The sequence below is a fragment of the Macaca thibetana genome, chromosome 7 (assembly GCF_024542745.1).
Source record: "Macaca thibetana thibetana isolate TM-01 chromosome 7, ASM2454274v1, whole genome shotgun sequence".
In the NCBI taxonomy this organism is placed as follows: Eukaryota; Metazoa; Chordata; class Mammalia; order Primates; family Cercopithecidae; genus Macaca; species Macaca thibetana.
The window spans coordinates 164,821,238-165,808,642 of NC_065584.1; the positions used below are offsets into that span (position 1 = coordinate 164,821,238).

The following is a 987,405-nucleotide window of genomic DNA, read 5'->3' on the forward strand; positions in this document are numbered from 1 at the left end:
TTCAGTTTTTCATACACAATGCCTGACATTTCAATAAAAAGTTACAAAAACAAGACCAGGTGTGGTGGCTCTCACGTCTGTAATCCCAGCACTTTGGGAGGCCGAGGTGCGCAGATCACAAGGTCAGGAGATCAAGACCATCTTGGACAACATGGTGAAACCCTGTCTCAACTAAAAATACAAAAAAAAAAAAAAAATTAGCCGGGTGTGGTGGCATGTGCCTGTAGGCCCAGATACTTGGGAGGCTGAGGCAGGAAAATCGCTTGAACCTGGGAGGTGAAGGTTGCAGTGAGCTGAGAGACTGCGCCACTGCACTCCAGCCTGAGCAACAGAGTGAGACTCCATCTAAAACAAAACGAAATTTAAAAACAAAAACTTTTTTAAATAAATGAATTATAAGGCATATTGGGAGATGTGAAAGGCCAGAAACCAAGAGAAAAAATAGACGTAGAAAGAAAAAGCTCTAAGGAGACTCTGATGTTGGAATGATCACACAAAGACTTTCAAAATAACTGATTAATATGTCCAAGAGAAAATTAATTTTAGCAAAGAGTTAAAATCTATTTTAAAAAATCAAATGAAAATTCTAGAACTGAAAAATACAATAATTAAAACTAAGAACTCAATAGATGGGTTTAATAGCAAACTAGACACAGCTGATAAAAAGATCAGTGAATTCAGAGATAGGTCAATAGAAAATATCCACACTGAAAGAATGAGAGGAAAAAATGAATGGAAAATACAGGTGGTAGTAGAAGGGTGTGTATGGGACATAATGGGACATGGCAAGTAGGTCCAACATACATGTAATTGGAGTCCCAGAGAGGAAAACAATAAATGGGTCAGAAACAATTTTTACACAGAAGATGACTGAGAATTTTCCAACACTGACAAAACATATCAAATCACAGATTCTAGAAGTGTTATGAACCCTAGAGGAGTTCAAAGAAAACCACATTTAGCCACATGTAGTAAAACTGCTAAAAAACAAACACGAAAATCTTAAAAACAACCAAAGTTAAAAAGTAAATCAATTTTTAATTTATTAATCCATTATTTACTTTCATTATGCATTAATGGTCAATTATATCAGAATCTCTGAGAGTTAGGCCAGGGCATGGGGCAAGTCGAGAGGACTTTTTACAAATATACATTCTAGAGCAACATTAGAGATTGTGACTGAGCCAACGTGGGGCAAGGCCCATGAATCAACATTTTCAGCCATCAACAATGGAGTTGATTCTGATGTAGAAGTTCACACACTACACTTCCTCAAACCTAGCTCTGTCCTTCTCCCTTTATAACTAAGGAAACAGAGGCCCAGCCAGGTAAGATTGAGGTCAGCTCAAGGTTATACTGTGAATCAATGGCAGGGCCGCAGATAGCACATTGTACAGTCACAGGGCAATTCCAAGAAGCAGTTCTCCTAACCTGGTACCTACAGGCATCCTAGTCCACAGCAGGGAAGGCAGGGGCCCCAAGTGCCTGTAAGGATTCTTAGCCACAGGGAAGATATCAGGAAGGGGTTGAAAATACTTGCTCACCTCTACAGGACAGACATGTGTGAGGCACTTTTACAAATCTCTTTTGATTCCAAAAGTGGGCCCAACTCTATACCGTTTATCCAAATTACTATACTGTATTAAATGCTTGATCCATTATCTCTTTTAACCTTTACCACAAGTCTGTGAGGTAGATATTATTATCATTCCTCATTTTATAGAGGCACAGAGAAGTGACGCATACAAGGTCACACAGATAAGTGGGGGAGTCAGGAAATGAACCTATTTCGAGTATACATTACTCCTCTGTTCTATTGCCCAAACCTGACTCCCCTATCCCACCCACCCACCAATTCTCACACACTAACCCTGCAGGTCAAAGGGTGGTTTCTTTATCATCTCCAGCTCTAGACTGTTTTTGGTGATGGGATAGCCCAATGGAGCAAAAGGAGCACAGGAAATGGAACTGGACCCCTAGGTAATCACCCTAGCACTGCCACTCCACTCTGTGGATTCACCAATGTTCCTTCCCTCCCGTGGTGGTCAATTTCTTCATTTGGAAAAGAGGGGTTTTCATACCTATCTCATGATTGTGGTGAGATTAAACACCTTTGAAAGCGTGTCACTACTCCAAATGTGAGCTCCAGAGTATGGCTGACATGGGAAGGGATAAGTGTGGGCTCTACTGTTCTTGGAAAGACCTGGGCACCGTGTCCCATGGTGGCTGGCTGCATTGTGGATGGCTCCCAAGAAGCTGGAGGCTCAGCCTGCAGAGTGACGCTGTGCTGCCGGCCTGCAGTGTGCCGCAGTGTTCGTTTCCGCAAGATCCTACGCCTTCCCGAGGTGAGCTCATGCTCTGTCCACTATCTGCACAGCCGACAATTCCCACATTATTAAATGGCTCGCGTGGCTGCACTTGTTTTATAAAATAGCATGAGCAGCCATGCAGTTATCTATAGGTTTTTCAATAAACTTGGAAATCTGATCATCTCCGTCTCTGAAATTTCCCTTCTGGTGGCTGATGTTGATGAGATTTTTTTCCCCACTTTTATCTAGGCTTTAATAAAAGTCTGATAGATTAAATGGTATGAAAAAAATGCTTTTACAAGTGATAATAATACAGACAGGGATAATTCTGGGCAAAACTGTCAAGAAAATAAAATGAATGAAAATAAAATACCCTCCCTTCTCCTTTTGTTAACTTTCGTCTCCCTGGGGATTGGGACTGTTACCCACCTTCACCCTGAGCTCAGCGTCCTCAGGTAATTTTCTGTGATATTTGGAAATCCTTTATAGCCCCTTTGCCCCTAGAAGAAAACTCCTATTGTGCTGCCTTCTACTAGATAACATGTTGGGGATTTAATAATCACGTGACAAAGATCTTTCCTTTGCAGACAGGCCTATCTCCCTGGGGCTCAAGGGGAAGGATTAGGGAGGAAGAGAGGGGAAGGTCAAGAAGAAGGTCGGGGGTGAGCAATAAGAAGAGAGAAGGAAGAAGAGACAGAAGGATAAAGGGAGGGAGGAAGAGGAAGACGGGTATGGAGGGGGAGAAGGGGGATGTGTAGTAGTTGGAACATCTGCAGAGACTGAAAAAGCAAGAAATATAACAACTTGGTGAATGACACAAAGGCTTGTAAGGAAATCAAGAGAAAAGCCAGGTTTGGGGAAAATGTCAGAGTCCAACAGAATAGACTGGCCAGCTGGGGATGGGTTGAATCTTGGGCCTTCATAAGCAGAGAGAATTAAGCCTAAAGGGCATGCCTGAGCTAATAGAGACCCCGGTGGGCCCAGCCCTTCCTTGGAAGGAGCTGATTACTGCAGACCTGTCCTGAAGGGCTGAGCTAAAGCAGCTGCTCTTGCCGTGGCCCAGGGCGTCCTGGTGGGAGGCAAGGTGGGGACTTTGTGGCAGCCTCTTTGGCCATGTGAGGACAGCCTGGTCTAGCAAGCAGGTGTAGGTCCTGCAGGGGAGACCAAAGCTAAGCACCACAGGAAAGGAGCCCTATTCCCAGCCTTCCTGGTGCGGGCCCAGTGTTTGCCCCTTCAAATCTGTCACATTCCCACAGAAGCCTTTGTGAACTCAGGCACATGAGGTAACTCAAGCAACCAGGCCCAAAGTGAGCTGGCAGCTTCAGGACCCCTGTGAGGGCTGGAGAAGAGAGCCAGGAGTCCTCCCCTTCCCCTGCACTCCAAATGAGGAGCAAGTAAAGGGCACTGAAAAGAACATGGGCTTTCAGATCAGAGGATATTTGGTTCCTTGGTTCAAATCCCAAGCCAGCACTTCCTTGGAAGATGGCCTTGGCCTCAGTTTCCTGTTCTATAAAATGGGGACAGTGATACTTCATAGTGTTGTGAAACTAGATATGCTAGTATATGTAAATATATGGCAAGTAGTGGTTCCACACTTCCACTTCCCCAGCTCCGTGTGCACACATGGAAGAACCAGAGCAACACACCTATCCTTTCACCCCTCCCCTCACTCCTGCCCACTCTGGGTGGTGAGTTTTACAGAAGGAGCAGAGCATGTCGGATTCAGCCCCATCTGGTTTCTTTCTTTTGGATCTGACCCCCCACAGGAAGAGTGCTCTGTGCCATGCACTGAGCGCCTGCCCTAATGAGAAAGCCTACGGTGTCTGGCCAGTTCTTCTCGTGACTGGTTTGAGAATGGATATGTCTGATGCAGGAGTCTAGCACAAGGATGTAGCTGTATATCCAGGCTACATCCACGAATCCATTATCAATCAAGCTGATTTTCTGACCTAGCCCCATATGACCCGTGTCTGTCTGTCAGGTGGTTCTGAACTCACAGGAGGAACAGTGATATTTGGCGGCTTTCTGATACATAGAAAGTACTTATTAGAAACGGCTACATATGTATCCCCAGAGGCAGGGTCCTTCCACTAAATCTTCTGGTGACTCTCAGTCCACCTGAAGGGACACTTATCCCCCTATATAAATAAGCAAGAATTGGTCAGCAAGCCATAGTCTTCCATTTCAGTTGTATGATGGACCTTGGGAAAAACATCAAGAGTTTTATTTCTAACTTGCCTCTGTCCCAGAATCTTGACACCACTCTGTTCTTTGTCAATGTGTTATCTTAAATGAGCCACCACATCCTCTGCTTAGAGCTCCCATCCTCAACCCACATATTTATTTGACTTCCTCCAAGAAAACTTCAGATACCATGGTCTGGAAGACACAGGTTGCTTCTCTTTCCTCTCCACTACCCCAGGTAGTTCTGATCACAGGGCCCTGATTCCCAGCCCAAACAAGGCCAATCAGAGGCTCCCTTCCAGGGATTTAAATATGGAGCAGAGATACCCTGGTGGTACCCTAAGAGGTTTAAGAGGTTTAAAAGTTTCTACCACTAAGATCTCTGGGGATCCCCTGCTTTGTGTCCTTCCTGCTGCCTATGTTTAGTTTGATTTTGCAAACTCCCCAGTATCATTCTGTTGTAGTTCAAGTTCCCCAGGAAACAGATTGAGCTGGTGATTTTTGTGCAGAAAGAGTACTGGAAAGTGCTTTCAACACCACCACCTGTGAGGGAGGAAAGGAAGCGGGATTGAGCAGAGACTAGGACCTGAAAGGAAACTGTGCACTGCACATAGGTCTCAGCCAATTCCTGGCGAGCTGGAGCTAGGATGGCTCTTCAGAGGTGTCCTGCCTTGAAGCAATGGAGGCTTTTCACCTCCAAAATGACCAGGTATTGGATGTAGGCTGCCACCAAGAAGGGGCTGTAACCTTGGGCAAGGTGGCCCTCTTTAGCCAAGGACAATTGCAGGGGAGGCCTCAGCTCAGAGCTATCTCCAATGAACATCCTGGGGGCTGGAGGAGAGCATACCTCAGTCCTAATGAGGAATCGGGAGGCATGCCACAGCATCTACTACTCCTTCCAATAGCTCTCTTTTTTTCTTAGTCTTTGCTTGAAGCTAAGAACCATAACTAATATAGACAAAGTAATCTTAGACTATAGACTCCAATTTAGAGACTATAGACTCCTGCTCTTAGAGACCCTCTTCAACATCTAAATCAAGGTTTATCTGTCCACCTCACATTACCCCCGATTCAAAAACCAGAACAAGAACAAGAACTCACATCAACAGGAACACTGTGCAAGCTGTTAAGCAGTGTGGGGTTCTGCATGGCAATCAGTCTATGACTGTCAGCTTTCCATTTCCAGTAATGATGTGCAGAAGGATGTTAGATGGGACTTCTCCTTTGGTCTAGAGTTTTCCACAAAGCAAGGACAATAAATGACAAGTATCCCCATATTCTAAAGAGAGGTAATGAATATGTTGTTTTAGACTGGGTCCCCAAAAAAGCAGTACCTGGGACAAGGAATTGCATGCAGAAAGTATTTTGGGAAATGATCCCCAAAAAACAGGAGTGGGGACTGGGAAGAGGGAAACAGAGGGAAGGCCAATTTGAGGGTGAATTATCCACCTGGTTGCCACCATGGGCACAGAAGTTCGCTGCAACTAGCCTGACAATCCTCTCAGGAATGATGGAGAATACACCTCGGAATTGTCTGCGTAAGGGTTGGAAGAGAAGATAATTTATCCACTGGCTTCTAATTCACACTAGCCAAGCATTCATTACCCCTTGAGGTGATAACTACCACACACTTCCAGGTTTGCACATTCACCAGAATGACTGAGAAGGTCCTTGCAAGGGTCTCACTCAGATGTGACATCCCAGGGTTGAAAATCACACAGGTGAGAAGTGCTGTCTGGCTTCACCTGTATGCAGCCAGTCTGCTGTACCCAATGGCTAGAGGGAAAAAAGTGGTCTGAAAGGATGTAGGTGCAGGATAAGGGGTGTCCAACATATACATCCATGTAGGATTTACCAACAGAGAGCCAGAATGACTCTTTAGTCACCGCCACCATCCTTCTCCAGGCTGTATTAGAAAAAAAGAGATTAAGCAGACTCTTTGAAGAAAGAGGAATTATAAGTGTAAGGGTGCTGTGACATTTTCCTTCCCCTCCCCACGATTCCCTGCCATGACTCCAAGCCAAGTAAAGGCTGCTTCAGAGCATGGAAGTGTTTGCCAAAAGAGGAATCTCCCTCCTGGCAGAATCAGACATGCTGGTGCTACTATCAGTTCTGGGAGGAGAGCAGCAACAGTTCCTGGGAGAATGTGACATGTGACTTCCAGCACTTGGGGAAGTAGCAGAACTCTGATAGTTGTGGACTGTCTGGAGCAGCCCTCAAGAGTAGCATGGGAGCAGGTGACACTTCCAGTCTGATGGGGCAAGTATGCAGCCAATTACCTATTTAGCCAAGTAGTCACCTTAAGTGGAGCTATTAATAGACTCAAGTCATCCTGAAAGGACTTGGTCAAGAGGGCTGCCAGTTGGGCTACGGAACTTCAGGGGTGTGCTTCTGTAGGGCAAGATCTGAGCAGAGACTATCAGAAGTAAGCTAGAGAATGGTGCAATACACACAGTGCCAGCAGAGGTTCTCCACAAAACCCACAAAGGAACTGGAAGAAAATCAGCTGGGCATTTGACATGTAGAAGGCACTGATGGCCAGGTTATACTAGCATTGATTCAGGCCAGCTTTGCCTTTCTCCTTGACTGTCAGAACCTTCAAAGCCCGAAGAAAGGGTGTGGAGCAAGGAAAATGAAATTCTACACCAAGACTACAGCAGAGCTGGGAGAGGAGGGGGACATAGAAGAAAGAAACAAGCATAAAGCTGGATAAGAAAATGAAATTTTGATTTAAGATTGGGCTGAACTTTTTGATCCCTGAAAATGGAACTCCTTTTCATATCTGAAATGTGGCAAAAAAATAAAATAAAAAGATTTTCCGAAAATATGTTCCTGGGCAGGAAAGGCAGATCCAATCGATCTGAAAAAGGATAATTTGATTGTACCTTCCAGGATTGGGAGTCATCCTTGAAACCAGATGCAGGCTGTGGTCCTCACCAGATGTTAGCACCTGGAGGACCAGAAGGCGTATGAGACCAGAGAATATACTGGAGACCAGCTATACACCTGCAGAATACCACTGGCTTGAGGGCTATGCTTCCTCCACCCTATGTGGTTTGTTTTTTTGTTTTGTTTTTTTTTTTTTTTTTTTTGAGATGGGGTCTTGCTCTGATGCCCAGGCTGGAGTGCAGTGATACAATCTCGGTTCACTGCAGCCTTGACCTCCCAGGCTCAAGTGATCCTCCCACTTCAGCATCCTGAGTAGCTGGGACTATAGGCACATGCCACCATGCCCAACTAATTGTTTAACTTTGTAGAGACAGGATCTCACTATGTTGCCCAGGCTGCCTATGTAGCGTTGGTGTCAGAAATCATCTCTACCAGACAAAACCTGAGGCAACTGTAGACAACTACATATGATTCTTATGACTGGCAAGAGGGTATTCCAATTTAAGCTAAGCTGCCCCATGTCTGTCTGTGATATCTGCCTATTCTCACATTAAATTGACCTCTGGATAGCAGATTTTAGATCCCCTATAGAAGTGTTCCTCTAATTTTAACATGCGGAAGGCACCCTGGAGTGTTTATGGAAAATGCAAATTTCCAACCACCGTTCCCAGAGATTCTGATTTAAGAGGTAGTCTGTAGAAAACAGTTTGGAAAAATAGTGCTCTAGAAAACAGTGCTGTCCAATAGAACTTTCTGCGATGACAGAAATAGAGCACTATTCAATATGGTAGACACTAGCCAAATGAGCCTATGTAGCAGTTAAGATGTGGCTACCATCTTAACTGCTTACCAAGGAAGTAAGTTTTAAATTTTATTTAATTTTAATCAATTTAAGTTCAAATTGCCCCATGTGACTAGGGCTTCCACATCGGACAGTGCAGCCTAGAATCTTGTTACTCAAAGTGGGCAGCAAACAATAAGCAGCAGCAGCAGCACCCAGGATTTGTCAGAAATGCAGAATTTCAGGCCCCACTCTAGACACCTCAGACCTACTGATTCAGTATCTGCATTTTATCAAAATCTCCAGGTGATTCACGTGCCAATAAAGGTGAATACTCACTTTCTAGAATATTTTGGTGGTTCACTGACTCTTCCATTCCCGAACCATCCACTATCTGTTAACACACTTTTCTTATTCTAGACTAATTATCATATTCAATTGTATAAATCTAGTTCTTACCCCGCATTGTTGGCACCTAGCATTATTGGTCTGAAGGGTATAAAAAGTATATGTGTGTGTGCATGTGTGTGTGCATGTGTGTGTGCGTGTGCGCGCACATGGAGGAGGGTGAAGAGTAATGGGGATGGGTAGAGAGAGAGAGATAACGCAAGGTTGTAGCCAGGTTGGAAAGGGCCCTATCTGTAAGCTAAGGGTTTGGACTTTATTCCTTGGGCAATAGAGAACCAACAAAAGCTGTTAAGCAGGTAGGTGTCTTGGGCAGAGTTATGTTTTATGAAGATAATCGTGGAAGTATGGAGGATGGCCTGGAGGAGATGGCCACACAGATAACTAATCTCTACAGTCCACTGGTTCTTACATTACCTACAGGGAGCAGGACTTGCTATCTTACCCCTAGATTTGAGGAACAGCAAGTACTTAGGACTTACAGCAATGTATCCATTCTACATGGTCAACATCTACAGTATCCCAACCCAGATCTTCAGAATAATATAGTAATCTTTATCTCTAAGCTTGGGAGGAAATAACATTTTTTGCATTTCAATCCTAGAGAGATTATTCCTCAGTGAGAAACCAAATGTTTGCAATTTATAGTAGTGAACTCTTTGGGATCTGACTCACCATTGAAACAACAATTTGCTTTGAAAGTGTACTTTTTAAACATACTATTTTAAGACTAAAAGGATAAATATGACATTCACGGGACACATAATAATCAAAGCAATAAAATACAATAGGTTTTCCTTCAGATATCTTTTTCACTGGCAATGATATGGTCTGTTGTCATCATAAGCCTCAATATTAAAATGGTGGCCAGGCATGGTGATTCATGCCTGTAATCACAGCATTTTGGGAGGCTGAGATGGGCAGATCACCTGAGGTCAGGAGTTCGAGACCAGCCTGACCAACATGGAGAAACCCCGTCTCTACTAAAAACACAAAATTAGCCTGGCATGGTGGCGCATGCCTGTAATCCCAGCTACTTGGGAGGTTGAGGCAGGAGAATCACTTGAATCCAGGAGGCAGAGGTTGTAGTGAGCTGAAATCACACCATTGCACTCCAGCCTGGGCAACAAGAGCGAAACTCTGTCTCAAAAATAAATAAATAAATAAAATAAAAAAACAGTTGCAACTGGTGATGGGAAGAGGGAGAAAATGGAAAGGCGAAGAGTAGGGGACTTAAAAAGTATTTCTAGTTTTTAATCTAGTCTTGGAAATCCTTTGATATACTCAGAGATAGATCCTGGCAGCCAGGGGAAGTCTGAAAGGGAAAGACCCACAGGAAAGGGATCTGTTGCTTCCTAGGTGACAGGGGTCTTAAAGGCACTCTGTTCTTAAAAGAATAACTTAAAGAAGTTATTCCACCCAAATACTGCGGGCAAAGTAACAGCCCCAACCAGAGCACTCAGACAGAAGACAAAAAGGCTTGTATCGGGATACAAGTGAACCAGAAAGATGAAGAAATCATGGGGAGGCCAGTACCAGCAAGAGGCTACACACATATACACAGTCAGCACACACAACAGAGGAGGGACTGATGGAGTTCATGACTCAGTAGCTCAGGCAGAGCCACTAAGTGGAGTGACCAGTGAACCTAACCCATTGGGGTTTGGGAAGAAGACATTAGAACCTCTACTAATATTTACTTTTCATCTTGAAAAGACAAAAAATTGCATTTTGCTAAAAGTTAAAATTTAGATTGACATCAGCCCCTCCCTCCACTTGCAAATCAGAAGGTCCTATGTCAGGTACAATATACAAACTGTGGTGGGAGATGGCAGGGGTGCAGGAGTTAGATAATGTGGGAGGGGTGTTTAGTTGATTTCAGCATATTGAGATACACTGCAGTTCCTAGGTATCTGCCCAGACGCAAGGGCTTACCTATTAGGGAGTTTTCACTAAACAAAGCCACTGGACAAGTAGCTTAAAAAGATTCTTGCAAAGAAACAGCAGACCAAGGATAACTGTAATACAGGTTGAACATCCCAAGTCAAAAAGCCAAAATCTGAAATGCTCCAAAATCCAAAACTTTTTGAGTACCAACATAAGGCCTAAAGGAAATGTCCTTGGGAGCATTTCAGATTTCAGACTTTCAGTTAGGGATGCTTACCCAGTAAGTTTATAATGCATATATTCCGAAATCCAAAAAAATCCCAAATCCAAAACACTTCTGGTCCCAAGATTTCGGAGAGGAGATATTCAGCCTGTAATGCAAGCAAAAATGACAACACTAGCTGATACTTCTGTTTCTGGTGCAAGCTATTCATCAGCCAGGAAAAGAAAACATTAAGATTTACCAAGAAGTCAGCCAAAAAAATTGAAATTATCACAAAGATTTTTTAAAGTAGGTATCTGTTAACCATGGTTAATGATGGACCTCGCTCTTCAGATACACACAATGAAAAGTGTGAAGCCATCACAATTAGCAGAAGCTACAGATCCAGAAGATGAGACGAACCTCCACAATGTGTTCAGCAATACTTAACATCATGAGATACTAATTCCAATATTTGTTAAGCAATGCTCACTAAATATAGTCATAAATGTTTATAAACTTTTCAAAAGTTTTCTCACTTAATAGCAAAAGACAAAAAGTAACATACCATTTAAAAAATACTTGTTCTTCATATCATGGAAATATGGATGAAATACTGGTGAAGCAATTTAGGGGGAAAAAAGTTCTGATGCATCTTTTTGTCAGGAAGTACTATTGGATGACAAGTAGAAAACACTGCTGACAATCTGAAGAAATAAGTACAGGAATAAATTTTTCAGGGCGTGAGGTTGAGTAGAATAGATGTTTCCAACATGTCTCCTCTTACAGTACCACTGCAGGAAGAAAGACATTAAGGTAGCGATGAAGTGGTGAGGATATATTTCTCAAAATTAATCTACCTTAAAAAAAAAAAAAAAAAAAAGGCCGAGCGCGGTGGCTCAAGCCTGTAATCCCAGCACTTTGGGAGGCCGAGATGGGCGGATCACGAGGTCAGGAGATCGAGAGACGATCCCGGCTAACACGGTGAAACCCCGTCTCTACTAAAAAAAAAATACAAAAAAATAGCCGGGCGAGGTGGCGGGCGCCTGTAGTCCCAGCTACTCGGGAGGCTGAGGCAGGAGAATGGCGTAAACCCGGGAGGCGGAGCTTGCAGTGAGCTGAGATCCGGCCACTGCACTCCAGCCTGGGTGACAGAGCAAGACTCCGTCTCAAAAAAAAAAAAAAAAAAAAAAAAAAAAAAGTTTGTTTTATGAGCAAACTAAGTCTAATCCCTGATGGAATGGCTACTTTGACTGAAATGTTTTTTTAAATTTGAGATGGGGCTGGGCACAGTGGCTCACGCTTGTAATCCCAGCACTCTGGAAGGCCGAGGTGGGCACATCACTTGAGGCCAGGAGCTCAATACCAGCCTGAGAAACATGGCAAAACTCCATCTCCACTAAAAATACAAAAATTAGCTGGGTATGATGGCACACTCCTGTAATCCCGGCTACACGGGTGGCTGAGGTAGGAGAACTGCTTGAACCCAGGAGGCGGAGGTGGCAGGGAGTCGAGATCACACGACTGCATTCCAGACTGGACAATAGACAGAGGCCCTGTCTGTAAATATATATATATATATAAATGTGAGATGGTAGATTCCACATTAAGAATTGAGCAATAGCATTACTAAATAATTCACAGGCAAGACATCCCATGTGCTGAGGGTATCACTGATGTGAAGTTTATAAAATTAAGACCTTTAACATATAGTAGAATATTTACAACTCTTTGGGATGCAATAGGAAGTACCCACAAACAATCTTTGATTCACTTAAATTTCTCTGATCATCTCAAGCTAAAATACTTTTAAAAGAGCTGTAAACTGGCCAGGCGTGATGGCTCACGCCTATAATCCCGGCACTCTGGGAGGCCGAGGCGGGCTGATCATGAGGTCAGGAGTTCAAGACCAGCCTGGCCAACACAGTGAAATCCCGTCTCTACTAAAAGTACAAAAATTAGCTGGGCGTGGTGGCGGGCACCTGTAGTTCCAGCTACTTGGAAGGCTGAGGCAGGAGAATCGCTTGAACCTGGGAGGCGAAGGTTGCAGTGAACCAGGATTGCACCACTGCACTCCAGTCGGAGGGAGGGGGACACAGAGAGACTTTTGTCTCAAAAAAATAAATAAATAAATAAAGCTGTAAACTTAAATATTAGTTTTATGTGTATTTTTTGCACAAAGAGAAAGTATTCCACATTTTCTGACCTTTCTGAGATTGCAAATGGCCACTAGTAAACTTCAAAGTAATAAATACATCTCATTTGAATTTTCAGAGTGAAAGTTATATTTCATCACTGAGACAGAAAGGAACTACTTTCAGAGACTTGTAATATGCAGAGTGCATATAAAAATGGCTATTTGGAAATATTTTCATCATTATATGACTGTGTTGTCAAAACCTATTAATAGTGTGACATCTACAAACACTTTCACATCTACACAACTAAAAAACTTGTAAGCAGAACTTTTCTAACTTGATTTAAAATCTTTGAAAGAATTTCAATAAGCTTCGAACCTATTTGTTTTTTATGTGTTTTTGTTGTTGTTTGGGGTCTTGCTCTGTCACCCAGGCTGGAGTTCAGTGCCGCAATCACAGCTCACTGTAACCTCGAGCTCCAGCCCCCACTTATTAACAAAGTAAATGTGCAGCACCTTCTGATTAACATGCAAAAACTACATATTCACATCAAGAAAATGGATATTTACCAGCCAGATTTAAATTTTAAAAAATTTATCTTTGGAAAATTGGTAAATAGGATTGAAAATTTTAGTAGGTATAGTTTTCCTTCCATCTGAATCTGCTTCTCTAGAAGGTATCTTTTTCAGCTCCAGCAGCCCTTAAGACCAAATATTGAAATAAACTGAAATCAGAACCAGAATTTTGAATCATTCAAAAGGTGTTAAAATAAGGTTTTCAAAAATAGTAAATGTCCAAAAAATTTTATTTAAAAAACATTGCTTTTTAAAAAGTTCATTATAAATTGTATAGAATATATTCTACTTCAACATCATCTCATGCTGCTCTTGATCATATTGCTGTTTTTAAAAATGAGTATATTATACTTATTTATATAAGTATAAAATATATATAAACAAGTATATTATAAATTATATATCATATATACTATGTCAACATTATCTCATACTTCTTGTGTGTATATTTTATGTGTATGTTATTACTCAGAAAAATTTATTATTACTTTAAGCATATAAATAAACATATTTGGGGTGGGTGCTTATAGGTATTGGAAACTACCATTAAAGGGCAGGAGGTCTATGACCATCCAGGAATAGGGAAGAAGACAACCATAAAAAGCAAACAAGAGAGCACTAAGAAGGAAAAGTAGCACAGACAATGCAACACACATATATGGACTGCCCAACACAACGCAACGCAGTAATAGAAAACTTGTTCTGGAATAATCCAAGCCTGAGACAATGCCAAGGGGATAGAATCTCAGCAGCAAACAGCAACCAACATAAAAATGAGCAAGCGCACAGCACAGACAGGGCAATATTCAAACTGGTTCATTCCTTCATCAGGAATTTATTGGCTCTTCGACATTCCTGCAGAAGAATTAGGAAGGAGGCTTACCCTCGTAGCCATCAAGACTTAAAACTGTGAGAACTAAAGCAATCTGGGACTGGTGCTGAGACAGAAAAACATAGCAAAGGGACAATGAATAAGCCAGCAAACAGATTCACATATATTGGAGAACTTACTCTATACAGACATAAAGTTACATATTCAATAAATGTTGCTGGAACAATTAAAAAAAAGAATTTATTGGCTCTTTATTTTGCATGTCTGTGGTGGTAGATACTGGAATAAACCATGAACTTGGCAGAGAATTTGCCTTTGAGGAGATCGTAGGGTAGTGGAGAAATTAAGCATGTAAACATATGACTAAAGAGCAGTGTGATCAACTGAATTTCAATGATCTCTGTAGGGGAAAAAAAAAACTGCGACCAAGAACTGAGCTTCCGTAGTAAGACACTCATGCCTAGACACATTTATCAATCTCCTAGTTAGTAAGACTTTGTGATTAAATGTGTAATGCTCTTGACTAGAACTTTATATAGTTTACTTTCTAATTAAATTAAGCACAGTTCTGTAGTATATACAGCAAGCACAGACCTATGTTGGGGCCCTGATATATTTCCAATTTCCCAATACTTGAAATTTTTGTTCGGATCTAGTTGCTATTTCTCTTCTACTCAGATTGTCCCCTCATCTGAGACGCTCACCATTCTTGCCTCATGTTAGCCTGTACTGAAGTGCTTGCCTCCTGAGTCTAAGGCCTTGTCTTCAGCCTCTGTGTATGCCCTAATCAGAGTTACAGTGTTGTCATCACCTGCATCATAGGGGCATTTTCTCCCTTCCAATACCCTCTGCACAAATATTGTGCATTACTGATCATGAGGGAGTGCTTCTCTTTCCAGGCCAGAGACCCTATGGCCCTCTGACTTTCTTGAATCTCAGCACCCTGCATTTTCTGGCCAGTTAACTCGGCATTCTGTCCGCACTTGAGGAGCTGGTAGAGTGGTTTTTAAATGCTCTCGTTTAATAGAAGAATAACATAGACTGAGTTCAACAATACTAAACTTTCTAGACCTGAAGCAGGTCAGGAATTTTACTGCTCAACCATTTCAGACCAACAGTCATGTCAGCTACATTAACATTCATTTTAACCTTAGAGTCAAAATAATACTTACCAATATTTTTAACCAGTACAATAATGTGACTTCATAGCTTGTAAGAATTTGGTTTCCTTCCCATTTCTCATCGTACATATTATATTGTACAAATCCATATTTAGCCTAATATGGGTTTTTCAAATGTATTTTTCAAATGTTTTTACTTTTGCACATAAAACATCAAATCTATGCTATTATCCAAAGAATAATGAATGACTGTTTTGAATGAAACACTTCCAATGTATTCAATTATTTCATTAAAAAATTATCACATGCACACACTATATGTCTAGTTGTCTACTAAGCATAAGAAGTATAAAGATCACTTCTCTTCTTTGGAGCTCACAGTACGGTAAAGGGGACAGATATGACAACAAATAATTTGATACGTAAGACAACATGATAAGCAGATCAATGGCCACGGCCATTCAGACAAGGGAAAGAACACTCACTCTGCTTGGGAAAGTAGCAGAGGACTTCACAGAAGAGATGATGCTATGGCTGAGTTTTTAAGGGTAAACAGCCTTCTAGATGAACAAAAGAAAGAGCATTTCAGACAGAGAGAAATGCATGCTTACAATGTGCAAAGGGCAGAAGAAGCCTGCAGTGCTCAGTGTTACAGAAGGAGAAGATGAGAGTGGGGAGACAAGAGGCTAGAAAAAGTAGATGAGGAGACCTCTCTTAAGGAGCTTTGTATACAACAGAAGCCATCTGTTTGCTACCCAGGAGGCTCTGATCAGCCACTGAAAGACCTCAGTCAGGGGTGCTGCACGATTAGATTTGTGTTTTCTAAGATCAGTTTGACCACAGCTTGAGAAATAAACTGGAAGAGGCAAGATGGAAGGCAAGGGAAGCAGGTGTGACACTCTTGCCTAGTCCAGCTTAGAAATGCTAAAAGGCTGGACAAAAACAGTGACAGGACAATCGAAAGGAGAGAATAGATTTAAGAGGCATTTCAGAGGCAAAATCAACAAGACCTGGTGACAGGATGGACAAGGGGTGTGAGTAAGAGAGCCGTGTCTATTAAGACTCCTGAGTTTCTGAGGATGACCAAATCATTCCCACAACAAAATTATTGCTCCCTAGCTGTGGTGCCATCTGCCAACTTTCAACCCACAGCAAATTTCATTTCCAAAGCAGAAACCATGAGTAAACAGAAATAATTTCTAACTTATAAGATACCAGATCTTAAACTCATCAAGTGCTGATACATGCAGTGATGGTAACCAATAAGTAGAGTGAAAGTATTTAAATCATAAAAGGTTTCCCTCTACTAACCACTAAAAGCTACAAAGTGTCCAACATAAAATTCTAGAGTGAGTAAAGGAAGTCATGATGAAGTGAGATAATATTCTTAGGGAATTCTGTATCCAAAGCAAATACCAACAAATCAATTAATAGTCCCCAAGTCTCCATGCACCTGCCAGGACTGACCAGGTCACGACAGGACATAATAAAATACAGTGTCCACTCCCAGTGAGCTTACCTTCCTCTCGCACTCAGTCGGGGCACAGTTCCTCATAAATATTTAACTTAAGTTGCAAAGTAGACAGATCAACTTGTCACATTAACACCAGGAGGTTAAGCTGAAAATCATAGGCTGATAGCCTCCATTTCAATTAATATTCTACTAGTCACACTTCTATTGGTTTTTAAAGATAGTTTTATATAAGGTACTTTATAATTACAATTTTAAAATGCAGTCTGTATTCACAAAAATTAGTTGTACAATTTCAACTAATTTTTGACACGGGAAAAATACACATACTTTGCTTTACTCTCATATAAAACACTGATTATTCGGCTGTAGTAATCCAGATTTAAGATGCTGATGAGTCTTCGTAAAGGACTTCATCTACCTTCATGTCGTTTTCATTCACTGGGACCTGGAGGCAAATCTGTTCTTTGAAAGCCAACGCTAGGGTGTAGGGCTTCACTTCCTGATGCTGCAAACAGCGCTTCAAGTAGGTATCATAGTAGCCCTTGCCCCTCCCCAGTCGGTTGCCATGTTTGTCAAACCCAAGGCCTGGCATGAAGATGAGATCGAGTCCCCCTGCGGAAAAGAGGAACAAATTTAAGAGGATTAATTATTTCTGAAAGATCATTTCAGGATGTGTTTTTTGTTTTGTAATGACATCTATTCTTTCTCTGATTTCTAAAAACAATTTGTGACCATTAATAGCCAAAAAGCACAGAGGTGGACAAAAAAGGAAATAAAACTTCCTCAGCAACTCAGTTAAGTCTCTCATTATCCTTCCAATAGATACTTTCCATATATCTGTACAAAAGTACCAGATTCCCAGGCCTCATTCATAACTAGTTAAATAAAGAGAATCTCCAGAGATAGATAGGGCCCTCTTTTTTTAGTATCCTGGTGATTCTCCATACCTGTCCGGTTTGGAAATCAACGCCCCAGGATAATGACAGTTGGAGGGCGGGAGAGGGTCAAGGAGGAGCCATAAAGGACAGAGCTGTTCTCAGGGTCAGTGAGCAGAGAGTCCACTGTCAGGCATATCAAGCAGTTCAGACAGCCTACTCCCTCCTCATTTCCCCTCCCATTGGAAAGGCAAGGCCAGGCTGCCAGGCTTCCCCAGATTCATGTGAGAGCAGGCTTTGACCTACTCAGGGACATTCCAAAGGTACAAGATGGGGACCCACAACTAGTCCTCTAGCTAGAACCCTCTCAAGTAACACGAAAACCAGAACTGGCTATGACATTATCAGGACAGAATGCTGAAGCTCAGGGTGGGAGGCAGGGTCCTGGAGGCTGTAAAAACCCAACTGCAGGAAGGGTGTGTGGGGATTCCCATGAAGATGGCAATAAAGGTCACTAGGTGAAGGACCTCCATGAGGGAATGGTACTCCAGCCTCTGGCAAGAAACATGGGGTACCAGCGTTAGCACAAGAGCCACATTACATGTGCAACCCAGTGGTCCGCCCTGTGGCCTCCTTGTACTGAGTCTTGGCCTCCTGACAGCTGTCCTGGGGGCTTCTGGGTGACCTATAGCTTAGTCGTGGACTAACCATTCACATAGCATTGCTGGCAAGATATACCAGGGTTGGAAGCCATGAATTCTCTGGAACAGGGTGTTCAGAGTAGAGAAGATCAGACTGCTAGTACAGCTGGCCCCCGCTATCAGCAGATATTCTGACTACCTACAGAACTGTGAGGTGAACTCAGCTTCTCTCTGGCTCCCAGCATACACCGGTCACCCCTGCCTGCCAAAATCCAGCAAAGCATGCCTCAGATTACAGTAATGACCTTCCCCTGTAAACCTGCTTGTCTATTTCAATTCCAACTTGCTAAAAAGATCCTAGTCACTGACTTTTGTCTTTCCTCCCTGCCCCGTCCAGCTCATTGGCAGTGGACTGTGAATTTGGACTTTACTCCCTCGTGTCCTCTTTCTGTTGCCAGAGCACCGTCAGGCTTGAAGTTCAGTTCTGTCTTCCATACCTAGAACACACAATGCGCATACCTTTCTAAGGATTCCTGCCTCTTTACAGTATGACAACGTGCTCTGTAAGGTCCTCTGGAGGACACACAGTCTCTTCCCTTCATGAGGTGGCAGTTCAGTTAGTACAAAATATATCCACATGTAATATCCATTCCAATGCACAGCAGCAGTCTCTGCCAAATGCCTCAAAAGCAACAGAGACAAGTCCTAGAGACCTCAGCAGCAGGAGAGCAAACGCTGGGTGGTCAGGGAAGAATTCATGGAAAACTCAACTTGACCTGGATTTTTAAGATGTGTCAGAGTTGGGTCTAAATATCTTTCAGAAACCAAAAGAAGGGTGGCAAGAGCCGAGTGAGGGAGTAGGAAGTGGGGAGCAGTTTACTTGCTGGGACAGAAGGATCAAGCTGAGGAGTAGCAGAAGACATGAATGTAGAGTTCACCAGGTACAGGCATGGAGATTTGGGGTCAAAGGCACAGAGACCCCCTAGAACACAATAGCAAAAAACCAAATAACCCAATTAAAAACTGGGCAAAAGACTTAAACAGGCTGGGCACGGTGGCTCATGCTTGTAATCCCAGCACTCTGGGAGGCCGAGGCAGGTGGATCATGAGGTCAGGAGATAGAGATCATCCTGGCTAACACGGTGAAATCCCGTCTCTACTAAAAATACAAAATATTAGCCAGGCGTGGTGGCAGGTGCCTATAGTCCCAGCTACTCAGGAGACTGAGGCAGGAAAATGGCATGAACCCGGGAGGTAGAGCTATCGCACCACAGAACTCCAGCCTGGGTGACAGAGTGAGACTCTGTCTCAAAAACAAAAAAGACTTAAACATACATTTGTCCAAAGAAGACATACAAATGGCCAACAGGCATATGAAAATATACTCAACATCACTGATCATCAGGGAAATACAAATAAAATCTTCAATGAAACATCACCCCACACTCACGAGGATGTCCAATATCCAAAAAATAGAAAACCACAAATGTTGGCAAGGATGTGGAGAAATTAGAACCCTTGTACACTGCTGGTGGGGATGTAAAATAATGCACCCATTAAAGAAAAGAGTATACGGGTTCCTCAACAAATTAAAAGCGGAACTACCATATGGCTCAGCATTCCCACTTCTGGGTATCTATCCAAAAGGATTGCAAGTCAGGGTCTTGAAGAGATATTTGCACTCCCACGTTCACTGCACCATTATTCCCAAGAGCCAGCATATGGAAACAACCTAAGTATGCATCGATAGATGAACAAACAAACAAAATGTGGTACATATATTCAATCAATATTATTCAGCCATATTAAAGAAGGAAATTCTGCAGTATGTAACCCATGGATGAGCCCGAAGGATATTATGCCAAGTGAAATCAGTCAGTCACAAAAAGACAAATACTTTATGATGCCACTTACATGTGCTATCTAGAGTAGTCAAAATCTCAGAAACGGAAAGCAGAACGATGGTTACCAGGCGCAGGAGAAAGCGGGAGACAGAGAGTTGCCATTCAACGGGTACAGAATTTCACTCATGCAAGATGAAAAAGTTCTAGAGATCTGCTATACAACTGTGCTTACAGTTAACAATACTTTCCCAGACACTTACAACTTTCAGGAGGGTAGATCTCACATTATACGTTATTTACCACAATAAAAAATTTTAAAAAGCAAAGAGACCAAAAGAGAAGCCAGGAGAATAGTCAGGATTCCCACCAGAGTCAATACACAAGAAAGAAAAGGCAGAATTTTGGAACATCCACATTTAGGCAGTTGGAGGAAAAGAATGAAGAAATGAAACAGAGATAAGAAAACAACTTCTCAAATCCCTTGAGCAAGAGTTAATCTTACTGCCTCTTTTCTTGTTACTCCCTGTACTTTGATCACAGCTCTCACTGAAGTCTACCTGGTACCACAGTTGATGGTACACGTCTCTGTCTCCCTCACCAGACAGAAAATTTCTTTGAGGGCCATAATTTTTCCAAGTCCTCTTTCATCCTTGGATTTTAATAGAATTTTAGGCCAAAGAAACTCTGAAAAATGAGTATTTGGCTTGCAGAATGGATCAATCCCAGCATGACATCCCCTATTTTAGTAATTCCAAAGTACATAAATTTAGCTCAAAGAGGCAAAAAAATAAAATAAAAAAAATACAACTTTGTATGGCTGCTTTTTCAAAATGAGTTTTACACTTGAGAAGCAAGAGGAGAATGGTTTTTGGATTCCCAGGTAACCAAAGCTCAGAAAAGGCCCTTCCTACATGGAGGTCCTTGCATCATACATGGGGTATTGTTGTTGTAGCCCTGCCCACAGAACTGTTCCTGCTGCTCCCTTCAACCACAGGGATCACAGATTGCTCCTGGCCTCAGGTCCTTAAGATATACTTCCTGGTCTGCTCCCACTTCTGCTACTTGGTAAATCCAAGTGTTCTCCCTGAAACACATTGTGTATTCTTTGTTTGACTTTATTTGTTGTCACCCTTGAAGCTCTTCCTGTGCCTTACCACCATCTCCACATGCATCACCCACCCGCCACACACACCCCTGGGGCTCCTCACACTTTGGGAACACTATGCTGGATGTTTTTCCTCCTCAAAGGTGACAGCTCAGTGGGGTTTAAAAATCATGCAGAGGCTCAACAAGCTTCCCTCACACACACTGGTCCCACTAATAGAGGTAGACACCAGAGACATCTTCACACACCACAAGGTTAGAACTCAATAGGGGAGACAGAAGAAAAAACTTAGTCCATGCACAGTTCATATGCCTCTGGTATGGCTCTATTTTCAAATCACCAAGGGCTCATTAATAGTGTCCACTGACAGCGCAATGTGCAAGAGCCAACCTGCTGTGATTTTGTTTAATCCTGTGTGCACTTACTTCACATTCTGTGCTAGTGGGCACAGAGCTCTCTAGACGTCACAAGATTGTTCTGCAGAGTCACGGTTTGTTGAGTGTTTTTCTCCAGGTTTCACTAGCTTTCTAATGTGATCTTGCATTCCAAAACTGCAAAGGTAACCTTTGGAAAACTCACCCAACCCACACACACTGCATTTATTTGCTCAAAAACATCTTCTGTCTTTTCATTTGGTGCTGGCTCTGAAACAGCAGTGCCCTCTGGAGTCAGTCTGATGTGGTGACTCCACATCAGAGGGCATGGGCCCTCAGGCTATTTCTTAGCTGTGTGATCACAAGCAAGCTACTGCAATCTCTGTGCTTCCATGTGTTTTCTTATCTGTAAAATGGAGCTGGTCATGAAAACTGTATTAGATAATGCAGCGTATCTGTTCACAACAATTATATTTATTAGGATAACTTTCTATTTTTTTAAAAAATCTCAGGCAGTATTTCTTGAACCAGGTAGCAGGGAAAGAGGTATAGTTTCTTCGATACTTCAAGTTTTTTTTTTTTTTTTTTTTTTTTTTGAGATGAAGTCTTGCTCTGTCGCCTGGGCTGGAGTGCAGTGGCTGGATCTCAGCTCACTGCAAGCTCTGCCTCCCAGGGTTATGCCATTCTCCTGCCTCAGCCTCCCATGTAGCTGCGACTACAGGCACCCGCCACCTCGCCCAGCTAGTTTTTTGTATTTTTTAGTAGAGACAGGGTTTCACTGTGTTAGCCAGGATGGTCTCAATCTCCTGACCTCATGATCTGCCCATCTTGGCCTCCCAAAGTGCTGGGATTACAGGCTTGAGCCACCACGCCCGGCCTTCAAGTATTTTTTGACCAGAGCTTTTATAATCTTACCTTAGAACTGGCTCTTACATGTTCCCTCAGCAAAGGGGTTCAGCAGAGCAAAAAAAAGGAGGAAGAAAACCAGGGGAGAATGAAGGTATAGGATGCAGATTAGCAAATTTTTCCTACAAAGGACCAGAGATTCAATAATTTAGGCTTTGCAGGCCTTAGGGTCTCTGTTAGAACAACATAACTCTGCTGTGTAGTATGAAAGCAGCCAAAGACAAATGTAAATGAATGAGTTTGGCTGTGTTCTGATAAAATTTTGTTTACAAAAACAGACAGAGGGCCAGATTTGGCCCGTGGGGCTGCAGTGTGATAACCCCCATCATAGAACATAAGGAAAGAGAGTTTCAGGGACAGAGAAGTAGACACAGTGTCAAATGTGGCAGAATGGACAAGTAAGGTAAGGACACAAAAATATCTAATAGATTTGGCAACTAGGGAATCAACGGGGCAAGGATAATATCAGTGGAGAGATGGGGACAGATGCTGAGCTGCAGAATCTTCGTTGACCAGGAAAAAAGCCTAGGTAGTAGGCCTTGAAAAAAAATGAAGAAGTAAGACTCTATAAATGCCTCTACTTCCTGAGACAGAAGTATTAGGCTCTGAGGATTCAGTTCACCTTCACAAAACATTCTTATTAATTCTGGCAGCGAGGCAGCCTGGGCCCCTGACACCTCCTAAGATGTCCTGAACTCAGACTCCCTGTCCTGAGCTTTGCAGAATATAATCAGTTCAGCCAGTGGACTGTCTTTACTGTAATACTGAAGAGAAGGCTGAAAATAAGTGTTAGAGCCCATGAAGTATGTGGGCACCTGCCTACCTGCACACCTTTGCTCCTGTGATGCTGTTCTTCATTCCTGTAAGGGCCTTCTACTCTTTTTGTTAACTTATTTATCATAACAATTATAATATCACAAATCTTAAACTTCCATCGAGTCCGCCCAGTCCATGCAGTTTGGTGTGACCAGCTCTTAGCCTATACTGTAAGAATGCCTGTGGTCCGTTAAGTAGTAGGACTCCTTCTCCCTTCCTTCTGGGAGCGGAGCTTTTGTCTTTCCCCAGAGAATTTGAGCTCAATTCCATTTACTATGAAAAAAAGAATGACAGTGAAGGATATAAGGGCTATAATGAGTAGTCTCCTTGTTATATTTATTTTAGCTTCCTGACTATATCCAAGGAGTGACTTGTTCAGATTACCCCATGAGACACCTAACTCTTAACCAAAGTCCTGCTTCTAAAAGAGAAGGACAGCACAGAAACTAACATTTGTACAGTGCCTACAATGTGTCGGGCAAGATGCCATACCCTGGAAAGAGAAGGATAAATAAAACCAGCTGGTCAGTACATCTACCTAGGGAGGCAGGAGGGTGGGAACTATTATCCCCATTTCACAAAAGAATAAACTGATGCTCAGAGAGGTCAAATTACTCCCTAAAGTCATTCAACTCATAAGAGACTCAGCTTATAAGAGATGAAGCTGAGGGCTTGCTGTTCCAAATGGATAATGATTCAACAATATACATGGCTTCTATTGCCAAAAGATACAAATGAGATTAAGTAAAGATATGGAGGAAACACAACAAGGCCAAGCATCTTGGAGGCAGTAGAGGAGAGGGGTTTAAGTGTGTAGGATTCTAGACAGGCTGCCTAGGTCTGAATCCAGCACTACCACTTAATAGCTATGAAACATCAGTCAAAATTACCTTCACCCAAAATCTAGAATGGATAAGCATATTAAGATGTAAAGAGTCTCTAAGCTATTAATACCAAATGTCAACTTAATCAACTGCGGCATGCCTACTCCTCAGGCCACGTGGCTGATTACAGAGAGACACAGGCACTTCCATCAGACATGCTTCTAAAACATGAAGAAGCTGAAATCCTAAAATAAAATACAGAACCAATAATTCATGATAGCTCTTGAGGCAGAACTGTCAAAAATCAATACCATATGTTTTGAATTCATTATGATTGCCTTAGAAAGAACAGACTGAAGCACAACCTCCTTGAAACACTCTTCATATAAAACAGTACAGCACATAGAAGGTAATAAAACCTTTTACATGACTGCAGCAATAAAATATATTCAACTTCTGATTATATAAAAAAATTGGGTTTTAAAAAAAATATGGTTCCCTGCAAATCTATAACATACTTAAGGAGGAGTTAACTGAGCCACCTATTATAGACCGCTAATTTTTAAAAATTACACTGTAAACACACCTTCACTCTTTCTGCTATGAATGGTCACAACCTATTTTGGTCATCTGGGAATATTCACACCGAATCAAACACACTGTAGTAAGAATCATCTATTAAAGACATGATCATCATAATTGATCACTTCTGCATTGTTACTATAAAATGCTTTCTTTTAACTTGGATACTAACATTTGAACCAGAATATAGGGACCATATCTGTCACAAAAGCATTAGAAATAAGTACCAACCCCATGTGAGATAGCCCTTCTCCTAGTATCCCTGGGTGACACAGGTCATTCTGCTAATCAGTTAATGAGGTATTCAGAATATAAGACAATCTGTGTGTGTCTTATATTTAAAACCTAAGTGTATTATGGGTTCGAGGCTTTCACTCAACCTTATGAACCCTACGTGTTTAAATGAAGGAAGTAGGAGGTGACAGGAATTTATACTCTTCTAAGTAAAGCTGAAAAAGCAAATAAGAAATGTGAATAATATTTAGCGACTTGGCTCCTGAAGATCTCACAGCAGCACTCTCCTCCTACCTAATCCAAAGAGCCTAGAAAAATATCAAGGACAACAGGCCAGAAGTCAAGATAAAATGGGTTATAGAAACCAATCCTTCTATCCATAATACAGGTTCACCCCTTTAAGGATATCACAGGAAGGATACGAAAGAAGAGTGGCTACCTCTGAAACAAGATATTAAGTAACAGGAGACTTGGATGAGAAGAATATTTTACACTTTCACAGTACTCTTCTGTATGGTTTAAATTTTTATCATGTGCATATGGAATCAAATTTTTAAAAATATCATCCTTATAGTACATCAAGGACAAGAGCCTTGGAGGCAGTCCTGCACAGCAGTTTATCTGTGCAGGCTTCTACAGAGACTGCCTGGGCTTGAATCCCATAACTACCATTACTAGATAAGAAACATTAGTAAAGTTACTGAATTAGTAAAGTTAACTCTCTTTGAAACCCAATTTCTTCTCCTTCAGACAAAAATAATGCTATCTATTTTATAGGGACTAAATAAAGGAGGTAAAACTCTAGTAAGTGTTCAATAAATTATAGCTGTATTATACTTGGGGATATGAATAATGCCTATCCTCTTCCTGATGACTCTGAAAGTTATTTCTTGAGTCATAATACTAACACTCCAAGAGCCAGCTTGCAGATTTCCTATCAGCCCAAACCATGGGCAAGGGTCGGCCTAGCTCTCTACCGCCACCTCCTGTCAGCTAGCAACATGCAGGTGAGAGCGGTCCGTAAGAAACTGCTCAAGCCTTAGGCAGAGCAGGAGCCCTGATGGCTCACTGAAATACACAGTCTCCGAAACAGGTGTGATAGGAAAGCATTCCTCTGTTAGAAACAGCCTTTCTCTTTTAAAGGATCCTTTGAGGTGTATCTGTTTACAAACCAAGAAAAATGAAGTTGCTCTTTTACAATCCCTTTCAGCACATTCAGCTGTGTGCTAGACACTGTGCTAAGCTCTTTGCAAACATGACTTAATTTAATCTTCCCAACAGTTCTGTGAGGTATATATTGTTATCCCCTTTTTTCAAATGGGAAAATCAAGATGATGTAATTTGCCCAAAGTCATACAGCTAGGATATGCAGGCATGGGAATGTGAATGGTGGTGTAGCTCTAGTGAAGTGTGGAAACTCTTTGTTCTTTGCCTATGAAATTAAAGCAGACAGGGAAAGCTCTGCTTATTTGCCTTGGTGGCAGAATCAGTCAAACTGGATGCAGCAGCTGTACCAGTCAGGTCAGGACCATGGTGAGGGACAGATGGCACACTCAAACCAAAGAAACGAGAAAAGATTAATAAAGAGATGGAGATGCTTAGAGAAAGCAAGAGAGATGGTACAGTCCCTGGGGTAGCTGACCATACCATCAACTTGGCCTGAAGGTGCAAGGGGCAGGAATGCGGAGGGCATGGTTATAAGAACCCGCAGAGCTGCGATGAGAAGGCTGCCTGACTGGAGTGTGGATGTACACTGGGGGCGAGGGGTAACACCCTGCAGCCTCTGGTCTTCATTGCTGCCTGCTGATGTAGTCCACAGAGGCTGGTCTTCCCCACCACTGAGCAAGTAGAAAAGATAGACAGTGGATCTAGAGGAGGCCAACCAAAATCACCTAGCAAAAGACCTAAATGTGGTTATTATCAGTGGTTACTCTTGGCTTGGAGATTTGGGCTTATTTTTAATTTATTCTTTATGTCTTATCTTTATAATAAGAACAAAGTTATTTCCTTTAGAAAAAAAATTTTTTATCAATACTCAGAAAAATTTCCAGTCTTCTTTTTGAAGATGTACTTCAAACATGCTAGCTATTTTCTTAAGTATGTTTTTTGTATCTTAAGCCTACTACATTGTCTAGAAAATAACTCTAAAATTATGTCAACAGATAATAATAATTTGATTTATACTATTTTCTTAGTCAACATCATCATCACCATCACCATAAACAACTACAATTGTATATGAAAGAAGCAAGCTAGGTTGCTGCAGACTGAAAAGTGGGAATGGTGTCCCAATACTTTACCACTGGGGTTTGCAAACTATAGCCTGCAAGTCAAATCTGGTCCACTGCATGATTTTATAAATAAAGTTTCAATGGGACACAGACATGCTCTGTCTTCACACTAAAATAGCAGAACTGAATCACTGCAACAGACACAGACACTGTATGGACCACAAAGCCCCAAATATTTACTATCTGGCCCTTTGCAGAAAAAGCACCCTGCCAATCCCTACTTTACAGCTTCTGCCATAAGGTTTTTAACAACAACAACAAAAATCTATATATCAGCTTATCCTATCTTAGCAGATATTGACAAAAATAAATCTTACTGGAAAAAAATATAATTTAAACTCTCTTTACTGCAGATATGTAAAAATGCTCTGCAGAAAATAGGATCCACATCAGCAGTAGCTTAATCTAAATGGCATTTCTAAATGTTATATTTATATGGCATCTGAGTTGTTGATAATCAGATGGACCTAAAAATGAAACGGAGAAGACATTACAAAACTTCCTATGATTTTTCACTAACTGTAGGCAACCTCTGCTTGTCTGATTTTACTCATCTGTAAAATGGATGGATGGAACTTTTCAATATCTTTTTTATTAACTTTCATATTAGGTTCAGGGGTACATGTGCAGGTTTGTTATACAAGTAAACTCATGTCCTGGGGATCTGGTGTACAGATTATTTCATCACCCAAGTACTAAGTATAGTACCCATTAGGTACTTTTCCTGATCCTTTCCCTTCTCCCACTTCTCACCCTCAAGGAGGCCTCAGTGTCTGTTGTTCCCCTCTTTGTTCCCTGTGTTCTCATCATTTAGCTCCCACATATAAGTGAGAACATGCGGTATTTGGTTTTCTGTTCTTGTGTTGGTTTGCTTAGGATAATAGCCTCCAGCTCCATACATGTTGCCACAAAGGACATGATCTCATTCTTTTCTATGGTTGCATGATATTCCATGGTATATATGCACCACATTTTCTTTATTCAGTCCACTAGTGATGAGCATTTAGGCTGATTCCATGTCTTTGCTATTATGAATAGTGCTGCAATGAACATATATGTGTATGTGTCTTTATGGTTGAATGATTTATATTCCTTTGGGTATAGACTCAATACTGGGATTGCTGGGTCGAATGGTAATTCTGTCTTTAGTTCTCTGTGGAATCACCACATTGCTTCCCACAGTGGCTGAACTAATTCACGCTCCTACCAGCAATGCATAAGCATTCCCTTTTATCTGCAACCTCACCAGCATCTGTTATTTTTTGACTTTTTAACAATAGCCATTCTGACTGGTATGAGATGGTAACTCTCTGTGGTTTCGATTTGTATTTCTCTAACGGTGAAAAAATTTGAGCATTTTTTCATATGCTTGTTGGCCATGTATATGTCCTCTTTCAAAAAGTATCTATACATGTCTTTGCCTACTTTTTTAATGTGTTTGTTTGTTTTCTTCTTGTAAATTTGTTTAAGTTATTTATAGATTCAATATCTCAGTTCTCTTTAGAATCAAAGCTTAGTGACTCTGAGAATTTAAGGAAAATTCCTTGTTTATCTGTGTGACTCAATCAAGAAATAAATTAAGCCAGTCACACACAAAAACAAACATTATATGATCCTAATTAAATGAAGTCTTGAAAGTAGTCAAACTCATAGAATCAGAAAGTAGAATGGACCAGAGGCTGAAGAAAGGGGGGAAAGAAGAACTGTTCAATGGGTATAGAGTTTCAGATATGCAATATGACAAATTCTGGAGATCTGTTGCACAGCAATGTCAATATACTTAACACTCCTGAACTGTACCTTTAAAATGGTTAAGATGGTAAATTTTGTTATGTGTTTCCTTACTACAAAAAAAAAAGAAAGAAAGAAATTAGGCATTGAGGGAAGAGTCTAAAGGGCAGTCCATCCTATGCTCATGTTCATGTGAGGGTGTATTCAACAAAGAAAAGTCTCTTGAAAGCAGTGAAGAACAATTTCTTCAGATACAGAAATACAAGGGTATTTTGGAGCTATTTCTATTTTTCTCAGTTTTTAGGAGATGAGCTCTCAAAGTCACTTTTTTTTTTTTTTTTTTTTTTTTTTGAGACAGAGTTTTACTCTTGTTGCCCAGGCTAGAATGCAGTAGCGCGATCTCGGCTCACTGCAACCTCCACCTCCCAGGTTCAAGCCATTCTCCTGCCTCAGCCTCCCAAGTAGCTGGGATTACGGGCATGCACCACCACACCTAGCTAATTTTTGTATTTTTTTAGTAGAGACAGGGTTTCATCATGTTGGCCAGGCTGGTCTCGAACTCCTGATCCTCAGGTGATCCACTCACATTGGCTTCCCAAAGTGCTGCAATTACAGGTGTAAGCCACCATGCCTGGCCCACTATTCTTAATTAGTTATTGCATCGTATGATTTCCAAGCCTTAAGAGTTTAGTAAAATGGAAACTTCTGTCTACCTTTCACCATTTTGTTTTTTACTGAACTGTTAAATGAGCACTTGAAAGTCCTGCAACCTCTCTGGTTCAGTACATTTAACTAAAATAAAATTACATGGTACATTATATTTCTTCAGCTTGCTCTCTTCCTGCACGCCTAAGAGGACTCATAGTTCAGCTAATATGAGTCTTGGGCCATCTAGAACAAATTCTATTACAGTAAGTCTATGATAAAGTAACCTATTACTTTGAAATAATAGTACCTGGATTTTATATAATGTCCTTTTCCAGTGAGTTCCAAGTGTCTTTTTCACTGCAACTAGGCTTGTTATCTGCTTCAATAAGTCTTCTGGTGGGGGAGAAACTTGCTCTTAAAACCCAGAATCTCGTAGGGCACAGTGGCTCACGTCTGTAATCCCAGCACTTGGGAGGCCAAGGCAGGCAGATCATGAGGTCAGGAGTTCAAGATCAGCCAGACCAACATGGTGAAACCCCCGTCTCTACTAAAAATACAAAAATTAGCTGGGTGTGGTGGCGCGTGCCTGTAATCCCAGCTACTCAGGAGGCTGACACAGGAGAATTGCTTTAACCCAGGAGGCAGAGGTTGCAGTGAGCCGAGATTGCGCCACTGCACTCCAGTCTGCATGACAGAGCGAGACTCCATCTAAAAAAAAAAAAAAAAAAAAAAAAAAAAAAAAAAAAATCCTCCCTAAAACCTTCTAAAACAGCTTGACAGGAAAAAAGAAGCAGAAAAAAGTTTCTAATGATTGGTACTTCAATCAAAATTTAATGGATTCAAATCAATAAATAGTCATTACTAATACCTCACTTTATGGAAGGCCATGCCCAAGGAACTATAGAGAACACAGAGATAAGTTGCTATCAATGTCCTCTAGGACCTAAAAACCTGGTCAGCTAAAAATGCATCTAATCTGTTGTCTGTAAAGAGATAATTAAATAATTGTAATAAGGGGTAGAGTAATACAAGTTCCAAGGTAATAGGTACAAAGGAAGAAAGTTGTATTCCTTTGAGAAGGGAGTTAAACACAGGAAAACCTCTCTAGGAAGGTGGCCTGTTGTATCAACCATGAAAGGATGAGTCTTTTAGAGAGGAAAAGTCTTTTTGGAAACAAGAACATCTGGGTTTTATCCCTCCTCTGTTTGACTGTGTGACTGCAAACAAGTCATTTCCCACCTAGGCCCGTTCTCTTATCTACAAAATGAAAAATTGACTTAGATGATCTTCAAATCTCTTCCAATTCAGATAATCCCCTGTGCCAATTAAATAACTAAAGGATACACAAATTGGGAGACTGCAGACAAATCCATCTCCGTGGACTAACAATAAATTTGTCAAACACTGACATCTGCTGGAAATTGGGAAAACTACTCAATCCATCTCATAAATAGCCTTTAAAAACCTAGTCTTGAATACTTTGTTTTGAAAACACATTATCAAAGATCCAAGTTTCTTATGAAATTTAATCTTTTAATATTATTTTATCAAACTTAAGAAAATTTTGAAGAAAATAACTTTAAAATTACTTCAGAAACGTCTGTTTCCATTTGGAAATTTGGGCCTGTGCTCCCATGCTTTCCTAGATGACAAAAATAACCAGCTTAACAACACAATGGACAAACTTCTATTCATCAGAACAACAAATATAAACTGATCCGGAATACATTTAACCAAGCTCTCAAGGGGATTTTGGAAGAGAAACTAACAAAATTCTTTTAAAGTTAATCTTAAAAAACACACGTAGAATAGTCAGCTAAATTTTTCAAATTAGAATAATGGGGCAGGACTCATCCTGCCAGGTATTAAAATCCATTGAACAGCCATCATACATCTGTATTAATCAAAATACTACGGCACTAGCGCCAAAATAGGCAGATTCCACAGATAGGTGGAAAAGACAAAAACAGCCAGATACAGACCCAAACATATATAAGAATTTTGTTCATGAAAATGGTGAATCTCAAGTCAACAGAGAAAGGGTAGATTACTCATTAAATGTGTTCAGACACCTGGCTAACATTTATTTATAAAACATATTCTTGGCCGGGTGCGATGGCTCATGCCTGTAATTCCAGCACTTTGGGAGGCTGAGGCAGGCAGATCACCTGAGGTCAGAAGTTCAAGACCAGCTTGGCCAACATAGTGAAGCCCTGTCTCTTAAAAAAATACAAAAATTAGCCAGGCATGATGGCGGGAGCCTGTAATCCCAGCTACTTGGGAGACTGAGGCTGGAGAATCGCTTGAACCCAGGAGGCAGACGTTGCAGTGAGCCAAGATCGTGCCACTGCACTCCAGGCTGGGTGACAGAGCGAGATTCCATGTCAAAAAAAAAAAAAAAATTCTTATATTCTCTCCCTATATACGTAAGGATTCAAATATAAATTCAAAAAGGATTAAGACTTTAATATTTAAAAACACAAAATACTAAGATAAAATGATGATTTATATAAACTCAAGAGAAGTAAGACCTCCTAAAAATAAAACCAAAGGCAAAAATCCTAAAAGAAAGGATTAATAGACTTTACTAATAACACTTTAAAACATCTGTATCCTCCCCCACAAAATACAAAAAATTAAGAAAAAGGTTTAAAAATGAATACAAATTGGCTGCACGCGGTGGCTCACACCTGTAATCCTAGCACTTTGGGAGGCCAAGGTGGGCGGATCATGGGGTCAGGAGATCAAGACCATCCTGGCTAACATGGTGAAACCCTGTGTCTACTAAAAATACAAAAAATTAGCCGGGCTTGGTGGTGAGTGCCTGTAGTCCCAGCTACTCAGGAGGCTGAGGCGGGAGAATGGCGTGAACCCAGGAGGCAGAGCTTGCAGTGAGCCGAGATCACACCACTGCACTCCAGCCTGGGCAAGAGAGCGAGACTTCATCTCAAATTTAAAAAAAAAAAAAAATGGACACAAATTATTTGCAGCATACATGACAGACTAATGGTTAATCTTTTAATATGTAAAGAATTGTTACCAACCTGGAAGAAAATAAATGAATACCAAAAGAAAGATAAATGTCCGGAAAGAAATGGAACAAAGAACAGCACTTTACAAAAGATGAATTAAAAAGGTTAAAAAACATTTTAGAAAGCTTACTATATATTTTGAAACTTTCATAAGGAATGTATTTTAACCATTGTAACTTTTAAAAGAAGGAGAAATTAAAATTTAAGGATTTTTTTTTGATTAGTACTTCAAAACAAAACCAGAAATACTGGTAAGACAAAATTAAGTTACTTCCAAGGTTGAAAATTCACACAACAGGATTATAAGATGCCCCAAATGAAGTTCTTCTGAGAATAATTTTTTCAATATATTAATGAGGTTTCCTGTTACAGTGTGCTTTCTTGAGAGACTTATTAAAAGGGGTACATTTCCTTTGGATACAACCTCATGGAAAACTACTATTCAAAATTAAAGACTTGACTTAATTACAACTTCCCTTCTGAAGCCTTCTCACGCATTTTAGGCAAAGAGCACTCTCCATCCTCGGTCCCCAGAGCACTCTAGGGACATCCCAATGGGATCCTTAGCACCAGATTGAAATCACTAGTTCACGTGGAATAGTCATCGTCATCATCATCATCATCATCAAGCACTTATATGCAGTGGCATTGTACTAAAAGTTTTATGTAAATTTCCTATTTAATCTTCAGAACAATCCAGTGAAGCAGATATTATTACCCTCATTTTCAAATTATCAGAGGTTTAGGTGAAGGGGTTTACTCATGTCACTCAGCAGGAGGCAGCAGAATCAGTAACTAAACTCAACTCCACCTAAGACCAAAACCTTGATCCTAACCACTCCTTATCCATCATCCCCTCCATACAGCAGTCTTCCCCCAGCGAAGTGTGAACTCCTGTGGCCAGACACCACTGCCCCTTATTTATCTTTTTGTTTCCAGGGCATCATATGGAGGCTGCCACACAATTGGTAGCTATTAGTGTATGTTCATTAGTTATTTCAGCCATTCGTTCACTCAGAGAAAGGTCAACATACTCTCATGTGTTAGTGAGGAGTATGTAAAGTGGCATAACTTTATTTGGTAAGCAATACAGAAACATCTATAGAAATTCAGAATTCACAGCCATTTCATGGATAGAAGTTGATCCCATGGACTTACTTGCATAACTATGCAGAAACATATCTATCAGGATGTTCTTTTTTATTTTTATTTGTAATATCTAAAAAACAAAAGCAACCCAATTAGCTTTCAACAAAAGACTGGTTAAATAACTTAGAGCACCTCAATGCTATGTAACCATTTAAAACACTATGCTAAATCTGTATGTGTTGCTATGAAAAGAGTTCTACAGTTTATTAACAAGTGAAAAAGCAGGATGCAAAACAAAATGTGAAGTCCAATCTTATCTGTATAAATTTTTTAAAAGGATACAAATATATACATCTAGAAGGATACCCAAGTATGTTAACAGTGGTCACATCTGGCAAACAGGCTGGGAAGAAGAGGGGTGGGACTTTTTCTTTTATACCCTTCTAAACCATTTAAATTATTTACCATGTAATTAGTTAGACTGGCATGTAATACTTTTATGAATGAATGAATTGTTGCTCTACTGTTTGGGGTTTTTTTTTTCCTTTTTGTTGTTTTTAACACCAACAAAGACTAAGATGAAGTACAGTTAACTTGGGTTGGCCAAGATGGCTAGCTGTGAATCCATCCTCTCATATTCCTGTTTTTCATTCAAAGACTATATCCTTATCTTAAAGATTTGGCAGCTTGTGCATACATATCCCTCCTTCCCACCCCCAAAAAACTAACTAACACACCCTATAAGTAATATCAACCTTTCCCTCAAATTTTATTTGTTAAACCTTCAAAGGGTACATGAGAAAGGCAAGTCTTACCTGTGGTCAGCCAATTAAATCTGCTTTTATTTATGGTTTATCACTAACTAAACATACAGCTAAAAGGACAAAGTTAATTACTACTCTTGAAAGGAAAAATTGAAAATGCTGATGGGTGAGCAGCAGGACAATTCTTGTATTTCTAATGTCTTACTCCCATTGATCATATCAGCCCTCACAAAAGACTGTCTTGCCTAAAGTTACCATTCCTTATTCCAGCATCCCTTTTTCATTTTATTCTGCCCTTTCTACGTAAAAAGAGGTACCAAAAAAAACTATCTTTACCTGTAGTCTCTTAATTCTGGCAAATTAATATTAATTTCTATATATTTGAAGATTCTGCTATTTTCTCCTTTTAGCTAATCTCTTCCAAATTTATATTTATAGTTTCTCTCTACTTTTATAAATTATACTAGACTACAAAATAGTTTCAAAAACATTTCACCTAGAAAACCTCATCTAGAAAGGCAAATTGATCTTGGTCTGTCTACATATGCCATGGCCTCATCCCCTAGCCACTAAGATCCCTGTTTGTAATCTCAGGTCTTACCCCAAGACCATACTCTGGCAAGTCCTGAATCAATATCTCTTATGTCCTGACCTCCAGAGCTATATATCCAACTAGCCATCTACCAGCATTTCTGGGAGGTCCCAGAGCAACCTCAAATGGGATTCACTATGTGTCCCCCAACCCCCACATCTCCTCTCTCTTCTGCATTCTTTGCCTAGGTTAAGAGCATCACATGCAGATGGCAAAGCCAGACCGTCCTTCAACAGCCTCAAGTGGCCTGGAGACTCCACATTCTGCATATGTCAGAACTTGTTCCATCCTCCCCATTTCTAAAAGTGGTCATCATTTCTCATCCATTCGAACCCATCAGATTCCCAAGGGATGCCCACACCTCGTTTCTTTGGCCTTCATCTCACCTAGCCTGTCCTCCTTATTTCTGGCAGAAAAACCTTTCACAAACGTAGAACTAGTCATGTCACTCCTATGATTAAAGTCTTTCAATAACTTACTCCCAGCACCTACAAAATAAAGTTCAAATCCCAGATGCCTGACATACAATACCCTTCACATTGTGGGCCTCCAGCCTCAGCTCAGGCCATGACACCAACCGAATCACAACCTGTCTTGAGCTGAGTGCAGCAGAGGCTGCTGGTTGCCCATCCGGACATCATTCTCTGTTTCTCCTTAGTAGTACAAAAAGAACTTTATTCAGGAGGCCATGAATCCCACTGCAACACCACATTTCTCACCTTCCCTGGTAGTTATGTATGACCTTGTGCCTAAGTTCTGACAAATGGGACTTTCAAAGTGAAGGATGCTCTTTTTCCCCCATCACCCTCTCTTTCCTCCTGCTGACTAGAATTCAGAGTTGATAGCTGAAGCTTGAGATGCCAGGTAGGACCATATGGCAGATGTGGCAGATTTGTCCCTGATGACTGTGGGGCCTCTACAACAGCCACAGACTATAAATACAACTCCCAGACTTCTCTCCCAACCATCTCACTGATATTTTGCAGTCTTCACTGATATTTTGGAGTTTTCTGTTATATACAACCAAATCTGATTTTAACTGATAAGCTGCGCATGCCCTTCTTTTACCCACCTCCACAGCACATGACGGCAGCAAGGAAAGGCACCGTGTGCCATCCCACAAACTGCATGCCTTTGGGGAAAGCAGACCTGGCAGGAAGACCTGGCTCTGCCTTTTAACTGTGGCATGCCCATAAATAATGCTCTCTCTGAGACTTACTTTCTGCAACTGAGAGAGTAAGAATCTAGAAATTCTTATGAGATAATAATATAGTCATGATGAATAAGCTTACATATGTAAGAGCACTTAGCATAAAGCTTAGCACTTAGTAGACAAAGGGTAGCTACTCATAATTTACCCGTATCACTGTCTCTGTATAAAAACTCCTTGGGGCCAGGTACGGCGGCTCACACCTGTAATCCCAGTACTCCAGGAGGCTGAGGTGGGTGAAACACCAGAGGTCGGGAATTTGAGAACAGCCTGGCCAACATGGTGAAACCTCATCTCTACTAAAAATAAAAAACTAGCTGAGTGTGGTGGTGCGCGCCCATAGTCCCAGCTCAGGAGGCTGAGGCAGGAGAATCGCTTGAACCCGGGAGGTGGAAGTTGCAGTGAGCCTAGATCGCGCCATTGCACTCCAGCTTGGGTGACAGAGTGAGACTCCGTCTCAAAAAAAAAAAAAAAAAAAGTCCTTGAGAGTAAATGTCCAGAAACTGAGCTTTCATAGTCCTGTACACACTTTCTGGTGCTTCAATACAGTGTAAGAAACTTGAGTCCTAAGCAGGATCCAGGCTTATGACAAATTAGTACCCCCATGCTTGGCACAGTGTCACACACAGTAGGACCTTCAGAATATTTGTTACACAAGTGAGTGAACCAATACAACACTTTAGAAAGGAAAAGAAAAAGGCAGAGTGTACATAATTGATCACTGGGTTCAGCTCCTGATTTTCATTTGCCTAATTCTGATTTCTTTTTGGCCTTAGGCAGACAGAATAGAGAGTATTTTTATACTAGCATTTACACTTTTTTAAACAACAAAAACTGGTTTTTAAAAAGTCAAAAAGAAAACACCCAAAAAAATAAACGTTCACTCCAGGCAAACTTCCAAATATTGTGATATGTTTTCTCTTTGTTTTAGGGGAGAGGTTCACAATGAAACAAAATATTACAGCAACCTTTTGCAGATTCAAAAGGTTAAATTCAAAATGTTATCAATAATGTAACTCCCACTGTTTTTACAAAGAAAACCTTGATCCATAAAGATACATAATTTCTATTACAAGAAGACGAAGTGGAAATGTACCTGAACTTGTAAAACTGTCATTACTTAAATATAAGTCTTAAAATTCAAGATAACGACCTTGGCACAAATATTTGACTTTCTACTTTCATTTCCAGTGAACTGAACAAAGGAAAACAAACTTGGGAAAAATGTCTATTATGATTAGAAACCAGGGAAGAATGCCATACCTAAGTTGGAAACTTTGAGGCATTTCTGCAAGATATAATTTAGGAAAAAGGGAATTTGATAATGAAGTACATGTTAAAGAAAAGGCTGCCTTGCGTAGAGCCGGAAGGAAACCAATGTGGAACTGCAGCCAAGCCCCGAGCCAGGAGGAGCAGGTATATATATTGTAACAATGGGTCTCTGGACAGTAAGCTGCTAAAAAGCAAATCTTGACCCTTCTTGGGCCTCAGATACCTAGTGCAAAGCAGATTTAATGAGGAAGACCGACTCAGCCCTCATCCCTGCTTACCCTCAGCAGTGTAGCACACACTGTGGCAAAATGTGGGTATGGCCATGACTCCTAACAAAGCCTCCATGTTTGGATCTTCTGCCCCTGTAAGTATTGGGCTATGCTGAAAACAAACAACTATGGAGAAAACAAATCCTTCATACAGTGGCAAAGCTCCCTCCAGCAGGTGCCTACAATAATTGCGTATTCCCTTCTCCCCTCAGTTTACTGAATCTTTCTCAAGCAAAACGAAATGTAGCAAATTTAAACTATTCCCTTCTTTCTTTCTCTATCTGGGCCTGAACACCAACCACACAATCTCTAACAGAGCCCATCAGAACTACCAATAGCAGGCAAACCTAAACTTCTTTAAGGTGAGAGAAGAGAGAAAACAGTCACTGCAGTTTGAAATTTTATACTTTTTTTTTTTTGTACTCAATGGAGTAAAATCAATATGCTCTTTCTAAGGAAATAAGACCACGTAGCAAAAAAAAAAAAGGGACAATGAAGTTTCCTTTAGGCCTCTGTATGTATATTACCATAAGTCACATATGACAAATTTATCCCATTTTCACTCATTATTGTCTAAGTATTTTTCTTGTAATCCAGCTAAATCTTTATTCTCTTGTAGTTTATTATAACCATCAAATTCTGAAATATTTCCAAACATTTTAAAATGTAGCTAAATGAAAAAATAGAAAAAAAATGTAATGATGGTCATAAAAAAAACCAACAGAAGTTTTCCAAACACATTTCTTAACAATGCCTTAGTCACCGGTAAATTACTAGAGCTAGTATACATGAGACACAAATTTCTAATTAACGTACTAAGATAATTTTTTAGAGAAAGCTTCTATCAGAAATCTAAAAATGACAATTTTCTAAATATACAGATGAAAAATCAGCACTAAAAATCTAAAGTTCTTTTTTAAATCTTCAACTTGGAAGAATATCTCCAGTCAATACAGAGACCTACAATCTACTGGGATCATAGAAGAATGCGCACTGAAGCTTTGAGTGGGGGGGGTGTGTGTGTGTGAGCGAGAGTATGAGTGAGAGAATGAGAGAGATCACACACATGTGAGAGTAAGCCCAACAATCCAACGTTGGTATAGACCATGCTAATATTTTTTATTTTTTATTTCAAGCGAGGTCTGAATTTTCTCTAAATATTTTGCAGTCTGTAGCACAGTGCTAGCAGACAGTAAAAGTGATAGCCAAGGTGTTGCATGCAAAATCAAGTATCTAGTTTGTTTTAAGCAGACTAAACTTAAATAGGAATTTCCAATGAATAAAGCAGATTAGGGAGAAGCACAAAATATGTAATAGCTTTTACTTTATATTAACTTTTTCCTTCCCATTTCAGTGCAGCATTCAATATATAATAGTGAATTTCCTGCAACTTCTAATATAATTTCATGATGTTGAAAATAAGTCATTATTGAAAGAACTCTGTATCAGGTTTCTGTGTGGAGCAGATTATTTCTTCATAGAAGATAATCTTCTTAGATTCAAAGTGAAATACCGCACGTACTATGAAGAGTTTGGGGAAAGGAGAGGTATTTCTTGGTGTGATGGCTAATTTTATGCATCAACTTGATTGGGCCAAGGGGTGCCCAGACCAAATATTATTTCTGTGTGTGTCTATGAGAATGTTTCAGGATGAGATTAACATTTGAATGAGTGGACTCAGTAAAGTGGACAGCCCATCTCAATGTGGGGTGGCCTGAACAGAATAAAAGGCAGAAGAAGGAATTTGTCCCTTCTTTCTTGCCTAACTGCATGAGCTATGCCATCTCATCACATTTCCTGCACAAGGACTAGAATTTACACCATAGGGTCCCCTGGTTCTCAGTCCTTCAGACTTTGAGTAAAAACATCACCACCTTTCCTGGGTCTCTAGCTTACAGACAGCAGACTTTGAGACTTCTGGGCCTCCATAATTACATGAGCAAATTCATTATAATAAAGCTCCTAAAAGTATAGATAGAGATGTATATAGATGCATACACACATGCACAAACATAAAACTTACTGGTTCTGGGAACCCTGACTATGCACTAAGTGCATTTTTTTAAATGTAAAACTTTTCATGAAAAATGAAAAAACAGTGAATGTTGGTAGCTTATTTGATAATACATACAGTACTTTGGGGTACTATGGCTACATCAGGTCATAAGTAATAAAAGTAAATACGTATTTATGCCACCAGCATTTAATAAAATATACAAAAGGAAGGAAAGCAGACTCTTGACAAAGTATTTTTAGTCATTGTACTTACTTAAAGAGAAAACAACTCTACAAGTATCCTTACTTTGTTGTGGTATTTAATTACTATTTTAAAAGTTAAATTCTATATCTCTCACAATAAAGATGGGGGAAGGACCAGTTTGAAGAATCAGTGCAAATACTTCCCATTAAAATAGACATATTTAAGGACAAAGCTTTTAACAATGAGATTTGAGAATATGCTGCATCTATAATATAAAACTAGAAAACACAGTCACACAAAAGAATAATCTGAGATTTGTAATAATTGCTTAGAGGTTTTTTTGAGTTTTTGTTTTATTTTTTTGAGACAGAGTCTTGCTCTGTTGCCTAGGTGGGAGTGCAAGCATAGCTCTCTGCAACCTGGACCTCTTGGGCTCAGGAAATCCTCTCACCTCAGCCTCCCGAGTAGCTAGGACTACAGGCGCATGCTAACACAGCCAGCTAATTTTAAATATTTTGTAAAGATGGGGTCTCACTGTGTTTCCCAGGCTAGTCTTGAATTCCTGGGCTCAAATGATCCTCCCACCTCGGCCTGCAAAAGTGCTGGGATAACAGGCATGAGCCACTGTGCCTGGTCCACTTAAGAGATTTTTTTTTAAAGATTAATAACTTTAAAATGTTAATGATGGCAAAGGAATAACAGGATAGACAGAAGAAAAACCCAAATCAATAAAATAGACAAGATAGGGAAATTCTGTTATAAATCCAAATGATTTTGAAAGTGATGGGCATAAAAAGATGAGAGAAATATATTACAGATCCAGAAGAACGAAAGTAACTATAATAATAATTTCAAAAACAGAGGAAAGAAGGGATTATCAAAAAAGATAGTTGAAAATACTTCCCTGGAGTCAAAAAAGACATGAAACTTTAGGATGAAAGAGATGACTAAATACCAATTAATTCACAAAATTAATGAATATTAAATTTGGAAATTTCAAAAATAATAAAAATTCCTAAAAGAAGCCAAGCAATGAAAAAACAAGTTTCTTACAAAGGAAAAAACGAATATGATATCAGACATCACCTACAATACTAACTGCCACAAGACAACAGACTGGTTGTCTAGAACACAGGTCACAAACTATAGCCCTAAGACTGAATCTGGTCTGTTGCCTGTTTTTGTAAACAAAGTTGTATTGGAACACTGTCTGTTTTGGTACTGTCTGTGGTTTCTTTCATATTGCAGTGGTACAGTTGAATTGTTGTCAAAGATTCCATGGCCTGAAAACCCTAAAATATTTACTATCTGGCACTTGACAGAAAATAATTGCCAAATCCTGGGCTAGAATTCTGGGTGGACAAAAGAAACAAAAACAAGAAACAGTGACCTCAGAATTCTATCCTATTCAAGAATTCACTGATGCATACAAAGACAGCCTCAAAAATAAAAGCATTGTGAAAACATACCACTCCATGGACCATGCTGAAAAAATTACTTAAAGGAATATTCCATCTGACCAAGAAATTAATCAAAATATATAAATCAAGAATAAGGAAGATATGCTATAACAGCAGGAACAAGGAACCGTGATGAACCCAGGAAATTTAGAGTTCAGTTTAAATGACTGTTCTCTATAATATAGTAAGAAAATAATCGCATGTCAACGAAAAAAATTCCTTAAAGAATATACACATCTTTAAACTACTATTAATTTTAAACACCAGTTTATGATGACAAAAGCTAGAAAGAAAAAGCGCATTGGCTGGGTGTGGTGGCTTACACTTGTAATCCCAGCACTTTGGGAGGCCGAAGCAGGCGGATCACCTGAAGTCAGGAGTTTGACACCAGCCTGGTCAATATGGTGAGACCTGTTTCTACTAAAAATATAAAAAATTAGCTGGGTGTGGTGGCACATGACTGTAATCCCAGCCACTGGGGAGGGAGAGGCAAGAGAATTACTTGAACCTGGGAGGTGGAAGTTGCAGTGAGCCAAGACTGCTCCATTCGACTCCAGCCTAGGCAACAGAGCGAGACTACGTCTGAAAAACCAACAAGAACATTGGGGAAAATGGTCAAAATCAACTTTTCGAAACTCTAGAAATTAGCCAAAGGCTTACAACAATCCAAATGTTTATTCTCTGTAAGAACAGTGAGCTTTGTGTCTTTTCAACTTGTCCCATTCCCATCCCCCTCTCCCCAGCTTCATGGTAAACTTGAAAATCAGCAGCCTCACAACTAAAGTAGCTGTGACAACCACCAACAGCCTGGCAGCCAGTGGAGGGGCAGAACAGGTTTGGAGCTCAACAACAGCTCCATCCCAGAAAACTGTCACTAATTAATTTGTCTGGCAGTTCCCCAAAAAAGTGCATTGTCAGGTCTTATCTTTACTTGATCTGACTCATAGCTCTCTCTGTGCAAAAAGCCCTATCCCTAGGACATTTATTTTAAAAATCAATGGCAATTGTTTAATATCACAGCTGTCTGGGGCAGCAATCCAGTTAGAGCTAACAAGAGGCTAACCAAAAAACGTAAAAGGAAAAATTGGGGAAGAAGATGTCCTGAGGAGGCTTTGAAAAGCTCCCACATATTCCAAGGAATCTAGAAGGCTATCTACGCAAATATGCATGGCTGTGTGAATGCCCGTAGAACCTTAAAAGGCCCTAATCTCTGATCTCTGGCTGACCTTGAAGTTCTATGCAAGCAGGAAGTGAAAGTTAAGGCAAAGTTGTTAACTTACCTTTAAAATGGTGAAAGTAGACCCCAAACAGAGGCCCTCTAAAAACAATGAGAGATTGGCTCAAGGCATTTAAGGAAATCTCTCATTGATTAGCTGAAAATTAACCTTAACAAGCACAAATGGCAACGGCTACACATAAAGAATACGGACTTTACAAAATTGATCCAAGAAAATCACTAAACAGGTGGCTGAGAGCAGTGGCTCATGCCTGAATCCTAGCACTTTGGGAGGCTGAGGTGGGCGGAAAGCTTGAGCTCAGGAGTTGAAGACCAGCCAAGGCAACATGGCAAAAACTCATCTCTACAAAAAATACAAAAATTAGCCAGGCATGGTGGCGTGCACCTGTAGTCTCAGCTACTAGGGAGGCTAAGGTAGGAGGATTGCCTGAGCCTGAGAAGTTAAGGCTACAGTGAGTCATGATCACACCACTGTACTCCAGCCTACGCAAAACGGTGAGACTCTGTCTCATTTTAAAAAAAAAAAAAAAAAAACACTAAACAAATAACAACAACAAACAACAACGACCAACAACCATAATAGGATAAAGGGATCTCATAGCCCTGCCACGTTTGAATACTTTTGTCCCCTCCAAAATTCATATTGAAACTTAATCTCCAGTGCAACAGTTTGGGGAGAAGTGCCCTTTGGGAGGTGATTGATTCATGATTCTTGAATGCATTAGGGCCTTTATAAAAGGGCTAGATGAAGGGAGTTTTTCCCTTTTTCCCCTTCCACCTTCTGCCATGTGAGGACACAGCATTTCTTCCCTCCAGAGAACACAGAGTTGGAGACATCATCTTGGAAACAGAGACTAAACTCTCATCAGACAATAAACTTGCTACTGCCTTAATCTTAGACTTCCCAGCCTCCAGAACTGAGAAAATAAATTTCTGTTATTTATACATTACTCCATCTGTGGTATTTTGTTATAGCAGCACACAGGAAAAAAATTGGAATTACCAAACAAAGAATTTAAATTAGCTCTTGCAAATATGTTCAAAGAACTAAAGGAAAGCGTGTATGAAGAATTTTTTTAAAGTATGAGAATAATGTATCACCAAATGGATAATATCAACAAGGAGATGGAAATTGTTTGTTAAAAGAAGGAAAAGAAAAACCACTACCACCAAATAGATATTCTGGAATTCAAAAGTGTAATAACCAAAGTGAAAAGTTCACTAGAGCCACTCAAGAGCAGATGTAAACTGGCCAAAGAAAGAACAAGTAAACCTGAAGGTAGGTAAATTAAGACAATTCATTCTGAGAAACATTAAGAAAAAAGAATGAAGAAAAACAAACAGATCCTCAGAGACTTGTAGAACACCATCAGGTATACCATAACACATAACAGATAACACATACGAAAACAAGTAAGACATACGTGTGCTGGAAGTCACAGAATAAAAGCAAGAAGGAAAAGAGGAAGAAGTATGTTTGAATAAATAATAGCTAACAACTTCCCAAATTTGATGAAAAACATTAATATGAACTTCCAAGAAGCTCCACAAACTTCAAATAAGATTAAAAAAAAAAATGCACACCTAGACACATCATAATCAAACTGTCAAAAGAAAAAGACAAAGAATCTTAATAACAGCCAGGCACAGGGGCTCACGCCTGAAATCCCAGCACTTTGGAGGCTGAGGTGGGTGGATCACTTGAGGTCAGGAGTTTGAGACCAACCTGGGAAACATAGTGAAATCCCATCTCTACTAAAAATATCAAAAATTAACCAGGCATGGTGGCATGCACCTGTAGTCCCAGCAACTTGGGAGGCTAAGGCACAAGAATTGCTTGAACCCAGGAGCCAGAGGTTACAGTGAGCGAAGATCACACCACTGCCCTCAAGCCTGGGTAACAGAGTGAGGCTCCGTCTCAAAAAAAAAAAAAAAAAATCTTAAAAGCAGCAACAACAAAAAAACATAAATCACTAGAGATCCTCAGATCCTCATAAGATTAACAGCTGAATTGTCAATGGAAACCTGGAGGCCAGAAGGCAGTGAAAACAACAAATTCAAAGTGCTGAATGAAAAACACTACCAGCCAAGAATTCTATTTCCAGCAAAACTTTCCTTCAAAAACAAAGAAGACAATGCAATATGAAAAGAATCATCTTTTTAAAGATAGTGCTGGGACAACCAAATATCCATATACAAAAGAATAAGTTGACCCCAACTTACACTATTTACAACAATTCAGTCAAAATACATCAAAGACCTAAATGTAAGGCTAAAACAATAAAGCTCTTAGAAAAAAAACAGAGGCATAAATCTTCATGACTTTGGATTAGGCAATGGTTTCTTAGCTATGACACCAAAAGCACAAATAACAAAAAATTATTGCATAGGACTCCACCAAAATTAAAAACTTTGCTTCAAAGGATACCACCAAGAGAGTGAAAAAACACAATGGGAGAAATACTTGCAAATCACATATCTCACAAGGAACTTATTATCCAGAATACATAAAAAACTTAGATAACACAACAGTAAAAAAGCAACTCAATTAAAATTGGGCAAAAGATGTGAATATTTGAAGAAACAATCATTGGCTCACCAGTAAGCTATACAGACACAGGAGCAGCACCTAGGAAGCCAGGCCAAAAAATAAATCTAAGCACAAAAAAATTGAGCAGAGATATCTATAGACACATATCACAGAGAGGCAGATTCTATAGGCTAAGAGCAAGCTAGTTACCAAAAAAACAAACAAACCAACAAAACACTTTAAAAAGTAAATCAGAATCCAGAGATACTACAAGATATTGTCAAAAAGATTTCAACAACAAAAAAAATATAGGACATGCAAAGAAACAAGAAAGTGTTGCCGGGCGCGGTGGCTCAAGCCTGTAATCCCAGCACTTTGGGAGGCCGAGGCGGGTGGATCACGAGGTCAGGAGATCCAGACTATCCTGGCTAACATGGTGAAACCCCGTCTCTACTAAAAATACAAAAAACTAGCCGGGCGTGGTGGCGGGCGCCTGTAGTCTCAGCTACTTGGGAGGCTGAGGCGGGAGAATGGCGTGAACCCGGGAGGCGGAGCTTGCAGTGAGCCGAGATCACGCCACTGCACTCCAGCCTGGGAGACACAGCGAGACTCCGTCTCAAAAAAAAAAAAAAAAAGAAAAAAAAAAAAGAAACAAGAAAGTGACCTATAATCAAGGGGGGAAAATCAGTCAAGGAAAATGAAGTCTAAGTGGGCCAAGATGTTTAATTTAGCAAAGACTTCAAAGCAGCCATTATGAATATGAGCCAAGAATTTAAAAAAATTCTGTTCAAAAAAAATAAAGTAGGCCAGGCGCGGTGGCTCACGCCTGTAATCCCAGCACTTTGGGAGGTTGAGGTAGGAAGATCACAAGGTCAGGAGATCGAGACCATCCTGGCTAACATGGTGAAACCCGGTCTCTCCTAAAAACACAAAAAGAAAAATTAGCCGGGCATGGTGGCAGGCACCTATAGTTCCAGCTACTCAGGAGGCTGAGGCAGGAGAATGGCGTGAACCCAGGAGGCGGAGCTTGCAGTGAGCCGAGATTGCACCTCTGCACTCCAGCCTAGGTGACAGTGTGAGACTCCACCCCCATCCAGAAAAAACTAAAGGAAACTAATGTTCCCAGAATTAAATGAATATATGACACCAATGACTCAACAAATAGAGAATAGCAATGAAGAAACTGAAACTTTAAATAAGCATCAAACTCTACAGTTGAAAAGAACAACTACTGGCCAGGCACAGTGCCTCACGCCTGTAATCCCAGCACTTTGGGAGGCCAAGGCAAGTGGATCACAAGGTCAAGAGATCAAGACCATCCTGGCCAACATGGTGAAACCCCATCTCTACTGAAAATACAAAAATTAGCTGGGCGTGGTGGCACATGCCTGTAGTCCCAGCTACTTGGGAGGCTGAGGCAGGAGAATCACTTGAACCCAGGGGCCGGAGGTTTCTGCGAGCTGAGACCACACCATTGAACTCCAGCCTAGACGACAACAGCGAAACTTCGTCTAAAAAAAAAAGTACAACTACTGAAATAAAAAACGCATTACATGGACTCAACAATGGGTTTGAGATGATGGAAGAAAAAAGGCAGTGTACTTAAACAGATCTATAGAAATTACCCAACATGAAAAAAGAAAGAAAAAAAGACTGAAGAAAAATTAACACAGTCTAAGTGACTTGTGGGACAATATCAAGAATACCAATATACTATACATGGAATAAGAGTCCTAGAAGGAGAAGAGAGACAATGTGGCAGGAAAACAAATTTTTTTTGAAAAATAATGGCTGAGAACCTCCTATAGTTGATGCAAAAATTAATCTACAGACCCAAGAAGCTCAATAAATCCCATGTAGGATAAAACTAAAGAAATCTACATACGCCAGGCACGGTGGCTCATGCCTGTAATCCCAACATTTTGGGAGGCCAAGGTGGGTGGATCACAAGGTCAGGAGATCAAAACCATCCTGGCCAACATGATGAAACCCTGTCTCTAATAAAAATACAAGAAAACTTGCTGAGTGTAGCGGTGCGCACCTGTAGTCCCAGCCACTTGGGAGGCTGAGGCGGGTGGATCACAAGGTCAGGAGATCAAAACCATCCTGGCCAACATGATGAAACCCCGTCTCTGATAAAAATACAAAAAAACTAGCTGAGCATAGCGGTGCGCACCTGTAGTAGTCCCAGCTACTTGGGAGGCTGAGGCAGGAGAATTGCTTGAACCTGGGAGGCAGAGGCCGCAGTGAGTCAAGATTGTACCACTGCACTCCAGCCTGGCAACAGAGTGAGACTTCATCTCAAAAAAAAAAAAAAAAGAAAAGAAATCTACATCTTTACACATCAGAGTCAAACTGCTGAAAGAGAAAAATAACTTACTATAAACAGGGAAATACAAAAATACAGTGAATGACTGACTTCTCATCAGAACAACGGAGGCCACAAGGCAGAAGAATAACACTGAAAATGCTGAAAGGAAAAAAATATATATGTCAACTAAGAATTTTATATTCAGCAAAACCCTTTCAAAAACAGAGGCAGAATAAGACATTTCTAGATAAACAAAAACTGACAGAATTAATTACTGGCAGAGCTGTATGAGAAAGACTAAAGAAAGTCCTTGGGGCCAAAAGGAAATTACACTGGATGGTAACTCAAATTCACAGGAAAGAATGAAGAACACTGGAAATAGTAAGTAGGAAGGTAAACACAAAAGACTGATTTTTTCTTTTTTCTTCTATTCCTTTTTAAAACATAAGCATTCTTAAAGCAATAATTACAATACTATTTGTTGGATTTATAGTACATACAGATGTAACTTATATTGTTGTGTGAATTAGGAGGAGAAGAGAGACCTTGGGGTAAAGGAGGAGGATCTTTTCTGAGTGTACTCAGACCCAGAAGACTCAACATCCAAAAATTGGGCCCAGAACAAAGACAGCACTTGACTCTTATACATACTTCTAAAAGGGGATGGGCTAACTTGAGTCAGGCTTACACTGGTGCAAAGCGAAAGCAAGGAAACAGAGGCAGGACTGTTGGAAGCAAGTCCCCCAAAATCTGGCCATAAACTGGCCCCAAAACTGGCCAAAAACAAAATCTCTGCAGCACTGTAACATGTTAATAATGGCCAGAACACCTGGCCCGCCCAGGGCGGAAAACTGCTTAAAGGCATTCTTAAGCCACAAGCAATAGCATGAGCAATCTGTGCCTTAAGGACATGCTCCTGCTGCAGTTAACTAGCCCAACCTATTTCTTTAATTGGGCCCATCCCTTCGTTTCCCATAAAGGATACTTTTAGTTAATCAAATATCTATAGAAACAATGCTAATGACTGGCTGGCTGTTAATAAACATGTGGGTAAATCTCTGTTCGGTGCTCTCAGCTCTGAAGGCTGTGAGACCCCTGATTTCCCACTTCACACCTCTATATTTCTGTGTGTATGTCTTTAATTCCTCTAGCACCACTGGGTTAGGGTCTCCCTGACCAAGCTGGTCTCAGTACAGGACAAAGAGAGTTAATCAAATTGTAACAGGTTCAGAACTCAGGATTACACATGACCATTGCTATGCAACTCAGATGGCCATTATCTAGGTTTGCCCTAGTGTCTAGCAAGCCTTATTCCATGGCCTTCACTATGGTGCCAGATGGCCATATCTCAGGCCTGCTCAGTCAGTTTATGACCTTCACTCCACTCCTCAGATAAAACAGAATACTTGAAGTCACTAGTTACAGAAAACAGGAATCTATAAACTCATACTGTAGAACAAAGGAAAATTTGTTTTTCTTCTCCCTATGTGGAATGAGTGGTGAGAGAATCTCCAGAGCACATTCTTTCGTTTCCTGGCTTCTTCGATATTATTATCAAGACTTTTCCTGGGTCTGGACTGTGCCCGTTGCTGCCTCTGAGACAAGTCAGCCTAATATAGGAAAGCTTATTTCTTTTTCTTTTTGTTTTATTTTTCTTTCTTTCTTTAATTTCCTGCTTCAATATGACAATAATAACATAAATGGGGAAGGAAGAATGGAATTATATAAGAAGAAAATTGCTATATTTTACTGGAATCAGGTGAATACTAATCTGAAACAGACTATACTAAATAAAAGATGTAATCCCTCCAGCAACCACTAAAACAATTTAAAACATAGCTTAAAAATCAACAGAGGAAATAAAAGAGCACTTTAAAAAAAAATTCAACACAAAAAATTTTCTTTTTCATATGTATCATGTTTTTGAAATTCCACTAAATGACCAGTACTTCCCAAATTTTTCACTAAGGTAACTGCAGAGAAAGTTAAAATCCCTGGAGGGTCTGCCTGCAGGCCTGCCCACAGAGCCAGTTTTTGCTTTAATATTTTGTGTTTTACCTTTAAATTTTTATCCTTTTTTTTGAGTTGGAGTCTCACTCTGTCCCCCAGGCTGGAGTCCAATGGTGTGATCTTGGCTCACTGCAACTTCCGCCGCCTGGGTTCAAGCAATTCTTCTGCCTCAGCCTCCTGAGTAGCTAGGATTACAGGCACCCACCAGCATCCCCAGCTAATTTTTATCCTTAAAATTTGTGAATTTTATTTATCTTCTATATGCTACCTTTGTGATTGTGTTTGTTATAAAAATAATGCGTGGTTTTGTATGTTTGTATGTTTGTTTTTCTGGTTTATTTCTGCTAAAATGTTTAAGTCAAATTAATAGTTGAAGAAAATTTACCCAATAGGGCCTGTAATAGATGCACGCCTTCTTGAGAAGCAGAGGCCTAAATCAGTGGCTTTCAAACATTTTAGAACCTACAGTAAGAAAAACATCATGACCCATTTTATACACAGCACATGCATATACACACACACACGCATACATATATACACACAAAACTCTGACTAAAATCAAAATTTCTTTCCTAGCTCTTTCTTGTTTTTTAATTAATCACAGGACTTCTTGCAAGTGATTCTGGTTCCCTGTGTCACTACATCCAAAGAATGCTTAAATTTTTACAGTGGATTTGACTGCTTTAACCCAAAGTAATGACATGGGCAGTTAGGAAGATATTTTTTGTTTCTGTTCAATTTCCATCTCATAATTTGCTGCCTACTTCATCTAACAGTAAATTAGCTTATTCAGCTTTTTTTTTTTTTTTTTTTTTGAGATGGAATCTCACTCTGTCACCCAGGCTGGAGTGCAGTGATGCGATCTCAGCTCACTGCAAGCTCCGCCTCCCAGGTTCACACCATTCTCCTGCCTCAGCCTCCCAAATAGCTGGGACTACAGGCACCCGCCACCACGCCCAACTAATTTTTTTTTTTGTATGTTTTAGTAGAGACGGGGTTTCACCATGTTAGCCAGGATGGTCTCGATCTCCTGACCTCGTGATCCACCCGCCTCAGCCTCCCAAAGTGCTGGGATTACAGGCATGAGCTACAACGCCCGGCCTCTACTTGTTTATTTATGGATAATAATCAATACAAATCTGATTTTGTAGATGACGATTAGCATAAAAGATAAACATTGATGGATCATGTGCTATTATATCTGCATTTCTTTGTAGTACTATCAGTCATTCACTCAATATACAATTTTCAGGTGTACTTTAAAAAGGATGTTTAAGTTACTGAAGAAAGAGATGGCACCTCAGATTCATCAGGGCACTGTGCTAAGCCCAAACACACCAAAAAAAAAAAAAGTTGAAGATTATTTATATGTTTCTCTAAAGTACCATCAGGTGAAAGTTACATGAAGCCATAAGCTTAATATGGAGAGTAATTTTCTAACCTTTTATAAAGTGGGGTAAATGAAAAGGGATTCCCTATTAAATGGTGGACTCCTAATCCCTGCAAGTAGTAAAGCAAAAACTTTTAAATTACACATATAGGATATAATAAAGCAAATCCAATAACAAAAGGTATGCTAGGGTGTTAAAATACAGGGAGAAAACAAAGGAAGAAGTGTTTAAATATGACTAAGAAATCTAAGAAGACTTTTGGAGGAGGCAGCATTTAAGCTGGGCATTCATTTACACACAAGTCTTTACTACCCTAGCTTGAAATGTAAGGTTCAGAGGAATAAAATAAAAAAAGAGTTTATTTTTTCTAACACAACTTCACTCCTCTTAAAAATTCTGCCCTTCCTCTGAATTAAATGTATACAGAAATATATATAAACCTAATAGACATTTTAATGTCTCAATTAGGTGATAAAAGTTGATGGCCGGGCGCAGGGGCTCACGCCTGTAATCCCAGCACTTTGGGAGGCTGAGGCAGGCAGATCATGAGGTCAGGAGATCGAGACCATCCTGGTTAACATGGTGAAACTCCGTCTCTGCTAAAAATACAAAAAATTAGCCGGGCGTGGTGGCGGGCGCCTGTAGTCTCAGCTACTCAAGAGGCTGAGACAGGAGAATGGCGTGAACCCGGGAGGCGGAGCTTGCAGTGAGCCGAGATCGCACCACTGCACTCCAGCCTGGGCAATGAACAAGACTCCATCTCAAAAAAAAAAAAAAAAAAAGTTGAATTGGAAAAGCAGTTTAAACACCTGAAGTTCTATATATAGCGAGGTTTAAGTCACCTGGGTTAGTCCTTTTAAAGATAGTTAAGTGTTCAATAGTACACTCAATGAATCATTATGCTTGAGTAGAACATTTAACAGGCTAGCCCATCTTGGGAAGAATAACAGGCCATAACCCCTAAGGAACTATCTTTTAATCTTAATGGGCTGGGAGTTAACAAGAAGTAAATTACCATTCTCTGAAATGAGGATGTATTCTAAAGCCGCTACAAAAGATAAAATAGATAATTCTGAGACAAGCCCAAGGAAGCCTATCGTGAGTGCACTTATAATTCAAATGAAAGGCCCTGATAGAAATCAAAGCTGTAGCTGGTTCTTCCTGTGTATTTAGCTGAATACAAAATGACTGAAAAAAAAGCTTAACTTTGAGACCAGTGTACTTTTAGATACATATGACTCAGTCCAAGTTCTTACTTGGGAAAATATGACAATGTTCCCATGCACACAATTACCAAGGGTACCTGTTCCATGAATAACGGTTTTAATGCAGTATGCTGTCAGGAGAGAGAAGAAAATCTAGGTAGTAAAGCAATCTTAATGAATGAAGTGTGAAGAAAAATGGCACTTCAAAGGGCACTGGAGTGGAAACCAGAACTGGGTGACCTCACATTATCATTAACTGCCTGTGTGTCCTTGGGGGAGTGACTTAACCTCCCTGGGTTGCAGTTATCCCATCTGAAAACAAAGAAGATGAAGCAAGGACAGTAAGGGTTCACTCTCCCTCCCACAGTGCCTAACTCAGGAGGCAATGTTCTCAATTGTCCAGAGAGGGAGGTCACCCAAAATGCCTACAATGGCATGTGCGATGTGAAAAAGCACATTCCAAAATTACAGTTGCTTTCATTTACTTTTAGTCATAACTTATTTCAAAAGTTCAAATACAATTAGTGAGGAGGATTTTTGTTAAGCTAAAGAAACACGTGTTAAAGGTTTAGAAACACTTTCAATGAGAAGATAAGCTGTAACTCATATCAAAATATCATACCATGTAGGATCTTATAACTACTTATTTCTAGGCTTAGTAAAAATTAAACATTCTCATAGACAGGCTGACAGTCACTGGTGGGACCAGTGGTGTTAGAGTCTCCACAGAATATTATTAAAAATACCCAGACTGTCAGAAAATAAATGTCTGTTATTTAAGCTGCACTGCCCACTGCCCCCAAAAAATAAAAAACAAACCCAGAGACTGTACTGCCCCAGCAGCTGTTATAGATTTGACTTGGCACATGGGCTCAGGAAACAATCTAAGTATTACTCCATGTACTTAGCCTTACAGACGAACACAGAAGAGGAGATATGGCAGGTTCAGCATCTTTACCTCATCCAGAGCCCAGCAGCTACCTCAGTACACTGCTTCTTTTGCCTTCTCACTCACACAGGGTGCAGCAAGAGCCAAGGGGCACATAGGCCACCTTCACACAGAGAAGCTGCAACCTCCATTTCCTGCCCATCTTTTGCAGAGATCTAGTTCCACAGACCCAAGGCTTCCATGCCAACTCACAGCTCCCAATTCAGGTATAGTAGCACACAGTAACAGGCAGGTACAGGTACATCCCACGTTATCACAACTCTATGGCTTCCCAAAAACTAGTGCTGAGAGAAGATAAGTTCCAAGGATATTCCCCCAGGCAGGTCCAGCTTAGTCCAGGACTGATATTAACTCTTTACTCACAAATATAAAAAATGTTGGTTGGGTGCCGTGGCTCACACCTATAATCCCAGCTCTCTGGGAGGCCAAGGCAGGAGGATTTCTTGAGGCCAGGAGTTCGAGATCAGCCTGGGCAACAGAGTAGACCTGTCTCTACAAAAAAATTTAAAAATTAGTTAAGTTAGGCATGGTAGTGTGCACATGTAGTCCCAGCTACTCAGGAGGCTTGGGTTGGAGGATCACTTGAGCTCAGGAGTTCAAGGTTACAGTGAGCTATGATTACACTCCTGCACTCCAGTCTGGGCGACAGAGTGAGACCTTGTCTCTAAAAACAACAAGTTACAGCACCTTATGAAACTACTGACTCTGGTATACTTTTTAATGTGTCCCTGTGTACATGCATATAGTTTTTTAAATCCAGCTTTTCTTTTATAGCTATAAAGTGTTGATCATCTATTCATTTACACAGGCATTCTTTGAATTCAAAACTGTTAGCTTCACCTCAAGAAACCTTTACTGAAAGTCTACCACATAAACCACATGACTATGTACCAGGGATACAAATGATTTAGAAGAAGGTTTCTGCTCCTAAAGAGTCTAAGTCTATCAGCAAAGAAAAGGGATATACTTCCAAAAAGAATTAATAAAACATGGTAATATATGTAAAGTGCCAAGTACATAAGAATTAAGGAAGAAAGAGACCAGTACATTGTAGACAGCCAGGGAAGGTTTGGGGAAAATAATTTCTGCTTACTGTTAATAACTACCATGTATTGATCTCTGACTACATGGCAAACTGTACTAGGCACTTTACATATATCATCTTACTTTATCCTCTCAACAACACAGTTAGTCAGTACTGTAATTATCTCCAATTTTCAGATGGGAAATTTGGACTTTGAGATGTTAAGTAATTCTGCCCAAGTGGTAAAGGCCAGATTCAAACTCAGATCAGTCTGACTCCGAAGCTAGTGATCTTAAGCACCAGACTAGAAGAGACTATCCTGAAGAAACATATAATATATTCTAGCCTGGAAAACGGTATAAACAAAATCACGTTCACAGTAAAGCACATAACATTACCCTATGCCTGACCACTCAACATCAGCAAAAACAACAGCAGCCACAGCAGCAACAAGTGCATTTTTACTGAGCACCTACTATGTGTCAAAGACTATTCAGACATTATCTCATTTAAGCTCCATAACAGATATGTAAGGTAGGTCTGAATCCACTTACAGGTAAGAAGACTGAAACCCTGAGAAGTTAAGTGATCTTCCCAAGGTAACACAATTAGAAAGGAGCAAAACTAGAATCCAAATCCAGGTTGGTCTGATTCTGAAATCCATATTTTCCATTACTAGGAAATACTGTCTTCCAGCAGACCACTTTGGCTGAAATAAGGAACTGTACCAAGGAGGCACAAGTATTAAGGCAGAAAGGCAGGTAAGGCCCAGAAAGTGGCCTGAATGTTTGGATTTCATCCAATGTCCCTTCTTTTGGCAACAACCAGCAGGAACCATTGTTTGCTCAGGTACACAGATCTATTCAGCATACAGAGAAGGCCTGAATAGGGTAGATGACCCGTACAGAAAGGTACTTTGGAAAAGTTAATATGGCCAGGAAACCAATTTAAAGTTTACTCCAATGGAACAGATACAAAGAACGAAAATTGTAGACAAAGAATTCTCCCAAAACTGGAATTAGAGAAAGACAGGTGATAAAAACATTACAAAGAAAAATCTGGTAATAACTGGATGGTGGGAAGGAGGCAAGGATAATTCCATGTCTACAAAGGGGCTGCTAACAGAAATATGAAAAACACAAAAAGAATAAGAATGAATTTCGACATGCTGAAAATAAGGAACAGTGAGACATCTAAGTGTTCAACGAAAGCTGAAAAAAGCTAAAAGTTCAACAAAAAGTTGAACAGGACAGCAAAAAGGAGAGAGCCTGTGACATGCCAGCACAAACCTGCTTCTGTGAGAACAGGCTAGTTAACTCCACAACACTGGGAACCAAGTCCATGCTGTTCCCTGCTATGTCCCCATCACACCTCCCACAGAGCAGTGCTCTACACATCTTTTCTGAATAATTATGAGCCAATACAAATTTCTCCAGCATCCCGAGGATATCATGACTCCATCAAATATGCCTTGATGAAATCCATACCCACTATCTTTTATTATATTCTTGCAGATGCCATGCAATCCTAAGAAAGAAAGAAATGAAGTCAATGTGAGCTACTCACAGTGAACCAATCATAACCCTCCCAAAAGTACTGATCATGAACAACCTAGAAGGGTAGTTCAAAGACTCTGTCCTTGATGATGCCTCACTCGATTACTTTAAAATGTTTTGAGGACTAGAAAGTCTTCATTATGATCATTAAATTATGGCTCAGGTACCTACACATAGATATTAATTCCCAAAAGCCTCCAAGAAGATCATAAGTTAAAAATCAGCACTGGCAAAGCTATGACTGCAAAGAGCCTATTATACTCTGCAGAATTTCAGAAATGATTGATAGCAGAGGTGAGTTTAGTTTTGACTCCCCAGTATCCATTCCCCCTTGTTCTGGAAACACAACAAACACTCTCACCCTACTCTCAGCTCAGTGGTTTGGGTAGGGCTGCCGAGCTGGGCATATGACCTAGTCTAAGTCAATTGGCACTTCTTTTCTTCCTGGTCACAAAGAATGGGTCAAGGACAGGCACGTAAGACCCAGGCCTAAGCCAGTCAGCCAATTTCATATCTCTGGCCATAGTGATTAATTTCAAGATGCCCATTTGGGTCAAGAAGAGTTAGGACCAGGACTTTATCAGACCATTAGAAAACAAACTTGTTCTTTATTGCTAACAGTAAGGATGCCATGGAACCTAGAGCTGCTATGGGCCACCATGTGGCACCAGTAAATGAAACTGATATAAATGGAAGCAAAGCCAAAAGGCAGAGATAGACTGGATCCTAATGCCACTGATCCAGCCAGCCCTTCTGTGAACTTTTCAGTCTCTGGGCCAATAAAATCTCATTTTTGCTTAAGCCAGGTTGAATCAGACTATATACTTGCACTGGAAAAATTCCTGCCCTAATCTAATTGCCCAAGTAGCCCTTACCTTGAAGATAAACTTGGGAAAGAATCCGACCCTCTATTTCATTTAGCAATCTATTTCTTTTGCTACATATATAATACAAGAATAATAGCCCATGGGAAATTTTTGCTTAGGAACTTATCATTGCAACTGAGGACACAAAAGCTTACTCTTTTCTAAGCTCTGATAATGTGAGCAAACAAGAAAGATAAACAGACAACGAAAGCTACACCAAGGACAGTCTGAGCTCTGATCAGCTAGTCCCAAACACTGTAAAGCTAGATTTATGCTTAAGCACTGAAGTTGCCACATTTTAAGTTGCTGATGCAAGTAGACATCCACATTACAGAGGGTGATGTTAGGAGACAACAAACAGCCGAGGCTGCCTACTCAAACATTTCTATAAACAACAGCAGCAAGCTTTGACCCCAGACTGTAGTTTCAAGAAACTGTGGGTATAATCCTCTATCCCTCTGCAACCCAGATTGCAAGTATCTGCAAAGAAAAATGCATGGGGGAGAAAAAGTCACTGTTACTACAAATACAGCATGAATAAATGCTATAAAGGAGAAAAAAAAAATGAACAACCAGTTGTGGGGTATTTTTGGTGGACTTTTTTCTATTCAGAACCATATTCTAAATTTCTATTTTTAATATTCAGTATCTTTTCATTTGACACTTATATTTGACATATACTGTAGGTTAGGATATTCTGTTTATGTTCATTTTCTGTCTCATCAGCTACAGTGTGAGTCCCTTCAAATCAGGGCCTTATCTTTCCAGACCTAAAATAGTATCCAACACAAAGTAGATGTGTAAAAATATCTGCTGAAAATTACCAAAATATTAACTACTTGGCTAGTAATGAGTTTATCTTATAATGAATAATTCCGACTTCTTTGCTTAAAATTAATATATTACCATTTATTCGACAGCTCCTATGTGCCAAACAATGTGCTAAAAACCATACACAGGCCGAGTGTGGTGGCTCATGCCTATAATCCCAGCACTTTGGGAGGCCGAGGCAGGTGGATCATCTGAGGTCAGGAGTTCGAGATCAGCCTGACCAACATGGTGAAACCCCATCTCTATTAAAAATACAAAATTAGCTGGCCATGGTGGCACATGCCTATAATCCTAGCTACTTGGGAGGCTGAGGCAGGAGAATCGCTTGAACCCAGCAGGCGGAAGTTGCAGTGAGCTGAGATCGCACCATTGCACTCCAGCCTGGGTGACAGAGCGAAACTCTGTCTCAAAAAAAAAAATCATACATAAATGATTGACTCACTTATTTGGATTGAGATTATCCTAATCAGGAAGTGCAAATAAGTTAAAAGGAAAAATAATGCTTCTTCCTTACTCTTTTCACTGCTGTACTTGAATAGAACTAGAACAAATGCACAGAAGTTCAAAGTGATACACTTTAGCTCAACCCAAGGAAGATGTTCTAGAAGGAGCAGAGCTGTTCTAAAAGGAATGAGCTGCCTCTAGAGGAATTGGTTACTGGAGGAAACCAAGTAAAATTTCAATTAGAGATGATGCAAGCATTGAAGGAGCTGTTAACAGTATTTGGGAATTGGGACAGTATCCTGAGTTCCACCATTAAGCCTGCAAGTCTGGAGTAGCTGCATTAAGTTTGAGCAAAGTCAGTAGTTATAATTTCCCACCTTTTCTTATCTATAACCCTAGACTGTTCTCCAAGATACTCTGTATTCCCTTATTATCTCATTGCCTTGAAATGCTTGCAATCTTTCCCCTTGAAAATATGAAAGAGTTTTAAAATGCTGACATTCATCTGGCCTATTGATGCAGGACATGAAGGAAGTAGATCTGAATATATTTTTGGTGCCTAAACATCTAGCAAAGCCCAAGACTAGACAATACAGGGAAAGTTAAACTAGCAAAGTACATAATCCCTCTACTGTTATGAGTCCTTGACCCTCTCCCCTCCCACTCCATCATCCTGACTTTATAGGCAATGGCATTGTATTGGAAGGGGCAGAAACTGAGTAAAGACTGCATAAAGTTGTGCTGGGGCTTCTTTGCAACCATCTAAGTCTCAGTCAAAAATATACATCTCTAAGATGGGTTTCAGGCATTATACTAAAAAATAATACTCTTAGCTTATTTTGCTTTCAGCTCTTTACCTGTTTCATAATGATAAAACTTCCCAAGCATCTGTTGGCCAGAAAACAGCATGTATTAAGACCCAGCAGTAGAGAAGGCAAAGTGGAGTTGGGAAACAGAGATACTCAGAGTGGCTGGAACTCAGACTATGAAGTGGGGAGTAGAAAGATGTGAAAATAGTAAGATAGCAGGGCCAAGATCAGGAAGAACCTCATTAAGTAGTGTTTACTTCAACCTAAGGGCAATAGTAAGTCACAGAAAGACTTTAAGGAGGGGAGAGAAGTGGCAGATTTGTGTTTTCAAAATCTTGTTTCAATTATTTTTAAATAACCAATAAAGAGGAAAGAGAAGATACAAGACATGGAGAGAAAGAACAGTTAAAAGGCCTTTCCAGGAATGCAGGCAGGAGGAGATGTCAGCTTAGACTGCAGTAGTAGCAGTGGGTTAGAGAGAAATGGACAGATTCACTAAATATGCAGTAGGTAAAATCATCAGGACTTAGCAATAGACCACATGTGGGGCATGAGAGAAAGAGGGGAGCCAAGGATGACCTGGAGACTTCTGGCATGGCCAGCTGGGTAGCTGGTGGTGCCATGTACTGAGATAAACACATGGTAGGTAGTCAAGGCTGAGGGGACCATGACTCAGTTTGGAACATCTCATGTTTGAGATGCACATGTGACATCCAAGTAGAGATGTCCAGAAAATAGTTTTCAGGTCTGAACTGGAGATATAAGTGCTAATTAGCATTAATAATAATATGCTCATTAGCAAGCAGACCACAACTGAAACCACAGGAAATAATGATTCAGGAAAAATACATAATTCAGCCCACAAGGTAGGGCAACAATATGTGAGAAGTCAACAATATTATTTGTTTACACTTCACAGTTTTCAAAAGGCATCACATCCTAAACCAAGTAATACAGGTGTCGTGGAACGTAGGCAAAATACAAATTAATCCCTACAGGAAAAGCAACTCCCACTGACCCACACATAACAGGTGGATCTGAGATCTAACAACTGGTCATAACCTAACAACAACCTAACACCATAATACTCACCTGTGGACAAGGCCTCCTCCCGAACATCACCCTCACCAGGCTGAGGGATATTCCAGGATGTTTTGGGAAGTAAAGAAATTTCCTCTGGTGATTCTAGTCTCACCATATCCATGTGATTGCTCTGGAACTGATACCGAGGGATGAAACAGACTTTGCCTCGTTGGAAAATGTCCTTGATAATCTCTTCTGTCTCAATTTCATCTTGCATGCTCAGAAAGATGGAAATTCTTTTGGACTTTTGATACTCACTGTGGGCAATCACCTAAATGGGAAATTATGGCAATTATATTTTCCAAGACTATATTTAGTAACTCCCCTTAACAGTTCTTCCTTTCTCTCTCAGCCTTGTCCAATTTCTTTAAATATTAAAAAGAAAAAAAAGGGGGGCGGGGCAGAGTGATATAGTGGGTCAGACAGTATTGCATCCTGAAGCCTGACTTTTAGATTGGGACTCAGCACTTACCTGCTCCTTTTATCCCTTCCTGGTACACCCACTCTGGTAGGTGTGAAAACCCATTAAAAGGTCACTGTGGAGACAAGCTGTTTATCTAGAGAATTCCAGGCTTGATCCCCACCTACCCATTTTAGTAGTCTTCGGTCATTTCACATGCTTTCCCTAGAGTCTGCTTTATTTTATCTCTGAATCTTGGCTCCCACAAGCTTCTCCACTCCTTGGATTGTCAGGCTCTTCCCAAATTCTACCCATTTAAAGTCCAACGCAAGCCCTAATTTTTCCTACTTCTGGCGAACCCTTACTACATTTAGAGTTAATATATAACAATAATGTATTGTCATGAGTGGATCACTAATTGTTTCATGTGCCCTAAATCTCTAACCGGTCCATGAACTGAGCTCTCTGAGGCAGAGAACATGCCTTATAATTCTCTCTTAGCTCTGCCATCCCCATCCCATTTCCTAAAATTCACCTGTTCAAATGAATATCAAAATATTCACAATTATGGGGTGGGAGCAGATCCTGATGAAAGAAATCATTTTCAATTGAATCATCCATCAGGCAAGAGAAGGGAACTGAGCTTTGCTCATCATAGAAATGTCAACAATCTCAGGAACTTATCCAGACTCAGAAGTTAGTCCTTCACTCTCCCTTTTCCTTTTCTTTTTTTTTTTTTTTTTTTTTTTTTTTTTTTTTTTTTAATATATAGACAGGGTCTCCCTCCGTTCCCCAGGCTGGAGTGCAGTGGCACAATCTGCAACCTCTGCCTCTTAGGCTCAGGCAATCCTCCTGCCTCAGCCGCCAGAGTAGCTGGGACCACAGGTGCAACCACTATGTCTGGCTGATTTTTCGTATTTTTTTTCTGGAGACAGGGTTTCACCATGTTGCTCAGGCTGGTCTCAAACTTCTGAGTTCAACTGATCCACCCACCTGGACCTCCCAAAGTGCTGGGATTACAGGTGTGAGCCACTGCGCCTGGCCAGCTCTCTTTTTTTTCCCTTCCTTTTCTGTTCTTCCCTGTTTGCCAAACTAAAAAGAAAAGAATACTTTTCTTATTCTTTATCAGACTTTTTAATACTTTTGTTATTATTATATAATTGTAAGCCATAGAAGTAGCTTATAAATATGACTAGCAAAAAAATACAGGAATAGAAAGTCAAGTTGTTACTAATAAAAAAGGAAACACAGAAATCAAGTAGATAGAGCACATCAAACCAGTCTAAGAAAGAAAGCTAACTCTTACATTCTGAAAATTTACAAAATTGTTTTGAGGCCTGAAATGCGCAAAGAAAGGAAATGTGAAACCTAGACCTGGGCAGGCCTGGGGCTTTGGGCATCCAACTACTATATGAGAAAGTTAAGTATCCTTTTTGCTCTCTTTACAGCAGAATATAGAAGATCGAGAGTTGAATAAGCAGTAATAAACATCAGTTAACATTCAGTGTGAGACTGTGCATACATATTTATCTTCCTTCCTCAAATCCCATTAATGTGACGGTAAAGAAGCACAAAAAAGAAAATCCATTAGAGTACTGAGAACAAGGGAACAGAGACCTAATTTCTGTAAGACAAAGAGTGGATGGGACAGTATTTTGCTGACAAAACAGCAGCAGATCACAACACTCAGAGAATAAGGGTGCAGGTCAGGCAGAATCCATTCCTCCCTTGAAATCCCAAAGCAACTATAAAAGGCAGAGGAAATCCCCATTAGCTAAGACACCTTCATTCACAAATATGTACAGACAATAAAGGATCATCAAACATTTTGAAAAGTCAAAATACAAAATAGAAGGATGGAAAAAAAAAAAACAGGAAGGGGAGAAAAAACGGACAAAGAGGAGAGATAATTTTTTGAAATTCTAATTAGTTTTCTCAGACAAACTCAAGAAGATAATTGCATTTCTAAAATAACAATAGACTGCTGGGGAGGAAGCAATCAGGGAATCATGAAATAATCAATGGAAACTAAAATTGTGATTAGCAAAATTAAAACAACTTAGGAGACAGCCCTGGAGTAGGGGAAAAGACAAAAATAGGAAAAATGAAAAAAATGTTAAGAAATACAGAAGATCAATCTATGATTTTTATTATCTGATTAACAAGAGTTCCAAAAAGGCACAAAGGAAAAAGAAATAATCAAAGAAGATATACTTGGCTCACACCTGTAATCCCAGCACTCTTGGAGGCGGAGGCGGGTAGATCATCTGAGGTCGGGAGTTCGAGGCCAGCCTGACCAACATGGTAAAACCCGGTCTCTACTAAAAATACAAAATTAGCCGGGCGTCGTGGCACATGCCTGTAGTCCCAGATACTTGAGAGGCTGAGGCAGAAGAATCCCTTGAACCCAGGAGGCAGAAATTGAGCCAAGATCACGCCATAACACTCAAGCCTGGGCAACAAGAGCAAAACTCTATCTCAAAAAAAAAAAAAAAAGTAAAAGAAAAACACTAGTCTCCATATTGAATGGGGGCCATGGGTGCTGAGCAGAACAAGGAAAATAATTTTAATTTTGAAATTCAAACTATCAATCTAGTATGAGGGTAAAACATTTCCTAATGTATATTTAAAAGTTTACCACCCCCATAGATACTTTCTCAAAAAAAATTATCTGAAGATAAACTCTAATAAGATGAAAGGAAAAGAATCCAAGAGAGACAAAGATACTAGACTCAAAAAGCGGCCCTAACTCAGAAGTGGAGTAAGGAGGAACCCCAGGGCAATGGCAGTGCAATGGGCCGAAGGCAACCAGACCAGAAGAAGCAAGGGGCTGGAGTGTTTTCAAAAAGAGAGTGGATTTATTTTAACAGACGATGAAAAAGAATATATTGATAAGACAAACAGATATTCTTGATTTGTCAAAAAAAGAAAAATAAAGGCAATCAGAAGCTCCTGGAAAAATAGAAATATGCTCCAAATGGGAACAAAGTAAAACAGAAAATGATTTTGAGCAATTATGGAGGAAAAGAGAAAAGCTTTGGTACTAACACTTGAAGCATTACCTTCCTAGTTACACATATCTAGTGACATAAAGTCATGTCTTTTCTTACATATTCAATCATACAACTTGGTTCTGTGATGAATACCATCTATAGAACAAAAATACAGCTGGGCGCGGTGGCTCATACCTGTAATCCTGGCACTTTGGGAGGCCAAGGTGGGTGGATCACGAGGTCAAGAGGTTAAGACCATCCTGGCCAACATGGTGAAACCCTGTCTCTACTAAAAATACAAAAATTAGCTGGGCGTAGTGGTGCACGCCTGTAGTCCCAGCTACTCGGGAGGCTGAGCCAAGAGAATCACTTGAACCCGGGAGGCAGAGGTTGCAGTGAGCCAAGATTGTGCCACTGCACTCCAGCCTGGAGACAGAGCGAGAGTCCATCTAAAAAAAAGAAAAAAAAAAATACAAGGTATGTATTCAGTGCTTTACATATTTTTGTAAATACTGTTTACTGTAAATACTATTTACTGAAATCTCAAGTTTGGAAATCGGTCACAAATACTGCTGAGTAGACTCATTATAGTTACAGAGCAAAGTTTAAATATTACAAAACCTGGCCGGGTGTGGTGGCTCATGCCTGTAATCCCAGCACTTCGGGAGGCTGAGGCGGGTGGATGATGAGGTCAGGAGTTCAACATCAGCCTGGCCAAGATGGTGAAACCCTATCTCTACTAAAAATACAAAAATTAGCCGAGCGTGGTGGCGGGCGTCTGTAATCCCAGCTACTCGGGAGGCTGAGGCACAGAACTCCCTGATCCCGAGAGGCAGAAGTTGCAGCGAGCCGAGATTGCGCCACTGCACTCCAGCCTGGGTGACAGAGTAAGACTCTGTCTCAAAAAATGAAAAATTACAAAACTTGACAACATAAGTATAACAATATAAATGTCAGAAACTGACAGAGGGAGTAGAAAACATAGTGAGTAAAGGGACACTAATTTCCTCATCTTATTAGTTAGAGAATCAAGATATGACATAAAGCTGAATTTCTTCACCATTTAAATTACTTCTCTGATAAATTTCTAAGTTATAAAAAGGTACAGTGACAATAAGAATAAATATGCTTTTCTAAATGAAAGACATCATTTAACACCTTTATTGAGCATTCACTATGGCAAAACACTACACAGTACACTGATGTTTCCAGAGATGATCCATTGGTTAGTCATGAAATCAATAGCAGGCTATAATTTTTAAATGAAATAGAATAGCAAATATTAAAGTTCGAGTCAGGCACAGGGGCTCACGCCTGTAATCCCAGCACTTTGAGAGCCAGAAGCGGGAAGATCATGAGGTCGAGTTCGAGACCACCCTGGCCAACATGGTGAAACCCCGTCTCTACTAAAAACAGAAAAATTAGCTGGGCATGGTGGCACCTGCCTGTAATCCCAGCTACTTGGGAGGCTGAGGCAGGAGAATAGCTTGAACGTGGGTGGCGGAGGTTGCAGTGAGCTGAGATCATGCCACCGCACTCCAGCCTGGGTGACAGAGCAAGACTCTGTCTTGAAAAAAAAAGAAAATATTACATTTCATTGTATGTGGTAAGAGCTGTAACATGTTCCTTGTATGTGTATATTTGTTTGTACAGAGTAAAATGTATTTATCACTGAGGGTCATGGGTCTGCTTTTTAATTTTTCTCTCTCCTCCTTTAATGCCAGCTCTCAGTTGTCATTCTATTGCTGTTAGTGACTCTGTATCTATGTAGCCACTATTCCCATCTATAGTTTATGAATTCTAATCTTCTATGGACAAAGACAACATAGAAGATTAGAAACTGAATTCATCTTTATTTCCCCCATGCTCCTCCAAAATTTGTTCCACTTCCTACATTCTTTATGCCCAAGGTTAAACACCATTATACCCAGCTCTAAATTTTGGAATCATAGGTGACTCTCCTCCCCTTCCAGTATTCTCTAACCTCTTCCAATCAGTTGCCAAGTACTGCTGTTTCTCACTTAACAGTCTCCCATTTGCCTCCTTTCCCCCTATCTTCACTGCCCATGCTCTGGTTTGCATCTTTTTCATCTTTCACTTGAATTGGCACAACAGCCCCTTACTGGTCTCCATTTTTTTTTTCTTTCTTCATTCCTCAACCCATTACCCAAATGCTGCCAGTATACCCTTCCTAAAGGACATATCAAAAAATAGGTAAAGCACTGAATACATCCCTTTACACACTTCTTTAACTCTCACAATCGACCTACAAGAGTGATATTATCCATTTTATAGACAAGGAACCAAGGGTTCTGAGAGATTATGAGACCTGTCCAAGGATATACAGTTAAAAGACAGTGGCGCCAGATTAAACCCAGATCTGTGTAGTTCCAACGCCCATGCTAAACTGTATCCTGTCATCTCTTGCCTAAATATCCCTACTCACACTCCCCTATCCCATCTTTCCCTTCACCTGAAAAAATTCATCTTGTTCTCCAAAATTCACCTCAACATTTTGCAATAGAAAGCTTTCCAATTCCCCCTCCCCAAGGCTACATTTCCACAATATTGGTGTTTACCTTTATCATATATCTGGCTTCAATGCAATTCTTTATTCATGTCTGTTTCCTCTTTGAGGCTATCTGCTCCTTTAGAGCAACAATCATCTTTTTCATGTCCACAACCCAGTACATAGCCAAGTGTGCACTACTTAGGTGTTCAACATATGTGAATGAATTAGCTAAATTTTAAACAACTAGATATAGACAAGAGTGTATATCCTTTACATATACTAAAACACCCAGCAATGCTTCCTCATAATAGCTAAAATAATTGTTTGAACGACCGAATTAACATCTGTACAGATTCCCTCATGCACACCTACATAGATGAAGAGAGGGGTGAAATAAGTATATCTGATTTACTGCTTTAACCCATTGGCACCTTGAATTTGAGCAAATAACGGATAATAGAATAGTGAGGGGTAATTACGAAAGCCTGATGGTATAACTAATTCCAAGGAACATCAAGTCTCCAAATATCCACTGGTGTCTCTGAGGCATGATGCTGGGAAGACAGATCATCAGTTTGACTTACAACAGAATTACACATACGTACTTATTCAGGGGACATTAAATTTTTCTTCCTCTGGTGTCTAACAAAAATGAGTCCCCAAAAACTCTTTAGAACATGCCTTCAAGACAGGATATGACTCCCATTTTATTGATAAGAAAACTGATATTACATAGACAGACTAAAAATACATAGCAGTGCAGTCGGTGAAAATAATAAAACAGAGGTCTGCTACAAACAGGGACTCTCACTTACTCCTCTCATTTCTCTCTTCTGTTTCCTATGTTCTGGGGAAGCCTGGGTATGACAGCCACGTCTTCCTTTCATTCACTCAACAAAAAGCATTTAATGTTGACCAACTCTGAGACAGGAAAGGCCTAGGCCCTGGAGCTACTGAGACACAGCCTTAGCCCTCCATATACTTAGTGAAGTGCAGTCAACATCTGAGTTCTGACCTTTGGCATCTCCACACTTTTTTTGGTGTTCCCTTGTCTGAAGCACCTGCATCTTTCTCTGGCCATTTTACTAAAGTAACTGGAGTCTGACTCGTAGCTCATTAACTTTAGGACTCACTGAGGGAACCTGGGCACTCAAGAGTTCACCCATCTCCTCTACCACAACTTTCTGTTCTCACCCTCCTCTCACCACAGTACCGTCATCCCCGCGGAGGAGTTTTCGAGCACCAAAGGTGCCACCCATGCAAACGAACTCCCCTCCCAGAGATAAATCTGTCAACCCCTGCCGTCCTCTCGCTCTTTAGCCCCACAACTTTCACTACCGGGCCCCCTCTCCGCCACAGTGCGAAGAACAGCCAGACTACGACCAGGGGACGGGCGCGCGCCGGGGACTGGCGTGCGGACGCCGGGAGGGGAAACGCGCGCGCGCCTGGAGGAGAAACGTGCGCGTGCCGGGAGGGCCTATCCCTGCGCCTGCACTGACCAGGCACGGATTAGCAATCGCTGGCCGCCAGGCGTTCAGAGAGTCTGTCCGCCGCGGCTTCCGCTACAGGCGGCCTCGCACCTTCTGGGTCAGTACGCGGGACTGACGTAGCCTCTCCTCGGCGCTCATCGCCCGCAGACGCTGCTTCAGCTCTCCTCGCAGGCTCCGCTTGGCGCTGCTCACCGCTGCCGCCGCCATCTCACGCCCAAGCCCAGTCCAATCCCACCCTCGGCGCCCTGGGGTTTGGTCTCCGCCCCTGGCCGCTCCCAGGTGGATCCGCGGCCTAGGGGCGGGTCTGGACTCGGGGAAGCGCCCCCACCCCTCTTCCGGCACGCGGGCCCTCGGCGCGCCGCGCGCTTGCCTGGCCTCCGGCCATTGGGAGCCAGCCCTCGTGCGGCCGCCGGTGGTCCGGCCCGCCCTCCCTGGCTACCGGGAGCTCTGGCGAGGCGCCGTCGCTGCCCTGCCGCCTGACCTCCCTGAGCCCGAGCCCTCACCCGAACCGCGGAGGCGGCAGCGCCACTGGCGGGGATGGTAAAGACGGCCGGCAGTACCCACGGTGCCTGGCATCTCGTGTACTGTTGAGTACTGGGACTTCAGGGGCCAGAAGGGCAAGGCAGGACAAGTAGCGAAATCGTCACGAGTCGCTTAACTCCAGGGATATGTCTGACAGATGCCCCGATTTCCTTCTGGTGCAAACATAAAGAGTGTAGTTACAAAGTTACTACACACCTATGCTACACACCTGTACAGCGTATTTTGTACTAAATACTGTAGGCAATTGTAGCACCATGATACTTGTGCATCTAAACACAGAAAAGGTAATGTGTTGGTTGGCTACCACATCAGTAGGTATTAGGAATTTTTCAATTCCATTATAATCTTAAGAGACCACAGTGGTTGATGGAAATGTCCTTATGTGATGAATGTATAGATGATACATAGTCGAGAATATTGTTAAAGCAGTAACTGTAGTGTAAAAGCCAAATTTTGTGGATTCTAGTGTGAATGTATTCCAGGTCATAGTGCCCATTATAGGTACTTCCTGTTATAACCATCAGTGACTGTTCATTCCCACCACTCAGCTCTGATTAAAACACAAAAATGAATTAAAACTGAAAGCAGTTTAGGGGGTGGGTGAGGCACTCGCAGGAAGAGGTAAAAGAAACTGTGAAGTCTTGAACTGCTCCCAGTAGCCAGGCGCCTCAGATTGCCTCTCAGATGTGACTTCCTAAAACCAGAGCTGCCTCTTCCAAAACTACTTCCCTACTGACAGCCCCAGTGTCCTAATCCCCACCGTTAAGAATCACACCTCCTAAGTAAAGCATAAAAGTGCCCGGCGAGAATGCACATGGCTTGAGAGGGGAGATCTGGCTTCTTTATGGAATCTATCAACAGCTTCCGGGGAAAGGTAATGCAAGTCCCAGGGGGATTGTGTTGTAAGAAGAAGGGAAGGCCGGCCGTGCGCGGTGGCTCAAGTCTGTAATCCCAGCACTTTGGGAGGCCTAGAAGGGCGGATCACGAGGTCAGCAGATCGAGACCATCCTGGCTAACACGGTAAAACCCCGTCTCTACTAAAAAAAATGCAAAAAACTAGCCGGGCGAGGTGGCGGGCGCCTGTAGTTCCAGCTACTCGGGAGGCTGAGGCAGGAGAATGGTGTAAACCCGGGAGGCGGAGCTTGCAGTGAGCTGAGATCCGGCCACTGTACTCCAGCCTGGGCGACAGAGCGAGACGCCGTCTCAAAAAAAAAAAAAAAAAAAAAAAGAAGGGAAGGCCAGGCAGATATAGCGTATACATATTGCAATCAGATTTGCTGACCTAAAAATTAGAACACGAGGTCTAACAAACTACATAATTTTCTAATCTGTTCATATTTACCAAAAAAAAAAAAAAAAAAAAATTAGCATTAGCTCCACGTTGAATCACTTACCTAATTTTCTTTGTTCAGAATATCGCAGAGTATCCTGCATACCAGGTTGCCATATCCATCAATCCCAAATGGCAAGCCAGAGAGAGAAGGCTGGGAAGGAGGCATCAGTGGAAACTCTAAGCAGCCAGGGGCACTGGAAACTGCAGACAGCATGGGAAAGAAGGAAGGAAGGAGGGAAGAGGGAAGGCGACCTGAGTCTGCTTCTAGCCTGAGTCTGCTTCTCAGTCTAGTCTGCAGTCTAGCCTAGTGACACGGAGGACTTTTGGGTGATGGGTACACCTTAAAAGTCTGCAGAAAAGATACCCCCTTCCTAATCATCATCCCATAATTAATTGCCTGGCTCCTGTGTTGAGCTTTACCCTTTGGCTGAATTTCCAGGCAGACTCCAAAAATGAAGACAAAAATGGCATATAGAGAAAATTACATACAATTTATTTATTAAATAGGGATAAAATTTCTGTAACTCTAGAAGGTCAAGTTACATCATCAAAGCTGTTTATTTAAAAGTAGAAGTATGTGTTGGCAATCGTTTTCTTAAGAGTCAGAAAAATTAGGCCGGTTTCACAATATGGAGTGTCCTTTCTGGTCAACAGTATTGCTTCAGAAGAGATAGCGTTTCACAGATCTTTCCTGTAACTTCTAGAAAAGTCATCCAGCCAGATTTAGGCTCAAGCTTCTTTACAAAGCCATTTTCCTGAGAGAATAAATTTAACATTTTAAAAAATCACTGGAGATTATGCTGGAATAAAAAGCAAAAATATTTAATGCAAATAGTTAATCTTCTACCCCTTCTGTCCCTCTAAAGGAAGCATTGTGTAACAGAAACACAGTGTGACCTACATCTGTAATTTTAATTTTTGGTAGCCACATTTTAAAAAGTATAAAAATCAGAAAAATTAATTTTTAAGATATATTTAGTGATGATTTCAATATGTAATCAATGTCAAATCACTAATGAGATATTCTTTTTTTTTATAACAAACCTTCAAAATCTCATGAGTATTTAGTACTTACAGCACATTTTAATTCAGACTAGCCACATTTCACTACCATAGTGGACAGCAAGCACAGCTCTAGAGGATAAAAAGTATTTTGTTGTTCTCGTTCTTGTTTAATTGTCCATTGATTTCAATGCACTTATATTTGTAATATGAATTCTATTATACAGTAAACTGCATTGTATTGAAACTCATGAGAACTCACAGTAATTCCAAATTAAACCAATACCTTTGAAGCTATGAAAAGGTTGATGGTTTCTTTTATAATCTACTCTCTTTGTGATTGGACATAGTTTTAAAAATGTAGGATAACCCAATTAACTGGACATTTTATTTAATTTATCATCTATAATCATAAAATCCTCACTGAAAAGTACCTCTGAGATCATCTAGCCTAATGCCCTCTCTTAACAAATGAGGAAAGTGAGGCCCACAAAAAAAATAAGTTATCTAAGATTAGGTAACCCTTTGGTGCCTGGATCTGGATTAGAATGCAAACACCCTACTTCTTTCCACTCCATTCATTTCCAAACAAGTGCAAAAATACTCAAAAATTGTTAAAATAATTTTTTTCAAATATTCATTTAGCAAACATTTGTGTCTGCATCTTATAGGTTCCAGAACCTAGGGTTACAAATGCCTGCAAGTAGCTCAGAGCATAGTGTAACTTAATATTGAAACATAAACCAAGCATAACCCTTTGATAGTTGGGAGAGATTTGAGAGCTCTGTGGTGCCTTGGAATCATTTTATAAGCATCACTGGCAAAGCACATGAATACCACCAGCCAGGGGGATTTCATTTGAAAGATTGCCTAAGAAAGCCATTTTCTGCCTACATGTTAAGTGTGCATTGTGCTCTGAGACATGCTGTCATGCCTTGAGAGAGGAAGGAAACTGCCCCTCTCTCTTCTTCCTCTTTCCCTCTTGCCAGTCCATACTCATAGATTACACTCTAAGGAGGTATCCACTTCATCATGCTCCTTCCTAAACCCCATGTTTCACAAGTATGATGAGGCCCTCTGAAATGATTTTTATTATGATGATAATCATTGTCTACTATCATTGAGCAGTTAACATGTCATATACATCAATGTCTAAAGAAAGGACAGTGTACAAAGAAAATATTGATGAATTCAGCCAGATGAAGATTAAAAAATTTTTTTAACTATGAAAAACTAAAAAGAACAATACAGTAGGAAAATATTTACATATACCATGAAAGTGTTCATTCAAATGTGAGAGAAAATTTTCAGGCCCTTAATAGTTTAAAAAGGACAGACCATTAAAGACAGAAATATAAATCATTCACAAGTATATGGGAAAAACATTAATAGTAGTTAAAGAAATGTACATTTTAACAAAGTCTTATTGTTTTTTAGACCTACTAAACTGGCTTTATTTGATGTCTATTAAACCCTCAAAATTATTAATAGTACCATCCACACTGATAAGGTTGCTATGACATTGTTCTATTGATATAATGCTTTTGGAAAGAAAATATGTTTCCCAGTATGCTAGAATATTGTAATTCTACACACATCTTATGAACCGGTTATTGCACTGTTAGAAATTTATCATGAGGCAGTCTTCTAAAATATTGGAGGGTAGGGGGCACCAGAAAAGCATACCCATGCTTCACTATTGAAGTATTATATCTAAAAGGGGAAAACTCTGGGCGAAGTGGCTCAGAACTATAATCCCAGCACTTTGGGAGGCTGAGGTAGGGAGATCACTTGAGGTCAGGAGTTTGAGACCAGCCTGGCCAACGTGGTGAAAGTCTGTCTCTACTAAAAATATAAAAATTAGCTGGGCGTGGTGGTACATGCCTGTAATCCCAGCTACTGAGGAGGCTGAGGCAGGAGAATTGCTTGAACCTGGGAGGTGAAGGTTGCAGTGAGCCAAGATCAAGCCACTGCACTACAGCCTGGGTGATAGAGTAAAACTCCGTCTCAAAAAATTAATAAATAAAAGGGGAAAAATCAAAACCAAATTGTCTAACAATTGGGAATTAGTTAAGTAAATTATGATATGACAAATTAATGAAATAGTCTGTAGACATTAGAAATTAATGCCTAATGTTAACATGGAGTGAGACAGCGTTGAAAATATTTATATGTCACACCAAAAAACTCTTATGTACACCCTAATTATTGCATACGATGTCTGCATGTGGGTATGTTAGGGTGATGGGAGTGACTTTTCTTCCTTTCAAAAATGTTATTTTCAAATATATTTTCTTTAATGATGCTATTTGTATCTCAAGACCATTATATGAAAATAAATATACAAATAAGGATTCAATATCCTATCAGTAATGTAGTAGTAAATAAGAGTTGTTCAGGCTTTATTATTTCTGGGAATAGTGATAGTTTGTTAAATTCAGCTACCTTGGTTTCAACAAAACCTAAAGCATAAAATAATATACCGTATTGGTAATCCAAAGAAAATCAGAACCTCATAATTTTTAAAGATACAGGCAGCCAGGCACAGTGGCTCATGCCTATAATCCTAGCACTTTGGGAGGCTGGGGTGGTAGGATTGCTTGAGCATGGTAAGTCAAGGCTGCAGTGGGCCTTGATCACACCACTGCACTCCAGCCTGGGTGGCAGAGCAAGACTTTGTATGAAAAAAAAAAACAGGCAAATATCATGCTTTCTCACTTCTCTAAAGACTATCTCTTTGTTCACTCAGGAAATAGTCATTGAGCATTGTCCACATGCCAGAACCAGTTAAAGTGCTGGAAACACAGTGGTGAAGAAAGCATACAGGATCTCTGTCCTCACTAAGCTTATGTTCTCATGGCAGACACAGACGATAAACAGATAAGCAAATAAATATGCAATGGGATGTCCAGTCATGAAAACTATTATGAAGGCAATAAAGTAGGGTAGGGAGACAGAGAGTGACAGTGGTACTTTCTTAGATGGGGTGATCAAGGAAGACTTCTCTGAGGAGAAGAATTCCTCGGAAGGGACACCTGAACAAAAAGAAGAGGGAAGGCAGGCAAACTTCAGGCAGAAAATTATTCCAGGCAGAGGCAACAGCAAGTGCAAGGCCTGGAGGATGGAGTGTGCTTAGCTTATCCAAGGAGGCTGGAACTGTGAGAACACAGAGGAATTCATAGAAAATGAGATTTGAGAGACAGGTAGAGGCCAGGTTATAAAGGGCTTTGGGTAACTCATACTCAGGATGTTGTACTTTTGTTCCCAGGGTGAAGGGGCACCTTGGAGAGTTCTGATTCAGCCAAGATCCGATCTAATTCAAGTTTGTAACATCACTGTGGGTACTATGTGGAGAACAAATTATAGCAGATAAAGGATGGAACCATGGAGTCTGGCAGGAGGCTACTGACAGAGTCAAGTGAGAGAGGAAGGTGGCCTAGATGCACAGGGGATTACAGCATTTCAAGGGGCAGCCAGGGGGATTTGCTGATGGATGGATGTGGGCTATGAGAGACAGGAGTCCAGGCTGACTCCCAAGGTTAGAGAACTAGCACTTAAGAGAGCTTGACTGAGGGGCCCCAGAGAGGTGCTTTTCTCTAACTCCTGTGTCAGTATCATACATTTCCGCCTAACTTGAGGGTCATTTATTTTTCACTAAATGATTTTAAAATCTCAAGTAAAAATTCAAAAGAAACAGAAAAATTTTGCCCCAAAACTTATTTAATAAAAGGATATATATGAATACTTGGGATTATATCACCTTGCTGCTAGATCTTTATATGTTTGGAAATGCCTTTGCCAAACTGAATGCTTAGTCAATCATCTGTATGTCTCTGTGTGCCCATTTATTTGGCCTCAAATTAACCAGACTATTATTTAGGGTAAGAAGACAACAAAGAAAATAGAAACCTCTTGGCCTAACTCTATGACCCAAGCTTTAAAATGGTGGTTACTTGGAAAGCACCAACTCTGACTGTACATCCTACTTTCAGAAGGGCAAAGAATTACCTATCTAAACTTCCTGGAATTTCCCATATAACCCTCATAGTTGCATAGTATTTGACAGTTTGCAAAGCACTTTAAAAAAATGTTTTATAAGCCTTTAACTTTCCATTAAAGATAGGTATTACTGTTTTCATTAAATATTATATATAATTATCATATGTCATATCATATTATTATATACATTATATAAGGAATCTGAGTCTCAGAGTACCTCAGTAACTTACCCAAGGTTATACTTCTAGTGAGGGAGAAAACCAGAGTTCAAATCTCCAGTTTCAGTGTTGCTTCACTGAATCATTCCATCAGCAAATACTTGTTGTTACCTTCTATGCAACAGGTCCTAGGCATGAGGTACACAGTGATGCATTAAGTAGACATGATTTCTCCCATGTGGAGCTGAGTGCCAAACATTCTTTCTACTCCCCCGGCATATGCAGAGGAGAATGCTTCATTGAAGGCAGAGGAAGTAAGAAGAGCCACTGGTTCAAAAGGAAGGGTGATCCCAAGGGAAGAGACATGAGTTTCATCTCAGGATCATTCTAATGGTTTTTAAGAACCATCCTTTCCTCATGAATGCTGAAGGCAGCCAAATGGCACTAGCTCTCCTCTCAGATCTTGTGAGAGCACATCCTTTCTCAGCACTTCAAATTAGGAGAGGGGACAGGAGGAAATCATGGTAAATGTGGAAGAGGAGAAAAAGAGAGATGAGAAGCCACAAAAAAAGAGGGCAGAAAGGCAGGCAGGCAAGAAAGACAAGCTGATAAAAAGGAGAAAGAGAATAAGGAAAGAGATTATGAGTCCTATTACTGATAGACCAGTCTTGTTTCTCCCCATTAGGGGATCTGTTTTACATGGTAACTAGTATCTAACTGTATTTGATCATATAATTTATGGAAACGAAATAATAGATTCTCTCAATGGAAGCTAAGTAATACTACTGTTACTAACAACAACAACCCTAAACTTGTATTGAGTACTCATTTTCAGGAATTGTTCCAAGTGCTTTGTTTACATTAACTGATTTGATCCTTATACAAGTCCCAGGAGATAGGCTGCAATATTTTCCTGTTTTTACAGATGAGGAACCAAGGCTTAGGGAAGTTAAGAAACTTGTGTAAGTCCGAGGTCAGGAGATTGAGACCATCCTGGCTAACAGTGAAACCCCATCTCTACTAAAAATACAAAAAAAAAAAAAAAAAAATTAGCTGAGCATGGTGGCAGGCGCCTGTAGTCCCAGCTGCAGCCTTCCAGCTGCCTGGGAGGCTGAGGCAGGAGAATGGCATAAACCCAGGAGGTGGAGCTTGCAGTGAGCAGAGATCATGCCGCTGCACTCCAGTCTGGGCAACAGAGGGAGACTCCATCTCAAACAAAAAAAGAAAGAAAAGAAAAGAAAAAAAGAGAGAGAGAGAAACACAGAGACAGGGAGGAGGAAAAGGGAGGAAAAAGGGCAGGGCAGGGCAGGGCAGGGCAGGGCAGGGCAGGGCAGGGCAGGGCAGGGCAGGGCAGGGCAGGGCAGGGCAGGGCAGGGAAGGGAAGGGAAGGGAAGGGAAGGGAAGGGAAGGGAAGGGAAGGGAAGGGAAGGGAAGGGAAGGGAAGGAGGGAAGGGAAGGGAAGGGAAGGGAAGGGAAGGGAAGGGAAGGGAAGGGAAGGGAAGGGACAAACTTGTATAAGTCACACAGGCAGTAAGCACTTAAGCCCAGAAATGAAGCCAGGTCTGTCTGCTTCCAAGTTGGTGCTCCAAATATCTATGCTGTACTCACATACTACATTCTTAATACAAAGTTTTCATAAAGTCTCTGGGCACTTTTAAAATTAAGTTATAGATTGTATGTTTTATGATCAGTGATTTCTTGAGAGTTTTTTCAGGCAAGTTAAAGCCAGTGCCACATCTTGATAAAGTTGTGAGTGCCTCCTCTACTCTTACCTCTTCTTGTGGGCCAAATATTTTACATAAAACATTTACAAAAAGTTTTTTTACAAAGAGGTATTATGTTAGCCTGGCCAACATGGTGAAACCCCATCTCTTCTAAAAATAAACACCAAAAAAATTAGCCAGGCATGGTGGCAGTCACCTGTATTCCCAGCTGCTCTAGACGCTGAGGCAGGAGACTCACCTGAACCTGGGAGACAGAGGTTGCAGTGAGCCGAGATTGTGCTGTTGCACTCCAGTCTGGACGACAGAGTGAAACTGTATTAAAAATAAATAAATAAATAAATAAATAAGAAAGAAAGAAAGAAGAACTTACATTACCAAAGCCATAAAACCTACATTCTTTTACAAGTTCATTTTTGCTACTAAAAACTAGTGCACAGGAGTCACATACAATGTACTTTGGCTAGTACAGATAATTACTACAAGAAACAGCGTATTATGGTAACACAAACCATTTACATTAAGACATTACTTAATTCTGCTATTTACTGCCAAAATTGTCTTTTTCAAATATCATGCCAAAATTATATGAATTTATATAGTTGTAGACATGTTCCTAGCAGAAGGGCAGGGAGGCAGGGGTCTGGGTAAGGGTAAGGAGAAGGCAAGTAGCCCTTTTGGGCTACCAGGGCATCAGGACCAGGTTCCCTGAGCAATTTGGCACAGGGATTTGAATGCAGGGTAGCCTCAAAGATGGGACAGAGGAGCAGTAGCAACATTAGCCATCCAAAAGGTTCACAGGATGTGAGCAATACTGCTTTAGGTTCCTTATCTGATATTCCTAAAAAACAAAGTTGCTGTTGTTTTTCACAAAAACAGACTACATAGTTTATTTGGATAGATATGATAAACGTTTTAATAGTTACACTTGTGCAATTTCATTTTCTAAATGTAAAGTTAGGCTGGACGCAGTGGCTCACGTCTGTAATCCCAGCACTTTAGGAGGCCAAGGCAGACGGATCACCTAAGGTCATGAGTTCGAGACCAGACTGGCCAACATGGTGAAACCCTATCTCTACTAAAAATACAAAAATTAGCCGGACATGGTCGCAGGCCCCCGTAATCCCAGCTACTTAGGAGGCTTAGGCAGCAGAATCACTTGAACCTGGGAGGTGGAGGTTGCAGTGAGCCGAGATCAGGCCACTGCACTCCAGTCTGAGCGATAGAGTGAGACTCCATCTGTAAATAAATAAATAAATAAATAAATAAATAAATAAATAAATGAAAAGTTAAGAATAAGAGGCATTCTAAAACACTTTTGGTCATGGATGCTATCCAAGAAATTTTTTTTGTACAATTAAATTGTTAAATTTAAAACAAGTATAATAGATCATAAAATCATATCAGCTGTCTTGGGTTCCAATTCCATCAAAAATGCGTATCTAAACTTATTGAAACCAAAATTTCTCCATCTGTGACGTATAATCTTACTAGCACTAAGTAACAAGGAAAACGTCAATGGCTTGTAATGTATCAGGTTATATTGTGATCCCTACATGACCATGGGGTAATGAAACTGACAAATTTTATCAGTAGAATTTTTTAAATTATAAAAGCAGTTCATGTTCATATGAGAAAACTTAGAAATCACAAAAAGTACAAGGAAGAAGTTTAAAACAAAGTGCTTCTGTAATCCTACGAAACAGAGCCATGCCAGTATTTTGGTTAATTTTAAAACTGATTTTTAAAATCAGACACTAGATCTAGACAGTATTTTCTTGTTTAATTCATCATGGGAAAGTACCAATTCAATACTGCTATTATTCAGAATCTGTGTGAAATACCTGATCTGTAACTGGCATAAAGGTCATGTAAGAAATTTGGTCTCATCAGTTTATAGCTTCACCTCATTTTAACCTAAATCACTGACAGACTGATTTCATTTAAATTAGTATAACTGAAGTCTTACTATACTGTGGTTCTGTTCAGAAACATAAAGATGAATATAGTACTGTCCTCCTGCTTAAATTGCTCACAATCTAGACTACACAGACCAAAGCACAAGGTGGCTGTGTTAAATATACTCTAAGAAAGGAAATATAAACAGTGATAATGTATCCAGAGTTGGTTCCTTCCAGTGGGTTCTTGGTCTCCCTGACTTCAAGAATGAAGCTGCAGACCTTTTCAGTGAATGTCACATCTCTTAAAGATGGCACAGACCCAGACAGTGAGCAGCAGCAAGATTTATTGTGAAGAGCGGAAGAACAGGCCAGGCGCAGTGGCTCAGGCCTGTAATCCCAGCACTTTGGGAGGCTGAGGCGGGTGGATCACCTGAGGTCGGGAGTTCGAGACCAGCCTGACCAACATGGAGAAACCCCGTCTCTACTAAAAATACAAAATTAGCTGGGCGTGGTGGCGCATGCCTACAGTCCCAGCTACTAGGGAGGCTGAGGCAGGAGAATTGCTTGAGCCTGGGAGGCGGAGGTTGTGGTGAGCCGAGATCATGCCATTGCACTCCAGCCTGGGCAACAAGAGTGAAACTCTGCCTCAAAAAAAAAAAAAAAAAAAAAAAGAAGAGCAGAAGAACAAGGCTTCCAAGCAGATTGCCTCTGCTGGCTGGGGTAGCCAGCTTTTATTCCCTTATTGGTCCCCGCCCATGTCCTGCTGTTTGGTTCATTTTACAGAGCACCGATTAGTCCATTTTACAGAGTGCTGATTGGTGCATTTTACAGAGTGCTGATTGGTGCATTTACAATCCTTTGGCTAGACACAGAGCACTGATTGGTGCGTTTAAAATCCTCTAGCAAGACAGAAAAGTTCTCCAGGTCCCCACTCGACCCAGGAAGTCCAGCTGGCTTCACCTCTCAATGGGTTAACATTAAAGAGGAAGTAAACCAAGTTAAAAATTCAGGAGAATTTCACAATGGAAAGAAAATCTGCATTGTGCTTGAAGAATAAGGAAAATTTTGGTAAGAGGAAGAGAAAAAAAGGTATGAACATCAAATGCCAAAGGACGTAAATGTTCATAAAGTTTCTGGGAAAAGCAAGTAAATCTAGGAAAAAGGCAAATTGGCATTGGACTGCCGAGGACTTCTAAGTATCTTGCTAATCCATTTTTATTCACCAGGCATGATAAGGACTTCTAATGGTTTTCAAAATTCAAACCTATCCTCAAGAGGAAAACAATTGGCCATTACTAAGGATATTCAGAGAAATGTGCCATAGACTTAAAAATAAAAAATCCATGATGCTTCCATTGCTAAAGATCTCTCCCACACTAAAGCTTAGCACTTTGTCTTGAAGGTATCTTATGCTCCCACGGAGACCGCAACAGAATTAAAAGAATACTTAGAATTCAGATAACTTTTTTACTTCTTTGTAACATCCCCTGCCACAGGAACATGTGGCAGTCTTCTGAAGGTTATTTCCACAATTTTTTCCAGTAGTCCATATCATCCAAAAACACCTCTATTAGAAAATCCTTCCTTCTACTAAATCAAAATTTGCCTGCCTCTAATTTACACCTATTAGTGTAATGATGAGGAGTTATATAAGTAATAATCCTTATTACAGTCCTTCAAATATTCAAAAAGTTCTCTTCCCAAGCTAAATAGGCTTAATAAAACAAGATCAAACGTTCTTCATTAGACATGACTTTTAGGTTTGGTGTGAATCTCAATTGCACTTTATTAGCTCTGCGACTTTGGGTTTAGCTTCTTTTACTGTAAAATGGGGATAACATGACACATTCTACCACATGGATGCACTGTGAAGACATTATGCTAAATAAGCCAGACACAAAAAAACAAATATTGTATGATTCTATTTATATGAGGTACCTAGAGTGGTCAAAATCATAGACACAGAAAATAGAATGGTAGTTGCCAGGGGCTGGGGGCCATGGGAACAGGCAATTGTTGTTTAATGGGTACACAGTTTCAATTGAGGAAGATGAAAGTTCTAGAGATGGATGGTGGTGACGATTGCACAACAAAGTGAATGTATTTAATGCCACTTAACTGTACACTTAAAAATGATTAACATGTTAAATTTTGTTATGTACATTTTACAATAAAAAAAGAATAGTAAGTATGACAAAATTGTACACTTTAAATGATTTAACATGTGTAAAGAAGCTGGGTATAATGGCTCACGCCTGTAATCCCAACACTTTGGGAGGTTGAAGCAGGTGAATCACTTGAGCACAGGAGTTCAAGACCAGCCTGGGCAACATAGTGAGACCTTGTCTCTACAAAACAGAAAAAATAAATTAGCCAAGCGTGGTGTAATACACCTGTGATCCTAGCTACTCAAGAGGCTGAGGTAACACAATTACTCAAGCCTGGGAGGTCAAAGCTGCAGTGAGCTGTGGATTCCACCATTGCACTCCAGCCTGGGTAACAGAGTGAGTCTCTATCTCAATTTAAAAAAAAAAAAAAAGTGTGTGGCCAGGTGCGGTGGTTCACGCCTGTAATCTTAGCACTTTCTGAGGCCAAGGCGGGTGGACTGACTGAGCTCAGGAGTTTAAGACCAACCTGGGCAACACAGTGAAACCTCTTCTCTACTAAAATACTAAAAATTAGCCAGGCGTGGCGGCATGTGCCTGTAATCCCAGCTACTCAGGAGGCTGAGGCAGGAGAATCGCTTGAACTTGGGAGGTGGAGGTTGCAGTGAGCCGAGATCACACCACTGCACTCCAGCCTGGGCGAAAGAGCAAGACTCTGTCTTAAAAACACACACACACACACACACACACACACACACACAAAACATAAAATGCCTTACACTAAGTGTCCCCAACCCCCAGGCCGTGGACCAGTAACAGTCAGCAGCCTGTTAGGAACCAGGCCACATTGCAGGGTGAGTGGCTGGGCAAGTGAGCAAAGCTTCATCTGTATTTACGGCCAATCCCCATTGCTTGCATTACCGCCTGAGTTCCACCTCTTCAGGTCAGCGGTGGCATTAGATTCTCATAGCAGCGTGAGCCCTATTGTGAATTGCGCACACAAGGGATCTAGGTTGGGCACTCCTTGTGGGAGTCTAATGCCTGATGATCTGTTACAGTCTCCCATCAATCCCAGAAGGGACCATCTAGTTGCAGGAAAACAAGATCAGGGCCCTCGCTGATTCTACATTGTGCTGAGCGGTATAATTATTTCATTATATATTACACTGTAATACTAACAGAAATAAAGTGCACAATAAATATAATGCATTTGAATCATCCTGAAATCAACCCCCATCTGCCACCCTCAGTCCGTGGAAAAATTGTCTTCTGCGAAACCAGTTCCTGGTGCCAAAAAGGTTGGGGACTGCTACTTACACAACACTTGTCCTATAAAACATGGACACACAATAGTGACTATAATAGACTATTACCAACTATGGGGCCTTGCTTAGCTAAATTCTATTTTTTAAGAATGTAAGAACTAGGCCGGGCGCGGTGGCTCAAGCCTGTAATCCCAGCACATTGGGAGGCCGAGACAGGCGGATCACGAGGTCAGGAGATCGAGAGCATCCTGGCTAACACGGTGAAACCCCGTCTCTACTAAAAAATACAAAAAACTAGCCGGGCGAGGTGGCGGGCGCCTGTACTCCCAGCTACTCGGGAGGCTGAGGCAGGAGAATGGCGTAAACCCGGGAGGCGGAGCTTGCAGTGAGCTGAGATCCGGCCACTGCACTTCAGCCCGGGCGACAGAGCGAGACTCCGTCTCAAAAAAAAAAAAAAAAGAATGTAAGAACTTGCATTATCGTGTCTCTCAGTGTTCCCAACACTGTGCTGCACACAGGTACTCTGAGAATTCGTTCCATTAAAGAAAAAATTTTAAAGCCATTTTAGGATGACTGGAAAACCACTGCAAACAAGGGAATAGAGGGCCAGACATGGTGGCTCATGCCTGTAATCCTAACACTTTGGGAGGCTAAGATGAGCAGACTGCTTGAGCCCGGGAGTTTGAAACCAGCCTCGGCAACATAGCAAGACCCCATCTTTAAAAAAAAAAAAAAAAAGTTGATTAATCTAACACACACACATAAAGAAACCACATTACTTTAAAGTAACATCTTCTTGGTACAGAAGAGTCTAGAACACAAAACTTCCCAAGATGTTAGTGTGTTAATCAGTGAATGACTGCCAAACTATTCAGATAAGTGGTGATAAGTACACAAATTGCTTTATTAACTTAGGCTTATCAAATTAAATTACAGGCAAATTTTACCAATGGCCCTCTACAAAAAGCATACATAAACAAAGAAGTCATGTAATAAATAAACTCTCAGCAGTGAAGAGTCACAAGTGACAAAAAAGAATAAAAACCACAGAGCTACCTGTCTCTGAATTGGGACATTTATCAACAAAGGTTATTGATGAGAAGTCAGTATGAGTTTAAAGCATCTTCATAAACTTAAGATAAAATTGATCCAGTGAGCCAGGATGTAGCTTGACATGGGTTCAGGCATATCACTCCCAGTGATGGAAAGGAACAGAAATTTTATCACTAATATCATGGTGAACATTGGCAGGATCAAAAGTCTGGATAAAAGGAAATATGAGAATTTCTCAAGAGAAAATATAAGCAGTGTCTAGAAAGTCCAGACCAAACTGATTCCTTGCAAAATTCAAAATTAGATTAAAAAAATGTTTGGAAGTTAGTAAAAGAAAAGTGAATACATGAAATCCTAGCTAGAAGATTCACCATGAACAAGTTCAACCAAATCAACTGCAATGGTTATTTTCATAGCTTAGTAATGTAGTATTCTTCGCTGTAGGTGAGAATATTGTAGGCACAGTATAGCTTAATTATAGTACGGCATTTGACAAAATCTTTCCTAATATCCACACAAAATGTCATATGGGCCTGACAATAATAGATAGAACAATGCCGGGCGCGGTGGCTCAAGCCTGTAATCCCAGCACTTTGGGAGGCCGAGACCGGTGGATCACGAGGTCAGGAGATCGGGACCATCCTGGCTAACCCGGTGAAACCCCGTCTCTACTAAAAAATACAAAAAACTAGCCGGCGAGGTGGCGGGCGCCTGTAGTACCGGCTACTCGGGAGGCTGAGGCAGGAGAATGGCGTGAACCCGGGAGGCGGAGCTTGCAGTGAGCTGAGATCCGGCCACTGCACTCCAGCCTGGCCGACAGAGTGAGACTCCATCTCAAAAAAAAAAAAAAAGATAGAACTAGTAGTTATTGAACAACCATAATGTGTGCTGATTAATGTACTGGTGTTAATCTGAAGTGAGTCTAGTTGACTTGCACACTTCTGAGTAATTTATTCTGTCAATATTTTTATAAACAATTTGAATGAAGACATAGTAGGTATGCCTACCAAATATAAAGATGACCAAATAGAAAGTGTAATATTAAATGTCTAAAAACTAACAAAAGGAAATTTAAAAGCCTTATATTTAAGCACACCTAAAAAAAATAAATAATAAAAATAAAAGCCTTATATCTAAGCTTAAAAAAAAATCCACTTCACAAAAACAGGATTAGGGAGACTCAGTTTAACATCTTATATATAAAACATTTTGGAGAGAAGTTGATACTTCTGGTTCATATTAAGCGTAAGTAACAGAAGTTGAAACTGTTAATAAAATATTTGATTAAAAAAAAAAAAAAAACAGCATTTGGCTCATTCCCACCACACACTCTGGTCAAATATCATCTAAAATGTTGGGTATAATGTATAATGACAATGATCAATTAAGGGTTAATTAAGAAAAAAATAACCATGGTTGAAGGATCAGAGTATTACATTATCTAAGAAATGGTTAAACTAACTGGGATTATTTACTCTGAAGAAGAGAAGGGAATGCCCACCATGTATGGCAGGCAGTAAGAGTCAGCAGTGACAGGACAGTAGTCTTCAAATATGTGAAGGGGCCATTCATGTGAAAACGGGATCATACTTGGAAAAAGCAAAATACAGTGAGAACAGCATAGGCTACGATGTATAAAGACCGAGATTCAAATCCTGGTGCCATTATTTACTGTGTGTCACTTGGCTTGGAGAGAGATTGGTGCCCTTACCTAGAAAATGATACCTACCTCATAAATGTATAAAAATTAGAAGCAAAAAATATTTATAAGCTGCCTGACACAGACTGACACACTGTGATGCACAGTGATGTTAGTTCTCGTCCCTAGACCTTTCTGTTATTCTAGAACAGTGTTTTCAAAGTGAGAATTGAAACTCATTAATGGGTCACAAAATCACTTAGCTGGAAAGTAACCAGCATTTTTTTCTAATGAAACAGAATAGAAGGAAAATATTAGAGCACACCATTTGTGGTAAATGTAATCATAATTTTGTGAAACTTCTGTTTCAGTTATTCATATACCTGTGAATAGATTATGAGTTAAAATATATTTCTTATCATGAAGTTGGATCCAATAAAAAAAAGTCTGAAAATGACCACTGCAGAGTACTATTTTTATGTGTGTTCTATAAGATACTAGTTCCTTGGGAGCTCAAATAGATTTAGGAACAAACCATACTCCTTAGAGATTTACTATGTTCAGTATACATTAGCATCTCCAAGAGCCCAGCATTAAAGAAACCTGTTATCTTTGTTGAATCCAGTTTTTCCCACATTTATTCAACCCCAGAACCCACCCACTTTTTTTTTTCCTACATGGTATTTATTGACATCTTCAGAACAAGCACTTTGTGGCATGTACACTCCAGAGGAAACATTCTTCTAGATAAAAAGAACATGCAATGGCTAGAAGTTACAAAAGGTAGATTTTTAGCTTGCTAAGAAAGAAAAAAATCTCGACTTTGAATCTTCCTGCCACTGATATCCACCCCCAATAACTTTTACCCTACACACATGCCCCAATGCATTTTACATGTGGTTTATCCAACTTTCAATTCACACAAATGTTCTCAGAAAAAGTGTAGGACATCTATAATATCTAGATATGAAGCCAGGATCAAAGCAATAAGCAGGAATCATCTGGTCAAAAGAAACTCCTGGCACAGTATTTAGGAAGACTTGACAAAGCTTAACAAAGCTCATGCTCAGGAACCAAAGCAGCTCAAGACTTAATCGGCTTCTCCAAGTGGACTCAATGTGTTCTAATAATACATAATATAAAATGGGCTTGTTATAAGTGAAATGTTTATTTAGAAACAGAATGCTTGCTCCTCAGTACTGCAAGGAAAAATCAGCATTTAGATTAAAAGTTTTTTCAGCAAGGCAATTTTACTTTCTGCAGAAAGGGTGCTCCTTGCAGATGAAACAATGGCGACAGCACACCCGAACAAAGGAGGGAAGCAATTTTTATCCCTTGTGCAGCTTGTCCCTGCTACTGTGTCCTGTCTCCATTGGCTGGAGCTGGACCTCACAATTTAAATTAAAACCAACTGGCTAATAACTTAAAACTTTCCTAAATAGGGAAAGGCAATAGAGAACAAAGGAAAAGGGGAAGTTACTTGCGAAAGTACTTAGAAAAGTAATATTTCCAAATAAGGAAGGGGCATAGGCTGTGAGCTGGAATGTGCCTGAGAGCATGTCCAGCACAAATATCTTGGTTAAAGTATAAGGACATAGAATATACTTATTCCCTTATATCTAACAGCTACATAGGATAGGGCTTAACAAAGAGTTTTTAGCACAAAGCAAAGAAGGCTTGAAGGAAGTTAGTCTTTAAGAGAAACTATTATTTCTAACACTTACAATTTATTCTTTAACAAGAAGGGAAACTTTGAAGAGGAAACTTTTTACTTTCTACAATTCTCTCCTCTTGATTTTATATTTTTCTTTAAACCTTTTTTTTTTTTTTTTTAACGTGTTTTGGCTTAGTTGTTTTGCTTGAGTTTTTAAAAGAAAAAGTTTCCTGATTGATGAAATGTGAGGGTAAAAGGGATAGCCAATCGAACTAGAGCACAAGTACTGCTTTAATTACTTGGCAGAGTGTCCAGCAAAGGTCCTTTATAATACTACCATACATCTGCTTGGGGATGAGTAAGGGTGGACTGATGGGTCAGCTTTTGGAAGTGCCTGACCTTACTGCAGCCTGGTAAGTCTCCAAGGAATGCCAAATGTTCCCCTTGTCATTGGAGACAAGAGATAAAATTGGTCTTGGAAGATGGAGGCTGAATGACCCTTGAGGACTGACCCCCACAGTACTGCACTTTAGGAAATAGCAGAGAGAGTCTGGCACAGTTTACTATCCTAGGCTGTAGGATCTTGAAAAAGAGCTACCATGCAGTCCATGTCTTGTCGATTAGAGGACCATCTGAGTGGAAAGGAGACAACCTGAGCTTCTGGGCTACCATGTGCACAAGCATAATAATTGCTTTTATTTACAGGGCAGAGGGAAAATTTAATCCATTTTAGCTAGGCATCTACATCCTGATAGCCTGTCTTAATTGCTATGGCTTGCCTTAGATATTTTATTTCTACTACAGAGACTTTGGTTTTGTCGCTATGTTTGGGAGAAGTGATTGATGGAGAGGTTGAAGGAGCAATAAAGCGTATTTTAAAAATTCCTTTAGGATCCTTTCCTGAAATGTCAGTTTCCATATTATAAATACGACTTAATGAAAGGGAGGAGTTTTCAGATGTTGCAACAGTAAGCTGTATAGGATTACATTGGTTATGTTGACAGCTAGAAAGAGCAACTCTTGGTGAAATGGATATACAGTTTTAAGGACAAAGACCTCTGGAAGCAGTCCACCTTAGACTTTTAGTGTTCTATAGGATATTAGATCAAACAGAATATAGAGATTTTGTTTTAGAGGGACAAGAGTCCAGTTCCTACAACTTATATAGCTACTATTCTCTGGATTATTAGTATCCTTACAGGAACTTACATCTTTCTAAACTAAAGAAGTCCAAGAGGGACAGAGATATTTTTCTGAAGTAGTAAGCTGTCTTTGGTTATTTAAATCTTCACAAGATATAACTAAACAGGCATCACAAGTAATAACTTCAGGTGAGTTAGATCTAGTTACATGAATAATAACATGGGGAATAAAGGGAAGAAAAAGATAAAGCTTCTCTTAGCCTTAATTTGGTAGTGCTTGACCTTGGAACAATGGCTCATGATTTTGAAGGTGATGACGCTTTCTTGACTCGGGTATGATATGTCCATCCTTTTTCTGCTGTGTGAACAGCAGTCTCCGTGGTTAGCAGCACAAGGTAGGGTCCTTCCCAGGCTGGCTCGAGTTTTTCTTCTTTCTATCCTTTGATGAGGACGTGCTCCCCAGGCTGCTGCTTGTGTACTGGAAATTCTAGGGGTGGTACCTGTGCTAAAAGATTTTTAGTTTGGAGAGAAGGGAAAGTGGAAGATAAACTAAGTATATAATTTCTGAGAAACTGATCTTTTGTTTTAAATGTGGGGGCATCAGCAGTGGAATGTAAGGTATCTTTTTTACTTTACAGTCCCTACTGCCTTTTTGCTAAGAAATTTCTTTTTCCTTATTTTTACTTATGTTGTTTCTGAGGGACCCTTTGGGGCTCCTTATTTTGTCAGAACTTTGCATATCCTGGGGCGTGAGGCACCAGCATGACGCTTCCCTCTCCATTCCAGCTCAGCACTGCCTAGGGCACGCTGCAGCCCCACCCCCTCTTAAGGTCTTGGCCTCCCTGTGGCCCTCACCGCTCCCACGCATTGGGGCCTTGGGTATGAGGGGCCTTGTGATTCACCCGACCACCCCTGGACCTTGCTCCTGCCCGAGCCCCTGCCATCTGGCCCCTGGCCTTGGGTTGGGCTGGGCTGGCTAACGGCTGCAGCGGCCCCCTCCCCTGCACAGCAAATATCTGTCTGTGGTTAGGTCCTCCAGCCAGCTCCCACTACAGCCTCTCTAGGAGCTGCTGGAGGTGGAAACTCGTTGGCATTAAGCCTGAGCTTAGAGGGGCCCGGCCTAGGTTCTTTGATGCAGTTGGAACAAGATTTTTTTTTTTTTAATAAGGTGTTCAGATAATATTTCTTTTTGGTTTAGTAATATTCCTTTTCCTTTTGAATTTTTTAGCACCTTTTTATAACCTTTTAATGTAGGTAAAAATACATATTCTTATGCCTCCTTATTTACTACAAGTATATTTTACTTTCCCTACATACTCTGCACATAAACTGTTTAATTTTACATTCAAGATGCCTACTTTTAAATTATACAATATTTCTTGCATAAATTATCTTTTATAACTTTTTTGCAACTTTCACAATCACTGACATGCCTCAACTTTTTGACTACCTTTTGCCCTATTTCTCTCCCCAGTCTTACCTTCTGTGTCTTTCTCTGATCTCTGTCTCTTTCAAGTCTTTCACTTATTCTCTCCCTCTCTCTCTCTCTCATTTGGGCTCTTTTTCTGTCATCCCGTTTCCTCTTTCTCTTACACTTAGTCTTCCGCGCTGGGTGGGATCTGCGTGGCCACACAGTCCGGGCCCCGGCCACCGCCAGCCTAGAAGCTCGGGAGGTGCCTGCCCCAAGTTGCATGAGTCATGCCCCTTCGCCTCCTTTGTTCTCCTCCTGGGGTCCGATCCCCACCCTCTTCTTCCACGCAGAGCCAGGCTGGGGAGAGGGACCCACCCTCTGGCGCGCCTAGCTGCCTGGCTGCGTGGCACAGGCTCCTGGCCCCAATGCCCTCATACTCCCCCACTCGGCTCCAACTTGCAGGCGTCCATGGCCAGCCAGCCTCCGAGAGTGGTGAGACACACCCGAGCAGCGAGCAGCGCACAAGGCGCGGGGCTCAGGGACCGGCAGGCTGGGTGGCTCTGGCTGTGCGGGAAGAGAGTGTCCCAGCCACCGCTGCTCTGCCAGGTGCCGGCGATCTGCAACAATGTGGAGCCATACTCACCACTCTCACTTTCTCTCTGACTTCCTTTCCTAGTTTCTCTTTCCTCTCTGCTGGTCCTTCCCTTGCCTCTTTCTTCTCCCAAGAAGAGGGGAAAGGGAAGTTATGAACATTTTTCATATGACCGGAAGTTTGTGTGAGGTTCAATCTCCCCCAACGGGGATTTTTCACCTCTTTTTAACCTCCAAGACACCTCAACTAAGGAATACTTCACCCCCCAGGCCTCCCTGTGGCTTTTCTTTCCTTAGTCCTGACTATGGAATGCTTTACCTTGATATGTACCAACCAAAGAGCGCTTCACCACCCCGTGGCTTCTTTTTCCTTAGTCCTGACCACCAAGGAAATATTTTACTGGCTCCCATGGCGTTTCCTTCCTTGGTCTGTGCAGAGTTGCCTGGTCCACATGGTATGTGAGGATCTTTTACTCCAGGTCACCAGCGGTTTCTTTCCGCATTGCTGAGACTCCAGTTTATTTGTCACACCTGGTGGGTCTCGATTCCTTAGCTGGAGGCCTCAGTAACAAGGCAGTGGGGCACCTTCCTCGTGAGAGAGGACCAGAGACCACCACCCGCCCCCCACCCCCGCCCCGCCCCCGGAGGAGAATGGCTCCCCATACAGGCCACCACCATTGCTATAAGTAAAATGTTTATTTAGAAACAGAATGCTTGCTCCTCAGTACTGCAAGGAAAAATCAGCATTTAGATTAAAAGTTTTTTCAGCAAGGCAATTTTACTTTCTGCAGAAAGGGTGCTCCTCACAGATGAAACAATGGTGACTACACACCCGAACAAAGGAGGGAAGCAGTTTTTATTCCTTATGTAGCTTGTCCCTGCTACTGTGTCCTGTCTCCATTGGCTGGAGCTGGACCTCACAATTTAAATTAAACTCTACTGGCTAATAACTTAAAACTTTCCTAAATAGGGAAAGGCAATAGAGAACAAAGGAAAAAAGGAAGTTGCTTGCGAAAGGACTTAGAAAAGTAGTAATATTTCCAAATAAGGAAGGGGCATAGGCTGCGAGCTGGAACGTGCCTGAGAGCATGTCCAGCACAAATATCTTGGTTAAAGTACAAGGACATAGAATATACTTATTCCCTTATATCTAACAGCTACATAGGACAGGGCTTAACAAAGAGTTTTAAGGAGAGGAGGCTTGAAGGAAGTTAGTCTTTAAAGGAAACTATTATTTCTCACTTAACATTTATTCTTTAACAAGAAAGGAAATTTCGAAAAGGAAACTTTTTACTTTCTACAGGCTGATGAGTGCAGTTAATCCTCATTGTTATGAGCATCACTATTATCATCACTTGCAAGAGCCATGTGACAATATTTAGATGATTCTGGGTTCTTTTAAAGTACATACATACTCAGGATTCCTTTGGGAGGATGCAATTTCACATTTATATGAAAAACTGTCACTACCATACTCAGCTCTAATAATATTTGATATCACTTGGTAATAAAGGTTTGTCGGCTAGGCACAGTGGCTCACGCAGCACTTTGGGAGGCCAAGGCAGGCAGATCACGAGGTCTGGAGTTCAAGACCAGCCTGGCCAGTATGGTGAAACCCCATATCTACTAAAAATACAAAAATTATCTGGGCATGGTAGTGGGCATGCTACTTGGGAGGCTGGGGCAGAAGAATTGCTTGAACCCAGGAGGCAGAGGTTGCAGTGAGCTGAGATCATGCCACTGCACTCCAGCCTGGGTAACAGAGCCAGACTCTGTCTCAAAAAAAAAAGGTAAATAAAAAATAAAGGTTTGTCATCATATACTCAAAAGTACTTCTGTTATTCAAATCTTCCTAACTGGGAGTTAGAACTATCTCTGATTCTGTTCTTGTAGTTGTCAGAGCATAAAATGCCCTTCCCACTCTTTCCTCATTTCCAGACTCCAAAGCCATCTCCTCCTCAAAGTTTGGCCCATCTACTTTGGACTACTGTTTTCTTACTGAGCACTGACAGTACCTTTTGTTCTCTCTCTCTTTTGGTAATATCTCTCTTTTGGTAATTCACTATACACTTTCTAGTTTATTTAACTGCATAAAACTTAGTTCTCCACAAGACTATAACTGCCTTATGAACAGAGATCAACACCTGAGAATCTTCAGAGTCTCCTACTACATCATGTAAGAGCTCACTAAATGTTTGATTTAAATAACTAGGCTTAAGAATAATATATTGGCCGGGCGCGGTGGTTCAAGCCTGTAATCCCAGCACTTTGGGAGGCCAAGGCAGGAGGATCACGAGGTCAGGAGATCAAGAACATCCTGGCTAACATGGTGAAACCCCATCTCTTCTAAAAATACAAAAACAAAAAATTAGCCGGGCGTGGTGGCGGGCTCCTGTAGTCCCAGCTACTCGGGAGGTTGAGGCAGGAGAATGGTGTGAACCTGGGAGGCGGAGCTTGCAGTGAGCCGAGATCGCACCACTGCACTCCAGCCTGGGCGACAGAGCAAGACTCTGTCTCAAAATAATAATAATAATAATAATAATAATAATAATAATAATAATAAAACAGCAGCTAGTTTTGGAGAGTTTACTATATGCCACATCCAGTGCTAAATGCATACGTGGATTATCTTACTAAATTTTCTGAACTCTATAGAGTAAGTGCTATTATTTGAGAAAGAAAGTGAGGCTCAGAATAACTTGCTCAGGGTCATACAGCTAGTAAGTGGCAAAACCAGGGCCTGAATCTAGCAAAGCTCTTAACTACCTCAGAACACTGCACAGTTCCAGCCCTGCTATACTATAGTCCACGAATGATTTCTATTTCACTAAGTTAGCAGTTTGAATTTCAGCTGAGCAGAGACATTTTAGCTAAAAAGTAAAATTTTTAAAAGGATGAATTAAGAGAATTTCCCACAGACATCTTTATAATAAAACGAGGGGAAAAGCCTCCCATGTCCTATTTATGAAAGTGATATTAAGGTGTGGGTCACAATTTCGTCAAGAAGTGGCTTATGACAATACAGCTTTGGTTTAGATACTTAAATAGGACTCTTTCTCTGCCCCTAGGAGGACGTGGAAATGAAGGATGGATGTGATAACTGTCAATTCAGAACTCTGCAAAATGCCAGACTCAATTCTTGTTTTAAGAAGAGCCAGGGCTCTTGTTCCACCCTGGATTCTTCACACAAAACAGCACCATCCTCTGACCTCTTCACAGAGCAAGCTTTACCTCACTACCCAAAGGGGAGTGCTGATCCACATGGTCTCCCCATCCCCGCTAGAAACTGATCCCAAACACCAGCCGCTGCACAGACGTAGGCTACTTTGGTCTGCAACCCCCGAACTTGGTAATACCTCATCAACCCGACCCCTCCCCAACATTCAAAATGCCCGGACCACCATCCGAAAGCCAGTCTCTTATACAAAGGAGAATCCCTGCCTACAAAGTAGTTTTCCACCTCCGACTCCTCCCCACAGCGAACAGCCCTTCTGGATCCAACTAACCCACCGACCCCAACAGGGCCCAGCACCCACAGGGTTCACAATCCAGAGGAGCTACAAGCCCTGTTACTCGCAAGTCTCGAGCGTCCAACTCCAACTGACCTTCCCTCTGCCAGAGCAAGAACACCACGAGTACCCGCCGAGAGCGAACCTGGCTACACAAAGCCAGGCGCCCGACCAGAGGGACCCTCGGGGATGCCCTCCGCCCCCGGGGCTTCCCCGACCAGCCCCGCCGGGCGCCCCGCGCTCACCAGCTCTCCTCCCCCTCCTCCCAGCCTGACAGACGCTCCAGCTAGTCCAGCAAGCCGCCCTCCCCCGCCGCCAGCAAGAAGGTGGCGTCCCGCAGCTTCTGGTTACTCTTCCGCCTCGGGTACATACGGCCCCGCCGCACGACTCGGCGCTGAGGCCCAAGGGGAAGCCCCGAGGGGACCCCGCGCGGTAGGAGGGAGTGGAGGCGCTGGCGAACCACCCTGCCGGGCCGATGGAGCCGGGGCCCCGCACAGCGCGAGCGGCTCCTCAGCTGTTCATGCTGCTTCCCCAGCTTCTTCACCGGCTCCTGCAGCTTCCGCACCTCTTGGTCCGCGTTCACGTTGGAGTTAACGTCCTCCATCCCGGCCCGGCTGCCTCCGTCGCCCGCCGCCCACTCGCTCTCGCAGCAACAGGGAAAGAGCCGGAGGAAAGAGGCGTCCCCGCTGCTCACTCCAGCCGAAGCGCCCGCATGTAGCAGGACCAGGCCCCGCCGCCAGGGTCCCCCCAGCGCGGGTCCCGAAGTGCAGCTGGCGCCAGCCGAACCGCCTCCTCGGCGCCGGTCCGGGGTTCAGGGAGGGAGCACCAGTATCTGGCCTCTGCCGCCATCGTCCCTCCGCCCCCCGAGGGTCGCCCCTGTAAGTGACCTCAAAGCGTCGGGGGTGGGCGTGGCCGCCGGCGGGCGTTGAGAGAACCCGGCGCAGAGAGGATCACCGAGCTCCCGACAGGGCGGGGCCAGGTGTGTGAGGGGCGGGGATTGGGCCAGGAGGGGCGTGTCCGGACTGCTGGCTGAAGTGGCGCGCTACTGGACGCGCGACTGAAAGTCCCTGCGGTCCCGGAGGCGAGCAGAAGGTATGCCGCGAGCCGGGCCGAGGTGGTGAACATGGTCGGCTTGTGGTTCCCACGGACCAGTCCCGCCCGACTCCGGGCCAGATCTCGAGTGGGCACTCAACGGGGTCCGGGGAGAGACAGTTAACTTTGTTCAGCAAATATTTAACCGATGCCTACTTTTAATTAGAGATTGTCTCCGCTGGCGGGAGCCTCAGAGACAGCCTGTGTCCTCTTTCTTCACCTGAAAGAAACCCAAATTTCAGACAATTAAGAGAGGTCTAAGTTAAAAATAATAAATATAATTTCTTCCTACTGGCCAGATACCATGCTAAGCCCTTTTTTTAATTTTTATTTTTTATTTTTGTCGCCCAGGCTGGAGTGCAATGGCGCGATCTTGGCCAGTTGGATCGAGTATTTTCCTAGCTATACAGACCTAGTCAAAGAACGTATTTGTTTGCCAACGTAATTGTCAAGTAATATATATTATCTATATAATGGACATCTAAAAATCATTGCTGTTTCTGACCAGTCTAAACTTGTTGCCAGAGGGTTGAAAATCATGACTACTGGCCAGTCACGGTGCCTCACGCCTGTCTGTAATCCCAGCACTTTGGGAGGCCGAGGTGGGCAGATCACGAGGTCAGTAGATAGAAACCATCCTGGCCAACATGGTGAAACCCCCTCTCTACTAAAAATACAAAAATTAGCTGGGCGTGGTCGCACACACCTGTAGTCCCAGCTACTCAGGAGGCTGAGGCAGGAGAATCCCTTGAACCCAGAAGACAGAGGTTGTAGTGAGCTGAGATTGCGCCACTGCACTCCAGCCTGGGGACAGAGTGAGACTCCGTCTCAAAAGAAAAAAAAAGACTACTTCATGTATAGAAGTTTTCACTGGCATTTAATGCTTTGTGAAATAGATTCCAACTAGTCAGTGTCTGTAAGGAGAACCCTTCCAATATACTCCTTGAAAAGAATAGTTCACTGGACATATGAAGTTAGCACTAACGTTTGGAGCAAGAAGAGCTTGTTGTAGTGTGGAACAATGAATTAAGAATCAGAAAGCCTGATGTTGGGTTCTAGCTGTAGCATAAATGTGCTTGACCCTGATCACTGGTCTCTTAATCTCTGGTCCTTAACTTACTTTAGAATATGTGAGTTGGAGGATCTCCAATATTTCTTCCAGGACCAAAAAGTAAAGGATTCTGATGAGTCCTCATGGTTGCAAAACATAAGAGTAAATATACTTAAATATATAGAGAAGTTCATAGTAGATAGATATACTTGGATTTTTTAATTCAGTTGCCTTACTCAATATGTTACCTTTTTCACTCGATAAATATTGAGCTTCTACCATGTGGCAGGCACCAGTCTAGGTATTTGGATGTTTAATAGGCCTTGTAAGTACAAGACAACTTTCATGGGGTTTTTTTTGTTTTGTTTTTTTGGGGGTGGGGACAGAGTCTCACTCTATTGCTAGACTGGAGTGCAGTGGTGCGATCTCGGCTCACTGCAACCTCCAACTCCCAGGTTCAAGCTATCCTTCTGTCTCAGCCTCCCGAGTAGCTGGGATTACAGGCACGCATCACCACGCCTGGCTAATTTGTATTTTTAGTAGAGATGGGGTTTCACCATGTTGCCCAGGATGGTCTTGATCTCCTGATCTCGTGATCTGCCCGCCTTGGCCTCCCAAAGTGCTGGGATTACAGGCGTGAGTCACCGTGCCTGGTGACAACTTTCAACTCAAACCCACAGGCACACACACCCTCAAGTCTGCTGGTCCTGTAGTTTTCACCATTCCAGTAAATGGCAGCTCTTTTCTTCTAGAAAAGAGCTTTTATGGCCTTCCAAAGTGTTGGGATTACAGGTGTGAGCCACTGCGCCCGACGTACCAAATCCATTCTTTAAGCAAGTCATGCTGGCTCTGCATTCAAAATATGTCTGATTATTTCCCAGTACCCCCACTGCTGCAACTGTAATTCAAATCACCATCTTCTCTTGCCTAGATTACAGTGGTACTGTTTTAATGAGCTATTCCACTTTGCTACTTACAGTCTCTTGTGTACACGGCAACCAGATGATCCTTTGTGTACGTCACATCAGGTTACTCTCCTGCTCAGAATCCTCCAGTTGCTTCCCAGTGTATTTCAGAGCCTTTTCCCTGGCCTATAAGGCTCTAGATACTTGGCATCTTCCGCAAGTATCTCATTAAACCACCCTTCCCCTTCTCACTGTATCACACTGGCCTTCCCGACGTTCTTCAAACAAGCCAAGCGTGTTTCTATTTTAGGAACTTTGCACTTGCTTTTCCATCTATCTAGCATCTATTCTTCCTCCACGTTGTCAGGTGACTGACTCCCTCACTTCATTCAGGTCTCTGCTCAAATATCACCTAAGTTCACTATCCTCGTTATGCTGATTCTCCATAAAATAGCATCCCTATACCCCATCCTCTTAATCCTGTTCATTTTTCCTCAGACACATCTTTCTTTCTTTCTTTCTTTCTTTCCTGCCTGTCACTCCCCAATAGAATGTGAACTTCATGAGAACGGAGTTCAGTTACATCCCCAGTGCCTACAACAGGGCCTAGGACATGCTAAGTGCTCAATACATGTTTTTTGAATGAGTGAGTGAATGGATTTAGGTTAAGTGAAGGCTCCTAAAAGAGAATTTCAGATGTGGTTATATCTCCAGTCATTGAAGGGGAAATTTGCAATTATTTTGAATGGCTGACTTTTTTTTATTTTGAATCAGAATTTCGCTCTTGTCACCCAGGCTGCAGTGCAATAGCACAATCTCGGCTCACTGCAATCTCCACCTCCTGGGTTCAAGCGATTCTCCTGCCTCAGCCTCCATAGTAACTGAGATTACAGGCGCCCACCACCACACCTGAGTAATTGTTGTATTTTTAATAGAGACGGAGTTTCACCATGTTGGCCAGGCTGGTCTCAAACTCCTGACCTCAGGTGATCTGCCTGCCTCGAATTCCCAAAGTGTTGGGATTACAGGCGTGAGCCACTGCGCCTGGCCAAATGATTAATGGTTGACTTTTTTTGGTTTGTTTTTTGAAATGGAGTCTCGCTTGCTCTGTCGCCCAGGCTGGAGTACAGTGGTGCAATCTCAGCTCACTGCAACCTCCGCCTCCTGGGTTCAAATGATTCTCCTGCCTCAGCCTCCCGAGCAGCTGGGATTACAGGCATGTGCCACCATGCCCACCTAATTTTTGTGTTTTTAGTAAAGACGGGGTTTCACCATCTCGACCAGGCTGGTCTTGAACTCCCAACCTTGTGATCCACCCACCTCAGCCTCCCAAAGTGCTGGAATTACAGGCATGAGCCATCACACCCAGCCGGTTGACTTTTACAATTATATTTTCCCCTTCCAAAAGAGCAGCATGTCATACTATATATGTTGTCTTTAAAACTAGGTCAGTCTCCACCTCCTGAGAGCCAGCATCCCTTAAGAGTTGCTGAGGAGGGCCAGGTGCGGTGACTCACGCCTGTAATCCCAGCACTTTGGGAGGCTGAGGCCGGCGGATCATGAGGTCAGCAGATCGAGACCAGCCTGGCTAACACAGTGAAACCCCCATCTCTACTAAAAACACAAAAAATTAGCCGGGCATGGTGGCGGGTGCCGGTAGTCCCAGCTACTCAGGAGGCTGAGGCAGGAGAATGGCATGAACCCGGGAGGCGGAGCTTGCAGTGAGCAGAGATCACGCCACTGCCCTCCAGCCTGGGTGACAGAGCGAGACTCCATCTCAAAAAACAAACAAAAAGAGTTGCTGAGGAGAGAGTATGAGGACAAGAATATTTCCTTTCTATCCTTAACCTTGGCAGGATCTTCCTCTTTCATGTTAACTATGATACCCTGTCCTCTCTGGTGACTCAGAAGTGTTACAGCATTTTTTTTAAGTCACTCTAAATGTGACTGTTATATAGATACAAGAACTGTTATATAGATACAGAGCTGGTAGGTGTCTGAAGTATGCATCACAGTTAGCCCAACTAGCTTTTCAGATGTTGTATTTTATAATAACCTTGCTTTCTTACTGAAAGAGGGACTTTCTTCTTTTCTAAGCAGGTGTGGCCATTTTCATGACTTGCTCCTACATGCATGTTAGCTCTTAGCAAAATTCCTGACAAAGTGGAAAATATTACAAGCCACTAAAAGCATTTAGAATGAAAAACTATTCGTCAGTGGCTTAAAGATATTTAGCCATTCTAAATCCTAAATCAAAGTGTGTGTATGTCTGTCTGAGCACATGCTAAAAAGTAATTTAGAAATTACTGGACACAGAAATATTTGCATTTCCTTAGAAAATGCTCACATTCTTTGACAAAACCTTTGCCATCCATTTTTTAAAATAACAGATAATTTCACTAGACAGTCTGTTTAAACTTCATGGGTACACATGGTCAGGAATTTTCTATTTATCCTCTTTCATCTATTTCTTAACAGCATCCTTCCTCCAGATGTGCCTCCCTCTGGTCTATCAAAGGGCCTCTTCTTCACTGTCTTGGCACAATGCAATTTTACAAAGGAATCCCAGGAACCTTAAAGGTTCGGTATATAAGAATTGAATTGAAAGCTTGGTGGCAAAAAGAAGGGGGACTTTTTTAGGGAGAGTCTGTCTAGATGGTGGTCCTATACCACAGTGTTAGGGGGCATATATTATATAGATGTAGGGGTGAGAAAGTCTGTGATCAGAGCAGAGGGTGAACAGGTTCTTGAACTGTTAGGAAACTGCTGTCTTACCCAAAGTGAAACAATACCTTGTCTTTCACCGTTTTTCTGGCAGGAGATGGGAAAATAAGATTCTTAAATAACAGCTACTATTTCTTTTTTTTTTTCTTTAAGTAGTATATGAGTAGGTCAGTGAAGTTGGAAAAGTGGAATATGAACCACTTCTAAATGTCTTTGATGTTCTAGAGAAACTACTATTCAAAGATGGAAGAAAACGTACTAGGAATAATCCAAATCTCCAATCTCCAAGTCAATAAGATAAGTCTCAATAATCTGCCCTAGGATTTAAAATATATTATTCTGAGTATTGACTTAGAGATGCAATGGAGAAAGTAGATTATAAATAGAAACTTGTATCAAGCAAAAGTAAATTAAGCTGCCATTAAGATAATAGCCTTATAATTAGCCTTCTAGGAAGTTGTAGAGAATTCCATTTCTGAGTCTTTGGGTACCCCTGGAGTATTACACAGACTGAAGGACATCATTAGCTATTCAGTTTGACCAAGTATGTCCACAAAGTTACTTTCTATTCATCATCCTTCTTATGTAGACAAAGTTATATGTGCCCTGGAAGTTTAATTCTGTAAATATCCAGGTCTCCAAATTGGCCCAGTAATAATAGTAACTAATAGCTATTGACCACTTTTATGACACGTAATAATTCATTTAAAACTCACAATAGTCTTTGGAGGTAGCTTCTGTTATCATCATCATCTGCATTTTACAAATGAAGAAACTGAAACACAGAGAGGTTAGATAATTTCCAGTCCCATAGCCAGAAGGTAGTGGAGCTGAATTTGGACCCAGCTGGTCTGACTTCAGAATTGCGCTCACAATCGTCTTTGGCCCATGAGCATGATGAGTTCTCCATTCTTTTACTTAAGAGAGTACTAATACCTAGTTAACCACCCTCTGGGGTGGGGATTGAGGAACAATGTTGAGAACTTAAGGGTCATTGCCTTTGGGATACCCAACAACTCAATCTTCTCCCTCTAAGAGCAAGTTTGCCAATTTTGATGTCTCAGCACCTCTGGAACCCAGCACTGAAGGAATCAGTTCCTTAGAGAGGAAGGTAGTTCCTGGTTCTCTTACTCGAAAGTTGGCTGTATATTTGGGCAGTACTCCAGGTACTAGAGAGATAGGTAGGAATGCCGGGAGACCCATCAGTCAGCAGTTTGCTAAAGTGAAATTTCAGTGTCCGGGCACAGTGGCTCACGCCTGTAACCCCAGTATTTTGGGAGGCCGAGGCAGGCAGATTATTTGAGGTCAGGAGTTCGAAACCAGCCTGACCAATATGTTGAAACCCCATCTCTACTAAATATACAAAAAAATTAGCCGGGCGTGGTGGTACGTGCCTGTAGTTCCAGCTACTTGGGAAGCTGAAGCAGGAAAATTGCTTGAACCCAGGAGGTGGAGGTCATAGTGAGCCTAGATTCCGCTACTGCATTCCAGCCCGGGCGACAGAGTAAGACTCTGTGTCAAAATAAAAATAAAAATAAAGCTTCAGCATCTGAGCTGCTCATTGCAAAGGTTAGTGAACTAGCCCAGCCTGTAGGAGTTTTATGGGGGCAGAAGTTAGTGGAAGGAGTCTTTTACCCAGGGTAGTAGTGCCACCACAATCAACAAAGCAAGAAGATTTGAGAGTCAGAATTTACTGGCAAGAGTCCTGGGCCTATACACCAGAGAAGAAAAACTTGAACAGGTCCTGAAATAAGATTAGAAGCAGATCTGAAAAGCCAAAGTATAAGGCCAAGGAAACAAATGAAAGCCAGGAGCAATGGATTCAATGCTAGATGAGAGGGTGATTCTTTGTGAATGCCAAAAGGAAGTGGTTGCTGGCAGTTGCAACCTTTGTTTCCATGCCCTTTGTAGCAGGGCATTTGGAAGAAACAGTTGCATTTAAGGGTTAGGGATTCTGTGCCTTGGCAGGATTGTAAGTTTCCAACATTGAGACAAATTGGTAACCAGATCTGCTGGACTAGAGCCCAATCTGCAAAGCTCCCTAATGCAGAAGAGTGTAATCAGATTCTATCTTCCCATAGTTCCTAGAAACCAGATCGCCTTCATTGCACATCTTCACTCTAGTCTAGAGAAATGAGGGCAAGGTGTTGGACAGGGCAGGTTGGAGATGAATAGTTGGGTATGGCACCGGTGGCTCCCTGTTATCAGTGGGTATGGTTTACTTCACATAGGGCACCTACAAATGAAGTAGTGGCCAACAGAGCTGCTTTGTCTGTGGGCATGTTCGTCTACCTGCATTATTAGAGGCCTTGTTTCCTCTTCCCTACCACAACAATCCTCCCAAATTCTTTGAGCTTTTTAGTAAACCACCAAAATTCTGCTGTGCAGTAACAGCAGGGCAGATCATGGTGTTAAATGTATTTATCTTGGCAGGGAGAGGGTATGTGTATACTATAGGACAGCTGGAGTGTGTGTATTGCTTTTCAAAGGGGGGATTGCAGGCTACATGAGAGGCAGTGAATTTCCCCAACCTCTCCAACAGCCAAGATAAAAGACATGCCTTTCTATCACTTCACCTTTGATGCATTCAGAGCTACATCATCATGTTGCACAAGGCCCCCTTTAAGAGTAGGCATAGCCTGGGCCAGGCATGGTGGCTCACGCCTGTAATCCCAGCACTTTGGAAGGCTGCAGTGGGTGGATCACTTGAGGTCAGGAGTTCAAGACCAGCCTGGCCAACATGGTGAAACCCCATCTCTACTAAAAAACACAAAAATTAGCTGGGCGTGGTGGCAGGGACCTTTAATCCCAGCTACTAGGGAGGCTGAGGCAGGAGAATTGCTTGAACCCAGGAGGTGGAGGTTGCAGTGAGCCGAGATCATGCCACTGCACTTCAGCCTGGGTGACAGAGCGAGTTTCTGTCTCAAAAATAATAATAATAATAATGCTGCAAAAATAACATTCTCATTCACCAATCTCACTCAGTTGTTGGAGAAATTACTTAATTTTCAAAATTGTGGGGTAAGATGTGTAAGACCTATGCACAAAGCTATTTATTATGGTATTATTGCAATAGCAAAAGACTGAGAATAACCCAAAATTATCAATGTGGGACTAGTTTTAAAAAACTATGATACATCCACGTGATGGAGGACTGTGCATCAAAGAAAAGGAAAGAGATGGAGATCATGTAGCTCCAGGATAACTGGTTCAGAATGGTACTTATAGCATGCACCTTTAGTACACGAAGCAGGAAGGGATATGAAAATATATACATATATACTTATGTTTGTAAGAAGCTATTATGAGAAGATAAACCCAAAATAAATAAAAATGGTAAACAAATGGAGAAGGAGGGCATAGAGTGAAGGGCATAGAAATAGTCCTATGGAGAAAAAATACATCAAGGAGGGAGGAATAGGGAGGTTGTTGGGGGGCGGAGGGCAGGATTGCAGTTTTACCATTTATTTATTTATTTTGAGACAAAGTCTTGTTCTGTCACCCAGGCTGGAGTACAGTGGTGTGATCTTGGCTCACTGCAATCTCTGCCTTCTGGGCTCAAGCAGTCCTCCCACCACAGCCTCCCAAGTAGCTGGGACCACGGGTGCTTGCCACCATGCCTGGCTAATTTTTGAATTTTTTGTAGAGACGGGATTTCACCATCCTGCCCAAGCTAGTCTCAAACCCATGGCCTCAAGTGATCCACCCAGCTTGGCCTCCCAAAATGCTGGAGTTATAGGCCTGAGCCACCACGCCCAGCCAAGGCTGCTTTTTAAAACAGCTTTCTTGACACATATCATATTCACCTTTTTTTTTTTTTTTTTTTTTTTTTTTTTTTTTTTTAGACAGAGTCTCACTCTGTCACCCAGGCTGGAGTGCAGTGGCACTATCTCAGCTCACTGCAACCTCTGCCTCCCAGATTCAAGCAATTCTCCTCCCTCAGCCTCCCATGTAGCTGAGACTACAGGCGCCCGCTACCACGCCTGGCTAAATTTTGTATTTTTAGTAGAGACAGTGTTTCACCATATTGGCCAGGCTGGTCTCAAACTCCTGAGCTTGTGATCCACCCGCTTCGGCCTCCCAAAGTGCTGGGATTGCAGGCATGAGCCATCGCGCCCAGCCAATATTCACCCTTTTAAGTATACAATGCAGTTAATTTGAGTAATTATACAAAGTTCTGCAATCATCACAACCACTGAGTTGTAGTATATTTCCATCACCCCCCGAAGTCCTTCATGCTCATTTGCAGTTACTCCTTGTTCCTTTCCCAGCCCCAGCCAACCACTAGTCTACTCTTTACTACTACAGATTTGCCTTTTCTAGACATTTCCTACAAATAGAATCATTTTGTGTCTGGCTCCTTTTGCTGGGCATAATAATTTTAAATTTCACTGAAGTGGTAGCATATATCAGCATTTCATTCCTCTTTTGTTGCTAAATTATATTGCATTGTATGGATATACCACATTGCGTTTATCCCTTCTCCTGTTGGTGGCCATTCAGGTTGAGTCCATGTTTTGGCTATTATGAAGAATGCTGCTGTCCAGGCGCAGTGGCTTATGCCTGTAATCCCGCTTTGGAAGGCTGAGGTGGGTGGACCACCTGAGGTCAGGATTCGAGACCAGCCTGACCAACATGGAGAAACCCTGTTTCTATTAAAAACTTAGCCTGGCATGGTGGCCCATGCCGTAATCCCAGCTGCTCAGGAGATTGAGGCAGGTGAATCACTTAAACCCGCGAAGTGAAGGTTGCACTGAGCCAACATCACGCCACTGCACTCCAGCCTGAGTGAGACTCTTTCCAAAAAAAAAAAAGCTACAAAAATAACATTCTCATTCACGTATCTCACTCAGTTGTTGAAGAAATTACTTAATTTTTAAAATTGTGAGGTAAGATGGTATAATTTGGAGTTTTTCCTCTCGTTTCCGATTTCTCAGAAATTTGGTTACACTGTATTTACAGTTTTGAGAATAAATTTTATTCATTTGATTTAAATTTTATCATGAAATAGTTCAGTCATATACAATGGCATAAGAAGTGTAACAACAATCATGTACCCACTACAGCTCAAGAAATATCCCTTCCTCCAGGAGAAAACCACTATCATGAATTTGTGTTTATCATTCTCACATTTATCTGTATGTACTTTTACCAACATATACACATTCTTATACAAATACAGTATTGTTTTGCATGATTTTAGATGGAATATGCACTGCATAAATATAATCCTGCTATGTATTCCTATTACTTTAGTACTAACATATTGAAATTTTCACAATAACCATAAGATGTGGAAAATATTATCCCAACTTTACAGATAAGAAAATGGAGGCTGATCAAGGTTGGAGACGTGCCAAGGTCTTACTGTCAGGAAAGAACAGAGGCAAGTTTGAACCAAGTGAGTCTGACACCAGAACATCTGCATGACTATGCCACACTGTTTCAAATGCTGTTATACTCTTGGTATTCTTATGCCATCTTCTTTTTTCCTCAGCATTATGTTTTCAAGACTCACCATGTTGATACATGTAGCCCTAGTTCATTATTTTCATTACTGTATGGTATACTGTTCAATAAATAGACCATAGGTAATTTGTTCATTCTTCTATTAATAGAAGACATAACCAACAAAGTTGCAAGTGCATACTTGTACATGTCTCCTTGTGCATATGTGCAAGAGTTTCACTAGGGTTTACACCTACAGGTACAATTTCTGGGTTACATGGTATGTGCATCTTCAAATTAACAAGATATTACCAAGTATTCTCTAAAATGGATATCATTTTACTTTCAGGAAATAAGTTTGTAAGAAATTCTGCTGTCCATAGTTACCATGTATAAAAAAAAGATACTACAATAAAAGAGAAGAAAACATCAAGAAAAATGACAAAAAATAGGAGCTAAAATAGAATAGCAAAGTAACCCAAGTCTGCCATTTATTTATACATTCTTCCTCTTAAATGCATGCAACAGAGGTGAAACACAGCATTTCTCTACTCTCAATTTTCCTTGCCTTCTAAGTAGTATTCAACTCTCAGACCTTCTCTGAAGAGTGTGGACATGAGAGTTTACTACAAATATTAAAATTTCTGAATTTGACATGAATCACGTTAAGGTGGATTTCCCTCACAATTCGGCATTTCATTTGATCCCTCTCCTCCTCAAGCATTGCCATTCCCTACCAGCTTGAAATTTGCTATTTAATTTCACTCACAATGATGGAGTACGAAAGAGCTGAAATGCTCTATTTCATATGGAGATGTAGATACACTGTAGAGACATAGCTATAGACCTCAAGTAAGTTTTCTCAGCAAAGACCTATGAGAAAGTTGTAAGAAAACAACAAATTTGGCATGATATTTTAGTTTGATAATTTAGATGCATCCAAGTAATAACAAATCTAACTGCATTTTAAAATAAAAATATAGCCCTAGTGATTTTCACTACTGTATGTACTGTATGTATACTGTTCAATAAATAGACCGTAGGTAATTTGTTCATTCTGTGCAAGCGAAGGATGATGGCAGCCTGAACTAGAAAATCTGATAGGTATGGAGAGGTGGTGACAGAGAGGAGGCAGAGTGGCAGGATTTGTCAATCAGATGTGAAGGGTGAGAAAAAAAGAGAGAGGGAGGAGGGATGTTCCAAAGTGTCCAGACTGTGCAATTTAATTTCCTTCACCTCCCTGTCAAATGGTAAGTTTGAATGCCAGCAGCACCAAAGCATCCTGTGATTGAAGATCTTTTGTTTCCCTAGATGCATAGTAAGGCAAGGCTAAAAGCCTCCAAGAAAATCAGAATGGCAAAATAGCCCCATCACATATTCATGTAGAAGAAGAGAACTCAGAAATGAATATTCTCTCTCAAGTGATGGCCTGGTCTCCCTTTGCCATTTACCTCCTCCTTTTCATCATATTGCTTCTTACCCTGTCTTAAGGTGCAATGTTTTGGGGTAAAAAGAGTACTCACTCTCATACAACAGTCAATGAAAGTGTAAATTACAGCAAGCTGTTTGGTTTTTGTTGTTGTTGTTGTTTCTGAGACAGAGTCTCACTCTGTCACCCAGGCTGGAATGCAATGGCACCATCTTGGCTCACTGCAACCTCCGCCTCCCAGGTTCAAGTGATTCTCCTGCCTCAGCCTCCTGAGTAGTTGGGACTACAGGTGCCTGCCACAATGCCCAGCTAATTATTTGTATTTTTAGTAGAGACAGGGTTTCACCATGTTGGCCAGGCTGTTCTTGAACTCCTGACCTCAAGTCATTCGCCCTTCTCGTCCTCCCAAAGTGCTGGAATTACAGGCATGAGCCACTGCACCTGGTCTACAGCAAGGTTTTTGAAAAACAATATGGCAATATTCTCCAAGAGCTTAACTATATTGATAGGTTTAGTCCAGATAATTCTAGATCTGATAATTTAACTTAAGAAAATAATTATCTGGAAAAAATATTTATGTACATAAATGTTTATTTTGGAAATATTTATAACAGTAAAAAACTAAAACCAATCTCCATGTAAAAAAATTTGTACCTTGTGAAATTAGACACATCTCTGTTTTCATTAATGTTTTAAAAGAATTTTTAAATGAGAGAATGTTTATATTATAATGTTAAGAAAAAGCCAGGCAAGGTGGCTCATGCCTGTAATCCCAGTACTTTGGGAGGCCAAGGCGGGTGGATCATGAGGTCAGGAGATTGAGACCATCCTGGCTAACATGGTGAAACCCCGTCTCTACTAAAATAAAAAAAAAATTAGCCGGGCGCGGTGGCATGCACCTGTAGTCCCAGCTACTCAGGAGGCTGAGGCAGGAGAATTGCTTGAACCTGGGAGGCAGAGGTTGCAGTGAGCCGAGATCGCACCACTGCACCCCAGCCTGGGTGACAGAGCAAGACTCTACCTCAAAAAAACAAAGCAAAACAAAAAGAAAAGAACAAGGCTGAGGTGGAGGATCACTTGAGACCAGGAGTTTGAGACCAGCTTGGGCAACATAGCGAGCCTCTGTCTCTACAAAAAATATTCAAAATATTATCCAGGCATGGTGGCTCATACCTATAGTACCAACTACTCAGGAGGCTGAGGCAGGAGGACTGCCTGAGCCCAGAAGTTCAAAGAGGTTATAGTGAGCTATGATCGCACCACTGCACTCCAGCCTTGGTGACACAGCGAGACTGTCTCAAAAGAAAAAGAAAAAGAAAGAAAAGAAGGAAAGAGAAAGAAAGAAAGAGAAAAAACAGTATAAAAGTAAATATCTATTATAATGTCAAGTTTATTTTATAAAAGCATAGCAAAAACTGGAAAAAATATATCAGAGGATTGTGATATAGGAGATTTTTGTTTTCTTCATTTTTTTTTCCTCAAATTTCGATAATGTAATGATATCTTATATAATGAGAAGAAAGGGTGCTTTTTTTCAACCCTACCCCACATCCACCTGGTAGATCAATTCCGAGGTGTTAAAGCAAGATCATTGACAAAGCAAAATAGTTAAAAGACAAGTACAGTATGGCTGGGTGCAGTGGCTCACGCCTGTAATCCCAGCACTTTGGGAGGCTGAGGCTGGTGGATCACAAGGTCAGGAGTTTGAGACCAGCCTGACCAACATGGTGAAACCCTGTCTCTACTAAAAATACAAAAATTAGCTGGGCATGGTGGCGTGCACCTGTAACCCTAGCTACTCAGGAGGCTGAGGCAGGAGAATCGTTTGATCCCGGGAGGCAGAGATTGCAGTGAGCCGAGATCGCACCACTGTACTGTAGTGTCGGTGACAGAGTAAGACTCTCTCTCCAAAAAAAAAAAAGACAAGTACAGTTCAACTGGACTCCTGGGTAGATTACTAGAAAGAGTGCAGCATCAACCTGAGCTACCCATAGAAGCTCAGCAATTAGTTAGCAGCTAATTAATACTGAATTTAAGCCAGAGTAGGAGAGAAGAAGAGCTGACCTTTGGGCTTTACCCGTTAGAGATTAGGATTGAAAGCTACAGGATAAGGAGCCAGCCAGTGAGGCTGAACTGATGGCCTCCTACCTTTTACCACTGCCTCCATCTTTGAATTAGAACAGCTCTGTCACCAGGACATCATTCTCTCTACCTTGTGGGCTAGGACCAAGGCTTAACTTCTCACGTTCAATTCTTGGACGCTTTGAATAATTACTAGGAAGATAATAAGCATGGCCGGGGAAATATGCTCATCTTTATCTATGATTAATAAGGCCCTTAATAATTTGTAATATGTCAAAAAACATTAGAGGGAGAAGAACTAAAACACTAGTTGTCAGTGCTGGGACAACTGAATGTCCACATGCACGAGAAGGCAGTTGGACCCCTGCCTAACATCATATTCAAAATTTAACTCAAAAAATATCAAAGTCCCGAATATAAGAGCTAAAACAATAAACACTTAAAAGAAAAATAGGCATACATTCTTCATCACTTACATCATCAAGTTCATAAGTGGTTTCTTAGTTAGGGCCCCAAAACCACAAACAACAAGAAAAAATAGGTAAACTGGACTTCATCACACTGAAATATTTGTGCATCAAAGGACACCATCAAGAAAGTGAAAAGACGACCTATAGAATGGGAGAAAATATTTGCAAATTATGTATCTGATAAGGCATTTGTATCCAGAATATATAAAGAACTCTTACAACTCAGCAATAAAAAGACAGATAATCCAATTTAAAAATAGGCAAAGGACTTGAATAGACATTTCTTCAGACAAGATATATAAATAGCCTTTAAGCACATGGGAAGATGTGTTCTAATGATGTTCAACATCATTAGTCATTAGAGAAATGCACTTTGAAACCACAAAATAGACACCACTTCACACCCACTAGCATGGTTGTAATTAAAAAAAAAAAAAAGGAAATAACAACTATTGGCAAGGATATGGAGAAATTGAAACTCATACCCCTGGGAATGTAAAATGATGCAGACAGTTTGGAAAACAGTTTTGCAGTTCCTCAAAAAGTTAAATACAGAGTTGTCATATGGCACAGTAATTTCACTCCTACATATATACTTAAGAAAACCTATTCACATAAAACTTGTTTATGAGTGTTCATAGCAGCATTATTCACGATAATGAAAAAGTGGAAATTTCTGTCAAGTTTCTACCAACTGATGAATGTCTAAACAAAATGTAGAATTTTCATACCTTGGAATGTTAATCATAAAAAGGAATGAAGTACTGGTATATACGGTGACACGGATGGACTTTGAAAATTGTATACTGCCTGGCTCATGCCTGTAATCCCAACACTTTCAGAGACCGAGGTGAGGGGATCATTTGAGAGTTTGAGATCAGCTTGGGCAACATAATGAAACCTCATCTCTACAAATAATAATTTTTTAAAAATTAGCCAAGTGTGGTGGCATGCACCTGTCATCCCAGTTACTCGAGAAGCTTAGGTAGGAGAATTGCTTGAGCCCAGGCAGTCTGCAATGAGCCATGATTATGCCACTGCACTCCCAGCATGGGTGACAGAGCAAGACCCTGTCTCAAAAAAAAAATTTTTTTTAAATATAGTAAGTGAAAGAAATCAGACACAAAAGGCCACGTATTGTATGATCCCATTTATATGAAATGTCCAGAGCAGGCAAACCCATAGAAACAGAAGGTAGATTAGTGGTTGCCTGGGGCAACTGGTAGAACTGGGGTACAGGATTTCTTTTTGAGTTGATGGAAATGTTCTAAAGTTAGAGTGTGGTGATAGTTGCACAACTCTTGACTATACTAAAAACCACTGAATTGAACATTTTAAAAGGGAGTTTAATGTTATGTGAATTATATCTTCCTAAAATAAAAGAGATAAAAGAAAATATACATTGTAGGGGGGAATGCAATAAACATAAACCAAAAACAAACTTTGGGTACCTACAGCGAAAGGGTGAGAGCTGGGTGGAAAGAATGGGAGGATGGGAATGGAGTAGCAGTGATGAGAGAGTAGCATTTCTCCTGTTGTAGTTTTGTATATAGTTCTGACTCAGAACCATGGTAATGTTTCACATACACACATACAGTCAACCAGGATGTGGAGGCAAGCCAAAATAGAATGCAAGCAGAAAAAAAAAAATGTGTTATAAATGACTAACATCACCATCACAAAGTGGGTGGAGAAGAAAATCACTCACTTAAGTAATTTAGGAAACTTTTATTTTGACTATGTCATAAGACTAAAGACAAAAACACTTCATACAAATATTGTCCTCTAGTTAGTACATTTGTTTTTCACAGGGGTATAAATTAGCAAGTGTGAATCTACCTTATCTGTATCTGTGTATCATTGAACAAATAAGTAAAGTTGTTGTGACTAATGACAATCGGGATTCTCCCTGTTGGAAACACAAGTTATAAATAAGAAAAGGGGGAAGGCTAGAATGACCTCTGTTGTTTTGGATTAGAATCAGAGGTGTCAATCCGAGGTATGAGCACATGGTTTTTAGTGTACATACACAGATAGATATGGCAGGAACCCGCATCCAGGAACAGAGCCCTATGCTCCTCCCTCAGAATGAATGGAGACCAGAAATCACATGTTTATGCCCAATAAAAGCGGGTTTTCTTTCAGCACTTTTCCGAGATCTTTGGGGTGCTGACTGAGGATGAGATGGGGCACCCAGAGACAGGAGATGCTATTGTACGGCTCAAGGTGGTCCTGGAGTACAATACCATTGGAGACAAGTATCACCGGGGTTTGACAATGCTAGTAGTGTTCCTGGAGCTGATGGAGCCAAGGACACAGGATGCTGATAGTCTCCAGCAGGCCCTGAATGTAGGCTGGTGTCTGGAACTGCTGCAAGCTTTCTTCCTGGTGACAGATGACATCACGGATTCATCCCTCACCCACTGGGGACAGATCTGCTGTTATCAGAAGCCGGATGTGGGGTAGGATGCCATCAATTATGTTATCCTTCTGGAAGCATGTATCTACTACCTGCTGAAGCTCTATTGCTGAGAGCAGCCCTATTACCTGAACCTGATCAAGCTCTTCCTACAGATTTTCTATCAGACTGAGATTGGGCAGCCCTGGACCTCGTTGCAGCCCCCTAGGACAATGTGGATTTTGGCAGATTCACTGAAAAGAGGTACAAATCTATTGTCAAGTACAAGACAGCTTTCTACTCCTACCTTCCTGTAGCTGCAGCCATGCACATGGCAGGAATTGATGGCGAGAAGGAGCATGCCAATGCTTAGTAGATCCTACTGGAGATGGGAGAGTTTTTTCAAATTCAGGATGATTACCTTGACCTCTTTGGGGACCCCATTGTGACCGGCAAAGTTGGCACTGACATCCAGGACAACAACCTGCTGGCTGGTGGTTCAGTGTCTGCAGTGGTCCACTCTGGAACAGTACCAGATCCTGAAAGAAAATTACAGACAGAAGAAGGTCAAGAAGGTAGTCCGAGTGAACGCACTGTATGAGGAGTTGGATCTGCCGGCTGCGTTCTTGCAGTGTGAGGAAAACGGTTACAGCCACATTATGGGTCTCATTGAACAGTACGCAGCGCCCCTGCTCCCAGCCATCTTTCTGGGGCTTGCGCGCAAAATCTACAAGCAGAAAAAGTGACCTAGAGACTGCACGGATGGGGAGAGGAGTTACTCAATAAATAAATTATTGTGTAAAAAAAAAGATACAAAATATATAGAAATATCTTTATTTACATTTTTTCCCTATATTTTATTAACTAGTTCTGTTTGTGAGAGGACCTAGAAGCAATTATACACCAGTAGCAATGAATTCTAACATCAAGATCTTGGTTCCTTAATATCATTTTCCAATTAAAAAAAAAAAGAGCTTCTTGGAGAAATGACTGATTCTAGAGTTGGGGCTAGTGAAAATCAGCCGAGACTGCAGCATCTTGTGGTGCCGCAAAGCAAGGACATGCTCTGAAAGGAAGGAAGCATGACAAAAGGGAGCCAGGAGCTGAATCGGGGTTCCCAATGGCTAATGCTTGGACAATCTGAGCAACAAAATAATGATAATCTTACATCATAACCCATAAAATAAATATCCATAGTGCACACTGATATGAATAAATAGGAGAGAAGAGATATGCTTCCTTGTCACGTAATTCCAGTTAATAAATGTGGAAGGAATAATGGAAATGGAAAATCACCATGAAGCAAACATTGCAGTTATAATTGTTGCAGACGAAAACTATTGATGGATGCTAAGCTTATTACGTGGAAGAATGAGAAACATCGTAATCTCAAAAACATCATAATCTCAAAAATATATCCCCACAAGAAACTTAATGGTGGAGAAACCTAGCAGACACCACCTTAACCGAGTAGTCAATGTTAGCATTACCAGTAAGATGACATATGTTCCCCCCAGTATGATGCACTGGAAAGGACACAGATTTCTGTTGTAGTCCTGCCGGAAATGTATAACCTCAATCTAATCATGAGAAACCATCAAACCCAAATTGAGGGACATTCTACAAAATGCCAGACTAGTACTCTTCTGAAGTCCCAAAGTCATGAAAGACAAAAGACTGAGGAATTGTCACAGCTTTAAGGAGACATGACACCTAAATTACATGGTCTGTTTTCGATTTTGGACTGGAAAAGGACATTAGCGAGAAAACTGGGGAATATCAGTAAGATTTGTAGATTGGTTAATCATACTGTATCAATGTTAGTTTCCTTGTTTGGATAGTCGTACTATGACCATGTAAGATGTTAATGTTGGTGGCAGCTAGGTGAAGTACTATTTTTGCAACTTTTCTGTAAAACTAAAATTAGTGCAAAATAAAAGTTCAAAAAAATTTTTTAACTGTTAAATAAACTGTGAAAGCGTGTGATAGGAGAGACCATCCTGTGAAAAACATGGAAATTTTAGTTGACCCTATGTGTTCAGTCAAAAAACATGTAGCTGGGCACAGTGGCTCATGCCAGTAATCCCAAAACTTTTGCAGGCTGAGAGAGGAGGATCGCTTGAGCTCAAGAGCTCCCGACTGGCCTGGGCCACAAAGCAGGATCTCCATATCTACAAAAAAAATTTAACGTTAGCCAGTTGTGGTAGCATTCACCTGTGATCCCAGCTACTCGCGAGGCTGAGGCAGGAGGATCACTTGAGCCCAGGAGGTTGAGGCTGCTGTGAGCCATGACTGCACCACTGCACTCCAGTCTGAGTGACAGGTGCTTTGTTCACTAGAACTCCCCCTAGGAAAGTACCATGTGTATGAGTTCTTTTTTTTAAGAAGTACTTCTGGAAGTCACTTGGGGTAGAGAGCTGGAAGCCAAAATGATAAAACATGGTCCCTCAACTGCTGTACATAAGATGACTACAGGACTTAAAGTTGCTTCTCAAAGGGAAGAGTGGAGAGAAATCACTCAAACACAAAAGATTGTGGGGATAAGAAGGCTAGTTTCTCCTGCATTGGAGGGAGAGGAGAGAAGGGGAAAGTCCCTGGAAACAACACAGCCAGGAAGAGAAACTTTGAAGAATAAAAATGTCTAAGAGTAATTTTTTTTTCCAGTTATATCTTATGTGGCCTCTCACCTCTCTCCCCGACAAAATATTCAGTGGTCCTTATTGCACAGTTGTGTGAGTGGATTCTTGCGGGTAAACATAAGGCTGATTAGCATGGGACAAAATTTAAAAACTGGAAGATGAGCCTGGGTGCGGTGGCTCACGCCTGTAATCCCAGCACTTTGGGAGGCTGAGGCGGGCGAATCACAAGGTCAGGAGATCGAGACCATCCTGGCTAATACGGTGACACCCCATCTCTACTAAAAATACAAAAAATTAGCCGGGCATGGTGGTGCGTGCCTGTAGTCCCAGCTACTCGGGAGGCTGAGGCAGAAGAATGGCGTGAATCTGGGAGGCAGAGCTTGCAGTGAGCTGAGATCATGCCTCTGCCCTCCAGCCTGGGTGACAGAGTGAGACTCTGTCTTTAAAAAACAAAACAAAACTGGAGGATGAGAGGAGAATGGGCATCTGGACTAGAATAAGGCCAGTGATATCGGTAGCATTTTTGAGTTTACTAAATGCCAGGTGCCATGTTAAATTTCTTATGTACTTTCTATGTTCCTCAAAACGAACCACAAAGTACATATTATTACAGTATTTTTATAGAAGAGGAAACAGGTTTGGAAATCCTAGGTGTCTTGCCCTAGCTCATGTAGGTACTATATGAAGGTTATCAGATTCTAACCCAGGATCTCCAAAACTGGCACTAAACAGCACCTCCTCCTCTGTCACAGCACTGTTTCATTAGCTCTGTAGCTCTGTTCTTGTTCTTCCTGTGGAGTATGAGATGGGCCCATGTTCTGTAGTCACCTGTATCTTCACTGCTCAGCACCGGGCCTGATGTGGAAGGGATGCACAGCAGATAGTTGCTGAGTCTGTGAGGGAAGGCTGTGTCATGTGACAACGAGGTGGGAAGAGCAACTTATTAAGCTAATACATAACCGCTGCCGTTTGTTGGAAGTCCAGATCAAGAGAAGAAACCCCATTATACTCTTTGCTGATGGAGTTACAGCTGAAGCCCTGCACCACACTTTAAGGGTGGCATGGCAAGCTAGTTTTCAGAAGCGGCTGACTCCCTCAGCTCGGGGTGGTAGGTAGTCATTATAGAAATTTAAAAGAAAAGCCACAGTGTCACCAGGGAAAACCCAGTAACCAACTGCCATGCGGTCTCACTGGCTGTGTTTGGGAAGTACTACCATTAATCAATGTATAAACCAAGTGTGAATTTGCAGGAAGAAAGAAAATTATCATGCAAATGATATTATAGCCAGCCTGCACAGAGCATTCTCTCCATTTAGATAGATCAGGAAGTTGCTGGTGACCCCTCCTTCCCCCGTTCCACCATCACCCCACCCCCATTCCAAGGAAATGACTTTTCAGCTGAAATCACAAGGCTAAGTATGCATTCATTAGTTGAGAGAGTGAGTGAGAACAGGGAAGAGAGAAAAACTAGAAAATTTTTCATGAATAAACAACTGTATATACAAAGGTTCTAAAGGGAAACATGGAACCTTTGAGAGGAATTGAAAGTTGGCCACAATGGCTAATCGACCAAGAGCCAAGAGGAGAGAGACATGAGATGAAGCTGAAGAACCAGGGTCCAGATGACATGAGCTTGTATTTTGTTTGTCTGGTGGTTTTTTTTTTTTTTTTTTTTTTTGAGACGGAGTCTCGCTCTGTCACCCAGGCTGGAGTGCAGTGGCATGATTTCAGCTCACTACAACCTTTGCCTCCCAGGTTCAGGCAATTCTTCTGCCTCAGCCTCCCAAATAGCTGGGATTACAGGTTCCCGCCACCATGCCCGGCTAATTTTTTGTATTTTTAGTAGTGATGGGGTTTTGCCATGTTGGCCAGGCTGCTCTCGAACTCCTGACCTCAGGTGATCTGCCCGCCTCAGCCTCCCAAAGTGCTGCGATTACAGGCATGAGCCACTGAATCTAGCCAGTGTCTGTTGTTTGTGTTTGTTTTGTTTTGAGATGGAGTCTCACTCTGTCACCCAGACTAAAGAGCAGTGGCACGATCTCGGCTCACTGCAACCTCTGCCTCCTGGGTTCAAGTGATTCTCCTGCCTCAGCCTCCCAAGTAGCTGGGATTACAGGCACCTGCCACCACGCCCTGCTAAATTTTTGTATTTTTTTTAGTAGAGACGAGGTTTCACCGTGATAGCCAGGATGGTCTCTATCTCCTGACCTTGTGATCTACCTGCCCCTGCCTCCCAAAGTGCTAGGATTACCAGTGTGAGCCACCAAGCCCAGCCGTCTGTTTGTTTTTTAATGAACATTTTGGAAAAATTTGAAATTCACATAAAAGTTGCAAAGATAATACTAATAGTTCCCACATATCCTTTATCCAGTTCCCCCTAATGTTAGGATCTTACATTACCATGGCACATTTAACAAAACTAAGAAACACTGATATATTACTATTAAATAGACTCCAAACATTTTTTACTGGTTTTTCCAGTGATATCTGTGATATCTATTTTCTGTTCTAGGATCCAATCCAGGATACCACACTGTGTCTCTATAGACTCCTCTTTTTTTTTTTTTTTTTTGTTGGAGTCTCACTCCATCGCCCAGGCTGGAGTGCAATGGCACTATCTGGGCTCAGTGCAACCTCTGCCTCCCAGGTTCAAGCGATTCTCCTGCCTCAGCCTCCTTAGTAACTGGGATTACAGGCATGTGCCACCATGCTGGCTAATTTTTGTATTTTTAGTAGAGACGGAGTTTCACCATGTTGACCACGCTGGTCTTGAACTCCTGACCTTGTAATCCGCCCGCCTCGGCCTCCCAAAGTGCTGAGATTACAGGTATAAACCACTGTGCCCGACCTATAGGCTCCTCTTAAATGTGAAAATTTCCTCAGACTTTTTGTTTTTGATGACCTTGACAGTTTTGAGAAATACTGGTTGGATATTTTGTAGAATGTCCCCAAATTTATGTTTGATGTTTTCCTGGGATTATGGGTTTTGGGGAACCAATACCACAAAGATTAAATGCCTTTTCATCACATGATATCAAGGTGTGCTATCAACTTATCACCTTAACCTTGATCACCTGGCCCAGCTAATTTTTGTATTTTTAGTAGAGATGGGGTTTCACCATGTTGCCCAGGATGGTCTCGATCTCCTCACCTCGTGATCTTCCTGCCTTGGCCTCCCAAAGTGCTGGAATTAATCAAATGATTTTTAAGCAGTATTGTGACATCAGATTTCCTTTTTAAGATTAATATGCTGGCTGTATCGAATGTACCAAATAGAGACAGAAGTAGATACGGATACATCAGTAAAAAGGTTGCGGCTGGGGCCAGGCGCAGTGGCTCATGCCTGTAATCTCAGCACTTTGGGAGGCCGAGGCAGGTGGATCACGAGGTCAGGAGATCAAGACAAGTTTGGCCAACATGGTGAAACCCCGTCTGTACTAAAAATACAAAAAAAAATTAGCCGGGCGTGGTGGCAGGTGTCTGTAGTCCCAGCTACTTGGGAGGCTGAGGCGGGAGAATAGCTTGAACCCAGGAAGCGGAGGCTACAGTGAGCTGAGATCTCGCCACTGCTCTCCAGCCTGAGCAATAGAGCAGGACTCCACCTCAAAAAAAAAAAAAAAATGTTCTATCAGTGGTTGGCATAAAAGTTAAGAATGAGAAAAGTGGGTAGATTAAGAGGCATTTAACAAGTAAAACTGTCAGCATTTGTCCATTTTTAGTTGAATAGAAGGAAGGAAGAAGGTTTGAGAATGACTGCCAGGAACCAAGTTTCTGGTTGAGAAGCTGATTGGATATCAACAAGGGTGAAAGCAAAAGTACACTGAAGAGGCAGGCAGAGCAGCCTGAGGACTTGCTGATGGAGGCAACCCCAGCGCTATGGAGGAAGAAGAACGCTGTGGGTCAGATGCCCCTGCGGAATTCCGGAGGCATCGATTTTCTGTGTATCCATATCTACTCTGATGATTCTGCACCCTGGACAGAACCCTTTAAAAATAAAACACCCCTGTCCAGTTAGGTAAAGCTTTGATTCCCTTGAGGGAAAAGTCTTCCTCATTTGCTCGAAAATCCTTGAGAGTAACAACGATGTAGTATTCATACTCTGCATTTCCATCAAGGATTGTACTTTCAAAGCACCAGCACTTGTACATGCAACACTAGGTGTGAAGTTCATTATGGTTTTGAGTCCCCAGAGAGCTCTGTGGACATTTCACCAATTTTGTTTAAGCCTCAGTAGCCATATTACCAAGGCAGAGATCAAGATCCTAAAAAAAAGACTCAGTAACATAAGAGGTTTCAGATATTGGGAAGAGAGAGTGTGGTTGACACCTCAGGGAAGCTTCTTGAGCAAGGGAAAGATGAAGTCAAGCTGTTCACAGGGAAGTAAATTGTGAAAGTCCTTGGAGCCCATTTTAAGAACTTGGACTATTTCTCTGTGTGCAGCAGAAACCACTGAGTTGTGAACGGAGAGGGAACACAAGTGATCTTACATTTTGAAGGATCCTTCTGACTGCAGGTTGGGAACAAATTGCAGAGGAGCAAGGAAATAAGCCAGACGACCAGCTAGGAGATCACTGCAAAATCTGTACAAGGGACTTCAAGTGGCTTGAGTCAGGATAGCAATTAGTTTAATAAGTAATTTTTATATATTAAATTATATATATTAATTTTTATATAAAATATAATTTATATGTTAATTTATATATAAGTATACATAATTTATATATAAGCATGTATATAATTAAATATATAATATATAATATACATATATTTTGAGACAGAGTCTTGCTCTGTCACCAGACTGGAATGCAGTGGCGTGATCTCAGCTCACTGCAACCTCCACCTCCTGGGTTCAAGCGATTCTCCTGCCTCAGCCTCCTGAGTAGCTGGGATTACAGGCACGTGCCACTACGCCCAGCTTATTTTTTATTTTTAGTAGAGATGGGGTTTCACCATGTTGGTCAGGATGGTCTCAATCTCTTGACCTCGTCATCCGCCCGCCTCGGCCTCCCAAAGTGCTGGGGGTGAGGGCATGACCCACTGTGCCTGGCCCTGGATGTATTTTGATGAAAGAACCACACAGTTTTGCCTGATGGACTGAATGTGTATAGTGAAAGAAAGAAAAGAGTCAGTGGGTCCAGAGGATTTCCACCTTTAGTGGGTAAAAAGATGGAAATGCAATTAACTAAGATGGTGAAAGATTCAGGGGTTAGAGGTTCAGATATTCAGATTTAGACAGTAAATCTGAAGTGCTTGTTAAACATCCAAATAGACATCAGGTCAGCAATTGGATATTTGAGTCTGGAGTTGAAGGGAGAGGTCTTGTCTGGAGATATGATTTTGGGAGTCATCAGCACATGGTGGATCGTAAAAGCCTTGCTACTGAAAGAGGTATCTAGCACCTGAAGGCAGGTAAGGAAAAGAAGTAAGCCAAAAACTAGCCAGGGCACTCCAATATTTAGTGTTAGAGAGTTTAGCTTGGGGAGATGAGGAAGATTCATCAAGGGAAGCAGAGTAATCAGTGACATGGGAGGAGAACCAAGACAGAGTAGTGTCCCAGAAGTCAAATTAAAATATGTAGAAAGTCATATAAAAGTCATATAAAAATAAAAGAAAGTCAGATTAAAAAAAAAAGTCTACATAGAATATGTAGAAAGTCACTGTGTCGAATGTCACATCAAGGAAGTTGAGGACTGAGAATTCATCCCTGAACTTAGTAGTGGGGATGAGAGTCTGTCTGATTGATACATGTTCAAGAGACAATGAGAGGAGAGGAATTGGAGACAGCAAGTATTATAGACAGCTCTTTTGAGGATTTTTTCTATGAAGGGAAGCAAAAAAATAGGGTAGTCACTGAGAGACTGTGTGTTTGGTTTTTTGTTTGTTTGTTTTTTACCATAGGAGAAACTATAGCAAGATCAGGTGCTAATAGAACTGGTCCATTAGAGATGGGAAATTGTATGATGCAGAGTACTTTCCTCCTGCAGAGGAAATAAGAAAAAGGTCTAACATGCAAATGTAGGGGTTGGCCTTAGAATAACTGATTCACCATAATAGCAGGAAGGGAAAATGAACCAGTGTAGATGCAGCAGGGGAGGTAGATATGGCAGAGAGAGGATGTAGAAGTTCTCAGTGAAATAGGAAGCAAGGTCAATGGAAATGAGGTTGTGTCAAAATAATTGTGTTGCAAGAGTTTATAATACTAAACTCTCTATATACATTCTTCTGTTGCTCAAATAGCCTAGTCATCCACCTCCTACTTTAAAACAGTGTAAGGAATCATGGGTCATGGTGTGGATCTCACATGAGCTGGTCAGGCTTAGCTTTTAAGGCAATAAATTGTAGCCCTAGGCTCAGTCAGCTGTCTTGAAAATGCTGCCTCTAGTCATAAGGCAGATGAATCCACAAAAACCCAAACTGTAGAAAAACGATTTAGCGTTGCCCTGTCCTAGTGATGGGATCCTAATAGCAGAAATAACCACACAGCAGAAATAGCCACACAGAGCTCCCAATTATAAATAAAGGATTTGTTGTATTTTCATGTTCTGTGGGATGTTACAAAGCAACGTTTCCCTGTGAGCAACTTTGCACACTATGCAAAACGTGTCCAGATCCAAAAGAGTGGCAAGCAGTTTAAGTTGGGGACAATACAACTGGGAGGACACATATAAAAGGGTGGAAGGTGAAAAAGAAGGAGTATGGGAATGACCACCTGGCCACCAAAGGTCCTCACCATCAGTGGGGAAACCAGTTTCACCTAGCTGACCTTCATGCAGAGTTTCAGCCTGTGAAAGGGATGGGGAAGGAAGCAGAGGGTCTAAGTGGCCCCATGTGATCAGAAGGAAGTGGTGCAGTAGGAGGAAGCCCAGTGACTGAGAGCCAGTGAGAACTACTGGGAGGTCAGATGCCCCCAACTCTGTGACATTGGGCACGTTTCTTACTTGTTTTAAGCCTGTTTCTTCAACAGTAAAAGAGGGGAAATATCTACTTCAGAGGGTCATCATGAAGATTAAAAATTATGTATCTAAAGTTTTTCGCACATGGAAAATGACCATTAAATAGCCACACACTCTCTCATGCTGTATTAGTCTATTTTCTGTTGTTTATAACGAAATACCTAAAATGGGTGATTTGTAAAGGAAAGAAATGTATTTTTGTCTGCTATGAAAGTCAGGAAGTCCAAGGTTGAGGAGGTGCATCTGGTGAGGGCCTTCTTTTTTTCTTTTTTTTTTTTTTGAGACGAGGTCTCACTCTGTCACCCAGGCTGGGGTGCAGTGGCGCAATCTCGACTCACTGCAACCTCCACCTCCTGGGTTCAAGTGATTCTCCTGCCTCAGCCTCCCGAGCAGCTGGGACTACAGGTGCACACCACCACGCCTGGCTAATTTTTGTATTTTTTTTTTTCCAGAGAGACAGGGTTTCACCATATTGGCCAATGTCTTGAACTCCTGACCTCGTGATCCACCCATCTCGGCCTCCCAAAGTGCTGGGATTACAGGAGTGAGCCACTGCACCTGGCCCTGGTGAGGGCCTTCTTGCACGTAGGGACTCAGTGGAATCCTAAGGCAGTGCAGGGTATCAATGGCAAGAGGACTGAGCATGCTAGCTCAGGTCTCTTCCTCTCCTTATAAAGCCACCAATTCCCCTCCCATGATAACCCATTAATCCATTAACCCATTAATGTATTAATCCATAAACGGATTAATTCATTCATGAGAGCAGAGCCCTCATGATCAAATTAGCTCTTAAAGGCCCAACCTCTCAACACTGTTGCATTGGGGATTAAGTTTCAACATGAGTTTTGGAGCAGTCAAACCACAACACATGCTATTACTGAGAATATGATGTTCAGCCTCACCCCAGCCTCATTTGCTACCAAATGACATAATCAAAACCAATTAATGTTCATTCCCATTTGTTGTTGTGGTTTTTGTTGTTCTTGCTGTTGAGACAGAGTCTTGCTCTATCGCCCAGGCTGGAGTGCAGGGGCACCATCTTGGTTCACTGCAATCTCCATCTTCCGGGTTCAAGCAATTCTCCTGCCTCAGCCTCCTGAGTAACTAGGATTACAGGTGCGCACCACCACGCTACGCTAATTTTTGTATTTTTAGTAGAGACGGGGTTTCACCATGTTGGCCATGCTGGTCTTGAACTCCAGATCCCAAGCAATCCACCCGCCTCAGCCTCCCAAAGTGCTGAGATTACGGGTGTGAGTCACCGTGCCTGGCCCCCATTTCTTTTTAAACAAAAATATTATTGAGCTCTTACCAGGCTCTGAACTGAGCTCTGAAATAAAATGGTAAACAAAAACAGCCATGGTTCCTGCCCACACAGAACTTAGTATCTGTTGGGGAAACAGATATATTGATTTAAAAATCACACAAGTGTGACTCCGTAATTGAGACAGTGGCATTTTATAAGACTATAATTGCAGAATTTAACCTAGTCAGGGAAGGCATCCTGAAGAAGTGAATTTTGAGCTGAAATCTGAAAGGCAAGTAAGCATTAACCAGATGCAGAGGCAGAAGGAACAACATGGGCAAACATCTGTGGCAGAAGGTCCTGAAAACAGCCCAGCAAAGCTGCAGAAGAGACAGACCCCCGAGGAGGACACAACTGAAATGAAGTAGGACAATCATAGTAGAGACCAAACCACGTAGGGAGGGCCTGGTAGAATGTCAGCAAGGCTCTAATTTACAATGACAAAGTTCTTTTAAATGACAAGGCAAACAAAATAATGGTGCTTCAGGACTTTATTCATGGCATTAATAACTTTCCAGTTTAAATTAGTAGTTGGAGTGATTTTTATTTCTTTCATTTTGTATGTTTTCTTATTGTTTACATTGCTTCTGATAAGTGTTTATCATTTTTCACAAAACCACTTTTTTCTTTTCTTTTTTTTTTTTTTTTTTTTTTTTTTTTTTGAGATGGAGTCTTGCTCTGACACCAGGCTGGAATGCAGGGGCACAGTCTCAGCTCACTGAAACCTCCGACTCCCGGGTTCAACCAATTCTCCTGCCTCAGCCTCCGTCTTAGTTGGGACTACAGGTGTCCGCCACCACACCTGGCTAATTTTTGTATTTTTAGTAGAGAGGGTTTCACCATGTTGGCCAGGATGGTCTTGATCTCCTAACCTTGTGATCTGCCCGCCTCGGCCTCCCAAAGTGTTGAGATTACAGGAGTGAGCCACCATGCCTGGCCCAAAACACTTTTTTCTAAGTCAACTTCATTGAGATATTATTTATCTACAATAAAATGCACCAGTTTTAAGTGTACATCTCTATGAGTTTTGTAACTACTACCACAATCAAGATGAAGAATATTTGTATCACCCCAGGCAAACTTCTTTCTCAGTCAGTACTCACATCCCAGCCCCAGGCAACAACTGACCTGCTTTCTGACACTACATGTTGGCCTTTTTTGAGTTTCACGTAAAGGAGATAATACACTATGTACTCTCCTGACTGGCTTTTTTCACTCGATATGTTTTTGAGATTTATCTATTCTGTTGCATGTACCAGTAGTTCATTCCTTTTTATTGGTGAGTGACATTCTGTCTTATGGATATTCCAAAATGTGCTTATTTACTCCCCTGTTGATGAACATTTGGGTTCCAGTTTGGGCTATTATCAATAAAGCTATGAATAATATCAGTATATGTTTTTATTTCTTTGGGGTAAATATCTAGGAGAGGAATTTCTGGGTCCTACAGTAAGGTATGTTTAACTTTATAAGAAATTTCCAAGCTGTTTTCCAAAGTAGTAGTGCAATTTTACATTATCATCAGTAGTGTGTAAGACTTCCAGTTGCTCCACATTTTCCCAAAAGCTTGGCATTGTCTATGCTTTTCATTTTAGCTGTTCTGGAGAATGTGTAGTGGTCTCTTGCTGTGGTTTTAAATGCATTTCTCTGATAACTAATGGTGCTGAACATCTTTTCCATGTCTACTGGCCATTTGTGTATCTGCTTTTGTGAAGTGCCTGTTCAAATCTTTTACCCGTGCTTAGTATTAGGTTGATGATGGTCTTGTTACAGAATTGTAAGAGTGTCACATATCACAAGTCCTTTATCAGATATTAGCGTAGTACAGATTGTCTTCCATTATGTGGTGTGCCTTTTTGAGAGCTTTTTTGTAATAGCTTTATTGAAGTCTAATTCAAATACCTTCTGTTTGAGTTCTTGAAGTATCTTCTTAAGAGTAAAAATTAAACATTTTTTAATTTTCAAATTATCAATATTTTCTTTTCTGGCTCAAGCTTTGTGTGTTCTGCCTAAGAAGTCTGCCTACACCAAAGTTGTAAAGATTTTCTCTTACATTTTCTTCTAGACGTTGTATAGTTTTCACATAAATTTAGGTCTGTGATCTGTTTTCATTTAATTTTTCTGTGCCACGTGAAGAGTTGAGGTTTATAAAAACCGTTTTTGTTTGTTTGTTTTTTGAGACGGAGTTTCGCTTTTGCCACCCAGCCTGGAGTGCAATGGTGCAATCTCGGCTCACTGCAGCCTCTGCCTCCCAGATTCAAGCGATTCTCGTGCCTCGGCCTCCAGAGTAGCTGGGATTACAGGTGTCCCCAACCACGGCACGGCTAATTTTTGTATTTTTAGTAGAGACGGGGTTTCACCATGTTGGCCAGGCTGGTCTCGAACTCCTGAACTCAGGTGATCCACCCACCTCGGCCTCCCAAAGTGCTGGGATTACAGGCGTGAGAAGTGCTGGTATTACAGGCCTGAGCCACCACGCCGGCCATAAAAACCTTTTTTAAAATTAAATTAATAAAACACACAGCAAGGCACAGTTTAAAAGACCGGGTCACAGACCAAATCAGAAATAGTCACTGATTCCCCAGTGTCACATTGCTAAAGAAGTAACTGCAGGCCGGGCGCGGTGGCTCAAGCCTGTAATCCCAGCACTTTGGGAGGCCGAGACGGGCGGATCACGAGGTCAGGAGATCGAGACCATCCTGGCTAACACAGTGAAACCCCGTCTCTACTAAAAATACAAAAACTTAGCCGGGCGAGGTGGCAGGCGCCTGTAGTCCCAGCTACTCGGGAGGCTGAGGCAGGAGAATGGCGTAAACCCGGGAGGCGGAGCTTGCAGTGAGCTGAGATCCGGCCACTGCACTCCAGACTGGGTGACAGAGCGAGACTCCGTCTCAAAAAAAAAAAAAAAAGAAGTAACTGCAGTGGGGCCGGGCACAGCGGCTCACACCTGTAGTCCCAGCACTTTGGGAGGCCAAAGTGGGCAGATCACGAAGTCAAGAGATCAAGACCATCCTGGCTAACACGGTGAAACCCCGTCTCTACTAAAAATACAAAAAATTAGCCAGGCTTGGTGGCAGGTGCCTGTAGTCCCAGTTACTCGGGAGGCTGAAGCAGGAGAATGGCTAGAACCCGGAGGCGGAGCTTGCAGTGAGCCGAGATGGGACCACTGCACTCCAGCCTGGGCGACAGAGCAAGACTCACCTCGAAAAAGAAAAAAAAAAAAAAAAAAAAGGAAGGGAAGACCAGGAAGGTCTAGAACAAGGTATAGCTTCCATATTGCAATCAGATTTGCTGACCTAAAAATTAGAACACAAGGTCTAACAAACTACATAATTTTCTAATCCGTTCATTTTTAAAAAAAAAAAAAACAAAAAAAATTTTTTTAACACTAGCTCCACATTGAATCATTTACCTAATTTTCTTTGGTCACAATATCCCCGAGTATCTTGCATATCGGGTTGCCATATCCATCAACCCCAAATGGCAAGCCAGAGAGAGAAGGCTGGGGAGGAGGCATCAGTGGAAACTCTAAGCAGCCAGGGGCACTGGAAACTGCAGACAGCATGGGAAAGAAGGAAGGAAGGAAGAAGAGGGAAGCCGACCTGAGTCTGCTTCTAGCCTGAGTCTGCTTCTCAGTCTAGTCTGCAGTCTAGCCTAGTGACATGGAGGACTTCTGGGTAATGGGCACCCCTGAAAGAGTCTACCGAGGGGCAGAAAACACACCACCTTCCTGGTTGTCATCCCATAATCCATTGCCTGTCTCCTGTGTTGAGCTTTACCCTTCGGCTGAATTTCCAGGCAGACCCAAGAAATTAAGACAAAATGGCACATAGAGAAAAATACATACAATTTATTCATTAAATGGGGAAAAATTTCCATAACTATGGAAAGTCAGGTTACATCATCACAGCTGTTTGTTTAAAACTAGAAGTATGTGTTGGCAATCGTTTTGATGAGAGTTAAGAAAATTAGGCCGGTTTCACAATATGGAGTGTCCTTTCTGGTCAACAGTATTGCTTCAGGAGAGATAGCATTTCACAGATCTTTCCTGTAACTTCTAGAAAAGTCATCCAGCCAGATTTAGGTTCAAACTTCTTTACAAAGCCATTTTCCTATGAGAGAATAAATTTAACATTTTAAAAATCATTGTAGATTAAGTATGCTGTAATAAAAAGCAAAAATATTTTCATTTAAATAGTGCAAATAGTTAATCTTCTACTCCTTCTACCCCTCTTAAGCAGCATCATCTAACAGAAATACAGTGTGACCTACATCTGTAATTTTAATTTTTTTGTAGCCATACTTTAAAAAGTAAAAAAATAGGTAAAACTAACTTTTAAGATACATTTAGTGTTATTTTAATATGTAATCAGTATAAAATCATTAATGAGATATTCTTTTCTCATAACAAATCTTCAAAATCCAATGAGTATTTAGTACTTACGGCATATCTTAGTTCAGACTAGCCACATTTCACTACCATAGTGGACAGCAAGCACAGCTCTAGAGGATAGAAAGCCTATTTTTTTTTCTTGTTCTTGTTCAATTGTCCAACATTTATTTCAATGCGCTTATATTTGTAATATGAATTCTATTATACTGTAAACTGCATTGTATTGAAAATCATGAGAACTCACAGTAAATCCAAATTAAACCAATACCTTTGAAGCTATGAAAAGGTTGATGGTTTCTTTCATAATCTACTCTCTTTGTGATCAGACATAGTTTTAAAAATATACAGTAACCCAACTAACTGGACATTTTATTTAGTTAATTTACAGTCCGTAATCAAAGAATGCTCACTGAAAATTACCTCTGAGATAATCTAGCCTGAAGCCCTCCCTTATTTTAACAAATGAGAAAATCGAGGCCCAGGAAAAAAATAGGTTATCTAAGATTAGCCAACACCTTGGTGCCTGAACCTGGATTAGAATGCAAACACTCTACTTCTTTCCACTCCATACATTTTCAAACAAGTGCCAAAAGAATTAGAAAATTGGTAAAATAATGTTTCCAAATGATCATCTGGCAAACATTCACATCTCCATCTTACAGGTTTCAGAACCTGGGGTTACAAATACCTGCAAGTAACTCAGAGCCTAGCGTAACTAATATTGAAACAGAAACCAAGCATAACTCTTTGATAGTTGGGAGAGATTCGAGAGCTCTGTGGTGCCTTGGAATCATTTTATGAGCATCATTGGCAGAGCGGATGAATATCACCAGCCAGGGGGATTTCCCATTTGAAAGATTTCCTAAGAAAGCCATTTTCTGCCTACGTGTTAAGTGTGCATCGTGCTGTGAGACATGCTGTCATACCTTGATAGAGGAAGGAAACTGTCCCTCTCTCTTCCTCTTTCCCTCCTGCCAGTACATACTCATAGTTTCCCATACACTCTCAAGAGGTATCCACTTCATTACTCTCCTTCCTAGAATTTTCATAAACCCCATGTTTCGCAAGTATAATGAGGCCCTCTGAAATGATTTTTTTTTTTTTTTTTGAGATGGAGTCTGGCTCTGTTGCCCAGCCTGGAGTGCAGTGGTGCGATCTCGGCATACCTCAGTCTCCGCCTCCTGGGTTCAAGCAATTCTCCTGCCTCAGCCTCCTGAATAGCTGGGACTACAGACGCATGCCCCCATGCCTGGTTAATTTTTGTATTTTTAGTAGAGATGGGGTTTCACTATGTTGACCAGGCTGGTCTCAAACTCCTGACCTCATGATCCAGTCACCTCAGCCTCACAAAGTGCTGGATTACAGGTGTGAGCCATTGTGCACAGCATGATTTTTATTATTATGACAATGATCATTGTCTATTATCATTGAGCAGTCATAACATATCATCTTATATACATCAATGTCTAAAGAAGGACAGTGAACAAAGAAAAAACTAATGAATTCAACCAGATGAAGATTAAAATTTATTTATTATTATTATTTTTTGAGTCAAAGTCTTGTTCTGCCACCCAGGCTGGAGTGCAGTGGTGCGATCTCGGCTCGTTGCAACCTCTGCCTCCTGGGTTCAAGCGATTCTTCTGCCTTAGCCTCCCAAGTAGCTGGGACTACAGGCACATGCCACCACGCCCAGCTAATTTTTGTATTTTTAGTAGAAACCAGGTTTCACCATGTTGGCCAGGGTGGTCTTGATCTCTTGACCTCGTGATCCACCCACCTCAGCCCCTAAAGTGCTGGGATTATAGGCGTGAGCCACTGTGCCCGGCCTAAAATTTTTTTTAACTATGAAAAATTAAAATTAAAAGAACAATAGACTAGGAAAATATTTACATATAGCATGAAAGAGTTCATTCAAATGTAACGGAAAATCCTCAGGCCCTTAATAGTCTAAAAGGGAAAGACCATTAAAGAGAGAAATATAAATCATTAACAAGTGTATGGTAAAAACACTAATAGCAGTTAAAGAAATGTACTTTCAACACAGTCTTATTGTTTTTTAGACCTATTAAATTCGCTTTGTTACTTTATGCCTATCAAACCCTCAAAATTATTAATAGTACCACCCACGTTGTTAAGTTTGTTGTGACATTGTTCCATTGACATGCTTTTGGAAAGAAAATATGTTTTCCAATATGCTAGAGTATTGTAATTATATACATATCTTACGAACCAGTCGTTCCATTGTTAGAAATTTATCATGAGGCAGTCTTCTAAAATATTGGAGGGTAGGGGGTACCAGAAAAGCATACCCATGCTTCAGTACTGAAGCATTATATCTAAAAGGGGAAAACTCAAAAAAAACAAACTGTCTAACAATTGGAAATTGGTTAAGTAAATTATGATATGACAAATTAACAGAATATTCTGTAGATATTAGAAATTAATACCTAATGTTAACATGGAATATGTGAGACAGTGTTGAAAATATTTATAATATGTCACACGAAAAAACTCTTGTATGCCCTAATTACAGTTGCATACAGTGTCTGCATGTGGATATGTTACGGTGATGGGAGTGACTTTTCTTCCTTTCAAAAATGTTATTTTCAGACATATTTTCTTTAATGATGCTATTTGTATCTTAAAACCATTATGCAAAGATAAATATACAAATAAGGATTCAGTATCTTATCAGTAATGTAGTAGTAATTAAGAATTGTTTCAGCCTTATTATTTCTGGAAATGGTGATAGTTTGTTAAATTCAGCTACTTTGGTTACAAGACAACCAAAGCATAAAATAATATGCTGTATCAATAGTCCAAAGAAAATCAGAACTTCAGAATTTTTAGAGATAGAGGCAGCCGGGTGCAGTGGCTCAAGCCTGTAATCCTAGCACTTTGGGAGGCTGAGATGCGAGGATGGCTTGAGCCCTGGAGGTTGAGGCTGGAGTGAGCCAAGATCGCGCCACTGCACTCCAGCCTGGGTGACAGAGCAAGACCCTGTTGCAAAAAAAAAAAAAAAGATACAGACAAATACCATTATGTTGTTCCCACTTCTCTAAATATTATTTATTCATTTATTCATTCAGGAAATATTCACTGAGCATTGGCCACATGCCAGTAGCAGTTAAAGTGCTGGAAACACAGTGGTGAAGAAAGCATACAGGATCCCTGTTCTCACTAAGCTTATATTCTCATGGCAGACACAGACAATAAACAGAGAAGCAAACAAATATGCAATGGGATATCCAGTCATGAAAACTATTATGAAGGCAATCAAGTTGGGCAGGGAGACAGAGAGTGGCAGTAGTACTTTCTCAGTTGGGGTGATCAAGGAAGACTTCTCTGAGGAGGCAACCTTGGAACAGAGGCCTGAGCAAAGGGAAGAAGTAAGGATAACAAAGAAAAGAGAAACCTCTTGGCCTAATGGTATGACCCAAGCTTTAAAATGGTGGTTACTGGGAAAGCACCAACTCTGACTGTACATCCTACTTTCAGAAAGGCAAAGAATAACCTATCTAAACTTCCTGGAATTTCCCACGTAACCCTCATAGTTGCATAGTATTTGACAGCTTGGAAAGCACTGTTTTACAAAAAGTGTTTTATAATTGTTTAGCTTTCCTTTAAAGGTAGGTAGGATTGTTTTCATTAAATATTATATATAATAAATTATCATATGTCATATCATATTATGATATACATTATATAAGGAATCTGAGTCTCAGAGTACCTCAGTAACTTACCCAAGGTTATACCTCTAGTGAGGGAGAAAACCAGAGTTCAAATCTCCAGTTTCAGTGTTGCTTCACTGAATCATTCCATCAGCAAATATTTGTTGTTACCTTCTATGCAATAGGCCCTATTCTAGGCATGAGGTACACAGTGATGCATTAAGTAGACATGATTTCTCCCACGTGGAGCTCAGTGCCAAGCATTCTTTCTACTCCCCCGGCATACGCAGAGGAGAATGCTTCATTGAAGGCAGAGGAAGTAAGAAGAGCCACCTGGTTCAAAAGGAAGGGTGATCCCAAGGGAAGAGACATGAGTTTCATCTCAGGATCATTCTAATGGTTTTTAAGAACCATCCTTTCCTCATGAATGCTGAAGGCAGCCAAATGGCACTAGCTCTCCTCTCAGATCTTGTGAGAGCACATCCTTTCTCAGCACTTCAAATTAGGAGAGGGGACAGGAGGAAATCATGGTAAATGTGGAAGAGGAGAAAAAGAGAGATGAGAAGCCACAAAAAAAGAAGGCAGGCAGGCAGGCAGGCAGGCAGGCAGGAAAGACAACTGATAAAAAGGAGAAAGAATAACGAAAGAGATTATGAGTCCTATTACTGATAGACCAGTCTTGTTTCTTCCCATTAGAGGATCTGTTTTACATGGTAAACAACAACCGTAAACTTGTATTGAGTACTCATTTGCAGGAACTGTTTCAAAGTGCTTTGCATATATTAACTAATTTGATCCTTATACCAGTCTCAGGACATAGGTTGCAGTATTTTCCTGTTTTTATAGATGAGGAAACAAGACAGGGAAGTTAAGCAACTTGTACAATTCACACAGGTAGTAAGCACTCGAGCCCAGAAATGAAGCCAGGTCTGTCTGAACATCTTTGCTGTGCTCACATACTGCTTTTTTTTTTTTTTTTTTTTTTTTTTTTTTGAGATGGAGTCACTCTGTTGCCCAGGCTGGAGTGGCACAATCCCGGCTCACTGCAACCTCCGCCTCCCAGGTTCAAGTGATTCTCCTGCCTCAGCCTCCCAAGTAGCTGGGATTATAGATGCCCGCCACCACACCCTGCTAATTTTGTATTTTTAGTAGAGACAGGCCTTTACCATCTTAACCAGGCTGCTCTTGAACTCCTGACCTCAGGTGATCCACCCACCTCAGCCTCCCAAAAGTGCTGGGATTACAGGCATGAGCCACCGCACCTGGCACATACCACATTCTTGATTAAAAGTTTTCATAAAGTCTCTGGGCAATTTTAACATTTAATTAAATTACAGATTGTATGTTTTATGATGACTTCTTGAGTTTTTTCAGGTGGGTAGAAGTGAGAGGCTGGTGCTCACATCTTGATAAAGTTGTAAGTGCCTCCTCTACCCTTACTTTTTCTTGTGGGCCACTGACTCTACTAGCATAGGCATGTGATTGTGCCATTTCCCCTGAAATGAATCATTCAAGAGTAAATTCACTCATTTGAGCAGATTTGTCAACATCACTATGAAAAGAAGGTAACAGTTTTCCATGCCAGTTTGCACTGAATCAAAAAAGCACTGCCTATCATTGACAGAACCAATGTCTCATCTGAGGTGGGAAAGCAGCATGGAGATTGCTTTGAAATGACATCTTCAAGAGTATTTCATGTCTACAACCTGAACTATTCAGGTGCTTTTTTTAAAAAAAAAAAAAAAAAAAAAAAAAAAAAAGAGAGCTTGGAAACTTTAGAAAGGCTGAGTGTGTGCATGTGCAGGCAATGTGTGTATTTGTATCTACACTTGGGAGAGGTTCATCCGGCCACACTTATGTTTACATCTGTACCACCCTCGAAAGATGAGGGCACTACTAGAAATTCTCAGAGACAATTCCACACCTCTTGCTAACAGTGAGTTCCGGGAGCTCACAAAATTTATTGTGGAGAAGTTAAATTTTTAAGTAACATTTATTCACTGTCTGTGTGTTCCAAGTACTATGTTAAGCATTAGAAAGACAATCCAAACCCACATAGAGCCTGCAAACCAGTAGAGTATTTCTCTGCAGGCTTACCTGTGGTCCTCTGTGCTAGAGAATGTTTGCCTTCGCCTGAAATCTACAGAGTGCTGCTGAAATTTCCACCAGTCCTCAAGTATAGCCTCCTCCCACAGCCAGAAGAAAACATGATAAAACATTTCACATGCTTCGCCCAGCCTCAGTCAGGCTGAGTTAGAAAGAACTAAGTTCCAGAAAGAAGGTGACTGAGAAAGGGGAGTAGCTGCAGTAAGCTCTATCATGCAGGAAGGCCTTAAACAAAATGAAAAAGGCATCAAGTAAAAGATCAATAAATTTGATCACAACAAACTTTTAAACGTTTATAATGACCAAAGACGTTGTTAGCTTTAAAGGATAATCAGCAAACTAAAATATATCTGCCACATATATAAAAATAATTTGGCTGGGTGCGTGGCTCACACCTGTAATCCCACAACTTTGGGAGGCCAAAGTGGGAGGATCACCTGAGGTCAGGAGTTCGAGACCAGCCTGACCAACATAGTGAAACCCCATCTCTACTAAAAATACAAAATTAGCTGGGTGTGGTGGCGCACACCTGTAATCCCAGCTACTTGGGAGGCTGAGGCAGGAGAATTGCTTGAAACCAGAAGGCAGAGGTTGCAGTGAGCTGAGATCACACCATTGCACTCCAGCCTGGGCAACAAGAACGAAAACTCTGTCTCAAAAAATTTAAATAATAATAATAATAATTTGTATCCAGAATATTCAAAGAATTCCTACAAATCAATAAGAAAAAGACAAAATAAAAGGAAAATGGGCAAAGGGTATAAACCGACAATTGCCTGCATTTACAAATAATCAATTAATATATGAAAAGATGCTCAAAATGTAAAAAAAATTTAGCCTTACTAGTAATCAAGAAAATGAGAATTGAAACAAGATAAACTCTATATTTTTAGCCCAAAAAATTAAGGAAATTATGACGAATTGCAACAACCTAATGTTAGTCAGCTGGGGTAGGGGGACTGCGGGATACTCTAACAAGCTGCTGATGGGAGTGGAACTTGGTGGAGCCACTTTGGAAGGCAAGGACCTAGTAAATTAAAAAATGTACGCCACCATGACCCAGCATCTACAACCCAACATCCACCCTGGAAAACTACACACACGCACAAGGGAAGATATATGTAAAATGATATTCAATGAAGCATTGTGTGTGATAGCAAACTCGAAATAACCTAAAGAGCTATCAGCTACAAATGGCCACTCTACAGCATTTACATACAACAGAATATACACAGCATTCTTAATACTATTTTAAATAACTCTGGATAAAATAATAAGTGGCAGAATTAGTACCATGTACTATTTTTACATATACACATGTAAAAATATGTACACAAAATTTATTGTATATATAAAAAATTATGTGTATATGTAAAAAAGTATGTGTTATATGGTATAACAGATACGTTATGTAAAACATATACATAAGCATACATACACATTTTACATAACTTTTTTTACAAAAAATTTTTTACAAAGAAGTATTGTTTATTTTCTATGGATATATACAGTAGGCATGTTTTGCATGCAAAATAATTGATAACAGTGGTTACCTCTTGGGAGAGGTGAAGGCCAGGAATTAGGCGTTGGAGAGAGGATTCATGAACACTTACGTGCTTTAAAAAAATAATCATTAAGTATATTGGGATATAAAGGAAAGCATATACATCCAGCTGTGTCAGGCTTTTTACCAACATGAGTTTCAACACAGGCCCCTACACAGTCTTGGCTTTTTGAGGCACTGGATAATAAAGTGAATTTTTAGTTGAAAATTCTTGAATAAAGTTTCTTGCTGGTGATACTGTACATTATGTTTTAATCAACAAACTTTACCAGCCCAGAATTTATTATTAGTAATAATTTGTTATACATTATATATAATTTGCTATACATTAGTATATGTTACAATTTGCTATGTATTAGTAAACTGAAAAACACCAATTTGTAAGCAATGAACTTACAAAAATTTACACCTGTCTTTTGCAACCTTATAAATACCTAAAAATAACAGCATCTAATAGCAACTCTTTCTGTACTGATTGTGGAAATTTCTGTACTGTCTGTACTGTCATGACAACCCTAGCAAAAAAAGCTAAGTACTAGATTAGAGTGTGTACACAGCTGACTGTGAAGCTGAATGAGAGAGGTGCTTTGTTAGTCCCCAAACTTCACTACTGTAATTTATACTGTTAGGAATAAAAACTGGAAACACAAGTACTTTCCAACTATAAAGTTCAAGTTCAAGGATTCATCGGAAATAAGCCAGAAAGTATATTATTTTAAAAATTAAAACAAACCACCCCAGGAAACTAGTATTCTTAGGTAAGTGTTTTGTTGTTGTTTTAATTAGCAAGGAAATTCTCAATTTCTATTTCACAGTAAAGAACAATGAAGAATTTTTCCATCACACATACCCAGCCTCCGTTTTGCCTTATCCATTCTCCTGTGTTATTCATTATGAACTCAGCAACAAAATACGAAATCTCCTTATAAGTATCCACATCCGGGGCAATTCGCTGTCGTAGAAGTTTCTTGATGAGAATACCTTCAAATGCAAATATGGTTACAATTCTTCCCCAGTTAATGATGCCATCTTCAAACTCCTTTTCCATCACTTGATTGAATAGTGTTCTGGCAGTGTCTATGGATGCAACATTAACATTGTCCAAGCATGGCTTCAGATTCTTTTCCACTTCTTTTTGGACTGAGAATGCAACCTTTTGTAGCACTCTGGACGTTTTGCTTGGACCCGATCCAGGTTGTGGTATCTGCAGAACGTACTGCAAATAGTCCTGAGCTAGCCTGTAAATATATCCAAATTCACAGTCTGTCATCTTCTGCCTGGTGGAGAGCAAAGTCTTGAGCTGGCTCACCTTGAAGCTGTTGAGGCAATGTGACGAGAATGCTCCCTGAGCTTGGCTGAGTTATGACACATGATGATACGTGGAGGTTGGTGGAATTTCTGTTTGCATCACTTTATAATGGCCTTCCTCCTAGTCACTTTCGTGCGTAGGCTGTGTTTCATGTCGTGTATGAAAGAGAAAGTTTAAAATGTGAAAGAGGAAAATGTTTCAGAGAGGCCACTTCCTCATCCTGTGATTAATTCAGCTTTACAAGTCTTAAATGCAGGATGTGGAGAAATTAGAATCCTTGTAGATTGCTGGTGGGAATGCGAAAGGGCGCAACCCCTGTGAAAAGGTTGGCAGTTTCTCAAAAAGTTAAATACAGAATTATCACAAGACCCAGCAGTTCCATTCATAGGTACACAACCAACAGATCCTCAAATACTTACATACGAATGTACATGGCAGCACTATTCACAATAGCCAAGAGCTGGGCACAACTCAAATATTCATCAAGAGATGAATGGATAAATAAATTATGGAACATTATTCATTCAAAAAAAGGAATGAAGAACTGATACATACATGCTTCACCAGGAATGAACCTCAAAAACATTAGGCTAATAGAAAGAAGCCAAACAGAAAAGGTCATACATTATGTGATTCTATTTCTATGAAATATCCAGAATAGTTAAATCCATAGGAATAGAAAGCAAATTGATGGTTGCCAGGGACTGAGGAGAGGGAGGAGTAACTGCTTAATGGGTAGAAGGTTTTCTTTTGTGTGATGAAAATGTTTTGCAAGGCCGGGCCGTTGGCTCACGCCTGTAATCCTAGCACTTTGGGAGGACAGGGCAGGTGGATTGCCTGAGCTCAGGAGTTTGAGACCAGCCTGGGCAACATGGTGAATACCCGTCTCTACCAAAATACAAAAATGTAGCCGGCGGGCAGCATGTGCCTGTAGTCCCAACTACTCGGGAGGCTGAGGAAGGAGAATTGCTTGAACCCGGGAGACAGAGGTTGCAGTGAGCCAAGATCACGCCACGGCACTCCAGTCTGGGCAACAAAGCGAGACTCTGTCTCAAAAAAAAAAGAAAAGAAAATGTTTTGCAACTAGATAGAGGTGGAAGTTGCACAACACTGCGAAGGTACTAAATGCCACTGAATTGTTTACTTTAAAACGGTTTTGTGAATTTCAAATTTAAGAAAAGTCTTAAATGCCATCCACGAGGTAAACCGGAGTAAAGACAATTTGGAATGGAGACTACAGAACAGTCTGGGTGGCAGAGAACAGGGCCTCTCGAGGTGACTCTGGCAGTACTGCCCTTGATCATCTGTAATTGAGTAAGGATGATACAGAGAGGGAAGAAGAAAATGCCCTCTTTTCAGGAGATCGAGACCATCCTGGCTAACCCAGTGAAACCCCGTCTCTACTAAAAAATACAAAAAAAACTAGCCAGCTGTGGTGGCGGGCGCCTGTAGTCCCAGGTACTTGGGAGGCTAAGGCAGGAGAAGGGCGTAAACCCCGGAGGCGGAGCTTGCAGTGAGCTGAGATCCGGCCACTGCACTCCAGCCTGGGCAACAGAGTGAGACTCTGTCTCAGAAAAAAAAAAAAAAAGAAAATACCCTCTTTGGGCCAGCCACCGTGGCTCACGCCTGTAATCCCAGCACTGGGAGGCCGAGGCAGGCGAATCATGAGGTCAGGAAATCGAGACCATCCTGGCTAACACGGTGAAACCCCGTCTCTACTAAAAATACAAAAAATTAGATGGGCATGGTGGCAGGCGCCTGTACTCCCCACTTGGGAGGCTGAGGCAGGAGAATCGTTTGAACCCAGGAGGCAGAGCTTGCAGTGAGCCGAAATTGCACCACTGCACTCCAGCCTGGGCGACAGAGCGAGACTCCATCTCCAAAAAAAAAAAAAGAAAAAGAAAAAGAAAATATCTTCTTTGGTCTTCACCTTCCGCCTGCTCTAGGATTTCTGATAGAAAACAAAATTCTGCTTTAAGCCTGACTTAATTCACATTTTTAACTCAAGTAAACTATCCAATGTGTGGATTAGAAATTTCGGGACCAGAAAGAGCACTGGACTTACAGTCAGAGGGCCTGGACTCAGTCCCAGTCAAATCTCTCTTTCTTTCCTCAGTGTGTACCCTGGGTCTGTGCTTAATTTGTAAAATGAGGCAATACATGTTGACCTCAGAGGGCTGAGGTGAAGTTCAAAGGGATGACCTGTGTAAAGCCTCTATCACCATGCCTGGTAAAACGTAGGTGCCTAATCAAAGCTAGTTCCCCATTGTTCTTTTGTGGACTAATGAGGAATTTGGCCTCCCAGTCATCTCTTTACCTAGCAAGGGTATAACTTCGTAAGTGAAATGCAAATCTCATTTTATTTAGCTATGACAGCAAATCTGAGAAAAGGTTTGCAGTGGGTGGATGAAAAAGGAGACAATTCACGGTCGCTGGAGAAATTGAATTCACTTTTTTTTTCCATCCACATATGGAGTGACTTTGAGTCTTTCATCCTGTCTGTGACCAGCTGCAAATAGGAAAAAATGATTCATATAAAACTTGCGTTTCTGAACTATCACCATAGGATTAAGGAGGAAAGGAGAGGTGTTGCTTAGAATGCTCGTTAATAGAGTGGCAGCCATGAAAATGCACCTTTCAGACCTACTGCAGTGGTTTAATTGACTAAGGGCCCCAGCCTCAGTGCTTTGAATCTACCACAGCTTTGCACTGAGGCCACATATCCTATAGGCTGTTCCCAGACAATGACTGAGCAAAGCAGGAACCTTAAGACCGGTTTCTGCAAGTCAACTTCCTTTGATAGGTAACTTTGGTTCAATGACTCCCCATGGGCTTTGCTGAAACTTCCTTTGACTGCACTGTCATGGAAGACTTCCCTACCCCATCTTCCTCCTTCTCTCCTTCGCAGAGGTCAGTCCTGAATTGTAGTCTGTCTGACGGCTCTGTAGTCTCTTCTGCCTCCCTCCCTTTTTTCCCTCACAGGTATTTACCACAATCATTTACCAATTAAATCTGTTAGACATTTAATCCCCTCATGACATTTTCTTGGAGTACCCAGACTGATACAGGACCTGTAGAGCACAAAGGAGCATACAGATATGTGGTCAAGCTACTTTTCCAGGAATTCCGCTGGGAAAGTTCTCCCATGCCTCCTAGACTGTGCCCGTTGGCCCACAGGAGCACAAAGCCAAGAGCAGGCTGCTTTCCCTCCTTAAATCATCTTTGAGCATCATAAGAACCAGGGAAAGGATGGGAAGATTGAGTTTTCTCTCCCCCATTACATTCCCTTGGTGCTGAACATTTCTTCAAATATAACAGCAGCAGCCGGACGTGCTGGCTCATGCCTTTGGGAGGCCAAGGCGGGTGGATAATTTGAGGTCTGGAGTTCAAGACCATCCTGGCCAACATGGCAAAAGCCCGTCTTTACTAAAAATACAAAAATTAGTCTGGCAGTAGAGGTACATGCCTGTAATCCCAGCTACTTGGGAGGCTGAGACAGGAGAATCTCTTGAACCCAGGAAGTGGAGGTTGCGATGAGCCGAGATTGTGCCACTGCATTCCAGTCTGGGCAACAGAGTGAGATCCTGTCCCCTCAAAATAATAATAATAATAGAAGCATGTGGTTTTAAAATTGCAATCAAGCATCTTTGGCTGTGTGTAGTGGCTTATGCCTGTAATCCCAGCACTTTGGGAGGCCGAGGCAAGCGGACCACTTGAGGTCCGAAGTTTGAGACCAGTCTGGCCAACATGGTGAAACTCCATCTCTACTTATATATATAAAAAAAAAAGTACAAGGCCAGGCAAGGTGGCTCATGCCTGTAATCCCAGCACTTTGGGAGGCCAAGGCGGGTGGATCACGAGGTCAAGAGATCGAGACCATTCTGGCCAACATGGTGAAACCCCGTCTCTACTAAAAATACAAAAATTAGCTGGGCTTAGTGGCACACCCCTGCAGTCCCAGCTCCTTGGGAGGCTAAGGCAGGACAATCATTTGAACTCGGGAGGTGGAGGCTGCAGTGAACTGAGATTGCGCCACTATAGTCCATCCTGGGCAACAGAGCGAGACTCCGTCCCAAATAAAAAGAAAAAATTAAAAATAATAATAATTAGCTAGGCATTTCATTTATTCAACAAAGATCAACTACCTTCCTTCACTGGGTCCTGGCTTGGGCAATGGGTGGAGACAGAAAAAAGATAGACCCTTGTTTTTGTTTTTTTGAGATAGAGTTTTGCTCTTGTTGCCCAGGCTGGAGTGCAATGGCACAATCTAGGCTCATGGCAATCTCTGTCTCCCAGGTTCAAGTGATCTGCCCGCCTCAGCCTCCCAAAGTGCTGGGATTACAGGCAAGAGCCACCACGCCCAGCCTAGGGCTTTATATTTCTAATCTTCTGTATACAAAAAGGAGTTGCTTTAAAAATTCTTACATATTGTGGGCCAGGCGCAGTGGCTTACACCTGGCAATCCCAGCACTTTGGGAAGCCGAGGCAGGCGAATCACCTGAGGTGAGGAGTTTGAGACCAGCCTGACCAACATGGTGAAACCCCGTCTCTACTAAAACTACAAAAGTTAGCCAGGCATGGTGGTGGGTTACTGTAATCCCAGCTAGTCAGGAGGCTGAGGAGGAAGAATCGCTTGAACCCAAAGGTGGAGGTTGCAGTAAGCCAAGATTATACCACTACATTCCAGCCTGTGCGACAAGAGTGAAACCCCATTTCAAAAAAATAAATAAATAAAAATAAAAAAGTCTTACATATCATGGCCTGCTTTAATTTCTTTTGGGGAGTTTCCAAATTATCACTTTTCAAGGATAGGTGGGAGAGAGAAAGACAAAGTTCTTTCCAAAAAAAGGAAAATTCTTTCTTTCTTTTATATGAAATGCAAAAGGACTGGTGTGGGGTGGAATGGAGGGAAGTGTGGGTCAGAGGCAAGTAGCTGACCATGGGCCAAGTGTGAAGACATGGGGGCTATATTTCCGCAGTGCCACTGCACTCCGAGTCTGCATTCACCAGGGTCTAGTGTACAGGTTCATAAAGACCAGCTCATGGTTCCCCATCCTCTGAGCTGCTCTGTCAATGCATGGAATTTTGTATGAAATTAGGGGTCCACCCCAAGTACATTCTGAATGAGTCAATCAGAAGGCATATTGTCTGGAAACCGTATGTGTATCCAGTTATCCCATAAACATACACTAAACTGCTACTATGCAACAGGGACCATGTTAGGCGCTGAAGATAAAAATTCTTGCCTTCAAAGGATTTTCAGTCTAGAAGAACCTATGCCATATTATAGGCAAAGGAAATGCATAAGGGAATAATTAAAGTAGGTCACTGCAGTGGCCCCAAATGCAGAGACCCTCCCTGGAACCCTTGCTCAGGCCCTGGAGCCAGGTTTGCAGCCTCACAACTGGGAGGTTCTGGAAAATGCACATGTGTAACACTCTTCTATTATAGGTGGAAAGGGCAGCCAGTTGGGGAGAAGGTGATGATGGAAGATAATTGGTGAAACCTGTTCACACTTAACAAGTACCTAGCCGGGAGCGGTGGCTCACGCCTGTAATCCCAGCATTTTGGGAGGCTAAGGCGGGTGAATCACAAGGTCAGGAGATCAAGACCATCCTGGCCAACATGGTGAAACCCCCATCTCTACTAAAAATGCAAAAATTAGCCGGGCATGGTGGTGGGTGCCTGTAGTCCCAGCTACTCGGGAGGCTGAGGGAGGAGAATCACTTGAACCCAGGAGGCGGAGCTTGCAGTAAGCTGAGTTCATGCCACTGCACTCCAGCCTGGATGACAAGAGCAAGACTCCATCTCAAAAAACAAACAAACAAGAAATAATAATTATTATAATAATAAGTACCTATGGCCCGACCAAGGTTCTCTCTGTGCTTATTTTGTCCAGAAGTTCTTACCGAAGAAGCGTGAAGTCCTGGCTAGGACTGAGGAAACTACTTGTGTTTGTCATGAGAATAACAAGAAGAAGAATATGAACCATCTTAGTAATTAACGATTTCTTCTATTTGTAAGGTGCTTTGGACTTCATTCTTGTGATTCTTATATACAAATATGTGAACTACAACCTCATGAATATTCATTGTGCCTACATAAATTGCCACATTTATATACATATGTTCCAGTTATACATTGCTTTGGTAACAAACTAAGTTCTCAGAACTTAGTGGCTTAAAACAGTAATAATTTATTTTGCTCATTAACCTGAACTTTGGGCGGGACTCATTAGGAATTATTGGTCTCTGCTCCAGAATGTCTGGGGTTTAGCAGGAATGATTCAAACAGCTGGGGCTTGGCTCTCCTCTGACCAGGGAATAGAAGCCATGGGCTGACACCCTAGCCAGGTAAGTCTTGATGGGGAATAAGAGGGAAGAACCCTGGAGCCACCCTGGCTGATGAGTGGCCAGAGGAATGCAAGCTACAAGACAAGGTTTGTAACCTCAGAAAGAACTCCTGAGGTCAACTTCTCCTTTCTCCAAAGTTGGCTGGGCTTTTGGCTGCTTCAGAGGAGGTGACTCAGGGAAACTCCCACCCCTACTGTGCTCTTTAGCTTCTCGAAGCTTATCATGGCTACTTCCCTATTCCAAGGCCCCGACCAGAGCAAATTATCTGTAGGGGAGAACGATCTTCAATAGTGACACAATTGTAACACAAAGGGGAGCGGGAAAATATGCACGAGAAGCCACCTGCATGTCCTCTAGTCGTCCCCCTTGGTCCCATGGGGCCAAGTCTTGATGGTCAGAGAACACAATGAGGGAAAGTCCCCTAGCCCATCAAGAAAAGCCAGAGGCCCAGTGTGACAAGGCTTCATTCAGTGGGAGCTTGGTTTCTATCTGGGGAGATGAATTTCCAGGAAATCCTACAAGCACAGGATCCATGTCAGCAGGATTTCCCCCCCAATTTTCCTGCTATCTTTGGGAACAAGGCTTAAGAGGGTACTGGAAAGAGTGACTAGTTGTGAACCAAGGGAGCTGAGAGGCAGGGAGGGAAGGAAAGAAGTTTCATGAAGCCTGCCTAGTGGGGCAGAATGTTTTGACTGAGGTTGTGGAGAACTCAAAGGAGATGGAGGAGGAAAGAGTTGGGGAAAGGAAGCAAGAGGGGAGTTAGAGTTATGGATGGTCTATATAAGATGGAGTACCTGAGTGCAACTGTCATCACGTCACTAATTTGTCCTTCCTCATCCCCTCCGGCACACCTGTGCGTGCAGGTGTGTGATCAGCGCAGCCTTGCCTTACCCTCCGGGAATCTGACTTTACTGTCCACTGGCCCTTCCAGTAATCAGCTCAGGATCCTCCAGAGGATTCCCACTGCCCATGAAGAGGAGCTCAGATTCCTAAAAGACTCTTCATGCTCTGACTCAGCGTCCCCAGTCAACCCAATCTTACCCCACTCCGGTCCCCTGCCAGTGCCTGCCCTAATACCGATAGGCACTTACTTCCCTGGCACCAGCAATGTGTTCTTACTGTTGTTTCTAACTGAAATGGCTCTTCTCTTTCATTCTCGTGTCTTTAAATCTTCTCCATCTCCAAGGCCCAGTCAAATAAAGCCTTCTTTGTTTACCCTGGCCAAAAAAAAACCTCTTAGTCTGTGCCCCCAAGGAATTTGTGCCTGTGTAATAGCAGGTCTCATGGTGTATCTTATACTGCAGCCATTGTGCTGTTTTATACCCTTTGCTGGACTCCAGACTGGCAGTTCTCCCAGGAAGAGGGCTGTCTTACTTCTCTTTGATTCCCTTAGAAGGCATAGTGACTGGACTGCCATATGCTAAGCACATGAGAAACGCTGACTGGATTCTATTATTATCATTGCCGGTAATGTTGAGTATTCTACAAATGGCCTGTTTCATAATCAGGGTGATACTGTAGCTGAAGCTAAATTAGTATTTCTGTTCATTTTTACTCCACAAAGCAAAAGCAAAATTTTCTTTTCTTTCCCTAAATGACATCTAGGGGGAAGTACAAGAGAAAAACCGATTTGAATAGGACCTTTAAGTGATTTGGGCAGAAGGCCTTGGACTTTCCACTGCTCTGAATGGAACAGCAAAATATTCAACACGAACCAAAGAAGCAGAAGTACTCAGTAACAGCAAGCACAGCCGGGCCCCTGGAAGGTAATTCTTTGGGAGAGTAGAGGCCTCAGAATGCACCAAAGAGCAAAGTACAGAGAATCCACAGCACTCACTCAGCCCATTGCTCAGTCAACTTTACTGAGCACCAACTGCATGCAAGGCCCTGCACTGGGCTCCAGGAATACATACACGGGGATGTTGTTTTGCTCACAGGGCAGTAGGGGTGCCACACCTACTGCCAGATAATTTACCTGCAGAAGGTTAAGTGCCACAATACAAAATGACATGAAGTTCATCCTAGAGGAGTAAGAGAGGCCTTGCAAAGTAGGCTGACATACAAGCTGGCTCTTATGGGACTAATAGAATGCCACTGTGCAGACAGCATAGCATTGGTAAATGTCAGGTGTGAATCATGAACTGTGCTTCTAATGAAGTTGAAATGTAGAATCTGGGGCTGTGGATAAGTTGTAAAAGGGGAGCAGAATTCCGGTTGTAGCAGCCTTGTGTACTGGGTCAGAAATTCAGAATTGACTTTGAAAAGTAACAGGGGCTGGGCGCGGTGGCTCACGCCTGTAATCCCAGCATTTTGGGAGGCCAAGGCAGGTGGATCACGAGGTCAAAAGATCAAGACCATCCTGGCTAACACAGTGAAACCCCGTCTCTACTAAAAATACAAAAAAAAAAAAAAAAACTAACCGGGCATGGTGGCAGGTGCCTGTAATCCCAGCTACTTGGGAGGCTGAGGCAGGAGAATGACGTGAGACCGGGAGGTGAAGATTGTAGTGAGCCGAGATCGTGCCATTGCAATCCAGCCTGGGTAACAAGAGCAAAACTCCATCTCAAAAAAAAAAAAAAGAAAAGAAAAAGAAAAAAGAAAAGGAACAGGAACTTTTGAAAGGTTTTAAGCAAGAGAGTAACATGGTTAGATGTGCATTTTAGGAAGGCTATTTGGACAATCCTTTTTTTTTTTTTTTTTTTTTTTTTTTTGAGACAGACTTTCACTTTGCTGCCCAGGCTGGAGTGCAGTGGCGCCATCTCAGCTCACTGCAATCTCTGCCTCCTGGGTTCAAGCAATTCCCATGCCTCAGCCTCCTGAGTAGCTGGGACTACAGGTGCACACCACCATGCCCCACTAATTTTCGTATTTTTGGTAGAGACAAGGTTTTGCCATGTTGTCCAGGCTGGTCTTGAACCCCTGACCTCAAGTGATCTGCCCTCTTCTGCCTCCCAAAGTGCTGGAATTACAGGCATGAGACACCACGCCCAGCCTAAACAGTCCTATTTCTAATGGACTTGTTTCTGGGGAAATTGGAATCAAGAATAGCAGAGATTATTTTGTAAAATCAACTTTAAGGAGGTGTAATTTCCAAAAATAAAATCCACTCTCTTTAAATGTACACTTTGATGAGTTTGGGGGGAGGCGGTATTTTGGTTTTTGTTTTGTTTTGTAGAGACAGGGCTTTGCCTTGTTGCCCAGGCTGGTATCAAACTCCTGAACTGAAGGGATCCGCCCACTTCGGCCTCTCAAAGTACTGGGATTACAGGTGTGAGCCACCGCATCTGACTATTGACTTTGATAAGTTTTGACAATTGTAAATACAAATGTAAACATCTCTACCACAATATAACACAATATAAAACATTCCTACCACCCCAAAATGTGCCCTTATGCCCTTATGTTCCTTTGCAGTCCTTTTTTTTTTTTTTTTTTTTTTGAGACAGAGTCTTGCTCTGTCTTTTAGGCTGGAGTGCAGTGGCAAAATCTCAATTCGCTGCAACCTCTGCCTCCCAGGTTCAAGTGATTATCCTGCCTCAGCCCCCACGCTGAGTAGAGTAGTTGGGATTACAGATGTACGCCCCTACGCCTGGCTAATTTTTGTATATTTAGTAGAGACGGGGTTTCACCATGTTGGCCAGGCTGATCTTGAACTCTGGACCTCAGATGATCCACCCACCTCGGCCTCCCAAAGTGCTGGGATTACAGGCGTGAGCCACCGTACCCGGCCTTATAGTCAACTTCTTACCACCCTTAGCCAGAAGCAACCATTGATCTGCTTGCCATCACAATAGATTCATCTTTCCTGTCCTAGAATTTCATATAAATTGGCTAGGCATGGTGGCTCATGCCTGTAATCTCAGCACTTTGGGAGTCTGAGGCAGGTGGATTTCTTGGGGTCAGGAGTTCAAGACCAGCTTGGCCAACACAGTGAAACCAGTCTCTACTAAAAACACAAAAATTAGCTGTGCATGGTGGTGCACAAGCTTCCAAGTAGCTTGGGAGGCTGAGGCGGGAGAATCCCTGGAACCCGGCGGCAGAAGTTGCAGTGAGCTGAGACTGTGCCCACTGCACTCCAGTCTGGGTAACAGAGCGAGACTCTGTCTCACACACACACACAAAATTTCATATAAGTAAAATCAGTCAGTATGTACTCTTTATGTCTAGCTTCTTTCACTTAGCATGATGATTTTGAGATTCGTCAGTGTTATTCAACACATCAGTAGCCCGTTCTTTAAAACTGAGTGAGGTATTCCATTGTGTGAATATACCACTATTTGTTTATCCATTTTCCTGTTGATGAACATTTGGGTTGTTTACAACTTTTGGCTATTATGAATAAAGTGTCTGCGAACATTCACATATAGATGTTTTATTTACATAACTATTCAATGTTGTAAGTATGTCACAAGTATCATTTGCCTGTTGCTACAATAATGCTGCATAATAAACTTCCCCAAAACTCAGCGCCATACACCAATAATCGTTCAGTATCATGGCCACCAGTTTGCAGGATTGGCTGGGGCAATTCTGCTACAAGCTGCAGAGCTGCAGTTTAGCTGGGCTGACTCTGCTCCCCCTGGCTCTCATCCTGTGGGACTAGTGGCCTCCATGGGATGTACTTTTCTCAACGAGGTGGCAGAGGCACAAGCAGCCCCAACGACAGAAACTCATTTCAGGCCCCTGCTGGAGCTGCATCTGTTAACACACGCCTTAGACAAAGCAAATCGGATGCCCAGTCCTCTAGTGAAAGGGCAGTGAATATTTGCTGAATAATCCAAACTATAACACCAGCTATAAAGGAAGTCCCTCCCTTGGTAAAGAAAAATTGGTCTTTACTGATCTGCTATTGTAATGGACATCTATTGTTTGTCTGCCCTGCACGCTTCCCTCCTTTTTAGAAACAGCACTTCCCTTTTTGCTGAGAAATTTTCCGCTCACCAACTCTAATCGTAAGGTTTCAATTATAGGTATCAGATTTGCCACAAAACCCTTCAACCCCCAAGTGATAGTATCTAACCCCACCAGAGGCCAATTAGAGCCCTCCCTCCAGATTTTTAATTTTAATAACACAGCAAGAATAATTCTGTTCCCTCCAGCATGCACGTTCTGGATATGAGGCCCAACAGCTTTAGCGGTGTGTTTCTGACTTTGGGAAGGAAGTTGGTAAACATAAATGAAGTTTGTATGCAGGAGAAGAGATGGCAGGTGGGGAGGGCGTCCTAGTGGCCTTCAGGTCCTTTTTTTTGAATTGTTCCATCCTGTATTTAGGTACAAAAACATCTCAGAGCCCCTCCAATAAATTCTTTTTGTCATCTCTAACTACAGGGCTTCCAACAAGTATATTTCCCCAATACAGGACCATCGGGAGAATCTGCTTTGGCTCTACTGAGAAAATTGAACAAGGGTCAGGATAAAAGACTTCGAGAAAGAAGGCCGGGTGCGGTGGCTCAGGCCTGTAATCCCAGCACTTTAGGAGGCCGAGGCAGGCGGATCACGAGGTCAGGAGTTCCAGACCAGCCTGACCAACATGGTGAAACCCCGTCTCTACTAAAAATTCAAAAATTGGCCGGGCGTGGTGGCGCCTACCTGTAGTCCTAGCAACTCAGGAGGCTGAGGCAGGAGAATTGCTTGAACCTGGGAGGCAGAGGCTGCAGTGAGCTGAGATCGCACCACTACACTCCAGCCTGGGCAACAGAGTGAGACTCCATCTCACAAAAAAAGACTTCTGAGAAAGAAACACTGATCTTAGTGGACTGGAGTGAACAGCTGCAATAGTGATTTAGATGGATAGTAAGCCTCAGGTGTTTCCCCCTGCACCCCTTCCCCACTTTTTCTGGTTGATAGAACTGCACTTTCCTGGAGGGACAATTCCATGTGGTCTGTTGCAGAGGGACTGTCCTTGGCATTCCCTTCCTGCTTCTGTGCTCCTTGACACTGAAGGCACTCGGATCATTCAGCTTCTTGCCCAAGACTTGCTTCTGCAGTTATCTCCATGATCTCTCAGACTAGCAAATGTGTTCTTCACTAATGGAACATTCCTGTCTGTCTGCAAGGTAAATATTTTGGAATTATCTCATCTTCAAAGAAAAAGACATAAACTCCCTTGATTTCCAACCCTCTATAGTTGCTACCACATTTTTCTACCCTTCACAAGAATTTTCTGTACTTTCTATTTCTATTTCTTCCTGTTCCATTCTCTCTCAAACCTACTCCAATTAGCTCTTTGTCCCCACCATCTCACCAAAAATGACCTTGGCCAGTGGTGACATGGGAAGCAACAAAGAAACATCTGAACTCTCTCGGCCAGGCGCGGTGGCTCACGCCTGTAATCCCAGCACTTTGGGAGGCCAAGGCAGACAGATCACGAGGTCAAGAGATCAAGACCATCCTGGTGAACGTGGTGAAACCCCTTCTCTTCTAAAAACACAAAAATTAGCTGGGCGTGGTGGCACGTGCTTGTAGTGTCAGCTACTCGGGAGGCTGAGGCAGGAGAGTAGCTTGAACCCAGAAGATAGAGGTTGCAGCGAGCCAAGAACTCACCACTGCACTCCAGTTTGGTGACAGAGAGAGACTCCGTCTAAAAAAAAAAACATCTGGACTCTCTCTTTGACTCCTATCAATGTAGATGTGGCAGGTGTTAAGTAGTGTGGCTCAGAACATGCAGAATTCTAGTATTTCTTCTTCTCTGCTGATCAATATGTCCATCATGTCTTTCCTCCAAACTCTAGACTCATATGTCCAACTGCCTACCTTACCTCTCTCCTGAAATATCTAATAGTTATCTCAAGCTTAGCATGTCCAAACTCAACTTCTGATTTCCCACTTGCCTTCTGACCTACTTCTCCCATGGTGTTCCTCAACTTAGGAAAGGCATCACCATCCACTCCACTCAAAACACTCAGAACACTTGCGTGTCTTCTCTATTTATCTCATACCCCATATCTATCAGCATGTCCTAACAACCTTACCCTCAGAATATGTCTCAGTCTGACCACTCCTGCCACTTCCACGCCTACCAATCCTACTCCAAACCACCATCATCTCTTACCTGAAATATGCGATGGTCCCCCAACCGATGTCTCTGACTCCATTCCTGCCCTACAATCTGGGCTTCCCAGGACCACCAGTTCCCTCCATTCCCTGTAAACATGCACCCATCCCCCATCCCTCATGCCAACATTCCCTCTGCCCACACCCTGCTTGCCACTGTCACCCAACCACCTGCAGTAGCAGGCCACCTCTTTCCCTTGAAGAAACTCAGCCTGGCAGATAAGGGCTGAGAGCAAGAGGGAGATCTTTCAGGAGTTTTCAGAGTCCACTAAAACTAAAGAACCTGCCACCTGCATGAAACATGAATCACACGGAAGACAAGCGAAAATTGCAGCTGTGCTCCATGATTCCGATTGAATAACATGACATTTGGCGGGTGTACCGGAAAGCCAAGGTTTCCTATTAGACAGTTGAGGAGGTAGATTTCTCCCAGGACATTGAGCACTGGAAGCCCTGAAGCTTGTGGAGACAGATTTTATATCACAGGTTCTGGCTTCATGGCAGCAAGTGATGGAGCTGGACTTGCTGAGCTGATTTAGTAAAACAGGACACGTTACAGAAGCACAGTGTTTCTAAAGTTTCCCAGGTAATGTGGACAATGTGTATGCTGAAATGTAGAGTCTCTTTTTCAGACAGAGTCTCCCTCTGTTGCCCAGGCTGGAGTGCAGTGATGTAATCATGGCTCACTGCACCCTCGACCTCCCAGGTTCAAGTGATCTTCCTGCCTAAGCCTCTCGAACAGCTGGGACTACAGATGTGCACCACCATGCCCGGCTAACTTTTTAAAATTTTTTTAGAGATGTGGTTTCCTTATGTTCCCCAGGTTGGTCTTGAACTCCTGGCCTCAAGCAATTTGTTCACCTCCGCCTCCCGAAGTGCTAGAATTACAGGCTTGAGCCATTGCTCCTGGTCTGAAGTATGGAGGTTCTTTGTTAATATTTACACAAAAGATTCCAAAAAGGAGACCTCTCTCTTCAATGCCATTGAAATAATGCCCTGTGTAAAGAAGAAGGCAGAGAAGCTGCTCGTGGAGAATGGCTCTTTCAGCAGTAGAGGAGAGCTCTTTTGGTGGTTTTGCATGGACATTCTGTCTCAAGAAATGAGGATAAAGACCTGGGACCACAGCAGCCAATGAAATTACCAGCAGAGGCCAGGCAAGGTGGCTCATGCCTGTAATCCTAGCACTTTGGGAGGCCGAGGCGGGCGGATCACCTGAGGTCAGGAGTTCAAGACCAGCCTGACCAACATGGTGAAATCTCATCTCTACTAAAAATAAAAATATTAGCCAGGCGTGGTGGCAGGCACCTGTAATCCCAGCTACTCAGGAGGCTGAGGCAGGAGAATCACTTGAACCCAGGAGGCAGGGTTGCAGTGAGCCGAGATCGCGCCACTGCACTCCAGCCTGGGTGACAGAGTGAGACCCCATTTCAAAAAACAAAGAAAGAAATTACTAGCAGAGATGAAGTTGACACTGTGACTTTGCCTGTCTCATATTTGATCACCTGTTATATAAACCTTCAGAGTGAAAGCTAAATGAAATAATGGTCAGTGCTATTAGGCATTGAACAAAAGCTCCTGAGGCCTGCTCTGAGGCTTATTAGAATGAATTGCATTTTAATGAGTCAGTACATAGAATTCGTAGCAAACAGACATGATAGAACTGGGTTTTAGCAAAGATTTGGAGTAGAAAAGCCATTTGACATGTTTTGTGATAAAATATACAAAGCATATACTTTAGCCATTTTTAAGTGTACAGGTCAATGGCATTAAGTACATTAATGTTGTTTTGCAACAATAACCACCATCTATCTCTAGAACATTTTCTTCATCCCAAACAGAAATTCTGTACTTTTTTTTTTTTTTTTGAGTTTTTTTGAGACGGAGTCTCACTCTGTCGCACAAGCTGGAGTGCAGTGGTGCGATCTCGGCTCACCACGACCTGTGCCTCCCGGGTTCATGTGGTTCTCCTGCCTCAGCCTCCTGAGTAGCTGGGGTTACGAGCATGCGCCACCATGCCCAGCTAATTTTGTATTTTTAGTAGAGAGGGGGTTTCTCCATGTTGGTCAGGCTGGTCTCGAACTTCCCACCTCAGGTGATCCGTCAGCCTCAGCCTCCCAAAACGCTGGGATTACAGGTGTGAGTCACTGCACCCGGTCAGAAATTCTGTACTCTTTAAATAATAACTCCCCATTCTCCCCACCCCAGCCCCTGGTAACCACCATGTAAAGAAGGCAGAGAAGCTGCTCATGGAGAACTGCTCTTTCAGCAGTGGAGGAGACTTCTTCTCCTCATAAAGACTTTATGTCTTTGATAATTTGACTATCCTTGATATCTCATGTAAGTGGAATAATACAATATTTGTCATTTTTATGTCTGGCTTATTTCACTTAGCATAATGTGTTCAAGGTTCATTCATGTTGTAACATGTGTCAGAATTGTATTCCTGGCCAGGTGTGGTGGCTCACTCCTGTAATCCCACCCCGGTAATCGGGAGGCCAAGGTGGGTGGATCATTTGAGGTCAAGAGTTTGAAACCAGACTGGCCAACATGGTGAAACTCCATCTCCACTAAAAATACAAAAATTTGGCTTGGCCTGGCCTGGTGGCTCAAGCCTGTAATCTCAGTACTTTGGGAGGTCTAGGCAGGCGGATCACTTGAGGTCAGGAGTTCCAGACCAGCCTGGCTGACATGGTGAAACCCTGTCTCTACTGAAAATACAAAAAATAGCTGGGCATGGTGGCAGGCACCTGTAATCCCAGCTACTTGGGAGGCTGAGGCAGGAGAATCACTTGAACCTGAGAGGTGGAGGTTAGAGTGAGCTGAGTTTGCACCATTGCACTCTAGCCTGGGCAACGAGAACGAAACTCTGTCTCAAAAAAAAAAAAAAAATACAAATACAAAAATTAGCCAGGCGTGGTGGCACACCCCTGTAATCCCAGCTACTTGGGAGGCTAAGGCAGGAGAATCCCTTGAACCCAGGAGGCGGAGGTTGCACTGCACTCCAGCCTTCATGACAGAGCAAGACACCGTCTCAAAAAGTAAATAAATAGGTGGGGCTCAGTGGCTCATGCCTAGAATTCCAGCACTTTGGGAGGCCGAGGAGGCGGATCATGAAGTCAGGAGATTGAAACCATCCTGGCCAACATGGTGAAACCCCATCTCTACTAAAATACAAAAACTAGCTGGGCATGGTGGCACATGCCTGTAGTCCCAGCTACTTGGGAGGCTGAGGCAGGAGAATCACTTGAACCTGGGAGGTGGAGATTGCAGTGAGCCGAGATTGCGCCACTACACTCCAGCCTGGCGACAGAGTGAGACTCAGTCTCAAAAATAATAATAATAAAATAAAAATACATAAATAAATAAATTATAGCAAATTGGAAGATGTCAGTTTTGTAACTTCAAAGGTAACTTTGAAGTCTCCTTGTTAAATAGACTTTAATAAGTCCATTTAATAGTCTGTAAGTTTGTAGCACATTTTACATGTGTGTTTATGTGTGTGTGTGTGACACCTTATATGCACACCTTAAAATTCCTCATTGTTCAAAATCCTCTACAGTTTGCTTTAGCACTGGAACAACAAGAAACCACACTCTAATATGCCTGGAAGAGCCCATGCTATCTGGCCCTGACTCCTACTTTCCTCTTCCCTCCCTTCCCGTTGCTCGCCTGACTCCAACCACACCATTCGTCTTGCAGTTCCCAGCACACCCCATGCACACACCATGCCTCTCAGCACCTTTGTACTCACAGCCCTCTGCTGCCTGGAATGATCTCCTCTGATATCTGCATGAGTTTTCCCTTCACCTTATCTTCTTCATAGTGCTTATTGCCACCTGACAATAGATGATTTATTTGTTTGCTTCAGCTTCTGTCTCTCCCACTAGAACGTAAGCTCCCTGAGGAAAGAGGCCTGTCTTTGTTCACCGCTGTAAACTCAGTGCCTCGAATATAGGATTTGTTGAATGAAAAATAGATGGGTGGGGCCGGGCGCGGTGGCTCAAGCCTGTAATCCCAGCACTTTGGGAGGCCGAGACGGGCGGATCACGAGGTCAGGAGATCGAGACCATCCTGGCTAACACGGTGAAACCCCGTCTCTGCTAAAAAATACAAAAAAACTAGCCGGGCGCGGTGGCGGGCGCCTGTAGTCCCAACTACTCGGGAGGCTGAGGCAGGAGAATGGCGTGAACCCGGGAGGCGGAGCTTGCAGTGAGCTGAGATCCGGCCACTGCACTCCAGCCTGGGCGGCAGAGCCAGACTCTGTCTCAAAAAAAAAAAAAAAAAAAAAAACGAAAAATAGATGGGTGGAAAAAGACTGTTTGAGACATGGGGAGTAATAGGACCCTAATGCTATTGTTTAAGATCCTTAATCCAGTCACATCTGCACCAGACACACTGCCAAACTTTTCAGTTATCTCAACCAATAAAGTCTTTTTTGCTTAAGTCAGAGTGTAGCCAGCTATTGCTGTGATAATGCTATGTTACAAACAATTCCCAAATCTCAGTAGCCTACATATACAAACATGTTTTTGCTGTTGTTGTTTTTTTAACTTGCAAGGTCTATGAATTGGTTGGCGTGACTTTGTTTTAGGCTGTGGGTCAAGTTCTAGTCTGCAATGTTATGTCTCTCATACTGGGTCCCGCAGCTACACCGGGCCTGCTTTTCTCACAGCAGATAGCAGCAAAGAACCCAAACAGAACTACCGAGCACACACACACCTCTGCTCACATCACGTCTGCTCACACTCCCAATGCCAGTGGGGCCAGGAAATAGCTACTCTAGTGGGAAGTATTATAAAGTTACATGGGAAAGAAAAGGCATGGATTTATAATTTCAGTACAGGGAAGAAGCGAAGAATCAGCAACAATAATTCAATTGATCACATTCAGTAAGCACCGGTTGCTTAAAAGTGAAAAAGTTGTGACTGATGCAAATCTACTGCATTAGGGCTAAAGCTGCAGTGGAGAAGTCGGACTAAGAGACATGGGTGATAGAGGTCACAGGTAGAGACAAGGTGGGTAGAGAAGGTCATGTGAGTGAGAAAAGGCTACAGGGGAGCTGATCAGGAGAAGACAGACATAAGGACAGCAGTCCTGGGCATATTCATGTGGCAGTGGAGGTGCAGACTCTGCATTCAGTACCCTGGAGCCAGCCGACAGAGTGGAAAGAGCCAGAGAGAACTGGACTCTGACCCAGCTTGGTCACTGTAACTCTGTGGTATTGGAGAAGTTTTCTAACCTCCCTGAGCCTCAGTGGCTTCATCTGTAAACTGGGATGAATAGTAGCAATAGTAGGTGTGTTTTGAAAGTTACAAAAAAAAAAAAGCCATTAAAGGACCTAGCACAGGACTTTGGCCCACAATAAGCCCTCATAGTGCTCCTACACTCCCCAATTCTTGCCTAAGGGCAGAATGGAAAGTGGCAGCCTCTCCCTTGCTGACTGTACTGATGTTCCAAGACCCTTTGAAAGTTATGTATCTGGGATTTAGTGCTAAAGAACTGGCCAGCCCTGCCACTCAGATGCTGCCTGGCCAGTCAGTGAAGGAAAGATTCACTCCCCATCAAGCATGTATCCCTTCATGCCCAAAGGCTTCTGGAACACTCTGACCCTCCCTCCCCCAGCTCTGCATCACCTTCAGTCACATCAGGGAAGATGTTCCTGCTTGGTGGGGAATCTTGAGCCCAAAGTCACAATGGCATCCCAATGCCTGGATCTTACCAAAGAGACCAGATTTCCGCCCTTCACAAAGCCACTGTCTTGTGGTTTTTCCTCTTCGGGGTAAAACTGCAAGAGATGCTTGGGGTCTCAAAGCTACTGGATCCTAGAGGCAGGCAGCCCAGCTCTGGAGCATCCCACCTTTCACCTGGGACACAGCCAAGCCAAGAGAAGGACCCTGGGCTGGAAAAGACATTCTGAGACCTTGGGGCTAATCCTGGATCAGCCACTGACTCAAAACCCTTTACTTCCTGAATTTCCTATTGTGTTTACAAAGATAACACCTACCATTCATAGACTTTGTGAGGATCAAATGTTCTGATCAAAACGAAGGTGTTTTGCAAACTCCTAAGCTCTGGGTCCATGTGAGCTGCCTCATGATGTTCAGTGGGTTTTGAACAGGGAAGTGTCTCAAGTGTTCTTGCAACACTCTCCCTCCTTCATAATAGATTTTGCTGCAACCTTCAGTGGCTCGTCATTGCCTGAAGCTGGGCGAGTCAGCCGCTGGGAGGTCTAGGCTCGGTCTCTAGCCCAGGCCCAGACTCAGGCTTTCAGTGTGCATTTTCCTCTCTGAGTTTCAGTTTTCCTACCTGTAACCTAAGTTGGACTAGAACATTTCCCAGGTTCCTCCCAGCCTGTAAATTCTATCTTTGATACTTATCTTAGATCTTTACAAGGGCTTAGCAGTCTCCTAAAATAAGGGAAGAGAGTTGCTTCTACTCTAACAAAAAAAAAGTTGGGGAGAGATGAAGGAAGAGTGGGTGAAATGTTGGAAAGTTGTGAAGCTGAGTGAGAAGCAGGTGGGGGCTCGTTATGCTCCTTTCACCATTTTGTGTATTTTAAAATTTTTCTCTGATAAAAAGAGTTTTTATAAAATAGAAGTTCCATTGAATTTGAGTGTCTTTACAGCCTTTGTTTTCTGGTACCCCTGGGAGGCATCCATTCTGTTTAATAAAAGGTACCTTCCACAGGAAACTCCCTTCCTTTGTCATCTTTGGTATCCCCATTTCCATCTTCCACAACAGACAGTTTCAACAGCCACACCACCCTAGCATCAGGACAGTTTGGGGGGGTTTCCAGAATCTTCTATTCCCACTTCCCATTTCTCAAATCACTTGACCTGTCATATATATAAAGTAAAGAGTCACAGACAAGAGACAAGAGAGGATTCAAATTCTTGGCCAAGCTGGGGACATTAAGGAGGCCTCCAGGGCAAAGTCTCTGTGCCTACAGCTGAGTCTTCATTGTGGATCTTAGTCCAGGTACAGAGGAATTAGTGGTCAGAGGTGGTTTCTCCCTGGTTCATGACATGCCTTGTGTTTGGTAGCATCTTGAACACACTGGGGAAGCGGTAGGGCTCAGTGAAGTGGTTTGGAGACCCCATGGCCTGTGCACAAAGCATCTCCTCATGTCTCAATTGCCCCTCACTGGTGAACTGTTCATAGTGCAGGTCCCTGCTCAGGAGGACTTCTCTGAACCCGAGGCAAGGTGGGTGACTCCCATTTTCCCACCTAGATGGGCTGGCCATCCTAAGGAAAAGTAGCGATCATTCCAGGCCTAGGTACATCCTCTCAGTGGAGATGCCTGAACCTCTTCCCACAATAACAGAGGGGCTGTCAGGACGACAGGGACTCAGACATAAGTCCAAACCAAGGGAGGGCAATCCCAGCCCACCGGTCCTTTCTATCTTGGTTCCCTCTCTGCCAGCCAAGCACAAGTGGCCAGTCCCAGCTGCTGGCTCCTGCCCATAACAGGGGATCATGTGTCTGCCCTGAGGGGCTGCACTTCTCTCCACAGCCAGGCAAGTCTACCCTGGAAAGTTGCTTTTTTTTTTTTTTTTCAGAGACGGAGTCTCGTTCTGTCACCCAGGCTGCAGTGCAGTGGCTCGATCTCGGCTTACCTCTGCCTCCTGGGTTCAAGCGATTCTCATGCCTCAGCCGCCTGAGTAGCTGAGATTACAGGCGTGCGCCATGGATGCCTGGCTAATTTTTGTATTTTTAGCAGGGACAGGGTTTCGCCATGTTGGCCAGGCTGGTCTCAAACTCCTGAACTTAGGTGATCTGCCCGCCTCAGCCTCCCAAAGTGCTGAGTTTACAGGTGTGAGCCGCCACACCCGGCCTGGAAGGTCGCTGTTCAAACCACTCTGCAGTTGGCACGTGCAGGCAGACAAGCCTCTGGAGTTGATGACTGCAAAAGTAACTGTTCAGGTTTTATCAAATTTTCCCTGTTGTGTGTTTTAAGCAAAAAATACCCCAAAATTTTGATCTGAATAGCTCAGGTTTTTCTGTGGTCCAGTAAGAGGACATTGGGTGGGGAAGTAGGGGGAATGTACCCATATAAACTGGATGCATTCATTATGTTTTCATTGATTATTTATTGAACTCCTGCTATGTACCTAGCACTGAGCTGGGTGCTGAAGATGAAGAAAAATCAGACAAGTCCTGCCCTCAAAGAGTTCCCCAGACTAGATTAAGTAGCAATAAGACATAAACAGAAAAAGCTATCATAAAATAAAATAGAAAGCAATGAGTGTGAAGGGATTATGTAAGGTGATGTAATAATTTTTTTGTTTTGTTTTGTTTTGTTTTTTAGACAAAGTCTCACTCTGTTGCCCAGGCCGGAGTGCAGTGGTGTGATCTCAGCTCACTGCAAACTCCACCTCCCGGGTTCAAGCAATTCTCAGCCTCCTGAGTAGCTGGGACTACTGGCGTGCACCACCATGCCCAGCTAATTTTTTTTTTTTTGTATATATATATATATTTTTTTTTTAGTAGAGACAGGGTTTCACCATATTGTCCAGGCTGGTCTGTAACTTCTGACCTCGTGATCCACCCACCTCGGCCTCCCAAAGCGCTGGGATTACAGGCATGAGCCACCACACCTGACCGTAAGGATTTTTAAAAGGGAAAAATGAATATTTACTGAACATCTAGCATGTGCCAGGATCACACTGAGAATTCTAAAAACCTCATCTCATTTAAAGTTTGCAAAAGGACTTATTAACTGTTTCACGGAGGAGGAACCCAAGACCTGGCACTTGATGGGTCACACAGCTAGTAAGTAGCAGAGCCAGGATTAAACCCCGGGGCCATCTGACTCCAAAATACATAGATTAAATGCTACTTGTAAATTTTTCCGCTAGGCATGGTGGCTCACACCTGTAATCCCAACAGCTTGGGAGGCCAAAGCAGGAGGATCATGTAAGGTCAGGTCAAGATTGCAGTGAGCTATAATCACACCACTGCACTCCAGCCTGGATGACAGAGTGGAACTCTGTCTTTAAAGAAAAGTTTTTTTGGCTGGGCGTGGTGGCTCACGCCTGTAATCCCAGCACTCTGGGAGGTCGAGGCGGGTGGATCACGAGGTCAGGAGATTGAGACCAGCCTGGCCAACATGGTGAAACCCCGTCCCTACTAAAACGCAAAAAATTAGCCGGGCGTGGTGGTGAGCGCCTGTAATCCCAGCTACTCGGGAGACTGAGGCAGGAGAATCGCTTGAACCCAGGAGGCGGAGCTTGCAGGGAGCGATCACGTCACTGCACTCCAGCCTGGCGACTGAGCGAGACTCCGTCTCAAAAAAAAAAAAAAAAGGAAGGCCGGGCGCGGTGGCTCAAGCCTGTAATCCCAGCACTTTGGGAGGCCGAGACGGGCGGATCACGAGGTCAGGAGATCGAGACCATCCTGGCTAACATGGTGAAACCCCGTCTCTACTAAAAAATACAAAAAAAACTAGCCGGGCGAGGTGGCGGGCGCCTGTAGTCCCAGCTACTCCGGAGGCTGAGGCAGGAGAATGGCGTAAACCCGGGAGGCGGAGCTTGCAGTGAGCTGAGATCCGGCCACTGCACTCCAGCCTGGGAGACAAGAGCGAAACTCCGCCTCAAAAAAAAAAAAAAAAAAAGGAAAGTTTTTTTTTCTTAAATTCACATATAATGAATGATAAATGCAACCATTTGATAGCTCTATTCAGCATAACAAACAATTGGGTATCAATCTCATCTCTAACTCTCGGTTATTGGAGCTTCTGCTGTTGCTGGGCTTGGCAGGCTATCACGTAGGAAAAGTCCCAAGACTATCTCAACAGGCCGCCGCAGGGCGCCATCTCGTGTTCTCAAATGGAACTGCAGTAGAGGACGCTTCGTAGGACCGAGCCCCTTCCTCTCTCTGTGCTTAATATCAAACTGTAAGGTGCTGCAGGCACCATTACCAAAGGCTTAGCCTGAATTGAGAAAACCAGAGACCTCTGTCAATTCTTTATGGGAAAACACCTGCAAATCAGAGTTGCTGTTCTGCTGTGTTTGCAGAACGTCCTTCATAAGGAGTTCCTTGTCTGTGACAGCCCTTTGCTAAGGCACTGGGGATTTGAGAGGGAAGATATGGCCCTTGAGTCACTCACAGTCTAGTGAGGGAACAGCCAAATGCATGAAAATCATAACTGCATGTGCCAAGTGCTCTGATAGAGAGGAACACAGAGCGAATTGGAAAGCCTCCCAGATGAGATTACCATGGTGCTGAAGTTTTAGCATGTGTAGGAGTCTGCCAGACTGAGAAGAGGTTGAAGATAGATGATCCAGGCTGAGGGATGAGATAGAAAAGTGAACAGAAGCTGGGGAAGAACTGCAGGTGTTTCAATTTCAACAAAGTCCAGTTAACAACCAGTGGAGGAAAGGCCACAGGTGGCCAGGGGCCAGGTCATAAAGGATTTTCAAGTGATGCTAAGAAGAGTAGACCGTCTCCTGAAGGCTATGGGGCTTGGAGCAAGGCACTGACTCAGTTAGATCTGAATTTTATTTTATTTTATTATTATTATTATTTTGAGATAGAGTTTCGCTCTTGTTGCCCGGGCTGGAGTGCAGTGGCACAATCTGGGCTCACTGCAACCTCTGCCTCCTGGGTTCAAGCCATTCTCTTGCCTCAGTCTCCCGAATAACTGAGATTACAGGAGCCTGCCACCACACCTGGCTAATATTTTTTGTATATTTAGTAGAGACGGGGTTTCACCATGATGGCCGGGCTGATCTCGAACTCCTGACCTCAGGTGACCCACCCGCCTCAGCTTCCCAAAGTGCTGGGGATTACAGGCGTGAGCCACCATGCCTGGCCTAAATCTGCATTTGGGAAAGAATAATCTAGTAACAGAGGAGAGTCTGGAAGGGAGAGGACCAGAAACAATGGAACCTGGTTCACATGCTTTAGTAATTTTGTAATCGCCTTTGTAACTAGAGAAGACATGCTTGGGACCCAAATTAAGGTCAAGGTCATCAGGGTGGAGCCAAAAAGACAGATCTGAGAGGCATTAAGGAAGCAAAATCACAGTGACCAATGACTTGGGAATGAGGTAACTGGAGGAGTTGAGTAAGTAAAGGATACACTCCTGAGGGCAGGTTTGATGGAGAGGACAAGATCCGCTTAGGACATGTTGAGTTGGTATTAAAGGAACAAAGGAGGCAGTTCAGTGGGTCTGGAGCTTGTATTTACAGCTCTGAAGTCTTGGAAGAAATTGAAATCACCCATGAAGAGCGGGTTGTGTAGGACTAGAAAAAAAAGCATAGGATAGTACCTGGGGGACCTTGGATGTTGTTTTCAGGCTGCTAGAAGAGGAGCCTGTACCAAGCTTCTAAAAGAGGAGACCAAGAAGATGAGCCAAAGAGGCAGGAATAAAAAACAGGCACATGTGGAATATATACTTCTGAGAGTACTGAAGATTTTCCAAAGGGTATCCAGGAATGGAACTTTAAGAGAATCTTCAATTTCGTGTGTTCTCTTTTCTAAGCACAGATGGCCTGCCAATGAACCAGGATTGTGCTGGTGGTTTTCTTTCCTACTTCCTATTCCACAATCCTAGTCTGCCACTGTGGTGCATTTTTCCCCAGGGTATGAAAATCTCTAGGGTGCCAGAGCAAAGGGACAACTCAAAGTTTTAGTGTAGATATTGACAGCATCGCTAAGAACCAATCAAATAATCAGCTGATAAATTGTTAAAAGCAATTCTGATGATAGATTATTATGTGATTTTGGGAGGAGATTTCCAATTGATTGACATTTATATAACAAATCTTTCCTTCCTATCTACTTATTTTGTTTTTAAAAAACTTTCTCAGTGCTTATAGTCATAAAAAAAAAAAAGAAAGAAAGAAAGAAAGAAAAAGTGATGCTGACCCCTAGCAAAAAGAAATAGTCACTCATGGATATGTAAACAAATAGATAAAATATTTTTAAAGTCCCATCTATCTCATTAAGAGATGCATCCCCAGCTGGGCGTGGTGGGTCACGCCTGTAATCCTAGCACTTTGGGAGGCAGAGGCGGGTGGATCACCTGAGGTCAGGAGTTTGAGACCAGCAAGGCCAACCTGGCAAAACCCCATCTCTACTAAAACTACAAAAATTAGCCGGGTGTGGTAGTGTGTGCCTGTAGTCCCAGCTACTCAGGAGCCTGGGGCCAGAGATTCGCTGGAACCCAGGAGGCAGAGGTTGCAGTGAGCCGAGACTGTGCCACTGCACTCCAGTCTGGCCAGGCAATAGCGTGAGACTTCGTCTCAAAAAAAAAAGGAGATGCATCCCCAACAAAAGTATACACTTTCCTATTAAGATTTATAACATATTTATGTTATTTTGAAAACTAATAATTATTATAATGATAACTGCATCCAAAAGAAATTGCTATTCATCTGACCCTTTTCCATCTAGTCCTGCTGAGAAAATCTTTGTCCCGGCCCTTGCCCCATGTCACTCATCAGGCTCTCCCAAATCCACTCCCATCTCTCAACACCCTAAGACTGATCTTCCTACAGTCTGACCATAGGAGTCCCTGGGAACCCAAAGTGTGGGCCCTGAGGCTCACGCATCAGCATTGGCATCACCAGGAATTTTTTTTCTTTCTTTTTTTTTTTTTTGAGACGGAGTTTTGCTCCTGTTGCCCAGGCTGGAGTGCAATGGTACAATCTCAGCTCACTGCAACCTCTGCCTCCCGGGTACAAGCAATTCTCCTGCCTCAGCCTCCCAAGCAGCTGGAATCACAGGCGCCGGCCACCATGCCCGGCTAATTTTTGTGTTTTTAGCAGACACGGGGTTTCACCACGTTGGCCGGGCTGGTCTGGATCTCCTGACCTCGTGATCTGCCCGCCTCGGCCTCCCAAAGTGCTGGGATTACAGGCATGAGCCACCATGCCCAGCCTGGGGTTTTCATTTTGGTTACAGTACAGCTTAGCAGTCCTCCAGTGGAATACTGAATAAAAAACTATAGTACATATGTAAATAGAATACTACTCAGTAATAAAAAAAAGAATGGGCTGGGAGCAGCGGCTCACGCCTGTAATCCTAGCACTTTGGGAGGCCGAGGCAGGCAGATCACTTGAGGTCAGGAGTTCAAGACCAGCCCAGCCAACTTGGTGAAACCCCGTCTCTACTAAAAATACAAAAATTAGCTGGGCGTGGTGGCAGGCATCTGTAATCCCAGCTACTCGGGAGGCTGAGACAGGAGAATTGCTTGAACCCAGAAGGCAGAGGTTACAGTGAGCAGAGATCACGCCACTGCACTCCAGCCTGGGCAATGGAGCAGGACTCCGTCTCAAAAAAAAAAAAAGAAAAAAATTTAACTATTGATACAAGCAACAACACAGATAGACGTCAACATATTATGCTAAGTTAAAAAAGCCTTACAAAAAGGTAAATACTGTATAATTCCATTTATATGAAATTATAAAACAGACAAAACTAATCTATGGTGGAAAAAAAATCAGAGGAGTGCATGTCTCTGAGGAGCAAAGGTGAAGATTGACTGTAAAGAATGTAAGAGGATCGGGAGGCCAAGGCAGGCGGATCACGATGTCAGGAGATAGATACCATCCTGGTTAACACGGTGAAACCCTGTCTCTACTAAAAATACAAAGTATTAGCCAGGTGCGGTGGCGGGTGCCTGTAATCCCAGCTGCTTGGGAGGCTAAGGCAGGAGAATGGCCTGAACCTGGGAGGCGGAGCTTGCAGTGAGCCGAGATTATGCCATTGCACTCCAGCCTGGGCGACAGAGCAGGACTCCGTCTCAAAAAAAAAAAAGAATGTAAGAGGAGGCCAGGTGCGGTGGCTCTTGCCTGTAATCCTGGCACTTTGGGAGGCCGAAGCAGGCAGACCACCTGAGGTCAGGAGTTCAAGACCAGCCTGGCCAACATGGCAAAACCCTGTTTCTACTAAAAATACAAAAAAAAAAGACCTGACGTGGTGGCATGCACCTGTAGTTCCAGCTACTCAGAAGGCTAAGTCAGGAGAATCACTTGAACCCGGGAGGCAGAGGTTGGAGTGAGCTGAGATTGTGCCATTGCACTCCAGCCTGGCGACAGAGTGAGACTCTATCTCAAAAACAAAAATAAAGGCCAAGTGCGGTGGCTCATGCCTGTAATCCCAGCACTTTGGGAGGCTGAGGCATGTGGATCACAAGGTCAGGAGTTCAAGACCAGCCTGGCCAATATGGTGAAACCCCGTCTCTACTACAAATACAAAAATTAGCCGGGCATGGTGACAGGTGCCTATAGTCTCAGCTACTCAGGAGGCCGAGACAGGAGAATTGCTTGAACCCAGGAGGCGTAGGTTGTAGTGAGCCAAGATCGTGCCACTGCACTCCAGCCTGGGCAACTGAGGGAGACTCCATCTCAAAATATAAATAAATAAATAAATAATAATTTTTAAAAAAGTAAAAGGACTTGCTGGGTGACAGCAATATCCTATACCTTGGAAGAGGTTTGGGTTACATATGCATTAGTCAACATTGAACTAATGTACACACATTAGGCAAATCCCATCTGCACTTAATTGACTGTAAATTTTACAACAAAATTAAAAGCTATAAGCAAATATTGAATTCTAGTTAACAATATGCATGCTGACTACCTGGGTGAACTATACTGATATTTGTGATTTACTTTAAAATAGACCAAATAAGCCCAGGCACAGTGTTTCAGGCGTATAATCCCATTGTTTTTGAGGCCTAGGTGGTAGGATCGCTTGAGCCTAGGATTTCGAGGCTGTCATGAGCTATGATCATGCCGGGGCACTCCAGCCTGGGCAACAGAGCCTGCATCTTTGAAAAAAAATAATTTAAATTGGCCAATATAAAATGAATTAGGCCAGGTGCAGTGGCTCATGCCAGTAATCCCAACACTGAGATGCCAAGGCGGGAGAATCACCTGAGGCCAGGAGAGACCAGCCTGGCCAACATGGTGAAACCCTGTCACTACTAAAAATACAAAAATCAGCCAGTCGTGTTGGTGCATACCTGTAGTCCTAGCAACTCAGGAGGCTGAGGCAGGAGAATCGCTTGAACCTTGGAGGTGGAGGTTGCAGTGAGCCGAGATCATGCCATTGCACTCCAGCCTCGGCGAAAGGGCAAGACTCTGTCTCAAAAAAAATAAACAAAATAAATAAGTGAAATAAACTAAAATGAATTAATCAAGGGATGAAGGGATGAAAAGATCAGTAGTTATGTGATAAAGCTAGTAAAGTATTAATGGTAGACTCTAGCTGATGGGCATATATGGCTCCAAATCAAAAAAACTAAGGTGAAAAATAAATCTGAACAGTGGTTGCTGAGGTCAGGGAAGATTGCCTGGGAGAGGACTTGAGGGAACTTTCTGGGTGATGGCAGGGCTCTCCATTTTGGCATGGCTCTGTTTAACACAAGAATATCTACTTGTAAATTTTGTGAGACTAAGATTTATGCAGTTCAATGCATGTACATTTTGCCAAGAATAATAATAGAGGTGAGGGGAGGTATAGATAAAACAAGAATAGCAGAGGCCAGGCGCAGTGGCTCATGCCTGTCATCCCAGCACTTTGGGAGGCTGAGGCAGACAGATCACCTGAGGTTGGGAGTTTGAGACCAGTTCGAGAAACCCCATCTCTATTATAAATACAAAATTAGCCAGGCGTAGTGGTGCATGCCTGTAATGTCAGCTACTCGGGAGGCTAAGGCAGGAGAATCGCTTGAACCCGGGAGGCAGAAGTTGCAGTGAGCCAAGATCACGCCATTGCACTCCAGCCTGGGCAACAAGAGTGAAACTCCGTCTCAAAAAAAAAAAAAAAGAATAGCAGAATGTTGAGTTTTATTAAGGCTGGACGATGTATGGGTGGGAGTTTATTATTCTCTTTATCTTATATATGTTGAAATTATTTCTCCAATAAGATGCCTTTCCAAAACATGTGATTTACAATAGCATCAAAAATATCAGTATCTAGCAATAATCTGACAAAAGATATGCAAAAGCTCTCTGCAGAAAACTATTAAATATTATAGAGAGAAATTAAAGAAAACTTACATAAATGGAGAGATATAACGTGTTTATAGATCGGAAGACTATATTTTAACAATATCTATTCAATGTAATCTCAATAGAAATCTCTGCTGCTTATTTAGTTGTGTAAATTAACAAGTTTAGGCCGGCACAGTGGCTCATACCTGTAATCCCAGCAATTTGGGAGGCCAAGGGGGGCAGATCACCTGAGGTCAGGAGTTCAAGACCAGCCTGGCCAATATGGTGAAACTCCACCTCTACTAAAAATACAAAAATTAGCTGGAATGGCCGGGCGCGGTGGCTCAAGCCTATAATCCCAGCACTTTGGGAGGCCGAGGCGGGCGGATCACAAGGTCAGGAGATCGAGGCCATCCTGGCTAACACGGTGAAACCCCGTCTCTACTAAAAAATACAAAAAACTAGCCGGGCGAGGTGGCGGCGCCTGTAGTCCCAGCTACTCGGGAGGCTGAGGCAGGAGAATGGCGTAAACCCGGGAGGCGGAGCTTGCAGTGAGCTGAGATCCGGCCACCGCACTCCAGCCTGGGCGACAGAGCCAGACTCCGTCTCAAAAAAATTTAAAAAAAAAAAAAAAAAAAATTAGCTGGGCATGGTGGCGCATGCCTGTAGTCCCAGCTACTTGGGAAGCTGAGGCAGGAGAATCACTTGAACCTGGGAGGTGGAGGTTGCAGTGAGCTGAGATCGCACCGCTACACGCCAGCCTGAGCAACAGAGAGAGACTCTGTCTCAAAAGAAAAACACACACAAATACACACACACAAGTTTATTCCAAAACATATATGGAAATGCAAATGACCTAAATAGCCAAGACAATGATGAAGAACAGAGTTGAAAGACTTGTACTACTAGATTTCAACGTTTACTGTGAAGTTATTAGGGCAGTGTAGCATTAGTACAAAGATAGGGGAATGAATAGACCAACAGAATAGAATAGAGTCCGAAATAGATTCATATGTACACATCCCTTGATTTATAACAAATGTGCCACCACCACAATTCAATGGTGGAAAGGATGATCTTTTAATTCAATGGTGGTGGATAAGATATATATTGTATAGGGGGAGGAAAGGAGAACTTTGACTCTTACCTCATAACATACATAAAAATAACTTGAACTGGATCATCAACCTAAATATGAAAGGCAAAACAATAAGGATTTCAGAAGAAAACATAGGAGAATATTTGTATGTCATCAGGGTAGGCAAATATTTCTTAAATAGGACACGAAAAACTCTATAAAAAATAAATTGACAAATTATACTGTATTAACATTAAGAACTTCTTTAATCAAAAGACACTATCAGGAGACCGAAAGGAGAAGCCATGGATTGGGAAAGTGTATTTGTAAAACATACTTCCGACAAAGAACTCATAACTACAATATATAAAGAACTTCTACAAACCATTAAAAAAAAAATCAGCCCTGGCCAGGTGCAGTGGCTCACGCCTGTAATCCCAGCACTTTGGGAGGCCAAGGCGGGCAGATCACGAGGTCAGGAGATCCAGACCATCCTGGCTAACACGGTGAAACCCCGTCTCTACTAAAAATACAAAAAAATTAGCTAGGGTGTGGTGGCGGGCACCTATAGTCCCAGCTACTTGGGAGGCTGAGGCAGGAGAATGGCGGGAACCCAGGAGGTGGAGCTTGCAGTGAGGCAAGATCGCGCCACCGCACTCCAGCCTGGGTGACAAGGCGAGACTCTGTCTCAAAAAAAAAAAAAAAAAAATTAGCCCCATTTTAATAAATAGGTTTGGTCAGGAACTACATAACCAATAAATATATGGAAGAGTACTTCACATCATTACTCAATAGGGAAACGTGAATTCAACCACAATATGATATCACTACACACCCCAGAAGAACAGCTAAAATTAAAAAGTCTGACAATACTAAGCGTTGGTGAGGAGTGGAGCAATAGGAACCCTCTTACATTGTTTTTGGAGTGTACATTTGGAAATGGTTTGGCAGTATCTACAAATAAATCAGTACCCCAGCCTGGCAATCCCATTCTTAGTATATACCCAAGAGAATCTGTGCTATGTGCATCAAAAGACACATACAAGAATGTTCACATCAATTTATTTGTAATAGCCTCAAAACTGAAACAACCCAAATATGCAACAACAAGAAGAAAAGATGAACAGAAGTTAGAATAGTGATAGCCTTAAGGATGGAGTTGTAATTGATTGGGAAACCTTATGGTTCACTGTAAATATTCAACTTGTTCTGAATAGAGGTTCAATCCTTATGGTTCGCTGTAAATATCCAACTTGTTCTGAACAGAGGTTCTCTGGGTACAGACGTATGTAAAAATCTACTGAGCTGCACACTTAAGCTTCATACAATGTATGCACTTTCTGCATGTTATATTTCAATTTTAAATATTTTTAAAAGCTTCTACTAGATACTATAAAAGAACATATTCATGACAAGTATTTCTTAAATAGGACATTAAAGCACTAATAGTAAGGAAAGGACTGATAAAATTTGACCATGTTAACAATTAAAAACTTCCCTTTATCAAAACATGATGTTAAGAGAATGACAAGCCTCTGAGTGGTGGGGATATTTGCAATACTTGTAACAGACAAAGCATTATATCCATATTATATAAAGAGCTGACTCTATGTACATGTTTGTGTATGTGTGTGTATGTCTACATAATAAGGAAAGAAAAATACAAAGCACATAGTAAATAAATGAGTAAAAGACATGAATAAGCACTTTGCAATAGAGGATACTACACGGCCAATAAATATATGAAAACATGCTCCATCTCAATAATCATCAGGGAAGTACAAATAAAAACCATTTACGGGCCAGGCGCGGTGGCTCACGCCTGTAATCTCAGCACTTTGGGAGGCCCAGGCGGGTGGATCATTTCAAGTCAAGAGTTCGAGATCAGCCTGGTCAACATGATGAAACCCCGTTGTGGTAGTGGGCGCCTGTAATCCCAGTTACTTGGGAGGGTGAGGCAGGAGAATTGCTTGAACGCGGGAGGCAGAGGTTGCAGTGAGCCGAGATCACGCCGCTGCACTCCAGCCTGGGCAACAGAGCAAAACTCCATCTCAAACAAACAAACAAACAAAACTATTTACACCCACCAAAATGACTAAAATTTAAAAGACCATGTTACCAAGTGTTGGGACAGATATAGAGTAGCTGCTTCTCTCGTATCCAGCTGGTGAAGTGTAAACTTGTACAATCACTGCTTATGCTGTATTTATTAAAGTTGATGATATACACACTCTTAAGATCAGAAATTCCACTCTAAGGTTTGTACCTAGCAGAAATGCATGCATGTATAGTGCAGGAGACATGCAAAAAAAAAAAATGTTCATAGCAGTATTATTCAGAAACACCAAAAACTAGAAATAATCAAAATTTTCAAAAAAAAAAAAAAGCAGGAGCTGAATATGGTGGTGTGTGCCTGCCGTCCCAGCTACTCAGGAGGCTGAGGCAGGAGAACTGCTTGAGTCCAGGAGTTTGAGTCCACCCTGGGCAACATAGTGAGATCATGTCTCTTAAAACAAAACAAAACAAAACAAAACAAAACAACAGGAAAGTGGCAGTGGTTTCCTCAAAGGTCAGTGTTGGAAATAAGAGCTCGGAGTCACAGGGAAAACAAGCATTCGAACAAAAGGTTTCTCGGCAAAGCAAGCTTACTTCTGCAGAAGGCTGCCGCTCGTGCTTCTGGCCACTGCCAGAGTGCACCTAACAAAGGAGAGAAGGAGTTTTTATCCCTAAGGCAGTCCCTATTCCTGTGTCCTTCCCCTATTGGCTAGGACTGCACAATCTAAGCTAACCCCAGTTGGTTAAGACTTAAACTTTTCAGCCAGGCATGGTGGCTCACGCCTGTAATCCCAGCACTTTGGGAGGCCGAGGCGGGTGGATCACGAGGTCAGGAGATCAAGACCATCCTGGCCAACATGGTGAAACCCCGTCTCTACTAAAAATGCAAAAAAATTAGCCGATCGTGGCGGCACACACCTGTAGTCCCAGCTACTCGGGAGGCTGAGGCAGGAGAATTGCTTGAACCCGGGAGGCAGAGGCTGCAGTGAGCTGAGACTGCACCACTGCACTCCAGCCTGGCGACAGAGCGACACTCCATCTCAAAAAAAAAAAAAAAAAAAAAGACTTACACTTTTCCAATTAGGGTAAACGTGTGAATCCCAAGGGAGGGTGGGTGTTAGGAGTGGTCCCTCTGCTACAGCAGAAGGCATGTTCGGACATGTCTGGGCAAATCAGGGCACAACAAGAGTGGGAGGGCTACTCGCAGGCTAGAAACAAGAAAGTACAAGGAGGTGAGGCCTCCGAACCAAGGACAAGGACATTACACAATTAAACCCTTTGAAGAGGAATTCACCCCCTCTGGCAGTCGGAATGATGGAGGGAGAGGACTGCAGATAGGACAAGGCCTTTGGGAGAAGGGGGAGTTGAAGTGGAGGAGGTGATGCCGGAGTACTGGGAATGTTCTATTTCATGATCTGAGTGTGGATTACTTTGGTATTTGCTTTATCGCAGTTTATGGAACTGTGAGTTTATGTTTGATAACACTTCTCCAAGTAAGTGTTACATTTTGCAATATTAAAAAAAAAAAGAAGAAACTTTAAAATTAACAGGGAAGGCGGGGTGCAGTGGCTCACGCCTGTATTCCCAGCACTTTGGGAGGCTGAGGCGGGTGGATCACCTGGGGTCAGGAGTTTGAGACCAGCCTGACGAACACGATGAAACCCTGTCTTTACTAAAAACACAAAAAATTAGCCGGGCACGGTGGCAGGTGCCTGTAATCCCAGCTACTCGGGAGGCTGAGGCAGAAGAATTGCTTGAACCTGGGAGGCAGTGGTTGCAGTGAGCCAAGATCACAACACTGCACTCCAGTCTGGGCGACAAGAGTGAAACTCCATTTCAAAAAAAAAAAATTAACAGGGAAAAATCAGTCACATGTAGGACTTCACCAGATAGAGAAGGGAAGGAAGGTTTTTATAGACAGGGCAGAGAGCACGAGGGAGATACAGGGCCTGGGGCCTACCAAGCTAGTGGATTGGCGGAAGTATGGAAGGCTGTCTGAAGGCCCCACGACAAGGAAGGGTGCAGTGGGAGACAAAGCCAGGACAATTCAAGCCAGGCTATGAAGGACTGTGAATAGAACCACCACACATGACTATGAAATTCGTGCCCTGCATCCGGGTACCAGCCAAGAGGGCAAAGGTATTCACCCTGGCATGTGCTGGGTCTGCTGAAGGAAGAGTAATTCTTTTCTAATTGCACAAAACTTCACCTCATGGAGAACACAGTATTTCTTTGTATGGTTTTTTTTTCTGTAATTTGAATGCTTAAAAAAACATATTTTAAGGCCAGGCGCGGTGGCTCAAGCCTGTAATCCCAGCACTTTGGGAGGCCGAGACGGGCGGATCACGAGGTCAGGAGATCGAGACCATCCTGGCTAACACGGTGAAACCCTGTCTCTACTAAAAAAAATACAAAAAACTAGCCGGGCGAGGTGGCGGCGCCTGTAGTCCCAGCTACTCGGGAGGCTGAAGCAGGAGAATGGTGTGAACCTGGGAGGCGGAGCTTGCAGTGAGCTGAGATCCGGCCACTGCACTCCAGCCTGGGTGACAGAGCCAGACTCCGTCTCAAAAAAAAAAACAACAACAAAAAACATTTTATATATGTATATATAATATATATTTTATATATGCATACATTATAGATGTATATATGTATACATTATCTATAATTATGTATATACATATATAATTATATATGTATGCATATATGATTATGTATTATATTATATATGTATATATTATAGTATACATATACACATATTTATATATGATATATATATTTATATATTTTATATACATATATATGAGACAGAGAGAGAGGAAGGATGTGGGACTTTATCCTGGAGGCACCGCTGAATGATAATATGCATCAGGCCTCCTCCCAGCATCAGCCTCAAGTCCCTGTAAGGCTTCTTCCCTACCCAAATTAGATGGCTCTGGAAGAGGAGCCACTACTAATTCTTTGCCTTCTTTCGCATACCCTCCAGCAGCCTCGGAGCACCCTGTGCCTGTGAGGTTGCTGAAACATAGCAGACTGACTGGCTCCAGGCTTCTATCCATCACCATTACTGAGGCTGAGCCAACAATGGCATTTTAAAGGATTCAGCAATTAAGGTCATTAGTGGGATAAGGTGATCTCACAGGTGGAGCAGGCCTCAGCTGCTTCAAAATACAAAAGATCAGACTGTCTCCTGAGATTTTACACAGGCAGGCTTTGCCCATTATGATGTTGAAAGGGGCAGTAAAGTCTTAAACTGGGTGCCAAAGGCCTGTGGCAGTCCAGGTGGGTTGTTTCCTGAATTCCTCCTTCCGCTCCACACCCTTGCATCTCTTTTTTTCTTCTTTCTCTTTTTTTTGAGATGGAGTCTCGCTCTATCGCCCAGGCTGGAGTGCAATGGTGTGATCTCAGCTCACTGCAACCTCTGCCTCCTGGGTTCAAGCAGTTCTCCTGCCTCAGCCTCCCCCAAGTAGCTGGGACTACAGGCAGGCACCGACATACCTGTCTAATTTTGTATTTTTAGTAGAGTCGGGGTTTCACCATGTTGCCCAGGCTGGTCTCCATCTCCTGACCTCAAGTGATCCACTTGCCTCAGTCTCCCAAAATGATGGGATTACAGGCATGAGCCACAGCGCCTGGCCCATTCTTGCATCTCAATTCTTCACAAAAAAAATTCTTGAATTGGCTGAATATCTTGGAAAACGTCCTCTCACCTTCATCAGTGAGTAAGAACATTAATATAAACAAACATCATTCAAATTAGCTGGAAGGTGAACTAATGAGGACGAGTACTGGGCAGTAAGTGGGAAGTCCTATCGTGTTGACCATTTGTCCTGGAGCACAGCAGCACCTGCCCGGCTCCCTGCCGGCCTCCTTTCCTGGGCCTGTGATTCTCTGACTCTATTCTACAGACCCTCTAACTGCCATGTCCCAGGCTTCAAGACTGGGAGAATTAGGGGGCTCCAGAAGCTTTGAGGGGCTTCAGCAACAAGGCAGTCTGGCTGCTGGTCCCTGTGTCATAGAGACCTGAGTCTCTGTCCTGAAAACCCATCTGGCCCCCAGCCTTCTTAGAACCAGTGTACTCAACCTGGGTTTCCAGATAATGCCAGCTCCGAACTTCCCATTCTTGTGTGCTCTTACTGATAAGGACTCCTGCCATTTCTTGCAGGGCAAAAGATAATATTCAGAATTTGTCTCTGCTTCCAGTCTTTACCATGATTCAATAAAAGCAAAAATGTGATATTTACATAAGCTGAACAATAGACTTCAGCTGCATGGCTGATATCATATTCTATCATGTTTAATGTCCAAACAATCTGTTTTTGTTTTTTTTGTTTTTTTTGTTTTGAGACAGGTTCTGGCTCTGTTGCCCAGGCTGGAGTTACAGTGGTACAATCACAGCCCACTTCAGCATTGACCTCCAGGGCCCAAGCAATCCTCCGATCTCAGCCTCCCAAGTAGCTGGGACCACAGGCATGCTCCACCATGCCAGGCTTTTTTTGTTGTTGTTGTTGTTTGTAGAGAGAGGGTCTCCCTGTGTTGACCAGGTTGGTATCAAACTTCTGAGTTCAAGTGATCCTCCCACCTCCAACTCCCAAGTGCTGGGATTACAGGCATGAGCCGCCTTGCCTGCCCTCCCATCAAATTTTTTTGCCAATACATTCCATCCCTGCTCTGCAAAGTCAGGATATTGGTGTGACATGAGTGAATTATGCTGAAGTACTGAGAAAGACACGTTATGAATACAAGGATATGTGCAGCCTCATCCATGCTACACTGCTGTTCTCAGAGGTAGCTCCCCTGGAACTACCCCCACCATTTGCAAACATCCTCTTTGATTTCCACAAGCCAAGTGTCCAAAGAGCACATCTAGCTGCAGATTCCTGACCCTTTCAACCTACTCCATTTAGTTGGAATTCATTGCTCCATGCTCCGTCATGTCACAAGAAAAAAACCAGAGGTGATTATTATATAGTCCAAAAGCCGGCCTTTTCTAATTTGATGTATGAACACGTTTTGTACGACATTTAGGAAAATGAGGCATAAGTGGCTCCAAATGAAGCTCGGTCATATATAATTACCATGTAACAAAAGGAATATAATTCAAAACTATTAAATAAAAAAATTGTCCACATTTGAGAGTTAAAGATCTTCCACTAAGGATAAATCCTTTTTAAAAATATGGGTTATTGTGGCCTAGCGGTCTCACTTAAACCTCAACAAAGGTAAGTACAATGAAAAGTTCATTTTAACTTCACATTTTATCAAGCCCTTGACTGCATTAATATTTCTGATAGCTCATCTCTCTCATTTTGAACCTTTCAGGCCTTGGACCGCTTGAGGGTTTTTGTTTTATTTACCTCATATCGTTGGCGACAGCAGTATTTTAGTGACATATAATAATGTCTCAGGCCAGGTGCAGTGGCTCACGCCTGTAATCCCCACACTTTGGGAGGCTGAGGTGGGCAGATCACCTGAGGTCAGGAGTTTGAGACCAGCCTGGACAACATGGTGAAACCCCATCTCTACTAAAAATACAAAAAACATCAGAAGGTGAAGTGATGCGCACCAGTAGTCCCAGCTACTCAGGAGGCCGAGGCAGGAGAATCGCTTGAACTGGAAGGTGGAGGTTGCAGTGAGCTGAGATCGCGCCACTGCACTCCAGTCTGGGTGACAGTGCAAGACTCTGTCCCAAAATAATAATAATAATAATAATAATAATAATAATAATAATAATGTCCCACTGAAAGGTGAAGCCAGCTAAGCTTCTGGGCCAGGTGGGGACTTGGAGAACTTTTGTGTCTAGCTAAAGGATTGTAAATGCACCAGTCAGCGCTCTGTGTCTAGCTAAAGGATTGTAAATGCACCAATCAGCACTCTGTAAAAACACACCAATCAACACTCTGTAAAACGGACCAATCAGCAGGATGTGGGCAGGGCCAAATAAGGGAATAAAAGCTGGCCACCTGAGCCAGCAGAGGCAACCTGCTCAGGTTCCAGTTCCACAGTGTGGAAGCTCTGTTCTTTTGCTCTTCACAATAAACTTTGCTACTGTTCACTCTTTGGGTCCACACTATCTTTATGAGCTGTAACACTCACCGGGAGGGTCTGCAGCTTCATTCTTGAAGTCAGCGAGACCACGAACCCACTGGGAGGAACAAACTCCAGACACACCATCTTTAAGAACTGTAACACTCACCATGAGGGTCTGGGGCTTCATTCTTGAAGTTAGCAAGACCAGGAACCCACTGGAAGGAATAAATTCCAGACACCCCACTTCTCATTTTCTAGTCTGTCTCTGTTATTGTTAACTCTTCATCTACAGATGCTTAGACACAGCTATTTTTTCTAAGATGAAGAAGAAGCCAATACTATCCTGACATTCTGAGAAAATAATAATCTCAAAATATACAGACTTTTCTCATAGCTTAAAAGATAACATGAAAAAACTATTTGTCTCTTCAAGTGACTTTTTGAAATATGTTCACTGTGTATCATATTTTCACATCCCTAACAGTAGCCAGCCACCCAACCTACAGAAGTGGAATCATGGGACCTCCTGACATTCTCTTACTCCTTGCAGCTCTCAGCCGGCAAGGAGTGAGTAGTGGGATGGGGAACTTCCACAAAGGCCCCTCAGAACTGGGCACAAACAGGACCAAAGGACCAAAGTGGTACTAAAGGGCTGGAGGTAGAGCCAGAGACAGGAGATGCAAACAGAGGTGCCATGCCGAAATGGACTTCACAATGTGGGATGTTAGACATAAAACCCCATGAGAACCTTCCTAGGGGCAAGTCAAGAAGCAGAATCAGGTCTGTGATCTTCACACCATATTTCTTTTTTTCTTCTTCTTCTTCTTTCTTTCCTTTCTTTCTTTTTTTTTTTTTTTTTTTTTTTTGGACAGAGTCTCACTCTGTTGCCAGGCTGGAGTGCAGTGCTGTGATCTCGGCTCACTGCAACCTCCGCTTCCCGGGTTCAAGCGGTTCTCCTGTCTCAGCCTCCCAAGTAGCTGGGACTACAGGTGCCCGCCACCATGCCCAGCTAATTTTTGTATTTTTAGTAGAGATGAGGTTACACCATTTTGGCCAGGATTGTCTCAAACTCCTCACCTCAAATGATTCATCTGCCTTGGCCTCTGAAAGTGCTGAGATGACCTCGTGATCCACCCACCTCGGCCTCCCAAAGTGCTGGGATTACAGGCACGAGCCACCGTGCCTGGCCTTTTTTTTTTTTTGAGATGCAGTCTTGCTTGTTGCACAGGTTGGAGTGCAGTGGCATGATTTCAGTTCACTGCAACCTCCGCCTCCCAGGTTCAAGCAATTCTCCTGCCTCAACTTCCCAAATAGCTGGGATTACAGGCGTGCACCACCACACCTGGCTAATGTTTGTATTTTTAGTAGAGGCAGGGTTTCACCGTGTTGGCCAGGCTGGTCTCAAAACTCCTGACCTCAAATGATTCACCTGCCTCGGCTTTCCAAAGTGCTGAGATTACAGGTGTGAGCCACCACAACCTGTCAGACACACCCTGTAACTTTTGTTTCTTTTTTTTTTTGATACAGAGTCTCGCTCTGTCACCCAGGCTGGAGTTCAGTGGCATGATCTCGGCTCACTGAAACCTCCATCTCCAGGGTTCATGCAATTCTTTGCCCCAGCCTCCTGAGTAGCTGGGATTACAGGCGCCTGCCACCATACCCAGCTAATTTTTTGTATTTTTAGTAAAGACGGGGTTTCACCCTCTTGGCCAGGCTTGTCCTGAACTCCTGACCTCGTGATCCACCCGCCTAGGCCCCGCAAAGTGCTGGGACTACTGGCGTGAGCCACCGCACCCGGCCAGACACATCCTGTTTCTTGTATGAGTTCTGTATTTTTGTGTGCCACACAAGGTTGCTTTGCATTTGGTAGTACCAGAGGTTTAGGTTGGCACCCCCTCAGATGATGACTGAACAGCTCATTGGCACAGAAACCTGGGTGGCACTCTGGGGAGGATGCCAATGGACACTCAGACAATACTCCTGCTGCAGATTGTTTTCAGCCTACTTGCCTGACACTTAAAAGTCAGCAGCCCCACTTGACCAATGTAATGGTTAAAAGCAAGGAGCCACATTGTAAGGGTTTCAATCCTGACTCTGCCACTTACTAGTTGCACGACCTTGGGCAGGTTACTTAATCACTCTGTTTCCCTGTATGCAGAACGGGGATGATAATGGCAACTATTCCACAGTGGTGATGTGAAGATTGCATAAGTTAATACAAACGAAGATCTTACAAGGCCTGAAACATAGTAAGCATTCACTAAATATTAATACTGGATATTATTTTTGTTTCCACTCTTTTGGAAACTTCCACCTAATTTTTCCTGCCTCCTCAGGATCCTCCAAATTCCTTACCCACATTTCTTTACCACTGTCGACCAAAAGTCCTTATTCTCTCATGTTACCTTACAGTAGCCCTAGAGTTCCTGACAGAAGAGCCTGATCACTTTACAAAAGAAGCCAACCCATCTCATAAACTATAAAACAAAAAAAATTATAAATTGGTTTTATCAAACTTAAAATATTCAAAGGATACTGCTAAGAAAATGACAAGACGAGTCACAGATTGTGAGAAAAAAATCAAAATCTGTATATCTGACAAAGAACTTGTGTCTAGAATATGTAATGAACTATTGTCCTCAGTAACAAAAGACAACTTTTAAACTCAACTTCTAAAAATGGGCAAAAGATGTAAATAGGCATTTTGCAATAGATATATAAATGACTAATAAGCAAATGAACAGAGCTCAACATCATTAGTCAACATGGAAATGTAAATTAAAACCACATTGAGAGGCTGGGCGTGGTGGCCTCTCTGTAATGCTAACACTTTGGGAGGCTGAGGTGGGTGGATCACTTGAGGCCAGGAGTTCAAAACCACCCTGACCAACATAGTGAAACCCTGTCTCTACTAAAAATGCAAAAACAGGTAGTCAGGCGTGGTGGCGGGCACCTGTAATCCCAGCTACTCGGAAGGCTGAGACAAGAGAATCGCTTGAACCCAGGAGGCGGAGGTTGCAATGAGCAGAGATCACGCCATTGCACTCCAGCCTGGGCAACAAGAGTGAAACTCCATCTCAGAAAAAAAAAAAAAAAAACACGCATTGAGAGACTGCCTCTCAGTACCCTCTAGACTGGCAAAAATAAAAAAGACTGAAAATACCAAGTGTGATGAGGACATAGAAGGACTGGAACTCTCATACACTGCTGGTGGGTGTGTAAAATGGTACAATCACATTGGAAAAGAGTTTGGCAGTTTCTTATAAAGTTAAACATAAACTTATCATACAGCCACACAATTCCACTGTCAGTATTCTACTCAAGAGAAATAAAAATATGTCTACCCAAGGAAGTCTAATCAAATTTTCATAGCATGTTTTTTTTATAATAGCCCAAAGCTGGCAACAATTCAAATGCCACCAACAGGAAAATGGATAAACAAAATGGTATATCCATACATGGAATACTAATCAACAATAAAAAAGAATGACTTACTAATACATGAAACAACATGAATAAATATTTTTAAATAATGTTAAAGCAAAAGAAGCCAGACGCAAAAAAATTCCCTATCACATAATCCTGTTTCTATGAATTTCCTGAATAGGCAAAACTAATCTTGTAATGGCAGAGAAAGCAAATGAGTGGTTTTCTGGGGCTGGGGTATGGGAATTGGCTGCACAGGGGTATAAGGGAACTCTTTGAGGTGATGGAAATATTCTATATCTTGATTGTGCTGGCTGGCGGTTACACAGGGGGTTTACGCTTGTCAAAACTCATTGAATTGAAAAAAAAAAAACCCACATCAAATGGTACATTTAAAATGAGTGCATTTTTTTATATGTAAATTTTTCCTCAGTAAAGTAACTTTTTAAAAACAATCAGCCCCTTTCTTTAGCAACAAAAAAATTAGTTCTGCATGCCCAGAGTAGCAGGGGACAAGATAGCTAGAGGCGAGAGAAGGAATCAGTTGGGGCTGAGTCAGAGGGACTCTTTCTTAAATAGATTTTATTTTTTAGTAGTTGAGGTTCTCAGCGAAATTGAACAGAAGGTACAGAAATTTATCATTCACTTCCTGCTTTTATATCCTCACAGCCTTTCCCACTAACAACATCCCACTCCAGGATGATACATTTGTGACATCTGATGAACCTACATTGACACATTATTATCACCCAAAGTCTAAATTCACTTTTGGTGTTGAACATTTTGAGTTTGGACAAATGGATAATAACATGCACCCATCACTATAATATTATACAGAATAGTTTCACTGCCATAAAAATTCTCTGTGCTCTGCCTATTCATCCCTCCCTACTCATCCCTCCCTACTCCCTAATCCCTGGCAACCACTGACCTCTTCACTGGCTCCAGTTTTCCCTTTTTAGACTGTAATATAGTTGGAACGATACAGTCTGTGGCCTTTTCAGATTGGTTCCTTCCACTCAGTAGTATTTAGGGTCCCTTCTTAATCTTTTTATGGCTTGATAAATCTTTTATCTTTATTACTAAATAATGTCAGTTTTTCTAGATGTACCACAGTTTATTTATCCATTCATCTACTAAAGGGCATCTTGATTGCTTCCAAGTTTTGGCAATTATGAATAAAGCTGCTATAAACATTCATGTGCAGGTTTTTGTGTGGACATAGTTTTTAATCATTTGGGCAAATTAGAAGCATGATTGCTGAATCATGTAAGTCTATGTTGTGCTGTGTAAGAAATTGCCAAGCTCGGCTGGGCATGGTGGCTCACGCCTGTAATCCCAGCATTTTTGGAGGTCTAGGTGGGCAGATCACCTGAGGTCATGAGTTTGACCTCACCTCACCAAAGAAGATATACAGGTGACAAATAAATATATAAAAAGATGCTCACATCTGTCATTAGGGAATTACCAATTAAAACAACAATGAGGCCGGGCGCGGTGGCTCAAGCCTGTAATCTCAGCACTTTGGGAAGCCGAGACGGGTGGATCACGAGGTCAGGAGATCGAGACCATCCTGGCTAACACGGTGAAACCCCATCTCTACTAAAAAATACAAAAAAAAAAAAAAAAAAAAAACTAGCCGGGCGAGGTGGCGGGCGCCTGTAGTCCCAGCTACTCAGGAGGCTGAGGCAGGAGAATGGCGTAAACCCAGGAGGTGGAGCTTGCAGTGAGCTGAGATCCGGCCATTGCACCCCAGCCTGGGCGACAGAGCAAGACTCCGTCTCAAAAATAAATAAATAAATAAAAAATAAAATAAAACAACAATGAGATACCACTACACACCTATTAGAATGGCTCCAATCCAAAATACAGACACCACCAAATGTGGTGAGAATGTGGAGCATCAGGGGCTCTCATTCATTACTAATGGGAATACAAAATAGCACAGCCACTTTTGAAAGAGAGCTCAGTAACTTTTTTTTTTTCTTTCGAGATGGAGTTTTGCTCTTGTTGCCCAGGCTGGAATGCAATGGGGCAATCTCGACTCACCGCCTCCACCTCCCAGGTTCAAGCAGTTCTCTTCCCTCAGCCTCCTGAGTAGCTAGGATTACAGGCATGTGCCACCACGCCTGGCTAATTTTGAATTTTTATTAGAGATGGGGTTTCAGCATGTTGGTCAGGCTGGTCTCGAACTCCTGACCTCAAATGATCTACCAGCCTTGGCCTCCCGAAGTACTGGGATTACAGGCCTGAGCCACTGCACCTGGCCTGCTTCCCCATTTTTTAACCAGTTTGTTTGTGTTTGTTCTTATGGTTGAGTTTTAAGAGTTTTTTTGTTTGTTTGTTTTTGTTTTGTTTTCAGATGGAGTCTCACTCTGTCGCCAGGCTGGAGTGTAATGGCAGTCTCTGCTCACAGCAACCTCCACCTCCCAGGTTCAAGAGATTCTCCAGTCTCAGCCTCCCAAGTAGCTGGCATTACAGGCACCCACCACCACACCCAGCTAATTTTTTCGTATTTTTAGTAGAGAAGGGGTTTCACCATGTTAGCCAAAATGGTCTCCATCTCCTGACCTCGTGATCCGCCCATCTCCGCCTCCCGAAGTGCTGGTGAGAGATGACAACGTGTTGGCGGCTCTCCGTGGCTCTCAGCACCTCCTCGGCCTCCACTCTGGCCATGCTTGAGAAGCCCGTCAGCCCACTACTGCACTGTGGGAACCCCTCTCTGGGCTGGCTGAGGTCGGAGCCGGCTCCCTCTGCTGGCGGGGAGGTGTGGAGGAAGAGGCCCCGGCGGGAACCGGGGCTGCCCGGCACTCGCGGGCCAGCGCGAGTTCAGCGTGGGCGTGGGCTCGGCTGGCCCCGGATTCAAAGCGGCAGGCCGGCGAGCAGGCCTAGGCAGTGAGGGACTTAGCAACCGGGCCAGCAGCTATGGAGGTTGCGCAGGGTCCCCCAGCACTGCTGGGCCACCCGCACCGTGCTCAAATTCTCGCTGGCCTCAGCCGCCTCCCCGTCGGGCAGGGCTCAGGACCTGCAGCTCCCCATGCCCAAGTCCCCGCCTCAGTGGGCTCCCGCGCAGACGGAGCCTCCCTGAAGGGCCCCGCCACCTGCTCCACGGTCCCACCGACCATCCAAGTGCTGAGGAGTGCACAAGCGTGGTGTGGGACTGGCAGGCAGCTCCGCCCACCTCGGCGCGGGATCCACTAGTTGAAGCCAGCTGGGCTCCTGAGTCGGGAGGGGACTTGGAGAACTTTTATGTCTAGCTAAAGGTTTGTAAACACACCAATCAGCAGTCTGTGCCTAGCTAATCTAGTGGGGATTTGGAGAACTTTTCTGTCTAGTACTGTGTCTAGCTAAAGGATTGTAAACGCACCAATCAGCACTCTGTGTCTTGCTAAAGGTTTTTAAATGCATCTATCAGCACTCTGTCAAAACGAACCAATTAGCTCTCTGTAAAAGGAACCAATCAACTCTCTGTAAAATGGACCAATCAGCAGGATGTGGGTGGGGTTAGATAAGCAAATAAAAGCAGGCTGCTCTAGCTAGCAGTGGCAACCTGCTGCGGTCCTCTTCCACGCTGTGGTAACGTTGTTCTTTCTCTCTGCAGTGAGTCGTGCTGCTGCTCACTGTTTGGGTTCACGTGGCTTTTATGAACTGTAACACTCACAGGGAAGGTCTGCAGCTTCATTCCTGAAGCCAGCGAGAGCACTCTTGAAGCCAGCGCAGCCACAACCCCACTGGGAAGAAGGAACAACTGCAGACGTGCTGCCTTTAAGAGCTGTAACACTCACTGCGAAGGTCTGTAGCTTCACGCCTGAAGTCAGTGAGACCACGAACCCACCAGAAGGAAGAAATGCCGGACACATCTGAACATCTGAAGGAACAGACTCCGGACACATCATCTTTGAGAACTGTTAACACTCACCGCGAGGGTCTGTGGCTTCATTCTTGAAGTCAGTGAGACGAAGAACCCACCAATTCCCACCAATTCCGTACACACTGGGATTACAGGCGTGAGCCACCGCGCCCAGCCTTAAGAGTTTTTTGTATATTTTGGATAACAGTTTATCAATTATGTTTTTTGCAAATATTTTCTTGCATCCTTGGCTTGTCTTCTCATTCTCTTAACAGCGTCTTTCGCAGAAGAGAACTTCTAAAATTTTAATGAATCCAGCTTATCAATTTATTTCACGGGTTGGGCCTTTAGTGTTTTATCTAAAAACGTCTTCGCCATACCCAATATCCAATGTCACGTAGATTTTCTCTTGTTATCTTCTAGGAGTTCTATGATTTTGCATTTTACCTTTGGGCCTATAATCCATTTTGAGTTAATTTTTGTGAAACATGTAAGATCTTTGCCTAGATGTTTTTTCAAGTGTTTGGCCAGTTTTTCAGTGCAATTTGTTGAAAAGAATATCTTTGCATCATTGTACTGCTTTGTCCCTTTGTCAAAGGTCAGTTGACTATATTTATTTGGCTCTATTTCTGGGCTCTGTTTTGTTCCATTGATATATTTGTCTGTTCTTTCACCGCTACCATACTGTCTTGATTAGTGTAGCTTTAATAGTTTTGAAGTTGGGTAACGTCAGTCTTCCAACTGTGTTTTCCTCCTTCAATATTGTGTTGGCTATCCTAAGTCTCTTGCCTCTCCATATAAATTTTAGAATCAGTTTGGCAATATGCAGAAAATAACTTGCTGGGATATTGATTGGGTGTATTTGGCCGTTCTTGCTTTGCTGTAAAGGAATACCTGAGACTGAGTAATTTATGAGGAAAAGAGGTTTAATTGGTTCACAGTTCCGCAGGCTTATATAAAAGCATGGCACCAACATCTGCTTGGCTTCTGGTGAGGACTTCAGGAAGCTTACAATCGTGGCATAAAGCAAAGTGGGTGCAGGCATGTTAACATGACTAGAGTGAGAGCAAGTGAGCCAGTGGGGGAGGTCCTAGATTTTTAAACAACCAGATCTTGAGTGAAGTAACCGAGCAAGAATTCACTTCTCACCAAGGGGAAAGTGATATTAGGTCCCTCCCAGGCCCCACCTCCGACACTGGAAATCGTATTTTAGCATGAGATTTAAAGGGGACAAACATCCAAATCATACCATTGGGATTGCATTGCAATTATAAATCAAGTTGGCAAGAACCAGTATCTTGACAATATCGGATCTTCCTATGAATGACTATGGAATATATCTCCATTTATTTAGTTATTTGATTTCTTTCAGCAGTTTTATAGTTTTTCTCACATAAATCTTGTGCATATTTTGTTAGATTTACACTTAATTTCATTTTTTGAGGTGCTAATGTAAATGATATTGTGTTTTTAATTTCAAATTCTACTAGTTCATTGCTGGTGTATAGGAAAGTGATTGACTTTTTTGTATTAACCTTATATCCTGCAAAGCTGCTATAAGCACTGATTAGCTCCTGGGGGGTTTGTCTATTCTTTCAGATTTTCTTTCCTTTTCTTTCTTTTTTTTTTTGTTTGTTTGTTTGTTTTGTTTTAAATTCAGAGTCTTGCTCTGTCACCCAGGCTGGAGTACAGTGGTGCAACCTCGGCTCACTGCAACCTCTGCCTCCTGGGTTCAAGTGATTCTTGAGCCTCAACCTCCTGAGTAGCTGGGATTACAGGCACGTACCCTCATGCCTGGCTACTTTTTGTATTTTTAGAAAAGATGGGGTTTCTCCATGTTGGCCAGGCTGGTCTCGAACTCCTGGCCTCAAGTGATCCACCTGCCTTGGCCTCCCAAAGTGCTAGGATTACAGGTGTGAGCCACCACCCTGGCTCTTTTAGATTTTCTACATAGACAATCATATCATCTGAGAACAAAGACAGTTTAATATTCCTACTTAACCCATACATCTTTTCTTTTCTGGTCTTATTACATTATTAGATCTTCCAGTATGACACTGAAAAGAGAAGTGAAAGGGGATATCCTTACCTTGTTTCTGAGCTTAGAGAGAAAGCTTCTTGTTTCTCACCATTAATAGGTGTTAGCTATAGGGTTTTGTTAACGTCCTTTATCAAATCGAGAAAGTTCTCCTCTATTCCTAGTTTGGTGAGAGTTTTCATCATAATTGAGTATTGGACTTAGTCAATTTTTTTTTTATCTATTGATGTAATCTTGTGATTTTTGTTCTTTCTCTGTTGATGTGATGGATTTTAGCGATTGATTTTTTTGAATGTGAAACAAGGCCTGCATACTTTGGGTAATTCCATTTGGTCATGGTATGTAATTCTTTTGTTTTGTTTTGTTTTGTTTTGTTTTTGAGATGAAGTCTCGCTCTGTCACCCAGGCTGCAGTATAGTGGTGTGATCCCGGCTTACTGCAACCTCCACCTCCCAGGTTCCGGTGATTCTCCTGCCTCAGCCTCCCTAGTAGCTGGGACTACAGGTGCGTGCCACCATGCCTGACTAATTTTTGTATTTTTAGTAAAGACGGGGTTTCACTATGTTGGCCAGGCTGGTCTTGAACTCCTGACCTCGTGATCCGCCCACCTCAGCCTCCCAAAGTGCTGGGATTACAGGTGTGAGCCACCGCACCCAGCCTGTTTTGTTTTGTTTTGTTTTGTTTTTTGAGATGAAGCTTCCCTCTTGTCACCCAGGCTGGAGTGCAATGGCGCGATTTCAGGTCACTGCAACCTCTGCCTCTCAGGTCCAAGCAATTCTCCTGCCTCAACCTTCCAAGTAGCTGGGACTACAGGTGTGCAGCACCATGCCCAGCTAATGTTTGTATTTTTAGTAGAGATGGGGTTTCTCCATGTTGACCAGGCTGGTCTCAAATTCCTGACCTAAGGCGAGCTGCCCTCCTTGGCCTCCTAAAGTGCTGGGATTACAAGCATGAACCACCAAGCCTGGCCCTGGTTATGGTATATAATTCTTTTTACACATTGTTGTATCTGATTTGTTAATATGGTGTTGAGTATTTTTGCATTAATATTCATGAGAAATATTGGTCTCTAGCTTTCTTTTCTTTGTCTTGTTTTGATTTTTTTTTTTTTTTTTTTTTTTTTTTTTTTTTGAGATGGAGTCTCACGCTGTTGCCCAGGCTGGAGTGCAGTGGCGCGATCTCGGCTCACTGCAAGCTCCGCCTCCCGGGTTCCCGCCATTCTCCTGCCTCAGCCTCCTGAGTAGCTGGGACTACAGGCGCCCGCCACTGCGCCCGGCTAATTTTTTTTGTATTTTTAGTAGAAACGGGGTTTCACCGTGGTCTCGATCTCCTGACCTTGTGATCCGCCCGCCTCGGCCTCCCAAAGTGCTGGGATTACAGGCTTGAGCCACCGCGCCCGGCCTGTCTTGTTTTGATATTAAGGTAATATTGACCTCACAGAATGAGCTAGGAAGTATTCCCTCTGCTTCTATCTTCTGAAAGAGATTGGAGAGTCAGAATAATTTCTTCCTTACATATTTGGTAGAATTCACCAGTGAATCCATCTGGGTCTGATGGTTTCTGTTACAGAAAGTTATTAATTATTGATTCAATTTTTTTTTTTTTTTTTGAGACAGAGTCTTGCTTTATCACCCAGGCTGGAGTGTAGTGGCATGATCTCGGCTCACTGCAAGCTCCACCTTCTGGGTTCAAGCGGTTCTCCTGCGTCAGCCTCCTGAGTAGCTGGGATTACAGGCACGTGCCACCATGCCCGGTTAATTTTTGTATTTTTAGTAGAGATGGGATTCACCATGTTGGTCAGGCTGTTCTCGAACTCCTGACCTCGTGATCTGCTCACCTTGGCCTCCCAAAGTGTTGGGATTACAGGCGTGAGCCACCGTGCCCTGCTGGTTCAACTTCTTTAATAGATATTGGCCTATTCAGATTGTCTGTTTCTCTTCATATGCTTTGGCAGATTGTATCTTTCAGGGAATTTGCCACTTCATCTAGGTTGTCAAATGCCTGGGCATAGTTGTTCATAATATTCCTTTCTTAGCCTCTTAATGTTCATGGGATATGGGAAAGATACCTCTTTCACTTCTGATATTAATAATTTGTCAACTCTTTTTTTTTCTTAGCCTGGTTAGAGGCTTATTTATTTTATTGATCTTTTCAAATAACTGACTTTTAATTTTGAAGTTTTTTTGTTTTGTTTTGAGACGGAGGTCGCCCAGGTTAGAGCGCAGTGACATGATCTCGGCTCACTGCAACTTCTACCTCCTGGATTCAAGTGATTCTCCTGCCTCAGCCTCCCAAGTAGCTGGGATTACAGGCATGCACCACCACACCTGGCTAATTTTTATATTTTTAGTAGAGGCAGGGTTTTGCCATGTTGGCCAGGCTGGTCTCAAACTCCTGACCTCAAGTGATCTGCCTGCCTCGGCCTCCCAAAGTGCTGAGATTACAGGCATGAGCCACCACGTCCAGCCTTTTTTTTTTTTTTTTTAAAGAGACAGGATCTTGCTCTGTTGCCCAAGCTGGAGTGCAGTGGCCCGATCTCGGCTCACTGCAACCTCCGCCTCTTGGGCTTGAGCGATCCTCCCAACTCAGCATCCTGAGTTTCTTTTTCGTTTTTTCAGACTATTTTTTCTTTGCTTTTTCATTTCAGAAGTTTCTATTGACATATCTTTAAGCTGAGAGAGTCTTTCCTCAGCCTTATGCACATTACTAATGAGTCAATCAAAGACATTCTTTATTTCTGTTACAATGTTTTTAATCTCTAGCATTTACTTTTTCTTCTTTCTTAGAATTCCCATCTCTCTACATTGCCCATCTATTCTTGCATGCTTTATACTTTATCCATTAGAGCCCTTAGCATATTCATCATAGTTCTTTTAAATTCCTGGTCTGGGCTGGGCGCGGTGGCTCACACCTGTAATCCCAGCACTTTGGGAGGCTGAGGTGGGCGGATCATGAGGTCAGGAGTTCGAGACCAGCCTGGCCAACATAGTGAAACTCTGTCTCTACTAAAAATACAAAAATTAGCCAGGCATGGTGGTGCATGCCTGTAGTCCCAGCTACTAGGGAGGCTGAGGCAGGAGAATCCCTTGAACCCAGGAGGCAGAGGTGGTAGTGGGCCAAGATCATGCCACTGCACACCAGCCCAGGTGACAGTGCAAGACTCCATCTCAAAAAATAAAATAAAATAAAATAAAAATAAATTCCTGGTCTGATAATTCCAATGTCCCTAGCATATCTGAGTCTGCTTCTGTTGCTTGCTCTGTCTTTGCAAACTGTGTTTTTGCCTTTTAGTATGCCTTGTAAAAGAAACTGAGGTAAATAAGTCTTTAGTGATGTGGTGGCAAGGTGTGGCACGAGGGGAAGGGAAGCATTATATAGTCCTATGACTGGATCTCGGTCTTTTAGTGAGCCTGTGGCTCTGGATTGTGAACTTCACAAGTACTTCTCAGGTGTTTTTCCCCCTACCTAGGTGAGACAGGGTGGCTATAGTGGGTTGAGGTTGGGTACTTTTCTTCAGTCAGATAGAAGGCTAAAGAGGGCTGGAGTTGGGCATTTTTCTTCTCCCTGATTGACTAGGCTCTGATAAAACCCCATTAGTTTAGACCATGGTGAAGTCGTTTCTCTGAGCTCAGGCCTTTATAAGGATAACAGAAGGCAGCCAGGCATGGTGGCTCAAGTCTCCAATCCCAGCACTTTGAGAGGCTGAGGCAGGAGGATTGTTTCAGGCCAGGAGTTTGAGACCAGCCTGGCCAATATGGCAAGACCCCATCTCTACAAAAAACATTAGCTGAGTGTGGTGGTGCACACCCATAGTGTCAGCTACTTGGGAGGCTAAGCAGGAGGATCCCTTGAGCCTGGGAGGTGGAGACTGCAGTGAGCCAGGATTACGCTGCTGCACTCCAGCCTGGGTGACAGAGTGAGACTTTGTTTCATTAAAAATAAGAGAGAGAGAGAGAGAGAAAGAAAATAATATTCTTATATATTTCAAAATGGTTTGTTTTCCCCTCTTCCTGCTAGAAGCACAAGGGGATTTTTCTCTGATATTCATTGTGAGAACCTGTTAGAACTCCTGGAGGTAAAACTCAAAAGTATAGGGCCCTTCCTGACTGAGTCTTCCTGGAGTTGTTAACTGTCAGACTTGCCACTCTGAGTCTCCAGCAATTCTTGAATTACAATTCAGATTTTCCTATCCTGGTACAGGTTCCTGTGGAAGTTTCTATTACAGTGAGTTGTGATTCTCTGCATTTGCCTATCTCTCTAATTTTTGGGGCAGCAGTTTGCTATGTGACCTCACTTTTCTAACAAAACAAAAGAAGAGATGTTATTTTTTTTTTCAGTTTGTTCAGCTTTTTACTTGTTAGGACAGAGTGCTGACTTCCAAGTTCCATACATGTCAGACTGGAAACCAGAAGTCAGGAGTCAGTTTTCAAAAACACAAGTGCTTCTTTTAAAAAAAAAAAAAATTGGCCGGGCGCGGTGGCTCAAGCCTGTAATCCCAGCACTTTGGGAGGCCGAGACGGGCGGATCACGAGGTCAGGAGATCGAAACCATCCTGGCTAACACGGTGAAACCCCGTCTCTATTAAGAAATACAAAAAACTAGCCGGGCGAGGTGGCGGGCGCCTGTAGTCCCAGCTACTCGGGAGGCTGAGGCCGGAGAATGGCGTGAACCCGGGAGGCGGAGCTTGCAGTGAGCTGAGATCCGGCCACTGCACTCCAGCCTGGGCGACAGAGCGAGACTCCGTCTCAAAAAAAAAAAAAAAAAAAAAAAAAAAAAAAATTATATTTATTTAGAAAGTGTATGATGATTGAAATGTTAAAGCTAGAAAGAATTTATAAATGGGGAAATTGAACTCTGGAAAGGTTGTAACTTATCAGTCAAGGTCTTAGTGGAAACAGATGGTATACTCATTTTATTTTTATTTATTTTTGAGACATGGTCTCATTCTGTCACCCAGGCTGGAGTGCAGTGGCGCAAACACAGCTCGCTGCAGCCTGGAACTCCTGAGCTCAAGCAATCCTCTCACCTCAGCCTCATGAGTAGCTGGAACTACAGGCACATGACACCATGCCCAGCTAATTTTTCTAATTTTTTTGTAGAGATGGAGTCTTGCTATGTTTCCCAGGTTGGTCTCAGCTTCCTGGGCTCAAACAATCTGCCCACACTGGCCTCCCAAAGTGCTGGGATTACAGGTGTGAACCACTGAACCCAGCCCTAGATGGTGTATTTTAACAGGGCAATTTGAGAAGAGTTTAAAAAAGCAACTATATATACAAAAGGTATGAGCATGGTTTAAGAAAACATACAAGGCATAAATAGTGCAGTATGCCAGGGTGAGTAACAGCCTGGAGCTATAACCCCCGCTAAGGCTAAAGAGGCAAGGGTGAAAGACTAGTTATCAGAACACAGGAAGATTATCACGAGGAACAACTGAGAGAAGCTATGACCCCTAAAAGGATGCAGCCAACTCACAACAATATGGTAGGGAGGAAACCTCCCACCTTCCCATCTCCTGCCAATATTGTCCACTGACCAAGCCCAACCAGAAGATGAAGGGCAAAGGGGCCATTGATGCCGCCCACCCAGGGACACAGAGTACAGCGAAGTGGAGAGTGGATCTTCATGCTGTGATATCCTTGTCCCCCAGAGAGGTATGTTTAAACCAGGATATTCTTTGCAATAAATAGCATTCAAAGTCCTTGTTTGGGTCACATCTGTTACTTTTAGAGAATACCTAATTTATACACCCTGGAGGAAAGATACCTTATTTAGTCCTGGAAACGTTGTTCTACCCCCACCCCCCAAAAAGGGCAAATGATTTCTTCTAAGGAGCATTAAAGACAGGAGGGAGGAAAAAGGAGAAAAATAATGACCAAACATTTATATCCTATACCCCACAGCTGTTTTTCCCCTCTGGAACCCTCCATTCTGCTGGGGTGGCAGCAGAGGTAAGCTCAGGGTACAGGTCCTTGATCCAAGTCTTTTCATGTCAGGGGTCTAGCAGCAGGCAGGAAGCCAATCAACAGATGTTTTCCCACTTCTGCCAGTATCACTGAGACCCTTAGGACAAGACAGTCTGGGCTCAGGAGCTGGGCCTGGGGCTTCTCCAGGACTTGCTTCTCTGCTAAGTGGACAGCTGGTGACACAAGAAACTTGAGCCATATGGACCAAGAATCCTACTCCCCACATGCCTTGCAGAGGCTGCTACAAGCCCAGGTTTAAACAGTGATGCAATGCAGCCTCCACTTCTCCCTCCCCAGCACTCCTACATTCAACCATCACCAAGTCTTGTCAATTCCAATTTCAAATAAATTTCAAATTCATCCACTTTCCTTGATCCCTCGTGCCCCAATCCCAGTCCACAGCTCTTTTGCACTTTTGCACTTGTCTTCCTGTTCTTCCTGCTCCCATTTTGTCCCTTCTAGGCTTTCTCATTACTTTAAGGAAGAATTCAAAATCCATAAGATGACCTTCAAAGCTTTACATGATCTAGTCCTGCCAGCCTCTCTGGAGCCATCTGATATTCACTTCTTACTCTTGATCCTTTAGCTGTCCTAACCCTCTCTTCTCTCCTCTAACACAACCTCTTTCCTGCCTCAGGGCCTTTGCACATGTTATTCTCACTTAGCTCATGCTTCAGACTTTGGTTTTAGTAGCCACATCCTGTTTTCTTCTTCTTCTTCTTCTTCTTTTTTTTTTTTTTTTTTTTTTTGATACAGAGTCTCACTCCGTCGCCAGGCTGGAGTGCAGTGGTGCGATCTCAGCTCACTGCAACCTCCACCTCCCTGGTTCAAGCAATTCCCCTGCCTCAGCCTCCCAATTAGCTGGGATTACAGGCGTACACCACCACATCTGGCTAATTTTTTTGTATTTTTAGTAGAGATGGAGTTTCACCATGTTGGCCAGACTGATCTTGAACTCCTGACCTCAGGCGATCCACCTGCCTTGGCCTCCCAAAGTGCTGGGATTATAGGCATGAGTCACTGTGCCCAGCCCACATCCTGCTTTCTTATATTCATATAGTAACCTGTAGTGTTTTTCTTCATATAATTTGTTGTATTTTAAAATTATATGGGGCTTTTAAAATTATTTGTTTCATGTCTGTCTGCCCTACTTATACTTCTTTTTTTTTTTGAGATGGAGTCTTGCTCTGTCACCCAGGCTGGAGTGCCCGATGGTGCAATCTCAGCTCACTGCAACCTCCACCTCCCAGGTTCAAGCCTTTCTCCTGCCTCCGCCTCCCAAGTAGCTGGGACTACAGTCACATGCCGCCACACCCGGCTAATTTTTGTATTTTTAGTAGAGGCAGAGTTTCACCATGTTAGCCAGGCTGGTCTCGAACTCCTGACCTCAAGTGATCCACCCGCTTCGACCTCCCAAAGTGCTGGGATTATAAGCGTGAGCCAATGCACCCAACCTGCCCTACTTATACTTCCTGTGTGTGTGTATGATGGAGTCTTGCTCTTTTTTTTTTTTTTTTTTTGAGGCGGAGTCTCACGCTGTTGCCCAGGCTGGAGTGCAGTGGCGCGATCTCGGCTCACTGCAAGCTCCGCCTCCCGGGTTCCCGCCATTCTCCTGCCTCAGCCTCCTGAGTAGCTGGGACTACAGGCGCCCGCCACCGCGCCCGGCTAATTTTTTTTTGTATTTTTAGTAGAGACGGGGTTTCACTGTGGTCTCGATCTCCTGACCTTGTGATCCGCCCGCCTCGGCCTCCCAAAGTGCTGGGATTACAGGCTTGAGCCACCGCGCCCGGCCGGAGTCTTGCTCTTTTGCCCAGACTCTAGTGCAGTGGCGCAATCTGGGCTCACTGCAACCTCTGCTTCGCGGGTTCAAGCAATTCTCCTGCCTCAGCCTCCTGAGTGGCTGGGATTACAGGCTCCTGCCACCACACCCGGCTAATTTTTGTATTTTTAGTAGAGACGAGGTTTCACCATGTTGGCCGGGCTGGTCTCGAACTCCTGAGCTCAGGTGATCCACTCACCTCAGCCTCCCAAAGTGCTGGGATTACAGGTGTGAGCCACCACACTCAGCCTGCCCTACTTATACTTCTTAAAGGCAGCTCCAGTGTCTGATTTGCTGATCACAGAATTCTAGATTCCTAGAATTGTGCCTGGCATTTAAGAGGCCTAAATAGATATTCTTTAAATCAGGGGTTCCAGTCTCCAGGCCATGGACTGGTACTGCTCCATGGTTTATTAGGAACCAGGCCACACAGCAGGAGGTGAGTGGCAGGCAAGCGAACAAGGCTTCATCTGTATTTACAGCTGCTTTCCATCACTCATATTACCACCTGAGCTCTGCCTCCTGTCAGATCAGTGGCGGCATTAGATTCTCATAGGAGCACAAACCCTATTGTGAACTGCACATGTGACAGATCTAGATTTTGCTTATGAGAATCTAATGCCTGATGATCTGTCACTGTCTCCTATCACTCCCAGATGGGACCGTCTAGTTGCTGGAAAACAAGCTCATGGGTCCCACTGAATCTAAATTATGGCGAGTTGTGTAATTATTTCATTATATATTACAATGTAATAATAACAGAAATAAAGTGCACAATAAACATAATGCACTGGAATCATCCCTAAACCATCCCCTGCACACACACACCCCATCCCTGGAAAAATTGTCTTCCACAAAACAAGTCCCTGGTGCCAAAATTGTTGGGGACCGGTGCTTTAAATGGATGGACTGAATGAATAAAGGTGCACTTTACAATGTAGGTTTTATTATTGTTTAGGTATGGCAAACCCAACAGACAACCGCCATTGGAAAGATATTTTGTTATACTCCCAGATCCCATAAGAATGGGGCATGCCGGCTGGGCGCAGTGGCTCATACCTGTAATCCTAGCACTTTGGGAGGCCGAGGCAGGCAGATCGTGAGGTCAGGAGATCGAGACCATCCTGGCTAACATGGTGAAACCCCGTCTCTACTAAAAATACAAAAAATTAGCCAGACATGGTGGCATGCGCCTATGGTCCCAGATACTCGGGAGTCTGAGGCAGGAGAATTGCCTGAACCCGGGAGGGGGAGGTTGCAGTGAGCCAAGATCATGCCACTGCACTCCAACCTGGGTGACAGAGCGAGATTCCATCTCAAAAAAAAAAAAAAAAGGGAAAAAAAGGGGGGCATGCCACACCATGGGGAACACACAGGAAAGCACCAGGGCTAGGCTGAAGGCAGAGGGAAAGAGAGAAAAATGTGGAAAAGAGCCTTTGTTGTGGTTTCCATAGTAAGGAATCAGGGAAACAGGGTAAACAGGGTTGCAATTGGCTGCTTTGAATAATTACAAGGGGTTTTGGGGCATAGGGGCTATCTCTAGCTATTTGGTATCTGGCCCTGGAGTTATTAGGACAGGGAGTGTGAGAGCCCAGTAAAGGAGATGGTTGGGAGGGGGGACTCTGGATTCGTTGGTTTGTATTTGAATAACCCGAGGAGGGCAGTCCCCCTAGAGTCAAGGAGGACCCAAGATGCCAAAGCATCAGAATACAGAAATAAAATACATGCTTAATATAAGGGGCAAGACCCAGGACTTAATTCATACAAATGCCCCTAGAGATTGGTCTTTCATACACACACACACACACACACACACACACACACACACACACACACACACACATCCCTCCTAATCATGGGACTGCCGACTCAGAGAAAGAAGGCCCTGGGCAAGGGTTATTGAAAGAGTTATTGAAAGAGGTATTCAAGTATGGTTCTCTACTTTCTTTCTAGTAACAGCATGAACACCTCATCCCTCTTGTTTCCTTTCTAACAGGGATATTAGGAAGAGTAACTACGTTCCCAGCTGGAAGCTGGTATATCTCCCAGCAGGGCTGGGCTTCTATTTCAGAAAGAACACAGCCACTTTACTGGAACCAGGGCAGTGGCACAATCCTAATCCTGGCGGAGGGGAGAAAGTCAGCTTCATGCTCAGAATGTGCTTCTCTGAAGGCCTGTGAGTTACCAGGAAGAATCTAAGCACAAGCAGACATATTTCTCCTGGGCATGGGGTGTAGGTCAGTGTTCTCAGTTGCAGACCACAGAATCTGCCCCAGCTAGTTTAAACAGAAAGGTATTTATTATGTGTTAAAGACAGATCACAGAATCATTGGAGGCACTAAAGAAATAGACACTAGAATGAACCTTCCGGAAGGACTCCCAAAACCACAACACAGAACTGTGCAGCCAAGGGACCTTCTGTCTCTGCATGATCAAGAAGCTTCAGAAGCAGGAAGCTGCCACCCCAGCCACCCCCAGGAAGCTACCTCCCAAACCAGGAAACTACTGGCAGTCTCCAGTTCCACACAGCCTCTACCGCCATTGCTGCCACGTTGCTCTCCCTACAAAATTCAACACCACATGCAAGTACATTTGGTTGGTTGAAAGTAATTCCCATTTTGTACGGTAGTTACAAGGGGGTATGGAAAATGCCATTTATAGTCCTAGCCTCTCAATTCGAATGGATGTCAGTATACCAATCCATGTGTATATCACACATGGTTTGGTCCTTTCCCCAGGCCTGGTGTTTTTTAAAGAAATTGTGAATTATTCAACAAAATTCTGTCCCTAAATCTCAGTGGCTATGCCTTGGCTGCTCACAGTCCAACTTTCTAGATATTCAAGGCCCACCTGCCTAGATGTCTAAAGGTTACTGTGCTCCTAGCTCCTGTTGGCATACACCATGGCTTCTAAGAACATAGAGCCAAACATTTGTCCAAACTTTGGCCTGGCGTGGTGGCTCACACCTGTAATCCCAGCACTTTGGGAGGCCGAGGTGGGCAGATCTCTTGAGGTCAGGAGTTCAAGACCAGCCTGGCCAACATGGTGAAACCCCATCTCTCCTGAAAATACAAAAATTAGCCAGATGTGGTGGCAGGTGCCTGTGAACCCAACTACTTGGGAGGCTGAGGCAGAATTGCTTGAACCTGGGAGGCAGAGGTTACAGTGAGACGAGATTGTGCCACTGCACTCCAGCCCGGGCAATAGAGCGAGACTCTGTCCTCCCCACAAAAAAGGCCATGCACGGTGGCTCATGCCTGTAATCTCAGCACTTTGGGAGGTCGAGGTGGACAGATCACCTGAGGTAAGAAGTTCGAGACCAGCCTGATCAACATGGTGAAACCCTATCTTTACTAAAAATAGAAAAATTAGCCAAGCGTGGTGGTGCAGTGGCTTGAACCTGGGAGGCAGAGGTTACAGTGAGCCGAGATCACGCCACTGCACTCCAGCCTGGGTGGCAGAGCAAGACTCTGTCTCAAAAAAATAAAAAATAATAATACATTTTTAAAAATTATCCAAACTTCAAGGAGAGTTTGGGATTTTGCAGTATTTTTATCTAGAACATAACATTTCCTGGCTACAGCAACTAGTACTATCTGCTAGACCAGTGCAGGAGGCTTAGCAACTGTTCTTGGCTTTCTCTGTTCCCTGAGGCTTATTAAATAGTCCTCATAACTGAGAAGAAACACAGGTGGGAAATACCTTGTTGGTTTAGATGAAGGCTTAGAATTTACAAGCAAGAGCCCTAAGTTCAGATTCTGACTCTCCCATAATTTATATGTGTAATTTTGGTCAAGTCATTTATCTTCATGAAATATACATTTTCTCATCTCTAAAACAGGCCTTTATGAAGTAGCAACTACTTCATAAAGCTGTTGAGAAAAGCAAAAGAGATAATGTATCTAAAAATGTTATGTAAACTGAAAAACTGTTGTCCTGAGCTAGTAATCAGGCTCTATCTCATGAACTTACTCTCACGAATTTATTACAGCTGTCTGGAGAACTGTGTTGAGAAGGATTCTGAGGGGTACATCCAGGTTCATTGGGAAAAAGTACTATTGTTGGGTAAAAATGCCTGCTGTGATTACCAGGGTTTGTTGGCATTGGAAGGGCACTGGTAAAGACCGTGTCACATATTTGACATTGCCACGCTAGATAAGCAGGTGTTGTAATTAGCATCGTAATGACAGAAGTCATCTGGAGCAGCCTTAAGAAGACAAAGAAGAAACAGCAGCATTAAAGAAGCAGAATATCAGCTATAAGAATGTAGCCTAAAGAAACAAATGACTTATTTTGCTGGATGAGGAGTTGGTTTCCCAAACAGCAAACTCCAAGCTGAGCCTTAGTGGATTAGGAATAGAGCTGAACATTTAGCTCCTTCTCCATCTCCTTTGTGAGTTCCCATTCATCTGCCATTTCTCAAGTGTCCAGGCCAGGTCCTCTTCCATTGTCATGATGCCAACTTGCAGAGCAATCCTTTTTTTGTTGTTGTTATTATTGTTGTTTTTTGTTTTTTTTTTGAGACAAAGTTCCACTCTGTTGCTCAGGCTGGAGTGCAGTGGCACAATCTCTGCTCACTGCAACCTCCGCCTCCCGGGTTCAAGCAATTCTCGTGCCTCAGCCTCCCTCGGATTACAGGTGCCCACCACCATGCCCCGCTAATTTTTGTATTTTTACCAGAGATGGGGTTTCGCCATGTTGGCCAAACTGGTCTCAAACTCCTGACCTCGGGTGATCCACCTGCCTCAGCCTTGGGATTACAGGCATGAGCACCGTGCCCAGCCGCACAGCAATTGTATCCACTCCCATGGCTTTAACCACCTCCATGAATATCTCTGCCCCAGATCTCCTAAGCTCTACAACTGCATATCCAAATGCTATCTGTACATTTATATTTGGCCTATATGAGACCAAGTGTCTAGTTGCAAGCAACAGAAAATAACCTTCGTGAATTTACACAGAAAAAAATGTTAAAGATATTAAATAGTTCACAGAATCTCTGAAAGGGCACCAGGAAACACAGCAAAAAACAATGTCAAAGATCATGCCATAGAACTGTCATCAGTGGACAAAGTCACAGAATCCTGGGCCACTAATATCACCGACATTGAATACTAGATGCTGCAGCTGGAATAGCTGCCATGCCAGCCTCAGAACACTGGCAGGATAAACTCTTCTGCTGCCTCCCTCACCTGAATGGATTCGGTATGCCATTAGCTTCCAAATCAAAGTCTGAGGGAGAACTGTCTGAATGACAGTGGCTAGGCCATGTGCCCATGCCTTGGACGCAAGGAAGTCTGAGAAAGTACCAGTTGGGCATTTTTCGCTTTATGGTGGGAGGTAGGCTCTGCCTTATAAAGTTTGGAAGAGGGTTTAAATGCTAGATGGCCCTTTTGGGATAAGATGGTATGGTGCAGCCACAAGAGGGAAGGAGTCTGGTCCCCTAAACCACCATGTCACCTTGTTGCCATGCAGATCTGAAATACCTGCATTGGACTGTCATGTGGAGCAAAGCAAAAATAAAATAAAATAAAATAAACCCAAAACATCTATTATGTTAAGCCACTGAAATTGTAGAATTTATTTCTTAGGGCAGATAGTAGTCATATCTTAACTACCATAGTGGCCCAAAATCATTTTAAATTTCCACTTCATTGCCTCAGCAGATTCTTTTTTTTTTTTTTTTTTTTTTTTTTTTGAGACGGAGTCTTGCTCTGTCACCCAGGCTGGAGTGCAGTGGCCGGATCTCAGCTCACTGCAAGCTCCTTCTCTCGGGTTCACGCCATTCTCCTGCCTCAGCCTCCCGAGTAGCTGGGACTACAGGCACCCGCCACTTCGTCCGGCTAGGTTTTTGTATTTTTTAGTAGAGACGGGGTTTCACCGTATTAGCCAGGATGGTCTCGATCTCCTGACCTCATGATCCGCCCGTCTCGGCCTCCCAAAGTGCTGGGATTACAGGCTTGAGCCACCGCGCCCGGCCATCTCAGCAGATTCTTAAATGTAGGGGTCATCCTCTTTATCCTGCACCTCCAAATTTGCTCTCCTTTGTTTCCAGCCTCCCTAGCCCTCAGAAGCTTGGCTGTCACCTTGCACTCCTTCCTCTGCTTCACCCCTGACATTCAACCAGAGACCAAATTCTGCAGATTCCTGCTGTCAATTCCCTCCTCAGCTTTTCCGCTTTTACTGTCTTGGCCCATTCACCAATTCTCATCTCTTTTCTGCTCTGACTACTGGATCAGTCTCTGAATTCGTCCTTGCCTTTACTCAGCCTCAGCTCCAGTTCATCCATTCATTCATCCATCCATCCATCCATCCATCCATCCATCCATCCATCCATCCATCCATCCATCCATCTAACCATCCATCCATTCGACCATCCAACCATTCATCCATCTAAACATCCAATCATCCATCCCATCCATCCAACCTTCCAATCATCTATCCATCAATTTATGAATCCATCCATCCATTTATCCATCCATCCATCCCATCCATCCAACCATCGTCTATCCATCCATTTAATTTATATGTATTAAATACATTACCAGGGTTAGACAGTATAAATATTATAATAAACGAGTCCTTGACAGAGGACCAAGTGCTGGGGAGACCAACACTAATGAAATAGTCTCACTAATAAATATATAATTACAGGTGCTATGAAAGAAAATTACAGGTTGCTGTGAGAACATCATAATGGGGCTGTGAACTGGTTAAGAGGTCAGGGACATCCTCCTTGAGGAAGTGACTTTTGAGCTGAGATCTAAAGGCTAGAGTAGGTAACCTGGTCAAGTAGATGGGGACTATGATCTTTCAAGTAGCGGGAAGAGTGAGTGTGAAGACTCTGAGGCAGGCAGGAGCTGGGCACATTTGGGAAGCCAAATGTCCAATGTGGCAGAGGAACCAGTCTTTTTTATCGTGGTATTCCCAGGACCTAGCAGAGTGTCTGACACATAATAGGTGTTTCAAGAGCTTGTTGAAGGAGCCAATTAATGAATGAAGAGATGGATGGTGGAGACAGATGGGTAAAGAAATGAAACTGTAATCATGGCACAACGTACCACTGAAAAATAGAGCTGCAGCCTCCTTGCTGGTCTCCTTACTTCAGGTTTGGCCACCTCCAATCCCTACTCCACCCTATGGCCCCAGGAGCTTAGGCCATTATAGCACTTACCACACTGGATATAACTGACTGGTTATTGTCTCCCTCCTCCTCCATAATGAGCTCCACAGAAACTTGTTTACCAATACAGTCCCAGCACCCAACCCACTGCCTGCAAAGAGGAAGCATTGCATATAAAAATTTAATGGGTTGGTAGGCATAGGAGGCAAACGCCCAGCATCAAAGTCAATTGGGCAGGAGAGGGTGGAGTTGAGAATGAGTAAAACACAGTCAGCTGCCATTGTCAGCCAGCACGGGAGGGGCTGAGAATCAAGTGGAGCACTTATATGCCAGTGGCATTTGACAGTAATATATAGAGACAAGCCTAGAGTCTGCAGAGATGAGCAAGTAAGCAGGTGCAGGAGATGCAAGGAGGAGCTGCAGGGCAGGCTCACATCAACAGGGGATGGCATCCTTCTGGCCTTTAAAGAGCTTGGCTTACACCTGTCAGGTCACACAATGCCCTTCAAAAGAAGGCACTCACACCTCCTGACACTTAACTTCTTTTTTTTTTTTTGAGACAGAGTCTCGCTCTGTCGCCCAGGCTAGAGTGCAGTGGTGCGATCCCGGCTCACTGCAAGTTCCGCCTCCTGGGTTCACCCTCTTCTCCTGCCTCAGCCCCCCGAGTAGCTGGGACTACAGGTGATGGCCACCACGCCCAGATAATTTTTTGTATTTTTTTAGTAGAGACAGGGTTTCACCGTGTTAGCCAGGATGGCCTCGATCTCCTGACCTCGTGATCCACCCGCCTCGGCCTCCCAAAGTGCTGGGATTACAGGCGTGAGCCACCGGCCCGGCCTTAACTGCTTTTTCTACTGCATCTTGGCTGTGTGTGTGCGTGTGCGTGTGTGTGTGTGTGTGTGTGTAATGCACCCCCTACGGGGACATCCTGTTTCTAGCCTCTGCACCTTCCAGTGCCCAGTCCAGTGCCTGACTCAGTGCCTGAGTAAATGTGCGTTGGAGGAATGAACAGCCAGCAAAAGAGAGAGGACACTGAGCCTGGCAGCCAGAGCAGCTGGAAGGGAGGCCCCAAAACAAACAGAACCTCTGCCAGGAAATCTAATGACACAAGGCCCCATGGACGATTGTGAGTTGTTGTCTGAATGCTTCCTGTTTGCTTGCTTGAAACCAGACTTCCTACAGTGTCTATTCTGGTCCTCTCACTTTGACTTACCGCCTTTCAAAATGATCAGTTTCACCATTCATTCTGCCCTTTTGGCTCCTAGTTTCTGCAACAGACAGATTGAATCTTTATGCATTTATTCATGAAACACTTCTGGAGTCCCTATTATGTGCGATACACTAAGTCACCAGACTCAGGATTCTATGAGAGAACCTGGTGGGAAAGTCAGCAAAATAATAAAAAATTCACAATCTAGAGTGATAAGAGAACGAAACACCAGGGCGACACTGGGAAGCAGACACTCACACCAAAATAATATATGATTGTGTTTTTCCTGAATTCATTTCCTCATATATGAGTGACTAATGAACCAGATTGGAGGTATTTGGGTCAGGAATGCCACTAATTATTTCCCAAACACCCAGCTGTGTGGTCATTCAGGGCAGCTAGGAACAAACACCAGCCCAACAGCGTTCAAACTTCCCAGGACCAAGCTTGGGGGCTTTGCCACAGCACCAGCAATTACTCACTTGGCATGCGGCCACTCCTCACTCTTACCTGCCCAAGGACCTCAGTCCTGCACTAGAGGGGTTTCCTGGGACAATGCTAAAAACCAAGCCAGCCCTGGGCAAACTGGGACAGTTGGTCACACTAAAGTCTGTGTGCTTTGCTGAACTTACGGGTCTGCACACACACCAGGACAGCTGGTCTGGATTGGGGATAACAGAGGAAGAGGCGTTAACTGTTGTGTGGAATCATAGCCTCAGCACCTGCCTCTCCAATCTGGCACCCTGCCAGCCCCAGCTCCTAAGATGCAGGCCACTCACACTTCCTGCCTGCTGACTCAGCCACACGTCAGCTGCTCAGTCCTGATGGAGGCAGGACAGGTGACCTTGAGCTAGTGAGGAGGGTGGAGACCCTGCTGCTCTTCTTTATCACTCTATGCTTAGCAGCTAGCATGGTACTCCATGGAGCAGGGGTTCAGTAATGAATGAGTTAAGAGTGGTCTTAGTCTGTCTCTGTTCAGTGGGGCTTAAAGCCTCTGACTCCTGCCATGTACTTCCCTCTACCCGCCTCCTAAATTCTCCTCTGTTGCAACTCACGGGACACCAAGAACCCAGGGAGCAGCCCAGAAAATGCATGCTGCCTGAAACCCAGTCCTCTCTCACTTTCCCACTCCATGGGGACTCTTTTAAGGCTGCCCAGGCCCCTTTGGCCAATATCTGACTACCGCCTGTCCCCTTTCACCCTGAAGTGGCCTTGCCTTGTGCTTGCCAGACTTCCCATGTGCTGCAGTTTCCTGGGCAGATCTCCAGCATGTTGGCTGCTCCACCGCCCACAGCCTCAGGTCTGGCAGCTGCCTAGATGGGGACCCTATGTTTTACATACGTCCTCCTGAGCAATCTGCATGCTGACTTTTCTGAACTTCTGAGCTGGCAATGCTTTTGGGTTCTATCCCTACTCCACCCATCTGCACCCTCAAGGTCAGTCACCATCAGTCGGGTGATGAGGGGGAAAACAAGGTATTAAGGGAAGTTCCAATCTTTTATTTTTCCCCATCAACACATTTACCATCAGCTACCGCCTGAGTCCCTGGAGAGCTGTGAGGAGGGTGTAGGAGGAGCATGGGGCTATTTGTAGACTCACAACCTCAGAGCTGGAGGGAACTGTCTGGGTCACTGAGCCCAGCCTCCCACCTGAGCAGGAAAGCAGACTTGCTGTATTCTGTCAATAAATGGGAATTACGCTTTTGCTTGAATCTGTCTTCATGGGTCGCTCACTCCCTTTTGGGGGGTGTGCTTTGTGGTTAGATTGTGCCTACTCTTAGGACATTTTCCCTACATCTCTTGTAGTAAAGGAGTGAGCCCCTTGTTGTACATGTCATATTCCAATGTTGCACTCCTGGATTCTGGTAAGCTTACCCTGTCGGTACCACTGTGGGTTGAGATGAGATCTCCCCCTAAGGATGTGATGTTTCCCATCATTGATCCATTGTATCAGCCAGGATCCCGACAGGTACACTCAAGTTAGGATAACGTGAGGAAGATTTATTTACAAAAGGACTACTTACCAAGCTATGGGTGGGATACACGGGAACCCCAGAGACAGTGCAGTGATCTGCCTTCACTAGCAGTGGAGATCTTACTCGTTAGGCCTTATGGATCAGGGGATAGACTGGTAGTTTCTGGAACCCACAAAGTGGAGTCATGTATAGGAGCTGCCTATCAGAACCACCTAGGGGCTTTCCAAATGCACTCTCCACTCCCAGACTCCCCAGGAGAGTTTCCTAGAGCAACTGCAGGGAATGCAGGCTGGTTACCAGGGCCTGTGAAGCAGAGAAGCTGAATTTCATCACCAGATGTGAAGGCTGAGTTTGGGGCTAAGAAAGAGCAAAGTTGGAGGGGTTAGGACTCAGGCAGGCACTGGCCTGGGGCAGGGAGCCTGGGCAAAGCACACAGATGGCCTCTGAGAGGCCCTGCAAATGACATGAACGCCTAGGGCCTATTGTTGCAGTTGACTTCCGGTCTGGTCAGGGCCTGTGTTGTTCCCCAAGATTTCTTTGCCACCCCATACTCGGGATCCATTTCCTTGAATAACAGACGGCTCCTCTTCTCCTCACTTGGGAGTTTCTTTTGTCTGACTGGACTCTTCCCTGTTTTTGTCAGTTTAGATGAGTGATCGTGTTCAGCTGGTCTTTTCTTTGGGCCTGGAGCCACTTTTTCTTGGGGCCCAGCTGCTGCCCAGTTACTCTATGATCTAGCTCTAATGCTTCCCAAATTGTAAGGTGAATAAAAATCCTTAAGGACCCTGTCAAAATGACAACACTGATTTAGTAGGTCCTGGTGGGCTCAGAGATGCTACATTTCTAACATGTGCTCAGATAATACTGATGCTGCCTGTCTGCACACCACACTTTGAGTAGCAAGGCTTGAACCCAGTGGTTCTCAGTTCTTGGTTGGAATGAGCTGGAGCTCATCTGGAGCACATGGTGAAAACACAAAGGCCCAGGCCCTTGTGTATTCCAATGAGCTTGGACCTCAGCCAGCTGCATTAGCTCTCAAGGTGATTCTCATATACATTAGGGTTTCAGAACCATTGCTGGGACTCTGGTGTATTGCAGGTGGCTGACCTGATTGGGTAGCATTGGTTGCCAACTGCATTTAAGGCCCTGGCACAACTCCCTGCCAAGATTTCCTGGAAGACTCATTCCCTAAGGGTGGCTTTACGTTGTCACTCCTTGACATTATGGGTCTCCTGCAGTCTCCCTCATCACTCTCCAACCATGGGTCCCCTTCCTTAAAGCTCCAGGTCAGTGCTGACACTGGTTGTCCCCATTGCCTATAGCAGTGTTAGCAAACCATGGCCCACAGGCCAAACCAGCCAGCCACCTATTTTGTAAATAATGTTTCATTAGAACAGTCATGCTCATAAATACAAATACAAAAATGCTCCCATCCCCTTTGCAAATAGCATGATCAGGAAAATTATCTCCTTTTGAAATATAACTTCCTGTGAAGCTCCTATTAACTAGAGTTTTGAGAGCATGGCATGTGCCCAGTGTTGGAGACACAAGGCTAGGCCACAGATAATGAACTCTTCCCCAGCAACCCCTGCAATGCCCCTCCTCCCTGGGGGTCTGTGGATACTTCCTCTGCCTCCTTCTCCCCTATTTACATGCCAGGGCTAAGAGGGGTGATAGACAAGTGTGAAACACAATTGCTTTCCATGTGAAATAGGCTAACCTACTTTGGCTGCCAAATGAAAATGCAAAAAGGTTCAAAAATACAGTTTCTTGATGGATTGAAGATTGTGGAAACGGTGAAAAGGAAATGAGGTGGCCACTAGGGAAGCCCAGAGGAAATGTGGTGAGGCACCTAACATCCCTCTCTTCTATAAACCTTCAACCCCAACTGGGATGTACAGTAAGAAAATTCAAGCTTCTTGGCTGGGCACGGTGGCCCACGCCTGGAATCCAAGCACTTTGGGAGGCCGAGGTGGGCGGAGTGCCTGAGCTCAGGAGTTTGAGACCAGCCCAGGCAACACAGTGAAACCTCGTCTCTACTAAAATACAAAAAAAAATTAGCTGGGTGTGACAGCATGCACCTGTAGTCCCAGCTACTCGGGAGGCTGAGGCAGGAGAATTGCTTGAACCCAGGAGGCAGAGGTTGGAGTGAGCTGAGATCATGCCACTGCACTCCACCCTGGCAACAGAGAGAGACTCTGTCTCCAAAAAAAAAAAAAAAAAAAAAAAAAGAAAGAAAGAAAATTAAAGCTTCTTTTAGGCACCCCTGCTCATTGCAGCAACTGCACTGTCAAGGCTACAGCATCATCATCTGACCCAGCAACCTACACCTAAGATATAGCAAGGATCCTCAGCCTGGGACTTGGCTCCATCCAACGCTTGGAAGGGGAATCTGGCCTGACATTACAGTCTCCTGCAGGCTCCCTCATCACTCTCCGACTATGGGTCTCCTTCCTCAAAGCTCCAGGTCATTGCTGACATTGGTTGACCCCACTGCCTAGAGCAGTGTTAGCGAACTATGGCCCATGGGCCAAACCAACCATTTTATAAATAATGTTTTACAATAATGTATTTACAAAATAGCAGCTATTTTGTAAATCATGTTTCAATAGAACACCGTCATGCTCATTTATTTACATCAGACCACCCTCCCCACAGTGACATTTTGGGTGTTAACAACTGAGGAGTGCTACTGGTATCAACTGGGTAGAGACTAGGATGCTGCTAAATATCCTATAGTTCACAGGACAGCCCTCATAAAAAAGAATGATCCAGCCCCAAATGTCAGCAGGCCAAGGTGGACAATACCTTGCGTATTGTTTGTGGCTGCTTCTGAGCTAAAATGGGAGAGTTGAGTAGATGTGACAGAGATCACATGACCTGCAGAGTCTAAAACACGTTCTGTTTGGATTTTGTACTAGTCAGGGTTTTCCATAGAGACAGAACCAATAGGACAGAGAGAAAAGAAAAAAAAAAGAGAGAGATTTAAGGAACTGGCTCATGTGATTATGGAGGCTGGCAAGTACAAAGTCTGCAGAGTGGACTGGCAGGCTGAAGACCTGGGAAGAACGAAGGTTGCAGTTTAAGTCTGAAGGCTGTCTGCTGCAGGATTCCTTCTTGCTCAGGGGAGGTCAGTCTTTGTACCATTCAGTCCTTTGACTGATTGGATGAGGCCCACCGACATTGTGGAGGGCAACTAGCTTTACTCAAAATCCACTGATTTCAATGTTAATCTCATCCAAATGTACTCTCACAGAAACATCCAGAATAATGTCTGACCAAATATCTGGGTACCGTGGTCCAGCCAAACTGACACATAAAATTAACCATCAGAGCCAGGTGCAGTGGCTCATGCCTGTACTCCCAGCACTTTGAGAGGCTGAGGTGGGTGGATCATGAGGTCAGGAGTTCAAGATCAGCCTGGCCAATATGGTGAAACCCTGTCTCTACTAAAAATACAAAAATTAGCCGGGTGTGATGGTGTGTGCCTGTAATCCCAGCTACTTGGGAGGCTGAGACAGAAGAATCACTGGAATCCAGAAGGCGGAGTTTGCAGTGAGCCGAGATTGTGTCACTGCACTCCAGCCTGGGTAACAGAGTGAGACTCTGTCTCAAACAAAACAAAACAAAACAAAACAAAACAAAACAAAAAAACAAAAAAACATTAACCATCAAAGGTTTTTACAGAAAAAGTTTGTAGAACCCTCAGAGTCACACTTCACCAGAGCTGAAGACTTGTTGGATTGGCCTCATGAGAGGATTTTAGGTGGGCGTGACCTTGGTTGTCAAGGAGAATGGAGAATAAGCTGTGATGAGAATGCTGTGGTCATGCCTCCATGGCTCTAGCTGACTCCCCCAGGGGCAAAGTCCACCCTGACCCTCCCCTGAGGACACAGTCTCAGTTTACAATGTAATGTCACATTTTTTTTTCTTTGAAACGACCCTTTAAGGTAGAGTCTGGCGAGATGATACTGTTTTACTGATAAGCAAACTGAGGCCCAGACAGGTGAGGTAATACCACACAGGGAGTTGGGGTGAGAATGGTGATCTCCTGGTTCCCAGTTTGGTGTTCTTGGGAATCACAATTCACTCTGGGGTGACCAACCGTTCTGTGTTGCTGTTGTTGTTGTTGTTACTTGAGATGGAGTCTCGCTTTGTCACCCAGGCTGTAGTGCAGTGGCGCAATCTTGGCTCACTGAAACCTCCGCCTCCTGGGTTCAAGTAATTCTCTTGCCTCTGCTTCCCGGGTAGCTGGGACTACAGGCATTTGCTACCATGCCTGGCTAATTTTTATATTTTTAGTAGAGACAGGGTTTCACCAAGTTGGCCAAGCTGGTCTCAAACTCCCGACCTCCTGTCCTTAGGTGATCCACCCACCTTGGTCTCCCAAAGTACTGGGATTGCAGGAGTGAGCCACCATGCCTGACCCTGTTCTGGTTTTTATAGGTCCAAGGGATTTCCTGGAATGCAGGATTTTAAGTGCTAAAACTGGGGTAATCTGAGGCAAACTGGGACAAACTGATCACCCTACTTTGCCACCTCAGGGATGTCTGACCTCAGTTAACCTAGCACTAAGTAGAATTAGCCAGCCAGGAGCTCAAGGCCCTGGGGAGACCCCTCAGTTAGGTGTGATGTGAGCAGACTGCCAGCATGGGCACCTGTGTGTGTTCCTTCTCTACAAACTCGAGAACAGAAACGTGATGGCAGCTTGAAGGGGGCTGGAAGGAGCTCTAGAACCCAGAGGTGAGACCTGCCCCAGCCTGCACCCCTTTTAGCAGCCAATGCCCCTGCTTGCCCCTAAGTTTCTCCAACTCTAAAATGATGATCTTTGTGTGCACCTAATAAATGTTTACATTTTTAAGTTACACTTTCTTCTAGCACCAGAACTAATATTCATTCATTATCGTAGACTTGGGAAAAAAAGAAAAGGAAAAAAAGGCCGGGCACGGTGGCTCAAACCTGTAATCCCAGCACTTTGGGAGGCCGAGACGGGCAGATCACGAGGTCAGGAGATCGAGACCATCCTGGCTAACACGGTGAAACCCCGTCTCTACTAAAAAAATACAAAAAGCTAGCCGGGCGAGGTGGCGGGCACCTGTAGTCCCAGCTACTTCGGAGGCTGAGGCAGGAGAATGGCGTAAACCCGGGCGCAGAGCTTGCAGTGAGCTGAGATCCGGCCACTGCACTCCAGCCCGTGTGACAGAGCGAGACTCCGTCTCAAAAAAAAAAGAAAAAAAGCAAAAAAAAAAAAAAAAAAAAAAGGAAAGGAAAAAAACAAGTTTTAACATCCAAATTTCTACTAATTCGAGTTTTTCCTAGATTTTTTTCCATGTACAAAATTTATGCATACTTTCACTCACTAGTAATTATACTATACAATTTTATTAGGTCTTTCCTTTTTTTAAAACCTTTTAGGCCGGGCGCGGTGGCTCAAGCCTGTAATCCCAGCACTTTGGGAGGCCGAGACGGGCAGATCACGAGGTCAGGAGATAGAGACCATCCTGGCTGACACAGTGAAACCCCGTCTCTACTAAAAAATACAAAAAAACTAGCCGGGCGAGGTGGCGGGCGCCTGTAGTCCCAGCTACTCCGGAGGCTGAGGCAGGAGAATGGCGTGAACCCGGGAGGCGGAGCTTGCAGTGAGCCAAGATCACGCCACTGCACTCCAGCCTGGGCGGCAGAGCGAGACTCTGTCTCAAAAAAAAAGAAAAATAAAACCTTTTAGTTTTTAAAAAAATTCTTGCCAGATTATAAAATTGGTGAAAATATGAAAAGCACATGAATACAAAAGTCAATAGTAATCATCACCTATAATGCCATATATGTAAATATATATACACATATATAAATATATACGCATGTGTATATATAAATATAAACATCTATTTTCCTAGGCATATATATGTGTTTACATTTACACATGTGTCTGTGTATATATTTAAATATGTATATATATTTTCTATATAGGATATATTTATAGATATTTTTACATACACATATTTTTATATATACACACATTCATGTGCTTATATAAACATACTTTATATGTTTATATATAATTTATTTTTATTATAAAAAATATATCATCATTATAAAAAATTCAAACACTCATAAATAAGCTTTCTATTACCACTCAAACCCATCCCTTAGAGATAATAACCCCTATTTTCTTTTTTTGTTGTTGTTGAGATGGAGTCTGGCTCTGTTGCCCAGGCTGGAATGCAGTGGTGCTAACGCGGCTCACTGCAAGCTCTGCCTCCCAGGTTTACGCCGTTCTCCTGTCTCAGCCTCCCGAGTAGCTGGGACTATAGGCGCCCGCCACCATGCCCAGCTAATTTTTGTATTTTTAGTAGAGACGGGGTTTCACCGTGTTAGCCAGGAGGGTCTCGATCTCCTGACCTTGTGATCCGCCCGCCTTGGCCTCCCAAAGTGCTGGGATTACAGGCGTGAACCACCACGCCCGGCCGATAATAACCCCTATTTTCAATTTGGTATCTATCTTTTTTTTTTTTTTGAGACGGAGTCTCGCTCTGTAGCCCAGGCTGGAGTGCAGTGGCGCGATCTTGGCTCACTGCAAGCTCCGCCTCCCGGGTTCACGCCATTCTCCTGCCTCAGCCTCCCAAGTAGCTGGGACTACAGGCGCCCGCCACCACGCCCGGCTAATAGTTCGCATTTTTAGTAGAGACAGGGTTTCACTGTGTTAGCCAGGATGGTCTCTATCTCCTGACCTCGTGATCTGCCCGCCTCGGCCTCCCAAAGTGCTGGAATTACAGGCGTGAGCCACCTCGCCTGGCCTTGGTATCTATCTTTACAGGCATTTATTTCATTTGTAGGTATACATGTGTCTACATTTTTAACACAGGTAGGATCTTAACATAGTACTGTTCTGTGACTTGCCTTTTCACTTAAAATATTATTGGCATATTCATAGAATGTTCTCTCCTGCTTTATTCACTTAACTTTCAAAGATAACTTCCAGATTTTTTATAAACTGAAATATTTTACTGAATGGCTATAGTTGTTAAACCTCACCTTTGGCACTTCTTTGTTATTCCTGATTTTAACTTATTTTTTAAATTATACAAGTAGTATGTGGATACATTCGCATTTTAAAAAATTCAAACTATAAGGAAGAGGCCAGTTTCAGTGGCTCACACCTGTAATCCCAGCACTTTGGGAGGCTTAGGTGCCTCGATCACCTGAGCCCAGGAGTTTGAGACCAGTCTAGGCAACATAGCGAAACTCCATCTCTACTAAAAATACAAAAAAACTAGCAGGGTGTGGTAGCGCGCACCTGTACTCCCAGCTATTCAGAAGGCTGAAGTGGGAGAATCACTTGAGCCTGGGAGGCAGAGATTGCAGTGAGCTGAGATCCCACCACCATACTACCACCCAGGGATAGAGCCAGACCCTCTCTCAAATTCAAACTATAAGAAAGAAAAAAGAGCAGTTTGCCTTCCTCTTTTCCCCACCCATATTCCTGTCCAGCAATAGCCACCGTAGCAGTCTCTCTTCTATGCATTTACATGTATGAACATATTTACTTACTGGAATCACACTGTACCTATTGTTCTGCAACCTGCTTTTTACATACACGTAGACATCTACAGTGCCTTCATCAGCCTATTTGATGCCTTTACTGAGTTTGGAAAAAGGCACTCTTTTATCAAATAAATATTTTTTAAGTTAGCACAATCTGATTAGCTCTGCCAAGGGTGCTTTCCAGAGTGTGGCCTGGCTCTGGCATGGCCTGGCTGTGCACCACATTCACATCCACTTATACTCTGAACTCCCTGAATGCCAGTGTGCTCGAGCCTCCAAAGAGGGCACAGTCCACCTCCATATGAGGAATCTATGTCAGATTTGGAGTTAGGCAGGAGGCAGGGATTGGAGCAGCAGGTGAATAAGAAGAGACTTCAGTGGGCTCCTAGAATACATGTGGGACTGGTTTTAACTACGTATGCATGTGTGTGCCAGTGAGTGTGAGTGCATGCTCTGCCAAGTGTGTGCGTGGTTCTGTGTGACAGTACTAAATTATATGAGGACGAGCAAGCTGTCACATCTCGGTATATGTCTAAGATGTCAATGAAGTTCCCTTGGCAGTGGCTCCCTTGTGCAGTGAACAACCCAGACAGCAGTAGGCAGCATCCCTGGAGGTGGACTTGTTTTTAACAGCTACATAGCAATGCATAAAATGGCTGTATCATAATTTAGCTAGGCGTTCCCTTTTTGATGGATATTTAGATTCCCTCCCTCCCTCCCTTCCCTCTTTTCCTCCCTCCCTCCCTCCCTCCCTCTGTCTACCTACCTGTCTATTGTTATTACAAACAATGGTGTTAGGAATTTCGTTGTACTCACTTCTTTGATTATTTCTGTAGTATAGACTACTAAAAGCACAATTACTAGGTCAGAGGTAGGTGCACTTAAATTTTAAAAACTATTGCCTTCTGGTATTTTTGTGCCCCAAACTGAATGATTGACAGTCCTTGTTTCATCATGACCTTTCTGGCTTTAAGTATAGTTAAAACAATTTTCTAGCTTTGGAGGCAAGATGTGGTATCTCATTGTTGTTTCCTTTGCATTTCTTTGCTTACTAGCTAGGTTGAACATGTTTACATCTTTGCTTGCCAATTACTTTTGGTTGCTTGCTAATTATCTATTTGTGTCCTTACTCATTTATCTATTGCAAAAGATCATCTAATTTTAGCCATGACTGGATTAGATAACTAATTAGGTAACACTTAAAATTATTGTTTTCTAAGCATTTTTTTTTTTTGTGCCAGACATTATGCTAAGCACTTTGCACAGACTATTTTTCATTTAATTAACTTAGCGAAGAAGATACTTTGATCTCCACTTTAAAGATAAGAGACTAAGGCTTAGAGAACTAGAACAACATAGATCACTCACCTGGGTAAGTTGAAGGTGCCACAGTTTGAGTCCAGCACGGACTACTTAGTCCTCTAACCACTCAGTTGTATTGTCACAAGGGTGTCTTGCAACTTCTTTTTTTTTTTTTTTTTTTTTTTTTTTGAGACGGAGTCTTGCTCTGTCACCCAGGCTGGAGTGCAGTGGCCGGATCTCAGCTCACTGCAAGCTCCGCCTCCCGGGTTTACGCCATTCTCCTGCCTCAGCCTCCCGAGTAGCTGGGACTACAGGCGCCCGCCACCTCGCCCGGCTATTTTTTTTGTATTTTTTAGTAGAGACGGGGTTTCACCGTGTTAGCCGGGATCGTCTCTCGATCTCCTGACCTCGTGATCCGCCCGTCTCGGCCTCCCAAAGTGCTGGGATTACAGGCTTGAGCCACCGCGCCCGGCCAGCTTCTTTAACATGTGATTCGTTGACTGATTCATTCATTCAATGAACACTGATTTCCCACACTGGGGCAAGCACATACCTTTCTGGCACCCACGCCACAGTGGGTTTGCAAGGTGCTACCTATAAGCTCTACACCTGTAGTGTGGCATGAGGGCTAAGCTTTGGACTGATAGGGACAAGGAGAGGAAGCTGTTACTAGAAACTGGAAAGAGTGGCTGGGTGGAAAAGGCCATTGACAGGAGAGTGGCTTTGGTAGAAGTGTCACCAATTTTATATGACCAGCAGCGCTAGAACTGAGAATAAACACCCTATCCTGACACTCTTCCCTCCCTCCCATCTCCTGCCAGTGCTTCCCATGGACCAGACACAACTGGAGGCTAAAGGACAAGGATACTCACTGAGGAAGTCCACGTGGGTCAGCCTCTCAGGGTACAGAGTTGGGGAGGGCATGAGAAAATATATCTAGGCTGGTTGTGGTGGCTCACGCCTATAATCTCAGCACTTTGGGAGGTTGAGGAGGGCAGATCACTTGAGGTCAGGAGTTTGAGACCAGTCAAGACAACATGATGAAACCCCATCTCCACTAAAAATACAAAAATTAGCTGGGCATGGTGGCAGGTGCCTGTAATCCCAGCTACTCAGGAGGCTGAGGCACAAGAACTGCTTGAACCTAGGAGGCAGAGGTTACAGTGAGCCGAGAATGTGCCACTGAACTCTAGCCTGGGAGACACAGCGAGGCTCTAACTCGAAAAAACAAAAAGAAAGAAAAAGTATGTCTAGAGGGACAAACAGAAGACATCCATCACCCTGTCTTCTGCACGTGTGGTGGATTCCCAGCAACAGCTGGGGACCCAACCATTTTGCTCACTGAACCAGGTACACCTTAATAGTGGCCACTTGTGGGGTCTACTGGCCTAAGGCCTAGACAAGGCAGGTCACTGATGCAAGTTCATTGAAGAGGAAATGGGTTTACAGGGGTGTTTATGGGGTTACTGAGAATTTTAATTTATTGTAACTTTTATTTTAGGTTCAGGGATACATATGCAGGATTGTTATATAGGTTAAACTCATGTCGCAGGGGTTTGCTGTACGCATTATTTCATCACCCAGCTACTAAGCCTAGTACCCAATAGTTATATTTATTTATTTTTGAGACAGGGTCCTGCTAACTCTATGTTGATCTTTGTAAAAAAACTGCCAAACTCCCTTCCAAGGGGCTGTATAATTTTGCATTTCCCATCAGCCATGAATGAGAATTCCTCTTGCTCCACATTTTTGCCAGAAATCTGTTTCAGGTTTTTGGATTTTAGCAATTCTAATAGGTACATAATGATATCTCTTGTTTTAATTTGCATTTCCCTAATGACAAATGATGTTGCACATTTTTTTTCCATATGCTTATTTGCATACGGTCTTGCTATGTTGCCCAGGCTGGAGTGCAGTGGCATGAACATGGCTCACTGCAGCCTTGACCTCCCAGGTTCAAGTGATCCTTCTTCTTCAGCTCCCAAGTAGCTAGGACCACAGGTTTGTGCCACTATACTTGGCTAATTTTTAAATTTAGCAATATACATTTAAAATTCATCCATCTTTTCACACTTTGATAGCTCATTTCTTTTTATTGTTGGATACTATTCCATTGTACAGATATATCACATTGTATGTATCCATTCACCTATCAAAGAGCACCTTAGTTGCTTCCAGTTTTTGGCAATTATGAATAAAGCTGCCATGAACATTTGTGTGCAGCTTTTTGCATTGATATACATTTTCAAATCAGTTGGGTAAATACCAACAAGCGTGACTGCTCAATCTCCTGGGCTCAAGCAACCTTCCCACCTCAGCCTCCCAGGTAGCTGAGACTACAGGTGCACAACACCATGCCTAGCTAATTTTAAAATTTTTTGTAGAGACAGGCTACCACTGTGTTGCCCAGGCTGGTCTCGAACTCCTGGGATTAAGCAAATCCTCTTGCTTCAAACTCTGAAGATATTCACTTTGCGATTTTAGGAGAACAGGGGAGGGAAAAGTACTGATGGAACTATTAGGAGGAAAGTAATTAACATAAAGTAGTACTTTTTTATGATTTATTTATCTATTTTTTTTGAGACGGAGTCTTGCTCTGTCACCCAGGCTGGAATGCAGTGGCACGGTCTTGGCTCACTGCAGGCTCCTCCTTCTGGGTTCACGCCATTCTCCTGCCTCAGCCTCCCGAGTAGCTGGAACTACAGGCACCCGCCACCTCACCCGGCTAATTTTTTGTATTTTTAGTAGAGACGGGGTTTAACCGTGTTAGCCAGGATGGTCTCAATCTCCTGACCTCATGATCCGCCTGCCTTGGCCTCCCAAAGTGCTGGGATTACAGGTGTGAGCCACCGTGCTGGGCCCTATTTCGCTTATTTTAAAATTCAGTTGTTTCTTTTCTTTTCTTTTTTTCTTTCTTTTTTTTTTTTTTTGAGATGGAGTCTTGCTCTGTCACCAGGTTGGAGTGCAGTGGCGTGATCTCAGCTCACTGCGACACCCATCTCCTGGGTTCAAGTGATTCTCCTGCCTCAGCCTCCCGAGTAGCTCGGATTACAGGCACGCACCACCATGCCCAGCTAATTTTTGTATTTTTAGTAGAGATGGGGTTTCACGATGTTGGCCAGGATGGTCTTGATCTGCCTGCCTCAGTCTCCCAAAGTGCTGGGATTACAGGTTTACAGGCATGAGCCACCGTGCCCAGCCGTTTTTTTTTTTTTTTTTTTTAGATGAGAGTGTTGCACCCAGGCTGGAGTGCAATGGCGCAATCTCAGCTCTCTGCAACCTCTGCTTCTCGGGTTCAAGCGATTCTTCTACCTCAGTCTCCTGGGATTACAGGTGCCTGCCACCATGCCCAGCTACTTTTTTGTATTTTTAGTAGAGACAGGGTTTCACCATGTTAGCCAGGATGGTCTTGATCTCCTGACCTCGTGATCCCTCCACCTTGGCCTCCCAAAGTGCTGGGATTATAGGCGTGAGCCACTGCGCCCGGCCCAGTTGTTTGTTTTTCTTATTGTTGAGTTTTTAAGAGTTTTTTTTGCGTTTCTCAGATGTGTTTCTCAACATTTTCTCCCAGTCTGTGGCTTGTCTTCTCATTCTCTTAACACTGTCTTTCACACAGCAAATGTTCATTTTAATAAAGTGCAATTACATAAAGTCCAGCACATAGACTGTGCTTTTGGTGTTATGTCCGAATGGATTTTCTCTTATGTTTCCTTTTAGAAGTTTTATAGTTTTGTTTCACACTTAGATCTACAATCCATTTGAGGAAATTTTTGCAAAAGGTTTAAAGTCCGTGTTTAGGTTAATTTTTTTTCCATATCAATGCCCAATTGTTCCAGCACCATTTATTTTAAAATTATCCTTTCTATACTGAAATTGCCTTTGCATCTTTGCCAAAAACCAGTTGACTATATTTGTGTGGGTACTGAGATAGTTTCATCAAATAATACAACTAAAATGCTTAGCATAGGGCCTATTGTAGAATAACCAATTAGTGTTAGCTTTCATTAGTCTATGAATCTATTTCTTTGGTAGTGTGTTCAAATTAAAATAGAATAAGAAAATTAAGCTATATCATGGAATATGTGGATGTTATTTGGCTAAGTCCCATTTTGGACATGGTTTTAAAGCACTTTTTAAAAATTTTAATCAAGAGGAGGGTTTTACCTTATATATAGTACTCTGATGGACACTGTGTGTTGTGATGATAAAAATTATGAGATTGTTATACTCTAGACTATGTTTCAATTTGGTAACAATGAACATCTTTATTCAGGAAAATGGTTTACACAGCAAAGTGACAATTATTTGCAGTATTTTTAACCAAGCTCTTTTCACATGTCACTTAATATCATAGATTTTCTGATGTTTGAATTTCTCCACAACTTCGGAAAAATTTTTTATATTTTAAGCCAGTCAAATTTAGCAGTGGGGAGTGTAAAAACTTAAAGGACCAACATATGGGGTTATAAAAATACGGTTAGATAAAAGAATAAGTTCTTGCATTTGGTAGCAGGGAAATTATAGTTAACAATAATTTATTGTGTATTTCAAAATAATTACAAGAGAAGGTTTGGAATGTTCCCAACACAAAGAAAACATAAATGTTTGAGGCAATGGATATCACAATTTTTTTACTTTTTTTTTTTTTTTGAGACGGAGTCTCGCTCTGTCGCCCAGGCTGGAGTGCAGTGGCGCGATCTCGGCTCACTGCAAGCTCCACCTCCCGGGTTCACGCCATTCTCCTGCCTCAGCCTCCTGAGTAGCTGGGACTACAGGCGCCCACAACCGCGCCCGGCTAATTTTTTTTTGTATTTTTAGTAGAGACGGGGTTTCACCGTGGTCTCGATCTCCTGACCTTGTGATCCGCCCGCCTCGGCCTCCCAAAGTGCTGGGATTACAGGCGTGAGCCACCGGGATATCACAATTACCCTGATTTGATCATTACACATTATATACAGGTATCAAAATATCACATATACTCCCAAAATATGTGTATTATATGCTAATGAGAAAATAAAACTAGCATCCATTTTACAAGGTCACTATGATGATTAACTTATTTATTAGATATAATATGCTTAAAATGGTGCCTGACACATTCAATACATTTATCACTTTTTTAAAAAATAACCAACATACAGAGATGTTAGGAAATGATTAAACCTTTCATTATTAGCAAAAGGTAAATAGACCCTGAAAGCTGCAACCAACAAAAAGATGCAGTTGGTGCTACAAGGTCAGGAAGCTTGAAGATGCCTGTCCTCTCATCTTGGAAAGCCAAATGGACTTGACTCTAACCTAGACTCTAGAAATATAGATTTCTATGTGAGACTCTAGGAACAAGAACTTAAGTAGAAGACAAAAAGCCTGGGTGGGTTCTGTTGTGACTTTGAGAGTGATCTTGCTGTTCGTAGGTATGTGTTCTGGTTTTGTGACAAGACAACTGGCTTCATTGTATTTTAAGTTGTCAGATTTCAAGGGATAATAATACCTACTGGGTCAACTTCAGAAGGCTGTTAGAAAAATCACCTAGTATATGTGAACATATTCATAAGGTGTGAAATGATATTCAAACGTTAGATACTTAAGAGAATCTACCGCTAGAAAGAGCCAGGCTAAAATTCTGAAAACACACAAAGAGGAACCTAGTGTAGAAGAAACAAAACCAATATGAAAATCAAATAGGGAGGGACCTTCATACAGAAGCAGCATAGCTCAGAGGTTAATTCTTTATCATAAAAGCTGCTGTATAAGACAGCTATAATAAGAAACAAGATATTCACTTTGTGAATTTAGGACAACAGGGGAGGGAAATGTCCTGATGAAACTATTAACAGTAAAGTAATTAACATAAAGTAGTATTCTTTATTTATTTATTTATTTTTATTTTTATTTTTATTTTTTTGAGACGGAGTCTCGCTCTGTCTCCCAGGCTGGAGTGCAGTGGCACCATCTTGGCTCACTGCAAGCTCCGCCTCCCGGGTTCACGCCATTCTCCTGCCTCAGCCTCCTGAGTAGCTGGGACTACAGGCACTCGCCACCGTGCCCGGCTAATTTTTTTGTATTTTTAGTAGAGTCGGGGTTTCACCCTGTTAGCCAGGGTGATCTCTTCTGACCTTGTGATCCACCCGCCTCGGCCTCCCAAAGTGCTGGGATTATAGGCGTGAGCCACCGCGCCCGGCCTAAAGTAGTATTTAAATCAATTAGAAGCCATAAGAAAGAGTAGAATTGATAAGTAAATACAAGATGGTGGCTGGGTGTGGTGGTTCACACCTGTAATCCCAGCATTTTGGGAGGCTGAGATGGGAGGATTACTTGAGCCCAGGAGTTTGCGAACAGCCAGGGCAACATAGGGAGACCTAGTCTCTACAAATAAAAATAAAAATAGGCCGGGTGCTGTGGCTCACGCCTGTAATCACAGCACTTTGGGAGGCCAAGGCAGGTGTGTCACCAGGTCAGGAGTTTGAGACCAGCCTGGCTAGCATGGTGAAAACCTATCTCTAATAAAAATACAAAAAATTAGCCGGATGTGGTGGTGGTGCATGCCTGTAGTCCCAGGTACTCAGGAGGCTGAGGCAGGAGAATGCCCTGCCCTGGCAGGCGGAGGTTGCAATGAGCTGAGATTGTGCCACTGCACTCCAGCCTGGGCGACGTAGCAAGACTCTGTCTCAAAAAAAAAAAAAAAAAAAAAATATATATATATATATATATATATATATATAAATTACCTGGGCAAGGTAGTGTGAGCCTGTGGTCTCAGCTACTTAGGAAGCTGAAGTGGGAAGATCACTTGAGCCAGGGAGGTCGAGGCTGCAATAAGTCATGATTGCATTTCTACACTCCAGCCTGGGTGACAGTGAGATCCTGTCTTAAAAACACACACAAAAAAAGACAAAATTTTTTTTGTTTTTAGACAGAGTCTGGCTCTGTCGTCCAGGCTGGAGTGCAGTGGCATAATCTCGGCTCACAGCAAGCTCCACCTCCCAGGTTCACGCCATTCTCCTGCCTCAGCCTCTCGAGTAGCTGGGATTACAGGCACCTGCCACCACGCCTGGCTAATTTTTTGCATTTTTAGTAGAGACGGGGTTTCACCGTGTTAGCCAGGATGGTCTTGATCTCCTGACCTCGTGATCCACCCACCTCGGCCTCCCAAAGTGCTGGGATTACAGGTGTAAGCCACCGCGCCCAGCCCGAAATGTTTTTAAAAAGATAATGTAAACAGATAATCCTTTGAATCCTAGTCAAGGAGCAGGAATAATTACAATTAGAATGAAGAAAGGGCTATACGATTAGGTGTAGGATAGTTCTATGTGTTGAGGATAGCTAGCCTGGTCATCACAATAATGCTGTTAGATGTCCTGCCTTAATGAACCCAGTGGGATGTTCCCTGAGAGGCATTATGGGGCAGCATTCCCTATCCTCATTTGGTTGATGTATCAAGTGCTCGGTTTTGCATCTCAGAATGCTGATTTTTGTCTCAGAGCCATTTCTCACAGGCAGACTCACAATAGCCAAGGTCATAAGACTGATGTATAAATCCAAGTACCAATTTATAAATTAAAAATGAGAAACATAACTGAGGCTGGAAAACAGCCCAATCATATTAACTCACAACAAAGGAAGTCTGTTAGATAAATTGAGCATTTAATAACAAGATATCCTTGTGAAGAATGTAAACTAGATAAAAAACGTTCATTTTACAATAAGGATCACCTTGTCAGCTAGACCAGCATATGTGAAATTCAGCCACTGAAACTGCCTATCCCCTGGACCGTGCTGAGATGAACACTGCTGATCACTGCATCTCTGACTCTCCTTTGATTCTGCTTTTACGAGGACCAACCTTCCCCTCTTTATGATTGACACTGGCTTGTTTCAGATAGGTCAGTGCATTCAAAAGGCAAATGAACAATGGCAGTCCTGGGAGTGGCTCCATCATTTTAGTTACAGAGCTCATGGACATGGATCCACGGTCTGCAGATAGGTTCTGGGAGATACAGGAACTTTCTCAACTAGATGGAAAGCTTTACATCTAGTTTTTGCAATTTTCTGAGGAGAGAATCTACAGGCTTCATGAGACCCTCAAAGAGGCCCACACACTAAAAACAACAATTACAATCTTCAAACATCTCTACTATGATCCTTTTGAGTTGGGTTTGCAGTTTAATTCTCAGTAGATTATTTTATCCTCGCGCTCAGAAGAAACTCACATTTGCCCCAGAGTGCTGACAGCACAAGTATACATTAACAAATAACTTTTGAGGCCAGGTGCAGTGGCTCACACCTGTAATCCCAGCACTTTGGGAGGCCAAGGTGGGAAGATCACAAGGTCAGGAGTTCAAGACCAGCCTGACCAACAGGGTGAAATCCTGTCTCTACTAAAAATACAAAAATTAGCTGGGTGTGGTGGTGCATGCCTGCAATCCCAGCTATTCAGGAGGCTGAGGTAGGAGAATCGCTTGAACCCGGGAGGCGGAGGTTACAGTGAGCTGAGATTGCACCATTGTACTCCAGCCTGGGTGACAGAGCGAGACTCCATCTCAAAATAATAATAGTAATAATAATAATTTGAAAAATCTCAATGAAATAGGCAATTTTCTATAAAAATATATATTATCAAAATTGATAAAACATAGAGTAAAAAACCTGACTGGACGAGTAAGTCAGGCAGAGACTGAGAAAGTTTTCAAGAATAATATTGGAAAGCAATCTCACACATGAAAATATGCAGTATGGAGACTGTAAGCATCATGGGGAAGACTGGAAGTCATAAACACACTAATTTCTGGAACTGTCTATGGGCCCATGGGGCAAAGCAATAGGTATGCCTGCATCCAATCATCTTAAAGTAGGGGGAACTTGGGACCTGGAGAACAGGGGAGAAGGAGTTAGTCCAAGTGAGCCTTTGAGTCCATCTTGCCCCCTTGCTGCTGGTGGAGGGAGAGTATTTGAATACTAATCCTTTCAGGAGCAGATCTTCTCAGTCCCTCCCTCTCTTGCCCAGAGGAGCTACTGCTAAACAAGAGAAAACACATGAGTAAGGCTGCCAGGGACACCAGCGGATGAAGCAACAGAACTAACAACCAAACAAACAGCACAGACTCCCATGCTGACTTAGTTGGCATTCTGGTTTTCTCTCTTTGAGCATAAGTATCCTTTGGCCTGAGTAAATTTCCTGGAATTATTATAAAAGGAGGATAAAAGAGGGTAAGGGAAGGTAAAATGGGAGTTTAGAATCATTTAATGTAAGCTCATTTGATACTACTGATGAATTGGGCTATATCAGGTAGATATAGATGAAAAATCGAAACTAAAACATTAGCAGATGTAATTAAACAACATAATGAAAGAAAAACTCACTATAGTTGTGCTATGCATATCAATAATATAAGAAAAATTCAATAAGTAAGCCTATTAATATACTACTTTAAAACTATAGATCAAATGTAAAAATGATCATCTTTGGCCGGGCATGGTGGCCCACACCTGTAATCCCAGCACTTTGGGAGACTGAGGTGGGTGGATCACAAGGTCAGGAGTTTGAGACCAGTCTGGCCAACACAGTGAAACCTCGTCTCTACTAAAAATACAAAAACTAGCCGGGCATGGTGGCACACGCCTGTAGTCCCAGCTACTCGGGTGGCTGAGGCAGAAGACCTGCTTGAACCTGGGAAGCGGAAGTTGCGGTGAGCCGAGATCATGCCACTGCACTCCAGCCTTGGTGACAGAATGAGACTCCATCTCAAAAAAAAAAAAAAATCAACTTTTTTGGAAGGGGAAAATCAGTCAATACAATTCAATAGCCATTTCTAACAAAAATTAATTATAAAAATAGATGGTACCTCTTTAGCATCACTTTTTAAAAAATTGCAATAAAATATACAGAGCCTAAAATTTACCATCTTAACCATTTTCTAAGTGTACAGTTTGGTGGCATTAAGGACATTCACTTTCTAGTGCAGCCATCACCACCATCTATCTCCACAATTCTTTTCATCTTGCAAAACTGAAACTCTGTACACATTAAACAATGACTTTCCATTCCTCCCTCCCCTCAGCCCTTGGCAACCATCATTCTACTCTCTGTCTCTAAGAATTTGATAACTCTAGGTACCCCGATCTAAAAAGTCATACAGTATATGTCTTTTTGAGACTGGTTTATTTCACTTAGCATAATGTCCTCCAGGTTCATCAGTGTTGTCGTATGTGTCAGAATTTCCTTCCTTTTTAAGGTGGAATAATATTCCATCTCATATATATACACCACATTTTGTTTATCCATTCATCTGTCAATGGACACAGGATGCTTCCACCTTTTGGCTATTGTGAATAATGCTGCTTGAATATCCATGTATAAATATCTCTTTGAGACCCTGCTTTCAATTCTTTTGGTTATATGCCCAGAAGTACAATTGCTGAATCATACAGGAATTCTAATTTTTTGTGGCTGTACTATTTTACACTCCCACCATCAGCACACAAAAGTTCCAATTTCTCCACATCTTTGCCAACACTTATTGTTCTGTTTATATAGTAGCCATCCTTAGAACACATTATTATTATTATTATTATTATTATTATTATTATTGAGACAGAGTCTTGCTCTATTGCCCAGGCTGAGTGCAGTGGCACGATCTTGTCTCACTGCAACCTCCGCCTCCCGGGTTAAAGCAATTCTCCTGCTTCAGCCTCTCAAGTAGCTGGGACTACAGGTGCATACCACCACACCCGGCTAATTTTTTTTGTATTTTAGTAGAGACGGGGTTTCACCATGTTGCCCAGGCTGGTTGCGAACTCCTAAACTCAGGAATTCCGCCCACCTCAGCCTCCCAAAGTGCTGGGATTACAGGTGTGAGCCACCGCGCCCGGCCAGAACACATTTTTTTTTTTCTTTTTGAGACAGAGTCTCACTCTGTTGCCCAGGCTGGAGTGCAGTGCCTGCGATTTCGCTCACTGCAACCTCCACCTTCCAGGTTCAAGTGATTCTCCTGCCTCAGCCTCCTGAGTAGCTGGGACTATAGGTATACACCACCATGCCCAGCTAATTTTTGTATTTTTTAGTAGAGATGAGGTTTCACCGTGTTGGCCAGGATGGTCTAGATCTCTTGACCTCGTGATCCGCCCACCTTGGCCTCCCAAGGTGCTGGGATTACAGGTGTAAGCTACCACGCCCAGCCCAGAACACAATTTTTTAAAAAGATATTTATTCCAACTAAATCAGCATTTGCCAGAAACTAGTCTACAATGGAATGTCATATCAATATTATCATATCAACATGATATAATATCATATCAATCAATATTGTCATATCAACAATAACAATATTATTTAATTTTGCTTTAAAACTCGGGCTACATCAGTAAGACATGAAACATAAATAAAAAATATAAATATTTTAGGCCGGGCGCAGTGGCTCAAGCCTGTAATCCCAGCACTTTGGGAGGCTGAGACGGGCGGATCACAAGGTCCGGAGATCGAGACCATCCTGGCTAACCCGGTGAAATCCCGTCTCTACTAAAAAATACAAAAAACTAGCTGGGCGTGGTGGCGGGCGCCTGTAGTCCCAGCTACCGGGAGGCTGAGGCAGGAGAATGGCGTGAACCCGAAAGGTGGAGCTTGCAGTGAGCTGAGATCCGGCCACTGCACTCCAGCCCAGGCGACAGAGCGAGACTCCGTCTCAAAAAAAAATAAAATAAAATAAAAATCAATAAATAAATAAATAAATAAATATTTTAAAGGAAGACAGAAAATACTATTTTAGTTATAATAACAAAAAGCAAAGCAGGCTGGGTGCCTGTAATCCTAGCACTCTGGGAGGCCGAGGTGGGCGGATGGCCTGAGGTCAGGAGTTTGAGACCAGTCTGACCACCATGGTGAAACCCTGTCTCTACTAAAAATACAAAAAAATTAGCCGGACATGATGGGGTGCGCCTGTAATCCCAGCTACTCGGGAGGTTGAGGCAGGGGAATTGCTTGAACCAGCGGGGTGGAGGTTGCAGTGAGCAGAGATCCTGTCACTGCACTCCAGCCTGGGTGACAGAGAAAGACTGTGTCTCAAAAAACAAACAAACAAACACACAAAACCACAAAAACAAAGCAATCAACTGAAAAATTATTTAAAAAATTTTTAAGGACAGGGTGTGGTGATATACATCTGTAATTCCAGCACTTTAGGAGTTTGAGGCAAGAGGATTTGCTTGAGCCCAGGAGTTCGAGACCAGCCTGGGCAACACAGTGGTAGCCCGTCTCTACAAAAAATTTTCAAATTAGCTAGGCATGGTGTTGTACACCTGTACTCCCAGCTACCTGGGAGGCTGAGGTGGGAGGACTGCTTGAGCCCAGGAGATTGAGGCTGCAGTGAGCTATGATTGTGTCACTGCACTCCAGCCTCGGAGACAAAGCAAGACTGTCTCAAAAAAAAAAAAAAAAAAAAAAAAATATATATATATATATATATAGATGTATATATACACATTTTTTTTTCTAAAGGCCAGTTTACAATAGATACATAGAATTAAGGTATACAATAGATACATAGAATTAAATAGCATTGTAATATATTATCAATGACTAGCTTGAAAATATAAAAAAATTTCATCCACAGTTTCAATAAATCATAAGTGAATTATTAACAAAAAATATAATGCTCATAAGCATTTCTCTTTAATATTTCACTGTTAAGGAAACAAAAATATGAGAAGTGTTTTTTGTAAAGCTGAATAAATGGAGAAAAAAGACAGCAGATTTCTTTCTTTTTTTACTTTTTTGGGATGGAGTCTAGCTCTGTTGCCCAGGCTGGAGTCAGTGGCGCGATCTCAGCTCACTGCAACCTCCGCCTCCCGGGTTCATGCCATTCTCCTGCCTCAGCCTCCCGAGTAGCTGGGACTACAGGTGCCCGCCACCATGCCCGGCTAGTGTTTTTTTTGTATTTTTAGTAGAGACGGGGTTTCACCGTGTTAGCCAGAATGGTCTCAATTTCCTGACCTCGTGATCCGCCTGCCTGGGCCTCCGAAGTGCTGGGATTACAGGTGTTAGCCAGGATTACAGGCGTTAGCCACCACGCCTGGCCCGACAGCAGATTTCTTAATGGGCCATCCAGATACTGTGAAGATGAAAATATTTCTCCCTGCTCCCCCAAATTGTTTTTGGCAAATGCAATTCCAATTAAAATCTTGGCAGGATATTTCTTAAACAACTGACGAAATTATTCTAGTTAACCTAGAGGCATAAACAGATCAGATTTTCAAATAAAATTCAGAAGAAGAGCAATGAACAGTAAAAAGACAAGCTCTAGTAGATATTAAAGCATTTTATATAGCAATGAGATTAAAATGTCATGGGTCTTGAATAAAAACATGCTGTTGAAGCAAAAATAGCAAGAATAGTGGAAAAGCTCAGATCTAGAATCTATTATGTATAAAAAGTTGACATATGGTAAAGAAGGCCTCACACAAAACCATGGGGAAGAGGATAGTTGATATATTTGTTAGAACAATTGATTAGAAATGGCTGGGTGCAGTGGCCTGTAATCCCAGGACTTTGGGAGGCCAAGATGGGTGGATCATGAGGTAAAGAGATCAAGACCAGCCTGGCCAACATGGCGAAACTCCGTCTCTACTAAAAATATGAAAATTAGCTGGGCACGGTGGCACGTGCCTGTAGTCCCAGCTACTCAGGAGACTGAGGCACGAGAATTGCTTGAACACAGAGGCCGAGGTTGTGGTGAGCTGAAACTGCACCACTGCACTCAAGCCTGGGTGAGAGAGAGAGGCTCTGTCTCAAAACAAAACAAAACAAAACAAAAGAAAATTGGCTAGAGACTTGGAAATGGAGCAATTTACATGCTTATCATATACCAACTTTTTTTTTTTTTAAATCACACTTCAGAAAAACAAGTTTCTGGTCTAACTAGGGAAGAGGCAAACAAATTTCTTTTCTCTCTTTCTCTCTTTCTCTCTTTCTCTCTTTCTCTCTTTCTCTCTTTCTCTCTTTCTCTCTTTCTCCCTTTCTCCCTTTCTTCCTTTCTTCCTTTCTTCCTTTCTTTCCTCTCTCTCTCTCCTCTCTCTCTCTATCTCTCTCTCTTTCTTTGTTTCTTCTTTCTTTCTCAGAGTCTTGTTCTATTGCCCAGGCTGGAGTTAGAGGCACAATCATAGTTCGCTGTAACCTAAACTTCTGAGGTCAAGTGATCTTCCTACCTCAGCTTCCTGAGTAAGGCACGTGCTGCCACACCTGGCTAATTTAGTTTTAACTTTTAGTAGAGAGGGTATCTTTCTATGGTGCCCAGGCTATACTGACAAATTTCAATTTAACAAGGGAAGTACTATTGCAGAAGGAAGAATAAAGTGTGTGAAACACAGAAGAGGGGCGTCCTAATTATACCCAGAGGAATCAAGACAGCCTTGACCAATGAGCAGGCATTTATACTGGAATTTGAGGGATGAGTGGGAGTTTGATAGAGATAAGAGAGAATACCCATACAAAGGTGAGGTCATAAAAAGGCCCAGCATCCTGAATGGAATGAATAGAAGGAGGTGGGCAGAAGCATGTCCATGAGTTGAGGGAGCTGCTTGCCTGAACACCTTCTACAAGTGTAGTACCCTTCCAACAATTTTAAGACACTGTGTCAACATGATGATAGTTTAGACCAGCAGTCCTCAAAGTGAGATTCATGAACCCCTGGAGGCCCTTGAGATCCTTTTAGAGGGTCTGCAAGGTCAAAATTATTTTCATTGTAATGTTAGGTCATTATTTCTCTTTTTCACTGTTATTGTCATGAGTGTACAGTGGAGTTTTCTAGAAACTACATGATGTGTGATATTGTAACAGATAAAATGTAGAGGCCTGGTGCAGTGGCTCATGCCTGTAATCTCAGCACTTTGGGAGGCTGAGGTGGGCATATCACGAGGTCAGGAGATTGACACCATCCTGGCTAACATGGTGAAACTCTGTCACTACTAAAAATACAAAAACTTAGCCGGGCGTGGTGGTGCATGCCTGTAGTCTCAGCTACTTGGGAGGCGGAGGCAGGAGAATCGCTTGAACCCCGGAGGCGGAAGTTGTAGTGAGCCGAGATCGCGCCACTGCACTCCAGCCTGGGCAACAGAGCAAGACTCCATCTCAAAAAAAAAAATGTAGAGGAAAATAGGGGACTCAATCAAGCTGTCTTGTGCTGAGCCAAACATTAAGGATGGGCCGTGAAACCCAAAGTTTGAGAACTTTGATTTAGACTCTGATGGAAAGTTATTAGAGGAAACACTATTAACGGAAGTCAAGTTCATGAGAAGTTTTTCTAAAAGTAGCTCCTTCCCCATTAACCAGAGCCTCAAATTCTGTTTTGGCCCTATCCTTCCCTGGGGTTATGTTAGAAGTGGGTGTGCCCTTGGAGACAGTTTTGAAAAGGTAAATTGGTAAAGTGAATTAAATGACCATCAATTCTTTGCAAGCACCCTGTTTCAAAAGATAGAATTTATCTCCCTACCCCTTGAATCTAGTTCAGTCTTGTATCATTCTTTCATAAAATATAGCAGAAGTGTCATATTACAACTTCCAAGGAAGACCAGGCTCATGCTACTGTATTCCTGAAAGTGCTGTGCTCTGAAAGACTATGAGGAAAGAGAGGACCCAGCTAAACAGCTATCTCAGCTCATCTGTCACCTACAGCTTCTCCATAAGAGAGTCCAGGCAACAGTACCAGCAGGATTGCCCAATCCACCCACAGAATCAAGAAAAATAATAAATTGCTGTTTTAAGCCACTAGGTTTGGGGTGTTTCTTAGGGAGCAACAGATGCTTGATAGAATTGGGGACTAACTGCCTGGCCTCAAATGCAGAAGTTTGTATTTTATCTTCTGGACCAGGGTTTCTCAACATGAAATGATTGACATTTGAGGCTGATAATTCTTTTTTTTGTTTGTTTTGAGATGGAGTCTCACTCTCTCGCCCAGGCTGGAGTGCAGTGGTGCGATCTCGGCTCACTGCAAGCTCCGCCTCGTGTGTTCATACCATTCTCCTGCCTCAGCCTCCCAAGTAGCTGGGACTACAGGCGCCCGCCACCACGCCTGTATTTTTAGTAGAGACGGGGTTTTACAGTGTTAGCCAGGATGATCTCAATCTCCTGACCTCATGATTCGCCCACCTCAGCCTCCCAAAGTGCTGGGATTACAGGCATGAGCCACCGCGTCCGGCTGAGGCTGGTAATTCTTTGTTGAGGGGGGCTGCCCTGTGCATTACAGGATGCTTAGCAGCATTCCTGCTGCCACTAGATGACAGTGACAGCTCCATCCAGTTGTGACAACCAAAAATATCCCCAGACATTGCCAAATGTCCTCTGGGGGACAAAATCGCACCCCTCCTTTAGAACCATAGGCTAAACCATTCTGAGAATAAGAATCACCTGGGGGGGCCGGGCTCAAGCCTGTAATCCCAGCACTTTGGGAGACCGAGGCGGGCGGATCACAAGGTCAGGAGATCGAGACCACAGTGAAACCCCGTCTCTACTAAAAATACAAAAAATTAGCCGGGCGCGGTGGCGGGCGCCTGTAGTCCCAGCTACTCAGGAGGCTGAGGCAGGAGAATGGCGGGAACCCGGGAGGCGGAGCTTGCAGTGAGCCGAGATCGCGCCACTGCACTCCAGCCTGGGCAACAGCGTGAGACTCCGTCTCAAAAAAAAAAGAAAAAAAAAAAAAAAAAAAAAAGAATCACCTGGGGGGTTATTAAAACTAGATTTCCAGACTCCTCCCCAAGGGATTCTTATTTATCATGTCCAGATTATGACCTGTAATGTGAATTTTTTAAATGCTCAAGGTATTCTTATCAGAGGAATGTGAGAACTGCTACAGTACAGACCAGGAACCAAAAGAGGTCTGACCTGCTCATTTTGTGTTTCAGGAAGATCCTTCTGGAAGCAGTTGGAAGATAAATCGGGTAGGATGTGGGGGGATGCAGAAAAAAGAATAGAATTGGAGGCTATTACTTAAATTCAGGTGAGAAATAACAAGAGGGTTGTATAGGGCAATGGTGGTGGGGGTGCATTCCAAAGATATTTCTAAGGCAGAATCAGTGAAATTCATGATGAATTGGATATTGGGGAGAGGAGGGCTTAAGAAAAAAAAATGAGGCCAGCCGCTGTGGCTCACGCCTGTAATCCCAGCACTTTGGGAGGCTGAGACGAGTGGATCATGAGGTCAAGAGATCGAGACCAGCCTGGCCAACACGGTGAAGCCCCGTCTGTACTAAAAATACAAAAATTAGCTGAGTGTGGTGGTGCACGCCTGTAGTCCCAGCCACTTGGGAGGCTGAGGCAGGAGAATCACTTGAACCCAGTAGGCGGAGGTTGCAGTGAGCCAGGATTATACCACTGCACTCCAGCCTGGAGAAAGAGTGAGACTCCATCACAAAAAAAAAAAAAAAAAAAAAAAAAAAAAAAAAAAAAGAAAAAGAAAAACAGAAAAAAAAAGAGCAAAAATTAAAGAACTTTTATACTTCAAATGATATCATCAAGCAAGTGAAAAGACAATGTGCAAAATGGGAGAAAATATTTGCAAATTATATATCTGAAAAGGGACTTGTATCCAGAATATGTAAGAACTCTTATGACCAACAATAAAAAGACTAACAACCCAATTAAAAAATGGGCAAAGATCTGAATAGACATGTTTTCAAAGAAGATACCCGAATGGCCAATAAACACATGAAAAGATGCTCAACATCATTAGCCATCAAAGAAATGCCAAGCAAAACCACAGTGATACACCACTTCATACTCACTAGGGTGGTTATAATCAAGAAGATTGATTATGACAAGTGTTGGCAAAGATGTGGAGAAATTGAAACCCTCACTCATTGCTGGTGGTTACGTAAAATGGTGTAGTCTCTATGGAAAACAGTCTGGTAGTTCCACAGATGGTTAAACAGAGTTACCATATGACGCAGTGTCTACCTACTCCTAGGTAGATACCCAAGACAAATAAAAACAAGCTGGGCACAGTACACCTGTAATCTCAGCACTTCGAGAGGCCAAGCTGGGAGGACTTCTTAAGCCCAAGAGTTTGAGACCAGTCTGGGCAACATAGTGAAACCCCATCTCTACAAAAAATAAAAAAAAAATTAGCTGGGCATGGTGGTGCATACCTGTAGTCCCAGCTACTTGGGAGGCTGAGGTGGGAGGATTGTTTGAGTCCAGTAGTTGAGGTGTCAGTAAGCTTACGTTCATGCTACCACACCCTCACCAGGGTGACAGAGTGAGACCTCATCTGTTAAAAAAAAAAAGTCCCTGTAAGAACTTGGATAAAAATATTAATAGGAGCACTAGTCACATAATGGGCAAAAAGTGGAAAATGTCTATAAATTAATGAATAAATGTGCTATATTAAATATCAATACAGTGAAATATTATTCAGCAATAAAAGGAAATAAAGTGCTGATACATACTACAACACGATGAACTTTGAAAACCTTATACTAAGTGAAAGTAGCCAGTCTCAAAAGACCACATATTATATGACTACGTATTTATGAAATGTCCAAAATAGGCAAAACTAGCCAGGCATGGTAGTTTGCGCCTGTAGACCCAGCTACTTAGGAGGTTGAGGCCAAAGGATCACTTGCAAAACTAAAGGGACACAGAGTAGCTTAATGGTTACCCAGGGGTGGAGGTGGGACATGAATTGGGGGAAAGGGGAATGTGACTGCTAAAAGGTACAAGGTTGTTTTTTTGTTTTGTTTTTCCTTTTTTTCTTTCTTTCTTTTTTTTTCTTTTTTTTTTTTGAGATGGAGTCTTGGTCTGTCACCTAGGCTGGAGTGCAGTGGCGTGACCTTGGCTCACTGCGACCTCTGCCTGCCGGGTTCAAGTGATTCTCCTGCCTCAGTCTCCCAAGCACCTACAGATGTGCACCACCAAGTAGGTGTGCACCACTACAGGTGTGCACCACCAAGCTTGGCTAATTTTTGCATTTTTAGTAGAGACAGGGTTTCACTGTATTGACCAGGCTGGTCTCTAACACCTGACCTCAAGTGATCCACCTGCCTTGGCCTCCTAAAATGCTGGTATTACAGGCATGAGCCACTGCACCCTGCCAAGGTTTCTTTTTAGGGTGACAAAATGTTCTGAAACTGATTTGTGGTAATACCTGCACCACTGTGAATATACTAAAAACCACTGAATTGTATAATTTCTTTTATTTTTCTTTTTGTTTTTTCTTTAATAGGAGACAGAGTCTTGCTATGTTTCCCAGGCTGGAGTGCAATGGCATGATCTCATTACTAATCAGCACAGGAGTTTTGATCTGCTCTGTTTTGGACTTGGGCAGAGTCCTCTTCCTTAGGCAACTTGACGGTCCCCCCCATCCTCGTGGACACCCATGGGTACAGTGCATTACTGCCCAGAATTCCTGGACTCAATCAATTCCCCCAGCTAACCCTCCTGAGTAGCTGGGACCACTGGCATGTGTCACTGCGCCCAGCAAATTGTATTCTTTAAAAATGGGTGAGTTGTAATGATATGTGTGTTAAATCTCAATAAAGCTTGAGTTTCTAGTTTTAATAACTGGAAACATGGTGTCACCATTAGCCAAAATTGGGACTATAGGAGGAAGAATGTGTTTGGGGGGAAAATGAGCCTTGGACATATTGAGTGGCTGTGATAAGCACACAGTAAATGTCCTGCTCTGGAACACAGGAAAGAAGATGGGGTTGGAAATAATAATGCAAATAAACAATCATTTATTGCGCATTTGTTACATACCAGGTGCTGTGAATATGTTGTTTACGTACACTGCCTGGTAGGTTGCATATGTATACTGTTTATTGTTTCTGCTCCCTCTTCCCCTGTGTAAGTCAATGAGAGGAGGGCCTTCATCTCTCTTACCTAATGCTGTCTCCAGCACCTACAGCACAGGCTGGCAGAGAGTTGGCATACAGCATTTACTGGGTATATAGAAATGCAGTATCTTTTAACCCTCATAACAATCCTTTGTGGTAGGTTTTTGTTCCCATTTCACACGATTTTCTTAAGACCACAAAGTTAGTAAGTGACAGTGGTCTGTCTGCATTCAAAGTCACAATGCAATGCTATAATCTCTCAATCTCCCAGAACGAATCTGGAACAAAGGAAGGCAGTAAAGGTCATGTAAACCCAATTTGTGCAAATTCATAATAGCTGTATATGAAAATCCAACTGCGTTAGGTGCTGGAGTTAATACAATGATAAACTGGACAAGCATCTGAAGAAAAATACATTTAAGACAAAATCCATAAGACTTCGCGCATAACCTCGCTAGTTCAAGAAGCTCTTTCACACATACTATCTTAGTTAACCCCCACAAATAGCCTAATAAGTAGGTTTTATTACCATTCCAATCAGGCTTTTGTCCTCCACTTAAACTGTACTCCCCAAGGTGACTTCTGTGTTGCTAAATGCAACAGGTACTCACTTCAGGCACAATATTTAAGGGAGCACCAAAAAACTAAGTGATCAAGATGAACAACATTTTTATTTTTTTAAATTAAAATTAATGCAAAAAAAATCCATGAATAACAAAATAAAAACATTCAAAACAAAGAGGATCCTCAGGACTGGGCCCGCCCACCTGAAAGCCCCAACGGAACCCTTCATTCACGATAGGATTGAATGACCTCGAACTAAAGTGTCACGTACTTCCTGCTTGTGATGCTCATGAGCCCGAACGAAGGCTGAAAAACTTCAGGGGGAGCCATTCTGCCCATCATCCCTAGTTCCAGCGCAGTAGCGCAGCATGCACCACGCAGGTAGGAACTGACCCCGTGCTTTTGGAAAAGGCTGAACTGAGGGTGCTTGTGCCCGTGCATGTATGTATTGCACACGTGTGCATGCACGCTTCTCGTCTTGCTTCTATTTCCAATCCCAGTTCAGGACAGGGCAGAGTACTGCTTTCCAGTATGCGCACTGAGCTCGGACTTCGCGCTTGCAGACTGAGGCGCCGGCCTGCGTGTGAAGACAGAAGCTTCCTTCCTGCACAAGTGGCAGGTGGAGGGCAACTCTTTGGTGCCTCAATCCGAGACAGGGACACGCCATTCCCTGCGAGGTAGCAAAGGTACCTGAACCTATCAAGCCCTTAAAGACTCCGCGGCACCTCTTAATCGCCTTCCCGTAGCTATTGGAGGTAGAGAAACTGCGGCGGGATGAGCCCCCCAGAGACGGCAGTGGAGCAAGCGATGGTGGAGGTGCAGAGGGAGAAGCATCTCCTTTCGCTCCGCCCCGCCTCTTCTCTCGCCTCCGGCCAATTGCCGTGCGCTCCGAGCCTTGACCCCGCCTCTCCCCGCCTCCTCCGGCCTGTGGCCCCGCCCGCGCCGGTAATAATTAGGATGCGGGCGGGGCCCGCCGCGTCAGCCCTGGGAGCCGGCCAATCCAGTGGCTCTCCTCCGCGGTCGCGTCATAGGCCGAACAACCAAACAGAAAAGTTTAATAAACAGCAGACGGAGGGGCCGGCGGTGGCGGAGCCAGAGGGAGCAGGGGTTCGGCGGCCTTACCTGTCCCGGTTCACCAGCGGCTACCGGCGGCGGCGGGCAGCGCGTCAGGCGGAGAGAGCCGCCGCCAGGTGAATAGCGCGGCCCGCGGGGCCCGGTCTGGTCCGCGCTGCCCCTCCCCCGCCCGCTCCCTTCCCCCACCCGGCTGCAGCGAGGCGAGGCCCGCCCCCGGCCCCTCCCGGCTCCCGGGAGCCGGAAGCGGAGGGCGGCTGGCCGGCGCAGCAGGTGGTGGGCCCGCGGGGGCCGCGGCCGAGAGGGCTAGGACTCCCGGCTCCGGGGGCAGGGGCCGGGGATCGGCGGGTTCACCTCAGACGCGCGCGGGCGCCCGCAGCCCGGGGCCAAAACCTGTCAGGGTGGTCGCGCTGGGGTCCGGAGCCTCAGTTCTTCAGGGCCGCGGAGGCCGCGACGCGCGCCGCCCCGAGCGGGTTCGTAGCGGTTGGCGGGCGGGGGTCGGAAGGGCCCTGGGCACCCTGGGGCGCGTCAACTCCCCCTCCCCCCCCCAGTCTCAGGTCTTCTTCGGGATGTTTTTCCACCTGCCGTGTTTTCAGAAACCAGCCGGAGGCAGCCCGTTGTTTCCAACTCCTGACTGGCCCCGGAAAGGGAATCGGTCTCTTTTTTCCGTGCTTGGGTTTAGCTTGCTTAGGATTCTAAATTTTTCGTCTGCTCTTTTGAAATAGTTATTTTCAAGTTTTAGCCACCTAAAGAACTACGAAAGAATATTGTGTTTGAAATCTTTTTAACTTGGTTTCGATGTCATGTGCTAACCCACACAGTTGGGACGCTATGATTTACCTTCACAACTCGGAAGTTGTGACCAGTTGTGAGGAAGTTAGGGCCTTGGGGTTACCTAAAGGTAATTTATATTAAGTTATTGGGCCATAAAAACTGGGCAGAATTGGCCACGCGCGGTAACTCAACGCCTGTAATCCCAGCACTTTGGGAGGCCGACGCGGTCTAATAACAAGGTCAGGAGATCGAGACCATCCTGGCCAACATGGTGAAACCCCGTCTCTACTAAAAATGCAAAAATTAGCTGGGCGTGGTGGTGCTTGCCTGTAGTCCCAGCTACTGGGAGGCTGAGGCAGGAGCATCGCTTGAACCCGGGGGGCGGAGGTTGCAGTGAGCCCAGATCGCGCTACTGTACTCCAGCCTGGCGACAGAGGGAGACTCCGTCTCAAAAAACAAAACAAAAAAAACAAAACTGGGCAGAATTAATGATTTTGATGCTCCGAGAAACAGGATTAAATTCCTCTTTCAAACCAAAGTCGGAATTTGATTTTTTAAAAGTGTAAAATACCATAAACTTTTAAGGGTAGTTGTTCAGTTTCTATGTCACCAAGTTTAAGGCACTTTCTGAATTTACGTATAGTTTCTCCAGAGCCCTAGGGGAAATGTTTTGCAAAATGTGCACGTTTAAGTTTCCAAAACAGGTTGTCTTTTTTATTTTTACTTTTGTAGGTTTTAAAGTATATTTAAAGGGAGACAGAGATCACCAATGTGCAGGAGAAAATACGGGGGTCGATGGATTTATTATCTTGTAGTGATAACTTTCTGGGTGTATGCATATGTCAGAACTTACACGTTTTACACTTCAAGTATGTGCAGTTTATTGTCAACTATATGTCAGTGAAGTTTATAAGAAGTAACCAAAATATATTTAATACCACAAAAAAATACAGTAAAGTATAAACAGATAAAACGTCATAAATCCTTGACTCCTCCTCCCAAACCCAAAACTGGAACATTAGTAAAACTTGCATTTGTCTATGAGTTTATCTGTGCAGTGGATTTTGTGTATGTCACTTCCTTGACTTTTTGAAAAATAGTTTTATCATATATGTTTGTATGCCGAAACAGTGTGGCATTTAATTTGCTTTTCTTTTGAGCTTTATAAAAAATAGTATGTGGCTGTAGTTTATTTCATTGCTTTGTGACATGTTAATCTGCCGTAACTCATGGGCACTTAGACCGTGTTTTTGTTGTTTTTTATTTTGTTTTGCTATAAACAGTCTTGCTCTATGAACATTTCTTGTTTCCGGCTCTTGGTACACATGTACAATAATTTCTCTAGAGTAAATACTTAATGTGGATTGCATTAGAAGGTATTAGGTAATCAGGACTAGAATAGATTGAATAACTTAGAAATAAAATGAATGAAAAACGTTAGGATTCTCTATTATGTTTAAATAGAAGATTCATAGCCATAGTGATTGAACTAGTTCAACCTAGTTGAACATTTGCATGAAAACCCAAAATTCCTGTTAACCTATGTGTAATGACCCTCTTACTTTGAAGTCACGTTGTAAAAAGTCTGGCACTGTTTGGTATCTCCTTTTCAATGCAAAAATAGTAAGTATAGTCGAAAAAACGCTGGATTGTATGTAAAATAAATCACCTTTCTGCTGTTCCTCTCCTCCCCTCTAATCTCTAGCAAATTACTTAAAAATTTCTCTTGTGCCTTAGCATACTCATGTAGAAGAAACTTGTCCTAAGCTTATTCTTCCAGTTTTGCACAGACTTTAGTTAAGGAAAACACCTGTCAAATGGCACACACCCTTTAAGGGAAAGCATTAGGACCAAGGTGTTATTCTGTGGAATTACGTTTTGTATCCTTTGGAATATTTTTGAAAAAGTTGTGCGATGTTTCAGGATTTCTTAACTCCATATTTAAATACCTTTTAGATTAGAGAATGCCCACAAGGTGTGCTTCCCAAGTATCTGTTTCATTATGCTAACAGAGACACAGTGACAAATTAGGGAATAGTATCTCCTTAATATCCTGAAGATAGGTGTGTTTGTGTGTGTTTCATGTTTCATTCATGTATGTAAGTGTGAATTTACGTGTAGCGTTGAATAACCTTTTTGAAGGCATGGGAGTAGAGATGGTTTCATTTTTTCTATATGTAGCTTGCAGACAAATATCAGGATGCTTTGTTTTGGTAGGGCTGTATTTTGCTTTTAAAAACCTCATTTTTTATTTGATTGTAAGGACAATGTGTATATGGGGTTTTCCCCCTCAAACTTTGAGAAAGAATAGAAAGTTACTAAGAAAAGCCACCTATAACACCATCATAGATAACTATTGTTAACATTTTTCAGGTATATCCTTGGTCTTTGTGTGTGTTTTCTTAATATCCTAAACTATTAAGAGTCAATTTTTTTTTTTTTTTTTTTGGAGAGAGAGTCTTGCTCTGTCACCCGGGCTGGAGTGTAGTGGCGCGATCTCGGCTCACTGCAAGCTCTGCCTCCCGGGTTCACGCCATTTTCCTGCCTCAGCCTCCTGAGTAGCTGGGACTACAGGCGCCCGCCACCACGCCTGGCTAATTTTTTGTATTTTTAGTAGGGACGGGGTTTCACCGTGTTAGCCAGTATGGTCTCGATCTTCTGACCTTGTGATCCGCCTGCCTCGGCGTCCCAAAGTGCTGGGATTATGGGCTGGCGCTCATGCCTGGCCTATTAAGAGCCAATTCTAAACACTCTCAGGCTGGCTCTTCCTTAAGAAATTACCGAAATGTAATCTGCCTCACCATCTTGTTTTATATAAGATGGTAATAGAGGTCATCTAACTGGTACCATTGCTTCAACTTTTCTACTCTTCTGTTTCATTTAAATGTGTAAATTAGAGTATCTTATTCTCTGACTCAAAACTCCCCCGTAGCTTTGCAATATACCAAATAAAATTGAAACCTCTTACTGTGGTTTGTATACCTCAGACCAGCAAAGTCCACTAGAAATACAATGTTAGTCACGAATGGGAGCTACATTAAGTAATTTAAAATTTTCTGGTAGCCACATTACGAAAAGAAGATGAACAGGTGAAATACATTTTATTTAACCCAAAAACTATGAATTCAACATGTAATCAGTGTAAGAAATTGCTGATGGGATAATTTTCTTTTTTAGACTGTGTTTATAATTTGTTGTGTATTTTCCACTTAAAGTATATCTCAATTCGTACTAGCTACATTTCTTTTTTTTAATTTTTATTTTTTTGAGACAGAGTCTTGCTCTGTCTCCCAGGCTGGAGTGCAATGGTGCGATCTCAGCTCACTGCAACCTCCGCCTCCTAGGTTCAAGTGATTCTTGTCCCTCAGCCTCCTGAGTAGCTGGGACTACAGGCGTGCACAACCACGCCCGGCTATTTTTTTTTTTTTTTTTGAGACAGAGTCTTATTCTGGTATACAGGCTAGAGTGCAGTGGTGCAATCTTGGCTCACTGCAACCTTTGCCTCCTGGATTCAAGCGATTCTCCTGCCTTAGCCTCCCTCCAATAGCTGGGACTACAGGTGCATGCCACCACACCCAGCTAATTTTTGTATTTTTCGTAGAGAGGGGGTTTCACTATGTTGGCCAGATTGGTCTCAAACTCCTGACCTCAGGTGATCCATCTGCCTGGGCCTCCCAAAATTCTAGAATTACAGGCGTGAGCCACCGCGCCTTGCCTAAATTTTTATAATTTTAGTAGATACCGCGTTATCACTATGTTGGCCAGGCTGGTCTTTTCCTGGTCTCAAGTGATTCGCCTGCCTTGGCCTCCCAAAGTGCTGGGATTACAGTCATGAGCCACCATGTCCGACCCAGACTAGCCACATTTCAAATGCTCAGTAGACGTATGACCAGTGGTTACCCCCAGGGACAGTTCCATCTTATAAAAATACTATAACCTAACTAGTTATCTGTTGGGTGTAACTTACGTTTATTATTTTTTTCTTCTTATAATGTGTGATAAATATCATAAGAGCTACTTCTGTGTATTTGTCATTGTGTCTTTAGGATCAAGTCTGTCTTAATCACTGAATCAAAGCATATGAACATTTCTTAAAGTCTTTTCATAAATATTGCCAAATTTAGTTCTTAAATTTTGACTAACATCAAACTTTAACATCAAATTTGACAAAAAATATAACAGAATACACATTTCTTGTATATCTTTACCAGCATTATCTGTCTATCCATCTACCCTCCATTCTTCCTTCCCTTTCTGTAGGAATCATTATATATTTCTTTAATTAATTATGATGGTAAATAAACATGGATCTTGGACATCTAGTTTCTCTTTTGCCCATTTTGGATGGTGGTTTATGTTTGTGATACCCTTTTAAACCTTTTATATTTTTAGGGTTTAGGATAGCAACTCTGCCATATACTGCAAATATACATATACACATTTATATATACACACGTATACATATACACACATACACGTTTGGTTTTTTTAAAATGTTTTTTGAAACACGTCTTGCTCTGTCACCCAGGCTGGAGGGCAGTGGTGCAGTCATGGCTCACTGTGGCCTTTACTCCTGGGCTTAAGTGATTATCCCACCTCAGCCTCCCATGTAACTGGGACTACAGGCATGGTGGGGACCATGCCTGGCAATTTTTTGTAGAGATGGGGTTTCACCATGTTGCCCAGAGTGGTTTCAAACTCCTGGGCTCAAGCGATTCACCTACCTCGGCCTCCCTAAGTGCTGGGATTACAGGTATGAGCCATTGGGCCTGGCCTACAAATATTTTTCCTAACTCTTCATTTACCTTACAGTGTTTTCTTTTCTCTTGCTCTCTTTTTTTTTTTTTTTTTTTTTTTTAAACAAAACAAAAACAGGCAATGGTTTTTACCTTTTAAGAAAATTAGGTTAATACTTTCTTTCATGGCTTCTACTTTGCTTTTATATTTAAAGGTTTCTCCTGCCCAGATAAATTTTCTTCTAGTTCTTTTACAGTTTCGTATTTCACATCTGTCTTTTTCTGTTCATCTGGGATTTATTTTGATATATGTGAAGTGAAATAACTTCCTTTATTTTTCCTTAAAAATTTTGGCCCCACTAAAAAAAAAAAAAAAAAAAAAAAAAAAAAAAAAAAACTTGTTGCCTTGAAATAAAGCTGCCTTTATCATATGTTAAATGCACATATTCTTGGTTCTTTTTAGGTTTTATTGAAATATCAGTGATTTGGTACCTGTGCACACTTGTATACATGGGGCATAGTATTTTCATTTTGTAAACAAATGTGTTTTTTTTTTGTTATTTAAGTCTGTCCTCCATCCCCCTTTTTTGGTTGTTGCTGTGTTAGTCCTCAGATTTTTTAGTTTATTCTTTTTGGGCTTCAAATTAGTTTTGGTTTTGATATTTTTTTTTTTTGAGACAGAGTCTTACTGTGTTGCCCAGGCTGGAGTGCAATGGCATGATCTCGGCTCACCACAACCTTTGTCTCCAGGTTCAAGTGATTCTCATGCCTCAGCCCTCTGAGTAGTTGGGATTGCAGGGGTGTGCCACCACACCTGGCTAGTTTTTGTGTTTTTAGTAGAGATGGGGTTTCACGATGTTGGCCAAGCTGGTCTTGAATCCCTGACCTCAGGTGATCTACCCACCTCGGCCTCCCAAAGTGCTAGGATTACAGGCGTGAGCCACTGTGCCCAGCCAGTTTTGAATTTTTTAACTTAAAAAAATTGCAACTTTTACAATATTTTATGTTTTATAATGAAAATATGTAATGCTGTTGAATGTTCTTCTGAGCATAGCTTTAACTATTACTTAAATTTTGATGAGTAATATTTTTATGTTTATATATTTAAAAACCTCTACAGTTGCAGTTTTTATTTTTTCAACAAGTATTTAAGTACTTGCTCCATCTAGGCATTGTGCCAAGTACTGAGGACACAACTGTGTGCAAGACAAGGTCTCTTGCCTTCATCCAGTTACAGTCTGTCAATATAGACAAACCAACGAATAAAGAATTTCAGATTTCGACAAGTGCCTAGGAAGTAAATAAATAATAGAAGGTGCTAATTGGATGATCTGTGATGGTCTCTCTGAGGATGTCACATTTAAATTGATCAGTGGTACCAAGGTGTGTATGGGAGTTTCTTTAGCTTTCCCAATCTATCAAAACATAAAAAAGGAAAAAAGAAAAATGGAGTCTTGCTCCGTTGCCCAGGCTGGAGTGCAGTGGTGCGATCTTGGCTCACTGCAGCCTCTGCCTCCTGGGTTCAAGCAATTCTCCTGCCTCAGCCTCCTGAGTGGTTGAGATTACAGGCATGCACCACCATGCCTGGCTAATTTTTGTATTTTTAGTAGAGATGGGGTTTCACCGTGTTGGCCAGGCTGGTCCCAAATTCCTGACCCCAGGTGATCCACCCGCCTCAGCCTCCCAAAATGCTGGGATTACAGGCGTGAGCCACTGCATCCGGCTGAAATGACTAAGTTTTTTTGCCAAATATTTTGTGAAAATTGCTTTGCAGGCATGGTTGAGATCACCTGAGGTCAGGAGTTCAAGACCAGCCTGACCAACATGGTGAAACCTCATCTCTACTGAAAATGCCAAAATTAGGTAGGTGTGGTGGCCGGTGCCTGTAATCCCGGCTACTCGGGAGGCTGAGGCAGGAGAATCACTTGCACCCTGGAGGCAGAGGTTGCAGTGAGCCGAGACTGCACCACTGTACTCTAGCCTGGGTGAAAAAAAAAGAAAAAGAAAAAGAAAAATTGCTTTGCAAACAGTTTCAAGCCTCTTCCCCATCTTCCAACTGGATCACTGCTCCAAAACTTGTCCTGTGTAGAAAATTTGGAACTGATTCTGAGTTCTAAAATCAAGAAGTTGGAGGAAGTTTCCCAAGTGAAGGGAACTGCTGGCACAAATGGCATGTATGCAAAGTGCTTGACTTGACTTTGAATTTGACAGAAGATTGGAATGACTGCAGTTTACTGAGTGAGGACAGTGGGACAAGCTTTGTTTCAGGACTTGTTTGGGAGACTTTTATTTTTTATTTCCAAATGGTAGGGCTGCTTCCACCCCTCCTGCCTTCCTATGGAGTTTCGATTTTGTGATCCAAATCAGTCTCCTACAAATAGCTATATTATTTTACCCCTTTTACTTTTCTTCATTATTTCTACTGTGTTTTCAGTTTTCTCTACTCAAGACCTTTGCATATGCTTTTGTTTTGCTTAGTTGTGATTTCCTTGAGGAATCCTTCCTTGATGCCACAAAATAGGTTAGGTCTTTCTGTTGGCTTCATGTGCTCATTTTATATTGGGCTTTTCTTTCTTTTTTTTTTTTGAGACAGAGTCTTGCTCTGTCCCCCAGGCTGGAGTGCAGTGGTGCGATCTCAGCTCACTGCAAGCTCCGCCTCCCGGGTTCACGCCATTCTCCTGCCTCAACCTCCCGAGTAGCTGGGACTACAGGCGCCCGCCGCCACGCCCGGCTAATTTTTTGCATTTTTAGTAGAGACGGGGTTTCACCGTGTTAGCCAGGATGTTCTTGATCTCCTGACCTCGTGATCCGCCCGCCTTGGCCTCCTAAAGTGCTGGGATTACAGGCGTGAGCCACTGCGCCCTGCCTGGGCTTTTCTTTCATAAACATTTGTAACAACTCCAGTTCATTAAATTTGTGTGAATTGTTTTAGCGTCTGTTTCTTCTTTCAGATCCATACAGTCCCGTAGCTGCCAGCCACTTGTGGCTATTTAAATAAATTTAAATTTAATTTAATATTAAAAATTCAGTTCCTCATTTGTATTAGTCACATTTTAGGTGCTCACTCAGTGGCCTTATGTGGCTAGTGGCAATTGTGTTGGACAGCAGAGATAGAGAGTCTTCTGCAATAATAGATATTTATCTTAATTTATAGTCCTGTGGCTAATGGCTGCCATATTTTATTTAAATAGTCACATCTGACTATTGAGATGTGGCAAGTCTGAATTGATGTACTGAGTATGAAATAGGAACTTGATTTCTAGTACAAAACAATGAAAATATCTCAATTTTTAAAATATTGATTACATATTGAAGTAATGATATTTTACATATATTGTGTTAAAATACACTATTACTGTTTTTTTTTTAATTAAAACAATTTTTTTTTTTTTTTTTGAGACGGAGTCTTACTCTGTCATCCAGGCTGAAGTGCACACAGTCTCAGCTCACTGCAGCCTCTGCCTCCTGGGTTCAAGTGATTCTCCTGCCTCCACTTCCCAAGTAGCTGGGACTACAGGCGAGCACCACCGCTCCTGGCCTATTAATTTTTTTTGTTGTTGTTGTTTGTTTGTTTTTGAGACATAGTGTTGCCTTTGTCGCCCAGGATTGAGTGCAGTGGTGTGATGTTGGCTCACTGTAGTCTAAACCTCCCTGGCTCAAGGGATCCTCCCACCTTAGCCTCCCAAGTAGCTGTGACTATAGGCGCTCCACCACGCCCAGATAATTTAAAAAAAATTTTTAAATTTTTTGTAGAGATGGGGTTTCACTGCGGTGCCCAGGCTAGTCTTGAACTTTTGAGCTCAAGTGATCTGTCTGCCTTGGCCTCTGAAAGTCTTGGGATTACGGGCGTGAGCCACTGTGCCCAGCCAATTTTTATATTTCAATGTGACTACTAGGAAATAGAAAATCACATGTGGCCCTCATGTTTCCTTGCGACAGCACTGGTCTGACTTGACCATAAGTTTCTATAATGGTAGGGACTATATCCATTTTATTTACTGTAGTATCTTCAGCACATAATAGACGTTCAAAAGATTTGGTGAATGAATAAACTAACTGTTAACTTTTGAATGTTATTGTATAGTTCACAGAGAATGTTACCTATTCAACTTTTGCTTTTCAGAATTGTTCGTTTTCTTTGTGACTGTTTAAACTGGTTGAGAAAAGCTCTTTTGGTAGCTATAAGAGTTAGTCTTTGTCTTTTATATAATATTTATTTTTTTCTGGTTTAGGCCTCCAAGGAGAGAGAGGGAATTTAAAGTTGGCCAGTCTATTTTCTCTTCGTTTTTCTATGTCTAGCACTTTTTCTTAGATGATCTATGGTATGTTATTTGGCACATGAAAATGTATGACTCCTAAAATCTTGATAGTTGAGTATTATAAATGCCTTCTCTTTTACTTTTGTCTCACTATTGTGATCCCGGTTTCTTTTTATTTTGCATGAATCATAACCTTGTTTATCCCTTGAGGCCTAAAACAAAGCAATTTACTGTGTTTTTTGTAGAAAGATACCTTATCCTATCAGCTTGGTTTATGCTTTCTTATCTGTAGGTTTCCTTAATGTTTCCTTTGTGTTCAGTGTTTGACTGAATAGGCCATTCAGTCAAACTCCCCAACTCCTCCTACACACCTTGTAATCTTTTCCCTAAGGAGTCAGCAGAGATACACCAGGAATTGCAAGCTCAAATGTATCTTACTTTTGTAGGCAATGTGTATTGGCCAGGGAAATATTTTTTATTTTTATTTATTTATTTGAGACAGAGTCTTACTGTGTCACCCAGGCTGGAGTGCAGTGTCTGCCGCCTCAAGCAAATCTCCTGCCTCAGCCTCCCAAGTAGCTGAGATTACAGGCACCTGCCATAGCGCCCAGCTAATTTTTGTAGTTCTAGTAGAGATGGGGTTTCACCATCTTGGCCACGCTGGTCTTGAACTCGTAGGACCTTGTGATCCACCTGCCTCTGCCTCCCAAAGTGCTGGGATTACAGGCGTGAGCAACCACACCCAGCCATATTTTTAAAATTTTTTATTCCCCATTGAGGTGTTTTTCAGTTTATCCTTAGTGATCCAGTCATGTTTTGCTAATGTCAGGGTGGTCTTTTTAGCATCTACTACAATAAACCACCAGCTGTGCCAGAGAAAATGCCCAGGATTAATTTCTTTTGTTGGAAGAGCAGTTTGAACTATCCAGAATCCTTCAGAATTCTAAGAAAGTGTTTGCCCTGTTCTGTATATATTCTGCTAAAAGTTGTTTGTAATAGTCTAGATACTGATTCTTTATATAAGTAGGGTCTTTTTAATCAAAAATGAAGTGGCACCAAATTGTTCAGTGGTTTGTTCTCTTCTAAATTGTTTTTAGCTGATAAGATTTGGGAAACTTTCTGGGCTCCCACAAATAGTGTACAATACATCCTTTGAATACTTGATGCTTAAAAAGTGTTGTTACTGCATGCAGTCAGGGAGCTTCAGAGCTTTTTGCAGGCTCCTTGTTTTCATATTATCTCGGTTATAAATTTTATGGTTGTGACATTGCTTTCTTTTTATTTATTTTTGCTGTTGTTTTCTGCTGCTGCTGATTTAGAAATGGAATAAACTACTCTTAATTTTAACCTGTTTGCTACCTAAAATGATAATCACCTTGATGTTCTTTCAAGCAGGTCCCAGAGATCTTAAAACAATCTAGATTCACTAAGTACACAGTTCTCTTTTCTCTTGGTTATATATAGATTGAGAGTGGTCTTGGTGTTATATTAGTGTATGATTCGTGTTTGTTTCATAATTAACTTTGAAGTGAAAAATTGATGCGAGAGCAAAGGTTTATTTGGTTTCCATAACTGTCTACTAATTTTATGCTTGCCAGATTTTAAGATTAAAATGTTTGCCAACTCTCTTTTTTTTTTTATAAAACTTTTGGCCATCTACAGTCACTTTTCTTCAAGTCTTATGCTGTAATTCAAGCTGTGTATTTTTTTGCTGATTGCTTCTGTGCCTCCTTTGCTTCTAGTGTTCTTTTGCAAGAGTGTCCACACAGTGGGAAGAAAACCTGAACTTGACTCATGAAGTGCTGGGCATTCAAAACAGTGAATCCTTGCAAAGGATCCTGGGACTAGACCTCTGTGAATTGGCTCTTTCAATTTGTCCACTTAAAGGGCATAATAGATTATGCAGCTGTTTGGGCTTCAGCAGGGTATTGCTCCATATTCATGTCTAGTTGCAATTATGTGAATTTTCAGTTTGTTACAAAGACTTCCCTTTGTATTCAAAACAATTTTGTTGGCTTTGTGTTCTAATATGTGAGTTTTCTCTGGGGAAAAATAGTTGCAAGATTTTGAACTTTGAAAACTTTAAAATGTTGAAAGGTTTTGTCACTGTTTTTATTTTCTGATGCAAACCAAACATTGAAAGCATATTTTAAGAAGAAGTCACTCTAATATGCTTTAATTTCGAGTTTATGAATCACAGGATTTTTGGTAGAGGTAAAAAGTATACTTACACAGTTAATTAGACATAAAATGCCATTGAATCAGTCAGGTAATGATTAATGTCAGAGTAATGTTTGATGGGCCAAGCTGCTAAAAACATAAGCAGTTCTAATTAAAATATATAAACTTATAATGTAAAAATAGTAAACCTAGTAGTGTATAAAGTGACAGTAGGTCTTTTTTGCTTAAAAATCAGAGTTCCTGAATAGTATCTCTTTAGGATCTCTGTAGTAAAAATACAATTTAATGTAGCTTAGTGAGAAGTTTAAGAGGAATATACCTTTCACTTTAGGGTGCCCATGCCACTTTGAAGTTATAGAGTGCAAAGTAGTTTCCACACATTAAAAAATATATATGAAAAAGACTTAAACTTTTCTAAATTTTATACTTGAACAGGTCATTAGAACATGTGCCTTTTGCTTTTAGATCTCTGTTTGCAAATGGTTAAGCATTAATGTTGGCAAAATACTCACATGTCGTATCTGTTAAATGTAATAATATTTCTGCCCAGTCTTCAGTTTTAAGTAGAAATATCAACCTTTGATGTCACTAACATTTCTACTCTGTTGTGATACTGAGAACGTAAGTGTCAGTGAATTTGATAGACAGCTTAGAAATGAATCTTTTGCATTCAATATTTTAGTGCTGTGTATTTTCACTTAAGTTATAGTTTTCTCTTTAAGTCTTAGAAAAAACATTAGTTTGTTCCTCTTAGCAACATATTGTAATGAATTTTCTGTTGCCCTTTTACAATTTTCAGGTAAAATGTGAACTCTATTAAAAATAATCTGTCTTTAAAGCATAACTTCACCTTCATTGTTCCAAAAAAATAATCAAATGATTTCGATTAGAAGCGTTGTATTTTAAACAATTGGTAACAGCTGCTTCTGTGAGATTTTCATTTATGTTACTTAGTTTATTTTTCACCTAGACAAGGGTAAGCAAACAGTATATGATGGGAAAACTGAAACCTTATCTACTGTTTCTTTAAGAAACCAGCTTATCCAGGGGGTTTTAGTGTGTCCAACCTAACCTGCTAGCAAGGAAAAGTTCTTTAAAATAATGGATATTAGCAGTATCCAATCACAATTACCAGTTTCACTAACAGGGAGGAGATTTTACTCTTCAGCCACTAGAATTGGAGAAGGTGGAGCTTGGTACTCAGGTTTGGTTGCTTTGGAGTACAGCTTCAAGTGAAGTTAATCTGAGGTGAAGCAAACAGAAAATTGTGGAGGTTTTGTTGGTAGGATTTTTGTTCTAATCTTTTTATGATCCTTTATTTTATAATTTTGCTCCTTTATGATTCTGTGTGTGCTAGGTTTTGTCATTGTTTTTATTTTCTGATGCAAACTGAACACTAAAATTAAGCAGGGAAGCAGAACAAAAGGGCTGTTTGGACAGGAAATAGGTGTTCAGAGAATCAAACTTGACTTTCTCCTATCATTATTTTTAGTTCAGAATATGAGTGTCATCAAAAAATCTTAGACTCCAAATCATCTTCAATAACAGGCTTTTCTTTGGGATTGGTTGTTCGAACAGTCAGTTGTCAGTTTTTATAAATGACATCTTGAGGAGGTTCATTTGATATGTCATTTTCCTTAAACTTAAAATGTTAAATTGCTGAAAGATAAATGTGATAGGCTTAAATAAGTCTTTTTTAATAAATTGAAATGCCAACTGTTTAATTTTTTTAACCCCAGCACAATCCCCCTTTTAATTTCAGTATGTTTTAACAATATGTTGACATTTTTAATATGCTCATAATTTTAGCTTTGTTTTCAAAAAGGCCATTGATGAACAAAGTAAAACTGCTTTCTTCTTCATTCACTCTTCATTTCTTTCAAAGGTGGAGATAAGTAATTAACATTTTGAAACAGGATTTATATTTTTAAAAGCTATAGGTAGGCTACTAAAACTTTTTTTAAAGTATCTGATTCTATCTACATTTCTTATTTATGAAGTAATTGTAGTGTATTTCAGTACAAGAATATTTTTTTAGAGACTGTTTTCTTTATATTGTTGCTCTTTGTTCTCATAGAAATTAAGGTATAAATTGCAATAATCATTACAGTAATCAGAACAAATGCCGGCTAAGCATTTTCAGCTGTTGTATTTGCTATGCTGCTTGTTCCGGATCATGCAAAGGTTTTTAAATTAATGCTTTTCTGCTGTATCTGTTGCTTAAACAATAGTGTAATAATAATGAAATCGAAAAAAGTTACCTATCTACCCACCAGAAGATCATTGTTTGGTCATCTCATTTTTTTCCTGTTCCCTTCTCTATCTTATATTCTTGCATTTTTCCAATAATTATGAATTCGTGCAGTTTTATGTTTTCACTTAACTATCTGTTGAAATTGTTTTCATTTCAGTAACTATGTAATTCTCCTAAATTGATGTGACCTTAATTGACCTAGTTTTTTGACTTGTCTACTTTTAGGTTACTAATTTTTTGTCATTTTTAATAGTATTGCTTTGAACACACATCTGTGTGTAGCTGTAAAATATTTTCCTTTTTAAAAAAGATTTCTTTTGGAAAAATCCTGGAGTGGCCTTACCTAGATCAAAGGATATGAACACTTCACTGGCCAAATTGTTTTTCTAAAAAGTTACACCAGTTTATATCGACACCAGCAGAATGTGCTTCAAAGTTTTTCTAATGTGTAGCCTGAAATGTTCTGTTAAAGTGTGCCTATGGAGCTCTCTGACTTGTTGATTAGTTTTTGCCTGAAAGCCTGTTTTCAACACCATTTTCCAAGATGTAGATGGATATAAATCAATTTTTCTGGATATGAAAATCAGCTGAAGGAAATTAGAAAAACTTCTACCCACTTAAGTGAGCAGTTGTATCTCTGTTAGATATTTCATATACTTATTTGTATGTATTGCTATTAGTAAGTATGGGGCTTAATGTTTTACACTGGCTTTGTTATTCAGGCTGGCTTTTCTTTTTCTTCTGGTAAGCGCATGTCAGAAGAAATATTTTCTTTCAAGAAAATGTATCAGAAACATTTTTAGGAGGAGACTGAAGTAGCGCCAGTTAACCTTAGTTTACCTGCCTCAAAAACATGTGTGAATAACCTTTGTCATTATTTGTGCATTTCTTAATTTTGAGTTTTTAAAACTACGCTTCGGAAACAGATAACTGTTATGAATAATTACAGGCTTTGAAATGGTATATTAGCATCTTTCCAGTATTTTATAGGTTTCAGTTAAAGGTAAGAACTTGACTTTACACACATATAGTGGTGCTAGACATATGTTGTTTCTATTTGTCTTTAAGAGCATGCTTTGTTGGCATTGACCACGGATTGTGTATACTCTTACTAGCTAGTCTGTTAAATGAAATAGGCATAACTGGCTTATAAATGAGTAACGTTGCAGAATAAACTTAAGTTGTGTTAAAATCAAAGACAATCCTAATTTTTCTTGGAAATGGGGAGTAATGATAAGCCATGGGCTGAGCTATAACTCATTGATGCAACCAGTAGTTGAGCATGTATGGTATTGAGTTAGTCTAGCTCATTTTGCAATTTAAATAATTTAACTTATTTTGTGTCAACTTTTATTTCAGTTAACTGATAATTTAGTATCTCTGACTTTCAGAGCTAATGCTGGTATGTTTGTTGTTGTGTTTGTTTCAGGGGAAGGTTTTTTTTAATGTCTACTTTTATGGTTTGTTTTTTTTTTTCAGATACTTTGGTGTCTGGAACATTTGGGATAGAGAGAAGTTTAAAATTTTCCATATTTATATCATGAATATTGGTAATTTGACATGTAATTTGATTGTCTTAATAAAATGTAATGTTATTGCTACCAAATAGAGATAAAGATAATTGTAAATACTGTAGTGAAAGTTATTTCAAGTTTAGCTGTTGATTACATTTTGCTGGGTACCCCAGGGTAAAGAAATGATGCTCTTTTAGTGGTTTCTGTAACTGTAACTCTGCAATACTACTGATCTTATGTTGGCAGATTTAGGGAATATCTTCTTGGTTTTGTAGGGAGAGTAGAAACTAGTTTTCTACAAGGAGAAGAAAACTTTTAAATTGACCTAGGTATTTGGGTCAAGATATGAAGAGTGATGGTTGCGTTTTATTCCCTTACATTGGAGATGAAATAATGTATTCAAAGTCTGTGTTAGTTGCCATTCAAGAGGAACATAGTGATTTTTTTCCCTCCAAATAATATGAGGAAAAAATTTAATGGGCAGTAAGTTGATAAAACTTGAAAGAACCCAGAGCCATTTTTGTCAAAACCTATTAATGCTAATTTTTGAACTGATGTGGCTGTGAACTTGTTTGACTAAATATGGTTTTCCGTGTTTGTATGCCATTGGAGAAAATGAACTCGAAACAGTTTTGTGTTAGTAGCGCTTTGGTAGAAGAGAGAAGATCCATCTATCACTGTTTATACCTTTTTTTCCCCTCCCCAGTGTAAAATACCCTGTGTCATGTGCTACCAATAGATTTTTGTAAGTACTAGATTTCTCAGCAACATTTAGTGCCATTGACTACTTTTCCTGCTTGAAACTCTTCTCATTAGTTTCATGATACTGTCTATGCTTTCCTCATTAGTGATTTGTGTCCTCTTCTCTAGACTTCCCTTTTGATAATCTCCAGTCCCATATCTTTAATTAACATACTATACATATTAATGGTTCCAACATCTGTATCTAAAATCCAAAAATTTTTTTTGTACCTGAGAGCCATATTTATCCAGCTCACCAAAAGTCACAGTAAATGGGTGATACTACCACCCAAGCCAGAATTTGATTGTCATTCTGATTCTTCTCCTTCATCACCAGTTAGCCACAATTAGCCTATAAATTTTAAATTCAGTGTCTCTAGAATCGATCTTTTTTTTTTTCCTTCACATGTTAGCATAAGGCCACGGTATGATTTCTTCCTTAGATGACTAAACAATCCCCTAATTGATCTTCATTTCCATTTTAGGCTCTATATAATACATTCTTTACTGTGCAGTCGTATCTGTTTTTGTCTGCTTCATATTCGTCAGTGAATACTAGCATACTAGCTAGAGTGAAGAATAACACCAGCTAATTCTGTGCCAAGTGTTCTCTCAGATGGTCCCCATGCTAAGTACTGTTACTATCATTGAACCAGTAAGTCAATTTAGAAAGGTTAGCTAATTTGTCTAAGGTCTCCTTGGCTGGTAAATGGCTAGCATACTTTAAAACTGAGGCTTGTCAGACCAGAAGTCCTTTCCCTTACGCACTGAGCTGTGTGCTTTCCTGAGCTTACTTCTCTATTCCTTTTTTCCCACACACCATTCCACCTCACTCTTTAACCAGCTATTTGTAGTTCCTTCTTCTAAGGCATAGTGAAAACTTGCTGCCTGTCTAAAAGTGCTTTAAGGGAAACAAACATTTTAAAAAAAAAAAGTATTTCTGACAGTTTTTGAAACACTTTGAAAAAGGATATTAAACATTTTAGCATCCCCAGAATGTAAGAAGATAAAAGAATGAGAGACAGGAAAAGTAAAGGTAGTTTTCCTTATGCACATAGTTTTGAGTTTCATAGCTGTTGAATTCCTCACATTTAATAAAAACTTGAGACCAACCTGTGTAGTAGGAAGATTAGGCAAAGTGCAAAAGCACTTTAAGCTATTTGAAATGCTAACAACTCCTTAAATAACTATTGGCTTGGACCTTATGCTCGCTCGTTCTGCATCCGGATGTATAAAGCACCTGTGAACAAAAGTCAGCTAGCTTACTAAGTAACTTATACATAGGATAGAGAAGCTACATAGGTTATTTTGCATCAAATATTATATCATCAAAAAAGTTAAATACTGCAGCCAACATTACTTGCAAATGAAATTGATGTGAACTGAAAAATAGTTGATTTGGAATCATTTTCATTTAAAATATTTTCTCTTTGTCCTCTGTGCCATTCCCCCTCTAACATATTTTAAAGCAAAAGGACCTCTATTGGACCAAAAAAAAGAAAAAGTAGGCTTTTTATTCATAGCTTTGAAAGCGACTTGGTGGTAAAGGAAAAAGATCAAATTGATGAAACTTTTCAAATAGAGGTAAATATTACCAGTATTTCTTTATTTGAAGGGATCAAATTCTTAACTATAGTTGGGAATTAAAGGTAATTATAAGCATAATAAAAATCCATGAATTATCCATTATAAGAATAGGAGTGGTTTTTCTTTCCTTTTTTTTTTTTTTTTTTTTTTTTTAACCAATTACAATTTTTTTAGAGGTAGGAAGTGCCATGCTATCGTAACTCTTTATCTTTTTTTTTTTTTTTTTGAGACAGAGTCTGGCTCTGTCACCCAGGCTGGAGTGCAGTGGCGTGACCTCGGTTCACTGCAGCCTCCACCTCCCTGGTTCAAGTGATTCTCCTGTCTCAGCCTCCTGAGTACTGGGACTACAGGTGCCTGCCACCACACTCGGCTAATTTTTGTATTTTTAGTAGAGATGGGGTTTCACCATATTGGCCAGGCTGGTCTCGAACTCCTGACCCTTGTGATATGCCCGCCTCGGCCTCCCAAAGTGCTGGGATTACAGGTGTGAACCACCGCACCCGGCCTTCAAAACTTAATGTGACATTATTTACTATCCAAAATAGCCTTTTGCTATATTTTATTTTTTTAACTTTTATTTTAGGTTCAGGGGTACATGTGCAGGTTTGTTACATGGGTAAATTGTCTGTCACTGTGGTTTGATGTACAAACGATCCCATCACTCAGTGAACATAGTACCTGATAGGTATTAATAGTTTTTCAACACTTGTCTCTCCCCAGCCCTTCCCTCCATGTTTATTGTTCTCATCTTTATGTCCTTGTGTACTTAGTGCTTAGCTCCCACGTATAAGTGAAAACGTGATATTTGGTTTCCTGTCCTGCATTAACTCAGGATAGTGGCCTCCAGCCCCATCCATGTTGCTACAAAGAACGTGATTTTGTTCTTTTTTATGGCTGCATATAGTGTCCCATAATGTATATGTACCACGTTTTCTTTAGGCCACTGTTGATGGGCACCTAGGTTAATTCTGTGTCTTTTCTATTGTGAATAGTGCTGTGATGAAAATAAGTGAGTGCACGTGTCTTTTTGGTAGAATGATTTATTTTCCTTTGAGTATATACCCAGTAATGGGATTGCTGGGTCTAATGGTAGTTGTGTTTTAAGTTCTTTGGGAAATCTCCAAACTGCTTTTTGCAGTGGCTGAACTAATTTACCTTAACACCAACAGTGTACAAGCATTCCATTTTCTTGGAAACCTCGCCAACATGTGTCATTTTTTTGACTTTTTAATAATAGCCATTCTGACTGGTGTGAGATGATATTTTGATTTTGATTTGCATTTCTCTAATGATTAGTGATGGTGATGTTGAACATTTTTTCATGTATTTGTTGGCTGTATTTATGTCTTCTTTTGAGAAGTATCTGTTCATGTGCTTTGCTTGTTTTTTAATGGGATTATTTGTTTCTTGCTTGTTGAATTGTTTTATAGATCCTGGATATTAGACCTTTGTCAGAGGCATATAGTTTGTGAATATTTTCTCCTATTCTGTAGATTATCTGTTTACTCTGTTCTTTTGGTATACATTAAATAATAAAAATGTAAATGACCCAATAGATTTTGAATGTTATAATAGATTTATATGATATATAATTTGTAAAGAATGGTTTCCTTAGCTTTTTTTTTTTTTTTTTTTTTGAGACAGAGTCTTGCTCTCTTGCTCTGTTGCCCAGGCTGGAGTGCAGTGGTGTGATCTCTGCTCACTGCAGGCTTCGCCTCCTGGGTTCACACCATTCTCCTGCCTCAGCCTCCCGAGTAGCTGGGACTGTAGGCACCCACCACCACGCCCGGCTAATTTTGTTGTATTTTCAGTAGAGTCGGGGTTTCACCGTAGCCAGGTTGGTCTTGATCTCCTGACATCATGATCCGCCTGCCTTGGCCTCCCAAAGTGCTGGAATTACAGGCGTGAGCCACCACACCCAGCTCTTAGCTTTGAGAAATAGAATACACAACGGTTTTTCTGGGTTTTTTTTCTTTCTTTCTTTTTTTTTTTCCTTTTTGAGATGGAGTGTCTTAGTCAGCCGCCCAGGCTGGAGTGCAATGGCGCAATCTCGGATCACTGCAACCACCATCTCCTGGGTTCAGGCGATTCTCCCGTTCAGCCTTCGAGTAGCTGGGATTACAGGCACCCACCATCATGACCAGCAAATTTTTGTATTTTAGTAATAACGGGGTTTCACCATGTTGGCCAGGCTGGTCTTGAACTCCTGACCTCAGGTGATCCACCCATCTTGGCCTCCCAAAGTGCTAGGGTTACAGGCATGAGCCACTGCACCCGGCCTACACAACCAGTTTTCTTAAATTTTTTTAGATAATTGTTTAAAATATATACAGTAATTGCCCCTTATCCATGGGGGATACGTTTGAAGACCCTCTGTGGATAGTACCAAACCTATATATGCTGTGTTTTGTCCTATGCATACATATATATCTATGACATAGTTTTATAAATTAGACATAGTAAGAAATTAACAATAATATAATAATTATACTGTAATAAAAGTTATGTGAATATGGTCTCCCTCCCTCTTAAATACCGTAATATCTTCAGGCTGTGGTTGATCTCAGGTAACTGAAACAGCCAACAATGAAATCTTGGATGTATTCGGTCATTCTTGCATTACTGTAAAGAAATAAGTGAGACTGAGTGTAAAGAAAAAAGGTTTTATTGGCTCATGGTTCTGCAGGCTGTGCAGGAAACATGGCACCAGACATCTGCTCAGCTTCTGATCATGCCTCAGGAAGCTTACAATCACCGTGGAAGGCAAAGAGAGAGCTGGTGTATCACATGACAAAAGCCAGGAGCTACAGAGAGAATGAGGTTGGGGGAGGTGCCACACACTTTTAAGCAGCCAGATCTTGTGAAAACTATCTCAAGGACAGCACCAAGGGGATGGTGTTAAGCTGTTCATGAGAACTCCTCCATCCCCATGATCCAGTCACCTCCCGTCAGGCCCCACCTCCTACACTGGGGATTGCAGTTCACCCATGAGATTTGAGTGGGGACAAATACACAAACTTTATCAGTGGATAAGGGTGGACTACTGTAAGGTTATCTTTTCTCTGAATGAATACTGAATCTCAGTAGCTGTAGGAATTTTAAAAATACGTTTACTTTTTGTAGAAAAATTTGTTCTTTGCAGACTTTCAAATGAAAACCTACACTGAAAAGGTGACATTGATTGCCTAAAATAATTGTTTCAGTAACAAATTTGTACTGAGTTGTGTGCATACGGTCTAGTCAGGTAGTCAAACTAGTTACATAGTCAGATGAGCTTGCAAAGTACTGTAAAATGGTCCTTTTCTGGAGGAAACTCACTGTTTGATAAAACTAGGGGATATGAATATTTCCTATCTGATAAGTCAGTGTTAAAGACTTTAGACAAATTTAATGGAATTTAATTGAGCAAAAAGCAATTCAAGAACCAAGAAACTCCCAGAACCAGAACAGTTCAGAAGGACTCTAGAGTACTGTATTGTCAGATAACATTTATGGTCAGAAAAGGGGAAGTGACATACATACAGCTAAGGGAAGTGAGGTACAGTAACAGCTGGTTTGGTTACAGCAGCCTTTGCCTCATCTGAACACAGTTTGAACAGTTGGCCACCTGTGATTGGCTGAAGCTCAGCTACTGTGATTGGCTGAGACTTGGCTACTTGTTACAAGAGTATGCTTACGTATCAAGTTAGCTTTATAGTTCACTATGTAGGGAGAAACTTTGGGCCAAACCTAAAATATGGATGGAGGCAGCCTCGGGCCAGACTTAATTCAGTTTAATGTCAGGATCATGTATTACTGAGTCCAAAATTGTGTTTTGTTATAGATGATTGCTGTAGAAGTTCAAGTGGAGAGAAAGGTAAGCTAAGATCATAAGAAAATTAGAAAAAGTAAAATCTGAGACATTCCTTGAAGGTTTGTCAGATAGGTTTGAGACTGGATGTACACTAAAAGCTTTATTTTATTTACCCAGAAAGAGGCAATCCTGGAATGGCAAAATGGAGGAAGTAATAGATTCTGGATACGCCAACCAAAATTTTGCTGGTTTAGCAGGTGCCATTTAATTTCTCACTTTTCCAGTAAGCCCAGGTGGGGAAGAGGCATGGAGTACATACAGGATATGGGAATGGTGTGACTGAGCAGTGGTGAATTATGAAGGTTTCTATGCAAATAAGTGGAAAAACAGGGTTTGGAATATTAATTTAATTGCAACTCATATTAGACATTGTCATCAGACACGTTAACTTTTTAAGTTCTTGCAATATCATGAGGTGGATATTATTGTGCCTGTTTCACAGATGATAATGCTAAGTTATAGAGAGATGGGACAAATTGACAAAGGTTATGTGGCAGAGCCTAGATTCAAAATGGGAAGGCTAACAGCAGAGCATGATCTTGCTATTCAGGTTTACTTGGAGAGGGAAGATTTACTTGGGGAGAGGAATTCAAGGCAGGGAGACTACTGGTGGTTGTTTTTGAAACTCCATGATAACCTGAGTAATTTTACGAATGTTCCTAAACCTTTGGGTTTGGTATCTCAGTATCACTTGATGTCAAGTGACTTTCTGGGAAAGGTAGGAAAGAGGCATGTAGCAGGGATTATTCATTCTTATTTTAGTGAGTGTCAAATGATGGAAATTGGTAAGAGTTCCAGATACTTAAGGATTTTATGAGGATTGGACCATGCTTCCCTCCTTGTTTTGCTGAATTTATATCTTCTGGTTCTTTGATTTCCTATGAACTAAAAATCAGAATTCCATCTTAGAAGTTTGTTATTCAATTGAACCGTCCTCACCTCCCTTAATTTTCTTTTGTAAAGTCTTCCCTGAGGTGGATATGGTATAGAAAAAATGATGGTGGACTGAGCACCTACTGTGTATCCTATACGTATATACATATGTTATTTTTATTTTTTTGGAGACGGAGTCTCCCTGTGTCGCCCAGGCTGGAGTGCAGTGGTGTGATCTCGGCTCACTGCAAGCTCCGCCTCCTGGGTTCACGCCATTCTCCTGCCTCAGCCTCCTGAGTAGCTGGGACTACAGGCGCCCGTCACCATGCCCGGCTAATTTTTTGTATTTTTTAGTAGAAACGGGGTTTCACCATGTTAGGCGGGATGGTCTTGATCTCCTGACCTCGTGATCTGCCCACCTTGGCCTCCCAAAGTTCTGGGATTACAAGCGTGAGCCACTGTGCCCGGCCTATACATATGTTATTTTAAACCTCCCAGCCCTGTGAAGTGGTGGTGGTATTATCCACAATAATAAATTCTGCACAGGTTTCTTAAGCACCTACTAACTAGGTGCTATGCTAATAACTTATATGTTGGGGAAACATGCAGAGAATTTATGTTAGCTGATAATGAGGGAAAAAAAGAGACCAGATTATCATTGGAGCAGAGTCAGAGAAGACTGTAAAGTGAATGTGCTAAGACTTAGAAAATCAATAAAAGTTAACCAGAGTGAGTGAAAGGGATGATAGGTAAGCCTTGTAACTTGAGAGAAAAGCCTGTTCGTGGAGATGATTAAGCATGAAAGGCCAGGCACGGTGGCTCATGCCTGTAATCCCAGCACTTTAGGAAGCCGAAGCAGGAGGATCACTTGAAGTCAGGAGTTTGAGACTAGCCTGGCCAACGTGGTGAAACCCTGTATCTACTAAAAATACAAAAATCAGCTGGACATGATGGCAAGCATCTTTAATCCCAGCTACTCAGGAGGCTGAGGAGGTTGCAGTGAGCTTAGATCATGCCATTGCGCTCCAGCCTGGGCAACAGAGCGAAATTCCCTCTCAAAAGCATAGAAGTTGAGAGCTTTAGGGCCCAGGAGGAAAAATGACAGGAGAATGAATCTGGATAGACAAGATGAGCTAAGCCTATTCTCTTAGTGATGGGAAACCTTTTAATTATTGATCTGGGGAGTGGTCTGATCCTCCTGAGAGGATTTAAGTATCCTCTTAGGCAGTAAAGTGATGTGGGTTCAAGATTGCACAGCTAATATGTAACAGCTGGGATTCGAATCCAGGCCTTACCAATATTATAGCACTCTGCTTCTTACGAAGTCTGTTTAAGCCTAGATCAGGGAACACAGGCAGGGGGAATGATTACAGCACACACATAGTTACTGCAAATCAGTTCAGAGAGGCAAGAGATTAAGTGAGATTTACGAAGTGTAAGTCAATCATCCCAAATTTGAAATTTGAAATACTCCAAAATTGGAAACTTTCTGAGTGCAGACATGATGCTGAAAGGAAATGTTCTTTGGAGCATTTCAGATTTTGGATTTTCAGATTAGGGATGCTCAACTGTTAAGTATTTAATGCAAATATTCCAAAATATGAAAAAAATTGAAATCTGAAACTCTTCTGGTCCCAAACATTTTGGATAAAGGATATACTTCCTAATAACTGAGGCCTAACTGGACAAGCAGTGGGAGGGAGGAGGGCCTAAACCAGATGTAATGGCATAAAAGGGTTAGATGAGGAGTATTGATTTAATTACTAATTTACATGGGGGCAGTGTGTCAGAAATGACCAAGGCATTAAGCCGGGTTGGCAGAGAATGATAGTTTCCTTGAAAACAACACTAAGTTAGGCAAAGCTATTTCTTGGAGCAAGTTCCTGAGCGATGCTGAATTTTGCTATTTAGGATTTTCTCTTCAAGTCATTGAAGGTTTTTGCTTTTACTAACCTGCAGATTTGACTCTATTAGACTCTGAGGATACAGTGATAAATAATATATGCTGTCCCAGCATCTGAGGACCAGGTGATTGTCATCTTGCATCATCATCAAGCCTCAAAATGCCTCGTAAGCTGCAGTCTGAACCTAGTTAAGAATTTTGAAGTCAGTTAATCCTGCCATGCTCCCTTGGTTCCTATACCAAATATAGTTTACTACTCATCCCTTTTGCTCTAGAGCTCTATTCTGTAGTGAACAAGATACTTAACTCCTCACAGAATCTTTGTCTCCTCCCCTAACTGAAGCTTTCATCTTTCAAAGGATGCCACTTTACTTCTAGTCCTCAAGTGTTGGTTGCTGATTCTTCCATACTTCTTACAAGGAGGTTAAAAGGGGAGTGAGTTCTGTGTTTTCAGGCCATTACTCTTCTGTCAAGTATCAAGGCTACTCCTGTTCATTATCTCTTTTTTTTCTCTCTATCGTTCTTTCACATTCATTTAGAATTTTTGTACCTGGTTTAAGTTCTTCACCCCATTCAAGTGACTTTCCACTTCTGTGAATGCTGGGATTTGGGTCTGTTTTATTCGTTGCTATATCCTCAGATCCTAGAACAGTAGCTGGCACATAGGAAATGCTTAATTTTTATTGAATACATAAATTCATTTAAATTTCAAAGTAAATTAATTTTTTTAACTCCTATGACCTTTGTCTCCAGAGCTTTCGCAATCAACTCCCAAAATCAAGACCTTATCGTTGCTTAAAACAATTCCACTTCTGAACTTTTCTGATCATACAATTAAAATACATATTAATTGGCTGGGTGCCGTGGCTCACACCTGTAATCCTAGCACTTTGGGAGGCCAAGGTGTGCAGATCACAAGGTCAGGAGATGAAGACCATCCCTGGCTAATGCTGTGAAACCCCGTCTCTACTAAAAAAATACAAAAAATTAGCCTGGCGTGGTGGCGGGGCGCCCCATAGTCCCAGCTACTCAGGAGGCTGAGGCAGGAGAATGGCGTGAACCCGGGAGGCGTAGCTTGCAGTGAGCCGAGATCACGCCACTGCTCTCCAGCCTGGGCAACAAAGCGAGACTCCATCTCAAAACAAAACAAAACAAAAAATACATATTAATTATGGAAAATTTGGCAAATGGATAGGCAAAAACAAAAAACACTGATCATCTACTTAGCAATAAAAATGAATAAAAGTTTCTATGTATCTTTCTAGCCTTTTTTCTATAAACATGCATACCTAGGTTTAATTTTTTTAATGGGGGATCATATTATACCTACTGTTTTTAAAATCCTGGTGTGTGGCCGGGCGCGGTGGCTCAAGCCTGTAATCCCAGCACTTTGGGAGGCCGAGACGGGTGGATCACGAGGTCAGGAGATCGAGACCATCCTGGCTAACACGGTGAAACCCCGTCTCTACTAAGAAATACAAAAAACTAGCCGGGCGAGGTGGCGGGCGCCTGTAGTCCCAGCTACTCGGGAGGCTGAGGCAGGAGAATGGCGTGAACCCGGGAGGCGGAGCTTGCAGTGAGCTGAGATCCGGCCACTGCACTCCAGCCTGGGCTACAGAGCGAGACTCCGTCTCAAAAAAAAAGAAAAAAAAACAATCCTGGTGTGTTTTGTGTGTGTGTTTAACTTCAGGATATTTTGTGAAATCTACATGTATAGTCATGTGCCACATGATGTGTTGGTCAGTAATGGACTGCATGTAGACTGTGGTCACGTGTGACTATAATACTGTGTTTTATTGTACCTTTTTTATAGATACACAAATACTTACATTGTATAAGTACTATACTCTCCGTTTCCGGACCTATAAAAAAAGGTAGTTCATCTGCACCCATACCAGTAGATATATTAATTTTTTTTACTGATTGGCAATTCGATCAGTGAAAAATTTATTTTTATTTTTTTAAATTTTTTTTTGAGATGGAGTTTTGCTCTTGTTGCCCAGGCTGGAGTGCAATGGCACGATCTCGGCTCACTGGAACCTCTGCCTCCTGGGTTCAAGTGATTCTCCTGCCTCAGCCTTCCAGGTAGCTGGGATTACAGGCATGCACCACCACACCCAGCTAATTTTGTATTTTTAGTAGGGATGGAGTTTCTCCACGTTGGTCAGGCTGGTCTCGAACTCCCAACCTCAGGTGACCTGCCTGCTTCGGCCTCCCAAAGTGCTGGGATTACAGGCGTGAGCCACCACACCTGGCCTAAAACTTCTTATATTGAGGTATAATTTACATACCACAAAATTCACCTGTTTCATAAGTGCTCAGTGTTTTTTAGTAAATTTTTAAAGTTATGTTGTTACTACCACAATCCACTTTTAGAACATTTCTCTCACCCAGAATATCCCTTGAACCAATTTGTAAACAATCCCCTTTCCTACCACCCGTCATGGGTAATCTATAGATTTGCCCTTTCTTGACATTTCATATAAATGGAATAATAAAATACATGACCTTAAAATGTTTTTGAGGTACATTCATGTTGCACTGTCATTAGCTTAATCTTTTATTGTGATAAAATATATATAAAATTTATCATTTATACTGTTTTTAAATAGACTTCAGTAGCATTAAATACATTCACATTGTTGTATAACTATTAACCACTCTCCATCTCCAAAACTGTAAAAATTGTCCCAAACCGAAACTGTACCCATTAAACTATAACTCCCAATCACGTCTCCCCCAGTCAATGGCAACCAACATTCTTTCTGTCACTGTGAATTTGACCATTCCAAGTACTTCACGTAAGTGGAATCATACAATATCTGTCCTTTTGTAGTGTGGCTTATTTAATTTAGCATGTCTTCAGGGTTCATCCAAATTGTAGCATGTATCAGAATTTCATTCCTTTTAAAGGTGGAATAATATTCTATATATATACATACCACATTTTGTTTATCCGTTCATCTGTGGACACTTGGCTGCTTTTATGCTTTGGCTGTTGTGAATAATGCCGCTGTGAACATTTGTGTACAAGTGTGTGGCATATGTTTTTGTTCCTTGTGGGTAGAAACGCAGGAGTGGAATTGCTAGGTCTTAGGATAATTGTGCATTTAACTGTAGTTTTTTACATGCCCACTAGTCATACGTGGGAATTGTGTTTCTCTTCACCCTCACCAAAAATTGGTGTGGTCAGTCTTTTAAATGTTAACCATTTTAGTGGATGTGGGGTGGTATTCTATTGTGGGATTAATTTGCATTTCCTAAATGACTAATAACAACTCTGATTTGGAATGCTTAATATCCTATCTTTCTGACTGTAGCCTCCTGTCATGCCAACGCTCATTCTCCTTTTCCCACCACGTTTATTCTTTTTTTTTTTTTTTTTTTTTTTTTTGAGACGGAGTCTCGCTATGTCGCCCAGGGTGGAGTGCAGTGGCCGGATCTCAGCTCACTGCAAGCTCCGCCTCCCGGGTTTTTACGCCATTCTCCTGCCTCAGCCTCCCGAGTAGCCGGGACTACAGGCGCCCGCCACCTCGCCCGGCTAGTTTTTTGTATTTTTTTTTTTTTAGTAGAGACGGGGTTTCACCGTGTTAGCCAGGATGGTCTCGAACTCCTGACCTCGTGATCCACCCGTCTCGGCCTCCCAAAGTGCTGGGATTACAGGCTTGAGCCACCGCGCCCGGCCCCACCACGTTTATTCTTAAGCCTTAAGCTTTAAGCTTTAAGCTTTATCAAGATCTCTGGTCCCAGCACCTCTTGTTTCATTGTCTCCTCTAGCTACAGTTCCCTCTTCAATCACTTTTCTTCCCAGTATTCTTAGCTTTTAATCTTTGACCAGGTTTGTCATCTACTCTGCTTCTAAGTGCTATCAGAGAAAATCATATAGTTTTGTTTTGACACTACTATGAATTTTTCTGTAACTTTTAATTTGTATTTATTTTCAAACTTTTACATAGTTATTGCATGTACAGTACAAGGAGCTTTCATATATCCTTTTTCTAGAGTCCCAGTTGTTATACTCTGTCCTGTTTGCTTTATCATATTCTTACTTTCCTTGGGTGTGTATTATACATGCATATATAAAAATTAAATTAGTATGCACATATATGTGCATTGTATATATAATATATATGCATACTGTGTTTTTCTGAATCATTTGAGAGTAAGCTGGAGACTTTTACCCCTACCTAGTTCAGTATGTATTTCCATAGATCAAGAATATTCTCTTACACAGATCAAGAATATTCTCTTCCTTGTTCATCCTAACCCTCTACCATTTTTCTGTGTGCTTATTTTAAACCTTCTCCATTCTTTAAGACTTTGGCCGAGCACAGTGGTTCATGCCTGTAATTCCAGCACTTTGAGGGCCGAGGCGGGTGGATCACTTGAGGTCAGGAGTTCGAGACCAGCCTGACCAACATGGTGAAATCCCGTCTCTACTAAAAATACAAAATTAACCGGGTGTGGTGGTACATTCCTGTAATCTCAGCTACTCGGGAGGCTGAAGCAGGAGAGTCGCTTGAACCTGGGGGACAGAGGTTGCAGTGAGCTGAGATTGTGCCAGTGCACTCCAGTCTGGGCAATAAGAGTGAAACTCTGTCTCAAAAAAAAAAAAAAAAAAAAAAAAATTCACCTCCTTCTTTATACTTTATTGTTATCATTGACATAATTTTGTGAGTTTTCTCAATTTCCTGCCCCTTCTTTTCCTTAACTTACAAATGCCTGTATCTTTGGTTACCCTCTTTTCTTTGTAGAAGATAAATTCTTTCTGGATAAGAAAATTCTCTTACTTGTGCTTAGATCATTGCTGTCTAATATGGTAGTTAGTAGTGGCTATTTAAATTGATTAAAACTTAGCTCCTTAGTTGCACCATTCCAAGTGCTCAGTAGTTCCACGAGGCTGGTGGCTACTTAATGTATTGGGTAGCACCTTTCTAGGTTCCCTTCTTTCCCAACATTTGAGGGATTTTTCTTTATTGCATATTTATCCAGAACAGACCCACCATGATCTTGCCCTTGCTTGTCTCTGTATCCTCATCTCACTACTTTCTCAATGTGTACTGTATTTCAGTCACAGTAAACTACCAGCATTTTCTCCAAATACCTAGTTTTGGGCCCTTTTCACTTTTACAGCTGTTATCTTCCCGCATCTTCCTGAAAGAGCTACTCATAATTGGCAACTCCTTCTGTTCTTCACTGATCACACCATTTGCCTTAATAATTCAACACATTTGCCTTTTGTACCGAAGCTGTGAAATCCTGTATGAGTAGGGGCCATATTCTGTCTTCATGTGTGAGTGTGTGTGTGGTGGGTTTTTTTTTTTTTTTGGGAGACAGAGTCTCTGTCACCGAGGCTGGAGCAGTGGCATGATCTCCTCACTGCAACCTCCATCTCCCTGGTTCAAGCAGTTCTCCTGATTACAGGAGCTGGGATTACAGGCTGTGCCACCACCTGGCTAATTTTTGTATTCTTAGTAGAGATGGGGTTTTGCCCTGTTTGCCAGGCTGATGTTGGAACTCCTGGGCTCAAGTGATCTGCCTGCCTCGGCCTCCCAAAGTGGTGGGATTACAGGTGTGAGCCACCGCTCCCAGCCTATCCTCTGTGTTCTCTTGACCTAGCATTCACCTATATGTTGAACTGAAATGAAGATGTAATCTCTGCCTTCTACCTGCTTACCATAGGCTAATTGATGATCACTTGTATAGACTCCCATGCCCAAGAAAATGGAATAGCTTTCCTTGTAGTACTGCCTGAGCTCTGCTTTCCACCCAGTCCATTTTAGCTTACTTGAGCCTTGGACCTTGACTTCTGTCTGGATGTTTGAACTGTGTTTTCCTTTTTATTTTTCTAATCATCTAGAATCCAGCCTAACTCTCCAGCTTCCTAGGTATTTATATTTTAGGAGTATCAGTCTACTTGTGACCCTGTTGAGTACACTATGTAGAATCATGGTATCATGTTTTATTTAGTCTGGAATATCCTTCATCCTCATTCAAAATATTAAGGTGAGTCTCCCACCATAAACCAAAACAATGCCTTCCCTATGACAAAGCTAATCACTGTATAAATTATTTTCCTTGTTTATATTTGTGTTGTTTCATATTGTATTGTGACTTGTTAATTTGTCTATTTTCCTGATAGCAGCCATTCCTTATTCAAATCATACTGCTCAGAAACTTTTTCATTTCAGTTTACATAGCTATTAAGTAGTAAAGCAAAAATTTGAACCCAGATGTACATTTTTTTTTTTGTATCCTCAGTGTCTGGCAGTACCTAAGTACTCAAGAAATACCTCTTGAATTGACCAGTGACCACAACTCTGTCAGAATCTGCATCTCATTCTTTTTGATGTCTTAGCATGTTCAGGTGCCTGGGCTTTGGAGTCAGACTCTTGGATTCAAATCCTTGCTTTACTGCTTACTAGCTGTTTGACCTGAGCAAGTTCCATAATCTTTGTAGGCCTCAGTTTCCTCATCTCTAAATAGTTGCTACTACCTTTAAGGGATATTGTGAAGATGAAAGAAGACAATGCAGATAAAGCATTTATCATGGGACCCCTCAATTTTGTTCTTACTATTTGTCCTGCAATTCTGACTTACCTACTAGCTCTTAGTCAATCCTGCTCCATGCTCACCCCATGTTTTCTGTTTGTTTGTTTACTGGCAGAGCCAATGAGACATCTAAGTGAATTTCTAGTAGGCAGTTAGCAAAAACAGAACCCTGGAGAAAGTTCTGAGAAAGAGTCATGTTTGGGAGAGATTTGCTCAGAACTCCTATTTAGAACTTTGAAACCTGAGGTAATGTATATAAAAAGACAAATAGTGGGTGATGGGATTTTGAGATACCGTTCTAGGAGCCATGTATCTTCAGGCAACCCGGTTTTCAAATATTTTTCATTGGCCTTCTAAATTTTTGGAATATTTTAGAAATGTTAACTTTTTGACATCCTTAAAATACAGAGCCATACATTTGGAAGTAGCACAAAAATTTGAACTGCCTCTTTGCCGCAACCCGCTAGAGGTTTATGTTTTTCTACTAAAATATTCTATTTTGTTGGATCATACATCCTAGGTTTTGATTTAGAAGATATGGTCACCGTAGGTGTTACTCCACTTGGTCAGTAGGAGGAAGAGAAGTTGCCAAAGGAAATACTTGCAAAGAAAGATTTCATTAGTATCATATTGTCTATTTAGTCATTAAGGAGTGTGTGTGTGTGTTTTGTACACGCGTGCGCATGTGTAGTTTCTCACTGTTAGGTGATTTTGTATCAGAATGGGGTGAGAAGGAGGAGGATGTATGTGAAAATCTAGAGATGTTATTGAGAAGACAGAGTACCACAAAAATCTCTGACTCTGGATACCTAATGGATTATTTGTATGTGATTAAACTCCAAGCCATGTTTCATTCTTCTAATCATTTTGGTAATTTTCTCAGAATAATCAAATGCTCTTTTGAAGGAACAGGTTACCAGGACCTTTTGTTCATTTGCTTTTGCAGAGTTCCATTTAGATAATTTTTATAATGTGATGAAAACTAAAGAGTGAACTATTTTAGAGAAAAGTAACACTGAAGATTGCAAATTTGCCATAGGTATCCTTGATTTGCTCTTCGTCATCTCTAATAACAGATACAAATTTTTAATATATTTACTGCTAAAAACTTTTTTAAGAGACAGGGTCTTGATCTTGTCACCCCAGCTGGAGTGCAGTGGCATGATCATAGCTCACTGTAACCTCAAACTCCAGGACTGAAGCAATCCTCCTGCCTCAGCCGCTTGAGTAGCTAGCACTACAGGCACACGCCACCATGCCTGGCTAATTTTAAAATTTTTTGTAGAGGCAGAATCTTGCTGTATTGCCCAGGCTGGTCTTGAACTCCTGACCTCAAGCTGTCCTCTCATCTCAGCCTCCCAAAGTGCTAAGATTACAAACATGAGCCTCCATACCTGGCCAATACATATATTTAATATCTCACTTTGACTGTTAATGTTAATAGCTGATAACATTCTTGAATGTAAACATTTGCTCCCTGATAATGACGAAGTGCTTTGTTTCTGAGTAGAGGTGATATTTTTGTATTTAGTTTTCTCTACATGTATCTGTCCCACTGGCAACGGATAGTATTTATCTGCAAAATAACTAATTGTTAACTGGAATGAATTATCAAAGAGGATTTATAGAAAAAATTTGGTTTGTTGATGGTTGGGAAACAAAAAGAAAAAATCAGCTGACCAGCACGATGGCTCACACCTGTAATCCCAGCACTTCAGGGATCAAGGTGGGTGGATCCCTTGATCCCAGGAGTTCTAGACCAGCCTGGGCAACATGGCAAAACCCGGTCTCTACCAAAAAAAAAAAGCATTGTTTGAGCCCGGGGGGGAGAGGTTGCAGTGAGCCAAGATTGTGCCGCTGCACTCTAGTCCAGGCGACAGAGTGAGACTCTGTCTCAAAAAACAAAACAACTGTGTATCCTCGTTAAACAATATGATAAACTGAATGTGCTATTTCAGACATACCAGTTATTCATTGTTAACATGTTTTATTAGAGGGGTAGTAACATTTTAATTTATTCAAAGTTCTAAATGGTAAGAGATGGGGAAAAAGTTCTTCACTCATCATTCAGGCTGAATTTGTGTCTTACATTTTGTATCCCCCAAGGGTGTGCACGTAATCAGTGTGAGTGAGTGGGTTCATTGACAGTGTTACCCTGGAGTATTTTACCTTGGCAACATTGACACACTACAATACCAGTAGAATTTTTAAAAATTGCTTAAATTGGAAGGCTACTCTTAAAAAATAGCTATTATTTTGAGCATTTTAATTTTGTGGTAAACAAGAAAAAAGGTTTTAAATGAATTATATTAAAAAATGCTTTTATATTTAGCTCCTGAAGCTATATTTGGTCTCAAAATACCCAATTTACTATAAGTTACTATTTAGGTTTTATATTTAAATATTGGCCACTACAATTATTATTATTATTATTTTTTTGAGACGAAGTCTCGCTCTGTCACCCAGGCTGGAATGCAGTAGCATGATCTCAGCTCACTGCAACCTCTGCCTCCTCAGTTCAAGCAATTCTCCTGCCTCCGCCTCCTGAATAGCTGGGATTACAGGTGTGTGCTACCATGCCCAGCTAATTTTTCTTTTTATTTGTATATTTAGTAGAGTTGGGGTTTCACCATGCTGACCAGGCTGGTTTCGAACTCCTGACCTCGTGATCCGCCTGCCTCGGCCTCCCAAAGTGCTGGGATTACAGGCATGAGCCACCACGCCCAGGCAGGACTTTTTTTTTTTTTTTTTTTAATGTGCAAGTTTTTATCTAGAAATTGGAACTCTTTAGAAACTTGAGTTATTTTGTAATGTAAATGTAATAGATGAGCAAGAAAGTTGTATCTGAGGTGTGGGAAGGGAGGTTGCTTTCTCTATATTCTTTCAAATAATCGGAAAACATTAAGAAGTGATTCCTGCTTGAAGAAATAAGCTATGCTGCCTTTATTTGAGAAGCATCTTTTATTGAAATGCAATAAATTATTTAATGACAGTTACACTTTAAAATCTAAGATTAGCAAAAAATGTTTAGTAGAATTATAAGCTTTATTTATTGTCAAATAATAACGTGTTAAAAAGGCAGTCCAAGTTAGTCTTGTTTAAGTTACCAAATCGTTTTCAGGGTATTGAAATGATGTAAAAGTGGGTATAGAGGTAAAGGAGGGAAAAGTGTGTTTCTGTGCTTACAGCTAAATGAGGAGAATTAGGCCGGGCATGGTGTCTCATACCTGTAATCCCTTTGGGAGGCCTTGGCGAGCAGATCACTTGAGGTTGGGAGTTTGAGACCAGCCTGGCCAACATGGTGAAACCGCGTCTCTACAAAAAATACAAAAATTAGCCAGACGAGGAGGCGGTACCTGTAATCCCAGCCACTCATTAGGCTGAGGTACGAGAATCGCTTGAACCTGGGGGACAGAGGTTGCGGTGAGCCGAGATCGTGTCACTGTACTCCAGCCTGGACGACAGAGCAAGACTCCCTCTCAAAATTATAAATAAGGAGAATTAGAGAGTTACTATTTTTTGAGACCAAGCCTTGCTCTGTTGCCCAGGCTGGAGTGCAGTGGCGTGATCTTGGCTCACTGGCTCATGGCAACCTCCACCTCCCAGGTTCAAGTGATTCTCCTCCCTCAGTCTCCCGAGTAGCTGGGATTACAGGCATGTGCCACAACACTCAATTAATTTTGTATTTTTAGTAGAGACCAGATTTCACCACAGTCTCTACTTCTTCGAACTCCTCACCTCTTGATCTGCTCACCTCAGCCTCCCAAAGTGCTGGGATTACAGGCATGAGCCACCGCACCCGGCGTAGAAAGTTATTTTAAGACATCTTTAAAAAAATACTTAGTGAAAAACTGATTCTAGGCGAAACTTGAACTCATTAGTTTTGTGGCTTCTCTTGGTATAGTTGAAATTTCTAATACTTATCTTTTACTGATTTAACTGAAGAGTACTTTAAGTCAAATGACTGTTTCCACTCCTTTGTCCTATTTTGTCTTTTAAAATCAGCTTTATTAAGTTAAGTTTACACAATGAAATATACTAATTTTTGGTGTGCAGTTTTAGTTATGATTTATGTAGTTGTTTAACCACCACCAGAGTCATGATGGTATAATATTTCCATCACCCTGGAAAGTTTCCTTGTGTACTTTTGAAGTCAGTCCCATCTCCCTATCCTGTGGTCCCTGGATCTGCTTTCTGTTATAGTTGCATTTTAATTACATTTTAAGAGATGGGGGCCTCACTGTATTGCTCAGGCTGGACTCAACTCCTGAGCTCAGGCGATCCTTATCCTTCCTCCTCTGCACGCCATCCATCATGCCTACTCAGTTTATAGTTGTATTTTTGTAACTTTTCCTGTGAATAGAATCCTCATTGTGTAGTCTTTTTTCTTTCACTTAGCATAATAATTTGGAGATTCACCCACATTGTATTATCAGTAGTTCTTTTAATTGCAGAATAGTATTTCATTTTATGGTTATATCATAATTTATCTGTTTACCATTAGATGGATAATTTGGATTGTTTCCATTTCTTGGCTGTTAAAATAAGGTTACTATGAACATTTCAGTACAAGTTTTTGTGTGGACATGTGTATAAATACCTAGGAGTGGAAACTTTGCTCTCTTTTAAATCTAACATTTCACTCCTGGCCAGGTGCTGGTGACTCATGTCTGTAATCACACACTTTGGGAGGACGAGGTGGGAGGATTGCTTGAGCCCAGGAGTTCCAGACCAGCCTCAACAACGTAGTGAGACCCTTTCTCTACAAAAAATAAACATCTTTTATTTTTTTGAGACGGAGTCTTGCTCTGTCACCCAGGCCGTAGTGCAGTGGCATAATCTCGGCTTACTGCAAACTCCATCTCCCAGGTTCACGCCGTTCTCCTGCCTCAGCCTCCCCAGTAGCTGGGACTACAGGCACATGGCACCATTCCCAGCCAATTTTTTGTATTTTTTTTTTTTTTTAGTAGTGACGGGGTTTCACCATGTTAGTCAGGATGGTCTTGATCTGACCTCGTGATCCACCTGCCTTGGCCTCCCAAAGTGCTGGGATTACAGGTGTGAGCCACAGCACCAGGCTGCAGTCTTTTAAATTAGTGGGGTGTAGTGGGTGTGCCCCTGTAGTGTATGCAACTACTCGATAGGCTGAGGGTAGAGGCTTCATTGAACTGTGGTCATTCCACTGCACTGCAGCCTGAGCAACAGAGTATGGCCCTGTCTCAAAAAATGACAACAAATACAATGCTTAGTTTTGGTAGAGAAGATAGAAAAATTTAATTAAACCGGAAGGCTTTTATTTCAGGATTTTATTTCAGAATTGAATTGCCAGTTGTTATTCTCTTTTATTATTATTTCCTACTCATCTCTGCCAAAAAGCTACTGTCTTTCCTTTAAACCTCCCCTAAGAAGGTATTCCTTATTTAAAACTCTTGTTTACAAGAATATGCTAGATTTTGAATGGGTTACTTGAATCTTGTCCATGTCGCAACAATTCTGTCCCGCGTTCCCTAGTGTTTTTCTAACTTATACTTGGATTTATTGTTTGGAGCCTTTTTTCGTTTCTTTCCATACCACCTCCTTTCTTTTCAGGGTTTGGGACTTAATGCAGTTTAAGTTAAGGGGAATCTGTAGAGGAAGCTACAGATCAAGGTTTATGATTTGTAATGTCGTATTAGGGATTTGCTAGAAATTCAGCTGCATGACCATGCTGATTTGACTAATGACTTAATGAAAGCCTTTGAATTGAGCTATAATTGCAGACTCATATGCCTAAGTCTTTTTAGAAATGTAGGTCTAAGAGTTAATTTGGAAGATGATGGATACTTGAAAACTTGCTCCCTACGCCCCCAAATATATTATGTTTGTATACACACACATGTCCATCGATACATCTTTTATTTACTAAGTTAGTGATTTTAGGTTTAAATTTGGTTTACATTTTAGGTTTGAATTGGTCAAGTTTCATTCACAGTGTGTGTTATTCTGATCCTTTTATTACAACATTATTTACCTGCAGCATTCGGAGAATTGGAGTTTAAATTGAGATATGTGGGGAAAAAAATTGGAGAGCTAATAGATCTGGCAGAGGTAGAAGAGTTGATAGCCTGGTACCTGAGCAAATGGGAGAGAAGGCAGGGATTGGGATTGAGATAAAATGGTTTTGCTTGTTTTGTAGTTTGGCATTCAACAAGAACCTGTTAAAATGCTTACTTTAAACAAGGCAGTGTTGGTGCTCTGTAGTTAGAAAGATTAACCTGATAAAGAGACTGTCTGAAAGAAGGCCACAGCTTAGCAGCAGGGCCCAAGGCCTGGAATTAGCTAAACGACCAGTAAATACTGTGCCAGCTTGGCACGGTGGCTCACGCCTGTAATCCCAGCACTTTAGGAGTCCGAGGTGGGTGGATCATGAGGTCAGGAGTCCAAGACCAGCCTGTCCAACATGGTGAAACCCCATCTCTACTAAAAATACAAATATTAGCCAGGTGTGGTGGTGCATGTCTGTAGTCCCAGCTACTCAGGAGGCTGAGGCAGGAGAATTGTTGGAACCCAGGAGGCGGAGGTTGCAGTGAGCCAAGATCGCGCCATTGCAATCCAGTCTGGGCAACAGAGCGAGACTCCGTCTCAAAGAAAAAAAACAGTTGTGCCATAAGTTGCTGATACCTGATGTAGGATGTATCTAGATTAGTATAGGAAGCTAAAATAATTCATTTCCTTCTTCCCAGAGTTGGAAGGGTTGGAAGGCTGTTCGAATTAGGTGATGTGAATTAGATGATGTGTTCTGACACTCCACTCCTTTCCAGTGTGAATTGTTTGTGAGAATTTCCTAGTAGACTGCTGTTTTGGACCGCTCAACAAGTTAAAAAAAAAAGTATCATCACAAGATACAGTCAAAGCTGTGTCTTAACAGTTCTTAACATTTCTTGCAGTCTTACAAAGATGGACTTTTATATTTTGTAGTAGGTGAGGTGAACAACAGTGGAAGATAAAATGTGTGGAAGAAAAATACGTCTAATCATTGGAGAAGAACTCAAAATAATGTGGTGATGTGTAGCCATCATTATTTCTTCTTGAATGTTTTCTTTAATATTCATGTTCTACTTGTTTGTTTTCTTTTTCCCTCTTTCTGTTTTTCATTTCTTTTTTTTTTTTTTTTTTTTTTTTTTTTTTGGGCAACTGAAGTGTTTGTGTATTAACCATTTGTATGTTAAGTCTCAGTAATTAACATTCTGGACTCTTGTTTTTGCCAGGTGCTCTGTAGTGAGTATATAGTGTACTTTGCCAGCTTTTAATTGGCATTAGAGTTTTGTTTAAAGTGAGGTTTTTAAAAATAGTTTCCATATAGGTTATTGATTGCTCTCAAATTGGGTCTGTTTTGCTACCTGGCATAATCAGAAAATAACTTACTTTGGGTTGGCCATGGTGACTCATGCCTGTAATCCCACCACTTTGGGAGGCCGAGGTGGGCAGATCACCTGAGGTCAGGAGTTGGAGACCAGCCTGACCAAATGGTGAAATTCCATCTCTACTAAAAATACAAAGTTAGCTGGGCCTGGTGGCACATGCCTGTAATCCCAGCTACTCGGGAGACTGAAGCAGGAGAATCGCTTGAACCCAAGAGGCAGAGGTTGCAGTGAGCCAAGATTGCGCCATTGCACTCCAGGCTGGGCAACAAGAGAAAAACTTCGTTTCAAAATAAATAAGTAAATAGATAGATAACTTAATTTGGAGTTTTTAGCAAGGAGACACAGTTGCTACTGCCTTCTCAATGGAAGAATAGCAGTGCTTTATTGGAGAAGTCTTGTCTCTGTTCTTTAATTCCAGTGTATTTTGGGGAAGGGTGTTATAGAATAAAACAAGATTGGGAGGAGGTAGACATTCACCTGTCTTAGATCTCTGAGTCATACCTTATCGTCAGTGGAATGGTACATGTCACTTGGCACTTATTTGGTATTTTAAACTGGAGCACTATTTATTGTAACTCATTTGATCATCATAAATCAGTTTAGACTGCTGTTGGATTGGAGTTTGTGTGTGGAGACAAGATAGGGAATCTGGTTCTTTCAGGTATTTAGAATCCTTGGAACATCAGGTTCAAATATTTACCAGGTTTTATTTTGAAATAATTCAAATTTATGGAAGGTTAAAATATACATGTATTTCCTATCCCAATCCCCGGGCTGCTGACTAGACTAGTCCTAGTACTAGTCTGTGGCCTGTTAGAAACCTGGCTGCACAGCAGGTGAGCACATGGGAGCTGGCATTACCACTTGAGCTCCGCCTCCTGTCAGATCAGCAACATTGGATTCTCATAGGAGCACGAACCCTCTTGAGAACTGCTCATGAGAGTGAACTAGGTTACACACTCCTTATGAGAACCTAAGGCCTGATGATCTGAGGTGGCACAGTTTCATCCTGAAATCATCCTGCCCACCCTCCCCCCAATGTAAACACATGGAAAATTTGTCTTCCACGAAACTGGTCCCTGGACCTCTTAGTAAGATTAACCCATTGTTAACATTTTGTGCTATTTACTTATTCATTCTCTGTCATGTTATTTTTTTCTGAATCTTCTGAGATTAAGTTGCTTACATCATGTTCCTTTACCATGTAATATTTCAGTATATAGTTTCTAAGAACAAGGACCTTCTCTTGTTTAACTACGTTACAGTTATTAAATTAAGGAAATGACGAAGTTATCTAATACACAGTCTACATTCACATTTTACTAGTTTTCCCATTAATTTTTTTTTTCTTTTGTATGTGAGACAGGGTTTTGCTCTTGTATTCCAGGCTGGAGTGCAATGGCTCACTGCAACGTCCGCCTCTCAGGTTCAAATGATTCTCCTGCCTCAGCCTCCCAAGTAGCTAGGATTACAAGCGTGCCACCACGCCCGGCTCATTTTTGTATTTTTAGTAAAGATGGGGTTTCACCATGTTGGCCAGGCTGGTCTCGAACTCCTGATCTCAGGTGATCCACCTGTCTCGGCCTCCCAGAGTGCTGGGATTACAGGCGTGAGCCCAATAGTGTTCTTTAGTGATTTTTTTTCCTGTCCAGAATCCAACCCATAATCATTCATTGCATTTAGTTGCCACATCTCTTTATTCTTCTTTAATCAGGAACATTTCTTCAGCCTTTCTTTGTCTTTAATGACATTGACATTTTTGAAGAGAGTGACAGACCATTTATTTGTAGAATCTCCCTCAATTTGGGTGTATCTGATGTGTTCTTATGATAAAATTTAGGAATGTAGTTTTGGCAGGAATGTTACACTTGTGTCCTTTTCAGTGCATCACATTAGGAGGCACATGTCCACTTGTTCCCTGGTCAGTGATACTTACTTAGATCTTTAGGTTAATGTGATACCTGCCAGGTTCCTCTACTTAAGTTAATATTTTTCCTTCTGTAATACATAATTTGTGGGAAGACACTATTAGACTCAATGTATACCAGTCCTCATCAAACTTTCATTCACAAAGAGTTTTAACATTCTTTAGTAACTTTGTCTGAATCAAGTTATTACTATGATGGTAATAATTCAGATATTTAATTGGGTTTAGATACTTAACCAGGTTTAGGTATTTAATTGCAGGAGCTCAGTACTATAGTAGGAACTGCTTTGAGCTATTGGATTCCTTAGCATTATAAAGTGCTTTGTGTTGAACAAGAATGTCTCCTGAGACTTCTATACACTGTTTCAAGTTCTGTACTCTGTACCACAGGAGATGAGCCTGCTTTTTTGTGTGTTTCTCTAACTGCCCTTCAAAATGTGTTCTTTTTTGTCTTTTTGCTGTTCCTTGCTTTAATTTCATATAGTCACTTCTTGTAAGAGATGACTTTCCTAAATTTATAACCATCCTGTTGGTTTTCTGATAACACTCATTCACCATCAGTATCACACTTAACCTATGGTATCCAAATCTGTATACTAATTCCAGATACAGTTTGATCTATCAGTACAATGGATCACTGTTTGCCTGTAATCTAGCTTTATGCTCAAGAGCATCAGGTTTTGTTTTGTTTTGTTTTTGTTTTTGTTTTTGTTTTTGTTTTTTTTTTGAGACAGAGTCTCGCTCTTTGGCCCAGGCTGGAGTTCAGTGGCCGGATCTCAGCTCACTGCAAGCTCCGCCTCCCGGGTTTACGCCATTCTCCTCCTCAGCCTCCCCAGTAGCTGGGACTACAGGCGCCCGCCACCTCGCCCGGCTAGTTTTTTGTATTTTTTTTTAGTAGAGACGGGGTTTCACCGTAGTAGCCAGGATGGTCTCGATCTCCTGACCTCGTGATCCGCCTGTCTCGGCCTCCCGAAGTGCTGGGATTACAGGCTTGAGAGCATCAGGTTTTGGAGACAAATAGATCTGGCTTCAGGTCATAGCTCTGCCACTTAACTAGCTCTGTGATCTTGAACTCGTTCCTAACATCTCTGAACCAGTTTTGTCATCTGTAAAGGGTTGGTAATAGTAGCGCCTGACTTTTAAGGATGGAATGAAGATTAAGTGTGCATGTAAAACTGTCAGTGGTGTCTGTTATATTCTAAACACCTATAAAATGTTAATTATTATTATACAGAAAGCATGCTTCTGTTTTATAGCCCAAGACTGGTACAGTTTATGTTTTAGCCGTTGTACTGCAGACTCAGTTAAGCCTGCGGTGAAGTCAGAAAGTTTTAATCAGTTCTACTGAAGCAAGTTAGACTCTTGGACAAATATTTTAACTTTTTATGATAGAATACCTTTCATACAACTCTTATGAGTTACAACATGTCTCCTCCTGCTGTCACAAAACAATCTCATTCTCCCTAGTCTGGTGCTGTGATATGTGTACTTGGGACTCTAAAGGCATTCCACTGACTATCTGTTTGTAAAAGCGTTCTTTACAAACGCTTTTATAGCTGTTTATTCTAAATAAATTAGCTAGACTTAAGGAGAACAGAAAAATACCTACTTTTGCTTACTTTGGACAAAATGATTATATATAAAGTAATCCTTACTCACCTAGTCTATGGCCAGGTATAGAAAAATCTATGGATTAGTTATATGCGTGTTAATAACGTCAAATACCAATTGGAATGTTTTTGTTTTTCACTTTTCCTTTAGCCACCCTTTTAACCTAGCTATAATGGCAAAAGCACTCCTTAAAATTTTAATGATTAAAATGTGGTACATAAATTTTATATGTCTCAACTCTGTTTCATGTTAAATGTGTTACAGGAATGAATCTGAAGTCTGCTGCAGTAAAACACTGAAGGCTTTAAAATGTTTTCTTGCATAAAACTCAAAACTTTTAAGTAGCTGCTTATGAGGATAGGGAAGGCAGAAAGCTAATGTCTGTCTCAAGATACAGGACAGCTGTTTGCTCATCAACCTCAACTGTGTGAGTAGAGACTTAAGCCTGTAACCCTATGTAATTGGGCATAGTAACTTAATTTTATTTTTTTAAATTTAAAATGCTTGAAGATAGACCTAAGTCATCATGATGAGACATTTTTAGGGTGTATTTTTTCTGGTGGGTAGGATACTGAGGGTGGAGTGGGTGGTAGACTTTTATTTATATAATATTTTGTGCAATAACATTTATAATTAATGTTGTTAGTGACCACACATCTTTTATCAGAATTATTATAAGCATTGGAATCTGCATTACTAATTTTATTATTGTGAAGCAAAAGATTGTAATTCTTTAGATTGCTGTTTATTTTGCAGTTGATTTCAGCCATTTAAAGTTAATATTTTGACCAAACAACCATAAAAAAATTGCTTGGGATTATGATGTTTGATATTAAAATAGAAAATTGCTTCTGGAAATAATAATTTAAATTATAATAATTTTGAAAACTAGTATTTTTTTAAATCGCTTTATTTAATCAAAGAGTGTATCAAAATACAAGCACGCTGGTTCCCTAAATGCAGTTGAAAGTTTTTTAAATTTGCCAATTTTATTTTGTAAAGTACTTTGAAAAATAGAAATGCCATTGAAGAAAAATTTCTCCTTTTCCTTCCTTTAAGGCATTAAAGTTAACACCTTAAGAATCCATGGTGGGGTGGTGTTTTTTTTTTCTATCCTCCTCCCCGCACTTTTTCTTTATGGATTTAGAAGTGAGACTGAATTGGATGTTTTTTTTCTCTCTCTTTAGAAGAATGCATTGTTTGTACAGATGGAGTGATTATAAAGCATTGTAGTGAGCAAAATGATGAGCATGTAGACAGAGACTTATAAAATCTTGTTAACTATTCACTGAGGCATGGAGTAGAAGGAATGTTGCGCATTTGTATGCACTAAAATGAAATTACTTTCTCTTTCATAACACAAATGTGTTGACTGAAGGAAAATCAAAATGGACTATCTTTAGAATCAGTGAATGAGAAAACATTTAGAAAATGTGAAGAATACACATTGAATATGGATATCCTTTTTTCTTTTTTTTTTTTTGAGGAATCTCACTCTGTCACCCAGGCTGGAAGCAGTGGCACCATTTCTGCTCGCCGCATCCTCCGCCTCCCAAGTTCAAGTAATTCTCCTGTCTCAGCCTCCCGAGCAGCTGGGACTACAAGCATGTGCCACCATGCCCGGCTAATTTTTGTATCTTTACAAAAGAGGTGGAGTTTCACCATGTTGGCCAGTCTGGTCTCAAAACTCCTGACCTCCAGTGATCTGCCTGCCTTGGCCTCCCAAAGTGCTGAGATTAGCAGTGTAAGCCACCTTGCATGGCCGAATATGGATATTCTTAATGAAAGTGGTCAAAGGATACATGGCAGAAATGGAGAGACACATGTTGTTGCATTCAAAACTAGTGAAAAACCCAGAGGTTTCACTTTGCCCCATTATTTTCTTTTCTGTATTGGTCAGTAGATGTATAGCCCACTGTATAAATCTCCAGAGGTTATCTAGTTCCTAATCTTTCAGTAGTTCTAGAGAAGAAATATTTATAATCTTGTTTAATGATGACAAGCCTCACTTTAATGCAGTTTTAGGGTCTGTAATATGAAATTTAAGTCTTCATTTACAGCCATTTGGCATTTCCCTTGAAAAGCCACGTTTAATTTGGTGCTGCTATTCTGTGAACAGTACTTCAACAGCCTTCCCTCCTCTTTTTTGATTAGTGTCAAAAATAAGGAAAATTCAAGGTGAGAGAAGCCTTTGGAACATACTAATGAAACTTTGATTTTTAAAATGAGATTAGGAGAGAACACACAATAGGGAAGCGAGTTGCTTTTATCACTGTAGAGGGTTTAGGGGGAAATTGTATGATAGTAAATTGGTCCCAAATTTCTTTTTATCTCTTTGAGATGATTCTCTGTGTTCTGTTCTATATTACTGTTCTCTCAAGGGGGTAAAGTTAGAAGCTAATTAACTTTACTGGGATAGAAAGTACATGTAGGAATATGTGAGCACCATATATAAAATTCATCTACTTTATTCCCTCTGCCTTGCTCTACCCTTTACCTTACCGCAATAGTGTAGGCTTCTCATTGATCCTGTACCCAATTCTGTCATTTGGTTTTGCTTAGATTTGTAAATGTATTTGAGCTTCTTTTACTGTTGTATAATACAGTGTATTAAAATGAAGTTTTTGGGCTATGTAAGGCCATGTAATATGGTCATGTATGCAGGCCATAGAGTCTGGCTGCCTGAGTTCAGATCCTAGGTGTCCCTTCTGACATCTCTGTGATACTAAGCAAATTACTTAAACCTTTCTGGGCCTCAGTTGTATAATCTGTAAAATAGATACAGTAATAATTTACTACCTGGTGGGATATTGTGAGGTTGATTGAATCATCAATGCTTGCAAATTATTATCATTATTAAACCTGTTTGTTCTTTGAGAGGGGGAATACTAGGTAGCATATTATAAATGCTCCAAGTAATAGATTTTAAGGCTTTAGGATTAAGAATTTGAACATCACAAAGTAGGGTATTTTCAATTAGGGTATCATGAGAAACATCTACAGAAGAGTAGAATAGAAATCTTTACTCCTAGCCTGGCGTGGTGGCTCACCCTGTAATCACAGCACTTTGGGAGGCTGAGTCGGGTGGATCACGGGGTCAGGAGTTCAAGACCAGCCTGGCCAACATGATGAAACCTCCATCTCTACTAAAGATACAAAAAATTAGCCGGCCTTGGTGGCGGGTGCCTGTCATCAAAGCTACTCGGGAGACTTAAGGCAGGAGAATCGCTTGAACCCGGGAGGCAGAGGTTGCACTGAGCTGAGATTGCATCATTGCACTACAGCTTGGGCGACAGGGAAAGACTCCATCTCAAAAAAAAGAAAAAAAATCTTTACTCCCTGCCTTCCTGTCTCAGTCTACTGTATGCATTAGCCCCATTTCACATTCTCAGTAGTCACATGTGGCTGATGGTTACTGTATTGGACAACACTGTTCTAGATAGTTGGTTTTACTAGGTAATGTATTTGCATTAAACATGACATTTATTGATGACACAATTCTCTTTGTCTGGAACATGAAAGATTGGCTCCTGCATCAGATAGAACTCCACCAAGAGGAGAAGAGGAAGCAAAAAATATTTCTTCAAGAATCTTGGTGAAGGTTAGGTGTATTTTCTCTGGGTTTTATATAACGTGATTTTTTTTTTTTTTTTTTTTGAGATGGAGTCTTGCTCTGTGGCCCAGGCTGGAGTATATAACGTAATCTTGGCTCACTGCAAGCTCTGCCTCCTGGGTTCTAGCCATTCTCCTGCCTCAGCCTCCCAAGTAGCTGGGACTACAGGCGCCCACCACCACACCAAACTAATTTTTTGTATTTTTTAGTAGAGATAGGGTTTTACCGTGTTAGCCAGGATGGTCTCGATCTCCTGACCTCGTGATCCGCCCGTCTCGGCCTCCCAAAGTGATGGGATTACAAGCGTGAGCCACTGCACCTGGCCATAAAGTGATTTTTAAAATTTATAAAATGTAGTGTAGTTATTTTTATTTTTCATTTTTATTTTTGAGATGGAGTTTCACTCTTGTTGCCGAGGCTGGAGTACAGTGGCACGATTCTCTTGCCTCACCCTTCCAAGTAGCTGGGATTACAGGCATGCGCCACCATGCCCAACTAATTTTGCACTTTTAGTAGAAATAGGGTTTTACCATATTGGTCAGTCTGGTTTCGAACTCCTGACAGGTGATCCACCCGCCTCGGCTTCCCAAGTGCTGGGATTACAGGTGTGAGCCCCCGCGCCCAGCCTTGCAGTTATTTTTGAATAAAGATATTGACAGGTGAGTCAAGCAGTGTTGCAAGTATTGAAGTCTGTCAGTGACTGCTTCTCAAATTAAAGTGAGCCATCTGTTTATATGCGATATGGAAATGAAAACTAATTTTTACATTTAAATGCTAGTAGATTTCTTATCTAGACGCACCTTTGAAGACGAGCAATGTGATGAGTGGTACATTAATTTAGAGTCAGGAAGGACTAGGTTTCAGTTAGTGGTTTTATTGTGAGATAAATTTATCTGTTTGAGATGATTCCACTAAAGGTTAAAAGTAGTCTAGATTTCAGCACTGATAATCACTTTTACTTTGTGCTTAGAAATAGTATAGGTGTTAGGGGAGATACCAAAGGATGGGAACAAGGTATTAATGTTATGTTCTAAAAGAAATCACTGTTTACTGGATTCTAATCAGGGACCAGAACACATGGAAATAGAAATCCATTCTAACTAAGGAAAGAAAAAAGGATTATTTTGAAAATCTTTGGAAAATCATATGTAATTGAATTGCAAGTATGTAGCCTTGGTACTTTTTATGTGTGTGCTATTCTGTCTCCTCCCCACCTCCACCCATGACTTTAGATAGGTTCATTGGGTTGGTGTTCATCCAGGTCTAATTAGCTTGTCTGGAGGGTTTATCCCATGGTACTGAAAGGGCAGCAAGAGCTGATTTATAGGTATACAGATTGTCTTAGAAGGGAATTTTAGCAGGGAGGCAGTGAATGGCATGTGTAACTTCAGTTTCTTTAACTGATTACAGAGGAACATGTATGAGAATGTTACCTCCCTTATACAGATTTGGTGAGGCCTAAGTCAGATAATCTATATAAAGTGCTTAGCCCAGGGCCTAGTACATAATAATGAGTAGACGTTTTCAGTGAGCACTTACTCTAATATATACCTAATTATATAGTTTTTCTGACCTGATTTTTTTAATTTAGGGAAAAAATTTGGAGAATTTATTAGGATTAATTGGTGACTTATGGATATTCACTCAAAACATCTCAATTCAAAGTGGGGTGGCTGCCTAACTGAAATTTACCTCTTATAACTAGTGGCCTAGATATGCTCTAAAGTGTTCATGGTATAGTATATCAACCCTACCTCAGATTGGCTTACTGTTGACCATTGTTGAATTTGCTCTTAATCAAGAACTTAAGAGTGTCCAAATTTTTTAGCCATTTGAACCCCTTTATTTAATTGAAATCTTTTACAGAAACCAGGTATGTGAAAAGACCAAAAACGAACTATTCTGTTTGAAGCAGAAATTTGTAACCCATTCTGCATTCTCAATGTGCTTTTCTCTCTACCCTTTTCCTCTGCCTCAGCAATCTTTGATAGAACAAAAGCACACACTTAGAAATAAACTTTATGAAGGATTGCCTAAATGATAAGCCTGGATGATAAGTTCATTATTATTATTGTTTTCTTAAGAGACAAGAGTCTTGCTCTGTCGCCCGTGCAGGGATGCAGTAGTATGATCTCAGCTCACTGCAGCCTCAATTTCCTAGGCTCAAGCGGTACTCCCACCGTACATAGCCTCCTGAGTAGCTGGGACCACAGGTGTGCACTGCCACATCCAGATAATTTTTTAGTTTTTGTAGAGACGGGGATCTCACTTTGTTGCCCAGCTGGTCTTGAACTCCGGGCCTCAAGCAATCCTCTCGCCTTGGCCTCCCAGAATGTTGGGATTACACGCGTGAGCCACCACCCCTGGCCGGATTTTATTTTTAACTCTGGCTCCATGAAGACTGGCTGTTAACTGAAGGTGGCCATGAGACTATTGATTTATATTAGAACTAAAAACCCAGAGGCTGGGTGGGTGGCTCATGCCTTATAATCCCAGCACTTTGGGAGGCCGAGGCGAGTGGATCATTTGAGATCAGGAGTTCAAGACCAGCCTGGCCAACAGGGTGAAACCCCATCTCTTCTAAAAATACAAAAATCAGCCGGGTATGGTGGTGCGCAACTGTAATCCCAGCTACTTGAGAGGCTGAGGCAGGAGAATCGCTTGATCCTGGGAGGTAGAGCTGGCAGTGAGCTGAGATCGCGCCACTGCACTCCAGCCTGGATGACAGAGTGAGACCCTGTCTCAAGTCAATCCATCCATCCATCCATCCATCCATCCATCCATCCATCCATCCATCCATCCATCCATCCATCTATCCATCCATCCATCCATCCATCCATCCCGGAAACTTATATTTTACTTTACAGATATTATGGACCTTATCACGTTGTGTTTTACTTGTAAACTATAGATGAAATCCTCTTATGTTATTGGGGGTAAGATTTCATTGTACTTCTTTGCATTAGCTACTTGAAAGAATAGAGTCAAATGAATGGCTTCTAATTAGCAAATAGGCCTTTATGGGCATACATTTTATTTATTGACAGTATTTCTAACTTTTTTTTTTAACCATTTTTCCTTGGATTGACTATTTTTGCTTGCTTTTGATACCATGCAGCATGCATTTTTAAAGTCACCTTGAATTATTTTTAGAGCAATTTAAAGTATATAAAAACAGTAGTATTTAGTGAATAGCACTTGTTCTAAAAAGCTCCCCTTTTCATTCTAAGGTGGTGGGATTCCCAGTTGCCTGTGGGTTTAAATTCCGACTCCTTAGCGTGGAAACACAGATTTTGTGATGTGGCCTTATTCTAAGATCATTTCCCACTATCCTATATTCTAGGCACACAGAAGTCTCCCCTGGTAGAACACATACTTGCTTTTATCCCTCATTTACAGTTATAAATACTGAGCATAAGCACGTAGTAAATTTTTGTTGCCAGTTATCCAGAATAATTGATACATCATTTTGTAAACTTTTGAGAGGAGGATATTAGAAACCGTTCCATCATGCTTTTAATAAAAAATGGTATCATCTCAGGTGGAAGTGAGGCCTACTCACAGATCTCCTAACAGGTGATTAGTGTCTCTGTGGCAAGGAGAACTTTTATGAACCTGTCCTTTGTGAGCTATGGGTAAATAAGGAGTCTTGGATTTATGACTGCATCTATTATTAAATACCTGACAGTTTGCAACTCTCCCTCTCATGATGAACTGCAGATATGTGACTTAAAATAAGCCACCCAATTCTGAACTGAGCTTTATATTGCAACTTACGGGTTAAAGTATTTTCGCAATCACCGTCCCAGTTGACCCCCTCAAAGTCCTATGAGTTAGAAAGGACAGGCATCATACCTATCTTAAATGAAGTACTTCGGGCTAGCCATTTATCTAAGTAGGAAGTTTATATTCACAACCAATTTGAAGATGAGTCAGTTCTTTTTTCTTTCTACTACACATCAAGTTGTCCCTGTATATATAGCAGTTGTTTTGCAGTGATTTGTAGTTATACTTCCTTTCATGATGCATTTGTTAGTCATCCCCACAAGGTGTGTTACACTTTAACTGAAAGAAAATCAGTCTCTGAAATATCTTGCAATCATTTCTGGCATCCATTTTTGTATACCTCTATGAAGTGAGAGTGGTATATTCTAAAACTTTGTGGTTTTGGTACTTCTTAGCATTTGGTGGTTTTGTGGCTAATGAAGTTGTAATTTTGGAGTTAGATGTGATGTTTGTGCAGAAAATCAGACATTAATATTTCTGTTCTTGTACCTACATTGATGAGAGCAGAACTGTGTGTCCTAAATGTCTTTTATAGTGTTTAATAGCTAGCGAAGTGATAGGTATCAAGATATCCTTGAACAAAGAGCTATGACAAAAGAAAGTGATACTTGCTTATAGTCATGGAATTTTGCTATGTCTTTCCTGATAATATTTCTAACCAAAATAGTTGTGAAATCATTTATTCATCCAGCATGTATTTGAGTACCTCCTATGTGCCTGGCATTAATCTGGTGCAGGAATTGGCCAACTGTGGTGCACTCACCAACTCCATTCCAGTCACCCCTTATTGTAAATAAAAGTTTTATTGAAACACAGCCATTCCTTTTCATTTACTTGTTGTTTATGGCTTCTTTTTTACTATAAAGGCGGAATTGAGCAGTTGTGACAGACTGTATGGCCCACAAAACCTAGAATATTTGCTATCTGGTGCTTTAGAGAAAAAATTTGCCAGCCCTAATCTAGAGTGCTGGGAATATAACTCTGAAAAAAACAAATAATTGTTCTGTGTGTTAAATTTGTTTTTTTGCTTTCATGTGCTCTTTGTGCTTAGAAACTTACTATTTGCTCATTATTCATATTTTAATTCATGTTGAAGGACAGTGTTGATTATTACAAGTAAGTTTTTTCCTCTGAATTTGTGTAGGTATCTTTTTCCTCAGTAACACTTTTTCCTGAAAAGGGAGACTGATTAGGAACTGTGTGCCTCAAACCTCTGTGAGGATAGAGACTTCAGTTTCCATTATGTGGATGAGAAACTAGAATGAGGAAGACTTTACTCTGGGGTGACGTATCTCAAAATAGGTGAAAGAGGAAAAATACAATGAAGTGTAATCAGAATCAAGATTTAATAAAAGGGCCGGGCACAGTGGCTCACACCTGTAATCCCAGCATTTTGGGAGGCCAAGGCAGGTGGATCACCAGAGGTCAGGAGTTCGAGACCAACCTGACCAACATGGTGAAACCCCATCTCTACTAAAAATACAAAAAAATCAGCCAGGCATGGTGGCGGACACCAGTAATCTCAGCTACTCAGGAGGCTGAGGTAGGAGAATCACTTGAACCCAGGAGGCAAAGGTTGCAGTGAGCCGAGATCACGCCACTATACTCCAGCCTGTGCAACAAGAGCAAAATTTCATCTCAAAAAATAATAATAATAATAGATTTAATAAAAATAATTTGTTTCATCAAGAATACTCACAAGTGAAACTGGTTTTTTTGTTTTTTAACTGTGAGAGTATGGTGATGAATATAATGACTACTATTAGGTAGTCATTACCTAATGACATCACCATATTATATGACATCTTCTTGTCATATAATGACAACTATACTATTATAGTATGGTTTGGTGCCACTGCCTTGATGGCATGTTAAAGCTCTAGCTGTTTTACCCTTCATTGCTTTTACACTGCCAGTGCAAATGTCAACAAAGTGAATAAGACGAATAACAAGTTATTGTTACTATGAAAATAGGGACTGGGTGCAGTGGTTCATGCCTGTAATCCCAGCACTTTGGGAGGCCGAGGCAGGTGGGTCACCTAGGTCAGGAGTTCAAGACCAGTGTGGCCAACATGGTGAAACCCTGTCTCTACTAAAAACACAAAAAATAGTGGTGGTAGGTGCCCGTAAATCCCAGCTACTCAGGAGGCTGAGTCAGGGAAATCACTTGAACCTGGGAGGCGGAGGTTGCAGTGAGCCGAGATCGTGCCACTGCACTCCAGCCTGGGCAACAAGAGCAAAACTCTGTCGAAGAGAAGAGAGGAGAGAGGGGAAAGCGGGGGAGAAGAGGGAGTTGGGAGGGCAGGGAGGATGGAGAGGGACCTCTGAAAGGCTCTCAGGAATCCCCAGGAGTCCACAGATATGCTTTGGCAACTATTGATTTAGAGTGTGGACTCCAGCCAACTGCTTGGGTTGAATCCCAGCTCCTCAGTTACTAGCTGTGTGTCCTTGAACAGTTTACTTCTCTGTAAAATGAGAGTGGTAATAGTACCTACTTCATAGGACTATTATGAGGATTGAAGTGGTTGGTATTTATAAGTGCTTGGCACATAAAGCACTCAATAAATAGTAAAGCAGGTTTTCTTCTGTAACAAATGTGCAGAGTTTCATGAGCAGAAAAGATACAAATTTAGAGAATGACCATATATTAAACTTTAAAATTAGGAAAGGACATTCATTTACAATTGAAGATTTGCCTTAGGGGGAGAAGAGATTTTTTAAAAGGTTTTGGGCAGGGGCGTGAAGCACAAAGTCTACATGGTTGAATTAAAAGCTTTAAGGGCGAAGACGAATAAAAAGGCATAGATAGATCGATCTGTGGTAATCTTGAGAAGAAAAGAGAATGAGTGTCCATGAATGTGGAAGCCAGTGGGAAAATTTGAACGGTTTTCCTCTTTTTGCAAATAGGAACATTAGGTGGCCTTGTGCTGGTAAAAACTATGCCTTGCTCTTTAAGGTATGCGATATGGAACCTAGGTCAGTTTGAGAACATGAAATTCACCGCAACTTAATTTTACTAATAAAATTACCATTGGGTATGCTAAATTAGTCACATTGCTAAATGACCTCTTTCTGAGTAGGCTGAATGGAAAAGATGCCCAAAAGCTTGGAGCATGAGGCCAGGCATACTTGTTTTTTTGTTTTTTTTTTCTTTTTTTTTTTTGGAGTCTTGCTCTGTCGCCCAGGCTGGAATGCAGTGATGCAATCGTGGCTCACTGCAACCTCTGCCTCCTGGGTTCAAGCACTTCTGCCTTAGCCTCCTGAGTAGCTGGGATTACAGACGCCTGCCACTACACCTGGCCAATTTTTGTATTTTTAGTAGAGACAGGATTTCACTGCGTTGGCCAGGCTGATCTCGAACTCCTGACCTCAAGTCATCTGCCTGTCTCAGCTTCCCAAAGTGCTGGGATTACAGGCGTGAGACATCTTTGTTCAGTGCACAAACTATATAGTCATATATGGCATACCTTGCTGACAGATCTAGCTCTCTTCTTAAAGAGCAAATTCAATTTCTTTAAAAGGAGCCTTCTAGTTTTTTACCTTGGGATAAATCCTTGGCTACTAGTGGTGGTGTGCAGGTAAGGTGGCAGTGCAGTTTCACTCATACATTCAATCAATATTGAATGCCTACCATTTACCAAGCATTATTCAAAGCATCAGGGAACAAAATGGACAAAATCCCTGCCCTTATGGAGGTAACATTTTAGCACGGGGAGACACAATACAATAGGAAATTAAGATTAGGATAAGGGCGTTGAAGAAAGATAAAACTGGAATTGATGCTGGAGACAATTTTAAATAGGTGGCAAGGGAAGCCCTCCTTGAAAAAGGTAACATTTGAGCAGAGACTGGAAGGAGGTGAAGAACCTAGTCATGATGATTTCTGCAAAATAGAAGGAATAGCAACTACAAAGGCCTCAGGCAGGAAAATACCTGTCATACCCGGCATTGTGTATGATAGGAAGAGGAGTAAAAGAGGAAGTCATGTAATGGGGGACCAGATCATGAAGGGCCTTTAAGTCATGATAAAGAATATGGCTTTTAACGCTTTGTAAGTTGGGAAGCTACTGGAAGATTTTGAGTAAGCAAGCAGTGTGATTGGTTTAGATTTTAGTAAGATCACTGGCTGCTGTGTTGAAAATAAACTATAGGGGGGCGAGAAGCAGGGAGACATATATACCGGAAACTGTGTTATCAATTGCGGCATAAGAAACTAACCCAAAATTCACTGGCTTAAACAACAAATATTTATTATCTCACACAGTTTCTGTTGGGAATATGGAAGGGCCCCAGCTGTAGCTTTGGCCCAGGGTGTTTCATGAGGTTCCAATTCACATGTCAGCCAAGGCTGCAGTCATTCAAAGATTTGATCAGGGCTAGAGAAGATCCGCTTCCTGGTTCACGCATATAGCTGTTGGCCAGAGACCTCAGCTACTTATCACATGAGCCTTTCTCTATGACATGGCTCTCAGCCTCTCCAGAGTGAGTTACCAAGGAGAAAGCAAAGCAGAAACCACAGTGTCTCTTATGACCTAGACTTGGAAGACATGCCATTACTTCCGTGGTATTCTGTTGATATCCCAGACCAACGCTGATAAAATGTGGGAAGGAACTGCATGAGGCCTGACTACCAGGAGGCTCAGGGAATTGGGACAGGCCACCTTGGAGGCTGGCAACAGACAGACAGAAAATGAGATTTAAAAATAAAATACACCATTTATAATAGATTTTAAACAAATTCCTAGGAGTATCTAAAAGATGTGCAAGACCTCGTCACAGAACACTATAAAACATTATTACGAACCTAAAGGAGAACTAAATAAACTGAGAGATACACAGTAGTATTTGCACATCTGTAGACTCAACACAGTTCCAATAAAAATCCTATTGGTTTTTATTTTTTAAGTAGAAATTGACAAACTGAATCTAAAATTTGTGTGGAAATGCGAAGAGCCAAGAATAGCCAACACAATCATGAGGAAGATTGAAACTGATGCTAGATACCGAAAAAAACTGTAGTAATTTAGAACAGGGTGGAGAAATAAACCAGTAGAATAGAATAGAGAGCCTAGGAAAAGACCCATACATGTATGAGGCCTAATGTGTGGGCAAAGATGAGACTGTAGGGAAAAGATGATCATTTTAATAAATGGTTTGGAGTTAATTAGATATCCATATGGAGAAAAGCATTAATCTTAACTCTTCATTCCATACCAAAAAAAATCAACTCTAGATGGATTGCAGATATAAAAGTGAAAGGCTCAGCTTGTCACATGCCCAGACTTGGCTCAGGTATTCACCCCTGAGACAGGCCTGGCCCTGGGATGGGAGGGGTCAGTTCTACCCAAGCAAATGAAATGGTCTTCCTGCAAGAAATAGATGTTCTGTTACCTAAAAGAGCAAGGAAAGAAAACATAGTAGGCAGATTGAAGCTGTCAGCTTCAGTAATACAGATACTCTTCAGATTCAGTTGTTAATTTCATGATTAAGACACCACAGATATGTTTAGCTTGGTGTGCTAAGTGGAGATGGGATTGTACCAAGAGCGTTACTATCATTTATCATGTCATGGCTATAACTCCATATAAATCATGTCTGGGGATACATTTGGATGAGACATATTGCCTTTCTAATCCTTTCCCTTCACTGGGTGATGAACATACGTCAGTCATCCCTCAGTATCTGCAGGTATTGGTTCCAGGATCCTCCTCCTCCCACTCCTGCAGACACCAGAATTTGTGGGTTCTTAAGACTTGCAGTCAACCCTGCGATACATTTGGGTATGAAAAGTCAGTCTTCCTTATGGACAGGTTTCACATCCTCGGAATACTGTATTTTCAATCTGAGGTTGGTACAATACAGTGGCCTCTTGGTGAGATTTATTTTACCAGTATAACTATATAGCAATATAGGATAAGTATATAGTGATACATTGCTATAAGGAAATTTTTCTCATAAGTTTTTTATAAAGTTTTCTTATAAGTGGGAGGGGCTCATCTTACCACTTTGTGCTGCGGTACTAGTTCAAAGTTTAATGTGCATTCTTAATTAACTAGATATGTGTATTTTTTTCTTCTCTTGAAACTAATAGTGAAGATTCCCAAATTGAAAAGGCCAAAGATTGCTTATAAGATCAGTCAGGTAGCTAAAATTGAAGGTGGTCTTGAATTGGAGAGTACAGGCTCTGCCTAATAGGGCCTTAGCTGATGGGTTTTAATTTGGGGGACATGAGTCCAGTATTGTCAGATCTTCCTATTTTTCAACAGAAGTCTGGAAAAAACTGCTGTATAGGCCAGGCATGGTGACTTACACCTGTAATCCCAGCACTTTGGGAGGCCAAGGGAGGTGGATCACCTGAGGTCAGGGATTCGAGACCAGCCTGGCCAACATGGTGAAACCCCATCTTTACTAAAAATAAAAAATTAGCTGGGCATGGTGGTGCATACCTGTATTCCCAACTACATGGGAGGCTGAGGTAGGAGAATTGCTTGAACCTGGGAGGCAGAGGTTGCAGTGAGCCGAGATTGCACCACTGCAGTCCGGCCTGGGCAGCAAGAGTGAAACTCCGTCTCAAAAAAACCCAAAAAACTGCTATGCAGAGAAACTAAAAAGCACAGTCAGTACAGTAGTCCAAAATCCCTATACTTTTATCAGAGTAAATAGCATTCATCCCAAGTGTTTTATATCAAGTCATACTTTCTGATCTGTTGGCTTTAGGAGCTTTGCTGGATTTTTTTGAGATGGAGTCTCGCTCTGTTGCCCAGGCTGGATTATAATGGCATGATCTTGGCTCACTGCAACCTCCGCCTCCTGGGTTCAAGCAATTCTCCTGCCTCAGTCTCCTGAGTAGCTGGGATTACAGGCACTCGCCACCATGCCCGGCTGATTTTTATATTTTTAGTAGAGACGAGGTTTCACCATGTTGGTCAGGCCGGTCTTGAACTCCTGACCTCGTGATCTGCTCACCTTGGCCACCCAAAGTGCTGGGATTATAGACGTGAGCCACTGCGCCTGGCGGGATTTTTTTTTTTTAATCATCTCTGCAAAAAGGTTACTGCTGCCCCTTACCATCCCTCATATCTGTTTATTATCCATGTGATAATTGGAGATCCAAAGGCTTAGAACTGGGAATTACTGTATGCAACCAGGAAACACTAATCTCAAGCACCTATGCCAAGTTAGGTAATTCCTCTTTTGATCAGTTAATAAAAAAAAAATTAGAGTGTACCATAAATCCTATTTTGCTCTCTTCTGGGATCCATTTGATACAATTGCAAAGAGCATTCACCCATTCTGAGTGGTTAGTTTTCCAGTGATCTAAAAAAAGGCAGAATGTGGCAGGAGCTCGTCTTACCTTTGTGTAACACTTTGTGTTGCGGTGTGGTACTGGTTCAAAGTTTAATGTGCATTCTTATTTAACTAGACATGTTACGTGTATTTTTTTTTCTTCTCTTGAAATTATTAGTGAAGGTCCCAAATTGAAAAGGCTAGAGATTACTTATAAGATCAGTTAGATAACTAAAATTGAAGGTGGTCATGAATTGGAGAGTACAGGCTCTGCCTAATAGGGCCCTAGCGGATGGGTTTTAATTTGAGGAACATGAGTCCAATATTGTCAGATCTTCCTATTTTTCAACAGAAGAAATCTGGAATTATGTGACATTCCCCAATTTTTGAATGCTAACAACTAATTTTTTTAAAAAGTAATAGATACTGGCCAATCAAATACGGCTATGGGTCAGACTTAACTTTGCTAGTTCACAACTTCTTTGGACTAATTCATCATTATAAATTATATTTTCTCCCTATTTTTTTCAGGATGAGGGAGAAAAAGAATGGAGTGAAAAAAAGTATGCATTTTATAACTGCCTTGGGCTGTTGGTCATTCTTACTGAATTAACTGTTTCATTATATAAATTATGAATATTGCACTGTGAAACGTTCTTCATCAGTTTTCTCCCCTTTTCAACAGAATAACCGTTTTTTTTGCCTGACATGAATACTTGTGACAATAATGAAGTGTGTTTACTCAACAAAATATTTTGTGGGATTCATGTTAGGCATAAAGAGGGTTTGAAGAAGAAACTTAAGAGTTTAGCTGGTAACAGTGTTGTATACCAGTGAAATATTTGAGTAATGGTACAATTAAGTGCCCCAAAAGAGTGGTACAAGCAGCTTTCTCAGGAATAGAGTAGAAGAGGCTTGAGGTGGTCAGAAATGGTCCCAGAAGAAATAGAATTTAAGCTGATTTCCTGAAATAGATAGGATTATTACAAGCAGAATACAAAGGTAGGCGGGCTATACTCAAAAAGGAGCAATATGAGCTCTAGAAGCTTGTTTCCAGGAGTGAACATGATTTGTTTCAAACAGAGGGAAGCAAAAGACCCTCTGCTTTTACGAAGAGTAGAGTAAGAACAGTTACTGAGACTTTGCTGTGTGCCACATGCTATTTAGATGCTTTTCATACGCATTATTTAATCTGGTTAGGTAGATGATGTAAGTGCCCCTTAGGGAGTTGAAACCAGGGAAATTTAGTAACAAGTCCAAGCTTTTACAGGTAATAAAATGACAAAGCTGGGATTCCAGCTGTGGGCAACCTGACTCCAAGCCCATTCTGTTTACATACAGCATATTTTCTAGGGAAATTAGGCTGCTCCGGTTAAATTACGTGAAGCACGAATGCTAGGTTGAGTACTCCTCTCTGGGACAATTATACAAACTAAAACAGAAGTAATATGATGAGAACTGGGTGTTTTAGGAGAATTTCAATAAATGTATTAGGAGGAGGGGCAGTAAACTGTTAAAAATAACCCAGGTATGACAAGCAATGAGGACCACAGTTGGGATGGAAAATAAGAGGATGAAACATTTCAAAATAAAAATTATTGGAACATGGTGACTTACCTTTAGGGAAGGAAGCACAGGAAAGTAGGTTTAATTGACATGTATATGCTGTTATACTTGAGTTTGTGTTGCCATCGTTACTATTCTTTTGTCAGAATTTTAATAATTGGTAATGAATTTTCTTTACAGTCTTAGAGCATTTAATTTTGAATTTTTAATCCTGCTAAGAACTTCCTGGGTAAAAAGACATAAAGGAAAAACAAATTTTTTCAAGAGCATGATTTTAGCTAATTAAAGCTGCATGATATGTTAAGATTGAATAAATGGAATTTAAAATGTATACTTAAATGAAAGTAATAAGAATTAATGCTCAGAAAATTATAGGTTTTCAGGGATATGGTGGACTTTGACAGTTCTCTTTGTTTTTTGTTGTTATTGTTGGTTTTTTGGTTTTTGTTTTTGTGTTTTAGATCAAAAGACACTGACTTAGCTGCTTACCAGATAGGGGAACTTGGGCAAGTAACTAAGTCTTTTTGAGTATCATTTTTTTTGTTTTTAAAATAGGGATTTCAACAGCACCAACATCATAGGGTTCTTGAGAGGATTCAACAAGATATAAATAAAACAGTAAAAACAGTTCCTAGCACATACTAAACTCCAAATAACTGTTAAGTATTGTCTGGAATGTTAGAGGGAGTAATAAGTTGGGGGGTTGACTGAATGTTATGAACAGTCAAAAGTCACGTTTTATGAATTCTATTCAGTTCATAGGCTTTTGTTTATTATACCGTGCTAATCATTTTTAAAATATCTGGTAGAGTGATCTTACTCCCTGCCTCTGGATTTGTGGTTTTATAATTCCACAATGCAGCAGTTAAGGAATTGTTCTGCCTTTTCTCCCCTTATCCCTTTTCCTCTCTGACCATTTGAATGCCAGACTGATTGCCCCAAAAAGATATAGTAGCAAAGGGAGGGAGGCAGGACTTCCAATTTCTTCATAGCTACCCCATCTATGCCGTTACACATTCAGATAAACTAAATTACCCTTTTATGGTTTTTTGTCTTTTTCAGTCTTTCTGACTCTTCATGTAAAGGTGCATTTTACGGCTTAACCGATTAATGAATAAGGTTGATTCTTATTTTTTTTTAAGAATTCTGTGAGAATCCCTTTGTACCTCTTGAATTATGAGTATCATTGTTAATTTGATGCCGTGCAGGCAGTTTGACTTGGGAAAATTGGTAGTGTTACATGTTTTCAAACTTTAATCTTAATATTTTGAAGTAATTGTAATGAAAAGCTTAGTGGTCATATTGTACTTTCATCTATGACTTTTTACTTGAGTTTTTATGGAAATACGGTATTTATCTCTTCTACAGTTTTGTTGCTAGCCATGTATTTATCATTATCATTGGGAAAGTTCCTTTAATTCCTCTCTTGTACTTTAATATTGTTAATAGGCGGTGTAGCGTAGTTGGTGGTTTAAACCTGAGTTCCTCAGTCTTTTTTCTCTCTTTTTTCCCTAAGGAACCTTTTTAGGTTTTTTTTTTTTTTTTCCCTAAGTGGCCCCCACCTCCAGAGATTTTAACTCCAGAGAGATATTGCACATCTGTTTATGTGTTTTATGTATATCTGTGTTTTATACTAGAGTAAGGGTTTTTGTGACCCTTTCCTCCAAAAATCAGTGTTTTCCCCCTTGAGGGGCAAACTGTCTATACTGAGAGTGCACTTTTTATAAGCAGTGGATTCTCAAAATTTTGGTGTCAATATCCCGAAGAGCTTTTGTGTACGAGAGTTATATCTATCTAGTTAAATAAATCATATTAAAAATTAAAGCGGAGGGCCGGGCGCGGTGGCTCAAGCCTGTAATCCAAGCACTTTGGGAGGCCGAGACAGGTGGATCACGAGGTCAGGAGATCGAGACCATCCTGGCTAACACAGTGAAACCCCCTCTCTACTAAAAAATACAAAAAACTAGCCGGGCGAGGTGGTAGGCGCCTGTAGTCCTAGCTACTCGGGAGGCTGAGAGGCAGGAGAATGGTGTGAACCCGGGAGGCGGAGCTTGCAGTGAGCTGAGATCCGGCCACTGCACTCCAGCCTGGGCGACAGAGCGAGACTCCGTCTCAAAAAAAAAAAAAAAAAAAAAATTAAAGCTGAGAAAATATTGTAACTAGTAGTTTATTTTAAAATATTTTATGAAAAATAACCACTTTCCTCTCCCCCACACTTGTTAATGAGAAGAGTGGCATTGTTAACAACATTTTTGCAGATTTTTTAAAAAAGTCTGCCCTAATAGCAAGATTCTAGTAATTGCTTTGGCATTCAATCTGTTAACAGTGTTACAAAGAAAATCTGGGCTCATGTATTTGGAAAGAATATTTTAATAACATTTTCAGATTTCTTTAATATTACACCAAAACTTGACGATTGATAGTTTCTTAAAGGATAGCTGCAGTGCGAAATTGAAAACATGCAAAACAAGCTTGTTCAATATGTGGCCCCAACACAAATTCATAAACTTTCTTAAAACGTTATTTATTTATTTATTTATTTATTTAATTTATTTATTTATCTATTTTAGCTCATCCACTTTCGTTAGTATTAGTGTACTTTATGTGTGGCTTAAGACAATTCTTCTTCCACTGTGGCCCAGGGAAGCCAAACGATTGGACACCCCGATATAAAACTTTTTGTCCTGTTACATTAAAATTCATGGCCTTTCACTTTGAATGGATCTTCTGTTCATGAGTAATTTCTTACTATTTCTTGCTAAGCAACCAACACTGGTTGCTTAGAAAATACTGATTCACTGTCTTATGATGATATTTCAAATATTGATACCATATCAACTAATCACATTTCATTAATATCACCAGGAATCTTATCAGAAACTCTCAGAATATTGGAGATGCTTGTCAAGGTTTTTTTCACTTGACTGTTGTCTTTAATGACAAATACTATTAGATGTTTGAAGTGATGAGTGCACTTTGGTCATTTTCAAAAATGTCTGCTGAATACTCAAGTCTTAATAACCAGTTTATTAGTCATTCTTTCAAATAAAAAACATGTTCTATGAAAAAGGCAATTCAGTCAGCTCACAACTCAAACAATTGCACAGTGCTTTTTCTTCAGTCTTCATACTTCTTTACACAACAGGAGTGCTTCATGCATGCTTCCCAGTTTGTCACGTAAAATGTTAATAAGATGTGTATTCAGGGTCAAGATTTAGTAAAATTAATAATTTTTACTGTGAGAGCATGGTGATGAAGAATTGACTACTAGTACAGTTGGGTGCCACTGCTTTGATTTGTCTCCTTGATGAGGCTTCAGGTGTTTTTTTTTTCCCCACAATTGCTATAGCAGCATTTGTGCTCATGTCCATATGGTGAAAAAGGCAAATAACTCACTAGTATTATGAAAACAATTTTGACCTCTATAGGAGTATGTGAACCATACTTTGAGAATCATTGATCACTTATTTATTTATTTATTTATTTATTTATTTATTTATGGACGGAGTCTTGATCTGTTGCCCAGGCTGGGTTGCAGTGGTATGACCCCTGCTCACTGCAACCTCTGCCTCCCGGGTTCAAGTGATTCTCCTGCCTCAGCCTCCCGAGCAGCTGGGACTACAGGCACACGCCACCGCACCTGGCTAATTTTTTTGTAGTTTTAGCAGAGACGGAATTTCACTATGTTAGCCAGGATAGTCTCAATCTCCTGACCTCGTGATCCGCCCACCTCGGCCTCCCAAAGTGCCGGGCTTACAAGTGTGAGCCACCATGCCTAGCCTCCATCACTTATTAGCTACATGACCTTGAGCAATTACTCTGATACCAAGATCAGATAAACATAAAAGAGAAAGCTGCAGACCAGTATTCGTCACAAAATAGGCAAAAAAGGGAAAAAACTCAAAAATGTTTGACATTAGTATTTCTATACTATCATTGTTATTTTTTAATTTGATGTATATGTGTGTGTGTGTGTGTGTGTATATGTGTGTATATATATTTTACAGGGCTGTAGAAGAAAGAGGGTTCTAAAGTAGCATTTATAAAAAAGAAAGGTGGCAAAGATGGGATTCTGAAATGACTCGTCATCATTCAATAAGAAAGATGCTTGCCAGAATCCCAAATTGTATTCATAGGCTAAAGGTTTAACTATCCTCAACAGTTTTAGGACCTTTTTTTTTTTTTTTTTTTTTTAAGGGAAATGCTAAGCCTGCTGTCTTGTTTTGTAGTTCAGTCAAGTGCATTATTGCTCTTGGTTCTGAAATATGTATAAATCCTCACTACCCATCAACGGTCTTCAGATAATGTAGGGGAAGAGAAATCTAGTTGGTAACAGTAAACCGTGAATGCTTTCCTTGCGTATTTACCAGTTCAAGGAAATTTCAGTGGCAAAACATTTTCCTTCTTTGGTTAGTCTCATTCTTCATGATCTTTGAAAATAAACTCATCTGTAATACATATACACCCATTTCAGAGTAACCTTCACTTAGGAGATTGCTGTTTTTTAATAAGAAAGAGAGCCTGTTAGTACCGTCTGTCGTGTTATTCATGCCAAAGAACCAATTGCTTTATGGGAGAAATGGCGCTTGGGGTTCTTCCATCTGCTGTAATTGATTATTGCTTTCATGTGATTCCCAAACAATTCCCTCAGTCCCAGCATCACTTGCCTGTCTGACTAATGCCTCTGGCCTGTTAGTTTTTAATATTTTTTAGTTTGAAATACTTAAAAAAATAAAAATTTCCACCAATTAGGCAAGAATATCTTCATTTTAGAGAATTTTATAAGTAAAGGTACGAATCAGGGAAAACACTAGCTTCACCATCCTGGGATGTGTTCATTACTGTCCTTTTTGATGATTAATGGATGCTTCTTTTTTCCTAATTGGCAAAATATTGTATACACATTTCATATTGTGCCTTTTCATTTATTACCAGTATTTCTCTCCATCAAAAAGTATTCTAGGCCGGGCGCGGTGGCTCAAGCCTGTAATCCCAGCACTTTGGGAGGCCGAGACGGGCGGATCAGGAGGTCAGGAGATCGAGACCATCCTGGCTAACACGGTGAAACCCCGTCTCTACTAAAAAATACAAAAAACTAGCCGGGCGAGGTGGCGGGCGCCTGTAGTCCCAGCTACTCGGGAGGCTGAGGCAGGAGAATGGCGGGAACCCGGGAGGCGGAGCTTGCAGTGAGCTGAGATCCGGCCACAGCACTCCAGCCTGGGCGACAGAGCGAGACTCTGTCTCAAAAAAAAAAAAAAAAAAAAAAAAAAAAAAAAAAAAAGTATTCTAAAATATTTTTAATGACAGCATAACTTTTGTCATTAATATATATCATGCTTTAAAAAAAAACTGTATACATTCTAATGTTATTATCAGTTTATAAAAATTATAAATACACTGTGAAGCACATCCCTTATATTTTATTATTCTTTTTCTGATTATACTCTAGTCATTTTGTTGAAGACCCTTAAAGGGGAATGACTGGTTCAGATAGCAATATTTGTCTTTTATAGGGTTCTTGAAGTGAATTGCCAACTTGCTTTCCAAAAAGATTGAACCAATTTGTTATCATTTTTTACAAGCATTCAGCCCAGTTCTCCATATCTTCACCAGACATGATACTATGTGAAATGCTTTTAAAACAGAATAAATAACACACATTAGCACATGAACTTCCAGCAAAAGTTTAAATGCTTAGAAATTAAATAGTATAACATACATCAAAACTTATAATGTATATCTCTTATTACTAGGAGGGTCCAAACTGAGCTAGACTTAATGAGTTATCCATAACCTTCTGGGGGTAGAGTCTTCAAAACAGATTTCTTTCTCTAGGAGTTCTTTGTACTTTCTGAGCCTGTACAGACTTGCTTATGTAGAGTGGGTTGGAGATAAAAAGTTCAGTATGTGTCCTTTTGGTTTTTATATTTTCCTCTCCTTTAGCCCTATGTCTTGGGACAGTTATATCGAGTAGTTTGGTATATGTGGGTTTTTTTTCTTTATCTTATAAAACAGATTTGGATAATGTGTGATTGGAAGTTATATGTCTGTGTTCCTTGCTAATTTTATGTAAATTTCAGGTGTGCAACGGAGGAACATGGCTCAAGAAACTAATCACAGCCAAGTGCCTATGCTTTGTTCCACTGGCTGTGGATTTTATGGAAACCCTCGTACAAATGGCATGTGTTCAGTATGCTATAAAGAACATCTTCAAAGACAGAATAGTAGTAATGGTAGAATAAGCCCACCTGGTAAGTAATTCTAGTAAAACCCATCTGTATTCGTAATTGAAATACAAGCTTTGCAAAATAGGAAGTGTTTATTCATTTAGGATAGTTTTCATGTAGGTTAATGCCTGCATGTATAGATTTTTGTGGTTAATGAAAGTGTAGGCTATTAGTTCATTTAATATTGTATATGAGATCTTGTCTGTTTCTGTTCAAGCCAAAACCTACAACCATTTAACCAAAGCTCCAAATTTTCTTAAGGCTAAGATCAAATGAGTATAAACTGTTTCAAAATTAAGTCATCATCTACATGTGTAACCTAATGTACTGAGCATAGATTTTAATTCTGAACCTATATTCTTCACTGCTATGTCATCTTATATAAATATCTCATTTGTACTGTAGTACTTGGAAGATGTTTTTGAATTAAAGAATTTGGGCTTGGATGCTATTCAGTCCTAAGACATAGGAGTTTATTAATGTATACAACTTGTATATGGTTTCCTTCTTGGTTTAAAATTAATATATTTTTCACTGGCAAACCATTGAAAAAATTTTAAGTAAAAAAAATGAACCGGCCGGGCGCGGTGGCTCAAGCCTGTAATCCCAACATTTTGGGAGGCCGAGACGGGCGGATCACGAGGCCAGGAGATCGAGACCATCCTGGCTAACACAGTGAAACCCCGTCTCTACTAAAAAAATACAAAAAACTAGCCGGGCGAGGTGGCGGGCGCCTATAGTCCTAGCTACTCGGGAGGCTGAGGCAGGAGAATGACGTAAACCCGGGAGGCGGAGCTTGCAGTGAGCTGAGATCCGGCCACTGTACTCCAGCCCGGGCGACAGAGTGAGACTCCGTCTCAAAAAAAAAAAAAAAATGAACCAACGTACTACATATTAAAAGAAAATCTCTATACTGTGTTCTGTGGAAAATGGATTTTGATTTTTTTAGATAAGGTCTTAGACTGCTTAGCATATAGAATCACTAATGTGAAATGTGGTACTGTTACAGCAACCTCTGTCAGTAGTCTGTCTGAATCTTTACCAGTTCAATGCACAGATGGCAGTGTCCCAGAAGCCCAGTCAACATTAGACTCTACATCTTCATCTATGCAGCCAAGGTAAGATGTAGTGTCTGAATTATAATGCGAATGCCAATAAAAACTAAAGAGTATATTCTGTGTTTGATTAATTCTAATGAGGAAAACTACATAAAGCTGCTTTTAGATTAACTGGCCTAAAATGTTATCTGTCTGATTATAACTAGTTAGAAAAAGCGATTTCTTGGTTTTACCTTGGGGGTATCGGGGGTTATCGTTTAAGTCTTAGATTTCTTTTTCAGGCATCTTTTTCTGTCTTCTTTCTCATAATGTATCCTGACCTACTCCTGAAGTCCTTTGGAAGCATGTTAAGTGAAATGTTAGTCTTATTCTGCAAGTATTACTACCTTGTATTAAAAAAATACAGTCTTGTCACACATTATCTTTGTTTAATATCATGGTGTAGTACTCATATTTGTTTATATTATACTGTATATATATACTTTTTAACTCTGAAGTCACATCATTTGGAAGCCTGCATACAGCAATACTGGTTTCATTTTTATTCTGCTGTTAGGAACCACTATATTAAGTTCCTACACTATGGTTCCTTTTTTCCAATTCATGATAGGAGATGTTCAGTTTTACTATGCTGGAATATCATTTACAGCTTTGTCTTAGGGTTCTTTAAGCATGTCTTTATCATGCTAGTTTTCATTTAGTGGATTCATTTGGTACTTGAAATACACAAAGGCAGTAAAATTCTGGTTCAAATTGGTCTCTAGTTTTAAAGCTCTATGATTATGTTTAAGTTGTTAAAAAAAAGTATCTCTGTGTTCTCATCTTAATCATCTATTTAGATATGTTGAACTGTTACTGTGCACATTAGTTAATATTCATGTGTAGAGATCACCTTTTAAAATGAAATATTTTGCTTTTCTAGCTCTGTATCAAATCAGTCACTTTTATCAGAATCTGTAGCATCTTCTCAATTGGACAGTACATCTGTGGACAAAGCAGTACCTGAAACAGAAGATCTGCAGGGTTTGTATATGAGCTAGCATGTATTTTATTATTTGAGTGTTATAGGCCAGACGCTATCGTAGGTGCATGTATTAAAAAATTGCCAGCTTAAAATGCATATTTTTCTGTTTTCCCTATGAACACAATACTTTATATTTTTAAGTATTTAACATGTTGGGGAGCCATTTCACACTTACATGTAATTTTATCATCAGCATAAACGTTGCAAATTCAAAATTTGTTTATTGTGAAAATATCATTAAATGAATGGCAGTGTTACACTGTTCTCTTTTACTATTTTGGCCGGTTCAGTCTAAATACTACTCTCTAAGAAAACTGGAGCTGCTGGTTTGAGGGGAATATCTTTCTTTTGTGTTTTGACTCATTATCTGAGAGACCGTGTCCATCTTGCCTGGCACTTCTGCCCCTTCTTCCCCATGTATGCGGTAGTCACATTCAGTTGCTTGTATTCACAGCATGGTATCTATCATGTTCTTGCCCATGCTCTTTGTATCCCCATTATGTAGCTCAAAATGATCTAGGAAGACTTGAAAATTTGTATGAAGGCTTTTGTAGTAGGGAGAGAGAATGCGGAGTAGGCCATTTAGGAGGCTATTAAATCTCTGCTTAATTAGTTTGTATTCTAGCAGTGTGTGGAAGTAACGTGGTAATAAGGAAAGATGTCTGGAAAGATAAGCCTAATGAAGAGCAGTGTGTCATTCTGCCTACGGGATGATTTACCAGTGAAACTTCATTGCACGTGGTGTTCACATGATGGTAACAGATACATCTGCCAATCCTAGTTTAAGTTTGCTAAATTTTTAATTTAGGCCAAGCACAGTGGCTTGCGCCTATAATCCTACCTACTTGAGAGACTGAGGCAGGAGGATCGCTTGAGTCTGGGAGTTTGAGACTAGCCTGGACAACAAAAAATTAGCCAGGTGAGGTGACACATACCTATAGTCACAACTACTCAGGAAGCTGAGGTGGGAGGATTGCTTGAGCCCAGGAATTCCAGGCTGCAGTGAGCCATGATCGTGCCACTGCACTCCAGCCTGGGTGGGCGCCAGAGCACATCCCCCACCCCCGGTCTCAAGAATTAAATAAATTTAAATAAGCTGGGTAATTCCTCTTGCTTTTTTTTTCTATACCCAGCAAATACTTGACCCAATTTGCTTGTTTGTGTAGATTTTGCTGTAATGAAAGAATATACTGTGTGGTCAACATAAATATTCTATTCCATCTAGCATATTGTGATAAATTCATAAATGTTTTAAGTGAATTTTTATTTGTTAGTTACATCAAAACATTTAAGGAAGGGCAGAAATGAGGAATATTTTTAAAGAAATAAGGAAAAGACTGGTCATGGTAGCTCATGCCTGTAATCCTAGCACTTTGGGAGGCTGAGGTGGGCGGATTGCCTGAGCTCAGGAGTTCAAGCTCAGCTTGGGCAATAAGGGAAAACCCCATCTCTACAAAAAATACAAAAAATTAGCTGGGCGTGGTGGCACACACCTGTAGTCCCAGCTTTTCGGGAGGCTGAGGCACGAGAATTGCTTGAACTGGGAGGCGGAATTTACAGTGATCCAGGATCATGCCACCGCCCTCCAGCCTGGGCAACAGAGTAAGGCTCTTAGTAAATAAATGAATAAGAAATCTCAAGATTTAGTTATTTACCAGACATAGGAAATAAGACAAGGGTATTGTCAAAGCTTTCAGTTTTATCATAGTGGCAGTGGTGTGGTTGCTTTTTAGACAGGGAAGCTGAATAAGGTGATTTGGTTAGACAAAGTTTTAGGTATAGTGAGTTTCAAATGATCAGATTTCAAAGTTGAAAAAGCTCATTTGGAGATTGTATAGATAGTAGGTATTTAAGTGTGTGTAGTAGTCGGTATTATGCCTGAAATTTAGAAGCCCTTGTCATAGGTTGAAAAATAGTTTAAACACAAGGGAGTAAGCAGGAGGATGAGCCAGCAAAGGAGCCGAGGAAGAAACCATCTAGGTCCTGGTTAGTTTTGGGTCATAGTTGCCAAAGGATAATTTCAAGAAGCAAAGATTACATGGCAGTTTTGAGCAGTTTTGACAGAGATAGGAAGGAAGAAAACAGGATGCTAATGATGAAGATGTTCTTTATGTCTTATGATAGAACAAATTTTAAAATGTTGGCAGTGAAAAAAATGTATAAAGCTTAAGAATACAATAGTACTTACAGAAGTCTGACAAAGAATAAAGGTCAGAGATTGGCAAACTATCATAATACATATGAAGTGTTTTTATACCATTTGTGTATAAAAGTGTTTTTATTTCCATTTGTGGTGTATGGAAAACAATACCGTTTTCTCCACTTAGCCCTGAGTATATCACTTCAAAAGGTGGTCCTGATGCCATATTAGGAGAAATTGTATAGGCCCCATTTTTCATACATGATTTGAATGATTTTTAGGTTAAAAAGTACTTAGGTACTTTTTAAAGGTACTTAGGTTTTTAAAGGTACTTACAAGTTAATACTGTAAAAAAAAAAATGACTTTTAGGTTAAAAAGAAAGAACTAATAGAAGCATTTTGTTACACTCTAAAATTGAAGAATATGCTTAAATTTGGTCAACCTCTTAGTCCCTCAGATCTTGAGTCATAGTAGAAAAATACTGAATTTGGATTCATAAGTTCTATTTTCCTATCTTGATATGCCTGCTTAACTTCACTGAGCCTTACTTTCATTACTCCTAAAAGAGAATGATAAGTATGTCCCTCTTACCGGGTATTAAAAGATACTGAGATAATGGAGTTTGGATGAACTTTGTAAGCTGCAGAAGGTATTCTTTATATTGCCCGAGTGATTTGGGAGTTGTAGGAGGCCTAGAGTAAGAGAATTTTGAAGCTTTCCAACACTAGAATGATGTCATATGTTAAGATGGTAAGGTCTACATCACTGAAGCATTCTAGGAAAAATGAGTTGATGTTAGAGAACGTATAGAGGGGAATTCTGTGCTAAGTGGCAGGATGAACTAGAATTCTCAGGCTATTTCCTACTCTGAGGGTTTTTGACTTTATACAAAGTTGAATTGTCAAATCATTGGTTCAAGAAATCAGAGGGGGAACAGTCTCTTTGGACTGATTTAGGAAGGCTGTGTGGGTTTAAAAAATCAGGCAGTTCTTCTGATTCCAAAGAATGAGTGAGAATAGCCAAAGCTATCTTGAAAAAGAACAAAGTTGGAGGACTAACAATTCCTGTCTTCAAAATTGAATACAAGCTGCAGTAATCAAGACTGTGTTGTAGCAGCATGAGGATAGTCATAAAGGTAAGTGGAATAGAACTGAGAGTCCAGAAATAAACTCTTACTATATTTATGGGCAATTGACTTTCAACAGTGGTGCCAAAATCCTTTGATGGGAAAAGAATAATCTTTTAAACAAATGATTCAGGAACAACCTCATATTCACATTCAAAAGAATGAATTGGACTCCTACCTCATACCATATACAAAAATTCACCTGAAATACATGAAAGACCTAAAACAAATATAAGAGAACTATAAAACTCTTAAAACAGGTATAAATTTTTGTGATCTTGGTTTAGGCAGTGGTTTCTTAGATACGACACCTTAACCACAAGCAACCAAAGAAAAGATAGATAAATTGAGCTACATCAAAATAAAGATTTTCGCTTAAAAGAGTGGAAAAACAACTAGGCGCTGTGGTTTATGCCTGTAATCCCAGCACGTTGGGAGGCCAAGGTGGGCAGGTCACTTGAACTCAAGACTTTGAGACCAGCCTGGGCAACATGGCAAAACCCCGTCTGTACAAAAAATAGCCAAGTATGGTGGTGCACACTTATAGTCCCAGCTACTGGGGAGGGAGGCTGAAGTGGGAGGATCACTTGAGCCTGGGATGTTGAGGCCTCAGTGAACCGTTAACGCACCACTGCACTTCAGCCTGGGTGACAGAATGAGACCCTCTCTCAAAAAATAAGAGTGGAAAACCAGCCTACAGAATGAGAGAAAAATACTTGCAAATCATATATGTGATAAGAATACATAAAGAAATAATTACAATTCAACAATAGAAAACCCATTTTAAAAGTAAGCAAAGGATTTGAGTAGACATTTCTCCAGAAAATATATACAAGTTTCCAATAAACACATTGAAAGATGCTCAACAGGGCCAGGCGCAGTGGCTCACATCTGTAATCCCAGCACTTTGGGAGGCCGAGGCAGGTGGATCACCTGTAGTCAGGAGTTGGAGACCAGCCTGGCCAACATGGTAAAACCCCATCTCTACTAAAAATACGAAAATTAGCTGGGCGTGATGGCATGCGCCTGTAGTCCCAGATACTTGTGAGGCTGAGGCAGAGGAGAATTGCTTGAACCTGGGAGGTGGAGGTTGCAGTGATCTGAGATTGTGCCACTGCATTCCAGCCTGTGCAACAGAGCAAGACTCCAGCCTGTGCAACACAGCAAGACTCCGTCTCAAAAAAAAAAAAAAAAAAAAGCTCAACATCATTAGATATTAGGGAAATGGAAGTCATGAGGCACCACTTCATACCCACTCAGATGGCTCTAATCGATGACTAAGTATTGTCAAGGATGTAGAAAAATTGGAGCCCTCCTGCCTTGGTGGGAGTATCAAATGGTGCCAGATACACTGGAAAACAATCTGCTAGCTCCACAAAAAATTAAAAAGAATTGTTATATGACCCAGCATTTTGCTCTTGATTCCCAGGAGAATTGAAAACATATGTCCACACAAAAACTTGTACACAAATGTTCGTAGCAGCATTATCCATAATAAATAGAAACTACTCAGGTGGCTGTAAGTAGATGATTGGATAAAAAAAAATGTGGTATATCCATACAGTAGAATATTTAGCCACAAAGAGGAAGGATATTCTGATACATGCCACAGCATGAATGATCCTTGAAAATATGCTGAATAAAAGAAGCTAAGTACAAAAGGCTACATGTTTTATGACTTTATTTACATAGAATGTCTAAAATAGGCTAGTCATACAGAAAGATTAGTGGTTGCCAGAAACTGTGGGAAGTGGGGAGTAATTGCTAATGAGTAGAGTTTTCCTTTAATGTGACTTAAATGTTCTGAAACTAGATAGTGGTGATGTTTTTTTTGTTTTTGTTTTTGTTTTTTTTTTGAGTCGGAGTCTCGCTCTGTCGCGGCCCAGGCTGGAGCGCAGTGGCCGGATCTCAGCTCACTGCAAGCTCCGCCTCTCGGGTTTACGCCATTCTCCTGCCTCAGCCTCTCGAGTAGCTGGGACTACAGGCTCCCGCCACCTCGCCCGGCTAGTTTTTTGTATTTTTTTTTTTAGTAGAGATGGGGTTTTGCCGTGTTAGCCAGGATCTCTTGACCTCGTGATCCGCCCGTCTCGGCCTCCCAAATAGTGGTGATGGTTTTATAACCTTGTGAATATAATAAAAACCACTGAATTGTATACTTTAAAGGGTGAATTTTATGGTGTGTAAATTATATCTCCCCACCACCCCAAGACAGCTTTGCTGGAGGATAACTTGTGAGTGCAAATGCATATAGGTAGGAAAAATGAAATTTGAGAAAGAGTGAAAAAACCCATTGCTGAAGTGGTCAGTTCAGGCAGTTATATATTGAAACTAAAGCTAGAAAGGTTGTTTGGAATTTGATAAGGTATTCTTTGGTCTTAAAACTCACATAAAAACTGAGGAAACTGGATAATTTCTGGGAATCATAGACTTTTAAAAATAATACTATATTATCTTGTCCGTGAATTCATTTGGTGACTGTTGAAATTCAGGTTGTCAGCTATTAGTTTCAGGTAAGCTGAGGTTATCTGAGCCTCATGGGTATATAAACAACATTTATTGGTCCCACATTTTAGCTGTAGCATATAAGCTTTTAGATAGCCTTCCGATCCTTCACTTTAAAGACTGCATTTGCCTCAGTTAAAAAGAAACCGTTCGCCACCTTTGGGGCTTTAGGGTTAAAACTGTGAAATGTCTTTTGAGATATGCAGTGGCATTTGTATGCGTAGAAGATAGATGGATTTTCACTTCTCCATTTCCAGATCCCATTCAAATTTGTGTCTGAGTAGTTAAACCAGTTTTGTTAAAACTATAATCTTGTGATAGTGTTACTGCCATTAAATGGATGTTTTTGAATATCAGACTGTTTTTGGAGAACAGGTTAGATATTATGGCTTATATATTTCAAAACCAATAAATACAATAGTTTCATTTCTGATTGCAAATTAAGCTGTTTTTTAGTCTGTATGTATAGCCAGATAGGCTTATCTGATACTGTTGTAGGAGCTGGGGATAAACATTAAACAAGACATTCAGCCCCTGCCCTCTTGGAGCTTACATTCTAGGAATATTTATTCATTGAAAATAAAAGGTTTGATGTGTCTGTATTCTGTTTCAAAAATAATATGTTCACAGGGTATTACTAGAACTGTCTCCTGTCTGATTTCAGCATGTCTGAGTGGAGTAACATGCTATAGAGTTTGTCATTAGCGCACATTCACTTGTTTGTGGTATTTGCCTTTTGTCATCTTTTGTTAAAATATGAGATAGTGATGTTAACATAAGCAGGTTAGAATCACAGTAAATGTCTGAGCATGTATTACGTGTAGTTCACTGTGATGGGACTGGAGATTCAGATGGGGAATAAGGTAACCATCCTTCTTCTCAACGGCCTTACAGTGTAGTTGGGGAAATGAGGCACATATAGTTCAACAGATCCTTATTGTTGAGTGCCTGCTATGTGGTTGGAAACACTGGGATAGGCACTGATAATGGGATAAATAGGACAGATGTCTCCCCTCAAAGAATTCGAAGTTAAACCAGGTTGAGCCAGTGAGGGAATTTTAATACGAAAAGTGCTATACGTAGTAGGGTTTCCCACCCCAAAGTTGTGGGAGAGGCAGTGGAGGAAGAGCTGATTATATAAGCTTAAACAAGAAAAACAAGTTAGAGTTAGCCTGGTAAAAAGAGGGACAGAAGGGGCATAGAAAGAGTATTTTGTATGGAAAGCATAACTTACCCAAGAGCCCAGAGGCAAAAGAGAGTTTGATATGTCCAGGGAAACTGCAAGTACTTCCGTATGGCTAAATCATGGGGTACCGTTGAGAAATAGTGAGAGATGAGGCCAGAGAAAGAAGGATGAAGAAAATCATGAAAGACCTCTGGGCTTTATCCTGGGAGTTAGTTGGGAGCCATTGAAGAATTCTAAACATCAGAGGGAACACCATTAGATTTTCACTTAAGGCAGATGATTGCGTGCAATGTGTGAAGCATGGATTGAAGAGGGAACTCGTGAGGTACCCGGTGTTTGGAAAAGGTGTTAAGGAAAATCAGAGTGAGAAGCTACAGAGAATTGAGACAAGGAAAGGGTATTTGACCTTGATCTTGAAAAAGAAGAGGACCTAGATCAAATGGGGGAAAAAAAGGAAACCCTTTGGAATAGATTATAAGAAGTGTGAGCAAAGGTACATGGCATATTCCCAGTGTAGATTAATGGAGAGTGGATTCCTGGGGAAAGTCTGGCTGGTGATGAAACTGAAGAGGTTAAGAATTTGATCCATGGCAAATTCCACCATTTTAGAGCAAAATGACATGTCTGCAAGGTCATATTACGTGATTCTGACTCGCAGCAGCATTTATGAGGGCCAGAGTGGTTAGCAACGGGAGGGAGTCATGTTAAGATTTCAGAGTAGTAATTTAACCCGAATCTTGGTAAATCTGGCTTTGGTTTCCATACATAAATGCATCAACTTATTATCTTACAACATTTTAAAGCTTCTTTGCTTCAATTTGCCTTATTTCAAACATTTAAAGTGCTTTATGTGAAACATTCTGGGAACTTTAAACATACTTAATATTCCACAGAATCTTGGTTTCACCTTTTCCCTCCTTGTTCTCTGAGAAACCTATGTCATTCTGACCCATGCATATGGCTATTTTCTTGCACACTCCCTTAGAATATTCAAGTAGTATTTGTTTATGTGCCTTTTATTGATTAAATATGTAGTTACTAGAAAAATTAGAAAATACAGTTAAAGCCGGGCGCGGTGGCTCAAGCCTGTAATCCCAGCACTTTGGGAGGCCGAGACGGGCGGATCACAAGGTCAGGAGATCGAGACCATCCTGGCTAACACGGTGAAACCCCGTCTCTACTAAAAAATACAAAAACCTAGCCGGGCGAGGTGGTGGGCATCTGTAGTCCCAGCTACTCGGGAGGCTGAGGCAGGAGAATGGCGTGAACCCGGGAGGCGGAGCTTGCAGTGAGCTGAGATCCGGCCACTGCACTCCAGTCTGGGCGACAAAGCGAGACTCTGTCTCAACAAAAAAAAAAAAAAAAAAGAAAATACAGTTAAAACCTAAAGAAGAAAGTCTATAAAACCACTGTCAATATATCATTACATGTTCTAGATTATTTTCTAGATAGAAATACATTATTTATGCATTTTCTATACATAAATTTAACAAAAAGGGGTCCTATTTTTGTAAACAACTTTGTAATTAAATGACTAGTTTTCTGTGCTAATTAATTCCTCAGTATCCTCTAAATAATAGACTAGGGAGGGTGGGATGAGGAATAGCAAAATCTTACAGAATAATTAAATTTTGCCACCTTCCTATTTTTGTCAGCTTCAGTATCAGACACGGCACAGCAGCCATCTGAAGAGCAAAGCAAGTCTCTTGAAAAACCAAAACAAAAAAAGAATCGCTGTTTCATGTGCAGGAAGAAAGTGGGACTTACTGGTAAGGACCTAAATCAAATGTTTAAAATTAAGATACTGTTTTATAGTAATGCATAGCTTATTATTATTGACTTCAATTAAGATTGTTCCTGTTTCCTTGAGAGCTAATGCTGGCTATACTTCAGCTTCTGAATTTTCTTAAGGAAATAAAAATAGCTTTGATTATACACCTAAAAGTGAAATGAATAGCTTTTTTTTTTCTTTTTTTTTTAAAGTTTATTTCAGTTGAATTTAGAAATATTAGACAAGTAAGGTTAGTGTGCCAGATTCTGTGAAAGGTCAAAGATGTGTCTCCTGCTTTCAAGGAGAGAATATTTTGAAGTACTTAGTAAACTGGAAGTACTTTCTGTATATAAAATAGGGCTAACCATACATTGTTGTGTGGGTTCAGTGAGTTAAGACATGTAAGCAGTTAGCCCAGCCCAGTGCTGCCACACAGTAAGTAATCAGTATTAACATAGCTATCAGATGCAGATGGTGGTGGGCAGGAGAAAGAATTGTTCAAAAGCATTTAGCAAAGAAAGTACATGAAGTGCAGTCACATTGCTCTGGGAATTCAGGGATGAGAGTAACTAATTTACAATTAAAAATGGTGGTTCTTAGAGGCCCAGCAAGGAAAGGATCATGAAGGCAGAATGTTTCAGCGTGTCTCGAACAGTGAGTAGGACCTATAACTGATGGAAATAGGGGCATTTCAGGCAGAAAGAATAACTTGAAGAAAATGAATAGGGCATGTGCAGGAACCATAAACAGGGGAATGTTGCTAAATAGCACATAATACGTGAACAAGAGTGTTGTGTACTGCAATCCAACAGGAATAAAGAAATAAGACTAAAAACATATACAGTTGACCCTTGAACAACATGGGACTGTTGTAGGGGTCCACTTACAGTTTTTTCTAATATATTGGAAAATTTTTTGGAGATTTGCAGCAATTGGAAAAAACTCACAGATGAACTGTATAGCCTAGAAATATATGTTTTTATTAAGAAAAGTTAGACAAGTCTTGAATGTGTAAAACTTGTAGATACTTGTGTATTTTATCATTTGCTACCACAGAATATGCACAAATCTGTTAAAAAAATTAAAAGTTTATCAAAACTTGCTTATACAAATGCAGATCATACATGAAGCCATTCATAGTCAAGAAATGTAAACAAATGTAAAGCAGTATTAAGCGATAGTGGCAAAAAGTTACTGTAGTATATACTGTACTTCTCTAATAATTTCATAGCCACCTCCTATTGCTATTGCAGTGAGTTCAGGTGCTGCAAGTATCCACTTAAAATGCCATGCATTTTAATCGTCACTGATCACCTCTGTTTCAGCAGTTTGTCTCTGTAGTAAATTGCCTACCACAGTAAAAGGTAATCTCTTGTGGTTCTCATGTATTTTTCATCGTGTTTAATACCATACTGTAAACTTTGACTAATACCATAAGACTCATACAAAGTGTCAGTACTGATACTGGAAGTGCTCCCAACAAGAAAAGTCTGACATTACAAGAAAAAGTTGAATTGCTTGGTATGTACTATAGATTAATGTCTGCAGCTGCTATTCTGCCATTTCAAGAAAAATGAGTGATGTCTGCCATTTCAGTATAAATGAATTCAGTGTAAGGACTGTTTAAAAAAAAAGGAAATCTGTGAAGCCGTCTCTGCAGCTATGCCAGCAGGCACAAAAACCTTGTACTTTTTTATGCAATACCTTTTTATTTTGTATTGACAATGCAGCTTTTATGTGGGTGCAGGATTGCTATAAAGAAAGGCATACTATGATTCAAGAAAAAGTGAAGTCATTACATGACAACTTTTAGATTCTAAAACTGGAGACTTTAATGCTTGCAAAGGATAGTTTGATTTTTTTTTTTTTTGAAGTGGAGTCTTGCTCTGTCATCCAGACTGGAGTGCAGTGGCACTATCTTGGCTCACTGCAACCTCTGCCTCCTGGGTTCAAGCAATTCTCCTGCCCCACCCTCCCAAGTAGTTGTGATTACAGGTTGTGCGCCACCATGCCTGGCTAATTTTTGCATTTCTTTAGTAGAGACAGGGTTTCACCACATTGGCCAGGCTGGTCTCAAACTCCTGACCTCAGGTGATTCGCCCACCTCAGCCTCCCAAAGTGCTGGGATTATAGACTGGAACTGCCGCACCTGGCTGGTTTGGTAATTTTAGAAAAAGGTTTGGCTTAAAAAAAGTCAAGATAACAGGAGAAACAGCTTCTGCCAAAAAAGAGGCAGCAGGTTCCCAAACTACATTAAGAAAGTTCCCAAACTATATAAAGTTGTTGGAGAAAGAGTATCTGCCTGGACAAGTTTTTAATGCAGACAAAAGTGCCCTATTCTGGAAGAAAAAGGTCACAAAGACATTTATAAATAAGAAAAGTGAATACTAGGACTTAAGGCAGGAAGAGATAGTCTAACTTTACTGTTTTGCGCAAATGCAGTTGGGTTTATGATCAGGACTGCCCTTACCTATAAAGCTGCTAACCCGAGTCTTGAAGGGAAAAAGATAAACACCAGCGGCCAGTCTTTTGGTTATACAACAAGAACACCTAAACAATATGAACCCTTTCTCGTAATTGGTTACATTAATGCTTTGTCCCTGAAATCAGAAAGTACCTTGCCAGTAAGGGACTGCCTTTCAAAGTTGTTGGGTTTTGTTTTGTTTTTTTTGTTTGTTTTTGAGATGGAGTTTCACTCTTGTCGCCCAGGCTGGAGTGCAGTGGCGCAATCTCTGCTCACTGCAACCTCTTCCTCCTGGGTTCAAGCGATTCTCATGCCTCAGCCTCCCTGGTAGTTGGGATTACAGGTGTATTCCACTATGCCCAACTAATTTCTTTGTATCTTTAGTAGAGACAGGGTTTCACCCTGTTGCCCAAGCTGGTCCCAAACTCCTGATCTCAGGTGATCCGTCCACCTCAGCCTCCCAAAGTGCTGGGATTACAGGCATGAGCCATAGCTCCTGGCCTAAAGTTGTTTTGATATTGGACAGTTGCCCCTGGCCACCCAGAACCTCCTGAGTTCAGCACTGAAGGTGTCGAAGTGATATGCTTGCCCCCAGAGAAGCATCTCTAATTCAGTCTCTATGTCAGGGGTCATAAAGACCTTTCAGGCTCATTACACATGGTACTCTGTGGAAAAGATTGTCAGTGCTATGGAAGAGAACCCCAATAGAGGGAACATCATACCGTTGAAGATACCATTATTGTTTAGAAAAAGATGTGAAAGCTAAGAAGCCTGAAACAAATTCTTGCAGGAGAAAACTGTGTCCAGATGTTGTGTGTGACTTCACAGTATGGAAATCATGGTAGAGATTGTGGATATGGCAAGAAAGGTTGAGGGTTAAGGATTTCAAGATGGGGATCTTGGAGACATTCAGGAGCTAATAGACACCAAACCAGAAGAATTAACAGAAGATGACTTGATGGAGATGGCTGCTTCCAAACCACTGCCAGACAGTGAGGAAGAAGACATAGGAAAAGCAGTGCCAGAAAACAAATTGACGCTAGACAGTCTGACAGAAGGGGTCTGATTATTCAAGACTGCTTTTCACTTCTTTTGCAACATGGGCTCTTCGGTGATATGAGAACTAAAACTAAAGCAAATGGTGGAAAAAGGATGTCGGTACCATGTAGAAACATTTTTAGAGAAACAAAAAAGCAGAAAAGTCAGAAATTACATTGTATTTCCATAAAGTTACACCAAGTATGTCTGCGTCTCCAGCCTCCCCTTTTACCTTCTCCACTTCTGCTAACCCTGAGACAGCAAGACCAACCCCTCTTCTACCTGTTCAATGTGAAGACAAGGATGAAGTCTTTTATGATGATCGACTTTCACTTAATGAATAGTAAATATATTTTCTCCTCGTGATTTTCTTAATAACATTTCCTTTTCTCTAGCTTACTCTATTATTAGAATACATTATATATTAATAATATAACATACAAACATATAACACAAAATATGTGTTAGTTGACTATTTATGTTACCAGTAAAGCTTCTGGTTAATAGGCTATTAATAGCTCAAGTTTTGGGGAAACATAAAATTATACATGGATTTTTGACTTGTAGAGGGGTCTGCATGCCTAAACCTGGCATCCTTCAAGGATCAGCGGTACTGTGGTTAGTTGGAAAGTAGTTGCAGCTATGGATAGTTAAAATGTATTGTTGACCATGTGCCAGGCATTGTGCTGAATACTTTGCATAAAAATTGAACTTACAGAAAAGAGTAGGTAAGATTTTGAGCGGAGCTTTGCTTTAGGAAGATTATTTCTGGTTAAGGAATGGGTTGGAGATGAAAAAGAAAGGAAGTTAGAGTTTAATATCAAAGATACTTCAAGATCAGGCATAGTGGCTCACTCCTATAATCCCAGCACTTTGGGAGGCCAAGGTGAGAGGATTGCTTGAGGCCAGGAATTCGGGCTCAGCCTGGGCAACATAATGAGACCTCATCTTTAAAAGAGAAAATTTAAAAAGATGTTTCAAATTTACCCATACCTTAGCACATGTGTATTTAAAGAATACAAATATGTCCCAGTGCGGTGGCTCACACCTGTATTCCCAGCACTGGGAGGCCAAGGTGGGAGGATCACCTGAGGCCAGGAGTTCAAGACCAGCCTGGACTACATAGACTCAGTCTCTACAAAAAATTTTTTTTTTTTTTTTTTTTTTTTTTTTTTTTTTTTTGAGACGGAGTCTTGCTGTGTCTCCCAGGCTGGAGTGCAGTGGCGTGATCTCGGCTCACTGCAAGCTCCGCCTCCCGGGTTCACGCCATTCTCCCGCCTCAGCCTCCCAAGTAGCTGAGACTACAGGCGCCCGCCACCACGCCCGGCTAGTTTTTTGTATTTTTAGTAGAGACGGGGTTTCACCATGTTAGCCAGGATAGTCTCGATCTCCTGACCTCGTGATCCACCCGCCTCGGCCTCCCAAAGTGCTGGGATTACAGGCTTGAGCCACCGCGCCCGGCCACAAAAAAATTTTAAAAATTAGCTGAGCATTATGGCATGTACCTGTAGTCCCAGCTACTCAGAAGGCTGAGATGGGAGGATTGCTTGAGCCCACGAGGTCGAGACTGCAGTGAGCTATGATTGCACCACTTCATACTAGCCTGAGACCCTGTGTCAAAAAAAAAAAAAAAAAAGTGTGTGTGTGTGTGTGTATATATATATATATAGCCCCCAGAGAAGCAATATATATATAAGCAATATATATATAAGCAAATATATATATACTATATATACATATAAGACATTTAAAAATATATGTATTTAATATTAAAGATAGCCTTTCTAGGGCTGGACATAGTGGCTCACGCCTGTAATCCCAGTACTTCGGGAGGCTGAGGCAGGCGGATCACAAGGTCAGGAGACCTAGACCATCCTGGCCAACATGTGAAACCCAATCTCTACTAAAAATACAAAAATTAGCTGGGTGTGGTGGCGTGCACCTGTAATCCCAGCTACTCGGGAGGCTGAGGCAGGAGAATGGCTTCAACCCAGGAGGCGGAGATTGTGGTGAGCCGAGATCGTGCCACTGCGCTCCAGCCTGGCGACAAAGTGAGACTCCGTCTCAAAAACAAAAAGAAAAAAAAAAGCCTTTGTAAATCTCACAAACCCTCAGACTTCATGATTAGAAGGGTGAGATTTAGTAATTTTCATCTTGTCCAATCTGTCAGTCTAATACGGTGTTGTTTGCTTCATTTTAAATTCATTATTATTAACTTACAAATATGTCTTTGAAGTTAAAAATGTAGCAATGGAGGTTAACATCAAATATTAGCGTTTAAAATATTGATTCCTGTGCTCCATTTCCAACAATTGTATCATACCATAAAATTCTAATTTGGGGGAGCAGGACCAGTTTTATATAAAGACTGGCCGCACCCATTACATCTTGATTTTGGCTTTAACTCCAGGCATTTTCTTAAAATAAAGTAGCATTTATTGTGTGTTTTACCATATGTTCAGCATTAAATTCATTCCTCCTTTAATCCTTACTTATTATTATTCCAAAATTACAGATGCAGAAACTCAGGCTCAGAGAGGCAAATTTGCCTTCATTATTAGTCAGTAGATTCACACTGAGGCAGTCAGATTCTAGATCCCATGCTCTTTACTTCTCAACTGCAGTACAGTTCACATCTCCATTGGAGGTTAGCAGAGTAAAGCAAATATTGAAGCTGTGTTCTTTGTTAACAGTTCTTTCAGAAGCATTATTTGATCTTTCTTAAATAAATGCCAAGACTGCCTTCTGACAGTAGGCTTATTCTCACATTGTAGTGTCTGGATTTGAAAAATGTTTTACATTTTCAACCTAGCAACTGTGTTTTTGTTAAGAAGTAATTGTTAGGCCGGGCGCGGTGGCTCAAGCCTGTAATCCCAGCACTTTGGGAGGCCGAGACGGGCGGATCATGAGGTCAGGAGATCGAGACCATCCTGGCTAACAAGGTGAAACCCCATCTCTACTAAAAATACAAAAAATTAGCCGGGCATGGTGGCAGGCGCCTGTAGTCCCAGCTACTCGGGAGGCTGAGGCAGGAGAATGGCGTGAACCTGGGAGCTGGAGCTTGCAGTGAGCTGAGATCGCGCCACTGCACTCCAGCCTGGGCCACAGAGCCAGACTCGGTCTCAAAAAAAAAAAAAAAAAACAAAAAAACAAAAGAAGTAATTGTTGCCATATCACAGGTGAAGAAACTAGCTCAGAGGAGACTTGCTCTAGGGCAAACCTACGTTTGTAGATAGGAACAAGAAATGAAGCTCTCAGGTAGTGAATAAGAATGTAGTTTGTGAGACAGTGTATTTAGAATGATTCTTTAGTTTACATTGCTGCCCTAAATATATTGTGCTGCTCAGTATTAAGTATGCCGAAGACCTTAATATTTCATCCTTCAACTCATGTATGTGTATTACTCCATTTTCAGGGTTTGAATGCCGGTGTGGAAATGTTTACTGTGGTGTACACCGTTACTCAGATGTACACAATTGCTCTTACAATTACAAAGCTGATGCTGCTGAGAAAATCAGAAAAGAAAATCCAGTAGTTGTTGGCGAAAAGATCCAAAAGATTTGAACTCCTGCTGGAATACAAAATCCTTGAGCATCTGCAAACTAAAAATTGACTTGAGGTTTTTTTTTTCCTAGTCATTGGGAATGTAGAGCAGTGTGTCTTGCATGTCATCGGAAGAATAGATTTTTGTTTTGATTTTGTTTTGGTTTTGTTTTGAAAATGACTCTGAACATTTATTTCCATTGCAATTTCTGTGGCTGAGAAGACTTAAACTTTACAAGTATTATCCTTTTAAGATCATTTTAATTTTAGTTGAGTGCAGAGGGCTTTTATAACAAATGTGCAGAAATTTTGGAGGGCTGTGATTTTTCCAGTATTAAACATGCATGCATTAATCTTGCAGTTTATTTTCTCATTGTGTATGTATATATCGCTTTTCTCTGCAGCACGATTTCTCTTTTGATAATGCCCTTTAGGGCACAACTAGTTATCGGTAACTGAATGTATCTTAATCATTATGGCTGCTTCTGTTTTTTCATTAACAAAGGTTATTCGTATGTTAGCATATAGTTTCTTTGCACCCACTATTTATGTCTGAATCATTTGTCACAAGAGAGTGTGTGCTGATGAGATTCTAAGTTTGTGTGTTTAAACTTTTTTTTGAGCGAGGGAAGAAAAAGCTGTATGCATTTCATTGCTGTCTACAGGTTTCTTTCAGATTATGTTCATGGGTTTGTGTGTATACAATATGAAGAATGATCTGAAGTAATTGTGCTGTATTTATGTTTATTCACCAGTCTTTGATTAAATAAAAAGGAAAACCAGAATGCTCCCTTGTATTACTTTTTCTCTTATTCTTTCTGGTAGTTAATTTTATTTCTTGGTCTTTCAGTTTTCTGCTTTCCTCATTTTGTAAGAGAACTGCCATTATTTGTCTCACATCTATTTGTGACTAAGCTAATGATCATAAATTGTAATTTTGTATTCCTCTGAATTGAAGACAGCATATCTTCAAAGGCAAGCACTCCTCTCTGTTACTTAAATGTATTTTTTAGTCCTTGTCTGATTCCCTTTTCTACACTGTCATACTGAATTAACATCTAATAGAAGCTTTTTCTTGTAGGATTAGAGAAATTTTAAGAGTATAATTCAAGCTGCAGGGCAGTTGTAGAATTGCGGAGTAGAAAGACCCTGTGAAAGATTATTTGTCCCATGGTTTTCAAATGTGTCTGGTAGCCAAACATTTTTAAACATGAAATGTCATATGAAACAGATGAAGGCAATAATTTTACAATATAAATTTCTCAGTTTAAAATTATTGGCATGTTCTGTTTAAATAAACAATGGTTTAATTATCAAAATCTGTAAATTGATCACATTAACAGATTATAAAGAGAATAAACTGTTACAACTATCTTAATAGATTCAGGTAAAGTAATAGAATTTAACACCCATTCGTGATAAGAAAAATTAAACTTGATAAATTAAGACTAGAAAGGAATTTCCTTAAGCTGATAGTTCTGTGTGAAATAAACTAGCCAAATGAATGCAAAAGCAAGCATCAATTAAAAAGAGGAACTTCCTTTTTTTTTTTTTTTTTTTTGTGACGGAGTCTCACTCTGTCGCCCAGGCTGGAGTGCAGTGGCCGGATCTCAGCTCACTGCAAGCTCCGCCTCCCGGGTTCACGCCATTCTCCTGCCTCAGCCTCCCGAGTAGCTGGGACTACAGGCGCCCGCCACCTCGCCCGGCTAGTTTTTTGTACTTTTTAGTAGAGACGGGGTTTCACCGTGTTAGCCAGGATGGTCTCGATCTCCCGACCTCGTGATCCGCCCGTCTCGGCCTCCCAAAGTGCTGGGATTACAGGCTTGAGCCACCGCGCCCGGCCGGAACTTCCTTTTAAAGTCAGAAACAAAGATGACTGCCCACTATTACTGCTTACTATTCAAAATTGTGTTGGAGATTATAATCAGTGGAGCAAGACAAGATAGAAAAATGATAAGAGGCCGGGCGCGGTGGCTCACGCCTGTAATCCCAGCACTTTGGGAGGCCGAGGCAGGTGGATCACAAGGTCAGGAAATCAAGAAAAATGATAAGAAAAGAAGTAGCACTTATTTGCACATTATTGTTTTTATAGAAAAATCATGAAATCGCCGGGCGTGGTGGCTCAAGCCTGTAATCCCAGCACTTTGGGAGGCTGAGACGGGCGGATCACGAGGTCAGGAGATCGAGACCATCCTGGCTAACACAGTGAAATCCCGTCTCTACCAAAAAAATACAAAAAACTAGCTGGGCAAGGTGGCGGGTGCCTGTAGACCCAGCTACTCAGGAGGCTGAGGCAGGAGAATGGCGTAAACCCGGGAGGCGGAGCTTGCAGTGAGCTGAGATCCGGCCACTGCACTCCAGCCCGGGCGACAGAGCGAGACTCCGTCTCAAAAAAAAAAAAAAAAAAAATCATGAAATTACTAGAAATAATAGGGTTTAGTTAGGTAGCTAGATACAACATTAGTTTTTAGAAGACAGTTGCGGCCGGGCACGGTGGCTCAAGCCTGTAATCCCAGCACTTTGGGAGGCCGAGACGGGCGGATCACGAGGTCAGGAGATCGAGACCATCCTGGCTAACACAGTGAAACCCCGTCTCTACTAAAAATACAAAAACTTAGCCGGGCGAGGTGGCAGGCGCCTGTAGTCCCAGCTACTCGGGAGGCTGAGGCAGGAGAATGGCGTGAACCCGGGAGGCGGAGCTTGCAGTGAGCTGAGATCCGGCCACTGCACTCCAGCCTGGGTGACAGAGCGAGACTCCGTCTCAAAAAAAAAAAAAAAAAAAAAAAAAAGAAGACAGTTGCATTTCTTTACACCAGTTACCTAGAAAACCAGGAAACACCATTTGACAATAATATCAGAATCTTGGTTACCTAGGAAATTGACAATATATGTTGATGGCCTCGTCAAGAAAGAATTCTAAAACATTAAGGGATAAGAACTCAGTAAATAGATGTAGTGGATAGGAAGACAGTATCAAAAAATGTCATTTGTCCCTCAATAGGCATAGATTCAAGGTAATACCAATCAAAATTCCACTTGTTTTTTTTCGTGGAGCTTGTTTAGTTGATTCTAAAAGTAAAAGTTAAAAAGAGCAAAAGGCTAGAACACTTCAGAAAAGAACAGGGAGACAGTGACTTGTCCTGCTAAATGTCAGGACTCACTGTGAAGGCTTGTTTGTTAAAATAGCATATTACTAGCTGATGGGGACAGACAGATATCCGAATTGAATAGATTGCCCGTGCATGGACTGAACTTTGGAAAGAGAGAGGTGGCATATTACATTCAGGAAAGGAGACTGTTCGATAATTAGAGCTAGAAGAAATGGTTTTCTGTATGGAAAAGGAAAAATCCTGTTATGCCATAGGAAAAAGTTAAGTACTTCAATGTGAAACAAAACTTGAAAACTCTCAGAGAAAAAAGATGACTGCCTGTTACATCTTAGGATAGAGAGACTCCTTGGCCAGACACAGTGGCTAACGGTAATCCCATCATTTGGAGGCCAAGGTGAGCAGATCACTAGTTCAAGACCTGGCCAACATGGTGAAACCTTGTCTCTACTAAAAAATAAAAAAATTAGCCAAGCGCAGTGGCACATGCCTGTAATCTCTACTACTTGGGAGACTGAGGCAGGAGAATCGCTTGAATCCGGAGGCAGACGTTGCGGTGAGCCAATACCGCACCACTGCACTCCAGCGTGGGTGACAGAGCAAGACTCCATCTCAAAAAAAAAATCTCAAGGCACAAAGCATACTATAAATGTATTATTAATGAATTTGTCTTTTAAAAGGATATTTTATTCTCTGAAAATGCATTAAAGTATCTTCAAAGAATGTGAACAGACAAGTTACAAGGTGGGAGAAGTTCCACTGCAAATGAAGACTACAATGAGATACCTTTTTATACCCATTCAAGTATCAAAAAATTAAAAATCTGTCAATATATAGTGTTGGCAGATTTCTGCATGTTCTCTTGCATTGCTGGTGTTAGTGGAAAGTGGTTCAATCCTTGACAAAGTTTCATATTACCTTTTAAAGTGGAATTTTTACATACCTAATAGTCCAGAAGTTGCACTCCCAAGTGCATACCCAAGAAAAACTTGCACATAGATAAATGGGGGACCACAGCCCAGAGCAGTGGCTCAAGACTGTAATCCCAGCACTTTGGGAGGCCAAGGTGGGTGGATCAGGAGGTCAGGAGTTCGAGACTGGCCTGGCCAAAATGGTAAAATCTCGTTTCTACTAAAAATACAAAAATTAGCCAGGCGCTGTGGTGGGTGCCTGTAATCCCAGCTACTGGGGAGGCTGAGGCAGGAGAGTCGTGTGAACCCAAGAGGCGGAGAATGCAGTGAGCCGAGATCGCACCACTGCACTCTAACCTGGGCGACGGAGTGAGACTCCATCTCAGAAAAAAAAAAAAAAAGATAAATGGGGGACCCCTACACGAAGTTCTATAGTGCTGTTTACAAAAGCAAAATCCCAGAAACAAGTCTTCAAATCCCCACTGAAAAAGAGTGCATGAATATAATGTGATATATTCATACACTGGAATAATACACAGTAACCAAAACTGATCCATAGTGATACAACAAAACAGAAGCATATTATGCAAAAAAGTCTTAAAGTATAGTAAGTTTTAGAAATACAGGAAGAAGTACAGTATAGTAAGCAAAACTGGTCTCAAAATATGAAACATGCTCACTTCAAAATACATTTGCATGTAATAGATTTTTTTTTTTAAATGGAGTTTTGCTCTTGTTGCCCAGGCTGGAGTGCAATGGCACAATCTTGGCTCACCGCAACCTCCGCCTCCTAGGTCTGCCTGCCTCGGCCTCTCAAAGTGCTGGGATTACAGGTGTGAGCTGCCGTGTCCGGCCAGTAGATAGATTTTATGTAAAAAGCAGGATGGTGATGATGAAAAAATTCAGAAAAATGCCCTTAGATGAGAGGTGGCAAGGGATGCGCTAGTAAGTGGTACTATATGGTCAAAGCTCCAGCTTTTTTGGTGTTATTAGAGTCAGGATGCTTATATTAGAAAACTAAAAGAGGCCATGTATGAACTAATGCTGAGAGTGTCTGGAACCAAGGATTATGATTAATCCAATATTCTGTACCTGAAGTCCAAAGTATCAAAAGAAGAAAGTTAATTATAAAGCTGTTTTGGTGATCACATTTTAGAACTTGAAGGTTATGCAAGGAAAGGTGTTGAACCAGCCTCAGCATTCAATTTGTATTTCTTTTTTAAATTGTCACACACAAAAAACATTCACAGTCTTCCAGTTTCACTACACCTAAATACACTGTTAATCAAGAGTTTTCTCGTACTTCAGTCTTCCATACTAATTTGTCTCGGATGTTTGTGCTCAAGTCTGGTGCAAAGTGTCCTCTCTCCTAGTTATCCTACAATGCTAACTTACACTGCACAGTGCAGTCTTGAAATCATTCCTTTACTTCAACCACAATTCAAAGCCGTGTTTTTTTCTAATGTGAAAACAGTTTTTACTAAACTGACAATGGCTATACTTCCCTTTCTCATAGTTTCCAGAACATGATGCCAAGACCAGCTTGGTCATGGAGACCCTAACCCAGCAGCGGTAGAGGAATGAAGACAAAAGACACAGAAATAGAGTGCAGTGTGGGATCAAGGGGCTGACAGCCTTCAGAGCTGAGGGACACAAACAGTTTGACCCACATATTTATTGACAGCAAGCCAGTGATAAGCATTATTTCTATAGATTACAGATTAGCTGGCCGGGCGCGGTGGCTCAAGCCTGTAATCCCAGCACTTTGGGAGGCCGAGACGGGCGTATCACGAGGTCAGGAGATCGAGACCATCCTGGCTAACACGGTGAAACCCCGTCTCTACTAAAAAATACAAAAAAACTAGCCGGGCGAGGTGGCGGGCGCCTGTAGTCCCAGCTACTGGGGAGGCTGAGGCAGGAGAATGGCATAAACCCGGGAGGCGGAGCTTGCAGTGAGCTGAGATCCGGCCACTGCACTCCAGCTTGGGCGATAGAGCAAGACTCTGTCTCAAAAAAAAAAAAAAGATTATAGATTAGCTAAAAGCACTTCTTATGGGAAACAAAGGGACAGACTCTGACTTGTTATCTGCAGCAGGAACATGTCCTTAGCTGTTCTAAGATCACTCAGGCACAGATCACTCATGCTATTGTTTGTGGTTTAGGAAGGCTTTGAGCAGTTTTCTGCCCTGGGTGGGCCAGGTGTTCCTTGCCCTCATTCCAGTAAACCAACAACCTCCAGCATGGGAGTCATAGGCATCACAAGCATGTCACAGTGCTGCAGAGATTTTGTTTATGGCCTGTTTATGGCCAGATTTGTGGGGCCTGTTCCCAGCATGTCCCCCTTCTTGTTTTTGCAGGGCAATAAAAGCAAAGGCAGCTTTATCACAGTGAGCTGCTTCTCGCAGGAGTAGGGATCCGCATCTGCAGACTACACAAAGACAACAGATTAAGAGCACAGCCATCATAGAAATCACAGAGCCTCTGAGGGTTTTTATCTATTTGAAGGATTTATGGCTGCCAATCCATCTGCAGCTCCTTCAAGCACTCTAGTTCCTGGCGTTAAGGTCAGGTGTGCCTGGGATGCTTTAAATATTTGTTCTCTTAAATTTTGCAACATCTAAAGACAAGTTTGTAGAGTGTCCTTCTAGACGCTGTTTTATCCTTTCCCATTCATGTTCTGATTCATTATAAGGGTGAGGAGTGATACAAAAGTCAGAAGTATTCCTTCCAGTCGCATTTTAGCTATGTTCTATATTCCAAACTAGCTGCTCAGTCTCCTAGCCACATTGCAGTTTGTTGGAGATCTTTGATTTGATTAACTATCTTTTGGTCTATTTTAGTTTGAGAGTTCCACAGCAGACTAGAATTCTTTTGCCATTTATTTACAAAATCTGCTGTCTACACTGATGAATGTAGCGCAACTCCAGCTGCTGCCGCAGTAGCTGTGACAGCGATCAGTCCCATAATTATCAAGATTAAAGTAGCAATGAAACGCCAAGAGCATCTCAGAATTTTCTGAAGAATTTCAGTAATAATACGTACAGAGGGAGAGGCTTCCCAAGGATGGGAAAGCTTCACCAGTAACCATACTCCTTCTCGAGCTCTCACTACTAGGATAGAATGATTAGTATTAGGAAGAGTTCACACAAGAGAACAATCTAGAATGATTAGTATTAAACAAGGAAGAGTCACACAAGAGAACAATCTACATTCCTGGCAAGTTACATGATAATTAGGGATGTCAAACTTTAGATCGCCCATTACCAACAGAAAAGGAGGGTGAACACAACTTTATATCCAAATTGTATTGTTTTCAACAAGTTCTAAAATGTAATTAGAATTATATTGTGATGGCGGCCGGGCGCGGTGGCTCAAGCCTGTAATCCCAGCACTTTGGGAGGCCGAGGCGGGCGGATCACAAGGTCAGGAGATCGAGACCACAGTGAAACCCCGTCTCTACTAAAAATACAAAAAATTAGCCGGGCGCGGTGGCGGGCGCCTGTAGTCCCAGCTACTCAGGAGGCTGAGGCAGGAGAATGGCGTGAACCCAGGAGGCGGAGCTTGCAGTGAGCTGAGATCGCGCCACTGCACTTGGGCAACAGTGTGTCCGTCTCAAAAAAAAAAAAAAAAAAAAAAAGAATTATATTGTGACATAGTATATTTTCCTTTTTTGATCTTTATGAGCCATTCATGTTTCAAATTGATTCATAGCTCCTACAGGGTGAGTGAGTGATACAAAAGTTTCAGAAGTATTCCTTCCAGTCGCATTTTAGCTATGTTCTATATTCCAAACTAGCTGCTCATCGTTGTGCAGCACCTCTCCTAGCCACATTGCAGTTTGTTGGAGATCTGTTTTTGATTTGATTAACTATCTTTTGGTCTATTTTAGTTTGAGAGTTCCACAGCAGACTAGAATTCTTTTGCCATTTATTTACAAAATCTGCTGTCTACACTGATGAATGTAGCGCAACTCCAGCTGCTGCCGCAGTAGCTGTGACAGCGATCAGTCCCATAATTATCAAGATGCTATTGATTCAGTCCTGGAGAAACACAAGCATAACCTCTAACCCAGTTACTATTTTACCTATTTCCCAAACTTTTTTTTATTCGGATCTAAAGTAGCAATGAAACGCCAAGAGCATCTCAGAATTTTCTGAAGCATAAATTTTTCAGTAATAATACGTACAGAGTTGTCGTTTTAGGGAGAGGCTTCCCAAGGATGGGAAAGCTTCACCAGTAACCATACTCCTTCTCGAGCTCTCACTACTAGGATAGAATGATTAGTATTAAACAAGGAAGAGTTCACACAAGAGAACAATCTACATTCCTGGCAAGTTACATGATAATTAGGGATGTCAAACTTTAGATCGCCCATTACCAACAGAAAAAAGGAGGGTGAACACAACTTTATATCCAAATTGTATTGTTTTCAACAAGTTTCTAAAAATGTAATCGTTAGCATTTTCAACTAACTGTGTAGAATATATTGTGATGGCGGCTGCGGTCTGCGCAGAAGAGGCTACCAAGACCCCTGTAATCCCAGCATTCAATTAGTTAATTTCAAAAATTGGTTTTCGGAAAGTGATTATCAAGAACACTCACGAAATCAGCTAAATGGGTTTGCCAAGTAAGCTATTTATAAAGGCCTGTTGTATTTGTGCCTTTGTAAGAGGGCGGATCACAATCTGGTCAGCGAGATCGAGAAGTCCCACATGTGAAACCCCGTCTGCTACTAAAAATGCTGAGTTGGAAAAATTAGCCTGGAGCTGGATCTATTCTATTTATTTGAGCTTTATGTACTTGGGCTGTAACTCTGTAGTCCCAGCTACTCAGGAGGCTGATGGCAGGAGAATGGCGGGAACCCAATGGGAGGCAGAGCTTGCAGTGAGCCGAGTCTGATCGAAATCGCCAATATTTCTCGAGCGGGGCAGCACAAAGCACTCCTGTGAAAATTTTTATGAGTAGGTTCAATTGCTTGCCCCTGGACTGTTTAACGTGCCTTGTGGCAACAGCGTGAAGACTCCGTCTCAAAAAAAAAAAAAAAAAGTAAAGAAGCAGTCTTTTAAATGTGACTATTAAATAAATAAATAAATAACTGAATTAATAAATTTAAACTAGACCTACAAAAACTGGTAGGGGAAAAAGTAACTAATCCTAAACATTGTAATCATTGAATCAATGACTCCTGTATGTACTTAACCACCACTCCTTTTAAAGTTTTCAAAACTAGACCTATCCTATAAGTAATTAGAGCTTGTGCTCCCCCTACCATCCCCTACACTGGAAAGGTTGGGTCCACAGACTCTTTGTTGGCACTTTTGTGAGCAGGGGGTTCTCCTGTAGAGAAATGATTGAAACGGAAAGCTCACAGCTTTTGTGCAGCATAAATCTACTGCGGCACAATCAGGAGCGCCTATGTGGCTCTGTGGGGGACATTGTAATCTGCATTGTACAGGGCCGGGGGCGCGGTGGGGTGAGGGAGTGGCCTGAGACCCAGAAATGCCCCCGCGTTTGGAATGGAGCCCGGGACGGGGGCCCCTCATGGTGTTTCCTGAAATTGGGTTCTCATCTTTATCAAACTTAGAGTGACATTGATTAGCCCAACGTTTTCCTTTTTTACATTTTGGACATATTTCAGGCTCAGTAGTTTTCTTGTTTCCCCCATCTGGTGGCCTGACTCGCTGATTTTTTCTACATTCTTTTTTAGTATGACCATGCTTCCCACAGTTGAAACAAACTCCAGGAAATGGAGTTTCCTCTAAAGCACTAAAACTCTGCATAAGTTGGTTAGTGCTAACCTTCATACCTCCTTTTCTGAGGAGCTGCTGAAGCAGACTCAAATAAGCCTCATGCCTGGTCGACCCTTGTCCCATTGTTACCCTGATGCTTCCGAGCCCCCCTTCTGACTCACCACGGGGATTGCTTAAGAGTACTCGGGTGTCCTTCAGTGTAGTTCCATGTTCTCCAACTGTCACTCCGGCGACCCTTCAACCCGGGTTTGAGCCCCACGTATGGGCACCACTTGCCGAGACCAGCTCGGTCATGGAGACCCTAACCCAGCAGCGCTAGAGGAATGAAGACAAAGACACAGAAATAGAGTGTAGAGTGGGATCGGGGGGTGACAGCCTTCAGAGCTGAGAGCCCCGAACAGAGTTTGACCCACATATTTATTGACAGCAAGCCGGTGATAAGCATTATATCTATAGATTATAGATTAGCTAAAAGCATTCCTTATGGGAAACAAAGGGACAGGCTCTGGCTTGTTATCTGCAGTGGGAACATGTCCTTAAGGCACAGATCGCTCATGCTGTTGTTTGTGGTTTAGGAATGTCTTGAGCAGTTTTCTGCTCTGGGTGGGCCAGGTGTTCCTTGCTGGTAAACCAGCAACCTCCAGCGTGGGCATCATAGCCATCACAAGCATGTCACAGTGCTGCAGAGATTTTGTTTATGGCCAGATATGGGGGGCCTGTTCTCTGCAACATCTAAACAGATATTATTGGGAATTTAGGAAAGGATACTTTGTTGTGGTGTCTTTTCAGAGACTGGCTTCCTGGCCATTTTTCCTTCTTTTTATTAACACATAAGCATCAAGATTAATTCAGAAGGCCAGTAGAATGGAAAGTCAGAATGTGGAGATGGGAGACAGAATGTAACCAATGAAAGATGTTAACATCTGGAATGAAATCAAAGTATCTATATAAAGACTCTTGAAACTTATAAGCAATTATAGTAAGATTGTAGGATAAAAGTTTAATACAAAAAAAGGTTAATATATAATACAAAAGCCAATTGCTTTGCTATATACCAGCAATGAAAAATTTGAATTTAAAATTAAAAACACCATTCACGCCAGGTGCACTGACTCACGCCTGTAATCCCAGTACTTTGGGAGGCTGAGGCGGGCGGATCACGAGATCAAAAGATCAAGACCATCCTGGCCAAGATGGTGAAACCCTGTCTCTACTAAAAATACAAAAAATCAGCTGGGCGTGGTGGCACGCGCCTGTAATCCCAGCTAGTTGGGAGGCTGTGGCAGGAGAATCACTTGAATCCAGGAGGTGGAGGTTGCAGTGAGCCGAGATTGTGCCACTGCACACCAGCCTGGCAACAGAATGAGACTCCATCTCGCAAAACAAACAACAAGCAAACAAACAAACAAAAAACACCATTCACATTAGCACCAGTAAGAGGGAATGCTTAGGTATAAATCTAATAAAATATGACAAGATCTATGTGAAGAAGATGACAAAACTAATCAAGGAAATCAAAGATAATTTCAATAAATAGCTATTTCATTTCAGTGCTAGGAAGACTCAATATTGTCAGTTCTTCCCACGTTAGTCCGTAAGGTCAATGTGATTTCAGTCAAAATCCTAGCACATTATTTTGTGGATAGCAACAAAGTAATTCTAAAGTTTATGTGGAGGGGCAAAGGCTCAAAATGGCCAATGCAATATTGAAGAACAAAGTAAAAGGCTGATGCCACCCAACTTAAACACCTACTATAAAGCTCCCATAATGAAGACTACTATTTGCAGAATATATCAGAGAGCCCAGAAATAAACCAACACAATCATAGTTAACTGATCTTTGACAAAGGAGAGAAGACAATTCATGGAGAAAGTCTTTTTCATAGGAATACTTTTTCAAGCAGTAGTGATCAGCTGTACATTTCCATGCAAAAAAAAAATGGATCTAGATACCTTGAACCTTTCACAAAAGTTAACTCAAAATTTATCATAGACCTAAATGTAAAACACAAAAACGTAAAACTTAGAATATAAGAAATTCAAGGCAACCTTGGGTTTGGTTTCGATTTTTTAAGTAAAACACTAAAAGCATAACTTGTGAAAGGAAAATAATTGATGACTTGAACTCTGTTAAAGTTAAAAACTGCTCTGCAGAAGCTGCTGTTAAAAAAATTAAAAGATAAGCCACAGACTTGGAAAAAATTAGCAAAACATATAAAGGGCTTTCATTTAACATATACAAAAAACTCTTAAAGCTTAATTGTATGAAAACAATCCAACCTAAAAATGGGCAAAATATCTGAACAGATATCTCATCAAAGAAGATACACTGAGAGCAATTAAAAAAAAAAAAAAAAGGCCTGCAGCCTCAGCTACTCAGGAGGCTGAGGCAAGAGAGTCACTTGAGGCCAGGAGTTTGAGTTTGGTCTGGGCAACATAGTGAGGCAACATAAAAAAAAAATTTTTTTTATGGGCAACATAAAAAAAAAATTTTTTTTAAATGATTTAATAAAGTACACTTGGTTAAAAAACAAAAGCATCCACAGAAAAACTTGCACACTGACATTTTAGCAGCTTTATTCTTAATTGCCAAAAATTGGAAGCAACCAAGATATCCTTCAATAGGTGAACAAACTAACTATGGAACATTTATACAGTGAAACAGCATTCAACAATAATAGAAAGGAACTTTCAGGGCAGGAAAAGACATAGAAGAAACTTAATGCATATTGCTAAGTGAAAGAACCCAATCTAAAAAGCTACATACTATATGATTCCAATTATATGACATTCTGGACAAGTCAAGACTACAGAGACAGTAAAGAGATAAGTGGCTGCCAGTGGTCCAGGGAATGAATAGAAGCAGCAGAAGGGATTTTTGGAAATTAAGAAAACAATCTCACTTACAATAGCTACCAAAAAACCCCTAACCAAACAAAACACTTGGGAATAAATTTAACCAAGGAGGTGAAGGACCTGTACACTGGTAACTAGAAAACATCAATGAAAGAAATTGAAGTAAACAGAAATAAATGAAAAGATATGGCCAGGTGCAGTGGCTCACGCCTGTAATTCTAGCACTTTGGGAGGCCGAGGCAGACAGATCACCTGAGGTTGGGAGTTCGAAACCAGCCTGTCCAACATGGAGAAACCCTGTCTCTACTAAAAATACAAAATTAAACAGACGTGGTGGTGCATGCCTGTAATCCCAGCTACTCGGGAGGCTGAGGCAGGAGAATCGCTTGAACCCCGGAGGCTTCCTTAGCCAATGACAATGATCATAATGAAGCCTATTGGGTCTCAAGGAAAAATATTCAAGAGAATAAGATAGAGAAAGACTGAAAAATTGCATCTATGTAAAGTTTATAAGGATGGAAAAGCCATGTGCATACAAATGGAATGAAAAAAACCATGAAAATATGAAGACTACATTGGTGGGATTATGGGCAATATCTTTCTTTTAAAATTCTTTCTTAATAAGTGTTGTGATGTACATGGCCAACACATTCTCTTCCAAAAAATGGGAAAGAAAAAAAATAGTATACTTCCTTGCAAGTTATTTCAAATGCTGTTTTCCAAATAGAGAACAGCTTTGGCGTTTTCAGACACTATGTATAATTAGTGGGTTGGTGAAGTCTATTTTAAAACTATGAAATCTTACTCCCTCCTCAGCCATCTCATCCCCACATCCTTTTCCACAGATACATCTGCCCCACCTCCTTTCCCTAAAAGACTTTGGTTTTCTCTCTCCAAGGGTCTTATCATTTAGGCTTTTGTTAACTTGTGTGTATTCAGCAGAAGCTCATGGCCTAGCATCCCCCACACAACACATGCTCCATAAAAAAGGAATTAAAGATGTGAGCTGCTGGTGTATCCCCATGGCCTGGCATAGAGTATGGGCTTATTGGCTATTCCTTCATTTCCTTTTGGTCAAGTTTTATATTAATGACTTATATATTATGGAGCACCTATTCTGTGCCAGGTGTTTTGCTAGGTATTGACAGAGTTGTACATGGAATAAGAAAGCTCGTGGTTTTAATGGGAAGGGGCAGGGCAACTACAGAACGTGAAAATAATTCATTGCCTTGCAGCTGAGGAGTAGCTTAAATTAGGCAAGTATCAAGTGCTGCCTGGAATGCCTCTTTATAAGGCCACCAAGTTGGGATACTCCCCTCTTCTTTTCCTCTTTCAGGAACCTACCAGAACAAGTCAGACCACCTTCATTCCTTCCCCAGGGCTGACTTAAAAGAACTGAAGCCAGTCCTTGGCAGAGCCACTCAGGGCAGGAGATGAGAGCCAAGAGGCTGTGCCCAGACTGTGCTCCTTACTAGGTGATGATCACTGGTCATGCCTGGTGGACAGGCACCAGAGTGATCTCAGGGGCTAGGAAGGGGGGCTCAACAGCGGGCCCTGCTTGCCGTACTTGCTCCTCTCAAGCCTTCTGGTTTCAGGCCCACTTAGCTCACATTATCCTGCCATCTTCCAGCCTCTTCTCCCTAAGCTGAAATGCAGAGCAACCTCCCTAACTCAGCAGTCACCGTGTCACATTCCTCAAGAATCTTCAGGGAACCCTTGCCCAGACTATCGTCTACTTTTCTAGATTTCAGCCGGCCTCCTGGCTGTTTAAAAGTGTACCTGAATCATTCACACCAACAATAACACAACAGCACACTCTCCGGTGTGTTCCAAGTGTCCTGGCTGTGGCGTGGTCTCAAAAAACTGCAGCTGACTGCACATGAGTGATTAGATTAACACCTTGAACCCACCCTAAGATAGTCTGCCTTTCCCTTCTTTCCTGCCTTCCTCTTTTTTTCTTTTCTTTTTTTTTTTTTTTTTTGAGACGGAGTCTTGCTCTGTCACCCAGGCTGGAGTGCAGTGGCCGGATCTCAGCTCACTGCAAGCTCCGCCTCCCGGGTTTATGCCATTCTCCTGCCTCAGCCTCCCGAGTAGCTGGGACTACAGGCGCCCGCCACCTCGCCCGGCTATTTTTTTGTATTTTTTAGTAGAGACGGGGTTTCACCGTGTTAGCCGGGATCGTCTCTCGATCTCCTGACCTCGTGATCCGCCCGTCTCGGCCTCCCAAAGTGCTGGGATTACAGGCTTGAGCCACCGCGCCCGGCCACCTCCTTTTCTTTCTCCCTCTCTCTCCTTTCCTATTTCTTTTTTCTTTCCTTTCCTTTATCCCCCTCCCTTCCTTTCCTCTTCTTTCCTCCCTTTTCTCTCTTTCCACACACACATAATCTCTGTATGCCAGGCATTATTCTAGGTGCTTCACAAATATTAATTCATTCCATTCTCATATTAATTTTGGGAAGTAGGAACTATTATCATCAACATTATACAGAGAAGGAAGCTGAGGTATAGAAAGTTTAAGTAACTTGTCCAAGGTTGAGCAGTTTGTCAACGTCATTTTACTACCGGCATGTGAAACAGGTGAGTTATATTTTTTAGAATATTAATTCTCATTAATTGAAGCCTTCCAAACAGGCGTAACTGTTCCGTTCTCTGAAACACAAGTGGAAGTGTCATAGCTGGACGGAGCAGCGTGGTATGCAGGGAGAAAGGACGCGACTGGGTATTCTTCTGAAGCTCAGGAAGCAGCTCCTGGGGAGAAAGTGTCTGTTTCCCGGAAGCGGACAAGAGTTCTGTTGAGCTGAAGAGCAGGGCAGCAGCTGGGGCGAGCGAGGCTGGAGTCATGCAGGGCAGAGCCTTAACTGCTAAGCTAGGGTTTGCTCTCGATAGGACCAGCTGCCCCGAGCGGAGGCTGTAACCAGATCTCCCCGATGTGGACTCGCGGATGGGGAGGGGATCAGGACGGGGGCGGGGCCAGGGGAGGGGCGGGGCTCGGGGAGTGAGGGAGAGACTGGATGACCTGGGGCTCGCAGGGCGAGGCCAGGGGAAGGGCGGGGCTCTCGGAGGGAAGGTGGGACTGGAGGACCTAGGGCTCGCGGGGGCGGGACAAGGGGAGGGGCGGGGATCGGGGAGGGAGGAGAGACTGTGAAGGACCTGAGGCTCGCAGGGGCGGGGCCAGGGGAGGGGCGGGGCTCTGGAAGAGAAGGCGAGACTGTGGAGGACCTGGAGCTCGAGGAGGTCAGGGTAGGGAAGGGGCAGGGTTCAGGGTTCGGGGGTGGGTTGTTTACGGTGAGATCAAAATCAGGCAGGAGCTTCCGGGGTCCCTGCTGTGCCACCCAGACAGGCCGTGAGGGTGGGCCGGAGGGACGGGGCCGGGCCTGACCACGGCGGCAGAGTTCAGTCCCAGTTTCCGCACGCCACCTTAGGCCCGCAGCCGTGCCGGGTGCTCGCCAGCATGTCCTTCATCCCGGTGGCCGAGGATTCCGACTTCCCCATCCACAACCTGCCCTACGGCGTCTTCTCCACCAGAGGCGACGTGAGCAGTGGGGCTTCGGCTTCCGGGCGCGGGGAGGGAGTGGAGTGGAGTGCAGTGGAATGGAGTGGAATGGAGTGGAATGAGGGGCGGGATGGAGGCTTGGGTCATTTTTCTCTTAAGATCCGTTCCGTGAGAGTGCCTGTGGGCTCGAATCCCACCTCGTGACTTTCTAGTTGTGCACATTATTTGACTTTTCAGCCTCAGTGTCCTCAGGTTTGCTGAGAACTAAATGCAAAATGAAATGAATAGTGTCACTCTCCCAGACAAGCAGAGCAAGCAGGATTCTGTTACCGGAAGCTGCAGTACGCAGGCATGCTGCCTACTCCGAGGCGGTTGCGGTGTGTTTCTCTTGCCCAAGAGGCTGGTGGTTCATCTCACTGGATAGCCCCTAACCCTAGAACCCAGGAAATGATAACCCGGTATGCGTAGCAGCTCAGAGGGGAACGCGCATGTCCTGTCTTAGAGCTGTGCGATCTAAGATGGCAAGTGTCTCTCTCTGCCTGTTGCTGGAATTCTTTCAGCTCCTGGTGTGGGCTGCCTGGCATTCCCCCACTGATCAGAAGAAAGAGGGCAGGGAAACAAACTTTGACTAAGTCAGTGTAGTCTGATTGGTAGAAATAAGTGTTTGAAAACTGGAGGTTTATGAGCAAATAGATAATAAGAGGGTCCCTAGGTTGGAAAAGCAAATTCCCTTGGATTTGTTGATGATATTTTTGGCTTAGATTTTTGCTCCCAACTTTAAAGGTACACTTCTGATTCAGCTCTGTAAGCCATAGAACCCCAGAATCAGGAAATGTTTGCTAAACGAGGGGCTTGGCAGTTGGCTTCTTCCTGGAAAGTGGGGTCCCCTCCTTCCCCCATGGCTTGTCATTGGAGGCAAGTGGCTGGCCTTTTATGAGCCTGTCTGCAGTGAGTACTTTGGTCTAGAAGAGTCAACTTGTGGTTTCATATCTGGCCAGGCTGACCAGATGTTGCAAGGACACAGAAAGTGGACACTAAATCCCCTGGAGGACACAATTTGAGGCACATTAAACCTTAACCTGTGATGGCCAACAACCTTTCCGCAGACAAAGCCCTTCCTCTGCCGTCTTCAAACACTTTGCCCTCAGCAGATGTGTCCTCCCTCACCTTTCCTGGAGCACAAATCCATTAGACAGAAACATTTGTGAGAGGCAGGCACACCCCAGTAGGGTGCTCTGACTTGCTTTCTCAGGGGAATCGAATTAATGTCCCTTAGAGTGTGGCTAGGGGCTTTCAGACACCATGTCCTGCTGTTTCAACATCAGCATGTGCAGGGCAGCCACTATAGATGTCTGGGAGAGAGAGCCCCATCCCCCTGTCCTCTGATAGAGTGCTGGGGGTGGAGAGTTGGCCCTTTGGCCGTCCAGCTGAACAAGCCTCATCTGAAACTTTCTCTGCAGGCACTGGACATTCCAACGGTGATGGCTGCCTTGCCAGGCAAGACTAGTTGCCAAGGCAAAACCTCCCTTCCCCCATGTCAGCAGTCAGCCCTTCCTAATTTGAGTGGAATAACAATGAACGCAGTCATCACTTTATTCATTTTTTTATTCAGCGAATGCTTAGGAACCCTAACTGTGGTCCAGACTGCCTGGGCTGTGAGTTGGGATCAAAGACACAGGAGACGCCTTCCTTCCATTTCTGGTTGCTCATGGACTAGTAAGGCATATGGGGTGCTCTCTGTGAAGGTAGGGGTGGTGGCCTCTGAGAACGAGATTGTAGTAGTGTGGAACTGGTTTGTCGGGTGCCTTCTTAAAGTCCCTGGGGTCTGGCCCTGCCACTGCCTCCTGGCCTCTGCTCTCTCCAGCCACACTGGCTGCCTTTGAGTCTCTGAGACATGCTAAGAGCAGCTTCCTGCCTTCGGGCCTTAGCACATGTTGTTCCTTCTGCCTGGAATACTCGTCCCTCTGCTCTCTATATGCTTGGCCCCTTCTCACTCTTTGGGACTCAGCTTAAATGTCACCTCCTAAGCACTCTCTCTGAAAGAGCTCCCAGCTGCTGCCCAGCCTTTGTTGTCTCTCACCACACCCTGTGTTTCCTTTTGCTTCTGGAGAGAAGGAACCAAGTCACTGTTCCCAGGACCTCAGCAGCCTTTGTGTAGTGCTGGTACTGAGAAGATGCTTTCTAAATGTTTGTGGCATGAATAGCGTCTACCCTGTGTCTGTTCTTGTGGTGAGAGATTTACAGATATTAATCAAATTCTCACAATAAAACTACTGTGAAGTTATTGTCCCCATTCTACAGATGAGGAAACTGAGGCCCAGAGAGGCAAAGCATCATGCTCCAGATCTCACAGCCAGTAGGAGGCGGATATGGGGTTGATCCCCACATCTGTCAGCCTCCCAGTCTGTAGGGTCCAGCCCTACGGGGCTTAGCGGGTGTTCTCCCCGTGTGTGGAAATGAGAGATTGTAAGAAATAAAGACACAAGACAAAGAGATAAAGAGAAAACAACTGGACCCGGGGAACCACTACCACCAAGACGCGGAGACCGGTAGTGGCCCCGAATGGCTGGGTGCACTGATATTTATTGCATACAAGACAAGAGGGGCAGGGTAAGGAGGTGAATCGTCCAAGTGATTGATAAGGTCAGGCAAGTCACGTGATCATGGGACAGTGGGCCCTTCCCTTTCAGGTAGCCACAGCCAGAGAGGGAAGGCAGCATACGTCAGCGTTTTCTTCTATTCACTTATTTTATTTTATTTTTTTTTTTGAGACGGAGTCTCGCTGTGTCTCCCAGGCTGGAGTGCAGTGGCGTGATCTCGGCTCACTGCAAGCTCCGCCTCCCGGGTTCACGCCATTCTCCCGCCTCAGCCTCCCAAGTAGCTGAGACTACAGGCGCCCGCCACCACGCCCGGCTAGTTTTTTTTTTTGTATTTTTAGTAGAGACGGGGTTTCACCATGTTAGCCAGGATAGTCTCGATCTCCTGACCTCGTGATCCACCCGCCTCGGCCTCCCAAAGTGCTGGGATTACAGGCTTGAGCCACCGCGCCCGGCCTCTTCTATTCACTTATAAGAAAGATCAAAGACTTTAAGACTTTCGCTCTTTCTTCTACGGCTATCTATTACGAACTTCAAAGAGGAACCAGGAGTATGGGAGGAACGTGAAAGTGGACAAGGAGCGTGACCATTGAAGCACAGCACCACAGGGAGGGGTTTAGGCCTCCAGATGACTGCGGGCAGGCCTGGATAATATCCAGCCTCCCACAAGAAGCTGGTGGAGCAGAGTGTTTCCTGACTCCGCCAAGGAAAGGAGACTCCCTTTCGTGGTCTGCTAAGTAATGGGTGCCTTCCCAGACACTGGCATTACCGCTTGACCAAGGAGTCCTCAAGCGGCCCTTATGCGGGTGTGACAGAGGGCTCACCTCTTGCCTTCTTGGTCACTTCTCACAATGTCCCTTCAGTATCTCACCCTATACCCACCGGTTATTCCTAGGTTATATTAGTAATGCAACAAAGAGTACTATTAAAAGCTAATGATTAATAATGTTTATAGTAATGATTGATAATTGTCCATGATCATCTGTATATCTAATTTGTATTATAACTATATAGCAGTATAGCTACAGTTGTGCCTTCAGTCTCTTGCCTCGGCGCCTGGGTAATCCTTCGCCCACACCAATCCCATACTTCCCCCTCTATGTCAGGCTGGGAGTTGGGTAATGCTTTCCCTTGGAAAACTTTATATCAGATATGACCAACTGTTTTAAAACAGAGGGAATGCACATTTTTCTCTTGAAGTTAGACAAATGGAGTCTCCCTCCTTGGTTTGTTTCCCTCAAGTTGCATATGGGAAACTGAGGCCCAGAGACGACCAGGGACTTGTCCAAGATGATAAGATGGTGAATGAGGGAACAGACTTGGAGCCCAGGAATCCTGGATCCGACTTGTGAGCCCCTTCTAGTTTTGTGCTGAAGAAAATAACTCCCAAAGTTAAAAGTAGAGGGTACTCACTCTCTCAGACTTTTTCTGGGTCCTCAGGTCATAGTTTGAAGCACAAGTTTGAAGCTTCTATGCTTTGTTTGCATTTGAGGCATCAGGCAGCTGCACTTGTGACCCCATTTTGGAGGTTGCTTACTGGTGGTGGCTCCTTCTTGCCTTCAGCTGGGTGTGGGGACCAGGGTCAGAGATGTGGTCCACGGGTCTGACCTGCACATTCCCTGAATGGAAAACCACTTGGATCCAGGTGGTTCAGCTCTTTGCCTACTGCAGCAGATTTTCCATTTTCAGGAGGGGAAGACTGAGGCACAGGGAGTTGGCAGCGGGGCTGATAATGGGTAGCTAAGCTCTCCGGGCAGCCTCTTCTAGGGTAGGCTCTGCTGGGACCTCAGGTGAGGATTGTGGCTCTGCTCTACCCCGGTCCCAAGAGCTGACATGCATGGAGAAATGGCCATCTTTTCTCAGCCCACCCCAGTGAGCAGCTGATGGAGATAAGGCCAGCCAATAATCCCACCACTAAGCTCTCTGGCACTGAAATGGCCAAGCTGGTGGTTCAGGAGAGCTGGAAGCCTGACTCAGGACAGAGCACCAGCAAGTTGAGTCTGCAAACATGCCCTCTGGTTCTTGTTGACGAGCAAAGCTCAGGGTTGTGGGGACAAAGACCAGGCCTTAACAAATATTTAAGACATCTTTGCTGATGCTGGGATTTTGTGGTGCAGAAAGGAACTTCCCTTGCATGTTCTGAGCAGTCTGGCTTCCTGCAGCTCCCTTATAACCTGAGCTCTCCTCCATTTGAGCCACAACAGAGCTCATTAATCCAAGCCACCTGGCCCTCAGCACTGTGCATCGGGCACTCACTGCTCCACTGCACAACTGAATTACCCTGAGCCAAGGCCTAGGTTAAACCTGGAAAATAATCCAACATCCTGGTAAGGTGGTGAGCTCCTCGTCACTGGAGGCATTTATGTAATGCCTAGGGAACTTTGCAGGGGACTTTGGTCATGTTAAGTGGCTAGGACCAGGCTGACTGCTCTTCCCCTAGTCCAAGGGATATTTGATTTATTTCCCATTCAGGGAACACAGATTCTTTTCCGTTTAGTCCTGGAAGCAGAGATGGCACAAGGGAGCTGGGGCGGGATGCTGAGAAGGTGGTTCTTCAGTCTGCTCTGTACACAGGGCCACCTAAAGGGGGAACCATGGCCTCTTCAATAGGCAGGCTTTCTGAGGAAATGAGCCAAGCCCAGCCAGGGACTTTTTCTGGTGCTGACCATGTCATCTTCCTCCTAGCCAAGACTGAGGATAGGCGTGGCCATTGGCGACCAGATCCTGGACCTCAGCGTCATCAAGCACCTGTTTACTGGGCCTGTCCTCTCCAAACACCAGGATGTCTTCAATCAGGTAGGACATTGTGAAACGGCTTGTTCCTGACCTCAGTGGCACTGCAGATGCCAAAAAGAGAATGCTCCTTGCGTTCCATTATCGATAAAGGTAATGCCATCGGAGGTCTCAGAAGTTATACTTGGATAAGGTTGGGGTTGTTTTGAGACAGACAAGCTGGTAGGAGGTGGCCTTGGGATAATTCAGGGTGGCTTCTCACCTCAGGGTGAGTTCCTAGGTGAAAAAAGTCTCAATGTCTGCAGTCCTGGGTCGTTTCCAGTTGTCTCTGAGGTAAAGCTCTTCAGGAACTCTGGTTACTTTCCTTGTCAAGCTGTTTGAGCCTCTGCCTGTCCAAGGGCTGTGTGGGCCCCCAAGGGAGGGAGCTACGAGCCCTGCCCTCCAGTTCTGTGGAAGCAGCCGTGGAGGAGTCAGCCTGAAGTACGTGTTCACATGGGATGGGCATGAATTTGCTTCCCTGTAAATGGTCAGCTACTTTGATATAGCATCTTGTCATTGCATGGGTCAGGAAGGAGGGTGGGATTTATGGGTACCTCTTGTGTGCCAGGAGCTTCGCACACATCCTCTCCTTCAATCCTCCTGACCACCCTCTGGCATAGGAATTGGAATTCCTATGGGGGCCTGAGCATCTAGATGGGGACCTGAAATTCTGGAATGAGACGCTGTTTTCCCAAGCTCTACAGCTAAAAGTATCAGAGCTGGAGCTGGAACTCTGACTCTTAGAACCTACAAGGGCTTTTTCTGCTATGCCTCACTGGCTACAAAACCTCTTCTTTTTTTAAATTAGAAAAGCTCTTGACCGGGCATGGTGGCTCACACCTGTAACCCCAGCACTTTGTGAGGCTGAGGCGGGTGGATCACTTGAGATCAGGAGTTCGAGACCAGCCTGGCCAACATAGTGAAACCCTCTCTCTACTAAAAATACAAAAATTAGCTAGGCGTGGTGGTGCACGCCTATGATCCCAGCTACTCGGGAGGCTGAGGCAGGAGAATTGCTTGAACCTGGGAAGCAGAGGTTGCAGTGAGCCGAGATCACATCAGTGCACTCCAGCCTGGGTGACAGAGTGGAAATGTTTTTTTTTAAATAGAGATGAAGTCTCACTATATTGCCCAGGCTGATCTTGAACTCCTGGGCTCAAGTGATCCTCCAACTCGGCCTCCCAATGTGCTGGGATTATAGGCATGAGCCATCACACCCAGCCCAAAACCTCTTCTTAACTGATGTGAAAGGAATTAGTTTAGGCTGTGATCACTCTGCAGATTGGAGTGTGCCTCTACTGGAAGAACATGGCCACCTTCAACTGTGGGCTGGGCCAAGTTTAGCACAGTCGCTGTGCCAGGTAGCAGCTCCTGGGCTTGTGTGCAGGTGCAGGAGGGCATGAGGCAACGTCAAGAGAGGATATGCTTTTCTCCAGCTTGATGAATAGATGACAAAACTAAGAGCAGAGGTCCTGAGAGTTTGAGTGAATGGGAGAGAAGTGGCAGGGGGAGGCAAGCTGGCTGGCCTCCCATTGGCAGGAGGGATACTCCCTGGGTTTTCCTGTGCGTAATCTTCTTTCTCCGTGTTTTGGTCTTAGCCTGTGCTCAACAGCTTCATGGGCCTGGGTCAGGCTGCCTGGAAGGAGGCGAGAGTGTTCTTGCAGAACTTGCTGTCTGTGAGCCAAGCCAGACTCAGAGATGACACTGAACTTCGGAAGCGGTGAGAAGCACGTGGTCATGGAGGTGATGAGGAGACGCAGCAGGGGAGATGAGGGCTGTGTGGTGGTCAGTGCCATTCTGAGTCACGGCTCGGCAGCCTTAGTGTGGTCAAGTGAGACCTGCCCCCATACAGCCCCTGCCTGAGCTGCATATTGATGGGAGGGCTTTGGGAGGACTGAGATTGCCTTGGTGCCTGGACTGGAGCTGCCCGAGCTAGGCCAGGCCAGGCCCATTGGCCCTCTCTCTTACTCAGCCGGTCCTCATTAGCATCATCTGTGCCCTCGTCTGGTTCCTAGAGTAGGAAAGAGTTTCCACTTGTCTAGTCCCATTTCCTAGGGTAGAATATAGAGACGGCTTCAGTGGGTGGATGTCCTCTCAGCTGTGAAAGGTTCAGCATAGCTCTGGCCCCAGGCCAGCCAGGAGGTGCCCACTGGAGACTGTGGATAATCTTGGGGATGGTCTGGACTGAGCCTGTGGGTGGGACCGCGCTTTGCTGCCTGCTTGACTTTGAAGCCCCTGGTTCTGTGTTTCAGTGCATTCATCTCCCAGGCTTCTGCCATGATGCACCTTCCAGCCACCATAGGTGAGTGCGGTCTCTTCACCAAGGCAAGAACGGAGCAGCTTCATGGGCCAAGAGGGCTGGCCAGGTGCTTTGATTCTGCATCTGGGCGGAGGGTCCCTGCTGGGGGCGGGGAGATAGAGGGGCTCTGGGGCTGTTACCCCCTCCTCATCACTGACCTTTCTCAGCACCCAAGCCCGGCATTCACTCAGGCTATATCTTGGCTCAGGTAGTGAGTTGCAGGCTGGTCAACTTCATGACTAGCTACATGGCTCCCCGCACAGCAAATTGCTCTCCTTCCCCAAAAGGCTATGGGACAAGTTCTCTGAGCTCAGTCTGTGAGCAGTTTTGAGGAAAGACACCAGAGGGTTATGAAGGGCCCCAGTTTGAGCACGTGGCAGGATGTCTGGTTGGAGCGTCATTCAGGAAGTTGGAGCTGTTGAAACTCTCAACCTGAAGCAGAGAGGGGCTGGTTCAGCCTGCGGCCCAAAGCACAGCCCTCTTCCTTGTGCACAGGCCTCCTCGGCTGGGTTACCCGGGCACCTGTAAGCTGAGGAGCCGGTTGACCCTGCCCTGGGGTACACTGCCTCCCTGGAACAGCTCTTGCTGTCCGGGGAGAGTCCTTTGCTGCTGGGCTGCTTGGGCTAAGCTGACTGGAGGATGGGACTGGGGACAGGGGCTGAGTCACCTGCCTCCTCCCAGCCCCTCTCACTCCCTACCCTCACGCACTCATGGGACTGTGCTATTTTTTGGCAAACCAGCTGTCGTGCAAACCATATGTCTTTCAGGGATTCCTCATCATGTTTGGTTGACTGATGGTGCTCTTTCTTGTTATTATTATTATTTTTTGTTCTGGATTTATTCTTTTGAAAAATCTCTCAGCTATTACTTCTGTGCATTGGGACCGAAGATGGGAAGCAGCAGCTAAGGCTCCACCTGCCCCGCGGACTTTTCTTCCTCTCCTCACCCTTCACCATGACTGTTGCTAGTCTAGGCTGTTGATATTGATGAATACCCAGCTTTTTTTTTTTTTCTTTGAGGAGACGAGGAGACATTTAGGAAGATAAAACAGGCAGACTGTCCCAACTGGTTTTTCTTTCAGATTTTTAATTCTCCGAATGGTAGATATGCCTACAGCTTGCTGGCCAGCCCGTTCAGTTCATCATAATCAATAGGCACTGATATGCATCTGCACACCCTTGTCCTTGGCACTTGGGCAGAGTCCAAGAAAATGAGGACTGGGCTGGGGCTGTCCTGGAATGTCCACAGTCTAGCAAAGATGTGCACACACATAACCGGAGCACCAGTGGGAAGCGAAGCCTGCCCCAGAAGGATTCAGGGGAGGGGATTTGGAGGGGCAAGAGATCCTGCTAGAGAGAGCAGGGAAGGCTTCAGGGAGGAGGGGGCCTCAAAGAGTTGCCAGGATTTGAACACACAGGACAAAGGAGAAGTCAGTCAGTATATGCGTGGTGAGGGAGCCTGTGGGAACTCGGGAATGGCAGTTGTGTGTGGTAAAAGTGGGGAGCCTGAGAAGGGGGGTGGTATCAGCCACTTGGTATTCACATTCCACTGTCAGTTTCAGAAAGTCTGGACTCCTAATTTCTTCTTTGCTTCTCAGCTGAGGGCTCTCAGAACAAATCTTCAATGAGGATATTTTGTATTGCATTTGGTGCTGTCACCGCTGGCTGCAGGCTGAGCTCTGGATGTGTAAACAGTATTGTGTGCACACTCATGGCTCCAGTGCTTAGAACAGTGCATTCTCTTTCCTGAGGCATCTGGGTTGCTGATGGGATCTCTTGGGTCTGTCCTCTGCAGGAGACTACACAGACTTCTATTCCTCTCGGCAGCATGCTACCAATGTCGGAATCATGTTCAGGGACAAGGAGAATGCATTGATGCCAAATTGGTATGTTCTGGGCCAAATGTTTGCATAAGTTCAAAGTCTTTCTTTTCATTTCCAGCAGCATGTTTGTCTCAGGGGCTGCCAAGTTCTTCTTAAAGTAAACTGGGGAGGAAAAGCACTTATGATGTTGTAACCTCTGGAAGCAGTGGTCTCAGCTTCTGGTCTCCTGCTCAGCTTGGCTCAGGACTTGCTGTGGGATCGAAGGGCAAGTCTCTTAAGCTCCTTTGGACAGCAGGGGTTGGAATTAGATTCCCTGAATCACTACGCTCCTTCTGGAGTCTTTCATTTATTTTTTTTTTTTCTTTTTTTTTTTGAGACGGAGTCTCGCTGTGTCACCCAGGCTGGAGTGCAGTGGCACGATCTCGGCTCACTGCAAGCTCCGCCTCCCGGGTTTACGCCATTCTCCTGCCTCAGCCTCCGAGTAGCTGGGACTACAGGCGCCCGCCACCACGCCCGGCTAGTTTTTTGTATTTTTAGTAGAGACGGGGTTTCACCATGTTAGCCAGGATGGTCTCGATCTCCTGACTTCGTGATCCACCCGCCTCGGCCTCCCAAAGTACTGGGATTACAGGCTTGAGCCACCGCGCCCGGCCTGAGTCTTTCATTTATAAGCTGTGTATTATCGTACTATGGGCAAGTCTTAGACTCTAGCATGCTCCATACTTACATTTTCTGATGAATGAGAATTCTCAAATGTGCCCAGTGCTGTATATTCCTCAACATGTGATCTGTTTCATTCATTTGTTTGAACCTCATAGTAGTTCTGTGATGTCACAAGGCCATGATTGTAAGCCCCATTTTACAGATGGGAAAATGGGCTCAGAGAAGGATCAACTTGCCTGAGCACAACAGGGCCACAGCCTGTCTCCCAGCCCCCAGATCAGGCCATTGACCAAGCTGAGGATGCAGAGCTGGGATCCTTGCCCTTTGTTCTGTGTTGTCTGCTGGTTGAGATGATTCCTTGGAACTGAAGAGGGCTTGGACACAGTGACAGGCATACACCCCAGGCTCCGGTGCCATCAGTCACACACAGGAGCTGGGTTAGGGACGGGGCTTTACTCTCTCTTGAGTGAGTGTCTCCAGTAGGCTATGCCATGAGGGGAGGGTCTGTTAGAACCAAGATGAAGAAGAAAGAAAGGGAGAGAGAGCAGTTCCAAGCCAGACATGTTGAGCAACAAGGCCAAGGTTGCAGAACAAGGCACGGGTGAATCTGAGACCAGAACCCATACTCCGGGTTCCAGGCTCCCATGTGAGATGGGCAAATATTTGAGACTCTTGCATTTTACAGACTCCAGGCTGTATTTGTCCCCAGCCAGCTTCAACTTGTCTATCTGAGTGTCCTTGGCAGTGATGACCCAGTGGACTGCCCAGCCCCAGAAGAGCTGGCTATCACCTATGTGCCAGGATCCCAGTGGCCAAAGGGCACGGGTACCAGGAAGTGAGAGGAGAGCCGGGACCTGGGAAATGAGTGTTGACTATGTCTGAAACCAAGTGTGGGGGCCACAGCCATCCTTGCCCCATGTTCTTCTGCAGAATAAGAGCAAACAGGCCTTCTCTAGCCATGTTTGATGCAAGATGACCCATGGCTGTGACTTTTTAACTTTCTGTACATAGTCTTCATTATAAATGTAATGTATATTTACTGGAATTAACTCAAACACTACAGAAAATATGTAAAGTAAAACATTTACAATTTAAAATATGTCTTCTCTTTGACCTGCAATGCTCACTTTCATGCATCTATCCTACAGAAATAAAAGCACCAGTGGGTTGTATCCAAAAGCAAGGATGTTAATTAGCAGAGTTTCTAGTGGCCCAGAGCTGGAAGTAATCTGAATGCTTATCGGTGGAGGAATGGTTGAAAAGTTGGTCTGTTCACAATATGAAATGTTTTGTAGCTAGTGAAAGATTTAGATCAAGAGAGATGTTCATTGATCTATGTTAAGTGAAATAGGTAAACTATAGGCAATTAGGTAAAGTGTGTTTCTCTTTTATAAAAAAAGCACAAAAAATATATATGTACATACACACTGTATTAGTTTTCTGTTGCTGCTGTAACAAATCACCACAAACTTGGTGGCTTAAAACATAAATATATTCTCTTCTAGTTCTGGAGGCCAGAAGTCGAAAATCAGTCTCACTGGCTAAAGCCAAGGTGTCAGCAGGGCTTGTTCCTTCTGGAGGCTCTAGGAGAGAACCCATTTCCTTGACTGTTCGGCTTTAGAGGTTGCCTGTATCCCTTGCCTTTTGACCCCTTCCTCACATCACTCCAACCACTCGCTTCCACTGTTACATTTCCTACTTCCTCCTTTGACCTTGCCTCTGTCTATAAGGACCCTTGTGATTACATTTAGGGCTCACTCAAATAACCAGGGACAGTATCCCTATCTCAAGATCCCTAACTTAATCACATCTGCAAAACCCTTTTTGCCATGTAATAATATCCACAGGCTGCAGGGATTAGGATCTGGATATCTTTTGGAGGGCTGTTTTTCAGCTTAACACACACACACGCATGTGCACGTGCACACACACACACTTATGCATACATTATTTCCATAGGCTGGTATGAGCATAGAGAAAGGCAAAAAATATCAGACTGCAGATTAACATTGCTTTCCTCAGGGGAGTGGCTGGATGGGGAGAGATTACTAACTCCTTTTTTTCATCTGAATTGTTTGCATTATTACATGCCATGTAATTGCATGCAATTGAATTTTATAATTTAATCCAATAAAGGAACCAAAGTGGGTAAAAAAGGGAGCTCTTCCTCAGCCACTCACCAGGGGCAACTACTTTGAACAAGTTGGATGTGCTGCCTCCTGTACTTTGCTCCAGGTTACACATGCATGACCACACATATGCATGCATACATATGCATTTTATTTCTTTCGTTAACAAAACGAGGCCATGCTGAAATTTGCTTTTTTTTCACTTCATCATTGACATATCTCCATGTAAATAAGTTTAAATCTACCTCAGTCTTTTACAAAATAAGTTTTTTGGAGTAGGTAATACAAGATAATTACACAGTAAAATATCATTTTTATAAAAAGATACAAAAATATGGTCCAGTAGGGCTGGGCGCAGTGGCTCACATCTGTAATCCCAGCACTTTGGGAGGCCGAGGTGGGTGGATCAGAAGGTCAGGAGTTTGAGACCAGCCTGGCCAGTATGGTGAAACCCTGTCTCTACTAAAAATACAAAAATTAGCAGCTGGGCGTAGTGGCTCACGTCTGTAATCCCAGCACTTTGGGAGGCCGAGATGGGTGGATCACCTGAGGTCAGGAGTTCGAGACCAGCCTGACCAACATGGTGAAACCCCATCTCTACAAAAGTACAAAAATTAGCTGGGCATGATGGCGCGTGCCTGTAATCCCAGCTAATTGGGAGACTGAGGCAGAAGAATCACTTGAACCTGGGAGGCGGAGGTTGCAGTGAGCTGAGATCATGCCATTGCACTCCAGCCTGGGCAAGAGAGCGAGATTCTGTCTCAAAAAAAAAAAAAATTAGCCAGCTGTGGTGGCAGGCGCCAGTAGTCGCAGCTAGTTGGGAGGCTGAGGCAGGAGAATCATTTGAACCCAGGAGGTGGAGGTTGCAGTGAGCCAAGATCACGCCACTGCACTCCAGCCTGGGTGACAGAGCGAGACTCTGTCTCAAACCTCACCCCCCGGTCCCCCAAAAAACAGTGCAGTAATAAAAGTGTCTAGAAATATAGGGAAATGAGGACCGTGCTGGTTTCCTCTAGGGTGAGGGGCAGGAAGGGAGGGAAGAAGAGTGAGACCAGGGAGAGGTCCCAAGGATGCATTGGACTGGATTAGTGAAGTGGTATTTCTTTAGCTCCTTGGTAGTGCATGGTGACTTTTGTTATTACATGTATTTGTATATCATAAATATTGCAAAATAATTTATCAAACATTTAAACAATTAAAAGCAATAAAAAGAGTCAATATATATGAATGGTTGAGAATTCAAAAGGTACTTAAGGGTAAACAATGGGAAAAAACAGAACTCAAGCACCTATGGGCCACCATCCAGTTCCCTTCTCCAGAGGCAAAACTGTTCATCAGTGTCATATATATATTTTTTTTTTTTTTTTTTTTTTTTTGAGACGAAGTCTCGCTCTGTCACCCAGACTGGAGTGCAGTGGTGTGATCTCAGCTCACCGCAAGCTCCGCCTCCCAGGTTCATGCCATTCTCCTGCCTCAGCCTCCCGAGTAGCTGGGACTACAGGCACCCGCCACCTCGCCCGGCTAATTTTTTGTATTTTTAGTAGAGGCAGGGTTTCACCATGTTAGCCAGGATGGTCTCGATCTCCTGACCTCGTGATCCACCCGCCTCGGCCTCCCGAAGTGCTGGGATTACAGGTGTGAACCACCGCGCCTGGCCTTCTTTCTCTTTCTTTCTTTCTTTTTTTTTTTTTTTTTTTTGAGACAGGGTCTTACTTGGTCACCCAGGCTGGAGTGCAGTGGCATGACCTTGGCTCACTGCAGCCTTGACCTCCCAGGTTGAAGCCATCCTCCTGCCTCAGCCCCCTAAGTAGCTGGGACTAAAGGTGCATGCCACCATGCCTGGCTAATTTTTTTATTTTTTGTAGAGATGAGTTTTCGCCATGTTGACCAGGCTGGTCTCAAAATCCCGGACTCAAGCGATCAGCCTGCCTTGGTCCCCCAAAGTGCTGGGGTTATAGGCGTGAGTCACCGTGCCTGGCCTTCTTATATATTTTTTTTCACAGATGTTTTTGCATACTCTGCCAGTTTATCTATACAGTCACTTCTCTATTATTTGTTTAAAAGGTGTTTTATAAGTGATAGAAATTAACCCTTTGTTGCAATGCATTGCAAATATTTTCTCCTGGTATGTTCTTTTTTCTTTGTTTGCCGGTCTTTCTAGATACAGAGTTTTGCATTTTTATAAAGTCAAGCATGCCAATCATTTTCCTTATGGCATTTACTTTTGTGTAATGTTTAGAAAGGCTTTCTCCACCCCAAGAATTTGGAAATTTTGTGCGTGTGTGTGTGTGTTTTTGTTGTTGTTGTTGTTTTTTCTAGTGTCCGTAATAGCCTTTCTTTGTACATTTAGATCTTGAATCCATCTGGATTTCCTTTTATGTGTGAGGTGTGGTGTGGGTCTGTATCCATTTCCTGGGGCTGCTATGAGAAAAAGTCACAACAACAGGAATTTATCCCCTCAGTTTCTGGAGGCCGTAAGTCTGCAATCAAGGTGTCAGCAGGGCCATCGCCTCCTGAAGCTTCTAGGACCATCGCTGTCCTTGCTGCTTCCAGCTTCCAGGGGCTGCAGGCGTTCCTTGTGGCTGCATCACTCCAGTGTCTGCCTCTGTCTTCACGTGGCCTTCTCCTCCTCTCTACATCTTCTCTTCTGTCTCTTATAAGGACATTTCTAATTGGATGTAGGGCTCACCTGGATAATCCAGGATGATCACATCTCAAGATTCTTAACTTGATTAACTGTAAAAAGACTCTTTTTCCATATTTTCTGGGAGTTAGGACATGGCCGTATCTTTTTTTTTTTTTTTTTTTTTTTGGGGGGGGGCGGAGTTTTGCTCTGTTGCCCAGGCTGGCGTGCAGTGGTGCGATCTCGGTTCACTGCAACCTCCACCTCCCAGGTTCAAGTAATTCTCCTGCCTCAGCCTCCCGAATAGCTGGGACTATAGGCGTGCACCACCATGCCTGGCTAATTTTTGTATTTTTAGTAAAGACGGGTTTCACCATATTACCCAAACTGTTCTCGAACTCCTGGCCTCATATGATCTGCCTGCCTCGGCCTCCCAAAGTGCTGGGATTACAGGCACGAGCCACTGCACCTAGTCCAGAATTTTCTTCCTTTTTGAGGCTGAATAATATTCTACTGTATGTATGTACCACAGTTTGTTTATCCATGTGTCCATGGATGGAAACTTGTAAGCACCTTTTGATTTTTGAGCCATATGTATATGGCGACTCTTTGTTTCTAAGTTTTGAAGTTTTTAAACTTAATTGACAACATGTAACAGCTCTGATGCCCTGCATTCTCTTGCCTTTCTTTCTCAGGCTGCACTTACCAGTGGGCTACCATGGCCGTGCCTCCTCCATCGTGGTGTCTGGTACCCCAATCCGAAGGCCTATGGGGCAGATGAAACCTGATGACTGTAAGTGACCCCAGCATCCAGACCCTGCTGGTGCCCAGCTCTCTGTTTCCACACAGTGAGTTCTGTGGCCTCACTCACAGCAGTCTTTTTTTTTTTTTTCTGGTGTTACTCCAGCTAAGCCTCCTGTGTATGGTGCCTGCAAGCTCTTGGACATGGAACTGGAAATGGTGAGTGAGCTTGGTGTTTTATTGCCACGGGATCTATAGACACCCAGCAGGAGAGCCCTCTGGGATGGCTGCCTGCACCATGAGCCGCCCCCTCCTCTCCTCTTCAGCCACATTGGCAGCTGCTCTGTGTCCCCACCTGGCCGTCAGAAGGACAGTTGAGTCTCATTACTTGCAGATTCTGTATTTGAGAATTCACAACTATTTGCTAACATTTATTTGTAAGTCCAAAATTAATATTCACAGAGCTTTTGTGGGCACGTGTGGACATGCGCAGAGCAGTGAAACATGAGCTGCCCGGTGAGCACGTTCCCAGGTGAGGCTGGACAAGGTGTTACTCTGCCTTCTTGTCTCAGCTCATGCTGTAAACACGTGTCCTTTGTGGTCTATTTAGTGCCATGTTTTTTTTGTGTGTATCTGTGCTTTTTTAGCAGTTTCACTGTTTTTTTATAATGGCCCCAAGTGCAGTGCTGAAGTGCCGTCTAGTGTCCCTAGCACAGGAAGACTGTGATGTGCCTAATGGAGAGAATATGCGTGTTAGTAAGCTTCATTCAGGCAAGGTACAGTGCTGCTGCCTGAGCTCAATGTTTGTGAATCAACAAAATATATTACATAAAGTGTTTTTAAGCAGAAACATACATAAAACAAGGTTATATAGTTAAGTTTTGATTAGTTGATAAACATTTTCTGACCAAAGGCTTGCAGCAACCTAATCCTGTGTTTCCTCTGGGAACAGTCATTCCATATTTGCTAATTCTGTGTTCATGATGACTTTATAAAAACTAATTACCCGGCCAGGCACAGAGGTTCATGCCTGTAATCCCAGCACTTTGGGAGGCCAAGGCGGGTGGATCAACTGAGGTCAGGAGTCCAAGACCAGCCTGGCCAAAATGGTGAAACCCTGTCTCTATTGAAAATACAAACATTAGCCAGGGATGGTGGCGGATGCCTGTAATCCCAGCTACTTGGGAGGCTGGGACAGGAGAATTGCTTGAACTCACGAGGCAGAGGTTGCCGTGAGCAGAGATCACACCACTACACTCCAGCCTGCTTGACACAGCAAGACTCCATCTCAAAAACAAACAAACAAAACAACAACAACAACAAAAACCCCAAAATAATAATTACCAGGAGTGACAAGAATTGACTGTATCAGCCCCATAGCTGGGCCCACACAACCTCAGAACTGTGGTCACTGTAGGGCTGCATACTTTTTAAAATTAAACTTTTTATTTTGAGGTCATCGTAGACTCACATGCAGTTGTGAGAAATAATATGGAGATCCCAATACCCTTCACACAGCCTCCCCCGATGGCAGCATCCTTCGTAACCATGGTGCCTATCACAACCTGGATGTTGATATTGGTATAGTTGGTCCCACCACCTGAGGATCCCTCATGCTGCAGGGCTGCCCATTTTCCAGAGGGGACATGGAAATCTGGGCAGCCCCCAAGGTGAGGGGACCAGGAAAGTGATGGGAAGGAGGAGCTGACCTGGGGGAGGGAGTGCTCCAGGGACCTGGCAGTGTCTTCAGCATCTCCTGGGTTGTCTGATGCCCAAGGGTGGAGTCAGCCTCCATGTGGGAAATGCAGACAGGCAGGTGGAGGGGGCTTTCCCATAGTCAGCACCTACAGTTTTAGGCATTGCCTCAGGAAACTCTGAGTGCCTCATCACTGATGGTGTAGAAGAAGCTGTCGTGGGGCCACCGAGTCAGGCTGAGGCAGTGGGAAGCCTTGGTTGGTGGATGCAGGCTGGAAGGCCTGTCTGCTTTTCTGGAGCTCCCTGTCTCTCCTGGGCTTCCATGTGATTTCTCTGGATTCAGTCCAGAGGAGGGAAATGAGTGGGCACTGCTGAATAGCCTGTGGATAGCAGAGCATTCCCTGCCAGCCCTCTGCCTCCTCTTGCCTTAGCAAGGGTGCCATGTGAGACTTTGGGAGGAGGACTCCCAGCTGAGATTCATCAGAGCAGGGCATCTGAGCCCTGGTTTGGGGCCACGGTCTTCTCTCTGGGAGAACTAAGGACTCTGCAGGCAGACACTTCACCCATGTTGGTCCCTGTTGAGAGGGGGAGAGAAAAGACAGAGAGAGTCAGCGTGTGGAGAAATGGTTGGGGCAGAGAACCCAGGTCACCTGGACTGAAGGTTGTGGGATTCTCCATAAGATAGTGTTTTGGGTTCTTTTTTTATCTTGATGAAAAGTTTGTAATGTTTACTGTCACAGAACAAATACAATGGTGACTAAGTTTTGCAAATGTCATGGCTGAGTCTATGTGTTTTCGAAAGAGATTTTCCCAATTTTTTCTTTCTAATGATGTCTGGCTAGTCTGTTGGTTCATGGACATCACGTTGGTGCTGTTTTTCTTTAGAGGTAGTGGGGTGATGGATTGGGGTTAGAGGCTGTGGGGTGTGCTCTCTCTGGCACTATTTGCTGCATGAAGGAGGCAGTCTTTTGGTTTTTCATTTAAAAAAATTTTATTTTTATTTTATTTTATTTTTTTGAGAGAGGGTCTTGCTCTGTCACCCAGGCTGGAGTGCAGTGGCGTGATCTCGGCCCACTGCAGCCTTGACCTCCCTGGCTCAAGCAGTCCACCCACATAAGCCTCCTAAGTACCTGGGACTGCAGACAGGTGCCACCATGCCTGGCTAATTTTGTTTATTTTTTGTAGAGGTGGGTCTCACTATGTTGCTCAGGCTTGTCTCAAACTCCTAGGCTCAAGTGATCCTTCCACCTCAGCCTCCCAAAGTGCTGAGATTATAGACGTGAGCCACAGTGTCTGGCCTGGCTTTTCATGACATGAATACAAACTCTGATAGTTTCAGTTTTACAAGCCCCATGTAGCTGTCAAGTCTTGAAAGGCAAAGCCTGTATGGGACGAAGAGGAAAGAGCAGAGTGGTCTGGGATGCACTGAAGGGAGGGGAGGCTGCTGTGGAGCTCAGGGGCATGGAAGGAAGGCTGGGGGCGGGGGCAGGGCACACCACTGCACACTGCTTTCCTGAGGCGTCTACCCGACCTCTGACTTAGAAACACAGTGGATTCTTGCCAGGCCCCTGTGGCAGTCCTGATCCATGGCTGGAGTTTGGAAATACTTGACCTTTGCTCTCTAGGTGACAAGTGACCTGGGCGGGCAGATCAGCTCCGGATTCTAATGAACTCTCCCCCATGTCAGGCTTTTTTTGTAGGCCCTGGAAACAGATTGGGAGAGCCGATCCCCATTTCCAAGGCCCATGAGCACATTTTTGGGATGGTCCTTATGAACGACTGGAGTGGTAATTACTGGAGTTCTGCTCCTGTGGAGATGAGGTGGAGGAGGCTGGGGACTGGGGGCAATTTTATAGAAGCTGAAGATCTGGTGCAGGTCAAAAGTGGCAGTTGATGCAGTGACTGAGAGTGTGGGTTTGGGTATCAAACAAAGTTTCAGCTCTAAGAACTCAGGCCACTCACTTAACTCCTCTGAGCTCCAGTTTCCTCATGAGTGGCTAGGGACACGGCTGACACCATAACTAATATTTACTGAGCACTTATGTGTCAGGCCCCGTGCTTAACATCCTACATATATTCTCCCGCTGATCCCTACGTGGCATGTGCAATATTATCATTCCCATTTTGCAGATGAGGAACTGAGGCACAGGGAGATTTCAGTTAATTGCTGAACTAAGATTTGAAGCAAAACAGTCCAGCTTCTGAGCCTGAGCCCTCAACCCTTTGCGATATGTGGGAGGAAGGTGGCACCGTAAGCCCCAGGAAGTGTCTCCCTCATAGTTTGAGGATGAGCTTCCGGCCCCTTCCTGGGGGATATCCTGACTACCGTTGGGTCATCCTTCTCTTTGCTGTAGCCTGGCACAGTGGCCTCAAAGGACCTCTGTCCTTGGCATTGGATGCTCTTGCCCCTTGGTCCTGGGGCAGCCTGGCTGGGGCTGAGCTTTGTGGAGGGGCTGTGCTGGGTGTCTTTTCTCCTTGGTCAAGGGCAGGAGGGGGTCTTGGGGAGAGGCCCTGATCAGCCTTTGTAAGTCCCGGGTGCGCCCTTCTTCTGCAGCACGAGACATTCAGAAGTGGGAATATGTCCCTCTCGGGCCATTCCTTGGGAAGAGTTTTGGGACCACCATCTCTCCGTGGGTGGTGCCCATGGATGCTCTCATGCCCTTTGCTGTGCCCAACCCGAAGCAGGTAAGCACACTCTCTGCAGGAAGCTCCCAAACCCAGCCCTGCTGCCTCCGAGCCTGCTTGCCCACTGAGTGGACATGCCGGGCATGCAGACCATCGGGAAGGAAGCCCTGTGCCCACGGCATGCCCACAGTGGAGTGCCTGGGAGTTCCTGGCCACGATTACCTCCAGGCAGCCAGGGCATCATTCTCCCTTATGGTTTCCCTGACCCTGGCACAGTTCTTGGAGAAAACACAGGATTTTGTAACCTTAAGAATCTTGCAAGACCAGGGGATCTGGCCAGTTGGTAGGAGGAGTCCCTGCAGGTACCAACATTGCACAACCTCCCAGGTGGCCATCAAATCGTGTTCTGTGCAAATGGCGCCACCTGGATCCCAACTCATAGAATGCAGTTTGGAGTCCAGCAACAAGGGAGTCCCGGCAGCCTCTGGTTCCCAGCACCACTGGGTCTACCACTGGGCCTAGGCCTTGACCCCTGGTCCCAGTCCCCTCTTCTCAGCCTCTTGCAATCTGCCCCACTCCATCACTGGCAACATCTGGCCAGAGTCACCTGTGACCCGATAGCCAGTGTCATGACCTTGTGTTCCCTTCAGCATGGACTTCCTGTGGCCCCTCACTCTTGTTGGCATTGCCTCACCCCTTGGCTTCTGGCATGTGACCTGTCCTCGTTCTCCAGTGTCTCTGAGTCCTCACGATGCCCCTCTCCAATTCTGACCTCCCTGTGGGGATCCAGGCCAAGCTCCCAGCCATTTGCACATCCTCACTTGAGCATCTCACCACTCATTTGCTGGGGGCGTCTAGCAACACCCTGTGCAGGTCCTGCACCCACACTGCTATCCCGTGTTCCTCTGCCTCTGGGGTCATCTCATGTTTGCTGTGCTACAAACAACCTTGAGGTCTTTCCCTGCAAGCCAGTTCTAGTGAAGTACTGTGGGGCTTTCACACTCGCCCCTTGCTCTCTCCTCGCTGCTCCCTGCCCACCCCTGCTCATTTTCAGTGTTCAGGACGTGGCTTTCTCTCTAGCCGACAGCAGCCCTGTCTAGTCTCCCTAGGGCCGGAAGGCCACAGCCTCTCTCTGCTTGTCCTTCAGTCATCTGCCTTCTTCCAGGTCTGTCATCACAAGGCTTTGCCCACACTCCTCTGTGCCAGCCCTTCCTGAACACCATTTATGTACAATCATCACTACTGTTACCCCTTCTGAACTATTATTTACTTAATGTTTTTCTTCAGAGTGGCTCCCAGTTTAAAACTTAATATATTAAGAAGGGAACTTTATATTCCTACTGGCATCACTAGCTACAGTGTTTCATAACTATTAGAATCACCAAAAACGATCTCATGTCCCATGGGTGACTGACGTACCATGCTTTGGAAAACACTGTTTTTGGCCGAAGTGCAGATGTTCTGGCCCAGCCACCCAAGCTGCCTCCCTCGCTGGCTCCAACACCAGCCAGGGCTGTCTGCTTCTTTTGTGACCCCTCTGCCTTCCAGGGGCCCTGCAATGCCCTTTCAGGCCCCAGCCTTTCCTCACAGGCCCCAGCCTTTCCTCACAGGCCATGCTTTGTTCCCCATCTTGACTTGTCTGCTGCCCACCTTCCCTTTCTCTCCCCTCCCGTGGCTTACAGGAACATCTCTGGTTTGGCTTCTGTGACCTTTGACCTACTGATGCCCCTTCCTTGGCTGCTTTTCCTGGAGCCCCACAGTATGATCCCCCCACTGCTATCCAAGGACACAGTGCTGGGACCCTGGAGAGGGAATGCTCCTGCTGTCTCAGACCCTCTGCCTGGGGGAACAGGTGCTGCCGGTGAGCTCAGCCCACCTGCCAGTGACCTCTGTGCTGTGCTTTGCCCTCCCAGGACCCCAGGCCTCTGCCGTATCTCTGCCATGATCAGCCCTACACATTTGACATCAACCTCTCTGTTGCCCTGAAAGGTATGTCGTGGGGGGATTGACATGGCCAGGAGCTCTGAGGGAATGTGTGCCTGTGTGCCTTGTCCTGAAGGCTCCTGAGCTTTGGCAAGGGTGGGGGCACATGCTACAGCCCTGGAGACGTGTGGCTCTTCTAAAGGAAAGAGGGCCGGGCACGGTGGCTCACGCCTGTAATCCCAGCACTTTGGGAGGTCGAGGCGGGTGGATCATGAGGTCAGGAGATCGAGACCATCTTGGCTAACACGGTGAAACCCCATCTACTAAAAATACAAAAAATTAGCCTGGTGTGGTGGTGGGCGCCTGTAGTCCCAGCTACTCGGGAGGCTGAGGCAGGAGAATGGCGTGAACCCAGGAGGCGGAGCTTACAGTGAGCCGAGATGGCGCCACTGCACTCCAGCCTGGGCGATAGAGCGAGACTCTGTCTCAAAAAAATAGAATAGAATAGAATAGAATAGAATAGAATAGAATAGAATAGAATAGAATAACATAAAATAAAATAGGAGGGGAGGAGACGCTCTGGTGCTCACTGGGAACCTAACTGGGTCCACAGGGCATTAACCCTATCACTGAGCTCTCAGTGATAGGGCTGAAAGGATGGAGTCCGGCACCTCTGTCTTCCACTTGAATCCCGTCTCCAGCCTCTCCAGGGGCTGCCTGGCCCCCGCTCACATATCGCTACTGACCCTCACTTCTGTGGTGGGTGGCACATTTCATTGAGTGCCTGTTTGAAAGCATGTCCTTGTGGGTCTGCTCGCAGGAGGCTTGGCTGAGCCCCTGGGGCCACACAGAGCCAGCGCATCAAGGCCCCAGATTCCCACCCTGGGCCAGCCCTGAGTGTCTTGCAGACAGGCCTGAGATCCCCACACTGGGCCAGCCCTGAGGTAGACAGGGCCCACATCTCCCTGTGGCTGCTCAGCCCAGCTCCGTGAACAGACCGGCAGAGAGTTGGTAATAAAGAGACTGGCTCTGCAGGCCATGACTCTGCTCCTCAACTGCGGGACTTTGGGCAAGTTGCCCAACCTGGCCATGTCCTCATTTGTCATCTATGAAATGGGATAATAATGGCGTTGACCTCATGGTGTGTTGTGAGGACCAAACATGTCAATTCATGCAAAGGTCTGGGACAGGGTCTGTACCTAGGAAGAGTCAGGTGTCATTTTCCAGTCCCAATAGAGGCCCTCAGGTGGAGAGGGTTTGCCTGGTGGCCACACACAGACCTCCTAGCCACACTCTGACCACATCTCCTTTTTAGCTACATTCCTTTCTCTTTTTTTTTTTCCTGAGACAGAGTTTCACTTTTGTTACCCAGGCTGGAGTGCAATGGCACGATCTCGGCTCACCACAACCCCCGCCCCTGGGTCCAAGCAATACTTCTGTCTCAGTCTCTTGTGTAGCTGGGATTACAGGCATGTGCCACCATGCCTGGCTAATTTTGTATTTTTAGTAGAGACGGGGTTTCTTCAAGTTGGTCAGGATGTTCTCGAACTCCTGACCTTAGGTGATCCACCTGCCTCAGCCTCCCAAAGTGCTGGGATTACAGGTGTGAGCAACCGCGCCCAGCCAGCTCCATTCCATTCTTCCATCTGCTGTGTCTGCACACACCAGCCTTTGCCGTGTCTGTCTCACTGCCAGTTCCAGGGTCTCGGCCCTTCATGAGGTGGTTCCTGTCAGGAGGCTCAGTACCCTGCAGGAGTGAGGAGCTGTTGCCATGGGAGCAGGATGCTCCACGGAGAAAAGGCTGCCACAGAGAGCCTCCTGGCTGCTCAGGGCCCCCTGGGAAGCTGGGCTGGACCTGCTCTTTCAGGTTCCAGGTCAGGTAGCTGAGGCTCAGAGAGGAGAAGGATTCACCCCGAGCCACCTACCTGGCTAATGGCAGGGCTGGGACTCAATCCAAGCGTCACAAGTTCTAGGCTGGCCTCCTGCCACTCACTATGCATGCTTGGAGTGTATTTTCTATCTGGTTTCATCCTAGATATTTCTTCCTGCCTGCCTAGAGGTGAACTCACCCAGGGGAGGCCACTGGTGGAGAAGGGACAAAATTATCCAGAAAGCATGGTGTCCAGAGATGTAGTCTTGCATTTGCAGTTCTGATGTTCTGAGTTGGGATCTAGGTGAAAGGGTCTGGGGAGGAGCAGGCTTGGGGGACCCAGAATTCGCATGGCTGAAGAGCACATCTGTTCTGTGCCACCTCAGAGGGGAAGTTAGGAGCAAGGGAGGAAGCCAGGTTTTTTTTTTTTTTTTTTTTGAGACGGAGTCTCGCTCTGCCGCCCAGGCTGGAGTGCAGTGGCCGGATCTCAGCTCACTGCAAGCTCCGCCTCCCAGGTTCACACCATTCTCCTGCCTCAGCCTCCCGAGTAGTTGGGACTACAGGCGCCCGCCACCACGCCCGGCTAGTTTTTTGTATTTTTTAGTAGAGACGGGGTTTCACCGTGTTAGCCAGGATGATCTCGATCTCCTGACCTCGTGATCCGCCCGTCTCGGCCTCCCAAAGTGCTGGGATTACAGGCTTGAGCCACCGCGCCCGGCCTGAAGCCAGGTTTTGAGGGAGCAGAGGAGCTTTCTACTTATTAGTGTTGTTCAGAAGTGGAACAACAACAGTCCGGTAACTTGCATGTAGTAGATGTTTAGTAAATATTGTTTAGTCCATTGTAAAGTAGCACATTGCCCATCACTGGAGGAGCTTGGCAGGGGACAGATGACCCAGCTATCCAGAGGACTCCTGAGGGGACAGCAGGTTATTCTTGGTCAAAGGTCACAAGTAGCCTTCAAATGGCACACTATCTCCAGTGGATTTGTGGGTGCCAGGTTCACTGTGTTAAGAAGGATTTCTGAGGCTGCATGTGGACTCAGAGCAAACATGCGCTGTGATCAGTTAATGCCGCCTGCTGTAGGCGTGGGAGGAGGAAGTGGTGACTCGTGCGCATGTATTGGCCAACCCTGGACATCCCAGCTCTGATGTCCTAGGAGCTAATTGTTTCACAGACTTTAAGTGAAATCATGTTGGACGATGGGAAGCTTTAGCCACAGAACAATTCTTTTTTTATTTGCCTCCCTGAAGCATGGAATTAAGTTTTCATCAATATTGCTTTTCTTTCCAACAGGAGAAGGAATGAGCCAGGCGGCTACCATATGCAAGTCCAATTCTAAGGTAAGTTTTGGCGCTGATCAGACTGCTTCTTAGAATTGGGGGAAAGAGAGACTCTTCTTCTTGGCAGGAGCAGGAGGAGGGCATTGCTTTTGGGATATGATGATGGCTCAGCCTGTGGGCCTGGAGCTTCCATGGCCTGTCTCTTTTAGGAGCGGCCATGGGGTCACAGAGTTCTCTCAACACAGAGGCTGCATAAATGTGGCCAGGGATTTTCTTGGGGGACAATAGGTGTTCCTGTAAAGGTCTCGTTCCTGGTTTATCCTGTCCTGCCAGGGGCTGTATTGGTGAGAGTGACTTATTTTTTAAGTGAACTTGTAATTGAAACGTAATACACATAGATAAAAATGCACACATTACTGTAATCCCAGCACTTTGGGAGGCCGAGGTGGGAGGATCACTTAAGCCTAGGTGTTTGAGACCAGCCTGGGCAACATAATGAGACCTTGTCTCTGTAAAAAGTAAAAAAATTAGCCGGGCATGGTAGCATGCACCTGTGGTCCCAGCTACTTGGGAGGCTGAGGCAGGAGGATCACTTGAGCCCAGGAGGTTGAGGCTGCAGTGAACCATGATCACGCCACTGCACTCCAGCATGTGTGATAGAGCAAGACCCTATTTCAAAAAATAAAAATTTTAAAAAGTGCATATTATACATGTATAGCTAGAAGAGTTTTCCTAAAATGAACATCCCTGTGCAACCAGCACCCAGATCAGAAATGGGACATTTCCAGCATCTCAGCAGACCCCTGGGCCCCACCAGGTCACTTAATCACTCCCTCCAGCAAAGGTCACTCCTCTCCTGACCTCTATTACCATATTTTTTTTTTCTGTTTTTCAGTTTTATGGAAATGGAATCATAGGATAGCATGTATTCTTTTCTAGCTGGCTTCTTTGTTTTAGTGTTATATTTGTGAGATTCGACCCTGTTGCTCTTTGCAGTGATAGCTCATTTTTCTCATTGCCTTCTAGTGTTGCACGATATATATATTCCACACTTGATTTATTTTTTTAAGTCACATCAATTCCACAATTGATGGACATTTGGTTGTTTCCATTGTTTTTGGCTATCGTAGAGTTACTGTGAACATTTTAGTACACACATTTGGTGCACATATGTGCACATTTCTGTTGAGTGTATATCCAGTAATAAGCTTGCTGGGTCATAGAGTACACGTAGATTCAGCCTAGGAGTACTTCCAAACAGTTTTCTGAAGTGGTTATACCAGTATATACTCCCACTAGCAGCATGTAAGCATTTTGCCTGCTCCACATCCTCGTCAGCCCTGGTGGTGTTTGCCTTTTCATTCAGACTGTGCCGGGGATTGTGACTGCAGTTTGCATTTTCCTAATGACTAATGCAGCTGGGCATGTTAGTCATATGTTTATGGTTCATTTGTTTCTTGGCCTTTTGAATATCCTCTGAATCATTGAACCATTCCTAGTTCCCCTAATTTCCCTTCTAATTTAATATTATTCTGGGCTCCTTAGGCTAGTAAGAAGAAATTAAGGGGCCTCCTTGTGGGGGCTTGTGGGCAAGAATCCATCTTTTGGGTTTCCTATGCTGGGATGTATGACTATAGGAGTGGCGATGTGAGAAGCTGTGGCGTGGGACAGGCGTGGGCGTGCATTGCCTCTGAGTGTCTCGGTGGGCACGTGGTACCTTGGACCCCTCTGCCCACAGCCTGACCTCCCATAGCTCTCCATCACTTCTTGGCCTGCCCTGACATCGTGTTTGAATCATTCAGCTCCATTGCTCAGTGTCCATCCCAAGGGCCGGCATGGGAGAATGGGAGCAAGGGCTTTGTTCACAAGAAGCCTCTGCTGTGGTGAGGACTTAGACTCTCCCAATGCAGGACTGGAGGGTGTTCCCAGGGCAGAGTGGAGTGTTGTACACATGGGCATGTTGCAGGCTGAGGGACTGAGCAGCAAGGTCAGCCCCTAGGGGATGCTGCTTGGAGAAGGTGGTCAGTGTGGGCTTGAGGTAGCAGAGGAGCTGAGGTCGGAGCTTGTGAAGGAGATGAAAGAGCTTGAGGGAAGTCTCTGGGCAGCTCCCTAGGAGGACAGTGTGTCCTTGCTATAAGGGCCTGGAGAGAGCTGGCTGGGGGAGCTCGGGACTGGGGAAAGGCCAGGGAAGGTGGTCGTGAGCAGGGCAGGCTGTGCTCAGTTGCCTCCGGGATGCTAGGCTGAGCCTGCAGCTGCTCATTCCACCTTGCGTCCGTTGCCCACAGTATATGTACTGGACGATGCTGCAGCAGCTTACTCACCACTCTGTCAATGGCTGCAACCTGCGGCCGGGGGACCTCTTGGCTACTGGGACCATCAGTGGGCCGGTGAGTATTTGGCTGCACTGAGGGCTGCCCACACAGAGCATCCCTACTCCCCACACAGCCCCGAGGGCCCTCAGCTCATCCTCAAGAAGGAATTTCAGGCCCAAGGTGGGTGTATCTCACAACTCTGTCTTCCTCATAGCCTTTCTCTCTGGGTGCAGTAGGGACTTCTCATCCAAATGCAAACCTAAGGAGACTGGTGTGAGAACGGAGGCCTGGGTCTCTGCCTCTGTAGGGGAGCAGCACAGTGACACGTGGGGAGGAGTCAGGAGACAGTGATAGTGTCTTGTTGTCACCATCTCACACTGTACCCTCCCAGGATGAGGTGGCCATGTTGCTGTGCCCCTTCCTGCCCACTTGTCCCCCTGTAAGCCTGCGGGAGTCACAGAACCTTCGGAGACGATGATCTTGGGGTGGTGCGTGCGTCAGTCACTCCCTGCAGGGGCCTCGCCGAGCTCTCTTGTTCCATGAGCTGTCGACAGGAGGGTGTTAAGCATCACAGTATCTGGGCAAACTGCAGCCTCCAGAGTGGGGAGGGGATGCTGCAGGGGGCACTGGGCACTCTGGTCAGGGATTCACTGATTCCTAAATAAGCGATGTCCTTAGTGGAACCATTGCTGTCCCCACAGGAAGAAGGGGCAGAGTTCCAAGTCTCAAAGGCATCTCTGCAGTGATCCCATCAAGGCCGAGACAGTGTTTCTGAGGGGCATGAGGGCCCCTGCTGCTTCTCGGGACTCCCAGGTCTTGCTGAGCATGGTCCATGCCAGAGCCAAGGCATAAATTCATGGTATTCTTTCTTTCCTTTCCTGTGAATAAGGAGCCAGAAAGCTTCGGCTCCATGCTGGAACTGTCGTGGAAGGGAACGAAGCCCATCAGCCTGGGGAATGGTCAGACCAGGAAGTTTCTGCTGGACGGGGATGAAGTCATCATAACAGGTGAGGGCTGCCAAACCCAGCAGCTCATCTTTCTCCTTGCCCGCCGTGCACTGTTCTAGCTGCGGGACACTTCCACCTGGCCATGAAGCCATCTGTTCTAATGCATCCTGACTCTGCCTCCCAGAGTCTCTGCCTGCTTGTTCTGTCCTTCCCCACAGCTATGGCTACCCAGGACTTCAAGCGTGAGTCTCCCCAGGTCAGAAAGACTGTAGACATTCTGCTTGGTCTCCCTTCTCCCTGAGCAAAATTATAAAATCCTGGCAGGTTCCTCAGGGTCTAGACTTTGCAGCAAACCTCCTGTGCAGAAACTTGGTGAGCTATGACTAGGATCAAGGAAAGTTCAGCTGAGTTAGTGGCTGAGGCTTCCCAGCAGCCCATTGCGAGGAGGCAAGGGTGCCTCTTAAGTCTTCTGGGGGGCCATTCTGCCTACCACATTTTACTAATAGAGGGGAAGGGCACCATAGTGGTTAGCAGCACACTCTTTAGAGCTGGAAAGATTCAGGTTGGACTCCCAGGTCCCCCACCAGCTGTGCGACCTTCATTAAGTTATTTAACCTTTCTGAGACTCAGTTTTTCCTCATCTTTAATTTTTTTTTTTTTTTTTTTGAGTCAGAGTCTTGCTCTGTCATCTAATCTGGAGTGTGGTGGCACAGTCTCGGCTCACTGCAACCTCCGTCTCCCAGGTTCAAGCGATTCTCCTGCCTTAGCCTCCTGAGTAGGTGGGATTACAGGCGTGCTAATTGTGTACGTGTCAGTTTCCATGATTAACTAAAAGCTCTCCTAATACACCTGGCTAATATTTGTGTTTTTAGTAGATACGGGGTTTCACCATGTTGGCCAGGCTGGTTTCAAACTCCTGACCTTATGATCTGCCCGGCTTGGCCTCCCAAAGTGCTGGGATTACAGGCGTGAGCCACCGTGCCCAGCCTTCTTCATCTTTAAAATGGAGTGAATACAATACGTAACCTGACAGCATAGTTGTAAAGATTAAATGAACTCGTTTATTCCCTTTGTAGACATTTATTGAGCACCTACTCTGAGTCCCATCTTGGGGTTCTGGTGGTAAAAAGACAAATGAAGTCTCTGCTCTTCTGGGTTTATATTCCAGTGTCGTGACTGCGCCATTTTACAGATGAGAAAGTGAAGGCGTAGTGGGGTTAAATGAGTTGCCCCAGATCTGCAGCCAGTAAATAATGAAATCTGGTTTCCTTTCCAGGCAGCTTATCTTCAGAACCTAGGTGTTTAACACCTTTGATAGTGTCTAAAGCACCTATCAGAGGACATGTTACCTTGTGAGTGCTTAAAAATGGCGATGATGGTCGTCTTTTCATAGTTTTCTTTATTGTCATTGCTGCTTTTTTCCAGAACCCAGTTTTTAGAAGGCTTTGCCTCTTGACCTCTTCTTAATGGGATCCCTGCATGAAGTGACAAGCAGTGGCACCTGCTTGCCCAGTAGAACAGCCACCCTGGGGCGAGGTGGTGCCCGACCTCTGCACTAACACTCCATGTCCTGCTCTCCACCTGCTGACCACACATTTCCCTTGGGATGCCTAATTGTCACCCTCGCCCCTCCTTCCTTGACTGTCTTCGTACCGCTGACAATCTATGGGCTGGAACCTTGCCCCCGTTTCATCAGCACAGTCTGTTGGGCATCCTTGGAAAATGTCCTGCCATCTCTGTGCCGCGGACCCACTCCACACCATCACCCTTCCAGGCCTGAAATCCTAGACGAGCTTTTGCACCAGGCCCTTGCAATCCATCCTGCTCATGGTGCCTGAAAAATGAACCTTCATGTTTGCTTTTCCCATTACTCTTCCACTCAAGGTCTTCTTAAAGCTGCTGTTCCAACAAATCAATATCTTCCCCTCTGATTCTGCTCTACCTGCTTAGTCTTACAGTCTCGTTCTAATACGTAACCCTCTGTGATAAGAGAGTTGCTTTTCTCATTACCTGCAAACCCTTGGATATACACGGGCTCAGCCCAAATGTTACCTTCTCTGGTTACTCAGGTAGAATCAATATCTCTGTCCTCTCTGCTAGCAATTCATGGAAAATACAGAATTCTGGTTAATGATGTTCATGTCAGTTTCTGTGCTTAACTAAAAGCTTGTGTTAGTTTCCTGTGGCCTCAGTAACATAGTACCGCAAACTTTGTGGCTTAAAACAGCTGAAATGTATTCTCTCACAGTTCTATAAGGTACAAGTTCAAAATCCTCGTGTTGGCAGTGCCACGTTCCTGGAAACTCTGGGGAGCGTCTGTCCCTGGCCTCTTCCAGCGTCTGGTGGAAGCCTCTTTGGCTTGTGGCCACATCGTGCCGATCTCTGCCTCCACAGTCACATTGTCGCCGCCTCTTCTGTCTCATCTCCTTTACCTCTCTCTTATAACACACATGTGATAGTATTTAGGGCCCACCTAGACAATCTCCTCATTCTAAGATCCTAACTTAATCACATCTCCAAAAAATTTACTATATAAGGTAACATTCACAGGTCCTAGGGATTCGGCTGTATGTCTTTGGGGGCCATAATTTAGTCCACTCCAGAGCTCTTGGAGAGCGAAGTTTAGTCCAAGTAGCAACCACGTAGTGCATGCTCAGTGTGGCTGTTGGTTAGTTCTTTGAATAAAGTGGATTTGGTAGAGAAGATGCAGGCCGAGTTCAAAACAGCAGATGATACCCATTATTAGTCAATAAATACCCGTTTTGCTCACATTTCTGCAGCCTAATTAAACCTCTCTAATTTGCATTTGACAATATTTACTGAACATCTGCTAGTAGCCAACCATATTGTAGGCATGTCCACCTTCCTTATTTCATTTTTTACTCACAATAGCCATTTGGTAATATATCATTGCCTCCATTTTGCAGAGTGGAAAACTTAGGCTGATAGAAGGCAGGTTACTTGACAAAAGTCCCACAACTGGGGAAGCCAGGCTGCAACCGAGGTCTTCTGATTCCCCTGCTGGGTTTGTTTCTAGTCTTTCTGCAATGCTTGCCAGACCTACCGCAGGCCTTTGGTCACGGTTCTGTGGATTGAGTGAAAGCACTTTCTGAAGTTTTGATTTGGGGAAAGGAAGGAAAGAGATGATGGCAGAAGAGAAAATGGTGGCTTTAGCTCTCTGTTGTCAGTGTGATAAGGGCCCCTGACTAAGCCATGCTAGACCAGGCAGCTGTCCAGGGCCTGGAAGAAAGGAGGCTGGTATTTAGCAGTTGGAATGCACATGTGTTCTTGACATTTGAGCCAGGGAAGGATTGAGAAAGGAGCCAAGATGCCATGAGAGTCATTTCCATGTTTGTTTGTGTATACAATGCCTTGCTCCAGAAGGATTTTTGGAGGCCAGCAGAGGAATTCAGGGAAGGCAGTTCCTTGGATCTGAAGAAGCATGTGTTGGCAAGTGAAGAGGGAAATGGGAACAGATGCGCAAAATCCCCTGGAACCAAGAAAGAAGAATTATAATTTGCTAAGATGAGAGGCATACATTATATATTAATAAAAATAAAAAAGAGAATTTCATACAGAAGGGGACCACTGAAAAACTCAAATGAGTGAATATTGCTAAAATTTGGGCTGTGTGTTTATGGGGGAAAAGAGGGGATAAGCAGAGGAGCAGGCAGGTGGAGGTGGTGCGTCAGCTGTGTTACCTTGTGCAAAGGTGCCCCGTGTCGGCGGACAGCTCTGCCGTCACCTTCTATGACTTCACTGGTCACGTGGCCCTGCTGAGCTGCTTTCTTGCTTGAAAGCCACACATGGTTTCTTCAGCTCTTCCTGGCTTTCCTCCTCCTTCTCTGTACCTGCTCAGATGCCTTTATGGCTGCCTCTCATTTCCCTGCTTGCTCTTCACGGATGCTTCTTCCCCAGATCAATTTCTAACCATTGGAAATGTGATAGAACATTCAGAAGTGCTGGCATCAGCCAATGCCGCAGCACTTACTGCAGGCCAGACACTGTGCCAAGTGCTTTACCTGCAGTACATTTTCTATTCCTAACAAGGCAGCTACTTTTATTGTCTCTATTTTTCAGATGTGGAAACTGAGACCCAGAAAGATGCATACTTACCCAGGATCACACAGGCGATACAGGGTGGAGCCAGGGTTTGAACACAGGCAGCTGGGCTCCAGGAGCTGTGCTCTGAACCCTTGTGTCCTCTTGCCTCTTTAAGTAGTGCAATGAGATTCTCATTTCTGAGAGTCCAAAAACCACAAAATGTTCAGCAAGAGAACAGGTGAAGTAAACAAACCAACAATTAACAAAAATCTCTGATGGTCTTGGTGTAACTCATCCATCCCCTAGTCTTGCTCACAAGCCCCATCTAGTGTTCAGCTTGCAACTTGCAAGAATGTGTTCTCACAGGCATTTGCACAGATGGCTCTGCACTGCTGGACACATGCATTTCCCACTCTCCTTCGGATCTTAGATGTGTTGATAGTTGTGGTTTGTTGTGGATTCTTTCTTGGTATCTGACATTATTTGGAAACAATATCTGAGCAAAAGTCTTTCGTTTCTTTCCCTGTATCTCTCAGTGGTGGCATCTGCCACCTGGTCTTCCTGTGTCTCTGTTTATTCCAGTTTCTCTCTCTAGCTTTATGGCTTCCCTTGCCTGGCACAGAATTCCTGGGCAAGGGTGGCCAGGGGTCCCAGGGTGTAGAAGCGGTGACCGTTCTCCTTCAGGACCATGTTTGGGAGAAGGCTCTTTAAAAATGCTGCAGTTCCGAGTTAGTTGTTTTGATAGTTGTTTAATAAATTTCTGCTGGGAGCCAGTTTTACTTTAATAGGCTTTTTTTTTTTTTTTCCTCCAGTGGTGTGGATATTTCTGAGCACTGAGATGGAAAAGTGACTGACAGAAAATAATGAAACTGAGCAACAGAAGAGGCGAGGGCATAGTTCTTGACAAAGGGCATCCCTGCACGTTGTCAGCATGTGGGTCATGGGGTGCGCCCAGCCAGGGAGGCTGGCTTGACTGTGCTGGCGCCAGGGAGGGTAAGGGGCTCCAGGACCAAAAATTCCGGGAATGCCACTGTGGTGTTCAAGCTGCTGCCTTTCCAGAGAAGGAGAGTGGTCAGAGTGGCCCGAGCCGGAAGGCCCGTTCAGATGACCAGGCAGTGGAAGGGAGAGGGCCGAGGAAACATGCTGGGTTGAGCTGCTGCTGGGCAGGGGTGGCCATGAGGACCACCTCAGAGAAGCTGTACCCTTTCGGGCCGGTAGGGCTTGTTCTGAAGATGTCGTTGACCCCGTCGTGCGGATCCACCCTTGGTCTCGGTGTCAGACGGCCATGAGTCTTCTCAGCATTGTGCTCGGATTTCTTTCTCTTGGCTTCTGGGATCTTGTAATGCATCATTTCTTCTCTTCACATCGGGTAGCAGAAAGCACAGCTCCATGTTTGGAGCTTGCCTCCAGCAGGCGAGGGGATCTAATAGTATTTTTCTGTAACTCAAGGTCATTAGCATCCCCAGAAGTGGCTTTGCCTCCATCCTGGGCCTGGTGTCGTCTCAGTGGTGCCCTGTCACTGCCTCTTCTGGCTTTCATGTGGCTCGGGGCCTTTGAGAAGCAATTCAACCCAGGTGCCTGAAGGCCTCTGTATTGACTTGATTCTGATAAGTGAAAGTTGCTGAACACTCCTCTGTGTCACCTCATTGCCCTTAGAATGAGGTTCAAACACCTTACTATGGCTTCTCAGAGCCCTTGGTAACCTGGCTTCTTAGGGTCCCCCAAAGGACAGCCTCACTGAACAGATGTGACAAATGCTTGAGTCTCTGAGCCTTTGCACATGTTTTTCCCTCTGTCTGGAGTGGCATTTTCATGTGTCTTCCCTAATGAACTCCTAGCTACCTGTCAAGGCCTGGCTCAGATGTCCCCGCTCCCTGCTCCCTTTCCCTCCATGCTGCTCACTCAGCACCTTGTAGACATTTCTCTGTATCTCTCATCCAGACCTCCCACTCCCTCTAAGTGGACCGCTCTCAAGGGCAGAGATGGACTTCTCTCTGCTTTTCCATCAGCCTTATTGAAATGGAATTAAATGAATGAAACTAGTATTTATTAGTTTCTGAGATGTACTGGGAATTTCACTGAAATATTTAGTCTAATCCTTACAACCTTGAGAGATAAGCATTGTTTTTCTTGTTTGTAGATGAGGGAGGTGAGTTCTGAAGTTAAACAGCTTGTTCCCAGCCACCCAGCTCATAAAGGTTATAATGACTGATGCTTACAGGGTATTTCACATGGGGACTGAGACTGTTCTCAGAGTTTTCTATGCATTTGCTCCCATCATCCTTGCAGCAGTCCTGTGTGGTGGGCACTATCATTAGATCCATTGCACAGATGAAGAAACTGAGGTCTAGAGGGACCCAAGGTCACAGAGCCAGTAAGTGGAGGAACTAGGCTTTGAACTCAGGTATTCTGGTTTCAGGCTAATTGGCAGAGCGAGGATTTGAACTCAAACCCGTGTGGGGATTGTTGACCGCTGTTTTAGCCTGTTTTCACACTGCTGATAAAGACATACCCGAGGCTGGGTAATTTATGAAGAAGGAGAGGTTTAATGGACTCACAGTTCCACATGGCTGGGGAGGCCTCACAATCATGGTGGAAGGCAAAAGGCACGTCTTACATGGTGGCAGGCAAGAGAGAATGAGAGCCAAGTGAAAGGGGTTTCCCCTTATAAAACCATCAGATCTCATGAGACTTATTCACTACCATGAGAGCAGTATGGGGGAAACCACCCCATGATTCAATTATCTCCCATCGTGTCCCTCCCACAACACATGGGAATTATGGGAGCTATAACTCAAGATGAGGTTTGGTGGGGGACACAGCCAAACCATATCAGCCACAGGAAAGCTATTGAGCCTTGCAGTTCCTCTGAGGATCCCTGGCTGTGAGGTGGGCCCAGGTTCTAGTCCAAGTGCTCCTGCGTGCGACTCTGCCCAGCTTCTGTGGAGGGTTATTCTTGTGTTTAAGATATGTGTGTGATTCTGATGGCACCTTCCTGCCTTGGGCCAGCTGTGTGCTGACGGGCACTGCCGCTGCCTAGCTGTTGGTTCTGGTGAGCCCAGCAACTTTGTGACTGACCTTTGTCCTCCTCTGTTCCAGGGTACTGCCAGGGGGATGGTTACCGCATCGGCTTTGGCCAGTGTGCTGGAAAAGTGCTGCCTGCCCTCTTGCCATCATGAGATTTTCTCTGCTGTTCCAGAAACAAAGGGCTCAAGCACCCCTCTCAACCCTGTGACGGGGGTCCTCCCTTGGGCTGTAGGCCTGGTCCTTCATTCAGTGACAAATAAAGCCCTTGTGGTCTGAGGCCTGCACTGCCGCAGGTGCAGCTGTGTCCACTTATGATCGTGATTTGATCCAGTGGGTCAAGGTGTGTAAAGCCTCCCTGCCAGACATTCATTAATATGTTTTCTCACTGTTATTCATGAGGTCACGGGTCTTTGTGGGGTTTTCTTATTAGACATCCCAGGCCTCCTGGTATTCCATGGAATATGAAAAGAGACTGGCACCTGTAGTAGTCAGGGTTCTCCAGAGAAATAGAACCAAGGAGAAAGAGGTCGATTGATTGATTGATTGATTGATTGATTTTTAGCAAATTGGCTTATGGGATTTGGAGGATGGCAAGTCCAAAACCTGCTGGGTGGGTTACTGACTGAAGACCCAAGGAAGAGCTGCAATTTGAATCTGAAGCAGTCTGCTGTCAAAATTTTCTCTTCCTCTGGGAAGTGAATCATTGTGAAGGCCTTAAACTGATTAAATGAGGCCCAGCCACACTGTGGGGGGTCATGTGCTTTACTCCACTGATTTAAGTTTATTTCACCTAAAAAATACTTTCTTAGAAACATGTAGAATATTTGGGTATTCTAGCCAAATTAGTACATGAAATTGCCCATCACAGCACCCTACATGTCCAGTATTTCTTGGGGCTAACGGATGAGCACATATGGGTTGTAGGCTTGGTTCATGGGCCCTGTGGCTGTGTCTCCACGCTGTAAGCCTTGGGAAGAGCCTCCAAGTCATGGGTGCACACCTGAACTGTGATGATGGCAGAAAAGGACCTAGCTTTTCACCTCTTGAAAGCCCACTAGAGCCAGGAGAGTGAGCTCTGTCCCATCTCTTCTGCCTCAACCCATTGCACACAGGCAGCCCTGGTTCTACCCTAGTTCCTTGGTGACTACAGCAAGGGAGGGTGCCCTGCAACCTTTCCTGGGCCTGATGAACCTTATACTGGGGCCTAGGAGGATAGTTGAGGATGCAGAGCCCATCCATCAGATTGTACCATTCATTCATTCACTCGACAAATCTTTATTGAGCACCTTCCATGTGTTAAGCACTGTTCTAAGGATGAGAGGCACAGCAGTAAACAGAATAGCCCATTCGAAGCTTATATTCGAGTGGAAAGAGATAGACAATAAACAGATAAGGAAACGACATGTGGTATGACAGATGGTAATAAGTTTTATGGATGACTGGGGAATGTGGATGCTATTGTAAATGTGGTCACAGAAGGCCTTAATCCTGTAGTACCTTTCTGCTAGAGAGCTGAAGGAGTGAGGGGAGCAGGCCAGATGGATACCTGGGAACAGAGTCCTCCAGGCACAGGAATCAGCCAGTGCAAAGCCCTGAGGATGGAATATGCTTATCATTTCTAAAGAACATCAAGGAGACTGGTATTTCTCCCTTACATAAAAGCAATCTGGGGTCAGGAAGGCTGGAGTTAGTATGGCAGCTCCACAGTATCATTAAAGATACCTCTGCTCGGCCATCCTCGGTATGTGGTTTTCAGTCTTGGGGTTACCTCATGGTGCAAAATGGCTGCTGGAGCTCCAACTAGTATACCTAAGTTCCAGGCCAGTAGAAAGAGACAACAAAGAGGTGAGGACTGGGAGGATGGAAGGGCAGAACTCCTTCCTCCTGAGTTAGGTCACTTTAAGCAGCTTTCCTGGTGGTCCCATACCACACATTTCTTACGTTTCATTGATGTAAATTTGGTCACAAGGCCATACCTCATTACAAGAAAGCCTGTAAATACAGTATTTCATCTAAACACATTGCTTGCCCTGTGAAAATTAGTTTGATTGCCCTAAAATAAGGGGAGAATAAACACTGGGGGACAATCAGTAGTCTCTGCTACATGCAGGCTTGGAAATATCACACTCTGAGGCTGAACTGCTCCCCGTGGACTTTACTTCCTAGAGCTATGCTCTAGGGCCATATTCTCCAGTGCTTTGCTGATTTCAGTGGAAATGCTGTATAGGGCAGCTGTCAGCTGGGTCTCCCAGACGCTACTCTCCAGATCAGACTGATGTAAACACTTATTTGAATTTGGAAGACATCTGCTTCTGTTGACTCAGCTAAAACCCCTGCTCTCTCGACTGTGTTCTGAGATTGTTCCTGAAGCCTTCTCTCCTGGCATCAACCCACAGGAGTGACTCCTGTTTTTCTCAAAGCCCTCACCTGCACATAGGTAAAAGGCCTCATGCTCCGCACGGTAGGTCTTTACTGGAGATTGCTGGGTCATGGGCAAAGGTCACTTAAAATCATTATTAAGCCACTTGTTCCCACTGGCACCAGAGAATGCCGATGTCATCTGTTGAGATCACACGCTTATTCCCTTTTTAGGCATTTAACGCACTTAAAGGGCTTGGTGATGTTGGGAAAACCCAATCGGCCTGCCCCAGAGTCTGAAACACACACAGGGCAGAAAGAGCCAGAAACGTTCCTGGCACCAGATTCACTTAAGAAACCAAACTAATGGATGTTAATTCTGGGTCCAGCCTGGGCTTTACTTGGGAATTACTTTTCCCTAATCTTCAGCGACAAGAGCCTCTTTGTTTTACTGTCTCCAACTCCAGAAGTGCTCACTGCCAGCCCACATGACAAGTGACTTTAATGGTCTTTAGTTTTAGAGATCTAATTTATTGAAACCTATCTGTGTGTAATAATATGAAATAGACAAAAATGACTTTCAGAGCCAAATTTCCTTTTTTTGACAGTGGTATTTTAAGGACTAGAAGCATTTTGACCAGATGAATGGAGCTTGCAGATGGGATGATGAGCATCTCAAGGCAGGTTGGCCATAGTTATCACTGTATCTTCCTTATAATTTGTATTCCATTTATGCTTCCTGTTTTGAACTAGTGGCCCATTTGGAATATGAATGGATGACTGTGGAACAGAGAGTAGAGTTCATTTGAAACTTTACCTGACCAGGAGGAGTCAGTGCAGAGGTGTTTCTAGCAAGATGGGGCCCACTGCAGGTTTTATTGTAGGGTGGCAAGGGAGCTAGGCTCAGGGGCATGCTACTGCCCTGGGCTGGGACAGGCACTAGGGGTTCCAGGGGCCAGGAGCCCCTGTCTCTATTGCAGAGGGGAGTGGAGGAAGAGAAGCCTTGTTGCCCCCACCATGGTACTTCTGTGTCCTGAGGCCTTTCACACACATTGGTTTACCTTTGAAACACTGTACATTGAGAGCTCTCCTGAGGGTGAGTGTAGACTTGAACGAAGACAATGTTTTTGAGGACAAGGGAATTTTTTCTGTTTTTGTTGTTGTTGTTGTTGTTGTTTTTGTTGTTGTTTTTTAATTTTGAGAAAGGGTCTCACTCTCTCACCTAGGCTGGTGTGCAGTGGCACAATCTTGTCTCACTGCAGCCTTGACTTCTCTGGCTCAGGTGATCTTCCCACCTCGGCCTCCCAAGTAGCTGGGACTACAGGTGCACACCACTATGCCCAGGTGATTTTTTGATTTTTTGTATAGATGGGATCTCACTGTGTTGCCCAGGCTGGTCTTGAACACCTGTGCTCAAGTAATCCTCCCACCTTGGCCTCCCAAAGTCCTGGGATTACAGGCATGAGCCACCATGCCTGGCAATTTTGGGGTGTAAAGTATCATAATTAATATTATCTCAAAGATTCCTGACAACAAAATGGATCTCAAAAGTGGTTCTATTTTCACATTTTTTCCCCCTTCTTTAGTGTGGAAGCATATTCCTTTTAACAACTCCAGAAAAAGTAATGTGGCAGGGTTGTATTCCGAAGTACTAATTTGTTTTCTGTGTATCCCCTGTCTTTCTGCCCTCTCAGCAAGATTTCCAGGGCTGTGGGAGTATTTTGCTCTCTCTCCTCCTGCAGAGAGGCAGAAAGAAACTCGTGGGAGATGGACCAAGACTGGATGCTTGCTTGCAAGCCTGTTTTTGCTTTTTAAAATGTTGCTCTTGAAAACTAAATAAGGCTGAGGCCAGTCTTATTTTCAGACTGTTTGCCAACAGCACACCCAAAAGCTGGAGCGACAAGTTCTTTCTCGAAGAGGGAGTGGAGTCGCACGGCACATCTATTCCCGCCAAGGTCATGATCCCGGAAATAAATAGACCTTTGTTGTTTATGATGATTTCATTAGTATCTGCCTTCATTAGATTTTCAGCTACTTGAGGATAGTCTGCTTTTGCTTACTGAAAGTTCATCAGTACCTAGCACATAAGAGCCACTCAATGTATACTCGTTAAGTAAGTGAATGAATTCTAGGAGATCACTGGGGGCAGACTGTGTCTTATTGATAGGTCTACTTCTAGTACTTGCAGGGCCTAACTTGAGATTGCTCATGGAGTCTCAGTATTTAGGCAGTATAAACAAGCTATACACTGTTAAATAAAATACTTTCTATTTTCCTACCTAGATATGTTTGCTTTCATAATTGCAAAACAAACATATTTGCAAATTGATGGCTTTTATATGATTGAAAATTGGTAAAATATACAACTAAACTTAATTATCATTGCACTTGAAGAAAGCTGATGGGATGGCAATGTTTGGATGAGCATTAAAGACATAAATTCATGAATTTTGTACTTTATACATTTTTAAAATCAGACTTTATTTTTTACAATTATTTTTTCTTTAATTTCATTAGAATCATTAATTACGCTCTCCTGAGCTTTTCATAAATGTGTTTTATTGACAATATAAAATATTAAAAAGTATATTGAATTATACTTCACTCTACAAGAAGTAAATATCTTCATCAAAACTCTAAGTGTTAAAAATTGAAAAATTAAATTTTTCATAAGCACTTTCAAAGTTAGTTTTCTTTGAAAATATTCAAATTATTAATAATAAAAAGCAAGATACAAATTATAATTAAAGAGCTTTAACATTTAATCTCAAAATTCTTCAAATAAAAATGAAATGTCTAAATTCATTTTTTGAAAATGTAATAAAATCTGTTTTGTTTTGTTTTTTTGATATGGGGTCTCACTGTGTTGCCCAGGCTGGCCTCAAATCCTGGGCTCAAGGGATCATCCTGCCTCAGCCATCTGAGTAGCTGGAACTACAAGCATGTGTCACTGCACCCAGCTCAAAAAATTAATTAAATCTTATTAAAAATATTTTATAAAAACAAAACTACTTTGCAGTCTTAGTGTTCACTGTCCATTTAGTTGCCAAAGTAAAGAATTAGTATCACTCTTCGTTTAGGTTATGATACCCATGTGCCAACTAGGGCACGTTTTGTGAGTCCCTTCAGAACCACAGGTTGGAAATGAAGTTTGATTTTAAAAATGTATAAAGTAGGTATGTAATTGACGAATTTATGTCTTTAATTCTCATCCAAACATTGCCATCCCATCAACTCCCTTCAAGTGCAATGATAATTAAGTTCAGTTGCCTATTTTACCAATTTTCAATCAAATAGAAGCCAAAAAAGAAAAAAAAGCAAGAAAGTGGATATTTGATATAAATGGGAAATGACATTTGTTTGGGGAAAGAATCATTCACATTCTGGCTAGGAGGAAGTGTGTAATAAGTTAAATAATCATTCCTTTCTCTCACCTAAGCGCTTCCACTGACATGTCCACCTCCAGGGTTGGACCTGCCACAGTCCTGCGTGGCATTCACACAGTCTCTTTTATTTTGAGGATGCAGGGCAGGGACGTGAAGAAGAACTCTCCTGGCTTGGACAGTATTACTCATAAGATTGGATATTTGCGGTACAGGTTGAGCTGCACCAACCTGAGGCCCAAGGAAGGGGTAGAAGTGCTCGTATGAATTTGAACAAATAGATTTGTGTATGAGTATTTGTTATAAGCTGGGGCCTCTGTGGCATGAGTTCCAAGGAAGCGCCCCCTCCATACCTTACTTCAGCCTAAGGGCAATATTGCTTCTTTATCTCCATCTTTGGACCCCACATTGTCTCTGGATATTTGTTGTGTAATAGCAAAGACTTGCTCATTTTACACAACTAGTGAGTGGCAGAGCTGAAACTGGATTCTAGAGCTTTCAGCTTTTAGGACAACACTCTCCCCATTTATGGTCTAGTGGTATGTGGACTTTGATTTTGGCCTGTGGAAGCAAGCTTCTCAAGGGCAGGCCTGTGCACTACGCATCTTTGTGTCCAATCCCTCTGTTAGACAGTAGTTGCTTCTAAATGTGTGTGGCATTGTACTCACAAAGTTCCCCGTTTCATAGCTATAAGCTCAAGCCAGACTCTTCTTTCAAATGATGTTGGTGCTGTATTTGGTAACCTAAGATAAGAAAAAAGGAAAACAAAACAAAACAAAACAACAACCTCTGTGTACCAAGGATGGTCACTGAAGCACTATTTTTGTAGCCTAAGTTTCAGCCTTTGAATGTCATCGAGTCGTTTAACTTTCTGGGGTCTCTCTTCCCTTAATATATGTTCACGGAAAGCCTGAGCTGCTGTCCTATCTCCACAGTGAACCCCCATAACCCCCCCGCTTAACGGGATGACTGCTGTGAAATGGAGGTGGCTTCTAAGGGACAGTGTAATCTTTTTTTGGGGTATATTGCCCAGCAGCCTCTGTATGGTCAGCTGAAGTATTCTCAATTCTGGGATCCTTCTTAGTTATGTAGATTAGGCAAGTGGACGCTCCTTTCCTTGGAAAAAGGGTATAGTTGGATATAACCAGGGTGCCCCTCTCCTTGGTGCAGAAGGGTGGAGAGGGAGTGGACCAAATTGCATAAGAAGTCCAAGGGATGTGAGGAACTGATATTCCAACCCTCTCTCCTAAATAATCAGAAAATTGGTTTTCTAACTAAAATGTTAGAACATTGATTTGGGCACAGTTGGGCCCTGACTGAGGTCTGTTGGCAGGAAGAGCACCCAGGGCCCTCTGCAGGTTTGTCTCCCTTTGTCCCTCCAGATCTGTTCTCCATCCTTCCCTGTGCTGCTCTTCGTGCCCCTGGAGGCTGACCTCATTGGACAACATCACCCAGGCTCATGCTCTCTGGCTGCTGGTTAGGACTGGCCAGTGGAAGTGCAGGCAGAAGTTGGAATATAGAGGGAGAAAGCAGCAGGGAGCATTATTCTCCTTACTCTTTCCCTGCTGAGCCATGGTTTGGGCAGTGGCTGTGTCCCACTGTGTCCTACTGCTTCTGTGGGAAACATAACCACAGCCTTTGCTAGATTCTGGTGCCACTGTTTTCTCCCCAAGCAAGGGGCAGTAATGGCTTCTTATCGTTGTTAACCCTGGATTAATCACCAACCCTTACCGATTCTCTTTACCTTACCTGTCCCTCTGAAAATTGGCCCAAATTAAACCCTCTTCACTGAACCTTTTGAATTTGCCACTTAAATCCTGATGAATAAAGCCATTGGTATTAAGGGTGACAATTGGACCCATGGAGTGAGGGCTATTATGGTAGAAGTGGCCCCATGGAAGCGCTTGGAACCGCCTCTTTGTGCCCAAAATAGTAAACCAAAAGCAATACTGCATCTTCAGGGCAATTGAATTGTGCCCCCATCAAAGACTTGAGAGAGGCAGGACAGGTGGTTCTAATCATATCACTATTTAAGTCACCTGTCTGGCTTATGCAAAAACCAGGTGGATCCTAGAGAATGACTACAGATTTTCATAAACACAAATCAGGAATTGATGCCATTTCAGAAGTTGTTCTGGATGCGGTATCTTTATTAGAGAAGATCCACTTAGCCCCTGGCACCTGGTATGCACCTAGTATTGTGCCTGGTGACTAGAACAGTAATTCGCAAAGGGAGGTCCCTGGATTAGCAGCTTCAGTGTCACCTTGGAACATGTCTGATGTACAATTTATAGAACTCCACTGAAGACCACCTGAATTAAAAATTTTAGGGGCTCACCAGCTGTGTTAGAACAAGCTGTCCAGGTGATTCCAATGCATACCGAAGTTTGAGAACTGTGGTATTAGAAATAGTTTCCACTGCATCACAATCAATACAGACAATCAGAAGGAGTTCATCTTCACCTGTTAGAAGACTGTGGCACACCGTAAATGCATTACCTCAGGGATCTACCAATTCTCCTGGTCTCTGTCATATTATATGAGACCCTTATCATCTTGACAGCCCATAGAACTTTATGATTGTCTGCTACATTGATAACATTATGCTAATAGGATCTGGTGAATGAGGACTAGCGAGTGCCACACTGCCACATGCTTGCCAGAGAGGGGAAGAAAACACATGTGGAGGTTCAGTGGCCTCCCACATTGGTGAAATTTCTTGGGTTCTAGCAGTCTGAGGCCTGTTGGAATATCCCCACTAAGATGAGAAACATGTTGCTTCACCTTGTGTCTTCCACCTTTAATAAAGAAAGAAGCTCGGCAGTTGATGGATCTCTGGATTTTTGAGGCAATGTATAGAACATTTGTGTGTGTGTGTCTCATGGATTTACTGGTTACATCATAAGACCACTGGTTTTGAATGGGGCCCAGAATAATAAAGGACTCTAGAAAAGGTATATCCAGACTGTGATGAAAGCTACTCTGCCATTTGGTCCTTAAGATCAGCAGATCCGATAGTGCCAGAAGTGTCTTGCAAATGGGGGTGCTGTGTGGAATTCCTAACCATCTCCAATAGGAGAATCACAGCATTGACCCAACTGAACAGGATGGGAAGAGAGAGTCCAAGGCAGTCTTCGGGAGATATGTGTGAAAAGACATCTTTGAAGGGGCCCTGGGTGTCAAGATATTCAAGGGCCATTTAAATGCCTACTGGAGGGCATCCACTGCAGAAAAGACTCTCAACGATCAGGTGGATAAGATGACTCAACTTGGGGGTGTCAGCCTCTTCCTCTGTCTACTCTGGTGTTTGCTCAATGACATCATGAACAAAGTGACTGTAGTGGAAGGGACAGAGGCTATCAACACTATGGGCTTTCCCTTGCTAAAGTCCATTGGTTTCCATAACTTCTGGATATGTAGGCTTCCAATGAATGAGACCAATGCCAAGGCCCTGATATGGCACCATTCCCAGGGATGGGTGGTGGGAGATAGACCAAACACTTACTTGGTAGAAGGTTAATTAAACTGAGTCCCTTTCATCATGGAGGGCAGTAGGAATAGACATATATTCCAGATATGGATTTGCCATCCCTGTCCCTCCCCGCCATTTGTGGTGTTTCATTCTGTTCATTTTGTGCTGCTAAAACAGAATAACACAAACTGGGTAATTTATAATGAATAGAAATTTATTTGGCTCACGATTATGGAGGCTGCAAAATCCAAGATCAAGGAACCAGCATTTGGTGAGGATCTTGTTGCATCATAAACATGGTGGAATGAATCACATGGGCAAGAGAGAAAAGGGGACGAAACACCCCCTTTCAAAACAAGCCCACTCTCAAGATAACAGCATTAATCCATTCATTCCACCCTCATGGCCTAATCACCTCTCATTGGGCCCCACCTCTCAACACTGTTGCATTGGGAATCAAGTTTCCAACATATGAACTTTGGGGGACACATTCAAACCACAGCATATTCATCTCAGTATATCCCACAAACGTGGCCTTTAAACAAGAAACCTTAGGTTTTGTGGGTTTGGAAATCTCTAGTGACCAAGAGGAACTGCTTCCACCAGGGAGTATAGTTATGGATCTGTTAAATTGGAAGATGATCTTGTGCCATCTGGGGCTCCTTATGTTGAAACATTGGCAGAGAAAGAGATCACTGCACTGTCAGGATGGTTCACCCCAATATCCAAGGGAAAGTAGGGTTTCTGCTACACAATAGGGGCAAGGAGTACTAGCTTTGGAACCCTGGGATTCACTAGGGCACTTGGTACTCCCTGTATCCCTTGTCCTCATTCTGTAAGCCTGAGGTGGGGGCACGAAATTAGATTTCTAACAGGCTCCCCAGAGATGCCAATGCTGTCCATCCTTGGACCATAGTAGTTGTTGCCCTAGAGCACCTGTTATTCTTTCTGAGAATTTTACAGTGCCTCCAGGTGAGATCTTCAAGGCCTCTTCATGTTCTTTAGGAATCTGTGGATACTGTGGCAACTCAATGAAGACAGGGCACCAAGAATTTGAATCCTCTGTGGATGAAGATTTGGGTCATTCCACCAAATAAAATTTTCCAACAGCTAAGGGACTGCCAGAAGGTAGAGGGGCTATGGAATGGGTGGTGGGAGAACAAGACTACAGTTACCACTCTGGGCCCCATGATCAGTCACAGAAGGGGGCACTAGCAGTTGTGCTTTACAGGAAGTGTTCCACTTACCCAGGAGTGGCTACATTATGATTTAAGTTGCAGGTGGGAATGGGACTAAATTGCTATCAGCCCCAGACAATATGGTGACTGGTGAGATTTTATGTTTCCCCTGTGCTGGGGACAAAATATTTTTCTCCCATCTAAGCAAAGTTTGTGAATGGCTGCTAAGTGGTAATAGGATGAATTGTGCTGGGTTTTCTTCTTTTGCTCCAGTGTGCTGCCTATGTGGACCGTATCACTCAGGGTCCCCTGACCTTTAGTTTCTGTTGTTTTTGGCCAATGGAAGACCCAGACGGGAGATTGGAGGGCAGGAGGCAAGAGGTCAAGGTATTTATTCCCCTGGCTCTCTTCCTACTGAGCTGCAGTGGGTGCAGGAGTTTTGATCCTCTAGCTGTGACCAGGGCTTCCATCGGGTGACTCCTTCTCCATGGCTGTAGCTCTCCCTGGGTTCTAGATCCTCCTCCTTGTCTCTCTAGGCTGAGATGGTAATAGTTTGTGGCCTGCCTGTCCCTGGGTAGTTTGTTTTTCTCTCTCTGTCACCCAGGCTGGAGTGCAGTAGTGTGATCCTAGCTCACTGTAACCTCAAACTTCTGGACTCGAGTGATCCTCCCACCTCAGACTCCTGAGTAGCTGGCACTATAGGTGTGCAACACCACACCCAGCTAATTTTTTAAAAAACATTTTATTTTTTGTAGATAAACAGGTTCTTGCTTATGTTGGCCAGGCTGGTTTCAAACTCCTGGGCTCAAGCAGTCTGCCGGCCTTGGCCTCCCAAAGTGCTGGGATTACAGACATGAGCTTCCTTGCCCGGCCATCCCTGGGTGTTTTACTCTTCCCTGTTGCTTTCCATGCCCTTGCCCAAACTCTGTAAATATTCTTTCATTAAACTATCTTCAGTCAGCGCTTCGTGCGTGCCATCTCTTTCCTGCCAAGACACTGAAAGCTCCCAAGGAGAACCCTCCTAAAGGGAGAGAGTCTTTGCTGATGACCATCAAGCTCATAAGTAAGGGCTGGTGTGGCTGAGGCTGTGTGTCCCTCTGGATACGGGCAACCTGTCTTTGTGCTATGATTGGACAGAATAGCTGGGAACGTGGATGTGGACCCAGATAACTCTGTGTGAGCACCTCTCCACAGGCGGGGCCACAGGACATTGCGGGTGGTCATTGATCATGCATGGCAGAACCAGTCCTCAACAACAAGACCTAGTGGTATGAAACCACACTAGTGCACACACCAAGCTTTGCAGTTCTCTTCACTTGGTGTTTGAAAGCAGGACCGGCCCCTTTTGGATTGATTTAGCCTCTGAAGTTCTGGAAATTTAATGAGACAGGGAGACACTGGTTTTCAATTCAATAAGAACATGTAGACATTTGAGCAACTAATTAGAAAAAAACGAAATATCTATGATGGGAATGATATGCCAGGATGGTAAAGCTAGGGTCCTACTATATGTATCCAACTCTCTGAGCATCCTTAGGGGCTGCGTTTCTTCTAGTGATCATCACTCTGAACTCTTGGTTCTGCATATTTCTGCTACCCCACTTGTCTGTGGGACTGCTGGCCCCTTCCAGATCGTATTTCCCTACATGACCCACCACCGAGGTGTCTTCATTGTCCCAAAGACCACTGCTGCAGAGTGGATCGTTTATCAGACTTCAGAGAGGGCTTGGGGCGACATGAAGGGAGTGTAGCTGAGCACAGCACAAGCCACAACTTAAAACTGGCCTCTAGGCATCACTGCCTGGAAAACCCACCACCCATTCTCTGCTTTGGAGAGTTCTTCTCCAGTCTGTGTTCTCCTTAAGTCCTGGGTTATGGCCAACTTCACAGGCCTCCCATTCTCTTAATACTTTTCATTTCTTCTCTGCCAACTTCTAGCCTTGAAGACTTCTGTTCATTCCTTTTGCTGATCAGTTTATCTTTCTATCCACAACCCCAAAGTTCATCTCAGCTTGCCAGAAACGAGTTGAGATGCTCTGGTCACAAAGGACCATCTCCTCTGTGCTTCAGCAGCATAATGCAACTACTGAAGCCTGAGATTCCAGTTGCTTTTTTCTCCTTAATATGATCCAGTTCTTAGAGAGGTCTCCCTCCCCGCTGTGCTCCATGTGTCTCTTAGATGGAGGGAGTGTATAGTAAATATTTATTCTTCCCTGTCCTAAGCAAGCACCCTGCCTTCATCATACGTATTTTAACCTTTCTTTTTTGCTTGGAACATGTATAATAGGGAAAATGGAAGAAATCCAAGTATTTAATAATAGGAAGCTACATAATTATATATGTGTACTAGATGTCATGTTTTATGGCCATTAAAATGACAAGTGTGAAGAATGTAGTAGCAACACGAAAGTATACTTATGATGTAATATTAGGAGAAAGAGTATGATATAAAATTATATAGCAGATCATCTTTATGAAGAAAAATCTTGCATGAGGACAATGATTAGAAGGCAATATATGGACACAAATTAAAATTGCTGTTTTTTGGAGGCTTGGGTTGGGAGTGCTTTTTATATTTTCCACCCTTCCTGAAATGTTACTATTTCCCGTTGCCATCAAACAAGAGTCAAGAGATAAGGTGAAACCCATTAGCGAATCTGAGTGTGGAAAAGAATTAATTAGGACCAAGGGATTCTCAGGCAGTGCTTCCTCAACTTTAAGGTGCATAGAAACCATCTAGGGAATCTTGCTAATGTACATTCTGTACGTTGGTCTGGAGGGGGCTGTGAGTTTGGGTTTCTAACGAGCTCCTCAAGTATTGCAGAGGCTGTTTGTCCTTCAACCACAGGTTAAGTTGCACTGCCCTGGAGCACCCTCTTTTTCACCCGAGGGTTCTAAAGTGTGTCCAGGGGCGGTCTGGAAGACCTTTTCTTGTTCCTGGAGTCTGTTATTAGCTTACTGGGAGTTGGTTCTAGTTTACATTGTAAATGCATACTGATGAGATTTTTAACAGAAGTGCCTGGCATCTCAAGGTAGGCTTCAGAGTGAGGGCTGCTGCGGCTGAACCTGAGGCAATGCACACGAGTCTTGCTTTAGATCCTCCTCATTATACAGGGCCTTCCCTGCCTCTTGGTTCACTGCCATTGCCAGCTGTCCCTTTGTGCATCCCACAATAGTGGGGATAGGGGTGGGTAGGAGAGGGGTAGGAGAGGGATGACAACTGGATATCCCCTGAAATGCTGCCTGAACAGCTGTGGCCTTGTCCGCATTCAGGGGTCACCTAGTAGTGATAGTGCTTTGGAAACCCATTTTCCAGGTGGCCTGGGCTGTGGTGGGGACTAATGGCTGGGAGGCAGACAATGAGAAGTCTTGAACTTCTTCACAGCTGCAGGTCTCTTGGATGGGGATGGAAGGCCACACTTTGGAGGGACAGAATAAATGCACTCAGAGGAAGGGGAGCTCAGGTGCTCTTGTTTAACTTCATATCATGTTACGGGAAAACTGATGACACTGGCAATTACGTAAATTGGAAGACACCACACCCCTTGAGGTCAGGTGCTAGGGAAGGCTGCTGTGACTATTCCTCTGACCAAGTGGTTCTGGCTGGGAGATTTGGCCTGTAGGAAGTAGCCCTCGGAAGTTGAGGAAAGCTGAGGGTTCCAGGCTCTGTAGGGGCAGGGGGCACTCCTCCCAGCTCAGACCCCTGGCTTCTCCTGGGGTGGTGAACTCAAGAGCATTCATGTTTGCCCATGTTCTCTCATTTCATCCTCACAACAACCTTGTGAGGTAGATGTTATTCCCTCACTTTACAGATGAGGAAATTGGGGCTCAGAGAGGCTAAGTGAGTTATCTGGGGTGCTATAACAAGGAAGTAGAGGAATTGGGACCTGGGACCAGTTTTGTAGGCTCTGCTCTAATAATTTTGCTGCAAGGTCATGGATGTAGGTGATGGAGTGGGAGTGGGGTCGAGGGCAGAAGGAGGTGGGAGGAGGGAGGGCCCGAGAAGAGTCATCATCAATAACTTCTTCCTTGCCCCCCAACTCTGACTATAGCAAATTTATAGCACATTCACTCTCCTTTCTGTCCTTTTGTTCACGAGGTATATGCAAAAAATAAACATTTTAAAATGACAAGGCTTTTCCTATCTTACAATGAGGAAACTGAGGCACTGGGAGGTGAGGTGACTTGCTCAAGGTCACATTGTAACCTGACTGATAAATGTGGGACTAGAACACAGATCTCCCCATTCAATATTTATCTCATGGACTGTGCACCCTCAGAAAGGTTACTGGGTGAAATAATTTTTGTGTGAGGAAAAATTAGTGAAAAAAATTAAATGTACAACCAAAGGAGATGATTTTTTAACCATGACCTACCCAACTGATGGTTAGTGACTGAAGTGACCCTTCAGTCACTGAAACTGGCAGCTAAGAAGAGTGTTTGATGTCGTGGGGAATATTCATGCTACCATATGAAGTGATACAACACCATGCATGGAGTATGAATTTGACTAAAAAATACAAGTAAAAAGGCTGGAAGAAAATATATCAAAATGGTGGTTTCTGGGAGGTGGAATTATTAAGTGTTATTTCCCTCCCTTTCTTTCTATTTATCTGCATTTTCCCAAGTTTCTAAAATGTACATTTTATTTATAACAGGAAAAATATATCCCTCTATATTTTAGTTTAAAAAAATACTGCTTGGAAGCAGCCCATATCCTGTGGCCTTCATGAATTTTCAGGTGAGACTCCCTCAACCTGCTTTCCCCCCTCACTGCCACACCATTGCTGGTCCGTGGGGAGGGGGCTGGGGTTCAGGTGGGACCTCTTGGTTGGAAGCCTTCATGTGCTACTTTGTATTTTAAGGACAGAGAGTCTCCTCAAGGCAAGACCACTGTTGTGTGATGGCTGGGGGGTGTCTGTTGCTGGATCCAATTCCAAAAGGTGCCCAGGAGCCTGGGAAGGTGACTACCCCATCATCTCACAGTGACTCCCCACACTGGAACCCCAGCCTCCTGGGTCCTGGTCCAGGGCTCTTTTCCCCTGGCTGCTCCATGGTTGTGACACCCATGGCACCTGGGCATTCCACGCTGGTCAGTGCTCGAGGGAGGGCTGACAGGGCTAAGTTGCACTTTCTCCTTCCCTGGGTGACCAGATTCATTCCTTGCCTCTGTGGGATGGCAGGCTGGCAGGGGACACATGGGTGCATCCTGGGGCACAGCCACCCGCAGATTGCCAGGTCCAGTCTCCACCGCCGCTGTGCCTCAGTCGTCCAGGTGCTGCTCCTCCCAGGTGGATGTGGGGATGGCGCTGTAAGGGTCCATGATGACCTTGGCACAGCGGATGATCATCACGACAAGGAAGAGGCAGAGGAAGACGAAGCAGGCCAAGGTCAGCCCTTTGTCCACGTCGACATAGACGGGCTCGGGCGTGGGCTCCTCCATCTCGTGGCAGCGACTGCAGGCTGCTCCTCCTCTGCCTCGGGCTTGACTGGTACCATTTTCCACCCCTGCAGAGACAGCCACAGCAGTGGGGAAGGAGGGGTGTGGTCACATGCCTGGGGTGACTGCAGGGCACCAACCTCTGCTCCCTCTTCTCTGCTACCCCTGCACCGAGAGCTTGCTGCTCAGACCACCCGGCAGGAGGGTAGGAGGGGATGGGTACACATGGACCCACATGGTCCCAGCCCGAAACCTTGTAGGTGACCAGAGGCTCTAGCAGGGTGCAGCTAGTGCCTCCCCAGGCTGGGGCAGGGGAGGTGACAGATGAGTCCCAGCAGGTGTGGGACTAGGGTGGAGCTGAGGGCTGGGTGGGGATAGAGGCCCTGCAGCTGCCTCCACTCCATGAAACCCTTTAGAAAGGCAGTTAGGGTAATGCTTTCCATTTAGACAAACCACTATCTGAGGGTAATCTGAAAGCATTTCAAAAATTAAGTAATTATGATATAGATGCATATATTTTAGAGACAGGGTCTCACTCCGTCGCTCAGGCTGGAGTGCGGTGCAGTGGCACAATCATAGCGCACTGCAGCCTCCAACTCCTGCCGCAAGCAATCCTCTTGCCTTGGACTCCCAAAGCATTAGGATTACAGGTGTGAGCCACTGTGTCTGGTCTATTATGTTTTTTAAAGCATAAGAACCTAGATTTCAAATGAAACCTATTGTGGAAAACCACAGAGGAACAGACCGACGAGGGACTGCTGTCGTGGAAGAGAGTGAGAGGCCTGGAGGGTCTATATCCCCTTCCCTGCTGCAGGTCCTCACAGGGACTCTCTAGAGACTCCTGCTGAGGCCAGCACATGGCCTGAAAACTGTGTGATGGGAAGAACAGTTTTGGCAGTCACATGGAAGGGTCCCAGCTCTGCCACCGCCTTGCAGTGCAGGTCTGGACAGCTCTCAATTATTGTTAGGACTCCAGCAGTAGTCCCTACACTGACACATCACTCATTCATCTTGGGATGATTTGCCAACTTCTCTGGGTCCTAATTTTCTGCATGCTGAGGACAGGTGGCCATACCTGCTTCACAGGGGCGTGACAACCAAATGCACGGTCCCTGGCTCCAGTGGATGGTCAGTACATACTTTGGGTGAACTGGCAGCTCGAGGAGCTGGCTAGGAGGGGGCAGGCAGCTCCCCAAGTTCAGCTGCCACGGACAGCTTTAGGAGGAGGGCTGGCTGCTGCTCCCTCTCCCCGCACATAGCATTCGTCCCCATCCTTATCCCTGAACTTGTGGAGTGCTTGGGCTGTACGCTGTGCTTCATGTTCTGTTTGTTATTTAAAGCTCATGACACCCCTGGAAGCAAGTTACCCAGGCATCAATAGGCCTATTTGATAAATGTGGAAACTGAGGAACTGAGCAGGAAAATGACATATCCAAGGTCCCTCATCCCACACCCTAGGTCCCTACATGTCTCTGCCTCCTCTAGTGGGGCTCCATCTTCCCCACCCACTCTGGAGCTTTAGGAAGATAGCTGTCTGTGCAAGCTTAGAGTCCGCTGGCTGGGGAAGAGCTGTAACCACAGTCAACCATGACTTCCCCTCTCTTAGACCTTGTCTCAGCCCTCACCACTCTTACAGGACACTGACCTGCTGACTGGAGTGGTCACCACTTCATAAGGACCCTGGCTTTTCCAGGAGGCACAGGGAGTGGTCAGGCATCATGGGGGTCGCCCATGGAGAGCAGTGGCTGTTCACGGAGAGCAGGAGCTGTGCTGGCTGGTGGGGGCGCTGGAGTGTAACTGTAAGAGAAAGGGACAAAGAAGACTACTTATTTCCTGAGATGCCCAGCCCTAGATATAATGTGGACTCCCCTGGGTAGCTCCTTCCTGGCATGGGGGTGGGATCTGCCACACACTGTTGTTTGATGCTGATTTCTTCTCTCTTTTTAAAATATAACAACTTTCACGCCTGTAATCCCAGCACTTTGGGAGGCTGAGGTGGGAAGATTGCTTGAGCCCAGGAGTTTGAGACCAGCATGACAAAATCCTGTCTCTACAAAAAGTACAAAAAAATTTAGCCGGGCGTGGTGGTGCACGCCTGTAATCCCAGCTACTCAGGAGGCTGAGGCAAGAGAATCACTTGACCCTGGGAGGCGGAGGTTGCACCGCTGCACTCCAGCCTGGGCAACAGAACAAGACTGTCTCTCCAAAAAAAAAAAAAAAAAAAAAAAAAAAAAAAAAAAAAAAAAAAAATGTTTATACACACACACACATAAACTTTAAAAAGTGTGGCCACATACACATAACATAAAATCTACCGTCTTGACCATTTTCAAGTGTGCAGCGGCATTTTTGTGTACTGTTCAGTGGTATTAAGTACATTCACACTGTGGTGCAGCTGTTGCTGCCATCCATCTCCAGAACTCTTCATCTTGCAAAACAAACTGTGCACTCATTAGACCATAACTCCCCATTTCCCTTCCCCCAGCCCCGGGCAGCCACCATTCTACTTTATGTCTATATGAATTTGACTGCTCTACCTACTTCATGTAAGTGGAATTGTACGTATTTATCTTTTTGTGACTGGCTTATTTCATTGTGCATAATGTCCTCCAGATTCATTCATATTGTAGCATGTCAGAATTTCCTTTTTTTAAAGGTCTGAATAATATTCCATTGTATATATGTTTATACCACATTTTGTTTATCCATTTTTTCATCAATGGACACTCGGGATGTTTTCACCTTTTGACTGTGTAAATAGTGTTGTTATGAATGTGGGTGTACAAATCTCTCTTTCAGACTCTGCTTTCAATGCTTTGGGGTGTATAAGCAGAGGTGGCATTGCTGGATCATATGGTAATTATATTTTTAACTTTTTTGAGGATTAAATTGAACATTTTGCATAATTAATTGTTGTACACTATTCAAAACTCAAAAAGCACAAAAAGAAAACAGTAAAACCAGTGTTTTCACTACCCCTATCCCCAGCCATCTAGCTCATCTCCAGATAGGCAACTATTGTTATCAGGTCTTTATACATCCTTCTAATCTGGAGATATTTTATTCTCATAAAAGAAAATATGTATGTTTGTTTTTCAAATAAATGAAAGCCTGTTATATAAACTGTTCCACATCTTACTTTTAAAGTTTAACATATCGTGGAGATTATTTAACGTCAACACATAGAAGGTTGCCTCTTTCTTTTTAATGGCTGTATTGTATTTTGTTGTATGGATATCCCATAATAAATTCAACCATAGTCTTCTATCAGTTAGATAGGATTTCCAATCTTTCGTTTTTCACATATTGATGGAGCAAATGTCCTTGTAGCTATGCATTTTGCACATGTCTGAGTATGTCTGTAATTAAATTCCTTCAGGCGAAACTGCTGTGTCTAAGGATAAAGTCATTTTAATTCTGATCGATATTATTATTCTTGGAGGTTGTACCTATGTAAGCTTCCACTGGCAAAGGTTGTGAGGGACGGTTGTCCTACAGCTGAAACCAGCCCAATTGTCCCATAGAACTGATATTTCTGGGTTTTTTGAATAAACATAGAAACTGACCCTCCGAGTCTTAAAATTTGAAACTTACATTTCTCTCATCTGAGTTTTTTCCTTAGGAAACTGTCAGGCAAGGGACTGAAATGCACCAGATCCCGGCATCTAGACAATGAGACACCAGACCCCTCGTTCGTCTTCCTTACTCTTCCTTACCTTCCTAGTCCAACTTTTTTTTCCACATTCTTTCTTCAGTCTATAAACCCCCAATTTTAGTCAGTTGAGGAGATGGATTTGAGACTTATTTCCCATTCTCCCAGTTGACATCATGAGAATAAAAAGCCTTCTGCCCTGGAAATACTCGTCGTTTCAGTTACTGGCTTTCTGTACGGTGAGCAACAGGATCCAGACCAAACCCCTGGTGTTTCAGTAGCAGAATCTTGAAAACAGAGTTATCTTTTATTTTCGCCAATTTGAAAGAAAATTTGAAAGATGTTATAACATCTTATAACACACATTTTCAAACACACGGAGAAGTTGAATTATACAGTAAACAAATATATATCTACCACCTAGATTCTGTTTCGCCGCATTTTAAAAATTTTGTCCTATTTACCCACCTATCCATCCTTTTTACTTTTTGAACGCATTTCAAAGATGCAAGCATTAATACACTTCACTTCAAAGCACTCCAGCGTGTGTATCATTAACTAGAATTCAGTATTTGTTTATAGATTTCTTAAAATGTAAAATTTACATGTAGTGAAATGTACACATATTAAATGCATCATTTTTGAGATTTTACAGATGTATACATCCTATAGCTCAGAGTACTTTTTATCTATCTTAGAGAAATTAAGCATCTTTGCATGTGTTTAAGATCCAGTTGTCCTTCCTCTTTTTGTGAATTCTCTGTTAATATCCTTTACCTATTTTTCTGTTGGGTTTTTGGTATCTCTCCTTTTTGGCCTTGGAAGCAGAGTTGAAATAAACATACTCATTTTATTAATTTTTATTTTATTACCGTTTTTTCCTTTATCCCTGATTCCTACTCCTATTTCTTACTTTCTTTCACTACCTAATTTTAGTCACTAGTATTAGCTAATTGTTTACCTTTGTTCTTTTACATGTGCGTCAGTTTCTGTAATTTGAATTGTCAACTTTAAATGTATGCATTTTTATTCCCAGCTGCAAGGTATTAGGAAATTAGGGAGTTTATTCCAGTTTTCACCTCCTTTTCCCATTCTCTTTCCATTGACAGTTACTTCCATTATTTCTACACGGTTAGGGTATGTAACATTTATATGTTTTTGCCCTTAAGTCTACCTTAGTTTTCATTCTGTTTTACAGTAACATCTATTTAAGGCTTCCCACCAGTCGTTGTGTCTGTAATTGGTGGGTTCTTGGTTTCACTGACTTCAAGAATGAAGCCACGGACCCTAGTGGTGAGTCTTACAGTTCTTACAGATGGTGGGTCTGGAGTTTGTTCCTTCTCATGTTCAGACGTGTTTGGAGTTTGTTCCTTCTGGTAGGTTTGTGGTCTCGCTGGCTTCAGGAGTGAAGCTGCAGACCTTCGTATGTAAGGGCAGCGCTTCTGGAGTTATTGGGTCCTCCTGGTGGGATCAAGGTCTTACTGGCCTCAGAAGTGAAGCTGCAGACCTTTGCAGTGAGTGTTACACCTCATAAGGTGGCATAGACCCTAACAGTGAACAGCAACAAAAGCTACTGCAAAGAGCAAAAGAACAAAGACTCCATACCCTTGAAGAGACCCCCAGCCACTTGCTCCGGCAGCCTGCTTTTATTCCTTTATCTGGCCCCACTGACATCCTGCTGATTGGTCCATTTTACAGAGAGTTGATTGGACCATTTTGATAGAGTGCTGATTGGTGCCTTTATAATCCTTTAGCTAGACACAGAGTGCTAGACAGTAAAGTTCTCCAAGTCCCCACTAGGTTAGCTAGATACAGAGTAGTGATTGGTGTATTTACAAACCCTGAGCTAGACACAGAGTGCTGATTGGTGCATTTACAATCCTTTAGCTAGACACAGAGCGCTAGCCAGAAAAGTTTTCCAAGTCCCGACTAGGTTAGCTAGATACAGAGTAGTGATTGGTGTATTTACAAACCCTGAGCTAGACACAGGGTGCTGATTGGTGTATTTACAATCCCCTTAGCTAGACATAAAGGTTCTCCAAGTCCCCACTAGACTCAGGAGCTCAGCTGGCTTCACCTTGTGGATCCTGCACCAGGGCTGCAGGCGGAGCTGCTCGCCAGTCCTGCAGGTGCACCTGCACTTTTCAGCCCTTGGGTGGGCCATGGGACCGGGTGCTGTGGCGCAGGGGGCGGAGCTCATCGGGGAGGCTCAGGCCGCGCAGGAGCCCACAGTGCAGTGGGGCTAGGCTCGGGCATGGTGGGCTGCAGGTCCCCAGCCCTGCCCCATGGGGAGGCAGCTGAGGCCTGGCAAGAATTCCAGCACAAGGCTGCCGAGCCAGCACAGCTGGGGGACCCAGCGCACCCTCTGCAGCTTCTGGCCCGGGTGCTAAGCCCCTCACTGCCTGGGCCCCGGCCTGCCACTCCCTGTGTGGGGCTGCTGAGCCCACACCCACCCAGAACTCGCGCTGGCCAGCGAGGGCCACATGCAGTCCCAGTTCCCGCCTGCGTCTCTCCCTTCACACCTCCCCGCAAGCAGAGGGAGCCGGCTCCTGCCTCAGCCAGCCCTGAGAGGGGCTCCTACAGTGCCCTGGTGGGCTGGGCAGCCAGAGTGGACGGCGAGACCGAGGAGGTGCCGAGAGCGAGGGCTGGTAGCATGTTGTCACCTTTCACTTTGGCTGAAGTTTTTCTATCATCTCTTGTTTGGCTGTAGATTGTTGTCTAGCATGTCCTTCAGGAAGAGGTCATGTGAATTATATTCCCCAAGCTCCTGTCTCCTTTGAAGGGAATGTACATTTTTCTCAGCCTGCTTTAAATATTTTCTCCTTGTCTTTGGTTTTCAGCAGTTTTGCTGTGAATGTGCCTATGTGTGGTTTTCTCTGTATTTTCTTAGTGTTTGTACTACTTCTTGAATGTTACTTGATGTCAGCTTCTGAAAATTTTGGGCTCTTTCCCCTTTAAATATTCATTTGTTCCATTTTTTCTCTCTTCCCTTTCTGGTGCTCCAGGTACACTTAGACCTTTTCACTGTGTCACAATTTTGTTATGCTTTCTTCCTGTGTTTTTTTTTTTTTTTTTTTAATGCTGTAGTCTGAATATTTTCTATGGACTAACTTCAAGTTCATTAATCTTGTCTTTATGTCCCATCAGCTGTTAAATCTACCTATTCAAATTTCCCTTCAGCCATAGTTTTCAGTTTTAGAATTACCATTTGATGCTTTAAAACAATTTCCAGCTCTCCAGTGCCATTTTCTACCTTGTCACTGATGTAATTTTTCTGAAGTCCTTATTTGATAACTCCAGTATCCAGGTCATCTGTGGGTTTGCTTCTATTGTTTATTTTTTCTTTTGGTTCAGTTTCTTGATATACCTGACAAACGTTTCAGTGAGTTACTGAGCACTGATGTAAAACATTGTAGCAGCTCAGGGTGATGTTATTTTTCTGCAGAGAGGATTCACCATTTTCTCTGGTAAGCAACTATTGTGCAAGCAGATCACCTCCATTCAATAAGGGGCTAAGCCCACTCAAGGTGGGGTTCACTTACTGCAAACAAGGCTGTGTCTATCTTTAGTTTGACAATATTACTAGGGTGTTGCACTCTAGAGTACCAAGTTGAGATCCTGGGATATTTACTTGGGCTGTTCCTTTCTTGGCATATCTTAGATTCTAGTTTTTCTCCTTAGTGCCTTGAAATAGCTGAAAACTGCCTAGGGGAAATTATTCAGGATTATCTGGGAACTGGTTTTTGATTCCGTGCTGTGGAATGCAAATGTGTGAAACTTAAGAACATTGGCCATTCACTAATAGCCACTCATATGAGGCCAGGCCTGAGGATGAAGAAATAGGTGTCTGGTTACAGGTCTGCTGTTCCTTTGAAATATGTTCACTGCAGTATTGTAACAGTGAAAAACTGGGAACAAAATGAACTTCTGTCAGTAATGGAATGGTTAAAACAGCCATCTGCGTCATGGAGTACTCTTAGTTCATTGGAAACACACGTGTGCACACACACATATGCACATACACACAATAGAGGGCTAGAAATTCTGTTAAGTGAAAAAGTAAGTTGACAAACAATATCACAAATATGATATTTATGTAAAATAAGCAACTAAATTTTTAATGTAAAATCTGCACGTGCTGGGTGGGGGGTGGGAGGTCAGTGCTGTCTGCTGACTGCTAGGTCAAGACCTGCTCCTGCTTTAATTGCTTTTTTTTTTGTTTGAGAAATTTAAGACCTAGAAAAGTACAACAATGCTATAACAAGTACTTACATTTCCATGATGCAGAATTTGCGATTGTTATGTTATCGTTTTTGCATTGTCTTTTTTTTTAAAAAAATAAATCCTTACATTGTAACTCCTAACCTATAGAACTACTCCTCACACCTTCTTCAGCAGTATCACCATCATGAGTGTGGTGTGCACTTTCCACTTTGGGCATTCACAAAACCTCTAGAATTCCTTGGACCATACTTTGAAAATACGGCTCTAACCCACCTCCCTCTGTTTCATAGATGAAGAGACTGAAGTGTAGGGAGAGGAAGACTTTTGCTCAGAGTCAATAGCACAGCAGAATTTGGAGAAACCCGTGTTTCTCACCCCATGCCTGCGCCTTGGGCCCTGGGGCATGGATTCCACATAGTCATTTAGTGGGTGTTAAAGAAAGATGAATGTGCAAGGGATTCCTGCTCCAATGTTTCATAGTAGGACTCAGCCTAGCCTCTCAAACCCTGATTTTGAAATCTCAGGCTCTGCCAAGTTAATATCAGATAACTAGATACAGATTGCAGGGGTCAGATCTCACAGGGATCACCTTGTGACCCTCCACTGTCTTGTCTGGAACCGGGATTGGGTCCTACAACTTGGCGACATATCCCAGGGGAGGATTATTACTGTCCTGGATCCTTCTGGTTGGGGTGAATGCCAAGAATGTGGACTCAAAAACCAGATTTGCTTTTCTGCCTTGCAGATGGAATGTGCTCATTCACCTTAATTACCAGGCAAGCATAAGTCCTATCCAGCTCTGCTTCGAAGCAAGGACACACATCCAGGAGAGAAGGCAACACTGAACTCAGCTGCAGTTCCCTGGGAGCTGAGCTGCTGGCCTTCCTGGTGGCCAACTCAGTGGGCCGCAGCATAACTGCATCGTCCTTCAACACTGAGCCTGTATGAGCCAAGTGCTCCATCTGCCATGTTCTTGCGGCAGCTGGAGGTGGATTTGCTTCAGAGTCAGGGACTCTGACTTGGGCGAATGAGTGACCCTCAAGGAAAGTGGCCGCTGGGCTGACCCAGTGTACTTGTTAAGCGTGAAGGTGTAAGGTTGGGTTGTAGCAGATCCAAGTGGAAAAGAGTCCTGCCAAATGCTGTGAGAAAGTCATAGGACACAATGAAGAATCCAAACATAGACCTGGAAACAAGCATCCGAATCGGGATTTTAGGAAAAAACCAGCAGCAAAGCAATCACAATTCAAAGGGTGCACAAATATAGGATTTATGTACAAATTTGTGTACTACCCCACGGCTGGGAGTGAGGTGCTCAGGGAAGGTGCATATATTTGACTAATCTCATCCCATCCTCTCTTTTACAACTAAGCATTGGGTAAGCCTAATTTAGACTCACATGTATCTTTGGTAATTTATTAAAATGCCAATCTGGGCAATTTTTCATTTCAAAAATATGACACCTTATTTGTACTTTTAAAGCGTACATGTGGCCGGGCGCGGTGGCTCAAGCCTGTAATCCCAGCACTTTGGGAGGCCGAGATGGGCGGATCACGAGGTCAGGAGTTCGAGACCATCCTGGCTAACATGGTGAAACCCCGTCTCTACTAAAAAATACAAAAAACTAGCCGGGCGAGGTGGCGGGCGCCTGTAGTCCCGGCTACTCGGGAGGCTGAGGCAGGAGAATGGCGTAAAAACCCGGGAGGCAGAGCTTGCAGTGAGCTGAGATCCGGCCACTGCACTCCAGCCTGGGCGACACAGCGAGACTCCGTCAAAAAAAAAAAAAAAAAAAAAAAAAAAAAAAGCGTACATGTAACTATTAATCTAAATCAAACTTAAACTCAATTTTAAAAAGTTATAGAAGATTAGAAACGTGCTCAATGCAGATAAGAAAATAATGTCCTCAGCATTTTGGCTACATTTGAGGAATTTTGCCCCGATCATCTGGTGATAGGAACATAGGCCTGGCCGGGCAGACCTTTTCTTCCACTGGCCTCTGACTCTCTCCAGATCCACCTGTTTGCCGCCTCCTCAATGTTTTTTCTTTATTCTCTGGGGGCAAGGTGGGCATGAGGCATAGCCAGGCTTGTTCTAGCCAGTCCACTGAAGTTTAGTATTAAGCATGGATACTAAATTAAATATTAATACTAGTAAGTATTGGTTCCCATTAACTGTTTTCCCCACAATGTAAGACTCTTTCCACCTTCAATCTGCTTTATTCAAACCACAGTAAGTCACAAGCTGTTTCTCCCTTTTGTGGCTTTCTCTTCCCTCTCGCAGCCAGAGAACTTGGCATGGGTAGGAAGAGAGAGACTTGTCTTTTCTGTCCCACGTCTTGACTCTGCTTCTGCTGTGTCACCTTGTTCCCCTGGACATGTATTTAATGAAATGATGAGACAGTAGATGCTGTATAATGTGCGGAGCTTTGTTATCTGTTTGGAGGATCTATGAAAGGCATCAGCTCAAGGCCATCCCTTGCCTGAACACTTCAGAATCAGCAGCTTTACTTTCTATGCTTCTGTATTTCCTTATTTCTGTACATGTGTTTCTTAGTCTGCTCAGGCTGCCATAGCAAAATGCCACAGACTGGGGGATTAAACAGCAGAAATTCATTTCCTCGCAGATCTGGAGGCTGGAATTTCCAGGTCAGGGTCCAGTGGGGTTGGCTGCTCCCAAGGGCTCTCTTCCTGGCCTGCAGATGGCTCTCTTCTCATTGTGTGCCCACAAGACCTTTCCTAGGTATGTGAGTCTTCTTGTAAAGCCACCAATTTGATTCTATTGGGTCCCCACCCTTTCACTCATGTAACCTTAATTACCTCCCGAAAGCCCTGTCTTCAGATACAGTCACATTGAGGGTTAGAGGTTCATGAGTTTGGAGGAGGAGGGAACAAGATTCGGTCCATAGCAATGAGATCCTTGAGGGCAGAGTCTGAGTCTGCTGAGGGGCACTGCCTTCCTGGAGCCAGGCCAAGACCACACCTGTTAGAACGGCTCACAGTAAATGCCAGAAGGTGAGAGCCAGTGCCTGGCTGGTGCTCATCAGCCCCTGAAAATAGGAAGATGAAGGGACTGAGACAGCACGCCACTTCTCATTGTGGGGATAAACAGTACACTGCAGCGACATTATGAATTCATTCGGGGTAAGAAGAATCCGAGCTGACCACGTGCAGTCATCAGCTGGTTCTATAAATGGAAGTGTAGCCATTATGAAAGGTGACCTGTCAGGATCACTTCCCCAAACTGACAAATGGGTTAAGTGGATGGCATTTGCTCAGGACAGAGGAGATGTTCAGTGTCATAACCTCCCACCAATCACATCGTTCTGTGGGACTGCACTTGGTGGCCTCCCTCCTCTACCAGAACAATTCACAGGCCTGTCAGGGGGAGGTGATGAGTGTATGTTAACAGATAATTAAAACCACGACAATCAGCAGGGCGGTGGAGAGGATGGGATTAATGGAATACTGTGTTTAAGACTTGTTATCTTCTGATATTTAAACACCCCCATCCTCTAAGAAACCTCCCAGAGCAAGGAGGCAGTATGAGCCAGCACCATTTTAGATAAAAGTAAGAAAAGAGGGTATTTCTGCCAAGAGAATGCACTGTCATTACTTCATAATTCTATGAACCACCATACCACTTCTGCTGTATCATGTTATGATAATGCTGATGCTGTTGGTCTCACTCAGATCTCCTTGGATTCCCTTTACCATTTGGTATGCACAGCACCCAGGCTCTGAATGTTTTTTATTCTTTTTCTTATAGCAGGTCACACTAACAACTCTGTAGAAGACTATCTTTAGACTACTAGAGCTGCTTCACCCATGTGTGTAGAGAGCTGGAAGTGCCTGGGAGTTAGGAGTTATGTCACCCTGGGGTGGCCCATAGCTAATGGCTAACTCGTGCAGGAATATGAAAGTCTAGCTCACTAGTCTTGAGGGAGGAAAAACTCTGTTGTGTAATTTACACTATAGAGCACCACAGGATCAGGCTGAGACTTGTCCTTCATCTGAAATTGCACCCTTGCTGGGCTTCTTTCCCTTCTAGTCCTCCTTCCTCCAGTCCCTTGTCAGTTTCTCCTAGGAGCCCTTCCCAGATAAATCCTTGCACATGAATCATTGCCTCAGAGTCTGCTTTGGGGTAACCTGATCCTAGGTAGATGAATATGAATTTTCTGTATCTATCCCATACTTTTAAATTCAAGATATCCAACTTCCACTGGAAGCCAGAACAGGAAACATAGTATGTTTTGGATATTCAATGTTAAATCAGACCTAGTCCTTACCCTCAAGGATTCTCTGCATATCTGGGTTGCAAAAGATGCTAAAATTAGGATATTCACTGTTAGGAAAGTATGCTCTGGAGAGAAAGCCAAAGGTGGGACTCGACAATCTTTTGCTAATGGTACAAAAATTAGATGTGTCACTCGCAGATCCCCTCAGCCATCTCAGCAGAAGTTAGAAATAGAGATAATATTATCCAGAAAAAAAATATTGGAAGACTCTCTGGTCTGAAGGAGTAAATCACCATGACAAACATGGGAGATCTGCAAAAATTTTTCAAATGTCGTATCAGCAGAAACACTGCCAGCTTGGATTAAAAGGGACAGAGACAAGATGAAATAAAAGAAAGCTGTTGGACTCCCCAAATTCTGCAGGTAGAAAACATGCTGATGAAACTAATCAGCTAAAAATATGTGCTACCCTTTAAGAAAAAAGGGAGGATGACTCTGAGGGAAGAGCTGTGGTCAAGAGGGCAGAGCTGTGGGCAAGAAGGGTGGAGCCTTGAAAAATAGAGGATTATTCAGGCTTTGGAAACCCACAGAGTTTTTCTGGTTGGATTTTGAGATTTCTTGGGACTATGACTCCTTTCCTCCTCCTGCTTTTTTTTTCTCTTTTGAAATGAGAATGCATATAACTGTTATCCTATGCTTGTCCCATGATTGTGTCTTCAGAGCAGATAACTTGTTTTCCAGGTCCACAGATGGAGAGGAATTTTGTCCCAGGGTGGATCATACCCAGAGTCTCATGCACATCTAATTTAGATGATCTAGATTATGAGATTTTGGACTTTAATGGGTTGAGGTTTTGGGGGAATGTTGGAATGAGGTGAATATATGTAGCATAGGCATGAATCTTTGGGGGCCAAAGAGTGGACTATGGTAGGTTGAATAATGGCCTCCCAAGATGTCCACCGTATAATCCTTGGAACTTGTGAATGTTACCTTATATGGCAAAAAGAACCGTGCAGATGTGATTAAGTTAAGGGTGTTGGGATTGGGGGGATTATCCTGAGTTATCTGAGTGGGCCCTAGATGTAATCACAAGTGTCCTTACAAGAGAGAGGCAGTGGGAGATTCGACTATAGGAGAGGAGAAGGCAATGTGACTCACAGAAGCAGAGACTGTAGTGATGTGGCCAGGGGCCAAGGAATGCTGGCAGTGACTAGGAGTAGAAGGAGCAAGGATAAGAAAAATCCCACAAAGACATAAAGAGACAGAAAAAACAGGTTATCCACATAGCGGAAGAAAATTACGTTAACAGGCTAGCATAGGATTCTCCTCTACAACACTGAACACCTGAGGATGAGGAGCAACATCTTTAGGATTTTGAAGGGGAAGATTATAAACAATACATTCTATATTAACTGGTACTATTCAGCCATGACAGCAACAGAAAGACATATTCAGACATTAGAGAATTGTATATATGTCTCATATATGCAAGAACCTTTCTAGCAAGAAAAAATTGCATGAAGAGGTAACTCTACCACTAAGAGATGAATCAAAGTGAATAAATGAAGGGAGGAAAAGGCATATAGAGAATAATGAAACCAATAAGGCAATAACCTACTGTATTTATATAGGTATAAAACAACAAAAACATTAAAAACAATTTTTGAAAAAAGTTACCTATCATAAGAGCTTTATAATAATAATTTGTACCTATGAGCCCATATTATTTCAATAAAAATTAGTGGGAAAAGGTAGAAGTAAATGAAAGTACAATATATTGTTCACATTATTGGGTAATGTCAATAAATATTATTTTAATATTGATAGAAAAGTATAAGTTCAGATATGTGTTTGAACATTTAAAGATAACACTAGTAGGATGATATATCAATACAAAATTTGAATAGTATAATTAATTAGCTGAATAAATGTTTTTATTACTGGGAGGGAATAGACATTGTTTTCAGATGTTCATGAAATATTTACAGAAATTGATTTCCAAAGGAAACATGCATAAATTTTAAAAAGTAAAAATTCTGCAGACTGCATTTCTGACCACAAAGGAGTAAACAAAACAACAAACCAACAAGCTTCTTGATTTAAATAACATTAAAAAATTATTGAGTCAATGAGAAAATTAAGCTGCAATTACAGAAGATTTAGAAAATCACTGTAATGAGAATACTTCCTGTTAAAGCTTATGGGGTGAGGTGAGTGACAGCTGTTTACTATACTCGGGGGCAAAATCATAACTCTCATCATGGAACAAAGGGAATTAAATGTAGTGAAACAAGGAATCAACTTAGGAAGTTGCATAAACAGCATCAAGAAAATCCAGAAGATGAGATTAGTATAGTTAAAAGTGGAAATTAATAATTCACAAAACACAAAATCAACACAGTTAAAAATAAACCCTAGAGCAAGTTCTTTAAAATAGTTTGAACCTGGGCAAACTTCTGGCAAGTTTAATCCGATTAAAAAGAGAAGAGGCAAATACACACCATTAGGAATGAGAAACAGGATATAACCACAGATATTATACAAAGGAGATCAAAAATATAATGAGGCAGTACTATGAAAACTCTGCCATTACATTGGAAAACTTCAATGATATGGATGTTTTCCAGAAAAATGTAAATAGCCAAAATTGGCTCAAAATGAAATAGAAAACCCAAATTAAACAATCTCCATGGGTGTTTGTCAAGACTGTTTAGTTGGCCCAAGTTGGGTTCCAGTCCAGCAGCCAGACCAAGGCCAAGTCCATGAAGCCACCCAGTGCTCTCCAGCACGTAATGACCTACGCCTGAAACTCCTCCATATTGGGGGTACCATTTCTTGTTCTGAGAGCTGGGGGAATTGTATTGGCCACCATTGGAGTTCCTCCTTGCCCCTTTGGGGTACAAACACATTTCCTGTTAATACTTTCATTGAACAGCTCAAGCTCCAATATTGATTATTTTGCATATGTTTATGATGAAAGAAGTCCCCAAGGTGCTTATTTATGACCAAAGAGCAAGTTTACTCATGCCTTCCAGATGGCGTGTCTCCTCTCCTTGAGGACAAAGGATGGCACATCACTAAGAGAAGGTGATTAGGAAGTCTATTCCAGTCCCTGCCACAGTGGCTCTACATGGGTGGTCCTTCAAGGTGTGGGCTGGTCTTTCTCAGCTCTTTGTCAAGGGTTCCAATGTCGCAGCTTTTTAGATTTGTTTTCTCATATAGGGCACATTCCTGGGGCATTATCTGATCTCCAGGATGGCTGGAATGGAACCTGTCCTAGGATCCACAGCATTTGGGATTCAGAACCATTCCTGTCTTAAGACAGCCCAACTCAGCAGTGGCCCACCCCAAGCCTAATGCTTTTTATCCCCAAGATGATTTCATTCCAGGGGCTTCGATGCTCTTTCCTCCCTCTGGACGTTGCTTAGGGGAGACTGGGCTACTGAAGCAGATTTCTGCAACTTGATTCTTGGGAAGAAGTGGGTGGAGTTTCAATCAGTTCCCACTTTCAAGAGTCCTAGGGGATCATACAAATGTGCGGCCTCTCCCCAGCGTCTTCCAAGGTCTGCTCATTAGCAGTTTTTCTCCCAGAAAGATATGTTAAATTTCTACCTTGTTGAACATTCTGTGTTAACTCTGTTGACACAGAATATTCAACAATTCACAAAATGGCATTTAAAGATGTTTGTCTTTATCTCATCTCTCACTGGAAAACTCTGAAGATCATGTCCCCGTTCTCCAGGGCTGGGGCTATACCAGGCTGCATCAAGCATGTTTTCTGGCTCTACTCCTGCTGGACATATGGCAAAAGGGGACACTTCCTATTGATAGTATTTCCTCTAAATTAATGCAAATCCCCTCTGCGCAGCTACACAAATTGATTTTCTGCGTTTGAAGGGTAAACTGACATAAGCTCAACGTTTTGCAAACTAGGGAAGAGATGTTTCTTTTCCAAAGAACATATTTCATTTGTTTCCAGCCATGAATTGAGATGTTCATATTTCCTTCCTACAAATTTGACAACTGTTACATAGCAGCAGGAGGACCAACAAACTGTCATTTACTTTGCTGCAATTGCAAAAGTAATTTGAGCCTTGTTTATGGATCATCATTTAATATAGGATCAGAAGTGATGACATTGGAGATCATCCAATCCCTTCCATTATTTTATTTATTTATTTATTTTTGAGACGAAGTCTTGCTCTGTTGCTCTCCCAGGCTGGAGTGCAGTGGCACAATCTTGGCTCACTGTAGCCTCTGCCTCCTGGGTTCAAGGGATTCTCCTGTCTCAGCCTCCTGAGTAGCTGGGACTACAGGGGCACACCACCATGCCTGGCTAATTTTTGGATTTTTAGTAGAGATGAGGTTTCATCATATTGGTCAGGCTGGTCTTGAACTCGTAACCTCAAACGATCCACCTGCCTCGGCCTCCCAAAGTGCTGGCATTACAGATGTTAGCCACCGTGCCTGGCCCCTTCCATTATTTTAGAGTTTGATGGAACAAGGCTCAGATAGGGCAAACGATTTGATCAAAGATTCTTCTTATATGGACCAGAACTCTTGAGTTCTAGTCACTGGTGAGTGCAGCGACTTGACACTATCCATGATAGCTGCAACTAAATCTCTGCTTTCCTTGAATTGGTTCCAACAGCAGAAGGTAGGCTCTAGTGCCAGGACACAAGGGAAAAAACATTCATCTTGGGGTTTTTCTATGCCAGTTTGCAAGCTGAACCTCTCTTCTGCTGTGGGTTGAATAGCAACATATCAAGCCTTGGGGAGTTAAAGAAAGGTCTAGGAAACTGACAAAACCCCCACATGGATTTTCTTTTTTGTCTACAAATAGATATCTTAATATTGAACCAAATTTACATCCTGAAATAGATCCTACTTGGTATACTGTTTTCTGATACACTGTCAGATTCAAATGTTAACATTTTATTTAGGATTCTTACAACCATTACTAAGTAAAATGGAATCTATTGTTTTTTTTTTTTTTGTACGATTTTGTTAATTTTTGTGTCAAGGTTGTGCTAATTTCTTAGCACAAATTGGGAAGATTTATAAATGTGTCTGTGCTCTCCAAAAGCTTGCTTATTTATTTATTTAGCGACAGTGTCTGGCTCTGTCACCCAGGCTGGAGTGCAGTGGCGCAATCTCTGCTTACTGCAAGTTTCACCCAATGGGTTCAAGCCATCCTCCCACCTCAGCCTCCCAAGTAGCTGGGACTAGAGGTGTGCACATCACCACACTGGGCTAATTCTTGTATTTTTTATAGAGACAGGGTTTCACCATGTTGCCCAGGCTTGTCTTGAACTCCTGAGCTCAAGCAATCTGCCTGCCTCAGCCTCACAAAGTGTTGGGATTACAGGTGTAGGTCACTGTGGCCAGCCCACTAATAGTTTAAGAGGAATTATCTGTTCCTTAGAAGTTTTTTGAATTCTAAAAGACCCTGTGTGACTCGGATCTTTTCTGGAAATAAACGATGGTAAATATTTTTCAGTTTCTTCTATGGATGCCAATGTGTTTCGATTTTCTACCTTTTCTTATAGCAATTTGGGAAATGTATAACTTCGTGGGAAATTGTCCATATTATGTATTCAACTTCAGTGATATAAAATTGTATGTAGTATTCTCATTACTTTTTGGTGTGCTTCCTGGATGTAATTATCTGCTTACTATTATATATATATTTTAGAGATAGGGTCTTGTTCTGTCCTCCAGGCTGGAGTGCAGTGGCACAATCATAGCTTACTGCAGCCTGGAACTCCTGGGCTCAAGCAATCCTATCACCTCAGCCTCCCAAGTAGCTAGGACTACAGGTGTGCACCACCACACCTGGCAATGTTTTTAAACAGTGTTTTGTAGAAGTGGAGTCTTGCTATGTTGCCCAAGCTGGTCTCCAACTTCTGGTCTCAAGCAATCTTCCCACCTGGCCTCCTAAAGTGCTGGGATTACAGGTGTGAGCCATCGCTCCTGGCCTATTTGCTTATTTCTTATTGCATATATTATTTATTTGTGTTTTCTCTTGGTTAGGCTTTCCAGAACTTTCTGCATTTTGTTGATGTTTTAAAAGTATTGATATTACAGATCAATTGTATGCTTTCCTTGCTTTCCAATGAATTGTTTTCTTATTATTTATTTTACCTTTCTTCTTAATATTATATATATATATATATATTCCATTGATATTTTATTTGAAATGCTTAAATGTGTAGGAAATCTGACGGAGTATCTGTATATCTACTATCCAGCTTTAACCAGCATTAGTATTTCACCCTGTTTGTTTCCTTTTTTAAAAGGAAAGACATTACAGATGTAAGCGAAGCCCAGTATGTATTTGAACTAGATCCCACTCTCCACTTTCCTTCACCAGAGGTGAGTACCCTCCTGAAGTTGTGGATCGTTCCTATGCATATTGTTATATTTTTACTATATAAAAGAATGTATTCATACACCATACTGAGTGTTTTCTGTGTTTTTTATTTTTATTTTTTTTTGAGACAGGGTCTTGCGCTGTTACCCAGGCTCGGGTGCAGTGGTGTCATCATAGCTCACTGCAGCCTCTGCCTTCCAGACTCAAGGGACCCACCCACCTCAGTGTCCCTAGTAGCTGGGACTACAGGTGTGCACTACCACTCCCAGCTAATTATATTTTTTGTTTTTGTATTTTTTTTTTTTGGTAGAGTGAAGGTCTTACTATGTTGCCCAGGCTGGTCTCAAACTCCTGGGCTCAAGCAATCCTCCTACCTTGGCCTCCCAAAGTACTTGGGATTACAGGCATAAGCCACTGTGCCTAGCTATTTTCTGTGGTTTTTAAAACTTAAAGATTATCGAGTACCTATCGTCTTGCTACTTGCTTTTTCATTCAACTCGATGACTTTGAGACTTTTCGTCATGCCAATACGCGTAACTTTGTTTCTTTCTTTTCCACGACTACATAGTATTCTGTGGTTGAAACAAGGTTTGTTCACTGCTCATTTCTTCTCCAACTAATGGGCTTTTATGTTATTTCAAAATTTTAAATTATAAAAACAATGCTTCACAGGTACACTTGGGCAAGGATTTTTCTAGGCTATGTTAATTGGTATGAAATTCCTGAGTTGTAGAACAGGCGTATCTCTAACTTTGTTAGACATTGCCAATTTTTCCTCCCAAGTGGTTATTCCTAATCTCACAGTCACCAGCAGTACCTGGAAGCTCCTGCCACTTCACACCCCTTGGCATGAGCTGGTATTATCAGACGTGAATTTCTGCCATCACGGGGCGTGTGAATGGTATGTCATTATGGATTTAATTTGCATTTGTCTGCTTTCTAATGATGTGGTGCATCTTTTTATAATTTTTTGGGCATTTAGTTTTCCCCTTTATAAACTACTATGTTAATTTTCTCTTTCTTGTTTGTCTTTTAGGCTTTATCATTGTTCTAAATATCATTTCTTCACTGGTCTTGTGCTTTGCTATTCTGCGACCCCCGCCCACCCCAATTTGTGGCTTGTTTTTCAGATTTGTTCTTAGAATCCTATTTGTTCAGATGTTTCAAATTTTAATGTAGTAAGCCACATTAATCTTTTCTTTTACAATTTATGCTTTTTGTGACTTCTTGAATCCTTTCCTGTCCTGATGTCAAATATACTCTTTCTATCTATCTATCTATCTATCTATCTATCTATCTATCTATCTATCTATCTTAGAATTCTACAACTTTGTTTTTCACATTTAGGTTTATAATCCATCTGAGATAGATTTTTGTGTGGCTATACACATAAACAATTGTCTCATCCCCATTTATTGACAAATCTGTCTTTCCCCAGTAATTTGTAATGCCACTTCTAGTTTCCATTTACACGAGTCCATTTCTGGGCTCCCATCCTTTTGAATTTGTTTATTGTCTATCTCTGCCAGTACCATACTGTGTTAAATTGCATTAAATGGCTTTATAATACATCTTGTTATATGCTACTCCAAGTTCTCCACCTTGTAATTTTTATTCAAGAGTGCCTTGACTCCTTACACTTTTTTTTTTTTTTTTTTTTTTTTTTTTGAGATGGAGTCTCGCTCTGCCGCCCAGGCTGGAGTGCAGTGGCCGGATCTCAGCTCACTGCAAGCTCCGCCTCCCGGGTTCACGCCATTCTCCTGCCTCAGCCTCCCGAGTAGCCGGGACTACAGACGCCCGCCACCTCGCCCGGCTAGTTTTTTTTTGTATTTTTTAGTAGAGACGGGGTTTCACCGTGTTAGCCAGGATGGTCTCGATCTCCTGACATCGTGATCCGCCCGTCTCGGCCTCCCAAAGTGCTGGGATTACAGGCTTGAGCCACCGCGCCCGGCTCCTTACACTTTTATATATAAGATTACCTTGTTGAGTTCATGAAAAACTCTATTAGGATGTTGATTGGAATTACATGGAATTTATGATTTAATTAATAATGAATTATCGTCTTTATGATATTGAGTCTTCCCATTTGTGATAAAGGTATTCAGACTTTCATTCATGTCCATTAATCATGTGTTATAATTTTCCCCATGGGAATACACATTTTCTGTTTGTTTATTTCTAGGTACTTTGTGGTTTATAGTATTGATTATTTTTTACATCTTATAATTGGTTATTGTCGGTATGGAAGAACAATATAAGTTTTTAGATATGAATTTTAAATCCAGAAAATTTACTGAGCTCTATTATTAATTTATTTGTTAGAAGATTTAGATTTAGGAAATCATAGTGCCTGCAAAGAACAGTTTTGTCCCTTTCTTTGCACATTGCCACTTTTTTCATTTCTTGTTGAATTGGCTCAGACCTCAAGTGAAATAATGAATAGTAGGGATGATAAAGGGCATCCTTGTCTTGCTCTTTATTGTAAAGAAATATTACTAATCTTTCATTGTATAAATGATTTGTTTGGACTCGACATGGTGGCACATGCCTTAAATTTCAGTGCTTTTGGAGGCTGAGACGGGAGGATCACTTGAGCCCAGATGTTCCAGGCTGCAGTGAGCTATGATGGCACCACTGCACTCCAGCCTGGGTGACAGAGAGAAACCTTATCCCTAAAAATAAAAATGATTTTTTTTGGTAAGTCTGATTTAACCGATATTAATCCTTTTGTCCTACTTTTAGTAACTTTTTTGTTGTTTTTCTAGCTTCTAAAGGTGACAGTTTAGTAAATTTATTCTAAATATTTTTTGCTTAATAGAAAAATAATTTTTAGGGCTATATATATTTCTTGAGTATAACTTTGGCTGCATGCCATAGATTTTGGAAACCATTGTTCTAACTGCTATTAATTTTTATGTAGTCTCAAGTTGATATTTTGATTTAAATGTTGTTTGGAAATATGTTTCTCAAAAATTATTAAGTAGCTAGAAAATTTTATTTGGGGTTTCTGTTAATTGTTAATCTCTAGTTTCATTGCACTGTGGTCAGAGAATATAGTTTGTATAAGTGTTGCTTTTTGCATTATATGTGTGTGTATAAATAGTCAGTTTCTTGAAATGATTCCATGGTCATTTATAAAAACATAATATTCTCTGTTTTGGGGGCATATGTGATTTTAGATATATTCATTAAATCAAGATTATTCATTATGCTACTAGAATCCTCTATTTCTTCATGGCTATTTGATCCATCCAATTTTAAGGTTTTTTTTTTTTTTTTGTAAGGGGAAATTTCAATTTAAAACTTTATGGATATTTAAAACATACACAAAGTAGAGATGGCGATATAATAAATCCACATGTACCAATCATCCAGATTATCAATTATGAATATTAGACCACTCTTATTTCATCAACATACCCCCACTTTTGGGAGTATTTTGAAGCAAATCCCAGGTAAGTATCATTTTGCCAGTAAAACACTTCAGTTTAAAGCTTTAACAATTAATGACTTTTTCTTAAATAGTCATAACTGTAATACTTCTATCATAACTAACAAATGTAATCCTAACTCTCTAATATCATACAATATCCAATTCATGTTCAATTTTCCCCAATTATCTCAAAATTGTTTTCTTAAAATAGGTTTGTTTGAATTAAGATATGAATGAGTTTTACACATTATCTCTTTTAATTGTTATTAACTGTTCCTCCTCTCTTTTTAATGCAATTAATAGGAAAGTTTTTGAAATCGGTATAATTCTAATTCTGCCAAGTTTCTTGTTTTTCTTACAGTTTTTGCCTTATCATTATTTTACTTTTATTGTTGTTCTTTAATGCTTTTTATTTTTTACTGCATCTTTTTAAAAAAATTATTTCTTTGTTTCACTAAATCTGCTATAGTATTTCCTTGAGTGTGTTTTCCATTCTTTTACAATGGATTCACGTATGACAATGTTTCTTAGATACATTTGTTATAAATAGACAAATAAACACAAATACATACAGACACACATTTGTATCCTGTCCCCTAGAAGAAACCACTATTCTGATATCACCACAGATTAATTTTACCTATCCTGAAACTTCATATAAATGGAATCATACAGAGTGTTTTCTTTTGTGTCTGGCTTCTTTCAGTTAACATAAGGTCTATGAGATTTATTCATATTTTTATTTTTATTTTTTTTTGAGATGGAATTTTGCTCTTGTTGCCCAGGCTGGAATCCAATGGCACGCTCTCGGCCCACCGCAACCTCCGCTCCTAGGTTCAAGTGATTCGCCGGATTACAGGCATGTGCCACCATGTCTGGCTAATTTTGTGTTTTTTTAGTAGAGACGAGGTTTCGCCATGTCGGTCAGTCTGGTCTTGAACTCCCGACCTTAGGTGATCTGCCTGCTTCAGCCTACCAAAGTGCTGGTATTATAGGTGTGAGCCACCATGCCCAGCAGAGATTTATTCATATTTTTGCATGTGTTATTGCTGTGAAGTATTACATTGTATGAAATGGACTGCATCACGATTTATTCACTCTACAACTAGTGGACATTTGGGTTGTTTCCAGTTCGGGACTATGATGAGTAGTGCTGCTAAGAAATTCTTGTCTGTCTTTGTTTATCTTTTGGTGGATATATGTATCCATTTCTATTAGTTGTATACCTAGATGTCAGGTTGCTGGACCATATAGGTGTATGTTTAATTCTTGCAGTTATGGGCAGAGTTTTCCATGGTGGATGGACAAATTTACACTCCTATCAACAGTCCCAGTTGCTCTGCATCCTCGTCAGCACTTGGTAGGTTTGGCCTTGTAAATTCCAGCCTTTCTGGTGGGTAGATTGTGGTTTTTATTTGCATTTCTCTGATGTGAAATTAGAACCTTTTAATATGCTTTTTGGCCAAAAAAAAAAAAAAAACCAAAAAACAAAAAAACTCAAAACAAAAAAGCAACCATATGTGAGGGTTGATGTGCTAATTTAAAAATATTTCCACAAATAGGTTCAAGATGTTCCTTTCTCAGAACTTTAAAATTATTAATTCATTATTGTCTGAGATTTTAGCACGTAGTGTTACAGATGAAAGAAATCTTATTTTTCTTTCCATTGTTGGCAACAAATATATTATTTACTAGTCTGGAAGCTTATAGGATATAATCTTTATTTTTAATATCCAAAAATTTTACCAGGAGATTTTTAATGTGTGTGTTTTTGTGTGTCTTCTTTTCATTTGTTTTTTCTTCATCTGGTGGGCACTTTTTGTTTAAAAATTCAAGCAGAAGAAATGCTCAGAGAAACTTTTTCCCTTTTTCCCCCACCATTTCCTTGTGTCTGTCTTTCTGGTTTTATTATACAAATATACAGATAGTGAATCTTATGGATTTATCTTCCATATCTTATTTCTTTCTCTTATAGGTTGTTACTTTTCCCATCTCTCTGTCCTTGAGGAATTCCTCAAGTTGGTCTTTTAAATCAATAATTTCATTTTCAGCCATGTTTCGTGTTGCTACTCACTGTTTCTATGAATCTTTCTGTTTCATCCATTATGCTTTCAATTTCAAGGATTTTTTCCTTTCTTGCTCTCTTTTTCTGAAGTGGTATGCTATCACTCCATAAAATCAATCTTACTGAGCATACCAATTAGAATTTAATCTTTCCTTCCATTCCTTCATTGCCTTTTTAAATTAGAGGCCATTTGTTCTAATTGCTCAGCTTGCTGAGATGCTGGTTATCCTTATTTTTTTTTTTCTGTTCACGTTTATAAATGGAGGTGTAGATTCATTTATATTGGTAGCTGATGTGGGCGTTTCCAGCAACTGCCTTGTTGTTTATACTCTAGCTATCTTTTCCAAGAGCTTAAGGGTCCATGGGCAGGGTTTATCCGCAGCCCAGTGACTAGAGGATGAAGCAATAGGTGGATTTTATTTCAGGGTGCTTGGGCTTGGGCCAGAAGCGAAAAGAGGAGGTTAACCTTTCTCTTCTCTCACTCCGTCAGGGTAAGGTGGGTAGCTCAAAGCTACTGTGGAGGAAATCCCCAGTTGTCCAACTGTAGTCAGTAAAAAGAGAATGAGGTGAGTGCCTGAGCTGGTGGCTCCCTAATGGATTTAAAGCAGAGCTTTATGAACACTTTCTTTTGTTCTCAGGTCAACCTGCCTAAACCTGCTGTTGAGGTCTCAAGACGGTCTTTTTGCTCGGTTGAAAAAATGTTATAGCAGAAAATAAGGAAGTAATTCCAATGAAGGTAAAAAAAAATTAGGACATGTTTCTTTTGTAAGAGTTTCCCTCCCACTCACTATCTGCTGTAATGGCCCCAAGTTGTCCCTCCCTGATCTCTCTCTGGCCCTCCTGCTTGTGTTAGAAACCTCCCAGAACAAATGCTCTGCCTCATTTAGGAGACAGTCCACTCCTGAGGCCCTGTGGCAAACAGAAAGCCTTTCAGGTGAAAAGAACACTCTCATGTTGAATTCTCCAGTTTTCCCGACTCCCCCACAGCTGGGCGATCCAGGGTCCCCTTGGCCTGACACTCTGACCCTGGCGGCCTTCTGCTGCTCTACTAGGGACAGCCATCCACTCCTCCCCTGACAAGGATCAACCTTTGACATGACAGTCAAGCCTTCAGCCATTGATTGTCAATCTGACCCCATCTGCTTTATATCTTCCCAAAATTCCTATACCTGTCTGCTGCATTGAGAATGCCCTGACTTGTTTTCCATGACTGCTACAGACTTTTGCATCTATTTTTTATTTCTTTGGTAATTTCAGTGGGATGTAAAGAGCGAAGAGAAGGAGGAGAGTAATCAATTCACCATTCTGAAATCCTGCCACATGAGCAGGAATCTTTCCCCATCTCTTTGCTCTTTGCCTATTAACTAGTCTTCTCTTCATATCTTATTCATAGAGATCATGGTTTATTGAGTTTTATTGAGTGCACATAGCAGATGCTGTTTAAAATTTACTTCTGTTTTGTGAAATACATAATTTTCTATAAGTTTCCTCTGACTCTTGAATTCTTGCATTTTTTTTCAAATGCTACAAAGAAAAGCAAATCAAGCAAACAACTGGTACACAAGTAGTGTGTTCACAGAACCTTTGACATTAAAAAAAAATGCACGTCTGTTTCCTATAACAGATTGAATGTCCTTTATAGGCACCCACCTCATTGAGTAGTGAAGGTAACTTACTAATATCACAGTCTTCCACACTTAAAAGTCTCTTTTCAGTTTAAATAGTCATCTAGTTTTCTCACTCAGGGTGATTTCAATGATAAACATGATTTATTTAGGTAAACATGCAGGCTCTCAGAATTCTGCCTGTTCTTTCTCCTCTTCAAGTAGACATCTGGCTATATAGGGCTTACTATAGAGTCATACTTTGGAGATATTGTTGGTTCTGTTCTAGACCACCACAATTAAGTGACTATTACAATAAAGTGATATTTTTGGTTTTCTAGTGCATATAAAAGGAAATTTTTGGTTTCCTAGTGCATATAAAAGTTATATGTACACTATATTGCAGTATATTAAGCTTGTAATAGCATTACATCTGAAAAATGTACATACCTTAATTAAAAAATACTTTATTGCTAAAAAATGCTACTAATCATCTGAGGTTTCAGGAAGTTGTAACATTTTTGCTGGTGGAGAGTCTTGCCTAGTTGTTGAAGGCTACTAACTAATCAGGGTGGTGGTTACTGGAGATTGGGTTAGCCATGGCAATGTCTTCAAATAAGATGATGGTGAAGTTTGCCACATCAATGGACTCTTCCTTTTATGAAAGATTTCTCATAGCATGCAGTGCTGGTTTTTTGACAGCATTTTACCCATAGTAGAACTTCTTTAAAAATTAGAGTCAGTCCTCTCAAACTCTGCTGCTGCTTTATCAATTAAGTGTATGTAATAATCTAAATCCTTGGATGTCATTTCAACAAGGTTCACATCTTCAAGGAACCACTTTCTTTGCTCATCCATAAAAGGCCACTCTTCATCTGTTCAAGTTTGATAATGAGATTGCAACAATTCAGTCATATCTTCAGGTTCTACTTCTAATTCTAGCTCTCTTGCTATTTCTACCACATCTGCGGTTACTTCCCCCACTGAGTCTTGAACTCCTGAAAGTCATCCATGAGGCTGGAATTAATCTCTTCCAAACTGTCAGTGTTGGCACATTGACATCCTTCCATGAATCATGAATGTTCTTAATGGCATCTAGAATGATAAATTCCTTGCAGAGGTTTTCAATTTACTTTGCCCAAATCCATCAGAAGAATCACAATCTATGGCAGCTAGAGCCTTACAAAATGTATTTCTTAAATAATGAGATGCGAAAGTTGTTCTCTTTCATATGGTAAGCATAAGCTGGGCTTATCCCAGGGCCCCACAGCTTCCTTCATGTTATGCCGGAAAGGGAGCTACTGGCCCCATATTCTGAGCTCCTCACATTTAGCAGGGTACAGGTTCAGTATCCCTAATTTGAAGATTCAAATTCTGAAATGTTACAAAATCTGAAACTTTTTTTTTTTTTTTTTTGAGACAGAGTCTTGCTCTGTCACCCAGGCTGGAGTGCAGTGGCACGATCTCAACTCACTGCAATCTCTGCCTCCTGGGTTCAAGCAATTCTCTCCCGAGTGGCTGGGATTACAGGCGCCTGCTGCCACGCCTGGCTAATTTTTGTATTTTTAGTAGAGACAGGGTTTCACCATCTTGGCCAGGCTGGTCTTGAACTCTTGACCTCGTGATCCACCCGCCTCGGCCTCCGAAAGTGCTGGGATTACAGGCGTGAGCCACCGCACCGGGTTCAAAATCTGAAACTTTTTTTGAGTGCTGACATGATACTCAAAGAAAAGGCTCATTGGAACATTTTGGATTTTCAGATTAGAGATGCTTAGGTAGTCAGTATAATGCAAACATTTCTTTCTTTCTTTTTTTTTTTTTATTGAGATGGGGTCTCGCTCTGTCGCCCAACCTGGAGCGCAGTGGTGATCTCGGCTCACTGCAAGCTCCCCATCCCAGGTTCACGCTATCCTCCTGCCTCAGCCTCCCGAGTAGCTGGGACTACAGGCACCCGCCACCATGCCCGGCTAATTTTTTGTATTTTTTTTTAGTAGAGACAGGGTTTCACCGTGTTAGCCAGGATGGTCTCGATCTCCTGACCTTATGATCTGCCCACCTTGGCCTCCCAAAGTCCTGGGATTACGGTCGTGAGCCACTGCGCCCGGCCTAATGCAAACATTTCAAAATCTGAACACTCCTGGTCCCAAGTGCTTCAGATAAAGGACACTCCACCTATATTTCGAAAGCCCCTAAGGTGTACACGTTAGTTGACCTTGAGTTGGGTGAGGCTGGGAAACAAGATCCTGCCACCTGACATCCCCACTCTCCTGTCTCCTTTTTCTTTCCCACAAGACCCCCTCCCCTGCCAAACCTGGAAGGGACAGGTTTCAGGGTTTCTGGGTCTTTTATATCAATGTTTTATGTTCATTCTGGAACTGTGGTTGCTGGTCACACCAAGGTGAATACAGAGTTGGAGAATAAGTGTTAGGAAACCTCTAAAGCAATGTGACGCTGCAGTGTGTTTAAGTGTGTGATAGTGTACTCTCTCTTTGAGCAGGGCATAGGCCAGTTATGTGTGAGTCATACGCATTGCATGCTGAGTGCTGACCAGGCAAACCATGTTCAGGTCCATGAAAGACTGGAAATTTAGGAAGAAAGCCAACAACAGGTCATTCACTGCAAATTCACGGCCTGGCCACCACAAGGGTTCATGTGTAGGCATCCATTCTTCCATTGAAACTCTATGATTTTGATATTCTGATGCAGATTAAAGGATGTTAAAATATCCTTTGTTCCTACGGCATTTTGGCTTTGAAAAGCAATATCGTCTTGACTAAAAAATTCTGATATGGTGCATGCTAGTCAAAAGCTGAATGAGCCATTCTTTCTTTTTGTATTCCTGGTGTAGTGTGCTTTGGGCAACTAGGAAGAAGGTTAGCTGCACAAAAATACAAAAAATACATTACATGGAGTTCTTAAAAAATCCCTTTTTAAATTGGTCTCAAACAAAGAGAGATCTATCCAGGTCGGAAAATGCTAAGTATTAAAATTCTCCTTTCACTTCAGGCTGGAAGGCGCTGTGTTGAAGTAAGGTAAGAGGAGCAATTAGGGTGACAGGATAAGCATCTGTAAGGATGGGCGGTAGGACTCCTGGTGGTGTTCAGAATTATTTGAATGACTTGGAACTAATGTTCTTTAATTAATAAAGCTTGATGAGTTACTTTCTAGATACTTTTATAGACATCCCCCAAATTAATTAATTAATTTCTAGAATGACTTTCTGTAATTCTTAAGTTGGTAGGATTGTGTAAGGTAGAAAATCAATTCTGTTTCCAGATCCGCAGCAGTGGAATCATACAGTGCATCTTGCTGTGCAGGAAAGTGTGATGATGTGTCTCTAAATGATTCTTGGAAGGCAGGGGCGGTGTCTCCATTGATAAGGAGGAGTACTTTTAGTTCCTATTACTTCAGTATTCACAACCTCCCACAAACATAAGCACGCACTCACACACTTCTGTGCTGGGATTACAGATGTGAGCCACCATGCCTGGCCAGTCATACCCTTTTTTACTCCTGATATTGGTAATATTCTTTCTCATTTGCTTCATCAGTTTATCAATCTTATTTATCTTTTAAAATAATGAGTTCTTAACTTTGTTGTATGATTTCTATTTCGTAGATTTCCTTCCTTATCTTTATTATTTCCTTCCTTTGATTTTCTTTGGGTTTTGTTTGCTATTCTTTTTTTTAACCTTACTAAGTTGGAAGCTTACATCACTAATTTTAGACTTTTCTTCTTTTCTAACATATGCATTTGGAGCTATAAATGTTCCTCTTAGTAATGTTTTGGCTTTAACCCACAAGCTCAAAGTATTTTCTAATTTACGTTGTGATTTATTCTTTGACTTATGGATATTTAGAAGTGTGTTGCTTAATTTGGCTGGGTGCAGTGGCTCATGCCTATAATCTCAGCACTCCAGGAGGCTGAGGCGGGTGGATCACCTGAAGTCAGGAGTTTGAGACTAGCCTGGCCAACATGATGAAACCTCATCTCTACTAAAAATACAAAAGTTAGCCGGGCACGGTGGCACACACCTGTAGTCCCAGCTACTCCGGAGGCTGAGGAAGGAGAATTGCTTGAACCCTGGAGGCAGAGGTTACAGTGAGCCGAGATGGTGCCACTGCACTCCATCCTGGGCCACAGAGCAAGATTCCATCTCAAAAAAGAAAAAAAACAGTGTGTTGCTTAATTTCCAAGCATTTAGAGATTTGTTTTTGGTGTGTGTGTCTTCTTGTTATTGCTATCTAGCTTAATTCTGCTCTGGAGCCTGATCACTACTTCTCTGTGCCTACCTCTCTCCAGGTTCACATGGGCAGTCTTTAAGATGGCTCAGTCCTGCACGGTCAAGCCTTCAGTGCTCCCGCATTATCTCATGCACCTTGCCCCATCCAAATCTAGGCTAGAAGAAGAGAAATTGAATGACAGAGCCTTGCCACCTTCTCTTTCTCTGTCTTTTATCATCATCCCTGCCATTTTTATCCTGCAATTAAAAAAAAAAAAAAAAAAAGGAAAAAAAAAAAAAAAAAAGGGAAAAACTTCTCCTGTGTCAACTTCTTCCTGAATGCAGCTAATACCTCATTAAGGACATAAACATGGCTCTAAACCATGGGAGAAATTTATGAGCCAACTCCTCTAAATTGGTCCGTGATATGCTAAATAAAGAAGGAAATAAGGGAGTTTGGAAAATTTCTTCTCTAGAAAATAGCTGGCTTGCAAGGCTATTATTCTGCTGCATAATCGTATTTTTGATTGTCAGGAACGAACTATTCCTGTGGCCTTTTTTTCTGCATGCCTCCTGTAACAGTCTAACTTCCTTCCAGGCAGAGTGTTGCCCAGGATGAACTAGGCTGAAAGTCACATACCCAGGAATGAGAAAGAGAAAAGCATACTCACTTTTATTTAAAAAATTTCCATCTTACAACAAGAGAAAAGTCTGGGCACATTGAGAATAGCAGCTGCTATCTGTGCATAATTTATATTTTGGAAGAGGTTTTTCCATTCACGGCGTTGTTTAAGCATGAACAATTGGGCTGTTACGGTTATGAGGCTAAGCAGGTTCACAAAGGTCCCAGTCTCAGGTACTTGGATGACGTGGAGCTTCTGGGGCCACAGTGGGACCTGGCCATGGGGATCAGCCATGGTTCTGGTTGTGGTTGGAGAGAAAGACTAGGGACGGGTGTAAGTGGAGTGAGGCTATAGGAGTAGGGGGTATCTGACTGTGACAAGCCTGGAATGCTGGCGACATGCAACTGCTCAATGGAGAGATGAGAGTTGTGAACCAGGCAGTGAGGATGTGCCATGTGGGAAATTATTCTGGACCAAAAGAGGTAACCCCTGGCTTCTGCATACCTCCCTGCCCCCAATCCTTTTGAATAACAGAGGAATCGCTTACAGAGTCTCATGTATTTAGAGATATCCAATTATCTTAGATCAGACCCATGGCCAAAGAAATGCTCAGGAAATCGAGCTCATGTTTCCAACCTGATTGTAATTTCATCAGTGGCCCCTGTGTAATTATTTCCCTTTTATTTTACTTAACACTAACAAACAGCCTGTAATGAATTTTTGTTTTGTTTTGTTTTTAATGGAAAGAATCAATCTTTCTTCTCCAAATAATGAAGTTGAGTAGAACACCATGCATGAGCAGCAGAGTCGTCCTGGCACAACTGCTGTTGCTCAAGGTGCTCTTTTTCTTCAAGCCCTTTAAAGCCCCAACAACAGCCTTAGGCCCAGGCCTCCCTGAACCTGTGCTGCTCTGTCTGTGCCCTGAAGCCCCCAGATAAAACTCTCCATCTCCCCAAAGCACCAGCAGGTAGTTTATCTTTCACAAGACAGTCAGGTAGACTCAGGCGTGTATGCCTTTGCAGTGATTTCCCATGACCATAGTTAAAATCCCAAAACCCTTCCCAAGTGAAAAACAGAAGCCGGACTACTTAAAGAATGTTCGTTGGAAATTCAGGTACTGGGCATAATGTCCAGGCTCAGGTTCTGGCTCCCTAACTACCAGCAGTGTGATATTAGACGAACAATGCAACTTCCTTTTTTTTTTTTTTTTTTTTTTTTGAGGTGGAGTCTTGCTCTTATCACCCAGGCTGGATTGCAGTGGCGTGATCTCGGCTCACTGCAACCTCCACCTCCCGAGTTCAAGCAATTCTCTGCCTCAGGCTCCTGAGTAGCTGGGATTATAGGCGCCCACTACCACGCCTGGCTAATTTTTGTATTTTTAGTAGAGAGATAGGTTTCACCATCTTGGCCAGGCTGGTCTTGAACTCCTGACCTCGTGATCCACCTGCCTCAGCCTCTGAAAGTGCTGGGATTACAGGCATGAGGCACTGTGCCCGGCCAATGCAACTTCTTTAAGTCTCTGTTTCCTTATCTTTCAAATGGAGAAAATAATATCCCAGTGAATTTCATTGGATCTCTGGGAGGAATAAATGACAATATATTTCTAAAGTGCTTAGCATTGTTACTTAGCATACTAACATATTTACTCAATTAAAATATTAGCTGTCGTTCTTGCTTTTGTTCTTATAGTTTCCCTCTCTAGGTGCCCAAGCCTCCAATCTGGCTGCTGGAATACAGGATGCTTCTATCCTTCAGGGTGCAAACTGCCTGGCTCTTGGTGACTTCCACAGAAGACAGCTGCTGGTTACCTGTAACAAGGAGACATCACAGAATGACCAAGTCTCCCAAGGATTCTTCCTCCCTGATCAAAGTGAGCTCAGAGGGCTGGGGGCTGCACCATGCCAGGCTTGGATTCTGCCCTACAAAGAGACTGGGGGAGTTAGACAAGCCCACTTCCCCCACAGCGACTCAGACAAACAAAGGCAACCTGCAAGTCACTGACTTGGCTGTCTTGTGGAGTAATTAATCTCCCTGAAATTAATGGCACCTCAAAGGCAGGCAGCTGCAGTGGCTGTGCACATCTGAACTGCAGGATTCATCTGCATCCGTGAAGACATTTAACAGGACAGATGACACCCTGTGGGTGCCCATGGCCCTCGGGAACCCATACAACTTGCCCACGGGTTCCATAAGCGCGCAGGAATGGGGTCACCACCATGGGGCTCCCTGCCTACCTCCTCCATTCCCATTAACAGAGGTAAAAAAGCTGTCCCTCAGAAGAGGAGCAAGCCTGAGGTGGAGAAGCTAAGTGACCTTGAGCAAGTGAGTGAGCCTCGGTCTTCTCCAGCAAAACCAGCACATTGCTTTGGAGGATTAGGTCCTTTGTGTGCAGAGCATCATTCAGAAATAAGAAAACAAAGAAAACCCAGCCGTCTTACTTCAATGCATCTACCAACTTCTTGGGGGAAGGCTTTGCAGATAGAGATTGATTATGGAAACCTGACATTTTAGAGGCTGTTCGTCTGAGACCAGGGGACATTTGGATGAAATTTAGAAAAGAAATGATTAAATATGTTTTATTTTCATTCAAGCGATGGGCTAAATCAGTAGAATGATTAGGGTCAGGGATGGGTGGGAACCAGGGGAGAGGTTGGCTCAGGGATAGGGTGAGACAGGGCTGTGTATTACACACAGCATGCTGAAATAACATGTATTATTGCACAATTTGAACATGCTCTTTTTTTTCTTTTTTCTTTTTTTTTTTTTTTTTTGAGATGGAGTTTTGCTCTGTTGCCCAGGCTGGAGTGCAGTGTACAATCTCAGCTCACTGCAGTGTCTACCTCCCGGGTTCAGGTGATTCTCCTGCCTTAGCCTCCTGAGTAGTTGGGAATACAGGTGCATGCCACTGCACCCGGCTAATGTTTGTATTTTTGGTGAGATGGGGTTTCACCATGTCTCAAACTCCTGACCTCAGGTGATCTGCCAGCCTTGGCCTCCCAAAGTGCTGGGATTATAGGCGTGAGCCACTGCTCCTGGCTTGAGCATGCTCTTTTGATGGGGCTGTGTTCCATCGCCTGGGTCAAAATGTCCCTTTTATCTAAACAGTTGCACAGTGCACAATCACTCAGGCCAGTTGTGGACAGAAACCTGCTGTGTTTTGTTTCCTGCTTTTGGGGAATGGTCTTCTTCAATGAAGCAGTGACAGCAAGATGCAGACAGCAGCAGGCTGAGGTTCAGTCCCCGGAATTTGAGTTATGACTCTGCCCCCTGGTGGCTGGGTGACCTTGGGCAGGCTGCATGACTTCTCTGTGTCTTGCAACCAGGGCTCCTCCTCTGCCTCTCAGCTGCTCTTCCCTGGAGGGTTGTGGGAGAGGCAAGGAAAGGGGCCCTTGTGGTAGTTCAGCTACTGAATCACAAGGCAGCCCTTCCAGCCTGGCAGAGCAGATGGAAAACTGGCCTGTGTTCCTCTGTTCAGGGTGTCCTATAGAGTCAACCCTTAGGGGCTGGCAGGACCTAATAGATAGCCTGAGCCCCAGAAGCCTGAGGGAAACGTTTCTCTCTCCAGGTACCCAAAGTACATCATAAGGCCAGCTGCAGAAGGGATGCAGGTCAGGTGCCCTCCCAATCCAGGGGCCGAGGTGCGCATGTGACCCTGGTGGAGTGCTGGCCAAGATGGCTGGCATCCTTGGCTTAGCATCTCCGAAAGAGCTCGCCCTAAATTGTGCTCATTTGCATAACCTAGTTGTGGGCTTGGTTGACAGGGACGGCAAGCATACTGGGAGTGGCGTAACGAGACTGTGGAAGGCTGCAGGGGAAATCAAGTCCCAGTTGCTATTTTCAGACTTAACTCTCTCCTGAGGGCCAATCTTGCCAGTTGGACATCTTCACTGGGATGTCCTGCGCTGTTGCTCTTGGCTCCATAAAGTTGTTATCGTGTAGTTCTGTAGTTATGACCCAGAACCACCTCCCCTCTACCCACCTGCCACTATCACAGGACTACCCTACCAATCCCTTCTTCTCCTCAACAGGCTTCAATGTGGCTCTGCCCCTCACTGACTGGGTAGCCTGACACAAATCATTCATCCCTTTGAACCTCCGCTTGCTCATTTGCAAAATGGGGATACTAAGTAATTACCTCATGGGATGATGATGAGGACTTAGAGGAATTAATACACATAAAGCACTTAGAAGAGTGTCAGGTTGCTAGTCAGCACTATGTAAATATCCCTCTACCAGCTTTCCATCTGAACTTACCTTGTATTGGGAACCATACTAGATCCTGCAAGTTCAAACTCTTAGCACCACATTTCCCAGAATATGCTTGATGGAACAGGGTGGGGAACACCCCAGTGATGCTCAGCCTTTTGGGAAACACTCTATGTCATGGTCCCCTCTGCGATACTCTCACTGCATTTGAAAAAGGAACATCTTCCTTTTGCTTCCTTTCAAGGTTGGCCCATGCTCATTTCTGTACAGACATAAATAAGAATGGTTTCTACTTTTTTTTAATGGTAGGAAACAAAACGATTAAAATCATGACACATGAAAATCATGTGACATTGGGTTTTCAGCGAATGTACAGTTCTACGAGAACACAGCAGTGCCTGTTCATTTACACACTGTCTATGGCTACCTTTGCACTATGACAGGCAGAATTGAGTAGTTGGGACAGACACTATCTAGTTTTGCAGTCATGGTAATGCATAATGATGTTTCCATCAACCACGGTGGTCCTGTAAGATTATAATGGAGCTGAGCCAGGCGCGGTGGCTCACACCTATAATCCCAGCACTTTGGGAGACTGAGGTGGGTGGATCACCTGAGGTCAGGAGTTCGAGACCAGCCCGGGCAACATGGTGGAACCCCCATCTCTGCTAAACGTATAAATATTAGCCAGGAGTGGTGGTGTGCACCTGTAGTCCCAGCTACTCAGGAGGCTGAGACAGGAAAATTACTTGAACTCAGGAGGCAGAGTTTGCAGTGAGCCGATATCGTGCCACTGCACTCCAGTCTGGGTGATACAGCTGGATTCTGTCTCAAAAAAAAAAAAAAAAAAAAACAAAAAAAACCCAAAGATTATAATGGAGCTGAAAAATTTCTATCACTTAGTGGCATGGTGGCCCTGTTAACATGATAGTGCAATGCATTACTCACGTGTTTGTGGCACTGTTGGTGTCAACAAACCCACAGCACTGTCAGTTATATAAAAGCATCACACTTAAAATTGTGTCTAGTACATATACAAAAATGTTACTGGTTTATGTATTTGGTATACTATTTATTGTTATTTAAGAGGATACTCCTTCTGCTTGTTAAGAAAATAGTTAATTATACAACAGCCTCAGGCAGGTCCTTCTGGAAGTATTCCAGAAGCAGGCATTGTTATCTTAGGAGATGACATCTCCATGTGTGTTACTGCTCCTGAAGACCTTCCAGTGGGACAGGATAAATGAAAGACAGATATGTTGATGCTGCTGACCCTGTAGGCCCAGGCTCATGTGAGTGTTTGTGTCTTAGTTTTTAACAAAAAATAAATGGTTATGAAGCAAAAGTACAAAATTTTAAGTAGAAAACACCTTAGAGAATAAGACTATAAGAAAGAAAATATTTTTGTACAATATTTTGTATAATATGTTTGTGTTTCAAGTTAATATTATTACAAAACAGTAAAAAAGTTAAAACAGGCTGGGCGCAGTGGCTCATGCCTGTAGTCCCAGCACTTTGGGAGGCTGAGGCAGGCAGATCACCTGAGGTCAGGAGTTCGAGACCAGCCTGGCCAACATGGCAAAATCCCATCTCTACTAAAAATACAAAAATTAGCTGGGTGTGGTGGCACGCACCTGTAGTCCCAGCTACTCAGGAGACTGAGGCAGGAGAATCGCTTGAACCCGGGAGGTGGATGTTACAGTGAGCTGAGATTGCGCCACTGCATTCAAGCCTGGGAGACAGAGTGAGACGCCATCTCAAAAAAAAAAAAAAAAAAAAAAAAAGAAAAATTTAAAACAATTTAAGTTTATAAAACAAAACACTACAGTAAGCTGTTAATTTATTGTGGAAGAAACAAAAATTTTAAAATAAACTTAGTGTAGCCTAAGTGTGCAGTGTTTATAAAGCCTGTACTAGTGCACAGTAATGTCCTAGGCCAAATTCACTCACCACTCACTCAGTGAGTCACCCAGAGCAACTTCCAGTCCAGCAAGTTCCATTTATGGTAAGTATCCTGCACAGCTGTACCACTTCTTTTCTTTTATGCCATATTTTTACTGTACCTTTTCTATGTTTAGATATGCTCAGATATATAAATACTTAACATTGTGTTACAATTGTGTCATGATTCTTATGTGTCATGACTTTGATCTTTTATTGTTATCAACCATTTAAACATGTAGAAACCATTCTTATTTCATGGGCTGTACAATAACAAGCAGCAGGCAGACTTTGCCCAACCGTGTTAAACCCAGTGAACAAGTTCTACCATTGCCTACAGTATTCAGTACAGTAACATAGTGCACAGGCCTGTAGTCTAGGAGCAATGGGCTATACCGTATAGCCTAGGTGTGTAGTAGGCTCTACCATCCAGGTCTATGATGTTCACATAACGACGACATCCCCTGAGAATGCATTTCTCAGAATGGATCCCCATTGTTAAGCACCACATGACTGAATTGAACTGAATCTTCCGTTTTCTTTCAAGTCACACTTGGTGGCATCCCGAGCAGAGTCAGCGACAGAGCAGTGGAGTGTCAGAGCTCTCCTTGACCTCTTGATTTTTGCTAACACCTATGCCCATGCCAGTCCTGAAGGCTCTGCCATCTGAAGCCCTTCCCACCAGCTCTGGCTTTCCAGGTCCTCCCTGAGCCCCACAGTCCTCTGTGCCTGGGTCCCTTGTATGGTCTCTTGCTCCCCACCTCTCCACTCTACGCCCTCTGGCGACCACCCACCCCAAATTGCTGCATTAATCACTGTGATGGTTAATACTGAGTGTCAACTTGATTGGATTGAAGGATACAAAGTATTGATCCTGGGTGTGTCTGTGAGGGTGTTGCCAAAAGAGATTAACATTTGAGTCAGTGGGCTGGAAAAGGCAGACCCACCCTTAATCTGGTGGGCACAATCTAATGAGCTGCCAGTGATTATAAAGCAGGCAGAAAAATGTGAAAAGGAGAGATGGGTGTAGCTTCCCAGCCTACATCTTTCTCCCATGTTGGGTGCCTCCTGCCCTCTAACATTGGATTCCAAGTTCTTCAGTTTTGGGACTTACACTGGCTCTCCTTGCTCCTCAGCTTGCAGTTAACCTATTGGGGGACCTTATGATTGTGTAAGTTAATACTTAAAAAACTCATTCATATATATATATATATTTCCTATTAGTTCTGTCCCTCTAAGAGAACCCAGGCTAATATAATCACCAACTTGCTACAGCTCCCCATCATCCACAGAGTCCAGTTCCTTTGGGCAAGCATTCAAGGAACACCATGCTCTGGCTCCACCCAAGCCTCCCTGTCTCCTTGTGATGTCTATTGTATTTTTATCTTGTTTGGCAGTTAAAAAAATTAAATCTTTTTTATTATTGATAATTTGCTGTTATTTTCTCATCCCAAATATTCACTTTTGTGCTTACTTTTGTTTTCATAATTTTATATTACTTTATTTACTTATTTATTTTTGAGATAGAGTTTTGCTCTTGTTGCCCAGGCTGGAATGCAATGGCACGATCTCGGCTCATCGCAACCTTTGCCTCCCAGGTTCAAACAATTCTCCTGCCTCAGCCTCCTGAGTAGCTGGGATTACAGGCACGCACCAACAGGCCTAGCTAATTTTGTATTTTCAGTAGAGACGGGGTTTCACCACATTGGTCAGGCTGGTCTCAAACTCCTGACCTCAGGTGATCTGCCTGCCTCGGCCTCCCAAAGTGCTGGGATTACAGGCAGGAGCCACCGCGCCTGGACTGTATTACTTTATTAAGGGGGGCTCCCTGCCCATAAAACCTGAATTTGCCCTGTTCCTCATCTCCAAGTAGGACCAAGGTCTCCCTCTTTCTACTACTCTGTTTTCCTGTTCTGTCAGGTATCCCAGATTGGAACATGGCCTAGGTCCCCTAGCAGGTACACAAGCCTGCACTATTTGTTAAATTGAATTGCATGCTTGACTTACTGTTGTGTGCCTGCCAACAACCCCCACCACCGACCAAATAAAAAGCTCTTAGCAATGGAATCAGTTCCTAATCACTGTGTAGACTGGAAAGTCTCTCCTGAAGACTCTTCTGGAAGTCCTGAGAACTTTCCAGACATCTGTTAAGGGGAAGCTAATTTGGAATTTGGAAGCTAATTTGTTTAACTGATTCATTGATAAGAGCTCTTGAAAATGCATCTGCTTATTGGAGACACTTTGTACAAGATATAAAAATCAGTGGCAAATGTCACATTCAAGGGAAGATAAATCCAGTGAATAAAGACTTCAGTAGCTGTTCATGAGGGATGTTATTTCCTAATAACCAGACAGCCATATGAATCTCAGTCAGAGCACCCAGATATCCTGGTACCTAGAGAATCCCCAGGACAAAGCTGGCTTCCTTTGCCTTTTCATCCTGCTCTGTGCCAGGCTGTGAGGGGGACCCACAAGGGAGAGAAGTTCTACAGAGATAAGCTCTAGTGCAGAGAAAGTGCGGAAATGCTGCTGCTCATGGAATCCTTAAACTGGCATGTGATACACATTGTGTTGATGCTCCTTGCACCCTCACCATCCCTTGTGAGGGAAGTCTGTTATCCCTGTGTTATAAACAAAGAGATGGGGGCAATTACCAGCCAACAAGAGTTAAGAGATGGAGGTGAGAGCTGTGCGTGCATCTGTGGGCAGAAAACAGAAAAGCCCCGTGTGTGACTCCCTAGACCACTCTCCAGGGTCAGGATTCAGGAGCTAAGGGAAAAAGGGGCCCCGTAGCACCATTGTCTGAGAAGGATTCTCTTCCTTTCCTGCCTCCTGTTCCTTCTTTTCTCATATATTATTCTCCAAACACTGGGCTTCTCAAACGAAATAGGAACTTTTTCCCTTTTCATTTCTTTGTTCAACAGACCTTTCTACGTAGAGGCCCCTAGGAAATCTTTCAGGACCACCTTCAAGAATCACCTGCTCTGACCTGAACTGAGGACCCCCTTTTGGGTTTCTGATGCCTCTTGGTTTTACATGCTCAGACATGTAAGGGCTTCAGCTGCCATGAGGGCAGGGGCCCCCCATTCTCCTTTGCTTCTCTGCTCTGCAGGGCAAGGTGGGTACTCAGTGACCATGCACAGTGAGGACAGCAAGCACAGCTCTGTGTCCCACCCTCCCCCACAGAGCTGGGATGATGGAATAGGGCTTCATGACTGGAGTGACCCCAGGTGCCCACGGAGTTCAGGTGCACTGGCCCTTGGGGGAAACAGCTGCTTGTTGGCCTACCCTCCCTTCCACCCACAGCACCATTTCCTGGAAACCTGCCTAGTGCAGATTGAAGAAAGAGAAGCAGAAACACCAAAGTCCAATTCTTCCCATCCCACCCATAGAAAAACCCACATATGCAAAACGATAAGCCCTTTCCCCTGCCTGGCTTCACCTTCCAAAACACTTTCACGTCCATATCCCACTTTTTCATTCCAATAACACCCTTGTGAGGTAGGCAGAGCAATGAGCATTCCTGTTTTATAGACAAGGAAACCGAGGCTCAGAGAGGCTACCTAGTCTGGACAGGACATTCCTGTTTTATGGATGAGAAACTGAGTGCCTTTATTCTGTTATGTAGGTTGAGAAGACTTGGGGACACCCTAAGAGAGACAGAGAGGCTGCACGAGTGACTATCCCCTATGCTGAAAGGCAGGAAGGAGAGGGGAGGTCCGAAAATAAGTTCCTGCACCGCAGGTGTCCTCTCTGTGCTTTCAGGACTTGATGGCAACTTAGATGTCTTTGAAATGGGCAGAAACTCTCCTGGGCCACAAGGGGGCTCCTGTGAGCCCGGGCAAGAAGTTAAACAATGTGGAAGCCTTACCATTGAGATCTCAGGGTTTAGGCACGCTGGGCAGGAAGGGGAGGCAGAGATATGGCCCCATCTGGCTCCTCCTCAACCAGAACTGCTCCGAATTGTCTGTTTTCTAGATTGGGGTATCACAGGGGACTGTGTTTGAAACAAGTTCCACCTCCCCTGGAGTTTGCAAATTTGCATAAACAATGCCTCACTAGTCAATGCCGAGGGAGGAGCGTGTAAACCCTAGGTCACAACACAGGGCCCTCTGGTAGAGCGGGGCAAAGCTATGCTATGTTTGGCTGCAGACTGGCTTTACGTTTAATTTTGTTTTACCTTGAAAGAGATGGCCCTTGGCGCATTTCACATAAAATTCAGGATTTCTGCTATTGGAAAATTTTCTGGCTACACTGGGGTTGCCTTTCTGTCCCACAATGTGCAGGTAGAGCTGAGCTGCCAGAGTCCCCTTCACACTACTCATGGAGCTGGCTTTTCACAGTCCCCACCACTCCCTATGGCTCAGACCCAGCCAGCGTTGGTCATTTATGTCATCTGCCCAGCCTCTGTAGGCATCTGATTTCATCATCTCATGCATGTGTGGCTTTAAAGAAGTAGGCTGTGAGTTAGAACTTCCAATCTTTGTTGCACAGGGAGGTCAGGAGCCTTGGACTTGTGAAAGACTTGATCTGTGACCACATGAGCTGCAGCTTCCGTCTGCCAACTCTCTGATTCCTTTGAACTACCTCCTCTTCACTCAGGAAGGAAGCCATGCCAAGTGCATCTGCCCGTTTCCCTTGACCCTCCCCCAGAACAGATGCCAGTCAGTGCTGCCAGCCGGGCCCAGCTTTGGGAGTCTCAGGGTCTCCTGCAGGGCCTAGTTGTTGAGGGCTGTGTTAAGCCATCCCAGGCTGGTGAACACAAAGTTACATTCCCAAGTTATACCTACCAAGCCTGGGGTATGGTGTAAGCTGGACATTAGGCAGTGGCTACTCTAATGGGCATTAAGACACTTCCCTGCACAGGGAACTCCCTTTGCCAATTGTCACCTTAGCATATTCTCTGGGTCAGGCCCCAAGAGCCCTAAAAGGGAAGGCATGATGGCCACTCTTGGGGTGAGTGGTGAGAGGTGGGGGCAGGTAGACTCTGCAATGGCAGAGTCTTCAGAGGGTGGTGCCCCAGTAGCTATAGCAGATGCCTTGGACAAGCGGTCAGAGTTATTTCCGAGGGCTAGGCAGGTACTAACACACTAAGAGAATCCAGACTATTTACCATCATCATCTTCTCTCCTTTCTTCCTGCAAAATTCAGACGCAAAGGCATCTTTCTCCTTGCACCCCAGGGTAAATGATGCTTCCCAGCTGAGAGCCAGAGAGATGAGGCAGACAGAGTGTGCAGATGTGGCTATCTCACATTGGACTTAGTCCACCAGTCACCAGTGAGATAAGTCCCTTCAGTCGTTGAGTCTCTGTGCCCTTCTAATAATAATAGAGCAATGACACCCTTTCTTTTGGGGCTACCAGCTTAGATGGTGTAGTCAACATGGAAGAGCATTTTGAATAAGTGGAAAGAGCTGTGTTAATGGCTCCTGGGAGGAGAGCAGTGGATGTTGGAGGAGTCTGATGCTCTGGGCCGTCTGGAAGGCAACGAGCAGTCAGGCTCTGCTGAAGTTCACTGCAGAGCCCAGGGCTCAATCATCCTGCCCATCTCCTCCATCTCCTGCATCTCTGCATTCGTGGAGGGAAGATTGACTTTTCCAGTCCTGCTCACCAAGTAGGTGGGAAATGGGAAGATCAATACAGCCATTGTTATTAATTACCTTTCTCTCTTTAGAGTCCTTGAAACTGTCTGCTTGTGTGCTGCTGAATGTAAGTAATCCTACTCATACTCTGCTAATGCCTTCTTTCCTCTGAGCCTAGCAAGTGAGATTTAAATGAACAGATGAGGTCTGAAAATTTATGTTCTAAGCCCATATTCAGGACAGTGAGGGATATGCTGTCAAAGGATGTATCAAAGTCAGCTGAAGCTGTAATGATCCTTACATTATTCTTTTTTTTTTTTATTTTTTGAGACGGAGTCTTGCTCTGTTGCCCAGGCTGGAGTGCAGTGGTGCGATCTTGGCTCACTGCAAGCTCCACCTCCTGGGTTCACACCATTCTCCTGCCTCAGCCTCTTGAGTAGTTGGGACTACAGGCGCCTGCCACCACACCCGGCTAATTTTTTGTATTTTTAGTGGAGATGAGGTTTCACCGTGTTAGCCAAGATGGTCTCGATCTCCTGACCTCGTGATCTGCCCGCCTCGGCCTCCCAAAGTGCTAGGATTACAGGCATGAGCCACCTCACCCGGCCTACATTATTCTTGAAAAATTGAATCATGAGGAGGCACAGCCCAACACAGGGCTGGCCATGGGAGGCTGGGCTGGAAACCACCTGTTCCTCAGGTGTGTCACTGGCTGGACCCCATTCTTCCAGGGGGATGTGCAGCATGTGATGAGATCTCTAGTTTGGAAAAAGTAAAGGAGTACTCTGATTGAAGATCAGGCAGAATCTCCTTTGAGTCTGTGCAGAAGGCCTCACACTGGAGGGGTGCAAGGTGAACCCATCAGCAAGGACTTGGGTGGCTTTGGATAGTTCTGGCTGCAAGAAAGAGTGAATCAGTCCCAGACACTGCCCTCTGTGGTTGAGGCAAAGGAGACACAAATGACTAGGAATTGTGTTTCTAATAAGTTTCCTGTGGATGCTGCTGCTGTGGTCTATGACCCTGTGGGCTAGATCTTTCCCACAGGGAAGGGCAAGTTCAGCCTCCTAACACCATCAGGCACCTTAAACCGTATAAAGCACTATCAGGTACACAATCTCATCATCTCATCTGCATTCCAACAGCCTCCACTGAGCTGGAACCGAGTGTTAAGGGTTGAGAGTCGGGCCTGGAGCTAGTCTTTGGGTTTTGAATCCCAGCCCAAATCCCATTTATTAGTAACATGACTTGGGTGAATTCATTCACCTCTTTGTGCCTCAGACTTCTCATGGGTAAAATAGGGATGAGGATTAGGGTACCAGCCTCACAGAGTTGGTGTGAGGATCAGAGGCATGACTTCGTGGAATGCACTGAGGACAGTACCTACACAGAGGGATGGTAAGACTAACACCAGCGGCTATCATGATCATGCAATCCCTCTATGGGCAACAGCTCATAGCTGAACAGTTTGGGGCCTCTGATACCTCTCAGTGCCGCAGGCATCAAGACCTCTAGGTTCTGCCCCAACCAGCTTCACCGGGCACATTGCCAGTAGCAGGCTTGCATTTACATCGAGACTGATGTAAACATTGTTCTCAAAGAGAGAATTCTGTTCTTTATTCATAAATCACTAACAATCATTTATTTTGCTTAGAAATCTGGAGGGTGACTGGGTTCAGCTGGGCAGCTCTTGCATGGAGCTCTGTCATGCAGTTACTTTCAGATCCTGGTTGGGACAGCTGGCTCCTGATATGGCGGCGCAAGGCTCCCAGAACATGTGTCCCAAGAAAGCCTGGCAGAAGCCATGTGGCCTTTTCTATCCCAGCCCTGAAATCATACAACATCACTTCCACCTCATTTTATACATTGAGGCAGCCACAGAGGCCCAGCCAGGTTCAAGGATGGGGGCATAGACTCCACCTCTTCGTTGATGGATTGTCAAGGAATTTATGGATGTATTCTAAAACCACTGTGAGGCTCTCACCCTTCCCACCCCTTTCTGCCACCACCCTCTCCCTGTGAAACGCCACCTGCCTACCTCTGCTGCCCAAATCTGTCCATCGTTCAAAGCCTCATCTAACTCCATGCTCTCCAGGATCTTTACTGGCCAGCCCCCTTGCTACTGATGGACAACCCCCAACCCCGCAAGCCTCACGAACACAATTTATTAGGTGTCATTCTCACAGATTCCACTTTTGTAATGAAAAATAACACCACCAGAAAAACACCAGGGAGACAAAACTGGAGGAAATGCTAACATGGTAGTTATGTGTCGGAGATCATAGGTAGTTTTTATTTTCTTCTTTTATAATTTTCAGTATTCCAAAACTTCCACCTAGCACATCTATAACTTGTATAATGAGAAAAACATTTTTTCCCCCAAAAAGTACACTTAAAAATAAATGGTAAACATTTCTTGCTCTACATTCAAATGACTCAACTGTTAAGCTACTAAAGCCTTTGTCCTCCAAAGAAGCAAATTTTCTGAAATTCCGAAGTTCAATTTGCATAAAGGTGGAAAAAATACTATGAGATCAAATAAGAATAGAGAGAAACTTCCTAGTGTATAGATTGAAATTGGTGTAATTATAGACTTTTGTTGTGGAAGAGTCATGGTTAAAAGGCACCCTGGCATCAGATCTGGGCTTTGTTGTTTATCCTCTTGTGATTTTCCAGGGCTGGTATGATGAAGATCGGAGCCACATGAGCCTGGACAGGGAAGCTTTGGCTACCGGCAGTGCTGACAGCTGACCGTGTCATGCCATTGGTAGAAGCAGGCAATTATGAAGTGCCCTTGTGTGAAACCCGTTGTGGGAGTTAATGTGTGTCTCTCTGTGTTTAGAAGGAGAAAGAGGGCATTCACTTTTCTGCCTGGGCAGAATGAGCTGTGGACTTTGGGGGATTTGGAGTTTGAGTCAAGCAAGTATGCAAAGTGTGCTTATTTGCCCAAGCTGGGTCTGTGATTCTCAGATTTTAGACTCTAGTGTTTATCATGCCTAATAATCTCTCACAGAGTTTGTTTAAAAATATCTGTTACCAGCTCTGTGCCAGGAAGTTCCGGTTCAGGGATCTGAGGTTGGGTCCCTGAATCTGCATTTTACAATGAGCCTTACAGTTGATTCTTTGGGTGTTTCTCTGCTGCCCACTTACACGGAAAGGTTTGTCCTCACAGTCGGATTCAGATGTCACATACATTTTCCCAGGCCTGCTGTGTGACAAGCATGGTGCTGGTTAATTTCACATAGTCTCCTCTGTCAGCCTGTCTTAAAACTTAGGAGGTCATTATTCCTCTTTCCATTTTACCCATGAGAAAATCGAGGCTCAAAGCAGTGGGGTGATATGTCTGTGGTCTCGCAACTGGAGGTGGTGGAGTTAAGATGTGAAGCCAGGTCAGGTGAATCTGACACCAGGAGGTCCCCATGCTCCCCTAGGAGAATATCTCCAGGGTTCCACAATTTGTGAGTCCAACTGCTAAGGTATTGATGACTAGATCTCTCCCCCATTCTTCCACCACCTTAGCAACATTCCACGTGTAGGAGCTTCCTTAAATTGTCCCTCATCCCCATCACCTATGCTTCTGAGGTGCCTCTAAGAGGGGTGCCTTTTGTCTTGTGCAAATAGTCAAAGAGTTAAAGTAAAAGGCTTTATTGCTGGTCTCCAGTGGAGACAGAAGTCCCCTCCTTGGAATCACAGATGAAGAACGCCTCTTCTGAATTGCAGGGGTTGGGTGCTCCTGGGGAAGGTGGGGAGTGGGAGTGGTAGGGGAGGAATTCAGTCGTAGGTCGAGATCTTACCCTTGGAACACTCAAATCCACCCTCCCCACACTAACATAGAAACCCATTATGTTTCTGAGGAGTATCCTCAGAAACCAGAAAAACTGCTGAACAAGAAGACACATTTTAGGAGAGTTAGATTTCACTGGGCATGCATATTGATTAACAATAATTTCCTTGTTCACATGGAAATGTGGTCACCAGGGAGAGGCAGGATTTCCCAGTTGTTTCCTAAAGGTAGCAACTTTTCTCTATTCTTCTGCAGACACTGAGAATGAATATATTAACATTTTAACTGGGGCCCAGGGAAAGGGAGCATGCTTTGACTATCACCACACAATTCTGCCGTACTGTTGATGCGGATGGAACCCAGGTCACTTCTTGGGAGCTGAATCTAGAATGGCAATATGTCAAGTCAATTGACCTAGTGAAAAAGTGCAACCCTCTGAAACATCAGCTATTGTAGAGGGCACCAGACTTATCTTCCAAGAGGAGGGTCATCTTGGGAGCTGAACAGCCTACTCTTGATGGAGAGGATGCCCTCCCATGCCCTCCAGGGACCTGAGGCTTATGGCTATTCCCATGCATGGAACCTCATTGCGGTGCCAGCCTAGACTATGCCCTCTCACACACAAATGAACCAACTCTAAAGTCTAATTGTCTTTGATGTCCTGGTCTTGCAAGTCATACCTGATTCGATGCAGGCAGCCCAACCTGGGCACAGACGTGTTCTCTCAGGCCTAGCATCAAGAGAGCCTGCATCTGATGTGGGGAATCTTGGGGCAGGTTTGCCTGCACAGGGGTCATTTCTATAGATGTTCCTATGGCTTATAGGAGAGGCAGTGGAAAGGGTAAGGAGAGAAAGAAAGGCACATTAGGGAAACACTTTCAGGAGTTTTGCCACCACATTACTCTCTTGGCTTAAAACTCCTCAATGTCTCCCCATTGTCTGCAGTACCTAACTAGATACCATTTCCTAAGCCAACTCCAGGCAGTTGTAGAAAAGGATTCTGAGGCCTCGTTCTGGCTCCAGGGGAAAGAATATCATGATTGATTAGCAATGTCTGCTCTAGGCAAGAGAGGGAGGTGTGACAAATGTATGCCATTTATTTGCAGTTTTCTAGAACACAGGGAGCTCCGTCTGAGCCAAGAAGTCAGGGTAGCCGGTGGGAACCGGATGTGATGATAAAGGCCATGCAGTGTCAGGCCACTTGTCAGCTATTAATATCAGCCTCTAAATAACAGGTGTCAGTATGCCTGCCACCTCTGGTCAACTCATGGTAACCACCTGGGCATGGAGATTCATGTCTATGGAAAGAACATTGTATTTCAATTACCCATGTCTGCCACCAGCCCAGGTTGCAGGAGTGGCAGCACAATTCCCTGTCTTTCTTTCCTTTTTTGATTTTTTTTTTAATTTGGTAGAAACAGGGTCTCACTATGTTGCCCAGGCTGGAGTGTAGTAGTGCAATCACAGTTCGCTGCAGCCTTGAACTCCTGGGCTCAAGTGATCCTCCTGTCTCAGCTTCCCAAGTAGCTGGGACTACAGGCATACCACCACGGCTGGCTAATTTTTAAAAAATTTTTTGTGGAGATAAGGTCTCACTCTGTTGCCCAGGCTGGTCTCAAATTCCTGGCTTAAAGCGATTCTCCTGCTTTGGCCTCCAAAAGTGCTGAGCCACTGTGCCCAGCCTCGATTCTCTGTCTTTTTGACCCTGCTCCAGTCTCGGGGGAACTCAGCTCTTTTCTATCACGCCATCCTACGGACAGGGATAGAACGCCATTTTGGAGTCTGCGGGATTCTAATGGGACAAGGGCACTAGGAGTCAGATCTTTTAGAGGAAGGATACAAAATTCCCATAAAGACAGAGCATAAACTCTGTACCGAATATGAAATCTGTGCTGCCTTGAAGTCATTTACTGAGACCCCAGGGTCACATTTTCTGTCAACGGGAAAATCTGACGCCTCTGGTTTAAATGAGAAAGGTCCCTTTCTTTTTATTCCCCTGTCTGGGCCTGTCCTTGCCACATGAGTAGTAACAACTTGAGGGCCAGGGTGATGATGTGGCCCTGAGGAGAGGATCAGGGAGGCACTTGTTCTGCTTTCAGACTAGATCTTGAGTGAGGGCTAAAAGCAGAACTGGGCTGGTAAGCGGGGAGGGCACCAGCAAAGGGGCCTGAGGCCACAGCCACAGAAACACCAGTGGATGCTCATATGTGTAGAAGCCTCTGTGCTGCAGGGGCCTCTTAGAAGCCTGTGGCTCTAGGGATGAGTGATGGGCTGGGGATTCTGGGGTTAGGGATCCCAACCTAATCCTTCCCATCCATGATACTGTTTTCCTACGTTTCCCTCTGAATGTGTTTTCCCAGGGGCCTCCACCTTGGGGGGACTTGAAGCATCACAGTCACTGGGGCACAGCAGGGACCCTTCTGGGAATGTCCAGCCCTAGAGGTAGGTGTTTGAGGACATGTAGATTAAAGAAATCTACAGAGCACTGAGGTCCATAACAAAGCAAAAGGAACAGACGATGGAAGGGAACGGTTTACAAGGACTGTTTGTAAAACACCTATTAGGTGCCAGGCTCTCACATACATCAACTACAAGTCCCATAACAACTCAGCAAGGAAGGCAATACTTCCCTAAGTCATAAACGGGGAAGCTGAGTCTCAGAGGCATGGAAGTTCCAGGGGATAACTGAGGCAGCCGTGATAACTTCCAGAGGGGCCACACTGCAGGCCCAAAACATGAATTATCTCACTTCATCCTCACTCAGTGCAACTGGTCATCAAAAGTTAAGTGTAGCTACATTTTTTTGAGTGCTCACTTTATATCAAAGATATTTTTCTCTGAGCAACCCCATACCATAGGTTCAACATAGGTGAGAAGAACACAGGCTTCAAAACCAGGTGACCCCTGCTCAGAATCCCAGTTTTCCTACCTCAGTTAACCTTGGGTAATTCAAGTTGCTTCTCTGATCATTAGTTTCCTTATCAGGAAAATGGGAATAATAATTCTGAGAATTAAATGATGGAATATATAAAATGCTTAGTATACACTAAGTGCTTAAAAAATGGAACTGACTTTTAGGTATTGATGATTCTGGGGTTTTACAAATAAGATAACTGAAGATAAAAAAAGGTGGCTTGCTTAAGATCATCTGACTAGTGGCAGAGCCAGGACTAAACGCTGATCTGTCCCCACAAATGCCAGTGTTACTTCTCCCCTGATGTCCACAAGGCAACTGACATTCACAGGGCTGATCTTGAGTTGTCAGGAAACACACAAATTCCCATTCGCTGACTCGCTGATTGTAGGAAGCGTGTAATGTGCTTTAGAAATATTTCCGTCCAAAACTGTTCTAAATGTTGTCACTTTTAATAGCAAACTTAACGTATCTAAAAAATTTATGGACACGAACCAGTTCCAGAGCCTTCAATGCCAAAATTCAGAGTCATTATGGTTTTCTTTTACATCAGAACTTATTAGAAGCATTAACCTCAGTCTTGGAACCATGTCAGTTTTATAAACACTGTTCTATTATGGCAAGACAGGATACTTTAAGGACATTTTCCTTGATATCATTTCATTTTCTATTTAAGTCATGAAAATAGTATTGAATTTGGGCAGTACTACACACAAACTACCTTAAGGTTGCAGATTTTGAGTCTGTGCTATAATAGTGTGCTCTGGTAGTGTAAATATTTGCTGGACAAAGATTAACTAGCAAGGCAGTATATTCAGAATGGCTGCCTCTTTCATTAACCCTGTGAGGAAAGAAACTGGAAAGATACACGCAATTCTGTAAATCACAATTTATAAGCAAGCAGCAATTGAACTTCTAGTTGAACTAGTTTTTTTTTTTTTTTTAGGCCAATTAAAGTTCATATTATTTTTAAAACAACTCCTTTTCCACCATAACTTTATTTCAAATCTGCATCTTAAACATATAATGGCCAGAAATTTGCTATAATTTTCCATAAGTATTTAGGGTAGAGACACATTATGCTCTATGCATTCATTACCTGAATGCTGTTAAAAAATCAGAAACAGTATTACTGGGAAAACTGGGAAATTAATCCTTTGAAACAAGGATATATGAATGCAATGATTACACAGAATAAATAAACAGCTTACCCACAATTTCTGTTTTGGATAAATGTAAGGTCATTAGTTTCACAACAGTTTTCCCAAGGAGGTAAGATTTTGCTTTTCCTCCCTAATGCCTCCTCAAAGCTGGTATGTATCTTATGCTGAGCCATCCCTGAAAAGGTAGCCTTAATCAAAATCTAATCTATAAGTTACTTTTAAGGCCTTGAATGTTTGGCTTTATGAGGTCTTAAACACACTTTGCAGGTTTGCAAAGACCACAAATCAGATTATTACAGTTCCTTTCAAGAGGTGGCTTAATGAGGGTGAGGGAAGAATAGAAGACTTCAACTCCAGACCCCGGGAAATAGACCCCTTATTTCACCGGATATATATTTTATGGAAAAGGGTAAGATTGTATCACAGTGTTCATCCAGAAACTCGAATCCTCTGATTAGAATCAGGGAAGGACTGAGAAGAACCTGCTGGCGGATGCACGAGTGGGTTAGAATGGAACTTCTCCCGACGAAGGCAGCACAGGCTTCGATGGAGCTTTTTTCCTGGGTCCTGAGCCACATCCTGACAGGCCACTGTGGCCCTATTGCACACCTGGTGAGGAGATACCTCAGCTTGGACTTTCTAACAGGTTTCTTTCCAGAACTTTCCCTGCGGGCATGGAGACTCTTATCAAATTCGGCTCCATAATACATTCCCCAAAACATTAGAACCCAAGATCATTCTCCACGTCTCCACTGATATGGAAAAATGTATGAAAGCGTGGATTAGGGTTTTTGCCATAGATGAGAACAAAATCCAACGAAGACTTGACATTTCTTTAGAAAGGCTGCCACCAACAGAACTTTTCCCAGAAGTTACATCCGTGCTGACCTTCATCAGTTACATTGAGAAAAAAAATCTGTTCTATGTGACTATCAGCCACAGGAGACGGAATTTTAGGCACTGAACTTGACGAGAAGGACTTTCTAACTTTGATTCAGTTTCAACTCACACTCCCCAAACCCTTCAATAGCAGAGAGGCCAAAGATCCCCGAATGGGGAGGCGAGGCTCAGAACAGCGAGGGTGCCTGAGCACAGCACCACACTCTCCCGGTTTCCGAGCCCCGAGCCCCGCAGTGGAATTCGGGCCGCTGCGACGCGGCGCCCGTGCGGCTCCCACCGAGGCTGCTGTCACCTGCCGCGCGGGTCCGGCCCTCCCCGCCAACCGAGGCGCGCCCCGGGCGCAGTGCCGCCCTGGAGGGGATCGGTCCCGGTGTCCACGCGGGTCCCCTCGCGGCCGCGCAGGGTTCGGCCCGACTTCAGCGAGCAGATCCTCCGCCTGTGGCCGGTGACAGGCGCGAAGCCCCGGCGGCACCGACGATGCTGCGCTCCAGCCCCGCAGGCGCCGCGGCGGCGGGTCCCGGGATGCTCCCGCGGTCCTTACCTGGCGAGGCCCGTCCCGTGCGCTCCCGGGGTCTTGGCTGGGCCGGTGCCGAGCCCAGGGCGACCGCGGATCGCTGGCTACGGCGTTTTCCGGTGCCGGGGGCGCGGGCGCGCGAAGCGCCGGGGGCGCTGCCCAGGCCCGGCTCGGCGGGAGCGGCCGGGCTTCGGCTGAGTCAGAGCCCCGGCGGCGCGGGCGAGCCCGGGCCAGCAGCCGAGAGGGGGCTCTGAGCGGAGCCGCGGCTGCCCTGTCATTTTAAAGGCGAGGCAGCTGGACGCTGTTCAAGCGGAAACGCAGAGAGAAACTTCAGCCCCCGGGGCAGAGCGTTGGCAGCGAGGGGAGGGGGCTCAAGGGCTCCTTGCAGGCGCACAAACCAATCTGGTCTATTCTAATATGCTCTTCAAATGCATTTTCTTCAGATATTCCCTTTACAGTTAAAAAAAAAAATCACCCCAAACAACAACGACAACAAAACCCTCTCAAAGCATTCTCCTGCAGTATGTTTAACAGCAAGCCAAACATATCCATTAAAGTTAGGGGCAAGAGCAGGGGGCCGGTTTGGGACGTCTGGTCAATGCAATTAGACAAGAGAAGGAAATAAGATGTAAAAACACTGAAGTTGTGCTTTTGTTAAAAAATATATACTCTATATGTGTGTATACATGTATATATATTATATGTATGTGAAGCGGGAGAAAAATGATTACTATTTGCAGAGGATGTGATTGTGTAGTTGGAAAGTGCAAACTGAAGATTGTTGAAATAATAGCTTTTCCAAGGAACTGGCAGGCTACAAAATAAACATACCAAATTAACAGTGTTCTTGTGCACTTACTAACCAGTTTGAAAGGCAAATAAAAAATCCCATTCTCACTAATAGCCAAGACACAGTAGCTAGGAAAATAAACTTACCATGAAGTGTGAAAAAAACGCAAAACAAACAACCTTCTGTACTGGGAGACTACAGAAGACTTGAATCTATTATGACACACACCTTATTCTTCGACAAGAAGAAGTAAACAGTGTAATCCTATCATGTCCTCTTTATCTGTCAATTCAATGCCATCTCTATCAAATTCCAAGTAGAATTTTCTTTTTAACTTGACATGATTCTTAGTGTCATGTGGAAGAATAAAGAGAACAGGCAACAAAATGTTGATAAAGAAGAGCATAAGGGAAGCTAGCCCTGCTGGATATTAAAATGAAGAAGTGCTTGCATGCATAAATGAATAAATGAATAAATAAAATACATTGACTGAGTGCTTACTGTTTAAGGAAGTGCTCTACATGGATTAATACATTTTATTCATCACAACAACTGTATGATGCAGGTACTGATACTGCTGCCATTTTCAGATAGGAAATGGAAGCCCAAAAGTGTAAGTATCACACCCAAGGTCACACAGGTAGGAATACGGGATCAGGGGTTTGATGCAGGCGTTCGGCCTGTAAAAACTATGCGTCTATATGCTTCAACCCCATCACACGACACTGCCTCTGTCACAAAGCAAAAGCCAGCACATTACTGGCCCGGACATGACTGTTCAATGGAATGGGATGAAGAGCCCAGAATTAGAAGTACATGAGAAACTGTGGTGTTTAAGGTGGCACTTCATGTTAATCAGATAGATAGTTTTTATTTTATTTTATTTTATTTTATTTTATTTTATTTTATGATGGAGTTTCGTTCTTGTTGCCCAGGCTGGAGTGTAATGGCATGATCTTGGCTCACTGCAACCCTCTGCCTCCTGTGTTCAAGCAATTCTCCTTCCTCAGCCTCCCAAGTAGTTGGGATTACAGACGCGCGCCACCACTCCTGGCAAATTTTTGTTAGATACAGGGTTTCACCATGTTGGCCAGTCTGGTCTCGAACTCCTGATCGCAGGTGATCTACCCACCTCTGCCTCCCAAAGTGCTGGGATTACAGGTGTGAGTCACCGTGCCTGGCCCAGGTAGATAGATTTTTAAATAAATGATATTGGAATAACTAGATAATCATTAGTGAAAGTGTGGGGAGCTCATTTTCTACCTAGTTCCCCAGACCAAAACAAATTCCAGATCCATCATAAATTGAACATAAAAAACTGAAGTCAAAAAATAATTAGATGAATATGTACATAAAAATTCATCATAAACCTAGAATTCTGAAAACCTTTCTAAATATATCATAAAACCATAAAGGAAAAAAGACTGATATATATGATTATAAAAGATCCAAATAAACATCTTCATGGAAAAAGACACCATAAACAGAATTAAAAAATAAACAACAAACTGGAAAAATATTTGCTATCCATAAGAGATGGGGTTGCTAAGTTTAACAAATAGAAATATAAACCTGGTTGAATTTGAATTTCAGATAGACTACGAATGATTTTTTAGTATGATTATGTCCCATTCATCATTTGTCTGAAAGTCAAATTTAACCTGATGTCCTGCATTTTAATCTGGCAGCCCTAACATAACAGCAACATTTTAATGTAGATATCTTACAAAGAACTCTTATAATCATTTAAAAAAAAATATGATCACAATAGAACAAAGAATAAAAGAGATGAGCAGGCAGTTCACAAAAAAAGAAATATAAAGGTCCCAAACAGGAGAAAATAACCGTCCTCTCTAGCAGTGAAATAAATGCAAATAAAAAATTCAGGAAGTTGTACTTTTTACCTATTAGCTGGCAAATTTTAAAATATTGAACAAATTCAGTGCTACTGAAGGGTCTGGAAAAATGGGCATTCTCTCTCACTGTTTATGAGAATGTGATTTAGTACAATATTTCTAGAAAGCAGTTTGAGGACAAACATCAAGTTGAGTGCTTTATATACAAACAAATTCATTTTCAAGAACTTATCTAAAGACATCATCTGACAAGTGGACAAAATATATATAGCAGATGTTTGTTGCTTTGCAGAAATATAGTAGAAAATTGGAAACAACCCAAATATCTGTCAATGGGGGATTAGTTATTGAAATATAATTAAATCATAGTACTATGCAATGAGACTTACTGTGATGTGTGATGCAGGCATTATTCTTTTTTATTCTTTGTTTTTGAGACAGGGTCTCCCTCTGTCATCCAGGCTGGAGTGCAGTGGTGTGATCTCAGTTCACTGCAGTCTGGACCTCTTGGACTCAAGCGATCCTTCCACCTCAACTTTCCAAGTAGCTGAGACTACAGGTGCACGCAACCACATCTGGCTAATTTTTGTTTTGTTTTGTTCTGTTTTGTTTGTTTGTTTGTTTTTGGTAGAGACAGGGTTTTGCCATGTTGCCCGGGCTGGTCTCAAACTCTTAAGCTCAAGTGATCTTCCTGGCTCGGCCTCCCAAAGGGCTGGGATTACTGGCATGAGCCACAGAGCTGGGCCAATGCAGGGATTATTCTAAGCACTTCTTGTGTATTAACTTGTTTAATCATCAGAATAAAACACAATAGAAACACTGTGAGTAAGAAGGTACTATTAGCATCTCCATTCTGCAGAAGACAAAACACACAGAGAGGAAAGCAACTTTCTCAAGGTCTTACAGCTGGAAAATTGAGGACTAGGATTTAAAGCAAGGTGTTGTCGCTCCAGAGACCACAATCTCAGCTATTACGCAGTGTTGTGTACTGAATGGAATCCCATGATAGCATGCCAGAATAAATGCATCCATAGGGTGGAATACCAAGTAGGTGTTAAAAATGACAATATAATTCTGTACTTACTGACATAGAAGATATTTATGATGTATTGTTAAGTGAAAAAAGAAAATTTCAAAACCACATACATGTATGATTCCATCTGCATAACGTTGAATCTATTTATATGTGGCTATACATATAGACTGAGAGAAATATCTGGATGAATAATCACTGGCATATTAACAGCCTTTCTTTCTGAGTGATGGGATTTCAGGAGAGTTTTTGCTTTCTTCATTGTACTTTTCTAAGTGACTTAGGTTTTAGTATTAAGAATATATGTTTTTTAAATATTTGGAAAAACAGAAAAATAAAATCCTGGGGGAAATTCCCATTTCATGATTCCATGCTTTAGTGTCTTGATAGTCTAGGCTTTTGCAAACTTGTTATTTCTCCCTTCAAATTCTGACAGCTGAGATATCTGGCTAGGACTCAGCCTGGAGGATCATGGGAGTTCCCAGCAGCAGGTGAACCCCAAGTGTCCCCCATGCCGCTCCTGCTGCCTCTGACTGGCTGAAGAAGATCATGCACTGGACTATGTCAAGTGAATCTTGCTGCTATCAAAAAGGGTGCTGAGAACACAGGCAGGTCCCACCCATTCTCTATGACTAGTGTTTAATCTGTAAAGTTAGATATATAGGTTAGGGTTCTAATTGCAAAATACAGAAATTACTTAACACAACTTACACTGGTTTAAAAAATTAGGCATATTCTCTGGAAGGTTTAGAGAATCCAGAGAGAGTAAGACAACCAAGGCACAGTAAGAACCAAGATGCAATTTATTCTAGAGAACTGCTGTCATCATCGCCTCTAAGGTTTCTCCCTCTACTCCCTGTTTCTGCTTCTGTCTGGGCATCAGTTTCATCTGTTTAATTCTACACTGGTGTCCTCTCCTCCTCAATCCATGAAAATATGGCAGTCACCTGAGTTTTATGTAACATCTTCAGTCACCCAAAGAAATTAATTTTCTTGGTCCTTAGGTTTAAAATTTCCAGACCAGGGCTTCTTTAACCCAACTTGGGAGAATATCTATTCCCTGGGGCATCAGTCAGGATAGGCTGGGTTATGCTGTAGTAACAAACAGTTCCTAAATCTCAGTGCCTTAGGACGACAGAGTTTACCTCTTGCATGTGCTTCATGTCCATTGTGGGTTGGCTGTGGCTTGGCTCCGTGTTGGGAACTGAACTTGGGAAGAAGTAATTTACAACTGGACCATTTTGGTCTCATGGCAGAGGAAAAGAGAAGACACAGGAAACCTTGGGCTAACTCTTAAAGCTGCTGTCAGAGTAATTCACATGACCAAGTCTAATACCAGTGGGATAGGGAAGTCTACAGCTCTGTCAGAGTAACAATACAGCCAACAATATAGCTTCACACACCTGTAAACTGTGGCCAAGGGAAGGGGATGGGGTCCTAATAGAATATGACATTTATCACCACAACCACTGGATGGGACAGACAAGGATGCCATGTTATGATACAGCTCTGTGCAGAAAAAGGGGGCAGGAACACTGGGGAGACAATTGCATCAATCTTGACCAGAGTGATCATTCAGTTAACAGACTCTGTGAAACTGCAAGTAGGCTAAGCAGTCCTTGGGGACAACTGGGAAGAAAGCTAGACTTGGAGTCAGACAGGTCTGGGTTCAAGTTCTGGCTCTGCAACTCACTACATGTGTAATCACGGCCAAGTCGTGGTACAGATTGAGTGACCCTCATCTAAAATGCTTGAGACCAGAAGTGTTTTGGATTTCAGATGTTTCGGATTTTGGAATATTTGCATATACATAATGAGATAACTTGGAGATGAGACCCAAGTGTAAACATGAAATTCATTTATATTTCATATACACCTTATACACAAAAGCTGAAGGTAATGTTATATAAATTTTAAAACAATTTTGTGCATCCAACAAAGATTTGGCTGTGTTTTGACTGAGACCCATCACATGAGATTAACAGTGGAATTTTGGTGCTCAAAAGGTTTCAGATTTTGGATTTCAAATGTTTTTTGTTTTGTTTTGTTTTGGTTTTGTGGGGGACAGAGTCTCACTCTGTCACCCAGGCTGGAGTGCAGTGGCGCAATGTCGGCTCACTGCAACCTCCGTCTCTCAGGTTCAAGCAATTCTCCTGCCTCAGCCTCCCGAGTAGTTGGAACTACAGGCATGTGCCACTACACCCGGCTAATTTTTTTATTTTTGTAGAGATGGGGTTTTGCCATGTTGGCCAGGCTAGTCTTGAATTCCTGATCTCAAGTGATCTGTCTGCTTCAGCCTCCAAAAGTGTTGGGGTTACAGGCATGAGCCACCATACCCGGCCAGATTTCAGATTTTTAGATTAGGATGCTCAACCCGTATTTAATGTCTTCTCAGTCATGAAACTGGGATAGCAATGTTTGCAGGACTGTTGTAGAGATCAAATGTAACTTTGAATGTAAGCCATCTAGAAGAATGTCATAGGTGAGCTCAGCCCTTATTATTAACCTTTAAAAAGAGATAAAGCTGCCTACCTGTTCCTATTTAGTGTCCACTGGGAGTAAACCAATGTAATCCCTCCAATTTATGTCTGAGTTATTAACTGTGGCACTGCCTTTGTCACTCCCAAAGTTCAAAACACAGGTCAACTTCAACAGAATTAGTTAAGTCTCACTCACTTGCACCTGGTTTCTGTGGGTGTTTCAGCCCCCGAGCCAGCTTATGTAGAAGCCTACTTTCTTTGTGGTAAGGACAAAAAGCCCTAGAATGACACCAACAGTAGCTTTCAGACCAATCTACTTGCTCTGTCCTGCACAGAAGTGTTGCCTTTGTCATGAGCTTGTACCCAGAGATACCATCGAAAGCCCAGAGTCTTTATCTGTGGGATCCTGATACATTCATAGGTATCAGCACCTTCTACACAGCAGGCGACTTGCATCTGTGACCACCATGTCACAAAGCAGACATGTCCTTCTAACTTATTTATGCCTAATTCCTGCCAAAGGCTCAGGGGTTTATTTCAACAGTGAAACTCACAAGAAGCCAGTTGGTAAAAAATTTTCCCAAGCACTTGGCTGGGATGGTAGGCTTTCTGTATGAGGAGATGTGTAGCAAGAGGATGAAGGCCACTAATGCCCTATGGCCAGCTTGTACTGGCTTGTAGAACACAGTTGTTAAGTTATCAGAAATTTTGCCAGGTGGTTTTTAAGCCATTGGTAGCTTGAAATCAGCTATAGTGGGAATATTTACACCTCAGAAATTGGTAAATGCTACAGGTCAGAGTTCCCCATCCCTAGCCCAAACCAGCTGTTAAACATTTCCCAGCACAGCCTTGGTGAATGGCCACTCTCTGGAGGGCTGCCAAGGGACTTCACCTCTGGTACTGGGTGGGGAAAGTTGTCCCAGCAGATCTCTGACATTTCTTCTAGGCCCGAGGCTCCTGACTGCCCTGCAGAAAGGGGACTTGTTGCTTGTGGTGGGCAGACTCGTGGTTCTGGCCAACCAGAGTCCTCTCTTGAGTCTCACAAGGGGAGGACATCTAGGCAGACCAGTTTTGCCACATGTAAGGAGGTTCGGGCAGCAAATTTCTTTCTGCCTCAAATCTATGTTTTGATGCTCTTTTTCTTACTCCCACTTACAATTACTAGTTAATTAAATTGGCTCTATAAAATACATTCTGAATGCCACCATTCTTCCAAACAGCAACCAGCGTTATCCCTTTAAAATCTAAGTCAGAAAATACCACTGCTTTGCACAGAAAACAAACAAACAAACAAACAACAGTTTTTACTTTCACTCAGGTTGAAAATCAGTCTTTCAATATGACATATAACCCCAGAAAAGATCACTTCTATTCTTCTCTGACCTCCTTTGGCTCCCTTGTTCATGCTTCTTCAGCCAGGACAACCAATGAGTGATTCTCCTAGCATCCCTGGTTCATTTCCCTTTTCATGATGCCTGGCTTTTTACATGCTTTCTTATTCTTCTTGGGCTCCCCTGCTTCATGATTGTTTGTACAAACTATTCTTTTCACTCTGTCTCACTGGCCTTGCTTTATCTGTTTACTGCATTTATAGCCTCTCCCCTCCCCTGACCTGTGATGTACTTACTTGTAGAATCATTTGTGGTCTGCTTCTACCCACCAGATTGCATAATCATGAGGGCAGGGACTTTGTTTTCCTGGATTCTGTGTCATGGGGAGTTGACCCCAGTTGGGGGCATGGATGTTCAGATGGGGTGCCTGGCACAGCAGCCTCCTGAGGATGGACAGGCCCCTGCCTTGGCATCTTTGGCATGCTGGGTGGTGGGTGCTGGCTCCTAGGAGAGGGTCTCCCTGTGAAAGCTCAGTCTTGGGCTCCTGCCCTGTTTGGCCAGTTCCTAACATGATCCCAGCCTGAGAGCCTCATAGACCCAGTGAAAAGAGACCTAAAGACCTCAGAAAACATCTCAAAGGCTACTTCAAGAGGTGGCTTGGAAAAGGCACACTAGACAGAATTCCTTTGGAGGTGACTTTGAGGCAGCCCCTTGTGCTCTCTCTCTCTCTCTCTCTCTCTCTCTCTCTCTCTCTCACCTCCTTTTCTCCACTGGACCAGGGCATGGGGAGCCCTGAGCTTTCTGCCCACTTTGACATTTCCTAATCTATCCCTAGATGGGCCAAGGAGGCAGCTTTTGAGGGAAAGCTTTGGAAAATTCCCAGCTGTTGGCCGTTGTTTACATCTAAGGTGCTGTTTATGCTTCTCCTCTGGGCTCCCTGCCTCTGCAGATGACACAGCATGGCCACTGTGGGGTCAGCTTCTCCTCCCACCCCTTGCCCTGAACTTCAGGGTCACAGCCTGCAGGCTGATTCATGCTCTCAAGAGGCCAGAAAGGCAGCGGGGAAGCAGGCATTGGTGACAGCCGGTCCCTCCTCTTCGCATTTTGGGAGGGTTGATGAATGACCCCATCCTAAATGAAGATACTCAAGGAAAGGAGATGATTCCTGCCAGCTGGACCAGCCTCAGGGTTTTCAAAGCCCTTTCTCGTACATCGTCTGCATTTCCAACCACTGCTTTATAGGCAGGGCAGAGCAGGCAGTGCGTTATGCCTGCTTTGCAGATGAGGAAACTGAGGACAAAGACCAGTTGAGTAGCTGGTCCAAAGTCTCAGGACTTCAGCAGCAAATTCCAGAACTAGCATCCAAGTCTCTGGAGTCCATTTCTGGTGCAGTTTCTGCCACATCCAAGCACCTCCCATGGCACATTGTCAGATTGAACACCTGATATTGGAGTTGTTACTGTGTGGCTCAGTAGCATCATACCCCCTGCTTTAATGCCTGATATGGTTTGGATGTGTGTCCTCTCCAAATCTCATGTTGAAGTGTGATCCTCAGTGTTGGAGGTGGCCTCCTTCAGGAACAGCTTGGCATCCCATGAATAGCTTGGCATCCTCCCCACTGCAATGAGTTCACTTGAGATCTGGTTATTTAAGAGAATCTGGGACCTCCCTTCTCTCTCTTGATTCCTCTCTCACCATCTGAGACACTATGTTCCCCCTTTGCCTTCTGCCATGATTGAAAGCTACTTGAGGCCTCACCAGAAGCAAATGTTAGCACAATACTTCCTGTACAGTCTGCAGAACAGTGAGACAAAATAAACCTCTTTTCTTTGTAATTATCCAGCTTCAGGTATTTCTTTATAGCAATGCAAAAATGGACTGACATAGTGCCTCCCTAAGTTCTGCCATTCCAAGGGCTTAGGACATTTAGCTGGAAAGGAAAACTCAAGATTATCTCTGCTGTGGGTCCCTGAGGGCTTGTGGTGCAGAGAAGGGGGCTAGATCCAGCAAGAGGAGGTACCAGGAGGTGGATTTCAGCTCAGCCCAGGAATGCTCTCCCTCATACCTGCAGTCACCTGAAAAGGGATGTGCTGCTCTTCTGTGCCCTGTTTCCAGATAGGTGTGCTCTAAGGAAAAACACAAAGTATGAGGGAAAAGACATGACTGAAAAAATATCCGTTTAGCTTATAAACATGTGCACTGCCCTCTGTCACCTTCTAAAGAGGAAGGACTCTTAGCTGGCCTGCATCTTGGGTTTGCATCTAGGATCACATCATGCTGAGTGGAGCATGGAGAAGAGAGCTAGAAAGCCAAGACAGGCACAAGTTGTTCTGCTTAAGGAAAGAGATAGTCAGCAGAAACTCTCTGGGAGAGGAATGGGAAGCAGAGGAGAAGCTTGTCCCAGGGCAGGTGGCCCTGAAGGAGGTTTGTGAGCTGAGGCTGGAGCACGAAAAGAAGGGGGACTCTGGAGGGAGGCAGTGGGGGAGAGGGAGGCAGGGAGGGGTTAAAGGGACAGAGGGAAGAAGCTAGGTGGGAGAGAGGGAATTTTAAGTAGCTCTGTGTGTGTGTGTGTGTGTGTGTGTGTATGTGTGACATTTTGTAAGAGAGAAAGACACAATTTTGTCAAGAGAGAAAGACACAATTAAAACATACTTTTAGGAAGTCCTGCTGAGTGGTACACAATGTCACCTTCTCTTGTCTACCCTCACAACCTTCAATAAAGAGCCACATTTGCTTTGGGAGCCTGTTCTAGGGAGGGTCTTACTGTGCCAGTGAGTTGGGTTGTGGGAGTGCCAGGAAGGACAAGGGGTTTGGGAGGCATGAGGCCCTAGATAGCCTTCTGAAAGCAATGATGATCCACCATAGAGAAAACCTGGCTACCATCATGGGTTCAAAGTCTGTCTCCACTACCTATTGTCTAAGAAGGTCTGAGCTCTTCATTCACCATCTCTGAGTCCCTCATTTCTTGTAAATGGGGATACAATGGGGTCTGATTTTAGAGATGCTGTGAGGATTAAGCCAGATGACACATGAAAAGCTGCAGTGCTGAGCCTGGTGTTCAGTGAGAGCCCAGTGCCAACAGCGAGGGAGCCATTAAATCATGGAAGGTGGACCCACAAATGCAAAGAATTGACTGTCATTAGAGAATGCTAATGGAGATCATAGAGCAATGTGGAAAAATGTTTGGCTTATAATATTGGGTAACACATGAAACAAACACTAAATCATGTAAAATTGTTTACACAGGTGGATAGAGCATGGAAAAGAAACAATGAACAACAAAAGCAGTTGGTTTGTTAGAGTGATGGAATTGTGGAGGGCTTCCTTTCCGTTTTTATTCCTTGTATTGTTATAATATTTTTGTATAGTAAATATGCAGGAAGAAATGAGTGGTCTCAGAAGGGGAGGAGGACTCACCCATAGCAGGAACTGTGGCAGAATCTTCTAGCACTCAGCTACAGCCAGCTCTTCCCTTTTTTGGGGGGACCATCACGTTTGACTATTTCTGATTAGCAGATTGTGGGAGGAAATGAGTGTGTCCCTTCTAGGTTGCAGCATTTAATTGCCAGTGCAAAGCCTCCTCATCTCCTTCTTGCCCTGCCAGGTGACCCAGGAGGCCATGGATTCCAGATGGTGCAGCCATGCTGTGGTAGAACCTCCATCAGCCTCCATCAGGGTCCTTGAAGGACGTGTGGAGAAGAGCCCCCTGCTGACCCCCTACTGGTCATGTAAGACTTGAGCAAGAAGTGGATTTTGTAGCATTCAGCCACCGACATATGTTGGTTAAATTCTGCATGGTATAATCCAGCCCATCCCATGTCCCAACCTCTGCTTGCTGCAGCAATGTGTACTGAGTTTTCCTTAGATGGATGTGGACAGGCAGATGCCTGAGTCTCTTGTGTCTTAACAGCTCAGTTATGCTCGACTGAAAAACCTGGTCCTTGCTTCTCCCTGGAACAGCTTCTCAATGCTGCTCACAGAACTTTTGAAATCTGGTTTCTAGCTTTGGCTCAAGGTCTAAAGAAACCCCCACACCCCATGCACAGGATTTAGCTGAAATGCTACAAAACAGCAAGGGAGTGACTCAAACTACAGGTAAGCAGGAGAGCCCACTGAGACATCCAAGTCTTGCCCAGAGGCTCAGACATCACAGTGGGTTCTGAGGAAGTTAGAGTCTTCCTGGGATCGGAGAATTCAGAGTTATGGTGTGAATATTTGCTGTTGGCTCTGATGTGGGTCCAGTTACTTCCTGCTGCCCACAGTGCACTTTTCCCCCTAGTCTTGTCATCTTAGTACCTTGTCCTCGGTACCCTTCAACCCTCACTGGTTAATCTGAGCCAGGGGCACACTCTCCTTCTTCGAATTGAGATGACCTTGGTTAAAGAGAGATGTTAGGAATCAGTTAGCCCTAACCAGACTTTCTCTCAAGTCAGTTCTACCAGGAGAGAATTAGGAGGCTGCTGTCCAAAGTTTTGGGTGCTGAAACCAAATATGCCTAGATCTTAGAAACCAAATATTTCTGAATCTCTCATCTTATAAATCTGAGATTCTTCTTCTTCTTCTTCTTCTTCTTCTTCTTCTTCTTCTTCTTCTTCTTCTTCTTCTTCTTCTTCTTCTTCTTCTTCTTCTTCTTCTTCTTCTTCTTCTTCTTCTTCTTCTTCTTCTTCTTCTTCTTCTTCTTCTTCTTCTTCTTCTTCTTCTTCTTCTTCTTCTTCCTCTTCTTCTTCTTCTTCTTCTTCTTCTTCGATGAAGTCTCACTCTGTTGACCAGGCTGGAGTGGAGTGAAGCAGCTCAATTTCTGCTCACTGCAACCTCTGCCTCCCAGGTTCACGCGATTCTTGTGCCTCAGCTTCCCGAGCAGCTGGGATTATAGGCGCACGCCACCACGCCTGGCTAATTTTTGTATTTTTGTAGAGACAGGGTTTCACCATGATGGCCAGGCTGGTCCCAAACTCCTGACTTCAAGTAATCCACCCACCTTGACTTCCCAAAGTCCTGGGATTACAGTTGTGGGCCACTGCACCTGGCTGAGATTCTTTTTAAACTATAATTTACTTCAAGTTATTTAAGTTTTTATTTTACTTCACATCCAGACGGATGAGAAAGGAAAGAAGTCACATGGTTCTAAGAACCCTAGAACCATTATTTTATTATGTCCGAAGGGCAACCCATGGTTTAGAATGAATAAAAACGAACTAAATTTATAAAAATTGCTTACAATGACTTATTTATTTTTTAACAATGAATTTTGTTAAAGCGATAGATTTTTGAAGAACTCAGTGAATCTGATGACTAGTGCAACGTTATAAATTGTGTTAAATGAAATGTTATGGCATTTATTCAGCAAGTCATGAGAGTTTCATATCAGATAAAGAAACCAAGACACGGGGAGTAAGTGACATCATCAGGTTACAGCAGTAACAGATGTGGAACCTTACCTAAGATCCAGGCTCTCCAGCAGGGGGGTGGCTTTGAAGGGGTAGCCCTGACTGGACTGAAAGCTCCTTGAGGGCAGGGGCCCTTTCCTATTTATTGCTGGAACAGTACTCACGACAGTGCCTGACACATAGAGGTAAGTGCTGACTGAGAGAATGAGTGAATGAAGGAGGATGTGGTCCCTTCCAGGTTCAGTGACTCAGTTAAGCCAGTGACTCAGTGCCCCTGGTGGGAGCAGGGATGAGAGTGAAGGGAAGCCTGTGTTGTCTGTTGAATCCACTCCAGGCTGCAGTGTCACTGATGATAGTGGCGATCTGCCCATCCTCCTACTGACTCCATACATCAGGCAGCATTGGTCCCTTCACGGCGCTGATCAGGAGCAAGCCTGCTGTTTGTAAGATAGGTTTGCTTTCAGCTTTAGAGGTTTGAGAGAAGGAGGTTTGCCTTCTCCTTCTGTATAATATGAGCTCTGTTACATGGGATGGAGGCAATCATTCTTCCTTCCCAAATGCTATATGAGTTGGAGCTACTGAGCCACAGTAAATGAATTCAAGGCTGTCATTCTGAGCCACTTCCCTCAAAGTGTCTGTTCTTTTCTGTGTGATTGCTCCTCAGTAAGTCCTGGATTCAAGCTTAGCCCTCCTGAATGGGATCTAGACAGAAGATGCAAGCAAATACTTAAAATATGTTTTTATCGAGGTAAAATATACATAACATAAAATAACCATTTTAAGTATTTTGAAGTATACAATGCAGCGGCTTTTAGTAAATTTGCAATGATGTGCAACTATTGTCATTATCTAATTCAGAATATTTTCATCACCCTTCAACAAAACCCCATAACCATTAAACAATCACACCCGCCGGGCGCAGTGGCTCACGCCTGTAATCCCAGCACTTTGGGAGGCCGAGGCGGGCGGATCACAAGGTCAGGAGATCGAGACCACGGTGAAACCCTGTCTCTACTAAAAATACAAAAAATTAGCCGGGCGCGGTTGTGGGCGCCTGTAGTCCCAGCTACTCGGGAGGCTGAGGCAGGAGAATGGCGGGAACCCGGGAGGCGGAGCTTGCAGTGAGCCGAGATCGCGCCACTGCACTCCAGCCTGGGCGACAGAGCGAGACTCCGTCTCAAAAAAAAAAAAAACAAAAAACAAAAAACAAAAAACAATCACACCCTATTCCTTCCTCCCCAAGTCCTAGCCTCTGGAAACAACAACTCTGCATTTTGCCTCTATGCATTTGCCTGTTCTGGACATTTCATATAAATAGAATCATACAACATGTGGCCTTTTGTATCTGGCTTCTTTCACTTAGTATAATGTTTTCAAGATTGATCCATGTTATAGCAGGCATCATTCCTCTTTGTGGATGAGTAATATTTCATTGTATGGATATGCCACATTTTGTTTATCCATGCATCACTTGGTAGACATTTGGGTTGTTTCCCCTTTTTGACTATTATGAACAAAGCTGCTGTAAACATTCGTGTGCTAGTTTTTGTGTGGACACCTGTTGTCCATTCTTTTGAATCTATACCTATGCGTGGAATCTCTGAGTCATATGGGAACTGTATCTCTAATTTTTGAGGAACAAAAGCAGGTTCTTAGGGAGCATAAAGGCGCTTCTGGCTGGTGGAGCCTCAGGGGCTATTTACAGCCTTCCAGAGAAAGGAACTTAATCTCCATCCGACCCCTTTCATTCATTCCTGCTTCAATATCTTTGCTAAGGCCTCTTCCCAGATGTCAGATGTCACTTTCCATGACTCCTTTCTGTTCCAGGCTCTCCCAGGGCCACTCCCACAGTGATCTTCCTATAGACTTACCATAAAAGTCTCTGAGAACTCAAAGTGTGGGTCCTAAGACCTCAGCATCACCTTCAGCATCACCTGGGAATTTTCATTTTTGTCTGCAATGCCAGTTCGTGAGCTGCACCCCAGATCTGCTGAATCAGAATCTCTGGGAAGGTTGGGCTTGGGCCATCTTTATTCTAACACAATCTCAGAGGATTTGCATGCACCATGAAGTTTGAGAAGCTTGACTCTGAGGAGTCTGTGCTCTTTGGGATCCGTGCCACTTGAGGCAGAGAAATCTCAGATCACTGGGCTCTCATTTCCCGCTACAGCCCAGAATAGGTGACCATATTAGTGTGCATATTTGTGTGTGTGTGTATGCAGGGCATGGGGGGACTCTGTTGAGAGGTGGTGCTGAGATGCACCTGCTCCCAGGAGAGATGATGCGTGTTGCTGACACCACAGGAGCTCCGATGCTGCAGAGCCCTAGTCTACTGTGGACTCTTCTTCCTGCTGGAGTCTGCAGTTGCTCCTGCTTCTCTAGGAGCTTGGTACCATCACAACTCTGTCTCTTGGTGTTTCTCTTGGAGTGGGAGATCCCTTGGCTTCCCTCCTGCATTGCCTCCAGAGACAAACATGCTGGCTGTTTGCTTTAACGAGCTTCTTTTGATCCTCTGGGTAAGCAGAAGGCTGTGACAAGTGGCAGGAGGTGAGTGGAGTGGTGATTTCCAGAGCTCACGGAGTCCTTGCAGTCCAAGCCCTGGGACTGTGGTTCCTGACTGTCCTCCTTGTGTGTGGGTCAGGATGGATGCTTCTGCCTGCCTGGAGCCCCGTGGTACACTGAAAAGCACTGAGGGACCCCACTCTGAGAAGGAACTTTTTCCTATTCGCTCCTCATTCATCCTCCTGATGGTCACAGTACAGCTCCAGGTACTGCTGGCATCTCCCCAAATCTTCTAACTCCAGGCTCTAGACCTCAGCTTTTCCTACCTGATGGGATGCACTTCAAATCCAAACAAGCTGTGCCCCATGAAGGAAAGGCCAGACAGAAGAGAGGAAAAACTGGGAGATGAGACATATAAAAAGCTTTGAACCTGAGACAGAAAGGGAGAGGAACTGAAATGAAATCTCAAGCCACTCAATCTCTGTCTGTGATCCATCCCTGTTTTCATCCCCATTTATTCGATGGTTAATGAATGCCATCGAAAAGGGTTAACCAGGCAGTGGGAGGGTGAGCCTCATAGATATTCTTTACTGTGCATCCCACCACCACTGCTGATGTCCTCAGGATGACCTGCCCCAGGGGCCCGGCTTTCCAGACTGCAGGATAACACCCTGCCATCTCCAGCCAGGGAAGAGGGCAGGACCCCTATTTGTGTGCATATGCTATTTCCTGTCACTGTGCCCAGTAACGCTATATTCCCCACAAGCCTACAAAGGGATGGTAAAGATTTTCCTCACTCTCATTTTATCTTTTTCTTCCCTAGCCACACACATATGTATCTGTTCCCCAACCCCCATTCAGTGAGTATCTACCGAGTTCCCATTGCATATCTGGCAAATAATGAAGGCGCTGTCTCTGCTCTCGTGGAACTTCCAACCCATTGGGTTAGAGTGATATTCAAGAAACATTTACACACTATCTGGTTACAATTGCATTAAGTGGGTGATGGAGAAGAACAGGGTGCTGGGGGAAGATATGTTAGGAGATCTGACCAAATTTGGGCATTCGTGGAAGCCTCCTGGAGGAAGCAACATTCATGCTGAGACTTGTAGCGTGAGCAGGAGCCAGGACAGCAATGGGGAAAGGGCAGACGCACAAAGGAGTATGTGCAAAGGGCAGATGCACATAGGAGTGTGTGCAAAGGCCCCGAAGTAATCAGGAGTTTGGGGTAAAGGAAGAACTGAAGGAGGGCTAGGCTGGGGTGGGTGTGGCAGGGAATAAAGCCAGAGTGGTGAGCAGGAGTCAAATGCCAATCACCATGGAGGCCTTGACCCTATTCTAAGAATAGTGGGTGGCCTGAGAACGTTTCTAAGGAAGAAGTGACATCTTAAACTAGCATAGAGAGAACGTACTAGCTAGCATGATGGATGCAGAGGTCAATGCAGAGGCACAAGATGATGGACCTGAACTTGGGTGGTGATGGGGACAGATGACATAGAAGGAGGGATGTGTGGGAGCGGAGCCAACTTGCCAGCAACTACTCGTAGGGGTCTCAGGAGAGGGGCCTCTCAGGGATAGTGCTCAGGTTTGTAGCTTGAACAATTGGGCAAGGGTGAGGCAAGGAGCAGAGGGACTCATTTGCCGACTTGGGAGCAGGTTTGAGGGGCATTGCACCATGAGTTCAGACTTAATATGTCAAGCTTGAGATGTCTGTGAGATGTTCAAGTGGAGATTCTATGGATATGATTAGATGCACAGAGCTAGAGCTCAAGAGAGAGAGAGAGAACTGGGGGATGCTGTGGGTAACTGAAGTCATGTACCAGGCTGAGATTGCAGGGAAGGGAGCAGAGTCTACAGGGAGGGGTGGCCAGAGGGCTAAATCTGGGACACCAGTGTTTAAATACTGGGTATACAGGGAAGAACTGGCTAAGAAGATGGGCTGGGAGTGGCATTGAGGAGCCAGGGGAACCTTGGCAGAAAAGCATTGCCCAGAACAACGGAGCCTCCTGCAAGAAGGAAGGTGTGGCTAATGCGATAGAAACCTGAGCAAATCTAGTATCAGGGGGACTGAAAAGCATCCCGGGAGTTAGCAACATTAAGATCAAGGATGACCTTCACAAGAATAGGTGCCTGCCATGGAGTGAGTGGAGGGAATCAGATAAAGGCAGGTTTGTGGATGATGTAGCACGATGCTAAAGGATGTCCTGTCTGGTGGCTTCTATCTTCTCTACGAAGAATGAGGCAAGTTTATTCTCAAAGAGTGAGGGAGTCAGAGGAGAGGTCAGAGATTCAAAAGGGTGAAAAAGGTTTCAAGTATGTATCAGGGAGAGGTATTTGTCAGAGGTTAGCGTTTTTGGCAACAAGGTTTGGGGATAATGAAAAGATTCCCCATCAATGGCCCTCAGCCACCATATACTACGCATACCAAAACCGAACAGACCCCTTTCTCTTTTCACCCACCCTTCCCAGTTTCTTATCTTGATCCTTGGCACCACCACCCAAACCATGTTTCTAAGGCATACACTGCAGAGTGAGCCTAGATTCATGCCTCCCTAACATCCTGATTGCAATCAGACCCAAAGGGCAGCTGACATGAATATCACCACTCACCATCCCAGCTCTCCCTCCAATACCATGCTGCATCCACCCACTTTCTTCTCCACTATATCAGGATGCTGAAAAAAAATCACGGGGAAGTACAGAGCTTTTTGTAACAGATACCCAGGTACCTGCCACTTATTTAATGACTACTAACATTTTGCCTTATTTCTCTTAATTTTTACTTTTTTTAAAAAAATGCAGTAAGTACACTGACATCCTTGCCTTCACAACGTTTGTGTTTCATCTGATTCATATTTTTAATAGATAAAAGTCATATTGTACAAGACTTAAAGTATGAGAATTTGCCCCTTTCTCATGTACTGACTGTGTCGTCTGGTGCTGTGAGCATAGTCCAGCTGGCCTGTAATGGGGAACAGGAAGAGGCAGTGAGATACCACACTGCCCAAAAATCCCAATTCTTCATCCTTCCATGTGTCTCATCTAAAGAATCCACAGAACCAATCTTCTTTTGACAATTCAGTTCGGGTGTAATTTAGACTCAGAGTTGGGGCCTGCTTGGTTCCCAGACCCATGCTCTTTCCTGCCTCTACCAGACCACCCAGGAGAATGACATGGCAACACGTCACAGTCTCAACTGCCTTCAAGGTTGCAAAAATTATGAGTAGGGTGTGCAAAGGTACCTGGGTGCCATTTTCACAGAGCTTCTGGGCCAGTGGAGCAGGGCCTTAGGTCCCACCACCCTGGTGAGCACAGAGGTCAATGTTTCCATATGACAATGGAAGCAGCCCGAGGGTCTACGGCTTTTGCTGCCGTTGCAGGATGATTAGATATTTAGGATCTGGACTAGGCAAGATGCAAAGCCCCTTCCAGCTCTCACTGTGTTATAGCCCTCAGTTTGCACCTCTTCATGCGTATTCTGCGGCTCGTGGGAGCTGGAAGCCTCAACCACCAGTCATTTTCAGCACCAGACCATATGGTGGAAGGAACAACAAATTCCCAGCGTGGCTGAGCCAGCACAATATGCTTTTTGCTCAAGTGGAGGAACTTCCATCAGTCCAAATTCCATAGAAGCAAGTCACGTAATACATATTTCACCCTGTAGGTAGGCACAGGATGGTCTAACCCAGATACTACCTGTCATTCAGAAAATAGAAACTAAAATCCCCAAACTTTTATTGAGTAGCTATTGTATGTTAGGTGCTTCTAGGGCCATAAATATGAATAATACTGGCCCTGGGTTTGAGGTGTTCAGGAGCCAGCTGGAGAAGCAGACACACAATCAAATAACATTTAGCAGCAGGGCATTAAATTCTGGACAATGCAGTAAACAGAGCACAAGACTGTATATTACCAGTCCCCTAGCTGCATCTCTTCAGCTGCCCCGTCACTTTGCTCCCTTCCTTGCTAATGTTGTCTACATCTTCCACACACTACTCACTTTACTAAAATCTTGCTTCCCACTCATACCACTTCAAAAAGCTAATTCCACCAAGGATATCAGTGACTCTAAATGTCTCTCAATCCAATGGGCATCTCCCTCTCTCCTTTCCTTCCTTCTTTTCTTTCTTTGCCTCTTGTCAATATCTAGCTCAGTTTCCCTGTCCTCTTTCTTCCACTGATCTCATGCTATCTCCTGTAGCTTGCTTGCTTTCCTCTCTGTTCTCTCTCTTAGCCTCCTTGGTTGGTGTGTCCTTTTCTCTAGGGCTCAATGGTCCCAGGGCTCTGTTCACTGCACACTCTTCCTGCCTCGTCAGCTCACTATCGCTTGGTCACTTCGTTCATTCTCAAGGCTCCAATGACCATCCTGTGCTGAGAATGCCCCAACCCCCAGCCTGAGACTCCCATCTGGTGAACATCAGGCCCACATACCCAATGACCACTTGGATGAATGTGGGGCAGCTCTACCTCCACTTGTCTCAGACCCAACTCGTCATCTTTTCTACGCCTGCTCCTCTTCCTATGTTTCTTATCTTTGTGGGTGGCATCGCTCCCCATCTATTTTCTCAATTCAGAAGTGTAGGAGTCATTCATGAGACCTATTTTGCACTTACTGCACAAGCCCTCCAATTTATCCACTCCTCTCTGAACCATCAAGGTCCCTCACCTGCCTCATTGCCCCCAGCTGTTTACTTATTTGCAGGCTGGCCCCTCTCCATTCCTTTCTTCACTGGGCAGTTGAAGCAATTTTTAAAAATGGAAATTAGATCATATTATTCCCCTGCTTAAGGTCTTTAAATGGCTCCAATCTCCATTGCGGTAAAGTAAAATCAACTAATATAGAAGTATTTTAGGATCTTACTGAAATCAATGTTGAGTCCTTTTTTTCATGCCTAATTTTGACTCTTTTATGATAAAGTCATAAGGAGGAAATTTCAATACATGGAGATACAGAGATGAATCCAAGGAGTTTTCTACCATCCTCTTTACCTTCTGCCATAAACAGCCTCAAATGACATTCAGATATTGCCCACCCTGGCTTTGGTCAGCTGTGCTAATTTGATTCAGTTGTTCTGAAATAATTCTTTTTTTAAGTCTGAGCAATTCTGGATACATATCTTTTGTTTCTGGAGGGAATGGTCATACCCAGATTTTGCCTGCAACTGGACAACTGCCTCAAAAATAGAAAGTATTTTAAGTCCTTCATTACCTTCCCAAGGCAAAAATGGTTGATAATCCGTGATAACATTTAATGATACCTTCATTACTTCATAGGAGGTGGGTTTGGTGGGAAGGATCTATTCCAGGGTTTATAATAGACAGAAAGCTAACATAATTTCTACACTAAAAGATTTCCTGCTGGTTTTATAAACATTGCATGTTATATTTGCTGCAATATGTGAAATATATCTTTCCTAAAAATGCATACACATTATGTCATGTGATATGGTTTGGCTGTGTCCCCTCCCAAATCCCATCTTGAATTGTAGTTCTCATAATACCCACATGTCGTGAGAGGGACCTGGTGGCAGGTAATTGAATCATGGGGGCAGTTATCACTCACAGTGATAGTGAATGAGTTCTCACAAGATCTGATGGTTTTGTAAGGGACTTTTCCCCTCTTTGCTCATAATTCTCCTTGCTGCCGCCAAGTGAAGAAAGACATGTTTGCTTCCCCTTCTGCCATGATTGTAAGTTTCCTGAGGCCTCCCCCGCCCTGTAGAACTATGAGTCAATTAAACCTATTTTCTTTATAAATTAGCCAGCTTCAGGTATGTCTTTATTAGCACATGAGAACAAACGAATACACTATGCCTTAAGTTCAAAGACAAATCGATAATGTCTTTTCACAGGAGAGAGAAAACATTATTAACAGCATGGTGAGTGCTGGGGACACAGGCCCGTGGGAAGCTGATTGCTGGTGCCCTAGGAGGAGCTTCAGGCCTTTCCACAATCTGGATGCTGCCACCTCTGTGACCCCATCTGCTGCCTCTTTTTCTCTTCCACTCTCTGCTCTTGCCACAGCCATGTGGGCCTTCCTTCAATTCCCATGAGAGCAGCCGTGCTCTCTGCTCTCTTGATCCCTTTGCATGTGCTCACCAACTCTGCTCATCCCTTAGGTGTCAGCTGAAGTGCCTCTTCTTCAAGGAGACATATCTGAGCCCTGCTCCCGTGGAGAATGAGAGAATGCCCAAGAGTCAAGCCCTCCCAGTTGGACCTGGCATAGAGTGAGCACTCACCATGTTATAATCACCATCGTAGCACTTGAGCCACTCACTTTAATTACGTGTCTAAATTTTGCTAGATGGGAAACTCCCAAAGGGCAAAATTCATGTTTTTCTTTTTCATGGCTACATCTTTCATGAAACCCAGCAATTAGAACATGGTAGGTGTTCAATGCATAGTTTTTGAATAAACATAATAAATACACAAGCAAATGAATGAATAAATAATTGAATAAATTATTGTGGGTATGCCAAAGTGTAGGAAAGGATCTGTGGTTACTCTGGTCAAAAAAGACATCTTGGAGAAGCTGAAATTCAGCTGAGTCTTAAAGGGTAAGCAGAATTCACACAAAGAGGAAGTGAAAAGATGCCTGCAGAATGGGAGAAAACGACCGCAAATTATACTTCAGATAAGGAACTTGTATCCAAAATACACAAAGAACTCACAATGCAACAATAAAAGGACAACCCAATTTAAAAATGGAGAAAGGATTTGAATAGACACTTCTCCAAAGATATATGTAGGTGTATATTCACACAAGCTAGACAAAATGAACAATAAGCACATGAAAAGATGCTTTCGCCATTAGGCATTAGGGAAATCCAAATCAAAACCACAATGAGATGTCACTTATTTTGGCATCAATTGGATGCCAAAATAAGAAAAGACGGACAGTAAGTTTTGGCAAGAATGTGAATAAATCGAAACCCTCATGAACTATTGGTGGGAATGTACAATGGTGAATTCACTTCGATAAATAATTTTGCAGTTTCCCAAAATATTGAACATAAGAGTTAACATCTGATGAGAAATTCCACGCCTAGGAAAATACCTGAGATTGAAAACATATCTCTACACAAAAAAACATGTACAAGGATGTTCATAATAGCACTATTGATATGGTTTGGATGTGTGTCCCTTCTAAATCTCGCATTGAAAGGTGATCTCCAATGTTGGAAGTGGGGCCTGTTGGGAGGTGCTGGGTCATGGGGACAGTTCCCTTATGAATGGCTTGGTGCCTCCCTTCTGGTAATGAGTGAATTCTCTATTCATTCACACAAGATCTGGTTGTTTAAAAGAGCCTGGAACCTCTGCTCCCTGTCTTGTCATGTCACATCTGTTTCCTCTTTCGCCTTCTGCCATAATTGAAAGCTTCCTGAGGCCTCACTAGAAGCAAATGCCAGCACTATGCTTCCTGTACAGCCTGCATAACTGTGAGCCAATTAAACCTCTTTTTTTTTTTGTAAGTTACCCAGCCTTGGGTATTCCATTATAGCAACACAAAATGGACTAAGACAATTATAAACACTAGCCCACACAATGGAAACAACCCAAAGTCCATAAGCTGATGAATGGAAGAACGAATGTGGTGTATCCATACAATGGAATGTTTGGCCACAAAAAAGGCTTGAATTACCAATACATGCTACAACATGGATGAATGTTGAAAACATTCTCTGTTAAAGAAGCCAGTTGCAGAAGGCCACATATTGTGTGATCCAATTTATATGAATTGTCCAGAATAGGAAAATCTGTAGAGACAGAAAGCAGATCAGTGGTTTCCAGGAGCTGGGGAACTGGGGAGTGACTGTCAGTGGGTATAGGGTTACTTTTTGTGGTAATGAAAATAAACTGAAATTAAATAGTGGCAGTGAAACTGTCCCTAATAAAATTTTATAAAATCAACTAAGGAAAAAAATCCTACTAGGCTTGCAGCACAATCAGCAGTAATCAGCAATCCACCTTACCCTTTGGCCTGCTTCCTTGTAGCTAGCTGCTTCTTACTACCCCAGGATAACATAGCCCTGTCACAAGTCTCTTTGCTCCTTTTCTGTTATGTAAAGTCTAAGACATTATAAAATAATAAGCATTCTGTTTTGAGTTTCTGTTTGGGTCCTGCATACTGATAAAACTACCAGTGCCAGCTGGGCTGAAGGGCCCAATAGGGAGCTGACTTATGGGAAAGTGCAGTTTCCACATTCTAATAATTTTATTCCCTTTATTCCAACCAATCAATAACACCAATTTTCCAGCCTCTTTCCCTCCATGATCCCCTTGTAAACCTTTGCACAGAACTCCCTGGGGAGATGGATTTGAGGCTTGAGGATTCCTCCCATCTCCTCACTCAGTGGCCTGGAGATTATTCAACTCTTTTCTGCAAGCCCTGTTGTCTCAGTGTACTGGTCTGTTGCTGCACACCGGATGTTCAGACCACCCACTGGATGCAAACTGGATGCAGTGGAAAGATGAACTTCACATTCCTGTAACAGTGATGGCCGAAGAACTCTACGAATAGACTAAAAACCACTTAGCTGTATACTTTAAAAGGGCAGATTTCATGGTGTGTGAATTATATATCAACAAAGCTATTACACACAAAAAGAAACAGTGATTAGGACAGTGTGGCAGGTATGGTATGGGATGAGCTTGGAACCAACTCATAGTAGGTTGGGGTCTGTGAGGTCCCTTGAAGCATCTTATTATGACAGTGATAACAGTTGAGTGTGGCCTGGCAAGATACACTTGACACACTTGACCAGGATGCATAGGGAGGGTTTGGAATGGGAGGAAATGAGGACCATCTTTCAGTGACTAAGGATATCTATTTGTAATCAGCTGGGCTGGAGTTTGAGTGGCATCTTGTTTGCAGAATTGAATAACTTCCTGGTCTTGGCCTTAGCACCATCTGCCATGTGTCAGACTGAAAAGGCCTCCCAGGCACTGAAAGATGATTCACCCCTCCCCAGTCCTCATGATCCTAGAAAAGCTCTATTATTTCTCAGCTACTTTCTCATCAACACCATCTGGGGACAGCCTGGCTTACAGCCGTTTTCCCTTGAGAAAGACCCTGGCAGTGTGTCGGTCCCATGGGACCTGGCCCCTGGCCACAGGCTGATTGGTCACTGCTGACCCCAGCTGGGGCACCTGATTCTCTGTGTTGGGACTCTGAGACACAGAGAGAGTCACAGGTCCAGTCTGTCTGTGGCAGTGGCATCGAAACCACCCTGCAGTGCCCAGGCCTCTGAAACCACCCTGGCTCCCCACTTCCTGAAGCTGGGTGTTCAGCTCTCCTTTGGATGTCATGAGCTGCCTTCAATTCCTCCACTTTGGCTGCATGGGCTAGAGAGGTTTCTGAGGCTTCCAACAGGAGCCACTGTTGGAGCCCTGCGTGGACAGAGGGACAAGCTCAGTCACCAAGGAAGCCCAATCTCAGGGACTGAGGCTACTGAGGAGTCACCTCTGCCCTCAGTGAAGATAAAGGTGACAAATAGTATGTTTTTGGAAGATCCCTCAAGTTCTGTTTCTCTCTAAGGCGCTTTCTATCTCTGCATTGGTCACCAGGAGGGATAAGGGTCAGGGTGACACCACCTCAGGAAGGGGGTAGTTGGGAGTAGCTGTCCTTTCTGGCCGGGGCATTGTGGAAGGGACAAAGGGGATATGTGGTTGACTTACGGGTCATCATTTACTTTCTCCAGGCTCAAATCCTGGATGTGGGGGAGGAAGGAGGTCCTGAAAGCTAAGGGGCTCCTGCTTCTCTTCCTGTCTGAGGGTCTGACAGGAGACTGTGCCCAAACATCTCCCATGCTGACATACAGGCCTCCTCTTGGCTCTTCATCGTGAGGGAAGTTTGCCCCAGCACTGGCATAGCAGAAATTTCACAGGCCAGTGTGCCAGATGCAGACACGGATGCTGGGATCCTTTTGGGGAGGGTCTGCTGCCCACCTCTGGAATGTGGCCACTGCTGTTGGCCCCTTGGGGATAGCCTCAGCCTCAGAGACCCACCTCACCAAAGGTACAAAGACCCAGCCATGTCAGCCTGATGCTGTACAACTCTGATGATACTTCTCACCCTGCAGTGACCAGCTTGGTTGGCAGGGGCAGTGCTGGGCCTCCAGCACAGGATGACTTCCCTAGGCCTGTGCCTGTGGCATCTTCCTTTCTCAGATGTAACCCCTCATCAGCATCGTGCGAACCCCAGCTCCATTTCAGCATCTGCTTCTGGAAAACTCACTGGCAGCATCAGAAGGTAGGCATGTGGTGTGTGTGCACGGATGCCTGGGCACAGAATGTGTGCCACACACGGGCATGAGCTGTTACTGGGGCTGACATGGATGGAGAAAGGGGACAAAATTACCACTCTTGTTCTTCTAACTCAGCACAGCATTCCCTCTGCTCAGGCTGCCAAGAACTCTGACCTCCAGTGTCCAGTAGAAGGAGGGCACAGGAGTGAGATCTGCAAGGCTGAGATTCACCTACCAGGCTCTGTTATAAGAGATGAATGGGGATTGCTTAAAGGGACGTCAATGTCACTGACATCACCCCCCGCCCCCCACGGGAGGCTCATAAGGAAGATTAAATCATAAAGTGTGAAGAGATAGATGTTCTTTGCACATCTGAGAGACCCCCATACATATTCAACATGTAAACTCATATTTTGAGCCATGTTCATGAGATTTTAAATGATTTTATCTATGTAAAGTACACATGTGCTTTACATATGTGGGGCATCTCTGGAATAATTTTCTTCCTGTTTCTCTAGGGAACGTGCAAATAGATAAAAACTTTAGGCTTCATGTCCCTTGCCCACACTAGAGACCTGGGGCCTCTCAGACAGGTCATCTACAGTATTTCTGTTGACTCATTTCCATTACTTTGCTTTCAGAGAGAGAGAGAGAGAGAGAGATTGAGAGAGATTGAAAGAGAAGAAGGGGTAAAGTTATTCTCTAATGATATAAATTCTCTAATGATATATACAGAGTGCTTAGAAGCAGGCAAGCATGTGGTTCTTGCAACCCATGGGAAGGGGACATGGAAGGATGCTACCAAGTCCAGCCTTGGCAGGCCCAATGCTCATTTCATGGTGAAGTTTTGCATATTTGTGACTTTCTTTTTTTGCAAATCTCCCAAGGCTAGGTCCCCTGGGAGGAAGGGCCATGGACTCATCATGATAAAGTGTGATGGTGCTGCATGTGGCCTCCCTGCCATCCTTCTTGGGCACACATTTACACCTGTCTGGTGGAGTCTTTGCAGGAGGCTGGCCCACCCTGTCCCTCCCGTCTCACTCTCAGGAGGGGTGTCCCCCTCTGCACCACAAATCCAATATCTACAGGGAGCTGCCGTGACCCACAGCGGACTTGTTGCAGATGTGGTGAGAGTAAGAGGCAAAACAAGGCTGTTCATGGGGGTGAGGAGGAGAAAATTTGGCCTAAGGCTTAGATTGACCTCAATAAAACCAGCTCTGTGGTGTGTGGGGAATTAAAATTTTTTGTGTGTGTGGTTTTTTTTTTTTTTTTGGTTGGGGGGACAGAGTCTCACTCTGTTGCCTAGGTTGGAGTGCAGTGGCGCGATCTCGGTTCACTGCAAGCCCTGCCTCCCCGGTTCTCGCCATTCTCGTGCCTCAGCCTCCCGAGTAGCTGGGACTACAGGCGCCTGCCACCATGCCTGGCTAAATTTTTGTAGTTTTAGTAGAGATGGGGTTTCACCGTGTTAGCCGGGATGGGCTCGATCTCCTGACCTGGTGATCCACCTGCCTCGGCCTCCCAAAGTATTGGGATTACAGGCATGAGCCACTGCACCCAGCTGCTAGGGGAATTAAAATTCTTGATGAAGAAGCCAAATTAAATTTTTTGATGAAAAAGCTTATCAGGAGTCAAAAGTGAACTTAGTTACGTTGCTGGGGTTCATTGAAAGGCAATCCTTTCCTTTTCCAGGCCCAGGGAAGATGCTGCCCAAAGTGACACATTGAGGGAGGAACGAAGTTGGGAGTGGGGAGTCATGCTTGGTCGTCTGATGGCCGATCTGGTGAGAGTTTTAGCTGGAGGACTTGTAGCCAAATTGTACGATGTAAATAACAGACCCTGACATGTAGGGGAGGATGAATGTCAGGACCAGAGTCACCAAGCGTCTCACAGAGGACCTTGGACACTGTCTCCAAATGAGGCTTATACATAGATGTGTTGCATTAGTGTGTCATTTTGGTAAATGTAAACATTTAAGATGTAGTATAATTTTCCTAAACTCATTCTGAAACTTCTTTACTTTCTTCCATATATGGGGTAAGAAAAAAAAAAAGGCAGTTGGTTCAAACCCTTCTCAACAATGAGGGGTCCTGGCAAATTATATTCTATTAATCAGTCATCAAGTATTCAAATATTCATATAACCACCCACTGGGTGCAAATATTAACAAGAAACATAGATTATGTAAATTAGACATTTGAGTCCTTTTAAATTAATTTCCTATCCATATGGGTCCTGTTGTTTTAAGTTTCAACCAAATGATATAACTTGTCATTGGCCCACTGTGCTGTTTCCTTTCTCTGTGAGTTGCAGCAGCCCAGGAGTTGGTTAAAGGCCAAAAAAGCTTCAGGGTCTCCATGTGCAGGTGGCAGCTCTGTCCTGATGGGAGCTACCTGGTCCAGGCTAGACCCCCCAGCACACCTGTTTGTGACATTCAAGCAGGACCAGGCAATCTCTCTTCTTGGGAAGTGAGAGAAGAGGGTTTGGTAGACAGATGACCTTGCCTAACCTCATCCTTTAAGGAGTATGTTCAAGTGTCGACTGATGATGGATTTGGTGGCAAGAAAGGGACTCAAACTCAGGTTTCCTGATTCCTGTTCCCATGTACTTTCCAGGAAACACTGTGCAAGTTCTTATAGCTCTTATGAACTTCTCAGCTAAGAATGCATGTGCTATCCCCTGACTTCAGTTCTCTAAGCAGCAGAGCCCAAGTCTGTCATTTGTTAATGGTGTGCCCAAGGTGTTGTTACTCTAAAGGGAACACTTCCTTCCCTGGATGGAAATTATATTCCAATTCTGAGAGCATCCTCACCTTTCAATCACCACCCCCGCGAGCTTGCCTGCTCTTGTTCCCACATGCTCTGCTCTCTGGCCTGGTAGAAGGAGGTGACCCTCGCCCCCTGAGGACTTTGCGTCTTCGGTCTCCTTTTCTTTCCTGCATTGTCACTCTTCCCCTCTTTATGGACGGTTACTGCCGGCATCAAGCTATCTTGATGCTTCCCGAGGGTGATAGCATGGGAGTGTGTATGGAAATGGTGGAGTGGGTTTCACAGGGGAGGGGCCGAGGCAGTCTGAGAGTCCAGGGAGCAGACGTTTCTATGTGTGGCAACCGAATCTGCAGTCAGAGAGTCTCTTCTGCCTACCCAGTCCGTCCACGTGTCCTCCTCCCGTGGAGTCAGCTGGTATTTATCTCATGCTTGTTACGTGCCAGGCTCCATTTTAGGGGCTGGGGATACAGCAGTGGACAAAAGCAATCAGTGTCCTACTGTCTTGGAACTTAGAGTTTATCAGGGGATAGAGGGCCGGCTAGGGGCAAATCAATAAAGAATGTTTGGGAAGTGACAAGTGATTTGAGAATAAACAGGACAAGGGGGATGGAGAATGATAGAACAAAGGGGTGAGAGTGGGGTTGCTGTTTATATGAACTCATCCAGGAAGGTCAGTGTCAGGGACTCTCTTCCCCAGATGCCGCATCATCATTAGATCTTGGCTCCAATATCACCTCTCCAAGGAAGATGTGTTGACTTCCCCGACCAGGTCACCACCCTGCTGCCCTACTGTAAGCTCTCATAGCACCCAGTTTCCTCTCTTAAGATGTATAAACTTTCAGTTTTGCATTTACTTCAGTGGTTGTTTGTTTACAAGGCAGGTGAGCTGACTTCACTCACTAAGCGTCTCTACTGCCTAGAAATGGTGTTAATGGTGGTTCAGTGAATGAATGGACAGGTGGCGGTGGCATCTCTTCCCCAGACCTACTCTTCTGGTTGGGTTTGTTAACTTGGTATATGATGCTACTTACCTGGGGATCACTCTGAAGCTTTTCTTTTTCTCAGCCTTGGCCTCACAACACATTACTGGTCCTACTTCCCCTTCCTCCCTTTGTGAGACAAAGTAGCAAATGAAAGAAGCCACGCCTGCTCATTTCTGCTTGCCAGCATAATTCCACAAAGCCCCGACTTTGTGACAATGTGCAGGGCTCCGGAAAGATGCTTTGAAGACAAAGCAGGCCAGAGCACATAGCCCCCCCAGGTCTGTCTCTTGCCTGAGTCTCTGTTCTCCCTACAAGATAAATGACCCTTATCCTTGCCTTTCCCTACACGTAAGACGATGTCTGTCGGGGTTAGTGAGGGAGGACGCTTCTGTAATCTCTAACCAGATGCACTCTCAGGCCCAAACCTTGATGTGATTCTGCTTCAATGTCACTTCTCAGCAAGTCTGGTGTGATTTTGCAGGTACCTGACCCCACCACCTGCATTTAAGCCGTGGCTAAAACACTGTACCGAAAACTGATAGGACCTCCCTGAAGGGTGGCTCCTGGGCTGCCGGCCTCTGTCTACAGTCCTCAGAAAGGCTTCTGAAGAAAACCAACTTGAATTCTTTAAAAGCTTGGCTTTTTTGCCTTTAGTCAACACCTTCTATCATTGTCTGAGTTAAAACCCTCATTTTTTTCAGAACCCCTCTTCTCTGTATACATTTTCCGGATATATATATATTTTGGCCCTTCCTATATGTGGAATCACCAGGGCATTTTACTTCTAGTTGTGTCCCTTGTTAACACGAGAATTTGATTTGTCGTTGTTTGTTTGTTGTTGTGCACAGTTTGCTTAGAATGTCTTTTAATAGGAGAGGAGAGCCGGGCGCGGTGGCTCATTCCTGTAATCCTAGCACTTTGGGAGGCTGAGGCAGGCGGATCGCAAGGTCAGGAGATTTAGACTATTCTGGCTAACACGGTGAAACCCCGTCTCTACTAGAAATACAAAAAATTAACTGAGCGAGGTGGCGGGCGCCTGTAATCCCAGCTACTCGGGAGGCTGAGGCAGGAACATGGCGTGAACCTGGAAGGCGGAGCTTGCAGTGAGCCAAGATCTCGCCACTGCACCCCAGCCTGGGCAGCAGAGCGAGACTCCGTCTCAAAAAAAAAAAAAAAAAAAAAAAAAAAAAAAAGAAGGAGAGGAGAAGCGATTCAGACTTAATGTGATCATTGATAAGCTGAGGGAATAAAGGGTAAATTAATGTGATGACCAGCAAGTCAACAATTGGAATAGTGGATTTTAAGAGCTTGGGGGCTGGGCATGGTGGCTTATGCCTGTAATCCCAGCACTTTAGGAGGCTGATGCCAGCGGATCACTTGAGCCCACGAGTTCCAGGCCAACATGGGCAACATGGTGAAACCCTGTTTCTACAAAAGATACAAAAACTAGCCAGGCGTGGTAGCACGCACCTGTAGTCCCAGCTACACTGGAGGCTGAGCCTGGGAGATCGAGGCTACAGTAAGCCATGGTGGCACCACTGGTACTCCAACCTGGTCAACAGAGTCTCAAAACAAAACAAGAAAAGAAAAGAAAAGAAAAAAACAGAAAACAGAAAAAATATACACCAGATGCAATGGCTCATGCCTATAGTCCTACCTACTCAAGAGGCTGAGGTGGTAGGATCGCTTGAGGGCAGGAGCTCAAGACCAGCCCGGGCAATGCAGAGAGACTCTGTCTCTTTAAAAAAAAAGTAGCTGGGCATGGTAGTGCATGCCTGTAGTCACAGCTACTTGGGAGGCTGAGGCAGGAGGATCACTTGACCTTGGAGTTGAAGGTGGCAGTGAACTACGATTGTGCCACAGCACTCTAGCCTGGGCAACAAAGTGAGACCCCATCTGTAAAATAAATAAATAAATAAATAAATAAATAAATAAATCTCTGTAAGTAAAATAAGAAATTTAATACGCTTTTAAATATTCCATTTAACATTCATTCTCTCCTCCATTTAACACTCTATTTTGCTAAGTAATCTAGGCTTTTAGATCCAGACTATTATTAGCAGGCTTTTTTTCTATGACATTTTTTGAGGCTATAGTTAATGTCTACATTAAGCTAACATTCATGGTAGTAGACATTATTTCAACACTAACTATTCATTTTACAGGTTTAACTTTTATAATATGTCTCTGCCATTCTTGCACTCTTTAATTTGATCATTTTTGGGGGTTGCATGGAGTGTGATGTGCATGGCAGCTTGGCCTCAGTTCTACCCTGGCCCATCCACACCTCTGTCACAGCTTCATTGGGAGCAGAGTGCATTTCCCCTTGACCTTGGCCTTGGCCATGGGACTTGTGTTGGCTGGCGGTACATTGGCAGAAATGCTGAGTTTGAACTACAAAAGCCCTCAGCTGTTTCTACTTGCCCACTTCCCCCATCTGCCCCCACTATCAGCAGGAGAGAAGCCCCTGCTCACCTGCTGGTCCCAGGTGGAGATGAGACACATGGAACAGACCTCCCAGCCCACCTACAGACCACAGAGAAAAACTGTGCTGTCCTGCTCCATCCCTTCTATATCTGCCAGGCCCAGCACCCACATATGCATGAGTACTAACAAGTGACTGTGTGTGATGGTCAGTTTTACGTGTCAACCTGAGTGCACTACGGAAGCCCAAATTAAACATAGTTTCTGGGCGTATCTGTGAGGGTGTTTCCAGATGAGATTTGCATTTTCATTGGTGGATCCAGTAAAGTAGACGGTCCTCCCCAGTGTGGATGGGCATCATCCAATCCATTGAGGGCCTGAATAGAACAAAAGATGGAAGAAGGAGGAACGAAATGTGCCCCTTCTTTTTGCCTCATTGCCCAAGCTGGGACATCTCACTGATCTTTTCCTGCCCTCAAGCTGGGATTTACACCATTGGCATCCCTGGTTCTCAGGCCTTTGGACTTGGACTGAATTACAGCACTAGCTTTCCTGGGTCTCCAACCTGCAGATGGCAGATCATGGGACTTCTCAGCCTCCATAATTGTGTTACCCAATTAACCGTAAACATCATTTTATGTCTGCCTATATCTATCTGTCTATTTCTATATCTGTATCTCCTATTGGTTCTCTTTCTCGGGGGAACTCTAATGCACTGTGGGTGGGGGTAGTTTATTATGAACTAATAATAGGCTAACAATACAGAGGAATTCCTAAGCCACTTTTTTTCTAGGAAGGATAAATAAATGTCATATTTTCGGTGCTCTTTCACATTAGAAAAATCTCATGCTCTCGTCTTGCAGCATTTAGCACTGTGGAGCAATACCATGATTTTACCTGTCTTTCACCCTTGACAGTTAATTTTATCCCAGCTTCCCTCCCCTCCAAACTGAGTGCTTGTACATTTATTTTTTTCTTTTGGATATGTCTGGGTATTAGTCTATTTTCATTGTCTTTGTCTTTTCAGTCTTGCCTTTATTTATTTATTTTTTTCCAGCGCAGCAAATTGTGTGTGTGTTTTTTTCTTTGTGTGTGAGTGTGTGTGTGTGTGTGTGTTGTTTTTTCTTTGACTATTGTTCCTTCCCTATCCCCTCTGTTCTCTATTTCTGGGATTACTTTTGTCCATTTGCTGGAGCTATAAATACCCAGTCTTTTTTTTTTTTTTGAGACGGCGTCTCGCTCTGTCGCCCAGGGTGGAGTGCAGTGGCGCGATCTCGGCTCACTGCAAGCTCCGTCCCGCCGGGTTCACCCCATTCTCCTGCCTCAGCCTCCCAAGTAGCTGGGACTACAGGCGCCCGCCACCTCGCCCGGCGAATTTTCTTGTATTTTTAGTAGAGACGGGGTTTCACCGTGTTAGCCAGGATGGTCTCGATCTCCTGACCTCGTGATCCGCCCGTCTCGGCCTCCCAAAGTGCTGGGATTACAGGCTTAAGCCACCGCGCCCGGCCTAATACCCAGTCTTATACCTTTATCTTTATACTCTTTTTTAAAAAAATTTATTTATTATTATTATACTTTAAGTTCTAGGGTACATGTGCATAACGTGCAAATTTGTTACATATGTATTCTTGTGCCATGTTGGTGTGCTGCACCCATCAACTCGTCAGCACCCATCAACTCGTCATTTACATCAGGTATAACTCCCAATGCAATCCCTCCCCCCTCCCCCCTCCCCATGATAGGCCCCTATTCACAATATCTTTATACTCTTGCATCGGTTCTTTTCTCCTACATTGTGGGAAATGTGACTGTGTTCATCTTATTTTTCTGAGAACCCTATCTGTTCGCACTCCCTATTGAATGTTTTCTCTAACTTTCTTTTCTTCTTCTTCTTCTTTTTTTTTTTTTTTTTTTTTTGTCTCCTTCTGTCTCCCATGCTGGAGTGCAGTGGCGCGATCTTGGCTCACTGCAACCTTGGCCTCCTGGGTTCAAGCAATTCTTCTGCCTCAGCCTCCTGAGTAGCTGGGATTACAGGTGCATGCCCCCATGTCCAACTAATTTTTGTATTTTTAGTAGAGATGGGGTTTCACCAGGTTGGCCAGGCTGAACTCAAACCCCTGACCTCAGGTGATCCACCCGCCGCGGCCTCTTAAAGTGTTGGGATTATAGGTGTGAGCCACAATGCCCGGCCTGTTTTCTCTAACTTTCCTCACCTCTGCATTTTAAAATTCAACCATGTATTTTGCATCTAAATCTTTCTTGTTGTCAGATTCTTTTTTCTGCATATTTACATATATATTTTTCTATTATGTATTATTTAAAAGAGAAATTAGAGACTTGGGGAAGATATTTTCCAATTTTTTAAAAAGTAAATCTGTTTTATGGGGGGGATTGTGCTTTTATCCATCAGATTGGCTCCTGCTTAGGGAAGCAGCATGTATGAGGGTGAATGGCATAGATTCTGTGGTAAGACTAACTCCCTGGGCTTAAGGCCAAGTCCACCACGTGGAGCTGTGTGACCTTGGGCAAGTGACTTAACTGCTCTGAGCCTCAGCTACCACATCTGTAAAATGGGGACCATCGTACCACCTGCCTCACAGGGCTGTCATTGTAAATAGATGAGTTTAATATTCATGTAGACTTTAAAACAGTCCTGACTCTTGCATCACTACATCAGTATTTGATAAATGAAATGAAATGGTGGCATCTGTCCATTTTTCTCTTTGCTCATCTTCATTTTGCCCAGTACTGAGGGTTCATATGGGATCTCTCTGGCATAAAAGTGAAGGGGAAGCTCATGTTTTGTGTGCGTGTGTGTATTTAGGTTGCTTTTTAGAGGTCTGGTGGGCCAAGAGCAGGAGTAGGAATGCAGAGCCTTTTGACAGACAAGTGTCCTCAGCAGGCTGGGCAGTTGCTTTTCTGGTAGCTGTGGTGGCTCATGGTGAGGTGAATGGGACATCCTGCCTCAGCAGGGCCCGCTTTACCCAGCTCATGCCTGCACAAGGGGCAGGCTCCAGGGAGTCTCGTGGCCTTCACCACGAGAGCAGGCCCTGGGCTGTTCTGAAGACTTTGATCTGCCCCATGCCACCCTCACTCCGGTCTCCACTGTGCCCCCGTGGGAGGAGGAAGCTGTGGGTGGAGAATCCTGGACAGGTGGACACATTATTAGTCTCTAGCAACGCCTGAAGAAGTTTCCTTTCTTTCTGGCTTGTTGATGACACCTTTTCATTTTTATCTGGTATAAATGCAGAATTTGTTTTTTTCTTTTAAGAACTTTGAAAAATATATCTTAAAAAATTCAACAAGGATTTGGGAGGAAGCAGGGTTTACTCTCTGGATTCAATCACTAGGTTGAAATGGAGTCTTCACAGTCTCCTAACTGGTCCTCCTGGTTCCAGTCTCTCTGACCCCTCTGTCTGTCTTCCTACAGTTGGAAAGAACTTCTCAGTCAAGTCTGACATTGTGCCCCTTCTTTAGCAGCATCTACCACGTGGCTACCCAACACCCCTCAAGGACACCCACACTGCACTCTGACCTGCTGCAGCTCCTATCTTGCCATTTCTGTCTTGGTCCCTTCTCTCCAGGCACATGGTGTCGCTGTGCCTCTTCATGCCTTTTTGACTTCTTGTATACTCTCCCTTCTGTCGGAAATCCTTCCACCTATCCTGCCAAACTCCTACCCTGCCAGGGCCTCAGGCCAGGGAAGGAGTCTAGCCTGGGGCTTCCCATCCTGCAATGGCTCCTTCGTGAGTAACACTTAGTGTCTTGCAGTTGTTTAGCTACAAGCCTTTTCCCTCCATGGACTGTTAGTTCTTTGGGAGCACGAACAATGCCCTTTTTACTTTTGGGCTCTTAGTACCTGGCATAGGGCTTAATACCTAGTGGATGTTTTCTGAGTACTTTGCTGTCCCCTAGAGTCTCCAGTGTGAGCCATGCTGTCTTGGTTGCACCATCTGGCTTTCACTATTCCTGGAAGTAGGGATGAGACGATCTACTCCCTCTGACCACTGGGCCTCTCTCCCTGGTTAGTTCGCCCACTATTCTCTCTCTGGATCTAACAGAGCACCCCTCCCATGGAGGCTGGATAATGACCTAAGACCACAGGGATGCCCAATCACTAGAAGCCATTCCCCACAGAGAGTTTGGGAGAAGGGGGACTCATTTACAATTCCTGTGAAGGGCATCAGATGCACTGCTTTTCTGCAGCCCTGATGTCTGCATTTAACCCTCACCCTCACGATCTCTGAGGACACCCTCACCTGTCCATCTATGGAGCCCAAGCAAAATCAGAAAAGGAGAAGAATATTAGAGTATGATGTTGTCCTTCATTTTAAATGCAATTCATTGTTGCTTGTGTGTGGGGACAATCGCCCATCTCCCTGTGGAGGACCAAACAGTGTGGGATGTGCAAATGGTCAGAGCTAGTTAATTGACATGGCTATGAGTTTAGGAATGAACGTTTGGGCTTAAGGTGCTGGTGCACAGGTGTATGTGAAAAGGTGAAGTCAGAGAAAAGAGAAGGCAGGCTGCATAGAAGCCAAGAGGTGGGAGCACCCATATGTCCTAGGGATGAATAGATAGACAAAATGTGGTAGATATTAATAGATACAATAGAATACCACTCAGCCTTAAAAAGAACACATGACATAAGCTACAATGTGGAAGAAACTTGAAGACATTATGTTAAGTGACATATGCAAGTCACAAAAGGGCAAATACTGTATGATTATATCACATGAGGCACCAAGAGTAGTTAAAGTCACAGAATGGTGGTTGTCAGGGCATGGGGGAAAGAGGGAATGAGGAGCTGTTGTTTAACAGGTACAGAGTTTCAGTTTTACAAGATGAAAAAGTTCTGGAGATAGGCTGTGCGACAATGGAAATCTACTAACCACTACTGAATGATATACTTAAACTGGTTAGGATGGCAAATTTTATGTTACCTTTTTAAAATAGAAGATAAAAAAAATCAAGTAGGCTGATTTAGAGAGTGGGGCATGGCATATGATCAAGGAGTAAATATTTGAGAACTAGGAGGAACTTGGGGAATTATGCTGGGTCTTCAGTTTGTCTAAGGATGCGGGAAACTATTATTATTAGAAGTAATGGCAACTTCTCACGGTAGCATGGTGCTGTAATGTTTACAAATGACTTTACTTCTAAGATCTAATTGTAAAATGTGCTTACCTCTCTCCACAAAAGGTTCAACTTGGCGTACAAATATACCTATAAACTATATAATGTATAATAAATACATTTGTGTAAATATAAAATAAAACAGAGTTAAGGAAAAATGGAAATTCAAATAGAAGGATTTTCTACAGAGGGATTTTCTATTAGAACACATGCATATTACTTGGGAAATAAGCTCAACTGCATATAACAGATGCCCCAAACAACAGAGATGTAAAACAAAGACGCAGAATGACAGAGGCTTATTTTGCTCTCTATAAAGGTCTATTCCATTATGGTGGCTCTGGTCACAAAGCCATCATGCTAACAAGTCTCTCGTCAACACATTCTGTTGATGCTGTCCTGGGACTCGCTTTAACCAGTAAAATCAGGTGATGTTTCTAGACCTAGTCCTTAAGAGGCTTGGCAGCTTTCTTTGTCACTATTCTGGGATCCAGCTCCATATAAATAAGCTCAGACAAGATGATTGAATGATGAGAGACTGCCGAGAGAGAGAGAGAGAAAGAGAGAGAGAGAGAGAGAAACAGAGAGACAGAGAGACAGAGAGAGAGTGAGAGAGAGAGAGAAGGCCCAGAGAGCTCCGACCTATTCTAGCCACTCCAGCTAAGGCACCAGATTTACCTATTAGATAATGTAAATGCATGAGTGTCTGCTGTCCATACCACATTCTGCAGAACAGCCTAGCTGAGCCCAGCCAATCCACTGAACTGTGAGAAATATTAAATTCTTGTTTTAAGCCACTAAGTTTTAGAGTGGGTTGTCACACAGCAATAGACAGTTGTTAAAGGAAGAACAAATAGTGGGGGACAATTAGCACTCTCGGTCATAACATTTCGTGATCTTTTCTGCACTGAATAGCTGCCTGGGGTAGATAGTTCCTATGAGAGGCCACACACCTCAAGCTGATAGTTTACCACGACCCCGAGTCAGCTGCAGGTATGAAGTAGCCACCCTCACACAAAGTCCCTGGTACATCCCTCAGCAAACATGCCTTTGAGGACTAGGAACGAGTCCCCGGATGTGTGATGCAAAAAGGTGTCTGGTGAGCAGATTCTGACTTGCCTTGATGACTTTCCACTAAAATACTTGCAGACTAAACCAGAGAGATCAAGAGAACCCAGCACTAACCACCCATTGAGAAAATAGGCCTGAAGGTCAACCTATTTCTAAAGTCTACAAGGAATCCCAATATTAATAAGTATAATTGGAAGGGGAAAATAAACTTGTTAAAAAAAAATCCTGGCCAGGCGTGGTGGCTCACGCCTGTAATCCCAGCACTTTGAGAGGCCAAGGTGGGTGGATCACGAAGTCATGAGATTGAGACTATTCTGGCCAACATGGTGAAACCCCCATCTCTACTAAAATACAAAAAATTAGATGGGTGTGGTGGTGAGCACTTGTAATTCCAGCTACTTAGGAGGCTGAGGCAGGAGAATCTCTCAAACCTGGGAGGCAGAGATTGCAGTGAGCCAAGATCGCACTACTGCACTCCAGCCTGGCAACAGAGCGAGACTCCACCAAAAAACAAAACAAAACAACAACAACAAAAAAACCCTTAAGCTACTGCTGGGGGACACCTTCTAGGGCAGTGGGAAGATTCTTTGCTGAGGTTGAGAGTTCTTTTATTTAAGCCAAGATCTTGTGGGCTATGTTATGACAGCCTGGATGAGCCTGCCCTGTGACAGCAGAAATGAGGAGGACTATGGAGCCTGTGGGAGTCTTTGGGGAGAGAGGGATTTGAAAAACAGAGGGAAGTGGTGATGTCAAGACAGAGAAAAAGCAAGGTAGACAAGGCCCAAATTCTGGATAAGAAATGCCCTGTGTCAGGAGTCGCTGAAGAATCTTAGAGCAAGGATATAATATTCTGTTTGAGTTGTTCACTTTTGCAGGAAGCAATCTTCCCTTCCACACCCCAAGCCTACAGGGAAAGCCTACTGAATATGGACTATGTTCAGGTCAACTACACATTAGGGAAGAGAAGCAGGAGCGGGTAATCTCTCACTGAAATCAGAGCAGCTTGGAGGGAGAGGAGCGCTGCAGCAGGTAAGGAGCAAATGTCAGGTCAGTTCATTAAAGAGCAGCAGATTCAGTCAAAAAAGGCTCAACCAGTCAAAAAAAAAATAGGCAAGAAAGTGGAGACTTCTAGGTGACCTGAGGCTGATGCAGTGGGACTGAGGAAACGCCCATCCAGGGCTTCCTTCCAGTAAACTGAGAGCTCCTAAAGAGGCGAGCACTTTCCACTTCTCCCTGTCTCTATGGCATGTGACCAGAGCCTCTATCCAACTAGCCATACCCTCTGGCAGGCTTTCCTTTGTCCACAGGTGCTGTCAGGGAGGTGGCCTGGGTCCTAGCCTAATTTTTGCCATAATTCTACATCCAGTATCTTCAGAGCACTGAAGGAGGTGCAGGAAGTGCAGAAAATGCAGAAAACAAAGGAAATGCAGTGAGGAGGGGCCCGGCATCTGCACATTGCATTCACTGCTGTCTCCCCAAGGAAAGCTCTGAGAGCTGGACTGGAGATTGGAAGCATCTGGAAAGAAAAGGATTCTTGGATCCCGGAGCAAGATGGCCGAATAGGAACAGCTCCAGCCTCTAGCTCCCAGTGCGAGTAACACAGAGGACGGGTGATTTCTGCATTTTCAACTGAGGTACCAGGTTCATCTCACTGAGGAGTGCTGCACAATTGGTGCTGGTCAGCTGGTGCAGCCCGGCCAGCGAGAGCTGAAGCAGGGCGAGCCATCACCTCACCTGGGAAGTGCAAGGGGGAAGGGAATCCTTTTCCTAGCCAAGGGAAACTGAGACACACAACACCTGGAAAATTGGGTAACTCTCACCCTAATACTGCACTTTACCAAGGGTCTTAGCAAATGGCACATCAGGAGATTATATCCCACACCTGGATGGGAGGGTCCCACGCCCATGGAGCCTCCCTTGTTGCTAGCACAGCAGTCTGAGATCTAACTGCAAGGCAGCAGTGAGGCGGGGGGAGGGGCGCCCACCATTGCTGAGGCTTACGTAGGTAAACAAAGCCGCAGGGAATCTCAAACTGGTTGGAGCCCACTGCAGCTCAAGGGGACCTGCCTGTCTCTGTAGACTCCATCTCTGGGGACAGGGCATAGCTAAACAAAAAGCAGCAGAAACCTCAGCAGAGGTAAATGACCCTGTCTGACAGCTTTGAAGAGAGCAGTGGATCTCCCAACATGGAGGTTGAGATCTGAGAATGGACAGACTGCCTGCTCAAGTGGGTCCCTGACCCTTGAGTAGCCTAACTGGGAGACATCCCCCACTAGGTTCAGACTGACACCTCACACCTCACACGGCGGGGTATACCCCTGAGATGAAGCCTCCAAAGCAAGAATCAGACAGCAACACTCGCTGTTCAGCAACATTCTATCTTCTGCAGCCTCTGCTGCTGATACCCAGGCAAACAGGGTCTGGAGGGGACCTCAAGCAATCTCCAACAGACCTACAGCTGAGAGTCCTGACTGTTAGTAGGAAAACTAACAAACAGAAAGGACAACCACACCAAAACCCACCAATTCGTCACGGTCATCAAAGACCAAAGGCAGATAAAACCACAAAGATGGGAAAAAAGCAGGGCAGAAAAGCTGGAAATTCAAAAAATCAGAGCGGATCTCCCCCTCAAAAGGAACACAGCTCATCACCAGCAACGGATCAAAGCTGGACGGAGAATGACTTTGACGCATTGAGAGAAGAAGGCTTCAGTTGATCAAACTTCTCAGAGCTAAAGGAGGAACTACATAACCAGTGCAAAGAAACTAAAAATCTTGAAAAAAGAATGGAAGAATTCATAGCTAGAGTAATTAATGCAGAGAAGGCCATAAACGAACTGACAGAGATAAAACCATGACACGAGAAATATGTGACAAATGCACAAGCTTCAGTAACTGACTCGATCAACTGGAAGAAAGAGTATCAATGAATGAAGATCAAATGAATGAAACGAAGTGAGAAGAGAAGTCTAGAGAAAAAAGAGGAAAAAGAAATGAACAAAGCCTCCAAGAAATATAGGATTATGTGAAAAGACCAAATCTATGTCTGATTGGTGTGCCTGAAAGTGAGGGGGAAAATGGAAGCAAGTTGGAAAACACCCTTCAGGATATCATCCAGGAGAACTTCCCCAACCTAGTAAGGCTGGCCAACATTCAAATCCAGGAAATACAGAGAATGCCACAAAGATACTCCTCGAGAAGAGCAACTCCAAGACACATAATTGTCAGATTCACCAACGTTGAAATGAAGGAAAAAATGTTAAGGGCAGCCAGAGAGAAAGGTTGGGTTACCCACAAAGGGAAGCCCATCAGACTAACAGCAGATCTCTCAGCAGAAACTCTACAAGCCAGGAGAGAGTGGGGGCCAATATTCAACATTCTTAAAGAAAAGAATTTTAAACCCAGAATTTCATATCCAGCCAAACTAAGTTTCATAAGTGAAGGAGAAATAAAATCCTTTACAGATAAGCAAATGCTTAGAGATTTTGTCACCACCAGGCCTGCCCTACAAGAGACCCTGAAGGAAGCACTAAACATGGAAAGGAACAACCGGTACCAGCCATTGCAAAAACATGCCAAAATGTAAAGACCATCGATGCTAGGAAAAATCTGCATCAACTAATGAGCAAAATAACCAGCTAATATCACAATGGCAGGATCAAGTTCACACATAACAATATTAACCTTAAATGTAATGGACTAAATGGTCCAATTAAAAGACACAGACTGGCAAACTGGATAGAGTCAAGACCCATCAGTTTGCTGTATTCTGGAGACCCATCTCACACGCAGCGACATACATAGGCTCAAAATAAAGGGATGGAGGAAGATCTACCAAGCAAATGGAGAACCAAAAAAAAGCAGGGGTTGCAATCCTAGTCTGTGATAAAACAGACTTTAAACCATCAAAGATCAAAAGAGACAAAGAAGGCCATTACATAATGGTAAAGGGATCAATTCAACAGGAAGAGCTAACTATCCTAAATATATATGCAACCAATACAGAAGCACCCAGATGCATAAAGGAAGTCCTTAGAGACTTATAAAGAGACTTAGACTCCCATACAATAATAATGGGAGACTTCAACACCCCACTGTCAACATTAGACAGACCAACGAGACAGAAAGTTAACAAGGATATTCAGAAATTGAACTCAACTCTGCACCAAGTGGACCTAATAGACATCTACAGAACTTTCCACCCCAAATGAATAGAATATACATTCTTCTTAGCACCACATCACACTTATTCCAAAATTGACCACATAGTTGGGAGTGAAGCACTCCTCAGCAAATGTAAAAGAACAGAAATTATAACAAACTGTCTCTCAGACCACAGTGCAATCAAACTAGAACTCAGGACTTAGAAACTCAATCAAAATCACTCAACTACATGGAAACTCAACAACCTGCTCCTGAATGACTACTGGGTACATAACAAAATGAAGGCAGAAATAAAGATGTTCTTTGAAACCAATGAGAACAAAGATACAACATACCAGAATCTCTCGGACACATTTAAAGTAATGTGTAGAGGGAAATTTATAGCACTAAATGCCCACAAGAGAAAGCAGGAAAGATCTAAAATTGACATCCTAACATCACAATTAAAAGAACCAGAGAAGCAAGAGCAAACACATTCAAAAGCTAGCAGAAGGCAAGAAATAACTAGGATCAGAGCAGAATTGATGGAGATAGAGACACAAAAAACCCTCCAAAAAATCAATGAATCCAGGAGTTGGTTTTTTGAAAAGATCAACAAAATTGATAGACCACTAGCAAGACTAATAAAGAAGAAAAGAGAGAAGAATCAAATAGACACAATAAAATATGATAAAGGGGATATCACCACCGACCCCACAGAAATACAAACTACCATCAGAGAATACTATAAACACCTCTACGCAAATAAACTAGAAAACTTAGAAGAAATAGCTAATTTCCTGGACACATACACTCTCCCAAGACTAAACCAGGAAGAAGTTGAATCCCTGAATAGACCAATAGCAGGCTCTGAAATTGAGGCAATAATTAATAGCCTACCAACCAAAAAATGTCCAGGACCAGACAGATTCACAGCCGAATTCTACCAGAGGTACAAGGAGGAGCTGGTACCATTCCTTCTGAAGCTATTCCAATCAATAGAAAAAGAAGGAGTCCTCCCTAACTCATTTTATGAGGCCAACATCATCCTGATACCAAAACCTGGCAGAGACACAACAATGAAAGAGAATTTTAGAGCAATATCCCTGATGAACATCGATGCAAAAATCCTCAATAAAATACTGGCAAACCGAATCCAGCAGCACATCAAAAAGCTTTTCTACCATGATCAAGTGGGCTTCATCCCTGGGATGCAAGGCTGGTTCAACATATGCAAATCAATAAATGTAATCCAGCATATAAACAGAACCAAGACAAAAACCACATGATTAACTCAATAGATGCAGAAAAGGCCTTTGACAAAATTCAACAGCCCTTCATGCTAAAAACTCTCAATAAATTCGGTATTGATGGAACGTATCTGAAAATAATAAGAGCTATTTATGAAAAACTCACAGCCAATATCATATTGAATATTGAATATCAATATTCAATATTGATATTCAATATGATTTCTTGTGCCCTTTGAAAACTGGCACAAGACAGGGATGCCCTCTCTCACCACTCCTATTCAACATAGTGTTGGAAGTTCTGGCTAGGGCAATCAGGCAAGAGAAAGAAATCAAGGGTATTCAGTTAGGAAAAGAGGAAGTCGCATTGTCCCTCTTTGCAGATGACATGATTGTATATTTAGAAAATCCCATCATCTCAGCCCAAAACCTCCTTAAACTGATAAGCAACTTCAGCAAAGTCTCAGGATATAAAATTAATGTGCAAAAATCACAAGCATTCTTATACACCAATAACAGACAAACAGAGAGTCAAATCATGAATGAACTTCCATTCACAACTGCTTCAAAGAGAATAAAATACCTAGGAATCCAACTTACAAGGGATGTAAAGGACCTCTTCAAGGAGAACTACAAACCACTGCTCAGTGAAATAAAAGAGGACACAAACAAACGGAAGAACATACCATGCTCATGGATAGGAAGAATCGATATTGTGAAAATGGCCATACTGCCCAAGGTAATTTATAGATTCAGCGCCATCCCCATCAAGCTACCAATAACTTTCTTCACAGAATTGGAAAAAACTGCTTTAAAGTTCATATGGAACCAAAAAAGAGCCCGCATTGCCAAGACAATCCTAAGTCAAAAGAACAAAGCTGGAGGCATCACGCTACCTGACTTCAAACTATACTACAAGGCTACAGTAACCAAAACAGCAATGATACTGGTACCAAAACAGAGATATAGACCAATGGAACAGAACAGAGCCCTCAGAAATAATACCAAACATCTACAGCCATCTGATCATTGACAAGCCTCAGAAAAACAAGAAATGGGGAAAGGATTCCTGATTTAATAAATGGTGCTGGGAAAATTGGCTAGCCATAAGCAGAAAGTTGAAAGTGGATCCTTTCCTTACTCCTTATATGAAAATTAATTCAAGATGGATTAGAGACTTAAATGTTAGACCTAATACCATAAAAACCCTAGAAAAAACCTAGGTAATACCATTCAAGACATAGGCATGGGTAAGGACTTCATGTCTAAAACACCAAAAGCAATGGCAACAAAAGCCAAAATTGACAAATGGGATCTAATTTAAGTAAAGAGCTTCTGCACAGCAAAAGAAACTACATCAGAGTGAACAGGCAACCTACAGAATGGGAGAAAATTTTTGCAATCTACTCATCTGACATAGGGCTAATATCCAGAACCTACAAAGAACTCAAACAAATTTACAAGGAAAAAACAAACAACCCCATCAAAAAGTGGGCAAAGGATATGAACAGACATTTCTCAAAAGAAGACATTCATACAGCCAACAGACACATGAAAAAATGCTCATCATCAATGGCCATCAGAGAAATGCAAATCAAAACCACAATGAGATACCATCTCACACCAGTTAGAATGGCAATCATTAAAAAGTCAGGAAACAACAGGTGCTGGAGAGGATGTGGAGAAATAGGAACACTTTTACACTGTTGGTGGGATTGTAAACTAGTTCAACCATTGTGGAAAACAGTATGGCGATTCCTCAAGGATCTAGAACTAGAAATACCATATGACCCAGCCATCGCATTACTGGGTGTATATCCAAAGGATTATAAATTATGCTGCTATAAAGACACATGCACACGTATGTTTATTGCGGTACTATTCACAATAGCAAAGACTTGGAATCAACCCAAATGTCCATCAGTGACAGACTGGATTAAGAAAATGTGGCACATATACACCATGGAATACTATGCAGCCATAAAAAAGGATGATTTCGTGTCCTTTGTAGGGACATGGGTGCAGCTGGAAACCATCATTCTCAGCAAACTTTCACAAGAACAGAAAACCAAACACCGCATGTTCTCACTCATGGGTGGGAATTGAACAATGAGATCACTTGGACATGGGAAGGGGAACATGACACACTGGGGCCTATGATGGGGAGCGGGGAGGAGGGAGGGATGGCATTAGGAGTTATAACTGATGTAAATGACGAGTTGATGGGTGCTGACGAGTTGGTGGGTGCAGCACACCAACATGGCACATGTAACAAACCTGCACGTTGTGCACATGTACCCTAGAACTTAAAGTATAAAAAAAAAAAAAGGATTCTTCAGCACAAGGGACAGTAACTCTCAAAACCGAAATGAATGTATGATGGCTTTCTCCTTAAAGCCAGAAACAAAAGAAAGATGACTGTTATCAATACTTTGTTTTGAAAGTTCTCTATCAATTAGCTAAGAAAGTGAAAGAAGTGTGATCATGGAGAACTAGTACGAAAAAGTACCAAGACTTGCTGACAGGTAATTTAATTGCCTACCTAGAAAATTGACAGAAGTAGAAAAACTAGAAGAGTTAATATGAAGTGACTGGTTACAAAATAAACATTCAAAAATCCATAGTTGTTCTAGGAATAACTAGATAGAAAATGTAGTAGACTCTATGAACAGATAGCAATGCAATTTAGAAAATGTATTTTCTAATACATTTATTTTCTAAATTGCATTTTCTATTCTATACATATTTCTATAATGTATTTTCTAAATTGCATTGCTATCTGTTCATAGAGTCTACTACATTTTCTATCTAGTTATATAGACCTAATACCATAAAAATCCTAGAGGAAAACCTAGGTAGTACCATTCAGGACATAGGCATGGGCAAAGATTTCATGTCTAAAACACCAAAAGCAACGGCAGCAAAAGCCAAAATTGACAAATGGGATCTCATTAAACTAAAGAGCTTCTGCACAGCAAAAGACACTACCATCAGAGTGAACAGGCAACCTACAGAATGGGAGAAAATTTTTGCAATCTACTCATCTGACAAAGGGCTAATATCCAGAACCTACAAAGAACTCAAACAAATTTACAAGAAAAAAACAAACAACCCCATCAAAAAGTGGGCAAAGGATATGAACAGACATTTCTCAAAAGAAGACATTCATACAGCCAACAGACACATGAAAAAATGCTCATCATCAATGGCCATCAGAGAAATGCAAATCAAAACCACAATGAGATACCATCTCACACCAGTTAGAATGGCGATCATTAAAAAGTCAGGAAGCAACAGGTGCTGGAGAGGATGTGGAGAAATAGGAACACTTTTACACTGTTGGTGGGATTGTAAACTAGTTCAACCATTATGGAAAACAGTATGGCGATTCCTCAAGGATCTAGAACTAGATGTACCATATGACCCAGCCATCCCATTACTGGGTATATACCCAAAGGATTATAAATTATGCTGCTATAAAGACACATGCACACGTATGTTTATTGCAGCACTATTCACAATAGCAAAGACTTGGAATCAACCCAAATGTCCATCAGTGACAGATTGGATTAAGAAAATGTGGCACATATACACCATGGAATACTATGCAGCCATAAAAAAGGATGAGTTTGTGTCCTTTGTAGGGACTTGGATGCAGCTGGAATCCATCATTCTTAGCAAACTATCACAAGAACAGAAAACCAAACACCGTATGTTCTCACTCATAGGTGGGAACTGAACAATGAGATCACTCGGACTCAGGAAGGGGAACATCACACACCGGGGCCTATCATGGGGAGGGGGGGGGAGGGGGGAGGGATTGCATTGGGAGTTATACCTGATGTAAATGACGAGTTGATGGGTGCAGCACAGCAACATGGCACAAGTATACATATGTAACAAACCTGCACGTTATGCACATGTACCCTACAACTTAAAGTATAATAATAATAAATAAATTAAAAATAAATAAATAAATAAATAAATAAATAAAAAAGAAAATACATAGGAGTAAATTTAACATGAAATTAGCTGGGTATTTTTAACAGTGGTTTTTTTTTTTTTTTTACAGAGGGACATAAAAATCTACTTGAATAATTAAAGAGATAAACATAGGCAATGGAACAGTTATTGCCAAGATAATCGATTCCCCCAAAACTAATTTACAAATTGAATGTAATTCTGATGAAAACACAAGATTATTTTTTGAACTTGTGAAAGAGACCCTAAGTTCATTTGAAAGAATAAGTGCCCAAAGAGAGCCAAGAAATTTTTGAGGAAATAGAAATAATAATGCCAGTGTGTCTGGAGTTGGTTCCTTCTGGTGGGTTTGTGGTCTCGCTGACTACAAGAATGAAGCTGCAGACCTTTGTGGTGAGTATTACAGCTCTTAAAGGTGGCATGGACCCAAAGCGTGTGCAGCAGCAAGATTTATTGTGAAGAGCAAAAGAACAAAGCTTCCACAGCATGGAAGTCTACCCAAGCAGGCTGCAGCTGCTGGCTGGGATGGTCAGCTTTTACTCCCTTAAGTGTCTCTGCCTATGTCCTGCTAATTGGTCCATTTTACAGAGTGCTGATTGGTCCATTTTGCAGAGTGCTGATTGGTCCATTTTACAAACCTCTAGCTAGCTAGAGAGCACTGATTGGTGCATTTATGCAGAGCACTGATTGGTGCATTTTACAAACAGCTAGCTACAGAGTGCCAATTGGTGCGTTTTTGCAGAACACTGATTCGTGCATTTTACAAGCCTCTTGTAAGACAGAAAAGTTCTCAGAGTCCCCACTGGAACCAGGAAGTCCAGCTGGCTTCACCTCTCACCAGTACTTGTGTTAGGAATACTGATTCAAAGCTACAATAATTTGGTTATGGTTCAGGAATAGGCAGATAAACAGAAAAGAAACCAAATATTTTTAAGAAATTAGTGTATAATAAAGATGGCATTTCACAGCAGTAAGTAAAATAAGATGAATTTTAAAAAATCAAAAAGAAAAAGCTAGAGCCTCAGACTATATGTCAATATTAATTCCAGGTGGAGGGAATATTTATATGTTAAAATAAGTAAAAATGTTAAAAAGTAAACCACAGAAGCACTAAGAGGAAACGTTGCTATTTGTATGAGTGATGTGGTCACTGGAGTGCAGCTTCCATGGTTTGCAGCTCCGTCTGGTCCGGTACCTAGAGCAGTAACAGTACAGTATCTACTTTTCCAAGAATAAATGAATAAACTTCAGTACATATACTTTTAAAGCTTTTTCTGCTTTTGAAACAATTTTGTTATACACAACATTTTAGTCCCCACTGGAAAGGATATTTGCAGCATATACGATAAATAAATAATATCTTTAGTTTATAAAGAACACTTTCAAATCAACAAGGGCATGATAATCCCCAGTAAAAATGAGCAATTCACAAAGGGAAGTATTAAAATGGTTGTAATAGGAGAGTATGCTCAGACTTCTTGAATATTCAAATTTAAACAACAAAACAGCAGTGGGGAAGGCGAAGTCATAGGAACGCAGGGCCTCTGAAATGCCGGGTGGAGATAGGAGACTCATTTTCTGGGAGGTAATCTGATATTTTTTGAAGTGTCACTGAAATGTGTGTATGTACACATCATTTGACTCAGTATTTCTTCTTTCGGGAATTTTATCTACCCTATAGATGTGCCCAAAGATTTAACTACAAGCACATTCATGGGAATAAGCCACCTAAATGCCCAGCAATGAAATATTGACTATATACACGATGGCAGATTCGTTTAAGGAAAGAACATGCCATCATTAAAAATGGTGATGCAAAAGAAAACTTAATGTTCTCGAAAAAATGGTCAAGATAAATCTCCAAGTATAACAAGGGGCTCGGTGTACATGTTGAACTTATCCCATTACTATAAAAATTACATTTTTACATACATAATATAGATTTCAGTATATATATGTACATATATATTTTTCTGTATATATATAATATATATATATATACACACACACACACACATATCCCCCGAAATAGGGTGAATGGTTAGGTGCCTTATCTATGCAAAGTGGGATTATAGATGATTTTAAATTTCTTCTTTTTTTTTTTTTTTTTTTTTTTTTGAGACGGAGTCTCACGCTGTTGCCCAGGCTGGAGTGCAGTGGCGCAATCTCGGCTCACTGCAAGCTCCGCCTCCTGGGTTCACGCCATTCTCCTGCCTCAGCCTCCTGAGTAGCTAGGACTACAGGCGCCCGCCACCGCGCCCGGCTAATTTTTTGTATTTTTAGTAGAGACGGGGTTTCACTGTGGTCTCGATCTCCTGACCTTGTGATCCGCCCGCCTCGGCCTCCCAAAGTGCTGGGATTACAGGCTTGAGCCACCGCGCCCGGCCTTAAATTTCTTCTTTTTGCTCTTCTGTAAATTTCTAAATTTTCTACGATTTGTGCAACAAAATGTATGTGATTAGGAAAAAAAAATTATGTGGTCAAAGGAGCTCCCCATGTAAGGACAAGCAGACTGTGGAGAGACACCACTGACATCTGGGAACAAGGCTGCATGGGAGGCCAAGTGTCCAACACCCAGTGGAAGGGCCCAGGCTTCCTAACCCTGGTCTCCCTCAGCAGTGGCGGGGGTCTGGCCCCAGTGCCCTCTTTAGCCTGGCTCCCCTACTGGCCCTTGCCCCTGAGGCCTATTCACAAAACATCCAAGGACCTCATCAGGACAGTTTTCCAGAACTCTCCTAGTTCACCCGCACAACATCCTTCTGCCCGAGGACTTCTGGCCACCTGTGACTTTTTTTCTTTTTGAGACAGAGTCTTGCTCTGTTGCCCAGGCTGGAGTGCAGTGGTGTGATCTCAGCTAACTGCAAGCTCCACCTGCCGGGCTCAAGCAATTCTCATGCCTCAGCCTCCCCAGTAGCTAGGATTACAGGCATGTGCCACCATGCCTGGCTAATTTTTGTATTTTTAGTATGGATGGGGTTTCACCGTGTTGGCCAGGCTGGTCTCGAACTCCTGACCTCAAGTGATCTGCCCACCTCGGTCTCCCAAAGTGCTGGGATTACAGGTGTGAGCCACTGCACCCGGCCTACCTGAGACTGTTTAACCTTATGCCAAACTGAAGGTATTCTGTCATTTCCTACTTTTAAAATGAGAACGGATTTGTCATTTAACAGAAGAATTAAAGAATGTGCTACATGCCATATATTTTCTTCTCATTGCAGATTTAGTTATGCCTCTTTAAATACTCATTGCAGTTTCCAATGGCATCCCCCAAAATGTATTTCTGCCTTTGATAGTATTTGTCTCTAATAAACTTTGTTAATGCTCTTTTCTTTCGTTTATCCATTCTTTTTTTAAACAATGGGGAATGAGATTTCCAGGAATAGGATAGAGATCTGTGCACCTTGAGTGTTGCAGGAAGGGATCTGAAAGCCGCATGGTTCAAATTCCATTATTGGCACTGGACATTGAAGCCCAGACACTTTTGTTAATTTCTTATTGTCCCAGTTGATGGCTGAATGAGAGTGACCCCAGGCTAGCTAGGTTTTGCCTGTATTTCCTCTGAAGCAGGTGCTGCTTCTGTGCTCCTGTCCCTTTCTAACTCTCCCTTCCTTTTCCACCTTAAGTTGCTCCTTGACTATGATGCCCCATCAACTGTCTCCCTGACAGCTCTTCTTTTTTTTTTATTTTTGAGACAGGGTCTCACTCTGTCTCCCAGACTGGAGTGCAGTGGCATGATTTTGGCTCACCGCAACTTTTGCCTCCCAGGCTCAAGCGATTCTCCTGCCTCAGCCTCCCCAGTAGCTGGGATTACAGGCATGCGCCACCATGCCTGGCTAATTGTATTTTTAGTAGAGACGGGGTTTCACCATATTGGCCAGCCTGGTCTCGAACTCCTAACCTCAAATGATCCACCTGCCTCGGCCTCCCAAAGTGTTGGGATTACAAGGGTGAGCCACCACCCCCAACCCTGACAGGTCTTCTAAACAGCCAGTATCCCAGGTACTTTATCTTTTCTTCTCCTTCCTCCTCCTTTTCCCTGACAGGAAACTAGATAAAAATGGTCACTGGTACTGAGCTTTAAAGGACTTTGAATCACAGCATGTAAGTTCACATTTTCAGTCCAGCATCACATGCCCCAGCCCCTTCAAATACGTGTGTATACAGGGAAGAAGTGACTTGTTCAAAGCATCAGGGCTGGATGTGACCTCACCTCTTGTTTTTAGTTAGGGTTCTCCAGAGAGAGTGAACAACATATATATGTGTGTGTGTTATGGGATCTCTGGGGTCTTGATTTTTCTGGCTGGAAACCTCTGTGGCGGATGCCTTTGGCTATGTCACCTTTACCCGAGTTCTTTGCCCAAGTTCTTGTCCTGTGTGCAGGAGGCACGCAAACAAGTGAAGGGCGGAGAAGAAGAGTTTCATTTAGTGTTAGAACAACTCATAGGAGTGTGCAGCTCTGCTCTGTAAGCATGTCGGCATGTCGAGTGTTCAGCACTCAGCAGAGAGGTGGCCCTGGAGAGGGTGGCTCCACTCTGCAGGCAAGCCATTCAGTCTTCTCTGCAGATCTCTGAAGCGCTCAGCGGAGATGGTACTCCTCTCTGCACCTGGTCATCCTATTGTCTTTCTGCCTTCTTCATCCTCTGGCTAACTTCCGCCCTGCTCTGGCTGAGCCCAGGGTTGCATGGACCTCAGAGGGGAGGAAATATGTGCTGACTGGTCCATGGGCAGCCATAGGTAGCCCAGAAAAGGCACCATGAGTCCCCACTCTAGTCCGATTACTGGCACCCCATCCCCCAGCCTTCAGTCCCTCCTCGGTCTGAAAGTGGGGCCTTACTGAGCACCCACCCCCCTCAGCCAAGGGCTCTGCCTCCTGCTATTCAAGGCCCTGGTGCTAGGCCCCAACCCTGCTACCAGAGTGGAGTGGGTGTAGGTACACAGAGACCAGGCGGCGGAACACACATCCTGGAGCCAGGTAACATAGGGGGTGTAAGGGGGGGGGCAGGGGAGGAACTCTTCCCGGCCAGAGGATGCAGAGATGCTTAGGTCCTGTGCCTGGGATGGCAGCTGCAGCTGCACTCAGGGAGCTCTGGCCCCGACAACTCAGAAGTGGCAGGGTTCCTGCTTGTCCGGGCTCCTGCCTACTCCGTGGAGGGGCGATCTTGCTGCTTCTGGCCCCCTCCAAGTGTGTCCGGAGTTGGTTCCTTCTGGTGGGTTCCTGGTCTCCTTGATTTCCAGAATGAAACCACGGACCTTAGCGGTATCATAACTCTTAAAGGGGCCACTGACCCCAAAACTGAGCAGCAAGTTATCCTAAAGAGCAAAAAGAGTAAAACAACAAACCAACTAGAGCACGGATGAAGACTGGAGAGAGTTGGGGCTGCAGGTGCGCACTGCCAGCTTTTATTCCCTTATTTGTCCCTGCCCATGTCCTGTTGATTGGTCTATTTTACAGAGTGCTGATTGGTCCATTTTACAGAGTGCTGATTGGTCTATTTTACAGAGTGCTGATTGGTCCATTTTACAGAGTGCTGATTGGTCCATTTTACAAACCTTTAGCTAGCTACAGAGCGCTGATTGGTGTGTTTTACAATCCTAGCTACAGAGTGCTGATTGGTGCATTTTACAATCCTCTTGTAAGACAGAAAAGTTCTGCAAGTACTCACTGGATGCAGGAAGTTCAACTGGCTTCACCTCTCACAAGAGCACAGGGAGGCTGGGACCCACAGCCACAGTTTGGGCGGCTGTAGCCCTATCCAGGAGAGCGGGTCACCAGCTCCATGGAGTGTGCAGTCCCAGTTGCCCCTCCCTGCTGCAGTTGGCATGATGGCAGCAGCCACTGATATCATATGGAGAGAGAGCAGAGAGGGAGAGGGAGAGTGAGAGGGAGAGGGGGAGAAAGGGGGAGAGCGAGAGAGGGATGAGAAAGGATTTCATAGAGGAATTGGCTCACTCAATTATGGAATCTGAGAAGTCCCCACAAGGTGATTGGCAAGTTGGAGAACCAGGGATGCTGGTAGCATGGCTCAGGTTAAGTCTCAAGGCCTTGAACGAGGGAAACGGATGGTGTGTAACTGTCAGACTGAGGCAGAAGGCCTGAGAGCCTAGAGAGCTGCTGACACAACTTCCAGAGTGCAAAAATCAGAAAAGCTGGAGTTCTGATGTCCAAGGACAGGAGAGGAAGGGCATCACAGCTCCCCTTCCTCCTCCTGTTTCATCTGGGCTCCTAGTTGACTGGATGATGCCTGCCCACCTTGAGGGTGGTCTTCCTCACTCAGTCTACCAACTCACCTGCCAGTCTCCTCTGCAAATACACTCAAAGACACACTGGGGCAGCCCAGTTATTTTAATCAAATGCCGAACCACCTGTGTTTCCTTTCAGCAGAAGAGGAATGGGCTCAGTACCTACTGAAGTATCGAGAATAAGTAATGCTTTACCAACTATCTGGGTATCCTTTCATCCAGTCAAGTTGACACCCAAATCAACCATCACACCTCCTATTTCACTGATCTTTCATTTTATTTTTCTCTCTTAATGACACTATCCTGTAATTTCTAAAAACAAAAGAAAAATACTGCTTCTATGTCTCTTAAATGATTATTCATTGTCATTCTCAATGGAGTTATACATTTTGGAAGGTATTTGAATGTGTGCCACACCAAAAAAGGTATTTCTTTGCAGGCTTGTTGAATCCTTTTAATGTGCTATAAACTTGATCTAATTCTCGTGTGTTATTTGACAATCTCAATGTGTTCTAAAGTCCCTGTAACTCACGATAGGATTCTCATGGCTGCCATTTTCATAATTTTATCTGTCATCATTCTTTCATGTTCTGCACAAAACAAGTCCAAGAAGTCCAATAATTTGGATAGGGAATATGTAAGTTATGTATCTGCATTAAAGAATATGGCTCTCCATCCCTTTAGTGACTTTCAATTATTCATTCAACAAATATTGATTAGGTTCCAGAAAATATAATAGAGGACTTGGTGAGTGGTTTGATGTGTGGTGTGGGATATGTCAAGAGTGAATGCTGGATCTCTGAAGCTTCTGGTGGTATGAAATACTGACACTGGAAAGACAGGTGGTGGAGCAGGTGGAGGTGTGGGGGATTTCAAGTTCAAGTTTAGTGGTGCTAAGCTTGAGGTACTTAGGGTATCTTCAGGGAGACACGTCAGATTGACAATTGCATAAGTAAGTTAGGAATTCAGAAGAGGGAAATTTTTGGGGTCACTGGCACATAGATGGCAGTGGAGGATGAGAAAAGAGGGGAAGGAGAAGAGGGGTGGGAGGGAAGACAGAGAGAGGGAGGAGAGATTCAGAGGAACTCCAGCCTTTAATGCCTCATCAGAAGGAACCATAAAAGAGTGTGCAGAAGGAATAGGAGAGAAACCAGCAGCGTGTGAAGGCAGAAGGACCAAGAAAGGAGATGGATTCAATGTGAGGTCGAGGTTGCTCAAGACTTACTTAGCATGCTTAGTTAATAAGTATTACAGGTAAACAGCTCCAGAGGAGTAATGGGGGTAGAAACCATGAGTCAAATCTGGTGGGCTGTTTTTGAAAATAAAGTTTCACTGGGACACAGCCACACTCATTCATTTCTGTGTTGTTTTTGGCTGCTGCTGTGGTGCAACAGCAGAACTGAGTAGACTACAGCCATAGAGACTGCATGGCCCACAAAACCTCAGCTATCAGCTATCTGGCCTTTATAGGAAGAGTTTCCCATCCCTGAGTTAGTGGTTTGAGAAGTGAATGAATGGAAAGGGAGAAAGGGAGGCAGACTGTGAATGACAATCTTTTTTTTTTTTTTTTTGAGATGGAGTCTTGCTCTGTCACCCAGGCTGGAGTGCAATGGCATGATCTCAGCTCACTGCAACCTCCACCTCCCAAGTTTAAGTGATCCTCCTGCCTCAGCCTCCCAAGTAGCTGGGATTACAGGAGCACCCCAGCACACCCAGCTAATTTTTGTATTTTCAGTAGAGACGGGGTTTCTCCATGTTGGCCAGGCTTATCTTGAGCTCCTGAACTCAAGTGATCTGCCCACGCTGGCTTCCCAAAGTGCTGGGATCACAGGTGTAAGCCAACTAACAATCTTTTAAAGAGATTCAAGAAGGAGAAGAGAGAAATTGGGTAGTAGTCCTAGAGGAATGACAGGAGATCAATAAGAGGATTTTGTTGTTTTCTCTTTGCTTTTTAGATGGGAAAAATTTGAATGAGCGTGCATACTTGTTAATCGAATGAGGCTAGAAGAGAGGGAGATATTGAAGACACATGAGAGGGTAAAGAAACTCAGTGGATGGTTTCCTAAGAAGGATGGGAGAAGGTCCCATGCAAGGTGGAAGGGAGTGGATGGAAGAGGAATGTCCCCCATGCAGCAGTGGGAAGTGGAGACAAGGTAGGTGCCATGGATGGGATGTTTAAAAATTTGGGAGCAGGATGTTGAGAAAATTTCTTTTGGAAAGGTTGCATTTTCTCTGTAAAGTAGGAGATGAGAGAGATGAGATCACGTGTTAACAATGAAGAGGTAAGAGGGGGTCAGGAGAGTTGAGCTCCTGTCCTTCCTTCATCATCTCCACCAAGGTCACCTCTGTTGACGTCAGTTAACCACCTACGGCCCCTGGTGAGAAGTGGTCCTTATCAGGAAAGACAGAGGTGACCTTTGGGTTTGCCTGGAGTTCACCCATCCAGCAAGTGGCAAAAGTGAGACTCAAATCCAGCACTGGGGAACAGACCTGTGCTCATAACATCTACGCCAAACTGCCTTGGTTGGTTATAAATTTCAGCGTATTATTTATTTCTTCTAATTTTATTTTAATCTCATAATATCCTCCCAGAAATTGTGAGTTTCTAATTTTGTTAGATTCTGAAAAGGAAAGCATGTGATTCTTCACAGTGTCCTCCATGAGGGTCTACCTCTTTTCTGATAACTTAGCCTGTTTTCATCTCTGTGCTCTCACTACCTCCCTCCTCCAGCCTTTTGGTAACAATACTCTTTGCAAATATATATATTTTTTTCTTAATGTGATCACTTTCTGTAATGCTTTTTTTGGTAACAGCCCCATTCAGATTTTATATACCGTATAATACCATAAATACACCATTTTAAAGTGTTTAATTCAATGGTTTTTAGTACAGGCACAGTTATGCAATCATCACTACAATCAATTTTTATCACTCCCCTCTCAAACCCACCCACTTGTAGTCACTCTCCATTTTCCCTTCAAGTCCTAGACAATAAGTTAACCGTGTTCTATTTCTGTAGATTTGCTTATTCTAGACATTTCACATAAGAGAAACCATACAATATGTGGTCTTTTGTGACCACCTTCTTTCATTTAGGATAATGTTTTCAAGATACATTCATGTTGTACCTTTGTGTATCTTGGTGTGTGTTAGTACTTCATTCCTTTTTGGTGCTAAGTAATATTCCACTGTAGTGATATACCACATTATATTTATTCATTCATTAGTTTATAGACATTTGTTTTTTTCCGATTTATTGGCTATCATGGAACAATACTACTATAAACACCTGCACCATTTTACATTCCCACTAGCAATATAGAATTGGGTTCCAATTTCTCCACATCCTTGCCAAAACTTGTTATCATCTGTCTTTTTTATTATGATCATCCAAATGGGTGTGAAATGGCTAATGTTAAGACATCTTTTCATGTGCTTATTGGCTATTCATGTATTTCTTTGAAGGACTGTCTATCAGACTCTTTGCCCATTATTTGATGGGGTTATTTGTCTTTTGCTATTGGGTATTGAGTTTCTTTTTATATGCTCTAGATATAAGTTCCTTATTAGATAAATGATTTGCAAATATATTATCCTATTCAGTGGATTGCCTTTTCACTTTGTGGATGGTGTCCTTTCAAGCATAAAATTTTTAAATTTTATGAAGTCTGATTTACCTGTTCTTTTCTTTTGATGCCTCTTATTTTAGTGCCACATCTAAGAAATCACTTCTAATCCAAGTCACAAAGATTAATGCATAGATTATCTTGTAAAAGTGTTGTAGGTGAGCTCCCATGTTTAGGCCTTCAATTCACTTTGAGTTATTTTTTGTATATGATGTAAGGTAGGGGGCCCAACTTTATTCTTTTGTTGTTTTTTATATCTAGAATTTAAAAAAATATTTTAAGTTTTATTTTAGGTTCAGGGGTACATGTGTAGTTCTGTTGCATGCGTAAACTCATGACTCAGGGGTTTGTTGTACAGATTATTTCATCACTCAGTTACTAAGCATAGTGCTTGACACTTTTTTTTTTTCTGAACCTCTTCCTTCTCCCAACCTCCTCCCTCAAGTAGGCCCCACTGTCTGTGGTTCTCCTCCTTCTGTCCATGTATTCTCATTAGTTATCTCCTACTTATAAGTGAGAACATGTGGGATTTGTTTTTCTGTTCTTGGGTTAGTTTGCTACTGATAATGGCCTCCGGTTCCCTCCATGTTCCTGTAAAGGACATGATCTTGTTCTTTTTTTATGCTGCATAGTATTCCATGGTGTATATGTGTCACATTTTCTTTATTCACTTTGTCATTGATGGATATTTAATGTTAGTTTTTATATGTGGTGTAAGGAAGGCATCTAGTTTCAATCTTCTACATATGGCTAGCCAGTCATCCCAGCACCATTTGTCAAATAGGGAGTCCATTCACCATTGCTTGTTTTTGTCAGTTTTGTCAAAGATCCGATGCTTGTAGGTGTGTGGCTTTATTTCTGGGCTCTCTATTCTGTTTCATTGGTCTATGTGTCTTTTTTTGTACCAGTACTGTGCTTGTAGTACAGTTTGTAGCCTTGTAGTACAGTTTGAAGTCAGGCAATATGATTCCTCCAGTTTGTTCTTCTTGCTTAGGATTGCCTTGGCTATTTGGGCTCTTTTTTTGATTCACACAAATTTTAGAATAGTTCTGTGTTTGTTCTGTGAAGAACATAATTGTTAGTTTGATAGGAATCTCATTGAATCTGCAAATTGCTATGGACAGTATGGCCATTTTAATGATATGGATTCTTCCTATGAGCATGAAATGTTTTTCCACTTGTGTCATCTCTGATTTCTTTGAGCAGTGTTTTGTAATTTTCATTGTAGAGATCTTTCGCCTCCTTGGTTAGCAGTATTCTTGGGTGTTTTATTCCTGGGTATTCTTTATTCTCCTGGCAGTTATGATGAATAGGACTGTGTTCCTGATTTGCCTGTCAGCTTGGGTGCTGTTAATGTACAGGAATGCTATTGATTTTTGTGCATTGATTTTATATCCTGAAACTTTGTTGAAGTTGCTTATCAGCTTCAAGGAGCTTTTGGGCAGATACTATGGGGTTTTGTAGATATAGAATCATGTCATTTATAAACAGAGACATTTTGACTTCCTCTCTTCCTATTTGGATGATAATTATTTCTCTTGCCTGATTGCTGTGGTCAGGTCTTCCAATACTATGTTGAATAGGAGTGGTGAGAATGGGCATCCTTGTCTTGTTCTAATTTTCAAGGAAAATGCTTTTAGCTTTTGCCTGTTCAGTATGATGTTGACTGTGGGTTTGTCATAGATGGCTCTTATTACTTTGAAGTATGTTCCTTCAATGCCTAGTTTATTGATGATTTTTAACATAAAGGGAAATTAAATTTTATTGAAAGTATTTTTTTTTGCATCTATTGAGATAGTCATGTGTTTTTTCTTTAGTTCTGTTTATGTGATGAATAATATTTATTGATTTGCATATATTGAGACAATCTTGTATCCCAGGGGTGAAGTCTACTTGATCATGATGGATTAGCTTTTTGATGTGCTACTGAATTCTGTTTGCTAGTATTTTGTTGAGGATTTCTGCATTTATGTTATTCAAGGATATTGGCCTGAAGTTTTCTTTTATTGTTGTGTCTCTGCCAGGTTTTGGTATCAGGATGATGCTGGCTTCATAGAATGAGTTGGGGGATGAGTCCCTGCTCCTCAGTTTTTTGGAACAGCTTAAATAGGAACAGTATCAACTCCTCTTTGTACATCTGGAAGAATTTGGCTGTGAATCCATCTAGTTCTGGGTTTTTTGCTTGGTGGGCTATTTATTACTGATTCCATTTCAGAGCTCATCATTGGCCTGTTCAGGGATTCAGTTTCTTCCTGGTTCAGTCTTGGGAGGATGTACATGTCTAGGAATTTATCTATTTCTTCTAGATTTTCTAGTTTGTGTGCATAGAGCTGTTCAGTTATTTGTATTTATGTGGGGTCAGTGGTAACATCCTCTTCATCATTCTAATTGTGTTTATTTGTATCTTCTCTCTTTTCTTCTTTACTAGTCTAGCTAGTAGTCTATATATCTTATTAATTTTTTCAAAAAAGCAACTCCTGGATTTGTTGACCTTTTTTGTTTTTTTGTGTCTCTATCTCCTTCACTTCAGCTCTGATTTGGTTATTTCTTGTCTTCTGCCAACTTCATTCTCTCCAAGGTGAATATACAGTTCCCTCAACACTGCTTGCTGAAAGACTATCCTTTTTCCATTAAATTGTTTTGTCCAAAATTAATTGACCATAAATGTAAGGGTTTATTCATGGACTTATTTCACTTAACATAATACAAATGCTAAGTGAATAGATCAATTATATTCCACTGATCTATATAGCTGTTCTTGTGCCAGTACCACACTATCTTCTTTACTATAGTTTTGTAGTAAGTTTTGAAATCAGGAAGTCTGAGTCTTCCAACTTTATTCTTCATTTTTGAAATTGTTTTGCATATTTTGGATCCCTCGTGTTTCCATATGAATTTTAAGATCAGCTTGTTAATTTCTTCAGATAAGCTAGCTAGCATTTTGGTAGGGATTTTATTGAAACTGTGGATGAATTTGGGGTGTATTGCCATCTTAACAATATTAAGCCTCCCAATCATGAACACGAATTGCATTTTCATTTATGCCTGCCTTCTTTAATTTACTTCAACAATGTTTCACAATTTTTAGAGTATGTTTTACACTTCTTTTGTCAAATTTATTCCAAGTATTTTATTCTTTTTAATGTTATTGTCAATGGAATTGTTTTCTTAATTTCATTTTCAGAGTGTTCATTCCAAGTGTATAGAAATGCAACTAAATTTTGTATATTGATATTGTACTGTGTAACTCTGCTGAACTTGTGTATTACTTCTTGTAATGCTTTTTAAAATTTATGTTTCCTGGTCTACTTCATCTACTATTATAAAAGCCTCTCTTCTATTCCTCTACTATTTCTCTAAGAAACGTATTATGTTGCAGCCAAATTCACCCCTTCTTTAACAGAAGACAAAGTCAAATAAGTGGCCAAATATTTCATTTCCCTTTGCAAATGAAACTAAAGGGGACTAAAGTATCGAGATCTTCACAGAGATAGAAATAGCTCAAATTGCAGTTACTTCTGGTTCAGTAAGGATTGTGGTTGCTTTAAAAATCCCTAAAATCACACTAATTTTTAATGAATGATATTTGAAGGAAATACAGAAATAAGAGCTGCAGTGCTTTTTATGCTAATGAAAATGTTTATTTCCCTGAAAAACATGCAGTTACAACAAAATAGTGGATACTATTGGAAATTGTTGCTTATTTTCATCCAAGATGATTTTTTTTCTACTTGCAGAAGTAGAAGATTTTTTTTCTACTTTTTTTTCTACGTGCCTGCCCTAATGGTGATACTTTCCAAGATTCTGTAACAAATTTGCAATCTTCTGAAATCATCCTCTCTAAAGGGCCCTCTCTGTCCTTTAGGCAAACATGAAACTGTGACCAATGTTATATTTACTTTCAGTCATATATGAACATAACCAAACACCTGAGTTAACATGATTTGATCTTTTTTAGCACTTGCTACTCTCATTTGCCTTACTTCTCTTTTTGGCAGCATTTGAAGTCCATGCCAATTCTCATCCTGCTCATACAGATGCACAGATAAAATGCAATTAGACTCAGCCAGCTAGAATAGCTGAGGACAATGAATTATCAATAATGGATAATTACATGTCCCACTGTTCTGAAGGGAATATGGATTCTGCTGTATCATGAGAAGCAATTTCTGGTGTCAAATGAGGTGGAGAATGTGAGCTTTCATCTATAATTTACACTTTTGTGCTGAGCCCGTCAGTGTTGATCGACGGGAAGTCATAGAGACATTTCCAAGTTTGTGAAAGGAGGGTTAAATTCATTTGTCAGAAAGACAAACCAGATGGGTTCCTAATTAAAAACACAAACTCAAAAGATAAAAATGTATGCCTGCTATTTATCTGTGTCATGTATTCAGTATGGCAAAGTAATCCTATGCTGAAAGTTGTTAAACTACTAATATACAGGTTGCTCATTTGATTTGGTAGAATTTGTGATGTTTTGCAAGAGAAAGCCTGAGATGCAAGTTATTTAAGTGATTTATGTCAAGAAGACCTGAGGATGCTAATCTTTCTTGCTAGATTGGGGAAGTTCTCCTGGATGATATCCTGAAGTATGTTTTCCACCTTGGTTCTGTTGTCCCTGTCTCTTTCAGGTACCATGATCAGTTGTAGGTTTGGTCTTTTTATGCAATTCACAGCTCTCAGAGGTTTTGTTTTCTCCTTTTCATTCTTTTTTCTCTAATCTTGTGTGCCTGCCTTATTTTAGCAAGATGGTCTTCAAGCTCTGAACTTCTCTCCTCTGTTTGGTCTATTCATCTACTGATACTTGTGGTTGCATTCTGAAGTTCTTGTGTTGTGTTTTTCAGCTCCATGAAGTCATTTATGTTCCTCTCTAAACTGGTTATTCTGGTTAACAGCTCCTGTAATGTTTTATCATGGTTCTTAGCTTTTTTGTGTTGGGTTAGAACATACTCCTTTAGCTCAGCGAAGTTCATTGCTACCCACCTTCTGTTAGTTCATCCATCTCAGCCTCAGCCCAGTTTTGTGCCCTTGTTGGAGAGGTGTTGCAATCATTTGGAGAAGAAGAAACACTCTAGATTTTTGAATTTGCAGTGTTTTTGCGTTGAATTTTTTTTCTCATTTTCGTGAGTTTATCTACCTTCCATCTTTGAGGCTGCTTACCTTTGGATGGGGTTTTGGTGGGGTCATTTTGTTGATGTTGTTGTTGTTGTTGCTTTCTGTTTGTTTGTTTTTCACTGTCAGGGCCCTCTTCCGTAGGGCTGCTGCAGTTTGCTGGTGGTCCACTGCAGACCCTATTCACCTGGGTCCCTTCCACACCTGGAGGTATCACCAGTGGAGGCTGCAGAACAGCAAAGATGGCTGCCTGCCTTCTTCCTCTGAGAGCTCTGTCCCAGAGGGGCACTGATTTGATGCCCACGGGAACTCTCCTGTGTGAGGTGTCTGGCGACCCCTGTTGGGAGGTCTCACTCAGTCAGGAGGCACAAGATCAGGGACCTGCTTGAAACAGTATGGCTACCCCTTGGTGGAGCGGGCGTGCTGTGCTGAGGGGAATCTTCTCATCCAGATTTGCCCAGCCTCTCCAGAGCCAGCAGAGGGAAAGACTAGGTCCGCTGAACTGCAGAGACAGTGGCCACCCCTTCCCCCAGGGGCTCCGTCCCAGGGAGATCAGAGTTCTATCTGCGAATCCCTGGCTGGAGTTGCTGAAGTTCCCACAGGGAGGCCCTGTCTAGCGAAGAGGGATGAATGTGGGTCCCACGTAAAGAAACAATCTGGCCACGACCTGCCACAGCCACTGTGTTGCACTATGAGAAATTTCTCCCAGTCCAAACTGCCCAGTCTCCTTGGCCCAGCAGGGAAAATGGCCCACTGGGTCCACAGTGATGGTGGCTGCCCCTCTCAACATGGTCATCTTAGGTAGTTTCCAGCATGCTGCCGCTGGCCTCCCGAGTGGCCACTAAGAGTTTGCACAGTTCTGTGCTTGGGACCCAAGGCCCTGGCGGCATGGACTCACAAGGGGATCTCTGATCAGTGGGTTCCACAGGTAGGTGGCAAATGCGTGGTTTCCCTGGCAGGGTAGCTTAATCACTCACTGCCTCCCTTGGCTGGGGGTGGGAATTCCCCTTACCTCGTGCAGGCAGGTCCCAAGTGGGCTGTCACTCCACCCCGCTTTTCCTCACTCTCCATGGGTCGAGCCAACCTCCTGGTCAGTCCCAATGAGAGAACCTGGGCACCTCGGCTGGAGGTGCAGGATTCACTCACTGTTTTCGTTCTTCTTGGTGGGAGCCGCAGACCAGAGCTGCTTATAATCGGCCATCTTGTCTCCTTGATTCTGCTAATCTTTCAAGGACAAGACTAGTAGTAGACTTCCTTTAGGAACCTCCAAGTTTGAGTAAAATCACTTGAGCTTCAAAATAGACCAAGTGCTGAGTTGAGTTCATTCTCATTGTCGCTCCCTTCCTCTCTTTCTCTTTCTCCTCTGTTTCAGACATTGAAGTAAGTGTCAGCACTACTTGTTGCAACTTCAGCCTAAAGGTTCTACATTTATCCTTTGGAAACACATGGAACAAGTATGAAGTAAATAGCTTTGCATAGAAATGAAGATATCTCATACATCTCTTCTGATATTTCTTTCTTTTTGAATATCTATGTATCTTTATATGATCCATCCATCTCTTCATTCTTTCATCCATCCATTACTATTTCTATCTCCTCATCTCCACCATCACTCCGTTAATGTCTTACAAATCTCTCCAGAGTGCAGATAAAAACAAATATAAATGTAAGTTCATATTTTTCTTTTCTTTTATATGAAAGGTAGCTTATTAGTCACATTATTTTGCATGATTTTGTTGTTTTTAACTCTAATTTAGCAAGATTTATTTTCATCCTTCAGAGGCAGAATATTTCTTCATATGGATACAGCACATTTTCCATGCTTTATTTTTCAGAAAAAAAAAAAAAAAAACTGTGTTGGATGGACTTTTGGGTCATTCCCAATCTTTTTGTGTTACAAACTTAATGCTACAGTGAATAACTTGGTGGATATGTTATTCTGTGCATGTGTATCTGCAGTATGACGTCTCACAAGTGAATTATTGGATGAAAGAGTGAATACATTTATAAGTTGGATAGATAGTGCCACATTCTTTTCCAGAGGAGCATTTTATGGATGTTTACTCCCTCCTGGCAGCATACAGAGGGCAGGGAGGCAGGGGAAGCCTGCCCCCTGGTGCATGTAACAAGGGATGCATTGTTTGTACAAAACTTAACATGGATGAAGCTGGAAACCACCATTCTCAGCAAACTAACACAAGAACAGACAACCAAACACCCCATATTCTCACTTATAAGTGGGTGTTGAACAATGAGAACACATGGACACAGGGAGGGGAATATCACACACCAGGACCTGTCGGGGGATGGGGGGCTAGGGGAGGGATAGCAGTAGGAGAAATACCTAATGTAGATGACGGGTTGATGGGTACAGCAAACCACCATGGCACGTGTATACCTATGTAATAAACCTGCACGTTCTGCACATGTTTCCCAGAACTTAAAGTGTGTGTGCGTGTATGTATATTTATATACCCAATAACAAAACCAACTGAAAATTGGTGTGCTTGTTATTGATATCATGAATGGGAAATTCTACAGTCAATGATAAAATATTTCTTACCTGCCCCCAATGTATTTGATTGGTCTAAATTCTAGGTAATTGCTGCAGTCACTGTTGAGTTTCAATAATCTACATACAATCATTACATGGCAGTTAATTGAGAGAACCAATAGTCATACAGTTGGCCCCTTCAGACTGGGTTACATTTTTGTGTTGTGGAGCAAGAGACAGAAGGCTCTGGAATCAGAGCAGACAGGTTCCTGGGGGCTCACTTCAAGTGCAGTTCATGTCTTCACCAGTTCAAATTCAGCTGCGCACCACTCAGAAGCCGAAAACAGGAGAAACAAGGTGTGGTGAAAGGAAAGCAACTTTATTCAAATGCTAGCACTTGAGGAAGGGCCAGGCTCATGCCTTTAACAGACTGTATTAGTACATTCTCACACTGCTATAAGGACATACCCGAGACTGGGTGATTTATAAAGGAAAGAGATTTAACTGACTCACAGTTCTCTATGGCTGGGGAGGCCTTCAGGAAACTTACAATCACGGCGGAAGGGGAAGCAAACACAGTCCTTCTTCACAGAGCAGCAGGGAGAAGAAGAAGGAGTCCCCAGTGAAGGGGGAAGCCTTTTATAAAACCACCAGATCTTGTGAGAACTCACTCACTATCATGAGAACAGGATGCGGGAAACCGCCTCCACAATTCAAATATCTCCACCTGGTCCTTCCCACAACACGTGGGGATTATGGGAACTATTAATACAATTCCTGATGAGATTTGGCTGGGGACACAGTCAAATCATATCACAGACCATCCCCACTTTTTGGGCCAAGTGAAAGGGTTTAAGAAGGAAGAAGGTGTGGGGGATAGGCAGGGGTGGTGCAGGAGGGTGTAGGCCTGTGTGTCTTGTTCCCATAGCTATCTTGAGTAATCACCTGTCTGAAGGCCCTAATTACGTCATCCCGACTCTGCCCACTAGTGGTGGACTAACTTCGTCATTCCCCTGGAGAAGGAGGATTCAGCAATTGGGTCTCTCTGCCTAGTTTGTTTCAATGTTGGCCCCTGGAATTTCTAAGCAAGCCCATAATTAGATAAGAGAGCACTGTGAACCAAAGTGGCTGGTGGGAAAGGGAGAAACAAAGAGTTTCAAAGTCTGTTTCAAGGCTGAAAGCAAGAAAGGAAAGAAAAAGTTTTAAAATGCATTTTGAGGCTGAGACACTCAGTTATATTAGTAACTTCTTCAACTATTGACTGATACTGAATTTTGAATTGGTCTAAACCCCTTTGAATGGTGACCTCGGTTGGCTATGACATCCACATTTTGCCACATGAAAAAATCAGATTTTTGTACTCAATTAAGAGTATATTGTTTCATGCGTACATTTTGTTTTACTAGATTTCCACCATCATTGTGGCTTGTTGAGATTATTTTGGCTTTTGTTTCTGGCACCTGCAGTGGCCTCTAGGGGTCTCAGCATCATATTAATGGCAAATTTGGATAGTCAGAATCACCCATCCTCATTTTGATCACTGGAAAAAGAAAATTGAATGCCAAGACCAGAACCTTGGGGTCAGATCAGGAGATATTTCCCCAAAGCTGGCATTATCCCGTTAGTAAGCACTCTATGGGATGGGCCCTTAACACACTTTTTTAGTGCTTTATCATTATTTGGGAAGAAATACATGCTCATTATAGAAAATTTAGAAGATATAGGAAAATATGAAAGAGAAAATAAAATCCTGCCTCCAGAAGAGACACTGTTAACATTTTCCTTTTTTTTTCTTTTTCCCAGACAGAGTCTTGCTCCGTTGCCCAGGCTGGAGTGTAGTGGTACAATCTCAACTCACTGCAACCTCTGCTTCCTGGGTTCAAGTAATTCTCATGCCTCAGCCTCTCAAGCAGCTGGGATCATAGGTGCACACAACCATGCCTGGCTAATTTTTCCTATTTTTACTAGACATGGGATTTTGCCATGTTGACCAGACTGGTCTTGAACTCCTGACCTAAAGTGATCCTCCTGCCTCGGCCTCCCAAAGTGCTTGGATTACAGGTGTGAGCCACTGCACCCAGATGACACTATTATCATTTTAGTGTCTTCGTCATAATATGTACCAGCACTGTCTAATACACTAACTAGTAGCCACGTGTGGCTGTTAAGCTCTTGAAAACATGGCTTGTCAAAATTGAGGTATGCTATAAATGCAAAATACACACTGGAGTTTGAAGATTTAGCATGCAAAAATGTAAAATAGCTTGAAAATATTATATTGATTGCATGTTGAAATAATAATAAATAATATTATTAAAATTAACCCGAGTTGTTTCTTTTTACTTTTTAAATGTGGCTGTTAGAAAAATTAAAATTACGGCCGGGCGCGGTGGCTCAAGCCTGTAATCCCAGCACTTTGGGAGGCCGAGACGGGAGGATCACGAGTTCAGGAGATCGAGACCATCCTGGCTAACACGGTGAAACCCCGTCTCTACTAAAATACAAAAAAAATTAGCCGGGCAAGGTGGCGGGCGCCTGTACTCCCAGCTACTCGGGAGGCTGAGGCAGGAGAATGGCGTGAACCCGGGAGGCGGGGCTTGCAGTGAGCTGAGATCCGGCCACTGCACTCCAGCCTGGGCAACAGAGCTAGACTCCATCTCAAAAAAAAAAAAAAAAAGAAAAATTAAAATTACATATGTGGCTCATATTATATTTCCTGTGGACACACACTCATTCTATATTGTCTATACATTAGACCTTCAGGGTTTGTCTATATCTCAGTGATCCTGAAGGCCCTTGACATGGATGGGAGCATCTATGTGTTTATTTAGGTATGTGTCTGTGCCAGAGGGAGCAATGTAAAAAAGATAATCAAACCCCCCCAAAGGAAGAACTTCCCCACCATCATAGTCTGTGTGACTCTGGTAGAGCTGAATTCACACCTGGCTCACAAGTCATCCATACCTGGCCAATTGGCATAGTCTACTCTCCAATCAGCACTGGGCATGTGACCAAGGTGGGTTAATTATGGCCGGTTCTTGGACTTCACCAACTGCTAGAGGAGAGACATGCTTCTTCTACTGTGGTAGCCTACAGAATAAAAGTCTGCATCTGCTGCTGACCATTGCTAGCCACACATGGAGGGTGGCTGCCTAAGAAAGAAGCCAACAGAGAGAGAAGCAGGGCAAGAGATGAAAGGGGACAGACCACCTTTTTTGGGCACCTGGATACAGCTTTGCCTGAGTCTGGAAGTCTCTGGACTTTTCAGTTATAAGAATCAACATATTCTACTTTCTGGTATTTTCCACCCATAATTTAGTTTCTGTCATTTGCAACCGGAAGAGTCCTGACTAGTACATACACTATGAGGCATTTGCGTGAGACCAAATGTTTTAGCTGGTAAGAGAGCATGGCAATGGCCCAGCATCTGTAGCTCATTGACATTGACACTTTTTACTCATTTTGCCCATACTGCTAATTGCTCGGAAGTAATAAAGACGTTATTTCCTGGTAATTGTTCCCTCCCCATACACCTGACCCAAACCAACTGCTATACTGATGATATGAGTGGGGAAAATGTAAAGTGTTCTAATGTTGTATTATATCTTTATGCAGTTGTTAAAGATTATCAGCAGAGATGGAAGCTGCTGAAGATATCAGGCCATGTCCCTCAACCAAGTCAAGGGTCCACTTTACCATTACTTGTTTCTATTTGTACCCATATGCATGTTATATCTATATTACCCATGTCTAGATCTATTTGAGGCATGTTGTCTGTAAAGGGTATTTATGAATTTTTAATTCACAGTTGCATTATGAACATTTTCCCATATCAAAAACATTTGAAAATGTAATCTCTAATGACTGATGCTATTTAATTATGTTAACCTAGTAACATTTCTCCTCCTTCATCCAGTAGATTTTGGAAGAGTATTTCTTAACATCCAGTTGAATTTTTAATTGTACATTTTATAGTTTCACTGCATCAAGAGTGTTAAATGTGGCTCCTGTGATTCCTACTTTTTGAATCTTAAAGTTTAAGATGAATTTTTACAACTGATTGTAACTTGAAAATATGGATGTTATCCTGCAAAGTATAAAGTTTGATATGTATATTGTCTACTTGCACACACACATATAGTTCTGTTGATTCAATAATTATTTCAACTCCTTAAAGTCTCTTATTTAGCGGTTGTATCTGTAATGCATCGGGAGCGCTGCATTAAAATCTCACAGTAAGTGAGTAAAGGCAGTGCCGATGGGTAGCTTTGGGAAGGGTTTTTATTCCTTTCTATCCTCTATCAGCCACCAACTTCCGAAATTCCAAAGAAACGTACAACCTAAATAAAAAACCTGCTTTGCTGTGCACGTACAGCTTCAAGATTAAGTCCCCCAGGCTGTTCTTCCAACTAGAATGCTACTGTCAAAACCCTTCTGTATGGATAGTCTGAAACCCATTGCAATTGTGATACTGCAAATTGTTTAAAAATCGTAGAAGAAATAGCTATTGAACACCTGCTATATTTTAGCCAATGTACAAAATTTAATTCCTCTTTATTTGCCAGATAAATTTAACTTTATATATTTTTTACATTTTATATATAGTTTCATGACCATGTCCTTTATTGTTCATTATACCTCTCAATTTAAATGACTTTCCACCTTCCCAATTAATTGTACCAGTTATCAATATTATTTATATTACTATTATTAAATATAAAATATTAAAATACTAGTTTTTTCCTCTGAACTCCCGATATATTCTTCATCATTCTGCTTTATGTTATGAGAAGGCCCTGTAAACATTGTAGGTAATATGTATTTGATGTTGCTGTTTTCATGAAAATATTTTCCATCTTTGTAATTTAAACATCCTGCTGCATACTCAGCAGTTTTCCTTTCATCAACACAGTCAATATGATCTGACTCCATTCAAAGCCCTTGCTGTCACTATAATACCCTTGGTATTCACTAACTGGAGCCTTCTACTGAATAAGTAACCAACAAATACTTATTGAGGTCCTTACACGTGCAGAACACTGTTTGGGGGAAACTCGGGACGTGATATAAACTCACTGATTCTCAAGGATTTACTATCTGCCAGCCTCTGAGCTTGGTGGTGTGGATACCAAGGTGAAGACAGGCATGCTACATTGAGGATCTGCGGGAAGGGTGAGGACAGGAACTAAACACCCCACAGGCTCTCTTGTCACCAGGAGAACAAAGAATGATGGGGATGGAAAGGGAAAAGGGAAGGCTTTCCTGTTGCAGGGAGCTTCTCAGCCTGCCTGTGGCCTTCGAGGGTGGGGATGGCTCCTCATCTCTGGGGTGTTGGTGGCCAGCACAGAGCTCAGCAGGAAGCAGATCCTTGGTATTGTCACCATATCAGGCCAGAAATGAAAGTGTCACATGGTGAACTGAATGCCTTTTGCTGGGTAAGTGGGACTTGGACCCTTCTAAGAAGAGTACAAGGGACATTCGCGTGGAACACACCCCACTGCGTCCCCAGAGAGTACATTGCTCTGTGCCGTTCTCTGGAAACTGACTGACCGAGCACTGTGACCAGACAGGCAGACTCGACAGGCATATGACGACAGATGATGACAGGTCAAAGGTAGTGGAATAATTTGAGTTTTACAGCCTTTTATTCCTTTAGATCAGTGATTTCAAAATCAGAGGGTCATGACTTGAAAAGCAATTGAGATAGAAAATGGAAAATGTAAAAGAAATGATTTGTGGCTGAATGAGAGTGATTCATGAGCTGCTATTTAGTTTTTGATTTCCAGCAAGCTTGCCTAATCTAACTTCCTCTGCCATCAACTGAAATATTAAGTGTAATTTCATCACATTTATTCCTAGAGATATTAAATAAAATGGAGAGCTCGACAGCACATTAATATGCACTCAGAGTGTGGTCTGCAGTTTAATAAGCCTAATTTAAAAGTACTCAGGCCATGGCATTTATTTTTTAATTAAGTAAAAGAAGAACTTGGATGTATTCTCTTCAGCAAATGCATGTCCTTCTTCAAATAAACCTGTATGGTCCACTCCAGCTGTATGCTGTAAAAATGCATACCTCCTAACATTTAATACTTTAATTTCTAATTCTGTGATCAATAATACACAAAAATAAGGCTGAGAGATTATCTAGATGGAAAATCACAAAATCCCTAAATGTCAGAGCTGGAAGGGGCTGAGATACTATTTCCTCCCAATACCCCCACCCCCATTTCACAGATGAAGGGTTGAATCTGGATGTGAGAAGTAACTGACTCAAAGTGGACAGAACCCAGCTCTGCAAGGCCCATGCAAAATGAGAGGAAAAAAAAGGGATTTGGAGAACAACAAGACTCTCAGTTCAAACAAAAGCAAGAACAAAACAGGGCTTCTAATTCAAACCCTGAAATGTTTTGTTGAAGATTAGTTGTTAGAGCAACTCAAGAAGAATTTTCCTTTAGAAATAATTGATTTTGTTTGAGGCCATTTGTCTTCCTTCTTTAATGCTCTCAAGCATGAATTTAATATCTTTACTCTAAAACAAATAGCTCCTGTAAGGCTCAAAGGACAGGGAGATATTGCAATCCACCAAGTCCAATAAGATCATTAATTATTTTGCTGACCATTAAGCACTGGTCCTCTGAGTTGACTGAAAAATTATGGGCAGCAGAACATAATATTCAGCATATCCTGTGTTATAGGAATCTGTTCCCATTTGCTGAATGGATCGCCAGTCTTCAGTAGACACTTCACTCACCTGTTCCTCAATGTCATTTCTGAGCACTCTTTGCAACTTCGTCTTTCCTTTGGCTTGTCCAGGTACTTAACCTTCAGGATTTGTCAATATTTCCCAGACTCTGGGTGTTTCTCCCTGGTCTTCACTTGGGCTCCTACTTCCTGGTCTGACATTCACTTCTGACTGTCCACACAATCCCAACAGCCCAGGCTTCAGAAGAACTTTCCTTAAAACCCTGTGAACACCCTAGAAGAGAAAGTCTGTCCCTCCAGGCTCTGTACCTGCCCTCCCTGACCCAGCTCTGTTCCCAAATGACTATTACAGACATATGTAGATGGTCACAGTGAATTAGCAGGTGGGGAGTTGAGAGCGTTCTTGTGAACTGGCTCTTATTTTTCATTTTTCTACAGTACAGATATTACAACCACACCCCAGGATGCCTGATCACTTTAGAATAGCCCACAGATAGTGGCTCCAACACTGAAAGTTTTGCAACAAGCCCTCAATCTTAAAGAAGCTCAGGGGCTTTCCAGAGAGAAATAAGACAGAATCAGAGAAGAAGGAATGTCTGAGTAATCACAGGATCCTTCCAGGAAGCACTCAGCCCCACATACACTTCTTTAAATCAAATGAGAGAAATGCCTTCCTCCATAGAAGTAGGAATTCTAGCACAATGCAAGTGAAGACAACCAAGACCCCATCGCACTGAGTCATGAACAGCTAAGAGCAAGAGAAATTCAGCTGGGGAAACCTACATGGCTGAGGCAGTTTCTGTTCTTGGGATCAGATCATACTTAGCTCATGTGCTGATCAAAAGGCTGAGAATGCTCTGGCACCAAATTGTCAGTTCTGATGCTGCCAGCCCATTGGGCGAGCGAGCTTGGGAAGCAGGAGCAGATGACATGGGTGGAAGAAGAGTCATGCAGAACAAGGGTGACAGAATAAGCCAAGGGCCATGCACAGCCAGAACAGAGCTACTGCCTGAAACTCCCCTGGGTGAGAGGACAAGAATTCCCCAAGGAGGAGGGATTGCAAGACCAATGCTGCTGCTGTCTGGCAACAGGGCCTCCTCAAATAAATTCCACATCACCCAGCACAGGTTTAGGAATAGGCTTTATTTTGGAAAGGAGGAACTTACAAAGGTAGGATTAGTAAGAGAAGAGGATGGAGGTCCTCCCTCCTCCCAAGGCCTTCGCGGAGAGGGCTCTGGGCAGGGTGCTCTGCCGTGCACACACACACAGTGAGGTGGACGGTGTTTTCCTCAGGCCTCTGCTGGCCTCTTGTGTAAGACATGGGCGAGCAGCCTTGGAGCAAAGGACTCACACATGCTTCAACCAGCAGCGTGGATTGGGTGCAGCTGTCAGAGGAATTGTCTCAATCCATTTGGGCTGCTATAACAAAATACCGTAGACTGGGTGGCTTATAAACAACTGAAATTTATTTTTCACAGTTCTGGAGGCTGGGAAGTCCTAGATCAAAGTACCAGCAGATTCTACGCCCAGTAGGGCCCCCTTCCAGGTTTGGCTGTCTTCTTGCTGTGCCCTCAGGTGGTAGAAGGGGCATGGCAGTTTTCTGAGGCTTCTTTAATAAGGGCATTAATCCCATTCATGAGAGCTCTGCCTTCCAAAGGCCCCACCTTTAAATGCCATTGCCTTGAGAACTAGGATTTAGCATATGAAGAGGAGCATAAACATTTAGTCTGCAGCAGCAGTTGTCTGGAAATGTGACTCCTAGAGCCTGGGAATCTTAGGTCCCATGGAAGCTGAAGCCGCCTGTTCTGTGTACAGCTCCCAGTGGGCCCTGGTCCTAGTTCTGGGCAATCAGAGTGAGTTCTTGGATCATTTCCTGGCCCTCCCTGTCCCTATATCAGTAAGTCAGGGTAGCCACCTAGAGTGACGGCAGATGCTAGGCAGGTGATGTGATGAACAGCCCATGTAGGAAGCATGGGGATTGGAAAGCATGAGTTCTGGTCAAAGGGGACAGTCACAAAGAAGATTGGGTTCATTTTGTCTTGTGGAAATGTGGGCCCAATGTCTCCAGAAAATTGGGTTTTATAAAATAAACCCTATTTCCAGATATTTTTTAAAAATGTAGACTCAATTGAGACCATCCTGGTCAACGTGGTGAAACCCCGTCTCTACTAAAAATACAAAAATTAGCTCGGTGTGGTGGCATGTGTCTGTAATCCCAGCTACTCAAGGGGCTGAGGCAGGAGAATCACTTGAACCCAGGAGGCGGAGGTTGCAGTGGGCCAAGTTCGCACCACTGCACTCCAGCCTGGTGATAGAGACTCTGTCTCAAAATGAAATGAAATAAAATAAAATAAAATTCAAATAAAAAATAAAAATGTGGACTCTACTAACTTTGTATGTTGTTAACGAATTCATTTTTTATAGCTCAGTGTGGGCCTAACAGACTCATCTGTGAGCTGGATGCAGCCTCTGGCTGCCAGTTTCAGCCTGTCCTGTAAATTGTCATTTGCAATGTGTTTTAATAATTTAAATAATAATAATTTCTAACAATTAGATAATAATTTAATAATAAGCATTTGCTTATTATTCATTTCTGCAAATTTCATTTTTCTCCTGCAAAGAGAGATACTATTCTGCAATTCCATAAGCTTGAGGGTGAGGGAGAAAGTTGGTATTGTCTAGAGCAGAGTTTGGCAAACATTTTTTTGTGGTATAACTCTTTTTTATTTTAAGTGAAATCTTCTTCACTTGAGACTCCAATATATAAAGCATATAAAAGTGACAAATGGGTTCTTTTATTTCCATAGTGGAAATTGACTTTTTTTTCTCTTCCCTGTTACATAAATAATACGTGTTTGTTGAGGGAAAAATAAAACAATACATAACAGTATAACGAAAAGAGGGGGATGGGGCAAGCCTGTGAAATCAGACCTCCTGGCAGGGTCACCATTAACCCTTCCAATCATTATCGTTTTGTGTATGTCCTTATGCACACACATATCTGTGTACACACGCATATAACATTTACACAAGTGGGATCGTGCTGCATTTACTGTAGACTTCATTTTAAATGCTCATTTAGGTTCTCATTTTTTTTTGCTTGTTTCTCCCCCTCCTCTCTTCTATCTCTCACTCACTCTCCCCACTTTCTCTCTACACCTCATGCCCAATACATGTTAAGAATCTAATGGGTATTTTTCCATTCTGATCTCTATGTCTATGTCTATGTCTATGCCTATGTCTATGTCTATGCCTCTGTCTATGTCTATGTCTATGCCTCTGTCTATGTCTATGTCTATGTCTATGTCTATGTCTATGTCTATGTCTATGCCTCTGTCTGTGTCTATGTCTATGTCTATGTGTCTATGTCTATGTCTATGCCTATGTCTATGTCTATGCCTCTGTCTATGTCTATGTCTATGCCTCTGTCTGTGTCTATGTCTATGTCTATGTGTCTATGTCTATGTCTATGCCTCTGTCTGTGTCTATGTCTATGTCTATGTGTCTATGTCTATGTCTATGCCTCTGTCTGTGTCTATGTCTATGTCTATGTCTATGTCTATGCCTATGTCTGTGTCTATGTCTATGTCTATGTCTATGTCTATGTCTATGTCTATGTCTATGTCTATGCCTCTGTCTGTGTCTATGTCTATGTCTATGTCTATGCCTCTGTCTGTGTCTATGTCTATGTCTATGTCTATGCCTATGCCTATGCCTGTGTCTGTGTCTGTGCCTGTGCCTGTGCCTGTGTCTGTGTCTGTGTCTGTGCTTGTGTCTGTGTCTGTGTCTATGTCTATGTCTGTGTCTGTGTCTATGTCTGTGTCTGTGTCTGTGCTTGTGTCTGTGTCTATGTCTATGTCTATGCCTCTGTCTGTGTCTGTGTCTATGTCTGTGTCTGTGTCTATATCTGTGTCTGTGTCTGTGCCTGTGTCTATGTCTATGTCTGTGCCTATGCCTGTGCCTGTGCCTGTGTCTGTGTCTATGCCTGTGTCTGTGTCTGTGTCTGTGCCTGTGTCTGTGTCTATATGTCTATGTATATGCCTCTGTCTGTGTCTGTGTCTGTGTCTACGTCTATGTCTAAGCCTGTGACTGTGTCTGTGTCTGTGTCTGTGTCTGTGTCTGCGTCTGTGTCTATGTCTATGCCTGTGTCTGTGTCTATGCCTCTGTCTATGTCTGTGTCTGTGTCTATGTTTTTATCTATGTCTATGTATCTATGCATCTCTCTGATCTATCTACATATACCATGTGTGTGAGTAAAATCAGATTTGAGGGATCATTGCTTTTGAGAAACAAATGAGATAGCCTCATGCATGCTACCCTGAACATTGCTGTCCTCAGTCAACATGGAAACTTATGCATAAACTCATTTGCTGCTACACAGGATTTTGTATCCTGCATAGGATAATCATGCACCTTATTCAACTTCCCCTTTACTGACACACATGTATGTTGTTTCTGGTTTGGAGCCACTACAAATACACTGTAATAAACCTTCTTGTCCATACAATTTTATGTTTTGGTGCATTTTGTTTTCTAAGGTTAGAATCCTAGGAGTGAGATTATAGGATCAAAGAGTGTGTTTTTAGTTTTAAAGCATATTGCCAGATTGTTTTCTAAGGATCTAAAACAATTTTCGGGCTTCCCTGAATGTTTACCAGAAAGATGGTTTACAATTCATTTTAATTTTCTCAGTCTGGTGGGCTGAAAATGATAATACACTATTTGTCGTACAGTTCTCTGACTTCAAAGGGTTTTGAATATCTCTTCATAGGCTGATTAGCCATTTGGCTATGCTTTTCTGTAACGGGTATTCTTAGCCTTTTAAAAATTAATTTGTATATTATAGATATTAATTCACTATCTACCATATGCATAGAATTTTCTCTAGTCTACCATTCATCTGCTGAACTTATATCCAGTTTCTCTGTGAAACTGCAAATAGAAATCAGTTGCTTTCAGTTTGATATGTTTTACCATGAAAAATTAAAATGTATATTCAAAGGAATTTGCTTATCGTTTATTAGTTCTGATTCTTTGTCTCGTTTAAAGAGGTTTCCTCATGACTATATGTATATGTGGTGAGAAAAAGTAGAAGTGGCTATTGATAACTATATAAAAGTAGAAGTGGCTATTGATAACTAGCTGGCTATTGCTATACAACAAATTATGTCAAAACTCTGCAGCTGAAAAGCAACAGCACTAGTTGTCTCGAAGCTTCCGTGGGACAGAATTCTGGCTGTGGCTTAGTTGAGTCCTGCTTGTGGGTGTCTCACGATGCTGCAATGAAGGTGTAGGCTGGGGCTTTATTCATCTCCTGGCTTGACTGGGGAAGGATCTCCTTCCAAGCTCATGTGGCTGTTAACAGGATTTAGTTCCTTGCTGGCTATTGGCCACAGGTCCCCCCACCCAGGCTTACATGGGCCTCTTCACAGGGCAGCTCAGTGTAAGCAAGCAGGAAGAATTAGTGAGAATGCTGGCCAAGAGGGAAGTCATAGTCATAGTCTTCTATAGCTGAATCTTGGAGGTGACGTTAATCACTTTTGCTATTCTATTCACTGAAAGCAAGTCACCAGGTCCAGCCCACACTGGGGATGAGATTACATAGGATGTGAATACTAGGAGGTAGGACCCATTGGTGGCTGTCTTAGAAACCTGTCTGCCAGAGAGATAGAATTATGTCAGTATATGCGCTTCTATTTTTAGAGGAAGATAGTTTTGTCCTAAAGTAGTTGTTCATGTTTGGCTTTTTGTTTGTAGACCTCTAGACTTTAAATTGAGTCACTTTAAAAAAATTATTTATTTTTAGAAATAAGGTCTTGCTCTGTCACTCAGGCTGGAGTGCAGTGGTGCAACCATAGCTCACTGCAGCCTTGAACTCCTGGGCTCAAGAGATTCTCTTGCCCCAGCTTCCCTAGTAGCTGGGGCTACAGACACATGCCACTGCTCCTAGCTAATTTTTTAATTTTTTAGTAGAGATGGGGTCTTGCTATATTGCCCAAGCAGGTCTCAAACTCCCAGCCTCAAATGATCCTTCTGCCTTGTTAGGATTATAGGCAAGAGCCACCACACTTGGTCTCAATTTATTTTTATGATAAATTATTGCACTTTAAAAATCTATATTAATAAACATATCTTCAGGGACCAACATTAATCTAAGCTGAGTTTGAGAACCATTGGACTAGAAGGTTCTTTCTGGTTTTCAAACTCAGCAGCACTTTTCCAACCAGAAATTAACTTTCAGATGCAGCAGTGCCCAATAAAGTGCACTTCGTCCATTACAAATGCGTCTTTATCATCTAATTAAGCTGCTTGGGATTTAGTGAACAGAAAACCCATAACTGTGCTTTATTCCCCCATTCATTACGCAGATGCTGCCTGATGTACTTTTTGAAGCCGATTCACTGACTCTATATTTTCATTAAAAAAAAAAAGACTTTAGCCTTGTGCAAACTACATCAAAATAAAAACTCAGCTTAGCAATAGGCACAGAAATGTGAGACTTAAACTCCAATGAAATCAAAGATTGCACTTAACACAGATATTTTCTTGGGAATTAAATGTTTACTCAAAGCACAAAATTAACATGGAAGGGCATTATTATGTATTTATAATTGTGTTTATATGCATGCTTTGGTCTCTGTTTTACTTGATGAAAATACAAATAACCAATATAAAATGTTATTTGGAAGCTACCTAGAGTACCAAGAAGAGAAAAGAGAATTTCCTTTTAAGGGAGAAAAAGCATCCATATTTAGGATGGTTTATGCTATACTGGAAGGGAAAACAAAAGACTCATGAAACATATGGTGGGAAACGTTTTATCATAAAAAGCAGTCTTTGTTCATTGAAATCAATTATGCTACTTTAAATCATTTCAAGAATATATCATTTGCATAATTAAGCTAGTAGTATAGACATCAGATAAACACAGAGGTGACAGATGTATTTCAGAATTAAAGTAATCAGAAGCTAAAAAGCCATGTTAGAAATTTTCATAAATGTGTGTTTTCTTGTTACTCACAGAATACCTGACCAATGAATGCTGTCAAATGCATATACTCAACATTCATTCATATTTAAAATTACAGCTTTATTGAACTACAACTGATGTACAATAAATTTTAAATTCTGAAGTATACAATTAGATGAAGTTTGACACACACACACAAGAAACCAACAGCACAATAAAAATAATACATTTTTATATCAACCCCCAAAATTTTTTTGTGCCCTTTGTATTTATCTTCCTTCAATTACCCTGGTCCTTCACCCCACTCTGTCTCCAGACAGCCCCTGATCTGATTTCTGACATCATAGATTGGTTTGCATTTTCCAGAATTTTCTAGGAATTATTCCATATATATTACTTTTAATGGCAAAACACGCAATTACTTCTGCACCAACCTAATATTTTGTTGTTGTTGTCTGGCTTATTTCACCAGCATAATTATTTTGAGATACAACCATGCTATTGTGTGTATCAGTAGCTTTGTTCCTATTTTATTTTTGAGGCTATAGTAAGAATATTCCAAAATTTATTTAGGTATTTGCCTGTTGAACATTTGGGTTGTTTCAGGTTTCAGCTATAAATAAATAGAACTGCCACTAACATTCATATACAAGTGTTTGGTGGACATATGCTTTCATTTCCTTTGGGTAAATATTTAACAGTGGGATGGGTGGATTGTATGGTGGGAACCGGTTTAACTTTTTACTAAGCTGTCAAACTCCATTTTCTAAAGTGGTTGCACCATTTTACATCCCTACCAGCAGGGTACGAGAGTTCTAGTTTCTCCATATCCCTGCCAACATTCATGGAATAAATTTCAGCAATGTATATTTCTTGGTGTATATGGAATATCTTACCAACTAATGTTGTCAAATACACCTTTTATTTTTAATTCAGTGAGGCTCAAAAGGGTCCTATTTTAATTTGAAAAGTTTGTTTTTCGCAAACCAGCACCACAGATTTAGTGAGTGTGAGTATGGGAGTTGCATTAAGAGTATGGGCTTTGAAATCAGATTGCCTGTTAAAATTCGAGTTCTGTTACTAATAATTGTCTCACCTCACTTTCCTCAGCTTTAAAACGTATTTAATAACAGTGTCTATCTTATGGGGTTTGGGAGAAGATAAATATTTTAATGCATGTAAGCCACTGTGCACTGGGCACATGGCAATTAATAAATGTTACATGTAATGCAAATGAACTATATATAGCCCTTTGTGGTTACTATGAAAAAAAATAGTTCTCCAGCTCTCATCTTAGGGATTATGAGATTATTTGTAAAGTAATTTGATCTCAATTTTTATAAATAACTGTTTACTAACTTTAAATAATACATATTCATTGCAGAGAATTTGGAAAGCAGGGTTTTGGCAACACATCAGGCTGAGCAGACATGGAGATATTCCTCCTGTTACAACGACATACAAATGGTGGATAAAAGAGAACAAAACAACTTTGAAAAATGCATAGCTAAGCTCCTGCTAATGGTGAGCTAGGAGTTTCTGATCAATATTCTTGTTGAGAACTATAAAAGCTGCACAAAATAGCAAAATCAAAACAGAAACATCAACTTAAGGCTGCAGATTGCTAAGAAGATAAAGAATTTCTGGGCCATGATCTGGGAAGGATGAAACCCTGGTAAGCACCCCTTGTTTGGGATTGGGCCTTCAAGGACTGTGAGATGGAAGTGAGTGCTGGCAGCAGACAGGCTCTCATTAGGACTGAGCTCAGCTCCAAATCATGTCAGTGCTTATGCCTGTCTGAAGGGATCCTGGATTGATATTAATCCTAAGGAGCTGGCAGAAGCAAACAAGTCCTCTCTAGAGGAATATAAGAACCCTTTAGACCCCAAATGATTTCTATAAACAATTTTACAAAGATAGCCATTGGCACCCAACAGTAACAAGCAGGCCAGGAGGGAGACACAGCAACATGAATAAAACACCACAGAAACAATAGACAGTGGAAACAGACTCAGAGGTTTCCTTACTGGTGTTATCAGAGATGGCTTTAAAATATCTATGCTTGTTATGTCCAAGGAGAAAAAAGAGCAAGATGGAGAAAATCTCCAGAGAACTTCAAACCGTGAAATAGAAAAAAAAAAAATTAAATTCTACCTCCACGGGTGGGTTTAACAGTGGACTAGACGCAACTGAAGAGAAAATTAGAGACTTACAAGAAAGTCGGAGAATAAGATTGAATAGACACAGATAAGACTTTGTCTGACACATTGTAGGTAAGGCCATGCCACGTACAGTCAAGGTTGTGCCCTGGAAGTGTCATTTGCACAGACTTTGACAAAAAAACCTCTAGAGTCATGCAGCATCGTGGTCATGGTCATAGGCATGTAGTTAATGACAGCAGAAAATCACTTCCGCCCTCTCTTTCACAATTTACAGATCTGCTCATTTTTCATAATGCTAAAACTGCCTTTTGGGCTCTCTTCTTTTCCAAAACTGGAAGTTAGAATATGTAGAGATTATACTGCTCTCAGATATTCTTTGTTTATCCGTTTAAAAAACTTCTTAGGGCCAACGTGTGAGCTGGAGAAGGATTTTTTTTTTAATTGAATGACTTTGTGTATTTATATGCACAACCAAGCCAAGGGACCCTAGTGCTCAAACATCCTACAATGTGAGTGTAAGAAGCAGTGTGTCTCCCTCCAAAGAAAGCAAAGAGTGGCTGTCAATTAATGCAGACAGAAAATCTTAATTTTTTTCTACCTCTCCATCATAGAGGCCCTTTTCTCACTGTATTGAATCCTGAATTATATGAGTTTTTGTCTCCCTTTCCTTATCTCTGTTTTTATGAATGTGAATAAAGAGCAGTGCAAAGTTAACAAATTCACCAACATTCATTCATTCAACAAATAGTTTTGAGCATTTCCTACCTGGGAGCCAGGCACTGTTCCACATATCAGGAAATACACTGAGAAACAGATCAGACAAGTCCCTGGCCTCATGGAGCTTCCATTTATGTGAAGGAGGTGGATGCTACCCAAGGAAAACACCAAACACGTAATATAACATCAGGGAAGGATACATATTGTTTTAGAGGTATCCCAAGCTGTCTCTCCCTTACTAAGCGTCCTCTTTTTACCGTGAACCGGAATAAGCTATTCTAAACGGACTCTGTAAACTCAAAAACAGGAAATAGAAATTTCATTTCAGTTTCAGTTTATTGATTTTACCTAGCCCCCTGTCAGATTTCTCTGGCTTTTAAAAAATATAATTATGCAGCTGATGCAGCTGGCAGTGAACGCAAAACAACTACTGTTTGAAGGAATCTGAAAAATGCTCTTTGTGGAAGTGTGAGGGACTAACTAATATTTCCAGTAGCTTCCAAGGGAGTAGAATGTGTTAGGGAAGATGCCAGGAGGGATGGATGGGGAGCTATTCTAGGAGCTTCACATGGAGCTGACTCTGTTCTTTGAATTCTTCCCCATAGATTATGACACAATTAAAAATTCTGTTTCCATCCTCTTGTAACTTGTAAGAGGCCTGAGGGGACTTTTCTACAGGGCACTTTGAACATGCATGGCAAGATAATTTATTGAAACATTAAAATTGCACATAAAATCTTTCTATGTTTTCTTTGTGCCCAATTTGATTTCAGGAAGGTAGTTGGGCTAGCAAGGCAGAAGCTGCCCAAGTGTATGGCTCTCAGGGTGTCTTTTGTAAAAGTCTCAGCTCACTGACGTGATAGCACAGAGTGAATGGGAGGCTGAGGGGCATGGAGTAGTTGGGAGAGGGAGGAGAGTTCTAGACACTGGGAAGGGGTGGGCCCTGTCTCTGGGCAGTGCCCTGGCATAGGTGGCAGCACCTCATAGTGCAATGGCAGCACCCAGGTAGGCCAAACCCTGTGAGAGTGCTCTGACCCCTGCCACTGGGCTTGTGCCCAAGCAGGAAATGGAAGCTGCAGGACCAGCCCTTCTAGAGGCACCACAGGCTTGGGTAATGGCTGTGTTAAGGCCCTTCTCCAATGCCTGGGTCATTTGTCAGACCCTGGCAATCATTGCACAACACTATGGGGGTACCCTAAGAATAATGGACTTAAATTTCCTACCTACTGGGGAAGCAAGAAGATCTAAAATGGAATTATTTTATTTAATATCATAAAAAATATACTTTTTGCACTACTGATTTTATGCATGAATTCTTATTTGCATATTCATATCATTCACTCATCCATTCACTCAGGATAGAGTTATTCTATAATGGCTACATACTAGCCCCTACAACAGATGTCCTTGATTCAGAAATGACTAAGAGAAGGTTTCTTACTGTAAGTGAGAAACAGCCAAATTAACAAGTGTATCAGTTATCTAATGCTGTGTAATAAAGGACACCAAAATATAGTGGTTTTAAACAATAACCATTTAGAGATCACAGTTTTGGAGGTTGATATTTTGGGGTTCTTTAGGCCTGTGTCGTGCTCAGCTGCTATCAGCTGGAGTTGCTCCTGTGTCTGCAGTCAGTTGCCAGGGCAGCTGGGGATAGGTCAGCTAGGAATTGGCTGTTCAAAAAATAACTCAGCTCCAACCGCTGGATCCTGTTCCTACATGTTTTCTCATCAACAAAAGGGCTGCCCTGGGCTTGATTTTCCAGGTTTGAAGAACAGCAGAGGCGATCCCAATGGACAAACTAATTTGTAATCTCTGCTTGCATAAGACTTACTATACTGTCCCAGTAAACAAAGCAATCACAAGGCCGGCCACAACTCAGGAGGGAGAAAAAGACTCCAGTTCTTGAAAAGAGTTGAACAGGGATATTAGAAGGAAGAGGATACAAGACAAGAAGACTGTGTGGCCATTCTCGCAAACAATCACAAGAAGTGAATGAAATCAAAGATGTTCTCAGATACAGCAAAGTGTCATTTTAGTACAAGGGAGTACAGAGTAGCAGGTAGAAAATTTTACCTGGAGTAGGTTCAAGAAGGGCTTCCACCAGGAAGCGATGCTTGGCCCAGATTTGGAAATGCAAGTGGATGAGAGGAGAGGAAATGGCCTGGTGCATTCAGGAAGTGCCAAGAGTTCTCCTGACAGTGCAGAGCAAGGTGAGGGGTGCCGTGGGTGGGAAGAGCCCAAGAAGAAGGAGGGGCCACTGGGGCATTTCTCTGCATTTCTGACCAAGCCCAGATCTTCCCTGTTCTATCATGATTCCAACCACTTGTCCCTCTCCTGCCCTTTGGAGTCACACGAATCACGCCCCTCTCTTCCCTGGAGAGAGCATGCATTTTCCTCTATGTATTCAGCTTCTCCCTCCCACCACCTCACCATTATAAACCCTTTCTCAAAGGGTTCCCGCAATTTGCTGTTTCCTGTTCTAAATGGCCTCCGAAACAGAAGCAGAGTCTGACTCAAGCAGAGCTCAGTGGGCTTTCCCCAAGTGTCTTCCTAACCCCTAAGACAGGTTGAGAACAGGGGTGCTGAGCTCCAGTGCTTTCTTTTGAGGCTGTGGTGCCTTCAATATCCCAGTGGCCCCAAGGAAAAGCATGGGAGTGCTTATTGGAGCTTCACAGTGACCCTTTTAGGGGTTCAGGGATGGGGATGGGGAGGTGGAGGAACAGTGGCCCTGGGTCCATCCTTAAGGGACAGAAACTCAGGTAGCTGATCACACAGTCCCTTTCTGCACCAGTGCCCATAAGGGCCGGTCTTGTGTGGATTGCTATTCATTCACTTATTCAACAAATGCACACTGATACCTTCTCTGTGTTAGGCATTGCCCTACTGTCTGGGACTAAGGCATGAAGCAGACCTGGTCTCTGCCCCAAAGTTCATTCCAGTCTTTTAAGAGGAAGGGACAGGTTTGTAAAGGAGCCTCCCCACTGTGACGTCATGACCACTTATCAGGCTCTGAATCCATAGGGCAGGGACATCACCACATCTGGGCACCGTCAGTAAGCTGTGACCTTCAGGGTTAACAACGGTGAGTGTTCTCATGGATGCGTCCTGTAGCAGTCACTGTCTTAGATGCTTTCCATGGGTCCACTGATGCAGCCTCTTACAACCCTGCAAGGTGGGTGGAGTCCTCCCCATTGTATGGTGTGGGGAGGTAGCAGGGAGAGGACTCTTAGGGGTCTCAGACTTCCTGGGCATCAGGGTGCTGATGGGACGCAGGCAGGGGCCGGTGCAGGCAACTTTGCTCCACCTGCCAGCTTCTCTGAGGGAAGGAGGGACAGTGTTCTGGTCACAGGGAACAGTCTGTGTGGAGACTCAAAAACAGAGACCTCAGAGGGTTCAGTGGGACATTGTGTGACCAGGGTGGGAGGGAAGAGTTTTGATCAGAGGCAGAGGGAGTTTGGGGGAAGCCACACCCCACCACAGTCTGTCACCATTCTCTGAAGCATCTTTCTCTCTGAGGGAAGGAAACTCCATGGGAGCAAAGAAAGTTTCAAGTCCATTTACATAAACGATTATCATAAAATTTCCCACCCACTTTTCCCTCTTGCCATCACCAGTTGCCAGGTGTGCCTGTCGCTGTGGCCCACCCCACTGGACTAGGTCCGCAATGAGGTCATGTAGGGCTCTGGAAGCCTGGCGCTCACTCAGCTCCCAGCAGCTCTCAGAGAGTGGGGGTCCCACATCTCCTGCAGGCCAGGCCCTAGCTACTGAATTACAGAGACCCAGGACCAAAGCAGAGTCCCAGTGCCAGAGAGGCTGGGGCACACCTACAACCTAAAGGAGGCTTAGAAATCCTTCAGAGACTACCCAATGGGTTCTCCTCCACCTGGACAGGATGAACCAGTGACACAGAAAGAAGAGGCCTTCCTCTGATAGGTAGCGGATGAAGCTGCCACTCAGGAATCAGAGCTGGGCCACAGGGCTCTGATGTCCCCTGGACACCTCATCAGAAGAGGAAGCATGAAGGGTTTGGAGTGTGAGATGAGGCTGGCTGAGGTTTCCCTGAGAAAGTTCTCACTACTGTCTAGCGGACAATTAGCAAAAAAGTGTAATGGGAAGGAATAAGTGAAGGAGTAAGTGAATGGGAGAACTAAAGAATTCTCCTGTGAGTCGGAGGGGCTTTCCTGAATAGACGACTGACTCAAGTGTTTCAACCTGGTCCTTATGTCCATGGAAAGGAAGTGGGCAAGTGGGACACAAGGTGTGACCAGAACAGGGCGGGAAGAACAGAACACTGACTCCCGACACTGACAGGGTGAGCTCTGCAGCCACCCCCAGCCTGGGTGAAGAGGAGGGCTGGGCAGACCCCAGTCCCCATGCTCCAGGGCCTTCCCTTCTCCTCTGTTTCCTGCCCACCTCTTCCTAGGGCTTCACAACCCCTCACAGTCAAGCCTCACTTTAGAATTGGATTTTAAATTCCTGCTCTAATAACTGAGCTTCTGCTATTATCCTAGTTCTGCACCCTTTCCCAGCCCAGTGTCTGTACCTCACACCTTCTCTGGCCAGCACCTGGGCTGCCTTCCCCTGGCACAGCCCTGAATCCTGTTCTCTCCCTGATCCTCTCGCCCCTCCCAAGAGCTTCCTCCTCTCCACCTTGCGTCTCTCCCTAGAGTTTTACCCAATCCCATACACCTGCCCTCATCTCTTTGTTGATCCTGAACCTCCAATCTACTGTCATACCTGGAAACTCGCACAGACCCTTAGGCTGACATATCCAGACATATCCAGCTCCCAGGTTCACTCAGTGGAGGTTTTCATGTCTGGACTATCAGAGAAACGTGACATCTGTTTTCTGCCTTCTCCCTGATGGAGCTCATTTAACAAGGTATTAAGGGAATTTGTGTTCAGAGAAAAGCCTTTTTAACCTATTGTTGCTTGGTTAGGAAGGGCACAAGGAAGATTTATATGTGGAAGAAACTTAAAGTATATTCTGTAAGTACAATCCTTCTATGAATGCCTTTTCTAAAGAGTTTGAAGTGAGGTGAGCAATTCTCTTATTTGAATAGTAATACTCTACATTTACTAAGAAAACCACTTTCATAGGCATATCTCAGAGAATCACACACTACTGCCAAGATTTAGGGAAACAAAGTGATTTCTGTGTTCCAAGGAACTATGTGTTTGGCACTCAACAAATACATGCTGCAATAAAGAAAACAGGGATGGACGTCAGCACTCATATCTCCACAGAAACATCAATACAAACAACTATTCATTCATGTTAATATTTTCATAAGAGCAAAGGAAATCAGGTGAGACGTTATAGTAACCAGTTATAGTATTTCTGTAGTACAGAAGTAAAAGCCCATTGAAGAGTATGGAAAAGACAACGCTACGTTAACCATGTCACCCATACTCCAACCACAAGCAGCATAGTGTGTGAGAGATCTTCTCCACGTGGGGAAAGGAGAGGGAAGTGGGCACCAGACTTTGCCTTTTACCCAGACACTGAGGCTGCCCCACTGAAACTCAGCACCAGGTAGGGCCCCACGACCCCAGACTTCAGGCTGATTATTACAGTCTATGCCTTTAGGCCTGCCCCAGATCCAGGCTATATGCTACAGCCCCTGAGGCTCTAGACGGCCCCCAGAATCAGGCTGGCCCCCATGGCCCCAGTCTTCAGCCTGCCTCAGTACCAGGCTGACTTCCACAGCTCCAATCACCATGCTTGCACCCATGAACAGAGACTTCAGGCCTTCCCAGCGCCAAGCTGTCCCCTGTAGCCTCACACCTCAGCTGAATTGGAGTTCAGGCCTGTCCCAGTGGGGTCCAATGCTGGATTGGCTCCCAGGGACCCAGGATCCATGATTACACCTGTGTACTAAGGTTCCAAGCTGGTTTCCAAAGTCACAGGACAGAGGCTAGCCCCTGCAGATCTAGCCTCTAAGCCTGCACCTGCACATTCAGCCTCCAGGCTCATCCCATGGGACACAGACCTCAGGTTGGTCCCCACATCCCCATGCTCCAGGCCAGGCCCAGAGGCTTTAGGCACCAGACCAACCTCTGAGGACCCAGGTTCCATTCTGGCCCCAGGACCAGGCCAGCTTCAGACTACTATTGACCTGGGGCTTTGGCCCACCCCAAAAGACCATCATGCAAGGCTGGACCTCTGTGGACTAAGACTTCAAAACCAACCCTGCAAAGCAATGCTCCAGGCCAGCCCCCATGTACTCAGGCTCCAGCCCCATCTCAGTGGACTCAGACTCATTCCAGTACCTGGTTAGCCATTGTGGACTTAGACTCAAGGATGACCTCAGCATTAGGTCAGCCCCTGCAGACCCAGACTTTAGGCCCGCCCCTTCAGATACAAGCTCCAGGCCTGTCCTTGTGGACTCAGGCTCTAGGCCCATCCTGGAAGACCTTTAACAGGTCCACTCCAGTGGATCCAGGCTTCAGGCCGAACTCTGTGGACCTAGGTACTAGGCCAGACTGCCTTAGGACTCCAGCAACAAGCCTTCTCTTGCCAAAGAGTCTGCCCAAAATCTCTGGAAGGGCTGACTAGTAAAGGACTTTCCCAGAAAAAAGCCAGTCTGCAAAGATTAGAATAAATCTTCATTTCTTCAAGTGCACAGACATCAACATAAGGCTGCAAGAAACGTGAAAAACCAAGTAGGCATACCACCACTAAAAGAACTCAATAATCTCCCAGAAACTGACCGCAAAGAAATGGAAATATACAAACTGCCTGACAAAGAATGATAAATAATTGTATTAAGGAAGCTCAGCAAACTTCAAGAAAACACAGATAATTAATGAAATCAGAAAAACAATAAGTGACCCAATCAAAAGATTTAACAGAGAAATTATTTTAAAAATCAAATGAAAATTCTGGAGCTGAAAAATACAATGAATGAAGTGAAAAGTGCAATAGAGAAGACAAATAGCAGAAGTGATCAAGCAGAAGAAAAAAATCTGTGAACTTGAACATACGTTATTTGAAAATATACAGTGATAGGAGAAAAATGAATGAAAGCATATGAGATTTATGAAACAGTATTGAAAGAGCAAATTTTTGAGTTTTAGGAGTTAATAAAGGAGAATAAGAAGGCAAAGAGGTAGGAAGTTTATTTAAAGAAATAATAGCGGAAAACTTTCCAAATTTGGAAAAAGACATAAATATCTGGTACAAGAAGGTCAAAGGTCTCCAATCAGATTCAGTCCAAATGAGGTTACACTAAGACATTATAATTAAACTGTAAGTCAAGGACAAAGAGAGGATCCTGAAAACAGCAAGAAAAAAGAAGCAAATAACATATAAAGGAGTTCTGTTAAGGCTAGCAGCAGATTTCTCAGGACGATTAAGTGGAATTTATACCAAGGATTCAAGAATGGTTTAACATGTGCAAACCTAATAATGTGACACACCACATTAAAAGAATAAAGAACAAATGCCATATTTTCATCTCAATAAATGTAGGGAAAGCATTTGACAAAATTTAACATCCTTTTATGACAGAATTTCTCAATAGATTAGGTACAGAAGGAACATATTTCAATACCACAAAAGGCATAAACCTAACATCATATTCAACCAGGAAAGCATGAAAGTTTTTCCTCTCAGATGAGGAGCAAGACAATGATGCTCATTCTCTGCCACTTTTATCCAACATAGTGTAGAAGTCCTACTCACAGCAATTAGGCAAGAAAAAGACATAAAAGCCATCCAAATTTGAAAGGAAGAAGTTAAATTATTCCTGTTTGCAGATGACATAATCTTATATATAGAAAAATCTAGACTCCACCAAAAAACTGGTAGAACTAATAAATAAATTCAGTAAAGTTGCAGGATACAAAAGCAACGTACAAAAATCAGTAGTACTTCTATACACTAACAATGCATCAACTAAAAAAGAAATTAAGAAAATAATTCTGGCCAGGTGCGGTGGCTCACGCCTGTAATCCCAGCACTTTGGGAGTCTGAGGCAGGCAGATCACCTGAGGTCAGGAGTTTGAGACTAACCTGGCTAACATGGTCTCTACTAAAAAATACTAAACCCCATCTCTACTAAAAAACACAAAAATTAGCCAGGCATGGTGGCTCATGCCTATAATCCCAGTTACTTGGGAGACTGAGGGAACCCAGGAGGCAGAGGTTGCAGTGAACCGAGATTATGTCACTGTACTCCAGCCTGGGGAACAGAGTGAGACTCATTCTCAAAAAACAAATCCACTTTCAATAGCATCAAAAATACTTAGGAATAAATTTAACAAAGGAGGAGACGGAAAACTGAAAACTAAAAACATTGATGAAATAAATTGAAGGTGATGCAAATAAATGGAAAGATATTCTATGTTCATGGATTGGAATAATTAATATTGTTTAAATGTCCATACTATCCAGTACAAATTCAGTGCAATCTCTATCAAAATTTCAAAAGCACTCTTCACAGAAAAATTAAAAACATCCTAAATTTTATGTAGAATTACAAAAGATTCTGAAAAGCCAAAGTAATCTTGAGGAAGAAGAATAAAGCTGGAAGGATCACACTACTGGATTTCAAAATATATTTCATATCTATAGAAATCAAAACAGCATGATACTGGCATAAAAATAGACACATTGACCAATAAAATATAAAGCCAAGAAATAAGCCCACACATCTATGGTCAATTGATTTTCAACAAAGTTGCCAAGAATGCCCAATAAGAAAAGGGTCGTCTATTCAATAAATTATGTTGGGAAACCTGGATATCCAAATAAAGAATAAAAATGAAGCGTTTTACAAGAATCAATTAAAAATATATTAATGACTTAAGTATAAGACCTGAAACTGTAAAACTATTAGAAGAAAACATAGGGGAAAATCTCCATGCCGTTGGTCTGGGTAGTGATTTCTTGGATATGACCTCAAAGGCATAGGCAATGAAAGCAAAAAGAGAAAAGTAGGATTGCATCAAACTAAAAGCATGTGTGTGCACAGTCAAGCAAGCAATCAACAGAGTGTTTGGGAATGAGAGTAAGAGGAGTTTAAAAAAAAAAAGTAAAAAAAAGAGCAAAGAGACAACCCACAGATTAGGAGAAAGAAATGGATAAAGGGCTAATATCCAAAATATACAAGAAACTCAAACAATTCAATAAAAAAAACCCCTATTTAAAAATGAACAAAAGACCTGAATAAACATTTCTGATAAGATGACATTTTAAAATGACCAAAGGGTATATGAAAAAATGCTCAACATCTCTAATCATCAGAGAAATGCAAATCAAAACCCAATGAGCTATCACCTCACATTTGTTCGACTGGCTATTATTAAAAAGATGAAAATAACAAGGGTTGGTGTGGATGGGAAGAAAAGAGAACCCTTGTGAATTGTATCTTTTTTATCCTTACTTAACAATCAAACACATATATAAATAGACACATCTCATTTATGCATACATAGTACATATACATATATTCAAATAATTTCAGGTTTTATTATTGTTTTCACCCAGATTTACTCATTTTATATACTCTGCATCTTGATTTTATCCTTCAATATACATATTTTATGGGGATTCTCTTACTCAACTTCTGTACCCCTGTTTATTTCTAATGACTACCAACTTTTATTACATGATGTAGCTGTACTGTAGATTATTCCATTATTCTATTAGTATGATCATCAAAGGGCACTCATTTTATTTTTCCTTTTTTGGGTCACATTAACAATACAACAGTAAACATGCTTGTGTGTATTAGAGTATTTATTTCTGTGAGATTGTTTCCCAGCAGTGAGGTTTTCAGTTAAAAGAGTGTTTTAAAATTTTAGAGCTATTTCAAGTTGCTCACCCTAAAAGGCTGTAATAATGCATATTTCTATTTCTAAGGATATCCTTTTCCCCACAATCCAGCCAACAATAGGTGTAATTAATTTTTAAATTTTGGCAATTTCATGGATACCGTTGCTGGATATTTTCATGACTACTGTGTTTGAATAATTTTGATTATGCTTCTTGGGCATTTGGATTTGCTTTGAATTGTCTGCTTAAATTCCTTGCTCATTTTTCAAGTGCTTAATGTTTGTCTTCTTCATATAAAATACAAATGATTATTAATCCTTTGCCATCTCCATTACAAACAATTTGCCAAATCTATTGTGTATATCACATTTTACAAGCTTTTTTCATTTCCTCTTCAACAGTTTAAATGTTTTATAGATAATTCTGTTTTCTCATAGTTTCTGGATTTTCTCTTATAAAAGTTACAGATTTTTAAGTCATTTGGTACAAAAAAATTGCTGAGTAAAAGGGATAATCTATATCTCTTACTCCTATTTCCATTTTTGAGTGCTTGGTTGTAGTTTAGAGGGAATTCATTTATTTGGTATATTTATCTTGTATCTAGCCACATTACTCAAATTTTCATTTTAGTTTTCTAAGTATGACATTACATAATCATTAAACTTTTCAAAAAAACTCTTAATGCTTACACTTGATATGCAAATTTTCTAGCTTATTAATTCATGAAGATTATGTTGAGAGAGAAACATAATCACATGTTTATCTAGTTGCAAATGTTATTTTAAAATGTTGAATACCTTGCAATTGACCCCATATCTCCTAAGTTTTGGGCTAATCTGTTATGTACCAATAGGTAACTAATTTATCTACTTATCTATTAACTAATGCACCAGTAGATAATACTAACCTTGCCAAACATGGTTAGCCTCATAGTACAAATTGGGGAGCATTTTGTTTGTTTGTTTGTGCCCTCAGATTGTATGTCCGGAGTAGAAGGCAAAGCCACAGAGGCCACACCGCAGCGTGGACCACTGTCTCCAGACTGCCTGCACAGTCCTCTGAGGGCACCTCCCAGGGTGCTCACCCATCACTGGGGACACTACGACTGGACAGCACTGATCTTGAGGCTCCCAGAGCTGCTGCATGTCCAAGGGGACAGTGTGAAGATGGGCCTGGTCATCTGCTTGCCGCAATTCTTGCTGTAAGTGGCTCATTTAGCCAAGATGGACTTTTTTGAGTGTTTTATGATCAGCCTAGCATTCTGGGAATGGCCACTCCAGGGAGAACAGGTTCAGGAAGCTTGTACCACCAGCTGTTTTTGCCAGTGCCTGTCCAGGACAGCTCTTCCCAGCACTGTGAGCCACAGTTATCCTTTCACCTATCCTTTCCAGTGACACACTACCTTAGATCTTGCTTCTGATCCATTGCCTGGTTTTCTTGACCCCATGTTATTTCTTCAGTGGAATCGACGGGTTCTCCTTTGTCCCCACTCTCACATGACTGCTCTGGATGCTCAGCCTGGAAGAGGCCCATGGAAGATGTTAGAAACTGGCCTATGTGCCAATAACTGTCCAGGACCTTGGAGCTGGGGGTTCTGTGGACCTGCACTTCTTAGAAGACTGCAGGGAATTCTGATGCTGCTAAAGTGGGAGATGCCCTAATTTTCAGGAGTGCTTGTGAGCAGGTCTTCCATGGTGCTCCCCTACTGTGCATAGTCCATGGGGGACTTAGGAGGAAGGTGGAACTAAACTGTGAGGATTCCTGCAGCAAAGCCTGGTCTGGCCTAAGGAGTTTCAGTTTCTTCCACTGTCATCTCCAGGTGTCAACAGACCATCAGAGGAAAGAGGAACTTGTCAAAATAAGTTCAAAACAGACTCTCCAGATTCGACATATGGGTTATGCAGTGACAAAGGGAATTTCAACATTAGCAGTAAATGCCTGTTTGGAGGCTTAGTTGTTTCAGGGCCCTAAGCAAAGCCCTAAACAAGACTTCTAGGAAGTGAAAGTGAAATTTGCTTCCTTTTTATCTGCCAGCCTCCTTGGCCTCCAGCTTTCTCATGAAACACCTCCCAATAATGTGTATGCTCCTTTTAGTTGCTTGGGATAAAGATTCCCAGGAATACCATTTTCTTCCCCTGCTGAGGACTTTCTCCAATGCTGGATGAGTGGAGAGTGGGAAAAGTCCTGCAGTGTCTGAGCTACCGGACTGCACATTCAACGCACAGAGTATCAGAGCCTCTTCAGTTTCCCAGCAGTTGGGGATAACTCTGGTGACTATGAGCCCTTGAGGGTTCTGAAACTTCTGGAAGCCAAAGACGTCCCCATCACAGCCCTCCTCTTGGATGTCTCCACATCAGGGCCTCAGGATGAGTGTTGTGGCCCTTCTGTCCTTCTTAGCAGGTTCTCTGTTATGAATATGTAATAGGCACTGTGGGGTTGTGCCCTATGCCACATCTCCAATGGTCAAAGAGCTATGTAAACCACACCTTTATTACTGGAAGCCATCGAGAACACAGTGCCAGAGGAATGCTGGGGAGGAGGGTGAGTGGATAAGGTAGAAAGGCAAGGTGTGAATGCAGCCAGGGACCAGTGTGACTTGAACCTGAAAAGTTGGCCCAAGGGGAAGCTCCTTAAACTTGTGGGTCCTGGCCCATTTCTCATTCCAAGGGAGAAAGTCTTTGTCTACAACTTATTTGACTGGGTTGAAAGTGCCATTTGACTCATGATACAAGGGAGCCTCCAAAGCCTCTCAGGTGGACGATGGGTCGAGAAGGCCTTGCCAGTCCACACCCCATACTTGCTGCAGGATGGAGTATCAGGGATTTCAGCTCCCTGGCTGATCTTAGGACTTGGATTTCACTGCACATGAAAGGTGCTCCACTTGCAAACATCTCCTGGGTTTGTCTTCTCACAGCTGGCTGCCAGTTCCTGATTTTATTATCTAATTGAGAAACTGGACAAGAAGTGGAGTTTGGGGGCAATAGGGCCTGACTTCTCGGCATCAGTCCCTGCTTCTTATGGAGAGTTAAAAAGAAGGCAGAATTTTCTGTATCCTTTTTCATGTGTGTCATGAAATCATCACAAAAGCTGTCTCAGATAAGGAGCTGATGGGAATTGCTTTGCTTTTCAATTCAACTTTGTCCTTGAGGTACTCTGCTGATGAAAATACACTCCACTCAAGGAAGCATTCTAATTCTCATCAAGACTATGCCGTTTGACTATATAAAGCACTAATCTTGTACTTAAGTGGCAGGTTACCCTTCTGAGAAGGCCCATGGGAAGTTTATTCACAAATCTTGTAATGCTGCTATGGCTTAGATGTTCCTGAGAGGCCTCTCTGGAAATGGCCTTTAAAGTTGGCTTATGGGCTGCATGGTATTCAGCTTCAATTTTTTTTTTTTTGAAAGCACTCTCATTTGGGGCCTAAAATGTTATTCTTTAGTTTATTTGCCTAAATTCACACATCTCTCAGATATTTTCCAAAATCAATTCCATTCTCTAATAACGAGTTGCCATTGAGAGCGTATTCCAAAATATTGCCCATAGGCTAGAAAAACTTCCCAAAGGGCAGAGAGCACAGTGCTGTCCAGGGCTTTGTTGGCATCAGCATGGAGCTTTCCAGCACAGCTACTTAGGTACCAATACTTACCTGGAGAGATGAAGTAGTTGGATGTCCACAAATAGTCTGTCGCCTGACAGGCATAGTCCATGGCCATTGAAACTTGAAGTGTTCTTTACTTACTGAGTATAAGCCTTGGAATTTAAGGCTTTGTATTACAAAGTGAATCCAAGAAAAAATTGTGTTTGTGTGTGAGTTCAGCATGTGCATGTGAGATCAAAGTGCTGTTATGGAAGAGGTCCTGAAAGTATCAGGATAGGGAAGAACAGAGAACTGAGAGAAAGAGTCCTGGAGGAAGGGCTTTATGGTAGAAAATGGGCCTGGGACACCAAGAAGAGGACAGGGCAACATGAAGAGGCAATAGAGGTCTGTGGGGGCAGAGGACTATGAAGGGAAAGAGGCAGGGAAGCGAACCTCAAACCAGGGATGCACCAAAAACTGAGGTTGAGTGGTAAACAAAAATGAGATCATTTGGTGGATTTTCCACATAGAGCTAGAAACAGCTGGAGGAAAGCGAGCTAAGGAGAGAATGCAAAGTGAGTGACCTGGAGCCAGGATGGGAGGGGTCTCCTTAAGACCATCGCCTGCCACAGCAGCACTTGGATCCTTAGATGGGGATGTTAAAACTCCTGGAGTCTGCCTAAGGACCAGGATCTTCTTCTTCCACCTAATATAAAGAGTCATGATTAACTTTTCACATTGCACTTTGATTAGAAACCTGACCATCATGTCGGTCTCTTTATTCACACCCTGAATGTTGTAGCTGTCATGTATATTACATCTACATACACTGAAAATCCCACTTCACAATGTTATCATCTTTGCTTTCAACCATAATTCATACCTTTAGAAACTTAGAAGAATGTAAATCTATTCTATTCACCCCAGTAGTTACAATTTCTATGTCTCTTTAATTCTCAGTTTCCCCAGTCATCGTTTCCCTTCTGCCTGAATAATTTCCTTCAGCACTCTGAAAGAGTAAGTCTGGTGGTGATGGATTCTCTTCATTATTTTTCGTCTGAGAATATAATTTTCTGATTATTTCTGTGGGATATTTTGTCGAGGCATAGAATTCTGAGTTGACAAGCTTTTTTTTTTTTTTTTCTTTCAGCATTTAAGAAACATGGTTGCGCTGCCTCTGGCAGCCATGGTTTCTAATGATAAATCTGCTGTCATTTGAATTGTTGTTTCCCTATGAGAAATGTATCCTGTTTCTCTGGGTTTTCTCATGGCATTTTTCTTTAATTTAGTATTGGATAGAAGGTTAGGATGTGTTTGGACATGGGTTTCTTTGAGTTTATTCTCTTTGGAAGTGGCTGAGCTTCTGAAATCTGTAAGCTTGTCTTTTACCAAACTTAGGAAATTTTCTTCAAAACATTTTTAAGTACCACTGCATTTTCTCCTCTCCTGTGGGACTCTATTGAATGAATGTTAGACTTTTTATACTGGTGCTTAGGCCCTTTAGGTCCTGTTCATCTTAAAAAATAATTTTTGCTTTCTGTTATTCAGAATGGACAATTTCTATTGAACTAGCTTCGAGTTCAGTGAATTTTTCCTATGTCATCTTCATTCTGCTATCATCATGTGAAGTGGAGGGAGAGAGTGGATTGATGCAGCTGCAAGTCAGGAAATGCCAAGGATTGCTGGAAGTCACCAGAAACTAGGAGAGAGGCAAGGAAGCAGTCTCCTCTAGAACCTTCGAAGGGAATATGGCTGTTCAACACTTAATTTTAGGTTCCTAGCCTATAGAACTGTGAGGGAATACATTTTTCTCGTTTTAAGCCACCAAGTTTATGGTAATTTGTATGGCAGCCCTAAGAAAACTGCATCGGTGTTTACCCATGTCTCCTGTTCTGGTCCCCAGGCATAATTTAGATAAATATCAGATAACACAACTGAGAAAATACTGGTTCTACTAAGAGTAAAGAGGACTCAACAGTTAAGGAGCTGCAGGACCTGGTTAATGTGGCCAGCAAGACAGGAGAGTATGCTTAGGAATGGATCCTGAACTCACTGATTTGGGAGAGGGCTGAATATAAAGTTGGGAATGGAAGATCTGTCACTACAGGAGAAATCTCTTGTAACACTGTGTTTGTGTCCCTGGCAAAGATTCTAGAAACAATCCTACTATGCTGCTTAGATTCTTGAGAGGGAAGGGACTACATTTCTTAAGTGGAGATGCTAGAACTGCTGTGGTCGACAGAGGAAGAGGAATTGAAAGTCTCAGTAAGCGAGTATGTGGAATGGATCTTGTCTATAAGATCATTTCTTTGGAGGTCCTGAAGGCACTCCTTTTAGCAGAACAGTGAGGAATGCACAGGAGAGGGGAACACCAGTACCACTGGAAAGCTCAGTGATATCTAACCGCTGCAGGCTGAGTTTTACATTAGGCAATGAGCTGTCCAGTAGCAGTGGGAATACTAGGATCCTAGATTAACAGAGACCAGGTAGAAGCATTTAAAAGTCAGAAGCAAACTTGGTATAAATACCAAAGTGGTCAATAAGGTTGACATATTTGTTACCTATTGGTGTATAACAAATTATCCCAAAACTTAGCATGTGAACTAAATTGAAAATATCTTTTTTTTAAAAAAAAATGCAACTAGACAAAGATACATAATATTCCATATGCTTGTGAAAGGGAATGAATATAATAGAAAATTTACATAATAGGACAAATTTTAAGACACAAAATTTTCTTTATAATGAAATATACTCGAATACTTATAAAACTAACATAAAAATTTTGACACAGTGGCTGGAGGCAAGACAAATATACTAAAATCAAAGCCATCTCACTCATCTAGAAATAAGCTCCCCCAAATGGAAATGCAGATGGGGGATAAACCATTCTCTTCCTTTGTACTTTATTATATCAATTAGTATCAAAAACTATAAAATATTTTAAAAAGGATTTAGAGCAGTATATAGGTAAGGTTCCTATATGAAGAAGCCTAATCTATTGAAGTAAATAAACCAACACTCGAGTCAATGCAAAATATATGTGACATTCCTGAATGGAGAGACTCCCCAAATGAATGTCATCTTTTTAAAAGAATATATAAATGTAATGCAATTTCCATTAAAACATTGGCATAGTTGTTGAATGATATGCAGTATTCTTAAGATCCAAAATATTATAAATACCAAAGAATAGACAAGAAAAACATAAAAAAGACTAGCAACAAGAGGCTTGCCTCATCAGATAGTAGAACAAATCAATACATTAGCATAGGATCTGGAAAAATTGATCTAAGGAACAAAATCAAGAGCTCAAAGAAGGTCCTAATAACCATAAATACAAAGGTGGAATATCAAGTCAAGAATATTGTAATTTATTTAATAAATTATGCTGACTCAACTGATTATTATTCTGGAAAAAATACCACTGTACCATATATATTTACAGAATTAAAGAAAAAACAAATTAACAATTTTAATAGAAAATTAGAAAGGAAATATAGGAATATACCTGGATAGGAAACCCAGAAACTATAAGAGAAAAGACAGATGTAATTGACCATAAAACATTTAAGCAATTCAAGTGGAGAAAAAAAGCTTGGAAAACAATGTAATACACAAACAATAGAATTGGAAGATTATTTTATATGTAGATGACAACAACATAACTTTCTATTTCATATGAAACGGGCAAAATTGGGCACTTGAAAAATAAACAAATGAAGCTAATCACTGGGAGCAAATCCAAATGCCCAGTAAACATAATCGGCGCTGTTCAAAAAACTGGTAGTGAAGAAAATATCCATCAAAGTGTCAGTGAAACTAGCAAAATTAAAAATCAGTGACCCCTGATGCTAGCTGGGCTGCGGAGGAGACGGATACTGTCAGATATAGCTGGAAATGGGTATTATTATAAGGCTTTAAGGGAAGCAACTTGGCAATGGCTTTACAATTTTCAAGCATTCTTTGAGCGGGAAATCTTACTCCTTGGAATATTTCCCACAGAAATAAATGCTATCGTATACAAAAGGATGTTTAGTACTAGTTTTAAAATAATAGCAAGAGATAATAAAATGACTGCCCATTGATGGTGGAATAAGAAAATAATTCATAGCTTTGGGAGGCCAAGGCGGGCAGATCACGAGGTCAGGAGATCGAGAGCATCCTGGCTAACATGGTGAAACCCCGTTTTTACTAAAAAAATACAAAAAATTAGCCAGGCATGGTGGCAGGTGCCTGTAGTCCCAGCTAATCAGGAGGCTGAGGCAGCAGAATGGAGTGAACCCAGAGGAGGAGCTTGCAGTGAGCAGAGATGCGCCCACTGCATTCCAGCCTGAGGGACACAGTGGGACTCCGTCTCAAAAAAAAAAAAAAAAAAAGAAAAGAAAAGAAAAGAAAAGAAAAGAATACATAGCACAGCCACATCATTCAATAGTATTTGGTAGTCACTAGAGTGAAATAGAGCTACAGCAATTGAGCAACAGAAATCTCCTTGAACTAATACTTAAGGAAAAAATCAAGATATAGATTAGTATATATAAAATGTGGTCATTTGGGTAAAAGTAACAAATACTTGAATATATTTGAATACCTATATGTATTTATGTGTGCATAAAAGAGTAGATACACGTTTGTGTGTGTGTATGATTGTTCAAGCAAGGATAATAAGACAGACTGCTTACCAGATTATTGGTATGAATTATGGTGATTCACTTGTGGGACGGGGACATAAAGTGGAGCGTTAGATATGTATTTTCATTCTGTAGTTATATGTAAGTGTATATAAGGTATACTATATTTTTGTTATAGATGAAATTAATTTATGTTAAACGACTTAAGTTAGAACAAAGAAACACAGTGTAAGCCCTATATCTACTGACTTAACAGGAAAGCAGGGTAGTCAATTGAAAAAATGTGCAGAGCAATGTGGGTAGAGTGTGACCTAGTTTCCAAAAGAGCAAAGCAAACAGCTGTACATGTGTGCCTGTGGCTATATATATGTGTGTGTCTGAACAAAGAGAAATATATAGAGGGATATACAAGTGCTTTTTCACACTGGTACCTTCAAGGAGAGGTGCAATTTACATTTGAGGGACAGTTCTGATTATAACTTTGTCTTTATAAAGTTTTGTACTTTACACATGTTTCAATAGGAATATAAGACTATTCTAAGTTTTAAAAAGCACAGATATATATTTTTAATTTTGGATATATTGTTTGAATAAGGATAAAAGTATCTTTAAAGTTGGATTTAAAGATTCGAGCCACGGAATGAATACGCCTACAGACTGCACAAAGTCGGAGACGTCTTGCTTGCTTTTTAGAGACAATGACCTCTTCTGGCCTCTATACCTATAAATGACCAAAAGAACTATGTAAAGGTTAATGCATTATTTTGCAAAAACTCTGGAGTGTACCTGTCTACTTGGAAGGAAGAAGACTGGACACGATGTGCAACTCACTATGTAGCCACTAGAAGAATCTAGAAGATTCTCTGATGTGCCACTCCCACCTTCCTCTCCTGACTGCTGTAAAGGAAAACCCAACCTGGTGCATCCAAGGCTACTTTCCAGGACTGCATTTAGAGGACATTAACTGGAAAGATGCGGATTTTAAGGAAAAAGATTTTGGCCAAATCACTTTGGTCAGTTGGAAAACCCCAGCCTGTACTCACCCTGGAGATGCCAGATTTCTTCAACTTCGGTGGCTCTAAGAATCAGAAATTATCCTTCCTCATCATCAGGAGAATGCAAGCCTGGGCTTTTGGATTTGGATGTTGAAGGCTGCGTGGCCCTCTGCCCTGGGGTGGAGGCCTCTGAGAATGGAGAGTAGCGCACTTCAACTCGCTGGCCCTGTGTCCTTGTCTGTGAGCCCAGGGAAACTTGTCCGGTCTCAGGGATCCTGGGGACTTCTCCATCCCTACTGTTCTCCCCCTTTTTTGAAATCCCATGACATCTTTCATCTTTCCCGACATCTATCATTGGCCTGCAAATATTTGGGAGAACCACTGTGGCAGACAGAGTTCCTGTGCACAGTGGTAAAAGTGGTGGCAGTGCCTTGTAACGAGCCACACTGTTTGAAAACATTATCACACATACTGGGACTTTTTTGGTTCGTAATGGAAGATCTTCAAGATAATTTCTTTCCTGTATTGCAACATTTGTTTAATGCCAAATGAATTTGCTTCTTTGGGACTTGGAAACAATCTAATTTCTCCTGAACATACATGATATGTAATTCTCTGAGATGTGTTTATAAAAGTGATTTTTTTAAGCAAATTTAGTGTTAGCATTCAAACAGGAGAATTGCTCACCTCACTTCAACCCCTATATAGAGGAGGCATTTATAGGAAGAATTATGCCACCCCCAGCCCTCCTCCCCATCCAGGCTGGGGGTGGCTGCAGAACTCACCCTGTCAGTGTCGGGGGCCCGGGATCAGTGTGAGCTCCCTCCAGCTCCCACTTCCATACCTACTGCTGTCATTTCCTTAATTCCTCAAGTGACATATGAATTCTTTCTCATAAGAAATGAGGAACTGAAGGACAGGTCTCCCTACCCGCCCATTCTGGCTACGCCCTCTGTCCCATTGCCCACTTCTTCCTTTCCATGGACATAAGGACCCAGGCTTAAACACCTGAGTCAGTTGTCTGCCCCTATTCAGGAAAGCCCTTCAGACTCACAGGAGAAGTTTTTGGTTCTCCCATTCATTTATTCCTTCAGCTATTCCTTCCCATTACACACTTTTGTTAATTGTCCACTAGACAACAGTGAGAACTTCCTCAGGGAAACCTCAGCCAGCCTCATCCCACACTCCAAACCCTACCTGTTCCCTCTTCTGACGAGGGGTCCAGGGGACATCAGAGCTCTGTGGCCCAGCTCTGATCCCTGAGAGGCAGCTTCATCCGCTACCTTTTGGAGGAAGGCCTCTTCCTTGTAGCTGGCTCATCCTGTCCAGGTGGAGAAGAACCCATTGGGTAGTCTCTGAAGGATTTCTAAGCCTCCTTTCAGTTGTAGGTGTGCCCCAGCCTCTCTGGGACTGGGACTCTGCTTCAGTCCTGGGTTTCCGTGACTCTGTAGCTAGGGCCTGTCCTGCAGGAGATGTGGGACCCCCACCCTCTGAGAGCTGCTGAGTGAGCACAAGCTTCCAGGGCCCTGAATGATGTCATTGCTGACCTAGTCCAGTGCCATGGGCCACAGCGACAGGCACACCTGGCAACTGGTGATGGGGGCTTGGGGCAAGGGGGGAAACGTGGGTGGGAAATTATATAATTTTTTACCAAAATGGACTTGAACCTTTCCTTGCTCCCATAGAGCTTCCATTTCTCAAGGAGAGAGATGCCGCAGGGAATGGTGACAGACTGTGGTGGGGTGTGACTTCCCCCAAACCTCCCCCTGCCTCTGTTTGAAACTCTTCTCATTAGTCTTAGTCACTCAAGGTCCCCCTGAATCCCTTCAGGTCTCCACGCCTGAGTCTTCTCGCAGCTGGTTCCTGGACTGGAAAATTGTCCTTGCCCTCCCTCAGAGAACCTGGGGTGTAGCAGAGCTGCCTGCACCGGCTGCTGCCTGTGTCCCAACCCCACCCCAGGCCAGGGGGTCTGGGACCCCTGAGTGTCCTCTCCCTGCTCCCTCCCCACATCTGTCCACCTCAAAGGGTTGGTGGACCCACAGAAAACATCTAGACAGTGGCAGCCATAGGACATGGTTGTGCAAATGCTCACTGTTTTTAACCCTGCAGGTCAGAGCTTGCTGAGGGTGCCCAGATGCGGTGATGTCCCTGCCCTATGGATTCAGAGCCTGATAAGCCCTCATCATGTCACTCAAGGGCCAGAGGGGAGGCTCCTTTACGAACCTGTCCCTTCCTCTTAAAGGACTGGAATGAACTTTGGGGCAGAGAACAGGTCTGCCTTGTGCCTTAGTTCCACAGAATAGGGCAGTGCCTGACTCAAAGCAGGTATCAGTGTGCATTTATTGAATAAGTGAATGAATAACAATCCCACACAATACCTGCCCTTATGGGCATTGGTGCAGAACAGGATTGTTTGATCAGATGCCTGAGTTGCCATCCCTCAAGTGTGGACCCAGGGCCACTGCCCTCCCTACTTCCCCAGACCCATCCCTGAACCCTTAGGAAGGGTAAATGTGAAGCTCCAATGAGCATGCCCATGCTTTTCCTTGGGGCTGTTGAGACAGTGATGGCATGATGACCTCACAACCGAGTACTGGGGCTCAGCACCCCTGTTCTCAACCTGTCTTAGGGGTTAGGAAGACACTTGGGGAAAGCCCACTGAGCTCTGCTTGAGTCAGACTCTGCTTCTGTTTTGTAGGCCATTTAGAACAGGAAGCAGCAAATTGTGGGAACCCTTTGAGGAAGGGTTTGTAATGTTGAGGTGGTGGGAGGGAGAAGCTGAATATACACAGGAAAATACATGCTCTCTCCAGGGAAGAGAGGGGTGTGATTCGTGTGACTCCAGAGGGCAGGACAGAGACAAGTGGTTGGAATCACAATAGAACAGGGAAGATCTGGGCTTGGTTAGAAATGCAGAGAAAAGCCCCAGTGGCCTCTCCTTCTCCTCGGGCTCTTGCCTCCCATGGCACCCCTCACCTTGTACTGTGCCCTCTGGAGAACTCTTCTGGTTTCCTCGATCATTGCTTCCTTCCACAATTTTGTATTTCCAAATCTGGCTCAAGTATCATTTTCAGGCTAAAACTGTCTCTGAGCCATCCCGAATGGAGCTTCCCATCCTGTGACATGCACTTTTTGGTACCTACTACAACACTTTGCCATAACTTTAAACACACTGGGTTGCATTTACTAATTGTGGTGGATGCAACAATGGCCACAGGTTCTTCCTCTTTCTGTATCCACACCCTTTTAATGTGACTCTGCTGTTCCTTGAAGAGTAGGAGTCTTTCTCCCTCTTTGGGTTGAGGCTGATCTTATGATTGCCTTCATCACCAGGCCAGTAGCAAGCCTGATGCAAGCAGAGACTTGAAAGGAGTTTATGCGTGGGGTTGCAGTGATGCTCTTCATACCCCGAGAATCCATGGGAACAAGCCCAGGGCAGGCCTCTGGTTGATAAGAGACCATGTAGAGACAGCCTCCAGCTGTTGCAGTTGAGTTATTTTTTGAGCAGCCAGCCCTCAGCTGACCCAACACCCAGCCGATCTGGCGGCTGACTGCAGACACATGAGCAAGTCCATCTGGAACTGCAGAGCCTGGCCTAGAACAGAACTTCAGAATGCCAAGGTACATGATCATGAGCTCATTAAACGGTTGTTGTTTCAAGCCACTGCATCTCCGGGTCATTGGTTACATAGCAAAAGATACCTAATATACTTGTTAACTTGGCTGTTTCCCTCACTTGACTTTCAGGAACCTCTGCTTCATCATTTCTGTATCAACATTATCTGGTATAGGTTCTGACATATAGCTATTATTTAGTAAGCCTTTGTTGACTGAGTGAATAAATGAATGATATGTATATGTAGGTGTGAATCTGTGCATAAAACCACCTGTTCAAAAAACCATCTTCTTTATATATTTTAAATAAACTGAATTCAACTTCAGATCTCAGCTTCCCAAACTGATGGAAAATTTAAGCTTATTTATTCTTAGGTTACTCCCCACCCAGAGTTGTGTAGTGACTCCCAGGGTCTAATGAAAAACAGAGGCATTGGGGAAGAATCTCAACACAACCCTTCCCCCATCATGTGTGGTGTCTCTAGAAACATTGGTTGGCAGCTTCCATATCCTGCTTGAGCACAAGCACTGTGGCAGACCCAGGAGTACCATGATAAGGCTGGGCTCCCCTAGGCACTTCCGTTTCCCTCCAGATGCTGCCACCTACTCCAGGGCACCTCCCAGAAACAGGCCCGCCCCTTCCTAATGTCTAGAACTCTCTCTTTCCCTTTCTCAACTCCCTGTGCCCCTCTCAGCCTCTTGTTCACTTCGTGTAATGTCAGTGAGCTGAGGTTTTTACAACAGACACCCTGAAAGCCATGCACTTAGGCAGCTTCTGATTTGAGCCCAAAATGAGGTGGAACAGGAAGAAAACATAGGAAGATTTTATATGAATTTAATGTTTTATAAATTATCTTTCCAAGTGTGTTCTAAGGGCCCTGCACAAGAATTCTCTCAGGCCTCTTACAAGTGGCAAGTCGATGAAAAAAGAATTTTTATTTGTGCCATAATGTACTGGGCAAGATGCAAAGAGCAGAGACAGCACTACAGGAAGGATGCAATAGCAGTTGGAGAGAGGAATAAGTTCCCATCAGTTCTTTGTGGCATCTTCATCAGTACACTCCACCTCCTTAAAAGTCACTGCAAATATTGCTGATTCCCTCACACCTCTTCAAAGAGCATCTCTCAAATTACCACAAGCAGTAATTGCTTTGTGCTCCACTTGCGGTTGCATACATAATTATGTTTAAAAAATACAAAAGCCGATAGGGTAAAAGGTTAACACAATAAAATGAAACTGAAATAAAATTTATTTTTCATATTTACTTGGTGTAATCTTTTCAAGGTGTCTACCCAGGTTTACAGCAAAGAGAGGACTCAGAGAAACAGAGCTGTAAAATAATAGGTGTCACTCCCTGGTTACATTATTTGTGTGTTGTATTATTTGTATATCATCTGCCTCCTCCTCAAAAATGTAAGATCCACAAGGACAGGAATTTGTCTGCTGTGTTTCTTGCATACTCCTGGTGCACGGGACAGTGCCTAGTACCTAGAAAGTGCTCAAAAATATTTGTTGAATGAATTCATGAATGTTGATGAGTTTGTTAAATTTGTACTGCTTTCCTTATTTACATCAGTGAAAACAAAGATAAGGAAATAGAGACTACTACTCATTTAACTCAGGATTAAATACAATGAGGAAAGAGCTTGTATAATAAAGTGACTGAAAAAAATAAAATTTTCTAGCTATTTAATACTAATTGAATAGCCAGGCACTCTTCACTTGTCTGTGGAGAGAGATACTCTGCTTCTTGCATGCACATTGCAGGATGTTTGAGCAGATATACCCTGGCCTGGTGGTGTGTATAAATGCACAAAAGCATTTAATTAAAAAAATCCTGCTCCAGTTCAAGCATTATCCTTCACAAGTTTTTTAAATGAGTAAAAAGGAATATATGAGAGCAGCATAATCTCTACATTTTCTTTTTTCCAATTTTGTAAAAGAGGACAGCGAAGGAGGTAGTTTTAGCATTATGAAAATGAGCAGATCTGTAAATTGTAAAATAGAGGACAGACGTTGTGAGTTTCTGCTGTCGTTGATTGAACGTCCATGACCAAGACCATGGTGTTGCACAACTCCAGGGGTTGGCATTTTCTCACAGGCTATGCAAATGACATTTCCTGAGTTGTACAGTGCATAACCTTCACAATTCTATGAGCTGGCCCTACCCACAATATATCAGCCAAAGTCGTGTGTGTGTATATTCAATTTTATTCTCAAAGCTGCTGTTCAAAGTTAGGGTGATTAATTTTCTTATGTTAGAGAACAGCAGGCTATGACTCTGACAGGTTAAATGGCTTGCTGAAGTCCACAGACCACTCTTTGCAACCTGCCAAACTTTCATTTCGACATGGAGGACTCCTGTTAGCATTTGTTGTAGGACGGGTCTATTTGCGATGAACTTCAGTTTTTGTTTATCTGGGACAATCCAAATTTCTCTTTCATTTGAATGAAATTTTGCTAGATATAAGTTCTTGGTTGACAGTTCATTTTTTTTTCTCTCAGCACTTTAAATATGTCATTGTCCTTCCTTCTGTCCTTCAGGGTTTTTGATGAAAAATATGCTATTAATGTTATTGAGAATTCCGTGTGTGTGATGACTTGCTTCTTTTTTGTTGTTTTCACGATTCTCTGTTTTTTGCTTTCAGCAGTGTGACTGCGATGTGTCTCAGTGTGGATCCCTTTGGGTTTATCCTGCTTGGAGCTGTTAAGCCTCTTGGATATGTAACTTCATGTCTATTCATTGGTATTTATTCTACTACATATTAATTTGAGATATAAACTTAAGTACAAAGATAATTATATAAAAAATTTGAGAGTGGTTGCTTCTAGGGAGTGGGAAAAATTTTGGTATGGGGAAAGGAATTTCTGTTTTCCTTAACAAGTTTTACAGAACAAGTTGACTCTTCAAACTGAGTGCATATATAACTTTGATAAAGCAAACATTACATTTTAATAAACAGGCAAAAGATAGAAACAATCTACAAAAAACGAAATATAAATGGCTCAACCACACTCGTAATAATATAAGTGAAAGGAGAGAACATTATCACCTATCTGATTGGCAAATGTCAAAAAGGTTGGTAACACACTGTATTGACAAGAGTGAGAGGTGACAGGCATTCAAATACATTCTTGATACAATTACTTCAGGTTTGACTTTATAAAAGGCATTAGATAATGTTTATTAACATTACAAATGCACATGCCTTTTGGCCTAACAATTCTACTTCTGGAAGTTTATGCCACGGGTACACTCACTAAGGTGCTCATAATTACATACGCACAAAATCAGCATGTTTGGAACAGCAAAATATTTGAAACGAATGTTCACCATTAGGGGACTGGAAAAATAAATTTACGTCCACACAATAAAGCACCATGGAAGCATAAAAAAGAATGAGGACATTCTAATGTACTTATATGAAAATATTTCTAGGATATTATGCTAAGTGGAAAAAAAGCAAGGTTTAGAACAGTGTATATGGTATGATTCCACTTGTGTAAACAAGAGGAAAAGGCAAGAATTTTTATATATATGTATTTCCTTGTATATTCATAGAAACATTTCTATTTTGATACAAAACAATTTGCTTCCTTTGGAGAATGGAACTGGGAAGCTAAGGGTAGAACTGAGAGGGAGACATTGTACTCCCTTATGCTTTTCGGATTTGAATCATGTAAATGTATTACCTATTCAAATAAATTAATTCAAATAGTATGAATGAATGAATGAATAAACAAAATAATTCATTTAATGAATAGAAACACACTTTACACATGCCTTTCCGCAAGTCAACACCAGAGAATTTTATTCACCTTTCACTTACCTAGTCTCAGCATCATTATCTTATTGTTTTTCTGTTGTCTCCTCTTATCTCTTCACCTCTTTTTCATTGTCCAGTCAGGCATGAAGCCGTCCAGGAGGGGCAGAATGCCCACCAAAAAGACACAAAATAATATTTTAGTGATATAACCAAGTATTATAATCTGGTCCTAGTCTTGTTTATTCAGAAATACCTAGAATGGACCAGACATACATGTCACCAGAGAGATATATAGAGAAACCAGACTCTGGCTAATAAACTTATAAGAAATAGACCTGATTAGACTAGATGTTCACATTATACTGGCAACACATTCTGATCCAATAAACAAAACGTGTAAAGAAGATTACTAGAGCACAGGTCTTCAAACTGCATTACTTGGAAAGCAGAATCTTTCTGAAGAGTGCATGGGCGCAGTCTTAAGGGAATCCATTTTCATGTTCTTAATTTTCTTATCTCTTCTAAAAATCATTTGCCCAAGAAATCTCCTACACCCCCAATAGCCCTTTCCCATTTTGAGAAAGAAACATTTATCTATTAGCTATCCCAGCTCTTACCATGGTGCTTCTCCAGCATTACTAGATATTACAAATTGTCTTCAACTGATTTTACTAATTTTTAGTTCTACCTAAGAACAGGCATTGTCAGTCTTTTTAGTTTTTTAAACATGACAAGTATGAAATAGTACCACAATGTTGTTTTCATATGAATTTTGCTGATTATTGGAAATATTGAGGACATTTTCACACTTACTGGTATTTGGTGTTCTTCTATAAAATGATTTTTATACTGTGTACTCAATTTTTTATTTTTTTTTCTCATTTAGCATTAAGAGTTTCTTCATATATTCTTGATACTAATCTTGTGTTGGTTACACAAATATACATGTCTTTAAGCATTCGGGACTTCCATCTGTGCTCCTGGGCAATTTCAATGTGCTAAAGTTTTAATAGAGTCAAATTTATCAGACTTCTCCTTTTCTGGCTTATGCTTTTTGGTCTTCTTTAAAAAATCCTTTGCATTCCCTAGGGCACAAGTATATTCTCCTATATTTACTTCTAGATATTTTGTTCCTTGCCTTTAATATCCTTAAGTCTTTAATTTACCTAGAATTGATCTTTACGTATGGTATGAGATAAGAAAGATAATTGGATAATCCTTTCCCCCACTCATTTGTAATTACAACCCTACTGTAGATTAAAATTTCTGTAGTGTGTGCTTGCTTCTAAGCGCTCTAGTCTGTTTAATTTGGGGAAGTTTGGTCTATTTATATACCAATACTATAATACCTTAATTATTACCATTTTAAAATAAATGTTGACTTCCAGTTGGGTGAATCCAAACATTTTGTTCTATAAAAACTTTTTGGGTCCTCTTTCTACATATGCTGTGAGAGTTAGCTTTTTAGACCCCACCTCCCCCGTCAAAAATTCTCTGATAGAATTGCAATTGACACCATATTGAATTTATAGATTGATTTTGGGAAATGGCTATCTTTATTTTTAATTTTTTTTTTGGAGATGGAGTGTCACTAAGTAGTCCAGGCTAGACTCAAACTCCTAGGTTCAAACCTTGCCTGCCTTAGCCTCCTGAGCTGATGGGACTACAGGCACAGGTTACTACAGCCAGATGTTGTTGAAAATATGGAGCTATTTTCCATCCAAGGACACAATCTAATTATGTATTTACTTAAGATGTTCCTAATATTTTTCAATGAAGATTTTTAAAAGTTTTCTAACGGATCTTGGACATCTTTATTGATATTTAAAATGTGTGTGTGGAGTGCCATTGTAAATCACACTATCTTACAAATTATTCTTCATGGCAGCTTTTTAAGAATGACTGTACATTCTCCTTCATGTCTCTGTTTGAGAGATGGAGTGTAATTCTTGTTGCCTTAGATCTGGGATGGCTTTAAGACTTGCTTTTAACAAGTAGGTTATGGCAGAAGTGATGCTGTATGACTTCTGAGGCACAGTCAGAGAAGGCCATGCAGCTTTCTCCCAGTTTTCTTGGAATGCTCATTTTCTGAAGTCTACCTCTCAGATGTTTCATATCATAACTCAGCCACCATGCTATGAGAAGTGTAAGCCTTATGGAAAGGTTACCAATAGGTGCTCCTGTCAACAACCCCAGTTGAACTCACCTCCAGGCACAGCAGGACACATGTGAATTAGAAGACCATCCTGGAAAAGGATCCTCCATGCCAATGGAGCTCTTCCAATCCTGCACTCCCAACTATTTGAGACTTCTGCAATAAATCCTCATATATCATAAAGCAAAGAAGAGCCATTTATTTCTCCCATTTTTTTCGAACTTCTGGCCCACAGATTCTGTTAACATTATCAAATTTTTATTCTTTTATATCACTAAGTTTAGATAATTTTGACACAGTAACAATAATCAGAACATTCCCTATTGCCATTATAGACATGTAACTTAATTTTGTACATTTATCTTATATTTAGCAACTGTGTTATACTCTCATTCATTCTAGAAGTCGGTTTTGGGTGTTTGATATCAGGAGTCGTCATGCTTTTTCTTAACAACCCAGACAAGAAATATGTTAGGTTTGTGGGCCACATTGTTTTTTGATAAAACTGCTTAACTGCTTTTGTGGTGTGAAATCAGGCACAGACAATACGTAAAAAAATGGGCATGGCTGTGTTCCATTGAACCTTTACAGAAAGAGGAGCTCCTTGGGCTACAGTTTGATAATACTTCTTTATATAGATTATTATTTATTTGTGGTTAATGACAGCTATGTTTCTTCCTTTCCAATCAATGGTCAATCTGATAATAGGACACACATTTTCAATGGAGGCAAAAATTGGTTATTCAATGGGGGATAAAAATAGTCTTGAATATTACAGTTGTTTGTGACTCTATAAAAGGCTACACTACATATACATGTGTGCAGTATTTCTGTGGTACAAAAATATCAGGGGAGGAGTGGCAGTTATTGGAAAAAAATGCCTAAAAAGACTCCTTAGGGAAGCAATAACTTTTAAAAAAATGTTACAATTCACTGCTCTGGGGTTAACATTATCCAGTACCATGTCAGTAGAAATAGTAAATCAAGCAAGCCATCTTATCTTATTACTAACTTAAAAAATAATGTTTTGTTTGTTTTTTTTTTTTTAACTGTGATGGTATCTAGTTAACTAGACATGACACTAGCTAGCTGGTATCACACAAACTCTCCCACAAGGAACAACCATAAATGCTATAAAATAATAATATTTTTGCAAACTGTTTTAAGCCATGAAATAACCATTAAGGCAATGAGTACTTGAGGGATTAAAAACTTAAAAGCCTGAATGCGGGGAAACTCAGAAAAGTGAGCCTGATGTATAGCTCATATTTTCCCTTTGAGTCTTCAGTAACAGCCCAGAGGTTGAGAAGCTCAACAGAGCCTTTAACAGTCTCTAAAAGCTAAGGAGACAAATATAAAAGCTCCATTCTGCTAAGGACAGGCAATCCTGCATTTTACTAAGGACAGGCAGTCTTTCAACTCCAATCCTTGAAAGTAGTAGAAAGGGAAAATTGGAAACATACCAGACCTCACACTGTCTGAAACACAGCTTCTAATTATAGTAGAACTGCCTTGCCATGGCACCCTATGACCTTGTGTGCTTTCACTTAGGCCATAAATATGAGAGTCAACCCCAGACTGATCCAAGTATTGGCAGAACACCTTGAGATACTCCCAGGAACATGGCAAGATGGGCAATCTTGTGAGGAGCCGTCACAGGTCATTTCCCACGTGCCTCTTTGTGGGAGGCTACCACAAGGCAGTTTCTGATTTGCCTCTCTGGTTCTAACAAGACATGGGACTTTCTGCCTCTCCTCCGTCCTTGAACACAGTTTGCAGGCTATAAAACTGTTTAGCTGCCACATGGAATTGGCTCTTCCACAACAAAGCTCCCTATAACTCATGTTGCCTATCATCTGGCCCCTTTGGTTCAATGACATTCTATGGGACATGGGGAACTGACAGCATGTCATCTTGTTAATTATAGCTGTGTTTCTTCCTTTCCAATATTCAATGTAGTATCAGGGCATGCATTTTCAGTGGAGGCAAAAATTAGTTCATCTAGAGGCTCCAGGAGGGAAATATGCATTTCCAAATTGCCTCTGGTTGTTAACAGAATTAATTTCATTACAGCTGAATGGCTGAGGTCCTTATTTTTCGCTACCTGTTAGCCAGACTGCTCTCAGCTCCTAGAGGCTAGCCTTAGGTCCCTGCCTCATTGTCCCCTCTACTGGACCTCTTATATTTCCAATCTCTTTTTCAGGAAGGGCTCAGATTTTAAAGGCTCTCTTGATTAGGCCAAGCTTTCTCAGATAATATTCTTTTTAATTATCCCCAAAAGATTGATATAGTTTATTACTTACCCAGGCAGCATGAATAATTCAAAAGTCAACTGACTAGAAACATTATCATAGGAGATATTGATCATATTCATAGGTTCTTCCCACACTGAAAGGATATTCTCTGACCACATTGGAATGAAATTACAAACCATTCACAGAGTAAATTTGGGAAATTCATAAATATGTATTAATTAGGCAATGCACACCTAAATAATCAATGGGTCAAAGATGAAATCAAAAGGGAAATTGGAGACTACTTTGAGATGAATGAAAATGAAAACACAATATCCCAAAACTTACGGAGTACATCTCAAAAAGTGCTTAAAGGGAAATTTATAGCTGTAAATGCCTATATAAAAGAACAGAACAATTTCAAATCAACAATCTAAACTTCCACCTTAAAACACTGGAAAAAGTATTAGACCCCAAACTCATAACATGCAGAATATAGAAAAATAGTAAAAATTAGAATGAAAATAAAATAGAGAACAAGAAAATAGCAGAGAAAATCAACAAAACCAAAATACGTTTCTTTGAAAAGATTGACAAAATTCACAAAACTTTAGGTAGACACTGAAGGGAGAGAGAGAGAAAATTCAAATGACTATAATCAGAAATGAAAGAGGAAACATTACTACTGACTTTACATACATAAAAAGGATCACAGAAGAATACCATAAACAACTGTATGCCCCCAAGTTAGGTAAAATAGACAAGTTCTTTTTTTTTTTTTTTTTTTTTTTTTTTTTTTTAAAAAAAAAAGGAAAACCTCCACAAACTATCAAGATTGATTCAAAAGAAACAGAAAGTCTGAATAGACCTGTAACAAGTACAGAGATTGAATCAGTAATCAGAAACTTTCCTCGAAGAATAGCCCAGGACTAGATGGTTTCACTGGTTAATTCTCCCAAACAAGTAAAGAAGAATAAACACCAGTCTTTCACATCTTGTTAAAAAACCAGAAGAAAAAACAGTTCTCAACATATTCTATGAAGCCAGTACTACTCTGATAACAAAACTGACAAAGACATCACATAAAAATAAAACTATATACCAATATTTATTATGAATATAAATGCAAAAATCCTGTACAAAATATTACCAACATTTATAAGCAAATCTAGCAACATTTAAAACATGATCAAATTGGATTTATCTTAGGAATGCAAGCTTGCTCCAAACTGTGAAAATCAATCAATGTAATAAACCACATTAACAGGATGAAGAAAAAAATCACATAATCATCTCAATTGATGTGGAAAAAAGCATTTGACAAAATCCAGTACTCAACAAACTGGGAATAGAAGGCAACTTCCTTATCTTAATAAGGACATCTTTGAAAACCATCCACAGATATCATACTTAATGCTAAAAGATGGAGAGCTTTCCTACTAATATCAGATATATTTTTACCACTTCTATTCAACACTGTACTGGAAGTTCTAGGGAGGGCAATTAGGCAAGAAAAAGAAAGAGGAGACATCCTGCCTGGAAAGAAAGAATTAAGACTGTCTCTATTGGCAGATTATATAATTTTATATGTAGAAAATCCTAAATGATCCAAAAAACAACTATTAGAGCTAATAAACAAGATCAGTAGTGTTGCTGGATAAAAGATCAATATACACAAATTATTTATATTTCCATAAACTTAGAACTTGGAGGATTCACACTTTCTGACTTCAAAATGTACTACAAAGCTACAGTAAACAAGATACAGTAGCATTGGCATAAGGCTAGACATATAGATCAATAGAATAGAATTGAGAGCTCAGAAATAAACCCATACATTTATGGTCAATTGAATTTTGATAAGGATGCCAAAAAAATTCAATGAGAAAAGACAGTCATTCAGCAAATGACACTGCTACAATTAGATATCTACATACCATGTAGTTGAACCCCTACCTCATGCAGTATTCACAAATTAACTCAAAATGGATCAAAATCTTAAATGTAACAGTTAAAATTATTAAATGATTAGAAGAAAATATAGGTGTACAGCTTCATGATCTTGAATTATGCAACAATCTCTTAGATAAAAAAGCAACCAAATAAAATACTTGAAAGTTGAGAGTCATCAAAATTTAAGACTTTTGTGCTTCCAAAGACTCCATCAAGAAAGCAGAAAGACAACTGACCCCTTGAATGGAAGAAAATATTTTCCAGTCATATACTGTTAAATGTTTAGTATTCAGCATATATAAAGAAGTCCTGCAACTTATAGTAGTATTACTCACAACAGTAAAGAGTAGAAACAACCCAAATATCCATTGTGGTAGGCTGAAATATGCCACTCCCTCAAATAGTATTCACACCAAATACCCAGAACATGTTAATATTACTTTGTTTGGAAAAAGGTTCTTTGAAGATATGATTAAGGTAAAAATCTTGAAATAATCCTGGGAGGGATTATATGGGAGGGCCCTAAATCCAATGACAAGTGACTTCATAAGAGAAAAGCAGATAAAGAGATCTGAGTCAGGCAGAAGGGGAGGAGGAAGAGACACAAAGACCCAGAGGAGAAGGAGAATGTAAATATGGAGCAGTAAGAGATGAAGGTGCAAACCAAGGAATGCCAGCATCCACCAGAAACTGGAAGACAAGGAATGGAGCCTCCCCTAAAACCACCAGAGAGGGCGTGTCCTTGCTGACACCTTGATTCTGGACTCTGGCTTCCAAAACTAAGAGATAATGAATTTCTGTTGTTGTAAGTCATCAAGTTTGTGGTAATTTGTTACAACAGCCACAGGAAACAAATATGCCCATGAACTGAAGAATGAATCAATAAAATGAGGTACGTTCATATAGTGGAATACTATTCAGCCATAACAAGGAATGAAGTACTGGTTCATGCTATAATGTGGATGAAGCTTGAAAAAATTACGCTAAGTGAAAGAAACCAGTCATGAAAGACTACATACGGTATGATTCTATCTACATAAATATCCAGGATAGGCAAATTTTATAGGACAGGAAGTACATTAGTGGTTTCCAGGAGCTGGGGGGAAGGGATAATGTGGAGTGATACTAATACGTATGCTGTTCTTTTGGGGGGGAGATAAAAATGTTCTAGAATAGTGGGAATGTTTGCACTACTTTGTGGATATATTTAATACTAAAACCACTTAATTGTACACTTTAAAAAGACGTCTTTTATGATATGTTAATTATATCTAAAATTTTTAAAAAGTGAAGCACTAAATCCAGCCCATACTCAAGGGCAGGGGAATTAATATCTACTTCCAAAGGATGGTATATCAGAGAAATTGTGGACATATTTATAAAACCACCAGTACGTACTCTCTGTCTACAACTTATTTTCATTCCTCATACATGTAAAATACCACTTCCCAAGGCCCCACAAAGCCTCATCTCATACCAGGATCACCCAAATGTCCAGCAATACACGCTCAAATGCATATAGCAGAACTATAGAAGCCAAAGCAAAAGAGAGTATTCTAAAAGAATCAGAAAAAAAAAGACACATTGCCTTCAAAGAAGCAACAGTGAGATTCTCACTGACTTATTAAGAGAAATGATGAAGTAATATCCTTAAAATTTTAGAAAAAATTGCCAATGTAGAATTTTATTCCTATCAAAAATGTTCTTTAAAAAAATGAGAGTTACTAAATGCAACGTGGTATTTTGGGTTGGATGCTGTAACAGGAAAGGGATATTTGTGGAAAAACTGTTGAAAGCCTAATGAAGTCTGCCATTTAGTTAGTAATATTACACCAATGTTAATATCTAAGTTGTGGTGGGCGCAGTGGCTCACACCTGTAATCCCAGCACTTTGGGAGGCGAGATGGGTAGATCACCTGAGGTGGGAGTTGGAGACCAGCCTGACTAACATGGAGAAATCCTGTCTCTACTAAAAATATAAAATTAGTTGGGTGTGGTGGCGCATGCCTGTAATCCCAGCCACTCGGGAGGCTGAGGCAGGAGAATCGCTTGAACCCAGGAGGCGGAGGTTGCACTGAGCTGAGATTGCACCATTGCACTCCAGCCTTGGCAACAAGAGTGAAACTCCGTCTAAAAAAAAAAAAAAAAAAAAACAAACAAACTAAGTTCTGAAACTGCACCATGGTTATTTAAGAACCATTAATGGAAGCTGGATTAAGGGGCAGTATTTTCTGTCCTATCTTTGCAATATTTCTGTAAATCTAAAATTATTTTAAAAGCAAAAGATTTCTTTTCAAAAAATGAAGGCTAATAAAGACATTTTCAAAGAACAGAAGAGAGAACTTGTCACATCAAAGGAAATAGTAAGGCAAAGACACTGAAAAAGAATCAAACCAGATGGAAGCATGGGGATGCATAAAGGAATGACGGGCAATAGGGAACATAAACACGTAGGTAAAACAAAATTAATACTGGCGTATGAAGCAATCAAAATCATATATTGTGGAGTTTAAATATATATATGAAATGAAAATACAATAGCATGAGATGTGAGAGAGATGATAAATGGAATTAAAGTGTTCTAAGGCCCATGCTTTGTCCTGAAAGTTGGTGAAATTGTTAACTAAATTCTACTGTCACAAATCAATTATTCATATTGATGAAGTAGGCTAACCACTACAAGGATAATAAAGTATAAAAACACAGCGTATAACTTATTAGCTAAAGGGAGATGAAATGGAATAATTCAAAGGGATAAAAAGAGACAGAGATAGAGAAATAAGCTTAGGTGAGAAAACGAATATTAAAATGGCAAATGTAAAAGAATCCTCCATATTTTTCTACATTAAGTATGAAGTTTGTCGTAGGGTTATTTTGAGAGGGAAGTAGATACTCTATTAGAGCACAGACATGTTCTTCTGGTTTATGTTCTAAAAGTTTTTATCATGAATGTCTTGAATTCTATCCATTTTGTGTATCTACTAAAAAAAAAACCATTAGTTCTTTCCTTTAATAAAGTGATGTGTTAAGTCACATAAATGGAGTTTTCTAATGTTAATTAACCTCGTATTCCTAGGATAAACATGACTCGGACATCATTAGAAGTATGCATTCCTGAATTCTGTTTGCTATTTTTACAAATGTGAGCTTGTCAAGTCTATGTTCACAATGAGTTGGCCTTCCTTATAATTCCCATGTCTATTTTTAATATTAAGTTTATAGTTGTATTAGTCTGTTCTCATGCTGCTAATAAAGACATACCTGAGACTGTATAAAGGAAAGAGGTTTAACTGACTCACAGTTCCACACAACTGGGGAGGCCTTACAATCACGGCTGAAGGTGAATGACGAGGAAAGTCATGTCTTACATGGTGGCAGGCAAGAGGGCATATGCAGGGGAACTCCCCTTTATAAAACCATCAGATCTTGTGAGACTGATTCACTATCATGAGAACAGCACAGGAAAAACCCACCCTTATGATATATTTACTTCCCACCAGGTCCTTCCCATGACACATGGGAATTATTACAATTCAAGGTGAGATTTGGGTGGGGACACAGAGCCAACCCATATCAATAGCGTTAGTAAATGAGTTGAGGAACGGTTCCCCATGTTCTCTTCTTTAGGCCCATAAACAATAGAGATTATCTAAGGTACATATTTAATAGAACTCTCCTACTAAACCATCTGGGCCTCGTGTTTCTACAGGGAGTTTTTAGCTACTGTGATAATAAAAAAAATATGTATTTGGTCTCTGCCCCCAGTTTTTGATGCAGAGCTCCTCAATCCTGAAATGTCTGGGTGATGGGAGCATCTTTGGTTTTAATGACTATTGGTGAGCTCCTGGATTGTTTTAGGATGGGGGCTCTTCATTAGAAAGATCAAGCGTGATTAGGAGCTTGGACATTTTAGCCCCACCCTCCATCCTCCAGGGAGAGAAAAAGGGCTGGAGACTGAGTTAATAATTGGTTATGCTTATGCGATGAAGCCTCTGTAAAAACCCCTGAACTATGGGGCTTGAAGAGCTTCTGGCTGGTAAGCACATTGAGGTACTGGGAGGGTGGTGCACCCAGCGATGGCACTGAAGCTTTGACTGCCCATCTCCCCACCTTGTCCTGGGCATCTCTTCCATTTGGCCATTCTTGAGTTGTGTTCTTTACAATAAACTGTAAAAGTAAAATGTCTTATTGAGTTCTGCGATTTCTTCTAATAAATTATTCAGCCTAAGGAAGGGGTCTTCGGAACCTCCAGTTTGTAGACAAGTCAGACAGAAATTGTGGGTAACCTGGGGACCCATTATTTGCAATTGGCCTCTAAAATCGGGCACACTCTTATGGGATTGAACCCTTAACCTGTGGTAGGGAGTCTGCCACCATCTCAGGGTTGTTAGCACCAGAATTAAATTATAGAACAGTCAGTTAGTATCGACAGGGGAGTAGAAAATTGCTTGGTTTGGAAAACCCACACATTTGGTGTCAGAAGTGTTGTGAGTATAAAGAAAAAGTTTGTTTTCTTTTTTAAAACTGTTGATTCAATTTACTTAATAAATATGATCTATTCACATGCCTATTTTTTGTGAATTTGAATTTTTTGTAAATTATACTTTTCTACTACATTATATTACCTAAAGATTTACGTTCATTGGGTAAGGTAATTTATATATTTATATTATCATCTAATCTTTCTATATTTATAACTCCCTTATCATTCCTAATTGCATTTATTTGTGGCTTTTTTTTCCCCTTTGTAGCTACATCAGTCTTCCCACTGGTTTGTATATCTATTTTTACAAAGAACAAACTTTTGCCTTTATTGATACCTTTTTTTTTTCTATTTAATTTGTTTCTTCTCTTACCTTTATTTTTGCCTTCTATTATATTTGGATTTAGTTTCTTATGGCTTTTTTCTGGCTTATTTAGATGCATAGTTCATTAATACTGAGAAATTTGTCTTCTCCAATAATTATACTTAAGGCTATAAATTTTTCTCTAAGTACTTTAGTCACACCCCAAAAATATAGTTCTATTTATTCTCTAATTTTCATTATTTATGGAGGAATGTACTTTTAAATTTTCAAAGTCTATATCATTTAACTTTTGAAACATTAAAATACAACATACATACTTAAAGATGTCAAAGACTTTAATAAATTTGCATAAAACTAACAGCCAGGTCAAGGCATAGAACTTTACCAGTTCCCTAAAAACTCCCCTCATGTCACCTTTCAATTACAAATCCTTTTTCCTTCCCAGTAGATCACTGCTATTCTCACCTCTAGCACTGGAGTTCAGTTTCACGTATTTTCTAACTTTAAATAAATGGAGTTATACTGTACGTGCTATTTTGTGTCTGTTTTCCATGACTTTGACTGTATGGTTCAGGTTCACATTTTTGAAGTTTATATTAATAGAAGTAAACAGTATGTCTTCTTTTGTATCAGTGTATTTTTCTGTCCTGAATTGGTGGGTTCTTGGTCTCGTGGACTTCAAGCATGAAGTCGCAGACCCTCTCGGTGAGTGTTACAGTTTTTAAAGGTGGTGTGTCCAGAGTTCGTTCCTTCACAGGTTCAGATGTGTCTGGAGCTTCTTTCTGCTGGGTTCATGGTCTCGCTGACAGGAGAGAAGCTGCGGACCTTTGCAGTGTTACAGCTCATTAAGGCAGCCTGGACCCAAAGACTGAACAGCAGCAACATTTATTGCAAAGACCAAAAGAACACGGCTTCCACAGTGTGGAAGGGGACCCAAAGGGGTTGCCGCTGACTTACCGACAGCCCGCTTTTATTCCCTTATCTGGCCCCATTACAGAGAGCTGATTGGTCCGTTTTGACAGAGTGCTGATTGGTGTGTTTACAATCCTTGAACTAGACACAGAGTTAGCTAGATACACAGCTAGATAGAGAGTACCAATTGGTGTATTCACAAACCCTGAGCTAGACACAGAGTGCTGATTGGTGCATTTACAATCCTTGAGCTAGACACAGAGTCACAGAGTGCTAGTCCTCCAAGTCTCCACTAGGTTAGCTAGATACAGAGTACCAATTGGTGTATTTACAAACCTTGAGCTAGACACAGAGTACTGATTGGTGTATTTACAAACCCTGAGCTAGACATAAAGGCTCTCCAAGTCCCCATTAGACTCAGGAGCCCAGCTGGCTTCACCTAATGGATCCTGCACCAGGGCTGCAAGCGGAGCTGCCTGCCAGTCCGGAGCTGTGCCTTCACTCCTCAGCCCTTGGGCTGTCCATGGGACTGGGCGCCACGGAGCAGGGGGTGGCGCTCGTCGGGGAGGCACAGGCCCCACCGGATCCCACCACAGGGTGGGAGCTCAGACATAGCGGGCTGCAGGTTCCGAGCTCCGCCCCGCCAGGAGGCAGCTAAGGCCTGGCGAGAATTAGAGTGCAGCACAGCTGGCCGGCACTGCTGCGGGACCCAGCGCAACCTCCGCAGCTGCTGACCCTGGTGCTAAGCCCCTCACTACCCTGGGCCCCTGCCGGCGGGCCGCTCAGTGTGCGGGGCTGCAGAGCCTGCGCCTGCCGGAACTCGCACTGGCCCGTGAGTACTGCTCGCAGCCCCAGTTCCCGCCACACCTCCCCGCAAGAAAAGGGAAGCAGCTGAGGCCTCAGCCAGCCCAGAGAGAGGCTCCCACGGTGCCTTGGCGGGCTGAAGAGCTCCTCAAGGGCTGCCAGAGTGGACGCCCAGGGCGAGGAGGCGCTGAGAGTGAGGGCTGCTAGCACATTGTCACCTCTCATTTTGACACACTTTATGTGAGATTCATACCAGTTGTGGCATTTACCTGTAACTCTTTTGTTTTCATTTCTCTTTACTATTGCATTACGTAGAAACAGCACAATTTATGGATCCATTTTATTACTGGGTTGACGATGGTTGTTTTCAGTTTGGGGCTATTGTGAATAGTGCTGCTATGAGCATTCTTGTCATATCTTTTGGTGTAAATGGAATTCCTGCCAATAGCTGACTTCAATTATCTCTCCTTACTCACTAGAAACTGGAGGGCTAACGCTATCGTGTGTTTGCACTGACCAACATATAGGGTAATAGAAGCCACTGTAACCTGCAACCTTTCAGGTCCACAAAAGCTAAAATAATGAGCCTCCCAAAGAAGTGGTGAGAATATCTGCAGTCAAGGGCCTGGGAGCACATGACTCGTCAGCTCCAGAGCAGCTCCCTTGGCACTTCCTCGACCACCCTCTGGATGGCAGGCAGATGATCAACACTGCACAACATCAGCAGGCGGGGGCCCCATCCACACAACTGTGGGGCATCTCTCCAGAAACACAGAAAGTCTTTGTTTAAATCGTAAATAATAAATCATCTTTGATTTCTGACAGGAGGATGGAATGATAACTTTGTCTTGGTTTTGAAGGAATGCAATGAACAAAGAAGGAGGCAGGTAACGCCTTTCCCTAATTCCTGCCTTCTGGATGAGTTATTCTCCATAGCTGGATGTTTTCGGAGCTGGATGGGCTGGCAGGAGGGCCTTGGTCGTGGAAATGTCTGGCATGGGCTCAGCTTAGCATGCCTCCACCAAGAGCCCTGGGAATCTCCTGAGAAGAGAGCATGGGGAAGCCTGGCTGCTGTGGCTCGTCTCTGTATACGGGGCTCAGTCTTCTGTCTTTTTTCCTCTCAAAACCTCAGTCAACAAAAATAAGCGTGTTCCTCTAGATCATACCGTGAAAACTTTTCGATTTGTTTCCTGTGCTGCTATGGACTCTTTGTTAGAAGTCTGGCTTGGTTCTGGCCAGCACGTCAAATTTGTCCAGTTAACAGAAGGTTAAAATACATATTGAAAGATGTAAAAACTTAACTCTCATGCACTCTCTCAAACCAGTGCATTCTTAATATCTTCAGCTTCACTCTTACTTTCTGAAGAAGAGATTTTCATGACATAATTTTCAGAGGAAATTTCCCATCCCAATAGCTTAACACTCAGTAATAGGTTGCCTTAGGTGGTTAGGTCAATATCATGCATCCCAATGGATTTTGATGGTTCTGACTATTAAAAGAGAAAGCATGGGGGAAAAAAGCAAAAATCAAATGTTATCTATTGATTTGGAGCGTGTGATGGTTAATTGGTGTAAATTGTTTAGGCTATAGTGCCCAGACATTTGGTCAAAGACCAGGCTGGATGTTGCTGTGAATGTGTTTTTTTAAGGTGCAATTAACATTTAAATCAGTAGACACTGAGTAAAGATTATTGTATGCTGCATGATGTGGTGGGCTGCATCCAATCAGTTGATGGTCTTAAGAAAAAGAGACAGAGCGCCCCCCGCACTCCCCCTGCCGCCAAGGAAGAGGGAATAATTCTAGCAGACAGCCTTCAGACTTCAGCTGCGACATCAACTCTTCCCTGGGTCTCCAGCTTGCCAGCCTGTCCTGCAGATTCTAGACTCACCACTCCCACAATGGCATGAGACAAGTCCTTGAAATAAATCTCTCTATATGTGTCTGCATCCAATTGGTTCTGTCCCTCTCAAGAATTCTAATACAGAGGCCAGATTGTCAAGGGTCTGAGATAACATGCCAGTGGAAGGAGATGGATACTCTGTGTCTCCACCTCCTCCCAGGTTACACTCACTGCGCCTTCTTCATTGGTCAGTGTATGAGCGCACAGGAGAGCAGACACTAACACTTGAGAGTTTGGGAAGAGTGGGTCAGGAAAAGGGATAGGGAAAGGATATTCACAGTGGGAGTGGTTTTTCACCATCAGTAAATTAAACCGTGGAACACATGCTGCTAGAACCAAGATACATTTTCTGGTTCCTAAGTCAGGTGCAAACCCCTGCTCTTTCTCTAAGCTTTCCACTCCTGCTGTGGTGGTCAGCAGTATTTGGCTCATCCTCATCCTGACTCAGCTGGAAACTGTCACTGCTTCATACTCCTGTTAAATATGTCCAAACCAGCAGCTGCTTAGCAGCCTGTACCTGTTAAACATCATGCTAGACACTGAGACCACGGAGCTATCTTTAGCCAAAGAAGTCTCCAATAAAAGAAATCCTGCAGAAACCTGGCTCAATGTGCTCACAGTTTATTCATTCAGTGGCTGCTAAAAAGTCTTGATGCATCCCCGTTTTAAGCTATTTACTGTCTGGCTGATTGAGGAAAATATTTTCTGAGCCCTGAATTATTCACTGTGTGTGTCTCTTCCCTAAGGAATGCAAGGACCAACCTCTGTTCATTTTCCTCCTCACTCCCTCACCTTGTTCATCCTGCTGCCATTGCTTTAGTTTAAACTGGATCCACAAATCTGAGCTATGTCAGCAGTGAGGTCATACAAGGTTTCTGGAAGCCTTAGTGACCACTCCATACCCAGTTGGAGATTGCAGTTCTAAGAGCTTCCTGTGAGAGAGTGACTTTAGTTATCATTTCACAACAAATTAGAGAAAGTAGTATTTCTCCTGGAATGTTACCTAGAGCCACAAGACATCATAGAACATCACTAATCACCTTACTTCCAGGTGCAGGCTCTCCCTGGTTGAATGAAGCATCAGTTCAAGAGTAACAGCCTTACCCTTAACTCTTCTAGTAAGATGAGGGGAGATATCTTTCTCCAAGAATGGGAGTTCGGTGAATGAACTGATCTTTCCAAGGGGAGAGAATCAGATAGAGAAAAGAAAAAATACAGATATAATTTTGAAAAGACTTTATAGAGGCAAAAAGCATAACGTGGTTCCTGGGATGTCTAAGCCACTCAACAATCTTTCCATTCCCAATGAACAAATGGAATGAAGGAAGGGAGGTAAAAAGGAACACGAATGTTTGAATCTTACCTTGATTAAGAAGACTCAAGGTCTTAAGATGATCTGCTGGTCATAGACAAAGATGTATTCCTCTTTGCTCAGTCGCTCAGATCACTCAGTCTCTGTACAGTGATTGACAACAGCTGCAAGGATATCTGTGGAGGAGACACCACCTTTTAATTTTTGTGGGCTTTCAAAGGTGTATTTTTATTATGAACAGCATTGCATAGATGGAGGGTGTAAAAGGAAGAAGATTCAGGACAAGAGAGTGAGAGGAGGGTTAGGTGGTCTGACATGTGTCTCCAAAGAGGAGGTTGATGTTTAGCAAAGGAATTGGGGTAACAGGAAAAAGCAGGAGAGGACTGAAGAAGGATGGAAGACCAGGGTCTGGGGAAGGAGAAATGCCAGCAGGAAGGACTGTGCTTCCTGGACCCTACTGTCCCAGCACGAATAGGCTGGAGAACCACTCTTACTGAGCCAGTTACTCTATCCTAAATCCCGGGGCCCATGGAAGATGCTAAAGTGTGATGATTTGCAGAGAATTGGAAGCAAATGAGGAAAGGAGAAGGTGTTCCGGGGTCTCTATCCCCCAAAGACAGAGAGAGAACTGCAGCTGCCTGGGGAAGCAGATGGGGTGAAACTGAGACATTGCCTGGAGAGAAGCAAGAAATGGAAGAGTAGAGGGTCAGCCTGGGACTGTGGTTGGGACACCCACCATGGCCCTGCTGCTCCTCACTGTGTTCTGGGCCTATGGAACTGTGGACACCCAGGACTCTCAAAAATTGGGAACCAGCAAAAGTTTAAAAGTGAAGTAAAAGCACAAATGGCAGAATATGAAAAAAAAATTTTTGAAAACAAAAACCATTTCTGTGGAGGTGTGGGTGTGTGTGTATATATATATGTATATGTGTGTACATATATTTGTATAAATATATATGTATATTTATACATATTTCAGTTAAAGTTTTGGAATTGTGGATATCATCTGGGAATGTAACTAGGATATCAATGGGAAATACTACCTTCATCATTATTGCTGTACTGGATATGGAAAGCAAACTCATTCAGTGTTTGAGCAATTTTATAAATCAAACCATAAACAAGGGGATTCTGGGAGTGAGGTGGAATTAGGGTGCAGAGCCCCAGAGGATCTGCAGAAGAAAAGATTTGTTGCAGCAGGTGCTGTAGTCCACAGCATAAACACAGCACACACGTGCACACACACACATGCATGCAAGCACAACACACTTTCCTTCTGTCTGAGTTTTCTCTACACTGAACTTTTTCTCTGGTAAGTTCTTAAATAAACTGATCACGCATTTGCCCTCTGCTTGAAGAGGATGCTGTTTATTAAACATATTTGACAAGAGAATACACTAAAAGACACTTTGTACTTCTCAGGTTTAGATGTGAACACTTACACTATGCAGAGGGAAAGCAGGAAATTCTGAATCAGGACATCTTGGTCAAGCTGTAATAAACTGATGAGTCTCCTTCTGATTCTTTAAGTGTAATTCCTTACAGGAGAAATGGCTGCCCCCTTTAAAAAGGTAGATAGTCCCTTTATTTTACACTAAAAATTTATTGAGGAAACTTATATGTTTCCAAATAAGAAAATTCATATTAGATGTTAGAAAAATCCCAAGTCATCATTCCACCAAACCACACTGCAATATAAAAGATTTAAAGTATTCAAACTTTACCAAAATATACAAATACAAGGTATTAACATTGTCTCCATATGAAAAACCTCTGGTAGTGAGATATGGCTGTGTTTAATCCTGTTGGATACAGTAGACTAGGAAGGGGAATTTGATCCTCTTTGACCAACCTTCTACCTGGGCACCAATATTTCAAGGTAGGAGATGCTGAGCTACCAGCTGGGAGAAAGAATCGGATCGTATTTCATAGAATAATTGAATGCCTGGCTAGAAAGGACCCGGGGATCATGAGCACAAAGCCTTCAGTTTCTAAGTAGCAATGTAGGGGCCCAGCAAGATCATGGGAGTCGGTCCTGGCAAAAGGGGAAAGCCCAGCTGAGCCTGGACCTGGTAAAACAACAGGGCCAACCTCAATGGAATTAGAGACTAAGTGAAGTAACTCAGCAATGGAAAACCAAACATTGTATGTTCTCACTCATAAGTGGGAGCAAAACCTATAGAAATGAGAAATAAATTAAAACAACAATGACGATGACAACAACAACAACAACAGTTCCAACAAGAGCCAGCAGGTAGCTGAATGATCTTCCAGCTTAGATCCAACACCTCCCAGCTATGAGCCATCTGACTGGCCCCGAAGAAACAGTGGAACAATGGATTGGGTGTGCATATTTCAGGAAAGTCAGCACCCTAAAGGGGGCAGCAGTTGAATGGGAAACAAACACTGAGTTTTTATCCACCAAATATACCCTCCAAGTCTTATTTACTTATTTGTTTATTTAGAGATGGAATCTCACTCTGTCTCCCAGGCTGGAGTGCAGTGGCATGATCTCTGCTCACTGTGACCCCTGCCTCCCAGGTTCAAGCAATTCTCCTGCCTCAGCCTCCCAAGTAGCTGGGACTACAGGTGCTCACCGCCATGCCTGGCTAATTTTTTGTATTTTCAGTAGATGGGATTTCACCATGTTGCCCAGGCTGGTCACGAACTCCTGAGCTCAGGCAATCTGCCCATCTTGGCCTCCCAAAGTGCTAGGATTACAGGGGTGAGCCACTATGCCCAGCCACTTTCCAAGTCTTTGAAGCTGGGCTTTCAAGCCAGAGTATTGGTCCTCCTCCCAATACGGACCATACCAAGTCCCTGGCCAGCCCCGCTGAAGTCTCTTGAGGAGTAGCCTTATGCCTGCACACTTAAACCTGTTGGGCAGGTGCAGGAGGGAAAGTAGAGGCCCCTTGTGGTGACCCGGAGTAACCAGTCAGCTGCAAGCATGGCTTTTTTCTGCTGCATGGCCTGCTGCCATGGGTGGCCCTTCTGGGCAGCTGCAGCAAAGCCTGCAGAGCACAGCTGGAGGGATGGATTCAGCTGCCATGTCTTCTACTGGAGATGCTATAGAAGTGGCAGCCTCTTTCAGAGTCTTAGAGGCCCAAACAGGAAGACCCAATGGGCCAGCATCTCCAAATGGTTGTTATAGTGGCAGAAATGGAAACAAAGCAAAGAACATCTCAAATGCTCCAGGGGCAGTTGGATGAGGAAACATAGCAGCTGCAGAGGCAGGAAAAAGAGCTGCCAGAATGCAGAAGCAGGCATGGTTCTCAAGGAAAAAAAAGATCTCACCTTATGTCTCTTAGAACTCCACAGAGCAACCAGTAGAATGAGGGTGATCAAGCTCCTGCTGTAAAAATATCTCCATTCAAACTGATACAGGAATTAAGAAAAATTTACTTCAGAGGGTAGTGAGGGCACAGAAGTCCTTGGTAAGGTTTTCCTTTTAATGAAAAGCAGCCCCAAATTATTTTCCTTTCTAACAAAGAGCAGCCTGTAAAATCGACCTGCAGACATAGATGCTGGCAGATGTGCCAATCATGTTCAAGATGGCGGCTCCATCTTCCCTTCTCTTTGTCAGCCACGTGTACAGTAAGGAGCAGACAAGATGGCACTGGCCAAGGGAAAAGTTCATTTGCATAATTAGATTATGATGGGCCAGCTAGCCTTCCCCATGTGCTATGTAAACATCATACCTGATCGAATCGATCTTTGAGCACTATGTAAATCAGGCACCTCCTCAAGCCTGACTATAAAATCCAGTGCATCTGCCACTGGCCAGTTTTTTCCACTCAGAGGACTCTTCTCTCTCAATAAAGAGCTGTTTTCCTTTCTCTTTTCTTCTGCCTGTTAAACCTCCACTCCTAAACTTCTTGTGTGTGCCCATGTCCTAAATTTTCCTGGCACAAGACCAATGAACCCTGGGTATGTACCCCAGACAACATAGCCACTTCATACTGGGGACCTTGTCTGGGATACCAAGGTACAGCATTCATCAAAAAGGTGAGTAGAGGAGTGGACTGCAACTCTGTTCTTTCATTTTGGGCCTCTCAGCCTCCATTTTAGGACCAAATCAAATCAATAACAGGCATTCATCGGCCAATTAAAAACATGGTTAGTGTAGCTGCTGCTCTTAAAAACTTAGATGTGGGGCTTACTGGGGAGAACATGGAGAATCCCCCAGCAACCTGTTGGCCTTGTTTGAACCAGCTTCCTCTCATGGAGGATTTAGCTACCACATGGGACTGGAAGAGGTTTTGGAGCAACTGAGGAGCTACCCCCTGGTGTTATCCAATGGCTTCTGGAATGATCCCAGCCTTTGACTGCCCAATGGGATGTCGGCAACAGGATCTCCAACTTTCCTGTCGTAATTTCCTCCTTCCCTGTCTGTGACCACCATATATCCTGTCTTCTCTGTGTATGCAATGTGTAGGATGTTTTACAGTTCAAGGAAGTAATCTTGTTTGGCAAGATCAGGGAATGTCATAGTAAATGGGGCTATAGCTCAAGGGAAGGTGTCTTTGTGATTTTCTGGGAACAGAGGGTTCCCCCCTCCCACCACAGTGAGAATCACTCTCTGCCCTTGGTCTGGAGTGTACATGGCATTTCAAGGCCAACAGAGCCACCTAGTTGAATAGGGACCCTCTCCATGAGGCATATTGTCAGTTCCTTATGGAAACACACTAGCTTCCCAATTCTCCCTTTTTGTGTCCCTCTTCTAGAGACTAGGCTTTATGCTGCTTTTATGAACAGGAAAATTCTGCCTTCAACAACTAGGAGTAAAATGTCCACCAAAACCAAATTTTAATCTCAATACTGTCTCATCAGCACGAAAACGGCCATTTGGTTCCTATGTCCTTTTAAGGCACCTATTCTGCCTCCAATTAGAATGGTAATTAGCAAGGGGATTTTAGGTTCGGACATTAATTTGAACCATTCTCTAAGGGTACATGCTTTAGCATGAACAATAATAGCATGATATAGAGCTCAAACCAGCACACTTCCTCCATTAAAGAGGGAAATGCAACAGTAGCTCAAATGCAACTGTGATGTAGTCTCACCTGAGATCCACTTTCAGGGATCCAGGCAGATCACAGAAGTCTAGGAAGTCAAAGGGAAATCACAGGCAGAGGACTGGAGTTGCATGGGTGAGTCTGACAAATCCCAGTTGCTTAGTTCCTCTGTTTCCATGGCTGGGGGTCAAGCCTGCAACCACGGATGGCATGTTCAACAAGGCGCTGGGACTCAGGAACCGCAGAAGGAAAACAGCAGGGGGGCACTCCTACTGTCTTCTTCTCCACCCTGGGTCACAGGGAAAGGAAGGAGACTAAAGGGATGCCTTTTTCTTGTTTCTCTTTCTAGATGGGTACCATCTTTAGCTTGCACTCCCCTGGAGTGCATTCTAAAGCAGTGGGACTCCTTTTACCCTGAGACCTTTAAAAAAAAAAGCAGCTCATTTTCTTTTGCACAAGGGCATGGCCTTCTTTTCAGACCTTTTGCAGGCATTACAAAACCAACCCAGCTCTTTTAGTAATCATATCAGGCAGGCCTAAAGAGAATATTTTCCCAAAATTAGAGAAGCAACTTCCAGGGGAACCATCTGAGGATCCCGCTTATTTGGGGCCCCTTCAAGGTCCTTTCTAATTGCAGGACCTTAGGCAAATAAAAAAGACTTAGGCCAACTTTCTGATGACCCTGATAGGTATAGAGAAGCCTTGCAAAATTTAACTCAGGTGTTTGATCTCTCATGAAGGGATGTTATGCTGCTACTAAGTCAAACCCTAACTGCAGCTGAAAAACAGACAGCTCTGCAGGCAGCACAGAATTTCAGAGATGAGCAATATGTTTCCTATAGTATGCCAAAAAGGGAAAGAGAAAATAGGGAAGGCAAAGAAACAGGGGAAACTCCATTTCCAACAGGAAGAGAGGCATTACCTCTTGACAACCCTAACTGGAATCCCCAGACTTTTCTATGGTGTTTTTCCTTCTTTCACGGTTTAAAATGGCTCCTGTATCTTCTTTTGTAATTTTCTTCCAACCTGGGGAAAGTTAATTTTCCAAACCTTAAAATGCTTGACTTAGAGTTAAGCTATGGGGAAGGGAACCCAGAAGGGTGACATGCTGGCAAAAGTGTAAAAATTTCTTACCAATTGGGGTTTTGGCTTCCCTCTCCCTTTGCAAACTAGTAAAAGGAATAATAAGGATTATCGTTTATATTGTCTGTAGTTTTAATTAATGAAAAGGGATTTGTGAGGTTTGTCTTAAGCTATAGCCAATCTGATGTGCTTTTTGTGTTCTTTCTATATGGTTCTGTCAAAAGAAAGGGTACCGTAGGTAAGGGTGCAGACCCAGGACCCCATAAACCTGCTGTTCAATCCAGCCCAACAAAATGGTCAGTCACAAACTTGACTACAGGCCTCCATCTTGTCTCATGTCCTTGGGAACATGATCTGTAACCACATAGCAATACTTTGTTTCAGTCTCTGCCATTTTAAAATGGTGGCTGTCTTTTACTAAGTCAGTTCTTGGGTGGGAACCACAAAGTCAGATAAACCAGTTTATTGATCTGGGTGGTGCCAGTTGATCCATGAAGGGCAGGGTTTACAAAATATGTTAAGCACTGATCTTGAGAGCACTTTAGGAAAGGTCAAAATCTTGTAGCTTCCAGCTTTGTGACTCCTAATCCATGGTATCTAATCTTGTGGCTATTTTCTTGGTCTGGTCTCCTGGCAAGTGGGAAGTAAATTTTAGAAAAGGGCTGTGATCATCTTTGTTTTCGACTGTAAACTGTAAACCAGGCTCCTCCCAACGTTGGTTTGCCCTAGGCCCAGGGATGGGCAAGGACAGCTTGGGGACTGGAAACAAAATGGAGTTGTTTGGGTTGGATCTCTTTCACTTTCTCAGTCACAGTTTTGCAATGACAGTTTTAAAAACTGCTTATCACCCTTTTAAAAATACCTTGTACACTCATGGTTAAGTCATAACTTCATTAAGACTTGTTGGTTTCACCTGTGAGATTACTTTTTGTAAAGTTCAAAAGCGAAAAATCTTAACTGCTTGGCATGGCTAAAGTCCAGTAACAAGGAATTTAAAATAATTTTCTTAAAGAGCAATGAGCTTAATTAAAAGTGGATATCCAAGTCACAGGTACATTGAAAAGGCCTTTGTGTTTTTTTCTCTTCCTGGATTTTGTTTTTCTGAAAAAGGGATTTTTTTCTTCTCAGTCCACTGAATTATTTTTTCTCCATTTTTTTTTTGTCTTGCCACTTTTTTTTTTTTTTTTTTTTTTTTTTGACACACAGTCTAGCTCTGTTACCCAGGCTGGAGTGCAGTGATGTGATCTGGGCTCAGTGCAACCTCCACCTCCTAGGTTCAAGCGATTCTCCTGCCTCAGCCTCCCAAGTAGCTGGGATTACAGGCATGCACCACTACGCCCAGCTAATTATTTTGTATTTTCAGTAGAGACAGGGTTTCACCATATTGGCCAGGATGGTCTTGATCTCCTGACCTTGTGGTCCACCCACCTTGGCCTCCCAAAGTGTTGGAATTACAGGGGTGAGCCACCACTCCTGGCCTGTCTTGCCACTCTTAAAGCACACATGAGAGACCCTAAGATAACTTCTGGTAGACTGTGACTCCTTGGGCAAAGCAGAGGAGGTGCCATAGATCCCATTTTGGGAAAAATACCCTCTCTTTTCCTCATGAAACCCCAGGAATCAAAAGCAAATAATTTCCTCTCAAAATCAAAAAGGCTCTGTTTTGTTTTGCATTTTATTATCTGACAGTTTTGAGTTTTGGAGGTATCAAATTACTTAACATTATGAGAGAGCTTTGGTGTGTAATAACTAGGTAGGAAATATACTTTAAGGGATGGCTAATAGTAGTTATGGAGGGATACTTAACTCTTTGCACATTTGAATCAGAGAAACATGCTCTTAGCCACCTGGAAGATGTGGAAAATCCCCAACCCCCATTTAAGAGATGAGACTCCCATGGGGGATGGGCTAATTGCAAAATGGGCTGATCTGGCTTTGGGTTGCCTTACAATGAAATGCATGGTAGAAGCACTGTCCTGTCTTTGGGACACCTATAGTATCTCCTTCCTTTTGGGGATCCAGAATCCCATAAAAAATGGCACCTTTAATTTTGGGATCTGTGTTTGCCTTCAGCTATGTCAGCTCGTTAGGCCCTAAAAGTGCATGCTATCCTGGCCCTGTTCCTCCAAGGGCTCCACCCTGAAGCCAGTAATCTAATTAAGAAACTGGCAAATGAAAAACCTTACAAGTGCTGAATCTTCTGTCTTTATTGCTATATATATGTTGTGTGTAATGCCTATAAAAAGAGCTCTAATTGATTGGCTTAATGAAAAATAAACACTTAAATATTTCTTTAGTTCACATGACTTTAGTCTTTAAGAAATAAAAGTAGTCTTAAGGATTATTGGTAAAATGCAAATGTTGTCAAAATGCAAATAGGTGGTCTAAATCATACAAGTCAGATACTAGGTTTGCTAAATGTTTCATTGTTGTAAACTGCCTGCTATACTGATAGGTAAGGCCTGGGACACATGGGGTTAGATGTGGACAGAGTCAGACCTTATCTGCACTCTGTCTCAGTCCTAGGCTCCACACCTGGTACATAATTAAAATTGCTTACTAACCAGGTTTTTCACCAAAAGTAAACGTTGCTAAGAGTTAACAGTGCAACATGTATTTGAGACCACTAAACCATTTTACATGCAAGGTATATAAAAACAGTGAAATGTGGTTTCAGTAGAAGATTATAAGAAGGCATGGACATGTAAATTCTGCCCAGGAATGAGGGATTATCTTAAATTTGATAAGATAAAGCTAGAGGTTTAAGCAAGTTATAAAAAGATTGTAAAAATCTTACAAAAAATGTTTAAACATTAGCTAAATTCAAAAGGGTATTATATGGTCTTTTCATAAATTGAGCATTGAAATAAAAGCACAGCAAGGTTGTCTTAAGATGCTAATCTGCCCTTTAGCAAAAGGGGTTAAAAGTCTGTAAAGGTTTCATCTCATGGTTTAATTGGTTAAGATTTGATGGTACCATCTATAAGCTTTCATTTAAATAAGTTGGGGTTAACATTAATAAACTAATGCAAGAGTAAAATTTGGCTTTAAACAGGATTTTCATGTAATAGTAAAGGGTAATGAAAGGTTTTTGCCTTTGGAGTTATTATTTTGGCAAAATAATTTATGGCAATCTGGAATTCTACCTCATAACCTCAAGTGTTTTAAAACTCTAACATTTAATAGGCTTCCCAAAATCAAACTTCAAGTTTCAAAATTGCCTTTCCTGATGCCTGGCCTTCTAAGTGGGTCAGAGGGCCCCTAAAACATCCAGAGAAGAGGTAAACAGGATCATTTGACATGTTTCATTAAAAATTTAGATGGAAATAATCTACTACATCACCCTTGCAGGAACTGCTATACTCCCTCTACTGTTTGTAGTAGAGCTATACACAGTAGCACCTTCTAACTGAAATGTTGGACAGAGTTACCATTGCTGTAGTATTTTGCTTAATTATTAATCCTTATAGCAGGGAGAATAGTTACCAAGAAAAAGGAAGCATGAAAGTTTTACTATCATTGAGTCTGCTAGAATTTCTTGTTGGGTTTGGTAATATGTCACACCCTGGCTATGCATTGAAGGTTATAAAGGGAAGAGATTTTATATAAGAAAGGATCTCGTATGGTAAATACTTGTCCTAAAGAGAACAGTTGGTTGTTTAAAAAGAAGGTTAAGACAAGTCGGAAAGTTTAATCATGTCTTAGGTGGTCTGTGGAAATCATGAAGGGATTAATGATTGCAGGAAAGATTTAGGAAGGTTAACCCTAAAGTTACTCTAGGCATTCAAATCCAATGCCTCTTATCTGAAAAAGAATGAAACTTTTATATTAACGTTTCAGCAACATCTGGTGGAGGCAAACCCGTGTTATAACCTATCGGAATGGCTGACAGCAATCAAACTCCAAATGGTGCTGCAGACAGAACCACGCATGAACACACCTTTCTTCCAAGGACCCTTAGATTGACCCCAGGAGGAAACCTAGCTGCTGTTCCCCACACAATGCCCATTTTCAGCAGGAAGTAGCCAGAAAGAGTCATCATCCAACACCCTCTAACAGCAGTGAGGTTTACCACTCCAGAGAGGGGAATGATACAGAAGTTAAGAAGAAATTACTTAGGCAGATGGTGAGAGTATGGAAGTCCTCAGTAAGGTTTTCCTTTTAATGAAAAGCAGCTCCAAATTATTTTCCTTTCCAACAAACAGCAACCTGTAATATCGAGCTGTAGACATAGACATAGACACCAGCAGTTATTCCAATCATGTTCAAGATGGCAGCTCCATCTTCCCTTCTCTTTGTCAGCCACGTATACAGTAAGGAGCAGATAAGATGGTGCCGGCCAAGGGGAAAGTTCATTTGCATAATAAGATTAGGATGGGCCAGCCAGCCTTCCCCATGTGTGATGTAAACCTCATACCTGATCTGTGAGCCCTATGTAAATCAGACACCTCCTCCAGCCTGACTATAAAATCCAGCACATCTGCCACTAGCTGGTCTTTCCTGCTCAGAAGACCCTTCTCCCTCAGTAGACAGCTGTTTTTCTTTCTCTTTTCTTCTGCCTATTAAACCTCCACTCCTAAACTTCTCGTGTGTGTCTGTGTCCTAAATTTTTCTGGTGTAAGACGACAAACCCTGGGTATATACCCTGGACAGCATAGCTGCTTCAAAATCATGATCTCCTGCAGCTTCCCTAGTCTCAGCTGCGTCATGAACACAGACCCTAGGAGCAGGTCTACCAGGAGAGCCAAATAGTTGACTTCAGAGGCAAAGACAAACTCAGAGCAACACCTTGGCCCAGGAGAAGAGAGAGGAGACAGATCTTATCTGGATGTCAAGTCATCAGGACACTGATGGTGGCCAAACCATTGGTGAAAGAAGAGCACTGTTTCAGAAAGAAGAAAAAAAGGTTGGAGGAGGTTCTAGGAAAGGTAGTTCTGACACTTGGCAGGAGATGGGAGAGAACTGGAGGATGGCTTGACTTGACTTTGTGCAGATCTGACATGAGGCCATGGGAAATTTCACAGGGAACAAGAAAAGGGTCTACACATCCTGACAACCATGTACTGCTGTGTTTGCCTACCTAGCATGTGGAGGGAAGATTCTGGCCTATGATAAGGGAATCTGCCAGGTGGAGAGGAGGGCCTGCTGTCAGGAAGAATTGTCCCAGGCCATGAGGCTCATATTTCATCCACACTTGAGGGTGTTCATCAGTGTTGACTTGTCATTGGCATAGGATCACTGGAGGAGATTTTTGTTTTTCTCACTTTGCCACTGGGGTTTTCTCTCCGGTGCCTAGGCTCTATTAGTGCCCTGGACAATGAGCTCTCCACTTGTGGGGGAAGGGGATGAGAGGAAAGAATGGTGGTGAAAGTTATTCCTAATTTAAATTGTGATGGCTTCTTTATCTCTAAGGCAAAAGAGGCAACTGATGGGGAGCTGAGCCAAAAGAATGTGCCAGAGCTGAGCCCAGCACATCATAGAAAGGAGAACAATATGGAGAGATCAGCAAGTGTATACTATCTTATGCAGAGGCTGAGCTGAGGGCACCTCTGGTTCATCTGGACCTTCTGGCCCTGGGGTCTTCCATGGACAATGCAACTGCTTGGAATGTCTACTAAATACATCTGATTCCAAAATAATTTTGTATTCTAAGGAATATACACCCTCTGGGTCAATCTAGGATGGGAATGGTTAAAATTCAGCATCTGTTTTTATTATATTTATTTATTTATTTTAGTTTCCAGCTATTGACATTGAAATACACATGAGTGGATTGTCTGTCTTTGTGGTTCTAAGATCTTAAGACCAACAAGAGAACCCAGATATTCCTGGAGGTTGCAAGAGAGAGATGATGCTAGTTGGACTCTTGGAAGTGATGGAGATGCCCCAGATTTCAAAAGTAGGGATGGGATTGCTGTGCTCAGTTTAAAGGATGGTTGAGAAAGGGTACCACAGCTGCACCATCAAATATGAGGTTATAGGAATCTTCTGAGACTCTGGGCATGAATCCCCTAAATGGAAGACAGAAGCCCATTGGGACAAAGGGGAGGCTGGAGTAGGCTAAGGAACTGGTAAGTTCATCTACCTGGCACCGCATTTCTATTTCTCACATTGGTCGTGGATGTTACCTGCCTGGAAGAGGGAAAGACGTGTTCACCTGAGAGAGGACTCTGCACGTTTCTGAGGCTCAGAAGGGGTGAGTCCAGGCTGAGCTGGGTTGCAGAGAAAGGGCCTGGCATTCCTGGGAGTCAGCAGAGGCTGCACTGGGAACTGCAACTCTGGGAGAAACTGACTGAATTCTGTGTTCTGAAAATCAACATTGATTGAGATAATATCCTCCATGCTCTCTTTTGAAAGCAAGTCCTAGACGCAGTAGGTGGGTTTCCTAAAAGGGGCTATTTTGGAATCCAGATGTGGTAGCACATGTGTTACAGAAACTACTCAGTGACGTGCACCAACAAAGTACATTCCACAGCCTCTCTTGTTCATGAAATTGTTCATCAAACATGCTTAATAAAAGTTTGAGAAGTACTTAGAAATAATTTTTGTAATTTTAGGTCTGGAGACTATAATATCGCTTTCTTAATCTGCCATATTTAAAGGATATAAGGTTCTTTCATATGTAAATTAAAACAAACCTGTTGGTCATCTTCTATTTATCCACATCCTTTATAACTTTCATCTAGAAAATATATCTGATTCTGAAATATAATTTTATAGAAAATCTCAAAATTATACTTTTGTCACTGTTCCTGGATTTATCTCTACTGGGTGTTAATTTATCCATGCAGTACTTTACATTAAAATCATATTTGTATGTATTATATAAATAATATATAATATTTTCAATATTTTAAAACTTTATATAGTGTAATTTTTTATATTTCTGCCATTTCTTTTTTAAAAAACAAACATCCCACCAGAACCCATATTTAATAACATGCAAATAAAATAAGAATATTTTCAGAATGATTTAAAGCAAGCAGGAAAGGATCTTACATACTTAAATTGAAAGGATAAACATTTAAAAGATGCAAATAATTTTGTCAAGCAGAAATGGTTTCTTTTCAAAGAAAAGTAGGCAGGGATATTAAAATATTAAACTGATATAGTTTCCAAAATAATCCAATAAAGCAAAAATCCCCATATGTATGCTTAAGCATAGAACATTCTTTGAAAGCTACGCAGCAAAAATTCATGAGAATAATATTTTATTCATAGTTTTCCTTTTCGACTATTCTTTGAATAGCTCTTGTACACATACAACAGAACTACAAGCTCATCAACAATTAGTTTCAGTTTTTATGTATAAATTGTAATTATTGAAGCAATTATGAGAGGAAATCTGAGGCCACAATATTAACACCAAATGAGAAGCATAGTGGGTTGTTCCCCATATTGATACCAGGGAGAGCAATTGAGTTGTGTCTTTATCCAACATAGAAAGTACTTGATGCTGAGCAATTACAACGAACAATTTTAGTTTGGAACCTAATTTCTACTGGTATTAAAGATTCAGATATTGTAAAAGAAAGAAAATAGTCATCACTAATAGTGTAAGCTGTTTTTTTTTGTTTGTTTGTTTCCCTTTTAGGAACTTTCCACTATTTTTCCCTCAACTTTCTCATGTTCTGACAAATGATATTTAAATTTGAAATATTTAAAACTTCATTTTAAGCATACACAATCCTGATATTAGATGTTTATTCATTTAATGATAATGTGTACAATACTCAGTTAATCACTTTTCTATCCTCATCATGCCCCCAAAGGTTGTCCAATAAAAAAATTCCCCACTCTAATAACTGAGAAATTTACATTAGAAAAATAAGCAGTGAGAAAAAAAAATTACATATCTTATCTGAGAATAAAGATTACAAGACATAAAAGTTTCTCTGAAATTAAAAAAAATATTTAGGCCACAGATTTAAGGAACCATGTGGGAATGACTTGCAATTCATTTTATGTAAACAGAGAAGACAACATATATTGGCACAATTTAATATGTAGAGTAGTTTCTGCATAAATGGTTTTGAGTTGCGTGATTGGTATATCAAAGAGAGATAAATGTAATTTTAGTAGATGCCCTGAAGTTTGGACAGGTCTTCTGTGAGTGGCATATTTGCTTTTTTGCCATTTAATAGCAAATTCAAGGTCTGATGATGTGATATGTGATAAGAGTCTTTAGATGCCTCATCCCAGGCAGCCTACTATATCCCTCTGGTCTGCCTTCCCCACTGGTCTGGGTTATTAGCTGCATTATTCAGTTGCCCATTAAGTGGGAATCAAATCTGTGTCATTAAGGAACCCCAGGTCACAATAAGTCTTCATTATTTTGCTTATAGCAGAGTGTGGCTTTATTTTGAATTGGACCACTGATTAATACTGTCCAGCTCCTGTTGCACTGATGAGATCATTATTTAACCTTACACCTTCTGAGGCTATCAGTTACACATCAAAGAAGTCTTGCCTTGCATTCCCCTTGCCAGAAAAATCTATTGTCTTTGGGAGTTCCAGAAGCCAACTTTGTCCCAGGTCTTACAATAAAATTTCCTCCTCTCTGCCCCACCTGCAAGGATGGCCTCACAGTAAACAGCCAGCCTTGGTCTTGGCCACCAGGGCCTTTGCAGCAAAGATGCGCCCAGGGGAGAAAAATTCAATTTGTACTTTTCACTCAACTTTATATTTGTGACATGCATCCACAGGCATAATTTATTTACCGTCACTGGTAAATATTTATTTTTAATAGTTATGTAACAATTTAATTATCCATTTGCCTATTCACAAACAGATATTGGTGAGTTTTCAGTATTACAATGTTGCCAGGAACACTTGTGTACTTGTCCTCTGGTGCACTTGTGTAAAGACTTCTCCGGGGCATATGTCTACAGGTGGAATTGCTGGTTGCAAGTTATGCACATTTCCAGCTTTACTGGATATGGCTGGATTGCTCTCAAAATTGTTCCCTTCAGAGTCTCAAAGTGGCTACAACAGGTCCAGAAGTCACATTCAAACACTGCAACAACCAAAAGAAAAGAGACAGTTTCTTCTGATTCTTCTTCTTAAGAATGAGAGAACCTTTCTCAAATAGCTTCCAACAGACTTTGCTTCAAGACTATTTGCTGGGATGAAGTCTTATACTCATTCTTAAGGCAGACATTGGCAAATCAAACCCCATAGACCACCAAGTTTTCTCAACATCAGCACTCTTAACGTTTTGGAGCAGGTAAGTCTTTGTTGGAGTGCTTTCCTGTGCGTTGTAGGATGTTAAACATCATCCCTGGCTTCTACCCATGAGACACCAGTAGCACCTCCCCAGATATGACAACTAAAAACATTGCTAGATATTGCCAATGTCACCTTAGTGGGGGAGGGGACTGGCTTAGGCTGATTATTTCGTAAGAAATAAATGATCGGAATTCAACCACTATGACCACTACAGACCCTGCATTGGATCAGTGCAGGATGCAAATGAACCTTCCAGAACCCTGTGTTAAAAATGCCTCCACACTGAACACCACTGCTTCTGCCAAAGACTTCTTCCTAGGAAGTGTTAGATCCGTAGCTGTTTCTACTTTTAGCAGGCAGAGGATTAATTCCAGAATCTAGTGAGTGGCAGAAGGTACTCACAGAAATGAAACTACTTCAATTGTGCAAAGACAGCTGTAGGACAGCAAGCTACTCAAGTCATCACAGTATAGGCTTTTATTTCATTTTCAGGTCAAAATGCGATTGAAAATCAGGTCCTTATTTCCCTTTAGGTCCTGGACTCTTTTACATTCTTTTCTTCCAAAGTTCTTTAGAGAGCCTTGAAAATATTGCTGAAGGTCAAAACAAGATGTTCGTAGTTCCCCAACCCCCTGCCACCCTCCCAATTTATATATAGCTTGGGCTAATTTTCAGTCTTCTGTTTCAGGACAGAGACATCCTGTTCCTAACAGGTGGCAGAGTTACAGTCAGCTTCTCTTCAGTTATAGAACCATTATTTTAGGGCATATCCAGCCCTCCTAACTTATTAAATGAGGAGAAGGCTCATTCCAGGGGACTGTCATAGCAGGTAGGTGAACTTTGGCTACCTTGGCTTCTTGTTTCCCCTGGGCTTCCATATGCTTGTAAACTCTGGGGAAGACTATTTGCTCCAGATGACACTGAATGGGGAACCCTCACATAGATCATTCCAGCTCTTCTTTCTCTCTGAGTTCCCTCCCTGATCACTGAGGATTCAGAACACTCACATTCAGCACAAGCTGCAGTAGATACTTTTTTAAGAGGCAAGGGACCCACAATCCTCCCCTTTTTTCTCCCACTCTTCACACTAGCTCAAGTCAAGACGTTTCTGAGCTCCTGCTGTATTCCCAGCCCTGTGTGCTCTGGGAATAAGATTTGGTCTCAGCTCTCAAGGAACTCGTGGAGGGAGAGACCCCTGATGACAGTGCAAGGCAAGATTCATCGAATACGAAAAGCAGGTGCTATGGGCATCCTGAGGAAGGATAGCTCCATGCCTGGGGTTCCTGGAACCAATGCTGGGTGTGGTTGAAAGAGAAATGAATTTGGGACTGATGGGTTTAACTCACAGCCCTCCCTCCTCCAGCTTTGTAAATATATTAGTCCGTTCTCACACTGCTACAAAGATACTACCTGAAACTGGGTAATTTATACACAAAAGAGGTGTAATTGGCCCACAGTTCTGCATGGCTAGGGAGGCCTCAGGAAACTTACAATCATGGCAGAAGGTGAAGCAAGGCACATTCTTCACAAGGCGGCAGGAGAAAGAAAGCGCAGGAGAAACTGCCACTTTTAAACCATCAGATCTCATGAGAACTCCCTCACTATCGTGAGAACAGTATGGGGAAAACTGCCCCCATGATCCAATCATCTCCCATCAGGTCCCTCCCAAGACACGTGGGGATTACAATTTGAGATGAGATTGTGGTGGGGACAGAGGCCCAAACCGTATACGTGATCCTGGGTGGAGTAGGAGGTGGCCATTTGACATTTTGATCTTTCTTTTTTTCATGTGCAAAGTGGGAACGGTAACATTTATTCATAAGGCTGATGTGTGGATGAAATAAAGTAATGGTTGTTAAAGTTACTCTTATGGTATTAGCTCAATAAAGTGAGGTTCCATTTAAACCATGAGATGAGGAGTTCCCTACCCCTGGGAAAACCTCGCGAAGTAGCTCGGCAGTGTGAATAATGCCTGTAATAATTACTAACACTTATTCAACACTTAATCATGCGCCAGGCACTATTCATGCATTCTATAAATATTTACTAAGGACCTACTGCATGTTAGAGACGCATCTAGGAGTTGAGAACAGAGCAGAGAACAAGACACTGAAAGCCCCTGTCCTTACCACCCTTACAGTCTGGTGCTAGAGACAATTTACAAATGCTGTTTCAGGAGCAATAAGCAAGTATGAGAAAACTAAAGCAGTGTAACATGGCAGAGGAGGTCCAGTGGTACTATTTTAAGGTGAGGTGTCCAGGGTGTCAGAAATGTACCAGAAATGAGATGGGTGAAGTATGTAGATATCAGGAGAATGAGGGTTGCAGCAGGTCCTCCAGCTCAGGGAGCGCAAGGTTGTGGAGACAGCAAGGTGTCCCCTGAGCTGGAGGACAGTCAGGCCAGCGTGGCTAAGGCAGAGAAAGCAATGGTGAGAGAGGAGGGAGATGAGGCCGGAGAGGCAGCCAGGGCCCAGATAAGTGGGACATTTTGGCCTTGGTAAGGACAGTGGATTCTACTGTAAACGTGGTGGGAGACCATTAGAAGACTGGAAGTAGAGGCTCGTGGGCTGGCTTGTAATTTCAAAGTGTCCCTCTGGCAGCAGTAAAGGGATTAAGGGTGGACGCAGGGAAAGTGGAAGGGCCCAGTGCACAATCCAGGTGACAGTTGCTGGCTGGGACTAGGGTTGTGGTTGGAGAGGCGAGAAAAGGTCCAGTTTCCTGTGGGATTGGATGTGAGTTGTGAGCAAAAGAGAAGAGGCAAAGGTTTTGGCCAGAGTAGCTGGGTGAATGACAGTGCCACTAACCAGTAAGAGGAACCATCAGGGAAGAGCAGGTTTGGGAAGTGGAGAATCAAGGTTTCTGTTCTGGCCCAATAAACTTAAGATTCTGTTACACACAAAGATGTTGTGTAGGTGGTTGGAAATATGAAATGAGTTCAGTTAATATGCATTCACATATAAACTACTTAGTCTTCTTAAACTGAGGTACATGCTCCTATTATGCTCATTTTATAGATGAGGAAACTGAGGCCCAGGTTAAGAAAATTGAAATCCTTTGGTCCTTTCAGGACAAGGAGACATGGTTCATGAATGGAGCAAGTGGAAGAAGATAAAGATTGTCCCTGTCAAGTCATTGGAGACATCAGTTGGAGCAGAGCAGTGACTATTTGAGATGCCGACTCCAAAACAGTAAGGGCACAGATGGGACTCCCATGTTGGAGGTGAGGCCTGAAGGGAGGTGTTAGGGCCATGAGGGTGGACCCCCTCATGAATGGCTCAGTGCCAACCTCATAGCAATAAGTGAGTTTCACTCTATTAGTTCCCATGAGAGCTGATTGTTAAAAGAGAGCCTGGCATCTCCCCACCTGCCTCCTCTCTCACCTTGTTGTGATTTGCACATACTGGTGCCCCTTCCTCTTCCACCATGAGTGGAAGCAGCCTGAAGCCATCACCAGAAGCAAACGCAGGTGCTTTGCTTCTTGTACAGCCTGCAGAGCTGCAAGCCAAAGTAACCTCTTTCTTTATAAATTACCCAGCCTCAAGTACTCCTTTGTAGCAACACAAGTGTTCTAAGAAACTCCCCAACCCACAGCATTTTTCAGGACTTAACATTGCCACCTAGCCCGCCAACGATCTTTACCACCTCTCCAACACCCTTCTCCTCTGTGGGTTCTGGGAAGGACCTGTTTACTGGGATGGCAGCCAAGAGGAGAAGGGAAAAGAGCTGTGGGATGATCTCCATGGCCAAAAACCCCTAGAAGGAGAAGCATTTTCTAAGATCCAGAAGGCCATGAGAGCACTGTCTACTTTAAGGCAAGCTGTCCCAAGAGAAGCAGGTAAGTTTACTAGTGAGGAGCTGGGTCTTCCTCAAGATCTATATTCCTTCCTCAAGGTCTTTATTCCCTGTTTAGGAAGAAATTCAAACCTACTCAGCATTTGGAAGAAAAATACTCCCACTGGCATCTCCCAGACGCCTGAGCAGGTCTGTGGCACTAAACTCACAGGAGCAAGTAGTAGAAGAAATACGTCTTCCATCCTGTCCAAGCTCTGAAACCACCTTTTGTGTTTCTTATAAATGTATTCACTCTTTTCACTGGACAACCATGGAAACCGGTAGCAAAGGCATTTTTATTAAGTTCTAACTCAAAAAGCTTAATCACATTTTGGCAGCTTTTCTCTATGACACAGAAGCATAAACTTCATTCTCTCCCTTTTTGCCCCTCAGGTTTGGGTATTAGGCATGTCTTAATAGACCAGCACAGCAGTTTGAAAGGAGAAAGTGTAAGCTTCCTGTAACATTGGTTAACTCTGCTTCCATTTCTTGTGCAAACTTCTCAGCATTTTCCAACAGCAACCATCTTCCATGGATCATTATCTCCCTTTGCATCTGGAAACAATAAGAGAGAGAACCTGTGAAATGCCATTCCTGAATAAAATGTGGAAACAGTTCATTCTGATTTTACCCATTTTTTACCATGCCAACTTCTCACACATGTTGGAAGGATGTGTGCCCATGAAGGGGGGCTGGGCAGGGGAGGAAAAGCAGGGAAGCCATCAAGATTATGAAGGAATCAGAGCAGAGCAACGATTGTACGAAGAAGCAGCCAGCAAACTGAGGCCAAGAAGGTCCGGCCCAGGCCAGACCAAGCAATAAAACCTGAAGGAAGGAGTCTCTGTAGGGCAGTGGGACAGGGGACAGATGTGATGGTACAGAACAGAATGGTGAAGTGTCTGAGTCAGGCAATTTCAAGAAATCTGTAAGAGAGGGACAAAGAATAAAAGGAAGAAGGAGCTACCTAGGAGAACAGGGCTAGTAGGACGAATATAAGAAATCTAGCAGGCTGGTGGCCAAACAGTGGTGTTCTAGAATCTGTTCATATTCATACTGGCTCATGAGAGCCCATTGTTATATTTTCAGGATTTTTGTGAGCCACTTGACATCAGGTTGGTTGCTGGAAATTGGCTACATTGTATTCATACTACAGAAATTGATAAATGCTATAAATCTGGGTGCCTACACACCCCTTGAAGCTCTCAATGGCCAGTTGTTAAAATTTACTAGCACACCACTGGCTGCCAAATTCCTAGGCTCCAGTGGCTTGAAATCCCAATGATCTAAGAGATTCAACTTGAGAGGTGAACTGGACAGCCTAGCCCCACCCCTTCTCTCCTCCTTGTGCTCTGAAGGGGCTGTGCCCAAGAGCATCATAGAGGAAACTGCCATATGCCCCCCACAGCCCCTGGGTGGGGACTCCCTATAAAAGAGAAGTAGTGATCACAGCCTAGACTAGAGTTCTTAAAGTGGGGTCTCCAGACTAGCAGCAGCAACATCATCTGGGAACTTGTTAGTAATGCAGATTCTCAGGCTCCTCTCCAGGCCTGCTGAATCAGAAACTTGGAGTAAGACCCAGAAATCTGTGTTTTAACAAGCCCTCCAGGCAATACTGATGCTTGCTTGATTTTGAGAATCATGGGGCTAGGTTGTGGTAATGATAGTTGAGTCCAATTTGTGAATTGAGACAAAAATTTAAAACTGTATCACTGTGTCACAGTTAAGAGGATTGGAGAGATGGTAGGAGGTGGAGTGCAAGATGTCCCAGCAAATGGTTCAGGATGAAGTCTTGAATTATGCAAAGGATTGGCAGGCTTTGTGATCCCAGGTTGGGGAGGAGCTGATTAAGACCTGTGCTAGATAAGAACAAACACACAGACCAATGGAATAGAATAGATAATCCAGGAACAAATTCATACATCTACTGTGAACTCATTTCCAACAAAGGTGCCAAGAACATACATTGGGGAAAGGACAGTCTCTTCAGTCAGTGGTGCTGGGAAAACTGGATATCCATGTGCAGAAGAACTAAACCAAACTCCTACCTCTCAGTATATACAAAAATCAAATCAAAATGGTTTACAGTCTTAAATCTAAGACCTCAAACTGTGAAATTACTACAAGAAAACATTGTGAAAACTCTCCAGGACATTGGACTGGGCAAAGATTTCTTGAGTAATACCCCATAAGCACAGGAAACCAAAGCAAAAATGGACAAATAGGATCATAACAAGTTAAAAAGCTTCTGCACAGCAAAGAAAACAATCAACAAAGTGAAGAGACAACCCACAGAATGAAAGAAAATATTTGCAAACTACCCACCTGGGTATCAATAACCAGAACGTATAGGGAGTTCAAAAACCTCTATAGGAAAAAATGTTATAATACAATTTTAAAATGAGCAAACGATCTGAATAGACACTTCTCAAAAGAAGACATACAAATGGTAAGTATGTATATGGAAAGGTGTTCAATACCATTGATCATCAGAGAACTGCAAATCAAAACTACAATGAGATACTGTCTCACCCCAGTTAAGATGGCTTTTATCCAAAAGACAGGCAACAGCAAATGCTGGTGAGGATGTGGAGAAAAGGGAACTGTCATACACTGTTGGTGGAAATGTAAATTAATACAACTCTTATGGAGAACAGTTTGAAGGTTCCTCCAAAAATTGAAGATATAGCTACCTTACATATGATCTAGCAATCCCACTGCTGGGTGTAAGCCCAAAGGAAAGGAAATCAGTATATTGAAGAGATATCTGCACTCTTATGTTTATTGCAGCACTACTCACAATAGCCAAGATGTGTAAGCAACCTAAGTGTCCATCAATAGACTAATGGATAAAGAAAATGTGGTATATATACACCATGGAGTCCTACTCAGCCATAAAATAGAATGATATTCTGTCATTTGCAACAACGTGGATGGAACTTGAGATCATTATGCTGAGTGAAATAAGCCAGGCTCAGAAAGACAAATTTCACACATTCTCACTTATTTGTGGGAGCTAAAAATTAAAACAATGGGGGGGGCGGAGCAAGATGGCCGAATAGGAACAGCTCCAGTCTCCAACTCCCAGCACGAGCGACACAGAAGACCGGTGATTTCTGCATTTTCAACTGAGGTACTGGGTTAATCTCACTAGGGAGTGCCGGACAATCGGTGCTGGTCAGCTGCTGCAGCCCGACCAGCGAGAGCTGAAGCAGGGCGAGGCATCACCTCACCTGGGAAGCTCAAGGGGAAAGGGAATCCCTTTTCCTAGCCAGGGGAACTGAGACACACGACACCTGGAAAATTGGGTAACTCCCACCCCAATACTGCTCTTTAAGCAAACAGGCACACCAGGAGGTTATATCCCACACCTGGCCGGGAGGGTCCCACGCCCACGGAGCCTCCCTCATTGCTAGCACAGCAGTCTGCGATCTCGCGGCAAGGCAGCAGCAAGGCTGGGGGAGGAGCACCCGCCATTGCTGAGGCTTAAGTAGGTAAACAAAGCTGCTGGGAAGCTCGAACTGGGTGGAGCTCACAGCAGCTCAAGGAAACCTGCCTGTCTCTGTAGACTCCACCTCTGGGGACAGGGCACAGTAAACAACAACAAAAGCAGCAGAAACCTCTGCAGACGCAAACCACTCTGCCTGACAGCTTTGAAGAGAGCAGTGGATCTCCCAACACGGAGGTTGAGATCTGAGAAGGGACAGACTGCCTGCTCAAGTGGGTCCCTGACCCCTGAGTAGCCTAACTGGGAGACATCCCCCACTAGGGGCAGTCTGACACCCCACACCTCACAGGGTGGAGTACACCCCTGAGAGGAAGCCTCCAAAGCAAGAATCAGACAGGGACACTCGCTGTTCAGCAATATTCTATCTTCTGCAGCCTCTGCTGCTGACACCCAGGCAAACAGGGTCTGGAGTGGACCTCAAGCAATCTCCAACAGACCTACAGCTGAGGGTCCTGACTGTTAGAAGGAAAACTATCAAACAGGAAGGACACCTACACTAAAACCCCATCAGTACGTCACCATCATCATCAAAGACCAGAGGCAGATAAAACCACAAAGATGGGGAAAAAGCAGGGCAGAAAAGCTGGAAATTCAAAAAATAAGAGCACATCTCCCCCTCCAAAGGAGCGCAGCTCATCTCCAGCAACGGATCAAAGCTGGACGGAGAATGACTTTGACGAGATGAGAGAAGAAGGCTTCAGTCCATCAAACTTCTCAGAGCTAAAGGAGGAATTACGTACCCAGCACAAAGAAACTAAAAATCTTGGAAAAAAAGTGGAAGAATTGATGGCTAGAGTAATTAATGCAGAGAAGGTCATAAATGAAATGAAAGAGATGAAAACCATGACACGAGAAATACGTGACAAATGCACAAGCTTCAGTAACTGACTCGATCAACTGGAAGAAAGAGTATCAGCGATTGAGGATCAAATGAACGAAATGAAGCGAGAAGAGAAACCAAAAGAAAAAAGAAGAAAAAGAAATGAACAAAGCCTGTAAGAAGTATGGGATTATGCAAAAAGACTGAATCTACGTCTGATTGGGGTGCCTGAAAGTGAGGGAGAAAATGGAACCAAGTTGGAAAACACCCTTCAGGATATCATCCAGGAGAACTTCCCCAACCTAGTAGGGCAGGCCAACATTCAAATCCAGGAAATACAGAGAACGCCACAAAGATACTCCTCGAGAAGAGCAACTCCAAGACACATAATTGCCAGATTCACCAAAGTTGAAATGAAGGAAAAAATCTTAAGGGCAGCCAGAGAGAAAGGTCGGGTTACCCACAAAGGGAAGCCCATCAGACTAACAGCAGATCTCTTGGCAGAAACTCTACAAGCCAGAAGAGAGTGGGGGCTAATATTCAACATTCTTAAAGAAAAGAATTTTAAACCCAGAATTTCATATCCAGACAAACTAAGTTTCATAAGTGAAGGAGAAATAAAATCCTTTACAGATAAGCAAATGCTTAGAGATTTTGTCACCACTAGGCCTGCCTTACAAGAGACCCTGAAGGAAGCACTAAACATGGAAAGGAACAATCGGTACCAGCCATTGCAAAAACATGCCAAAATGTAAAGACCATTTAGGCTAGGAAGAAACTGCATCAACTAACGAGCAAAATAACCAGTTAATATCATAATGGCAGGATGAAGTTCACACATAACAATATTAACCTTAAATGTAAATGGACTAAATGCTCCAATTAAAAGACACAGACTGGCAAACTGGATAAAGAGTCAAGACCCATCAGTCTGCTGTATTCAGGAGACCCATCTCACACGCAGAGACATACATAGGCTCAAAATAAAGGGATGGAGGAAGATTTACCAAGCAAATGGAAAACAAAAAAAAAGCAGGGGTTGCAATACTAGTCTCTGATAAAACAGACTTTAAACCATCAAAGATCAAAAGAGACAAAGAAGGCCATTACATAATGGTAAAAGGATCAATTCAACAGGAAGAGCTAACAATCCTAAATATATATGCACCCAATACAGGAGCACCCAGATTCATAAAGCAAGTCCTTAGAGACTTACAAAGAGACTTAGACTCCCATATAATAATAATGGGAGACTTCAACACTCCGCTGTCAACATTAGACAGATCAACGAAACAGAAAGTTAACAAGGATATCCAGGAATTGAACTCATCTCTGCAGCAAGCAGACCTAATAGACATCTATAGAACTCTCCACCCCAAATCAACAGAATATACATTCTTCTCAGCACCACATCGCACTTATTCCAAAATTGACCACATAATTGGAAGTAAAGCACTCCTCAGCAAATGTACAAGAACAGAAATTATAACAAACTGTCTCTCAGACCACAGTGCAATCAAACTAGAACTCAGGACTAAGAAACTCAATCAAAACCGCTCAACTACATGGAAACTGAACAACCTGCTCCTGAATGACTACTGGGTACATAATGAAATGAAGGCAGAAATAAAGATGTTCTTTGAAACCAATGAGAACAAAGATACAACATACCAGAATCTGTGGGACACATTTAAAGCAGTGTGTAGAGGGAAATTTATAGCACTAAATGCCCACAAGAGAAAGCAGGAAAGATCTAAAATTGACACTCTAACATCACAATTAAAAGAACTAGAGAAGCAAGAGCAAACACATTCAAAAGCTAGCAGAAGGCAAGAAATAACTAAGATCAGAGCAGAACTGAAGGAGATAGAGACACAAAAAACCCTCCAAAAAATCAATGAATCCAGGAGTTGGTTTTTTGAAAATATCAACAAAATTGACAGACCGCTAGCAAGACTAATAAAGAAGAAAAGAGAGAAGAATCAAACCAATGCAATAAAAAATGATAAAGGGGATATCACCACCGACCCCACAGAAATACAAACTACCATCAGAGAATACTATAAACACCTCTACGCAAATAAACTAGAAAATCTAGAAGAAATGGATAATTTCCTGGACACTTACACTCTTCCAAGACTAAACCAGGAAGAAGTTGAATCCCTGAATAGACCAATAGCAGGCTCTGAAATTGAGGCAATAATTAATAGCCTACCAACCAAAAAAAGTCCAGGACCAGATGGATTCACAGCTGAATTCTACCACAGGTACAAGGAAGAGCTGGTACCATTCCTTCTGAAACTATTCCAATCAATAGAAAAAGAAGGAATCCTCCCTAACTCATTTTATGAGGCCAACATCATCCTGATACCAAAGCCTGGCAGAGACACAACAAAAAAAGAGAATTTTAGACCAATATCCCTGATGAACATCGATGCAAAAATCCTCAATAAAATAGTGGCAAACTGGATTCAGCAGCACATCAAAAAGCTTATCCACCATGATCAAGTGGGCTTCATCCCTGGGATGCAAGGCTGGTTCAACATTCGCAAATCAATAAACATAATCCAGCATATAAACAGAACCAAAGACAAGAACCACATGATTATCTCAATAGATGCAGAAAAGGCTTTTGACAAAATTCAACAGCCCTTCATGCTAAAAACGCTCAATATTTGGTATTGATGGAATGTACCTCAAAATAATAAGAGCTATTTATGACAAACCCACAGCCAATATCACACTGAATGGGCAAAAACTGGAAAAATTCCCTTTGAAAACTGACACAAGACAGGGATGCCCTCTCTCACCACTCCTATTCAACATAGTGTTGGAAGTTCTGGCTAGGACAATCAGGCAAGAGAAAGAAATCAAGGGTATTCAGTTAGGAAAAGAAGAAGTCAAATTGTCCCTCTTTGCAGATGACATGATTGTATATTTAGAAAATCCCATTGTCTCAGCCCAAAATCTCCTTAAGCTGATAAGAAACTTCAGCAAAGTCTCAGGATACAAAATTAATGTGCAAAAATCACAAGCATTCTGATACACCAGTAACAGACAAACAGAGAGCCAAATCAGGAATGAACTTCCATTCACAATTGCTTCAAAGAGAATAAAATACCTAGGAATCCAACTTACAAGGGATGTAAAGGACCTCTTCAAGGAGAACTACAAACCACTGCTCAGTGAAATAAAAGAGGACACAAAACAAATGGAAGAACATACCATGCTCATGGATAGGAAGAATCGATATCGTGAAAATGGCCATACTGCCCAAGGTAATTTATAGATTCAATGCCATCCCCATCAAGCTACCAATGAGTTTCTTCACAGAATTGGAAAAAACTGCTTTAAAGTTCATATGGAACCAAAAAAGAGCCCGCATCTCCAAGACAATCCTAAGTCAAAAGAACAAAGCTGGAAGCATCACGCTACCTGACTTCAAACTATACGACAAGGCTACAGTAACCAAAACAGTATGGTACTGGTACCAAAACAGAGATATAGACCAATGGAACAGAACCGAGTCCTCAGAAATAATACCACACATCCACAGCCATCTGATCTTTGACAAACCTGAGAGAAACAAGAAACGGGGAAAGGATTCCCTATTTAATAAATGGTGCTGGGAAAATTGGCTAGCCATAAGTAGAAAGCTGAAACTGGATCCTTTCCTTACTCCTTATACGAAAATTAATTCAAGATGGATTAGAGACTTAAATGTTAGACCTAATACCATAAAAATCCTAGAGGAAAACCTAGGTAGTACCATTCAGGACATAGGCATGGGCAAAGACTTCATGTCTAAAACACCAAAAGCAATGGCAGCAAAAGCCAAAATTGACAAATGGGATCTCATTAAACTAAAGAGCTTCTGCACAGCAAAAGACACTACCATCAGAGTGAACAGGCAGCCTACAGAACGGGAGAAAATTTTTGCAATCTACTCATGTGACAAAGGGCTAATATCCAGAACCTACAAAAAACTCAAACAAATTTACAAGAAAAAAACAAACAACCCCATCAAAAAGTGGGCAAAGGATATGAACAGACATTTCTCAAAAGAAGACATTCATACAGCCAACAGACACATGAAAAAATGCTCGTCATCAATGGCCATCAGAGAAATGCAAATCAAAACCACAATGAGATACCATCTCACACCAGTTAGAATGGCGATCATTAAAAAGTCAGGAAGCAACAGGTGCTGGAGAGGATGTGGAGAAATAGGAACACTTTTACACTGTTGGTGGGATTGTAAACTAGTTCAACCATTATAGAAAACAGTATGGCGATTCCTCAAGGATCTAGAACTAGATGTACCATATGACCCAGCCATCCCATTACTGGGTATATACCCAAAAATTATAAATCATGCTGCTATAAAGACACATGCACACGTATGTTTATTGTGGCACTATTCACAATAGCAAAGACTTGGAATCAACCCAAATGTCCATCAGTGACAGACTGGATTAAGAAAATGTGGCACATATACACCATGGAATACTATGCAGCCATAAAAAAGGATGATTTCGTGTCCTTTGTAGGGACATGGATGCAGCTGGAAACCATCATTCTTAGCAAACTATCACAAGAACAGAAAACCAAACACCGCATGTTCTCACTCATAGGTGGGAACTGAACAATGAGATCACTTGGCCTCGGGAAGTGGAACATCACACACCGGGGCCTATCATGGGGAGGGGTAGAGGGGAGGGATTGCATTGGGAGTTATACCTGATGTAAATGACGAGTTGATGGGTGCTGACGAGTTGATGGGTGCAGCACAGCAACATGGCACAAGTATACATATGTAACAAACCTGCATGTTATGCACATGTACCCTAGAACTTAAAGTATAATAATAATGAAAAATAAATTAAAAAAAAAGAAGTTAAATATCTCTAATGAAACCATGTTTAGTTATTTAGTATTTATTTTGCTTTGCTTTTGGAAATAGTGGCTATAAATGTTACATAGAACTCCTTATTTTTTCAATGTCAAAATAAAGAGGTTATAATAAAAAATAATAATAATAATAAAAAAATAAATAAAACAATTGGGCCTGATGCGGTGGCTCATACCTGTAATCCTAGCACTTTGGGAGGCCAAGGTGGGTGGATCACTTGAGGTCAGGAGTTCAAAATCCACCTGGCCAACATGATGAATCTCCCTCACTACTAAAAATAAGAAAAAATTAGCTGGGTGTGGTGGCGGGTGCCTGTAATCCCAGGTACTTGGGAGGCAGAGGCAGGAGAATTGCTTAAACTCGGGAGGCGGAGGTTGCAGTGAGCTGAGATTGTGCTACTGCACTCCAGCCTGGGTGACAGAGTGAGACTCTGTCTCAATAAATAAATAAACAAACAAAACAATTGAATTCTTGGACATAGAGAGTAGAACAATGGTTACCAGAGGCTGGGAAGGGTGAAGCAGGGGGTTGAAAGAAAGTGGGAATGGTTAAAGGGTCCCAAATAGTTAGAAAGAATGAATAAGACCTAGTATTTGCTAGCACACAGCGTGACAACAATGATTTATTGTATATTTAAAAATGGCTAAAGGAGTATAATTGGATTATTTGTAACACAAAGAAAGAATAAATGCTTGAGATGAGGACACTCCATTTACCCTGATGTGATTATTACACATTGTATGCCTGTATCAAAATATTTCATGTACCACATAAATATATACACCTAATACGTACCTATAAAAATTAAAAATTAAAAAAAAGACTTGATCTGGACCTTAGTGATTCCTACGTATTATTCAACACCGTGTACCACAGTGAAGTTTGCAACATTTACACATCCACCCATTTACTGATTCATTCATTCATTGAACAATTATCCTGAGGGACCACAACTATTCAAGGATTCTGTGCTTTGCAAAAACAGGAGTGAATAAGTCACTTTCCCTACTCATAAACAGCTCATGTTTCTAGAGGAGAAACACTTGGGCAATATATAATTACAATGCCCTAGCTACCTGCCCCTAGCTAGGAAGGGACTTAAAGCTTTCATTTAAATTGTATCATTCACTTGTTATAAATAATCCAGTCAGCTATGACTTACTTCATTATATAGAGAAGAAAACAAAAGCTCAGGGAGATGAAGTGACTTTTCTAAGGACAAACAGTCTTTAAATATCAGAGCCAAGCTTGAATTCAGGTTTTCTAAAGCTAATTCCAGCTCCGTGTGCTCTGTATAACTGAGGCCTAAAGGACTGAACATTTCCAGCTTTGCCCAGTGTTTTGCCTAGTGTTTTCCCTATGGTTTGTAGCATTCATATCAATGGATATCACACAAGACCATGCTGAGCCTTTCCTTTTTGTCTAAGTACTTCCTAGAGAAACAGTCCTGCCATGTCTCATTAAAGCAGGAGTTCTCGCAGGGGCGGGGGCTCACGCCTGTAATTCCAGCACTTTGGGAGGCCGAGGTGGGCAGATCATGATGTCAAGAGATCAAGACCATGCTGGCCAACATGGTGAAACGCTGTCTCTACTAAAAATACAAAAATTAGCTGGGCATAGTGGTGCTTGCCTGTAATCCCAGCTACTCGGGGGGCTGAGGCAGGAGAATCACTTGAACCCGGGAGGTGGAGGTTGCAGTGAGCTGAGATTGAGCCACTGCATTCCAGCCTGGAGATAGAGTGAGACTCCGTCTCAAAAAAAAAAAGAAAGTTATCTTTTTGAAAAATGCAAAGAAGAAATGAGAATTTCTTTTCAAAGTTAAATTCAGAGTGAATTCCTCTTCTGGGACCCACTTCCATAAGCCTGCGGCCTGGCATTCTTTCCTTGGACTTGACTTATATGTGAAGACAGGGAACACCTTCTACCTGTATTTTTCTGTGGTGGGCATGATTTCTGAAGAAACTATTAACAACACAGTGGCACACTTCAGCAGTAGAATTGTATACTTATGCAGATTTATGAGAGAATTTTTGTTCTGTTAAAATTTCTGTTCTGAGGCAGTGTAATGGGAACACGTGCCAGATGGACTCAAGATGGTCTTATTTGATATCTATTAATATTACTGCAGCAACCCACAGGAAAGGCACTGGGTAGAGTTGGCCGACCTCATCATGTGAAGCATGAGGCTTGCTATTGCCTACTTTAGCAGAGTGATGTGCAAGGGATGCCTGACACCAACTCACCCCAGCCTTGGTGAAGTGTTTACATTACTAGTCTATTTATAATAAAGAGCTCTGGCTATGCCACTGAGATCCTTTAGGAAAATAGCAACCCAAAGAGTTTATGCAAAATAATATCCTTATTTGCTCATTGTGCTAAAATGTGTCAAGAACCAGACTTTGGAAACAGGATGCCCATGAATTCCAGCTCAAACCTTTTACCAACTGTGTGGCCTTGGGCAGACTTTGATTTCCATCAATGCAAGAGGGCAATAATAAAATATACTTTTCCAGGTAATCAGGAGTGTTAGCAATAATGTTCATAAATAACATAAAGTTCCAGGAGAAGAGTGGATGCTCAATAAGTGGTTACTCTTGTTTTCAAGATTTCCCCCCATGATGTTACCTAACAAGCATAACATTTCCTCCAATGAATAATATGTGTGATGCATCCATCACCATGGATATATGTTGTTTAGAGTCAACCTTTTTTTGTTTTGGAACCTATTTTAGACTATGCTGGAAAACTTAAAAATTCAGCTAACATTTGGCCTAGAAAAAGGTGGAAAGGTTGTGTTATGCCCCATTCAAAAAAATGCCAATATGGTACTTTTCTCATTTACATGATGATCTCTTATTCTGCATCAGTGATAATGACAACTTTTTAATTATCAATAATTGTTCATTAAATATTGCCAAGCTGTTGCTAATTTTCTTTGGTGAACACTAGCAAAATATTTGCCTGGATGACAGTACTTGAGAATTCTCCAAGTCCAAGAGCACAGAATAATGGGAAACTAGGCCCTTCCTTTCTAATTTCCAGGGCTGTTTCTAGAATAGCACTTTCTTCTATAGCAGGCTCTCCATGGACACCAATTTGGGCAAAATCAGGCACATCATTACAAACCTGAGTGTGGAGACTTGCTCACTTGGCATTTACAGGAAAGAAAAATGAACTTCCATATGCCATAGGCATTTAAATGCTTGCTAGACCTTGCGGTTGCAGAGGGGAATCAACAGGACTCCCACCTCCAGGGATTCTCAGTGGGCTGAGGTCTGCAGGCATGCATTGAATCTCACAGTGCAGAAAGAACTCCAACAAGTTACGAGCTTGTGTGATGCAGGAAGAAAGAACAGCTCTTGTAATGATACAAAGATAGAGGAGGCCACCTATCTGACAACTCAAATCTGATTTCATTATAAAAGTCATTTATTTCACAGCGAAGTCAACACTTCTGTTGAGTATGTATTTGTCTCAAAAAACTCTTTGGTTGTAAGTAAAGGGGAACAATTCAAGGGGCTTAAGGACTAAAATTTGGAACGGACTCAAGAACGCTTTGTGAAGCCTTGAGATTTAAGTGACAGGACCTCTCAAGGGAGGTAGCCACAGTCAGAAAGCTCACAGCTATCCGAGCGGTCCTCATAGGTCACCTCTGTTTCTCTGTGTCTGTTTCATTCTTGTTTTTCTTCCACCTGTCCTATTCTGCCTTTCCAGATGAAGCACAGAAAACATTTGCCCCACAGCATCTAAATATGTCTTCCCTAAATCCAATCAGCTAAGGGCTCTTGGTCTGGGCCTTGTGGAACCAAGAGGCAGCTGCAGCCCACCCAGCTGGTGAGGGAAGTTCTCAGGGAAAGTGAGTCATCCCCCATTGTGTAAAGCACTGGGTTGGGACTGATCGTAAGGTAAATAACCCAAGTTGTACACATAGCTATGGAAATGGTAGGTCAGAGGGAGAAGGTTCAGCTTCAGGTTGGAAAGACAGGGATGTTTGTAGAAAAAATGAAAATCAATTGAGCATTGAAAGAAAGTTTCAACCAGCATAGTGAAGCAGCATCATCGTCTGGAGTAAATACCTGACATTCGTTGTCTCACGGCCAAGGAAAACTAGGACACAGACACACAAAGGGTGAGGTTCAGAGTGGAAGTTTAATAGCCGAAAGAAAGAGAAGAGCTCTCTCGCTACAGAGAGGAGTCCCAGACAAAATGGTTGCCACTTCCGCAATGAATGCAGAAGGTTTTACAGACGAGCTTGAGGGGGCAGTGTCTGATTTACATAAGACATGAAAGATTGGTTGGACCAGGTGTGCTATTTGCATAGTGCATATAAAAGCTGGCTGCCCCACCATGACTTTTTACTATGCAGATGGGTTCGCTGCCTGGCTGGTGCCTTGTTGCCTGGTTCTTTAGTGTACAGGTGGTGACAAAGAAAAGGGAAGATGGAGCCTCCATGTTGAACATGCCTGGCCCTCCGGTAGCCCTTTCCTATTGGCACAGCTGCTGGCATGCACATGTGCAAGCTTCCAGCTTGCTTATCTATGTCTGCAGCTCGTTTTTTCAGGCTGCTCTTTGTTAGAAAAGAAGTGATTTGGGGGTTGCTTTTTATTAAAAGGGAAAAATCTGTCGAGGACTCTGTTGCCCTTACTATCTGCCTAAATAATTTCTTTCTACCTCCTGTAAAAGTAGGGATGAGGAGAAAAAAACCCAGACTCAAAGAGTGAAGAGAAGTCTAAGGAATAATCAGGCAGTAACCACCGAGACCAAAAGCAAGATAGAATTAGGTGCCAGGAATTAACTGAGGCAAGCAGTTCAGAACAAAACCTGGAATGAGTTTGTCCTGAAGTTTCCCTGTGAGAAGTACATAAGGAAAGCTGTGGTCCTTCCAAGATACTGGCTGTGTGGAGCTACTTGGTCTCCATTTCCCAGGCACATCTGCAGTTAACCACTCACATCCTAACCCCATAATGGCATCTCATTTTTATTCTGGCTGGTTAACATCTATTGAGCAGTTAACCATGCGTCAGGCACTGTGCTACCTATATTACCTGAAATGATTTCCATAATAGTGCAATGAAATAGGTGTCATTATTTATATTTTACATATGAGGAAATTGAGGTTTAGGTGAAGCAAATCGCTTAGGGGCACACAGCAAGTAAGCCACAGGTGCAGCTTTGTGAGACACTAAGACCTGTTTCTGCAATTACTATAGTGTCTATCCTCTACATATTCTGTCTTTGATTTGTCAACTAGATTGTCACAAAACTAGCACCCAATACATCTAATTTTCTGCCTCCCCTAAGAAAATAACTTATAATTCCAGACCACCTTCACTGGTTGGGGAAAGGAGTTGAGGGTGATGAATTCATGCCAATTCCTGAAAAAAGTCTAATATAAAATAAAAGACAGGCCAAGCCTCAAAAAACCTGCATCAGGTTTTGTTGTTGTTGTTGTTTGCCTACTTTATGTCTTTTGGGTTCTGAGCTCTTGAAATTGCAATGGCTGCCTGTTTTCATTTGCAAAACTTCTCACCATAGCATTATAGCTTTAGTAAGTGCTTTTGAAAGCAAAAGAGCATCTATATTTAGCACAGAAGGTCAAAAAGAAGTCTCTAAATAGAAAAATATGTGTGCTTAAACTTTTGTCTCATTTAAATATGAAGATAAATTTAAGCACTCTTTGGTGTCAACAATTCCAACCTCATAAATTAGAAGCAACCATAGTAAATGCATCCAGCAGCATTTAAGCTATCCTTTTATTTCCCCTAATTATAAAGTATGGGGCTGAAAACATTCACGTTGATTTACTAAATTTCCTATTGTCAAGTTCTATGTCTACACTTGATGTGATTATGTTAATGCGCTAATTAAGTTTGGTGTCCTTTACCATACGTTCTGCTTTCAGCAAAATAAGAAAATGCTAAGAGAAGTATGTTTTCCTTGAGTGTGGTCTGGAATAAATAGGGCAAATGCCCTGTGAGAGCAGAAAATACTATCTTTTGGGTTGAGCTGCCTTAGATACAATTTAATGTGAACACTTGAACATATTTATGAGGTGCAAGAAGCAAATAGAAAAGAGCATTCAAGCTGTGTAGTGTGCCTTGCTTTCACCATTAGAGCTGAAATGATGGTGAGTGTGCTCATATGTGAGCCAGAGTGTTTTGAGGGACACTGTAGGGAGCAAAAGTCAAGAATATGCTGCTTGTATATTTCACCCAAGGCCACTTTTAACTCAAATTTATATCTTATTCTATTTTTTCTGACTCAGTTTATGCAAACATTTTCATTATTTTGCAGGTTGATTTTTCTTCTGATTTTCAACTCCAGAAAAAGGCCTGGGGCCCAGGTCTTGTCTGTGATAATGCATATTCTTAAAAGAGACAAAAAGAGTCCATTGTTTCCCTTTGCAAATTAAGCTATGACATAATGTTTTATTAATACTAAAATTTTAAATTTCATGTTATTGAAAGAGCTCTTTTAGATTTATTTAGATGTAGATTTTTATCATGCAACACTCACGCATATATTCGTTAAGTTTTTCCTAAAATTGGATCATAGTCAGAGTCTTTCTTCTGAATCACTTACAGCTCAGAGTCAATGTACATGTTTTTCTTCAAACTTTCATCCTCTGGAGTAGATGTTGAAGGATTTCTCATATATGTTCAATGCTGCCTCCAGGACATTCTGAAAGTCTCGATGCTGAACTTTCTTGGGCTTATTAGAATGGTCATCCAAAGGTTTTTAGTCTACGTTGTGCATGCAGAGAATAGCAATTATGCCAATATGACAATGGCTGTGAAACGCTACTGACTGTAAGCCACCTCCTGATTTTAGAGAGAACCCTAGAATCCATGAAATACTGTAAATCCATAGCAGCACTTTCCTCCTAGGGTTATTGTGAGAAATATCCTGGAATAGTGCCTAGCACTTAGTAAGCATTCGGTAAGTAATAGCTGTCAGTAACGCTACTCTAATTTGCTGGGATGGCTCTGTATATGTAAATTATTGAATAATTAGAGTAATAAATTATACCCAGGCTTTAGTTATACAGGTATTTTAGGAATGTGTGCCTGTTTGGTCTCAAACAATGGGAAAGGATCTCCTATTCCGTAAATGGTGCTGGGAAAACTGGCTAGCCATGTGCAGAAAACTGATACTGGACCCCTTCCTTATACCTTAAACAAAAATTAACTCAAGATGGATTAAAGACTTAAATGTAAAACCCAAAACCATAAAACCCCTGGAAGAAAACCTAGGCAATACCATTCAGGACATAAGCATGGGTAAAGTCTTCATGACAAAAACACTGAAAGCAATTGCAACAAAAGCCAAAATTGACAAATGGGATCTAATGAACTAAAGAGCTTCTACACAGCAAAAGAAACTATCATCAGCTTGAACACGCAACCTATAGAATGTGAGAAAAATTTTGCAATCTACCTAATATCCAGAATTTACAAGGAGCTTAAACATATTTGCAATAATAATAATAATTTTAAAAAACCCCATCAAAAAGTGGGCAAAGGAGGCTGGGCACAGTGGCTTACACCTGTAATCCCAGCACTTTGGGAGGCCGAGGTGGGCGGATCACCTGAGGTCAGGAATTTGAGATCAGCCTGGTCAACATTGTGAAACCTCGTCTCCACTAAAATACAAAGAAATTAGCCCAGGGTGGTGGCGTATGCCAGTAGTCCCAGCCACTTGGGAGGCCGAGGCAGGGGAATCACTTGAACCCGGGAGGCAGAGGTTGCAGTAAGCCGAGATTGTGCCAGTGCACTCCAGCCTGGGAGACAGAGACTCCATCTAAAAAAAAAAAGTAATAAAATAAATAAACAAATAAATAAATAAAGTGGGCAAAGGATATGAACAGACACTTCTCAAAAGAAGATACTTATGCAGTCAACAAACACATGGAAAAAAGCTCAACATCACTGATCATCAAAGAAATACAAATCATTCTGCTGTAAAGACACATGCACACGTATGTTTATTGCAGCACTATTTACAATAGCAAAGACATGGAACCAACCTAAATGTTCATCAGTGATAGACTGGATAAAGAAAATGTGGTACATATACACCATGGAATATTATGCAGCCATAAAAAGGAATGAGATCATGTCCTCTGCAGAACATGGATGAAGCTGAAAGCCATCATCTTCGGCAAACTAACACAGGAACAGGAAATCACATGCACACATGTTTATTGCAGCACTATTTACAACAGCAAAGACGTGGAACCAACCTAAATGCCCATCAATGATGGACTGAATAAAGAAAATGTGGTACATATACACCATGGGATACTATGCAGCCATAAAAAGGAATGAGACCATGTCCTTTGCAGGGACGTGGATGAAGCTGGAAGCCATCATCCTCAGCAAACTAACACAGGAACAGAAAACCAAACACTGCATGTTCTCACTCATAAGTGGGAGCTGAATATTGAGAACACATGTACGCAGAGAGGGGGACAACACACACGAGGGCCTGTTGGGGGTTGGGGGATGAGGGGAGGGAGCTTAGAGGATGGGTCAATAGGTGCAGCAAACCACCATGACACACGTATACCTATGTAACAAACCTGTACGTTCTGCACATGTATCCCGCTTTTTTTTTTTTTGAAGAAATAAAGAAAAAGCTAATCTGAAAAGTCTACATACTGTATGGTTCTAAACTATATGACATCCCACAAAAGGCAAAACTCCCGGGATAGTAAAAAGTTAGTGGTTTCCAGGGATTGGTAGGGAAGGAGGGATGAATAGATGGAGCACAGAGAATTTTTAGGGTGGTGAAACTATTCTTTATGATACTATAAAAGTGAATACACATCATTAAACATTTATCCAATCCCATGGAATGTACATCACAAGTGTAAACCCTGATGTAAATTATGGACTCTGGATGAAAATGATGTGTCAGTGTAGGTTTATTGACTATAACAAATGTACCACTCTGATGGGACATGTTGATAGTCAAGAGGCTGTGTGTGTGGAGGGGTAGGGTGTGTGTGGGAACACTGTACTTTTCACTAAATTTTGCTGTGAACCTAAAACTGCTCTAAAATAATATCTTTTAAAAGCAGAAACATTTCTAGATTAAGGAGACATGAAGTCATGACAGTGAAATATAACATGTGATCCTGGGTTGAACCCTGAACTAGGATTCTTTTTTTCCATACAGGGCAATTTTGGGATAATTGGGAAAAAATGAATAAGGTTTGTAGCTTAGATAATTATATCAATAATAATTTCTTGATTTGATAAATATAATACAGCTATATAAGAGAGAGCCCTTTTTCTCAGGAAATACACAGAAGTATTTAGCAGAAAGGACTCTAATGTCTCCAGTTAGTCTCAAATGGTTCAGAAACAATAATATTGGTGTAGATAGACAGATAGATAGATAGATAGATAGATAGATAGATAGATAGATAGATAGACAGATAGATAGATAGATAGAAGAGAGAGGGAGAGAGAAGAAATGATAAAGCAAATGTGGCAAAATGTTAACAGTTGGGGTGAAAGGCTTATGATAGTTGTTTCTACTATTTTTGTAACTCTATTGAAAGCCTGAAATTATTTCGAAATAAAAAATATGAATAATTGGGAAAACAAACCACTTCAAAGAAAATAAAAAGTACATGAAAATAAAAAGTACATTGAACCAATGATGGCATTCTAAATTCCCTTCTGAGCACTTTTGTTATTGGCATGCACACTCATAGAATTATAGTCTTAGTGTTGGCTTCTTTCTGCTTTCTTTTAAACTCAACATAATTTCATGTAAACAATCTCTGCATTGACAGAGTGCAAAGACCTGCTACTTTCTAGGGACGTTTCAGGATCCCACCACTTGGCTGGGCCTTGGTAGCTTAGCTGCCTTCCTATTGTTATGAATTATTATTTTTGTTATTTATCAATTCCTAGCATGCTTATTTTATTCTACAAAAAATAGTGTCAGTGCTAGTATTGTTATTAATTGCAAAAAGCCTACTCACCTCACCTACCCCAATCCCTTGTTCTCGCATCCTGTAGCATCATAAGGTGCAATCACCTACCAGTGAAAGCATAATGATGAGTTCTCAGAGTGGTTAGCCTGCTGGCTTCTGCATTGTTAGTCTATGCAGAGACCCGATTTTGAATCTTGACCATGTTTTCGATTAGCTGTATGATCTTAGGCAAGTTATGGAGTCTCTCTAAGCCTCTGTTTCTGTTTATTTCATTTACTTAAGTCTTTCTCAAAAGTTCGAATGTATATCTTGCTCTGTATGTGAATATTGAATAGCTGCTTACTCTATTTTTTGTTTCCCCTATTTACAGAGAACCTCCTCAATCTCATTCCAATTTACTTCACTAAGTTAGCAAGAGAAGTTACATTTCAAGTTTCTGTGTTAAAATGGGATAACATTATCAGTGGAGAGAGCTCTAGTTTGCATAAATTAATACTTTAAGATTGACTGAGCAAGAATTTTGGAGTCAGATTTGTCTGTGTTTACATATTTAGCTATGTCACTTATCAGCCGTGTGACCTTAGGCAAATTCCTCTTTAACTCTGTAAATATCAGTCACCAGATCTATAGAATGAAAATAATATTAACTACATTAAAGAGTTAATTTAAAGGGTTAAATGAAATCTATATAAAACAATTTTGCAATATTTTAGACACTTTGTAGATACAGACATAGTTTGTGTGTGTGTACATATACATATGCACATATATATCGATGTTGACCTAAACACTCACATAAAAATAAATATGATATACTTATTTACAGATTAAAATTGGAAATCAGTGAGTCAAAGATGCTCTCTAGAAAGGTCAGGGGCTGCTCAGCATCACCCTGGGGCATGACTACTCCCCTTGGTCTGGAACCTTGGTTTTACTTTTTAGCTCAAGCAGAGATCATCAGGTCCTGAGGGACAGAGTGAACTGATCAAATATCAGTTTATTTTTAATAGGGAGCAGAAATGGCAAGTACACTAGAGTGAACCTGTGGGCTGATCCCCTCATTACCTTTTATAGGAAAGTCTCCTTAGGAAGCCAGATTATCCTCTGAAGGTTGCTGGGGCACGGTGGGGTGTGTGTATGTATACATGTGAAGTATAGGCCAGAAGTGAAGTGACGGGGGATTAGAAAGATGGCCTTGTAGCTAATATCACTGAGTCATACATAAAAGGCTAATGTTCCCCCATCAAGGAGAAGAACTGGTGGCATGATTAGGGAACAACTTGAGTCCTGGACACATCTTGTTTCTTGACAAGGTTCCTCATAGACTACTCCTTGCTATTGACAAAGAAGTTCTTGTGTATCGTTGCCTATAATTTTGTTTTTCTCCAAAATGTTACTTGTAACAAGTCTTTATTCTTTTTTTCCCCCCCGAATACACATTCATCTTTAGCAGGTCTTGTTAGATTTTGTAGCTCTTTTTTTTTTTTTTTTTTTTTGCATTTGACCCAAAAAAAGATATTCTTTTAAGTCAACATCTGCCCTAAACAGTTGTATCTAATTTGTGCTTATTTCTAGTATCTTGCCTCCAATTTCCTGTTGCTATGGTCAGAATTTCAGAAACAGCTTCAGAAATCATCGTACCAACTCAGCAAACAAATTCCTCCTCTTTTTGAGCCCTGTGAGTAGGATGACTGGGGAAACACCTAGTTAGGAATATACTTTGGTCCAGAAAAAAAGAAAAAAGTGAAGGTTTCAAAGACACGTTATATGAACAGCCTCTGAGACATGTCACAATCGGCAAGGGTTTTAAGGCCCTGCAGTTGCCTCTCCATTTAGCCAAATTCTTATGCATTATGTAAACAACTTAGGCACCAGGAACAAAGGCAGAATGCTTTTCACAATGAATATTGGGAATGTCAGGGATTTTCCTATTCAAGTATCATGTAACATGAATATGATTTGATATACAAATATTCTGTTTATGTTACAATTTTAGAGACTCAACTGATGAAATAGAGAACAGGTGAGGATTTGTGTTTTCCTCTAAGCATTTTCTTTTCCTCAATGCTGTAGTGTGTTGGAGTTTAACAACAGTAGTGTAGGAATGAGACGACCCCAGCCCTGTCTTTGCCATCATCCCACATTCTTACCAGTGATTTCCCCTTGTAGCCAGGGGTTTGACTTTTAATAATGTATAAAATTGAGAAGCCCAGACCTAGAGAAATGTACCATTATCCATCTCTCATCATTGTCTTGTTGAGACCACGTGGGCAGGAGGAGAAACCCCCATCTTGGCAGATCAGGAAGGAATGGGTGTCTCATTTTCAGTCATCTAGGAGAATTGGTAATCTTAAGCCAGGAATTGAGGCGGGCTCTGGATTGGCTAAGGAAGGAACTTCTCCTTCGTTAAGGAGGCTGGAAGGAATTGGAGCTCTGGATTTAAGGTGTAGTGAGGGCTAAAGTATGTGAGTGGTGATGGTTGCACCCAGAGGCAGGCCAGCCAGATGGTACCAACCAACTCTTTGGTTTGGTTTGGCTTGGTTTTCAGTTAATAGCAAGTTAGCTTTCAGTGCAAGCAGTAGATGAATTAACAACACAGGGAAATGGTGAGTTTCTGGAGCAGTCAGCAGTTACTGCAGCCATAGCTAGAACTACTTCTGGGTTCTGACCCCACGTGCAGGTGATAAGGAGGAGCAGGAATGGCCCTTTGTAAGGGAGGAGAGCAGAGGCCTGCCCTGAGGCTAACTCTGGATGGCAGCCATGGTGTTGGCAGAGGTGCCAAGAGAACAGAAATCAAACAGGGTCACCGGACGAGATGGGTGCTGATCAGGAGGGAAGTCTGGAGTAGAGGTGGCAGGGAAGTGGATGATGGTGTGACAAGAGGCAACCAAGGCAGGTTTGTGCGAGATTCAGCTTCCTTGAGGACCTCCCCCAACCTGCCCAGAGAGGCCTGGGGGTGAGAAACATTGTGAAAACTGGAGTTCTCCCTAGCAGGGGTGGTGGGTATTTGTGTTATACTTTAAGACACAAGAATGGAGTAGTTGTGACTGCTTCTCCTTCTGCCCAACCCACAACTTCCCTCCAACCCACAACTCCTCCACTTCACTCAAGGTGCAAAAGCAGTACCTCCCTCTTCCACCCCTACCCTTAATTTCCTAACAGTATAATACACAGGGAGAATGAGAAAGTTTCTTAGGTTTACCTCTAAATTGTGTACTAGATGGTTTTTAAAGTTCACCTCTAAAAATCTATGACTCTGTGTTTGAAATAGCCATACGTTCAAAGCACCGAAATCTAATTCCTCAACGAGTTAGACGGAATATTCTCAAAATAAATTTTCTTAAACAAAAACATGCTTCATTTCCCTCTAAGAGTGTGACCTACAGGAAGGAAAGTCATTGTCACCTGTCCTTTGTTTGTGGTAATTTGCATGCTAATGATTGCGCAGTCCCAGACCAGTCGGTTGGATAATGAACTTGGTCAAGCCCTGTTGTATCAGAGTAACCAGTGTGGACGCCAACAGAATGCTGAGTATCACTTGGAAAGAGAGATTAATCATTAACCAACCCCATTAATTCACTTGGCATTTTTAAGCAAAGATTACTTCACTGTATATAACATAAGAAAAGATCGGATGCACACGTTCAGCATTACTTGCTAAAACGTCCAGATAATCGTATTATGCTCAAAAAGTATGTTCTCAATTGTGCAGGTGGCTTCCAAAATGGATTAATACAACAGGAAGGTAGCAAAATCTGAATACTTTCATATATGTGGCACTTCTTCACTTATAAGACCAAGTAAAAAGTGCCAGGACCAGTGAAATAATGGTGTTAACATGATTTGAAAGTCAGAAGGTGCTGGGTGTAGAGGAGAATTTGTTATAACTACAACTGGTAAATGGAGTTACTGAAATCTTTCCCATGGACTGGGAAAACATGAAGACTTATAATGAATAGGGTACTAACTGATGAGTAGAATATCTTATTTTCCCTATTTCCCTCTTGTTCTCCAAGAGTAATTGATGTAGCTTTTAATATGAGTCAGAATCAAAGTAGGAAATTAAAAATAAAAATCCAGAGAAGAAGCGTTAAAGATTGAGAGATGCTGGGGTTCCCTAACACTGGGAACATGTTAGCTTTTGCAGGGGAACACAACATTTAGCTCTATGTATGCTGCCATGGAAGAGATAAAGGGATGGAAACATGCTGCTTATGTGATCACTGATGTCTGATAAGAGACTCAAGCACTCACTCCATGAATATTAGAATACTTCATATGGCTCAGGCTATGAAATGAGTACCAGAGAAAGAAAAAAAAAAAGATGAAGGTAGTAGCTCACAGCCTAATGTATCAAATAAGATGTTATTTTAAAAACCAATCCTTGTGCAGTGAGGTTTGTGCTAGAATAAGGGGAAAGGAGGAATTTGGAAGTCCATCCCGCAAGAAGCCATGAGCACACCACCCGGAAGAGACAAGGCAATCCACATGTGGTACCTGATGAATGAGAGGTTCACTGGGGAGAGGGGCGTTTTGGGCAAAGGGAATAGCACAGTGTATGTAGGAAATGACTGTGTGGCTGGATCTTACCGGAGCATAATTGGTGGTGAATGGGGAGCAACTATGGAGGTAAAAATGGACAGGAAGGTAGAATCAGAGACATAAGGGTTCATTCCAGAGCATCTGCCCTTGGACTGATTTATGAATGTTTCTTTTTGTGCTTGCTAAATTTGTTTCTGCATTTATCTTCGTTCATTTTTCCCTTGCTATAATTTTTTCCCCCACTTTGTGGCAGACATCTGTGGAAATGTCCTCCCAGCCTGTCTATAGCCCCATCCTCTCAAGCTCTGCTTCTCGGTAGCTCCAGCCTCCAGGTCCCATCAGGGTACGCTTCCTTCCCACACACTGTTGTCTCCTCTCCCCATCTGGGGCAGCATGGTCCCCAGGGCAAGGTTGGCTAGGAGCAGGCATGTGACTCGAATCAGGGCTTCCCCCAACCTTTTCCTAAGGTGCCATTCCTACCAGAGAGGGTGCCCCTTTCTGATCATGGGAGCCAAAGATGGTTTCCATCCTACCTGTCAGGAGTAATGTATCTTCCCATGTGGAGGAAGGTGTGTGCAGCGGGAAAGAATGACACATGAAGGGAAGGAGAGGGGAAAATACGCACAGGGAGTCCTTGTGAAGTCCAGATGCCTGGTCCCAGTTTTCCTGAAGTCTAACTGTATCCCTACCTGTCTGAGTTTTGGTTGTTAACCTTTCCTTTGGGTTACCTGGGCATCCTTAGCACCTTACCAATAATATGGCTACATAAGCTAATTTGAGTTGGGGTGTTTTCAGGTACAAAATATTCATTGACCCTGAGATTTCTGAGCTAAATGCTAATTTCACTTATTTCCATTCATTTCTGTTTAATAATCAAGTACTTGCAGCTGTGAATTTTTCTCTGCAGATAGCTTTTGATACAGACAGTCATCATTATACTGTTTTCCAAATTGTCAGTTGCTTTTTCGTTTTAATTCAATTTGTCCCATTTCATTTTGGGGATGGGAGGCTGAACTTACCTCACCTCTCTGATAATAATATCAACAAATATCCTATAAGAACCACATGCCAGATAATGTTCTAAGTGTTTTACAAATACTAACTCATTGAATTCTAACAAGAACCCTATAAGATCAGTACTATTAATATCGCTAGATCATGGATGAGTAAATGGAGGCACAGGGCGTCTAACTCACACTGAGTAGGTAAGTAGAGTTGTTGAGATTTGAACAGGGGACTGTCTGGCTTCCAAGTCCATGCTCTGAGAGCAGCTCAGAGTCTAAACTGCAGTGTTGTCATGTCTCTGTGTGATAGAAGAGGCCAGCCCAGATGCTGCTAGCCCCTGAGACAGCCAGAGAACACAAAGAAAAGGCATCAGCACAAGCACATGCTGTTCTTCAACACACAAAGAAGTTCAGGCCTCAGGACACAGGGTTCTGTTTGCAAGAGAACAACTCCCAAGAGACAAGACACAGCCAGGGAGCAAGATTATGCCTGTAGCATTGTGGTCCCATTATTGTCTCCAAACCCACCCAGTCATTGCCCCATGTCTTCCTCCTGGTGCTGGGTGCTTTGGGCCCATGCCCAGGGGAGGAGTGGGGAGAGAGTAAGTGGAGCAGAGTCCTCCTACAGGCCAAGAGTAAATCAACCTCATATCAACATATTTTACATTTGTCCTGCGTTGTTGTTGATCTCATCTACCAATAACTAGAAAATCTTGATTAAAGTCTCTACTGATAAGGTGATTTTTGTCAGCTTCTCCTTAAATTCCTGGTAGTTTTTGTTGTGTACATTTTAGCACTATGTTACTTGGTCTTGATTCCTAAGAGTTCATGGATGGTACATTCTCACCATGGATATGTTTCCATCTGTTATATTTTTCACTTTAGGTTGTCTCGTTTTATCCCCGTAGCAGGGTTAGAAATTAACTCATACCATACTCATTTGAACCAAATGAATTTTAACCTTGACAGCTCATGGTGTTTCTTTGTTTTATACTATCTCTTAGAAAGCTCAGCATCACCCAGGTGAATGCAGTCATTCTTAGGTCCTTTCCCTTTCACTCCCAACTCCCCTTCAAGCTGGTGTCTAGGTGGTCATAGAGGGAGTGGTGGGAGAGAAGGGAGCCTTAGAGCCTTGCCCACCTCCATTCTGAGGGGCTGGGATGGTCATTTGGCTGGTGAACATTAAGATATCTTTAGGAGGCCTCACACTGAGAGCTGATATCTGTGGCCTTGGTTTGGGGTCTTGTTCATTCAATCCTGCCTACTATAGCCTTTTAGTCCTCAGCCAGTTATGCATTAATTTAGACCCTCAATACCTTCATGTCTCCTCACCTGTGGCACACCTAGCATACCTCAAAGAGCCACAAGGAGCCAGGAGTGCCATATCAGGCCCAGCTTTGCAGCTACATCCCTCAATCCCTGCAGAACCACCCTGTGTTTTATCTTCTCCAAGACTCCCACATGGGTGGTGGCCAGAAACCCCTCCGCTTTTGGCTATTCCATCAGCTGGCTTCATATACCTTCCACGGAAATTAGAGCACCTGGGACTGACTGCCTGTTTCCCCTCCCACCCTCCTTCCTTCCTTCTCCCCACTCTCCATGAAGGTAAAGCACGACAAGCTTCCCCTTCCTATCTCTGTGGGATGGGGATTTGCCGTATTTTTCTTCTTTCCTCTGCAATACTACCACAATACATTTTAAAGTCTTTAAAGTGTATACAGCCCACACATTACTTCATTCAATGTCATCTTCACCAAAATTCAGCACAGTAGGTAACATCATCCCCATTTTCCAGGTGAGGAAAGTGAGACTTAGAGAAGTTTCATGAAGTGACAGAGCAAAAACCTATACCACGCTTTCTGCTTCAAAGGCTGGTGCTTATGCCTTTTTGTATAAAACTAAGATCTCATCCACATTTGATCTGTTATAAGTCCATGATTCTTGGTGTAAAGGAGAGGCCTGATAGGAAAGAAGGCAGGGGTGGGGGCTGGGGGTAGTGCCTGGACAGACAGTATGTGGGCAGTTGTCACCGGTGTAGAAATAAAGATAAGAAGGTAGCAGTGGGGATAACAGAGACTCACAAGCCTTTGTCTCCAGCAAAGAGAGAGAGAAGTTAGAATGTTGGAGGAAGGAAGGGTTGAGAGGACACATATAAATGGAGAGAAAGCCTGTGGTTATATCCATGGCAGCCCTACCATGCCTCTCCTTCTGCAGAAGACTGTGCTTTCATTCCTGGTCTCTTGGTATCTTAAAGTGAAGTTAAAATAAGATAAAATTAGCCGGGCATGGTGGCTCACGCCTGTAATCCCAGCATTTTGGGAGGCCAAGGCGGGCGGATCACCTGAGGTCAGGAGTTTGAGACCTGCCTGACCAACATGGAGAAACACCGTCTCTACTAAAAATACAAAATTAGCTGGATATGGTGGTGCATGTCTATAATCCCAGCTACTTGGGAGGCTGAGGCAGAAGAATTGCTTGAACCTGGGAGGCAGAGGTTGCGGTGAGCCGAGATTGCGCCATTGCACTCCAGCCTGGGCAACAAGAGCAAAATTCCGTCTCAAAAAAAAAAAAAAAGATAAAATTGCCTTGAATTATTTATATATTATACAACGGAAATCCTTTGTCTCTAGTGTTAGGACTTAAAGGGATATGAAGCAGAACTCAGGTGGCTGCTTTCTCCCACCAACTTAAAAAAAAGAGAATCATGAAAGAAAGGCTGTGGACCCTGGTACGCATTAGCACAGCAGCTGGTCAACTCTGGTCATTTCTGGGAGCGCTGTGCCCAGAATCGTGCGCTACGGGCTCGGTGGATCTGCATTAATCTTTTCAAAAATGCAAATCTCAGCTTCAAATTCAACAGCCTCTTTTGGAATTTCAAAGAGTTCTAGGTTGTTTAAAGGTTGAGTGGAATTCCTGAGGCTGCGTTAACTGGTCACAGTCTACTGACTCTCATAATTAGCACAAGACCACTGTATTGTGTAAATGCCACTCAGTATGCAACAATGACTAACCACTCCATTTCAGATTGTTTACTTAAGTGGGGGGGCTTTCATCCACAATCAATGTTTCTGAGCATTTAACCTATTTGATACTGAGAGATGAGAGAGAAGGTTAGTGGCCCATTTCTCTATTTCTTCCCCTACACCCTAACCACTCCCCAACCCAAGCCACCAAATCCCAGTATTGCGTGTAGCCCAGTTCTAAGTCTTGTCTGGCTATTAAGCTGCATGACCTTGGCTACCCTGAGCCTCAGTTTCCTTATCTGCAAACTCCGGGGGTAGAATTGGATGATGTCAAAGGTCCTTTCCACCTCTGAAACACAGTGACTGGGGAGAAGATGAAATGTCTCCTTTGTGAAGATCTAAATGTATTTATTATGTACCAAAACCACAGCATGGCCGACTCCAGACTATGAGAAGTGTCTAGCAGTTGTCCACATGTCGCCTGTCTTTTATTGCAATGAACCAGTGCAAGATCCAGTTTTAAAGATATCAGCCGAGTGACATTTAGAAAAATGGGCAGAACACAACAGCAGAGTAAGAAAGTAAACCTTGTCAACAAATCTGTATGGTTAAATGTGTGTGTGCGTAAGAGTCATGTTCACTCATATTTTATTTTTTAGGGATGATATTAGAACTGTATTTGGAGACAAAATGAGTCATGGGTCCTGGCTGAAATGCTAAACTGATACGTAAACACCAAGGAGAGGAACTTGCTTGTTTCTAAGGGGTGTGGAAAGTTGGAGAATAAAAGAGCCTCATGGGATAGGGGGCAGTGATGCCAAGTGCTATTTATGTAGATGGGCCACCAGAGATTGAACCGCCTGTGGGGAGAAGGATCTAGAAGGGACTCTGGGTAGCAGAAATATCCAAGATGGAGTTTTACCTTTTTTGATGTGGGGTGAGTGAGGAGAGCCTCCTCTTGTACTTTCCTTAAGAAATCTTCAGTCCAGTACATGTTATACATTAATTAAGTTGGTATTTGAGTGTGTTGCTTTTTGGGGTATGTAAAAGACAGGCTGAATTCTCATTTGGCTTGATGTTGGAATCAGGAACAGTCAACTTTGGTATGGGAAATAGGAGCGGGCCATAGCTGATATCCTGGTTTCTCTGTCTCCGCCTGGCCTATCTTGCGGCTGGGTGCACACCTGCTTTATTTTTTACTTGAAATGTCTTCTTTTTCCACCTGTCCTACTCATGTCTTCAAAGCCTAATTTTCATTTTCTCTGATCACTCCTCCTCTCTGCCCTCATTCATTCATTAGTGACTACAGGCTGGAGATGCCAATTTCAGGGCTTCTGCCCTAAGCTCCCAAAGGATCTGTGTGCTTCTTGAGTGCAGATACTTTGTTTCACTCCTCCCCAATCTACCCCCCAAACTAGAAGCCCTTGGAGAACAGAGCTCCTGTGTCTTTCTTTCCGTGGTAGGCCCAACACCTGGCTTTGTGCCTGGCACACAGCAGACATTCAACATTTGTAGAACTGATATACTATTAGATTAGTAGTGACAAACACTCCCCAAAGAGAATGCTTATTTGAACACACATCCCAAACACTGCTTCTCTACCCTCCAGAAAATGCTTCTTTGGAAGGATTTAGGGCAGTTTGATGTTTCTGCAAACATATCTGCGTTTAGGGGCCATCTTGCCCTTCTCAGCGTTCACCTGGGATATCTTTATCCTTCCATTTAACCTTTACAGGGGACCACGATGGTGACGTGTCCTTCCTAGGGGCCATTACCTCTCACAGGGATCCTAGTGTCTGGTAGAAAACAACCCCTCCAAGTTCTCTGCATCCGAACTTCACCAGAATACGCGGATAAACCTATTTAAAAAATCTTTTTAAATTCTCAACTTGGCGGTGGAAATAAGGCTCTTGCAACGTCCTCAAGTAATAACCAATGGCAGCTATCATGGCAAGAAGGAGATAGAGCTGAGCGCCTTACTCAAAGCCAAGACATTCACAATTTTTTGGGCCCGGCTCCCTGTGCCTGGGCATGTGCACTGTGCACTCCGAAGCTGTGTACGGCGGTGGCCTTGGAGGTGCCCGTGGCCTCAGGAATTCCCGGGGTCGGGCACCCTCGGCTTCGCACCACGCCGTGTCCCCGGCCTGGCAGTCGAGCGGCGCGGCTCTGGCATGCTAAGTGGGCAGCACTGGGGCGCCTTTGTTTCTCGCGGCCGTCTCCCAGGACCAGCTTCCCTCTGAATCTAAATGGGCTTCTCCCCCACCCGCTCCGCCCTGGCCCCCTGGCCTGGGCACGGCGCCCCTCGGTGATACGCGCCCGGACACCTGGGGAGTGGGCGTGCGGGGGCAGCCCGGGCTAGGCGAGCGCGGGAGGAGCGCCCGCGATCCCAGCCCGGCCAGGCCCGAGCACCTGCGCGAGCCGGAGGGAGCGCCCGGCCCTCTGTCCCCTCCAGTCGCCGGCGCCCAACTTGGGGGTCCCGCCGCCAGCAGCCCCAAGTCTCGCGGTGCTACCGCTCTGACCCGGGAGCCGCGGGCCGGGCGCCCCCCGCCGCGCGACAAAGGCTGAACCGGGAGGAGGAGGCCGAGGAGGGGGAGGAGGAGGAGAGAAAGGCGGGGACGGTGAGCGGCCGCGGCGGCGGGGAGAGCGGAGGGAGCGCCGCCCGCCCGCGCCGTCCTTTGTGTGGCGGCGGCAGCGCCTGGGCCTGACCGGGTCCCCGGGGCTAAGTGCCCGGCTCCGCGCCGCCCCTCCCGCGCCCCTGCCAGGCGCGCGCCTATCCTCTCCGAGCAAGATGGCAACCCCGGCAGCGGTCAACCCTCCGGGTGAGTAGCGGCCTGGGCCCCGCCGCCCGCCGCAGCCCGCAGGCCTTGCCCGGGGCCGGAGCGGGCCGGAGCGGATCAGGCGCGCCGGGCGCCCCCGGGTGCGCGGAGCAGCAGCTCGGCGCGGTGGGTGGTGGAGCGGCTGTCACTGCGCGGCAGCTGCAGCATCAGCACCAGAGCGGCATCTGCATCCCGATCGCTGCCCATCCGGTCCCGGGCAGGCGCCGGTCCGGACCCGCGGGCGGCCGGACGCTGGCCTTGCGTCCTCCGGAACCCGAAGGGCCGGCCCGGGAGCCCCCGAAGTTCTGAAAATAACCGCCTTTGCCTTCCCCATCCCACGCATTTTTCTCTTCCGGTCCCGGCTTTTGTGGCATCACGGCGTCAGCCAGTCCTGGCTGGTGGAGGGCTCAGCGCTGATGGAGGGAAAAGTTTGGAGCTGGGATTCAACAGGGTACAACTCTTGGGACTCTCCCTTGCCCGCCCCGCCCCCCAAGCGCTGGTCCTTTGCGCCCTTTGCGACTGGCTGCTGTGTGTCCTAACCCTCTGGGACCCAGAACACCCAGCCTGTGGTCACCAGCGTGAAGTAGCCCCTGTCCTGCCCAGGTGACATCCCCTGCTTTCTGGGCTGACCTGTCAGCAGGGTGCAGTCTGTGACAACTGAGCTCATTAGGAAAGATTTCAAAAATGGAAGAGTTCTTGATGGAGTGGCAACATTTACCTGTTTGGGTATTATAGTAGGGAAGTCCCGTTTTCGTTGGGAAAGTTCCCTACCTGATGAGTGTGGGAGAAGAGAAAGGTGAACATCTAAGCTGGTACAAACTTTTGGGTGTTGTGCAGAGGCTGCTGTGGGCACGGCAGGTTGCTAGGTCCCTGTGGAAGATGCAGGGAGAGTCACAGAGGGCGGCCCCCAGGAAATTCCCAAGAGAATGGAGGTCATGTGTTGGAGATAGGGAGGGTCGGAGGAGGAACATTGATGCTTAGCAAAGAAAAGTGTCTGTCATCATAGAATTAGGCATGAAAGATCCCTTTCATCTAAGGAGGCCAGGGAAGCCTTCTGGACGTTTCGGTTGCACGTTGAAAACGGGAATGTTTGAATATACAGAGCCAGTAGCAGAGGGGCATTGCAGGCGTAAATGACAGTGGACTTGTTCTAAGCATGTGCAGAGGTCAGTGAGTGGTTGGTGCACTGGAGATCTAAGAGGCAGCAGTGGGATTTAACACTGAATTGTTTGGATGTGACCAGGCTTTAAAGGACAGACTGAGGAGTATGGACTTTCTCTCTCCACATTAAGGGAGAGTCCTCTGCACACTTCCTAAGATCCAGAAAAATAAAATAGAGAGAGAGAGAGAGAGAGAGAGAGAGAGAGAGAGAGAGAGACCACAATGGTATTGAACAAGGAAATCGCATGATCACTTTTTCTGGAAGATAAATTTGTCAGCCATGTCTAGGAAACATAGAAAGGAGGGAACAAGACTTGAGACGGAGCCCAGCATGACATGAGGCAGGTGCTGGGGAGGCCAGAATTGGTGGCCATGGCTGGACCAGAGAGGAAGGAATGCACCACTGGGCAGGTAGAGTTAGATTTGGAATAAGAGTAAAGGAGGAGGCAAGGAGAGACAAAGGGGAGGTGTCCATGGAGACACCAAGGTGAAGAGCCTGTGTAATTCCAAGGAAGGCAGTTCCATCAGCAGAAATAGGGACTCTTGGAAGAACAGACAAGGAGGCCTCTGTCCAGAACACTGAGAAGGAACATGGCTGGTCTGAAACACATCTGTGCCAGTTTGCCTGCGACTGAAGCTGCAATTTCAACCCATTCAACTACTTCAAAATCAATAGAAAATTGATAGATGTAAATGTTATGAAATCAGAAAAAGCAAAAGAAGTTAAATGAAGATATTTTAGTCCAATATAGGTTTACATTGGGAACAGGAATAAAATCCCTGGTGATTTACATAATTTCTACGTAATCAAATTAATTATTCTAGAATAATTTACATAATTTCTATGACATCGTTATTTAAAACTGTTTTGTCCATTACATTGCTCCATGAGCTACATGGACTAAAGATGGAGTAGTTGCCCCTGGCCCAGTGGTGTGGAGCACAGGAAAGCCTGTGTTTGTGCCTTGGACTGTGGAGGCTTGAATGATACAAGCACAGGGTATTGTTTGTGTTGTTAGTCAACACCTGGCCAGCTTGACAGCTGCTTTTCTCTGTTGACAGCTATACCGGAGATCTTCAGCATGGTGATAATTTCTCAAGTGAAAATTCCTTGCGGTGATCGCCTTTCGTTTTACCATCATTTCTTTTACTGGTCCCCTGAGGATGATCCATGGGGATGTGTTATTCTTGCCCCATGTGAATCTCCATCTTCTTCTTTGGGAGAAAGGGTTTAATTTCAAGGGAGATGGCTCAGGGTTTGAGCCAAAGAGAGAGAGAGTTCAGATTCTATGGACAATTTACAACAAAAAGAGCCGTGGTACCCGAGCTTGTCACCCAGAGCCTACCTCCCATGGGCTTGTGACACTTCTTTGAATTCCTTTTTCTGCCTCCCTCCTTTCCCCAGATATGGTTGCTTTGCAAAGAATAAGAGCTTGGTAAACAGAATCAAATGGACTAGGAAGCACTAGGATTTATTTCTGCTGCTAGTTTGTGTCCAGGGTACAAAGGCCACAGCCAGTCACCTCCCCACTCCACCAGTTGTTCCTTTTTTCCCAGCTGACCACTTCACAGCAGCAGAACCGTTTACAAAGACACTCTTCTGTGATGTGTAGTGGGGACTCTCTAGGGCCTTGTTGGTGACAGATGATGTTGGGGTCTTCACACTCATGTTACTCTGAATATAATCCAGGTGCAAATTTTGACTCTGCTCCTTCAAGGTCCCCATTAGGGTTTTGGGTTAGGATTCTACCAGCTACTCTGGGAGAGGAGAAGGAAGGATTGGGCTCCCAGATATTCTCCTTATCACTTCTGCTATGACAGTCCTGGCTATATTTCTCATATCCTATGGCCCCTGGTACCCACTCCTTCTGGGTCATTTCCAGTCCTTACATGGGTCACTGAAACTGCTGTACTGGCTGATTTTCTCTTTTCTTTCTGGCCAGGAATGACATATATCCTTTAGACTAGAGAGTGAAGTCATAGAATCTTCCATCTGTGTGTGTGTGTGTGTGTGTGTGTGTGTTTTGCTACCTTTTTGAATGACATTTAAGTGTTTCTGATTTATAGGAAATAGTGAAGTTTGAATTAGTTATATACATAAAAGGGTATTTGCAGCTGAAATGGCACAATTAAGAAGGAGATTGTTTCCCCAGTGTCATTGTTCCATCTTAATCTTTTGTAATTTAAGCATGAGGGAATCAGCTACAAATTCAGACCAATAATCATTAGGAATTAAGCATTATGTGGACATTCTCTGAGATGAGTATTTGAAGAGTAATTAATAAGGCTTGTATGTTTTAAAGGATTTCAAAATTATGTTTTAAGAGATTTGGAATTCCACTTTTTTCTGAAATCAATTATTGGATTTTCTCCCCCACTTCCAGGTTTCTGGTCTTTGACATTTCAATTTGGAATTGATTGTATAGTGCAGGAAGATTCTCTGAACAAACTGCCTTAGAAGGGGGGACATTTGAATCAGCTTGTTGAACTGATTGAGTGTCTTTGATATGCCAAGCTCTCTGCAGGGAATAGAGCAATGTGGAGATGAGGGAGAATATTTCTTGACCTCGGAGTTCTAAGTCTAATAGGGGAGGCATAGGTAGACTAACTTAATAACACCAGGTGGAATGAAATGAATGTTGACTAGGTGTGTTCATATCATCATGGGCAGCCACAGGAAGTCTTATGGGAGGTAACTTCTGAATATGGGCCTTTTGAAGAGAGAGATTTTGACTTATAGAGAATTTAGGAACGGTCGTTTTGAGCTGATGGCTGGGGTGTAAGGCAGACAAGATTTGTGAAAATACGGGATACTGTCAAGTGGTTGCTTCCTCAGTGCTCTTGGGGACTCAGCAGGACACTCAAGAATGTGGGTAGGTTTTGAGCCTTTGAGACATGTGCGCTATGCTTGCCAGCTGTCCTGGCTTGAGTGAGGCTGGAACAGCCAAACCAACTGGACATACAGTTCAGCCCAATTTCTCTACATCCTGTCCTTCATTGAATCTATGAGCCTATCAATTGCAGGACACATCATTATTTTATGGACTTATAAGAAAAAAATGAGCTGATGACATTTTGGCTTCATCAAAAGAAAGAAAAAAAGGAAGAAGTGATATCTGAAAAAAGAGGTTTATTTATTCCTTCAGTGTATATTTATTTTAATTAATTAATGAATTTTTAAAAGTTAATATTTTTAAAGGCTCTTCTTTAGAGCAGTTTTAGGTTCACAGCAAAATTGAAAGGAAGGCACAGAGATTCCTCATATATCCCCTGCCCCCACACATGCACAACCTCCCCCATGATCAGCATTCCCAAGCAGAGTAGTATATGTGTTACAATTGATGAACCTACAATGACACATCATTATCACCCAAAGTCCATAGTTCACATTAGGATTCACTCTTGATGGTAGACGCTCTATGGGTTGGACAAATGTATATGACTTATATCCACTGTTATAATATCATGCAGAGTATTTTCACTGCCCTAAAAATTATCCATGTTCCACCTATTCATTCCTCCCACTTCCGAATTCTTGGCAGCCACTGATCTTTTTACTGTCTCCATAGTTTTGCCTTTTCCAGAAAGTCATATAATTGGATTCATGCATTACGTAGCCTTTTCAAACTGGCATTTTTCACTTAATAATATGCATTTACATTTTCTCCGTGTCTTTTAGTGACTTGATAGCTCATTCATTTTGGTGGCTGAAGAATATTCCATTGTCTGGATGTACCACAGTTTATTTATTAATTCACCTACTGAAGGACATCTTGGTTGCTTCTAAGTTTTGGCAATTATGACGAATGAAGCTGCTATGGGCTAATACTTATCGAGTAGCTACTATGTGCTGGGGACTGATCTGGGGTCACTGTGTTGAGCAAATTAGGTATATCTCCTACCATCATGCTGCTTGCTAGCAAGACAAATAGTCACAAAAGAGTAACACAATTAGGTTAGTTACACAAGAGTAACACAATTAGGTTAGTTAGAAATGTGTAAATGTTATGAAGAGATGATCCCCTGAGATAAAATAACCAAGGGACCTAAATTAGAGGATTAGCAAAGGCCATTTGAAGTCAGCGAAAGCCTCTCTGAGGAGTTGACCCTTGAGTCAAGCTCCAAGGAATGAAGAGAAATGTGAGGAAGAGCATTCCAGGCACAAGGAAGAGCCCCTTCAAAGGCCCTGAGTTGGGAAGAGCTCGAGAACAGGGAGCAAGGGTGAAAGTGGTGTGAGAAGCTGGAGCTGCGGTAGAGGCCAGCTCACGGGGGATCACAAAACTTGGGTTAGGGGCTGAGACTTCATTTTAAAAACACTGGAAATCTACTGAAGGGGGTTTGAGCAAGGGACGTGGTCTGACCTGCACTTTTAAATGCCCCTTCTCGCTGCTGTGTGGAGAGCCAATTGGACTGAAGCGGGAGGAAAAGCAAGACTCCAGTTAGATGGTGCTGACTTAGGCCAGAGGCTGTTAGTAGAGATGGAGAGAGAGAGGTGGATTTGAGTTGTACTGGAGGCAGGGACGCCATGCTGAACAACTCCAGGGGCACCAGTTACTTCCCTGTCCATCCCTTGGGCAGGGCATGTCCTCCTTGGGGCAGAATCATCATGACTTCATGGTAAGGAGTTAGGGGAAGAGTCAAGGATGATTCCCAGCTTGCTGTCCTGACACCTGGGTGGTTGGAGGTGACAGGAAGTTAGTGAGAGGCAGGGGACCTGTAGGGTGTGCTCCAGGCTTCAGTATTGGTCAGTCAAGTTGAGCTGCTTGTGAGACAAGCAAGTGGAACTGTCATGGAGGCAGTGGGACACATGCTCCCAGAGATCTTGGCTGGAGAAAGAAACGAAGAAGGATGTTAGCCAGCCATTTACCAGGTTCTCTAAATGCTTTCCTTGGGGTTAGTTCACAGAACATACAGCTCTTGGTCCAAGTACCATAGTTCCCAAGCAATGCTTGCATTTACTGCTCTATTGTCTGTCTGTATTGAGATTCACTAAGACACAAGGTCATAGGGAGATTATTTCTGCATCTTTTACAGATTCAGCAATCCACTCATTTTCGTCTACCTACCTACCTACCTACCTACCTACCTACCTACCTGTCTATCATCTATCTACCATCTCTCTCTCTCTCTCTCTTTCTCTTTCCCTCCTTTTGTGGGGCAGGTCAGGCTATTGGACTAGCTCACTACACGAAACTCTTTGTTCAATGAAGAAAAGTTATTTCTCAGTTTTAGCCAAGCTCCTTTCTACTTGAGGGTTCTTGTTTATGTTTTGTCCCTCTTCTTGGAATGATTAATTGCTCACTGTCCCTCCTTCCCTACCCTTACCCCCTCCTCACTCCTGACCATTTTCCTGTCCAATGTCCAATTCCTTCTTTTCTTCTGGGCTCAGCTTGAATTCTTACTCCATTAGGGAAATCTATCCTGATCCCTTTATCCAGGTAAAATGTACCTATCATGCATTCTTCCAGGGCCCCATAAGGCTGTACTTTGCTTCTGGAGCACTTAGCCTCATGTAAATTGTGTAGTTATTTGATTGATACCTGACTGGATGCCCTGTGAGGTCAGGGAATGTATCCAACAGTATGGCAGCCCTGGCATTTACCTTACTGCTTCCCATTACAATAGATACCCGGTAGGGTTTTGTTAATGAATAAATGAAGGGATGCCAGGGAACTGTCTTATATTTTGTATGTGGCTGCCTTTCAATAACTCCCTTGAAGGAAAGAAAGCATATATCCTGTATTTGTAGGTCTCTGTAACAAAATAGGCCAGAGATGTCTAATTGAGATTCTGACTTTTATTTGTGCAAACTGATTTTGATCTGAAAATCCTACCAAGATAATTCCTATGCAAACTAGTTCCTCTAGACTTTGTAACAAGGAGCCTTGGACACATAAAGCTCATCATTCTTTCCAGAAGAAGGTTAGGTCAGAATTGAACAGTCAAATGTATTTATATATTTTTATTTTATACTGCTGTCCACAAAGGTTAGACCAGAGGCTCAGAGAGGCTCAGAGGCTTACCTCGAGTCCCCAGCAGGTGGGTGGATGAGCAGGTCCTACACCTACCTGATACCTTGGACACACAAAGCTCATCATTCATCCCAGAAGAAGGGTAGGTGATAGCTTGGAGACTGGCTGGTGGTAGTGGTAGGTTCCATGTTACAGTTCCACAAGGGTCTTCTCAGAAGGGAAGTGGGATCCTCCTGTTTACTGCCTTCTGCGTCGTGTGTGAAACTGTTGACATGGCTTGCTTAATTACCAGAAGTTACTGATAAGGCAGACTCCAGGCTGGCTTTGAGGTTCAGCCGCCCTAACAGCATTCAGGAAGGCAGCAACAAGGTCAAAGGATGCATTCATTGCCCTCTGATTAAATAGTGCAGGCTTTAGAGTTGGAAGCTGAGGCTCTTTGCAGATAAGCAGAGACTCTGTGGCTACCAAGTCTATGACAATTTGACCATTTTTTTTTTTCAGGGAAATCTACAAAAATGCCAAAATGTTTACAGATAGGTACTTCCTGCTTTTGTACATTGTATGAAAACATGGGGCATCTCTTACTGTTTCGGTTTCATTGTGAGAACACACAATGCAGAGCTTGGGGCTCTTCTCCTAGCCCCTGCTGAGGAGTTGGTTGCTTTCTTCACCACAACTACTTTTCCCCCACAATAAAGATCTGTGTTGATTGTAAAAAATTTGGAAAATGCGCAAAAGCACTAAGATAATTCTACCACCCATAACTAACATTTTTGCATATATCCTTACAGACTTTTTTCTAAATATTGTGTGTGTATATATATATAACAAAATAGAATTATTTTGAGCATATTGTTTTGTCATCCCTTTTTTTCCTTCATTAATGGTATATCCTATCAAGGATACTTATTTGAGAGGCTGCATGATATCTTGTTTATGGCAGTGTCATAATTCATTAACTCTCTTTCTTATATCTGGGCATATAACATTTGGTGTGCTTTTCTGTTTGCCAGAATTGTACACACCATTGTCATGAACATCCTCATATATGAATGGATATATACATACATGATTTTTTCCTTATTGTCACTTCTTTGAAGTAGAATTGAACAGTCAAATGGATTTATATACTTTTGTTTTATACTGCTGTCCACAAATGTTAGACCAGAGGCTCAGAGAGGCTCAGAGACTTCAACCTGGAGTCCCCAGCAGGTAGGTGGATGAGCAGGTCCTACACCCAGATGCTGTGCCCCCTATCCTTGGCAGGTTCTGGCAACCCAGGCCAGGCCCTGTTGCCTGTAAGTCTGGAACTCAGATCATCTGCTGATGTCTATAAAGAACAACTGTGTACCTTTCTTGGCCTCCCTTCAGTGATTTAATAATTTCAGTGGCTTCTTTATTAACTGCTGTTAAGGTAATTTGTTCAGGTCAAAACAGGCAGGAAGTTGCCTTACTCAACAGGCAGAGAGCCTCTGATGACTTCAGGGGGCCACAGCAGGGTCCCAGTGACTGGGGTCTCCATGCCAACCTGGGTTCTCATCAGAGGCCCCATTGTTCTCCCTCCACACCCTCCCTTACCAATTCACCTCTTCCATATGGCTTTCATCAAACGCTGGGGCCACTGACTTACCTGGAAAACTTTGCTCACCGTCTGTTGTCCGCACATCCTCCTAGGATTGATCTACACACTTCCAACCAGACCACCTGGCTGATGGGGTAGTCCCAGGGCTTAGAGAGCATGCGGCGAGGTGATTTCTGGTCCTTCCTGCCTGCATGTGATACTGTTAGACAGGCTGTGGTGGTTATTCCTGTTTCCAATGCACATTCAGGAGTTCTTAGTAACTGAGGATAAATGTGTTTCTTTCTGATTTGGCCATCCCTACTTTTCTTCCAACAACTTTGAAAAAGTAGAGAGCAGCTGCAGGTGGAACTGGGCATCTATCTCTGTATCCAGGCTCAGGTGGCAAAAGGCAACATTCTGAGGTAGGGCAGCCTGGGAAGATTCAGGGGTGCCATGTCCAGGGTGGGAGCACCAGAGGAGTTGGCCTGAGTGGAAACCCAGCTCTTCAGATAGAACCAGGCCTTCCAAGAGACAGATTAGCTGAAGGCCTTACAGGTGGCTGAGCGAGGGAGGTGGGGCCAAAGGAGAAGGAGGGTGGCCTTCCATATACTCTGCTTGTCAAGTAAGGCAACTTCCTGCCTGTTTTGGCGTGGACTGCCCAATTACCCTAACAGCAGTTTAAAAAGCCACTGAAATTATTAAATCACTGAAAGGAGGCCAGGAAAGTTACATAGTTGCCCTTAATAGATGCCAGTAGATGAGCTGAGTTCCAGACTTAGAGGCAACAGGAAGCCAAAGTTAACTGGTGCATCAATTTTTAAATTAATAGCCACACAAAATAGTATTGTCTTTCTTATCTTCAGTAGACCTCTGAGTTGGGTGGCAGGAGATGCGAGAAACCTGGGCACAGAGGTCAAAGGTGTATCCACACAGTGCTTCTCAACTGGGAGCATTTGCAATGTCTGGAGACATTCTTGGTTGCCACACCTCCAGGGAGTGGGGGTGCTACTGGCACCTATGGGTAGAGGCCAGGGATGCTGCTAAACATCCTACTGTGCACAGGGCAGTCCGCCACAACAAAGAACTTATCCAGCCTCAAATGCCAATAGTGCCAAGGTTGAGAAACTCTGGTTTATGGGAACAAAACTCTGTAGGTCTCTGGACAGTGGCAACTAGAAGAAAACCTCAGGAGTTTCACAAGGGTGTGTGGCCCCCAGATAATAAAGGGCTGGCCCCTTTAAAACATGTCAAGAAAACATGACAGCTTTAAAAGCAAGATGATGCTTTTGAGATAATTATGAAATCCGCGATGGAAGTTAATTTAAATGTGAAATAACAGAACTGCAAAAAGTTATTTTATTATTATTTTTAGAACAGCATTGATGTTTCTATTCCATCAGCAGTTTGAAATGAGGCATAGTCTGGAATCGTTTGCCATAATTTGATATGCTTGATGGATTCCAAGTCCCCCAAAGAATAAAATGAATGAATGTGATCAAGGATCACAGCTGTGTTCTCTCTCTCTCTCTCTTTTTTTTTGAAAAAATTTCACACCAGAAAACTTCCAATTGAGTTCAGCCAACCTTCCTGAACACCACTTCTATTCCCTACACAAAGGGTGCTGTGCTCAGTGCTGGTGGTGGTGGTTCAGTTGGGGCAGATTGGAAAGATGTGGCATAAAACAGGTTGGCTATGTGTGTGTTCCATCAGTCTCTAACACAGGCAGCACTGGACACTTATGCAAATTTATGCAAATGACTGACCAACCATTGGTGAACAGAGGAGAATGTAGACCCCATCCATTTCTTTCCTGCAGGCAAGGAAAGATGCTGAAGACTGTGTTCCGGGCATGCAACACATTTCAGGACCAGTGTGTGCCTTTTCCTAGTCAGTGTACCAACTGCAGGCCTTATTCCCAGCTGCCTGCTGGGTCTGTGGTATCCCACAGATTCTGCAAAGCCTACCTCTCCCACATATTTCCTCCTCCCACTATGTCCCCTGTGGCAGCGAGTGGCACCACTATCCATTCATTGGCCCAAGCCAGACATTAATTATTTTAATTGCTTATCCACCTAATTAAACAAATATTAATTGAATGCCAACCGTGTGCTCACAGTGGTGTGTGCAAACCCAGGCGTGGTTTCTGCTTTCACAGAGCTTTCCTGTGTGGCAGGAGAGTCAGCCATTTATTAAATAATAAGTATTGTGAAAGAAAGGAGTCTTTGTTTCCAAATGCAACAGGAGGCCATTGAAGTGTGGTGAGTCGGGGCGTGACATGATCGGAGGTGGGTTCTGAAAAGCTCTCTGGCTGCGGAATGAAGGACATGCTTATTGGCAGCAGGCTGGTGAGGAGGGAGGCCTGCCCGGAGGCCATTTCAGAAGTCCACGTGAGGCACGTGGAGGCCCGGTCCATGTGACAGTGGACGTGGACAGCAGTAAATGGAGCCTTCAGATACTTAGGAGGAGAAACAATTGAACCAAGAGAGTAAGTGGTGGATCAGATATCAGAGATGAGAGAGAGAGGGAGTGGTGGTGTTCCTGATTTGACCACTGGGTGGATAGGCTATCATTTCCCCAGCTAGAAAATACTGGATGAGATCCAGATATTTGGGGCTTTTTGGTGGGGGTTGGGGGAAGATCAGGAGTTTGGTTGAGTTTAAGGCACCTTGAGCTCAAGACCTCCAAAGGAGATGGGGATTTGCCAGAAACCTTCAATTTCTTCATTTCTCCCTGGAGTCAGAACTTTGCTTTCCCCCCAGCCCCCGCTCCACTACTATGTCCCCAACACCTTGAGTAAGGTCTGGCACATACTTGGTGCTTAAAAAATATTTGTTGAATAATGAATGAATGAATGAATTGGTCTCCACATCCTCCAGATGCCAAACAAATAAAAAGAGATGTGTCCATCACAAGGTTTTGTGTTTTTGGTAATGTTTTATGCTCAACTTATTTCAGGTTTACAGACAAGTTGCAGGAATAATACAGAAAGCTCTTGTATACTCATCCCCCAGATTCCCCCACTGTGTTGCTATTTTACCATATTGGATTTATCAGTTTTTTTTCCTCTCTCTCTGTCTGTCTCTCTGTCTCTCTCTCTCTTTTATTGTGCCATTTGAGAATGAGTGGCATACACAATATGCCTTCTAACTCTAAATGCTTCAATGTATATTATTTCCTAAGAATAAGGACATTTTCCCACATAACTACAATTTATGACAAAAATCAGGAAGTTGGCATTAATGTAATAGCATTATCTAATCCACAGACCTTTATTCAGTTTTCACCAGTTGTTCCACATAACAAAAAAAAAAAAATGATTTTTCAGGTTCAGGGTTTAATCCAGGATTATTAGTTACATTAAGTTCTGATGTCTCTTTAGTGTCCTTTAATTCTGGAATCATTTCTCAGTCTTTTTTGTTTTTGTCTTTCATGACCTTAACATTTTTGCCAAGTATAGGCCAGTTATTTTGCAAAATATCTCTCAATTTGGTTTTGTCTGATGTTGCCTCACAATTGCATTGGAATTGTGCTTTTCTAAAATTTTTATTTTTTTGGCAAGAATACCCCAAAAGTGCTGTTGTGTCACAGGGTTACTTTTAACAGTCATTTAAAAGTGAGTCTCTCTGTTGATGAAGTCAAAGTTGTGTGTAGACAAGACTAAGGAAAGATGGTTAGTCATTTAAGATGCCATTTACATGCTTGGCCGACCTCATCTTTGGGTCCTATACACCATTTGTGAGTATAGGCAGCTTTACATGCTTCTTGTTGAGTACAGGTCCCAGGGTTTTTTTTAAAAAGATTATATAACATTAACACTTTACTAAACTAAGTATCAACTTCATTTGACAAATAAAATAATTATAAGTGAACTATGCAAAGATTATCATATCTCTAATAAAGTCAATAGGGAGCTGAAGTGTTTAATTACTAACTTTCCTGACATGCAAATTGAAAAGCTTTTCAGGTAAGTTGCTCACATGGAATGCCTGAAACACACTGCAATTAACAATTGGATCTTCGTTCAAACAGTAATTAGTGTGTGATTTGTCCCGTTCTTGGTTGCTGGTGCATGTCCAGGTTTAGATGTGTATTTGCATTCATTTTAGGAAATTAATTTATGATTTCTTTTAAGTTTCACTTGAAAACAAAATTGCGTTTTACTGTGGCTTCATAAAAAGAGATCACCTTTTGTTGCCTGACTTAGAGACTTAAAAACCAAATTTGGGAGGTTATAATTTGTCTGCAGAGACTTGCCAGATTTTCCAGTCTGAGAGTTCTCCCTCCCTTCCCATCCCCCTTCTTCTTCTTCTCCTCCCTCCTCCTTCTCTTCCTTCTCCTTTTTCTTTTCTCCTTCTCCCCTCCCTTTCTCCCTCTTTCTCTCTCTCTCTTCTCCTTCCCTCCTCACTCTCTCTTGCTCCTTTTTTCCTTCCTTCTTTTCCTCCTTCTCCTCAACCCCCTCTCTTTTTCTTAAAGACCCAGAGAAACAGGATGAGGTGCAAATGTTTGGTCTACCCAGTAGTTAACACAGTCCACTAGGACACAGTATAGACATCGAACGCATCTGTTTTCCCAGCTGTGAAATGAGGTGGCTCCTTCGTTGGGGATTGGCTGTGCACTAGGGCTGTTCTGTGTGCTTGGGATTCAGAGGTGGACAAGGCATTGCATGGCCCGGTGGACCAGGGGACCATAGTGTGTGGGTGACTGGTTGCTCTTTTGTCTCTGCTGTTGCCTTATATGTAAAATGGGGGTGATCACAGTGCTCACCTCATTTGATTGTGACATGGTTCTATTTACCAATGTTTGGGATGGTACCTGGCACACAGTAGGTACTCTGTAAGCACTACTTGTTTCTCTCAGCACCACCCCAGTAGTGTGGAACATGGCACAGGGTTTGGGATTGAAAGGCATCTTTCCAGCCTAGCAGTGAAAAGCTGGGGAGCAAAAACCAGATGTGTTTGTTGAAGAGGGGGGGTCTTTCATGAAACAGCAAGCCCATCTTCCCTGGCACTCTGAGGCTGCTGGGTGTGTGCAGGATCATAAGCTGTCCCTGCTCTGGGCATTCCCAGTTCCACTGTGGGAAGAGCCTCTAGGCCCTGCCTCTGCTGCCCTTACCTTGCACTGCCCTGGGAAGAAGGACAGCGGCGACCTTGGATTTGTCCCTTCCCCGGACCTCCTGGATCTGGCTGCTTCCTCTTGTCCCTGTTGTGCTGTGACAGTCTTCTTACCACCCCTCTCCATTTGCTGGACCATTATTCTGTCCTGACTTCTGCAGCCGAATGCAGACCAGCAATGCCCTCATCACCCACTCCCCCTTCCCTGTCCTCACTGACAGAGGTGGGTGAGGGTCCCACTGTCCAAGGACTGTTCTTCCTCTTGGCCCCTCCCATGCTCAGGACAGACCAGATGGGATCTGACCACCCACTATGGATCCTCTGTTGGGTCTGAGGCTAGGGCTGCTGTGCTGTGGGATGGATGCTGTGTCTGGTCTGCCTGCACATCTGAAACTTGCCTCTGTAGCTGGCTGGGTGCCCTTATCTCCTTGTACCTCCTTACCTGGCCCTGCTAGGCCTCAGGCTGAGTCCCAAGACAATCAAGTTTTGTACAACACTTTATGGACAGACTAGGAGTTAGGACCTGTGCCCCTTTTTTCAAGTTCATTAATTTGTCCTCATTTATTCATTCAATAAATATTTACTAAATATCTGCCCTTCATTCATCACAGTGCTTAGGTGCTGGGAATACACTGGGTGGAAAGAGTGACACAGTCTGTGCCTTCATGCGTTTAGAGGCTTCTGAGGGGAGCGTCTTCCTGAGTCCTCCAAGCTGAATATTCCAGCACTGGAAAGAAACCATTTTCTAGAACTCAGGATCTGTTAGGTCTGTCTGCCACTAGATGGCGTGGTCAAATAGATACCTCAGTGATTTGCAAACATGACCCAGTGATCACCAGGAGGGCTTGTGAAAACACAAAGTACTGCCCCATCTCAGTTTTGGAGTCAGTAGTTCAGGGGTGGGAGTGGGCTGGGGTGAGATTTGCATTTCTAACAAGTTCCCGGTGATGCTGATACTGCTGGCCCAGATCCCCTTCAGGTCCACTGAGGCAGGGGCAGCACTTTGTGTTTTCACAAAGCCAGTACTGTCCAATGCCAGCTAACTCACCTGGTTCAGGATGGCTGGGCTCAATTGCCCCATTTCACAGGTGAGGAAATAAAGACAGTCGAATTGAGCCTTGAAACGCTGATCCTAACACACGGATGATCCCAAGTGTACCTTCTTTCCACTGTTACACTGGCTTTCCCTGGGTGATCTGGAGGGAGAAGGGAAGATAATTAATGAGTGGACTGCACTGAAGAGAAATGAACCAGAGATGTTAACTAGGCATCCAGCAGCATGAGAGGGTAGGAAGAGGAATCAGTGGCCCAGTCCTGCCATTGACACGACATGGTGCCCTGGGACACCCCTTCCTTTTCTCTTTGGGCTTTCGTTTTCTTATCTATAACATGAAGGGTTGGCATGAAAGCACCTCTCATGTGGCAGGGTTCTGGAAAGTCCCGGGAGAAAAAGCTGAATAGGTTCTCAGGGAATTTCCATGGTATTTGGGAGATAAACACAAATGGTCTTCCTGTGCCTGGCAGCAGGTCAGCCTCGAACAGCAGGGGATATTTTGCTTTGGAACGCAGTTTAAGGCCCTTACCAGAGGGCCTTAGGATAAGGGGTGGAGCATGAAGAGCCTTGGAGGAGATGGTGGTGGGCTCCGTCTGAGTTGGGGAGCCTGGGGCAATGGGAGGATAGGCCACTGATGGCCATAGCAACCTCACCTCCCTGTGCAACCAGCCATCCACGTATTTCTCTGAGCCTCTCTCCACATTTTATCATCTCACACCAGAACCCACATTCTGGATCTGTCTTTTAATTCTTCTATCAGCCCCTGTTTTTAGTTTTAATAAAAAGACCCTATGAACATGTGAATATATGTGTTGACTATACAGATGGTCCTCGGCTTACGATGGTTCCACTTAAGATTTTTGACTTTATGATGGTTATAAAGTGATATGCATTCAGCAGAAACTGTACTTCAAATTCTGAATTTTGATCTTTTCCTGGACTATTGATATTCGGTGCAGTACTCTCCCAAGATGCTAGGCCAGATCATCTGACACAAAGCCTATTTTATAATAAAGAGTTGAGTGTCTCATGTAATTTGTTGGGTATATACTGAAAGTGTTCTGAGCATGTTTAAGGTAGTCTAGGCTAAGCTAGGATGTTTGGTAAGTTAGGTGTATTAAATGCATTTTTGACTTATGATATTTTCAATTTATGATGGGTTTCTTGAAATGTAACCACAGCAGAAGTGGAGAGCATCTGTATGAATATATATAATGAACATATGAATATATATTATGGACATATAAAAAGAATTATATGTGAACATATATATTTATAAAAAATATATAAATATACATTTTATTGGAATGAATATATATGTTGGAATGAATGAATTGGAGAGTGTGTGTGTGTGTGTGTGTATATATATATGTACAGATGTTCATTCCAGTAAAAGTGGCTCACTACCTGCCCTAGAAGAGTCAGTGAGATGAGATGGTAGGAACATAATCACTCCTGGGATGGTTGACCTGGGGTGACTGAAAGCACGGAAAGTGAAAGATGACAAGGGACTACTGCAAAAGGTTTGGCAGTTACTGAGTGTCTACCCAAAGGCAAAAGAAGTCATTATGTCAAAACAGCACATGCACACATATGTTTATTGTAGCACAATTCACAATTGCAAAGATAGGGAACCAATCTAAGTACCCATCAACCGATGAGTGGATGAAGAAAATGTGGTATATATGCATCATGGAATACTATTCAACCATAAAAAAGAACACAATAATGTCTTTTGGAGCAACTTGGATGGAGCTGGAGGCCATTATTCTAAGTGAAGTAATTCAGGAATGGAAAACCAAATACCGTATTTGTTCTTACTTAGAAGCGAGAGCTAAGCTATGGATATGCAGGGGCATACAGGGTAGTATAATGGACATTGGAGACTCAGAAGGGCAGAGAGGGTGAGGGCTAAAAAACTATATATTGAGTGCAATGCACACTACTTGGGAAACAAGTGCACTAAAATTTCAGCCATCACTATACAATTCATCCATGTATCCAAAAACCAGATTGCACCCCTAAAGCTACTGAAATAGAAAGAAAAGAAAAGGAAGGAAGGAAGGAAGGAAGGTAGGAAAAGAAAGAAGGAAGGAAAGCTGTCATCACAGTATTAAAATCAATAAAAATAAATGTCAAAAAGTAATTAATGGTACAAAGAAAGTCATTTTTAACCCATAGTTCACTAGTTTTGGAGCAATGCACCAAATGACATTGTATAGGTGATACGAATTGTCTGATGGCAGCTGAGTGCAAACCCCATCTTATTGCTGCATTTTCTTCATTAAATTAAACCCAACTCATTCCTTCTAGCTTGGCTGTTTGAACATCCAGTCTTATCATTTGTTTTGAGGAAGGTGCACCTTTTTCCTAGGGTATTTATGACACCTTGGGCCTTATGCAGCTCAGGAAAATTAGAAGCTAATCTCTGATCTTGTTTTAATTGTGGTTCCTAGTGAGATACTCATTACCAGGTTTCAGGGTCCAATTGAAGGCAGTCAGCTGGCTGGCAGTGCTTTAGTCCAAGTGGGCTGTCAGGGAATTACAGCACTGAAAAATAAACAGAATTAGTAAAGCATGGATGAATTAAATAGCTACTGAACACAGATGAATAGAGAATTAATGACTTAGAAAGTAGAATGAAAGAAATTACAGAGAATTCAGCACAGAATCAGAGTTCAAAAATATAAAAGAGTGACTGGGAGACGGAGAGGTGAGACCTCGTCCTTCTTACATAAGTTAGAGTTTCAGTTAGAGATGGTAGAGAGAACAGGGAAGTTAGGTGTATTAAGATTCAAAGAGAAGAGGCTGATAATTTTTCAGAACTGATGAAAGTCATTGAGCCTCAGATTCAGGAGCAACAACAAATTCCAAGCAAGATAAATAAAAAGATATTCAAACCTGAACTAAATATAGGGAAAATAGAAAATAACAAAGAGAAAAACTTAGAAGCAGTAACAAACAGCAGACATATCACCTATACAGGAGCAGCAATCAGACTGATGAATGACTTCTAAACAGTGATCGTGCATGCCAGACGACAATACAATATTTTAATATGCTAGTTGAAAATAATTATAAACCTAGAATTCCTTACTTAGACAATTTATCTTTTAAGAATGAGGAGATAAAAACATTTTTGGATAGAAAATTGAGATGATTTGAGACCTCACTAAAGGAACTTCTAAAGGTGTACTTCTGGAAGATGGTAAGTAACCTCACATGGAAGTTCTCAGATGCAGGGAGGAATGGTGAGCGAAGGAAATAATGAGCACAAGAATAAAGATAAACATGCTTTGGCTATCAATAATAACAACATGTACTTTGTGAGGTGATGAGAGGTAAAGCTGTGTAGTTTAGAACTGTTAAACTTTTTACTAAGTAAGTATAATAATATTTCTAGAGTAATAATTAAGGCATATAGAGTGTACAACAACCAACATATATTATTCATATTTACTATTTCTATACTTACTTGTATTTATGTATGTAAGGAGAAGAGTCTGGATTTACATATACCAAAAAGTTAACCATGATTATCACTTTTTGTGTAAGTGTATTTCTTAGCTTTATTGGTCTTGTAATTTATAATAGAATAAAAATATTAAAAAGAAAATGTGTTCCTAACTTAACGTATCATGTTTTATATTAAGTAATTAAAAGCATTTGCTTTTAAACCAAATGTATGTTGGTTTGCATATTTCAGCTCTGTCATTTAGCTGTGTGACTTCAGGCAGGTTCTTAGCCTCTTTGATTTCTTGTAAAATGAGAATAATAATAATAATGATACCCACCTCATAAAGCAGTCGTGTGTACATGAGAGGACACAGGAAATGTGTTTCGTACAGGACCTAATGGTGTCTGTGCCCAGTAAACATTGGCTGTTACCATGATCGGGTCATCGTCACCATCATCCTGGACTTGAGGATCATTTCCACAAAGAGTTGAGGACTGATGCTCAACGGATCTGAGCAATGGCAGCATTGAGGAGTTAGTGTGGAAACACACAGGAATTCCTAACCCTAGGAACATGTTGCTTATACTGGGAACGCTCATTATGTGAGTATGAGTCACATAATCAGTTATATCTAATGTATTTTTTCAGTGTCTACTGAGATAAACATGTGTGTATATATATTTATTTGAACTATTGATAGATTTCCTGAGGTTGAGCTATATGTATCTTCCTGGAATAAAAGGCACATGGTAACGCTGCATGGTTCTTCTAATATTGTAATTAAAAGATACACTGAATTTGATTTTCTAAGATCCATATTAATAAGTGAGATTGCTAATTCTCATCCATTATTAGTAGTGAGATCTTTCTGCAAATATGCTAGAATTTGTAGTGTGGTCAGTGAAGCTTCTGATGATGTTTTGTGTGTGTGTGTGAAAGAGAGGGAGGAAGAGAGAGAGAGAGGGAGAGAGTCATACTATATTGTCAAGATTCTTTCAGCTCCAAAGACAGACAGCCCAGTTCAAACTAACTCTTAGACAATCCATAAAGGAATTCTTCATAAAACTAGGATATCCAGGTGAGTGTTTGACTTTAAGTAAAGATCCAAGAGTGCTAGCAATTTCCTTAAGGCACTGTTTCTCTTCTTCGTGGTCCCTTAGCTTTCCCCACCTTGTGTTGGTTTTATTCTCAGGCAGGTTCTACCCAAGTGGTGGCCCAGTTGCGTCTTACCAATGGAAACTTCAGCAGGGATCTTAGGTAGATTAGCCCTGCATGATATTCCTGAACCAGGCCCAGTTGCCAGGGAACACCACACTATGACTGACCAGATCTGGGCATGTATACACCCCAGGAACCCTCATGGGGTCAGACTTAACTGGGCCACAAGGACTGTGGGTGAGAAAGGGAACATTCCTCATGCAGGGTTCTCTGGGTTGTCCCCAGAAGGGAGAAGGGGACAGGACAGGCAGTACAACAGATGTCGATGCCTTGTTGGCAAGGTACTTTTGTGTCACAGGTTTCGGAGACTTCATCTGGTTTGCACACCACTCCTATGAGGTTTTATTTTGTGACATTTCATTCCCATTTTTATTGGGAAGATATCCTCATCCAAGGTGTTTGGAGGCTGGCCCACTTGGCAGGGTGATAAAGTGGCAAAGTCAGGTCCCTCTCTCCATGGGCTGCTCTTCCAGTCAGATGTTGCCTCTCTCTGAGTGCCATCACAATCCAGTCATGGCAGTGGTATTGCCCATGTCCCACTGGGTTTTATTATGACATTCTTTTATCTGTAATCATCAAATAAAAAATGTACCTGTGGGTGAAAGTCAAAGTGGTTGTATTCTTACTGCTTCACTATTGCCTGGAACCTTTCCCTTTCAGTGATCTGAGTCATAATTTTTCTTTGGTTTGTTGACAAAACAGTTTATACTGTTTTCTTCCAAAACAGCCCTCAAAAAAAAAAAAAAAATTGGCAAACAGAGAATTGATTTCCAATTTGTCTTACCAGTTCAGGCTTCCAGCAGGAATTGAAACCCGGAATCTTTGTTTTGAAGACAGTAAAGTGGGGCTGCCTATATCTATGGCTGCTTCTAAGAATCTGATGTGAATTTTATCTAGTTCCTTGTGCAAAATAAATCCTTTTTTTTTGTAGCAAAAGGAGTTGAAGCTGAAGGAACACATGAGATAGTCAACAAACAAATGATTAAAATAAAACTGTATCATGAACATGCTTGTGCAAACTTGGGATAATAGGCCATATCTGCCCACCTATGGCCAGGTCTTGTCACATTGGTTTTTGTTTTATCGAAGGGCTGCTCACAGTAGCCTTGTTTCTGTCAAGAAAGATGAGCAGAAACTCAAACATATCTCTGAGTAGCTCACAACAAGAATACCCTTTAGAGGGCCTAGAGTGTTGTGCAATCTTTGACTTCTGAAATATACAGAAGAGTTACAGTTTCTGCAGGTATGGCTCCAAAATGGTGGTCATTTTTTGTTTTGGGGTTTTGAGTGAAGAAAGGATAATTTATTTATTTATTTATTTTTTTAAGGATAATTTATTTAAAAATAATAATGAAACTAGTGGCTATCCTTCTGAGACAAAATAAGTATCATATACTAAAATTCCAATTGGCTTAAAAATTTAAATATAAACCTAAATCAATAAAAATATTCTGAGAAACTTTAGCAGACTGAATGCTCAACCCAGAGGTTAAAGATAGAAATATCTGAATGTGTAAATATTACAATCTTCTTTTTTTCTTTATTTCTTCCAAAAAAAAAAAATGGGATACATGTGCAGAACGTGCAGGTTTGTTACATACATATATGTGTGCCATGGTGGTTTGCTGCACCGATTGATCCATTTTCTAATTTCCCTCCCCTCACCCTCCACCTGTTTTGGAGTTTTTTTTGAAAATCTATATGAAGGGGGCCAGGCACAGTGGCTCATGCCTGTAATTCCAACACTTTGGGAGGCCAAGGCAGGAGGATCACTGAAGCCCAGGTGCCCGAGACCAACCTGGGCAACATAGTGAGACCTCATCTGTGATAAAAATCTTTAAAAAATTAGCTGGGCATGGTGGTTCACACCTGTGATCCCAACTACTGTGCAGAGTGAGGGGGCTGAGGCAGAAGGATTGCTTGAGCCCAGGAGTTCAAGGCTGCAGTGAGCTATGGTCGTGTCACTGCACTCCAGCGTGGGCAACAGAGGAAGACTGTCAAGAAAAGAGAAGAGAAGACAAAAGAAAATCTTGAACATGACTTACTTTCCTGGTAGATCATAGCCACTTTGAGAGCACCCATTCTTGTAAAATCTTTTGTTCCAGTGCAGTTCATTTTGTTTCATTAAGGAAGTTTACAAGGAAATAAGTTTTTAAAAATCTAATAAATACAAAGGGAGACAAAAAAAAAAAAAGAAAAGAAAATCTATGATATATTTCTTTTTCACTCTCTTCAACGATGATTGCTATTTCAGTGAAGGAGCAAAATGCTCAATTGAATTAAGTACTCTTTAGAACTGGACATTTAAAAAAGAGGAGAATACCATTTATTGGATGCATGGATACAAGAGAAAAGATAGAAATGTGATTGGTTGCCTAGCTTCTTCTGTGACCAAAATAGAAGATTCTTGAGATCTCTGCTGCTTGTTGAGATAAATGTGGATTGCTGATAGCTTCTCAACCACACCATGGTCCTGTTGGTCCCCACATTTCTTGTTTTGAGCACAGCTGGGGGAGTAGAACTGAGTTTTAGGGTATCAACTTAATAGGATAGATATAGCAGCCATCACAGCAGCCCCAGGCTGCCACCAGAATCTGTAGCAAAATACAACCTCTCATTTGCCCCTGTGTCCCAAGGCTACTGCATGGGAGCGGGTAGGGCTAAGGGAAGGAGGGGCTTGGTTCATGCAAGGGCATGATTGTTTGTTACTGGGTTGTTTCTCTCTTGGAGTGCATAAAGAGGAAAGGAGATTTCACTGCTGTTGACTTGGTTAAATTATTTTGTTTAGAGGAACCCATTTCATGAATTAAAAATATCCTTCTGGTTAGGTGCTGTGGATCAGTTGTGTTAGTCAGCTCAATCTGCCCTAACAAAATACTATTGACTGGGTGGTTTAAACAACAGAGATTTATCTTCTCACTGTTCGGAGGCTGGGAAGTTCAATATCAAGGGACCAGCTGATTCGATTCCTGGTTAGGGCTCTCTTCCTGGCTTGTAGACCGCCACCTTCTTGCTATGTCCTCACATGGCAGAAGGAGCAGGGAAGTGAACTGTCTGGTGTATCTTCTTTTCATCCTATCGTGGAAGCCCCACCCTCATTCATGACCTCATATAAACCGTACTATCTCCCAAAGGCCTCATTTCCAAATATTGTCACATTGGGGGTTAGGACCTCAACATATGAATTTTGGGTGGACACGATTCAGTCCCTAACACCAGCACAAAATTATTTTTTTGGATGATATTGTAGTGACCCATGTTTGGGGCAATAAGGTCATAAATTCGAGCAAAAAGGGTAAGAAAAGACAGACATCAAGAAGGGCGTCAGCAAGAGGACCTGACCCCTGAGGCTAGGGCTCTGTGAGTGGGGTTTGTTCTTCTGAGACTTATGCAAAGGAGTTTTGTGTCTCTTATCTGCCTGTTGAGATGTGTTTTAAGATTGTTTCTTAGTTCACAGCTTAAATTAATCCTGTATTGGACTGTCCTACTCCATTTTGAGCATGAGGGCCATTCTTGGTATGGTACCTAATACACAAGAGAGGTGTCCAGAAAACCTTATTGAAAGGAAAATGGGAGTTTTGAACCTAAAGACTGAAAAGAAGGGAGGTTCTGCTGAAGGAGAACATGGACGTGAGGTTCCCAAATGGTTTGGGGAGAAAAAAAGTTAAGTACAGTTTTAGAATACAGAATGTGAGGTTAACTGTGAAATCTCTAGGTACACATATGTCAAGAAGTCACTGAAGTTGACAGAATCACACACTCTTGAAAGGTGTGGGTCATTTATTTTAACCCTGTAGTCATAGTGGGAATCCTTATGATAAAGCCATACCCTGATGCTTACCCAGGCCTTGCTCGGTATATTTCTAGGGACGTACAACTGTTTAGTTTAGTTGTAATGTTTTCTGCGTTTAGACAGTCCCAGCTCTTGGAAAATTGTCTGCCACTCTTCAAAATCTGCCTCTGTGACAATTCTTCCTTGTCCATGGACCTGTCATCAGGCCATCTGCATCTGGCCTCGTTTCCTTCGGCTTGTCTAACTCCAGCTCTGAAGGTTCTCTGCCTCCCACTGTCTTCTCCAGCATTCACTGTCAGGATCACCTGCTCATCAGCTCAGCCTGATAAGGTGGAGGGGAGATCTCTATTTGCCTCTTGCAGCTAACTGTGGGCTTAATGAAGTGCCTTGAACACCACTGCTCTTTGCACAATAAAAATACTTGCTGAATGACTGAGTGGAAGATTCTGTGTGGGCCAGAGGGCCAAGATTTAGTGCCTTCTTCCAGTCCTGAAAGAGGCAGAACTGTGGAATTGTTCACCCTCACCATATCGATGCACAGACGCAAAGGGCTCTAGGGAAATTATTGAACAGTGTAATCAATATTCATATGTCCATTGTAATTTTAACCTTACAAAGACATCTTGGACATGATCTCATGAGGCATGGATATATGTGGTGCATAATTTACAGATGGAGAGTTACTCAGTTTCATGGACTAGCAAGTGAGGAGCCTGGATGTGGTCTCAGCTCTTCTGCCTGAGTTCTTATCCACAGGGTTGTGTCAAACCTTACACAGTGATTGTACAGGAATTATCTCATTTGCTTGAAACCACTGTCCACTGAAGTGTGCTCAGCTGATAAATGTAGAAACTGTGTCTGAAGGAAGGCCAAGATCACAAGGGAGGAGGAACTGGTAGAACTGAGATTTTAAGCCAGTCTTCCAAGTCGCTGGCACAGGACTTTTTTGAAGCAGACTTTTTCAATTTAAAAGGAGTTAATTCTGTTCTCTTCTGGAGGGGAGATGAGGATTCTGAAGAGAAAACAGAGAACCATTGTTGGTTAAAGGCAAACATTACTCTTTTAATATACAACTCCCAACTTTTATTCTGTCATCTGCTCATATCCATGTCTGGTCTCTGGATCTAGAAACAGACAAATATAATTTTGTGATGTGTAATGAACTGACTCCTCAACGTCCATTCGACACATGCTTCCTGCCAGGAAGTGGATTGGAAAAGATGTAGGATCTATCTGATACAATATATGTCATCAGGAGATTGTTATTAGAATCCCCTTTCTGTATTCCAAGTCCCCCTTTAAAATAAAAGGCAGAAGAAAATAGCTTGACTGATGCAGCCTTTCTGAACAAAGGCTTAGTTGAAATTCCCGATTGTGATAATAAGAAATACGTATTTGGTCTTCACCTGTTTCCTAACAAACAGCTCCAAAAACCCTTGGAATCTCTGGAGTGATAAGAGTGTCTTTTGTGTATTAATGAGATGACTTGTGGCTGGGCCCCTAGACAGCTTCAAGAAGGGGCTGGGCCACGTTCTATGCAGGATTAGAGGGTTGAAGCTTTCAGCCCCACCCCCTGACCTCTGACAAGGAGAGAGGAGCTAGCAATCAAGCTAGTGGCCAATGATTTAATCTCTCTTGCCTTCACAGTGGAACCTACATAAAAAAAACCATAAATGTTGGGATTTAGGGAACTTCCTGGTTGGTAAACACATGGAAGTGCTGGCAAGGTGGGGTGCCTGGAGAGGGCATGGAGGCTCCACCCCCCCCACACACACACCACGCAATCACCTGCCCTGTGCATGTCTTCATTTGGTTGTTCCTGCATTGTATTCTTTAGCCTACATTGGGAATAGTAAGTGGTTCTGGGAGCTGATATAGCAAATTACCGAACCTGAGAAGGGGAGTTGTAGGAATCCCCAATTTATATTCGGTTGGTGAGAAGTGTAGGAGGCCCAGATGTGTGATTGGCATCTGAAGTGGGGCAGTCGTGTGGGATTGAGCCCGTAATCTGTGGGGATCCGTGCCAACTCCAGGTAGTTAGTGTCAGAATTGAATCAAATTGTAGGAGATGCAGTTGGTGTCCGGAGAGGTGGAGAATTGGTTAGTGTGAGCAAAAAGCCTGCCCACTGACAAAGCCCCTGCCCAACTAAGCTCTGTACCACCAGACATCATGACTGCCTCTTCCATCCTGGGAAGTGGCAGAGACCCTGGCACCCCCACCAGGTACCTCCTTCTTCTCCCCATTCTTCTCTCCTTAGGTAGTCGCATCCCCGGGACATCACCATCACCCAGAAGTAACAGCAGGGCAGCCTGGGGATGAAAGTGCCCATCCTTGAGGCCCCACCAGTGGTTACCAGGATCTGTCTGTCCTCTCAGAAGGCTTCCCTAGGTCACTCTAGGTCTTCTCCCGAGGATGAGCACCCACTTCCTGGTGCCACTCAGAGCTTCCTAGGTCTTCTGACTTGATACCGCAGCTGTAACTTGTGCTTTCTTGGGCCATGCTCTGTGTTGGATGCAATAGGCCATGTGGCTGTGTGTCTAAGATCCTGAGTTGGAGATCTCTGTGGTATCCTGACTTCCTAGGTCTAACCAGCCTCCCCTCTCACCTATTCTCCACACATGGCTGGCCACTTTTCCTCCAGACTCCAGAGTTAGGTTCACTTCATGGGAAAACAGGAAGATCATCTATGTGTCATTTATAAGATCAAACCAGATGATCAAAGCCATAACAAAGCTGCTAGGTCAAAATTCCTCCTATCCTGGAAGCTCCTTGGATGTATTCCCTCTTGGGATAGCCCAGAGCTAGAAGGAACCATCCCACAAGAACAGAGCCCAAAGCGACTGTAGATGCTGACTGTCCAGTCTCAATGGGAGCTGCAAATAGCCCCAGTCCGTCTGTGCTGGCTTCTTCACACTCTCACTCTTCTGTCTCTGAAGGGCTGGAATCTGTCTGATTCTTCACGGGTGTTGGTTGTGACCTCAGGGTTTTTCTTTGCTCTAGTGGTCTTTTTTGCTTTAGTGACAGAGAAGTAATCAGAATTGGGAAATGTGGGATTGAAGGAACGCAGTCTCCTATCCTCTCTCTCACAATACACAGAACCTTGACAGCAGTTGGGCAGCCTGTCCAGGCCAGCAGTGGGCACAGATATGCAAATCCAGCACTGATCTTCCCTTAGTGGACTAACCTGTGATCTTGCCCTGCATCTGCTCTGTGCTGGGCCCTGTTCCGGGTGGTGCATGTACACGGCAATGAATCATGCACCCTCCTTCCCCAGACTCTGTCCCAGGGTTTTTTCCCACCAGCTGTCAGTCTGCTCATCTTCATTTATATCCTTCCTGGAATCCAATGTCACGATCCCCCTACAAAGCACTGGACACCACTCAGGTACTTACATGTACCCCTGTAGCCACCTGCCTCTACCACCCCATTCCCCCAAAATAAAGACAACAACAAAACCGGAATCCTGAACCTTACAGTTTCCTGGGGAGGCCGCAGCCTTGGGCCTTGTGAACAGCACGTCCCCTCTGTCCTCTCTGCATGTTCTTCTTCAGGGCCTGGTGCTCTTCTGTGCAGGGATATCACTGGGACCGTGGCAGTGGGATATACAGCATTTGTAATCATTGTTCTTGCCACGCCCAGGTTATGGCCAGATCAGATCCTCCCCCTCCCACTCCACAGCACAGGTCCTTTCCTGACCTTGCTGCAGCCAACCACTTCCCTCTGAAATACCTTTGCTCCTTTCGCAGTAACAATGAGGCTTCCTTTCAGGGTCCTGAAGAGGGCACAGAGGACTCCCTGGCTCCCTTTGAGCCTGTCCTGTCTCCAAGGCCCGAAGCCATTCCAGGATGGGCTGTACTAGGGGAGTGGGCTGGGAGATAGTCTGAAGCGGCTGGATTAGGGGTTCTTTTTTTTTTTTTTTGAGATGGAGTCTCGCTCTGTTGCCCGGGCTGGAGTGCAGTGGCCGGATCTCAGCTCACTGCAAGCTCCGCCTCCCGGGTTTACGCCATTCTCCTGCCTCAGCCTCCCGAGTAGCTGGGACTACAGGCGCCCGCCACCTCGCCCGGCTAGTTTTTTGTATTTGTTTAGTAGAGACGGGGTTTCACCGTGTTAGCCAGGATGGTCTTGATCTCCCGACCTCGTGATCCGCCCGTCTCGGCCTCCCAAAGTGCTGGGATTACAGACTCGAGCCACCGTGCCCGGCCGGATTAGGGGTTCTTACAGACAGGCCCACCTTCCTCTCGTGATTGTCTGTTCTTCCCTTGGACCTCCTGGGCAGGCCCCTGTCTCTGCCTCCTATCTGGCTGTTTTTCCAGGCTCCCAGTTGTCCCCACTTATCCAGCAGCTTCTGCAGGTCTCTCTACTTCTTCGCATGTAATCCTCATTAGGGGACATTGGCCTGCCAGCTCTCTCCATTTTGGTGCTGAGGGTGGGCTTTGTTCCTCCAGTGCTTCCTCAAAGATCCACTGGTGGCTGAAGCCCTCTCTCAGGACCTCCTGGTGGGGAGCACCTAGCAGGAGGCTGGGCAGCTGAAGTAACTCTCAGCTGAAGTAACTCTCAGCTGAAGTAGCTCTCTGAAGCAACCAGCCATTCTGTGGTCGCTGCCTAGGGCCGCTCCTCCTTTTCCTCCAGGACAAGCTCAGGTATGTCAGCCTAAATGGCCCAGTGGAACTGACCATGATCCTCATGCAGGTTTTTCTCCATGGAGAATTGATGCTGCTGTCTCTTGAAAGCTCAGCTGCAAAGATTAAGGGTCTACTGTCAATAGGTAAAAATGCAGCATCTGTTTCCCATTCAACTGCTGGTCCCTGGAGGGTGTGGACTTTGATGAAATAGTGCACCTGCACCAGCCCTTCACCTGCATCTCTGGGGCACAGGGGGAAGGGCAGTGTCTTGCCCATCGGGTCAGCTGAATTAGATGTAGAAGATTTCTCGCCTCTTCTTGAATTTTCTGGGACCTGATGCTTAGATCAGAGGTTGGCAAATTATGGCCAGTGGGCCGCATCTGCCCTGCCTCCTGTTTTTGTATGGCCCATGAGCTGAGAATAATTTTTACATTTTTAAATGGATGGAAAAAAACACCAAAAGAATATTCCATGACATGTGGAAATTATCTGAAATTCAAATCTCAGTGCTCATGCATTGAAACACAACCACACCCACTCATTTACAGACCGTGTCTACGGTTGCTTTTGTACCACAACTGCAGCACTGAGTAGTTGCCACAGAGACCTTATGGCCTTCAAAGCCTGAAATATTTACTCTCTGATCCTTCCCAGAAAAAGTTTGCCAACCTGTGGCTTAGATGGTGCAGGTGGAGGTGGATCTTCTGCTTGGGCTGAGGCCTCTGAGAAACACAACAGTGTTCCCATGAACAGAGAGCTTGTCCTCCTCTATAACCAGAAGGTGTGGTCTCACCATCACAGCTCAGCCTCCTATGCTAGGAAATCCTACAACCTCTTTCTTCTCCAGAAGCTCATGCTCCCCTATCTCCAAGTATTGGAGTCCCAAGCATAAATTAAGACATCGAGGAGCATCCCATTTGGTTTATAGTACCAAATAGCATAAAAATAATACCTTAACTGCTTTGAAAAGAAAACAGATTTTAATGCCTTGTGTGTAAACATTTTTACTGTTTTGCATATATTTTATATTTGTAGAGTAATTCATGGTTTAAAATTTAACACAAAATGTTTTTTTGGTGAATGATGGATGAATATATTCATCAAGGAATATATTCAACAAGGAAACTACTTTGTTTCATAAAACCTCTTAAAGGGGATTTTAGATCTGTGGAAGGATATGTGAGTTCCTTAATCAATTTGTTGTGTAAACAGCGGGTATGCCCACAGTTTTTTTCCTTTTTAGAAAAGGCACTTTATTTTATTTTATTTTATTTTTATTTTTTTTGAGACAGAGTCTTACTCTGTTGCCCAGGCTGGAGTGCAGTGGTGCTATCTAGGCTCACTGCAACCTCTGCCTCCCAGGTTCAAGTGATTCTCCTGGCTTAGCCTCCTGAGTAGCTGGGTCTACAGGTGCACACCACCATGCCTGGCTGATTTTTGTATTTTTAGTAGAGGTGGGGTTTTGCCATGTTGGCCAGGCTGGTCTCGAACTCCTGGCCTCAAGTGATCCACCCACCCACTGCTTTGGCCTCCCAAAGTGCTGGAATTACAGGCGTGAGCCACTGTGCCCAGCCTAGAAAAGGCATTTTATAGAAATAATTATATTTAAAGAATGAGATACCATTTTGTTATTGGGGGGGGCAAAGGGAAAGCCTCCTCTTCATTTTCTGAAGGTTTGCTGAAAAATCAACTCACAAAAGGCAGATTACTTGGAGAAAATTGGTATAAATTTTATGAATGTGTACATGAGAGTCTTCAGAATGACCCAAAGATACAGGGGAAACTGCCCATTTTTATGCTGAGGTTCAACAAAGTATGGACAGCCAGGTAGACATAGGACTGGACAAAAAGGGCATGATCCAATGCCAATAGGCTGAGTGGGGAAACCCCGCAAGGCCTATCTGTTTAGATTCTGCTTGGCCTTGCTAAACGTGCATTCCTTCCTTCTGAGGATGAGGCAGGACCCTCTCTGGAATGGGGGTCTTATGACCTGCAGTCAAACAAGGTAGGGCAGATAGTTTCTTTATGGCCAGTTTTTACACAGAAAGGCAGAGGGAAAGTTAGAGTGATATCTTTAAGTTTTATGGCTGGCTTTGGGGAAAAAGGCTTCTGACTTCCATGCCCTGCCTTGGGGCAGAGGGATTCTAGTGTCTGTGTCTAGCCTCGGGGGAGAATGGCACTAAGAGACAGGAAGGCAAGAGAAGATCAGAGAAATAAATTTTTCTTCTGAAGATGCTTGTGAGGCCTTCATTTTGGGGTATTGTTGACTGAGTCCCAACATTTATGATTTTACAAGATTTCCTGAACAGGAAGTGCTCCTTTTTCTCCAGTTCACAGTGTCACACTGGGCATCTATGGACTTGAGAATAACAGAATTGCCTTTGCTGCAGAGATTTTCTTATGCACATTTGCTTCCTTGCGGTTAATCTTCACGTAGAGTCAAACAGTAGCATGTGGCTACACCTAGAAACTTGAAGCCAGAAGCAAAGTCCAGAGTGACAAAGGCAGAGAAGAGAGACCTTGGAAAGAAAGCATTTGTGTGAAGGTGTGAGTGTGAGCTCATCTGTGCTTTTTGTTGGGGAGGCAAAGCGTTGGTAGGACTCAGAGATGCCCAGAGGGGTCAAAGGAGTGTGGACAGAGAGCAAGGGATGGAGGGAGAGATCAAGAGAAAAATCAGCAACTGAGTGGAGGAGGAGTGGGGACAGGTAGACTGGGAGAGGGAGCGAGAGCAGAGGAGAGGCAGGAATGGGGAGTGGAAGAGAGAGGGAAAAGGAGAGGGGATGTCCAGGAGCAGGATAATAGATTGAAAGAAGGATAAAGCCAGGAGCTCGGGTTAAGATAGGTAAGACGTGGTACTTTCATGGAGGTTTTTCCTGAATTTTACCTAGGTCCTGGGCACAGGGTGGGTAGGAGATGGATACAACAGGGGGGCTGTTCGAGGTCACCTTCTCCTTTTATGTTTTGCAACTCCTGCTCCTGAGAGGCAGCACCTGGATCCTTACCTGCGGGTAAACCACTGGGATGTCTGGGTTCACTCTTCCCTCCTGCCCATTGTCGCCTGTACTACTCTCCATGCTCACTGAAGTCCAGTTTCCAGGGAGCCCCCCAATCCCTCAATGTCTGCAGATACAGCCAACAACCAGCACTGCCAAGGGGCCACCTGGCCACACACCTCCTGCCCTCATCCTTTATTCAGCCAGGACACCCCATCGCCTCCTCCACAGGTGCCAGCTCTGCCCGAGGTTGTCTTTCCCTCTTGGGGTGACGGAGGCTGGCGGTGTGGAGTACCCTTCCCTTTAATTTTGGTTCTCACTTTTGAAGAACCCTGATCCTCCAGGATTGCGGGCATAGTAACTTCCTCCTGAGAAGAGCCGTTATTGGGGCAGTCCCTGCTTCAGAAGCAGCAAGGTCCGTTGCTGCTGAGTAGAGGCTGCCCCGGCCTTTGAACTGGCTTCCTTTCATCCTGGGCCCCGGTCCTCCCTTTTCCACCCCTTCCCATAGAACAATTTGCCTCCCAGTCCAAACAGCTGCGCCCCCCCAATGCACATTGCTGACCCCACAGCCCCCTCGCATTCCTCTGGCTCCGAGGCCAGGTTCCCTCCCTCCCTCTGTCCACAGGAGCAGGCAGTACTAAGGTTATGCTGTCCAAGGCCATTACTGGCTTAGAAGTGGGAGGTGTGTGGCCTTCAGAGACAGCTTTGAAATGGCTGTGGATCACTTGGCACTGATTTTGCACCTGAATAACTGAGAACCTTGTATGTGCCTCTTAGGGCAGCACTCAGAGCAAAATTTATCCATTCATTGACTCATTCATCCGTGTAAAAAATATGTGTTGATGGTAAAAGGAATTTGAGGAGATATGGGCAAAACAAGGAAAAAAAAATGTGTTGAATGGCTAGTGCGTCCCAGCTACAATGCCATGCACATGTGCAATTGTGAGCAGACTGTCTTCAGCTAACTGCGCAGGAAGCCTCTACTTCCTACAGCCCAAGTCATCCCTTCCTTCATCCTTCCCGCTCCCTGCACAGCTGCCCTCATTATTCAGCTTTTCCCTCCCACCTTTACCTACAGACTCAGGGATGAGCCCCTTCGTCTTGGATTGATGCTTCATCAGCCTGGGTGGGGCAGCTGTAGGTGAAGTCTCAACATCTTACGAGGTCTGGACTCTGATCTTGCTGAGTTTCAGGATGCTGGCAGGTAAAGCAGCTGGGATCTGAGCAGTTACCAAGGCTTCCAGGAACGCAGTTCTGTGGGACCCACTCAATCTCAAACAAGGCGACAAGGAAAGCATGGCCGTCACTGAAGGGTGTGGTGATTTCATACGACAAATGAATAGACACTGCTTCCTGACCTCGGGGAGGTCCTTCTACCTGGGGAAACAGAAACACACACTCAGCAAGTGAGGGATTGTAACCATGTTATGTTGCCTCACCACATCCATCCAGGTATCCCCATCATGGTGCCACCTCCATAGGGTTTCAGTTAAATGTACAGGAAGTGCAGGTTGCTGTCCACTGTCTAAAGTAGGCAGTGATACTCCCAAGACACCCACATCCTCCAGATGATTAGCCATCTGGTATACTGGTGGGGGTCTGTATTTTCTTCATGACTGGTGTGGGCCCTGGCACCAGGAAGGATGGTAGCTGCTTTCATTGTGGCTGGACAACAATCAGTACATGTGGAGAAGGGGCACATGTCCCTGGTTATGTGGACAGTCTTCATTTGTGCCTGGGATTTTAATGTCTCTGCATGCTATCCGGTTTAGTATTTGTCCCACTCTCTTTCAAAGGTGTGGGTTTTGCGTGATAATTGAGAAGGCCAGGGTATCTGTGAGCCCAGCGGGCAGGACTCAAGCTTGACTCACCTTGTCTGTTACTTCCTGGTTAAACAGTGTTTAGAATCCACCAACTTATTGCCTCCTCCAGAGACTTCTGCACCCATCCCACTGATTGTCTCTCCCGTTTTGTGCTGTTTGGTGCCTCTGGTTCCCAGAGCTCTCTGGATTTACCTGCTGTGTCACTTTTCACACAGCTTGTCCCTGGCTGTTTGCTGGTCCTTCTTCTCCCATGGGCTCCATCTTTCCTTTCTGTATATTCAGGGCCTTGTACTGTGCTGTGGAATAACCTCAGTCTACCCTTTGTGGAGAGAAGTGGGCCTTCACTCCTCATTGCTCCCAGCATCAAGAAGTCACGAGGTTGCGAAGGGAGCCACAGGAGGAACTGCACACTCGGCAGGCCACTGTTAACCTCTTGGCCCGACTTCAGAGCCGGTGGCAGTGTCTCCCCCACCTTGAATAACTCATCTTTTAATATTTTCTTTGCCAGAGTCTCACCCTCTCCATCTCTCTTATCCTGTTTTTGTCTCCTCTCCTCTTGTGTGGCCTCATCTCCTTGGTTTTTACTCTTTCTTGAATATTTCAGATTGTTTACCATGCACATTTACTACTGTACTAATCAGAAAACCCTGAATATCATCACACCCAGGACATGGTGATAATGATGCTTCTTTCACAGTGTTGCTGTGCAGATTTATGAGCCTGCTCAGGGCCTGCTACCTCTCTGGAACTCAGTAGTTATTTCAGCCTCGAATTCTACCTTTTCCCCATTTCATCACCCTTGTCCCATCCCTGTAGGGAAGTTTGCTCAGCTGGAGGTGGCTATACCATTTCACAGCTGCTGGCTTCTCTTCTACTCCCCCAGCTCTGTGTTCCCAGTTCCCACACAGCCCGCCCACAGAACCCAGCATTTCACTTACCTTCGATTACATCACTTGCATTGCTTCCTGATCATAAGAGTATTGTATTCTAAGTTTTTAAAACACAGAGATAATGGAAAATGATAAGTGGGCAGTAAAAATCCTATGTAGTCTTACCACTCAAAATTAGCTTTGTTCCTTTTTAAAAAGTATTTACCTACACACACACACCCACACACACACACACACACACACACACAGTCTCTTTCTCTGTCTGGACATACATATATTAGAGGTGTGTTGAGCTAATTCAGTTTTCCTTAATGCTGAATGGCCAAGCATCTATGTTTGGCTGTGATTGAGGCTGATGCTGAATCATTGAATGAAAATATGACATTCTAACAAAAATAGGTATTGTTCTTATGTTATTTTTGTTTATTAGGATTCTTCACATCGTAAAGTTAAACTCTAAGTCAGAAACAGTCGTATCTGGACCTTGCCCACTGCTAGATACTCCTGTGCTTACCATGCTGCAATTTATGATACTAAATATAGACACTTGTTTGCAACTGAGTTTGGTGGAGGAATGAACTACATTGGTTTTGTTAATTATGTCTGGATTGGTGATGATTTACTATAGATGTTATGGTGTGATATGGGTGGCTTTTTTCCCTTATGAATTTTTGAGGTGGCACAGTCGATAAAGTTGGCAATTAATTTGTCCTTATAAAGATATGAAGGATTCCAAATAAGACTTTTTCTTGAAAGATGCGTGGTCTAAACAGAAACAGATAGAAAAATCTAAAATCCTAAAGGTTGTTTATTATTGTGAATGCCAGTATACCAAACAATTCCACAAAGACATGATTTATGATATATACTAATGATCTCTTTTATTCTGTTTTACAGTAGTATTTATGGTTCTGCACATATCTTGTCTCAGAAAGAAAATGACAGTCTTTGTAAAAGTAGCAAGCAAGTGTGTTGCCTCTTTTTTTTTTTTTTGTGACGGAGTCTCACACTGTCACCTGGGCTACAGTGCAGTGGCACAATCTCGGCCCGCTACAACCTCCGCCTCCTGGGTTCACGCGATTCTCCTGCCTCAGCCTCCCGAGTAGCTGGGATTATAGGCACGCACCACCACGCCTGGCTAATTTTTTGTATTTTTAGTAGAGACGGGGTTTCACTGTGTTGGTCAGACTGGTCCCGAACTCCTGACCTCGTGATCTGCCCACCTCAGCCTCCCAAAGTGTTGTCTCTTAATATTTGTCTTCTTTCCTCACTTCCTATTAAATGTAACTGTTTGGTAAAGTTCTTGATAATTGATTTGCACATAAATTTTGCATATAAAATTAATAGCTTTTGCCATATGATCAAAGATTATTGCACATTTCATTCTTGCAATAATATTTATATTTATACACCATCTGACTGGGAGAGTTCAAAATACATCATACATACAAGGAGCTTTTTAATCTGAGTACATCTAGAATGCAGATTTACATTTGAAAGTGAATATGCAGACTTGAGCAATAAGTTCATGTGGCATGCCTTATTTGTAGTATTGATGTTGTTATGCTGTAGATATAGAGATGATGGTGACCTGAGTATCATAAGGTCATTGATCATGCACAAGTTCAGGGATGCCAGAAATGATCTTGCAATAGGTATTTGACTGTTTGTCCTTTCAAAGGCCAAGGCATTCATTTAGAAGCCATGGCCAAATAATAGGTTTTGGGCAAATAGTGTAGCTGAAGCTGAACTTTGATGGATCCCTGATAAATATGTTTGCATATATGATTTTGTATCCTGCTCTATTAACTTACTCTTAGCATTTTCCTGTAACATTATCTTTGAAATCATGATATTTAAAGGCTGAGTAATTTTTATCTGGAAGTGTTCCATAATTTATGAGCTTTTCTCCTTATGTCAGACTTGTTAGTTCATTTGGTTTCTGTTCACTTCCAGCTGCCTTTGGACAGTCAACATGCATCTTGGTCATTCATTTTTCCCCCCTACCTTTCATATCCTTAGCTACTGTGAAGAGACCTCTGCAGTCATTGAGAACTGGCCTCTTATCTTTTATGCAGGAAGGTCCATCAGGTATCTGAAGACAGTTTTATCCCTCCTTCTGCCTCAAGGACTCTCCAGGCTGACAAGTTGTGTCTCACCGGCAGGTCCTCCTCAGTGAACCCTTCACCAACCCATGGTTCTTTCTGGTATTTTCGAATGTGGAGAATCAGAGCATTGAGCCCTCCTGCACACTCTCCCATGCCATTGCACCAGCAACCCATGCCTTGCCCTTTCTTGTGCAGGGTCTGTCTTACTGCACTGGGCTCCTGATTCCCTAGACTCAGGTCCTGGTAGGCCAGAGTCTAGGTTTTGACTGAGACTCCTTCTAAGACCTCATTAGGGACATTCAGTCCACTGACAGACACAAAGCCTTCCAACCCAGATGTTCTGGCTGGTTTCCGTGTGATTGGTGACACACACTTTCTTCTGATGGTCGCGCACAGAGTGGGGCAGGTTGAATGGGTCACTCATCCTTGTTGTCTTGCTCCAGAATCATAACCTTGACAGTAGCCTCTCTACATTTCTTCCACTGGAATTACTGGTTACCCATCTTCCTGCTGGGTCTGTTTTATTTTTGCCCCTTTTACACATTTCAACACAGAGATTATAGGACTTCAGCCTGCAGGGTGGAGAAGGAAGCTGGAGTTAGTGGGTTCGGATACTAGTGGGAACATGGGGAGTGACACCGTAGTGTGCTGTAGTGCAGTGCCCCTGTTCCAGAGGAGAGCCAGAGCCCTACCTGAGCCAGCACTGTTAGCTGAGGCGGGAGGACATCTCCCCAGGCTGCCTTGGGACTGGTTTCAATTCCCTAATGCCAAAACCTGCCTGCCTGCTACAAGGGGCTCAGGCAGGCATCCAGGGCTCAGCGTCCAGGCTGGAAGCACCAGCCAGAGGAGGCAGGACCTGGCTTCTTCTTACTTTCTCGGGTCCAGTGGCCATCCTCTTCTCTATTGCAGAGACCCTGGTCCAGCCTGCCAATCAGAAAAGAATGTCTTACATAGGATCTCACAGCTGGTTAAAGCCAAGCAAGGATCTGCAGTCAGAGTTCTCTGATTCTCAGTCTAATGATTTTTCTGCACACTGTGCTATAAAAATGCTACCCCATGGAGGTCCTTTGGGAATCATGTGTGCTGTCTTCATTCCAGAAGTCAGAGGGACCCTCCCTTGCTTACACTTCAAGAAAAAACCTTTATTATCTCTCACTGAAATGTCTGGATAAGAATCTAGATTTTTCAAATGTGCATTCGTTATGGTTGCACAGGAAATCCAAGTAACCGATTTTTCAGAACCTAAGCAGTTAATGCTAGAAATTTTGCTGCAAATAAATTGATCAGTATGCAAGACAGTTGTCACGGCTGAATCATGGTCCACAGTTAAGGTAAACAGATCTGTGATGACATTTGCTGAGCAGAATACAAATGCAGCTACATTTCCTCCCAGAGGTTTCTGACATTTCTTCTACACGGATAACAGATTCTTCTAAGAAGGTGTTGGTCACAAGGAAGAAAGATCTTTGTTTAATCCCTCTGAAAAGGTAGGGCTGTGATATTTGATGTGCTTTCTGTGAAGAGAATTGTTCTAAGAGAGATGAATATTGAGAAGAGCATTTTTCTTTGGTTAGTTGCCTGCCCTCACCCTACTCCCACCCATGGAAAGAGTCTTTTGGTTTTTCGTTTATTTGAATGGCCATTAAAATATTGTATGTTATCATGTGGTGAAACTTTGCATGTAATTAATTTTTTCCCAATGTAAAGATCAGGGGATATTTTTCTTACTTGGATTCACATGAAATAGTGGGGAGAGCAATATGTCTTTTTTTCATTTCTTCCTGTTCCTTTCATCTGTAATGCTCTCAAGTTCCACATTTTTTCCAGGTTTTCGCTGCCTACACTGTATTATAGGAATTCTACCCAGTATGTCTGCATCTGAAATGTGAAATAGTCTACAGCTAGATGCTGCATTATAAACCAGATATGTTTTCTGTGTTATGGTGAACCTTACAAAATCTTTAGCTTGTACTGATTTTTAAATGAGCTCCAAACCTCATTCCAACTTTGTCTAAGAGCAGACAGTCATTTCCCCTCTGTGTGTAATGGGAAACAATTTCCTGAGGGGATATTTGCATTTGGAGTCAGACTGCTGCGAATACAGATATTTCTGTCTATTTGTGCATTTGCCATTGGTTATGATCAGGGATCCTGAGCGGAGATCTAGATGAGAGGGTCGCATTTGAGTGGGGGAATAACTCTCGATCTGTAGGGAGTTGCAATTGGGATAAAAGACCAGAAAGCTCCAGGGACTGGAAAGGAACAAGAAAGCATACCCCTCAGAGGGGACTGAAGGAATCTGCTCAGAAATTCTGGAGCAGTCAAAGGAACACTTTTAGGAAAGGGCATCTTTCCTGTCGTACTTTGTTCCTCCCAGAGCATTTTTTGCAGTCCATTGCCAGGTTAGCATAGGGGTGGTATCCTCCAGGAAGCCTTCTCAGACCCTCCCAGCCGTCCCCACCACATGGTGTCCAGCATCTCTCACAGCATGCATTTCTCAGTGTGAAGTTACTGGGCTCTGTGCCTCCATCACACTCAAGACTGAACTTGTCAGAGGCAGGATTGGGTCCTTTCATCTCTGACCATTGTTCAGCTTCTAGCACAGCCCCCGGCTCCAAAGAAGAGCTTTGCAAAGGCTGCTTATAATTGAAGCAGAGACCGCTTCCTCACAGCAACCTCTGCAAAAGGAAATAATGTCCCGATGAACTCCACGTCTTAGTTGAGGAGAGACTGAGGCAAATAGTGATGAAGCCAGAGCTAGAAGTAGGCTGCTACTGAATGTGTGGCCCCCTGAATCAATGAACCGAGGAATGCATGAGCACGTGTGCCTCTACTTTGCTGCAGAATTCCTCCTGTATTGAGCATGTGTGGCATGGTAGTTGTAAATATGCAACCGGCCCAATCATATTTTTCTTCCGTCTCTAGACATTTTTTGCCCCATACAGTGTAGGAGGATCAGGTGACCAAGGTTTTTCAGAATTTTCCCTTTTTGGGATCTGACGCCGACACACTATTTTGAGGCAGTGACATCATCTCTTTCCTCTGGCATGCCCTCCTTGCGGCTCCATCATTCAGGCCTTGCCATCTCTCACCTGGACTGCTGTGACCTTCATTCATTCCCAGGAGAAGTCCAGGTACAGTAAGAATGAATCACCAGGGACCAGACCTAGACTGGGTAGGGGAGGGGTTGTTCAGAGACTGGCCTCCTTGAGGAGTGATATTTGGGCAAAATCTAAATGACTGTAAGGAATTAATGAGGTGAAGAAAGGGAGGAGAGCTTTCTTGCCAGAGGACATAGCATATGCAAAGGTCCTGGGGTCGGAACGGAACATAGTGTGTTCAACGAACTGATAAGGCAGTGTTGCTGGAGCCAGAGAGGTAGGCTGGAGAGGTGGGCAGTGGCCTGACCACACAGGAACAAGTTGATCATGGCAGGGAACTCCAGGTTTGGGCTAAGAGGAAAGAAAATGTGTTAGAGGACGGAGGCAAGGGCTGGCCTTGTCTGATGTGGCTTCCGAGTGCGGAATGAGTGGGAAGGGCAAGAGTGGATGCATGAAGGTCAGGGGTGTCCTGAGGCAGGCCAGCAGCAGAGCTCAGAAGATGGAGAGACCTCTCGGAGGTAGCAGAGAGCTTGCTGGTGGATTGGAGAAGCAGCAGCCGAGGCAGCGCTGCTGCCAGGCGCTTGGATGAGATCACCTAGGAGGACACATAGGATAGGAGGCTGCACAAGACGCCCTGAGATCTGGAAGAGGAGGAAGAGCAGGCAAAGGAGGCCTAGAAGGAGGGGCCTGAGGCAGGAGGTGAAGGACATGGGCCTGGAAGACCAGGCGAAAACGCTTGAGATGGAGCAGGAGGCCACATCCCCATAGAAGGTCAGGGGCAGAAGAGCCACTGTTTGCCTTCACAAGAGTGGCCTCCTGATGATGGCAGCTCTGTAGTGGGATGACAGGCAAGTCTGACTGGAGAAGGTTGAAGGAAGCATGGGAGGGAGGAACTGGCGAGGTGAAGCAGCTCTTTGGTGGCTTTGCTTCATAAAGGGGAGCGGGTTACTTTGCCACAATTCCAAACTTTTCCTTGTGTAATGGAAAATTTGGCCTTGGCTTTTGAGATTTATTTGAATTTTGATGTGTGTTATAGAATGTGTTCATGTTGCTGTGCTGCACCAGACGCCTGTCTTTTCTAAATGTGGCAAACCCTCAGCTGCATGGGGAAATCGAGGTGAGGGTCCCATTCTTCACTCCCATTTCAGATGAGCTCCTTGCCAGGCACTGCTTGGGCTGCCCGTGGCGAACTGGAAACAAGAGGGGATGGATGACTTGTCCAGGATCCCTGGGGTTCCTTCCAAAGGGTGTGTAGGGCTGTGGGGTCCCAGGGCTGTGACAAATGCAGGGGCACACTTCCCCACTCAGGCAAAGCTCTTACTATCAGCGAGGAGGAGGCTGTTCCCTGTCAGGTCTGGGGTGGGCTGTGTGTGTGGTTTGTGTGTATGTGGTGTGTGTGTGGTGTGAGAGAGGTGTCTGTGGTATGTGTGTGAGTAGTGTGATGTGTGTTTGTGGTGTGTGTGTGTGGTGCGTATGTTGGTTTGAGTGGTTTGTGTGGTGAGATTTCTGTGAGTGGTGCATGTGTGTGGTGTATGTATGGTGTGTTTATTGATGTGAATGGTGTGTGCGTGTGTGGTTTGTGGTGTGTGTGCTGTGTGGGGGTGTATGTATATGAGTGGTGTGGTGTGTGAGCAATGTGTATTGTTTGTGAATGATGTGTGGTGTATGTGAGTTGTGTGTGTGTGGTGTGTGTGAATGCTATGTATGTGTTGATGTGAGTGGTGTGGGTGGTGTGTGTGTGGTGTGTCCGAATGTGTGTGTATGTGAATGGTGTGCATGTATGTTGTGAGTGGTATATGTGTGGTGTGTGTGTGAATGGTGTGTATGTGTTGTGGTGTGAGTGGTGTGTGTGGTGTGTTGGTGTGATTGCGAATGGTGTGTATGTATGTTGCTGTGAATGGTGGGGGCGTGCGGGGTGTGTGAGTGGTGTGTGATGTGTTGGTGTGTGTGAATGGTGTGTGTGGTGTATGTGTGAATACTGTGCATGTATGTTGACTGATGTGCGTGTGGTGTGTGAGTGGTGTGTGTGTGTGTTGATGTGAGTGGTGTGTGGGGGTGTGTATGATGTGTGTGGGTGTTGTGTATGTTGATGTGAATGGTGTGTATGGAGTGTGCGTGGTGTGTGTCAGTGGTGTGTATATGTGCTGATGTGAGTGGTGTATGCAGGGTGTGTGAAGTGTGTGAGTGTTGTGTATGTGTGTTGAGAGTGGTGTGGAGGGGTGGGGTGTGTATGAGTGATGTGTGTGTTGATATGGGGTGTGTGTAGGTATTGTGTATATGTGTTGAGAGTGGTGTGGGGGTGTGTGGTGTGTGTGAGTGTTGTGTATGTGTGTTGATGTGAGTGGTGTGTGTGGAGTGTGTGGGGTGTGTGCAGGTGTGTATGTGTGTTGAGAGTGGTGGGGGTGTGTGTGATGTGTGTGTTGATATGGGGTGTGTGCAGGTGTGTATGTGTGTTGAGAGTGGTGGGGGTGTGTGTGGTGTGTGTGTGTTGATATGGGGTGTGTGCAGGTATTGTGTATGTGTGTTGAGAGTGGTGGGGGTGTGTGTGTTGTGTGTGTGTTGTGTATGTGTGTTGAGAGTGGTGGGGGTGTGTGTGGTGTGTATGTGTGTTGATGTGAGTGGTGTGTGGGGTGTGTGGGGTGTGTGCAGGTGTGTATGTGTGTTGAGAGTGGTGGGGGTATGTGTGTGTTGTGTGTGTGTTGTGTATGTGTGTTGTTGAGAGTGGTGGGGGGTGTGTGTGTGTTGTGTGTGTGTTGTGTATGTGTGTTGAGAGTGGTGGGGGTGTGTGTGTTGTGTGTGTGTTGTGTATGTGTGTTGAGAGTGGTGGGGGTGTGTGTGGTGTGTGTGTGTGTTGATATGGGGTGTGTGCAGGTGTGTATATGTGTTGAGAGTGGTGGGGGTGTGTGTGGTGTGTGTGTGTTGTGTATGTGTGTTGATATGGGGTGTGTGCAGGTATTGTGTATGTGTGTTGAGAGTGGTGGGGGTGTGTGTGATGTGTGTGTTGATATGGGGTGTGTGCAGGTATTGTGTATGTGTGTTGAGAGTGGTGGGGGTGTGTGTGGTGTGTGTGTGTTGATATGGGGTGTGTGCAGGTATTATGTATGTGTGTTGAGAGTGGTGGGGGTGTGTGTGGTGTGTGTGTGTTGTGTATGTGTGTTGATATGGGGTGTGTGCAGGTATTGTGTGTGTGTGTTGAGAGTAGTGGGGGTGTGTGTGGGGTGTGTGTGTTGTGTATGTGTGTTGAGAGTGGTGGGGGTGTGTGTGTTGTGTATGTGTGTTGATGTGAGTGGTGTGTGGGAGTGTGTGTGGTGTGTGCAGGTGTGTATGTGTGTTGGTGTGAGTGATGTGTGTGGGGTGTGTGGGTTGTATGAGTGCTGTGTATGTGTGATGTGAGTGATGTGTGTGTGGTGTGTGCAGGTGTTGTGTATGTGTGTTGATAGTGGTGTGTGTGGGGTGTGTGCAGGTGTGTATGTGTGTTGATGTGAGTGGTATGTGTCGGGTGTGTGTTGTGTATGTGTGTTGATGTGAGTGGTGTGTGTGGAGTGTGTGTGGTGTGTGCAGGTGTGTATGTGTGGATGTGAGTGGTGTGTGTCAGGTGTGGGGGTTGGAGTGTTGTGTATGTGTGTTAATGTGAGTGATGTGTGTGGTGTGTGTGAGTGTTGTATATGTGTGTGGGTTGTGTGCAGGTGTGTATGTGTGTTGATGTGAGTGGTGTGTGTGGGGTGTGTGTGGTGTGTGCAGGTGTGTATATGTGTTGAGAGTGGTGGGGGTGTGTGTGGTGTGTGTGTTGTGTATGTGTGTTGATGTGAGTGGTGTGTGTGGAGTGTGTGTGGTGTGTGCAGGTGTGTATATGTGTTGAGAGTGGTGGGGGTGTGTGTGGTGTGTGTGTTGTATATGTGTGTTGATGTGAGTGATGTGTATGGGGGTGTGTGGTGTGTGTGAGCAGTATGCATGTGTGTTGATGTGATGTGTGTGTGAGTGGTGTGTGACGTGTGTGGGTGGGAGACAGGATGGAGGAGGCCGGTGCAGCATGGACTGGGTGCAGGCTCCAGCTCAGGACTCAGCTCCGCATAGGGAGGGCAGAGCGGGGTCTGCACTCCCTCCTGAGATCCGGGTGGGCCTGCCAGCTGGTGTACAGACACCACTCTGGGTAGACGGACCGCTGGAGGTCGGCACAGGTGGAGCACCTCATCTCAGGCTGCCGGGGTTTTGTAGCTCCTCCTTCTGTCTCTGGCCACAGCTTCACGCGGGAATGTGTTATGAGTGGAGTGCTGAGGTGTTCAGAGGGCCTTCTTGCCCCCGCTGCCCGTCTGACCTCTCTTGCAATCCTGTGAATTAGACCAGAAAAGCAACATTATAGAAGTGACTCAAGTCCTTACCATAGCGAAATGATTCTAAGTGGTGTTAGCATCTGTGTGTATTTTTATTGAACACTTACACGTGCTTACGCTGTGCCAGGCATCATTCTAAGTGCTTTACAACTACTAGCTTCTTTAATCCTCATAACTCCAGGAGGTGCGTTGCTCTGCCCATTTTGCAGATAGAAAACCAAGGCACAGAGAGGCTAAGTAATATGCTCAAGGGTTATATAAAAATCACACATACATACACTTATAATGTCTGCTTGGAAAGACATTCTCTTCTAGGGGAAAGTAACAGAGGAGAAGGAACATTTCTTCTGCTAGACATCATAAATAATTGGCTTTCCTTAATACTCACAATAACCATGTGATGTAAGTATTTTCCTGAACTTACAGAGGAGGAGTCTGAAGCTTAGTGAGGTTCAATAGCTTGCCCACAGACCCCATGGCTAGATGGAGTGCCCCAAAGCATGAACATGTCCTACATGCCATACAACTTTCATCTGCGCCTGTGATGGAGAATCGTGGCCTTAGCATGTCTCTTGCTGCCCCAGGGAAGAATAGTGGCCTTAGCACGTCTCTTGCTGCCCCAGGGAAGAATAGTGGCCTTAGCACGTCTCTTGCTGCCCCAGGGAAGGTGCCTCTGCCTGGGCACCACAAGGGACGGGGACCCCACAGTGGGTGGCCAAACACATAAGAGCCTGCTCTGCCCTTCACTAGCCGTGTTACAGGGATCAAGGCTGACCAGTCCCTGCCGAGTTTCCTAATCTGTAAAATGGGATGAATTTCCATTTACCTCATAGGGTGGATGTAAAACTTGTACAAAGAAGATGGCAGAGTGCCAGGAACACAATTGGTGCCCAACATAAATCTTAGTTTAGGTAAAATTTTATCATCGTTCTTTAAGCCAATCCGTCCCATTATTGGACACTTACTATTTAAAAAGGGCTTCCCCTTCCTCTGTCTCTGTCTCATTCATTCATTGCTTCTAGTTCTCACCAGTTATGTATACTTTCTCCTGTCTTCCACATGAAACCCTTTAAAAAGTATTATTCTATTTGTGTCACTCAATTGACATATCATTTAATTAACACATGCTTTGGGAAAAAAAACTAGAATATTCCAAAAAACAAGAAGAGCTTTTAGGAGAAAATAAAACCCACCTGTAATTCTCACAACACAAATAGCCAAGTTTTACATATTAGTGTATTTCTATCTGCCTTGTAGTCCTTTTTCTGTGCATAGAACACATGCACGCGCACACACACACACACACACCCTCCCTCTCATCTCCCATCACAGTGAGGGAGAAGCTATGTTTGTGTTAGGTCCAGGACAGCGGGGAGTGTGTTTGCTGTGTGTCAGGGGTGTACATGTGCGTGGATATTCTAATGTCTGTTGACACAGACTGCTGAGCTCTCCTCTGGAAAGGCTCTACTCATATACACCCACAGCTGCAGGGTATGGCGGTGGCTGCAGTCACCCTGGAGGTATCCGAAGTGTGATTTCCTCCCTATACAGTGCAGTGGTCAGTTCTCTGTGAGTGAAATTCAGAAACCCTGGAGCAAATCAACAACTGACTTACAGGGCTGCTCTTCATCTGAAGGTTTAGCTTTCTTTGATCTATTGATACCAGGCCTTATCTTTCGGACTGTCACCTCCCACCTGGTCAGGGACCTTCCTAAGCCACCTTCTTTGGGTGGACATTCCAACAGCTTTGCTTGCTTGAACTTGAGTCACAGAGAAAAGATGCCAGATTTAGGAAGTGGGTAGTTACCTTTCCAGGGAAGGCTGACAGCTGACACATTATAGATATGGACATAGATTGCAGAGGAGAGAGACTTGTTTTCTCACTTTTGTTTGAATTTATTAAGGGTGGCTCCTAAAAATCAACATTAGAGAAAATATTTTATCTTTAAAGTCAATTTTAGTCTCATCGATTGCATTTTCTGTTTGGCTTATTTCGTATCCAGAACACTTAGTTACCAAAAATAGCATTTGATAAAATGAGGCATCCATTCCTTAAATAAACTTTTTAAAGTAGGCATAGGAGCAGATTCCTTGACAACAGAAAGAATGTCTGTCTTAAACCAGCAGCTCATTCCGGCTAAATGCAAGGCTCAAGCAAGATTGCTTACCATCAGCATAATCATGATCATTTTAACTATTGTTGCTTGAGTGTTTTGTTTTCCCAATCACTACGTTAGGCTCATCACATACCTTGTCCTTAATTATTAAAATGCCCCTTCAAGGTCCATATTATGAACATTTCACAGCTGACACTTTGACCTAGAGTAGCCCCGTCACTCATAGCTAGGAAGTGTCTGAGTAGTGATTTGAATCCAGATATATTTGACTGCAAAGTAGTGACTTTCTTTTACCTCACGATAGGTCATTTTTACTCAATATTGCTCTGAAAGTTCTGGCCAATGAAATAGGACATGAATAAAAGAAACTACACATGAAATAAGACAAGAAAAAGAAAGGTCACTTGTGGGCACCCACGCAGGTCATCTAATTTCTCTTTGCCTTGCTCCCTTCATCTGTTGGAGGAAAGAAGTGACTAGGTTTTCAGTATTCCTTATCCTTTACCCCACCAGCCAAGGTTTTGGGGAGCTTTACTTTTTTCAACTTATATTACCAGAACTATTGGCATTTTTGTTTTACCCAAATTAAATTCAGGTGATTGGAACAGAGAAGGGATGACAACCTTTCTAGGATTACCAACAATGGCTAAGATCTCCTCCAGCCTGAAATTTCAACTGGAAGGCAGGAACAAGGTAATGGCTTTAAAATACCAAAACTTGTGCTGCTTAGAACATTAGCTGAGCAGGTGATACGTTTTTAAAGTTTCCACAATTAGAGGTATTTATGATATACTGGGATAACCAAAGCTAAGCAAACTTCTTTATATAGGTAGGACTTCTCAATATGTTTTTAGTGGAGTTTGGAATCTCCAAGAAAGGGGGTAAGTGCACAGCTTTTTTCTTAACTTATTTGACCACAGAACTCTGTTTCTTGGAGAATCTTAAGGGGCTGCTGTTCTGTGGAACTTATTTTAAAAAGTAGTGACTTTCATTGTCATCTGTCTTTGTTCTAACAGTGATTCTGCCCTTCAATTTGGGGACATAATGGACTCAATGTGTTTTAGCCTCCATTTCAGAAAAATATAAATATTTTATCAAAGCAGGCAGATGATAAGGTTGTTGGTTTATTGCTTTTAATACTGTCTAGCTGTCACAAACTCAGTTATCTAAAGGGGAGAGAATTACTTTAAGAGGAGGATTTTTTTCCCTTGAGGACTTTTCGATGTGTACCTTGGTTTAAAAAACAAACAAAAGTGTGGTCATTCCCAGAGTTTTATGGACACAGCAGAGTGACTAAATTAAGATTTTGTTTATTGTGAAATTGTATTGTGTATTGTAAAATTCTTCTTCAAGAGTTTTGAGTGGGATAGTTCAAGTTGAGCTTCAAATGTGTTTATTAAACATACAGTGTTTTGGGGCATAACTGTGGGTCAACTGTCACAGGACTCCCTGAGTTCTGCTGAAAGGAAGCAGAGCAGAAACCTACACCAGCCGTGTACTGTCAACATCACTAGGCATCTCTCTCCACTAAGAAGGGCTCAGATTCCTTATGTATCCTGACCCATCTTTTTTTAAATACATTTTTGTACATTGCTGCTTCCCTTCTTCCCCTGGGTAAAAGTTGAGCTAAGAAAAGCTAACACTGTGGAAGTCCTTCCCAACCACAGTAAACAGAATCACAGAGGCCATTTGAAATATTTGTCGAGCCATGGAATGGTCTGAGAAAGGGTGCCTGAGCTCAGGAGCTCTCCATTAGGTAGGAAAGAGAGACTTCTTAGTGTGGTTTCTTTGAAATCAGGGATGCTTGACATGACCTTAATGAGCTTCCGAAAGTATCTGGCTTATAGGAAATAATGTCTTGGCCACAATGTGCAGGAAAGGTACTCTCATTTAGTGCCAGACCTTCTTATTCTTTAAATTAATATTTATTCCTGGAAAGGTCCAGCTCTGGAGATACAGGAAGCGTCAGCCTGGCCTGCTGTAGCCTGAAGTGATGCTTTTAACACCCTGGAGCTCACCGTCCTCATCAAGAACACAGGGGCCAAGCAGGGCTCAGATACTCAGGGCTTCTGAGTCCAGAGTAGGCATGGCAACCAGCCTTTCTGCTTGAACACGAACCCAGGGCAACAGAGCGGGCAGCGGCGGGCACTGCAGCAGGGTGTTGCCTCTTGGGAGTGTGCCCCATCTGGGTTACCAGGAGTTGGTTCTTTCCCTCAGGCTTTGGCTATGTGCTGCTTAGAACTTAGTGTCAGTGTGATCCTGCTGGGCCTGGCTCAGGCCATCTGAAGGGAGAGGGCTCGCCTGTTATCCTGCCTGAGCCTCCAAGCCAGATTTGGCAGCACTGCTGCACCGAGCTCCAGCCCCTGTGGGCTGCAAAGGTTCTACCCTGGTGCTGTCCATTCTTTCCTCCTTCATAGATGGTGTGCAGGAATTCCTTTCAAAAGATTCCTGTGCATCTTACCTGCCTCCAGGTGGTCAGGAGACAGGAGTCCCTTATGAAAGCTGCGAAGCTGTTTTAATTCTGTTTAACCACAGTTCCGATCAGTAAATATGAGAGTACTGCCAGAGATACTCTTTTCCAGAGAAAGAGGAAAGACTTGTTCTAGTTGCATAGCTGATGATGGCAGAGTGGCCTGCTGGATGCAGGTCCCTGGGCTCTCCACGCAGGTGGTGCTTCTGGTACCGCATGACAACTTTTCTTGCCTGTTACTGGGCTTTTCTGGCATTGACAAAACCTCTTGTCTTTGCTGAATTCCAGAAATGGCTTCAGACATACCTGGATCTGTGACATTGCCCGTTGCCCCCATGGCGGCTACCGGACAGGTGAGGATGGCGGGGGCCATGCCTGCCCGTGGAGGAAAGCGGCGTTCCGGGTAAGTGACCTCAGCGTTTCCAGGAATTGGCTTAATAAATGTTGAGCAATGCTCTTGACCTGTTAGGAAAATATTGTTTCTCCCCGTCCTGTAGAATAGAAGCTCAGCAGTTTGCATCCTGTTTAGCTTTTGCAAGATTCCTAAATATGCACATGATTTGCTTCTAAGTGTTTTGGGCCTCGGCACCCAGCTGGGGACTTCTGTTTGCTTGTCCTTGTGGTGAGAATGTGCTTTGTGATCCTGCTGGGCCTGGCTCAGGCCATCTGAAGGGAGAGGGCTTGCCTGTTATCCTGCCTGAGCCTCCAAGCCAGATTTGGCAGCACTGCTGCACCGAGCTCCAGCCCCTGTGGGCTGCAAAGGTTCCACCCTGGTGCTGTCCATTCTTTCCTCCTTCATAGATGGTATGCAGGAATTCCTTTCAAAAGAATTGGCTAAATCTCAGTGCCTGAAGACCAGACCGTTGGCATTGTCTGCTGCTCTGCTAGTGAAGGTGGTAATAATACTAAGTACTATTGTTCTAAGTGTACTTGTTCTGATAGGGCCAGAAATATCATCACTCTTGAGCAGATGGAACCAAAATTGCACCTATTAATGATCCATACTGTTTGTGGCTGTACATAGACCTAAAAAACCAGCCAACCAACCAACCAACCAATCAACCAACCAACCAACCAACCAACCAATCAACCAACCAACTACCCACCAACCATCCAACCAACCAAAATCCTGCAGGAAAAACATGACGGACATTTTCAGACTCAATATATCACCTAGTCCCTTTCTCCTGTTGAATCCATTTTATTTTCAATGCACTATTTGATAAACAAGGTTTCTCATGAAGTTGAATCAGTTTGTACTTTTAAAGCAATTTCTGATAACACACGGCTCCTTGGTAATGCAACTGTCCGGTTACAGCAGAACCCACTTCTCACAGCCCAATGCCGATAGGGTAGGCCCGTTTTTAGGTGGTCCAATATGATTCTTAAAGGGAACAAAGGTGGAGGCAATAGGAAATACCAGGATCTGAGATGGAGTGTGGCTAGAATGCAAAAGCATATTCAGCCTTGTAATTTTAGGTTGGAAAAAAGACTGTTACGTGTGTTGTGTAGTCTCTAAAGGAGGGCCTGAGGTTTTTATGATGAGGGAGGGGGTTAAAAAGCCCAGCAACTGAGCTCAGTGGTGATGCCAGCTTTCCCTGTATTCAGCACGCTCACTGCACTCACTGGGTGCTGATGCAGCCAGTTCTCTATCTGCAGCTGCCACCATCTTTACAGCGAGACCAGCAGAGCTATGATGAGCAGTGTTGGGGCCTGGGGCAAAGCTCTGCAGATCAACTCTGTAATAAATGATGTGGCTCACCTCTGGGGCTTCCTGCAAACCCAGCCATCCGTTTTCACCCAGCCATTCTTGCTAACTAGGTGCTAAGCTCAGCAGTTGCTAAAAGAAGACGAGGTGTCACCATATCAACTTAATTGATTTTTTACAATTCCAGGCCTTTTAAAATTATTTTAAATGTCTATGTGCACGCTAACTCGCATTCCCTGAGGACAGAGCCCCATTGCTTGCCCAAGTCCTTTTCCAGAAGAGGCCAGCACAGGAGTCTGTGATGAGGCAGGTGGGCTGAGTCAGGACCAAGTCCAGGCAGAGATGCTCAGGCCCAGACTAGTACTTACAGGACCAGGGACTGTCTCTGTGCTGGGAAGTCACCTCTGAGCCTCTGCCAGGAGTTTCCTCTTCCCCTCCCGCAGGGCCTGGGCTGCGGTGAGCCGAGGCTACTTCCCTCCTTGGTCTCCATGTTTCTGGCCCCAGCCTGGTGTCCACACTCTGATTTGTGGTTGCTCCTTGAGCTGCTGATGTGACTGGGGACACAGTCCCATTTCTTTTTATTTTATTTTTAGAGACAGGGTCTCGCTCTGTTGCCCAGGGTAGTCTTGAACTCCTGGCCTCAAGCAGTCCTCACACCTTGGCCTCCCAAAGCGTTGGGGTGACAGGCATGAGCCACTGCATCTAGCTTCAGTCCCGTTTCTGAAGAAGTCCTGCCCCACTGTGCTTTCCTTCTCGGGTAACACACATAGCGTGGCACTGGAGGCAGATGTGGATCCTGAGCAGGTGGACGCAGAACCTAGCATTCCACTTAAAGCCTAGGGAGTGAAACATCAAGAAAAGCAATGAGAGAGGAAGGAGGATGAGCAGCAATTGCTGACAAATCACCCAGGGGCGAGGGCATGACCTGTGGAAGGCAAAGCAACCAGCTTGACCTCTCTAGGGTACTTGTCCTCCACCATCCTCACCCCTACTTCCTTTTCCCTGACGGAGGGAGGGGGGCAAACAAACTATGATTCCACTTGCCAAGCCTCAGTGGCTTAGGGATGTATCCTGTGTCTAAGCAAAGAAACCTCCGTTTTTACAGGGCTGTTTCCATAGTAATTCTTGCATCTGACGTTTTTACATGTTTTGCTGAAATTCTGTGATTGAGGTCGCCGCTGTTCTAGAAGCTCATGATAATAGCTCCTTCGACCACAGCCTAAACACTTAGCTAAGTACAAAGGAGACCCTGATGGAAGTCACTCACTCTCACTGAAATGCAGGTAACCCCATGGCAGGCCCCTGCTCCTGTGCCACGGCACGCATTTCCCACTGCCCTCCCTACTGATGGCATGGTGTGCTTCCACCTCCTTCCTTCTGAGAATGTGGGACATGGTGGAGAGACTCAGAGAGAGAGGGGAAAGAAGAGAGAAGGGGAATGGGGGTGGTGGAAGGGGGCAGTGGCATTGGCAAGGACCTTCCCACACCCCCATTCCTTGCCTAGGTCTTCCCACTCTGACCTGATTATTCTGGTGGAGGGAAGTATCCCAAATTTTCAGGATAACCCCGCTTCCCATCCTAGTGTTTCAAAGCCAAGTAAAACCAACATCTCGCAGTTGAGATCCTCCAGGCCTCTCGCCTGGCCCAGCACTGTGGATCTTCATGGTTTAACTTCCTTCCCACTTCCCTGACAGCCTTCATCAGTAAGCGTCTTAGCAAGCTGCCTGCCCTCCTAGCAGTTGAGACTCAAGGTGAAGGCTCTGAAGTCCCAGATTCTTTCAAAAGTGATTCCACGTGCGTGGGAGAAATGAGCTGAAGCAAGTCACCTGGAATGCATGTTTGTAGTAACCTCCTTGATCTCAGTGACAGTGTGGTGAGGGGTGGGGGGCTTCCTTGGGGACAAATTCAGTTAGGGGGAAGCAGAGGTGACCAGTTAGGGTTTGTGACCATCCCAAAGCTAGCCTTTGATGGGGATGGAGGGTGGAGGCTGAGGGCAGGGATGTGTCAGTCCCTTTCCACTTGGAGTCCGATCCTGGGCTTCTAAAATAGCATCATTGAGGAAAAACTATTTTCAAGTTACTTATAGCCAAGAGACGAGCATCTCCTTCTAAGGTAACCCTGGGAGCTGCTGGAATGTGGTCAAATTATAGGTATATTTCTGTAAGCAGCTGTTTCTCTTGGTGAGCTTTTATGTGCTAGCATTGCTGCAGTCTGGGCTGGCCAGTCCAGGCTCCAAAGGAGGAGCATTTTCCAGCAGCCCTTGACACTTCACTTCTTGCAGAAGCTTTGGGTTGGCCCGGGATCACTCCTTTACTGTCACTGTGGGACCAACCCTTTTATCTCACTAGAGCATAAGTGACTTCTGTTTAGTGGCTCATATTTGATGAAGCATTATTATGATTACAGTAACTGTTAGGCAGCTTCACATCACTCATTCCTAACTAATTGCAAGTTTGGAAATGCCTATCATGGCTTTTCATCGAGGCAGGCATTCAGGCTCATTGACAGAAAAGTACAGTAAAATGCATTTTCAGCCCCCTTTTTGAAGACTCTTCTATCATCCATTCACTGTGCTGAATTAAGGTGAGTACAATAGGACTTAAAAGTCATATTTTGATTTCTCTCCTTTATTATCCAGATGCTGCTGTATAATAGAGACACATAAAAGATATAAAACAAGATTTACTTAGACTTATAGCAAAGAACTAGGCATAGCTTATGGTAGTCCTCTGTAAAGTAGGGAATCTGAGATAGTGATAGGGGGTCCAAAGCAACAGCATCTTGGCAGGTGTGGCTCTAAAAGATCCTTTGTGTCCTCCAGGGTTGCCTTGTTTTCCATGTTGCTGATGAGCCAGTGAGATTGTTTTTGGGTGGATTGAGTCATCCTGAGTATTTAAACATTTGTGTCCTGATTCATCTCCTGGTTCGCCCCTGAATTCCTAGAGCCGATGGCTGTACGCGTGCACGGGTGGCAGGCACAGGATCTTGGCCCCTAATTTTCCCAGACAAATGCTGGTTCCCAAGTTCCCAGAGGACTTCAGAAGACTCTGGGTTTGGAGCAAGGGCCATCTGTTTCTCATACCCTCTGCTTGATTGAGCCACCGCTGACCTGGCCAACATGGGATTGTTTACCACGGGGCTCACTTCCTTACCTGTCTGGTCCCACAAAGGGCTGGGTAAAGAACAGAACTCTTTGCGAAAACCAAGGTGACCAACCATTGTGCTGTGTCCAGGACTTTTCCAGTTTTAGCATTGAAGTCCTAGATCCCAGGTATCTTCATTCCTATACCGAGAAAGTCAGGATGGTTGGTCACCCTAAACACCCCAAAGATCATGCAGGCTGAGGACAGAGGGCTGGCTTATAAATTGCATTTTGCAGGAGTACTGACAATCATACTCATACCAACTCGAGCTAAAAGGAATTTTAAAGATAACTGTATGTCTCATACCCACCTGTGGTTTCATTAAATGCTTGCATGAGTTCTTTGGAATGTTGAAACTGCTATTTCTTTTTCTTAACGCTGAAATGTTTTTGACAGCACGCATGGGGTGGTGTTAAATAACCTTCATGTGGACGGCAAAATCGCTCTTCCCCACAGTGAACACTAGGTGGCAGCGTAGTTCTGCGACTCTGCAGAACACCGGGTGAATTTGATTACAGCATTTTTGGTGGTTACCTACCCGATGTAATTTTCCGGGAAAGGTGGGGTGATGGCTAAGTAATTATGCAGAATATTGATAGCTTTGATCCATTTAGAAAGTCTTGCATTCAGCTCCCACTTGTCCACAACATCGGCAACTCTACAGCTGCTGCCTGGTGCCTGGTTTCCCAAACTACCTTGCAGAATTGTGTGTTTGTCTCTCTTAGTGGTGTCTGTAAGGCCCTTTAACTGTACTTGTTTTTTTCTTATCACTTTTCTACCCCATCTCCTGTTCTTTTTGTGCATAGGTATTTCTTTTATCATTACTGTCATCTTTTCCAATCATGTAACTCCTTTTGTTCTTGTACTGTTAGTATAACCCTTATGTCCGAGAACCAGAGATTCCAAATTAGCAGGGGATCCTATCAGTCATTCCAAACAAAATAAGGCCAAGATTAGGACTTGGGCTATGCTGTATATAAAACAAAACAAAAACAAAAGATACTGATTTTAAGAAGAAAATACTTATCTGCCTTACCTAATTCCAGTCCCTAAGTCCCTCAAGTTGCCCCAAATCCCCTAGAGACGAGGATTTGTCTTGCTGGGAGCTTCTTGGATGTGCCCGTGCAAGGATGGCTTGCCCTGTGTAATCTGGCCATTTCCTGGTAACCTGGGTGTCCTGTGCCTTCTCCAAGTCACTCATTAGCCACTGAAGCCCTGCCCTTAGAGCCTGAGGGTATGGGTCACCCTTACTGGGAGGCCAGCAGCTCTAGAATCTGTAGCAGTGGTCATTAAATACACAGTTCATTCTGATACTGAACTGTTTAGGCAAAGAATATCCCAATCCAGGCTGCCAGGCAGACTGGCCTTCCTTCTGCTTGAATTCCATGGGAACTATGCCTCATCCAGTCCACCAGGGCTACAAAGAACAAGATGGGGAATGCAGTGGCTCTGAGACTTTCTCTTCAAGGAGCTGCACTAACCCTGGATGTCCAGGAGAGCTCAGACATCTGTATCATTTTTCATTTTGTTTCCCCAAGGACTCTGGGTACACTTGACACCAATTAAGTACCCCCTCTGCCCTAACATATTCAAGAATCATGTGAATTACCGTTAGGGAGACATGATTTTTTGAGAAGAGTTTAAGATATTAGTTCAACAAATATTTATCGAGTCTTTTTGTCTTATATTTACACTGAGAGGCCCAGTAAAAGGTGAGTCTGAATGATTACTTGGTGAGTTTCCATAGGCACAGCCTATTTGAATAGCTTGGGCCCCAAACAGGCATTTTCCCCTCAACAGCCATGTTTTTGGTCCTGAATTTAATAGGGCAAGGTCTTAAATGTCCTTTTCACTTGGACTCATCAAGACCAGCCACATTTTTAAGCAGTACAACTAGTAGTATGTTCTCTTTCACTTGTGATCCCTTCATCCTGACAACTTCTGTTTTCAAAATCCCATGAGCCTTTTCAGGCTGTTAGTATACCATAAGACAAAGTAAGAAAACAGTCTTAATGTGGAATAGATGATGCAGAGTGGAGCAGGTATTCCCAAAGATGGTGAGAGACAAGGAAGATACACCTTTTCATCATAGCCAGAGCAATCCATTGGCTGCTAAGAGTTCTAAGAAGGGAATGGCATATAGAGTTCTGGAGGGACAAGTTGATACTTGAATATTCCCAGCCATAGAATTAATGTTGCTTAGACTGAAGGCCTTTCATTTTGCCTCCTCTTGTCTTGAACATATTTGATGACTGTGTAGAGATATTGCTTGTAGCACTGCCAAAGGTTGGGACCAATGGATAGCAGTCCTAGTGAATAAAGCTCCTTTTGTTCCAGCAGCTCCTGTTACCAGTTAAAATGTTCTCTGATAATCAGTGCTCACTTGTGATCTTGACTTTTCAGAATGGACTTCGATGATGAAGATGGTGAAGGCCCCAGTAAATTTTCAAGGTAAGTTTATTTTATTTTCCTTAGACTTAAAGAAGCCAATAGCCAGCAATCGCCTTAGTGAAAGATACAAGAATGTAACGTCTTTTGTCACTGAAAAAGCCATTGCCTATAGTTTGACCATCTTCCTAGTCCCTCACTCTGTGGCAGTATTTGGCCCAGTGGCAGCTAGCTATAGATGATCAAAAGGTAAGTAACCAGTTATTAACTCTGTTTGCTTTATAAGCAATGAATGTCAATTTTAAGGATTCCTTTTAAAAGACAATAAGGCTTTTTAAAAAGTATTTTTAAAAGCCTTTTAAAAAGTCCTATGACTTTTAGACCAGGCGTGGTGGCTCACACCTGTAATCCCAGCACTTTGGGAGGCTGAGGCAGGTGGATCACACGGTCAGGAGATGGAGACCATCCTGGCTAACATGGTGAGACCCCGTCTCTACTAAAAATACAAAAAATTAGCCGGGCGAGGTGGCGGGCCCCTGTAGTCCCAGCTACTCGGGAGGCTGAGGCAGGAGAATGGCTTGAACCCAGGAGGCGGAGCTTGCAGTGAGCCAAGATTGCGCCACTGCACTCCAGCCTGGGCAACAGAGCGAGACTCCATCTCAAAAAAAAAAAAAGTCCTATTTTAAAAAAAGGAATCTATTAAAATTATTTTCATTGCTTATAAAGCAAACAGAGGAATTCATTCTTGCTGAATAGCCCTAGAGTTCAAGTTTAGAAAAAACTTTCAAGATAAGTCTTCTATTGCTACCATGGAAAATAAGAAGAGATATGAGAAACCAGGGCAGCTGTATTCTGGATGCAGGATAGAAAACTGGGTTTTTAGTTCTTAAGAACTGTGTTGCCCTCTGGCCATGTGACAGCATCTTTATCTGGGCTCTGCGGGGCCATCCTGAGTGCAGACCACCTCATGGAGAGTTTGCTGGATCACGAATGTCCATGGGGTTATATACATTACATACATGAAGGATAAGGCAGGCCCAATCCCATGACTCTTTTTTTTTTTTTCCCATCTTGTTTAAGATATGGTAGGAAGTTTGGCAATGTTGACAGGAGGGCACAAATCATTCCATCATTCTTAGCAAAATTCACATCTGTATCCACTTGCCTAAGGATGGGCCTGCCTTGACATTCCTCCCCACTAGCCAAGCCTCCAAGCCTTCCTAATTCTTGGTCATTGATGGACTTGAAAACTTGCCATGGGTGATGGTTACTTTTCTGCTGTGTCCATGGTCCGTAGTTTGGGCTGATGGCCTCAGTTGTTTTGGAGGAACCACGTGCGTATTGAGTCCTGGGCCCCCTGAGTTGCCCTAGTTTTCTCCCCTCATGGTGGCCGTTTTTGGGGATGATTCCTTTTACAAACTGCATTGCGATTGTGAGTTCAGCACACTTTTCCACCCGTTCAAGAGGGACATGCATCTCATTACTTCCCACAGATTCCCAGAGTCTCCAAGTCCATAGTAAACTCTCATCATGCCATACACTTTCCTCCCCAAAATCTTTTCCTTCCATCTTTCAGCTTCTGCTTTGCTTGAAACAGTAGAGAGGAGTTGGAGAACATTTTGGTCACTAATGACCTTGGAGTTTCTAATCAAAACAGGACATGAGTTTCAATAACAAAAGCATACGATGTTTTCCCGTGGTGCAGACAGAATGGCAGCTTGGACATCCACCCATTTCTTGGGATACATTTTAATAGCAGGGTGTGCTTTCTTGCTGAAATGGAAAGAAGGGCACATACTTCCCTGCCCCAGTTTGCTCTCATTGTACACAGCCTCCCTCTATGAGGAAACAATGACTTTGATTCCTCCATGTCAAAATTCCCCTTGAGATAACATTCCATAGCATGCTAACCTCAGGAAATGATGATTCCTGGGGCCTCAAAACATAAAGAGGAAGAGAGATGAGGAGTGACATTTGTTTGACATTGAAAAGATCAGTGTCCGTGATGAAATAATAGTGCAGGAGTACAAAAAGCTCTTGTATTAGGCCAAATCAGTAAGAAACAGAAACTCTACACTCTGGGTAACAATCTCGTGAGCCTGTCTGTGAGTTCGTTTTTATACAGTCAAGGTTCAAACCCAGGCATCTATGAACCATATCGCTTCCCCTGTGAAAAATAAGGAAGATAGGATGTGTTTCCAGCATGTGCTGTTACTAATAGGAATGAGTTTGTAAGACCCCAGAGGCCACTTTATTATGTCACATAGGCTTAGCTGCTGGGCCCTCAGTGAATGGGCTCGTGGATGCATCTGAGCTGCTCAGCACTAGGAGAGATGACTGAGTCCACCCTCATCCCTCCACTTTGCTGTGACTGTGGCTGCTGTCCAGGGGAGGAGTGGAGAATCTGCTTCCAATTGGCATGGAACACCCCAGTGCCTCTCCTGTTGACTTTTTCTCTTCTTACAATCACGCAACAGAAGCCCCTTCATGTGAGGCCCTGGAAGAGATAGAGGCTGCCTTGTGAGCCAGTGCCCACCGTAGTTTGCTGACTCAGAATCTAGACAGGGTGCTGTGCCATGGTTTCTGTCTCTTGATGTATGTGTGCAATCAGCTTTTCCAGCTTTTCGCAAGGGGGCTTCCAAGTTTAAAAGTCCTGCCTATCATGAGACCTCATGTCTCAGTTTTTAATTTGGGAAGTATGGTCACAGTCACAAAGGAGCGCAGTTACAGGAATTTGGTGTGGTTCCTACTTTAGCATAGCCAGGCGCGTCACAGCAGGCCTTAGATGCAACAAAGTAGTAGATGTGAAGTTGCCACTGCTGTGTGACCTCAGGTGCACACACACACAAGCACGCACATGCGTACGCCCATACGTGCACATGCATTCCAGGATCCCGCCTGCCAGTGCCAGAAATGGTCTCAGGTCCGCTTCACCACATCCCAAGGCCTCAGCTCTTTCTCACACGTGGGATTCATGCCGTTCTGGGAGCTGTGATATGCAGAACGTGGCTCTGCCTACATTCGAAGTTTCCTTCCCCCACATAAGGTCACGGGGACCTGGGGGACAGAAGCCAGACTACAGTGGGCTGAGGACTGATTGGAAGATGAAGACATGAAGATATGTGAGAACAACTCTTTGAGCAGTTTGGATGTAGATCAAAAAGGAAGGAGTTCCGGGAGGGGTACTTTGTAAGGATGGGAAGACAGTGAGTGCATCCATGTGAGGAGGGGAAAGAATGGGATAGCCAGAGATTTGGAAGGCTCAGGAGTGAGGCTGGGGAGAGATGAGTTCAGAGGATGAGGAGAGAGACCCAAGCCCACAGAAGGGAGTACTCATGCTCCAAGGCAGAAGGAAGGAGCTGCGGGTGAGGCCAAGTGCGAGGCTGTGGGTGTATCAGAAGTGGAGGTGTTAATTCTCGTGGCTTCCGTTGTCTTGATTAGGTAGGAAATGGAGCTGTGTGCCACAGGTGGGAAGAGGCTTGCTATTGTGTGGCAGAGCGAAGTTTGGGGTGGCCCTGGGTTGAATTCACAGGAAGGAGGCTAACCGAAGACAGAGATGTAAAAACTTTAGACCCCATTTGAGATTGTGTACCACCAATGTGAGGTGGCGTCATTGTGTATAAGTGCAGTTTCCCTCCAGCGATACCCAGCGGAGTGGATACAGGCGATGCGGGCTTTTCTCAGACTCAGGGTTGAGAATTAGGGCAGGTGCCATGGAAGGACAGGAGTCGAGGTGGTTAAGGTATCGATGAGAGGGTGGTTGAAGAGGCCAAGCTGTGGGTCCAATGGCAGAGGGAGTGAAGGGCAGCTGGGAGTCCGGAAGAGTGAGAAGAGAATGAAGGATGCCAGGGACGGGAAGTAGCAATGCAGTCCAAGAATAGTTCTAATTTTGTGGGAGTTTGAGAGGGCTGGAAAAGTAGGAAGTTGTGGTCAAATAGTGAGAAGCCACCACCATGGGAGAGGCTGGCTGAGGTCTGGTAGAGGAGGCGGAGGTCAGTCCTGGGGGCAGAGGCGTGGGGAGACAGATGGGTAGGTGTGCATCACCCCCTGCAGAGGCTGTCGTTGGGGGTGGTCTAGGGGCAGGGGCTGACTGTGTGGGTGGGCAGTGGTGATGATGATGAAGAGCCTAGAAGGTGGCAGAGATGGATGGCACAAGTTTCAGAGAAGGCCTTTCTGCCAAGGAGGTGAAAAGGAGTGAAGTCGCAGAGCCAGCCTTTCTTCCTGGGCTCAGCTGAGAAAGCAGCCTCCGCTGGGAGCACTTGGCTTGACCTCACTCTTGGAATTCTAGTTATCAAGTCACTGATCCTAACAGCAGGTAGTGATAAACCCTGTGTCTTTGGAAAAATGCTGATTACACTCCAGAAAGTGTTTCTCCAAAGATGATCCTCCTGGGCAGCTGGTAGTGGTGCCGCACCCTCCTATAGTGAGGTCAGCACCAGTCCCTCCTGGTTCCTGTGCCTGTGTGGATGGTCTTGGTGTGCCTGGGAGGCAGACACCAGTCCCGCCCAGCATGTCCTGCAACTTTACACTCAAGCAGAGGCCAAAAGCCTTTTCATCAGTCTGAGTGGTTCAGGGGCATCTTCCTACTTTAACGGGCCCTTAGATGAACATTTTCTAGGGAGTCCCAGGATACCTTCTCGTACCTGCAGCTGGGGTCAGCTGCCACCAGTACGTGGAGGCATCTTAAATATTGTTTCACAAGGGGCACTGTCACATCCCAGAGCTGCCATCTGTAGGGTCAAAATTATACACCCGCTCATCAAGTGCCTTACGTGTGTGAATGTATGCATAATGTTTCATTAAAACAAAGAGAAGAAACAGTCCTAACTGTCTTTTTATGTTACATTTACAACTTGGGGACAAACAAGTATGCACTCCTCAAACTTTAGTTCTTGTCACTGTGTATTATCTGTGTATTTTTGCTCCCTTCAGACTCATTCTGCACCCTTTCTCAAAAGACCCTAAAGACCTTCCAAGGAGTTCTCATATCTGTTACTGAGGATTCAGCTCCAGTGCTTGGAGCCTCCTAAGAGCTTGGACTCAAAATCCCTTATCGATGGGCTTCCTGGCCTCTCTTTAACCTTTTTAGAAATGGCTGTAAGTGACCCCGTTGGCTGTTCTTTGGTGAGATTGTAGCACTCGATTGCACCAGTACAAACTTATGCCTTATATTTTGTAGAGTTAGACAGTGAACCTCTAAAAGTAAAGATACCCGTCCAGAAAAGCTTCTGCAGAATTGACCTTTTGTTTCTCATCACGCCCCTTTTGGTACATCCCTTTTGGTTTTGTGTGGTATTTAAGCTTGTAGGCACTTTCCCTGCTGGCTTTACAGGTTGTGGTGATGTTTTAGTTTTAATCATTCCTGCTTTGTGAGTAGGTATCATGACCAAAGCTCTGTTGATAAGGAAAATATGCAAGGTAGGCGTGTCCTGCAGAGATCTTTCCTGGCAGAAAGAAAAGAAAACTGTGGGTTTCCAAAATTCTTAGTCTGAGCATCTTAGCCTAGAGAGTGGGTTACTCTGTTTCCAAGTGAGAAGATGCCTAAAGTATTTCCAAGGCAGAGAGGGTGAACAGGCAGCAGCAAGGAGTGCCCCTTTTTTCATCTGACCTGATCTTATCAGTCACCATGTGTGGGACACACTGGATGGGCATGTGAGGTCCTTGTAAAGCAGGAAGAGATTCAGCCAAGCCTTTCAGATGTTGCAGAGCAAATCCCAAGATGAGCCCTTCCAAACTTCCCATGCCTCCTCCCTGCCTCTACAGTCTCAGTTCGTATGAACCAGACAAGAGTTGCAGATAAGCTGAGTAGAATCTGGTACAGTGTTGCCTATGAGCAACTAAAGTCCATGTTGCTTCAGTGGGTTAGGGTTACGGTTCGCGTTAGGGTTAAGGTTAGGGTTAGGGTTAGCACACACTGGAATGAAAGATTTTGTAGGAGGGGGTGGCTTTCTAACACCATGCTAATATGGATGGGTGAGTTCCTTTTTTTTTTTTTTTCTTTTTTTTTTTTTGAAACGAAGTTTTGCTCTTGTTGCCCAAGCTGGAGTGCAATGGTGCGGTCTCAACTTACTGAAATCTCTGCCTCCCGGGTTCAAGCGATTCTCTTGCCTCAGACTCCCGAGTAGCTGGGATTAAAGTTGTGCACTACCACGCCCAGCTAATTTTTTGTATTTTTAGTAGAGACAGGGTTTCACCGTGTTGGCCAGGCTGGCCAACCTCAGGTGATTCGCCTGCCTCAGGCTCCCAAAGTGCTGGGATTATAGGCGCGAGCCACTGTGCCCAGCCAGGGTGATTTCTTCATACAATACGTTTGGCTCTCATATGATGGACCTGCACCTTGATGTGTTTCTTACCATTTTTAGCTAAGCTACCCCCTTCAGTTTTTCTGCTAGAGAGATTAACCTTGATTTGAAATGATAGTGCCTGAATAACACTAGAGGTTTTTGGAGAGAGAGGAGGAAATCAATTCTGGGATCTTAAGTAGTCCTGAGCTGTGTCTGTTTGGAAGCTGCTAGGCATATTCTTCTCCCATGAAGCTTTAAATATATTTGCTCCACAGTCTCTCCAGGCATTCTAGCTCTGAACTAGGACCAGTTAGTACTCTGCTGGGTAGAGGTGGTGAGAGAGAGGCAGCAGGTGACTGGCAGGCCTGGTCCCAGTCCTGGTAAGTCAGTTTGACCCTTGGAGCCTCAGCTTCCTCCTCTGTAGGTAAAGGAGGTATTTCCTGATTGGCGGGTGGGGGGTGGGTTGCAAGGATCGATTGCAGTCAGTGCTGAGAGAGTGCTTGGGAAGCCATAAGTTGCTATAGAAACATGTAAGATGTGTGTCTCACTGGGAACAGGGATTGTCAGAGGTGCTGGGCCTGGGCCCCTGCTTGGGAGGATCTGGGCTTCTCAGACTCCTCCCTGTGTTTTGTGTGAGTCTTGTATTCAGCCTGGACCCATACAGGTATCTTGTAGTTGCCTTGCAGAAACCTGGGCCTTGGATGGCTTCTGGGGAGCAGGATGCCTACCTCCTTCTCAAGGAGAGAACAACCCTCTGCCCTTTCTGGAGCAGCCTCAGAAGCTGGGAAAACTGCCCTACTGAATATGCCTCAGCGGGCCCTCTCTGCAGGTATCTGACCAACCTCCACGGGGCTTCCTGAAGTGGCTTTCCTCTGGCCTTCATGGCTCTTACAATGCCCTGCAGCGCTGCCCAGGAGCGACAGGCCATGAAGGATATTCCTGGAAAGACACAGCCTTCCTTCCCGAGTGTCAGCGAGGTGGGGCAGAGCCAGCCTGTGCCTAATACTGCACCAGAGGCTGCTGACAGTTGAACAGGACTCGTGTGTAGACCCCCACGCAGCCACTCTTGGTCTGATGACTCCCCTGGGCTATCTCTGAAGGCCAGGTGGTATGACCTATGCAAAGGGTCTCTTCCTACAGTTCTGACTCCACCCTGGCTGGTCAAATCTCACGGAGAAATCCCTAGTAGGGGGAGAAGGGGATTGATGCTTCCTTTGCTTGAGAAGTGCTGAAGCCATTTACTGGAATTGCAGGCAGAAGGCCTTGTTTGTTCAGTAACTTGAGCCATGCACAGTTTGGTGAACTGTCCAAGAGCAGAGGTTATCACTGTTTGCCGGGTGAATTCTGAAAAGGAAAAACTCCTGGTGACCAGTCTTCCAGTTCTGGGGCAATCTGGGGAAATGAGCACAAATTCCGCCCTGAGTGAGGCCTGTTTCCAAGCCCAGTGGCTTTGAGAGTGGCAGCTGCTTGGTGATGCTTCTCCAGGTTGGGGAGAAGCTTTATGTTTATTCTTAGCAGGTCTGTGGTTGGGACCGCTGTGGCCTGGAGAGGGGTATGGACCTCAGGAGGTAGAAATGGAAGCCGAGGCATCGTGGAGAAATGTGGTCCTGGTGCCATCTGTAGCAGGGCTGCTCTACAGACCTTCCACATGTGACCCATGTAGCTCTGAAGCTGGCAGTGAGTTGTGATCAGTCGTATTATTTCAAGTGCTCACTTCTCAAATTTGGACCATGGCAGTGTAGGTGGCCTGGCTAGAGCTAGAGTTGGTCATATCTCTCAGAGTATCTTGCATTGGCCCACCTGCTGCCTTGAGGTGCCCACACCTGATCAACCTGACATGAGCAAAGAAAGGCTGCAGAAGCACTTAGGTTTACGTTGTGGCTTCTCTCAGCCAGGCCATGTGCGGGGCCTTTCAGTGTCCCATTGAGAGGTGACAACATGCTAACAGCCCTTGCCCTCGGCGCCTCCTTGGCCTCGGCATCCACTCTGGCGGCGCTTGAGAAAGCTCCAAAAGCAAGCCCTGGGCCCTGAGCAAAATTTGGAGGCATTATTAAACCTGGCAACCTTAGTTTTCTATAATAGGGACCAAGAGGAACAGGCCCAAAAGGAAAAGTGAGATCAGAGAAAGGCCGCAGCCTTAGTCATGGCCCTCAGACAAACAAACCTTGGTGGTTCAGAGAGGACAGAAAAAGGAGCAGGCCAATCACCCAGTAGGCTTTGTTATCAGTGTGGTTTACTAGGACACTTTAAAAAAGACTGTCCAATGAGAAACAAGCTGCCCCCTCGTCCATGTCCACTATGCCGAAGCCGAGGAGGCGCCAAGAGCGAGGGCTGCTAGCATGCTGTCACCTCTCACCAGGTCCTAGGGTTCCTGAGTATTTCCCTAGGACTTTTTCACAGGGAGCTCTCCCCATCACACACTCTCAGCATCCTCTTCTGACCTTTTAGTGTACAAGGGAACCACACAGGGATTGTGTCTGTACCTGCTCACTCTCTGTTGCCCCTGCTTGTCTGTGGGCTCTCTGTCCTGTCCTGCACCCATCTCCAGTACCCAGCGCGGTAACTCCCAGACTCGAAGTATGCTCCAGGTGTACCACGTCTGCAGTGATCAGGGAGTTCCCAGCATGGGGCTGTCTCATTCAGTCTGCTTGCTCTGGGTCTAAGGTTCCCTTCCCATAGGAGACAGGAGACTCAACAGTTAAAGGATGCTCTTCATTGAGATCTTGTAAAATTCTCCTTTTGTGTACTTTAATTAAGATGGGTACCTCACTGTTCAGATTAAACTTAGGAGGTCCCCATTAGGAGCAGAGTTGGAAAAGAAACACAAGTCAGTGTGCAGTTAGTTGAACCTCTTCTTTCTGTGCCTTGATTTCCATAGCTGTGCTCCTAGAGCCAAGCTCTGGGTCCTCTTAGCACAGCAGAGGTGTCTTTGAAGCTGACAGCTCTACCTGTGTCCCCAGCTGTTAATTCTCTGGAGTCCTGGTCCTGCTTCCCTGTACATAGGAGTTAATTTCTTTAATGATGCTATCAGTCCCAAGCAAGCATGTGGGGCACATGCAAGTCACAGATACCAGGTTCACAGGCTCACTCCTACAGCTCCTCCAGGCAGACCCCAAATTGTCCCCTCACTCTGGGGAGGAGATGGCCTTGCCCCAGCAAACATGGTCTTGGAGATACGTCCTTCTGTATTCACAAGATGGCATCATCCCGCCTGCCTTGATGAAGGCTACAAAATGAAACTGTACATATATATGTGTATGTCACTTATCAAATCTTGTTGCTAAGTAATTGGCAGCTGTCAGTCATTTTGACATTCTGCTGGTAACTCAGTATTATTTCATAAAATATAAAGTGCTTGGAGCATTTTCTGGACTAGGCAATGAATACAATCAGTTTTTAAGCCGTTGCACTAAGGCTATCTTCTTCACACACCTTATCTCGCAGATTGGGTTCACAGAGCACTGTGGTGAAATTGCTTTAGATCTCAGTTTAAGAATCACATGAATATTTTTTTGCCTGCAGAATATTTATAAAGCAAGATGGTCTGTGCCACTATGGGACAAGCTCTTTGGATAGTAGTATTAGAAGCAAGTGTGCGTCAGCCCTGCATTGAAGCAGTGGCCACAGTGACCAGCTGAAGGATTTGGAGACTCAGTGGAAGGGGCTTAAGGGAGGGCTCTGGTTTGTATTTTGAGAAACATCAGTCTGGCCACAACATGAAGACTAAACTGGAGGGTGAGGGTGGAGAAAAAGGCTGGGAAAAGGTGGTTGTTGACAAGGAGAAAAGTAGTGACAGCAAGCAGTCAGCATGGAGTGGAGAAGGTGGGAGAGAACCAGGAAACAGCTGCAAGAGCTTTGACACTGATGGAGTTTTGAGGGAAGGGAGCAATTCCCCGTGTGCTGAATGGAAGATAAGTAGGAATGGCTATTGCCTGGTGATATTGAGGGGTAGGGAGCAGCTGACACGTGGTTGGAATAGAGGACGGGGCTGTGGGTGGCGCCTGATGAGGGAGATCCCAGAAGTCGGGCTGAAGAGTTGGAATGCAGACTCTAGGTGGTGTGAGTGTATGGGAGGAAAGCCGGTTCTCCAGGGTGTCTGGCGGGAGAGTGCGGGGCAGTGGGTGCAGCCCGGGGCCTAACTCATGCATGTACTACCATCGGCAACCAGGGTGCTTCCCAGCATCTTCCAATGCCAGCAGCCCCAGCCAACTGTCTCTGTGTTCCACCAACCCCGTCGGGCCTTGATGAAGTGCAGTCTGGCGAGGCGGGGGGCTCACCCTCCTCTGAGAGCTCCTCCAGACCTTTCTTGCTGCACTTGGTTGTCTCGTCACAAGCTCCTGGCTAAGGAGTCAAATGCAGGAGATGCTGGTGAAGACCCAGTTCAGGGTGGGCTGCCACCACTCATTTACCTGCTTCAGAGTTTTGGAGAGAAGGAAAAGAATTCCTGTATCTCCTCCAGGGAAGGGTTCCTGAATGCACTAAAGAACTCAACAATCCGTAACCAAATCCCCCTTTTTCATTGCTTTCTTTCTTTATGATTGCCCCGCCCCAACCCATTCTTCTCTGGTTACCTCTATCTACCCCCCAGTCAACAAGCCCTGCTTGATTACGCAGGAGCCATTTCTCCTGGAGAGTATATGCCCCTCCCTATCAGAGTGGCTGTGCTCTGTGGACCAAGGGCATTTGTGCTGGGACTGGTGTTTCCACCATTCCAGTGGGTTGGCTGCAGAGTTATCCTTTGTGGCTGGGAGGAGAGCACCAGGCGTCAGGAATTTCCCTATTGGTACCAGCCTCCATCTCCTCCTCCAGGGCCCGTCTCTACCCTTCCATCTAGGCCTGCCTCCTCACCACCCTCAAATGCTTCTTCCCAATTCCAGGCCTTTATTTGATCCTGCTGATCCCCTCCCCAAAGTAGACCTCCTCTACTTGCTGACAGGTTAGGCCCAGCTCTCTCCCAGTTCCTCCTCCCTACCCCTTCCAGCACCCTCAGCTCCAGGATCACCATCTCCTCTTTGCTGTTGTTCTCTATTGTGGCTTTTGCTTTCCACCTGCCTTTTGAAGCATTTAATCATACTCTGCCTTTCATTTCCACTATGCAAGGTGTATGTTTTATCTTCGTAGTTAACCCCCCACTGCTTGAGGACAGAGTTGGGCATTCCTTATTTTCTCTACCACTCCTCTGCTCATAGGGTCTGGAAGGTGCACGGTGGATGGCTCAGGTCGCTCTGCAGTGACCTCTACTGCAGTCTCACTTCCCCTTGGTCTGTGTGTTCAGAGGCCCTCAACACGTGCTACTTGGTGTCATCAGGGCCGACTGGCATGTCTGTTCCCCAGTCTGGGAGGCTGGGCTGTTAAGTTCATTAATACATGCAGTGTTTGGAGGCAGCCCTGCCTGAGTTGTTTTTTTCTTGCCCTTAGTGTCACTCTCATTCTTTGAACACCAGTGAAACCCTAAATCCTGCAGCAGACGTGGGATATATGTTAAGATAATTATTTTATCCCAAGTAACAGCTTTGTCTTAGAGTCGTTGAACTGGGTTGGCTGTGACTCCTTCAAGCCTAAAGGTAAAAAGCCTGGGTTGGAAACATTCTACCCTCCCTTCTGCTAGTTTTTTATCGTAACACACCACGGAGATTGCATTCAGTAATTCCTTGGCAATGTGTTTTTATTTTAAATTGGTTATTTATTGTTTCATAAGCCAGGGGGTGTACCTGTTCTGTTACTATGCTGCAGAATATGTGTTGGGCATAGAACAAAGGCTTATTCACAACTTTAAAGTAAATTTATAGCATTATTGGTCTGCTTAGTGACACAAAGAATGGCAAGGCTATATAGTACTTCTTACTGCAAGATATAATATGTAAATATTATGTATAATATGTTTATTACATACTTATATTTATATATTACATATTTATATGTAATAAATATGAAAGATACAACATGTAAACCACATATTGAAGCAGACAGTAACCACATTTGTGTGTGTGCACGTGTGTATATCCATGTACAGATTCATGTATGCACCCGTTGGAGTGCAGTGGTGTGATCTCAGCTCACTTCAACCTCCACCTCCCAGGTTCAAGCAATTCTCATGCTTCAGCCTCTCAAGTAGCTGGGATTACAGGCATGTGCTACCACGCCCAGCTAATTTTTGTATTTTCAGTAGAGACGGGGTTTTACCACGTTGGTCAGGCTGGTCTCAAATTTCTGGCTTTAAATGATCTGCACACCTCGGCCTCCCAAAGTGCTGGGATTACAGGTGTGAGCCACCGTGCCCAGCCCTCATGTCTCAATTTTTTTGTGCTTACAAAAATACCTCAGGCATATGGGAGTAATTAGAAGATTTTGCTATGTATTTAGAGATTGAGACTATAGATGTTTGTGCTTCCAACATATAGATGTAAGAGCTTGCTGAGGCCTCAAAAGGTCCGCTTTGCCCAATATTCATTCAAAGCACTCAACTGTTAGGTGTTAGCCCCTAGTTCCTGATGATTTGGTGTTAATGGTTTTATCTCACTAGATAGTAATCCCTAATCTGATACTTCTCTTTTTTCCCCCTCTCCTGATCTCGTGCTTTCTGGAAAGAGAGAATCATAGTGAAATTGAAAGGCGCAGACGGAACAAGATGACTCAGTACATCACGGAGCTCTCCGACATGGTCCCCACATGCAGCGCATTGGCTCGGAAGCCAGACAAGCTCACCATCCTCCGCATGGCCGTCTCGCACATGAAGTCCATGAGGGGTACAGGGAACAAGTCCACCGATGGCGCGTACAAGCCTTCCTTCCTCACAGAGCAGGTACCCTGGTCATCACATCACTATTGGAAAGGGGGAGAATCCCAGCATCACCAAGATGAAATAAACTATGTGGGGAACCAGGGCTCAAGGTTGAGGAAGGAATGAAGCCAAGATGTTTTGTTTCTGTTTTTTTCTAAGAAGCTGTGTTCAACAGAGGGTTTGTCTGATCTTTGGGTCTTCTGCTTTTATGTTTCCCATAACCTTAATGAGATGTCACTCAAAAAAATATATTGAGCATCTGAACATCGTGCTCAGCACACTGACACAGGAAGAAGTTAGTAAAAACACTGTGTGCTGGAATCATGCTGATATAATCAGCCTATGAAAGTGATGGTATATGAAAAAAGCTCCGCATCACTGATCATTAGAGAAGTGCAAATCAAAACCACTATGAGATACCATCTCACTCCAGTCAGAATGGCTATTACTAAAAAGTCAAAAAGTAACAGATGCTAGTGAGGTTGCAGAGAAAAGTGAACACTTATACACTGCTGGTGGGAGCGTAAACTAGCTCAGCCATTGTGGAAGGCAGTGTGGAGGTTCCTCAAAGAGCTAAAAACAGAAATACCATTCGACCCAGCAATCCCGTCACTGGGTTTATATACAAGGGAATATAAATCGTTCTACATGAAGACATATGCATATGTATGTTCATTGCAGCACTATTCACAATGGCAAAGACATGGACTCAACATAAACGTTCATCAGTGACAGACTGGATAAAGAAAATGTGGTACATATACACCATGGAATACTACACAGCCATATAAAAGAATGAGATCAAGTCCTTTGCAGGAACATGAATGGAACTGGAGGCCACTATCCTTAGCAAACTAATGCAGGAACAGAAAACCAAATACTGCATGTTCCCACTTGTAAGTGGGGGCTGAATGATGGGAACACACAGACACAGAAAGGGGAACAACACACACTGGAGCCTCCTAGAGGGTGGAGGTTGGGAGGAGGAAGAGATCAGAAAAAATAACTAATGGGTACTGGGCTTAGGATCTGGATGATGAAATAATTTGTACAACAAATTCTTATGACATGAGTTTACTCCCTTGGCAGTATGTAACAAACGTGCATGTGTACCTCTGAACTTAAAATAAAAGTTAAAGGAAAAAGACAGTGATGGCAGCAGTAGTGATAATAGTGGCCGGGATCAGAGCACTTAGCTGGCCGGCATTTCTGGGCGCTGGTGTGAGTCATAGGTTTCTGTGAAATATCTCATTTACTACTTACTCTAGCCCTGTGAAGAAGCCATTGTTATTTAGCTCTGTTTTATTGATGAGGAAACTGAGGCTTAAAAAGAGTCAGCAGATTGCTCAGAGTTAATTCGCTGCTTAGTGGAGGAGCCAAGATTGGATCCAGTGAAGACAGGCTGGTAGGACCCCAAAGCCATATTTTTAACACCTACACTAGTCTTTGACTAGTTGGCAAGAAGAAACACATAAAATGGCTAGTGAGGTCATATTTTATAAGTGGATTTACATGAGCCAGAGGCCTGAGTTCAGGGTCTTTGTATTTCCATGCGCTGGTCATAGGGCAGGTTGGCAAATACTCTAAGCTTCAGTGTGCTCATCCTGTGAAATGAACATAAAACTTTTTGCTTTCCTGTCTCTAAGAGCTTTTGCAGGATAAATGAGATGATGGATTTGAAAGCGCTTCATTGTATACAGCAGAATGGGGTGGGGGGTGTTGCGGGGGAGGTGAAATGATACAGTTGTCAGGGCATGCAGTTAGGAAATGCAAAAGTATGTAGAATATAGGGTCCTAAAAGTAATGGAGGATTTAACAAGACACAGCGTGTTGTCAAGCTGAAATAGAGTGGTAGAGTCCTGGTATTATCAAGAGGAACTTCTGGGGACAGAGACAGTATTGGCATAGAAAGGAGCCACAAAAAATACCTAGAAAGAGGGGAGCAGAAGAGATTTCACAAAAAGGAAACAGTGTACACAGAATCTCAGAGGCAGGAATGAAAAAGATTTTGTTGGGAGACAGAATGGTTTATTCTGTTAGAGCCGAGACTCAATTAATGTCATGGAAGTTAGGTTTAGATAAAGAACAAGGGAGGAGGAACTAACGTTTATCACTGTCTGTTCTGTGTTAGACACTTTAGCAAGGACTTCACCTATTTGATCCCTTTTTAAATCATCCCAGTGGTCATGGGAGCCCTCCCTTGGCAGATGTTAGGAAGGTCCAGCAGTGGTAATATCTGCCACCTGGAGGACACAAACTGTGCTGGTCAGGGCAGGAGCTTCAAGCCTCATTTCCACCTCTGTAAAAATAAATGCAGTGATAGCTCCCAGCTTGTATGGTTGTAGTGGGGAAGGCAACAAGCATAGACTGTTTAACATGGGCCTGAGGTATAATGAAGGGTGAATAGCTGGTAAGTAACAGACAGAAATTATTAAGCACTGTATAGCTGCTAGAGTCAGTTTTTTGTCTATATTTTTTTAATCCTCACCAAAAAACCTACAGGGTCAATGTTTGAAATAAATCTCATTATCTTTAAGTGACTGAGGATCATGAAAGTGGCGTGAAGAGAGAAGGCAGCTATGCAGGTCAGATGAGCCGTACCTTTGTCCTCTCTCAGCTGCTTGGATGGTGATGATAATGGTTACATTTATGGAGCACCTACTGTATGCCAGGCCCTTACTAAGTCTTCACACACAGCATCTCATTTAACCTTGCAAGAGCTCACTGAAAAAAATTACTGAGGGCGTGAAGTAACATGCCCAAAGTTGCACAGCTAAGTGGGAGAGCCATAGATGATAGTCTTCTTCTACTCCAGAATACATGCTTTTAACCGTGACTGTTTGTTTTCTTGGAATGTAGAGGCTAGTTCTGGATTCAGGGCATAGGAACTTGGTAGTGATGGATGGTCTCCCAGGAAATAAACATTAGGGAGGAGGGTGGTAAAAGAGGGTCCGTGATGCACGTGGGGCTTCATCCCATAAGACCTCTCCACAGTCTTTGCAAACTGGACAAAAATGTGAATACATGAGTAAAGTCATTTAGCCTCCACTTCCTCTCCTCCAGTGACAAAGAATTCTGTACTTCCCCAGACATCCTCTTCCGCTTTTAATTCTCTTACAGCTCTTTCTATTGGGAAGATCATCCCAAAACCGAAAATAAAAATGCTGACCGAATTCCCTGAACTAACTAAGCATCTAGGTGACACAGAACAGCAGAAGTGCAAAGCAAGAGAAATGGGCAAAATAAACTTACCCTTAAAAAAATGTTTGTACCAACTGCTTCTGCCCTGGTTTCCCAGGCAGAGGATGTTAGAATTCCTCCCCAGCCAAGGGCTTAAACACATTTACAAAGCTCCCTGGGTTCTGCTCATCAGCACATCAATATTCTCTAGCCTCTGGGTCCTTGTACCCTGCTCAGGGACTGCGATTTGGGGCGCCAGACTCTCCACCTTTTGCCTCCACTCTGCTGGCTGTCCATGTGCTTTACAGTGGGGTTTTCACATAAGATTACATTCAAACAAAGGATTGCCAGCAAAAACTGTTTGCCAGCTGCTGACCTAGAAGGATACCTTTGTCCTCTGGAGTCTGAACAGTACTTGAAGTGGTTGGAAGGGTGGCCATGGATTACAGTGTCTGGGGAAGACTTAGTGCCTGGCTCCTGCAGGCACAAAGCCCATTTCATTCAGTGGCAAAGGGCTCCTGAGCTTGATGTGAGAATAGCATGGGCAACTATGCGTGAGCTGCCTTCAGGCACTACAAAGAAAAGACATCTCGTTTTAACAAAGTTGATTTTGCCCCATCCACGTCCTTCTGAGGATAATATCAAGGCTTCCTGCTGCCCTTTCCTTGATCCCAAACAGCTTCCTCCCTGCCTTCAATGACAGTCATGACCCCAGTGAATCAATGTGAGCCCAGGGTTCATGCTCCTAACCTCTTCTCACTGTAAAGTGATATGGATAATGTATTCCCTGCTGCCTCCCAGAGTTACTCTGAGAGTCTTTTGAGATGATGGTGATTGTTGTCAGTTCTGGAAATCTGACAGAAATGCAAATGTATAGCCAGTGCCAGCATTCAGCTCAGAAATACGGGAAGAGAAAAGGAACAAGAGTGTACTTTCAGCATGACAAGCTGTGGGTGGGGAGACATGTAGTCTCTGTTGTTCTCCCTCGTCACCTTCCCCTTCCCCTTCCCTTCCTTCTATCTAGCACCTTTTGTGCCAAGCACTATGTGTTGCACCCTTCTGCGCCAATTACATGACTACAGTTTCAATATGTGGCGAAGCTGTTCATGCCTCTGGCAGCCCAGCACCTTCTGGTGATCATTCATTGCTCTCCCATCCCCCTAGGCTAGAAATTTTCTCTCTCCCCAACAAAGGACTAATAAAGACAGGGCTAATTGTATTTACAGTAGCTGTATCTTAGGGGTGGTGCAAGCTTTGTGCATTTTTCTAGCTTATTTTCCAGTAACAAAGCACTCGTTTCCCAAACTATTCGTGTACCAGAATAAATATGCAGATAAAGGAAATTGAAGGTTGCTTTCCCAATAAGAAAGTTTAATCAGACTGTGTGTGCCAGTGTATTGTGCCAATCATAATCTTTTCTTTATAGGAACTGAAGCATCTCATCCTTGAAGCAGCTGATGGATTTCTGTTTGTGGTGGCTGCTGAGACAGGGCGAGTGATTTATGTGTCTGACTCCGTCACCCCTGTTCTGAACCAGCCCCAGTCAGAGTGGTTTGGGAGCACACTGTATGAACAGGTGCATCCTGATGACGTGGAGAAGCTGAGAGAGCAACTGTGCACCTCAGAAAACTCAATGACAGGTCAGTGGAGCTCCCTTTATGAGGCTGTTTGACTCTAGAGGAAATTCTTGGTCAGGCGCGGTGGCTCACGCCTGTAATCCCAGCACTTTGGGAGGCTGAGGAGGGTGGATCATGAGGTCAGGAGATCGAGACCATCCTGGCTAACACGGTGAAACCCCGTCTCTACTAAAAATACAAAAAACAAAAAATTAGCCAGGCGTGGTGGCAGGCGCCTGTAGTCCCAGATACTCTGGAGTCTGAGGCGGGAGAATGGCGTGAACCCAAGAGGCAGAGCTTGCAGTGAGCCGAGATTGCACCACTGCATTCCAGCCTGGGCAATAGAGTGAGACTCTGTCTCAAAATAAATAAATAAATAAATAAATAAATAAATAAATAAATAAATAAAAAAATAAAATAAAAAATAAAAAATAAAAAAACAGTAATCAGGCCAGGAAGCTGGAGGCCATAAAAAGCTGCTTAAAGGTGAGGGAATATATTTGACTTGGCCTGTGTGATAGCTTCATTCATTTGATAACATTTAAAAATCCATTTTTAATACATCACCTTTTTCTGTATTTTACTTGCAATTAGTGTACATTACCACTAGAGGTTGTCGTTGATATATTAGCCAGATCCCTATGCCCTGTTTGAAGTTTATGCAGTAAGCATGTGAGTATCTGTGATCCTGACCATAGACATTTATTACCCAGGCCTTAGTTACCTGAAATCTAGTTCCTTATTGAAACGTTTAAATACAGTCAATTCTACTCATACATGTTTCTAAAAATCACTGCAATATACACAATCATGCAATAAAAACTATAGGGCTTATAGAGAAAAAGTGGTTTAGAAGCACAACACTCAATAATTTGTCAGATGAAAGCAAAAATAAAAACCTATTATAAATGGTAGCACACCTTTAACATTAAGTGGTTAAGAAATGTATACATCTTACCATACATATGGCAGTCGAGTTTGAAAATGACCTAAAGTTTGTTTATGGAGGTGGTATCTGAAGGTGTGGTCATTTGTATGTTATTGTGAAGTGGTAGGAGGAAAGTCACCTGAAATCAGACAGAGAGTTTTAACTGCAAATGTGGAGGAGTGTGGCTAATAACACACTGTGGACCCAGAGAGCTGACTGATGTCTGAGGTATGTGAATTTTGTGTATTTCCATGTGGCTCGGTTCAGCTAGGCACAACCTTTCATGTTCATTTAGTTTTTCTTACAGATAGGCAAACATAAAATTCACATTATGCTCAGATTGTTCCTTAATTTGTCAATTACATTGAACAAATTTGCATTGTTGAAACAAGAGTTGTAGAAGTGTTATACCAAAATATTTGCATTCTGCTCTATGACAGATATATTTGTGTTGTCATTCTCCCTGATCATATTGTGAGCTGTTGTATTCTCACTTACTTTTGTGTCTGCCCACAGTGCTAAACTCAGTGCTTTGCCCATTGTAGGCCTTCAGCAGAAGCCTGATGAATTAGTGAGTGTGTTGTTTATTGTGGTCAGCCTAGGATGCCATAACAAAATACCACAGAATGGGTTACTTAAATAACAGAAATGTATTTTCTCATAGTTCTGGAGGCTGGGCATTCAATGTCCTAGTCCATTTTGGCTGTTATAACAAAATACAATAAACTGAATATCTTTTAAGTAACAGAAATTCATTTCTCACTGATATGGTTTAGATCTGTGTACTCACCCAAATGTCATGTTCAATTGTAATTCCCAATGTTGGAGGCGGGCCCTGATAGGAGGTGATTGAATCATGGGGGCGGGTTCACCTGAATGGTTTAGTACCATCCTCTTGGTGCTGCTCTCATGATAGTAAGTGAGTTCTCACAAGATGTGGTTGTGTATAGTACCTCCCCACTTTCTCTCTTGTTCCTGCTTCTACCATGTAAGACACCTGCTTCCCTTCACCTTCTGCCATGATTATAAGTTTCCTGAGGCCTCCCCAGAGGCCAAGCAAATATCAACATCATGCTTTTTGTACAGCCTGCAGAATGGTGAGCAAATTAAACCTCTTTTCTTTGTAAATTACCCAGTCTCAGATATTTCTTTATACAATGGGAGAACAGACTAATACACTCACAGTTCTAGAGACTGGGAAGTCCAAGATCAAGGCACCTTGGTGTCTGGCAAGGGCCTACTTTCTGGTTCATAGATGTTGCCTTCTAGCTGTGTCCTCACATAGTGGAAGGGACTAGCTATCTGTCTGGGATCTGTTGTATAATAGTACCTAATCACCTCCTAAAGGCTCCATCTCCTAATATCATTATCTGGGAGATTAGAATTTCAGCGTATGAATTTGGAGAGAGCATAAGCATTTAGTCCATTGCATTCAAGATCAGTATGTCAGCAGGTTTGTTGTCTCCTAAGGCCCTTCTCCTTGATTTGGAGATGGCCACCTTCTTTTATTCTCACAAGAATTATAACCAGCCTAAGTGTAGGTCTCTCCTCTGTGTGCATGAATCTTTTGTGTCTCTCCCTCTTCTTATGAGGGCACCAGTCACTAAATTAGAGCTCACCTATATGATCTCATTTAAGCTTAACGATCTCTTTAAAAGTCCTGTCTCCCAAATACAGTCACATTCTGGGGTATTGGGGATTAAGACTCTAACATACCAATTTTAGTGGGGAACACAATTCCACCTATAATAACACTTATGATAAGACTGAGTCAGATGTTGCTAAAAGTGAGGGGTGTACAGTTGTTTTGGAAGGATATTAGTAATTTTCTCAGTGCTGATGATCCAAGATGTATAAAAGGAGGAAGAGGATAGAGAATTAAGGTGTAAGGATAGCGTCTTTTTCTCCTGGCAGTAAGCTTTGATGTGCTTGTAAAACAGCAATGCTGAAATAGACTCAGAAAGACTCTTTCTGCTACCCCATTCTCCTGCCTGAATTAGCAAACTCCACATAGAAATCCTAAGGAAAACACCTTATAAAGTTAAATATTTGGGAGGGATGTAAAAGGGGAAAAACCAACCAACCAGGAAATGTTGGTTTGACAGCTGAAATCACCTTCTCTGGAAAGTGCTGTCTTTCCCAGACTTCCATATGTGACCACAGGATGTGGCTTTTGGAAACCCAGTCAGGAGACCCAGCTGGGGAAGCTGCCAGGGAAGCAATGGTCAAGGCAGGTCAGGCTCTGGCCAAGGGTATAGCCAGCTGGTTCATCAGAGTTGGATGGACATTTCTGTCCCTGTGAAGTCTGAATATGTGTGGGAGAGTTTAAACAGGTGATGCAAACCACATCTGAACAGAAATGTCCTTGGAGTGGACACTGGACTGTGGCAAGGCAGCCAGAACTGGTGCAGTGGAGGGCCTCCTCCAGGATGCTAGAGAAGACCCTGTGAAAGGTGAAGAGCCAGGCCTCTGAGCTCACCTATGGGCCAGGCCCCTCTTGTGAGGAACAAGATGAGGCTGGAGAAGTGGGTTCTTATTCTTAGGGTAGAAGAGAAGACAGGGTCTCTTTCACAGTTATAGGGTATGATGCGACTTTCCTAGAACATACAACAAACCCTTGTTGATTCCGTGGGGGAGAGCTTGGAGGAGCTCTCTGAAACTGGGCTGCTACTCAGACAGGCCTTAGGGTTTTCCTGGTGCTCAGGACAGGACTGGAGTGGGCTTCATATGTAACCAGCCCAAGCATAGGTATAATTTTAAAATTGTATTAAAAAGCCTCAGGTGTGGCATAATGCCTTTATTTATTGGACTAGAATCTCTCAAACCCTCCTGTCCCTGGACTCATGTGGTTTTAGGCCTGGTAAGAGGTGACATGGTCCACTATGGGAGAGTCAGGGTAGAAGAGTGTTGAGGCGAGGCAGGGAGCCAGACAAGGACTACTGGAGTGGGGGTGGCTTAACTAGGGCAGCCTGACCTCCTTTCCCAGTGGAGTTTCCCTCCTCTGAGCCTCTCTCAGTGGTGATTCAATGTCTCATTTGTTGGACCTGCAGGGTCACCTGTACTGAACACGTGGGGGTTTGTATGTGCACGGGGGAGGGGACAAGAACCCTGATTTCAGTGGGGCCTGCAGACTCCTGTTGGCTCAGGGACCCCAGAAAATCAATTTGGTTGCAAAGAGTTGCAGCATCTGGAGTGATGGTGATGGTGGAGTTCTTTTTGAATTAAATTTTTTCCTAGCTGGAAAGGTGGCGATAAAGAGTGGGTGAAAAGTTATATACAGTCTCCTTAGAAACATCATGGAGTGATGTGGGTCAGTGTCATGATCTGACTTGTCTGTGAATAAAACTAGCATTTGTCCACATGGAGAGAGAATCGGTGAAGCCTTACCATACAACAGTGACACTGCTAGTGGAAAAGTGCTGGAAAGGGAGTTGGGAGCTCCCTGCTTTTGTTCTGGTTTTCACTTTGTGATCTTGGCAAGTTCCTTTCTTCTCTGACCCTCATTCTCCTCATCTTGACCCGAGAAGTTTCTAAGGCTCCTTCCGGCTCTGATTCTACTCTTTTGTTCAAGGCCTCATCCACCAATGTAAGAAATGGAGGCAGACTGGAGGAGGCGGACTGGTGAAAAACCCAAGAGAACCTATCCAAAGGCTCAGGGCCATGAGTCCAAGCCCCTACTGCCTGCTGCTCAGGAGACCTGCTCTACTGCGATGAGCAGCACACACAGAAGAGGGGTGGCATTCCTTTGGAAGCTTGAGAGCCATGCAGCAAGTGTGTCCCTTCTGCAGGACCTGAATCAGCAGTAGTTACAGGTGGACACCACTAAGTGCTTTTACTGTGGATCACCAAAAGAGGAACCTCACTCTGCTCAAGTACTTATTTTGACAGGCAGGCGGAAGGGATTGGCTATCTCAAGCTGAGGAACTGGATACACACCGGGGAAATCTCTCCACAAGCAATGCCTGAGGAGGGCCGAACTTTCCCTTTGTAGGGGTGATTGGGATGTTGAGGACTATGAAGATTCTAGGGACCTCAAAGGGCCAGTTAGGCGAGCCAGCATCTTCCAGAGACCTTGCTTCCAGAAAAGAGAGGCTGTAAAACCAGCCTGGATTTAACTGACAAAACCACCTCCCAACTGGCTTGAGTGAAAAAGAAATTGGTGTAAAGGGGCACCACTGGCCTCAGGCATAGAAGGATCCAGGTGATGAAACACTGCTAACGAAAGAATAGTCAATCTTCTTGATTTGTGGATTTTATACTGACAAATTCACCTTCTAGCCAAAACTTACCTATGACCCCAGACATTAATGCTCATGGAGCTTTTGTGGTAGTTTATGGACATGTGCAGAGTGGCAAAAAATTTGCATCACTTGATATACAGGTTTCCAGCTGAGGTTGGACAAGGTGACACCCCTTCTGCCTTGTTTCAGCTCATACTGTAAACAAGTATCCTTTTCATGCTCTGTTTGGGGCCACAGTTTTTGCATTTTTGGGATTTTTCTTGGTTACTTCACTGTTTAAAATGACCCCTGAGTGGTGTGCTGAAGCCAGTGTTCTACAGCTCAGGATGGCTGTGATGTGCCTCACAGAGAAAACAGGCATTTTAGATGAGCTTTGTTTGGCTGTGAGTTCAATGTCAGTGAATCAACAGCATATGTTAAATAAGGTGTCTTTAGACAGAAACACACATAAAACAAGATTACTTATTGATCAGTTGACAAGAACGTTATAAACAAGAGGTGTGCAGACCGAATCCCCTAGAAGCAGTGGTTCCGTATTTGCTAATTCAGTGTTCACAGGAACTCTATAGGACATATACCTCGAATAATGAGAACCAACTGTATACATATATACTCTATGTACTATATATACTATATATACTATATATAATGTATGTCTGCTAGTCTATATATACACTATGTATGTATAGTCTATGTATATATAGTCTAAATATAGTATATATAGACTGTATATATAGTACATATATACACACCATATATACACACTATATATACACACACACTATATATATACACACGTATATATACATACTATATATATACACACACTATATATACACACACACTATATATTCTCTCTCTCTCTATTATATATTTTTATATATATATATGTTTCTTTTTTTTCTCCATCTCCTGGCTTTGCTTTCCTCTGTGCAGGATTGATTCTCAGGAAGGCTCTCCTCACATGACAACAAAAGTGTTTACTAGATGTGTTGGGCTTATAGTTTCCTGACTCCCAAAGCACCAGCAGAAACAGGGTGCCTTTCTCCAGTGGTTGTAGCAGACATCCTGGGCCTGGCTCTCTTGGCTCTTTTTGGTCCACCTGCCCTGCTCTTGGCTGATCCTGATGGCCAGGGAGACTCTGAGCTAGGATGTGAGGTCAACCTACCTCTCCACCCAAGGCACTTGGATTCAGAAAGAGAAGATTCCCTCTTGGAGGAAATAAGGTGCTGTCTGTCACTAAAACAAAGAAGAGATGGTGGGCAGGCAGACAGCAGACAGGCACTGGCTGGCCCAGGAGAGCTGGCCTCGGTGGTACTGGAGGAGCTCCTTATGGGGAAGGATGCGTGTTCTGCAGAATGGAAAGTGCCTTTTCCTCTCACCAGGAATGCTGGGATGTTTGGGTTACAGGATTCTGAGCAGAAGATGGAGCAGATGTCAGGCATGGAGGTGCCGGAATCAGATGAAAGTGGTGTCAGAGAGGGGCCACAGAATTAATGATCCTGGATATCTGAGTGGCCTGAGCCCCAACTCTCTGCAGGGAAGGAGAGGACCTGATGAGAGGCCCAGGGCATTCCAGGTGATAGCAGAGCCTGTGACTGTAACTGGATATGCCCAAGAGGTGGGGTTCAGAAAGCAAGCAGGGAGCAGCAGAAGCAGCTTGGCAGGGGCTACCCAAGGGAGCATGGAGTGAGCGGATTCTTTATGCCTTCCGGTGGCCTTTCCCAGGTTCCCTCCTGTGGCTGTTGAACTCTGGAGAACCTTGATCCTGGTGAGCAGAACTGGAGGTGCCTTGTGGGTGACCTCAAGCACTGCCCTGGGTGGGGATCGCCTGGCTGTTCTGGCTGGGAAGCGGATGTGGACAAGCATAACTACGGACTCTTCAAGACAAGGTTGATTTGGCCTGTTTCCCCTGTGTCATACTTCCGTGGCTCTGTTTCTGCTGGACTCTTCCTGCATTCAGAGAATTGGGTCAGCATTTTGGTTCAGTGTAGAAAATAACTTCAAAATAGAGCTGTCCAATAGCAGAAGAGGGTGCAAGCAAAGGCCGAGCACTTGTTAGTTTATTCATTTATTCATCCATTCAACAAGTACCTGCCTTGCATGGCTGTAGAAAGGTTATGTAGGATGCAGCTTACCTCGTGATCAGCCTCTCCTTCCCCTATCTCCTATATGTAGGAGTCCCCAGCTGTTGTTGAATGAACGAATCCCCATTTGCCAACCATTCCGGCCCAGATTCTTTGTGATAATTTGTAGAGAGCCTGAGCCAGGTTGGTCCCCAAGGGATCTGGCTGGAAAGTTCCTGTGCATGATTCATTGTCCCAATCAGCTGTGATTAAGCTTTCCTGTCTCCCTGAGAGCTTCATGGAAATCCAGAGATATTTTCAGCCTTGGATCACAGGATTTGGCTAGGCTGTGGTCTGGGCACAAATAGCAGCTCACGAGAACAGCTCACCAGGGAGCCATTTTCAGCCAGCTCTGCAGCTCTGCTCATATACCTTTCATCAGGCTGCATTTCCATGAGAGTTTAAAGATGGTGGATTCACTGAAGAGTCTCCCTGCCTGGGAGAGAGGACATCTGTGGAACACTCAGTGCATGTTGCATTTATTCTTCTCATTAAACCATCACAGCTGTGTGGGTGGCTCACACCTGTACTCCCAGCACTTTGGGAGGCTAAGGCAGGAGGATTGCTTGTATCCAAGATTTTGAGACCAGCCTGAGCAACATAGCAAGACCTTACCTCTACAAAAAATTTTTTAAAAAAATTAGCCGGGTGTGTCAGGAGGCTGAAGTGGGAGGATCCCTTGAGCCCAAGAGGTCCAGGTTGCAGTGAGCCATGATTGTGCCTCTACATTCCAGCCTGGGTGACAGAGTGAGACCCTGTTGCAAATAAACAAATAAATAAATACCATAACAGTGAAATATTAATAGCTATAATGAATTCTTTTACTTTTTTTAGATATAGGATCTCACTACATTGCCTAGGTTTGTCTCAAACTTCTGGCCTCAAGCAATCCTTCAGCCTCCTCCCACGTAGCTGGGACTACAGGTATGCACCACCATGCCTGGCTAATTTTTAAATTTTTTTTTGGTAGAGACAAGGTTTCACTCTGTCACCCAGGCTCAAGTGCAGTGGCACAATCATAGCTTGCTGCAGCCTCTCTTGAGCCTAGGAGGGGCCCAAGCATTTCTCCCACCTCACCTTCCCCAGTAGCTGAGACTACGGGTGGGTGTCACTGCACTTGGCTAATTTTTTAATTTTTTGTAGAGATGAGGTCTTGCCATCTTGCTCAGGCTGATCTCGAACTCCTGGCCTCAAACGGTCCTCCCATCTCAGCCTCCCAAAGTGCCAGGATTATAGGCATGAGCCACTGCAGCTGGCCATCTTGCATTTTTCTAGCACGTTTACCTATTTCAGTGGATATCAACCCTAGTTGCACATTAGCATCAATCACCTGGGGAGATTTGATAACTACACTTGCCCAGGGTTTGCGAAGGGAGCTAGGCACTGGTGTTTTGTTAAACCGTCCCAGATGATTCTGATGCACAGGAAGGGTTGAGAACCATTTGTCATTTGGGCCTCATCAAGGTCCTATGCATGGGGATTATTGGCCCCATTTCACAGGTCAGGAGCATGAGGCTTGAAGTTGCTGAGACGTTCTCAGGGTCACACACCTGAGGCCGAATGGCTGCTACAAAGTAGAGCTCATAGTCAATGCCAAAGAAGCTTATTGCCTTTGGGGCATCTTGAGACAAAAAAGCCTTGGCATGACCCAATATCCCTGGGTCACCAGGAGCCAGAACAGTGTTTAGTGGGGTTTGGGCATATGGTGGTGAATGGCATGAAAACTCCGAGACTGAGGCTCACATGCCCAGGGGTCTCTAGGATCCTGTGGAGTCTAGTGGAGCACTTCTCAAAGTGTGGTACTTAGGCCAGATGCATGAGAATCAGAAACTCTGGAGGCCCAGAGATCTGTATTTTTATCTACCTTTCAAGTCATTGTGATGCATGTTAAAGTTTGAGTACCACTGACTTAGTGAAACCATCCTGGGACTTCATATCAAGTCATCTGGATTGAGTCCACTGTTATTCTTGGCTTTGCCAAGCTCTTTGATCTCTGAGCTTAGCTTTTCTCCTCAGAAAGATGGGGGATCTATGACTTTGTGAAATGTCTTATTAATTATAGAACTCCATGCACATGTTTATTTGAGTTTACTTGGGAGGTAAACCCTGGTAAAATCTGTTAAGTATGTTTCATGCGTATGCTGCACTTGCATCCATGAAGTGCAGGGAGCTTCTTAGAGATGCAGAATTGCAGGTCCCATCCCAGGCCTACTGAATCAGGATGTACGTTTTAATAGGATTCCCCAGGAACTTATATACTTAGATGCACATTATAGTTTAAGAACTGCTAAACTAAAGAATTTAGCAAATAGTGATTGTGCTGGGGGCTGCTTGCAGCAGCCTGGGTTGAGGGTATCCTTTAGCAGCTGGGACTGGCATGAAGTGATGGGATCTGCCCCCATGACTCAACTGCCCAACTTGTCTTTGCACAGCTCTCAGGCAACCAGGCCTTGGTGGGGAGCAGCTAGAAGTGTAGCTCTGGGAGTTTGCTGTCCCCTCTATGCTTGCTATCTAGGGCAGGGCTGACTAGGCACGGGAAATGTATATGGCAGCATAGCAGCCTGTAGCAGCCTTGGGAACCTTGCTGCACAAGCCCATACATCCCCTGCTCTCCACTGGGGTCAGCACGAAGTTTCCAGGTTCAGCAGGCGGCATCCTCCACCATGGAACAGGAGGAGAGCGAGGAGCTGGTAGCGTGCTCATCCTGTCACCCTGGGAGGACCCAGGCTAGAGCAGGAAGAAAGCCAGTTATACATGATGCCGCAAGGGACAGCATGCACCTCCTGGAACATGTGTGCCTGGGAAAATAGCTGCCAGTTGTCAACATGCAGCCTCAGCCTACCCAAAGCAGCTGGGCCTTCTTCCTGACACTTTGCAAAAGAGGACAAGGACAGACTGTTGAACTCAGCTATGTGGTTGAATCCTTCAGTGGAAGAATGTGAGGCAGATAATTGGTCCCACAGGGGTCCTGTGAACTATGCAGTCCACCCCTGGGGTGTCAGTTCTGGAAAAAGATGGTCCATTTCCAAGTGTCAGTCATGAAGGTAACTTCATAAAAACTGTACTTTCAAATATATAGCTTATTTTCTTTGGAATACCCAAACTTAGTCTTTGGACTAATGCCAGAATCTGAATCCTGAACATGTTCAGTCCATTTCTTGCTATATTAGGTAACATAGATAAATGTGGCAAAAAAAAAAAAAAAAAACAACTTGATTTGATCTCGACTCAACTATTAACACTGTTATTGAGTTTCTGTTGTTTGAAATAGAAATAAAGCATTTTTATGGCAAGAAAAGCATGTTTATTTGACTTAGGCCCCTTGGAATTTGCCCAGTTGTGTAGTAAACACTTAAAAACAAAGCATTTAGGGGTAAGTTGCCAGAGGTGCTTGGTAAATGCACGTGAGAATGAAATCTGAGAATTGCTTGCTGGTTGTTTTTTGTATCTTCACAGTGACTTTCCCACTAGAAACCTCAGCCTCTTTAGATCTGTTATCCCAGATGTTTCTTTGGAGCCAGTTCAGTTCTTTCTCGTTGTTAAATATTTATACAACCTGCCTGTTTTGCTTCGCTACATGCATAGCATGGCTGATGCTGCTGAACTGTTTGTGTTTTTTTCCTCATATTTTATGTTGAAAGATATTCCATGAATCTGGACAGATTTCCAGCCCAGGCTGCTGGGTTCATTATCGCTCTTGTGTCACAGCAGATAAAGGAATCAGAGTGGTGCTTTTGCACACATTGCTGACTCTGGCTGGAAGGCTGGCCTCCCTGCACAGAGTGAGCTCTACCAGCCCTGTGTGCTAAGGAGTGGTGGAGGTCGGGGGAGGGGGCATAGGGGTGTAGGGAGGCAGCAGGGGAGTGGAAGAATCCCTGTACTTGGAGTCAGATGAACCTGGTGACAGTTACAGTCCATGGCCTTTACCTTGGGTGAATGACTTAACCTCCCTGAGCCTCAGTTTTCTCGCTTGTAAATGCAGACAATAATGCATCTCCTACAAAACTGCTTTGAAGCAGGCATTCAATGACATATGGGATAGTATTAATGATAGTGTTTGGGAATTGTAGAGAGTTCATTCATCTTTTTTAATTACTGCAAATTCCACTTAAACAGTCCTATAGATCAGTGGTTTCCCAAACTTTCCATCTTGCCCTGCTTTGTTTGTCTTCTTAGCTCTCTAAAATGTGTCTTAGGATTTTAGTACTGTTGACAAGGGAAGATGGGTAGGCCCTGATCTTTGTTAGTTTTGCCCCTATACAAAAGCGTGACATGTGCTCGAGAATCTCCATTACAGGCTCAGGTAGAGGAGACGGAATAAAAGAGGCACTTACTTTTTTCTCTCTTTTTGTTCTATTCATTCTTCCATTCATCCAGCACATATTTAGTGAGTACTAACTAACTTGGTGCAAGACATTGTACTAAGTGCTGGGGATCTAGTGATGAATAAAACCCATGTGGCTTGGCTCTCAGGGAGTTTACAGTTCAGTGGGGAAAAGAGACACTAAAGATATAATCACATCTAACACACTGTGATAGGTGTTGTGGAGGAAAAGGCCAGGAGGGCAACAAGAACAAACAACAGAATGGGACATATCTGGGCAGGTTGGAGAATGCCCCTGTGAGTGACTGATACTTGGTGAAATCTGATAAGGCAGCAGAAGGCAGACAGGCAAGGAGATGGTGAAGGGTAGGGAGAGTGGATGCTGACTCCAAGACCAATGCAGGCCACTGAGGATTTTAACCAGTGGAGGCCCATGATCCATGTTAGATGTGAGACGCTCACTCTGGCGACAGAGTGGAGAACATGTCATAGGACGACCAGACAGCTTTGGGGTATTCAAGGTTAGGAGGATGCTAGAGTTATCCACGCAAGGGGTTGCGGAAGAGTATAGTTTCCTCTGGCTGCCATGGTACATTACTACAAACTGGGCAGCTTAAAACAATGGGAATGTATTATCTTGCCGTTCTGGAGATCAGAAGTCCAAAATCAAGGTGTCAGCAACCAGGTCAGTTCTTTCTGGAGGCTCTGAGGAAGAACCTGTTCCATGGCTGTCTCCTAGCTCTGGTGGTAGGTGACAGTCCTTGCTATTCCTTGTAGACACATCGGTCCAATCTTTGTCTCCATCATCATGTGGTATTTTCACTTTGTGTCTCTGGGTCCAAGTTTCCCTCTTCTAAGAATACCAGTCTGTTGGATTAGGGCCCACCTTAGTCTAGTATGACCTCATTTTAACTTGATTCTGTCTACAAAGACCCTCTTTCCAAATAAGATCACATATGCGGTTCTGAGTGGACATGAATTTTGGGCAGGGGGTGGTGGGAGACACTGTAAAACCCAGTATAGATTGTAGCAGTGGAGATGGAGGGAAGTGGTTAAATTCAAGAGATATGTAGGCAGTGAAACCATCAAGGGGAGTTTATCCACTCACTCTAGTTCTTTACCCAAATAGTGTTTTAAAAAAGCTGACGTCTAGAGTCTTTGGTGGCCTCGTTGGTGCCTCTTGTTCTCGTTGTCAGATCTTTTCTACTAGAAGTGAGTTTAACCATGGGGAGGACAGGAGGCACCTCCTCAGCATCCCTGACTTGTCATGTTGAGTCAAGCCACAAAATCCACTGCTTCCTTTGATGCTTATGCATTCACTGACAGATGCCTTTGGACCCACCAGCCTATATTTGTAGATAAACTTGGGTGCAATGCAGAATGTGCTCATTGTGCTCTGCTGGGAGATAGGGATACTCACTACTGTTAATTTTTTATAATCATTAATCACCTACGCAGTGAGTCAGCAGAGGTACAGCCTCAGGAATGGTCTTCCAGGCTGTGTGTGGTGTGGGATTTGATTTGCCCCATCATGTAGGCATGGAGCCCATTCAGATGTGAGCGTGGATACAGGTTGAGCCTTGCTGTATCTATTCCTCTTCTTCACTTTCCTGCTCTGTTCCTCTTCATTTCCTTCCAGATGGGGCTACTGATGCTCACCACTCATCCATCTGGAGTAGGCTGAAGCCACTCTAGGTGGGACAGAGCAGCACTTCCCCCTCTTCCTCTCCACACCTCCCTGATATGGCAGGGCTTGGAATTCAGTTGCCATGCAGACTCAGGCAGGCAGTTGAAGTCCTCCGGGCTGCCCCTCGCTGTACTTCTCCCTGCTTCTCATCCTGCCCAGCCCTGAGCCTGGGCTTCCATCTCTCTTCGCCTGCCTTTGTCCTGACCTGATTCATCCTCTCCTGCCTGAGTCCTGCCCACCTGCCTGTGCCTTGGGCTAGACCTGCCCCTTCATGCTGTCCATGTGCACAGCAGCAGAGCTGGGCACAATCCAGAGCCGAGGTCAGGGCTGTTTTTTGCTGAGAGCAGTGGCAGATCGCCACACTGAGGGTGGGTTCAGATGGGGCGCATAGAGGGGTCCAGGCCAGGAACTGATGCAGGAGAGTGTGCAGGGAGATGGGCCAGAATGTCCAAGTGGGGAACAAGCCATGCACATCCAGGAGTTGAGAAGTTTGGCCCCCAGCTCAGTACATAGTCTGTGAGTGACACCTGGCCCGCTCAGGCCTGGCTCTGACAGCCTGCAAGGTACAGGCTCAGTTCCCAGATGTTAGACTTAGATGACTGGTACTTGACCATTGTGCCTACATTTCCAGAGGCTTCCTTTATAATTGGACTCTGAAACCAGACCAGGGCATCCGTCCCTCACCAGTCTCCTTCCTCTTCCTGACCTTGTCTTCTAGGTATGCAGACCTCTCATGCTTTGTTCATGGCAACAACTTCTTAGGGAAGGGATCTAAAACGGAAGTGTACCTGGGCATTGCAAGACTGGAAGAGGAGACTTGCCCACTAATGTCACTGAATGACTGGATTTTCCATGCATGGTAAATATTTCTTTGTAAGAGAAATAACTGAGAGGACATAGCCTCCCAAGCACAGGGCTTACAGGGAATCAGGGAGGCTGCCAGGGATACAAGTAGAACAGCCCTCACTGTGAACCTTATGTGCATTTTATGTGCACATCCAACTGGGTTCTCCCCTTTGGCATTAGAGAACAAGCCGCTTCCCTCTAAACAAGATTCTGTGGTCCAGGGAGCTCTTCAGCCTCTGCCTGTGCTGGGCTGTTGGGAATCAGGAAGTTAGGTTTGAGAAGTAGGGAGAGGTGGCCTGGATCCAGGCCTTTCCCAACTCCCAATAACACTGCGTCTCTGTCCTGAATAAAGGAGTAGGAGGTTAAAGTTCTCTTCAGTGGCTTAACATACGTATTTTCCATCCCACCAAAAATGTATGTGAATCTTGCTTTAAATTCATGCAGAGATTTAGCCATGTAACACTGGTGTGCTACTTTATAATGCTAAAAGTCACCTCCTAAAGTTCCTACATTCCCATTTTCATATTATGGCTTTTCTTGAAACAAGGCACACCCAAGTGACGCCTGAAAAACGTTTATTACAGCTTTGTAGATAAGTTTTTAAAATTCCCAGCTCTTAAAACAGTGGTTCTCAATCTCACTGTGCATCAGAATTCTGTTCATTTTTTAAGAAATTCAGATGCCAGGACTCCACTTCATTTCTGTGAACTCAACTGTGCTATGGTGAAGTTCAGACATCTGTCTTTCAAAAGCTGCCCTGATGATTCCAGTGTGGACCAACTACTGCTCCCCAATAAGACCCCTGCCAAAAACCCCCACGCATAAATAAAATAATACAACCTAATTTGTCCTTTATCTAGGACATAAATTTCAGGAAGATAGTTTCTTAATTTACTACCACCGAAAACCAAAATGTTAAAAATGTAATCAGCAACACAATTGAAAAATGTGCAGCACTTGGCATTTTAAGTCCTGTTTGAAAGAGTCTTGATTTCCTAATGAAGTATCTTTTATCCTAACTTGGATGTTCAAAAAGCCAATCGACAAAGACTTTTTTCTTCCTTCTATAACAGGAAACTACAACAGAAATAACCTACAAGTGGTATTTTTTTTAGGCAGATATAATTAATTTGAGTTACTTTGGGATGTTTGAAGAGACAAATTGAATCACTGCTTCTTGCTGGTATGATTTAGATTTCAGTAATCATCTCACGTGATGGTCATATTTTGTAATACTTTGGTTAAAAATAGCTTTGTTGCAAAAACTCCAGCGATAAAGAAAATAAAATAGTTTCCTTTAGCTTCACCAAAGACAGACACATTTCTCTCTGAAATGTCATGACTCATGCCACATGGCTAAATAAAAGTGCATGTATAGCACTGATCTTTCCTGTTTATTGCTTTTTTAGTAGAAGCTAATTGAGGAAAACATCTGCATCCAGTTTTCCCTTTATTTTTGTAGATTCTTTTCTTCTACTCCAATGCAAAGCCTCCCTGGCCAGTCGTTTGCTCAGGCAGTGATCTGATAGATGGCTTTCAGTTTTCTCCTTTTGGGTGATGACATAAATGACTCTCCAATGAGCTATTTACAATGCCATTCTTTAACCTTGAGCTGAGTGCACACATTCTAAGGACCTGAACTCACAAGAGCTCGGCATCATGAGGGTCACACAGGCTGACTCTTCTCTCAGTTCTATAGCTCCCTCCATAACAGGCCTGTGAAGGGGCCACTGGCTTCTTTTTGAACACCTGCAGTGGCGGAGCTGGCCGCCTCGGAAGATAGCCCTTTCTACATTTGAACAGTGCACTTGTACTCAGGTTGAAGTTACCCCACTAACCCCTGCCTTCATTTTAGACAGCACAGCTCACATTGCTTGCTAGGGCTGGGAATCGGCAGATGCGTGGACTCACCGACAGCCATGGTGGGGAGTTAAGAGCATGGACTTTCTGCCTGGGTTTGAGTCCTCGTTTCCCCGCTGACCAGTTGGGTGATCTTGGACAGGGTACAGGGATCCTCCCTGAGCCTCCAGTTCCTCATCAGTGTTGGTGTGAGGATGGTGCCCGAGACAGTGCCCGGCATGGCCTGGGTACTCAGTAAATGCTTGTCATCTTTTCTTTTATTTCCTCCAACCATAGGCAGCTTTGTCTTGGGAGGTATTCTCAATTCCTGCCTGGTCAGGGATTCGTGCACACACTTTTGTGAGCACTCTCAGGAGAAAGTGGTGAGAGAGAGAAGCTGGATAGGTCAGGACAGGTCAGAAGAGAGGCCAGGCAAAGATATGATTCTGGGGAGTCTAGCTTCAACCTAATCTCCAGGGACAAAGCTTGGGAGAGTAAGTTGCACAGAGTCAGTCCCTCTTTGAGGCAAGGGTGTGGGGTTTTGCAGTCCCTCTGTGAGGCAAATTAGTCATTGGTCACAGGCCTTGAGGGGTGGGTGTAACTCCTAGATAACTTCAGGCCAGGTGGCTTCAAGGAGAAGGCTCTGGAGAAGATGCAGGTGTGAGCCATCAGCTGAAGAACCTGCAGCAGCTAGGGGAGGACCCAGCAGTCAAAGTGGTACATGAGATCCAGGGGATCTGGGCAGGACATCTGCAGTGTCTACTGTAGCCCATGGAAGAAAGCCTGTTGATGGAGCTGTCCGCAGGCTGGCCACCAGCACAGCTGAGGTTTACCTAAAATAACCTGACAATGCAAAGAGCCCCTCCATGTGGATGCAGGCCCCACCTCACAGTCCTGTCTCCTCTCGGGGCTGCCCACAGCCTGGTCCAAGACTGAGGCCAGCCACTATGACTTGGCCACCAGGTATTCACAGATGAAGGGGAAACCTCTTTATGGGAGGCAACTTGCATGTCTTAGTTTAAGTCAACAGATAGTTATCAGCATGTGTCACTGCACCAGAAACGGAAGATGCAGCAATGCATGAAACTGTGGTCACCATGCATCATGGAGCTTTACCTCAGGAAATGGACAAACAGGCAGTTATATAATGAATATAGAGTTAAATTGGTGGCATGTTCTGAAGAAAAAGAACAAGAGGCTATGGGACAGGGGCAGGGGACCCTAATTTACGTGTTAGAGGTGGTGGGGAGAGAGGAGCAGGGAAAGGCCTCTGAGTAAATGACTGTAAAGCAGAAAACGAAAGGACATGAGTGGGAATTAGCAATTTGTGAGGTGGTAGGGGGAATGGGGCCAAGAATTTTCCCAGCCATGGGAATAGCACAGCATGTGAAAAGGCTCTGGGGCAGGGAAGGTATTGGTGGCTCTGGGGAAGTGAGGAAGGCCATTGTATTAGTTTTCATGCTGCTGATAAAGACATACATGAGACTGGGAAGAAAAAGAGGTTTAATGGCCTTACAGTTCCACATGGCTGGGGAGGCCTCACAATCATGGCAGAAGGCAAGGAGGAACAAGTCACGACTTACATGGATGGTGGCAGGCAAAGAGAGAAGTACTTGTTTGGGGAACCCCTTTTTATTACCATCAGATCTTGTGAGACTTACTCACTATCAGGAGAACAGCATGGGAAAGACCTGCTCCCATGATTCAATTACCTCCCACCGGATCCTTCCAACAACACATGTTATTCAAGATGAGATTTGAGTGGGGACACAGCCAAGCCATATCCCATGCAGTGAGATGAGGGGGAAACGTCAGGCCAGGGACAGCCACAGAGAACCATTATGCACTTGGAATTTACTCTTAGTGCAGGAAGCAGTCCCTGAAAGCATGTTAACATGATCCAATTTGCATTTTTATACATAAAGACTGTTCTGGTTGCTGGAAGGGAAATGGATTTTTTGGGGGGTGGGGTTGGGAGGATCCAAGAAGAGAGGAAACTAATATTTACATACTGTGTGAAGTGACTTCACAAATACATCTTATTTACTTCTCAGGATAGACCTATTTTTTTTTTCCTTAGTATAGGCATATTCAGTTGTTCCAGCATCTTCGGTTTTTTGGTGTTTTTTTGCTTTGTTTTGTTTTTTTAATCTCTCTGAGATTAAATCTGAATCTCTCTGAATCACAGCACCTTCGTTGAAAAGACAGTTCTTTCTCCACTGAATTGCCTTTGCACACCAATTATCTACACAGGTGTACGTCTGTTTCTGGACTCTGTGCTATTCTGCTTATGCAGAGCATCTTTCTTTCTTTCTTTTCTACATAGGATCTTATTTGGTTGCCCAGGCTGGAGTGCAGTGACGCCATCACAGCTCACAGCAGCCTTGCCCTTTCAGGCTGAAGTGATCCTCCCACCTCAGCCTCCTGAGTAACTGGGACTACAGCCATGCGCCATCACGTCTGGCTAATTTTTTATTCTTTGTAGAGACAAGGACTGGTGTTGCCCAGGCTGATTTCACACTCCTAGGCTCAAGCCATCCTCCTGCCTCAGCCTCCCAAAATGCTGGGATTACAGGCATGAGCCACCATGCCTGGCTCAGAGTGTCTTGATTACTACAGCTTTATCGTCTTCAAATCAGATAATGTTAGTCCTCCAACTTTGTTCTTCTTTTCCAGTCTCTCAGGGTCCTTCACTACTTAATGTCTAATGTGTAAGAACTATTGTTCTATAGATTTTGTTGGGTGCTTGATGGTTTCAGAAGGGAAAGTCAATCTGGCCACTGTTACTTGGTTGGAAGCAGAGGTCTTTATGATAATTTCTTTGAATGCCTCTTCTCTGTCTTCTCTGTCAGCTCAGTTCTCAAATCCCTGTGATGGATTGCCTGACTCTCTTATCTAGGAATCTTAGCCTTTTGCATCTTGTATTTATCTCCTTTCGCTTTTGCTTTGTGTATGTGTGTGTGTGACCTCTGAGAGACTTTCTAAAGGTTTCTCTTAATTCATTGGTTCAGTTTTTAGCAGTATCACTGTTTATTGCCTCCATTTGGGTGTTCATTTCTGAAATCATGTTTTTCATCTAAAAGCAATCTTTCTTGGTACCAGGTTATTTTCTTTTTATTTATAAAAGGTTTTCTCAAATATCGCTGAGACTTAGTATTTCAACATATTGTGTTCTTTCCAATTCTTTGCGTCTTAATCTGTTTACTGCTGCTATAACGGAATACCACAGACTGATTAATTTCTAATGAACAGAAACTTACTTGGCTCACAGTTCTGGAAGCAGGGAAGTCCAGGACCATGGCTCTGACATCTGGCAGGGGCCCTTGTGCTGTGTCATCCCATGGTGGAAGGCAAAAGACTGAGAGAGCAAAAGCAAGAGAGAATGAGAAAGAGAGCAGGAAAGCAAGAAGGGCCAAGCTTGCTTTTATAACAAACCCATCCCTGAAATAGTGACATTAAACTCCTTAGGAGGGCTCTGCCTTCCTGAGCTCTTATGACTTGATCACCTCTTAAAGGTCTCACCTCTCAACACTCTTGCATTGGGGATTAAGTTTCCAACACATGAGCTTTGGAGGACACATTCAAACCAAAGCAAGTGGCGGGGTGTGGGGGATTTGCTCTGATTTTTCCTGCAAGATAGCTGTGTACAGCTATCTGGGAGCTGCAGCTGAGGCAACCCTGTGCCTTAGTCACCATCATCTGAAGTTAGTAGGGCCATGCCCACTCCTTTACATGATATGCTGCCCTTCAGAAGCAGGCTGCGGCAGCCTTTCTTCCTCTTTATGTGGTAGGTTGTTTGCTTTAAGTCAGGGTGATATGAGGGCTCTGCCTCTGGCCTCACTGTGATTATACCCTATGCCATTGGTCTTCTGCTTCCTGATTTCCTGTTCTCCCTCTCCTGCTTGGAATTTGGAAACTTCTAGTAGGGAACTCTTTCACTTCCTTCCCAGGCAGGTTGTTTCCTCATATTTGTTGAACCATGGTGATATAGTTGGAATAGCTGTCCCCTCCAAATCTCATGTTGAGATTTGATCCCCAATGTTGGAGGTGGGGCCTGGTGGGAGATATTTGGATCATGAGGGCAGATCCCTCACTAATGGCCTGGTGCCCTCCCTGTCTAAATGAGTAAGTTCTCACTCTTTTAGTTCACCTGAGAGCTGTTTGTTTAAAAGAGCATGGCACCCCTCCTCCTCTCTCTGACTTGCTCCTTTTCTTGCCATGTGATACTCCTGCTCCCTCTTTGCTTTCTGCCATGATGCTTCCGGGAGTCCTCACCAGAAGCAAATGCTGGCGCCATGCTTCTTATACAGCTTGCAGAACCATGAACCAAATATACTTCTTTTCTTTGCAAATTACGCAGCCTCGGGTATTCCTTTATAGCAACACAAAATGAACTAAGACACATGAGCTGCTCATACTCATTTCCAGACCATCCCAGGTGTGTTGTGCTGTTTTTTGCAGAAGTATTTCAATGTCTCCCTATTTTAAGGCCGCTTCTACTGTTTTTCTTCATGAGTGCAGATTTTTCCTGCTAGTTTTGTATTTTTAAAATCATTTCATTAGCAAACTGCGAAGGAGGGAAGGCACGACTTGAAATTGCCTTCTCAAACTCCATGTCAGCCTGGTGTCCTGGCATATGCTGAGCTGCCTTTCCATAGCCAAGGAGGGTTAATCATTTACTATTAAAGTTAAACCCGTCAGGCTTGCATTTCTGGCATTTTTGTAGCATGATACCCCAAGAGGAATGTATTTCTTTAAATCACACTTCAGCGTATTCTAAACAGGATGAAGAATTTGTACTTTTGTCTACAGATTAAATAGCAGAAGAGGTGCCGGCCATGGGGGGACCGTGGGGTGATGATTTTATAGTGAATAGCAGAGCAGCAGGCCACAGCAGGCGGTGCCCTGTGATCCCACATCATGTTGAGAATGCGAATGCAGAAGAAGCTGTAAAGTTCTGGGGCTTTTCAGAGAGCTGCAAGAGCCCAGTTGTCGAGGTGGGAGAGGTGGTATGGCCTGTCATTCACGTTGGAGTTCTCTGCCCCTTGGTATGGACTGACCCCAAATGTGCCAGTCTTGGTCTTTTCATTGCTCATGAGATGATGATTTCTTGGATGTTCTCTGCAGAGTTTTGCTGCCCTCCTTGTGCCATCCTGCTGCCTGCTGCTTGCTTAGTTAGTGTCTCATTAGCACCTTCCCCAGATGGTACGGTGGAGGGACAAACAGATTGACATGCAAGCAGACTGCTTGGCAGAAAGGCTCTTCTGAGTGTCTGCAGGGCCTATTAGTCGCAATGCTAAGTCCCTTTTGCCAGACCTAATCAGGCACCCCCACCCCTGTGAGCCTTTTTTTGTCTCTTTATTCCATGGCCACAGATTCTACTCCTGAGTTCTAACCCAAACCCCAGCCGCCGTCTTCCTTGCTCAGGAGGGCAAGAGGGCCCAGAGGGGGATAGTTCCCAGAAACCTATTCTTACTATCTGAAAACAGTTTCCCTCTTCGGGTCAGGAGGAGCCCATTCTGCTCAGTGAACATTATTGTTGCTGCCAACCCTCCCTCCTTCCCAGTACACTCTTTGTGTACACGGGAGCTCTCCCCACATGGCTGGACACTCGGGCTCCAAGTTGGGGTGTCTCTCTTTCCCTGAATGTTGGCTATGAATGCTAATCTTGCAAGATTTTGCTCCTAAAATCTAAATTATTGATGTTCATATATTTAAACTGCAAATCATATGAATTTTTCTAAGCAGTTTCGGGAGGTAGAAGTTTTACTTTTAGAATGGAATGAAGCCTTTGCAAAGCATGCTCAGTATTCATTGCTAGCAGCATGAAGGGCTGGATGGGTTTGTCAGAAGCACATTTCTCAAGTCTCTGGCTTTCCTGCCTGTGTAACAGGTAGCAGAATCATTTTGAGAGCTTGACTCCTCTGTTTGCTTCTGCTCATGCCTTCCTGGGGCTCTGTGCCCTGGGGTTGGGCCCCAGCCCACCTCTCCAGCCCCTCTCCCTGTAGAGCTCCAGCCAAACAGGACTTTGTCCTATTCTCAGACCCTTCCCTCCACTTTCCCCACATCTTGCTCTGAGCCCTTTACCTGGGGCATCCTATCCCTTGCAGCTCCATCTCTCTGAGGCTCCTTTAGCACCTCCTCTGGGAGGAAGCTTTCCCTGACCCAGTCTGCTCTCTCCGACATGAAGCACTCTCTCTGTCTGCTCTGTGCTGCCTTTGCAGTTTGTACAGACATCTCCTCGAGTGCCAACTGAGTTGGTTTCATAGTTAAGTAGGAATGGTGTCTGGCTTCCCCTACTCTGTGAGATACTTTGCTTAGTACTGCAGCTTGCACTTTGTAATTTCTGTTGGATGGAGTCAGTTTACAGATTCTTGCTCTCTACCCAGCCTCTACACATTTGTGAGCTTTCATGCACCCTCTCTTGACAATATTATTTTGGAAAAAAAAAATCCATTGCACTGTGACTTATTCCCATGCCAAGGAGTGGGACGGGGCTGTCTTTTATAGTCCAATAGTCCATTCCTGTGTGAATTCACCACATGCCCAGCACCGTTCTCCCTGTTCCCAGCTTGAGCTGTGAGCATCTTGTGTGAAATGGGAGAACTTGCTCAGCACTTGTCTGGGTGGGTAGAGTTTAACACAGCCTGTAACTCCAGCTGGTAAGGACGCTGTACTTGGTCGCTGCTGTGAAACCATGTGTCCTTTCTTAAAAACCTCTTCAGGCTCAAGTGCCATAAAGTTCTGAATAAGTAGTGGATAAATAGTTCTGAACTTGCCAGTGGAATACATGTCGGCTGCCATTCGTTGGCTGTCACCAGCCTTTCCCTGCCTGGATAACGATATAGAACCAGGTAAGAGGAGATGTATTAGTTGAAAAGTGGCCCAGGTTACTACGGGAGGACCTGTGTTTATAGCCTCCTAGTTGTTGAGAAGATGTCAGGAGCTTGGCTTCTGGAAGTTGCTCAGGATTCCTACTGCCAAAGGAAAATGCTTTGTTAGGCTCGAGGGGTGGAGTTACTTGTAGAGAAAAGCCTTAGTTCTAAATCCTCAAGGATTCTTTGGAAAACAGGAAAAGAGAGACACATGGGCATCCATAGGAGCCTGTAAGGAGTTGTAATTGGGCCGCTGTGCAGTCATGACAGCTTAGCCTCCCCAGTGGGTGGTTGTGATTCAGGACAGAGCCGTTGGACACCAGTGTATGTATGCGAGGCACCCTGGACTAGGGGACACAGAGATATTCGACCCCTGGACAGCTGCTTTCACAAAGTTTGTAATCCAGGAAGGGAGGCAAGCTGTCTGCCTAAGTGTCAATAATGTTGGGGACCATGGTGGGCAGTATACTAAAAGGATCCCTAAGGTTTCCATCCCCTGGTTATTCAATCAAACACTAATCTAAGTATGGCTGCAAAGGGATTTTACCTATGTAGTTAAAGTCCCAAGTCAGTTGATCATTAAATACAGAGATTATCCAGGTAGGCATGACCCAAACAAGTAAGCCATTTAAAAGGAGAAAATTTTATCTGACTCATAACAGATTGGAAAGTCAGAAAGATTTGAAGCACAAAAAGGATTTGATAGGCCATAGACCTTTGCTGGCTTTGAAGTTGGAGGGGCCATGAGCCAAGATCTGTGAGTAGCCTCCTAACATGGCACCTGGCCAATAGCCAGCAAGGGCATGAGCACCTGACCTGACAGCTGCAAGGATCTGCCAACAACTGGAATGATCTCAGAAGTGGATTCTTCTGCAGGGCCTCTAAGTAATAGCCCGGCCCAGACAACACGTTGATCTTGTCCTTATGAGGCCTTCAGCAGAGAACCTGGTCAATTGTGAGGTAATAAATGGGTGCTGTTTTAAGCTGCTGAGTTGCTACATGGCCATAGAAACTAATATAGGTACCATACTGTTGAGGGCAGTAGCATTCCCTGTGCTGCAGGAGAGCTGAGAAGCTCATGGCCTGTCATGACCATTAAATGGCTGGATATAGATTTGAAATGGTAGAGCGGTGTTGCAGAGGAGATAATTATAAGTATATTCTTCCTGAGGAAAACACTTTACTCAGCATGTGAGGAAGAAAGGCCTTCTCTCTAGAGCAAGAATTTAATGTGAGAGAAGGGGAAAGGGAAGGACTTTCTAATACACTTCATGTTGTGATTCCACCTTGATGTTAGTCTCCAAGTGTTTGCAACAAGCTGAACATCTTCATGTGGCTCCTACTGTGTTCCTAGTGCCGTGGTGGCCCTGGTGAAGTTCAGGCCAGAACAGGATTAGGTACAGCCAGCTGCACCACCGGGGGCCCTCAGAAAGCATTTCTTTGGAAGAATGGAGCTTTCTGACTCTACCTGAGGGTTAACTCCCTGTTATTAAACTGGAACGAGTTCTACCCTGAGTGGCCAGCCATCTCCAGTTGCACTCCCTCCTTCCTGCCTGGAAGCACTGATGGCACACCATTCTTTTCTGAGGGGCTATTGGAGCGTTGCCCCCTACCCATAAAGACACAATGTAGACCTATCTAGGAGGAGAGAAGAGCTTGAGTGACAGGCAGGGGGGCTACGTGGCCTTAAATGTAACTTTCTCACCCTCCAGGGTGTGAGATTCATCTCTCACTCATGATTCCCTCTTTGCTACCACTTTAAAAACAGCGACCATATTGCATAAAGGTGATGGTCCAAATCCACGCACTGGGAGAGTGAAAAGAGGCTGTGCTGATGACCATGCTGGAACAACAGGAACAAGCCAGGCTGTCCCAGGCAAAGCTGGAAAGTGTGGTCACTGCAACTAGGGCTGCCATTAGGGGACCTGTACCTCCTATAACTCCACCAAATATGGATGCAAACCCATTCCCCTGAGTCTCCCAGGAATGGCTGAGACAGGCTGGAATGATCCGAAGTTCTCTACTAAACCAAAAGGAAAAATTGAAGAGGAATAAAGAAATACACAGATAAGAACTACAAAAAAAAATAAAAATAAAAAGGCTTATGTTCCCAGTCTGGGTTTCTGATCCTGAAACAGCCACAAGCTGGCCACAGTCCCTGCAGATGGCTGACCTCCTGCCCCCTCACTGCCCATCTGCTTCTGTTTGGTGGCTGCTGTCTTATTTTCTGCTTTGGGGAGTGGTCTCCAGACTTCCCAGAGCAGTTGTACTGTGAAAAGTAGTACAGGCTCTGCATTAAGTCGCGCTGCCCTCTTCAAATCCTGACTCCGCAGTTCTCAGCTGTGAGACAACGGTGGCTGGTTACTTAGTGTCTCTGGGCTTCAGTTTCTTTGTGGGACAAATACAGCCTAGCAGGGGCTACCGAGGAGGGGGCATTGCCCACTGTGCAGGCAGTAGGAGCTGCATTGTCCACAGAGTATTTAAAAACAGTAACAGAACCTCCTAAAAGTTAATCTGCTTTTTATTATCATCATGCCTCAGCAATTCTTGACATATCAATGATCAAATATTTCTCCCCTCTGAAATGAACTGCCCCTAAGGCGCTTCTCCTTGCTGAGCCTTGGTGTGCAACCACTGTGACCCACTTCCTAGGGTTGTGTCATGTAACACATGTGAAACGTTTCAGAATACCTAGCCCTTAGTAGAGTGCTCAGTGAGTAAAGAGTTAATTCCCTTGTCCTTCCTCTTCTGTCAAAGGCCACAGGACATTGTATTAACCTGAACTATTTGGTTGCAGGGAACAGAACCAAGTGTTAAAGACTTGAACAGTGGGAGAAACTTTTCACTGTTTTATGTTTTTACGACTTTCTTGGAGTCAGTTTTGTTCTCCTAGACCCAATTGTCCTTGAAGCTGAATCACTGCCATTGAAAGAGCCATGCTCAGGTACTCAAAGATAAAAGAGGGGGAAAGGTGGCAAAGATCACATTTTGCCTATAGAGGACTCTGATTGGCCAGGTTGGATTCTATCCTAGTTTTGGGACAAATCACTATAGATGGAGGGTGGGTGACTTACTATGATTGGCCCAGGGTGTGTCAGGTACTTAGTTCTCAACCAATCACCATGGCGAGGGAGATGGGATCTTGTAAGATGGCAGCTCTTTTTTTGACTTTCATAATGAAGGATTAGTATGAGAGCTATTTCTCAAGAAAGCATTGTGGTAGAGGAGGTAATGCGTAAATAGAGTAAGAGATGTCCTATGCAACTCTACTGCCCATTCAGAGCTCCCTCTTCTAGGTTGGGAAGAAAATGGTTTGGCTGCAGCCAGTGAATTGATGTATTTGTGCCCTCAGCCACTTATAAACACCTGCCAGAGAGAATGAAGTCTAAGGAAAATGCACCCACCTTTAGTAGTAGAGGGCCCATTCTCTTCCAGGCTCACTGACACAGCTCTGGGCTCCAGAGTTTGTTCAGGAGCAGTCCTCAGGCACACTGGTTGGATCCCTGTCCTGTGGCCTGGTGTTTTTTCCTGTGTGCACAGCTGCTGTAATAGCTGGGGTCAACCTTTAGAGAATGAGAACACACTGTCACTGGAACAGTAACCAAAGCATCGTCCAGTTCTGGGCCCCCATTTCAGGGGGACACATTTTTGGAACCACATCAAATATTGTCCTTCATGGGGCCATCGTTTTGCTTTGCTTTTGTTCCTAATTATTCTCTCTTGTTTTCCTCCTTTACTATCTCACTGTTCCTCCTTTTTGAACCAAGATAAGATGTTTCCAGTTTTCTTAAGGATTCTTTTGATGAAATAATTCTAATTTATATTTGTATTTCTCTTGTAGCCTGGGGAGAATTTTTATGTGCACAAAGCCTTCTTTTGTGATCTTATCCAAGACAAACTTCAGATTCTTCTTTTTTAAAAAGTTACTACTGACCAAAATAATACTTACAAATCAGCTTACTACAAACAATTACAGAAGGGCCCTCTGCCCGTCAAAAAAGATGCTCTGTTCTAGAATCTTTATGGTCTTCTGAAGCAGGAGTCAGAGAATGCTTTTTTGTGAAGGGACACATAGTAAATATTTAGGATTTGTGGGCCATGTTGTGTTTGTTACAACCCCCCGGTCTGCCATGGTATATGAAAGTAGCCATAGACAATAAATAAATGAGTGGGCATGGCTGTTTTCCAATAAAACTTTATTTACAAAAACAAGTGGTGGACCAGATTTGGGCTGCAGGAAGTACTTCGCTGACTCATGTTATAAAGCATTTTATGTTTTTCAACTGTCTTAGAAAAATCACAGTAAAAAAACTTTGAGGTGAGGTGGGTCATAATTCTTATTTCTCTTTTCATGGAGTAGAAAAACTGAGACTCAGTAAAGGTATTGACAGCATAGTTCCCTATGAGCTTTAGAGGTAGACTGGGGTTTGATATTAACAGTCTTAAAAATATTCTCCTTATTTGATGCAGGAATGTCATATTTGGAAATCCGTCCTAAGATAGTTTGGATTTTTGTTTGTATGTACATGTTCACCACAGCACCCTTGGTGCTATGGTGGAAAAAACCTAGAAAAACCTAAATGTCTAATAGTAAATTCACTACTCAAAATAATATTAAAAGAGCCTTTAAAATGAGATTTGTGATGAAATTCTTGAGTTTATGCTAAGTGACATGAAGTAGAAAAATATATACCATGAGGCCTCAGCTAATTAAAATAAAGAGCAGGCAAGCATAGAAAAAGATTGACCAGAAACGCACCTAAATGTGAATAGTGTTTTTCTCTGGAGAAGATTATCTGGGATTTTTACTTAGTGAGAGTGTTCGTGTGCGTGATTTTTCTAAAATGACCATGTTAGTTTTAGAATAAAAATTAAGGAGAAAAACAAAAATAGCAAGTTATTCAATCTTGTAGCCTGAGGCCGTGCTCTGTGCATTATTCCGGGGTGGTCTGAATGCCTTCTCTTCCTCCAGCAGCCAGAAGGCAGGGGCTAGCTCCTGGTCTCAGGAGACCCTCCCTTCCTGCGGCTCTCTGTGCTGGGAGCCTGCCAATCACTTGTAGTCTGATTCTCTAAGGGGGTTTGTTGAGCTCTAGTGTGTAGGTCTTCAAATCTGTACATAACCCTTCAAAGTAGGAATGCCTGATTCCATTTTCCAGTCAAAGAAACTGAGGCTCCGAGAAATGAAGTGACCTGTGCAAACTCTCGCAACCAGCATACGGAGGAGCCATGTCTTACATCCTTGCTGCCTTTTTCATTTGAAATAGCGTAATTACTAATTTATCAGCTCACTAATAGTTCTCCTTTGTACATCAAACCCAGAACAATATCTGCTTCCACAGCTTCTGGTTGTGTTGGAAGATTTCTGGGGCCTCTTACAAAGCCAGCCGTTGTGCAACTTGAGCCCAAGTGCTCTAACAACTGGGTCCCCGAGCCACAGAGAAGCTCATCACTCTGTACCAAAAGGAGGATGCTGATAGGATGTCAAGAATTCCGACACTAGATTCTCCCTGAATTCAAAGAATGGGGAAAGTGAGAGGACCAGAGTGAGAAAATTAACTGTGGTCCTGGGGGCTGTTTGATTGTATCATTTCAGATGGAGCAGTTATAGGTGCCCACAAGTTCCCCGATGTGGCAGTGGGCGTGGCTGGCTGCCCTGGACAGGAGGAAAGCGTGCTCAGAATTGAGGAGGACACGTCCTGAGAGGGGAATGTTAGGTGGGCCTTCCACATGGATGCTGAAACCATGTAGGGTGATAGCAGGTCTTGGGGTAAAGAGAAAGGCTGTAGGTGCTGTGCAGAAAGTCTAAAATGAAGGAGGAGGAGTGACCCAGAGGTGGGAAGACAAGAGAAACAAAGGAGGTATAGTAGGTGGACGAGGTGGTTGTCATGAGTCTGGAAGGAGCATGTCACGCAGGAGTCAGGTTTGGAAGGGCTTCGGGGACTGAGGAAGACAGCAAGACTATCTTTGACCCCATGCCATGTGGGACATGGGAGCCTGAGTCTTCTCTCCAGAGGGCAGGCTCCAGAGGGCACCCTCCAGAGGGCAGGCTTGTCTCTACTGAGGCAGAGAGTTGAGTTGATTTCAGGGAGTGTCTGTAAGGAGCTGAGTACACAGGAGTTGTCTTACTTCCAAGTGGGTATTCTGGAGGGCACCCGGCGGGGGATTAGGAGGGAAAGGAGCAGGGGGCTTGGATCAAGGGTGAAGAGTACACATAGGAGAGGTGACCAGGGTGGCTGGTTGTTTAGGCACTGGCTAAGGAAAACAGAATGGAATGCATCATGGGACCAGCCCAGAGACAGGATTACAAAAGAACAAGAGTCCTTCAGACCAGTGGATGAGGCTGTGGAGCAGGGATTCTAGAAGGAGCCAGCCTTGGCTGGATGGATTGTGCCTCTAGGGATCTGCTGGGAGTCAGCCCGAGGAATCCAGGCCTATGGCTCTAAGCAGAACCCGGGCTTCTGTGGGTCAAGAATGAAGATTAGATTAGGAGCAGTGTAATTGGCAGCGACATCTGTTTGCCTCTCTACTGGGAGCCCGTAGTAAGCAAACGCAGCACCCAAGTCTCCTGTGGGATGGAGGCTGACTGCCATCCCATGACACCAGGATTCACGGCCCAGTGCTGGGGCGGTGGCCACCTGCCTCTGTACATCTCAACTGCTATTACCCTTGTGAAAAATCCAGTTTACACACAACCTCTCAGGAACACACCTACGGTATGAAGTCAGGTGTGCTTTCATTCCAGAGGAGCCTGAGGAGCAGCTTCATTGTGTCCGAGGAAACCGGAGAAGCACACGGAGAAATAAACGTTGAAGCCATTGTCTCTCAAGGTCGTGACAGCAGATCATGGAAATGTGTTTTTTCATTTCCTCATGTTCCACTGCTCATGTGCTACGCAGCTGCGATTTATTTTCAGAGCACACTTTGGAATCTGCCAGACCCCCATGCTGGCCTGCTTCACAGCTGAAACCATTTGCCATTTGGTAGATGATAAAGCAAGTGACAATTTACACTAACATGGCCGTAAAAAGACGCCGTCTGTGAAGGAGACAGACAGGTGTCAAACCTGGGGCAGCAGACAGCGCAGAATCAGCAGACGCCCAGGGCCTCCCCCGCACCGGCCGCGCCAGAGCTCTCAGCACACTGAGTCGGACAGTTCCACTGAGTAGAATTCTGGTCTACACATCCTGCTTAAAGATGTACGTACCAGTAGTCAGCATGATGGTGATTGCTGGGTCTTTGTAGAGCGTCATGCAGTCTGCAGAGCCCTGGTCCATGTGGAAAGGGAAAGCTGCAAGTGTTGAGGGGAGCAAGCTGACCAGGCACAGTTCTAGACCATGCGTGCAGGATAGTTCTAACACAGCATGACAGAGTCGGCCCAAGGAGAGCACAGCATGCTGCGGAGTGCAGCGAGGAAGATGACCACCCTCTCTTGCATGCGTTTTCACTCCCCCACACCTTCCTCCATTTGCAGCAGTGGGACCCAGGCTTGGGGAGGGTGTCTTCTTCAAGGCCCTTTTGATTTCAAATGATAGAAACCTTTTGAAACGCTGTCTGCTGCAAAGCCGCAGCTCTCCCATCCCTTTCTAACTCTTCCTGGCTTTATTCTTCTTAGCTGTTATCTCAGTGTGACAATCTGTTCTGTTTGAGTGTATTCTCATCTACTTTAGTCTGTTCTCTTTGTTGTTGTTGTCCTCTCTCTCATCCTCTAGGATATAATGGCCTTTGCCTGTTTAATTCTTTGTGCTTACATTAGTGTCACTCACATATTGTCCGGGCTAAATGAATATTTGTGAAATGATGACTGAGAAGACACCCTGGGTAAGTTGTGATAAAAAGTAGAAGTCAGCTAAGCACAGTGGCTCACGCCTGTAGTCCCAGCACTTTGGGAGGCTGAGGCAAGAAGAATGATTCAGCCCAGAGTTCAAGACCTGACTGAGCAACATAGCGAGTCCTCGTCTCCACAAAAAATAAAAAAATAAGCTGGACATGGGGGCACACATCTGTAGTCCCAGCTACTTGGGGGGCTGAGGTGGGAGGATTGCTTGAGCCTCAGAGGTCAAGGCTGCAGTGAGCCGAGATTCCACCACTGCACTCCAGCCTGGGCTACAGAACAAGACCCTGTCTCAAAGAAAAAAAAAAGGAAATCAGGCAAAGGGAAGGGGATTGCTCAGGGAGGGGAAGTGGCTGGGAAGGGCCAGGGGTGAGATAGGAGAGAATGGCACACTGGGGAGTTGCGAGACCTTCTGGCCAGCAGTGGAGGCCTGTGTGGAGTGGTGGGATGGTGTAGGGCGAGGAGGGAGTGTGAGAGGAGGGCAGGGGCCGGACCTCGGAGGCCTTTAATACTGGGCTGCGGGACTTGGATTTTCCTGGCAACTAAGAGTGGAGAATATAAAAGGCTCTCAAGGAGGAGTGTGACGTGGTCATTTGGTCTAAGCCTGCCAGGAAACACATTTGTTGCTTGCCTCCTGTGTGCGTATCACTTTTATGTATGTTGTGTCACAATAATCTTGAAAGCAAGATCTTGCTCTTTAATTTTGCAATAGAGAAAACCATGGACCAGCGAGGCTGAGTGACTGGGGTCACATAAATGATAGAGCCATGATTGTTTTTGTGTTTTAAATAAAGAATTCTGGTAGCAATGCAGAGGCTGGAATGAAGGGGACAAGACCAGAGGAAGGGATGACTGCCCTTTTGCAGCCATCCATCCAGAAATGCAGTGAGGGGGACAGATCTAAGGTGGTAGCAGTGCAGAGGCAGGAAGTACACAGGCCAAAGATACACAGGAAGTAGAATTGACAGAATATTGGTGACTGATCAAATGTTGGAGTTTTTCATATTCATTATTTAATAAGCATTTATAGAGCCAAGCATAGTTGTAGTTGCTTTGTAATATTAATTCATTTAATGCTCACAAAAACTATCTAAAGGAAGTACTATTATTATCTTCATTTTTACCAATGAAGAAGCTGAAGCACAGAGGTGTTAGGTAGCTTGCCCAGGGTCACACAGTGAGCTAAGGAGGCAGGACTTAAAGCTAGGTAGCTCAGCTCCAGAGTCTATGCTCTTGCCTACTAGATTTCTAGTTTGAGCAACTGGGTAGTGGTGGTGCCAATGACAAGGATGGGGGACTGTGGAGAAAGGCCAGCTTTGGACAGGAAGAGAATTTGCTTTTGGACCTGAGGAATGTAAGATGTCACTGAGATACCCAAGAGACAGTTGGACATGTAGGAGCTTCCAAGAGAGGTCTGTGTTAAAGAAAAAATGATTCCCAACATTTATTAAAAACTATAAAGAAGACTCCATTGGAGGGGTGCCATGGCAAGAGGTGCAGGCACCACTGCACTGTGGTCTTGCAGGCTAGGAGAGAGTGGACCCAATTCCAACAAGGATAAGTGAGGGTTTATAAGCAAGAAGCAAGGTGGCGGCAGGGGGCAGTGGGTGAAGAATCACTAAGAGGAAACATCAGGGGTCGGGAGATTCCCGTTAGACTCAATCAACAGAATCCTTGCTAACGACAGTGCAGGGTGGTAGATATCAAAGGTGTCAGATACCAAGGGTGGGGAATTCTCACCAAACTAAGTTAGAATTCTTGCTCAAATTGGGTTCTGCAAGGACAGAGAGGGAAGCTCAAGGTCAGGCCTAGACAGGCAGAAGACTCAGAGGGGGCTGACTGGAGTTTCAGTCAAAGGCGGGAGGCTTTATCAGCTGGAGACGGGCATCTTGATGTCCTCAGTATGTAAGAGGTGGTGGAGCTGAACGTCTCCAAGGGTGCCTGGGAGAGAGTGAGAGAGAGAAGGCCAAGGCCCAGCCCTGGGAATGCCAACATGGAGTGGGGAGGAGCTGGACTGAGGAAAAGGGGCTGCCCCCAGGACAGGCTGGAGAAGGTAGTGTTCTAGGGCAAGAGTGTTCCAAGGGACTGGCCAAGGATAAGGACAAGGTGGAGAGGGGCTGAAGAGTGTGTATTAAATTGGGCCACATAGAGAGTCCTTGTGGCCTGGGCTGGAGCAGCTGCCCTGGAGCTGTAGTGGGTGGAGGCCCAATACAGTGGGTACAGTGGGCTGGGCATCAAGAGGGGGCAGTGAGTGTGGACAGAACCCTCCAACTGCAGATGCAGAGAGAGAGGATAAGAGCTTCAGGGCCAGAGAAGGTCTTTTGCTTGTTTGTTTTCTGCTAAGGTGGAAGATATTTGGTGGTGTTTAAATACTGGAGGAAGTAGACAGTAGGGAGAGGAGAGGATAGAAATAGCCATGTGGGAGGAGGTCAGTTGATGGCCCAGAACCCCATGGGGGGTGGGAGAAGAAATACGCTGAGGTAAGAGCAAGGTGGGGGATGGATGCAGAATAGTGGGAGGGACAGAGATGTGTGTGCAGGAGGTGTGGGAGAGGAACTTGGAGATAATGTCTGGGTTTCTGACTTAGATTTCCATGTGGATGGCAGTGCCCTTGCTGATGTTTAGGGAGGGTTTGGGGAGGAGTGGGTGAAGCTGCTTTTGAGGTTCATAGTCAGCTGCTGATGGTATGGCCCTGGGGCTAAGGAAATGAAGGGGTTGATGCTAGAGGTGTAGATGTAGGGTCATTAGCATCCAAAGGTGACTGTCAAAACCTAGGTGTGGATAAAACTGCGTAGGGGACATGTACAGTGAGAAGAGAAGAAGGCTGAGGCTGGAGCCTTCAGGGAGAAAGGAGCAGAGAGGAGAGGAATCGGGAGCGCTGTGTCTGAAGCCAGGGGAGGGCAGATACTTGAGAAGAGAGCAGTGCGCAGTCGCATAAAGCCCAGCAAAGCAGTTGGATCAAACAAAGGAAAAACGTGTTTTGGATTTAGCAGTAAGGAAGTTGGTGACCTTGGCAAATGCCTTTTCCATGGAGTGGTGAGGGAGAGAGCCAAATTGGAGTGACTGCAGGCGATGGAATCCAACAAATCAGAGGCAGCAAGTGTAGATGGCTCTGAAGAAAGTAAAGCATTTTGAATTGTATGGATTTCATCACTATGTGAGTTTCTTGCCAAAGAATGTTGGGAATTCCAAGACACAAACAATTTGCACAGCCACACTTGTCCTCATTTGGCAGAGCATTTGGAGAAAGCGCCCCCCAAACTGCCTCCTCTGTCTCCCAACCGAAGGCTCATGTACATGTCCTTCTCTGTCTCTCTTAGGCCGGATCTTGGACCTGAAGACTGGGACGGTCAAGAAAGAAGGGCAGCAGTCATCCATGAGGATGTGCATGGGCTCGCGGCGGTCTTTCATCTGCAGGATGAGGTCTGTTTGGGGGAGCAGCAGGCCGTCACGGTGGTTGCTCCTTTCTCTGTCACTGTTAAGAGCCTTGACCAGCTCTGCTGAAGTCACACATGCTGACTTGGGTTTACTCCAGGGACTTCGTCTTCTTGACCTCAGCATGTGGATATACAGGATCCTTGGTCTAGGAAGGATTCTCTCCGTCCTCCTACCATCCCACTTTGTCTAATTTCTTACCATTTTCTTCTCATTCCTAGATTCACACCCCCTTGTCCACTGTATCACTCTACTTCCTACCCATCTTTAAGACCCTTCTCCAATCCAACCTCTCCAAGATTCTTTAGTTCTCAACATGTTTTATATTAAGATGGCCTGATTTCATACTTATTCATATATTTCCTGTCACAATTCACACATTTAATTGGTCTCTATGATATTGTTGATTGATGTGTTAAGTGTAAATGTCTGGGTTCCATGAGTAAATTATAGTGCCCTGAGGATGGAGGCTTTGATTGAGACTTCTCTGAGCCTTCTTGACATCTAGCAGAGTATTCTACATATATTTGATTTATAAATCATAATTGAAGAAATGCAGGAATGAATGAACTTTGGAGAAATCAGGGGAATTTTGCCATGTCCTTGAAGAAGAGAGAGCTGAGATCTTGAATCCTCAAATCCAGTTCAGCACCTTTGTACCTTCAACCCTGTGCCCCTGAGGGATGGTTGGCACGAACTGCAAGGTGGGAGGTGCAGGACAGGGAATTGAGATTGTTTGGGCTGTGGAGTTCATGAGACAGTGACATGAGGTGATGCCACTCATCATTCATTTATTCAGTTACTTAACAAATTTATGTCAAGGGCCCACCTGTGCCATGTGCTCTTCAAGGTGCCGGGAGTCAGTGTTAAGTAAAGCAAACAAGGCCAGGTGTGGTGGCTCGTGCCTGTAATCCCAGCACTTTGGGAGGCTGAGGTGGGCAGATCACCTGAGGTCAGGAGTTTGAGATCACCAGCCTGGCCAACATGGTGAAACCCCGTCTCTATTAAAAATACAAAAATTAGCTGGATGTGGTGGCACACACCTGTAATCCCAGCTATTCAGGAGGCTGAGGTGAGAGGATCGCTTGAACCCAGGAGGCAGAGGTTGTGGTGAGCTGAGATCGCACCACTGCATTCCAGCCTGGGTAACAGAGTGAATCTCTGTCTCAAAAAAAAAAGAGACTAAAATAATAATAATAATAATAATAATAATAATAATAATAATAAAGCAAACAAAATCCCTGCCTGCATAGAATTCATTTTCGTAGGGGTGATACACAGTAGACAGAAGTACCAAGTAAATATATGGAATGTCAGATGCTGGTGAGTTCTATGGAAGAAACATAAAGCAAACTTAAGTGGGAGTAGGAAATAGCAGATGTTGTTAATTTCTATGTTATATTGGGTGGGAGGGAAAGACATCACTGATAAGGTGACTTTTGAGCAGAGACCTAAAGAAAGTGAGTGAATGAAACAAGGGAATGTCTGGGCAAAGAGAAGAGCAAGTAGAGGGAATAGCAAGGGCAAAGGCCCAGAGGCAGGGATGTTCTTGGCATGTTCAAGGAACAGTGGGAACGTTCTTGTCTCATAAGCAGAGTGAATGGGGTATGGTGCCGAAGGAATGGACAGAGATGTGGTTAAGAGGTAGTGGATGTTAGGTCATGTTGACTTTACATCGCTTCAGCTTTTACTCTGCATGAGATGAGAGGTCAGTGAAGTTGATTGTGAGAGTTACATGTTCTGAATAAATTTTTTAAAACTGCTCTGGTTTTCTGTGGAGAATAAACCTGTGGATGAAGAAGAAGGGTAGAAGTAAGGAGGTTATTGTAATGATTCAGGTGAGAAATGTGATTGTGGTAGAAAGTGCTTAGATTTTGAGTGTATTTCACAGATAGAGCCAGCCTTCAGGTAGGGTGTGAGAAAAAGAGAGAAGTCAAAGGTACAGCTCAAGTTTTTGCCCACTCAATTGGAAAAATTGAGTTATCATTTTCTAAGATGGAAAAGGTTGTTGGGGGAGGTGGTTTGGGGTCGAGGGGAATTCCAGCATAAGATGCCTATCTGTAAGAACAAATTTACAAGAAAAAAACAAGCAACCCCATAAAAAGTGGGCAAAGGACATGAGCAGATGCTTTTCAGAAGAAGACATATGTAGTGGCCAACAATCATATGAAAAAAGAAAGTTCAATATCACTGATTATTACAGAAATACAAATCAAAACCACAATGAGACACCATCTCACACCAGTCAGAATGGCTGTTATTAAAAAGTCAAAAAGGGCCGGGTGTGGTGGCTCATGCCGGTAATCCCAGCATTTTGGGAGGCCAAGGTGGGCAGATCACGAGGTCAAGAGATCAAGACTATTCTGGCCAACATGGTGAAACCCCGTCTCTACTAAAAATAGAAAAATTAGCTGGTTGTGGTGACACGTGCATGTAGTCCCAGCCACTCGGGAGGCTGAGGCAGGAGAATTGCTTGAACACGGGAGGCAGAGGTGAGCCTGATCTCGGTGAGCCGAGATCACGCCACTGCACTCCAGCCTGGCAACAGAGTGAGACTCCATCTCAAAAATAAATAAAAAATAAAAATAAAAAAAGTAAAATAATAACAGATGCTGGTGAGGTTATGGAGAAACGGGAACACTTATTCAGTATTGGTGGGAGTGTAAATTAGTTCTGCCATTGTGGAAGACAGTGTGGTGATTCCTCAAAGGCCTAAAAAGAGAAATACCATTTGACCCTATCCCATTACTGGGTATATACCCAAAGAGCTATAAATCATTCTATTATAAAGACACATGCATGCATATGTTTATTGCAGCACTATTCACAACAGCAAAGACATGGAATCAATCTAAATGGCCATCAGTGATAGACTGGATAAAGAAAATGTGGTACATATACACCATGGAATACTACACAGTCATAAAAAGAAAAAGATCATGTCATTTGCATGGACGTGGATGCAGCTGGGTCTTTATTCTTAGTGAATTAACACAGGAACAAAAACAAAATACCACATGTTCTCACTTACAAGTGAGAGCTAAATGATGAGAACTCAGGGACACATGGAGGGGAACAACACACACTGGGGACTTTTGGAGGGTGGAGGGTAGGAGGAGGAAGAACATCAGGAAAAATAACTAGTGGGTACCAGGCTTAATACCTGGATGATGAAATAATCTGTACAACAAAGCCCATGACACGAGTTTACCTATGTAACAAACCCGCACTTGTACCTCTGAACTTAAAAGTTAAAAAAAAAGATGCCCATCATACAACTAGATGGAGAAGATGAGCAGACAGTTGGACATATAGCTCTGGGATCCAAGGAAGAGGTTGGGGCTGAAGATATGGACCTGGGGATTGACATCAATAAAATGGTATCTAAGGCCTCAAAACTTGAGATGCATGTGAAATCATGTGGGAGGTGAGTGTAGACAGAGGAGAAGACAGAGGACTGAGTCCTGGTGCTTTCCCTGCCCAAGGGGATTGGGGAAGAACCAGCAAAGGAGACTGAGAAGGAGCAGTGAGGCAGGTGGGAGGGGAAGAAGAGAGGGCAAAGGGAACAAGAGAGGACGAAGGAAGTTTCTAGAAGAAAGGAGTTATCAATGGCCAAAGGCTACTGATGAGCCCTGAATGTGAAGACTGAGGATCCATCACTGGACGTCAGAGAGAGAATCAGCAGGAGATACGGCACGTAGGAGATACGGCACATAGCAGCACAACGGAGTCACTTACTAATGTCACCCTCATCTAATTGCGTGCTGCAGGAACTGAACTGTGATTTGCCACAGGATCTATGACTTGCCACTGGGACATCTGTTGCATACAATAGGTGCTTTAAAATAAGTGTCTGTTTTCCCTAATTCAAATTAATCTTTTAAAGCAACTACACTTTTTAAGCAAAACCTGTTTATGTACAGGCTGGTTGGTCTCCCTCAGATCACCAAGGTTGCCTGTGTTGAGGGGAGACCTGCCTCTCTTACTCGCTCCTTGGGCCCTCAGAGCTGGCAGAGACCTTTTGTTCTGTTTTACAAGAAATGGCCCTTCGGGGATTTGAACCTCGATGTTCTTTTCTCTGAGTCTCCTCCTCTTGAGGCTGAGCCTCTGGAATTCTTCTTGAAGGCACAGATGAAATCGTCTTCACCACCTGCCTCAGGTCACAGGATGGTACTGAAATGACAGAATGCACGCTTGTCTCCATTTAACTTAGGACTGGGTCCCTACAGACTGCCTGCCCTCCTTCAGCAGCAGGGGCAAGCTGGGCAGTGGGATCCACTTCCATTGCTGTCCACCCAGGGATGAAATGCCATCAGTTAGTGTAGTCAGTCATGGCATGTTTGTCCTGCAGTGCTTGGGTGAATAAATGCCTATCCTAGCTTAGTGGACATTCAGTAGAGCACCAGCAATACAAATCTTAATTGTACCATCTAAGCAATTCCCTTATGAATAAATTGATTGAAAGTGCCATAGTATATCATTTCTATTAGCCGATAAAGCCACTATCACTGCCCTGTCAATGAAATTCGTGCAGTCCCTTCCCTGCCCTTGTGTCCTTCCAGGGAGTGTGATATTGGTTGCTCTTTGAAGTGCCAGGTCCGTACTGCCTGTGTTTACCTGAGAGGTGGGCAGCATTGCCATCTACTGAGAACATAATATTTTCCTCCAAATAAAACAGCCTACTTTCAGCAAAGCACTGGGCACAGTCGGCCAGAAAAGGGTAGAGGGCCAAACATTGCTGGGGCAGCAATGACATGGGATGAGCCTCCTGTGAAGTCCACACTAGTGCTCGCAGCTCTCTAAGGTCTCAGAGTATAATTAGACTCTTATCTCTGCTGTATTGAAATTAAGATATTCAGGATATCACTTGTGATGTAGTTGGGAAATGGAAATGCACATAAAAAATGGATATACCAAGCAGCAATCAGAGCCTGGCCATGGTGCAGGCTTTGGGTGTTCAGCACCTGAGATGCTGAGAGGGTCATTGAAAAGGGAGGCAGAAAAGGTTGTCCCAGAGTGTGCAGTGTGATGCTACCATCCCCTGCCTCACAGATAGGGGCCCACAGAAAGACCGAATTCTCTACCTGTTTATCTCTCATCCCCACGCTCTCCTCAGCCATGAGCAGACTTCCAGCTGTCTGGTTGTCCCTAGAGCCAGAACAGTGTATGGGAGGAGAGAGTTTCCACAGCTGTGATGCTAAAGCCTAAGAAAATGCTACTGTTCATTAACTGGCAACATCTGTTTTGAGTTGATGTCTCTGTTCAGGCCTGAAGGGACGTTATTGCTGTCATCACCCTCTTCCCTTCTTTCCTAAAAGCCATGGAGTTCCACTGAAATGATCTGCAGGACTGAGCATGGCCAGGTTTCTTCTAGAGTCTTTCTGTAGGTCTCCAGCTTCTGGACTGGGCCTAATTTCAGTGTGTGTTGTAAAGTGGGTCACACTCTCCTTTTTTCAGTGGCATGAAAAAAAACATTCAAAGGCATACAGGTCTGCTTCTGCACTGTTGAAGAAAATTGGCTATAGGCCTCACCTGAATAAATGTGTAAGCGTGAATTGCTCATCTGCTTGACAGCAGCACCATATACTGAATAAACTTGCCTGGGTCTTTGCTCGTTCTAATACATTTGTCACATCTCAGGTGTGGAAATGCTCCTTTGGACCACCTTCCTCTAAACAGAATAACCACCATGAGGAAAAGGTTCAGGTCAGTATCTCTTCTGATATGTGTTATGGGACTGTTCTGGTTGATAGTCTAAACACCCTAAGCTAAGCAGTCTAGATTAAAGAAGGGTCTTAGTGTGGTGAGGACTGAGAGAACCAGACATCAGGGTGGCAGTGGCAGAGATGAGAGAAAACAGGGAGTTGGGTGGAATTTAGTTTTGATTTTCAGACCATGTGGGAGGAAGGAACAGAGGATGGTGGGGAGTCAAGATTCAAAACCACAAAGGCAGACAAAGAAACCCAGTAGCTTAGATGCCAGAGGGGTCATCAACATCCTTGCCTCACCCTCATATGATGAAAACAATTTCACAAATGTTCTTTTTTAGGAATGGTCTTGGCCCTGTGAAAGAAGGAGAAGCCCAATATGCTGTGGTCCACTGCACAGGATACATCAAGGCCTGGCCACCAGCAGGTAAGGAGACCTGCATATAAATTCCAAGGGAACTGGGTGCTGCTCATACCTGATCATGGTGCTGTGTTAGAAAACTATTCTTATAGGAATAGGTGGGAAAATATCCTTATTTTTCTTTGTAGTTAGAACACAATGATCTTTGTAATTGGAAAACATCCTGTTACTTGAAACAAAGGTTTCTATAAAGAGCTAATTGTACAGCTGGGCGCAGTGGCTCATGCCTGTAATCCCAGCACTTTGGGAGGCTGAGGCGGGCAGATCATGGAATCAGGAGATTGAGACCACCCTGGCTAACACGGTGAAACCCTGTGTCTACTAAAAATACAAAAAATTAGCCAGGCATGGTGGCACATGCCTGTGGTCCCAGCTACTTGGGAGGCTGAGGCAGGAGAATCACTTGAACCCAGGAGGCGGAGGTTGCAGTGAGCCAAGATTTCGCCACTGCGTTCCAGCCTGGGCAACACAGCAAGACTCCATCTCAAAAAATAAATAAATAAATAAATAAAAAATAAGAGCTAATTGTACAAAGGTGATTGGAGTTTTAGCAACTCACTTCTAGGTTCTGTCACCCAGAGCATTCTATAAAGTCAGAGTGGCAATTTGAAATGATGAGTGTATCTAAATCATTACAATAAAAGCCACAGTGAGATACATCGCATTCTCACTAAGACGGTTAAAAGACAAGTAACAACAAATGTTGGTGAGGATATGGAGCAACTGGAATCCTCATACATTGCTGGTGGGAATGTAAAATAGTATAGCCACTTGGGAAAACAGTCTGGCAGTTCCTGAAAATACTAAAAACAGAGTTACCATATAATTCAGCAATTTTCACTCCTAAATATACAACCAAGAGAATTGAAAATGTTCATAGCAACATTATTCATAATGTCCAAAAAATGGAAACAACTCAAATGTACACCAAGTGATGAATAGATAAATAAAATGTGGTATATTCTTGTAATAGAGTATTATTCAGGAATAAAAAGCAATGAAGTATTGATACATGCTATATTATGAACAAACCTTAAAAATATCATGCTAAGTGAACAGAGTCAGACACAAAAGCCCACGTCATATGATTTCATTTATGTAAAATGTCCAGAATAGGCAAATTCGTGAAGACAGAAAGTAGGTTTGTGGTTTCTTGGTACTGCAGGGAAGAATGAGGAATGACTGCTAATGGATACAATGTTCTTTTAGGGGTGACAGAGGTGTTCTAAAATTACATAGTGGTAATAGTTGCACTGCTATGTAACTATATTAAAAACCACTGATGTGAACTATATATCAATAAATTTGTTCTTAAACAAAAAATATATACAATGTTAAATAATTTTTGTTCACTTTATGGCCCAGAATGTAGTATGTATATCTCATTGTTTCATGTCAGCTTGAGAACAATGTGTATTCTGCTGTTGTTGGATAAAGTATTTTTTTTTTTTTTTTTTTTTTTGAGATGGAGTTTCGCTCTTGTTACCCAGGCTGGAGAGCAATGGCATGATCTGGGCTCACTGCAACCTCTGCCTCCCAGGTTCAAGCAATACTCCTGCCTCAGCCTCCTGAGTAGCTGGGATTACAGGCATGTGCCACCATGCCTGACTAATTTTTTGTATTTTTAGTAGAGATGGAGTTTCGCCATGTTGGCCAGGCTGGTCTTGAACTCCTGACCTCAGGTGATCCACCTGCATTGGCCTCCCAAAGTGCTGGGATGACAGGTATGAGCCACCACACCCAGCCAGATGAAGTATTCTTTAACGTCAATTTGATCAAGATGATTGATAGTGCTGTTGAGGGCAACTGTGTTTGTATTGACTTTTTTGCCTGCTCAATGTAGAATTACTGAAGGAGGAATGTTGAAATCTCCAATTATAACAGTGGATTTTCCTATTTCTCCTTGTAGGTCTTTTTTTGCCTCACATATTTTGATGCTCTGTTGTTTGGTGCACATATGTTAGGGATTGTTATATTTTCAAAGAAAATTGTTCCTTTTTATCCCTGATAATTTTCCTTGCTCTGAATTCTGCTTTGTATGAAATTAATAGAGTTTCTCCAACTTTCTTTTAATTACTGTTAGCATGGTATATCTTTCTCTATCCTTTTACTTACAACTTAGCTGTGTTTTTATATTTAAAGTTGGTTTCTTGTAAACAACATATAGCTGGATCTGGTTTTTTAATCCACTCTCATAATCTTTTAATTGATACATTTAGACCAGTTACATTTACCATGATTATTGATATAATTTGATTGATAACTACCATGTTTTCTATTCATTTCTCTCATTCTTTATTTGCCTCCTATTTTTTTGCCTTTTTTAGTTTCTTTAAAAATATTTTTATTCTTTGCCCTAAGTTTGCAACATACATTTACAATTATTATATACAATTACAAATATATATATATATGTCCATGTTCAAAAAATATTATGCCCCTTCATGTATAGGGCAGGCACCTTATAATAAAATCTTCCTTCTTCTGTCTTTTCATTTCTTATACTATTGCTCTCATTTGTGTCACTTATTTGTATGCTATCATCACCCAATACATTGTTACTGTTATTACTTTGAACAAACAGGTATCTATTAGATCAATTTTAAGTAACAAAAATAAAATGTTTTATTTTATCTTTATTTATTCCTTCTCTGATGCTCTTCTTCCAAGGAACTTATTTTAATATTTCTTACAGGGCCACTCTACTGGTGATGAAGTCTGTTTTTGATTTTTTGTAGAAAATCTTTATTTCTCCTTCACATTTGAAGGATTGAAATTATGAGATATAGAAATATAGGTTGGCAGCTACTTTCTTTCAGTGCTTTAAATATTTCACTTCATTCTCTTCTTGTTAACATGGTTTCTGAAGAGAAGTCCACGTAATTCTTATCCTTGTTCTTCTATAGGTAGTGTGGGATTATTTTTTCTAGCTTCTTTTAAGAGTGTCTCTTTATGTTTGGTCTCCTTCAGTTTGAATGTAATGTGCCTAAATATAGAGGGGTTTGTTGGTTTGTTTGTTTGTAATACTGCTTGGTATTCTCTGAGGCTCCTGGATCTGTGGTTTGATGTCTCTCATTAACTTTAGACATTTTTCAGACATCATTTTAAAAAATATTTCTTCTGCTCCATCTTCTCCTTCTCCTTTTGTATTCCAATTACACAAATATTATATCTTTTGAAATTGTACCACAATTTTTGAGTGTTCTGTTCTTTTTTTTTATTATTCTTTTTTTCTCTTTGCATTTCAGTTTGGAAAGTTTCAAATTGATATATTTTCAAGTTCACTGATACTTTCCTTGGCTGTGTTCAGCCTACTGATGAGTCTATCAAAACTTTCCTTGACTGTGTTCAGTTTACTGATGAGTCTATCAAAGACCTTCTTCATTTCTGTCACAGTGTTTTTTAATTTGAGCATTTCTTTTTTATTCTTTCTTAAGCATTTCCATCTCTCTGCTTTACATTATACATCTGTACTTGCATATTGTTTACATTTTCCATGAAAGTTTATAAGTTATTAATCATAATTATTTTAAACATCTGGTAGTTTCAAAATCCGTTTCACACCTGAGTCTGGTTGCAGTGCTCACTTTGTCTCTTCAAACTATGATTTTTTTCTAGCTTATTAGTAAGCCATGTAATTCTTTGTGGAAATCCAGACATGATATATCAGGTAATAGGAACTGAGGTAACTAGGCCTTTGGTGTGGGGTTTTATATTAATATTCCTAGGAGTTGGACTGTGTTTAATGTTTTAAATATTGTAGCTATAGCTTCCAGAGGCTATAAATTCCTTGTTTTTCTCCCCTACTATCTTTGGTTTTCCAAAGAGCTTTTTCTTTTTCTGTTCCTTTTTTTTTGAGATGGAGTCTTGCTCTGTCGCCAGGCTGAGTGCAGTGGCGCAATCTCAGCTCACTGCAACCTCCGCCTCCCAGGTTCAAGCAATTCTCCTGTCTCAGCCTCCTGAGTAGCTGGGACTGCAGGTGTGCACCACCATGGCCAGCTAATTTTTGTGTTTTTAGTGAAGATGGAGTTTCACCATATTGGCCATGGTGGTCTCCATCTTCTGACTTGGTGATCTTCCTGCCTTGGCCTCCCAAAATGCTGGGATTACAGGCAGGAGCCCTGGCTCCTGGCTCAAATAGCTTTTCCTTAAATAGTCTTAAACAGAGTATGCCTTGCATTGAGCCCTGCTGATGTGGGATGAGGAGCAGGGGTAGAGAAATTGTTCTATAATCTTATGATTAAACCTCATGGGCCTGTGTCCTGGGGCTGTGTCCTTCACAAGTGTTTCTTATCTCCCCCTCACCTTAGGCCATATGGGAAGGATAGAGTTGGGCTGGAATTGAGTAAGTCCCCTTTTCTGTAGGTGACATAAGGTTCTGGTAAAGTCTTTTCTCTTGGAGAGTAGGTCTTTGTTATGGAGAATGCTCGGACATATTTCAAAATGGTTACTTTGTATCTCCCGCTACCAGAGATAGGGGGTGGGGATTTTTCTTGGTTTTTCATTGTGAGAACCTGGTGGGTTCCCGGAGGTAAAACCCATGAAAGTGTGGGGGCCAATTTGTGTACATTTTAAAACACATTAATAATACGTTCATATAGTAAAGTTAAAAATATTGTTTCATTCATTCATTCAACATGTATTTGTTGACCACCTACAATGTATGTGCGAGGCATTGTTCCAGGCACTGTAGATATTGTAGTGTATGTAAATCAGTGAAAATGATCAAGGCAAGTCTCAATCATTTTAGGAGATTTATTTGCCGAAGTTGAGGAAATGTGCCTGGGAGATAGGTATATGCCTTTCTCCAAAGATGATTTTGAGGGCTTCAATGTTTAAAGGGAAAAGAGTGGATCTTGGGGGAAGAGGAATAAATTTTTTAAAAGGTGCAGATAGGTAAGAGAAAAACACTTGCATCCTTTTGAGTCTTTGATCAGCCTTTCACTGAACATACAATTTATATGTGAGGGGGCGGTAAATAGTCACTTATGCCTTCATCTGGCTCAATGAATCTGCATGTTCACATAAGATAACATCAACAGTAGAGCAGAGGAAGCAATCAGATATGCATTTGTCTCAGGTGAGCAGAAGGATGTCTTTGTCTCACATCTGTGAAGATAAGCTATCAATTTTCATTGCCAGGGTGAAATTCACCAGGACTATTTTAGGGTAAAGATTTGGAGCCCACAAGGAATTTCCTTATGGGCAAATTGTGGGGAGGTATGTAGCTTTTTTTTTTTTTTTTTTTTTTTTTTTTTGAGATGGAGTCTCGCTCTCTCGCCCAGGCTGGAGTGCAGTGGTGTGATCTCTGTTCACTGCAAGCTCTACCTCCCTGGTTCATGCCATTCTTCTGCCTCAGCCTCCCGAGTAACTGGGACTACAGGTGCCCGCCACCACGCCCGGCTAATTTTTTGTATTTTTTTTCTTTTTTACTAGAGATGGGGTTTTACCGTGTTAGCCAAGATGGTCTTGACCTCCTGACCTTGTGGTCTGCCTGTCTCAGCCTCCCAAAGTGGCCTCCCAAAGTGCTGGGATTTTAGGCGTGAGCCACCACGCCCGGCTACTTTTTTTTAAAAAAATATTTGTACCTATCTTATTTAGGAATCAAATGCGAGGCAGGTTTGCATGACCCAGTTCCCAGTTTGACTTTTCCCTTTGGATTAGTGAGTTAGGGGTCCCGAGATTTATTTTCCTTTCACATGTGCAAAATAGACACAGTTCTGTATTCTGAAGATAAAAATGGGCAATAAACAAGATGACTAATCAAATATACAGAATATTAGATAGTTCACGCTGAAGATGTAGACTCAAGAGTCATCAGTGTACACACGGTTATTAAAGTCGTAAACCTCTGCTTACCTCTGGGGAGAAAGGAAGCAGAATGGTATCAGGAAGTCCTCCAATTACACTGGATATTTTTTATTTCTCTAATATAAAGATAACATGAAGTAAATGTGGCAGAATGTTAACATGTTTTAAATCTGTATATTGAAGAAGGTAGTTAAGCAAGACAAGTAAATTATAGAGATTTGCTGTACAATATAATACCTATGGTTAACAATAAGATACTGTGCACCTAGACATTTAAGAAAGTAGATCTCATGCTGTGTTCTTACCACAAAAATAAATAAATAAATACCAACAAACGTATGAAAGGAAACTTTTGGAGGTCATGGGTATGTTTACTACCTTGATTGTGGAGATGATAACGTGAGTGTATACATATGTCCAAACGTACCAAATTGGATTTGTTAATTATGTACAGTTTTTCATATACTGATCATATTTCTGTAAAGCTAGGGAAAAAAATCTGTGTCTGTATATATGGATGTTTGTTATATTTTCTATTTTTGCCTATGTTTAACCCTTTTCCCATTTGCCCTGAGAATACTTGCCTATAGCGCTTGTGGCTACAGCATTCACCCCAAGATAACCTTGCCACAAAGTATCTTGCTTTTATTATTGTCACATTGCTCTAGTATATTGGCTTTGGAAACAAAAGACATCATTCTAGTTATAGCAGTCTGTGTTTAGTAATGATATTTCCATTTACAAAATACAGTAATTCTCAATTGCTGAAAATACAAATCCTAGAAAATGTAGCATTCCTAGGCATGTTGGTAACATTGTTCTTGAACAGTTGTTGGCCGAAGATTCATTTGATGAATCTGATTTTACTGAGATAGACAATTCTGATGATTCAGATGATTCTGATGTTAATTCTGTTTAGAAATAACTCAAAGAACAGATTGTATATTTTATTTTCACATTGAAATTAGTCAGATTTTCTTCAGACTCAAACAGCATGTTTATGTAAAATTAAATGAGTGCTGGCAGCAGGTTACACTTTTTTTTTCCTAAACAGGAGAAGAGTTAAAGCATAACAAATTAAAAATCATACTATAAAAAATTGTGGTACACAAAATATCCTGGCAACAAAATCCCAACAAATTTACTGGTAAAAATGTATCAACTATATATTTTTATAATATAAAAGCAAATACCAATAGTGTATTTCATGACTACACAAATAAATCATGATATTGAATAAATTTGCATCAATTTATAAAAGGTACATAAGGAAAAAGCAGCTATAGCAATAATAATTGTTATAAATCAAGCTACAAAATGTAAATATTTATTAAATTCCTATACATGGGTCAGTGCAGTCTGTGTAAATAAATATTTTAATACACAGGAACACAAAGCATACAGCAAAATATACATTTGAAGAAATGCCAATGCCATCTTCGTGCTTGGAGTAAATAAAATGTTTTATAGAATGTTGGTAATTGGCAAGCAAATGAAAAAATTATGAATTCTAAGATAAACTAGCTTAAACTTAATATGTATCATGGCCTCTTTTGGGCAATGGGTTATGTTAATAATGGATTCTGGCAGTGACAAATTGAATCTCTACTATTAGGAGAATGATCCAAGTCCTATCTCTGACCAGCTCATAGACCTGTCACATACATCCTTTGCTTCTTACCATGCTCTGTCAATAGAGAGTGAAGCCTTGCTGTCTTCTAGTGGACTATACCTCTGACCTTGTATGTGAGGCCTTCCATGAACAATGTGGATGATTTGAAAACAAAATAATTTTAGATACTGTTTAAAAAGTAAAAAGAATGAATTTTCTATATTCACAAATATAGTAAGCACCTTAATGCAGTTCTTAAATGTAAATAATAATAATAATAATAAATACCGAATGCTTACTATGTGTCAGATGTAATTATAAATGTTTTAGCTACATTAACTCATTTAATCATCACAACAGCTGCATGGAATGGATGCTATTATTTTTATGTGATAAACAAGCAAACTGAGGCACAGAGTTATAACCTGCCTAAACTCATACAGCTAGTGCATACATAATGGACCAGAATGTGGACCCAGCTAGCTTGATTCTTAAGTTTGTGCCCTTAATCAGCGTATACATACATACGTATACATATAGAGTCATGCATCGCTTAATAATGAGAATACATCCTGAGAAACGTGTCATTAGGCAATTTAGTCATTGTGTGAACATCATAGCATGTACTTACACAGACGTAGATGGTATAGCCTACAACACACCTAGGCTATGTGGGATAGCCCATTGCTCCTAGGCTACAAATCTGTACAGCATGTTACTGTACTGAATATTTTAGCAGTTGTAACACAATGGTGAGTATTTGTGTATCTAAACATAGAAAAGGTGTAATAAAAATATGGTATTGTTGACCCAGCCATCCCATTACTGGGTATATACCCAAAGGATTATAAATCATGCTGCTATAAAGACACATGCACATGTATGTTTATTGCGGCACTATTCACAATAGCACAGACTTGGAATCAACCCAGATGTTCATCAGTGACAGACTGGATTAAGAAAATGTGGCACATATACACCATGGAATACTATGCAGCCATAAAAAACGATGAGTTTGTTTCCTTTGTAGGGACATGGATGCAGCTGGAAACCATCATTCTTAGCAAACTATCACAAGAACAGAAAACCAAACACCGCATGTTCTCACTTATAGGTGGGAACTGAACAATGAGATCACTTGGACTTGGGAAGGGGAACATCACACACCGGGGCCTATCATGGGGAGGGGGGAGGGGGGAGGGATTGCATTGGGAGTTATACCTGATGTAAATGACGAGTTGATGGGTGCTGACGAGTTGATGGGTGCAGCACAGCAACATGGCACAAGTATACATATGTAACAAACCTGCACGTTATGCACACGTACCCTAGAACTTGAAGTATAATAATAATAAAAAAATATATGGTATTGTAATCTTATGGGACCACTGTCATATATGCAATCTGTCATTAACCAAAACAACTGCATGACTACATATACATGCATGTATATATATATATATCTGTTTGACGTTTACATAGATATGTGTATATATATATACACATACATTAAAAAATTTTTTCTACTTAGACCCTAATGCACAGAAATGTCAGGATATTGTTTGCCAAAGGCCTCCAGCTGGACTCAAGGGTGGCGATCCTAAGCAGCAATACCTTCCCAGTGTTCAGAGCCTGGACCTCGGCTTTGTAGATCCAGAAAGTCTTGACAATGTTCTAGAATTTCTGAGAGCCAGGGAGTGTGAAAGAGTTTTCATAAGTGAATGTTTTAGCCAGGTGCGATTCAGTAATGTCATGGGGCTCCTTGTCCCTGGCATGGATGCTCATGTCCAATGTCTTGTGAACCCATCAGTTTTGAGTACTTGAGAAACCACATTTGTATTAGAAGTTTGTTTGCTGAGAAGAAATTAAGAGTAAAGGGATGTGGACCACTGAGAGGGAGATTTCCGAGAGTGGTCCAGTTCACTGAGCATGTGTGCTGGCCCCATGGGTGGCAGCTGTTGAGCCAGGCTCACAGGGGTACAAACGCAGACCCATCCTTCAGGGATTGCACAGATTGGTGGGGAGATCAGTGCACGCACAGGTGACTACAGGGAGTGTGGGCAGGGCAGTCAGCCTTGCGGGGGACAGAGGAAGGGTCCCTAACTTGCCTGGGGTTAGGACAGGGTTCCTAGAGGAAGCCCATAATACTGCAGGATTGGTACTGACAAATTCTGCCCCATTCCAAGGTGACCATCTCATTCTTCCTGATGCTTTCTTCACTTGAGTTAATCATTCTAATTATACCAGGCACATTTCTCTTCCTGCTTCTAGTCTCAAAGTGATCTTCTTACCACTTTATTTGAGCTCCAGGCCCCTGATATCACATGGTAAATGCCTTGATCATGGACTCACTTTTAGTGTCCTTATGGATGCTCCTTATGGAGTGTGAGAAAGGAGGCTGAGGCCCAAGGTGCAGACAGGTGACTGCATCCAGAGAGGCTGCAAAGAGGATTCAGGATAAGCTTTTCTGAAGTTGCATGAAGGTCTGTGACTGTGAGTGTGAGTGCACAGGGTAATAGAGCAGTGGGACTACTATGCATTAAGTCTTCAACGATGGCCCTTGAAACTTTGCTGCATGAGAAATGATGGAAGGAGCCAGGGGTGTTTATCTTGGAGAAAGTGAGACATGATTTCTGTCTTCAAGTATTTGAGGGGGTGTCATATGAAGGAGGAATTAATCTCACTTAGGATAGTTCCAGAAGGCACAATTTGGATGAAACAGGGAAAGTTACCAGAAGGCAGAGTTTAACTTAATAGAGAGAAATGAGCAAAGGCAATGAACAGCGTGCTAAAAAATGTGTACATAGAGACACTAAACATATGGAAAAAGTTAGCCTCACTATTAATCAGAACTGCAAATTAAAACAATTTGTTACCATCTCCTCTTACTTATCGAAAGGCAAAAAGTAGAAAAGACAAAATACACAATGTTGGTAAAGTTAAAAAAAATGGACACTTTTAGGTACTGCTGGTGAGAAAATAAGTTAGTACAAACCTTTTGTAGAATAACCTGGCAGTATGTATTAAATATCTTAAAATGTGCACCTCTTGAGATACAGAAATTATGCCTTTAGGGACTTATTTCAAGGAATTAATCAGAGATATGTGCATGTGTGTTCAAGCATTAATAGTAATTGTGAAAACCTCAAATTAATTACATTTCAGTGATAAAGAATTGGTTAGAAATAGCATGGGACATCTACACGATAAAATACCGGACAATAATTAAACAGGCATCATTTTAGAGGATATTTAAGAACAAAGTGCTGGCGGGCGCAGTGGCTGACGCCTGTAATCCTAGCACTTTCGGAGGCCGAGGCGGGCAGATCACGAGGTCAGGAGATTGAGACCATCCTGGCTAATATGGTGAAACCCTGTCTCTACTAAAAATACAAAAATTAGCCAGGTGTAATGGTGGGCAGCTGTAGTCCCAGCTACTCGGGAGGCTGAGGCGGGAGAATGGCGTGAACCTGGGAGGCGGAGCTTGCAGTGAGCAGAGCAGAAATTGCGCCACTGCACTCCAGCCTGGGCGACAGAGTGAGACTCTGTCTCAAAAAAAAAAAAAAAAAAAAAAAAAAAAAAGTGCTAAGAAGTATTAAAAAGAGTAACAGGCTATAAAACATGCACTTCATGATCCCAATTTTATTTTTAAATTATAAATGAATCCAGTATATCTATATATAGATATAGATATATATTGAAAAGTTATACAGAGAATATTAATCACTGTTATCTCTGTATAGTAGATTGTTGGCTACTTTTTCTTTTCTATTCATTTCTGTGTTTTCCAAATTTTTATATGACTTTAATAATCAAAGAATATGTCATTTTTGCAAAATCAATCTAAATTTTCTGAAGAGGCATTCCAAACAATTGAATTGAGTGGTCTGCACTGAATTTAGAAGTTGTGTGTTTTTGTTTGTTTTTATATTTAGTTGGTCATGTTTCTGTCAAGACAGAGGTTCTGGAAAACAACACCATCTCCATACATGATGATAATAGCGTGCCTACAGGATACCTAGCTATGCCACCTTGTTCTGTGGCTGTTAATACTCTGTTTCTTGATTGTAACTACATTCTTAGCACATATAACGCTATTTTGTTTTTACTGTTTAGATGCCTCCAGAGCAAGAGGCATGCTTTGTTCATCATCTCATTCTAGTGCATAGCTCAGACCTAACAGATAGTATGTATTTCATGAAGACTGGTTGGATGGATGGACAAAAGGAAGGAAAGAAGGGGAAGATGGAAGGAGGGAGGGAGGGGGTTAAAAGGGAAGTTTTTGCCTGGACAAAGAAATCACTCACTTTGAGGGATGGGTATGTGAAAGAATTTCTTACCAGGATTTCCAAACAAGTTTATAGAATCTGCTTTCCCAGAAATCTTTTAAGATGGTAGAGACAATCATCTAGCTTAAAGGAGCTAGCTGAAATGAGGTCGTGGCACTGTAACCCTATTATAAGGTCGTGGAATTACAGCATTGAAGCAGCAATTCACTCAATGACTGGATGATGCCTTGTAAGTGTTCATGGCGAATGCTTCCCTTGCTTGCTCATGAGTTCAAGTTCCCTAATTACCAACATTAACTTGGTTAGGAAGTATGAAGATTCTTGAGCAGCAAAGCTGCTAAAAATATCTAAAGGCAACTTTGAAAAATGTGTAAAGGTGGGCAGCAGTGGTAGACTTTGTGGAGTGAACAAGGGTTATTTGACAAACCACTTGCAACATATCTGCTTACACCTAAGAGGGTTAGTTGTACACTCGTTGTTCTTTCTCCTCCCTGCCAACTCCCTGTTAAATGTAAATCCCACACTCTATTCTCATACATTCCAGAGGCCATTTCTGTTACACAGTGGCCTTCTCAATTAGCATCTCCAGGTTTTATACTGAATAGGTTTCATTTAAAATATTTGGGATACGACTAAAAGAAAAGGAAGAGTTCTAAAGACAATCAGCTCCCTTATCTAATGCTTCAATTGTTCATTCTGTCACAAATCACTCATGATGGACTGCGTTTTCCATTTTGTGGGGTGCATTCAGAGTCCAAAGGACACTTTGAAAACCTGAAGATGTGAATTGCCTCTACCTTATTGTTATCAACCAGCACCTTGAATTTCATGGACTGACATTAAGCTATGAGTCAAAAGTCTTCTCTATGACAAAAACTTCCTTTCTAGTAACCATCATCCGATCTGCCTGGGTCATCACCTAACAAACCATGGAAAAGGCCAGGTTAACTGGCAGTGTGTCTGCACAGCAGAGCCAAGGTCTGACTCAGGAGACAGGGAGCTTGACCCAGAGCAGGTGACTTCCAACCAGGACCATCTGGGGCAGGAAGAGGTTCGGGTGTTGGCTCCTTTGTGTGCTTTCTTAGTGGTGAAATGATGCCTATCCTCACTTTGCTGCTAGACTTTCAGTAAGCCTTGGCCACAGCATGCCAGAGGCCTGAGGTTATTTTGGGGTTTTGGCTAGAATCTGCTATGGTCAGGCTGGTGCTGTCACTTCATCAGACAGCTCAGTTTTGCCATGAGCTCATCTACAAGAACCTCGCACTTCTTGCAGTTTGCTTGTTGATCATTGTGTTTGTTTTCCCTTCACTTGAAAATTTCCAAAAAGTGCTTGTCTGTATTGAGGCCACCAACTCACAAGGCAATGGCTGGACCCCTGCTTTCTGCAGCCCCCAGCCATCCCATCCTGCCCATGTGGCATGAGTACATCAGGTCTCTGCCTACTGCTCAGGACCTCACCAGGCATCAAAACCATGATGACCTTAGCTGATGAGATGGAGAATGATGATTGGCAAAGTCTTTTGGCCTCTTTGTTCTCAGGCAGGGCAAAGCCACTCTTACATTTTGTTCCATAAATACTTTCTGAGCTCTTGCCACAGACCAGGCACTTTGCTAGGTCGTGGGGATCTTAAGGTGAGTCTGACACAGTTTCTGTTCTTAAGGAGCCCACCTCCAGTGGAGGAGACAGGTAGGCCAGCAGGTCATTGCAAAGTCACAGGTCAAGGGTCAAACCGAGACACGTGTAGGGGAAACATGCATGTAGGAGAGAAATTAATTGCAAGCACCAAGACTGGCTTCTCCTTACTACACACTGTGGCCAAGCCCTACTGAAAGCTTAGCAGGCAAAGAGAGAGTAACATTTGAACTGAAACATAAACACAAAGGAAATGTGGGAATTGGCTGGTTGAAAAAATGCATTACAGGCATGGGAAATAGTGTGGACAAGGACAACGGAGGTGTAATGATGATTCCAGTTTTAATTTGCAAATGATCACTATGTGCCTGGCTCAATGAAAAATCATTTCCTTGCATCGTACTATTTTAATTTTCACAACAACCCTAATGTGGTACAGTCACTATTATCATCTCCATTCTACAGATGAGCTACCTGAGGATTGTAATAGTGAAGCAATCAGCCCAGTTTGCACAGCTGGTAACTGGTAAGGTTGGGTTGCAAAACTAGGCTTTTTGATGCCCCTACCATAATATTCTGCTTTCTCAGAGTGGGAGAGAGACACTATGTTGAGAACCACATGTAATTCACTATGGCTGCTAGGGGAGATGGTTGGACAGGGAGATAGCATCAGATCTTGGGGAGGGGGCCTTGTGTACTAAGCCTGGGGGTTTGTACTCTTCCCTACATTCCTGGGAGTTTGTACCCTTTCCTACACTGAAGGTTTTAAATGATTTTTCTGGAAGTTGGATTGAAGGGAGAGGAGGGATAGGAACAGGCCTGAAAGCAAAGGGACCACAAGGAGGAGTACTTATGCCATAACCCACGGAGAAGCTGCAAGGCCAAACTAGGGCAGCAGCCGTGCAGATGGGGAGGGGTGTGGAGAGTTTATGAGAGCTGGGAGATGTGTGATGACTGGGATGAAGTAGGCCACAGGCGGGGGTGGCAAGGACCACAGCTGGCGGGTGGGGACGCTGGGATCCAAACCCAGGGAAGCTGATTCCAGAGTCTGAATGCTTAAGCATTACCCTTGCTGCCTACTTCACTCTGCCAATAGAGCTGAAAGTCATCTGAGGCTTTGCATCCAGAATTTACATTTTAGATATTTGATCATCTATCTATCTATCTATCTTTCTATCTATGTATGTATGTATGTATGTATGTATGTATGTATGTATGTATCTATGTATCTATCTATCTATCTATCTATCTATCTATCTATCTATCTATCTATCTATCATCTATCTATCTGTCCATCCATCCATCATCTATCTACCTATTTGTCATCTATTGACATCTGTCTATCCATCTAACTAACTATCTATCCATCTAACTATCTATCTACTATAGTTTGGTTTGTTTGTGTACCCCCCCACCCCACAACCTCATGCTGAAATTGGATCCTCAGTGTTGGAAGTGGTGTCTAGTGGGAGGTGTTTGGGTCATGGGAGTGGACCTCTCATGAATATGTGGATACCCTCCCTGGTGGTGGGGGAATCTGTGAGTTCTCACTCTTGTTAGATCCCAGGAGAGCTGGTTGTTAAAAAGCCTGGTGTCTTCCCACTCTCTCGCTATGTGATCTCTGCACATGCTGGCTCCCCTTCACCTTCCACCAGAGTAGAAGCACCCTGAGACCTTCACCAGGAGCAGGTGCTTTTTATACATGCTGCAGAACTCTGAGCCAAATCAAACCTCTTTTCTTTATAAATTACCCAGCCTCCGTTACTCCTTTATAGCAAAACAAAACAGGCTAAGACACAAATCTCTTTCAAGAAACAAATCTCTTTCAAGAAACAGGTTTGCCATTTGCAACAAATTCCCTGGCCACGTTACCTACAGGTAGTCTGACACCAAGTTGGTTTCACTGGTTTCATTGCTTACCCCTCGTTTTATCTACACCGTGCCCCCTCCATTGTTTTATTCCATTTTATTTGTGCCAGGATGATTTTTAAAATAATTTCTTACAAGACAGGTGAGCAGGTGTTTCATTTCATGACTTCTTGCAAGGTTGAGAAGTTCTTCCTGTTGCTCTTGAATTCTTGGTCATAGGGTTTCTTCTTGGTCCCTCCACCCGTTCTTGCCATTGTTAGCCTGCCCTGGTTGCCATTGCTGATTTATATTTCTCCCTATTTCAGACTTAAGTAATTTCTCTTGTAAATTTTGGAGGGATGGGTAGTTACTCAAGTGGTATCACTTCACCCTATTGCGCTGAAAGCACCTGGTATACTTCAAAGCTTTGCATTGTATAGTGGGGGATCTGCTTCTTTAGGGTCACTAGCAGAAACCCTGAAATGCAAAGTACCTACAGATCAGCATTAGCTTTGCAGAGAAGTCTGAGACCAGCTTTTATTATTTTTTTTCTAGGTAGCCTGTTTTTCTTTTTTTTTCCATTATGACATTTCTAGGTTGTTTTTTCCTTTTCCTTAGAATTCAGAATTTTCACTCAAGTAAATGTAGTATAGGTCAGTTTTCCTTCATTTTCATTGTTGCCAGATGGGCTGTTTTGGTTTGCAGATACAAGTCTTTCTTCACGATAGGAGAATTTATCTGCAGTTTTTCAGAGTTGCTGCTGCTTCTGAGTTGCTCTTTTCATTTTAGGATGTTCCGTATTGATTTCTCGAATCTGCCTTCCCTGCCACTTAGATTTTCGCTCATCGTATTAGTGTCTTTATCCTTTGCTCCAAAATCTTAGAGAATTTCTCAATCCAAATCTTCTATTCATGATTGCTGTTTAATTTTCTTAAAAATTTGACAAGTACACATTTCATCTGAATTCTGTCTTTGCTGAGTTAAAATTGTGCGTTTCTCATAAATATTATGTCCTCTTACATCACACTGAGTAGTTGAATTTAGGCTTTTTCCTCTTGTCTTAAGAAAGTCTTCTTTTCTAGTGGAAACATTGGCTCTAATTCCTTAACTCAGCACCTTCTTTTTTATAGGCTTGTGATTTTTTTTTTCCATGTGGCTCAACTTCGAGAGGTCACTATGTTGTTGTCCACTTTTGAGAGCTGAAAATGGTTCCATCAATGATCACATGGGTTCCAGAAAGATCTTTCAGGCCCTGACATGGGCAGAAGAGGAATGTTTAGCTTTGCTGCAGTTTTGCTGTCAGCTGACCAAGGTTCACTTGTCTGTGCGTGATGACCAAGGCTGACGGTGGGAAGATAACAAACACCCCCAGTAGCGAGTGCAGACATTCTGCCACCATACTGCTTGCTGGGACTTACTGGGAGGGAGGGAAAGAGATCTGTTCTCCCTCACGACATGCCGTGTTCTGTGCTGATCTCAGCCATGTTGGCTGTAAGCTCGTAGGTTGGTCTTGCTGGAGCGTTTTCCTCATATGCAGGGAATTCAGGCTTTGTCGACTCTTCCCTCCACCCATTCTTGCCTGAACTGTACATTTCAAAGTTTTCTCACCATTGCCAGCCTCCCCTGGTGGCCAGTGCTACTGTATATATTTCTCCCTATCTCAGACTTGAGTCATGTCTGTTGTATTGGGGAGGGACGGGTAGTTACTCAAGTGGTATCAGTTCAATCTGTTGAGCCGAAAGCACCCTGGTATACTTCAAAGCTTTGCTTTGCAAAGTAGGGGATCCATTTCTTTATGGTCACCAGCAGAAACCCTGAAATGCAAAGTACCTACAGATAAGTATTCCCCAAAATATCTTCCAAAATCAGTCCCCATAGATACACCATGAATATAAGAATTTCATGGTAAATCCGTTTGGGAAATGGTAGTCTGTATTCTCCTCCTAGAGAATTATACTCCACAGTTGCATATTAAATTCTCTTAGACTTCTACAGTGATGAAATCTCTTTATCTTTGTTTAAACTATGTTTCCCAAATGTGTTTGGCCAAAGAAACTTTTCTTGCCTAAAGCTTGCTAATATTCCTCTGAGAATCCTTTGGATGCATGCCGTGAACAAGTACCCTTAACTCTGCTCCTAGGAGAAGGTAGTTTTTTTTTCCTCCTGAGTTTTGCGGAATGCAAAAATGTGTTTCAATTCACATGTGACAATGTAAGTCCCAGGACAGCCTCCACCCAGTGTTATGGAAAAACTGTCCAATGTTTCCTGAGTGTTTGCACAGGGTTAATGCAATCCTTGGGAAGAAATGAAGAAGCATTTCTGGCTAATGCTGAGTTTCACCCCAAACAGCAGTTTCCAGTTAAATTTCATTTGTGTGTTGTTTATATTACTCAGGATTTACTTAGAGCTGGCATGAGGGAAGAGTATATCCAAGGAGAAGGTAATTTAATGTGGGGCACAATAAGCTTGTGAAACCAATTAGGGAATCATTAAAATCTGTTAAAATAGCTGGAATTATCCTGTTCATATTAAAAATCACTTTGATAAATGTTGCAATTCCTGCCAGGAAGCTCTCCCTCCCGACATGGCTCCTTCTGGTCCTGGCATCCGGCCTTGGCCATGTGCCCCTCCTCAAAGCAGAGTGTTCTTCTCTCCGTCATAACACTAACCACGTGGCATCATCATTTGGTTCTCTGTTTTCCCCACTAGCTGGTGAAATCCTTGAGTAGGAGCTGGGTCTCATTCACTGCTAAACTCCTAGTCTGTAGTGGAGTGTCAGAGGCTTACCTGGAGTTTGGACTCATTGAATGTCAGAGCCAAAGAGAACCTGGGGCGTGATCAGTCCAGCCCTGCCACTCTTATAGATGGCGAACCCGAAGCTCTGTGAGGTTCTGAATCTCAGCCGACCCTAAGGTCTCTCAGCTCCCCAGCACTTCCCTGCCCTTGACCACAGCCCACACCCCACAAAGGACGCCTGCAGCAGGGCAGAGCTCAGCCACAGAAGAAGCCAGCTCGGCAGTGGGCAGCTCCACCTCTTCTGACTTGTGCTAGGATGGCCTTATCGGCTTCACAGTGAAAACAAGAACTGGATGTGTTGAGCCCCATGTGCCAGGCTAAATGCTTAATATATATTTTCTTATCTAATGCCCACAGCAACACTATAGAATAGGACCATGGTTATTCCTATTTCACACATAATAACTGCTATTATTCCCATTTCCTGAAACCTTGAGAGGTCAGAGTCTTTTGCAATCAGTACGTGGTGGAGTCGGGATGTCTGAGTCAGGACATCTCTTTGGTCACCCCAGAGCTTGAGCCTTTTATGACCCCCAAGCCGCACTGCCCCCAGTCTTCTACCATTGCTTCCATCATTGTTGGTGTCAGCCACGATGACCATTTTCCCTTTAAAGGATCCTTCCTGGAGGCAGTTTTACTACTCAGTGTACCATTGTGAGGCCCTCACAGTAGTAGCCTATGTCTCTGACCTTCAGAGAATCTTATCACCACCATCTCAGATATAAAGATTTGTGCCTTCCTGTATCAAGAGGAGCTCAGCTGATGTGCTCTGAATAGTTCTTTCCAAAGGACAGATGCGTGCTTTGCTCCATGTGCTTGGGCCACAGGTCACTTTCTGAAAGGCCCTGTGAGTGGCCAGCATGCTGTTGGGAGAGAGAGGAAGAAGCACTCAGCCTCCCTCTGTAGCAGAAAGTTATTTTATTCTTCTATCAAAAATATTTGCCTTTCATAACTGTCCTACTGTCACTAGTCTTACTTAGATGAGGTGATCACCAAAACAGATCCTGATATGTACTTTCAAGGAATATTCACTAGAATCATTTTCACAAATGAAATGAATGGCTGTGAAACTGTTAACCAGTGGGGGACCTTTGATGTTTTTTGAAAAGGGGCTCAAATATGGTCAAGTCTGTGCTTTGACAAGATGAAAGTGGAGACTGGGTAGACAGTGGTTAGGGAGAAGCAGGCAGAAGAGGAGAGAGTGGTGAGAGTGGACAGTGGAGGTGAGTTTGCAACAAGAGACTTTTGAGCACCAGTAACAGAAGCATTGTGTGGAGGCAGCACCGGGGAGGAGCGACCTGGTCCAATGGCCAGGGGCTATTGGAGAAAGGAGCAGCCTCTGTTGGGGAGGGGATTGACAGCCAGGGAGGGCCGTGGGGGCAGACCAGAGCACAGAGCCCTCAAGAGGTAGACAGCCAATAGAAGATGGAATACAGTTCCCAGGTGCTGAGTGGAAGGAACTCATTTGGGAACTGGTTAATTTGGGAAAGGGGAGCAGGGGCAGGTGGAGACTGATCCTTACGGGGAAGAGTGTGGAGCAGGAAGTGGAAGAACACTGATGGCAGTGAGAAGTGATAGCAGGATAAGGATGCAGGGGCTACTGGAGAGGCCACTGTGATGGATGATGAGTTGGCAAATTTTAAAAGTCATGAAGGAACGGTCAACATAAGCCTGCCCAGGGTGCCCCAGGCAGAAATGTGGTAATGGAAAGTTGGGTAATGTTGTAGCCCCAAAACTGGTTGGGTGGCAGATGGACTGCAACACAGCCCTACCCTTCAGATGCCCATCCTGCTCTGAGGGGCATTTTCAGCTTCTAGAAGTGGGACATGGAGGAGAAGCCAGCCAATGAAGCATGTCATGGTTTCTGTGAATTTTTTACAACTGAAAGTTGAAAATAACAGTAAGTTCCACAGCTAAGGCATGGAAAGCATTCAAGGTTCTAGGTTCCTCTGCCTCCCTTAAGAAATTACCAGCTGTGTTCCCACTGAATCCCACTGCTCCTGTGCCAGTGAAGATAAAGCTAACTCAGAAGCACACAGTGGGCAGGAGGCTGGGGGCCTCCTGACCCACTTCTGTCTTTACTAAAGAGGCCCCAAAAGGGACGGTTGTTGTGCCCCCTCATTCCATTTTCCTGATGTTCTCTTTTCACCTCACTGTGTCTTTATTTTTATGGCCCTGTAGCAAACACTGTGTTTACAGATTCTGATTTATTGGAAATGAAGCTCTGTCTTTTAAGTCCAAGTTTGTACAGAAAATACTCATTTGCAACTTCCCCTTTAGGCAAAGGAAGATGCTTGTTCATTTCCATGATTTAGTGGCAGTAAATTTGGAAAGAAATGCTGCAAGTCTGCCAAATGTTTTAGAATTAAACTCCTGCCATCATCAGGCATGTTATCTCTTAATTTGATCATTGAGGGGCAAGGTTCTAGAGTCGGAATAGTACACCACACTCGTGTTTCTGGCATTGTTTGAAAATGAGGTACAACGTGAGAAAATTTCCCAGCTCTGCAAAGCGTAACTTTTTAAGTACCAAAACATCATTGCTTACCTTTTTTTATTTTTTTGTCTTTTTAAGAAAATGATTACAAATATGGTTCATGTTCATTAATGAAACTTGAAAGATATAGAAAACTATGCAAAATAAAGTAAAAATTACTTGTAAACTTGCTTTTAAATTTTTAAAAGGTTATGAACAGTCCCCCTTCCTACCCTAGTCCAACCCTTAAAAACTAATTGACAATATCCCGGTGCTTCTCATTCTAGACTTTTGTATTTAAAAAATAGAGCTCATGTATATTTTATTACATGGTCTTTTAGCTTCTTGTAGATGTTATAAATACCTTTCCAAATGAATACAGATTTGTATTAATTCATTCTACCTTGTTCCATTCATTCTACCTTGTTCCTTTCTACCTTGTTCCTTTAAATGGCTGCATAATGGCTGCATAATATTCTGCCAACCATTCTCCACTGGGAACATGAATGTTGTTTTCAGTCTGCAGCTCTTGCTGCAGTGGACGTCCTCACATGTGAATCTTTATCCATGAATACTGGTATTTCTGAAGATAGCTAAGAAGGGCTGTAGGAATGACACATTTAAGTTTTGGTAGTTACCCTGCCAAACAGGATAGGTATACCTTTTTTCCCACACTCCTACTGTACCTGAACCCAGGTTCAGCTGTTCTCTGCTCAAAAGCCATACAGGAGAGACAAGATTTAGTGGGAGGAAAAGCAGGTTTATTAAGAGAGCCAACAAATCAAGAAGATGGTGGATCAGCATCCTAAAGTACCATCTGAAGCCAGTACAAATTTTAGGCTCTTTCTACATTCAGGGCAGGCGGAAGAGGAGGTGGGTAGGATCAAGAGGTAAAGGGCTACTGCAGACAGCTGGGAGCAAGGATCCAACGAGGTTGGGAACTTCTTTGTCTTTGGTCAGGTCACAATGCTCCTACAAATCTTTAACAAAAACATAGTTGTTTGCATATTTCTCCTTTAATCCCAGAGTTAGTTTTATAAAACACTTGATTGCTGTTTTTTGCAATCATTATGTCAGTGTTCTAAAATCTTCCTAGCCTACCGGCAGGAATGGATAAACGCCTCTTAAGCAAAAATGGAGTCAGTTATGTTCATTATTTTGCTGTTTCACTGTTACAATACTAACTCTAGATGTTTTTATTCTTTTGTCAGTTTTGCCAGTCTGATAGTTTGTGGGGGAGAAGAATGACATATTTTAAATTAGATTTTCTTCATTAGTGAAATTGAGCATCTTCCCTGGATATATTTGCTGTCTGTATTTTCCTAGTGAATTGCCTGTTCATACTGTGTGCCCATTTTTCTACTGTGTGATTTGTGCTTTTCTGATTTTCTCCTCTGAGGTCTTTAAAACATTATGAAGGTTAGCTGTCTGATTACTGTATGCGCTACAAAGATTTTCGTTCAACCTGTCTTTGTCTTTTAATTTTGCTTATGTTGTCTTGCATCACACAGGATTTTTTTTGTCTGCTTAAATAAAAGACCCTGGACACGCCTTCCTCTTTCCCTGCTTACTCAGAGCGCTCATTACAAATGCAGAGCTCTCCATTCAGAGATGTCCTCAGGGTTTTTCCAAGTACGTAAAGCTTTTCAGCCCATGTCCCTGTGGCATTTGTTGTTTTGTTTGTTGTTTGTTTTTCAGTTATTTTTATATCTTTTTATGTAAGGATTTGCTGTCCTACCTCCTGCTGGTAGCTGACACTTCTTGTTTCTCTCTGCATGTCTGCTTTTACACTGACCCAATCCAATCACATCCTTTTATAGTCTAGAAAACCAAACAGCACAACTTGCTAGCATTGAAGCAGCGTGGTTGTCTGGGGTACATACCCGAGGTTTGTTGCCTCATGCCGAGGAAATCAATGACACAGGCCTCTGGAGTGAGGTTAAGAGCAGAGGTTTAATAGGCAAAAGAAAGAGAAAGGAGAACAGTTCTCTCTCCTGCGAGAGAGAGGGACACCCGAGTGGGACTGGCAGAGTGCACAGGCTTTTATAGACAGGCTTGAGGAGCCAGTGTCTGTTTTACACAAGGCCTAAAGATTGGTTGGATCAGGTGTGACATTTACATAGCTTGCCAGGAAGGTGACTACCCCACTCTAATCTTTTATTATGCAAATAGGATCTCTACTTGGCCGGTGCCATGTTGCCTGCCCCTTACTGTACACCTGGTTGACAAGGAAAAGGGAAGATGGAGCCACCATATTGGACGTGTCTAGCCCCCAGGTACCCTTTTCCTATTGACACAGCTGCTGGCATTCACCCGTGCAAGCCTCCAGCTTCCTTGTCTATGTCTGCAGCTCAATTTTACAGGCTGTTCTTTGTTAGAAAAGAAAATGATTTGGGAGCTGCTTTTCATTAAAAGGAAAACCTTACTGAGGACTTCCTTACCCCCGCTATCTGCCTAAATAATTTCTTCTTAACTCCTATACCAGCATCATGGGTAAAAGGAAGCAAAACAGGCTGTGAGTCAGGAACCAGCAGACTTTACTGAGTGAAGCATCTAGGTTTTAGTGCTTGGCCTCTGGGGCATCTGTCACTGCTGCGCAGAGACCTTGTTCTGGTCCGCTGAGATTGGTAAAGGGGTAATTTCCAGATGAGTGAAGTGCCTTTGTGGGCATTTATCTTACATGACAGGCTATGGAGGAGCCTCTGCCCTGGCCTGACTGCAGGGGTGCTCAAAGTCTCAAGCTGGTGGCCTCAGGGTGATGTTCATTGTAACTGTGCCAGAGCCATCATCACATGACACTGCCCCTCCCTCCCCCTTAAACCTAGAGCACTCTTTCATCCACAGCCCAGAGCACTCTTTCCACAGGCTCTGCTGGTCCCACCAAATGTACAAAGGCCAATTCTGATGAGTCCTGCTCCAAGGAACCTTCACCAGTTCTGCTACCAGCTTCCCAACCACTTGGTTTGTATGGACTTTCTCACTTCCTACTTTGTATTATGGCCATTTTTGCATCTATTTGTATCCCCTGCTTACCTGGCAGTCCAAGAGAACAAGGACCATATTATTTAAACTTCTGAACACAGAGCTTAGAACACAGCAGGAATTTTGGTGAATGGCAACTAAATTCCTCTTGGCATCTTCCGGTTATACCCCCTGTAGTACTTCACCAGAAGGTACCCAGGTTTACCAATCTCACTACTTAAAATTTTAATCTAATTATTATTGAGAGAATTTATATAACTTTATATTAAAACACTAAATATTTTTAATGACAAGTAGGTTTGATTTCATGATATGTTTTGATTAACTGTTTAGGATCTGCTTCTGTAACTAGTGGGAAAATGTCCATGATCAATCCGTGATGCCTGCTATGGATACAGGAGCAGGTTCTCTCAGTTCCTGTGCTGTACGCATGCCATGCCTGACCTGGTAGAGAAAAGGGCAAGAATAAACATATAAAGTATTTGTGTACCTCCAAAAATTCCTATGTTGATGTCCCAATCTCCAATACGGTTACTGGATGTATAAGGGGATGTGGCCAAAACAATGTTTAGAGGAAAGCTGTGGCTTAAAATGTTTTCATTATTAAATGTGGGAAAACTAAATGTGGGAAAACTAAAAATTTTACTTATGAATTATTAACTAATGAAAATAAAAAAAGAATAATAGAATGCCATAGGCAAACTGAGAGGAAGGAATTAATGAAAGAAGTAAAAATAAGAAAAATTAAATTAGAAAACCAAAGTATTATCCAATTGATAAATAATTCTTCATCAAGACTGGTAAAAGAGAAAATCCCTGACAAGTTTAATTGTAATTTTAAAAAGAATGAAAGGAAATGAATATTAAGAATAAATAAATTTAACAAAGTTTAAAAATTTATGAACAAATAGTGTGCATAACTTAGATTTTTATGTTTTAAAACGTTTCAAAAGAAAGTTAATTCCTGGAAGGAAGTATGTAACCAAATTTGAATTTAAAAAATTTTTTTCTTTTTTTTTTTAATGAGAAAAGATCAAAGCTAGGCAAGAAATTGAGAAAACTGACAAAGAACTGCACCCCAAATGGTTCCAGGCCTTGAAAGCTTTATGGGCAAATTATTTAAACACTTCCAGAGCCTGAGAAAAGTTAGAAAGTAGACTGATTTGTGAAGTTAGCACAACTTTGAAACAAAAACATACAAACTATGAACCCAGTTTCATGTATTAGGATAAATATATTAAATACAATACTAACAAATCAAATTAATAGTTATAGAAATACATACTAATGACAAAAATGCTTGGGTAGTTTATCATTAGGAAATCTGCTAATGTAAATAATTCAAGAAAAAAAACTATTGACAAAATATAAGTTTAGGTATTAATTTTTAATGGAGAAATATCTTTCTAAACTAATCATAGAAATGTATTTTCTTAACATAGATAAAACACACAGTTGAAACCATAATTAAAATCTTATGCAGAGTAACTAAATATTAGAAGGGTTCTCAGAAAAGTGAAGAATCTGAGAGGAATGCTCATTGTTATTCAATAATGTTTTGGAATTTCCAAGGCAATAAGGTAAGGAAATAAAATATAATTACTTAAGAGGTGGAAAAGAAATGGAAGACAGAATTTACATTGTTGGAGATATGATGATTATCTACATGAAAAACCAAATCCAGTCACTGGAAAATATCTTCGAAGATTGAGTATGAAATGGCCAACAAATGTATGAACAAAATGCTCAAATGTATGAAAAAAATTATCTTAGTGCTGCCAATCCTCAGGGAAATGCAAACCAAAATCACAATGAGGTATTATCTCACCCCTTCTAGGATTGCTATTATCAAAAAGACAAAAAATATTAATAATAAATGTTGGCAAGGATGCGGAGAAAAGGAAACTCTTATACACTGTTGTTGGGAATGTAAATTGGTACAACCACTAAGGAGAACAGTATGGAAATTCCTCAGAAAACCACAAATAGAACTACCACATGATCCAGCAATCCCACTACTGGATATTTATCCGAAGGAAAGGAAATCAGTGTATCAAAGAGACATCTATGCCCCCGTGTTTATTGCAGCACAATTCACAATAGTCAACAGTCCAGTTTTTATGCAGACATATAGCTTTATTTCTCTTGGATGTGACCTAGGAATGGAATTGCTGAGTCATGTGGTAGCTCCACCTTTAACCTCATGAGAAACTGCTAGACTGTTTTCTGAAGTAGTCGCACCATTTTACATTTCCACCAGCAGTGTGTGGTGTTCCAGTTTCTCGTATCTTCACTAACACATTATTGCATTTTTGTAAATTATGATAGCCATACTAATGGGTGTGAAGGGATATCTCACTGTGGTTTTGATTTCTGTTTGCTTAATGATGAATGATATTGAGCATCTTTTCATGTGCTTATTAGCCACCTGTATGTCTTCTTTGGAGTAATATTCAGATCCTTTGCTCATTGTATTTTTTTGTAATTTCAATTTTTATTTTAGATTCAGTAGGTACATGTGCAAGTTTATTGCCTGGGTATGTTGCTGATGCTGAGGTTTAGGGTATGGTTGATCCCATCACCCATATAGTGAATATAGTACCCAATAGTTAGTTTTGAAATCTTTGCCCTCCTCCCTCCCCCGTCTAGTAATCCCAGTGTCTGTTGTTGCCATCTTTATATCCATGAGTACCCAGTGTTTAGTTCCCACTTATAAGCAAGAACATGTGGTATACGACTTTCTGTTTCTGCATTAATTCATTTACAATAATGGCCTTCGATTGCATCCATGTTGCTGCAGAGGACATGATGTCATTCTTTTTTATGGCCGTGTAGTATTCCATGGTGTATATGTACCACATTTTCTTTATCTGGTCCACTGTAGATGGGCACCTAGATTGATTTTATGTCTTTGTTATTGTGAATAGTGCTGTGATGAGGGCACATGTCTTTTTGGTAGAACATTTACGTTTTCCTTTGGATATATACCCAGTAATGGGATTGCTGGGTCAAACGGTAGTTCTAAGTTTTTTGAGAACTCTTCAAATTGCTGCTTTCCACAGTGGCTGAACTAATTTACATTCCCACCAACAGCATATAAGCATTCCCTTTTCTCTGCAGCTTTCCCAGGATCTGTTGTTTGTTGACTTTTTAATAATGCCCATTCTGACTGGTGTGAGATGGTATCTCTGTGGTTTTGTTTGGTATTTCTCTGATGATTAGTGATGTTGAGCGTTTTTTCATGTGTCTGTTGGCCACTTGATGTCTTCTTTTGAGAAGTGTCTGTTCATATATTTTACTCACTTTTTAATGGGGTTATTTGGTGTTTACTTGTTGAACTGTTTAAGTTCCTTATAGATTCTGGATCTTAGACCTTTGTTAGATGCATAGTTTGCAAATATTTTCTCTCATTCTGTAGGCTGTCTGCCTACTCTGTTGATAGTTTCATTTTCTTTGCAAAAACTCTTTCTTTTAATTAGGTCCTATTTATTAACTTGTTTGTTGCAATTGCTTTTTAGAACTTAGTCATAAATTCTTTCCCAAGGCTGATGTTCAGAATGGTGTTTCCTAGGATTTTCTTCTAGGTCTTACATTTAAATCTTTAATCCATCTTGACCATTTTTAAATTGAGGATATTTGTGTTTTTATTATTGAGTAGTAAGAGTCCAAACCACTTTTAAAGGTCATGTACTGTTTGAGGATATTGTGTAAGCAATGCTTGGAAGATAAAAAAACATCCAATATCCAGATGACAATATGGAGATTGCGCAGTCCTGCCCTGTCATAGAGGCATTTTGACACAAGTAGAATGTGTGAACTTAATCCTAAATCTTTTCCACCTGCTAATGCCAGAGCCCTCCCCTACTGCATCCTGCAGTCATCCGTCAAGACCCTGTTCACATGAGTGGCAATGGCCACAGGTTCACTGGCAGTTGGATCTCTGTGGTGAGGTTTGGTGTCAGGGCCTCCTTTACAAATGCTGGCTGTTCTGACTTAGATGACATCCCTTCCATAGGGAAGCTGAGCCCAGTGTCCTGAGAACATCACATTTAGGCATATAAAGCATTCATTCCTTTAATGAATTTGGATTTACTGAAGATATTCTGGAAATTTTACATATACACACTTGAATCTCATTCACAACTAAACAAAACTTTTTTAATAAGTTGCAGCTTTCCCACTACACTTCAGTAAAGCCAACTTGTTATTTTAACATTATTCTACTGGGTTGATTAAAATGAATTCTTACAAATGAACTCCCTTATGTGCTTAAAGGACTGGTATCTTAGGGCCCCCATCAAATCTCTTTCTATCCACTTCTAGGCTGATGAACCTTACAATTGAGAATTTTTTTTATTGATTTGCATAAAACCACCACTATTTTATTATATTCATAGATTTTGTGTGTTAGGAATTAGACAGGGTGCAGTAGGATGGCATATTTCTGCTCCTCAATATCTGAGCTGCTAGTCTAGAAGTCACACAATGTCACTTCCACTGTATTTTTTTGGTCAAAATATTTGCAAAGGAATCTAACTTCAACCCTTCATTGAAGGAATATAAAGAAAATGTATGGGTATTTAAAAAAAGTATGTGGAAATTCTCCATCGATGCTCACTGAATGAGGAATAAATGAAGGAACTGGAGTTTGTTATCTCTAGGTAGATGGTCTCAAGTTTTAGCCAGTCAGACCCTAATACCGAAAGATCCCTCCAAAGGATAGGACTGAGAAGAACATCATTTTCTTTATGCCAGTTGGATTAGAGGGTTCTTTATGCTGTTTTCTCTGCTTCCTATCTGACCTGTGGCATTGATTCCTGATTCCTAAGTATGACAAAAGTGCATTTGTGCCAGCCTGGGCAACATGGTGAAACCCCATCTCTACAAATACAAAAAAATTAGCCAGTGTGGTGGCACGTGCCTGTGGTCCCAGCTACTCAGGAGGCAAACATAGGAGGATGGCTTGAGCCTGGGAGGTCAAGACTACAGTGAACCAAGATTGCGCCACTGCACTCCAGCCTGGGTAACAGAGCCAGATCTGGTCAAAAAAAAAAAAAAAAAAAAGAAAGAAAGAAAAGAAAAGTGCATTTGTGCCTCTTGCCTTCTTTGCCCACAAACATACATGTTTACTAGCAACTGGGGAAGCAGATCAGGTAAATGAGAAGAAAGCTGACATTCAGGGTCAGGTGGGGTGCTCCATACACATCTTTCTAGCATCCCATAAGGTAAGCATTCTGATACCCATTTTATGTATAAGGTAACAGAGGGTCAGAGAGATTAGATCACTCTAACAGGTCCTTGGGGTGTCCACTTCCACTTTCATATCTATGTGGCCCAATTCATTTCAGTCCCTGCCACAGTGGGCAATTCTGTGTGAGCTCATTCTCATTTCAAGCTGACAGTATCCCGCATCATGATGGGATGTCAGTCCACTTTATACTTTCTATCAAAGATTTATACTTTGTATCAAATTTGGAAAATTTTCAGCCATTATTTATTCAAATGTTTTTCCATGTTCCTCCCCTCCTTCACACACTTTAAGTGTATTAGGCCACTTCAAGTTTTCCAATGAGATCACTGATACTCATTTTATTGAAAAAGAACTTTTTATTACTTTCTATCATTCATTTTGGATTGCTTCCATTGCTGTGTCAAGTTTACTATGTCATCTACTTTGTCTAATATGCAATTAATACCCTCTAGTACATTTTAATTTTTTATTATTTTATTTTATTTTTGAGATGGAGTCTCGCTTTGCTGCCCAGGCTGGAGTACAGTGGCCTGATCTCGGCTCACTGCAATCTCCGCCTCCTGGGTTTAAGCGATTCTCCTGCCTCAGCCTCCTGAGTAGCTGGGATTACAGGCACGTGCCACCATGCCCAGCTAATTTTTGTATTTTTAGTAGAAATGGGGTTTCACCATGTTGGCCAGGCTAGTCTTGAATTCGTGACCTCAGGTGATCTGCCCACTTTGGCCTCCCAAAGTGCTGGCATTACAGACGTGAGCCACCACACCCAGCCCCATCCAGTACATTTTTTAAATGTCAGACATTGTAGCTTTCATCTCCAGAAGTTTGCTTTGGGTCTTTTTGCCTCTTCCATAGCTCTACTTAACTGTTAGAACATATGGAATACAGTTATAATAAGTGTGTTAATGTGTTGTTTGCTAATTCTAAAATCTGTGTCAGTTCTGCATCATGTTTTGGCAGCTTGGTCTGTTTTCCTTCATTATGGGTTGTATTTTCCAGCTTTGTTGCATGCCTGGTAATTTTTTATTTGATGCCACACATTGTGAAATTTAAGTTGCTGGCTGGAGAACTCTCTTATGGCTGTGAGCTGGGGGCAGTCACCGACTTGTCTTATTTGTTACCCATTTCTCAGGGATTGCTGTTGTTCATTGCCTGATATCTGGTGTCTTCTAAACCATCATTTCTTGTATTTGTTTTGTTTTTTTCTTTTGTTTTTGTGTGTTTGTTTCTGGCGAGAAGGTAAATCTGATCTGCTATTTCATCTTGGCTAGAAGCATAACTCCATTGTGATTTAAAAAGCAGCAACTAAATAAAAGTGCTCTGGTTATGGGGAACTGTCAGCATAACTCACACCTTGCTTCCTGAATGCACTTCATTTGCTATCAGTAAGCTAGGCTGACAGACCAGAGGATGTGAAAGACCTCTGTAATGATCATATCTAAAGTATTGTGGGCACCACATTTTAGGGAAATAGAGGCAATCAGAAACATATTCAGAAATATGACAAGAATATAGAGAAGCAGACCATTTTTGTAGGCGGAACAGTTTAAATGATGAAAGGATGTTTGTCCAAGAACAGAAAAGACTCAGAAACTCAGTCATACTCTTCACTTGTCTAAAGGGCTACACAGCAGAAGAATGTATGACTCTAAGGGCAAGTCCAGGACCAGCAGGTGAAATCTTCAAGGAGACAGATAGACTGAGTTGTCTGGGGGTATAGTGACCACCCCACCACTGGTAGAATTCAAGCAGCAATAGATGGACATGGGATTGAAGTCTCATGAGGGTGTTGGGCTCAGTGTCCTCTAAGGACACCTCCTACCCTGAAACTCCATTGCCATGTGGAATCCTATCTTCCTTCATCTCAGACCTTGGGGCAGTGACCCTTGTCCATCTACTGAGCAAGAGAACACCTTCTTCCTTATCGTTTGCTGCTGCTACTGTAAGTTAGTTCTGTGCTTTCAGAGCCAGCTCTTTAGTCAGCTGAGTGTGCTGCTGCCAAGCCCAACTCATCATTCTAGAATCAGCTGGTCCTCTTGAAAGAGGGCAGATTTCTTTAAATTCCTGAGGAGCAAGAAACTGGACATCCTTAAAGGCACATGCGTGCTGTTCATGTAAGTCCTGATTGGTATTTGGTGTTTGGAGGAACTTTAGGTACACGGTAAGTGTCATGAAGAGCCATGTGTGCCGGAATGAAGACTTTTGATTTATGTTTATTTCCCGCAGAGAAATGTTGTGGCCAACTTCTAGGAGTGATATAGACAACGGGGCAGAGAGCAGATGATTGGAGAGCTAACTGTGAAGTTGAAGCAGACAGGTTTGGTGTCCATTGATGTGTAACTGGTGAGAGGAAGGAATAGTGCAGGATGATGCTAAGATTTCTAACCTGAGATATGCAGTCACTAATACATAACAGAAGACAACTCTAGAAGTCATAAGCAAAAAGATAATTCTTAGATAAATGTTAATGACTCCCATCAGTCAAAGGGGACTGGCTTTGGAAAATGAACAGAAACCTAGGCAGCTTCCATGGGTTAAAGAAGCATGAAGCCCAGGGAATATCTGTTAGTAGCAGCAGCCTGCTCAGGACACTGTGCTTTGTTCTGCTGATGAATTTGAACCATCCATTCACCCCAGAAGGATGCAGGGAGGTAAAATCTAGCTTCTTTGACTTCCAGAGTGGAAGCTAGTATATTGTCTTCCACCATAATCACTCGTAAAGGAGGATTTCTTTTAAGTAAGACATAGGTTTGGCTGCTGGTCAGTCTAATTAAATGACAAATGTTACTGCTGGTAGTGATGCTTCTAATAGAGATTAGGATGTATACCAGTAAGTGATTGAGTTTTGCTGCATATAACAGAAAATCCCAATTATCAGAGCCTTAAATAAATCTATTTTATATCCAAAGGTAGACAGTCTAGATTTAGTACAATGGCTCTGTGATGTAACCAAGGACTCGTTCTGCCAGCTTTCACTCCACAATCCTTATTGTGTGGCCCTGGCTTTCCTGCCTTTCGAGATGGCTGCTAGTGCTCCCCGGTCATACCTGTGTTTCACATGGAAAGGAGTGTTCCCAAAAGCCATGCTCATGACTTCTGCATCCATCTAATAGGACAGAGCCATGTCAGCTGAACACCTTCTAACTCTAATGGAGCAGGCACATTGCCACTCTGAATGAATCAAGGTTCCTTAGCAGGGAAGGAGAGAATGTAAATGAGATGGGTCACTAGTGGTCTTTTCCATGGAGAGTAGAAAGACGAGGATGTTTTGGTAGAAAGATTTGGGCACGATTTTGAAAGACCTGTGAGACTGAGGTACACATTTTCAGTAGGTAAGTGAAGGCAAGATCTAGAGCTACAAAGGAATATCTTGACTGGAGGCATAGTCTTGGGTCTTATAAATGTATGGTTAGAAATAGAGGCAATGGCTGGGCGTGGTGGCTCATGCCTGTAATCCCAGCACTTTGGGAGGCTGAGGCAGGTGAATCACGAGGCCAGGAGTTCAAGACCAGCCTGAACAAGATGGTGAAACCCCGTCTCTACTAAAAGTACAAAAATTAGACATGTGTGGTGGCAGGTGCCTGTAATCCCAGCTACTAAGGAGGTTGAGGCAGGAGAATCGCTTGAACCCAGGAGGCAGAGGTTGCAGTGAGCAGAGATCACACCATTGCACTCCAGCCTGAGTCACAGACTGAAACTCCATCTCAGAAAAAAAAAATAGAGGCGATGGAAAAACGATATAAAAAGAGACAAGATGAGATGAGGTATAAAACTCTGGAGAATGGCAATGCATAGAGCAGCAGCAGTTCTCAAGGTGTGGTCCATGGACCATGGGAATCTCTGAAATGTCTTCAAGGGCACACAAAGTTAAAACTATTTTCATAATAACACTGAGATGTTTTTGCCCCTTTCTGTGTGTCAACATTTGCACTGATGGCGTAAAAAGCATTGGTGGGTAAACTTGCTGGGCCTTAGCGTGAATCAAGGCAGTGATACCAAGTTGTCCTGGTGGTCATTGTACTCTTTATCACTACACACTTGCAATTAAAAAATAATTTTAAAATGTTTAAATGCCAGCTTCACTTAAGAATGTCCCTGTTGAGACGGTAAATTTATGAGTTGTATTAAGCCCCAAATGGAAAACATGCATAAAGCGACTTCTCCACATACCAAAGCACGGGGATTGTGTCAGGGAAAAGCACATAGGCTTCCTTTGGGCCGTGAGCTGAACTAGGTGTTTTTTCCATGGAACATAGTTTTTGCTTGAAAGAATGACTAACAAACAAATGGTGGTTATTACAACTTATGTATTTGGCAGATATTTTCTCAAAAAAAACCAAATTGAACTTGTCACTTCAAGGAAAACAGTTGACAGTATTTGTTGTCAGTGATAAAATTCAGGTTTTCTAATAAAAATTTGAGTTTTGGAAAGCTTGTGTCTGCCACCATAATTTTGACCAGTATCTATAGATGTTTCTGATGAGATACATAGTGGTATTAACGAGTGCGATATTTTAATGTTGTGTAATGCAATGTGTCAACGTTTAGAAGGTCTGTATAATATGGTGAACTATTATTTTCCAAATGACCAATACATAATATGTAAAATTATGTAATGGGTAAAAGATCCATCCAAAGTGTTAGACAAACTAGCCTATTTTAATATTGTATTGAATGTTACAATATGACAGTATGAAAAATTCATTCATATAGTTTTGGATTTTATATTACAATTAGCCTTTAGGAAACTACCCCTTGTCAAGACTTGGAAAAATACCAAAGGAGAATATACTCAGTATTCTGAAAAAGCTTCTCCCTTTTCTCCCTTTTCTCCCTTTTCCATATCTATGTGAGGCCCTGTTTTCTTCATATACCTCAACTAAAACAACATATTGTAACAGATTGAGTACAGAGCAGATACTAGAATCCAGCTGTCCATTATTAACCAAGGCATTAAAGAGATTTGCAAAAATGCTAAACAATAATTGAGGGGTGATTACTTAATGTGATAAATGTGTGTGCATGCGTGTTGTATCTTAGTCCAAAAGGTGGTATTTAATGGAGAAAGCCCTGAGACATTTCCGCTAAGATCAGAAACAAGGCAATAATGCCCACTATCTCTACTACTATTCAAAATTATAATAGACTTATTATCCCATGCAACTAAATAAGAGAAATTAGAGGCAAAAGAATGCACAAAGAAAAAGGAAAACTATCTCTATTTTCAGATTATATAATAGTACACCTGGAAAAACCTAGTGAATCAGTGATAAAACTGAAACAAATAATTTAAGTTAATATATGAAAATAGCCTTCATATACATAAACAATAAGCAGAGGATATAATGGTAGAGAAAGCCACATTGACAATAGTAAAAAGAGGATTAAATAATTAGAAATAATTTTAATAAGTACACAAAGTACAAGTATATATGAGGAAAATTTGAAAACACTCCTGAAAGACACAAAAGTAGGTTTAAACAAATGACAAAACATCCTTTGTTCTTGGGAGGATAACTCAACATTATAACTTCAGGAGATGTCAGTTCTCCTGAAGTTAATTTACAAATGTAATGTAATCCTAATAAAAATATCATCAAGCTGTTTTATGGAGTCAGATAAGTTGGTACTACCAAAGTTCCTGTGGAAAAATATACCTTCAAGAATAGCCAAGAAAAAATACAAGGAATAGTCCTTCCAGACATTAAAACATACAATAAAGCCTCTATAATTAAAATGGTATGGTACTAGTTCCTAAATAGACAATTGGCCAGTGGAATAGAAGAGACAGTCCAAAGTTAGACCCAAACGTGTGTGGGAATTATTTGATAAAGTTGGCATCTCAAATCACTGCAATTTAAGAAAATGTTGATGGGTCAACTGGACAGCCATTTAGAGAAAGATAAAATTAGATTGATATCCCATAACTCCCAAAAGAATAACTCCAAATGGATTAGGGATCCAAACGTGAAAAATAAAACCATAAAAGTATCAGAGGAAAGCAAGGGTGAATTTTTCCTTAAGCTTTGTGTAAGAAATAGCTTTCTAACTGTGACTCAGACTCCAGAAGTAATAAAAGGTTGATAAATCTTACCACATAAAATTTTTGAAATTTTTAAATCACCACAAAGTCAAAAGACAGGAGACCATCTGGAATAACATATTCATAACATATGCCACAAAGATTTAATATCCCAAATACAGGAAACTCTTAAAAATGGACAGGCAAAAGATCTAAATAGAAAAATGGGAAAGAGACAGTAGCAGACAATTCACTAAAAAACAAGATATAAAAAATGGTCCTCAAACATATGAAGTAATGTTCAAACTCACTCATAATTAGAGAAATGCAAATTAGGACAACACTAAGAAATCATTTATCACCTGTCAGACTGACAAACATTAAATAACGTGACAGCACGTTATGTTGGCCAAGACTTTGGGGAAGCAGACTTCCTATACATTCCTGGTGGGAATGCAAATTGGTGCAATCCTTCTGGAAGAAAGTTTGTCAAAACAAAACTACATATGCGCTTACCTTTTGACCCAGCAATCCCACTTCAAGGGATCCATTCCAAAGATACACTTCTGATGATAATAAAACACATATGCACAAGGTTATTCATTGCAGCATTGTTTCTCACTGCAAAATATTGGAGTCATCTAAATGTCCAGTATTTAGTGGTTGAATAAACCATGGCACTTCAATAAGATGAAGCACTGTGCAGTTATAAGAAAGAATTAAGGAAGAGCTGTATGAATGCATACGGAGTGAATTCCAGGACATACTATTCAGTGAAGTAAGCAAAGTCCAAGAGTATTTACAGTACACAGCTCTTCACAGAAGAAGGAAGAGGACATGAGAAAATGTACTTGTATCTGCACATTTGTGCAAAAGAAATGCAGTAAGGATAAACCAGAAATGAAAGAGACTAGTCACCTACAGAGGGTGGATGGAACAAGGATGGAAAGAAGACAGGAATGTAGTGTAGCGGGAGTGACATTTCTCTGGCTCACAAAACCATGGTAATGTTTAACATGCCTTTATCAATGTCTGGAGTGAGGGGCTGTCACTGTACTTGTGTGACTCTATCACTGTGAACCCTTGGTCCAACCCAGTGTGGAAATATTTGCGTTAAGTGTCATGCAGTGTACAAGGAAATTTTCTACTTAACAGCATTTGCCTATGAGGTATCAAAAAGGAATGCTTGTTTTCACTACAACAGTTCTAACCAGCTACAGATGTTCAAGAACCTTGCACTGTGAGGGACCCCAGATACCAGACCCACACTGGACGAAACAGACAACTGTTTTTTAACCCCAGTGAACAATGAGGATTGTTTTAACCAGTTCCTTTCTATCTGGAGCACTAGCTTTCAGTGCATAGCATAACCATCACCAGTGTCTCCTTTCTAGCCCTTAAACAACCCTGACTTTCCCCCACAAGGAGAAACACTGGTTGTGCTCCCTTGCCTGAAAGTTAGTAACCAGCTTCAGTGGTTTTTACTTGTGTTTCTTTTGCCTGAGATGGTCTTTGTTTCATTCTTTGTCAGCAGATAAGAGAGATATTTACATAAGCTGAAAGACCCATATTGGCTTCTTACTGAAATATCCTAAATAAACGTTTTGTCCAAGTTGTACAAATGTACAGAAGAATTATTTCTATTTCATCTTTCTTAATTTCCTCTGCATCATCCACAGAGGGAGATGATAATGTACCGTAAAATTGTCAAAATACATCAGGCAGAGAGAGAAGCAGGAACTGAGTGAGGAACTGGTTAATTCATTGGCTGGCTTCCCAGCCCTGCATGGCAACACTCACTGTATTTTCAATTGCTTAAATAAAATTGTGGACACTTTTCTTCTTTCCCATTCACCTTGGGCATATTGTTGATGACACTGGTATTTCCCATTTCAGGAATGACCATACCTGAAGAAGATGCTGATGTGGGACAAGGCAGTAAATATTGCCTCGTGGCAATTGGGAGACTCCAGGTAAGAAAAAATTCATAGCCTTTTTAATCTTAAATGAAGGCTTATTGCCACAAAGTGCAGAAGACAGTTGGTTTGGATGCCTATTCTGATCACCTGTGTTCTTGGTATTTGTTGGGTTTCGTGTCTCACTCTGTGGGACAAGGCTGAGGCCAAATCTAGAAGAGAAGGGGACTGTGAGCTGCAAGCAGAGTTCTTGCTGAGCTGAGGGGTTGCATCAGTTCATCCCCCATGCTTGTGCCAGTTGCCATGAACTTGCATTCTGCTCACATCACATCCCTGCTTAACCCCCTTGACTGTTTCTCCAGGGTCTATGGGATAAAGTCCAAGCTCATCATCACAACCCCATCTCCTTCCTTTCTTCCTCTCTCACATCTTGTTCCCACACAGCACCATTCCCCTTTCCATAAACCCCCACCTCTGGGGGTGTTCACAGGCTGTTTCTTCTGCCTGGTATTTCCTTGTTCCCCTTCTTCTCCTTTCAATATTCCTTACCCTCCTTATCTGCTCATCTTTCAAGACCCAACTAAAATGTCTCCCTGATCTTAGTCTAAATCAATCCTTCTCTCCTCCCTGCTCTCATAGCACTGAGCTCTACCCTCAGTTACTCTTCTTTCACTGTCTGTTGCAGGTAGTAAGTTGAGTGCATGCTCATCCCCGCAAGCTCCTCAAGGCCAGGGAATGTGTCTTTTATTGTGTGAAAGTTAAATTTGCTCAATGTCTGGCACACACAGTAACTACTCATTCAACTGGACTGTTCATTCTCCCTAGGACATTGAGGGTCTTCCCCATCCCGAAGAGGAGAGACATACTAGACCTGGTTCAGATACACTAATCTCTCATGTCCCTGGTTTCCTAGTTCTGACCATTTTCAGACAAATGAATAGTCAATTTCATCCATGTATGACCTACGCTGGGTATTGCTTGCACATGGGTGAAGAAAGAATATTTGGGTAAATTCAGTTCACAAATATATATGCTCCAAGTATTTTAACTAGTTCCTTAGGCTCATTTGTCATCCTTAGTAAAGGGAAGGTAGGGGAAGAGAAGGGGATTAACATTTATTGAGCACCAACTTGAGCAATTGCCAAGGTTTAACATGCAATATCCCTTTTAAGGCTCACAAACATCCTATGAGATTATAGGTTTTATTATTCCCATTGGTTGATGAGGCAACTGAAGTTCAGAAATGTAAAGAAAATGGCCAACTGTTACAGTTAAAGATGTGATCAGGGATAGATATTTGAACACTTTAGGGTCATTGTACTGACTGACATGGAAAGATCTTTGAAGTGAAATGCACATGGATTACTCTTCTCATCTCTGTCACCATCTCCAACTCATCTCTGTCAACACCACCTCAACTGTGGATTTTCCCCGTCCCAGGTGACCAGCTCTCCTGTATGCATGGACATGAATGGGATGTCAGTGCCCACAGAGTTCTTATCCCGGCATAACTCTGATGGAATCATCACATTTGTGGATCCAAGATGTATCAGTGTGATTGGCTACCAACCCCAGGTCAGTAGATAGTTTTGAGCTCATGGCAATTGACTAGAGATTTAATTGTTTTAAAAACATTCTTACCTCATTTGAGATACAACACAATGGCCATGTGGAGAAACATCATAAAGACCAATATACCCTGCCTGCATAGAATGATAGATATCCTTCCAAGGCAAGAAAGGACATTGTAAACACCTGTGCCACTTAACATGGACTCTTTCTTCTTTGCCCTCGCTGTTATGTTTCTCTAGTTGATTTTTCACAAACTGGAGTTAAGATGTTCTATTAAAAGGGACTCTCTTATTAATTAATATTCATTACAAAGCTCATTAATGTGGAAGACTCTGCAAAGCCTGGTAAAGATGCCTGCCTAATTTTGCCTAACCTCTTGTTTCTCAAGTGCATTTGGAAATCTTTTTTTATATAGGTGGCACGTCTTTAGGTCTGTGTTCTAGATTCTTTTAAAAAGTCAATGTCATGAGAAACAAAAAGGCAGGAGCAATTGTCCCAGATTAAAATAGATCAAAGAGATAAAATAATAATATGCCACAAAAAGGCCTTAATTGTGTCCTGGGCCTGAAGACAGATTGATAGAAAATTCATTTGGGAGACAATTGAAATGTTAATATGTACAGAATATTGGGTGATGTCATTGAATAATTATTGATTTTCTTAGGTTTAGTATAGCACATGATAGCACATTGTCGTTTTGTAAGATAATCTCATTTTTTATTTATTTATTTATTTATTTTTTTTTTTTTGAGACGGAGTCTCGCTCTGTCGCCCAGGCTGGAGTGCAATGGCCGGATCTCAGCTCACTGCAAGCTCCGCCTCCCGGGTTCACGCCATTCTCCTGCCTCAGCCTCCCGAGTAGCTGGGACTACAGGCGCCCGCCACCTCGCCCGGCTAGTTTTTTGTATTTTTTTAAGTAGAGACGAGGTTTCACCGGGTTAGCCAGGATGGTCTCGATCTCCTGACCTCGTGATCCACCCGTCTCGGCCTCCCAAAGTGCTGGGATTACAGGCTTGAGCCACCGCGCCCAGCCTCATTTTTATGAGATGCATGCTAAAATACTTTGAGGGGAAGTGCCATGATGTCTACAACTTAATTTCAAATGGTTCAGTAAGAAATTAAGTATATACATGCCTGTGTATGAACATATACATATATATGAAGAAGGAAAAATGCAAATGTGATAATATATTAATAATTATTGAATATACATAAAGGATATATAGCAGTGTATTGTAGTATCAACTTTTTTGTAGATTTAAATTTATTTAAAAAATAAAAAGCTTTTTTATAAAGAAAAAAGATGTTTATTCTGAGGAACAAAGTTTTGAGATATGTATATATGAGTATTTTAATGGCATGTATATTTTAGGACTAGAAGCAGTTCAAACTAGAACTATTAGGACCCTGCATATGATTCTGCATGTCTAGATTTATGTAAACCTTGGGATTCTTGGATGGAATAAAGGGAGAAATGGATTTGTTTCCAAGTTCACCCCAACCTCTGATGGCAGCCAGACCCATTTATCCAGTGGCACTTCCCATGGGCATCCAGTTGCTTCTTGGCACGCAGATAGGACTTCCCCTCCACTGCCAGTGTCAGCATTCACTTAGGCCATTTGCCGATTTGGATTGCGATCAATGAGTTAGTTTAAATCTTTTGCTGTTTAAAACACTTCCTGACCAGGCATGGTGGCTCATGCCTGTAATCCCAGCACTTTGGGAGGCTGAGGCGGGTGGATCACTTGAGGTCAGGAGTTAGAGACCAGCCTGACCAACAGGTGAAACCCTGTCTCTACTAAAAATACAAAAATTAGCTGTGCATGGTGGCAGGTGCCTGTAATCCCAGCTACAGGAAGCTGAGGCAGGAGAATTGCTTGAACTCGGGAGGCAGAGGTTGCAGTGAGCCAAGATCGCGCCATTGCACTCCAGCCTGGGGCACAAGGGTGAAACTCCATCTCGAAAAATAAAAAACATAAAATAAATTTAAAAAATACACTTTTAACTGGACCACTTTACTACAACACTTTTGAAGTTATCTGTAAACAGTTTATCTTATTCTGATCAGTTTCATTGTGAAACACATTTTTTTTTGGACTACTGCTATGTCCTTTGAATGTAGCATAGACTAATGATGGTAGATAGTAAACAGGCTTTTAACAAGTACAGTTATTTTTTGATAACCTCATTTCTTCAGCCACAGGAGAGCTACAATTTCCACATTTAAATAATTCCAGTTTTCATAAGCAACACATCTGTCCTCAGGCTATTATTTTGCTTTCTTTTTATGTTATTAAAATATGTTTATTGCAGTTTGCCTCTCCAAGACAAATAAAAATAAAATTGCATTCTGAAGCTACTGATGTAGTGCCTTAGCAAATTAGAAATTGATATTGAGCATGCCAAAGGAACTTAGAATGAATACCAAGAAGCCAGTTCCCTGATGGCTCCCAGGAAAATTTTGCATTCACTTTTTTTTCAAATCTGGGGTGGGACAGGCTAAAGAAGATGAGTTAAAGGAGATGTTAAAGGAGATGGAAATGAACAGTTGTCTCACAGTGAGTATGTAAATAATTACAAATGGATCTGGGATTACTAAAGCTTGTCTCTTTTATTTAGGATCTTCTGGGAAAGGACATTTTGGAATTCTGCCACCCTGAGGATCAGAGCCATCTGCGTGAGAGCTTCCAGCAGGTACATACTGCCAGTGCCCACTTAAAGCTGATGCATAGTCTGGGCACCTGTGGATGTGGCTGGCAGGACATTAGTCCTACTATATGCCAGGCAGGCTGCAAGGTCCTACCTGTGGCCTCACTCAGGGCCCCTGCTAGGAAGTCGCTCACAGTCTAGTAGGGAAGACAGACATGCATCAGTAAATAAGTACTATGTAATAGGAGAAGAACTCTAAAGGGTCATGAAGAAAAAGACTGCAGAGCGCAGAGGCTGGAGAGGATAACTGCATGGGGAAGAGGGAGGAATTGTTCCGGGGGAGAGAACAACTGGGATGGGTCTTAAAGGACGAGCATAGAATAAATAAGTGAATATTCTAGACTGAAGGGGCAGCCCTAGAGTTACAAAAGGGTGAATCCTAAGCAGTTCCTAGTGGCTGGAGTGGCACTGGCTGACTTGGAGGAGGTGGGCAGTGGTGATAAATGAGCCTGGTACAGCCAAGTTGTGAAAGGCCTCTTAACCCATGCTAAAGAACGTAGATTCTCTCCTCAGTCATTTAAAGGTAAGTGAAGACCAGGTGCAGTGGCTCATTCCTATAATCCCAGCACTTTGGGAGGCCAAGGTGGGCAGATCAATTGAGGCCAGGAATTCAAGACCAGCCTGGCCAATGTGGCAAAACCTCACCTCTACTAAAAATACAAAAATTAGCCAGGCATGGTGACACGCACCTGTAGTCCCAGCTACTTGGGAGGCAGGCAAATAGCTTGAACCTGGGAGGTAGAGGTTGCAGTGCACGAAGATTGCACCACTGCACTTCGGTCTGGGTAACAGAGTGAGACTCTGTCTCAATCAATCAATCAATCAGCCAATAAAAAGGTAAGCGGCCGGGCGGGGTGGCTCACGCCCATAATCCCAGCACTTTGGGAGGCCAAGGTGGGCCGATCATGAGGTCAGGAGTTCGAGACCAGCCTGGCCAACATGGCAAAACTCCGTCTCTACTAAAAATACAAAAATTAGCCAGGTGTGGGGGCAGGTGCCTGTAATCCCAGCTACTCTGGAGACTGAGGCAAGAGAATCACTTGAACCCGGGAGGCAGAGGTTGCAGTGAGCCGAGATTGTGCCATTGTACTCCAGCCTGGGCAACAAGAGCAAGACTGTGTCTCAAATAAATACATACATGCATGCATACATACATACATACATACATACGTAAAGCAAAAAGAAAGGTAAGCGAGGATGACTTTGAGGATTTTAGGCAGAGCAGTGTTTCAAAAAACCACTTTAGTAGCCCGGGTATGCAGAAGACACAGATGGGGAAATAACTGGAAACAAAGACAAGAGGCTTTTAAAATTGTCCAAGTAAGAGGTGATGTGGCCAGAATGTGGGCAGGGGCAGTGGGAATTTAAAATAGGGGGCAACTTGAGGAGACAGTTGTTTGACGAGTGCCGATGCTTTGGATAGACATGGTGAGGAGAGAGGGATTTAGGGTGACCTGGGAGCCCGAGAGGGTGGTCACCCTAGTAACAGTGTCATGCACATCGTGGCTGTTAGCTGCTGTGTATTGAGCACCTACTGTGTGCCAAACATATGGGAAGCCTTGTCCCGTGCACTATTGAATCTGCACAGTAGTCGGAGGAGGTAGGCATCATCATCTTCATGTTACAGGTGAGTGTAGTGAGGCTTGGTGACCTAAAAGCACCTCCCTGCCACACAGGCGATGAATGAGAGAACCGGGATTCACATGGAGGAGTTGCGGCTTCCTGAGCCCAGGTTCAGCTGAGGTGAGAGAGAGAACACACCTCCTCTCTCCACAGGGCTCTCATGTCTTGCTTCAGCCCTAGGAAAGAATAGAGCAGGCAGTGTTCTATTCAAGGAAAGAGGTCCTTGAGTTACTTTTCAAGAGGGAATAATAGTTTGTCACGCCTCTGAGAAAACATGTGCCTGACATTCTGCCTTTCAAGTATCTAAGAGTGGGGCCTCTCTGACCGCCGAACCTTCCTATTGAAGGCATTGCTATGTTTGCACAAATAGACATAGGACTCCAAATTTATGCCACATATGTGGATAGAACTCTTAACCCCCGCTCCTTCCTGCACACTCTGCTCGTTCCTTTCAGAACATCACCCACTCCTGGCTTTCTTCCCATTTCTGGCCTCCTCTGCTGGTTTCTCCTCTTCTGCCTTCTTCTACAAGCCAAGATGGATGATGCCCCAGGGCTCACCCCTTGGCTGCCTTCTCTCCTCCCTGTGATGTCTCCCTGGATAATCCTACCCATGGGACGACTCCAGCCCAGACTGTCCATCCTGCTCCACACTTGCTTTTACCCCACTGGGGTAGTAGCCCACTGGGGTCTACTTGAGGGTGGACAGTGGGAGGAGGGAAATATAACTATTGGGTACTGGGCTAAACACCTATGTAACAACCAGCTGCTATGCCACACTGCCACATCAGTGCCCCACAGCCCTCAAATGCAGAATGCCTGATTCTCCTTTCTCAGCCCCCAGTTCTCCTCACGTCACCATCCACCTGTTTGCCCAGGCCAGAAACCAAGAAACATCCTCAGCTCTTCCCTCAGTCCCACTCCATACACTCAGCGCCTCCTTTCTGTCTTCTTTCCTACCCCCCTGAACCAGGTCACCCCATCTCCCATTCTGACCATTGCAGTCATTTTCTTGCTGGTCTCTCTGCTTTTACTCTTACTTTACTCCAAGCCATTCTGAAGACATAAATTAGGTTTTGCCACATCTTTACTTAAAAGCTGCCAACAGGGCATTTAGAATCAAATCCAAGCTCCTTTTCATAGCTTCATGCTATCTATATACCTGGCCCCGTCTCATCCTCATGTGGACACTACTCCTGAGTTACGCTGGCCGCCTTCTGGTTCCTTGAACATGCTTTTCCCCACCTCAGGGCCTTTGCACGTGCTGTTCCCCTGAGGGAATGCCTTTCCTTCACTCTTCATGTGACTGACATCTTATCCTTCAGCTTTCCACTCATGTTGTCTCAGGGATGCCCTCAGTGGTCACCCTACCTAGGAAAGTCACCCCAGCCTCCTTCTAAGTCCCTTGTTTTCCTTCACAGCAACTATTTCAGTTTTATTTATTTGTCCATTGGCTTGTTTGGGGGATTATTTTTTTGTCTTCCTTACCAGAACCTGACCTCCCTATGGGCAGACTTCATTACGTCTGTGCTTTTTTATTATTATTATTATTATTTTTGGTTTTTTTTGAGATGGGGGTCTTACTCTGTCGCCCAGGCTGGAGTGCAGTGGCACAATCTCAGCTCACTGCAACCTCCACCTTCTGGGTTCAAGTGATACACGTGCCCCTCAGCCTCCCGAGTAGCCGAGATTATAGGCATGTGCCATCATGCCTGGCTAGGTTTTGTATTTTTAGTGGAGATTGGGTTTCACCATGTTGGCCAGGCTGGTCTCAAACTCCTGACCCCAAGTGATCCGCCTGCCTTGGCCTCCCAAAGGGCTAGGATTACAGGCATGAGCCACTGTGCCCAGCCTTCATCTGTGCATTTGATCCTCATCTTCACCACTGAGTGTAGAGCCCTGTACAAGGGTGGCTCTTAACAAAGCAATCTAAATGGAACAAAACCCATAGCAATTGATTTTCATTTTGGAAAAATGTGGAATTGGAATGGTTAAACATTGTAAGAGGATGCCTTTTTGTGCCATATGTTTGCTAACTATGTGGAAATTATGATAAACTTTGCATCATTTAGCATAGTCAGGTTTGGGTTGGGTGTGCTTCATTTTTCTGGGTTAATGGAAATGGAGCTTTAACAGTGATGGGGGCCTCCATTCTGTGCCCAGTAACTGGCCAGACCCGTTTCATTATCTTATGTAATCCTGAAACCTACACAGTAAGTGTTGTCTTCCTCATTTTTTTCACAGTAGACACTGGGAGGTGCAGTTGCCTGCCCCAGGTCGCAGAACCCAGGCCTGCCTGCCTGCAATGCATCCAATCACGACACCACACCCCACACACAGGCCTCTCCATCCAACAGCACACCCAAGGCTTCAGATTGCTGACACTGTCAGAACCCGGGGGATTTTGAAAAGACGAAGAAGGAATTTAACATCTGATCCCACCCTGATACCCAGCTTAAGTAATTCTCACTCAGAGAGCAGCCACCACATTCCTCCAGCAGGAGGGGAGGCCGAGACAGCAATGCCGGCAGCCCCAGCCCCAGCCCCAGCCCCAGCCCCTGCCACAGGGCACAGTGGGCAGCGGCCAAGCAGCTGCAGGGACATGCTGGAGCACACCGTGCCTTGGCCCCGTGCTTGTGTTCTTTGGTCTCCCCACTGATAGCTGAGGTGGGGGTCAAATGTTGATAAAGGGAAGTGGCTTCTTCTCGCAGAAGCAGGGAGGTGGCTACGTCAGCTAAGAGCCAGCTCTTGAACTCTGGATTTAAACAAAAGTACTTGAATAGTCTGGACAGGAGGCCCTTAGAACATGATTGTTTGTGAGGAATTTGAGTTTGAGGGGGTGACAGGGAGCCAGCCGGGGCCCAGGAAACTTGCGTCTGCTCTTGGTTTCCCTCTCTGAGCACAGTTTACCTATAAGTCAAAAAGAGCTGAACTCCGTGAAAGTGAAAGCAGGCTGCCGTCTCGCCTGCCTCCTTTCCGCTCAGGCACCTTCCATGATGAGGAAGATGATGAAGGGGGCTGTTTCCATGAAGAGCCAGGCTAAGCCAGGTTTTATGCTTGGCCTTGGCCATCTCCTGCATTGCACCTGGGTTAAGCACAGCCACGTGCATCGCCCTGGTCTGAGGGCCTGGACCATGTCACCTGTACCATGCATAGCTAATCCCCCATCACATGTCAGGTTTCCCAGCCTCCCAACATTTACCCATGCTGTACCTTCTGCCAGGAGAGCCCTCCCCACACATCTTCACTTGCCAACACTTTACCCTCTTCCAACTGGAGAGAAACCCCGTTTCTCTCCGGGAGCCGTCTTCAGATCCTGACCGCAGGCCATGTCTCCTCACCCTCCTGGTAACCCCATGGCATTTCATCTGGGTTTCTGTAGTGGCATCAAGCATACTCTCTCTGGGTTACAGTTATCTACACACTGATCCTTCACCTGCTGGCTGAGAGGCTCTTTGGGGACAGAGAATGTGTATTGGCAATAGGAATTTATGTAAAGGGCTTTGGAGACAGGTAGATCTAGGCTTAAGGTCATAAGGCTTTAGGCAAGGTATTCAACTCCTTTGAGGCTCAGTTTCCAGGTTCACAAAATGCTGTTGTGAGGACTGCTTGAGACAACATGTCTAAGGCGCTTAGCCTATAACTTGGAGCCAGGAGGGTGCAGAACTGCCAGCTCCCTTCTTCTGTTCTCTTTCCACAGCTCCTAAGGCTGAGCTTCCCTTTACACAGCTCCTAAGGTGGTGCCTTCTGTGTGCTAGTTGCGTGGAGCTAACAAATTTCACACTATCTCAGGCATTCTAGTTAGAAGAAACAAACAAAAAAAGGGACCACGCTTCCTGTGCTTCCTCAGACTGCAGAAGATGTGGGTTTCAAAATGTGGACAGTGACTCCCTATGTCCCCTGTTTTTGGAGCAGACACAGAGAAGTCCCCCTTGGATGCTGACCTGAGAGGCACATGGCCTTGACCTCCAGCCCCACGAGGAAAGAGCCAGGTTGCTGTTGGGGCCGCGGACATGCCCGGCCTTACCTACTGCACAGCTCAGCCTCCTCCCCTGTGGTGTCTGGGACAGCTGCCCACCCTCCCAGAGCTCTTGGTTTCGTTTATTTATCACTCAGGGATTTCCCACCAGGGAGCTTTACCTGCCATCCGCAGGCCCAGATCTTGTCTGGCTTCCCCCGGGGACAGTGTGGAAGAGCTATCCCCAGCTGTGGGGCCAGCACACCGTTGAGTCCCTGTGGGAAGTGTGCTCTGAGAGCCTGCTCCTTGTAGGGCTTGAGGATAGACATGGGGTAGACACAGGTGACCAAGATGTCCATGTCCCCATGCTGAGTGCAGTCTGGCCAAGACGACAGACACCACCGAAGAATAGACCACAAGTGTGGTGGGTGTGAGGAATGGGTGAATCAGGCCTTCCCTGATCGCAGGGACCAAGTCCCCATTCTAATCTGTGGTCACATTGTGATCTCTCAGTCAGCAAGCCCGACTGCCATGGCCCAGAGATTTGCCAGCCCTGATCTGGGGTCTGCACATGCCTGTGGAGGGGAGAACTCCTGCTCGCCATATTTTGTCCTGGGGGGTGTAATCACACCCAGGCCTAGTCCCACCAGTCATTTATATCCCTTCTTCCATTTGTGCTTCAACCATGAGAAGCGCACCCGAATGCTACCTTCTGCGCGTATGCATGCGTATTCCGGTGTCTGGTTTGCTGCATGTGCCTGTGATGTGCACAGCAGCCCCCCACTTACCTGCTGTGATGCTTTCAACAATTTCAGTTACCAGCAGTCAACCACAGTCCAAAAATATTAAATGGAAAATTCCAGAAATAACTCATCAGTTTTACATTGTGTGCTGTTCTGAGTAGCATGATGAAATCTTGTGCCTTCCCACTCTGTCCAGCTTGGGACGTGATTCCTCCCTTTGGCCAGTGTTTCCACACTGCATTTGCTACCAAACAAGTGCAAGAATAGTGATGCTGGCATATTGGTATAATTGTTCTATTTTATTATGAGTTGTTGTTAATCTCTTACTGTTAATCTCTTACTGTTTCTAATTTGTAAACTTTATCATAGGTATGTATATGTAGGAAACAGCATAGCATCTATAGGGTTTGGTACTATTCACAATTCCAGGCATCCACTGGGGGTTTTGGATTGGAGCCCCCTTGGATAAGGAGACTGCAGGCAGTGGGGTTGTGGCGGGGGCCAGCAGTGGCATGATGTCTGCTCACTGTAACTTCTGCCTCCTGGGTTCAAGCGATTCTCATGCCTCAGCCTCCCAAGTAGCTGGGATTACAGGCATGGGGCATGGCTAGTTTTCGTATTTTTAGTAGAGACGGGGTTTCTCCATGATGGCCAGGCTGGAGCATATTTTCAATAGAACAAAGGGGAGATCTGTGTAGCCAGAGGGACAATATTGTGATTTGGAAGTAAGATCTTGCTTCCTGTCCTAGCTTTTCCACCAAAGTTATCTGATCTTGGATGACTTATTTAATTTCCCTGAGTCTCAGTATTATCAGCTGTAAATAAGAAAACTCATCTTACCAAACTCGTGAGGCTATTTCTGAAGCAATACATTTGAAATCATATTACAACATCAAAGTGTAATACAGAGAAACTTATAAATAAATAAATAATCCATAGAAAGTGATCATTTCATTATGTCTCCTATCAGAGAGTCTATTGATTCCATTTTACAATGTTAAGCAGAGGTTAAGCATCTTGTATGTTGTGGTAGCAAGAAATAAATCTGTGAATACAATGTAGCTACATACCTGAGTGAGATAACTTGAGGGTGAGTGGAGAGCACCAAACCCAGAGTATCCTAGCAACCAAGGCAAAAAGAAAAACGCTCTGGCTTGCAGAGTTTTCATGATCTGATTTGTAAAAGCTAAATTAAAAGTCCTACTATAAAGCAGGCATTGAATGGTTGCTTTCTCATACCGTGGTTACAGAATGACCCAAATGCAGCACCCCGTTTCACCAGGAGGTAGGCAGAGGAGTTCCCATTGCAAAACTGCTCTCCCTCTCTTACTGTCTTTTAGCCACAATGCCCCTATTCTGAGATCCTGCTGTCCCCCGCCACAACCCCACTGCCTGCAGCCTCTCCCTCCTCCCGTTTGGCACCATCCTTCCTCCTGCTGACTTCCTTCTCCAAATGTTTTCTCAGGTGGTTAAGCTGAAAGGCCAAGTACTGTCGGTCATGTATCGATTTCGCACCAAGAACCGGGAGTGGATGTTGATCCGCACCAGCAGCTTCACATTCCAGAATCCCTATTCTGATGAGATTGAGTACATCATCTGCACCAACACCAACGTCAAGTATGTACTCCACTGTTTCCCTCTCCTGGAATCCACTTGCGCTTGCTTGGGTCCAGAGCTGGCAATTTTATTTGGAGCTCTTTTCTCCCTGCCGGCTCTCCCTGCAGCTGGAAATCCCTGCAGGATTAAGAACAGAGGAGACTGTAGGTCCCCATCACTGTCTCCCTCCCATGTTCCTCCTTCTCATTTCCCTCCTGATTTGTGAGAAACAAAAGAATGAGTGATGATCATGACACTCCCTTCCCTTCAGTGCAAGGTGCTCCAGTTTCTGCTCCTCTTTTCTTCCCCCTGAGCATGGAACCCAGCCAAATGGAGCTCTGCTGGGCCGTCCCGTGTTGCTCCCTGTTGCAGCAGCTGCTTGTGCCTGGTTTCTTGGTCCTGCTGCAGCCGGGGGTGGACGAAGTGAGGCTGAGCCTCTTGACAGCTCTAGAGAATGGGACAGGTGGCCTGGGTGTAGGCACCTCAAGGACACATGACTTCCCTGCTGCCCAGCCATGGAAGCATTCCTCCCTGCCCAGGGCCCGAGGATCCCAAGATCTCTGCTGGCGTCACCACTCCTATGTTCCATGCATGTTAGCAGACCTTGACCCCACCACTTCCTGGCTGTGCAACCTTGAACAAGTCACTTCCTCTCTTCACCTCCCTCATAAGGTTGCTGTAAAGATTAAAGGAAGTCAAGCTACAGGCCAGACACTGGGTTCAACTTCCAGCACAGTGAGCATGACCTTGAACAGGTCATACCTCCTCTGCATTTAATCTCAAGGATATACAAGGCCAAGGAACCAACACAAAGACATTTGGACAAAAGGATGTCCAAGCAAATGCAAGCATGTGGAAGCCATGGCCAGTGTGTCGGGAGGACTGTAGCATGCAAGGGTGTGAGATGAGGTTGGCATCTGGAAAACTGTCACCATGTCTCGCCATCATAGTCAGTGGCTCCAGCATCCACCATTTTCCCTGGTTCAGCACTCGGTTGGGGGACCCGTTTCCAACCCTACCACCTCCTCTTCCTCATCTGCTGACATCCCTTCTCGGTAGCCTCCCCGGAATTCTGAAGCCTCCAGGTGGTCACCACCGCCTACTGGCACTCTCAGAACTTGCCTGGCTCTGCCCTCTGTTGCCGTCCCTGAGCCCCTCGGATTTGGGAGTTCCCATCTGGGCCCCACAAAGTAACCTTCTTTCCAGGCAACACCACCCTCTGAGTCCTCAGCCTCTACCCTGCTCCTGGGCCAGAAGTCACAGAGCTGGACAGATGAGTCCATGCAAGACCTCTCAGGGGGCCAATGACCTGGAATTTGTTTTTAATTTTAGATTCAGGGGGTACATATGCAGGTTTGTTACATGGATATATTGCATGATGCTGAGGCTTGGACTTCAGTTGAATCCATCACCCAAGGAGTGAACATAGTTCCCAATAGGTGGTTTTTCAACCCTTGCCTCCCTCTCACCCTCCCTCTCTAGTAGTCCCCCCAGTGTCTATCATTCCCATCTTTATGTCTATGAGTACCCAATGTTTAGTTCCCTCTTACAGGTGAGAACACGTGGTATTTGGTTTTTTGATTCAGCATTAATTTACTCAGGATAATGGATTCCAGCTGCATCCATGTTGCTGCAAAGGACATGGTTTTGTTCTTTTTAATGGCTACATATTTTGTGGCATTTATATACCACATTTTCTTCTTCTTTTTTTTTTTTTTTTTGAAACAGAATCTCACTCCATCACCTAGGCTGGAGTGCAGTGGCACTATCTGGGCTCATTGCAGCCTTAACTTCCTGAGCTCAGGTGATTCTCCCACATCACCCTCCCGAGTAGCTGGGACTACAGGCATGCACCACCATGTCCAGCTGATTTCTTGTATTTTTAGCAGAAATGGGGTTTTGCCACGTTGCCCAGGCTGGTCTCAAACTCCTGGAATCAGGCAATCTGCCTGCCTTGGCCTCCCAAAGTGCTGGGATTACAGGTGTGAGCCACCGTGCCCAGCCCACATTTTCTTTATTCAGCCCACCATTGATGGGCACCTGGGTTTATTCCTTGTCTTTGCTATTATGAATAGTGTTGCAGTGAACCTGCAAGTCCAAGCGTCTTTTTGGTAGAACAATTTATTTTCCTTTGAGTATATACCCAGTAATGCAGTAATGGGATTGCTGGATTGACTGGTAATTCTGTTTTTAGTTCCTTGAGAAATCTCCAGACTGCTTTCCACATGGCTGAACTAATTTACATTCCCATCATCAGTGTGTAAGCATTCTCTTTTCTCTGCAACTTCGCCAACATCTGTTATTTTTTGACTTTTTAATAATAGCCATTGTAACTGGTGTGAGATGGTATCTCATTGTGGTTTTGATTTGCATTTCTCTGGTGATTAGCAATGAGTATTTTTTTCATCTGTTTGTTGGCTGCTTCTATGTCTTCTTTTGAGAAGTATCTTGTTCATGCCCTTTGCCCACTTTTTAATGGGGTTTGTTTTTTTTCTAGTGATTAGTTTAAATTCCTTGTGGATTCTGGATATTATTTCTTTGTCAAATGCATAGTTGGCAAATATTTTCTCCCATTCTGTAGGTTGTCTGTTTACTCTAGTGATAGTTTTGTTGTTGTTGTGTTTGTTTGTTTTTCTGTGCAGAAGCTCTTTAGTTTAATTAGATGATGACTTGGATTCCAACCCCAGCTCCCAACTGGGCAAGTCACCTACTCTTTCTAAGCCTCAGTTGCTTCATCTGTAAAATGGGGAGAATGACAGAACTACTGGCCCAGAATCATAGAATTATTCTGCAGATTCTGCATGGAGCTACTGCATATGAAGCACTCTACTATGATAGCAGGCTGAGTCGGCCCCAGTAAATGTGGTCTGCAGTAGCTATCACTGTGATTGTCAGCAGCAGCAGCAGCAACGCAACCCTGCCACCCTTTGCAGCGACTTGGCAGTTTCTTGGGCCAGTTCTTGCCTGCAGCCCTAGATTATGTTTGGTCTCCTAAATGCCCTGCCTGCGTTCTTCCTCTAACTCCGGGCAGATCACCTTGCCTTCCAACAACCAGAGACACCAGGACCCTCCTGGTGATTCTCTTCCTGTTCATGAGTGTATCTATCTCAATGCCCTCCTCCTCCATTTCCAGCTCCTAGCAGGGGCAAAGACTCCTCCTTCCAGGGCCAAACCCTGCACCTTCTTCATCTCCCTGCACGCCCCTGGACTCCCATGACCCTCCCCTCTTGTCTCATCCTCCTTGTTGGCTCCTTCTCGGGCCTTCACATAGACACCTGACTTCCTGATCTTGGAGAATCCCTGTCAGGCCAACCCACCAAAGCTCCCCTCCCACCTGGCCCTGCCAGACGTGTCTGTGGGAACCTCCTTCTTCACCATTCATCTGTTCTTAGTCCCTTACAGCCTTGCTTTAGCCCTGAAGGTGTTGAAATTGTTTTCGCAGAAGCCTCTGATAACCCACATGAAATAACCTATTCTCACTGGTCATTCTCCCCAGACTCTGTCCGACCAGCTTCTCTTTCTTAATGTCACCCTTGGCTGACTTGATGCTCTGATTCTTTTTTTACCTTTACCTTCTAGTCAAGACTTTCTTGGTTGTAAGTAGAGCAGGAACAAATGTACTAAATCACAGTTCCAGGTATGCAAAAAGATAATACTATTTTACTATTTTCCATTCTGATTTTATCTGGTGAAACTCAGTTAGCTTGGCCAAATTAAGGATGTTTTATTGTCTCACTTCTCCCAACATGGGAAAAGGGTGGTTCTTCTTTACTCAGGAAGCAGAGAGGTACCACCAGTGCCAGGCTCATATGTGGCCCAGCCCTGAAGAAAATAGGGACGCTTGAGAAACAGGAGTAAAAGTAAGCAGGGCTCAGGATTCCATGGTGCTTTCTTTGTTCAACAGGTGTGTTATGGAGGGTGCTGAGCACGGGCCTTTCAGGAGCTCTTGAGACAGGGTAACAGCGTGTGCCCACTGACCTGAAGGAGCCAGGTGCAGGGCGGTGGGAGCCCCAAAGGGAGAGGAGGAGGAAAATGCTAGCCTGGATCTGCTTAGCATCTGTTCAAGCCATAGCTTTAAATGCCAGCCTGGATCTGCTTAGCATCTGTTCAAGCCATAGCTTTGTCCCAGGCTCACACCTCCTGTCATGGCTCCTTGTTCCAGCCACTCCACACTAAGACTTGAGCTCCAGTAACATGGAGAACGTAAGAAGGGGCAGACGGGAGGGACAGGTAAAATGCAGTGGGAGCAGAGAATAAATACTTCCCCTCGGGGCCTCGGAGAAAGCATCCCTAGGAGGTAGCACTGCAGTGGGGCTTGCAAGAAAAGTAAATATCCCCCTGTGAAAACCACCCTTGGGGCTGAGGTTTTGCTTTCTTTTCCTGAAAGTCAGGCAGCACTGAGAAAACAGAAAAGCCATCTTGTATAGGGTTTGGCCTACGTAGTTCCACTGGAAAGTTGCTGTTGCAGTTTGTGAGGTTACATGGATCAGGATGCCCCCTCAGGACATAGTTACACCGGAATCCTCAGTCTGTGTCTCTGAACTGAAAGGTCCTGCATTGGTGAAGTTGGTTGAAAAAGTTTACTGTGGACGGTAGAGGGCAGTGACAACCATGAATGTGAACTGGCTAGCTCTTTTTTGAATTTGGGAGGCGAGACTTTGCCAGCAGTAGGCAGACTTGTTATGGAAAGATCCTTAAATGCTCTGTGCTGATGGAAGGGGATGGCGAGGGTGAAGTGTGGGCAATTTGCAAGCTTGGTTGCTTTCAGTCAAAAGGATCCAAAAGAAACTTCCTGGAGAAATTGAGTGTTTAATGTCAAACATTTGTGTAAAGTTACTACAAAGAAGACCTCTTCATCACCCTTGCATTTTCTCCTGTTCCATCAAATATGGAATGAAGTCCAGAAAAACCCAGACTGATTTAACATACTGGTCACACACCACAGCTTTGAAACGTGCCTTGGCATTGGGGGCCAACACTCTTTTGGGGCTGTTTCTTAGCTTGAGTCATTTCAGTGTTTTTACTTGGGCACAACCTAGCTGCTGTGCTTTCTTCATTTCTGACATCTTTTTAGGGAAGTGATCTGAAGTTATCTCTTTGCGTCTGTTCAGGCCAAGTCCTCTTTCCTGTCACAGCATTGTTCCAATGTTGTCATAACCACACCTGTTGGCTCATGTGTGTGTGTGTGTGTGTGTGTGCATGTGTTTTTAAAACCCCACCATGCCCAGAATCATGATTGAGTCTCTCTTGAGCCGACCGACCATCATGTCTCCTTTGTCATGCTTAGCAGTGGCCACCAGGTTGGTCCTAGGCAGGTGGTGGAGCATAGGGGTGGGTACAAAAGAAGTCAAAGGAAAGGCTGCATTCCTGTTCTCTGCAGAGCATAGAGGCAGTAAGGGCCTGAAACACCCAGTCACCAAACCCTAGATCTGGGAGCTATCCTGGATCCCTCCCTCTCATTCACCTCAACAGGCAACCTGGCACAGAACCAGAGCCCCTGGTTCCAACTGGGATTCTCTCTAGCGCATCTCCTTCTCTACCTCTTTGGCACTGCCTTGGTTGAGGCCTTTGCCCCATCACAATCATCGGTCTTACTGACCATCTCCCCTGCCTTCCATCAGGCCCCTGCTGAGCCAGTCCACATGGCCAGGAAGCAAGCTCTAACACACACACGTGTGCACACACACACATATGCACACACATGCATGACTGGACCATGCTGCTCTCTGGCCCTGATCAAATCAATTCCAAACCCTGTAACAAGCATTTCGAGTGCTTCACAATAGACATGCAGATGGTGCTCAACCAGGATGGATATTATTAGCCTCCATCCCCAGACTCCTCCCAGTGTGCTTCCAGTTACTCCCAGGGACATGATTCCAGCGACCTCGGAATGCCCACTTCATGCCTTCTTACTCACTTAGGCTGAGTAAAAACCCCTGTCCAGGGAGCATGAGGGAAAATTGACAGCATCTGCCCAGCCTCCTGCACCTCACCGACAGGAAGCCGGGCTTGAAGCATTCACTTTCTACTCCTCAGCCATTGTAGCCCAGCTAATGGAGGGCAGCACTGGCTGCGGTAGGAACCCACTTCCCTCGCATGTGCTGTCAGTCAGTTTTCTCCTGAGCAGCCCTGCTTTCTCCTTCTCTGGAATTTGCAAGCACACCAAGGTTTATTTTTATACCATTGCTGTGAAATGTCTGAGAAAACTCCCCAGGGCTCTTCTCAGGATGGGGCAGCCTGCAGGTCAGCACTTTCTCTTCCACACATGCTCAGCTATGGAAGCAGAAACCCAAAGGTTGTGGGATGGAGATGCTGATGTTCCGACCACAGAGCCAGAGTGGTTAGGGTCCTGGGGATTTGCCAGCCATACCTGTGACCTGATTTTCTGCTTCCCAGTGAAAGGACCTTTTTCTGGTCTAGGAGCCCAAAGAGGAACAGAACTGAAAGCAACCCCCCAGCCTAATACCAAGACCCCTTATCATGGCCTTTATGCACATTAGAAACATGGGCCCTCCCCAAACACAGACCTGCACCAAGGTGTGTGAATGGAGAGGGCTGGGTTTGTGCCCCACTTTGCCCCTTGGCCAGGCACCTGCGGCACAGCTACACAACTCCACACAGTGATCCTATCCTGTCTCCGAGATTCTGGGCCTGGGCTGGGCACAGCCTGAGTTGCAGGTAGGAGTGGTTGTCATTTCCTGGAAAATGTTTGTGAGTTGAAGGTAGGGCTCTGGGAAAGGGGTAGAAAATGGTTCATGGGTTGCTGCCATCATGGGGAGTTCACTGCTTCAACCCCACCAAAGTCCCAAGGAACAGATTTTTCTCTTTCCTATGGCTCAAGATGCCCAAAGTACTGGAATGGGAGACGTGGAATAACTGTCCATGTTATAGCCATGGGTCTGTCTCTTGGGCTAGGGCAGCAGCTTAGGACAGAGGAAAAACTGTGCAAGGTCTCCAGCCAGACAGACTTGGGTTTGAGACCTATGTGTTCCATATTCTTGCCATGTCACCCGGATGCATCCTTTACACATCAATTACATTCTAGCCATGTCACCCTGGATGCATCATTTACATTCTAACCGTGTTACTCTGGACACTTAGTTCACACCCTGGACACTTACATCTACACTTTCATCGTTACATCTCAGTTGCTTTATCTCTGAAATGAGGATACTGCAGAGATGTGAAAATGTTGACAAAATACTGGCCATCAGCCCTACATTCAGTGGAAGGTGATGGTGTCCCCAAGATGTGAATCAAAGCAAAACAAAACAAAAGTCATAAAGTAAGAATAAGGAGGTATAGAAAGGAATGCTTTTTTTTCTATTGAATATTGATTCCTTTTTCAATTTCTGGAATACCAATTTGTTTGGAAAATTATTTCTGGTGCTCCCACTTTGCTAGTCTAACAAGCATGGGCTGAGACTGCCTGGTGGGAGATCACGTGCTTCTGCTTTTATCCTTTTCCTTTTATCTGGGCTCCCACACTGACATTAGGAGGCAGACTGTACCCTTGGATAGAATCTTGTTCATCCTGAGGCGTCATCTTAACTCACCACACTGTAATTGCTTGCCCACGTGTGTCTTTCCCTGGAGACTGTCAGTTCCATGAGGGCAGGGATCTTGTGGGTTCTGAGTCATCGGTCTGCCCCAGTGCCTGGCAATAGAGTTCCGTACGGTTCACTGAATGAATGACTCCTCTGGGCTGGACTCGAAACAGAATGTTCACCAGGTCCTCCAGCTGGGGTTCCCATCGAGGAGACCTTCCTTTATGGTGGGGACACACACACACACCAGGGCCATCAGCACAGAAGGCATGGCCAGAGGAGGAAGTGGTGTTGAGATCATACATCTTTTGTAATGCTGAGAAAAAGAGTTTAGAAACAGAACCCAACTTATTTTATGTTTCTCCAGGGGCAGAAGTTGTTCCCCAGATGAAAGTTATAGGGAGGTGCATTTGGGCTCTTTAGGGGTCATGCTTTTTATAAGTATTTATGCTGCAAATGGAGCAAGCTGCCCCAAAACGTAGTGAGCTCTCTAGCAGAGAAAGTCAAACAGAGACTGACCAGTTGCCTGTCAAAAGAAATGATGTACCGGGCATTGCTGTTATCAGTGGAGCTGTGGACCAGATCACTTGTGTGCATTTGCTTCTTAGGAGCTGAGAAGAGTCAGCAAATAGCAATGCATCTTTTATGTAATCCAAACAGCCTACACTTGGAATGAGAAAATCTAGTCTTGCTCAGTCTTCACCACTTACCAGCCTGGTGGTTGTGTTTCTACCACACACAATTGGTGCACCCTCTGCCTTGCCTGTTTTCCTGGGAGGAAGATTGAAATTAACCATTGTGGAAAGGGCCAAATGGGATCCCTTGATGTCTGTCCTGGTTAAGTTTGGCCAGTGGAGGGACTGACTGGAGACAAAGGAACAAGAGTGGAAGAGGAAAAGGTATTAGGCAGCCTTGCTCACCACAGCTCTCACAGGTCTGATAGCTGCTCACTCCTTCTGTCCCTTTGGCCCTAGGGATGATGATGGCTTCCTGTTGTTGCTAGCCTAGGGGCTCTTCACCATCCTAGTATAACATCTATGAAAGCTTTTTCTTTCCCAAATGGGGCAGACAGCAAAGCACCTTGAAATCCGAAGTATCAGATCAGTCCTTGGCTCTATTCTGTGATAGCCACTTACCAATTGGCCAACCTTGACAACCACTTAACCTCTTTAAACTTCAGTTTCTTAACTTTAATTTGAGGGTAAAGTAACCACTCTGAAAGCTTAGTGTGGGTGTTGGATGAGATAATGTAAACACCTGTATGTTTATGGCCATACCTGTTAAGTAGCCCCTTCCCTAAACCTTCTTTAATCATCCCTTTTGAGGGTGCCATCTATTTTCTGCAAACCTCTAGCATCTCTGGGCCTCAGTTTCCTCATGTGGAAAGGGAATTAGAAAAACAGAAAACCCACTTCCAAGGTGACTGTGAGCCTAAGGTGAGTTGGGATGAATGCAGGCATCTAGCAGGGGGCCGGGGCAAATGCACAGGGGTGGGTGCAGGTGTTACCCCTGCCTTCCTTCCACAGTCGCCAAACACACCACCTCTTCCTGGGCGGGGGCCTCCACATTCTCACCAAGCCTGTGCTTTTGCTGACAGTTACAATTTTGTTAGAGCTTTTGTTACAGTTTGTTTACAGTTTTGTTACAGTGTTCTAGCCATGCATTCCTGGTGGTTCCTCCCCAGGAAGCTGGAGCACCTTCCACACCTGCCCCTCCCCACCAGCCACTTCCTCATCCTAGATAACAAAGGCTTCCTCTCCCACCCTCCCCTCACTTCCTATCCACAGAATATCTAGCCAGCTCTCCCTGCATCCCAGACCCAGATGAAGGGAGGTGGACTGTCTGCAGTTCCTCCAGGGGGTTCCCCACCACCCGGTCCAGGACACAGCCATGGGTGATAAAAGTGGGACCATGAACATGTCAGAGGAGACCCACTGTGATCCTTCTTGTTTCAAAATAGACAGTGGAAGTAAACAATGGAAATCCATACATAACCTTCCTAATTAATGCAGACACTTGAGAGATTGTTTTTCTTGGTGTTAAATTTTGCTCACCCACATGATGTTTGTGGCCATATTTGCAGCGTGCATAATATATTGTGCTGCACTTGAACTTTTCCACACCTTTCATCATACCTTCCTGTGTTTCCAGACGGTCTTCACCGTGGTTGCTGTCAGTGCTATGGAATAGTCACTCAGGAAATTAATATGCAGGATTTAGAAAGTCATTCCTGATTACAGCCAACTTTGCATGGGTAGCTCTTACTTCCTTCCACTGAATAATTTCCTTACTACAGACCAGCAGCAGGATGACAACCTGGGAGAGTGTGAAAGTGTGAGCAAGTCCACAGTCCCTCATCCGTGTCACCATAGTTTTCCGAAAAGGTCGTGCCATGCACACTTCCCCAACACCGTGTGACCGTGGTAGTTTCAATGCAAAGCCACCATGTGAAACATATTTTTATTGACTTAGCAGCTGAAAAATTATACTTCAAAGGTGTTTTAATTTACATTTATTTTGATTATTTTAATGGCAAAATGTTTCCCTAACTTGCTTATTATATCTATTATATATATGTTATTATATGTACATACAGTACATGTATATTTGTCCTTTTATTTATTTATTTATTTATTTTGCTTGAATTGTCTGTTCATATGCTTTAAATTGATTGCTGGGCTGGGAGTAATGTCTGTTAGTAATTTGAATTGCATAGTACCACTAATAATTTTTTGCCTGTCCTTCTTAATGATATTTACAATTGAAGAGGATCCGGTCATTTGCCCCATTTTTAGGCTCTGAGCTATAGAGTTCACTTTCTCTTGAAAACAACCCAGTTTTTAAACTTAAAGCCGCCATTTCCTCCAGCAAGTCTTTTTCTTCCCCAAATGGAGCAGGCAGCAAAGTCCCTTGGAGTCAGAAGTGTCAGGTCAGACCCTGGCTCTGTTCTGTCATAGCCACTTGCCAGTTGGCTGACCTTGACAACCACTTAACCTCTTTGAACTTCAGTTTCTTAATTTTAATATGAGGGTAGAATAACCACTGTGAAAGCATAGTGTGAGGATTGGATGAGATAATGTAAACACCCGCCCGTTTATGGCTAAGTGTTAGCTGAAGCCAACTGCTTCATTCGGCATTAAACCCAACTGCTTTTCTGAATTTGCCTTAAAATTTTGTTCTGTTGTATCTTTTGACCCTGCATAAAATGAAGTCACACATCAAAATTGATTTCTTAAATAGTTGAGTGTGGTAGCCTAAACATGAAGTGCAATGTCTGGAGTCTTGATTTAGGGCATTAAAAATAAAATAAAATCATTAAAAATGGAAAACAATGTAGAGATCCATTGGGTATCACCCACCCTGCCTCTGAGGTATGGGAAAAGTCGTGGCTTAGCCCTATTGTCATCCCTTCTGTTCTTCATGACCCTCTTTGTTGTCTTCTTGTTTCACAGGCAACTTCAGCAACAGCAGGCAGAATTAGAAGTGCACCAGAGAGATGGATTGTCATCATACGACTTATCCCAGGTGAGTTTCTGGAAAACCCTTTCCCTGTTGGAATTGTCTCCAGCCCAATGGACTGGGGACTCAATTCAGCCCTGAGCTTGAGCCCCTCAGCCCAAAGGATTGCCCCATCCACACACTACAATGGAAAGAGCAGACCTACAGGTCCCCTGGGGATCTGCTGCTGTCACTCCTCCCTACAGAACTCAGCCATGAAGAATGTGTGAGTACCAGGTGAAGAACCAGGGGCCATAGTCAACCCAAGGGCTGAAGGACATTTCTGAGGACCATGCGTGAACTCTAGTATGAGTATACTCAGAGACCAACAAGAGCAGCTTCTGATCCCCTTGGGCCCCCTGGCTTCTTGGCCATTTCCCTGCCACCGCCTGTGTCCCATTCTTCTTCAATGTGCCTCTTCCTGTCATGCTCTGAGCCTCCCTCTTCACCGGCTCTGTCTCCTTTCCTTCTCCTGTCTCCACATGATGTCCACTTTTCCTGATATTTAGAGTAAGTTGATTGTTGTTCATTTCTCGCTCTAAGAAAGTAATCAGTGTGACTCTGTTATCCTTCCTGTGACCTTCAGTTCACTGCCCCCAACCCCCTCACCGGCTGTTCTTGGCTTTCACATATAGAAAAGCTTCCCACCTGATAAAATGTTCCAGCCCCAAATGCCAGTGATTCCAGAGGGAGGGGGCTCTGATGAAGGAGAGCTGGTGGCTCCTGGGGACACACACTCTGTGCCTTACGCATGAGTTGCCCTTGTGTTTTATTTAATGTGCAAACAGGTCCCCGTCCCCAACCTACCAGCCGGTGTTCATGAGGCTGGGAAGTCCGTGGAAAAGGCGGATGCAATCTTCTCCCAGGAAAGAGATCCTCGGTTTGCTGAAATGTTTGCAGGAATCAGTGCATGTAAGTTTCCAAATGGCACTGAGGTTTTGAGAGTGTGGGGTTTACAGTTGCTTTCAGGCCATCTACCGACAGCTACTGTTAGTAAGAGGGGGCCACGGAAGGTGAGTTTAGAGTAACCATTGCAGGGTATAAAAATACACGAGTTGGAATGGATTCTCTCTACTCCTGGCCTTGCCTGTTATATACCAGTTACCCAGGGTAACCAACCTGGGACCTGGCATCCCATCATTAAAATTTGAGGAGTTGGAACAAATGAGCTCTATTGTTCCATTGTGCTGTTTAGTTTTATTAAGCCAAAGACATGTGTCTGTAAAAAGTTGAAATTCAATTCCTAACACACAGAGGACCACATTTTAACATCAAAATACGCAGTAAAAAAGAAAAACAAAAATGATCCTCTATCCTACCACCTGGATGTAACCATGTTTAACTTTTTAAAGTATGTTTTTTCTCTTTTTCTACACATATATATTCTTTTTTTACATGAAATTGCGCTCACAGTAGCTTAGTTTTTTTCACATGACAGTTTATTATGAACGTATTTCCAGATTATTAGACAATCTTTTTTTGTCAGTTGCGTAGAGTTCATGTGATTAATCCTCTGTGGTGGTCATTAGGCTGTCTACCTATGTCAGCACTGCCGTTAGAGGAGATGGTGCAGTTATAACTTAAGGCATCGCATGGGGCCAGCAAGTCCAGCTGCCTCGCCCTCCCACTCAGATTATCACTGAGATTAACCAAATACAAAATTTGGAAAGATCTTTGTTGGTTCCAAAATCAGAAAAAGGATTCTATTTTCATGTGGTCAAGGAATTTTCACAAGATACAACGGAGTCAAGATGAGTTGAAGGGAGAAACCAGTTGGCTTGTGAAGAGGAAACATGGGGAACTCCGTCACTGGAAGAGAAGCCCAATCCTGTCCCCTTGGGGCTAACAAGCTGAAGACAGTGAGGCCCGAGGCGAGGACAGACAGGCCCGTGGAAGGTAGTGAGGGAGCACACCTCAGCCCTCCTGATGCCAGCATGTTGGTGGAAAGTCAGAGCCTCCGGGTGCTGGAGCTGCCTCCCATTAGGGCAGCAGATGCCAGTGCAGCACCAAGACCCATTGTCAACACACAACAAAAACCAGACCCCTCAGCACAACAGGGGAGCTCCCGGCTCTTGGTTCCCATGGCCACCCACCCACATCAGTATTTCCTTGACTTTTCTAGAGAAATATCATTTCATCCAGTAAGAAGAGACAACAGCACATCTAAAAGGTTTTTTCTCTCCAGATAAGCCTGAAATATTTGACCAGAGACCCACAGCGTCCCAGATAAATCCAAACACAGACACTTTTCCATAAAGTTAACAAAACAGGAAAAAAAAAAAAAAGACAGACAAGAAAAAAGAAGAGGGGGGAAGGGTCCAAGGGAAGGAATGAGAACAAATGTCCTCCTTTGGAAATGAATTTTTCTGATAAAGAGGAGAAGGTTCAGAGAATCTTCAGTATCTCTTTTCTAGGTGATTCCAGGCCATCCTGCATGTCTGAAAATGAGTTATTGAGGTGGGGAGAGTGATGTTTAATAAAATGGATCAGTACAAAACAGGCTAATATTGCAGAAATCCAAGTCAGTGAATTAGAAAGAAACATGAATTTTCCCAAAATACAAAAACTTAGGTTTTCCAAGTGAAAGAGCTCAATGAATACTAAACAAAAATTTCAAAGAAACTCACACCTACACATGATCTGTTGTATTTACTTTTCTAAATTTGAAGAAAGGAAGAAAAAATCCTGCAAATGTTGAGATTTAAAAAATTACCTTACCTACAAAGAGAAATCTTTTGTTAGCCTTCCCCAAGATATTAAATACCAAAAGACTTAGGAAGGTGGCGGTGGCGGCGGGGGGTGGGGGGGCAGCGGGGGCAGGGTGGACGCAGGAATAAATAAAGAATTTGGAAGAATATGTGACCCTGAAATTTTCCACCAGCCAAGCTGCTTTCCTATTTGGAGGACAACAGAAAGATGTTCACAGACATGCACTATCTACATATTCTGCTTGCAAAAAAACTACTTGTAAAATTGTACTTGTTTATGAAATGAATCAAAATATAGAACACGAGAACAGAAATGATAGGTTAGAAAAGCAGTAAGGATGAAAAACGAAACTAATAACACTGAAAATTAATGTAAAAATTATTAGAAGATACGAAAGACAGAAACAATAAATAAAACTTAGAGTCTAAAACCTCAAATCAAGAAATTTAAAGATTTATTCACCAAAGATCCAGACTTATTTCGGAATGGGTGTAGTATTTATAAATAGATAAAGATTTATCATCAGTGAATATCAAGAATAATTAAATATGTTGACTCCCAATCAATAGCTCCTGAATAATATGCTGCCAAAATATGATATAACAAAAACAAACTGAAATGAACGATTTAACCTGAAGGAAGGGGTGGTGGAGATGCTCTGCAAACCCAAGAAGGAAAGTAGGTTCGTCAGTGTTGCCAAAGAAAAATTCAAACTGTCCAGTGAGCAGAGAGGCTTAATTTATTCAGATACAAGATGTAACCTAAAGTGAAGATACAGATGTCATAAGCATTGAAATATGTGAAAGCCAAAATAATTAGAATCACAGGAAGATGCTGATAAAGCCACATTATAGTGGAAGATCTTAGTAGGCCTGTCTCCATCTTTAACAGGTCACATAGATCAAAATAATAAAATGGAGAAAAATATAGAAGACTGAAAACTAGAGTCAAATATCTTTAAATACAATTATATATAATATTATAATACATATTATTATATATAATGTTATACCCTTCAAATATCCTGGAGCAGTTACAAAGAAAATGTGTTTCTTATTTACCCAAACCACAAAAACCTTAAATACATGAGGAAAAAAAATGGGTTGTATTAAGTTTATTATCTTATTTTTATTTATATTTTTATTTTGTTTGTTTGTAGTTTTGAGATGGTGTCTTGCTCTGTCACTCAAGCTGGAGTGCAGTGGCGTGATCTCAGCTCACTGCAACCTCCACCTCCCCGGTTAAAGCAATTATCCCTGCTTCAGCCTCCCGAGTAGCTGGGATTACGGGTGTGCGCCACCATGCCAAGCGAACTTTTGTATTTTTTAGTAGAGACGGGGTTTTGCCATGCTGGCCAGGCTGGTCTCAAACTTCTGACCGCAGGTGATCTGCCTGCCTCGGCCTCCCAAAGTGCTGGGATCACGGGTGTGAGCCACCGTGCCTGGCCTGCATTAAGTTTAGAGTCAAGAGAACTACCTAAGTCTACCTTCTTCCTACAAGTTTGAGCCTTATGTCTCCCCCACACCAATCTTGCTCTTTATTTCCAAGATTCAAGATGTTATGATTAGGTTAAAAGTACACACCCAGGAGCCTGAGCTCCTTCCATCCTTTAAGGATTTCCCACTGTCTTACAACTGTCACTGCAGCAGAAGAAAATGAACCATAAAAACTGCCTAGTAGCCCCTTTTTATTAAAGCCTCTCAGAAGTTGTTTCCATGCGTGCGAGAGTCAGCATGTGGTCCCTGCAGCCTGGTCTCTGGGCCCCAAGCCCACCAGCCTGAATATCCATCACCGCATCACTGCTCACAGCCACTCGGAGGGACCTACACACTCTGCCCCCAATCACCACCAGCAAGCCAGAGATGGGAGCAGATGTGGGGGCTGTCTAGGCACAAAATAATCACCATGTAACTAACCTTTATTTCCTTTATTCCAATATCTCTTTGTGGGTGAACATGTTAGGGATTGTAGGAACGAGACATGTAGACATTTGAAGATTCTGGGGCGCTGGGAGGGCATTTCAAAGAGCCCTGGGCACCCTCAATGACCAAAGGAGGGAGAACTGGAGCCTGCTGTCTAGCACCCTGCCACCATTCGTGTTCCCACTCCTGTTTCTCAAACCACGATACAAAGCACCTTCTCCCTCGTGTAAGATCTAAACAGCCAGCTGGGTCTTGAGCCCGTTTCTTTAGCCGTGTAGCTATGGGTGAGCCTGTGGGTGAGCCAACTCTGCTCACCATTCTGCAGTAGCAGAAAATCATGCATTATTGCACCTCCTGGCCAGGGACTGAGTGTTTTCAGTGTTAGAGGAGCTCAGTCTCTCAAAGAAACCTTAGTGGAAGGTCAAGGCACACAGGTCCGGGGCTGTTCCGGACATCACCGGCTATGGCACCTGCTGGGTGAGGGTGGCAGGGGTAGCTGAGTTCCAGGGCAGTGGGAAGAGCACTGGGCTTGCGTTCATGCCCTGGGCCCTCCCTCGCTGGCTGGTGACTTCGGACAAGCCACACCTCACTTTTCTCATCTGTAACAAACAATAGCAAACTTTAGTTTCTGTTTGCTCTGTTATCAGGCACTGTCATAAGCACTTAGGTTAACTCACTGAATTCCCCCTACAGCCCTCTGAGGAAGATACTTTTATTCTCGCCTTTTTTCTGTTGGGAAACTGAGGCAGGGGATGATTAAGTAACAGTCCAAGGTTGCACCTCTTACCTTGGAGCTGGGATTCAGACCCAGAGAGCTGAGATCAGAGCCCATCCTCTTCACTGGTACCCTGGGCTTCCTCACCCAGAACCAGAGGACTTGGAATCCCTACCCCGCAGGGTTGAAAAGACTGGATAAAATAATGTCTGAGAAAGAACTCTCATTCTTTTTTTTTTTTTTTTTTTTTTTTTTTTTTTTGAGGCAGAGTCTTGCTCTGTCGCCCAGGCTAGAGTGCAGTGGCGTGATCTCAGCTCACTGCAGCCTCTGCCTCCTGGGCTCAAGCAATTCTTCTGCCTCAGCCTGCCGAGTAGCTGGAACTACAGATGGCTGCCACCACGCCTGGCTAATTTTTGTATTTTTAGTGGAGACAAGGTTTCACCATGTTGGCCAGGCTGGTTTTGCACTCCAGACCTCAAGTGATCTGCCTGCCTCAGCCTCCCAAAGTGCTGGGATTACAGGTGTGAGCCACCGCACCTGGCCTCATTCATTCTTTTAATCTTCCCCACTCTCCAAAAAAGCCTCGCCATCAAGCAGCCTGTGGCCTAGCCTAGGGGCCAAGAACAACAGCCCAGTGCCCTCATATGCCAGGGAGGCTCCAGGGGAGATGAGGAGGCAGAGGCAAGGCTGAGGAGATTGCATGCAGGTGGGCTGTCCCGACTCGCATCCTCCCGTTCCTGCGCCCACCCCTGCATCTGTTCTTGGGGCAGCCTTCTCTGTGGTCTGCAGAGCAGGGAACCTTCGCGTGTGACTCCTGCTCTGGTTTTCCCAGCGGAGAAGAAGATGATGAGCTCAGCCTCTGCAGCAGGAACCCAGCAGATCTACTCCCAAGGAAGCCCATTTCCCTCCGGACACTCCGGGAAGGCCTTCAGGTATGTGCCAGTGAGGGGGACAATGGCGTGGGAAGATGCTCCCTCACCAAGAAAGTCCTGAGTCTCAGAGCACAGCTCTGTGGGCTGTAATCATGAGTTAGTGGTTACTGGCGCTCTGGCCTTGGGCTAAACTGAGGATTCTGGTGGCTCTGCTTCTGCTCTGTGAGCCCTCCATGAGTTGCCATAGATTCCTGGTGTCAGTTACTCTTTCTTGGATGTGAACAGCACCAGCCACTGTGTTCTGTAGCAGGGATTGCCAGCGAGAAGGGAGTGAGTTCCCTCTAGCCAGGACCCAAGTGAGCTGGAGCTGGGAACAGCTAAGGTAGCAGGAAGTATCCTGTCATCTGGTACCCAGAGGCTACAGCCAAATCCAAGGAAGACTGGACAGCTCAGCCCATCATGTCTGAGCCTCATCCTAAAGGGCACTCCAGGCTTCAGGCAGGGTGTCCAACCTTCCCAAGGCTTGGTTCTTAGCATCAAGGGCATCTAGTAGGTCATTGAGGAAGCCCTGACATCATCACTGGAGGCAAGGTTGGCTCCACTGACTTCTGGGGAGACAGAAGCATAAACTGGGAAGAACAGTCAGAGAAGCTGGCAGCTCTTGGGGAGGGTGTGTGGGCACTCACCTGTGCCTACCGGACACCCTAAGTTCCTCATGCCCAGCAGGACAGGGCTCCCCCCAGCAAGGTTAGCCAGAGCCTAAGCAGAGCTTCCAGATGTAGGCAGAGACCAGGAGGGTAGGTGGGGCTGGCCACTCAGAGAGAGGGCCCTGCCAAGGGACTGCCCTAGACACAGGGAATGAGGATCTTGCTTCCACACTGGTTCGTGGACAGACCTCCTGGAGACAGATTAGCAGTACTGCAGTGGCTCTGGCCATGCCTGCAGCTAGGTCTCGCTGAATTGCACACTGCTCTGAGGCTCTGAGGAGCTCTGGCTGCAGGCAGGGGCTCTGGTCTGCAGGGGACAGCAGACAAGAGGGCAGCCCTCCGTGAGCAGTCCCTAACCATCATCACTGCAGGTTGTGCGGCTCTGCTGAGCAATAGTCAAGCCCTCCAGACTTCTCTTGGCGGCTGAGTTACTCAGCTACTCAGCACACATTGACCGATCTTGGTCTATGCCAAGCCCTGTGCCAGCCCTGCCCAGGTGCTCGTGTTCATTGGGTCCTTGTGACACTTGCTGCTTGTCCTTCACTCTGGACAAAGGGGATCAGGGAGGGTACAGCAGCAGGAGGCAAGGAGGGGGCAGTTCAAAGGCGAGAGGATAGCCCAAGGTGGCATGGCCAGAGAAGGTCTGGCTGACTCTTCAGCTAGGTCTGAAAGCAAAAGTCAGGTTCTGCCTCCTGACCAGGGCACAGGTGCAAGGGCCTGAGGGGTGTGCTGAGTGAAAGCCTCGGGGAGGCATTGTTGGAGGAGGCCTCACTAATGGGAGAAGCAGAGGATGACCACGTTGTTCTATGACAATGGCCTCACCCAGGCTCTGCACCTCACACTGGACTGTCCGCCCTGAGCCCTGTCTGCAGCAGCAGCCGTGGGAGCCATGTGAGGAGGGGGACATTGTCACTGATGGCCTTTGGGAGAAGAGTGAAGCTGCAGACAGTGCTCGGGGCAGACAGTGCCAGCATGAGGCGCACAGCCTGGGTGAGGCCATTGTCATAGAACCAAAAATGTAGGGTGCACAGGGCAGTGATGAGTGATGGGGAAGGAAAAGCAGGCTTGGGGCAGCTGGCAGTGTGGGGAAGGAATCCGGGGAGTGTCTGAACACCTGTGCAGAGCCTGGCATAGAAAAGGCACTTGCTGAGTACTAGTCTGGAAAATGAATGAATAAATGACTGAGTTAATTAAAGGATGCCTGTTGGGGCCAAAGCCTGTGGAATGTGCAGAATTTCCTATATATCCGAAGGGTCTGAGCTGGCTTGGGTTGGGGTAGGCTGTGGGATGAAGGACTCTGGGGCCCAATACAGCCATAGGGAACCCTGGGCCGCTTGCAGAATGGTGTTGCTGGCACCCGAAGTGTATCCTCACCCACAGTCCTCCCGCTCTGGTCCCGCCAGTTTTGGTCCCTGCCTGTCCATACTAAGGCAGGCAGCTGTAGCTCAGAGGCCCCCAGGGAGGACTGTGCACAAGGGCTGGCTCTTTGCCCCAAGAAGCCCATCCCTTTCAGTCAAGGTGCCTTTCCTAGGGCTTCTACGCTATAGCAGCCCTCATCAATCAGTGTTTTGGGGAGGACATCAAGGGCTGAGGGTCTGTGGGAGAGGGCCCTACTAGACCATAGTGAGCAGAAAATGTCTTCTGAAGCAATACTTCCATCAGGAAGGAGAATGGGAAAGGAGCCCTTATGTTAAATGAGAAATTGATTGTACAAAGATGGGAATGATATCCCCTTTATATAAGCGACTGAACTTATTTTACAATGATCACTGCAAGAATGTCTCTGACATTCTTGGTTTCTCCCTATTTTAAAAGGGATCAAATAGCATAGGAAACTTATTAGAATACAATAGTAAAATTTTACCCGGTCTCTACTGATCTCTAGCCTGCCTTTCTTTTAACATGGAGCTGAAAATCCACCTCTACCAAAAGCCTTCTGTGATGAGCCCCATTCTGCCCTACTTGACTGATTCATGGGCACCCAGTGCACTGCCCTGCATGCTGCGCTAGTCCCAGGGAGGCAGGACGAGGGGCCTGAAACGAAGTAAAAGTCTGCCCCCAGCCTTTTAGTCTTTGATGAGCTTCTCATGTAATTGACATAGCCCGGAAAATCTCCCGGAAGAAGCGCCTGGTGGTACAAACAGACAGTGCCTGCCGAGGAGCTAAGCAGGGTCAGAGATTTAGCCTGCAAAGGACATGCAGAGAGCACAGCACACAGCAGGGATCTAATAAAGATGAACTGAGTTAAGTCGAAGGTGAACCGAAGGTGGGAGGGATAAACTCTGGGTGGCAGGACTAGGCCCATCCAGCAGGTTTTCATTGAGAAGCTTTTCTTTCCATTTAAAACTGACAGCCTGCAACCTATTTCCTGAATCTTTAAGCCTCATAGGTGCCCCAAAGGAACAAATTAACCAGAGCACGGAAGAATGAGTGAACACTGGGACTTATTTTTATTCTAAGAAGCTTCTCTCTTTGTGGGATCCAAATCATCTGTTTAGAGCAGAGGATGTACAGGCATAGGATAGGGGCTGAGGAGTGTGTGGGAGACCCTGGGGAGGACGAGGAGAGGAAGTACCAGACTACCAGACATGGCAGGACTACTCAGCAGTGTGGAGGAAGCCCTGAAGGGAGAGGAGGACAGCCAAGGGGCTTTGAGGCTCATGATGTGTTAGTCATTTTCTCGAGTGACATGCTGCATGGAGAGAGAGCCAGGAAGGTGGCCCAGGGTGGATTGTGTGGTTGGCTGGGCGGGTAGCCTCATGCAAACCAGGTGTGTCCTCGGGATAAATGCATTTTCCTCTTTTCTAGCTCTTCAGTGGTTCATGTGCCTGGAGTGAATGATATTCAGTCCTCCTCTTCCACGGGCCAGAACATGTCCCAAATCTCCCGGCAGCTAAACCAGAGTCAGGTGGCGTGGACAGGGAGTCGTCCGCCCTTTCCGGGACAGGTATGGGTGTCTGTGAGAGCGTCTCCCCTGGGTGCCCAGAGAGGCAGAGCATTCTGGGAAGTGCTTTCTTCGGACTGCGGCTCTGAGGATGGGTCAGGCCCTAGCTGGAACCAACCACCCTCACAGCCGCTGGCTCCTCAGGAGCACCGGCCACCCTCAGGGCCCTCGGAGAGCCGGGTGCCCCGCCTGCGACTTCAGCAGCCTTTTCTCCTTACAGCCATGCCCTGGGGCAGCTGGCAGGAAAAGGCTGGGCAGGTAGAGACACCCCATCAAGAATGAGCCCTCACGACTCTGGGCCTCTGGCTGCTCCTGTGCCAGGAGGACATGAAAACAGCCACACTTGGGACACCCCCAGACCCCTCATAGTCACTGTGAGGGTGGGTGTTGCCCAGGGAGTTCTGGGTGTTCATAATGCCAAGGCCTTGGTAACCGGACGCCAGAGGGCCCAGATCCTTGTAGCCCTGGGGATTAACTTCAACCAGACATGCCCCAAAGATTCTGCAGCTCCTGGGCCCTCACATGCCGTGCTGATCCAGGCCTGTGCCTAGCCAGACAAGAGGGCCATGGGGAGTCACTATCAACCCAGAGCAGACACTGCCTCTGTGACCAGCCTGGGGCGTGGGTTGGGGTGGGGTCTGCTGCTGATGCTTTCCATCTCTTTGCTTTGTCCTGATTATAGCAAATCCCATCTCAGTCCAGCAAGACTCAGTCATCTCCCTTTGGGATCGGAACGAGCCACACCTACCCGGCAGACCCCTCTTCCTACAGCCCCCTCTCCAGCCCAGCTACCTCCTCACCAAGCGGGAATGCCTACTCCAGTCTTGCCAACAGGACTCCAGGGTTTGGTAGGTGGGGAATGAGGGAATGAGATTCTGGGAAAGCCAGAAAGCAAAAATGCTTTCTGAACATCCTGAATTCAAGGGGCTGAGCTCCAGGCTCCCAGCTACCAAAACAAGGCCCGGAGGTTTCCAAGCACCTCCTCTCTCTCTGGCTATGAGGAGGCCTATGGTGTTCCTAAGAGACTGGATGCTTAGGCCTTGGCTTTGTGATTTGGCTTTATCATTTTCAAGGCACTGGGATGATGTTCCTGTGCTGTGATGTGATCTAAATATCATTTTAACCCATTATGGCCCTAGCAAGGATTTTCAGGCCCCCCAACTCAAAAACCTTATAGTCTTGTTTCAAGAAACTAGAGAATAGCTATAGAGACAATCAATTGCATAAATAATCCTGCAAAGTTTTCTCTTTCTTTTAAATATTAAAAACACCTATCTTACTTTGTTAACAAAACCTCAGGCCATAGAAGGTTAAGGAATCGCTGTGTCCTGTGCATCTCTCAGGATCCTGGGCTTTGCCCACTCTCCATGTGTTTAAGGAACCTCCTCAGCATGTCTCCCAGGGCTGGGGCTCCACTCCACGTCAAGACAGGCTCATAAGAGACCCATGGTCCTTGTAAGAAGTCCGAGCTGGTGCCTGCTTTCTCACAGTGAGGTCACTGGGTGACACCCAGCAGTGCAGCTCATAGAGCTTTTCTCTACAGAACTGATTCTTCAGATGAGCATGAAGCTGAGCCCAAACATCTGAATTTCCACGTGGCAAGTTAAAAGCTTCTGTTAGAACTGCTTGCCTGTCAGCCTTATGAACAATTCTGTGCAGGCAGAGCGTGGTGACTCACATCTGTACCCCAGCACTTTGGAAGGTTGAGGTGGCAGATCACCTGAGCCCAGGAGTTCGAGACTAGCCTGGGCAACATAGCAAAACCCTGTCTCTACCAAAAAAAAAAAAAAAAAAAAAAAAAAAAAATTAGTCAGGTGTGGTGCATGCCTGTAGTTCCAGCTATTCAGGAGGCTGAGGTAGGAGGATCATTTGAGCCCAGGAGGTTGAGGCTGCAGTGAGCCATGATCACACCCCTGCACTCCAGCCTGGGCAACACAGTGAGACCCTGTCTGAAAAAACAAAAGAAACAAAAATGCTGTGCAGAGCCCCTAGCACACAATGGGGAGTTGTCATCTGCTGCCCAACCCTCCCCACCTCCTCTGCTAACAGCAGCACGTCTGCTCCACTCAGCCCAAGGTCTTGGGGCACAGCATTTCCTGAGGCCATGCTTGTCCCTCCAGCCTTAGTCACATTTACTTGCAGTGTGTTCTCCTGTTCACCTGTTAAGCATTCTTGCCACACGATTCACCGGAACCAAGTTTAGAAGCACAGCACCCTGTTTCAGGAAGGAGAAACCCCATGGCAGTTGCTTTCGAGTCAACCAGGCACTCAGCACAATTACCACCTTGAGCCCAGAATCCTGTTTCTCAGGACAGCATCCACCTTCCTGCAGTCACACATGAGATCCTTCTCCACATCTGGTTCCTCACCTGGGTGCGGAGAGACCCCTTCATCTCCTCCTGAAGGTGGGCCTCGTAGACTCAAGTCCCCCTGGGTATCTAGTTCTTCCTGGAAGCGCAGGGACCATCTGGCACTGATCTACTCAAAAAATCCTTCAGTGCCAGGCCCCAAATCAGCACTGGAAAACAGAAGACAGGAGACCTGGTCCCCACCCAGAGAAGGACACAGTCCAGAGATGGGGGCAGGGGAGACAGACAGGTAAAGGGAGGCAAGCAGGACAGTCTGCAGTTGCAGCAGCCATGGTCTGTGCGGGGGCCCTGTGGCTGTAGGCCAGGAGAGTCATTATGTCTGATGGGGTCAAGAGAGGCTTCAGAGCAGAGCTAACACGTAACCCTGGCAAGGTCTTGGAGCATCCCACTGTGGCCGTGACAAGACAGGTGGGCAGGCCACTTCCCTGCCCCAACCATCCAGTACCTTTAGCTCCATGCCTCTCTCTAGTCTCCACTAAACAAATGCCAGGCCCTGAAGTATGAATTTAGATGGGACACAGGAAGGACAAAGCCCTGGGCTGAGGCCACTGCACCACTGATAGCCAAGAACAGGCTCAACACAGATGGGGCTCCAGGTTCGGTGACCATTTTTTTACATTTGCCTTCAAGCTATCTCACACTCAGGTGATAATAATAGTAATGATAGCAGCCTGCCCTTACTGGGTGCTTATTTTATTATATGCTAGCATGTAGCATTCATTCAGTACTCACAATAGCCCTAAGAAGGAGATACCATTATTATTCCCATCTCACAGATAAGTAAACTAAGGCACACTGAGGTCAGATAACTTACCCAGGCTAACTTACTGTAGCTGATAATAGCAGAATCATGCCTTTGGAGCCAAGAATCAAAGCTGGGCAGTACATCTGAGACCGTGCTCCCATCACTACTCTGTGCTTACCATCATTTTCAAATCCATTCACAGGGGACCTCAGAATTAAGCAAGAATTGGATGTCCCAGCAGATGTCCCTTGATGTACATTCATGAGAAAGGGGCTGGAACCCTTCCAATGACAGCATGAAAAAAGAGTATAAAATCAAGAAATGAAGGACTGAGAAGTTTCCTATGGCCTTGCCATCCGTGCATCACGTGTTACCTTTGGCCACAGCTGTTTGCATGGAATAGGATGCAGGGAGAGTGTGTTGAAAGCCAGGCTGTGGTGGAGTGAGCAGGTGATGGAGTGGGGATGAAGCTGAGCAGGAGAGCAGGAAGGGAGGCTCAGTCTTGGGAGGGAGAGGGAGACCTCAAGGTGAGGGGTTGCTGTCATCATCTGTGATGAGTATGCTGCTGGAGGAAAGCTCCCAGTGCAGGCAGAGGGAACCCAGGATAAGGTGTTGGGGTTCACATCAGAGGTGTAGGGGGGGCCTGGAAAATGGGTGGACACCAGACCCCCTTCTGACCACAGGGTCAGCCTTTACTCCACAGGGCTTCAAGGAAGTGGAGTCCTGGCTGGGAGAAGAGGTCAGCCTTTGGTTAAGGACAGAAGAAAGAGGATGTGTGGTTAGGAAGAGGACCCAAGGGTTGTTCATTAGTGAGGATGGTTACTCCTGAGGGCACAGTGGGAAAGGGTGCAGAGAACAGAGCAGGTAAGTATGGGTGAGTGGAGAGGGCACAAAGCAGGTAAGAATCGGTGAGTGGAGAAGGAACAGAGCAGTCTGCCTCATTAATGATCAGTTTCATTAATTACTAAACACAAAGCAGGCTTAAAAAACAGGCAGTGTTTACATTTGCAATGGACACACACCCTAGCCCAGCATGGGCACATCTGAGTGGCTTCCCAGTGCCTTCTGTGCAGCCCTGGGGCCTATTGGTGTGGCACTGATGGGTTCCTGGGCATGGCAGCACCCCACAGTACCTGGCCTCAGATCATTATCCATGGCCAGAGCCCAAAGAGATAGCACAGTCAATCCCAGCTTCCCGCTTCTGGCTGGCTGGAGCAGGCAGGAGGTTTGAAATGCCTGCTGAGCAGACTTGCCGGACATCACCCATTGGTGGACCAGGGGCAGACATCAAGTTGTGACAAGCAGAGCATGTCACTTTTGAACAGTGCTTCAACTGTTTCAGACTCCTCAGGATAGCTTTGTAGACTGTTTATATATTGAATGAGAAAAAGCAGCCCTGCGTGTGTCTCAGCCCTTTCTGTGAAACACATGCTGGTTTTGTTCCACGAGACTTCAGGAGTCAAGTCAAAGCATTTCTTCCATTTCAGGCTTTTCGAGTTATCTTGAGCTTTACTGCTGTCATACTTGTGTTTCCAGTCTTAGTTTCATTTTCATTTTGAGTCCAGTCCCAGCAAAAACGTAGCCATTTGAAATGTAGCATCCACTAGGAAACTACACAATCCGTCTACATAAGCCCTGAAAAATCCAAGCATTTATTCCCTTAACAAAGTAAGTGGGGAAAGTGTTGTGCCTGTAGGGCCCAGTCAGGAGACAGAAACCATGCCAGTGATTTGAACAGGAAAAATTTAAAGATTTTGTGACTAATAAAAGATGGTTAAGAAGGACCCTGAGGAATACAGGAATAATAATCGTGGGCAGCAACTTCCACCTCTAAGGCTAAGGGAAAGTAGACAAGACAGGAACTGAGAACGTAGAAGAGGAGAACCCACCCCACAAATCCTGAGGTTCAGCCCTTATTGGAGAATGTGCGTCTGTCTTGGTAACACACTATAGAGGCTCTGGACTGCAGTGGGTCTGTAAAAGCAGCCTGCCAGCTGACTGAGACACTCAGTAGGGGGTGCAGATGGACCAGAAATGGTCTACACACCCACCTACCAGATGGCCAAGAATTTCCCCAGGGAGTGCCGGCAGGTAAAACTGATTCACAGGAAGCAGCCTCTGGGTGGTAGAGAAATGTGCTGAAGAGGGAGCGCCCTGACATCCTGCACACTGCTGCTAGACACACTGCAGGAGGAAAGAAACACCTGATCCAGGAAGAGAAGCCACTTCGCTGCGACACCTTGCTTGTCTCTCCAGCGTCCTCTGTTGAGAAAGCCTAATGCTGCACTCGCTGACAAAGGAGAACTGTTTGCAGGGTGTAGTTTCAGTGTCATAAAACAGGGCAAAGAAGGATGGATTTAGAGCTAAGAGGCAATAAATTGACAACTGACAAGAATGTATATGACCTGAACCCTCAAATTGCTCAGTTTCTTTTCATTTCAACTACTGCCGGGCATCTGCTTGTTGATATTACCTTGTTTCTTGGAGAGATGCAGGGAGCCAAGGCACAGGTTGCTCAAAGAGAAATGGCTCAGAGGTGCTGTAGCAGATCAGGTTTTAATTCCCTGACTTGCTTCAAGTGTGGCATACACATATATAGGATCTAAGTTACATTATTTTCTTAGCAGCATGCTTCCAGATACAATGTCTTGGCAAGCACCAGCATGTCCATAGCTCCTTGTTCCCCACATGCTTCTCAGTTTAGGGTGAGGTCTCTAAAGCAATTCATCCATGGATGACACAAGTCAGATCAGGTTGATAAAGATTAAATCAGGTCACAGTAAATAAACTAACAACTCTGGGGATGAACGTCTTTTACAAAGATCGAGAAACACATCCAGAACACATTGCCCTTTCGTAAAAGAGCCATGTCCATCCCAGCCTGCCCCACCCAGCCCATTTCACTTTGGAGAGGGGAATTGAAAGAATTTGTTATTCCAGGCTGGGTGTGGTGGCTCATACCCGTAATCCCAGCACTTTGGGAGGCCGAGGCAGGTTGATCCCTTGAGGCCAGGAGTTCGAGACCAGCCTGGCCAACATGGGGAAACCTTGTCTCCACTAAAAATACAAAACTTAGCCGGGCATGGTGGTGCACACTGAGGCAGGAGAATTGCTTGAACCTGGGAGGTGGAGGTTGCAGTCAGCCGAGATTGCACCACTGCACTCCAGCCTGGATGACAGAACAAGACTCCATCTAAAAAAAAAAAAAAAAGAATTTATTATTCCAAAACTATCTGGAGTAAGAAACGAAAGGCATAATTTGAAATAGGGGAAAGGGTAGGCTAAGCACAGGCAGGGAGCTGGTAGTATTTCGCTGATCTGAAATGTTTGCAGACACCATGCATCTTCTTCCTCCTCAGCTCCTGCCCACAAAGCTCGGTCCCGGACATTTTTACCAGTGAATTGTGGGGAATTATAGACCTCCCCATCCGTAATACTAGTTAGTGTTGAAAAGGTGAGGCCTTAGCTAGAAGGCTCAGAAAGACTGTAATCCTTGCTGTGAGGTGCATTTTTCTTCTGCCTAGAAGGCATTTGTAAGAGAATGAGCTGCCCTTTTGGTGCACTTTGTTCCTTTATCCAGCAGGGTTTCTCAGTGTCAGCACTATTGACATTTTAGGCTGGATAATTTTTGTTGTTGGGGGGGCTGTCTGTTCCTTATAGGGTGTTCAGCAGCATTTCCCTGCCTCTACTTACTAGGATTTCTCTATTTATGATAATGACAAATGTCTCCAGACATTTCCAAATGTCCCCCTTGGTTTGGTGGCAGGGTGAGGTTGCGCAAAATCACTTGATTGGGAACCACCGAGCTAAACCCAATGACATAGGACCTCCAAGCAGGACTTCAAGTGAGTCTTAAGTCTTAGGGCAATTTCCAAATCAGCTGAACCTCACAAGGAAAAATGTTAATGAGAGGAGAATGATAGCATTGAGCTTCAAATTTTTAAAAAAGGAGGAATGTCATCCCTTCCTCTATGACCTAGGAACCCACAAGCTCCTCAAGATTCTGACCTGTGGTCTGGAAGCCCACGCAGCTGGCCCAGTTGTTACCAGCCCATAACACAGTCTCTCTGGGCTGGGAGGTGGCCCATGCACCAGCCAGGGCTGTAGCAGCCCAGCCCGTGCTCAGGAAGCCACCAGAGTGAAACTCAGCTCATAGTTTGTAACTATGTAGGTGGCTTTGGAACAATAAAGTAATACAAGGATTTTGGTGACCACTGGGTTTTTTGTTTGTTTGTTTGTTTTTCCAGAAAGAGGCTTGTAGGTACACTGTGGGGTGAGCCATGGGAAGCCCCTTCTTGCCATTTATACGCAGAGCAGGTCAGTCAGATTTAGGTTAAGAACCCACAATGCTCTGTTATCTAGGAGAGATTACACTGAAGTTCTTGCTAACTATCTGGTCAGAGTGGTCAATACAATTCAGGAGAAAAAATAAATATACTTTCAGTAGCAGAGGCTGAAAAGAGGACTTTCCGCTTATCTCTTCCGGCACATGGCCAGTGAACTCATTCTTCAGGTCATCTGTTTGGATGTAACTTCCTCTAGAAAGACTCAAATCTGAGCGAGGGCCCAGTCCCAGGTCCTCCTGTGGCGGCCTGGACTTCCCTTGTAAGAGCTCATAGCAATTCTGCTTGCCTAGTAACGTTCTCAGTGGCCAGGTTTGACCATCACTGCATTACCAACATGCTGCTCAGTATTAGGTATAAAGTAGGCCTTCGATTTAAACATTGTATCAAATGAATGCACGTGGCCCTCAGTGTCAAAAAGATCTAGGTTCGAACCCTGGGTCTGGCATTTGTAGGCTAAATGAGTTGGGCTAATTCCTTGATGTCTTTGAGTCTCCGTTTCCTTATCTGAAAAATGTGGATAATGGGCTCATGGTTCTTAGAGTCAGAGTGAAGAAAAGATGAATTGAAATAATGTAAAATACCTAGCATGATTCATATAGCATATAGTCATATGATGTGCACATGGTCAGTACTCCCAAAATTCTTCCTTGACTATTTCCAAAGCAATCCCGTTAACTGATTTTTCCCCTTGCAGAACATTAAGAATTTTTATTCTGAAATCTGGCATATGTAATTAATAGAATCAAGTACCCCAAATATGAATAGAGAGCTAATCTTCCTCTAATCATTATTCCCCTCCACCCTTCCTCATCTCTGGCTATCCCTGAGGTAAGACTGGTGAGAGAATGTGTGCTTATTTCATTATACCCAGAAAACCTCAAATGCAAATAGAAATAAAACTTCATGGAATGTTCATGTTCTTCCTTCTCACTTCCCTCCCTCCCTCCCTCCCTCCCTCCCTCCCTCCCTCCCTCCCTCCCTCCCTTCCTTCCTTCCTTCCTTCTTCCCTCAGCAAGTTCTTGTTGAAGACTCCCCTATATTCCAAGCACTATTTTCAGTAAAGCCTGGGGTAGACATAGATACATAGGACTTGGCCTCAAGTCCTCACAATTTGGAGTAAATCAATATAGTGTGATGGGCCACAGGCAAGCTAAGAGGAGACAGTGACTGAGGAAGTCAGCCACACAAGGTCACCTTTGATTAGGGCTTTGAACCTGGCTAGAATTATCTAGGCACAGAGAAAGGGAAGGATGTACACGACAGAGAGAACACATGTGCAGTAGCACAGGGATGTAACTGCGTGTGGCATCATGGGGGACATGCAAGTGTTGTCATGTGACTAGGGCAAGAGGGGCTGGAGTTAGACATGAAGTGGGAGATGAGGCTGAAATAGATGCAGATCGCGAAGGATCTTCATGCCAACATCCAGAACATGGATGTTACTTGCATAGACCGTAGTCAGCCACTAAGCAGTCTGTAAGCAGTGGACTACTGTTGGAGGGAGATCACACCAGTAGCTGTGTGGTTATGGGGGCAGTGGGTGTGGCCATGACTCACAGCACTGGTTGGGGCAGTGAGAATGGATGAAAGCAGGTAGGAGCTGAGAGATGGTATTTAGGGGAGTGGGAACTCAGCCGATCCCAGCCACTGATTAGACGTGATGTGGGAGTGAGGGGAAAGAGCCTATGCTTGTGTTCTTCCCCTCCAGACTATGTGAGGAGGTGAGATATTGCTTTAGGCATGGAGAGCTTAAAGTGTCTTTCATACTGCTTAGACATGGCAGGGATGGATGGAGCCAAAGCTTAGGGAGCTGGGACTGTCAATACCACCAGAAACACAAGTTTATCATCCTTAGCTCTTCCCACTCACACCCTTCAGCACAGCCAGTAATCAATCAACAAGCCTAGGCACCTCCTTCTCCATCACATCTCAAATCCACCCACTGCTTTGCAGCTGGCTTTTGTTCCGTGTTTTGAGCCACTGTCATCTCTTGCAAGGATTGCTACAGCAGCCTCCTCCTGTCTGGCTCCTTCCCTCTCCTCTTGTCTACCCCATTCCTTTCTCAGTTGGTCTCTTTCCCTCTCTTTTTGTCTACCCACCCATGGACCATCCACATCTGTGTGCTTTCTGTTTCTGCTTAAAAACCTTCAGTGTTTCTCTGTTGTCCCCAAAGTTGGTCATACTGATAGTGTGGAACCTGACCCCTGGCTTACCCTCCAGCCTTATCTCTTATGACTTGCCTGATCCCACTCTGTTCCTCTTCCATCCTGAGCCACCTGTAGATGCCCGGATGAACCAAGCCCTCTTTCACCATCAGGCCTTTGAACAGACTGACCCTTTTCTCTAGAATTATTTTCAAACTCACCTCCAAGCCCTATACCTGATTAATTACTAATTCCCCTTCTGGTGTCATCTGAGATCTCTGAAAAACCTTTTCTACTTGTCATGATTAGTTAGGTATCCCTCGTAAGGGTTTTTATTCTAGTTCTTCTGACTCTTACAGCAGCTCTCACCTGTGCAGAATCATCTGTTTGCTCCCTTTCCCAACCATGCTGTATGCTTGTTGAGAGAGAAACGATCTTATTCTCCAGCGTATGTACAGTACCAGCATGGAGCCCACGTCAGAGCAGGAGCTCAGGAAATATTTGCCGAGTGAATAAATGAATGAGTCAGTTCATGAGACTAGAAGAGGTATTTCCTTCTTGTTTGTTGATGAGAGGGAAGGCCTGACTCAGACCCCTGCTTTCAACATACGTTAAGAGACAGGGTCACACTTACGTGAGAAAGAGTAGTGTAAGAAGAACTTTGGGAGGCCGAGACCACGAGTCAGGAGATCGGACCATCCTGGTGAGAAACCCCGTCTCTACTAAAAAATACAAAAAACTAGCCAGGCGAGTGTAGTCCCAGCTACTCGGGAGTGAGGCAGGAGAACCAAAATCAGAGTTCACTCCATCGACTAGAAGTCAAAAAAAAAAAAAACAAGAAGTAGCAGAACCAAAATTTCAAAGAAGTCAACAAGATAGTTTCAAACAGAATGATCAAGAGTGTTGGATACTCAAGAGAGATTGAGAAGAATGGGCACTCTTCAAATGCCTGTTGGATGGGGCCTAGCAGTAGAGTAATTGCACAGGCTTGAGAAGGGAGGGAAAAGAGAAGATGCTGTGTGTGTGGGTGGGTGTAAATGTTGATGGCAAAGGGAAAGAGAGGTAGGTATGTGCCTTAAGGAGGAAGGGCTGAGGGCATTGATTTGCGATGGGCAAGCCCCAAGGAAGCCATCATTGCAGCAGCATCCTGGGTGACCCTGCATGGCAGTCAGCTCCCTGAATGTGTTAGGACATTCCCCCAGTCTATCATGCCCTTCCTTCGGCACCGGTGGCTATGTCCCTCTACCCTCCGGCCAAGCAACATGGACCCACTGAAGGCCCCATATTGTGCCCAGCCTCTGCAGGCTTCCAGAATGGGACAGGTGCCTGTCAGGTGGGAATTTCCTCGTGGATCCAGCTGGCGATGCTGCTGTTTTAACTTTGCCACAGTTGTGGACCTAGCCTTCCCTCTGCTGAGCCAGTTAATGAGGCCAGTGGACACGCTTCTATGAAAGAGTTCCTTCTGGCCCTCGGGGTCTTGTGTGGGATTATTAGGAGAGACATTTCACATTGGCAGATGAATTTTCTGTAACAGAATCCCATTAAAAAAGTAGATTTAAATCTCTCTTATGCTAAGCAAGTGAGTTGTACCCTGCCTCAATTTTATAGAATTCTTTACCAACTATTGTCATCATATAGAGTTTGAAAATCACCAATGGTAAGACATTAAAGGGACCTTATGTGTTTTATTAAAGCCCTTTACGTCTCCGGCATTATATATGGGTGGATGGGTGAGAGAGAGAGAGAAGGAGAGAGAGAGATTCTTCTCCCTGAACACTTTCTAACCTGGCCTCTCATTAACGCAGCGCCCAGGTTGGGGGTTGGATAGGGCCTGAGACTTGCCTGTGACCAGCATGACTGTTGGAAAGAGTAGTATGGGACAAGATGAAGCTTGTCTTGCCAGCCAGAGCTTGGTAGAGAGTCCATTGTTTCCAAAATGGTACTGAATGATTTGAAATAAGAAAAAAAGTTTCTAAGATTTTTGATGTTCCTTAAAGGTATCCTCTTTGAAGGGTATTTTTTAAGCCTCCTCTTTGGTTGAATCTCAAAAATGTTTTTAGACAAAATTGCACTTATTGGATAGGCACAGTGGCTCACTCATGTAATCCCAGGGCTTTGGGAGGCCAGAGCAGGGGGATTGCATGAGGCCAGGAGTTTGAGACCAGCCTGGGCAACATAGCCAGACCCCGTCTCTACAAAAAAAAAAAAAAAAAAAAAAAGTTTTTTAATTAGCCAGGCACTGTGGCATGAGCCTGTGGTCCCAGCTACTTGGAAGGCTGAGGCTGGAGGATTTCTAGAGCCCAGGATTTCAAGGCTGAAGTGAGCTATGATTGCACCACTGCACTCCAGCCAGGGCAGTGGAGTAAGACTCTTTCTCATATGCAAAAAAAAAAAAAAAAAAAAAAAAAAAAAAAAAATTCCACCTGTGTTTCCTGTTTTTTGTTTTTTCCATTGGCAATTTTTTTGTATAAACTATAGACAGAAACAAAGTGGCTCTCATTTATAAATGAATTTGCTGATTCCCACAGAGGAACCTTATCTTATCTGACCAGCGCCTAAATTTCTTCCCCCTCAAACAAACTGATGCAAAAAAAAAACCACTCTGCCAAAGAGCCAGGCCGGAAAAGACTGTGGTGCTTGGCCCTGTAGGAGGACCTTGTATAATGCGTGTGTGGCTTCCGAGGAGTTGCTCAGGAGGCAGAGGCTGAGGTTGGCAGTTCTCAGGGGAATGCCAAGGTGAGGCTTTTCCTCTAGCGGGACCAGATGCCTTTCAAGAGCATTCGGTGGACCGAGAGGGAGTCAGGAGTAGGGGCAAGTATGTCTTCCTCCTCATGCCAACACCGTACTGCCAAGGACAGACCCTCTGTCAGCCCACGCTCTGCATGCCACAGACATGCCCCTTGCCCCCAGACGCCCGCAGGAGGCCTTTGTGCACAGTCACCAAGTGCAAGGAGCGCTCCAAGGCTTAAAGCACCTAGTCACCTGGCAGGTGACCTCAGGAAGAGCCACCCTCTCTGGCCAAGTACCTGCACCATTGGGCAAAGGGCTCCTGTGTCTCTTATCCCCTCAATTTATGATCTTTCAGTCAGTGAGAAAGACGAGGATAGCAAATGCATTCCTCCAGCTCTGGATGGAACATGCCTTTCAGAAGTGGGAGGCCCTCCAGCCGCAGTGGTTCTTAGGTCTCACAGAACCACGGGATGGCTTTTAAAGGAAGTGTACTGTATGTCGGATCTTTCAGCTGAAAGTGGACAAAGTAGCGGGCAGTTCCAAGGACGGCCCTCAGAAGTCTGGTCGCAGTGGCAAAGCCAGCACCACGGCCAGCAGAGCGGTGAGCAGCACTCCCACCAGCAGCCCGGTCAGACTGAAGTGTTCCAGGTAAATCGAGCGAGCACCGCCTTCTCGTAGGTACCGGCGCCTTCTCTCTGCTTCCTTTCCCCCTCGGGCTCTGCCGCACCACCGCCTGCCCGATAGCCATCGTGAGTTCTGGCCCAGCCTGGGCTAGAGGGAGTCCAGGAGTAGAAGGCCCCATCCTACCCAGCCAGAAACGTCAAGTGCATGTGGGAAGGAGAAGGGGCCGAGGTAGCCTTTGAGCTAAGCCAAACAATAGGGCAGGCTGCAGTTGGAGATGCTTCCCAGACTCCAGAGCTATCCAGGGGAGGGGCACAAAACCAAGACCGAAGGGGGTCTCTCCTTAAGAGCTGCAAGTGCCCCCAGGCTTGGCTGTCTGTCACTGGCTGACCCTCTTTTTCCCCACCATAGCCCCCAGAATGTGGAGAACATCCCCACCCAGTCCCTTGCTCAGTACCAGCCTTGCCCTGGCTCTGCTGTCCTCTGTGGTTAAGCTCAGGGAGAGTCCCTGGTTGAGGATACCTGGGCACCTAGAAACACTCCATTATTTGAGACATTTCTAGGCCATCCCGTGTGCCTAAGGCAGACTGTGTGGCTGGGGATGGCACCGCTGCAGCCCCACAGAGCAGGTGCCCTGCCCCTTGTGGGCTTCCTTGGCTCAACTTTCAGCCAGAAACATTCCTACTGGAAGGCTTCAAATGGAGGTACGAGCCCATTAACTTCCCCTTAGCCAAGAGCTCAGCTCATCCCTCCAGGTCCTTGTAACAGGAACCCAGGCACCTCCTGCATGCACCAGGCCTGCCCTGCAAAGCAATGATGGGGGCAGGAACCACGTTGTGGGAGGGTTCTGAAACTCCCAGGATCGCAACGCCTCCTTCTCAAGAATCAGTGCTCCATTGACCCCACCCTCATCCCAAGCCCCTCTCCTGCCAGGGTCAGCTGTGTCTTCACAGACAAAGTCCTGGGACTCAGATGTCACTCAGGGTAGCATTCTGTGAATGTGCAGGGGAACAACTCACCCAGGCCTTCGCCTGCCTCCCCTGACTGCAGCCTTCTCTCCTCCTTCCTCCTTCTGTAAGGCATTGTTCCTTGCCCATTCTGAGGCCCCACAGCAACCCCGTAAGGCAGAATTTCCTGACATGGATCTTCATAGTCACGATGCTAAAAAGAATTCTTGGCCAAATAAGCTTAAGAAACGCTGGTTAGCCGGGAACGGTGGCTCACGCCTGTAATCCCAGCACTTTGGGAGGCCGAGGCGGGCGGATCACAAGGTCAGGAGATCGAGACCACGGTGAAACCCCGTCTCTACTAAAAATACAAAAAATTAGCCTGGCGCGGTTGTGGGCGCCTGTAGTTCCAGCTACTCGGGAGGCTGAGGCAGGAGAATGGCGTGAACCCGGGAGGCGGAGCTTGCAGTGAGCCGAGATCGCGCCACTGCACTCCAGCCTGGGCGACAGAGCGAGACTCCGTCTCAAAAAAAAAAAAAAAAAAAAAAAAAAAAAAGAAACGCTGGCTAAACAAAGTTATTAAGTTTCTTTATTGCACGACATATCAGAACTTTTATTACACCAATGAGGACTATGGATGTCTAGGAGGTAGGCAAAGTGTGCCTTGTTTCCCAAACTTATTTGTCCACAGAATTATTTTCTCACAGAGCATCACATGGGCTGAGAATTCAACAGAACACATATTGGGGAATTGGCTGTAAGACATTGAAATAGTGCTATTCCCGTTTTCTGGATGGGTCATCTGAGGCCCAGAGAACTTGAAAGACGTGTTGAAACTGAAATCTAACCATTCAGGGATTTATCCCTGCACTAAGATAAACATGGAAGACAGGCCACCCAGGTCTCCACGCACATCCTGCTTCCACTCACATTTCTGCATTGGATTTCTCTTGCATTTTGGCCATCTGCTATCTGCTATGTGCACCTTGCTTGGGGCCAGCCTGGGGTCCCCTGCCAATGGGGCTCTCGTCTACCCTGGGTCCCTGACTCAACCTTAGATAGACAAAGGGTGTGTCCTAATGCCATTTACCTGCTGTCACAACAGCTCCCTGGGGAGAACAGTTTCTCAGCGCCTCAGACATTTGAGGACCCCTCCAAAGCATCCCGCAGAAGGCTGGGGAGGACCTCTGGGCTGCCCCTTTAGGGATGGCCATGAGGGTGAGTGCAGGCTGGGCTTCTGGGACATGCCCAGTGCACGGACAGAGGAGCTGACTCCTCTGTGGCTCTCTTTTCCTCTCCTCTGCAGGACATGCTGCCCATGCCGGGAGATCCAACCCAGGGGACTGGCAACTATAACATCGAAGACTTTGCCGACCTGGGCATGTTTCCACCATTTTCTGAGTAGCTGCAGGCAGAGCAAGTCTCCTGTTGTACAGTGCCACCCATACTGTGATGTCGACGCCCGTGTGAACGAGGCTCACCCTCGCCCTGCTTGCCCTGCCGTGGGCCCCCCAAACCAGAAGCCATCTCCCCCGCTCTGTGTCCCCAGGCACGTCATTGCTCCACTCTCCCCTGCAGCCGTGGCTGCTCGGCCACTGACCAGGGGCCCTGGCAGACATTAGGGGATCAGTTGTATTTATTGTACTTTATCTGTGTGTGCTCAGGAGGTGAGCCTAGTGGGTCCTTAAATTTGGTTGTGAATAATCTCTTAATAGACAATTTATACTCATGAAAGTTCAGCCAGTGCCCAGAGTGACCAAGCAGCACCAGCAGGCCTGCCCAGGATGCTGAAAGCAGATTTCTTCTTGCTTTTCCCTTCTAATGGATGCGTGGGGCTCCGGGGAAATGCTGGAAAAATAGGCAAGGAGAGCGCACAACCCTTGTTCCACCAGCTGGAGCCAAGAAACACAGAGACACGGAGGTATCTGCCCCTCAGCTCCGCTGGTCTGTCTGTGCATCCATCGCGCCATGGGACGTATGTAATTTGTGCAGTGTGACATGAACTTGCTGTCCTGATGGATGTGTTGTGCCTTGTGTCTGTCATGTGTGGCCAGCGTGAGTGTATAGAATCCAGAGTATGTAGAGAGCCAAAATGTGTGGCCCTGTCCCCAAGCTCAGCAGCGCCAGCCATGACCACAGGATGCTCGGCCCAGGGTCTGGGAGCTGGGCTAACAGGCTGGCACTTCAGCAGGGTCACCAGGAGGCACAGCTAGGGGCGTGCTCACATGAGTAGGTCAGTTCTTTGGTCCAAGCCCCTGGTGCAGATTCAAGCTCCTCCTCTTAGAGGAAGCACCCCCTTCCTCTCACAGGAGCCCCATGGGAGCACTCACCCTCCTCCCAATTGGATCTGAACAGCTGTGTTCCTGGTCCCACATAGGCATGTCTCATCCTTGCCCCACTGGTGAGAGGAAGACCTTGTGGCTGCCCAGAGCCTGTAGGACAGCATGCCTTGAGGTCAGAGGCCAGTCCCTTCTCTACAGATGTAGACAGCAGGGTAGGATGCCCAGGTGTCCTCACATGGGCACCGTGAAACACTTTCCTCCAGGCCACCTGAGCCTTTGTTCTTCAGCCCGACTAGAGGAACAGCAGCTCTGGGAGGCACAAGAGTGCAGGTCTCAGGGGCAGAAGACTTGGGTTCCAGTTCTGGTTCTGCCACACACCCACTGGCCTTGAATTTCTCCGGTGGTCTCAAGACAGGAACAAGAGCTGACTCTAGAAGCTTCTGCCTGGCTGACCTCTGAGCCCATGATCCCTGGCTTGCTTTGCTTCTCTTGGATTTGAAGAGAGTATAAGAATCCATCCCCCTGTTTTCAGGGACCTCTGCCTTCTCCCACACCCCTTACACTAGTAAGGACTCCTTCAGCCTCTTGTGTTTTCTTCCTTTTGTGACCACTATGCCCCCTCCCTGTTTCTCATCACCAGCCCATTAGCCCACTGACTCCCATATGGTAGAAAATGTACTGTGGCTGCTGCAGGGCAGGTGAAGGGACCCACCCTCTGGGAAAGCCCTCATGTTCCTCCCAGAGTCCTTCAGGTAGCTCCTCGCAGATGCTGGTTGGTAGTGCAAATGCTCAGAAACAACCCGTGCATCCCTACCCATGGATTCTGCAGGACCAGGAAGAGTGGCATTGGTTCTAGAAACCTGAGAATGGAGTGAGCCCAGCTTGCAGGAAGGAGTTTGGAGAGAGTGTTTGCTGTGATCCATCGAAAGCTCCACATTAGGCCGGGCGCGGTGGCTCAAGCCTGTAATCCCAGCACTTTGGGAGGCCGAGACGGGCGGATCACGAGGTCAGGAGATCGAGACCATCCTGGCTAACACAATGAAACCCCGTCTCTACTAAAAATACAAAAAAATTAGCCGGGCGAGGTGGCGGGCGCCTGTAGTCCCAGCTACTCGGGAGGCTGAGGCAGGAGAATGGCGTAAACCCGGGAGGCGGAGCTTGCAGTGAGCCGAGATAGCGCCACTGCACTCCAGCCTGGGCGACAGAGCGAGACTCCGTCTCAAAAAAAAAAAAAAAAAGAAAGCTCCACATTAAACCCCAGCCCTGTCTGGCCAGGGAGATCCGTGTGCTCAGTGTTGCTGGGGAATCTACAAAAGTCAAACACTGCTTAGCAAAACGCCTTTGACTGGTCGTCAGCTGTGCATGACTACAGTTCCTAGACTCTAAATTAATCCCAGCCTTGCAGTTTCTAGAGCTTTTTGTCTGTAATGGTGATTGGGTCTCCATTGTAGATGCATGCAGTGTTCACTCCAACCTCACAGGCTTTCTTACTTCTGGGAAATGGCAGGTGGTTGAAACCCTGCACATCTTCCCAGGGCCAGCCCCAGAATGGGCCTTTCTCTGCCTGCCCTGCCCTTGGGGCCACCTCTGCCACCAGCAGCCTTGAGCTTGCCCCAGGCCATGGGCATAATTATTTCCCCCAAAAAAGGCACAAAAATAGGTTTAGGATCAAAGAAGTGTTTCTCAGTGAAATGAAAGCAGACTTTTTATAGCCTTTAGCTTGTGAGTTTGGAAGTTTGGGGGGTCGTATGTTTGTTTTTGCCTTCTGTTTCTTGGAGGAGAGTTGGGGGCTTTTCTTAGGTGCATACACAGACCCAGGTGAACACGCTGACTGTGAACCTGCCTTGTATCCGGAGCTGTGGTGGGCACTGAGGGGATGCAACAAAATTAGGAGAGGATCCTTGCTCCCATCATCTTCTCCTACCTCAACAGGGGTTCAGGATGCAGTGAACTCAGTTCTTGGCCCTTGGGTGAGGATTCATGGATGAATGAAAGCTAGACCTGACGGGGAGGCATTATGACTAAATAGGCCCAGCCTCCTTCCCTTCCAGCTCTGTACTAGGAGCACAGGTGGGAAATCTGAGTAGAGTCTGACCCCACTTTTTGCTTATGATTTGTAAAAGCCATCATGGGGCCAATAAGAAAATAGGGGTGATGGAGGGGGAGAAGCCCAGGACTGGGAGAATCGCACATGTCCCAGGGGTTTTCACCAAGGATTTTCGAGACATACTGGAGTAAGAATTAAAACCGCAGAAGGTTTAATTATCGTGGTTGGTTTGCAAAAGCACCTCCCATGCCAGTCCTGCCCAGCCTTGGAGGCCAGAATGCTCATGGCCCCTGTGGTCTGCTTGTCCTTCCGCCCATGCCCAGCAGATACCTCTCTGACTGGAGATGGGCTCAAAGCTGGATTAGGAAGGGGAGAGGCACTTGTGACTTTGTTTGGCTCTGTGACTCACTTCCTCGCTCACACCTCATCTGAACTACTAGACTTTCAACTGACTTTCCTTAGGCCAGACAAGCAGACAGCTTCCCACAGAAGAGGTCTGTACAGTGACAACCCGGGCCACAGCAAAGACACAGATGCAGCCACAGTAAGGCTCCATCAGGACTGGGTCAGTGATGGCAACAGGATGGCCAAGGATGGCTCTAGAACACTCTGCCCATGCGTCACTCTCCCCAGTTTTATTTTTAGCTTTGGCTTCAGGGAGTGACAGCCATCACAAATAGCCATATTCTGCTCTACTCTCCAACATACCAAATTCTACACTGTTGTTATTTCATGAGAAGTGAATATTGCAGATTGGGGGGATTCTGGTTGTTAAGGAACTTACACTGGGGAGCTTTACTCTTCTGTGTCAATAACGTGACTACGTGTTCTCCAGATTAGCCACACGTGCAAACATCAGTGTCCTTCTAGCTTTAGCCAAGAGAGAAACCAGTCCCAGGGAATGAATGGTGGTCTCCCCACTCCCGGCAGCACTTTGGGCAGCCCATAAGCTATGCGAGAACGTGAACACTCACCTGTCTGGGCTCACCTTGCTCCGTCACGGTTCTCACCTGCCACATAAACAGGAAGAAGCCAGTGACCGGAACAGCTCTAGCCAATAACAAGTCAGAATAGAAATGTTCTTTATATTACCAGAAAACATGGGCTTGGCCTAAGTTGCTGTGTCCTAACTTGCCGGGGATCATTCCCCACCAAACCCCCTGTACTAAGAAGCCATGAGCCTTTTGGACATTCACCTTTTCCTTGACCATCTGGAGTCTGGGGCAACTTAAGGAGGCACCACACAGTGGTGTAGGCACATTTCCACACGTAGGTGTCCCTGGCTTTTGTGGCCAAAGCTGGTGTTATGGTCAACAACGGGCCAGGGCCTGTGGGGCACTGACTTTGAAAGTGGCAAAATGGAGTTTTCACAGGCTGTGCGGGAACAGGACAGCTCGCTTCATCTAACAATCTGTTTCCTTTAAAAAAAAAAAAAAGAAAAGAAAAGACAGAAAAATATTTCATAAGCTGGTGTCAGTGGACAGTTTAAGCACTTAACCATTTCTCTTTCTTCTTATGGATGTGAACTGTGCTGTGGATAAATCATTTGTATTTCTTGAATGTTCTCTATGATTAACAGTTATTAAGTCGGTTGTGTATATGTGTAACTAATGTAACTGCCTTTTAAAATTTCATTACAATAAAAATGACTTTGCTCTGAACAACGAATGGCCCAGGCCAAGTTTGTAATTGAACCATCCTTGGAACTTGCCCTTTGTATTACACTCCCTCCTATGGGCTGTATTGTGTCATAATCTGTGAGGGATGTGATGTACATTATACTAAAGAGTGACCCTTTTGGAGGTTTAGCTTCTTAGGATAGAAAAGGAAACTAGGGCTGGGTGCTGTGGCTCAGGCCTATAATCCCAGCACTTTGGGAGGTTGAGGTGGGAAGATCACTGGAGCCCAGGGGTTTGAGAACAGCTTGAGCAACAAACCAAGACCCTGTCTCAAAACAAAACTAACAAAGGAAACTAGCGTATCAGTCATATTGCATTAGAACCAATAGAAAATAAATAAACAAATAATAGAAGGAAACTCATGACCATCTGTGTTAGGCAAGGCTCTCTAGAAGCTTCTTTACAAATGATATTTTTGTTAATACAAATCTGGTATGTGGTTACTCTCCCTGGTTTACAGATGGAGAAGCTGGAACTCAGAAAAGTTAAGAAAACACAGGAAGGAAATGGCAGAACCAGGATATTGAACTCAGGTCTCAATCAAAAACCCTGTATATATTGTCCTCTTTAAACACCCTTATTATTATGTTTTAATCCTCACAAAATTAAGTTAGTGTTTTAATATGCTGATGCCTCTAGTAAATACAATTGACTTTTGAACAGCATGGGTTTGAACTGTGCGGGTCCACTTACATGTGGATTTTCTTCCATCCACCTCTGCCACCCCTGAGACAAGAAGACCTCCTCTTCCTCCTCCTCCTCTGCCTACTCAACCTGAAGATGACGAGGATGGAGACCTTTGTGAAGAGCCACTTCCACTTAATGAATAGTAAATATATTGTCTTTTCCTTATGATTTTCTTAACATTTCCTTTTCTCTAGCTTACTTAATTCTAAGAATACAGTATATAACACATATAACGTAAAATATGTGTTAATTAACTGTTTATGTTATTCATATTCTAGTCAATGGTAGGTTATTAGTTGCTGAGTTTTAGGGGAGTCAAAAGTTATACATGGACTTTCAACTGCATAAAGAGTAGGCATCCCCAATCCCTATGATGTTCAAGGGTCAACTTACTTACAAATTCTATTTTTTCTCTGCCGAAAGAGAACTTTCTGGATTCTAGCAAAATGGCAGACTAAAATCATTTTAAAACCCTTCCATCAAACACCTAGCATTGCTAGTTTTTACAGCTTTATTGATCTATTATTGACACAAAGTAGACTGCACATATTTAAAGTATACATAAAATTCTGCGACCCTGAGTTAAACATAGACTTCTTAGATACTACACCGAAAGCATGATCCATCAAAGAATAAACTGACAAATTAGACTACATAAATATTAAAGGCATTTGCTTTTCGAAAGACACTGCTAAGAGCATGAAAAGATAAGCTACTGATGGGAGAAAACATTCACAAGTCATGTATCTGACCAAGGACTAGTACCTAGAATATGTAGAGAACTCTTACAATGGAATAAGACAAATGACTCAGTACAAAACAGGCGAAAAATCTGAACAGGCACGTCACCACAGAAAATATACAGATGGCAAATAAGCATGTGGAAAAAACTGATTACCATCATTAGTCATCAAGGAACTATAAATTAAAATACACAATGACTCTAATATTTGGCTAAAATGTAAAAAGGCTGATGATAGCAAGTGTTGCCCAGGATATGGAGCAACTAGAACCCTCATTTAGGCAAAATGGTACAGCCACTTTGAGTAACAGTTTCTTAGGAAGTCAATAATCCACTCACCTTATGACCTAGCTTTTTCGTACCTAGCTATTTGCCCCAGAGAAATAAAAACATATTTCCAAACAAAGACTTGAATAGGAATATTCATTGCAGTTTCATGTGTAATAGGCACGAGGGAAAAACAACCTAAATGTCCATCAACAGGTGAGTGGATAAACAAATTGTGGTACCACCACACAATGGAATACTACCCAGCAATAAAAGAACAAAGCACAGATACAAGCAACAGCATGAACAGAACTCGAAAACATTATGCAGAGCAAAATGTCACATTTATGTCACTCAGATTTACTAAGTCTGATGACATGATTGTTACTGAGGATGTGGGGAAACAGGAATTCTATTTCCTAGCTAGTAGAAAATAGCATACTTGCTCTGAAAAAGATGACGTTTATCAGTGCCATTTTTCCAACAGCACATTGGAATGGTAAAAATGTACAAACCCATGACAGCGATTCTAATTCCAACTTTCTATTCTACAAAACGTCTCACATACACACAAGAAGACAGATAAAAAGATATTTATTGCTCTGTGTGTAAGAGTGAAAAAGTGGAAGAAAATAATCTATCCTTTAGTAGATAAATGAATAAACTGTGATTTAGTTACACAAAGGAATATATTGCAGCACTTAAATATCTTGTTGCATGTGCAAAAATCCTAAAAATATAACATTGAATTTAACAGCTGTGCATATTTTTATAACTCAACACATTAACGTATTTTGTGACTAAGTAGATAATAGTCAAAGAAATAAAAGAAAAATAACCTCATCGATGATAAAAACAATTCTGGATAATGTTTATCCTTAGAGGGAAGAAAGACATAGAATGACTTGTATGATTGAATTCCTTAAAACAGATTAAGAAAGAGAAAGAAAAACAGGTATTGACTAAAAAGGAACAGAAAAGTAGCTGAGGCAATTATGGCAAAATGTTAAACAGCTGTTTCATTTTGGTAATGAGCATGTAAAATTCTGTAATACTTTTCTCAAATTGATATATAATGAAAATATTTAATAATTAAGCAGATACTTAAGCTCATGTAAAACTTTTCAAGGTGTAATGAAACCCCATCTTTACTAAAAATACAAAAAATTGCCTGTATATACTCGGGAATGCAAGAATATTGCAGTGAGCCGAGAATAAGCCTTAAACATCAAAAAAAAAAAAAAAAAAAAAAAAAAAAAAAAAAAGCAGATACTTAAATCTCACAAGTAGTCAGAGAAATGCAAATTAAAGTAACAATGGCATGACATTTTTCACCGCAATGGACTGGCAAAAGTGGGAATGAATGTGAAATGACTGTCTTAGTTATTTTTGGTAGAAATAGAAATTTTTGCAATTTATTTTGAGAGTGATGTGCCAATAGCTATTAAACAAAACTATATCTTTGACTCAGCTATCCCACTTCTAATAATCCATCTTAGCGAAATGAGAGTGCTGAAGAGAGATATACTTATAGGAATGTTTATTGCCACCATATTTTGTAGTGGGTGAAAACTGTAAATTAAGGCAAAGCTCACTGATAGAAGAATGGATGACTACATTGGAGAATACCTATTTCATGAACTATCAGATAGCATTATTTCAATACATTAGTACATAAAATAATCAGAAAATTATAAATGAAATTGATCCATGTTGATAAAACAAACATGACCACAAGCACATTAGTTAGGTTCATGTGTGAGTACATGGTTGTGTATATATATACATATGTACATGTAGAAAATGTATACAATATTCAGCCTGGGCAACATTGCAAGACCCTGTCTCTACGAAAAAAAAAAAAAATGTAATTAGCCAGGTGTGGTGGCACATACGTAGTAATCTTAGCTACTCAGGAGGCTGAGGTAGGAGGATCACTTGAGCCCTGGAGTTTGAGACTGCAATAAGCCATAATCATGCCACGGCACTCTACAGTCTAGGTGACAGAGTGAAACCTTGTCTCAGAAAAAAGAAAATATAAAATACTGTATTCACATCAATAAGCTGCATTTGGAAGGATTGGGGAAGCAGAGAAAGTAAGTAAAACTTAAAGAAATTGTGTTAAGTATAATAACATTGCATTTACATGAAATTATTTACACATGTATTTATTCATTTATTTTGTGTATTTCTCCAAGAAAAAAAGGCATGTGCCTTTATATGTGTAACAGACGGATGAAAATCCCTTCATGATAGTCTCAACCTAATGGGATCTGAGGTGAATTTCCCCTACATCCTTGTAACTTTTAATATGACTTGTTCTACAAAGAATATATATTACTCCTAAAATTATTAAAAGTAATCTAAAGCAAATTGCCTGCCAGAACAAGAAAAGAATAAATGATTACCCACAATAGCTTGAAATCTTGAACCACTACAGAATTTTGATGCCAAGGAGTGGGAAAGAGAAGGATGCACGTGTGCTATGGTAGAACGCACTCTAGCTGGGCACACCTGTGCAGTGGGACAAAGCCACTGGAAGAACTAGTACTCATTCTCATGATGCCACCTAGACTTTACTTCCCTCTCAGCCTCCACTCCCAGAGAGCACTTATTTTTCCACTGAGAAAAATAAACTTATCCCCCTGTTACCATGTTGAAGCCTGACAATCATGAGCGTCTTTCTCCTGTAAATCCTCTCAAGCGTGTTCTCTCAGTAAGCATTTGTGTGGCCCCCACCACCAGCTCCATGAACAGTGCTGGGGTTGAGGCTACAGAGGGAAGATCCAGGCCCCACTCATGAGGACTGCCTCATCCTGAGGGGAGAGGCAAGCAATATGATGTTCTGGAATGTACTAAGGATTTCGGTAGAGGTCACCTATTCTGCACCAACACAAAAGAGGGAAGGGAGAGTCTGGGAAGGGCTGAGTATCTCATGCGTTTGTGATTAGCATGACTTAAGCAAGAGGTCCCAGATGAGGCCCATCGAAGATGGAGTCTACCCACTGGGCGCACAACTTGTTGGCTCAGCTTTTGCAGAAATCACTTAACAGGCCCCCAAATCCAAGCCCGAGACCCCTATAAATCATGAAATGGGTACAGCCTCTCAGCAGGACACCAGATTAAAATGGCTGGAATGCAGCTTGCCTCTAGTTCTACAGCCACAACCTCCAAATTACTAATTCTTTCAACACATTTTACTCAGAGTCAAACATATATGCCAAGAATAAAGAAACGTGGCCTGGGGCTGATGAGGCCAGAAAACAACATTTCATCGCAGTGATTTATCAGAGTGTGAGCATTTCTCATTCACAAGGCTCGTTGAGTGCAGATGTGCCCACTCATTTTTCTCACAGAATCTCCACGCCTTTAACTGGCAGCCATGTTTCCATTGCAGCCAGGTTGAGTTTCATGTGGGCCCATGGAATAGAGCCATGTCAGGAATGATGTTACATGGGGTCCCTGGAAACCCTCGTGATCCCTCAGACCCCACCTACTCCTAGGAAAGGCATGGTTTTGAGAGCTTCCTGTGGAAGAGCACACAGAGCTGCCTAGTTACCAACTCTGTGAGGAACCAGGACCCCAGATGCTAAGAAGATGCCGGGAAGCTTGGTGTCATCCTAGACTCACTATCTACGGGCAGAATGAAGTGTCAATTCAAGAACAGCAGGCTCTCTTCCTAGTCATCAGGTTGTCCAATCCTGGATGCTAGCACAAAGAGATGTGCTGGCTCCCCTGGAGATAGGACAGAAGAAGAGAGAAATGATTTAGAGTGTGATGCTGAGGAAGTGTTCAGTGAAGGCTACTTCAGGTTTTTTGTTCATCGGTTTATGCCCTTTACAGTACATGACACTCTATTAATGTTCAATAAATTCCAAGGAATTTGTCTTACTCTGGGTCACACCATCATTCCTCAATTGTCTTTATCTATAATGAATTCACAAAGACTGGTTGCAGCTTCAGAAAAGTTTTCAGATAGGTCTCAGAACCCCCACTCTATGCTGGCTATGAGCATGCAAACTTGTATTTTCATTCCTGGTCTGTTTCAAGTCTATGGTAAGGAAGCAGAGAGTTGGGATGGAGACACAGTTGGCATCTCATTGTGACAAAAATTGGCTGACCTCAAGGGGACAGGCTGGCAGGAGTAGTCAGAGAGAGGTGGCATCTCATCTAACCTGAATCCTCGGATTCTAAAAGGATTCCTAATGAATGACGATGGGAAGAATTGAAAAGCAATGAGTAAAGTACTGATTCCTGTCACGCAAGTGGGCGCTGCATGATACCTGGGGTGATCTGAGGGTAACATGGCATGTCTCAGGCAGATGGCCTGTAGATAAAGAAAAAATGGAAGAGAGGTAGGGGATCGGGCTTCATGGCCGGGACCAACATGGAAACACAGGTTTCTCACTGCGTCGGGCCCAAGGATTCTGTAGATGCCACAGATCCAGGATCCAAGGGACCTGGGCCTCCTTGGACTTTAATGAGGAGGTTAAGGACACAGGGAAAGTTGAGAGAGCATAGCCTTGTTGAGCAGGCCACAGAGGTCCCCAGGACTCTGCTCTTCTCCTGGAGAGACATAAGGCACTACCAGCAGGCCATGGGACCCTCTGCCTATTTTCATCCACACCTGCTCTCTGCTTTCATGCTCAGGCACAAGGATCCATATCCCTTTTTTGAAAGACTGTCCTCAAGCTATTGGATCCTACTTTGCCGAAGCATGCAGAGCCAGGGGTGCCTAGGATTTTACATCCCACAAAGAATAGTTTATTACCAATGACTGCTGGGTTCAGGGGCATCAATACCCCAGCTTCCTTGCTCCTGGATGGGGGCATCTCTAAGTTGTAACATATTTTCTCCAGAGTATCCCTGTGGGATTGAGATACAGTTACCCTCTGTGGAAACTTTATTTGCCTTGCTTAGTCTTCTTTCTTTTCAATCTCACTTCCTGGAGTGAGATGTCTCCCTGAGCCTTCCCTGGGGTTTGGAGAGAGCTGAGCCTCCTTACGTATTGCATGTTCTGTGCAATTGTGGGATGGAGGTAGTGGCAGATGGAATTTCCCCATCCCTCCCAGTTTTTCCTGGGAATTCGTTAAATAAATCACCTTTACCCAATTTTTCTCAGATTCCACCTCTGAAGAACTCAGCCTCAGGCAGGGCTATTGTAACAATCACTAAACTGCAGCTGCAGAAAAAGTAAGAACTTTTTTACTGCTGTGTAAATTACTCTCTCAGAAAAAAAAAAGAAAAAGAAAAAGAAAAAAACACAGACATATGTGCCTTTAAAAACTATAGATAGAGGCTGAGTGCGGTGGCTCATGCCTGTAATCCCAGCACTGTGGGAGGGCGAGGCGGGCAGCACCTGAGGTCAGGCATTCCAGACCAGCCTGACCAACATAGCGAAAGCCCTCCTTTACTAGAAATACAAAAATTAGAGGGGTGTGGTGGCGCGTGCCTGTAATCCCAGCTACTCAGGTGGCTGAGGCAGGAGAATCGCTTGAACCCAGGAGATGGAGGTTGCAGTGAGCCGAGATCACGCCACTGCACTCCAGCCTGGGCGACAGAGCAAGACTCTGTCTCAAACAAACAAACAAAACCAAAACAAAGCAAAAGCAATGTTATAGATACAAAGAAATTAAGTTTTGCTTTTCAGTCAAAATAATATTTTAGTAATGTTTCGTACTATAGATGTGAACAGGACTTTGTCCTCAAAGATGAATTTTTTCAAGGACTAGAGAGAGCAACCCATCCCTATTTATTAATACTTAGACTTTCCCAGTCTTAGCAGTCAATGTAGCACATTCCAGGAAATGCTTCAGTCCCAGGAAAACTAGGACATTTGGTGACCCTACCCAGGATGCCAATATTTGTTGCCTGGGAAGGCAGAGCCCTGGAGAGGAGGAAGCTAATAGGATTTTGTAAGGCCACAGAAGTCTGAAGGGGATTTCAGTAGTAATGGAGACCACCTTCTCAGACAAGGAAAGGAGATCCAGATGTTCTGAAGAATTTTATTTTGTTTCCCAGAATCCTTAGTAAGAGAGAAAAGCTCCTCTCAGCCTGGACTTTCTGCAGGAGCACAGCCAGGAATCAGACTCACAAAGATCCTGCGAGAAGCTGAGGAGCCCTCTCTATCAAATTCTACTCACCAGGCCTGTGGAGAATGACCCTTCCACGCTGACCCAGAAAAGCCTGGCCAGGTCGAGTGCATGTGCTCTGCTCAAGTCCACACCATAAACTGAAAGTGAATCCAACCTGGTGATTTACCCATTAAAAGGAATCCTGAGTCTTTGAGGCTGAACTTTCTGAAGACAGCAACATTGCTTCTCCCCTGAGGAAAGCCAACATAAGACTCCCGGCAGCCTCATCAGACCCTCTAAGGACCCTGAGAAGGAGGGAGTGGCTGAAACCCAAAGCTGGCTCCTTCAGCAGAGAAGGGGAAATCTGGGCAGAGACCCTAGAGTGCCACCCCAAGAGTATAGCTTCCAATGCTTAGCCCGCTGCTGGTGCCCCCAGTCAGGAGACCATTTCAGAAAATGCCTGGTGTGATGGTTAATATCAAGTGTCAACTTAATTGGATTGAAGGAGGCAAAGTATTGTTCCTGGGTGTGTCAGTGAAGGTGTTGCCAAAGGAGATTAACAGTTGAGTCAGTGGACTGGGAAAGGCAAATTTGCCCTCAATTCGGGTAGGCACCATCTAATCAGATGCCAGCATGGCCAGAATAAAAGCAGGCAGAAGAACGTGGAAGGACTAGACTGGGTTAGCCTTCTGGCCTCCATCTTACTCCCGTGCTGAATGTTCCCTGCTCTTGAACATTGGGCTCCAACATCTTCAGCTTTTGAACTCTTGGACTAATACCAGTGGTTTGCAAGGGGGTCTTGGACATTCAGCCGCAGACTGAAGGCTGCACTGTCGGCTTCCCTACTTTTGAGGTTTGGGGACTCAGTCTGGCTTCCTTGCTCCTCAGCTTGTAGGTGGCCTACTGTGGGACCTCACCTTGTGATTGTGTGAGTCAGTACTCCTTAATAAACTCCCTTTATGTATACATCTAACCTATCAATCCTGTCCCTCTAGAGAACCCTAATACACCTGCATCTTCATTTCCTCAGGCTGCCACAACAAATTGCTACAAAGTGGGTGACTTCACAGAACAAAAATTATCTCACAGTTCTAGAGATCAAAAGCTTGAAATCAAGGTCTTGGCAAGGTTGGTTCCTTCTGGAGGCTCCATGCCTCTTCCCGGAATCTGGAGGCTGCCAGCAAGCCTAAGCATCCCTTGGCCTGCAGCTGCACGTCTTCAGCCCCTGCCTCTACCTTTCCCTGTGTTTCTGTCTCATGCTCTCTTCTCTTGTCTCTATCAGGACACCAGCCATTGCACTTAGGGCCCATCCTAAATCTGGGATGATCTCACGTTGAGATGTTAATTACATTTGCAAAAGTTATTTTCCAAATAAGGTCACATTCACGGGTACCAGGGGTTAGAACTTGGACATATTTGGGTGAAGGGCAGACATCATTCAATCCACCTCACAGACAAGGAGTGAGGGAGGGTTCCAGCTGAGAAGTCTTCCACAGAGATGGACAGAAATCCAGGTGCTCTGTCTCAGAAGTAAGGAGGCCCCAACCAAGTACCCAGGAGTGCAAAGAGCAGCTACAAGCATCCTTGATACAGAAGTGGGGGCCAAGGAAAAGTACATGTCAATTCCCGATGAAGCTTTTGAATGAGCAGAGATGACAGTTGCATGAGCTGGAACAATACATGGACAGGAAGCAAAATTGGCCGACCTGGGAGAGACAACAAACAGCTGGTCATCCCCAGTGCCAGAGAGGGAATGGCTTAAAGAAAACTTAGCCTATGATATTTAAACCTCCAAAGGACAATAATGAAGTGGGAGGTTCAGGGCCATTCTCTAGGAACCTCTTTTCGGGCACTCTCATCTGCCGCCACCCTACCCCACCACTGCACAGGTCTAGAAGATACAGGGCTCACAGGAGGCTCAGGACAGGTGTCCTCAACCCTCATGGCAGGCTCAGGGGGATGCCTCAGCCTAGGTGAGGGAAGCAGCCAGGATCTCAAGTGGAGAGGGAGGCTTTCGGGATGCTGAGGGCCAGTTGCACTGATCTCTGTGATTAGAATATGATTCACTGGGAAATGGGAGGTGGGAGGGAAGACAGTTTCCAGAAAGGCTGCCCCCCGGGTCTGTTGTTTGTGGAAGCAAAAGGAAAAGAGACAAAGCAAAGGCAGGAATTATGACTTAATTAAGGAAATGGGGCAATGAAGAAATCTGGCAGGATATAAGCAGTAGTCATAAATCACTAAAACCAACACCGCCACTCTTCTTGTTCAGCAATCCTCAGGCAAGAAAAGAACAAGGCCTATGTGAAAGAAACAAGGAAAGACCCAGTGTTCTCAAAAATATGAATCCACACAGCTTAAGGCTAATAGGTTCAGTGATGACAGAGATTAGGGGGTTTGTTCCTTTTTTTTTTTTTTTTGCTTTGGTTTTGCATTAAAATGTATTGCATTCTTACTTCTGCCTGGAATCTATTTGTTAAGAGGACAAGATTACGGTCTAGAAATGCCTTAGAATCGACAAACTTCCTGGGTGGAAAAGTGATTAATGCAGTTTTTTTTTTTTTTTCTGTGACAGGGTCTCACTCTGTTGCCCAGGCTGGAGTACAGTGGCACAATCTTGGCTCATTGCAACCTCCACCTCCCAAGTTCAAGAGATTCTTGTGCCTCAGTCTCCCAAGCAGCTAAGATTACAGGCATGTGACATCACACCTCAGCTAATTTTTATATTTTTGGTAGAGATGGGGTTTCACCATGTTAGCCAGGCTGGTCTTGATCTCCTGGCCTCAAGTGATCTGCCCATCTCGGCCTCCCAAAGTTTTGGGATTAAAGGCATGAGCCATCACAACCAGCTGATTAATGCGTGTTTGTAGATTGATTGAAGGTGAGGAAATCAATCAAAAGGCAATGCTGGATTTGCCCATTGAAGGTACTACTGCATGCATCTCCCTGGCCTGTACATATCGGCGATGTATCACAAAAAACACAGGAACAAGCGGGTCCTTAATTTCCAAATTCAACTTAATTTGTAAGTCTTAATTTCCAAATGTAACTTTGATTTTGTTGGATTTTTTTTTTTTTTTTTGAAATAGACTCTTGCTCTGTCACCCAGGTTGGAGTGCAGTAGCACGATCTCAGTTCACTACAGCCTCTGCCATCCGGGTTCAAGTGATTCTCCTGCCTCAGCCTCCTGAGTAGCTGGAATTACAGGTGCCTGCCACCACTTCCGGCTAAATTTTGTATTTTTAGTAGAGGTAGAGTTTCACCATGTTGGGCAGGCTGGTCTTGAACTCCGGACCTCAGGTGATCCGCCCATCTTGGCCTCCCAAAGTGCCGGGATTATAGGCATGAGCCACCACGCCCAGTGGGAAGAGTATTTTGTAATTTATAAATAAACTGCATTTACACTGTACTGAAGCCTTATTTTTAAAAAATTATTTTGAAATAATTATAGATTTATAGGAGGTTGCAAGGAAATGTACAGAGAAGTTCCATTCATCCTTCTCTCTCCTTCACCTCCTTTACAACACCTTACACAGCCAAAAAATTTACATTGGTGTGGTCAAAGAAATCAAAGAAGCCAAGAAATTGCACCCTAGCCTGGGCGACAGAGAGACACTCTATCTAAAAAAAAAAAAAAAAAAAAAAAAAAAAACACTCTTCCAATTTCCTCTTTCTTTCCTTTGTATCCTCTGGCCATGGTGATGTGAACTTACTTTCAGCCAAAAGGAAACCATAATTTTGTTCACAGACATGTATTGTGGAAGTAGCATCAACAATGTCAAATGACAAGATGACACAGCTGAAAAGTAATTTCCAGTCTGAAAGTGTCCTTTGGCTTTGGAGCTAATGTGTCACTGGGAACCCGACAAGTACAAGTCCAGTGGAAAGGCAGAGGCAGGAGCCGGGGCCCTTTATGCGAGGGCTAGTCTCCTGAAGGTTATTCCAATGAGGACCCAGACATCATGAAGCAGTTATGACCTTGATTGCTGCCCTAGATCACAAGGTGATGCCTAGGTTTTAGAAACAGGCTTCATGGGCAGAACAAGAAAGAAGTTGACCTGATGGCGCAGAAACCGAGCTGAGCCTGCAGGTGGAGGTAAAGAGGTCACAGCAGTGAGCAGACAGCTGGCAGTCTGGTAGCTGGGCAGGCTCACTTGGCCACTTTTTTTTAGAGACAGCATCTCTCTGTCACCCAGGCTGGATTGCAGTGGTGCAAGCATAGCTTACTGCAGCCGCATGCTCCTGGACTCAAGCAATCCTCCGCCTCAGCTTCCTGGGTAGCTGGGACTACAGGTGTTCACCACCAGGCCCGGTTAATTCTTTTATCTTTTTGTAAAGATGGAGCCCAACTTTGTTGCCCAGACTGGTCTCCTACTCCTGGCTTCAAGCAGTCCTTCCACCTCATCTTCCTAAAGTGCTGGGATTACAAGCATGAGCTGCTAAGGTAGGCCTTCCTCTTCTTAATGTGTAAGCAGTTGTTCAGGGTGTTCAAGGATTACCGCACACATCTGAAGACTCCAGACCCGGCGCCGTGGCTCATGCCTGTAATCCCAGCACTTTGGGAAGCCGAGGCGGGCAGATCACTTGACGTCGGGAGTTCGAGACCAGCCTGGCTAACATAACAAAACCCTGTCTCTACTAAAAAAAAAAAAAAAAAAAAATTAACCAGGCTTGGTGGCACACACCTGTTATCCCAGCTACTTGGGAGACTGTGGCATGAAAATCGCTCGAACTCAGCAGGCAGAGGTTGTAGTGAGCCGAGATCGAGCCACTGCACCCCAGCCTGGGCAACAGAGCAAGACTCTATCTTAAAAAAAAAAAAAAAACCTAAATAAATAAATAAATAAAGGCCTCTGATTTAGGTGCTCACCCAAGCTGGGCTTAGCCTTGAAGAATGAGGCTGCGGCATTGTACAACTGTCCTAAGAATAAAAAATGAGACCTGCGTGTGCTGTTCTTCCTCCACTAAGTGGTCATTATTGATCTCAGCAATGCAGCATTCATTGGTCCCATGAGGCCATTGCAAGTTTCTGACCTTCATTTAGTACTAGAGTAGATTATAAGCCACTCAGGCCTACATGTATACCCACTGACCCATTCACCCTGACCTGAGAATTTATGATAGAAAAATTACTCAATAGAGGGAAAAGCAAAATGCACAAAATTCCTCATTTCCACCTAATTATGTGATATGGTAATGCTTCAAAATTAAACTATAGATATTCCATTCTCATTATTCCATCCTTCCCTGCCCACCCTCTATTCAGGCAGCAGGAATAGCCTCCATATACGGTGCCACTAGGGGACAGGGGAAAGAACCTCCAGCAAGCTTGTCCAACCTGAATGCATGTGGCCCAGGACAGCTTCAAATGTGGCCCAACACAAATTTACAAACATTCTTAAAACATTATGAGGGATTTTTTCAATTCTTTTTTAGCTCATTAGCTATCGTTAGTGTTATGTGTTTTATGTATGGCCCAAAACAATTCTTCCAATGTGGCCCAGGGAAACCAAAAGATTAGACACCCCGGGCCTAAAACAAACAAGTTGATTATTAATAAAATGTTACATGAATTACTTAAAAAATGTAGAGAAACAAGAAGCTATTTTGCAAAATCCAGCCTTTATTGAAAGTTAAAAAGGATTTTCAGCCAGGTGTGGTGGCTCCCACCTGTAATCCTAGCACTTTGGGAGGCCGAGGCGGGTGGATCGCCTGAAATCAGGAGTTCGTGACCAGCCTGGCCAACATGGTGAAACCCCATCTCTACTAGAAATACAAAAATTAGCTGGGCATGGTGGCGGGTACCTACCTGTAACCCCAGCTACTGGGGAAGCTGTGGCAGGAGAATCACTTGAACCTGGGAGGCGGAGGTTGCAGTGAGCCGAGATTGTGCCACTGCACTCCAGCCTGTGTGACAAAGCAAGACTCCATCTCAAAAAAAAAAAAAAAAAAAAAAAAAAAAAAAAGAATTTTGTAGGCATTCTAGGATCTGAACTTCAAAACTAAAAAGCCAAGCTTAGAGGACTGAGTGGAGGTTTTACTCCCCACTGAGTAAAAAAGACTTCCCCGTGACCTCGTGGTGAGCTTCCATCCAAAAAGGCAACGAGACTTTGACTGCAGATAGGAAGACATTCAGAATGGGCCGGGGTGGAAGATGGATGCTCATAGATGCTGTGGCCATCTCACGAAATGCTAGCCCTGGGTACAGTGGCAGATATAGTCCCAAAATATGTGTGGGTGTTGCAGGCCAGTCAGGCTGTGTCTCCTTTTCTCAAGCCCAGCAAAGCAATTCAGCCCCCAGGCAGAAGGTCAACCAGGTCAGGTTGGGGCTGAGGAAGCAGCAAGAGTCCCCCAGCACCCAAGGAGATGCAGAAATGCTGACACAGCTGGAGGCTGGAAGAGGTGTGAGGTCACAGCAAGGATGACCCGGGGAACATGGGCCCTTGTGACCAAAGATGGGGACCATAGACATCAGTGCCAAGAGCAGCTCCCAGTGTCCAATTCCATGCGTGTCAAGCCTCAGCACCACAGGTGCTGGTGAGGACAGGAGACAGTACAAGTGAGAGGAGATAACCCCTAGGGCCCCTGGAAATTAGAGCTCCTTGGGAAAGATGGAAAGTGGAAGCTCAATGAGGAGAGCCTCACATGTGGCTCTTGACCCAAAAGATGCTATCATAACTTTTAAAGGAGAATCGAGTGAAAGAATAAGAGTTTTCTACCCTCCGTGGAACTAAGTGGAGTTCAGTCTCAGAATAGTCACACACCAAAGAGGTGCAGCCATAAATTGTTTTTGTTCTTTTTTTTTTTTTTTTCGGAGTCTCGCTCCGTTGCTAGGCTGGAGTGCAGTGGAACAATCTCAGCTCGCAGCAACCTCCACCTCCTGGGTTCAAGCGATTCTTTTGCCTCAGCCTCCTGAGTAGCTGGGACTACAGGTGCACGCCACCAAGCCCAGCTAATTTTTGTATTTTTAGTAGAGACCGGGTTTTCACCATGTTGGCCAGGATGGTCTCGATCTCTTGACCTCATGATCTGCCCACCTTGGCCTCCCAAAGTGCTGGAATTACAGGCATGAGAGGCTGTAAATTCTTAATGGGCTGCAATGAGAAACCAGGAGCTGTTTGGCAGCTGTTAAAAGGTATAAATATGACAAAGATGGAGCAATGTGCCTCAATGTGTGAGGATAGGCGAGGTGAGCCGAGGAGTGACACCTGGTTTCTGGGATTTTCTTAGAAGAGTTATCCTAGGCTCAGGGAATGTCTCTAGGTAAAAGGGTGAGGACGTTTTAAACCGACTGTTGTCATTCATTCTTGCCAAGCTGCCCACAGTGAACTGACTACTGGATACTCCCTCAGAATCTGTTGTCCAGCCTTTGGGAAAATCTCGTGGTCACGTATTTGACCGCCAAGCCAAAGCAAAGGATGCAGCCCCTTGGAGCCCAGGGAGCCGTGCCCAGTTAGAGGTGCCTTTTCCAGGATGCCAGGAAGGTGAGCCAGGACTTACATGCCTGCTTCTCCTCCTATCTCTCCGCATCGCCAGGACCACATTCGGATTCATAGTGTGGGCAGGGGGTGGAGGGCTGCCAGGAAACATGGTGCAAGTGCACACTTCACAACACCTCATGCCAGAGGCTGACAGAAAAGGGCATCCCTCCTGAGGGGGGTGAGTGAGGGGTGGGGGTGAGAGACAACGAGAGAGAGAGAAACAGAGAGGGAGAGTGTGTGAGAGACAGAGTGTGTGTGTGTCTGAGAGACAGAAAGAGTGTGAGAGAATGTGTGTGTGCATTCGTTGGGGGAGAGAGTGTGTGAATGTATCTGTGTGTGTGTGTGAATGTGTGTGCGAGGAACTGTGTGTGTACGTGGGGGGAGAGAGAGTGTGTGAATGGTTATGAGAGTATGAGTGTGTGAATGTGTATCAGTGTGTCTGCGTGTGTGTGAGAGCATGTGTGAGTGTGTGGGGGGAGCGTGTGCGTGAGTGTGTGTGAATATGTGAAGGGAGAGTGCGAGTGTGTATGTGGGAGTGTGTGGGAGTGTGTGTAAATGTGTGAGGGAGAGTGTGCGTGAGTGTGTATGTGGGAGTGTGTGTGAATGTGTGAGGAACAGTGTGTGAGTGCGTGTGTGAGCATGTGTGAGTATGTGAGAGTGTGTGGGAGTGTCAGTGTGTGAGTATGTGGGAATGTGTGAGGGAGTGTGTGTGTGTGAGTATAAGTGTGTGAGCGTGTGTGAGTGTGTGAGGGAGAGATAGTGTGTGAGAGGGTGTGCATGTGCATGGCAGCGGGCTCTGGGTTTGGGAAGCAGAGGTTCTTCTCCTCTGGCTTCTGCACTGGCCCCCTCTCCTCCAAACACAGCCCCGGCAAATGAGTGGCTCCGCATCTATCCGAGCCTGCTTGCCTGGTGGGAAGGAAAGAACAGGAGCATTCTTTTGCTGTATTCCACGCACATTGTGCTTGCAGCTCGGCCCTGTGGGTCCTGGATGTACCACAGGGACAGCAGCACCTCGCCATGGGTCCCCAGTGCTCTCACCCAAGCCCTCGCCCTTCCTCTTCAGTAGCCAAGCCTTCCAGGGACTTTGGATTGTCTCCAGAGTTCCAACATTCAAATATTTTCACTCATTGTTCAGTTTGGCCTCAGCCTGTGTTTCCAACCTCATAACTCCTTCTCCATGTCATGTTTCCAATCAAATCTGACTGCTTATTGCTATCTTAGTCTGTTCAGGCTGTCACAACAAAATGCCACAGGCTGGGTGGCTTAAACAACAGACACTTATTTCCTCACAGTTCTGGAGGCTGGAAGTCCCGGATCAAGGTGCCCGCCTGGCTGGTTAGTGTGGAGCCTCTTGTCCGGGCTTGGGGCCAGCCTGTGTTGTACTGTGTCCTCACACGGCCTTTCTTCTGTGCACGCACAGGGAGAGATCCATCTCTGCTGTCTCTTCATTTTTTTACGAGGACACTTATCCTACCAGATCAGAGCCCCGCCCTTACCACCTCATTTCCCTCCATTATCTCCCTAAAGGCTTTCTCTCCAGTGTAGTCACATGGGTATTAGGGCTTCAGCCTGTGAATATGAGACTCACAATTCAGTCCATGGCACTGTTTCAACACATTTTTCTTTCCCTGCCTCTGCTCACCCCAGGCCTCCATCTGGGCCACTCCCTCTCCCCCGATCCCCACCCTCTAGCAGCAGAAATCCACCCGATTCGCATCAGTTCCCTGACACTCCTGCCCGAGGGGCTGTCTCCCTTTATTTACCCTCCATCGCACTTGGAACCTCTACGGATGTGTGTTTTCTGCCTTGAGTACTGGGACTGGTGGATTTACATTTTCTCCCTTCTGAGACCGGGAGCTACCTGGAGGAAAAATGCATGCTTTGCTACATTTTTAGCCATCCCAGTGTCTGACATTCGTTGCTCAATAAATAGTTGCTGACTTTAATTTTAAAAATATGGAACCACGCTATCACTGAGAACATTTATTCAAAAGAATGAATATATCATCCATTCCATTAGCCATTCCTTAAATAAGTCTTTCCAAGATGCTGTGTTGGAGTATGTCTCTGACCCACTGTCTTAGTTTCCTGAGTCTATTGTAAGAAATTGCCACAAACAGAATGGCTTAAAACAGCACATACTTATTATCTGACAGTTCTAGAGGTCAGAAGTTTAAAACCAGTCTCACTGGGCTAACATCAAGATATCGGCAAGGCTACTTCCTTCTGGAGACTCTGAAGGGAGAATCTGTTGCTTTCCTTTCTCAGCTTCTACAGGGCTACATTTCTTGACTTGTGACCCCTCCTTGAATAATTGCAACCTCTCACTTCCACTGTCTCATCTTCTACTCACTACAATCCTCCTGCCTTCCCCTTATAAGGATTTTTGTGGTTCCTCTGGGTTCACCCAGATAATCCAGGATAATGTCTCATCTCAAGATCTTTAACTAAATCACATCTACCAGGTCTCTTTTGCTGTGTAAGGTAACATATCCACAGATTCCTGGGATTAGGATGTGGACATCTTTGGGGGGCATTGTTGAGTTTACTACACCTAACAGGAAACCATGCCTTTTTCAGTTGAAGTGCTGTGATTATCAGAAAATCAGTTACATTATAGTAGGGTTTGTCCTCAGGTTTGCCATACAATAGGCTGAGTAGGAGTGAATAAAAGTCCCAGACAGAGGTAGGAACCTTGAACTTGAGCCCCCAGTGTGTTGTCTATGCTACATTTTTGAACTCTAGTGTTTCCAAGTATAAAATACGGCAACAAACTACTGCTGTAAAGACGTAGGGAGTCAATGCTTGTGGAAGACACTGCATATACCTGAGAATCTGCTTCCTGTCATTCGGAAACCTTCTCCTTTCCTTCAACCTTGGTGTTTAAAACATATCCTCCTCTCTTTTACCTACAACACCTACAAGTGTTGAATCCGATCGAGATTAAGTAGGCTTCCTAATGGAAGCAATTTTTCCTCCCCTGGCAGACTTAAATGAGGGCCCCTTGAATTAAAAATGCAAATGGCTCACATTTGAACTTTGCATGCAGCACAACTCAAGCATGCCTGGCTTCCCTTTCATTGTCATGATTGGTAGAAACTCCTGTTACACATACATACACACACGCACACACACGCCTTTACTACTAGCTCCATTCCAGGGCATTTGAAGCCTGCCTATAGAACTTCCTATTAATCAGCAAACATTAAGTGACCCCCAGTGAGGACAAGATCCCAGACAGACCACAAAGCTGCTGAGGGAGAAGAGAAGTGGCACTCGCCAACCTGGTACCCCACCATTCTCTCGGCAGCCTCTAAGCGCCAATCCTGTCCCTTCTAGCTCATCCTCCACATTGTGGCACACAAAGTATCTACTTAAAAATGCAAGTCGGATTGACCCGTATCTCATAAAACCCTTTGTGACTCCTTTGTACAAGAGTCTATGCTCTTTTGAATGACATTCCTTTAAGGCCCTACCCATCTCTCCAGCTTCATTGCCAGTTACTCCCTTTTTCACTCCCTAGACTTCACTCAGCTATTCCTGCAGGCACCACAGTGTCTCTGGCCTTCATGCGTCTGAACATGCAGCAACTCTGCTTCTGATGCCCAGAAAACTCAGTCGAGACATGACCCCTCCAGGAAGCCTTCAACAACACCCAATCTGGGTGAGACATTTCTCCTCCATACATGGTGTCATTGCCACTTTGCACTGAAACAGCCGTTGAATATTTGTCACTAGAGAATCCCTTTAAGGGCAGTGTGGTGTCCAATTCATCTCTGTATCTCCACAGTCTCATTCAGTGCTTAGCACTCTGTAGGAGAACTGGATTTAAATGAATTAAGCAATTTGCATTCCTGCCAAAGTTAAGCTGATGTTAACATCAGCTTGTCTGGACAGCAGCTGATAGATCCTATGGTTGATAAAAATCTCCTTGGCCAGCAGCTAAACTGTTAAGCCAGCAAGCTCAGAACTTCAGAAACTACCAGAAAGGGGAAATGTGATGGAAGCTGGTATTCGTCACTCACCACCGACATTTGTTGTCCAGCCAAACGCGTTTCTTAATTAATGGTGTTGTAAAATATTCAAGGGGAAAAAAAAAACAAATTAATGTGATGTTCTCTGATTCCCAAATCCCTGCCAACCATCATCTGTAACATATTGCCATCTTGGCATCTGAAGAGAGTCCCTCCTCTTCCCCCAACCCTCTTGAATTGTGGGGGCAAATTCAACAACCCGGTTTGAGGCAATCATGCTGATGAGGTACACATTGATGTCACTCGTCTTGGGAGGGTACACACACAGGACAGTTACCATCTGCCTGAAGGCTGGTACATAATCCAAGAAAGCTGTTTTATTTATTTTTTCATTTCCTCTATTCCCTGCCTTGAAATAGTTTTGCAACTCAGGAAGAAAAACAAAGAGCAGAAAAATTTTCCTACCAAATTTTGGACTCAACTGATGTACATAGCAATTAGCAACCAATAATGTATTCTAATAAATGTACAACAACAACAGCTATCACTTGTTGACACTAGCTATAATTTGGCCTTCATAGTGTCTCAGTGAGGTAAGAACTATGGTCCACATTTTACAGATATAGGAGCTGAAGTTCATCTTAACCAACTTTACCAAATGGCTAGTGAGTGACAGAGCCATGATATGAACTCACTTCAGCTTTGACTTCAACATTTATGCTCTTAGCTACTGTATTCAGTGTCTGCATCTCCTTACTCTGCCCCTTGATCCATTAGTTCTCTGATTCATATAATTCTAGCATCCAGAGGTCCTTGATATAACCACATTTCTAACTGCTCACAGCATTTCTGTTAAAGCAGAGAGTTCATTGCCTCCCAAAGCAGCTTGTTCCAGATCTGCTCAGCAAAAATTCTGAGCCAGGTCTTTCCCAGGCTAAATTTAAATCCATTATTGCTCTACCTACTTACTGGTACTAGTTCTGACCCCTGGAACTGCACAAAATCATTCTTCCACAAGATGGCTCTTGATGTGTATAAAGAAAGTATCCCTAGGCTTGGGCTGTACCAGGATTCAGGACTGAGCCTAGGAGTTAGAAGAAAAGCCAGTGCAGAAGCTGAATTTTGAGGAAAGACTAATTGTGAGTATATTGATGGTACCCAGCATTGCTGCTTCTCCACATAAAATCTTGCTTGAACCAACATCTAAATTCTCCATCAGTCAAGTTTTTCTTAAATGAAGCAGAACTTGAGCTTTTTTCTCCTCTTGGGACTAGGATAGGAGTGGCTACTCTCATCATGGTGGCCCAAAGACACACTGAGTGATCAGGCAGGGCTCTAACACGGTGAGAAGCTACAACAGAGGTTCAATGGAGACAGTCACTGGGTGCGTCCATCCCCTCCCTGCATCCAGAGTGTGCCTCCTGGAAACACAGTGGCCAGGCCTAACCATGGATTCCAAACCCTGCTCCTAACCTGCAACGCTAGGTTCCCCATATTGAAAGTGATGCTTGTGTTTTGACTTTTCCATCCCCTGCTCCTTTCTCCTCTTCTCTTGCTACTGCATTTTGTGGAAAAGAGTTTAAGACAGAGGACAGCAAACCTCATGCAAAGAACCAGAGAGTAAATATTTTAGACTTTGTGGACCACACAATCTCTGATGCAACTACTCAACTGGAAAGCAGCCATAGCTGTAGATGTAGGTGAATGGATGCGGAGGTGTTCCAGTGAAACTTTTTTTCTGGACACAAGTTTGAATTTTATATGATTTTAATTTGTCACAAATTGATTACTTTTTGATTTTTTAAAACCATGTAAAAAATTTAAGAGCATGCTTACCTTGACAGCCATGCAATAACAGACAAAAAGCCACAGTTTTTAGACCCTTGGTCTAGAATGTTTACTGAATCTGAGTGACAGACCCTGGACTATAGGATCTCCCAAAGGCATTGACTCCTGGACTGTAAATCTGGGCCTTATGAGACTTACATCTTTGATGACTTTTCTGGAAATAATGTGTATCCTGGCCCTGCGTAGTTTCTTCCCCAGCAGCTCCACTCCACTACTGATGGCTGTGCCAAGCTTAGCGGCAATCACTTCATCACATCCATTTGTGTCTTCACTTTGTGGTGTCATTCCTTGGAAGGCTTGGCCTGTACGTGAGGAATATTTGACAACTGCCTTGAGTTTTGACTCACTACTGCAGAAGGATAAATGCTTGAAAATTGATTTCCTGGGGAAAGAAACATGACTAAGAGGAAACCTGAAGGTTTAGGAACAATAGCACCTTAACGGGAAATGAGGCACTTGGAGAGGCCGGCATGAACCAAGAGTTAGTATGAACCATTGAGTTGGACCAGTTGAGGGGAAAGTAGTTTTTCCATGAGCTAAAACTAGTATTTTCCAACCATAAAAACATTTCTTAAACTCAGCTTCTAAGAACCTTACTATTATTATTATTATTATTATTATTATTATTTTGGTGTTACCTGAGAGGGAGAGGGTTTTTTGTTTGTTTGTTTGTTTTTGGAAAAATGAGAACTACTTTTAAATATTTTAAGTTATTTGCAGCAAGTTGTTTTCTTAATCTGGAAATGGGAGTTTTGCATTCTGCTAAATATTGTTCTTTCTTTAAATCCTTTGTTTTTCTTAGGAAAGTCCCAGGGCTCTTGTTCCCGTTTGTATGTTGGCTTGCTCCCCAAATCTTCTCAGTTGAACTCTGTTTTTCTCCATTTTATGGGCTGCCTGGGAAAAGGAAGACTACATGGTTGGAGTGTAAATAATGGAGATCTGAGTCAGAAGATAGAAGCTGTCACTAACCAGCATGTCAATAGACTCTTTGCCACTGTTACATGCCCAAGAATAGGTATATATTTCCCCAATGTCCATTGTATTGGAGGCACTGTGGCATGAAGGTGGGGTGAGAGGTATAAAGCAAATACAAGTGGCAAGTCTTACTGTTAACAAAAAACTGTCCAAGGTATTATGCCAGTTACGTTCTGACCCATGTGTCTGCAGAAGGAATGAGACAATCTCCCAAGTTGTCAGCAAAATGACCACATAAACCAGAAGTTAGCTCCATCATAAACATATATTAATTCACAGATTATGGGAAATTTTGAAAAGCTCACAGAATATATATCCATTTACAATGCAGAATGCATTCAAATAATTAAATTTTAAAAGTAATACTTTCATGATTATATAATAAATATTAAAATACAGAAGCACAAAAAGACAATAATGAATTTAAAATTATTCATTGCTCAAAAAATTAAACACAGAATTACCATAAAATCCAGAAATTCTACTTTGGGGTATATACCCCTTAGAATTAAAAGCAGGGACTCAAAGAGATATTTATAGACCTATGTTCATAGCAGCATTATTCACAATAACCAAAAAGTAGAAACAAACCAAGTGTTGACAGATGAATGGATAAACATGTTGTGTGTAATATTATTCAGGCTTAAAAAGGAATGAAATTTTGACATATGCTGCAACATGGGTAAACCTTGAAGACATTATTCTAAGTGAATAAGCCAGATACGAAAGGACAAATATTGTACAATTTTACATGTATGTGGTACCTAGAGTAATCAAACTCACAGAGACAGAAAGTACATTGGTAGTTGCCAGGGACTGGGGAAAGAGGGAATGGTGAGTTATTGTTTAATGGGTATGTCATTTCACTTTGGAAAAATGAAGATATTCTGGACATGTATGGTGGTGACAGTTGCATAGCCATGTGAATGCACTTAATACCACTGAACTGTGCAGTTAAAATGGTTAAAATGGCAAATTTTATGTTATCCATATTTTACCACAATTAAAAATTCTTCACTAACAAAAGCAGCACAAAACATATAATCCAAAAACTTACAATCCAAAAACTACAAAATGTTGTTAAAAGAAATATAAAACCTAAATAAGTGGAAACACATCCCATGTTCATGGATCAGAAAACTTAAGATGGCAATACTCTCCACATTGTTAAGCTGCCAATACTCCACAAATTGATCTACAGATTAAGTGCAATTCCACTTTTAAGAATATATCCAAGAGAAATGCAAACATGTATCTTCACAAATACTTGTACAAGAACTTATAACAGCCAAAACTGGAAACAACCCAAGTGTCCACCAACCAAAGAACTGATAAATTAAATGTGAATGTTTATACAATGTAATATTCAATCATAAAAGGAATGATGTACTGATGCAAGCTACAACATGGATAAAACTTGAAAACATTATAAGAGAAAGAAGCCAGTCGCAAAAAGCCACATATTATATGATTCTATTTACATAAAATATATAGTATAGACAAACCTATAGAGACAGAAAGATTAGCTCTTGCCTTGGGCTGGGGATGGGGGGTGAGAAATGGGGAGTGACTGCTAATGGGTACAAGGTTTCTTTTGGGGTGATAAAAATGCTCTAAAGTTGACTATGGCGATGGTTGCACAGCTCTGTAAATATACTAAAATCATTGAATTGCATACTTTGGATGAATTGTATGGTATGTGAATTATCTTAAAAGACAATTACAAAAGAACTATCTGTATCATTGTTAGCATTTTGGTATATGTGTTCATATCCTTTTTTTTCTTCAAATGTTTATAGATTATTAAATAGAATTAAGATTGTAATGTTTTATAGTCTATATCTTTATTTAGCTATATAGTTCCATGCCATTAGTATTGTGCGGAATTATTTTATTTTATTTTATTTCATTTTATGGATGGACTGTCAATTATTTAAACAATATCCTATAGTGGGACTTTTGTTTTCAACTACTTGCACTTTTAAATAACATCATGATTAACATCCTTGCAGGTGAATTTCTTAGCCATCCATAATTATTCCTTGGAATAAATTCTGGAATCAGATATTATGGTCAAATTACATGCACATTTAATGGCTTTTGAAATGTATTACCAAACTGCTCTCCAAAAATCACGTACCTGGCATATGAAAAGATGCTCAGTATTATTAGTCATTAGAAAAATGCAAATCAAAATCATAATGAGATCCCACTTCACACCCACTAAGATGGCTATAGTAAGAAAGACAGACAATATGTAGGTGGAGGTTGCAGTGAACTGAGATCACACCACTGCACTCCAGCCTGGGTAACAGAGTGAGACCCTATCTCAAAAAAAAAGACAATAATACATGTTGGGAAAAATGAGGAAAAATTGGAACTATTGTATGTTTTGACAGTTTCTTTAAAGTTTAAACATAGTTACAAAATGACCCAGTAATTCCATTCCTAGGTATATCCCCAAGGGAATTGAAAACATATACACAAAAACTAATAGATGAAAGTTCATATAAACATTATTTATCATAGCCAAAAAGTGGAAACAACTCAGATGTCCACCAACTAATGAACGAAATGTGGTCTATTCATACAATGAAATATTGTTCAGCCATAAGCAGTAATGAAGTGCTGATGCATGCTACAGCATGAATGAACCTTGAAAACATTATGCTGAGTGAAAGAATCCAGACACAAAAGGCCACATCTTACAGGTTTCACTTACATACAATGTTCAGGACATGTAGATCCATAGAGATGGAAAGTATAGTCTGGGTGCGGTGGCTCACGACTGTAATCCCAGCACTTTGGGAGGCCAAGGCGGGAGGATCGCTTGAGCCCAGGAGTTCGAGACCAGCCTGGGCAAGAGGGAGAGACCTTGTCTCTACAAAAATTTAAAAATTAGCCAAGGGTGGTGGTGTGCACCTATAGTCCCAGCTGCTTGGGAGGCTAAAGTGGGAAGATGGCTTAAGTTCAGGAATTTAAGGTGGCAATGAGTTATGATAAGGCCACTGTACTCCAGCTTGCATGACAAAGCTAGACCGTGTCTCTATTTTTTAAAAAACTAAAAGTATATTACTAGCTGCATCAGGGACTAGGGAAGGAAGAAATGGGAGTGACTGCTAAGAAGTACCGGAGTTTTTTCAGGGGTAATGAAAATGTCTGGAATTAGATTGTAGTGATGATCTGTAACTGGAATTAGATGAAAATGATCTGGAATTAAATTGTGGTGATGAGCACAATTTTGTGAATACTAAAGCCACTGAGCTGTATACTTTAAAAGGGTAAATTTGTGGTATGTAAATTACACTTTGCTTAAGAAAAAAAAACTTAGCTCTATTTACTCCCCAAAAAAGTGAAGTTTGAGTGTGACTAGTTCCTTCTAGCTGGCGTATTTTTTATTTTTCCTAATTTGATAAGCAAAAAAATGTCTTTTCTTAGATGTTTTAACTTGCATTTCTTTGATAATCAATGAAATTGCACTGCTTTTTATGTTTATCAGCTATTTGCATTTTATCTTCATGAATTGCTTGTTCATAGCTTCTGCCCATTTGTTTTGGGGTTTTCATTCTTTCTTTTATTATTTCACAAGATTTTTTTTTTTTGAGATGGAGTCTGGCTCTGTCGCCCAGGCTGGAGTGCAGTGGCCGGATCTCAGCTCACTGCAAGCTCCGCCTCCCGGGTTTACGCCATTCTCTTGCCTCAGCCTCCCGAGTAGCTGGGACTACAGGCGCATGCCACGTCGCCTGGCTAGTTTTTTGTATTTTTTAGTAGAGACGGGGTTTCACCGAGTTAGCCAGGATGGTCTTGATCTCCTGACCTCATGATCCACCCGTCTCGGCCTCCCAAAGTGCTGGGATTACAGGCTTGAGCCACCGCGCCTGGCCTTCACAAGACTTTTTATATTAAAGTTTTTAATTTGTAATCTTTTACCATATAGTCACTTAATTTACCTTTTCATTTATTCCTTCAACCAGTATTTATGGATACTTAAGTGTCACTAAGTGAGCCTTTTAACTTAGTGTTGATAAGAATATTTATGTTGTCCTTACAACCCTTTTTCTGCATTCTGCCTGTTCATATACTTAGAAAAGACATCAGTACATTTTTTCAACCTAATTTTCTCTTAGGATTTTTTTGGTTTTCCTGTTTACATGCAGCTTCTGAATTTGTATGGAATGCTTTTGCTGAAGGATGTGAGAAGAGCAGCGTCCATCACAAGGGGCCCTGTAAGGCTGGGGTCTCTGCCCCTCCAACCCAGATCCCTAGATGCTCGGGACACCATTCCTGCTGACTTCCTGACACTACTACGCCTGGCTAATTCCCAGTCTTGGATACTTTTTCATCCTCCTTCCATGTCCTTTCTCTGCTCTCAAAAGCCTTCAGAAATGCTAGAGATCGGGTAGGGGTGCCAGCCTCAGTCCATTTTGCTTCCCAACCCACTGTCTTACAATAGAGAACATTTATTACCTGTCAATCCCTGGGCTAAGTTCTTTTTGATGCACCAGGTCTACTTAAACCTCAGTCAGTCCTACATGTCTATTTTACACATGGGGAAACTGAGGATTAGGAGATTTAAGTAGTTGTCCAACAATGCACAGAAATCTCTCTCCAGCCCCTGCCCTTCCAGATATTGCTGTGAATGTGGAAAGAACAGGAACCTAGAGAGAAGGCTCTCCCCAACTCTGAGATGCAGTGGCATGTATCATCCACTCAGTGGGCAAGTCCATACTGAAATCCTGCCCTGTGCAGGCCCTGGGTATGGGTGCTGTGGGCAGAGAGGAGTAATAATCCAAGACCCCTATCTTCAGAGATGTGACATCTGGTTAGCTCCCTAGAGAATACACCTCACACCATTTTGCCTGCCTGCTTTCTTCTCTCTTTTTCTTTCTTTCTTTCTTTCTTTCTTTCTTTCTTTCTTTCTTTCTTTCTTTCTTTCTTTCTTTCTTTCTTTCTTTCTTTCTTTCTTTTCTTTTCTTTTCTTTCTTTCTTTCTTTCTTTCTCTCCTCTTTATTTCTTCTTTTTCTTCTCTTTCTTTTTCTTTTTCCCTTCCTTCCTTCCTTTCTTTCTCTTTCTTTCTCTCCTCTTTATTTCTTCTTTTTCTTCTCCTCCTTTTTCTTTTTCCCTCCCTCCCTCCCTCCCTCCTCCTTCCTTCCTTCCTTCCTTCCTTCCTTCCTTCCTTCCTTCCTTCCTTCCTTCCTTCTTTCTTTCTTTCTTTCTTTCTTTCTTTTCTTTCTTTCTTTCTTTCTTTCTTTCTTTCTTTCTTTCTTTCTTTCTTTCTTTCTTTCTTTCTTTCTTTCTTTCTCTTTCTCTCTCTCTCTTTCTCTCTTTCCTCTGCCTGCCTGCCTGACTGCTTGCCTGCCTTCCTTCCTTTCTTCCTTTGTTTTCTGAGACAGCGTCTCACTCTATTGCCCAGGCAGGAGTGAAGTGGCATGATCACTGCTCACTGCAGCCTTGACCTGCTGAACTCAAGCAATCCTCCCACCTCAGCCTCCCAAGTAGCTAAGACTACAGGTATGCACCACTATGCCCGGCTAATTTTTTCTTTTTTCTATAGCAACCGTAATGTGTTTTGGCTCTGTGTCCTCACCCAAATCTCATCTTGAATTGTAATCTCCATGTGTCGAGGGAGGGACCTGGTGGGAGGTGACTGGATCATGGGGGTGGTTTCCCCCATGCTGTTCTTGTGATAGTGAGGGAGTTCTCATGAGATCTGATGGTTTAAAAGTGGCAGTTTCCCATGCATGTGCTCTCTCTCTCCTGCCACCATGTAAGACATGTCTTGCTTCCCTTTCACCTTCCACCATGATTGTAAGCTTCCTGAGGCCTCCCCAGCCAAGAGGAACTGTGAGGCAATTAAAACCTTTTCTTGTATAAATTACCCAATCTCAGGTAGTATCTTCAGAGCAGTGTGAAAACAGACTAATACAAACGGGGTCTCACTGTGTTGCCCAGGCTGCTCTTGAACTCCTGGGCTCAAGTAATTCTCCCGCCTCAGCCTCCCAAAGTGCTAGGATTATAGCACTTTGGTGGATTATAGGTGGGAGCAACCATGCCTAGCTGATTTTGCCTATTTCTAACCTGATGAACTCTCGTATTCCTCTTCTTACCCAATGTGGTAGAAATTATGACAATCCTCTCTTTTATCTCTTAGTAGACCAGAGATGAAATATTTTTGTTATGGTTAATTTTATGTGTCAACTTGATTGGATCACAGGATGCCCAGATACCTGGTTAAGCATGATTTCTGGGTGTGTCTGTGAGGATGTTTCCAGAGGAAATTAACATTTGGACTGATGGACTGAGTAAAGGAGACAACCCTTTCCAATATGGATGGGCCTCATCTAGTCTGTTGAGGGCCTGAATGAAACAAAAAGGTAGAGGAAAGTTGGATTTGCTCTCTGCTTGACTGCATCAGCTGGGACATCGCCCTTCTGCCCACAGAATTCCTTGTTCTCAGGACTTCAGATCCAGACTGGAATCTATGCCATCAGCTCTCTGACTCTCAGGTCATTGAACTATACAACTGGTTCTCCTGGGTCTCCAGCTTGCAGAGAGCAGATTGTGGGACTTCTCAGCCTCCATAATCACATAAGCCAATGTCTTATAAAAATAAATACCTAAGCAAATAAATTGGGCCAGGCACTGACTCACACCTACAATTGCAGCACTTTGGGAGACTGAGGCAGGAGGATTGCTTGAGCCAGCCCAGGAGTTTAAGACCAGCCAGGGCAACATAGTGGGACCCACATCTCTACAGATTTTTTTTGTTTGTTTAAATTAGCTGGGTGTGGGCCAGGCACAGTGGCTCACTCCTGTGATCCCAGCACTTTGGGGGCCTGAGGCAGGTGGATCACAAGGTCAGGCAATGGAGACCATCCTGGCTAACACGGTGAAACCCTGTCTCTACTAAAAACACAAAAAATTAGCCAGGCGTGGTGGCAGGTGCCTGTAGTCCCAGCTACTCGGGAGGCTGAGGCAGGAGAATGGCGTGAACCCGGAAGGCGGAGCTTGCAGTGAGCCGAGATCATGCCACTGCACTCCAGGGTGGGCAACAGAGTGAGACTCTATCGTAAAAAAAAAGAAAAAAGAAAAAAGAAAAAATTAGCTGGGTGTGGTGGTGCATGCCTGTAGTCCTAGCTACTTGGGAGGTTGAAGTGGGAGGATTGCTTGAGCCCAGGAGGTTGAGGCTTCGGTGAGATAGTGTATTAGTCCATTCTCTTATTGCTGTTAAGAACTATCTGAGACTGCTTAATTTGTAAAGAAGAGAGGTTTAATTGGTTCACTATTCTGCAGGCTGTGCAGGAAGCAAGGCTGGAGAGGCCTCAGGAAATGTACAACCATGGCGGAAGGCAAAGGGGAATCAGGCATGTCCTACATGGCTGGAGCAGGAGGAGGAGAATGAAGGCGGAGGTGCCATATGCTTTTAAACAACCAGATTGCATGAGAACTCACTCACTATCATGAGAACAGCAAGGGTAAAATCTACCCCCATGATCCAATCACCTCCCACCAGGCCCCTCCTCCAACACTGGGAATTACAATTCGACATGAGATTTGGGCAGGGACACAGAGCCAAACCATATCAGCTAGGATCACACCACTGCACTCCTGAGCAATAGAGTGAGACCCTGTTTCAAAAAAAAGTAAATGTGTGTATGTGTGTGTATGTAAAAGATCGATCTATCTATCTATCTTTATATGTATATATCTTCTTGGTTCTGTTTCTCTGGAAAACTCTAACATAGCCTCTGACTCCTTAGCCTTTTTGGATATGAGGGCTAACGAAGCTGTCTCCCTTTGTCTAGCCTCAGTCTTCATTTCTCCAGATCCCAGCTTACCAAAAACTGGCCAGTCTCCATGGTGACTGAGGTCAGGAAGTTGTGACTGCCTTGAGCGAACTGGTAATGACTTTCAGAGTGATAGCTTTGCTGCCTTCTCCCTTGCCCACTCCCCTCACCTTTAGCCCTGGAAGTGCAGGTGGGGGGCTGAGGAATCACCGACTGCTGGAGCGGGTGCAGAGCCTCCCACAGCATCCTCAAGATGAGAGCACTGCCCCTAGGCACCTGCCATTCATCATGCCTGCCACCCTCTGGAAAGGTATTACTACCAGTGACAAGGGTGAGGGCAGACTGACTTCAACCATGCCTGGCCCAGCCTGCAAAAGGAAGCTAACAAGGACGTGAGGCTGGCATATTTTTCATCTCAAAGTTAGAGTCCCTGGACTGGCAGCCTTAGCATCACCTGGGAACTTGTTAGAAGGGCAAGTTGTTGGGCCCCACCCTAAGATCTACCAAATCAGGAATTGGGGGTGGGTTGGGGACAGCGATCTGTATTTTACCAAGCCTTCCAGGCTATCCTGATGCAAGTTTAAATCCAAAAACCATTGTTCTCCAGCAGTGGATCCCAAATTTGTCTGCACTTTGGAATTACCAGCGAGCTTCACAAAAGTACTGATGCCTGTCCCAGTAGTGAACTGGAGTTGGTTTGTACCAGCTCACCAGAGCTGATGTTTTAAATTTCAGAAATTTTGTGAGTCAGGTATTTAACACAGTCACTATTTAAAATTAAATTATATGGCCGGGCGCGGTGGCTCAAGCCTGTAATCCCAACACTTTGGGAGGCCGAGACGGGCGGATCACGAGGTCGGGAGATCGAGACCATCCTGGCTAACACGGTGAAACCCCGTCTCTACTAAAAAAATACAAAAAAACTAGCCGGGCGAGGTGGTGGGCGCCTGTAGTCCCAGCTACTCGGGAGGCTGAGGCAGGAGAATGGCGTGAACCCGGGAGGCGGAGCTTGCAGTGAGCTGAGATACGGCCACTGTACTCCAGTCTGGGCGACAGAGCGAGACTCCGTCTCAAAAAAAATAAATAAATAAAATAAAATAAAATTAAATTAAATTAAATTATATACATATAAACTTACAATGAAATAAATTATATTAAAAATAAAAGTAATAAATATTCAAAACCCATCACCTCTAAATTGTTTTAATACATTTAACTATTATCTATGCTCTTGACATTATTTATATTTTGTTTGTTTGTTTTTGTTTGAGACAAGGTCTGAAGTGCAGTGAGCATGACTCACTGTAGCTTTGACCTCCTGGGCTGAAGCGATCCTCCCACCTCAGTCTCCCCAGTAACTAGGACCCCAGACGTACACCACCACACCCAGCTAATTTTTCTTTTTATAGAGACAAGGCCTCACTATGTTGCCAAGCTGGTCTCGAACTCCTGGCCTCAAGCAATCCTCCCACCTTGGCCTGCCAAAGAAATGGGATTACAAGCATGAGCCACTGTACCCAACCTTATGTATGTATTCTCTCTGCATGATGAAAACACTATGTCATGGTTTGCTGCTGAGCATCTCTTTTCAGCTCTGCATTCAGTGAAGGCACATTTGTAGCTGGAAATCAACCATGGTGGGAATATTTACACCTCAGTAATCAGCAAATGTTACAGGTCAGGGCTTTTCCACCAAAAGAGCCTGTTGTTAAGCATTTGCCACATACTGCTACTCATGTTCCACCCCAGAAATTGTGATTTAATGGATTTGGGATGTGGCTGGGCTTTGGAATTAAAAGAAAAAAAAGCCCCAGGTAATTCTAATGTGCATCAACTCTGGGAACCACCATTCTAAAGAAAGTCAGCTCACTGCAGATCCCCATGGGAATGCTTAGTGGGGTAGTTCACCCACAGGTCTGTGTGCTCAACAGACAGGGCTGTGTTGTGTGAAGACATGGGAAGGAGTCCTCTCACTTCTCACAAACTCAGTTTGAGGGAGCAGGTAGGTAAAGTAGATAAGTGAAGAGAGTGAAGGAGGTGACACAGTGGCCAATCTGAGGGTTCATACCCCATTTGCACCTCATCGATGAGCTCTCAGCCCCAGCCAGGAGTTGCCACATTTGGAATGCTGGCTCCGGGCTACCAGAGCTTCTGATTGTTTTCAGATAAACTACAATTCTGGATATTTCAGTGAAATCTTCCCATCTTTAGGAAATCACACAGGCCACACAAAACACACCCACTAACCAGCTTCAGCTAGCAAGCTACTGATTTGAAACCCCTATCTAGCAAGTGTGAACTTCACACGGGATACATGAGAGTATGGCCACATTGCAAGCAAGTGAAAGTGACTCTTGATAGCCCTGCTAGGGCCCCTCATCAGAAGGGTGGACCCCACATGGCCACGGGATTCCTCCTCAAAGCCCAGGTGGTAAGTTGGTTCCACGGGTCCTGGAAAAGCAGGGGGGTAGCATTTCAGATTTCACCTCATATAGAGTATAGTAGTCTCAAATATAGGAAGAGGGTAAAAAGAATAGCAAATATGGATCACAAACCCCCTACCCCTGACATTTAATCATTGAAAATGATGTGGGGAAATGAGTATGGCCATCCACATTCCCACAATTATTTCTGGAGGTCAGCAAAACAGACCTCTAGGCACATCGCCTTCAGGTGAGACCCTGGACACCTCACTGCCAATCCCTGTCTCAAGTTTTGGATGAAAATTTCTCAGATCCTGGACACTTTAGGTATTGGTAAGTCTAATCACAGTCAGATTGTGGCCATGGAGAAATTAGAACCTTTCTACAGTGCTGGTGGAAATATAAAATGGCATGACAACTTTGGAAAGCAGCCTGGCAATTCCTCAAAAGCTTAAGATAGAGTTACTGTGTGACCCAGCAATTCTAATCCTAGATATATATTCAAAAGAATTGAAAGCATATTCACACAAAAACTTGCTCGTGAATGCTTATAGCAGCATTATGCACACTAGTCAAAAAGTGAAAAGAACCCAAATATCTATTAACTAATGAATGGACAAACAAAATGTGGTCTTGCCATATAATGACATATTATTCAGCCATTAGAAGGAATGAAGTACAGATACATGCCACAACATGGATGTAAGTTCAAAACATTATGCTAAGTTGAGCAGGGCATGGTGGCTCACACCTGTAATCCCAGCACTTTGGGAGGCTGAGGCAGGCAGATCACCTGTGGAGTTCAAGAGCAGCCTGGCCAACATGGCAAAACCCTGTTTCTACTAAAACTACAATAATTAGGCGGGCATGGTGGTGCATGCCTATAATCCCAGCTACTCAGGAGGCTGAGGCAGGAGAATCGCTTGAACCTGGGAAGCGGAGGTTGCAGTGAGCCAAGTTTGCGCCACAGCGCTTCAGCCTGGGCAACAGAATGAGACTCCATCTAAAAAAAAAAAAAAAAGCCAAGAAACCATTATGCTGAGTGAAAGAAGTCAGTCACAAAAGGCCACATATTGTATGATTTCTAAGAAATGTCCATCCAAGATAGGCAAATAGATAAAAACAGAAAGTAAATTTAATGGTTGCCAGGGGCTGAGAGCAGGAGAAATAAGGAGTGGCTGCAAATGGGGCTGGGTTTCTTTTTGGGGTGATGAAAATAATCGGCATTGGATAATAGTTATAGTTGTATAACCTTGTGAATATACTAAAAATGACTGAATTGTATACTTCAAAGTGTGCAATTTTAAAAATTGTGGCTACATATCTAAGCAGACAGCTTGTACTTTGGCAAAAAATATGTAAACATCCCATCCATCTCATTGTGGAGTGAATCAGGACGGGGAGAAACACAGTGACAGTCTCTCTGATAACAACTGATATTACAGAGGCCACAACACAGACTGTAACCAACATTTATCCCCCCATGGCCAAGGAGGAGATGGACCTGAAGACACCTTCTTTGTAATTCTAACACATTGCGAGTGCAGAATGTGAAAATGCTGAGGAAAAGCCCACAGAACAGGCCCCTCATGTTTAGAATCCTGCCCAGCCATGCTCCAAGGTGGGAAACTCAGCTGCCCAGAGGCCCTCTTCAGGGACTCTGCCTGCTTTGCTGTATGACAATCATTAATCTCATGCAGCTAAGTTCTAATTGAGGCTGTCGTGACATGACTTGAAATTCACAAGATTAATGTTTGCAAACCATGAAGGGATTCATTTATTCTTAGTTTATGGGGATGACCCTGCAGAGGGGCAGTTGATTGTGCTATGAAAGCCCAACAGGGTTAAGCCCAGCCACAGTCAACCGGTCCATAATTCTCACAAGAAAGGGAGGGATATGAAAGGACACATCCCCCACCAAGAGGAATCTTCTTCAGTCACAGAATTATTTTCATATGAAAACATATGTGGGAACAATGTCTAGGTAAGGACTCAGGGCTGTTATGGATCTACAGAAGGATGGCATGTTGATCAATGTCCAGTCAGGGAAACAAAAGTCACATCATGCGTTCCAAATACAGAGAATTGAAGACAGAGAGTTGGTTACAAACACACTGGGAAGGCCAGAGGAGCACAAGGAGAGAGATCAGGTTAGCTATAAACTAGAGCTACAGGAAACTGGATCACCCTTAGGCAAGAGAGCTAACAGGGATACAGTGTTGCCTAGAGTTGAGAACCTAGATATTGGGAGGTTGTGGCTGTGGACTCTTGCAGCTGACATCTTGATGCTCCAGGAAGTCAGAGCCTACACTCCTGCTGCTGCTGTTGGAGCCACGTAGCCAGATCACACCTGCCAGCCTGATCTCACCTGAGTCTTGGCCCACCAACCACCATGCTGTTGAGGTTGTTGATGTACCCACTGCCATTGTCACTGCACCTGAGCAGGAGCCTAGGAGTCCACACTCTGCAATGCTGCGGCAGACAGAAAGGCTAGGAAGGGCTTCACTCTTTCTCCCCATCTTCTAGTCTCCTGCCACTGCTCTGCCATGAACAGAATCTAATCTAACCAGTATGCAGAATCTAGATGCAGTGCGCATGGTCCCAGCCCCCTACCACACAGAGCAGAGCACACAGGAGTGGGAATGGAGCTGAGGGGCAAAATGGCCAGCATAAAAAGAGTGGGAGTGCCTTTCACAGCCTGAGATAGCTAAACAGGGGCAGAAAGTACCTAATTTCCACCCCAGGCAGAGCTTCAGCTTGGAGAAAATTGGCCTTACCAAATACAGACAGATTTATTGGTCTATTATTTTATTCACTCATGCATTCACACATGAGTTCATTGGGTTAAACACGAATGCAGCAAATAGTGAGTGCCAATAATAGTATCTGCTCTCCTTCCCTTTTTCACACCCTACAGATCTCGAAGGTCTTTGTGGGCTTCTAGAATTCCCTACAGTAATTTTTCCTTCTCAGAGATTAGAGCCAACATCAGCAAAAAAGGTACAATGGGAATGAGGAGGTTCTGGTCCAAGCATACAAAAAGATACTCCCTGGAGACTCTGTGAAGGCAGCAGGAGGCTGGCGCTGGAATCCCTCCAGTTTTGTCATTACTCCTTGCTCGGCATGCCTGGGGTTCACATCCTTATTTTTATTAAAAAGTGCACCTTTTCCTTGAGAGGACAGGACTTTCTCTGGAACATAATTCTTTTTTATTTTAAGTTTTATTTTAGGTTCAGGGGTACATGTGCAGGTGTGTTATATAGGTAAACTTGTGTCATGGGGGTTTGGTGTACAGATTATTTCATCACCCGGGTACTAAGCATAGTACCTGATAGGCATTTTTTTCTGATCCTCTCCCTCCTCCCACCCTACTCCCTCAAGTAGACCCCCAGTGAATTCTAAAGGGATTTTGTCACATGGAGCTTTCTATGATATGCTATGATATTATGAGACACTGCACAGTGTCCTTGCTCACAGCGTCCTTGCTCACATTTTCCCAGCGAGCCCAGAGCAGAATCTACATGACTGCTTCTAGTGGAGCCAACAGAGAAAAGCCAAGGAGCTAGCCAGAGTCATGCCTGCTGGCTGCAATGCCCCTGCAAGTACTTGGGAGTTTGGAGGAAGCACGCGTGTCCTGGAGGAACAAGTCTCAGTGTCCTCAGACCTCAGCCCTTGCCACTTTGAAGAGCCTTGGGCTAGCTGTTGAGATGGGTGGTGGATGGGTGGACCAGGGAGAGTTGTGGCTCTACTCAGTTGCTTCCTGAGATTGCATTGCTCCTGCTGGGGGAAGGAAAGACTGATGATCATAAGAAAAAGGCCCTTTTCCTTGCCTAAGCAAATGATCCTCCTCCAAAATCACCTTTTTAGCTCTTCTGGCAAGGGCCTTAAACAGAGTCAGAGAAAACCTCTGTGGGTAGAGAAAATGTGAAAGAAGAGAGTGAAGGCCCTTGAAGAAGAAGTTGTTCTGCAGGTCCGAGTGACCCCAGTGAATGAGGCACTGCAGGCCTTGGAGGAGGGAGTTCCAGAGAAAAGGTTCTGATGTAGCCAAACATGTCCTGATGAGCTAGACCCAGGTTGGGTAGGTGTGGAAGCAAGGAAATATCCAAGGTTGGGTCTCAAGGAGAAAGCAAAAGACAGAAGTGGAATCTGAACAGAAGGGTCAAAAATGGTGAGTAGTTAATACAGATGAAGAGGGTTCAGAAGGCAGGCCGTGAAAAGATCCCAGAGTCAAATGGGGAAAGAGGATGTACAAGTGCAGAGAAGGAGATATGAGATCATGGAGTTCATTTCTACACTACTCTACACTACCCTTTTTTTTCCTGGTGTCCCCGTGGATATGGTGTGGCAGTGGTGGAAACACCCTGTGGAGGTGCTTCATATCCCAGAGGCAGGTTCCCACCAGCACTCAGCAGGGCAGGTGGACTCTCTCAGCAGGCTAGGTGCTGAGCCAGCCATGGTACTCTGAGGAGTGCCTGACTTGCATCTCCCGTTTCTGCATCTCCAGTGCAAGCTGCTGGCACACAGTAGTGGGACAAAACAAGAAGCAGGGAGAGATGGGATTCGTGCACACATGACTTACGACAGCTGGCTCATTTCTGCATGAGCAAGTACAGCATACATCTCTCCCACTTAAATGAGCCAAGGCTGGGCAGCACACTGCTGCTGCTCTTGGTTGCAGAGTGGCCTGTGCTCTGTGGCCAGAGTGATCATGATGCACACTCAGCAGGATGGAGGGGAGGCCATAATTGAGTGATGGCTTATTGATCCTTCTGGTGGGAGGAGTTCAATAAAGTATATGAGAATTCTTTGAAGGTCAAGTTGATAATCTCATGGTGTTGCATAGATATGGCAATGAACATATTTCACATCCTAGTTGGTAGATGTCATTTTGCCATCTGGAGTTACCACCAACTGGGTAGACCTTGGTGGAGTCTTCTTCCAAATCCAGGAGTCCAACAAGCTGTCTGAGAGCACAGGTGTGGATGGTCAGTTCATGGAAGGAAGAGTATCTCAGTGATCATGAAGTAGACCATAGATGGAGGAGCTAATCAGCACCAGGAACTAACCATTCTGGTGAGAGGAACTACCAGAGGGTCCTGAGCACAGTGAGATAGATGAGATGGATGGGAGATCAAATCTAGGTGAGACCGATTCCCGAAAGTATCATGCCCCAAGGATCTCACCTTTCTTTACGTGCTGCTTAGTGGAGCCAGGGCTAGGAACCTGCAAACTACATTTCTTAGATCCCTAGACAATGGCCTCTTTTAGGTTTGCCAAAAGGAGGCGTTAGAGAGAAACTGAAAGGAGAGTGGAGGGAGGAGGGACGCCCCTCCCGTTTTTCCTGTTCCTGCTTGTATCGCTTCAGCAGGAGCAGTTGGCTTCAGCTTCCAGCTTCTCTTGGCACTCCCAGAACCAGCCTTGCCTGCTGAATGCCAGGTCTGAAAAGGATATCAAGATACTGTCTAAGAAGGTCTAGAATGGCATCCAAAATGTATTCATCGGGTTCTGAAAGAAGATCAGGGCACCACGTGGCCAAATGTTATCATAAGGAGTAAGGCATGTCCAGAAAGCTGCCTTCCTCTATACTATCTCTCTGGATACAGAGGACAAAGGACACAAAGAGGCACTTCAGAGAATAAACTACAAATTGCTAAAAATTAAAAAATTCATCTAAACAAAACAAAAAACCAACCAGAGGTGGTGGCTCACACCTATCATCTCAGTACTTTTGAGAGGCCAAGGTGGCAGATCACTTGAGCCCAGGAGTTCAGGACTAGCCTGGGTGACAGAGCAAGATGCTGTCTCAAAAAAAAAAAAAAAAAAAATAGTATCACCATGCACATACGCAAAACTTCAACTTCACTAGTAATTTTTTTTAAAAAAAGAAATAAAAATCAATATTGAAATGCCATTTTCTACTCACACTGACAAAATTATGTGAGGATGATAAACACTGATTCTCAGGAAATAATTATTGATGAGCACAAAATAGATTACATAATGGATTGTTTGTTAGGGTGTTGTTTATGATGGTGAGAATGTTAAAATTACATACCAAACAATAGAATGATATTAATAAATATAAATCCCTAATATAGAATATTATTTAGAAGTTTAAATAATCCTGTAAATGAATATATATTACCATATGAAATGTGTGTAGAATATTACTTAATAAAGTAAAAAAATTTAAATAGATAATATATATATCTAGTATGATCCCATTTATATTAAATGTATGAATGTATATGTATATATGTGCATGTACACATATACATATATACAATCATGCATCTATTAATGATAAGGGTAAGTTTGGAGAAAGATGTTGTTAGATTATCTCATCATTGTGTCAACATCAGAGCACACTTACACAAACCTAGATGGTACAGCCTACTACACACCCAGCCTGTATGGTATAGCCTGTTGCTCCTAGGCTACAAACCTGTACAGCCTGTTACACTACTGAGTACTGTAGGCAATTTTAATACAATGCTAAGTATTTGCGTATCTAAGCATATCAAAACATAGAAAAGGTACAGTAAAAAATACGGTATTATAGTCTTTCTGTTGTTGACTGAAACATTGTTAGGTGGTTCACACTCCATATGAAAGAGGTATTTTTAAAAGGAAAGATTTTTAAAGTCCTGATGCTGAGGCCATACCCAAGCCAATGAAATCATAATTATTTGTCGAGTGGGACCCAGCCCTCAGTTTTTAAAGCACTTCAGGTGATTACAATGTATAGCCACGGCTGCAAATTACTGATCTAAGCATACCCTACCTTATTCTATACACTCTCCTTTTCACCTCCAAAATTAAACTTCTATTTTTATATATGTTTCCCAATCTATTTCTTTTGGTAACATTTGGCCCTCAGGAAAATAGAGAATCCCAATGTTGGTTTGCTACAAAGAAGCCTGGAGCAGGCTGGGCACAGTGGCTCACGCCTATGATCCCAGCACTTTGGGAGGCCAAGGCAGAAGGATCCCTTGAGCCCTGGAGTTCGAGACCAGCCTGGGCAACATGGTGAAACCCAGTCTCTACAAAAATTAGCTAGATGTGGTGGCATGTGCCTATAGGTCTAGCTACTCAGGAGGCTGAAGTGGAAGGATTCCTTGAACCCAGGAGGTCAAGGCTGCTGTGAGCTGTGATCACACCACTGTACTCCAGCCTGGGCAGCACAGCGAGATCCTGTCTCAGAAAAAAGAAACCTCAAGCATTTTCCTGGTCAGGGTGCCTGGAATGTCTTGGGAGCCAGTCTGACTGCATGAGTGAATCATCCACAGATATCACAGGTATCAGGTAGAATCTTCTGAAAGTAGTTCTGAGCAGAAGCCCGAGAAGGAAACACACAAGCACATACACAGCAGAAGCCAGGGCTGACTCCCCAGCTGGCCAGGAAGAGTTGCCGAATATTTGATGTTTATAACATTAACTCTCTTTCATTAGTGACCTTTCATTGAGTTGAATCATTTCCTTTGGAAATAAAAGAAAATGCCTCAATTGTTTTTGACAAGTTCTCTTCATCTTTGAAAATATTTTGCAAAATGACTTCTTGAATTTGCAACCTCAGACTTCCTCTAGATTTTGTCTCTATTGACCCGAGCAGACAATTACTAATGTTGTTGGGCAAACTCTTAATCTAGTAGGGAAAATTTTCACATTGGAGTTGAGGGATCTCTTAGACTTCACCGTCTGCACCCCCCTCTGCCATTTTATAGCTTGGGAGCTGAGACCTAAACGCCTTGGTTGGGGTTAGCCAGAACATGAATAGCTGAGCTGGGAATGGGACCAACTGCTTGCCACCTCCCTTAGCATGATTTTTGCCAGATCACACGGTGTGGGCCATAAGTCTTTCATTGCAACTTTCTCTAGTGCCACCAGATTGCTGCCTGGTTCAGCAGTAAAGTGCATGGCCTCTTAGTGTCAACATGCCCGGGTTCAAACCCTGGCTCAACTAGGTATTAGCTGTGACAATTTTGTCAAGCTACTTAACCTTTCTGTGTCTTAGTTTTTTCATCTATAAACTGGGGATTAACAGGATTCTTATAAGGCCTAAATGGGTTAATTCATGAAAGGAACTTAGAACAGGTGGCCATAGTAACAGCCATTTTTAACTCCATGAGGCACTTTATCCTGTTGTCAGGCACCAACCTCACTCTTGCTTCACTTTGGCCTTATATGCCCCTCATGGTGTTCATTTCCCATGCTGAGCCCTGAAAGTCTGTGTCCTGTACCAGATAGGAGGGGGCCCTCACAAGCAAACAGCGGGAAAGGCTGCTCAGCTTGTGGTGAAGCGGGAGGAAGGAAGGCTTGGGACCTGGGAACAGACAAAGGGCTCTCAGGATCAGAGGTTTCGGAGCACTTTTGTTCAAAGCACTTTTGTTCAAAGCATTGTTCATTCAGCCCTTCATCAACACCTCCTGACTAAGCCACTTGGTATAATCACCCTGCTGCAATTAGAATCATTAGCATTTTCACAGCTAAAAATGCTAAGAAATTTCATATATATCATCAGCCACTTGCACTGAAGAGTGGAGACTGTGTTGAAGCCCCGCTCGGCCTTTGAGGTCTGGCATAGACTTGGGCTAGATCTCTCCCTTCCCTGTCCCTGCCTCCACCTTCGCCCAGTGGACACAAGATGGCTTCTGCCAGTCATCAAATGCTATGGCCTTTTCTTACTAGGTCCTCATAATACCTGGTAGTGAGAGCAGGTGTTTTGCCCTGTTTTATGAATGAGGAAGCCGAGTCTCAGAAAGACTTGGCGAGGCTACGGGTAAATGCATGGAAGAGGTCCTTGGATCCCCAACTTCTGTTTGCTACATTCATCTGGACTCCACCCACGTTCTTGCACCTGCCACCATGGCCTGCCTCTCACTACCCTCATCCTTTTCTTCAACCGTCTATGTCCATTCACTCTGGGCTTCTCTCCCCAGCCACTCATATTCTATCAAAATCTATCTCCTTTCCTTCTCCACCTCTTCCAGGGCCTGGTTTGAGCTAGATCCTTAGTCAAAGTGATTCTGCCTGAGACAATGATGGTCCAAAATGGGTTCATGAGTTATTACTTTCAGGAAACCAAACTCACATTTAGCATGCCTTCCTCAAGTCAAAATGCCACCCCCAAAGGCAATGACTCATGGATGATTGAAATTTCCAGTACCTTGGCAGGCCAGAGGGAAAGTTGCTGCCGTTGGTGAAGCTAGCCTGTGGAAAAGCAGACGGAGACCTGAGTAAGCCCAGTGGCTGAGTCACCTGGGGCACATCAGTCTCCTCACTGACCTCAGTTCCTCTTACCCTTCAGTGAAGGGGTGAACCAGATGCTGGCTGACATAAACTCCAACCCATGTTCCATCTTCTCGAAAGCCCCAGCATACACAGTCGTGGGTCTGTGGATCTTCCTCAAAGTATACTGGTATTTTGCCTTCATTTCTCCTACCTTCCTTATGAGGAGTTTCAAATTACCTAGAAAAGTCCTACTTGATCTTCTCCCTTCCAATAGCTTGAATATCAGGTTGTTTTTTTTTTTAACTTTACCTTGGCTTCCATTTTCCTGTTTGCTTCTTGCAGACAGAGAAGCCAGAAAGAGGGAATCAAGAAAGTGTTGAATTCAACGAATACTTCTTTAGTAACAATTATCTGTCTGGTACATGGAGCAAGTAAGAAGGATCATGGGTCATGATTTTTGCCCTCAGGGCCCCAAACTGTAGTCCAATCAGAGGTGGGGCCAGATGAGGACCATAGGAGAGGGATGAAACCAGAGCTGAGGGGGGTTGGGAGATTTGCTGAGCTTGGAGTTGCCCAGCAAGGTAAGAGGAACAACCCCACTAAAGACAGAAAAGTGAGTCAGTGTAGGGTGTTGTCTTTCTTTTGCATTTATTACACAAACAAACAGCAGCAACAATGGAAAGCATGGGGAAAGAAATCATCACCATCTTCCCTGCTAACACATCAGATGTTTTTATTTTTCCAAGTGCTTTTCCAGGCCCTGGTGACGTTTATGCAAAAATGTTATGTTGTGGTAAACACAGCACGGGCCTAGTTCCACATCCAGCTGTTCTCACTTAGCTGAGCATGTCTCTGTGTTGCTACACAAACTTCATCGGTTTAACAATATTTCACTGGGTGCTTCCACTGATACCACCAACAATGAATGGATGTACTGGCTTCCTGAAACGTGTGTACTGATTAGTGCTGCTATTGTTATTTATTTTAAATGTTTATTCATTTGTTAAACATAGAATTGTTATATTTTCTATATTTCCTTGATAAGTAGAAGGGTTGAACATGTATCAGTTGTTTTGTTTGCTAATTATAGCTCCCCTTGTTGGAATGATCTGTTTGGGTTCTTTAGTTTCCCTGGACCTGCTATGGTGTACATAGGGTGAGCAGCATCCCTGGTTTGCTCAGGACTGAGGTGGGTTCTCTGGGCATAGGGCTTTCGGGAATCCCTCCTGAAAACCCAGGATAAGTTGGTCACCCTATTTTTATATAATAGGCACAGCAATTGTGCAGTTAGTTCTTGGTGAATTCCATTCCATGCTCCCAAATAAGCCTTCCTTTCTTTCTCATCTGTAATAGTCATAACAGAGTCATTATAAGAAATGAATGAAATAACATAGTTCAGGCACTTAGAACAGTGCTTGGAACACAGTACTTAGTAAATTTAGGGGAAGATGGTATAGCATATTGATTAAGACTTTGTCATGTAGAATCACACTGTCTACATTCAGATCCTGCCTGCTTGGTTTCCTCCTCTGCAAAACTGAGATAATAATTACCTGTGTCATACTTGTTATGAAGATTAAATGAGCTAATCCGAGCAAAATACGTGGAATAGGGTCAGGCAAATTGTAAGCCCCCGGATGTTAGCTTCTCTTTATGGTAGTAGAAATGGCAGTCATATGTACCAATAACTGCCATTATTGATCATCTACTACATTAGGCACTGCTGGGGTGACCAGCTATCCCAGTTTGTCTGGATTTGTATGGGTTTAGCACTGATGGCCTCGTGTCCCAGAAATATTTCCATTCCAGGCAAATTGGGATAGATGGGCATCCAGGTACTGTGAGAATTTTATTTTATTTTATTTTATTAATTTTTATTTTTTGAGATGGAGTTTCACTCTTGTTGCCTAGCTGGAGTGCAATGGCACGATCTGGGCTCACTGCAACCTCTGTCTCCCGGGTTCAAGTAATTCTCCTGCCTCAGCCTCCCAAGTAGCTGGGACTACAGGCATGTGCCACCATGGCTGGCTAATTTTTGTATTTTTAGTCGTGATGGGGTTTCACCATGTTGGCCAGGCTGGTCTTGAACCCCTGGCCTCAGGTGATCTGCCCGCCTCAGTCTCCCAAACTGCTGGAATTCCCAGGCATAAGCCACCATGCATGGCCAGGTACTGTAAGAATTTTAAATGATCTCATCTTGTCGCCCAACATCCCTTCGCTTTTACACATACAGAAACAGGGACTCCAAGTGGTTAAGAAGTTTGCCCGGATGACACAGGTGGTGAGGACCAGAGCCAGCTGGCCCCAAAAGCAGAAGTTGCCTCACTTCATGAGCAGCATCTTCACTGGGAAGGGGCTGGATACTGCCTGGAGGCTGTCTCATGGTCACCTGAGATCATCTTTTTCTTTTTAATTGTGATAAAATACACATAACGTTAAATTGACCACTTTATTTTTAAGTGTCCATTCCAGTGCCACGAAGTACATTCACAATGTTGTGCAACCATCACCACTATTTCCTGACAATATCTTTTTAAAATTTTTTACTTTGGTCATGTGCTGACTCTTTCGACATTTATACCACCCTCACTGTGCGCACAGGAAACAGAGGGTTTTCCCTCCTAGGAAGGCTCTGTGAGCCACCAGTTACGCTGATGTAACTGAACATCATCTGCTTGCAGTTACACAAGTGCCAGTAATATTGAGTCTGTGGCTATGGCCACATACGTCTCACCTCTCCCATCTCCTCTTCCTCCTCTCAGTGTGTCCACTGAGGCACCACAAAGGACTCAGCAAGCTGAGATCAGGAATGAAGGGATCAGCATTGTTTCATGGAAAGTATTTGAAAGAGAGAAGAGTCTGCACTGCATCTGGGCAGATGCTTTTGTTCAGGGAGGTGATGCCTCTGGCCTCTCTGTCCAGGAGACCATAAGACCCAGCACTGAGAAATCCTCCATCACACTGTGACTAAAGCCAAACCTGAAACATGTGAGTTTGGCCCAGTTCAGATGCTCCTGAGAACACGGCCCATCAGTCCCTGCATATTAAGGCTGCTCAGGGACTGGCAGGCAGCCTCCGGCTTCCCATGAGGGTGCAAGGCTCCAAGAGAGCTGCACCAGCAGTGGAATTGGGCCAGGAGTGAGGGCTGTCTTCCTTCCCCCGAGTTTCTACCACCCACCCTTTCTTTGACCTCTCTTCAGATCTTTATCCCATTCATCTTTTGCCTTCTATAGACCATGGACTCCTAGAGGGCAGGGACACCACCTCATTGCTGCCTGTGCTTGAGCATGCAGGTGCTCAATCCCCTGCACTGCCTCAGAGAAGAGCAGGTGTCTTAGGGGTTTGGTCCTGTGCTAACTATGGCAAAGGACTAATATGAAAATAATAATACTAAGCACTTTCTCTCTTTTCTTTTCTTTTTTATTTATTTTTTAAGACAGGATCTCATAAAAGACAGGTCTTTGGGCTGGTGTGCAGTAACACAATCACGGCTCACTGCAGGCTTCAAGTCCTGGGCTCAAGCAATCCTCCCACCTCAGCCTCCCAAGTGTGTCGCCAAGCCTGGCTAATTTTTTATTTTTTCATAGAGAGGGTGGTCTCACTACGTTGCCAAGACTGGTCTTGAACTCCTGAGCACAAGTGATCCTTCTGCCTCAGCCTCCCAAAGTGCTGGGATTACAAGCGTGAGCAACCACTCCCTGCCTAAATACTTTCTGTGTGCCAAACTCTGTGCCAATGCTTTCCATCAGCTGTCCTCACCACGACCCTATGAGGAGGTTCATTCCCTTTTATAACCATAGAAAACCTGGAGTGAGTTCAGAGGAGTGTGACAAGGGATGTGAGTGGCCTTTGGGCTGAGCTTACTGGGTGATAAGAGAGGCCTCCCGAGGGCAGGATGCCCACCCAGGCAGGCTCTGAAAGGGAGAAGTTGCAAGAACTGCAGGGGCCTGCGGAGGAGAGTGTGCAATAAACAGAGGCCTAAAGAAAATAATCATTCTTAGGCCGGGCACGGTGGCTCAAGCCTGTAAATCCAGCACTTTGGGAGGCCGAGACGGGTGGATCACGAGGTCAGGAGATCAAGACCATCCTGGCTAACACGGTGAAACCCCATCTCTACTAAAAAAATACAAAAAACTAGCCGGGCGAAGTGGCGGGCGCCTGTGGTCCCAGCTACTCGGGAGGCTGAGGCAAGAGAATGGCGTAAACCCGGGAGGCGGAGCTTGCAGTGAGCTGAGATCCGGCCACTGCACTCCAGCCTGGGCGACAGAGCCAGACTCAGTCTCAAAAAAAAAAAAAAAAAAAAAAAAAAGAAAATAATTATTCTTGCAAGGGCTGTGGGGGAGGAGGGGCAGAACTCAAGGTGCTCAAATTCGATTCAGAACAGAGGCTGGGAGGCCAGGCACGGTGGCTCGTGCCTATAATCCCAGCACTTTGACAGGCCAAGGTGGGTGGTTCATTTGAGGCCGGGAGTTTGAGACCAGCCTGACCAACATGATGAAACCCCGTCTCTATGAAAAATACTAAAATTAGCTGGGCCTGGTGGCACATGCCTGTAATCCCAGCTACTCAGGAGGCTGAGGAGGAGAATCACTTGAACCTGGGAGGCGGAGGGTTGCAGTGAGCCGAGATTGCACCACTGCCCTCTAGCCTGGGCGACAGAGTGGAAAAAAAAACCCCAAAAGAACACATGCTGGCAAGGTGGCAGCCTCTGGGGGACGGCATTGGTTGGGAGGTGAGCTGCACCCCGAAGATGTTGTTCTGCTCTAGAATTCTGGGCTGGGCTGAGGATGTGGTCAGAAAGCTCCTTTACCCAGAGGGAGCTCAGAGGATGAGCAAAGAAAGAGCAGCTTCCTGAAGAATATTTCCTTTGTTTACTCACTATAGCTAAAGCAGAAGGTGTCTGGTATGGTGACTTTGCCTGGAATAATTTGTAATTGACACAGTTTTCACGACCTTCTCCTGGTTTCCCCTCATTTTTTTTTTTTCGGTTAACAGAATAGTGATGAGTAATTTTATCTGACTTCACTGTGACATCAACTGGCACATCTCCTAAAGTAACCTTTTGTCTACTGACTGCCCTTCAGGGGGATGTATTTATATTTATGTCTCATTTATTCTCCTCCTCTGTGGATTGTGGTTTTCCGGGAGAGAAGTAAACTCCACTTTAGCAGAACATGGAAAATCCAATTGTTTAATAGGCAATAAATTGCATTTCCTCTCTCTTTTTTCAAAAGATGAGCTGTTAAGAATCACATGTTAGGAATGGTTGTCATGCTGGAAATACATGGCTCCCAGGGTTTACACCTTGTGAGTTTCTGGGGTATGTTTGGCTGCCATTTTTACCCGTTTCTTATTTTATTTCTGTTAATACTCTGTGCCATTTGGTCCACTACACCTGAACACGTATTTATGTCCATCTGCATTCATTGATCACTCAGCTCTTTACAAACAGGCCCCTGTTCATGCAGTCACTTTCCATTCTCAGGCATTCTGCTTCAGAGGTACTGGATCACTTACCACTTACCACTATCCAGGTACTCTGGGCTTTCTCCCCTACTATGTCTTTGCCATGCCATAACCATTGCAAAAAAGAAGAAGAAGAAGAAAGCCTTCCTACTTATTATTTGCCTTGATCATGCCTATAAATCTATTTGGCACCAGTTTAGCCCTGCCCCTTTCTCCTGGAGACCTTCACAAGCCTCTCATAGCACCCTCCATTTCCCTCAGTCACATGCTATCATGATCGTGCTTGTGTGGGATCTCCTTGAAGGCAAAGACCTGACTTTGCGTCTTACTCATTCTTATATCCCAGGGCCATTGCATTGCATAGTACGTGGCATGACATAATTGCTCAATAAATCCATATTAAGTAAAAACAAAACAAATATCTCTATAGAGAAGAATTCAATTCACTATGCCACCTTCTCCATGAAGACTTCTTTGATCCTTTCAACCTGGAAGACATTTCTACCTGTTGGCTTCTGTTCACTCCACCTGTGCCTCCCTTTGAACCTGATACCCTTCTGATTTTTCATTCTACCAGCAAACTGCCTGGCACTCAGAAAGCGCTAAGTGGTCACCAAATGAAAGTTAGCTGAAAACGGAGCTGAATTTGTTCACAGTCATACCAAAATAATCATTCTGGAATATACTTGCATCCAGGCAGCTTTTCCCTCACATTGTGAAAATAACATTCCTAGGAATCCAGAGAAAAACTTCAATCCTGAAACAGAATATTCTGTGTGGGTAGTATCTCCATCTTTCCCTGATTGTAGAGGTACATGGAATTTATTGTTGTCGTTGTTGTCTTGAGGTTCTCAGAATTTTAAAGGCCCACGGTTGGGCTTTAAGGAACTTGAAAAGTCATCTAGCCCTTTAAAGCCACTTTATCTTAAGGGTTTAGAAATCATTGTCTAGAAAGACAGATCATTCATCAAGGTAAGTCAATGGCCAATAGAGTGGGTCCCATCTATACTAACTCTCTCTGTATAGACTTAGTGAGGGCTGATCAAGCTATGATACAGAGTAGGGCTTGATTGCTGAGCCTGATATGCAGAGAACAAGTAACTTAATAAACACTCCTGGCTGAGTCTAGAAGGCGAGCACTATTCTCCCTCTTATTGATGAGCTGCAAAGCTCACAACCCTTAGAGAGTCTAAACCAGCCCAGGATACTGGGTCAGTGCTCTGAAGAGAGGAACTAGAAGCCCTGAAAAATGCTTGGCCTGACTGTGGCGTTGGTCTCTTCCTGATATTCTCCTTCATCATGTCTAGGTCTGACTTAGGGAAGAATCCTCAAGTGCTGAGGGGATAGTGAGTATTTAGGAAGGACCATTCAGAACATATGTACTGAGTTCAGCAAGTCACTATCATAGTCACCAGGTCAGGGGTGCATGAGAGTAGTGAACTAGTACTACTTGCCCACAGTACAAGGCCTGGCACCTGGCAAAGACTTCCCAATCCACATTTGTTGGGTTGATATCGAGTCAAGTATGCACACTTCACCAATGTGCTTGTCAAAACTGGAGTGATGCAGAGAAGATGGTAAGGTCCCTGTGCTAGGATGACATGCAAATCCATAAAGGGATACAAACATACACAGGAATGCCGGGCACAGTGGCTCACGCCTGTAATCCCAGCACTTTGGGAAGCCAAGGCAGGCAGATCATTTGAGGTCAGGAGTTCAGGACCAGCCTGGCCAACATGGTGAAACCCCCCCATCTCTACTAAAAATACGAAAATCAGCTGGGCATGTTTGTGCACACCTGTAATTCCAGCTACTCAGAAGGCTGAGGCAGGAGAATCACTTGAACCCAGGAGGCGGAGGTGGCAGTGAACCGAGATAACGCCACTACACTCCAGCCTAGGCAACAGAACGAGACTAACTCAAAAACAAACAAACAAACAACAACAAAAATACGCAGGAAAATAGTATCAAAACCCCAAAAGGAAGAATGTTCATCAATCTCAGAGGAGTGATTGCCACAGGGACCAGCACTGGGTGGGGTTCAAAGGAAACTTGATGTGTGTCTATTATGTACTGTGTTTTATTTCTTCTCTTTCCTCTCTCTTTCTTTTTTTTTTTTTTTTTTTTGACACAGGGTATCACTCTCTCACCCAGGCTGGAGGGCAGTGGGGCCATCATGGCTCACTGCAGCCTTGACTTCCTGGGCTCAAGCAATTCACCCACCTCAGCCTCCTGTGTAGCTGCTGGGATTAGTAGCATGTGCAACCACTCCCCACTAATTTTTAAAATTTTTTTTTTTTTTTGAGACGGAGTCTCGCTCTGCCGCCCAGGCTGGAGTGCAGTGGCCGGATCTCAGCTCACTGCAAGCTCCGCCTCCCGGGTTCACGCCATTCTCCTGCCTCAGCCTCCCGAGTAGCTGGGACTACAGGCGCCCGCCACGGCGCCCGGCTAGTTTTTTGTATTTTTTAGTAGAGACGGGGTTTCACCGTTTTAGCCAGGATGGTCTCGATCTCCTGACCTCATGATCCGCCCGTCTCGGCCTCCCAAAGTGCTGGGATTACAGGCTTGAGCCACCGCGCCCGGCCTAATTTTTTAAATTTTTTTGTAGAGTTGAGGTCTCATTATGTTGCCTAGGCTGGTCTCAAACTCCTAGGCTCAAGTGATCCTCCCACCTCTGCCTCCCAATGTTTTATTTCTTAACCAAAAAAAGAAAATAAAGGAGGAACTGAAACAAATATGATAAAAAGTATTTATTAATTGTAGGCAATGGATACGTTGGTATTATATTAACCTCTGTAATTGTCTGAAGATTTGAGGTTTTTAAAAATAATATTGCAGCAGTATGCTACAAAAGTCATTATTTTTGTTTCCGTTTTGGCTCCAGCATGGAGGATTCCCAAGACTACTCTCAAGTTCAATGATTTGGTAGAAACTCGTAGAACTCAGAAAAGTTGTGATACTTACAGCCTCAGTTTATTAGAGTGAAAAAATACAGATGAAAATGGCAAAGGAAGCCAGGTTTGGTGGCTCACGCCTGTAATGCCAGCACTTTGGGAGGCCGAGGCGGCAGAGCATGAGGTCAGGAGTTCAAGACCAGCCTGGCCAACATGGTGAAACCCCATCTCTACTAAAAGACAAAAAAATTAGCCAGGCGTGGTGGCAGGCACCTGTGATCCCAGCTACTCAGGAGGCTGAGGCAGGAGAATCGCTTGAAAACCCAAGAGGCAGAGGTTGTAGTGAGCTGAGATCATGCCTTTGCACTCTAGCCTGGGCGACAGGGTGACACTCTGTCTGAAAGAAAGAAAAGAAAGAAAGAAAGAAAGAAAGAAAGAAAGAAAGAAAGAAAGAAAGAAAGAAAGAAAGAAAGAAAGAAAGAAAGAAAGAAAGAAAGAAAGAAAAAGAAAGAAAGAGGCAAAGGAAAACGGTGCCTTAGGCAGAGTCCAGGACAGCCCAGGTATGAGCTTCCCACTATCCTCTCCTAGAGGAGTTGTACAGAGAGTACTTAATTCTTCCAGGAACAACGTGTGGTGGTACACACAAAGTACGGCCAACCACAGAAGCTCATCAGAGAGTTTTCGTGTCCAGGGTTTTGTTATTCAGTCTCTGGCCTCCCCCAAGGTCAAACACAGTGCGGCCTAAGGCCCGCATCATAAATCACATTACTAACATTAAGTCATCTGACGTCGTCCAAGACCTCAGGTATACAAAGGCCGACCCTTTCTTTGGAATGTGCAGGGGTTAAACACCATAAGCCTGTGAGTTAATCCTTTATTACACAGTCCCCAGACAAGCCAAAGTGAGATGCAAGACCTCTGCCTGGATTTGCAAAAGATTTTGTGACCCTCAGCCAACTACCTACCTCAAGCCTATGGAACATTTGGAGAGATGGCGGTGGTTGGAGAGCCTTCAGTTTTCTTAAGCTCCTCACTTCAAGCTTAAGAAAATGGGCTCCAATCAGACCACTAGAAATCACAACATGTGTCTCCTGAACTTTCAGAAACCAACAGACTGGTGACTGATTTGCACCTGAGACAGCTAGTTTAGGAAAGACTGGCTTGTGGGAACTTGGCTCTGGGAACAGGCTTTGGGATTTGACTGCCCTCCCAGATTTTGATGAGACAAAGAATAGGTGCATATTTCTAGTGGAGAGAGGAAGAGCAAACCAGTTCAGGACCTTCTTGGAAGCTGTGGGACTGGACCACAGCATTCTTAGGGGCTAAGGAAGGCGCTGTAAGCAGCCAGCCAGAGGAAAAGGTATCGGCTCAAAAACAGGAAGTGGAGGGGTTTTTGAAGAATCTTTTAAAGTCCCATGGAAGAGAAAGAGTTAACTTTGAACTCTGCCAAGTCCGGGGAAGACATAAGCCAACTCACTATAGTAGTCAACTTTAAAAGTTCCTGGCCTCATACAGTGGTGCATACCTGTAGTCCCAGCTACTTGGGAGGCTGAAGAGGGAGGATGTCTTGACGTAAGGAGACTGAGACTGTAGTGAGCTACAATTGTACCACTGCACTCCAGCCTGGGCACAGAGCAAGAAGGTGCCTAAAAAAGAAAGAAAGAAATTTCTGTCCATTTTCTCCTCTACATTCCGCCCTGATCTAACTTCAGAGAGTCAGAAACTGGTTAGTAGGGTGCATGAGAAGAACTAGGTGAAGAAAGAGAATTTTCTTTTGACTACAGGCCTATATAGATCAAAGCTGAGGAAGTAAAAACATTCAACTTTGAATGAAGTGCAAAATTCTAATTATTAATGAGACTGGAGATTTTAATTAGTAACCTGGTACTATTTGGGAAACAGAGTGACAAGAGAAACTTTTTCACTATTTTCCCTCCTCTGTGCTTCCGTTCTAGTAATTTCCTTGACTTGTCTCCAAGTATACTAATCTTATTTCCTGCTATGTGCAGTCTACTGATAAGTTATTCTAATAAATTTCTAATTTCAGATATTGTTTTCTATTTCTAAAGTGTCTACCTGGTTTATTAAGAATATAGTTTAGTTTTCTATTGAAATGTTTATTCTTTTACCCATTTCATACTTTTTTCCTTTGTTTTCTAAAAAATATTAATCAAAAGAAGTTATTGTGTGCTAACTCCAATACCAGGGTCATCTCTGAGTCTGCTTCTATTGACTGTTTCATTTCTTAGTAATTGGTCTCTTTTTTCCTGCCTCTTTGTGTGTCTGATAATTTTATTGTATGCCAAATGTTGTAGATGGTACATTGCATAGGCTCTGGATTATGTAATATTCCTTAAGAGACTGTTAAATTTTGTTCTTGCACAAAGTGAAATCACCAAATGATCACTTTGATCATGTTGAGACTTGAGGATTGGTTTTAGGCTTAGTTAGGGCAAGTCTTTTATAATTTTGCCCTAGTTTCTAAAGTGTACCCCTTACCTCTAAAAAATGGTTCTTATTCCTATGGTATGATCTTTCTAGAGTCTCAACTGAGAGCTCACATGTTAACAAAGTACATCTACTCTGGGTACTCCCAAACTTCAAAATCTTCCCAGCACTGTCCAGTACTGAGATCTTTACTCTCTAGCCTTCTGGTCACCTGGAATCTCAGCCTACCCATGCATCTTTTATGATTCAGTCAAACATATGATGGAATTTGTGTGTGTGTGCAGGTTTTTTTCACTCCTTTTCTGAGACTTTCTTCTTACAAATACACTGACCCCAGCAGCCTACACAGTCGTGAACTCTAATCTCTATTTCTTTCACCCAGCAGGATTCCTGCTCTTTGCTTGGGTTCTGTTTCCCTGCACCATGGCTTGGAGATAATTTCAAGAGTTTCAGTCCAATCATCAAATGTTCCCTCTGTCTAACTCCATATAAAGGCTGCAGAAAGGACAGAAATTGGGGAGGGGAATTGCATAGTTATCCCAGAAAGGCAGTAACCCAGATAGAAAGAGGAGGAGCACTGGGAATTAAATATAATGAGAGCAGTTTTCATGTGTTATGGTATATCCAGATACCAAAAGATTTGGGCTCTAGTGTAGAGAACATAATACCAAGGTAAGAAAAGAACAAAGAAAAACCTGGAAAGATATTCCAGTTATATTTGTGTTAGACTTCTCAAATTGACTTAGGAATTGTGCACTTGAATGTAGTTTCAGGTTTAAATCTGAAAGGGTAAAGTTTCTAGCAACCAATAAGGACAGAGAAGGTATAAGTATCCACCTAACTCCTCCATCCTCTGAAACAGAAGATAACAAAGAGTTTGAAAAGATAGGAAGACATTTTGGCTTAGTCCAAGATTTGGCAACCAGCTCAGGAATGTAAGGACCAAAATGACCAAAAAATCAAGTCATGGGAAACAGCTGAAAGAAGGGACTGCAGTTGTTTATTAAAGCCATTACAGTAATTTTTGATGTTTAAGATTATGCAAATGAATTTTGATCTTTTCCAATAGGAATATGAACAGAAGGAATAAACAAGATATTTAATTTTAAAAAATACAAATGGCAAAAATCATAAGAAGAAAAGTTTAAATAAAAGTGGAATAAAACAACTAGTTACCATTTTTTAAACCTATAAGCATAGCATAGAAATTAAGTATGGAATAATTTAAATAACGAGCAATTCAAACAAGACAAATGTCCCCAAATCGGTAGATTGCTTAAATAAGTTATGATGAATTAAAGAGCTGTATGGATATGATTTTATCTTGGCAGAAATAGAATTATTTGAACATATATGCATATATATATATACATGTGTGATCTAAATAATATATGTTAATGTGTTAGTGACAGTTAACATTACAGAGTGGGATTATGAGTTTTCTTTTTGTTCTTTTGCTTGTCTGTATTTACATATTACAATGAATATATAATGTTTTTGTAATAAGAATTCCTCTCCCATCAACGCCAAAAAATCTGGTATTTTTTATGCATGAAAAGTTTTTTCTTACTTAAAATTATCAATTTATTTCACACTAATTATACCTGCTTTGCTTGTTTGGCTTTGTTTCCACTTTGTGGACAGGGGTAAAGAAATGTCATTGTTTTAACATCTGTAAGATGGGGATAATACATATCCCCCCACAGCGGGTTACTGCCTGTGTCTAGCAATAAACTCTTTGCTGTTTAAATCAAACTCCACTGTTGAATTTAGATTGTTTTGGCTGATGAAGGCCAGGAGAGGAGATCAAGATACCTTCTTTGACCCCATTGTCCCCTCCAAGCCACTCCACTTTTCTCTCCTCCTTCCTTCACAACACCCAGCTCCTTCCAACTCATTCCTTCCAACTGTCTGACCTGGCACCTACTCCCTGCAGTCACCAGCTGATTTCCTGGTCACTCCTGTATTTATAAAGGAATTGAACTGGCCTCCTGGCTTACTGTCTTCCTCTCTAACCTCAGGTGGGCTTTAATTCTTGGTGATTTCAGTCTTAACTCTTCATTCCTTTAGCCCTTCAATTCCTTAACCTCCTTCCCTCACCCCAGCACAACTCCTTCTTCCCATTGCCATACTTTAGACCAAGTACTCCTGGTAAATTCACCTTTTCTGAAACTTTCCTTTCAAACATCTTTCTCTCTTCCAAGCTTACTTTCTCTAATACCCCACTTCAACAATTATTTGACTAAATCCATTGATTTCCCCTCCTTCTTTTCCACATTAAATTTTCAGTATCCCATTACCTCCCTCAAGTCTTCATTTCTCATGATTACAATCAGTTCCTTAAAATGCCTTCATCTCCTCTGTGCCTTTTCCCCTTTATCATATTTACCTGGCAGAACTCCAACCCTGGGTGAATGCAACTCTTAGATTTCTTTGTACTAGTATCCAATTATCTGTCACCAGAGAAAAGGCGCAGAACCTGGGTGACCAGTTCAGTTTAGACTTCATAACCACAAACAAAACAGGTAACCAACACCACGTGGCAAGCTCATTCCATTTCCTTAGTATATTTTCCTTTTTTCCCCTTTATATCACGTTGATGACCAGGTGCACCTTCAGAAGTTCTGTCCACTGAGAGGCTATCTGTTCCCTTAAGGCTGTTTTCAGGGCCACTCCTGAGTGGGACAATAGTGGCAGCAGTCCATCTTTGGCTTGAACCAACATACTGAGCTGACTGATTCATGATCCAGGTTTGGATTTTTCCCTCCTCTATCAGTGGTTGTGGAGAACCTTCCCCAGGAGGTCATGGTGCGAGCAATTGCCTTGGTGCAACAGAAGTAAATAACGAGTTAAAGCCATTATAGTAATTTTTGATTTTTAAGATTATGCAAATGAATTTTGATCATTTCCAGTAGAAATATGAACAGAAGGAATAAACAGGATATTTAACTTAAAAATACAAATGGCCAAAATCATAAGAAAAAAGTTTAAATAAGGCCGGGCGCGGTGGCTCAAGCCTGTAATCCCAGCACTTTTGGGAGGCCGAGACGGGCGGATCACGAGGTCAGGAGATCGAGACCATCCTGGCTAACACGGTGAAACCCCTTCTCTACTAAAAAAAATACAAAAAAACTAGCTGGGCGAGGTGGCAGGCGCCTGTAGTTCCAGCTACTCGGGAGGCTGAGGCAGGAGAATGGCGTAAACCCGGGAGGCGGAGCTTGCAGTGAGCTGAGATCCGGCCACTGCACTCCAGCCTGGGCGACAGAGCGAGACTCCATCTCAAAAAAAAAAAAAAAAAAAAAAAAAAAAAAAGAAAAAAGTTTAAATAAAGGCAGAATAAAACAACTAGTTACCATTTTTTAAACCTATAAGCATAGAATAGAAATTAAGCATGGAATAATTTAAATAAGCAGCAATTGAAACAAGACAAATGTCCCCAAATGGGTAGATTGCTGAAATAAATTATGATGAATTAAAGAGCTGTATGGATATACACACACACACACACACACATATATACAGGTTCACACACATATAGACACACATATATACAGAGGTGTGTGTGTATATATATGTATGTATGGAGATATATATACACACACACACACACACACCCCTATATACAGGTTCTCGCTCTGTCACTCAGGCTGGAGTACAGTGGCACGATCACAGCTCACTGCAGCTTTGAACTCCTGGGCTCAAGTGATCCTTTCACCTCAGTTTCCCAAGTAGCTGGGACTACAGGTGCACACCACCACACCAGGCTAATTTTTTTATTTTTATTTTTTGGAGAGATGGAATCTCACTATGTTGCCCAGGCTGGTTGTGAACTCCCGGCCTCAAGCAATCCTCCTGCCTCAGCCTCCTAAAGTGCTAGGATTACAAGTGTGAGCCACCATGCTTGGCCTAGTAGATGTTCTATTTGTAGAACTTACTTGTGCACTGCAGACCTGTCCAGGCCTGATCTCAAATGTACTATTTTCATTGCGCACTGCTGTTGCGCCCAACCTACCTAATGACTTGTTGGGTGTGCCAGTGTCCAAAACCTGATGCATGGTCTCAAATGGGACCCTGTAACACACAGGATCCACTTCTCAAATGGTGACAAATTCTCTGCTGCAAATGGCATGGCCTTGCTCCAGAACCCTGGGGTGCTGTGCTGGACCTCCCTACCTCACACAATGTCCTTACCTACTATGAAATCCTTTGGTGCCATGGATTAATTACAGCAGTGACATGGTTTGGCTGTGTCCCCACCCAAATCTCATCTTGAATTGCAGCTCCCACAATTCCCATGTGTTGCAGGAGGAACCCAGTGGAAGATCATTGAATCATGGAGGCAGTTTCCCTCATATTGCTCTCATGGTAGTGAATAAGTCTCATGAGATCTGATGGTTTTATATAGGGAAACCCCTTTCACTTGGCTCTCATTCTCTTTTCTTGTCTGCCACCATGTGAGATGTGCCTTTCACCTTCCACCATGATTGTGAGGCCTCCCCAGCCATGCGGAACTGTGAGTCCATTAAACTTCTTTTGTAAAATTGCCCTAGTCTTGGGTGTGTCTTTATCAGCAACATGAAAATGCACTAATACAAGCAGTCACATGCTGCAAGTGGCAAGGCTGGTTGTATCACATCCCGAATCTAGATCAGAATTCTCCACTGCTCTGGGCTCTGGTCAGGAAGTCCCAGCCATTGGAATTGAGTCTCGTCTCTCTTATGGGACCGTGATAAGACCCAGGAGGCACATGGGCAAGAAAATGAGAGGTGGAGGCATTAGTTCCTGATTGCTCTTTTTTTGCCATTTCCCCCCCAAAAACTAGTATTTTTTTTTTTCATACAGTATCTGTTTCAGTAATGGCCCATCTCTTTTCTCCTTTGTAAATAGAGCGTACCTTTCCTTTGAGCTGTACCTCCAGGTATGTACTATTCTGTGTATCCCACCTTGATACTAAGTATGTTCCAGTTTAATGACTGACAGCACATTGAAATAGCTCATTCATCTAGGATATTCTTTTCAACATTTATTTGTATTGGATTTAGGAGGAACTTAGAATTCCTGTGTTAGCAGTTGGGAATGTAAAGTTAATTTTTTTGTCATCTGCCATTTCTTTAAAAAGTCTAGGCCAGCGCTGTTGGATAGAAACACAATGTGAGCCACATATATAAGTTTACATTTGCTAATAGCTACATTACAACAACAACAACAAAAAAAAAAAAAATGAAAAGAAAAAAAGAAAGAAAGAAAGAAAAAAAAGGAAACAAAGAAACAGGTGGAAGCCAGGGAGCCAGGTGTTGGGGCATGTGTCTATAGTGCCAGCTACTCAGAAGGCTAGTGTAGGAGTATCGCTTAAGCCCAGGAAATTGAGGCTGCAGTGAGCCAATATCACACTACTGCCCTCCGGCCTGGGTGACAGAGCAAGGCCCTGTCTCTTAAACAAACAAACAAACAAACAAAAACTTACAGAAGGAGCAGGATTGAAAAAACTAAGTAAATAAATAGGGAGAGGGAGAGAGGTGAAGTCAATTTTAAATTTTTTTTTTTTTTTTTTTTTTTTTTGAGAAGGAGTCTCACTCTGTCACCCAGGTTGGAGTGCAGTGGTGCAATCTTAGCTCACTGCAAACTCCACCTCCCAAGCTCAAGCGATTCCCCAGCCTCGGCCTCCGTAGTAGCCAGGACTACAGGTGCGTGCCACCGCCTCTTACTAATTTTTGTATTTTTAGTAACGACAGGGTTTTATCATGTTGGCCAGGCTGGTCTTGAACTCCTGACCTCAGGTGATCTACCCGCCTTGGCCTTCCCAAAGTGCTGGGATTACAGGCGTGAGCCACTGTGCCTGGCCAATTTTAATATATGCAATCCAAGATATCTAAAATGTTTTCTTTGTTCCCCTTTATTTTTAAATTTTTTTAGAGACAGGAGTCTTGCTCTGCCTCCCAGGCTGGCGTGCTCTGGGGCAGTCATCGCTCACTGTAGCCTTGAACTCCTGGGCTCAAGAGAACATCCCATCTTAGCCTCCTGAGTAGCTGGGACTACAGACGTGAGCCACCACACCTGACTTAAATATTTTCAACATTTAATCCTAGCCACCTTTCAAGAGCTTAATAGTTGAATGTGGCTAGCAGCTATCATATTGGAGAGTTCTGATCCAGACTCATTCCCAGTAATTCTTCATATCCAAGCAGAACTTTAGAGGCTACAAAAATCTCCCTACACCTTCTCTAGTTTGTTTCTTGAAAATGTGATCAATGGATTTATGACCTCCCTGTTGGAGATCAGAAACTGAAGATCAGAGATATGAACTGATTTTTCCCGAGATAACCCAGCGAGCCTGAAAGTAGCAGAGGTGGAGCCATTCAGTCCAATTCTGGCCATTCAGTCTAATTCTGCAATGAACAGAGCAGTAATTCCTAAACTTGTCTGTATATTCAAATCACTCGGAGATCTTTAAAAATTTCCTAAGTCCAGCCACACCCTAGATGAATTAAATCTCAAGATCTGGGGTGGGACACAGACATCATTAGTTTCTGAAGCTCCCTGATGGTTTCACTGGGCAGCCACTTTTGGGAATCACTGGTATACATTCTTGTTCCTCAAAGTGTGGCCCGTGGACTCATAGCATCAGTGTCACTGGGGAGCTCGCCTGGTCAGAAAGCCATCTTCTCAAACCCACCCCAGACCTCCTGAATCAGAACCTGCCTTTAACAGGGTCTTCCAGTTGATTCCAGTGCATGATAAAGTTTGAGAACTCTAAAGCATAGCATACTTCTTTTAGATGAAATAAAATATAGTCCAGTACATTTTCATTATGGGGTTTATTGAGAAAGGCAGTAACCATGGCTTCATATTGGTAGCCATTATGTTTTCATTAAATTAATATTATATAATTAGGGTGCTGCTTTCTTGGTTTTATTATGACTGTATTTCTGAATGATTATTATACATTCCCTTTCTATTACACAGAATTGATGTAGGAAGACTAGAGAAACTGCCCTGAATCTCTTTCCATGCATTTCTCTCAACCTTTAAATGCATCTTTATTTAACAACAAAAGTTCAACTTTTTCCCCCTCATTCAATCAGCAGACTTTTACCAAGAACTTATACTGTATATGATGTTGAGAGGTGAGATGAGAAATAAAAAAACTGCTTCAAGTATTTTTGTATGTTTTCAAGAGGCTTACAGTTTGTAGCAAAAAGCTAGCACATGCACCCAAATGGCTCTAAAATAAGAGAATATGAGGCACATCATGAGGGTGTGTAGACAAGGTGCCCTGTGATTCAGGAATAGGAGAGGCCACTTCCTGCTACTAGGATTAGGAAAATTGCCATGAAGGAAGTGGCCTTTGTGTTAAAGGATTTGGACATTCAGTGGGGAGGGAAGCTGTCTTTACAAGAGAGAACAACCTCCCAGATGGCTTCAATCATTAGGTGAATACTGATGTGTATTAGTCAGAATGCCTGGTAGTAAGGGACTGATATCCTACTCAACCTGGTTAAAGCTGGAAGGAAGATTTTGGGCTCAGAGAATCTACAGATGGAACAATCAAACTGTGGAGAGGACTCTGGAACATTGGGAACTACAGACTCAAAAGCTTCCAGGACTCTTTCTTCCTATTTTTTTCTTTATGTCAGTTTCATCTTTTCTTCCTTTAGTCTGGCTTGCTCAACATGAAAGAAGCATGGCTGCAAACCATTCCTATCTATGTATTTACATCCTACACCTTCCAATACCAGAGAGTGAAATCCCAGATATTTGGTAGCTGCTTCAAAATAGTATGACAAGGGAGGAAAAAGATGGACGTATGGGTGAACCAAGATTGGCCAATGAATCATTGTTGAAGCTGGGTATTACACAGATGGGAGTTTGTTATGCTATTCTGTTTGTTTGTTTTTCTAAGACCCAGGACAACACACTGACTGTTGTTATGCTATTCTATAGACTTTTGTACATGTTGGATGTTTAAATTTTAAAAACATTACCATGAAGGAATCATACTTAGCTTCTCTTGAGTCAGACACCTGCCTCTGGATCAGGCAGCAGTGGCCAGGGGATGTGGTGATGTGGTGATGGAGGAACTCGGCAGCTCCAAAGACAGCCTCATGGTGGGGACTGTGAGGGAGCTGTTCCCGGAATAAAGGAGGCTCTATTTTCAGAGGAAAGGAGGGGAGGCCTCCAGGGCAGAGATGATTGATTTATGGTGACTCCAACTTGTTATTACCAGCCTCCATTTCTCTCTCCTGGGCTCTAGGAGCCCCATATTTCTGAGAATCATCAGATTGTCCCAACTGGATGTCCCTGGGCACCTCTCAATTGACACATTTAAAATCAGACTCTTCATCATCTGGTGTTCCTGCAGTGTTTTCATCTTCCACTCAGTACTCTAACCAGAAATTTCTGAGTCATGTTCAACTGATCCTGCTTCCTCACAATCCCCATATTTCAGTTTTGTCATATCTACTTCTGAAATAATGATTGACTCCATCCCTTCCTCCTTATTTCCAGCTTCACTACACCAGGTCAGAAGTCTCCTAACCTCAAGTGCTCCGAAGTCCACACCACCTCATACAACACATCACAACTTTCTACAACACCTATTTAATCTTTTCATCCCTGGGCTTCAAGTCTTCAAGAATTCCTTGTGGTCTCATAACAAACATAAGGTGTCATGACCTTAAGCTCTTATAAGGTTGTTAAAAATCAGGTCTTAGATTACTTTTAAAGCTTTAAAGCTTCTCATCTCACAGTATTGTATACAGTATAAGTGCTCAGTAAAAGTTTGCTGATTGAATCAGGGGAAATGAAAGTTTAACTTTTGTTGGAAAGCAAAGGTGCAGTGCCATTTAAAGCCATTTATACACAATGGGCTACACACAACATGCACATCTAATTCTCCTGTACTTTTGCTTATGGTTCTTCCTTCTATTAATTTATTAGTTATAATTAACAAATAATTGTGTATTTTTGTGAAGTACAATGTAATGTTTTGATCTCTAATGTACGCATTGTAGAGATTAATCTAGCTCATTAACATATCTATCACTTTACCAACTTACCACTTTTTTGTGGTGAGAATATTAAACATCTATACTTTTAGCAGTTTGGAAATATACATTATTATTTCTTTTTTTATATGGTTTTTATTTTATTTGACTTTTTTTTTTTCTTTCTTGACATGAGATCTCACTCTGACACCCAGACTGGAGTGCAGTGGTACAATCTCAGCTCACTGCAGCCTTGGTCTTCCACACTCAAGTGATCCTCTCACCTCAGCCTCCCAAGTAGCTGGGACCAAAGGCACGTGCCACCATGCCAGGCTAATTTTTAGTATATTTGGTAGAGACAGAGTTTCACCACGTTGTCTGGGTTGGTCTTGAACTCCTGAGCTCAAGAGATCCACCCACATTGGCCTCTCAAAGTGCTGGGATTACAGGCATGTGCCACTGCGCCTGGCCCTGAAATATATGTTGTTATTAACTGTAGTCACCATGCAGTTCAGTAGATCACTACGTTATTTCTTATCTCCAGTTTAAATGAAAGTTTGTACCCTTTGATTAACATCTCCCCTTTCTCTATCCCTCCATCTCTGCGAAGCCTCTGGTACCCACCCTTCTTTCTACTCTCCATTTGCATGTGATTGAACTTTTTTAGAATCCACATATAAGTGAGATGATACATTATTTGTTTTTCTGAGCCAGGCTCATTTCACTTAACATGATGTCCTCTGATTCCATTTGTGTTGTCTCAAATGACAGACATTCCTTGTTTTTTAAAGGTTGTATATAGTATTCCATCGTGTGTGTATATATCACATTTTCTTTATTCATTCATCCACTGCTAAACACTTAGGTTGCTTCCTATCTTGGCTGTTATGAATAATGCGGAAATAAACAGAGGTGTGCAGATCTCTTAGATGTTCCAGTTCCAATTCCTTTGGATATATACCCAGAAACAGAATTGCTGAGTCGTATGGTAATTCTATTTTTGGTTTTTTGAGGAACCTCCACATTATTTTCCAAAATGACTGTACTTGCTCCTTTTTGATTATGAACACATTGGCTCAATTCTACAAGATTGGGCTTAAAACTCACCTCCTTCAGGAAAAGTCTGACTTCTTCAGTAGTCACTTCTTCTTTTGTGCTCTTAGACGCCCTTTTAGTATGGCACTTCTAATGCCATGCAGTAATTATCTTTTTTTTTTTTTGCCTTCATATCCTCCTCCCTGGCAAAAGCCCAGTTTTAATCATCATGATGTATCTCTTGTACATAATGCAATGAGAAAACATTTTAAAAATAAATTTGAAAGCTACAACACAGAATAATAGGCCCTCTTGGTTACAAGGGATCCCAGCATTCTAGTTCAGCCATCTGTGACAGATTAGACTTTGACATAATCAGCTCCAGTGAAGGGAACTCTCTCCTGAGGAAGCCCATTCCATTTCTGGAGAACTCTTATAAGGTTCCTCCTTGTTCTGAGCCTTGAATCCTTCTCTCTGCAGTTCTTGCCAATTAGTCCAAGTTCTATTTCTTGGAACCTCCTGAATGACTGTTGGACTTCAGAAATCAGCTCTCCTGTTCTTCAAACTAAACATCGAACATTCTTTCAAGGACTGCTCACAAGGCACAGGTTGAATTTCTAAGCTCCTGCACATGCTTCAGCTTGTCTCAGTCTCTCTGGATATGTGGTTCCAGAATTGTGTATGATACAGGTGTGGTCTGACTGGAATAGGACATCAACAAGGAAGACTCATGAGTAAGAAGACTCATGAGCAATATTGAAGGCACGGCTGATGTTGTGCAACGAGATACCAATTTCCATAGCCACGCAGAGCAGCCCATGATGAAGAACAAAGGAGACAGGTGTTTGTGTTTTTATTTATTTTGAGAGTGGATGTTGCTCTGTCACCCAGACTGAAGCACAGTGGTGTAATCACGGCTCACTGCAGCGTCAACCTCGTAGGCTCAGGTGATCTTCCTCCCATTTCAGCCTTCCAAGTAGCTGGGACCACAGGTGTACATCACCACACCCAGCTATTTTTTTTCATTAATATTTTTTGTAGAGACATGGGTTTTGCATGTTGTTCACACTGGTCTCGAACTCCTGGGCTCAAGCGATCCTCCCACTTTCTCCTTCCTAAGTGCTGGGAGGGATTACAGGCGTGAGCCACTGCACCTGGCCTGTTTGTGTTTATTCAGGGCTATGGATTGGCAAGGTAAGAATAGTGAAGGGTCACAGAAAAGGAACCTCTCTGGAATTCCATTTCAACCATTTATATCATCTTGTTCACACTATCATCTTCAGAACAGTCCCCACATTCTTCAAAGACTTTGGCGTCTAAAGTGAATTCGTTCAGACTTTCCTCTGTATGTTTTCAGAAGTTGCTGATTTTTTAAAAATTTATCCCTTCTCCTTATTTGATGTGGCAAAGAGAAAGACACTTTTCACATTATTTTTCTAACAATATGTTGCTTAAAATTTGATAAACTAGTAATTCCTTTGAAATTACATGACAAAATAAAATAAACCTTATCTCATTAGATTTAAAAACATAAAATAGTGCCTGCTTCAGCAGCACATATGCAAAAATTGGAATGATACAGAGAATATTAGCATGACCCCTGCATGAGTATGACACACAAATTTGTGAAAAATAAGAATGAAAATATGAAATGGAGTGTCCAACTCACCCATGATTGGTGTTGTTCTGTAAACATGGGAGAATCAGACTCCAGGGCCGGGTGCCACGAAAGAAGGAATGGGCTTCATGGATCTCTACTCTTCACTCCAAGATTATGGGGGGTGGGAGGTGGGGATCAGGGAGATGTGTGGAACTCTCCCTTCTTAGAGTGCCCATTTCAAAATTACAGCAGGAGCAATTTATTAGACACAAAGAAGAAATTTCTGACTATCAGAGTCTCCAAATATTGCAACACTTCAACAACGTGAAACATTAACATCCTGTGAAATAGCAAACTGACACATGACTCAGGAAGGAATGTCCCTCAAGAGGGCTGAGATTAATATTCGTGTCCTGGAGATAGGGCGACCAGATCAGAAAGGCTTTAGATTGAAATTAGAAGAGGAGACAAACACCTAGATAGACTTGTGAAACCAGTTTTTATGGAAGACAGGTGTGACTTCTACAGGAAGAGCCTTATTTTGTAAATGAGTCAAATGTATTATTTCACTGGTAATAACGTGGACGTGAGATATAATACAGTATAGTACAAACAATCTTAGGAGGATAAGGTTACTTGGTCTGATAGGAATTCAAGAGTGGAATATGGGAATTAAAATACATCTTTAGGTCAGGCAAGGTGGCTCATGCCTATAATCCCAGCACTTTGGGAGGCTGAGGCAGGCATGGTGGTGGGCACCCGTAGTCCCACCTACTCAGGAGGCTGAGGTGGGAGGATCACTTGAGCCCGGGAAGTTGAGGCTGCAGTGAGCCAAGATTGCACCACTGCACTCCAGTCTGGGTGACAGAGTGAGAACCTGTGGCAAAAAAAAAAAAAAAAAAAAAAAAAAAAAAAAGCTTACAAATACATCTTTAGGCCAGGAGAGGTGGCTCATGCCTATAATCTCAGTGCTTTGGGACGCCATGGTGGGAGGATATCATCAGGAGGCCAGGAGTTCAAGACTAGCCTGGGCAATGTAGCAAAACCCCATCTCCACACACACACACACACACACACACACACACACACACACAAAATATAGCAGGGCATAGTGGCGAGCTCCTATAGTCCCAGCTACTTGAGAGGCTGAGGCAGGGCAGTTGCTTGAGCCCAGGAGTCTGAGGCTGCAGTGAGCTATGATCACACCACTGCACTTTAGCCTGGGCACCAAAGCAAGATGCTGTTTTATTTTATTTTATTTTTATAAAATAAAAGTATATTTTTTTATAATGACCAGTTAGAAGGGAAATTGCAATGCACCAAAGACCCACAGACCATGGCTATATATCAAGGGCCAGATGAGGCATTGGGCCCTAGGAATGTGATGATAATCGAGGCAACTATTCTTCCTGTCCTTGTGGAGTCTAATGGGGGTAAGAGAAGAGAGTATGGTCTCTTTAAGGGATTGAGAGAAGGTCCTGATGAGGTGGGAAATGGCTAAAGTTAGAGAGACAAGAAAGGACTCAGAGGCCATATAATGGACTTTAGACCTTATCTTAATGTCAAGGGGATGTCATTAAAGGATTTGAAGCAGGAACAGGACATGAACAAATTTTATGGGGGACAAGAATTGAGGCAGAGCCTAGAAGCTAAGACAGCAATCTATGCAAGAAAGAGTTGTGGCTTGAGGCCAGGCAGGTGGCTCTCGCCTGTAATCGCAGCACTCTGAGAGGGTGAGGCAGGCAGATTGCTTGAGTCCAGGAGTTCAAGACCAGCCTGGACAACATGGTGAAGCCCCATCTCTACTAAAAATACAAAAAATTAGCCAGCCATGGTGGTGCTTGCTTGTAGTCCCAGCTACTCAGGAGACTGGAGTGGGAGGATCACCTGAGCCCAGGATGTTCAAGCTTCAGTGAGCCAAGATCACGCCACTGCTCTCCAGCCTGGGTAACAGAATGAAACCCAATCTCAAAAAATAAAAATACAAATAAAAAAGAATTGTAGCTTGGATTAAGGTAGGGATGGATTCAATTCTAGTCAGGATTAAAATTAGCAAGACCCAGACCAACTGGAAATACAGGGTGAAAAAGAAGAAGGAATCAAAGATAACACCAACATACCTAGCTCTGGCTTTCTGGGGAGTGCCATTCGCTGAGCTGGGAGCATGGGAGGAGGGCTCAGGTAGATGGGGAGGGGTTTGAGCTGAGCTCCATTTCAGCCATAATGAGTAGAAGGGGCCTGCAGCTCATTGGAGTGGAGATGCCTAGGAGGCAGGTGGAATTGCAGACTGAAGACATGGGAGAAGAGGTGGGTAGGTGTTCAAGATTTAGAAGTTGAGATTATCCAGGGAGAGGCCCAAGAATGAAATCATTCATCTAGACATAAATCTGTGAAAGGCCGGGTGTGGTGGCTCACACCTGTAATCCCAGCACTTTGGGAGGGCGAGGCAGGCCAGTTGCATGAACCCAAGAGTTTGAGACCAGCCTGGGCAACATAGCAAGGCCCTGTCTCTACAAAAAATACAAAAAATTAGCTGGGTGTGATGTGTGTGCCTGTAGTCCCAGCTACTCAGGAAGGGGGACTACTTCATTTATATCATCTTCTTCACACTATAATCTTCAGAACAGTCCCCTCATTCTTCTGGGCGGGGGGATCACTTGAGTCCAAGAGGTTGAGACTGCAGCGAGCCAAGATTGTGCCACTGTGCTTCAGCCTGGGTGATAGAGTGAGACCCTGTCTCAAAAAGCAGACAAAACAAATAAAAAACCACACCAAATCTGTGAAAAGGTACAGAAGGAAACTGCAGAGTACACACCTATTTTTACATCAATCCCTTCTGTACTCATTCCACAGCAACATTTTAAAAATAAATTTATAATCTGGAAGTTTTAAATAAATAAATCTGTAGTCTGGAGCTTTAATCTGTCAAATTAAAAACATAATAGTCTTATTATGGGGGATTATTTAGGAATGTGGCTAACATCAAGATATGAATGAAGAATGGAGATATCTACAATTTTTTTGTTTTTAATTTTGATTATTTATTTAAAGGCAGGATACCACTATGTCGCCCAGGCTGGTCCCAAAATCCTGGGCTCAAGCAATCCTCTCACCTCTGCCTTACAAAGTGCTGAGATTACAGGCATGAGCCACCGCACCCGGCCTCTGTTAACATTTCAAGAAAAGGTAATGTCCCCATAATCCTAGCACTTTGGGTGGCCGAGGCGGGTGGATGGCCAGAGGTTGGGAGTTCAAGACCAGCCTGACCAACATGGTGAAACTCCATCTCTGCTAAATATACCAAAAAAAAAAAAAAAAAATTAGTTGGGTGTGGTGGCGGGTGCCTGTAATCCCAGCTACTCGGGAGGCTGAGGCAGGAGAATCCCTTGAACCTGGGAGGCAGAGGTTGCCGTGAGTGGAGATCATGCCATTGCACTCCAGCCTGGGCAACAAGAGAGAAACTCCATCTTGAAAAAAAAAGAAAAGAAAAAAAGGTAATGTCAGTATTGTAAACGCTGAAGTCCTGGTTATTGACTTAGGAATTGTTGACCTTTAGAGTGTAATCCTCATCCCTGATTTTTTATATTTTTTTCTCATCTATTCAGGTCAGAGAAAAACTTTTCTAGTTATTTCACACTCAGATGGATTTGCCAAGAGCCTGAGGTACAATGGTGAACCCATTATCTTTTAGAACTGCCAGCTGGTGACTGGGGTCATATGCCATAAAGACAAACAGTTGGCGTCTAAGTCAAGACATTCTTTTTACTTATCAAACTCTTAAGAATGCTTAGCATCATTTCCTAGGTTAAAGCTGTATCTTAGACATTAATGGGATGCAAAATTATTTGACTTGCGTCTTTGCATAAAAGATCTTTGCCATGCTTCAGGGCATACCAGACACAATCACTCCATAATTATAGGATAGCTCTTGGGACTGGCTTCAATTAACCAAGCTGCTTCTCAGTTACTACTATATTACCCATATTTATAGCATTTGACATTTTCACGGTGCTCTTTAATCAGACTGTATGTAGGCTGACTTAATCTAAATCTCTCACATACTTGGGATACCAGATGTTCCTGTTTTCTGGACCTTCCAGATGGAGAAACAAGGCATGAATCAGTTGTCCGATGATGGCACCTGGGAGTTACAGTCCCAAGTCACTTGGGCAGGTCAGGAGTGGTTGAGCACGCATACTAAAGCAAAGTCCTGCTTGGCAAGGTTGGTTAGGTCAATGGGACACCAAGAAACTGTGCTAAACGTAAAAAGACACTGTCTTGAGTGCAAAGGTCCAAGGACTGGACGAGCCCGGCTAGTTCAATGGACTCAGGAGCCTAAAGTCCTTGCAACCACCAGGCTAACAAGGCAATGAGATGAAGCAAGGATGCCTCTTAGGGGCCTGCCAGACAGCCTCTCACAAGCACGGAAGTCAAGAAAAGTCTTGCGTTATTTCTAGAGAAATTCCAGGCATCTAGCTCGCACTGAGAAGTAAGTGAGCAACTTAATAAGCAAGAAAATAATAGTAGCTTAAAACTATAGCCAAGGAAGTTAGAGTCACGAGATGTTTGGCTCCCCATGTAAGCTAAAGATAACATCTTACCATATCTCTCTGAGTTGTTTCAGAAACTTAAACCTCCAACAAATGGAACCACTGGCACATACACCTCAGATAAAGGGGAACTGAGGAATGAACTCTGATAAGAGTTCTTTGTTCTAAATTTCTTCCTGAAGGGCCTGGAGGAGGTCATGCCCACAAGCCAGAGTTTACATTATTTTCTGTGGATCCAAAATTTTTAGATAAACTTCTGCCTCCTGAACCAACTGCAAATCAGAAAATATTTGAATCTACCTATGACCCGTGCCCTCCCTAACCCAGACGTCCTGCATTTCTAGGTCAAACCAATATATAGTTGCCATATATTGATTTATGACTTTGCCTGTAACCTCTGCCTCCCTACCTTTAAAAACTCTTACCTGTAATCCATCAGGGACTTCAGGTCTTAAGCATGAGCTGCCTCATTCTCCTTGCTGGGTGCCCTGCAATAAATGCGCCATTTTCTCTGGCTGCAATCCCAGTGGTAGTGTTTGGTTTTGCTGCCCCAGGTGAACAGACCCCAGTTTGGTTCAGTAACAGCAAGAGATGTGAGTGGGCTTCTGTTACTACCTTTTAAAGTGAACAAACTTTGGCTTCCCTATTCTTTATCCCCAAGTCTAACAGTTTTCTGGGCTCTGCTGGAAGTTCTATCTCTTGTGACTGGACAGTGGCAATCAGGACCCAGAATGGAAAGTTGTCTGAATCTGAAATAGTGAATATGGGATGCCATCACCTTATTCCTGCTCATCACCCATAAGGGTTGGGCATGGACCCTGATCACAAAGATTCTGACAAAGTTTTATATCTATTTATGAGTGGTTAATTTTACCATTCTGATTGATAGCAACCCCAAAGAAATACTAATGCAAATCACAATAGCCAGCACTTTCAATTACATCCACATGATTGAAAAGATAGCTATGCATCTATGCTATCCCATAGATGCATAGCTATATATGTAGTTACATGACTTTTGTTGTCTTGCTATCCTGGAAATCTACAGCAGAATCCCTATGGAAATGATAACCCTCTGTCATTCTATATCTGATTCACTAAGAACACATCTGCCCCTTCTAGCCCTCCAAGATTTTTTTCTTTCATTATAAACCATAAATCCTGTCCCCAAGTTTGTAGAGCTGGAAATCATTTGAATTTGCAGGCTGAATTTGTTAGAAATGTTTTTTTCGCAGTAAATATGAAATGAGATGAATGTTAAATTGTGCCATGTTTTTTTCTTCTTCTAATTTAATGGTGACTATTATGCTTAGGTCTTGCTTTCTTTCATTAGATGTGTCATTTTAAAGAAGAAGGACCTGTCCTGAGATTCTCTTCTAAAGTTCCATATTTGACCAAGCATAGCTGGCTGGTTTTGTAAATGTCATTACTAAGCAAAGTTATTTTTCAATGAGTGGCTTTCTGGTAACTCAGCTGGGTCCTCAGTGCTGCTCCACACATGGTCACACATTGTCACATATTCCAAGGCAATACTTCAAACCTCAGTGTTCCTTGTTAACCCATCCAATCTTTTCTATCTTCACTTATTCTTAGTAAATAGCTGCCCACACAGTTCAGTGACCAGGCGAAAACTTCTTCAACTTCCCTACTTACAGGCTCACACTCTTTATGTCTTCACAACTGACCTCACAGGTGAAACGTTGTCTTTGGTCAAGCCTGGTCCTCTATTTGTACTTTTGTTTCTCTACTGCCCTCCATCTCTTCTGGGCACATCAGGCATTCCCTCCTGAATTTTCCGTTTCTTCTCATTGTCTCCTTCCCCCTGCCTGCAAAACCACAAAGTCTCTTCTATCTTACCAAAGAAATACCCTTCCCTAAAAACAAAATATAGTCATGTTTCTCTTCCACCCTTTGCCACCAAGCTCCTCTAAACCATTCTACACCCATGTAGTGGGTCTAATAGTGTCCCAACAAAATTCATGTCCACCCAGCGATACAGAAGGAGACAGGGAAATACCGGGTAGAAGAGGGCAGTTCCCCAGCAAAGGCCCCACCCTCAAGCCTGAAGACTCGTGGCCCTAAATGAGGACAGGCATTTCTGTTTTCGTGCCCAAAAAGTTGCCTTTTGGCTCACCATGCTCCCTATCCCCCAAATAAACTCCAAATCCCAAGCTCCAGATGAGACCGGCAAGTGAGGAGACGAGCAGGCAAGTAGACCAGCAGACCAGCGACAGCGGAATGACATGGCAGAGAAAGAGAGAAGAGGAGGGATGTCTGGACACCAAGGGGAGTTCGGCCGGGGGCGGTTGGAGAAGAGTCCGGCCACTGGGTTGACTGACTCCAGAGGAAGATCACCTTCTCACTCCATTCCCCTTCTGGCTCCCCATCCATCTCTCTGAAAGCCACCTTCACCACTCAATAAAACCTTGCACGCATCCTTCAAGCCTGTGTGTGATCTGATTCTTTCAGGATATTCTCTGGGTAAGAGCTTGGGATACAGAAGGCTGTCACACTGGCCCCCTCCCTGCCCTTGCGATAAGGCATAGGGTCCACTGAGCTAATTAATACACAAGCCTTTTGCAGATGGCAAAGCTAAAGGAGCACACTGTAACACATGCCCACCTGGACTTTGGAAGTCACAGACACACCCACCCCTAGATGCTACTACGGGGCCAAGAGCCCAAAGCAGTCTCCCAGCCTCTCTATCTACCTGTCTGCATGCTCCCCCTAGGGGTTTGAGCTGCAGGGTGACCAAACAGGCAAGCCACACCCCTGTTTGGTCACCCCACACCCAAGTCAGGGAACTCTCCCATTTTACCAGGGCCTCAGAATGTGAGCTTATTTGGAAATAGAGTCTTTGCAGAATTAATTACTTAAGAATCATTAGATTTAAATAATCACAGATCTATGGTGGGCTCTAAATCCAATGACTGGTGTCTTTATAAAGAAAGGAGAGGGATATTTTGATACTGAGAGACACAGAGAAGGCCATGTTAAGACAGAGGCAGAGATTAGAGCAATGCAGTCACAAGCCAAGGAATGTCTGGAGCTCCCAGAAGCTGGAACAATCAAGGAAAGATCCTTCCTTAGAGTCATCTGAGAAAGTATGGCCTGATACCGTTATTTCAGGCTGCCACAAGTGCAAGAGAATGAATCTCTGATGCTTTAAGCCACCCAGGTTGTAGCAATTTGTTATGGCAGCCCTAGGAAATTAATAAAATCATCCTTCCTCCTGCTTACCAGATGTTTGAGCAAGAATCATCACTGAAATTTTATTGAGCACCTAATGTATTCCTATTTCCAAGTTTATTTTCTGTTTTCTTTTCTTTTTATTTTATTTTAAATAGAGACAGAGTCTTACTCTGTCACCCAGGCTGGAGTACAATGGTGCAATCATAGCTCACTATAATCAAATTTCTGGACTCAAGTGATCTGCCCACCTCAGCCTCTCCAGTAGCTGCGACTGCAGGCACACATCATCATGCTTGGCTAACTTTTTTAATTTTTCTAGTGACATGATCTCACTTTGTTGCCCAGGCTGGTCTTGGACTCCTGAGCTCAAGCGATCCTCCTGCCTCAGCCTCCCAAAGTCCTGGGACTGCAGGCATGAGCCACCATGCCCAGCCTATTCCAACTTCTTTATACCTATATCTCATTTGATCTTTAGTCTCTTAGAGGTAGGGGCCATCATTATCCAAATTTTTTTTTTTTTTTGAGACGGAGTCTGGCTCTGTTGCCCAAGCTGGAGCGCAGTGGCTGGATCTCAGCTCACTGCAAGCTCCGCCTCCCGGGTTTATGCCATTCTCCTGCCTCAGCCTCCCGAGTAGCTGGGACTACAGGCACCCGCCACCTCGCTCGGCTAGTTTTTTTGTATTTTTTAGTAGAGACGGGGTTTCACCATGTTAGCCAGGATGGTCTCCATCTCCTGACCTCATGATCCGCCTGTCTCGGCCTCCCAAAGTGCTGGGATTACAGGCTTGAGCCACCCCGCCCGGCCCATTATCCAAATTTATATAGATGAAGTAACTGAAGCTTAGAGTGCTTACAAGATCACACAGCTAAAGGGAAGAGTTAGGGTTCAGGCCCAAGTCTAGCAGACTCCGTAGTCCAAACTGTCAATCATAATCACAACTGGCCACTACATGATCCTCAAATTCTTGCAATTTGGATTCCACTCAAAATATGACAATTGTTCCTTAATAACTAACTGTAATGTTTTTCTGGTCCACTGTATAACATTTCATATATAGCTCTGTTGACCTAAAAAGAAGAGACTGAGGCACAAAATATAATTTATTTATTTACACTTAGGTCTTGCTCTGTTACCCAGGCTGGAGTGCAGCGGTGCAATAATGGCTCGCTGCAGCTTTGAACGCCTGGGCTCAAGGGATCCTTCCACCTTAGCCTCCCAAGTAGTTGAGACAAGTGTGGGCCAGTGCTTCCAGCACAAAATATAATTTAAAGAATTTACTTGTGCCAAAGTAAGGGTAGCTTCTGGGAAGACCAAGACTCAGTTAATCTTGGGTGTGAGCTCTGCTTGGCCTTTGTTACAAGCAGGTTTTGTTTTTGTTTTGTTTTTGGACAGGGTCTTACGCTGTTGCCCAGGGTGGAGTGCAGTGGCACGATCATGGCTCACTTCACCCTCAAACTCCTTGGCTCAAGCGACCCTCCCACCTCAGCCTTGTAAGTAGCTGGGACTACAGGTGTGCGTCACCACTTCTGGATAATTTTTTGATATTTTGTGGAGATGGGAGTCTTGCTATGTTTCCCACGCTGGTCTCGAACTCCTGGCCTTAAGGGATCCTCCTGCCTCTGCCTCCCAAAGCACTGGGGTTGCAAGCATGGCGTGAGTCACTGCACTGGGCCACAAGCAGATTTTTTTTTAGATGGAGTCTCTCTCCGTCACCCAGGCGGGAGTCCAGTGGCATGATCTCGGCTCACTGCAACTTCTGCCTTCCAGGTTCAAGCAATCCTCCTGCCTCAGCCTCCCGAGTAGCTGGGATTACAGGTGTGCACCACCATGCCCGACTAATTTTTGTATTTTTAGTAGAGACGGAGTTTCACCGTGTTGGCCAGGCTAGTCTCAAACTCCTGGCCTCAAGCGAATGGCCCACCTTGGCCTCCCAAACACAAGCAGATTTTTAAAGACAAAAATGGGGTACAGTGACTACAGAGTGTGGGCTACAGTGTCCAGTGAGGCATTGTTACGTTAATTTACAGCTACCTGTGGCAATGGCAAGCAGCTGTAAAAGACGAATACATAGCTCAAGAGGGTACAGTTGCTGTCTCATGTTAATGCCTCTCTGGGCCTGATGATTTAAAAGGACTCACATTCCTCAGATAAAAATTATTCTTCCCTTAATCCCTTCTTGTAACTCCTCCATCCACATGGAAAAGTATTCATTTTCTTACCCTGATTCTTCACGGGTGTCTTTTTTACCATGGCATCTGCTTAGCTTTCTTCTACCTCTGCACTCTCTTCCCCAGAGACGTGGCCTACCTCCACAGCTTCAGTCATCACTTCTACCTCAAAAATGCTGCCCTCCTTTGGGGAACCAGCTTCAAACCAGCATTGCCGTCTTCTTCCTCCAGCCCTCCTCCCTGAGGTCCCGCAGCAACCTTACTCATGTGATCGCCCTTGCAAAGGTACCTCTCACTCTAGATTAGCTCTGATTATAGAACCATCTCTGCCCTGTAAGGCTCATGGCCACACTTGATACCTGCCCCCCCATCCATGCTATTATGACAGATATATATTTGGTTTTCATCAACAATTCCCAGCTCTCAGTCCCAGTAGCCCTTGTTATTTCCTAAGTGAGTAGTACAGTAAGAATATTTTTTGCTAAAGTATTTGGCCTTTTGGTTTTGGTTCCTAAAGTAGCTACTGAAGGATAAAAGTGAAAGACAATCTTTTATTATTTACAAGTCCTTTCAAATACATCTGAGCTTATGTGAATGAGGCAATGTTTGGAAAGTTCCTGAAACCACTGGATGGGAGTTGGTTGCCAGAGGAAGCAGCCTTGTGCCCAAAGGGTTGGGACTTTCAGCCTCACCCACCAACCTCCAGGGAAGGGACAGGGCCAGCGGCTTCATCAATCATGCCTACATAATGAAGCTTCCAGAAAAACCCAAAAGGACAGGGTTTGGAGAATTTCCAGATGGTTGAACATGTGGAGGTTCCTGGAGGGTGGGCCTCCAGGGAAGGCCTAGAAGCTCTGTGCCCTTCCACACACCTGACCCTATATGTCACTTCATCCACATTCTTTGTAATATCCTTTAAAATGTGAAAGGAAAATAAATCTTGAAACCCAAAACTCACTAAGCTAAAGGGGAAAGTCGAGCTTGAAATGGTTTAGGGTAAACCTGCCTCCCATTCTATTCCAAAAAAAGATAGCTACTAATGTCAGAGGCATGTGAACCAGAGAAACTCCATCTTAAATAGGAACTAGGTAAAATGAGACTGAGACCTACTGGGCTGCATTCCCAGGTGGTTAAGGCATTCTAAAGTCACAGGATGAGATAGGAGGTCAGCACAAGATACAGGTCATAAAGACCTTGCTGATAAAACAGTTTGCAGTAAAGAAGCCAGCTAAAACCCACCAAAACCAAGATGGCCACAAGAGTGACCTTGGGTTGTCCTCACTGCTACATTCCCACCGGTGCCATGACAGTTTACAAATGTCATGGCAACGTCAGGAAGTTACCCTATATGGTCTAAAAAGGGGAGGCATGAATAATCCACCCCTTGTTTAGCATATAATCAAGAAATGCCCATAAAAATGGGCCACCAGCAGCCCTTAGAGCTGCTCTGCCTATGGAGTAGCCATTCTTTTATTCCTTTACTTTCTTAATAAACTTGCTTTCACTTTACTATATGGACTCTCCCTGAATTCTTTCTTAGGCAGGATCCAAGAACCCTCCCTTGGGGTCTGGATCCCGACTCCTTTCCTGTAACACTAAGATAATAAAAAAAAAGTTACATACCTCCATCACAATTTGTGGGCAAAGGACAGACAGAGCTCAAAGTCACCTCTCTGCTCACTGAGATAAATGCATATCTGATTGCTTCCTTTGGAGAGGCTAATCAGAAACTCAAAAGAATACAACCATTTTTCTCTTATCTACCTATGACCTGGAAGCCCCCACCCCGCTTCGAGTTGTCCCGCCTTTCTGGATTGAACCAATGTACATCTTACGTATATTCCTTGATATCTCGTGTCTCCCTAAAATGTGTAAAACCATGCTTGCCCCCACCAAGCCTGGGCACATGTCATCAGGACCTCCTGAGGCTGTGTCATGGGTGTGTTCTTTTTTTTTTTTTTTTTTTCCTGAGACGGAGCCTCCCTCTGTCTCCCAGGCTGGAGTGCAGTGGCGCGATCTCGGCTCACTGCAAGCTCCGCCTCCCGGGTTCACGCCATTCTCCTGCCTCAGCCTCCGGAGTAGCTGGGACTACAGGCGCCTGCCACCGTGCCCGGCTAAGTTTTTGTATTTTTAGTAGAGACGGGGTTTCACCGTGTTGACCAGGATGGTCTCGATCTCCTGACCTCGTGATCCTCCCACCTCGGCCTCCCAAAGTGCTGGGATTACAGGCGTGAGCCACCGCGCCCGGCCCATGGGTGTGTTCTTAACCTTGGCAACACAAAGTACTTCCTAAACTGATTGAGACTTATCTCAGATACTTTTTGGTTTACAATAATAAACTGGTTATAGAGTTCATAAGCCACTCTAGCGAATTATTCAAAACCAAGGAGAGGGGGTCATGGAAATCCCAATTTATAGCCAGTCAGTCAGAAGCATGGGTAAAATAATCTGGGGCTTGCGACTAGCATTTGATATGGGGCCAGTCTTGTGGGACTGAGCCCTCACCCTGTGGGATCTGATGCCATCTTCAGGTAAACCACGTCAGAATTGAAGTAGAGAAGACACCCAGGTAGTGTCTGCTGCAGCACTGCTTGCTTGCTTGGTGTGGGTGGGAGAGGCCCTGCAACATTTGTGACCCCCCTCCCCTGCCCTTGACATTTGGTCACAGAAGTCTTCTGTATGGAATGTTGTGGGATGAGAAAATAGAAAAAATACACTGGGTTTGTTATTTCCACACTCCACCCCCATGGAGTTAGTGTATGAATCTTATTGTTGATTCCTCTTTCTTAATCTCTTGCAAAACTCTCCTCTTCTCTCCATCCTGTTGTCAATGGTTGAATCAGCCTCTCTCATTTGATTTGTTGCAATGGCCTCCTATCTTCATTGTCCCCATCTCCAGTCCATGCTTCACACTACAGCTCCTGCCATACATCCAAAACACATGCTATTCCCTTGTTGAAAATCCCAAATGGGTCCTCATTGTCTAGAGAGCAGGTCCAGGTGCTGCCCCTGCATTTCCTTACTCGTCCATAATTTTGTCTCAATGTGGAATACCTATGTAAACCAAAGATAAAATTCTAAGCCCCGCAACCATGTGAATGGACCCCTCCTCTTAGCAAGGGCATTTCAAAGCTAACTTGAAAAACTAGTTCAGGTCATGATGGGCAGGGGCCGTCTGACATGCCTCATTATACCCTCCTCCCTTTTGGAATTACTGATAAACAGACTCTTTACATCTGACAAGTAACTTTTACAATGTATTCTCTCTGAAGCCTGCTGCCTGGAGGTTTCACCTGCATGATAAAACTGTGGATTCCACATCCCCTTATCTTAACCCAGACATTCCTAAGTTTTACACAATAGCAACTACTTCAACCAATTGCCCATCAGAAAAACTTTAAATCTACCTTTAACCTAGAAGCTCCTCCTTCATCCCACTGCCCCACTTTGAGTTGTCCCACCTTTCTGGACTGAACTGATATACATCTGACATGTATTTGATTAATGTCCCATGTCTCCCTAAAATATAAATGAAACTAAGCTGTACCCCAGCTACCTTGGGCACATGTTCTCAGGATCCTGAGGGCTGTGTCATGGGCCATTGGGCACTCATATTTGGCTAGAATAAATCTCTTAAAATATTTTAGAGTTTGACTCTTTTCATGGACACCTAGTTTTACCTTATACCTCTTAGCCCCACCTTCAGTATTCCCTAGAGCAATTTGTCAACCTATTTGTCGCTATTGACATTCTACCACATCCACCTCCTGTTAAGACAAGTGTAGCCTAAAGCTGCCTCCTTACATACTTTAAGTTTGGCCTAAATGTTTTTCTGTACATTGTGAACTATAACAAGTGGAGGTGTAAACAGACCACAGTCTACACTTGTGCCAGTCACCTGGTTTTGGCCAGTCAAATGTAGCCGACTGTTCAAACAGTGTTCAAATAAGGCAATGTCACCATGTACCCAGCCCAGCTGTTTTTGTACCTCACTTTCTTTTTCTGAACATCACTTCCTTTTTCTCTCCATAAATCTTCCAGCATGTGGCTGCACGGGAGTCTCAGAGCCTACTCTGGCTTGGGAGGCTGCCTGATTCACAAATCGTTCATTGCTCAATTAAACTCCTTTAAATTTAATTAGGCTGAAGTTTTCTTTTATCGCTTTTTTGATGTTTTTTCCCTAATTGTTCCTCTTCATGAAATTGTAATGTAACAACACAGATATACTGTCTATGTGTTTATGCTCTGTGACCCTTTGAAGGTCACAAACCCTGTAATAGCTAAAATAATTTTGTCCCACCAAAAAACAGTTTTCTGCCAGGCATGGCGGCTCATGCCTGTAATCCCAACATTTTGGGAGCCCAAGGGGAGAGGATCACTTGAGGCCAGGAGTTCCAGACCAGCCCAAGCAACATAGCGAGACCTCTACCTCTACAAGAAATTTTTTTTTTTTTTTTTTTTTTTTTTTTTGAGACGGAGTCTTGCTCTGTGGCCCAGGCTGGAGTGCAGTGGCCGGATCTCAGCTCACTGCAAGCTCCGCCTCCCGGGTTCACGCCATTCTCCTGCCTCAGCCTCCGGAGTAGCTGGGACTACAGGCGCCCGCCACCACGCCCGGCTAGTTTTTTTGTATTTTTAGTAGAGACGGGGTTTCACCGTGTTAGCCAGGATGGTCTCGATATCCTGACCTCGTGATCCGCCCATCTCGGCCTCCCAAAGTGCTGGGATTACAGGCTTGAGCCACTGCGCCCGGCCTAAGAAATTTTTTAAACTTAGTGGGGTGTAGTGGCACATGCCATAGTCCCAGCTACTTGGGAGGCTGAGGTGGGAAGATTGCCTGAATGCAGGAAAGTCCAGGGTGCAGTGAGCTGAGATTGCACCACAGCACTCCAGCCTGGGTGACAAAGTGAGATCCCATCTCAGATAAAAAGAAGAACCAGTTTTATACCCTTGAAGACAATATTATTCCCTGCCCCCACACCTGCCATTGAGAATGCACATCCTAGACAGAATATGAACTTTGGAATCAGAACCAGACTCAAATTTCTGCTCTGAGATGTGTAAGCTGTGTGATATGTGATACGAAAAAGTTGTTCAGTGTTCTCTCTGATCTTCAACGTTCCCTGTGCTGGCATCTGAGATATTCAGTGAGACCGCATTACCGCCCAACTTTCCTTCTGCCCAATCCTGCTTTCCTTCTTTTCCTTTCCCATCAACAGATGTTGATGCCAAGGTCACTCCCTGATAAACTTCCTGCATATTGATCTCCAGCTCAGAGAGTCTGCTTTCTGGGGCACAGCCTTTCACAGTGCCCTGTTCATCACAGGGTGAACCCCAAAACTGCGGTTCAGCCTGGGAGCCCATGTGGGTTCTTGGCTTTGCATAGGAAATAATTCAAGAGTGAGCTGATAGAGTAAAGTGAAAGCAAGTTTATTAAGAAAGCAAAGGAGGCTGGGCACAGTGGCTCGCGCCTGTAACCCCAGCACTTTGGGAGGTCAAGATGGGCAGATCGCCTGAGGTCAGGAGTTCGAGACCAGCCTGACCAACATGGAGAAACTCCTTCTCTACTAAAAAAAAAAAAAAAAAAATTAGCTGGGCATGGTGGCACATGCCTGTAATCCCAGCTACTCGGAAGGCTGAGGCAGGAGAATCACTTGAAGCCAGGAGGCAGAAGTCACAGGTGAGCCAGATTGCGCCGCTGCACTCCAGCCTGAGCAACAAGAGCAAAACTCCATCTCAAAAAAAAAAAAAAAAAAAAAAAAAAAAAAGAAAGAAAAAAGAAAGAAAAGACAGAAAGAAAGCAAAGGAATAAAAGAGTGGCTATCCCAAGGCAGAATGGCAGCATGGGCTGCTTGACGGAGCATACTTACGGTTATTTATTGATTATATGCTGTGTGAGGGGTGGATTATTCATTTGGGAAAGAGGTGGGGAGTTCCCAGAACTGAGGGTTTCTTCCCCTTTTTGACTACATAGGGTAACTTCCAGACATTGCCATGGCATTGTAAACTGTCATGAACTGGTGGGAGTGTCTTTTAGTATGCTAATGCGCTATAATTAGCATTTAATGAGCAGTGAGGACACCAGAGGTCACTTTCACCGCTATCCTGGTTTTGGAGGGTTTTGGCCTGCTTCTTCATTACATCCTGTTTTATCAGCCAGGTCTTTGTGACCTGAAACTTGTGATACCGGTCCTACCGAACTCCTATCCCATCCTGTGACAAAGGATAATTAACCTCCTGGGAATGCAGCCCAGCAAGTCTCAGCCTCATTTTACGCAGTCCCTGTTCAAGATGGAGCTGCTCCTGTTCAAACACCTCTGACATGTTTACTACTGCCTGGCACAGAGGTAGGGCTCCATAAATGTGAATTCTCTCCTTCCTGATTGTGCCCAAGCTTCCTGGGTTGCCACTTACACTGCTTTTTGGTACACATTCTGGACACTTTCCTCTGCTCAAAAGTCACCTTCTTGAAGCCTTTTCTGACTGACTACTTTTCCAGGGGTGGAGAGTAACTACTTCCTTGATGCCCCGTAGCATTCCCTATTTCCCTCAGTTAACATGTCACTGTACTGACTCAGTGCAGACACGATTGTTGAGTGAACAGGAAGTTCTGCCTGTCTAGCAGGACAATTTTCTGTTGTCAGAAGCTGGGTCCACCTGCCTGGTGCTTATCCCAGGACAAACAATACGTGTCATTTCTGGATTCCTGGCCCTGCCCCACTTTATTTATAATGTCCCAAAACACCTACTTATGTAAGCAGTTCAAGGTTCCAATTTTATTAGAAGCCATTCCACGGAAGGCTTTGAATGCTAGCAGTGCATACTTGGTTGGTGGCCAATTATTTCCAATGCTATTGGAAAACGGAACATGATAAAAAAAATAAGAACATACTGGGGTGCAGTGGCTCATGCCTATAATCTCCAAATTTTGCGAGGCCAAGGCAGAAGGATCTCTTGAGCCTGAGATTTTGAGACCAGTCTGGGCAACATGGTGAGACCTCCATCTCTACAAAACAATTTTTAAAAATTAGCTGTGTTTAGTGGTGCATACTATAGTTCCAGCTAGTGGGGAGACTGAGATGGGAGGATGACTTGCACCCAGAAAGGTTGAGGCTGCAATGAGCCACGATTGTGCCACTCTACTGCCTGGGCAACAGAGCAAGACCTTGTCTCAAAAAAAAAAAAAAAAAAAAAAAGAATAAGAAGATAACATTAAACTTTGCTTTTAGTGACCTTCAAGGGAGCAACCTGCAAGGGTTATGGCAGTCATTTTCAAACTGGTCCACACAGTGGAATTACTCAGTTCCTCCACCAGAGAATGACCAACTGTATTAGTCTGTTCTCACACTGCTGTAAAGAACTACCAGAGACTTGGAAATTTATAAAGAAAAGAGGCTTAATTGACTCACAGTTCCGCAGGCTATATAGAAGCCATGGCTAGAGTGGCCCCAGGAAACTTACAATCATGGCAGAAGGGCAAAGGGGAAGCAAGTACATCTTCACATGGTGGCAGGAAGAGAGAGAGAAGTGGGAAGTGCTACACTCTTTTAAACAACTAGATATTGTGAAAATTCACTCACTATCATGAGAAAACTAAGGGGGAAATCGCCCTCATGATCCAATCACCTCCCACCAGGTCCCTCCCCCAACAATGGGAATCATTATACAATTTGACATGAGATTTGGGTGGAGGCACAGAGCCAAACCATATCACCAGGGTTTTGGAAGTTTTAAAAAATACTCAAGATAGTTTTGATTTGCAAACAAGTTTGGGAACCACTGGGTTGTGGGATTACTGGATATTGACAAAATGGAGATAGTGAGTACAGACCACTCTTCTCAAAAGAGCTTGGCAGTGAAGAGATAAAGGTGCACAGAAAGTAGGAGGTAAGAGGATACCAGGAAGGCGAGGGTTTATTTGTTTACAATATGGGATAACTTGAGAATCCTTATCAGCTGAAGGGAAAAATCCAAAAAGCAGTGGAGACTGAAGCTTCTAGAATAATTCCTGGAGGCGATGGGTCAGTGGCACTAATGAAGAGATTTATTTTATTTTTTATTTTTGAGTCAGGGTCTCTCTCAGTCACCCAGGCTGGAGTTCAGTGGCACGCCCATGACTCAATGCAGCCTTGGACTCCTGGGCTCAAGCAATCCTCCCACTTTCACTTCCCAAAGTTCTGGCATTACGGGTGTGAGCCACTACCCCCAGCAATAAGCAGATGCTTTAAAAAGACACCTCTCCAAGGCACTGGGGGCATCCCTCCCAAACCAGATAGGATTATTACTTTTCTAAATACTCCAATGTCTCTCTGCTGCCTACAAAATGAAATAAAAACTCTTTAGTGTCACACAGAAGGCATTAACAAATAAAACGTATTTTTATTCTCCAACATGCCAAATGTAATTATGTTCATCATAGGAAAACTGGAAACCACAAAGGAATAAAAATAAGTAGATGGACATTACCCATAGTCTTACAGTTAATGATTGCTCCCAATATTTGGAGATACTTCCAATATTTCTCCTCACTGCACATCTTTTGTTGGTTATGGGACATAGCTGGGATCACACTATAAGCAAATTCAAGAAACCAGTGCAATTTCAGGCAGCATTAACAGAAACTGTATGGAATAAAGAACAGAATGGTACCCCTTTGCTCTGCTCTTGTCAGGTGCTGCTCTGTGGAGTGTGAAGTTTGAGTCTGAGTATCCTTTTAAGAGGAGGACCAATGAAGTGGATCTCATGGAGGAAGGGAACAAGCAATATGAGGTCTCTGTTAATTTAGTTTCAACTTCTGATTTTCTTTTCATCTCCTGCCATCCTGCCATATCTGGCTCTAAACCCGTGCAAGCCATATAACTGTTGGTTCCCAGAGATTCAAACATTTATACTCATCTGTGTCCTCTGCACACTTCCCTTTGCTTTGAATTGCCCCTTCTTCCTTCAAAGCCCAGCTCTGAGAAGGCATCCATCAGAGGCCTCACAATGGAATAAATCATTTTGTGTTCTCAGAGCACTTTCAGTATTTCTTATATTACTGCTACCATACAAGTCACAGAATAAGCACGAGAGTTATTACTGTATGGGTGTCTCTCCCTGAGAACAACACCATGGCTGATTCAACTTCATGACTCTTTTATAAACCCTGCACAGTTCCTGGAAAATAGTCTATTTATTTATATTTATTACATTCTACCTTGTTATAGGAGTAAGTTAAGAAAGCTTACAAGGATACCTGAAATGTAAGCTCACATAAATTATATGTGGGGTTTTTTTTTTTAAAGTAAAAAACAGAAAAGACAACAAAGTAAAAAAAAAAAAAAAAAAGCTGTGATTGCAAATGATTATAATCACACCAGTCTCAAGAGGGGCAGCACTTGGCTCTGGGCTTTCTAGCAGCTAAAGTGAAAGGGTCAACTTTCGGGCCATACAGGTCACAATGTCCATGGTCGGATGTGGGTAGGTAAGAGCAGGACAATTAATTACTCAATGCTTTTTGGCATCAAGATAAAATAGAAATTTCTCCTGAGGAATCCTAATGAAGAGGGCTTCATGTGGCATGATAAAAAAAAAATTTTGTTTCAGTTTTCTATTGCTACATAAGAAACTGCTCCAAAGCTTGGTGGCAAAGATGACAATTTATTATGATTATTCATGGTTCTGAGGGTTGATAGGCTTAACTAGGTGGTTCTCACTTGGGGTCTTTCATAAGGTTGTGGTCAGATGGCAGCTGAAGCTGATCATCACTTGAATGTCTGACACCTGGGCTGGAACAACTGGAGAATCTGGGAGGTTGATCAGACACTCTCAATGCAGACCCTTCATTTGGATAACTTGAACTTCTTCACAGCATGCCAGCTGGTTTTCCCCAGAAGAAGGTTATCAAGAAAGTCAGACAGAAGCTGGGAAGCTTTGTAGGATATAGGCTTGAAAGTCTCACAGAACCACTTCAACTATATTCTGTTAATGAAAGCAGTCATAGGCAAACCCAGTCTCAAGCAAGTAGAGGAATAGAATACATCTCTCAATGGGGAAATTGCTTGTAAAGGGAGGGAAGGAATTAGCAGAGGCCATCTTGGAGACAAGCTACCATAATTCTAAACATGTTCAAAATATATGTAATTCTTCATAGACTATTTCTTATACCATCTTTTCAGCATAGTCTGTGACACGGATTTATTCATAAATCTATGCTTTCATTCAACAAATAGTTATGAAGTATTTTCAGTGACAGGTAGTACACAGTAGTGGTTAAAAGCAAGGGTGAATCTAGACTTTTCCACTTATTAGTGGTGTGACCTTAGAAGTTACTTTATTTCACTGTGTCAGTGATATAATTTGACTGTGTCCCCACCCAAATTTCATCTTGAATTGTAGCTCCCATAATTTCCTGGTGTTGTGGGAGGGACCCAGTGGGAGATAACTGAATCATGGGGGCAGTTTGCCCCACACTGTTCTCATGGTAGTGAATAAGTCTCATGGCATCTGATGGTTTTATAAGGGGAAACCCCTTTGCTTGCCTCTCATTCTCTTGTCTGCTGCCATGTGAGACGTGCCTTTTGTCTTCCACCATGATTATGAGGCCTCCCCAGCTACATGGAACTGTGAGTCCATTAAAACTCTTTGTTTTGTAAATTGCGCAGTCTCAGGTATGTCTTTATTGGCAGTGTAAAAACGGACTAACACAGTTTCCTCATCTACAAATGGAAAGAAACAGTAGTGTATACATCAGAAAGATTGTTCTGAAGATAAACTGAGCTAACAACTGTAAAGTACATGTATTAATCTACGAGCACAGTAAGTTCTCAACAAGTGTTAGCTTCTATAATTACCATCAGCACCATGATCACCATTGCATGACAGGTACCATGTTTTCTAGAGCACAAAGCAAATTCAGTCAGAAGGAATTTTCTGGAAACAGGCAAAAATGCTGTGGGCTGTTTCTCTCTGCTGCATACTCAGAATTGCCAATGGAGAAAGCAATACATTTGGTGAGCAATTTCTATGTGCCAAGTGTTGAATACTACACATACATATTTCCTTCAATCTTCACAAAGCCCTAAGAAACAAAGGCACAAACAGATTAGGTCATGGGCCCAAGTTTACCCAGCTGGTAACTGAAAGAGCTGGAATTTGAACCCAGGTTCTTAGTCATAACTTGGCCTGTCATAAAGGTAAAAGGTAGTCTTCACAAAACTTTTATGAGGGGCCAGAATTTAGTCACATGCTGCTGAAGGGCTTGTATTCGTAACCCTGGACTTCTTATCAGTTTACAAGGTATTTTCTCTTAAAAGGTGTTGTCATCCTTTTTACAGATAGGGAAGCTAAAGTTCACAGAAGTGGTTTGCCCAAGGCGGCAGAACCAGGATTCAAATCCAGACCTACTCTAGTCTAAATCCTGAGCTCCTCCACTGAACCAAACTGCCTCTTATTCTATTAAACTTAGTAATAGAAAAGTAGTTTTTAAAAATGATGTGATCTGGATATTCTAGCTCTTTACAGATCTGCATGGCACAGAGTAGATGCTCAATAATATTTTGTTATATATTTGTTCTGTCCAGAGAAGGGGATTAGCAAAGTGGGCACAGCAGAAGCAGAAGTATGGGGATGGAGGCAGGTTGCAGTTTAAAGTGGCAACAGAGCATTCCAGATACGATTTACTACAAAGCCAAGGTCAGGAAGAACATTCTGGACTGTCAGGTCAAGTAGGGACTAATTAATAAGAATCTAGAAGGGGGTCAGTGGAAGGAAAGAAGAGTGGTGAAGTAGGATGCCGTGGTTAGGGGACTGCATCATCCTAGGAATGACACAGTGCCACGTGACAACAAGGACAAGGGAGTGGCAATGTTAGGGGTAGTTCAGTGGAGAATAAGTAAAAGGGTCAGGAGAGATGAGGCAATACAGAACTGTGAGATCAGGTTCTTTATCTGGGCATCCTCACTATAAGTACTGCTGTCATCATTATAGAGAAGAAGGTAGAGAAGAGAAGAAGAGAGTAAGCCTGCTGCAAAAACCATCACAGAAGACAAAAGCACATCCTTGGGCTAAGCAAGTGCATTAGTCAGAGTTCTTCAGGGAAACTGAATCAATAGGAGAGACAGGGTGAGAGAGAGGAGGTTTATCATGGGAACAAGTTCACACAATCATGGAGGCTGTGAAGTACCATGATCTGCTGTCTGCAAGATGACAGAACCAAGAAAGCCCATGGTGTAATTTAGTCCAAGGGCCTGAACTAGGGGAGCCAATGGTGTCACTCTCAGTCTCAGGCCAAAGGCCTAGGAACTGGACAATAGTAGATGGGGTGGAGGGATTGTTGGTGGGAGAGAATCACTCTTCCTCTACCTTTTTGTTCTATCTGTGCCCTCAAGGGATTGGATGATGCCCTCCCACATTAATGAGGGTGAATCTCCTGCACTCAGTCTACTGATTCCAATGCAGTCTCTTCCAGAAACACCCTACCAGATACAGCCAAAAATAATGTTTTACCAACTACATGGGCATCCCCTAGCTCAGTCAAGTTGACATATGATATTAACTGTCACAGCAGGTACCAACATTGAGAAAGTTTATATAACCAGATCATTTGGATTGTAAAAGAGAGAGGGATGTGAGAGGGAGAAAACGTTCTTGAGGGTGGGCATGGGCTGTCTTCTTCATCTTTGTATTTTCTTCAGAAATTACCATATTTCTGGCTCTTAGTAAGTCTTGGTAGAGCTTTGCTGAACTCAATTGTAATAACATTGTTTTGTTCTTTTATTAATATAAAATTACTTTATCTCTGAGATATTAATTTTAAAGTATCTTAAATAGGTCCAGCACAGTGGCTCATGCCTGTAATCCTAGCACTTTGGGAGGCTGAGGCAGGTGGATCACTGAAGGTCGGGAGTTCGAGACCAGCCTGTCTAACATGGTGAAACCCTGTCTCTACTAAAAATACAAAAATTAGCTGGATGTGGTGGCATATGTCTGTAATTCCAGCTACTTGGGAGGCTGAGGCATGAGAATCACTTGAACCTGGGAGGTAGCGGTTGCAGTGAGCTGAGCTCACGCCACTGCACTCCAGCCTGGGTGACAGAGTGAGTCTGCCTCAAAAACAAACAAAAAACAAAACAAAACAAAACAAAACAAACAGTTAACAAAATGTAAGAAGAACAATTAAATTTTTAAAAGAAATGTTTTTAAAAAAGAAAAAATAAAGTATCTTAGAATAGCTGGAAGAACATTTTCATTATTCGTGAGTACTTTCCTCCTTTTTTGTGTGTTTTGCATAAAAATGGCCTTTACTATTTTAATGTTAATTACAAAAATAGCACATGCTTAGAACTTACAGAATATATGCATTCACAAGACACAACCATCAAACCAAAACAAATCTCCCATAATCTCACTAGCCAGTGATATGGTTTGGATTTGTGTCTCTGCCAAATCTCCTGTTGGAAGAGTAATGTAATCCCCAGTGTTGGAGGTGGGGCCTGGTGGGAGGTGTTTGGGTCATTGGGGCGGATCCCTCACGGCTTGGTGCTGTCCTTGCCATAGCAAGTGAGTGCCTGCAAGATCTGGTTCTTTAAAAGTGTGGCACCTTTCCCCATCTTTCTTGCTCCTGCTCCTGCCACAAGAGACAGCTTTCCCCTTCACCTTCCACCATGATTGGGAGCTTCCCAAGGCCTCCTCAGATGCAGACGATAGCACTACACTTCCTGTACAGCCTGCAGAACCATGAGCCAATTATACCACTCTCCTTATAAATCACCCAGTGTCAGGTATTTCTTTATAGCAATGCAAGAATGACCTAATAAAGCCAGTGATAGTGTTTTTCAGGGCTTGAACTTTTAAAGTATATTTACATATTGTTGTATGTACTTTGTGATCTGTTTTCACTCAACATATTGTGGATATTTTCCTATCATAGTAAATACGGTTCTTCAATTTCCACTTTAATGGCACATATTACTCTGTTGTCTCAATATACTATTATTTACTTTAGTTTTTGGTGTTCTCAATTTTTCTTTTTTGGCTATGATAAAAAATGCTGTCATAAACATCCTAGTATTTAAAATCTATGTGAGAAATGAGTTATTTCCTTAACTTCCAATCTGAATTACTGGATTACCAGAAGGTATGTTGTTAAGCCTTTAGATATATATCGTCAAATTTCCTTCCAGAAAGTTACACCAATTAACACTCTTGCCAGAAAGTTGTATATGAGAGTGCCTGCACTCCAGCACCATGTCCAACAGAGTGCTAGTGGTCTTTATTCCTTTTCTTTTTTTTTTTTTTTGAGACGGAGTCTGGCTCTGTCTCCCAGGCTGGAGTGCAGTGGCCGGATCTCAGCTCACTGCAAGCTCCGCCTCCCGGGTCCACGCCATTCTCCTGCCTCAGCCTCCCGAGTAGCTGGGACTACAGGCGCCCGCCACCTCACCCGGCTAGTTTTTTTTGTATTTTTTAGTAGAGACGGGGTTTCACCGTGTTAGCCAGGATGGTCTCGATCTCCTGACCTCATGATCCACCCGTCTCGGCCTCCCAAAGTGCTGGGATTACAGGCTTGAGCCACCGTGCCCGGCTATTCCTTTTCAAAAGAAGATCTTTTAGTTTGGGTCAATCGAAGTGGGTAAAAAATATACTCGTTCACATTTGCTTTTTTAAAACTAATGACTTTAAGCATTTTTTCATATGCTCATTGGCCATCTGTACTCCTTTTTATAAAATGCTTGATCATTTATCCTGCCAATTTTTCTCCAGTGGGGTGTTTCACTTTAAAAAAAAAAGAATTTGTAGCAAATATTTTTGCCCAGTTTGTCAAAATCCTGAAGATTAAAAAATATGTAAATTTTATTATGAAAATTTTCAAACATATACACAAGTAGAGAACAGTGTATCAAACCCCTATATACCCATCTACCCATGATTCAACGATTATTAACTCATGGACAATCAGTCTTGTTTCTTGTCTATCTTCCTTCCTCACCCTCTCCTCACATTATTTGATTTGATTGATTATTCTTTTAAAGACAGGGTCTTGCTCTGTCGCCAAGGCTGGAGTGCAGTGGTGTGACCTCTGCTCCCTGCAACCACTGCTTCCTGGACTCCAGCAATCCTCCCATCTCAGCCTCCCAAGTAGCCGGGACTACAGGCAAGCGCTACCATGCCTGGCTAACTTTAGTAATTTTGGTAGAGTCAAAGTTTGCCCATGTCGCCCAGGCTGGTCTGAAACTCCCACGTTCAAGTGATCTGCCTGCCTCAGCTCCCCGAAGTGCTGGGATTACAGGCATGAGCCACAGCGCCAGGCAGATGATTTTTTTTTTAAGCAAATCCCCGACACCATGTCATCTCATCTGTAAATACTTTAGTATAGAGAAGACTGAAAGTTTATGTTATCAAAATTTTTTTTTTTTTTAAACAAGGTCTCACTCTGTCACCCAGGCTGTAGTGCAATGGTACAAACATGGCTCACTGCAGCCTCCTGGGCTCAAGCGATTTTTCTGCCTCAGCCTCCTGAGTAGCTTAGACCATAGGTGTGCACCACCACAGCCAGTTACTTCTTAAAATTTATTTTTGTAAAGATGGAGTCTCACTATATTTGAACTTCTGGTCTCAAGTCATCCTCCCACCTTGGCCTCCCAAAGTGCTAGGATTATAGGCATGAGCCACCACACTCAGCCTATGGATTTTTATCTAATTTTCTTTTTTGGTTGTCTCTTGGTTTCATTAAAAATAAATATTTGACTTTTTTCCATCAGAACTGATTTTTTCCAAATATGTAGCTAATTGAATATGTTAATGTATCCTCACTGGTTTGAAATATCAACTTCATCATATGTGAAATACTTATACACTGCTAGGTCATGGTAGTTTCTCTCTCTGGTGTCATGCTGGTATTACTATTTTTTGGAACACGCATTTAATATTTGTTACTAAAATTTCCAGGAATAACACTATAATCATTCATGTATGTTGTGTTAATGTGCAACTATCCAAAATTCTTAAAAACCTCAAAATTGATACCATGATATTGTTCATCATCATCTTAAAATTAGATGTCCAAACTCAGCATGTAAGAGGCTGTTCCTTCCCACTTTCCATTTAGAAAAATTATTAAGTACAAATTTACTTATTACTTAAATCCAGTCTATTACATCTTTGCATATTTTTAAGTGTTTGGATATCACCGGAAATTTAATTCCAATCAAGTGACAAATGTGTTTTATGTTCCCATTATGTACTAGGATATGATGTTTGGTGCCGATTACACAGGGAAAAACAGGTGGACACCGATCCTATGAAGTACTTTACCGACTCGAAATTCTGTCATCAAGTTCAGGGACTCTGGACCCCCTGTTAAGAATCTATGAATAGGAGGTTGGATGAGACTAGTCAGAAATGCAGGTTTGGGGGCATTATCATCCATGGAATGACCATGGTTATAGGAACTATGGAAACACATTTCTGTGGGTGGTTGGTGTTTTCTTTCTTTCAATCTTTATCTCTGCAGTGCTTTCTCAGCAGTTTGTGGATCTCAGAGCTCTCCCTGGCTGGGTTCCAGTCACCTCATTTACAACACTTTGGATAAGGGCCTTCAGACTGAAAAAGATTCTGGGAAAAGATATTTTGCCTCCAAAAGTGCTTAGTTGAATGGCAGGCCTCTTACCCTAATTAATGCCAGCACAGAACTTCCAGCCTCAAAGTATCATTTGTCTTGTTTTAAAAATTATAAGCTTTTCATGTTTTCACATTTCAGATTTGTTACTTTACTGGTTATCTCCTCAAAAAATTTTCCCATCTTTAGTCAGTCATACTTAAATACGGAGGAGCAAGCAGGATTTAGGCATACTGTTTCACTACTGATCAAGAAAGTACTCATTGTCCTTATTGAGAAAGCAATTAAGAACAATGTAAGATCTCTGCTTCTGATTCCTGAATCAGTTAATGCTGCATTAGGTTACAGGTAACAAATAAACCAACTACAATGACATAAAAAGACCTAGCTTTTTCACATAAGAAGCCTCGACAATTTCGGTGAGATCTGGGCAGCTATTAAACCATGAAGGAAATAGATTATCTTTCTGCACCACCATCTTCAGCTGTGAAATTTACCCTCATGCTTGCAAGATGGCTGCTGTTGCTCAAAAACAGTGTCTGCAACCCAGGCAGGAACAACATCAACAACAAAAAATGTGAAGGGAAACATTACAGCTGAACCTGGCTCTGTTAAAAGTCTCTCCAGAAGATCCCCCAATATTCTCCAGTTAGGGCCTATTGAACAGAATCCTTTCATGTGGCCATCCTGAAGGCAGGGGAGGTTGAGTGACTGTGTCTTAACTGGTTACAGTGTTACCAGAACAAAATTTGAGCTCTACTGGTAACAAATATGGAGAAAATGTCACAATTCCTTAGCCAGAGGACACAGTGTGATGCTGGCATTGGCTCTGGACCACTTTGTATCTTCTTCAAAGCCCATAACTCCAATAACACTGCCCAAACCAGAAGGAACAGGCTTGGTCTTTTGGATGTACTCACTAAATAATTCATTCATTCTTTGACATTTATTTTATTATTTTTTTTGACATAAGGTCTTGATCTATCACCAAGGCTGAAGTACAGTGGCATGATGACACCTCTCTATAGCCTTGACCTCCTGGGCTCAAGTGATCCTCCCATCTCAGCCTCTGGAGTAGTTAAGACTACAGGAGTGCACCACCACGCCTGGCTAATTTCTTTTTGTATTTTTTATAGAGACGGATTTTTGCCATGTTGCCCAGGCTGGTCTCAAACTCCTGAACTCGAGCAATCTGCTTGCCTCGGCCTCCCAAAGTGCTGGGATTACAGGTGGAAGCCCCTACACCTGGCCTCTCATTCTTTAATTTAGCAATTTAATTAACATTTACTGAGCATCTTCTCTATGCCAGTCATGGGGGAAACAATGATGAACAAAATAGACATGATCCCTGATTTCACTGAGTACCCAGTCCCAAATTAAAAAAAAAAAAAAATGTAAAATGGGGCAACATTACCTTAGATTCCATCAAGACAACCAGATTCTGTTTTTACACATGAGTATCCTCCTCTTATGGTCAAAAGTTTGTTCTACTTTTACAAATGAAAGTGGTCTTGAGCAACTCCATATCCAGCTGACTAGTGTGGAAGCCAAAATTCAGTGTGTAAAGGGCCAATATTAAGTAATAGAGATCAAGGTGTTTAGTTGTGTGGAATATTGTTTAGTTCATCAATACTGGCTGGCTTGGCAGGATATAGAGTTACTCTAAGAGGCAGGTCATACAATGCACTTGTTGAGGGCAGGAGGAGCTGTGCATTAGCCACCTTTACATTCCCAAGTCAACTCCGTGACTGACTCATGGTAAATACCTAGCAGAGTAAATATGTTTGCTGACCTGAACTCAAAGGTACACCTTTCTCTACTAAGATGATCAGAATGACATAGAAATTTAAGGCAGAGGTCCCCAAAACCCGGGCCACGGACCTGTACTGGTCGGTGGCCTGTTAGGAACTGGGCCACACAGCAGGATGCTGGTAGCTGGTGGGTGAACATTACTGCTGAGTTCCGCCCCCTGTCAAATCAGTGGCAGCATTCCCTTCTCATAGGAGTGCAAACCCTATTGTGAACAGTGCATACGAGGGATCTAGACTGCGCACTCCTTATGAGAATCTAAATAGGATTTTCACGGAAAAAAAATTGTCTTCCATGAAACCAGTCCCTGGTGCCAAAATGGTTGGGGACCGCTGCTTTAAGGTCAAAGTGGACAGCTGGTAATCCCCAATCTTCACATTTTATAGGGCAAATGCATTCTTTCTGTGCTGTATGTTAAAGTTTCCCAACCAATATGACAAGGCACACTAACGCATTTGTTGTTAGAGATGTCAGATGTTAGAGACGTGCTGAGATATTCAACCTCTTATCCCCTGGGTAGCACATCTCATGTCAGTGGGCTACACAAACTCTACCACTGGCTATATGTGGCACGAGATAAGAAAGGCTGGGTAGCTCCACTCAATGGCATATAATTTTAGGGTCTCAACTGAATGTTCACACAAACCTGAACCAACAAGTTTTCCTGGGGAATAAGTGCTCTTTCAGCCCACCTCTTGTAGCCTTGTAATAGAATGAAAACAAAAGCCAGGCTTTTATTTATTTGCTTATGTATTTATATTATACTGAATCACACTCCACAAATCCTTTGTGGAATGAGATCAGGTATAAATAAACAAGTATCTAGCTTTTAAATTTTTCTAACAATGCTAACCTGCTGCCAGGCCATCTGAAATACAAAGACTGTCTTTTCCATCAACAGCACAGAAGACAAGTACTTGAGACTCTCATCAACCCCCCCTTTCATGAACTAAGGGTCTATTCAATTCTTATCAAAGGACAGGTGAGAGGAGTGGTATCTGAGAAAGACTGATTGAGGGGAGCTGTTAGATACCCTTTCATCTCAGTTCCCAAAGTTCTATTCTTGCTCTGAATTAGATTAGGGACTAATGCACTTGACTATAACCTTAGCTCCCCATAGAAATATCACCACTGAACCAGGACACAAGACTGTCTTCTTAGCTTTTATGAGGACTTGATTTTTTTAAAGGCACATAAAAACTGTTTTGAATCTTCTGCTGATGTCCTAATTAGATTGTAAGGTATTTGAGAGCAGGGACTATTTTGCTCACCTTGGTAGCTGTAGCACCTAACACAGTGGATGCTGTGAGCACAGAAAACATTACATACATAAATGCTGAATACAATAAAGTGACCAAAGTATACCAATGCGCAGCAAGTTAGAAAGTCTTTTTAATTTTTATTTATTTTTGAGACACAGTCTCACTCTGTCACCCAGGCTGGAGTGCAGTGGTACGATCTCAGCTCACTGCAACCTCTGCCTCCTGGCTGCAAGTGATTCTCGTGCCTCAGCCTCCTGAATAGCTGGGATTATAGGTGTGCGCCACCATGTCTGGCTAATTTTTGTATTTTTAGTAGAGATGGGGTTTCACCATGTTGGCCAGGTTGGTCTTGAACTTCTGACCTCAAGTGATCCACCCGCCTCAGCATCCCAAAGTGGTGGGATTACAGGTGTAAGCCACTGTGCCCAGCTGTATAAAGTTTTTTTCTTTTTTCAAACCTGCAAAGCTAAAATTTGGCTTTATGTGAATAGTTTCACCAACTGTGAAAACCTTCAAAACAGACTTCAAATATGCAATCTGAACAGGCTTTGTTACCAGGTTTTTAAAAATCAAGTTTGAATAGTTCAAAAACAACTAAAATTGTTTTAGTGAAGAAACGGTCTCTTAAAACCCAGGTCCTGGCTGGGCAAGGTGCTGTGCTGGTAGTCCTAGCTACTTGGGAGGCAGGCCGGAGGGTCATTTGAGCCCAGGAGTTGGGAGTCCAGCCTGGACAGTAGAGTAAGACCCTGTCTCTTAAAAAAGAAAAAATTAAAAGCGAGGTCCTGAAGGTTAATGAAATCAGTATGGACAATTCATTTAGATGAGGGTGCTCAAAATTCTCGTCCTGTAGAAAGCCACAACAAAAGGTAAAATTCTCAGCATATCTGTGAGTTAAAACAACAGATCCAGCATAGGGATTGTGCCAACCTCCCAGTCTCCAGCTGCCCTGCTGGCAGTCCAGGAAGGGTATCTCCTGTCAGTTCCTGAAAGGGAATTCTTCAGCTGCCAAATCAGGCAGGAAAAAGGAAGTATAGAAGGCTCTGTGGAAATTGGCACCAGAGCAGTTTCAAGGCACTGAGAGTTATATTCGAAAAATCATGTAAAGGTGGCTGCCAAGATTACAGTGGATTTAAAGCAGTATAAGAATCGTTCATGACTAAGACCACTTAAAAATCCTGGACCCAAAACAACTCTAGAGACACAAACACTGTAAAGGATACCTAGTATATACTTACTACCGGAAAATCTGCCACACGTGGGACTAGAAATGACAACCTCAACATGGTTTGTTGCTAAATACAGTACCCTCCTGTTCTAACAGCTGACTTGTATAGGTACAGAAATGTACTAAGGGTAAAACCATGCTCTTAGAAAGGAAACGCTGTTGCTACCTACACAGAAACAGCCTCTCCGAATAGGAAACGCACTGATGACCGCCCTATCCCACAACCCCGGTACCCCTTACGGTGCCGAGAACTTTTGGTACTGAGCCGTTCAGAAAGCAGCACACACGAGAAAGCCAAATATTTCGGGTACATTCCAACTCTTGTCCACCCCTTAGTTTCGTTTTCGTAGATTCCCAAGAACCTTCATCCAAGGAAGAAACCTGGATTTGGGGGAGGGAATCCCAGGGGGAGGGGAGGGGAGCGGTCCACCCAGGGACACATGCACCCCCTCCAGGGTCCCCTCTGCGGATTCGCCCAGCTGTCCGGGGACAGAGCCCCCAGCCCCGGCGCCCAGCTCCTCTGGGCCCCGGAGCCGCCTGGGAGACCCCGTCTGCCGCGGGTCGAGAACATGCTTCCCAGGCCGGGGAAGGTGCCCGTGCCCTTGCCCGCGGAGCCCCGCCCCGATGCCCAGCCCTGCGCCGCGTCCCGGCGGGGGCGCCGCCGCGCGGTAACCCGGAAGTGGCGGCGGCGGGCGTGCGGGAGCGGGAGCGGGAACGGGTGCGGGGGGGGCGGCGCGCACGAGCCGGCCATGGCCGCCGCCGCCGGCTTTGTGTGCCGCGCGCGGGCCCAGGCCGCCCGCGCCTCGCCTGGGCTCCGGGGCCGCTGCTGACCCGCCCGGGCTCCGAGCGTCGCGCCCGCCGGGCCGGCCCCGCCTCCTGCCCTCCTTCGCCTCCGCCTCCTCCTGCCGCCGGGCGGGCGGGCTGCAGCCGCCCTCCGCGCTTGCCTGCCCGCTCCCTCGCCGCGCGCCTGCCCTCCGTCCTCCCGGGCCAGCCAGCCAGCCGGGCCGGCGGCGGGCACCAGGCCGTCCCCATGCCCGAGCCAGGCCCCAGGATGAACGGCTTCTCGCTGGGCGAGCTGTGCTGGCTCTTCTGCTGCCCGCCCTGCCCGAGCCGCATCGCCGCCAAGCTGGCCTTCCTGCCGCCCGAGCCCACCTACACGGTGCTGGCGCCGGAGCAGCGCGGCCCCGGCGCGCCAGCCCCGGCCCCGGCCCAGGCTACCGCCGCCGCCGCCGCCGCGGCCCAGCCGGCACCGCAGCAGCCCGAGGAGGGCGCGGGCGCGGGGCCCAGCGCGTGCAGCCTGCACCTCAGCGAGCGCGCCGACTGGCAGTACTCGCAGCGCGAGCTGGACGCAGTGGAGGTCTTCTTCTCGCGCACGGCCCGGGACAACCGGCTTGGCTGCATGTTCGTGCGCTGCGCGCCCTCCAGCCGCTACACGCTGCTCTTCTCGCACGGCAACGCCGTGGACCTGGGCCAGATGTGCAGTTTCTACATCGGCCTCGGCTCACGCATCAACTGCAACATCTTCTCCTACGACTACTCGGGCTACGGCGTCAGCTCGGGCAAGCCCTCGGAGAAGAACCTCTACGCCGACATCGACGCCGCGTGGCAGGCGCTGCGCACCCGGTGAGTCCGCCGGGTTCTCCAGTCCTGGCTTCTAGCTCTGGGGAGGCGGGGTGGAGGTCTCTTGGGGTCCCTGGGGCGGCCTGCCGGGACAGGGTCCCCTCCTCCGGGACTGTGGGCCAGCAGAGAGCCCCCTGGCCGCCGTAAATTCGCTTTTCTTGTCTCTCCCTGGCCTGCTCCCACCTTCTCCAAAAGCCGCGCCAGCGTTCAGGCTCCTGGAGAGCTCGCACTCAGAGGATTTTTGCCGGCTTTGGCTCGCCTGGGTGCCGCCGGCCTACCGGCTGGGTCTTCTGTGGCTTCGGTCACCGCTAGTGGCAGCGTGTGGGTGCTTAAGTACCAGGCAGAAAGAAACAACTTGGTTTGTGTTTCGTTTGCACGAGCTGAAGTGACCTTGGGCAAGGCACACTAGACCTCACTTTCCTTCCCTGTAAAGTCAGTGGGTGAGACAGGATGGCTTCTGAAAGACTTTCTGGTTGTAAAGTGCCGACAGGACAATGTCTGGGCAGCCTTGGAGGCAGCTGGAGGGTCGGGTGGAGCGGGGAGTTTGCCTCCTGGTGGGGCAGAGTAGTGGCACTGTGGGGCAGGAAGTTAGCTGGTAGCTATGGGCCTGGCACCTTCCACACGGCCTCCATATAAGTTCGAATCTTACAGGGGCTGGGAAATCTCTGACCTTGAATTAGCGTTCACAGAAGGACTGAAAAGTGTTTAGGGTGGGCCATCTGTGAGCCAGGCACAGACTGGGGGCATGGTTTAGGGGTTAGACCTGGTTGTTTTATAAGAAGCAAACCAAAAACGTGACTTTTATTCACAATTAGACAAAAGTCTGATACGTGGGCAGGTCAGGTTACTTGTTTGTGCTCCAGTTTGGGTATCTGTGACCTTTCTGACCTGCCTCATAGCAGTGATGGTGAAAATAGCCTGAGGCCATGTCTATGATGAGATTTGATTTCTTCAGATGAAAGAGTCCCCAGAAGAAGTACACCAGGCATTATTGTCGCCATGGACCCTTCTATAGTTTTTATCTAAAACCCGTTTGCTTGGCTTATGCACATCACCAACGTTAATGATCTTTTTTTTTTTTTCATTCGTACTCAAGCATATGTTCCTAAGTGACTCCTTGCCTGTCTGGGAAAATGGCTTGTCCAACAGGGAAGTACTTAGTATTTGCTGTATGTTGCATGTTTATGCCCTCCTGAAGTCCTGAAGGGGATGCCCTCGTTGGGATTATAGCTTTTCGAAAGTGGCTTAGGTAGATGAGAATGTATCATATGCAGATGCATTGGGTCAGACTCTGTAAGTAGTTAAAAGCCACCTGTTCCAGTAAAGGGTTTCAAAAGTATGTGTCACACACAGTCGATAGCTTGCTAGAATTTGCTGTTGGCAAAGGTATTAAAAATAAGTTTGGCATTAGATCTTTAAAATTTGAAACATGAAAATGCTACCTTGAGTAGATTTTTAAAGAATTTCCATAGAACATTGCTCCTGTGTGTGCATGTTTGCATTACAGTGAAAGCCTTTCACATGACTGGCACTTTGCCCCAAATATACAGGTGTGTCTGTGTTACAGCAGACGTGGAGCGTAGTTATTTCCTGGAGACTTTTTTTTTTAGTCATATTTAGTTGAATTAAGGGGCGTCGTTTTGAATAATGTTGAATTATCTGATGGCGTATCAGTTGAATTAAGGGGAATTGTTTTGGATAATTTTGAATTATCTAATGGGATGTCTAAAGAGTACCCATGATTTATTTAATGTTATACCACAACTCATATCTAAGTTAATTTATTCACCTGTAAAATAGGTTAGAATTTAAAGGCTGCATGCGAAGCTTAGAATTTGAAGGAACCTTACAAATCCTCATGTCTCGTGCTTTTCTTTTTTTTTTTTTTTTTTTTTTTTTTTTTGAGACGGAGTCTCGCTCTGTCGCCCAGGCTGGAGTGCAGTGGCCGGATCTCAGCTCACTGCAAGCTCCGCCTCCCGGGTTCACGCCATTCTCCGGCCTCAGCCTCCCGAGTAGCTGGGACTACAGGCGCCCGCCACCTCGCCCGGCTAGTTTTTTGTATTTCTTAATAGAGACGGGGTTTCACCGTGTTAGCCAGGATGGTTTCGATCTCCTGACTTCGTGATCCGCCCGTCTCGGCCTCCCAAAGTGCTGGGATTACAGGCTTGAGCCACCGCGCCCGGCCTGTCTCGTGCTTTTCAAACTGTTTTGACTGTAACTTCACAGTAAGAAATACATTTTACATTTTCATCAAGCACACATACACGTCTGTATCTACATACCTGAAGCTAATGCTTCACAAAACAGTAATTTTTCTATGGGCAACACACGTAGCAGAATATGTTGTTTTATTTCACTGTTTTTTTTTTTTTTTTTTTTTTGAGACGGAGTCTCGCTCAGTTGCCCAGGCTGGAGGGCAGTGGCGCCATCTTGGCTCACTGCAAGCTCCCCCTCCTGGGTTCACGCCATTCTCCTGCCTCAGCCTCCCGAGTAGCTGGGACTACAGGCGCCCGCCACCACGCCTGGCTAATTTTTTGTGTTTTTAGCAGAGACGGGGTTTCACCATGTTAGCCAGGATGGTCTCGATCTCCTGACTTCGTGATCCTCCTGCCTCGGCCTCCCAAAGTGCTGGGATTACAGCTGTGAGCCACCATGCCCGGCCTATTTCACTTTTATAAAAAAAGAAAAAAGAATGATGGTTGTGAATTGCTAAATTTATTTCCCAACTCATGTATGGACACTGCTCACGTTCACCCAGCTCATCTGACAGGAGGATAGTCTGGCGGCAAATCAGCAGTAGGTCTCTTGACTACCAGTTTAGTACTCTTGCCACGGCACCATTGCTACGGTTGTCATATTTATCAGATTCTTCAAGAGGTGCATTTGTGTGTCTTGGTTATTCTGCTGACTTAGGAGTTACCTAATTCTGAAGCCAGTCAGCCCCTCAACCACTTTCCTGTTGCTGTTCAGTATGATTCTTCTGCTCTTACTTGCCTGGAACATACCCTATTCTTTGTCCTTTTACAGGTTAATTCAGGTCAGTGCATGGCAGGAATGCCTTCCATCCCATGTACCCATTCTTTTGTTACTGGGTGAGACTCTGTTTTCCACCGGCCATCCCCCATGTCTTCTTTGGGAATCTTTATCTTTCCTGCCCTCCTAGTTAACCACACTCCCCAGGACACTGATTGGAGAACTTGCCTTGTTCTGAGTCATCTCCGTCTCTGTAGTTAGATTATTCCGCCAGGAGGACTGTAAGGTGCAGTGCCTTGCAGGCCCCAAAGCCCCACACTCAGGATTTTGCTCCACTCTTCTGCTCACACCTAGCCTTTTGTATCTGCTCTTCTCCTGTGCTAGGAACAATGGATCCTGACTGGATCTTAATTGGATTAGGACACTCTTTGTGTTCCCTGTGCACCTGGTACTTGGCCCCTTTGCTTGAGTTATCACAGTGTTGCTATATCTGTTGTTTAATTGTATCTCCATTAAACTGAAAGATCTCTGAGGGCAGGGACACTATGTCTTCTCTATTCCTGACAGTTGGCACAGTGTCTTAAAATAATAGGCACTCATTGGTATTTGTTGAGTGAATTGCACATAATGGGTGTCCCATAAATAAGTGGGGTAAATTTAATTTTTCCTAAGTTGGACTCTTACAGGTACTTGGATCTTATTTTATCTTCAGGGTTTAATATCCACTGGTACAACCATAGACAAAAAAAAGGGCCAGATGTATTGGCTTGAGGCCTGATCCACTTTGTGTTCATTGTATTGGTGTTCTTGTGACACTGAAAGGTCCGTATTGAAGAGAAAAACAATACTAACCCATCCTTTGTATGTCTCTACATCTTTTATCCCACTACCTATCTGTGCCAGCTCCTACGCATGCTAGAGTGAGCTGTCCAGCCCTCGAAACAGATGTAAATACTACCAGTATGCAGACCCCTTATGCGTGGATAAAGACAGTGAATCCCCCCAGATGATGAGTATTAAGGTGGGCATGTAATCCAGAGTAAGGGTTTCAGGAGGAAGTAGATTTGGTAAGAAAGGTGGTTGTTGCCGTTTGGCCAATAGATGATTATTTTAAACATTTGAAAAGTTACTGAAAAGAGTGTAGCGGAGAGGCAGGGTTTGAAGGAGCCAGGAAGAGTGGCATGAACAATGAGGAGAGCTCATTGAGCATGACTGAGAGCCCCAAGATCAAGACTTGTTTTATGTTTGCATTACTGGTAAGTAATATAAGTATGTTGTGAATACAAGCAATTGAGGGAATGAATTGAAATTACTTAGACATATCTGTGGAAAGGACACTGAAAATCAGGGTCACCTTATTGGAGCATATTGTTGTCACTTGAGTTGGGGAAGTGAAGTGATTAATCTGCAGGAAAGGCTGCCTGTTGGTTAAGGTGGGAGTAGGCAGATTCAGCCTCCTCAACACACATCTTTCCAGGGGATTCTCTTAGGGCTGAGCAGTTTTAGACTGTGTGTGCACAAGTGGCAGCATGACTCAAGAGACAGTGAATCAGACTGATTTGAAACTATAAACCCAAACAAGCAAATAGCCCAAAGAATGAGGTGTAAAGGAGGCAGAGTATTTTAGCTGAAATATTTTAATGGAGAAACAGGAGAGTGAGACCTTTGTAACTCAGTTTGTTATCAGTGTTTGCTGATGCCATCCACAGAAGTCATCTTTGATCCTTCTTTTTGATGCTGGTGACAAAAGCTGTGGAGGAGAAAGGCATTTGGTAATGTAGGCAGAGAAACGTTGATACAGTCAGAGAAAGCAGATGCAGAGAGAAGAAAATAAGACTTTTCAGTGCCTTTAGTACAAAAGGCAAATTACAAAAGACTTAATATTTCATTTATTCCTTAATTTGACCAGTAAACCATTAAACATAGGCTGGGTGTGGTGGCTCGTGCCTGAAAACCCAGCAGTTTGGGAGGCCCAGGCAGGAGGATCACTTGAGCCCAGGAGTTCAAGACCAGCCTGGGCAACATAGTTAGGACCCCCATCTCTACAAAAAATTTGTAAAAGTAGCCAGGTGTGGTGGTGTGTGCCTGTAGTTCCAGCTACTCAGGAGGCTGAGGTGGGAGGATTGTCTGAGCCCCAGAGTTTGAGGCTGCAGTGAGCCGTGATTGCGCCACTGCTCTCTAGCCTGGACAACAGAGCGAGACCTGGTCTCAAAAAACAAAACAAACAAAAAACCCCAAACTGTTAAACACACATTTATTTATGCTCTGCTTGTGCCAGACCCTGTACTACATACTCTTGAAGTATCGTTAATCGCAAGCTGTTTCTTTTTGTTGTAAAAGGATGAAATAGATTTCAGAGGCATTTTGAATACGTAACTATGATTTGCTGTTTTATAACTTTTGTGTCAGTGATTCACAGGATCCATAATTGGAAAATCCATGTCACAGCAAAACTGTAGTGGCATCCTCTGAGGTCGTGGAACCCTTGAAAAACACCTGTTGATTGTGAATGGTGTTCATGGCCAGCAGTCTCAGGGTGGAATTCTCCTTGAGTAGCATGTTACTTTCCTGGACATGTTGAAGTTAATAACCTAACTTCTTTGTTCTCAGTGTTTTCAGAGGGAATACTATGATGCCATTAAGGGAAGAAAGCTTAGAATTTCTGCTTGAGTTTGACTGATTAGGGAATAGAAAAACAGAAATGTGTCAGGTGTGGTGGCTCACACCTATAATCCCAGCACTTTGGGAGGCTGAGGCGGGCGGATCACTTGAGGTCAGGAGTTTGAGACCAGCCTGGCCAACATGGTGAAACCCCATCTCTACTAAAAAATACAAAAATTAGCTGGGTGTGGTGGCAGGTGCCTATAATCCCAGCTACTCAAGAGACTGTGGCATGGGAATGGCTTGAACCCGGGAGGCAGAGGTTGCAGTGAGCCGAGATTACGCCACTGCACTCCAGCCTGGGTGACAGAGCAAGACTCCATCTCAAAAAAAAAAAAAAAAAGAGAAAAAAGAAAAACAGAAATGTTATGAATACTGTTTGACATAAGGGGAAAGCACAGTGATCTTTCTAGCAAGGAAATAGAATGTTGGCTTGCAATTCAAGGCAGCCAGTATGTGAACAGGAAGAATGTAACTCTTAAGAACAGACCTGTTGAAATTGAAGTAGGCACAGACCATTTTGGGAATCCACTCAGAGCCCTTCTCTTTGGTCCACCTTCAGCCTGTTTCCAAGTGCTCTTTTGCCATACTTGGCTCTTCCGGCTTGCTTCGCTGTGTGGTTCTGCAGGTTTTCTCTCTTTATCAGTACCAGAATCTGAGCTCTCACGCTCCTCTCACCACAGTTTACTTACCCATGGTTCTGTTTTGAGGGGCCTTGCTTTTCTCCAGTAATCCAGTTGCAAAGATGTGGCAGATGACTTCATTTTCTGTGTTAATGGGCAATAACTCCTTAATGTGTTCTCTTCCGAGCACAGTTGTTTTCATTTAGGGCACTCTTAGAGGCTCAGTCTTCTCTAAAATTCAGTCTTAGGTCAGGCACGGTGACACAGCCTCACTGAGACCTCCCTGTAGTCTCAGCTACTGGGAGGCTGAGGTGGAAGGATTGCTTGAACCCAGGAGTCTCAGACCAGCCTGGGCAACATAGTGAGACCTTGTCTCTACAAAAAATAAATTAGCTGGGCATGGTGGCTCATGCCTGTAATCTCTGACCCTAGGATTTGAGACCAGCCTGGGCAACATAGCAAGAACCTGTCTCCAAAAACCAAAATCAAGTCTTAAAACTCTAATGATGCCATGGCATATTGGTGTAAAGAGCATTTTTTTTCCCCTGCGAAAGTCACTTAAATCATACGGGCCTGAGATTACTTAGAGCTTCCCTTTAAGCTCTACCTTATTTTACTGCTTCTTATTAATTCCCTACCTTATATTACTGCTTCTATTCCTCACTCTGTCTCCAAATTTAGTAACAACTCTCTTCAGTGTTGATAATCCCACATAAGACTCCAAAATCTGGCTTTAGGAATTGCACTGTTCATTTTGATAGCAGCTTTACCCACTGTACTGGATTTTGCTTAGGCTTGTGTTGAAACTATAAATCTGCTCTACTTTAAGAAGCCTATGTACAGGAATCCAGAGTCTCAACACATACAGTTAGGAGATTATTATTTGGATAACAGAGTGATTTTTTTGTTAGAGCTGCTTTAAATAATAGGCTTTCTAATTTCATCTAAAAGATGTGATTCAAAAAAGACAAACAAAACCTTTTGGACTAGGAAAATTAGTTCTGACTCCAGCACTCCCACTGATTCACTATGCCAGTTTTGTGCAGCTGTAACAGAAGACCTGCGACTGGGTAGTTTATAAAGAAAGAGGTTTCTTTCCCAATTTCTGGAGGCTGGGAAATGCAAGATCGAGGCACTTACATGTTTGGTGTCTGATGATGACTACTCTGCTTCCTGGCTGGCTTCTTGAACCAAAGGCGGGAGGAAGGTTCTTGCTCAAAGCCTTGCTCCAGAAAAGCCAAAGGGCAAGCAAGGGAGGGGAGAGAGGCGCAGACTCCCTCTTTGATAAAGAAGCTTCTCTGAGATAAGGCATTATCTGTTCATAAGAGTGGAGTCCACATGGCCTGATCACCCATTAAGGGTCCCACCTCTTAATCCAGTTACCATGGCAACTAAATTTCAACACCAGTTTGGGAGGGCACAAGCATTCAAACCATAGCAGCCCTCTTAAACAAGACACTTCACACTTTTGGGCTTCACATTGCACTGTTTGAAACCTGAAACAATGAAATGTCATCCAGCTGCATGACTTCTGAGGTGTCTTCTGGTAAGTCTGTGTTTCGTGACTTTTAGGGAAAGCACCTAATGTTTTTGAATTTGCTTTTTCTTGACTACATTGGGAAATACAGTGGATTCAGTCTGGTGCAGGGGATCTCCACCTTAGCTGTACTTTAGAATCTCCTAGGTAGACTTTTTTTTTTAAGTGTGCAGGCTATGTATATGAGTGTGTGTGTGTACACACACACAGCCAGAGTTGAGACACACTAGCCTAGAAATGTCCAAGAGCCAGCGAGTATATTAAGATCAGCCCCGATTATAATTTGTTAAGAGTTGAAAAAATGGAATGTTAGAAAAGATTTTTTACACATTTATATACAGCTATCCTCCCTTACCTGTGGGGGATACATTCCAAGACCCCCAGTGGATGCCTGAGCCTTGGAGAGTACCAAATCTGGTATACATTATGTTTCTTTTTTTGGTTTTTTTTTTTTTTTTTTTTTTTTTTTTTTTTTGAGACGGAGTCCCGCTCTGTCGCCCAGGCTGGAGTGCAGTGGCGCGATCTTGGCTCACTGCAAGCTCCCCCTCCTGGGTTTACGCCATTCTCCTGCCTCAGCCTCCCGAGTAGCTGGGACTACAGGCGCCCGCCACCTCGCCCGGCTAGTTTTTTGTACTTTTTTTAGTAGAGAAGGGGTTTCACCGTGTTAGCCAGGATGGTCTCGATCTCCTGACCTCGTGATCCGCCCGTCTCGGCCTCCCAAAGTGCTGGGATTACAGGCTTGAGCCACCGCGCCCGGCCAACATTATGTTTTTTCCTATATGTACATAGCTACAGTAAAGTTTAATTTACAAAGTAGGCACAGTAAGAGATTACAGTTATAGGTAATAATAAAATAGAACAATTATACCAATACACTATAATTAAAGTTAAGTGAATGTGATCTCTGTCTCACAGAATATCTGGTTCTGTACCGTGGATAGCTGAAACTGCAGAAAGCAAAGCAGTGGATGAGGAGAGAGTGCTGTAGATGGCTTCAGATACAGATCTTTGGTGGCCAGGAACCCACTAGAGTAAACCATGTGAAGGGGCAGTCGTTGAAAAGAAATCATCACATTCATATTTGCGAGATTCCAGGGAGCCTGAAGCTCCTGCCCCGTTCCTCTCTCTCTCTCCAGCTGCCTCTCTCTGGGGTTGGCTCCTCTCATCTCCTGTCCACGTGCCTGTCCCATTGCTCTTTCTACACTCAAACCTTTTCCCTCATTCACACTCACTGCACATCACTGAGGCCCACCCCACCTAGCTTTGCTCTGACCTGGCTGCCTGCAGCTGGCCTCCTTCATGCGCTCAGTTCCCATCCTTGCTTTATCTGATTGTACCCCCAGGTTAGTGAGGGCTGGTGCTAAAGCAGTGTAAGAAATGCAGCCACCTCCTTGGAGCCTGCAGGAGGGTGCAGTCCTGAGAGAAGGGGGCTGTGGCCGGGTGAGCATGTGGACACCCCAGGATGCTGTCACTTCTGTGCCTCCTGAGTCAGGCTCCTGCCCCTCCTCTAGTTGTGGATGGAGGGTTGCATGGAATTGTCACTGCTCTCCACTGAGCTCTCTGTGTGACACAGAGCTCAGTCTGACAAGAGATCATCGACCTTGAAGAATAGACTACAATTAATTCCTTAAACCAGGTCAGTAGAGTGGTGACGTCATTGCCTTTTTGAGACCACGTGTGTGTGGGTGCCCATCCCAAGCCTGGAAGTGAAAGGCTATAGAAAAATAGGTCTGTTCCCTTTTGTTGCCTCTGCTGTCTCCTGTCCTGCAGCTGACACACCATCCACCGTGGGGCTATGGGACTGCTAATGAGAAGTGATCTGTGGTGCAGACATAATTCTGAACAGCCTGTGGGGCAGCAGAGGTCAGGCCAGACATCAGCTGAAGAAGGCAGGAGAAAAGAGGCAAGAGAGGGAAGACGGCCAAAACTTGATGGTGCCAGCGGACTTCTATGTGACTTGGGTTGGAGGTTCCTGGCGTGAAATGGTTTAATGATTTAATTCTTCATTTAGAGGGTTTACAACCGGAACTGATTCTGGGTCTTATGTCAGAGTCACATGGGCAAGGTTGTCTCAAGGGTAACCTGGGGAGAAATGTTCCCTGCAGTTCTGAGCTCCCTATGATTTGTGTGTGTGTGTGTGTGTGTGTGTGTGTGTGTGTGTGGTTATGAGCATAGATTTTAGAGTTCAACAGACCTGATTTTAGGTCCTGCTTGTGATTAACGGCTTGACCTCAGGCAAGTTTTCTACCATTTGGAGCCTCAGTTAAAATGATGATGATGGTTACAATAGCTGCAACCACCTTGTCAGGTGCTTAACACAGTGCTTTCCACATAGTAAGAGTTTGGTGTCATTTAGGATTATCGATAAAATTGTTAGAGCTGTAATAACCAAATGCTCAGACCATGCTGAAAACTAGGTGCTTAGATCAGAAGGAGTGTTAAATTGCTTCTTGTCCCTTCTAGATACAAATACCCAGGTCAAGCCTAGCTTGGTGGGTGTGGAAGTGGAGGAACAGTAAAGGTGTTTTAGTTTTATTTGTAGCTAAGGGGAAAGTCTCTTTGGAATTGTTGCTTGTGGCCTCAAGAGCTTTGGAGAGTGGTATGCATTAGTATTTTAAATCTGATAGCATTTCATCTACCTAGGTGTTTATATCCCCAAGGGAGATCTTTAAAGGCGAGGAAACCCTACCTGTAATCCAACACCTACAATTACTTTGCAAACCATTTCTGGTTTGCTCCCTCCACTTTGCAGTTCCCAGGCTTAGCTTTTTGGAGCTGGGCGGGAATCAGAGACTTCTCTAAGCAGAGTTAGGGATGGCAAGGACCAGAAGGCAAAAGCTTGTATTGTGTGCACCATTCGAGATGTTCTGGTTGCTCTTTACTTATGGGACGATCCTTAATAGATAGAGTTAACCTTCCCTTTTCCTAGTTGGCCAGGGGACCTGAACAGCAAGCTTCCTTTTAAAATATGAATGCTCCCATAATGCCTTGTACCTCAGATTCATGTGGCATTTTCACAGCTCTGTGTAATGGAGCTCATTGATAACTCCCACATTATTGATTCACTTAAGAGTGTTAAAGGACCATGGCTCCATGGTGAAATTGGAAACCTCTGTTTTCCAGGAAGTCTAGGTCATTCAGATTCAGTGCTCAGACGAATAGTTAACCATTGTACGTCAATTACTTGCTGAATCGCAGAGAGGAGCCTAACCTCAAGCTTACTTGTTAACAGAGCACTGTTTAAATTTCCGAAGGAAAAATGAGCAAAGAGAACCACCAGTACTGATGATTAGTTTGCCCCTTCACTTTACATTTTTTAATGGTTACAGTGAAATCTGGGCAGTTACTTTGGGGGAAAAATGTAAAGGAGCCTGTGTTCAGAATATACCCACAAAAAGTGAGTTTCCAGATGTTAAATATAAATCTACTAGCTAAAATCTCCGTGATTATGATTGATAATCAGATGAGAATTCTTACCTAATCTCAGACTGTTTTTAGAGATTGTCATGGACATAACTAAACCCTGTGCAGTGATGATTATATGGCCTGCAAAGGTCTACGATACCAGAACATGATTTTTGTGTGCTGATCTCACTTAAATAATTTGATTTATCCCTATTGTCAGAAATAACTCAAGGGTATTTCAGTTTCTCTAGTTTTGATTGTTGTTGTGATGTTTAACTATCACTGTTGTCCTTATAATGTGTAAACTTTATACTATTTTAATTTTAATATAACTATTAGGAAAGGATGATTTGCATGCTAATCACTTTGAAGCATGTTTTATAGTGTACAACTAGACTGGATAAAATAAGTACGTTAAAAAATGAACATGCCATTGTAGAGGCCAAGGGAGAACTTCTTTGTGTGCTGAAGGTTTGCTGAAAAACCACTTGATAAAAAGCAGATTAATAGGAGAAATGGCATATAAATAAATCTGTGTGCACAGGAGAAAAATTACAGAATACCCAATATCCTGAGGGGATGCATATTCTTATATGCCCTACTTCTTAGGGGAAAGGGAAGTGGGAAAGTATGGATGATTTTAGAGGGATGGTAAATGATTTTTAGGGGAATTTAATGGACTTGAAGAACATATGGTGGCCTGAGATAAAGTCTGTTGGATCCACAGGGCAAACAGTGGTTTGTGACAAAAGTCTGTCTAGGTGTGTTGACAAACTGCAGTCTTTCTTCCTGCAGTAGTGTGGTAGGAGTTCAGTTAATAAAAACTTACAGAAGACACCAGAAGTCATTGTTTTATTCTTTGGTGGATCTAGATCAGGGGTGTCCAATCTTTTGGCTTCCCTGGGCCACATTGGAAGAAGAATTGTCTTGGGCCACACATGAAATATACTAATACTAGCGATAGCTGATGAGCACCCCCCCCACAAAAAAAGGCAAAAAATCTCACAATGTTTTAAGAAAGTTTACGAATTTGTGTTGGGCCACATCATCCAGAGCCATCCTGGGCCAAGGGTTGGACAAGCGTAATCTAGACTTAAGGCAGATAAGGGAACTTTGGAGAACAACTTCATGCTGTGGTTTGGGAGGGTCAGAGTTTTGGTGGGGAGGGGCAGAGAGGCTTCCTGAGGCTTCTGCAGCTCAGCCTGTCAAAGTACTGTATTTGGGGATATCTACTTTTGAGCCCCAACATCATCATATATTTAATTGGAATAAATTAGTTTTGCCTACTAAAAATTCCAAGAAAACCGTAAAAAGCCTAAGAAGGTATTAAACTAAAAATATACATGGTTTCCAATTCCTGTTTCCATCCCTGAAGCTCAGTGGGAGCTTGCAGTGCAAGGGTTCCAGCTGCCCCTGGCTGCGCCCATGGGACAGTCCTTCCACGCCTGGGCCCTGGGCACTGTCAGCACAGCTCTTCGTGCTTCTCTCACTCTCTTCCTTTTATCCAGGCTCCAAGTCACAAAGTCCTCTGTGGTCCCTTTCTCTTCTTCATCTGAATATCTGGTCAGCCACACGTTTCTGTTATTATTTCCTCTGTTTTCCTTCTCCTCCTTTCTTTATTCTAGGCTCTTGACAGCTTGTCCCGGAATTACTACAGTAGCCTATTCTCCCCACCTCACATTCTTCTCTATTTTTTTGTTTTGTTTTGTTGGTTTTTTCAAACAGAGTCTTGCTCTGTCGCCCAGGCTGGAGAGCAGTGGCATGATCTCAGTTCACTGCAGCCTCTGCCTCCTGAGTTCTAGTGACTCATGCCTCAGCCTCCCGAGTAGCTGGGATCACAGGCATGTGCCACCACGCCCAGCTAATTTTTGTATTTTTAGTGGAGACAGCATTTCGCCATGTTGGCCAGACTGGTCTCGAAATCCTAAGCTCAAGCAATCCTCCCGCCTCCACCTCCCAAAGTGCTGGGATTACAGGTGTGAATTGTCCATATGTTTTGTGAGTTAAGCCTGAATTCTCCAGTATAGGGAGCAGGCTTAACTCTGCATGGTCAGCTTCACTCACTTCTTCCTCTCAGGCACCTGGACCAGTGCAGCCTGGTGGGTAATGGGTGCTCATTGGATATTTGTTGAGTAAATAAATAAGTAAGTTGGTAATAACAGTTCACAAACTTTAGTGTACGAATTACTGGGAGGCCTTGTTAAAATAGATGCCAGACCCCATCCTCAAAGACTCTGAGAGAACAGTTGTGGAGCAGGCCCAGATACAATCATTTTAAAACTGCAGGCCTGCTAGGGAGGGTGAGTTGTCTGTATTTTAGGAACCTGGGAACATGAAGTTCCTGAGGGAGGCACTTGGAGACCCCACATAGTGACCATGCTTGTAAAATACTACCTGCTCCTTGGAAGTTTCTGTGAATCTCCTTTGCTGGAGCAGGAGTAGTCATTGGGCAACTTGCAGTTTATATTATACCAGGGGTTTCAAAAATTTTTTAGCAGTAAGTGTATACTTTTATAAATATATGTATATATTATAAATATAAATATATAGGTTTTTAAAAAACGCTATTGGAACCCAGCGCGGTGGCTCACGCCTGTAATCCCAGCGCTTTGGGAGGCCGAGGCAGACAGACCACTTGAGGTCAGCAGTTTGAGACCAGCCTGGCCAACATGGTGAAACCCCATCTCTACCCAAAATACGAAGATTAGCCAGGTGTGGTAGCGCACGCCTGTAGTCCCAGCTACTTGGGAGGCTGAGGCACAAAAATCGCTTGAACCCAGGAGGTGAATGTTGGAGTGAGCTGGGATTACGCCACGGCACTTCAGCCTGGGCAACAAAGCGAGACTCTGTCTCAAAAAAAAAAAAAAAAGATAAAATAAAAAAGCTATTGGTAGCTGTTGGCCTCCAGGATATAGCTGCATACTCCTCGAAGACTCGCGCATCTGGATCGCCATTTTCTTTACCCCTGGATCTCCTGCTTTCATCCGGTGTAGTGTGAATATCCTGGGCTGTTGAGAGCCTGTTTAGCAGCCCCGCCTCACACTTCCCGGTCTCTCCCTCATTGTTCTCCTCCTCCACCCTGCACAACTCTGCAGCAACCCACACCTGTGGCCACATCTCGTACCTTGTGATCATCTGGAATGCTCTGCTTCCAGGATTTTGAATTCTGAAATACTCCTTTCTGACGTACCTCATATCCTGTTGGATTTGCGTGTTTAACAAACATATTAAGTGTCCACTGTGGGCCAGGCTTTCTTCCAGAACAAAACAAACAAAACCCCTGCTCTTGTGAAGCTTTGTTTCACAAGTGCCCATGAAAAACAGTAATCATAATGATTATGTGAGTGATAGTTTATTATTCAAATATGATAAGTGCTAGAGGAAAACACAGAACAGGGCAAGGGGATTGGATTGGGGCAAGAGACTGTATGGGTTGGTTGCAACTTTTAAAGGGTGATTAGGATATGCTTCATTTAGAAAATGACACATAGCCCAAAGCAGTGAGGGATTAGCTATGTGCAGAAATGGGCTGAGGGACCAGGGTCCTAAGATGGGGCATGGTTGGCAGATGTAGAGATCATTGAGGAAGCCAGCGGGGGGCTAGAGCAGGGCAAGTAACGGGTGCAGGACTAAGAGGAGTAGTAGGAGATGAGGGCTGAGAGTAACTGGGGAGGAGTGAAGGCATTGGTCAAATAGGGCCTTGCAGACCATTGCAGGGACTTTGGCTTTGACAGCAGGAAATGCCCATTGGAGGGCTTTGGGTGGAGATGTGACATGATTTGACTTATATTTCAGAAGGATCATTCTGTGTTAATGACAAATTGGAGGAGCTGATATGTCAAGGGAGGAAGGTAAGAGACCAATTAGGATTCAAATGCAGTATTTTAGATGAGAGATGCTGGTGGCTTGGACCAGAGTGTTAGCCACAGTGGTGGTGAGATTTTGGATGTATTTTAAAGGCAGAACCAACAACAGTATTTGCTGATGCAGAGTGGGGAAGGGGAGTGTCAAGGATAACGCCAAGGATTTTGGCTTGAGAAACAGGAAAACTAGAAACAGAGACTGATTTTTTTTTCTTTTTTTTCTCTCAGTTTTATTAACTTTTTTCTTTTTGTGGAGATGCAGTCTCACTGTGTTGTCAAGGCTGGAACTCCTGGGCTCAAGCAATCTTCCTGCCTCTGCCTCCACCTCCCTAAGTGCTGGGATTACAGGCATGAGCCACCACGCCTGGCAGAATTGCTGTTGATTGAGATGGGGAGGGCTGTGAGTGGCTCAGGATTGTGGTGCAGCGCATAGATCAGGAGTATTGTTGAGCTGGAGGTGCTCATCAGACCTTTAAATGGAGATGTAGAGTAAGCAATAGAATATAAGTCTGGAGTTCAGGAGGGAGGTCTGGGCTAGAAATAAATTTGGAAATTCTTCCTTCAGAGAAGGAAATGCAATTAAGCCAAAAACAAACCTGAAAGAATTGGCAGTTTTTCCTGGGGTCGACCTACCTCTGCTTCTGTGCCAAAATCACCCTGTAGGCGCTCTGCTCATCTGGCTTCTTAGCATCTTTGATCAGTGGTGGCCTTTAAAAGAACCCAGTGTTGAGGATCAGATGCTCGCATGAATCACTGAATGACAGGTCTCTCTCTGTAGGAGAGAGCATCCTGACATCAGATTGTGACATCAGGTTGTGGGTTGTGGCTCTTTGGTCACTTTCTGTGGCTGGAGGGTGATTGCTGATTTCCCCCAAGATTTCTTTCCAGCACCCAGAAGAGCAGCAGGACAGCTCCATGCTTGCTGTAGCAGCCCCAGGCAGCTACAGGCAGGTGATTTCCCATAGGAGGCTTTATGCACTGCAGTTTTGCCAGAGGTCTTGTCATTACTGCATGCTTCCTGGCTTCCACTAGATTATTTCCCAAAAAAACCCTCCTACTGACTCGGTGTGGACTAGTGTTTCTTGATTTGTAAAATGTGAGAGAACCATAATTACTTTGGCAGGATTAAGTGTGGTGAAGATTACAGTTTTAATTTGCATGATGCCTGCTGCCTGTCTGTTTCCCTGTATTTCCTCTCTGAACTGAAAATGGGACCCGTTTCTTGGGGACTTTTGCAGGCATTGGATCTTCTGAAGCCTGTTCTTGTATTATTTCTGAGTTATCCTCTTATTTACATTTGCTAAAGAACTGCAAAGCTAACTAACACACCAAACAATTGGAGTCTGTATTTCTCAGAACTTGTCCCTTCATTTGCAACTCTTTTCTGAAAAGTTCTAGGTAGAATGAAAGACTGCTGCCTGTATATTTATGAAGGAAGAAAAATGCCATAGCCTTTCTTTGCTCTTTACCTGCTTTTCTGCAGTCGTCAGATGCTGGTATCCATTAGCCCTCCTGCACCATTCATATCTCTCCCTTGCCAGCAAGACAGACTTCCCGTTCTCTGCCCCCATAGTTCTAAGATTATGCCTTTGTTCTAGCCCTTATCCCCGGGTCCTTTGGTTACTGATGACTGTACCTGACTCCTCTGTTGGAATGTGATCTCCTTGAGGACAGAGGTAGTGTCTAACTCTTCAGACTCACCCGGAGCCCAGTACAATAGTTCTTGTGTCGAAGGACTGGGTAGAATCACTGTAAGAGGTAGGATTTGTATTGAGAGCTCTTTCTTTTCAGGTTCAGGATATGGGGCCTTCATCTCCTTTGATTCTTGGAATGGAGGCATCAGTCAGGTGGCTGGTGCAGCCCCAGCTTCCTGCTGAGGTTCCTCTCTAGGCATGGGTGTGAATGTGTAGCCCAGCCAAGGAGGGGTAGAGGGAGCCATCTGGGCCCAGGAAATAGCCTGCCATCGATCCTTCAATTGCCTGGACTTCTGTATAGAAGACAAAGCTTATTTTCATAAGAGCAGCCTCACCTGTCTGTGGGTGAGGTCCAGGAAGAGTAATAGAAGTGCTCAGAGGAGAAAGGGAATGTTTGCTCTTCTTGTCATGTGTTGGGGAGGAATGTGTCCATCTGTCAGTGTAGTACAGCCCTCCGTATGTGGATTGACAGCCATCTCATTCTAATATGTTTTCATAATACTTGGGAAAAATGACTGTGGTTGTTATGATTGAAGGATATGCCTATACTTGAAGTGTCACTTGATAATGAAAATAATGCAGAATTCAAACAATTTTTTTCTGAATCTATAGTTTTACTGACTGCCTATCTATTGGCTTCATCTCCTCGGATCCATGAGACCTGTGCATTTGCTGTCTTTTTGTTACTTTGCCATGTTGTTTATTGAAAACAAAACAAAACTTCATAATGGAAAAATCTCAAATCGTATACAATGTATGGAAAATATTAACATCAATTCCATGGCGGTCTCATCAACTACAGCAACTATTAACATTCCACCATTCTTACAGCATCTACAGTTCCACTCACCACCCGCAGTCTATTATTACTACTTTGTAAGTCTTTTTTTTTTTTAAGGAAAAATGTGCATGCATTGAAATGAGCACAAATAATAGCTCTCTAACTTCCCAGCAGTGTCTTCTTGCCACCTACAGCAGCTCTCAGGCACAGTGATGAGCCAGCTGCAGAGCCAAGCTCTCCTTGGTGTGCCATGGTAACAGTGTCCTGCCGTTTTTGGGATATGGATTGCACTATGAGAGTAGAGTTAAGGGAGGTTGTGGATAAATTTAATATTAAATAGTTACCAAAGGAAAGCCACCGAGGTCTTGGTTTTTTTTTTTCCCCCCCCAAAATCGGTCTTAGAAAGGAAAATGGAAAGAAAGATAGGGAACTCCAGGAGTGTGTCCCATTTATCCAGAATTAGTGGTATGCTGTAAACAGAGCACTGGTCTGGAGCTGGGAGAACAATGGCTTTCATTAACATTGAGGTACAGGCTGGGTGCACTGGCTCATGCCTGTAATCCTAGCACTTTGGGAGGCTGAGGTGGGTGGATCATGAAGTCAGGAGTTTGAGACCAGCCTGGCCAACATAGTGAAACTCCATCTCTGCTAAAAATACAAAAAATTAGCCGAGCATGGTGGCAGGTGCCTGTAATCCCAACTACTCAGGAGGCTGAGGCAGGGGACTGGCTTGAACCTGGGAGTGGAGGTTGCAGTGAGCAGAGATCTCGCCATTGTACTCCAGCCTGAGTGACAGAGCAAGACTCCCTCTCAAACAAAAAAAATTGAGGTACACAGCTGTGTGGCCTGGATAGTTTTATAGTCTCTCATTGTCTCCATACACACACACATATATTTATTTATTTATTATTTTTCTTTTTTGAGACATGGTCTTGCTCTGTCACCCAGGCTGGAGTGCAGTGACGCAGTCATGGCTCATCACACCGCTGACCTCCTGGGCTCGGGTGATCCTCCCACCTCAGCCTCCTGAGTAGCTGGGACTACGGGTGTGGGCACCACACCTGGCTAATTTTTGTATTTTGTGTAGAGAAGAGATTTTTGCTATTTTGTCCAGGCTGGTCTTTAACTTCTGGGCTCAAGCAGTCTGCTCACCTCGGCCTCCCAAAGTGGTAGGATTACAGGCGTGAGCTATCATGTCCAGCCTGTCTCCATTTATAAAGTAGGCAGTTTGCATTGGATTGTAGTTCTGGTGTAACCAGCACTCCTTGAATGTCTGTTTTATGCTAAGCACATTTCACATATTACGTACTTTTAATCATCACCTATCTGTGAGGTACGAACTGTTGTCTCCATTTCACAGATGCAGAAACTTAGGACCTGGATAGATGATTTGTGCCAGGTCACACCACGTTAAAAGGTGAACCAGGATTTGAACCCAGGCAGCCTGACCCTGGAGCCCATGCTCTAAAATTAGAAAATATTCACTACATGCATAGGCTTCCAAGGTGGCAGGGGTGGACATCTAGAAAATGCTCAAAACCTGCATTAGGGGTACAGAAAGATGACACCGTAACTTATATTTTGGCTTAATATTTATTGTTTTTCATTTTTTTTTTATGTGTTTTCAATTTCTGTAGATTTTGTAGTGTTTTAAAACACACACACGCAGACACACACAAATCGGGAGCACATGCTCTCATTTTTATGAATAAGGATGCATGACTAAAAGTTTAGACACCAGCGTTCTCAATTCATAGTGTTAATATATTTTTGGATTTCTTTTCTCAAAAATACAGTATCTGAGCATGACAATAAATTAAAATGCTTAGAAATTGCAGTCTTTCAACAAATCGAGTGCTTGATACAGGTCAGGTGTTGGGCTAAGTGCTAGGTATAATATTCTGCAGTAAAAAATAAAAATACACAGTTTGCATTTTAAAAGATTACTTTATATACCCCTAGAGAGGTTTTCTCCTCATGGAATTCTATATTGTCTGTTTGCTGATGACATAAAATTTCTCCTGTGTCTTTGGAAATCAGTTGAAAGGAAGGAAAGAATTGCAATGGCCATTCAGATTCCTCTCACCATTTGGATTGGGTGGTTCTGACTGCTTTACCATTTTTTATTGTTGATTCTGTTCAGAGGAAGATGGCTGAGGATTAGTAAACAGAAACCTGGATAACTGTAGGTGGGCCTGGGTTAAGAACAAGGACAGTAGAGCCAGACCACCTGGGTTTGAATCCTGCCTGCACTGTTTAATCTCTGTGCCTTAGTTTCCTCTTCTGTAAAGCAGGGAAATGATAATTGTGAATATAGTAGGATTGTTATTTACAGTAAATGAGTAAGTGTTTGCAAAGGGCTTACATGTAAGTTGGATAGAATACATTTTTTAAAAACTGAAAGGAATGAGGGAAAGATATGAATGAATTTATAGTAGTAGACAGCTTTCAAAGATTTGAAGAATAGCATCCCACCTATTTCTAAATGGGTTTGTGATCTTCAAAGCACTTTCACATACACTCTCTTGGTTCCTAAGATCGGTTCTGTGCTGCCCACATGGCTGTTAACTAGTGAGTGCAAGGTTTCGATGTATTTCTTTTGACTTCTACATGTTTTCAGTGTGCAGTTGCCTGGATTAACTTGTTGCCATTAGTAGTCATTTTTGTCATTTGCTTTGTAATGCTTATGTCAGTCTAAATAAAGCCATGTGTCCAAACGGTCTAGCAACATAGTCTTTCCCTATTTGTCCTTAAAAAAAATTCAGAGCAATTCAATTTTATTTCTTATAGTCTGCTTATGGACATTACTGTAATTGTTTTCTTAAGCCGTGATAAACTGTATTAAATTATCTGGAGCAACATTTTATTCCTGATTATTTAAACAAGGACCAGTTTTTCCTACTGAGTTGCATCTTGTTAGACAGGGAGTCAGAATCTTTAAAAGTCAGTCTGATGTGTTTATGGAGTCTCTGCAACGTGCCTAACTCTAAGAACTAGAGAAGGGGGTTCTTATCTTCCAAGAGCTTGGCTTATCATTGCAGGTGGTTTCCTGGAGATGTGCATACTCCAGGGATAAAGGATGTTGATTATAACTAGCTGCTCAGGAGCCTGGTCCTTGGCAGTTCTCAGTAAAGGCTCTTTGACCTAATCCCAGACTAAGCTCTGACATGCTTCTGTCTCTAGACCACAGGGACAGCCACTGAAGACAAGCCCTGTGATCTTGTTGGAAATGTCTCTGCTTCATGGGTTCTTGCTAGTCTGTAGGTCCCCCACAATTTCTACAAAGTAAAAAGGTCCCTTTAACCCTAAAATGAGAGGGCCCTGGCAATAGAAGAACTACAGTTGTGTCCAGAGCCTCTGTAGGTTTCTTGGTAGATTGGATCTCTAGTGTAAGATGCCATTAATAAAGGAAATCATCTTAAATCCCTCCCCTCTCTTTTCACTCCATTGAAGTTTTGTCTTCTTGAATTATAGCCAGATAGATGAAGGGGCATGGTCTCTGCTTACTTATGTTGTGTCCTGTAAAGACAATTATATTTATGAGTGGATTATAAGGTTTTAGCCCCTCTATTGCTAGGGAAACCATTATAGTATACAGTCAGATGATCCTTGGAAGGGACAGTAGAGTTGAGGTAATCCAGTGGATCCCTCATGCCAGTGCATGGTGCAGGAAGACATTTTTACTTATCCACAGCAAAATAGGAAAAATGAAAACAATGGTAGATCCTTGAAGCCAAATCTATTTAGCAGGTCCAGTATTGTGAGATTTTTGCCTCTCCTGCTTTTTGTTCTTCAAATAGTCTTTAAAAGTATTTTATCTGGCAACCCAAACCATTTGTCTGTTTTTACTGGAGGGGGAGACGAGAGGGGCAGCTTGCAAGAATATGAAATCTAGAAGTATAGGATCTACTCATTTAGTCTAACTCATACTTGATTCAAGACTTTTTAAGTTCTTTTTTAAAAAAATGCTAATGTCAAGTGCAAAATTTGGTTGTAATCGTAGGTTCTTGATATAGTTTCATAGCCTGTTAGCAATTTACGTTTGTTTAGCTTTTGTGTTTATTTGAATAATGTAATAAATAAACCTCATTTCTAGGGAAATAATAATTTACCTCTAACCATATGGTCCCTGTCTTGCTTCCTCCTTTCTCCTGCAAATCCCTCCAATTCCCAGGTGGCTAGCCACCTGAACCCTGAATTTATCTTTGTCAGTAATTTTTTAATATTATTAATCGTCATTTAGTCTCAATAAATGTTGTTTAAATGCATTAACTGAATGAATCAACTGAATTAACATTTGAATATCAACAGTTGAATCCTTCTAGGAAGAACAGTGTTTTCTCCTAAGTCCCGGTCTGTCTTTTAATTTTCTCTGCAGTCCTAATTCCCTGCTGTCATTCCACTTTACATCCCATCAGATATTTGGAAACTACTGGTTAGTCAGCTCCATGAGGGCAGAGGAGGTGGCGTCTTGTTCATATTTGAATTCCCTACAGAACTTAACATGAAGTGGAGCCTCAATACATCCTGGGTGAAGTAGATTAAATTATTCTCTTACCTAATCATTTCTTTTGCAGCCTGAATATTCCCAGTTCTCTTGACCATTCTTTGTATAAGGTGTTTCCAAATTCTTCACCATCCCTGTCCTTCTCTCTGAACACATCCCTGTTGAGCAGAATTTCTGAGACAGGCTTATAGTTCAGGTATGGTCTGACGAGGGGCAGTGCATTGGATCTGTTCCCCCATGACCTCATCTCGCCAGTTAATAAGACTTAAAAATGAACAAACAGCCTGCTGTTTTCTGAAAAGCATTTCTGAAAATGTTGCTTTGAGCAGGATGATAGACTTGTTATAGGGAAGATTCCATTCATTGAAAGCTTACTTAAAAATATTTCCCTAGTTATAGTTTTATTTTTATTAATAGTTTTTTAAATGACATTTATTTCTAGTTTTTCACACATGTGCTTTACATGTTCTTGTTTTCCTTTACAATTGAACATGCACTCTATCAGCCAGAGGCTAGTGAGCATTTGATGGGGGCCAAAAAAATAAAAAATCAGCGTTCTGGCATAGCTGATACTTTTCATCTTTGCCTCGTCCATATTAAGTTTGAGTCTTGTGCTTATTATTAATTTGAGCACTTTAATTTTTTCTATTTTCCACTCATAAAATTATAGCAAATTTTTTTTTTTTTTTTTTTTTTGAGACAGACTTACAATTTGTTGTGCAGGCTGGAGTGCGGTGGCGTGATTCTCAGCTCATTGCAACCTCTGCTTCCCAGGTTCGAGCAATTCTCATGCCTCAGCCACCTGAGTAGCTGGGTTTACAGGTGCACACCACCACGCCTGGCTAATTTTTGTATTTTTAGTAATTTCATCATGTTAGCCAGGCTGGTCTTGAACTCCTGACCTCAAGTGATCCACCTGCCTCGGCCTCCCAAAGTGCTGGGATTATAGGCGTGAGCCATTGTGCCCAGCTGCAAAATGCGTTTAAACAGTAGTTTTAAAATCTTTATTTGGCAATCTTTATTTTTAAAAATTGGAACCATTTTTCTTCAAAAGTTGAATTAGGATTGAACCAGAGTAGGAAGCCCAGCCTTCTCCCCAGACTAGGTTCCTGAGGAGCTTGAGATGCTCTGAAACAAAATTTGAAAATGGTTACAATAAAATATTCACATGATTTCACAAGTACTGCTGAGTAAGGATGCTGCTGCTTGCCTAACTGAACTACTAGCTGGTAGGCCCATCATTGTGGAATACAGAGGTCTGTCTGGGGAGTCTCTCTGGACCCGTTCCAGTTCAGGCAGACTGCCTGATTATTGAAAAATAAATAAATAATTAAATAAAAACAAAACAGAAGCCCACTTGAGTTGTCGGGAAGGTAGTTTAGATTAGGACCATAGGGTTGTTTGAGATTTGAACATTGCCTGTGTAAGCTTTTCTAACAGTCCCATGCTTTTGGTCAATTATAAGCTCCTCCCTCAGAAATTTTTCCCCCTGTAAACTATTGCCAAATCAGGCCTCTAACTTGCAGGTTTTTTTTTTTTTTTTTTAAGCTGGCTTTGAAGATTTAAAAATACTTGTCTATATTAAATGTCTTCTTGTAATTTTATTTTATTTTTAAATGTTATTTATTTATTTATTTATTTATTTTGAGATAGAGTCTCACTATGTTGCCCAGGCTGGAGCACAGTAGCACAATCTCGGCTCACTGCAACGTTCGCTTTCCGAGTTCAAGTGATTCTCCTGCCTCAGCCTCCAGAGTAGCTGGGATTACAAGCATGCGCCACCATGCCTGGCTAATTTTTATATTTTTTAGTAGAGACGAGGTTTCACCATATTGGCCAGGGTTAGTCTTGAATTCCTGACCTCAAGTGATCCTCCCACCTCAGCCTCCCAAAGAGCTGAGATTACAGGCGTGAGCCACTGTGCCCAGCCACTTCTTGTAATTTTAAACCCTACACTTTGCCCATCAATATCTCCTTGCCACTGACCTTATTAATATTCAGTCTTGGTTTTTAGATCAGATTCTTAAATGTAATTACTGCAAATTAGGATCTGGTGACTTGGAGGACTGCAGCATCATTCCAACAGAGTGGCGTCATTTTGCTACAGCTGAAGAGACAGGTTGATTTGTGAAGGACAGAGTAAGGTAGAGGAGAGATATAATAACTTTGTGTAACTTTGTCAGTCAGTCAGAATAATGCCTGCATTTCATGTCCTCGTATAGTGATGACAGCAACATACAGGGTAGTAACTGCCTCTTCTATTTTTTTTAAAGGAGGAATGCCTTTAGGGTATTAATGGAGAATATGCCATCATAAGTACAGTAAGATGTGTTATTAGGTACTAAGATATACCAGCCTTCCAGTGAGAAGACTTAGTAATAAATGACATGAGTAGCATTTTAATGATAACATTCAATGTTTCTACTTAAATAATATATGCAGACAATGTAACAAGTCAAACTGAAAAGATTATGATGAAAAGCAAGAGCCACCCCTCTTCCTCTTGACTCCTAATACCCAGGAACAACTTTAGACAGTTATTTGTTGACTTTCTTCTAAGAAATGAGAATTCTTCTTAGTTAACCAATCTTGCTGACTTCCTTTTACTATTTACAGTGTTTTATAGTTATTTTTGGTTTTTCATTGAGAGTGTTTGTGATTTTTAGGTAATGTACATAAGCTCTATTTCTTCTTCTGTTCCCTTGCATGAGCACCTGAATTCTCCTCCTTTTCCTTACCCTCAGTTCCTGCTTGCTATCAGCCTAACTTTTACTACTACAGAATTAAGGTTGCAAACATCTCCATTCTTCCTGGTAGTCACAAGTGACTTTCCATTAATTTCTATCATTTGAATTTATAAGTTTAAAAAATCAGCAAATATCATTACTATTAGGACATGTGTTATGCTAGAGTAACATTTTCATCTCTACACATGGTTTCAGGGCTTCCAGCCCACTCAAAGATCATGTTTTGTAGATCTTTCTGATTTAGGGCAAATGTGTACTCCAATCATGGCTTAAAAACTGCTATATATTTAATTTCATCTTTGAATCATGATTTCGTTATATCGCGTTTTGTATTTCCTGAATTTTGTGATCACCTTTTCCTTTTCTTTTCTTTTTGGAGACCTTGTTCTGTCACTCAAGATGGACTGCAGTAGTGTGATCTCAGCTCCCTGCAGCCTCCGCTTCCCAGGCTCCAGCAATCCTCCCACCTCAGCCTTCTAAGTAGCTGGGACTACAAGTACACACCACCACGCCCAACCAATTTTTTTGTATTTTTTGTAGAGGTGAGGTTTTGCTATGTTGGCCCAGCTAGTCTTGAACTCCTGGGCTCAAGAAGTCCTCCCACCTTAGCCTCCCAAAGTGCTGGGATTACAGGCATGAGCTACCGCAACCAGCCTCCTTTTCTTTTTCTTGTTTAGAAAAGGATCATGGGCTTTCATCGCTTGCTCAGAGGTTTCCATCTTCTTTGTTACACCATCTTTTGCATCACGCTCTCCCTTGTCTTCTGGAACCTTTCATTTTCTCCCATTTTAATTTTCTACTTCCCTGCCCAGGACTCAGGGATCACCTGAGGACTTTCCCCTTTCTTGGTGGGCCCCCTGTTTTCCAGATTCTACTTGTTCTTTCTTGCTTCTCATTCTAGTTTTGCTAGAGGAAGTTCATAATATCTTCAAAGGATGGGAATGTAGGAGGTAAACTTTCCAGAAACCACTTGATGGATCCATGTCTGAAGGTCAGTTGACCTAAGAATGTAGAAAGCGTTGTCCTGTAGGCATCTTGAATGCAGAGCCCGGCGCTGGACTGGTTCTGGTTTCTTGAAGCTGGCCTGTTTTTTCTTCTAAGGAAGCTTTTAGGATATATATATATATATATGTATATATTTTTTGTTTTCTGAAGTTTTACAAAAATATTCCAAGGGAGGGTCTTTTAAAAATGATTATTAATGGCCGGGCGCCGTGGCTCATGCCTGTAATCCCAGCACTTTGGGAGGCCGAGGCAGGCGGATCACTTGAGGTCAGGAGTTCGTGACCAACCTGGCCAACATGGTGAAACTCCGTCTTTACTAAAAATACAAAAATTAGCCAGGCATGGTGACGGGTGCCTGTAATCCCAGCTACTTGGGAGGCTGAGGCAGGAGAATCACTTGAACCCGGGAGGCGGAAGTTGCAGTGAGCCGAGATCACGCCACTGCACTCCAGCCTGGTGACAGAGTGAGACTCTGTCTCAAAAAAAAAAAAAAAAAAAAAAAAAAAAAAAAATTATTAATTTATGTTGAACACTTAGTGGGGGCCCTTACCAACCGAAGACTGGTATCCTTTGGTCTCAGAGATTTTCTTTAATATTTCTTTCAAAATTTATTTTCTTCCATTTTCATAGGCCTCTTTTATTACGACTTCTATTACACTGACCTCTGGATTTTCCTTGTCTCCCATATTCTCCATCTTTTTGTCTACTTTGTTTGATATTCTGAGAAGCCTCTTCAACTTTATTTCTGGGACTCTGAGTTAGATTTTGTGTTTACCCATCATTTTTTATATTTTTTTTTTTTTTTTTTTAACTCTTTGACTTCCCTTTTTCATAGCATCCTGCTCTTGTTTTAAGGATATATTTTCATAAATCCAAGAGTATACTTACTTTTTTTTAAGCCCTATATGCTGGTCCAATACTTGTCTGTGTCCCCTATGAAAGATACTTGGGTCTTTCATGCTGCTAACTTTCCTTATATGTTGGCAGGTTAGTTTGGTGATAAAGAGCTTGGTCACTGGCTCAGATTTGGGCTGAATCTTGGCTTTTTAATTTCCTAATTGTAAAGTACTTAATAATAATGATATCCAACTGCTGGAGGTATTGAGCATTAAATGATTTAGTACATTTAGAATTGTGCCAGGGAAATAGCAAATGTGCCATAAATGCTATTGTCATTGTCATCGTCATCACAGGCAAAATAGCAGATGTGCCATAAATGCTATCGTCATTGTCATTGTCATCACAGGCAAAATACCAGATGTGCCATAAATGCTGTTGTCATTGTCATCACTTCTGTTCATCAGTTTACACTGAGGAAGGAAAGATTGGGTAACCAGGTTGGGGTTCCTCTGTGCGGTGTAAGCAGGTATTCCTTGCCAGGCCTCTCCCGCAAGAGGAAAGTTGGCTGGGGGCTTTCAGACACAGGCAGCCAGTAGGGCACTGGGGCCCTCCTTCCTTGTTGTGGTAGACTTTGTTTCTGGAGGGAAGAGGCCCCCCAATGCCAGAATAAGGATGACTTTCCTTGAGAGCACCAACTAAAAGTCTTAGCTCACACTGGAGGGCTTTATACTTTGTGCTGGGAAGGGAGTCGGATTTCTATAACTTTCCGTTCAGATTTCTTATAATTTACCTATTTTTAGTTGCATGCTAATTTTGAGTAAGAATCCTCTCTGGGATTCAGGTAGTTTCCATCTTGCCTGCAGCCCTGTTGTAGCATGTCCTGGACAGAGTTCTCCACTCGGTTTTATCTGTCAGTTTGTTTCCACACACCTTCTGTTACCGAGAAGTGCACTGAAATTCCTTCTGATTTTTCCCTGGCTTCCTATTCTCTGCTGTTGTAAGTTTACGTCTTTCTAATTTTTTTTTTTTTTTTTTTTTTTTTTTTTTTGAGACGGAGTCTCGCTCTGTCACCCAGGCTGGAGTGCAGTGGCTGGATCTCAGCTCACTGCAAGCTCCGCCTCCCGGGGTTCACGCCATTCTCCTGCCTCAGCCTCCCGAGTAGCTGGGACTACAGGCGTCCACCACCTCGCCTGGCTAGTTTTTTATATTTTTTAGTAGAGACGGGGTTTCACCGTGTTAGCCAGGATGGTCTCGATCTCCTGACCTCGTGATCCACCCGCCTCGGCCTCCCAAAGTGCTGGGATTACAGGCTTGAGCCACCGCGCCCCGCACAGTGCAGTATTGTTAATCATAGGCTCTATGCTGTACAGTAGACCTCCAGATATTCACTTCATATAGCTGAAACTTGGTACCCTTTGACCAACACCTCCCCATTACCGTCTCCCCTAACCCCTGGCAACCACCATTCTGCTCTCCGCTTCAATGTGTTTGCCTATTTAGATTCCACATGTAAGTAAGATCACAGAGCATGTGTCTTTCTGTGCCTGGCTTATTTCATGTAGCATTAAGTTCTGCAGGACCATCCATGTTGCTGTAAATGGCAGGATTTCCATCTTTCTAAGGGCTGAGTAGTACAGTTAGCTTTTGCATCTACAGATTCAACCAACCTTGGATGGAAAATAACAGTATTTAACCGATGCACAACTCATGGATACGGAGGACAAACTGTTCCCATCCTTAGGTTCTGTGGGACTGACTGTGGGACTTGAGCATCTGAGGACTGTCGTCCTGGAACCAGTCCCCTGAGGATACTGAGGGATGGCTGTATTCCATTGTTTATATATGTATATCACATTTGTCTGAATGTCACAAAGGAATCTTTTAAATTACAATGTTATAAACCTGTGCTCTTTATTGTGAGCTGCCAAGGCTGTTTCATGTGATGGTGATCAGGGGATCCCATCCCATGACCCAGGGGTCACCACTGACTTCTCAGCCTATGTGAATGGAAGTTGCTGTGAATGAGGCCTGCACTGTTGCAGGTGAACTTCTCCATGGGTGAGACTGTCCTGTAATTTTAATAATGCTGACAGCCAGATTAGTTTCATTTGGTGTCCCATAGTGAAGGAACCGACTAGATCATTTGTGGGCCTTTGCTCATTATCTCTTATTGAATTGCCATAGTCTAAGGGGGAATTTACCATGGATAGTATTAGGGATTCCAAAACTCCATCTTATCTGTGTTCCACAGTTTATCAGACTCAGCTGGTACACACTAAATGACTCTTAATAGATAGTTTATTAATTTACAGTGAGAAATATTAGGTCAAGTAGGTGTTTGCTTTGTTATAAACACATTGTCTCTGTATGGGCACAACTTAAAAAAAACCACATTGCCACAGGTTTCCTGGGGCACACGGAATCAGTGCAGGAAGAGAGGCTACTGCTTTGTGTGGCCGATGGCATGAGTCCTTTCTAATCCGACCACCCCCTGTGGCATCATCTTGCTACAGCTGAGGTGAACAGGGTGCTTGCATTTGCTTGTCAGTATGGTCTGTCCTCCTGATGGCCTTTGAGCAGAATGAATTTAAAATCATTTTCATGTCAGGCGCAGTGGCTCGCACCTGTAATTCCAGCACTTTGGGAGGCTGAGGCGGGTGGATCACTTGAGGTCAGGAGTTCAAGACCAGCCTGGCCAACATGGTGAAACCCTGTCTCTACTGAAAATACAAAAATTAGCTGGGCGTGGTGGTGGACACCTGTAATCCCTGCTATTTGGGAGGCTGAGGCAGGAGAGTTGCTTGAGTCCAAAAATTCAAGACTAGCCTGGGCAACGTGACAAAACTCCACCGCTACAAAAAAAAATTTTAAAAATTAGTCAGGTGTGGTGGGGCATGTCTTTAATCCCCAAAGGGGGGAGGATTACTTGAGCCTGGGAGGTTGAGGCTGCAGTGAGCTGTGATTATGATACTGCACTCCAGCCTGGGCAACAGAGCAAAGACCCTGTCTCCTCCTGCCCTATCCCCTCCAAAAAAAACCCTTATAATTTGAAATAGACCTAAAATATCTTGTGTACTTCTTTCCAGCCTAAGCAGAAAATCGGCAATGTAATAATTTATTAATGACTCAGGGTCATCACTATGGAACTTGGGTATTATACAGTGCAGTGATTTTTGATTGATTTATGTCTTGTCTAGAGTGATGTACAAAATATTAAAAGGGATAAATTCTCATAAGGAAAAAACATAAATAAGACTGAAAAAATATAAAATGGATCTACAAATAAGGTTTAGAAATGCCTGCCGTAGTCCGCTGCTGCCTGGTCTCAGGTGTCTGTACTGGGTAGAGTTGCCCCCCAAGCTCTGAGAGTCTGTGAGGGTGATGGATGCTCCTGCACAAAAGTAACCTGCAGTGCTGTTTTCTCCCCCTCCTCCTCTTTCTCCTTCTTCAATTCCCTCTTCCTCTTGTTCCTTCTATTTCTAGTTTTATCAAGGATGGAGTTTTCTGCTCCTGGCCCTTTCTTGGAATCTTTTTATTTGTGGCGGGTTTCAGTGGAAGAGAACAGAGGGACATGCTTTTACATTGACAGTTTTTATTACAAATCCCATCAAAGGTCTTTTAAATCCTGCACCAAGTAGTACTTCCATGTTATCTTCATTAAATAACCACTGTTGTTATGTTTTTATACCCTAGTGTCTTACAGAGTGACCAGAGTCAAACAAAGAATTGCAGGGAAGAGGCATGAAGACACCAGGGCAGTGTGCCTAACCAAGTGTGCCTAACCAACACAATTTCGTCTGTGGGATAGTTTCATCTATGGATGTGACTGCCTATTGGGTATCAGGGTCTAGTCTAACGGAGAATACAAAAATGAATACAACCTCACTAACCAAAAGTTACTCCAAACACTTAACCCATAAATACAGAAAATTTTCTCCACCATTTCTGAGTTAGCAGACCCTTGGAATGGAAATGATCTAAAGTCTCTTCTTCCTCAGACATTCTCAGAGTGATGGGCTATTGCAGACATGGGATTGTGGAGAATTCCCACTGTGCAATTATCTGCAGGTTCTTTAAGCTCGAATTCTACATTCTAGTTTAGTATTTTATAGCTTTGCTTATTTTGATGGTCAAGATGACTCATTATATCACCTCTCAATACCTGGTGTCATTGTTTTTATAATTTTTATGTATTTTATTTATTTATTTATTTATTTAGAGACAAGGTCTCACTCTGTTGCCCATGGTGGAGTTTAGTGGCATGATCCTGACTTATTGCAGCCTTGAACTTCTGGGCTCAAGTGATCATCCTGCTTCTGCTTCCTGAGTAGCTAGGACTACAGGTGTGCACCACCATGACTAGCTGATTTTTATTTATTTATTTTTATAGAGATGTGGTCTTGCTGTGTTGCCCAGGCTGAGTTTGAATTCCTAGCCTAAAGTGATCCTCCCGCATTGGCCTCCCAAAGCTCTGGGATTACAGGTGTGAACCGCTGCACCCGGCTGTTTTTTGTTTGTTTGTTTATTTGTTCATTGAGGCTGTTGTTGCTGTTTTGATTTCTCCTTGACTCAGGAGTACTTTAGAAAAGACTTTTCTGCATCTGTTCCCCACCCCCGCCCCACCATCAGTTTCAAGGATTTTCCCTTCTTCCTTGGTTAATTGCTGCTTTTTATTTGTTTTTTTTTTTTTTTTTTTCTTCTTCTTTTGAGACGGAGTTTCACTCTTGTCTCCCAGGCTGGAGTGCAGTGGCGCAATCTCGGCTTACTGCAACCTCCGCCTCCTGGGTTCAAGCGATTCTCCTGCCTCAGTCTCCCAAGTAGCTGGGACTACAGGCATGCACCACCACGCCCAGCTAATTTTTGTATTTTTGGTAGAGATGGGGTTTCACCATGTTGGCCAGGAGGATGGTCTCAATCTCTTGACCTTGTGATCCACCCACCTTGACCTCCCAAAGTGCTGGGATTACAGGCATGAGCCACCGTGCCCAACCCTTTTTCTTTTCTTAACCTTTGCATTGTAGTTAAGGAATGTGCCATAGCTTTCATTTACTTTGGTTCTTAAATTGATCCCTTTTTAAACTTTATAAAATCTTTTTACATGTCTGTACTTTTCCTCTGATTGTCTGTTCCTTCTGTGTGTCTGTAGCTGCCTAGTGCTGAGAGTTGAAATAAGTTCTGTCAGAGGTCATATATAGCTGTATTCAAATCTTGTAGTTTAAGACAGGAAGAAAGAAAGGTTTAACTTAAAGTACAAAAAGAAAATACAGTTAACTCATCTGAGTTGTAGGGGGTGTGATGAATTCTTAAGGAGACCTGACCTTGATGTCTTTTCCATGCCCTTGAACAGCCGAACTTTCAATCTTGCCTTCTCCCACATGGTGAGAGATCTGAATCATCTAGGGTCACTCAGTAGTTTAGTGCATTCGAGCAGAGATTGAGGGCAATGCAGCCAGTGGAGAGGGTGTGTTAGAGTATCTGGTTGCTTGAGAAATTTAAGATGAGCAATTCAAACTATATGGTGGTTTGGCAGGTGGAACCGCGTAGCCCCATTGTGCTTCTGATAAGGAATGTTGTGTGTGCCCTCACTAGCCTTGCTATCCTAGAAGGTTTGAATAGTCCAGATTCCTTTGAGCCACTCTTGATCCTCTGGCTAACAATCAGTGTCATAGCATAGCATTCTTTTCAAATTAAAATATAATCAGTCTCCAGAAATAAAGACAATTTCCTAGAGGTAACTCGGCAAGTATTGAGTGAGCAAAAGGCGGGGAAGAAAGGTAACAGTACGTGTGAGGACTATGGACCAACGCTCGTTATTCGGGGAGCTGCATGCAGTGGGGTCTGTGAGCGTTCCCAAGGTTGAGGGGGCCAATGACCAGTCTGGTGACATGTATGCTGTTCTTTGGCCTGATTGCTGCTGCACCATGAATTCTGAGGTTTTCTAGTAAGGTTCTGGTTCTTCATCATTTAAAAATGTGAATGTGGCATTAGGGGAAGGGCTGGGGTGACATCCATAGGGATTGTCAGGCCTCTGCACTTGCGCTCCAGACTTCACTTTGCCACTCAAGACACAGCATTGCTGCTGCCACTCCTCCCTGGGTGCAGCCGTCATTGGCGGCTCCGTGAAGACTTATGGCTCTTTGCAGAGGGGCTTAGCTCTGGAGGCAGGCATCTGACCTGGGTTCACGGCCAGGCTCTGCTGCCTAAGAGCATTGTGGTCTTGGGCGATTCACCTTCCTGGCAGGAACCTTAGTTTCCTGGTCTGTGTAATGGAGCTGATGATACCACCTTGCAAATTGTTGTCAGGGTTAGAGATAGGGTATGTAAAGTGCCATCATCACTTTATTATAGTTTATTCTGTTGTGCCACGTGCCTCCTAATAATGAACAAGAGCGAGCCCCTGCTGATAAGGAGAATGACTGTATGAACACGTGCATGCACACTCACCCACCTACAAACTCACCAAAATGGTCCCTGATGTCTTCCTGGCATATAGGGGCCTTCTAAGAGCCAGGACTGCTATTCACATGCAGATGAGACCTCAGTCCTCCCTGGGAAAAACACCTTTGGTCTGACCTGATCAAGCATGCTTTATCACCTGGTGGGGCTGAACTTTTAGGGGAAGTGATAGTGACTAGCTGAGAAGGACCAGAGGAGGCAGATCCAGGCCTCATCCATTCCCCTCACTTGATAGATAGGAAATCTAAAGGCAGGCAAATCACCTCAATGCCTATGGGCATTTTTATTGGGCATTAGAGTCAGGACTAGTGATTCGTGGGCTCAGAGTCCTAGACCTCACTTTCTTTAGTACATCTAAGTCGATGAAACCAGGTAAACCACTAAACTGTAGGGCCTTCCAACATCTGAATCAGTTTGAGACTTCTTAAAAGATAAAAGGGGATCTCCTCCCATGTAGTCAAATTAGTTATCAAAAAGCACAGATTGGATTGATTGATTGATTGATTGATTGATTATAGAGATGTGGTTTTACTATGTTGTCCAGGCTGGCCTCGAACTCCTTTGCTCAAGTGATCCTCCTGCCTCAACCTCCCAAAGTGCTGGGATTACAGGAATGCGCCACCACACCCAGCCTAAAGCACAGATTAGTCTGTATCTTTCTCAAAAGTTGATGAGACATGTGCGTGCCAGTCATATGAAACGAATTGGCAAGACTTTAAAAGCAGTCATTCTTATTTTAAAATGAGTAGAAATGGCATTTATCATCAGATTGTTAGATTATAAACCCCATGAGGGCAAAACTCAGGTCTTCCTTGTTTATTATCGAATCTTCAGCTTGTGGGCACCAAAGGTGCATTGTGGGTACCTGGTAACCATTGGAGGAATAAATTCTTCCTTTCTCTATTTCTGGTTCCTGGGAGGCCTCACAGAGAGAACCTAGCCAGCATGTATGCGTGTAACCAGCAGGGCAGAAAAAAAGCTCAACTGAGGCATTTATTATGTAATACTCAATTCAAATATTCATTTTATTTACATAAATGTTGCTTTGTGCCAAAGAACTAGTGAATATGAAATCTTAATAAAATCTTGATATTTTCATAAATATTTTGTTCATGCTGTTTCATATTTTTCAATCTGAAGAATTCTAATATGTTGTAGAAAAGGGTGAAAAACATACTTTTTACGATAAAAATGCATACAAATGGAATTATGGAAAGCATTTGTTAATACTGTATAGAAGATTATATATTATTCTGATTGCTTTCAAGTTTTGGGTGAAAAAAGCAGTTCTTGACTACCTTTAAAATTATATAGTTAATACTCTCATTTTCCACATTGCTTTTCTTTGATGGGAACTAAAAAAGCCTGGTAAATCGTCAACAGGGAGTCGGATGTATTAGAAATAATAATGCAGGAGCATACTAGGGCCGAGGAAAGGAATTTGCACGTTTGATATGTTCAATAACCTAATGGCATGTTGGGTGGAATTTTAGAGAGACAGGGCTGTTTGAGGTCCAGTGGCTTTTGAAAGAGGAGACAATTCAGGCCAGGCGCAGTGGCTTATGCCTGTAATCCCAGCACTTTGGAAGGCCGAGGCGGAAGGATCATTTGAGGTCAGGAGTTCAAGATGAGCCTGGGAGCCAACATGGTGAAACCCTGTCACTTCTAAAAAAATACAAAAAAATTAGCCAGGCATGGTGGTGCGTGCCTATAATCCCAGCCACCCAGGAGGCCGAGGCAGGAGAACCGCGTGAACCCAGTTGCAGTGAGCCGAGATCGCATCACTGCCCTCCAGCCTGGGCAACAGAGCAAGACTCCATCTCATAAAAAAAGCTGGGACAAGAAGGGCTCCAAGTGAGCACCTAGGCATAGATAGATGGTGGTTATAGATAAGCCTAACCCAGAAAAATGGAATAAATTTCATATGCTCAGAACAACTCCACCTTGAACCCCTTCCTTTGTTTGAACATCTTAACCCCAGTATCTGGGACCACCAGTTGGGGTCCTGAAGTTCCCCATCCTGCATAGCCCATGGAATCCAATTCCGGTGGCCAGGCCTCCTCTGCCCTCCCTGAGTTCCTGCTGGATGGATGGGGATGGAGATCCTCTCCACCAGGCTCCTTAGTGTGTATGATAAATACATCTAGATGTTGTCATAGTCTGAATTTTTTGCAATGACAAAACAGTTTTATTTCAGGATGAAAACGCAGCTCTAAAACGCAGCTCTACTTCTGTAGCTGTTTGAGACATTGTTGGCATGCAGCTTGTATGAGGCCTCTCCATTTCTGAAATGATTTAAACTAGGAGACACAGTATTGTATGTTCTGCCAAAGAAAGGTCATTAGCATGACAGGATAAATGTAAGACACCAAGGTTGAGAATGTGGATTGAAACGTGGACTTGCAGGACAAAAAGTGTATGAAGTGCTTACTTCTGAGCACACGATATTACAGGCTTGTGTTGCTTGCAGAAGAAATGGATCTGCTATTTATGCTGCTTTGTCTCTGGTTATTGCATTTTGCTCCAAAAACTGGGTTATAGGGATATTGCAGTTGTTTATGGTAAAATGAATAGGATGGCATGTGGCTAGCTGGGTATTTTGAATTATTAATGTCATGGTACTCGATGTTTTTAGTGGCCAATAAAGACTTCCTGTTTATGATAAATCAGGGTGTGGGATTTGTTTCATTATGTTTGTACACTACATTGTATTTTAATTAAAATATAATGTTGAAGTTACTTCAAGGCCTTATTTAGACTGACTTTAAAAAGAAATGGAAGAGTCCATGTGGTAAGGCTTGTGAGTCATACAGTCCCCGTCGTCTGTGTGGAGACCATGGGGACCAGATCTGGCACGCAGAACCCCAAATCCCGTGTCCTTGACAGACGGGTGGGGGTGATATTTTAGAATGCAGCCAACCTCTTTAACAACTGCCCTTGAGTGTTCAAATATAGAAATTGGAGTTCTGTTACCATTTTGTTCAAATGAAAGGTACTGCTAAAAGAAATACTTCTGTCTGTGTTTCCGCTTACTGCACTGGCTTCCTGTTAGAAGTGATGTTCCTCAGGGAATCCTTTCATCTCCAAAAAGGATGGCAGACTTGTGCTTTTCCAAGGAGTCGTTTTCCTTTGTTGTACTTTTTAAAAATCCAGGCAAGGCCAGGCGCGGTGGCTCAAGCCTGTAATCCCAGCACTTTGGGAGGCCGAGGCGGGCGGATCACAAGGTCAGGAGATCGAGACCACAGTGAAACCCCGTCTCTACTAAAAATACAAAAAATTAGCCGGGCGCGGTGGCGGGCGCCTGTAGTCCTAGCTACTCAGGAGGCTGAGGCAGGAGAATGGCGTGAACCCAGGAGGCGGAGCTTGCAGTGAGCCGAGATCGCGCCACTGCACTCCAGCCTGGGCAACAGCGTGAGACTCCGTCTCAAAAAAAAATAAAAATAAAAAAAAAAAAAAAAAAAAAAAAAAAAAAAAATCCAGGCAAGGAGGAGAGGTAATGGAAGGTCTTCGTGACAGTGAGGTCATCATCATGTTTAAATAAAAGAGTTCTTATAAGATCCCAGGTTTGGCCGGGCGCGGTGGCTCACGCCTGTAATCCCAGCACTTTGGGAGGCCGAGACGGGCGGATCACAAGGTCAGGAGATTGAGACCATCCTGGCTAACACGGCGAAACCCCGTCTCTACTGAAAACACAAAAAATTAGCCGGGCGAGGTGGCGGCGCCTGTGGTCCCAGCTACTCAGGAGGCTGAGGCAGGAGAATGGCGGGAACCCGGGAGGCGGAGCTTGCAGTGAGCTGAGATCGCGCCACTGCACTCCAGCCTGGGCGACAGAGCGAGACTCCGTCTCAAAAAAAAAAAAAAAAAAAAAAAAAAAAAAGATCCCAGGTTTGTCATTGCCACCAAGCTTCCCTGAACCTTCTACCTCACCTGCGAGATAGATCACGAGTAGAATGTTCTACCAGATTTGTAAAAGAACAAACACAGTATTAGTGACACACGTATTTTTATAAGCTTTTTTTTTTTTTTTTTGCAAATTGTTAATGCCCTTAGATTTTAGAGATTTTACAATAGAAGACAAATTTTACTGTTTATTGTTTTTACTTTTATAATAAAATCTCATTTAGAATTTAGGAGAGCTGGAATTTTCCTTGGTACTTAATAAGAAAATGATGAGCATGAGCTGGATTTAAGAGGAATGCTGACTCTTTTTTTTTTTTAATTGTGGTAAAATAGACATAACATAAAGGTTAACATTTTAACTATGTTTAAATGTACAGTGCTGTGGCATTGAGGACATTCGCCTTGTGCAGCCATCACTACCATTCATCTCTAGAACTTCATCCTCTCAAACTGAGATTCTGCACCCATTGTATGGAATGTTCATGTTTAAAGTGCCATTTACATCTGAGATGCTCAGGCTGGTGCTCTGAACAGACTCTTTCCAAATTGCTTTTCCCTGTGAGCTAAAGGAGAGGGTGTTGATAACGAATGTGACTGGGCAGCTGCGCACCAGCTTTGTTAGTTCGGAGCCCCGTTTTACACACGAGAGAATAGACACCCAGAGCAGGGTTGGACCACTTGCCCCAGACTTGTTAGCTGCAGTGGTGGAATTCAGACAGTTGTGCCTAATGCAGAAGCTGTGCTAACTACTTCAATTCAGCGATCCTTCTGCCAGCTTCTTTAATTCACAGGGTTCACTGTGCTTCTCCATGTTTAGTCCATATCCCAGACTTTGATAGGCTTATCGCAAGCAGCTCTCTTGGCAATTTCCATTCTGAGTTAAGTCAGTAATCTCTCTGAAAGCTTTAGTTTCCTTCTCTGTGAAATAAAGTGGACCATCTGTGTGATTCTCTAAGGGCCTTTTCATTTCTATCCTGTGTTTGGTATATTTCCCCAATTGATGCTGTGAACTTTTTAAGCTTTTAAAAAGGACGGAGTAGGGGGATGGAAGGTTTCTGGTTGTAAAATGGCAAGTAGGAAATACAAGGAAAAAAGAAGGTAGGACAGGCACAAAGAGAGGATTAGGTCCAGGAGAACAGAACTGAAGATGCCATCAAGGAGGGGCCAAAGGGCTGCTTCAGCTGCTTCATGGGGTCTGCCCAGTGGAGAGTGTCTGTTTAACACACTTCCATTTTGAATGTCTGCAAAACACATTTAAGGGAATAAACAGCAAGAGTGGGCAGTGCTGAGCTGGAGCTGATGGAATAAGTGGGCCAGCATTCAGGTTTCAGTTCACATGTGTCCTTGTGGTGTCCTGGAGCTGCATTTAACTCTTCCTAGGCCTCACTGTTTATGGAAACAGGAAAGTGGCCTGGATGGGGGAAGGACTACAAGTACAGGAGAGAGGATTAAGGCTGGCCTGCTTATTTAATTCTTGCAGTTTCACTCACTGCTTATTTAATTCTTGCAGCAGTCCCAGAGGCAAGCCTTACTCCACCATTCTGTGGCCGTGGAGAGGGCTGCTACAGGTGCAAGGCAGAGCTGGGTTCAGACCTTGTGCTGTCTGATTGTGAAGCGTACTCTTCTTTCTACATCCTCTACGAATCTCCACCTTCCCTCCCCTGTCCCCCACCTCCTCATGGTCATGACCACATACTCCAGGTTACTTACAGAATCCCTGTTTTAGCCCAGCATTAAGAGAGAGGACTCCAAGCTCTCATGTCTGGGTGCAGGGCCTCAGACGATGGCATCAAGCAGGCCCACTTGCTCTCAGCTTTGCTTTCTTCCTTGTATAATTCTCAAGGAGGCCCAGGCTCAGCAGAAGAGGGTGCAGACATCCTAGGGAGGACTGGGATTGACCAGGCTTGGGTCCTAGGCTTATCCCCTAAGCAGTCACTCTGGCCGGGAGGATTCAATACTCTCATTGCCCAGACCTGGACATGTGTTCATACCTAGAGTTCAAGGACTGGGAGGCAGTGGGATGCTCCAAAAAGACAGAGCAGGTCATACACGTTCTCTGTCCCCAGTAAGTCACTCTCCAAGAACTTCCTGGCAAACATCTCAGCAGTTTTAGTGCAGGAACTAAATGTAGCGTTGCTGTCTCAGATTCATAGTCATTTGCAAGTCAGTGTCAAGCAGGCAAACTCAACCAACCATCTGTGTCTCCTCCACTATAGCACTTGTATGAACTCATCCTACAAAGAAATAAACAATTAGAAATGAGATACTTGAGTTTCTATTTCTAAAAAATATTTTTCCGCCTTGGCAATCAAATTGATAATTAAATTCAATATTTAAAGTTTTTTTCCCCAACATAGAGAATTCATGAAATCTGTACCTTAACTTTTGGCTGAGTTTCTTGGAAGTGGAATAGTTATTTATTTATTTATTTATTTAAGACAGGGTCTGGCTCTGTCACCCAGGCTGGAGTGCAGTGGTGCAATCTTGGCTCATTGCAACTTCTACCTCCCGGACTCAAACCATCCTCCTACCTCACCCTCGAGTAGCTGGGGCTACAAAAGTGCACTACCATGCCGGACTAATTTTTGTATTTTTGGTAGAGATAGGGATTCACCATGTTTCCCAGGCTGGTCTTGAACTCCTGGGCTCAAGCAATCCTCCCGCCTCAGCCTCCCAGAGTGCTGGGATTACAGGTGTAAGCCACCACACCTGGCCTAGATGTTTTATATAAGCCAGCCCGTGCAATCAGCTCAAATACCCTGTGGAGGAGGTAGTATTCTAACCATTCAACAGATATTTGTGCAGTTGTAGAGAGAAGGCAACATTTTCTGGCTTTTCCAACGTGTTAAATAATTACAGAATGCCAAAAGAATCTCCATTATTATTAGAACAGTTTCATGCACAATTATACTCAGATAAGTTCAAGCAAATTGTTCTATTTTACTTGTAACAGATCCAAAGAGATTTAATTTTATATTTTTTTTAGGACTATAACTTTTCCTCTGAAAGATGATTTTTAAAAAATAAAATGAAGTCATTATGTCAGGTCTTGTTTATTTTTGCTTTGGCACAGAGAAAGGGTATATGGTAGGAGAGAATAGTCTTGAATGTCATAAAGTATTATGTTCTTTTGAAGGTAGATTTCAACATGACACAAAGGGCCCTTCCCTGAACCACTATTTGAAAAGAATTTCAAGCATCTAGGATAGAATGAAGCATTGTACATTAATGGTGGATGCTGCTTTACAAAAATTAGATAAAGCTTATCTTGATAGGTATTGAAATGAGTGACTAGGTTTAGGAAAGGCTACATTGATTAGCAGGTATTTCACCACACCAAGCCCTTTTGTAAGTTATGTTTTCCTAAAATGCCCTTGTTATTCTGTGCATTGTGTTATCATCATCTCGCATGGGACCTGGGCCTTCCAGAGCCTCTGCTGTTAGCTCTGCTCCTGTCTCCTTGCCTGGACAGATATCCCGCAGGCTGCTACTTCCAGCCACTTGTCTTCCTCTGCACTGTGGCAGGAGAAAGAATGAGGAGAGCTCAGGAACTGGTCTTTCTTAACATAGATATCCAAACAGTTTCAGGAAGATTTTTCTTTGTAATTAACCCTGAGAGGTTGACTTTTTATGCCATGCTTATTAGCATGTTCCAAAGTTCCCTGAAACTCAGTATATTCCCAAACTAAACTTATTTCCTACTGAAACAAACAAAAATCCAACTCTACCTATTATCTCCTTCCCAGCCTCCCAATTTGTGCCAGTTTTCTCGTCATTTACCTATAGAATTGTCTTTGAATCTCTCCCTGCACCCCTCTACCTGCTACATACATGTGGGATGAGAGCAGCTCTCTTCTGCAAAGCACGTTTTCCCAACGATCGCCCTCCTTCCCGTTGCCACACTCGCCGCCCACCTCCACTTTGTCGGCTCTTGTGTACATTCCCAAGCCCTTCCACACTCTGGTTCCTCGGGAGACTCTTCCCTCCCCTGCTGCTATTGCCCTTCTTTATGTTTTTAAATCTCCTCTCCTTTGACATTGGCTGCAAGCTCCACCTTCTACCTGAAGCTTTTTCTGACTTTCAGGTCCCCATTTTGATCATTCTCTTTGCTGTACTTCAATGAACTTGACCACAATATTAATTTTGCCTACATTTATACTTGATTTTGGTGTTATTTCTTGGTTTGAATCTTATTTCCTTCATTATTTCCCCAAAGACCTGTAACCCAAGAGCACATGGTTTACCCTCCTTACATCCAGTGTTATTTGAAGGGACTGAGCCTGCTTTTAATGCTGTATTTGGTATGTTTTCTTTTATAACCACTGTTGAGAATACCTAGACTGTGCCCAGGTTTTAGAAACTTCCAGGGGTTATAATGAGCTGTTTGTAAGTGTCCCTTTTAATCAAATTAGTTAAAAATTGGAAAAAGGAAAAAATATACAGCAGACATTACTAACCTTTAAATTTTTATTCAAATAGCACCAAAACAGCGGATACTTTAAAATGTATTTTCTTTGTTTTCACCATTGGAATGAACAACCAATAGAAATCCGTTTGTGAAATTTTACTTAGTATAATGCTAAACAATTTTCTAAATCTACAAATTTCTTTTTGGCAGTTCCTCAAAAAAAGGTGTATTTTAAGGAAAAATAAGTATATTTTAGGTGATTGATGCTTTTTTCTTCCTCTTCCTCATAATTAATATATAAAGCACGTTTGTTAAGTTTTGGCTAAAAGGTTTGCCTGAGGGCAAAAGTATTCCCCATGGCCAACTGTGTTTTCTGGCAGGTCCTGTTTATGCACCTGCGTCCCTTGCATAGTCAGTCTTTTTATTCTGAGGCTTTTCTCTAAAGTTTACTTTTTATTTTTTAATGTTTATCTAAAGTTTATAAAGTTATTAGGATTTCTCAATATCCTCAGACCTCATCCTTCAGTTAACATTCACGTTACCTTGTGTATTTATCTTCGTCCTATGTCTTAAGACATTTCCACTAGGAATTCTAGCTCTGAAATATTTAAAATGTTGACTTCAAAGTCAGTGGAACTGTGCCAAGTGTGCTTCTCTGAAGATAAATGGGAGAGCTCCTGACAAAGGACAAAGTCAAGGCCCATTAACTTAAACAGGATGCAGTGCGTCTCAGGGAGGCCAGGCTTGTTCATGGTTGTAGAAGGAAAAGCAAGCTTTACATTAAAACAAAAACAAACAGATTTTAACCTTGTAAGTGATCGTTCCCATGAGACACCATCTCCTTGGCGCTGTCAGCCTCCATTGCAGGAACTTCCTGCCTCAGTACTTCCTCTTGCTCCTGAGATGGCTGCCGAGCCCTCAGTTTCAGGGTGCTCATGGGGGCATGTCCCATTACCATATGCTGAGCGGGAATGGAAACCTAAATTTGTGCTGATCCGCCTGTACTCAGCATAGCCTGTGACTGCAAAAGGACAGTAGACATTGGGAGAGGCTGAGAGCAAAAACTTGCAAAGGGGATTACTGTACACATCACACTGCCCGTGACAAAGAGTAATGATTCAGGGTTGTGGCTTCCCCCTGGTAAAAATTGGGAGAATTTAATTTCTTGTGCTCTGTTTTAAGAAAATCTTATATCATGCTTAAAAACGTTAATGCTTACTTGCTTACTAAATATTATTAAGGTCTTTGTTTTTGCTACAAGAGATTCTGTTCCTGTCTAGATCCCCAAGATGATGTTAAACTTTGAATGGATTATATATCCAATGGAATGATGACTGTGTCTGAAATTTAATTTTAATTTGTTCAAAAATGGCTTTTGGCTAGAATCACATTCTGTTCAAAGCGACGGTGCCTCCAAACTCGCTGATCCCTGAGCCTGGAAATTCTTAACTTGCCCAAAGAGAGATACAGTTTTATCTACCCTTGTGGAGCTTACATCATCATTGGCAGTGTAGGGCATGCCATGGTACAGTTAATCACATCCACCTTCCTGTCATTAAGCATCTGAGTGGATAGCTCAGGAAAGAAAATTCTGTCTGTAGACTGGAGGAGTCAGGAAATGTGAAGGGACGAGGTAGGACCGGAATGGACCCGAAGGACTCCAAAGTTGTCCAGGTGATGACAAAGAGGGAGGACATTCTGGGCACGGGGTGTTTATGAGCCAGTGAGGGAAGAGCCTGAGCCACAGGAGCAGAAGGGCCGCCTGGAGAGAAAAGAAAGGGTTGGAATAGTTGGACGGGACTAGATTGTGGACATGGACTTTTATCGTAAGCATAGTGATTGCCTAAAGAGTTTGATGAACAAAGTAACATAACAAAAGTTTTTGGGTTTTTTTTTTTTTGTCTTTTTCTTTCTTCAAGGAAGATATATCTGTTGGGAAGGATGGATTGGAGTGGGGAGTGACATGAGTGGGGCAGTTTATATAGATAGAATTTGAAGGAAAACTGGTCTGGGAGAGAAGAGAAGTCAGGTGTGGGCATTGATTATGCCTGGGAGATTCCCAGGTTCTGCCTGGGAAAAAGGGAGAAGCTGGGATGGAAGCTGGTAGGCTGTCAGAGTGTATGCTGTTAGCAGGAGTCAGGGTAGAGCGATGGATTGACAGCAGGTCAGTAATCAAGAACCATGACACCTGCTTCCTTCTCAACCGTAAGCTGACATACAGAAACCAACAGGATGGGACAAAACAGGTAGGGTAGTTTGAGCAGCCAAGGTCCCTCTGGGGCAGTCTGAGCACCATGGAGAGGGATGTACAGGCAGCAACAGTAAGGTTTCCAGAAAGACTCTGGGTAACAGACTCTGGGTACCTGGATGGAGATGTTCATCACTGGGCAAACTGTACACGTTCACACACCAAACAGAAGGCAGACCCTGATTAATTGTCCAAAAGATGCTGCCATTTGTAGCTCACCACAAAGCAACAGAAGTGGTGTCAGAGACGATGGGTCTGTAAAACATCTCAAAGATAGGAATGGTGGGACTTAGTGACTATAAGTGTGTGAGAGACGAAGGGGAGGGAAAGGTGATAAATTCATCCTAGTTCCCAAGCCCGTCAGGTATAGGGTGTGGTGACTGATAGAAACAGAAGGATTGGGGAACGAATATGAAAAGTCAAGTTTGGGAGACGTTACATGTGAAGTGATGGGGTGCTCAGGAAGAAGCATCAAAAGAAAGGAAGGGTGGGGAGGCTAGGGTTCAGATGAAATACTGGGGGCAAATGAACAAACTTTAAAGACTCTGGCCACCCATTTATTCGTTTAACAAATATTTATCATATAACTACCATATGTCAGCCACTGTGGTAGGTGCTGGCATTGAACAAGTTCTATTAATACAAGGAAATCAATTTGAAGATAAAAGATGCCAGAAAGGGATGAGGATTGAGCTTTGAGGGATGCCCACTTGTTGTATGGGAGAAGAAAGAGTAGTGACTAAAGGAAACAGAAGCGTGCCTAGAAAGAGCAGGGGACATCTAGCTAATGTGGTACCGAGGGTACCAGAGAAGAACATTTTCAGAATGACATGGCGTAGTCAGTAGCAGACGTTTATTAAGCACCTTTCTCTGATGCAGAAAATATTTTGTTCTTCACCTCATCCCTTCAAAGGTAGAGAAGCCTCCCTTGGTCCCTGAACTCACAGCCTACCTGTGAGCTCTCTTTCATCCTGACTGCCAGGTTCACAGGCAACAACTCCATTAAGCATGCCTTAGCTACTGCCCTACATGTTGAATTTTCTGTTTTATATGTATTTTAAATCAGAATCCTTCCTGATTTTGCCCCTGACATGGTTTAGATATTTGTCCCCTCCAAATCTCATGTTGAAATGTGACCCCCAGTGTTGGAGGCGGGGTCTGTTGGGAGCTGTTTGGGTCATGGGGGTGGATCCCTCATGAATGGCTTGGTGCCCTCCCCATGGTAATGAGTTCTCTCTCTATTATATTAGTTCATATGAGAGCTTAGAAAGAACCTGACATCTCTCTTACTCTCTCCCCCACCATGTGACACCCTACTTCCCGCTTCACCATCTATGAAAAAAGCTCCCTGAAGCCTCACCAGAAGTGGAGGAAGTACTGATCCCATGCTTGTACAACCTGCAGAACCATGAGCCAAATAAACCTCTGTTCTTTATAAATTACTCAGTCTCAGGTATTCCTTTATAGCAACACAAAGTGGGCCAATACAGCCCCCATTGCTCTGTGTCATTTGGATATTTCTTTGAATTTACAGGTGGGCTGCTGTCTGAGTTCTCCTCCCTAACTCATCTATTAATAGTGTCACACATCTATTCTGCAGATGCTTTGTGTGTTCTGAGCTTGGGGCTGCACTAGCTCCCCATCTGACTTCCTAATCCCTGCTGCCCAGTCAATGCCTAGGTTTGTTTTCATTTGTTTTGTTTTCTTGCCCTACCCTTTCCACACATGCCGACTTCCTGATTCTATTGCTTAACTAAGCCCTTGATACTATGTCCAACGGCTTTAATCTTGCCACCTGCTCAGACCTGTAGTAGACTTGACCTCATTACTTACTTTTTTGTGACTTCTCCCTGCTGGTCTTCCACTTTTCGTCAGGACACTGCCTGTTGCTGCCATGTTGGTATCCTTCTGAGCTGTATCTTGAGTTCCTTAGAGTAAAGAAGCTGTACTCGCTGCCTTAGTCATTTGGATGGGCCTGTGGTTTCATTAGTAGGAGAACACATCAACTGTCTGCCTTCCTGCCTTTTCCCTCTGGCAAATCCCCTTACCTAAGCCAACTCCCAGGACTGGAGTTGGCCAAAGTAGGATGGTCAAGAGGTCAAAGGATTCTGGGGTTTATAACACCAAGGGCTGAAGATGATGGACTGTGCTCAGGTACAGAGACATACGGATCAGAATTCTGGCCTGGAAGAAATGTGAGGGGATACAGGTCATGATGGTTCTTCTACTGCCTCAGCATTCTCATCATTAATATCAAGACATTTTGTCCCAATTCCAGTCCTTCTACATAAGTCTGAGCTCTTCAGTCAGATTTCAGTGTCAGAACCTGCTGTGGGACCCAAGGGCCAGCTGTACAGTCCTAGACTCATCTTGTCAAAATATGATGACACTCTACCTTGAGACTCTGTTGTAAAGTGAATATGTTTAGTCTCACTGGTGAGAATGACCTTTCCCTGGAGAAGAGTGTGTAGAAAATATCTACTTACACATTTAAGTCAGGACCACAGATTTCATGAAGTCTAGGGAGAATCTGACGAAAACACGCGTTTAGTGGACGTGGAAACAGATCAGTAGTTGACCAAGAGCAGACATTGCCGTTGCCCACATAGCTTGTACCCTTCCTGGTCTTGATCCTCTTCCTTCATCTGCCATGACATCCATGTCCGAATTACTCACCTTACATATAACCTTGCTTCTGCTCGTGCTCCCCTTTTATATGTATGTCTTGGCTCCCCAGTTAGATTCAGCTCCTGAAGACCACCAAACATATTCCATTCATCTTTCTGTCCTCTAAAGGTTCCATGTCTGGTCCAAGAGAGATGCCCAGTAGCTGTTGTTTTAATGCATTAAAAAAAGATGAGCTGGGCGCGGTGGCTCACGCCTGTAATCCCAGCACTTTGGGAGGCCAAGGCGGGCGAATCACAAGGTCAGGAGATCAAGACCATCCTGGCTAACATGGTGAAACCCTACCTCTAATAAAAATAAATAAAAAAAAAATAGCCAGGCATGGTGGTGGGTGCCTGTAGTCCCAGCTACTCGGGAGGCTGAGGCAGGAGAATGGCGTGAACCCAGGAAGCGGAGCTTGCAGTGAGCCAAGATCGTGCCACTGCACTCCAGGCTGGGCGACAGAGCAAGACAGTGTATTAAAAAAAAAAAAAAAAAAAAAGATGAAGACCACCAGTGGATACCCGAAACTGAGGATAGTACATGAGCCCTTCATCTGCCATGACATCCATGTCCGAATTACTCACCTTACATACAACCTTGCTTCTGCTCGTGCTCCCCTTTTATATGTATGTCTTGGCTCCCCTGTTAGACTCAGCTCCTGAAGACCACCAAACATATTCCATTCATCTTTCTGTCCTCGAAAGGTTCCAAGTCTGGTCCAAGTACATGAGCAAAACTAGCCCTGTACATGCAGCAAAACTAGCACAATTTTTTTTCTTCATAATTTCACAAGTAGAAGATTTGTTCTTACTGTAGATCTTACCAACTTTGGCAACAGTTGTCTTTTTTCTTATTAAGTTGAGAACTTCCTATTCATTTAAAGGAAGCATGTTGCAACTTCTCTTTGGTATATATGAATTGCCAGCATCGCTTCTCTTGTGCTTTGGAGCCCTCGTTAAGTAAAATGAGGGTTACTTGAACACAAGTCTGCAATACTGTGACAATTCATCTGATAACCCAGCCAGCTACTAAGTGACTAATGGGCAGGTAGTGTAGACTCTGTATGCTGGATAAAGGGAGGGTTCACATCCCAGTTCTGATGGAGTGGGACAGTGTGAGATTCCATCATGCTGCTCAGATTTAGGAATTGTTTATTTCTGGAATTTTCTATGTAATATTTTCAGACTGCAGTTGAACTGTAGGTAATAGAAACTGTGAAAAGCAAAACCATGAATCTGGTGGGGGGACTCTACTGTATATAGACATATAAGAGGAGATTTTTAATGGGAGTTGCCTCACATGATTATGGAGGCCAAGTTCATGATCTCCCATCTGCAAGCTGGAGACCCAGGAAAGCCAGTGATGTAATTCAGGCCCAGTCCAAAGGCCTGAGGACCAGGAGGAGCTGATGATGCAGCATTCCCACTTGGAGGCCAAAGGCCTGGGAATCTTGCCAGGGGAGTGAGGGTGGGCAGGGGAAGGATACAAGTGTATGTCCTGAAGTCTGAAGATCTTAGAACCAGAAGCTCCAGTGTCCAAGGGCAGGAGATCGATATCCCAGCTCAAGAAGAGAGAGATAATTTTCCTATTGTCCCCCTTTTTGTTCTATCTGGGATCAGATGATGCTTTCTTTACCCAGTCTACTGATTTAACACTAGTCTCTTCCAGAAGCACCCTCACAGGCACACCCAGAAATAATATTTTACCAGATGTCTGGGCATCCCTTATCCCAATCTAGTTGATACATAAAATTAGCCATCAGGCCAGCATAGAACTGCTAGTTGAAGTCCTGGGGTTAATTGAGATTGTAGGAGAGAAAATGTAAGATTGTGATAGTAAGACTAGAGCTTGGGGAAGATGAGCCAGTAGTAGGCCAGGCCCATTTGTGGCAGGGGCAGGAGGAGGAACCAAGAGTGACTCAGTGTCTCAGAAGCTTAGGAATGAGTTTTAAGAAGGAAGGCATCGTTAATGTGAACTGCCAAGGAGAAGTTGAACTGGATGAGAGGTGAGAAAAAGCGTTTGGGTTTGGTACTTCTGATAGCCATTTGCAAGACTTCATAGGAGCAGAAGGCAGGTTTCAGAGGGCTTAGGGTTGAGTGCATGGGAGGGTGGGGTGGTGGGGAAATGGAGGTAAGAGATGGAGCTGTGGCCTCAAGCACAGAGTGCTGATGAAAACAGGTCCTTTCTTAGATTCAGAAACTTGGATATATCTGTGGCATTGAGAGAATAAAGATTGAAATTTTACGGGGTCAGGGAGGAGATTCTTCAAGTTTTGGGAGGGGTAAGAATCTGGCGCTCAAGTGGAAGGTTAACCCTTGTTAAGAAGAACCAACATGTCTTCAACAATGCCAGGAAGCAGGGGCAAATGGGCAGGGGAAGGAGAATGGTCTGGCCTGGTGTAGTCTGTGGAGGAGTACCCCCAGGGCCTCGAGATCCACACTCACCGGCTACCAGCTGTGTATTTGTATCTGGGGAGCAGGAATGTTTACTTCTAAAAAAAAAGCCTTAGGGGTAGAAAGCGCTGTGTATAGGCCCTGCTACTATTCCTGCCATCCCTGCGTTTTTCCCACAAAGGTCATGCTTACTAACAGGAATCATTTTTAACCTTTTCCCATTGTGATACTCCCCAAAATAGCAAATCATAAGTTAAAATGCTAAAATTCCTGCATGAATACATCTTTTTGTTTTATTTTGTTGTGTTTTTTTTGGAGACAAGGTCTCACTGCCATTGCCCAGGCTGGAGTACAGTGGTGCGACCTCAGCCCACTACAGCCTCAACTTCATGAGCTCAGGTGATCCTCCCACCTCAGCCTCCGTAGTAGCAGGGATGCTACTAGGCGCACAGCACCATGCCCAACTAATTTTTTGTATTTTTAGCAGATATAACGTTTCACTTTGTTGCCCAGGCTGGCCTCAAACTCCTGGGCTCAAGCAGTTCATGCTTCTCGGCCTCCCAAAGTGCTAGGATTACAGGCGTGAGCCACCGTGCCCGGCCATGAATACATCTTCTGTGTCGCCTATATTGTTACTGGCTGCTCCAAAAATACTGCCTTGTTCCAGACTGGTAGGGTTTAACTTCTGTTTTATTCTAAAATAAAGGCTTTAGACTTTGGAACTGTTAATGTCTTTGAGAAAATACTTTTCACTTGATCCCTGTTATCTTTTTTCTAACGCTGTGATGTTAAACTGACCAATGTTTCACACAAACTTAATTCATTGTCTCTTTTTCCTCCCCTGTGTCTTTTATGTAATTTAACCTGAGAACTAAAGGGGCCTTAGGCTCTAGTCCAACTCTTTTTGCCCAATGTCAGTCAGTGTTTAAGTTTGAAGAATCCGCATACCCACTGGATCAGAATTTGTAAGTGTGGAGCCAGGGTGCTTACATGAAAAGTAAATAAATAATAATAATTTCCCAAGTAATTCAGATACTTCTCATTTTGGAACGATTGGCGTAGAGGTCACTAGTCTAATGCTTTGATAGAAAAGAAAAATCCTACTACTACAGTAAAAAGAGTTGTCCTCATCTGCCAAAACTGGGTGTTAGAACAGAGGTCTCTTACCATTCTACTAAAAGTCCTGATACTTTCACAGAATTATCCACCTCCTTGGTTCCTCGTGTGTTGTCAAACAGTATAGTAAAGACAGGAAAAAGCAGTGACAAAAGTCCTTAACACAGAACTAACAAATCTGAGCGTTTGACCTAACACGCTCTTGTTTTCTGAGCCCTTTGAAAAACACTGGCAGTTAGCAGCATGCCTACTGACTCCACACAGAAAGGACCAGCGATACTGCTTCCCTTTTTTCCCAACAAGTCACTGCCTAATAACTAAAGGAAATTAGGAATGAAAACTTGAAAGAAGAAAAACTCAGTCTCACCACCTGAAGAAAACAATTATTACTATTTTCATGTATTGCTTTGAAGTCCCTTTTCCATGTATAGATTTCTTTTTAGAAATGTAATTGTGACCCTGTTTTTGTAAGCTCCTTTTTATTGCTTTCTGTTAAAATTAACATGAGTGTTTCCCCATGTTAATTCTTTATGAGACATCATTTTTAATGGTCTGATGTTGCCTTATGAGGTTTATTTTTAGCACAAAATCTACCATGAGTTGTCACAGTTTTGTGAGGGCTGTCTCCATATCTGAAGTATCTGGTGAACTTTTAAAGAATTTTTTTGTCATGAAATATAACTGCCATACATAGAAGTTTATAAAACACAGATGTCCAGCTTAATGACTTATAAAAGGAACACTTGTGGTGTGACATAGACTATCCCCAGCATTTACAACCCCCAGGAAGGACATGCTTCTCTCTAGTGATGACCATTTCCCTTTTTGCCTGTAATCACTATCCTGACTTTAGTGATTCACTTCTTTGCTTTTCTTTATAGGCTTACCACTCAATTAATATCCCTAAACAATAATGTTTAATTTTGGTAGGTTTAAGTTTTTGTAAATGGTGTCACATAGTGTGTGTTTTGCTGTATCTGCCTCTTTTCCCTAATAGCATTTTTTTTTTTAAGAGGGTCACCCAGGCTGGAGTGCAGTGGCACGAACACTGCTCACTGCAGCCTCGACCTCCTGGGCTCAAGTGATCCTCCCACCTCAGCCTCCCAAGTAGTTTGGACTACAGGTGATGCCACTTTGCCCAGCTAATTTTTTTTCATTTTGTGAAGATGGGGTCTTGCTTTTTTGCTCAGGCTAGTCTCCAACTTCTGGTCTCAAGTGGTCTTCCCACCTTGGCCTTCCAAAGTGCTGAGATTACAGGCGTGAGCCATCACACCCAGCCTTAACAGCATGACTTTAAGATTCACTGGTGGTGACGGGTGCACCAAAATCTCAGAAATCACCACTAAAGAACTTATCCACGTAACCAAAAACTGGTTGTACCCCCAAAACTATTCAAATAAAAATATGAATCTTTTAGTGTCCATGTACATATTCTGCAGCACAACTATACCACAGTTTCTTCATCCACTCTGCTGTTGATATACCTTAGGGCTGTCTCTAACTGTGTAGGCATGCATTCAAGTCTAGTATATATTTCTGGTATATGTAAGCATTTATTTGTGTGCTGAATTTATCTTGGAGTAGAATTGCTAGGTCCCTGGGTATGTGCTAATAAAATCATGTCACTTCATATTGCCAAACTTTTTCTAAACTGATTCTATCAACATAAACCCCAACAGTGAATGAGCATTCTTGCACCCATCCTTGCCAACACTTAATATTGTTAGGCTTTTGAATTTTTGTCAGTCTGATAAATGTGTAGAGTATCACATGATTATTTTAATTTGCATTTTCCTTTTTACTAATGAAGTTGAATAACTCTTCTCTTTTTTTCTCTTTCTCTGTCTTTCCCTCCCCTCTTTTTTTTCTCATTTTGTAAAATTCTGTTTTTCTTGTTTAGTCAGTTGTCTTATTGATTTGTAGTAGTTATTTATATATGCTAGATCTATACTCTGTGGCAAGTATCTTTTCCCACTTGGTGGCTTGCCCTTTTACTTCCTTATGGTGTCTTCTGATGACCAGAAGTTCTTGATTTTAATGTAATACTTTCTTTTTTTTTTTTCTTTATGACTAGTGCTTTTTGTGTTTTAGCTGGTGACAGTTTTCAGTGAAACTTTGAGTTGGTCGTCACGAAGGATGTGAGTCTATTGGAATCAAAGGTGGACTTTGTAGAGACTGGTACTGGGTGTGTCCTAGTGCTGAGACCCGAAGGCTAGGAACTGAGAGTCCTCAAGCACAATAGCTCTGGCTTCTCCAGAAGGCATTTACAGAAGGCCGTGATCTCTTGAGGATGGCTGGTCCAGGACATTGACAGGAGAAAGAGCTGCCTGCGTGATGGCCAGGGTGCTTCCCTCTGCCTCATCTCCTGGGCTATGTCTCTTGGGTCTGTGCTTGTTCCTTCCTTTATTCAGTGCAACCTCTGAGCTTGTAAAGTCCCATGGCGTGTTATATAGAAGACAGGATTTTGAAAACATATGTTGGACTCGTCATAAGAAGTAAAATTAACACTTCCTCATAACTGTGATAATGTTATCCTATATAATCCTCTCAGACCAGATTTTATCAAAGAAGGTAAGGGCTAGTCTGGTTGCCATTTTTACCTGGAAGTCTTTTATTTTATTTTTGATATTCAGTATTGATAATCTCTTAGTCTTCTGTGCATCATTCATTAACTACCTTCAGTTTTCACTTCTCTCCTCTTATATTTTCTTTGATTTATGATTTTTAAAAACAATTGATAGCAAAATGAATGGCCTGTCCACAAGAGTGGTCATTGTGGAAAGAACTCATCCCCAAATGTGGAAATTGGAGGCTCTCCTCTCCATGTGCCTGCAGACTCCCTGCAATGCAGTATCTCATGGTCCATACGCTTTTTGGGGTCATAGACCACTTTGAAAATCTGGTGAAAATTGTGGAGGGAGGAGGAAACCCCTGATGTTATTTATGCTCTCCCCAAAGACTCCCTGGACTTTAGATGAAAAACTCCTGCTGAAACAGCTCTCCCAGTCCATGAAAGAAGGATCTTGGTGGCAGTTGCTGCTGGGGAGATCCCTGGGATGGCTTACCTTCAGCATTGAGACGTGAGAACAGTGTTCCTTTCTGATCCCCCATTTAGTCCTCAGAGAGGGTGCTCTGTGTTTGTAAATCCGTGGTTGCTGATGTAGATTTGGGCACAGGATGCTGCTCTGTCAGTTGTTTCCTCAAACCTCCCCACCAAAACTGCCCGTGCTGACCATTTTTTAATAACCTGTTACGCCAACGGGAAGGAAACCCCAGGCAAGAATGCCAGGCAAAACCCGCATCTGGAAGCCTCTTCCATAGACACCGTTTTATTGGATGGTGTCAAGTTGCAGGACCACACAGACATTTCACTTTAGAAATGGAGGATGGATGCTGTTTTTGTTACAATCTTTTATTTCCTGTCTTCTGCATGATTCTTAATAGTCCCCTGCCGGATCTCCCAGCTTCCTTTTCATGCTGTCATCTCCTGCCTGCCATTGTCACCTCACCCTTGGACACTCCAGTGGCCCTCATCTCCAGGACAACCCATAACCCTTTAGTTTCCGATTCACGCTATCCTAGCACATCCCCTGCCGACCAGCCCATTGCTTTCCTGCTGCTGCATTGGGTATGTGTTGCACATCTCCCATAGAAAGTCCTTCTCACCTCCATGTGTTTAATTCCTGTCTTCATGGCATGGCCCAGGTGTGGTGCTGTGCATAAAGCACATTCCAATGCCCTGAATTCTTTCTTTAGGGCCTCCATTTTTCCATGGAGTTTCGTGGAGCTTGGAGGGGAGGAAGTTGGGCTGAAATCCTGCCATTTCCATCAGCTGTGGATTGATAGTTCTTTTCACTGAAGGTTGTTATCAGAAAGCATTTCATATTGTCCTGTAAGCTACAATACATATTTTTTCCGAAAAGGAGAATTGTTGGCTCACTGGCTTCAACTTTTCCAGATAATGTTGAATTGTTTTCCCAAGTGCTTGTACTAATTTACAAAGTAACAGCATTCCACTTTTCTATGTCCTTGCCATCTTTCAGCATTGTCTGGCTTCTTCATTTTTGCCTATCGTTTGGGTATAAAATAATAACTCATGGATTTAATTTGCATCTTCATGTTCTAGTGAAATTATTTCACATCTTTCTATGTGTGTATTAGGCATTCATCTTCATTTCTTTCGCCTATTTGTCTTTTTCTTTTTCATTTCTAAGCATTCTTTAGATAGTCTGGATATCCTTTGTAGGATAATAAGAGAGCATGTATTTTCCCGGGTTCCTTCTATTTTATTCCGCCACCATATCTAGGGTGCCGCATCTTTCTGCATGGGCTGAGGTGGCTCACTGTGATCTACTTGCCATCACCAGGAAGGCGGAAGGGATGGCAAAAGCACACCATTTGCTTTAAAGCATGACCTGGGGGTTGCTCATGTCACTTCTGCTGACATGCAGTTGGCTGGAACTTAGGTCTCTGTACACACCAGGCTGCAAGGGAGGCTGGGAAATGAAGCCTGTATTCCACACAACCCTTTACTTAGTTAACAATTTGAAGAGAGTGGATCGGAACCCACTGATGGATTGAAAGACTTGGAAGGGTTTAACCCTGAGAGAGACTAAAGAAAATACAATTATCTTCAAATTAATTGTCTCCCAGTAAACCTTTTTCTGATAAGCGTTAATATATTTTGTATCATGAAAACTTTGCTTCGAGTTTTTAATATTGCAATTTGCCAAAACTGCTTTTGTTTTTACTTCAGAAGTATGTTTATGATTAGCAACTAAAATATAAAGGGAGAATAATAGGAAATCAGATGACCATCTCTGTAGCTACTGAAATGAAGTTTATAAAGCATATATTTAATTAGCCAGAAATATAATATCATGTTTATTGTTTTTTGCTAATGTTGTGGAAGACAGAATCATAGTCACTTAGTACCAAAACAGGCCCCTAACATTTGTTTTTGTCAAGCTCACATCCATCTTAAATTAAAGTGTACAAGTTAGATGATACGGTTTTAAGCTGGCGAATGTGGGAATTTTATGGGTTTAAGATACGATTTCTCTGTCTCTTTCTGTCTTTCTTCATACCTTAGTTAATGGCATACAACCTCTGATTTCTCCAGGTATGGCGTGAGTCCCGAGAACATTATCCTCTACGGTCAGAGCATTGGGACTGTCCCCACGGTAGACTTGGCCTCGAGGTATGAATGCGCAGCGGTAATTCTCCATTCCCCTCTGATGTCTGGTTTGCGTGTGGCTTTTCCGGATACCAGAAAAACATACTGCTTTGATGCTTTCCCCAGGTAAGTTCATGCTTGTCCAACAAGTGGTAAGTCAGTCAGTGGCCCTGTTCACATCTGATGCTCCCATTAGCTGTGTAAATATTTATTGAATGGAGCCATACGTCAGACCCTGTGCTGGGTGCCACAGGGCATGTGGAAGCAAATATGACACACACTATCCAGAGATTTTATCCTCCCAGGCCTGACTCACTAGTGAAAATCTCCCACATGATATATAAGGACCTTGAGTATACTGACACCTAGGGTTAATTGATTCAGCTCTGATATGCAGGATTTTTAACAGCATCCATACATCCTAAAGGATCTTACAGTTCAGCACTCATTCATTCAGAGACCTCTTGTTGAATTATGAGCTGTATACGATATGTGTGATGGGGTAACTAGTGGTGTAGATGCTCAAAAACTTCAAGCAAGCACAGTTTTGAAATTTATCTTACTTTTTCAGTTGGACAGTACAGGTAAGGGGAAAAGTACCATGCTCAGTTAATCTTTGTAAATAGAAGAATAAAGGCAAAGTGAGTTAGTTGACAAGCCAGGCTTTGATCTTCGGTAAATAGCCACAGGAATGGTGTAAATGAACAAGCTCACCTGCCACCCCCTATTCTGCTCTACCACTTTGACCAGAAGATCTCACCCCTGCAGAGTTGCCTGCATGAGGAAAGTATTTTTAATACAAAATATTTTGCCCCTTAAGCTTTTCCCACAGTCCTTGCTAAAGCGGCCTAGGATAGTTACCCCAGGACTGGCCCAGCTCATGTTGCCATTTTATAGAAAAACCCCAGCAGAAAGAAAACACAGTTTTAGGGTTTTTGATTGACCTATTAATTGCTTTCATCCTGCTATTACTGGAAAAAAAAATAAAAGATCATCATTTGGTTACATAAACATCTATTATACAGACTGGCTCCGTTCACAGAAAGGAACCTTCTGTTAACACCTTGGGTGAACTTCAGTTTTGTGCAGTTTGTACCAGGATTCAATGAGATTCAGCTTCATGAGAAAGTTGCACTGCAAATTTCTAGTAGCATGGCTGGGAATGCTAAGTAGGGCTAATGTGCCTCTCAAATGTGGCCTTAGTTGTGCTGAATTGGTAATGAGAGGCCAGTTTGCTGAAAGACAGATACTTAGCATGTTTGTGGGAAGCAGTGCCGGGAGTTACCCTGGCAACAAAACTAATAGGTGTTTTTTGTTTTTTTTTTCCCCCTGGCTCTTAAATGGGCATGTACCTTAAAATACAGCCATGCCAACAAATTGCAAATGATTAATAACAAATTAGCAACTAATCTTATCTGAGTTTATTTGGTATGGCAGGTATTGGGCTATGCATTTCATGTTCATGGTCCCCCTTCATCTTTATAAGAGTCTTAAGAAGTTTGTCAGCCGGGCACGGTTGCTCACGCTTGTAATCCCAGCACTTTGGGAGGCCAAGGAGGGCGGATTGCCTGAATTCAGGAGTTCGAAACCAGCCTGGGTAGCATGGCAAAACCCCATCTCTACTAAAAAAAAAAAAAAAAAAAAAAAAAAAAAAAAGTAAGACAAGCTTGGTGGTGTGTGCCTGTAATCCCAGCTACTGGGGAGGCTGAGGCATGAGAATCGCTTGAACCCAGGAGGCAGAGGTTGCAGAGAGCCCAGATCATGCCACTTCACTCCAACCTAGGTGACAGAGCAAGACTCTGTCTCAAAAAAAAAAATAAATAAATAAAGATGTTTGTCCAATTACTGTGCTCATTTTACAGATGAGGAAATGAGAGGTTAAGTAATTTATTGAATTAAGGTCAGTAATTGGAGGACAGGCACAGTGGCTTACACCTGTACTGCCAGCACTTTTTGAGGCCAAGGCCAGAGTGTCACTTGAGGCCCGAAGTACAAGACCAACCTGGGAAACACCACAAGACCCTGTCACTACAGAAAAAATTAAAAAGTTAGCCAGCCATAGTGGTGCACATCTATAGTCCCAGCTCCTCGGGAGGCTGGGGTGGGAAGATTCCTTGAGCCCAGGACTTTGAGGTGGCATTGAGCTAGGATTACATTACTGCACTCCAGCTTGGGCAACAGAGCAAGACCCTGTCTCTTAAAAATTTTTTTTAAAAGGCTAGTGATTGGAGACAACAAAGGAGACAAATCCTCATAGGTAATGCCGTAAATTATTAATATGATAGATTTCAAACCATTAATGGTTGCATTGACTTTCATCATGAATTGAATTTGAATTTGGTAAGCATTTTCTTAATATGTACATTGCTGCCAAATGGCAGAATCATGTGTCCCTCTCCTTAAAGGAGGATACTTTCATATTTCCTTTCATATTAAAACAAATTTTAAAAAAGGAAAAGGAATCCAGATTATTATTTCATTTATAGTTTATTTTTTTTTAACCTCCTTTACACTTGGGATGAGATGATGGCATTCAACTTTAAATATACCCTCCAGGCAGTGGAGAGTCTCTTAAACTGTGCAGTGTGGAGCATAGTCCCAGGCCCACTGTAACTGTTGAGTAAATATCTTTTTAATTGAGTATAATTGAACTCTGTTAAAGGAAGTCACTTTAAAATTAAATATAGGGGGAAAACAGGTTTCCAAATAAGATTTCTAATGTGCATAATTGAATACTGCCACAGTGGCTCTGATCTTTGCAAATTACATGGCTGATGAGGTTTTGCAATCTTTCTGGGATGTCTTGAAGTGGTCCACGGCTCCCTGAGTTTTTAATAAAGGCTAGATGACAGTTGTTTGTAGATCTTTGGAATATGTAATTGATGTTAGAGCTCTTTATTATCTCCACGACCTCATTCCTGTTATTTAATAGTCTCTCTGAGCTTCAGTTTCCTCCTTGATTAAAACAGAGGTGGTCATTCCTTTCTCACTCTGTTTCATTGAATATTAAATGAGATTTTGTGTGTTAAGTGCAAAGCACCTGGCTATGGTAAATGTTTAAAAAATGTTAGCTGTTACTGTTTAACAAAAAGATTCCCACAAATAGTACAAATTGGTATCCTTTTGTAACTTCGACTAGGATCAAATATGGAAAGAGAAGTAAACTACAAGAGACCCTTTGGCAGGACAGAATGGAGAGAGAGCCATTTCTCTTGGTTTCTTTGTGGATGAAATGACTGTTATCCCCATCAGAGAAGTCTCCTACACACCCAGCTCAACCAATGCTTGAAGTTTTTTGGATTCCTCTTTGGGATGTGCTTTCAGAGCCTAAAGCATATTATTTTAAAGATCCTCAAATATTCATCCTTTGAGAGTAGATTTGATTTTTATAGAGAAGTCATTTGGAATAAAATCTAGGCATTACATTAAGTTTTCAAGCTAAATAGTACAGTTTTTATTTTTTAAAATGAGGCGCTTGCTTTTATGAAATGGGGTGTGTATCTTTGAGTCAAATCTGATGGTAGCTCTCAAAAAAGAATTCTGAAGACTTGAGTGGCAGCAGATTAAGTGTCCAGCTTTCCAAAGAGACATTCATTTGATATGTTAAGTTCTGGCCCTTTTTAAAATTCTCTTGAAAAATAATATATAAGATAATATATAAATATAAAAAATAGGCCGGGCGCGGTGGCTCAAGCCTGTAATCCCAGCACTTTGGGAGGCCGAGACGGGAGGATCACGAGGTCAGGAGATCGAGACCATCCTGGCTAACACCGTGAAACCCCGTCTCTACTAAAAATACAAAAAACTAGCCGGGCGAGGTGGCGGGCGCCTGTAGTCCCAGCTACTCCGGAGGCTGAGGCAGGAGAATGGCGTAAACCCGGGAGGCGGAGCTTGCAGTGAGCTGAGATCCGGCCACTGCACTCCAGCCCGGGCTACAGAGCAAGACTCTGTCTCAAAAAAAAAAAAAACAAACAAAAAAAAAACAAAAAAAATAAATATAAAAAATACCTAAAAATAATATAAACATTAATATGTAAAAAATAGTAGTTACTGGTTTGCTAGTCTGATGCTCTGAAGAGTTCTGTCTTTAATAAAATACTTTAACAAATGCAACAGCCAAATGCAGTGTGGTATTCTTGTTTGGATCCTGGAACAGAAAAAGGACATTAGTGGAAAAACTAGTGAAATCCAAATAAAGTCTGGAGTTTAGTTCATAGTAGTGCACCAACGTGGGTGTTTTAGTTTTGACAGATGTATCACAGGAATGTACAATGTTAACCTTATAGGAAATGGGTTATGAGTATGTAGGGGGACTGTATTATCTTTTTCTTTTCTTTTCTTTCTTTTTTGAGACAGAGTCTCACTCTGTTGCCCAGGCTGGAGTGAAGTGGCACCATCTCAGCTCACTGCAACCTCCTGCTCCCAGTTCAAGCAATCCTCCTACCTCAGTCCTCTGAGTTGCTGAGATTGCAGGCATGCACCACCATGGCCTGGCTGATTTTTATATACACTGTATTATCTTTACACCTTTCCTGCAAGTTCAAAATTACTCTAAAATGCAAAGTTGATTTAAGAAAAAAAAATAAATTACCAGAAAAAAAATAAAGCAAGAAAAAGCCAAACTGTTATGATATGTTAATGTAGGTTCATCGAATGTACTGCTGTGGTAGGGGATATTGATAATGGGGGAGGCTGTTCATGTGTGGGGACAAGGAGGTATCTGGGAAATCTCTGTACCTTCCTCAGTTTTGCTGTGAACCTAAAATTGCTTTAAAAGATAAAGTTCTTAATTAAAAAAAAAAAAAAAAAAAACCCACGGTGTTATTTCCCTGCCTGTGGAGATTTATTGATTTATCATTAAATGTGATGTGTATTATCTGTGAGCATAACTAATAGAGTCCTTTTTCTGCCTCCCCCATTTCCGTTTTGCAGCATTGACAAGATATCTAAAGTCACCTCTCCTGTGTTGGTCATTCATGGTACAGAGGATGAAGTTATCGATTTCTCCCATGGCCTAGCGATGTACGAGCGCTGTCCCCGAGCCGTGGAGCCCCTCTGGGTTGAAGGAGCTGGGCATAATGACATAGAGCTTTATGCACAATACCTAGAAAGACTAAAACAGTTCATATCTCACGAACTTCCTAATTCCTGAAGACAACAACTTGATCTTACCTCATTTACTGTGAACAGAAGAGTCCTCTGTTTTGCACATGCTTTAACTGGGTAGCTGTAAAGGCTTGATAACCATGAAGAAGTGCCCAGCCTTTAGGGTGTTCTAATCAAAGAGCTGATGAAATCTCAGTCTTTTGTATCTAGAGGTTGTTCTGCTAATTCACACAACACGTTAAACTGAACAGTCGTGATTCCCAGCTTCATTACCTTGCAGGAATGGGAATGAGAGCTGAATGTAAGGACAATTTTCTAGTGCTGTATAAAGTAGCCTCGCATCTGTTTCTCAACCTTCCCCATCGTTTCTGACATTCATGCAGAACTCGCCCCTGTCTCCACCAATGTTCTCAGTATTTGACATGCAGCTCTCTTTCTGCCACTGGATCCATGGGTTCAATCCATTTGTGAAGCTGTGATAGTATAACTGGAAAGCTAGTGTGGTGAAAATTCCTTTATTATTTTTTGTTAACATGCTGATCTTTCCCTGGACAAATGAACTGAAGGGTAATTCACTGGAACTATCATGTACAGCTTCATCAACTGTAACCATATAAATATAACTGGATTATTCTTAAACAAAAAGAAACTAGGGGTTTTTTTAAGTGTAAATTTATTACTAGCCAACAGAGTTTTAATATTTTGATTGTCCGGTTGGTTTAACAAAGAGCCTAGCCGACTTTCCTTCTGTAAAGTCCTCCTTGTAGGCTTTTTTAAAGTACTGTACATATTTGCAATCACATTGTGCATAGATTCTTAATGGTAGATATGATTTCTTTTGTCAGGCTACAACAATGAACTGCAAATTCCTTGTTTGTAATGTAAATGATTGAATACATTTTGTTAATATGTTTTTATTCCTATGTTTTGCTATTAAAAATTTTATAACATTTCCAAGACAAAAATTCCAAGTTTATGCTTTGAAGAATTTATGTAATTAAAATTTCACTAAACTAATCTTTTTAGTTTAGGAATTATTTGGGTTTTGACACTGGAGTTGCGCCAAATAAGCATCAGAAATAGAAGATGCTTAACATTGCTATACTACTTGTATTGGTTAGGGGTTTGGATTTGGGGGTTCTTTGGTTTTAATTTTTTTTCCAAATTTAAAAGCCTTAAATGTACTGTAAGCCTCAGATCGTTGTACAACTGGACTGCGGTTGATTGCCAGTTTGTGTACTGTTGCTTGGATGCAGCACAGTGGTTGGTAATGGAATAAAGGATGCATGGATCAGAATGTGTGGGCTTGTGCAGTTTTTTTCTTCATCTTTCCATCAAAGAAAATAGTGAATAAGAAAACAACTTTTTGTCCTAATAGAAGAAGAAACCCTTGGGGCTTTCAAACTGCACCACCTTTCTCGAGGTATATGGTTTTGTTCTATAAAAGGCCTTAGATTACTTTTGGAAGAAGCCAAGATATAAAGCATATAGCAGTAAAGTGCAGATGATATCTAACTAGAGGATGCAGTGGATTCTGGCTATGAAACAAAACTGATGAAGGTCACCTCATTGTGACCTGGCTCAGAGGAAGGACAGTGCCTCTTTTGTTGGGAAGCCTGAAACGGGTGTATTCCATAGTTTTCAGCCGTTTGAGCACCTGAGTGGAAAAGAGCAACTGAGGGATGCTAGTTTCCAACTCTTGGAACACACTCTCTTGAGGGTCCATTAGGAGGAAGTGGTGGTCAGGAAGGTGTGAGGACATTGGAGTGTGCACATGTGAATGTGTGCACACATGCATATGCAGGCTACTTCCTGATCTTGAATCAGGTGGGTGGGGCTGGCTTACCCAAGGGGGCATCAGTGTATCTCCGGTGGTGATGCCTGTCCCAGAAGTCTGGGAGACCTAGGTGGGGAAAAAAGCACAAGCAATGACCTGCCTTTGGGGCCAGAGAGCAGCGGGCCAGGGTTGCCAAAGACCTGATTTCTGAGGCTATTTGTCTGCTGCTTGCATCTTCTGTAATCATTACCCCCCTGTTTTCTTCTAAACTATTTAGTAAATTTCCTTTCGTCAGCCAAATATCGGGAAATGATAAATTGACAATAACAGAAACTAAGGTGGCAAAGCCTTTTGCTTCATTGGTTTTGTCACTTGATGTGGATGGTTTGTATCCACTGGAAGCAGCTCGTGCTTTCCCAAAACTGAGGAGGGGTGTTTCTCCACTTTTTGCCAGGGTTTGGCTTGGGAACAGCATTCCTCTGAGAATTGCATGTGTGGTAACAGTGAGAATCCCAGGAAGAAAACCTCTGTTGGCTTCTGAGAGACACCCCTCCTGAGCTGCAGGCTTTTTCTAGAGCTGTTCTCCATCCAGACCTGGGGCCGGATTCCAGGTGTTCAGTTTCCACTAAGTGGGGTAGCGGTCTCCTCTCTCAGTGCCTTACTATTTCTTTCTCCCTAGTCAAGAAGGAAAAATCAAGTGGCTACCTGACGTCCTTGCAAAGTATAGAGAAGGTATATGTATTATTTCTAATATATGAATTCATGTCTTACACTTGTGGAAATCTATTTATAACTATTAAAGGCCTAGAAGTAACATTCCCAATCCTCCCATCTCAGCCTCCCAAATTAGCCACCGTGCCTGGCTAATTTTTATGTTTTTTGTAGAGACAGGGTTTTGCCATGTTGCCCAGGCTGGTCTCAAACTCCTGGCCTCAAGCGATCCTCCTGCCTTGGCCTCACAAAGTGCTGGGATTACAGGTTGAGTCTCCACACCCGGCATTTTGTACTTTATAAAACACTCTTAAGTTGCACTACTCACAGCAGAGCTACTTGATCAAGATGAAGCTCTCAAAATAAAATAGAACAGTAATATTTGAAGAACTAGGGGAAAGCAAGCACAAATTATCTTCAAAAAAGTATACTATGCCCAGGCAGTTATAAGAATAAATTCCTTCAAACTACTAAGAAACAATTCTGTAGTATATTAACAGTTCCAAAGGTGCGTGCACGCACACATCCATTCATACTCAAAGACTAAAGTGGAGCTCACATACAGAGGCAAAAGTGCTAAATAAAATACTGCACAATCAGTCCTCTATCAAAAGAACAATATAGCATGATCAAATTAGAGTTATACAAACACATTAGGAGATTACGTTACTTTCTGTTTACCAGTAGTAACTAGTTAGGAAGTTTCATGGCCAACAGACCTCACAATAGTAACACAGAAAACATACTCAGTGCAATAATGAACCTAGAAGATGTCGAGACTTCTGTTTTCTGCTTTGTGATGGTCCTGAGATGTGAACCACCCCTTCCATTGAAAACAACTAACACTACTGAATTAAATGGTAAAAATCTAAACAGATGCATAAACTGTCAAGAAAATAAGACCTGCGTGCAGACTAAATGCAAAGTAAAGATAAGAACTGACAGGGAGGAGGAGCACTGAAACTAGTTTTCTCTTTGAAGGAATTTGCTGGACTGGTTTATTCTGAACACTGGTTTTCCAGTCTGGTGAATCTCAGAGCATTGAACAAAACCTAGAGCACCCTCCAAGGCAGAAGATCTACTTGGAAACGATCCTCTTTTAGGGCAGATTCTTAGGATCATTTCAACAGACACAGAGAAAACATTTTATGGAATTCAATGTCCCATTTAAGTTAAAAAAAAAAAAAGCTCTTATTAAGGAATAGGAGGAAACTTTTATGTAGAGAGATTATCTCCAAACATAATAAGCATTATACCAAGAGGCAAAACATCAGAACCATTATGCTACTTTAGATTGGAAATTAAAGATAATATCCACTACCCTCACTGTCTTCGAACTTACACAAAAAATTCTAGCAAGTTCAGTAGGGTCAAAAAAGGTAAAAAGATGTAAGACGTGGAAAAGAAGAGGCAGTAAATATGCTCTAAATCCAAACTATTGTGATGGTTGCACAACTCACACTTGTCAAAAAATCATTAAAATTTACATATAAAAATCGATAGATTTTATATGTAAAGTATACCTTAATAAAAATTATAAAAAGAAATGAAAAAAACTTATTTCGGGTTATGATTGTCTATGTAGAAAATCTGACAGTATCTATAAATTATTAGATTTAATAAGAGTTTAGGTTGCTAGACACAAAATCAATATACAAAAATCTACCTTATTTCCATAAATCAGGAAAAATATTTAATAAGTCATAGAAAAGAAAAATGCCACTTACAATAGTATTAAAAAACATTAAATACCTAAGACTAACACACCATGTACAAGACACGTTCAGGAGAAAAAGTTATGTTTGAAAGACATTAAAGAACACCTAAATTAGAGATACACCATGTTTATGGAAAAGAGGTCTCACTATTTAAATACATCAGTGCTTCCAAAATAGATCTGTGGGGTTAATATGATTCCAGTCAACATCCCAATAGGCTTATTTCTGGACCCTGATTCTAGAAATGTGTGATTCTGAAATTTGTATGGAAGAACAAAGGGCTAAAAATAGCCAGAATAATTGAAGATGAAAAAGGTGGAGATAAATACCTTACCAGAATAAAGAATTCCACCTGAGAAATGTCAAGATTCAAAAGCCTCCATCCTTCCAATTCTGTAGTGTAGAAAGCCTTGCCTGACACCCGATTCTAGGTTAATGTCCCTCCCAAGTGCTGTCTCCATATTTTGTACTCCCCTGCACATCGCAGTTATCATTAATATACTTAATAATTTTTATATTATCATTAATATAAATAGTTTATTTGTGGTTCATATAATTCCAGAAGTTATAGCCATGTATTAAGACAAGAAAAATTTATCTGGGCATGGTGGCACATGCCTGTAATTCCAGCTACTTGGGAGGATGTCTTGAACCTGGGAGGTTGCAGTGAGCCAAAATTGCACCACTGCACTCCAGCTTGGGTGACAGAGGCTGACCCTGTCTCAAAAAATAAATAAAGTAAAATAAAATAAAATGGTTTTAAAAAAGGAAAAAAATGAGATATGTATATCTCATGCAGTAACACCCAAGAGAAACAACTGAAAGATGATTTAGAATTAATAACAGATTAATAAAATAATTGGTGACAAAATGAATCTTGAAACCTCAAAGAAATAAATTTTTAGATTTGATTTATTTAAAATATAAAACTTTCATATTAAAAATAGTATACTCTAATGACAAATTTGGGGTAAAACATTACAAAGCATATGATAGATAATGTAAAAATATACTTAGTTATCCAATGATTGAGACACTCCCTGTGTGAAAGAGCATAGGACATGAAGAGACTGTTCATAAGAGATTGTTGTCTGTAATAATCATATAGATTTAATTAAATAATCAAATATAGCAAATAACTACAGATTTAAATAGTAAAATTCCATTTTAAACAATGAACTTGGTACAAATATTTAAAATATAATACCCATTGGTGGCGAGGGTGTAGATAAATGGGTTCTCTAAAATTACACTGCTAACTTTATATATCACATAGGTACAAACTTACTAAAGTACACCTTGTCTCAAAATCCTAACAATGTTCAGTCACTTAATGTAACTCATTGTTTCTAGGAATTTAGCCTTAGGAAATAAGATGAGCTAGAATTATATGGGATAATTACTGCTCTACTCTTAGTAACAGTGAAAGCTCGCAAACAATCTGTTTTCAGCCATAGGATTTTAATTATTGTGTTTAAACAACGAATTACTCTGCAACCATAAAAGATAATGCCATAGAATAGTATTCAGTGACATGAAAATATTTTCTTTTTTTTTTTTGAGACGGAGTCTCGCTCTGTCGCCCAGGCTGGAGTGCAGTGGCGCGATCTCGGCTCACTGCAAGCTCCGCCTCCCGGGTTCACGCCATTCTCCTGCCTCAGCCTCCCGAGTAGCTGGGACTACAGGTGCCCACAACCGCGCCCAGCTAATTTTTTTTTTGTATTTTTAGTAGAGACGGGGTTTCACCGTGGTCTCGATCTCCTGACCTTGTGATCCGCCCGCCTCGGCCTCCCAAAGTGCTGGGATTACAGGCGTGAGCCACCGCGCCCGGCGAAAATATTTTCATAGAGCTAGGCATGGTGGCTCACACCTGTAATCCCAGCTGCTCAGGAGGCTGAGGCCAGAGGATCACTTGAGCCCCGAAGTTCGAAACTGCAGTGAGCTATGATCACACCACCGCACTCCAGCCTGGGTGACAGAGTGAGACTCTGCCTCTTAAAAGAAAAAAAAAAAAAGAGAGAGAGAGGCAATTGAATCTCATCAATAGAAATGTGCCTCTGTTAATGTTTTGGTTCATGGCCAGCTGTTTGTCCAAGTTTGGGGGTGTGGAGGAGGTGCAGGAAGCAGTGGGGGGCAGTCATATACATGAACTATTTGGTATTCACTTTTATCACATAACAATGTATCTTGAAAATCTTAAATTTTTTTTTTTTTTTTTTTTTAAGAGATAGGGTCTTGCTCTGTCACCCAGGCTGAAGCACAGTGGCACAATCATAGTTCACTGCAGCTCAAACTCTTGGGCTCAAGCAATCCTCCTGCCCCAGCCTCACATGTAGCTGGGACCACAGGTAATTTTTTTATTTTTCATAATCTCACTATGTTGCCCAGGCTGGTCTCAAACTCCTGGCCCCAAGTCATCCTCCCACCTCGGCCTCCCAAAGTGCTGTGATTACAGGCATGAGCCACCACACCTGGCCCTCTAAGTGTCTCCTTAATATACATTTACAAAGAGGAATGTCCCAACCCATTCTTCAGGATTCATGTGAAGTAGTTGTTATATACAATGGTATCAGTAAGAGCTTTTGTTATCATAATTTGTTCTGGAACACCACTGGATGGCACTATCTAACTCCCCCAGAAAATGCTGCTTTTACTAAAGAGAACAAGTATTGGGGTAAATCGCCTCCCCCTGTGTGTGAGGGTTATGCAGCCAATAAATGAAGTGCAAATAAATACCACATTTCACTCTGTCCAGCTCTAATGCTTCCATGTGAGGCTTTGCCCACTAGGATTTCAGCAGGAGACACAGGCATTTCCCGTTGGAACTTGCCTGGAGCTTGCCCTGCTGGATGGGTTCCAGGCAGAGGGCCAGCCCTGGTGCAGGAGGCCCACCTGCTCCTGACCCTGTTCCTTTTCAGCTAGAGGCCTTGACCACTACCTGGGCCTCAGAATCCTGATGTGTGAAGTAAGGGGTCCATTTCATCTGCAGTTCTTCTATGTGTGTATGGTAAGACATACATAACATACAATCTACCTTTTAAACCTTTTTTAGGTGTGCCAGTTCAGGGGCATTAAGTGCATTCACATTGTTGTGCAACCATCACCACTATCCATCTCTAGAACTTTTTCATCATCCCAAACTGAAACTGTGTACCCACTAAGCAGCACCAACTCCCCATTCCCCCATCACCCAAGCCCCTGGCATCCACCATTCTACTTTCTGTCTCTATAAATTTGACCACTCTAGGTATCTCATATATGTGGAATCATTAAGTGTACTTGTCCTTTTGCGTCTGGCCTATTCACTTAGCATAACGTCCTCAAGGTTCATTCATGTGATAGATTTTGTTCCTTTTTAAGGCTGAATAAGTTTCCATTGTATGTATATACCATTGTATTAGTCCCTTTTCATGCTGCTGACAAATACATAACAGAGACTGGGCAATTTACAAAAGAAAGAGGTTAATTGGACTTAGAGTTCCACAGGGCTGGGGAGGCCTCACAATCATGGCGAGAGGCGAGAAGAGCAAGTCACATCATACATGGTTGGCAGCAGGCAAAGAGAGAGTTTGTGCAGAGTAACTCCTGTTTTTAAAACCATGGGATCTTGTGAGACCCATTCACTATCACAAGAACAGCAAGGGAAAGACCAGCTCCCGTGATTCAATCATCTCCCACTGGGTCTCTCCCACAACATGTGGGAATTATGGGAGCTACAAGATGAGATGTGGGTGGGGACACAGAGCCAAACCATATCAACCATATTTTCTTTATCCATTCATCCACTGATGAACATTCGGATTATTTACACCTTTTGGCTATTATGAATAGTGCTGCTATGAACATGGGTGTGCAAATATGTCTGAGACTCTGCTTTCAATTCTTTGGGGTATATACCCAGAAATAGAATTGCTGGATCATATGGTAATTCTATGTTCAATTTTTGAGGAACCACCATATTTAATTATTTAATCTGTAATTCTTTTTTTTTTTTTTTTTTTTTTTTTTTTTGAGACGGAGTCTCGCTCTGTCACCCAGGCTGGAGTACAGTGGCCGGATCTCAGCTCACTGCAAGCTCTGTCTCCCAGGTTTATGCCATTCTCCTGCCTCAGCCTCCCGAGTAGCTGGGACTACAGGCGCCCGCCACCTCGCCCGGCTAGTTTTTTTGTATTTTGTAGTAGAGACGGTGTTTCACCGTGTTAGCCAGGATGGTCTCGATCTCCTGACCTCGTGATCCGCCCGTCTCGGCCTCCCAAAGTGCTGGGATTACAGGCTTGAGCCACCGCGCCCGGCCTAATCTGTAATTCTTTAAAAAAAATGTTTTTTTCACTTTTTAAGTTCTGGGGTACACGTGCAGAATATGCAGATTTGTTACATTGGTAAATGTGTGTCATGGTGGTTTGCTGCACCTATCAACCCATCACCTAGGTATTAAACCCAGCATGCATTAGCTCTTTTTTCTAATGCTCCCCCTTCCCCGCCACCCTCCCCTGACAGGCCCCAGTGTGTGTTGTTCCCCTGTGTCCATGTGTTCTCATTGTTCAGCTACCACTTATAAGCAAGAATGTGCAGTGTCTGGTTTTCTGTTCTTGCCTTAGTTTGCTGAGGATAATGGCTTCTAGCTTCATCCATGTCCCTGCAAAGGATATGATCTTGTTCCTTTTTATGGCTCCATAGTATTCTATGGTGTACATGTATCAAGTTTTCTTTATCCAGTCTGTCACTGATGGGCTAATTTGCAATTCTTAACAGGAGTCTTGGGATCTATGACCCCCTTTGACTCCTTAACAGGAGTCTTGGGATCTATTGACCCCCTTTGCATGCCATACTTTGGATGCCTGTATGGGCATTTTTCTGGGGAGGAAATCCACAGTTCCAGCAGAAGGAATCAATGATTCTGAAAGATTAAGGACATAGAACTAGATGGTTTTTACAGGTTCTTTAAAAATCAATGTTTTTGGCCTCTGAGAACTGTGAGAGAAGATTATGGAGAGGTTAAGGAGCTTGGATTTATCCCACAGTCAATCCCAGGGAGAGGCATGAGTTGTTAGAACTCTTTGAGTAAGGAGGGAGTGTCTGGTTGTACCAGAGTGGAGTGTAGAAGCGTTTACAAGCCCAGAAGAAGACAAGACAGCGAAGGAGTCCTGGATGCAGAGACAGCAGGTCTAGCTGGGAGTTTTTGTGCCATGGGAACCGTGTGACCTTGGGCAAATCCCTTAACAGCTCTGGGCCTGTGCCTTATCTCTGGAATGGTAGTAATTCCTTGACTACACAGTCAAGTAAGGATCAGGTGAAATTCTGTAGGTAGAAATAAATACCTTGCAAGAGGTAATGGAGGCTTGGACCCTCTCATTAAATAGATGGGCAAGGTCTGGGTTTAAAACAAAACAGAAAACACTTTGAAAACTCTTGGGTAAGACAGTTTACCCTGTCTGTGCCCTCACTAGGTTGTTACTTTAAATCATTACTCTGCTGCTAAATGATTTACCATTTGGCTGGCCCCAGCTTGTTCACACCTGGCCCTGTCTCGTTCTGTCTGGGTGTGGGTGGAGATGGGCCCAGGGCCTCCAGACCTACACAGATATTGTCTTCTGTCTGAATCGCACCCTGCCAGACCTCCAGTCTTCAGGCTCCCACGTGCCCTGCAGATAGATCTGTGAGACACAAGTGGCTTCTGAGCCCCTCTAGCACATTCCAGGATGGGACCTGGAGGAGGTCAGGGTCCCTAAAATAAAAAGCCAGTTTGGGAAAGAAGTGGACCCTCTCTATGTTGGTATCACAGCAAGGGCCAGGGGAGCCAGCTCAGAAGAGAGCAGAGAAAGATGTTTGATGAAGCCTGAGTTATATTTAAGAGGGGGGCTCAGAAGAACTTACAGGAAAGATGCCCTTTAAACAACTTTTTTTTTTTAATTTAAAACTTTAACATTTTATCTAAAGAAGTGGATAAAAGATATTTTTACAGTTTAAGGGGGAATAAAAAACCCATATTCCCACTATTGAACCTGAAATAGAATATTACCAGGACCTTAGAAACTCACTTTATCTTGTTCTCCCGCAATCACATTCTCTTTCCTTCTGTATTCCAGAATAACCTCTATCTTCAATTTCCTCTCACTCATTTTCTTTCCTATATAGTAAAAATGTATGTGATATATGTATATCTATATATGTTCATATGCATATATCACATATGTATGTGTATGTATGTTATATAATCTGCTCTTTAAGATTTTGTACAAGTATAATCCTACTGCTGTACTTTTCATTTGTTTTCTTCTTTTTTTTTTTTTTGAAACAGAGTCTCACTCAGTCCACCAAGCTGGAGTGCAGTGGCATGGTCTCCGCTCACTGCAACCTCTGCCTCCCGGGTTCAAGCAATCCTCTTGCCTCAGCGTCCCAAGTAGCTGGGACTACAAGCATGTGCCACCATGCCCAGCTAATTTTTGTATTTTTAGTGAGATGGGGTTTCACCATCTTGGCCAGGCTGCTCTTGAACCCCTGACCTCGTGATCCACCCACCTTGGCCTCCCAAAGTGCTGGGATTACAGGTGTGAGCCACCCCACCCAGTCTATGAAATCTTTTGTTGGTGGACATTTAGGTTGTTTTCCAGGCTTTTGCTATTAGTTTCGTACATCTTACAACGTGAGGGACTCTGGTTGAAGGTTCTTAATTTTGGCAACATACTGAAATTACCTGAGAGGCATTTACAAGTGCTGATGCCTGGGGTGCAACCCTTAGAGATGCCAATTTAATCAGTCTGGAGGGGGTTCCAATGGGCACTTAGAAATTGAAAGCCACTGCTCCTGAAAGGGCTTCTCAATCTCCAGCGTGTACACAGATCACCCGGGGATGCAGGTTTTGACTCCGTAGGTTCATGGTAGAACCTGAGATTCTGCATTTGTGAGAATCTCCCAGGGACTGCTGGTCCACAGCCCCATCTGAGTATTGCTGAGTCATTGGGGATCTGCCTGTTCAGCTTCACCAGGTAATGCCAAGTCATTTTCCAAAGGAAGGGCACCAATTTACCCTCCCACCAAGAGAGGATGGGAGGTCTAGTCATCCACATGTGGCATCCTCTAACTTTGTAAATTTTTGCCTAGCGGATGTGAAATGTTATGCTCCTGATTATACATGAGAATAAGCAACTTTTCAGAAACATGTCATTTGTAAGTTCTATATTGTGAAATGTCTGTATATGACTCTTGACTACTTATTTGATAGAGTTCTATATTTTTCTTTATCGAAGAAATTATTTACATATTCTAGATACAAATCCTTTGTATATGATCAATATATTCTCTCCATTTGTCCTTTGAAGAGAATTTTATTTACTGATTCTTCCTCTCAGTGATATCCCAGTTGACTTATTAGTTTATAATTAGGAAGCTTCTAATTAGTTTCTAATTTCTTGCCACTCCTATATGAGCCATTTCAGCACTATCAACTTCTCAGAATCATTTAAGAAAAGATATATGTAAAGTGCAGACTGAGGCTAGGCATGGTGCCTTATGCCTGTAATCCCAGCACTTTGGAAGTCCGAGGTGGGTGGATACCTGAGGTCAGGAGTTTAAGACCAGCCTGGACAACATGGCGAAACCACATCTCTACTGAAAAAGTACAAAAATTAGCCAGGCATGGTGGTGGGCACCTGTAGTCCCAGCTACTCTAGAGGCTGAGGTAGGAGAATCACTTGAGCCTAGGAGGCGGAAGTTGCAGTGAGCTGAGATCACGCCACTGCACTCCAGCCTGGGCAACAGAGTGAGACTCTGTCTCGAGAATAAATAAATAAATAAAACAATTTAAAAAGAGCAGACTGAGGTCACTGGGCAATCGCCTAAGGCCAGGAGTTCAAGACCAGCCTGTACAACATAGTGAGACCCTGTCTCTCAGGGGAAAAAAAAAAAAAACCATTTGGTGCATAATTAATGAACAATAAAAAAATATAATACACATTCTTTTTTTTTTTTTTTTGAGACAGAGTCTCGCTCTGTCACCCAGGCTGGAGTGCAGTGGCATGATCTTGGCTTACTGCAACCTCCACCTCCCAGGTTCAACCGATTCTCCTGGCTCAGCTCCCTGAGTAGCTGGGATTACAGGCACCTACCACCATGCCCAGGAAATTTTTGTATTCTTAGTAGAGATGGGGGTTTCACCATGTTTGCCAGGCTGGTCTCGAACTCCTGACCTCAGGTGATCCACCTGGCTCGGCCTCCCAAAATGCTGGGGTTACAGGCGTGAGTCACCGCGCCTGGCCCACATTCTCTTAAACAGACCTTATTTGCCAAGCTGACTGATGGATAGAATCTACTCACGCATTCATTAATTCAACAAATATTTCTGGTTCTAAACATTCAATTTGGTTCTGGGGGATGCAGCAGTGAACAAAGCTCCTGTCCTCTTGGAGCTTATATTCTAGTAGAGGAAACAGACAATAAACAAGTGAGCAAATAAAAAAATAAATTGTAGCACACAGTGTATTACACACATTTTGTTTTTCTCAACAACAAAAATGCTGAGAAAGTGATTAAGGGTGTCAAGTCTTTAGGCGTTTGGGAGGATGAGAGTGTAGTGGTTTGACATGTATCTGTGACGTTTGTTTACCTGAGCTTGAATTTCAGCTCCACCTGCTACTAGCTGTGACACAGGGACATTATTTAACCTCTCTGTGCTTCCTCACCTGTAAAGTAAGGATGATTTATTACTTACCTCATAACATTAATGTGAGGATTATATGAGCCTAGAACATACTGAGCTCTCAATAAATACTAGCTAGTAATCATCTGGAGAAACAGAATGTTTTATTCTCTACTGAAAGGATTTTCCCCATGAGCACATTAATAAAAAGCCTCTTGGAAATGTATGGGAAATGGCATCATTCATTCAATGTGTACTGAAACTTGATTCATTCCAGGCCCTGAATCATGCATAAGAATGCCTTTTGTGTATAACAGTACACCTTGATTTTTAATTTTTTTAGTAAGAATTTTCTTTGTAAAAATTTTTATCTTTAGAAACACAGGAAGTGTTTTCATTTCTCTTCCACATATTTAGAACCAGTGCCCTCCCCTCAGAATGTCTCAATGCAAACACAAGCATGCACAGCTTTTCTTCTGAAGACAGCGTATATTTCTCCAGCAAAATGGTTGATTTTAAAAGAACCAGAATGGCCTGACAGTATCCAGCACTTCAACTGATATAAAAGGGAACAGTTTTAGGGTAATTTCACAAGTCAGTCTTTCTCTTTCTCACACACACAGAGACATACAGAAACACAAACACCACTCACCAATTGTTTCGTAAACTTGCTTGCCTCCTGTATTTGCAAATTACGTCAGCTTGTTGAGGTGGCTTATACTTTGACTAGAAGAGTTCATGTGCCCAGTCAGGATTTGCAACAAATACAGAATCACAAAACTAGGAGAGTCCTTGACAAATATCTGGTATGAAATTACCCAACATGGAGTAGGCCACAAATTTCTGGGGAGTAGGCAGGTGGTAAGGAAAAGGAGAGGAGAAGAGAGGAAGAATTACTGCAATATATCCTGGAATTTATACTTTCTAACCATTATCTGTAAATGAAATAAATATATTTCACCTACACATTGATGGTTCTTTTCTAACGTTTATGATTAATAAGCCATTCTACACATTCATTTTACAGCATTTTTGGACTCACTGGTATCCTATTTTGTAAATATTTTCTTAACCAATAATTAAGTACAAATCCTATCATGTTGGATTCTAGTGGTTCTCAGAATGTGGTCCTTGGACCAGCAGCATCACCTGGAAACTCATTAAAAATGCAGATTCTAAGGCTGGGTGCAGTGGCTCATGCTTGTAATCCCAGCACTTTTGTTACTGGAAAGGGGTCCTGATCCAGAACCCAAGAGGCAGTTACTGGATCTTGCGCAATTAAGAATTCGGAGTGAATCCATAGAGTAAAGTGAAAGCAAGTTTATTAGAGAAGTAAGATAACAAAAGAATGACTACTCCATAGGAGGAGCAGCGACATGGGCTGCTCAGCTGAATATACTTATGGTTATTTCATCATTACATACTAAACAATGGGTGGATTATTCACGAGTTTTCCGGGAAAGGGTAGGCAATTCCTGCAACTGAGGGTTTCTCCCCCTTTTAAACTACATAGGATGACTTTCTGATGTTGCCATGGCATCTGTAAACTGTATTGATGCTGGTGGGCGTGGCTTTTAGCATGCTAATGCATTATAATTAGCACATAATGAGGAGTGAGCATTGAGGACGACCAGAGGTCACTTTCACTGCCATCTTGGTTTTGGAGGGTTTTGGCCAACTTCTTTACCACATCCTGTTTTATTAGCAGGGTCTTTGTGACCTTTATCTTGTGATACCAGTCCTGACGACCTCCTATCTCATCCTGTGACTAAGAATGCTTAACCTTCTGGGAATGTAGCCCAGCAGGTCTCAGACTTATTTTACCCAGCCCCTGTTCAAGATGGAGTGGCTCTGGTTCAAATGCTCTGACACTCCTGAGGTGGGAGGATCTCTTGAGCCTAGGATTTTAAGACCAGCCTGGGAAACATAGTCAGACCCTGTCTCTACAAAAAATAAAAAAATTAGTTGGGCATGGTGGTGCGTGCCTGTGGTCCCAGCTACTGGGGAGACTGAGGTAGGAGGATTGCTTGGCCTTGGGAGATCAAGGCTGCAATGAGCTGTAATAACAAGCCTTTCAAGTGATTTGATCTGATTCATGCTATATTTAAATAAATAAGGCATCCTACTGAGAATTAATTGCTCTAGAAAGAGTTTTTAGAAGTATTTCCTAGAAAGGAAAAGACTTACTGTTCTTTGTTCATAGTAATAAGTGAGAACTGCTTTTAAAGCTGCCCCAGCCCTTCAGTGACAAGTTCCTTCTGTCAGTACACATGCTTCCGAAGGCCAGCCAATCAGCAACAGCCTCCCTCCAGGGACCATGCTTCTAAAGGTTTTTTATTCCCTAAAAATTCCCACCGCTGAGTCGGCCAGCCTCCAAGTCCTGCACTCCACAAAACTCTGCAGAGATCAGCAGCATGCTGTGTTCACTTCTCCCATTGCCAAGCTGCTATAGAGCAGCGGCCTCTTCCTTCCACAACTCCAGGCAAAAGTTGGATTCAGTCCAGAGGTCACCCCTCTGACACTTACAGGGGTATACATTGTAAACACATGAGGTGAGCCATGTGGGAGGTAACGCTGAGTAAATGTGTTGACTTGGAGAGGCTGTCACATTGCTGTGACACATACATACACCACACGGGCCAAACCAACCACATCAGCAGCCCTGTGGGCTACAGGCCATCAGTCTGCAGCATCCAAATTAGTGCAATCCTTCATTTCATACACTTAATTCATTTTAGGCAGTCCAGGAAGTATTAGGATGCTCCGGAGAGACAGAAAATTAAATATGTATATAAAATACTTATATATATAGTCATGTGCCTCATAATGATGTTTTAATCAATGATGAACTACAGTAGTGGTCCCAAAAGATGATGATGATGATGATGATGATGATGATGATGATGATTTTCTTTTTGAGATGGAGTCTCACTCTGTCACCCAGGCTGGAGTGCGGTGGTGCAATATCGGCTCATTGCAACCTCTGCCTTCTGGGTTCAAGTGATTCTTCTGCCTCAGCCTCCAGAGTAGCTAAAATTACAGGCACACGCCACTAGGCCCAGCTAATTTTTTTGTATTTTTAGTAGAGACGGGGTTTTGCCATCTTGGCCAGGCTGGTCTTGAACTCCAGACCTCAAGTGATCTGCCCACCTCAGCCTCCCAAAGTGCTGGGATTACAGGCATGAGCCACCACACCCAGCCAGATTATAATATTATAATTTTACTGGACCTCTTCTATGTTTAGATACATTGCCTACAGTATTCAGTACAGTAATGTGCTGTACAGGTTTGTAGCTTAGGAGAAATAGACTATACCATATAGCGTAGGTGTGTAGTAGGCTGGACCATCTAGGCTTGTGAAAGTACATGCTATGATATCCACACAATGATGAAATCGCCTAACAACGCATTTCCCAGAACGTATTCCCCTCATGAAGTTATGCATGACTGGGTATAGATATATGAGAGGGGATTTATGAGGGGGATTGGCTCACACAATTATGAAGGCTGAGCGGTTCCACCACAGGCTGTTTGTAAGCTGGTGACCCTGGGGGGCCAGTAGGGTGCCCTAGTCCAAGTTCGAAAGCCTCAGAACTGGGGAAACTGATGGTGTAACTCTCAGTTGGGGACCGAAGGCCTGAGAACCAAGGGGCCAGTGGTACAAGTCCTGGAGTCCCAAGACTGGAGAGGCTGAAGTTCACATCTGCAAGGACAAGAGGAGGTGAATGTTCTAGGTCCTGGAGAGAGAGAGAGAAAGAGAGAGGGGGAAAAATGCTTTTGTCTCCTTTTCTGATTTATCCATGCCCTCAGCTGTTTGGATGGTACCCACCCACACTGAGGGTGGATCTTCTCCACTCAGTCCACCAACTCAGATGCCAATCTCCTCTGGAAACAGCCTCACAGACATTCAGAAGGGATGCTTTACCAGCTCCCTAGGTTTTTTGTTTGTTTGTTTTAGACATGGAGTCTTGCTCTGTTGCCCAGGCTGGAGTGCAGTGGCGCAACCTGGACTCACTGCAACCTCCTTCTCCCGGGTTCAAGCAATTCTTCTGCCTCAGCCTCCTGAGTAGCTAGGATTACAGGTGCCCGCCACCACACCCAGCTAATGTTTGTATTTTTAGTAGAGACGAGGTTTCACCATATTGGCCAGGCTGGTCTTGAAGTCCTGACCTTGTGATTCACCTGCCTCAGCCTCCCAAAGTGCTGGGATTACAGGCGTGAGCCACCACACCCAGCCCTCCCTAGGTATTTTTTAATCCAGGCAAGTTGACATGTAAAAATAAGCATCACACAGGGGAAGGGAATTGCCTGAGAGCAGAAACTGATCTAGTGACAGCTTAAATACAGCCCATTCCCATGCTGGTGCACTTTGTATGCTTTGAAAAGAAGGTAGGCTGGGCGCGGTGGCTTACACCTGTAATCCCAGCACTTTGGGAGGCCGAGATGGGTGGATCATGAGGTCAGGAGATCAAGACCATCCTGGCTAACACAGTGAAACCCCATCTCTACTAAAAATAAAAAAATTAGCCGGGCATGGTGGCAGGCGCCTGTAGTCCCAGCTACTCAGGAAGCTGAGGCAGGAGAGTGGCGTGAACCCAGGAGGCGGAGCTTGCAGTGAGCCAAGATTGCGCCACTGCACTCCAGCCTGGGCAACAGGGCGAGACTCTGTCTCAAAAAAAAAAAAAAAAAAAAAAAAAAAAAGAAAAGAAAAAAGAAAAGAAGGTGAAGGATTTCATGGCACTATAAAAAAAATTATGCTTATGTTGTTGTCATTGAAACCATGAGGCGTGCACGTTGTAGCTAAGGGTATTGGCAAGTCTACTCCTTGATTATCTGTGGATGAGCTAGAGTACCTAAACAGCATTTTACCTATCCAGATGGCCCCTGAACAACCTGAGTTTGAACTACATGGGTTCATTTATACACGGATTTTTTTCAATAAATATATTAGAACATTTTTTGGAGGTTTGTGTCAATTTGAAAATACTTTCAGATGAACCTTGTAGACTAGAAATAATAAAAAATTAAGAAAAAGTTAGGCATGTCACAAATGCATAAAATATGTGTAGATACTAATCTATTTTATTATTTACTACTATAAAATATACACATATCTAGTATAGAAAGTTAAAATTTATCAAAACTTATGCACACACTTATAGACCGTACATGGCACTATTGTAAGTCCAAAGAAATACAAATATAAAGATGTAATATTAAACCATAACTACATAAAATTATCTGTAGTACACGCTGTGCTACTGTAATGATTTCATAGTCACCTCCTGTGGCTATTGTGGTGAGCTCAAGTGTTGTGAGTATCCGCTTAAAACGCCCTGTGACGCTAATCATCTCCGCATGAGCAATTGTTTCTCCAGTAAATTGCGGATCTCAATGGAAAGTGATCTCTTGTGGTTCTTGTGTATTTTTCATCCTCTTTAGTGCAATACCGTAAACCTTGAATAACACCATGCCTCTACTGAAGCTGGAAAGGCTCCAAAAAAGCAAAGAAAAGTCATGACATTACAAGAAAAAGTTGAATTGCTTGATACGTGTCATAGACTGCAGTCTGCAGCTGCAGTTTCCTGACATTTCAGACAGAGGATTCATCTTGAAAACAGACATGTAAACTTATGGTATTGACACAGTACAGTACTATAAATGTATTTTGTCATCCTTGTGGTTTTCTTAATAACATTTTCTTTACTGTAGCTTCTTTTATTGTAAGAATGAAGTATATAATACACATAGCATACAAAATACATTTATGTTATTGGTGAGGATTCTGGTCAACAGTAGGTTATCGGTAGTTCACTGTATGAGGAGTCAAAAGTTATACTTGGATTTTCTACTGTGCTGGGAGTTGGTGCCCTTAACTCCGCATTGTTCACGGCTCAACTGTATTTTATTTTTTAAGACAGACTCCTGTCTTAAAAAATCTCCTTGGGATTATTGTATGAATTGTAATGAAGAAATGTTTATTTGTAGGTCTACTGAGCATCTACTCAGGTTGTCATTGTGCTGGGAACAGAAAGATAGGTAAGATGCATCCCTATTCTCCAGTGCTCACAGCTGGAGGTGGGGAGGTAATGGAAGACATGCAGGGTTGGGGAGATCAGAAAAGGTTTCCCAGAGACAGTGACATTTGAGTTGGGTCTTGAAGCATACCTTCACATGTGCCATGCAAAAAGAAATAAGAACTCTTGAGAAGTGCCCAAATTTTCCTGAAATGCACACATGGGAGTGTTCAGAATGCTGAAACCAGTAACAGGGGAGTGATTATATAAATTATGTCCATTTTAGGAAATGGCATGACACTGTAAAATAATGTGGAAAGAAATTTAAGACTGGGCGTGGCAGCTCAGCCTGTAATCCCAGCACATTGGGAGGTGGAGGCAGGTGGATAGCTTGAGCCCAGGACTTCGAGACCAGACTGGGCAACATGGGAAATCCTGTCTCTTCCAAGAATACAAAAATTAGCCAGTCTCATAGTCCGGTTTCAAAATATATAAATAAATAAATAGATTAAAATTAAAACAAGGAAAAAATTTATTAAAAATGCTAAAAAATGGGCCGGGCGCGGTGGCTCAAGCCTGTAATCCCAGCACTTTGGGAGGCCGAGACGGGTGGATCATGAGGTCAGGAGATCGAGACCATCCTGGCTAACATGGTGAAACCCCGTCTCTACTAAAAAATACAAAAAAAACTAGCCGGGTGAGGTGGCGGGCGCCTGTAGTCCCAGCTACTCAGGAGGCTGAGGCAGGAGAATGGCGTGGACCCGGGAGGCGGAGCTTGCAGTGAGCTGAGATCTGGCTACTGCACTCCAGCCTGGGAGACAGAGCGAGACTCCGTCTCAAAAAAAAAAAAAAAAAAAAAAAAAAAAAAAAAAGCTAAAAAATGAATAAATGTTTTAAAAATTTTTTGAAAAGAGATTTAAAATGCAGGGAAATGTGTTTGATATATTATTAAGTGAAAAAGCAGGCTTATTATTATATACAATTTGGCATTTAAAAATTATTTACATTTTTCCTTTTTTTTTTAAGAGACAGGGTCTCTCTATGTTGGTCAGGCTGGAGTGCAGTGGCTATTTACAGCCCTGATCACAGTACACCACAACCTTGAATGATTTTTCTGCCTCAGCTTCCTGAATAGCTGGGGCTATAGGCTCAGGCCACCACACCCAGTTTTAAATTTTTGACTAGGTAATAATTCACTTAGTTCAAAAAGAAAAAAATCACAAAAAAGCACATAAGGAAAAGTTGACCTCCCACCCCTCTTCCATCTTCCCACCCCTCAAGAAAAATCAATTGCCAAATAGGAAACCATATTATTAGTTTCTTGTGTGTCATTCTAGATAATTTCCTATGCATCCATAAATAACTGCAAATACAGAGTATTTTTCCTCCCCTTTCTTTTTGCACAAGTGGCAGTGTGCAGACATATCCTATATACATTGCTCCACACTTTAATTTTTTATTTTATTATATAAAATTTACTCTATTCTTGGCCAGGCACAGTGGCTCATGCCTGTAATCCTAGCACTTTGGGAGGCTGAGTTGGACAGATCACTTGCGGTCAGGAGTTCGAGAACAGCCTGGCCAACATGGTGAAATCCCATTTCTACTAAAAATACAAAAATTAGCTGGGTGAGGTGGCACACAGCTACAGTTCCAGCTACTCTGGAGGCTGAGGCAGGAGAATCACTTCAACCCAGGAGGTGGAGGTTGCAGTGAGCTGAGTTTGTGCTACCACACTCCAGCCTGGGCGACAGAGTGAGACTCTGTCTCAAAAAAAAAAAAAAAAAAAAAAATTTATTTTAATCGTTTTTTAAACAGCTGCATAATACTCCATCATATAGATGCAACATTATTTAATTAGCCCTACTACTAGGCCCTTAGGCTAGTTTGTTGTTGTTTTACTATTAAAAATAGGGCTACAATGTATAACCTGGTGCTATTCTTTTCACACATTACAGCTGTAAGATAAATTCCTGGAACTGCTGAGTCAAACATTGTGTATGTTTTCTTAAATCTTGTCAAACTGCCCTCACAGGTTGTACCAATGTAAGCTTTCATCAGTGATGTATGCAAAGGTTTATTCTCCACCCCTACTGGCCTCCCCTGCAGCAGAGGTAGTATCAAACTTTTGGATTTTTGCCAGCCTGACAGGTATTTCATCATAGTATTAATTTGTATTTCTTCATTTATGTGCAAAGTCGAGCATCTTTTCAAATGTTTGGTAAACCACTTGGGTCTCCTTTTCCACTGCATGTATGTTATTTTTGTAAGAAACGCTCATTCGTGTATTCATTCCTTGACAGTGGACTACACGTGGACTTTATGTTAGACACTATAGGAGCTACTATAGGGTAGAAGGAACTTGAGAGACATAACCCTTGCCCTCTCAGAACATGCAATCTGATGGAAGAGAATAATTTTGAGCTAGCTATTGAACATTTATGGAACACTTACATAAGTTATCTATTTGTGCAACTATATATATAACTTATACCTGGAAAAATGCTTGACTATATACTGAAATTAACAGAAATAATTTTTGAGTAGAAGTAATTTTTTTCTTTCCTTTGTGTTTTTCTGTGTTTTTCAAGCTTTTGTAATGTACATACATTATGTTTGATGTTAGGTAATTTCTTTTCTCTTCGTTCGTTGTTTAAGTTTTTCAAGGTTGGTTGGTTGGTTGATTTTTTTTACAGGGAACATGTATGACTTTTTGCAATTAGAAAAAAGGAAATAAATAATAAGAAGACATCATATATACACCGTTTACCTATGTTTTAGACATAAATAAAACACAGGAAAGAAGAGATCTTTCTCTAGAGTGATGGTGAGTTTGAAGAGGAAGATGTAGAAATCCACTTTCAGAGCTGGAATTTGCTGTCATAAATTCCAGCACAGGCCTTCACTCACCAGAAAAACTGAGGACCTGTCTCTCCTCAGCTCGGCAGCCTCTTCTGTGTCCAAGACAGGAATCCAACAGCTCTGAGGGCTGGAAATCTGGCCTCCGGACCCAGGCCTGGGAATTTCCCTTTTCAGGCCCAGTGTCTAAGGGCGACCCCTGTTGGTGGAACTTAAATATGCTCATTATTGGTGAGTTGTTTCTCCAAGATGCCCAATTCAGTTTTAATTTTTTGTGGGTCTGCTGGAAACCTTGAGGCCCACAGCCCACTCACACACTACCCTAACTACATCCTGCTTCCCTTTTCTCCTTGTCCCCCACGCATTTACTCCAGATTTTCCTGGACAACTGGGTCTGGAGACTTGGCCTATGGAGCCACAGGTGTGGCCAACCTTTTAAACTGTAATAAGGCAGGCTACTGTAGGGGCAGGTGCTGGCTTTGCTGATCAGCAGGTGGAGTGTGAAGGTCCTTGTTTTAGGGAACAGATGTGGCATCCTGTCAGCAGACTGAGGATGCCAGACTTGGGCAGCTTGAGGCAACAGTGAACAGGCAGGCCATTCTACTGCACAAGGATGTAGCTGAGGGGACTGTACCCCACCTGAGGAAGGTGGGCTGGAGGCAAATGCAAAGAATGGAGGAAGGGCAGGCTTTCTGGGTGGGAGGTCACACCATTGATGGGCATTTCCCTTCTCTCTGGAGACTCTCTGCTGGGAGATTTCGGCAAGAACCAGAAAACCAACACAACCTTTCCTGACCAGCTCTTTCGTGTCTCTGCATTTATAAGAGCAAGACCTTGGATTGGGGAAGTGTGGGTAGTAAATCCGCCAGTGTCATGTTGCTATATTTATCCATAAAGAATTACCCGGCACGCCCCGTTCATCACTGAATGCTGAATGGTAGTGCTGAATAGAGAACTGGCTGGAGAATCTGGTTTTAGACATGCGGAGCCTGTTTGTAATTCATCAGCATTGCTCTTTTCTCCTGGGTATCGGTCTGTGATAAAGAAAACTGGATACAAGAGGAATGTGCTGGGCATTTCAGTGCTTTGAGAAAACATGACAAAGCACTTCTCAGGGCCCATCCCTAGACAGGACCCTGCCTTTACCACTTCATCTCCCAGATGCCTGTGGAGCCAGCCCCTCACCAGAGAGCTGTCTGGCTCCACTCAGGACTCAAATCTACTGTCTGTTGATGGAAAATCCTGCATGTCATGCCAAATAAGGCTGATTCAAGGCCGACCTTTCTCCATTTGGGCCAAATGCCCAGCCCCCCCAAACCCCTAACACACAACTGTTTGTGTGTCTGGTTTCCGGGGGCTCCTTAAGGAAGAAAAAAATAAACAGGAATCATGGTGAGGACTGGGGAGGGGCCCTGAGGGCAGGGAGGGGGCTCCAGTTTATTCGGCTGGAAAGAAAAGGCTGGGGAGGAGGGCTTGCCTTTGGATCCAGTTCATTACTTCCCAATAAATCAAAGAAGGGCTGAGAATCCTGACTGCCATCCCCAGTAAGGATCAAGTTCAGCTTTCTGGAAAAGGCCTAGAGGTGGATTGCAGGACTTCCCGGTTTAACCAGGTGACAAACGCTTCTGCTTTAGCCCAGGGGACATGATTACAGACTTCCACAGCTTTTGCCGACCACAGCCTGGCCTTAAAG

The 987,405-nt window shown here is 43.2% G+C and overlaps 7 protein-coding genes, 1 long non-coding RNA gene, 2 other non-coding genes and 3 pseudogenes across 27 annotated transcripts; 9 read left to right on the forward strand and 4 right to left on the reverse strand.

Annotated features, from left to right (window-relative positions):
- Nucleotides 1-17,001: 17,001 nt before the first annotated feature.
- On the reverse strand, nt 17,002-616,466 carry MTHFS (methenyltetrahydrofolate synthetase). 6 transcript variants are annotated; one of them, XM_050800024.1, is made up of 4 exons: nt 616,463-616,466; nt 67,288-67,424; nt 59,812-60,073; nt 17,002-17,409 (listed from the first exon to the last, which is right to left on the reverse strand). In XM_050800024.1, exons 2-4 carry the CDS (start codon nt 67,402-67,404, stop codon nt 17,177-17,179), a joined length of 612 nt encoding a protein of 203 aa, XP_050655981.1. In that variant the 5' UTR covers nt 67,405-67,424; nt 616,463-616,466; the 3' UTR covers nt 17,002-17,176. The 6 variants fall into 6 exon arrangements, 5 of the variants coding, with proteins under 5 accessions (XP_050655981.1, XP_050655986.1, XP_050655983.1 ...); XM_050800029.1 differs by lacking the exons at nt 67,288-67,424; nt 616,463-616,466 and adding an exon at nt 69,135-69,153; XM_050800026.1 differs by lacking the exons at nt 67,288-67,424; nt 616,463-616,466 and adding an exon at nt 66,523-67,092.
- LOC126959322 (transcription initiation factor TFIID subunit 4-like) lies at nt 92,106-93,152 on the forward strand (annotated as a pseudogene).
- Nucleotides 109,232-110,568, forward strand: LOC126960057 (farnesyl pyrophosphate synthase-like; annotated as a pseudogene).
- Nucleotides 124,551-134,046, reverse strand: BCL2A1 (BCL2 related protein A1). Its single transcript, XM_050800032.1, has 2 exons — nt 133,305-134,046; nt 124,551-124,832 (listed from the first exon to the last, which is right to left on the reverse strand). The coding sequence occupies exons 1-2, from the start codon at nt 133,722-133,724 to the stop codon at nt 124,725-124,727; spliced, it is 528 nt and encodes a 175-aa protein (XP_050655989.1). The 5' UTR covers nt 133,725-134,046; the 3' UTR covers nt 124,551-124,724.
- Nucleotides 229,860-313,268, forward strand: ZFAND6 (zinc finger AN1-type containing 6). Of its 6 annotated transcripts, none has more exons than XM_050800020.1 (7): nt 229,860-230,102; nt 272,416-272,578; nt 294,484-294,654; nt 295,640-295,748; nt 296,611-296,711; nt 305,323-305,436; nt 312,356-313,268. In XM_050800020.1, the coding sequence occupies exons 3-7, from the start codon at nt 294,501-294,503 to the stop codon at nt 312,502-312,504; spliced, it is 627 nt and encodes a 208-aa protein (XP_050655977.1). In that variant the 5' UTR covers nt 229,860-230,102; nt 272,416-272,578; nt 294,484-294,500; the 3' UTR covers nt 312,505-313,268. The 6 variants fall into 6 exon arrangements, with proteins under 6 accessions (XP_050655977.1, XP_050655979.1, XP_050655980.1 ...); XM_050800021.1 differs by lacking the exon at nt 229,860-230,102 and adding an exon at nt 230,260-230,456; XM_050800018.1 differs by lacking the exon at nt 229,860-230,102 and adding an exon at nt 238,943-243,215.
- On the forward strand, nt 328,133-364,268 carry FAH (fumarylacetoacetate hydrolase). Of its 4 annotated transcripts, none has more exons than XM_050799979.1 (15): nt 328,133-328,174; nt 328,530-328,639; nt 333,883-333,993; nt 335,568-335,689; nt 336,222-336,271; nt 338,063-338,153; nt 344,201-344,298; nt 344,413-344,465; nt 347,629-347,728; nt 348,496-348,626; nt 350,480-350,555; nt 353,654-353,700; nt 355,926-356,027; nt 356,842-356,959; nt 364,043-364,268. In XM_050799979.1, the coding sequence occupies exons 2-15, from the start codon at nt 328,559-328,561 to the stop codon at nt 364,120-364,122; spliced, it is 1,260 nt and encodes a 419-aa protein (XP_050655936.1). In that variant the 5' UTR covers nt 328,133-328,174; nt 328,530-328,558; the 3' UTR covers nt 364,123-364,268. The 4 variants fall into 4 exon arrangements, with proteins under 4 accessions (XP_050655936.1, XP_050655937.1, XP_050655934.1 ...); XM_050799977.1 differs by lacking the exon at nt 328,133-328,174 and adding an exon at nt 328,281-328,347; XM_050799978.1 differs by lacking the exon at nt 328,133-328,174 and adding an exon at nt 328,281-328,341.
- Nucleotides 373,377-431,481, reverse strand: CTXND1 (cortexin domain containing 1). Its single transcript, XM_050800036.1, has 3 exons — nt 431,257-431,481; nt 381,447-381,598; nt 373,377-379,869 (listed from the first exon to the last, which is right to left on the reverse strand). The coding sequence occupies exon 3, from the start codon at nt 379,802-379,804 to the stop codon at nt 379,625-379,627; it is 180 nt and encodes a 59-aa protein (XP_050655993.1). The 5' UTR covers nt 379,805-379,869; nt 381,447-381,598; nt 431,257-431,481; the 3' UTR covers nt 373,377-379,624.
- Nucleotides 604,529-804,242, forward strand: ARNT2 (aryl hydrocarbon receptor nuclear translocator 2). Of its 5 annotated transcripts, none has more exons than XM_050799957.1 (19): nt 604,529-604,757; nt 652,826-652,940; nt 659,792-659,839; nt 672,649-672,862; nt 677,448-677,661; nt 711,655-711,757; nt 717,410-717,475; nt 717,819-717,904; nt 754,512-754,588; nt 755,972-756,106; nt 758,723-758,797; nt 766,601-766,752; nt 777,734-777,806; nt 778,568-778,691; nt 783,958-784,057; nt 787,513-787,651; nt 788,331-788,496; nt 800,494-800,630; nt 802,857-804,242. In XM_050799957.1, the coding sequence occupies exons 1-19, from the start codon at nt 604,727-604,729 to the stop codon at nt 802,953-802,955; spliced, it is 2,154 nt and encodes a 717-aa protein (XP_050655914.1). In that variant the 5' UTR covers nt 604,529-604,726; the 3' UTR covers nt 802,956-804,242. The 5 variants fall into 5 exon arrangements, with proteins under 5 accessions (XP_050655914.1, XP_050655918.1, XP_050655916.1 ...); XM_050799959.1 differs by lacking the exon at nt 604,529-604,757 and adding an exon at nt 641,884-642,005; XM_050799958.1 differs by lacking the exon at nt 604,529-604,757 and adding an exon at nt 643,856-644,467.
- LOC126960078 (histidine-rich glycoprotein-like) lies at nt 637,001-645,605 on the reverse strand (annotated as a pseudogene).
- Nucleotides 804,243-856,037: 51,795 nt separating the features above from the next.
- LOC126960226 (U6 spliceosomal RNA) lies at nt 856,038-856,141 on the forward strand. Its single transcript, XR_007727797.1, has one exon. It is a non-coding gene; the product is annotated as a U6 spliceosomal RNA (small nuclear RNA).
- Nucleotides 856,142-871,409: 15,268 nt separating this feature from the next.
- LOC126960183 (U6 spliceosomal RNA) lies at nt 871,410-871,516 on the forward strand. The gene has a single exon (XR_007727771.1). It is a non-coding gene; the product is annotated as a U6 spliceosomal RNA (small nuclear RNA).
- Nucleotides 871,517-903,186: 31,670 nt separating this feature from the next.
- On the forward strand, nt 903,187-965,292 carry ABHD17C (abhydrolase domain containing 17C, depalmitoylase). The gene is made up of 3 exons (XM_050795869.1): nt 903,187-903,892; nt 958,836-959,015; nt 963,822-965,292. The coding sequence occupies exons 1-3, from the start codon at nt 903,300-903,302 to the stop codon at nt 964,039-964,041; spliced, it is 993 nt and encodes a 330-aa protein (XP_050651826.1). The 5' UTR covers nt 903,187-903,299; the 3' UTR covers nt 964,042-965,292.
- On the forward strand, nt 940,452-948,979 carry LOC126957923 (uncharacterized). Its single transcript, XR_007727016.1, has 2 exons — nt 940,452-940,544; nt 940,867-948,979. It is a non-coding gene; the product is annotated as an uncharacterized LOC126957923 (long non-coding RNA).
- Nucleotides 965,293-987,405: the final 22,113 nt, after the last annotated feature.

Bases quoted from the DNA above. Each gene is read 5' to 3' on its own strand.
- ZFAND6 (XM_050800020.1), top strand. From the start codon at position 294,501: ATGGCTCAAGAAACTAATCACAGCCAAGTGCCTATGCTTTGTTCCACT. The intron at 296,712-305,322 runs GTTTGTATATGA...TATTTTTGTCAG, and splicing joins TGAAACAGAAGATCTGCAGG to CTTCAGTATCAGACACGGCA. The intron at 305,437-312,355 runs GTAAGGACCTAA...CTCCATTTTCAG, and splicing joins GAAGAAAGTGGGACTTACTG to GGTTTGAATGCCGGTGTGGA.
- MTHFS (XM_050800024.1), bottom strand. From the start codon at position 67,404: ATGGCGGCGGCAGCGGTGAGCAGCGCCAAGCGGAGCCTGCGAGGAGAG. The intron at 60,074-67,287 runs GTGCGAGGCCGC...TTTCCCATTTAG, and splicing joins CCCGCGTACTGACCCAGAAG to GTGATTGCCCACAGTGAGTA. The intron at 17,410-59,811 runs GTGAGTATTATG...TCTTTTCCGCAG, and splicing joins GGAGGAGGCCTTGTCCACAG to GGGGACTCGATCTCATCTTC.
- ARNT2 (XM_050799957.1), top strand. From the start codon at position 604,727: ATGGCAACCCCGGCAGCGGTCAACCCTCCGG. The intron at 717,905-754,511 runs GTAAGGAGACCT...TTCCCATTTCAG, and splicing joins CAAGGCCTGGCCACCAGCAG to GAATGACCATACCTGAAGAA. The intron at 800,631-802,856 runs GTAAATCGAGCG...TCTCCTCTGCAG, and splicing joins GTCAGACTGAAGTGTTCCAG to GACATGCTGCCCATGCCGGG.
- BCL2A1 (XM_050800032.1), bottom strand. From the start codon at position 133,724: ATGACAGACTGTGAATTTGGATATATTTACAGGCTAGCTCAGGACTAT. The intron at 124,833-133,304 runs GTATGTGTGATG...ATTCTCTCATAG, and splicing joins TAAGGCAAAACGGAGGCTGG to GAAAATGGCTTTGTAAAGAA.
- CTXND1 (XM_050800036.1), bottom strand. From the start codon at position 379,804: ATGGAGGAGCCCACGCCCGAGCCCGTCTATGTCGACGTGGACAAAGGG.
- FAH (XM_050799979.1), top strand. From the start codon at position 328,559: ATGTCCTTCATCCCGGTGGCCGAGGATTCCGACTTCCCCATCCACAAC. The intron at 336,272-338,062 runs GTGAGTGCGGTC...TGTCCTCTGCAG, and splicing joins GCACCTTCCAGCCACCATAG to GAGACTACACAGACTTCTAT. The intron at 353,701-355,925 runs GTAAGTTTTGGC...CGTTGCCCACAG, and splicing joins TATGCAAGTCCAATTCTAAG to TATATGTACTGGACGATGCT.
- ABHD17C (XM_050795869.1), top strand. From the start codon at position 903,300: ATGCCCGAGCCAGGCCCCAGGATGAACGGCTTCTCGCTGGGCGAGCTG. The intron at 903,893-958,835 runs GTGAGTCCGCCG...TGATTTCTCCAG, and splicing joins TGGCAGGCGCTGCGCACCCG to GTATGGCGTGAGTCCCGAGA. The intron at 959,016-963,821 runs GTAAGTTCATGC...TCCGTTTTGCAG, and splicing joins TGCTTTGATGCTTTCCCCAG to CATTGACAAGATATCTAAAG.